At 36.9% G+C, this 1153433-nt stretch overlaps 2 protein-coding genes and 1 pseudogene across 3 annotated transcripts; 1 reads left to right on the top strand and 2 right to left on the bottom strand.

The window, feature by feature from the left end:
• Positions 1–49805: 49805 nt before the first annotated feature.
• KCNJ3 (potassium inwardly rectifying channel subfamily J member 3) lies at positions 49806–202021 on the bottom strand. Of its 2 annotated transcripts, none has more exons than XM_049887259.1 (3): positions 200903–202021; positions 190635–190851; positions 49806–50398 (listed from the first exon to the last, which is right to left on the bottom strand). In XM_049887259.1, exons 1-3 carry the CDS (start codon positions 201602–201604, stop codon positions 49812–49814), a joined length of 1506 nt encoding a protein of 501 aa, XP_049743216.1. In that variant the 5' UTR covers positions 201605–202021; the 3' UTR covers positions 49806–49811. The 2 variants fall into 2 exon arrangements, with proteins under 2 accessions (XP_049743216.1, XP_049743217.1); XM_049887260.1 differs by lacking the exon at positions 49806–50398 and adding an exon at positions 160541–160577.
• Positions 202022–542429: 340408 nt separating this feature from the next.
• On the bottom strand, positions 542430–1091009 carry GALNT13 (polypeptide N-acetylgalactosaminyltransferase 13). Its single transcript, XM_049888624.1, has 11 exons — positions 1090868–1091009; positions 911630–911798; positions 806271–806437; positions 801384–801591; positions 798451–798621; positions 779364–779481; positions 741092–741272; positions 615536–615675; positions 595694–595792; positions 555386–555520; positions 542430–542570 (listed from the first exon to the last, which is right to left on the bottom strand). Exons 1-11 carry the CDS (start codon positions 1091007–1091009, stop codon positions 542430–542432), a joined length of 1671 nt encoding a protein of 556 aa, XP_049744581.1.
• LOC126077883 (putative uncharacterized protein C6orf52) lies at positions 596747–598640 on the top strand (annotated as a pseudogene).
• Positions 1091010–1153433: the final 62424 nt, after the last annotated feature.

The raw sequence follows: 1153433 nt of genomic DNA, 5'->3' as shown, positions 1-1153433 counted from the left end.
AGATCCATGAGTATAATTTGTTTTGAAGATTCAGGTTTTAACCATATAAAACTATTTTACATAATAATGAACTATTTAAAAGCAACCTCTAAAAATCTAAAGTGAAACAAACACATCTAACTTTATACTGTCTTGAATACATAGCCAACATCACACAAAAGCTATCTTTTTTTGATTTTTAAAAACAATAATTTTAGCATACGTCTCAAGTAGTATACAGCCCAAGGACAAAAACTACAAATTTGTTTAACATGTTTCTGGATGTGTTGGTATTGCTACTTTAATCAGGATTGTGCGTGTGTGTGTGTGTGTGTGTGTGCATTGTGAGGTAATACAAATGAATAATCACGCGATGTCTTCAAAAACTGGGATGTTTTGGTGTGGGTAAAAAGATAAACTGAGAAAATACATGGTGATAAGTAAAAACCCTAAAAAAAAAGAAAAAGCCAGTGTTGTAAAAACCCTGTAATCCTTAATTTAAATTCAAAGAGTATAATTTTATATATATACCATCTGTGTGTTTGTCACATTGTAGTGGCTGGCATGTTGCTACGATGCTAGAAGCTATGCCATTAGTATTTCAAATACTAATGAGTCAATCATGGTAGCCATGTTTCACAGGATATTCCAGACTAAGAACGAAGGTCTGGTGATCTATATTTGAAAGTTAACCAAAAAAAAAGTATTGATCACAATGGAATCTCATCTGATACATGAGCCCTCTAGGTTAGAAGGCACTCAAAATACACAGTGGCTGCAACAATGGACTCAATATTGAGGATCATGAAGATGGAGCAGGCCTGGGCAAAGTTTTGTTCTGTTTACATGAGGTCGCCATGAGTTGGTGCTGACTCAGTGATGACTCGCAACATAATCCATTGCTGTTGAGTCGATTCTGACTTATAGCAACCTTATAAGAGAGAGTAGAACTTCCCCAAAGCGTTTCCAAGGAGCACCTGGTGGATTCGAACTGCCGACATTTTGGTTAGCAGCTGAGCTCTTAACTACTGTGTCACCAGGACTCCAACAACATATACATATATATGCATATACGTATATATATACATATATGTATATATACACACACATATATATCTATATATGTATATACAGATATAAAATGTATATATATTATGCATAATTATATATATTCATATGCTTATGTGTTGGTATGTGTGTAAATATATGTACAAATTTTCTACCTCTACCCAAAACCTGGTTGGACAATGGTTAAGAGCCGTGGTTGCTAAGCAAAAGGTCGGCAGTTTGAATCCTCCAGGTACCCCTTGGAAACTGTGGAGCAGTTCTACTCTGTCCTATAGGGTATCTATGAGCCGGAGCTGACTGAAAAGCAACAGTTTTTTGGTATCCAACTGATGAGGCTTAGAAACAAAGACTAATCCTGTAGGATAAACTTCCTAGTGCTCAATTTATAGATTACAAATGTGTTTTCTAGTAGAAGAAATCAATGATTCCAGGTCTGAGGAAGGAAACAAAGAAAGCAACCCTCCTTAAGATCTTGGCATACCAGGAAGTATGGATTCTTTCAAAGGCTACTGAAGATATAATGTGGTCGTCTCAACCTACACTTCATAACTTATATAAAAAAAAAGTCACTCAAAATGAATTATAGCATAAAAGCAAAATAAAACACTATATAACTTTTAGACTAAAATAAATTATAGAAATCATAGGGATTTAGAGGTAAGCAAAAAGGTTTAGGCTTGACACCTAAACCATGATCCATACAAGGCATACCTATAAATTGGACTTTGCAAAATTAGGAAATTTGCTTGCAACGTCCATGTGAAGAAGATTAAAAAAACAAGATATAGACTGGAAAACATATTTGATAACATCATATTTCCCAAAGAACTAATATCTAATATAAAGAACTCCAAACTCAATAGTAAAAGACAAACAAAATAATTCAATTTGAAAATGAATAAATGAATAAGGACACGAATAGATATTTTATCAAAAAGGATGTACAGATGGAAAAAAGCACATGAAAAGATGTTCGACAACATTAGCAGTTAGAGAAATACAAATTAAACTCACGATGAGTTATCACTGCACGCCTATCAGAATGGCTAAAATAAAAAATAGCAACAATGACAAATGCTGGTGAGGATATAGAAATTCTAGATCACCCATTCCTTGCTGGTGGGAATGTAAAATCATACAGCCACTCTACAACACAGTTTGGCAATATCTTAAAAAACTAAATGTGCAACTATCATGCAACAATTGCACTCTTTGGCATTTATCCCAGAGAAACAAAAACTTCTGTTCACACGAAAACCTGCACGCAAATGTTCACAGCAATTTTATGCTGAATAGTTCAAATCTGGAAACAACCCAGATGCGCTTCAATGGGTGAATAGTTAAATTAACTGCAGCATCATGAAATACCACCCAGCGATAAAATGAACAAAAGTTCGTTACACGCAACAAAGTGAACAAATTTCCAACGATGTGTGAGTTTGGAAACCTGGACCTCAAAAAGCTTTAATTAAGTTTCTACCATCATATCTTAAAATGCAGTCCCGAAACTGATATACATGGAAAAAGCCTGAGATGAAAGACAAGGTGGAGAGAGACGCCCAGCTATCCCAGCCTGGAAAGATGAGCACACCTAGCATCTGACTTGTCAGCTAAGTGCAGCTGCAGGAGTGAGCCTAAGTGAAACCAGCGAAACAATGAACAGCAGCCCACAGAAACAGAAGAAAGTATAAATTCCTGCTCTTTTAAGGAACTGAGTTTGCAGAGATTTTCAGCAGTATATAACTGATACACTGACTTGTATGTCACATTTATAAAAACATTCATTTAATATTTTATTTCTTTAAAAACCATTCTTTGAAAAAAAATTTTAGAAACACCTATTCTGAGAAAGCTCAGTGCCAGGTGCTTAAAAACATATCAGTAAACAATACAATCTTTTTATGAGGGACAATTATTCATTCAATAAAGATTTATTGAACACAGTCTATGTGCCAGGGATGTTCTAGAAGCTGGGGTACAGATTACATAGTAAGGCAATATAGAATTCAAAGTGAGGGAAATCTAGGACACAGCCCCAAAGAAATTCAACAATAAATAAATTAGATCATAGCCTCATCTTATTTCTGTTTCATCTTATTTATGGTCTTATCCCTAAGCCTTTTCCCATGATTGACATTTAAGGTATGAAACAGGTATGCACGTGTCAAGGCATGAAATAGAGGTAATTACAACTTAATATTTTTACATCTTATAGTTTTATATCATGATTTCAAAATAGAAGCTTCACGAAATTCCCTCTTTAAAAATGTTTTTATCAAATCTAAGTCAAAATGTCTTGCTTTAGTAGTAGATTGTTGCTGTTAATTGCTGTTGTGTTGATCCCTACTCATGGCAACCCCATGTATGCAGAGTAGAACTACCCCATGGGTTTTCAAGACTGTGACCTTTTGGAAACAGGTCACCAGGCCTATCTTCTGAGGTTTTTCTGGGCGAGTTTGAACTGCCAACCTCCCAACTGCTAGTCAAGCGCTTAACTGTTTGTGCCACCCGTGGACTCCTTTGATCCCAGATTAGAGTTGCCAAATTAAGCAAAACCAAACTGACAAAAATAAGCAAACACAAACAGATACATCTATACCAATATTCATTGCAGCACTATTCACAGTAGCAAAAAGATAGAAACTACCTAAATGGATAAACAAAATGTGGTACGTACATACAATGGAATATTATTTAGCCATAAAGACAAATGAAGTCCTGATATATGCTACAACATGGTCATCCTTGAAAACATTACGTTGAGTGAAATAAGTCATTCGCAAAAAGACAATATGGTATAATTCCATTTATATGAAATACAGAGAATAGGCAATACACAGGCCTAAATTTATTGGTGGTTTCCAGGTGCGGGTAGGAGAGAGGGGGAAAGGGAAACTTATTGCTTTGGGGACACTGAACTTCTGTTAAGGGTGACGAAAAATTTGGAGACAGATTGTGGTGATGGTTGCACAACATGATGAGCACAATTAATGTCACTAAATTGGGCATATGAGAAAGTTGAAATGGCAAATGCCTTGTTACATATATATTTACGACAATAAAAAAAAAAAAAAAAGACAAGACTCCCAGGTAAATATGAATGCCAAGTAAGCGACTAATATTTTTTGTAGTGTATGTTCCAAATATTGCATGACACATGGTTAGACTAAATATATATATATATATTTCTTGTTTATCTGACAATCAAATTTAACTGGGCACCCTGAATTTAAACTGGAAAATTTATCCCATGTCATTTCAAATGCTAACGTTAGGTGATGTTATCCCTCCTCTGAGCACAAAATGTTCTTGTTCATAATATCTAAAAACTTGGAAAATAGGACCCATCCATTTATATATTAAAGCTTCTGACCAGATCCAAACTATAAAATGAACATATTTAATTTTTTCATATTGCTAAATATAGGAATTCATTTGTTTGAACATGATGATTTTTTTTTTTCTGAATACCAATTAGTATTTTCAGAATAGTTTTTTTTTTTTTTCTTAAGGTCAATTTAGAAAACCTATAACGCCCGCACAAATGGAGATACTTTTCAACAACTAGGCACCTTAAGGTGCTCAATGAATGCTAGTTCAGGCTAAGTCTGAATATTTTTAATAACTATTATCTCTATTTCATACACAATATTTTGATATGAAGAGATAGTGAAATTTAAGGAATAAGATATTTAAAACCATGGCTGGAAAATTTTGGTACTACTCCAAAGTTTTCTACTCAATAAGTGACCTTATTTGTACTTTCTTCGGCCAATTCCATGTGATTCTTTCCATAAATGCTTCTGGGGAAAAAAAAAATTCATTAGAAGTAGCAGTTGTGGAATATATTGGAACCATTTTTGAAATTAGTATGCCTTTCAATAACTCATTTATTTCCTAAAGTATTCAAATCTAAGTGTGACATATTTATGAAGTGAAACACACGTCATAATTTTGAAACGTAGTCAGTAGTCCTACACTGTGTAAGCATTGTTGTTGTTGTGTGCCTTCCACTCAATTCTGACTCAGAGTGATCCTATGTCCCATAAGGTTTCCTAGGCGGAAATCTTTACAGGAGCAGATCACCAGGTCTTTTTTCCACAGAGCAGCTGGTCAGATAGAACTGCCAATCTTTCAGTTGCAGCCAGGCACTTAATCATTGCACTACGAGGGCTCTTGTGTATGCATTGTTGTTGTTGTTGTTGTTAGGTGCTATCAAGTTGGTTCCTGTTCATAGTGACCCTATGTACAACAGAATGAAACACAGCCAAGTCCTGCACCATCCAATCCTCCCATTAAAAAAAAACCCATTAGTATATTAATATTTGATTATATTTTATTTCGCTAAGTTTGCCATCACCACTGCTATCCTCAAAGATCATGCTACAGGAATATTGAGTTATTTGCAATCTCCAAAGTGCAATTCACATGCTCAGTAGCATGTTCACATTTGTTTTTCCTTACTGTGAAACACTCAACCTGATGTTTTTACTAGGAAATTCTTAGTCTTCTTTCAAGCCTTAGGTAAATGTTGCCTATTCTTTGAAAATCTATGAGGTTCTCACACATAGACCTAATATCTTTTTCAGCAACTTTTCTACTTTGCCTTGTATATTATACTCATTATTATTAATGTGTTTATCATTTTTAATTTGTATGTATCTCTTCCCACTAAACTATATACTCCTTGAATGTGAGACCCAGTTATTGTCATCACTGTGTTCTGAGGTCCTAGCATAGTCATAGCACATATCAGGAGCTCATGAAATATTTCTTCATTAGCACCTGAGGGACCTGGGCTACCTCTTACATCCTAAGCTCATTGCTTAATTCTCTGAAGTGAAAGTTTTCAATATGCAGTGTCTGGAAAATAACATCAATACTTATTACTCAATTTTCTTACAGGAAGATACCACCCACTTTCTAGTGCATAACCATTACGTGCCCACAGAGATTTAATTTATATTATTGTGCTAGAGGCATATTAGTATTATGTAATTTTTTTTTTTTCATTATTTAACATTATGCCACCAGGGTTTCCTTCTATTTAACATTACTTAGTATATAATATTTCTAGTACTTTATATAATCTAATGTTCTGTATCTCTGGAAATTTTCTAAGAAATTTACTAAGGTTAATTAATTTAATTTATAGGTGCTATTTATAACTATCTTCACTTTACAGATGAGGAAACTGAAATACAGAGAGGTTAAGTAACTTAATCAAGGTCATACAGAAAGGCAGCAAAGGAGCAGGGAGTCAAATCCTACACTCTATCACTTTATAATTGACTGTAGTGTCCAAAGATTTTGACTCAGCCTGTTTCAAGGCTTGTTTCATGAAGAGCTGGCGAGTTCAACAGGAGTTGTTTGCAAAAGGGCATTTTTTTAAGCTGGGGGAAAAAAAAAATAGGGAAGAGATTTCTGTGCAGGTGCCTGGGAGAATTAGAAAGGGCTGCAGAAGATAGTGTGGTATCTGTCTTGGGTAATAGTTCCTTAGCAGGGGAATGAACTTGAACTTGAGGTTTATAGAAAGGAAGTCTAGGATGAAAATAAAAGCTTTTTTTTTTTTTTTCTTTTAAACAAGAGAACCTTTGAAGCACAAGGCATAAACAGCTCTCAAAACTCCAGATGACAAAGCCTGGGGGAATATTAGCCTTTATCTCACTTCTGTGTAGAGCACAGTGTATCAGCACTTTAGGACTGTGCTTCTAAAACTTTAATGTGAATAGGAAACACCTGGAGAGTTGTTAAAATGCAGATGCTGATTCAGTAGGTCTGGGCAGGGCCTGAGATTCTACATTTCTTAAAGCAACCATCCCTTCTCCAAAAAAATCTTTGCCTTCAAGTCTATTCCCACTTCTAGTGGCCCTATAAGACAGAGTAGAACTGTCCTATAGGGTTTCCAAGGAGGGGCTGGTGGATTCAAACTGCTGACATTTTGGTTAGCAGCTGAGCTCTTAACCACGGTGTCATCAAGGCTCCCAGGTGATATTAATAAACCTGGATCATAGACTGCGCTGTGAGAATAGCTAAGTTTCAGGGAACACCAGGGAACTTGAAAGTTTTACACTTTGAGAACGTTGGACAATGATACGGACATACAGACCACTAGCAATAGAGATGACGGAGTTCTCTGTGGTAATTTTGCGAGCTGTGACCTTCAAAAAAGGAATAAAACAAAGAAACAAACAAAGAGCATGTGAGGGCTGTTTTTGCAAGAGAACATGCGAAGTAACTGGGGAGTCCAAATTATCTTGGTGAGGCTGGAACAGACTGCCGCACCATGTCCTAAACAAGACCTGTACCATTTTCTTCCTTTCTTGACTCTAAATGTAATTTTACTGCTCGGTTCTTTTCTCCTTGTTAATTTTTTTTTCCTAATGACTAATACCCTTTGCAGACTGTGGAAAACAAATGATATGATTTAAGAAATTCTTATGACTACCAAAACCATCCCAGGAGACCAGTTTTCCCCTGGGCAAATGAGATAATTAATACCTTGGGACCATGATCACCAAAACCATCCCAGGAGAGAATGACATTCCATAAGTTCCTGAAACTCATGATTTTGCCCTATAAAACTCCAAGTCTCCAGTGGGGTGAGACAGGATTTGGAGATCATTCCCATCTGTCTCCTGTGTATTGATATACAATAAAGCTCTTGCTACTCACCTCATCCCTGTCTCAAGAACTGGCTTTTTGTAGCAGGTGGCTCTAACCCATGAAATTGCAGTAACAAGGCTTTAATGTGATGTAGATTACCTGTCACATTCGTCAGTTTGTCCTACTATGGTGGCTTCCGTGTTGCTAAGATGCTAGAAACTATGTCATTGGTATATCAAATAACTGCATGGTCATCCATAGTGAACAGGTTTCAGGGGAACTTCCAGACTAAGATAGGCTGGGAAGAAGGACCTGGCGGTCTACTTCTGAAAAACATTGGCCAGTGAAAACCTTATGAATAGCAGCAGACATTGACTGCTATAGTGCCAGAAGATGAGCCCCTCGTGTGGGAAGACACTCAAAATATGGCTGGGGAAGAGCTGTCCCTTCAAAGTAGAGTCAGCCTTAATGAAGTTGATGGAGTCAAGCTCTCGGGAGTGTCATTTGCTGATGTGGCATAACTCGAAATAAGAAGAAACTGTACAAGCATCCATTAATAATAGAAATGTAGAATGCATGAAGGATGAATCTAGGAAAATTAGAAGTCACCAAAAATGAAATGGCATGCATAAACCTATATCCTAGGCATTAGCGAGCTGAAATGGATTGCTATTGGCCATTTTGAATCAGAAAATCATGTGGTCTACTATTGCAGGAATGACAGATTGAAGAGAAATGCCATGGTATACATCCTCAAAAAGATTTCAAGATCTCTCCTGAAGTACACTGTGTCAGTGATGGGGTAATATCCATACACATACGAGGAAGGTAATATCCATACACATATAACCACTAAGGTCGAAGATGAAGAAACTGAAGATTTTTATCAACTTCCGAAGTCCAAAATTAACCAAATATACACCAAGATGCATTGATAATTACTGGTGATTGAAATGCAACAGTTGGAACAAAGAAGAAGGATCAGTAGTTGGAAAATATGGCCTTGGTGAAAGAAATGATGCTGGAGGTCACATGATAAAATTTTTCAAGACCAACGACTTCTTCACTGCAAATATCTTCTTTCAAAAACATAAGCAGTGACATATACATGGAGCTCATGAGATGGAATACACAGGAATCAAATTGACTACATCTGTGGAAAAAGTTGATGGAGAAGCTAAATATCATCAGTCAGAACAAGGCCAGGTGCCAACTGTGGCACCTGACCATCAATTGCTCATAAGGAAGTTCAAGTTGAAGCTGAAGAAAATTAAAGCAAGACCAGGAGAGCCAAAGTAAGACCTTGAGTATATCCCACCTGAATTTGGAGACCATCTCAAGAACAGATTCAATGCATTGAACACTAAGAACCAAAGACCAGATGACTTGTGGAATGACATCAAGGGCATAAAACACTTAGAAAGCAAAAGATCATTAAAAAGTTAGGAAAGAAAGAAAAGACCATAGTGGATGTCAGAAGAGACTCTCAAACTTACTCTTGAATATAGAATAGCTAAAGCGAATGGAAGAAATGGTGAAATAAAGGAGTTGAAAATTTCAAAGGGCAGCTCTAGAAAACAAAGTATTATAATGACACGTGCAGAGACCTGGAGTTAGAAAGCCAAAAGGGAAGGATGCTCTCAGCATTTCTTAAGCTGAAAGAACTGAAGAAAAAAATTCATGCCTTGAGTTGCAATTTTGAAGGATTCTACAGGGAAAATGTCACCTTGAAGACTAAGGTGTGCCTGATCCAAGCTATGGAATTTTCAATCACATCATACGCATGTGAAAGCTGGACAGTGAATAAGGAAAACCAAAGAATTGACAATTTTGAATTGTGGCATTAGCGAAGAATATTGAATATACCGCAGACTGCCAAAAGAACAAACAAATCTGTCTTGGAAGGAGTACAACCAGAACGCTCCTTAGAAGCAAGGATGGCTAGACTATGTCTTACATACTTTGGACTTGTTATCAGAAAGGATCAGTCCCTGTAGAAAGACATCATGCTTGGTAAAGTACAGGGTCAGTGAAGAAGAGCAAGACCCTCAATGAGATGAATTGACACAGTGGCTGCAAAAATTGGCTCAAGCATAACAATGATTGTGAGCATGGAGAGGGACTAGACAGTGTTTTGTTCTGTTGTACATAGGGTTGCTATGAGTCGAAACCGACTGGATGGCACCTAACAACAACAACAACAACAATGGGGAAAATATTGAACAATGAAGGAAGCATCAAAAGAAGATGGAAGGAATACACAGAGTCACTGTACCAAAAAGAATTGGTTGATGTTCACCCATTTCAAGAGGTAGCATGTGATCAACAAGTAATGGTACTGAAAGAAGCCCAAGCTGCATTGAGGTCAATGGTGAAAAAATAAGGCTCCAGGTATTGATGGAACACCAATTGAGATATTTCAACAAACTGATACAGTGCTGGAGGTGCTCATTCCTCTATGCTAAGAAATTTGAAAGACAGCTATCTGTCCAACTGACTGTAAGAGATCCATGGTTGTGCCCATTCTAAAGAAAGTGATCCAACATAATGCAGGAATTATGGAACAATATCATTAATATCACACACAAGTAAAATTTTGGTGAAGACCATTCAAAAGCTGTTGCAGCAGTACACTGGCAGGGAACTGCCAGAAATTCCAAGCCATATTCAGAACAGGATGTGGAAGAAGGGATATCATTGCTGATGACAGAGGGATCTTGGCTGAAAGAGAATGCCAGAAAGATGTTTGCCTGTGTTTTATTCACTGTGCAAAGGTATTCTACCGTGTGGGTCATAAGAAATTATGGATAACATTGAGAAGAATGGGAATTCCAGATAAGGGGATTCTGTGCCCTTTAAAGTCGGGAAAGGTGTGTGTTAGGGTTATATCCTTTCACTGTATTTATTCAATCTGTATGCTGAGCAAATAATCTGAGAAACTGGACTATATGAAGAACTCGGCGTCAAGATTGGTGGAAGGCTCATTAACAACTTTCAATACGTAGATGACACAGCCTTGCTTGCTCAAAGTGAAGAGGTCTAGAATCTCTTACTGATGAAGATCAAAGACTGCAGCCTTCAGTATGCATTCCACCTCAACGCAAAGGAGACAAAAATCCTCACAGCTGGACCAATAAGCAACACCGTGATACACGGAGAAAATACTGAAGTTGTCAAGGATTTTTTACTTGGATCCACAGTCAATGCCCATGGAAGCAGCAGTCAAGAAATCAAAGGACAGATTACACTGAGCAAATCTGCTGCAAAAGATCTCTTTAAAATATTAAAAAGCAAAAATATCATTTTGAGGACTAAGGTGAGCCTGACCCAGCCATGATATTTTCAATTATCTCATATGCATGGGAAAGCTGGACAATAAATAAGGAAGACCGAGGAAGAATTGATTCCTTTGAATTGTGGTGTTGGCAAGGAATATTGAATATACCATGGAGTACCAGAAAAATGAACAAATCTGTCTTGGGAGAAGTACAGCCAGAATGCTCTTTGGAAGCAAGGATGAGGAAACTTTGTTTCATGTACTTTGGACACATTGTCAGGAGGGACCAGTCCCTAGAGAAGGACATCGTGCTCTGTAAAGTAGAGGGTCAGGGAAAAAGAGGAAGACCCTTAAAGAGATGGGATGACACAGTGGCTGCAACAATAGGCTCAAGCATAACAATGATTGTGAGGATGGTGCAGGATGGGGCAGTGTTTTGTTCTGTTGTACATAGAGTTGCTGTGATTTGACACTGACTGGACACCTATCAACAACAACACATTTCATGTGTTATTTAGAAGAAAGGGTATTTTATATTATTATTGTTAATATGACTTATTGTGTAATCATGGGTTTATGAAGAGACCTGTGGAAACATCGGTAATTTTTGTAACCCATATGTCAGCTCAGAGCACTTTTTAGAGGTTTAAGTGAATTGCTGCATAGTCTATGTCTTAGTTATGTAGTTGTGCTATAGCAGAAATACCACAAGTGGATGGATTTAACAAAGAAAAATTTATTCTCTCACAGTTCAGGAGGCTAGAAGTTCAAATTCAGGGTGCCGGCTCTAGGGAAATGCTTTCTCTCTCAGTTCTGGTGGTAAGTCCTTGTCATCAATCTCCCCAAATCTAGGAGAGTCTCAGCACAGGAATCTCGGGTCCAAAGGACACACGCTGCTCCCAGAGCTGCTTTCTTGGTGGTATGAGGTCCCCATGTCTCTCTGCTGACTTCTGTCTTTTATATCTTCAAAAAGGTGATTGGCTTAAAACACAATCTAATCTTGTAGATTGAGCCCTGCCTCATTAACGTAACTGTTGATAATACCATTTCATCAGATCATAGAAACAGGATTTGCAACACACAGGAAAATCACATCAGATAACAAAATGGTAGAAAATTCACACAATACTAGCCAAGTTGACAGATATTTTCAGGGGACACAATTCAATCCATGACAGTCCATTTCATGACCAGTGTGAAGCCGTCCTGAAATTCTGATGGCTGACATTTTCACAGCAGTTTTAGCCTCCATATCCTGAATTAATTCTGACTTGAGTCCCTCCTTGAATGAGTGAACCAATGCGCACTGACTTTCTGCTTCAAAACACTGATCTGAAGGGTAAATTCATTAATTTTCTGCAATTTTTCTCAAAGCCACTCACCCAAAGTTATTAAATTCAAACTTTTTGATGCATAGCAAATTTTAATGAAGATTTTTGGCGATGAAGGTTTTTTATGTATCACAAAAACAAGCACCTAACAGTATTCTTAACAGTTCTTTGGCCTTCTCACCACTAGGAATTTTTCTTTGGCCACCTTTTCCCAGAACGCAGCCTCACGTGTCCTGTGGCATGGCTCCTTCCCTTAGCATGTCTAGATTCTCCCTGCTTGCACTGAATTCAGAATTCCTTATCAATGTTTATGAACAATAGCATGACTGTTACTTTGTTTTGTACTGATCAAGGCCTCAAAGGCTTCAAATTTCCCTCACAGGGCAGCCGATCAAATACTACACCCAAATTAAAAATAATGAGCATTTCTTTTTTAAATCCCTTCTTTGGAGCCTGTGGTGGCAGCAGTTAAAATAAGCTTTTTGTCCAACATTTCACTCTTGAATATGCATTTTTTATTGTTAGTAAAATGTATACACTGTACCACACCATGCATGTCATTAAAGTTTAAATGATTTACGAAGAACTTGTCTCTCACAAAGTTATTAAAATCAATTTAATTCATCTATGTTGTTTTAAAGTTTTTGATCTTAGTATTTTAAAAAAATACAATTATTTTATGTATGTACTGGTAAGTATATAATTTCCATGAATGAACAGATACAACTATACATTAAATCGTTATTATTATTGTTGTCATTGTTAATTGCTGTGGAGCTGGCCCCCCATTCATGGAGACCCAGGCACAACAGAATGAAATGCTACCTGGTTCAGTGTTGTCCTATGATTGGTTGCAGATAAGACCATTTTGATTTATATGGTTTTCATTGGCTGATTTTTCTAAGTAGATTGCCAGGCCTTTCTTCCTAGTCTATCTTAGTCTAGAAGCATCATAGCAACATGCAAACCTCCACTGACAGATAGGCGTAGGCTGTGCATGAGGTGCATTGGTGGGGAACTGAACCCAGGTCTCCTGCAAGGAAGTCAAGAATTTTATCGCTGAACCACCACTGTCTCATTTTTATCATAGGACAGTCTTTTTCTTTTTTTTCATTTTTTGCTTGGTCCTCCTGTAATCCTATTCTCTTCTCCACTCTGTATTTGAGCCCCCTCCTGTCCCACTTGTTAAAAAACAAATGACTGTCTTTCCATATTATCCTTATACTAATAGAAAGCTAAGAAGAGTCATAAGTCTATCACACACATGTACACAAATACACATAGGCACACATAAATGTGTACACATATATACAGACATATGCAGAAGAAGGAAGGCTGGCCAATTTTTGTAACATGATTTTCTCACTCAACATTACATCATGAGAATTCCTCTTTATTATCTCATATAGCTATAATTAGTTGTTTTTAATGGATGTTATGCTTGATTTATTAAAATTTATAAATGAGCAGAGAAATAAAAGTACCTCTATCAAATGTTCTTTCTCACAAAACAATGCATTTTATTTCCAGATAACCAGCAAGGGCAATCAATAAACATACCATTTATAAACCTAACACTATTTCATAAAAGCAAACATCTAAATCACAAAGATAACTATATAATTGTATTTTAATAGAAGTCATCATACTTTTGGGTGTAACAACCAAAAATCAAAATCATTAATTATTGTTAAGTTTGCTTGTAGAAGATAAATCATTCTCTTGGAGAAAAGAATTGATTTAGAGAGAAAATTATTTGCAACTATATTGTAAGGCCTTATCTTTGGAAAACATGTTATGATTTTCTCTTCCTGTTTTATTGACATTACTAGGTGAGATAGTTATTGTTACATGTCAACTTGGCTAGGATATGATTCTCAGTTGTTTGACAGATATTATACAATCACCTTACATTTTATAATCTAATGTGAGCAGCCAATCAGTTGAAAGATGAGTTTCTCTGTAGATGTGGCCTACCTCCAGTATATACACAGATGTTCTGGCAAAGCTCACTCTCCTTCTAGACCCTACGCTCTTCTCTTCACCTGAACTCTGGTTCTTGGGATGTGAGCCTGAAGAAGTGTCTAGTCAGTCGCTTGACCTACAGGTTTTAAATTGCCAACCCTCAAAAAACTCTTACAGCCAGCAGAGGCTTCCAGCCTGCTGCCTTACCTGCAGATTTTGGGTTTGTCAGCCCCTGCAACCATGTGAGCCAGCATTTGACCCATGGATTTGTGACTTGCTAGTCCCCACAATTGGCTGAGCTGTTTCCTTGAAAAAATTTCTCTCTTTATATATTTATATATGTTTCACTGGTTTTGCTCCTCTAGAGAACCCAGACTAAGACATTAGATGAAGCAATTTTTTTGTTTTCATTTCATGGACAAAAAGATTATAAATATTCTTCCTACAGCTACAGCTTCACTACCATGTCAGAATCAGCCATGAATATTGTGAGTTGAATGCAGTTTGGTTTAACAGAGAAAGACTCCTCTGAATACTAGCTATCATTGATAGCTCAGTAGATGGGCTGCCAGTTAACCTCCATGACCTAAATGGAAAAGGATTGTGGGTTACTTTCAAATGCCAGAACAATTCAGGAGACTATGCTAAAATGTCATGCCTTAGGATGATTACAGGGTGGACAAAAGAAGATATAGATAAAAGAAGCACATAATAACTGCCAAATCACAATTAACAGAACTTGTGTTCATAAAAGACTGTTTCAAATATGGCCATCTCATCAGCAATAAATAAATATTTCCACTTCCTACCTGACAGCAGTAATTTATCAATAGTAGAGCATCACAGTACCACAGAGACCTTGCCAGTAAAAGACTATCAGCTTTTATATCTCAGCGCCTATTACTGAAAACTCCTGATATCAGACTGCTGAACTGTTGCAGAGAACACATGAGAATGTTTTTGTATGCTGTATTTTGGAATACTAGAGTGTGAGCTGTGGTACAGAGGTCTTTACCTGGAATTTCTTGTTCATGGTTCCAGCTTGGTCCTGGTCTTTCTTTTCATGTAGAAAACATTGCTAACAGTGCTATCTTTGCCTCTGAGGTAAAATAAGAAACACCATTCATTTGTTATTTATCTGTTTCATTTCTTGTCAATAGCAGCCATGTGGTGTTGAGAACTTAATCTACTGTAGCATTGTTCCTTTCAAAAATAACTAGACTCCTAACAATAATAATCTGAAAAAATAGGAGAGATGAGGAAAGAAGAAATATGTGAGAATGAAATAGGAGAAAGTGAGGTAGAGGTAAGAATAAATTGAAAGATGAGAAATGGAATGATATGAAGTGCAAGAAACGGAAGATTAAAATATATATATATATATATATACACAAACCCAATGCCATTGAGTCGATTCTGACTCATAGCGACCCTATAGGACAGAGTAGAACTGCTCCATAGAGTTTCCAAGGAGTGCCTGGTGGATTTGAATGGCCGACCCTTTGGTCAGCAGCCATAGCACTTAACCACTACTCCACCATGGTTTCCATATAAATATATAGAACCTTTAAAAAGGTAAGGGCTCCTGTGAAAATGTGTCCCCAGAACCTTTTGGCTATTGATTTTTCCTCTTGGCTCAATAAATTTGAGCCTTCACCTGAAATCTATTCACCTGCCCCAAAACTCTTGCTCCATAAGCTCTGAGGTCTATAGGCTTGTTAGCCACTAAGAAAGTCTCTTCATTATTGTTCCCATGACTCACACATAACTGTTGATTACCATAAACACACAGACACAGGCAAGGAAAAGGAGAATTTTCTGCAAAATTAACTTCATATTTTGAGGTATATATGTTTGTGGGTGTGTTGAAAAAATTACACATAATGAACTTAGGCAATTTAAAAAAGCAAGCGAACAGGCTAATAAAGCTGTTTAATCACACAAATTTATGTACAATCTTTGTCACTTATCCGAGATATATAGTAAAGTGCTCTAACAAATGTTTCTCTGTTATTTTCAGTTCTGCTTATTCCCCTTCATATTATTTCTTACACTGTATTTCAGTTTTTCACAAAGTATGCATTCTTCTCATCTTTTTTGGCATAGTGGTATTCTATATGGTTCCTTCTCATTTTGTTGATTACTTGGAAGTCTTTTTTTTTTTTTTTTACCTACATTATATTCCTTTTTTAGAAATACTTATTTTTTCCTTCAGATACATATATATTTTCTAGGTATAGAGTCAAATGTGAAATTGCAAAGTCAAAGTTTATATCCGAGCTTATAACCCTTACTAGTATTGCTGCCTCATGCTTTAGAAAGACAGCAAAGTTATAGTGCTGCCAATGGAGTACTCTATAAATGGGTGTAACAATTATAACAACCATTATGTAATGCTTACTGCATTCTGGAAACTGTACAAAGCAGTATAAATGCATTATTTCTCATAATCAAAATATGATACAGGAAATATCTACCATTATTCTGACTCTGGTATCCATCATATTTCCATTACATCTATACTGTTCCTTACATATGCATACCTAGTTCTATGCCCAACTAATAAATACAGAAATATATTAATTTATTCTAGTTTATTATATAGTATACACATCATATTATTCTAAATATTATTAAATTATAATTTTAGCTTAATAAGAATCTGTTCAAATCTTAATATTATTTTAATTTTCATTTCTTCCAATGCTACTAAGCTTATATATATATTCATGAGATAACTTACCATCTGTACTGCCTTGTGTAAAATTATTCATCTACATCGAGGACTTGCTGAAGAGAAACCTCCATTAAATTTATATTTCATTAAAAAGGAACTAGCCCAAAATGAATAATTAAAATTTTATAAGGCATTAATTAATTAATTTCCTAAGAATATATTTATTGTCTTTCATTACACGAAAATATATCTCAGATTTCTGGATAAGGTAGAAACATTCCACTCTGCTGTTTCCAATGAATACAAGGGTAAAACTTGCACGAAACGCATAAAGCAGCTATTTCAGAACAGTAAAATATAAATATTAGCTGGAGGATTTCAGAAGAAGACCAGGATTTGAAAAAACACAAACCAGCAATAATTTTACTATTTTCTTTAGCTCTGGTAACCCCTGCTAGCAATCAAAGCAGCCAAAATTTTCCAATTCCCAGTTATAATATTAACTATTATATTACCAATATTGTATAAAATGAGGTTATTTAACTTGATTTAATGAAGGCTTTTGCTGCATAAACATTGGTGCAAGAGAGAGACCTCCAGGAAAAGCTCTCTAGTTTAGGCTTAAGGGTACAGAAAATGCTTGCTGGGAGACAGACTAACAGTGGCAACAGGAGTCTACAGGAACCTAAAACCCTGAAGCAGAGGAAGCTCTCTATTATAGGAAGAACATGATCTCAAAAGGGTGGCAGGGATTCCTGTTGCTTTTTCTCTCACTCTCTGTTCTTCTGCTGCTTGGCTCTAGGCACAGGTGTAGCCGTGGGAAGTGTACGGAACTGGGCATCTCAAAAGCAGATTAATCAATGGCTGTAACTGGAGGTAGAGAAAGGAGTAACTGCAAATGGGCACAAGGGATCCTTGGGGGTTAATGCAAGTATTAAAAAAAAACAAAAAACACTGGATTAGGGGATCATTACAACTTTGTAAATTTACTAAAAACCATTGAATTGTACATTTAAAAGGTATGTATTTTATGATGTATAATTTTTTATAAGTTATGCCTCATAAAAGATGTTAAATAAATTCCTAACTTTCAACCGGAAGAACAAGGACAAAAAATAAATAAATAGCAAACTAAGCCAAAACTACCAGAAAGGAGGAAATAACAAAGATCAGAGCAGAGACAATTTAAATAGAAAAAGAGTAGTTGTTGTTCTGAGATGTCTTCAAGTTGGTTCCAACTCAGCGACACACAGAATGAAACACCGTCAGGTCCTGCGCTATCCTCACAATCGTTGTTATACTTGAGCACATCGTTGCAGCCACTGTGTCACTGAGGGTCTTCCTCTTTTTCGCTGACCCTTGGCTTTACCAAGCATGATGTCCTTCTCGAGGAACTGGTCCCTCCTGATAACACATTCAAAGTATATGAGACAAAGTCTCACCATCCTTACTTCTAAGGAGCATTCTGGCTGTACTTCTTCAGAACAGATTTGTTTGTACTTCTGGCAGTCCATGGTATATTCAATATTCCTCTCCAACACCATAATTCAAAGACATCAATTCTTCTTTGGTCTTCTTTATTCATTGTCCAGCTTTCACATGCATATGAGGAGACTGAAAACACTATGGCTTGGATCAGGCTTACCTTAGCCCTTAATGGGACATCTTTGCTTTTTAACACTTTAAAGAGGTTTTTCTGCAGATTTGCGCAATGCACTATGTTGCTTGATTTTTTGACTGCTGCATCCAAGAGAGTTGATTGTGGATCCAAGTAAAATGAAATCCTTTATATCTTCAATATTTTTTCCATTTATCATGATGCTACTTATTGGTCCAGTTGTGAGGATTTTTGTTTCATTACATTGAGGTGTAATCCATGCTGAAGACTGTGGTCTTTGATCTTCATCAGTAAGTGCTTCAAGTCCTCTTCACTTTCAACAAGCAAGGTTGTGTCATCTGCATATGGTAGGGTGTTAATGAGCCTACCTATAATCCTGATGCTGCATTCTTCTTCATATAGTGCAGCTTCTCTGATTATTTGCTCAGCATACAGGTTGAATAATTATGACGAAAAGATACAATCCTAACACACACCTTTCTTGACTTTAAACCACACAGTATCCCCTTGTTCTGTTCAAACGACTGCCTCTTGGTTTATGTACAGGTTCCTCATGAGCACAATTAAGTGTTCTGGAATTCCTATTCTTTGAAATGTTATCAATAACTTGTTATGATCCACAGAGTAGAACGCCTTTGCATATTCAATAAAACACAGGCAAACATCTATCTGGTGTTCTCTGTTTCCAGCCATGGTCCACCTGACATCCCAATGATATCCCTTGTTCCTTGTCCTCTTCATGTATGATGTCCTGATGTCATTTCACAACTCATCTGGTCTTCAGTCATTAGTGTTCAATACATCAAATTTATTATTGAGATAATCTCTAAATTCAGGTGGGATATGCTCAAGGTGGAGCCCTAGTGGTGCAGTGGGTAAGAGCTCAGCCTTCTAACCAAAAGGTTGACAGTTTGAATCCACTAGGGCTTTTTTGAAGTCCTATGGGGAAGTTCTACATTGCCCAATAGTGTTGTTGTAAATCAGAATTGGCTTGACTGCAAAGGGTTTTTGTTTTGGCTTATACTCAATGTCATACTTTAGATCTCGTGGACTTATTCTAATATTCTTCAACTTCAACCTGAACTTGAATATGACCAACTGATGGTTTGTTCCACAGTTAACCCCTGGCCTTGTTCTGACTGATGATATTGAGCTTTTCCATCATCTCTTTCCACAGATGTAGTCATTTGATTCTTGTATACGGCATCTGGTGAGGTCCACATGTATAATTGTAATTTATGTTGTTGAAAAAAAAAAGTCTTTAGAATAAAGAAGTTGTTGGTCTTTCAAAATTCTGTGATGTGATTTCTGGTGTCATTTCAGCACCAAGGCCATATTTTCCAACTACTGATCCTTCTTCTTTGTTTCCAACTTTCTTATTCCAATTGCCAGTAATTATCAATGCATCCTGATTGCATCTTTAATCAATGTCAGACTGCAGAAGTTGGTAAGTCTTCAATTTCTTCATTTTGACCTTAGTGGTTGGTGGGTAAAATTGAATAATAGGAGTATCAACTGGTCTTTCTTGTAGGTGTATGTAGATTTTCCTATCACTGCCAGCATTGTACTTCAGGGTAGATCTTGGTGATGATGAATGCAATGCTATTCTTGTTCAATTTGTCATTCCAGCATAGTAGCCCGTATGATTATCTGATTCAAAATGGCCCGTACCAATCCACCACATGTCTGTCAGTTTTTCATGCTGTGGTGGCTTGTGTGTTGCTGTGATACTGGAAGTTTTGCCACCTATATTTCAAATAACATCTGGGTCAGCCTTTGTGGACAGGTTTCAGTGAATCTTCCAGACTAAGCCAGACTAGGAAAGAGAAGCTGGCAGTCTACTTCTGAAAAATTTGGCTAGCGACAACCTCATGATTAGTAGTAGAACATTGCTCATGTAGTGCTGGGAGATGAGACCCCCAGGTTGGAAGGCAGTCAAAATACAATTGCGGAAGAGCTGCCTCCTCAAAGTACAGTTGATCTTAATGGAACGGATGGAGTCAAGCTTTCGGGAGCTTCATTTCCTGATGTGGAATGATTCAAATGAGAAGAAACAGCTGCCAATGTCCATTAATAATATGCCAGCATCCATTAATAATAGGAACATGGAATGTGCTAAATACGAATCTTGGAAAACTAAAAGTCATCAAAAATGAAATGGAACACATAAACATCAATATCTTAGGCATTAGTGAACTGAAAAAAATAGAGAGAATCACAAAGCCAGAAGTTGGTTCTTTGAAAAGATCAACAAAATAGACAAACCTTTAGCTAGACCAACAATGAAAAAAAGAGAGAAGATGCAAATAATTAAAATCAGCAATGAAAATGGGGGCATTACTACCAACTCTACAGAAATAAGAATTACAACAGATACTATGAACAACTGTAAATCAGCAAATTACATAACCTAGATAAACGGACAAATTCTTAGAAACACATAAACTACCTAAATGGACTCAAGAAGAAATAGAAAATGTCAACAGATTCACAAGATATAACGAGTAAAGCTATTTTCTGTATCTGTTAGTTTTCTTCTTTAATTTGTTGATGGGGTGAATGATATTGAGTGATTTTTATATTCCCAGGACCCTGGTGGCACAGTGGTTATGACCTCAGCGGCTGCCAAGAGGTATTCAGTTGGAATCCACTAGCCGCTCCTTGGAAACCCTATGGGGCAGTTCTATGCAGTCCTATAGGGCCGCTAAGCATTGGAATTGACTTGATGGTAATGAGTTTGGATTTTTTGTTTTAACTAACAGTGTGTGGAATAAAGTCAACTTACTTGTGATGAATTTTTTTAAGTGTTTTTAGGTAAGGTTTGATAATTATCTTTCCTTTTAGGTTTTAGTAATTATCTTTCCTCCATGTTTATTGGAAACCCTGGTGGCACAGTGGTTAAAATGCTATGGCTATATTTATGAGTTAAATTTGACTGCGATTTCCTACTCGCATAAGGTCCTTTTCAGGTTTTGTTATTAAGACTATGCGTTTTGTTTTTTTAATGTCATAAAGCAATATGGAGCATGCCCCTTCATTTTTTTATTCTATAAAAGTTTTTGCCATATGAATAATTTATTGCATGAATATTTGATAGAATTCTCTGGAAAAAATCAGCACATGGAGTTTTCTTTGCAATAAGATTTTATCTACTGATTCAGTTTCTATAATGATTGTAGATCTATCCATAATTTCTATGTATTCCTATATCCCATTTGGTAATATATATGTTTTCTTGGTAATTTTTCTATTTTATTTAAGTTTTCAAATGTATTGACAGAGAGTAGTTTATAATATGAATTTCTTATCCTTTTATTGTCTGTAGCATCTATAGCGATGTCCATTGTTTTTTTTTTTGTTTTATGGTTTGTTTTGTTGCTTTTATTCCTGGTGTCTTAAACCTTCTTTTTCTTCTGGCCTAATCTTACCAGAGGTCTGTCAGTGTTAGTAGTCTTTTCAGATAACAAACTTTGAAAAAGCAAGGAAGGGTATTCTATTTTTTTTTTTAAGTACTATTTTATTTTGTATAGATTTTGCCATTTTGTTCTCTACAGATTCATTAATTTTGTGATGAATCTAGTTTTCCAATATATTGTATTTCAGCTCAACTGAAAATTGTTGTGTTCTTGTGATATGAGCCTTTTCTCTTCTGTATTAAAGCTTTTTGCCTTAAAGTCTGTTTTGCATGTTGTTAATATACTTACCCCCGGTTTATTTTGGCTCATATTTTCATTGTATACCTATTTTCATCCTTGAATATTTCTTTTAAAAATTCACAGTTAGAGCTTGTCTACTATCCAATCAGAGAGCAGGGTTACTTGGCAATTGTCATTACTTTTTCAGTTTGCAGACTTAACTTCAGTGGAATTAGGCCTGCCAATCAATTGCTGAACAGTGGAAGTATCAATTTTGCCAAATGTGCCAGAATTGCCCTTTGTGACAAAATGTAACACACTGTTTACCAAAGCTATTTATAACACATAATTTCAGAATTTAGTTAATCAGTTTTACAATTCTTGTTCACTCTTAGCTGTGAAATTGCATCACACTTTTATTTTCACTGTGTGAAATATGGATGGGCAAGAACAGACTTTTGATTTAATTCACCTAAAAGAAGAGAAGGGGGGGGGAATATGTGCCTGGAAATAACTTTGAAATAATATTTCATTTTTCTCTTTATAAATAAAGATATACATTTTTCAAAGTTTATCTTGTTCTAGCTCTGTATTCTAACCACTTATCCCTTTTATTTATGACCAACTGTACTACTTTGTTCTAGAAATTGCTAGACCTTTTCTCTCATTTAATTGGTTTGTACCACCATCTAATTTGCAGGCAATTTTGATTTAGAGCTAAATTATTATATATGTACAGATAAATAAATGTTTCTAAATTATTGACACCTACCTAGCCATTGTATGCAAAAGTGGGTGATACATTCCCTTTTAAAATATATTAGCAACATTATTAAGATATTGGAAGCCTGCATAACCCTGGCAAGATTAGGAAGTTATCTTTAGATTGGACTACAAGGACAAGTGTCTTCCAGATTCAGACCCTATTAGCCTCTAACATCATTAGTCCGTCTGGGAACATTTAGTGAAAGTTGCCGTTTAAGAAATTAGTATATCATTTTGTAACATCTATCTATAAACAGAAAACATGATATATTATTTTGGTAAACCTTAAAAATAGTGAACTACTTCAAAACTGAGACTCTCAAAAAACAAAATTACATTTTCTTGTTAGAATCGACAGCAATGGGTTTGGGGTTTTTTGGTTGGTGTACATTAAAGTAAGATAAAATTTGATATTGATTATTGGATCATTCAAAAGAAATGTAAACAAGATATTCTTGGTACATAACCACATATTTTAATCAGTTCTTAGTCATACCTGTCTCAAATGATGTGTCACTGGTTTTCTTCCAAAGTGTTTCTAATATGACTTCTTTATTAAATTTGTCTTGAAATGTTATGCACTCTTCCCCAAAGTTGTGGATAATTTTGGTATTTTTACCCATTCAAATATTTTTAATTAAGAAAAAACTATTTCCATAGGTCCAGGATAACAGGTAATTGCTAATCAAATTCTCTTAAATGGAAGGCATCCTCAATACAATTTATACCTATAATATGTCCAAACTAGAGCTATCTTCCTAATCTTTGAGGGCTTTGCAGACTTCCATTTGATTAACAATATTGCTGATTGATTTAGAAAGAGAATAAAGACCTCTCTTAAAAAGAACCAAATTAAGGCCTGTAAAATACCAAGAAACAATGTTTACATGTGATTCAAGGCCATCTCAAATGTTATTCAATGCCAAGCACCAAATGCACTCCCTTCAAAGAAGAATCAATGACACAGACAATTGCATTTTCTGGTTTTCATCAGTGTTTTGTGCCCATGTGTGTGGGAGCTGCATTGTGCCCTCCCATCAAATCCCCCTACAGTGAAGGGCTTATTGCCTTCATTGCTGAGGATACTGTGAGCTGTGGGCAGATGCCTTCAGTTGTCAACATATTCAAGGGTCGCCTCAATTCTAGAATCTCCTGAGGTCACACACGTTTGCAGGTGACTACACCCAATGTTTGAATAATGAAGAAGTATACAGGTCTGGCATTGCAGGGCCACTTTAGTCCCAGAGCTCTCCATGCAGTGAGCAGAGACTATCATAGGACGTGCATCACAGCACACTTTCTCCCCTAAGTCCTGCATCCTCTTTCTTCCTTCTTCAGGTTTTGATGCACAGGAGCCTCCAACAGTGTTTCCAAAAAAACTCAACATGTGACACCATCTCTGCTTGCATAAGGTGCAAAAAAAATTGTGTGTTTAGTGCAAAATTGAAATTCCACAGAAAAACACTAAGGAAAGTAGGAGCATCTACCATCCACACAATCAGACATCCTTCCAGAGGAGAAAGTACAGACTGAAGGGCAGAAAAAAGACAACTCAACAGAAAATTGGCAAAGGGTATAAACTGAACATTCACAAAAAGAATAAATGGACCGTTAAATATGTAAATAGATCTAATCCTTCTCATAATAAAAGAAATACAATCTAAAACTGCACTGAATTTATATTTCATCTATCAGTTTGAGGAAATATAAAATAAATAACTAATTGTGTAGACTAACATGTGGGAAAATAGGCTGGTTGATAATTTTGAAGGTGAGAGTGTAAATGGGTGCCAATTTCATGCAGTGTAGTATTGCAATAGCTAACAAAATATAAAATGCACCTGCCATTCTTGACCTAGCAATGCCAGTTCCAGGACTCTATCTTGTAGATGTATTCTAAGACATATTAAATTAAAAAAAATAATAATAAGGTTCTGCTCACTCAATGTATGTTTGTGATACGCTACATGTGTGAAAGAAAACTATGTATGCTGTGTACCATTGACTCTGAACTCTTAGTGACCCTATAAGACAAAGTAGAACTGACCCTCAGGGTCTCCTAGGCTGTAATGTTTATAGGAGCAGATTGTCAGGTCTTTTCTCTCTCAGAGCCGCTAGTAGGTTTGAAATGCCAACATTTCATTTAGCAGCCAAACAGTTAACCCTTCACCAACTTAATTCCTTTTGAGTGGTGTTTTAGTCACGTCGTGCTGCCATAACAGAAATACTACAAGTGGATGGCTTTAACAAAGAGAAATTTATTTTCTCAGTCCAGTAGGTTACAAGTCCAAATTCAGGATGTCAGTTCCAGGCAAAGGCTTTTTCTCTCTGTTGGCTCTGGAGGAAGGTTCTTGTCCTAAATCTTCCCATGGTTAAGGAGTTTCTCAGGTGCAGGGATCCCGGGTCCAAAAGACAAGCTCTGCTCCTCGTGCTGCTTTCTTGGTGGTATGAGGTCCCCAGCTCTCTGCCTGTTTCCCTTTCCTTTTATCTCTTGAGAGATAAAAGATGCTGCAGGCCACACCCCAGGAAAGCTCCCCCTACGTTGGATCAGGAAGGCGACCTGGGTAACGGTGGTGTCGCAACTCACCCTAATCCTCCCAACTACAGGCAAAGATTATGATTTATAACACTTAGGAAAATCACAAAATGGAGGACAATCACACATGGCCTAACCAAGCTGATACATTTTCGAGGGGACACAATTCAATCCATGACAAGTGGTGTCTTATAAAAAGGAAAAACAGATATGGAGAATGAGACACAAAGACACAAGGAGAAGAGACCATGTAGGAACCATCTACCAGTCATAGGAATGCCAAGGAACACCCAGAACTACTGGCAGGTAAAGATGTAGCCCCAAGAGTCAATGCCCTGATATGTACTTGTAGCCTCCAAAACTTTGAGACAATACATTTCTGTTCTTTAAACCACACCCTTTGTGATATTTTATTATGGCTGCACTAAGTAAAACACTGTTTCACTCCATCAAATGTTGCAGTGAATTTGAAGATGAGAAAATTATTCTTTTACCTAGGACCAACCTCCCTGGGAGTATATGACACTGCTTTCAAAAACCTAGCCTCGGCAATACAGAAATTTGGGGCAAATAAGAAAAAGAGTTCCCTCTGAAAGACACTGTTATGGATTGAACTGTGTACACCAAAAATATGTGTTAAAAAGAGCTAAGGCTGCTAACTGAAGGGTCAGCAGTTCAAGTGCACCAGCCATTCCTTGGAACCCTATGGAGCAGTTCTGCTCTGTCCTATAGGATGGCTGGCTATGAGTTGGAATCAACTTGAAGGCAATGGGTTTGAGGTTTTTTTTGTTTGTTTTTTGGGGGGGTATACCTGTTATGATCCCATTTGGGAATGGGTTTTCTTTCTTATGTTAATGAGACTTTATTGGTGTAAGGCTATCTTAAATCAACATCTTTTGAGATATAAAAGGGGAGAGTAAGCCAGGAACACAGACAGGTGAAGACAGGTGCAACACCACATGAGATATCCAAGGAATCAAGGAACAGAAGCCAAAAAGAGACGAGGACCTTCCCCCGGAGCCCACAGAGAAAGAAAGCCATCCTCTAGAGCCAGTGCCCATGAATTGGACTTGTAACCTCCTTAACTGTGAGAAAATAGATTTCTTCTTTAAAGCCACCCACTTGTGACATTTCTGTTATAGCAGCACTGGAAACTAAGACAAAATTATTAGCAAAAACTCTTCTCTCTGGGATAAGCAATTACAAAAAAAAGGTTTCTGGCTGGTGAATATGCTCGTGTTCAGCTTGTACTCTCAGATAAATCAATATAAACAAATAACCTGCCCTCTCTAACAGAATCACCCTGTCTTCATCTGGTTCTAGTCTCCCAAATAAATAAAACTGTGAGCTTTTCCTGACTGGTCCCCCAAACAAAACAAATTTTCCTTGATTTTTTTCAGTGCTAATCTCTGAAAACCTATGACGTCTCTTGAAAATACAACAATGAAGAAAATCTCAACTTTCCTTCAAGATCAGAGCAATTGTAGACTCAATAGCCTTGTTATTCTTACATACTTTTTTTTTCCCCCCTTTAAAATTCTGAGGTGTTTTTATCTGGTGAGCCACCACACTTGGTCTACCTTGCAAAACTTACTTGCAAGTAAATTCCTTTTCTTTTCTCATTGCTTTTATGTCTGACTCTATTTGACAGGTATCATTTAGACCATGCTTTGGAGGGTTATGTATGGGCAGTTTGATTTGTCAAATATGGTGTTAAAATTATTAGAGCATTCTATTTTGCCAGCAAAGCCTCTCAGCTAGCTTCAAGAAGATTCAGCATACAACCACTTCCACCAAATACGCAACTGTCTCCATGGTTCCTTCATTAGCATCTCTTGCCTGGATTATTGTAAAAGTCTCCTAGTGGTCTCCCTTTATTTATCCCTTTTTTCATGCCCTTATCGATCTATTTCTAACACAGAAGCCAGTTCAATCATGTTAAAATGTATGTCAGATTAATATTCCTCCTTTGCTGAAAATTATTAACTTCTTACTCCCTGGCAGCATTATCCAGAGTCATTAAAATGTTCTATAAAAAAAAAAAAACACATCTCCACACATCTTCCATTCACCAATGCCCTTCATTCCTTCACTGAATTTATTTGCTCAGTCATCCCTCACTCAATTTTTAGTCCTTGCTGCTTTTTTAAAAATTAAATCACTAAGCTTTCTCCTGCTTTGAGACTATTCCATCTTCCTGCAATGCTCTTCTTCCAGAGAGCTTCTTTCCCACTCTAGTATTTCTTATCACCCTTTCTCCAGGTTTCTGTATAGGATTTGCCATTGGCTACACATTATATTGACACAGTGGTTAAGAGCTCGGCTGCTAACAGGCCGCAGTTTGAATCCACCAGCCACTCCTTGGAAACTCTACAGGGCAGTTCTACTCTGTTCTATAGGGTTGCTGGGAGTCAGAATCACAACAGGTTTGGTACACATTATATATTTTATTTATTTATTTCACTAATTGCTTATATCCCCACACTGTGATATAAGTTCCATGAGAAAATATGTGTTTTGTCCCCTGCTGCAATACACATTTGTTTAGGCAATGATTCATTCCATGCATTCTCCCAAATAAAAAATATGTACTGAGCATGTACCACTCTGCATTAGAAGTGTACCAGCCGACCTATTTAATGCCTTTGTGGGTCAATACCTTCCCTTTTAAAATAAGGATAATGCTTGCATTTAGCACATCGAATGCTTGCAAAGGTTAAAAAGAAGGTATTGCACGTAAAAGAGTTGGCACTATGTAAGAGCTCCATCAGACAGTGTTCCGCTGCTATTCATAAGGTTTTCACCGGCTAGTGCTTTTCAGAAGTACACTGCCGGGTCCTTCTTCCTAGTCTGTCTTAGCCTGGAAGCTCAGCTGAAACCTGTCCCCCATGGGTGACCCTGCTGGTATCTGAATATGGGTGGCATACCTTCCAGCATCACAGCAACACACAAGCCCCCACAGTACAACAAACTGACAGAAACGTCAAAAATGAAATGGAACACATAAACAATGATATCCTAGGCATTAGTGAGCTGAAATGAACTGGTATTGGCCATTTTGAATTGGACAATCATATAGTCTACTATGCTGGGAATGACAAATAGAAGAGGAATGGTGTTGCAATCATAGTCAAAAAGAACGTTTCAAGATCTATCCTGAAGTACAACACTGTCAGTGATAGGATAATATCCATACGCCTACAAGGAAGACCAGTTAATATGACTATTATTCAAATTTATGCACCAACCACTAGGGCCACAGATGAAGAAATAGAAGATTTTCATCAGCTGTTGCAGTCTGAAATTGATGGAACATGCAATCAAGATGCATTGATAATTACTGGCGATTGGAATGCGAAAGTTGGAAACAAAAAGAAGGATCAATAGTTGGAAAACATGGCCTTGGTGATAGAAACAATGCCAGAGATTGAATGACAGAATTTTGCAAGACGAACAACTTCTTCATAGCAAATACCTTCTTTCACCAACATAAATGGAGACTATACTCATGGACCTCACCAGATGGAACACACAGAAATCAAATTGACTACATCTGTGGAAAGAGACAACGGAAAAGCTCAATATTATCAGTCAGAACAAGACCAGGGGCCGACTGTGGAACAGACCATCAATTGCTCATATGCAAGTTCAAGCTGAAACTGAAGAAAATCAGAACAAGTCCACGAGGGCCAAAATATGACCTTGAGTATATCCCACCTGAAATTAGAGACCATCTCAAGAATAGATTTGACGCAACAAACACTAGTGATTAAAGACCAGACGAGTAGTGGAATGACATCAAGGACATCATCCATGAAGAAAGCAAGAGGTCACTGAAAAGACAGGAAAGAAAGAAAAGACCAAGATGGATGTCAGAAGATACTCTGAAACTTGCTCTTGAGCCTCTAGCAGCTAAAGCAAAAGGAAGAATTGATGAAGTAAAAGAACTAAACAGAAGATTTCAAAGGGCCTCTCGAGAAGACAAAATAAAGTATTATAACGACACGTGCAAAGAGCTAGAGATGGAAAACCAAAAAGGAAGAACACACTCGGTGTTTGTCAAGCTGAAAGAACTGAAGAAAAAATTCAAGCCTCAAGTTGCAATAGTGAAGGATTCCGTGGGGAAAATATTAAACGACGCAAGCAGCATCAAAAAAGAAGGAAGGAATACACAGAGTCATTATACCAAAAAGAATTAGTCGATATTCATCCATTTAAGGAGGTGGCATATGATCAAGAACTGATGATACTGAAGGAAGAAGTCCAAGCTGCTCTGAAGGCATTGGCGAAAAACAAGGCTCCAGGAATTGATGGAATATCAATTGAGATGTTTCAACAAACAGATGCAGCGCCGGAGGTGCTCACTCGTCTATGCCAAGAAATATGGAAGATAGCTTCCTGGCCAACTGACTGGAACAGATCCATATTTATGCCTATTCCCAAGAAAAGTGAACCAACCAAATGTGGAAATTATGGAACAATATCATTAATATCACATGCAAGCAAAATTTTGCTGAAGATCATTCAAAAGCGGCTGCAGCAGTATATCGACAGGGAACTGCCAGAAATTCAGGCCGGTTTCAGAAGAGGACATGGAACCAGGGCTATCATTGCTGATGTCAGGTGGATCCTGCCTGAAAGCAGAGAATACCAGAAGGATGTTTACCTGTGTTTTATTGACTATGCAAAGGTATTTGACTGTGTGGATCATAACAAACTATGGATGACACTGAGAAGAATGGGAATTCCAGAACACTTAATTGTGCTCATGAGAAACCTTCACATAGATCAAGAGGCAGTTGTTTGGATAGAACAAGCGGATATTGATTGGTTTAAACTCAGGAAAGGTGTGCATCAGGGTTGTATTCTTTCACCATACTTATTCAATCTGTATGCTGAACAAATAATACAAGAAGCTGGACTATATGAAGAAGAACGGGGCATCAGGATTGGAGGAAGACTCATTAACAACCTGCGTTATGCAGATGACACAACCTTGCTTGCTGAAAGTGAAGAGAACCTAAAGCACTTACTAATGAAGATCAAAGACCACAGCCTTCAGTATGGATTATGCCTCAACATCAAGAAAACAAAAATCCTCATGACTGGACCAATGAGCAATGTCATGATAAACAGAGAAAAGATTGAAGTTGTCAAGGATTTCATTTTACTTGGATCCACAATCAACAGCCATGGAAGCAGCAGTGGAGAAATCAAAAGACGCATTGCATTGGGTAAATCTGCTGCAAAGGACCTCTTGACAAAGTGTTGAAGAACAAAGATGTCACCCTGAAGACTAAGGTGCGCCTGACCCAAGCCATGGTATTTTCAATCGCATCATATACATGTGGAAAGCTGGACAATGAATAAGGAAGACCAAAGAAGAGTTGACACCTTTGAATTGTGGCGTTGGCAAAGAATATTGAATATACCACGGACTGCCAAAAGAACAAACAAATCTGTCTTGGAAAAAGTGCGGCCAGAATGCTCCTTAGAGGCAAAGATGGTGAGACTGCATCTTACATATTTTGGACATGTTGTCAGGAGGGATGAGTCCCTGGAGAAGGACAGGGTCATCGGAAAAGAGGAAGACCCTCAATGAGGTGGATTGACACAGTGGCTGCAACAATGAGGTCAAACATAACAACGATTGTAAGGATGGCGCAGGACCAGGCAGCATTTCGTTCTGTTGTGCATAGGGTCGCTATGAGTCGGAACCGACTTGACAGCACCTAACAACAACAACAACAAACGTTCCGTAGGTATTAACTATGATAATGATAATGACGAATGATGATTATTTGCCACATGGTTCAGGGAATATTTGGTTTCTTAGAAACGTTTTTAAAAAAATGCAAAAAATCTACTGCCTATTACTTGAAGAGCTGGAGTAACTAAAAGCTGAGTAGCCAAAGAGTTATATTGTCAAAAGTTCAATAGTAATTGTCTGCCATCCTATGCTCAGCTCACCAGGCCATCACAATTCTATAATTTCTTTTTTAATTCTCCATCTCATATATAAACATATATACAATGGTTCCCTGGGTGGCACAAATAGTTAAGCCCTCAACTACTAGCCGAAAAGTTGGCGATTCAAATCCACCCAGACGTGTCTCAGAGGACAGGCTTGGTTACTGCTTCCAGAAGGTCACAGCCTTGAAAACCTTATGGGGCAATTCCACTCTGCACACTTGGAGTCTCCAAGAGTTGACTCAAAGGCAACTAAAAACAACTGTATGTACGTCTGTCTCCTAATCAAAAACTTAGCTGTTGTAGCAATGGATTCTTTTTTCACCTATTTTATTTTTCAAACTGCGCAGTCCAAAACTTATATATGAATGTTTTATCTTTCTAAGGCTTTAGTTCTCAGGGGCAATTGCAGCCTCAGGGCCCTGTTACCAAATCATTTCATTTTTAAGTATAATTTCTGTTTCCATGTTTGTTTGTTTTTTCTCATTCCAACTGAAAAACAAACAGCTTTCCCTACCTATTCATTCTTGTTGTCTTTGATTTTCTACTTGTACTTTTTGCTGCATTATCTAAATACCATTCCCTAGAGTACTGAATAAACTGTACCAGCAAATTAGTAACACTATCATTGTTTCACAGAAATCTTTAAGAATCCAAACCTCAAAATAATCAAGTAGTATTACTGTGTGCAATCAGCTTTGACTAAAGATCATACTTAAATTTTGAAGTTCACTATAAAAAACATTATCTTAAAGATATTCTACTAGAATTTTTGTATTGAATTCTGCATATTAAATTTTTAACATCAAATTTGAAAATGGATATCAAAGTCTGAAATATTCATATGACCTATTTTTTTTTTTATATATAAGTTGTAGGATGAAGATACACAAGTCTGGTATTGTAGCACCCAGCTACTGACTGAATTTGATTGACGACAACATCTATGGTATCTGTCAAGGTGTCTTTTGTGAAAATAAGATAAATTAATTTTTTAAAAATTTGCCTCCTTTACACATTATCCCTGGAAGATTAATCCAGATTGTTTGCTGTACTCTAGTCCCTTTATTTTCTTTGCTCTATTGCATTCAATTGTACAGATTTACTACAATTTACTTTTCCTTTCTACTGTTGAAGGATATTTGGTTTTCATTTTTCTCCATTATGAACATCGTTAATGTGAATATTCTTTTACATGCATCATGGTATAAATGTGCCTAAGTTCCTCTAATGTATATACACAGAAGTGCAAATGCTACCAATAGAGATCTTTAACTCTAATACATAACCCATATTTTTCTATGAGTTTTTCCTTGTGAACAAATGAAATAAATTTTATAATTTTACTATAATTTAAACCCAACATCAGATTCTTTGTGGATGGATGATGGTGTAAAAATCAGAAAAAAAGTTAAAGAATAGACAAGTAAATAAGAGAAAAAAAATCCATTGTCATTGAGTCAATTCTGACTCATAGAGACCCAATAGGACAGAGTAGGACATATTAATAATCAATATTGGGAAGTAGAACTAGTAATTTAAGGATAAAAAAAAAAACTCTCCTAAATACTGCTGCATCAATTTTTTTTTTCATGAAAGTTTCACTTCTTATCATGGATAAAATTTGACTCACAGGTAAACATGTTTTCCTTGATCCACTGGAGAAATCTTGAAACTTGTGTATAGCTAGATAAAAATGTAATTGGTGAGCTACCTGGAGGTTTGTGTGGAGTTCTATACTTTTGAAATTTTGTAAGTAGTGAGAGAGTAGAAGAGTCAAATTCTGGCAGCTGTCTGTTGACCTAGAATCTTGGCAATTTATCCTTTTTTTTTTTCAGATTGCTAAACTGTATTAAAAATTATCATAGTCACCAGGGTGGACGAAAGAAACAAATAAATCCGTTATATGATTCCCACCTTCTAGTACGGATGCTTTCGTTTTATTTGCTCACCTTGAGTGTGGACACAATCTGTGAATAGAATGCATGTGCCAAAGGCAATGGGATATGCATGATTACATGTATGTGACATATCAAAGTGTAGTATCTGCCTTACTAGGGTTTCTTTACTGGACTTGAAGGAGCAATGTTCCATGAATCCTATAGTCACAAGGGAAGAAATTTTTCTTATTTGTCTTGATCATATGACTTCTGAGTAGTAAGGTTATTATAATGCATAGCTTAATTATTACTCAATATTAAGCAAGCCCACATATTTCTCACCCTAAAACAAACAAACCTGTTGCCATTGAGTGGATTCTGACTCATAGAGACCCTATAGGACAGAGTAGAACTGTCCCATAGGGTTTCCAAGGAGTGGCTGGTGGATTCGAACTGCTGACCTTTCTGGTTAGCAGCCGAGCTCTTAACCACTGAGCCACCAGGGCTCCCAAAGGTTGGGAAATCAAAAGAATCATTTTAATTAGACTTTATCAGGAAAATAGTGAGACAGGTAGCCTCAGAGCTCAGCACTCTAAGAGACACCTGCTCTGGGTTATCCTCCTACATGGGACAGAATAGACTACACATTCTTCTGAAACTGCCCTTGACAAGATAGCTATAGAATAGGCCAGAAATTGTCCTTGACAAGAAAACCACAGAATAGCCATAGTGGGTCCCAACTGTCTTAGCAGGCTTTCTATGCTGCCTCAACACTTCAAGTGACCTATTATCTCATTAAGTGCAAAATACATATTCATACTCCACCAAAGAATCGAACCCTTGTCTAGAGAAAATGTGTGTAGTCATCTCCAAGCCCTGAGCGCCTGTGTGAAGGTCAATCCTGGATATTCATGATGAATTTGCATTTCCTTGTCTGCTCTCTGTAAAAGCCCACCTCCCCAAGCTGCCTGCGAGCAGTCTTGGAGGGAGCACCCCTGATTGCTCCTTCCTTATACAACAAATAAAGGTGTCTTTCTATCTCCCATCTTGGCCTCCTGTTTATTGGCTGTAATAAGTCACACCGAGCAAAACCTGGGGATTTTCCCCAGCAACAGTAACACTCAGCAGCTGTGTTTCGTATTTTGTGTTAGAATTTACGACTGTGTTGGATATTAAAGGGATTTAGATTAAGGAAGAGCTTACTGGACTTTTATTTTATGTAGAAATTTTCTATAGAATGGTTTCAATGGTAATTGCACACCTATTATTAGCTAAGGAATGTATTTCCTTGTGTCATAGTTCTAGATGAGAACCTGATGTAATTCAATACCAAATACATCTTTTCATTGGCATGGGACTAACTCCTATTTGTGAAAATGGCTATTGAAAGGAAAATGGTTCTACTGTTTGGCAAATGAAGTGTCATCTCTTTGTGAAAATAATTATTGACAAACAGCCAAGTCATAGCGTGAAACAAAATGTTTCATCCATCCAAATTGTTTAAATTGAGTCATGGTGCTCTCTTAGAGGCACAGAATTCTCTCTGTTAGAGTTAATTCCTCTGCTAGGCTCAATTGAAATATTCCATGACCTGAATGTCTCGTTTATAGATAAATATAAAGGTAGTTCTTCTGCCATGTCTAAATTGTTTGAATATGTTGTTTATTGCCCTTACCACTCATGTATTTATTTTGAAATCATTTGTATATGAGTGGAAGTATACAATATAATAATTGTAGTTTCTTTCTTCCCTCTCTAACAAAGATAGCTTGAAGCTCATGTTTCAAATTTTCTTGGAATGTGTACAAATATATCTATTCCAAAATATATTAGGTCATTATATTATTATAAGCTATGATCTAGTTATTTTTTTATGCACTTAGGCATGCATTCTAATACTAATTAAAGCAAGTATTTGGCTTAGTGATCTGGCAATGTAGGTTAAAAAAATGATTTGATATCAAGTTTGGCTGACATTTCTTTTATAGTTAGGGTTCTCAGTATTATTTTCCTTTTGGCTTAAGCCAAGTCAGCTGCCAGTGATCCTTCTGAGCACTCACGTAAGTCCAGGAATCAATTTCTTCTAAGAGAGGGCTCTAATTTCAGTTGTTCTGATTTAAAACTAAAAATAAACCATTGTTAGTACGGCAGAAATTTCCTTTTAATTTTTCAATGGATATAAATTAAACGAAAGTTATAATGGTGAAGTTGAATAGAGGTTGGCATATCCCTAACCCAACCAGGCTACACAATAGGATATACTTCATCTATATCCATCTTTTCAGATTTTAATTAGAGTGGTCGCTTCACTTCAGTTTAGATTTGTATTGACATTCCAAAATGATCTATATGATTTAGGGGCGTGAAGGAGTCCAAAAAAACCTAGGCGTTTGTTATGAGGAGAGGTTTCTACAAAAGATGTAGGCCAGACTCCATTTTTGTTGTTCGCTGCTCATTCTGAGCTGACTTTCAAAAGTCAACTAGCCAGAATACCTCAAGAAGCTTTCCAGCTCTCCTCCCTTCCTCTTGCAGGAAGGACATTCACCCAGGCTATGTCCCAAATATTCACAGATTAATGAGAATTTAACTGACTCAAACTCTATGATTAACAAAACAATGCTTAAGGGAGCTTGCAATTGTCTGGTGCTTGTTAAATCATAATTTTGTAAATGTCAACCAACTAGAATTTTTTTTTCTGTAAATCTCTGGGTTTTCTGTACATAAACTCTGTGAAAAATTCCTTTTGCTCAGAGTACTTTGGAGAATTCTCAGGAAGTGCTGCCTGATCCAGATCCTTCTGTTGCTTCAATAAATCTCTTTGCTTTAATTTTAACAGAAGCTCCAGTTTGCTGTTTGTCAAGGGACATCCAGCTAATACCACTGACTGGCAATGCTTTCATTTCGCTTTCCTTAGGTGTGAGAAGTCAACTATAAACTAAAATTGCCAAGCAGCAACTCTGATTTTCACCTTATGAAAACGTGGAAAAGTTCCAGTATATAAATGTATATGGTTTATGTATGAATCATGTATGATAAGTCCACATGTGATCCATAGCAATCAGTCACTATTCTGAAAAACTAAATTGAAGAAGAGGTTCAATGCATGAACAACTGTTGCAAATTTTTATTTCTATGCATATAATTATTGGAAAAGGACCTTTTGTTGCAGACATTTTAAAAGACTAGTGATTTCACTTGTGAATATTTAATTACGAAATTATGAATAATTAAAATCTGTAATATTATTTTAGATGACTGTAGGCAGTACTGTGTGTCTCTCTCTTTCTCTCTTTTAATCCCATCTTTGGTTAAGAGATGAACTGGAGTTATTTCCTCCGAAACATCTGATACAAAATGACCTCTTCTTGATTAAACCCAAAACCCTGTGCCGTCGAGTCGATTCTGACTCATAGCGGCCCTACAGGACTGAGTAGAACTGCCCCAAAGAGTTTCCAAGGAGTGCCTGGTGGATTCAAACTGTAGACCCTTTGGTTAGCAGCCGTAGCACTTAACCACTAAGCCACCAGCGTTTCGGACCTCTTGATTAGCAAGTACAAATATACCAAAGTGTTATACTTTTTAATCTTCAATTATTTAAAATCTGCATCTTACTGTTTTTCTTTAAACCAACTCAGTGTTCATAAATGTAACTAGAAAAGAGAAGAGAGGAAATAAAACTTCAAATAATATGTTTCTTTTGGGAATAGTTCAGGTGGAGTGCTTGAATACAAAGGTCGGGGAATGAGATATTACTGTTGGAAATGTAACAAGATCTAAAATTACTGGTTTCTTTGGGGGATTGTTAGCTTTCTCCTTTTCGGATAAGGAGAACTACATTAAATGATCTCTTCACCCCCTGTTTTTGTCTTAACTGGCAGAAGTGAAATATTATATTCACTTACAGGATCTATATTAACCTTTGCAGTTAGAATTTTTTGTTTTGTTTTGTTTTGTTTTCTCTTCTCTCTTTTGTAGTCAATTTTATTCATCTTTTCATATAACATTTTATAAGCCCCATAAATTCTTATTCTGAGAGATGTGGGCTATAAATAAAGTTTAATAAAAAATGTATCCGTTCCAATGGAATGAAAATGGTGGAGTTCATTTATCTCTAGTGTCTGTTGGCACAGTAAACTTTCTAAAATGAACATCTGATCCTATCATCTCTTTAAAAGAGCCACTTTCAATACAAAAAACAAAACAAAACATGATTTTCTATGCGCTGTAATACATTTCATGAGTGGGCCCTTGTCTACCTCTCTAACTATCTCTCACATTAATCCACTCTTATACCCCACATGCTAATCTTTCTGAACTACTTCCTTTTGCAAAACGTAATATGCTTTCCAAACTCCATGAATGTACACATAATACTTCTTTTACTCCTTCCCCTTTTCATTATCTGTATAATTTATACAAATTTCTAAAGGATCCTTTACTGTAAGAAGCTTTTCAATGTCTTTCCATCCTCTTTAATCACATCCTAATCCCACATTATATATGAATTAGATCTCTGTCTTCCTCAGTGTTGCCATAGTTCTTATGTAGTTATGTTTCAAAATATTTAGAATACTGTATTTTGATTGTCAGTCATCTCCAATATGTTTTGAGCTCCTTACATTTTGTTATCTTCTATAGCCTCAGTGAATATCATAATAACTAGAACAATACAGTAGGCACACAAAATTGACCAAACTGATAATTACCAAACCAACCCAAACCATTGCCATTGAGAGGATTCTGACTCATAGAGGCCCTATAGGACAGAGTAGACCTTCCCATAGAGTTTCCAAGGCTGTAATCTTTACAGAATCAGACTGCCACGTCTTTCTGTGGCAGAGTAACTGTTCTCCGGCAGAATAGCTTGTGGGTTTGTATCTTGACCTTTCGGTTAGTAGCTGAGGGCTTAAGCACTGCATCCCCAGCGCTTCTCAAACCAATAATTACTGGCTGGAAACTCTTTATCTGATGGTTCTCTTCGGAGGTTTCAACCTGTCAGTGATTTTCAATCTGGACATGAGTATTCAGAAAGTTCAGGTCAATGGGTAAGAGGTGGTATACATTCTACACATAGTACAAATTTACTCCATAATGCTCAAGTAAGAGCTTCCACTACACAAAAGCCATGTTTGACTATTTGGAAAGCGTTAGCTAGGTGTTGGAGTAAGAAATCTAATCAAATACCTAGCCAGTGACCACAAAGGGTTTACTGGTTTGGAATAAGAGATTATGCTTTGAATACTGGTCATTCACTGTTTGAACTCTGTTCTGATGGTAACCAACATTTTGATTCTCATTTAAGGGGAAAATTTTCCTCTTCAAGACTAAGTACAATGCAGAGTTCCAAAAACATTTTTCCCCCTCCAAATTGGTCATTAGTTGTTAATTTATCCATTAACAAACCTAAGGTTTATGATTAATCCTCTATTTCTTTAAGACACTGTATGCTCCTGTCAAAATAAACAAATCTGTCTTGGAAGAAGTAGTCAGAATGCTCCTTAGAAGTCAGTATGGAGAGACTTTGTCTCATGTACTTTGGACATGTTTTTTCAGAGGGACCAGTCCCTGGAGAAGGACATCATGCTTGCTAAAGTAGAGGGTTATCGAAAAAGCAGAAGACCCTCAATGAGATGGATTGACACAGTACAACAATGGGCTCAAACATGGCAATGATTGTGAGCATGGCACAGGATCAGCAGAGTTTTGTTCTGTTGTACATGAGGTCACCATGAGGGGGAACTGACTCCATAGCACCTGACAACAACAATATTCCCATCATAGGACAGATCTCAATTTACCAAGTATCTGCTACTCAGTGCTTTCCATTCAGTTGAAAAGGAACCCTGTAAGTTTAAGGTCAGCCAGTATGGCAAGTAGCTGGCATTTTACCTGAGTTTTTCATATTTAGTTGTATGAGGGAGTTCATTCAAATGTCCAAATCTAGATACATTAAAGGTAGTTATAGATAATGTGAGAATGAATCTCAGAAAGTAATCTAATGCAAGGTTAGACTATAAGTTTTATATTGGGAAATTGATAGCCAGAGAAGTCAAACATGCTCAGGGTTATTAAAAATGTGCCTATACTATACAAAAAAAAGTGTCAGATTCTGTGCACAATTTTTCTTTTAATACGGCTTGCTTTCTGAAATGGTGAAGTCACTTCTGCAGTAAGAAGGAGGAGGAGGTAAAAGTTGTTAATAAAAATCAATCTTTTACTTAGGATTTTTTTCTAAGAGAGGAAGCCATAAATCTCATCAGAATTCACAAGTCTTTTTTATGACAAGAGGATACTGGGTAGAGGATCTTCGATTACAAAAATAAACGTTCATATAAGTGACATTTTCTGATTTACATTTCTCATTCGGTCAGCCACTGAAATTTAAACCTTGATTAAAATGCGAAATCCCATGAGCCCACCCAGTCTCCATGTACAGTTCAAAGATCATCTGGTAAATATATCCTGGAACGTATTCCTAAAGTTCAATTCTAGATGGCAAACTTTCATACATTTTTAGGACTATGTGACATAGTAATATTCTCCTGCCAGCAAATACTGACATTAGACTTCAAGTTTATCTACTTTAAAACTAAAATCCATCCTTGGATATTGTTTTAAGACCAAAGGATGGAGTGGAAAATTCAGAGAAAGCCCACTTGATATAAAAGATTAGATTCAGGACATTGCGGTTATGAAAGCTGTTTTTGGTCTATTTCATGAAACACTTTCTTTTCTCCCTAAAAGAAGAAAAATAAAACATCATCAGACATTGTTCACAAGCTATGATAAAAATACATTCTTAAGAGAATAATAAAATAAAAAATCAAACCTGTTGCCATTGAGTCTGACTCATGGAAACTCCATGTGCTATAGCATAAACTGTTAAATGAGGTAATCTTGGCTGTAATCTTTACAGAAGTAGTTCATCCGGTCTTTTTTTCTGCAGAGCAGCCAGGTAGGTTCAAATCGCCAACATTTAGGTTAGCCCAAACCAAACCCACTGCCACTGAGTTGATTCTGACTCATAGCGATCCTATAGGACAGAGAAGAACTGCCCCATGCAGTTTCCAAGGACTGCCTGGTGGATTTGAACTGCTGACCTTTTGGTTAGCAGCCATAGCTCTTAACCACTATGCTACCAAGGTTTCCTTTAGGTTAGCAGTTGATTGCGAACCATTTATGCTATTGTGGCTCCTTAAGAGAATTCCAGGTAAACGCATAGAAACAAAAATAGAAAGTAGATTGTTGGTTTCCAGGGGCTGGGAGGAGGGAGGAATGGGGAGGTATTGCTTAATGGATACTGAGTATCTACTTTGGGTGACAAAAAAGTTTTGGAGGTGGATGGTGGTGGTGCCTGCACAACACTGTGAATGTAATTAGTGTCACCGAATTCTGCATTTAAAAATAGAGTGGCAAGTTCCATGTTACATATATTTTACAATAAAATAAAGGAGTAAGCCTCGAAAGAGGAAAATACAAGATGTATGAAACAGAGTTTCTACACCAGGAATGAAGTGAAGGGAATTCCCACAATGATGATAAAGAGAGAACAGCTGTGTAGTCAACAACACCTTGGTAGAGATTTTTTTGAGAAGATAGAACTGATCAAATATGCGTTTGATGAATTAACAAGAAAGCATTTACAATTGGGAAAGGCCGTGTAGCTGAATTAGTGATAAATAAACGCATAAAAAAAGCAAAGAAAAAACAAGACAATGACCAAGCCTAGGGGGAAAATAGCGAGGTTGAGAAAAGTGATTAAAACACACAGGCTCAGTTCTGATAGAACTTAATGAAAACATTGAGGATTGAGCCAATTAAAATTAGGACAGAACTATACTGGACTGTAGGGTACAGTGCGAGTAGTGGATGTGCAGAGCTAGTTGTTTGTTGTCAGTTGTCATGGAGTCAGCCCGGATGCATGGCGACCTGATGTATAACAGATCAGAGCGTTGTAATGTATGTGCCAACACTGGGTAGAGAGGATTGAAATAGAATATTTATCTACTACAGTGAAAAGTACATAGATATTGTCCCAAATTGGAAAATGAAGAAAAAGCAATATAACAATGTTCTATAGAAATTTGAATATAAATAAGAATAGAATCACTCAGAAGATTTGAAAGTGGTTGCCTCTGGGGAGAGAGGGGTGATTGTTCTTTGACTGTAACAAACCCTGTAGAAAATGCATGGCTCTTTAAATGATATATATACACAAATGTATACACACACACACACACACATATATATACATATATATATATATATGCAGCCCTAGCGGCACAGTTGTTAAGAGTTCGGCTGCCAACCAAAAAGTCACCAGTTGGAATCCACCAGCCTCTCCTTGGAAGCTCTATGGGCCAGTTCTACTCTGTCCTATCCGGTTGCTGTGAGTCGAAATCGACTGGAAGGCAAGAGGTTTGGTTTTGGTTTTATGTATGGGGCTAGTTGTACTCTGTCCTGTAGGGTTGCTATGAGTCGGAATCGACTCGACGGCACTGGGTATATATCATATGTAGCAGCTTTCAGGAGTGCTGGACTTGGGTATGGGCCCTAATTTGGAGTACTGAGATTTTAACACTCATGATGAGACAGAGAAGTCCTGGTGGCTCAGTGGTTAAAAACTCGGGTGCTGACCAAAAGGTTGGCAGTTCCAATCCATGAGCTGCTCCTTGGAAACCCCGTGGGGCAGTTCTACTCTGTCCTATAGGGTCGCTATGAGTCAGAATTGGCTTGATGGTGACAGATTTGGTTTGGGTTCTTTTTTTCTTTTGGATGGAAAAGCTGTTTTTGTGAAACAGGAAAGTAGAACTGAAGCCCTGCATAACTCCAGGGCCCTGTAAAGTCTTACTGCTCATTGGAAAAAGGACCAAACCTTCCATCTGTAGGCCTAGGGCAGTGACAAGGGCGCTTGACTGTGCATGGGGCTATGGACAGGGAAAAATATCCTGTGAGGTTGAAACACTGTCTGTATGCATCATGCAGTTATGGAGTCCAATGCCTAAGCCAAGAAGATTTTATAAATCTATCTCCGGACTACTGGAATAATAGCAAGACTGAAGAATATCAAAGAGGATGTACAAATACTCTTCTCCCAGAACATCATAATTAGGCTTCATCATCAAGTCCAGAGAAATTTTTAAACAAAAAGATATTTTCAGATAAAATAAGAACAGAGAACATTTTCTCCTCATAGATGTTACCCTCCTCCCACAAAAAGAAAATAAAAAAATAAAAAGTCACACATTTAAATACTTCATTAAGAAGAAAAGAGAAAGAAGAATGAGGTAGTAGTATGCAAGTAGCTATGGTGAACAGAAGAAAACAGCAAATGGATAGGTAATCATAAAAATGCATTGACTTAAAAATAAGAAATAATTTTTTGTTGGGACAGTATGTAAAAGCATAATACTACACCAAAGATACAAGGAAAATATTAGCCCAAGAGACAAAAGGGCCACAGAAACCAGAGACTCCATCAGCCTGAGACCAGAAGAACTAGATGTGCCAGGCCACCACCGATGATCCCCCTGACAGGGAATGCCACAGGGGGTCCCTGGAGAGGAGGAGAACTCAAATTCACATAAGAAGATTGGACTTACTGGTCTAACTGAGATTGTAGGAATCCTTGAAGATATGGCTCATGGATGCTCTGTTAACCCAGAACTAAAACCATTCCTGAAGTCAACTCTTCAAACAAAGATTAGATTGCACTGTAAAATAGAAAATAATACTTGTGAAGAGTGTGCTTCTTAGTTCAAGCAGACACACGAGACTAAGTGAGTGGCTCCTGTCCAGAGGCAGGATGAGAAGGATAGGAGCTGGCTGGATGGATACGGGAGACCCAGGATGGAAAGGGGGAGTGTGCTGTCATATTACAGGGATTGCAATTAGCGTCACATCACAATATGTGTACAAATTTTTGTATGAGAAATGAACTTGAGCTGTAAACTTTCACTTAAAGCACAATTAAAAAAAATGTGTAATGCTATACAAAAAATAACACTCAAAATGAGAGAGAATGTGCCTGAATTTAACATGCTGTTAAGATTTTTGTGTTGTTTGGGAGGGGAGAGATATTAACTACCTTTAGATTTAGTTAGATCACATATGTGCAAGCTTCAATTTTAAGAGTTATTAAAGCAACAAAGATAGAATGTACAGAAAGGGGCAAAGAAAATATAAAATTCAAGAGAAAACAAAAAAAACCTGTATATTGTTATATATATGTTAAGTTTATATAAATATATATGTGTGTGTATATACATGGGAAACCCTGGGGGGCGTAGTGGTTAAGTGCTACAGCTGCTAACCAAAGGGTCGGCAGTTGAAGTCCGCCAGGTGCTCCTTGGAAACCCTATGGGGCAGTTCTACTCTGTCCTATAGGGTCGCTATGAGTCGGAATCGACTCGACGGCACTGGGTTTTTATATACATGTGTTTATGTGCATTTGTGTACATGCTTTTAGATATGTGTATGTGTGTGTATACAAGCACAGGAAGTATACACACAAATTTACAGATAGTGATGACTTCTCATGACAGAGGGAGGGAAAGTCTGAATGAGAAGTGGCTAATTTAGCTATATCTACCACACTTTATTTCTTTAAAATACATGAAAAACCCATTGCTGTTGAGTCAATTCCACCTCACAGCCACCCTATAGAACAGAATAGAACTGCCTCATAGGGTTTCCAAGGAGCGGTTCGTGGACCGGAACTGCTCACCTTTTGTTTAGCGGCAGAGATCTTAACTACTGCGCCACCAGGGCTCCTATACAACATAATATAATATACAGCAAAATATTAATAGATCTTTGTTTTTTTATTTTTTTACACTTGAGTATGAATTACCAGGGTATGAGGCAGCTTTCTGCTTATTCGTAACATTTTATATATATTTTTTCAGGTATCCAATGGAGACCTGTTTTTTTTAGTTTGGCTTTTCCTTTACCTTTTTGTTGTTCAAGCATTTCTCTGTGTTCCGCTTAAAATTCCCCTCTTCCTTCATATTTCCTTCATGTTGTATTTTTCCTTCTCCTTTTCTACTGACTCATTTTTATTGAACTAACGCACAAACCTGACTCCATCTGCACTTCGCACTCCCATCACCTTACACCCATCACTTCTCCAAATCACAGCAGGGAAAACGCAAACATCATTTCACTAAGCATCCTGCAGATTTGAAACCACTGAACACAGTCATTGAATACCTATATTCATGCATCCAAATTGTCTGGGATATTTGAATGTTAAAAAAGGGATTCTCCATAGACTTTATACTCCCAAAAAGCAGGAAATGACTCCTTATGTTCACAAATTTAATTTAATTAAAAAGCCTACTAAACAGCCTCTTTGAGAATCAGTTTCTTCAAGTGTAAAATGGGAATAATCTCTAACATTTAGAGACATTGTGAGGGTTCAAAAAATGCATGCAAATTACCATGCAAGTGATTGACAAGAGCAGAGCTGGAAAAGGATAAACATGAGTTACTGATGTCATTGTTAGTAAGCAATGAGGATATGTTGGGTCTACCATATTTGTTCTCTGCATCACTGATGAATCATATGTGGCCCATATTTTCTCAGACAGCCACAATTTCAAGGAAGCTTTTCAGGTAAAGAAGTTCACAATTTGGAATAAAAAAAAAACTGTTTACTAAATGATGTTGAGGAGCCCTGGTGGCGCAATGGTTAAGCATTGTGCTCTAACCAAAAAGTTGATGATTTGAACTCACCAATTGCTCTGTTGGTGAAGAGGCCTGCTGATCTGCTCCCTTAGAGATTACAGCCTAGGAAATCCTATGGGGCAGTTCTACTCTGTCCTATAAGGTCGTTGTGAGTCTGAATGGACTTGAAGGTACACATCAACATTGAAATGATGCTGACCATCTTCTCTGGGCCCTGATAGGTCAGAAGCTGCAGGAACTTTACTTTTTGAATTAATCCTGTGACATTCCTGGGTGCTGGGAACATTACATATTACAAAATTCATCAGGTCCAAGATTAGGAACACACTTTTTCTACAAAACAATTTCAGGAGAAGTAACTGAACATTTTATTCAAGGATGATTCAATATTTAAACAAAATTAGGAAAGCTATGCATTAGTGTTCTTTACTTACTGTGGCTTTTGGAAAGATTGATTCACCAAAGGATGCAATGGTCTTGAAGCTTCATCCAGGGGATATGATTCTCAAGTAACAAACATTATTAAATTCAGGTTTCACATTGCTGAGACATCTCAGTAAGGAGGCGGAAAAAAGTACCCTTAGGGAGTGCTTGAATGGACTGAATCGCTGTCTTTCAGGAGTTAAGAGTTTTAGGATAAACAAACTCAACCAAGGAATGTGAATAATTAACTGCTGGAATGTGGAAAGATGGCAAGCACACCGTAAAAAACAAACCCAATCATGTTTCGAAAATTTAATTAGTTTTGATAAAACTGAATTTGAAGTATTGAATGTTTGAGTTTGTATTTTCGTAACCTAAATGACATTGTACATTGTCAGATTGCATGTCAGAAAAAAAGCGGCTAGTTTGATGCTAACTTAAATTGTGACACTGTAATTCAAGGCATAAATACTGAAGCAGAGTTCACAGACCTCCTGTGCAGTCAAGTCAAACCCCCTTCCTAGCATAAAAAACCAAAAAACCCATTGCCATCAAGTGGATGCTGGCTCATAGCAACCCTATAGCACAGAATAGAACTGCCCCATGGAGTTTCCAAGGAACGCCGGGTGGATCGAACTGCTGACCTTTTCCTAGGTAGCCATAGCACTTAAGCACTATGGCACCAGGGTTTCCCATTCCTAGTACAGAATGGGAGAAACTGCCAAAATACAAACAGAATGTGAGCCAACCTGCCCAAATCCTAACTTCTCCCTGAATGGAAATAATGCATATTACCTCATCCTGGCAAAAGTATCTCTCTAAGGCTTTCAGAATAACTTAAGTACTGAGACAATTGAATACTTCGTATAGTATTTAAAGCCATATATGAATACAGCAGCAGGAGAAGAATTTTTTTCAGATAAAATTCATGATAAAATATCCTTATTTTTCATTCGGCATATATTTACAAATGTGTGTTCATATATTGCTGAGAAGGGTGAATATTTAAACTGAAGTAAGCATCATCAAAGTAATTTTATTTCCTTTACTTACATCATTTTGATAAATAGCATGGAGCATTTTACCATGGCAGGAGCTATACTGTGAAAACTCTACAAAAAGGAATAACTTTCCAGTTGTTAAGTAGAATTATTCAGTTCAATGATCACGCTGTATTTTGCTTTCCAAAACCACCATATCAGTGGACTGAAAATCATCTCGGCTTAAGTTGACTTGGACTCTCTTTGATTTAAGCTCTTACAACTTTCTGAAATGGAAATAAAAGTTGACTTGGACTCTCTTTGATTTAAGCTCTTACAACTTTCTGAAATGGAAATAAGAGAGGTTTATTTTTATTCAGTCAATAAAAGGCATAGCTTTTCACTCCTGAGAAAATATCACATACAGATTGAACAAATATTACATGAAATCACTTTGATAAAAAGTCCTCCAGGATGAATATATGAAACTGACATGATTTTGCTTGTAATGATCAGAGTATCCAAAAAAAAAAAAAAAAAATCAGCAAAAGGAGAAGAAAAAGCAATTCTTTATTTTTATCCAAATATATTAGACTTCATAATTTAGTTTCAACAAAAAATTAGGGTGACCATACAACATATCATCCAAACCAAGCCGTTTTGGGAGTGAAAGGGAATGCCATTAATAATAATAATGGTAGCTTGGATATAAACTGGAATTCAACCCCATGCCACAAAAACCTGTGATCAACCTAGCAATAAGGGTTAAACTGCAATTACAAGCAGACATCACACCTTTCTCATATGTATCTGAAAAAGATAGAGAAATAGAATTGACTCAGATAAATTAATTTTGACAATACCAGTTCTTTCTCATCACTTAGGTCTCTGTTAAAATATTACCTTCTCCCCAAACCAATCACCACATCTAAAATAATCAATTCTTAAGTCACCCAGTCATTTTCCATCCTGTTACCCTGTTTTCATTCTCTTAATTGATTTTGACTATGTGAAATTATCATATTTGTTTATTATCCTACTCCTCAATGCCCCCTTCCAACTCCAGCTCTCCTGGTAAGCAGTGACCTCTGTTTTAATCATGCCCAAATCCCCAGTAACTAAAACATGCCTAAGACATAAAAATCAAAACCCAAAATGTGTTGCCAAGTTGATTTCAACCCATAGCAACCCTATAGGAGAGAGTAGAACTTCCCCACAGGGTTTCCAAGGACGGGCTGGTAGATTCGAACTACTGGCCTTTTGGTTAGCAGCAAAGCTCTTAACCACTGAGCCACCAGAGCTCTAAGACATACAAGGTATGCAAAAATTTTGTTGAATTAATGAACACATCTGGAGAGTTTGTTTTTGGTTCCATATTCTCCTTGGTACCAAAGAAAAATTAAAATAACTCTCCAAATTAAATTATGGCTCCGTTTAGTTTTAAGTGGTTGGACTAAATCATTTTTGTGGTTTCTTCCATTGCTAATACATTATGCCCAGTTAGCCCTCTTGCCACCCTCCCAGTATTTTATTCCCTACATGCAGAAAATAAGAACATTTGGGAGAGTAAAAGAGTAGGGCGATTTGCTCTGTTCACAGTGGATGGATGCTCAAGGCTGACCATTTTGCCAGTAACAATGCCCTGGTATATATTTGCACCTACAGAATTTGTTTGATACAGAGGTAGCCAGAAGGTATTATTGTAGTCAATGATAGAATTGTTGATATAATAATTTGCCCATAAGAAAACCACCACAGGATTGCTATAAAATGGGAAATGATGGCAGCCCTAATTAGCCACTAAAGATTTGCAGGTCAATGAGGAGAAGTGAATTAATTCTGGGCAGACTTAGTATTGCTATGCCCAAGGAAGTTTTATAGAAAAACCCATGATATTCGGGGAGCTCTTTTAAATGTTCATAAAAATCTCTGCATTATAAATCTTTATTTTGTAGGTGTTCTGCTGATCAGGAGTTGTGATTCCTGCTAATGAGTCATAAATATCAGACCATTGGGTTCAAAAAAATGCTACTGCTAAAATTATTTGCGTAAAATCAGTATTCACCAAAAAAAAAAAAAAAAAAACCTATGTGTAAGATATCTTCAATGTATCTAATATTATATTCTCTCATCTCTGTACAATACATTCTTCCTGAACTTGGAGTGGCAGGCATGGAATAGGTTTCCCAGGCAAGGAAACAAATCACTCCTGCTACAACAAATGCCATCAACAGGAAAACAGCATAAAAAAGAGACTCAATTAGACATACATATTTTAGGCATAAATATTTATCATCTGTTTTCATTGCATTCTCACCACTCCTTAAGGATAAACTATTGATTTTTAAAATGATGAAAATTCCAGAAAAACAGATAAAATATTTCCAAATAACTCAGTTTGAAACAGGGACCCTTAATTATATAATTTCACACAGATTCTGTTATATTCAATATAACTTGGCTACTGACTATTATCATTCATTATTCAGCATTTGTCCAGATTAGATTGTATACAGAACAGATTTCTAGGTTTTCATTACCTCAGGAAATGATCAATTCTCAAATTAATCAATGTTTATTTCCCCCTAGTACTAGCAACTTTTAAAAATTATAAGAAATTTTCAATGAAATACTGTGTACTGGTACCTTCTAAAACTTACAAATATATTATGATTATATTCTTTTGCAGGGTCATAAATAGTACAAACTTGTGAGACTCTCTCATATAAAATACAATTGAAAACCTTCCAAGACCTTAAACAGCAAAAAACATTAAATTAGATTCTAAAATGACAAATAACTTAAGGCTAAAAATTTGGTATTAATAATTAATACCAGAAGCCTTTGTAATCTAGTAAACATGCACGAGAACTACAACTTTGAACAAAACATCACAATTTTATCAGATACATATGTGTGTGCATATACACACACACACACACACATGTGTGTATATATATGTGTGTGTATATATGTATATACATATTTTTTTATATGTATATACATATATACGTACATGAAGTTTTATCACCCTGAAAACTATCCACTCATGTTTGGCTTAATAAATATGTTAGAAATGTCGGGGAGAATACCACTCCTTTAAATATATATATATGTATTTTTTCAGAATATACAATATAAATATGCCATATATAAATCATGCCATAAAACTAAAGGCAAAATTTGCACATTATTGCATGCTTGATGGGATAATACATGCCCTTACAATGTCCTCCCTTCATAATTTTGCTCTTTGCACAGTAGCAATACTTGGAAAGGAAGGGTTCTCAAATATGCATATAGAACTGGAGGGAAAATGTACCTTTCATACTCCTTAGGGAGGATTACCTCATCAGTCAAACATTAGACTATTACTAAATCAAACATTAAATAATGCCTAAGGAGGCGTTTTGTTATGTGAATCGATCAGAGTTCATTTTTCTTAATTTGGCTGGGAGATTCCCTTCCATCCTGGCTACTCCTCCAGCCATCTTTTGAAGCTTTGGTGGCAAATCAGCCACAGACTGGCTCATGGGATCAGATAACATCTTGGTGGTTTTAGATACCAGTTTTTCTTCTGAGTTGCCAGGAACTGAACTTATCCGTTGCAGTTTCATGGGCAAATCTCCCAAGCTGTAGGCTTTCTCTGAAGTTGTAGAACTCATTCTCAAGAGTTTTTTTGGAAAGTCTTCTCTTCCAGTAATTTTCTGCAACTTAGATGGAAACTTTGTACTAATGTCATCTAGCCCATCTAAGCATTCCACAGAATTATGTCTTTCTTTGCTGTTAGTTATGGCTGGTGCTATTAAAGGAGACGACATGAGGAGCATTTCCTCCTGTTCTTTCACACTGTAAGGTGGGGTGGGGACTTCAAATGTTGCATGGAATTGGGAGTAATCAACTTTAAAGAATCCTTCCTCTAAGGAAATTACAGGAAAAAAGCGATGACCCCAAAGAACTTCATCTTCAGTGTATGATGTTCGAGCTTGACAAGTCATCCCTATGAGCAAAAAGAAAGTTCTTGATAAATTATGCAGAGTGAAAGCGCATGTAAAACCAGTTTGACCTGAGGAATTCACTTCACATTCTTATTTAAGCTCTGGACTGCTTAGCTGAGTAGACTGAATAACAGAATAAGTTAAAATTTTTGCTATAAGTTGATAGCTATGATACACATATTTTCTCCCAATGAAAAACACAAGACACAGTTACTCTTCATGCTTGAATGGCAATATATCATAACATAGTTTATTTATTCTACATAAAAACAAAAGTAAAAATGACAGACAATAATTTCATAACGTACTTGTCTCTATAAGGAAACAAGTGGAGGAATCATGCAATTATTTTCAATCATCCAAGAAGCAATGTATGAAATAAACCTGACTTTGAATCCAAACTTAACCACTGTGTACACTTAAGGAAGATATTTTCTGTTCTATAAAACATGGAAAACAAGACCTGCCTCAGAGAATTGCTGTGAGCATGAAATAAAATAACATAAAATGTAAAATACGTCATATAATGCCTACCTACCGGTTGCAATCAAGTTAATTTCATCTCACGTTTGCCTCTTAAATAAATGAAAACTGCTCATTGCACATTTAACAGTGAAGGCTCGTGGTAGAAGCAAGAAAGATTGAAGATAATTATCCCAATTCCCTGCTAAATGAATAAAAGGTGAAAATATTTCTTTGTTGGATGATGCAAAGTTGTTTTGGTGGTTCCATCCTTTGGACCTCTAAGGTCAAAGTCAACATTTGCTAATGTTTTAGAAATCCATATGCTAAAATTAATAATCTCAGTCACCTGGTGTCTCAAAGTCCAGCCCTGCTCTAGAATCTCTGAAACTCAATGATGGATAGAAGATATATTTCCGTTTATATATTATGTTGCTTAGATATCATTTACCTCATGCTACTTTGATTTATTCAATTTTGTTCTCTTCATAAATCATATATTTAGACTGAGTTACTATCAAACCAGTCAACCTCTGAATATTCATTGTACAAAGAGTAGAAGTACATGAATAAATTAAAACCTCATATCGTTTAAGTCTTATATTGGTCAAAGATGCAATTTTCTGTCAGTAGCAAAATTGACTGCTTTACTTTCCTTACCTATCAGCATGCCAGTAGAGGCTATTGAAATGTAAAATAATGGATGAAGTGAAAAATGTACCACCTCAATAATTAAGTATAATTTAAACCAGTGATAAAGGTATTTGTTCATTGGTTTCAATTTTTCTGCAACTGTCACAAGCTAAGAAATTCCTGTTGTTTTAACGACAGACATAGACAGTTTGGAGAAAGGAATATCCTCCCCCTTTTATCCCCCTGGCTAGTAATCACACATAAAATACCTTCAAAGAATTAGGAAAAAATGCAAAATTAAAAAACTATACTGAAGATAAATTAAACTCTTCATTGAATCCAAAATCTTGCATTATAATTATTATCAATCATGTATCACCAGGGCATCAGTTGTTGTCACTTACATACAGTCTAATTTTAGACAGTTTTTAAAGAAACTTACATAGAAAATAAATGACCTTTATATATGAGGGACTGTATTAGGTGCTCTGTATGTGTTATTTCTAATCCTCATTATCATCCTGTTAAGAAGATATTCTTATGCCCAGCTTAAAGGTAAGGAATCTAGTAGTCTTCCTTGAGAATAGACTTAGTAAGCTGTAGAGAAAGGATGTATCATTCTAATTTCTGTTTTGCTTTGCTTTTGTTTTCATTTTGCCATGATGCCTCTTTTATTGTAGGTAGGAATCCAATTCCAAACACTTTATCCATTTAATTCCCTCATGGTGCAAATTTGACAGTGAACAAATAACACTCCACACAATCAACATTCTGCCAGGGACAGTGCCCCCCTCGAATATTTTTATATAAAGATAATGAAATGACTATACAAAATAATTTGGAAGTTTTATACACACACACACAAACACACACAGCAGCAGCAGCATTCTGTATTTTCCAAAAATTTTCTAGCCTGTGGCTAAATATTTCATTAAAAAAATCAGATCATCATTTAATAAGAAATAAAGAAAACATTTTTCATGACATATTTACTTGATTTAACTTTAAAAAATTTAAATAAAATTAAAAATACCTACAATAAAGGACAACTATTCAGTGTTACTATCATTAACATATGATATAATTGAACAAATAATATTGAAGTATTTCTTCCCCAAAAGCAACCATTTTATGAATTATTTATTTATCTTTCCAGTCCAAGACATTAAAGAAAAATCATAAATACATATTTTACTGTTAAGTGATAGCATTTCCACTAAAATCTCATTTTAATTAACAACAACAAAAAAAAATTCCATTATAAAACTGATGTTCAGAATTATCCATGGTTTAAAATGAGAAAGGCTGTGTATCAGGGTTGTGTCTTTTCACCATATTTATTCAATCTGCATGCTGAGGAAATAATTCAAGAAACTGGACTATATGAAGAAGAATGTAGCAGCAGGATTGGAGGAAGACTCATTAACAAACTGTGATACACAGATGACAGAACCTGGCTTGATGAAAGTGAAGAAGACTTGAAGCACTTACTGATGAAGATCAAAGACTATAGCCTTCAATATGGATTATGCCTCAACATAAAGAAAACAAAAATCCTCACAACTGGACCAATAAGTAACATCATGATAAACGGAGAAAGTATTGAAGTTGTCAAGAATTTGATTTCACTTGGATCCACAATCAATGCCCACGAAACGGGCAGTCAAGAAATCAAATGATGTATTACATTGGGCAAATCTGCTTCAAAAGACCTCTTTCAAATGTGTTAAAAAGCAAAGATGTCACTTTGAGGACTAAAGTGTACCTGATCTAAACCATGGTATTTTCAAACTCCTCGTATGCATGTGAAAGCTGGACAATGCCTAAGGAAGATCAAAGAAGATGCATTTGAATTATGGTGTTGGCAAGAATATTGAATATACCACAGACTGCTAGAAGAACAAATCTGTCTTGGAAGTACAGTCAGTATGGTCCTTAGAAATGAGGATGGTGAGACTTTGTCTCATGTACTTAGGACATGTTATCAGGAGAGAAAAGTCCTTTGAGAAGGGCACCATGCTTGGTAAAGTAGAGGGTCAGCAAAAAAGAGGAAGACTGTCAGTGAGATGGATTGACACAGTGGCTGCAACAACGGGCTCCAACATAGCAAGGATTGTGCGAATGGTGAAGGACCAGGCAGTGTTTCATTCTGTTGACTGTGGGGTGACTGTGAGTCGGAATAGACTAGATGGCATCTAGCAACAGCAACGAAATTATCTGAGGGCACATATTCATTTTAACTCAGTGTTTGGAAGGCAACATAGGGTTGTAAGTTTGTTCTTTGATCAATTCAAATGTATGTACATATTAAGAACTGAATTAAACTCAGATAATAAACTTTGTTCAATTATTTCTAACAATAACACAGTATATATGGAAATAAATTTTGATTATTATCATCATTCTAGCCCTTTGGAGGCTTCTTTTCTATATTAGAAAGGGAATATGAAATTAAAAATCAAAATTCCACCCATACTGTTTACCATTATAACATGCCATTTTGCTGATCTACGCTGCCTTCCTTGAGTTATTTCCTGTGGAGTTATCAGAGCCACGGAGAGAATTAAGAGAATCTTCGTTTTTTTTTTTTTTTTTTTTGATGTAGGTAAAAATGAGTGGGCAAGTGGATCTCATAAAATTTTCACTTTGGGAAAACAAATCACTGATTAATAATGTGTTTAAGGTGCTACAGAATCCACAATGGAAAAGGTATTTCAAATATTTGTTCACATAGAAATACCTGTAAACATTGTTCCTGAAATGCCAGTGGCTGATTTTACCTGAAAAGGCAGGTGGACATATTATTCTACTATATAAAATTACCTTCTTTTACAGCAAACTGCTATTTTGGGGCAGCTTATACAATTGAAAAGTATATGAATTCAGCTGCCAATTTCAATCCTAAATAGCTTGCAACAAAGCTCTCTGAGCCTGTTTCCCCTTCTTTAAAATAGAGATAGCAACACCCTCCCATACAGAACTGTTCCAAGCTTGAGATAACTAAAGTGCCCAGAACAGTGTTTAGTATTGAGAAGATGCTCAATAATGACTCCAATGGGCCTACAGGGATCACTTATATTTCTTGTTCTTCCTGAAAATTAGTGATACTGCATTAATACAGGTGGGACATTTTGGCACATAGAAAAATAGATTTAAAAATCACTGGATGCAAGATAGCAATTCTCTTTTTAAAATGATCAGGCAATGTAATGTTCCAAATATTTAAAATGATACAAAAAGATGAACTACTTATATTCTTAACTTTTAGAGTTTCTCAATATTTTCCACCTAAATATCCCTGATTAAAAAAAAAAAAAAAGCAGTGCTGTCAAGTCGATTCTGACTCATAGCGACCCTATAGGACAGAGCAGAACTGCCCTACAGAGTTTCCAAGGAGCGCCTGGTGGATTCGAACTGTCAACCCTTTGGTTAGCAGCCGTAGCTCTTAACCACTACACCGCCAGGGTTTCCAAATATCCCTGATAACAAGAGATGAACTGTGGAAACTTCGGGTGTATCCTGAAGGTATGCAGCAAGCCAAATGGCTAAAATCAATTATAATTGCATGTTCATTAAACAGAGAACCTTTGCCAGCCCTTTAATCTTCGTTCTTTTACTATTCCTTTTATATTTTGATTATATTCAGGTGTACAAATTTCCAATCCACACAAATCATAACTTTAAAATCTCATTTCACTTCACAAGACTATTAAATTGTCATCAATATACAGATAATTAATATGGAACCTTTACAAAGTGGATAACAGGAAAACGTCTATGACTGTCAATCTGCAGTGTAGTCAATGTGCTAAAATCCGATGTAATTGAATTACTTATTTTTGCAAAAGTTAGCCCAAAATGGTGTTAAAAAAATAAAATGCAGATTTCTATTGATAGGCTTTAAAGGAGATATATTTTCTAAGAACAGGCATGTATCATAGCATTTTCCCTTCTAGAATGCTTTATCTTGCGATATTTCTAACTCTAATCCAAATAATCTCACAATAATCCATGTTTAGATTCATAATTGCCAATGCCATTTGAATCAAAATAAATGCAGGTGAATGCCATTATTCAAAAGAGACCACACTATTACCCCTCTTCGCTGGCAGTGCGTCTGTTTGCATGCTTTAACCAGATTCCAGACCTGAACAAATGTGGTGAAAATCAACACAAGCTCATCTCTGTGGAAACTGGCAAAGCAACAGATGCTGCTGCTGGAAATAGCTGGGACTTTAAATTCTTAGATGAAAAACATTTTGTGAAAAAGATTTATGCATAGATTCACAGATGAGAAAGTATATATGTTATTGTTTAATCTAATTTATTTCAGTGTCAGTATGTCCATGTAGAATGGTAGAAGCAATAAAATCTAATTTCTTTATTTTTTAAATTTCTTTTTCCGGATTCAGCCTTTACAAGAGGTGTTTTAGTTGATCTCTTTAAGTGACTTGAACACTCACTCACACAACCAGTCTGAAAGCTTTTTAAGTGAAAATGGCAAAGTAAGTTGTTATCTGACAAGACCTTAATTTAACTTTCAGAATGTCTCTATCTCAGTTATTCTCTATTGTTTCTCCTGGTCAGAGATTGAGCAAATGTAGCCCACTCAAAGTGGGCGGGATATGGTTAAACAAAAATAATCACAGAGCAAGGGGACTGTTTGGATGCTGTAGTATCACACAATGAATAACTTTTGCAAAGCAGGAGGCTTTTTCTAGACCTTACCTTTGAAAAAGAGAGAAATGGAGAGGGGAGGAGAGGGAAGGAGAGGGAGGAAAATACAGAAAGAGAGAAGCCATTTTCTTGTAAAGGTAACTGTGCTTTACTACGTCTGCACTAAACAAAAGGAAGTCTTCAATTAAACTAAGTAATAATGACTAATAGTTAATATTGGTATTGAGCTTACTATGTTTCAAGTATCTTTCTAAGCAGTTTTTACATATTATCTTTAGTCCTCACAATAATATGCTGAGGACAGTACAATTATCCCTCTCCCCATTTTCTGGAGGTAGAAACTGAGTCATAGAGAGGCTACAAGGTAGTAAGGTCACATAGATAGGAGGTGGATAAGCTGGAATGAACCCAAGGAACTGGGTTTGGGAATTCATGTTCTGAAGCCCTTTGTTATGTTGTCTCTCTGGCAAGTTGTGTAGCAGACAGAAGGAACAAGAGAGAGTTTAACATTGGTAATACAAGTAATGAATATTCAACTTAAAAGTATCAACTTTAGAGTACAAGAGCATCAGGCCATTTCCAACCCAGAGACCATTTGCATAGAGGATAAAGCATGGGCTTTACTGTCAGACCCACTTAACGCTGAACACTTACACTCAGCTTCATCACTAATCAGTGTGTTACATTGAAAAGAAACTACTAAATCTCTTTAAGGCCGAGTTTCTTCATTGATAAATTGGGGCCTACCTTACTGACTTAGCATGGATATTATGATGATTAAATGAAATGAAGCAAGGTATACACAATGCCTGCACAACAAATATTTGTCATTTTCTTCCAGAAGAGTCCCTAAATAAGAGCTATTTGACTACAAGTTTCATTTACACATCAAAAAAAAAAAACCTTGAAAAATTGAGTCAAATAAATCTTACTTAAAACTATCCTCTTTGTCTATTTTTTCCTCAAATTGACAGTTGTTTTTTATAACTGACTTGACTAATCACTTAGCATGCATAGCATGTGCTATATCACAGAGTAATTTCCTAGTCTGCCTTACATAGCACTCTGAGGATTATAGAACAAGGTCTGTAGATGTTTTTTCCCTAAAATGCTTCCAAAATCTCACTCATCCCCTGAGATGTTATAACTCTGCATGCTCCCTAGTACGCTGCACTGAGCTGAACCCAAATTTAAGCTATAAACTTTCTGAGGAAGCTTATGATTTTTTAACTTGTTTATAAAACACAAAGACACTGTGTACACCACTGTTCAATAATGCTAAGGTTTCTGGCATCAGGCGCTGCTGGGATATAGGTTGCAAAGCCATTAAGAATACACAAATAGCTTCCAGAAACTGCAGTTTTCAAACAGATGAAATCCCTTTGAAGCTCAACATAGTCTACTCAGTCAGACTTTTAGAGAGGAGCAGAAGTTTTTGGCATGCATTCATCCCAACAGTATGCTGTATTATTTACAAGTGCTTGGTCTTACACAGTGTTCTCAGTTTTCCATTATTGTTCAAGGTAGGTCAAAAATTTCTTTAACAAAAATAAAAGTAAAGAAAAGCCTCATTGTATTTGTTAGGGAACAAAACTTGATAAAAAATTCAAAAACAAATACTTGAAATGTAATACGTTAGGTTTCCAAGTTCCCAGAAGAACAAAAGAAAGAAAAATAAATGTTTAATAATGATCAGGAGAACCAAATGTCAGACATTAAAAAAAAAGAAAAAAATATATATAAAAAGTGCAGATGCTAAGAGTCTATGGCAGGTAGAAACCATGACAGGGAATTCATAATCATATTGCTGAAAAATCTATTTAGGAAAGGCAGGGTAGTATTCAGCAAAAGAACATGGGCACTGAATATAAACAAGATTCTTTCTATTTCAATCATTCATTACTACTAAGACCTTGGGAATATATGTGTACATTTTGTCTGAAACTTGATTGCTATAAAATGTGGATAGAAATAAAGAAAAATAACACCCAATTATAAGGTTATTATGAGAGTAAATGATATAACCTATTTAATAAGCCTATAGTATTATCTGGATACTCTGGTGGCATAGTGGTTAAAAGCTACAGCTGGTAACCAAAAGGTCGCCAGTTCAAATCCACCAGGCACTCCTAGGAAAACTTATGGGGCAGTGCAAAGTACTACTCTGTCCTGTAGGGTCTCTATGAGTCAGAATCGACTTGACAGCAATGAGTATCATATTATCTGGTAAGTAATAAAGGTTCAACAATAAGTAATAAAGGTTCAACAATTGGTACCTATTATTAATCATCATTATTATTAGGGGTACAGTTAGTTAAAAGGTCAGCTTTTTTATATTTCAAATAATTTTTTAGTAATCATCTAACTTCTCAGAATTAACTCTAAGCAAATGAAACAATTTTCACCTTGTTTGCTTCTGGAAATTTGATATGGGCCATGTTGCCTGCAATTACATGGAGTATGAGAAAAAGCTTATCGTTAGACACATTATGAACTGAGTTAAGTCTAGCACTGTCAACCTGATCTGCTTTGCACAAATGTGACTAACTTTATAGTAGCAATTACTTGGCCCTAAAATACAATTCACTTCTTAGCCATGTTGACAAGGTACTACCTTCAGCTCTCCACTTACTTCATATAGAAAAAAAAAAAAAAACATTGCAAAATTGTGCCAAGTATACTTTAAATTGATTATCACTCCCTTAACATAACAGTGGAAATGTTCTACTTTTAGTACATCTTTTTCTGCCTTCCCTTCATGGTACCTGTTAAAACATGCTTCCTTGTATTGTCTAACATAGCATCAAAACCATAGATACCTAACTCCATTCATGAAGACACTGAGAGGTACACGAAAATAAAGGAAAAACACAGTAAATTCTATAACATACACAATTCTGCAACAGTAGTAATAAGAACCAAAAATCTGTGGCTGGTTACACAGGTAGATGCGTATGCTATATAGATGTGGGAGAGCATATGGAAGTATACACACATGCATATATAGGTATAGTTGTGGACATTTGTATATACATACTTATATGTGCTGCATATATATTCATATATATAGTAGGGTACATAGGGGCCACTGTTACGGAAACTTTGTAAACATATCCAAACACCTCGTGGACTGAGTTACTGGGCTTGAAGTCTAAGGACCATAGTCTGGGGGTACAATTAGGTCAACTGGCATGACAGTTCATAAAGATAATATTCTATATCATAGTTTGGTGAGCAGCATTTGGGGTCTTAAAAGCTTGCAAGCAGCCTTCTAAGATACAACTATTGGTCTTTTCCAGTCTAGAGCAAACAAGAGTGAAGAAAACCAAAGACTCAAGGAAGCAATTAGTCCATAGAACTAATGGCCCACATGAAAGAACAACTAGCCTGAAACCAGAAGAACTAGATGGTGCCTGGCCACCACTACTGATCACTCTAACTAGGGAAACAATAAAAGGTCCTAGTTAGAATAAGAGAAAAATGTAGAACAAACCTCAAATTTATAAAAAAAAGACCAGATTTACTGGACCGATACAGACTGGAAGAACCCCTGAGACTATCGCTCTAAAGTCCACTGCCATCAAGTCGATTCCAACTCACAGAGACCCTATAAGACAGAGTAGAACTACCCCACAGAATTTCCAAGAAGCAAGACAGCCTTTTAACCTAGAACTGAAGCCACTTCTGGAGGTCACGTTTCAACTGAATAATAGATGGGCAATTGGCTTATAAAATAAAGAATAACACCATAAGGAATGTGCTCCTTAGAACAACCAACTATACGAGACCAAACAGGCAACATTTGCCCAAAAGCGAAGATGAAAAGGCAAGGAGGGGCAGGGAAACTGGAGGGATGGAAACAGGGAAGGCAGGGTGGAAATGGGGAGAGTGTTGGCACATTGCAGGATTAGCAGCCAAGGTCAGGGATCAATTTGTGTATGAATTGTTGAATGGGAAACTAACGTGCTGTGTAAACTTTCACCTAAAACACAATAAAATGTTCAAAAGAAAAATAAAAAATAAATATTTAAATGAATCCCTGTTTTTAAAGGTGTTCCTAAACCTTGCTTTTCAATGCCATTCATAACAGCTTTGTGTGGTCATGGTGACAGGGGTCCTAAGTATGTGCATGGGAACTTTGAGTAGCTATAAAAAAATTTAAAAAACACAACAAGAAAATAACAAGTGTTGGTGAGTATGTGGAGAATTTGGAACCTTAATACATTGCTAGTGGCATAATGTATCAGGAAAATGGTGCTGCCTCTATGAAAAACAGTTTGGTGGTTCCTCAGTAAGAGAAACATAGAATTCCTATATGACCCATTCTGGCATGCATTTAACCAAATATTATAATCTAAATTGAAAAATACCAAAAAAAAAATTGAAAACAGGCATTTAAACATAAATGTTCATGGCAGCACTATTCACAAGAGTCGAAAGGAGAAAACAACCTAAAAGTCTAGCAATGAATGAATAATGTGTTATATTCATAGAATGGAATATTATTCAGCCATAAAAAAGATCGAAGTACTAATACATTCTATAACAAGTATGAATCTTGAAAACATTATGCTAGGTAAAAGAAGTCAGACACAAAAGGTCACATATTGCATGATTCCATTTACGTAGAATACTGAGAATAGAAAAATCCATACAGAAAAGTTGATTAGGGTTTGCAGGGAGGAGGAATGTGGTGTAGCTACTAATAGATACAGGTTTCCTTTCAGGGTGATGAAAATATTCTGGAACTAGATAGTGGTGATCATTGCACAACATTATGAATGTATTAAATGTCACTGAGTTCTTAAAATGATTAAAATGGTGCAATTTATGTTATGTATATTTTATCACAATAAAATAAAAGGAATATGAAAGATATTAATGTACTGAATTGGAAAGATCTCCAAAATATATTGTTAAGAAAAAAAAAAAGCAGAATGAATAACTATGTATATTAGAGGATATCATTTGCATATAAAGGAACAAATTACCTATAATTACACACAGTATCTGCTTGCATAAATGGGAAATATCTGTGGAAGTACATACAAGATAATGAAACACTAGTTGCCTCTGAGAAAGGAAAATGGCAGTGTGAGCAAAAGGGAAAGAGGAAGACTTTTTATCCTATACCTCTTAACACCTTTTAACTTTTGAACTATGTGATACCTATATGCACACACACACACTCACACTCCTGGCTCAATCCAAACCAAAAAAACCCACTGCCGTCGAGTCGATTCCAACTCATAGCGACTCTATAGGACAGAGTAGGACTGCCCCATAGAGTTTCCAAGTATCAGCTGGTGGATTCGGACTGCCAATCTTTTGGTTAGCAGCCACAGATCTTAACCACTATGCCACCACGGTTTCCAATAGGGGCTGTAAATATCTCAATGGCATGCATGATTAACTTCACTCAGTAACAACAGTTGTCATTCATGAATTTATTAAACTTTGTGCAAGGCACTCCTTTGGTCCTGAATAGAGGTATTACATGGTGATATGGCAAAGTAGTCCTGGTGGTTCAGTGGTTAAGAGCTCGGCTGCTAACCAAAAGGTTGGCGGTTCAAATCCACCAGCTGCTCCTTGGAAACCCTGTGGGGCAGTCCTACTCTGTCCTACAGGGTTGCTATGAGTCAGAATCAACTTAATGGCAGTGGGTTTGTCTTTTCTTTCTTTTTTTTTTTTTGGTATAGCAATGGATAGGAGTCCTGGCGGCACAATGGTTAAGTACTGAGCTGTTAGCCTAAAGATCAGCGGTTCGAACCCACCAGCCACTTCATGGGAGAATAGACCCGATAATCTGCTCCCTTAAGGATTACTGCCTAGAAAACCCTGTGGGGCAGTTCTACTCTGTCACATGGGATCACTATGAGTTGGAATCGACTCCATAGCAATGGGTTTGGCTCGAGTTTATGGCAATGGACAAAAGGATTAACGCTCACAACCTATATTTTAAAACCTAGTCTTGAAAGATGTGCAGGAATTTGCCACATATTCAATTCCTACAATATGAGAAAAACTACATCTTGGGGTGGAGGAAGAGAACGTGCAAAGGCACAACCAGTTGCACCTGAATTTAGGGTACAGCTCCTATTTGTTCATTCACTACAGTTACACACGTATTTCAGATTAGAAGAAGATCTTTAAGAGAGCTCTTATCCACCCTGGCACCTCTAGTATCCAAAGTTGTGCCAGGTATTGGATGCTCAATGTTTCCATGAAGAGAGACCCTAGGAGGAATGCAGGAAGAGAAAAAACTTTAAAAATATTAGTACAGGAGAAGAAGTCAAACTTTTGAAGTGACACGGATCTTCTACACTTGCCAGTAACCCACCACTGCTAGGGAGGATCACAGACAAAAATGCAAGGAATATAACTATTGATGAAATAATAGGTACCTGCAATACGTCACTCTCCATCATGTTCTATGCTTTTAAGGAGATCAGCTCTTGAACACAAAAATTGACCTTTAAACTTCCATATTCTATATGCTCATTTTGATTACTGAAGTGAAAAAAATACAAAAATAAATAATTGCTATATAAAATATTAATAATCCTTGCACTAAGAGAAAAGAAGCCAGTTGCTAATAAATCGCATTAAATGATAACCAGTTAATCTTTTCCCTTAGACCTTTGTGAAACTATTCATAGATAGATGCATCTAGAAAGTTACAGGAGAGGCTATATTTATCTGCACTTATCCATTAAGCCATATGATAATTAAATTAGTTGGCTTTTTTGATATACTTGAATACTTGACCTTAGCTAAGTCTAAAGTTTTAATAAAATTTCTATTCTGTCTGCAACTGTTACTGATCACCTTATAAAACACAGTATATTTATTCACTTTTACCTGACAGCTTAAACTGTTTATCTGCCTAATTCATGAGGCTTACTTTTTATATAGGCTGCTACATCTTTTTCAAACTAGCTACTTTTTCACATTTCCTTTGGCACAAATTCAAATACATCTTTTTTTCTTGCAGGCTTAGAACAGAGGCTGAATAAATATTTGCAATTCAGCAGTTGTTCGGGTTCTATGCATTGCAGTAAAAGGTCAGGGATTTTTGCTTTTAATTTTGCTGTTATATTATTTATAGAGCCTCAATGGTGGTGCAGTGGTTAAGAGCTTGGTTGCTAACCAAAAGGTCGGTGGTCCAAATTCACCAGCTGCTCCTTGGAAACCTTATGGGGCACTTCTACTCTGTGCTATAGGGTCGCTATGAGTCAGAATCACCTCGACAGCAACGGGTTGGGTTTTTGGTTTTGGTAAATGAAAAATCACTTACCTATAATTTTTGAGAACTACTTCTGAGTACCTTTATTTTGGGTATGAAAATGCCACATCACAGTAATAATCACAAATATATATTTTAGCACGTGTATTTTTAACAGAGAAATGAATAATTGGTTTGAACATGTATATACAGGTCCTGTAAAGGAATTTAACTTTTTGCCATGACATAAACACACATTTAAAAGTCAAACATTGAAAGGACATCATGCTTGGTAAAGTAGAGGGTGGGCAGAAAAGAGGAAGACCCTAAACGAGATGAATTGACGGTGTGGCTTCAACAATGGGCTCAAGCATAATAACAATTTTGAGAATGTTGCAGGCCCTGGCAGTGTTTCGTTCTGTTGTACATAGTGTCACTATGAGTCGGAATGGACTCGACAGCACCTAACAACAACAACAAACAAACTATGTAGTTTCTGATCTCCTTAGATATTATTATAATTTAATTCAATTTCCTTAAAAAATAGAAAATCACTTACAGAAAAAAGTCAAAGATATAAAATAGCTGAGGCAAATTACATATGAGATGCAAACAAGGACTTCCTTAAAATTGACATTTTTGGAAAAGAAATGATAACAGAATCCTGGAGGTTTATGCTAAAATATAGCTCAACTCATAAGACAGCCAAGGTTTCCTCCTAGGGTTTAAAGTAAATCTGTTTACAGCATCCTGTTAATGTAGTGATCCAGGGTCTAGGGGTAAAATTTGCAAGTGGTCTAGTGACCTTTTGGGGAAATTTCATCACATATATCTTTGCATAATATTTTGACATTTATGAGTAGAATTATTCATATCATATAAGCAATGTTAAGGTATACAATATGTAAAAATATTCTAACACTTAAAGGCTTGTTATATTGTAAAACAACATTGACAAGGTCTAAGTGAGTTGGAATCAACTTGAGGGCACAACACCACCAATATTAAAAAAAAAAAAATTTTTTTTTTTTTTTATTAAAAGGAGAGGAATAAAGGAAGGGAAGGTGAGTTAATTCACCTGGACCACTGGAAACCAAGCTCTCTGGCCAGGTGTCAACTTAGGAATCATAAGATAAAAAGAATCATTAGTTAGAAAAAAAAAAAGTTAATTTTGTGGACATACATATACACAGGTTTCAGCTTCTGGATAATTCAGAATCAGATCCTTCTTTCAAATACATTCTGCCAATTTTAATAAACTTGTGTTAGGGGTATTCATCTTTAGGTATGTTATTTCTGAAAAACATACAAACAAAAAACATGGCTGAAAAAATTTAATGTCATGTAGTTATTTTATTTTAAGGAATACTTTACTACGCCTAAATGTTCCTAAAGTTAAAAAGGTAATACTCCACTTGACCTGAAAAATCCGTGAGCTCTGTATGATCAAATCCTCTGTATCCAACATTATTCTGAGACTTCTTTGTTCTCTAATTCATGTCTTTATTTAACAACCATTCCATGGTGGTGGTGGTGGTGGCAGGGGGAGGAGGGAAGTGACAGAAATCTGGCTGCATTTAGGAATTAGTCAAGAATAATGGAGATATTTTAAGCCAAACTAAAGGAAGAATATTTGAGATTTTGATAAAACAAATAACAAAAAAGAGGGAGGAAGGGAAAGAAGAAAGAAGAAAGGGAGGGAGGAAGGAGAGAATAAAGGAGGGAAGGAAGGAATGAGGGAGGGAAGAAAGGAAGGAAGGAGGGAGACGGAGAATGAAAATGGAAGGGAAGCTGGTTTGGAGCAGGTATGAGTTTTGTTTCAGACATGTTAATATGAAGTAATGGTGGGTAATTCATAGCAATAATATCATCTAATATTTACTGCATACACATTTTATTCTAGATTTTGTGCTAAGAGGCTTGAACGGATTATTTTATTTTCAAAATTTCTATGGCATAGTTACTATCTTCTTTTATAGATTAAAAAAAAAAAAACTATAGCTAAAACAGGTTAAATAAGTTTCTCAAAGCCTCACAGCTTTTAAGTGAAGGAGTTAGGTTATTTCTGTCCTTGGAATTGGCATTTCTGGATCTGAAGAGCCCTTACCTACATACACTATGTTTCAACCATTTCACTGTCCCATAAAGGCAAATCTACATATCACGATGCATAGGGTAAAAAGCTATTAACATAAGGATTTACCACCAAATCTATTTTCTTCTCCAACAATTTCTAAATTTTATTATAATCCATAAATCTGTAATTAAAGGAAATTTTAAAACTTCAAAAAATTATTGTTAAGGGTACAAAGAAAAGTCACATAGTCAAATTTTATTTGTTTTGTTAAAAAAATTACCTATCTAGAAGCCTCGTTAAATACCCTACTTGCCACGTTAGCAGTATGTAGCCTACCCACATAAGTGTAATAAGCCTATATTTTACTGGCAAAAAATAAATGGAGGCAAGGAACAAGTATGCTTTCTATGTAGCCTAAGCTAATTTCCAAAATCTAAGTCTACTGTCAAAAAAAAAAAAGTTTCCACAAATGAAGACAAAATTATATAATCATTTTTTTTCAAAAATATAAAGAAATTTTTCCCTTCTGTAGTTTAAAGCTGTCATTATTGCTTATACTGTCTCCAAGGGCTCCATTCCCTCTGATGCTGATGGGTCCTAGTTATTTATAGGTTAGTGCCATATTCTTTTTAATCTGTTTCTTTCCTCAAGCAATACATACTCGGTTTTCTTAATCTTTCTTCAGGCATCAATTCTTTAAATGCATATACCAAAAAAAAAAAAAAAAACCCACTGCCGTCGAGTCGATTTAATAAATGGTAGAGGAAGTAAAGCTAAACTATAAGATACTCTTATATAAGATCTAAGTCTGGGAGTGTTAAGAGAATATGCTAGGATCTTAATGGAGACATGTTCTCATCACCGCAAGGACAAAGGGCAAAGTGTACAGAAAACTTTTCAATAGAAGCAGAAATTAAACATTCAAACCCTCAAACTTCGAGGATGAATTTAACATGGTATTTATGAAGCTTAAGCTGCAGGGATTTCACTAAATCAGGCCCTTTCATTTGATTTCATAATTTTTTTTTCTTAAAGAGCACCCCCCACCCTCAAATTACATAAGTTTTTATCTTCACCTGAATTTGCTCCTACAAGGTGCTGAAACATGTCATTGAAGCAAGGCTCACTGATTTGGACTGCTTGCGCAGCTAAAAATCTTTGCCATTATTTTGGTGTTATTTCTTTGTAATTTTTCAGTCCTTAATATTTATGAACTTTGGAAGGGGAATATATATTTATCCCTATCTTTTACACACATCCAGTATTTCGCCTGAGTTACATATCTTGTCTGTTCAAATTGCCCATTGAAAACTGCTTTTCTTAACCTGCATCACACTCCCCCAATCCAAAGTTGGTCCTACAAACAGCTTTCCACAGCACACTTAAGGACTCTTCCTCACAATCTCTATTTTTCTCTGAAGACATGTTGGCTATTATAACCATTATCATCATTAATATAATATTTTTAATATTGATATTTAGGAAGCATTATACAAAACTATGTCTGTGTTAAAAGGTTAAATGTTTCCATTTCCTTTGAGTGCTTAAAAAAACCTCTATTAGGTAAGGAGTATTTGGTGCTGTGTGTTGGAGGGGAATTGTATTTATCACCTGAAAAAATGTGTTACTCTACTCGCTGGGGGGCAATTGATGTATTTCATCAAAGACTGTGACACAGACCGACTGTGTTTTGCACAGATCACTGACTAATGTGTGGAGGAAATCTCTGATAAGGCAGGACAAACAAGTAGACCAGCTGGTAAAAGACGATGGAGAAACAAGTGGTTGCAGAGATAGATGAAAAAGATATTTAGGAGGCAAATTTAACAGGTCTTGACAATTGATTGGATTTAGAAGGAAAGGAAGGCTGGCTACCTATAGCTACATATTGTTAGAATGATGTGGATGGGCATGCCTTGAAATTTTATTTGTACTTCTCCTAAGAAATGGAAGCTAAAAATAGTAAATTAAATCATGCCGTTTTATTTTTTGAACTTTCAGCCCAAATTTGTCTAACGGTTTTGTACCATCGTGCCTGCCAACTTATAGTCGTAGCAGCCAGTAGCACAAGAAAAAGAACCCTCTTCATCTAATCATGTGCCATTAAACTAAGAACAATTACTTCAACTAGACTGTCTCTCCATTCTGCTAAGCTCAAAGGAAATGTTATGACCGAAATGTCACCGCAAATCTCAAGTTTCTATATCTGGCATTAATTTCATTAATTATAGCCTCTTTGTTTTTCTACTGATCTGCTGACAGAGCACTGGCTGGGTCTCAGCCAACTAATCAGATTAAATACATTGAGTTCGAAATACAGGATGTGCATCTTAATGCAATTGTTTTTCCATGGCTCCTTTCTGGACACACAGGTATCACTAAACCTACAGTGATCTGCTGATGTTAAAATACAGTTTCAACGGAAGCCATTAACTTTCCTATAATCAATAGGAGGAATATAATTCACTGCTTCTTTTCTAGGAAAATGAGAGCAAAACAGGCAAGTAAAAGCACTCATGAAGAGCTCTGATGAGACAAAGAATCATGCCATTTCAAGTGAATAACCTTACTGTCTGAATAGTGCAATTAAAGAAACCCAGACTATTTGAAGTTGGGCATGATTATTTGTCTACAGTCCCAAATGATATCAAAGAGGAAAAATGAGATACAGAGGAGTAACCTGCTGTACATGTACTGGCCTTACCTATTTTCACTTAATTATAATAGAATTTGGGTTATAGATAACGTCAATACTGTCAAATTTAGGTGAGAACATGGGCTAAATAGCCAGATAATTTGAACACAATCTAAATCCTTGCTTTAAAATGAATTATGATCTTGTCTAAATTATCCAGATTATTTTGATTGTCACTATAGGTTTAATTACAATCTGATTTAATTCATTTTTTAATAAATGGTTTTTGTTACTATTAAAATACGTGCGTGAAACAGCGTTCTGTCTCTATTGCCAATTATTTAAAATAACTTTTTGGTTTCAGTCCTTGGTATATGTCATGGATTGAATTATGCCAACCCCAAAAATGCGTGTATCAATTTAGTTGGGCCATGATTCCTGGTATTGTGTGATTTTCCTATGCATTGTAAATCCTGCCTCTATGATGTTATTGAGCGAGTATGGGCGGCAGTTGTGTTGGTGAGGCAGGACTCAATCTATAAGATTGGATTGTGTCTTGAGGCAATCTCTTGAGATATAAAAGAGAGAAGCAAGCAGAGAGGCATGAGGACCTTATACCACCAAGAAAGCAGTGCCGGGAGCAGAGCACATCCTTTGGACCCAGGGTCCTGCATGAAGAAGCTCCTAGTCTCGGGGAAGATTGATGAGAAGGCTGACAAAGAGAGAAAGGCTTCCCCTGGAGCTGACACCCTAAATTTGGACTTTTAGCCTACTTTACTGTGAGAAAATAAACTTCTCTTTGTTAAAGCCATTCACTTGTAGTATTTTTGGTATAGCAGCACTAGATAACTAAGACAGTATACTTATCTGAGGTTCCATCAACTACTTTCAACTTCTATTTAACCAGAGCAAATAGGCAAGTGATAGAAGCAAGATGAAAAGACAGAGTGACTATTAAAGAGTATTTTTTAAGTTTATGACATTATACCTAAATATTACATAAAATCTAATATATATATATATATACACACACACACATATATGCAGGAGCTCTGGTGGCACAGTGGTTAAGAGTTACGGCTGCTAACCACAAGGTCAGCAGTTTGAATCCACCAGTCACTCCTTGGAAACTCTATGTGGCAGTTCTATACTGTCCTATAGGGTCGCTATGAGTAGGAATCAACTCAACGGCAATGGATTTGGTTTTGGTTTTTATATAAATGCATACCTAGCATGCATTTGTTATACCACCTCCCAGCATTCGAGAACACTCACTCTTCCCTTTCCTGATTGTCTCTGCATATGGAGGTGGGCAGGACTGAGATAACCGAGAAACCAGTAAGTCAGCTACAGCTTTTTTCTTGTTATCTATTCAAAACATTTGAATAAGTTTTTCAAGGTTCAGGTGCATGTGGTTTTCATATAATACTTCTGTTGTTGTTTTGTTGTTAGGTGGTCCAGTCAGCTCCAATTCATAGGGACCCTATGTACAACGGAACAAAACACTGCCCAGTCTTGTGCCATCCTCACGAACATTGTTATGCTTGAGCCCATGGTTGCAGCCACTGTGTCAGTCCATCTTGTTGAGGGTCTTCCTCTTTTTTGCTGATCCTCTAGTTTACTAAGCATGATGTCCTTCTCCAGGGACTGGTCCCTTCTGATAACCTATCCAAAATACTTCTAGTCGGTGAAATCTACACATCCAATGATCCTGTGAAAACCAAGCTTTATAATGTATAAAAGTAGGTACTAACAGATAACAAGTAGTTACAAGTATGTGATTTTTTAAAGAATCGAGTCACTGTAGTCTAGTTGTTGGAGCCCTGGTGGTGAAATTGTAAAGTACTCAGCCACTAACTGAAATGCTGGCAGTTTGAACCCACCCAGAAGCTCTATGGAAAAAAAGATCTGGGATCTGTTCCTGTAAAGATTCCAGCCAAGAATACCCTACAGGGCAGTTCTACTTTGATACATGGGGTTGCTATGAGTTGAAATAAACTCAATGGCACCTAACAACAATGACAGTCTGGTTGTTTAATCTTTTAGAACTAAGTCTTAGCATAACTATAATGCAAATGTCAAACTTGTGTCACCTAGTTAATATAGTATAGAAATATATTTAAAAAATCAGGTGTTCTTGATTCAAACACATGAATAGACTCTGCACAGGATCTGCTTATGTTTTCTAAACTCTGAATTGGTTAGATAGAGAAAATGTATTGCTCTCTCAGGTATCTCATCGGTAGACTAATGTTATACTGAAGAACAAAATTGATTATATTTACAATAAACTTAATGGCTATAAAGCATGTTCATATTTATTAATGTCTGTTAAGATACATTAGATTAAAATATATTACACTGGATGCAGCTGTTATAGTAAAGCCTAGTTAAGAATGAAATTATTTGAAAGCATATGCTTAAAGAAAATTGATAATTTTCCGAACATTTATAGAAAGCACCTATATAAGCCTATCTTCAGTATCTCTGCCTTCATCCTGTGTCCTCCAAATAGCAATAGATTGTGAGACCTCTACAGGTTTAGAGCCTGCTGTAAATTGCATATCAAGCAGAAGTCATCAATGAAAGGGGCACACACTGGTCTCTTCCTACTTGCCAAGCAAAAATAGTCTCATTCACATGGGGCAGTTTATTTAGTAGAATATTTGTTGAGCTGATTTAGGAAAATTAACATCTTTCAGACGTCTTATGGGAAATTTCTAGGTCAGGGCACCAAGTCACAGAAAGATGATGAATTTTCTTAACTTAGAAGTCAGAAGGAAAGAGAGGTTCTTTTGAAATCTTCTTGGGTTGAGGTATTAAAAAACCCACAAAATTATTGCAAATCAAAGGTATAACTTTACTTTCTTACAGGTAGCTCACTGTTTTTAGTTCAGTGGTAGACCTACAACAAACATTGACTTTTACTTTGATAGGAATAAATTCTTGTGCAATGTGACTGAAATGTTAAATTTTAGGCACTTGAATGTTTGTTTAAATGAAGAACTGATATTTAATATTTAAGATGACTGCTCTGAATACACCAATAAATAAACTAATTCGTAAAAAATGATGTTACAGCAATATGTACTCAAGTGTAGGGTAATTTAAGGCATCCCTGAGCAGTACAAATGGTTAACGTGCTCAGATACTAATCTAAAGGTTGGAGGTTCAATGTTGCATATGCGTGATTTATGTATACATCATACTTTATTATCAGTGCCCGCATCAATACTATTTTTCAATATACATTATTAGAAACATCTGTTAAAGCTCCAAGCAGTCAAAAAAACAGATACACGTTCTTCATAAAAATAATACCATTCATGTTAGAAATAAACCCAAAACTTTAATTTTCCCACAAAATACACAAGGCCACATTTAAATTAAAGACTAACCTATTCCTTAGTCAGCTAAATCGCTGTGAGTCGGAATCAACTCCATGGCAAAAGGTTTTTACGAACTGCGTTTCTATCTACTACACTAGATTATTTTACACAACATTTTATTGATAAAACGTACACTCAGGTGCTGAGACTTTCAGAAAATATGCTATCTATTTGAATAATTTGAGCAATTTTTAAAGTATGTATTTTGAAAACTATGTCATTATGTTCTTAATGAAAATAATTATCCCTGTACTTGGAGCAATTAGAACTTGTACTCTTTTAATCTAATAAGTATGGTCTGCTCATTTAACCATAGAGTCCATTGTTACAGCAAAATGTTCAGAACCTAGGTTATATAAACCTTCAGCTATGAAGGCTATGCTGGTTACAGTTCATCTTGACAATGAAGCAAAAGTAAGTGGAAAGATACCTATTTTCTGGAAAATAATAAAGGGACAGATTTAGTAGATCCAGTTCTTCTACTGTCTGCCACATTAACTATTTATTTAATTTTGTCAATGAGAAACACTGAGTAAAACATATTTAATTATCCTATGTCAATGAAATGCCCCAATGGTTCAAGATAATTATGAAGCATACAAATTGGTGATGAAAAAATTATGAACACCTCCTTTACTTTTGTAGTTTTAATTTCACAGAGTAAAAAACCCAGTTAATTGAACATTTGTATGACTTGTTCCACCTCCGATATTTGGAAGCATGCTCGGTTTCATTTGCAAACATCTGAAAACATCTTCGTAAACCTAGGGACTAGAGTCAAAGGGATATTACAGCATGGCTATTTTGTTTTTAATGCTCTTGTGGAATACGGCACCATTCATTCTGACACGTGTACTGTAGGTAGTGAGCAGGAACAGTGGCACGCTGAGGAGTTCTAAATCTAGAAATAAGAAAGTCATATAACTGCATTCTTTGGTATAACTCTGTGCTGGCAGACAGGTATGTATTTTTAAAAAATGAGCATATTTTCCTTTTATTTTTTTTTTGGAAAGGAAGTGGTGCTAGCATTTCCATTCAGACTCTATAGGGTTCTGAGGCGGGGTTTGAGTTCTCTAAATTAGAAAGACGCCTCAAAGAAGGTGCAAGATATAACTAATGGAATTCTGTTTAAATTACTGTGTATAAAAGTATTTGTAGATAGCTTGACGTTGAAGGGATAGAGGAAAAAAACATTTTTTTAAACACAATTTCCAACCTCTAAACCTTTTCAGTAAATTTTTTTCTACTAGTTAATTGCCTGGTAATCTGACCACTGAAAATAGTTCAGTTCAAGGAAATAGTAACCAAGTTATGATGGTTGGATCCAAGTTGTAATCTCTCAAAAAACATTTCCACTAAAAGGAATGAGGGTTGTTTTTTGTTTGTTTGTTTAAACAATTGGCTCATTACAGGTCTGGGACAAGAAATGTACCAGATGAGACTCTGACATTTTGTCATGCTGAAAAACAAAGGAACTTTTGAGTATAATGGGGTTATGTCCAAAGTATACAGAAGCCAGCTTGATTGGGCTAGTGCTGATAAAAGATGGGGAATTTGAGTATGAAAAAAGCAAGAGTACACTAAATGGGAACACTGCATAAATAAATGCATTTCATAATTATATTGAAAAATATGTTTACACAGAGACAAAGTGTGCAAACAAAACAAGAGAAAAACAAAATCTCCGATTTCCTTTAGAGGTAGCTGGAACACCAACCCTTCACTCTAAAAATTGGTAATTAAAGAGAGAAAATTAAATTTCAGGGTAACCGAATAAATTGCTAAGGGCAATGTTTTTCTTTACAGAATGGTTCCAGATAATGGGATGGGAAAATTAGAAAATTACTACCATTTGCAATCCCAATTTGAATAAATGATTCAGGCAATGATTACCAATAGACACTAAACCCAGAAAAGAAAAATTGATGGAGAAATGTACAATGGAACAATCAGGCTGCAACCATCTGTATCATACAATCTGTCAGCTAAAATGGAACAAGTGGATACTATGTGTTACCTGATATAATACTAAGTACACAGCATCATCTTCCAAATATTTTTGTAAAAAAATATAAAGCAAAATAGAATTAAGCCTCTTTTTTTTTTTTTTTGTCTAATTTCCAGTTCTCAGAAAATAAACTGGATTGAGGTACATAACATCATGAGCAAGCAGTCAAACGAGTTTAGAATATAGGACATTCTATCCACTAATCGTTTTGGTCCCTTCAGTAAGTCAGTGTCATGGTGGGCAGTGAATAAAGAAGATCAAAGAAGAATTGACACCTTTGAATCATGGAGTCGGTGAAAAATATTGGCTATGCTATGGACTGCCAAAAGAACAAACAAAAGCATCTTGGAAGTACAGGCTGAATGCTCCTTGGAAGCAAGGATGGTGAAACTTCATCTCACATACTTTGGACATGTTATCAGGCGGGATCAGTCCCTGGAGAAGCACATCATGCTTAATAAAGTAGAGGGTCAGAGAAAAAGAGGAAGACCCTTAACAAGATGGACTGACACAGTGGCTGCAACAATGGTCTCAAGCATAACACCATGAGGATGGCGCAGGACCAGGCAGTGTTTCCTTCTGTTGTACATAGGGTCAATATGAATTGGAACTGACTCAACATCACCTAACAACAAAAACAACATATGCAACAAGGGATCTTGAACTGGATCCTGGAAGAAAAAAAAGGGCATTAGTGAAAAATCCTGGTGAAATTGCACACACACACACACAAAATATCTATAGTTTAGTTAATAATATTTTACCGATGTTAATTTTTTGTTTTTTTTTTTCTAATTGTTCTATAGTTATGTCATAGGAGCCCTGGTTTCACAGTAGTTAAGGCTCATCTGCTAACCAAAAGGCCAGCAGTTCGAATCTACCAGCTGCTCCTTGGAAACCCTATGGGGTGGTTCTTCTCTGTCCTATACGGTCGCTATGAGTTGGAATCGACTCAACGGCGATGGGTTTATGTCATATGTTAACACCAGGGGAAGCTGAATGAAGCACATCTGTGACTTTCAGTACTAATTTGCAAAGTTTCATTAACTCTAAAATTATTTCAAACCCAAAACTTAAAAAAAGGAAGGAGAGTGAGAGAGATATAAATACAAAGTACACAGCTAGTTTGCTTCCTGATAAAAAGGATTTCGTTGTTTGTTCAGACAATGTGGGAAACTAAAATATGAATTCAATACTAGCTGTACTTAATTTTGTTAGGTATGATAATAGTTTTGAGGTTATAGAAGAAAATCACCTTATTTTGAAAAACAAAATACATAATATTTGGTGGTAAAATGTTATGATGCCAGAGATTTGATTTAAAAATTCTATAGGAAAAAAAAAAGGAAAAATTAAGCCCTGATTATTTTTCATCGGTATTTGTTGAATCTAGGGATGGAATATGGGACATCATTATAACATCCTCTCCACTCTGGTGTTTGTTTGAATCACTAACAATAAAGAGTTACTAAAAGTCTTTATTGCATAACTTTTGCTTGCCTATTGGCCTAGAACAGAGTTTGGGCCCATTTTCAGCCATCACCTGCACCCTCACTTGCTATACGCTTTTCAGTGCATCAGCTGCTTCAAGATGTCACTGTTGCAGGGACTCCCTGGCAATCTCAGTGTCTTCTCTTAGGTGTTCAGAATGTCAAAAAATCATGAAAAGGCTTTTGCAGCTAAAGCTCAAGTGCTATGGAATTTCTACTATACTTAGCATGCTACTGAATTCTAACAAAACAGGCAAAATGTCAAACATATCATTTACGTTTTGTCAGCAATTATGATTGTCAGAAGTGTTGAAAATTCCATACATTTACTCACAGATAGAGGAAATAGTACAGTTCCTTAAACATCAATACACTTAGCAATTATTACTAAAAGAAAACTAACTGACTAAAATAAATGTAGAATGGCATCATGGCAGAGTGGTTAGAAGCAGGATTGAAAGTCAGGCATGTACTTACAAAAAGTGAAGAGGATTTGAAGTACTTACTGGTGAAAATCAAAGACCACAACCTTCAATACAGATTACACCTCAACATAAAGAAAACAAAAACTCTCACAACTGGACCAATAAGCACAATCATGATAAACAGAGAAAACACTGAAGTTGTGAAAGATTTCATCTTACTTGGATCCACAATCAATGCCCAAGGAAGAAGCAGTCAAGATATCAAAGGACACATAACGTTGGGCGAATCTGCTGCAAAAGACCTCCTAAAAGTGTTAAAAAGCAAAGATGTCATTTTGGGGACTAAGGTATGCCTGACCCAAGCCATGGTACTTTCAATCGCCTTATATGCATGTGAAAGCGGGACAATAAATAAGGAAGACCGAGGAAGCATTGATGCCTTTGAATTGTGGTGTTGGTAAAGAATATTTAATATACTATGGACTGCCAGAAGAATGAACAAATCAAGAAGCACAGCCAAAATGCTCCTTAGAAGCAAGGATGGTGAGACTTCGTCTCAAGTACTTTGGACATGTTATCAGGAGGGATCAGTCCCTGGAGAAGGACATCTTGCTTGGTAAAGTAGAAGGTCAGAGAAAGAGAGGAAGGCCTCAAAGAGATGGACTGACACAGTGGTTGCAATAGTGGGCTCGAGCATAGCAACTATTGTGAGGATGACACAGGACTGAGCAGTGTTTTGTGATGTTGTACATAGGGTTGCTAGGAGCTGGAACTGACTTGAAGCCACCAAACAACAACAATGTATACTGATGCCTAACGCTCCTTAATTTCCCTGTGTGCTTCAGCTTCCATATCTAAAAATAAGGGTGATAATAGTACCTAGAATTGTGAGAAATAACTGAGACATCATATGCAAAACACCTAGCAGATGTCTGATGCAAAAATCACTACTAAATAAAACTTGGTAATAATCATACTATGTCAATTTTACCATTCTCCTGATGGAGAAGCAGATGTTCCATTTGGATCAACACAGGTCACATGATATGGTACAAATAGATAAGTTAATGTCCATTTTATTTTTAAATTAACTAGATTCATTCACCAGCCAACTCTATGGTAAAATATTTATAAAGTTAACTCTAGTCCAAGACCATTATTCGGTAAAACTTTGGAGATTAAGGAAAGACATGGTGTTTCCTCATAACCTAGAGAAGCTCAAAGTTTCTTGGTATCCATCGGTGAAATATTGTTCTAAGTTTTCCTCTCCTAAGAAAAGGTGCAAAACTTTCATAATGTTCAAGTGCGGATCATGATTTTAATATAAGAACATAAAGGAAGAGACAATTGCATAAATAATAATTATATCAGTTTCTAATAGACATATAAAATAACAGAATTTCTTTGCTGGTTAATAAATATGGCTTTGGGTGACTAAGATATCTTTCATAAAACAATTTATTTTTAGGACTGCTTATATTCTGAATCTCAGTTGTATAAATGCAAAACTTATTTGGAATGTGGGTTGTGTATAAGCTACAGAAAAGGATGGACAGTAAAACAAAGGTTAAAATAAGAAAACAGCATGAAACTAAGGGAGGGAATGATGCTGCCATTAGGAAGCACTTTCCCACAATGAAACCTATTAGAGCAGGGAAAGTTCTCCTGGGGGAAGTATAGAAGTCTTATGGACCAAGTCATTTCAAATGGATTAGACAAAATAATCAAAAATGCCATTAAGAGAAGAGTCCCTCAAGAGAAGGGTAAAAGGGGAAGGTTGATTAGATAATCTAATAGAGCTGTCTCATCTTTAAGTTTCCACGATTCTAAAATTCTATAAGATTTTTAGACATTTTGCTCACACAGCAGAGAGACTTTAATTTTATTTTTTATGACATATCTAATCGGTGAAGAGCAGTGATCATACAAGTTTGGCCTGGTTTCCTCTCTGGGGCTTGGATTTCTGGCACAAAGCTAACTACAGATCTAACATAAACCTCAATGAAACCAATAACTACAAAGTATTCCCTGAGTAGGATTTCCATCAGACATCCAAGGCTCATATAGGCACTGCGAATGCAGAATTATTGAAATTCAAATCAGAAGTGTTTATCCAACACTGTGATGAGATAAAGTGATTTGAGACTGCTTATCATGATTAAGCTACAGATTGCAGATTATTATTAGGATGAAAAAGGAATATGAAATTAATGGGAAGAAAACCAAACATAGGTTCTTATTATCAGGGGAAAGAAAAAGATCGTATCTTGGATGCAATTAATACACTAAAATGATTGTGGTATTGTTTCCTCACATTAATCATTTTTAGAACTGAGGACTGGCATGGACATGACATAATGCCTCAGGGCCAAATGGCTTGCCATGGGAACAAAAACAAAGGCCTGAGCGGTTTAAAATCTCTCACAGAGCTTCTTTTAGGTAGGAAACCATTATCTGCAACTAAAGCAAAGGTCAGTGAGAAATTATAACAACAATAAAAGGGGCCTAACATTGAACTGGACTTTAAATCTATATTTTAAACATTTCCACAGAATAATTATTAACACTGTTACAAAAACGTCACCCCAGGGAGATTTATTTTTCCCAAGACTTACAGAAACTGTAAGTTTAATGTTAAAAGTTATTTACTATGACATTTGCTGACGTATCTGAAATTTTCTACCCATTACTTAAAGTTATAAAGAATACTTTTGATAGAGCCTACCGATACATAATTATTTATATTTAACACCATATGTGTAACCTATTTTAGCAAATTGTCAGTGCCTTTATATTTTTAGCAGTTCATATATCTTTGAAAGTATTTGTGGATATGCATTTAATTCCAACTAGAAGATGACTTCCTTCAGTTTAGAGATCTCATTCATCCACATACCATATTATGTGATACATAGCAGGTAATTAAACATGTGTACTACTTTTTTTTTTTTTTTACTACATGAAGGGAAAAGCCAAAAACGAGCCAAAACCAAATTGAACTGATTTTTTCTTTCAACCAGTGACATCCACACGCAGTATAGAAAATATAAAAAATGTACAACTTCTAAATATTTTTGATCAAGTCCCCACAATCAATATTCTCTTTTATATAGTATTAGGTAAAACAATTTTTAGCTCACTTACTGTAGCTACATTTCAAAGGAATTTATTTTTATGTTAATCAGGTTAATTTATTCCCTTACATATAAAAATATTCTGAATTTCTAATAAAGAATTCCTTCATTGTTTTGTTTATAAATAGTTTTGTGTATCTAGGCAAAGTAACATCCTGTTGAAATTTACATTCTAATGGGGAAGAGAGTTTAAAAATAAAGAAATTATTGCATAACATCACATGGGCAGTGATGAGCTCTATGAAGAATAATAAAGCAGTGTGTTGGGGCATGCATATATAGATTGGATTTCAAGAAACACCTGCCTGATGAGTAGACCCCTGAATGAAGTGAGCAAAGGAAGCCATGAAAATATCTGGTAGAACAAGGTTTCAGCTAAACGGCAGCAAATGCAAAGGCCCTGAGGTGGGGCCAAACTTACTATACGTGAGCAACAGTAGGGAGTACAAGTTAGGTACTTAGCTGCCAACCAAAAGGTTCACGGTTCAAACCCACCCAGAGTCTTGTGAGAGAAAGACCTGGTGATCTGCTCCCTAAAGATTATAGGCTAGAAACTGTATAGAACTGTTCCACTCTGTCACATGGGATCGCTATGAGTGGAAAATCCACTCAATGGCACCTGACAACAACAGGGCAAGCAGACTGGCTGAAGGGCAGGTAGGGAGGCAATGAGTATTAGGAACTGAGGCCAGAGGACCTGCTTCATACATGTGGATACATAGGTATATATAACTCAATAGTGGGTTTACTCATACATTTTCCATCTATTTAACATTGATTCCTTCTGGTGAACACAGGCTTGTGTAATAAACCTATAAATAAATTGCAAAGAAGGACACTGTTGAAAGCTGACTGCACAATCAATATTAATGTCTAATGCAGTTTTAAAAGGACAAATGAAATACTGAACAAAAGATGCAGATCATGTTGTTTATTACCAATTACTAACATTGATCTTTGGGGCAGAATTAGCTGTTAAGATCTTTTTAATTCTAGGGTATTCTTTACAGCAGAATGAATAACAATTTATGTTACCTTGTTAGAACTGAGTTACATTTAAAACATAGACTGAAAAGCTGAGAACTTCCTTAAAGTGGAAAAAAAATGGAAAAATTTTCATATAGATACATGACTTGGAAGAAAATGTTTATATTGAACATAAGTCACAGGAATTACGCAACTCGCACTTCCATTATCACCTCAAGTCCTGGGGGACAGTAGCAGCTATTCCCGGATATCTGACATGCCCTGAACTCCCAAGCCTTGCTTCTGTGTAAATCATAGTGCCTGCTTTAACTGGCTTATCTCTTTGTGGTTGTGTTCTTTCCCAGAATTATTATTTGGCTCTAAAAGTATTATTTGTTAAATTTCCTATTTTACACTAAACCGTTTGGTGAGCATTTTATCCCGAAGACTTAGCAAAGAGCTCAAAGTATTACTGGGTGGCACCTTTTACAGTAATGTACATGCAGCCACAGTTACAAATTTTTACTTGAAGGCCTTTGACTGGGATTAATTATAAAAGAGAGTAATTGGAAACTGAGAAAAAATGATTTTATAAACTCCCTTACCAGCTTTTATTTTTATATCCTACAAATGCCTTGGGATTTATACTATTAACATACCTATGTATTTTTTTTATATATTACCTTAGACTCTATATTTGTGAAAGCTTTGCTAGTAATTTACAGCATCACATTTGTCCCCTGGGAATGGAGCTGTGTCATCTTATTTCAAATGTCACACAAAAAGAAAAATCACCATATTTAGCTAAAAAAATTGAATATTTAAAAAAAAATGTGCTTTAAGGGATATCTTTGGCAGAAGCCTTGAGGGAGTAAGGACAAGGTAGAAGAAAATATGATGAGACTAGACTCAGTGACGCTGTTTAGTTCAAGGGAAATGTAGGAAGGCCCCGCGCTAAGACAGCACAATCAGCTAATTAATATAAAACACAGACAGCACAATCAGCTAATTAACATAAACTTTATAAAAAACTACAAGTTGCCGCTATTTATATGGCGCACGTAAACCTAATTTGGGAACCTACTATTATAGGGGCTATGCATTTATCACTGACTCAAATGGGTTGATTCTTACATGTGGAAGATGCCAGTTGCCACCAACAGAGTCCGTAATTCAAACCCTCCCACACTCTTTACTGTGTTGTTCTTAGGGGAAAAACAGTGAATTTACAAGATCAATAAAAGGAGTTACATGTTTCAATCTCTAGACTTGAAATGGTATTCAGTTCACTGGAAGATATCAAAATCAAATTGGACTTTTTTTTACATTTTTCTGAACAAATTATAAACCTGATGCCAAATAATAAACAATTTATTTTCAACAATGGCAAATTAGCATATATATTTAAACCTATGTCCTACCAGAGTTCACTGTAAGAGCAAGAGGGAAAAATATGTTAAACTTTAGATTCTAATTAAGTAATTTCTGCTAAATAAAGTCTAAAAAGAAACAGATGATGGAAAGGCCACTTTGATCAACAACTCCATACTTAATACAAAAGCTTGTTCGAGAAACTAGTGGAGCAGATCTCAGGGGGCCACAAATAACAGGCTCTGTCTTGTAGGGGTCTTGCAGTGGTAGGTGTACTGTGGTTCCCATCAGCTGCCCTTCACTGGCACAAGACTGTGGAGGCTTCAGAGGGCTTCCTGTGGTTTGTACTTGAAAAAGACTCCTGTGCCAGGCAGAAAGTGGGGCATGGCTGCCAGCTGGTTATTAATGAGGGAAAATAGTCTAGGAAAAAAAAGATGGGGTATCCCCTGCTGACTACTAAATATATAAAAGAAACTCTTCAGGCATCCAACACAGTGCTAGAGTGTGAGTTCCAGCTACTTACTAGCTGTGCTACCTAGCTTAATGAGTTAGCCTTATTAACATCAGCTCCTGCAGCTGAAAAACAGGAATGATGCTACCATTATTGACTGACTGGATTAATCAAGCCACTGAATGTAAAGCACTAACGTGTATTGGACACACAGAAAGTGCTCAGTAGATGTAGTTAAGATTATTGTTATTCTTAACATTCATAATAAAGCCTTAACTCCTTTTTTTCCATCTTACTCATGGGCAATTTAATAAATGACCTGACAAAGTAACTTATAGGCATTCGAACTAATTTTATACTTCTCCACCTGGTTATGTGAGAACCAAAATGAATGAAAATAAACTTTTGTAGACTCCACATCGACTCCCGATATTAAACTGTGCCCGTAAGGATGGGTAAAAATGGTGTGGGGTTGGTATCTATCCTCCTCTAACTTCACAAGGGGGAAGGCGAATCAAGATCAACAGCTGAAGGCTGATTCCTACAAGGCAGAGACCGGATATGCCTCCTTTCTTGGCCAGCTTTACCAATTCTGACACCAACCGTTCCTCCCATGTCACTCTCAGCTTGTCCACTGGGTTCCATAATTCATTGCAATGGCCACACAGAACTCACCGACAATACTAACGATTAAGGGGCTTATTAGGGAAGTAACAGGTTACAATTCAGGAATGCTCATGATATAGTTTTTCCATCAGGACAGCCTCTTCCCAGCCTTGCCCTCAGGCACACCTCTCTCCGGCCCTCAGCTTCTACCCTGCTCAGCAAGTGTTGCAAAGCTCTTTTAGGTCTGTCAATAAGTGCCCAGAGGCAATCTATCTACTTCTCGGCCCAAAGGCACTCAGTTTTCTCACTCCGTGGGCCAGGAAGCCCACTACACCATCTCCTGCAGCCATGCCTCTGTCATTGCTTCTCTATCTCTCTCTCTGTCTCCTGGTTCCAGGAGCTTTTCAGCACAGGGATTCCATCTCCAAAGGATGTGCTCGCAGCTCCAGGCTGTTCTTCCTTGGTGGTGGTAGGATCTTCTCTCTGCTCTGGAATTGGCTCTGTTTTAAGGCAAAACTGACCAATCCCCTTGGTGGGCCACAATTACCCTATTGTCACCATCCCACTCAATCACTTAGGTGGGAGTTACAAGATCATGGTGAGAAATGCCACATAAAAGCAATCCATTGCACCACAGAATAAAAAAATAAGAGTATAAAAAATTCCAGATATTAAATTTTTTTTTCATCTGAAAAAAGATTCAGAATCACTGTCTTACAAAGAAATCAATTTCCTACAAGAAATATGAAACATCTTTCAAAAGTTTCTAATTTGTCTTCTCAACAAAATTCAAAAGATCCTGCAGCTTTCACAAGAGAGGAGTCATGAATTAGCAATGATACACTACCAACGTCTGGATAGAGATTTTTTTTTAAGACTTTTAAAATTATATATATATATGGAGCCCTGGTGTCACAGTGGATAAGTGCTCAGCTGCTATCCAAAAGGTCAGCAGTTTGAATCCATCAGGCACTCCTTGGAACCCCTATGAGGCAATTCTACTCTGTCCTATATGGTCCTATATAGTTAAATTTTTGTCCCTACTCTTCTTTCTCACATAACAAATTGGACACATACTGTGTCCTACACACTATGATAAGGCAATTTTTCAAGATTTCTTTGATTATATAAATGCCTGTTTGGGTCTGAAGCTTATATAGAAAAACAATTTGCCAATTTGAAAAAATAATGAAAAGAAACTACTGAGCTTTTGATCAGAGTTGCATTACTTTCAGAAATTCATTTGAGTACACTTTTACTTTTGTAATATTGAGTCTTCTCATCTAGAGTGACATTCAAATTTTCTTTCATACAATTATCAGCCAATAAACATTTATCAAAGGAATAAAAATATCACCCTATGTGTATATATATATATATTTTTAAATATATATATGTATTTATTTTTGTAATACTCTTTAAATACCAAAAACAAACACTGCCATTGAGTCAATTCCAACTCACAGAGACCTTTAAGGACAGAGAAGAACTATACCAAATCCGTGCCTGTAATTTTTATGGGAGTAGCCCACCATATCTTTTCCTGCAGAGCAGCTAATGGTTAGCAGACTTTTGGTTAGCAGCCGAGTGCCTAACCACTGTGCTGCCAGTCTCCTGTGTTCTTCAAATACATCCTAAATTTTTTTTTCAAATTTATTCCTAGTTATTTTGCATTTTTTTTTACATGAGATATTTTCCCCTTAGAGAATTTTTGTTTTGTTTTTAAGTTGTTACTGTTTTGTAGGAGGAATCCCTGGGTGGCATTCAGCTGCTAACCAAAATGTTAGAGTTTCTGGTCCATCCAGAGGCACCTCGAAAGAAAGGCCTTGTGATCTACTTCTGAAAAATCATCCACTGAAAACCCTACAGTGCACAGTTCTACTCTGACATACATGGGTCACCGTGAGTCAGAATAGCCTCTACAGGAACTGGATTATTTTGTAGTAAAGAATGCTGAGTGAAACTTTTTCCTTTGACCAGTAATTGAAAGAAAACTGGGGAACAACCTGAAAACAGAAGAAGACTCTATTCTAAAGAAATCTCTAACAACAGCTAGATGCTTCCTCCTAGGCTTATTAAAAAGTGGGGCAGAATTGGGTAAGATACTCCCAGTCTCTGTCATACCCCTGTAATTCTCTTTTTAATTCCCTGTATCACTAAGATAATTGAAAAGAAGACTGAAGTAACTCATGACTACAGGACAAGAATGGGCATGGTGGTGGATGGGGGGCTTGCGGTCAGGTGACAAGGGCCATGGCCAGATGATAGCTGCCCTCTTCAAGGAAGTGATGGAGGAGGTTGAAATAAAGTTGAAAATTGCCCCCTACCCCAAAGTTCCTTGCCTTTCCTGAGGAAGCCACTTCATTAGAAGAGGCTCCAAGATCATACAATTTAGAGGTATCCCCATCCCTATTACCGTTAAGTTGGCCTATTATATAACACCTGCCAAGTCTTCTATCCTTCTTCTGGCTCTGCATTCTGGAACAATTAGAATCACGATGAGGGAGGGAGTGTCCCCAAACCACACTCTCCTCCTCCAGTACACCATGACCTTTCCCTACTTAGCCCTCACCTGATGCCACACTAAAAAAAAAAAAAAAAGACTACTGAGTTAAATGAGTTATTATTTATAATGTGCTTAGAGTGGTGTTTGCCACATATTAAGTATACAATAAATGTAATAAACACATGAAAGTGAAGAAAATTGTCCAGGCTTTATCCTACGAGTGGTGTTTGCCACATATTAAGTATACAATAAATGTAATAAACACATGAAAGTGAAGAAAATTGTCCAGGCTTTATCCTACACAGGAGAAAACTTAGTCATCTTGTTTCTACTACGGACAAGAGAATGTAAGAAACCTCAAAAGAGATATCTCAACAACATTGTTTAAGCAAAGATTTTTAAAAAAGCATTTTAAGTTGGAATAGTGAAAGGTCTACCAATGAACACTGGTAAATAAAATGGCTTTATTTGAGAAAGTTTTATAGTTGGGCACAAAAACACCTGTAATAAAAGTAAGTCTTATGTATTTAGATCACTAACTTTATTATAGATTTTTGCTACTGAGCTAAGAAATAGCCACATTGAACTCAAATAAATATTTAAACTATATTTCCACCTAGTTATTTTTTATTTAATTTTACTTTTTAAATTCATTTAGACTTTAATTTGATATATTGTTGAATATTCTTCAAACAGTAAACCAATTGTTATAGTATCACGTAATGATTTTTTTTTTTTTTTAAATAAAAATTAATTTGAAATGCCAGGTTTAAGACATGATGAATCTTGAATCTCTTTTGGGGTCTTCTGCTTTGACTAACTGATCTATTCTTATGATAGAAATATTTTAAGTACTAAAAAAAAAAAAAGTACTAGATATGTTAATTACCACATATTGCTTTAAAAATGGGCCTTTATGGTATCTTATCTAGTCGGAATCGACTCGATGGCACTAGTTTTTTGGTTTTTTTTTTTTTTTTTTATCTAGTAGGATATGTTTTCTAATATGCCCCAGCCTTGCCTGTTTTTCTTACTCCCTAACTTTTAGGTTCAGAAAAAGATTTAATCATATTTAAAACCATATTTAGTACTCTGCATATAGAAATGCCCCATATATGTGGGACTGAACTAAATTTTGGGAAAATGGAAGTAATGTAGACTTGTGCATGCATGTATATGTGAATAGCCAGACAACACATATACATATACATAAATATGTATGCGTGCATACCGCATTTTTACATAAATAACATGCCTCTTCTATGTCTGTTTTCCAACTATGCCCTCCCACTGTGAAGTACTTTAAGCATTGTTAAGCCAATTTTTTTTTTACATGTTCCTGTAAAAAAAAAAAATTGGCACAGGAGGGCATATGAAAACACATCCCGGTGGGAGGCCACAGCTGACAAATGTAGAAGGTGTGTCTTATTTGCGTAAAAATACTGTATGTATACAAACACACATACTTATCTATATATGTAATTTTGGAGCCCTGGTGGCTCAATGGTTACCAGCTCGGCTGCTAACCAAAAAGTCAGCAGTTTGAATCCACCAGCAGCTCCTTGGAAACCCTATGGAGCAGTCATACTCTGTCCTATAGGGTCACTGAGTTGGAATCAACTCAACAGCAATAGGTTTGGTTTTTGTGTGGAAATTTATATGCAATATATGAAATAGGCAATGCCACGTCTTTGTAAACATTCATACAAAGGTATAAAACTTTGTGTAAACTGATTGCTAATTATGTAATGCTGGCTTTTGGAAGAAAAAATAAGGAATCTTGTGGATAAGACGCCACTCTACAAAGTATGTTATTGCTCTCTATGAGTACACAGTCAAGGTTGCTTTAAGTTTCTGAATAAAGTTCACAAACAGACAAAATTGAGTCCTCGGTATCTGATAGAGAACCAGTGAGCAAAGGCAAACCTCAGGTTAAGGCTTTCTGTGGTAGAAGAGCTAAAACCAATCCAACACAATACTTATTCTTGACCTTGTATGAGTATTTCAGATAATTGCTTTTGCAGACAATTCTCTTTGCCTCTCCACTTGGTAATTAATGTGATTATCTTATTTAATTAGCTGACTACTTGTTATGGATTGAATTGTGTCCCCCCAAAATATCGGTCAACTTGCCTAGGCCATGATTCCCCGTGTTAAGTGATTGTCCACCATATTGTCATCTGATGTGATTTTCCTATGTGTTGAAAATCCTACCTCTATGATGTTAATGAGGCAGAATTACAGGCAGTTATGTTAACGAGGCAGAACTCAATCTACAAGATTAGGTTGAGTCTTAAGTCAATCTCTTTTGAGATATAAAAGAGAGAAGCAAGCAGAGAGACAGGGGGACCTCACACCACCAAGAAAGTGGTGCCAGAAGCAGAGCGCATCCTTTGGATCCAGTGTCCCTGCACTGAGAAGTCCCTCAGGGGAAGATTAATGACACAGACCTTCCTCCAGAACTGACAGAGAGAGATAGTCTTCCCCTGGAGTCAATACCCTGAATTCAGGCTTCTAGTCTGTGAGAGAATAAATTTGTTTGTTAAAGCCATCCATTTGTGGTATTTCTCTTACAGCAGCACTAGATGACTAAGACACTACCTAGCCTAGTTGTTTTCACACTACTTTGTGTAATTTCTCTTCCTATTGCTACCTATAATTGTCTGTTGTTGTTGTCGTCGTTTGGTGCCGTCGAGTTGATTCTGACTCAGAGCGACCCAATCTACTACAGAACGAAATACTGCCCAGTCCTGCATCATCCTCATAGTCGTTATTCTAGAGCTCATTGCTGCAGCCACTGTGTCAATCCATCTTGTTAAGAGTCTTCCTCTTTTTCACTAGCCCTCTATTTTACCAAGCACGATGTCGTCAAGGGACGGATCCCTCCTGATAACATGTCCAAAGTATGTGAGACGTAGTCTTGCCACCCTTGCTCCTAAGCAGCATTCAGGCTGTACTTCTTCCTAGATAAATTTGTTCATTCTTCTGGCATTCCGTGGCATATTCAATATTCTTCACCAACAATGCAAGTCAAAGGCATCAATTCTTCTTTTTTCTTCCCCATTCATCATCCAGCTTTCACATGCATTCGAGGTGATGAAAACACCATTACTTGGGTCAGGTGTGCCTTATTCCTCAAGATGACATCTTTGCTTTTCAACACTTTAAAGAGGTCTTTAGCAGCAGATATCCTCAGTGCAATGTGTCTTTTGATTTTTTGACTGCTGTTTCCATGGATGTTGATTGTGGATCCAAGTAAAATGAAATCCTTGACAACTTCAATGTTTTCTCCGTTTAACATGATGTTGCTTATTGGTCTAGTTGTGAGGACTTTTATTTTCTTTATGTTGAGGTGCAATCCATACTGAAGGCTGTGGTCTTTAATCTTAATCAGTAAGTGTTTCAAGTCCTTTTCACGTTCAGCAAGCAAGGTTGTGTCATCTGTATAACGCAGGTTCTTAATGAGTCTTCCTCCAATCCTGTTGCCCTGTTCTTCTTCATATAGTCCAGCTTTTTGGATTATTTGCTGAGCATACAGATTGAATAGGTATGGTGAAAGAATACAACACTGACACACCTTTCCTAACTTTAAACCATGCAGTATCCCCTTGTTCTATACCAATGACTGCCACTTGATCTATATATGGGTTCCTCATGAGCACAATTAAGTGTTCTGGAATTCCCATTCTTTGCTATGTTCTCTTTATTATGACCCACACACTCAAATGCCTTTGCATAGTCAATTAAACACAGGTAATATCTTTCTGGTATTCTCTGCTTTCAGCCAGGATCCATCTGACATCAGCAACGTTCCATGTCTTCTTCAGAATCTGGCTTGAATTTCTGGCAGTTCCCTGTTGATATACTGCTACAGTTGCTTTTGAATGATCTTCAGCAAAATTTTACTTGTGTGTGATGTTAATGATATTGTTTGTAATTTCTGTATTCAGTTGGATCACCTTTCTTGGGAATAGGCATAAACACGGATCTCTTCCAGCAGGAAGATCTAGGACTGCCCACATCTGGGAGAACATACTGGGGCAGGGGATTAAGGGGATACGGACATGAAATTGTTACTGCTCCAGTCTGATCAGCCAATTCCAATCGACACTAAACTGTGTCAGGATTTCAGCTTTCTGGATCATCTGTCTGATAGCAGTGAGTTTTTTTTTTTTTTTTTTTTGCCACAAAGGCGATCCAACACTTGACCAACAGGCAAGGTGTTCAGTAGACATTTTATGCCCCTTTTCATCCTTAGATTTCCGGTATAATTAAGAAGTGGAAAGCTGTTTTTAAAAATCCACTGAGAAAGATCTCCAACTCCACCTACCTCACCTTCTCCTGCTCTACACATATTAGTAAGGCACTTTGGTCACTAAAAGTGGCTCTTCCTGAAAAGATTCACCTTTTCTTACTAGGTTCCTGGGTAATGATCAGAGCAAAATGGTTGAGGGGATGATACAGGCATTTCGAAAATTTGAGATTCCATTTCTGGCCATAAGTCTTCTTTCTTTCTCTAACAACGACCTCAAGCCAGCCTAGTTGATGCTCTCGGTGTGGCAGTTTGGTCAAAAGATGGCCTAAGGAATGAAAACTCAATTATTTTTCAGTTTGTTTAGTTCTTGTGTTGAATTGATATGGTCCTAAGGTCATAAAAATAATTATCACTGGATTGAATGTATTGATCCTTGAGTTTCTTAGAGTGGCCATGTGGGACAAAGCGAGAGTGCACACAGATGATGATTAGATAAAAGTTGAAATTATAGTAAATGGAATTGGACACACCAATTTTGTGGCAGTGTGAGGAGAGCAACAACTCTGACAGCAGGAGAGGGAACACCTCAGAAGCCAGGAGGTATGGGGAGTGAAGGACATTAATGATAATTTGTCTTTTAGAGCCACCCCTGGAACCTTCCTCACCATGGAAAACATCCTGGTACAGCTCTCCTAAAGGGTAGTATACCACTTACATTTAAATAACTCTGGATCTGCCGTTCCCTGACAAAAGGTGCTGACTGTGACTTCACCACCATTCTCCTTAACCTTAATATGAAGCCAATCAGAAATGTTAGGGGCCAGTCCCAGCTCCTTTATCGCCAACACAAAACAACTATCAATATCTCTGAAACCCTTCCCTGCCCCTGTTCTTGAAATGGAATAACAACATTTGTTGGTAGCGTAAACAATTAGAATAGGACAGAATAACTATTCTCCAGCAAACACTTCAAAAGTACAGGCTGAACTGAATTGGGAACCCTAAGGTTTATCAGATGGATAGGTGGCCATGTTAGAGGCACTGTCAGCTTATGTCCTTCGATTCATGTACTTCACACTTGGAGTGAATGAATGTAATCAAAATTTTTCAGTACTTCTTTGTGAAATCATCAAAACCAGTTGCTGTTGAATTGAATCTAACTCATGGTGATCACATATGTCAGCAGAACTATGATTCATAGGGTTTTTGATAGTTGATTTTTTGGAAGAGATCTCTAGGCCTGTCTTGGTCATCTAGTGCTGCTATACCAGAAATACAAGAAGTGGATGGCTTTAACAAAGAGAAATTTATTTGCTCACAGTCCAATAGTCTACAGGTCCAAAGTCAGTGCGTCAGCTCCAGGGTAACACTTTCTCTCTCTGTCAGGTCTGGAGGAAGGTCCTTGTTATCAATCTTCCCTTGGTCTGGGAGCATCTCAACACAGGGACCTCAGGTCCTAAGGGCACGCTCTGCTCCCAGAGCTGCTTTCTTGGTGGTAATGAGGTCCCCAACTCTCTGCTTGCTTCTCTTTCCTTTTATCTCTTGTAAGATAAAAGGTGGTGCAGGCTACACCCCAGAGAAACTCCCATTTACATTGGATCAGGGATGTGACTTTAGTAAGGCTATTACAATCCCACCCTAACCCTCTTTAACATAAAATTACAATCGCAAAATGGAAGACAACCACACAATACTGGAAATCATGGCCTAACCAAGTTGATGCATATGTTTTGGGGGGCACGATTTAATCTATGACACTCCAAATTTTGGCCCCCAAAAACTCATGTCCTTGCCACATGTAAGGCATATTCACCCCACATCATATCATAGCAAAAGTCTTAAATCAACTTCAAGTTCAAAATCTAAATATTCCTCTTCATCTGTGAAGTCTAGAATACAAGTTATCTGCTTCCAAATTACAATGGCAAAACAGGCACAAGTTAGACATTTCCATTATAAATAGGAGAAACTGGAGGAATAAAAAGGATTAACAGGCACCAAACAGGTCAGCAGAACACATGACATTAGCCCTCAAGACTTGAAAATAATCCTTTGTTCTCTGAGATCATTTACATAATAGCCCTCCTTCCAGACTCTAGGTATTGGCCATGCTCTCCAGATTCTGTTTGGAGTCCCCTCTGCCCTGGGGTTCAGCTCCACTTCCAGGCCTACTGGACAGCAAATCTGCTCTCTGGGTTTTAGAAGCACTATTCTCCTAGCCCATCTGAGTAGCAACTATACCCTTAGAAACACCAGAGGCCATGGCTCCACCATATGAAACCGCAGAGGTCCTGGCCATACCTTTTGAGACTGAGGCAGCTCAGCTTCTTGTGTTCCTTGTCTCTTCAGCTTCTACTCCCTGATTTCTTGGCCTCTCAGCTCCTCAGGCCTCATGCCGGCATCTGTCTTGCTGGGGCAAGTGTTCCAAAGCTCCATAGCTCCACCAATAAGTGGCTGAAGGCACCACACTCCACCAGGAAGCCCTCTGCACACAGGCACTCAGATCTCTTGCTCTGTGGGTCAGCAAGCCTAGCTCCACAGATAAGTGCCTGGAGGCACCCCACTCTGCCAGGAGCATTCCTGTGTACAGGCACTCAGCTCTCTCGCTCCGTGGGCAGGTTGGCTCCTGTGGTGTCTGGTGCTAGTCTCCTGGTTCTGCTGCTACTGCTTAGTTGCTCCTGTTGGTCCTCTGCTGCTATTTCTCACCATCTGTGCCTTCTCTAGTGTTAACAGTGCTCCTCACTTCCTTCCGAGTCTTCTATCCATTCACAGTTTCAAAGCTACTTCCACATTTTAGGTGTCTGTTAGAGCAGCACCCCATTCCAGGTACCAAATTCTGTCCTGATCATCTAGTGCTGCTATAACAGAAATACCACAAGTGGATGGCCTTAACAAAGAGAAATTTCTTTGCTCACAGTCCAGTAGGCTACAAGTCCAGATTCACAGCATCAGCTCCAGGGGAATTCTTTGTCTTATCTGTCAGCTCTGGAATAATCATGGCCTAACCAAGTTGATGCATATGTTTTGGGGGGACACATTTCAAGCTATGACAAGGCCTTTCTTTTGAGGTGCTTCTGGGTGGATTGCTCATGGTTTATGTGCATCTTTTTCATGGTTATTCCTACAATGAGAGCCATCCAGTGAGAAAAGTTGGTAAGAAATGTGTCCCTGACTTTAGCTGAAGTTGTCAATGACACTACCATCGACATCGAAGGCATTTGGGTCAATCTCAACTCACTGGCCAGTACTGTAATGGAAGATAGTATTACCCTACATTTCTCCCTCCCAAGCCAAGGTGCAACATGTGAAATCACTCATATACCCTATGGTATCTGGATTCATTCCTTCAACCAAGTGAAAAAGTCAACACAGAGACTTAAAGAGAAAGCCACATGTCTTTCTATGGTAGACCCTAATATGGGATTTGTTCAAGTGGCTGAGTCCAAGACCCAGGGGTTGAAATCAACATTGAAGGTTGGCCCCCACCTGTTGCTGACAGTTCTGATAGGAGCCTTAATTAAGTGATGTAGGAGACAAGTTGAATTTATTCAGGTTCATTCTCTTTTGATCAGATTAATCAATGTGGCCTACAGAGTGGCATAACCAGAAAAAGAAAAAAAAAAAAAAACACATTGACTTCAAGTCTATTTCAACTCATAGCGACCCTATATGAACTGGTACAAAAACTTGTAGGGACAAGGGGTAGATTTTTATAAGAGGCAGTCTGCCAGGGCTCTGAACATCCCTGCATATTCTTGGTGAGTGTACCAGATTGAAAGGCTTAGCTATCTCCTAATTCTGAGCAGTTTTTCTAGCTAGTCACATAAGCAACTAAGTCAAGTTGACCACAGTGTGACAACCACATAACTGCTCACTTCTCAGTGGGAAGGCATCTGCTTGTTTTCTATTTGCTACAATGTCTTCTGCTTGGTCAAAAAATGCTGGGCCCTTGGCCCTTGGTTCCTCAGCCATGAAACAAACTCACAATGCATGTAGTGTCCATCTGGACTCATCACATTGCTCCAATAGGAATTGAAAAGCAAGGGCAGGAACAAATATGCTGGTGTACACATGGCTTGCTGTGCTGTAAGTTATAAAGTCCTTTTGTCCCTGACTCAGGATCTTTATGTCTTCTGCCAGCATCCACCGAATGGTGGGTGGCAGGCTGACTTCTTAGCTTGCAAGTAGGGTGAAATCAAATCTTAGAGCCTTTACAGTTCTTGACAGAAACAACATGCATTTTGACTAGGATATGGTTGTATCCTACTTATCCTACTTTTGCATCTCATATCTTCCCATTTAAAAAAAAGACTTGAATACATCCTCATAAGGCAACAAAAGTAGCTGGACTATGATCTAAACTGGCAACAGGGATGCAAACCATGTGCTTTGAACTACTCTCCTATACTTCTGTATATGCTGATGTAAAAGCATTGGGACATTTTGTGTTTTATTTAGTAATTTTTCCATTTCATTACATAATTCTGTTTATAACTCATTAAACATAAAATTTTCTGAATTGGTTATCACTTTTTCTAAATTTGAGAAATCTGATCATCATTCCCTTAGTTTGCATATGATATATAACCTTTTTCAAAAACAACCTATTTAATTATAACATGATCATATTATACATCATAATCTATCACTTGAATTTAAAAAACAGTTGAAAAAAAGGTTGGCTCAGTATTAAAAATAACTTGTCCAATTATTTCACAGCATTTTAATAGAAAAATCCCAGAAATTTTAGATGCCAAGAAATGTGCAAAGAAAAGAATATAACCTTTTAGCTTCTTTGTTCCAACTCAAATAGCAATTCACATGATGTGCTGACTTTGAAACTATCCTTGTACTACCATTTATTAATCAACCAGGACGAAATAAAATTTAAAATTATTTCAAATTGTTACTGAAATGTTTTCTGAAACAAAAAAAGGAAGAAAAAAAAAAAAGACTTTCAGATACTCTATGTGATAGTTAAGATTGTGTGTCAGCTTGGCTGGGCCATGATTCTCAGTGTTTATATGTGATCACTCCCATGATGGAATCTGCTGTGAGTAGCCAATCAGTTGAAAGAGAGTTGCCTTGGGAAGGTGGCCTGCATCCAAATATAAGCAGATGTTCTGGTATTTTGCTCGCTCTGGATCCTGCGGCTACCTCCTGTTCATCTGCCATCAGGTTCTTGGGACTTGAGCTATCACCTCATTTGCCAGTCCTGGGATTTGTTGATCTTCACAGGCTGTAAGCAAGAGCCCTGCTCTCCAACCTGCCGATCTTGGGTTACGCGAATCAAGAGAAGCCTCTATCCTGATCCACAGACTTGAGACATTCCAGCCTCTACAGTTGTGTGAGCTGTTTCCTTGATATAAATCTCTCTGCATATATTTACACATTTTACTGGTTTTGCTTCTTTAGAGAACCCAGCCTAAGGCACTCTATTTGTGACTATAATATAGTTCAACTTCACATAACTTCTCCCTCGTTTTACTCAGCCTGAGTGACTATCCAACCACTTATGCCATTTCAGCAATTGTCTTACCCTAAGCTGATGGCACAACCTCATGAATACAAAAATTCAATGTTCTGAGGGCATTTCAAAATTTGAAGGCCTAGAATTTTATTAATTACAATTTTGCTCAATATATTTTATTATTTTTGAGCATTGGTTTTATTTGTAAAATGGTAAAAATAATACCTACTTCAAAGGTTGTTTTTTAGACACAGTTGAATGATAAATACATGAAAAAACATGATGCTTGGAATTGACACTAGACATTTAATAAATAAATACATTGAATCCTTATTAATCATTTTTGTTGTGTGAGTGAATCATTTTGATTTAAAATCACTTTATAAAAGAAAACAGACCAAAGTTTTAGTATGGTAACTTAATTATTCATAAATGATCTTATTCTTAAAGACAGATGCTCATTTAATTCAATTCTAGTTCCATGACTCATCAAACTTACATTTAATTATTTATTAGAAAATACAGGACATAAAGAGTAGACTGTTTACTAAAAAGAACTTTCTTTTCTGCTTAAATAATACAGCCTCTGAATATAAAAAAAAAAACTATCTAAAATAGTTTTTTTTAAAACACTTTATTGATTTAACTTCTGAAATTTAAGGAATCTCTAGTGGAGCAGTGGTTATGACCTATGGCTGCTAACCAAAAGATTGGCAGTTCAAATCCGCCAGCCACTCCTTGGAAACACTATGAGCCAATTCTATTCTGTCGTATAGGGCTGCTAAGAGTTGGAATTGACTTGACAGCAATGGCTTTTTATTATTAGGGCTTTGTTCCTTATGTCTAATGTGTAATGAGGCTTGCCCCCTAAATAACTCTGGGTACCAGGAAATTACAATTCAGCATCGTTCTCAGCTATTTCCTTCTTTTCTTTTCCCCACTAGTTCTAATAGTGGAATTCTGTCACGTGAGTTTGTTCTTGGAGACTTTATGATGTTATTGGTTTTCTTATTGGAGAGTGAGTAGATTACTTTAAAAACCTGTAAATCTGTAAATCATTTTCCGTCAATCCAAACTGGCAATCCCTTCTACTCCCATAAAGTGTTCAATACATTTGAAAAGTCAGTAACTTATCATTACCACCTTCAGGATTTTTCCTTATAAGACAGTTGTATAAAGACAGGTTATGATATAAAACTATTGAGCAAAAAATTATATGATCAGAAATAAAAAGAAAGAAACTGTGAATGACTGAGGTAGCATTAATTTCTTATAGCCATGGCTTACTGTGTTTGTAGAAAAGAAGTGGGAATGCAGATCATTTAACTGAGAGAAAAAAAGTAGTCTCCTATATATATACATGATTCAAGAACACATTTAACCTTTCAGTCACAGTGTCAGTATACTTAAAGGATAAAAATCACAATTAGAACACACATTCCAGATTTTCTTAGTCTTTCTTGGATGCTCTTGATTTATTCAAAAACACAAACCCCTGAAACTATTGCCATGAATTAATCTTTAAACCTTAAACCAAAAATATTTCCTGAAGTCGTCTTTAAACCGTGTAATAGCTTAGCTTAACTAGTAAAGAATGTTAAAATGTAAGAATCACTTGAGGATCTTGCTAAAATGTAGATTCTGATTCAGTATATATCACTAAAAAAAAAAAAGAAAAGAAAAAAACCTGCCGTCCAACTGATTCCAACTCATAGCAACCAATTAGGGTTTCCAAGGCTATAAATCTATACAGCTGCACACTCCCACATCTTTCTCCAGTGGACAGCTGGTGATTCTAAACCGATGACCTATTGCTCAGCAGTCAATCACATTAACCACTGTGCTATCAGGGCTCCTTCATTCAGTATTTCTGGGGTGGAAATGCAAATTCTCAGCAGGGGGTTGAGCTGGGATGAACCAGTTAGAAGCCCTGACTTTGTTTTAATTCTAGATGTAAAATGAAAGAGCAAATATTCTAGCAGCCTGGGAAATTGGAGGTAGAGAGACATAATCTCTCCCTGGTACCAAAAGCTAACAACTGATATGTGTTCTATTTAGAAGTGAGTAAACAGAAACAAATCAATGAAAAGTATGTGGTCTATAAATAACAGCAGATGACATAAAAACAATAAAATTTGCTAATACATACAATTCTTCCCAGTTGTCAGTCACTGTCCTAAATATTTAACACACATTAACTCATTTAATCCTAACAAGAATCTTTCCTAGTAAATGGTATTTTTATGTCCGGTTTGCAGATAAGGAAAATGAAGTTCAGAGAGGTTAATGTAAGTGATTTCCCCAGGTCACAGGCTGATGGTTAAAAACAAACAAACAAACCCATTGCTGTTGAGTCGATTTCGACTCATAGCAACCCTATAGGACAGAGTAGAGCTGCACCATAGCGTTTCCAAGGAGGACTGATGGACTCGAACTACTGACCTCTTGGTTAGCAGCCACAGCTCTTAACCACTGCACCACCTGGGCTCCTATAGGCTGACAGGAGTTGGTAAATGTGGAATTTAAACTCAAGCGCCTGGATTCAGAATCTACAAGTTTAACATTACACTTTATCTTCTATATCTGAGATTTAAAAAAAAAAAAAAATAAGAATGTCTAAAACACTTACTGGGTGCCTCCTCCCACTCATATGGGAGCCAGGCAGGCAGGAGGTTTTGGGGGGACAGAAAGGCCACAGAAGCTTACTCTTACAAAAGGGATAATATCGCTAAGTGTCCTAGAAGACCATAGCGGTAACTTTTTCTTAAGTAGGAAATCAAAAGACATTTTAGAAAATAGTTTGGCATCAGTAAAAGTGTCAATCTGCAGATGAAATGTCTATGAAATAGGAAAATGGACCATAAGGAGAATACAAGCTAGGATGAACAAGATACTATAAAGGAGTTGACAGAAATAAGGGGAAAGTGCAAAAAATATCCCAAATACTGGAGCACAATTAAGTTCATGGCAATAGAAAGCAGAATTAAAGACTGAAAATTGGTGATGTAGAGGAAAAACACCAGAAATGCTCCAAAAATACAGAAGTCACTGAAACAAAAACTACAGAAACATGATAGATGTAGGGGAAAGAGAATGGATAGCAAACCTATACCTTCATTCTTCTGGTCAACAAATATTCATTATTTACCTTGTACTGCTGAAAATTTGAAACCTATTTTCTCTATAATCATGTACAGGCTTTTTAGAACTCATAAACTGAAGGACGCAGAGCTCTTATCCTAACTTTGTTTAAATGCTAGAATTTCAAGTGTCCCTGTAGTAGAAACTAGAAACAAAAACAGTAACAGTAAACTTTCTAGAGGTAGGGGAGTGTGAATAAAATCTAAACCCATAGATCAAAATAAATCAGGAAAGAAAAGACAAGCATAGTGCAAATGAACCAATAGGTAGATATTTTCTTTACATTTTTATTTGAGTTTTAAGAATAACAAATACTTGCTTTTACAAGTAGAGTCCAGATATTTGCACTGATAATTTGTCCCCTCTTTCAAGTCTTGGCACATATGTCACCTTCTCATTACTCTGTCCTGACAATCCTATTTAAAATTGTAACCAGTCCACAACTCATTCTACTCTGCTCTAGTATTATTTATCCTTAGAACTTACTATGTGCTAATGTACTACACAGGAGTCCCCAAATAGAGCAAATGGTCAACATGCTCGGTTGCTAACCAAAAGGTTGAAAGTTTGAGTCTGACCAAAGGAGCCTCAGAAGAAAAGTCTGGGAATCTACTTCCAAAAAATTAGCCACCAAAAACCCTTTGAAGTTCTACTCATGCACACGGGGTTACCATGAGTCAGAATCAACTCGACAGCAACTGGTTTTTGTTTTTGTTTTGAACTAGTTAGCGTACTACATAATTTCCTATTTATTAAAACTATAGTATACTTTCCAAGAGGGACGGGACTTTTTTTTTTTAATGTTGTTTAGTGCTATCTAGTGCTGCTATTACAGAACTATCACAATTGGGTGGCTTTAATGTACAGAAATTTATTTTCTCACAGTTTAGGAGGCTAGAAGTCAAATTCAGGGTGCTGACTGTAGGAGGAGGCTTTCTCTGTCAGCTCTGGAGGAAGGTCCTTGTCTCTTTTGAGTTTCTGCTCCTGGGTGATCTTCATATGGTTTGGCGTCTCTCCTCCCCCCATCTCTATGTCTTTGCTTGCTTGTTTATCTCTTCTATATTTCAAAAATATACTGATTTAAGATACACCCTACACTAACACTGTCTCATTAACAAAAGAAAACCCATTCCTAACTGGGATTACAACCACAGGTATATTGTTGTTCGGTGCTGTCGAGGCAGTTCTGACTCATACCAATCCTATGTATGACAGAAGGAAACACCGCCCAGTCCTGCGACATCCTCACAATCATTGCTATGTTTGAGCCCATCGTTGCAGCCGCTGTGACAATCCATCCCGTTGAGGGTATCCATCTTTTTCACTGACCCTCTGCCAAGCATGATGTCCTTCTCCAGGGACTGGTCCCTCTTAACAACATGTCCGAAGTACATGAGATGAAGTCTCACCATCCTTGTTTCTAAGAAGCATTCTGGCTGTGCTTCTTCCAAGACAGATCTGCTCATTCTTCTGGCAGTCCATGGTATATTCAATATTCTCCCCCAACACTATAATCCAAAGGCTTCAATTCTTCTTTGGTCTTCCTTATTCTTTGTTCAGCCTTTGCATGCATATGAGGCAATTAAAAATACTATGGCTTGGGTCAGGTGCACCTTGGTCCTCAAAGTGACATCTTTGCTTTTTAACACTTTAAAGGAGTCTTTTACAGCAGATTTGCCCAATGCAATATGTTGTTTGACTTTTTGACTGCTGCTTCCATGGGCATTGATTATAGATTCAAGTAAAATGAAATCCTTGACAACTTCATAACCAGAGGTATAAAAACCCAAATTAAACCCATTGCCATCAAGTTGATTCTGACTCATCGCATCCTTATGGGACAGAGTGGAACTGCCCCACAGGATTTTCAAGGAGCACCTGGTGGATTTGAACTGCTTGCCTTTTGGTTAGCAGCCATAGCTCTTAATCACCATACCACCAGGGTTTTCAAACCAGAGGTACAGGAGTTAGGATTTACAACACATATTTTGGGGAGACATAATTCAATCCATAACAGTGTTAAATCCCAAGAACAGAGTGCAGTGCCTGACACATATTAGGATGTCAGTGAGTACTAGTTTTATTAAGGAGTGGGGTACCTGGGAAGGGGTGCGAGTAGTTTACATACATAGGAGGAAGAAGCTGGCCTCAAGCACCTTCACTTAGAGAATAACCAGAAATGTCACTGGAACGATAAACTGGCAACAAATAGTGAAAAGGGGGCTTTTATTCTAAAAAAAAATATCTGGAGACAATTGTAGAGGTAATAGGATTTAAGTTTTGAGCTCTCCGAGATGGAGGTAAAAGAGGTGCTTGATTTCAATACGCAAACTGGGAATGACTGTGACTTGATTAGATCGCGACTTTCCTATCCCTCTCCCAACTCTTGCCTCCTTCCTCAACATTTTACCTTTAATCGTTCAGAAATTTTATGATTTTTTTTTTGTCTGTGGAATCTGTCAAATCCCTAAAATCATATATATAATCCTCACAGTTTCACCAACTTATATATTCAGTCCTGCTTCTCTTCCACTCTAACACACATGCACACACAGATATGGAGATCCGAAAAATAATTATTATGAGGTATCTGGTCTGAGTAAGAAAAGCTAGAGTGGAGTCTAGGTTGGAATGCACTGTGTGTAGAAAACCCGTAGAACCAGAAAATTAAACTGGTTAGGGCAATTCTGTCTGTCATCTGGCATCTAAGAGAATGTGGTCTTTCCTTGTAACAAAGCCAAGGAGCTTATGTAACCTCTACATATTCAGAAATAAATGGCTTGCAATTACCCTGTGACTGCTATGTGAATCCCTATTAGTCAATAAAGCACTTGTATTACCAAGTTTTAGCTACCTTAATTCACAAAGCACTAATCAGAATTTTGTGAGCTTGTTTCCAAAGGAGCCTTACCACAAACAGCTCATCTCCATGGTTTATTCCCAAGGAGTCTTAAATTTGTAAGCCACGAATCAATGTAATGTCACTAAGTAGGTAGTTAGTCAAAAAAAGCTCTGTAACCAATCAATATTAAGGTCCCACTTTACTATCCCACCTTTGACAATGACATATCTTTACTTCCCTCTGTAACATTATATCAGAAACTCCTTAATTGTGATTCTGTGGATTCTGCTAGTTGCTTATAGCTGGTGCACAGTGGTAAAGCCCTCACTGCAATGATTGTCTTTGTCTTGGCTTAATAAAAATCTCTTTTAATTAAATTTGAGTCTGGGATTGTTTCCCCCTATGATGACACGTACACACACACACCATGTACATAGAGTCTGTTCTCCAGTTACAGTACACCTGCTCACAACTCCAATTCTAAGAAACATGGTTAAATTTCAAAAGTTCCTGAATGGAAGGCTAAGTACTTATAGTGTGTCTACTCCTCTCAATACATCTAAAATTCTGTGCGGTCTCAATTAACATCTCAATAGTTTTTTTTTTTTTTGGTGGGGGGAACTTGTCAAGTTGACTGTAATGTCCATCTGGAGGAGAAGAAGCTATACAAGAACTGCCAAGATATTTCTGAAAAAGTAGAATAATAAGGGAGGCCTAGCCTTTTTTGATATCAAAACAGCCTTTCTTGATATGAAGACACAGTGATTAATATAGTGTGGTATTGGTGTAGGAATAAATCAATGAAAAAAATACAGTCCACCAATACTGGGATCTTAGCACTTTGAATAAATGAACCTTGATATTTGTTGCAGCATCATTTAATATTAAAAAAAAAAAAAAAGAAGTGGAGATAAATGTTCAGCATATTGTGTGACTCTTAAGCACCTTTCTTAATTTGGAGTAACAAACAAAAATAAAAGTACCAAACTGGGTAATTAATAGGTAACCTAGGTATAATGGATTGAATTGCGTCTCCCCAAACATGTGTTAGAATACTAACCCCTATACCTGTGGCTATAATCCCATTTGGGAATAGAGTTTTACTTTGTTTTTTTAATGAGACATACCAGTGTAGAGTGTGTTTCAAACCAGTCACTTTTGAAATATAAAAGAGCAGATTAACCACAGAAGCCAGAAAGCACAGATGGGGGAAGATAGAAGGCACACGACATGAAAACTGCCAAGCAACCTAGGAATAGAAGCTAAAAAGAGACAAGGACCTTCTCCCAGAGCCGAAAAAGAGAAAAAAACCTTCCCTAGAGACAGAACCCTGAATTCAGACTTTTTAGTCTTTTAAACTTTGTGAAAATAAATCCCAGTTCATTAAAGCCACTCACTTCTATTTTTGTAACAGGAGCCCTAAGAAACTGAGATACTAGGTGATCTACTTTAAATATTGTCTGTTTAACTTCATTACATGCAGTCTTTTTTCGAAATTGTTAGCACAAAGAAAACTTTATGACACAAATTCAGTGGCTCAAATATCAACTGATCAACTTAAATTTCTGTTAACACCTTTTCAAATGCTGAATACTTAGCCTGCATATGATAAAAAACCATGACCCAGAATCTTCAGTTGAGTAACGACAAAAAGTTGTCCCTCCATTTATTGTGATGGTTAGTATTCAAAAGACAAAAAACAAATGACTATGTCAGCATATCAGTAAAATCACTGAAAGAAAACAGCAAAAGCAGCTAACAGGATACTTAAACAATGTCTAAAAAAAATGTCTAGGCAACGTAATTAGATGAACTTCATTTCTCACATTTGTCTGAAGATACCCTGAAGGATTTTATGTCTACAGAAATCTACAAAGCTATGTTGAGAGTCTACCCAGCTTGGGTTTTCTGATTGCATCACCTCATTCCCATTCCTAGAGTGAGTATCCCTATTGTACAAATAAATCTTGTACTTAAAGATAGATAGCTTCATATATGTCTTCAGTTTCTTCAGATAACCTTCACGCAGTCATCCAATTTAGCATTGTGTCATAACGTTCGTTAAGACATTCAACATAGTTTGTTGTTTAATCTATCACCCATGTTTTATCCTGGTGACAGTGGAGAAGGGCCAATAAAAAAATCTACAATCTGGTAAAAAATAGCTATGGTTCAGAGTATTGTGTACTAGTCTCCAAAGATATCCCAAAAGATGCCCTTTTCTTAGCACTTTAGTTACAGTCATTCACACTCCAGTTAGGAAATCCAATTCCTCAAAATCCAATTTCCAAGTAGAAATCTAATTCTCTAAGTCTTTCCTTACTCTGTGAATATGCTGTGGTTTCTGCACTGATTGGATAGGGAGGCTAAAAGGAAAAGCACCTGGCTTACAAAGAAATTCAAACATAAAGCACTAGAGATGCCTTCAGCACTCAGTAACGGACCTTCTCCTCAAGTGTACATAAGGAAAAAAAAAATACCACTCATAATTTTATGTCATCTAAAGAAGTTAGATACCAAACTAATATGAGGCATTAAAAGACTTTTAAGCTATTACCATGGCTCTGAAATACTGAATACAAATGCCCTTAATAAGCCAAAAGACTTTATTTAAATTGAAAAACAGTTATACATGGGGATTGAAAAAAATACACAAATGTGTTTCAGCATCTTAAAGCTTCTGAAATATTAATATGAATATAATAAAGAATATTCTTACATTGAAATAGCTAAATAGCCATAGGAAATAATTTTAAACACTGATTGCCTACTAAAAGAGAAGATAACACACACGCACACACATACACACGTACTATGGATAATAAAATATAATTTCAACCTCGAAGAAAACGTGGGTTGATTTTTATTATTCTAGGTTGGAGATTATAGGTACTCATTCTCCAATGATATAAAGCACCAATTCTCCTCCCAAAGCAAGAAAACACACAACAAAACACACTTTTTTTTTTTTTTAATATAAGTCTGAATCTAATCTAATCAAGATTCATGTTGTCAGTCAGAGTCATTTACTGAAAAGCAATGGTTTTTGCTTAGGCATATTCAAGACGCTGTTCGACAATGCATACTCGTTTGTTAAAATTAAAATATAAGCTTCATAGAGAAAATAAAAGAAAATTATGGCTGTTCAAAAAGTAGATTATTCATAATGGCAGAGTTTGAGTCAACTTATTCCAAGACACTTTCAATGTTACTCATAGGACAGTCTTCCTCATAAAGCCTTTCTGAGCCCTAATATGGGTATTTATTCATTCCTCTCTTGAGCTTCCTTAGTGTTCTGTTTCCCCCTCTTATATTATAGGCTTGTGTTCCTCACTTAACTATGAGTTCCCTGAAGGCTGTGACATTTTTTTACGCTAATTTTTATGTCTCATTACACAGTATGCACTGTTGGGCATTAGGAAAAAAAATAATACATTATAATTGTTCCTGATGGGAAAAGTACTAGGGAACTTTTTATAGATACTCAATATTTCATTCATTTATTCTCGAATATTTACTGAATGCCTACTATGTGCTGAGCATTGTATACAAACTTGATATACAAAAAAAAAAAAAAAACCCAAACCAGTTACCATATAGTCAATTCTGACTCATGGAGACCCCATGTGTTTCAGAGTAGAACTGCAGTCCACAACGTTTTTTAATGGCTGCGATTTTTTTCAGAAAAAAATGGCCATACCTTTCTTCTGAGGCTCCACTGGGCAGATTCTAATCGCTAATTTTTTGGTTAGTAGCCCAGTGCTTAACCATTTGCACCCCCCAGGGACTCTATTTCAATTAGCTAAACACTAAATTACCTTTGATTGAAAAGAATAAGGAGTCAGATGAGTCATTTATTATCCTACAATATTTATTTAGTGCTTGCATAAAAGGAACTATTCACCAAACGTAATAATCACACTTGTTCATAAATGAGCTCCATTATGGCTCTGAGGGCAAGGTGCCACTTGGCAGGTTAATCCCCTTTGCTGAGGTAACGAAAAGGGAGAATTTTGCTGTGAGTGCTCTTCTAGATGTATTTATTCCTGGATCTCTTCCTCTCCTCCACCCAGTCATAATGCAACATATTGCACAATGCTTTAACTTGGAACCTGCACCAGCTTCAAAATTCAATTTGGAAAATCATAAAAATAGACCGAACATATCATGACAAATCAAAGATTTTGAAATAACACTGTTGGCAAGATGGTTTTTACTTAAAATTGAAAATGTTAACATTTTGCAAGACGGTGAATTATTTTTTCTCGGCAGATATGCATTGAAAGGAAATCCTGAGTAAGAATCAAAGTTTCTAAGTAAAATCACTGAAGGAAATAAAAAACATCCAAGAGAAACGACAACAAAATATATACGATTTTCTAGTGGCAAAACAACTCTATCAGAACAACGAGAAGAAATATTACTTATCTTCTAACAAAAAAAAAAAATTTTTTTCTAACAATAACGTGGTAGAAGTTCTCACACACAAGAAACAAAATTATAGAATATATTAATCTCATTTTCCTAGTTAGATTTGAAATGTCAGATCCCAATTCAGCAAAGCTGAACTTTCTTCATAAATTGGCTTTGAGGCACGGATTCCAAACACCTCCACTTTGAATCACTGAAAGTGAACACATTACAGTCCCTGAAAATGGCAAGGCATTTGCTTCAGAGGAAAAAAAAAAAAATTGTCATGACGTTTGGACTCACACTCTCAAATACGAGTTCTTAGAGGCATTAAATCCAATTACTTATATTCAACAAATAGCCATTTCTTGTGCTACTATTTACTCATTTATTCATTCAATCAACGAGTTTTTTTAATTAGGTGCCAGGTCTACTGCACTAGTTGCTGAATTTACATAGATATTATATTAAAGGTTAGCTCCAATCTCCAGAAGCTTAAATTCTATCCAACTTATTTTTTATGTATATAAACATACATAAACCCACTGCCCTCGAGTATGTTGTTGTTGTTAGGTGCCGTTGAGTCGCTTCCAACTCATAGTGACCCTACATACAACAGAAGGAAACACTGCCTGGACCTGCACAATCCTCACAATCATTGCTATGTTCAAGGCCAGTGTTGCAGCGACTGAGTCAATCCAGCTCATTGAGGGTCTTCATCTTTTTTGCTGACACTTCATTTTATCAAGCATGACGTCCTTCTCCAGGGACTGGTCCCTCCTGATAATGTGTGCAAAGTACACGGGATGAAGTCTCACCATCCTTGGTTCCAGGGAGCATTCTGGCTGTACTTCTTCCAAGAAAGACTTGTTCATTCTTCTGGCAGACCATGGTATATTCCATATTCTTCACCAATGCCATAATTCAAATGAATCAATTCTTCTTTACTCATTGTCCAGGTTTCACATGCATATGAAATGACTGAAAATATCATGGCTTGGTTCAGGTGCACCATAGTCCTCAAACTAACATCTTTGTTTTTCAACACTTTAAAGAGGTATAAGTATATACGTATATATTATATAGACATACACACACACATAAATATCCCTCCAGTAGCAAACCTAAAATGTGAGTGTCTTAGTATGATAAATGTTAAATAACGTAAAGCTATCCTTCAAAAATTTTCTGTTTATAGGTTTTAAATGGCAGATACAGCTTTATGAAATCACTTCAGAAAACTTTACATGTGTGAGGAATATAAAAAAGGACTGAGGACTACACAGTTACAGTGAACTCAAGCAATCCCACTTTTCTGATACAGCATAGTGCTGGAAACCATACCCAGAAGAAGTTGTCAGAAGGCAGAGCCCTCATACACTGCGGTGCGCCTCCTTTAACCTGGATATACACCTGCAGTTTCCAGCTTTCATCATACATTGACAAGCATGTGCTAGAAGGCACAGTCTTGATGGAGCTTATGCAGTTGCCTTTGGTTGTTCAAAACAATGTAGTGTCATCAGTGGGTATTTTCCAGTGAGCAAAGACAGGTGATAAAACATGGATTGTGGGTGTTGGACTGCCTCAATGCAAGACTGGGGAAAATGCAGTAAAAACTCACCAATATAATAAAATTCTTATGTCCCAGATCTGCATTTTTCATTAAATCACTTATTGCTCTGAGAACTTAAAAAAGCCTTTTACTTTCAAATGCCATGATGTGTATCCTTAGAAACTATATCATGTTCTATGGGGAAAATCTGGAATGAGCCTCTGGCCTGAATTTATTCTGCTCTCATCAACCTGATCACTTTAAGAAGTACTTTCCAATGCTCTACCAAAATGCTGGCAGTTCAAATCCACCAGGCGTTCCTTGGAAACCCGATGGGGCAGTTCTACCCTGTTCTACAGGGTTGCTATGAGTTGGAATCGACTTTGAAATGGGTTGTTTCTTTTTGGTTTTCCAATGTTCTGCTTAGGATAACTGCTTTTTTTTTTTAATTTCAAATAAAGCTCTTTTATAAATGTTCTTATTTTTAACTTACTTCTGAAGACTCATGCTAGGGTTTGTGGTAAAGATTTCCTTTTCTTTTTCTTACTTCCACGATCTTTACCTAAATTCATATGAGAAAACTTTGTTTAGGAGCCATTTTTCCAAGTGGGTTGAATTTTGGTTGACAACGTAGTAACTAAATTGATATTTACAAATAAATATTATAAATAAATTACAAATAAATAAAACAGAAATAAATAAGCAAAACCATTCTATGAAAGAAATCTGGTGGCACAGTGGTTAAGCACTCAGCTGCTAACCAAAAGGTCAACTCTTTAGCCCCAGCAGTGTTCCTTGGGAGAAAGATGTGGCAGTTTGCTCCCGTAAAGATTACAGTCTTAGAAATCCTATGGGGCAGTTCTACTCTGTCATATAGAGTCACTATGAGTCAGAATCCACTGGACGGCAACGGGGTATGATCAAAATACAGAATGATTCTCCAGACAAGCACAATCGATTATTATTGATCAACTGATTTATGCAAAATCTGTACTGCTCCTAATAAGAGCTTCTTGGAATTTTACCCTACTTAAATAAGTGTGATTATAGGGAAGAGAGCTAGAAGCATGAAAATTCACATTGAAATAACTATATGAACTAATAAGTGAGCCTGTCCCAGTTTTGTGGATTCTGAGAGAAACATGTTACTTTCAGAACTTCATTGTTGTTAGCAGCCTTCAAGTCAGCCCTAACTCACGGAAACCCCACAAGCAACAGAACAGAAGGATACCTAGTCCCGAGGCATGCATCCCCATGATCTGTTGTGGCTCAGACTGTTGTGATTCAGGGTTTTCCTTGGCTGATTTTAAGACGTAGAACACCAGGCCTTTCTTCCCAGTCTGTCTTAGTCTGGCCTGAATATAGGTGTAGTTATTTGGGAGGCACGATACGATATAGGACATTCATATATAAACAGACACAGATAGAATGTTTGAAAAGGGTGGGGTGGGCAGAATAAGGCTTTAGAAGAGAGAACATTTGGGGCAATATAAAGGAATATAAAATAATCATTAATGCAATCAAGGTTCTCCAATTAGAAAAGGACAGATTAAAAGGGCAGATTTCAGGATCAAAGAGTCTGATTTTAAAATCTAGCTTCGGATCTACTAGCTGTGTGAGCTTAGACAGGTTTTGCAACCTCTCTTGGATTCATGGAGCCCTGGTGGTACAGCGGCTAGGAGCTGGGTTGCTAATCAAAAGGTCATCAATTTGAATCCACCAGCTGCTCCTTGGAAATCTTAAGGGGTAGTTCTACTCTGTGCTGGAGGTTTGCTATGAGTTGGAATCGACTTGATGGCACAGGTGGGTTCTTGGACTCATATTTTTCAAAATGATAATAATTATATAATTTATCTCATGAGAATAAACGAGGTAAAGCATTGGTAACTAGTGTATGGATATAAGCTGGATTTATAAGGGTTCAGCAACCAAAATGGAGCCTTATTTATTTATTTATTTTTACACTGCAGCCTTTCAAAATCAACTTGGGAGCACCTTTCCTCTCCCCTAGACAATATTTTGGGCATACCCTTTAGCTTTTTAATCACTTATAGAAATTAAAAAACAGTCTGCATATCATGCATGTCAAACTACTAAAACTTTATTCTTAACAAATTTAAAGTTTCACCCCTTCATTAGCTCAGACATGAACAACAAATTCCATTGGCCAACAGTGGGGATTGGGCTTGGTCTGTTTTTCCAGTATTCACCCCTATGTGCTTCCCCTCCTCCTCTAAACCCCACCCTCCATAAACTAAACAGCTTCTGCCTCCCTAGATTTGAGGAGAGAAGGAGCAACATGAGAATGAGTTCAAAGACTTATTAAACTATGGCTGTTGAAATCCAAATACAGGTGCTCTCTCTTGGAATTCTTTTCTAAGTTATTCAAAGATCATCATATCCCTCTCACCACCCCATTCCATGGCAGAGAGGCAGTGACATCACTAGGGCTGGTGTCACCCCATATGGTAACTCATGGTGTTACCCTCCCAGGACCTCCTCCCATACCAGACCGTACAGAATCCTTAATAATGTTTTTGTACTAACGTTACTCATTGGTCATAATTCCCGTATGTCACTGAATGTAATGGCAATAGTAGTGATGTAAACAGCTAGCAAAAATTATAACTACAGGAATATTTTTATAAAAAATAATAAATTTCTGCTGAAACACTGCACAAATTTTTATAGACAGTCATTTTGGTGTCACCCCACTAACAGTGTCACCAGGTGTGGTCCATACCCCTTGCACCCCCTAGCGACGCCACTGCAAACCAAAACCAAACCTGTTGCCATCAAATCAATTCCAACTTCTAGCGAGTGACCCTATAACACCCAGTAGAACTGCCCCATAGGGTTTTCAAGGAGTGCTGGTGGATTCAAACTGCCGACCTTTTGGCTAGCAGCTGAGTTCTTAACCGCTATGCCACCAGGGCTCCAACACCACTGCAGAGGGGACAAATCCTCTCCAGCAAACCTCTCAGGACTCGCACTCAACTCCTGCTCTACATTCCATACAGCTCTTTTCTGCTAAGATCACCATGCCCATTGAAGGCACATGAATTCAAAAACATATGTCACCTAATTAGGGAGCTAATCCAAACAAAAAAGTAAAGTGAAATCCTAGTCATCAAAAATAAGGACATGCTCTTACATCTTACGATATGATGATCTATACTTTATAAACCCATTTAGTATAAACTTTTTGAGGGGGTGTAAACTTCAAAATGTTTAACTTGACTCCAAAACTCAGTGAGAGACAACACAGCTATTAAACAGTGTGTCTATCATGCCTCACTAACCATTCATTTGAGGGGACTCAACTTAACTCAAGAGTGTCAGACTCAGGACAAGTATGTAAGAGGAGTCATGGAATCAAGTGGAGGAGATAAGTGATGTCCAGGCAACCCCAGAAATAGGAGATGATCAGAGGTGTCAAAAGAGGGTACAAGTTATGCTGGTGTCTGCTGTTCAACTTCCCTAGTAATTTGATCGTTAGAGTAAAATTTACTAAAGTTGAAGTTTGTTCTACCCATCACTGCATTACCTGGGATGGCAAAATAAATATTCTAGGATGTATGTTTAGTTCTCGGAATTACTTTGGATAATTTGGTCAACTTGTCTTGAAAGTTGGGCTATTTTTGGACTTCTGCTAAAACACCATCTGATAGTTATCTAGCTGTCACGAGAGAGAATCAAGATCATGTCTTCCAATGGAAACGTGTCATATCAACTGCCTCCCTCTTTTCCCACATGTACTTTAGCACTGCTTGCTATGAGTCAGATTTGGTGGAACTTGATTTCTGTGAATTTTGCAAACATAATAAACATATAAAGTAATATTAACAATATCCTCAATGGGGAACCCTGATCACATTGCTATTTGTTTTATACTCCTTTATTTTGACCCAAATTCTCCCTCTCTCAAATCCTTATTATTTTCATCATACCTTCTTTAAACTTTCTTTTTATCTCTACCTGTTTGTATTTGAATGTTCAAAGTCTTTACTATTTGTGTGCTTTAGTATCAAAAGTACACGTTTGTACTGATTGTCAACACAGATTTTAGATTCCAGTTAACATTTTGGAATCCCTGGGTCAAAATACATATTTATTATGTTGAGGACAGAGAAAAAGGAAATTATATTTAATTTCTCTATATATCTTTTGTGCCTGTCTCATCATCTTGTCATGAAGAGTTTATGTTTTACTAAACTAACATTATCTGATATAGGAATGGTGCTTTGTATACTTCCAAGCATTTCTGAACACATTACCCCAGTAATCAGAGTAGACATCTACACCTATTCTGTTAGTTATATTAAGTTACATTAAGAATACAAGGTGTAGAGTCAGGATTTTCCAAAGAAGGGTCACTCCAGTTTCCAAGTTCCCTTTGCTCCTCTTACTTCCAAATAAAAACTTCCATAAGGCACACTTATACAATTCAGATTCCTAGAATTCTATACTTAGAATTTTCCTCACATAATAGCTCCATGATATTCTAGCAAACAAAAGTAATTTCAAAGAAATCGTGGGTTTAATTTCCTCTGTGGCCACTGTCTTATTCATTTTAGCTTAGCCTGATTACTATTGAACCGTAGGTACATGGTAACTTCTAGGGTTGTTAGTTAAAAAGCAATCTAATGCTCAAAGATCCTTGTGTTTTTTTCTCCTTGCAATATTAAACAGCTAAGAAAAAAATATCAGCCACCAAATTTCTGTGTCTTCAACAAACTAGAGATTGTGGGATCAATAGAATGCAAACTGCAAAAGCAAAAGCCTATAATAGCAAAAGTTAACACTCATATTGACAAATTTTCTAATACCTGGTAAATGTTTATCTCACCCTAAAACTGAACCTTCAGAGTGAGAGTTGTAAAAAAACTTCTAACAAGAACAGATAACATAACTTTCCTTGAAATTCTCAGATCCACACTGAGAATAAACTTTTTCTTCAGCATATCCTCATTTTTCATGCAGCCTCCTGCCTGGCTCCTTAAAAATTATTCTTTCAAATATATTGAATCAGTAGTTCTCATATTCTTGTTGGTGTAACACTTCGACCTCATACACTGATTGATGTTTTTTCATTAATCTTAAAAACTAAAGCAATATTAATAATAGAAAACATAAATACACTTGAAATCAACGTTTAAAAAATAGGAACGGTGTGTGACCATAAAAAACACATGTCAATAACAAGTGCTACTAGTAATCTCAAATTGTGCCATCAATGTTTATTTGCAAGATTAACATTGTTAAGGATTTCATTTTACTTGAATCCACAATCAACACCCATGGAAGCAGCAGCCAAGAAATCAAAAGACACATTGGGCAAAGACCTCTTTAAAGTGTCAAAAAGCAAAGATGTCACCTTGAAGACTAAGATGTGCCTGACCCAAGCCATGATATTTTCAATAGCATCATACGCATGCAAAAGCTGGACAGTGAACAAGGAAGGCAGGAGAACTGATGCCTTTGAATTCTGGTGTTGGTGACGATTATTGAATATACCACGTACTGCCAAAAGAATGAACAAATCTGTCTTGGAAGAAGTGCAACCAGAGTGCTTCTTAGACGCAAGGATGGTGAGACTACATCTTACATACTTAGGGCATGCTGTCAGGAGAGATCAGTCCCTGGAGAAGGATATCATGATTGATAAAGCACAGGGTCAATGGAAAAGAGGGAGGCCCTCAATAAGATGGATTGACACAGTGGCTGCAACAGTGGGCTCAAGCGTAACAATCATTGTAGGCGTTGCACAGGACTGGGCAGTGTTTTGTTTTGTTGTATGTAGGGTTGCTGAGTCGGAGCCGACTCGATGGCACCTAACAACAACAAGAAGTAGACAGGCAGTAGCAAGTATCAAAGGAATAAGAAAAAGTGATAACGAAACACCAGAAAATTCTATCCAGTAAACTGCTTCTTCTTCAAAATGAGAAAAGATGCTATTTTCTCACTTGTAGCAGGAAAGCACCTCAATCCAAATTCTAGGATACAAGCATGCTGTGGTTTACACCGGAAGCACTTGCTCAGCTCAGGTCAGCACTGCAAATCCACCAGCCGCTCCTTGGTAACCCTGTGGGACAGATCTACTCTGTCCTATAAGGTTGCTATGAGTTGGAATGGTCTCAGTGGCAACAAGTAGCTCCCAAAAATCAAATGGACACACTAATTCACAACACTTTTTTGCTAGTTCCTCCATTATTGAAAACTCTCAAAATTTTTCATTTTCCAGCTGCAAGTTTTGAATAAACTATACTCAGGTTAAGTGTTTGGCTGCTAACCAAAAGTTTGGCAGTTCAAATTCACCAGCTGCGTCCTTGGAAACCCTATGGGGCAGTTCTACTTTGTCCTAAAAGGTCACTGTGAGTCAGAATCAACTTGATGGCAACTTTTTTTTTTTTTTAATACTCATCTAAATTACATTTACCTAATACATCAATAAAGAATATACGTGTGTGTGTGTGTGTGTGTTGTTTCACACTTTCTCTGATTTATTCCTTTTCTATTTCCTAAATATTGGTTGCCTTCAAGCTTTTGTCCAAGCAAATCTTCTCATCTCACTTTTCATGCATTTTCTTGACAATACCAGCAATTCTCATTTCCTAAATTTCCAAAGTATGGATTAATGCCTAGATCTCTTCCTGAACAATTTTCCCAACTACCAAAGAGTTATTGACCAATTGACAAAAGTATATGTTGGATTATGTTACATGGGAGTGTAAGATAATTGTCCTAGAAAGAATTCAGTATCATTTAGGTATAAAGCACCATGGAATGATATTTGAGATGACTACCAAAAGATGTACAGGTTTTCAATAGGCAGAGATGGAAGAAATTACATTCCAGTTAGAGGGAAAATCACGGGGAAAAAAATGCATGAATGTAGAAAGATCGCTGGGCAGGTTCAAGAAACTTGAGAAATACAGATCAAATAGCAGGCAAGGGATGTTGCATTTTATCTCTACCCAAATTACCTAGATACGTCCTTTCTATGCATTAACTGCTACTTAGTTTTGAGCCTTGGGAAAGTCTTAGAAACCAGAAAGAAGGAGGGAATCTAAAGCTCAGAACATTTACACTTTGCTCCTGGTGCCTCTGGTTTCAATGGGCACCAAGAGCTTGCTGTGGTGCAGGGAGAAGGAAAGGAAAATGGAAAAGGATAGCACGCAGAATGTGTCTGTCCCAGGTACACTGCAGCTCCATGTGTCTATATGTTCCATACATTTATAAATGTTGAAATTCCATAAAAGATTTTGTTCAAAAAGGGATTGAGAATGGCAAAAAAGAGAAAAACAAAAAAGCATATTGAAAAATCAATTTTTTATGGAGGACGTAGTCAAAAGGTTGGCAGTTAGAACCCACCCAGCAACACCTCGGAAGACAGGCCTGGCGATCTGCTTCTTAAGGTCACAGGCTTAAAAACCCTACGGAGCAGTTGTACTCTGCAGAAATGGGGTTGCCATGAATTGGAATTGACTAGACAGCAAAGAACAACAACAATAGGAGAAAGAGTCATTACTGAGTGGTGCAGATGGAAAGCAGTGTGTATCAGTAATACTAAATGTATAAAAACTCAAGGAGGTGGAAGTGGATTCTTCACCTTAGCTTTCTAAGCCTTAATAACAGCATAGGTATATACATGCAGTTATTAATTAAATTTTCCAATTATAAAAAAAAGTATCTTTAATTTTAATTAACTTTAAACTATTTTTAAACCCACATATATTCTTTTTAGTGGTAGAAAAATACACTAATTGAAAGTTTCTTACAAAAAAATGCTAATCAATATCATCAATTAACAACATATTCCCACCTCATAGCTCCAGATTACTCTAAATTTTGTAGTGAGAAAACTGTAGAATAACAAATTACTATTCTCTAGTTTATGTTTGCAAGACTAACTGAAAATTTTCTGCTCTCTCTGTACAAAAAATTTAGCCACTGATTTTACATGGCCAACTCACTCTTGTTTTCCTCTTCAATTAAAAATTTAATAAATTCCATAATTCAACATTTGGCAATTACTGTACTAAACGAAGGTATAAATCTGTCCTTACTTTTTTCAGTTGACCAAAATGAAATTCTTTTTAGGAATTTCATAAAAATGAAAAGCTTTTATCATAACACCTTTATCAATGATGCAAAGCAATCTGCTATGGCATCAGAAAATATTTTGATTTGTTTTGTTTTGGCCAGAGTTGATAAATAGTAGAGAAGTCTTGAATATACATATATCTACATCTCAATGGTATAAGATACAATGGCATGAAGAATTAAGAAGTAATGTGATTGCCTGAAAGTAACACGGGAATGACATCTCATTCCTTATATAAATGGTGCCCAAATAACCAATTGCTAATTATAAAACTTGGGTGAATAATGCCATTTTTTATCCAGGAAATGTTTAGCTTTCAAAGCCCCTTATGCTCTCAGGGGTCTATGGAGAGATGCTTTTATAAATTTCTTCCCTTGGCTCTCAAAATGAGGGTTAAAAATTTCATCAGAAGTTAAATGAGGCAACAACAGATTTTTCTGTTGAATTTTCTAACTGGTTATCATTTCAACACTAACTACATAAATAGTTAAAACCCTATTTCAAAAGTGACCATCGGATTTGGAACCTTTTACAATAGCTGCAGTCAGAGTGAGAACAGTGACTATATTACAATCCTTTAAGCTCTGACATTCGTAACACAACAGATATTCTTAAAATAGATACACACAAATTTCAATACTGAGCCAATGAAAAGAGATAACACTTCACAGTTGGTCCAGATGTTTAGTCACTGCTCTTAGATTTATTTGCCCCAAATATGACTTTACCACACGTATTTCCTATTAACATAAAATGATACATTTTATATTTTCTGTGGGAGAACTATTGATAGCTGCAACGTTAGAAGTTAACACTTCATTTACATGTTGCCTACCTTATGTGCCAGTTAGCATGTTTAGCTAAGCAGACCACCATTTAGTAAAGCAATCCTTCTCTTCCTCCTCCTCCCCTCATCATCATCAGCACCTTCCACCACTACCACCACCACCACCACTATAAAATCTAACCTTTATTGAGCACATAGCATGTTGTGGGCACTGTTCTAAACGCTTTATTACATCATTTCATTCTCAAAAAATTCTACAAGATTGGTAGTATTACTAAGCTCATTTTATCAACTGGGAAACTGAGATACAGAAGTTAAGTAACTTGGCCAAAGTCACAAAGCTAGGATACAAACACAGGCTGCCCAACACTTGCATCACTCTTTATCCTAAACCTTTATCCTATAAAAAAAAATATATATATATATATATAGGGTTTACAAAATGCCTTTCTGACTTTAAAAAAAGCTAACCTGTCTTCCAATTTAGTTCAGTCACTCTCCTTGGATAACCTGAGTATTACAAAAGTCATGCCTACTTTCCACTCAGAGGTTTTTCTCTTTTTCTATAATACCAATATCTTTTGGCTCAGATAAATAAGCAAGCTATAAATTTTTTCCAGTTTTGCAAAAGTCATAAATAATATTTCTGTGATAAATGAGAAATTTTGAATATTAAACATATTGTAAAAATCCATAGGTAACATTACCAATTGGCAAACCAAATTTACCCTTGCCACAACTATTGATATATCATTTTAAGTAGTATCTCCAATCTAAATGAGCCTACTATAAACCTCAAATTTTATCTCTCTGCAAGAAAAATCAAGAACTTGGATTTTTATTTAAAATTCATAAAGTGCAGAATATCACACTTTTCTATCATTTTGCTTTAATCAATGTAATGATTCATTATGACATATGTTCAAAACTTGTTTTTTGTGTCTAATCCAACCAACAGTAGTGGTAATCCAAAAATCTTCTAAAATTTCAGCATACATAGATTTAAATTGGATGTTTAAAAAAATATAGAACAATGGAGATTATTAGCACTGAGTTGCTTGTATAAAGGTGAAACACTGTCTCTTACAGTTAGGAAAGGTAGAGTATAAGGTTACTTGGATTCAAATCTGACCCTACTCCTTAGTAGTTGTGCTACTTTAAGCAAGTTATTTAATCAATTTGTGCCTCTGTCTGCTCATCTTTAAAATGGGGGTAATTATAATGCCTACCTCATTGAGTTTTGATAAAGATTTAATGAATTAATATTTGTAAAGCGTTTAAAACTGTGCTTTGGATGTAGCATGTTCTATATATATATATTTAAAGACATGGGAATATTACAATTTTGTAATTAATCAGGATATTAGTGGTGGCAGAACATGTATTAAAGAATCCTTTTCTTAATTTATCAGGTAAAAACGTTTCACCATGTTTCCTTATCTCTGTCTCATTCTGAAAGAAACAAAGAATTCAGCCAATAAGGAATGGATCTGCGAAGATCATTAAAACTTATATATTAAAAAAATCCCCTGAATCATCCAAAATGTACTGGAGGATGCAGATAAGACTTCTTTAAAATCCTTGACTATTCCAACAGTATTAAAATCCGAACCATTCTTAGTTGTTCCAATGTCTCCCCTGAGTATTTCTTCACCAAAACATATGAGAAATACTCTTCTATGATTTAATCACAGAACTCTTCATTCAAAGGGAAATATGAAGTTTTGTCTAACGTAGCACCATTTTAACCCTTATACCTTCTTTGCATCTTTACACACCCAGATGAACAAGGCAAGTGTACACAGTGGGAATGGGCTGCTCTGTGCTTTGCTCTGACCACAACACTGTGAAACTGTATCTCTCTACCAAATCCTTCACAGAGGCAAAGTAACAGGAAGGCTTTATTACTTCTCATGCATGACATAAGACAGACAGTCGGGGACACAGTTTTATTAGTAGATACTTTATCACGTCAATGTGTCTCCATTTTCTGATCTATAAAATGCATGTTGGACATGGAAGTGTGTGTGTTACAAGAATATGAATCAATCTATGTATCCTAGCAGTTTCAAATTCACATTTTATCACTTTCAGTCATATGTTTAAGTAAATAATTATACTAAAGCTCATAGCTATCAAGACGATTCTTACTCATAGCGACCATAAAGAACAGACGAGAACTGCCCAATAGGGTTTCCAAGGCTGTAATCTTTATGGAAGCATGGCTGCTACATCTTTCTCCCATGGAGTAGCCCATGGGTTCAAACTGCCAACCTTTTGGTTAGCAGCTGAGCACTTTTAACCACTATGTCACCACGTTATTAAAAAAAAATAGCTAACGTTTATTTAGAACCTCTATGGCTGCTAACCAAAAGGTCGGCAGTTTGAATCCACCAGCTGCTCTTGGGAAACACTATGGGGAGTTCTACTCTATCTTGTAGGGTCTCTATGAGTCAGAATCCACCCAACGGCAATAGGTATGAGCTAGTCGCTGTTCTGAGTAGCTTAAATATAGTAATTCTTGAATCCTCCCAATACCCCTAGGAGATAAACCCATTGCCGTTGAGTCAATTTCAACTCATTGCAACCCCATATGTTACAGAGTAGAACTGCTCCATAGGGCTTTCTTGGCTGTAACCTGTACAAAAGCAGATCCCAGGGTTTTCTTCTGGCCTATGGGCTAAGTACTATTATTAGTAGTATTATCAGTACTATTATTATTTTACACATCAGAACATTGAGGCACAGACAGGATGAGGAACCGTCACAGGATTACATGGTTAGCAAGTAGAAGAACCAAGTTTAACAGGGGTACTGTGGCGTCATAGTTCTTCCTTTCAATCACTACAACGCTTCTTTAAACTGCCTCATCAAATCATACTTCCCAGGAATCACTATGCTAGTGAGCAAGACAAAGTTCCTAAAATACGAAGAAAGAATAATCATTTTACTTACTTCACTATCACTGACAGGCAAAGTAATCACAAGAACAGCTTAAAAGGCACAAATATTTACCCATTTAATTAAGAAAAGTTCCCTGCACTCAAAGCCACTGAACCTAGGTCCAGCATAGCTACTCCTTGCAACTGTAATTTTGTTTCTTTGTGTGCTGTTTGTTTTCCTTCTGGGACTGTTCATCTATACCAGCAAAATAACAAAAATTCAAAGCTAAGTCTTCTTTTGTAAATTTGTGGTGATGTTCGGTATGAATGCATCACTGGTAATCTTCATGTTAACAATAGAGCACAGGAGGGCAGAAAAAAAAATTATAGTCATAAGACACACAGACTAGCTCAGCATTTGTTAGCCTGACCTAATTAAAACATTGGCGGAATGATGTTTAATTCATTAAGTCTCTATTGAGCTCCTACTAAATGTAAAGTAGGCCCAGCCAGAGAAGTAACAAAGTCACACAGGCACTCCACATTTGCATCATCGTCTCTACGTGCATTAATGCTTCAAGATCAAATGTTGAATAATAGTCTTTAAAATATGTCTACAGGAACATCTCACACACTTTGGACGTGCTATCAGAAAGAACCAGGCCCTGGAGAAGGACATCAGGCTTGGCAAATTAGAGGGTCAGCAAAAGAGAGGAAGACCCTAAACGAGATGGGCTGACACAATGACTGCAACAGTGGGCTCAGGTGTGGCAGCAATCATGAGGATGGTACAGGTTCAGGCAGTGCTTCGGTCTGTCATACATAGGGTAGCTATGAGTTGGAAATGACTCGAAGGCACCTAATAACAACAACAACGTAGTAAAGAAATTATTGTTTCAGGAAAGCAAGAAGTCTCCAAATATTGATTTTCCCTTAAACCTTTATTTTTAATTTACTAATCTCAGTCCCAGTACCCAGAGCCCTCGAGTCGATTCCGACTCAGTAGCCAAGAAAAATCAGAAGCCAAAATCTTGCACGCTATTGAATTCTGTTGTAATTTCAGCAATGAAAATGCACATTACTTAAATATAAACGGAGCTCTGGTGGTGCAGTGGTTAAGAGCTCAGGCTTCTAACCAAACAGTTGACAGTTTGAATCTACCAGCCACTCCTTGGAAACCCTATGGGGCAATTCCTCTCTGTCCTACAGAGTGACTATGAGTTGGAATCAACTCAGTGCCAACGGGCTTGGTTTTCTTGGTTTTTAAGTCAAATTTCAAAACATAGCTACTCCTAGCAAATGTAATTTTATTTCTTTGGGTGATGTTTGTTTTCTTTCTGGGACTACTTGTAACTACCAGCAAAAAAACTAAAATTCAAAGCTAAGACTTCTTTGGGAAGCTTGTGCTGATGTTGGACCCCTTGTAATCTTTATGTAAATAATTGAGCACAAGATGGCAGGAAAAAAAGTTACAGTCATAAGGTGCATTCATGTTCCAGTGTTGAAATAGGATTCTTACCGCTGCTATAACAATTTACTACAAACTTAGTGACTTAAAATAATACACGTTTATTATCTTACAGTTGTGGAGGTCAGAAGTCTAAAATTGGTCTCACTGGGCTAAAACCAAAGTCTGACATAGCTGTCTTCCTTTCTGGAGGCTCTAGAGGAGACTCTGTTTCCTTGCCTTTTTCAGCTTTAATTTTCACCACAGTCGATAATGGCGGTCAAGTCATGTCTCACCACTCTGACCCTGTCTCTTCTTCCTCCCTCTTCCACATTTAAGGACTCTTGTGATTCCTTTGGGCCCATGTAGATAACTTCCCTATTTACCTTAATTCCATTTGCTACTTTAATTCTCTTTTTGCCATGCAACATCATATTTACAGATTCTGGGAATGAGGATGTGGACATTTGGGGGGAAATTTTTCTGCCTACCACAAGGAGCTATTCTTTCTTTGCTATTCAGAAATAATTTACATCAATCCTTTTGTTTTTTTAAAAAAGGGAAATCCTAAGGAACTATTCCTGAATACATGTGCATAATACGCATATATCACATATATGCATAATATATATGTATAAAAAAAAAACAAGAAAATAACAACCACAAGCTTCCTGTACCCCCATCTGAGATAGTGAACAGGCTTATGCTCAAGTGCCCTTCACCTCTCTTCAGCTAACTCTCCTTACCAATTATCAGGTTCCTCCTCTCCATCTCTGCTGCCAATGCATTAGTCTGAGACCCATACAAATTGTGCCTGGACTATTCCCATTGAATGTTACAAGTCTTTCTCTCTTCTGACTTCCATCATACTAATGACAGTCATGTTCAAGATGTAAATCTTACGATGTTCTCCTTACTTAAAATTATTGCATGGTTCTCCACCACCTACAAGAAAGGCACTTCTCTCAGTATCCAGCAATCATATCACCTGTAACGCACAATCCTCTCACTCACAACGTGCACACACGTGCACACACACAGACACACACCTCTAGACACAAATAATTATTGTACCCAGAATGTACCAGACTTTATCTTCCCTATGTGCCATTATCTCTTTGATGAAACCTCTCCTGTGTGTGCCTCAAAAACTCATCTTGGTAATCCAGTTCAAATATTTCCTCATGAGTAAATTCTCCCCTGATCTTTCCAAGGTAGGATATTTCCTTCTCTTATTCCAACAGAACATGTTATATCACTCTATTAGAGAATTTATCACACTATGCTTGAATATGTGTGCTCACATCTTTCTTTCACATACACACAGACACACACATACACACACAACTTTCTCTCAACTCTCCTCTCTCTCCCTTTTTCTCTGTCCTTTTGCCTTTCTCTTTCTTTCTGACTGGGATTTGATCCCTTAAAAGGAACAACTTTACAACATTTATCTTTAATTCTATTCAACACGTAACTGGAGCTTATAAAGGTACTTAATAAATATTTGGGGAATAAAAGAATAAACTAGTATTGAATTACCCTATCACAAGGAAACTGCCTTTTCCTCACAAGACAATAGTATTAATTGAAGCATATTTTGAAACAATAGAAAATAAAATTCAAATACCTAATGGTAACCCTAAAGTCAGAATAGCACATGGAAGAGACAAACTTTAGATACTTTGGGAGATAGCCTAACCTGCTCAGAGAAGTACTACACTATTCAAATATCACTCTCATGATATCAACCCTAGAAGCTGACCTGATAAGTTACCAAGTACTTAAATCTCCAGTGCTACTGGGAATACCCATGTTAGAGTAGCAAGTAGCTAAGCAACGGTCAGCTTCCTAAGAGTGATTTCATGCTCTTTGCACAAGGTCCACAGAAACCACTTCCAGGATAGAAATAAATGACTCAAAACCAGCACAGTTAAACTTCTCCAATTGTTCCGCATTCAGTCAATTCTCAGACTACACAATGCTATGAATGAACAGTGTATTGTAGTTTTCTGTACCATCAGGATTAGAATAAAGTATTAATAAAATTAGTAATGATTTCTTTCATTTCAGAAGAAGGATTGCTAGATTTTATAAGACACTTAGTATTCATCGCCACTCTATTATGGGATTTACACACATTTAATCCTTATGATGCCTAGTTGAGGGGCATATTACTTCCATTTTACAATGAAGAAACTAAAGCGTAGGACACTATAGTTGCCCTTTGGTGCTAAGATCACGAAGCTTTAGCCCCCATCAACAACTAAGGCCAGGCTCTTAAACACTAAACTTTTATTTCCCCATGAACCTGACTTTTTTTTTCTTTTTAAGTAATAAACATCTTTCTGAGCAAAAGAAAGGGAGAGAAGGGAAAATATGCCCCATCTCAACTACAGTTAAACAGAGAGATTATTGGTTTCCAAAAGAAGCACATGCATAAATATTATGATTAAAGAAAGCAATAATAATAAAATAATCTCAGTTCCTAAAGCTATTGCATCATTTGCAAGGTGCTTAACTGTCTTAAAGGAAAATGGGCCATGTAGCTCTATCTTCAATTCTATTACAATGTAACAGCTTAAAAGTTTGAAAGAAGCTTAGTGTTTTAAAATACCAAAGACAACACTCTCTGAGTGATACTGCAGAAAATATTTCTTATTTTAGGGATTCCAGACCACTAGACATCACATGCAAATTACCAAACGGAACTTGTCATTTATTTTTTAAAGAGTTTCAAAATAGAACCTGATCTGTTGTTTTTCTTTGGCCTTTAAATATCTCAGTTCAATTTTGTAATCTTGATTATTGTTGTTGTGTACCATTTGAGTTGATTCTCAACTCATAGTGACCCCATGTAACAGAGCAGAGCTGTCCCACAGGGTTTCCTAGGCTTTAATCTTTAAGGAAGCAGATTGCCAAGTCTTTCTCATGCAGAGCCTCTGGGTGGGTTCAAACCATCAACCTTTTGGTTAGCAGCTGAGCACTAACCATCATGCCACAAGGGCTTCTTGTAATCTCGGTAATAACACATTAATCAGAAGTCAAGACTGATCATTAGCTTTCTTTTTAAATTAAAACAAAATGAATTATTACCTAACATATTTTGTTAATTTTTTTTTCAAATTATGAATTTCAGCAGTGAAAATACAAAATACGTCTTGGACTTTGAAACACTTGAAGAAAACTTTAGCAGTTAAATAATCAAATTATCTCTGTAAGGCAGGCATAAATCTTCATCCTCAATAAAGATTTAGAGGACAATATGATTTCACAGGTATCAGGTAGAATAACTTTCCTTAATGATTTCTGGTTGTTCCTTTCTTTGTGAAGAAGAATTAAGAGAGAATAAATTAATAAACAGACTAGAGAATACCTGTTACTTGACATGGTGGGAAACAATGGACCCGAAGAGACAAGGTGGTCCATTGAGTTAGTTTTGGATTCTTCACCATTAAAGCTTCATATTTATGTTGACGTTTTCTATGCTATGGCTGTTATAAAGTCAATTTCTTTTCCCAACCTACTCTGTAAATTAAATTAGGACAAGAGACTCAGAGTAACCGGAGTTGAAATATTCAGTGGGTCTATGCAAAAAATATTTAAGCCTTTGAAAAAGCATTACTGAGGAAATGTCCCTCAAAAAAATTTCAGGATAAAATGCTCCCAAATTTCCGTATATATAAACAAAATGTACCACACAGTGGAAAGGGGGGAGCAGTTACTGTTTCCAGTAATAATGTTACCATTTTCCAAGATCATACATCAGGCAGAGAAATAGAAAAGTATCATTTCATTGGCAGGGAACGGAAGTAGGGAGAGAAACATGAAGTAGAAAAAAAAGATAAGAACTTGTCAAAATGACAGAACAGAAGGAAGATAAGTTATGAATTTCATAGGACTGTTGATGGTTTTATGGCTTACACTGGGCCGGTAATTTTTGACAGCAAAATCAATTTGGCTAAATCAAGACATGCACATGGTGTTCACTAAAAATGGAAATTTAAAATAACATATGCTTAAGTTTGAGACACACATACACATTCACCAAGTTCAGGAATATGATGTAGTTACAGAAAAATAACACTGCCTATTGGAATTCAACCCACATATTCTCAGTGGAAACTGTTTCAAAAGCCCTAGTTACACAAAGCATTTTCATTATGTATGAAGAAGTGTTTGCAGGCTGGATTTACTATTTTGATCCATCAGACAAATTTAGCTCATGTCCCAACTGCATATTTCCAATTTGGCAACATTTTTTTTTTTTTTTCTTCATGTGTGTGAAAATTGATTGCAGAGACTTCTGGAAATATTAGATAGCACAAGATTTCCTTGGAACATTTAGAAACTGAGTACAGGCAGTCCTCAAGTAACAAAGGAGACCCGTTTCTAAATCTGTCTTCAAGTCAAATTTGTAGGTAAGTAGGAACAGTTTCTTATTTAGCGTTAGCTAGCTAGTTAGATGTTGGACCCCTGGTGGCACAGTGGTTAAGAGCTCAGCTGCTAACCAAAAAAAGGTCAGCAGTTTGAACCTACCAGCTGCTCCTTGTAAACCCTATGGGGCAGTTCTACTCTATCCCATAGGGTCACTATGAGTTGGAATTGACTTGACAGCAATAGATTTTTCAGTCAAACATTTGTCTTAGTATGTAGTATATATTTTACCTTTTTATGCATATAAAACACTTAAACACTTCCAAACCATGCAATATTTTCCTGAGCATCACAAAGTAGTGCGTGTGTTGGTCATTACACCCACTTATGTATTTAACTCAAATTTTTAATAATAACAGGTTTTATGGAAGAGCCATGGTGATGCAGTGGTTAAGTTCTCAGCTGCTAACCAAAAGGTTGGTAGTTCAAACCCACCAGCTGCTGTGTGGGAGAAAGACGTGGCAGTCGGCTTCCATAAAGATATACTGCCTATGGGGGAGTTGCTGTGAATTGGAATCGATTCGATGGCAGTGAGTTTTTGAGTACTTAACTCAATTTCTTAATAGGCTTTATTACAGTTCATACTTAAGTATGAGTTGTTCATATGTCAGATATTCGTAACCGGGGAACTGCCTGTAACTGGTATGTGTGATGCCATTTTTAAAACAGAACACTAGGACACAGTTCCACTCTTCTTAAACTCATTTTTAATGTGTTCCCAACTCCCCATTCACTACCAATAGATTGGTAAGAAATGAGAAAATCCAAGTAAAGACCAAAAATAATGAGATTTTAATAATCTTGTGAAACATTGCTAATACTCTCTCCTTGTCTGATATTATCATCATTTAACTAGAGTAATTTTTTTAAACTGATAGCAGTAATATATCTTTTCTTCTGTGGTACTAAGATATTAATTCAATATAATCACAGGAGTCATTTTTTAAAGTACTTATCTGTCCTTAAAAAATTGTATTATAGAGAGACAGCTATATAATTGAAAGGGTATTCCCTCCACTAGATATATGACAATGTCAAGAATGGAAAGAACCTGTTTTATTAAGTAATGTGATTTAAAAATTGCCATGAAAATGACTGAAAGCTTTAACTTAAAATCCACCAAATTTAATTAAATAGCTTGCAAATTCATTCAATGTGTATATCAATATATTATGTGTACCTATACAAGCTTACTATGACCAACAAGGAACAACAGCTTTGTTCAAGTTCCTTCTCCACCTATTTTCCAAACTTAGAGGTGGAAATGGAAGGTGGGATAGGTGAATGGGAGCAGAGCACTAAGAATCCCTTCTTTTGGATTCCTATTTAAAAAGTACATGATCTGAAAGATAAAGATGGTTTTACACACTGCAAAATAAAATAGGAAAAAAGTAAGCCTGGCATTTTGAAAGAAATTTTTGTCTCCTTCATAGATAAATTGATTTTAACTCTGTTCTCTTCCTCCCTCCTGGCATTCCTACCACCTCCCAAGGCTACCCTGGTAAAGAGGCTTTTTCACTGTTTTGTACTAGAATTACATATATCTAAATTGTTTAGTGGAGAAGCTCTTTAAACTTCTATAGAAAATAAGAGCCTTTACACTAACAGATATATGCACACCCATGTTCACTGCAGTACTGTTTACAACAGCAAAAAGATGGAAGCAACCAAGGTGCCCATCAATGGAGGAATGGATAAATAAATTATGGTGTATTCACACAATGGGATACTATGCATTGATAAAGAACAGTGATGAATCTGTAAAACATTTTATAACGTGGAGGAATCTGGAAGGCATTATGCTAAGTGAAATTAGTCAGTTACAAAAGGACAAATATTGTATAAGACCACTATTATAAGAACTCGAGAAATAGTTTAAACAGCGAAGAAAATATTCTTTGATGGTTACGAGGGGGGGAGAGGGAGGGAGAGTGCGAGAGGGGTATTCATTAATTAGATGGTAGATAAGAACTACTTTAGGTGAAGAGAAAGACAGCACACAATACGGGCAAGGTAAGCACAACTGGACTAAACCAAAAGCAGTTTCCTGAATAAACTGAATGCTTTGAGGGCCAGCGTGGCAGGGGTGGGGGTTTGGGGACCATGGTTTCAGGGGACATCTAAGTCAATTGGCATAACAAAATCTATTAAGAAAACATTCTGCATCCCACTTTGGAGAGTGGCGTCTTGGGTCTTAAATGCTAGCAGGTGGCCATCTAAGATGCATCAATTGGTCTCATTCCACCTGGATCAAAGGAGAATGAAGAACACCAAGGACACAAGGTAATTATGAGCCCAAGAGACAGAAAGGGTCACATGAACCAGAGACTACATCAGCCTAAGACCAGAAGAATTAGATGGTGCCCAGCTACAACCGATGGCTGCCCTGACAGGGAACACAACAGAGAACCCAAGGGAGCAGGAGAGCAGTGGTAAGCAGGCCTCAAATTCTCATAAAAAGACCAGACTTAATGGTCTGAGACTAGAAGGACTCCAGTGGTCATGGCCCCCAGACCTTCTGTTGGCCCAGGACAGGAACCATTCCCGAAGCCAACTCTTCAGACATGGATTGGGCTGGACAATGGGTTGGAGAGGGATGCTGGTGAGGAATGAGCTTCTTGGACCAGGTGGACACTTGAGACTATGCTGGCATTTCCTGCCTAGAGGGGAGATGAGAGGGTAGAGGGGGTTAGAAGCTGGGAAATGGACATGAAAAGAGAGAGTAGAGGGTGGGAGAGGGCTGTCTCATTAGGGGGAGAGCAAATGGGAGTATGTAGCAAGGTGTATATAAGTTTTTGGGAGAGACTGACTCAATTTGTAAACTTTCACTTAAAGCACAATAAAAATTAAAAAAAAAAGAAATCAAAACGTGTTGCATTGGACAAATATGCTGCAAAAGACCTCGTTAAAGTGTTGAAAAACAAAGACGTCACCTTGAAGACTAAGGTACGCTTGACGCAAGCTATGGTGTTTTCAATAGCCTCATATGCACATGAAAGCTGGATGATGAATATGGAAGACCAAAGAAGAACTGTCACTTTTGAATTATGGCGTTGGCGAAGAATATTGAATATACCACGAACTGCCAGAAAAATGAACATATCTCTCTTGGAAGAAGTACAGCCAGAATGCTCTTTAGTTGCAAGGATGGTGAGTCTACGTGTCACTTAGTTTGGACATGTTATCAGGAGGGACCAGTCCCTAGAGAAGGACACCATGTTTGGTAAAGTAGAGGGTCAGCAAAAAAGAGGGAGACCCTCAATGAGATGGACTAACACAATGGCTGCAACAATGGACTCAAGCATAACAATTGTGAAGATGATGCAGGACCAGGCAGTGTTTCGTTCCGTTATATATAGGGTCGCTATGAGTCGCCGACTCAACGACATCTGACAACAACAACAATGCATGCGAGATTAACAGCAATAACCTATCGTAATATATACAAATGATATTTGGAATTTGACCTAAAATTTTCAGTAGTTGTATCATATATAAGCTCTCAAATTGCAGCATCCCAAACCATTTAAATAGAAGCAAATAAGATTTGTCTAGAAAACTCAATTAAAAAAAAAACTCAATTAGATAACTCCAAAAGATGCCCCCAAAGTAGCAAAGACAATAATGTCCAGAATTCATGTGAAGCTGCTGGGAAAAAAGTTTCTTTGAAATGAGTAGAATAAAAACCTTAGTTATAATAAATGTGTTACCTAATATAATATGTGATTTAAATACATGTGTGGCCCACACTGTTAACTACCAAAAAAAAAAACTTCTGTAGAGATATGTACTCAACGCCCTTGAACGAAAAATGACTGCTTAGTTACATAATACGGGTTTTTTTTTTTTCTAAATTGAATGTGAGTATTCATTGTGATATTATTTGTTTGTGTTTGATTTTTATCTACCACATAAAAAGTATTGTGAGCACAATCTTTTATGTATTTATTTAGCAGCCTGTGACATTTAGAAAAGAAAGAAAGAAATAAGTTTATATGTTAAGGAAACATCCAACATAGAAAAATGTTGCTATCCAATTCTGTGAGGCAAACAGCACTGTAATACAGGAATCAGAACTAAATAACACAGATGAGTGGTTTATCAAAAACTCTTCTGCAAAATACTGATTCCTACATAGCAAAATAAATTTTCCAAGTTTCTTCAGAGTTATTTCTATTATTTTTTTTTACTCAATTGGAAAGATATACTATTTTCTGTGGTATTCACTAAATATTAAGAAGAAGTCAATTACTTTATCTCTAAAAGAAATAAAAGTTAACAAAAATAAAATTCAATGGCAGGGGTTAAAAAAGCTAGGGGAAATAGCTGAATGGAATTATTTATCTGAATTCAAAAAACAAAAACTGCCCTAATATTATTGTCATCATAAAAGGTTAAAAAATAACAACCTAAAATACTAATCATAGTTTTTAAAAAACAACTTTGTTTTTGCCTTCTCCCTTTTTTGAACATGTTGAGAATTTTAAGTTCTTTTTTCCTTATATTACAGAATTGCTTCCACAGGTTGCTTAATTAAAATTTAAGAGCACCACTCCAGGTAATTATGCATTTGTAGTATTAATAGCTGCATAGTAAGTATAAAAATAGTTACAGACTAATGAACTTGTATTTCAAAAATAATTCACTGACACATTATTAAAGAAATGTAGCATCTCATAGTGACTGCACAAATATTTTCAGTAGATATAACTTACATACTAAGACATGTTCTCAAATATGAATATTAGACATTCAATCAATTTAATAACCCTTCAAATCTTCTAAGATTGCAGAGAAGTGTGCAACCAAAAATGGGACAGGTCTGAATTATTGAAAGAGTAGTATAATACAGAGATATCCACATCAGAATACAAATGAATTATTTCAAGCATTACTTCACATGGTTCTAATTAAAGGTTCTTGACATGTGGGAGAGAAGGTGAGTTGGGCAGTACCATGGACCTGAACAAAACTGAAAAGTAACTGCAAAGATTTCTGGGTCATAAAATGTGTCCCCAAATACTAAACCAAACCCAACCCAGTGCCAACGAGTTCATTCCAACTCATAGTGACCCTATAGGACAGAGTAGAACTGCCTCATAGGGTTTCTAAGAAGTGCTGGGTGGATTTGACCTGCTGACTTTCTGGTTAGCAGCAGAGCTCTTAACCGTTATTTCATCAGGGCTTCTAATGTTTGCCTTAAACTACCCCCAAATTCCTATCTTCGGAATCACACTTAGAACAACTATCTCTCAATATAGTCCATGCTCCAAAGATATACCATAGTTAACTCCACCCCCTCATACATACATTCTTAAAATTGATATTTTGGTGTCAATCTCAGCATGTTACTGAGAAGAAAGCAATCTCATGACATCATGCTTAGGGAAAATACAGTAAACTATTCAAGGAGGTGTGCACATATTAAAATCAAAGACTAAATGCACGAGAAGTAACTAAAGTAATTAATATTAACTAAAATTTAATTTCAATAGTTCAAATGTGCTGTTTTTCCCCCATATTGAATATGATAGCTTTTAATCAAGGGTCTATGCTTATGTTTCTTCCTTAATTCACTTTACTTCTTTGTTCCCATCTATTCATCAGCATTTGCCATCCCACTTGATAAGGGTAGAAACCCTGGTGGCATAGTGGTTAAGAGCTATGTCTGCTAACTAAAAGGTCGGCAGTTCAAATCCACCAGATGCTCCTTGGAAACCTCGTGGGCCAATTCTACTCTGTCCTATGGAGTCACTATGAGTCGGAATCAACTCGTTGGCAAAGAGTTTTTGTTTTGTTTTGCTAAGGGCTAATTGTAAACCACAAAACACTGAATACTAAATTTTAACAAAATGTTAATGAGGTAAATTTAAACTTGGTAATACTATTTTAAATACAATACTGAGTTAGTAAAAGTACTTAGTGAGAATTTTTTTTTCCATTGTTTTTGGTTAACTGCACAGTTTGGATGTAAAAGATTAAAGCTTTCTCAGCTTTTTAGTCACTGAGATGAGTAAAGATAATAAAACTTGAAAATTGCCAATGCCATCTTTGACTCAGGCTCATAAAAAAATGGTTTCTGAAAACAGAAATTTAAGGATAATGATTCAGAATGTGTCTGAACCTTTATATTGCTCTGATTTTCTGAGTTAATGTTTAAAACTTAACCAAATATTTAAGACATCCGTTCTTTTGATACAGTTCAAAATTTGAGGGAAAGTAATGAGAAAAGTAACAAGTAGACCATGCAGCATTATACTGTCAAAATCATATTTCAAAGGTAAACCTAAATGTGAATGTAGATTTTATATTACTTGTGTTTTGACTATTCCAATTACTATAATGCATTTTAATACTCACAAAGTGTACATTAGAATTTTCAAATATTCCAGCAGTACCCAGCAAATTAAAAATGAAATGGGACAAGAGAGAAATAGTGTGCCTTAGTCATTCTCTGCTTTTATCTCTTTCTCTTTTTTTCAACATATTATCCCAAGGAGAAAATAAATGTAAGGATACGGGGTAGGGGAATGAGACTAATAGATCAACTGAGTATAATCTTCAGTATATAAGATACAAAAATACCCTGCCTCTTTGCAAAACAATTAGAAAAAAAAATTATTACTGTTTAAAGTTCTCTCCAAGTCTACATTTTCATTACAGATGATTGGTTGAAGTCAATGTTGGCTAATGGCTCACTCCAAACCAGTCTTCTTTCTCAACATCAATTTATGTATTTTCAGCACTTTAACACGAGATCTTTCATTCCCCATTCTCTACATCTTTTCCAATACATGTGGAGCTAAGTGTCCACAGTCCTGAGTGCTTTCTGATTAATCACAAACATAAGCAAAAGGAATCTAAGGTAGCTATTACTCTGATACTTACTAACATATCACCTTTTGTGTGAAGCTGCCACTAATGTGCTCCAGGGCCCTTATCAAGTAGCTTGCTTATTGTTGTGTGCTATCCAGTCAATTCCAACTCATAGTGACCATATATGACAGACTAGAACTATATCAGAGTGTTTCATAGGATGTAATCTTTATGGGCCCAGATTGCCCGGTCTTTTCTCTCCCTGAGCCACTAAACCAAACCCATTGCCACTGAGTCGATTCTGACTCATAGCAACCCTATAGAACAGGGTAGAGCTGCCCCATAGGGTTTCCAAGAAGTGCCTGGTAGATTCAAACTGGCAACCTTTTGGTTAGCAACTGAAGCTCTTAACCACTATGCCACCAGAATTGCCATCCTTTCAGTTAGCAGCCAAACACTTAACCATTGCACGACCAGGGCTCCTTAGGAGCTTGCTTAGTGCTACCCTGTGAACGCCAATTCCTCTCTTATATTAGAATCCCTCAGTGATACAAATGGTTAATGCGCATTGTTGCTAACCAAAAGGTGGGAGGGGTGAGTTCACTCAGAGGAGGCTTAGAATAAAGTCCTGGTGATCTACTTCCAAAAAAATCAGTCATTGAAAACTCTACAGAACACACAGTTCAACTCTGGCACACATGAGGTTGCCATTAGATGGAATAGATTTGATGGCAAATGGTTTTCTCTCCTATGTTAGAAGATCCAGCCGTTGAGCTCAATCTAGGGCTACGGCCCTACCATCTATAAGCAAGTAACTAGAGTCTACTTGCCTCTTGAACCATGTTTGTTCCATTTCCACTGGACTCTCAGAACAGTCTGACCATGTCGGACATAGCTGATGCCAACGCTCACTTGATGGCTGGTCCAGTGTAGCAGGGTCTGCCCTGTTCTCCACCACGTTCACCTTTATCGTTCAGCTACACCAGCTCAGCAGTAAGATTCACTGCAATCAAGTTAGCTTTTCACAGTACCACTCCAAATTTATACACAATTCGCCAATGTTTTCTTCTAATACTTTAATGCTTTTATTTTTATATTAAAATATTTTATATATTTGCAATTTTTCTCCTGTACATGAGGTATGACTCTAAATTTGTTTTATTTTCCAGATGACTGCTCATTTATCCGAACATCATGCCCTGCTTTTTCTGGGGAATAGCATCATTAGCTTTCTTCTTTCTTCTTCTGAATAATTATTTTTTTAATTTGCAAAATGATCTCCTTGAGATTTACGACTTATGAAAGGAAATTTAACATTTTAACTATCACAAATTTAGCATGTAAATCAAATTCTACTGGCACCTTCAAAATGACAGTTTCAGTATTTGCCCTAGAAAAGCTATTATCCAGAGGCTAGAGAAGGGAATAAGAAAACTGCCTCTGATAAATTAGTTTATGAAAATTACAGGATATTTTAAGAATTCTTATGGTTTTTGAACATTCCTACTTCAACATTTCTCCAGTACTCCCAAACAACAATATTTAAAAAATAATCAACAGCGGAATCAATAAAACAGACTGAAGACGACTCCCTAAAATCAGAAAATCATCAAATTAGCAATGGTACAAAATGATCAAGGCACTCTACAATAGCATACCCCTAAAACACTAAAGGCAAAAGAGGAAGAAAAAATAATAAAGGCAAGGAATTCTATTTCTCAGTTCTTTCAAGCTGCCAAATATGCTGCTATCAGTTTCCAAGAGCTGTGCTGGAACAGAATTTAGGACTAGGAAGATTTCCACCAAAGATGAGTCCTGGTCCTAAATTCTACCCATCTTTCCAAGAAGTCTCAGTGATAAAAATTCTTAACAAATCAGCATGGTGTGCAATATCTGGAATTTCAAAAAGGACTGCTGAGAGGACAGTACAATGCAAAGATATGAATGAAGGAGATGGTATAAGAAAGCCAAAGAGGTTAACAACTCATGATTATCAATTTCCTGAAAATAGGTTTAATACTGAGAATCGGAGGTTCTTGAATTGCCTCTAAATGATATACTTATCCTCTCAGTTAAGGTATGGAACTTATTTTGAAATTTAATCTATGATTGTAGTACTTTTCTAAAACTACTAATAATAAAAGTCTGAAGATAAAATCACCTTATCAAAAGTGTCTTTTTAAAAGGCTTGAAATTATTATTGAAAACGCCTGCATTAAAATTAAACATAGAGGAATGATACTAATAAGCAAAATTTATTACTGGTTTCAAGATTCATAAAGCTTTCCTTTACCTATCTCTGCAGTAATTCATATAAGCACAGAATGTTGGGATTGGTATATAGAGTCCATAAGAAATGCAAAGAATGTTTTAGCAATGAAATAGGGTTTGGATTTTTAGCTATAATAAATTTAATTTAATTATAATGTCATTTATGGAATCTATGGCACAACTGACTGAAAGTTATTGAACAAGCAAAAGCAAGGAGATTTGTAGTTTAATGAAAAGTGATGGCTAACATACATGACACACAAATTCTTGTAAGAGCCTTATCTAGTCCAGCCAAAATATGAGTTACCTACAAGTAGCTAGCAACCCTCTGGTAGATACAATGATAAGATCTAACAAACACTTAAGTGAACAGTTTAATTGCAGCTTTAACAGACAGGCAGACTCTCTGAAAATGAAAAAAAAAAAACTGAATTTTTAATTAGTAGATTTTATTTCATAGAGCATTTTTACTTTACAAAAAACTGAGTAGCAAGTACAGAGTTTCCAAATACTCCTTTTCCCCCTCTCCAGTTTCCCGTTATTATTATCTTACATGTGTGTTACATTTGTTACAATTAATGAGCTAATATTGACACATTATTCTTAACTAAAGTCCATAGTTTAAATTAGGGTTCCTTTTTAGCATTATGCAGTTCTAAGGATTTTGCCAAAGACATAATATTATATATCCACTATTACAATATCATACCAAAGAGTTTCATTGCCCTAAAAATCTTCGTGCTCCAACTCTTTATGCCTTCATGTCTGTGAACACCCCCTCTCAGCAAATCCTTGGCAACCACTGATCTTTTTCCTGTCTCTAGAGTTTTACCTTTTCCATAATGTTGTATAGTTTTGGAATCAGTCAGTATGTAGCCTATTCATACTGGCTTCTATCACTTATCAATACGCATTTAAGGTTCCTCCATTTCTTCTCATATTTTGGAAGCTTTTATTTTTTAACTGTGAATATTATTCCATTTTGTGAATGTACCACAGTTTGTTAATCCATTCACCTATTTAAGGACTTTTTGGTTGACGCCAGTGTTTGCAGATTATGAATAAAGCAGCTATTAACATCTGCGTGCAGGTTTTGTGTGGGCATGAGTTTTCAACTAAATTAGGTAAATACCTAGGAGTGCAATTGCTAGATCATAATTTTATGGTAATAAGTACTGTGTTTAGCTTCATCAGAAAGTGCCAAATTGTCTTCCAAGTGTCTGTACCATTTTTCATTTCCAAAAGCAGCAAATGAGAGTTCTTATTGTTCCACAACCTTGTCAACATCTAGTGTTGTCAGTGTTTTAGATTTTATTTTAGTTATATATTTTTTTTAATTTTTATTGTGCTTTACGTGACAGTTTACAAATCGAGTCAGTCTCTCGTATAAAAAATTTATATACTCCTAATTGCTCTTGCTCTGCCCCTAAAGAGGCACTCTCTATTTTCGTGTTCATTTGGCCAGCTTCTGACCCCCCTCTGCCCTCTCATCTCCCCTCCAGACAGGAGATGCCAACATAGTCTCATGTGCCTACATGATCCTAGAAGTTCACTCCTCACTAGTATCATTTTCTATCCCATAGTCCAGTCCAATCCCTGTCTGAAGAGTTGACTTTGGGAATGGTTCCTGTCTTGGGCTAACAGAAGGTCTGGGGACCATGACCTCCGGGGTCCCTTCTAGTCTCAGTCAGGCCATTAAGTCTGGTCTTTATTTCATGTTTGTTTACTGTGTCCTAGGTTCTTGCTTTGCTTTGTTTTGATATGCCCATATGGGTTGCTTGAGTGAGCTAGCTTGATTATTTTCATCTTTGAAGCTCTGACATCCTGTCACCAGATGGTTAGAGCTGTTATCAGGTATGTCAGTCTAGAAGCCCATTCACTTTTCTTGTATGGATTCAGCTCAGGTGTCCAGGTAGCTGATCATCAAGTGTGTGGTACAGGCTCTGTCCTACAGTCTTAGAGGGGCAGGGGTGATTGATGTAGGTACTGGTATCTGGTTGCAGCAGGGGGTAATGCTCTGAACAAGGCAAAGAGCTGAGAACCATCCCCTGAATATCTGTGAGGAAAGCGTGTCCCTGTTCCCTATAGTGTACAGGTGGCTGGGTTTTGCAGACAGACCATGGGCACCCAATGCTTTTGTCTGTAAGGACTGAGAGGTACCAGTTTTCCTTGGACCCCTGTCGCTGGTGGCTGGATGACCTGAGTGGAGCCAACAGTCCTTATGCCCCTGATGTGGGTAGGTGAGGACCCTATTTAATAGGCAAAGTGGTGTCAAATATCAACCATCCACCTCTTCACTGCACAGCTGAAACAGCTGCAGCCTGCCAACAAGGGCCTGTTCTCGTGAAATAGGTCTACACAGGTCCATGCAGGGGGAAAAGGTATTCAAAGTCCACGGACCATTTATGCCTGGATAGGAGCTGCTACTTTCCTGAGCTCCCCCATTAGTGGAGCTGGCAAATTATCCTTTCCCCCAATTGTGAATTTATTCCTACTCCAAGGTGGGGAAGATGGCTCCAGGCACTCAACACGGCCTATCTCAGGCCCAGGGAAATCGACAGCGACTGAATCCAGCTTGGGGGCTGGGGGCACGGTAAAATATACGCAAGTACTTAGCTTTTGCCAAGAGCGCTGTTCTTCTCCGGTTCCGGAGGTGTGAGTAGGCTGTGCATCTGGCTGCATCTCTGTGAGGAAACCGCAGCCGAATGCTGCCACCAGCCTGCCACAGCCACTCCTGGGAATGGTGCCTGAGGGATCCCAGCGTTTCAGGTCCTGCAACTCCTCTCTGCTTCTGAACTGTCTCTCCCTTCCCCTGCCTCCCAGTCTGTTTTTTAACTTTGCCTTTGATGTTCAGGGCTCCCAGCTTGTCATAAATATGATCATTTCACTTGTTTTTTGGGTCTTTGTTGTAAGAGGGATCACCCGAAGCGTCTGGCTATTCCACCATCTTGGCCCTGCCTCCAGTGTTTTGGATTTTAGCTATTCATGAGTTGGAACCAACTCAGTCGCAACAGATTTTCATAGGAGTGTAGTGATATCTTACTATTGTTTTAATTTGCAATTCCTTAATAGTATATGATGTTGGGCTTCTTTTCATATGCTTATTTTCCATCTGTATATCTTGTTTGATGAGTTGTCTGTCCAATTCTTTTACCCACTTTTTAATTAGGTTTTTTGTTTTCTTATTGCTCAGTTTTTAGAGTTATGTGTATATTTTGGATACAGGTCTTTTATATACAATCCTGTGTATTTTGGATTCAAAATATGTATTTTACTTATGTTTTCTCCTTGACTGTGGTTTTTCTTTTCATTCTTTTAACAGTCTTTTGCAGAGCAGAAGTTTTAATTTTAATGAGGTCCAATTTATAACTTTTTTCTTTCATCAACTACTTTTGATGTATCTAAAAATTCATTGCCAAACCCAAAGTCACCTTGATTTTCTTCTATGTTATATTCTAGTTTCATAGTTTTGTATTTTACAATTGGTTCTATGATCTATTTGAATTATATTTTGTAAAATCTGTAAGGTCACTGTCTAGATTCTTTTTTTTTTTTTTTTTTGGGTGTGTGGACGTCCAGATTTTCCAGCACCATTTGTTGAAAAGACTCTCCTTTCTCCACTGAATTTTTTTCTGCTTCTTCCTAAAAGGCCAGTTGACTATGTTTGTGTAGGTCTATTTCTAGGTTCTTGATTCAATTCCATTTATCTATTTGTCTATTCTTTTGCCAGTGCCACATTGTCCAGATCATTGTAACTTCATACCAAAGTGTTATAGTCTGGTAGCACCAGTCCTTCAACTCTGTTTTTCATTATTGTAGTGGCTATCCTGGGTCTTTTGCATTTCATATAAACTTTAGAATCAGTTTCTCAATATCCAGAAAGTAATTTGCTGGGATTTTGATTGTAACTGCATTAATTCTATAAAGTTGGGAATAAATGACATCTTAACAACACTAAGTCTTTTTACCCATGTATGGAATATCTCTGCATTAATTCAGATCTTCTTTGATTTCCTTCATCAGAATTTTGTGATTTTCCTCATATAATCTTCGACATATTTTGTTAGATTTATACCTAAGTCTTTAATATATTTTTTTTTTTTTTGGTGCTAATGTAAATGGTGTTGTGTTTTAATTTCAAGTCCTACATGTTAATTACTTGTATACAGGAAAGCAATTAACCTTGCAGTCTCCAATATTGCTACAATCACTTATTAGTTCCAGGACTCATTTTTTGCCAAATTCTTGGAATTTTCTTAGACAATTATGTTGTCTGCAAACAAAGACAGTTTATTTATTCCTTCTTAATTTCTGTATCTTTTATTCCCTTTATCTTATTGCATTAGTTAGGACTTCCAATATAATGCTAAATAGCAATGATGAGAGTGTTATTCCCAGTATTAGGGTGAAAATATCTTGTTTCTCACCATTAAGTATGACGTTGGCTATAGGGTTTTTGTAGTTGTTCTTTATCCAGGTGAGGAAGTTCCTCTCTACTCCCAGTTTCTTAACAGACTTTTATCCTGAATGAGTGTTTTTGGATTTTGCCAAATGCTTTTTTTGAACCTACTAATATGATCATATGACTTTCCTTCTTTACCTTCTTTAGCCTGTTGATATTCTAGATTACATTAATTGACTTCAAAATGTTCAACCAGCCATTCATACCTTGAATAAATCCCATTTGGTCATGGTGTACAATTCTTTTTACATGGTTGGATTTGATTTGCTAATATTTTGTTCACTATTTTTGCATCTATGTCCATGATAGGTATTGGTCTATAGTTTTTTGGGATAATGTCTTTGTCTGGTTTTGGTGTCAGGGTAATGTTGACTTCATAGAATGTGTTAGGTCATGTTTCATCTGCTTCTATTTTCTGGAAAGCTTGTATAAAATCAGTATCATTATTTTTTAAATGTTTGGCAGAATTCATCAATAAAACCATCTGCACCTGGTGTTTTCTTTTTTGGGATGTTATTAATTATTGATTCAATTTCTTTAACAGATATAAGCCCATATGGACAATTTATTTCTTCTTTGTGAGTTTTGGTAGATCATATCTTTCAAGGAATTCGTTCACTTCATCTAAGTTATAAAATTTGTGGCCATGAAATTATTCATACTATTTTCTTGTTATTCATTTAATGTCCATAGGATTGGCAGTGATGGCCCCTCTTTCATTTTTGACATTAGTAATTTGTGTCTTCTCTCTTTTTTTCTTGGTCAGGCTGACTAGAAGCTTATCAATTTTACTGATCTTTTCAAAAAACAGATTTTAGTTTCACTGATTTTCTCTATTGATTTCCTGTTTCAATTTCATTGATTTCTGTTCTGATACTTTTTCTTCTGCTTACTTTGGATTTAATTTGTTCTTCTTTTTCTAGTTCCATAAGTTGAATGCTTAGGCTATTGATTTTAAATTACTTCTTTCTAATACATGGATTTCAATACTATAAATTTCCCTCTAAACACTGCTTTCACAAAAATTTGCTAATTTTCATTTGCTTCAATATATTTTTAAATTATTCTTGAGACTGCCGGAAACCCTGGTGGCGTAGTGGTTAAGAGCTATGGCTGTAACCAAACGGCTGGCAGTTTGAATCCACCAGGCGTTCCTTGGAAACTCTATGGGGCAGTTCTACTCTGTCCTCTAGGGTTGCTATGTGTCAGAATTGACTCGACGGCACTGGGTTTGGTTTTGGTTTGGTTTGAGACTGCTGTTTTGACTCATCTGTTATTTAAAAGTGTATTGATTAATTTCTATATATTTTAGAATTTTCCAGCTATCTTTTTGCTATTGATTTCTCCATTGTGGTCTAAGCATATTTTATTTGATCATTTTCAACAACATTTCTTCTGTTAATTTCGGATGACCTTGAAAATCCCTTACAATCAATCCCATTTTCTTTAAAGGTTGAGTTTCATTTGGTATCACGGCTGGAAAAACCTGCTATCCATAACTGAAGTTTCTTGTGTGTTTGGGTGAGTGTTAGATGCCATCGAGTTGGTTCCAAGTCATAGTGACACTATGTACAACAGAACGAAACATCGCCCAGTCCTGCACCATCCTCACAATTGTTGTTATGGTTGAGCCCATTGTTGCAGCCACTGTGTCAATCCATCTTGTTGAAGGTCTTCCTCTTTTCAGCTGACCTTGTACTTAACCAAGCATGATGTCCTTCTCCAGGGACTGATCCCTCCAGACAACATGTCCAAAGTATGTAAGATGCAGTTTCACCATCCTTGCTTCTAAGGAGCATTCTGGCTGTACTTCTTCCAAGACAAATTTGTTCATTCTTCAGCAGTCTATGGTATATTCAATATCCTTTGCCAACACCACAATTCAAAGGTGTCAGTTCTTCTTTGGTCTTCCTTATTCATTGTCTAGCTTTCACATGCATATGATGCGATTGAAAATACCATGGCTTGGGTCAGGTGCACCTTAGTCTTCAAGGTGACATCTTTGCTTTTCAACACTTTAAAGAGGTCTTTTACAGCAGATTTGCCCAGTGCAATATGTCATTTGATTTATTGACTGCTGCTTCCATGGGCATTGATTGTGGATCCAAGTAAAATGAAATCCTTGACAATTTCAATATTTCCCCTAATTATCATGATGTTGCTCATTGGTCCAGTTGTGAGGATTTTTATTTTCTAGAAAAAAAAAGTTTTTTTTTTTTTTTTTTTTTTTACATTGAGCTGTAAACCAAATTGAAGGCTGTAGTCTTTGCTCTTCATCAGCAAGTCCTTTTTGCTTCCAGCAAACAAGGTTGTGTCATCTGCATGTCACAGATTGTTAATGAGTTTTCCTCTGATCCTGATGCTGCGTTCTTCTTTTGTAGTCCAACTTCTCAGATTATTTGCTCAGCATACAGGTTGAATAAGTATGGTGAAAGGATACAACTCCGATGCACACCTTTCCTTATCTTAAACCACACAGTATCCTCTTGTTCTGTTTGATCTATGATCACGTTTTACATGAGCACAATTAAGTGCTCTGGAATTCCCATTCTTCACAATATTATCTATAATTTGTTATCATCCTCAGAGTCAAATGCCTTTGCATGGTGAATAAAACACAGGTAAACATTTTTCTAGTATTCTCTGCTTTCAGCCAAGATCCATCTGACGTCAGCAATGATATCCTTCATTCCATATCTTCTTCTGAATCTGGCTTGAATTTCTGGCAGTTTCCTGTTGATGCACTTGCTGCAACCATTTTTGAATTATTTGCAGCAAAATTTTACTTGGTGTGATATTAATGATATAGTTTCCTATCATATATTTTTTCACAAAAATGATGATATATCATACTCTTTCTTCCTCTGGAGCAAACAGTTTAAAGTTTCCCAGCCTTCTAAATTCCAATTGGGGTTGCTACAACTTTTTCAAGTCAATATTCAACCTAATGTAATGACCACAGTTAGAAAGGGTCTTACTCTCTTTCATTACCAATTTGTTTCCTTTTTACTATACTATGCCCCTTTGTGTGGCCTCCAGGGAGTGGAGTTACTTTTATCATAGTCCTTTGTATATCACTTGACAGTTTGTATATATGATCTTATTTATTTCTCCTAACAACTCCTGGGGTTGGGAGATATTATAAATCCTCTTGCACAAAAAGGAAACCAGTTTCCTGAGATGTGAACTGGCTATGCTGGGAGAACTTTTGTAAATATTGACTATCAGGTCTTCAAACATCTAGTCCAGAACTTCCTGATTGCAACTGACTGCCTCTCTATCTTCAACAGACTAAGTGCTTGCCCACCCTTTGGAGGCCATAGCAAACAGTGTTACTGGTAGTTCTTTCTTAGTTACTAGTACAACTGTACAACCAATCCACAACTATTAAGACTGACTCTCCTCTAAATGCCTTTATTCCTAGATTGCTCTTGCTAAAATGAAAACTGACTTCTATATGAATACATTTATTATTTGATACATACTACTGAAGACTCTTTCTCAACTGAATTACATCAGAGCCTTGCAAAGCAATTCCATTGGAAGGTATATTAGTTTTCTATTGCTCCTGTAACAAATTGCCACAAATTTAGTGGCTTAAATCAACATAAATTAATTAGCTTACAGCTCTGGAGGTCTGATGTTCAAAATGGGCTAAAACCAAGGCGTTGGCAAAACTATGTTCCTTCTAGAGCCTCTGTGGGAGAATCTATTCCTTGCCTTTTCTAGCCTCTAAAGGCTACCTGCATTCCTTGGCTGCAGTCACATCTATCTGACCCCTCTGCTTCCATCATGACATCTCTTCCTTTGACCCTCTTACCTCATTTTTTCCGTTGTAAAGACCCTTGCCATTACATTGGGTCCATCTGGATAATTCAGAATAATCGCCCTATTTCAAGTTCTTTAATTTAATCACCTCTGCACATTTTTTTTTGCCATATAAGGTAAAGGTTTTGGGGACACAGCCTGGACATCTTTGTGGGGTTTTTATTCATCTTGCCATAAAAGAAAAATTGAAAAAATCAGTATCATAAATAATGACATTTAATTTAACTCTCACAAGCTCTGATATAGCCATTTCAAAAAGTAGATTAAAAAAAAAAACTAATCTTATTCATATTTAACTGCTAAAGATTAAAAATGTTCCATTTATAGGGTAGAATAAAGTCAACTAGTAACATATATTTTATTCAATATGTATGCGTGTCCTAGAAAATATAATAAAACAAGAAAAAAATAGAAAGATATATAGGGATTGGGTTACTCAAAATTATGAAGATGGCAAGTCTCTCTAAATAAATCTAAACTTGAATGAAATTCCAATCAGCATTTTAGCAAGCATTTTTTTTTAGAACTTGATAAGCTAATCCTAAAATTCATACGAAAGACCAAAAGACAAAAATAACCAAAAAACTGTTGAAAAATAATGATGGTGGCTCTTGCCCCACAATATAGTATGACTTATTTTAAAACATTACTAATTCCAATACTAGAATATTAGAAATAGAAAAATAGACTTCTGAGGTCAAGTAAAAGTGTAAAAAACAGATGCAACTATAATCAAAAACTTGTAGAAGTGGCATTATAAGTCACTAGAGATAACGTGGGCTATCTGTCCTAGGAAAATTGACTACCCGTATAGGAAAAAAAAAAAAAAATGAGGTTAGATCATTACTACACATGATATAGAAAAAAATGAATTAAAAAAGGACTGCAGACCAAAAAGTGAAATTCGAAACTCTACAACTTTAGAAAAACAGAAGAAAATGCCCTGGTAGATTAACAATAGATTCCTTAAACAAAAACAACTCATTTTAACAAAAAACCACACCCATTGCCGACAAGTCAATTTCGACTCATAGCAACCCTATAAGACAGGGTAGAACTACCTCATAGGGTCTCTGAAGCTAACATCTTTACTGAAGCAAACTGCCACATCTTTCTCCAGCAGAGCAGCTACTGGGTTCGAACTGCTGACCTTTTGGTTAACAGCCAAGTGCTTAACCACTGTGCCACCAGGGCTCCTCGTAACTAATTTCAAAGACCGATAAATTTAGCAGTATATAGGAAGCTACTATATGACAAAAACTCCTATATAAATGTTTAAAGACAAGCCAAAAACGGGGGGGGGGGGAGGGGGGCGGGCGGGCGGAATAAAAACTTATAAAACACATAACCAAGAAAAGACTAGATCCAAAATAATTAATAATAAATCCTACAAATAAATAAGTTATAGATGATTCAGTAGAAAATAAAATGACTACGAATCATGTAAAAATGCCCAACTTCGCTAGGGTAAGAGAAAGGCAAATTAAAACAGTGACATGATGTCATTTCAGGGCCACAAGACTGAACAAGTTGTTTGAAAGTCTAAAACACCAAGTGTTGCTTAGGATGTGTTGGGTATAGAGTTCAAAAATAGCTAATATGAGTCTAAGTTGGAACGATCACTTTGGAGAGCAATCTGGCAACATGGTACAGCATTCAGAAAATCTGAAGATGAACATTCTCTACCACCCAGTACTTCTTGTAACCATTAGGTTGCCTTGTAAAACTCTGTCATATTTGAACAAGCTGTTAAAATGATATTCACTTCAGCAAAGATTATGCTTCCAAAAGTGGGAAACAAACAGTCCATTAATAAAATATTAATGAATAAATACTTTATTCATGTTATGGAAGACTATATAGCTCTTATAATACATAAACAAAATCTTGGTTTGGAAATCATACTGTTAAGTTTTTTAAAAAAGCAAAATATAAATGATATAATTTACCTACATTTAAAAAAAAGACCAAATGATAAATATAATTTATTTTTATGGGTACATATGAATGTAATGAAAATTAAAAAAAAAAAAAAAACTGGTAATGGCGTAGTGGTTAAGTGCTACGGCTGCTAACCAAGAGGTCGGCAGTTCAAATCCGCCAGGCACTCCTTGGAAACTCTATGGGGCAGTTCTGCTCTGTCCTATAGGGTCGCTATGAGTCGGAATCGACTCGACAGCAGTGGTGGGTTTTGGTAATGGTATTGATACATGTCAGTTTAGAACAGTAATTTACTTCCTTCGGGGAAAGCAGAAAGAGAAAGAGAAGGTCAGTTAGGATTTAGTGATATGTTGTTATTGTTAGTTGCCCTCAAGTCAATTCTGACTTATGGTGATCCCATGTGTTCAGAGTAGTACTACTCCACAGGGCTTCATGGTGTGACTCTTCGGAAGCAGATTGTTGGGTCTGTATTCTGAGGTATATATATATCCAACCCCATTGCCATTGCGTCGATTCTATCTCATAGCAACTTCAGAGGATAGAGCAGAACTGCCCCATAGGGTTATCAAGGCTATAAATCTTTAGGGAAGCAGACTGCCACATCTTTCTCCCATGTAGCAGCTGGTGGTTTCAAACTGCAAACTTTTCAATTAGCGGTTGAGGACTTAATCATTGCACTACCAGATACATATACACATATATACAATAATCATAAATTATATATATATATATATTTATAATCATTTCTTTTTAAAATAAGAAATCTCAAATATTTATAAATACGTAACATTTAATTTGGAATGGTAAATACATAGATATCTGTCTGTTCTTACCCATGTGCTGAAATATTTTATATACAAAATGTTTTACGCTCTCTCCTCACTCATGGACGTAGTTAGGTTCCAAACATCAAGTCTTTATGTGAAAATCAGTGTTACACAAAAACAAAGAATGACCACATCAGATCACAAAATGGAGGATGACTACATCATTACATAACTGCCAAACCACTGAGAATTGTAGCCCAGCCAAGCTGACACATAAGCTTAACCATCAAAGCCAACATTATTCTCACCTTGCACCTCGGCATTCATTACTGCCAGATGTATGTGGTTAGTGCACAAAATAGTCAGAGAGCACGTATTTTACTATTGTCTTAAACGTGAAATGTCGGATAACAAGACAGTTGATAAGTGAGAAGTTGTATATATATTAAATTGAATTTACACTAATATACCCATTACGTATATTGCAGAACAAGCCAGCTCAAATGGAAAATCAGTTGACCTCTAAAACCATATTAATGTAACAGTACATCTTTCTGGTGCATCTGAAAGTCTTCCCCAGTCCAACCATTAGATCAATGTACAGGCAATCCCTGAATTATGAACTAATTCCATTCCTAAATCTACCTTCAAGTTGAATCTGTAGGTTAAGTTGAACAGTCACGTATAGTTCGTATGTAATGTCAGTCTAATGTTTGTTCTCAGTATATAGTTTATAGTGCACCTTTCTATGCTTAAGAAACATTAAAGAAACACTTACAGATACACTAAAATATCTTTCCGACAATAAAGCAATAAAATAATAATGTCCTGAGGCACATCTGTTTGTTATTTTGAACCACTCCACAGTTGAAGAGATACCTACAGGACAAACGTTACCCAAAATAGTCAGAAGATTCTATTGTGTAAAATCTTTGAGAGCAATTAGTTTATTGTACACTCTGAACTAAAAAATCTACACTGTACTGCCCAGGCTGCATTTCTGCTGGGTTTTGAACCCTCCTCAGAAGAGGCAGGGAGGTTTGGGGGCATGGGCAGGATGGTGCTGGGGCCAGAAGGATCAGTCCCTCATCCCCTCCTCACCAGGCCTGTAAACTTCATGGGGTGACTATGAGGCCCCTGCCTCAGGTGCAAGGGAGAATCTTAGGTCAGAATGTGCTAAGAGGGAGCCTGGGGCCCAAATAAGGGTTGGGAAGAAGATGCTTAGGGAAGTCCAAGTCCGAAGTTCGCTAGGGACACCGGGACACAATACGGACATACAAAGGTCAGAATTCTAAGACTGCCTGCTCCCTTTCAGTCACCGAAAGGCCAAGACCTGCTGCAATAATGACAACCCACATGTGTAAGGTAGAGGAAGTAGGAGCACAGAGAGGTGCTGCGATGGCTCCTGGGTTGCACCCCTGGGATGGGGCCGAGTTTGGTAAGGGAGCTACGTGGAGGCCTGCCGTGCGTGTGCCAGCCGGGTGGACTGACCGGTTGTCCTCAGAGAACAGGTAGAGTACTGCACCAGCGTCCTGGCCGCTGGCCTCCACCACCTGCAAGGAAATTTAAGAGGCTATGCAGGGCGGAGTAGTGGTGCTTGCGGTACTCGGACCATGGGGTTGGCTCTTTTCGAGCTCCCAAGGAGATGGACGCATGTGGGCTCTCCGCTGGCTGCTGGGCCACGGTTGGGCGCACCAGGTCGCTGGAGCCCGCCTTCCACCAGTGGCCGCCCAAAGACTCGATGCGCACACGCACAAGCGAGAAAAGCACAGCCCATCGTGGGAGCCCAGCGGCACACCGAGTCAATTTGTCCCTGATAGGCTTTATGAAGGCTGGTTCTTACTGAGGGTTGTATGCAAATCAAGCATTTCTAACCCAGGGTCTGCCTGTATTAGTTCAGCTGTACAAAGGACTAGGAACTGACAATTGTGTCCCAACTCTGGGAGTTCTAAGTTTCAATGCCATTCCACACAAACCTGTGGTTTATAGCAGTGAAATCTGCTCTGGAATGGCTGCGGACAGGAGCATTATAAAAAGGGCATTTAATGATAGGAATAGAAGTAGCATCTGCTCCTGAGTCAGCAAAACCAGGGAATTTGCTGCAACCATTTAATCTCTTTGCTTATGAAACTTGTTTTTCTGTTGTCAGAGGCCCCAAGGGCAAACCCAAGAGTCTCAACAACACTGAGTTCTACAAACTTGAAATCTCCAAGCATAATGCCCTGAAGAAAAAGCTAAAAAAGAGCTGTCAAGACAAATATTTTAGAAGCACCCTTTACTCGAAACGGGATTCCTGACTGGTTAAACTGTTCTCCTATATATTCAGCTTAATGGTTAATTCCATAAAGGTATCATCAGCATTTGCTTCAACTCAGCAAAAGAACACTTCTCTATTAACACATCTACCTGCTGTCGAAGACTGCAGTTCCTCCAGGGACATACAACATTAGTATGCAAACATATTTGATTAAGCACAGCTCTTATATTACTCTGCTCTGTGCTTTTATGTCTTAATTAGTATTTAACCTATTCACTGGAAGTCACCTATAACAAATGTTGCAGACCAAGTGCCATCTTCATGATGCAAAAATAATTCTTGCTCTGAAATTTTGTGGGATTCTCTACCAAAAGGTCTGCAAATGCACTCAGCTTAAACACCAGAAATGATAGTCAAGAGATTCTCTTCTTGTCAAGGGACTGATAAAACGCTTGGAATGAAGAAACCTTACTTAGTCAAGATTGTGTTCAATTAATTTTTAAATGCTGAGTATATCTCCAATATCAAGCACAGAATTTTTAAAGGGATCAAAGGTAAGCTTACAAACTTAAGTGAAACACCCTATTTCTATCTCTACTTCATACTACTTAATCAGATCTCATGTGAAGAAAAAGTCAAATTGTGCACATAAGTAAAGTTGGAAGATACAGAGAGGAATTTAAAGGGGGAAAGGGGAGCAAATAATTTACCTGGCTGAGTGAAAATCATATTTTAAGTGCCTATTCCCACTTTTAACAGCCTAGCAGCACTATTTCTGGTAAGGGAACAGCCTGAAACAGCTATTGCAATACAAGGCCTTCCTCCAAAAAATATTCACTTCACTTATTATACTGCTCTACATTTCACAAATACAAAATCAATAGTTTTTCTTAATTGCTTATAGAGAAGGAGCCAAAAAAAGAAAAGAAAAGAAAAAAAGGAATGGAAAGACCACTCTGTTACATTCAAATATGTCTTCCTTTATACTCCTGATTTGTAACACTTTTTTTTTTATAAACCAATAAGTCTCATCCCATTCTTTTCTGAAAAACCCATAATGCTATGAAAACATCCATATAATTCTTTGACATTTAAAAGTACTTTTTATTACTAATGTATTTCTAATGTTCTACAAAATTATCATCATCATCATTTTTTTTTTAATCCATTTTACTTAGAAGGACACGTGAGCTTAGAAAAGCTGAGTTCTATGTTTCCAAGATCACGTAGTTCTCCAGGGTAGATCTGTGTCAAAATCCTTTCACGTACATCTTTTACTCTAACTGCTATAAACTTCTTGGTGCTATAATTAATCAATTTGTTTCTGTTCTAAACATTAAAATTATACTGAAAAGAAAGGGCTTAGTTCTCTTGAATCATCTACACCTCCATTCTTTCAGAGTTGTCATATGTACTTTATGTTTTCAAAAGTACATTTTTAAAACTGAAATTAAAAGCCATGCATATGGTTAAAACAAACTAAAAATATTTTGGTCCTGCTAAAACAACTGTTGTTGTTAGGTGCCATCGAGTCGGTTCCAACTCATAGTGACGCCATGTACCACAGAGCGAAACAGTGCCTGGTCCTGTGCTGTCCTCACAATCGTTGTTATGCTTGAGCCCATCGTTGCAGTCACTGTGTCAATCCATTTTGTTGAGGGTCTTCTTTTCTGCAGGCCCTGTACTTTACCAAGCATGATGTCCTTCTCCAGGAACTGATCCCTCCAGATAACATGTCCAAAGTATGTAAGACCCAGTCTCGCCATCCTTGCCTCTGAGGAGCATTCCAGTTGTCCTTCTTCCAAGACAGATTTGTTCATTATTTAGGCAGTCCATGGTATATTCAATATTTTTCGCCAACACCACAATTCAAAGGCATCAATTCTTCTTTGGTCTTCCGTATTCATTGTCCAGCTTTCACATGCATATGATGCAACTGAAATTACTATGGCTTGGGTCAGGTGCACCTTAGTCTTAAAGGTGACATCTTTGCTTTTCAACACTTTAAAGAAGACTTTGTAGCACATTTGCCCAATGCAATGTGTCTTTTGATATCTTGACTGCTGCTTCCATAGGTGTTGGCTGTGGATCCAAGTAAAATGAAATCCTTGACAACCTCAATCTTTTCTCTGTTTATCAAGACGTTGCTTGCTTATTGGTCCAATTGTGAGGATCTTCGTTTTCTTTATGTTGAGGTGTAATCCATACTGAAGGCTGTGGTCTTCGATCTTCATCAGTAAGTGCTTCTAGTTCTCTTCACTTTCAGCAAGCAAGGTTGTGTCATCTGCATAACACAGGTTGTTAATGAGTCTTTCTCCAATCCTGATGCCTTGTTCTTCTTCATGTAGTCCAGCTTCTTGGATTATTTGCTCAGCATACAGATTGAATAGGTATGGTGAAAGGATACAACCCTGATGCACACCTTTCCTGACTTTAAACTACTCAGTATCCCTTTGTTCTATTTGAACAACTGCCTTTTGATCTATGTACAGATTCCTCATGAGCACATTTAGGTGTTCTGGAATTCCCATTCTTCAAAATGTTATCCATAGTTTGTTATGATCCACACAGTCAAATGCCTTTGCATAGTCAATAAAACACAGGTAAACATCCTTCTGGTATTCTCTGCTTTCAGCCAGGATCCATCTGACATCAGCAATGATATCCCTGGTTGCACGTCCTTTTCTGAAACCAGCCTAAATTTCTGATTGTTCCCTGTCGATATACTGCCACAACTGCTTTTGAATGATCTTCAGCAAAGTTTTGCCTGCACGTGACATTAATGATACTGTTCTATAATTTCCACATTCAGCTGGATGACCTTCTTGTGAATAGGCATAAATATGGATCTCTTGCAGTCGGTTGGTCAGGTAGCTGTCTTCCAAAATTCTTGGCATAGACAAGTGAGCACCTCCGGTGCTGCATCCATTTGTTGAAACATCTCAATTGATATTCCATCAATTCCTGGAGCCTTGTTTTTCACCAATGCCTTCAGAGCAGCTTGGACTTCTTCCTTCAGTACCATTGGTTCCTGATCATAAGCGACCCTTTGAAATGGTTGAACATCGACTAATTCTTTTTGGTATAATGACTCTGTGTATTCCTTCCATGTTCCTTTGATGCTTCCTGTGTCATTTATTATTTTCCCCATAGATCCTTCAGTATTGCAACTCGAGGCTTGAATTTTTTCCTCAGTTCTTTCAGCTTGAGAAACGCCGAGTGTGTTCTTTCCTTTTGGTTTTCTATCTCCAGCTCTTTGCACATGTTATTAAAAAGCAAGTATAATAAGAATAAAAACAACCACTGGGAATTAAAACTTGGGTGAAAGACAAAGCATTTATGCTTCAGTGCTAAAATCTGGAAGATTTTCTATAATTAGGATGCTTTCTTAAAAGCTTGAGTCAGGGTAAAAAGGCAACAATAATTAAAGAAGCAACAAAAGAAATAAAGGAAACATTTTTCCTAGTGTTAGCGTCAACACAATTTTTTAAGCCAATATGCCAGGCTGTTTCTAAATGGCTTTGAGTCAATCAGAAATGCTGTTATTAATAAACATTAGCGTTACCCTTCATTGGGGAGGGTAATTGGTACAACCTGAACTGAAAGTAATGTGGAGCTGCCGTATTATTGGTCTTTGATCTCACAATTACAGTTTTAACAATCTATTATAAAGAAATATTTTAATAGCTCAAAAAAGCCTTACTAAAAAACTTAATTGTATTACAAATCACTAGACAAAATTTGTTTCTAAATAAGAGGATTAGGGTCTTCATCTGAGGGCAACAATAAAAAACCAAACCCACTGCTGTTGAGTTGATTCCCACTCATGGCAACACTATGGAAGAGAGTAGAGCTGCCCCATAGGGTTTTTGGGGCTTTAAATCTTTATGGAGGTGAAAGCAGACTGCAATATCTTTCTGCTGTGGAGCGGTTGGTGGGTTTGAACCACTGACCTTTCCAGTCAGCAACTGAGCGCTTAAACACTGCCACCAGGGCTCCCATAAAACCAAACAAATAAGATCGCTATCTTAGAACAATAACTGGTACATAAAAAACTGCTTAATATTTTTTCTATTATCTCTTATATCCTGATTGGTAATAGCAAATATTTTGGACATTGTATTTTTTCATATTTCACTGATGTTTTCTTTTTGTCATTCACCTTTTAACTCTGTTCATGTGTTTCTGATCTTCAACATCACTTGGTATTAAGTGCATTTGAAGCATCTCCTACTTGTCACTGAATCTATTATTTAATGTTCAGTGGTTAAATTACTGATAATTTGTACAAAGTTAATGGGTTCTATAAGAACAGCTTGACTTCTACGTTGACACAATTCATCCCACCACAGCCCATTCTCCCCTAAAATGAATGCAGGGATTCTTATTATGCAGTGCATCAAGTAACTTTAAAAAAAAAATTAAATGGGAATGACATTGATGATCGAGGGGATGGTAATATTAGCAGTTCTCTACTGGAACTGTTTTAGTCAGCTGAGACTTCCGACATGTTTGCAAGCCATTACTTTATTTTTCACTGTCAAGCTCAGAAAAAGTCAAGTAACTGACAGGTAACTGCTAATATTTCCCTATCTGTGATATATTTACCAAACGTGTACTCTGAGATCACACAAAATAATTTGTTTCCTAGTATGTTTATCAGTCATCCCACTGACAGTTTTTGTTAAAACTAAGAAAAAATGGATATCATCAGCACATCCTGAGTATGTAAGTTATTAATTACTCTACTATCACATCCTAATGCAGAGTAGCATAGGTTTCTAACCAATTTTTCATTTGATGTATGAGTGAAAGTTTTTAATTCATTCATGTTTGTCCTAACCTAGATGTCTTACAATTGAAAATGTTTGTTTCCAAGGCATAGGACAAAGGACACCAGGCATTCTAGAAATGTCTTGTAGAATTAATCACTTGCTTGCTCTCTCTAGATGATATCACAATCTGTAACAATTTGAAAGGAAAAACCCACCTCTAACAGAGAACCCATGTATAACTTTCTGTTTTTCAATGCTTAAAGGGAACAGTCAAGGTGAGCTTCTGTACCTCTAAGGTAACAACATATTTTTATTTTTACACAAGTTTTACTTGAAAGGCTACTGTTGTATCTCTAGCACAAAAAACAGAAAGAGGAAAAAAATATAAACTATTTTAAAGTGATTTAAAAATAGAAGCCATGCTATTTCTAAAGAGTGTTATTTAGTAGGCAAGTATGGAATAGGTGTGAATATGGTCCATAAATGATATTCAAGCAGAAGAAAAGTCATATTTCATAACTTTTAAAAAACAAAAAAAAATCTAATATGGTTTATTCCCCATTTTATAGGGTTGACAAGAAATTCTAGTTAGACAGGAAATTCTAACTTAGTCATGTATTGTATTTTGGGGTGGGGTAGGGGTGGGGACCCTCAATAATCCCTAAAGTTTTATTAGAATCCCAAGAAGGCATGTTTTGTTCAGAAAATTTGAGGAAGACCCTTGATTTGGTGAGAATTGATTACTACAGAGATGCTCCCTGCCCAAGCCCACATAGTCCTTTCAAAGGTGGACTGCTTTAAGTCTTTTGTTCATGTATTGAACACTAGAATCTTTTCGCTTACTTCCCAAGGCCATGGTCCTTGGTACTCAGCTCCCAGGGACCCATAAATCAGTCTGTCCAATATCTAGCCTTCCTCTGAGGCCCTTTATAGGGTTATGGGTACAATTTTTTGCCACTTCCAAAAATGACTATTCTAAGATCATTTTTCTTGGAAATTACCTCCAAGTCAGGCTGCTTACCCTTTGCAAATTAAAACAATAACCTCTACTTCCTCTTATCAGAAACAGGTATGAAATTATAAAGCTGTTTACTTGTAGTGGAGGGCAGATGGGGATAATAAAAGGGAGAACTCAGACTTTTAGAAATAAAACGTTAGCCTCCTCTTTCCTGGAGCAGGGGTAGAAAGCTCAGGTCCACAGCAACAAAAAATCCTGGAGACTAGTTTAGTTTTGTTTTTCTTAAAAATATACCTTGTTACATAAGTTTTATTTTTTAAAAATTAGAAATAAGATAAAAAGTGAGATACAATACTAACTACATTTTCTCAATTTGCCCCTTAAGAATCCTTAAGTTTTAACTCTTACAAATCTTCTATTTTGCAAATAATTATAAAAGAATTAGAGCCCACAGTCCTCATCACATTGATAAATGAGTAAAAGGAGTAACTGTTAACAGCTAAAAAGGTATACTTTTTACGACAAGTACAATCCTGACTTCTTGAAAGAGGCATTATGTTCAATTCACTTCTTACTTAATAGACTATAAAGTACGGCTCTAAATGGTTTATGCAATGAAAAAATACTGCAAGTTCGGTGTGCACGGCCTACTGTTCAAAAATAATGATCTGGGTTTTCCCTGTTCTTTCAAGAGCAACAGCAGGAAGCAGTGTGCCTGTTAGAAACATTGACTGTCATTTTACAACATGCAAATGAGATTTTATTGCTAAGATATAAGCAAGGCGCTGTTATTGCTCATTTGGATAAAAACAGTGTCCATATCATTACAGTATAATAACATGGAGAATATATTTAACAAATGATTTTCCAGGAAGTTATTATAGCAAGGAAATATCCAAGTGGGCAAGGTTGGTGCCTCATAATTTCCTACATCGCTTTAAAAGCCTTTAGTAATTTCCCTGTGCTCACTGTGATTCTTTTGCAAAATAAACAGATACTAATGACGGTGGAGGTGGTGGTTGCCATGGAGTAGATTCCAACTCACGATGACCCCATCGCAACTGCTCTCAAGAAAATCCTCAAGTCAAACAACTATTCTCCCAGGATCAGTCAGGTTGCAAATGCTGGAGCCAGCAAAGGGGCAGAGGGGTCCAAACAGACCAGCTTTAGCTGACTGCCCTTCATTTATCTTGTACATCACCTTCTCTCAGTGGAAGATTTTATTATCATTACTATTTTTATTTTTTGTGAGCTCTCTAGGGAGCAATGATTCTTTTTTTGCAAATTTCTGTTTCAGTTTTTGTGTCTTCAATTTCACAGCTTGGATTTCTCTCTCACTACATTCTATTTGGTTAATATTTTATAGACATTCTTCAAAATGTCTTATCTATCAATTCTATCCTTCCTGCTTCCCAGGATTCTTATAGGCTCATTTCTTTGCCCATGCATTTTTCTGCCATTTCAATCAAATTTTGGGAAAGAGGGGAACTAAAATCATATGGTTAACCAGCCATCTTAACCTTCAAGTCTTCACATCCTCTAAGTTCTGTTTTCAGCTAAGGTCTTCCACAGCGGTACTGAAATAATTTTTACTCAATTTTCATTCAATTCACCTATTGCCATAAGTAGAAGATATGACTAAAGAAATTACCATGACCATATATCAACAAAATAATTCAACTCTACCAAATTTTAAAACTATGGATATCCTGTCACTCATTTAAAGGAGATTCTCCGCCCCACCACTGCCCCCCCAAAAAAAGTCTGAGTGGAAAAAATAAGCTTTCGCTAAAATACAGTACTGGAAAATGATATAGCAGAACTAAACAAAAATGTTTTTACTTCTATATAAGATATTTGGAAACCCTGGTAGCACAGTGGTTAAGTGCTACAGCTGCTAACTAAAGGGTCAGCAGTTCAAATCCACCAGGCGCCCCTTGGAAACTCTATGGGGTAGTTCTACTCTGTCCTATAGGGTCGCTATGAGTCAGAATCGACTCGATGGCACTGTGTTTATTTGGTTTTTTTGTATAAGATATTTAAATTAACCTCATTAAACAAATGTGTTACAAAAGGGGCTTGTCCTGGAGATAACCAAGCAGCACAGCGCACTGGTTATCAGCACATGCCCTGGAGTCACACGGCAATAGTTCATATCTTAGCTGCACCAGTAGCTAGCTGTGTGACTTTGGGGAAGTTATTTTACCTCTCTGAAACTCAGGTTCATCCTGTGCAAATGTGATAACAGTATCTACCTCGTAAGGTGTTTAGGGGTTTTGAAATCACTGAAAATTAGTGATAGTACATAATAACTGGAGCCCTGGTGGTGCAGTGGTTAAGCATGCAGCTGCTAACCAAAAGGTCAGCAGTTTGAATTCACCAGCTGCTTCTTGGAAACCCATGGGGCAATTCTACTCTGTGCTATAGGGTCACTATGACTTGGAATCAAATTAATAAATACGTCTTAAGATTATTAAAAATTGTTTCTCAGAAGGTATAAATGAAGTACTGCACAGAAACAGACAAAATATGAACCCCCTCAGCATTAATTCCAGTTACAAGAGCCTCTGGGAAGCTTTGTTGTAATGAATAAAATATTCACCTACTTAGTACCGAATACAAAACCATAAGAAAAATGACTGAAGGGCTCTTTCCAGTTCTTATTTGTAATATGCATTATTTTCTGTATGACAATTCAAATGCAAAGTGAGAACCGGTAGATTCTGTCAATACATAACATGTGGTTTTGATTTCATATCAAATGTCACCATTAGAATTATTTCACTTGCAAGATTTGTCATTTTTTATTATGTAAAATTTCCACCAAAAATATATAGGAAGGTGATTCAAAAGAGAGTCAGTGCTAAAATAGACTCTGCAAGCAAAAGCCCACCATCTGTAGCTGGAGGACTTCAAAAACCCAGGGGTGTCTTCTTATCTAACTGTCAACACCAGGAAGTATGCCAAGGGGACAGATGCTAAAATTGGAAAGTCTCATCTAGGGCGTGACATCAGAGTCCTATAAATTCTCTCTGAAAAGCATCATTCACCACGACAGCAATTCAGTATTAAGGAGAAAACAAAAGCATCCTCCTTAACGAATAATCCAAAACCTGAACCCATTGCCATTCAGTCGATTTCAACATACAGTGATCCTATAGGACAGAGTAGAGCTGCCCCATAGGGTTTCCAAGGAGTGGCTGGTGGATCTGAACTGCTGACATTTTGCTTAGCAGCCAAGCTCTTAAACACTGTGTCACCTGGGCTCCTAATGAATTATGGTCTCCATTAAATAGCTATACTTCTAAAATTCTACTAATACAAATGGACATACTGGTTTGCAGAATGGGAAGTAAAATTTGTATTAAACAAGTTTCCAAGAGGCCAGGAGGTATTGCTTTTAATCACTGGCAACAACCAGGACCATGTGATCAATCAGGAAAGAAATAACAGAGGCCATTACTAAAAATACTTTCTAAGGACAGTGCAGAGTTGGGAGGAAAAAATTAAAAGAAAATCTGCTCCCTTGACTTAACAACACACTGACAAGGATCCAATAACGAGAATTGGTAACTCAGAGACTGCATTTGTCATTAAAAATGGAAACAACCTACAAGTAATATCATTTCTTGGAAAGTTTATGGTCCAGAAACATAGATATCCATCAGTAAAGTATATTTCATGTCCGTTCAAGAATGGTCGAACCTGTATTTTCACACCCATGGGATTTTCCCTTCTAGCAGAGAAGAAATCCACCTTTTAAGATTTCATAGTCTCCAGCTGCTACGTGTGTTTTTCAATCAAGCAGAATGTGAAAGTGTACTTGCTGGCTGTGGCTTCAGTTTCTAAAGCAGAGATTGCAAACTCAAACAGTGGGCCAAACAGGTAACATGAATGAGTGAAGCAGAGTGTGTAACCTGGAGAGTGAATGCCCCAGATACAGGGGACAGATAATATTCAGCTCTATGTTAGAAAGCAAGCCTGTTATTGTCATATCTTAGCTTCCAATTTGTTGTTGTTGTTAGGTACCATGGAGTTGGTTCGGACTCATAGCAACCCTCTATGTCCAACAGAACGCAACACTGCCTGGTCCTGTGCCATCCTGATGATTGTTGCTATGTTTAAGTCCATTCCTGCAGCCACTGAGTCCATCCATCTCATTGAGGGTCTTCCTCTTGCAGAAATTTTAAAATCTACATTTCTATTTGAAATCTCCAAGTTAGGTAAGTGATGGTAAAAAAGAAGAAAAAAATCAAGCATTATTTTAAAAATGTGAGTGCCATATACATTTATAAACTCAATTCAACCTGGAGGTTACCACATGGTAAACTCATAAAAGTCGTCATTATAATTAAACCTCATAAGAATTAGGATGACTGCTCTGTTTGATTGTTTTTCTTTGCTTGAGTAGTATGATGGTTTAACTGTACATGCCAAAAAATCTTACAACTTTTTATACGAGGAGAAAGCCCTGTGATTTGCAAATCATGTTCAGTTTTTGTACACAGAGATCTAAACAAGCTAAGAAAAACTGGATCATAAAGGTTTATTCTGTCTCCTACTGGCACAGTGGTTAAAGCATTTTGCTTTAACCAAAAGGTTGAGAGTTCAAATCCACGAGCTGCTCTAGGGCAGAAAGATGTGGCAGTCTGCTGCTGTAAAGATTTACAGCCTTGGAAACCCTATGGGGCAGTTCTACTCTGTCCTTTAGGGTCTATATGGGTTGGAATCAACTCAACTTCTTCTCTCTTTTTTTTTTTTTAAATATAAGAAATAATAGATTTCCCAAGAAATAAAAGGAAAAAATAAAAATATCCTAGCAGTTATTTGTTTCTAAAAGATAAGGGAACAATAAAAATTTCCATTTGCGTTTTATGTGAGAAGCACTAATATAACCCATCCTGGTTATTGGCTTACTCAGTATTTCAGAGGAAAATAAAATCATTATTAATAGGGACTCCTTTCCAATAAGTTATGGGCTGCCAAAGGCGACCAACTCTAATAAAAATATACTCCTTTCTTTTCCATTTCTATACCTCATTCTTTTTCATTTCCATTTACTGAGAAGAAACTCATGTGATACAAGACTATATTAGTCAGTTGCAGAACACATGAAAATACTGTTATTTCCTAAATAGCCAAATAAAGGCAGAAGGAATACATTTGTCCAAGTATATGTGGTAGATTATATCTCAAAGTATTAGTCTGAGTACTCTTTTGTATATTTTCTGTGCATTCTTCCTGCTCTGTAATCCGGAGAGGATCCCCCTCCGAGGGCCATTTTTCTTTCCCCCAGCCCCCATTAGAACAAGGACTCAAGGAATCCTCATGCCTCTGGGTATCAAAGAAGTATTTGAATGACTCAGATGATTGCTTTAGTTCTGTTCCAAAAGACAAAATAGGACTGAGGTTTGGGCCTCTGAGAAGTAGAAGGTAATGACGCAATGGAGAGGAAGGATGGATGGTTCTCCAAGTGGAAAGGAAGATGATGGATGGCAGAAGAAAACGAATGGAGGAAAAGAAAGTAGCCAGATATTATTAAACAAGAACAGACCAACCTACCATTTGTGGAAAATCTAACTGGACACTTAGACTTCTTACGGCTTTGAGTATCTCTTAGTTTTGAAATAGGATCAGATTCTGGACATTAAAATGACTTGCACCAAGAGGTTTCTATAATTAAGTCTATAATTTGCTAATCCAACCAACCTGTAATAAGAACAAGAAAACTGGACAGAGTTTACAACAACAAAAAAGAGGAAGAGCAAAGAAAACAGAAACTTCAAAAGCAATTCAGAAAGTTTCCTGAAAGTAATGCCACAATAATTTTTAGACACTGCCCTAGGATATTAATGAAAACTCAGTGGCCTTTTTTTTCCTAACAATCAAGAATTACAGCCTGAAACTCAAAATTGGATATATTTCATACTTTAATGTGACAATTTAGAAGGACAGAGTTACTTAATAGTCCAAGGCCTGTCACTCGAAAATCAAAATTTCTAAATTCCCTTTTGCTTCTCCTAGAAGCCATTAGGGGAAAAAATGAAAGCTATACAAACCATGGCCTTCTTTAGAATTGTTTAATACATATTCTGGAAGAAATAAATATTAAAACGGTAATTAAATGAAACCATTTATAATAACATATAAAAGAAAAAACTAAATTTTCAGAATAATTGGTGATGTCTCTACATACATCTTCTACTTTTAAATTGAGCTTTTTAATATTAAAAACATTATGTAATAGCATCAAGAATTCAAACAAAACTAATTACATCCCAGATGAAAACTAAATATTATAGGATTTTACTAAGTATATTTTCAGTGTTTCATTTTAGGTTTGGAGACAAGCTGGTATATAATTAAACCCATTCTTACCCTGTAAGGCTGATTGTCTGGCAACCACAAGTGGTTTATGTTAACAGGAACACAGATTAAGATATTGACTGCAGTGACCTGGAGACAGGACCACAAGGGGAGTGCAAAGTCCAGCTACCTAAACCCATTTTACTTGACATAAATAGAAAGTTTTTATCTAGAAGCCTGAACTGGGTGGGGGTTATGCATGGAGGGCGTCTTCCTTTTTCTCTCTTTATTTTTCTGCCTTTCAGTTTGCTCAGTTGTATCTTCATTTTCCAACTCTCTGATAACAACTCAAATTTTCATGTAATATTCAACTGTAGAACAGTCTTTTTACTGAAAATCACAACTCAGTTTTATTACTAAATGGCTTAAAACCAAACAAAACCAAACCCAGTGCCGTCGAGTCTATTCGAACTCTTAGCAACCCTATAGAACAGCATAGAACTGCCCCATAGAGTTTCCAAGGAGCACCTGGCGTATTTGAACTGCCAACCCTTTGGTTAGCAGCTGTAGCACTTAACCACTATGCCACCAGGGTTTCCAACTGAATAGCTTAGTCCTGTCTAAAACCAGACTTCGATCTCAAATTTATTTCTTTTTACTCAATAGCTTTAGGGACATGTCATCGGATCTCTCACCCTCTTCATCTCCTTGCTATCAGTCTTGCTATCTGCTGGTTCCTGCAAAGTTGAAAAAGGCAGCAGGAGTAGGGATTTGAGGTAGAGGGATCAAACACTGATACCTTTCTGATATAACAGAGACCAGTTGTCTTGCTCTTCATTTCAGCAACCATCAAGATGCTCTCTCTTTCATGGAACACACACCTGGCTTTTATTTTGCGCCACCCCAAAGTTTCCTGTGGTTGGTCCTTCACTACTTCACTTTCTTGGGGGAGGGACTAAAACAATTTCTTCCTCAGATTCTGACTATGTGAAATGAATAATTCCAGATTTTCTTATTCTTAGGGTGTCCTCCTGCCAGGAGGCTGCTTGCTTGGGCAGGAATCTCCTCAGGGCAGATAAATCCCAGCTACTTTCTCTGGTATGCCATTAGCTTATGGCAAACTAAGACATCCTTGCTGTTGCAACATGCTAGATTCATTAGCTGGATTTGGTCCTGTAGAATTCTTCTGTCGTCTCAGGAATCTCCAGCAAATTCCCATGCTTCTGAATTCATCAAGTGGGAAGCAAATAACAGTAGAGTTACAGAGGTGGAATTATAAGGAAGCTAAGGAAGTTGAAGCTATGGGGCCCCTTGAATGGACCCTGTCTAAATACCTGAACAGGACCCTAAGAATATATTCACATGGTAATATAGTTTGTAAAATTTTCGAAAGTAATATACTCATATATTTTGTTTCTTAATGAGGGTTTCACCTATCGTATTAGTTTCAGGCCTCACAAAATGTGGGTCTGTTCCTAGCATTTTGTACGGCCACTTATGCTCACCAAACTCCAAAGGGGACAAACACATGCCAATTGCCTTTAGGAACTCTCACCAGGATGTCTCCTCTTAAATCTTTTATGGGATAGGGTTGGAGACATACCCAGGATAGCAAACCCTTCAGTAGGGTGACAACTTTTTGATTAGTAGTTGAGTACTAAACTGTCTGTGTCATCCAGAGACCTATACATTCCAATAGGTTCACCAAAAATCAATATTTAAGTCTGTTTTTTTTTTTAATTTTTTTTTTCCAATTTTGTGCTGGGCAGACTTGGTCTCTGTTTCCTAGAAATTCGCTAAACATCTGATTTGTTTTCCACTATTAGAATAAATCACTGATAAATGCCAAATGCATTTTTGATCTTTCCGTCCTTGACTAATGCCTAGTACTTTCAAGTGATCTGTAAATAATACATACTTTTGAATAATATCTTTCCAGGTTGTTTTTAACGTGCCCCAAACCTCATATTGAATGTTGATGGGCAGTCAGTGAAACAATGCAAAGAAGACAGAAATGAACAGCTAATGAGCTACTTGGGATGCCAGCAGGGCACTCTGTCCATGCAATACTTCAAACCGAGTGGTGATACAAAGAAAAAACTGATTAAAGCCAGGAGCCTTTTGAATCCTGTTCCAAAATATGACCCTGTAAGATGTTTTTATGTTTCTAAAGAGTCACTTGAAGTCTGCAATTGTCTTTCATATATCTAAACACCAGTCAGAAAACTATTGCCTGCCATGAGGAAAAGGAAGAGACGAAAAATAGAGAAATCCATCAATACTATGCTAATTAAGAAACAAGGACAATACCATAGCAACAAAATTGTCCTGAGACATGTAGGATATTCAGAAACATGAAATTCACAGGTATGCAGGATCCAACAAGGTGCAAAACTCACTTCTTATCAAGTACCACTATAAAAAAAAAAAAAAAAAAATTCATGATTACAAAAAAAACAGGGGGTGGGGGTAAATTGTACTACTAGCATGTTTTAACCTAGCAAGTAGGTATCTTTACGTATGTCAAACAGACCAGGGTTCAAATTTAGACTTCCAAAACCAAAAAAAAAAAACAACCATTGCCATTGAATGAATTCCGACTCATAGCTACCCTATAGGACAGAGTAGAACTGCCTCATAGGGTCTCCAGGGATCATCTGGTGGACTTGAACTGCTGACCTTTTTGGTTAGCAGCTGTAGCTCTTAACCACTACGCTACCAGGGCTTCCAGTTTAGACTTAGATGTATATAAAAGGCAAGTTTCTGTCATCCTATTTCCTCATCTATAAATGAGGACAGTCTAATTCATAGATAGGTTTTGAGTAAATTAAAAAAATGTATTTTTAAGTGTTTATGCTAGTTCCTGGCACAATGTAATCAACGCATTGTAGCTACACCAGTATTACGTATCAGTAGGGCATTATGACAATTTTTTATCAAAGACAGACCACAGAAATAAAGCAGCATTTTTGTCTTGACAGATTCATTTGGTAAAAACAAGCTATTTACCTGAGAATGTATGGGCTGTCCCACAAATCCCCTGCACGACAAATATAGTGAATCAAATTCTTTTACTTTAAAACATACTGACAGACAAAAACTTTCTTTTGCTTTTTCATAGCAAGACCTGTTCACCTATCTGTCCATGTATCTGAAAAGGTAAAAATTTCACTCTGACAAAAAAAAGATTAAAAAAAAAATATGATGATGATCTTTATAAACAAAAATAACTTGTTATGTATATTAAAAAGATCCCCAAAGCAGTTATCTGGTTTGCACAGAACAACTCAAGTATGTATATAACATACATATTTTAGAAAAAAATCGTCCTTGAATTAACTAGGTATATTCTCTTAGTCACAAAATAGGTAAACTATCATAGGTAATTTGGCAAAAGTGCAAAGAAGAAAGGCAACTAAAGCTAGCAATTTTACCTTTAAGATTCCACCATGCAAATTGGAGTTTTCAAGCTGTTTGGGATACTGCTAATCCCAAGAGTTTTTTATATATCTTTGCGATTTGGCAACCCCATCTCTTATTTTATTTCCCATTTGTAGAACAGCACGTAGCTGTATCCAAATCACACCATGCTGTATCATTCCCTCGAGCCATTGCTCTTGGTGCTGTGTAAAATTCTATTCTTTTAAAGCCCAGGTGATTGACACCTCATCTAAATAGGTTGCCTTGGCGTCAAACTTGGACTTAACTGCACCTTCCTCTAAACTGCACTTCTTTCTTACTCCACGTCCTTCTACTATTACATGAAAGTTTAAATGAATTATACTTTTTTCAAAGAAAAAAAAATGCTAAATTACTTTTAAATGTGATCTCAATTTTTGGTAGACTCAATGCACTATGCCTCGAGTAGAGAACCACTGGAGCTTATTGGAGGCATGATTTAACCACCTAATGTTGTAGCTAAATCACCTTTACTGGAAGAACATTTTAAATCTGTGATGAATTTAAACTAGAATATGCTTCGGGGAGAAATGCTCTTTTTATTAATCACATTATTGATATAATAAAATAGGATATTTCTATAATATTTTATATGGGCTTCTAATGTTTGTATTTGCAAAATTTAGTAGGAGCAGCGAAAAATTTAGATACTGCTTCTCTTTACTTATACTACAGTCTTATTTCATGTTAAAAAACAATGTAGGTTAGTGCCAAATTACCAGACTGAATAATTTGAATACTTTTCTACCATGAAGTTTTCCTACTTTGTATTAGCTTTTTGCAGGAAAAATATAAAGTTCCTTCTTTTGACTATTTGCATTTTTAAAAAATGAAGCAGAAAAAACTTCATTTAAAAAACAATACTTTCCATTGTATTTTTTTTTACTAGCGCAACTTTTAAAACTTGGCTAAGCAAAGAGCTTTTTTTTTTCTGAGATCATGATTCCCCCACCCAATTAAACCGTATTAAAACCAATACTGATTTAATCCAAGAAAATGTAACCAACCCAGAAGAAAATGTACACAGCTAAAATACCCAATTCCTAAAACTCTTCCAGCTGAGGTGAAGCGGTGGGAAGAGGCAGTTCTGGCCAAGGCAACACAGAGAACTTCTTAGGAAGGCGCTTTCCTCAACACGATGGTAAAATGTGTGTAGAAGAAAGAACTTTGGCCTTTCCTTTCCCCCCTTCTTTCTGCTTATACACCTGAAATGATGCCTAAAGGCACAACAGCCATCTAACGACCAGGAGTAGGAAAGGAAGACAAATGTTAAAGACAGCATACCAGGAAGCCAGGGGAATCTGGATCTTTGATGACATATTTGAGCAGCTGGACCAGCCTGATGTCTGCTTCTGAGTATCTTGCTACAGAAGAAAAACAGACCTCAGCCCGTGTAAGCCACTGCAGTTGGGCTCTCTATTTGCATAAATGCATTCCTAACCCATATATATACATACAGCAAACATTATAAATATGTTTATATAAATATATTTATATTTTATATAAATATAAGTCATGCTTTCTGATGATACGTTTAAGATTATTTCTTTACAGTTTGCTTTATAAGAAGTCATTAATTTATTCTTGTTCATCCGTTTTTTTAAAAACTGACTTACATATCTTGTATTGTTCTAGATGTATAGCCTGTTAGTCTCAAGAACTTGCTTCTCACTGATATCTCAATAGTCATGATAACTAACTTCTATTGTGACACATTCCAGGCCAAAATAACACTTCACCAGTGATGGTTTATAAAATGATTAAGCTATTGAAGAACACTTTCAAAATTATTGTGTAATAAAAAATCAAAAAAGAAAAGTCAGAATCATTTAGGAGTTAATCAAAACCGTTGTTGATAAAAGAGATCTAGTGGGATATTATGAACACTAAATGCTATATTCAGGTTCACAGTCTGATTCAAAAGGAACTTAATTAAATGACCCTGACTTAATGCATCACAGGGAAGCCCCTTATTTCACTTAACACTTCATGAAATTTTATAACGCTTAAAATTAAAGGACAGGTGAGATTCATCTGTGATGGTCTAGTTGGCAAAGCCAATCGCGAAAATTTAAATTTTGGATGGAATCTTCCTGAACCAACATAAATAAAGCTAATTTTAAATCCATTCTAGTCATGGTAAGCCTTTACTTGTCAATTAAAAATCTGCTGAAGAAGGCTTCATTTCTGGTACTTATTAATAAAAATTTTATTTTAATTTCACATAGAGGTTCTCCTTGGGCAATAGTTTTAGAAAATTAGTCTAAGAAAACTGACACATATTGCATATGCTAACAAGCTATTAATCTTCAAAAATGAGTTAACATAAGAACTCTGTAATTTTAATGATATTGATATTAATAACAATTACTAATATTTGCTGGATGTCCCTTAGGTGCTAGAGAGCAAGCTGTGTACACTACCTCTATTATCCTATTTTAATATGGTTAATTTAATCCCCTCTCCAAAAAAAAAGTCGAGTTACTATTTTACCTCCATTTTACATATCAGGATGCCAAGACAAATAAAAGTTAACAACTTGTCCAGAATCACACAAATAAGACATAGCATACAGAGACTAAAATCTGACAATCTGACTCCAAAGTCTATTTATACCTTTAATCATTGCATGTACTAATTTTCTCAAATCCATTAGCCCAATCTCCTCTCACACCTGACATAATTTAAAATGAGCAGGTTGAAATATATAGACCTTGTTCTTCTACACGAACTTAAATAATTATGTGAATACTGAATCTTTTTATTAAGCGTGAGAGATTCGTTTCAGTGGTTCAAGAAACCAACCATTTGATTCTCTGAAAGTGAGGACAAACCCGTGGTATATTATCGGGGAACAGGTTTACTGCCACATCATAAAAGCTTTGAGAATATATGATGTTTTAGATAGTCCTCTTATAAACCGACATAAATAAAAAGTATTCCAGACATTTATATGGTTACCCAAGCATAGAGGAAGGTATTACAAAATGCATAAAGACAAGCATATAACAGGTGCATAAAAGTAAGCCAGAAAGCTATTTCTATTAAGAATAAGCAATGCCAAGGGTATCAGTGGTTTTACTGGCTATAACTATACTATCATAAAAAAAAGAATGAGGTCAGAATGAAAAACCAAGGATGTATCTTTACTAAACACATATGCAAGATGACACAAAGTACTACTGAAATTTTTACATGACTGGAAGAAGAGTCAAAGAAATATAACTAGTAAACCATATAAATGAAATACTAGTAAGATGAGAATGACATGATGACACAAACAAAAGGCTATTTAATCACTTTCGTGCATCAAAATCATCATTATATTTTACATATTATGTATTTAATTTTATAAAATGTTAATTTCCCTTTGCCTTGGCAAAATTTTGAAAGGTTTTTTTTTCAGTGTGTGTGTATGTGTGCTTTAGGTGAAAGTTTACAGTTCAACTCAATTTCTCATACAGAAATTTATACACCCATTGTTACGTGACACTACTTGTAATCCTTACAATATGATGGCACACTCCCCCTTTCCACCCCGGGTTTCTTGCATCCATTCAACCAGTTCCGGTCCTTTCCTGCCTTCCCATCCTGCTTCTGGACAAGAGCCACCCACTTTGTCTCCTGTATCTATTGAACTAACAAGCACACTCTTCATGAGTATTGTTTTATGTTTTATACTCCTTAATCTTTGTCTGAAGAGTGAGCTTCCTTCAGGAATGGTTTTAGTTCTGGGTTAACAGAGCATCCGGGGGGCCATAGTTTCAGGGGTTCCTTCAGGCTCTGTTGGGCAATTAAGTCTGGTCTTTTCACGTGAATTTGAGTTTTGCTCCACACTTTTCTCTCGCTCCATCCAGGACTTTCTGTTGTGTTCCCTGTCAGGGTGGTCACTGGTGGTAGCAGGCACCATCTAATTTTTCTGGTCTCAGGCTAGTAGAGTCTCTGGTTTATGTGGACCTTTTGTCTCTTGGGCTAATATTTTTCATGTGTCTTTGGTGTTCTTCATTGTCCCTTGCTCCAAGTGAGTTGGGACTAACTGACGCATCTTAGATGGCTGCTCGCAAACTTTTAAGGCCCCAGATGCCACTCACAAAAGTGAGACGCAGAACATTTTCTTAATAAGCTTTGTTATGCCAATTGACCTAGATGACCTCTGAAACTGTGCTCCCCAGGGACAAGCCTCAGCTATCCTGTCCCTCAATGTGTCTGGTTGTGTTCAGGAAGCTTCCTAGATTTTGCTTTGGTCCAGTTGTGCTGATTCCCCTGTATTGTGTGTTATCCTTCCCTTCACCTAAGATGATTCTTGTCTATGATCTAGTTAGTGAATTCCCCTCCCTTTCCTTCCCCACCCTCGCAACCATCAAAAAATGCTTTCTTCTGTGTTTAAGCCTTTTCTTGAGTTTTTATAATAGTGATCTCATATGATATTTGTCCTTTTTCAACTGACTAATTTCGGTCAGCATAATGACCTCCAGATTCATCCACGTAGTGAGATGTTTTGTGGATTCATTATTGTTCTTCATCATTGCATAGTATTCCATTGTGTGTATGTATCATAATTTGTTTATCCATTTGTCTGTTGATGGGCACCTAGGTTGTCTCTATCTTTTTGCTATGATGAATAGTGCTGCAATGAACATGGGTGTGCATATATCTATTCATGTGACAGCTCTTATTTCTCTAGGATATATTTCAAGCAGTGGGATTGTTGGATCCTATGGTATTTCTATTTCTAGCTTTTAAGGAAGTACCAAATTGTTTTCCAAAGTGGTTGTACCATTTTACATTCCCACCAGCAGTGCATAAGTGTTCCAGGCTCTCCAACATTTATTATTTTGTGTTTTTTGGATTAGTGCCAGCCTCGCTGGAGTGAGATGGTATCTCATTGCAGTTTTGATTTGTATTTCTCTAAAAGCTAATGGTCATGAGCATTTTCTCATATATCTGTTAGCTGACTGAATGTCTTCTTTGGTGAAGTGTCCGTTTATATCCTTTGCCTATTTTTTAATTGGGTTATTTGTCTTTTTGTTGTTGAGGTTTTGTAGTATCTTGTAGATTTTAGAGATTAGTCCCTTGTCAGATGTGTCATAGCCAAAATTTTCTTTCCCAGTCTGTAGGTTCTCTTTTACTCTTTTGGTGAAGTCTTTTGGTGAAAAAATTGAAAGTTTTATTTAAAAATATTATTTGATTTGGAAGTTCTGCCCCACCTGGCCAACGTATACTGGCCAAGTCAAATATTTTTGAGTAAAACTTTATTTTCAATATATAATTTTGCTAGTTCTCATTTTTATACCTTTCAGTAGAATGCTGTAGGTCCTTTTATAATGACTAGTTAGTGGCAGAACCGAATTTGAATCTTGTTTTTTTTTTTTTTTTTTTTAATCACATGCGACACATGTTCTATACATTATCACTTTTAATTCTCAGGATAATCTTGAGAGGTCCGTGGAGTAGGTATTACCACTTATTTCCTAAATAAGGAAACTTTCAAAGACAAGCTATCTTTCCAAAACACCCATACAGTTTGTAGGGAATATAAACCTTAAAAAGTAAGAGGATATAAACCTTAAAAAGTAAGAGAATATAAATCTTAAAAAGTAAAAAGTAAACCTTAAAAAGGAAGAAAAAAAAAAAAGTACATAAATAGGCACTGTCTGACTAGTGAATGACAAGGTGGGGATGCAATCAGACCCAGTACAATCTGAAAGATTTAATTTTCAAAAAAAGAAAACACGTTGTAAGTTGATATTATATCCACAAATACCAATGAAATGATATTTCTTGAAAGACATTTCTGAATGCCTAAGAAAAGTATTTTTAAAACATGGGCCATTAAGCAGCAGAACAATCTCCCAAGGGAAGCATTAAAACTCCAGATGAGTCATTAAAAACTCTTCAGAGTAAAATAATACTCCTTCAAGTCTCAGTGTGTATATATATATATATATATAATTGACAGTGAAACATTACATGTAAAATGTAACAGTACTGTAAAGTTTAGTTCTAACCATTACATCAGGTTTTATTCTCCCAGGCAGTTAAGACCATCATTTTTCAGTTTGAAACCACGTGATACCGGAGCATGGCAAAGTTAAAGCTAAAAGGAAGAAAAACTCATTCATATGGCACGTAATTGCTGGCACGATTCCAGAAAATGAAATATGTCAGGGAAGGCATTTTTCAACAGGTTATGCTCATTTTCACTTTTGCTTGCACAGTGAAAACCAATGCATGATTGGGAAATGTGTAACAACTTAGACTGACCTTGACAAAGAAAGCATCAAAAGAAAATCCTTAAGCCGTAGGAAAAATTTGCTTATCTATAACTTTTCTTTGCTAAATTAGGTTTGAAATGTATTCCGCTCAACAATAAGGCAAAATTTATCTATGAACAGCACTTACTGAACCGTTATTCTTATAACAACACATACCAAAATAATAATAATACCAGCTGCCATCCAGTCAATTCTGACTCATAGTGACCCCACCCATGAACGCAGAGTAGAACTGCTCCATAGGGTTTTCAAGGCTGTAACCCTCTAGAAGCAGACTGCCAGGTCCTTCTTCTGAGATGCATCTAAGTGGGTTTGAACTGCCAACCTTTTAGTTAGTAGTTGAATGCTTAACTGTTTGTGCCACCCAGGGACTCCAGTAGTAATAATAATAATAATATTCCTTCGTTACTTGTAAGTATGCTCATCAAAAGACAGGAGGTGCACACACACACACACACACACACGGACACTTTGTAATCTCAGTTACTCTCAGTGCCTTATTAATTGGACATTTTCACTGTTAGATGAATCTCCATAACTATAAAAATTTTGTGCATTTTCATACAAACCATTAACCTAATTTAACATATATCAAACTTCAGAGATGTTATTTTTCTTCATAGAGTCATAACTTTCTTTCTCAAAGAATTCGAAAGACCAGTGGGGCATGATTCAAAAGTGTTCTCTAGAAACTAATTTTAAATTACACAGTATAAATGTATAGTTGAATGAACTCAAATGCCTTTAAAGTTTCCATCCAAAAAAGTTTTAAAATTGCAATTATAATTCGATACTTTTATTTTTGATATCACAGTACAGTGCATCTTAAAATAAGTACTTTAAAAGTCCATATTTTGAAGATACATACTCATTCTAAGTAAGTACTCTTTTCAGAAGAATATACTTTCACAACAGTATTTTTGGTTAAAAAAATAATAATTTAAGTCCATTTATTCTTACTAAGGAGCCCTGGTTGCTCAGTGGTTAAGAATTCAATGACTAACTGCTAACCAAAAGGTCAGCACTTCGAATCTACCAGCCACTCCTTGGAAACCCCATGGAACAGTTCTACTTTGTCTTATATGGTCACTATGAGTTGAAATCAACTCGACAGCAATAGGTTTGATTTTTTTGGTTTTTCTTACTGAAGCATTGACCATATTTTCATATTTATCTGATATATAAAATGTACCCAGAACAGTAATTTAAAGCTCTTTTTGAGAGCTAAATCTACTCTAACTAGATCCATTTAACCAAGTTTTCCTCTCACAATAGGGACAGGTGAACATAGAACACAACAAAATGAGAAAGACAATGACACATATAATATTGTGACTTATTTTATACATTATTGTCCAGAGATGAGACATAAATCTTAAATACATATCTGATCATAGTGCTCTCTTGTTGCAAAACCTGTGATAGCTTTTTTTTTTTTTTTGCTTAAAAACCTGAAGTTCTGGCACTACAGGCTATTGAAGATCTTCCTCCAAACTTTTAAAACTTATTTTTCTAGCTTTATTTCGCTTCATACATCTCACTCTTCAGTTTAAATATGAATTTAGAAATTTTTCTCTTATATATTCCCTGCATTTTCACTTCGGGAAATCTGTACTGTTTCACCATCTTAAATGTCTTTTCTTTCATCTTCAGGCATCAAACTTCTCCAAGCATGACATGAAATGTTACCTACACAAGTTTTCAACAAGTCTTCCTTAATATCCTAGCCAAAAGTGGTTGCTGATTTTTCAAACTTCCGCTAGCAATAGAGTTTCCTCTTTTATCTGAATTACTGCTGTGGTACATGAATTGATCTACCCTCTTCCAATTTTGCTCCATTTAATACTCTCTCCAAGTTCAGCCAGAGTAATTTTTTTTTCTCTAAAATGCAACTGACTAGAAGAACCTGATGGTGCTGTGCTACCATTCCTGAAGATTTTGATAAAGACTCCAGAGAAGAATCTTGATTAAAAGGGGGAAAATGCAGAACAGAATTTCAAATTTTCATGGATTTCAGACTTCCTGGAGCCATGAAGGTTGGATGAATCCCCAGAACTATTGCCCTAAGAAAATCTTTAAATCTTAAACCAGAAATATCCCCTGAAATCTTAAAACCCCAAATTAGTTTAGCTAAACTAGTAAAAAACAACACATTGAGCATTATTTTCTTTTAATAACTATATGGGATCGAATTGACAATCACAACTTAAAAGATTAGATGGGAAGTTTAAGGGTCAGTAAGTTTATGTTAATGGAGAAGGAATAACTCAGAAAAGGAGGGTAGAATGCTTACACAACTGAAAGAATATACTCAGTTGTCACTAAATGATACATGTAGAAACTGTCAAACTGGTGTATGTTTTACTGTGTATATTCTCAACAACAACAAAATAAATAAAATTATATTAAAAAATGCAACTGTGATCAAGTCATTCTCCTGATCTCTATAACTCTTTACAATTAAGTGCAAACACATAAATGGCTTAACAGTGCTACACTTTCCAGCCTTAACCCTTCCACCAGCATCTCTTGAAGCTCATTCTTTTTCCCCATACCCTCCCACACACTCTACCTATAACCATACTGAATGTCATTTGGTATCTTAAACTTAGTAAGCTTTTCTCCTTCTCTTAGACTTTAGCTCTTCCAATTTTTTCACTCTTCTAAAAATCCTCTTTCCACCCCTCTTTGCCTGGCTAACTCCCACTCACCCTTTAGATTGCAGCCTAGAAGTCACTTCCTTATGAAATAATCTCTGATTTCCCATGCATAGGTTGTGGCCTTCACAGGTGCCCCAATAGCATGATGTATTTCCTATCTACACCACTCATCAAGTCCTGTTCAAGTGTTTGTATCTCTCACTGGATCAAGAGCTCTACTGGCTGGGATACTTGAACCTTCTTATCCACTATCGTGTACTCAGTGCCTGACACAGTCCTTGGTAGATAGAGACTGGTTAACACACAGTGATTGGAAAATGGAAGTCTCTATTGTATTTGCCCCCCAAAAGACTTCACAATTTTGCTCAAGACCCCACCTATTTATAGGGCATATATCTGTGGACTAGCATTATCTCAGCTCAGCTACATAACTAGCTGGGCTGTTTTAAAACTTAGACCCCAGAAATTAAGAAAAAAGATCCCTGACAGGTCTTCACAAAAAGTAGTCCCCCAGTCACTGAAAAAATATTTTAAATTAGGTAAGCAATGAATGCATTTAAATAACTGAAACATTGTCAGTAATGAGATCTCTGGAATGAGACTCAAAGCACAAAAATATATTCTAGATTACTCCGGCAACTGGTCTGAGAACACGGGCAAGTTGTTTTATAGCTGAATCATAGCTTCCATTCCATTAAAATGGAGTTTTTAACTAGGTTATCACTAGGTCCATTTTTTCTTTATAATTCTATCATTCCTATTCTACTATTCAATTAAGGTGACAGCAAAGATTCAAAAATCATAAATGTGTTTTTTCTTCTTCCTCTCAAATTTTTCTGGTTCCAACAATATTCTGGCTTCCTCTGTAGAGAAAAGGAAGAAATATACTTCTTCACAGCTGAAGGTAACATATTAGATTTTCCTAAACCTATGTAATACACAAGTCAGTAAAAACATCAAGTCAGGCAGATAGTAATTAAAGGTTCAATTCAAATAAGATAAAATGTTTTAACTGATCTAGCAGAATCTGGGACACAGGGAGTCACTCAGTAAAACTTAAGGTACTTTATGTTAGTAACATTTCAGACATATTTTAAAAATAGGCTAACTTTAGTAAGTCTGAATTTAAGCAGCATTTATTTAATGAATTAAAAACAATAGATCCAGAATTCTGGGAAGATGGTGGTCGCATTAAAAAAACCATCATTACAACCCTCCTCTAAAAATACTACAACAAATACCACAAGGAAACAGTGCTCAGCTTTGAGGGACTCTGAATTGGGGCGCAGAGGAAAGCAGTGGGGAACTGCAAAGAAGCAAAAATCAACAATGAGTTGCACATGGTAGGAAAATCACTTCTCCCATCATCCCTCCCCCTCCCTCCAATCATCCGGCTGCTGGCTGCTGGGGTAGTGGCCCCAGAAAAACAGACTGCTTCCCTGACAACCACAGACCCTGCCTATACAAAGAGACAAAACCCCAAACTTCTGCCTTAAAATCAACAGGGCAGACCTCCATAGGGGTCTGTTTGGAGTATGTCAGCACCTCTCCTACCCAGACACTGTCGGTTGCAAGTTGACAGCAAATTGCTGCAGAAGGCCCATGCAGTGGAGTCTGCTCTCACAGTAAACACTCTACTTGCCTCCCTGCACACTTATAGCTCAGCCCTCTGAAATGAACAGGAAGACATCCCAGAGAGTTAATTCAGGTCTGCTCCCCCTTTAGGTTGGTGCTGAGGACTCCTGGCTAAGACTGCTGTGTGCTAAGAGGCCGGAATCTTTAGTGAAGGTTACGCCCACAGCCAGACTATGCGGGGGAGGCTCTGATAACAACTGAAAGATCTCTCTGGAAGTCCTTTTGGAGCATGACAGCCCCCCCATCAGGACACTGTCAACTGTACGCCTGTTGTGAATTGCTACAGAAGGGCCCTGCAGTAGGGTCTGCTCTACCTGTCTTGCACCCTATAGTTCTGGCCTCTGAAACCAACAGAACAAACCTTCCTGAGGGTCAGTAATGGTTAGTCTGACCCCACTTCCAGTTGGCACTGAGGACTGCTGACTGAGGCTGCTGTGTGTTAGGAAGCAGGAGTCTTCAATGGAGTCTGCACTCACAGCCAACAATCTACCAAGGGGACTGTGGTAACAAGGCAGGCCTCCATTGGGATCTGATCAAAGCATGACACTTCCTCCCCAACCTGGTAATTGTTGGTTGCCAGGCTGCTGCAAACTGTCACAGAAGGCCCCCACAGTGGAGACTGTTCCTATAGTCGGCACTTTACCTGCCTTCCGGTGTACCCAATAGCTCTGGCCTCTGAAGCCAACAGAACAGACCTCCCTGGGGATAAATTTGGGTCTGTCTGTTCCCTCTTATGGTCAATGCTAAGGACTGTTGATTGAGGCTGCTGTGTGCTAAGAAGCAGATGTCTTGAGTGGAGAATATACCCACAGTCAACACACTACAGTGTTTGGGGAGGGAGCCTCTCATAACAACAAAGCAGACCTCCATGAGGGTTCATTCAGAGTGTGACTACCTCTCCTCCAACTGGTAACTGTCAGCTGCTGGACTGATATGAACTCCTACAGAAGGTTCCCTACAGTGGAGTAGGAGGTGGGTCAACAAAGTGGAGACTGCTCCCCCAACCACCACAGGGCCACTGGGGCTCTGAAACCAAGACAGATCTCTCAGAGGTCCCTCTGGGGAATGCCACCTCCTTCTTCTCCTGAAATGAAGGAAAGTCTGCCTGTGCTTCCCCTGAATGCCAGCTCAGGTATAAGCAGCCCTCACAGAACAGGGAAGGAAACCTCAGCCAAAACCAGAAGGCAACACCTAGCTCTGAGGGGGCTTACTGGGTGTGGGTTTTATGACTAAAAATGTGATTGAAGAAACAGAGAAGGGCAGGGAGTAATAACCTAAGAGAGAGGACTGTGCCTCCTGATGGAAAGATTGATTAGTACATGCTATTTGCCTGAGTAACAGTGCCCACTAGTCGACAGACTGACCACAGCATGTTTTCTGGTGTGCTTGGGAGAAACTGAAAGTTGAAAAATGAGATTTGGAGCTTTCAAATCCTGAATAAACGAGAGAGAGAGAGAAGGAGCTATCATACAGAGGGAGAAGAAATGGTAACCCAAGGTCGAAGGCTCTGCCCATGTAAGAGTTTCTTGCAGAAAGTAATGTGTGCAAAAACACCAAATACTGGAGAAAACTGAGAAAGTTAACACCCTTGAAAATTCCAATGCCCCAACAAAAAATCATAAGACACACAAAGAACAGGGAAGCAATGGCCCATCCAAATGAATATGGTAAAGGGAGTGAAAATGTAACTAGGGATGACCAAATAATGAAAAAATTGAAGAACATAATACAACAACATTAAGCATAATTAAAGAACTAAGGGAAGATACAGACAAAGAACTAAGAGAAGGAAAACAATGCAAGAACAAAATGAGGTTCTAAAAGAAGTAATATTGCAACTGAAAGGGAAAAAAAACTAAAATGAGAAACAACAGAAGGACTTACCAACAGATTTATTCATGCAGAAGAGAGAATCAGCAAATTAGATGATAAGATAGTTAAAATTACAGACATTGAAGAGCAACAAGAATGGAGGCTCAAGAAAGCTGAGCACGGTTTAGTGGAACTATGGGACAGCAACAAGAGACCTAATATACACATCATAGGAATTCCAAAAGGAGATGAGAGAAAGGGACAGAAAGAATATTTTAAGAAATAATGACAGAAACTTTCCCCAATCTAGCAAAGCTCATGAATCTACAAAGCCAAGAAGCTCAAGGAACCCCAAGCAGGATAAACTCAAAGAGATTTACACCAAGACACATCATAAAAAATCAAACAAAACCCACTGCCATCAAGTCAATTGTGACTCACAGCCGTCCTATAGGACAGAGCAGAACTGCCTTATAGGGTTTCCAAGGAGCAGCTAGTGGATTCAAACTGCTGACCTTTTGGTTAGCAGCCAAATGCTTAACCACTGTGCCACTAGGGCTCCACATCATAGTTAGGTTGTCGAAAATTAAAGAGAGAATCTTGAAAGCAGTGAGAGAAGCAAGCAGTCAAATACAAAGGATTCCCAGTAAGATTAAATGCCAATTTTTCCTCGGAAACACTGGTGACTAGAAGGAAATGGAATGACACATTTAAAGTGCTGAAAGATAAAAACTGTCAACCAAGAATACTATACCCAGTGAAACTATCCTTCAAGAATGACAGTGAAATTTAAACATTCCCAGACAAACAGAAGCTGACAGAGTTCATATCCACCAGACCAGCTCTAAAAAAAAATACTAATGGAGTTCTGCATATGGAAGGGAAAAGACACTAGAAAGTAATTCGAAGCTATACAAAGAAAGAAAGATTCCTAATAAAGGGAAATGCATGGGCAAATATAAAGGCTAGTAATAAGGTATTCATGCTTGATAATTCTAAATGTTTTATCCTTCATGTGTTTTAATAACAAATGTATAAAATGCAAGGAGAAAATTATGCTACAGGGTACATGAAATATAAAGATGTAATTAGTGATAACAATAACAGAGTGGGGGAAGGAAGGGTATTGATATAGAATTTCTTGTATGTTACTGAGGTTAAATTGGTGCCAACTTACCCTAGAATGGTATAAATACAAGGTCTTAAATGTAATATTCATTATAACCACTAAGAAAATATATTAAAAAACATACAGAAAAAGAAAGGAGAAGGGAACCAAAAAAGTGCAATACGATAAACCAACAAAACACAAACACAAGCAGTACTAAAGGACAAAAACAAAAAAGGCTTAAGACACACAAAAAACAACCAAATAGCACAAGTAAGTCACTTCTTATCAGTAATTATGGTGAATGTAAAGGGACTAAATGACCCAAACAAAAGGCAGAGAGTGGTAGAATGGATAAAAATAACATGATCCAAGGACACAGACAGGGTGAAAGTGAAAGGATGGGAAAAATTCTCCATGCAAATAATAAAAAAAAGAGAGCTGGGGTGGCAATCTTAATATTAGACAAAGTAGAGTTTAAGAGAAAAATCTGTCAGAAGAGATAAAGATGGACATTATATAGTGATAAGATAGTCAGAAAGATTTAACAATCATAAACATATAATGCACCCAACTTTCAGGCACCTAAATATGTAAAGCAAACACTGATAGAATTGAAAGAAGAATGTCCATCTTTATCATGGTAATAGTTGAAGACTTCAGTACACCACTTTCAGTACTGGACAGAACATCTAGAAAGAAGATCAACAAGGAAACAGAGGACCTGAACAACACTATAAACCAATTAGGCCTAACAGACATACATAGAACACTCTATCCCCAAAACAGCACAATATGCATTCTAAACTAGTGCACATGGATCATTCTCCAGGATAGACCATATTTTAGGTCACAAAACAAGCCTTGATAAATTTAAAAAGACTAAAATCATACAAAATATTTTCTCTGACCACAACAGAGTGAAACTAGAAATGAATAACAGAAATAAAATAAAATAAAATAAAAAACCTTGGAAACTACATGAACGTATGGAAATTAAACAACACACTATTAAACTACACGTGTCAAGGAAGAAATCAAAAGAGAAAAGACAAATTTCTTAGAGTTAAATGAAATTGAATGCACAGCATAACAAAACTTATGGGATGCAGTGATGGCAGTACTCCAAAGGAAACTTATAGCAATAAATGCTTACAAATAAAAGAAAAATTTCAAATGAACAGCGTAACTCAACAACTCCAGGAACTAGAAAGAGAAGAATAAACTAAGCCTAAATCTATCAGAAGAAAGGAAATATCAAAGATCAGAGTATAAATAAATAAAACCAAAATAATAAATGTTGGCAAGGATGTGGGGAAATTGGAACATTTATCCATTGCTGGTGGGAATGGAAAATGGTACAGCCATTATGGAAAATAGTGTAGTGGTTCCTCAAAAATTAAAAATAGAACTACTATTTGACCCAGCAATTTTGCTAGGTATATATCCAAAAGACTTGAAAGCAGAGACTCAAAGAGAGACTTGTACACCAATGTTCATTGCAGCACTATTCACAATAGCCAAAAGGTGGAAACACCCTAATGCCCATCAACAGATAAATGGATAAACAAAATGTAGTATGTACATAAAATGGAATACTTTTCAGCCAGCAGGAGAAATGAAGCGTTGATACACGCTACAGTATGGGTGAAGCTTGAACACATCCTGCTGAGCAAAATCAACCAATCACAAAAGGACAAATATTGTACAACCTCACTTATATAAAAAGATAAGAAAAGGCAAATGTATAGAGACCAAAGTTTACTAGTGTCTCCAGGGGCAGGAAAGAGGGAAAAAGGGGGGTTAATGGTGATGGAAAAATTGAATTAAGGGTAGGGTTGCACAGCCTATATTGTGATTGCTGTCTATAAGTCATACACCTGTAAAAAGCTGAATTGGCAAAAGTTATGTGACAGACGTATTTATAACGACGACAAAAATAAATAAAAAAGACTAGCTGCTGAGGCTGCTTATGTACAATCAAACACCTCATGAGATTTGGTTCTTCGGTTCAGTTCTTCATGGTTTTATGGGGTATCCCAGTTAACTGGCCTAATAACATATTTAGTGCTTTTGTTCTACCTCCAAGTTCATTGCATAGTGCCTGGGGTCTTAAAAGTTTTCAAGGCATATCCAAGGCACAACAATTTGCCTCTATTCACCTGAAGCAACAGGGGTAGAAGGAGAGTCAATAATAGGAGGATATGGAATGTGTAGCTACTTGACTTCATGAACAATTGCTTTCTTTGCCATGAGACCAGAAACACTGGATGGTGCTCAACTACCTTTACTGAACATTTTGATCAAAGATTTCATAGAAGAATCCTGATTAAAAGGGGGGGACCTGTAGAACAGAATTTAAAATTCCCATGGACGCTAGACTTTCTGGAGCCATGGAGGATGGATAAATCCCTGAAACTATTGCCCTAAGATAATCTTTAAACCTTAAACCAAAAATATCCCCTAAAGTCATCTTATAACCAAACAGTAGTTTAGTTTAACTAGTAAAAAAGGGTCTGCCTTGAGCATTATGTGCCTTTAAGAACTATCCATATGGGCAGAAATAGACAACTGCAACTTGGAAGATTAGATAGAAAACTTAGAGAACAGTGAATTTACTTTGATAAAAAAAAGGAACAACTCAGAAAAGGAAGGTGAAAAGGTTGCACAACTCCAAGAATGTAATCAAGGTGTCTAAACTGTACATGTAAAAGTTGTTGAATTGGTATATGTGTCACTGTACATATTCTCAACAACAACTAAATAAGTAAAATTTAGCAGAAAAAACCCACAATAGATCATGAGTGTAGTGTGTGACATAAAACATAAAAAAATTAATCAAGTCTGGCTTCGATTTGAGCATACTGACCTTAAAAACTTAAGACACCTGAGTTTATTTTCATAAAGGATTACTCCAAGGCAATACCACTGTAAAATTTATAGGTTATAAAATATTGAAATCTTAACTAAATGAAGAGCATAAGACATATACATTTAACAAAGCTTTGCATTTAATGTGGAAAAATGAAAATGTCAGATAACGAAGCTGTTTTGAAAATGGGTCACTGGGAAATAATACAGCAAAGCAAAAACAAAAAGAAACATGTATGTTAAAACATTTGTAGAGCTGATAACTCTAAGCTAAAAAAACACACACATATATAGAGCCTACATCATTCTCCCTCAACAGTCTCTAAATAGTGCTGCCAAATACTGAAAGATTGGAGCCACTTCTGGGTAACTGCTGAGTCAGGAGCATGAGTCAGAAAGTAAGCCCTTAGAGCAGAAAGAAGTGCTAAAATAAGTGCTGAGTGCTCATAAACATACTGCCACAAACATTCAGCTCGTAAGGTCTAAACCTTCTCTAGTTATCAAGACACATAAAGCATGATGGTCCTCTTCCCATCTCACACTTATCCCCTCATATTTATGTATCTTTAGGGACTGTTTTCACTCCAACATATCTACCTGTATGTTGGGGTATAGGACAAAGTCGGTACTATGTGTTCCTAGATATGGCACTGGAAAATAATGACATAACATTCTCCAACTTAAGTGACAAGAATTCTAAAATAAAATGTAAAAGGCTTAAATTATAATACAAAGTTAATTTGGTAACATAAGGGATAATTTGACAGTAGTTTAAGGAAGGCTAAATCATTCTTTCTCCAAATGCCTTTAAGATCTAATAATCTCTCTGAAATGGTCTAGACATAGCTCTTCTCTGAGGTACACAGCAGGAATAGATCATAACGACAGCTCTTCTCAGCCTTATGAGTATATTTTTGGGACAGGATGTTAAGCGAATACATCCGTATTACCATCAACACAATAAAGATTATGCCCCAAGGATAAGTCGCCCTTGGATAACAAAGAATTGTTTCTCCCCTCCTCCTACCCACCCATCAGGGGGCTTTCTCAATATTCTGCTGGTACTCAGTCACCATCCTTCACAAATATTAAGGTGTCGTAGTTTATCAAACTAAACTTCCTATAATTTGATCTCATGCAACAGACATTTATTTACAACACCAACAATAACAATAAAACCTCCTGCTGTCAAGTCAATTTTGACTCATAGAGACCCCATAGGACAGAGTAGAAATGCCTCATAGTGTTTCCAAGGAGCAGCTGGTAGATCTGAACTGCCAACCTTTTGGTTTAGCAGCCGAGCTCTTAACGCTTGCGCCACCAGGGCTCCACAATAACAATAGCAGCCAATGATTTCCCACTTGAATTTCAGTTCTAAGGTTACGTCTGTTTGAACTGAGGAGGTCAATGATCTTAGCTCTTTTTTCAGACAAAGAGCCCAGGGCCTAGAGATAACGAAGTAATAACTAATCAAAGTGAGGCAATGTCAAATTGGGTCTAGAATATTTATTTGTCAAGATAAACTCTGAATCTCAAATCTTACCCACTCCTCTTCATTGCCTATTCATAGCATATTTCTATTGGTTTCTGCAAAAATTTCCCCAGAAAAGAAAAGCCCTCAAATGGGTTAGCTTTAATGACTCCCAGTGTCAAATTATAGAAATTGTCCTTTTGAACTTGGCTGTATACGCCTAATGATATCCCTCTTATGAAACAGTAAATAATGGCACACAGTGCTCTGGCCTAATCCATGTGTAGCAATTTCAATGATCAGAATTCTCTCTATCAGTGAGCGGTCTTAACATCCTTGTTTGGCATTTATATTACATCTTCACACAATGTTCCGCAATAGCTATCACATCTTGTTCTTGGTTATGATGATGAATAGCAATGAATTTTAATTCGTACTCCTGATTTCACTGTTTTCTACCCACATTAATTTGCATTTGGCTACATTGATCATCACAGTCTAAACTGACACAAAGCTTTATCTCTGAAGACTTCAGAATTTTAAAGAGCTATGATCTCTTTCCTTTTTACCACATTCCATTGCAGTAGGTTAGGTGAAGATACATTGAAGTGAGTAGTTCAAAAATATTAGTGATCTTTTCTACTCACTGGATGTAGGAGTTTGCAAGCTTTAATGTTCTCAATAAGAATCACTTGCGTGCTTGATAAAAACGCAATTCTCTGGCCCAAAAACACCAGACACTTTTACACTGTAAGTCTAAGAGAAGGCTCAGAAATCAGAATTTTAATAAGCATTCCATGGGAGTCTGTTGCAGGTAGTCCTAGGACCTCACCTTGAAAAACACTGAAAATGAATTTATTTTCTAAATTGTGAAATTTCTTGTCATTGGACTATACAACAGGAGCCCCGGTGGTGCAGAGTTTACAGTCCTTGGCTGCAAACCGAAAGGTCAGCAGTTCTAACCCACCAGCAGTTCCTCAAAAGAAAGACGTGTCAGTCAGCTTTCATAAAGATTACAGCCTTGGAAACCATATGGGGCAGTTCTATGCTGTTCTATAAGGTCACTATGAGTGGGAATCAACTGATGGCAGGGGGTTTGGTTCAGGACTATGCAACATCTTAATCAAAATTGATTTCTTTCCCTCAGTTACAGTTCCGCAGTTTTTACATTTAACAAGTAACTAGAATATCCACAAAATCAGCTGATTTATTATATCAGCCTTAGGCAAGACTGTAACAAATGCAGTGTCAATCTTACCTCAATTCCGCCCCATCCCCAGAAATCTACTCATATCAATCTACCATTCAGTAAATGAGAAAGTTCTACCCTACCATGTTAAGGATTATATTAATTAAATTTTCTTTAAAGAGCAGCAATAATAGAAGAGAGGAAATGAAATAAATTAAGTGAAAATGTCCCTATGTATTTTTGATAAATGTTGACAAAGGTGGCGTAAGGAAAATGGGCCTCCAAAGATGACCATAGAAAGACCTATTCCACTCTCAATAAAAACAAAGTTTCAATTAAATTAAAACAGGCATTTAAGAGGATTAATCTAACGTCCGTAGAGTCCCAGTGTGTTGGAGACTTTTCTTGTTTTAGCACTGAAAGCTTCAGGTCCTAGGGAACATTTTAGTCACAGGCAAACCGGGATTTTTTTTATGCTTCAATATTTAGGTATGAATTTTTTAAACTTCATGGGAATTTTCTACACTCACCTATCAAAAGAAAATAATAAGGTATGATTTTATCTAGAAATTGCCCATAAATTGTTGTTTTAGATTAAATACAGATTCATGACTCCAGTAAGTTTGAGTTTTATTTTAACTTGACAAACTATTGCTCAATTGTCTGTAAGAAAGAAAAAAAAATTATAACTAAGAATTAATAAATACTTAAATACATCATTATGGGAGTTATTACGAGGAAGGTACTTTGAGATTTCCAATATACGCAAATTCATGTATCATTGACTTTTATCTATTAAGGTAGTAAGGCTTCTGAAATGCCAGCAATTACTTTAAAAGGTAACAGCAGTATGGGCAGTATCAGGGAAGTTGGAGAAGTAAACAAGATGCCCTGAATTAGGTTCCTGGCTACAACAGGTATGAGGAGCTTCCAGGATAATGAGTAAGAACCTACAATGAAGATGGATGGATAGAATTTCCAATGGTCAGGACAGTGCTAACACATTTATAATAACACTAAGTGGTTTGCTGATCACTGCCATCATTGTTTTCTGACTATTAAGCTAAATATTACAGGATCATTAAGAAGGAAAAAGTATAGGCACACCTCAATTACTCACGAGTTGAGCTTCTGCTCTCGTTTATTCATTAGAAAATTTCAAGCTGTTTTTCACTAGGCAGGAGAAGAGTCTGTGGCTTGTTAGTGCTGTTTTGTTTATAGCTCTCAATTTATCTTTTTTTTTTATTTCTTTCAGTGTCTCAGCTTCTTCTTAGTAGCCTGTGAAAGTTCATTGGGAAGGATCCAGGGACCTCTTTCCCCATTCCTGTTTAATCACAAATAAAGCTTTGAAACCAAAGGCCTTTTTCATTGTTTTTCATAGCCACATCGTTGCCTGATACAAATTTCATGCAGGGCCCAATTACTTCTGATCTGGCCTATCGTAATAGCCTATCACTGGTCTGTCTCAGGTAGCAGCCCCATTCAATCCATCCTCCACCTGCAGCCAAAGACATCTTTTTATGATGCAAACCTATTCATGGCATTCTCCTGTGTAAAATCTTTCAGTGGCTTTATTGCCTGAAGAATTAGGTTCTCACCATTACTCAGCAGTAGTTCTAGGCTCCTGCCTAGCCAGTTCCCCCACACTTGTTTTGCACTCTGGACATACCAATTTATTAATGAATCCCCATACAAAATGAACTCTCAGTGTCTGTACTTGCTGTCTCTCTGGATAATGCCCAGCTCTCCTTACCTTCCTGATGAGTGTCAGCTTCACCCTCATGTCTCAGTTCATGTCATCTCCTCTAAGAGGCCCTATCCAGATCCCCTAAGAGTCCATCAGGCTCCACTCTTGTGCATCCCTGCTGTAGCTGTATCCTTACATACCTCTGTTTGAGCACATCTTGCTAATACTCAATTTAGCTCAACTCCTTTCTCACTCTGGACTGTGGGCTCCCTGCTTAATCATCCTGGTACTACCTTGCACCTACTACAACATGGCACTCAACAAAGGCTTATTAACTGATTTATCATAAAAAAAAAAAACAATCCACAACTCAGAAAGCCAACTTATAAAAAGAGGAAAACTCTATTAAAATCAGTTAAAAATAAAAAAAAATTGGAAGTGTTCACTGGCATCTACCACTTTCTGGGACCTACGTCATATAAAATAAATAGCTATAAAACAATGTCCTCAATCAATGTTAGAGATTAAAGTTATTTGGAGATGGTGTAAAGCACATACAAAATGAATGTGACAAAATTTTATACATATGTATATATACATACATATATATATAAACCAAACCCACTGCCGTCGAGTCGATTCCGACTCATAGCGACCCTATAGGACAGAGTAGAACTGCCCCATAGAGATTCCAAGGAACGCCTGGTGGATTTGAACTGCCGACCTCTTGGTTAGCAGCCATAGCGCTTAACCACTACGTCACTGGTGTTTCCAGGAATATTCAAAACTGAACCAAATCCATTGCTGTAGAATTCATTCCAACTCATAGTAACCCTACGGGACAGAGTAGAACTGTCGCCATCGGGTTTCCAAGACTGTAATCTTTAATGGAAGCAGACTGCCACATCTTCCTCCTGCAGAGCAGCTGGTGGGTTTGAACTGCTGACCTTTCAGTTAGCAGCCAAGTGCTTAACCACTGAGCCACCACCAGGACTCCTACTGGGAATATAACTATGCATAACAATGTGCTAATTTACAAGCAATATGTTCATAAAAAGAGTTGCAAACAAAATGAGCAATATTAACTGATAATTCATGAAATAAAACTCGTAGCTAACAGACACAATAATGTCAACCTCTCTAATAATTTTTTAATAATCAAAGACTGCAAGATAAAATCAAATTAGAAAAAATGAAAACTATAATATCAATGGTTGGCAAGCATGTGGGGAAACCGGTGTCTTCAAATACCATTGTAAATGGACTCCTACTTTCTGTATAGCAATCGTGGATTTTTTAGTAAAAACCAACAAATTTATGCACCCCTTTATACAGGAATTTGATCTCTAGAAATGTATCTAAAAATAGTAAATTTGCTGTAAAATAAATCACAACTGTGAGCTCTGTAGGTATTCACCTTATTAAAAAGAAAAATGGCTAAAAATCCCAAAGTAGGAGGTTGGTAGTAAAAATTAAGAGTGATACACAGACTAACATACAATAAAGACATTAAAATTAACAGTGTAGATTTATAATTTGACATGAAAGGTATTAACAATATGTTATATAATAAAACAAATAATAAAATGGCAAATGCAGCATAATAAAAAATAGATTTGAATGAAGACGCCTAAAAGGTTAATCACCAATGTGTTAACAGTGCAGTAGCTGAAATTAAAGGTAAAATTTTTATATTATGAAAACCCAGTAAAACCCGGTGCCGTCGAGTCGATTCCGACTCATAGCGACCCTACAGGACAGACTAGAACTGCCCCATAGAGTTTCCAAGATATTATGAGCATATATTTAATAGTTCTTGCACAGTACTAACATTTTTTTAAATGATTTATTAAAGGAAAAGGTACAGACAAGAGTGTTTTGGGAAGATTTAACAAATAGGCAGCTCTTGTGCTGTGTGAGAGAAGACAGAGTGCTATCTAAGACAGTCATACAACATGATCACCGACATGGGAGGCAAGGGTGAACACTGCAGAAAGAAGAGCAGCCTAATTTTCTCAAAAAGAAACAAGTGCCTTTTGATGCGGCAGTCATTAGGGATTTTCGAACGCAGGCATATCATCAAAGTGTGTTGTAAGCAAATTTACCAGGTAGTAGTGTGCAATCTGCATGTAAACAGGGACTCCAGAGGTACTATACCTACTTCTGAGACAACTACTGTGATTTAGAAGTACTATTATGCAGACTCAATGGCACACGACAACATTATGTGGGCTTAAGGAGGAAGACTGAATTGAACGACATTCATTACTAAGAGAGAGTAACAGCAGCTGCTGATGCCTCTACCTGGAATGCCCTTCTCCCAGGTATCTATCTGGTTTGCTCGAGATCAGAGTTTTGGCTCAAATGTCACCTTCTCATTGCAGTCTATCCCGCTATCCTTATCTTCCCAAACCCTCTTCCTCGTTTTATTTTTTTTCATAGTGATTATCACTTTCTAACTTTCTAGATAATGTATGTCTTCGTTTTGTTCATTGACCATTTCCCCCATAAAAATAAGTATCTATGAGGGCAGAATTTGTTTTGTAGGCTGTTAACAAATGTATATGTTAACTAATGTATCCCCATGGTCTAGAACAGGGTTTAGCCTGTAATAGGTGCTAAATAGATATTTTTGCAATGAATGAATTTATTGGATATAAGACAGAAAAGACGAGTCAGGAATAAAACAGCTAAAATTAATACAGACTGATTTTCCAAAAGAGGATGTAATGTGAAGGTATGATGATGACGTGTTATTTGTACAAGTTGATTCTGAGTTAAAATATATATCCGATTGGATAAATGCCCTGGAAACTAAGAGCAAATGCAAGAGTTAGGCGAAGTTTCATAGCTGAAGAACGGTGGGCTGGTGAGTGCTTCATGAATTCACTGGAAAGGAAAAGGGGCAAGGGCAGAGGAGAGGTGTCAGAAGGGGTAGAGATGCAGGATTTAAAAAACCCACTGCGGTTGAGTCAATCCCAACTCACAGCAACGCCATAGGGTTTCCAAGGCTGTAAATCTCTACGGAAGCAGACTGCCACATCTTTCTCCCAAGGAGCCGCTGGTGGTTTTGAACCACCAACCTTTCCGTTGGTTAGCAGTTGATAGCTTTAACCACTGTGCCACCAGCGTTCCTTGAGTTGTAGTGGTGGGAAGCAATGCATAAGAAACGTAACTAGCTATATAAATGAGTTGGTTTTGGAGAAGAATAAGGACAATTTCCCCACAGACACCAGGAAAGATAAAAAGAAAATGAATATGAGAAAAAGGTAAAAAGAATAAAGAAATGTATAAAAATTCAAGGGTCATATTATTTTTGACAGAATAGTGGAGAGATTATATGCCAAGAAAGGGATAGGACAGCTGGGACTGGGGGCATGGAAAGTGAGAAAAGGTCTAAAATAGCTCCCACTGGGAGCGAGCCTGGGAGTACAGAAAAGACATTAAAAAGCTGCCAAATAGCAGCAGCAGAGACCAGATTGAAGTTTGAAAGCACCAAGTTCTAATGAGCCAAATCTGCAATGCTTTGTTTGCCTCTAGCAGTGCTCTCTCTCCTGGGAGAAGAAGCAAAGAGAGCAAAAGTTAGAGGTAACCTGTGTTTAGGAATTTGCTGATTGATCAAAGATGCAAAGGTTATTAATGAAGAGGAAACCTTTTGTTCCTAGTCAGGAGTGAAAATCCAATTCAACTGTAGCAAGGAGGGCAAAGATCCCTCAGTCTGGGGCTTTGACTATATCATCACTACAGAAGCAAGTACCCCTGCAGGGAAAGTAATCACTGTGAGTCTTGAGCTGAATCTTTCAAGAGAATTAGAAAGCTCTAACTTCTCACTCTCTTCCCTCACTCCTGCTGAGACTACGGGAATGGGAAGAAGGAACGACTAAATGAGATCAGAAAATTCTTACCAGAGGACTGTTGTGAAGCGAGGCTGATGATTCTCAACAATTGGGTTGGGAGTGAGGGGGAGGGATGGAGGAGGGAGTGCCATTAATACAAAAGGTGGTAACTATATAAAGTTTTGTGTATTTCAAAGATATTAGGCTCACTAATTTTTAAATAAACTACACACATTCTACTAGAAAACACAGTATTTTTATTATATACCTATGCTTTTGTTGTGTGACATCAGGTCAGTTCTGGCTTGTAACGACTCTATAGGACAGATCAGAACACTAGTGGATTTGAACTTCCAACCTTTTGGTTGGTAGCTCTTAACCACTGTACCACCAGGGCTCCCATTACATATACATGTAATATATATATATAAAACTTTAAATACTCACACACATATATATATATCTAAAAAACCAGAAAACCAAACCCACTGCCGTCGAGTCAACTCTGACTCATAACAACCCTATAGGACAGAGTAGAACTTCCCCACAGGGTTTCCAAGAAGTGCCTGGTGGATTCCAACTGTCGACCTTTTGGTTAGCAGCAGTAGCTCTTAACCACTATGCCACCAGGGCTTGCATATATATATATATCTCCACATAATTACTAAAGCATTAAAAAAAGGTTGTATTAATGCATACTTTGCTTTTTAATCAAATCCCAAAACTTCTTGTTGGTGTAATAAAATCATCTATAGTGTTTTTTGTTTTTTTTTTTTTATAGTGTAGAGGAGCCCCCCTCCCCACCTGACTTCTCTCCTCACTCCCCCATTGCTCACTCTGCTCCAACCGCCTCTGCCTACATTCATTTGCTGGAATAAATCAAGCTTATTCCCAACTCAGGGCCCTTGCACCAGCTGTTTCTCAGTGCCTGCCATGCTCTCTTCCCAGCTCAGGCAAGGAGGCCCTTCTTGACAGTCAGCTCTCTACTTAAATGCCACCTCCTCAGAGAGACTTTCCCAGACCATCAACCTAAAGTAGCCTGGGGTGCACTTTTTATCACAAAACCCTGTTTTATTTGTTTGTTTACTTATTTTTTCTCCTGACACATTATTTGATGGAGCCCTGGTGGTGCAGTGGGTAAGCGTTCAGCTGCTAATTAAAAGGTCAGAAGTTCGAATCTGCCAGCCTCTCCTTGGAAACCCTATGGGGCAGTTCTACTCTATGCTATAGGGTCGCTATGAGTCAGAATCGACTCAGCGTCAATAGGTTGAGTTTTGGGGTTTGTTTATTTATTTGTGTTTTGTGGTTTGCCTCCTCCAATTAGAATATAAGCCCCTTGAGGAAAGGAATTCTGATTATCTTGATGACCACTATATCTCCAGCATCTCAAATACTTTCAAGCACACCCACCAACCAAAACCAAACCCACGGCCGTCGAGTTGATTCCGACTCATAGCGACCCTATAGGACAGAGTAGAACTGCCCCATAGAGTTTCCAAGGAGCACCTGGCAGATTTGAACTGCCGGCCTTTAGGTTAGCAGCCATAGCACTTAACCACTACACCACCAGAGTTTCCCGTTCAAGCACACAGCACACATTGATTAAATAGTTGTCTAATGACTGAATAAATGATAAAAACTTGACATTTTAATGCTAAATATAACGGAAACTTACATTCAGTTAAAGTTTATTTCACAGGGCTATGTATCAAAGAACACGAGAGATAAAAAAGTTTATTCTTGTTTCAAAAGAATCCAGAAAGATCATATTCTAATCAATACACAATGAGAAAGTATAATTTATTGTGGAAGAAAGGTTAAAGGAGGAAAAGCCCTCATTATGAACCTAAATAAATCTCAGTAAATTTTTAAATGATCATATGGATATAAAAATGTCTATGTTACATTTACCAGTCTCAAGGAGGTTTAGAAACGTAGACACATTTTACAGAGATTGAACAGTCTGAGATTAAATTAGTTACGGAATATATACAAACAAAATACCAGATAAATTTTCCATGAAATAAATTCTATAAATTATGAGTAATGGTTTTGTAGTTTGTCTTGATATATTAGATCTAGAAAGCAGACTTAATTAAGAGGTTAAGAGGAAGCGGACTTGAATCTCTTCTTAAAAGGCAATCCCTAAATAAGAAATTAAGGTTTCAGCCAAGTTTTCATTTTCTACGGAAAATATTCTCTTCTAGTTCAATTTTTTTTAAGTAAGATTTACAGTCCTAATCAATAATTAATGTTACAAAACTCCTAATGACCTTATGTAGGATATTATTTACTAACTATGATTCCCTGAAATACAGGGAAGACATATCAGTCAAGAATACACAGGTAAAATTCAAGAACGACCTGCTTCAATAGTCCCTTAAGATGTCCATGCAGAATCCCAAAATCAAGAGAACTAATGAAGAACCTCTGACAAACTCAAATTGACAGACCTCTGAAATACTTGGTCTATATTCAAATATGTCAAGGTTCAAAAACAAAAGAAGGTTGAGGAACTACTCCATATTAAGACTGAAAAGACAAGTCAAGAGATGAAGGGCACGATCCTTAAAATGATCCTGAACCCAGAAAAAAAAAAAAAAAAGCTAGTACAGAAATACTGACAAAAGTTGAATGTGGACCAATGACTAAATGGTAATATTACATCAATGTTTAATTTCTTTATTTTTTTTTTAAAGTTGCACTGTAGTTTTGTAGGAAAATGTTCTCATTTTTAAGAAATACATACAAAAGTACTTAGGGATAAATAGGAAAAAAAATGGATAGATAGATAAATATGTAGAAAGCACTAATAAAAGATTTTTTAAGGGTATAGAGTAAAAAAGATTTCTCATGTCAGTGAACAGGATAATAACAAATACTTGGTACACTATAAGCAGGTGTAGCGAAGATAAAACCAAATGTTATAAGAAAGAAGTCAATAAAAATGCAACATCTGCTGTTTAAATATAAACAATACATTATTACTTCAATAACTGACATGAATGAAAATTGAAATTTAATTAAAAAAAATGTCTTCGACTAAAAGCCTTGTAAATTAGTTTTATCCTTTACTAACATATGATATTTTAGCAAAATATTAGGAAATAATTTCAACTTTAAAGTAAAAATCTGAGTAAAGGATTTAAAGTCACAAAACAGCATATGCAGGAGTCAAGCTTCAGATACAGGTTGACCAGTTCAGTCTTTTCTCACTGTTCTTAAAATCTTAATTTTGAACTGAAGCATTGATATTAATATAGTCATAGCAATAATACAAGCAGCCTCAAAGCAGTTATATATCATCCTCACTTGAAAGAGAAGGAAAGGAAGCTTATAGATATTATCTTGCCTAAATTACTAACAGGTCTTAAGTGACAGATATGCAAAAATGACAATGGATTGCCTCCCCTACTCCTTGGGCAATAGTAACTGTTACATAACCAAAGTTCCCCCACACTGGTATAAAGCTTGAATTTATCTGTTTTACTGTAGATGTTACTTTCAATATTACCATAGTTTATACATAATAAGTAGCATTTTAAGACAATCAAGATGATTGTGGTAGAAAAAATAAAAATTGCTCTTATTACTTATACAAAGGGTAAAACTCAAGTTAAAGCCATCATATATATAATATCTACTATATATATATTCTGTAGATATTACTTGTTTGTCTAAGTCATCCAACAGGCTCTAAACCAACTGGGCAATGTTTAGAACCCAATTAATATACTCACATTTATTCTGTTTCTCTCCTTTGCCAATCTAACTCTTCTCAGAGAATAGCAAATTGTATTTGGGGAATACCAGTTAAATTGCATTTTAAAGAATAACATACAGGACATAAATATATTGAAGCAGAAAAAGAAAAAGAAAAAACACATATATATTTAATTTCGTCAAGGTTCAGCTGGGGAAATCTACCGACCGATTTTAAAATTAAAGTGCTGTTGTAACACACACACACACACACACACACACACACACACACACAGAGGCAATTTTCCACTGAGGTGGCACATAGCAGCATATGAAAGCTCTATCAATGACACCCCAAATCACCCTCCCTCCTGAAGGCAAGATACACGCTGAGTTCAGGCTGCTCACCATTACTCTGATTTTTTTTTTTTTTTAACCTAGTAGTTTTAAAGAAAAATCATGATTATAGGAACTCCAAGTTTGTAATTAAAATAGAGCAACGTAGTCATTTCTAAGACGTCTTTTTTTTTTTTTTTTTTGCAGTGAGTATTCCTGAGTTAATATTATGTATGGAACCATCAAAACAGTACATCTTAATTTTCAAAGTAGTTATCAATTTAATAATACAAAGAAATAAGAGGTAAGTCTTTCTTTAATGTGGAAATGTGGACGCACTCAGACATTTCGCCCACCTTGTCACGGGTTTTGTGCATATAGTATCATTATGGAATATAGAAACTTGATGACATATCTGTGTTTTTACTCACCAGTTGTTTCCACAATGCCTTCTAGGATGACGACAATCTCGAATTGTTCGCTTTGCATGCTTCGCTGGGATAGGTCATAAAAGGGGCTTTTGGCATCGATCACGTGGCAAATCGTGAGGGGGGAAACAAGAAAAAGTTGATCTGCCCCTGTACTAAAACCTACATCCAGTTCAAGTTGGTCAAGGGGTAGGAACTCACCCTCAGGTGTCTGCCGAGACTAGACAAGCACACAGAAAAAGAGAAGAAATCACCACTTGTGCTGAAATTTTCAAGGCAGCCCAACAATAATTTACATCATTGCCAACATTCTGCACTATCGATCATCTGCAACAAAATCCAAACAAATCATTATGCAGCTTTGTTCTAGCAAACGGGCTGAAATCCCACATAGCTCATGCGGAACATACACGCATTATTTATAATATACGGCTTACTATAATTACCATTCCCTAACTCATGAGCTTTGGAGAAATGCCCGGCCCAACAATTGCTGTTAGCACAAACTCCAGAAGTGAGTGTACATGTGCTACTTCTTGACATAAATCACTGCATAATAACTCATTACATGCCAGATTTTTTTTTCCTCACAAAACAAACAAGTAGGCAGTCCTTATGGAGTTTGTTAATGCTGAAAAACGTTGATGATAATTTAAGAAAATATTTACTGAATTATTAAAAAGCCAAGCATACTAATTTACTTTTCCAGGATATTGAAAGGTCATGGACATGAATTCTAACAGAAGAGCAAAGAGGTTATATTAAATTAGGCACACAACAGCTCACAAAATAAAAATAAAGTGAAGATGATCTTAGCTAATGGCTTTCAAACTCAAATTTCAAAATTTAACAATAAACTGCATTAAAATTGTTTACTTCTCTATTTTATGATTTTAAAAACAATGAACCAATTGTGCAAAACTATAATTTCCTTAATCAAAATGTGATTTAAAATATCTGTATTTGATAAACTCATAGTGTCAGAAAATTTTCATAAGGTAGTAAGTAGTTTTTCATTTCAGCATAAACCATTATAAAGCTCAATTCAGTAAACTGTCTCTAAAAGAAAATTAAATATAAATACTAAAAATCAGCAGATGATAAAAGCTAACTTCCTTATCTTCCTTTTTTATTTATTTTTATTTCATTTTCCATACTTGTTACTTACAAGAATTGTGCACAAGCAAATATTTTCCTTTAATTTATATGATGATAGTGATAAGATAAAGGTTTGGTAGTTAGGTGATACATACAGAAAAATTCAGGTGGGGCCCAAGCTGCTGGTCAGATGGGACTTTCAAAAATTCCGTATATTTTCAGACTCTTTAAAAAACTAATAAAACAGAAAACTGTTCTCTCCAATGAAATGGTAGCATGAACACAAAATCCTCACTTGGCCTAAAGGAATCTCAAAACACTGAAAAATGTAGTTTAAAAAGATGCCCTTCAGAGGCAAAGCAGAAGTAAGGGATTCAAATTGGTGGTAGTATATTAAGGGGGTAACTGCTGCAAGGAGTCCCAACAGCAGAATTAGTAAATTCAACAGGCTACTTTGTAGGTTAATGCTACTCAATATTACTATTTGCATTAAAAAAAAAAAAATCCAAAGGAAACTATTGAGATTATTTTTCTTCTCTACCTTGTAGCTAGTTGGGAAGAAAAAAAAAAGAAGAAAAAGAAAACTATTGCTGACAAGAGAGTAAAATCCATGAAAAAACTTGATGGTACAAAAATAACAGAAGCTAGGTGTTTCTCAGACAGCATGAAGAAGCTCACTTTGGGACTTTTTCAGATCACTTACGTTTCTAAACCTATTCTCTAGTAAGTAAAGCTTGCAACTTTCCAACTACACAGTTGTATAACAAGTATTGATTCACATTAAAAAAAAAAAAAGGCAAATGAAAAATAAATAAAAACAAAAATCTTGTGTCTATTGTTTGCTCACCTACTGAGAAACAGGTGCTATATAAAACACAAGGTGGTATTCTGATGTTTATATTTAATGATCAGAATTTGGGTAGTTATTACTAAGTATTCTAAACTCTGCTTTTTCTGAACTAAATAATTGTATTGACAAAGACAATTTTTAAACAACTCATTTTACTTTGAAATAATTTTCGACAAAGAAAGTATATTTTTCTAATTATTATCTAGGTAGATCAATACTAAAATTAGTTCTCCTTTTTTATATATTTGTATCTCATTCTAAAAGGATTTAGAGTAAGCTATTAAACTTTATATTCCCTGATTATCAAACAACCTATGAAAAGAAGAAGCGGCCTAGAAACAGGCAGCTATCAGGAAAATGCCAACCTGGAGTGAAAAATATTTTATTTTTAGCAGTCAAAGTAGTTCATGCCTATATAGATAACTTAGACTTAAATATACATGGATCTGTTCTATTCAGGCTCAATATATCCTCTGATTTTAAAAGTCTGCTATATACTCAGAATTATACCTACTTTCTAAAATATATTCTTCATACCCTACCAAGGTCTCGGCAGAGCCAAAGGTGACAGCCTATTATGTGACACCACGGGGAAAGAAATGATGCTTCATTTATTTGAAAGATATTTTCCATGCTTACTATATATTTTCCAGATAAGTGAAGGTTGTTACATATGTACTGAGAAATTACTTTCCAGTGGAAACGATATAATTCAACCTTTTCTTTAATGACTCCAAGACACTACACATATCCACAAATTTGTGTTCCAGGTCCTTTTCCATTACGTTAAGCTATCAAATATTTCAATTTTCAAAATGCTCATCTCCCTGATTTTTGTTTGCCTCTTTGACTCTTTTTTTAGTGTGGCAGGCGCCTGGATCACTGAAATTCTTCGAAGTTTGAACTCCTGGCTAGAGCAAGATTATTTTAGCCGTCAGTCAAACACATTCAGTGTTCCAGAAACCTACATATGCTTACCAAATACATTCGTCAGAAATATGTACATTATTTTTTCAACCAGAGAATTCTAATCAAGGCTTTCTTAATTCTGATACAATTAAGCTAAATTCCAGAGATTCACTGGAGCAAAGGAAAACAAACAAAATCCTATCTTAGTTTTAAGTCTCTAGACTTGTATAAGTGGAGTGAGAGAACTTTTGTTCAAGAACTGTGATACACAAATATGTATGAAAAGAAAAAAACTGAAAGATAAAAGAGGAGTTATTTATATGTGCCTTTATGAAATTAAACTGAGGTCTGTAACTTCAGAACGTAATGAATCAGAAAATATGCTGTAATTCTCTAATTCTCTTCTTTAGCTATCACTATATTTCACCCAGAAATATTTGATAATAGGCAGGAAAATTTTAGATACAAACAAGTTTAACCTTCCTTCATTGTGTCATCTTAAGAATTATGATACAAGAAGAAACCTTCAGTCGCTAAAGCACTTCGCTCATGGTACACACATCTTTACCTCTGTAAACCTAATTCCAAAGGGAACATGGATATGATTATTTTCTAGATGAAAGTATGTAGATATGACATAAAAAAAAATCAACAAAAAATGAAAAAAAATTCTAAAAATTTAAGAATAATGTAAGCCTTTCAATTTCCTAAAAGCTGGTAACTAGGGTTGACTTCTATTTGATGAAATGATGAATTAGAATCATAAAAATTATAGAATGAATGAGAAACCAGAGGGGAAGAGGTGGAAGAAAAGATTAAGTTCACGAAAAACTTTGTAGTTCTTAAAAATTTAGAACATAATTTGGAAAACCTATGACCCGAGAATGAATTCTATACACCTTTTTTTTTTTTTTTTCATTTTTCTGGACTCTTGGAAAAGAAATTAAGATCTTCCCACCAGTTTAAAGTCTTTTTGGTTGACTGCAATACAGCAAATTCAAAAAGTAAGAGAAAAGTCAAGGAAAGCTAAGGCTTCATCAATGTTTAAGTTTACTGTCCAAAAAAATTGTAACTTGAATATTATGAATTTTTTAAAATAACTTCATACAATTTAGGTAGTAGCAGTGATTTCTAATGTATCCTTTATAATAGAAATTTGCATATAATATTTAAATATTTCAACTGTACACACTTTCATCATATTCAAATTGATCTATCTGTAGAGCTTAAGGCTTGTGCCTCAGTTTATAATAATAAGTACTAATTTCAAAGAAATAGTTAATTTCAAATGATTTTGAACTCTCTATGAAAAGGCCCATGGATAATTAACTACAATTCTGACTACAGAGGGAAAAAAATCAAAGGTCCACAGATGCCTGGAAGGGACCATCATAGTCATGCATTTTACAGACCAATAGTTTTCATATTATAGATGAAAGACTTTTAAGTGCTAAAGACACACAGACTCACACAAAACTCTGGCATAAACATTTTAGCACCGTCCTGGAATAAGGCCATTTACTTGGCCATCCTCCTTCTGGGGGATCCATGGTCAAGTGTCCACATTCATTCAGAAGGACCACACTTTGTCAATACGATCAATGTCTCTGCTGTTTCTCCCACCTCTCTAACCCATAAATGTGTTCTAATTATAACCATTGTGCTCTTTCCTATCTCTGAGTGAGGCTCAGTAATTTTGAATAAAAAATGTAATCAGTAATCTCTAACTCACAAGATTTACCTCTACGGTATTTCAAGACTTGATCCATGTCCTACTTCCTCCAAGTCTCCACTTGAAAAGGGCCCTTAGGGCCAGTAAGGAAAGGAGGAAATGAGAAGGGAAGAAAAAAGGAAACTGGAAAAGGAAAAGGAAGGAAAGAAAGGGGGCTAAAGTGGAAAGGGTCCTTTACTGCTTATCACCCCTTGGACAATTTTATCTACAATTTCACTGCTTCTCTTTAAATGTGTAACACACACACACACACACACACATCTGAAATATGATTGCTTGGAGATATGTGGAAGGTATGAAAGTTCTTTGATAGATAATCATTTGTTGATTTAATTTTTTTTAAAAAAAGGAGGATGGTAGTAACTAATTGTCGCACAATTAAAAAACTGGATTGTCTACAATTACATTATATGTTTCTTTCAACTCTTCACACTCAAAATTACAAGAATACTCAGGTGGAAGTCTAAAATAAGATCTGATGCTCAGCTAATTATCTCATAGAAACATGTTTGTTTTTATGAAAATAAAATACCTTATAGAACGAATAGATTATGTGAGGTTTTCATACGAATCAAATGAAAGAACAGCTTTATAATTCTTGGAGGACTTTTTATGGAATTTATTGTAACTGTGGACAGATTTGCAACCCTAATACTTGTGAGTTCCTCTCCTACTCACCAAACACCCTCCAATCCAACAAATGCTTTTTCCTGCTTCCCTTTATCACTTGTTCTGACCTCCTGCTGTTTATTTGTGGGTCTTTGTGTCCCTTATTTTTGTTTATACTGTATTCCCTGAGCACAAGCCACCCTGTACTTTTCAGGAACCATATTAAAAACAAAAAACAAACAACCCTAAAAAACCACATTACTACTATTGTAAAAAGAATGATAATTATAGATTTAAAAGAAAACTCAAGTTCTATACTTGGAGAATAATCATACTTGTATCAGAAAAATTAAAGTTAGACTGAATAGAAATTGTGCTATTTTTTAAAAGCATAATGAATCTGCCTAAAGAACTCTCCAACTAATAAGAGACCTAAAAAAATAAGAGACCTAGCCACTGTTAATTTTGAGCTATTTGGTCTTAGACCTTTTGAACGTTTTTAGTAATAACTTGGAAGACGTTCAGAAGAAAAATTCTTTAATAGATATTCACTTGTAGATGAAATTTTATAAAAAAGTAACTGTCTAAAGACTTGAAAATTAAATGTAAACTGGTCAAAATCAAAAGGGTCAGTTATACAAAATAAAGTCATATAGTCAAAAGTATAGTCACATTTATGCCTAAGCTATGGAATGAAGACAAACCAATAAACTTGTCAGAAAAATCCAGGAATCATGTGATCCAAGGATCCTTGTGGTAAAAAGATGAACAAAATGTTAGGACATATGAAAAGGATGGCTCTGCAGTAATCGTATCTGCGCTTGATCACATTGGTATGGGGAAACCAGGCAGTACACAATTTTCAATATCCTTATAAATAGGGAACAAAAAGGGGAGTGCAAAAGTAATCTGTGATGTTAGAAGAAGAAAGAAATGCGCTCCATTAGCTTTCAATAAGTGAAAATTAAGGGTGGCATAGCTGATCTCCCAGGAAAGACAGATGATGACTATTTGCAATGAATAGAAATATCAAGAAATAAGTTTGTGCTTCCATGAGAAAAAATTATCCTTATCTTTTTGTTTTAAACCCTGGATACAACAGTAATTGACTTTATGTTTTCGGGTATTTAATTCATGAAAAGGAAATAATTTACATAAAAAAAGTTTGACTTGGTAAGTCAGTAATACGTGTGTGTGTGTGTGTGTATTTAAGAAGGCATCTGGATAATGAGTTTGTGAATTTTAGCATTCTTGAACAAATGTATCAAGGAAGATTAGGTAATTCTGTCTCTAACAAACTGTATGTCTAGGGCAGTCAACCATTAGACTTAGGTGTAAGATTTCCAAATTCTTTAAACTGAAAATGAAATTAAAGGGTCCAGCGTTTCACCCATTAGTCTGAATTCCCTAATCCAGGCATTTATTAAATGTTTCCAACTAGATGACATCTTAACTTAAGAAGGCCATGCTCTTTAGTGCCTATTCTCTAAGTTAACAAAAAGACAACTACACTAAACTAAAAATTACAAGTAAAAAATTAGTATAGAAATAAGAAGGGAAAGAGAAAGAAGATTCATTTCGAAAAGCTTCGTATAATAATAATAAAGTATAGATTTTTATTATTATTATATGAAGCTTTTCGAAACCATGTCATTCAATTTTTATTTAAGGTGTATTTTCTGTTTGTTTTTCCAAGGAGAAAAAGTACCAATCACTCCAGGCATAAATTTGGAGGATCTATAATTGAATACTAAGGAGCCCTGGTGGTGCAGTGGTTAGAGCTATCGACTGCTGACCAAAAGGTCAGCGGCTGGAAACCACCAGTGGCTCTGCGCAAAAGAGATGTTGCGGTCTGCTTCTGTAGAGACTTACAGCCTCAGAAACGCTATGGGGTGCTATGAGTCGAAATCGACTGGACAGCTGTGGGGTTTTATCTTTGAATACTGAAAGAAACTTTAGTATCTTCATTCTGGAAGACAGCAGTAGAGTTGAAAAAAAAATTGCTTTCATATAAGTTAATAGTGTAACTAAAAAAATAGGTTAAAATAAAATAACTTCCACCAAAAGTTTGGGAATACAGAAGCAATATACATGGAAAGTTTCCTAATGGCAATGGTTAGAAAGTCATATCCATGTTTTGACTATCTTCCCAAGAATCGAAAATGCTTTATAATCATTAAATAAAACTCTTATATTGACACGGAGAAAAAAGTTTATGTTCAGCAAGTAAGAAAGTAAAAGTAGAAAAATCTAAGTAAAATTAAATTAGGTAATAGGAAAAAAAATATATGTTATTTACACTATACATTATGATTATGTCACTAAACATTATATATTTTTGTTGCCTTAAGAATTACAAGTACTACTTCTTCTGTTAAAAATATAAAAATCCTACCTTTAAAATGTCCAAAAGGGTGCTAAAGGAGGAAACTAAGAACATCTGTAATTATATTTAATTTAAAAAGTTATCAAACTAATTTTGAATTATTATTACTTTAAGAATTCGGTGTAGATTCTCTTTAAAAATTGTTGTTGACTGTTTTAGGTCAGTTCATCTCAGTCCCTAAGAGAAAATGAGAGCAACCTATTACAGGAAAATCTGTCTTCCAATTTTGCTAAATGCTATTTATTCTCCATTAAAACCTGACTCCTTTTTAATGAAGCCTAAGGAAATGACAAGATGTATGAGAATTCATTTGAATTACCATGCTACAGGAAAAATCAACTTCAGACAAACTACACTAACTTGCTGGCTGAAGAGCAATCATTGATCAACCCTCCTGGATCACAAAAAAGCAGGGGAGATTTTCCCCATAATTTTGTTTAAATATAAATTGACTCCATGTGTGTCAATCATTTCTACCTCTAACTGTGACATCTTCTTAATAAATGAAAATTAGAGGACTTTATAAGAATATTATACTTTCATTTTAGTTAGATAGTGTTTTTATCACCTTGTATTAATATAGCACCTTGCTCCAGATTTGTCAATACCGTAAATCTTTTCTTTTTTAAATCAGGACATTTCTTATGGTATATGCAGCACGTGGCCTCATTTGTAAGTGTCGTCATCAGTGCCCTGTACCAGTGTAGAGACTGGGTGCTTCAGATTCACTGTACATTTGTATGCATAAACTGACATGTAGATCAATTCTAATTACTTCTGGTTTTACTAAAATAACATTTGATGAATTCAAAAAACATTTCTTAAAATATGTTGCCTGGAAAAGAAAAGCTTTGTTTTAATAAATGACTTTATGTGTTTAAAACATGACCTGTAAAGTCTAATTTTCAATTTCCACTAAAGACCAATCAATGTGGTAAACTACTCTTCTATAAGAGTACCGAGGTGATACATAAACATGGATTCCTTGACAGAGGTTTTGGCACTATATTAACAATTAAACTGCTGCTACCTGTCTGGCAGGCCTACCTAAAGAAAGATAAAATATACTTTGGTCTATTCATGGAAACAGATATAACAAACACCAATGCAAGAAAAAAAAAAGTCTACAAAACAACTGTTTAGACTGATTCAACAACCCACTTAATTCAAACAGTGGTCAGGAAAACTATATGCTAAGTTACATAAAAGCCTGTATGCAGTTCCTTGGAGTTAATTTTTAAAGACTATGATCTACTCAAAGAATTAATTCATAATTATCTTAATGAACATGGTCATGAAAACCAGACTGATAATTTCCCACTATGCTCTACAAAATTCAGAGATTGTTGACTGTTTATAGCAAGTAAATATGCTTATGATGTGAAGTGACAGGACAATCGAACTGCTTTAATTCTTACACTTAACTGAGCAACATGGACAAGAGTTATTAGGGTAAGATTTTATAAATGAAGAATGAAAATGACACAAGAGCAAACCTTTTTAAAAACACATTCGCTCACTTTTAACTACAACATCAGCTGGGGCTGAGGAAAACAATATATACTTGCATAGTGGAAATTGACATTTTAAAGACAAAATTTTTCATCTAAAACTATTATAAGATTTTGCATTTTATTAATACTAAATTATGAACCTGGGTCATGGTTCTCTATACAGTCTCAGAGAAATCTTTAGTATTTTTTGAGATCATCTTTTTCACCTTAGGAACATTTGAAAACTGCCTAAGGCAAGTCCCTCAGAAAAATGAATTGTAAATGACATATAAAGTAACTGGGCTTTAATCTCTCCTTCCCTGACTCTGATTGGATGAGCGTTTGCTGTGGTGCCCTCTAACGACCAGGTGGACCTCGCTTTAATAACATCTCCGTGTGCAATTTGTTTTAGCATTTACACTGCTGATGGTAGGAAGCAATCCTCTTTAATGGATGCTAAAGAGCTTCCAGTGAAATCTGTAATTGACAAAGGCTTCATCAAAACAGTCAATTAAGAGTAAAATTAACAAGAGGCTCTACAGGAGAAGCACTCACGCTTCCACAGAACACATCTCTAGGAAAATATTTAATAAAAATAAAAATTTAAAAGAACCAGGTGTGGGTTCTTCCACCTTAATTGCTTCCTGGATCTGTGTACTCCTTTAAAAGATGACCATACACAGAGTTAATGTTATTAAAAAAAATAGGTATAGAGAAATAATCTATCTACTAATAGTATGGGGGAGGGGAAGGTCTTAAATGGAAGTTGAGGCAAGTTCAGCACCTATCTCTTCAAAATAAAAGCTGCTCAGTTTTGGTACTTCAAGTTTAATGGAATAGAGTGTTGACTATAAAGGAAACGTGCTCTAAAGAAACAAGCAACAAGTGCAGGGAGAAGAACAGGGCGCTCCTTTACTCCAGGGCTCCAGAAGCCAACACCACTCTTTAAGTGTTACTAAGTGAGACCTGAACATCCGGGATGATAAACAAGAGCGCGAGAGTGTGGAAGAACAGAACTGTGTTTTCTCTTTGCTCAATCCTCCACCACCACCACCACCCCCCCCCCAAAAAAAAAAATTTACCTGCAGCGAAAGGTAAAACTGGGGACGGGGCGGATCTCAGGTGAGTAAATTTCCGGGGGAGGGGCACGGGGGCTGGCAGTCACCAAGTGGGGAAGGGTCGAGTTGCACTTACTTTGAGCAGCTTGCAGCGGATTTGCGCGGAGACCATGTGGCTGTTGCGCAGGTTGCCCACACGGAACATGAGCGTGAGTTTGCCGTCCCTCATGGAGATCACCGCGTGCTCGCTGAACATGAGCGTCTCGGCGCGCTTCTTGGGCTGGGACATCTTGATGAACATGCAGCCGATGAGGAAGGCGTCCACGATGGAGCCCAAGATGGACTGGAAGAGGAAGAGGATGATGCCTTCAGGGCACTTGTCGGTGATGTAGCGGTAGCCATAGCCGATGGTGGCCTCGGTCTCGATGAAGAAGAGGAAAGCAGAGGGGAAGTTGTAGACATTAGCCACACAGGGCGTGTAGTTACCTACGTGGGCTTTGTTCAGGTCGCCCCGGGAGTAGGCGATCACCCACCACATGGACGCCATGAAGAGCCAGGCCACCGTGTAGGTGAGGATGAAGATGAAGAGGTTCCAGCGCCACTTGAGGTCCACCAGGGTGGTGAAGAGGTCCGAAAGGTAGCGGCTAGTCTCGCTGCCCAGGTTACCGTGCTGTACATTGCACCGGCCGTTCTTGTCCACGAACCGCTGCCGCTTCTTCTTCGGCACAAGCTGCTGCTGCGGGCCCTGGCCCGGCCCCTGGGGCTGCAAGCCCGAGCCGCTTGACGAGGTTGTCACTACCTGGTAATCGTCCCCAAATTTCCTTCGGAGTGCAGACATAATACGGAGGGGCGAGCCAGATTCAAACGCGAAGCGAAGGCGCAGGAGCCGAGCGCTGCAAACCAGCACCAATAAGGAGGTGGGGGTGGGGGATAAAAGGGGGGGGGTAAAAGCAGGCGCGCCTGAGGTGGGGGACGCACCGGGCAGGTAGCTGCGGTCTCTGTCCCCTGCAGACGCGTTTGCCTCTCCCTTGGGAAGGAGGCTTTCTCTCCCAGATGAGTCTTAAAAAAGTGTTCTCCCACACTCAAGGCAGGAAGGATGTAAAGACCAGGAACCCAAGCGCAATTTTGCCTCGAAGCTTTTCGAGGCTTCTCTTCTCTTCCCCCACCACTGGCATCCCGGGCCACCTCTTCTTGCCTTTCCTCGCCTCTCCTGACTATTCTACATCACCCCAAACTGGACTGTTTGAAAATTAATGAGTTGACAAACAACTCTCACCTCACCTGCCAACTCGCCAGGCTGCCAATGCTGCGCTACCTGCTTGGATCAGACCCTCCCCCTTCCCCGCCGCTCCGGGCTCTCCTGGCCCCAGGGATGGCTAACGCCCCCCACCCCAACCCCCGGCGCTCCTGCCTCCTATCTTTTGGCCAAAATCCCGCCCAAAGGCATGTCTGCCGGGAGCTGGTGCAAGACCCCCTCCCTAAATCCTCCTGGCTCAGGGTCCCCAGCTCCGGACTCCAGAGGCGCGTCCTGGCCTCCACTGGCCACCGAGTTTCCGCGGACGCCACTAGGACCCTCGGCCGGACCCTCAAGGGTCCCCAGGCTGCCCCGCGCCCAGCTGAGACGCGGCAGTGCGCGAAGCCAGGACACTCACCCAGAGGGAGAGGGCAGGAGGCGGTGCGGCAGGCGGTAGCGGCAGGCTGGCCTCGCACTCAGCGTTTGCTGCTGTCTTCCTCGCCCCCACTTTTCCTGGTGTACCACGGTGGGCGCCAGTGCAGGTTGCCTAAGCTCCGCACCTTCCTGAGGGTACCTGGCTGCCCCCGCGAGAAGGATCCTGACGGGCCGAGCACAGACTGACTTGGGCGCGGGATTCCGGGGTTCCCTCGAGCTGTGTCCTCCTTCCAGGAGACAGCAGTGCCGCTGGATGGGGTTCGAGCCTCGGGCTGCGAGTCGGACTTTCAGGTTAAACACCAGGGCCGCTCCAAATTTTCCTGTCTCCCAGTGGAAACCTCTGCCTCTTCCTTCCTGGATTCCCTACTCCCTGTCCGCGCTCAGTGGCCCCGGGTGGGGGATGCGAGATGGGAGCAGAGGCGGCGGGAGAGTGGTGTGTGCTGGTGCGTGTGATCAGCTGCAGAGCCGCGCTAGCCCCGCCTGTCCCTGACTTCCCCCGCTGCTCCACCAGCCTGAATTGCACCTCCGCGCCTCAGTTGAGCCTGCAGTGTCTGGCAGCTCAAGAAAAGCGACCCCCTCCAATAAAAAGCGTCTCTAAATCTGCTCCCAAACGCCAGCCAACTCTCCTTCCTCTCCGCTCTGCATCAGTCTGAAAGCCCCCAGCAAGCAGCAAATGCTCCACTCTGAAGAAAGAGAAGTACAAATATGTCTCTGTAACCAGGGCTCTCATGTAAACGGATGCCTGGATTTGGGGATGCATCATAAACACAGATCCCAACTAGCTCCTAGATAGGCATGTTCAGAACTCAAAGTTGCAAGTAGTGGGGGTGGGAGATGAGGGGTGGAGGGGATGGTTAGGATGGGACTGGAAAGTAGGGGATCCACTAGTAGGAGAGGTTCACGATCCTTCCTAAAAAATGGCTCTGTTAGAAAGATTCAGACTGGCTATGGTTAATATGTGGCTTTAGTTGAAGGAAGGCTGGATTTTAATGGCCCAGGCTTCCCTGTTAACTTAATGGAGAGCAAAGTGCAGAAATACCTAATATAATACCCATGAGTAAATACCTGCTTATTTACCACATTTCATGTTTGTTTAAAAATGCCACAGTATCTTATTCCATTCAGTCGAGATACATAAAATTGATTTTGTTGGAGAATCATCAAATCAAGAGATTATAAAAGCAAAAGGCTGCTAAAAGACTCTCAAGCAAAGGAAAATAAGCACATCATAACTAGAGCACTGAAAGAGAAGAGCACAGTCCTCTGCAAATACTACTCTCTTCTACATCTCTACCCCTAAACTCAGCGCAGGCAAGTGTGTGTCAGCTATAACTAGAGAACTTTTTCACTATCATTCAGTTAAAACCCATATCCCCAGTTACAGACACTTCTGCAGGCTGTCTGATCAGAGGTCAGTAACTGTTATTCCTCTGGGATTACATAACAAGGGAAAGTGACACTATGGAAGGTGAAAACTGTTCTGGTCCTGAAGCCATAAGACATGATGTGAGTCCTGGCCCTGCCTTTTATAAGCTGTATAACTTTAAGCAGGTACCTGGAAGTCTATGAGCTCTAGTTTTCTCCTCCTTGAAAAATTGGGAGTTGGTTTAATAAAAAGAGAATGAAAGTGGCTTTACCAACTATTACTGCTATAAGAAAAAACTAAACAAAAGCCTGTTACCATTGAGTCAATTCCAACTGATAGTGACCCTATAGGACAGAGTAGACCTGCTCCATAGGGTTTCCAAGGAGCAGCTGGTAGATTCGAACTCCTGGCCTTCTGATTAGCATCCACAGCTCTTACCCACTGCACGGCCAGGGCTCCACTGCTACAAGGGAGGTGATATATTGTTGTTGTTAAATGCCAAGTGGATTTTGACTCATAGCGACCCCATCTGATAGAGTACAACTGACCCATAGCGTTTTCTAGACTGTAGGTAATCTTTATGGGAGGACATCACCAGATCTTTTTTCCCGTGGAGCCTCTGGGTAGATTCGAACTGCTAACCTTTCTGTTAGCAGCCGAATGCTTAACCACTTATGTCACCAGAGTTCTTTGGGATGTTATCTACTGGGCTGTAAAGTTTCAATAAGGCCAAGAAGATATTATGGATGAATTCTTTGGAGTTAGCACCATGCCATGAATTTACACATATTGCCATCATATCTCTGACTATTCTCCCCTAGCTCACTATGCCCTGGCCAGATGGCTTCTTTCATTTCCCAGAACATGTTAAGCCATCATCCCCATCCTTGGCTCTATGCACTATCTGTTCCCTCTACCTGGGATGTTCTTGCCTTGCCACTCCATGTTGATCATTCAGGCCTCAGCCCAAAGGCAACCTCCTAGAAAGCCTTTCCCTAGCCTTCTAGGTTTACTCTATCATATCAGTCTGGCTCATTTTCTTCATAACACATTTATTTATTTATTTTTAGGTATTATTTTCTTTTTTGTTTATTTATTGTCTTCCTCTACCATCGCCAGTCCTAGAATCTGAGCTCTACGAGAGCCAGGACCTTGTTTGTTTCGTTCACTGCTGTATCCCAATACCTAGGACAACATACTAGGTTCTCAGTGCATATTTGTTGGATGAATTACATGTACCAATTTACGTCACTAGAAACTCCCTCTGAGTAATACAAAATAGAAAGTCATCACTCAGTCAGGTCACTTATATGACAACGTAAAAGAACATGTAAACAAAAAGAGTAATACTTCCTGTGCTTGTTCAATTTAGGATTGATATTCAATCAACTGCCAAGTCCTTTTGAGTGTACGTCTATTATCCCTCTCATATTACCGCCTCTCTCTTTTCCCAAAACACCATTTTATTTTAGGCCCAAACACAAATTATTTTCTTGCTTTCAGCCGTTTTCTTCTTCAAACTGTCCTCGGTAGTATTACTAGTTCTATCTCCTTAGAATGTCATAAGTTTAGCAGAGGAACGAAAACCAAAGAGTTCTTTGATTATTTCATTTCCAAGCTTTTAAATTTTCCTACTTAAAAAAACAAAAAAACTTTTCTCTGAGAAACTGCCATTTTCCAACCGCCAAATCCAAAGGCAAATAATTTTATACCTCAAGAGACATGATCTAGTCTAATTCTCTCATTTTACAAATGAGTAAAAAAAAAAGAAAGAAAGAAAAAACTTTTTCACAGGTTTGTAAGTGGAAATTTTCATATTTGAACCCAGAACAATACATCTCTCTAACCAATTGCTCTGCCATCTCTTACCAGGCAGTAGCAGAGCTGAAAAGGAGTCTAGAATGTATGACCCATAGCCAGATTCTCCTTTCACTGCATCATCTTGTTTCTTTACATTAAAATTCAAAAAACAAAGCAAAACAAACAAACAAAAAAAAAAAAAACAAACCCTAAAGAACAAAACACCTGTTGCCCTCTATTCTGACTTACTGGCTACCCCCTGGGTGTCAGAATACAACTGTGTCCCATAGTGTTTTCAATGGCTGGTTTTTCGGAAGTAGATCACCAGGCTTTTCTTCTAAGGGGCCCCTGGATGGACTAGAACCTCCAACCTTTTGGTTAGCAGCCAAGTACATTAACTCTATGAACCACCCACGGAAATCACCCCCTCCAAAACATAGTCTAATCTATCTTTCCAAAATTATCTCCTACCTTCCCTTTAATTCGAGCTCTGCTCCAGCCAACTTTGATGGCAATTTCCCACATATGCCCTACATTAACTTCATTTGCTCGCCTTATTTCCCATCATTTAGAATATCCTTTCCCTATCCCTGTAAAGTCTAAATCACAGTCAGTAGGAAAGAAATTATTTATATTTTATTTCAAATACCACCTCTTCTATGACACTTTCCCTTATTCTCCCACTGACAATAATCCTTCCCCTCTTTGAACTCTTATTTCCCTGGATTTGCAATGTGGTATTTTCACCTTCAAGCTTGTATTTCAGCTTATATTTCACTTAGATTTCCCCCTATAAAAGGGCAAACTCCCTGAGCCTCCACTTCTTAATATTTTGGCATCATACAGTATTCTAGGCATCCAAGCTAGCCTTGCACATGGTAAATATTTAACGACGTTTTAGAGAAAACTAACAATGAGAAAGAGCTACTTTCATGTGCCAGACAACACGCTTGGAAGTTCATAGTTAGTAGTTGTATTTCATCAGTTCCCTGGGTTACATAAATTGTTTGCACCCAACTACTAACCTGAAGGCTGGTGATTCAAACCCATTTAGCCACACTGCAGAAGAAAGACCTGGTTACCTGCTTCTCTGAAGATGACAACTAAGAAAATAGTTCTACTCTGTAACCCATGGGGTTGCCATGAGTCAGAATACAACCTGTAGGGATGGGTTTGTTTGTTTTTTACTAGTATTATATGGCTAGTAAGATGGTGGAGCCAGGATTTCAAAACATGTCTGCCCATCTTCAAGGCCTTCATTCTTTTAGAGACATAGTACTGCCTGATAAGTTACATATCGTTCAGGATGCATCATGTCACACTTTAGATGTGATTGAGTCTTTGACCTATTTGTGACATTGAGTCTGATTCCTTGAAAATGTTTACAAAGACACCAAACTCATCTTCCATTGTCAGGACATCTGCTTCCATGATGAGGTTCTGGAGAGTGGCCAGCCCTACCGTGCTGTGGCCAGGCCTGCTGCCATTCAGCACCGCTAGTCAGGATGTGTGTGGAATGGATGACAGAAGGCCATCTAATCAGGTGCTGTCTGATGAGCTGAAGTGAAACACTATAAGCCGAATGGGTCAAAGGAGGGAGAGGCATGCAATTTCAGGCCAGGTCACAAAGCCAGGAAAATCTAGAAACTGTAACTGCCAAATTCACAATCATTTGGAGTGTAACATTTAAGGAGAGTTGTAAGCAAATTATCATAGAGTTAATAGTGGGGAAATCAAAGCTATATTTATCATACTCAGCTAAGAACAAGCTACATACTCATACTGCCCAGGAAGTACTTCTGGCAATATTTTATTTGCTGTGTCCAAAATTAGTAATATCACAAATAGCTGCAACTTCTAAAATGAAGGATATTTATTCTGTATTTTAAACTAAATAGGCATGACTCTGCACATACACTGACCCTGTTACATAACTGAGCAGTGTAGGGAAAAGAGTATATCTAATATAAAAGAAAAATCCTCTGTCCCTGAGGAGCCTGAATTCTAAAAATGACTTAATCGGCCAGCTGTGAAAAAAGCAAGTCTTTGAACATCTCAGTATACCTGAAGTCTGTCTTCTCGTCATTCACTTATAGCCACTGTGACCCACGCCATGTGACAGCCTGTATGGCCAGAAATATTAATTACTCTCAAGCAAAAAAAATACTGTGCTTAATACTTTTACTCCCAATCCTACCATTCATTCTTCAAAAGTAGAATAAAGAGATGAACAGGCATAGGGAACTGAAGCACTTACACTTCAAAAGCTGACGTTTCCATTGCCACCATAAGTTTTGCTATATCTGGGAAGAGGTCACTCGTTGAAATTGTATAGCAAATTTTGGGCTATAGAATGGCGTTCCTTTTTTTACCCTCCTAAAAAAAGAATACTGAAGTTATTTTCTCTCTTGACAAAGAAAAATAGAAATCAGTTTGAGATTTGATTGCACAGACTCAAGAATGGAGGCATAGCCATACCGTGACAGATGACTCATTCAGCCCTTAATCTTGGCTTCAAACCTTGGCCCATGCCTGAGGATTCAGAGAAAGGCAAAATGCCTTTGTCACTTGGAGGCCATTTATTTTTCAAGGTTTTTTGACCTAAACCCTCTCTTTACTCCAAAGTGTACGTGGAGTAACTCTGGCTTATGAAAGAATAAGGATTTTTTTTAAGTTTTGCAGAATTCAACATCTCTTTAGAAAGAACTAATTGTTATTTCAGGCCTAAGGGTTTGTTGGAGGGGCATCAAGGAAAAATTACAATTTCTCATTCTTACCCATGTCAGTTGAAGTTATTCTGAGAACTTCTCCCCTGAGAACACCAATGAAGTCCAAATGTCAAAATATGTATGTGAATAAAGCTTAATACAGTAAGTACTTAATGTGCACAAACGTGTGCCTAGTGCTACGCTAAGGATTGTACAGGTCAGAAATGATAAAGACCTAGTGCCAACAAAATATTTTATAACAAATAATAATAATAATTAGTACTGTGTGGTAAGCAATAAAGAAAAAAGAACCATTTTATTAACAGTCAGAGGCACAAGCCCTTTTAGGAAATATTGCTGTAGCTAATGGGAGTTTTCCAAACCTGTCAAGCTCTAGTCACTTACATTTTGTTTAGTATTAGGTTACCTCTGCCCAAACTACTCTAATTGATTGTTTAATTTTAGTACTCTGAAGATAGATGTTTAATAATAAGATTCCTAAGAGGTAAGATTCATGCGTAATTGGAAGAAGGTAAGAAGAAATTTGTATTCATCTTACAGAACCTTGAAAATGTGTATTAAAATACTAAAAATAAAAATATAAAACAACATTTGGGGGGAGGTGGAGCATATCTTTCCCTCTAATTTTCTGCTTTAGTGTATTTCCAATAGTCATCCCACTTCTATAATTTTCTTTTTAATGTTAAAAAAAATGAAGTAGATGCAGAGACAAAGTTAGGAGGGCAAGAAGTTTATCAGGGGAGAGGAGTAACACTTGTGAAAGATAAAAGGTAAAAGAAAAAGATATTTCTACCTTTTGGCTCTTGTGCTCAATGAGGATTGTTGTACAAGTATCTGTGTTTATGCTCTCAGTTCTTCTGGGTATATACCTAGGAATAGAATTCCTGGGTCATGTGGTAGTTCTATGTTTAGCTTTTTGAGGAACTACCAAATTTTTCACAATCACTGTATCATTTCACATTCCCACCAGCAAAGGACAAGAGTTCCAACTTCTGCATATCCTTGCCAATACCTGTTGTTTTCTGTTTGTTTTTTTTTTTGTTGTTGTTGTTGTTAATCATAGCTGTCTTTGTTGTTGTTGTTGGGTACAATCAGAGTCAAGTTTTAACTCACAGCTACTCCGTGTGACGGATTAGAACTGCATATCAGATTAGAAATGGCCTTTAAGATTTTCTAGGCTCTAATCTTTTTTAATCTTTACAGGAGCAGATTGCTAGGTCTTTCTCCCTTCTAGCGCTGGGTAGATGCTAACCACCAACCTTTTGGTTAACGGTGAGCGCTTAACTATTTTTCCACCAAGGTTAGCCATCTTAGTAGGTGTGAAGTGATATCTCATTGTGGTTACTGAAACATTGACAGCTGGAATCCACCAGCTACTCCACAGGAGAAAGATGTGACAGTCTATTCCATAAAGCTTTACAGCATTGGAAACACTCTGGGGCTATTCTACTCTGTTCTATACATTTGCTCTGAGTCAGAATCGACTCGAAGGCAACAGATTAATGAACAATGACACCGAGCATCTTTTCATGTCCTTGTGTTCTTGTTGGCCATTTCTATTTCTTCTTCGGTAAAACGTTTATTCAAGACTTTTGCCAATTTTTTAATTAGGTTCTTTGTCTTTTTGTTAAGTTTTGAATTTTTTTTTTAATATTCTGGATATTAAATCTCTACCAGATATATAGTTCCCCAAAATTTCCTCCCAATCTGTAGGTTGTCTCTTCACTTTGTTGATGAATTTCTTTGATTAACAAAAGTTTTTAATTTTGATAGTTTTTTTTACTTTTTTTTACATAAGATGGAATATTACTCACCCATAAAGAGAAGCAAAGTTCTAATACATACTACAACCTGGATGAACTTTAAAAACATCACACTGAGTGAAGTAAGTCAGTTACAAAAAGGCAAATATTGTATAATCCTACTTACATAAAATATCAGGACTAAGCAAGTATATTTTGGGGTTTTAAGCAGGTATATAGAGATTTAAGTTTATTAATGGTTACCAGAGGTGTGTAGGAAGGAGGGGAAGAGGACACTCCTTGCTTAGGGGATACAGAGCTTCTGTTAAGAGTGATAGAAATATTTGGAAATGGATAGTGGTGATGGTTGATCAACATGATGAACATAATTAATGTCATTGAATTGTGGGGGTCCAAACTATGTTTAAATGCCAAATATTTTGTTACATATATATTTGCCATGATAAAAAGCTTTTTTTGTTGTTGTTTAAACTTCATTTTTAAAAACTTTATAAAAAGCAAAGAAACAGAGTGGGGCAGAGAGAGCATTCAGATTGAGACGTAGATCTCACATTGAAAAAGCATGTTATGGATTGAATTGTGTCCCCCAAAAAATGTGTGTTGTAAATGCTAACTTCTATGGCCGTGGTTATATTCCTATTTGGGAATAGATTGTCTTTGTTACATCAATTAGGCAGGATTAGTGTAGAGTGTATCTTGAGTCAATCTCTTGAGATATAAAAGAGATTAAACAAGCATTCAAAAAGAAGAGGTCAGGGAAGACAGATGCCAAGCCACATGAAGATCGCTCAGGAGCAGAAGCTCAGGAAAAGCATAGGCATTCCTCTAGGGCCGACAGAGGGAGAAAGCCTTCTCCTAGAGCCAGCACCCTGAATTTGGACTTCTAGCCACCTAAACTGTGAGAAAACTAATTTCTGTTAGTTAAAACCTTTCCCTTGTGGTATTTCTATTATAGCAGCACTAAGTAACTAAGACAAAGGGAAAGATGAGGGAAGCAGAATTAAGTAGGGAGAGACTCAGACATGATACAAATATTATAATTGTTGACCAACCCAACTGGGAGGTCTGGAGAAAAAATTGCCCATTAGAAGAGTATTATATTGGGCAGCAATGGCCCAGCTCTAATGGCCTCACTGAGCTGTCATTGTCTGTGGACTGCTTTTGGAAGAGATTGACTTTACCTGAATACTTCATCAGATCCCTAAGGTGCTATAGCTGGAGGTTGTCAGCTAACTGCACTCCCTGTAGCTGAGTGGAAAGTTCTTGAATGGAGATTGAATAGTAGGTCTACGTGGTTGTCACAGAGATTACAGAAAAGGAATTTATCAGTGTACCTCCAGAAGTTATATTACAAATATTAAAAAATAACCAAATGATTATGAATATGTGCATTAATCTTTGGATTCATCTTGGTATAAACACATGAATCTTTTTTGAGTAGGGTGGGAAGAGCCATGGCTATGTTGATCTTCCCTTTAATCATTAATAGTCTTAGAGAGTAGGAATGTATTTAACCCCTTTTTAGGATACTCCAACAATAAGACGGCATTAAGACTGCATGAAGGAAAGGGAGAGGTGGGAATAATGGAGCAGTTGGGCTGTAGAATGTGGAGCAAACCATTTATGCTCCACTACTAACCTAACCTAAAGGTTGGTGGTTCAAACTCACACCACAGCACTGTGTAAGAAAGGCCGAGCAATCTACTTCCATAAATATTATAACTAGGAAAACCCTATAGAACAGTTCTACTCTGTAATACACGAGGTTGTCATGAGTGGAAGCAGCTCAATGGTAACAGGTTTGGGGCCGTAGGACAAGCAGGGGAAACAATGAGAGGCCAATAAAGCAAGAGCTCAACAAACATTTCATAGCAGGTGATCCAGGTAAGAAAGGAAGGGAGAAAGATGAATAGAATTTTATGAAATACAATTTGATGTTTATGGTTCCTAATTGTGCATTAAAATCACCTTGAGACTCTGAGACCAATTACATCAGACTGGGAGTAGGGGCCAGGAATCGGTATTTTTTAAAAGCTCACTTGTGATTCTGACAGCACAGCTAGGGTTGAGAAACACTGATCTTTGGGAACTACAGCCTATTAGTTCAGGAGCTTCACTGGAAAATGTCACATACAGAAGTACCATCAATTTTCTTGCCCCACTCATGAGAGTTCTTGTTCTTTGGAGTCAAAGAGAGACGGTGAGAATTAGTAAATTCAGGTCCCTTGTACTCTCACAAACCACCAGGGTCAAGCATAAGTGAATAAAAATATTTGGTCAAGGGAGGATCTTCCCCTCAGTGGAAAAGCATCTGGACAAAGCAGGACACATTGCTGATTGACTGCAGTTTAAACCAATCCTACCACCCACACAGTCATAAATAATGAACATGAATGGGAGATTCTAGGGCTACTGAATTGTAAAGCCCATAAACCTTTCAAGTTTTTTTTTTTTAATCCTTTTTTTTTACTGCTTTCTGTGTATGTGCATGTAAAAATTCTTCTTTTATAATCTCTGTCACCACTATGCATCATATTTTCCTGTTTTAAAAAGGAAGGAAGGAAGAAAGGCAGGTAGGCAGATAAGCAAAAATTAACACTTTCAAGGTTTCCAATCAATATGGCATCGTGGATACATACACTATAAATACCCCTGACAACAAAGACTTAAGAAACTAAGTAAAACAGACACAAAAAAAGTCCTCAGATCCCAGAACATCAAAGAGCTGAAGAAACACACTGAGCCCCAACTGGAAGGAAAGGCAGAATGAGACCAGCGGGAAAACAAAGATTCACGGATCGATCATCCCCTGCCTGCCAGTGTAGAACAGCATGGCCATTTTGGAATGGCATTGAAAAACAACCTGAAGTGAGGAACCAAGGAAAGCAACCACAGAGGGAGCACAGCTGGTGACAGATTCTGTGCCAACAACCCTAGAAAGAAACAACAAGGTGGGCAGGACACGACCAGGTATGGAGTCCCACTGAAGGGGTGAAGTGCAGGAGTGGTACGACTTTGAAACCAGGGAACCACAGGGATGCGCCTCTGGAGTTAAGTGAGACAGACAGAGTCATCAGAGCCTTAGAGAAGGAGAAAGTGTAGCTCGGGAGTGCACATTTGCAGGGGAGTAAAGGGGAGGACCAGATGGGTGGATGAGCTCTCCAGCCCTTGGATGAGTACAAACATGGAAGTAGCTAGGAATTAGTGCAAGGAATGCTTGCCAGTGGGGGCACCCAGCCATTTGTATGGGAGACGCCCAGCAAGAAGGCAGCCCACAGAGTGACAACTAGAGCCTGCTCCCCAGAACTGGCCCTGTGCAGGCAGTCAACCACTCCTGTCCTTATAGACTCCCCTCACTCACCTCCCTTCCCAGATGCACCTCCCATGTGCATTAGCATGTGCCCTGAAGTGCTGATGGACCAAGCCAAGGCATAAAACGCTGTCCCCACCCACCAACGCTCCCCAACAACAGGCAGCTTGCACTTGCACTCCATTCTGCACTTCAGGGGTCACACTAACTGCTTCTGGCAATACAGAGGTAAGGAACTGTTCCTTAAGAGCTATGAAAGGATCTTCACTGCTAAACACCTGGTACCTCACAATAGGAATGAACTTGTTTGTACATCACCAAGCAGTTCTCTGAGAGAAATTATACACACCTCACAACATAAAAGCACAGTGCGTGTGCAACTCACCATACTCACCAGTGAGAAGAAATCATACCTAACCAACTGACAGCCCCAAACCCGTATATAGACCAGATAACTGGCAGTTTCATAGTCATACACAGACCAATACTACAAAACAGCATCAATTAAAACAATACAAAGAAAGGTAAACAATATAAAAAGAAAAGGAAAATGCTAAACTCCAGATAGATCAAAATAATACAAAAAGGCAAATATACATAAAATCAATAAAGAAATATATAAACAAATAAACAGCACCTTAATGCTTCAAAGGCAACAGTCAATTACAAATCATATGAAGAAACGAGATATGATGGCTCAGGCAAATGAGAAAATTAAAGCTATGAGAATCTTTGCTGAGGAAGAACACATAATAGATCTATCTACCTGACAAGGAACTCGATAGACTAATACTTAGTTTTCTCAAAAAGATCAAGGAAAACACAGAAAAAAATCCTAGAAGAATTCAGGAAAACAAGAACAAAATGACAAATTCAATAGAGAAATAGAAACCATACAAAAATAACAACTAGAAATTTGGAATATTAACAATAAAATATCAGAAGTATCCCAAAACCTGATGAAGGACACAGAAGAAGAATCGAATCAATGGAAGAAAGAATCATACCAGGAATGCAAAAATAGTTTGAAATTAGAAAATCAATTAATGTAATTCACCACATAAATAAAACAAAAGAATTACATGATCATTTTAATTGATGCAGAAAAGGCACTTTATAAAATCTAACATGCATACCTGATAAAAAAAAAAAAAAACTCTTAACGAAATAGGAATAGAAGGACAATGCCTCAACATAATTAAGGGCATATGTGTGAAACCAATGGCCAACATTATTCTCAATGGAGAAAGACTGAGAGGCTTCCCCCTGAGAATGAGTACAAGAGAAGAATGCCCACTATCACCACTTTTATTCAATATTGTACTGAAAATCCTAGCCAAAGAAATAAGGCAAGAATGGGAAATAAGGAGTACCAAAATTGGAAAAGAAGAAATAAAACTATCTTTATTCACAGATGACATGATTCTTTACATAGAAAATCCCAGAGACTCCACAAGAAAGCTATTGGATCTAATAGAAGTATTCAGCAAAGTGGCAGGCTACAAAATCAACACAAAAAAATCAGTAGGGTTTCTTTACACTAACTAGGAGAACTCTGAAAAGGAAATCAAGAAAACAATACCATTTACAATAGCCCCCATATGGCTATAGGAAATAAAATTAACCAGGGAATCTAAAAGGCCTAAACAATGAAAACTATATAATACTACTGCAAGAAACTAAAACTGACCTTCATAAATGGAGAAACTTTCCAGGCTCATGGACTGAAGACTTAACATTATGAAAATGTCAATGCTTTCCTAAGTGATCTGTAGATATACAGCAATCCCAATACAAATTGCAATAACATTCTTTACCAAAATGGAAAAATGTATCATCAAATTTATACAGAAAGGAAAGAGACCCTGAATAGCCAAAGAAATTTCAAAGAAGAAGAAGAATGTTGAAGGCCTCACACTTCTTGATCTCAAAACATACTATATAGCCACAGTAACCAAAACACTGGTACTGGTTCAATGACAGACACATAAAACAATGGAATAGAATGAAAACCCAGAAATAAATCGATCCATCTATGGACACCTGATTTTTGAAAGGGGTCCAAATTCATTCAATGAAGAAGAAGCAGTCTCTTTAACAAATGGTGCTGGCATAACTGGGTGTTTATTTGCAGAAAAATGAAACAGGATCCATACCTAACACCATACACAAAAACTCACTCAAAATGGATCAAAGACCTAAATGTTAAAGCAAAAACTAAATTTTCTGGAAGATAACATAGGGACAAAACTATGGGACCTAATTTTTTTCAGTAATAAAGTTACCAAACACAACTACAAATGCATGAGCAACAGAAGTCACGCTAGGTAACTGGGACCTCCTAAAAATTAAATACTTATGCTCATCAAAAACTTTATCAAAAGAGTAAAAAATAACCTGCAGATTATGAAAAAAGATCTTTGGAAATGATTTATCTGATAATGAACTAATATCTAAAATATAGAAAACTTCAACAACTCAACAACAAAAAGACAAACAACCCAATTAAAAATGGGTAAAGGACATGAACAAATGCTTCACTAAAGAGGGTATTCAAGTGGTCAACAAACACATGAAAAAATGCTTTTTATCATTAGCCATCAGAGAGGTGCAAATCAAAATTAACAATGAAGTAGCAATTCATCCCTACAAAAATCTCACTGATTTAAAAAAAAAAAACAGCAGTAAACAACAAATGCTGGCGAGGTTGCTGGGAGATTGGAACCCTGCTCACTGCTGGTGGGATTATAAATTGGCTCTTCAGCGACTATAAAAAATGGTATGGTGTTTCCTCAAAAAGCTAGAAATATAAATACCCTATGATACAGCAATCCCATTCCTAGGTATATACCCTAGAGAACTAAAACTAGTGACGTGAACAGATGTGTGCACACGCTCTGGTGGTGCAGTGGTTAAAGTACTTGTCTACTAGCCAAAAGGCTGGTGGTTCAAATCCACCAGCTGCTCCATGGGAGAAAGACATGGCAGTCTGCCTCTGTAAAGAATCCAGCCTCAGAAATTCTATGGGGCAGTTCTAATCGTCCTATAGGGTCTCCGGGAATTGATATCAACTCCATGGCATACAATGATAACAACAGCAACATGTTCATTGCAGTGTTATTTACGATAACGATAGATGGAAACAACATAATTGCCCATCAACAGATGAATGGATAAACAAACTGTGGTATATACACACAATGGAATATTATGCAGACGTAAAGACTAATGATAAGTTCTTAAAGTATGCTATAATGTGGATGAATCTCGATATTATGCTGAGCGAAATATGTCAGTCACAAAAGATTAATACTGCATGATCTTACTATTATAAAAATGCAAGAATATGTATATATATATATAAACAGGGATGGGAATCAATCCCTAGGTATAGACATTTGGTAGCTTTGGTGATGGGTAAAAGATGGCACTAAGAAGTGCACAAGAATAAGGGACTATTTGGGTAAAAGCCACAACATAGACAACTTTGCAACAACTGTAGTAATGATATGTATGGTTATATATGTAGATATGTTGTTGTTTTCACTTTCTAATGCTTTTCAGAAGTAGACTATTGGGTCCTTCTTCCTAGTCTGGAAGCTCAGGTGAAACCTGTCCTCCATGGGTGACCCTTTTGGTATACAAATACTGGTAGCATAGCTTCTAGCATCACAGCAACATGCAAACCCTCACAGTACGACAAACTGACAGACACGTGGGGGTATATATGTGTAGATAAGTACATGTGGATATTATGGTACACATGTATGGGTATTTCTGTAAGCAAATGTATATGCATGTTTGTGTGCACTGCATATATATTCATACATAAAATAAAGCACATAGGGGGCTCAATTATGGCTAATTCCTAGACAAACCCAAATACCTCTTGGGATTGGGTTACTGGGTTTGAGGACTTAGGACCATAGTCTCAGAGGGCAATTCAGTCAATCAGCATAACATAGCTCATAAAGATAATGTTCTACATCCTAATACGGTGAGTAGCATCGGGGACCTTAAAAGCTCGTGAGTGGCTATCTACAATACTGTTGATCTCTACACATTTGGAGCAAAAGAGAAAGAAGGAAACCAAAGATTCAAAGAAAAAAACTAGTCTACAGAATTAATATTCTACATGAACAATGGTCTCACCCACCTTGAGACTGGCTACTGCTACTGATCATTCTGATCAGGGACACAATAGATGGTCCCAAATAGAATGGGAGAAAAATGTAGAACAAAATTCGAATTCCTAAAAGAGTTCAGACTTACTGGACTAGTAGAGACTAGAGAAACCCCTGAGACTATCACCCTGGGATACGCTATAAACTTGAAACGCAAACCACTCCTGGTTATCACCTATCAGTCAAAAGACAGAGTGGCTCATAAAATAAATAATATCACCCATGAGTACTATGCTGTTTTAAACCATCATCTAAATGAGACTTAATGGTCAACATTTATCCAAGATTAAAAACATGAAGGTAACGGGAACACGGAAGCTAGGTTAATGAAAAACTGAACAACCAGAATGTAAAGTATGATAATGTTGACACATTGTGAAAAGTGTAACCCATGTCACTGAATAACATGTATAGAAATTATTGATGAGGATCTAATTTGCTGTGTAAATTTTCTCCAAATACACAATAAAATATTTCTTTTAAAAATTAACATTGTCATGAAGACTACTGGTAGGACAATGGAAGAGCACATCACTGGTGAACCTGTGTGTCAGCAGTGACATACAGCCTAGTTGAGATTGACAATTCTGGCCATTTGCTTTATATAATGTGATAATTTGGAAAGAGAAGGGTGAAGAAGAATTACAAAAATAAAAACACTAACCATTAGAAACTAAAATGTCATTTTTACAACTCATTTCTAGGATTCCTCCAGGGTTTTTACTTAGGGAAACCTCTAGAATTCTTCCCACGTTTTTACTCAGAGAAACATCTCAATTACATTCTTTTAGATTTTCACTCAGGGAAAGAGGTGCAAAATTTTAAACTAAATTCACACACTTTAGTAACTATCCAGCAGTCCATAGATCACCATCGAATTCTCCATAAAATAACAGAAAAAGTCCTGGGGGTTAGTTTCTGGTAAAGTCGGAATGCATTAAAACTCTCAGCTTCCTTGTTATAGGTCCCTCCTCCAGTCTACAAAGGCTGGAACTTAAAAAAAAATCACGTTGCCTATGAGTCGATTCCGACTCATAGCGACCCTATAGGACAGAGTAGAACTGTCCCATAGAGTTTCCAAGGAATGCCTGGTGGATTCGAACTGCTGACCTTTTGATTAGCAGTGGTAGCATTTGACCACTACGCCACCAGGGTTTCCAGCCAACTTGAATTTCAAGTTCAGTAAGTAGAAATTATTCTGATCTGAACATAAAAATTTTACCCAATCCATTTATAGGGCATTTCTATCAATTTACTAGGACCCCATAAGTGATGTTGTGGCTCTAGAAACATATTAGTGTTGAGGTGATGATTACATTTAACAGTCCTCTAAAGCTGTTCTTTTTCCTAGTCTCATCTCTACCAATTGGAAAATCTATTCTCCCTGTTGTTGTTATTGTTAGTTGCTGCCAAGCCGATACCTACTCGTAGTGACCCCATATATAACAGAAAGAAACACCGCCTGGTCCTGTGCCATTCTCAGAGTTATTGCTATGTTTCAGCCCATTGTTGCAGCCATTGTGTCAATCCATCTCATTGAATGGTCATCCTCTTTTTTTCACTGACCACTTTTTTCACTGGTGTCCTCCTCCAGGGAATGGTCCCTCCTGAAAACATGTCCAAAGGACATGAGATCAAGTCTTGCCACCCTCGCTTCTAAGGAGCATTCTGGCTGTACTTCATCCAAGACAGATTTGTTTGTTCTTCTAGAAGTCCATGTATATTCAATATTCTTTGCCAACACCATAATTTAAAGACATCAGTTCTTCTTTGATATTCCTTACTCACTGTCCAGCTTTTGTGTGAATATGTGGTGATTGATAATATCATGGCTTGGATCAGGCACATCTTAGTCCTCAAAGGGACCTCTTTGCTTTTCAACACTTTAAAGAGGTTTTTTGCTTCAGATTTACCCAGTGCAATATGTCATTTGATTTCTTGACTGCTGCTTCCATGGGTGTTGATTGTGGATTCAAGTAAAATTCAATCCTTGACAACTTTAAACTTTTGTCTGTTTATCATGATGTTCCTTATTGGTTCAGTTGTGAAAATTTTTTACTTCATGTGGAAGTGCAATCCATACTGAAGGCTGTAGTCTTTGGTTTTCATCAGTACATGCTTCAAGTCCTCTTCACTTTCAGCAAGAAATGTTGTGTCATCTGCATATGACAAGTTGTTCATGTTCATGAGTCTTCCTCCAATCCTGATGCCTTGTTCTTCTTCACATAGTCAAGTTGCTAGGATTATTTGCTCAGCATACAGATTGAATAAATATAGTGAAAAGATAAAACCCTGATGTACAACTTTCCTGACTTTAAACCACAGCCTCTTGTTCTGTTCCAATGACTGCCTCTTTGTCTATGTACAGGTTCCACATAAGCACAATTAAGTGTTCTGGAATTCCCATTCTTCAAAATGTTCTCCATAATTTGTTATGATCCACACAGTTGAATGCCTTTGCATAGTCAATAAAACACAGGTAGACATCTTTCTGGTATTCATTGCTGATCCATATGACATTAACAATGATACCCCTTTATCCACACCCCCTTCTGAATCTGGCTTGAATTTCTGGCAGCTCCCTGTTGATATAATGCTGCAACCATTTTTAAATTATCTTGAGCAAAATTTTACTTGTAATATTAGTGCTATTGTTAAATAATTTCACATTCTGGAATTCATTAACTAGATAGTAGACAAGAATTATCTTAGGTAAAGGGAAGGACAATGCACAATACAGGGGAAGTCAGCACAACTGGAGTAAACCAAAAGCTAAGATGTTTCCTGAACATAACCAAACACTTTGGGGAACAGAGTAGCAGGGACAGAAGTCTGGGGACCATGGTTTCAGGGGACATCTAGGTCAATTGGCATCTAGGTCAAAATGGCTTATACCAAAGTTTATTAAGAAAATGTTCTGCATCCCACTTTGGTGAGCAGAGTCTGGGGTCTTAAACGCTAGCAAGCAGCCATCTAAGATGCATCAATTTGTCCCAACCCACCTGGAGCAAAGGAGAATGAAGAACACCAAAGACACAAGGAAAATGTCAGCCCAAGACACAAAACGGCCACATAAACCAGAGACTCCATCAGCCGGAGACCAGAAGAACTAGAGCATGCCTGGCTACAACCAATGACCTCCCTGACAGAGAACACAACAGAGAGTCCCTGATGGAGCAGTAGAAAAGTGGGGTGTAGAGCTCAAATTGTAGTAAAAAGACCAGACGTAATGGTCTGGTTGAGATGGAGGAACCCCAGAAGACATGCCCCCCAGACTCTCTGTTAACCCAGACCTAAGACCATTCCCAAAGCCAACTCTTCAGACAAAGATTAGACTGGACTATAAGACATAAAATGATACTTGGAAAGAGTGTGCTTCTCAGTTCAAGTATATACATGAGACTAAATGGGCAGTTCCTATCAGGAGGCAAAATGAGAAGGCAGAAAGGGATAGGAGCTGGTTGAATGGAGACAGGAAATCCGGGTGGAAAGGAAGAATATTGTGCCACATTACAGGGATAGCAACTAGGGTCACATAACAATGTGTGTACCAATTTTTGTATGATAAACTAACTTGAGTTATAAACTTTAACTTAAAGCATATTTTTTTAAAAAATGGAATAATTTAACATTCTCTTGGATCACCTTTCTTTGGAATGCACACAAATACAGATATCTTCCAGTCAGTTGGCCAGGTAGCTGTCTTCCAAATTTTCTTGGTGTAGAAGAGTGATTCCAGTGCTGCATCTGTTTGTTAAAACATCCCAGTTGGTATTCTGTCAATTCCTACAATCTTGTTTTCACCATTGCCTTCAGTGCAGCTTGGACTTTTTCCTTCAATACCATTGTTTCTTGATCATATGCTACCTCCCAAGATGTTGAATGTCAACCGATTCTTTTTGGTATAGTGACTCTGTGTATTTCTTCCATCTTCTTTTAATGCTTCCTATGTCATTCAATATTTTGCCCATAGAATCAAAATTGCACCTCAAGTCTTGAATTTTTAAATTAGTTCTTTCAGCTTAAAAAATGCCAAGCACATTTTTCTTCTTGGTTTTCTAACTCAAGGTCTTTGTACTTTTCATTATAAATAAGTTTTATTTTTCTTCTTGAGCCACCCTTTCAAATCTGTTCAGCTCTTTTACTTCATCAGTTCTTCTACTCACTTAAGCTACCTCATTTTCAAGAGCAAGTTTCAGAGTCTCTTCTGACATCCATTTTGATATTTTTTTTCTTTCCTGTCTTTTTAATGACCTTTTGCTTTTTTCATGTATGATGTTCTTGATGTCATCCTACAACTCATTTCATTTGGGGTCGTTAGTGTTCAATGAGTCAAATCTATTCTTGAGGTGGTCTACAAATTCAGGTGGTATATACTCAAGGTCCTATTTTGGCTTTCACAGACTTGTTCTAATTTTTTTCGGCTTCAACTGGAAGTTGTGTATAAGCAATTGATGATCTATTTTCCAGTAGATCCCTGGCCTTGTTCTGACTGACTATATTGAGGTTCTCCATTGTCTCTTTCCACAGATATAGTCAATTTCATTCTTGTATTTTCTATCCAGTGAGGTCCACATGTATAGTTGCTATTTATGTTGTTGAAAAAATGTATTTGCAATGAATAAGTCATTGGTCTTGCAAAATTCTATCATGTGACCTCCAGCACCATTTTTATCACCCAGATCATATTTTCCAGCTACTGATCTTTCTTTTTTGTTTCTAACTTTTGCATTCCAATCATCAATAATTATCAATGCATCTTGATTGCATGTTTGATCAATTTCAAACTACAGATATTGGTAAAAATCATCAATTTCCTCATCTTTGGCCTTAATGGTTGATACATAAATTTGAATAATAGTCTTTTAACTGAAATGCTATTCCTCTTCAATTTGTCATTCCCAGCGTAGTAGAACATATGATTGTCTGAATCAAAATGGCTTATACCAGTCCATTTCAGCTCACTAACACCTAGGCTATCCATCTCGTGCATTCTATTTCCTTTTTTTATGACTTCCAAATTTCCTGCATTCATACTTCATACACTCCATGATCTGATTATTAATGTATGTTTGCATCTGTTTCTTTTCATTCTGAGTCATGCCACATCAGCAAATGAAGGTCCCAAAAGCTCCACTCTGTCCACATCATTAAGGCCTACTTTACTTTGAGGAGGCAGCTCTTCCCCAGTTGTATTTTGAGTGCCTTCCAACTTGAGGGCTCATCTTCAGCACTATATGAGACAATGTTACACTGCTATTCATAAGGTTTTCCCTGGTCAATTTTTTCAGAAGTGGACCACCAGGTCCTTCTTCCTATTCTGTCTTAGTCTTGAAGCTCCACTGAAACCTGTCTGCCATGGATGACCCTGGTGGTATTTCAAACACCTGTGACACAGCTTCCAGCATCACCGCAACATGCGAGCCCCCACAGTATGACAAACTAATAGAAGCGTGGTGGCTAGTCTACTTATAGAGCTTAAATTATTGACAGAATAAATAAAAGAGAGAGAGTAAATTTCTCCATTAGAGAGTGTAGATGGGTGTTAAAAGAACCCGTTGCCATCGATTCCAACTCATAGCGTCCCTATAGGACAGAGTAGAACTGCCCCACAGGGTTGCCAAAGAGCAGCTGGTGGATTCTGTCAATTTTTTGGTTAGCAGCCAAGCTCTTAACCGCTGTGACCCCAGATTTCCAGATGGGTGTTAGCACTCTATTATACATCTAAGGTAAAGGAAATGCTGCTGTTCAGCATTTACATTTCTGTACTGGTTTTGTTTTGCATGAAGATGAAGGATCAAAAAAAGGAATAAAAACATGCAATGAAATGACCAAATAATGAATTAACTTTCTACATATATAAATAGAACATTCTTTCAGTGAGTGCTTTTTAGCAAAACTAAATAATAGGAATATAACAATTCAGAAGTGGGGAGGAAAAAAAAGAAGAAAACAAAAGGTGGGAGGTGGAGGTTGATAGTAGCCCTAGCTATTGGTAAAGTGCATAATCTGTTTTGCATTCTTTGAGGCTGGAGTTGTTGCTGATGAAATGTCCTCACATATTCCGTCAATGTCAGAATGCAAACATCACTAAATAAACCCTTGTGTCAAAATGTCACTTAGTGATTATTTATGCTTCTTGACAACACCAATGAATGACAAGGCTGCCTCTTGTGGCCGTGAAAGGTTGCATACCAATTGTTAGAGGTAACAGATGAAGGACAATGTAGTCATCAGAATTCATTCAAACTATACTATTTTAAATTAGATATGTTACCCATGGCCAACACAGTAAATGCTACTGTGATTCTCCTGAAACAAAACTATTGACTAAACAATTTAATGCAAAACATTTACCAATTAACATGCATTTGTGTATCTCTGTTATCAAGTGGACACTTATACTGAAAGGGGAGTGCCATTTATTTTTCTTCTTTCATTGTTCATTGTTCCTTCTTCTGGAATTGAGCTTGGAGTCTACACACAGAGGACACTGCAATTACTAATGAAGTCTGGATAATGCAGAACAAATGACACAATGATAGTGTTTTAGCGAAACATACACAAAGTGACTAAAATATTTAACTTCTCAGTTGTTCCTGAATCCCACTTGGCCCCCTGTGCCCACTCTGCTCATTGATGAATAAGAGGCGCAACAGCCTGGTCAATGAAGCAAAAATATGCATTGTAAAAATATTTTACCAACCCTATAAATGAAATTTGAAAGGTAGTTACAAATCTGTTATAAAGTTTAAATGATATTAAAGAATATTAGAGAATTATTTGGAATTGCTTCATTAGGGATAAAATTAAAATTCTACTCAAGGAGGCAGTTCTACTCTATCCCATAAGATTGATATGAGTTGAAAACCACTTGAGGGCAGGTCACCGCTACAACATTAATCACACTGAATCAGTTGAATGCACACAAACACAGTTCAAAGTTATGTAAACCATCATGACTCTTACTGTCTTGGCTAGGGAGTTCCTGTGTGATATAAACAGGTGATGAGCTTGGCTGCTAACTGAAAGGTCAGAGGTTCAAGTCCTCTCAGAGTTATCTCAGAAGAAAAGACTGGTGATCTACTTCTGAAAAATCAGCCACAGAGAACCTCACGGAGCACAGTTCTACTCTGACACACGTGAGGTCACTATGCATTGGAATGAATTGGACGGCAATTGGCATTGGTACAGGTATCTTGGCTAGGACTTCTGAGGCTGCCTTGAGATTGCTGGATTAGGATTCCCTGCTTTGCACTTTCTGTCTATGTGGTCTTAGACCAGTTACTAACTTCTCTGTGTTTGGCTTTTCTCACCGTTAAAATAACACAAAAGAAGCATCTACCTCTCCAAAGTTTGCTGTGAGAATTAATTAAGAAAATCTGTATAAGGTATAAACTATAAGGCATATAAAACATAAAGCATAAAATATTCTTATGTTCAGTGAAAAACAAATAAATTGGAAAATTATCTTTTACCAAAAATCAAATTCAATTTCCCATGGATAACATCTAGACCTTTGCTATCAGAATACAGGTGATTTTGTGGCCACAGAAATGTACTAATATTAAAGCAATAATTAAATTCAAAAGATTCCTGATGTTGCCTCCCTTCTTTATAACATTGTAGGTCTATAAATTGCAAACCCTGTTTTCTCAACTGAGCTCAAAGAGAATAATGTGCTTGATTTTATTCCCTATGCACTCCATTTTTCCCTTACTGGCTTTATATTGGCTATATCTGAATTACCCTGCACTGGCTCTGCATTCTGCACCCTAATGGGCACTTTCTTTCACTCTTGTTCATAATACCCTTGCCCATCAGAGGAGAAATCCATTTTTAGCCCACTCTACCTCCCGGGAAATTATTGGCTTTATACTAAAAAAAAAGACTAGCTTCTTAGCATTCCAACACAAAATAGCCCCACCACCCACTCTTAACAACAACTACTACTAGAAGCAAAACAGAACAAAGAAAAATCTTCCCTAACTTGTTTCTGTAATGAAATGGGGAAAGATTTATCCACTAGTATTATCCGTAATATTTGTAGGAAATGGAAGTGTTTGGGCAGACTCTGGAATATCTGAAAGTTCATGGAAATAACTCAAGCTGAGACCCCAAGAATTGCTTGTTACTTCTGTGACAGAGGAAGAAGAATGAGAGCAAAAAAGATGTGGGGGTGAAGTCAGAACTAGGAGAGGAGGTACGTCCACCTGGGAGGTGACCCCTCCCCGTGACAGTCTTCAAAACTCACGAAGTTCATTAATCCAATAATTGCTTTTGAAGCCGAGGAAGTGCCTGAACTTTACATTCACCTTGATATAAGGCAAAACCAAGGTAGTACGTGCAGGTCAAGAGCTTAAAGGAAAAGGAAAACAAGAAGAAATTCTCCCTAGAAACAGAGAAATCTCTTAGAAGGTTTTGGATTGGATAAGCCTATGGAATTAATGTTCAAATCATGTTGGAATAGTTTTGTGAGGGACAGTGAGGCTTCTAGGTGATCCTTGGTTTATAATCCTGATTTTTTTTTTTTTTTTTGATTCATTAAAAATATTTTCCTCAGCAAGTCAATGCAGTCAGGGGCTGCACCAAATCAATTCTTTACCATTAACCTTTTGGTGTACTCTGGGCTACAAATTAACACAACCAAAAAAACAGAATTTTGAAATTCAGAGATAAGACAGGGCCAGCTATTAAAATCATTGTGCAAATAACGATCTAGCAACACTAGCAAAGTATTTCAAATAATGACTGCCTTAGTCAGAAATACCACAAGTGGATGGCTTTAACAAACAAAATTCATTCTCTCACAGTCCAGTAGGCTAGAAGTTCGAATTCAGGCTCCATTTCCAGGGGAAGGCTTTCTCTCTCTGTCAGCTCTGGAGGAAGGTCCTTGTCATCAGTCTTCACTTGGTATGGGAGCATCTCAGCACTGGAACCTCAGGGCCAAAGGACACGCTTTGTTCCTGGCCCTGCTTTCTTGGTAGTATGAGGTTTCCATGTCTCTCTGCTCGTTTTTCCCTTTTATATCTCAGAAGGGATTGGATTAAGACACTATCTAATCTCGTAGATCTCATCAATATAACTGCTACTAATCCATCGTATTACATCGTAGTGATAGGATTTACAACACATAGGGAAATCACGTCAGATGACAAAATGGTAGACAATCATACAACACTGGGAATCACGGCCTAGCCAATTTGGCAGATATTTTGGGGGACACAATTCAATCCACGGCAATGACTTCAGAAACCAAACCACATTTAAAGGCAAAATACCTGTACTATAAAAAGTGACACTGATACTTTAATTCTACACGAGTTTCAAACAGTATGCAAAGCTGTAGCTTCAGCATATGTCTCCAGTAAAAGCAAAGAACTTTATCAGTGATTAAAAAAAATAGTCTCTTCAGAAACATGTATCCAGAGCAAGAGAATTTCACTTTCAAAAACAAGGACACTTTTAAGTAATAAATTAACTTTATGCAACTGTTAGGATGAGAGTATGGGGAGAAGAGAAATTTCATACTAAAAAAGTGTTTTCCAGAATTGTCGATTATTCACCATCTATTTGCAAAAAGTTAGATTTGACTGTACTGATACCAGGGTTACTCCTAATAGCTACCAATGCTAAATAACTCATGACCTTAACAACCTTTTAAAACTGCGATTGGGAGTGAAGGGGAATAAAAGTCTTGACACTCTTTCTTCAAACAACCAAACAAAAAGCTGTTGAGTTAGGAAAGATAAAACAGGTAAAATCAGAGCTACTCTTCATGAAACGGTCAGGGCACAAAACCCACCAATTTAGACACTTGTTTCTCATGGTAGTCCCAAAGAGAACACTGAGGAAATATGCTGTCAGAGGCATCGTTCATCATCTATCATCTTCTGAAACCTAATAGGTGGGATGGTAGACACATGGGGTGAGAAATAGATGACAGCTTCATCTCAAACTGTGTCTGTTTCTGGGATTCTCTTGAATTTGGACAAATGCTATAGAAGACCTGACAAATGTAATTATCTTGAAGACTTAGGAAGTCTCGTAAAAGACAAAACATTCATTTGAAAGGAAGAAGGAATGAAGCAGAGTAGCTAGTAACAAAGCCTTAGTCATTGAGGGATGAGCAATTCTGCCATATGTTACTTGTCACACAAAATGTCTGTCATCCTGGCACTAAAGGTCTAATTTAATGCTTGACTCTCACAAATGTGGAAAAAGTTAGTGGGATTCTAAATAAGAGATAGAAAGAGCTGTTTTCTTAAGAATTCTATTAACCTTCCCCCAGAGCCAACAGAGAAAGGCTTCTCCCAGAGCCAGCTGAATTCAGACTTCTAGCCTCCTAAACTGTGAGAAAACAAATTTCTGTTTGTTAAAGCCATCCACTTGTGGTATTTCTGTTATAACAGCACTAGATAACAAGACGCAGATTGGTACTGAGAAATGAGAGGGCTGCTCTAACAGATACCTAAAATATGGAAGTGGTTTTGGAATTGGGTAATGGATAGAGGCTGGAAGAGTTTTAAGGTAAATAATAGTAAAAGTCTATATTGCATTGAAGAGGCTATTGGTAGAATTTCAATGTCAAATGCAATTGTGGTGAGGGCCCAGAAGGAAGTGAGGAAAGCGATGAAGTTTCCATCATCTTAGAGAACACATAAGCTGCCAGCAACAGAATGTTGCTAGAAATGTGAATGTTAAATGTGCTTCTGGTAAGATTTTCAAAGAAAATGATGAACACTTGATTGGAAAATGAAGGAAGGGTGATGCTATTTATACAGTTGCAAAGGATTTGTCTGAATTATGTTCAAATGCTTGGTGAAAAGTAGAGCTTGTACATGGTGAACTTGGATATCTGGCTGAGGAGATTTCTAAGCAAGATCTTAAAGGGGCTGCATAGTTTCTCTTTGTTGCTGTTAGTAAAATGCAAGAAGAAAGAGATGGCCTTAAAAATGAGCTATGAAAAATGAAAACAGAACTTAGGTATTTAGAAATGTCCTAGAATGTTCAGCAAGGACATGGCTACACAACCTTTTTTAAAGAGATTAAGCCTGTGACTGATGGATATATCCAAAAACTACAGCAGAAAATCCATGTGCTTAGACTGAAGGGAAGGGGACAGAGAAAGAATAAAAAGAAAGAATGTTGTCTGCTTCTTGGAATTCTACAGGCAGGAGACAGGCCAAAGGAGCTACATCTATTGTCCTCCAAGAAAAGAAAAAGACCATCCCTGGATTGGCTTGAAGATCAGCACAACTGTTGAAAGGAGCAGGAGAAGTACCACTTTCTCAGTTTCAAAGGGTAGAGCCGAGGTTTCCAGGATTTCAAAGGGTAGAGCCACAGTCTCTTAGGTTTCAAAGAGACAATCTTTGCCCACTCGGTTCTAGAGTGTAGGAATGCTGCTAAGGTATGCCAGAAGGGTTGGGCCACCACATAAAGAGGGGAGAGGGTGTGCTGCCATGCCCAAGAGGCAGAAGAATGGGGCCTACAGGGGGCCGAGGAGGTGGTTGTCATTATTTAGATGGACTAGGAGAATGGGGTCACCCAAAGCTGAGAGAGCAGAGTTGCTGCCCCAGTGTGCCCGGAAGGCAGATCTGAAGTCCAGGGGTAAGGGGCCTCCACGCAGGATCCAGAAGGCATGGCCAATGCCCAGAGTCTGGAGGTCAGGGCCATTGCCCAGATGGTCTGAGAGAACATGGAATTATTTTTAAGTCTTGAGAGCTAATGTAAATTTTTATGCAGGGTTTTGGATTTAATGGATGCCTGTTATCCCTTCTTTCCCTCCAGTTTCTCCCATTTGTAATGGAAATGGCTACTTTGCGCCTGTTCCACCATTGTACTTTGGAAACATATAACTTGTAATCTAGATTTCACGGTTCACAGATGAAGAATTTTGTTCTGGGTTGGAATACTCCTAATGTCTCAACTATATTTGATTTTGATGTTTCTGAAGATGAGATTTTGAACTTGGAGTTGACTTAAGACTTTTGGGATGATGTGATGGGGATAATGTGTTTTGCATATGGCAAGGACTTGAATTATTGTGGGCCAAAGGGTGGAATGTTATGGATTGAATTGTGTTGCCCAGAAATATGTGTTGTAAATCCTAAAATCTAAGATTGTGGTTATAATCACACTTTGGAATGGGTTGTTTTGTTATGTTAATGAACCAGGATTAGTATAGGGTGTATTTTGAGTTAAACCCTTGAGATATAATAGTAGCAGAATAAGGAAGCAGAGATGCCAAAACATATGAAGATTGTCCAGGAGCAGAAGGTGAAGAAACAAGGATCTTCCTCTAGAGCCAACAGAGATAGAAGGCCTTCTCCTAGAGCTGGCATTCTGAATTCAGATTTATGCTGTCTTAACCTGCAAGAAAATAAGTTTCTGTTTGTTAAAGTGAAAAAAAAAAATTCTATAAAAAAAAAAGGTGAGTATAAACAACATGCTTTTGTACATATGTAGAAAAATATAACACTGCAGAGGAGAAAGTTATTTTGGAAAAGCCTGGTTTCTGAGCATTGGAATATCCAAATAACTTTTAGCCTTGCTGCTGCAGGATGGAATGGACTTGATCCCAATTTCAGAGGTGAATGTGGTCATAGTGGAGAGCATGATGTCCGATAGAGGCACTCCAAAATCACTCTGAGAACTGGCAAATTTGGCAGCATTCAGAGATTTCTAGTCTGTATAGAATGATCCCTTCCCTTACCTAAGAGTAAGTAAAAAAATAAAAACAAAACAAAACCCGTTGCTGTTGAGTTGATTTTGACTCATAGCAACACTACAGGATAGAGTAGAACTGCCTCTGGTGGCATAGTGGCTAAGTGCTATGGCTGCTAACCAAAAAGTCAACAGTTCGAATCCACCAGGCAGGCATTCCTTGGGAACTCTATGAGGCAGTTAGGAGGAAGTAGATCAGGAAAAATAAAACAGAACAAAAACAAGTCTATGTTGCATGGAAAGACTGTGATATCAACAAAAATGAGTGACCACCAAATGATTCCCTCCATAATATGGCAGATGGTGGAAGTCGTACAGTGAAATCTGTGAGAGCTGGAACTTAATGGGACTGCCTTGTTTTTCTGAATCTCACAAGTTTTCTGCCTTTGACAGGATGCAGTCTTACTACTTCTCTAGTACTCATTTTAGTGGAAAATATATGAGTTTCCCTTTTCTGACAGGTGTCGTCTGCCTTACGCAGTCTCTGGCTTTCATAGGTTTTACTTATTACTTGAAAGAGAAGATGCTGGCATCATGTGGCATTGAAAAATTGGTTAGCCAGATTCCATGATTGCACAATCTTTATACTTTCCAGTTTCAGGAAGGCATTGGTCAAGTTCCTCTTCTACTCATTTATACATTCTGCCCTTGCCCCTCCTAGAATATTCTGATCATTTAACATTGAGCTAAGTACAGAACCATGGCCCTCCAAAGCTCACACACAGAGGTCATCCTTCCAGCTAGGTTGTCTAGAGATTGAACAATGGCTTGCTCCACCTTTATTCTTTAGTGTAAGAATCAGATACACACATTATGGGACATAGAGAAATGGGGAGGTACTATGGAATCTTTGAGAATAACATCACTTACAAGGGTAATATACCTTGGAGTTATTGAGAATTGCTTTCCTTAGCCAAGTCAAGATTGATACCCTAGGCATTAGTGAGTTGAAATGGACTTGTATTGGCCACTTTGAACTGGATGATTATGTGGTCTACCAAGCTTGGAATGGCCAATTGAAGAAGAATGGTGTTGCATTCATCATTAAAAATAACACTTGAAGATCTGTCCTGAAATACAACACTGTCAGAAATATGACCAGTTAATATGACTATGATTCAAATTTAGGCACCAATCGCTAACACAAAAGATGAAAGAATTAAAAATTTTTCCCTACTTTTGCAGTCTGAAATTGATCAAACGTGCAATCAAGATGCACTGATAATTACTGGCGATTGAAATGCAGAAGTTGGAAATAAAGAAGAATCAGTAGTTGGAAAATATAGTCTTGGTGATAGAAACTATGCCAGAGATCTCATGATCCAATTTTGCAAGGCCAGAAACTTTTCATTGCGAATAACTTTTTTTCAACAACATAAACAATGACTATACACATGGACTATAGGGTCGCTATGAATCAGAATCGACTCGACGGCACTGGGTATACACATGGACCTCACCAGGTGGAATACACAGGAATCAAATCAACCACATCTGTGGAAAGAAACAATGGAAAACTCAAAATCATGTCAGAACAAGGTCAGGGGCTGACTGCTGAACAAACCATCAACTGCTTATATGCAAGTTCAAGCTGAAGCTGAAAAATATTAAAACAAGTCCCTGATAGCCGAAGTATGACCTTGAGTATATCCCACCAGAATTTGGAGATCAACTCGAGAATCTATTTGATGCACTGAAAGCTAATGACTGAAGACCAGAAAAGTTGTGGGATGACATCAAGGACATCACACATGAAGAAAGCAAAAGTTCATTAAAAAGATAGGAAAGAAAAAAAGACCAAAATGGATGTCAGAAGAGACTCTGAAACCTGCTCCTGAATGTAGAGTAGCTAAAGCAAAAGGGAGAGATAATGAAGTAAATGAGTTGAACAGAAGGTTTCAAAGGGTAGCTCGAGAAGACAAAGTAGAGTACTATAATGAAAAGTGCAAAGATCTGGAGTTAGAAAATCAAAAGGGAAGAACAAACTCTGTATTTCTCTAGCTGAAAGAACTGAAGAAACGATTCAAGCCTCGACTTGCAATAGTGAAGGATTCTACATGGAAAATGTTAAGTAACGCAGGAAGCATCAAAAGAAGATGGAAGGAGTACACAGAGTTACTACCCTGAAAATAATTTGTTAACGTTCAACCATTTCAGGAGGTAGCATCTGATCAAGAACCCATGGTTCTGAAGGAAGAAGTTCAAGCTGCACTGCAGGCATTGTCAAAAAACAAGGTTCCAGGAATTGATGAAATACCAATAGAGACATTTCAACAAAGGGATGCAATGCTGGAAGCTCTCACTCATCTATGCCAAGAAATTGGGAAGACAGCTACCTGACCAACTAACTGGAAGAGATCCTTGCCTATTCCAAAGAAAGATGATCCAGCTGAATGTGGAAATTATCAAACAATGTCATTAATATTACACACAAGTAAAACTACACTGAAGATAATTAAAAAATTGTTGTAGCAGTACATGAACTGCCAGAAGTTCAAACTGGATTCAAAAAAGATACACAACAAGGGATATAATGGCTGATGTCAGATGGATCTTGGCTGAAAGCAGAGAATACCAGAAAGACATCTACCTGTGTTTTACTGACTATACAAAGGCATTTGACTGTGTGGATCATAACATATTATGGATAATATTGTGAAGAATGGGAATTCCAGAACACTTAACTGTGCTCATGCAGAACCTGTATATAGACCAAGAGGCAGTTGTTGGGACAGAACAAGGGGATGCTGTATGGTTTAAAATCAGGAAATGTGCGTGTCATGGTTGTACCCTTTCACCATACTTATTCAATTTGCACGCTGAGCAAATAATCCAAGAAGCTGGACTATGTGTACAAAAAATGAGGCATCAGAATTGGAGTAAGACTCCTTAACATTCTGCATTACACAGATGACACAACTTTGCTTGCTGAAAGCAAAGAGGACTTGAAGCACTTACTGATGAAGATCAAAGACTATATAGCCTTCAGTATAGATTACAATTTAACATAAAGAAAACAAAAATCCTCACAACTGGTTGAATAAGCATTACCATGATAAACTGCGAAAATATTGAAGTTGTCAAGGGTTTCACTTTACTTGAATCCACAATCAATGCCCATGGAAACAGCAGTCAAGAAATCAAAGGGTATAATCTGCTGCAAAAGACCTCTTTAAAGTGTTAAAAAGCAAAGATGTCACTTTGAGAACTAAAGTTCATCTGACCCAAGCCATGATATTTTCAATCACTTCATACATATGCGAAAGCTGGACAATGAATAAGGAATACCAAATAAGAATTTATGTATTCCAATTATGGTGTTGGCTAAGAATACTGAATATACGATAAACTTCTAGAAGAAAAAATAAGTCTGCCTTGAAAGAAGTAAAGACAGAATGCTCATTAGAAGCCAGGATGATGAGACTTCCTCTCATGTACTTTGGACATGTTATCAGGAGAGATCAGTCCCTGAAGAAGGACATCACACGTGGTAAAGTAGAGGGTCAGAGAAAAACAGGAAGACCCTTAGTGAGATAGATCGACACAGTGGCTGCAAGAACGAGCTCAAACATAGCAACAATTGTGAGGATGGCTCAGGACAGGGCAGTATTTTGTTCTGTTATACATAGGTTTGCTATGAATCAGAACCAACTTGATGGCACCTAACAACAACAACATAAGTCAAAAGACCATAGCCTTGTTTTGGCAGTTTGTAGCTCCATGTGAACAAGATAGGGCAATAGAAGCCATGTGTTCTGGGTTCATGAGGTAACAGAGAGCTGGCTTCAGTTCTGGCCTAGTGCTATGGGACTAGATTTGTGTTCCTAGGGAGCTGGTCATTGTATTTCTGATACAAAAGTCTTGGCACTAGAACCAGAAATTTGGGCAAAGAACACAGTCCCCCACCTGTGCTCTAGTCCCAACCATCAGGTGCTGGTTAGCCAGTGCCTCACCTTAATCCACCTCCTTCCGCTCAGCACCTCAAATATGCCCTACTGCCTACATACACCATAGCCTGAATCTCACTGTCTCATATGCATGAAGTACCAAACAATTGAAAGAACTTTAGCCTAATGGTATTAGCCTGTTTGATTTGAGGCTTTTCTATTTTGGAGTCCTCTTGTGTGTTCTTTTGAAAACCCTAATTTCTCCTGCTCATGCCTTTCAATTGCAGATCTGTCACAGAGACCATGTTGGCTACCTATAACTTCTCAGCTTCCTGCCTCTGAGAGTTCATCTCTTGTCCCTTTTTGCTTTCCTACTAGATGCATCCCTGGCAGTCCTTTCTGAAATGGCCCTCAGTCAGCACCACCTCCCTACAAACACACATACATGACTTTGCCCCACCAACTACAACTTCCTCCTTGTGAAAACACTAGGACTTGGCTGGTTTGGCTGCTCTATCAAGGCACAGCTCCTCTCCTTTACACTTTTTAAGGGTGAGTTCAGTGCTTGTTCCAGTGCCTTTTAAGCCACAGTGGATTGATGTCAAGCACTCCAAAACAGTCTCTTGAAACCCCTTTCATTTAGCTTAATCTTCCTTTTTTTCTTCTAATGGGCAGTTGTAAGGAAGGGCACACAACAATGTGTCATCTCTCTGCAAAGCATTTTTTAGTACAGTCTCTTAAACTTCAAATAGTTCTTAACTCCAACTGGAAATGGCTAGTGGAATAAAATTGGCTGAACCAATTTCATTATCTCTAAGCATGTCTCAAAAAGGTGACCTGACATCCCGTGTTGGAAGTGTATGAACTACCGCTGTAAACTTCAAGTAGCCCCTCTAACATTAGGGGAAGAAAAGAGAATTAGTGTTAGACCAAAGCTGATGTTAATTCTTGTGAGGTGAAGGTCATATATATCCCCATTCTCCAACCTTTTTACCAATTCCAACACAAGCATGCTCCCCACACTGCTCTCTACTTCTCTGCTGTGTTCGATAATCCATTCCAATGGCCACACAGAACTCACAGGCCATACTTACAGTTAAGTGGTCTATTAAGGAAGTAACAGGGTACAACCCGGGATCAGTATCAACAGGCCGAAAATCAGGATCAAAAAGTATGTGATCAAAGTCTAGAAGGCTCGCCAGAAGTGGCATGCACATCCCTCCATTCTTCAGTACAGGACAACTCTTTCAGCTCCTCTCAGCCATGTAAGCAAGCAGGCCCTTCTCTCAGTAGTGAATGCCCCCTCTGGACATGAAGACCTCCTCTCGGTCCAGAGGACAGACCTCCTTTTTGCCCCCCTGAGAACATGCCTTCTCTCAGCCCCCTTAGGATAGACCTCCTCTAAAAAAAAAAGGCCCCCTCAAAATAGGCCTCCCTGCCATCAGCCTCTCCACTGCTAACTGTTTCAACGCATAGACAATGTAGCGGTTTTGCTCAGTGATCTTAGCTACTTTCCTAGCAGATGGTTTTTGCTGTCACTGCCAACTCTGCCACAGGGCCCCTTGTGGACCTCTTGCTGTCTTCAGTGTTATAGCCTTTGACACATGTTACAGCTGTTTTAGGATGTTTCTTACGTCTTCCCCCTCTACTTCTCTCTTCTTGCATCTCCTGTCTTTTCTACTTTCTGTTTTTTAATTCTTTCTTCTTCTGTCTGCAAACCTCTGTGGGGCTGACCTCATATATAAGCAAACTTCTGGTCAATTTCAGGGCATGACCCTCCCACCAGGGCCATAAACTGACCAATCTCTTCTAGGCAGTCCACAGTCACTTCATTTGCATAGTAGTCTATAGTCACTTCATTTGCATAAATATATGGACCAATCACTGCAAGATGGGCAAAATAGACCAAGCACACGGAAGGCTGCAGCCCAGGGCCTGACAAAAAGTACCAAACCATCCAGTTGTTTACAGCTTACCCAGGAAATGTCAATCAACCTGAACAAAAGCAACAAAGCTTCTGGAGTAGAAAACTAGGTCAAAGGTAACTCCTAAAGGCTTAAAGGAAAAATCTCTCAAGCTGTTTTTCCAAAGATTCAAGGAAAAAGTCCACATAAAAGAACTCATTTCGCCACAATTGCGATGTGCATAACTTTCGAGGAGCCTGATGATTAAGATGCAGATATAACTTTAATAGCATTATAAAAAAAATTTATTAATCATATTATACATTGACAGGAAGAAATAAGAACGTTTTAAAAACAAAAATAATGTGAAGAGAATTGGTCTTTCCCCCCAAAAAAGAAGTAATATGTAACTATATTAAATAAGTTGAAAAAAGAATAAAAATGAACAGATTATACACCCAGAAACCCACACGAAAACCTGTTATACCATCAAAGAAAATTTACAAACCAATGATGCAAGAATGGACTCTTAATAAATATTTTATTTGTGTGTGTGGTGTGTGTGTGTGTTTGGAGCAATGTCTTGGGTTTGAGTCACATAGATCCTGAGGCAAAGACTTACGGGATATCCCTTTATTAAAGTGCAAAGTATTGGGTAGCAAGAGTGAGGGAAAGGAATACGAGACCAATGTAAGGTGTAATAATGCATTATTGAGTTGACAGATTGTTCCATCTCACAAGAACATCTTCTGAGAGACACATGCTTCTCGTGACACTCCATCTGGGGTACGAAGTCAGTAAAACTGATTTCCAGACCCCATCTACCATTTGTCAAAAATGTACCCCAAGGAGGTTAATTCTTCCCATTCACCCACTGATACACAAGTGGACAAGTGAGATGTGAGGCAGAACCATTCTGAAGTGGTGCATAAGGAGTGTGTAAGACAGACAAATTGAGACAGGCATGAATTTAAACTCGTATGTCACATTTTACCTCAAAATAAATGCAAGTGGATTGAAGAACTAAATATAGGAAATGTAACTATGAAATAGAAGGTAATATCAATGCATATTTAACTTATCTCTAAAGAAGTGCTTTATTTGCACACCAACAATGGAAGAGATCACAAAGGAGAAGATAAGGAGAGAGGGGGAATGGAAAGGAAGAGACAAAAACAGAACAGTTTCTGTGTGGCAATGAATTCTTTACGTATTCTTTGAAACTCTTTTCCTTTCCCTGCATCCAGAACAATACCTTGTTCTTAATATTTTTTTGAACTGCTTTCTCTTGGCCTTCTCCACGGACTCTCCTTCATTTGCTTAGTCTTAGCCATTTTAATCTTTTAGTCTTAGCCAGATCTCTGTCTTGTTTCTGTTTTCCCTTTCACTTGATATGCTTTCTCTGAATGTTCTTGTCCACATTACCAGCTCCAATTATCTATAGGTTGATGACCTCCAAATCTATTTTGCCAACTCTTATCTCTTTGATTTCCATATTAATATTTCTGCCTTCTGTTAGATATACCCATTTGATTACTTATAGGCATATCAAACTTCTTGGATTCAAATTTGAAATTAATATTTCCTTTTTCAGGACAAAATAGTACTCCATTCTCTCTATCCTGAAGTGTTATTGGAATTAGCATCTATGCCATATTGTAAGGTAAAAATCTTAGAATAATCTTTTACTCTTGATTTTTCCTTACTCTCTTCTCCACACCTAACAAGTCAGCTTCTCTTGTAATTCTATCTCAGAATATCTCTCAGATATGACCTGTCTTCTCCAACTCCACTGCAACTGCCTAGCTGGGGACTCAGGATCACTCATCTTTAATATTGAAACAGTTTCCCTTCTGTTCTTTCTCTCACCAGTCTGTCTTCACTAGAGTTCATATACCACATGCCTGACAAGTGATCTTTCTAAAAACAATTTAAGTTGATCACATCCCTATCATGCTATAAAACCTCTTCTTGTTCCCACTTTTCACAGCAGGGTTTTTTTAAACAATTTTTTTCTTTTTTTAACTCAAGCTACCTAGAAGAGCAGTATATTGCCCTTAACCCTTTGTACTACATTGTTTGGGCTTCTATTAAGCAACTAGATTATAGTTTTATAATTTACCCATTTATGTGTCTGGAAATTCCAAAATGTGAGTTCCCTCAGTAAACAAACTGTATCTTATTCATATTTGGATGTCCCAGAGCACAATATATTGCTTAGAAATGAGCAGTTCAAAAATGGTTCTTTTTGTCATGGACTGAATTGTGTCCCCCCAAAATATCTGTCAACATTCCTAGGCCATGATTCCCAGTATTATGTGATTATCCACCATTTTATCATCTGATGTCATTTTCCTATGCATTGTAAATCCTATCTCTATGATGTTAATGAGGTGGGATTAGAGACAGTTATGTTAACAAGGAGCCCTGGTGGCACAGTAGTTAAGCTTTTGGCTGCTAACCAAGAGGTTGGCAGTTTGAACCCACCAGCCACTCCTTGGAAACTCTAGGGGCAGTTCTACTCTGTCCTATAGGGTCACTATGAGTCAAAATCAGCTTGATGGCGGTTTTTTTATGTTAATGAGAGAAGACTTAATGTACAAGATTAGATTGTCTTAAGTCAATCTCTTCTGAGATATAAAAAAAGAGAAGTGAGCAAAAATACATAGGGACTTCATACCATCAAGAAACTAGTGCCAGGAGCAGGATGTGTCCTTTGGACCCAGGGTCCCTGCACTGAGAAGCTCCTAGACTTGGGAAAGATTAATGACAAGGGCTTTCCTCCAGAGCTGACAGAGAGAAAGCCTTCCCCTGGAGCTGGTACACTGAAATCAGACTTCTAGCCCATGGACTGTGAGAGAGTTAACTTCTGTTTGTTGAAGCCATCCACTTGTGGTGTTTCTGTTATGACAGCACTGGTTAACCAAGACGTTATTGAATGAATTAATAACTAAAGAAAGAATCAGCTAAATTGCTCTTGTTGTTGTTAGGTGATGTTGAGTCAATTCTGACTCATAGAGACTCTATGCACAGAACAAAACACTGCCCGATCCTGTGCCGTCCTCATTATCCCTGTTATTCTTGAGTCCACTGTTGCAGCCACTGTGTCAATCCATCTCATTGACAGTCTTCCTCTTTTTCGCTGACTCTCTGCTTTATCAAGTATGATGTCATTCTCCAGGGACTAGTCCCCCCTCACGACATGACCAAAGAATGTGAGACCAAATGCTCTAAGGAGCATTTTGGCTATACTCTTTCCAAGACAGATTTGTTCATTTGTCTGGCAGTCCATGGTATATTCAATATTCTTTGCCCACACCATAATTCAAAGGCATCAAGTCTCCTTCGGTTTTCCTTATTCATTGTCCAGCTTTTGCAGGCATATGAGGCGATTGAAAACACCATGGCTTGGGTCAAGGGTACCTTAGCCTTTAAGGTGACATCTTTGCTTTTTAACACTTTAAAGAGATCTTTTGCAGCAGATTTGCCTAATGTGATATGTTGTTTGATTTCTTGACTGCTGCTTCCATGAGTATTGATTGTGGATCCAAGTAGAATTACATCCTTGATAACTTCAAACTTTTCTCCATTTATCATGATGTTGCTTACCGATCCAGTTGTGAAGATTTTTGTTTTCTTTATGTTGAGGTGTAATCCATACTGAAGACTGTGATCTTTGATCTTCTTCAGTAAGTGTCTCAAGTCCTCTTCATTTTCAGGAAGCAAGGTTGTGTCATCTGCATATCACAGGTTGTTAATGAGTTTTCCTCTAATCCTAATGCCATATTCTTCTTCTAGTCCAGCTTCTCAAATTATTTGCTCAGCATAGAGATTGAGTAAGTATGTGAAAGGATACAATTCTGATGCACACCTATCCTGACTTTAAATGAAAAAAAAAAAAAAAAACAACCTGTTGCTGTTGAGTCGACTCTGACTCGTAGCGACTCTATAGGACAGAGTAGAACTGCCCCACAGAGTTTCCAAGGCACGCCTGTTAGATTCAAACTGCTGACCTTCTTTGGTTAGCAGATGTAGGTCTTAACCACTATGCCACCAGGATTTCCTTAAACCACACAGTATCTGCTAAATTAATACCTTTCAAAATATGGTCCAGAAGGTTGCTAAATGAAGTTATATAAAAATATAGTTTTTTAAGGCAAACAAGTTTGACGCATTCTAAGAAAACAGGTTAAATTTTTTTTGGTAACTGGAGTCCTTTCCAGAATCATTACTATTCTTTAATATATATCCTAGATCTTGCAAAAAGGGATGTAATATAGAAATTTACTAAACTTTTTGACTATTGAATCAATTTTTGAAATGAACAGTGTTCTAAGGAAATAATTTTAGAAATGCTTTTATTAATGAATTCATTAAATCACTGTAGAATGGTAATAAAGAAAGCTTCCTCTCATCTGTATCTTTGTTCTTTAGGAAAACATACAATATGACCCAAAAACACAGCTTATAATTAAATGGAAGATATTTTGAAAGGCGCATGAAAGAAACTTAAGTTTACTTTTCCAGTGTCATTCCAAGCAAATGTTATGAATTGTAACTATTTAAGACAGGTAAAACAGTAATAACAAATTATGTTATTTATTTCTGGTTTGTATTCATACCTTTAATGAAAGTGTCACATTAAATCTTTTTAGAATACAGGGCAGTGCTAATGGCAGAAAAGCAGACTATACAGTGATCCTTACTGTGTATATGATACAGCAAACAATCCAAGGAAAAAATAATAAATATTGTATGATTGTCTTAGTTATCTAGAGCTGCTATAACATAAACGCCGCAAGTGGATGGCTTTAACAAACAGAAATTTATTCTCTCACAGTTTAGGAGGCTAGAAGTCAGAATTCAGGGCACCAGCTCCAGGGGAAGGCTTTCTCTCACTGTCAGTTCTGGGGGAGGGTCGTTTTCATCAATCTTCCCTGGGTCTAGGAAGTTTTCAGCACAGGAACCCCAGGCCCAAAGCATGTGAACTCCTGGTTCTTCTTGTTTGGTGCTAATGAGCACCCCACCCCCACCCCTGTCTCTCTGCTTTTCTCTTTCATATTTCAAAAGAGATTGACTGAAGACACAACCTAATCTTGTAGATTGAGTCCTGCCCTATTAACATAATTGCCTCAAATCCAGTCTCATTAACATCTTAGGGGTAGGATTTACAATACATAGGAAAGTTACCTCAGATGACAAAATGTTTGACAATCACATAATACTGGGAATCATGACCTAGCCAATTTGACAGATATTTTGGGGAGACATAATTTGAACCACAACATACCCTTTGGCCTCCCAAAATTCATTTCCTTGCCACATGTAAAACACATTCATTTTCTCATATCATAGCAAAAGTCTTAAATCAACTTTAAGCATGAATTACATCCTGGAGCAAAATTCCTCTTCATTTGTGAAATCTAGAATACAAGTTACCTGCTTCCAAAGTACAATGGTGAAACAGACACAAGCTATACATTTCCATTACAAATTGGAGAAACTGGAGGAAAAGAAGGGATAACAGGCTCCAAGCAAGTCAGCAGAACACCTTACATTAGCTTTCAAGACTTGAGAATAGTCCTCTATTCTCTGTGACCACTTAGGCAATGCCCTTGTCCTCCAGATTCTAGGTGTTGGCCGTACTCTCTGGTTTCTAGGTGGAAGACCCTCGGCCCTGAGCTTCAGCTCCACCTTCCAGGCTCACTGGAAGAGCAATCCGCTCCCTCAAATTTTTGTAGTCCATCTGAGTGGTGACCCCACTCTTTGAGACCCCAGAGTTTGTGGCCCTACACTTTAAGACTAAGGTAGTTGTGCTTCCTATGTTCTTTGTCTCTTGTCTCTTCAGATTCTGCTTCCTTGTCACTTGGCCTCTTGGCCCCCCATCTGCCCTGCTGGGGCAAGTGTTCTAAAGCTCTTTAGCTCCACTGGTAAGTGCCTGGAGGCACTCCACTCTGCCAATAAACTTTGGCCAGAAGACACTCAGCTCTCTTGCTTCATGGGTCGGCAAGCCTTGCTCCACCGATAAGTGCCTGGAGGCACCCCACTTCCCCAGGAAGCCTCCCACACAAAGGCACTCAGCTCTCTTGCTCTGTGGGTTGGCTCCAGAGCTGTCTCAAGCTCCTGGTTCTGCTACTGCCATTTATCTGCTGTTGCTTCTCGCCATCTGTGCCATTTCTCTTCACTTCCTTCCGATTGTCTTAGATATCCGTTATTCCACCAACAGTCTCTTCAAGTCAATCTTGGCTTTTGCTTTTTACGCACTTTAAAACTCTTTCAGCCTCTATCCGTTCAGTTTTAAAACTGCTTCCACATTTTCAGTATCTGTTAAAGCAGCACTCCACTCTCAGTACCAAATGGTGTCAAAGATTCCCTTGTGGTGCAATGGCTAAGCACTTGGCTGCTAACTGAAAAGTTGATGGCTCAAACTTACTCAGTAATCCTGCAAGAGAAAGAACTGTCAATCTGCTTCCATAAAGATTACAGCTTAGAAAAACTTAGGGGACAGTTCTACTCTGTCGCATGGGATTGTTATGAGTCAGAATCAACTCAATGGCAACGAACAACAGCTACAATATATGATTAGATTTTCCAACAGAAGCATGATGAATTTATTCTCAAATTTGTATTGGGCAGAAAAATAGCTTGTAGTGGTTATTTTTTAAAAAGAGTAACTCTGATTCCATTGATCTGTATTAGGACCTAGGAATGTACAATTTAACAACTCTTCCTTTGTTTTTTTTTTTTTTTTCCTAGTGATTCTTATGTAAATGGTCCAATGATTCACAGATAACTTTTTCAGTTATAACAATTTATAAATTTAATATTTATAGGCTACACCATGGGAAAGTGAATAACCAGACGAAGCTGTAGCAGTAATTGCATCACTCTGGGCTCAACATTTCCCAAACTGAGTCGTGGAATTCCTATTGTTTTGTTTGCCAGCACTCTGTAACCTTGGAATTCTCATTCCATTTACTCCTCTACCAGTCTACTCCACCAAGCATGCCTTGTTAAGCCAATTAGACTCCTTCCTTTGGGCATTGGAAATAAACCCAGTGTTATGGATTGAATTGTGCCCTCTAAAAATGTGTATCAACTTGGCTAGGCCATGATTCCCAGTATTGTATGGTTGTCCTCCATTTTGTGACCTGATTTGATGACCCTATGTATTATAAATTCTAACCTCTATAATGTTGATGAGGCAGGATTAGAGGCAGTTATGTTAATGAACCAGGACACAATCTATAGGATTAGGTTGCATCTTGAGTCAATCTCTTTTGAGATATAAAAGAGAGAAGTAAGCAGAAAGGAGAGGGACTGCATACCACCAAGAAAGAAGAGCTGGGAGCACAGGATGTCATTTGTACCCAGGGTCCCTACACTAAGAAGCTCCTAGACCAGGGGAAGATTGATGACAAGGATCTTCCCCCAGAGCTGACAGAGACAGAAAGCCTTCCCCCGGAACTTGCACCCTGAATTTGGACTTCTAGCTTCCTAGACTGTGAGAAAATAAATTTCTGTTTGTTAAACCTATACGCTTGTGATATTTCCGTAATAGCAGCACTAGATAACTAAGACACCTAGAAAAGGTCTTCCTTTGGAAATCTGAAATATTCTAAAAGAATCCAAGATGTTTATAATGTGAAGCCAGAGTTGAGAATCACTGACACAAGACCTAATATGCCATTTTAAGGCCAGCATTTTCATTTAAGAGTAGTAGGGTGGTGATTAAGGTTGTGTGTCAAATTGACTGGGTCTTGATTCTCAGTGGTTTGGCAGTTACGTAATGATGCAATTCAGCAGTTATATAGTGATGTAGCTCTCCTCCATTTGTGATACAATGTAATCACCTCCATGATGTGTTCTGATGTGATCAGCCTATCAGTTGTAAGGCGAGTTTCCTCAGGGGTGTGGACATTCTGGCAAACTCACTGGTTTTTGCTCTCTCTGGATCCTGCATTTGGATCATCATCATCTGATTTCTAATTCTTGGAACTTTAGCCAGCAGCTTGCTGTACTGTCTGCTAATCTTGGGATTTGTCAGCCTCCACAGCCTGTGAGCCAGCAGCCTGCTGTCAAACCTGCCAATATTGAGTTCATCAGCCCCTGCAGCTCCACGAGTCAGGAGAAGCCTCCAGACTGATGCCTTACTCACAGACTTGGAACTTACTAGCCTCTACAACCAGGTAAGCCATTTACTTGAGATAAAGGAAATATTTCTCTCTCTATATATATAAAAAAAAAAAAAAAAAATTTTTTTTTTTTTTATATATATACTTCAATAGTTTTGCTTTTCTAGGGAACCCAGACTAAGACAATTGGGAAGCCACTAAAAGCTCTTACATAAGAGAGGCTCCTTTAAGTGTTGAGTTTTTAAAATGCTCATTCTGGTTCTGGGAAGAAAACAAATTGGTTTAGCAGGGACACAGATATATGAAAATTAAGTGACTTGGATTAGTGAAGTAGCAGTGAAGAAGGGTAAGTTGAGGTATATTAGGAGATGGAACTGACAGGAAATTATCAATTGACTGGCTGGGTGTAGGCATTATAAAGAGTGAGAGGGTCAGTGTTGACTCCTAGGTTTCTACAAGCCACAGATGATGGCAACAAGATGGCATTTACTAAAGAGTATACAATGCAATAGGATTGAGTTGAGCTCAGTCTTGAGCACGCTGAGCTTGAAACACAGGAAGTTGAGTAGATATATCTGGAATATAGATATCAATTTGGTAATGAGCATCACACTGACAAGCTCATTACTCTCTCTCTCTCTTATTACCACTTACACTGTTTCCATGGACTATATATTATTACAGAGATGAGGAAGGAGAGGATTTAAGAAGCAAGTGTGAAATGTTACAGCAGAAAGAGTTTCCTTTTTTTTTTTTTTCTTAACATCATTAAAGCATGGTTAAGATGTGTTTCTTTGAACTATACTTAAAATACTGCATTGCCTGATATGAGAAGGAAAAAAAAAGATAAAATTTTTAAAAGAGACTTCAAAGCTCTTTTATTTTGTTCAAGGCTTAAGAAATGTCACAATTAATAAGCATTTCTTCTAGCAATTAAAGTCGACAATAATCCAGCTCTAATCTTTTTGATAATGTATTTCATTATTATGATATTAACAGATTTATGTATGCCAATATGATTTTTCTTGATGTATCAGAAGAATATGCCTAAATCTTGTCTGGTCTGTCAAGAGGACCAATTTTCTTGACTCCAGGGTTTTACTTCCATGGTAACCCTGAAGTCCATAACTGTGGTATCAGGAAACTTTGAGCAACTGGGGACTAGTAGTCATTGAGAAAGGATTATCAAGTTTTTCAGAAGTTATCAACAGTGCCTCACTGGGAATAATTAAATTTCATAACAAAAAATGATCATTTTCTTATGATTTAGTGAATCTCTTACGTGGGCCTTGTAATCACTCATCTATAAAGTTTGCAGAACTGAGAATGCACACAAACAATTGGTGGATGGCAATCAAAGATTTGGTGGCTCTTTTTTGGCAAACACATGCCCCTCTCCCAAAATAAAAAAAAAAAAAAGTTATTGACAGACTATTCACAATGGAGCAACAGAAGACAAACAAATCAAAATAAAAAATAACTATGATTGTAGAAGGAGTAATTTATAGTTCGGAATTTTATTTGACCTGTTCTTCCAGGTCAAAAAGCTAGCATGTTTGATAGTCACCTATTTAGAAGACAGGAACTTATAGTTCTTCATTGTAATAGAAAAACTCAGAGGTGTGCAAAACCAGCAGCGAAACCAGGCAATACTAGAATCATTGGAGAAACCAAAAGGAGCACCTCCTACTCACAAATACCAAACCATTTTTACCACTAGAGTTGCATTTTTAAAGTAATAAATCTTTCTTAGAGCTTGGGGTCACTAAACTACTCAAGAATTTTCGATAGAAAGGCCTAACCAGAGCTGTCATTGAGCCAGGACTTACTTGTTAGGGTCATCAGCTGGCAATCCATCCAATTATGATCAGTAGAAATCTATGACATACCAGTTGTTAAGTATTTCAAAAATCCCTCCCGAGCCTAACTAAAGCCTTCATTGACTAAAACCTGTAAGAATAGTTATACCTTATCAAAGAGCTACAGATAATCCAAAATGATACATAGTATGAAAAGCATTCATATTTGGCTTTGAAATGTATTTTTGCCCTAACATTTGAATGTGTGTCTGATGTTCTGAGAAATTACTTCAAAGAGATTAATGAAGCCACACTGTGAAGACCTGACTCAGGAGAGCTGGGAAATTGTCCAGCTTTCTTTTTATCATGCTTCCCTGCTGAACTCCTCTCTGACACCCACTCCCTGACACCACAAGGAAGAGCTAAAATATCTCTTAGGATAATGTCAATCCTGCCTTATAGAATGGAAGATGGGAGTTTGAGTACCACAGATGCTTTTTTTTTTTTTTTGTAGCTGGAAATGCAGATTTTTAAAAAATAGCTGTAATCTATTTTTGTTGATCTTCAGTATCCATTTTCCTCTTATCCCTTTCCAAGAGTCCCTTGTTATAACTTAGGGTCCCCAGTGCCCCAGGAACATTGACTCCTGTCCCAGCTCCAGGAAAGAGTAATGTGACATGGGCGCTCTTTCAGCTTTAGGTGTGGGAAATGTGACCTTGGCTCAGTATATCCCCCATTCCATTCACCACGGTCCTTGGGTTTAGGCCTGAATATTTCATCTAGGCTGACCCAGTAACAGCAAACCTCAAGAATATTGAAGTGCTGTAACTAGGCTCTCTCTCTTCCTTTGGGTGATTTCATATATAGATGTGAGGCCTATACCTGCTGCAATCATTTTAATAAAGTCATCAAGAAGACAATTCATTGTTCAAAATGGGCAGAGCTAAGAGAAACAAAGCTGGATCCCCCACATAACTGCTGGATCAAAGCATGACTAAGCCTTCTCCTTCCCCTTCCACCAATACGTGCACTGAAACAAAAATTTCCTCTATTTTTTTCAGCCAATTAGACTTGGGTTTTCTGTTATTTGCAATCTAAAGGCCTCCTAATTGAAATAGTAAGTCAACAAACGGGTAATTAAACTGATTAGGAACTGTCAATTATGTTAAAATATAAACATTGCCAAATTAATATGAAAGAAACTTTTACTATGTATAATCACAAGTCAATAAACACGTTCTCTTTTTCTCTCTCTTCGTTCACATCCATGCAAACACACACACACACACAGAACATCATCAATGTTCCTGCTATATTTTAACTCAGTTGAGCTGTATATTTTCAAAGAATACATGACAAGAAGATATAAAAATAATCTCTATATTATGATCTAAGGTCTACCTGATGCTGGGACAGCAGCCTAAGAGAAGGCCAAGATATACCAGATATCAGAAAGTTCAGGATCAAAATTTCTAGTAGATTAAGCTGCTGTGCTTCAATTGGAAGTGGATTGGATCATTTTGTACAAAGAAATAAGCAAATTCTTATTAAAAGAAGACTAACCAGGAGCAGCATTAGCAATTAATGAAAATAACAACAAATTGAATAATGTGATCCTCCTATTGGCATGCCATCATTGCCAATATTTTGAAATACTTCGAAAAGCATTATGGCCTTTACAGATATTTCTTTTCTTATATCTCACAAGTACAGGTAATAATAATTTCCTTTGGGCAGCTTTTCTGAGGTATATATGAACCAAAAGCAAAAATAAGAACAGTCAATATTCAACAAAGTCATGCTTTGTCATTTTTCAATATTTTTTTTCAATATGATAGTAAGTGTAAATATAGAATTAATATTTCTTCCCAAATTTTGGTACAGTAGTTGCTTTGATTTTTGATCCAGAGCTTGAACAAAAACAGACAAGCTAAAATCTCAATGTTGCTGAGTATCTGCCTAGAAATAATTAAAAAATTAGTAAAGACAGTTTCATGATCAAAGGTTGTCTTGCTATTGTTCAAGCCTTTAGCTAGTTAAATGTTTCCTCCAATAAAATTTCTTGGAGATGCATCATTAGCCTTGCCCCGCAGTCAGAACAGCTGCAGTTGAGTCTGTTCCTAAAAGTGCTTGTCGACACATGCCGCCAGGGTAATGGCTTGCGTTGGCACTCTCTTTTCTGCTGCAGAGATGCATGGGGCCGATTGACAGGCTCATCATCAGCAACAACTGGGAAACAAGGATTATGACACAACGGAAAGATAAATCCATTCCCACCACAGCAGCCAGAGAGAAAGGCACAGAAAGTTGAACGATGGAAGAGGTGATTTGGGTGGCTTCAGTTACAGACATATAGATTTGAGTCTTCAGCAGAATCTAAAAGGTTTTATGAAACTTCATTTACTATCAAATCAACAGTTGGTGTTTGGTATGAAAGAATGTTAAAGAGAGAAGCTACATTATCTTAATAGCTAAACAAAATAAAATATAGCCCCACCTTTGGAGTCCTGATTTCCTGTAATTCAAAAAGAGGTGTTTATTATAACATATCAAATATATCATACCAATTATTATTGATACTCAATGATTTTCCCATTCTCTGTATAGCATTCATGGACTCTTTTTCCTTTAATAAGTACATGGGACAAATGTGAGTTGCCTCTCTCTTCATCCTAGTCCATGAACTTGTAAATAAAAAGAATGTCATCTGAGAGTTAAGCTGTATAATCAATCTATAGAGGCTCAAAGCAGAGAAGCACAAAACAGGTTTACAACACCGTCATTTTCAGCCTTAACACCATCATTATGGAGATGGTCATCACCATCTTTGTCATTAGACAAAACAACAGTTAGGGGGCTGTACTGTAGTCTCTAATCTGCAAATATTAACATACCTAAAGTAAGAATGTTTATCAAGTGGTCAATTTCCCTGCTGTAAACACAAAGAAAAAATAGTCGCAGATGGGCAACTATTGAAGTGTTAACAGAGGACGCCGTGAACAGGAGCAGCAGTTCTACATGACAAATATATCCAAGAGTATGGAATGCTGCGTCCAATTCATGGCTCAATAATATTGACCATCACGATGTTTCTATTAACTCTCCTGAGTCCTTGGGTGCTACAGTTATGCACATGGGTGCTAGCCAAAAGTTTGGAGATTCGAGGCACCTTGGAAGAAGGGTTTGGTGATTTACTTCCGAAAATTTGGCCATTGAAAACCCTACTCCAACACAAATGGGGTTGCTCTCAGTTGGAATCAGCTCAGAATGGATTTGATGATAACTGGTTATTAACTTTTCATTTTCTAACTTCATGCTCACTGTCTTAGTTATCTGGTACGGCTTTAACAGAAATATCACAAATGTGTGGTTTTTACAAACAGAAACTTATTTTCTCACAGATTAGGAGGTTTGAAATTCAAATTCAGGGTGCTGGCTCTAGGGGAAGGCTTTTTCTGTGCGCTCTGGAGGAAAGTCCTTATCTCTTTTGAGCTTCTGCCCCCGAGTGATCTTCGTGTGGCTTGGCATCTCTTCTCGTCTCTGCTTGCTTGCTTGTCCTAATCTGCTCTTTTTATACCTTGTAAGAGATTGACTCAAAACACACCCTACACTAGTTCTTTCTTTTTTTCTAGCTTTCCTTACCCTCCCCTCCCATTTATGAAAGGAAAATGATTAATGATTATTAATAATGGTGTTAATTGTCATTTTTGCTAACTCATAATAACTATCCTGAAAATAATTAGGATATAAGAAAATTATTACTTCCTTATGAGTGAAATGTAGGAAACTAGGCTAGGTGTGTGAAATTACTTATTAAAGTATCTCCACCAATCTCTATATTTGGTAATTAAAAATCTCCTTAGTTATGATAGTAATTAGAAATACTAAAGAAAATTTACAAAACAATGGGAGGAAAATCTAAAATATGGGAAAAAAAGAAGCAATAATGTCTTTTTCTCTAATTTACTTAATATACTGATTTAAATAAACAGAATATCAAACTGTGAATATACATTTCGAGTAGAGTACGTTATTATAAGGAAATCCTGGTGGTGTAATGGTTAAGTGCTACGGCTGCTAACCACAGGGTTGGCAGTTCAAATCCACCAGGTGCTCCTTGGAAACTCTATGGGGCAGTTCTACTATGTCCTATAGGGTCGCTATGAGTTGGAATCCACTCGATGGCACTGGGTTTTTTATGTTATTATAAATTCTTTAGAGAGCAATTTATGAGTAAAATTTATGTATCTTAAAACTATCCACAGACTTTGGACCGGAAATCCAATCACTCAGATAGCATGCTATGAAATAATTCTAAATGCAGAAACAAGGTTCATATACAAAGACAGTCACTGAGGCATTAATCATCAAAAAAAAAACCCAGAACCGTGGAGTCGATTCTGACTCATAGCATTAATCAGAGCATAACAAAATTTGTCAAACCCAAGTGACCTATAATAAGAGATTATTTACATAAACAATGGTGTATCAACTTGACGGACTAAGAAAATAATGTTTATAAAGATATTAGCATAACATAGAAAATATATACATTAGTTTTTTTTTTTTTGAGTAAGAGGACACGAAGTTTTAGGCACAGTCTGATGAAAGTGATCTACATCACACAAATTCTACATTTAAGAAAAATAAATAAGCAGGTTGAAGTATTAATAATAGTTGGATGATGTGATTATGGGTGCTTTTTACCATTTGTTTCTGATTTCTATATTTTCAAAATTTTTATTAATAAGCTGGTATTAGTTTTATATGGAAAATTACTTTCTGTTTGTTCAATATTTTAAAATACTAGTGAATAGCAGAATTAGAAATTGGTGTAGATTACACTCCAGATATTCTAGATAATATGCATAAGCATAACATTTAATCTTTGCATCAAACACTGCTCTTTCACTCATTTATTTATTGATCCAATAAATACTTATAAAGCACTTAACGTCTGTCATGTGCAATGATAGGTACTAAGAATGCTAAGATTAATAGGATCTTTATTTTTTGCTCTCAAGGTATTTATAGTAATACAATAAACACAATAGTCAATTAAAATAGAGTGTGAGATGGACGTGATAACATGGAAGATCATGGAGGACAGCTAACCCAGGCTGGGAGAGGAGGTCAAGGAGAATTTCCTGAAGAGGAGGCCCCTATGATGAACTGATACCAAAAACCAAACCAAACCTACTGCCGTCAAGTCGATTCTGACTCATAGCAACCCTATAGGACATGGTAGAACTGCCCGATAGAATTTCCAAGAAGCGCCTGGTGGGTTCCAACTGCCAACCTCTTGATTAGCAGCCATAGCACTTAACCACTATGGCACCAGGGTTTCCATGATCAATCTTAATAGCTAACACTTAGTGCGTGCTTATAATGGGTCAGGTGATATTCTCTTTACATGTATTAGCTTATTAAGTAAAACAATCCTGGGATATTAATTGTGATATTAATTTTATCACTACACAGATAAGAAATCTGAAACAGAGACAGTGCATACGTAAAATAAGTGACAAAGCTGGAATTTGAACACACACAGTTTGGCTTGAGTCCCTGATCTTTCTAATGGTTGGCTTGTTAGTCAGGCATGGCATGGTTGAAGAAGAGGTACTCCGAACAGAGAGAGGAGCAGGTAAAATGGCAAACAGGTGAGAAAGCCTAGGAACCTGGCAGGTTGAGTTGCTGCATGGAGTTGGCACAGCTGGACTGTAAAGCCTTAGTTGGAGAGTGATGAGAAAGTTGGAAAGCGGCAGGCATCAAGTTAACGACAATGGCAATTAACAACACAAGTTACCTTCAACTGGTGGAGAAACAATTGAAAAGGGCTTTCAGCAAAGTTACATGATCAAATGCATTTTAGAAAGGTAACTCTTTGAATGAGTAGAATAGATTGGAGGGAAAGTAGAGGCAGAGAGGAAAGAGGTGGAAGAACACTTGATGACCCAAGTTACTTGGACTGGTTTTTTTGTTTGTTTGACTACAGTGTATTTCAGTCATTATCAGATACTTCTTTTTTTAACGTTTGACGATTTTACATGTTTAGAAGTTGAAGGCTAACTAACATAACGTCATTGCCTAGTATTTAGGTAAAAAAAAAAAAAAAAAATTAACGTCATTGCCTAGTATTTAGGTAGTCGGTAAAAATCAAAGTGATTATTATGATTATGACTTCTAAATTTGAACGTTAAAAGAGTAAGAGGATATTTATTTAATGGATTCAAGGCACTGTTTTAATTGGATTTCTTTCCAGAGAGCTTAAACATTTTTCTGTAAGATATTGGATAAAGAAGGGCAGAGAGATAAGCTGTCGTTTGCTTTGTCCAGTGTATTCTTCTTGTGTATCTGGACTTATAGAAACAAGAATCTCAACAAGCCACGTAGATCCATGCTGATACACTGCGTGAACTAGAACTGATAAGAAAACCTATTTATTTCAGTTTTCTGAAATCAAGGCAAATAATTTATAAAGCAGCGCTACTTGGCCAGGAGAATGTATATATAATTATAGAAACCAGGCACAATGTATTGAATACCAAGCACAAAACGTTGGCTGAAGGCTGTTATCCTTTAGAAATATTACTGTAAAATGACATACAAAATGTATTTATCAGATTTGAGACCAGGGAAAAATTGAGTGGAAAATACTAAAGGATAGCAGCATCTAGAGAAGGAAAACTATTTCTAAACTATTAAAGCCAAATAACTTTATGTCTTAGCAACTAGTTGGCAGACTAGAAAATAAGTGACTATTAATGCACAAAGTAGAATTAGTAACAACCTTAAAACAGAAAGTATTAAGTGGGGAACCTTTTACTATATTTTTAAGGGAAGAATATGTTTTGCCTTTTGCATCATCTATCACACAAGATAAAAGACGTAGTGATAATTTTCTACTTAAGAAAAGGCAAAAAGACATAAGCATTGACGGCCATGTTCAGTGGAAAGATTTGCCTTTACCAGGTTTGTGTATCTAAAGTAACAAATACTTCAGTTTTGAGCTGACTACTACATATATATATATGTATATGTGTATATACATATATTAAAAAAAAAAAAAAAAAAAAAAACCATTGCCCTCGAGTCAATTCCGACTCACAGTGACCCTATAGGACAGAGTAGAACAGCCCCATAGAGTTTCCAAGGAGTGCCTGTTGGTTTTAAACTGCCAAGCTTTTGGTTAGCAGATGTAGTTCTTAACCAGTATATCCAAAATCAACCAAAATCAAATTGGACTACTATAAGCTGAAGTCAACTCGACGGCAACGGTTTCTTTTTTCTTTTTTGGTTTTATTTTTATAAGGATTATACAAGTTGCTATAAGAATTAAATAAAATATTGCCTACAACTGATTAAAATGAAGAACTTCTCTTCCTTTTATTCTCATTCACCTTTATCCAAAAAGCCAGGTAAGGGATGGTATTTTAAGTTTTGGAAACCAGGAATGTAAAGTTCATAAAATCTAAAACTATTATTATTAATAACATTATTATATTATTATTTTTCTTATTATTTTGATGCATGTACCTTTATCCAAGCTTAACCTCTATATTTCCTGTAGGTTGAATAGTTTGTCCCCAGTGCAATTAGTAGAAAGTACCAGGAAAGCCCTCTTTTACAAAGATTTGTTTTTCAGGCTGGTTGTATTCTTTTCTTGCTATTTCACGTTAAGTGACTCATATGGGGGCAGTTTCTACTCTGTCCTATAGGGTCGCTATGAGTCGGAATTGACTCGACGGCACTGGGGGTATGTTAATATCGAACACCGATCTGTCTTCTTTAAAATAGAAATATACTTACAAGTCTAGGTTTAAAACCTTATGTTTGATAGCAGAGCATTTTATTAAGGCAAACCACTAGTGGCATTTAAACATACAAAACAAGGAAAAACAGAGTTACTTTGGATGAAGCAGAGCCAGAAAGCCAGGAGCTCAGAACGCCAAGCAAAAATAGTATATTTGGAAAACAATTACCTTAGAGAATGTCACATTTCCCTATGAACATGCTTAGCAATTCATTTTCTGCAAAGGCCACAAGCAAAGTTAAGTCCAAGTGAATAGAAAGGCAGGAAATAGAAAGTGAAGGGTCTTTGAAATTGAGACTAATACTAACTGGCCTTAAGCCTTATTTCTGGGGATGATTCCAATTGTGGCTCAGCTAGAGCTACAGAAAATACTTGAGCAGGAATGATTTGTCCACTAGACAGACTGCTTTTCCTAGAATCATTTTGGCATTGTTTCCAGCCACTCACCAAACCATGTGGTGTTCATCTCCCGAGAAGTAAATTTTCATGAACATACATACTTAGTATTATAGAACATATGATTTGCACAAATTAATGTTTGGAATAAGCCCAGTGATTTTTAAAAACCTGGTAGTATTGGAGTACTTAACACTAAGAAATTAACAGCCCAACTTCATTGATTTATTTGGAAATTATCTACTCAATTATAAGTTATGTAGCCATTTCCAGATGTTCATTAGTTATTGCTTATTCAGAGGATTGGCTATCTTGGTCTTCATATATTTTTAGGTTTATTAGAGTGTGAACATATACTGTAATTACAAGATGCTGATGAGCAACCATCTGCAGATATTTCTCCTCCTCTCAAGGACTTTCATATCAAACTGAGTCATATTCCCTGATGAGTTTCCCCTGGATTAAAGCTTTACAGCACTGGAAATGACAATAATTATGGTGCTGAAAATATAATGCTGTTTTGGACTGGAAACTTTCTTTTCTGTCCTTTCATTTTTTTTAAATAACCTTTAAAATAAACAACTTCTTTGTGATATGTTAATAAGCTCTTTAGATGACCAGTTTTAGTTATGTTTTAAATATACTACTATCAATAAAAGAGCAATTTATTTTTAGGCTACGATTTGAGGACAAAAACAATTAAAATATTCGATAATAATTCTTATAATAAAGACATATCTTCATGAATTAGTCACCTCAATACATGTCTTCTTTTTAGTACCAAGACTCATTCTATCTCAGTTACATTGTTATTTGCTCGATGGCTATTTTGAGAAAATATTCATTGGAAGTGACTACCATAGAGAGTTCCTCTTGAAGTTCTCCAGATATTTCTGTCATAGCCTTACACCCCAAGTGGAATATTCAAATTATATCAGCCAAATTTTCACATGAAGAATGAATTCATAGAGATTATTTGAAACAAGAGTATTTCTTACTGTGTTTTCCTTGTTTTCTGGATTATAGATTCGTTAACAACATAATTTTAATATAATAGAGCAAAGAATTTTTTTATGGTCTTTTGGAGAGCGCTACCTTTGTTTTTGAGTTATAAAAGATTAATAGGCTTTGAGAAATCAATGCAGAGGCTTCAAAACTAGTATATTCAGTTTGAAAAAATTCATCTCAATCTCGATACATTCTTCAACACGCACATATACAGAACTTCTAAAGTGGGCAGAGTTCTGTGGTATATTTGGTAGTGACTAAAAGATGAACACAACTTAATTATTTATTTCTCACATACTAACTAGTGAAAGATGAACACAGCTTAGTTTTATTTCTCACATACTAACTAATGGAAGCAGACAGACAAAACTGGCCAACCACGATTGTAAGCCACAGTATAGACTCAAGGGATGACCACAAAGGAGAAGGGTAAATTGAAAAGATTAATTCTGTTTGGGATTTTTCACCCTCTGAGCTCAGTGGTTAAGATCTTGGCTGCTAACCAGAAAAGGTTGGCAGTTCAAATCCACCAGCCTCCTTGGAAACCCTACGGGGCAGTTCAGCTCTGTCTTAGAGGTCTGCTATGGGTCAGAGTTGACAGACTTTAACAGGTTTTTTTTTTTTTTTTTGGTCTGCCAAAAGTTGCCCTTCTTGTTTTCTAGCTGAGCTCTTTAGGTATTTATATTTCTTTTCTATAATTTTCACGAATTTAGTGGAGGGAGTAGAAGACTTCATTGTAGACCCAGTCTTGAAATTAGACTTCCAACAAACAAATGAAAAACTGCTCAACATGCAAATTAAAGTGAGAATGATACATGTATATTTTCATGTTTGGTAGGTTTTGGTGAAAGTGTGGAGAAACTGGTAAATTGAGCCTCTCAAACATTGCTTGTACGATGTCAATTGAGGCTGGTCAATTTGACAGCATCTAAACTAGTTTAAAATAACTACCTACACCCTATGATGTAGCAATTCAGACTCTAGATATTTACCATAGAAAAACAGTCATACATGAGCACAAAAAATAATGTATAAGTGTGTTTTTAAATAGTAAATATTAAAATTAAACGCCTAATTTTTTACTTACTAAATATCCACAGGCTGTGAGTGACTAAGTTATCCAAGAACGAGGTAGATGTGTGTGTGTGTGTACACACACACACAGAGACACACACATATATATAGACAGAGATTTCTAAGACAAAAATGACAAAATTTGATATGATTTATAAGAAATAAAGAAATATGCACTTAGAAATAATACATATTTTCTTGGGAGTCCGTCCTGCTAAAATACTTTGTGAGAGAAAGGAGTAGAAAAATTATCAGGATCATAATAAAAAGGGATTTTAGCTTTATCTCTGATATTGAACATATTACTTAAGTGTAATACACATACATAAAAGTGCATGCCATAAGTGATGGGTTTTCATAAACTGAACATATCTATATAATGACCGGCCTCTCATATCCCAGTCCAATCACAAAATGTCCCTGAACAGTAATTGTTATGTGGACTTCTAACAGTATTGATACAGTTTTCTGATTTTTATTTTACATAAACTGAATCATACAATATTTTATTCTGCTTGGCTCCTTTTTGTCAACACTATTTTTGCTAGATTTATGCACAAGGTTACATGTAATTGCAGACTCTCCATCCTCTTGCTGGATAGACAGTTATTGCATTATGTGAATCTATCAAAATGTATTTATTCATTCTAGTTTTGATGGGCAGTTAAGTAGTTTCCTCTTTGGGGCAGTTCTACTCTGTCCTATAGGGTCTCTATGAGTTGGAAGCAACTCGACAGCACTGGGTTTTTTTTTTTTTTTTTTGGTTTAAGTAGTTTCCAGTTTGTAACTACTATGAATATATCTTCTGTGAACATTCTAGTACATGTGTTGTTCTTTTTTTAAATTGTAGTAAAATTACTCATAAAAATCACCTTTTTAACCATTCTGAAGTGCACAATTCAGTGTCATTTGATACTTTCACGATGTTGTACAACCATTACCACTATCTACTTCCAGAACATTTTCATCATCCCCTAAAAAACCCTATATCCATTAAACATTGGCTCCCTATTCCCTCCTCCCCTCAGCCCCTGGCAACCATGAATCTGTATGGATTTGCATATTCTGGACAGTTCATATAAATTGAATCATAGGATATGTGGCTTTTTGTGTCCGGCTTCTTTAACTTAGCATAATAATGTTTTCAAGAGACATGTATGCTGTAACATGTATCAGTCCTTCATTCATTTTTATGGCTGAATAATATTTCATGTACGGATGTACTACATTTTGGTTAACAATGCATGTATTTGGGGAGACAGACATATGTAAGTAGTGGAATGTCTGAGTCGTAGCATATGTATGTATTCAGCTTTAGTAAAGATAAAAAGATACTACAAAATGGTTTTCCAAAGTGATTGAACCAATTTACACTCTCACCAACAGTGCACGAAAGTTATGATTGCTCCCCATCCTTACCAACATCTGTTTTCTGATTTCTTTTGTTTTTATCCATTCTACTGAGTGTGTTGTTGCATCTTATTTTTGTTTCAATTTTCATTTCCCTGTTAAGTTACAAAGTTGATAATGTATTCATAGGTTTGTTGGACATTTAAAATATCATTTTGTGAAGTGTCTGGGTCTTCTGTTTTTCTCTTGTATGCCCTACTTTTGCTGATTGATTTTTAAGTTTCTCTATATATTCTTATTTTGAGTCCTCCATTGGAACTATTAAACATCTGTTACTCTGTGGGTTGTAAGTTCAGTCTCTTAATGGTGTCTTTTGATTATAGAAGTTCTTAATTTTTGAGTGTGATGTGAGGTAGGAGTCAAGCTTCATTTGTCCATATGAATGTCCAATTGATTTAGCACATCAAGAACACAGCACTGTCATAAATTAGGTAATTGCACTTGAGGGAATCTTTCTGAATTCTATGTTGTTCTGTTGGCCGGTTCACCCCATCTTGCACCATAATTGCACTTTATTAATCAGTATAGCTTTATGCTATGTCTTGGGTCCTTGTTGTATAAGTCATGTAGTTTTGTTGCTTTTCTTCAGGATTGCCTTGGCTATTCTTGATCTTTGCATTTCCTTATGAATTTTAGGATTTCCATAAAAATACCTACTGTAATTTGTATTAGGATAGCAGTGAATATATTGATAATTTAGGAAGAGTTAGTTTCTTTGAAATGTTTCCAATCCATGAATCTGGTATGTCCCTCCTTTATTAGGCTTTCTGTAATTTCTCTCAATAATGTTTGAAATATTTTAGTACAAAGATCTTGCATATTTTTGTTATATTTATTTCTTGGTATTTATATTTTGACTGTTATTGTAAGCTAGGCAGAGGAAATCTTGGAGAAAGAAGCTATACCATTATCTTTTTGTTTGAGGTCAGTACATATAAATTTAATTAATGTTTGTATATTGACTTTGTATCTAGTGGCCTTGCTAAATTCACTTAATTCTTACAGTTTGTAGACAACTAGGTATACGGGCATACCATATGATAATATTAGCAATTTCTAATTTTCCAATTCATTTGCTGACTAGCACCTCCAGTACAATATTGACTAGAAGGGGGTAATAGTATTTTATTATATTTTATTACAAATATCTGAGGGGAAGGTTTCAATATTTCATTGTCACATATGATATTGTTGTAGGCTTCTTTGGCAGACATTATTTTTTTACTATAAGTTTTTTTTTATTATTATCTCAAACAGGTGTTGCATTCTCTCAAAAACATTTTTCTGCATCGATCAACATGATCATATTATATTCCTTTTTCATTAATTTGGTTACTTTCATTTGTTCATTTTTGAATGTGAATCCAACATTGAATTCTCAGAATATAAGCATCCTGTAACGATGTAGTAAGGCTTTTTTTAAATGTGTTCCTGGATTTGATGTGGTAAAATGATTTTAATCTACATTCAGGTGAAAGGTTATTCCATAATTTTGTTTATCTTAAGAGCCTTGTAGATTTTGAATAAAGGTTATTGTGTTCTCATTGAAATAGGAAGTGCTCCATCTTTCCCTATTATCTCAAAGTTTTTGTGCAAAACTTTTGCTATTTATTCTTTAGAATTTTGGGATATATTGCTGATAAAGCCTGGCTTGAATTTTCCTTTCTTTTTTTAAAGAATGGACTCGATTTCCTCAAGGAACCGTGATGGCCAAACAGTTAAGTTCCTGAACCCTCCAGAATAAATACAAACTATTCATATTGTTATTAACATGAAACTGTTGTTAGCATTTTCTTTCTTTTTTTTGAAGACTGTAAGGTGTTTTGAACCCACCCAATGTCTTTGCTGGAGAAAGACTTGGCAATCTGCTTTTGTAAAGATTACAGCTGAGAAAACTCTATGGGGCAGTTTTACTTTGTCACATGGGGTTGCTATGAGACAGAATCAACATGAAGTTACCCAGCAACAACAACAACATCAGTAGTAATGCAAACTTTTCTGTTCTTGATGTTGGTGACTGGTGTGTGTATGCATTCTCTCTCTCTCTCTCTTTTTTTTTCTTTCTTGTTCAGAGCTGCTGGTGTAATTTATTTAATTATTTTATTTCATAGAACAAACTTAAGTCTTTGTTCCTTTTCTCTACAGTACATGTATTTCTGTTTTATTGATTTCTTTCCTTATCTGTATTATTTCTATTCTTCTGTATTCACTAGATTGGATATACTGTTCTTTTTCAATCTTAATAAGAGAAAAAGCTTAAATAGTAAAACATCAGCCTTAATTTTATAATATGTTCAGTCAAGGCTATTAATTTTGCTTTAATATCTGCTTTAGCTGTACCTCACTTGCTTTGACACATTGTACCTTCATTAATTTTAAGGTGAAGATATTCTTCATTTTTTGTTTGGATTTTAGAGTATCGTTGAATTTGGGTTTCTAGTTCAATAATCTTTGATTTAGAGTACTTAGTTCATTTACATATAATTACTAATAAATTTTGGATTTTCTTTACATTTTAGCATTTGCTTTTAATTTGGTCCACCTGGATTTTGTCTTTTCTCCTCTTCATTTTATTTGGAGAAGCCCTACTTGTGCAGTGATTAAATGCTTGGCTGCTAACTGAGAGTTTGGTGGTTCGAACCCATCAGCTGCTTAGTGGGAGAAAGATGTGGCAGTCTGCTTCCCTAAAGGTTTACAGCCTTGGAAATCCTATGGGGGCAGTTCTAGTGTCCTATAGGGTCACTCTGAGTTAGAATTGACTTGACAGCAAATGGGTTCAATCAGTTTTTTTACTATGAATTTTTTTCATTCTTTTAAACTTTTAATTAATTATAAATTATTTTACTTGTTACCTGTGGTGAAATAAATTCTTTCTTATGTCCTTTTGCCTTGGGTCTGTGAAAAAACAAATCAGTTTGAGAGATTTTTTCCCTTAAACCCTGAGGAGTTGTTACATTTGCCCTTGTCACAGTTGCCCTAGTTCTTTGGAGAAATTTGCGAATTTTGCCCAGGGAAGAAGCCAGTCCCCACTGACAGAAAATGTCAGTTATTATCCAAACAGGTAGAGCCATTTTCAGGCCAGAGAAGGGATTGATCAGTTTAGTCCATCGAGGCGACTGTACAGTTATTATGAAAGTAGTGGCTTGAGAATCTACCCAATAGGATTGAGCCACTTGTCTATATAAGGAGCCAATCCCACAGTGATGGTCAGAGGCAAGGAGAGAAGAGAGAATAAGCACATACAGAGACAGCTGAGTACCTTCGGGCAAAAGACTTCCAAGTGGAACTGAAAGTATTGTAATATGCATCAAAGGCTGTAACACTGAAGATAGCTAGAGGCTGAGAGAGATAGAGAGAGAGAGGAGAGACCAGTGGCGTGCACAACCAAAAGGAGACCTGTCTTGAAGTGGTATGCACAGCTGAGAGAGAGCTGAGGGACCTGCTTTACACTGAAGAGGGGAGGGATGTGTTCTTTACTTTGGGGGAGCCTTCTGGACCTTACCTGTGTGTTCCCTGACTCTGATCCCAAGTTGTAGCCTGTTAAAAAAGAAAAAAAAAATTTCTTTTTTTTTTTTACTTTCAAGTTAATCTTGTCATTATTACTTCCAAGTTGATCCTGATCCCAAGTTGTAGCATGTTATTTCCCTAATAAACCATGTAACGATAAATACACTTTGTGAATTCTATGAGACATTACAGCAAATCACCAAACCCAACAGAGAAGAGAGCTGAGGGGAGGAAGAATGGTAGATGTCAGAGATGATAGAGTGGTACAGCAGCTTGGAGAGGTTGGAAACCTGGGACATGTTTAACCTCTGTCTCCTAGTAACCAGTTTTGTGCTGATTATTATTAGTGAAAAGCATTCATTTTACTTGTTACCTGAAAGCAGTGATTCTCAAATGTTAGCGTGCATCAGATTCACCTAGAAAGCTTCGTAAAACAGATTTGGATTGGAGCCCAAGAATATGCATTTCTAACAAATTTCCAGATTATGCTAATGCTGTTGGAGGTCCTAGTCTGGATTTTGAACACCATTACCTTAGAAATTCCTAAATACAACCTTATGGTTTTACTGTCTCATACAAAATATTACATTAACGCTTCCCTGTTACTGCTAGAAACTTAGCTCTTTTTTAACTTTTATTTACATCACTCCAACCATTTACCTTACTATTGACATGCACTTTATTTCTGTATATATATATATAAATTTTAGAAAATATTAAAGTTATTGCATCGTGTTGTCAACAGTCATTTATATTTACCTGTACATTTACCTTTTCTGTTGTTCTTCATTCCATTTGGATTTATCAGATTTCAAACTGGGATTATCTTCCTTTTCTCTGAAGAATTACTTTTAGTGTTTCTTTTAGTGCAGGCCTGCTGACAGAGGCATAACTAGAGAATGGCAGGTAGTCTGGTATTACACCGGCCCTGGGTGCGTGATACCACTGAGCAGTTTCTACTATCTAGGTATGGCCAGCAGCCTATCTACGTATCTAAATGGTGCCTATGGCAAGCATTGAAATTGTACCCCTTTCCAAACATCTGACATCCCTGTTTTAGGTAACTTTACCATAATATCAGCTCAAAAATACAAGGCAAGCTCATTAACACTTTAATTAACACAGTATAGTGCTTGAGGAAGGAAGTTGGGCCATATGAGATTAATAAAACTGTTCAGTGGCGCCACACACCCTGGGCCTGTGCAATACCCTAGATGACTCACTGTCTGCTGGTGACAGTTTCCTTCAGTTTTTCTTAACTTTACTTTTATTTTTGAATCATATTTTTACTGAGTACCAAACTGTAGGATTGTATGTACAAATTGTAACCATCACATTTTTAGCAAAGCTTTATAAGGAATATGCTTGACAATTATACTTAATTACAAGAGTATCTTACAGAGCTGTGAATTATATCCTTCCCAAAGGAGTTCTTTTTTACAAGTGTCCTGGCAAAATCGCCCAGCTTTTTTTTTTATTAGTTATAATTCAATTATTTTACCTACATCTCAGGTCATACCAAAACTAACACTAAATCTTACTTTTTTTACATTAGTGAGGTGTATTGAATATAATATCCTGAGAACTTTGTAGCTTCCTGGTCATTCATTTATAAAAGTAAAACGACTTATTTACAAAAGTTACAAGAATCTAGAAAAAAACTAAAAATGAATACAACATGGTAAGCAAAAAAATAAAACAGTTGGTGACTTGTAAGTGCATATTCAGGCAATATCCTTTCTAAGTCAATTTGGGCAAAATTAAAATTGGCCTCAACAGTAAACACAAGAGTTATTTACCCATTATTTCTAGATATTTAAACTAAAATTGCAAAGAAAATAAAATCCATATTTGTCAAATACGGAATTAGGTTTAATACCAAAATATGTGAAGTATATACTTTGCAAAAGGAGTTTGGGATTACAAGTAAATTACTCTTTTCTGCCAGTTAAGTAACCCACGCTTTAGTAGTAAAGAGAGAAAGAACTGGTAGCTAGAATAAAACATGAGAACTGTTTCAGAGTAGAAATTACTCAGATTAGTCTCATAATTTTTTTCTTACCTAATTCTGTATCTTCAAACATCATCTAATATAATGGCCTACTCTCCTGTATGCATATAGTCTCTGTTAAGTTTTCCTGAATTATATGCATACACATACACACTTGGAAATCTTTATTCCCCCCTATAGAACTTTTCTAATCATTTCTCAGGTCAAATTTAGAATTCTGTCACTGCTTTCAAGGCCCATCGTTTTCCATATTTCAATTTATCCTCTTTGGATAATGCAACTGGAATTCACAGGTACTGCTGGCTTGTGTATATGGTCACTTTTTAGGTGACATGTGTCAGAGTGGAAGAGGAAGGCAGTGGGTTGTTGAGGCTGGAAAGGCATTCTAAGGGAGTCAGAGCTTTGGCACAATAATATTGAAGTTTTCATCACCCCAATTTGGTTACATGGCATTGCCAGGAGCAAACGCAATGGCACAAGATGCACTAATTTAGAAACACAGTTCAGTTGATCAAAACCAGAAAATTTTTCTTAGAGTGAGCTTGGGCAAAGAGTGGGAAGCAAAGTCTTAGGATTAGCATTTAGCTGTACATGGAAATACAGCTAAATATGATCAGAGGCAGAGGTAAAGTCAAAGGACTACAGCAAAAAACAGATCTACAATTCCCATAGATTGTTTTTAGTGGGAGTGGTACCATGATGTGTAATTGTGGTTTCAACTTATAGGATTAGAGTGTGTTGTGAATATAGCAAAGTTAGGTGAAAAGGAGCAAAGCACCCCCTCCTATGGTTCCTTTTCACTATAGAAATCTTTAGATAAGATGTGGCCAAAGGCATAGGGATACCTAGTTAACAAACACAAAATTCCTTTCCTATGCCCAAGTTTACTGCCCCTAATGTTTGTACATGCACAGGGAACTGCCAGAAATTCAATCAAGATTCTGAAGAGGACATGAAACAAGGGCTATCACTGCTGATGTCAGATGGATCTGAAAGCAGAGAATACTGGAAAGATATTTACCTGCGTTTTATTGATTGTGTTAGTCATCTAGTGCTGTTATAACAGAAATACCACAAGTGGATGGTTTTAACAAAGAGAAGCTCATTTCCTCACAGTAAAGTAAGCTAAAAGTCCAAATCTATGGTGTCAGCTCCAGGGGAAGCCTTTCTGTCTCTGTTGGCCTTCTAGTCAGTGTTCCATGGACTAGGAGCTTCTCTGCACAGGAACCCCAGGTCCAAAGCATATGCACTGCTCTCTTGGTGGTATAAGGACCCCTTGTCTCTCTGTTCTCTTCTTTCTTTTATATCTCAGGAGATTGCCTCAAGACACAACCCAATCTTGTAGGTTGACTCCTGCCTTACTAACATAACTGCTGCCCATCCTCCCTCATTAACATAATACAGGTAAGATTTACAACATATAAGAAAATCACACAATATCAGGTATCATGGCCCAGCTGAATTGATATACACATTTTGGGGGGACATAATTCAATCCATGACATTGACTATGCAAATGTTTTGACTATGCAAAGTTATATAACTGTGTGGATCATAACAGATTATCTGTAACATTGCAAAGAATGGGAATTCCAGAACACTTAATTGTGTTCATGCAGAACCTGTACATAGACTAAGAGACAGTCATTTGAACACAATAATGGGGTGCTGAGTGGTTTAAAACCAGGAAAGGTGTTCATCAAGGTTGTATCCTTTCATCATACTTATTCAATCTAAAATATGCTGAGCAAATAATCTGAGAAGCTGGACTATATGAAGAAGAATATGGCATCAGGATTGGTGGAAGACTCATTAAAATTCTTCCATATGCAGATACAAACCTTGCTTGCTGAAAGCTAAAAGAACTTGAAGCACTTACTGATGAAGATCAAAGATCACAGCCTTCAGTACGGGTTACACCTCAACATAAAGAAAACAAAAATCCTCATAAGTGGACCAGTAAGTAATATCATGATAAATGGAGAAAAGATTGAAGCTGTCAAGGATTTCATTTAACTTGGATCCACAATCAACACCCATGGAAGCAGCAGTCAAGAAATCAAATGATTAATTTAAAAACAAAAGAAAGAAATCAAATAACATATTGCATTGGGCAAATCTGCTGCAAAGGACCTCTCTAAAATATTTAAAAGCAAAGTTGTCACTTTGGAACTAAGGTGCTCTGATTCAACTGTAGTATTTTCAATTGCCTCATATGCTGATGAAAGCTGAACTATGAATCAAAAGGAATGAAGAATCGATGCCTTTGAATTATGGTGTTGGGGAAGAATATTGACTATACCATGGACTACCAAAATGAACAAATCGGTCTTGGAAGAAATACAGACAGAGGGCTCTTTAGAAGAGAGGATGGTGAGACTGCATTTTGTGTACTTTGGGCATGTTAACAGGAGGGACCATTCTCTAGAGAAGGATATCATGTTTGGTAACGTAGAGGGTCAGCAAAAAAGAGGAATATCCTCAACAAGATGGATTGAAACAGTGGCTGCAATAATGGACTCAAACAGCAAGGACTGTGAGGATGGTGTAGGACCACACAATCTTTCGTTCTGTTGTACACAGGGTCATTATGAGTCAGGGTGACTTGACAGCACCTGATAATGTCTAAGAGACACCTGATGTTTAAGAGACATTTCACTTCCTCTTTCTTCTGGGTAGCCTGTTACATCATTGATATTCAAGTTTCCTACAGCACTTCTCATGTACCACTGCACTGTAAAAAACTTTTCTACATGGTCTCCTTTGTCTCCTCTGCCACTGGTTGACAAGCATCTTAGAGCTTACACCACAAATTAAAAAGCCCGACTTACGTTCCTTGATTTGCTTCACTATATTAGTAAATCTAAGATTTATTCAAGCCAGTGATTTCTTTCTTCTTCTTTCTGTCCATCTTGGTAATTTCATAGCAATATTCACATTAATATTCATGAGAACATGAACCAAACTGAAATTCAAATGAAATGTGTGTGTTGCATTTTAGCATGGCTATTAAAAGTTTATGTACAAAGGAAGTTTTTCACATGTCTAAATTGAAAGCTTTCAATTTTCCAGAATTTATTATCTCTATTATCATTTTTGTCTCATATCACTAAATATATCAAAAGATTACTTATTTACCAAACTCAAGATATTAGTATTTGCTAAAATTTTCTTTTAGATATTAGAGACATTATCACTATGGACATTGCAATTCACTGAATATAGTAGGAGCCCTTTAAATTAAGCTAATGTGTGACAAATGAGTGAGTATACAAATTGAATCTGCCCAAAACAAGAAGATAAATTTACCGACATTCAAGGTAATTAACTGGTTAATTGACCTAGGGTGAGTCTAACTGCAATAAAAATAATGTCGCCTGAATTAATATCTGTGTTTTATCCTCTCTAACAAACTTCATAGCTACACTTTTATCAAAGACCACCTTATGTTCATTTTAAACTGAATACGTAATTTAATTATATATTAAATTTTTAATTTAATATTTATAATGGGAAATACTATCCAGTCCTAGAAACAAGTCTGTATCTGTTCAACCAGTGGTCTGATGCAACTGTGATTCAGTGGAAGCCAGAAGGCACAGGCTTACGAACCTCACGAAGCTCTGAATTAAGTACCAAAGTATAAAACACCTCAGGTCTTCTAGAAATGTCTCAGAAATAAGATAGACTATTGAAATCATGCTTGTACTCATCCTTCTGGTCTTTTCTTTATCCTAGGAACTAGAACAAATCATGTTAGCCAGAATTGAGGGAAAATAACTATCCAAATTTTATGTTTTTATTAAGTGCCTAGGCCCTGGAATGTGCCAGAGAGAAAGTTGGAGTCCTGGTTCTGCTACTTACTAGCATGTAAGCTGGAGTAATTTAGTTAACTTTTTAAAATTTCATTTGCCATACCTGAAAATTGGGACAATAATAGTACCTATCATGTGATTTTTATATTAAATAAGATGATATATCAATATATTTTGGCAGAATCTCTGGTTATCTATTACAATTATTAGGTATTAAACATTTACTAGATTGTCTTTTTCCTTCCGTGAGACCATGTATAAAAAAAAACGAACGCGAAAATTACTCTCTCTACCTATGCCTATGCCTGTTCATGTCTAAAGACATATAGATAGATAGACCAACAGATAGATAGGTAGATAGATAGATGATAGATAGGATTTCTGTACTAAAAAATCCATATTAAAAATCTGATTTTAAAATTCATATGTAAAATGTAATTCTCTTATTTTTTTCTCCAGTAGACAATTGAAAAGTACCAAGAAAAGTTTAGCGCATAGCTGTTGTTTGAGCATTGCCTTTGGACAGTCCTTTTACCTGCATTTCTTGACACTAAAAAAAAAAAAAAGCAAAAACTCTGTTCCCTCCTTTTAATCTCAAAAGAATGTTCTGCTTTCAGAATATTAAGAATAGGTGAAGAAACAACAATGAGCTGTTGGTGCTTGATTGAGGGTAATTTTAAAAAGTCAATTAAAAAGTCTGGTTTATTATATTTACAACATCTTGGACTCAGTGTATCAGCATATACTGAATTCCATACAATCTTGGATGAGCATCTGAGGTTGATTGGTCCAGAGATAAGCTACGCAAAACCCATATTTGGAATACGGAGGCGTTTGAAGGAATCACTTAACTGGGTAAAAAGTTGAATTACTCAGCCACATCTACAAGGGAAGGAAATTTGCTTTACCATGGATTTTCAGTAAGATTGTTAGGTGAAGAAAGATAATTTTCAAAAAAGTATGCCTAAAGCACACTTGCCATTTCACATTCCACAGGTGTCTTATGAAAGTGGAAGAAGGGAATCTCTAAAGTTTTTTTCAGGTTTGTTTCAGAGCTCTTAGATCTGCTGGCCTGAAGGCCCTTCACTGGCAAACACTGTATCAGTGTCACATAGTGGCAGAGGTGTGCAATATCAGAGCTAGTTTGAAAAAGATAAAAATCAAACAACGTTATAGCTACTCAAGCCATAATATTTCTGTGGAGTTACTCTTTTATATTCTTCTATAACATGTAATCAATGGTGAATTATTTCTTCTTTACATTTACATTGCTTTAAAAAAGTATGATGAAATTTTAAGTGTGTGTAGTCACGCAAGTTACAGTTTAAAATATCAACTTAGAAGAATATCAAATTTGCTTTTTTTTTTTTCTGTTTTAAATAACATTTGAGGAAGAAATTCTGTAGATGTTTCCAATATTGGTGAGAATTCTCAATAGAAACAAAACCAATAGGATGGATAGATAGATGACGGATGGATGGATGGATGGATGGATGGATGGATGGATGGATGGATGGATGGATGGATGGATGGATGGATGGATGGATGGATGGATGGATGGTTGGACGGATGGATGGGTGGGTGGGTGGGTGTGGATGGATTGTTGGATTTTAAGGAACTGGCTCTTGCTGTTGTGGGGACAGAGCCCAGGTGGTGCAGTGGTTAAGAGCTCAGCTGCTAACCAAAAGTCACCAGTTTGAATCCACCAGTCACTCCTTGGAAACCCTATGGGGAAGTTCTACTGTATCCTATAGGGTCACTATGAGTCAGAATCAATTTGATGGCAACAGGCTTGGTTTTTTTGGTTTGGTTGTATGGGCTGGCAAGCCCAAAATCTGTAGGCCAGTCAGTCAGCTGAAAACTCTGGCAGGATACCTATGTTACAGTCTTAAGGCAAAATTCCTCTTTTCTGGGAAAACTCAGTTTTTTTTTTCTTTTAAGGCCCACCATAATATTGGGCCCACACAGTTTATGGAGGGTAAAGTTCTTCCCTTAAAGTCAGCTGATTACTAATGTTAATCACAGCTACAAAATATCTTCACAGCAACATTTAGTCTACTGTTTGGTTATTCAACTGGGCACCATAGCCTAGCCAAGTGGACACATAAATTTAACTATCACACCTACTATGAAATGTGCTGAGCCTGATACCATGTCTGAATCCAAGTATGAAACCGAGAAAACCATGTGTGTGAATGAGTGTGCGCATGAGGGAGAGAGAGAGAGAAAGAAAGAAGATGGAAGAGAAAGGTGAGGCCTGTGTTTGTAGAGGTGAGTGGTGTTCATGCAGAATGATTGAGAGTATTCAAACAGGGGGAGGGCTGGAGAGAGAGCTCTGAGAGAAAAAGAGAATTTCTTAGAGCTCTTACACTTTTCTTTCTACCCCAATAAACCTAAGCCTTTTTTTTTTTTTTTTTTGGCCACCATTTCCTCATCTATTAATTATGAGGTCAATATATAACTATCCCACCTACTTCACAGAATTGCAGTGATCATTTTTTACTTTATATGCACAAGTATTTTGTGAGCATAGAACACATTAAATATTATGTCATATTATAATTGCTTAGAAGAGTGTAACAGAGGTTCAGTATGTGCAACTTCCAAAGGCTTTATATCAGGGATGTCTCATATGAACTCTTATTTGTATCTTACAAATTTAATGATCTGTTATCTTATTATTGCAGCAGCAGCATGGTAGAGTGGGAAATATCAGAACTTATAGGGCTAAGACCTATCTGTGTTAAAATTGTAGTTTTGATGCATTATATGACTTCAGGCAAATACCAAAATCCTTTAGCCTGGGTTTCTTCCTCTGAATAATGGATATAATAATAACCATCCCTTAGGAAGGTGGTGAGGCTTAAATGGATACACAGAAATGTCTAATTTAGCACAAAGCAGATACTTAATAAATATTGGTTGTAATAGGCAACAGTCTGCAAAATAAAGCATTAGTTGAACTTGTGAAAATATCTAAAAATCTCTTTCTTTGTTAAGTTGATTACTCTTCTTTCAACTTTTAAGTAGAGGAGCAAATTAGGAAAAGGAAGAAAAGATAAGAGAAAAATAAACAAACACCTCCTACCTGATGATTCTAGCATGAGATTGATAATAATGGCCTTTCCTGCCTTCATCTTAATGCTTCTTAACCTAAAATGTTAACTGTTATAAAATACAGTTTTAGAACCTTATATTTCTCACCTCTGTTTCACTTTTACATGTGCTAGAAAGAAAAAGTAACCCTAAACCTCTAAATATGACTATGAATCATAGAATCTTGGCAAGAAATAAAATTGCCATCCTGTAGGACTTCCATTGCACATACACTCCAGTTATTTAACTTTAAATTTTAAAAACTGTAAAACTGCATAACTGAATAAAGTGTTCTATTTTTTCTAAAATGAAAAATACACTAAACTCCTGCTAACCCCTATATTTATAGAAGAGGGTATTTTAAATTTAGTGTTATACTTTTTAGTACTCTCAGTATATTCCAACATAATAATCAAGTTAAAAGTAAACTACAAAAAATGGAGAAGAAATACTTCAGATCCATATTTATATCCACTTTTGGCAATTCAGTAATCTTTGGAACTGTACATTACAGTGTTTGCAAAAGAAAAACTACCAGCAAGATCACTATGATTAGTAAGCTGTGTTTTCTATTACTCAGAGCTCTCCAGAAATTCTCCTGCTGGGCTGACATTTGCAAGGTTAGTGTACCAAAAAGCATTTCTCCTTTCAAAAGTTCAAAGAAAATAATTTAAACATATCTTCTATAGACCCAGAAATGAACATAATCAAAAATTCCACTTTCTTTAAAGTGGAAGCTTGTTACACATATCTTCACATAGACATCATATATAATTAATAAAGGAAATGCTTTCAAATATTTCAGTTGTATACCCAAGTTGGAAACCCTGGTAAAAAAAAAAAAAAAAAAAATTTTTTTTTTTATACCCAAGTTGGAAACCCTGGTGGCATAGTGGTTAAGAGCTACAACTGCTAACCAAAAGGCTGGCAGTTCAAATCTACCAGGCACTCCTGAGAAACTCTGTGGGGCAGTTCCACTCTGTCCTATAGCGTCACTATGAGTTGGAATCAACTCAATGGGAATGGGTTTGGTTTTTGTTTCTTTTTTATACCCAAGGTTGGTTTTGAATTTAAGTTTAAATTTAAAATTGGAGAAATACATTTTTTCAACAGCATTTACTGAAATAGTCCCTTTATGTAATTAAGCTTACAAATCATATTAAAACTAGACTCCTAAAATGAATACAAAGTAACTACAACATTTTATGTAAATGTTCTATTATTTACTCAAAATTGAAGTTCATAAAAATCAGGTATCTACGATCATAAACATCTTCACTATAAAAATTAGATTTCAATAAATTCCCCATGAACAAGTGTGGTGCGATGTTCTGCTGAAAACATGCTAGAAATACTGTGGACAGCTTCAGAAGGCAAACGGCAATCAATCAATGCACACAGTTGGGGAGGAGATTTAAAGTCAGCTTTTTATAAGAAGACTCCTTCTAACAGTTAGAATTTCCTGCCCTGTGAATCAGTTACTTGGAAGTATTCCCATGGAGACTGAACTATTTTCAAGGCTAGAGGATTAGTGCGGCACTGACCTACCAGTTGTGGGTGAGTTGATTCAGACCCATGGCAACCCCGTGTGCTGCAGACTAGAACTGTACTCCAGAGAATTTTCAAGGCTATGACCTTTTGGAAGCAGAGCCCAGGCCTATCTTCCATGGCACATCTGAGTGAGCAAAAATCTCCAGTCTTTCTGTTAATAGTTGAGCACTAAAATGTTCACACCACCCAAGGACTCCAGCAGTGACCTAGAGGTCCTCAAAGGGAAATGTCACTGCACATTTTCATTGACCAGGTTAAAAATAAAGTTGTGTTGAATTAATTGTCAAGTGAGGATGGTAAGTGTAAAGCAAGAAAGCTTTTATTTTTTTTAATACAGTAATGTAACAACAAATAATATTATTATTGGCAAATAAATAAATAAAACACCATAACACAACTATTGCAAATAACTACCTAGTCCTTGCTCACTTGCTAACATGTTTTAATGGTTGTACCTTTACTATATTTAGATTTTTCCAATTAATAGATTATGAACATTTTTGTAAGTCTTTACCCTTTACAAAGTCAATGATAATGCAGTGATAATAAAAATTATGATGATCAGTTATATCAACTGAGTTCTTGCTTGGCAAGAAGTGTTGGAAGCATTTTCCAGGTTATTATCATATTTAATACTTACAATAACCCGTTTGCAGATGAAGTTATTGAAACAAAGAGTGTTTAAATACTTGCTTAAGCTATAGAGCTACTAAGTGGTGTAACCAGGCCTTCTTATTAGACAGGTTCTCCACCCTGTTGGCACAGTGGCCAAATGTTCGGCTGCTAACAGAAAGGTCAGTCATTCAAAACTACCAGCTGCCCTGCAGGAGAAAGATGTGGCAGTCTGCTTCCATAAAGATTACAGCTTTGGAAACCCTATGGGGTAGTTCTCCTCTGTCCTATAGGATTGTCGTTGTGGATTGAATTGTGTCTCCCCAAAATGTGCATCAATTTGGCTAGGCCATGATCCCCAGTATTGTGTGATTCTCCACCATTTTGTCATAGGATATGATTTTCCCATATATTGTAAATCCTACCTCTATGATGTTAATGAGGCAGGATTAGAGGCAGTTTGTAATAAGGCAGGACTCAATCTACAAGATTAGGCTGTATCTTGAGTCACTCTCTTGAGAAATCAAAGAGAGAAATGAACAGAGACGGGAAACCTCATACCACCAAGAAAGTAGTGTCAAGAGAGGGCACATCCTTTGGACCTGGGGTCCCTGCACAGAGAAGCTCCTAGACCACAGAAAGATTGGTGACAAGGACCTTCCTCCAGAGCGACAGAGAGAGAAAATCTTTCCCTGGAGCTGGAGCCCTGAATTTGGACTTCTAGCCTACTAGACTGTGAGAGAATAAACTTCTGTTTGTTAAAGCCATCCACTGTGGTATTTCTGTTATAGCAGCACTAGATGACTAAGACAGAATGTGGAAGCTGTTTCGAAGTTGTGAATTTATAGATCCTAGAAAAGTTTTAAAGTGCCTAATAGTAAAAGCCTAGATTCCCTTGAAGAGACTGTTGGTGGAATTATGGATGCCCGCAGTTCTAGTGAGGACTCAAAAGGATGTGAGGAAAGCTGTTATACAGGAGATGGTGCAGACAGCAAGAAGTAGCAGCAGAGAAACGGCTTCAGTTGAACCAGGAGACCAGCATGAAACAGTGCTGGAGCCAACCTATGAAGAGAGAGAGCTGAGTGCCTTTGCACAAGAGATTTCCTGGTGGAGTGGGGTGCCTCTGAGCACTTATCACTGGAGCTAGGCTTCCTGACTCATGGAGCTAGATAGCTGAAGGCCTGAAATTCACTGGCAGAGTGGAGTGCCTCCAGGCACTTATCAGTAGAGCTACAGAGCTTTGGACACTTGCCCCAACAGGGAAGACATAAGTGGTGAGGCTCAAGGGGCTGAGATGGCAAGGAACCAGAAAGCAGAAACTGAAGAGACATGGAACACAGGAAGTAGAGCTGCCTCAGTCTCAAAGGGTAGAGCCACGGCCTCTGAGGCTTCAAAGAGTGGGGCCACAGCCTCCTAGGTGTCAAAGAGTAGGATCTTTACTAACTCTATTCTGGAGTGTGGGGCTTGCCATCATTTCTATTAAATGAAACTACAACATGATAAACTATACTCCTTTTTTGAAGATCTTCGTTTTGAGATTGTAGAAATTAGTACTTTGGTGTTCCTAGGGGAAAATTCAAAGGAATACCCCTAAAGCCAAATTGTTGGACTGCCTAGATGCACTGGGGATTTTCCCTAGGTTGAAAGACCTGTGCTGTGTGTCATAAAATTTCACAATAAGACAAGGTTCTTCCCCAAGAATTCCAAGGGTAAACAACCCTGAAGGGACAGGATAAGGTGAGATGGAGACCTTAGTTCTTATTTGTCTCCAAAAAGTAGCAATTAGTTATGGGTTGATTGTATTTCACCTTGAAAACAATCCTTGAAAGTACTACACTCAGACAAAGAATCCTAATCAGAAAGACTATGTCTGTGACTAGACTCAGGCTTTAATAATAATAATATATCAAATTTTTTTCTTTAGATACATTTCCATCATGTTAAATAATTAACAACTGAGGCAAAGGGTTAAGCACTCAGCCAGTAACCTAAAGGCTTGTGATTACCACAGTGACTCCTTGGAAGAAAGACCTGCTGCCATAAAGATTTCAGCCAAGAAAATCCTATAGGGCAGTTTTACTCTATCACATGGGGTCGCTACAAGTCAGAAACAAGTCGATGACACCTAATAACCAAAACCAAAAACAAATTACTATGATCTACTGGAAACTGGTACTTTGTATAAAGAGCACAGCATTGGGATGAGAGTGCCATTTTAGTAGCGATATGAGCAAGATTCAAGAAATCACTTAATAAATGTAAATGATTCTGCCAAGCATTGGGAAAATGAATTCTTTCTGGGCTTCGCCTCAAAGATGTGAATTAAAAAGGCAGTTACTATTATCATTAAGTCATCTTTCCTCTACTAAAATCAATTTGCCATGTTCTTTTACTTTCTCTTTTTATTCCCTGCTTCCAATCTCATACAGAAAATTTTCTCAGATAACTCTTCAAAATAAAAATTTAAGAAGTGAAAAAAATTCAGAGAAATAATGCAATGAAATGCCATAATTCAGCAATGCAATACTAAAGCCAGAGAGGAATCCTCTTCATATGTTGTTGTCGTTAATTGCCATCAAGCCTCTGACTCATAGCGACCCTATGTACAATAGAACAAAACACTGCTGGGTCCTGCACCATGCTCACAATTGTTCTTTTGCTTGAGCCCATTTTTGCAGGCCCTGTGTCAATCCATCTCTTTGAGGGTCTTCCTATTTTTCCTTGACCCTGTACTCTACCAAACATGATGTCTTTCTCCAGGGACTGATCTTTCCTGACAACATGCCCAAAGTATGTATTTGCTCAGCATACAGATTGAATAGGTATGGTGAAAGGATACAACCCTGATGCACACCTTCCCTGACTTTAAACCACGCAGTATTCCCTTGTTCTGTGCAAACAACTGCCTTTTGATCTAGGTACAGATTGCTCATGAGCACAATTAAGTGTTCTGGAATTCCCATTCTTCAAAGTGTTATCCATAATTTGTTATGATCCACACAGTAGAATAGCTTTGCAAAGTCAATAAAACAGGTAAGCATCCTTCTGGTACTCTTTGTTTTCAGCCAGATTCCATCTGACATCAGCAATGATATCCCTGGTTCCACACCCTCTTCTGAATCTGGCTTGAATTTCTGGCCGTTCCCTGTCCATATACTGTTGCAGCCACTTTTAAATGATCTTCACCAACATTTTGCTTGCATGTGATATTAATGATATTGTTTGATAATTTCCTCATTTAGTTGGGTCACTTTTCTTGGGAAAAGGTGTAAGTATGTATCTCTTCCAGTTGGTTGGCCAGGTAGCTGTCTTCCAAATTTCTTGGCATAGATGAGTGAGCACTTCAGCGCTGCATCCACTTGTTGAAACATCTCAATTGATATTCCACTAATTCCTGTAGCCACGTTTTTTGCCAGTGTCTTCAGTGCATTTTGGACTCCTTCCTCCAGTACCATCGGTTCCTGATCATACGCTACCTCTTGAAGTGGTTGAACACCAACTAATGCCTTTTGGTATAATGACTCTGTCTATTCCATCTTCTTTTGATGCTTCCTGCATCATTTAACATTCTCCCCATAGAATCCTTCACTATTGCAGCTCGAGGCTTGAATTTTTTCTTCAGTTCTTTCAGCTTGAGAAATGCCGAGCATGTTCTTCCCTTTTGGTTTTCCATCTCCAGCTCTTTGCACATGTCATTGTAATACTTTACTTTGTCTTCACAAACCACCCTTTGAAACCTTCTGTTTAGCTTTTTTGCTTCATCCTTCTTCCTTTTGCTTCAGTTGCTCAACTTTCAAGAGCAAGTTTCAGGGTCTCTTCTGACATCCATTTTGGTCTTTTCTTTCTTTCATGTCTTTTTAATGACCTCTTGCTTTCTTCATGTGTGATGTTCTTGATGTCATTCCACAACTCATCTGGTCTTGGGTCTTAGCGTTCAATGTGTCAAATCTATTCATGAGATGGTCTCTAAATTCAGGTGGGATATACTCAAGGTCGTACTTTGGCTCTCATAGACGTGTTCTAATTTTCTTCATTCTCAACTTGAACTTGCCTATGAGCAATAGATGGTCTGTTCCACAATCAGCCCCTGGCCTTGCTCTGACGGATGATATTGAGCTTTTCCATGGTTTCTTTCCACAGATGTAGTCAATTTAATTCCTGTGTATTCCATCTGGCCAGGTCCATATGTATAGTCACTGTTTATGTTGAAGAAAAAAGGTATTTGCAATGAAGAAGTCATTGGTCTTGCAAAATTCTATCATGTGATCTCCAGTATCGTTTCTATCACCAAGACCATATTTTCCAACTATCAATCCTTCTTCTTTGTTTCTAACTTTCCCATTCCAATCACCAGTAACTATCAATGTGTCCAAATTGCATGTTCGATTAATTTCAGACTGCAGAAGTTGGTAAAAATCTTCAATTACTTCATCTTCTGCCTTAGTGTTTGGTGGGTAAATTTGAATAATAGTATTATATTAACTGGTCTTCCTCATAATAGGCATATGGATATTATCCTATCCCTGACAGCACTGTACTTCAGGATAGATCTTGAAATGTTCTTTTTGACAATGAATGCAATCCCATTCCTCTTCAAGTTGTCATTTCTGGCACAGTAGACCGTAAATTATTCGATTCAAAATGGCCAATACCAGTCCATTTCAGCTCACTAATGCCTAGGATATTGATGTTTATGTGTTCCATTTCATTTTTGACAATTTCCAGCTTTCCTGGGTTCATACTTCGTAAATTCCACATTCTGATTATTAATGGATGTTTGCAGCTGTTTCTTCTCATTTTGAGTCATGCCGCATCAGTAAATGAAAGTCCAAAAGCTTGACTTCATTCACATCATTCAAGTTTACTCTACTTTGAAGAGGCAGCTCTTCCCCAGCTATCTTTTGAGTGCCATCCATCCTAGGGGGCTCATCTTCCGGCGCTATATCAGGCAATGTTCCTCTGCTATTCATAAGGTTTTCACTGGCTAATTCTCTCCAGAAGAGACTGTGGGGTCCCTCTTCTTAGTCTGTCTTAGTCTTGAAGCTCAGCTGAAACCTGTCTGCCATGCCTGACCCTGCTGGTATCTGAATACCGATGACATAGCTTCTAGCATCATAGCAACACGCAAGCTTCCACAGTATGACAAATTGACAGACATGCTCACATAAGAAACTCAATAATCATTATAGCAGAGAAATTTCAGAAATGTAGAAGTACCTCATTCTTGAAATACATTACCACAGATGTTATTAAATATATATCTTCAAATATTCCAAAACACAACACGCAAGCTTCCACAGTATGACAAATTGACAGACATGCTCACATAAGAAACTCAATAATCATTATAGCAGAGAAATTTCAGAAATGTAGAAGTACCTCATTCTTGAAATACATTACCACAGATGTTATTAAATATATATCTTCAAATGTTCCAAAACAAACAATAAACTCTTGAGAGTTTAGATACACATTTAATGCATATTCCCTTTGATCCAGGAATATCATACCTGGAAATTTACAAAAATAAAAAAAATTTCACGTATGGGAAATTACATGAGTACAAGATTACTACACATTACTGCATTGTATTTAATACCAAAATACTGCACATAATCTAAATTTGTTATGTAAATTATGCACATTGATTAACGGGATTACCTATACAACAATAAAACATAGCAAAACAGAAAACTATGTAGTGATTTTGGAATATATCACACAACAGCCCTGTGAAATAGGTGTAATTGATATTACCAGTATACCAAGGAGAAAACTGGGGTATACGGAGAATAAAAAACATGTCCTATGCCTCAGTTATCCCAGTGTATTTCTGTTTCTTATCTAACCTCCCCCATGCCCCTTGCCTAACGACTTTATTGGCTTGTTTTGCAGAAAAATACCAGGTGTTTCAAGAAACCAAGGCCAGAGTGGTAAAAAAAAAAAAAAACAGCCTGAACCAGATCTGGTCTGTGGACCATGTGCAGTCTGGACATGCAACATATGATCATTGCGAACACATTCTCTCTGCCTGGAATTATGTGTGAGATTTCCCCCAAAATTGAGGAGCATATATAACTTACTAGACTAAAATCCCAATAAGGCTGTATCCTAGGCCCTTCTTGGGGAGATAGAGCTGGGCAAGTCCCATGGTTCCTTGCATTGCTGCTCTGCAATAAACTTTTTTCTCTTTCCTCAAAAATTGGTGTGTCTTGTCTCTTGGCTGTACAGCTCACCAGACAGGAGCCCACTTGGTCCAGCAACACCACCACCTGTAAGAATTGGGGTGGGATTTTACTCTAAGCCACCTGGGGTGAGCATATGTCCTGGTTTGGTTCTGGAAATTATTACTAGTGTTCTCTTTCACACTCAAATGGAATGTCACCTGCTTTGAATGATAAATTTTATGGTCACCCTGTAGGTGACATACAGTTGGAAGTTGTCCCTAGGAGAGGAGAAATGACAAAAATGTACATTCTTCAAGCGTGTAGTACTGGTTTTCAATCAAATAACTAATTTTTTTATTAATATCTTTCTACTATTCAGAAATGATATTTTCTTTTTCCACTATTATAATTCAATAACCATTCATTAATTCTGATCTTTCAAGGAACATTTTAGATTTTTCCAGTTTTCTAAGGTTGGCAGCTTTGGCTCATAATAATTACCTCCTGTGTGTTTAAAATCCATTTCTAAATATTAATAAGCCTGTTCCTTTCAGTTCTCTAATAACCACACTGAATTTCATATCCTGGAAAAGAACTCTTAAAAATGTGCATCTTGCACACACCATGATGTAAAGCTAAATTCATTCATTTGGTGTTTAGACTATTATGACACCTAAAATTGTCTCTTTTAGTGTTTGTGCTGTACTTTTTTAAAAAGTTGTCTTATTAAGGCTACTGTATTATGATGTTAAAGGAGCCTTGGTTTAACAATGGTTAAAGTGCTTGGCTGCTAACTGAAAGGTCAGCAGTTCAAATCCAACAGCTGCTCTATGGGAGAAAGATGTGGCAGAGTGCTTCCATAAAAGTTATAGCCTTGGAAGCCCTTTGGGGCAGTTATACTCTGTCCTATAGGGCCACTATGAGTCAGAATCAACTTGACAGCACAACATAACATTATTCTATTAAACATAAATTATAACTACATGTGTGTTACTATATGAATTTAAACATTAAGTAAAATAACTTTAATATGTCTGATGGTGAAAGAGTAGGGTCATTTAAAGACTAAACCTATACTTTACATTGTTTTTAGGGAAAGCATAAAATAAAGAATAAGGCATTCACAATAATCAGAGTTTAAATTATTGAATTTGAAGTTTTCAAAGCGATCTTCTCTTATGGCTTTGATAAAATAATCCATGTGTTTTATCTACTGAAGCAAAACACTCATTTCTGAATACAGTACATTAAAAAAGGGAAGGAGAGCTGAGTTCCATGAATACAGTAATTTTGAGGGATCTCCATTAATCAAGGTTTCCCTATAAATCGTGATACAGTGTGTATACTTATTCTTTTGCATTTTAATAACAAATTTGATTTCCCTCCCAGTCATCTTTTAATTACTAACTTTAAACTTAATTTTTATCTACATTATGCCCATGTGTGAAAAATTGACGATCTGTGTGATAAAATATAATGCACTTTTCCAATTTTCTATTTTTTTAATCCATTTTTAAAATGTACTTTTGAATCAGGATTGTGTAATGGAAAACGTTGTATTCAAGACTGCCTAGGTACATCAACATAGGAGAAAAAAGTTCTAATTCCTCATAAAGCAAGTAGTCATGAAGTCAACTCCACCTCATGGTGATCCCAAGGGTATCAGAGTAGAACTGTGCTGCATAGGATTTTCAGTGGCTGATTTTTTTAAAGTAAATTGTCATGCTTTCTTCCAAAGCACCTCTGGGTGGACTTGAACTGCCAACCTCATGGATAGCAGCCATATGTGTTAACCAATTGCACAACTCAGGGACTCCTAATTTCTCATCGTCTTTGTTGTCTGGTGTCTTTGAGCTGGTTCCAACTCATGCTGACTCCATGCACAAAGGAACGAAACACTTCCCTGTCCTATACCACCCTCATAACTGTTGATATGTTTGAGCCCATTGTTGCAGCCACTGTGTCAATCCATCTCATTGAGGGTCTTCCTCTTTTTTACAGACCCTCTACTTTATCAAGCACGATGTCCTTCTGCAGGGGACAGGTTCTCCTAATAACATGTCCAAAGTATATGAGATGAAGTCTCACCATCCTGTGTTCTAAAGAACATTCTGGCTGTTCTTCCAAGACAGGTTTGTTCTTTCTTCTGACAATCCATGGTATATTCCATATTCTTCACCAAAACCATAATTCAAAGGCTTCAGTTCTTCTTTGGTTTTCTTTATTCATTGTCTAGCTTTCATATACATATGAGGGGATAGAAAAAACTATGGCTTGGGTCAGGTGCACCTTAGCCCTCAAAGTAACATCTTTGCTTTTTTTAACATTTTTTTTTTCATTGAACTTTAGACGAAGGTTTACAGAACAAACTAGTTTCTCATTAAATATTTAATACACACATTATTGTATGCCATTGATTAACAACCCCACCACATGTCAACACTCTCCCTTCTCAAACCTGGGTTCCCTATTACCAGCTTTCCTGTTCTCTTCTACCTTCCAGTCCCTGCCCCAGGTCTGGTGCACCCCTTTAGTCCTGTTTTTTCCATGGGCCTGTTCAATCTTTGGCTGAAGGGTGAATCTCAGGAGTGGCCTCATTGCTGAGCTAAAAGGGTGTCCAGGGGCCATACTCTCACCAGTCTCTGTCAGGCCAGCAAGTCTGGTCTTTCTTATTGTGATAGAATTTTGTCCTACATTTTTCTCCAGCTCTGTCCAGGACCCTGTTAGAGCAGCCAGTGGTGGTAGCTAGGTACCATCTAGCTGTACTGGACTCAGTCTGGTGGAGGCCTTGGTAGATGTGGTCCATTAGCCCTTTGGTCTAATCTTTCTCTTGTGTTTTTAGTTTTCTTCATTCTTCCTTGCTCCCAAAAGGGTGAGACCACTGGAGTATCCTAGATGGCCACTCATGGGCTTTTAAGACCCCAGACGCTACTCACCATGTAGAATGTAGAACATTTTCTTTATAAACTCTGTTATGCCAGTTGAGCTAGATGTTCCCTGAGACCATGGTCCCCACAGCCCTCAGCCCAGCAATTCGGCTGTTCTGGCCTCCCCAGTATTGTGTACTGTCTTACCCTTCACCGAAGTTACCCCTTATCTATTGTCTACTATTTTTCCATCCCCACCCCCCCTTCCTCGTAACCACCAAATATTGTTTCTTTTCGTATGTAAACCTTTTCATGAGTTTTTACAGTAGTGGTCTCATACAATATTTGTCCTTTTGTGATTGACTTATTTTATTCAGCATAATGTCCTCCAGATGTGTACATGTTATGATATACCCCACAGATTCATCATTGTTCTTTAGCATTGTGTAATACTCCATTGTGTGTATGTACCACTGTTTGTTTATCCATTCATCTGTTGATGGGCATCTAGGTTGTTTCCATTTTTTGCTGTTGTGAACAATGCTGCAATGAACATTGGTGTACATATATCTATTCATGTGACAACTCTTATTTCTCTAGGACATATTCCTAGGAGTGAGATTGCTGGATCATATGCTATTTCTATTTCTAGTTTTCTAAGGAAGCACCACATCATTTTCCAAAATGGTTGTATCATTTTGCATTCCCACCAGCAGTTCATAAGAGTTCCGATCTCCCCACAGCCTTTCCAACATTTGTTATTTTATGTTTTATTGATTTGTGCCTGTAATGCCAGAGTAAGATAGTATCTCATTGTGGTTTTGATTTGCATTTCTCTGATGGCTAGAGATCATGAGCATTTCCTCATGTGTTTGTTGACCACTTGAATGTCTTCTTTGGCGAAGTGTCTATTCATTTCCTTTGCCCATTTTTTAACTGGATTATTTGTCTTTTTGTTTTAGAGGTGTTGGATTTTCTTATAGATTTTAGAGATTAGGCCTTTGTCTGATTTGCAATAGCCAAAATTTTTTTTCCAGTCTGTAGGTTCTCTTTTTACTCTTTTGGTGAAGTCTTTTGATGAGCGTAAGTGTTTAATTTTTAGAAAATCCCGGTTATCTAGCTTATCCTCTGGAGCTTGTATGTTGTTGGATGTGATTTGTATCCTGTTAATGCCATGTATTAGGGCCTCTAGCGTTGATCCTATTTTTTTACTCTATAAACTTCATAGTTCTTGGCTTTATATTTAGGTTTGAGAACAGATTGAAAAGGTAATTAAAAAACTCCCAACCAAAAAAAGCCCTGGCCCACATGGCTTCACTGGAGAATTCTACCAAACATTCAGAGAAGAGCTTACACCAGTACCACTCAAACAATTTCAGAACATAGAAAAGGCAGCAATACTTCTGAATTAATTCTGTGAAGCCAGCATAACCCTAATACCAAAAACAGGCAAAGACACCACAAAAAAAGAAAATTACAGACCAACATATCTCATGAATATAGACGCAAAAATTCTCAACAAAATTCTAGCCAATAGAATTCAGGATCATTTCAAAAAAGTAATACACCATGACCAAGTATGATTCATACTAGGTATGCAAGGATGGTCCAACATTAGATAATCAATCAACATAATCTACCACATAAACAAAAGGAAAGAAAAGAATCACATGACCATCTCCAACAAAATCCAACACCCATTCCTGATAAAAGCACTCAATAAATAGATATAGAAGGGAATTTTCTCAAAATAGTAAATAAAAATTAATAATAACCTCAATCTTTTCTCAGTTTATCATGATGTTGTTTATTGGTCCAGTTGTGAGGACTTTTGTTTTCTTTATGCTGAGATGTAACTCATATTGGCTTTGATCTTTGACTTTCATCAGTAACTGCTTCAAGTCCTCTTTGCTTTCACCAAGCAAGGTTTGCATCTGCATATCACAGGCTATTAATGAGCCTTCTTCCAATCCTGATGCCCCATTCTTCTTCATATAGTCCAGCTTCTTATATTATTTAATCAGGGTACAGACTGAATAATTATGGTGAAAGAATACACCTCTGACAGAAACCTTTCTGATTTTAAACCACATAGTATTCCTTTGTTCTGCTTGAACGACTGCCTCTTGGTCTATGTACAGGTTCCTCACGAGCACAATTAAGTATTCTGGAATTCCCATTCTTTGCAATGTTATTCACTATTTGTTATGATCCACACAGCCTGTCTTAGGAACCTAGTGGTGCCATAACAGAAATACTACAAGTGGATGGCATTAACAAAGAGAAATGTATTTCCTCACAGTAAAGTAGGCAAAAAGTCCAAATTCAGGTGTCAGCTGCAGGGGAAGTCTTTCTCTCTCTGTCAGCTCTGGAAGAAGGTCCTTGTCCACAATCTTCTCTTGGTCAAGGACCTTCTCGGGCACAGGGACCCCGTGTCCAAAGGATGCGCTCTGCTCCTGGTGCTGCTTTCTTGGTAACTCTGCTTGCTTTCCTTTCTTTTCATCTCTTGAGAGATAAAAGGTGGTGCAGGCCCCACCCCAGGAAAACTCCCTTTACCTTGGATCAGGGAGGTGACCTGAGTGAGGGTGGTGTTACAACCCCACCCTAACCCTCTCAACATGAAATTACTATCAGAAAATGGAAGACAACCTCACATGGCCTAACCAAGTTGATACACATATTTTTGGGGGGACATAATTCAATCCAGGCACTGAAGCCCTGGTGACATAGTGGTTAAGTGCTATAGCTGCTAACCAAGAGGACAAGAGTTCAAATCTGCCAGACACTCCCTGGAAACTCTATGAGGTAGTTCTACTCTGTCCTATAGTGTCGCTCTGAGTCGGAATAGACTCAACGGCAGTGAGTTTTAGTTTTTTCTTTTTGGTTAATTCAATCCATGACATTCCACCCTCTGACCCCCCAAAAATCATATTCTTGCAACAGAGTCATCCAGTCATATCAGCAAAAGTCTTAACTCCAAGTCCAAAATGCAAAAATTCCTCTTTATCTGTGAAATCTAGAATACAAGTTATCTGCTTCCAAAGGTACAATGGCAGAACAGGCACAAACTAGGCATTTCCATTGCAAATGGGAGAAACTGGAGAGAAAGAAGGCATAACAGGCACCAAGCAAGTCAGCAGAACACATTAGATTAGCCTTCAAAGCTTTAAAATTAATCCTCTGTTCTCTGAGACAGTTTACACAATGGCGCTGCCCTCCAGACTCTAGGTATTGGTCACACTCTCCAGATTCTGAGTTGAAGCCCTTTGGCCCTCGGCTTCAGCTCCACTTTTCAGGCCCACTGGGACAGCAACTCTGCTCCGTCGGCTATAGGTGCACAATTCTCTTGGTCCATCTGAGTGGCAACTCCACCCTTAGAAACACCAGAGGCCATGGTTCCACTCTTTGAAGCCCCAGAGGGCCTGGCCATACCTTTTGAGACTGGGGCAGCTCAGCTTCTTGTGTTCCTGGTCTCTTCACCTTCTGTTTCCTGGTTTCTTTGCCTCTTGGCTCCTGGGGCCTCATGCCCGCATCTGCCCTGCTGGGTGTGGCAAGCTTTCCAAAGTTCTGTAGTTCCACTGATAAGTGCCCGGAGGCACTCCACTCCTCCTGGAAGCTTCCTGTACACAGGCACTCAGCTCTCTCACTCTGTGGGTTGGCTCCAGTGCTGTCTGGAGCTGGTTTACTGGTTCTGTTGCTGCAGGTTCTCTGCCAAGCTGGTTCTCTGCCACTGTCGCAATTCTATCCATTCACAGTTTCAAAACTGCTTCCACATTTTCGATATTTGTTACAGCAGCACCCCACTCTCTCAGTACCAAATTCTGTCTCAGCTATCTAGCGCCGCCATAACAGAAATACTACAAGTGGATGGCTTTAACAAAGAGAAATTTATTTCCTCACAGTAAAGTAGGCTAAAAGTCCAAATTCAAGGTGTCAGCTCCAGCGGAAGGCTTTCTCTCTCTGTCAGCTCTAGAAGAAGGTCCTTGTCCTCAATCTTCCCATGGTCAAGGAGCTTCTCAGGTGCAGGAACCCCATGTCCAAAGGACGTGCTCTGCTCCTGGTGCTGCTTTCTTGGTGGTATGAGGTCCCCAGCTTTGCTTGCTTTCCTTTCCTTTTATCTCTTGAGATGGTGCAGGTCCCACCCCAGGGAAACTCCCTTTACCTTCGATCAGAGAGGTGACCTGAGTAAGGGTGGTGCTACAATCCCATCTAATCCTGTCAACATAATATTATAATCACAAAATGGAGGACAACCACACATGGCCTAACCAAGTTGATACACATATTTTTGGGGGTACATAATTCAGTCCATGACACAGTCAAATTCCTTTGCATAGTCAATAAAACACAGGTAAACCCCTTTCCGATATTCTCTGCTTTCAGTCAAGATCCATCTGACATCAGCAATGACATTATAGCATCTTAAGAATTATTTACTTTTTCAATATTTCATGTTTTCTTTATTTTTCACATATGTAGCATAGTTTAGTATTAGATTAAAACAACTCTGGAATTATCTACCTTGTCTGCAAAATCAGAAAGATAATCATTTATTCAAAGTCTCTTAATAGTAGTCAAGAAATATAAATATATATTTATTCTACTTTAATTATGATGAATAATACATCTGAAAAAAGTATACATATATATACACGTATATGCATTATACACTATATATATATAATAAATGCTCAAAGGGTAGCCATTTAGATCCCTAGCTAGTAGACCACAAGACTTTCTGAGGGGGATAGATTAAGAACGTTGCTATAATGCTTCTTCCTCAAAGTTTTGAGGAAGCGAAGGGACACACACAATATGTGTCCCATTTCAACCATGGAAAGTGATATGCTAAAAAGGGGTCTGAGATTAATTAGACCACAAAATCAATGTATGCTCCATAAAATGATGGGCACATATTGAACGTGTGTAACTATCTGCACGAGGTATTTTCAAATTGGTTTTAACTACATATTCATATATAACCGTCTTACTTAATAATATATTTTTTAAATTGTTTTATTCTTTTTGAACCACTCTATATTTAATGGGGACCAGGGAGAAGAACACCATTCAAAGAATTCAGTTTCAGAAATTCATGTGGCTTAGTTAAAAGATAGGAACGTATATCAAGTACAATCGATTGCATGAAAAATGTCGCTATTTTATATGACTTTTATTTCTGTATAGTTTCTCAAAAATTTGGCCTCCTGACAGCATCAGAATCCCAGAAGGGCTGGAGTTATTTCCTCTTCAGATCCTGTCAAGAAGTAATACAGCTGTACCCAATTAGCGACATCAACTCAGATTTTAAGATTAAAAATATAAGAGAAGTTTGGGAGAACTGTACCTCTTTCTTTATGTCTTATAGGTTGGGTCTAGAGTTTGTAGCTTTCCTGGTTTTTAAGGTTACCTAAATGATAGACATCAGTAGTATGATTCTGCAAAAGTATAAGACGGGCTGAATTTTTTGCTCTCTCTGCAAATTGCGTTAAGTGCGCCATTTTCAACCACATAAAGTAGTTGTACTTATAGGATGTGTCCAAGTAAGGGCTGATTTCCTTCTAAAGTTATCACAGGATATTTTATGGATTTGATTTAAAAGTTTATTAAATCTTATGGCAAAAAAGGAAAAAGATCTTAAGTCATTAAAAACTGGTTGACTTTAAGTCGATCCAGACTTATGGCGACCCCAGGTGTGTCAGGGTAGAACTGTGCTTCATAACATTTTCAATGACTGATATTTCAGAAGTAGAGAGCCAGGCCTTTCTTCCAAGGAGCCTCTGTTGTTGTTGTTAGGTGCCATCAAGTCAGTTTCGACTAATAGTAACCCTATGTAAAGCAGAACAGAACACCGCCTGGTCCTGCACCATTACCGCAAACATTGTTATGCTTAAGCCCATTGTTGCAGCCACTGTGTCAATCCATCTCATTGAGGGTCTCCTTCTTCTTTGCTGACCCTCTACTTTACCAAGCATGATGCCCTTCTCCAGGGACTGATCCTTCTGACAACATGTCCAAAGTATGTGAGACATAGTCTCACCATTCTTGCTTCTAAAGAGCATTCTGGTTGTGCTCATTCCGAGACATGGAGCTTCTGGGTGGACTCAAACTGCCAACTTTCTGGTGTTAACCATTTGCACCATGCAGGGACTGCAACTCTTTAGTACACATCAAATAGAATACATTTTTAAAAATCAGTGATACATAAACTTTTTTGGGTCATAGAACTGTTTGAAAATTTGTTTCAAGTTACAAAGGCAGTGGAGTTGATAGTGATGTGTGTCCTCTCTCAGTGTTTACCTGTTAGGCAGAGCAGTTTGTTTATTGTCAGATATGTCAAGTATGGGTAAGGGCCCAGATTTAGCCTTAGAATTATCCACTGGATAGCATGGGTACTTAAACAGGTCTGGCAGATAATAAATGTTCAGCATAGCAGATGAGCTATTTGATAACCTCCAGTCACTATTTAGGAGCTCAGGTGGCTGCTAAGAAAAAGGCCGGCAGTTGAAACCCACTCATTGGTTCTGTGGAAGAAAGACTTGGAGATCTGCTTCCCTAAAGATTACAGCCAAGAAAACCCTATGGGACATTTCTAATCTATCACATGGGGTCACTATGAGTCGGGACTGACTCAATGGCACCCATCAACAATAACAACAACTGTCACTATTCAGACCAATGGCAAGTTGCAATGGTAGGAGTAAGGATTCAAGTTACAAGAAGAGTTATTAGTGAAAGCAGGAAAAAAGTGTAGTTCTCCCAGGGAGATTGAGGAATGCCAGAGGATTTCGGAACAGTAACTCAAAATAGGGTCCAGATCACGAACTGAAGCACATAGGAAAGTTTTAAAAAACAAAACCATACCCGTTGCTGTCAAGTTGATTCCAAGTCATAAAGACCCTATAGGACAGAGTAGATCTGCCCCACAGGGTTTCCAACGAGCGCCTGGTGGATTTGAACTGCTGACCTCTTAGTTAGCAGCTGTAACTCTTAACCACTACTTCACCAGGATTTCTGAGAAAAGTCTAGGCTCAGGAAAATTAGGCATGGGCCAAAATATCAGAAGGAGCTCACATCGAGGGCAAATGAGTTGTAACTAGGGGAACAACGTAGGACTCAAAGGATAGTATAATCCAATGGGAATGCGTCCTGCTGGGTGCGACCCCTCAAGTCAGTTGAGAGACACCAGGCCTTTGAGAAAGAGGAAGTGGACTTTATTACAAGTCAGTCAAGCAAAGCCTTGGAGACTAAGTCTCAAATCAAGCTCCCTGAAGAAGCTGGGGATCTTAGGGCAGTTATAGGGTTTGGGATAGGGAACTTATGAAGCTTTTGGAAATAGGTGGACAGTTTCAGGAACTAATTAACATGTATGGGGGTGCAGTGAGGGTGCAATATGATGGCTGGGGGGTGGCTTATCTAAGGCCAGTTTTGCATCTTATTGCTCAAGTCTGAATGGAGGGGGCAGTTGATGAGTAGTGAAGCAGCCTTAAGTAGAGAAGCAGTAAGACAACCTTGCACTGTTATTCAGACAACACAGAAATGTCTTATCAGGAACTCAGAGAGCCTGACTGGGATGGGAGGAGGAGAGGGGAATAGTTTAATGCCATGGGTTGCATTTCAGAAGGGGGAACAGTTTAACCCTGTAGGTTACAATAGCATTGGCCTATTAAGTCCCAAGTTAGAATTACCACAAAATGGAACTTGTCTTAAACTACAGGATCTAAATTTTCCTGGTGAACGAAATGCTATAGCCTTACCAGAAACAAGGGACTAAAGAGGCTGAAGAGTGTAAACATTTGGTTCCTTAAAAGCTTTGGTTTGAGAACTGGCCTGGGTTTTGAGCCTGTTGGTGAGGCCATCAGTCTTATGGTGAGGACAGAGTCTGGTGGTTGGTGATTAACCAGTGTTGGAGATGCTTAGCAACTGGTGACTGAGAGATATTATCAAAAGCCATCTTCTCTAGACCTTCCCAATCATAGGCATTTATGTTCTTCACACAAAAGTTCTCTCTCTGTCAGTCTGTACACCAATTCAAGCTCAAATAGGAATTTCCGTTCCATCAGCAGGAAGATTTGGCATTAGCCTTAGCAACTATTGGGCTCAAATATGGGGATAAGCCCTTGAAACTGCTGTGCATATCAAGCAATAGCCTTCTCCTAACCTCAATCACTTTGGTTTCTTCCTTTTTCTTGAGCTGGGGTTCAATCCAAGCTATCTTGAGTTTCAAACTATTTATTAGAGTACTTGACTCATATAACTTTTAACCCCTGCTCAATATTGCTGTTGATGGATTGTAGGGAGGGCTGCATAGTGATACAGATGTCAGAAGTGGAAGTAGATTCTGTGAAGTTATATAAATTGATTTTAAACCCTGATTACACCATTTACTAGTGATTTGACCCTGTACCAGTATCTATTTCATGGGCATATTGAGAAGATTGATTGAAATAACCTAAATAAAGAGCTTAGCAAAATACCTAGGATGTAGAAATTACCTAACAAATCTTGAATATCATTATCACCAAGAACTAGCTGAGATTTTGTTCTGAGAAAACTACTACGCAGAAACATGATGTCATTGCACCACAAACTGCGCTCTTCCCTCTCTGCCTTTGACCACCAAATCCTGAAAAAAAAAAAAACTCATTCCTTAGGGAAAACACCTTATCATACATGTAAAATGCACACCAACATACCTGAATTTTAGTAGTTGTCAGTAATTACAAATTGCCACATTTTGTCCTTTAGAACACAATTTTGGTGGATACTCTCTTATCTAGAAACCATTCTCTTTATTAATTTTCCTAATATAACCATCATTTTGTTCAAGCAACTATCCCTCCCAATTCAGCCCATGTAACTCAGTGGAAACTAAAATTCATGATTCACCTCTGAATTTCTCAGATTAGACACAATGTCTGGAACATAAAGGCATTTCAATAAAAACCTGTGAAAGAAAAGAGCTGCAGGACCTCTCATGGTTGCATACAGTAGGAACACATGCATTCTCAGGTTTAGGTTTTGTATTGAATATACCAATCCAGCTGACTTCGAGTTGACTATGACTCCTGGCATTTCTACTCATGTCAGAGTAGAGCTGTGTTCCATAGGGTTTTCAATGGCTAGAGTTTTTGAAAGTAGATCACCCTGCCTTTCTTCTGGATGTCTCTCAGTAGATTTAAACTTTCAAACTTCCAGTTAGGAGCCAAGTACGTTAACAGTTTGCATCACCCAGAGAATCCTGGTATTGAATGTAGCTTGTGCTAACTATACTCACACTCTATCATACTTACCTGGCAATTTCACTTCACCCTCCAGGTTATCCTGAAGGATATTTTTCTTGGAAACTCCTCTTCCAGCCAAAAGCTAAAGTACATAGCCCTCAAATCTAAAAGGAAGAATAAAGGTACTCATGAATCCAACTCATCACATCCTAATTTTGTGAGAGGTGAAAATGATATGATATGTACACCTACGCAATGTAATGAAGGTTGAAATAAAATCAGTAAACATAAATTAATACCTTTTATGTCCCTCTGTTACAGCTGCATTGGAATTTTTTTTGGGGAGGATGCCAAGGGGGAAGTCTTTTTAAGGTAGGTGAGGTGTTTTGCCAGAGCAAAGCAGAGAAAGAGAGCCAAACATATCTTGACCCCAGCACAGATCACCTCTCAATGGCCTGCATAAAGAATAACTCACCATACGTGCTATAGCACTTTGTGGGACACAGTGATCTGCTTCCAAGCTTCCTAACAGAGATAATGGTCTGTGGCCAAATATTGTTTACTGTATTTCTAAGTAGCTTCACAATGGTGCTAAATTCTTTCAAAGTGTTGCTTTGCCCTTTGTTGCATGAAGGTCTTGGTACATGGATTAGGAAGCTCCTTACAGTTTATGAGAATATAATTGAGTTTTATGTAGCCCTGGCACATTTATGAAAATGATGAAATTAACTAGATTGAAATGGAACCCAAATTGTTATCATGAGACAATTCAGAATAAAACACATGTTCCCTGATGAATCTGTGCTGGAATAAAGCTGTAAAGTTCCGTAGTCTATGTGAGGCATATTTATACATTGTAGTCACATTCCAAGCTCATTTAATAAGAAAAACAATTTAGACGATCTAGAATAAATCTTTGTTCAAAATAAGAATAATAAAAATTAATTTGAGTGTTTCCTGTGTTACATACTATCTTAAGCATTTAATTAAGAATGCATTACTGCATTTAAGCTTTACAAGAACCTTAAGAAAGGCACTGCTATTATACTCATTTTAGAGGAACTGAATTATGGGGTATAAAATAACTTGTCCAAGGGCACATTCCTAGGAGATGGTAGAACTAGTATTAAAATCCAGTCCAACCTCTCAGTGGAAACATTTAATCACTATGCAAAATACCTCTCTATTTTAGTATTGGCCAAGACCAACTCTTGACTTTCTGAAAAAGGTGAGAAGGTCATTGCACATTGCTGAGGTCAAGATATAATACCCAACTGTAAAACTGGCTTCATTTTAAACTTTAATTATGCTATTTGCACTTGTGCATGACCAAATCTTGAATATTCAAAATCCATTTACAAGCAAATTATCTTTACCTATCTTTAATTAAATGACATTCAATGATTGAATTTTGTATTTGAAAATAATCCAGAAGATACACAAGAACAAACAAGGGCCTTGACGTTTTAATCAGCTAATTTGAATACTTCCTTAAAAAAGGCAAGTTATTCAAGTGATTTTGAAGTCTGACAGAAACCTAACTTATCAGTAAGTCATAGTTAGGGGGATAATGTCACATAATACAAAAGAGACTGCAAGAAGCAGTTCCCAGAGAAAAGAATAGGGGCTATATATTCGCTTCCAAATAGTGTCTGCAATGCCTATTAAATGCAATTAAATTATCTTATTAAAATTATAATTAATGGATTTCAATGGCCAGCTCACCCTTATTTATATGAGTAATGAAGAAGTAACTGAAATGCGGAAAGTTTCATCTTAGGCTAGATAAATTAAAACACTATTTTCACTGCAAGAATATCTCCAAATCAAGTTAAGGGATCCTTTACAACTCACCAAGAGAGGGAATGCTATCCAGCTTTCAACTTTCCATAGGAGCTGGAGAGTAAAATATGTTTAGAAAGAAGAATGAAATTGACCTCAAAGCAACCACATTAATATTTCTTTATTGAATAAAAAGCACGGATCCTCACCCAAGCTCAAACGTTAAACAGAAAAAATTCCAGGAACTTAAGAGAGAAAACTTACCATTGCACTTTGAAAGTTCCATTTATCAGTAAAAATAAGTCAAAAAATCCAACCACTAATGCAATCCTTTCATATTTTTTCACATCCAGCTTTTACCTTCAGTTAACATACTGAGTAGGGAGAAGCTGGTTATGAGTCCTGCTGAGGAAAAGAATGAAATGTTTATACAGTAGGAAGGCATAAAAAGTGAGGAGAGGCTAGAAATGGAATTTCCATACCAGGCCTGCAATGAAGGGGAGAAAGCACTCTGCTGCAGAAATTGAATTAGTTCCAAAGAGGATTAAAGAAAATAGAGACAAATTTCAGGCCTGTCTAATGCTCTACCAACCCCTTCTCTTTGATTTGGCTAAACCACCAAAAGAGAAAATCTGGGCTTTTTTTTTTTTTTTTTGAAAGAGAGGAAATAGAAAAGAGAAAAATACGTAATTTTTTAATTTACACTTAACCTAGGAACTAACTTTGAGAGAAGGATTTTAGGTGACAAAATTGAGAAATAGGAATTAAGAAAATTGACCCAATCTAACTCAATTTGTAAGAGTTGATGTTTTATTAATTATTTGACTTCACGAGTATTTCTTAACCATTAATTTATACAATATCTGATGTTGAGACAATTCAGAGCTTGCTCTTGAGCTTCAATTGCATGAGTTTCCTTTTCTTTCTTTTTTACAATGTTTATTAGCCATAGCTCTTAATAGACAAAATGCCTCAAAATAGGGGATTTTGAAAGATAAATTGTATTCTGGGGTGTTTTGTTCAGCTGGGAAGAATAATCTCAGCAGGAGCAGAGTTACCAAGAGCAAGAACACCTGAAGCAGTATATACATGATTTGGCTGGGATTTACTGTGTCTCAGATAAAGATTCTGAAGGCCTGAAGAAACATATCAACTTCATCACTACACAGCCAGCACCAGTTCCCATAGAGTCCATTCTGACTCATGGTGACCTCATGTGTGTAGAACTGTGCACCATAGGATTTTCAATGACTGATTTTTTGGAAGTAGATTGCCAAGCTTTTCTTCCAAATGGGCCTCTGAATGGACGTGAACCTGTTAGCTATTTACACCACTCTAATTTGAACTGGAAGGAGCCCTCATGGCACAGAGGTTAAGTGTGCAGCTGCTAACCGAACAGTTGGTAGTTCGAACCCACCAACTGCTCCATGGGAGAGAAGACCAGGTGATCTGCTCCTGTGAAGATTACAGTGTAGGAAAACCTATGAGACAGTTCTACTCTGTCCTATAGGGTCACTATGAATTGGAATCGACTTGACAGTACACAACAACAAAAACAATTTGAGCTAGGACTAAATACAAAGACTTGAATCTTAATATGAGAGAAGGAAGAAGTGGCTGATAATAAGATAGACTGAGGAGACTTGATCCAGTATATCACAATTTCCTGGATTGGACAGCTAACCCCCAATCACATAAAATAACTACTGGCAAGGCACCGCTAATTAAGAGAAAAGAGATATTGTATTTAAGACAAAGAAAAGAAAAAAAAAGATAGCTTTGAGAGCTATTTACATGAGGTAAATAGAAAAATATTTTTGGAGATTTCTGCTTGATGCCCACAAAGACATTGTAAAGGACAAGGTCCAGATATTTGTAAGATGTAAACAAATTGAATGGGAGCAAAGAAACAAAAAGGGTGGATGAAGAAATAAAAATTGTAGGAAATCCCAAAAGACAGCAGCAGAATCAAATTTACACTGATAAAGAGTAGAATAAAAACAAACAGAAAATTCAACAAGCTTTTTTTTAGAGGGAGGAAAAAAAGAAAAGAAGGTGAAGGAAAAGGTTATTGTTGAAACCATGACAAAGACAAAAAGATATGAAATTTTGAGAACTGAGACCTAACCAACAACTATGTTCGCTTCCAAGTAAGAAATATAAAAAACAGGAAGAGAGGCAACAATATGTGATATTATAAGAAAAAAATAGTTTTGGAAATGAGAAAAGAATTGAGTATACATATCAGAAGGACTCATTGAATTATATACAAAACTAATGATAAAAAAGCAGTCTATACCTGGATATATCACGATAATTTTTATATTATTCTAATTTCAAAGACAGAAAATAAAAATTCATAAATTATGCAGCCTCAAAGTAATACTACTGTGGACATAAATGAAGACCACCCAAACGAGAACAAAAACCCAAACCAAACCGGTTGCCATTGAGTTGATTCCAAATCATAGCAACACTGTAGGACAGAGTAGAACTGCTTCATAGGGTTTCCAAGGAGCACCTGGTGGATTCAAACCACTGACCTTTTGGTTAGCAGCCATAGCTCTTAACCACTACGCCACCAGTGTTTTGAAATGAGAATAGAGGGCATTTATTGAACGTTTCCTATAGCAAGAGAGTCAGCGACCACCACTTGTGTTTAACGGAGACACAAAGGCAGACATGAGTGTGGGAAAGCTTCAGAGTGAAAAAAGTAAGAAAAAAAAAAAAAACGCTTCAAGTACAGTCTGATTGGAGGTTTTTTGGCATGGTAGAACAAGAGGTAGCTAGCCAGAATCAGGACAACTTATGTGATTGGTTTGGGAAGCATATTTGACTTTCTCTGGTTGGTTCTGAGTTGAAAGTGAGGCAAAAATTAGGGGAGCTGAGAGTCATTATCAAGTCCTGACTGTTTGAATCCCATTGTTGTAGAGGTTTTGGCTTGATTTCCTGGACCTGTTGCTACAAAGGGTGTGGGTACAAATTTTATTGAGATATGTGATCTTGCCATTACCCTTTTGTGTATTCATTCTCTCATTACCTATACAGAAACAAAAATCAGAATTGCATTAAAATAAATGTGGAGTGTTGGGTGTCTTGTAAATATGAGCACAAATATTGAATGAAAAAGAATTACGTGGTAATCAACAACGAGTTGGATTTATACCCCCAAAATGAAGTAACAAAGAAATGAAGGTGGTAATGAATGAGGATAATGAAAGTTCAAGGGCATGGAGTAATTTGTCATGCATAAAACCAAAAACCAAACCAAACCCAGTGCCGTCGAGTTGATTTGAACTCATAGCGACCCAATAGGACAGAGAAGAACTGCCCCACAGAGTTTCCAAGGAACACCTGGCGCATTCGAACTGCTGACCCTTTGGTTAGCCGTAGTAGCACTTAACCACTACACCACCAGAGTTTCCTTGTCATGCATAAAAAATGCATAGGTGATAGTAAATAAAAATACCAATTTGTTCCTTGCTGTTAATCATTTAACAATCTTATATTTGATATACAAAAAGTTATAATGATTGTTGATTTTCTTCTTCCAAATCCACTGTAGATGATAAAAGTACACATAGAGTTTCTAGGCCTTTACATTGTTTTAATTTTCTTCATAAGTTTAGTCAACACAAAAACATATTAATTTGTTTACCATTTAGTATTTCTTCCCTAGAATGTGTGTTCCATGAAAGTTGGAACTTTATTTTGTTTCCTGTAATTTTACAATGTTTAGAATGGTGCCTAGATCATAGCAGACCCCGAAATATTTATTTTTGAATAAAAAACAAGTGAGTTAGAGGAATCACAAAAACATGCACAAAAGCATAAAATCCATGACATGAACTAGACCAAAGATACTAGTTATCACCGTGAATTGAAATGAATAATGAATTTCTTTCTAGTTTAAAAGACTTACTAGTTTAAAATAAAAACTGTTTATATACTACTTGAATTATGCCTGTTGTTGTTATGTGCCTTCAAGTTAGTTCTGACTCATAGCGACCCTATGCACAACAGAATGAAACACTGTCCGATCCTGAGCCATCCTTACAATCATTGTTATGCTTGAATTCATTGTTACAGCCACTGTGTCAGTCCACCTTGTTGAGGGTCTTCCTCTTTTCCACTGATACTGTACTTTGCCAAGCATGATGTCCTTCTCCAGGGACTGATCCCTCCTGACAATGCTTCTAAGGAGCATTCTGGTTGTACTTCTTCTAAGACAGATTTGTTTATTCTTTTGGTAGTCCATGGTATATTCAATATTCTCCACCAACACCACAATTCAAATACATCAATTCTTCTTTGGTCTTCCTTATTCATTGTCTAGCTTTCACATGCATATGATGTGATTGAAAATACTATGGCTTGGGTCAGGTACACCTTAGTCTTCAAGGTGACACCTTTGCTTTTCAACACTTTAAAGAGGTCCTTTGCAGCAGATTTACCCAATGCTATGCCTAAGTAGATTAATTAAAATGAAATATTGAAGATAAATTGATGAAATATTAGATGAATAAAATATTTTTTAAAAAGCATGGCTGGCAATATAAATATTGGACTATGTAAACTTAATGGCAAGAAACATTAAGTAGACCTAAAGACAGTAACGGGACAATAAAAGTAAAGTCGATTAGTAGTACATGAACTTCAGGGATAAGTGACTTTGTGCAATGCATTTATGTTTTCTTCCTATGCTTGGCTGCTAGAAGTCGGAAAGGAAAATATTCTCAATAGCCAACCTTGATTGCTTCTGCATCACCTTCGACAAGCTCCTGTGTTTCCTGATGAAGATCAGTTAGAACCAAATAACAGAACATAAAAAATGTACGATTTTAGAATTTTTAACTACTAATAACAATAAAATTAATTATGGGAGAATTTAATAAGACTGTGGTCTTGTGACAGATCAAGTAGAAAAGTAAATAATGATCTGTAAGACCTGAATAATGAAATTAATAATACTGAAATATAAGCAAACAGAATGAAATTGGTAGGAATGAAAAGAGAAATTAAAAATAATTTACAAAATAGCAATAAATAGAATGTAGCAGTGAATGTAATGAATTGTCTTTGGAAAGCAACAAATAAAATAATCACAGGTTTGGAAAATTTATTTCGTATTTTCCATCTTTTCCACTATTCCATATTATGGACATATAATGGTGATTAAAAAACATGACATTTAGGTATCAAAATGAAAGAGAGAGATAGAAAGAGAAACTCCTAAATTATATATTAGCAAATTAAATTAAATCAAAGAATATTAGTATCAATTTCAAGGTTGTGAAGATATTTTATTATTCATTAATACATTATTTATCACATCAGTAATATGGGAGAAGCCTGATAATTGTCATTTTAATAGGAAAGGAAGAGACATTTTATCCAATCTAATATCTTACTAACAGATAAATAATAGCATATAAATATATATCCCTTAAAGTTATACTACAAGAGTCTATTTTAAATCAAGATTGAGTTGTAATATTATAATAGATTTTTTTTTTTTTTTTATGTAGCCAATATAGCAATTTAGAATAAAAAATAAGAGCTCTTCTTATGGCATATCAGGAGACTCCATTATTTTCAGATAATGATTGTTTATCTATGAAATTCTAAAGAATTAACTAAAAAATTATACATTTGATCTAACAGAAGAGTTCAGTAAAATGTATAGTTATAAAATCTAAACAAAGAAATGAATAATTTCCAGGAGTAACCAAAATTTTTAATGCATTGGCAAAATATTTTACCTGAAAATTCAATATAAAATATCCCATGATACCATTAAAAACAAATGCACAGAACTAATAGAATACTAAACAAAAGATTTCACTGAGCAGTATTTTAAAAAATCAATAATTTAAATATCTTGCAGTGAGCACCAAGACTAAACATAGTAAAGAAAATCTTTCAATTAATATATTCTGTGAATACAGTTCTAGTAAAAACACTAACAGAAATTTTAGAACTTAACAAAAATTATGCCAAATTTTTCTGACAAGAATAAATGGTCGAGGATAGCTAAGAAATCTCAGAAGAGGTCAAAATACAGAAGCATAATTCCCCTGGCAAACACAAAAACTGTATCACGTAGTGACTATAGCTGAAGCTGTTTGTTATTGAACCAGGACCTGATGAGCAGCTTAACAGAAATGATATAGGTCAAATACAGAACACACAAACAGGAAAGAAATCCACCCATGTCAAAACACAGACGATGAAGAATAGATACCCAACCTATGATCTCCCAGAAAAGCGGTGTCAGGCAAAAACGACTACTGGAAAAATAAAATCCATTTATATCTGTACAACACAATATGGCACAAAATCCCAGACATAGTAAACAGTGAAATATTAAAAGTGGTTGAAAAATTTAAACTTTTTGTGACAAGTTTCTGAGTTTATCAGCAGTAGGAGCTATCATCATTATCTCCAGTGAAGTTTTGAATTACCTTATTTCCTAAAAGGGGAAAACTATTTAATTACAATCTGAATGTTTTATCAATCCAACAACAGGCATCTCGGTTTTTAGAAATAAATTCTGCAATCTGTTTTCAAAATTAATATGATTAGTATACTAACCTGAGGACAACTCCCTCACAACAACACCAACCAGCCAGTGAATTTGATTTTTTTACACTAATAGTTCATAACATTCAACTCGTCGTTTTTTATTTCATGGTATATTTACTTTTGACTCTTTTATTATTATTTTTAGCATGAGGGATTCATCTTTAAGTGGAGTTACACTGAACCTGGGTGAACTTAAGTGTTGATGAAAGAGTGGAGAAAAGAACAATGTTTAAGGGTTGAACACCTAAATTTTCCAGAAATAATTTTGAACCATAGTTGCCCCAAGCAGAGCAAGTGACATTTTTCCCCTTAGATTTCTGCTTTCCCCTCCGAAACCTTGTCTTCTTTTATAAAGTATTACATTATGAATTCCCTTCAGAAGTTGTCATCTGACCAAACTGCTTAATAGAGCATAAAGATTTCAATTAAGATTAATTATAACCTGAAATAAAGGTAAATGAGATTTAAATGAATACAGACATCTTAAAGTACAAAATATAGCATAAGGGGTATTCAACACAGTAAAAATAAATGACACTAGATTATCCACATTTAGAAAACCTGCAGACCTGATTCTCAAGGTATTTAAAACTGTGTTGTACTGTTATTTAGGTCCAATATCTTACATTAAAAGTTAAAAATGTTCTAGGCACTCCATTTGTGTTTTTGCTTTTCAGTCTTTGTTGCTGTGAGTTTTAAAATGTCGTTTTGGATATTTTCCCCTTCTAATAAAATTCCTTGGCCTGGAAAAGAAAAAAACATTTTTTTTTTTCATTTTGACCGAACTGAAATCATATAAATTATCTTTATTATTTTCAGGACTTTATAGGTAATTCTTGGACTCATACATACCAACCATCGTGAAGATGGCACAGGACTAGACAAAGTTTTGTTCTAGAGGTTGCCACGAGTTGGAGGTGATAGCAACTAACAACAAAATAGGTAATCCTATAAACAAAAAAAAATAAGTATACTAACATTTATACTATATTTAAATATACTATATTTAAATAGTTTTTTGTGTGCCCCCAAATTTTCAGAAGTCAATAGCAAATAGAAGAATCAGACAAATAACATATACATATTTGCAAACTTCACCTTCTCCTTCATTATAACCACAAGGTACTTGAGATTTAATTCAACACAACATCCTTCGTGCATCCATCCCTTGACCCATTCACTAATCCTTCCATTTATCCATATAACCATTCCAATATTAAGTAAATGCTTTATGCCGTGCATTATGCCAGATGTTGGGTGTACAGTGGGGAACAAAATAGGTGTTCTATATATAATCTCTACCCTTGTGGAGTTTACTGGGTATAGGAACTTATGGAACTTACTGTCTGTCTTGGACTAGAGGAAATAACTGCTTCTTCCTTCCAGAATAACTGATTTTCATGGTTTGATCATGGGAGCAATTATTGAAAAGGATAGGAGGCTTTCCCATGTACATTTTGTTCACCTAGACATTAAATCTAAGAAAAAAGGCCTCCTGATTTCTATGAGGTGCATGTTTTCTGAATGAAGTCTCTTTTTTTGTTGTTATCCTTAAGCCTGATCTTCGTGATAAGAAATTGGTTTTCACATAAAAAGTAAAACAAAACATGTTTTTAAAAATAAAATAACCCATTGCTAGTGGTACAGGAAGGAAAACAGGCACTCATATTCATCACGAGTAGAAGCATAAAACTGTACTATTTTTCTAGCAGGCAATTTGAAAAAATATATCAAATGCTTAATTGAAAATTCTTTGGGCCAATGATGACAACAACATCTAAAAATTTACCCTGAGATTCTCTTGTCAAACTTGATTTTTCTGTGGACCTACATGATACTGACATGGTATCCCATGACTTCCTGGAAGGTATGAGATAAATATGATCCATTTTCCAGGCTTATGTTTTGAGGGGGGATAAAAGAAATGTTTTGAGGTTTTTCTCTTAAAGAACTTTGTCACATATGTGTGTTGAAATCAGCATACTGATTTAATGTGGGGAAATATGTTTTTTCTGACATAAAGAAAGCAGCATTTCTATGAGCATGGATTGATGAATGTGGAACTTTCATATTAGTGAACCGTAAAATGCAGTCAACATGAATTGGACTAATGGCTACTCTTGGATCTTTTGAGCAATTAGGCTGGACTGTGTGATTCCTAAGAGATCCCAACATTTATATTTTTAAGTGTCCTTGATACTTTATAATTTTTCTCAAATTTTTTATTGTGGTAAAATGTGTTGTAATTGTTAGGTGCATGGAGTCAGTTCCAACTCAGAGACCCCAGGTACAACAGAATGAAACTGCCCAGTCCTATGCCATCCTCACAATCCTCGTTATTTGAGACCACTGTTGCAGCCACTGTATCATTCCATCTCATCGAGGGACTTCCTCTTTTTCACTGACCCTCTATCTTACCAAGTATGATGTCCTTCTCTAGGAAGTGGTCCCTCCTAATAACTTGTCCAAAGTACGTGAGAAAAACTCTCTCCATCCTCTTTTCCAAGGAGACTCTGACTATATTTCTTCCCAGACAGATTCATTCTTTCTTCTGGCAGTCCATGGTATATTCGGTATTCTTCATCAACACCATAATTCAAAGGCATCGATCTTCTTTGGTCTTCCTTATTCATTGTCCAGATTTCGCATGCATATGAGGTGACTGGAAATGCATACCTTAATTCTCAAAGTGACATCTTTGTTTTGCCACACTAAAGAGGTCTTTTGCAGCAGATTTGCCCAATGCAATATATCCATTGACTTCTTGACTGCTGCATCCATGGGCATTGATTGTGGATCCAAGTAAAATGAATTCCTTGACAACTTCAACATTTTCTCTATTTATCATGATGTTACTGTTGGTCTAGTTGTGAGGGTTTTTGTTTTCTTTATGTTGAGGTATAATCCATGCTGAAGGTTACAGTTTTGATCTTCATCAGTAAGTGCTTCAAGTCCTCTTCACTTTCAGCAAGCAAGGTTATGTCATCTCCATATTGCAGGTTGTTAATGAGTCTTCCTCCAATCCTGATGCCTCATTCTTTATCATGTAGTCCAGCTTCTCTTATTATTTGCTTAGCATACAGATTGAATAATTATGCTGAGAGGTTACAACCCTGATGAACACCCTCCCTGGTTTTAAATCACATGGTATCCCTTTGTTCTGTTTGATTGACTGCCTCTTGGTCTATGTACAGGATCTCCATGAGCACATTAAGTGTTCTAGAATTCCTGTTTTTCCCAATGTTATCCATAATTTGCTATGATTCACAGAGTCGATGTCTTTGCATAGTCAATAAAACACATGTAAACATCTTTCTGATATCTCTGCTTTCAACCAAGATCCATCTGATTTCAGCAGTGATATTCCTCATTCCACATCTTCCTCTGCACCCAGCTTGAACTTCTGGCAGTTCCCTGTTGATGTACTGCTGCAACTTTTTTGAATATTCTTCAGCAAAATTTTACTTGCATGTGATATTAATGGTATTGTTTGATAATTTCTGCATTCTGTTGGATCACCTTCCTTTGGAATGGGCATAAATATACAACCCTTCCAGTCAGTTGGCTAGGTAGCTATGTTCCAAATTTCTTGGCATAGACGAGTGAGCAACTCCAGCACTGCATCTGTTTGTCCACATCTCAATTTGTATTCCCTCAAATCCTGAAGCCTTGTTTTTCACCACTGCCTTCAGTGCAGCTTGGACTACTTCCTTCACAACGTCAGTTCTTGATCATACACTACTGCCTGAAATGGTTGAACATTGATCAATCCTTTTTGGTATAGTGACTTGTGTATTCCTTCCATCTTCTTTTGATGCTTCCTGCATCTTTCAATATTTTGCCCATAGAATCCTTCAAAATTGCAACTTGAAGCTTGAATTTTTTCTTTAGTTCTTTCAGCTTGAGAAATGCTGAGCTTGTTCTTCTCTTCCGGCTTTCTAAATTCAGGTCTTTGTACTTTTCATTATAATACTTTACTTTGTTGTCTAGAGCCGCCCTTTGAAACCTTCTGTTCAACTCTTTTACTTCCTCTTTTCTTCCCTTCACTTTAGCTGCTCTATGTTCAAGAGCAAGTTTTAGAGTCTCTTCTGACATTCATTTTGGTCTTTTCTTTCTTTCTTGTCTTTATAATGACCTCTTGCTTTCTTCATGTATGATGTCCTTGATGTCATTTCACAACTTGTCTGGTCTTCGGTCATTAGTCTTCAGTTGCATTAAATCTATTCTTCAGATGGTCTCTGAATTCAGATGGGATTTACTCAAGGTCCTATTTTGGCTCTCATAGACTTGTTTTAATTTTCTTCAGCTTCAATTTGAACTTGCATATGAGCAATTGGTCTGTTCTGCAGTCAGCTCCTGTTCTGACTTATGATATGAAGCTTTTCCATCGTTTCTTTCCACAGATGTAGTTGATTTAATTCCAATGTTTTCCATCCAGTGAGGTGCACGTGTATAGTTGCCTTTTATGTTTTTGAAAAAATGTATTCTCAATGAATAAATCATTGGTATTAAAAAATTCTGTCATGTGATCTCTGGCATCATTTCTATCACCAAGGCCATATTTTCCAACTACTGATCCTTCTTCTTTCCAGCTTTCGAGTTCTAATCACCAGTAGTTGTCAATTTATCTTGATTGCATGTTTGATCAATTTCAGACTGTGGAAGTTGGTAAAAATCTTCAATTTCCTTTATACAGAACAATAAATTTTCTATTTTAACCATTTTTAGTGTATGGTCTAGTGAAATTTTGATTCACTTCTGTTATGGATTAAAATATGTCGTCCCAAATTTGAGTTGGAATTCTAACCCCTATACCTGTGGATGAAACACAATTTAGGAATCCAGTTTTCTTTGTTATGCTAATGATGCCATATCAGAGTAGGATGTGTCCTAAACCTAATCAGTTCTGAGTGATGTAAAAAGCAGATTAAACACAAAAGCAAACATATACTGAGGAAGATGGTTGCAATGTGAGGACTGCCAAGAACCAAGAAAGGTCTGGAACTACCAACACAGAGAGAATGTTCCTTTTTAAGAAATATTTATTGAAATGCAAAGAACCTTTAAGAACTAGCTCTTCTTGGGAAATATATACTGGCATAAGTGAGAAAGAACATTCTAATAGTTTTTAAACTTCCTCAGGTATTTTGTTATTGTCGTTGTTGTTATAGAGAAAATAAAAGAATACAAAAATAAAGAGAAAACATCTAGTTAAGGTCCATAAACTTTTTATTAACCTTAATAATAAGTTATAATTATTAAGGTGACTTACTTTACAAATTTATTCTAAAATATGATCATTCTGAATGATAAAAACGTGAGTGATATCTTTTTATTACACATGAAAAAGTACAAGGAAAGGGATTTTGTGAATTGGGTGAAAAGTGCTGCTGTTTGGCACCAAGTATTAGTGGTGACTCTTTGTTTATTTAAGAAGCTTTGGTGGCACAGGAGCCGTGGTAGTACAGTGATTAAGAGCTCGGCTGCTAACCAGTAGCTTGGCAGTTTAAATCCACCAACCACTCCTTGGAAACCCTATAGGGCAGTTCTACTCTGTCCTGCAGGGTCACTGTGAGTCAGAATCAACTTGATGGCAATGGGCTTGGTTTTGGGGTTTGGGTCTCGGTTTATTTGCATATGATTAAAATGACAATGATAAAAGAAATTATGATATAATTGGTCATATTTCTTCCAAGAAATAAAAGATTTCTGAGACAGTGAAATTGACTGATGAATGGATCAGAGACTCTCAATCTATGATAAGATCTAAGTGATTTCATATCTAAGGTGAGCCCCATCAATATTTCCACTGAGTGGCCTGAAAGGATGCACTTGTACCCTCTGGGACAGCAATCTGCTATTTCTCTTCATTATCTATCATGAAAGAACAATGAAAATGTTATTGCCATTGGCATCCACCTATCTGTGTGAGTTTCTTGTTCCAAAACCAAACCTGTTGCTGTCGAGCGGATTCTGACTTATAGAAAACTTATGAGTTTAAGTTCTTGAAATATCACAATACCAAGGACCCACACCAAGGAGACAAAAAAAAAAAAAAAAAAACAGGATTTTTAATTTTATGTACCACATAAATTTGGTCTAATTTTCTGAAATTTAAAGACTAATACAAAAGAAATTTACAGATTAAATAATGAATCAGGGAATTTTTAGCATATTTACTAAATAATTTTAAAATATTTTAAATAATATATTGTAGATTGTTTTCAAAACTTACATGCTTTTATTTACAAAAACAACACACACACATACATACATATAAATGTGTGTGTGTGTGCATGTGTGTATCTCATTATTATATGGATCACTTCATTCTTCAGACTTGGCTCATGTTCTTTTATTCTTCTCTGCCTTCAAGACCCTCCAAGTAAACAGCTCGAAGATCACTGCCCTTGGAAGTTATCATGGCAATACATACAGATACAGTTTTTTGAATGATTATGGGAATATTGTTTTAGTAAAAACAAAACAGAAAGCAAAGAAAATGAAGCATCTAATAATCCTGAGAGAACTAGAGTCTTAAAATGAAATTCTATGCAGTTTGTAAAAATTGGTACAGTAAATTTTTTTAATTTGATGTGGAAATAATGATAATTTCTTGAATTTTTGCAGGTTATAAACTGTGAATAGCACTCTATCCCGTTTGTATAGTATTGTGTTTCACAGTGATATGTACCATTATCTTGAAAAGTGTTGCCTATAATGCACCGAACATCACCAGCACTAACCACCAGGTTGTCCTTCTTTAGTCATAAATGCACATTATGCTCAGTAGCATGGTGGTGAATGACATAGACACAGCCCATCCTTCATAGAGCTTACTTTCTAATGGAAGAGACGGATATTTATGAATTACATATTGCTTATACTTTCGATGAGTGCAAGAAGATAAAAATATCACATAAAATAAACTGAGTTTATAAATGCTGTCTTTGCCTAATGCAGAGCCTTAAGGTAGTCTCACCTAATTAACTGTTCTTGGAGTAAATATCAAAAGATAAGTAGAAGCTGACCCATGGAAGTAAAATGGCATAGGGTAGTATGTTCTAGATGGAGAGAAGGGAAAAACCCTTGCAACATAAGGAACATTGTATGTTTGATAAACTTGAAGACATCTGATATGGTAATATTAAAGAGAAGGGGGTGGAGGATAAATGTAACAAAGTGAAGGTGAAATACAGATGGAAGTCAGGTTGGTCAGGACCTTGCACAACCAGTTAATGAAGCTGAGTTTTATACCTAATGGGATGTTTTAAGCAAGAAATGACATGAGTATATTTGAGATTTTTAAAAGTTCTCTCTGGGTACCATGTAACAAGAGGTTTGAATAGGAGGCTGTAGCAATTACTCAAGCAAAATATGATGATAAATTGGACTATTATAAAGAAATGTGATGAATTGATCAATTTGTAAGATCAATTCAAATAAGAATTGGCGAGGGATTAGAGAGGCTGAAAGAGAGGGAAGTTTCAAGGAATGGGAATACTCTCTTCTGACTTATGAAACAGTATAAATTGTGGAGACAATCCTTGAAATTGGGACAAATGGAAGAAGAAAATCAAGAATAAAACTGAGAGATGGTCATGAGTTGTAGATGAATTTATACGGGAATCAGAAAGTTAAAGAGCAAAAAAGAGATGCTAGAAACCGTTCAGTTGAATCCCTTGCTTTTGCAGTTAAGGCAAGTGTAAAGTTATGAATATAAGAATTTTTAAGCATTATATATAATATCCATACATATGTAGGTATATATTTGCAAAAAACCTGCACCGTGTTGCCAAATTGTCTACTGAGCAATTAATATGTACATATGATTTCTGTCGTTCTGAAATATTTGGAAACTTATGGTCCAAGAAACACATTATTTCATATAATCTCCTAGAAAAAAATTTTATGGAAAAATAAGCAATTATCATAAGCCAAAATTGGACAATTAATTATTTAGAAATGAATAGAAGAGAACTAAATAGTTCAAATCACAGAATTAAAGAACTCCTTTTCCTAGTTCCAGCACATATGGTAATACTGCTAAACGGATGTACAACACACCAAAATATTACAATGAAAGATTATTTTTGATCAATATGCACTGAATCTATATTTTCCAAAAATAGTAATTGTAGGATTTTTATATTGATGAGTTCTACAGGCAAATGGTTAAATCTAGAATAAAATATGGTTAATTAAAATGAGGGCATTGATATAAAATTTTTGTATATTTTTTATACTTGGGATATTTTGAAGCCATATTTTACAGGAAACTTAAAGAACTGAGAAAGTGAAGTTTTTAACAAATGCAGTTTCTAAAGTAACAACTTAATAAAATTAATGAGCCTAATTTTTTGGATATTAAATATTAATAATGACCTTACTCCTTAAAATCTATGAAATATCCCTTGATGATACAGACTGGTTTAACACAACTCAGTTGTGGCAGGTGTTGGTACAAAAACCAATGATTTAAAATACCCATTAAATCAACCCAAAAGCTTGGAACACATATTAAGATGAATTAATTTCCACATATTTAATGCTACTCATATGTAGGGCACACACGGCATTACACATTGTTAATTCCTATGGATATAATACAATGGTTATAATTTTATGAATAATGCATATATGTATTATGGGGCATTGCCATGGATTGAATTATGTCCCCCCAAAAATGTGTGTATAAACTTGGTTAGGCCATGTTTCCCAGTATTGTGTGGTTGTCCTCCATTTTGTGATTATAATTTTATGTTGAGAGGATTAGGGTGGGATTGTAACACCAGCCTTACTCAGGTCACCTCCCTGAGCCAAGGTAAAAGGAATTTCCCTAGAGTGTGGCCTGTACCACTTTTTATCTCTCAAGAGATAAAAGGAAAGGGAACCAAGCAGACAGTTGGGGACCTCATACCACCAAGAAAGAAGCACCAGGAGCAGAGCGCACCCTTTGGACACAGGGTCCCTGTACCTGAGAAGCTCTTCGACCAGGGGAAGACTGAGGACAAGGACCTTCCTCCAGAGCCGACAGAGAGAGAAAGCCTTCCCCTGGAGCTGACTCCCTGAATTTGGGCTTGTAACTCACTAGACTGTGAGAAAATAAATTTCTGTTTGTTAAAGCCATCCACTTGTGGTATTTCTGTTACGGCAACACTACATAACCAAGACAGGCATATATAGTGTCTGTGTGCTGTTCATTACGTTGCTCAACAAATCATTAACTAGATGCCTTCAATGTCCTAGACACTGTATTGGGAAATATAAAAACGAGCAAGCTATAACTCCTCCTCTAAGGAGCTCTCAGTCTAGTGTACTTAAAAGTAATGAGAATCAAAAGCCACAGACTCAAAAAATTGTTGTCTAAGAGGGGTGAAAGAGAATCAGGACAGAAAAAAAAAAAAACATGAGGAAGAGGTGCACCTAAACTTTCCTTTTGTCACTTCCCCTATAGCAGCACATAAGGTCCTCAAGTGCACCCCATGATTCTCTGTATGATGTGTGTGTATGTTGTGTGTGCATGTGTGCAATCAAGCTGCTGATGGAAAAATAAGAGAATACCTGTTCTTGAGTATAAGCTGCAGAAGCAAAGGAAAGGAAAACACAAAAAGAAAAGCTAGATTTTATTTCTAATATTCCTTATTTCTTGGTATTCACCTGAGAGTCACACTTAGAAATCACCATACTATACCGTTTGCAGTGGGGTGGATTCTGACTCATGGCAATCCCATGTGTCTTAGAGTAGAATTGTGCTCTATAGGGTTTTCTATGGTTTATTTTGGGAAGTAGATGGCCCAGCTGAGCAAGATAACCATTTGCACCACCCAGGGAATCCTTAGAAATAGGTTTCCCCTTAGTTCACTGATTTCATGATGCTCTGGGACATGACAGATTAATCTAACAAAAAAGCCATCTTCTACAGACGGAAGTTTTGTTTCAGAGGAGGAAAAGGAAAATTATGCCCTAATGTTTATTGAAAACCAAAGAGAATAAGGAGAGAAATACTGTTACAGCACATATTGAGATGCACACTTGAGAACAATTGTACCAGATGCCAATTTGCAGTGTGCTCTAGGGTAAAAAGAAAAAAAAAAAAAAAAAACTAGCTTTCCAAACCCAAGGTAAAAATGAATATAAAGAGTAATAACACTAATAATATTTATAAAATATCAACTCTATTACAGAATATTTTTATACTCTTAGTTCTACTGCTTTTTAATTTTTAAATACAAATTTGGTTTAATTTCTTTCCTTTTTAAAAATGATTCCCTCTGCTATAATCTCCTTTAATGTATAGTAAAAGAACAGCTCGAAAGCTTCCTCACAGAAGGTTGCCACAGCAACATCCCTCGATTTACATGCATGAAATTGCGAGGAAAAATGCAGGTGAAAGGCAGTGGACTGTGCAATGTAATATAGTTGGTTTTTCAAGGAAGGAATAAGAAATTCAGGGGATATCGGGAAAAAGGAAAGGATCAGAGTGCAGAACATGGAAATAATTTTAGCGTAGGTCATCTTCGGTCTCATATAATTCTGGATACACCTCCAGAAAACCTGGCATAAAAGGGACGTTGTTCCTAAAAGATAGGCAAGGGAAGTGGATACAAAGATGATTCCTGAGGTAGGATCAGGGGGGCAAAATGTGTCCCAAGTGCTGTCCCATAGCCAAACAAATCTAAACCGAGATCACTGCACTAAAAGGAAGCTCAGCCTACCTGTAGTCCCGGCTTCCTTTGATGCCAAGTATTCATGTGTCTTTGCTATGGTTGGAAACCCTAGTGGCATAGTGGTTAAGTGCTACCGCTGTTAACCAAAAAGGTCAGCAGTTCAAATCCACCAGGTGCTCCTTGGAAACTCTATGGGGCAGTTCTACTCTGTCCTATAGGGTCACTATGACTCGGAATCAACTCGACAGCAAAAGGTTTGGTTTTTGGTTTTTGCCATGTTTGCACTTTGTACTCTTTCATGAAAAGTTAATGCGAAGTAGGTTCAGCATGGAGTTTAGCTGTGTCATCCCTTTTTTTGAACCCTCTGGTCCTAGTGAAAGGGAAATTTTCTAGCATAACACCAGGCAGTTAAGAATATAAAGGAGGCAAGCTTGACTCAGGGCAACTTCATGTGTTTCAGAATAGAACTGAGATCCACAGGCTTTTCATGGTTAAAATCTTTCAGAAGAAGTTTTCCAGGCCTTTCTTCCAAGGTGTCTCTGGGTGGGTTCAAACTGCCAAGCTTTCAGTTAGCAGCTGAACGCTTAGCTTAACTGTTTGTGCCACCCAGGGATTTTTTCTTCTCCTCTAATTTTCCCTTTTTCTTCATTCACACTGAAAAATCAACTTAATTTGTCCCTTTTTCTCAGAGCTTTGGTAAATAACCTTAATCAATCCAATAAGAAGGGCTCACATTTATTGAGATACTAGTGGCCTGGCTACGTTAAGCCCTTTAGGCATTAAATGAGATCATTTAATACTTACTACTACAGGAGCTCTGGTGGCGTAGTGGTTAAGAGCTTGGCTGCTAGCCAAAATGTCAGCAGTTTGAATCCACCAGCTGCTCCTTGGAAACCCTATGGGGCAGTTCTACTCTGTCCTATAGGTCACTATGAGTTGAAATTGCCTCGATGGCAATGGGTTTAGTTTTACAGGTTTTTACCACACTGTGATGTGGCTGTTATTATTCCTGTTTATAAGATGAGAAATCTGAGTGTTAAAGGTGTTATATCCCTTGAACAAGGTCACAGGTAATATGTGAAAGAGCCAGGAAATGAACCCAAAGTGTGGCACTACTACCTGCTGACTAACCCCTGCTAAGGAGTCTGTGAGCTGTAGTGCCTTAAAGTGTCTTTCTCTTCTTCTGAAAATTATTTCCTTTTCTTCGGAAGAATCTTTAATGCATCAGTAAAAATAACTGATTATGAAAGAGATTTTCGATTGAGATATGTTTGACCCAAACTTTCAAATGCCACCAAAAAAGTAGCTGTCCCCTCCATTTTCACTAGCACTTTTGATTGAGTCTTTTGCTCTGTTTCTATCAGGGATAACACTACACTGAAATTCACGCATTTGTCTATTTCACTGAGTCCCAGATCCAGGTGTGTAGGTGGCTAAGGTTGTTCTGGGTGCCTCATTGCTCCCTCTGCTGGACTGTGGAACACAGAAAGAAAAGCTCCTTTGAATTCTAAAGTTTGACATGGCACCTAACTTTCCTCATAATTATTGAGAATTTGGGAGTGACAAGCAGTGGTCAGAGAGACTTCAGGGACATGATAGGCCAAGATAGCTGGGAAATAATAAGGAATTCTAACAAGGGCTTTTCCAAGCAATGATTTATTTTTAAACTGTTTGTGTCTTCAGTGACACTAGGTTGTTGTTTTTAAATTAGGAGGCAAAGCTAAGATATTTTTCCAAATCAACAATAGAAATTTGCAATTGTCATCATGATCTATTTCAAAGATAGAGCTGGCACTACTTTTATATTTGTGGTATTTGTGAACTGCTCCTGGTGTGTAGACTGCACATGTTTTGTTCTTCTGGGAGCATTTTACCATGTACTAAAAATAAAAAAAATATTCATTGACATGGCAAAGCAATTTAAAGCAAAGATAATCTAAATTTAGTACAACGTAGACATGACCCTGAATTACTGCACAAGTTGCTTCTCTGGGAATTGATCTCAGGAAACATTGGTGGGTATAGGAGGTTGGGGAAGTAAGACAAGGAAGGGAAGGCAGCAATAAAGGGTGCTTTATAGGGTCACTATGGGTTGGAATCGACTCAACAGCAATGGGTTTGGTGTTTTTGGTTTTATTAAGCCAGTTGCTAGTATGGGCCACTAAAATTTAATCATGTTGGTGAACTCTGGGAGCTAGTACAGAGCACATGCCTTACAGCTATCTCATCTAAGGGGCGAGAGGGTTGGAATGCTTATATGCCAGCTTTTATAAGTTATCAGTTGAGGGCTGAACCTTGGGTGGAGGGGAGGGATCATAATTTCCTGGGGCCTCTAGACTTCAGTACAATGTGAGCAGAGCAGTAGTGGCCACTAGAGAAAGTCCAAGCAAAAAGATGTCAGATTTAGTGCACTAAAATAGTCAGGCCCATGGAATATGGACAGGGTACCTACACATCTGCTAGGGGATACTAAGGTGGTTAAAAACCAAAAAATCAAACCCAGTGTCGTCGAGTTGATTCCGACTCATAGCTACCCTATAGGACAGAGTAGGACTGCCTCACAGAGTTTCCAAGGAGCGCCTGGTGGATTTGAACTGCCACCCCTTTGGTTAGCAGCCATAGCACTTAACCACTATGCCACCAGGGTTTCCCTAAGGTGGTTAGGGCACAGTAATTGACCTTGAAAAACTCACAATCTAGTGAGAGGTAGAGGTCAGGGACATGTAGGGCTGGCCTGGGTTGACCTGAGTTGGGTATGTGTGCAAAAAAGTACCCTGCAACTTTTGTGATTAGAGGCAAGGAGATAGAGATAGCTGAGAAGCCAATGAGTCTGTAGGAACAAGTGCAAGAAGGTGATGAATTCACAATTATAGGCTTTATTGTTGGGTGGAATGTTTTTGTTGTTGTTAGCTGCCATCTCATCAGTCCCCAGATCATGGTGACCCCATGCCCAACAGAACTGAAACACTGCCCAGTCCTGTGCCATCTACCAGACTGGTTACAGAGCAGACCATTGTGATCCATAGAATTTTTCTTGACTAATTTTTTGAAAAAGATTGCTAAGCTTTTCTTCTTAGTCCAGTTTAGTCTGGAAGCTCCGCTGAAACCCAATCAACGTCATAGCAACACACAGGCCTCCACTGACAGATGGGTAGTGGTTACGCATGAGATGCATTGGCTGGGAGTCCAGCCAATTTGCCGAGTCTCCCTCAGGGAAGACAAAAATCCTACCCCTAAACCATCACTGCCCCAATTCTGGAGAAGTACAGCTTGGACACTCCTTGAGAGTCAGAGGAGAGAGTCCAGTAAAAATTCTTCATGATTTGGAGTGGGAGCCAATTAAGGACATTTTTTTTTTTTTTTTTAATGACATCTAATTTTGAAAATAGAGTACAGGAAAGCAATTTATAAAAATTATAAAAATATAATTTTGAGTGTTTCTTGGGCCACATGTGTACACTAAATACACTTCTCAACTTTCCTAACATAATATCAGTTTTATCACACACTCAGCTAATCTCCAAAGAATCTGATTCTATGCTCTATTGGCATGGTGGGACACCAATGTTACTAACCACATCAGATTAAGCGCTCTTAAAATCTCAGCTGACAGACATGATATTCAGGGAAAATTGTTTAAGGAAAATGTACTCCGTCCTCCATCCACTACTATAAATGTTTTCTTCTTTGGACCCAACAAGAAAGATACATGCCTGGATCACATTATCTTAGTGCTTCTTAGATTAACTTTTGCTGAATTATGAATTCATATTGTGTCTTTAGATTTTGTTAAAGATCTAAAATAAATAGCTATATGAATTTGCTTATGTATTTGTCATGAACTTGTCACTGATGATGTTACCTGTTATGTCATCTACTATCTATTTTAGAGGGCCCATGTGAAAATTTTTCCTGTTTCCACTGAGGGAAAAAAAAAAGATAGGCATCCTCCTTTCTGGTAACAAAATGCTTGAAACTTGTGTTCCTCATATTAACCTGGCTAAAATAAGCTTGGGAACAAACATGAGGTCTAAATTATTTGCGTGTAGTATATTGGCCATTCGTTGCATTGCCCAGTTGTAACTTTCTAATACTATTTTTATTCTCATTATCATTGTGACTTCTACTGTATGTGGCTACACATTCCTTTATAGAAACAGATGAAGTATAAATAAATTCTAAAGCAAAAATAATTTTTGGACCAAAGCGATTTTTTAAAGACTTACAAAATTGGAGTATCCAGAGGAGACACATGGCTATATATAGAATAAAACCACTTATCCTATTTATGCTAACCCCAGGGCTTCAAAATCACTGCTCTTTCTTTTCTACCACGTGCCCTTTTTATGGTGATGTGATCTACAATCTACAGAGAGTCTGTACAACATAAATATGTCCACATTAGAGCATCAGGAAGAAGGATATTTTCCACCTCTACCCACCTAAAGTAGGCGACCTATATTCAATGAAACAGACTTTAACACTTTAAGCTTATTGGTGCATCACATCCTCAAAATAATCTCATGAGGTAGAACTTCATTTCACAAAGGCCAAGCAAACTTCCAGAAGGGGTCAGGATTCTCGCATAGGTCTCTCTGAATTTAGAATGCTCTTCCTACGAAAACACTTCATTATGACTTTACCTTACAAAGATATAGATAATAGGATATGAAGGGGGAGTGATGGAAGATATGGGTATATTTATATATATTTAAAAGCATGAAAAGCTCTAACACAGGCCATTAATTGTGTCACATCATTTACTATTTCTGTCATGTAATGTGACATTTCATTCTCATGTGGTTTTAAAGAATCGTTTATGTCTCTGCAGGGTTTTTTTTTTTTTTTTCCTTTTGGCCCCCTAGTAAGGACTCATTAAACTGCTGCTTGTCTATTTTCAATGGAAATAGAGAACAAGTCTTTAGTGGGATGGATCCAATGGCAAGGCTGAGCAATTGAGGAGGAAGATAATTGAACTGGTAGAATTAGAAGCAGAAAGAAAACAGCGGATGACGGTAAAAAACACACAACATCAGTATTAGATAGTCTCAGCAAAGCAGCCATGCAAGACATACAGGCAATACATCTTGCCTCTGCAGCTTGCGTGTAAAAGGGTGCTAGTTATTGGTCTTCTCTAATTTGCAAACCTGGTATGAGTGAGGCAGTACATTGTCATTTCTGTTGAAATAACAAGCACAGCCACTGACAGATCACCTTATCACAAGAAGATGCTGGTAGCTAAAAGTAAGTGGTTACTATTTTCCAGGTTCACTTGATTTCCTCCACCCTTTCACTGACAGTAATAGCAGTTTCAGAGGTCATGGGTAGCGCAAAGAAGCATCACAAAGTACTTGCTGTCATTGTTTGGGCAAAGATGCCGGAGGAAAATGCTACCTGCTGTTACAGTCAAAATCCTGTTGACAGGATAGATTTTTGCTGTGAGTGTGAAGTGAAAGCCAGAGTTAATGGGCCACCCACACAATTATAATTATCAATGAGGTAGAGTTTAAAAAAAAAATAACAAAAAATATCTAATATAGGCACACTTTATGCTGTAACAATGTTCTCCAATGGGGTTCTTAAGCTTCTGCATCAGAATCCACTTAGGGTGGTTTTTAAAATCAACCAAAGCAGAATCTGTGAAAGTGGCACCCAGAAATATGCATTTTTAGCAAGGAGATCAAGCATATGAACATTGACATTGACAACCACCACTCACTCTAGTTATGATATTATCATCAATGTACTCCAGCTTGATGGGAAATAAATTACTCCTCCCCTACTCTTAGCCCCTGGATGGTGCAAACATTTAACACACTCAGCTGTGTCCACCATGAAACACCTAGGAAGGAAGGCCTGGTGATCTACTTCCAAAAAGTCGGACATTGAAATCCCTATGGAGCACAGTTCTACTCTGACACACATGGAGTCACTATGAGTCAGAACTGACACAACAGTAACTGAACGTGATCTTACTCTTAATCAACAAGTAAAATTGTCAAAATGACAATGATCATGTATAATGAACTTTTTTTTTTTCTTTTTATTAGGTTCTTGTTGTTGTGTGCTGTTGAGCTGATTCCAGCTCAGAGCAACTTCATGTGTCAGGGTAGAACTGCTCCCTGTTAGCAGTCAAAATTTGAAAAATTCTAAAGCTCATGTCTCAGACTGTGAGCTAATTCTTTTATTCTTGTACTTAAAATACAAGAATTCAAATAGTTTGTATCAATGTAATGACTGGTTGTTGAATGACTTAGTTATTCCAAACATTTTAAGAAAGCACAATGCATCACAAGCTCTAGCTGTCATTTCGATACACTATCCTTGCCTCCCTCAAATCAAAGAGGACCTTGATAATCTTTGTGACTGGTTTATCAGAGGACTAGCCAAAAAAATCTGCCAGTCTGAATAACATGGTTATGATTAAGCCATATCCTTCAGTTGTGGTTGGATGGGTGCCTGGGTGACTAATCCTGTCACTTGCCATTCGTAAAGCTCACGTAAAAGGAAATCAACCATGTATTATATGGCCTAATTTTTTTACAGAATTTTGAATAAATGCGTGTAGCCAGGACTGACTGAGATGCTATAGGTAGGACAGGTGATAATTAGAGAAAGATAAATAACTAAGAGAAAAAAAAAAAAAAAAAAAAGAAATGAATATACAAAAATTTGGTGAGGTCTTACATTCTTACAATCATTTTATGATGGGGCCAGTTTATAATGAAATTGTTTTAACACATACATCCCTTAAAAGGAATTTAATTCAATGGTACTACATGAAGGCTGCAATATCTTTTCTCGCCCGAGGGCTATAAATCATGGATTCATTCTTTAAAAGGATAAGAGAGAATTAAATGAACACATCCTGATAGGGTTTCTAGTCTTTCACTAGCTAAAAGCCAATTTAAGTTCATCATGTTCTCATCAAATGGCCATTTAATAATTACTGCTAGATGTCAAATGCCATTAATATAGCAGCATCAGCTTCAAAACTGTGTGGTATCTATAAGATATTATGTACTACTATCCCAAATGATTACAATAGAAATGCAACAAAGCAAAACACATTTAGAAATCCAATTTTTTCACTTTTATGCTCACCCATTGACTTTCCATCTATATTTATTAAGCATTCAGTGTGTAGCTTTATTACTTGACACTCAGTGAATTAAAGAAAGAAACAGGGTCTGATAAATCCTTATTTATGTGAATTTGTGAGAGTCTATGTTTGGAAAAATAGTATTTAAGTTTGTTTTAATTTTACATTTATATAGTACTGACAAATAGTAATTCATGCAATCCTCATAACAGTCTTATGGGGTAGGCATACCTATGGTCACTTCCATGCAAGGAAACCTAAAGAAAATCTAAGAGTTTGCCCAGGGTCACAGAGATTGTAAGCATGAGGTACAACGATCCAAACCCTGTCTGAGGTTCATGTGCTTCACTGCTGTGCTATGCTGACTCCTATATTGGACCACTGTTAAAAGGTGAAATAAAATAATACCTGTGGATCATCTCCTTGTTATGCTCTTTGGTTTGCATCTATTTTCAGTCTAGGAAAATGACAGACCATTTTGGAAATCTTTCTACATACCATAATGACCTGTGCACAAACAAGTAAAATACTCCCTACTTTTTTAAGTATTTAAAAAAATAAATGGCAATCTTTCATCCAATAATATATACTCTATTGGTGAGAATAAATAATAATAACAATTTATAATTTACAAAAACCACAGTAGAACCCTAAAGAACTCTAGAGCTAAAAATAGGATGCTATGATCATTACATGGAATTCCTAATCTTAAAAGAAGCCCTGGTGGCACAGTGGTCAAGAGCTAAGGCTACTAACCAAAAGGCTGGCAGTTCGAATCTACCAGCCACTCCTTGGAAACTCTATGGGGCAATTCTACTCTGTCCTATAGGGTCACTTTGAGTTGGAACCGACTTAAGGACAATGGGTTTTTTAATTTTGAAGAGAATAAAGTTCAGACAGATTAAACAATTTATGTTTGTTAGTTTGCTGTGGAATAAACATTAGCCAATCTTCAGCTACGTAAGATCTTTGTCCCCTCCCTAATAGACACTTCAGTTTCCTCTTGAAGAATTACCTCTCTCCCATTTTGTATCATCTTGGAGGAAGCAATCAATTAACATTATGAATGCGAAGGTTCAGATCCTTTCCCTTCTTGGCCCATGACATCTGAACCCCTGGTATGTCATAATTCTTGCCATTTCTCCCTTTAAAAAAACAAAAAAACTGTTGCCATTGAGTCGATTCTGACTCAGAGTGACCCTATGGGACAGGGTAGAACTGCCCCATAGTTTTTCCAAGGAGTGGCTGGTGGATTCAAACTGCCCACTTTTTGATTAGCAGCCAAACACTTAACCACTGTGCCACCAGGGCCCCCAATTCTCCCTTTAGGGGCATTGAATCTTGAGAAATAGAGTCAAGAATGAAAAAAATATTTCAAAGTAATTTATCCCACTCAGACGTGCATGCAGTAGCTAATTGTGTCTTGACAAACTGTTCCAAATTTAAAACGATTTCTGTTTTTCTTTCTAGCCCTTCATAAGTTTTCATTTACAGTCCATTCTTCTCTTCAGTCTTCCAGCCTTCCATAAATCCTTCCAATATATCATGTTTCATTTAATTAGCCAGAGTTGGTTTCTCTTACTTACAATCCTAAGTTGAAATATGTATATCATGTTAATTCCTTTGTTCCAGGTCACTCAGGTAGTAAATGGCAGAGAAAGCATCTGAACTCAGGGCTCATTACATGAATTCTCTTACCCTTTCCTCTAAGGTATTCTGCTTCCCCAATTGTACATAGTACCTTACCACCCCTCACACCCAAACTCTTGCTGTCTGAACTATCGCTATCCAAAATCCCAGGACTGAGTAGACTTGGCAACATCTCTTTCTACACAATTTTTTTTTAATCTAATTTTTTGTTATTCAAAATCAAGTAGCAAATCAATTTGGGTAGAGAAGAATACCTTATGGAGAATGAATCTGTTCCATTACATTGCCCATATTGGGTAGCAAGTGAACAGTAACCAAATAAATTTGTTGCATAAGAGACAAAGTTTGATATTAAGATGCAGGTAGCAATTCTAGAATTAAAGATGTGTGAACAATGAGATGGAAGAGCAGTGAGATATCCTTTCAAACAGCTTTCATTTTTTTTTCAAAATGTTTACCATACTCTTTAATAAAATCGGTATTACATTTAACTACTCCCACCCTAAGATCTTCAGGGAAATTTTCTTACTTTTATACAAGAAACTGCCAAAGATCTAGACCTCATGATAAGACTATCTTGAAACATAATTACATATTAGTGCTTTAGAAATTGTTTTCACGTAAAACAATCGGTAAGAGGTCCATTTCCTATCAGTTAAGATAAAAGTAAAACAACCCAAAGAAGAAATTTATTTTATAAATTTATAAATGTGGAAACAGAGGGCCAGGCTGGTGAAAGTGTTCATATAAAATCATAGAGTTTGTTATTAGCTACCTTCTGAATCCAGGGCTAGTGTTTGTCCTATTACACTACACATCTGGTTGACAAAGAAATGAAAATTTTATTTTGTTCTTGGTAATTTAAAAGCTTACTTCTCCAACTACATTTTCTAGATTTTGTAAAAAAGTTATAATTCATAATAGTTTTTCAACGAGACTCTCTGTATTGTCCTATTATATATAGTCATATTATTAGACACTTGGAGTTTTTGAGTGTCTTGTTCCACTGAGCAAGGTCATGATATAAAGAAACAGCACAGGCATGTAGAACCACAGACTTAAGAAGCCTGATATAAGAAGCAATGCAGAAGTAAAATAGAAAAATACTCCAAGCAAAAAGAAAATACATCAGGTTTAAGCCTACAAATGAATAATGTGGGTTTCTAGTTGACAGAGAGAGGAAATGCTCGATGGGAAACATTACAGAGGAAATGATTCATGGCACTTCACTTTAGTCTTTATACATAAAAGATGTCGCTTGTGTTCAGACAACTAGAGAAGGCCACACTGTGGGTAGGAGGGCAGGAAGTCATTCTGAAATAGTGAGGAATAAAATTGCATATATGAAACCATTATAACTGCAGGAGCTACATTTAGGAATTTATATCATTTTTTGAGACCCCCTTTTTTTTTTTATCAAGTTAACATAAATTATTTTTGACATTCAGGGAAGAAAGATAGCCACATGTGATAGCCTGGAAAAACTAAAGGAGAATTAAAAAATAAAAAATAAAAGAAATGGAAACTTTAACTCTCTTCTGTCATCACAACCTTTAAAATAATGTTTTATTTTTGTATTAAATGTTCCGAACTTTTAAAGCCAATTTGCTGTTGAATTTCAGAAAATATATAGATGGTAAAGCCATTAACATTTACTAAACCAATGTGGATTTCAGCAGAATTTCCTTCTGCCCTCTACAGATCTGCAGAGCTAATGACCTCTAATTATATTAATACTACATTTCTACATGACGAAATGACACGTGGCACAATGACTATAATATCATTTTCTGACTTGTGTCACTATTCCAGACCTGCTCACCAATTATAGCAATTAATTAGATTATTATTAGGCACCAGGGCATCGAACATTAAGAATTCATAAAATGGTTACTCTGTAGCTTTTCCCAGAGACTTGAGGAGGGTGCTCACACCATAATTGACAGCATGACCTACCAGAGTTTCCACAATTTGGTTCTGTTGAAAACTGAAGCTAGCTAGTGCCTAAAGCACCATTCACAATGGTCATGGCTTCAGAACTGCAGTTTCTGTGAACATCACTAGAAGAATTTAGCAACAAACCAGGCAGCTGTTTGTGTTGATAGTGACCTCTCACATGTATTATTTCAGCCGACTCTTACACTGAAGGAGGCAGGCAGGGTTTAATTTAGCAATGTGTTATAACCACTGAATGGTCAAATGTCAAACAGGCACCAGACTAGAAAATTCTGCTCCAGTCAGAGTCCTCTTTTGGGTAATCTTTAGAACCCTCAGGTCTTTGTCAAACTATACTTTTATTACTTGAGAAATGCAATTTTTTAAATCTACTACTCTCAGTGAATACAAAGATAGGGTTTAGTTTCTTAGATTAGTCATAAATGTTTCTGAGGGTAGAATACAGGTATACTTTGAAGAAAGAGAGAAGCTTGAAAAACCTAATTACTAATTGGGAAAAAAAATACCTGGGTGAAGCGCTGCTGGGGATCTCTAAATAGCAACAGAGCAGCATGAATACACTAGATTCCTATGGCAAAATGGTTGGTACTGAAAAAGAGTTCAGCAAAGACCAATATTGAAATTTGCCAATGACCAGGTTATCTTACTGAGACTGTGTCCTAATAGATAAAAAAAAAAAAAAAAAAAAAATAGATAGAAGCCCTAATATCTGGTCTCCTCTACAGCCTCTCAATAGTGACTAATTCATACTGGAAAATTCCAGGCTGAGAAAGGTTTTAATGGAGGGTTATCTACCCTGAGACTGTGCAGTGTAATTAACAAACATCAAAGTAGTCTAAAGACACATCCTTCAGGATTGTTGCAGCGGTAATGTTGGTTGCCTAACCATAAAGCTATTTGCCTTACCCCTAACACCCTTGCAAACAGAACCCTGATTTTATTCAGGAGTTAAATGGCCATAAATTTCAGAGAAGGATGGGCTCTTCCCTATTCTTAGGGGTTGAACTATAATTCGTCTAAGCCAATCATAGTGGTCTCGTGCCTGTTGCCACTATGTTTGATTGGTTTAGACATGGGCAAGCGATTCAATTCTGGCCAATACTAAGTGAAGGGATGCCTAGTTGGCAACACCTAGGAAATTTTACTAACTTTTGTAAAGGGACACAGATAGGAACCATCAGTTTTTCTGTGATAATCTGAAACTAAGAATGATCTTGGAGGATGAGGGTAGGTGGTCTAAAAAGACAACCCAGTATGAAGAGATTGCAGGGCAAAAAGATTGAAAGAAATTCTATTCTTGATATTTCACCTTTCCATTAATCAACCTCATAGAAATCCTTGTTTGTTTGTTTTTAATGATATGAAAATCTGTCATTGTTTAAAATATTTATGTTGGTTCTTTTGCTATTTGTAGCCAAGTATATCTTAACTGTATATAGCTACCAGTTTATATCACCAATATATAATTTCAATTCCATATCTTCTTTAAATTGGATAATTGGGGTACATGGAACAAAATTGAATTCATGAGCAGAAGATATAAATCAGCAGTAACTAAAAAATAACAGCTGCTTTATGAAGCAGGACCCAAAACAATATGTGAAACTATTGCTTGTTAGGAGCAATGGCTCAATCAAAATAATTCATCTATGAAGGAGACAACAAACACTAAAAAATTCAAAAAAACTATTAGGCAGTACGCATATTTCCAACAAAGCATATTGCAAACTTGCTTAAAGACAGCCCGCGCTCATTACGCAAATGGAATACTGTGGAAGGCAAAAAGAGAGAGAAAGAGAAAGACTTAAACTTAAAACGAATATGGGGAGATTTAGAGGAAGTTCTAGACTACCACCTGATTGTAATACTAAAAGACCTTTCCTAGGTAGACCAGGTACTAGGTTACTTGGTTATCAGCATCACCATTCACCAAGTAGTCTAAACTTGAAGCTTTATAAAACCTCCTTAACTTCCCTCCACTTCACAGGTAACCCGGATCAATCACTACCCTATCATTTTTATAGCAACATGACTCTTGAATCCATACCTAGTCTCTATTTCTATTCCCACTCCCGTACTCCAGGCTGTTAACATATGTATATGATATAGGTTATTTTAGATTTTAACTAGTCTTTCTACTGCTAAACTCTTGCTTTCTTGCTCATTCATTTCGTTCTCCATTCTATCTTTTCCTTAGCAGTGTCTTTCTAAAACACAGATTTGATGAAGTCAATCTTTTGTTCAAAAACCCTTCACTAATTCTCCATTAAGGAGCTAGAAAATAGTGTTCAGACTCTTTACCATGGCTTACAAATATCAACATTTTCAATTTTATTGCTTACCGCTGCCAATGACGTAATTCTCTTCACCTATTTCTGATGAAGCCATATATATTTTCATTTTATTTTTTCAAGTCAGATATGTTCCTGTTTACATACTTTTATTCATGCTACATCCTCTCCTTGTAATTTAGAGATAATTTTATATTCAAAAAGTTGCTGCCTAATATCTCCTAAGTCATCTTTAGGGCCTCACTCAAATACATTTTCCTCTGTGAAATCTTCCCCAACATCTCTAAGTCAGGCGTGTTCTCTCCCTTACCTCTGTCCAGATTGTAATGTGTTTACACTGATGCCATAGCTATTATCAGAGTAGCCCCTGCAATACTGTTAGCTATGAATGTGACCCCACAAGTGTCTGTCAGTTGGTCATACTGTGGTGGCTTGTGTGTTGCTGTTATGCTGGAAGCTATGCCACTGGTGTTCAGATACCAACAGGGTCACCAACAGTGACCAGGTTTCAGCTGAGCTTCCAGACTAAGACAGACCAGGACCCAGTAGGCTACTTCTGAAAAGAATTAACCAGTGAAAACCTTATAAATAGCAGTGAAACATGGTCTGATATAGTGCCAGGAGATGAGCTCCCCAGGTTGGAAGGCATTAAAAAGACACATGGGGAAGATCAGCCTCCTCAAAGTAGAGTCAAACTTAATGACACGGATGGAGTCAAGCTTTTGGGACTGTCAACTGATGATATGGCACAACTCAAAATGAGAACAAAGAGCTGCAAACATCCATTAATAACCAGAATGTGGAATGAAAAAGTATGAGTCTAGTAAAATTAGAAACTGTCAAAAATGAAATGGAATGCATAAGCATTGATATCTTAGGCATTAGTGAGCTGAAATAGACTGGTATTGGATATTCTGAATCACACAATCATATGGTCAACTATCCCAGGAATCACAACTTGAAGAGGAGTGGCACTACATTCGTCGTCAAAAAGAACATTTCAAGATCTATCTTGAAGTACAACACTGTCAGTGATATGATAATATCCATATGCCTACAAGGAAAACCAGTTAATCTGACTATTATCCAAATTTACACACCAACCACTGAGGCCACAGATGAAGAAACTGAAGATATTTACCAGCTTCTGCAGTCTGAATGAATATGCAATCAGGATGCTTTGATAATTACTGGTGATTGGGATGCAAAAGGTGGAAACAAAGAAGAAGAACTGGTAGTTGGAAAATATGGCCTTGCTGATAGAAACAATTCCAGAGGTCACATAATGGAACTTTGCAAGACCAATGACTTCTTCATTGCAGATACTTTTTTTCACCAAAATAAACAGTGACTATTTTTTTTTTTAATACATATGGACCTCACCAGATGGAATACACAGGAATCAAACCGACTACATCTGTGGAAAGAGATGTTAGAAAAGCTCAATATCATCAGTCAGAATAAGTCCAGGGGCTGACTGGGGAACAGACCATCAATTACTCATATGCAAGTTCAAGTTGAAACTGAAGAAAATTAGAACAAGTCCAAGAGGGCCAAAGTATGATCTTGAGTATATCCCACCTGAATTTACAGACCATCTCAAGAATAGACTGGACATGTTCAACACTGATGACTGAAGACCAGACAAGTTGTGGAATGCCATCAAGGACATCACCCATGAAGAAACCAAGAGGTCATTAAAAAGACAAGAAAAGAGGCAGGGCTGAGATGACGGAATAGCCAGATGCTTCTTGCAATCCCTCTTACAACAAAGACCCGAAAAAACAAGTGAAAAGATTATATTTATGACAAACTAGGAGCCCTGAATATTAAAGGCAAAGTTAGAAAATGGACTGAGCAGCAAGAGGAGAGAGATAAGGTTCAGAAGTAGAGAGGAATTCCCGGACCTGAATCACCGGGATCCCTCAGACACCCTTCCTGGGAGTGGCAACAGCAGGCTGGTAGTAGCATTCAGCCCCAGTTTCCTCAGGGAGAAGCAGCCAGCCACACAGCCTACTCACACCTCTGGAATCAGAGAATAATGGTATTCTCAGCAAAAACTAAGTATTTGGATGTATTTTACTGTGCCCCCTGCCCCAAGCTGGCTTCAGAGGCTGTTGATTTCCCTGGGCATGAGATAGGCCCTGTTGAGCACCCAGAGCAATCCTCCCAGCCTTGGAGTAGGAATAAATTCACAATTAGAGGAAAAGATAATTTGCCAGCTCCACTAAACCGGGGAGCTCAAGACAGAAGCAATTCCTGTCCAGGCACAAATGTTCCATGGAATTTGAATACCTTTCTGGCCCACATGGACTTGTGTGGGCCTATTCAGGAGAATAGGCTCCTGTTCGCAGACCACAATCATTTCACCTGTGCAGTGAAGAGGTGGGTGTTTGATATTTGGCACCACTTTGCCTACTCAACAGGGTTCTCACCTACCCACATCAGGGGCCTGAGTACTGGTGGCTCCACTCAGGTCACCCAGTCACCCATGACAGCAGTCCAAGGATAACAGGTACCTCCCAGTCCCTAAAACCAAAAGTATTGGGTGCCCATGGTCCATTTGCAGAACCCACCCACCTGTACACTCTAGAGAACAGGGACACACTTTCCTCACAGACACTCAGGGGGGATGGTTCTCAGGTCCCTGCCTTATTCAGAAAGTGATCCCATGTTGCAACCAGATACCAGTACCTACACAAATCACCCCTGCCTCTCTAAGACTGTAGGATAGAGCTTGTACCACACACTTGATGACCAGCTACCTGGACACCTGAGCTGAATTCATACAAGAAAAGTGAATGAACTCCTAGACTGATATACGTGATAACAGCTCTAACCATCTGGTGACAGGATGTCAGATCTTCAAGAGTGAAAATAATCAAGCTAGCTCACTCAAGCAACCCATTTGGTCATATCAAAACAAAACAAAGCAATAAGCTAAGATACAGTAAGCAAACATAAAATAAACTAATACAGTAAGTTATAGATGGCTCGGAGAAAACAGTTAATATCAAGTCACATAAAGAAACAGACCATGATCACCTCAAAAAACTCTCAAAACAAAGAATCAACAGATCTTCTGGATGAAGGTGCCTTCCTGGAATTATCGGATGCAGAATTCAAAATATTAATATACAGAACTCTTCAAGACATCAGGAATGAGATTAGGAAGGAGATCAGGCAATATGCAGAACAAGCCAAGGAACACACAGATAAAGTAGCTGAAAAAATTAAAAAGGTTATTTAAGATCATAATGAAAAATTTAATAAGCTGCAATAATCTGTAGAGACACAACAATCAGAAATTCAGAAGATTAACAATTAAATTACAGAGTTAGACAACTCAATAGAAAGTCAGAGGAGTAGATTGGAGCAAGTGGAAGGCAGAATTAGTGACCTTGAAGATAAAGCACTTGGCACCAATATATTTGAAGAAAAATCAGATAAAAGAATTTAAAAAAATGAAGAAACCTTAAGAATCATGTGGGACTCTATCAAGAGAAATAACCTGTGACTGATAGAAGTACCAGAACAGAGAGGGATAACAGAAAATACAGAGAGAATTATTGAAGATGTGATGGCAGAAAACTTTCCTGATATCATGAAAGATGAGAAGATATCTATCCAAGATCCTCACCGAACTCCACATAAGGTGGATGTTAGAAGAAAGTCACCAAGACATATTATAATCAAACTTGCCAAAACCAAAGATAGAGAATTTTAAGAGCAGCTAGGGAAAAATGAAACATCACCTACAAGGGAGAGTCAATAAAAATAATCTTGGACTACTTGGCAGAAACCATGCGGGCAAGAAGGCGATGGGATGACTTATATAAAGCATTGAAGGAAAAAATTGCCTGCCAAGAATCATATATCCAGCAAAAATGTCTCTCAAATATGAAGGAGAAATTAGGACATTTCCAGATAAACAGAAGATTAGGGAATTTGTAAAAACCAAACCAAAATTACAAGAAATACTAAAGGGAGTTCTTTGGTTAGAAGATCAATAATATTAGGTATCAACTCAAGAATAGAACACTGGGCAGAGCAATCGGAGGTCAATGCAGACAGGGAAATCACAAAAATAAATCAAGATTAAAAAAAAAATGCTCAAAACAGGGAAACAGTGATGTTCTTATGTAAAAGAAGACAACAATAAAATAATAAAGAGGGACTAAGAAATGTAGTCATAGACCTTTCATATAGAGAAGGAAACAAGGAGATATAAAGAAATAAAAGTTAGATTTAAACTTAGAAAAATGGGGTAAACATTAAAGTAACCAAGAAGGAGACTAACTATCCTACTCATCAAAATAAAATACAAGAAAAAAATAGAGACTCGGCAGATAAAAAATCAACAGCAACAAATAAGAGGAAAAGAAAATATATAAAGATAAACTATTCAGCACAAAAAATTTAGTGGGAAAAAGAAACTATCGACACACCAAAAAAGACATCAGAATGATAGCACTAAACCTGTACCTATGTATAATTACAAAGAATATAAACAGACTAAATGCACCAATAAAGACACAGAGAGTAGCGGAATGAATTAAAAAACACGACCTGTCTATATGCTGCCTACAAGAGACATACCTTAAACATAGAGACACAAAAAAAAATAAAACTCAAAGGATGAAAAAAATATATATCAAATGAACAAAAATCAAAAAAGAGAAGGAGTGGCAGTGTTAACTTCCAACAAAATAGATTTTAAAGTTAAATCCACCACAAAGGACAAGGAGGGACACTATAATGATCAAAGGGACAATATATGAGGAGGATATAACCACATTAAATATTTATGTACCCAATGACAGGGCTGCAAGATACATAAAACAAACTCTAACAGCATTGAAAAGTGAATTAGACAGCCCCACAATTATAGTAGGAGACTTCAACACGTGACTTTCTTTGAAGGACAGGACATCCAGAAAGAAGCTCAATAAAGACACGGAAGATCTAAATGCCATAATCAACCAACTTGACCTCATAGACATATACAGAACACCCCACCCAACAGCAGCTAAGTATACTTTCTTTTCTAGTACACATGGAACATTCTCTGGGATAGGCCACATATTAGGTCATAAAGCAAACCTTAACAGAATCAAAATATTACAAAGCATCTACTCTGACCATAAAGCCATAAAAGTAGAAATCAACGACAGAAAAAGCAGGGAAAATAAATTAAACATTTGGAAACTGAACAATAACCTGCTCGAAAACCACAGGATTATAGAGAACATTAAGCATGGGATAAAGAAATTCGTAGAATCCAATGAGAATGAAAACACTTCGTATCAGAACCTTTGGGACACAGTGAACGCAGTACTCAGAGGTCAATTTATATCAATAAATGCACACATCCAAAAAGAAGAAAAGGGCCAAAACCAAAGAATTATCCCTACAACCTGAACAAATAGAAAGAGAGCAATAAAAAAGACCCTCAGGCACCAGAAGAGAGCAAATAACAAAAATTAGAGCAGAATTAAATAGAAAACAGAAAAACAATTGAAACTGTTAACAAGACCAAAAGCTCATTCTTTGAAAAAAATTAACAAAATTGATAAACCATAGGCCAAACCAACAAAAGAAAAACAGGAGAGGAAGCAAATAACCCAAATAAGAAATGAGATGGGCGGTATTACAACAGACCCAACTGAAATTAAAAGAATATATCAGATTACTACGAAAAACTATACTTCAACAATTTTGAAAACATAGAAGAAATGGATGAATTCCTAGAAACACACTACCTACCTAAACTAACACAAACAGAGGTAGAACAACTAAATAGAATCATAACAAAAGAGATTGAAAACGTAATAAAAAAAACTCCCGACAAAAAAAAAAAAACCCTGGCCCAGACGGCTTCACTACAGAGCTCTACCAAACTTCAGAAAAGAATTAACACCACTATTACTAAAGGTATTTCAGAGACTAGAAAAGCACGGAATACTACCAAACTCTTTCTATGAAGCGAACATATCCCTGATACCAAACCAGGTAAAGACACCACAAAAAAAGAAAATTACAGACCTATATCCCTCATGAACTTAGATGCAAAAATCCTCAACAAAATTCCAGCCAATAGAATTCAACAACATATCAAAAAAATAATTCACCATGACCAAGTGGGATTCATACCAGGTATTCAGGGATGGTTCAACATTAGAAAAACGATTACTGTAATCCACCACATAAATAAAAAACAAGAATCACACAATTTTATCAATTGATGCTGAAAAGGCATTTGACAAAGTCCAACACCCATTCATGATTAAAAAAATCTCAGCAAAATAGGAACAGAAGGAAAATTCCTCAACATAATAAAGGGCATTTATACAAAGCCAACAGCCAATATCACCCTAAATGGAGAGAGCCTGAAAGCATTCCCCTTGAGATTGGGAACCAGACAAAGATGCATTTTATCACCACTCTTATTCAACATTGTGCTGGAGGTCCTAGCCAGAGCAATTAGGCTAGGTAAAGAAATAAACGGTATCCAGATTGGTAAGAAGGAAGTAAAAGTATCTATTCACAGATGACATTATCTTAAACACAGAAGACCCTAAAGAATCCTCAAGAAAACTGCTGAAACTAATAGAAGAGTTCATCAAAGCATCAGGATACAAGATAAACATACAAAAATCAGTTGAATTCCTCTACACCAAGAAAAAGCACACTGAAGATGAAATCACCAAATCAATACCATTTACAGTACTTAGGAATAAATCTTACCATAGACATAAAAGACCTATACGAAGAAAACTACAAGGAACTATTGCAAGAAACCAAAAGAGACCTACATAAATGGAAAAACATATCTTGCTCATGGATAGGAAGACTTAACATTGCAAAAATGTCTATTCTACCAAAAGCCATCTGTAGATACAATGCAATTCAGATCCAAATTCCAACAACATTTTTTAATGAGATGGAGAAACAAATCACCAACTTCATATGGAAGAAAAAGAGGCCCCAGATAAGTAAAGCACTGCTGAGAAAGAAGAAAGTGGGAGGCCTCACTCTACCTGATTTTAGAACGTATTATACTGCCACGGTAGTCAAAACAGCCTGGTGCTTATACGACAACACGTACATAAACCAATGGAACAGAATTGAGAATCCAGACACAAATCCATCCACATATGAGCAGCTGGTATTTGACAAAAGCCCAAAGTCCATTAAATGGGGAAAAAAACAATCTCTTTAACAAATGGTGCTGGCATAACTGGATATCCATCTGCAAAAAAATGAAACAAGACACATAACTCACACCATACACAAAAACGAACTCAAAATGGATCAAAGACCTAAATATAAAATCTAAAACAATGAAGATCATGGAAGAAAAAATAGGGACGAAGCTAGGAGCCCTAATAAAGGGCATAAACAGTATATAAACCATTACTAACAATGCAGAAGAGAAACTAGATAACTGGAAATTCCTAAAAATCAAACACCTATGCTCATCCAAAGACTTTACCAAAAGAGTAAAAAGATTACCTACAGACTGGGGAAAAGTTTTTACCTATGACATTTCCAAAACACATCTGATCTCTAAAATCTCATGATACTGCAAAAACTCAACTACAAAAAGAAATAACCCAATTAAAAACAAAGATATGAACAGACACTTCACTAAAGACATTCAGGTAGCTAACAGATACATGAGGAAATGCTCACCATCATTAGCCATTAGAGAAGTGCAAATCAAAACTACAATGAGATTCCATCTCACTCCAACAAGGCTGGCATTAATCCAAAAAACACAAAATAATAAATGTTGGAGAGGTTGTGGAGAGACTGAAATATTTATACACTGCTGGTGGGAATCTAAAAGGGTACAGCCACTCTGGAAATTGATTTGGCGCTTCCGTAAAAAACTAGCAATAGCATTACCATAGGATCCAGGAATCCCACTCCTTGGAATACATCCTACAGAATTAAAAGCATTTATACAAACAAATATATGCACACCCATGTTCACTGCAGTGCTGTTTACAATAGCAAAAAGATGGAAGCAACCAAGGTGCCCATTAACAGATGAATGGATAAATAAATAATGATATATTCACAGAATGGAATACTATGCATCGATTAAGAACAATGATGATCCATGAAACATTTCATAACATGAAGTAACCTGGAAGGCATTATGCTGAGTGAAATTAGTGAGTTGAAAAGGACAAATATTGTATGAGACCACTATTATAAGAATTGAAGATATAGTTTAAACAGAGAAGAAAATATTCTTTGATGGTTAGAGAGCGGGGAGGGAGAGAGGGAGGGAGCAGTGTTTTCCCTGGTTAGATAGTGGATAGGAATTATTTTGGGTGACGGGAAGGATAACACAATACAGGTGAGGTCAGCACAACTGTACTAACCCAAAAACAAAGAAGTCTAATGAATAAACTGAACATTTCTAGGGCCAGCGTAGCAGGAGCACGGGTTTGGGGACCATGGTTTCAGGGGACACCTAAGTCAATAGGCATAAGAAAATCTATTAAAAAAACATTCTGAATCCCACTTTGGAGAGTGGTTTCTGGGGTCTTAAACACTAGCAAGCGGCCATCTAAGATGCATCAATTGGTCTCAACACACCTGGACCAAAGGAGAATGAAGAACACCAAAGACACAATGTAATTATGAGTCTGAGAGACAGCAAGGACCACATAAATCAGAGACTGCATCAGCCTGAGATCAGAAGAGCTAGGTGTTGTCTGGCTACAACTGATGACTGCCCTGACAGGGAGTGCAATGGAGAGTCCCTGAGGGAGCAGGAGAGCAGTGGGATGCTGACCACAAATTCTCATAAACAGATCAGACTTAATGGTCTGACTGAGACTAGAAGGACCCCAGAGGTTAGGGTCCCCAGACCTTCTGTTAGTCCAAGACAGGAGCCATTCCTAAAGCCAACTCTTCAGACAGAGATTGGACTAGACTATGGGATAGAAAATGACATTGGTGAAGAATGAGCTTCTTGGATCAAGTAGACACAATAGACTATGTCAGCATCTCCTGTCTGGAGGGGAGATGAGAGAGCAGAGGGGGTCAGAAGCTGGCTGAATGGACACAAAAATAGAGTCGAGGGAAGGAGTGTGCTGTCTCATTAGGGGTAGAGCAATTAGGAATGTATAACAAGGTGGATATAAATTTTTATATGAGAAACGGACTTGATTTGTAAACTTTCACTTAAAGTACAATAAAAAATTTTTTAAAAGACATAAAAAAAGAATAAAATGAATGTTCAGAAGAGACTCTGAAACTTACGTTTGAACACTGAAAAGCTGAAGCAGAAGGAAGAAATGATGAAGTAAAAGAACTGAACATAAGATTTCAAACAGTGGATTGGGAAGTCAAAGTATTTTAATGACTGTGCAAAAAGCTGGAGATAGAAAACCAAAAGGGGAAAACATGCTCAGCATTTCTGAAGCTGAAAGGACTAAAGAAAAATTCAAACCTTGAGCTGCAATAGTGAAGGATTCTAAGGAGAAAATATTAAATGACGCAGGAAGCATCAAAAGATGATGGAAGGAATACACAGAGTCATTATACCAAAAAGAATTGATTGACATTCAACCATTTTAGGAGGTAGCATATGATCGGGAACTGATGGTACTGAAGGAAGAAGTCCAAGCTGCACTGAAGGCATTGTCGAAAAACAAGGCTCCAGGAATTGACGGAATATCAATTGAGATGTTTCAACAAAAGGTTGCAGCACTGGAAGTGCTCACTCATCTGTACAAAGAAATTTGAAAGGTAGCTACCTGGCCAACTGACTGGGTGAGTTCAAATCACCAAACTTTTTGCTAGTAGTCAAGTGCTTAAAGATATGTACCACTCAGGGGCCCCCTAAATTCACATAGGCTAATGTTTTCTATTTTCCCTTTCAGAGGAAACATTTTTGGGGCCAGAGTGGCTCTTTTTTTTTTTTTTATTATTAACTTTTATTGAGCTTCAAGTGAACGTTTACAAATCAAGTGAGTCTGTCACATATAAGTTTATATACATCTTACCGCTTACTCCCACTTGCTCTCCCCCTAATGAGTCAGCCCTTCCAGTCTCTCCTTTCGTGACAATTTTGCCAGCTTCCAACTCTCTCTATCCTCCCATCCCCCCTCCAGACAGGAGATGCCAACACAGTCTCAAGTGTCCACCTGATATAATTAGCTCACTCTTCATCAGCATCTCTCTCCTACCCTCTGTCCAGTCCCTTTCATGTCTGATGAGTTGTCTTCGGGGATGGTTCATGTCCTGGGCCAACAGAAGGTTTGGGGACCATGGCCGCCAGGATTCCTCTAGTCTCAGTCAGACCATTAAGTATGGTTTTTTTATGAGAATTTGGGGTCTGCATCCCACTGATCTCCTGCTCCCTCAGGGGTTCTCTGCTGTGCTCCCTGTCAGGGCAGTCATGGATTGTGGCCGGGCACCAACTAGTTCTTCTGGTCTCAGGATGATGTAGGTCTCTGGTTCATGTGGCCCTTTCTGTCTCTTGGGCTCTTAGTTGTCGTGTGACCTTGGTGTTCTTCATTTTCCTTTGCTCCAGGTGGATTGAGACCAATTGATGCATCTTAGATGGCAGTTTGTTAGCATTTGAGACCCCAGATGTAGAGTGGCTCTTTTTTGATGACTCATCTTAACAAGTGAGATAGCAGTGAAGTACTCTGTGACAGCTACTTGTTGAGGTACACTGGACACAGAAGAATTTGCACAGCCTGGATCTTACAACTATTCATCTGAATGTAGAGTCAGTTGATTGTTCTGGGTAAATCTGAGAAGATTCTGGGAGAACTGGGAAGTAGAGAAGAGAGAAATTTGAAAAGTCCCCAAATGCTCTAAAAATATTGTTACAGTAAAGATGATATGCAAAATCAAGTGATTTTGAAGAGGCACAAATATACTATCTTATGAAAATGCTGCCATTCAGTTTCAATGAATCTTAGAGCACTCATTGGATCAAGGAAAGAAAAAGAAAAGCACACCATACTTTAGTATTTACACTGCTTCAATCCATACTTCTAGGGACTTGGATATGGGTGATCTCATTGGGTGCTTAAAGTGTTCTGGAACCAATCTCTGTCTAAATAAAATGAAAATTTTAATACTTGGCAAAACTAGTCAAGTGTTGCCATATCTCTATGCATATTGATATCTATGTCTATGTCTACAAACATATTGAATAAAAAGCAATTCGTATAAACTAATTTTCATATTAAAAAAGTCCCCTATTATGTGACTATTTTATAATTCCACCAATTTACTGTATTTTTACACAAATAATGCACACTTTCTCCATCCTTGCTAGCTGCCCCCCCCCACAAGACAACCCCACAAGTACCACCATTCCAATCCTCCTCCACATGTTGCTGAAAAAAAAAAAAAAAAAATTAGCGTAGTGCACTTATGAAAATACCTTGCAGGGGTAGGGCGAAGCCAGCAAACAAACTCAGATGGCACACGTAATCTGTGTAAAAATACAGTTGTTGTTCCCGTCAGGTGTCATCAGGTGTCATCAAGTTGGTTCCGAATCATAGCGATCCTATGTGCAACAGAACGAAACATTGCCCAGTCCTGTGCCGTCCTTACAATTGTGGTTATGCTTGAGCCCGTTGTTGCAGCCACTGTGTCAGTCCATCTTGTTAAAGAACTTCCTCTTTTCAGGTGACCCTTTACTTAACCAAGCATGATGTCTTTCTCCAGGGACTGATCCCTCCTGACAACATGTCCAAAGTATGTAAGACACAGTTTCTTCATCCTTGCTTCTAAGGAGCATCCTGGCCATATTTTTTCCAAGACAGATTTGTTCATTCTTTGGCAGTCCGTGGTATATTCAATGTCCTTTGCCAACACCACAATTCGAAGGTGTCAATTCTTCAGTTTTCCTTATTCATTGTCCAGCTTTCACATGCATATGATGTGATTGAAAATACCATGGCTTGGGTCAGGTGCACCTTAGTCTTCAAGGTGACATCTTTGTTTTTCAATACTTTAAAGAGGTCTTTTGCAGCAGATTTGCCCAATGCAATGCATCTTTTGATTTCTTGGCTGCTGCTTCCATGGCTGCTGATTGTGGATCCAAGTAAAATGAAATCCTTGACAACTTCAATCTTTTCTCCCTTTATCATGATGTGACTTATTGGTCCAGCTGTGAGGATTTCTGTTTTCTTTTGTTAAGGTGTAATCCATATTGAAGACTGTAGTCTTTGATCTTCATTAGTAAGTGTTTCAAGTCCTCTTCACTTTCAGCAAGCAAGGTTGTGTCATCTGCATAACATAGGTTGTTTATGAGTCTCCCTCCAATTCTGATGCCCTGTTCTTCCTCATATAGTCCAGCTTCTCTGATTATTTGCTCAGCATACAGATTGAATAAGTATGGTGAAAGGATACAACCCTGACACAAACCTTTCCTGACTTTGAACCACTCAGTATCCCCTTGTTCTATCCGAACAACTGCCTCTTGATCTATGTACAGGTTCCACATGAGCACAATTAAGTGTTCTGGAATTCCCTTTCTTCTCAATGTTATCCATAATTTGTTATGATCCACACGATCAAATGCCTTTGCATAGTCAATAAAACACAGGCAAACATCCTTCTAGTATTCTCTGCTTTCAGCCATAATCCATCTGACATCAGCAATGATATCCCTGGTTCCATGTCCCCTTCTGATCCCGACATGGATTTCTGGCAGTTCCCTGTCAATACACTGCTGCAGCAGCTTTTGAATGATCTTCAGCAAAATTTTGGTTGCATGTGATATTAATGGTACTGTTCGATAATTTTCACATTCGGTTGGACCACCTTTCTTGGGAATAGGCATAAACATGGATCTCCTCCAGTTGTTTGGCCAGGTAGCTGTCTCCCAAATTTCTTGGCATAGACAAGTGAGCACTTTCAGCACTGCATCCACACTACAGCCTACTAAATTTTAAAATTGCAATATGCCTAAGCTCACAAAGGAAATTATGCAATTGAAATTTCATTTTAGTTTAAGCTAGCCTAGTTAAATATCAGATTGCCAGTCAATCGGGAAATACGGAAGACAACTAAAGGTAATGATCATTTGCTACTTTAGGATAGATCCCAAATTACCATTTCATACATAGTGACAATCGTCACATTGACACCTGCCCAATGAAATAAACATAGAGATTTCAGTTCGGCTTTTAGCATTTGCAATATTTACTTAATTATACTATCCTGCTAAAGCATTTGGGCTTTGCTAAGTTCTTAATATATTCTGGTGCCATCTCTTTGTGCTAATAAGTATACAACCTGTTTAATCTTCTGAGGCTTAATTCACAATCTCTGCAAGAGGATGTTGTGTTGAAGGAGACAATTAGTCAGCCGAACAAATTGAAAGGCACTTTCAAGTAGACTGATCAGTTTTGCTAAAAATACTGTACAACTAGTTATGAAATGGCAGGATAGAAGTCTGAGAGCAAGTTATGCTCAAGCATTTGAGAGAGAAATAAATGGTGAAACAGATCATAAGTGAGTGTATTACTTGGGTTTATTTGTTTGAAAACCTGCACAAACTATGACTATAATATGCAGAGATATAGATTGAAGAAAAATAGTTTAGTAGGTCATACACAGACTATTTTCTATTCTTGTCAATAGTTTTATCACTATCCAAAAAAAAAAAAAAATTCCTCCAGCTGTTTGGCAGGTTTTTTAATTAAAAACACAGTAAACTTTCCCCCTGCAAAATTGAAGTGCCTTTCTCTTCCCCCACCACCTTTATGCAGATAACATGGAGAAGGTGGACTAGGCAGAAATATAAATTCCATTTTTATGATGATAGGTTTCCTTCTTATTATATACAATGCAGTGGCTCCTTTCTACATATTTAATTGTTTTGGTTTTTTACCACAGAGAATTGAACTTCCAAGCTAGAAAATGGTAGAGAAAATAGTATGAGAAGAAGCTTTCTCTCTCTCTGGTCATCAATATTCTCTAAGAATTGTTTATTGAAGCCTAATAGTATGTTTAGGTAGGTATTTTTTGTAAGTCAGGGTTGCTGTCAGTGGTTTTGTTTTGTTAGTTTAGGAACAAACACTACATGTCTTCAGTTTCCAAGCCCAATGTTATTCCTTTACTTTTTCTCTTTCTTAAATGACATTTGATTGAGAAATCAGACTCCCTAGCTGGGATGGTAATCAATACTGATCTTTGATTCTCAGATTCTACAAATAAATCGTTGGTGCCACAAACCATGCCTACAGTTTTACAAGCAACCAGGTTGGGGAGAATAATGTCCATCAAGCTGTTTTTTAATTAAGAACAGAGCTAAACATCACAAATAACACACAGTCAAGTCTCAAAACAAATGTACTCAGGCACAGGGCTAGGGAACAACAAGTTTCCCCAGACTTTAGCATAACCAGGAGAAATATGTACGTACCAGCCAAGGCTGGACTCACTATGGGTAATGCTCCTGGGGAAGGGCCTCATATCTCCACTGCCTTTGTATGTTCAAGAAGTTGGGTGGCAGTAGCCCCAAGAAGATAAAATACTTAGGAATAAAGCTTACAAAAGATGTAAAAGACCTATACAAAGAAAACTACAAAGTACTAGTGCAAGAAACTAAAAGGGACCTACATAAGTGGAAAAACATACCTTGCTCATGGATAGGAAGACTTAACATAGTAAAAATGTCTATTCTACCAAAAGCCATCTATACATACCATGCACTTCCGATCCAAATTCCAATGACATTTTTTAATGTGATGGAGAAACAAATCACCAACTTCATATGGAAGAGAAAGAAGCCGCAGATAAGTAAAGCATTACTGAAAAAGAAGAAGAAAGTGGGAGGCCTCACTCTACCTGATTTTAGAACCTATTATACAGCCACAGTAGTCAAAGCAGCCTGGTATTGGTACAACAACAGGCACATAGACCAATGGAACAGAATTGAGAACCCAGATATAAATCCATTCACATATGAGCAGCTGATATTTGAAAAAGGCCCAGTGTCAGTTAATTAGGGAAAAGATAGTCTTTTTAACAAATGGTGCTGGCGTAGCTGGATATCCATTTGCAAAAAAATGAAACAGGACCCATACCTCACACCATGCACAAAAACTAACTCCAAGTGGATCAAAGACCTAAACATAAAGACTAAAACGATAAAAATCATGAAAAAAAAAATAGGGACAACCTTAGGAACTCTAAAACAAGGCATAAACAGAATACAAAACATTACCAAAAATGATGAAGAGAAACCACATAACTGGGAAAAAAAGAGCTCCTAAAAATCAAGCACCTATGCTCATCTAAAGACTTCACCAAAAGAGTAAAAAGACCACCTACAGACTGGGAAACAATTTTCAGCTATGACATCTCTGACCAGCGCCTGATATCTAATATCCATATGATTCTGTTAAAACTCAACCACAAAAAGACAAACCACCCAATCAAGAAGTGGGCAAAGGATATGAACACGCACTTCACTAAAGAAGATATTCAGGCAGCTAACAGATGCATGAGAAAATGCTCTCGATCATTAGCCATTAGAGAAATGCAAATTAAAACTACAATGAGATTCCATCTCACTCCAACAAGGCTGGCATTAATCCAAAACACACAAAATAATAAATGTTGGAGAGGCTGTGGAGAGATTGGAACTCTTATACACTGCTGGTGGCAATGTAAAATGGTACAACCACTTTGGAAATCTATCTGGCGTTTTCTTAAACAGTTAGAAATAGAACTACCATACAACCCAGAAATCCCACTCCTCGGAATATACCCTAGAAAAATAAGAGACTTTACACGAACAGATATATGCACACCCATGTTTATTGCAGCACTGTTTACAATAGCAAAAAGCTGGAAGCAACCAAGGTGTCCATCAACGGATGAATGGTTAAATAAATTATGATATATTCACACAATGGAATACTACGCATGGATAAAAACAGTGACGAATCTGTGAAGCGTTTCATAACATGGAGGAACCTGGAAGGCATTATGATGAGTGAAATTAGTCAGGTGGAAAAGGACAAATATTGTATAAGACCACTATTATAAGATCTTGAGAAATAGTCTAAACTGAGGACACATTCTTTTGTGGTTACCAGAGGGGGGAGGGAAGGAGGGTGGGAGAAGGTTATTTACTGATTAGTTAGTAGATAAGAACTACTTTAGGTGAAGGGAAGGACAATACTCAATACACGGAAGATCAGCTCAACTGGACTGGACCAAAAGCAAAGAAGTTTCCGGGATAAACTGAATGCTTCAAAGGTCAGTGGAGCAAGGGTGGGTTTTGGGGACTATGGCTTAAGGGGACTTCTAAATCAACTGGCAAAATAAATACTATTATGAAAACATTCTGCATCCCACTTTGAAATGTGGCATCTGGGGTCTTAAATGCTAACAAGCGGCCATCTAAGATGCAGCAATTGGTCTCAACCCACCTGGATCAAAGGAGAATGAAGAACACCAAGGTCACACGATAACTATGAGCCCAAGAGACAGAAAAGGCCACATGAACCGGAGACTTACATCATCCTGAGACCAGAAGAACTAGATGGTGCCCAGCTGCAACTGATGACTGCCCTGACAGGGAGCACAACAGAGAACCCCTGAGGGAGCAGGAAAACAGTGGGATGCAGACCCCAAATTCACATAAAAAGACTAGATTTAATGGTATGACTGAGACTAGAGGAGTCCCGGCGGTCATGGTCCCCAAACCTTCTGTTGGCCCAGGACAGGAACCATTCCCGAAGACTACTCACTCATCAGACATGGAAGGGACTAGACAATGGACTGGAGAGAAAGGCTGATGAAGACTGAGCTACTTGTATCAGGTGGACACTTGAGACTGTGTTGGCATCTCCTGACTGGAGGGGAGATGGGAGGTTAGAGAGGGTTAGAAACTGGCAAAACGGTCACGAAAGGAGAGACTGGAAGAAGGGAGCGGGCTGACTCATTAGGGGGAGAGTAAATGGGAGTATGTAGTAAGGTGTATATAAGCTTATATGTGACAGACTGACTTGATTTGTAAACTTTCACTTAAAGCACAATAAAAATTATTTAAAAAAAAAAAAAAAGAAGTTGGGTGGGGCAGGTGCAGCCAATCAGACTGGACAATCTGGTGTTTTGCAGAGTTTCAGCCTTGCCTGTGATTCAGTTGACACCAGTCCTCTGGAGAATTTTCATATCAGTGTCTTACAGCCCTTCCTGCTGAGATAGCTCCTGGCTTGGTTACCCGAGAGAAAACTGCTGGGGTCATTCAGCCCACCACTGTGAGATTCCCTCAGGTGTAAATACCTCCACACAGGCACAAGTGGGCCTTGATCTGTGTCAATATTTCCATTATGACTTATTCCAAATGATTTTCCCTTCTCTCACTTCAAGCATTATTCAAGGCAAGAAAAGTTCAGGGATCAAAGCCCAAGACAGGCCAAAGAGAGATGTGGTTTACCTCTTGGAGAAGGTATTAAGGAAGCAGGCATGATTCCAAGTGAAACAGCCCATTGGAACTCTTATCTCTGCATTTCTTTCACAGGGAACTCTAGCAGACCATCTATTGCATAAGAGGGAAAATAATGTCTAACTCAGAGTTGTGAAATTCATAAAAAATATTTCACATGTAGTCCAAAGTTTGGCAAATACTATAGAGTTAATATTTGTAAGTTTTTCTTTCATACTGACCTCTTAATGTCCAAAGCACTCTCTACATCTTAACATCCCTAAATTCACATTTTACCTGTATTAATATATGGGTTTAAGAGAGAAAATAAATCTCCAGGATCCTCTCTCTCTCAAATTATCCAGTTATTCAGGATCAAATCTTCAGGTTAATACATAAACCATATCTCATAGCCATTTTTGAAAGAATGCCTTAGATGTGATACATAATAGATACTTGAGCAATATCTTAGTATATAATTGAAAAAGATAGTATTTTACTTAAGATGCAATTTGAACCTGAACGACAATCTAAAATTTTTATTCTCAGTTTAACAATTTGCTAAGCAAATCTGATGACTTTGAGGACTTTAATAAGCTTAAATTAACCGAAGTACATTCTGTGACTGTCATCACCAATAGACTACAAAGGAATTGCAGGTAAGCTCCTGTTTTATTTCATACAATCAAAAATAATGATACTAAAAAGGGACATGCAAACTGATACCTGATTGTTTCTAGGTTTCTGGAAAACATGTACGGATCACTCCCAGGTAATTCATAATGCCAGAGCAATAAAGCCAATTACTACTTTTCAGTAAAAAAAGGAAAAAGAAATCTACCACAATTTAGATCTTTAGAATTCTTCCACGGAAAGGAGAATTATTGTAATAGACTTTGAAGATATAATTCAAATGACCACAATCATATTTAAATATGGGAAATAAAATTAGACATATTCAGAATTTTGGAATATTCTTCTACCATGTCTGGAGTGAAATAGGTACTTAATAAATATTTATCATTGGATACAAATGATTTAACCTTTGAAATTAGAAAAATATTTAATTTCCTGAGCATCATATATAATACCTAAGGATAATTATGAACACAATTATGTTTCTGGGAAGAGTAGCCTGGAAAGAAAGAAAGGGCTATGTTAAATTCCTCCATAAATAGTGGTCATTTTGAAGGCACAATGCTCCATGCAGTATCACCATACACAGTATGATGTTATGTATATTTTTTCCTGACAAAAAATCAGATTTGCAGGCACGATCATATGGAAGGAAATACTTTCAATGCTTTTAAGAATTAATGCAGTGAGAAACACAAGAAAGTTCTGTATTAGCTTTGAGAAAAGAGTTGGCCATGTCTATAGTTCTGTAGCAGGAAGTTTTGGTGTTGTTTCATCTTCCACAGTCCCTGGACTCATCCATTTCCACAATTAAAAAATAAAAAATCAATTTCCATGTAGTTGACTCTTACTCATGGCAGCCACATGTGTGCCGAGGTAGAAATGTGCTCCATAGGGTCTTTAATAGTTGATGTTTCTAGAGTTGATCACCAGGCCTTTCTTTTGAGTTGCTTCTGGGTGGGCTTGAACCTCCAATCTTTCCCTTAGCAGCCAAGTGTGTCAATAGTTTGTACCACCCAAGGATAGAGACTTTTATTCAAAAGTAGCATGTTATTCCAAGGACACCACCACCAACACAAAAAACCAGCATAGTTTCACTTTTCCCTTTCTCAAAATCTCTCTGAATTAGAAAGGACCACATAAACCAGAGATTACACCAGCCTGAGACTGGAAGAACTAGATGATGCCTGGCTGCCACCAACTACCCTGACAGGGAACACAATAGAGAATCCCTGATGGAGCAGGAGAACAGTGGGATGCATACCTCAAATTCTTGTAAAAGACCAGACTTAATGGTCTGACTGAGGCTGGAAGGTCCCCAGAGGTCATGTTTCCCAGATCCTCTGCTAGCCCAAGACTGGAACCGTTCCCGAAGCAAACTCTTCAGACAAGAATTGGACTGGACTATTTTTTTTTTTTTTTTATAAGACGGAAAATGATACTGATGAGGAGTGAGCTTCTTGGATCAAGTAAACACATGAGACTATGTGGGCAGCTCCTGCCTGGGGATGAGATGAGAAGGCAGAGGGGGACAGAAGCTGGTTGAATGGACATGGGGAATACACGGTAGAGAGGAGGAGAGTGCTGTCACATTAGGGGGAGAACAGCTAGGGTTACATAGCAAAGTGTGTATAAGTTTTTGTATGAAAGACTGACTTCAATTGTAAACTTTCACTTAAAGTGCAATTAAAAAAAAAAAACTTCTCTTTATTATATCTCATGTCCTAGGCTTAATGATAATTTATCTGGTAAGCCAAGCTATTGTGTTAGTAGATATTGAGGTTCTAGTTAACTTTCCTGCTTTGATATGATATTTCTGGAGAATCTAACTTCTTGAAAATTACTTGAATTGGTGAAATATCGGGAACACAAGGTTTAAGCAGACATGTTTCACCTTTTGTATAAACATTCTAGGTGAAGGGTGCCTGGTAAGTTCACTGTAATCAACTTTGTAGCTGGAAGAATGGATTTTTTTCTGACTTTCCCTAAGGAGCTGGTTTGAAGCTAGGGTATATAAGCTGAAAGTAAAAAACAAATGGTTCTATACCTTCTGTAGCTCAGAATCATTTGCTGTTGTAACCATCCATATCAGAGAAGAAAAATGAAGCATAGATAAATGTATTTGTTTTTGAAAAATTTCCAGGGAAATTATACAGCTGCTCTTAAAATGTTCTTTATTCTACATTTTCTGAAATTCATCCATGTTTTCTTGATTTCCACTAATTATTTTAAGCACTAGGAAGAATATATTAGACTGTGGGCGGAGCCAAGATGGCAGACTAGGCAGATGCTACCTCGGATCCCTCTTACAACAAAGACACGGAAAAACAAGTGAATCGATCACATACATAACAATCTATGAACCCTGAACAACAAACACAGATTTAGAGACGGAGAACGAACTAATACGGGGAAGCAGCGATTGTTTCCAGAGCCTGGAGCCAGCGTACCAGTCAGGTACGGCACAAGCACAGAGAGCGGCTCCACCCCCCTGAACTAACCCCGGGAGGGGGACCAGCCGGTTCCACGGGCGGCGTGGGACGCAGCCAGTAGGAGAAGTCCCCGGGAGGCAGTGACTGGTCTTGGAGCAGAAAGAGCAGCGTCCGAGCCGGGGAACCGTCCCGCAGGGATTTGGACTGGATGCAGGTACAGCATAAACACGGAGAGTTGCTCCACCCCCCTGAACTAACCCCGGGAAGGGGACCAGCCGGGTCGCGTGGGCGGCGTGGGACACAGCCAGTAGGAGAAGTCCCCGGGAGGCAGCGACTGGTATTGGAGCGGGGAGAACAGCGTCCCAGCCGGGACACTCGGTCATGGCACAAGCACGGGGACCTGCTCCACCCATCTGAACTAACCCCGGGAGGAGGCCCAACTAGTTCTCGGGGGGCAGCACGGCCACGCGGCTGGAGGGAAGAGAAGTCCCCGGGAGGCAGCAACTGATTTTGGAGTCGAGAGTGCACCGTCCCAGTAGGGGAACCTTGACGCTGGGCGTGGGGCTGGAAGCGGAGGATCTGACCATGACTCCAGCGGGCCAGACCCGCCGGAGGCAATCTCCACACAGCCAGCACACATAGGTGACGCGCCCCGCGGGAGTCTCAGATATAATAGTCATTCCAAGCAAGACAAGCAACTCGGGCTATATTCTGAGGTGCTACTCTCCTATCTCTCTGTTCCCTCCCCCACCCTCCCCAGGCGGCTTCATTAACATCTGAATAACCTGAGCCAGAGGGAGAACTTTGATAGGGATCTGACTGCATTTTTTTTTTAGTGGATTTTCTGGAAAAACTAGTTTCCCAGTGATGGCTCGGAGACAACAATCCACATCAAACCACTTAAAGAAGCAGACCATGACAGCTTCTCCAACCCCCCAAACAAAAGAATCAAAATCTTTCCCAAATGAAGATACAATCTTGGAATTATCAGATACAGAATATAAAAAACTAATTTACAGAATGCTTAATGATATCACAAATGAAATTAGGATAACTGCAGAAAAAGCCAAGGAACACACTGATAAAACTGTTGAAGAACTCAAAAAGATTATTCAAGAACATACTGGAAAAATTAATAAGTTGCAAGAATCCATAGAGAGACAACATGTAGAAATCCAAAAGATTAACAATAAAATAACAGAATTAGACAACGCACTAGGAAGTCAGAGGAGCAGACTCGAGCAATTAGAATGCAGACTGGGACATCTGGAGGACCAGGGAATCAACACCAACATAGCTGAAAAAAAATCAGATAAAAGAATTAAAAAAAAATGAAGAAACCCTAAGAATCATGTGGGACTCTATCAAGAAGGATAACCTGCGGGTGATTGGAGTCCCAGAACAGGGAGGGGGGACAGAAAACACAGAGAAAATAGTTGAAAAACTCCTGACAGAAAACTTCCCTGACATCATGAAAGACGAAAGGATAGCTATCCAAGATGCTCATCGAACCACATTTAAGATTGATACAAAAAGAAAAACACCAAGACATATTATCATCAAACTCACCAAAACCAAAGATAAACAGAAAATTTTAAAAGCAGCCAGGGAGAAAAGAAAGGTTTCCTTCAAGGGAGAATCAGTAAGAATATGTTCTGACTACTCAGCAGAAACCATGCAGGCAAGAAGGGAATGGGACGACATATACAGAACACTGAAGGAGAAAAACTGCCAGCCAAGGATCATATATCCAGCAAAACTCTCTCTGAAATATGAAGGCAAAATTAAGATATTTACAGACAAACACAAGTTTAGAGAATTTGCAAAAACTAAACCAAAGCTACAAGAAATACTAAAGGATATTGTTTGGTCAGAGAACCAATAATATCAGATACCAGCACAACACAAGGTCACAAAACAGAACGTCCTGATATAACTCAAATAGGGAAATCACAAAAACAAATTAAGATTAATTAAAAAAAAAAAATACACATAACAGGGAATCATGGAAGTCAATAGGTAAAAGATCACAATAATCAAAAAGAGGGACTAAATACAGGAGGCATTGAACTGCCATATGGAGAGTGATACAAGGCGATAAAGAACAATACAAGTTAGGTTTTTACTTAGAAAAATAGGGGTAAATAATAAGGTAACCACAAAAAGGTATAACAACTCTATAACTCAAGATAAAAACCAAGAAAAACGTAACGACTCAACATAAAGTCAAGCACTATGAAAATGAGGATCTCACAATTTACTAAGAAAAACGCCTCAGCACAAAAAAGTATGTGGAAAAATGAAATTGTCAACAACACACATAAAAAGGCATCAAAATGACAGCACTAAAAACTTATTTATCTATAATTACCCTGAATGTAAATGGACTAAATGCACCAATAAAGAGACAGAGAGTCACAGACTGGATAAAGAAACACGATCCATCTATATGCTGCCTACAAGAGACACACCTTAGACTTAGAGACACAAACAAACTAAAACTCAAAGGATGGAAAAAAGTATATCAAGCAAACAATAAGCAAAAAAGAACAGGAGTAGCAGTATTAATTTCTGACAAAATAGACTTTAGGCTTAAATCCACCACAAAGGATAAAGAAGGACACTATATAATGATAAAAGGGACAATTGATCAGGAAGACATAACCATATTAAATATTTATGCACCCAATGACAGGACTGCAAGATACATAAATCAAATTTTAACAGAATTGAAAAGCGAGATAGATACCTCCACAATTATAGTAGGCGACTTCAACACACCACTTTCGGAGAAGGACAGGACATCCAGTAAGAACCTCAACAGAGACACGGAAGATCTAATTACAACAATCAACCAACTTGACCTCATTGACTTATACAGAACTCTCCACCCAACTGCTGCAAAGTATACTTTTTTTTCTAGCACACATGGAACATTCTCTAGAATAGACCACATATTAGGTCATAAAACAAACCTTTGCAGAGTCCAAAACATCGAAATATTACAAAGCTTCTTCTCAGACCACAAGGCAATAAAACTAGAGATCAATAACAGAAAAACTAGGGAAAAGAAATCAAATACTTGGAAAATGAACAACACCCTTCTGAAAAAAGACTGGGTTATAGAAGACATTAAGGAGGGAATAAGGAAATTCATAGAAACCAACGAGAATGAAAATACTTCCTATCAAAACCTCTGGGACACAGCAAAAGCAGTGCTCAGAGGTCAATTTATATCAATAAATGCACACATACAAAAAGAAGAAACAGCCAAAAGCAGAGAACTGCCCCTACAACTTGAACAAATAGAAAGTGAGCAACAAAAGAATCCATCAGGCACCAGAAGAAAACAAATAATAAAAATTAGAGCTGAACTAAATGAATTAGAGAACAGAAAAACAATTGAAAGAATTAACAAAGCCAAAAGCTTGTTCTTTGAAAAAATTAACAAAATCGATAAACCATTGGCTAGACTGACTAAAGAAAAACAGGAAAGGAAACAAATAACCCGAATAAGAAATGAGAAGGACCACATCACAACAGAGCCAAATGAAATTAAAAGAATCATTTCAGATTATTATGAAAAATTGTACTCTAACAAATTTGAAAACCTAGAAGAAATGGATGAATTCCTGGAAAAACACTACCTACCTAAACTAACACATTCAGAAGTAGAACAACTAAATAGACCCATAACAAAAAAAGAGATTGAAACGGTAATCAAAAAACTCCCAACAAAAAAAAGTCCTGGCCCGGACGGCTTCACTGCAGAGTTCTACCAAACTTTCAGAGAAGAGTTAACACCACTACTACTAAAGGTATTTCAAAGCATAGAAAATGACGGAATACTACCCAACTCATTCTATGAAGCCACCATCTCCCTGGTACCAAAACCAGGTAAAGACATTACAAAAAAAGAAAATTATAGACCTATATCCCTCATGAACATTGATGCAAAAATCCTCAACAAAATTCTAGCCAATAGAATCCAACAACACATCAAAAAAATAATTCACCCTGATCAAGTGGGATTTATACCAGGTATGCAAGGCTGGTTTAATATCAGCAAAACCATTAATGTAATCCATCACATAAATAAAATAAAAGACAAAAACCACATGATCTTATCAATTGATGCAGAAAAGGCATTTGACAAAGTCCAACACCCATTTATGATAAAAACTCTTACCAAAATAGGAATTGAAGGAAAATTCCTCAACATAATAAAGGGCATCTATGCAAAGCCAACAGCCAATATCACTCTAAATGGAGAGAACCTGAAAGCATTTCCCTTGAGAACGGGAACCAGACAAGGATGCCCTTTATCACCGCTCTTATTCAACATCGTGTTGGAAGTCTTAGCCAGGGCAATTAGGCTAGACAAAGAAATAAAAGGTATCCGGATTGGCAAGGAAGAAGTAAAGTTATCACTATTTGCAGATGACATGATTATATACACAGAAAACCCTAAGGAATCCTCCAGAAAACTACTGAAACTAATAGAAGAGTTTGGCAGAGTCTCAGGTTATAAAATAAACATACAAAAATTACTCGGATTCCTCTACATCAACAAAAAGAACATCGAAGAGGAAATAACCAAATCAATACCATTCACAGTAGCCCCCAAGAAGATAAGATACTTAGGAATAAATCTTACCAAGGATGTAAAAGACCTATACAAAGAGAACTACAAAGCTCTACTACAAGAAATTCAAAAGGACATACTTAAGTGGAAAAACATACTCTGCTCATGGATAGGAAGACTTAACATAGTAAAAATGTCTATTCTACCAAAAGCCATCTATACATTTAATGCACTTCCGATCCAAATTCCAATGTCATATTTTAAGGGGATAGAAAAACAAATCACCAATTTCATATGGAAGGGAAAGAAGCCCCGGATAAGCAAAGCACTACTGAAAAAGAAGAAGAAAGTGGGAGGCCTCACCTTACCTGACTTCAGAACCTATTATACAGCCACAGTAGTCAAAACAGCCTGGTATTGGTACAACAACAGACACATAGACCAATGGAACAGAATTGAGAACCCAGACATAGATCCATCCACGTATGAGCAGCTGATATTTGACAAAGGACCAGTGTCAATTAACTGGGGAAAAGATAGCCTTTTTAACAACTGGTGCTGGCATAACTGTATATCCCTTTGCAAAAAAATGAAACAGGACCCATACCTCACACCAAGCACAAAAACTAACTCCAAGTGGATCAAAGACCTAAACATAAAGACTAAAACGATAAAGATCATGGAAGAAAAAATTGGGACAACCCTAGGAGCCCTAATACAAGGTATAAACAGAATACAAAACATTACCAAAAACGATGAAGAGAAACCCGATAACTGGGAGCACCTAAAAATCAAACACCTATGCTCATCTAAAGACTTCTCCAAAAGAGTAAAAAGACCACCTACAGAGTGGGAAAGAATTTTCAGCTATGACATCTCCGACCAGCGCCTGATCTCTAAAATCTACATGATTCTGTCAAAACTCAACCACAAAAAGACAAACAACCCAATCAAGAAGTGGGCAAAGGATATGAACACACATTTCACTAAAGAAGATATTCAGGCAGCCAACAGATACCTGAGAAAATGCTCTCGATCATTAGCCATTAGAGAAATGCAAATTAAAACTATGATGAGATTCCATCTCACACCAGCAAGGCTGGCATTAATCCAAAAAACACAAAATAATAAATGTTGGAGAGGCTGCGGAGAGATTGGAACTCTCATACACTGCTGGTGGGAATGTAAAATGGTACAACCACTTTGGAAATCTATCTGGCATTATCTTAATCAGTTAGAAATAGAACTACCATACAACCCAGAAATCCCACTCCTAGGAATATACCCTAGAGATACAAGAGCCTTCATACAAACAGATACATGCACACCCATGTTTATTGCAGCTCTGTTTACAATAGCAAAAAGTTGGAAGCAACCAAGGTGTCCATCAACAGATGAATGGGTAAATAAATTGTGGTATATTCACACAATGGAATACTACGCATCGATAAAGAACGGTGACGAATCTCTGAAACATTTCATAACATGGAGAAACCTGGAAGGCATTATGCTGAGCGAAATGAGTCAGAGGGAAAAGGACAAATATTGTATAAGACCACTATTATAAAATCTTGAGAAATAGTAAACCTGAGAAGAACACATACTTTTGTGGTTACGAGGGGGGGAGGGAGGGAGGGTGGGAGAGGGTTTTTTATTGATTAATCAGTAGATAAGAACTGCTTTAGGTGAAGGGAAAGACAACACTCAATACATGGAAGGTCAGCTCAATTGGACTGGACCAAAAGCAAAGAAGTTTCCGGGATAAAATGAATGCTTCAAAGGTCAGCGGAGCAAGGGCGGGGGTCTGGGGAACATGGTTTGCGGGGACTTCTAAGTCAATTGGCAAAATAATTCTATTATGAAATCATTCTGCATCCCACTTTGAAATGTGGCGTCAGGGGTCTTAAATGCTAACAAGCGGCCATCTAAGATGCAGCAATTGGTCTCAACCCACCTGGAGCAAAGGAAAATGAAGAACACCAAGGTCACACGACAACTAAGAGCCCAAGAGACAGAAAGGGCCACATGAACCAGAGACCTACATCATCCTGAGACCAGAAGAACTAGTTGGTGCCCGGCCACAATCCATGACTGCCCTGACAGGGAGCACAGCAGAGGACCCCTGAGGGAGCAGGAGATCAGTGGGATACAGACCCCAAATTCTCATAAAAAGACCAAACTTAATGGTCTGACTGAGACTGGAGGAATCCCGGCGGCCATGCTCCCCAGACCTTCAGTTGACACAGGACAGGAACCATCCCCGAAGACAACTCATCAGAAATGAAAGGGACTGGTCAGCGGGTGGGAGAGAGACGCTGATGAAGAGTGAGCTAATTATATCAGGTGGACACTTGAGATTGTGTTGGCAACTCTTGTCTGGAGGGGGGATGGGAGGATAGAGAGAGAGGGAAGCCGGCAAAATTGTCAAGAAAGGAGAGACTGAAAGGGCTGACTCAAGAGGGGGAGAGCAAGTGGGAGTAGGGAGTAAGATGTATGTAAACTTATATGTGACAGACTGATTGGATTTGTAAACGTTCACTTGAAGCTTAATAAAAGTTATTAAAAAAAAAAAGAATATATTAGACTGAGGGAGCTTTTAGCATTAAGCTTTTAAGCAATACAATTTACTATTACAAAATATAAAACACATTTCCACTGAGATCAGAAAGCCAGAAATGACAACTTGAAGAGGAATGGCATTGCACTCATCTTCAAAAGAACATTTAAGATCTATCCTGAAGTACAGTGCTGTCAGTGATAAGATAATATCCATACACCTACAAGGAAAACCAGTTTATGTGACTATTATTAAATTTATGCACAAACCACTAAGGCCAAAGATGAAGAAATTGAAGATTTCTACCAACTTCGACATTCTAAAATTGATCAAACATGCAATCAGAATGCATTGATAATTACCAGTGATTGGAATGCTAAAGTTGGAAGCAAAGAATAAAGATCAGTAGTTGGAAAATACGGCCTTGGTAATACAAATGATGTCAGAGATCACATGATAGAATTTTGCAAGACCAACAACTTCTTCATTGCAAATACATTTTTTCACCAACATAAACAGCAACTACACACATGGACATCACCAGATAAAATACCCAGGAATCAAATTCACTACCTCTGTGGAAAGAGAAGAAGAAAACTAAATATCATCAGTCAGAACAAGCTCAGGGGCTGACTGTGGAACAGGCCATCAATCGTTCCTATGCAGGTTCAAGTTGAAACTGAAGAAAATTAGAACAAGTTGACCAAAGCCAAAATATCACCTTGAGTATATCCCACCTGAATTTAGAGACCATCTCAAGAATAGATTTGATACGCTGAACACTAATGATTGAAGGCTAGATGAGTTGTGCAAGGACATCGTACATGAAGAAAGCAAGAGGTCATTAAAAATACTGGAAAGAAAAAAAAGACCAAAAAGAATGTCAGAAGAGACTCTGAAACTTGCTCATAAATGTCAAGTAGCTAAAGCAAAAAGAAGAAATGGAGTAAAAGAGCTGAACAGACAATTTCATGAGGTGGCTCGAGAAGACAAAGTATTAAAATGACACATGAGAAGACCTGGAGATAGAAAACCAAAAGGGAAGAACACGCCCTGTATCTCTCAAGCTGAAAGAACTGAAGAAAAAATTCAAGCCTCAAGTTTCAATATCGAAGGATTCTACAAGGAAAATATTAAAGGACTCAGGAAGCATGAAAAGAATACGGAAGTGGGGGCAGGGCCAAGAGGGGTGGGGTAGTCAGATGTTTATGGTGATCTCTCTTAAAACAAAGACCCCCCCCCAAAAAAAAGCAAAATGATTATATTTATGACAAACTAGGAGCCCTGAACATCAAGGGAAAGGTTAGAAAACGGACTGAGTGTCAGGGCAAGGGAGAGATAGCTCAGAAGTGGAGAGGAGTTGCCAGACCTGAATAGCCAGGAACCCTCAGGCTGCAATGGGCTGGTGGTAGTGTTCAGCCACAGTTTCCTCAAGAAGAAACAGCCAGCCGCAAAACCTACTCACACCTCCAGAAGCAGAGAAGAATGACGTTCTCAGCAAAAGCTTAAGTACTTGCATATACCTTGCTGCACCTCAGACCCCAAGCCAGCTTCAGCGGCTCTTGATTTCCCTGGGCCAGAGATAGGCCCTGCTCAGCACTCTAAGCCATTCTCCCTGCCTTAGAGAAGAAATAAATTCACAATTGAGGGAAAAGAAAATCTGCCAGCTCCACTAACCTGGGGAGCTCAGGACAGAAGGGGCCCCTGTCCAGGCATAAATGGTCCATGGGCTTTGAATACCTTTCCTCCCTGCATGGACCTGTGTAAGCCTACTTCAGGAGAATAAGCCCTTGTTGGCAGACTGCAACTGTTTCAGCTATATGGTGGAGAGGTGGGTGTTTCATGTCTCACACCACTTTGCCTAATAAACAGGGTCCTCACCTACCCACATCAGGAGCCTAAGGACTGGTGGCTCCACTCAAGCCACACAGATACCCGTGACAGGGGTCCAAGGATAATGGGTACCTCCCAGTCCTTACAACCAAAAGCACTGGGTGCCCATGGTCTGTCTGCAGAACCCACTCGGCTATGCACTCTAGGGAACAGGGATGTGCTTTCCTTACAGACACTTGGGGGATGGTTGTCAGGCCCCTGCCTTGTTCAGAGCATGAACCCCTGCTGCAACCAGAAACCAGTACCTACACCAGTCACCCCTGCCCCTCTAAGACTGTAGGACAGAGCCTGTACCACATACTTGATGGCCAACTACCTGGGCACCTGAGCTGAATCCATACAAGAAAAGTGAATAGACTCCTAGGTTCATACCCAAAAAAACCAAACCCACTGCCGTCGAGTCGATTCTGACTCATAGCAACCCTCTAGGACAGAGTAGAACTGCCTGATAGAGTTTCCAAGGAGCACCTGGCAGATTTGAACTGCTGACCTCTTGGTTAGCAGCCATAGCACTTAACCACTATGCCACCAGAGTTTCCCCTAGGCTCATATACCTGATAAAAACTCTGGCCATCTGGTAACAGGACTTTAGAGCTTCAAAGGTGAAAATAATCAAGCTAGTTCAGTCAAGTAATCTATCTGGGCATATCAAAACAAAACAAAGCAAGAAGCTAGGATAAAGTAAGCAAACATAAAATAAACAAGTAAAATAACTTACAGATGGCTCAGGGACAACAGTCAATATCAAATTACATAAAGAAGCAAACCACAATTGCTTCAACAAGCTCTCAGAACAAAGAATCGAAGGATCTTCAGGATGAAGTTAAGTTTTTTGGAATTACCAAATGCAGAATAAAAAGATTAATATACAGAACTCTTCAAGACATCAGGAACAAGATCAGGAAGATTAGGCAATACGCAGAACAAACCAAGGAACTCAGAGATAAAGCAGCTGAAGAAATTAGAAAGGTTATTCAAGAAAGTAATAAAAAATTTAATAAGCTGCAAGAATCAATAGACAGACAGCAATCAGAAATTCAGAAAATTAACAATAAAATTGCAGAATCAGACAACTTAGTAGAAAGTCAGAGGAGCAGAATTGAGCAAGTGGAAGGCAGAACTGATGAGATTGAAGATAAAGCACTTGGCCCTAATATACTCAAAGAAAAATTAGATAAAAGAATTTAAAAAAATGAAGAAACCCTAAGAATCATGTGAAACTCTATCAAGACAGATAACCTATGTGTGATTGCAGTACCAGAACAGGGAGGGATACCAGAAAATACAGAGAGAGCTGTTGAAGATTTGTTGGCAGAAAACTTCCCGGATGAACATATCTATCCAAGATGCTCCTCGAACTCCACATAAGGTAGATCTGAAAAGAAAGTCACCAAGACATATTATAATCAAACTTGTCAAAACCGAAGATAAAGAGAGAATTTTAAGAGCAGCTAGGGAAAAATGAAACGTTACCTACAAAGGAGAGTCAATAAGAATAAGCTCGGACTACTTGGCAGAAATTATGCAGGCAAGAAGGCAATGGGATGACTTACATAAAGCATTGAAGGAAAAAATTGCCAGCCAAGAATCATATATCCAGCAAAACTGTCTCTCACATGTGAAGGTGAAATCAGGACATTTCCAGATAAACAGAAGTTTAGGAAATTTATAAAAACCAAACCAAAATTACAAGAAATACTAAAGGGAGTTCTCTGATTAGAAAATATCAGATATCAACCCAAGACTAGAACACTGGACAGAACAACCAGATGTCAACCCAGATAGGGAAATCACAAAAATAAATCAAGATTAAAAAATGCTCAAAACAGGTAACAGTGATGTCATTATGCAAAAGAAGACAACATTGAAACAATGAAAAAGGACTATTAAATGTAATCATAGATCTTTCATTTGGAGAGGAAGACAAGGCAATATAAAGAAATAAAAGTTAGGTTTAAACTTAGAAAAATAGAGGTAAATATTAAGGTGACCACGAAGGAGACTAACTATCCTACTCATCAAAATAAAATACAAATAAATAAATAAATACTCAACAGAAACAAAATCAACTACAATGTACATAAGGAAAAGACAATACACAAAGATAAACTACTCAGCACAAAAAATTAAGTGGGAAAAAGAAACTGTCAACAACATACAAAAAAAAAAGACATAAAAATAACAGCACTGAACACCTATCCATAATTACACTGAATGTAAATGGACTAAATGCACCAATAAGGAGATAGAGTGCCAGAATGGATTAAAAAAAAAACAAAAAATGATCCATCTATATGCTGCTTACAAGAGATACACCTTAGACTTAGAGACACAAACAAACTAAAACTCAAAGGATGGAAAAAAAAAAATGTATCAAGCAAACAACAATGAAAAAGAGCAGGAGTGACAATATTAATTTCTGACAAAATAGATTTTAAAGTTAAATCCACCACAAAGGAAAAGGAAGGACACTATATGATGATTAAAAGGACAATATACCAGAAGGATATAACCATATTAAATATTTATGCACTCCATGACAGGGCTGCACGATACATAAAACAATCTCTAACAGCATTGAAAAGTGAGATAGACTGCTCCACGATTACAGTAGGAAACTTCAACATACCACTTTCAGTGAAGGACAGAACATCCAGAAAGAAGCCAAATCAATACCATTTACAGTAGCCCCAAAGAAGATAAAATACTTAGAATTAATCTTTCCAGAGACATAAAAGGACTATACAAAGAAAACTACAAGATACTACTTCAAGAAACAGAGACCTACATAAGTGGAAAAACATATCTTGCTTATGGATATGAAGAGTTAACATTGTAAAAATGTCTATTCTACCAAAAGCCATCTACAGATACAATGCAATTGTGATCCAAATTCCAACACATTTTTTAATGAGATGGAGGAATAAATCAGCAGCTTCATATGGAAGGGAAAGAGGCCCTGGGTAAATAAATAAAGAGGCCCTGATAAAGAAGAACAAAGTAGGAAGCCTTACTCTACCTGATTTTAGAACCTATTACACAGCCGCAGTAGTCAAAACAGCCTGGTACTGTCACAACAGATACATAGGCCAATGGAACAGAATTGAGAATCCAGACACAAAACCACCCACATATGAGCAGCTGGTATTTGACAAAGGCTCAAAGTCCATTAAACGGGGAAAAGACAGTCTCTTTAACAAATGGTAGTGGCATAACTGAATATCCATCTGCAAAAAAAAAAAAAAAACAAGACCCATTCCTCACACCATGCACTTAAACAAAATCAAAATGTATCAAAGACCTAAATATAAAATTTAAAATGATAAAGATCATGGAAGAAAAAATAGGGACAACTCTAGGAGCCCTAATACATGGCATAAACAGTACACAAAACATTACTAACATTGCAGAAGAGAAACTAGATAACTGGGAGCTCCTAAAAATCAAACACCTATGCTCATCCAAAGACTTCATCAGAAGAGCAAAAAGATTACTTACAGACTGGGAAAAAGTTTTTAGCTATGACATTTCTGATCACTATCTGATCTCTAAAATCTATAAGATACTGCAAAATTCAACTACAAAAAGACAAATAACCCAATTAAAAAATGGGCAAAAGATATGAACAGGCACTCCACTAAAGAAGACATTCAGGTAGCTACCAGACACATGAGGAAATGGTTAAGATCATTAGCCATTAGAGAAATGCAAATCAAAACTACAATGAGATTCCATCTCACTCCAACAAGGCTGGCATTAATCCAAAATACACAAAATAATAAATGTTGGAGAGGTTGTGGAGAGACTGGAACATTTATACACTGCTGGTGGGAATGTAAAATGGTACAACCACCTTGGAAATTGATTTGGTGCTTCCTTAAAAAGCTAGAAATAGAATTACCGTACGATCCAGCAAACCCACTCCTTGGAATATATCCTAGAGAAATAAGAGCCTTTATACGAACAGATATGTGCACACCCATGTTCATTGCAGCACTGTTTATAATAGCAAAAGATGGAAGCAACCTAGGCGCCCATCAACGGATGAATGGATAAATAAATAATGGTATATTCACACAAAGGAATACTACGACACATCGATAAAGAACAATGATGAATCCGTGAAACATTTCATAGCATGGAGGAATCTGGAAAGCATTATGCTGAGTGAAAGGACAAATATTGTATGAGACCACTACTACAAGAACTCAAGAAATAGTTTAAACAGAGAAGAAAATATTCTTTGATGTTTATGAGAGTGAGGAGTGAGGGAGGGGGTATTCACTAACTAGATAGTGGATAAGAACTATTTTAGGTGAAGGGAAAGACAACACACAATACAGGAGAGGTCAGCACAACTGGGCTAAACCAAAAGTAAAGAAGTTTCTGGAATAAACCGAAAGCTTTGAAGGCCAGCATAGTAAGGGTGCGAGTTTGGGGACCACGGTTTCAGGGGACATATAACTCAACTGGCATAATAAAATCTATTAAGAAAACATTCTGCATCCCACTTTGAAGAGTGGTGTCTGGGGTCTTAAACGCTAGCAAGCAGCCATCTAAGATGTATCAATTGGTCTCAACCCACGTGGACCAAAGGAGAATGAAGAACACAATGTAATTACGAGCCCAAGAGACAGAAAGGGCCACATAAACCGGAGACTCCATCAGCCTGAGACCAGAAGAACTTGATGGTGCCTGGCTACAACCAATGACTGCCCTGACAGGGAACATAACAGAGAACCCCTGAGGGAGCAGGAGAACCATGGGATGCAGACCAGAAATTCTGGTAAAAAGACCAGACTTAATGATCTGCCCGAGACTGGAAGGATCCCGGAGGTCATGGTCCCCATACCTTTTAACCCAAGACAGGGACCATTCCCAAAGCCACCTCTTCAGACAGGGATTGGACTGGACTATGTGATAGAAAACGATACTGGTGAAGTTCAGCTTCTTAAATCAAGTAGACACATGAGACTATGTGGGCAGCTCCTGGCTGGAGGGGAGATGGACAGAGGGAGTCGGAAGCTGGCCAAATGGACATGCAAGTAGAGAGTGGAGAGAAGTATTTTGTCTCATTAGGGGGATAGCAACTAGGAATATATAGCAAGGTGTGTATAAATGTTTGTATGAGAGACTGACTTGATTTGTAAACTTTCACTTAAAGCACAACAAAAATTAAAAAAAAAAAGAATATGGAAGGAATACACTATACCAAAAGTGTTCAACAATTTCAGGTGGTAGCATAGGATCAGGTACCCGTGGTACTGAAGGAAGAAGTTCAAGCTCCACTGAAGGCACAGGCAAAAAACCAGGCTTCCGGAACTGGCAGGATACCAATTCAGATGTTTCAACTAACTGAAGCAACTTTGGAAGTGCTCACTTGCCTATGCAAGGAAATTTGGAAGACAGCTACCTAGCGAACAAACTGGAAGAAATCCATAGTTATGCCTATTCCTAAGAAAGGTAATCCAACTGAATGTGGAAATTATCAAACAATATTAATATCACAAGCAAGTAAAATTTTACTGAAGATCATTCAAAAGTGGTTGCAGCTGTATATCCACAGGAAACTTCCATGAATTCAAGCTGGATTCAGAAGAGGACGTGGAACCAGGGATATCATTGCTGATGTCAGATGGATCCTGGCTAAAAGCAGACAATACCAGAAAGATGTTTACCTGTGTTTTATTGACTATGCAAGGGCATTCAACTACGTGGATCATAAAAATTATGGATAATACTGTGGAGAATGGGAATTCTGGAACACTTAATTGCTATCATGAGGAACCTGTACATAGATCAAGAGACAGTTGTTCGGACAGAACAAGGCGATACTGATTGGTTTAAAGTCAGGAAAGGTTTGTGTCAGGGTTGTTTCCTTTCACCACACCTATTCAATCTGTATGCTGAGCAAATAATCTGAGAAGCTGTACTATATGAAGAAAAATGGGGCATCAGGATTGGAGGAAGACACGTTAACAACCTGCCATACGCAGATGACACAACCTTTCTTGCTGAAAGTAAAGAGGACTTGAAGCACTTACTAAAGATCAAAGACCACAGCCTTCAGTATGGATTACACCTCAACATAAAGAAAACAAAAATCCTCACCACTGGACCAATAAGCAACATCATGATAAATGGAGAAAAGATTGAAATTGTCAAGGATTTCATTTTACTTGGATCCACAATCAAGGCTCATGGAAACAACAGTCGAGATATCAAAAGATGCATTATATTGGGCAAATCTGCTGCAAAAGACCCATTTAAAGTGTTGAAAAGCAAAGATGTCACCTTGAAGCCTAAGGTGCACCTGACTCAAGCCATGGTGTTTTCAATCACCTCGTATGCATATGAAACCTGGTCAACGAATCAGGAGGACTGTTGAATTGACACCTTTGAATTGTGGTGTTGGTGAAGAATATTGACTATGTACTGCCAAAAACAAAGCAAAAACCAAATCCAGTGCCATCGAGTCAATTCTGACTCAAAGCATTCCTAGAAAGAACAAACAAATCTGTCTTGGAAGATGTACAACCAGAATGCTCCTTAGGAGCAAGGATGGCAAGATTATGTCTCACATACTTTGGACATGTTATCAGAGGGAATCAATCCCTGGAGGAGGACATTATGCTTGGTAGTGTGGAGGATCAGTGAAAAAGAGGAAGATCCTCAACGAGATGAACTGACACAGTGGCTGCAACAATGGGCTCAAGCATAATAAGGATTGTGAGGATGGCCCAGGAACGGGCAATGTTTTGTTCTGTTGTACATAAGTTTGCTATAAGTAACTCAAGTGTACCTAACAACAACAACAATACTATGAGAAAATAATCTTAGCTAATTGTCACACACGAAAGTACGTGTAATAATTTTTATAGTTCATATGTTCCTGATGGTGTGTTCATTTGTATATTTAGTATGTATATTAAATCAGATAACACTAGATGCTGTTATAAATAAATACTGCAATCTCAACATTTTAATATAATTGAAGTTTATTCCTAGCTCATATAAAGTCCAATCAGAGGCAATGGAGGAGATATGCTCTATTTAGTGATTCAGAATCTCAGACTAATGGAGGCTCTCCCATCTTGAATATATATCTTCCTAAGTTGCTCAGGGTATGGACATATAACCAGCTCATAGAGAAAGATTCTGAAGGATTGAATGGGCTATGTTCTTAGGCCAGAGTTGAAAGCCACTACATCACTTCCATTCACATTCCATTGACCAGAACTCAGCTTCATGAACCTTGCAAAGGAAGAAGCTAGGAAATACAGTGTAATAAGAGAAGAAGGAACAGGAAAATAAGTTGTAAATAAAAAAAAAAAAAGTTGTAAATAGCTAGTCTTAATTCACAATATAATTGATCCCTAGATATAATATTTTAAGCATGCGTAAGAGGCCAAAGAACACCCTTCTAAAATTATGGATGCCTACATTTCATGTTAAGAAATTTTATATAAATTGATCTAATAAAATAATGTTATTATCTACTATAAAAATCATTATTAACAATGAGTTAGTTATTTGCTATAGTCTCATTTCATTGGCATCAAACACTAAATGCCCATGTAAAAGACAGCTCTCAAAAGAAATAAAAGCTATAACATATAATGTTGCTTCCTGGCCTCGTCCACTGGGATTCTTTATACTTGTTCAGTGTGCCCATCCCCCAGTGGTCAAAAGTGTTCAAGGCCCATTGCTGCAGCTTCTGCAGGGGTTCACCATTGAGCAATTGCAGCCACTTCATTGGGAGTTGCCTGGAGGTTACATGGCCAGGTATATATTCCAAGTCAGGCTAATATGGGGTTATAAAATTCCATCTCCCTTGCCTAAATTTGGGACAGACTCTGGATTGCAATGTAAATCCCAGAGTTTCTCAATGAATCAGATTGAGCTAGTCATGTACTTATATTGCTACTTTTCCTGCCTATCCAGTTTCCCACATTCCCCTACGGGCTTTGTCTAAGATGACTTCTTTAATAAAATCTCTCTCATGCACAGAAATCCTTGTATCAGGCTCTGTTTCTAGGGAGCCTGACTTAATAGAGAAGATAAGTTATTTTAAATATATTTTAATTCCTTGGTATCTCTAGACATTTTTGCACAGGTGGTGAATCTGCAAAGACAGAATTCTGCATTTATACTCTGGAAAATATGTCTGCATCATCTCTTTATGCATCAGGCTTTTCTTGTTCTTCGACAATGCTGAGAGCCTTTGGATTCCTTTTTACTCACAAAAAAGTGCACGCAAAGAAGCAAAAACTAAACACAGTAAATGGAGAGAGAAAGCTAAGACTGAATACAAATATAAAGAATAAAGTGCGAGAGCCAAGATCCAAGGGGGAAAGTTGACCTCAGCAAGTTGGTGAGTAGAAATGATGACAATGCAAGTCATCTGATGACCAACAAGTACTATTTCAAGTTACCATTGAATCAGTGAGTGCGGACTGAACTGGAGCCAGAGGTATTTAATGCTTAAAAACAAATTGCCTGTGCATTGAATGATATTGACCTACAGAAGACTAGTCTATTTAAGCAAAATTAAATAAAAATTTGATGTTATGATTAGAAACTTTAACTTCTTACAGCCACTGAAGGATACTTTGAGAACTAATAGATAATATATAAATATTGTACACATTTACTTTGAAAAGGGCTACGGGGATCTCTAGGCGAAACATCTGATTTAGTGTAGGATAAATTTCTTCCAGCTCCACAAAAAGAGTAGCCTCAATTCTGGGTACAAAAACATAGAAACAATAAACATAATATTTTATAAGTTAAATATATACATAACTAGCAGGCAGTTCTCCGTATCAATAGTCCATCAGGTGCAGCACAAGGAAGTGAGACTTATGCGAGGCCAGGAAACAATTGGAGAAGGGTTATATGTAACAAGTAGGGTGGAATTCACTAAGTTTCCAGGGCTTCCTGAGGACTGGGCATTTCGAATAATTCTCCAGACTTAGGGGCCATAAGGGCTATCCTTAATTGTTCGGTGGCCCCTGTGTGATTAGGGTGGGTGCATAATGGCCCACTAGTATAAGAATCTACTAAGGGAGCTAGCTGGAGAGTGGACTTTATCAGGTGCTTAACAAGGGGGACAGACTGGCCCCCAGTCAGGGCCTCAAAATTTAGTGAAGGAAACATTTAAAGGAAATGGTATTATATCCCCCACAGCTACCAGAAAGAACAACCTCTGCTGACATCTTGACTTTAGCCTACCAAAAAAAAATAAACCAAACCCATTGTGGTAGAATTTATTCTGACTCATAGTGACCCTACAGGACAGAGTAGAGCTGCCCCATAGAGTTTCCAAGGAGTGCCTGGTGGATTTGAACTGCCAATCTTTTGGTTAACAGCTATAGCACTTAACCACTATGCCACCAGGGTTCCCTGACTTTGCCTAGTTGAAACAGATTTCAAATTTCTGACTTCCAGAAATATAAGAGAATAAATGTGTGTTGTTTTAAGCCAAATGTGGTAAAAGGAAGCTAATACTTACATATACCCATGTATGTATAGACGCTTGACTATTAAAAAATGGATTACTGCAGAACAATAGGGAAAGGTGCCGGGCCAATTTGGATATCCATATGGAACTAAAGGAAACTTAAAGGGATACAGCTAAAAGATTACTTAGATATTTATCAAGCTAAATGTATATGTATGAAAAGAATAAAGATTTAAAAATTTATTAAGAATCCTTCCCAAGAAATTTAAAAAAAAAAAAAAGAAAAGAAATCCAAAGAAAGTAGAAGGAAGTAATAAAGTTTGAAGTAGAAAATGACAAATTTGGAAACAAATACACAATGAAAAGATCCACAAAATTAAAGTTAATTCTTTGGACAATACGAGTAAAATACACATACCTTTGCTGATTACGAAAGAGAGAGACAGACACAGGGACGGAGAGAAAGAAGTCACCATAAAACAAGGTCAGGAATGAAAAAGGGTACAATATTACAGATCCTTAAACATAGAAAGAATAACATTATAACAAGAAATTTTAAAACATATATAGATGAAATGGACAAATTTTTGGAAAAAATCTAACTTATAAAAACTGACTCAAAAAAAAAAAAGAGAGACACTGATGAGTTGCAGAATTTACTGAACAATATAGCTAGTCCCAACTCCAGTCCCTGAGCATATGTGGACTGCATAGCGCAGGTGAAAAGTTTACTCCTTTTCGTTAAATGTGATTTATGAGTTTGCTTTGAAAATTTAATCCTTAATGTAAACTCAGCTTTATTTCTTTTAAAATAATATGTTGGGTTTAAGTTTCACAAAATATCAACAATAGTTCTGGGGAGAGGAGGCAGCTATATTTGTTATACTATTTTTTGGGCTTACATTTTGTTTTTTAATTTCTAAATTAAAATAAAAAAAATAATGTTTTATGAAATGTAACACACTACTCAACGGACCCCGTTTTTTAGCTCAAACATATTTTATTTAAAACTTATTTAGCAAAACTAATATGACAGAGAATTTAACAACTTGTGTAATGTTTAGCAACTTGCAAAGGTGAAAACTTATACAGCAAGTTGTTATAAATAATCCCAAAAACCTGAAAGTAAAAGCATATTATAGAAACATTTATTCATAATTAGTGCTTCAGAAGTTTAAAGTAAATTTCAAGAGAAATCAGAGTCATTTAGAAGACTACTATTATATGTATATGCTATATAGTGTGAACTTAATCTTTTGTGTAATGAAGTCAAATATCCAGACTAGAAAATTATCTCTTACACAAATGTCTCAATTTTCTAAGGTCAAGAGCTATTCTGGTCTTAAAATCAGGTCAGACCTCTGCTAAGCCTGTTTCTCCTCCCTCTTCTTATTTAAATGTTGTTCTGTCATCAACACCCAGGAAACTGGGAAATCTTTCTCTATGAAGAAATAGAATAGGTCGATTTTTAACTTGCCATTTTAATGACGAGCAATACCTTTTTCCTGTTTCCAAGTAATCAGTGTGAGCACTATCTACGTTATGCTTAAGATTAAGGGATTCTTATCTCTCAGTTTCCTGAAAGATGAGATGAATCGTAGTACTGTATAATGCTTCCAGTACAACCATACACGATCTCAACATCAAGACACCATCATCAACCATAATCATAGTAACAACAAGAACACCATGTATTTATAAATAAATGTTTTGTCCATCATAATTGAATTTTATTTTTCTGAAAACTACAAACTTGGCTTTGGGGGAGATTCTGGTGCCTTTTTCATATAGTCTTTCCTCCGTAGGGGGGGATTGGTCCCACGGCCCCCCTCCATATCAAAATCCATGAATGCTTAATTCTCTTGTATAAAATAGTGTAGTATTTGCATATAACCTATCAACATCCCTCCATACAGTTTAAGTCGTCTCTGGATTACTTATAATACCTAGTACAATGTAACTGTGATATAAATAGTTGTTACACAGTACTGTATTGTTTAGGAAATAAGGGCAAGATGCCAAGTGAACAATGCTCCAACAATGAGTGCTGGAGAGAGACTGAGGATCCGTGAAATGGAGGGAGCCTACCGGAGGGTATGCTTACACATCACTTTACTCACGTGGATTCAGTGCAGGGCCCAGTGTGTGACAAATTCAGGTTTTGCTTATTGGAACTTTTTTCCATTATTTGCGATTTGTGGTTGGTTGAATCTGCGGATGCAGAACCCACAGATACGGAGGGCTGTGTTCTCCTTTAGAAATTGCCTATACAAAAAGGAAGTTCACTTCTTTAATGTAGATTTATACTGTGCTAAGCCTGAAGATGTTAAGTGAAAGAAGGGACTGCATGGTTTAAGGGAGTCCCCAGGTGGTGCAAATGGTTAAGCACTGGACTATTAACCAAAAGTGTCGGTTCAAATTCACTCAGAGAAACCTTGGAAATAGAGCTTGGCAGTTTGGTTCTGAAAGTTCACGGCCTTGAAAACCCTGTGGAGTGCGGATCTACTCTGTACACTTGCAGTCACCATGAAGCAGAATCGTCTCTGCAGCCACAAGTAACAACCACAGTCTAAAACTAACTGCCTGTGTTTGTATAAATTGAATAAGCTTTTTGGAGGGCAATTTGGATTTGGGATTTTGATATGGAGGGGGACCCTGGGACCAATCCCCCCCTACGGAGGAAAGACTATATGAAAAAGGCACCAGAATCTCCCCCGAAGCCAAGTTGGTAGTTTTCAGAAAAATAAAATTCAATTCTGATAGACAAAACTTCTATTTGTAAATACATGGTGTTCTTGTTGTTACTATGAGTGTGGTTGATGATGGTGTCTTGATGTTGAGATCGTGTATGGTTGTACTGGAAGCATTATACAGTACTACGATTCATCTCATCTTTCAGGAAACTGAGAGATAAGAATCCCTTAATCTTACACATAAAATAGTGCTCACATTGATTACTTAGAAACAGAAAAAAGGTATTGCTCGTCATTAAAATGGCAAGTTAAAAATCGACCTATTCTATTTCTTCATAGAGAAAGATTTCCCAGTTTCCTGGGTGTCGATGATAGAACAACATTTAAATGTATCTGTACAATGTCATTGGGTTGGTACAATGTCATATGTGAAAGTTCTTTGTCCACAACTTCATTATTTCAGAAACTATTCTATACAAATAAGACAAGAATGCTCATTCTTATAGTCATTCTAATGGCAGAAACATAGAGACCACCTAAAAGTTTACCAGCAGTGGAATGACATTAAATCATTTCTGTGAAATGCTATGTGGGCATCCAGTTAAAAAAAAAAAAAAAAGAAATTAAATGTCTTTGTACAAGAATGAAAATATAGCTAAAATATATTTTTATGTTTAAAAAACCCTCTTTGTATTTCATAATCATACATATTGGGGAAATAGATCTTTCACACATTGAAAGAATAAAGAGATAAAATGAAAATGTAAGAATAAAATGCAAATAAAAGAACAGAGAAGGGCATCAAGTTTTCGTAGTTGTCTAGTCTTGAATATTGTCTCTACTTTTGAAGACATGGGTTCTAGCAAAATATCTCTTTCATTTTTAACCTGCTTTCTCTCTAATGAATCATTTAAGAAAAGTACTGTGCCCTGGTGAACTGTCTGATTTAGCACTACCTGTAAAGTATAAAAAAAAAAAAAAAAATTTTTTTTTTTTTTTTTTTTTTTTTTTTTTTTGTATGTTACGGGATAATTCCACTCATTTAAATGGCTGCTTCAAACTAACTGCTAAGACTTGCTTTCACAACTGCTCTCACCACAGTTAAGGGGTCTTATCAATCTTCTAAGAGTTCCCCTGCAGTTAAACACTATGATAATTAATCCGTTAATGCAAACTGAAGATTTGCAATTACAAACTCATTTCATATGAGCTTATGAAAATAAATTTATCATCTTGTAAAAATGAAATTGTATAGATCATAGTAGAGGTCACATGCGCATATATATACTATCTGAAAAAAAGATTGATCTTAATCTCAATTTGAAAGTTGTATGGTCTACTGACGGTCTTGGGGACTTTTATATTCAAATAATATTTCTCTTCAAATAATACCCAGAATTATTTCTCTCTACCAGATGGTTGTGAATCTTGAAGGAATGCACCTTCCCAGGTTTTTTTTTTTTCTCTTACTGTTAAGGAATATGTGTACAGAAATTGCATTTCATAAAAAGTCAAAAGAAGGATCCACTGGGTTTTCATGAGACATTAGGCAGAGATATTATATATATATATATATATATATATATAGGAAACTCTGGTGGCGTAGTGGTTAAGTGCTACGGCTGCCTACCAAAGGGTTGGCAGTTCAAATCCGCCAGGTGCTCCTTGGAAACTCTATACGGGCAGTTCTTCTCTGTCCTATATGGTTGCTATGAGTTGGAATTGATGCAACAAGTACATATATATGTATATATATATTCCAGGCACAAACAATGCAGTTTCTAATCTCTACTATTCACATGTGCCTCTTTTGACAATTATCAACTGTATTGAATTTCCAAAACTTCAATCATGTAAAATAATTCAATGTTCATTAAATCACTCCAAATTAGATGGTGCATGATTAGTCATTGTTATAATGAAAGGAGAAGATATAAGTAAATATTTATAAATGGTAGTCAAGACGTGATCATGCCGATGAAATTCATTTTGCCACAAAAGTTGATGAAATAATCATCTCAATGCTGACAACCGCTTTTGGATATAACACAATAAAAAATAAGTATTAAACTATCAAGATCACAATTTATTCATCTTGTGAGCTTAGATTGTTACTCACAGTACAAAAATATGACCGTACAAAATCCTACAGTTTACAGCGCTTCACAGTTTTTAAATAAAGCCCTTTCATCTGTATGACATTATTTAATCTTCATAATAATCCCTTCAAGTATATTTTGTAATCTTCGTATTAGGGATAAGGAACCTAAAGTTTAGATAAAACAGGGAGCTATACAAGTTTTTTTTTTTTTTATACAAGTTGGCATAGCATAGATTAATAATATATGGACTTTGGAACTAGGTAGCCTGGGTTCAAATTCTTCTTTACTGTCTATACATTATGGGACCTTGTACAAATGATTTAAACATTTTGTTTCTCAGTTTTCTCATCTATAAAATGGGGCTATTGAAAATACTAGTACCTTCTTCAAAGGTTTATTATGATTAGTAAATGAGCTTAAATGTTCCTAGAACAGCTCCTGAAACATAGTGCGGTATAAATTTTGGCTGCGCTTATCATCATCTATCAATATTTTTACTATAAAACTGGTAATTGGTGGAATCTAGATTGAAATTTAAGTCTTCTGATGCCACACTTGAATTTTGAAGCAAGACAAACCTCCATTCTAATTCTTACTCCTCCATTTGAAAGCTGTGTGAATTTTGATTAAGTAATTTGTTTCATAGATACAATGAGGATAAAACATCCATACACTCATAACAGGATTGTTGTGAGGATTATACCTGTCAATATAGTAAAGTAGCTACACAGTGCTTGATATGCACCAGCAGACCAATATATGACAATTCCATTTTCAAATCCTATGCAAGTCCTTTTATGCCCCCACTTACACATGGTATACTGATTAAAAACAAGATTTACTGAAAGCCTAAGGCACATAGACACTGCCACATCTATTTCTCAAAGCAATCCATAAGGCATCATCCTCATTTTACAGATGGGGAAAAGGCATTTTACAGAAGGCAGAGAAAGTTTAGGTAACATATTAAAGATGATACAACTAAGTAATGGTTATAACGGGAATCTAAACAGTTGGTACCAGACATTGTACATCATGCTACCTCTGAGTATTTCCACATTTAGATGGAGAAAGAAGCAGTTCTGAACGTGCCAAAGCTTTAAGTGTTTGACAATACCAAGTGTGGGCTAGGAAGTGAAGCAACAGGAATTCAAACATGAATAGAGGGTTTAGATTGGGACAACCACTTTAGAGAGCAATTTGGCAATATTTTGTAAAGTTGAAGGTGCTCATAACTCAACTTAAGTTCAAATACTATGACCTCTAAAAACTCTTCTTTTATTCTCCAGAGAGTCTAAAGCAAATCTCATATTTGTGCTAAATTATACAAGCTTTTAATAGAGTTACGGTAGACATCAGTTACCTCAGGCTGTCCAAGAACCAAATACACCTTCCCCACTTGGGGGAAATATGAGAAAGTAACCAGAGAAGTGTTTTATATTTGCACATAGGAATCTTTCTTTTTCACTAACTGACTTGAGGCTAAGGCAATTATCTTTTCATATCTGCAGGTTCTACATCTAGCAGGCTTGCCTCGTAGTAACCACTCAAACATAATTGTCTAATTTAAAATTATTGAGTAAACGCTAGTTAAAGTTAGATTCTATGCAATATGGTTCACCAAGATATTACTTATAATATCAGAACAGAAGCTTAATAAGTATTTTTATTTTGTATAATGAGTATTCTTCAGTGAGGAAGTTATTCAAAGATAAATCCTTTCATTATGCAAGGTTTGAGCTATTTTATATTACTTTCTATTCTTAATGTGTATGTTATTTTCAAGGTAATATTTATCTCTACTGGGAACAAATTATTTGAAGAACTCAGAGCAACTGTCAGAGTGTTGTACTTGAGATATAATAGAAATCCACTTAAATTAGGAATGGAAGTAGGAAAAAAGGGGAAAAAACAAATAGCCACATATAAGGTGAAGGGTTTTCCAATTCACAAGTACATATGACCCTTTCCCTGTCACAAGCTTCCTGTGTTCAAATGTCCCTAAAGCGTCTGAGCACACCAAGACTTGATGACTTCCTGAATCGGAAATCACAATGGTTTTGCAAACCCAGGGAAACTTAGCTTTGTTTTTCTTTTATGTAATTGTAGTAAGCATATTCAGGTAGCTCAATCTATCTCCAGCTCTGTTTTAGACACCTAGGAAAGAACGATGGTGGCTGAAAGTTCATCTGGGTTTTTAATTGAATGTGCGCCTTGAAATGCACCTTTTGTTTTCAGATCAAAATGACTTGCTTTTAATTTCCTTTGGGGACAACTTGCTGGCCTGGCCGATGCTGCATTGCCATCTTGCCTCTTTCTCTTTTTGATTTTATCCCTTTGAGCAGCACTGCAATAACTGCTGGCAATGCAATTAGGAATCTCTTTCTGCCACTCCTACAATCTTTTTCTCCTTATTAAGCTAGCAGGAAAATGTTAAGCCCCAGGGCATCTGCATCTATTAATAGGAAGAGAAGATTAACTGTCACTGTTGCATAGATTCATGATTAGGAGGCCTCTAACAGAGTTCTCTTTTATTTTCTCCTTTTCAGTAACAAGAAAGACATGGGTAGTCTTGCAACATCATCAGGTGGTTCTGTCTCTAATCAGGTCTCTGAAGGGAGATAGTTGGCCCTCACTTTTGAATTGTTTATCTATAGGATTAAACCCCCTACTGTCGAGTAGATTCCAACCCATAGGGACCCTGTAGGACAGAGAACTGTCCTATAGAGCTTCCAAGAAGCGGCTGTTGGATTCGAACTCCTGACCTTTCAGTTAGCAGCCATAGTTCTTAACAGCTGTGCCACCAGGGCTCCTGTATCTACAGGATTAGGATGCAGGAAACAATTATACTTAGTCTGAACCTCTCGTTTTACAGAAAAAGAAATAGTTGTCCTGTCACCTGTCAGAGGTCACTCAGGTAGTTAACGATAAAGCAGAAATAAGTAGAGCATCTATGTCTTCTACTCCTTCTAACACATGGTTATATCCCCTATTACTTCAGGACCAGGATTGAACATTTTTGAGTATGTCAAATATTTAGAGAATCATTATTTCTATATAGAAGAAAAATTTATGAACAGGATTACCACAAAAAACTAACATGTAAAGTATAGGCAGTAAGCGTGTGTGGTACAAGCTGTTCCAAGGGATTTCTTAAATGATTAAAAATGCTGTCTTCGAAGCAGCTGGAAATGCTCAATTCGTGTTATTTATTAGGCTGTAACATTTTTCCCTACAAAAAAGGTAATTTTAAAATTTAATTACGTAAGGTAAAAAATGAGCAAACACAGAGAAGTAGTACATAGCATAATGAATTATTCCTCAAAACATGGTTCCCAGACCCCAGCATCAGAATCACCTAGAAATTGTTAGAACCCCAAATCCTTAGGCCCCACCCCAGACCTGGTGAATTAGAATCTCTAGGGAGAACAGAAACCTGTGTTTTAACAAGACCTCCATGTGATTGTGATGCAGGATACAGTTTGAGAACCACTGGCAGAGTTGTTAAAAATACTGTGTCTGATGTCGGTCACTGGGTTTTAGTTCCAGGCACTTAGATGTGTGACCTTAAGCTAGTAGCTTAATTTCTTTGTTCCTCAATTTCTTCTTCTGTAAATGGAGGCTACATTAATATAAGTTGATATATGCAAAGTGCTTTATTTGAGTTGATGTACACAAAGTGCTTTAAAAAAGATGCCTGGCATGCTATAAGCACTATGTACATGGTTACTCTCATTAGTACATTGTCATCCAGTCGATTCTGACTCATAGCAACCGTATACAAAAGAGTAGAACTGCCCAATAGGGTTTCCAAGGAGCAGCCAGTGGAATCAAACTGCTGACCTTTTGATTAGAAGCCGTTGTTCCTCCATACTATGACCAGTCTACTTAATTAAAAAAAATAAAACCTGTTGCCGTCGAGTCAATCCTGAGTGACCCTACAGGACAGAGTAGAACTGCCTCATAGGGTTTCCAAGGAGGGGCTGGTGGATTTGGTTGTTATTATTCAAGATTATCCATAATTTAGCTTGACTTTTAGATCTAACATTATCTATGGATCCTTGGGCAAGTAAAAAAAAAAACACTTTTTTAGATTTTGATTTATTCCTTTGAGAAATCAAGGGGTTGAATTAAGCAAACTCTAATGAGCATGGAGTCCTGATTCTTATAAGTGGCATTGCCTCATCACCCTTGTTTACTATCATTCCCCTCTGTATGCTTCTTTTTCTAGTGGTTAGATTTTCTAGACAATCCTCCACAGGTGCCTTGTGATTTTCCTTCCCCCTCTTTTCCCCCATTTCTATATGTACTCCATGGAAGGAAGTCCCTACGTGCCGGCCACACGTAAGGCTGTGAAGTTAAGCTTCTCCTCTCTGAGGGCACAGTATCTACGCAAATTATTTGGAATTCTTCTGCATGGGAGATTTTTCTATTCTTCCCCATTTATTTAGTCAACCATTTATTTAAATCAGTTTTGACTCATGGATAGTTATTTCTTGGGGTTATAATCCAATACTACTTTACATATTTTATTCTGCTCATATCGTTCCAGCTTTGGCCATGTGGAGCTCTTTCATTTGGCTCCTGTGTTTTGACATAACCCCCACCACTGTGGAGTGTTTTATTTTGTTTTTGAGATTTTTCTTATTTTCTGGCACTACAGGTTCATCTTATATATTTCTTGCCCAACCTTAGAAGGCAAAAAAACATTTCTCCAAGGAGTTCTGGTTCTTTTACTAGAAAATTGTATTAAAAACCAGATTTGGGTGTTAGTTGTGCTCATTGCTACCGGGGTGTCCTCGCCTCTGGATTCTCGCAGCTGACAGAGTAAGAAAATAGATGTGCGTATACTAACTATATGAAGGAGTCTCATGGTGTAGTGGTTAAGCACTCAGCTGCTAACTGAAAGGTTGATAATTTGAACCTATCAGGTGCTCTGTGGGAGAAAGACTTGGCAGTCGGCTTCGGTAAAGATTACAGCCTTGGAAACGCTATGAGGTATTTCTACTCTGTCTTATATCACTACAGTATGAAAGAACTCAAAGGTACCAGGTGTTTTGTATACTAACTATATATGTATATAAATATGTAACCAACTGACTGTATTTATATTAAGCTAAACATGAGTTCATACTGATGTCTCCAAATCTAATCTATTGATACATGAATCATTCTAGGCTCCTCCCCCTGCTTGTCTATAAACTTCCATTTCACAATAGTGAAAAAGCTGGCTCCCACCATTCACCATCCATTTACTTAACTGTTTAATTTCAATAAACACGTATAATGGTTTCAGGACAGCCCATACCCACATGGAAAAAACTTTGTCAACCAAAGGGCTTATTTATAGTTGTTTTGGCTTTAGACTTACAGACTCCATTCTTTTCCAAAGTTAGTTAGGTCAGCACTTTTTCCCTCACTCATTTCTGTGAGGTTGTTTCACACATTTGTAATACAGCTTTAGATTGTTTTGTCACGTTCTGCATTCCATCACGGGATACCCCGACGTCCAAAAGGATTTTTTTTTTTCATTTTGGATTTTGACAAATACATAGTGTTATGTATCCATCATCATAATATCATACAAAATAGTTTCAGTGTCCTAAAAAATCCCTTGTGTTTCACCCTCAAACTTCTGGCAACCAGGAATCTTTATATTGTCTCTGGAGTTTTGCATTTGGGGAGTGTCATAAATTTGGGATCGTACAACATGTAATATTTTCAGACTTGCTTCTTTTCCTTAGTGCCATGCATCCAAGATTCATCTATGTCTTTTCATGACCTAAAGTGCATTTCTTTTTATCGCTGAATAAAATGTCACCACATGTATATATACTTCACAGTTTACCTATCTCCTCATCTATGGAAGCACATCTTGGTTGTGTCAGTTTGGCACTATTATGGAAAAAGTTGCTGTGAACATCCAAATACAGGTGTGTGTGGACCTAAGTTTTTAATTCAGTTGAGTAAAAACTACTAGAATAATTGCTGGATTATATATTGTAAGAAATTGCCAAACTCTCTTCCAGAGTTGCTGTAGGATTTGTCTAGATATACATTATCAAATTGGGTTAGCTCCCATCTACTTCTAGTTCAACAAAATATTTTATCATGAATGAATGTTGTATTTTGTCCATTTTTTCCTTACCTCAATTGATATGATCATGTGATTTTCTTCTTTGGCCTGCTGATATGAGGGATTATATTGATCCATTGATTTTCAAATGTTGAATCAACTTTGCATACCTAGAAAAAATCCCATTTGCTTATGGTGTATATTGTTTTGTACATTTTTAGATTCAATTTGCTAATATTTTGTTGAGAATTTTTGTATCTATGCTCATGAGAATATCTATGGGAATCTCATAGATATTAAAACAAAAAAAATTGGGGGAATGGATATCATTTTCCATTAAATTTTTGGTAGAATTCATCAATAAAACCATCCGAGCCTTCGTTTTTGGAAGATTGAGTTTGAACTAAATTTCTTTAGGTCTACTCAGATTATCTATTTCTCTATTAAACATATGTTAATCTTTTGTAGTTGTATCACCATTCTTGGATATTCAGTCCCATTTTTTAAATTCTTTTTCTCTTTGCGTTTTAGTTTGAGATTTTTCCAATATTCAGTCTACTCATAAATCCATTAAAGGCGTCCCTCATTTCTCTTACGTTATTTTCGATTTTCAGCATTTCCTTTTTATTTTCAGAGTTTCCATCACAATACCCATATGTTCTTGCATGTTGTCCAGTTTTTCCATTAGATCTCTTAACATATTAATAATAGTTATTTTAACTTAACTAATTTTTTTTTTTTTAATGTCATAACTAAGTCTGGTTTTGATATTTGAGTTTCTCTTAGGACAGTTTTTTTAAATTGGCTTTTAGCATGCCTGGAAATTTTTGTTGAAAGCTGGACATGACGTATTAGGTAGTAGGAACTGAAGTAAATAGACCTTCGGTGTGAGATTCTATGTTTATCTGCACAGGAGCTGGGCTGGATATTTTTGCTGTCTGTAGCTGTGGGTGCCAGAGACTTCAAATTTCTGTAGTGTCCTTTTCTTGTCTTTCCTGTTGTCTTTTGGCTTCGCTAAAATGTTCCACAGTAGGACTCCTACTCATGTAAAGTCATGGTCTGCAGCTCTTTCAGGTGTAATACACTGTTATAACGCTGGAGACCTGTTGATAGGGTGATAAAGTGTGGGGGAAGGGCAGCATACTATAATTCTATGATTAAATCTCAAGTTTTTTTTTTTAATTAATGGGCCTGTAATCCTGGGCTGGAAACCCTGGTGGTGTAGTGGTTCAGTGCTATGGCTGCTAACCAAAAGGTTGGCAGATAGAGTCCACCAGGCACTCTTTGGAAACTCTACGGGGCAGTTCTATTCTATCCTATAGGGTCGCTATGAGTCAGAATCAAATCAAACGCAATGGGTTTGGTTTTTTTAAAATCATGGGCTGCAATCTTCACAAGTGTTTCTTAGCTTCATCTTTGGATTTTGATGAGAGCATTGGAGTCTGAAACATGCCCTTCCCAAGAGGAGAATAAGGTTCTGGTAGAGTCTTTCCACCTGAAGAATAGGTCTTCTTATGGAGAATGTCTGGGCATATTTCAAAATGTTTGCTTTTTCCATTTCCTTATTAAAGCCTCTAGAAGATTTTTCTTGGCTTTTTACCATGAGAACCAGGTAGGAGTCCTGGAGATAAACCCCTCCCCCATCAAGTGTAGGGGCCCCTAAGACTGTAGCCCCTGCAGTTTCTCATTCTCAAGCCAGTTCACACTCAGCCCTTAGCAATATGTTAAATTCACTATGTAAGTGCTCTTAACAGTTTATGGTTCCACTGGTTTCTGCTCCAAGTAAGCAGATTTCGACTGTGACCTTCTGAAGTCATTTTTCTTTCCAGATTTCCAGGGTTGTGTTTTCCCTGAGAACTCAGTTCTCTGATAGGTCCAAAAACAGTCATTGACTTTCAGTTTTTCTTTTCTTGTTTGACTTTTTCTAAGAAAGAGAGTGATGATTTATAAGCATTTTATGTGTTAGAGCTGAAACCAGAAGTCTCTGAAACACTTTTGAATCGTTCAGCTGACTTTAGTTTCATGTGGCCTAAAGTATTTGCAGTTGCTTTCAGGTTCTAAGGAATTACCCAGAGAAAACTTCTTTTTAAGGGAATATTTGTTCATCCTAGGAGTGGGATGGTAGGCATTCATACAGTACCATTTTTCTTTAAAATGTAAGAGAAAAAGATGCAAAAATAGTGTCATGTGATCTGTTTTTAGGAAATTGCCAGGAGATTATTTTCCTTAACAAGTGAGTTACTCAAACAATATTTAGAGCAGCTAAGGAATGAATGACACAAAATTGCAGTAATTTCATGCTGTGGCCGTGTGTTGACTAAACTAGAAATATGAAGACTCAGTTTGAATATTGATTTTTAATTACCACCTATAAATAATATCTTTAAAAGTAGTTCACACCTGAATTTCTCAGTATTTGAATTTGGGTAATATTACTTTCCCTATCTACCTCACAACGTAGTCCGGAGGATGAAGGGACTGTGGAAGCTTTAGCTCTATACAGGCACTCAGGGGCAGATAATCCAATAGGCAAGGTAAGCACAGTTCTTACCCTGCTTACCAGGTCATTTGCTACAGATTAGTAAGTAAGCACAAGTAAGTCTGTGCTTACTTTGCTTACTGGGTCACCAGTCCCTGTTAGGAATTGTAAATTTAAAAAGAGGCTTTGATTCTATAGGAAGGTGTGAGAGAGGGACAGATGTCAGCCATACCTAGGAGCAGAATCTTCGACGTGGTGAAAAACAGTGAAATTGTTCACTACAGATGATCTGGTAAGCAAGATAAGCACCGTGCCTTTTGGGTAACTCACCCCTGCAGGCAGTCCCTGGTTACTAGTATCCAAAATACAAGCAATTCTTACTTGCCCTTTAATGTTATGTAAATTTGCCCTTACTTTGAAACCACTGAACCAACCCCTTGCAACAAATTATTCGTCACAATCACCTTCATTTGCTGCATATGCAGCCTTTAAATGATTGAATCGGTTTCAGGTATTTCCTTGCACTAAAATAAGGCTAAATATGAATCATATGCACCTGTTCTGACTTACCTACGAATCTGACCTAAAGACTTAAAGACACAGTTAGGAAAGGATCTCATTTGTAACTTGGGGACTGCCTATATTGCAAAGCACTATAGAAATGTAGGAAAGTAACATCTTTATTAATAACTCCTACGTACACCCTCCCAATCATGGATATTTGAAAGGGGCAGAGAGCCTCTAACAGTAGGAGAAAGAAACCACAACCTCTGATCACACACATGCTAAGAATGATGAAAAACTGGCAGAAGGGGAACAGAAATTCTGTATTCTTGGCTCACTTACTATCAGCTAGGAGATGGAACCTAAAAGACTGGGGTGAGAGGAATAAGTGCCACAGCTAGGGATAAGGAAATAAGGCTCATTAAAATAATCAAACAAGTGCATGTTTTCTTCGAAAAGTAAAGTAATTAGAGAGTTTAAATTGCCTCTGAGACAGAGCATACACTTGTTATTGGCCAATAAATTCAAGCGGGGATCCCAGCACATATTACCATGTCTGTCAGCCAGACCAATATAGAACTTTTTTGTTCCTGGGTTGACAATATGTCTTTTTCTTTAGCAGTAACTCCAACCCAAAAGATAAACTACAGACAGAAAACCACCCTAAACTATGCCTTGGGTAATAATACTAGGCAGAGAGTTTTCTTGCCCAATAAATCATTTGTCCCAGGTGTGTCATCAAGCATAAAGATGAGGATAAAACTCTCCCTTAAATTGTCTGTTTTCCACAATTGTGTTCCTATTTTTTAACATTGAAAGTGGTGAAGTTTTATTATACTCACTGTTTGTATCTCTGTTCTTCAGTGAACACAAATACATCTTGCTAAAGTTCAAACATTTTTACTTCCCCAGGATGTTCGGATAGAGTGAGGAAAGAACCCAGCACTTCTTGAGCACCTACTACAGAACTAGCTCTGCGGGAACAGATCACATCAGAAGGCAGTGGATGGCTAGGCAAGATAACCTGGATTTGGATCCTCGATCACACAAGCTGTATGACTTTAACCCATGCAGTTACATTCCCAGTACCTCAGTCCTTTTTTCTTCATCTGTAAATGGAGGATAAGAGTACAATCTGCCTTAAAGTATTTTGGAGATTTGGTACATGTAAAGCACTTAGTACTATGCTGGCCCAGAGATGTCTGCTATTGTTTATTTGCATACATTATCTCAGGCTATCCTCAAAAGAGGATGCAATATAAAAAATATATATGAAAGCAATATATAATATTGTTATTATTACATGCCGTCGAGTCAGTTCCAACTCATAAACTCATAGGGACCACATATACAACAGAACAAATGAAACGCTACCAGGTCCTGCGCCACGCTCACAATTGTTTTATACTTAAACCTATTGTTACAGCCACTGTGTCAATTCATCTCAATGAGAATCTTCCTCGTTTTGGCTCACCCGCTACATTATCAAGCACGGTGTTCTTCTCCAGAGACTGATGCCTCCTGAGAACATGTCCAAAGTATGTGAGATGTAGTCTTGCCATCCTTTGCTGCTAAGGAGCATTCTGATTGTACTTCTTCCATGAGAGATTCATTCATTCTTTTTGCAGTTCACGGTATAGTCAATATTCTTCTCCAGCACCACAATTCAAAGGCGTCGATTTTTCTTTATTCGTTGTCCAGCTTCCACATGCACAAATGTGATTGAAAACACCACAGCTTAGGTCAGGCACACCTTAGTCCTCAAGGTGACATCTTTGCTTTTCAACACTTTAAAGAGGTCTTTTGCAGCAGATTCGCCCAGTGAATGCATCTTTTGATTTCTTGACCACTGCTTCTAAGGGTGTTTATTGTGGATCCAAGTAAAATGAAATTCTTGACAACTTCCATCTTTTCTCTGTTTATCGTGATGTTGCTTATTGGTCCAGTTGTGAGGTTTTTCGTTTTCTTTATGTTGAGCTGTAATCCATACTGAAGGCTGTAGTCTTTGACCTTCATTAGTAAGTGCTTCAAGCCCTCTTCATTTTCAGCAAGGAAGGTTGTGTTATCTGCAAAAGGCAGGTTGTTAATGTATCTTCTCCAAGCCTGATGCCCCTTTCACCACATAATCAAGCTTCTCGGACTATTTGCTCAGCATACAGATTGAATAGGTATAATGAAAGGATACAACCATGACACAAACATTTCTTGACTTTAAACTACACAGTATCCACTTGTTCTGTTCAAACAACTGCCTATTGACCTATGTACAGGTTCTTCATAAGCACAATTAAGTGTTCGGGAATTCCCATTCTTTACAGTGTTATCCATAATTTGTTATGATGCACACAGTCGAATGCCTTTCATAGTCTATAAAACACAGGTAAACACCTTTCTACTATTCTCTGCTTTCAGCTAGAATCCATCTGACATCAGCAATGATACCCTAGGTTCCATGTCTTCTTCTGAATATGGCTTGAATTTCTGGCAGTTCTCTGTTGATACGATGCTGCAGCCACTATTGAATGATCTTCAGCAAAATTTTACTTGCCTGTGATATTTATGATACTGTTCGATAATTTCTGCATTCAGTTGGATCACCTTTCTTTGGAATAGGCATAAATATAGATCTCTTCCAGTCAGTTGGCCAGGTATCGGTCTTCCAAATTCCTTGACATAGGCTAGTGAGTACTTCCAGTAAAGCATTCTTTTGTTGAAACATTTCAATTGGTATCTTGTCAATTCCTACAGCCTTGTTTTTTGCCAATGCCTTCAGTGCAGCTCGGACTTCTTCCTTCGGTACTAGTGGTTCCTGCTCATATGGTACCTCCTGAAATGGTTGAGTGTTGATCAATTCTTTTTGGTATAGTGACTGTGTATTCCTTCCATCTTGTTTTGATGCTTCCTGAGTAGTTTAATATTTTCCCCATAGAATCCTTCAGTATTGCAACTTGAGGCTTGAATTGCTCAATTCTTTCAGCTTGAGAGATGCAAAGCATGTTCTTCCCTTTTGGCTTTCCATCTTCAGGTCTTTGCATATGTCATTATAATACTTTACTTTGTCTTCTCAAGCCGTCTTTTGAAATCTTCTGTTTGACTCTTTTCCTTCATGATTTCTTCTATTCTCTTTAGCTACTCAACTTTCAAGAGCAAGTTTCAGAGTCTCTTCTAACGTGCCTTTTAGTCTTTCCTTCTTTCCTGTCTTTTTAATGACCTCTTGCTTTCTTCATGTATGATGTCCTTGATGTCATTCTACAACTCATCTGATCTTCTATCACTAGTGTTCAATGCATCAAATCTATTCTTGAGATGGTCTCTAAATTCAGGTGGGATATACTCAAGGTCGTACTTTGGCTCTCGTCGACTTGTTCTAATTTTCTTCAGTTTCACCTTGAACTTGCATATGGGCAATTGATGATCTGTTCCGCAGCTGCCCCTGGCCTAGTTCTGACTGGCGATATTGAGCTTTTCCATCATCTCTTCCCACAGATGTAGTCTGTTTGAGTCCTGTGTATTAGCATATTATATATGTCATATTTTATATATCACATATGATATATAATATTCATTAACATAATATATGTTATATTTGTCCCAGCCCTTTTTTGTCTTCTTTTTCTCCTAAAATATTAACTACACTTCTGTTTTCCTTAAAGCCCAAAGTTTGACTTTCAAGTAAAATGGTAATTTATCTCTCAATCACATTTCTATTCTTTGTGAGAAAAATTCAGATTACTCTCACACTTGGTTTATGTGTTCAGACAGTATATGGATTATTTTATTACATATATCAAAAGGTGAATCTTTGAAACAGAATTGCAACTACATGACAAATTAAGATACAATATATTTTGCAAATGCGATTTGGATAAATTTTGAGAAATTTGTATAATTTTTATAAAATTTAATTATTAATATGAAATTTATTATTTTTTTCTTATTTTCTGCATGGCATAACTGTAGCTAGTTCTGGATATCAATTGTTTTTCAAATACAAGGAAAATGTAGATTAGGTAAATTAAATTCCCTAAGAAATAACCAGCATACTAAGTTTTATAAACTAGAGAAAAGCCAAAATTGTTTTAAAATATACATTTCTATGTTCTTGTACTTCCTTAACTGATAGAAGGAATTGTGATTCCTGCGAAGATCTAATTTTAAAGCATTTTTTAAAAACATGCTCTTTCCTTTTTGAGATTTAACTATAAATGAAGTAGAGTATGATCATATCAGTTTTATTTAATTCTCACAATATGCTTGAGAGAGAAAAATATAAATGAATAGTACATGAAATGCTGCCATATTTTAATTATGGAAATTAAAATTTTGATTTAGAGTTATTAAGCAATTTTCTCAGGCATTAATGTTTAACAGAGTAAGGCTAATTTTCTTTTCCTTGTTTGACTAATCAATAATATTTTTATAGAATGTTTAAAAGGCTTTTGCTTAATTTTAATGAAGCCATTTAGTCCCCAGAACAGAGCAATAAGACATCAGTTATTGGCAAGTAAAAAGAATGACTAATTACTTAAAACAGGCCATTTCTCACACACATGCACTAAAGATAATAGATGACCACTTCTGAGGGTGGAATGGGAAGATAGGTTAAAATGTGAAAAATATGCTAAAGATAGTCATTAAGATGAAAAGCCAGAATTATAGATATCGTAAGCTAACCTAGTCTGCGTAAAGACAGTAAAAGTAAGAGCAAAAATAAAGTAGTTAATTTACCTTTGTTTGCCTTCTAGAAAACCATCACCAGTTTCTGTCTAGTCAACTTCGTCTCATGGTGACCCCATATATGTCACGGTAGAGTTGTGTTCCATAGGGTTTTCAATGGCTGATTTTTTCAGAAGTAAATCACCAGTCCTTTTTTCCAAGGTGCCTCTATGGGGACTTGAACCTCCAAACTTTAGGTTAGCAGCTAAGTGCATTAACTGTTTGCACTACAACTCCTAGCAAATTCCATGGTTTCATAATAACAATTAAATCACAATGTTGTTTTATAAAGGAAATTAGACAAGAACTCGTAGGATCTAATCTTGATCCTGGTACTGTTTATTAAAAGACGAAGTTCTTTAAAAAGGTAAAACCTGAAAAAGTTTTGGTGGACATTAGCATTGAATTTTGGTCTATATCTTATTTTATTTGACCAATACAAATGGACAAACTTGTATGTAAATTATTATTAGATTATTATATTATTAGTGCATTACAATCTAACATAGCAAATTGATCAGCAAAACACATTTGGTACATAAGATGTAAGATTTTTACCATGTAATTTGAACACCTGGAGCATTTACTGTATTGGAAAGACTACCTGATAGAATATGAAGGTTATTTTAAAGAGAAAGTATACTTTCTCACCTTACTTCTTCATAAATCATGAAGCTTCTCAAGAAAAGTAGTCAGCCCACAATGTCTCCATCCACTCACCTCTAATTCAGTCATTTTACAAATTACATCATTTTGTATTATGTAAATTATTATATTATTTAGAAATTAATATCTAAAAATTTAACATGTCCTGAGTCTAGCAAAATTATAGATGAATTCACCCTTTGACTTCGACATAAGTACAAACCAGTGGATACATGTGATTATTCATTATGTCATTATTTGATACAGCAAAAGATTGAAGAAAATGTCTGTCAATGGAGCACTGATTGAAAACAACCATTTACTATCCACCATAAAAAAAAAAAAAAATTTATATGGAATCATACACAGTTACTAAAGAAAACAGGTCTATATGCTGATCAGAAATAATTTCTAAAATATAATTTTAGGTTAAAATAAAAGCAAGAAACTTAATGGTTCATATAGGAGTTATATTTTATAGAATATAAAAAAAAGAAGAAATTATATAAAGTACACAAAACACATACATACTTGCTATTTTTTCCAAAACACTGTAAACCACAAACTAAAACAGTCATCTACAGGCAGTGGGAGGAGGAGTGTGGAAGAAATAAGAATGGAAAAGAGATTTCTCTGAATATAAGATTTTGTATAATTTTGACTTTTACCTAAGTATATGTTTCACTTATTAAAAAAATTATACAAAAGAAAACATTAAAATCCAATAGTAAATATTTGATTGGTATCATTTTGTGTGATGAGATCACCAATCATGGAGGTGGACTCTTATCTTTAACTTAGTAACATTAGCAGAATGTCAATATCCCAGGATATATTGCTTCTTGATCATAAATCAATTCTGTAACAGGCATGAATACTAATTTTCAAGACAGCCTCAGGTCTACTGCTGCCAATAGATCTTGCCACCTGTAAGTACTTGTGACCTGTGCTTTTAAAGAAATACTAACTTCTTTATGTCTTGTGACTCTGTCTTGGCTTTTTCATGTAAAACTCTCATGAATTTTCACCTGACAGGAATGATAGAAAATGTTTTGATGTTGCTTTTTATACTCTGAATACCAAATAGGCAATGACTGAACACTAAATGGGGAAAATTATTTGAATATTTATAATTTTCTAGTAGAATCTTCAGTGAAGATTCTCTTATAAATAAATAAGAGTTAGCTATACAACCTATTTTAAATGGATTTTTGAAAGTCATATCAAAGTAAAATAAGAAAAAGTTTAAGAAATAATAACTTAATCCCTAAAGAACAATAGAAATGATAAGTTTCTATGATACTGTTTGGAAGGAAATCTAAAAGAGGTAGTAATTAATGTTGAGTTACTTCCTCTTACTTCCAATCACTTAGTTCATCCATCAACAAGGGCAATAATACGAAGTTTGTAAAGTTCCACACATTGAGAAAAATTCAGTTTCTGCTATATGTCTTAATAGGAATACACCTACCCAAAATTAAGAATGCGAAATATAGGATATTCAGTTACACAAAAAGAATCCATTTTCTAGAGGTCAAGATCAACTTTTGTGAGAAATATCAGGACACTGCAACATTCACACTCACCACAAAGATGCTGACAGCATGCCAATATTCTGTAAGCATGTCTCCAAACCTACTGACATTATAAGGATGATTACTTAAGTTTGTGCAAGAAGATACAAGAACTGGAGATAATAAACGTGATGCTGTAGATGGAGGAAATGGAAAAGCAAAAATGAATCCCCTGGAACTAATAGAGAACATATGAGAAAAAAAAGAAAAACCAGGATCACTGAAGTTTAAAATAACTCAGTAGTCAAAAATTCTAGACCTTGCCCTGACAGGGAGCACAACAGAGAACCCCTGAGGGAGCAGGAGATCAGTGGGATGCAGACCCCAAATTCTCACAAAAAGACCATACTTAATGGTCTGACTGAGTCTAGAGGAATCCCGGCGGTCATGGTCCCCAAACCTTCTGTTGACACAGGACAGGAACTATTCCCGAAGACAACTCATCAGACATGAAAGGGACTGGACAGTGGGTAGGAGAGAGATGCTGATGAAGAGTGAGCTATTTGTATCAGGTGGACACTTGAGACTGTGTTGGCATCTCCTGTCTGGAGGAGGGATGGGAGGATAGAGAGAGTTGGAAGCTGGCAAAATTGTCACGAGAGACTGGAAGGGCTGACTCATTAGGGGGAGAGCAAGTGGGAGTGCGGAGTAAGGTGTATATAAACTTATATGTGACAGTTTGACTTGATTTGTAAATGTCCACTTGAAGCTCAATAAAAGTTAATAATAAAAAAAAATTATACTAAAAAAAAAAATTCTAGACCTTTACTCTTAAAAGTAGATGGATTTCTATTTCAGGACAGTTAGCCTTTGATTATATTCAGAAAATGTAAATCACTCATTGGTTTCTCCTGGAAACCCAGTCTAAAGTATAATTTCAAGTGTACTCAAAATTTTTTTAAAAAGGCAGTTACTCACAATAGTCAAAACAGCCTGGTACTGGTACAACAACAAATATATAGACCAATGGGACAGAATTGAGACTCCAGACATAAATCCATCCACATATGAGCAGCTGATATTTGACAAAGGCCTAAAGTCAGTTAAATGGGGAAAAGACAGTTTCTTTAGCAAATGGCGCTGGCATAACTGGATATCCATCTGCAAAAAAATGAAACAAGACCCATACCTCACACTACGCACAAAAACTAACTCGAAATGGATCTAAGACCTAAATATAAAATCTAAAATGATAAAGATCATGGAAGAAAAAACAGGGACAACACTAGGAACCCTACTACATGGCTTAAACAGTATACGAAACATTACTAACAATGCAAAAACACCAGAAGAAAAACTAGATAACTGGAATCTCCTAAAAATCAAACACTTATGCTCATCCAAAGACTTCACCAAAAGAGTAAAAGTATTACCTACAGACTGGGAAAAAGTTTTTAGCTATGATAATTCTGATCAGCATCTGATCTCTAAAATCTATATGACACTGCAAAAACTCAACAACAAAAAGACAAATAACCCAATTAAAAATGGGCAAAAGATATGAACACGCTCTTCATCAAGAAGATATTCAGGCAGCTAATAGGTACATGAGAATATGTTCATGGTCATTAGCCATTAGAGAAATGCAAATCAAAACTACCATGAGATAACATCTCATTCCAACAAGGCTGGCATTAGTCCAAAAAACACAAAATAATAAGTGTTGGAGAGGTTGTAGAGAGACTGGAACACTTATACACTGCTGGTGGGAATGTAAAATGGTACAACCACTTTGGAAATTGATTTGGCACTTCCTTAAAAAGCTAGAAGTAGAACTACCTTACGACCCAGCAATTTCACTCCTTGGAATATACCCTAAAGATATGAGAGCCTTCACAGGAACAGACATAGGCATACCCATGTTCGTTGCAGCACTATTTACAATAGCAAAAAATGGAAGCAACCGAGGTGCCCATCAACGGATGAATGGATAAATAAATTATGTTATATTCACACAATGGAATGCTACATGTCAATAAAGAGCAATGATGAATCCATGAAACGTTTCATAACATGGAGGAATCTAGAAGGCATTATGCTGAGTAAAGTTAGTTACAAAAGGACAAATATTGTATGAGACCACTATTATAAGAACTCAAGAAATAGTTTAAACACAGAAGAAAATATTCAATGGTTACAGGGTGGGGAGGGAGGAAGAGGGGTATTCACTAATTAGATAGTAGACAAAGAACTATTTTAGGTGAAGGGAAAGACAACACACAATACAGGAGATGTCAGCACAACTGGACTAAACCAAAAGCAAAGAAGTGTCCTGAATACAACTGAACATTTCAAAGGCCAGAGTATCTGGGACAGGGGTCTGGGGACTATGGTTTCAGGGGATATTTAAGTCATTTGGCATAATAAAATCTATTAAGAAAACATTCTGCATCCCACTTTCATGAGCGGGGTCTGGGGTCTTAAAGGCTAGCAAGCAGCCATCTAAGATGCATCAATTGGTCTCAACTCACCTGGAGCAAAGGAGAATGAAGAACACCAAAGACACCAGGTAATTATGAGCCTAAGAGACAGAAATGGCCACATCAGCCTGAGACCAGAAGAACTACATGGTGCCCAGCTACCATCCATGACTGCCCTGACAGGGAACACAACAGAGAATCCCTGATGGAGTAGCAGAACAGTAGGATGCAGACCTCAAATTCTCGTAAAAAGACCAGGCTTATGGTCTTACTGAGACTGGAGACACTCCAGAGGTCATGGTCTCCCAGACCTTCTGCTGGCCCAAGACTGGAACCATTCCCAAAGTCAACTCTTCAGACAGGGAATGGACTGGATTATAAGACAGAAAATGATACTGGTGAGGAGTAAGTTTCTTGGGTCAAGTAGACACATGAGACTACATGGGCAGCTCCTGTCTGGAGGGGAGATGAGAAGGCAGAGGGGGACAGGAGCTAGTTGAATGGACATGGGAAATACAGGGTAGAGAGGACGAGTGTGCTGTCTCATTAGGGGGAGAGCAACTAGGAGTACACAGCAAGGTGTATACAAATTTTTGTATGAGAGACTGACTTGATTTGTAAACTTTCACTTAAAACACAATAAAAAATAAAAAAGGCAATTTCTTTTTAAGTATTATACATGAATAATTATGATATGACCATATCATACATGATTTTTAAATACTATAGTCTTTTAATTTTCTTCCCTTTTTTTTAAACCTTCCTGCTCAAGTAAGGAATTTGATTCATTCAGCTTTCTGGGATATTTCAGAGCATTAAGACTCGATATTGGGATGAGCAATATGAAAAAAAAAATCATCTACTCACTGGAAAGTATTCTGCCTTTACAATTCACTCAGAGCACATTCTCAAAGTAGGGATCCCTCTGTGTTTTTACAATGGAATCATTATTTCTTTTATTCTGACTTCCCACAAGTTGGAGATGACAGCATTAACCTTTCTCAAAAATGACTTTTAGAAATATGATTAACATTGAAACATCCTGAGTCTATACCTACCCACCTACCAAAAGATGTATTTGTATAAATGTTCTAACATATGTGCATGTTTATATACCCCAAAACAGGACATATTTACCTCATGTTAATATGTTAATAAATAATCATCCATTTAACACAATAGTGCAGAAAAATCATTCCGTTAAAGAATAACTCTATGTATTATATTAAACTAGATTTTTTTCTCTAACAAAAGTTTCATACTTAGTCATTTATACTTATACTGAAGGTATTATCACAGTCTGCCTATTACTGTTACTCCTTTCACTCTCAAAATATTCTAGGTGGAAAATATTTCTGTTTTTAAAAAAAAGTATAACAAAACAATGAACTCTGGTTCCCAAAGGAAGAATGCTTCTGCCAGGAAACTTGACCAGAGTCCCAGTGAACTATAAACCATGGCTGCAACATGAGCACTGTAGACTCTTTATGTCAGGGACCTTCAGGCAAAATGAGAAATTACCGTTCTGGAATGAGTAACTGACTGTGATCATCAGAGAAACTTGGGCTGTTATTATACAATGGAGACATGGAAAAATATAGGTGGCACTCAGATGATCAACTTGGATACTACTCTTTACTCCTTGGGTCAATTTTCACAGTAAGTAGACTAAAAAAGCCACGGCGACCAAAGGTCAGGCCCTCAGGGATGAGGGTTTTTTTAACGTTGTTCATATGTGCTGTATCTAATCACTTAGCATCTTCATTCTCACTTCTTTTCTATTTTTAAACTTAAGGCACAGAAAACTAAACATTCTTTTCCCAGATTTCATTATAGCTACAATATCGCATATAGGTTAGGTTTAGTTTCATCAATCGTTGGAAGGTCAAAGAGGAAGCCTTTTCCAGAGGCTGTTAAACTGCTGTTGAGCAAGGCCAGAGAAATTTTGAGACAGAGGAAATAGTTTTGCAGGTTCTGTTTGTTCATGAATAGAGATAGAGGCATCCTATTAATAGATGCTCTTACTTCCTGTACTTGTAATCCAGAGTAAGTACTATGAATGGGTTCAGATGGGAACCTCAATTATAAGCTGTTTGAAGGCTGTGTACTCAAGTTTCTCTTATTTCAATCTTAAGTGTTTATTTTATAGAGTAACTTGTGTATATTTAAAAATTGAGACTTGTAAGACATAAAAAAGTATGCTTTATTTTACAAATTTTGCATCCAGGAAATGAAAACCCAAACCAAGCTCATGGCCATGGGGTCGATTCCAACTCACAGTGATCCTATAACCCCATTGCCATCAGGTCGATTCTGACACATAGTGACCCTATGGACAGAGTAGAACTACTGGTGGATTTGAACTGCCAACCTTTTGGTTAGCAGCCAAGCTCTTAACCACTGAGCCACCAGAGCTCTAGCAATCCCATAGGACAGAGTAAAACTACCCCATAAGTGTCCAAGGCTATAATATTTACAGAATCAGACTGTCACATCTTTCTCCAGCAGAGCAGCTGATGGGTTTGAACTGCCGACTTTTCAGTTCGTAGTTGAGTGCTTAACCACTGCACCACCAGGTCCTTTCAGAAAATGAAAGGCTGATTTTTGTTTTTCTTTTTTGTCTCATTACCTGAATAAGCACAGGGAGCCACCATTATTGGTGTGGTCCTTAGGAAACAATGACAGGCATCTTTAGAATATAAATGGCCAATTCCTGGGCCTAGCTCTCATCACTAAATTCTACAAAAACTTCCAGCAGACTAGTTTTATGGAATTTTAAGAACTAAAATTAGCTCGTTCCTATGCTCTATATTAGATATTCTATTTAGAGCACATGCTTTTTTATAGCTTTAAGTTTTAAAGTATGTATTTCCTGAAGAGCTTTGTGATACAGCCAGCCATTTTAAAAATAGCTTATAAAACATTACTTCTTCTGCCAGGAATCATTTGCTCAGTAGGATAATTCTCACACTTAGGGTTGGTGTGTGTGGTTCTTTAGATGGCATGCATGGTATTATATTTCTGCTCTTATCTTACAAACAGTATGGATCTGAAACAAGTCTGTAGATACAGAGCACACATTTTATAAAAAGGTATATGACTTCAAATAATAAGTAAGTCTTTCATTTAAAAAGATCTATGAATTTGATCCACATAAAATTCCATGTCATAATTCCCTTATTTAACTTCTGGAATAGAATTCTTCCCCAGATCACTCCATGCCCACAACTTCATTTGCCAGTGTTATGGGTTGATTTGTGTTCCCCAGAAAGATATGTTCAACTTTTAACCTTCAGCCCTGGTGGCATAGTGGTTAAGAACCCAGCTGCTAACCAAAAAGTCAGCAGTCCAAATCCACCAGCCTCTCCTTGGAAATCCTATGGGGCAGCTCTACTCTGTCCTATAGGGTTGGTATGAGTTGGAACTGACTCGACAGCACCTAACAATACCACCACCATCTGTGAATATGACTTTATTTGGAAATAGTCTTTGCAGATGTAGTCAATACGACCTCATATTGGAGTAGATTGTCCCATATGACTAGTATCCTTATAAGAAGAAGAAAAGAGATACAAAGAAAGACACAGAGGAGAAACAGCCATGCTATGACAGAGGCAGAGATTGGAGTGATGATGCCACAAGCCAAGGAACTCCTGGAGCTACCAGAAGCAAAAAAGACAAGGAAGTGTCAGGGAGCTAAGCTGAGAGAGCTGAGCTGAGCTGCCAGGTATAAAAAAAAATTTTTTCTTTTTTTTTTTAATATAGGTGTACTAAATTAATGTCCCAAAATTAAAGTAACAATCAAGTCTTTAATCACTGTCAAAATATAAGAGTTCCTAGGTGGTGCAAATGCAATAAGTGCCCAGCTACTAACCGAAATGTTGGTGGTTTTAACCTACACAGAGACACTTCAGAAGAAAGGCCTGGAGACCTACTTCTGAGAGGTCACAGCCATTGAAAACCCTGTGGAATACAGTACTACGCTGAGACACATGGGATTGCCAAAAATCTGTATCAACTTCGTGGCAGCTGATCTGGTCTTAGTTTGTCATATTATGCTGTTGCTGGGTGCCATGGAGTCAGTTCCTACCCTATGTACAACACGAGGAAAAGCTGCCCAGACCTGCGTTATCCTTACAATCATTGTCAAGCTTGAGCCAATTGTTGCAGCCACTGTGTCAATCCATCGTGATGAGGGTTTTCCTCTTTTTTTGCTGACCCTCTACCAAGCATGATGTCCTTCTCCAGGGACTGGTCCCTCCTGATAATATGTGAGACGAGGTCTTGCCACCTTTACTTCTCATAAGAATTTTGGCTGTACCTCTTCCAAGACAGATTTGTTCCTTCTTCTGGCAATCCATCATATATTCAATATCCTCTGCTGTCTCAGTCATCTGTGAGTTGGAATCAACTCGACAGCAGTGGGTTTTTTTGGTCTTAGTCACCTAGTGCTGCTATAACTGAAATCCTGCAAGTGGATGGTTTTAACAAAGAGAAGTTTATTTTCTCACAGTAAAGTAAGCTAAAAGTCCAAATTCATGGTGTCAGCTCCAGGGGAAGGTTCTCTGTCTGTCGGCCTTCTCATCAATCTTCCCCCAGACTAGGAGCTTCTCTGCACAAGGACCCCTAGGCACTGCTTTCTCGGCTGTTTGAGGTCCCCCATCTCTCTGCTTGCTTTTATCTTTTATATCTCAAGAGATTGTCTCAAGACACAATCCAATCTTGTAGACTGAGTCCTACCTCACTAACAGAACTGCCGCCCATCCTCCCTCATTAACATCATAGAGGCAGGATTTACAACATGTAGGAAAGTCACACAATACCGGGAATCATGGCCCAGCCAAGTTGATACACATATTTGGGGTGGGGGGGACATAATTGAATCCATGACATTCACCAACACCATAATTCAAAGGCATCAATTCTTGGGTCTTCCTTATTCACTCTCCAGTTTTCACATGTATATGAGGAGATGGACAACATCATGGCGTGGTTCAAGTGCACTTTAGTCCTTAAAGTGACATCTTTGTTTTTAGCACTTTAAAGAGGTCATTTGCATCAGATTTGCCTAAGGCAATGGGTCGCTTTATTTCTTGACTGCTGCTTCCAAGGATTTTGATTGTGGATCCAAGTAAAATATAACCCTTGACAACTTTGATATTTTCTCCCTTTATCATAATGCTTATTGGTTCAGTTGTGAGGATTTTTGTTTTCTTTATGTTGAGGTGCAATCCATACTGAAGGCTGAAGGCTTTGATCTTCATTAGTATGTGCTTCAAGTCCTCTTCACTTTCAGCAAGCAAGGTTGCATCATTTGTGTATCACAGGTTGTTAATGAGTCTTCTTGCGATCTTGGTGCCACGTTCTTCTTCATATAGTCCAGCTTCTCAGATTATTTTCTGAGCATACAGATTGAATACATATGGTGAAAAGATACAACCTGATGCACACTTTTCCTGACTTTAAACCTCGCAGTATCCCCTTGTTCTGTTCAAACAACTGCTTCTTGGTCTAAGTACAGGTTCTTCATGAGCACAATTAAGTGCTCTGAAATTCTCAATCTTCACAATGTTATCCATAATTTTTTATGACCCACACAGTCAAATGCCTTTGCATAGTCAATAAAACACAGGTAAACATCTTTCTAGTATTCTCTGCTTTCAGTCAGGATCCATCTGACATAAGCAATGATATCCCTGGTTCCATGTCCTCTTCTGAATCTGGATTGAATTTCTGGAAGTTCTCTGTCAATGTACTGCTGCAACAGCTTTTGAATGATCTTAAGCAAAATTTTACTTATGTGTGACATTAATGGTACTGTTCAATAATTTCTACATTTTCTTGGATCACTTTTCTTTGGTGTGAGTACAAACATGGATCTCTTCCAGTCTGTTGGCCAGGTAGTTTTCTTCCAAATGTCTTGGAATAGACAAGTGAGTGCTTCCAGTGCTCCATCTATTTGTTGAAACATCTCAACTGGTAGTTCATCAATTCCTGAAGCCTTGTTTTCGCCAATACCTTCAGTGCAGTTTAGACCTCTTCCTTCAGTACCAGAGGTTCCTAATCATATGCTGCCTCCTGAAATGATTGAATGTCGACCAATCCATTTTGGTACAGTGACTCGGTGTATTCCTTCCATCTCCTTTTGATGTTTCCTGCGTCATTCAGTATTTTGCTTGTAGAATCCCTCAATATTGCAACTCGAGGCTTGAATTTTTTCCTCAGTTCTTTCGCCTTGAGAAATGAGAAGCGTGTTCTTCCCTTTTGGTTTTCTATGTCCAAGTCTTTGCACATTTCAGTAAAATTCTTTACTTTGTCTTCTCCAGCTGCCCTTTGAAATTTCTCTTCAGCTATTTTACTTCATCATTTCTTCCTTTCACTTTAGCAACTCTAAGTTCAAGAGCAAGTTTCAGATTCTCTTTTGACATCCTTTTTGCTCTTTTCTTTATTTCCTGTCTTTTTAATGATCTTTTGCTTTCTTCAGGTATGATGTCCATGATGCCATAGCACAACTCCTCTGGTCTTCAGTCACTAGCATTCAATGCATCAAATCTATTCTTGAAATGGTCTCTAAATTCAGGCGGGATATACTCAAGGTCCTATTTTGGCTCTCTTGGACTTGTTCTAATTTTCTTCAGTTTCAACTTGAACTTGGGTAGGAGTAATTGATATTCTGTTCCACAGTTGGCCCACCAGGCCTAGTTCTGACTGATGATTTTGAGCTTTTCCATTGTCTCTTTCCACAGATTTAGTCAATTACGTTCCTGAGAATTCTATCTGGTGAGGTCCACATGTATAGCCACCATTTATGTTGTTGAAAAAAGGTATTTACCATGAAGAAGTCGTTGGTCTTGCAAGATTCTATCATGTGATCTCCAGTGCTGTTTCTATCACCAAGGCCATATTTTCCAACTACAGATCCTTCTTCTTTGCTTCCAACTTTTGCATTCCAATCGCCAGTAATTATCAATGTGTTTTGATTGTGTGTTCAATCAATTTCAGACTGCAGAAATTGGTAGAAATCTTCAATTTTTTCATCTTTGGCCTTAATGGTTGGTGTGTAAATTTGAATAATAATCATATCAAGTGGTCTTCCTTGTAGGCGTGTGGATATTATCCTATCACTGACAGTGTTATATTTCGAGATATGTCTTGAAATGTTCTTTTTGATGATGAATGCTGTGCCATTCCTCTTCAATTTTTCATTCCCAGCAAAGTAGACCACATGACTGCCTTACACAAAATGGCCAATACCAATTCATTTCAGCTCAGTAATGCCTAAGATATCGATGTTTATTTGTTCCATTTCATTTTTGATGACTTCCAGTTTTCCTAGATTCATACTTCATACATTCCATGTTCCAATTATTAATGGATATTTGTAACTGTTTCTTCTCATTTTGAGTTGTGCCACATCAGCAGATGAAGGTCCCAAAAAAGCATGACTCCATCCACGTCATTTTGGCAGACTCTACTTTGAGGAGGCAGTTCTTCCCTAGTTGTATTTTGAGTGTCTTTAAACCTGAGGAGTTCATTTTCTGGTACTCTATCAGACAATATTCTGCTGCCATTCATAAGGTTGGAAACCCTGGTGGCATAGTGGTTAAGTGCTATGGCTGCTAACCAAAGGGTCAGCAGTTTGAATCCTCCAAGTGCTCCCTAGAAACTCTATGGGGCAGTTCTGCTCTGTCCTATAGGGTCACTATGAGTCAGAATCAACTCGATGGCACTGGGTTTGCTTTGGTTTTTTGTTTATTCATAAGGTTTTCACTAGCCAGTTTTTCCAGTTCCTTTTTCCTGGTCTGTCTTAGTCTGGAAGCTCTGGTGAAACCTGTCCACCTGGGTGCCCCTGCTGGTATTTGAAATACCAGTGGCAAACTTCCAGTATCACAGCAACGCACAAGCCACTACAGTGCAATAAACTGAGACACATGATAGTGTCATAGTATAAGCAAGAAAAATCCAAAAAGAAGGTACCTGGCTCAATCCTTTTTTCTTGTTTCCCTAGGAATATCACCCAGTGATGGTCTCACTGACAGTGCCCCCACAAAATGTTCCTGCAGTCCTGTGGACTCAGCGGGTAGGGAGGAGAATAAGGGGAACAGCTAGTGGTAGAAAAGTACTGGGTACTGTGTCAGAGAAAGGAAAAGTGTCTTCAAGTTCCCCCTTCCCCTTGAAAAGGAGGCTTCTGCAGGGGTGACTAAGGTAGGCACCTGCTGAAGGTGCCTGATAAAGAGGCCTCTGTATAAAGGCACCTGGTCTAGGAATGCAGATATGCAAATAAAGAGTATGGCTGGTCAGGGGGCAAGTGAAGGGGTAGGAAGACAATTCTTGGCTGACTCCCTTCAGAAACTGTAAGGCACAGGCTGTGACCAAACCTGGTTAGGGAGGGCAGCTTTCCTTCTGTGGCCTGCCAAGTAAATCCTTTGTAATTGCCTGTGATCAGGCCTGAAATATCACATACAGGTTTTTAGCCAGGAGCCAGACTTCTTAGGAAGGATCTTCCCCTAGAGCCTTTGGAGAGAACACAGTCCTGCTGACACCATGAATTCAGGCTTCTAGCCTCCAGAACTGTGAGAGAATAGATTACTGCTGTTATAAGCCACCTGGTTTGTGGTTCTTAGTTGTAGCAGGCTTGGGAAACTAACACACCGAGTAATCATGGCATCCTGAAGCGAACCATGGTTGAGAGTCTTTCTAAAATGTTGCTGTTTTCCAAAAATAATGAAAATAAATATTTCAGCTGCTAGTTTTTATTTAGTATTCATTATATGTCCAAACTCTTAACTACAACACTATTTAACAACAACAACAAAAAAACTTGTTACCATTGAATTGATTCCCACTCATGACAGTCTATTCAATTTTCATATCTAGCCCTCCTAAGTCTTCAAATTTCCCTGTATCTCATATTGTATCAGTCCAGGCTGGGAAACAGAAATCACTCTAGGTATTTCAAACAGAGAGTAGTTAATAGAGGAATTGCTTGTAAAGTGTTAGAAGGATCAAAGGAGTAAGACAGAAAGTAGTGTTACCCAGAACCCATAAATGTACCATCCCTGAGGCTACTGCAGTATCAGTGGGGAATACCACCCACTGTATCAGTAGGGAATGCTCTGAAAATGCCACCAGAGTCACTAAACAAGAAATTATGTCCCCATACTCTCACTAGCACTCTAAGAGCCTACAGTCCCCTTTCGCACTGCTGCTGCTGGCCTTATCCCAGGACTGGTGGAGCCAACAGTCACCTCCAATTCCCTGCTAACAGAAGCTAGAAGCGGAAATATGACTTCTCACATTCATCTAAATTCCAGTCTCGCACAAGTGCCTCACTCTGGCAGAACCTAACCAGAAAACGGCTGGCAAGGGAGACTAGGAAATATAATTTTAGGTTTCCAGTTTCTAGTCCCCAATAATACAAAGTAGAATGGGGGTGAGACTGAACTCAACGTAGATATTTGGCACATTTATTTATGTAATATTCCTCCATAGATACTTTGCATTATATGTTAGAGTTTGTGTTTGTTTGGTGGACTGCATATACATATAAGCACTTTATATAGGGAAGTATGAGACGTGCTGGTGTGATCAGCAGAAACAAAGTTCTGATAGGCCTATCTATAGGATGAGTTGTTGTTGATGGACCCCTGGTCCCTTTCACGGGATTTTATTTTACCCTGGAATAATTTTACCTATTAAAAACAGCAAGCAATAATGCCATGTACAAATGTGCACTCAATAGTAAACATTCAATCCTTAAATATCTTACCACTGTTTGGTCTTAGACTGACACAGGCACGAATAGAACTCATACTATAGACTAATGATGTTCAACCCCTGTTAAGGTCTTCTCTTACGTCTTCTCTGTCAAGGTGTATCTTAACCAGAAATAGTTTTTTTCATCCCACCCAATACTTTATTATGTAATAGTTTCCAAAGCACATAAATACTTGCCTATGGTTCACTGTACTCCAAATTTATGGATTTCCAAATAAAATCTCTTTAATTTGCTGTGACTGTTAAGGTTGTGTGTCAGCTTGGCTGGGCCATGATTCTCAGTGGTTTGGCAGTTACGATGTATTTTGGCAGTAGTATAATGATGTTATCACCTCCATGATGAGATCTGATATAACATGATCACCCCTATGATGGGATCTGCTGTGAGTAGCCAATCAGTTGAAAGGGAGTTTCTTTGGGAGTGTGGCCTGCACCCACTCTAGGTGGACTTTCTGGCGAGGCTCGTAGTTTTTTGTTTGCTCTGGATCCTGCAGCTGGCTCCTGTTTGTCTGACCTCAGGTTCTTGGGACTTGAGCTAGCAGCTTACTTGACATCTTGCCTGCCGATCTTGGGATTTGTTGGTCTCCACAGCCTGTAAGCCAGTGAAGTCTCTAGTCTGACCCACAGACTTGAGCTTTCCAGCCTCTACAACTGCATGAGCCATTACCTTGATATAAATCAAGGTGACTTACTTCCTGATGGCCTAGGTAACCTGAGGCATGGCTCTGTCCCTTTGGTCCCAGTGACAACTTTGCAAATCTCCTTGGTAATAATGTCCACTTTATTTGGAGAACTGCACACACAAATTTAGTCTAAGAATGACGTAGTGGAGTTTTTCACATGGCCTTCTTTTGTCAGTCTTCAGCACCTCTGATGATGGGATTATTATGGTTCTACCAGGGAAATTCATCTTTTTGGGAGATTTTCACTTTTAGGTGATCAGGTTGCTGAATGCCCAGATATCTTTGTTTTCGCTCTCAAATTGCTAATATTTGTATTATTATTTTCCTATTCTATTCTGGCTTGTTGATGGCACCTTTTCAGCTTGTTGTTACTACTATTAATTTATTCTCATAACTATATTTTTCTGAAATTTTGATGAGATTTAGGAAAGAGTGCAATTAAATTCTCAGGATCAGTCATCTTTCTTCAAATTAGAAGTCTTAGAATTTATTTCAAAAAAATCCATTTATTTATTTAAAAAAAAATGTCTCATGGAATTCACAAACCTATTTTTCTCATAACCTGAATGGAACTGTTACTTTATGAAAAAACTTCATGAATGTATATGACCTACTTTCAGAACTAGACCTTTTTTCTTCCCATTCTCTCCTTTTTCTGTCTTCCTCCATGATATTATCCTAATTTTCTCTGCCGTTCTCAGTAGGCACGAATAAGTGGTATTTGAGTGAAGTATTTAATTAACAAATGAGTTAATAATGCAGAATGATCTGGTACATATTATGTTGTTTTTGTTGTTGTTAGGTGCCATTGAGTTGGTTTCAACTTACAGTGGGCCTATGTATAACAAACAAAACACTTCCTAGTCCGCACCATCCTCAGAATCATTGTTATGTTTGAGCTCATTGCTGTAGTCACTGTGTTAATCCATCTCACTGGGGATCTTGCTTTTTTTTGCTGACTCTTTACCAAGCGTGATGTCCTTTTCCGGGGACTGGTCCCTCCTGATAACACGTCCAAAGTGCATTAGATGAAGTCTCGCCATCCTTGCTTCTAAGGAGCATTCTGGTTGTACTTCTTCCATGGTATATTCAATATTCCTTGCCAACACCACAATTCAAAGGCATCAGTTCTTCTTTGGTCTTCCTTATTCATTGTCCAGCTTTCACATGTATATGAAGTGATTGAAAATACCATAGTTTGGGCCAGGCATACCTTAGTCCTCAAAGTGACATCTTTGCTTTTTAACACTTTAAAGAGATCTCTTGCAGCGAATTTGCCCACTGCAATGCATCATTTGATTTCTTGATTGCTGCTTCCCTGGACATTGATTGTGGATCCAAGGAAAATGAAATCCTTGACAACTTCAATAATTTCTTCATTTGTCACGATGTCGCTTATTGGTCCAGTTGTGAGGATTTTCGTTTTCTTTATGTTGAAGTATAATCCATACTGAAGGCTGTAGTCTTTGATCTAAATGAATATAAATAGAACATATGGTAACTGAAATTTATTGCACACCTACTAAAACCCAGGAACTTTAAATATATATTTTACATTTACAAATTAAAACAACTTATTTATACTTACTCTATAGATGTAGTATACTGAGTTGTTTGCCTAAGATCCTGCAGTTAACAGCTCTTCTAGCCAAGATTGGCACCCATGTCTATTGATTCCAAGTACTTGCTTCTCTCAACACCAAACAAAATTTTAAATCTACAGCAATTGAGACTAAATATTATTGGATAGAATTATCAGTGTTCGAATATGGGTGTGAAAACTCTGAAATACATTGACATGGAAAGAATATATTATATGCAAAAAAGCATGCAAAATGGATAACTACAGAAGGCTATTTCTAACTAAAGAAGAGTAGTTGCCACTCACTGCCACTAGCCTCACCCTAGAGCCCCCATCCCACACTGTGACAGCTTTTACAGGAGAACACAATGGCTCGAGCATTTGTTGCCATGAGAACATTGATCACATTTGTTTGTTTTCTATTTCAAGCTGCAGAGTTCTCACTTCAGTACTTTTAATAGTCACAAAACAATAATCAGTCCTGCTCGTCACTCATCTTTCACTTGGCATCCTGCATAAAAGCAATTGGTCAGGATAATATTTTATAGGCTTGGTAGTCTGCTTATTTTTTACTGATAAATTTTGCTCAGAATATTAACTGCTGTCAAGGCAAGACAAAAGTTCTCCTGGACCAAGGTAACTGTTTTGAAAGAGTAAAATAAAAATAAATCTAATAAAATATTACTTATGGGAGAATGAAATTAACTTTTTTTCTTAGACTTTTAAAATACATTTAACTCAATAAATACATTATCAAATAGTATTGGAGAGTTTCTAAACCTGACTTCCAAAGTAGGCACTTTGATAAAGGTGGCCTCTTCTCAAGATTTGCTAGCCTCTAAGTACATTCCAAAGCAGCAAATCACCCATAACATCCTGCATATCAACAACATTCCTTTAGGGACCAGAACCAAGAGAAGTTCTGTCTAAATTATAAAGTGGTGGTGGTGGTGGGGTGACAATTATTTCCTACGGAAGATAAATGACTGAAGGAAAAAAAAAAGCTTCCAACTTCCCCTTCCTAAGAAAAATTCAGAGAAATCATAGCAGAAATAATGAAAAAATAAAGTCCACAGAAGCTTTGTAAACAAGAAATGGGAATAGAAATATTGAAGAATCTCTTAAAAAAAAAAAAAAGAAAGAAAGTACATGGGAAAAGATTTCCATACAGAGAAGTGCAAAAGTGAGATGAATGAGAAATATGTACCTTCTTTTTAAAAAATCCCATAATAAACTTTATAGTAGTATTTGATTTAAAAATGGAAAAGAATATAGCAATAATACCAGGACATTTTAAAATGAATTTTTTAACAAAAAGTCATTTGTCTATTCTTTTTCCAAAACTATGCTATCTTTATTACTGTATCTTTAAAGTAAGTCTTAATGTCAGATAGGGCAAATCCTCCAACTTTGCTGTTTCAAGTTTTTTTTTTTTTTTTTTGCCTTTCCAAATACATATTTTTAAACTACCATGTCATTTCCTAGAAAAAGATATGCTAGAATTCTGACTAAGATTGCTTTGAACTTTTAGATTGATTCAAGGAAACTGATATCATATCTCTGCTGAGTCTTCCAATCCATGAATATGGTATATACTCCATTTCATTTACTTACTTCTTCATATGAGTTTATACACACATATATATTTTTAAGTCATTGTTACAGAAGTTAAATCAATCAATGGAAAAGAATAGAGCCTAAAATTAGATCTTTATACATATGTGGGAAGGAGCCCTGGTGGTGCAGTGGTTAAGCATTCAGCTGCTAACTGAAAGGTTGGTGGTTCCAGCCCACCAGCTGCTCTGTAGAAGAAAGATGTGGCAGTCTGCTTCTGTAAAGATTACAGCCTTGGAAACCCTTTGAGGGCACTTCTACTCTGTCCTATAGGACTGCTATGAGTCGGGATCCATTCAATGGTAACAGGTTTGGTTTGTGTATGTGGAAATTGGTAAATAATGTTTTTTATCCATTTGAGAAAGAAGAAATTATTCCATGAGTGGTATTGGGAAAGTTAGCTTTCTATATGGAAAGAAAAAATTATGTGCATTTTTCTAATATATACAAAAACTAAGTTGCATTAAATATGTGCATTTTAAAATAATACACTTACACACTGAAAATGAAACATGAAAACAAACACAAAAATAAAAATCAAGCAAATTTGACTGCACAAAAATGTAAAACTCCTATAAGAAGGACACTGTAAAAAAGTTCATTAAAAAGTGACAAACTAGGGGCAGATATATATAATAAGACTGTTCAGTGGTTAGCATCCCACTTAAAAAGAATTATTAACTCCACCCCAAAAAGGAACATATACATATATGTGTGCATGTATGTATTTATATATATATACACACATACATACATATGCATATATATATAAAAAACCTACATGGCAAAGTTTACAGAAAATATGCACAAGTGATCTGAACAGGAAACATAATTATCTAGTAAATGTGAAAGGTGCTAAAACCAAAACAAACAAATCATCAACATAATATCAATTTTTGCCTATCAGATTGGCAACATAAGTTTAGAGGATATCTATCAGTGATTTTAGAAGATATCTGTCATTGACAAGGGCGTGAAGAACTTGGCACCTTCACATATCATTGTTCACACTGTGAATTGCAGCATCTTTTGGGATGATAGTTTGGCAATATGTGTAAGACATGAGATGTTCCTGCCTCATGATGCAGCAATTTTTCTTCTATTGATAGATAGTTCTCTTATGTATGAGAACCTTTATTCCAGCACTGATTAATCAGTGCAGTAAATTGGAAAACACTAACCATGGATGCTACAAAAAAAAAAAATTTTTTTTTTTACTTAACATAAATTATGGTAAGACACATTAGGCACTCTTTCTTTTTTAAATAAAGTATATCTTCATGTATTAATATGTTAAGTGTTTTACAGTATATTCAGTGAAAAGAATGTTCTGGACCCTGTGATCAAATGTATGTATTTTAAAATGTACTTGCATATGAATATTGATTTAAGCAGGGAATGTGTATCTATCTTGTTGTTCTTGTAATTGCATAAAAATAGACCTGTTTATGGTGCTACTTCTGGGAGCCAATTTAGATTGGAAAGAGGGTAAAGAAGAACTTTTCAAATCAACAAAGAATATTTTTGAAACAAAGAATAAATAAAGCAAATAAGCTAAAGAAAACAAAGATGCAAAAAAGGGAAGCACTCACTGAGAACCTGTTTGCGCTTTGCAAATGGAGGCTGTGAGTGACCATGCAATATAAAACTGAATTTGTAGGTAATTTACTCAATTTTCTGGGTAACTCGGTCACTTTTTCCTGAACTCTCTTTTGATATGCATTTGACAAATAACTTCGTAAGCCAGTTACAGTGTCTGATGGAGACTGAATTTATCAGGTTAATACAGGAAGAAGGGTCAATAGCGCTTGATCTACCTGACACTTTATTCAAAAAGTCTTCAGAAGATAGCTCTTGCTCTAGAACTATCTTCTAGTGGAATATGAAATCTAGGAACTTTATCACCTTCTGTTAAATCTTAAAAAAAAAAAAAAAATCTTAAGCACTATCAAATGCCCATACTCCTTCCTCTGCTGAAGAGAGCTGGTTACTATAACAACCACTGCGGCAGTATTACTAACCAAATACAAAAACAAAACCCACAACCTCAAACTAACGAGTGTTTCTGCATTCACAGTATAACCAGGTCATTTAGAAATCGACAGAAATATTATAAAGAAAGGGAGAAAATGAAAGGGATTTGAAATTAGAATATTAATCCTGGCAGCAAGTTTTAACAAAATACAGGACAGAGGAAAGCTGGCTAAATAAGGTAGCTGCCGCCTCCTGCTTAAGGCCATACTGTTCTCTTGGCTGCGCATAGTGCGGTAATAGTGCTACAGTTATACACAGAGACAGCATCTCCACCGCACTCCCCAACTCCATTTTAGGCTGTGGGTGAAACAGGTGAGCTAACTATGGATACCAGAAACAAAGCAATGAATATGTTTCCAGAAATACACTCTGATTTCACAATAAAGACTACAGACAGAGGTGAGAGCAATTGAATAAAGGAAGTATAAATTTGGAAGGTTTTATTTTTACTTACTGTAAAATGGAGATGACTTTTACATTTCTCCTGCCTTCCTATCACTATAACTAAAAAATTATGTAATCTTCTTAGAAACTGATGTGAAAGCTATTAAGCTTTATAGAATGCAAGTAATATTTATTATTAATAAAATATAAATGACCAAATGTCTGCAAATTATTGATAAGCTGCTTTTGCCATAGTGTTTTTAGTATTGTCCTTTCCCCTTTGACCAATAAGAAAGTTTATATATCTGAGAGCTAAACAATATTCTCCTAACACTATGAAATAAATTTAAGCCTCTCTGAGTAAAAAAAAAAAAAGAAAATTGATTAGGAAGTGTATCCAAGTATAGATGCCTACAGTCAATTTTGAAAAAGAATTAATGATTCTAAAATGGTAAAAAAAAAAAACTCAAAGGAAATAAGCCTTGTTTAAACTCTTCCTAGTATAAGTACACTTGGTAGTCAATAATTAAACAAGTAATTTTCAGAATTTAACTATGTAAAATGTCAAGTTTTTGTTATCCTGCTATATGTACTTCCTTCCATATAATGGTGTAATGACCTAAAAATCTTTACCCAACTAAGTGGAACCATTTATTCAGCTGTGAGAAAGTAAGCATAAAAATGACAGTTTCCCATTTTAGCTTGTTTTTTCCTGAAACTAAAAAGTAGTCAAAATAGCTTGTTTTAAGGAGAAACAAAAGCATGTGTGACAATCTTGTCTTGAATGAGTTCATGCACACCACATTCTCAACTACAACAGTATTTTTATAGCTGACTGATAAACCTCTAAAAATAGAGATTTATAAAGAGAAATGTCAACAACTAGAAAGCTAGATAGTGTTCCTATAAACGCTACTCTTGTTCGAAACCAAGTCTGTTAAATTAGAGAACTAGAAAAGAATGGTAGAATGTGGTAGAAAGGGTTTGAGTGTGGAGGTTTAGGAATGGCTATGGTTTTGTTTGACAAAGTGGTATCTATGATTAGTTTTATAAATCACCTATCATGGTAACAAAGGAAAAGTCTATAGAAAACCTGGAGGGGAAGTACATACAATCTGTAACTCCAGCCCCACAGCCTACAGAATGACAGTTTCCACATCAGTAAAAAAGCTTTGTGGTCATAAAAATAACATTATGTTTCTATGCTTTAGACTGCATGTAGTCTTCCATTGCTGTGGCGTCGATTCTGACTCATAGAGATCTTATAGGACAGAGTAGAACTGCCCCATAGAGTTTTCAAGGGGCGCCTGGTGGATTCGAACTGCTGACCTTTTGGTTAGCAGCTGTAGCTCTTAACCACTATGCCACCAGGATTTCCCATGTAGTCTTAGCCTCATAACATTGAAGATAATATTAGATATAAATAATTTTCTGTTTATTCTGTAAAGAAAGTAGAGTTGTTCTGTTTCTATAGAAAAAAAATGTGTGTCAGGAATGCTTTTATTCATGTTTTTTTTTTTTTTTTTTTTTCCCCAAAGGGATCCTCAAATCTCCATCTTGATCTCTGTTTTCATTATTTAAAAGTTTGAGAGTTAAATTCTACTAAACCAAACCCACTTCTATCAAGTCAATTCCGACTCATAGTGAACCAGTAGGGTTTTCAAGGCTGTAAATCTCCACTGAAGCAAACTGCCTTGTTTCTCCCAGGGAGCAGTTGGTGGTTTCGAACTGCTGGCCTTTCAGTTACCAGTCAACAGCTTTAACCACTGAGACACAAGGGCTCCTTAAATCCTACTAATGTGAGTAAAATCGAGATTCTGGGCAAACTGATGAGATTTGGGCCAATGTTAGCCCAAATGGCACAACTTGAGACAGCATTTTTAAGTAAATTTGATCAGAATAGATACATTTATGCAAAAATCTTAAGCCCTTTAGCAATTTATCATTGTGCAAACTCTAGCTTGGCATTCGAAGTTCTGTATCATTTACCATTGCCCTCTCTCTTTAAGAGTGCCTGTCTGGCACAAGCAATTTGCCATTAGCTGCTAACCTAAAGGGGGGGCTATTCAGACCTACCCAGAGGCTTCATGGAAGGAAGGCCTGGTGAACTGCTTCCATAAGGATTACAACCAAGAAAACCCTGTGGAACAATTCTTCTCTGTAACACATGGAACACAACTTGACAGATACAGGTTCTTTCTTTAGATCACTCCAGCAGCCAGATCTGCTAATTATACACCCTCCAAGCCAGCTCCTGAGCCTTGTGCATTTAATTCCCACTTGGAATGCTCTTCCCTTTTTTTTTAATTCTTTAACCACATTTGATTAAGGCTCCAAATTCTAGTTCAAGTCCCTTCACCTTCATGAAGTTCACATTCAGCCTTAAGTTATCTCTCCTTCAATGTAAATCTTAACATGTGTAATGATTACTGCTAATTAGCACATATTACCATATTTTATGCAAATGATGCATGCCTTCTATGTTTGTTTGCCAACTGAGCCCTCCCCCCCTTGAGGTAAGTGCTCTATGCTAATTTTTTACAGCAATATGTTTAAAAAAAATGGCATAGTGGCACTTATTAAAATACCTCATGGGGGGAGGGCTCAGTTGGCAAACAAAGCCAGAAGTTGAGTGTTATCTGCATAAAAATACAGTACAGACTTCTGAGTAATAATTGTCACTTATGTAAATGACCTGTGTTTAATCACTTTGAACTAAGGTAATACAGAAAAGTGCAAAGGGGTCTAATTCATTTATGTAATCCCACAGGAACCAGCAAATTTCTCAAATACAGTAATAATAGTGCTAATAACCAGCTACATTTATGAACTCATCATTGTATTTTCTGTGGAAGGAAGATACAGACTTGGAATTAAATCCAAACTCCACCATTTATCTGCTTGACACTTTGAGCTTTTTACTTAATATTTCCAAGATAGTATACAAAAATTTCACAGATGTTACCTTATTTAATCTTCAGCATAAATGTGCATGACAAATTCTATTATTAGCTCTCACTGTTATGGCTGAAGAAAGTGAAGCCCAAAAAGCTTACCTAAAAACAGTAGCTGGTAAACAGAAAGGTCAGGATTCCTGTGATTGAGAACCGGAGCTCTCATCTTACCCAGAGAGGAGTGCAAATTTGCATAGAAAGACTGTTGGGCATATATCTACTTAAATTTTACCTACAAGGAAATCAGATCTCAGGGTTATTTAGGGGTTGTCAATAGAAGACATTGTTAAGTGCTGTCCAGTTGATTTTGACTCATAGTAACCCCACGTGACCAAGTAGAATTGCCCCATAGGTTTTTCTAGGCTGTAGTCTTTGTTTTTTTTAGTCTTTGTGGGAGCAGATCACCAGGTCTTTCTCCTACAGAGCACCGGGTGGGTTCCAACCTCCAAACTTTCTGTTAGCAGCCTAGAGCTAACCTGTTGTGCTACTAGGGCTCCTTGACAATAGAAGGTAGATCTTCAAAATTACAATAAGAACCAGAGATGTGAGTTTAAAATAATTTTTAACTTTAACAAAAGGAACCGTTAAAGGACTACTTACTTCCTTCTTGCTCCATTGCCAGTAAAGCTAAAAGCCCCCACTATTCTCCCTTACAATGGTAGACTAGGTGCTATGTGTTAAATAAGCTCTTAAATTCCTTCAAGTAAAGGCTTGCCCTAATACAGCAGCTCTGACAGTCAGCTAGCACAGCTGCAGTGGTAGTTTTTCTTCCACTATAACTAGGTATTTGAAGTTGAAGCTGGTTTCTAATTAGCCATTCAAAATTAAGGCTGAATATGTAAAGAAAGAACGAGGAAATATCTCTAACATTTTTGCTTTTTAACAAGTTTGACCTTTTTAAGTTTGAATTTTGTGACAGGCTATGCCGCAAGAAAACCTAGAAGAAGTAAAAGTGGAGAAGTCTAAAAATATAAAGTATGAACATTGTACTAAAAAAAAGTTTAAACCTCAATTCAGCTCAGACGTCCTAAGTACAAATACTCATAAATTACCGCAACTATCGGTAAGATACATAGACTCCAACTGCCTCTTCCTTTCCTCATCATTTCCACTCCTCATGACCTCACCATTAGGTCTATTTTATCCTAACTTCACTAAAAGTGTTCAGTTTATAGTCATTAATTATTTTCCCTCCCTTGCCCTGCTGGTGCAGTGGTTAAAGCATTCAACTGCTAACCGAAAGGTCGGCAGTTCAAAACCACCAGTGGCCCTCTGGGAGAAAGATGTGGCAGTCTGCTTCTGTAGAGATTTACAGCCTTGGAAACCCTACGGGGTTGCTATGAGTCAGAATCAACTGGACAGCAGCGGTTTGTTTGTTTGTTTGCTTAAAGCCAACATTATATTCTAAGTGCTTATACATATTGATATCTCATTTCATGAAAGGCCAGTGGCCAACTAGTATATTATAGAGGCCAGCCAGGAATTAAGAAGACCTGCTTTAAATTCTATCTCTGTTGGAAACTAGTTGTATGTCTCATCTAAATCATGACCATTCTTGATCTCAGTTTTCTTATTTGTGAAAGAGAACTTTTATTCTAGATCACAGCCAAATATTAAGCCCTTTAATTTTACGCCTATAAATCAATGTATAGCTTCCAAAATAGTAATTTCCTTCTCTTCTTTTTCATTCTGGCGTCAATTTATTGCTCTAATTTGTTTCAATTTCTTGGTTATTAACTGCATCCTGTCACTACTTCAATTCCTAAGTATTTTCTCTGTTCACTTACTCATTCACAGGATTTTAATTCTCAGTTATTTGAAAGTGAATACTAAATTTTTAATTTCCTATTCCATAATTGGGGCCCTGGTGGCACAGTGATTAAGAGTTCAGACTACTTACCAAAAAGTCGGCAGTTCAAATTCACCAGCCACTCCTTGGAAACCCTATGGAGCAGTTCTGCTCTGTCCTGCAGGCTCACTATGAGTTGGAATTGACTCGACAGCAACTGGTACCCGGTATTCCGTAATTACCACACCCCATCATTTTCCCAGGTCATTTATATTGGATATAGAGATCACACTCTTACAGAAAGGCATTCATCTACCCCTCCCGTTCCACAGTTTCTGAGTCTTGGAATCAATTTAAACTCCTTCTTCAACACCTCTGTAGTTGATTCCCAACTAAATCTTATTATTCTTTCTACGTGATTTCCTAGTGAGAATTGAAAGCACCTGTGTCAACATAACTCAACTATTGGGAGTTGAGAACCGAGGCCACCTATGTCAATATAGCAATTTGGTCAAGGAAATACTTGCTGGGAAACATAAAATCATGACCCAACAGACAATCTCACCATTTGTTTCAGGAAGAATTGTTTTGTTCCAGAGATGGATGTACTAAATCTAGTAAGGACATACCAGTGCATATGACTGTCCCTCCATTCTCATAATCTACCCTTTACATGGTTGCTAGGCTAAACTTAAAAAAAAAAAAAAAACATAGGGACTTTTAAAACCTGAAAAGCCAATTTCCTAATACGATTGAAGCCCATTTCATCAACCGTTCCACCTTAACTTTCTATCAGATGACTGATTTCCATTTGCTTTTCTCATTTTTTTTTTTTACTTGTATGAGGGTCTTCTCCTGTAGTTACTTAATTTGCAGTACTCACTTGTCAGCAAATCATCAGCCACAAACTTTATTCTTTTATCTGAAAGTCTTACCTATTAATGACCACTCATACAAATTCAACATATCGTTGGCAACTCATTTCAATGCGCTTTTTTTTTTTTTTACAAGATTTCTACCTATAATAATTGGTCAACTAATTCAAATCACTCTTTTCATCAGAATTGTGTCTGAATTTACCTTATCTATTTACACATACTTTAAGATGTTTTATAAAAGTTCCCTCTAGGTTTTAATGTATGTTCCTTCTCTGTGGCAGAGTGAGTGGTGCTCAAACATTCAAACTTTTCCCCCCACATTTCTCAGCCTCTTTGTAGTTAAGCAGGACTGGGGAATAAGTGATATGTGTCACTTTTGGGGGGGAAAAAAAAAAAAACAGAAAAACACAGTAGAGCTACAGCTCACCCTTCCAGATGCCTCTCTCTTTTACTGCTGAGACAATCTAGAAAGCTGCAGATGCCAGATGGCGCAGCAACAAATGGTGTAGTCTCTATTGACTGGGCCTCAGAGTGACTCTATAGAGTAGGTTTCTCCAGTGGTATATCCTGGACATACAGTAAGAACAAAAATAGACCTTGCATCTTAAACCACTGAGATGCCACGGCTTGTACAATCTTCAAATTAGTCAAATGTTATGGATTGAATTATGTCCCCCCAAAAATATGTGTTGTAATTCCTAACCTCTATGCCTGTGGTTATAATCACATTTGGGAATGGGTTGTCTTTGTTATCTTAACGAGGCAGGATTGTTGTTGTTATGTGCCTCAAGTCGGTTCTGACTCATAGCGACCCTATGACGCTATGAGTTGGAAACACTGCCCGTTCCAGGGGCATCCTCGCAATTGTTGTTATGCTTCACCCATTGTTAAAGCCACTGTGTCAGTCCATCTCGTTGAAGGTCTTCCTTTTTTCGGTGTCTACTTTTCCAAGCATGATGAGCTTCTCCAGGGGTTGGTCCTTCCTGAAAACATGTCCAAAGTATGTGAGGAGAAGTCTTGCCATCTGTTATGGATTGAATTGTGGCCCCCCAAAACATGTGCCAACTTGGTTAGACCATGATTCCCAGTCTTGTGTAATTGTCCACAACTTTATCTTCTGATGTGATTTTCCTGTGTGTTGTAAATCCTACCTTCATGATGTTAAAGAGGCAAGATTCAGTCTATGAGATTAAGTTGTATCTTGACTCAATCTCTTTCGAGATATAAAAGAGAGAAGCGAGCAGAGAGACATGGGGACCTCATTACCACCAGGCAAGAAGAGCCAGGAGATGCATTCTTTGGACCTGAGGTCCCTGTGCTGAAAAGCTCCTAGACCAGGAGAAGATTAATTGCAAGGACCTTTCCCCAGAGCCAACAGAGAGAAAAAGCCTTCCCTTGGATCTGGCACCCTGAATCCAGACTTCTACCCTCCTAGACTGTGGAAGGATAAATTTCTCTTTGTTAAAGTGCTCCACTTGTGGTATTTCTGTTACAGCAGCACAGATACCTAAGACGGAATTTGGTACTGGAAGAGTGAGGCGGTGCTCTAACAGATACCTAATATGTGGAAGTGATTTTTAAACCGAATGGATAGAGGCTGGGAATTTTAAAGTCCCTAATAGTAAAAATCTAGATTGCCTTGAAGAGGCTGTTGGTAGAATTATGGACATCAAAGACAATTCTGGTGAGGACTCAGAAGGAAATGAGGAAAGCTGTTACAGCGGAGATGGCACAGAAGGCACAATTTTACTTTTGTGTGATATGAATGATAATGTTTGATAATTTCCACATTCTGGTGGATCACTCTTCTTTGGAATGAGTACAGATAGGAATCTCTTGCAGTCAGGTGGCCAAGTAGCTGTCTTTCAAATTTGTTGGCATAGACAAATGAGCACCTGCTGCACTGCATGTTTTTGTTGAAACTTCTCAATTGGTAGTCTGTCAGGTCCTGGGACTTTGTTTTTCACCAGTGCCTTCAGTGAAGCTTGGACTTCTTCCTTCACTACCATTGTTCCTTGATCATATGCTGCCTCCTGAAATTGTTGAACATGGACTAATTCTTCTTCGTACAGTGACTCCGTGTATTCCTTCCATCTTCTTTTGATGCTTCCTATGTCATTTAATATTTTCCCCATAGAATCCTTCAATATTGCAACTGGAGGCTTGAATATTTTCTTCAGTGCTTTCAGCTTGAGAAATGCCAAGCATGTTCTTCACTTTTGGTTTTCTAACTCCAGATCTTTGCACATTTCATTATAACACCTTACTTGGTCTTCTCGACCTGCCCTTTGAAATCTTTTGTTCAACTCTTTTATTTCCTTATTTCTTCCTTTCACTTTAGCTACTCTATGTTCAAGAGCAAGTTTTAGAGTCTCTTCTGATATCCATTTTGGTCTTTTATTTCCTTCCTGTCTTTTATTTCCTTCCTGTCTTTTTAATAACCTCTTGCTTACTTCATGTGTGATATCCTAGATGTCATTCCACAACTTGTCTGGTCTTCAGTCATTAGTGTTCAACACGTCAAATTTATTCTTGAGATGGTCTCTAAATTAAGGTGGTATATATTCAAGATCATACTTTGGCCCTTGTGGACTTGTTCTAATTTTCTTCAACTTCAACTTAACTTGCAAATAAGCAATTGATAGTTCCCCAGGCAGCCCGTGGCCTTGTTCTGACTAATGATATTGAGCTGTTCTATCATCTCTTTTCACAGATGTAGTTGATTTGATTCCTTTGTATTCTATCTGGAATCATTTCAATCACCAAGGACATATTTTCAAAGACTGATCCTTCTTCTTTGCTTCCAAATTTCACATCCCAATCACCAGTAATTATCAATGCATCTTGATTGCACGTTTATCAATTTCTGACTCAGAAGTTGGTAAAAATCTTAAATTCTTCATCTTTGGCATTAGTGATTTTTACATAAATACGAATAATAGTTGTGTTAACTGGACTTCCGGGTAGCTGATGGATATTATCCTATCACTAACAGCATTGTACTTCAGGATATATCATGAAATGTTCTTTTTGAAGATGAATACAATGCCATTCTCTCCAATTTGTCATTTTCCTGGTATAGTAAAAAAAAAAAAAAAAAATCCTGTTGCTGTTGAGTTGATTCTGACTCATAGAGACCCTATATGCAGAGTTGAACTGCCCCACAGGGTTTCCAAGGAGTGGCTGGTGGATTCAAACTACCCACCTTTAGGTTAGCAGCCAAGCTCTTAACCACCTGCCATAGTAGACCATATGATTGTCCAATTTAATATGGCCAATACCAGTCCATTTCAGCTCACCAATGCCTAGGACATTGATGCTTATGCATTCCATTTCATTTTCGATTATTTCCAATTTTCCTATTTATACTTCATACATTCCACGTTCCAATTATTAATGGATGTTTGCAGTTGTTTCTTCTCATTTTGAGTCATGCCACATCAGCAGATGAAGGTCCCAAAAGCTTGGCTCCATCCACATCATTAAAGTTAACTCTACTTTGAAGAGGCAGCTCTTCCCCAGTCATCTTTTGAGTGACTTCCAACCTAAGGGGCTCATCTTCTGGCACTACGTCAGACAATGTTCTGCTGCTATTTATAAGGTTTTCAGTGGTTAGTTTTTTTTTTTCAGAAGTAGACTGCTGGATCCTTCTTCCTTGTCTGTCCTATTCTGGAAGCTTAGCTGAAACCTGTCCACCCTGGGTGACCCTGCTGGTATTTGAAATACTGTTGATATAGTTTTGAGCATCACAGTAACATGCACACCACCACATTAAGACAAACTGACAGACAAGTGGAGGAGGCAGGGTTAGTGTATGCTATATTGTGACTCAATCTCTTTTGAGATATCAAAGAGATTAAACAAGCGAGCAGAAGAGAGATGGGGTAACGTAGATGTCAAGACACAAAGAGATCTTCAAGGAAACAGAAAGTAGAAGCTGAAGACACTAGGATCTTTCTCCAGAGATGACACAGAGAGAGAAAGCCTTGCCCTAGAGCTGGCACTTCAAATTCAGACTTCTAACCTTCTAAACTGTGAGAAAATAAATTTCTGTTTGTTAAAGCCATTCACTTGTGTTATTTCTGTTGTCATAGCAGCGCTAGATAACTAAGACACTCAAATAACTTTTTGTCAAGGCATGTATCTTCAACTGATATTATAGTTCAATTGATATTATAATTCAATTGATATTATAGTTCTCTCTACAGTGTCCTGTATAGGTTTCCGCACACACGATGTAGTCAATATATACTTTTGGCTATAGTCAATATATGCTTTTGACTATATGTTTTTATGTTTTTGTATCTACTTTTCTCTAAACATAATTGGTCCTAGAAATTGTAATGCAATAGAAATGAAAGTAATGATAATGATCTAAAACTTCCTCACACCATTTTAAGCATTGCATTTCAGAGGTGTGGAAAACAAAATAAAAAGCTTTGTAAAGAGGGGCGGGGCCAAGATGGCGGACTAGGTAGACGCTACCTCAGATCTCTCTTGCAACAGAGACTCAGAAAAACAAGTGAATCGATCACATACATAACAATCTACGAACCCTGAACAACAAACACAGATTTAGAGATGGAGAACGAACAAATATGGGGAAGCAGCGACTGTTTTCAGAGCCTGGAGCCAGCATCCCAGTCAGGTGACCTTAGTGCCAGGCTTAGGTCTGGGCCCAGGGGAGCTGAACTCAAAAATCTTGTGACAGTGCAAACAAGGGGCGCAGCCCTACCCCCCTGAACTGACTCCGGGAGGGGGCCCAGCCGGTCTACGCGGGCAGCGTGGCAACGCGGCTGGTGGGAGAAGTCCCCGGGAGGCAGTGACTGGTTTTGGAGCTGGGAGTGCAGCATCCCAGCTTGGCGCCAAGGTTTTGGCTGGCCGCTGTCACAGCACAAGCATGGGGCGCAGCCCTACTCCCCTGAACTAACCCCAGGAGGGGACCCAACTGGTCCTCAGAGGCGGCACGGCGACGCAGCTGGCCGGACAAGAAGTCCCCGGGAGGCAGCTACTGATTTTGGAGCCAGGAGTGCAGCATCCCAGCAGGGGAACCTTGACGCTGGGCTTTGGACTGGCAGCGGAGGATCTGACCGTGGCTTCAGTGGGCCAGACCCCCGGGGGCAATCTCCACACAGCCAGGTCACATAGGCAACACGCCCCTCAGGAATCTCAGATATAATAGTCATTCCAAGCAAGACAAGCAACTTTGGCTATATTCCGAGGTGCTACTCTCCTATTTCTCTGAACCCTCCCCTACCCTTCCCAGGTGGCTTCATTAACATTGGAATTTCCTGAGCCAGAGGGAGAACTGCTCCGCTCCACGTCGGCTTTCCTTTCCCCCCTTTTTTTCTTTGGTCTTTGCCTAACCCATTCTTCCGGCCTGAGAGAAGGAACCACAAAAAACCCAGGGACCAAAAATCCATCCCTAATAGGACTAAAAACACAGAACCAGCTACAGCCAAGCATATATGATCCAAATCTCAGACTTTCATCCTTACAGGGAACAAGGTGGTGGTTATAATCCAAAGGCAGTTCTGATAGGGATCTGAGTGCATTTTTTTTTTTTTTTTTTTAGTGGATTTTCTGGAAAAACATGTTTCCCAGGTCTGATATCTCTGCTTATTCAACAGAGCCCTAACTGACCCACAACAGGGAACTGAGGGCTGAAGCTCCCCCCAGACCACCTAGCCTCTTGCCTTAGGGGTCTAAGGAGGGTGACACCTACCAATCAGTAGAGGTACTTGCATTGGGGGCCTAAGGTACAGCTGCAGTGCCCTCCCACCAAGGTGCTATAGGAATAGAGACACACCTACCTCACTGACACTTGGGGGAAGCCTGTCAGCATCCTGCCCCCCTGGAGGGTGAACCCCAGCTGCTAATAGAATCTGGTGCACAAAACTATCACCACTACTTCTCGAGGTGGATAGGTGTTAAGGTGCAGCACACACTTGATGACCCAAAATCAGATTCTACTCAAGAATAGTGAATAGACTCAGGCATATATGTCTGGCAACAGCCCAAACCAGCTAGTAATAGGTCATAAGTAAGTCAAGGGCTACAACAAACAAGACAGCACAATCTAGTAGCCCATCCACGTATATTGAAAGAAAACAAAACAAGATAAGACTCAGTGAACAATTATAGAATAAACCACTACTATTAGTGATGGCTCGGAGACAGCAGTCGATATCAAACCACATAAAGAAGCAGACCATGACAGCTTCCACAACCCCCCAAACAAAAGAATCAAAATCTTTCCCAAATGAAGATACAATCTTGGAATTGTCAGATACAGAATATAAAAAACTAATTTACAGAATGCTTCAAGACATCAGAAACAAAATAAGGCGAACTGAAGAAAAAGCCAAGGAACAGACTGATAAAACAGTTGAAGAACTCAAAAAGATTATTCAAGAACATAGTGGAAAAATTAATAAGTTGCAAGAATCCATAGAGAGACAACATGTAGAAATCCAAAAGATTAACAATAAAATTACAGAATTAGACAATGCAATAGGAAATCAGAGGAGCAGACTCGAGCAATTAGAATGCAGACTGGGACATCTGGAGGACCAGGGAATCAACACCAACATAGCTGAAAAAAAATCAGATAAAAGAATTAAAAAAAATGAAGAAACCCTAAGAATCATGTGGGACTCTATCAAGAAGGATAACTTGCGGGTGATTGGAGTCCCAGAACAGGGAGGGGGGACAGAAAACACAGAGAAAATAGTTGAAGAACTCCTGACACAAAATTTCCCTGACATCATGAAAGACAAAAGGATATCTATCCAAGATGCTCATCGAACCCCATTTAAGATTGATCCAAAAAGAAAAACACCAAGACATATTATCATCAAACTGGTCAAAAACAAAGATAAAGAGAAAATTTTAAAAGCAGCCAGGGAGAAAAGAAAGGTTTCCTTCAAGGCAGAATCAATAAGAATAAGTTCAGACTACTCAGCAGAAACCATGCAGGCAAGAAGGCAATGGGACACGTATACAGACCACTAAAGGAGAAAAACTGCCAGCCAAGGATCATAAAAAATATATCCCGCAAAACTCTCTCTGAAATATGAAGGCGAAATTAAGATATTTACAGATAAACACAAGTTTAGAGAATTTGCAAAAACCAAACCAAAGCTACAAGAAATACTAAAGGATATTGTTTGGTCAGAAAACCAATAATATCAGATACCAGCACAACACAAGGCCACAAAACAGAACATCCTGATATCAACTCAAATAGGGAAATCACAAAAACAAATTAAGATTAAATAAAAAAAAAAAATGCTCATAACAGGGAATCACTGAAGTCAATATGTAAAAGATCACAATAATCAAAAAGAGGGACTAAATACAGGTGGCATAGAACTGCCAGATGGAGAGTGATACAAGGCAATATAGAACAATACAAGTTAGGTTTTTACTTAGAAAAATAGGGGTAAATATTAAGGTAACCACAAAGAGGTATAACAACTCCATAACTCAAGATAAAAGCCAAGAAAAACGTAACGACTCAACAAACATAAAGTCAAACACTATGAAAATGAGGATCTCACAATTTACTAAGAAAAACATCTCAGCACAAAAAAGTATGTGGAAAAATGAATTTGTCAACAACACACATAAAAAGGCATCAAAATGACAACACTAAACACTTATTTATCTATAATTACGCTGAATGTAAATGGACTAAATGCACCAATAAAGAGACAGAGAGTCTCGGACTGGATAAAGAAACACGATCCATCTATATGCTGCTTACAAGAGACACACCTTAGACTTAGAGACACAAGCAAACTAAAACTCAAAGGATGGAAAAAAATATATCAAGCAAACAATAAGCAAAAAAGAAGAGGAGTAGCAATATTAATTTCTGACAAAATAGACTTTAGACTTAGACTTAAATCCACCACAAAGGATAAAGAAGGACACTGCATAATGATAAAAGGGACAATTGATCAGGAAGACATAACCATATTAAATATTTATGCACCCAACAACAGGGCTGCAAGATACATAAATCAAATTTTAACAGAATTGAAAAGTGAGATAGATACCTCCACAATTACAGTAGGAGACTTCAACACACCACTTTCGGAGAAGGACAGGACATCCAGTAAGAAGCTCAACAGAGACACGGAAGACCTACTTACAACAATCAACCAACTTGACCTCATTGACTTCTACAGAACTCTCCACCCAACTGCAGCAAAGTATACTTTTTTTTCTAGCGCACATGGAACATTCTCTAGAATAGACCACATATTAGGTCATAAAACAAACCTTTGCAGAATCCAAAACATCGAAATGTTACAAAGCATCTTCTCAGACCACAAGGCAACAAAACTAGAAATCAATAACAGAAAAACTAGGGAAAAGAAATCAAATACTTGGAAACTGAACAATACCCTCCTGAAAAAAGACTGGGTTATAGAAGACATCAAGGAGGGAATAAGGAAATTCATAGAATGCAACGAGAATGAAAATACTTCCTATCAAAACCTCTGGGACACAGCAAAAGCAGTGCTCAGAGGCCAATTTATGTCGATAAATGCACACATACAAAAAGAAGAAAGAGCCAAAATCAGAGAATTGTCCCGACAACTTGAACAAATAGAAAGTGAGCAACAAAAGAATCCATCAGGCACCAGAAGAAAACAAATAATAAAAATTAGAGCTGAACTAAATGAATTAGAGAACAGAAAAACAATTGAAAGAATTAACAAAGCCAAAAGCTGGTTCTTTGAAAAAATTAACAAAATTGATAAACCATTGGCTAGAATGACTAAAGAAATACAGGAAAGGAAACAAATAACCCGAATAAGAAACGAGAAGGACCATATCACAACAGAACCAACTGAAATTAAAAGAATCATATCAGATTATTACGAAAAATTGTCCTCTAACAAATTTGCAAACCTAGAAGAAATGGATGAATTCCTGGAAAAACACTACCTACTTAAACTAACACATTCAGAAGTAGAACAACTAAATAGACCCATAACAAAAAAAGAGATTGAAACGGTAATCAAAAAACTCCCAACAAAAAAAAGCCCTGGCCCGGACGGCTTCACTGCAGAGTTCTACCAAACTTTCAGAGAAGAGTTAACACCACTACTACTAAAGGTATTTCAAAGCATAGAAAATGACGGAATACTACCCAACTCATTCTATGAAGCCACCATATCCCTGATACCAAAACCAGGTAAAGACATTACAAAAAAAGAAAATTACAGACCTATATCCCTCATGAACATCGATGCAAAAATCCTCAACAAAATTCTAGCCAATAGAATTCAACAACATATCAAAAAAATAATTCACCACCACCAAGTGGGATTTTTACCAGGTATGCAAGGCTGGTTTAATATTAGAAAAACCATTAATGTAATCCACCACATAAATAAAACAAAAGACAAAAACCACATGATCTTATCAATTGATGCAGAAAAGGCATTTCACAAAGTCCAACACCCATTTATGATAAAAACTCTCACCAAAATAGGAATTGAAGGAAAATTCCTCAGCATAATAAAGGGCATCTATGCAAAGCCAACAGCCAACATCACTCTAAATGGAGAGAGCCTGAAAGCATTTCCCTTGAGAACGGGAACCAGACAAGGATGCCCTTTATCATTGCTCTTATTCAACATTGTGCTAGAAGTCCTAGCCAGAGCAATTAGGCTAGACAAAGAAATAAAGGTCATCCGGATTGGCAAGGAGGAGGTAAAATTATCTCTATTTGCAGATGACATGATCTTATACACAGAAAACCCTAAGGAATCCTCAAGAAAACTACTGAAACTAATATTTAAGAGTTTGGCAGAGTCTCAGGTTATGAGATAAACATACAAAAATCACTTGGATTCCTCTACATCAACAAAAAGAACATCGAAGAAGAAATCACCAAATCAATACCATTCACAGTAGCCCCCAAGAAGATCGAATACTTAGGAATAAATCTTACCAAGGATGTGAAAGACCTATACAAAGAAAACTACAAAGCTCTACCACAAGAAATTAAGAAGGACCTACTTAAGTGGAAAAACATACCTTGCTCATGGATAGGAAGACTTAACATAGTAAAAATGTCTATTCTACCAAAAGCCATCTATACATACAATGCACTTTCGATCCAAATTCCAATGTTATTTTTTAAGGTGATAGAGAAACAAATCACCAACTTCATATGGAAGGGGAAGAAGCCTCGGATAAGCAAAGCATTACTGAAAAAGAAGAAGAAAGTGGGAGGCCTCACTCTACCTGATTTCAGAACCTATTATACAGCCACAGCAGTCAAAACAGCCTGGTACTGGTACAACAACAGGCACATAGACCAATGGAACAGAATTGAGAACCCAGATATAAATCCATCCACATATGAGCAGCTGATATTTGACAAAGGCCCAGTGTCAGTTAATTAGGGAAAAGATAGTCTTTTTAAGAAATGGTGCTGGCATAACTGGATATCCATTTGCAAAAAAATGAAACAGGACCCATACCTCACACCAAGCACAAAAACTAACTCCAAGTGGATCAAAGACCTAAACATAAAGACTAAAACGATAAAGATCATGGAAGAAAAAATAGGGACAACCCTAGGAGCCCTAATACAAGGCATAAATAGAATACAAAACATTACCAAAAATGACGAAGAGAAACCAGATAACTGGGAGCTCCTAAAAATCAAACACCTATGCTCATCTAAAGACTTCACCAAAAGAGTAAAAAGACCACCTACAGACTAGGAAAGAATTTTCAGCTATGACATCTCCGACCAGCGCCTGATCTCTAAAATCTATATGATTCCGCCAAAACTCAACCACAAAAAGACAAACAACCCAATCAAGAAGTGGGCAAAGGATATGAACACACACTTCACTAAAGAAGATATTCAGGCAGCTAACAGATACATGAGAAAATGCTCTCGATCATTAGCCATTAGAGAAATGCAAATTTAAACTACGATGAGATTCCATCTCACTCCAACAAGGCTGGCATTAATCCAAAAAACACAAAATAATAAATGTTGGAGAGGCTGTGGAGAGATTGGAACTCTTATGCACTGCTGGTGGGAATGTAAAATGGTACAACCACTTTGGAAATCTATCTGGCGTTATCTTAAACAGTTAGAAATAGAACTACCATACAACCCAGAAATCCCACTCCTCGGAATATACCCTAGAGAAATAAGAGCCTTCACACAAACAGATATATGCACACTCATGTTTACTGCAGCTCTGTTTACAATAGCAAAAAGTTGGAAGCAACCACCCATCAACGGATGAATGGGTAAATAAATTGTGGTATATTCACACAATGGAATACTACGCATCGATAAAGAACAGTGACGAATCTGTGAAACATTTCATAACATGGAGGAACCTGGAAGGCATTATGCTGAGCGAAATTAGTCAGAGGCAAAAGGACAAATATTGTATAAGACCACTATTATAAGATCTTGAGAAATAGTAAACCTGAGAAGAACACATACTTTTGTGGTTACGAGGGGGGGAGGGAGGGAGGGTGGGAGAGGGTTTTTTATTGATTAATCAGTAGATAAGAACTGCTTTAGGTGAAGGGAAAGACAACACTCAATACATGGAAGGTCAGCTCAATTGGACTGGACCAAAAGCAAAGAAGTTTCCGGGATAAAATGAATGCTTCAAAGGTCAGCGGAGCAAGGGTGGGGGTTTGGGAACCATGCTCTAAGGGGACTTCTAAGTCAATTGGCAAAATAATTCTATTATGAAAACATTCTGCATCCCACTTTGAAATGTGGCATCTGGGGTTTTAAATGCTAACAAGCGGCCATCTAAGATGCATCAATTGGTCTCAACCCACCTGGAGCAAAGGAGAATGAAGAACACCAAGGTCACACGACAACTAAGAGCCCAAGAGACAGAAAGGGCCACATGAACCAGAGACCTACATCATCCTGAGACCAGAAGAACTAGATGGTTCCCGGCCACAATCGATGACTGCACTGACAGGGAGCACAGCAGAGAACCCCTGAGGGAGCAGGAGATCAGTGGGATACAGACCCCAAATTCTCATAAAAAGACCATACTTAATGGTCTGACTGAGACTAGAGGAATCCTGGCGGCCATGGTCCCCAAACCTTCTGTTGGCACAGGACAGGAACCATCCCCGAAGACAACTCATCAGACATGAAAGGGACTGGACGGTGGGTGGGAGAGAGATGCTGAAGAAGAGTGAGCTAATCATATCAGGTGGACACTTGAGACTGTGTTGGTATCTCCTGTCTGGAGGGGGGATGGGAGGATAGAGAGAGTTGGAGGCTGGCGGAATTGTCACGAAAGGAGAGACTGGAAGGGCTGACTCATTAGGGGGAGAGCAAGTGGGAGTAAGGAGAAAGATGTATATAAACTTATATGTGACAGACTGACTTATTTTGTAAACGTTCACTTGAAGCTCAATAAAAGTTAATTAAAAAAAAAAAAAGCTTTGTAAAGAAGAGAATTATCTGGGTGTGTCTCCCAGGGGTTAATCAGGAAGGCAGGACCCCTGTGAATTATGGGATATCATTTATTATAGAAATCATAGAAAACAGACCTTACAAAATTGTAGGAGGCTCTGCATAAGGAAAGGTCTGAGAAAAGAAGCAGAGGGATCAGAAAAGACACCTACCAGTACATCTGAGTAGCCAAGGGAGTACAGCCATTGAAGGAGAACTGTGAGGGTGAGCTGTGAAGTGGAGTCTCAACTAAGTGTCTGGGCAGCAGTTGAGTAGAATCTGGACATGGACTGAAGGAGAGCAGGAAACATATTGGCAACTCTGTGTACGTCTTCTCAGCCATCTAACCGTGGAGACCTTCAGAAAGTAACGGCAGTTGTTTCACTTCACTTTCAAAATCACACAAATTCCTCTTTTGTCCCACCTAATCCAAAACCAAACAAAGGAGGGACTTTTAGTCCTGGAAAGAGGGTGGACTTGTTAAAAGCCAAGGTGAGATTTATCAGCTTGAGGGCAAAGAGTTGTGGGTTAAAATGTTCACAAGTTCTTTACAGTTTCTCTATCAAGGGGTGGAGGCTAGCTCCCCTCTCTTTGAATCTAGATTTGCTTTGAGACATGCTTTGTTTTGCAGCATATGTAAAGCTGATTGTTTCTTGCCTTAAGAGATCTTGCAGGGAGCGTAATTGACTAGAGGCCTCTGCTGCTGCCCCCCTGGATCTGTCCCTCACCACTGCCCAGGCCACACTTCCCTTTGGCTGCTCTAGTCCAACAAGGGAGTATCCATATCCAGGGTTACTAATGCAGGTTCATTCCTGAGAGACATGGAACTCCTTTAACAAACGACTTTGCCTGGATGACTCCCTATTGGCTTGACAGAAAAATTCTCAGAACTGTGCTACAATCTGAAACTCTCTTTACCCAACGCTTCTTTTGCTTCTCTCTCCTTCATAGGTGGCCGGCCTGCCTGACAATCTGAAGACCCTACCTGCTTTGTCTGGTTTCCTCTTCCCTTATCATTCAAAGGTATTTTCTCAAAAAAAAAAAAAAAAAAAAAAAACTTGCACATCTAATCCCATTTGGCATATGCTGCTTGTAAGACACGAATTAACTAGGCAGTTTATTACGCAGCAACAGATAACCAAAGCACGGTTGACCATTCTTCCACATTTATCTAACAGACCTCTCTTCATGTAATTAGATTCTGCTCAATAAAGATTTTGTTTTACAAAATGTTTAATTATTAATGGTTATTCCTTTATGAACTTCTTATCTAAATCATAAATTAGGTAAAATATATTCTTTGTTCAGGTCAGATATTTAAAGTTTTTATTTCCCCCCTGGAAATAGAGTAATATCTACTTTGAAAAGAAAGATCACATTCTCATGAAAACATAAGGTGCTCAGATTACCTTGCTTACAATGAGCAATCAACAAATCCTGAATGCTTGCTATCTGTGAGATAAATCGTTCAGCTCTAACAACATGAAATTAATAAGACAAAGACTGTATTTTCAAGAAGCATTTACATTTACTATACCATGGAACAAATCAATATACAAATGTAATCAAAGTGTCACGAAGTTAACTCCTGGCTGATCTAATTGCTTCACCTCTTTACTACTGGAGTAAGCCAACCAAGAGTTAACCTCAGCAAGGCCCACATTTGGCAGGGTTTGCAGAAAGAGTAGCATGAAAAGAAAGATAGAGAACCAGCAAAAAATACAAAAATAACAGCAACAAAAAAGAACAATCTGCAGTCTTAGCGAGAGTTAGAACAGTTCATGAAATAAAAGGAAATGATACCCGTTTAATGTGAGGTAGGATTTTTTGCACTAGCAGCCTAATCTGATCCCCACAAAATATCAGCAAACCCGGAAATTCTAGGAAGTTGATGCTCTTAGATCTTGAGTATCTTGAACATGAAATATCTTTACATGACACAACGCTCTGTCTAATTCATTTAACAGGATGCCTCGCTGGAATGCAAAGAGTGAGAAAGGAAGTTTGAAGCAGTAGATGTTCAGGAGAAGGCAAACAAAACCAAAAAAATCAAATTTTGAAAGTAGTAGGTCATTTGAAACCTTCAGGATTGCAAATTTGGGGTGAGAAATCCAATTTCAGGGAGTGTGTAAAGTAGAAACCACAATAAAATCACATGAAAATAATGGACTTCGGTATTCAACATAAAGTTTTTTCTCTTTTTTTTTTTCCAGCCTCCTTCTAATTCCTGGCTTGATGGGGGAGTTTAAAGTTCTTTGCCTTCGCCAATCAGAACTCTGGGTGACTTTAGAAAGAGAAAAGACAACTTAAACTTGCAAAATGAGCCAAATTACATGATATAACTTAATAACAGACAGATGCGTGAATTTCAGCCTGATGTTATCCCTGATAGAAACAGGGACCCAGTCAAAAGTGTTAGTGAAAATGGAGGGGACAGTCATTTATCTTGTGGCATTTGAGAGACTGGGTCATACATATCTCAATCTGAAATCTCTTTCATAATCAATTCTTTTTATCATTGCATTAAAAATTTCTCTGAAAAAAGGAATAGTTTTCAGAAGAAGAGAAAGACACTTGAAGGCATTACAGCTCAGAGACTCCTTAGCAGGGGCTAGTCAGTAGAAAACAGTGACTGATGGCTAAGAGCATGCCACCCTCTGAGATCATTTCCTGGCTCTTTCACATATTATCTGTCACCTTATTCAAGGGATATAGCATCTTTAACACATAGTTTCCTTATCTTAAAAACAGGAATAGTAATAGCCACATCATAGTATGGTACCAAAAAGAGAAAAACCAAACCCCTTGCCATCCAGTCAGTTCCAACTAACTCATAATGACCCTATATGAAAGAGTAGAACTGCCTTTTGGTTAGCAGACAAGCTCTTAACTACTGCACCACTAGGGCTCCTAATGATGGCATCTTTTATTGAGTGCTATGATATGTTATAAAATGCTTTCTATGCATTATCTCATTTATCCTTTCCAAGGAATGTGGAGTAGGCACTATTTTTAACCCCATCTTGCCGATGAAGACTATAAGCCACAAGGATTAAGTGATATCACTCAAATTCGCACTGCTTGCAAGAAGCTTAAAACCCAGGCAAGAGTCCTACATCAATATCTTTTTACTTATAATTTAATTTATGTTTTAAAACTATATTTACTTATTTTTGAAAAAATTTTTTAACTGCATGATTCAAATTTCAAATGTTAGCTATCAATGTTAGCAGATTCTTGTCTGTCCTAAATGAAAAATTATATGCATAAGTATGCAAAAAAGTATTTATATACATATATACACACAAGAGGTCTTTTTTTTTTTCCTAATGAATGACCTGATTTTAAAAAAAAAAAAAAAACTGCAGCATTCTACTCTAAAAATAACATCCTGCATAATATATATGAGCTACTATCTGAACATGTAGAAATTCAGCTTACTCTCACCAAATATTTTCCCAATGCTCAGGCATAGTTTAAAGAGCTCAGGAAGCTAGAATAATCAGGCCTTTTGAATACACAGAAACACACACATATATGTACATATATACATATATATGCATACATATAACTCATCCACATTAAATATTTATTTAGAGTCAACTCATGAAACTGAACAATAATCTTTAGCAAATCCATTTTTTTTTTTTTGGTAGGGTACTTATTATATAAGTCCACAGTAATGTTATGAATGCTACTATTCTTGTTAATAATAAAACCCTTAGAAAATTTAAAGCTTCTATTTTGAAGATATTTATTAATCATCTTTGATCTGTTCTGAACATTTGCTCCTCCTGGTTCTTTTTCTGATTATCCTGATTCCATTCTAAGGAAAACTTACCTTACCCTATTAAGAAGAATATCATTATCAAAGCTCTTCAAGGATAGGTCAGTAGCATGAAACCCTTATATATTAATAGTCAGAGGCTCAGAAGTTAACCAATAAATGTTATTGCTATGATGATGATAAAATAACATTTGCCCAAAGAGAAGCAGGAACTAAAACAATGAAGACTTTAGCTTTAATTTCTCATCTTCTGTTAACCCCCACTGATGATCACAAAATGAACTTTCTAATTCTCTACTCAAATCACTGGTAAGAAAAAGTTTATTAAATATATCTTTGTTTAAAAATCTTTGTGACATCCAAATGACATAATGAAAATACTTCTCAGACTAATTTGTATCCAGCTTTGTCCTTCAGTTGAATAATTACCCATTGCCGTCTAGTTGATTTCAACTCATAACAACCCTGTAGGACAGAGTGGAACTGCCCCATGGGTTTTCCAAGGCTGTAATATTTATGGCCCAACATGTCTATCGGTTTGTCATAATGTGGTGGTTTGAATGTTGCTGTGGTGCTGAAAGTTATGCCACCAGTATTTCAAATGCCAGCAGGGTCACCCATAGTGGACAGGTTTCAGGGGAGCATCTAGACTAAACCAGAGTAAGAAGAAGGATCCTGTGCTATACTTCCAAAAAAAAGAAAAGGCCAATGAAATACTTATGAACAGCTGTGGAACACTGCCTGGTATAGTGCCAAGAGATGAGCCCTTCAGTTTGGAAGGCACCCAAAATATGACTAAGGAAGAGCTGCCTCCTCAAAGTAGAGTCAACCTTAATGACTTGAGTGGATTAAACCTTTCAGGACCTTCATTTGCTCATATGGCACAACTCAAAATGAGAAGAAACAGCTGCAAGTATCTATTAAAAACCGGAACATAGAATGTATGAAGTATGAATCTAGGAAAATTGGAAGTCATCAAAAATGAATTGGAGCGGAGCCAAGATGGCGGACTAGGCAGACGTTACCTCGGATCCCTCTTACAACAAAGACACGGAAAAACAAGTGAATCGATCACATACATAACAATCTACGAACCCTGAACAACAAACACAGATTTAGAGACGGAGAACGAACTAATACGGGGAAGCAGCGATTGTTTCCAGAGCCTGGAGCCAGCGTACCAGTCAGGTACGGCACAAGCACAGAGACCTGCTCCACCCCCCTGAACTAACCCCGGGAGGAGGACCAGCCGGTTCCACGGGCGGCGTGGGACGCAGCCGGTAGGAGAAGTCCCCGGGAGGCAGTGACTGATCTTGGAGCAGAAAGAGCAGCATCCGAGCCGGGGAACCGTCCCGCAGGGATTTGGACTGCACGCAGGCGGCTTCATTAACATCTGAATAGCCTGAGCCAAAGGGAGAACTCTGATAGGGATCTGACTGCAGTTTTTTTTTAGCGGATTTTCTGGAAAAACTAGTTTCCCAGTGATGGCTCGGAGACAACAATCCATATCAAACCACTTAAAGAAGCAGACCGTGACAGCTTCTCCAACCCCCCAAACAAAAGAATCAAAATCTTTCCCAAATGAAGATACAATTTTGGAATTATCAGATACAGAATATAAAAAACTAATTTACAGAATGCTTAATGATATCACAAATGAAATTAGGATATCTGCAGAAAAAGCCAAGGAACACACTGATAAAACTGTTGAAGAACTCAAAAAGATTATTCAAGAACATACTGGAAAAATTAATAAGTTGCAAGAATCCATAGAGAGACAACATGTAGAAATCCAAAAGATTAACAATAAAATAACAGAATTAGACAACGTAATAGGAAGTCAGAGGAGCAGACTCGAGCAATTAGAATGCAGACTGGGACATCTGGAGGACCAGGGAATCAACACCAACATAGCTGAAAAAAAATCAGATAAAAGAATTTAAAAAAATGAAGAAACCCTAAGAATTATGTGGGACTCTATCAAGAAGGATAACCTGCGGGTGATTGGAGTCCCAGAACAGGGAGGGAGGACAGAAAACACAGAGAAAATAGTTGAAGAACTTCTGACAGAAAACTTCCCTGACATCATGAAAGACGAAAGGATATCTATCCAAGATGCTCATCGAACCCCATTTAAGATTGATCCAAAAAGAAAAACACCAAGACATATTATCATCAAACTCACCAAAACCAAAGATAAACAGAAAATTTTAAAAGCAGCCAGGGAGAAAAGAAAGGTTTCCTTCAAGGGAGAATCAATAAGAATATGTTCTGACTACTCAGCAGAAACCATGCAGGCAAGAAGGGAATGGGACCACATATACAGAACACTGAAGGAGAAAAACTGCCAGCCAAGGATCATATATCCAGCAAAACTCTCTCTGAAATATGAAGGCGAAATTAAGATATTTACAGACAAACACAAGTTTAGAGAATTTGCAAAAACCAAACCAAAGCTACAAGAAATACGAAAGGATATTGTTTGGTCAGAGAACCAATAATATCAGATATCAGCACAACACAAGGTCACAAAACAGAACGTCCTGATATCAACTCAAACAGGGAAATCACAAAAACAAACAAATTAAGGTTAATTAAAAAAAAAAAAAAATACACATAACAGGGAATCATGGAAGTCAATAGGTAAAAGATCACAATAATCAAAAAGAGGGACTAAATACAGGAGGCATTGAACTGCCATATGGAGAGTGATACAAGGCGATATAGAACAATACAAGTTAGGTTTTTACTTAGAAAAATAGGGGTATATAATGAGGTAACCACAAAAAGGTATAACAACTCTATAACTCAAGACAAAAACCAAGAAAAACGTAACGACTCAACTAACATAAAGTCAAACACTATGAAAATGAGGATCTCACAATTTACTAAGAAAAACGCCTCAGCACAAAAAAGTATGTGGAAAAATGAAATTGTCAACAACACACATAAAAAGGCATCAAAATGACAGCACTAAAAACTTATTTATCTATAATTACCCTGAATGTAAATGGACTAAATGCACCAATAAAGAGACAGAGAGTCACAGACTGGATAAAGAAACACGATCCATCTATATGCTGCCTACAAGAGACACACCTTAGACTTAGAGACTCAAACAAACTAAAACTCAAAGGATGGAAAAAAGTATATCAAGCAAACAATAAGCAAAAAAGAAGAGGAGTAGCAATATTAATTTCTGACAAAATAGACTTTAGACTTAAATCCACCACAAAGGATAAAGAAGGACACTATATAATGATAAAAGGGACAATTGATCAGGAAGACATAACCATATTAAATATTTACGCACCCAATGACAGGGCTGCAAGATACATAAATCAAATTTTAACAGAACTGAAAAGCGAGATAGATACCTCCACAATTATAGTAGGAGACTTCAACACACCACTTTCGGAGAAGGACAGGACATCCAGTAAGAAGCTCAACAGAGACACGGAAGATCTAATTACAACAATCAACCAACTTGACCTCATTGACTTATACAGAACTCTCCACCCAACTGCTGCAAAATATACTTTTTTTTCCAGCGCACATGGAACATTCTCTAGAATAGACCACATATTAGGTCATAAAACAAACCTTTGCAGAGTCCAAAACATCGAAATATTACAAAGCATCTTCTCAGATCACAAGGCAATAAAACTAGAGATCAATAACAGAAAAACGAGGGAAAAGAAATCAAATACTTGGAAAATGAACAATACCCTCCTGAAAAAAGACTGGGTTATAGAAGACATCAAGGAGGGAAAAAGGAAATTCATAGAAAGCAACGAGAATGAAAATACTTCCTATCAAAACCTCTGGGACACAGCAAAAGCAGTGCTCAGAGGCCAATTTATATCAATAAATGCACACATACAAAAAGAAGAAAGAGCCAAAATCAGAGAACTGTCCCTACAACTTGAACAAATAGAAAGTGAGCAACAAAAGAATCCATCAGGCACCAGAAGAAAACAAATAATAAAAATTAGAGCTGAACTAAATGAATTAGAGAACAGAAAAACAATGGAAAGAATTAACAAAGCCAAAAGCTGGTTCTTTGAAAAAATTAACAAAATTGATAAACCATTGGCTAGACTGACTAAAGAAATACAGGAAAGGAAACAAATAACCCGAATAAGAAATGAGAAGGACCACATCACAACAGAACCAAATGAAATTAAAAGAATCATTTCAGATTATTATGAAAAATTGTACTCTAACAAATTTGAAAACCTAGAAGAAATGGATGAATTCCTGGAAAAACACTACCTACCTAAACTAAAACATTCAGAAGTAGAACAACTAAATAGACCCATAACAAAAAAAGAGATTGAAACGGTAATCAAAAAACTCCCAACAAAAAAAAGTCCTGGCCCGGACGGCTTCACTGCAGAGTTCTACCAAATTTTCAGAGAAGAGTTAACACCACTACTACTAAAGGTATTCCAAAGCATAGAAAATGACGGAATACTACCCAACTCATTCTATGAAGCCACCATCTCCCTGATACCAAAACCAGGTAAAGACATTACAAAAAAAGAAAATTATAGACCTATATCCCTCATGAACATTGATGCAAAAATCCTCAACAAAATTCTAGCCAATAGAATCCAACAACACATCAAAAAATAATTCACCCTGATCAAGTGGGATTTATACCAGGTATGCAAGGCTGGTTTAATATCAGAAAAACCATTAATGTAATCCATCACATAAATAAAACAAAAGACAAAAACCACATGATCTTATCAATTGATGCAGAAAAGGCATTTGACAAAGTCCAACACCCATTCATGATAAAAACTCTTACCAAAATAGGAATTGAAGGAAAATTCCTCAACATAATAAAGGGCATCTATGCAAAGCCAACAGCCAATGTCACTCTAAATGGAGAGAACCTGAAAGCATTTCCCTTGAGAACGGGAACCAGACAAGGATGCCCTTTATCACCGCTCTTATTCAACATCGTGTTGGAAGTCTTAGCCAGGGCAATCAGGCTAGACAAAGAAATAAAAGGTATCCGGATTGGCAAGGAAGAAGTAAAGTTATCACTATTTGCAGATGACATGATTATATACACAGAAAACCCTAAGGAATCCTCCAGAAAACTACTGAAACTAATAGAAGAGTTTGGCAGAGTCTCAGGTTATAAAATAAACATACAAAAATCACTTGGATTCCTCTACATCAACAAAAAGAACACCGAAGAGGAAATAACCAAATCAATACCATTCACGGTAGCCCCCAAGAAGATAAGATACTTAGGAATAAATCTTACCAAGGATGTAAAAGACCTATACAAAGAAAACTACAAAGCTCTACTACAAGAAATTCAAAAGGACATACTTAAGTGGAAAAACATACCTTGCTCATGGATAGGAAGACTTAACATAGTAAAAATGTCTATTCTACCAAAAGCCATCTATACATTTAACGCACTTCCGATCCAAATTCCAATGTCATATTTTAAGGGGATAGAGAAACAAATCACCAATTTCATATAGAACGGAAAGAAGCCTCGGATAAGCAAAGCACTACTGAAAAAGAAGAAGAAAGTGGGAGGCCTCACCTTTCCTGACTTCAGAAACTATTATACAGCCACAGTAGTCAAAACAGCCTGGTATTGGTACAACAACAGACACATAGACCAATGGAACAGAATTGAGAACCCAGACATAGATCCATCCACGTATGAGCAGCTGATATTTGACAAAGGACCAGTGTCAATTAACTGGGGAAAAGATAGCCTTTTTAACAAATGGTGCTGGCATAACTGGATATCCATTTGCAAAAAAATGAAACAGGACCCATACCTCACACCATGCACAAAAACTAACTCCAAGTGGATCAAAGACCTAAACATAAAGACTAAAACGATAAAGATCATGGAAGAAAAAATTGGGACAACCCTAGGAGCCCTAATACAAGGTATAAACAGAATACAAAACATTACCAAAAATGATGAAGAGAAACTCGATAACTGGGAGCTCCTAAAAATCAAACACCTATGCTCATCTAAAGACTTCACCAAAAGAGTAAAAAGACCACCTACAGATTGGGAAAGAATTTTCAGCTATGACATCTCCGACCAGCGCCTGATCTCTAAAATCTACATGATTCTGTCAAAACTCAACCACAAAAAGACAAACAACCCAATCAAGAAGTGGGCAAAGGATATGAACACACATTTCTCTAAAGAAGATATTCAGGCAGCCAACAGATACATGAGAAAATGCTCTCGATCATTAGCCATTAGAGAAATGCAAATTAAAACTACGATGAGATTCCATCTCACACCAGCAAGGCTGGCATTAATCCAAAAAACACAAAATAATAAATGTTGGAGAGGCTGCGGAGAGATTGGAACTCTCATACACTGCTGGTGGGAATGTAAAATGGTACAACCACTTTGGAAATCTATCTGGCGTTATCTTAAACAGTTAGAAATAGAACTACCATACAACCCAGAAATCCCACTCCTAGGAATATACCCTAGAGATACAAGAGCCTTCATACAAACAGATATATGCACACCCATGTTTATTGCAGCTCTGTTTACAATAGCAAAAAGTTGGAAGCAACCAAGGTGTCCATCAACGGATGAATGGGTAAATAAATTGTGGTATATTCACACAATGGAATACTACACATCGATAAAGAACAGTGACGAATCTCTGAAACATTTCATAACATGGAGGAACCTGGAAGGCATTATGCTGAGCGAAATTAGTCAGAGGCAAAAGGACAAATATTGTATAAGACCACTATTATAAGATCTTGAGAAATAGTAAACCTGAGAAGAACACATACTTTTGTGGTTACGAGGGGGGGAGGGAGGGAGGGTGGGAGAGGGTTTTTTATTGATTAATCAGTAGATAAGAACTGCTTTAGGTGAAGGGAAAGACAACACTCAATACATGGAAGGTCAGCTCAATTGGACTGGACCAAAAGCAAAGAAGTTTCCGGGATAAAATGAATGCTTCAAAGGTCAGCGGAGCAAGCGCGGGGGTCTGGGGAACATGGTTTGCGGGGACTTCTAAGTCAATTGGCAAAATAATTCTATTATGAAATCATTCTGCATCCCACTTTGAAATGTGGCGTCAGGGGTCTTAAATGCTAACAAGCAGCCATCTAAGATGCAGCAATTGGTCTCAACCCACCTGGAGCAAAGGAAAATGAAGAACACCAAGCCCACATGACAACTAAGAGCCCAAGAGACAGAAAGGGCCACATGAACCAGAGACCTACATCATCCTGAGACCAGAAGAACTAGTTGGTGCCCGGCCACAATCGATGACTGCCCTGACAGGGAGCTCAGCAGAGGACCCCTGAGGGAGCAGGAGATCAGTGGGATGCAGACCCCAAATTCTCATAACAAGACCAAACTTAATGGTCTGACTGAGACTGGAGGAATCCCGGAGGCCATGCTTCCCAGACCTTCAGTTGACACAGGACAGGAACCATCCCCGAAGACAACTCATCAGAAATGAAAGGGACTGGTCAGCGGGTGGGAGAGAGATGCTGATGAATAGTGAGCTAATTATATCAGGTGGACACTTGAGATTGTGTTGGCAACTCTTGCCTGGAGGGGGGATGGGAGGATAGAGAGAGAGGGAAGCCGGCAAAATGGTCAAGAAAGGAGAGACTGAAAGGGCTGACTCAAGACGGGGAGAGTAAGTGGGAGTAGGGAGTGAGATGTATGTAAACTTATATGTGACAGACTGATTGGATTTGTAAACGTTCACTTGAAGCTTAATAAAAGTTATTATAAAAAAAAAAATAAAAAAAAAAAACAGGATGGAGAAGAGAAGAAATATTAAAAATCAACAGGCATGATAAAAAAAAAAAATGAATTGGAATTCATAAAGATTGATATCCTAGGCATTAGTGAGCTGTATCATCCATTTTGAGTCAGACAATCATATGCCAGGAATGACAATTGAGGAGGAATGGCATCACATTCATTGTTGAAAAGAATATATCAAGATCTACCCTTTAGTACAATGCTGTCAGTGATAGGATAATATCCATACGTCTGCAAAGAAGACTAGTTAATGCCACCATTATTCAAATTTACACACCAAACACTAATGCCAAAGATGAGGAAACTAAAAATTTTTATCAACTTTCGCAGTCTGAAATTGATCAAACATGCAATCAAGATGCATTGATAATTACTGGTGACTGGAATGGAAAAGGCGTAAACAAAGAAGAAGGATTCTTAGTTGGAAAATATGGCCTTGGTGATAGAAACAATGCCAAAGAAAGCGTGAAAGAATCTTGCAAGAACAAGGACTTAGTCACTGCAAATACATTTTTTCAACAATGTGAACAGCGACTACACACATGGGCCTCGCCAGATGGAATACACAGGAATCAAATCGACTACATCTGTGGAAAGAGACAATGGAAAAGCTCAATATCATCAGTCAGAACAAAGCCAGGGGCTGACTGTTGAACAGACCACCAATTGCTCCTATGTAAGTACAAGCTGAAGCTGAAGAAAATTAGAGCAAGTCCACGAGAGCCAAAATAGGATCTTTAGTATACATCACCTGAATTTAGAAACTATCTCAAGAATAGATTTGATGCACTGAACATCAATGATAAAACACCAGATGAGCTGTGGAATGACATCAAGGACATCATACATGAAGAAAGCGAGAGGTCATTAAAAAGACAAGAAAGAAAGAAAGACCAAAAGGAATGTCAGGAGAGACTCTGTAACTTGCTCTTGAACGTCGAGTAACTAAAGCAAACAGAAGAAATGATTAAGTAAAAGAGCTGAACAGAAGATTTCAAAGAGCAAGTCGAGAAGACAAAGTAAAGTATTATAATGAAATGTGCAAAGACCTGAAGTTAGAAAACCAAAAGGGAAAAACACACTCGGCATTTCTCAAGCTGAAAGAACTGAAGAAAGTACTCAAGACTTGAGTTGCAATATCAAACAACTGTATGGGCAAAATATTGAATGACACAAGAAGCATCAAAAGAAGATGAAAGGAATACACAGAGTCACTGTACCAAAAAGAGCTGGTCCATGTTCAGCCATTTCAGGAGGCAGCATATGAACAAGAACCGATGGCACTGAAGGAAGGATTTCAAGCTGCACTAAAGTGAATAGCTAAAAACAAGGCTCCAGGAATTCACAGAAGACCAACTGTGATGGTTCAACACAGAGATGAAACACTGGAGGTGCTCACTTGTCTATGCTAAGAAATTTAGAAGACAGCTTTTGGGCAAATTGACTAGAAAAGATCTATATTTGCACCAATTCCAAAGAAAGATGATTCAACCGAATGCAGAAATTATCGAACAATATCATTGATATCATACACAAGTAAAATTTTGCTTAAGATCTTTCAACAGCAGCTGTAGCAGTGCATTGACAGGGAACTGGCAGAAGTTCAAACCCGATTCAGAAAAGGATGTGGAATGAGGGATATCACTGCTGATGTCAGATGGATATTGGCTGAGAGCAGAGAATACCAGAAAGATGTTTACATGTATTTTGTCAACTATGCAAAGACTTTGACTGTGTGGATCATAACAAATTATGGATAACATTGGGAAGAATGGGATTTCCAGGACACTTAATTGTGCTCATAAGAAACCTCTATATAGACCTAGAGGCAGTCATTCAAACAGCACAAGGGAAAACTGTTTGGTTAAAAGTCGGAAAAGCTGTGTGTCAGGGTTGTATCCTTTCACCATATTTATTCAGTCTGTATGCTGGACAAATAATCTGAGAAGCTGGACTATATGAAGAAGAACGTGGCATCAGATTGGAGGAAGACTCATTACCAACCTGCCATATGCAGATGACATAACCTTGCTTGCTGAAAGTGAAGAGGGCTTGAAGCACTTAGTGATGAAGCTCAAGGACAACATATGGATTACACCTCAACATAAAGAAAATAAAAATCCTCACAACTGGACCAATAAGCAACATCATGACAAACGGAGAAAAGACTGAAGTTGTCAAGAATTTCATTTTCTTGGATCCATAATCAATGCCCATGTCAGCAGCAGTCAAGAAATCAAAAGACATATTGCATTGGTCAAATCTGCTGCAAAAAACCTCTTTAATGTTATAAAAAACAAAGATGTCACTTTCAGATTAAAGTGTGTCTGACCCAAGCCATGGTGTTTTCAATCACTTCTATGCTTGTGAAAGGTGGACAATGAATAAGGAAGATCACAGAAGAATTGACACATTTGAGTTATGGTGTTGGTGAAGAATGTTGAATATAACATGGACTGCCAAAAGAAGGAACATTTTTTCTTTGGAAGAAGTACAGCCAGAATACTCCTTAGAATCAAGGATGGTGAGACTTCATCTCACAAACTTCGGACAAGTTATCAGGAGGGACCACTCCCTGGAGAATGACATCATACTTGGTAAAGTAGAGGGTCAGTGAAAAAGAGGAAGACCCTCAATGAGATAAAATGACACAGTGGCTGCAACAGTGGGCTCAAGCATATCAATGATTGTGAGGATGACGCAGGACAAGGCAGTGTTTCGTTCTGTTGTACATGGGGTTGCTATGAGTCAACGGCACCTAACAACTAACTACAGCAACATATGCCTGTGAAAGCTGGACAACGAATAAGGAAAATTGGAGAAGAATTGACGCCTTTGAATTACGGTGCTGGCAAAGAATATTGAATGTAACATCGGCTGCTAAAAGAATGAACAAATCTACATACAGCCAGAATGCTCCCTAGAAGCAAAGATGGCGAGACTTCATCTCAAGTACTTTGGACGTGTTACCAAGAGGGACCAGTCCCTGGAGAAGGACATCATGCTTTCTGTCATGGATTGAATTATGTGCCCCCAACAATGTGTGTATCAACTTGGTTAAGCCATAATTCCCAGTATTCTGTGGTTGTCCTCCATTTTGTGATTGTAATTTTATGTTAAAAGGATTAGGGTGGGATGTAACACATCTCTGATCCAATCTAAAGGGAGTTTCCCTTAGGTGTGGCCTGCACCACCTCTTATCTCTTAAGAGATAAAAAGGAAAGGAAAGCAAGCAGAGAGTTGGGGACCTCATACCACCAAGAAAGCAGCACCAGGACCAGAGCACATCCTTTGGACCTGGGGTCCCTGCTCCTAAGAAGCTCCTCGACCAGGGGAAGATTGATGACAAGGAATCTTCCTCCAGGCTGACAGAGAAACCTTCTCTTGGAGATGACACCCTGAATTTGGATTTGTAAACTACTAGACTGTGTTTTTTTTTAGACTGTGAGAATAAATTTCTCTTTGTTAAAGCCATCTACTTGTGGTATTTCTGTTACAGTGGCACTAGATAACTAAGACAGTTTCTAAAGTAGAGTGTCAGTGAAAAAAAGAGGAAGACCCTCAACAACATGAATTGACACAGTGGCTGCAACAATGGGCTCAAACATAGCAATGATTGTGAGGATGGTGCAGGATCAGGCAGTGTTTTGTTCTGTTGTACACAGGGTTGTTATGAGTCAGAACCAACTGAAAGGCACCTAACAACAATAACTACAATCTTTATGGAAGCAGACTTGACATCTTTCTCCCGTGGAGTGGCTAGTGGGTTCAAACTGCCAACCTTTTGGTTAGTATCTGAGGACTTCACCACTGTGCCACCAGGTCTCCAGATAGAATAATTATGAAGACATTAATGGAGTGGAGCTATAAACTAAGGAATAAAACAGCAAAGAGTATTTCTAATGTGTAGGTGAACACAGAAAATACATGTTTCCTGAGAAAGGAATAACACACAATAATGAATTCACTATTCAAGTATTTATTGTGGGCCTAGTTTGTGCCAGTTCTTGGATAGGAGCTGATGGGGAATAAAGCATGATTCTCCATCTAGTAGAAGGATGTCATAAAATTGTATAGATTTGTTGCTATCAAGTTGATTCGATTCCAACTGAAAGAAACCCAAAGAGATAACTTCCCCATAGGGTTTCCAGGCTATAAATCTTAAGTAGCCGACAGCCACATCTTTCTCCCACAGAGCGGCTGGTGGGTTTGAACCACTGACCTTTTTGTTACCAGCCAAGTGCTTCACCACAGTGGAACCAGGCCTCCTTTAAAATTGTATGGATGTTAAAATCAAAAAATACACAAACAAGCAAAGCTAATAGCTGGAACAGTCAACAGGTTTCATTTCATCTACCAAGCCTCATATGTTGGCAGTAGCTTTTGTAGCACTATTTAGAACTATCTGAAACTGAGTCAGAGACATGACAGTTTGGCGACATCTACCAAAATATGGGATGGAGAAGGGTCAGCCTGTATGTTGTCTATTTGGCATAGAATAGGGGCACAGCCCATGGCAGTGGGCTGGGCTGAGGGGTACAGAGAAAGAGGGTGTGACTCGTGGTGTTAAAAAGGAATTGACATTTGTGAAGAGTCTTGAAATTTGGAAAGAACTATGAAGAAGGTTATAAAGGGCAGTCAAAGCAGAGGAAAAAGTTTGAAAAAAAGAAAAAAGTCATAAGCGGTCTTCAGTGGTAAGTTCAGCACTCAGTGAAACCAGAAAATAGATTGGGAAGGAAGCAGGGTTAATAGGCTGGAGAGTTTGACAGAAGTCAAACCACAGAGCCCATCATGAGTATGCTGAGGATCTCTGTTATGGATTGAATTGTGTCCCCCAAAAATATGTATATAAATTTGGCTAGTATTGTGTAATTGTCCACCATTTTGTCTTCTGATGTGATTTTCCTGTGTGTTGTAAATCCTATCTCTATGATGTTAAAGAGATGGGATTAGTGGCAGTTATGTTAATGAGGCAGGATACAATCTCTCAGATTAGATTGTGTTTTAAGCCAATCTCTTTTGAGATATAAAAGAGAGAAGGAAGCAGAGAGGCAGGTAGATCTCATACCACCAAGAAGCAAAAGCAGGAGAATAGAGTGTCCTTTGGATCAGGGGTCCCTGGGCTGAGAAGCTCCTAGTCCAGGGGAAGATTGATGACAAGAACCTTCCTCCAGAGCTGACAGAGAAAGAAAACCTTCCCCTGGTGCTGATGCCCTGAACATGGACTTCTAGCCTACTAGACTGTGAGAGAATAAACTTCTGTTTTGTAAAGCCATCCACTTGTGGTATTTCTGTTATAGCACCACTAGATAACTAAGAAAAGCTCGAACGTAATACCCTGGGCCAATGTTCCTGAAAATGTGGTCCAGGGACACCTATGTCAGAATTATTTGCAGTGCTTGGTCAGGCAACTGAGTCAGAATATCTGGACATGGGGCTGAGAATCTTCATTTTTAACAAGCTCTCCAGGTGATTCTTAAGCATACTAAAAGTTGAGAGCCCACAGCAGGGAGCTATTACAGCACGAGGATCGGACTTTTTAGGAAATCTTCATGCTGAGCAATTAACTCATATTGTTAACAAATATTTCCCACTCTAGAACTAAGCCAGGCTGGTGTTCACCATTAGCTCTGGCATCCAAAGTCTCTCAGAATTCTCTTTACAGGCCAAGCTGCAGCAGCATTTCCAGCTCATTCATTTTAGCTAGTAAGAACCTTTAGCATAAGTGTGCAAATTATGGCACTAGAATTTAATTGTAATTGGAAATATATATTCGGTTTATTTTGAATATTTTTCAGTAAATTGGAGCAAAAGGCGGCATTTCATCCTAGTGTCAGAGATATATTTTCATCAGTAGAGGTAAAAATCTTCAGCAAGAGAATAACTCACTATTTTCATGATGATCCAGATTATAGCTAGATTTACAAGAGTTGCTTGCTTTCAGCTTCAGGCTTCTCCTGGTTCCTTATAGAAACAAACCCACTGCCGTCGAATCGATTCTGACTTATAGCGACCCTATAGAAACAAAGAGGGGGATAAAAGGTAATACTATTTAACGAAACTGCCTAGTTCATTAGATGATCCATTCCAAGTGGTTAAGTTGCCCACAACAATGGAGATTTGTTGTTGTTTGTTGTCATCAAGCTGACTCATGGTAACCCCCATGTACTGCAGAACAAAATGTTGCCCAGTCCTGCACCATCTTCACAACTGTTGGTATTCTGGAGTCTGTTGTTGGAGCCACTGTTTATTTTGAGTGCCTTTCAATCTAGGGTGCTATAAGTCAGAATTGACTCAACAGCAATGGGTTTGGTTTGATTCCCCCCCTCCCCCCATCTTGGAGGCTCCTCTTCTATCACTATATTGGAAAATAATCCATTGTGATCCATCAGGTTTTCAGTGGTTGATTTTTGGAAGTAGATTGCCAGGCTTTCTTCCTAGTCTGTCTTAGACTGGAAAATCACCATGGGTAACTCTGCTGGTATATGAAATATTGGTGGCTTATGTTCCAGCCATCATAGCAAGATGCAAGCTACTACTTTATGACAAACTGACAGGTGGTGGAACTGAGGTTAGCTCCCTATTTATATGTAAATATATTATGTACACCACTAAACCAATAAACCCATTGCCATCAAGGCAATTCCAACTCATAGCAACCCTATAGTACAGAGTAGAGCTGCCCCATAGGGTTTCCAAGGAACACCTGATAGATTTGAACTGCCAACCTTTTGGTTACCAGCTGAGTTCTTAACACCACTAGGTCCTTTTTTTTTTTTTTTTTTCTTTTAATGCAGGTTTATAAAATATAACTGAGTTCATATCAGTGGAAATTGGGATTTGATTAAACCAAAAAAACCCAGTGCTGTCAAGTTGATTCTGACTCATAGTGATCCTATAGGACAGAGTAGAACTGCCCCATAGAGTTTCCAAGGAGCGCCTGGTGGATTTGAACTGCTGACCCTTTGGTTAGCAGCTGTAGCACTTAACTACTATGCCACCGGGGTTTCCTGGGATTTGATTACTTTATAAAATTATTAGGAGCTGCTGGCTGGCACAAATTGTGAAGCTCTTGACTACTTGCTGAAAGGTTGGTGATTTGAACCCACAAAGAGGTTCCTCTGGACACAGTCCTGGAGATCTGCTTCTGAAAGGTCACAGCCTTGAAAACCCTATGGAGCAGTCCTATCTGAACATATGGGGTTGCCATGAGTCAGAATCAACTCACAGCAACAACAAAACAGCATAAAATTATTATTATTGTTACTATTATTTTACTCTATATAGAAAATATTCAATGATCTCATAGCATTTATCATCACTGATTCATTCATTCACTCATTTTATTCAAAGACTATTTATTGCCTAATTGCTAGGTGTTGGGGACAAAATGGCAGGCAAGAAACAGATGATTCTAGCTCACATGGAGCTCCCTACCTAGTGGAAGGAGTGGATAATAATCAAATAATCACCCAAATATGAGTCTAATTTCAACTGTAATAAATGCTTTGAAGGGAAGGCACGTTACAAGAGTGTAAAACAGGGGAAACTGAGCATGTTTAGGGGGTTAGGGAAAACTTCCCTGGAGAGTAACATCTAATTTTAAGTTGTGAACTAAGAAGTAATTATAATTTTGTGGTGTGGGAGTAGATTCTTGGCAAAGGGAACTTTATATTTACAGGTTTGGAGGATAACAAGTTAAGGTACGGAAATGTGGGGTGCAGGGTTGTTGTTTTTGTTAGATGCCATTGAGTCAGCTCCAACTCATAGTGACCCTATGTACAACATACACTGCCTGGTCTTGTGCCATCTTCACAATCGTTGTTATGCTCGAGCCCGTTGTTGCAGCCACTGTGTCAAGCCGTCTCATTGAGGATCTTTCTCTTTTTCACTGACCCTCTACTTTACCAAGCATGATGTCCTTCCCCAGGAATTGATCCCTCTTGATAACATGTCCATAGTATGAGAGACATAGTCTCACCATCTTTTCTTCCAAGGAGTATTCTGGTTGTATTTCTTCCAAGACAGATTTGTTTGTTCTTTTGGCAGTCCATGGCTGTCTTAGTCATCTAGTGCTGCTATAACAGAAATACCACAAGTGGATGGCTTAAACAAAGAGAAATTTATTTCTTCACAGTAAAGTAGGCTAAACATCCAAATTCAGGGTGTCAGCTCCAGGGGAAGACTTTCTCTTTCTGTCAGCCTTCTCATCAATCTTCCCCCTGACTAGAAGCTTCTTTGTGCAGGAACCCCGGGTCCAAAAGACGCATTCTGCTCCTGGCACTGTTTCCTTGGTGGTATGGGGTTCCCAATTCTTGCTGGCTTCCCTTTCATTTTATCTCTTGAGAGATAAAACGTGGTACAGGCCACACTCCAGGGAAACACTCTTTACACTGGATCAGGGAGGTGACCTGAGCAAGGGTGGTGTTACAATCCCATCCCAGTCCTTTTAACCACAGTCAGAGATTATGATTTATAACACATAGGAAAATCACAAAATGGAGGACAAACACACATGGCCTAACCAAGTTAATATACACATTTTTGGGGGGACATAATTCAATCCATGACAATGGTATATTCAATATTCTTCTCCAACACTGTAATTCAAAGGTGTCAGTTTTTCCTGGGTCTTCCTTATTCATTGTCCAGCTTTCACATGCATATGAGGTAATTGAAAACTCCATGGCTTTGGCCAAGGACACCACAGTCTTCAAGGTGACACCTTTGCTTTTTAACACTTTAAAGAGGGGGAGCAGGAAATGATGTAAGTTGAAAATAAAGAGTTATATAAGGGCTAGGCAATGCCAAATCTTGTACAGGCAGCCCCAGGGTTATGAATGACCAGTTTATGGACAACTGGTACTTGCCTTTGCCCTCACTTTGAAACAGTTGAATCAACACTTGCAACGAAGTCTTTATCACAATCACCTTCATTTGCTGCACATGCAGCTCTTAAACCATTGAAAAGTCTTTGAGCCTTTCCTTGAACTAAAGTAAGACTAAATAAACTGATTTACAAACTCGACTTAAAGACACAGTTAGGATCGGATCTTGTTCATAACCTTGGACTGCCAGCAGCATAGAAAGGATTTGGGGGCTTTTATTCTAGTACTTAAAAGATCCAAAATACCAAAATCAAACCCGTTGCCGTCAAGTGGATTCAGACTCATGGAAACCCCATGTGTTACAGAGTAGGCCTGTTCCATAGGGTTTTCAAGGCTGTGGCCTTGCAGAAGCAGTCACTCCTCCAGGCCTGTCTTCCGAGGTGATTCTGGGTGGGTTCAAACTGCCAACCTTTAGGTTAGTAGTCGAGTGCTTAACTATTTGTGTCACCTAGGGACCCTAATACTTAAAAGATCAGTTAACACTTACTGAGCATATGCAGTCAATTCTCGTTATTCTTAGTAGTTAGGTTCTACAAAGTTCCTGCAAACACTGTATTAGCAAATACCAAACCAGCCCCTTTAGGTCTCAGATGGGAAGGTGTGTGCTGCCTTGCCCATGTGCATGTCTAGAAATCATGGTGAATATTGACTTTGGGGTTTCAAATATATTTTTGCATAATCAGAAATCCTCAAATGAGGATATATGCCAGGTTGTGTGTGTTCATTTTACATGAATGACTGTAGGATGTGCTGTGGGTGTTGCCCAGAACCTCCACCCCCAGATTCAGGATTAAGACACTCATTCCTCCAGCTTCTGACACACAGCCCAGTCCCTCCCCATGAATTTCCCTTAACCAAGGCAGCTGCTTCTCCTAAGGTTCTACCCACTCCCTGGGTGCAACCTTTATTCAACAACTGGTTTATAGTGGTGTACAGAGGCCCACCCCTCCTCATTGCAATTCAGGGACTCTGAACAGTCTTCCGGGCACCCCTACTCCCTAAGTTTGCTCACCACTGAGTTTGACCGGGGCCTTTTTTATAACCGTATTGCCGTGCAACTCTTCCCTCTGCTTAATCCTGTATCCTTCACTCCCCCTCAGGTGTTTTTTTGCTGAAATCACTTCCTAATAAGCTTTATGCATCCAAGTCTCGGCCTTCTAGTGAACCTCCTAGGAAATCTGATGTAAGGCAGTAACACTACTGAATTCTCATACCAATCCTATGGGGTTTACTACTTATTTATATATTCTCCTGCCCAATGTATTAGGTAAAATTGGTTGTAGAAAGTTTAAGTAACTTTCCCCAAGTCACACTGCTTTTCAAATAGTGGGGCTGTGATACAGACATACACAGCATCACTCCGGAACTGGCTTCCATACTGTATTTTTTCCCAAAGCAAGGGCGTGACATGATCCAATATTCATTTTCAGATAATCAATATGGCTGCAGTGTAAACCACAGATTGAATGGGGGACACGGATAGGAGCAGAGATAGTCACTGACAGGATATTAATATGGTATAGGAAAAAATTATCATGGCTTGGCCTAGGAAGTCAAAATGAAAAAGCAGTAGAGATCTTTGAAAGAATTTAAAATCAACAAAACTAGATAATGGATTAGATTTCCACTTTTTATTCTGTCACGCTCTTCATCACTAGTTTAATACTTTGCCTCACAAATACGAGCAACTGCACTAAGATAACATAAATATAAATCATTCAAACAAGCTACTATGGCCTTATAGATAATACACTGACTTTATCATATTGTCACAAGTGTGAGACACCTTACAGCCTAAGACAACATTATATTCTATCAGAATACTTGAGGGATTTTATACAAGACATGAAGTGGGTTAAATATTGGATTAGGTTTATAGCTATCTTGATTTGTTACTTAGTCAGTTAGAAGAAAAAATATTTATTATACAAAAATTTCTCTATTTTCTCTCTTCAAAAAAAACAAAAAGTATGTGAATTAACACAAATGGTCGTATTGTCAAAACCTGCTCATATAAATAAGAGATCTTACTCTGCACTGTGGGTTGAATTGTGTTCCCAAATGTTATATTGAAGTCCTAGACCCTAGTATCTGTGAATGCAATCTCATTTGGAAAAAGTCTTTGAAGATGTCATCAAGAAGATGTCATACTGGGTTAGGGTGGACCCTAATAAAATAATTAGCATCCAAATAGGAAGAGGGGAATTTGGACGTAGACACACTAGGGAGAAGGCAGAAATTGGAGTAATGTATCAACAAACCAAGGAATACCAAGAATTGCCAGAAACTTCAGGAAGCTAGAAGAGGCAAGGAACGGTTTCTCCCCTAAAACCATTCAAAGAGAGCATGTCCCTGCTTTAGAGTTCTGGCCTCCAGAACACTAAGAGAATAAATTTCTGTTGTTGTGAGCTTACTTGTTTGCGGCACTTAATTACAGCAGCTGTAGGAAATGAATGCACCTTGAATCAAGCTTTACTGACCACTTGAAGGATACAGGCTCAGATGAAACACGAAAAGATCAAGACATCAAAGAAGACTCTACAAGGACCTCCTCCCCCATCAGACATGCATTCTCCAGACTAGAATACTAGATGAAGTCTGTAAGTGAATTTCACTGGTCTTTTCACATAGCAGGATTGTCTGAGTTATGAAACTCTCTATTTTGTATGATTTAAATGATATCCTCCAGGGATTCATGCTTCATAGATTTCAAGTTTACTTACTACAAATAACCCTTTAGTCAGGGACACGCTGCTAAGGACATTATACAGATAAAGGCTCTTCCTCCTGACAAATATCATTACTCTATTTACCCAGGAGTAAATGTACTTCTGTTTTCCCAGAAGCCTCCTCTCTACCTCCCTCCCTGCTCCTCTCTGGATTGAGAATGAATGAATAGTGGCGGAGCTGCTTTAACACCACCAAAACCCAGTAAAGAGAGTCGTGGTTGGTGGTGCAGTGGTTGACAGCTACGGCTGCCAACCAAAAGATCGGCAGTTTGACTCCACCAGCTGCTTCTTAGAAATGCTATGGGGCAATCCTACTCTGTCCTATAGGGTTGCTATGAGTAAATACCACCAAAGTTTAAAAAATTGTCTGTTCTACTTGAGACTGTGTTGGCATCTCCTGTCTGGAGGGGGGATGGGAGGATAGAGAGAGTTGGAAGCTGGCAAAATTGTCACGAAAGGAGAGACTGGAAGGGCTGACTCATCGGGGGAGAGCAAGTGGGAGTACAGAGTAAGGTGTATATAAACTTATATGTGACAGTCTGACTTGATTTGTAAACGTTCACTTGAAGCTCAATAAAAGTTAATTAAAAAAAAAAAAAAGTCTGTTCTTCCGCCTTCACCCCAAGTGGGAGTATATCGATATAAGGGCCATGATTGCTTCCAAAACTGCATTAACTCTTGCTAACTCACTTCTGAAAAGCTCAGTTAATAATACAACATAGCCTTTCCCTTTGTAGTTTGTTATTTTATTACCTATTGCATACTCTCTAAAATTGCTATTTATTCTAATTTTTTGACTGGTTAGAGAATAGGGTCATAGGATGATATATGAAAGAATTTTAGCAGACAACACACTTCATTATTTTTACTAAAATTGCCTCCTATTTATAGACATTTTCACTGAATGACATTACTACGATGAAGTGACAACTGATTCGTAGAAGAAAATGATGTATTGCTTATACGAAATCTCTTATTACACAAATTCCTAACACTCGTCTTAGTTATCGAACTATCAGAGTAAACATAATCTGAGATATATATAACATGTAATATCGTATCAGGATGTGCACTGATTTGACTTAATATGAAACAAAAATTATATAAAGCCATTAAAATAACCAGGCTTTTTTAAATGTAATTGGCCAAAACTGTTAAAAGAAGCAAGCGGATCTGTGGAAATACACTCACTGAGCAGTGGACAATTTATAAGCTTCCAAATAAAAAATTGGGTGTTCAGTTCTTATCTGTTTGGCATTTTTGCATCACTTCCCACATGAAGAGCCTCTGCTTCTTCAAACTCTCTGTTCCCTTGCCTTCATGACATGACATCTGGTATCTCCTCCCACTTTTCTGATCATTCCTTTTCTGCCTCCTTCAAGGACGCTTCTTCATTTGTCCAAGTTGAAAGTTTATGAAGTCAAAAAATAAAAAATTCTAAGCTAAAATCTCAGTTTTTCTTCCAAGTTTGTTATCTTCCCTATCTCAATGCATGGCCAATTTGATTTATACATTGTGAATTTTTTCTTCTATTTCTAAAATCAGTCCACTTTTTAGATTCCCATCTTCTTTTGCTAAAAACAGGTTTTCATTTGCACTTTTGCCCTCTGAACTTATCCCCCTCAAACTCATCTTTTATCCTAAGCTAGCCAGAGTGATCCACAGAGAAAGCAAATTCAATGTGCTGTTTCTTAGCTTAAAACCCTTTGATGCCTCCTTATTTTCTACAAATAAGTTCAAAAATACTTAGCCTGCCACATACTTTTTTGAAGATATGGACCCAATTACCTTTGCAGCTTCAGGTCTTACCTTTGCTTAAACCATTCATGGAATGTTTTGCACGCAACCTAGCAGTGCTCAAAAAAATGTTCAAAAATTAATGTTGAAATGACAATTGTATTGTTATATGTTGTTAAGTGCCATCGAGTTGGTTCTAACTCATACCAACCTTATGTAAAACAGAACGAAACACTGCTCGGTCCTTTGCCATCCTCACAACCATTGTTATGCTTGAGCCCATTGTTGTAGCCACTGTGTCAATACACCTCATTGAGGGTCTTCATCTTTCTGGCTGACCCTCCCTCTACTTTACCAAGCATGATGTCCTTCTCCAGGGACGGGTCCCTCCTGGTAACGTGCCCAAGGTATGTGAGATGAAGTCTCACCATCCTTGCTTCTAAGGAGCACTCTGGATGTACTTTTCCCAAGACAGATTTGTTTGTTCTTCTGGCAATCCATAGTATATTCAAAATTCTTCACCAACAACATAATTCAAATGCATCAGTTCTCCTTCGGTCTTCTTTATTCATTGTCCAGCTTTCACATGCACAGGGGCAGTGTCTGACCTCTTCCAACCCCACAGGGGTGAAGGAGAACTGAGATCAACGGGACAACACTGACTCCCATGCGGTATAGGCAGGACAAGCCTCCTCTGTCTACCATCTTTACTAATTCTGACAGCAACCGTCCCTCACACAGCACTTTTTTTCTGGATTCAATACTTCATTGCAATGGCCACACAGAACTCACAGACCGTACTCATGATTATGGGGTTTATTAGGCAGTAGCAGTTACAGTTCAGGCTCAGGGACACTCAACATACAGTTCTTCCATCAGGACAGCCTCTTCCTAGCATGCTAGCTCACAGGCATGCCACTCTTTGGCCCTAGGCATCTCCCCGAAGGCATTGAGCCTTCTCTTTCCGTGGGCTGGGAAGCCCACTGCACCATCTCCTGCTGCTGGGTCTCTGCTTCCAGGTCTCTCCTGACACGACTTCTCACCGTCTTCAGGGTTACAGCTTGCTGTCTCTCTCCTTCTCTCTCTCTCTCTGTCTCCTGCTTCCAGGAGCTTCTCAGAATAGGGATCCTGGGTCCAAAGGACTTGGTCTCTATTCCTGGCTGTTCTTCCATTGTGGTGGTAGGCTCCTACTCTCTGCTCTGGAATTGGCTCTCCTTTAGGGCAAAACTGACCAATCCCCCTTGGTGGGCCACAATTACCCTATCACACAGTCCTCCCCAATCACCTGGTTGGGAGTACAAGACCATGGCTAGGAAGGCCACACACACAAAATTAATTAATCACACCACACATGCATATGAGGCGACTGAAAACACCATGCCTTTGGTCAGGCACACCTTAGTCCTCAAAGTGATATCTTTCCTTTTTAACACTTTAAAGGGTTCTGTAGCAGCAGATTTGCCCAATGTGTTGTCTTATATTTATATATGTATATTTACCACAATAAAAAAGTTAAAAAAATGGATTAATGAATGCTAGAAGAAATGTATTTTTTTTTTTTTTTTTAGAAGAAATGTATTAGATCATCATGTATGACTGGACAGTGATATCTACATGCAACACAGGAAGATATGAAGTAAAGTAGTAATGTCATCAAATACACAGTAGTAGTGGTCAATAAAAGCAGTACCATAGCACCCTTACCACATATGCTGCTCCAGTGGGACTATTGATGTGGTCACTGATTTGTATCTGCCTACTTGTATCTGCCTACTCTAGGACTGGAAACCCTGGTGGTGTAGTGGTTAAGCGCTATGGCTGCTAACCAAAAGGTTCGTAGTTAAAATCTACCAGGCACTCCTTGGAAACTCTATGAAACTCTATGTAGCATTTCTACTCTGCCCTGACTAGGGGTTGGAATCAACTCGGTGGCAAGAGGTTACTCTAGGACTGTATGCAAAAAAGAATCTCAGAATAATTTGACAAAATCTTTTGAAGACAGTGTATACCATAACACCATTCTTATTTTGGTAGTGCTTACCTGAATCGAATTACAGACTTTTTTTTTTATGGCAATTAAATTAATGTTATAGGCACTCTCAGAAAAGAGGTATATATAAACTTGCATTCACAAATTTTTACATAAAAGTTCAGTAACTTCACTGAGGTTAAGTTAAAAGTTCCTCCTATAATCAGTCTTTAATTTCCTTAATGCTTGATCAGGTGACTTTTAAATATTACATTAAGAAAAATATCAACAGTATTACATATTCTAGTAGTAGAAAGTATAGCCTAAAAGGCAAATTATTAGTTGAAGAAGAAGAATGTGTCAATTAAAAATTAGCTTTCTTCATACAATATATCAAAGATTATATTTATTAAATTGAGTAAGATATACGTCTATACACTTGTAGTCCCAAAGACACATGTGCTGAAGTAAATACATAAAGGATATTCAAACATAGGCCTGCAGCTAAAGAAACTAATTTAAAAGTCAAAAAATACAGCTATCTACTTTTAATCTAAAAAAAAAACAGATGATTGAGCCATTCATGTTTAAATTTTTAATACATATTTATCTGCTTTTTCAATTTTATTGGTTCTTTTATTAGTTCAGAATTTAGACTACACACATGCATACATGCAACACGCAATAATGCTTTGGCATCACTAAGAGAAAGTATTTATGTAATTAGTTAAGGGATTAACAGTATCATTCACTTTTTCAGCCCTAAGGCACAGATCGCATTAATTAAGAAAAGATAATGAAGATCTGAGCAATAAGTGGGTAATTCAGAGCTGTTTAAATACTCCGACTGGAGTCTTCAGTCAAACTCTTATCCTTCATCAAGCTCAGGATTTAGAGTCAGAATTATATGGACAATTTCCCCATCTTGCCACTTTGCCATCTGTCCTAAAGTAATCATTGTTTTTCTACAACAACCGCATTGTGGAATCTTCATTAAGGAACAAACCGCTACTTGGAACAATTAGGCTGGCGTTGAGGCTGTTGGCCCAGCAAAACACATTATCCACAAATCCCACATGTTCCACATATGTTGGTCCTATTGCAGACAAAACTGGAAGTCTATAGTTTTACCCTGAGTTGCGAGCTTAGTATAAATGGCTGATAAGTCAGGTAAATCAAGCCTAATATCATTTTTAGATAAGGAGCAGAAGTCAGGACCATCTGAAGCTTTCTTAATTATGGCAACAACTGGAGAATTAGATACTTTCATTTTACCAATGTGTTCATTGACCATAGTTCTGTTTAAAGCTTCCCATTTGATTCCTATTTTTTTTCCTTTGTATCCTGCTGTTAGCAACTACAAATGTCTGTTGAAATGGCTCTCGACCACCGACATGGCTGAGAGATTTTGTGTGTTTGACAATCTAATAATGTCATGTCCTACTAAGCCTCCCTAAGAATTGGATTATTTTAAAATGATATGTATGCTAGGTAAAAATAACAATCACATTGGTGCTCTATTTATGTCTTTGTTCAATAACATGCATTCAAATACATGCACTAGCTTATATGATTATTACAAAGAGCCCTGAAAAGAAAGGGATGTCTAAGCAATTGGGATGTGGGCATGCTTGTGTGTTATGCAATAAGAAAGAGAATTATAGCAGTAAATCTAATCAAGCTGATGTTCATTTTATTTTCCATGATATCACTTATTTTTTTGTTAGTCTTTTGCTTCTGTTTGGTAATGGGTAAAAGACGTACGACAAACCAGAGAGCATTTTTTATACCTAAAATTTCTTGTGAATTATTTTTCTTAAAAGAACTAAAATATTTAATCATGAATTTTCATGCTTCTAATTGCTGACAGAAATATCTGGGATATTTTTGGCAAACCCTGAACGAGAAAACACCAGGACAGCATGGAAGCCAAGAGGTAGAGGTGTTGACATGTGTCGCATTTGCACTACCTTGTCATTTACAAACTCCTTTCTGTCCATGCAAAAAGGCTGAGTGTTCTTCTAAATCAAATAGAATGTCTGAGTAGGCAGTACCAAAATAATTGGAGGAAAACTTTCCATAATGTATTTTTATGAAAAATGGAAATCTACTTCTATCTTTCTAAGAAAACTAGTCAGGATCTTTATTTAGAAAAACAATCTACCAAATTACTATTTTATTAATAAGTATTCTTGATTTTTTTTCCTTCTTAAAAATGGAAGAAAAATGAGCACTTCCCCAATAACCATACCTTCAAAAATTAAATTAAAAATATTCTCAAAATAAGATAAAAAATATTTGCTTCTTACAAAGTACCTCTATGTCCTATAATTGTTGAATTTCCTGACTATATTATTTTCTATTTATGACTAATGTAACATAATTGAAAACATGGTCTCCTTGCTTCTACAGGCTTTAGGTCCCTCACACTTCCTCTAGTCCATCTGCCTGATTTTTAGGCAGCTACTTGAAATTGAATGGACATAGCCAAAAAGAGAAATCCGGTGTCTATGATTACCATGATTGGTAAAAGCACACCCCTGATCAGCTTAAGCATCAGGCAACATCAGATGCCTGAAAACAGAGAAACAGGTTTCTATTAAAGAGTTACAAATTATAGAAAATCAGTCCATTTGAGAACATGGTAGTGAATGGGTTACACACGTAAAGGTAAAATTGGAAAATACACAACAAAATGTTAATGGTAGCTCTTAATTTCTGCTCTTTTTAATTAAGTATATGTTTAATTGTGTCCATAATGAGCACAGTTTATTTATATAATAAAGAGTTAAAAGAAGAAAGCAGCTGTCTTTTCTACTGCTGGATGCTGATCTACTGATAAATATGAATAGTTCTAGAACCACATCTCACTTAGGCATTTTAGGACCTTATTCCCCAACTCAGAGTCCTTTTTATGAAAAATTGCTCTCAGTTAGGGTTGATGATGAACTTCAGTTAGTAAAATCTGCAGATTTACTTCCTGCATGTTACCTTCTCTTTTGGGTGCTTAAGGTGAAGGATGTTAAATGTGTGGTTTCACCAATTTCTGTAGCCCTTGTCTTGTCAGCTCTCCTTCATTCATTAAAAATCATTACCCTCTAACATTTCCTTTATCCCTCAGCTAGCTTTTAACCCACAGCGCTGTTTCAAAGGAATACTGCCAGGCCTTCTCAGGGAGCTAATGAGACTTTAACATTTTTGTCATTACTTGCAATATCCTCTTAAAAACGCACTGTGCAGATGACATGCAAATAGCACAGGCCCATTTCATCTTTTCATCATGTTTTAATGCCGGCCTTAGGCCCAGTCACAAGGTCCTGTTTGCAACCACAGTTCTCTCCTGAAAGTCAGGGAAGTCCAAAATCATTCTGAGGAGTGTCACACAGACAATACCAAGCAGAGTTGCTCTGCTCTTCTAACTCGTCCTGGGATGCCACAGATCCAGAGTAGAGCTACCCTTGAGAGGGGCTGATGCTGCATGTCCCAAAGAATCACAGTACCTACTACACTGGGTTTACTGAGAGTAACAACACATGGTGGATCTACACTTACTTTTGAGAAACTGGGTTGTTTAAGTTCCCTGTCAATGCAAGGCTTTTAAGAAAAAAACTTGAAGAATGCTTTTAATTCCCTTTCTTACTCTAGGCAATTAGATAGGTTTTTTTCCAGCAAGAAAATTAGTCATCAATTCTATTTGGTATTTTTAAAATCAGAAATGATTTCATATATCTGCTAAAACTAAAAATCAAACAGGAGTTGCCTTTGTCTTTAAGACTAAATACTACCAGAATGTTTTTCTTTTTTATTTTGCACTATTTACTTTATAGTTTTTCAGGGCCTTCTCTGTGCTGAATTATCAAGGATATAAATTCATCTCCAACACTCTTTCCTTTTGTAATAGTTCTTCTTCTTTTAAGAGTTCCCATGTTTGGACAATGAGGACACCGATGTTGCCATTTTACTGCACCAGCCCAGGCTGGCATCCTCCAACGGACAGTTCTCTGTGTTCTAGATCTTTGTTTTCTTTTTCAAATTCCAATGTAAACCTTACTTTTCTATGTCCCCTTGTCTCGATCCCATGTTTTAGTGAATGGAGACCTCAAATGCTAATTCATTCAGAAAACTCTATGGTAAAGTGCCACCTATCTATGGTAAAACCTAGTGTAGTCCCCCCAGGGACATGAATTAACCTAAATAAATGCCTATAGTGTTTGCGAATTCAGACACTACTTTCAGGCTTTAGGGGAAAAAAAAAAAATTAGGCAGCTGGTCCTTAGTGTCCTTTAAGCCCCACTATTCAGTGTATAGGCCTCAGGTCAACAACATCAGCATCACCTGGAGGTTTGTGAGAAATGCAGAATCTTAGATCCCTCCCTAGACCTACTGAATAATACTGTGCATTTTAACAAGATTCCCAAGTGATATATGTGCACACTAAAGTTTTGTAAGCACACCATAAGCCCCATCACATTTTCTATATATTAATACTGTATATCGTTAATAATAAGAACCAATATTGTGTTTTCTGTGTGTAGGCACAGGATAAGTGCTCTGTGTTATTTTATTTAATCCTCACAATAACTTTGAGATGGTGTGATGGCTGATTTTTTGTGTCAATTTGGTTAAGCTATAGTGCCCAGTTGTTTGGTCACACACTAGTGTAGATGTTGCTGTGAAGTATTTATATGTGATTAGCATTTAAATCAGTTGGCCTTAAGTAAGGCAGATGACCCTCTGTAATATGAGTGGGCCTTATCCAATCAGTTGAAAGCCATAAGAGCAAAACCAGCTTCCATTAGTCTATTCTAATTCAGGTGATCCCATGTGTGCAGAGAAGAGCTACACCATGCTCTGAGTTTTCCATGGCTATGACTTTCAGAAGCAGATAGACAGGACTTTCTTCTAAGGGGCCTCTGGGTGGGTTCAAACTGCCTACCTTGCAGTTAGCAGTCGAATGCTTAATGATTTGTACCACCCAGGGACTCCAGAGTAAAACCAAAGGTTCATAAATAGACTTTCTGCCAGAATTTCACTCTCACTCACCATTGGACCTACCATAAGACTGCTGGACTTTCCAGCCTGTCACCTGACCTGTAGATTTTGGACTAGCCAGCTGTAACAATTGAGTAAGCCAACTCCTCAAAATACATCTCTCTCTCTCTCTCTCTATATATATATGTATATATATATATCACCATACTTATTCAATGTGTATGCTGAGCAAATAATCCAAGAAGCTGGACTGTATGAAGAAGAATGAAGCATCAGGATTGGAGGAAGACTCATTAACAACCTGCATTATACAGGTGATACAACCTTGCTTGCTGAAAGTGAACAGGACTTGAAGCACTTACAAATGAAGATCAGAGACCACAGCCTTCAGTAAGGATTACACCTCCACATAAAGAAAACAAAAATCCTCACAACTGGACCAATAAGCAACATCATGATAAACAGATAAGAAAATTGAAATTGTCAAGAATTTCATTTTTCTTGGATCCACAATCAACACCCATGGAAGCAGCAGTTAAGAAATCAAATCTGCTGCAAAATACTTCTCTAAAGTGCTAAAAAGCAAAGATACCACCTTGAAGATTAATGTGCACTTGAACCAAGCCATGATGTTTTCAGTTACTTCATATGCATGCGAAAGCTGGATGATGAATACGAAAGACCAAAGAAGAATTGATGCCTTTGAACTGTGTTGGTGAAGAACATTGAATATACCATGGGCTGCCAAAAGAATGAACAAATCTGTCTTGGAAGAAGTACAACCAGAACGCTCCTTAGAAGCAAGGATGGCAAGACTACGTCTCATATTTTGGACATGTTATCAGGAGGGACCAGTCCTTAGAGAAAAACATGATGTTTGGTAAAGTAGAGGGCCAGCAAAAAAGAGGAAGACCCTCAGTGAGACAGATTGACACAGTGTCTGTAACAATGGACTCAAGAATCACAACGATTATGAAGATGGCACAGGAGCAGGCTGTGTTTCGTTCTGCTGTATATAGGGTCGCTATGAGTCGGAGCTGGCTTGATGGCACCTAACAATAACTCTATATGTTTGCCTGGAAAAAATTAGTTTCCAGGAATTCCTAAAGTTATTTATTTGTTTACAGCATTATTTCTGTGGGTAATGATTTCTTGGAAGAAATGCTTAAATCAAGGTGACATAGATGGTCTCATTTCTCAATTCTGAGAATAAAACTGTGTGAGTGCAATTGATCTCAATTCTAAGATTTCAGAAGTGATTATCAGTGAAACAAGTTTTTTCTGCCTTCTATCTTCTTGCCATGGAGCCTTGGTGGTGCAGTGATTAAGAGCTCAGCAACTAACCAAAAAGTCGGTAGTTTGAATCCACCAGCTGTGGTTTGGAAACCCTATGGGGCACTTTTACTCTGTCCTAAAAGGTTTCTACGAGTTAGAACCGACTTGTCAAAAAATTCTTTTTTTTTTTAATCTTCTTGCCAATCCACACATCATAGTCACTTATCTTTTCAAGAAGATTCTTAGTAATTCATATAATTTCAGGGACCTGCTAGCCTTTCAATGTACCTTGCCATGCGTTTGAAGATGTCTACATTTTTCTAATTAGAAATGAAAGACTTCAAAGACAAATGGTTGGTTGGTTGAGTAAGGGCATTGACTGAAACTCTTTGAAATAAAAGCATGATCAACCCATCAATGACAAGTTTAAAAAGATGAAACAAATATCTCCTCAGTTTTGAAAAGAGGAAGCTATATGAAGAGAGTAGAAGGATGTTGGCATCTAAAACCAAAGAAAACCAAACTTGTTGCCATCGAGTCGATTCTGACTCATAGTGGCCCCATAGGATAGAATAGAGCTGCCCCAAGGAGCGGTTGGTGGATTAGAACTGCAGACCTTTTGGTTAGCAGCCCAACGCTTAATCACTGCATGACCAGGGTTCCAAGCACCTAAAGCATGGAGGAAATGAAGAGATGGACATTTAAAGGGAGAAGCAAAAGATGGAAGTAGTACAAATGGAAACTATAGGATTAGGTGTTTTGGTCTATCCATTGCAGACAACCCCAATTCTGCCTCATTGTGAATGTGAAGCGCTAAAATGATAAATGAATAATTTAAGTATTTTACAAGACAGATTTATGGTTTTAAGCATCACTGTTAACAAGCTTCAAAAAAAAATCCTCAAATTTGTCGTTTTAATTTTTTTCTGATAAGATTTTGAAGATCAAGATTCAGTTTTTACCTGTTAATTGGCCAAATCCATCCAAATATTATATGATCTATTGAAACACCTATCTATTTGTAGGTTGTAGGGATTAAGAGGGCTCAATATTTGATCTAAGTTGATTCAATAAAAAAAAATTTACCATCATACCTAATGCATTGTCAAAATCTCTTTTTAACTGTTTATCTATGAAAAGACATTAAAACACCTGAAACTGGTTTTTAATAGAGTCAGAGCTATTAGATATTAATACCGTATCATTTAATTTGTGAAAAAAAATTAAATAAATATGCTGTTTTGGTGTCATTTTGTTTCAGCATATGTTTTATCTTCCTTGCATTAGTTGTCTGACAACAGGTGGCCTCCTAAGAATACAGAATGACAGTTTCTCAGTGACTATATTGTAAACATTTCTTCCTTAACTAGCAATGAAAATAAACAATTAAGTCACAGTTTGCACATTAAGCCGTCAAAACTTAACTCTGTATTCATTAGATAAGACATGATCCTAAATATTGTTTTATGGTATATATTCGATGCTGAAGAATTACTGTATTTTGAAGTATTTACAAATAAACCTTTAAAAATGACCATTCTTTGTTTTGCTAATTGAGTTCATTAAATATTTTGCATGTATACTAGTGATGTTGAGATCTTGGATGTAAATCATCTCTCCCAGTCATAGATACACCCTTCTAATGTATTAAATTCATAGGAAAACTTTCTGGTCATACCACATGAAAAGGATTGGAAATAAACATTCTAAGACACAATAGTGATTACTAATGTTGCCATCAACCCCTAATCTGTCAGTTCTCTTCATTTTGTTGATAATCCTTTGATGAACAAAAGTATTAAATTTTTATGAGGTCCCAGTTATCTATTTTTTCTTTTGCTGTCCTTGCTTTTGTGTCATCTGATCATCTATTTTTTTTTCTTTTTTTAACAGTTTTATTGTTATAACTCAGGATAAACTGTACATAGTTAAATTATAATTTGAAAATTTTGATATATGTACACACCTAAGGAACCGTGATTACAATCAAGAACATGAATAAATACATCAACCCCAAAAGTTTCATTATGACTAGCCCTTTCTCCAACCCCTCCTGACCTTCTCCCAGGCAACCACTGATCTGTTTTCTATCACTACTGTTTTTTATCTGGTTCCTTAGATACAACATAATTTGGGGGAGATTGATTCAACTGTGTGTTCCTTTTATCCATATATCCAATACATGGATATACCAGAATTTGCTTATCTATTCATTTGTTAATGACATTTGAGTTGCTTCCAATTTGGGGCTATTACTGTATAAATAAAGCTGCTATGAACATTTGTGTACAAGTCTTTGTATGAGTTTTTTTTTTTTTTTTTAAGAAACTGCCAAGCTGTTTTCCAAAATAGTTGTAGCATCTTAACATTTCCATCAGCAGTGGATTAGAGTTCCAATTCCTGCATATTCTTGCCAACATTTGGTTTGGCCAGTCTTTTTAATTTTTATTATTCTAGTAGGTGTGTGGAACCACCCCTGGGTGGTAGAAACAGTGAATGTGCTTGGCTACTTATCCGAAAGGTTAGAAGTTCGAGTCCTTCTACAGTCGCTTTGGAAAAAAGGTCTGGTGACCTACTTCTGAAAAATCAGCCACTGAAAAACCCTGTGGAGCACGGTTCTACCCTGACACATACAGAGTCACCACTGCGTTAAGCAGCAGTTGGTTGGCAGGTGCGTAGTGATGTTACAGATGGTTTTAGTTACATTTCTTTAACAGCTAATGATGTTCGGCATCTTCTACTGTGCTTATTCGCTATCCATATATCTTCTTTGATAAAGTTTCTGTTCAAATATTTTGCCCATTTTTATTAGGTTTTTCTTTGTTTCTGAGTTGAAAAGTTCTTTTTATATTTGGGATACATTTCCATTATCAGACATATGATTTGCAAATATTTTCTCCCAGTCGGTGGCTTATCTCTTAATTACCTTAGGAGTGTTTTTCAAAGAACAGGTTTTAATTTTGATGAAGTAAATTTTGTCAATTTTTCCCTTCTTGATCATACTTTTGATGTCATATCTAAAAAATCTTTGCTTAACCTAGGTTCTCGTTTTCTTCTAGAAATTTTATATATTCAGATTCCACATGTAAGTCTATGATTCACTTTGATGAAATTTTTATAAAAGGTTTGAGGTGTGAATTGAACTTCATTTTGTTTTTTGCCTATGTATGTCCAATTGTTGGTTCTTTTTGTTGAAAAGACTCCTTTCTCCATTCCTTTGTACCTTTGTCAAAATCCAGTTGTCCATGTAAGTATGGTTTATTTCTGGATTTTCTATTCTGTTTCATTTATCTACTTGTCTGCCTTGACACCAATACCACACTGTTTCAATATATAGCTTTATAATAAGTCTTGAAATCAGTATTGATAATGCTCCAAATTTGTTCTTCCTTTTCAAAGATGTGATATCTTCAAATTTCCATATGAATTTTAGAATCTGCTTGTCAATTTCTATGAATTTTAGAAGCCAGCATGGATATTGAATGGAATTGCATTGAATTGCTAGTCACTTGCAGAGAACAGACATCTTAATATTCAGTCTTTATACTACTGAAAAATGATCATTTATTTAGTCTTTTAAAGTTTTTCTCAGCAATATTTTGTAGATTTTAGTCTACAAGTCTTACATATTTCTTGTCAGGTTTACCTCTACTTGGCTGAGAGTACACATAAAAGTGAAAATAAGGGTTTTCTGAGACATGTGAACCACATGCATTTCATAGAAAGAGCAAGAAGCTACGTTTAAATCTTCACACAAACAGTTGTATGTAAAATAAGGCTGGTAAAATGCCCTGAAAAAATGACCATGGTTAGTGCTAATAGAGTTGGTAAGGGCAGGAATGGTGAGTGGTGGTAGAATCAGGGTTGGAGTGAGCCTTGTGAAGGTTTCAGGGTGAAACTCAGTGTTCATTGAGACAATAAGTCTAGAAAATTGTTATGCACATAATTTTTAAGTGTTGAAATTTAAAATTTTATTTTTTGGCTATTCTAGAATGGCTTCTTATCTCCCCTTGATGAAGTCAGACAGGTGAATCATTTATTATAATAACAGAGTTTAATTGATCAGATGAAATAACTTTTTTACTCTAACGCTGATTAGCACCAGGTCAAGTTCTGCTCAATGTTAGTGAAATCCTAATGTCTGGCAATCTTTAAATTGGATAGTCAATAATCTGAGGTAGATGGCACAGGCTCTGACCTGACCAGAGTCAAAAGGCTAGGTGACTATAGAGCCTTCTGTGATAGCTAGAACTCTAAAAAAAATCTACATGCAATTAAATAATAATGTCAAACAAGAATTCACATGGTTTTCACAAGGAGGACCATTTGAGTTCACACTCTTAGTGGGTTTCCTGCCCTACTGCACACTTGAATCATTTTAGGCTGTGGGGAAAATATTTGGTATTGAAATGCTTTGCAGCTGTGTTAACTCCCTTGAGTGGCAGTTGACAGCTCTGAAAGGCTATGGCCTGGGAGGATATGAGGCTCCTACCCATCTTGAATTGTAAACAGACAGAGCTATTTTTAGCTCCACTATCAGTGCACATGACTGTCCTTGGAGGGCAAGTGAGCCAAACTGAATGTGATGTTTCTATTGCTGAGGTGAGAGAAATCGAAGCCGGGCTCCCAGTTTCACATGATCCTTCGGGTAGTGGATAGCACTGACAAAGGATGGCAATCAGAAAATTAAATTAAAATAAAACAGCGATTTTAATGAATATTCAGACATATCAGATGTGTTAATACTGAAAAAATGAAAAGTTATGAGTTCTTTGTAGATTAATTATTCCACCTAAATTTAAAAATGTGCATTTTGAGATAACGGTGAAAGTGAAAAGACCAATTAATTCAAGGAGAAGTGTTGACATTCCTTTCATAGTTTTATTTTCTTATTAATTTTTTTATTGACGTATAATTCATATAACATAATCTTACCATTTTAAAATGTACAGCTCAGTGATTTTTAGTAGATTTACAGTTAGGCATCAATCACCCTCCCCCAAAAAAACCCATACCTGTTAGCAGTCACTCTTCATTCTACCCCTAAAACAAAAAACCAAACTCATTGCCATTGAGTTGCTTCTGACTTACAGTGACCCTATAGGACAGAGGAGTTCCCAAGGAGCAGCTGGTGGATTTGAACTGCTGACTTTTTGGTTAGCAGCCAAGCTCTTAGCCACTGTGCCACCAGGGCTCCATTCTGTCCTAGCCCCTGAAAACCACCAATCTACTTCCTGCCTCTATGGATTTGCCTATTCCAGACATTTTGTACAAATGACTTGTACAATATGTGGCCTATTGTGCCTGATTTCTTTCCCTTAGCATAGTGTTTTCAAAGTTCATTCATACTGTAGTATACACCAGTGCTTCATTCCTTTTTATGACTGAATGATATTCTATTATATGGATATACCACATATTGTTTATTCATTCATCAATTGATGGGCATTTGAGTTGTTTCTATTTTCTTGGCTATTGTGAATAATACTGCTGTGAACATAGAAGCTTTTGTGTGAACATATAGTTTCATTTCTCATACCTAGGAATGAAATTGTTGGATCATATGATAACGGTATATTTAACTTTTTGAGCAACTGCCAAATCATATTCTAAACGCTGCACCATTTTACATTTCTACCAGCTATGCATGAGGGGTCAATTTTTCCATACCCTTGCTGATACTTGTTATTTTCTGTGTTTTGTTTTTTAATAACAGCCACCCTCGTGGGTGTGAAGTGATATCTCACTGTGGTTTTGATTTGCCTTTCCCTAATGAGTAATGATGTTGAGCATCTTACTGGCCATTTGTATATCTTCTTTGGAGAACTGTCTTTTTTTGAAGTATTTGACCATTTTTAAATTGGGTTGTCTTTTTACTGCTCAGTTGTATGAGTTCTTTATATATTCTGGATATTAAGCCCTTATCAGATATATGATTTGAAAATATTCTCTCCCATTCTATGGGTTGTCTTTTCACTTTCTCGATACTGTCTTTTGACTGGATAAACATTTTTAAAAGATCGTTTTGGCAGCCATGTGGAAGATGTACTATTTAGGGGCAAGAATCGTGGCAAGAAGATGAATTAGGAATTATTGCCGGGATCCAGACAAGAGATGATGATGGCTTAGATGGTAGACAAGGCTCTGGCTTTAAATTATCAGTGTCAGCTCTTTGTAGGTAGTGTTAGATCAACTGTCTGACTTTTTTTCCACTTCATATCATTTTAAGTCCAAGGAACAGAACTGTAGCACAACTAACATTAATGTGACTTGTCGATAGACTCACAAATCAGCCCCACATTCTAGTTTCAAGTGGCTCTGGATTTGTTATACAAATTCTGGCCATGGCTTTAGATTTGGGAGGCCCAAATTACAAATCCTACACATAAAAGTATGGTAAATTTTATCAATAAGCTCATGAACATGAATAGAAGCTCTTAAGGTAAAGAGAAAATGCCATTTTCATGAGATAGAAAAACAACTCAAAGACCTGTGCCTTGACCCTTCATCTCCAGCAATGAAGTTTCCTTAGGAAATCAAGGAGGAATTGGGGTGATTTGAAAGTTGTGCTTCAGTCCGACTATAAGACCAGGAGAAGTGGAAGAATGAAAATTAAATAAAGGAAGAAAAGGTAATTAGCTGAAGAAATAGTACCTTAGGAAACAGGATAAGAACTTAGTGGAAGACTAGACATAGAAGAAAGTCAACATGAGCTCTCGGGGGTGAGGATGGATATACAGGTATGTCCAATTTATAAAGTATTCGAGTTACTAAGAACCACACTTACCACAGGTCTTTTTGTTTGTTTGTTTTTTGGTACATGTTAACATTGGTAATATGCACCATACCAAAAGAAAAAAAAAAAAAAAACCATTGCTATCCAGTCAATTCCAACTCACAGTGACCCTATAGGACAGAGTAGAACTGCCCTATAGGGCTTCCAAGGAGCGGCTGGTGGATTTGAACCGCTGACTTTTGGTTAGCAGCCGTGTCTGTTCACCACTGCACCACCAGAGTTAATATGTATCATAGGTGTTTTTAAAGACATGTTTAATCCTACCGACATTTTTATATCCTTAGAGAATTTCCTTCAACTGTATATCATCCCATTCTTCATAAATCACTCAACTATTGACCTCAAACTTCAATTCACTCACTTCGGCATTCATCGAGAAACTAGCATGTGCAAAGCATCAAGTTCGGGCTGGAGGGGACACCAAGATAAACAGAACACAGTCTTCAAGCTTCAGGGGATCACAGCCCAATAGGAGAGAGAGATACACACATGAATAACTTTTAAACAAGAGAAACTCTCACATCTGTTTCTACTATTATGTTTTGGAAGGAGAGATAAGTTCTGGTTATGTTAAAGGACCTAGAAAGAGCACTCTCTTTTACTGATGGTTTCTGCAACCTCTTCATAAACCTTGGTGTTTGCTATCATGTTATAAACTTGCTATTAAGTAGTTGTTCAAAAAGAACAAGAGGATACTGCGTGGTTTAAAGTCAGGAAAGGTGTCAGTCAGGGTTGTATGTATTCTTTCACCATAACTATTCAATACATACACAGAGGAAATAATCCGAGAAGCTGGACTATATGAAGAAGAACAGGGCATCAGGATTGGAGGAAGACTAATTAACAACCTGAGTTATGCAGGTGATACAACCTTGCTTGCTGAAAGTGAAGACAGCTTGAAGCACTTACTGATTTAGAGCAAAGACCACAGCTTTTAGTATGGATTACAGCTCAACCTAAAGATTCTCACAACTGGACAAATGACCAACATCATGATAAAAGGGAAAAGATTGAAATTTTCAGGGATTTCATTTTACTTGGATCCACAATCAATAACCATGGAAGCAGCAGTCAAAAAATTGAAAGACACATTGCACTGGGCAAATCTGCTGCAAAAGACCTGGTTAAAGTGTTGAAAAGCAGAGAAGTCCCTTTGAATACTAAGGTGTGCCTGACCAAAGCCATGGTATTTTCAGTCGCTTCTTATGCATGTGAAAGCTGGACGATGAGTAAAAAAGTCCAGAGAAAAATAGATGCCTTTGAATTGGGTGTTGGAGAAGAATATTGACTATACCATGGACTGTCAAAAGAATAAACAAATCTGTCTTGGAAGAAGTACAAACAGGACATTCCTTAGAAGCAAAGATGGTGAGACTATGTATCACACAATTTGGACATGTTGTCAGGAGGGATCGGCTCCTGGAGAAGGACATCATGCTTGGTAAAGTAGAGGGTCAGTGAAGAAGAGGAAGACCCTCAATGAGATGGATTGACACAGTGTCTGCAACAATGGGCATGGGCACACCAACAATTGTGAGGATGGTGCAGGACCAGGCAGTGTTTCATTCCGTTGTACATAGGGTCACTATGGTTCAGAACTGACTCAACTGCACCTAACAACAACAACATCAAGTCGAATGCTTTCAGCTGCAACTACAATAATAATTAACTAACATTGTCTTGATTGAGCAAAAGAAATCTCACACACACAAACACACACAAAATAATCTCCAAGTAGGTGATTCTGTGTGGGGTGTAGTAACATAAAGATACCATTAAGAACCGAGGCTCATTCTAACTTTCACTGCCCCATCTTTAGCAGCTGAATTTTCATCTTTAACCTTGTTGTCTTCTGTTTATACGAATGGTTGTCTCAGCTCTAAGCATCACAGGTTATACAACAAATTCACAGTAAGAAAAAAGGGCCAGGTTTCTCACTATTCCTTTATATTAGGGAGAATCATCCTTCCCGTGAGCCCTCCAGCAGATTTCTTTTGCGTCATATTTGCCAGAACTGGGCCATGTTTACTCCTAAAGGAATCATTTAGCAAATGGAGAAACACAGGCCAATTGTCTTTAATAATTCATTTCCTGGATCTGAGGTGTGGTTTGCATTCCCTGGGCTTGTTCACAAATAAAATTGGGAATGTATAAACTAAAGGGTTGAGCAGGCAACCAACAGTGTCTGTTAGAATATATTCATGTAACTAAGTACTCAGAGATTACTCTATTACTAAAACCAAAATGGCTGGAGCATCTCCAAATCTCAGGTATCCTGCTCATTAGGAGAATCATGCGGCAAAGAAGGTGAAATATAGTAGAGGGTGAAAAATATCTGCATAGCCCATTCAGTGATTTTAGAGTGCAATATTATGGATAAAGAAATTGCACATGTAGTTCTTAACTCACACTCCAATTACCTAAGGAGATTTTTAAAATATTCATGAGCAAGCCACTACGGATCCCGATTTCCTAGTTTAATTGGTCTGGGGTAGGGCCTGGGTTTGTTTTCCTGTTTAGTGTTTGTTTTAAATTCCCCATTGCAATTGCAGTGTTAACCACAGCTAAAAATACCTAAGTGTCTTAAGAAAGCAGATCGTCAGCCTATTTAACTTTAATAAACCTTCATTTCCTCATATGTAAATAGTGCCTTCCTCATAAAATGGTTCTGAGGATTAATTGAGATAGGCATACTCCCTGACATAGGTGGGCACTTAGGAGTTGCTGGCTCCTTTCTTCTCCTAGGGGGCAATACATGCGTAGATAAGGGGTGGACAAGCTGACCTCCAAAGGCTTTAGTCTATTTGTTATAAGTTTACAATTTTTTCATTTCTTCACTTGTTAATACGACCATTGTTTGTGTGGACCATTAAGACTAATGAATCAGTCATTGGTAAAGTTTTAAGAATACAGAGTAGCTGGAGAGCTGTGATGGCAGTTAATTAATTTGTATTTTAAAGGCGGTGAGAAGAGGTGATAGTAATCTGGGATTAATTTCCTAAATAAACCAAAGAAAATTGACATAGGCTGAGACAATTATTTTCAAGTGTCTCTCTACTCTAACATACCTCTCTCTACAACTTAATGTGCAATTAATTCTTTTTTCCTATGGATGTCTCCTTCCACCCCACCTTACTTGTTTCCCTCCATATTACTAATTCAGGACTATCTTCCTTTATTTTTCTTATTGGTTTTTTTTCTTCTTAGCACTTATTTTATTTATTTATTTTTTTTGCACCCTCTCATTTGAGCCTCGCACCAACTCTATGAGGTAGATAAGATGTGTAAACCTCTTTTGTAGGTAAACAAACTGGAAGAAGATTGAGTCACTTTTCAAAATCCAAATTGATAACAATTGGAGGAAACTGGACTGAAATTTCTACCATCTATTTCAAGTTCCGCCTGTCAGTTTGTCATACTGTGGGGGCTTAGATGTTGCCATGATGCCGGAAGCTATGCTGCTGGTATTCAAATACCAGCAGGTTCACCAATGGTGGACAGGTTTCAGTTGAGCTTCCAGACTAAGGCAGACTAGGAAAAAGAACCTGGAGGTCTACTTCTGAAAAGAATTAGCTAGTGAAAACCTTATAAATAGCAGTGGAACATGGTCTGATATAATGCCGAAAGACAAGTGACTCAGGTTGGAAGGCACTCAAAAGATGACTGGGAAAGAGCTGCCTCCTCAAAGTAGAATTGACCTTAATGACAGGTGGAGTCAGACTTTCAGGGCCTTCATTTGCTGATGTGGCATGACTCAAAATGAGATGAAACAGCTGCAGACATCCATTAATAAATGGAACATGGAATGCATGTAGTATGAATCTATAAAAATTGGAAATCATCAAGAACGAAGTGGAACACATAAACATCAATATCCTAGGCATTAGTGAGCTGAAATGGACTCATGTTGGCCATAGGACAATCATAGGTTTTACTATGCCGGGAATGACAAATTGAAGAGTAATAGCATAGCATACATCATCAAAAAGAACATTTCAAGATCTATCCTGAAGTACAACACAGTCAGTGATAGGATAATACCCACATGCCTACAAGGAAGACCAGTTAATATGATTATTATTCAAATTTATGCACCAACCACTAAGGCCAAAGATGAAGAAATTGAAGATTTCTACCAATTTCTGCAGCTGAAATTGATCAAACATGCAATCAAATGCATTGATAATTATTGGTGATTAGAACGCAGAAGTTGGAAACAAAGAAGAAAGATCAGTCCTTGGAAAATGTGGCCTTGATGATAGAAATGATGCCAGAGACTGCATAACAAAATTTTGCAAGACCAATGACTTCTTCATTGCAAATACCTTTTTCCACAACAGTGACTATACACATGGACCTTGTCAGATGGAACACATATGAATCAAATTGACTACATCTGTGGAAAGAAACAACGGAAAAGGTCAATATCATCAATCAGAATAGGCCAGGAGCCAACCGTGGAACAGGCAATCAATTACTCACACACCAATTCAATTTGAAACTTTAGAAAATTTTAAAAAGTCCACAAGAACCAACAAACGACCTTGAATATATCCCACCTGAATTTAGAGGCCATCTCAAGAATAAATTTGACCCATGGAACACTAACGACCAAAGACCAGACGAGTTGTGGAATGACATCAAGGATATCATACGTGAAGAAAGCAAGAGCTCATTAAAAAGACAGGGAAGAAAAAAAAAAATACCAAAATGGATGTCAGAAGAGACTCTGAAACTGGCCCTTGAACACAGAGCAGCTAAAGTGAAAGGAAGAAATGATGAAGTAAAAGTACTGAACAGGAAGATTTCAAAGGGCAACTCCAGAGGACAAAGTAAAGTATTATAATGACATGTGCAAAGACCAGGAGTTAGAAAACCAAAAGAGAAGAACATGCTCAGCATATCTCAAGCTAAAAGAACTGAAGAAAAAATTCAAGCCTCCAGTTGCAATATTGAAGGATTCTATAAGGAAAATATTAAATGATGCAGGAAGCATCAAAAGAAGATGGAAGAAATACACAGAGTCGCTATACCAAAAATAATTGGTCAGTAGTCAACCATTTCAGGAGGCAGTATATGATCAGGAACCAATGGTACTGAAGGAAGAAGTACAAGCTGCACTGAAGGCATTGGCAAAAATCAAGGCTCCAGGAATGGAGGCAACACCAATTGAAACATTTAAAAAACTGATGCAGCGCTGAATGACATTTGGAGCCACTCAACTATGCCAAGAAATATGGAAGACAGCTACCTGGTCAACTGACTGCAAGGGATCTATATTTATGTCTATTTCAAAGAAAGGTGATCCAACTGCATGTGGATATTATTGAACAATATCATTAATATCACACACAGCAAAATTTTGATAAAGATCATTCAAAAGAGGCTTTAGCAGTACATTGACAGGGAACTGCCAGAAATTCAAGCCGGATTCAGAAGAGTACATGGAACCAGGGATATCATTGCTGATGTCAGATGGATCCTGACTGAAAGCAGAGAATGCCAGAAAGATGTTTACCTGTGTTTTACTGAATATGCGAAGGCATTGGATTGTGTGGATCATAACAAATTATGGATAACATTGTGAAGAATGGGAATTCTAGAACAATTAATTGTGCTCATGAAGAACCTGTACATAGATCAAGAGGCAGGTGTTTGAAGAGAGCAAGGTGACAGTGAGTAGCTTAAAGTCAGGAAAGATGTTCGTCATGGTTGTATCTTTTCACCATATTATTCAATCTGTATGCTGAGCAAATGATCTGAGAAGCTGAATTATATGATGAACAGGGCATCAGGATTAGAGGAAGAATCATTAACAACCTGCCATATGCAGATGACACAGCCTTGCTTGCTGAAAGTGAAAAGGGCTTGAAGCACTTACCGATAAAGATCAAGGACTACAGAGGCGGGGCCAAGATGGCAGAATAGACAGATGCTTCTGGCGAACCCTCTTTACAACAAAGACCCGAAGAAAAAAGTGAAATGAGTATATTTGTGACAAGCTGGGAGCCCTGAGCTTCAAAGGCAAGCTTAGGAAACAAACTGAGGGGCAGGGGGAGGAATAGATGGTTCAGAACCGGAGAGGAGTTACTGGACCTGAATCACGGAGAGCCCTCAGGCACCATTCCCGGAGCAGCAGTGGCGGGCTGGTGGTAGCACTTGGCTGCGGTTTCCTCAGGGAGAAGCAGCCAGCCACACAGCCTACTCACACCTCTGGCACATGAGAAGAATGCGCTCTTGGCAAAAGCTAAGCACTTGTGTATATTTTAATGCCCCCCCCAACCCCAAGCTGGCTTCAGCGGCTGAATTACCTGGGCCTGAGATAGGCACTGTTGAACACCGAGAGCCAAACTCCCTGACTTGGGGAAGGAAAAAATTTGCAACTGGGGGAAAAGATAATTTGTTAGCTCCACTAACCGGGGGAGCTCAGGACAGAAGCAGCTCCTGTCCAGGCATAAACCACCCGTGGACTTTTAGCACCTTTCCTTTCTGCATGGACCTGTGTGGGCCTATTTTGGAAGAATAGGCCCTTGTTGGCAGACTCCAACCATTTCAGCTGTGTGGTGTAGAGGTGGGCGTTTGATGTTTGACATTGCTTTGCCTATTAAACAAGGTCCTCACCTACCCACATTAGGGACCTAAGGACTGGTAGCTCCACTCAGGTAACCCAACCACCCATGACAGGGGTCCAAAGATCAGTGGTACCTTCCAGTCCTTACAACCAAAAATTTTGAGTGCCCATGGTCCGTCTGCAGAAGCCACCCACTTGCACGCTCTAGGAACTAGGGATGCGCTTTCCTCAGAGACACTCGGGGGTTGGTTCTCAGTGCCATGCCTTGTTCAGAGCGTGACCCCCTGCTGCAATCAGATACCAGTATATATGCCAATCACCCCTGCCCCTCTAAGACTGTAGGACAGAGCCTGTACCACACACTTGATGATCAGCTACCTGGAAACCTGAACTGAATTCATATAAGAAAACTGAATGAACCCCTAGATTGATATACCGCATAACAGCTCTAGCCATCTGGGGACAGGACGTCAGAGCTCCAAAGGTGAAAATAATCAAGCTAGCTCACTCAAGCAACCCGTAGGGGTATACCAAAACAAAACAAAGCAATAAGCTACAACACAGTGAGCAAGCATAAACTAATACAATAACTTACAGATGGCTCAGAAACAACAGTCAATATTGAGTCACATAAAGAAACAGACCACGATCACCTCAACAAACTCTCAAAACAAAGAACCCAGGGATCTTTTACATGACAGTGCATTCCTGGAATTACCAGAGCCGGAATACAAAAGTTTACTACACAGAACCCTTCAAGACATCAGGAAGAAAATGAGGCAACAAGTCAAAGAACACACAGAACAAGTCAAAGAACACACAGATAAAGCAACTGAAGAAATTAGAAAGATTATTCAGGAACATAATGAAAAGTTTAATAAGCTGGAAAAATCCATAGACAGCAATCAGAAATTCAGAAGATTAACAATACAATTACAGAAGTAGACAACTTGGTAGAAAGTCAGAGGAGCAGAATTGAGCAAGTAGAAGCTAGAATTTCTGAACTCGAAGATAAATCACTTGGCACTAATATATTTGAAGAAAAATCAGATAAAAGAATTAAAAAAAATGAAGAAATCTTAAGAATCATGTGCGACTCTATCAAGAGAAATAACCTATGAGTGATTGGAGTACCAGAACAAGGAGGGATAGCAGAAAATACAGAGAGAATTGTTGAAGATTTGTTGGCAGAAAACTTCCCTGATATTGTGAAAGATGAGAAGATATCTATCCGAGACACTCATCATCTCCACATAAGGTAGATCTTAAAAGAAAGTCACCAAGACATATTATAATCAAACTTGCCAAAACCAAAAATAAACAGAGAATTATAAGAGCCACGAGGGATAAACAAAAAGTCACCTACAACGGAGAGCCAATAAGAATAAGCTTGGACTACTCAGCAGAAAGCATACAGGCAAGAAGGCAATGGGATGACATATTTAAAACATTGAAGGAAAAAAAATTCCCTGCTAAGAATCATATATCTGGCAAAACTGTCTCTTAAATATGAAGGTGAAATTAAGACATTTCCAGATAAACACAAGTTTAGGGAATTTGTAAAAAACCAAATCAAAACTGCAAGAAATACTAAAGAGAGTTCTTTGGTTAGAAAATCAATAATATCAGTTATCAACCCAAGACTACAACACTGGGCAGAGCAACCAGAAGTCAACCGAGACAGGAAAATCCAAAAAAACAAAGCAAGTTTATTAAAAAAAAAAGAAAGAAAAGCTCAAAACAGGGTAACAGCGATGTTATTACACAAAAGAAGACAACATTAAAATAATGAAGAGGGACTAAGAAATGTAATCACGCACCTTCCATATGGAGGGGAAGATACAGCGATACAAAGAGATAAGTTAGGTTTAAATTTAGAAAAATAGGGGTAAATAATAAGGTAACCACAAAGGAGACAAACTATCCTACTCATCAGAATAAAATACAAGAAGAAAACAGAGACTCAGCAGAAACAAAATCAACAACAAATATGAGGAAAGGATAATATATAAAGATAATCTATTCAGCACATAAAATAAAGTGGGAAAAAGAAACTGTCAACAACACACAAAAAAAGACATCAAAATGATAGCACTAAATTCATACCTATCCATAATTACCCTGAATGTAAATGGACCAAATGCACCAATAAAGAGACAGAGAGTGGCAGAATGGGTTAAAAAACAAGATCCATCTATCCATCTATATGCTGGCTACAAGAGACACACCTTAGGCTTAGAGACACAAGCAAACTAAAACTCAAAGGATGGAAAAAAATATATCAAGCAAACAACAATCCAAAAAGAGGAGGAGTGGCAATATTAATTTCTGACAAAATAGACTTTAAAGTTAAATCCATCATAAAGGATAAGAAAGGACCCTACATAATGATTAAAGGGACAATACACCAAGAAGATAAAACCATATTAAATATTTCCACACCCAATGACAGGGCTGCAAGATACATAAAACAAACTCTATCAGCATTGAAAAGTGAGATAGACAGCTCCACAATAATAGTAGGAGGCTTCAACACACCACTTTTGGTGAAGGACAGGACATCCAGAAAGCTCAATAAAGACACGGAAGACCTAAATGTCACAATCAACCAACTTAACCTCATAGACATATACAGAACACTCCACCCAACAGCAACGAAGTATACTTTCTTTTCTAGTGCACATGGACCATCCTCTAGAATAGATCACATATTAGGTCATAAAGCAAGCCTTAGCAGAATTCAAAACATTGAAATATTACAAAGCATCTTTTCTGACCATAAGGCCATAAAAGTGGAAATCAATAACAGGAAAAGCAGGGAAAAGAAATCAAACACTGGGAAACTGAACAATACCCTGCTCAATAAAGACTGTATTACAGAAGACATTAAGGATGGAATAAAGAAATTCATAGAGTCCAATGAGAATGAAAACCCTTCCTATCAGAACCTTTGGGACACAGTAAAAGTGGTGCTCAGAGGCCAATTTATATCAATAAATGCACACATCCAAAAAGAAGAAAGGGCCAAAATCAAAGGACTATCCCTACAACTTGAACAAATAGAAAGAGAGCAACAAGAGAAACCCACAGGCACCAGAAGAAAACAATAAAAATTAGAGCAGAACTAAATGAAATAGAAAACAGAAAAACAATTGAAAGAATTAACAAGACCAAAAGCTGGTTTATTGAAAAACCCAACAAAATTGATAAACCACTGGCCAAAATGACAAAAGAAAAACAAGAGAGGAAGCAAATAACCTGAATAAGAAATGAGACGGACAATATCACAACAGACACAACTGAAATTAAAAGAACCATATCAGATTACTATGAAAAACTATACTCAAACAAATTTGAATACCTAGAAGAAATGGATGAATTCCTAGAAACACACTACCTACCAAAACTAACACAAACAGAAGTAGGACAACTAAATAGACCTATAACAAAAGAAGAGATTGAAAAGGTAATCAAAAAACTCCCAACAAAAAACAACCCTGGTACGGACAGCTTCACTGTAGAGTTATACCAAACTTTCAGAGAAGAGTTAACACCACTACTATTAGGTATTAGTATTTCAGAGCATAGAAAAGGACGGAATACTACCAAACTCATTCTATGAAGCCACCATATCCCTGATACCAAAACCAGGAAAAGACACCACAAGAAAAGAAAATTATAGACCTATATCCCTCATGAACTTAGATGCAAAAATCCTCAACAAAATTCTAGCCAATAGAATTCAACAACATATCAAAAAGATAATTCACCATGACCAAGTGGGATTCATACCAGGTATGCAGGGATGGTTCAACATTAGAAAAATAATTAATGTAATCCACCACATAAATAAAACAAAAGACAAGAATCACATGATTTTATCAATTGATGCAGAAAGGCATTTGACAAAGTTCAACACCCATTCATGATAAAAACTCTCAGCAAAATAGGAATAGAAGGAAAATTCCTCAACATAATAAAGGGCATTTATACAAAGCCAACAGCCAACATCACCCTAAATGGAGAGAGCCTGAAAGCATTCCCCTTGAGATCAGGAACCAGACAAGGATGCCCTTTATCACCACTCTTATTCAACATTGTGTTGGAGGTCCTAGACAGAGCAATTAGGCTAGACAAAGAAATAAACGGGTTCCAGATTGGCAGGGAAGAAATCAAAGTATCTCTATTTGCAGATGACATGATCTTATACACAGAAAACCCTAAGGAATCCTCCAGAAAACTACTGAAACTAATAGAGGAATTCAGCAGAGTATCGGGATACAAGATAAACATACAAAAATCAGTTGGATTCCTCTATACCAACAAAAAGAACATCATAGAAGAAATTACCAAATCAATGCCATTTACAGTAGCCCCCAAGAAGTTAAAATACTTAGGAATATATCTCATCAGAGATGTAAAAGACTTATGCAAAGAAAACTACAGTACACTTCTGCAAGAAACCAAAAGAGACATAAGTGGAAAAACGTTCCTTGCTCATGGATAGGAAGACTTGACGTTATAAAAATGTCTATTCTAACAAAAGCGATCTATACATTTAATGCAATTCCAATCCACTTCCCAACGACATTCTTTAATGAGATGGAGGAACAAATCACCAACTTCGTATGGAAGGGAAAGAGGCCCCGGCTAAATAAGGCATTACTGAAAAGAAGAACAAAGTGGGGGGCCTTACTTTACCTGACTTTAGAACCTATTATACTGCCACAGTAGTCAAAACAGCCTGGTACTGGTACAACAACAGGTATATAGACCAGTGGAACAGAATAGAGAATCCAGATATAAATCCATCCACATATGAGCAGTTGATATTTAACAAAGGCCCCAAAACAGTTGAATGGGGAAAAGACAGTCTTTTTAACAAATGCTGTTGGTATAACTGGATATCCATCTGCAAAAAAATGAAACAAAACGCTTACCTCACTCCATGCACAAAAACGAGCTCAAAATGGATCAAAGGCCTAAATATAAAATCTAAAACAATAAACATCATGGAAGAAAAAATAGGGACAACTTTAGGAGCCCTAATACATGGCATAAACAGCATACAAAATGTTGCTAACAATGCACAAGAAAAACTAGATAACTGGGAGCTCCTAAAAATCAAACACCTATGCTCATCTAAAGACTTCACCAAAAGAGTAAAAACTTACCTACAGACTGGGAAAAAGTTTTTCGCTATGACATTTCTGATCAGCGACTGATCTCTAAAATCTACACGATATTGCAAAAACTCAACTGCGAAAGGACAGATAACCCAATTAAAAAATGGGCAAAAGATATGAACAGAGTAGAACTGCCCCATAGAGTTCCATGGAGCACCTGGCAGATTTGAACTGTCGACCCATTGGTTAGCAGCTGTAGCACTTAACCACTACGCCACCAGGGATGTTTATTATACACCACCAGGGATATTTATATTTATTAGAGTTGGGTAAATTCAGGTACCAGATAAATTCTTTCCTGATTGACTTAAAGAAATCTTTAGAGGGATGAATGTAGTGATGGACTCAACAAGCTCCTATAAAAACAATTTCTTTTATGTCCAAGCCCAACAATAGAAGAGAAAGTTTGCCTTCTGATGGAAATTGAGGTTTTAATGGTAGACCTCTGTGAATTAGAGGACGCGAATGATTTATTCCATCAGGGAAATTTGTACAGCAGTGATGAGAAAATCCTAAGACAAGAGATGCTGGTATAAAGGAATTCAAATGCTTAAAAAAAACATTTATTTTTCTATCAGCATATATAAGAAAATATTAAAAGAGAAAATAGGTTTAAACAAAAAAGTTAATGATAACTAAGATTTGAGAAAGTCAAGTGATCATTTCTTAAATCTTGCTCAAAATTATAGCTACCTTTGTTTTACTGGAAAGTTTATGTGTGTGTGTGTGTGTGTGTTTATACCCACATATTTTACATTATGATCCTAGGCTTTACCAAATAAAAAACAAATCCAGATTTTATAGGGAGAAGTTCTATTTAGAAAGGGAAAAAGGCCAAAGGACTATTTTAACAGTGGAGGAGAGGGGACTACTACAATAGGGAGAATGCTCCATCCCTAAGATCTGCAATCGTCTCAAAGAGTTAGGGAAGAAGCATTTTATTTTAAAGAGACTGAGAGTAAAACAAGGATAGGAAAAACCCAGGTGTGGGGAAGTGCAATGAGCAAGTAACATCAGATAGTAAATCAGAATGTTTTACTCTGAGGTTAGCCTATTCTTTGGGAGGGGCCCTTAAAGAAGGGTAGCATGTGTTGGCTCAGGCTGACAGTGGGCCAAAGTTCAGGGACTTGAGGGAAGGAGAGAAGCTTAACCAGTTTGGTTAAGAAGCACATTGCTTCTAATTGATCATTGGAGAGAAGCAATTCAGTTACACATTTGTGAGTCAAGGAATGGTAATTTGGAGGGTCTGTATATGGCCTTGTCATAGGTAAAGAAGGGGCATCTTTGAGTCTTACCTAAGTCCAATGGGAATGGTGCGAGCCCTGGCGGTGCAGTAGCTTGTCTGCTAACCAAAAGTTCGGCAGTTCAAATCCACCAGCTGATCCTTGGAAACTCCATGGGATAAGTCTACTCTGACCTGGTTGCTATGAGTCCGAATTGATTCAATGGTAACGGGTTGGTTTGTTTGTTTTTGGTTTATGGGAATGGTGGTTTTTTGCAGCAAGCTGTTTTCCTGAATACAAAGGGTGGGGCAATTTCTTGAATCATTACTCTTTTCCAATATCCCAGGGTTCAGATAAAATTCAATATTAAGTTTTCAAATCTAACATTTTACTGGATTCTACATCTAATAACTAAGAACTGTCTTCTTTTCATTACCATAACCTGAGTGTTGTACAATCATGCAAAATTATGAAAAAGTGGTTAGAAAGGGAATTGTGTGACTAAAGCTTTGATTCCATGTGCATTACTGCCTGGAGAAAATGGGCAGAATGGCTTTTTTCAAAAATCGTTTTTCACATATTTTTCAATCTAAAAGTCATTTGGACTTGCAACCGTTTTACATATAAATATCCCATGGCAATATCAACCTTTCATTATCGGTTACCATGAGTCATAACATCAGAATAACACCTTCTTTGTCAAGGACTGAAGTGAAGGGAACTTTTGCTTTGGAAGTGTAAGAAGTAATGTGAAGTTATGTGGAAAGCCAGAAGAATTCAGGTCAGGAAGACAATGTTTACACAAAAAGAAGATCTTAATTTCCACAGGGATAGGAAAGAGGTGGAGAAGAGATGGTGATGAAGGTAAAATTAGTTTGCTTTCAGCTTGCCATTGAGAATTCTTGCTGTAGGTACTGCTGCCCAAGAAGCTGGGGTGAAACGTATTCCTGTCCTTGGTGGAAAGCAGCAGTGTTCCGATATGTTGACTACTTGCACAGAGAAAGAGAGAGACAGATAGTCTCCTCTGACATGGGTGTTGGCATTTTCATAGATGGGTAATGGTAATGACTAAATTTCTCTAACAGAAGCAGATAAGATCCAACAGGGAGTCAGAACAGGATGGTAACAAGACGAAGGTGTCATATCGGCACTGAAAGATTGAATGGTATATGCAAAGCACCACTTTGGTAATGCCCAGAAACACCTGGGGAGTATCTTTCTGTGCCTCTGACATACTGAATGAGGGGCTGTCAGGTCAGCAGACATTTCTGGCTTAAACTGTAATTAAATTACTAAAATAAACTAACAAAACCAAAAATATTTAAGAGTTCATTTTCTTAGGAAGTGCACAGAAAATCTGATCCTATGCTAGCATTTCTCTCTCATTCACTCTATTTTTTTTTTTCTCTCTCTCTCTCCCTCTCTCTCCATATCTCTATCTCTGCCTCTCATATTTCCATTCCTGGACTAGTCAATCAAGCTGTTTGCCACAGAACTATGGGCAGAGTACCTTAGGAAAGGCCAGGACATCTAGTGCTGACTTTACACACACACACACACACAAAACACATGGGTCAACTGTCGACTTCAAGTATCACATATATTTTAAATCATCTTTGAAGAAACTTTCAACCTTGACTAAAAGTTAAGAGTCAATCACCAGCCCGATACTTGAATTTCCTGATTTATCCATTTGGTGGGTACCACCATAAACACAAACTCAATAACTTCCTCCATGCAAAATAAAAGACCTATTTTGGGGGGCAAAGTCGTGAAAAAATTTATCAATCACAAGTTTCATGATGACTAAAAGATATCCATTAATACTATCTGCAAAAAAAACTATTCCTCCCAAAATTAACATGGGTAAGTTACTTATGATGAGCCCATAAGCCATTCTCCATTTAATTCAAAACAAGCATTCATTCAGCAAATACTTGTTGGGTATTTACTCTGTGCCTGGCACTCTAATGGGCTGTAGAAATCTTGGCGAGCAAAGAAAACAGTCTGCTCTGACTGAAACTAGTTTGGTGAGGTAGTTGAACATTAATGAAATACACACAGTAAGAAATGTATGTTACTAACAAGATAAGTACCTTGAAGGAAAAAGATTAGAGCTTGTAAATTGAAGGGAGGGCACATATAACAAGGTAACTAACTTTGAGTGGGGATCAAGCAAGAAGTTCCTGAGGAAATAAAAGGAAAAGAGAGATCTGAGAAATTAAGGAAGTTAATCAGTTTAGGTTAATTCAACATTAATTCAAACCAAATTTACTGAACGAGACACAAGAACCTCCACAGTTGGAAAACAAAAAGTCCTGACAAGGGACACAGTTTGGCCTTCAACCTTACAATTCAAAAAACCAAACCCACTGCCATAAAGTCAATTCCAAATCATAGTGACCCTATAGAACAGCGTAGAACTGCCCCATAGGGTTTCCAAGGAGTAGACGAACACTTAACCATTGTATTACCAGGGCTCCTGCCTCACAATTATGAAATGTAGGTATGGTAATATTAATCTCACACATTCTGATTTTTATAGTCATATACAATATAAAAGACTGTGGTTACAAAAATAGAAGTAAAATGTTAAATAGCACACCTGCTCTTAGGAATTTTGCTTACTGTTAAAACATTTAAATGAAATATGTTTTTTCCCCTCCAATTAAGTCAATGTGATTTAAAGGCTAAACCTGGTACTCAATACATAGAATAAAAGTCTGGTTCACACTCCCTCTGGTTCCCCAAAGAGCAATAACCACCCTTACCTATCATTTGTGTTGTTGTTGCCATGTGATGACAGATATTATCACACAAGTATATAATAAAATTTGAAATTTTTTTGCATTAAAATTTCATTAGTGTTTTTAATATGCCATTGTCAAGTAGTAGAAACAGAAACAGAGAAATCAGACTGGAAAAAATGCAGAATTGTTCTTGAGCATTCAGCACACAATAAGAAGACCTGTACGTAGATCAAGAGGCAGTTGTAACAACAGAACAAGGGGATACTGTAGGGTTTGAAGTCAGGAAAGGTGTGCATCAGGGTTGTATCTTTTCACCATACTTATTCAATCTGTATGCTGAGCAAATAATCTGAGAAACTGAACTACATGAGCCAGAATGGGGCATCAGGATTGGAGGAAGACTCATTAACAACCTGTGTTATGCAGATGATACAACCTGGCTTGCTGAAAGTGAAGAGGACTTGAAGCACTTACTGATGAAGATCAAAGATCACAGCTTTCAGTATGGATTGCAACTCAACATAAAGAAAACGAAAGTCCTCACAACTGGACATATAAGCAACATCATAATAAACGTAGAAAAGATTTACGTTGTCAAGGATTTTATTTTACTTGCATCCACAATCAACACCCATGGAAGCAGCAGTCGAGAAATCAAACAACGAATTGCATTGGGCAAAACTGCTACAAAAGACCTCTTTAAAGTGTTCCAAAGCAAAGACGTCACCTTGAAGACTTAAGTGTGCCTGACCCAAGCCATGGTGTTTGCAGTTGCCTCATATGCACACAAAAGCTGGACAATGAATAAGGAAGACCAAGGAAGAATTGACTCCTTTGATTTAGGTTGTTGGCAAAGAATATGAAATGTACCATGGACTGCCAAAAGAATGAACAAATCTGTCTTGGAAGAAGTACAACCAAAATGCTCCCTAGAAGCAAGGATGGTGAGGCTACATCTCATGTGCTTCAGATATGTTATCATGAGGGATCAGTCACTGCAGAAGGACATCATGCTTGGTAAAGTAGAGGGTCAGTGAAAAAGAGGAAGATCCTCAACTAGATGGATTGACACAGTGACTGCAACAATGGACTCCAGCATACCAATGGTTGTAAGGATGGCACAGGACCGGGCAGTATTTTGTCTGTTGTACATAGGGTCGCTACGAGTCACAACTGACTCAATGGCACCTAACAACAACAACAACAACAAGGAGACTTTCAGCCCTGGTGGTGCGGCAGTTAAGAACTTGGGTGCTAAACAAAAGGTCTGCAGTTCAAATCCACCAGCCCCTCCTTGAAAACCCTATGGGGTGATTCTACCTTCTCATAGTATTCCTGTGACTCAGAATGGACTCGGTGGCAACAGGGTTTTTTGTAAAGAGGCTCAACCCCTTAAAGGATGGACTGTTATTATTTTTTTCAAATTTTTTGGCAGTGCCATATTTTTCACTAATGGAATGGATGCTGAATCATTGTTTATTGGTAGTTTTTTATTATCTGATAAGATGGAGTACCAATTGGAAGCAGGCCATATAAGTCTCATGGCTCAAGAAGTGCATCACAAACCATTGTCACCCCAAAAATAACTCATTTACTTGAGTATTTTCAAGTGCCAGTAACCATACCTTCCCAATAACACAGATGAAATAGTAAATATACTTGCAAGCCTTATCTCACTGTACAGAAGCCAAAACACAAAAGTTTCACACAATCACTTCTCTAGGAAGCATCCCCTCATATGAATGGCTTTCAACACTGAAATGTGGCACAGACCAACTTCCTTGTTTTTTAGGCAGTCGCACCAGTATCCACAACGATGCCAGAACACACTAAAGTGGCTCAAATGCCTGCCAATAAATCTCCAGGAGCGGGAAAGTAGCTGGAACATATATTTGCAATCTCCTGTTAAAGAGTTTAAGGGAGCCCTGTTGGTGCAGTGGTTAAGCACTTGGCTACTAACCAAACCCCCATGTGTCTGTCAGTTTGTCGTACTGTGGGGGCTTGTGTGTTGCTGTGATACTGGAAGCTATGCCACTAGTATTCAGATACCAGCAGGGTCACCCATGGAAGACCGGTTTCAGCTGAGCTTCCAGACTAAGACAGACTAGGAAGAAGGACCCAGCAGTCTGCTTCTGAAAAGCATTAGCCAGTGAAAACCTTATGAATAGCAGCAGAATATTGTCTGATATAGTCCTGGAAGATGAACCCCCCAGGTTGGAAGGCACTCAAAATATGGCTGGGGAAGAGCTGCCTCCTCAAAGTAGAGTTGACCTTAATGACGTGGATGGAGTAAAGCTTTTAGGACCTTCATTTGCTGATGCTGCAAGACTCAAAATGAGAAGAAACAGCTGCAAACATCCATTAATAATCGGAGCCTGGAATGTACGAAGTATGAATCTAGGAAAATTGTCGAAAATGAAATGGAACACATAAACATTGATATCCTAGGCATTAGTGAGCTAAAATGGGCTGGTACTGGCCATTTTGAATTGGACAATCATATAGTCTACTATGCTGGGAATGACAACTCGAAGAGGAATGGTGTTGCATTCATCGTCAAAACAAACGTTTCAAGATCTATCCTGAAGTACAATGCTGTCAGTGATAGGATAATATCTATACCCCTGCAAGGAAGACCAATTAATACGACTATTATTCAAATTTACACACGGACCACTAGGGCCAAAGATGAAGAAATAGAAGATTTTTATCAGCTGCTGCAGTCTGAAATTGATCAAACATGCAATCAAGATGCATTGATAATTATTGGTGATTGTAATATGAAAGTTGGAAACAAAGAAGAAGGATCAGTAGTTGGAAAATATGGCCTTGGTAACAGAAACAATGCTGGAGATTGAATGACAGAATTTTGCAAGACCAACAACTTCTTCATTGCAAATACCTTCTTTCACCAACATAAACGGAGATTATACACATGGACCTCGCCAGATGGAACACACAGAAATCAAATTGACTACATCTGTGGAAAGAGACGATGGAAAACTCAATATCAACAGCCAGAACAAGGCCAGGGGCCAGCTGTGGAACAGACCATCAATTGCTCATATGCAAGTTCAAGCTGAAACTGAAGAAAATCAGAGCAAGTCCACAAGAGCCAAAACATGACCTTGAATATTTAGAGACCATCTCAAGAATAGATTTGATGCATTGAACACTAGTGACCCAAGACCAGACGAGTTGTGGAATGACATCAAGGACATCATCCATGAAGAAAGCAAGAGGTCACTGAAAAGACAGGAAAGAAAGAAAAGACCAAAGTGAATGTCAGAGGAGACTTTGAAACTTGCTCTTGAGCATTGAGCAGCTAAAGCAAAAGGAAGAATTGATGAAGCGAAAGAACTGAACAGAAGATTTCAAAGGGCCTCTCGAGAAGACAAAATAAAGTATTATAATGACATGTGCAAAGAGCTAGAGATGGAAAACCAAAAGGGAAGAACACGTTCAGCATTTCTCAGGTCGAAAGAACTGAAGAAAAAATTCAAGCCTCGAGTTGCAATAGTGAAGGATTCCATGGGGTAAATATTAAATGATGCATCAAAAGAAGATGGAAGGAATACACAGAGTCATTATACCAAAAAGAATTAGTCGATATTCTACCATTTCAAGAGGTGGCATATGCTCAGGAACCGATGGTACTGAAGGAAGAAGTCCAAGCTGCTCTGAAGGCATTGGCAAAAAAACAAAGCTCCAGGAATTGATGAAATATCGATTGAGATGTTTCAACAAACAGATGCAGCGCTGGAGGTGCTCACTCGTCTATGCCAAGAAATATGGAAGACAGCTTCCTGGCCAACTGTTTGGAAGAGATCCATATTTATGCCTATTCCCAAGAAAGGTGATCCAACCGAATGTGGAAATTATAGAACAATATCATTAATATCACACGTAAGCAAAATTCTGCTGAAGATCGTTCAAAAATGGCTGCAGCAGTATATTGACAGGGAACAGCCAGAAATTCAGCCCAGTTTCAGAAGAGGACATGGAACCGGGATATCATTGCTGATGTCAGATTGATTCTGGCTGAAAGCAAAGAATACCAGAAGGATGTTTACCTGTGTTTTATTGATTATGCAAAGGCATTTGACTGTGTGGATCATAACAAACTATGGATAACACTGGGAAGAATGGGAACTCCAGAACGCTTAATTGTGCTCATGAGGAACCTTTACATAGATCAAGAGGCAGTTGTTCGGACAGAACAAGGGATACTGATTGGTTTTGAGTCCGGAAAGTTCTGCAGCAGGGTTTTATTCTTTCACCATACCTATTTAATCTGTATTCTGAACAAATAATACGAGAAGCTGGGCTATATGAAGAAGAACGGGGCATCAGGATTGGAGGAAGACTCATTAACAACCTGCGTTATGTAGCTGACACAATCTTGCTTGCTGAAAGTGAAGAGGGCTTGAAGCACTTACTAATGAAGATCAAAGACCACAGCCTTCAGTATGGATTACACCTCAACATAAAGAAAACAAAAGTCCTCACAACTGGACCAATGAGCAACATCATGATAAATGGAGAATAGATTGAAGTTTTCAAGGATTTCATTTTACTTGGATCCACAATGAACAGCCATGGAAGCAGCAGTCAAAAAAATCAAAAGATGCATTGCATTGGGTAATCTGCTGCAAAGGACCTCTTCAAAGTGTTGAAGAGCAAAGATGTCACCCTGAAGACTAAGGTGTGCCTGACCCAGGCCATGGTATTTTCAATCGCATCATATGCATGTGAAAGCTGGACAGTGAATAAGGAAGACTGAAGAAGAATTGATGCCTTTGAATTGCGGTTTTGGCGAAGAATAGTGAATATACCATGGACTGCCAAAAGAACAAACAAATCTGTCTTAGAAGAAGTACAACCAGAACGCTTCTTAGAAGCAAGGATGGCGAGACTGCGTCTTACATACTTTGGACATGTTGTCAGGAGGGATCAGTCCCTGGAGAAGCACATCATGCTTGGCAGAGTACAGGGTCAGTGGAAAAGAGGAAGACCTTCAACGAGGTGGATTGACACAGTGGCTGCAACAATGAGCTCAAGCATAAAAACGATTGTAAGGATGGCACAGGACTGGGCAGTGTTTCCTTCTGTTGTGCATAGGGTCGCTATGAGTCGGAACCGACTCGACGGCACCTAACAACAACAACAACTAGCCAACAGATGGAGTTTAGAATCCATCCAGCTACTCCATGGGAGAAAGACCTGGCAATCTGCTCCCGTAAAGACTAAAACCAAAACCAAACCCACTGCCGTCAAGTCAAGTCCGACTCACAGCAGCCCTATATGACAGAGTAGAACTACCCTGTAGGGTTTCCAAGGAGCACCTGGTAGATTTGAACTGCTGACCTTTTGGCCAGCAGCCAAGCTTTTAACTACAGGGCCACCAGGGCTCACCATAAAGACTACAGTGTAGAAAACCCTAGGAGGCAGTTCTAGTGTGCCACATGAGGTTACCATGAGTTGAAATTGACTCAAAGACACATGACAAGGACGCTTAGTCTCCCACCTGTGACTGAATAACACGTGACCCTGAGAAAGTCATGTATTCTCAGAGTACTAATCCTCAGTGTAGTAATAACAGGCAGAGTTCACTTTTTGCTCTTCCTTTAGCTTTTAAGCATAGATAGTACAACCTTGAATGCACCAAAGCAAGGAAACCTTCCTTTCTCTACTCTGCTCTGCCTAGTTTTAACAGTTTTTTTTTTTTTTTTTGTCTATTCGTTTTAATTAATAGAGTGTTTCTTTGATTTCATGGAATCTTACTCTCCAACTCTATCAGAAAATGAGACTAAAACTTACTTTGTGTTAATGTGAGGAAAAATAAGACAACAGGTGTGAAAACATGAGCTCTTTAAGAATATAATAATAACAATAACAATGGTAATAATTTTGAGCACTCATTTTGTGCCAGGCTTTCTGTTAGTAATTAGTGAAAACTGATTATATAATTCAGTTTTCAAAACAACAATTCAAGGTATTATTACTATCATTTTACTGAGGAAGAAACTGAGGGTTGAAGAGGCTAAGCAGCTTCTCAAAGTGGCACATTTAGTAGGTGTTAGAAGTGGAATTTTATCTTCAGTGTGTGTTCTGAACTGCTTCCTTAAATAGCTCTTTATAAATAGCTGCATCTTTAAAAAGTAGATTTAACATGTTGAATTGAAAGACAAATTCTAAGAGAACTCTTTCTTTTATAAACAAACATATTTACGGTAGGTAATTTCACAGGTAGCATCCTTCCATGCCCTCACTTTTCTAAGTATCATAAAATAATTCAGACAAGTCAACATGCCTACTCCACAAGTTATTCCTTTAGGCCCACCATCTTGCATACATCTCCAACTTGGAATTGACTACACTCATATGCCCTGGCATGTTTCACATATTCCCAAGAAGTCAATCCATCAGCCTTCGAGTCTAAATAAATAAATAAACAAACAAGAAAGGAATTAGTAGTGCCATTCTTCTCAGCCCTTGTTTGTGTGAAAACACTAGAGAATTTCCAGGGAGGAATAAAAATAGACCCAAATTCACTCTCACTTCCTCGCCTTTTTAACAAATTTCCTCAAGGGCATTTGGAACCATAGTTTCACCTTGCTATGGAAAATATTAATAGCCTCCTGAGAATGTTCTGAGGAACGAGATCCATTCCCTTCTCAATTTAGTCCCTTAAAGGCTGAATTCCTTGATCCTGTGTAACTTTGGAAGTTAAAAAATTTGGTTTCTGAGTCTGGAGATTCACCTCCAACACTGTTTAAAGAACAAAGCATGAAAAACACTTTTCTAATTTGACCTTAAACAATTCACTCCTCAGTGGCTAAAGCGTGCAAATTCTATCATGACAAAATAAGACCCTGTACACCAAATCTCTTCAGTTGCTATGAAACTAGAGAATTGAAGAAACCATTCAGCCTATTTAGGCAAAACAGTAGAGGGACAGGGTGGTTTGGTGTTCTGATGGTACTAAACCAAAAAAAAAAAAAAAAAAACTCATCCCCATTGAGTTGATTCCAACTCATAGCAACCCCCTAGGACAGAGCAGAACTGCCCTATAGGGTTTCCAAGGAGCACCTGGTGGATTTGAACTGCTGACCTTTTGATTAGCAGATGTAACTCTTAACCACTACACCACCAGGGTCTGATGGTGTTAGCTCAGTAATAGAAACCAATGAAAAATATGTATGTGTTAAGTGTGTCACTCATTCACTAACAAACTTCTTATGGAGCCTATTATGAGTCAGAGAAACTGACTCATAAACATACGGCCATAGTGATTTCTCTGTACTCTGATTTCTACAAGGATATTGGCACTTACTATACACGTCTAGGAAACCCTGGTGGCGTAGTGGTTAAGTGCTACGGCTGCTAACCAAAGGGTTGGCAGTTCGAATCCACCAGGCGCTTCTTGGAAACTCTATGAGGCAGTTCTACCTGTCCTATAGGGTCGTTATGAGTCGGAATCAACTCTACGGCACTGGGTTCTTTTTATACACGTCTTCTACTAAAAAAAAAAAAAAAATTTTTTTTTTTCTACTACAGGTTTTCAGAATAGAACAATAAAAAGGAAATGGCTCTTGAATGAATCCACCAAAAAAGAATATCCAGTTTAATTTCTTGCTATCTTTGCAACTTGGAGCAAGGTACTAAACCTGTCTGAGTTCCACTTGCCTACCTATAACATAAGGACAAATAATACCCACTTTCATTGTTATTATAAGCTTTAGATAAAGTAACATGCATCACACAGGATGGGAGCCCTCTCTCTCCCAGTATTCCTTTGTATCCTCTGTAATGTCTTAAACACAGGAGTTTACTACTCACCTTTTTTTTTTTTTTTAAGATTACCAAATACCATTTCTGATAATTAACCATTAGTGCTGTCCCCGGAAAATGACCCATAATTAGCACAGTTCCTACTTACGTAGTAACATTACCAGCATGGTCTCCCAATTTATAAGATCCACACACACTGTTGTATGGTTTCATGTAATTCAATCCACTGTGCTAGGTAAAGCAGTCAATTGGAGAAAAGTGTTTTCATTTGAGGCTTTCTCCTTTGGATTTATTGGCCAATGCACTTTCTCTGTCCCTTGGAAGGCCTAACTGCTCCATTCACTAAAGGCCTTGATTCAACTAGCTCTAATCACATTTTGATAGGGTACTTTGGAACTGTTTGGAAGGAAAGGGATTCATCCATTCATTCAACAAATGTTTATGATATGGCTGCCACGAGCAGGAATTATACAAAATATGGATAATTATGCATGTAACAGGCTGTTAGAAATTGTTTCTGTGTAAAGACCCTACTCAGGATCACACGAATCACAGCACATACATTCCCTTCTACATCCTTAAGAATGGCTTATTTTTTTTTAATAATTTTTATTGTGCTTTAAGTGAAAGTTTACAAATCAAGTCGATCTCTCACATAAAAACTTATATACAACTTGCTACATATTCTTGATTACTCCCCCCCCCCATGAGACAGCCTGCTCCCTCCTTCCACTCTCTCTTTTTGTGACCATTTTGCCAGCTTCTAAGCCCCTCTACCCTCCCTTCTCACCTCCAGGCAGGAGATGCCAACATTGTCTCAAGTGGCAACTTGAACCAAGTAGCTCACGCCTCACCAGCATCCCTCTCCAACACATTGTCCAGTCCAATCCATGTCTGACGAACTAGGTTCAGGGATGGTTCCCGTAGTGGGCCAACAGAAGGTCTGGGGGCCATGATCACTGGGGTCCTTCCAGTCTCAGTCAGACCATTAAGTCTGGTCTTTTATTTGGGGTCTGCATCCCGCTGCTCTCCTGCTCCCTCAGGGGTTCTCTGTTGTGTTCCCTTTCAGGGCAGTCATTGGTTGTGGCCGGGCACCATCTAGTTCTTCTGGTCTCAGGATGATGTAGTCTCTGGTTCATGTAGCCCTTTTTTCTGTCTCTTGGTCTCGTTATTATCTTGTGTTCTTGGTGTTCTTCATCCTCCTTTGATCCAGATGGTTTGAGACCAATTGATACATCTTAGATGGCCGCTTGCTAGCATTTAAGACCCCAGATGCCACTCTTCAAAGTGGGATACAGAATGTTTTCTTAATAAATTTTATTATGCCAATTGACTTAGATGTACCCTGAAACCATGGTCCCCAAACCCCTGCCCCTGCTTCACTGACCTTCAAAGCATTCAGTTTATTCAGGAAACTGCTTTGCTTTGGTTTTGTCCAGTTGTGCTGACCTCCACTGTGCTGAGTGTTGTCCTTCCCTTCACCCAAAGTAGTTCTTGTCTACTATCTATTTAGTAAATACCCCTCTCCCACTCTTCCTCCCTCCCCCCTCTCATAACCACAGAAGAGCATGTTCTTCTCAGTTTAAACTATTTCTCAAGTTCTTATAATAGTGGTCTTATACAATACTTGTCCTTTTGCAACTGACTAATTTCACTCGGCATAATGCCTTCCAGGTTTCTCCATGATATGAAATGTTTTACAGATTCATCACTGTTCTTTATCTATGCATAGTATTCCATTGTGTGAATATACCATAATTTATTTATCCATTCATGCATTGATGGGCACCTTGGTTGCTTCCATCTTTTTGCTATTGTAAACAGTACTGCAGTAAACATGGGTGTGGATATATTGCTCGTGTAAAAGCTCTTATTTCTCTAGGATATATTCCGAGGAGTGGGATTGCTGGGTAATACGGTAGTTAGAATCTGCCAGGTGCTCCTTGGAAACTCTGTGGGGCAGTTCTACTCTGTCCTATAGAGTTGCTATGAGTCGGAATCGACTCGACGGCACTGGGTTTGTTTTTTTTTATGGTAGTTCTATTTCTAGTTTTTTAAGGGAGCACCAAATCGATTTCCAAAGTGGTTGTACCATTTGACATTCCCACCAGCAGTGTTTAAGTGTTCTAATCTCTCCACATCCTCTCCGACATTTATTATTTTGTGTTTTTTCGATTAGTGCCAGCCTTGTTGTAGTGAGATAGAATCTCTTTGCAGTTTTGATTTGCATTTGTCTAATGGCTAATGATCGAGAGCATTTCCTCACGCATCTGTTAGCCACCTGAACGTCTTCTTTAGTGAAGTGACTGTTCATATCCTTTGCCCATTTTTAACTGGGTTTTTTGCCTTTTTGTGGTTGAGTTTTAGCAGAGTCCTGTGGATTTTAGAGATTAGGCACTGGTCGGAGATGTCGTAGCTGAAAATTTTTTCCCAGTCTGTAGGTGGTCTTTTTACTCTTTTGGTGAAGTCTTTGGATGAGCACAGGTGTTTGATTTTTAGGAGCTCCCAGTTGTCTAGTTTTTCTTGTGCATTCTTAGCACTGTTTTGTATAAGGTTTATCCCATGTATTAGGGCTCCTAATGTTGTCCCTATTTTTTCTTCCATGATCTTTATCGTTTTAGATTTTATATTTAGGACTTGGATCCGTTTTGAGCTCGTTTTTGTGCATGGAGTGAGGTATGGGTCTTGTTTCATTTTTTTGCAGATGGATATCCAGTTATGCCAGCACCATTTGTTAAAAAGATTCTTTTCCCCAGTTGACACTGGGCCTTTGTCAAATATCAGCTGCTCATATGTGGATAGATTTATATCTGGATTCTCAATTCTGTTCCATTGGTCTACATAGCTGTTGTTCTACCAGTACCAGGCTGTTTTGACTACTGTGGTGGTATAACTGGTTCTAAAATCAGGTAGAGTGAGTCCTCCCATCTTCTTGTTCTTTTTTAGTAATGCTTTACTTTTTTTTTTTTTTTACTTACCTGGGGCTTCTTTCCCTTCCATATGAAGTTGATGATTTGTTTTTCCATCTCATTAAAAAATGTTGTTGGAATTTGGATCGGAAGTGCATTGTATATATATAGATGGCTTTTGGTGGAATAGACATTTTTACTATGTTAAGTCTTCCTATCCATGAGCAAGGTATGTTTTTCCACTTATGTATGTCCCTTTTGGTTTCTTGCAGTAGTACCTTGTAGCTTTCTTTGTATGGGTCTTTTACATCTTTGGTAAGATTTATTCCTAAGTATTTTATCTTTTGGGGGGCTACTGTGAATGGTATTGATTTGGTGATATCCTCTTTGATGTTCTTTTTGTTGATGTAGAGGAATCCAACTGATTTTTGTGTGTTTATCTTGTAACCTGAGACTCTGCTGAACTCTTCTATTAGTTTCAGTAGTTTTCTTGAGGATTCCTTAGGGTTTTCTGTGTATAAGATCATGTCATCTGCAAATAGACATACTTTTACCTCCTCCTTGCCAATCCGGATGCCCTTTATTTTTTTGTCTAGCCTAATTGCTCAGGCTAGGACCTCTAGCACAATGTTGAATAAGAACGGTGAAAAAGGGCATCCTTTTCTGGTTCCCGTTCTCAAGGGAAATGCTTCCAGGCTCTCTCCATTTAGGATGATGTTGGCTGTTGGCTTTGTATAAATGCCCTTTATTATGTTGAGAAATTTTCCTTCTATTCCTGTTTTGCTGAGAGTTTTTATCACGAATGGGTGTTGGACTTTGTCAAATGCCTTTTCTGCATCAATTGATAAAATCATGTGATTCTTGTCCTCTGTTTTATTTATATGGTAGATTACATTAATTGTTTTTCTAATATTGAACCATCCTTGCATACCTGGTATAAATACCACTTGGTAATGGTGGATTGTTTTTTTGATATGTTGTTGTTTAATTTTATTGGCTAGAATTTTGTTGGGGATTTTTGCATCTAGGTTCATGAGGGATATAGGTCTGTAATTTTCTTTTTTTGTTTTGTCTTTAGCTGATTTTGGTATCAGGGTTATGCTGGCGTCATAGAATGAGTTAGGTAGTATTCTGTCCTTTTCTATGCTTTGAAATACCTTCAGTAGTAGTGGTGTTAACTCTTCTCTGAAAGTTTGGTATAAATCTACAGTGAAGCCATCAGGGCCAGGGCTTTTTTTGTTGGGAGTTATTTGGTTACCTTTTCAATCTCTTTTTTTGTTATGGGTCTGTTTAGTTCTTGTACTTCTGTTTGTGTTAGTTAGGTAGGTAGTGTGTTTCTAGGAATTCATCTATCTCTTCTAGGTTTTCAAATTTGTTAGAGTACAATTTTTCATAGTAATCTGATTTGATTCTTTCAATTTCAGTTGGTCTGTTGTGACATGGCTCATCTCATTTCTTATTCAGGTTGTTTCTTTTCCTGTATTTCTTTAGTCAGTCTGGCCAATGGTTTATTAATTTTGTTATTTTTTTTTTCAAAGAACCAGCTTTTGGCCTTGTTAACTTGTTCAATTGCTTTCTGTTCTCTGATTCATTTAATTCTGCTCTCATTTTTATTATTTGCTTTCTTCTGGTGCCTGTGGGTTTCTCTTGTTGCTCTCTTTCTGTTTGTTCAAGTTGTAAGGACAGTTCTTTAATTTTGGCTCTTTCTTCTTTATGTATGTGTGCATTTATTGATATAAATTGACTTCTGAGCACTGCTTTCACTGTGTCCCAAAGGTTTTGATAGGAAGTGTTTTCAGTCTCACTGAATTCTATGAATTTCTTTATTCCCTCCTAATGTTTTCTATAACCCAGTCTTTTTTGAGCAGGGTATTGTTCAGTTTCCAAGTATTTGATTTCTTTTCCCTGGTTTTTCTGTTATTGATTTCTACTTTTATGGCCTTGTGGTCTAAGAAAATGCTTTGTAATATTTTGATGTTTTGGATTCTGCAAAGGCTTGTTTTATGACCTAATATGTGATCTATTCTAGAGAATGTGCCATGTGCACTAGAAAAGAAAGTATGCTTTGCAGCTGTTGGATGGAGTGTTCTGTATAGGTCTATGAGGTCAAGTTGGTTGATTATAGCAATTAGATCTTCCGTGTCTCTATTGAGCTTATTACTGGATGTCCTATCCTTCACTGAAGGTGGTGTGTTGAAGTCTCCTACTATAATTGTGGAGGTGTCTATCTCAGTTTTCAATTCTGTTAAAGTTTGTTTTATGAACCTTGCAGCCCTATCATTAGGTGCTTAAATATTTAATATGGTTATATCTTCCTGGTAAATTGTCCCTTTAATCATTAGATGGTATCCTTATTTATCCTTTGTGGTGGATTTGACTTTAAAGTCTAGTTTGTCAGAAATTAATATTGTCACTTCTGTTCCTTTTTGATTCTTGTTTGCTTGATATATTTTTTTCCAGCCTTTGAGTTTTAGTTTTTTTTTTAAGTCTAAGGTGTGTCTCTTGTAGGCAACATATAGACAGATTGTGTTTTTTTATCCAGTCTGCAACTCTCTGTCTCTTTATTGGTGCTTTTAGTCCATTTACATTGAGCACGATTATAGATAAGTATGAGTTTAGTGCTGTCATTTTGATGCCTTTTTTTGTGTCTTGTTGACAATCTCATTTTTCCACTTACTTTTTTCTGCTGAGAAGTTTTTCTTTGTAAATTGTGTGTTCCTCCTTTTCATAGTAGTTGAATTTATGTTTGTTGAGTCGTTATGTTTATCTTGGTTTTTATTTTGAAGTATGGAATTATTAGAACTGTTTGTGGTTACCTTAATATCTACTCTTATTTAACTAAGTAAAAATGTAACTTATATCATCCTGTATCGCCTTGGTTTCCTCTCCATATGTCGGATCTATGCCTCCTGTATTTAGTCCCTCTTTTTTGACTACTGTAATCTTTACATAATGACATCAATGATTTCCTGTTTCGAGCAATTTTTTTTTTAATTGATCTTATTTTGTTTTTGTGATTTCCCTATTCAAGTTGATATCAGGATGTTCTGTTCTGTGACCTTGTGTCGTGCTGGTATCTGATATTATTGATTTTCTGACCAAAGAATTTCCTTTAGTAATTCTTGCAGTTTTGGTTTGGTTTTTGCAAATTCTCTAAGCTTGTGTTTATCTGTAAATGTCTTAATTTCACCTTCATATTTGAGAGAGAGTTTTGCTGGATATATGATTCTTGGTTGGCAGTTTTTCTCTTTCAGTGCTCTATATATGTCATCCCATTGCCTTCTTGCCTGCGTGGTTTCTGCCGAGTAGGCTGAAATTATTCTTATTGATTCTCCTTTGTAGGTGACTTTTTGTTTATCCTTGGCTGCTTTTAAAATTTTCTCTTTATCTTTGGTTTTGGCAAGTTTGATGATAATATGTCTCGGTGATTTTCTTTTGGGATCTATCTTGTATGGGGTTTGATGAGCATCTTGGAGAGATATCTTGTCATCTTTCACGATGCCAGGGAAGTTTTCTGCCAACAGATCTTCGACTATTCTCTCTATATTTTCTGTTACCCCTCACTGTTCTGGAACTCCAATCACACGCAAGTTATTCTTCTTGATAGAGTCCCACATGATTCTTAGGGTCTCTTCATTTTTTTTAATTCTTTTATCTGATTTTCCTTCAACTATATTGGTGTCAATTGCCTTACCCTCCAGCTCCCCCACTCTGCATTCCAATTCCTTGATTCTGCTCCTCTGACTTCCTATCGAGTTGTCTAATTCTGTAATTTTATTGTTAATCTTTTGGGTTTCTGAATGCTGTCTCTTTATGTATTCTTGCAGCTTATTAATTTTTTCACTATGTTCTTGAATAATCTTTTTGATTTCTTCAACTGCATTGTCGGTGTGTTCTTTGGCTTTTTCTGTAGATTGCCTTATTTCATTTCTGAGGTCATCCCTGATCTCTTGAAGCATTCTGTATATTAGTTTTTTTATATTCTACATCTGGCAATTCCAGGAATGTATCTACATCTTGGAATGATTTTGGTTCTTTGATTTGGGGTTTGTAGAAGCAATCATGGTCTGCTTCTTTATGTGATTTGATATTGACTGCTGTCTCCGAGCCATCTATAAGATATTGTAATGTTTTCTTTTATATTTGCTCACTGATTCTTATGTTCTTGTTTTGTTTTGTTACAATACACTCAGATGGGCTGCTAGATTGAGCTATCTTGATTGCTGTAGCTTTTTAATCACTTATGTCCTGTTACCAGCTGGTCTGAGCTGTTACCAGGTACATAAGCCTATGAGTCCATTCACTATTCTTGAATAGAATCAGCTCAGGTATCCTGATAGTGGGTCACCTAGTGTGTGGTGTAGGCTCTCACTTATTAACTTAGAGGAGTAGTGCTGATGGTTGTATGGTCCGGTTTCTAGTAGCAGCAGAGGGTCACACTCTGAGGAGGGCAGGATGCTGGCAGCCTTTCCCCAAGTGTCAGGTAGAAGTGACTCTATTCTCTAGAGTGCTCTGGTGGGTGGGCTCTGCAACTGTACCTTAGGCACCCGATGCTTGTACCTCTATAGATTGGTAGGCATCACTATCCTCAGACCTCTTTAGCAGGTGGCTAGGTGGTGTGGGTGAAACCTCAGCCCTCAGTTTCCTGGTGTGGATCAGTGAGGGCTCTGTTTAATAGGTAGAGAGGTATCTGACCTTCAAAACTTGCTTTTCCACTGCTCAGCTAAAACAATTACAGTCAGATCTCTATCAGAATTGTCTTTGCATTATAATAGCCACCTGGTTACCTGTAGGGATGAAAGCCAAAGACTGTGGGTCTCTTATGCCCGGATGGAGCTGGCTCTGTATTGTTATTCCAGTTTAGGGAAGTCAGGGAAGAATTTTTCCTTTGATTTTTAAATGCTGCCTCTCTCAGGCCAGGAGAATGGGTTAGAAAAGAAAGAAGAAGAAGAAGAAGAAAAAAAAAAACCCAGCAGTGCACTTCAATCTGAAGCTCAGGAATTCCAATGTTAATGAAGCTGGCTGGGGCAGGGAGGGGAGGGATCAGATAGATAGTAGAGAGTAGCGCGGCAAGATAGACAAAGTTCCTTATCTTGTTTGGTGAGGACTGTTTTTTTCTGAGGTTCCAGAGGGGTGTGTAGCTTGTGTGTGCTGGCAGGATCCCTGCTGAGACTGCCCCAGAGGGTTAGGGCTGTGTCCCGTTCTTGTGCCATCTCAGGAAGCCACAATCAGCTCCTCTACACTTAATTCAAAGCCCAGCACCAAGGTTTCCTGTCTGGGACGCTGTGCTCCAGGCTCCAAAACCAGTCACTGCTTCCCCGTGGTTTTTCGTTTGCCTGTCAGACACCTCAGTGTGCAGCCTGCATGTGCTGGCTGGGTCCCCTCTGAAGTTTGCCCCAAGGGTTAAGTCTGCATCCGTGCTTGCCCCGTGTCAGTAAGCCACAACCAGCCCCACCACTCTGGCACCAGGGAACCGCGAGGGCTCAAGGCTGTGGTGTGGCATACTGGTTCTACAAGTGGTCGCTGCTTCAGCATGTGGCTTTTTTGCTCCCCTGTCACTCAGGTCAACTCCTTAGTCCTGTGTTGGATGGTCAGGGTTCATAGATTGTCCCTTACGTGATCGATTCACTTGTTTTTTTCAAGTCTTTGTTGCAAGAGAGTTAAGTGGAAGCTTCTGCCTAGTCAGCCATCTTGGCCCCGCCTCAGAATGGCTTATTTTTAAGAATTAAATTAACTGTGGATCAATCCCAAAGGATGATGAAAAAGAGAATTTTAGGTTCCTCAATTATTAAGGAAATGAGACTTAGAGTAATATCACTAGAGGTGATAACCATTTTTCTCATTTCTGTGCATTGGAGGCAAAGACATAAATGAATATGAGTCACCCTCCTCAGCAAGCTTAAGTTAAAGGGCTAATTACATGTGTTGTCCTTGAAGAGAACAAAGAGAATTAATCCAGTAGATTTTTCCACCTAAGACTAATGTGCTATATGGAAGTGCACACAAATTTTGTTTAAAACAAACAAACAAAAAAGCAGCCCAGAAGTCATCAAATTTATATAGACATTACATGGATATGAAAATGTTTACTTCCAATTTTGATCAAGGGGATGTACACTTGGGTAGAAGAGTGAGGTAGGTAAAAATCAGTGTCAAGTCCACTATTGTTTCCCACTTTAGGACTGATGAGAAGTTTCATTTTCCTTTCTAATATTCTAATTTATCTTTGGGGAAAAAATAACTTCTACAATCGTACTCCATGCTGTATATTCTGGAAGGTCATGGTGTCTGTTAATCCTGTTGCCATTCCTTAAAAAAATTCTGTAGACTTCTTTTAGTAGGTGTATTGCAAAGGTTTAAAAAAAATTTCCCTTGACCTTTTCATTGTCAGTTCAGGAAAGAAAAAGAAATAAAAACAGGTAAGATTTTCTTTTAAGAGCTAAAGAGGGACGTTCTTTCTCTCATCACTCACTGCCCCAGTGAAATCTCTCTTCACAAGAGAGTTTGGTCTCCCTTTCACTCTAATCAATATTGGAGACAAGAGGTCTCTGGCACTCCCTATTTTCAGCAGTCAGTATTTCTTAGAAGTTATTCTTCATAATTTATCTTCTAGAAACTACTTTGTTTTCTTTTTTAATAATCAAGTCACTGTCTCTTTTTCTTGTTTAAGAGACTTATGAAAAATTCTAAAATATAACATAGATGATAAAAACTTGGACTTTGATTTTTCATTTTTTCTTTCTTATACTAGTGTCTTCTGTACATCTTTTTTCTTGCTTCCCATTATACCCCCAGATCAATGCCTGATATGCAAAATAGGCATTTTTTTGTTGAGTAGACTGATGAATTCCACTTTCATAGGAAACATCCCTTTCTCAAAGATAAAGGAGCTAAAAGTCCTATCAGGAGTATTGAGTTGTGGTAAAATACATGTCACATAAGTTTGAGACCATTAACTGAAATGAAAGCTCAAAAAATTAACTGAAAAATACAATGTTCATTGGTGGAATTGGCAGAATTGTCAAATCTAGCATAGAATAATGGTCAAGAACACTAACTCTGGAGCCGCAAGATTTGGTTCAAATTCTGGCTCCATCTCTTATTAGCTGTGTGATCCGTGTTAATCATTTAAAATCTTATGTGCCCCACTTACATCAACTATAATAAGCATCTCATAGTGTTGTAGGCAGTTTAAATAAGATTATATATAAAAAGTGCTTTGGAACAGTTTTTATATATGTTACATCAATTCCACCATATCCTGATGTAGAGAGACATCGAGTTCCCAGAAACCTTCCAAATGCGTATAACCAAACCAACTGCTGTCTAGTTGATTCTGACTCATAGCGACCCTATAGGACAGATAGAACTGCCCCGTAGAGTTTACAAGGAGTGCCTGGCGGATTTGAACTGCCGACCTTTTAGTTAGCAGCTGTAGCACTTGACCACTAAGCCACCAGGGTTTCCAATTGCTTATAAGGGAACTGGAATTTACTGGGACTCGGGAGAGAGCAGGCCAGGCCTAATTAATTGGCTCAAACAAGCCTGTATTCATTTTAGATCTAAGTGCCCCTGCTGCAACAGTTTTTCACCCTTCGTACCCTGCTTGGAAATGGCCTAAAGAGTAAATATAGAGAAAATGAAGACATACAAATGAAAAAGGAGAGAATTGGATGTTGCTCTACCTAAGTTGGGGGCCCAGAGTTTATGTACTCTAAAAGAAGGGGGTACTGCCTGTCAGACTTACTGTTTTTCTGCCTTCCCTATCTGAGGATAGGCATAAGTTTGGTTCTAATCCCAACACTGAAACAAATTGCTTTGGGCAAATAACTTCAGCTCTCTGGGTTTCTTGTTTCTCCTTGTGAAAAAGTAGGAAGTTAGAGGAAATGATCACAGTGGTTGATTTCAGCTATGAGTTTTATAAGCCTTCCTTCTTATATTATCCTCAGAACAGATTGTTTTTATTAGTGTCAAATTTATTAAGCCAAACTTGTATTTTGGTTAACAATTGCAACCTAATACAGTAAATATTTTGTCTTAATATATAAGCAGCAAATGCATAAGCATTAAAAATACCCATTTGTTTGTAAGCAAATAATTAAACTTCCCAATGGAACCATATTAATTCTGACTATCATCATTGTTTTAATCATCAACATCATCATTATTAATTTTATTAAAATGAAAAAGCATAACTTGTGGAGCATTTCCTATTAAATGTTAACGCTGTTTTTCAGAAAAAAAATCAGACTTGTGGTTAAGAGTCCAGCATCGGGCAAATCATTAGCTGCAACTTTGTGAGTATTTTGTTCTTCTTTATTTTAGCAACTCCTTGTAAAACAGGAGTAGTAGCAGCAGCATAACCTTTCTAACTTCAGGGGCAACAATGCAGATCAAGATCAGCCCAAGGCTGATCCCTACTAGGTGGAGGTCAGACATACTTCCACTCTCCAACCTTTTTACCAATTCTGAAACAAGCCATCCCTCCCATGGCACTCTCTACATGTCTTGTGGGTTCCAGAATCCATTGCAATGGCCACACAGAACACACAGATCATACTTAGAGTTAAGTGGTTTATTAAAGAACAGGGTACAATTCAGAATCAGGACCAATAGGCTACAACTCAGGATTGGGATCAGCAAGCATGTAGGCAAAGCCCCCTTCTCATAGAGGGACAGCTCTCTCAGCAATTCTCCACCATGCAGGCCTCCTCTCAGCCAACTGAGGACAGACTTCCTCTCAGCCTTCTGAAGACAGGCCTCTCAGCACCCTGAGGACAGACCTCATCACAGCCCCCTCAGGCTCCTCTCTGGCCCCTCAGAACAGGTTCCTATAGACCCTGCTGTCTGTAATTGCTAGCTCTGCTGCTGGGCCTCTTCCGGGCCTCTCACTTTTTTCAGTGCCATAGCCATTGACCCATGTTAGAGCTCTTTCAGGAGATATCTTGTGTCCTCTATCTCTGTTTCTTCTTTCTGCTTCTTCCTGTTGCTTCTTTCTGTCCAAAAAATCTGTGGGGTTATATACACAACTCCTTGTCAATTTCAAGGCATGGCCCCTTCTAGCAGGGGGCACAAACTGACTAATTCCTTCTCAGTAAGGCATAGACACTTCATTTGCATGGTAGACTACAACTCGCTTCATTTGCATTGTCTATTGACCAATCCCTGCAAGGTCAATTACAGGGCAGGTTGCAGCCCAGAACCAGATAAAAAGTACTCAACAATCCTTGTTTACTGCTTACCCAGTAAATGCCAATCAATCTGGACAAAAATAATTAACCCTCTGGGTTAGAAAACTAGGGCAAAGATAACTCCTCTGGACTTAGGATGAAAATCTCTCAAGCTGTTTTTCCAAAAAGCCAAGGCAAAGGCCATATAAAAGAACTCATTTTACCACACTCTTTTTTAATAATTGAAAATTACCTGTGGCAGGAATGAAGTGATGTTCTTAGAAATATGCGAAATGCTTTAGGATAGGAGTTTAGCAGCATATAATGATAAAACATAAGAAAATCAGTATTGGTTATGCTGAACTCTGTCAATTTTACATGTTTTCTTCTTTGAGAGAGCACATCCCTGCAGAAAAATGAAGGCAGTCTTTATAATGACATATACATAAAGCTTTATCATGTTTTGAGCTATCAATTTGAAAGGGAGCGTCTCAGCATTTCCAAGCATCTCATTATTTTCTTCAGTTTCATCAGATTCCAAGTGACCTTTAGAAACATTTTGAAAAATATTCCCTGATACAAACTTTAGAGAATAAAATAATGTGTTGAGTGATCAGACACAGCATGCTATTGTTTGCCATCCATTAATATACCCTATGAATCTCCAGCAGGAGGCAGAAGGGGAGAGGATGTATTTTCCAAACATTTACAGGGTGAGAGCTGCCCCTCTCCTCTGGGCATATGTGTTCAGCTGCCTTGGAAAACATCCCTTAACGGAGCTCCAGTGCTCTGCTCTTCACTTTCCCAGCAACCTTTTCTCTTTTCATTGCTTACCCTCTCAGAGCTGGTGGTCTAGGAATTCTGATCTCTAATTTTTCCCCCGACTGATTCATTCATTCACCGTTGTTAGTTGCAATCAAATCAGCTACAACTATGGTGAGCCCACGTACAACAAAAGGATATGTTGGCTCGTCCTGCAATATCTTCAGGATCATTGGTATGCTTGAGGACATTGCTGCAGCCACTGTGGATTTTGGGTAGCTTCCAAGCTACAGGGTTCATTTTCCAGCACTACGGTTTAACAGACAATATTCTGTTGTGATCCATAGGGTGTTCATTGGCTAATTTTTGGAAGTAGATCATCAGGCTGTTCTTATTCTGTCTTAGTCTACAAGTTTCACTGAAACCTGTCCACTACAGGTGACTGCTGGTATTTGAAATATTGGTGGCATACCTTCCAGAATCATAGCAACACAGAAGCCACCACAGTACAACAAATTGACAGATGGGTAGGTAGAGGATTCACTCATTAACTGCCTTTCCATTAACCACAAAGTTTTCATATGGGGGTGGTGGTGAAGATGGTGGTGTTTGTGCAACTTCCAAGCACAAACAATGTACTTAAAAGAAAACCATTAGGAGACGGTCATTGAGGAAATGGGTTTGCTGACCACTGTTGTCTTAAGAAGCCTGACCTATAGCTAAATTGGGAAACTGGAACTTCCTAGGGAAGAGTTTTCCCAAAATTATTTAACCTTGAAATCATGATCATTATAGTATATTCCTACAACTCTGAGCTCATGATATAAAATGTGCTCATTGATTTAAGATAACACACACCCAAAACCAAAAACCAAGCCCATCACCATCAAGTCGATTCTGACTCATAGCAACTCTATAGGACAGAGTACAACTGCCCCATAGGGTTTCCAAGGCTGTAAATCTTTATGGAAGCAGACTGCCACATCTTTCTTGCTCAGAGCAGCTGATGGGTTTGAACCACCAACCTGTTAGCAGCCGAGCTCTTTGACCACTGTGCTACCAGGGCTCCTATCACACACACACACCACAAATACACACACACGTTAATTGCTAGAGAAAATTATCAAAGGAAAGAAATAATCAATATCTGATTTTTTGCGTGAACTAAATAATAATTACATGTCTAAAAAACAAGCTTTTACCAATAAAATGTTTACAAAGATCTTTGAAAGTAAGATAAAAAAAAATCTTTCTTTTTTATAGTTTTGTTGCAAAATATGACTTAAAAATTTTTTTTTTTAAACCAGAGGAGTGTTTTGCTTTCTTTCTAATTAAGTCACAAGTTGGACAAATATTAGAATTATTATTGCTAATTTCAGCTTCCATTCTCTTATAATAGTTTATTTTTACTATAGAGGAACATTTATATCCTATTATTCATGATGTAATAGAGAAGGAAGAAAAACATGGAATCATGCAATTTACAGTTTTCAAGGAGTTTTAGACTGCTCCTAAAAATGAATTTCTTCATAAAAATTTCAGTTTTCAATTTTTTTAGAAACCCAAGTATATCATTAATATTTAACCCGTTGCCGTGATTTAGAAATATATAAATAGTAACATAAACTTTCATGTTTCCATAACCAAGCTTTAACACTGATCAACTTGCTGCTCTTACTATTTCATCAAATCACCAAATACATTTTGTTTTTGTGGAGTATTTTAAAGGAAATCCCAGCTATCACAAGGTTTCAACCTGTACTTCAACAGTATATCTAACAGGTAAGAATCTGAAAAACATCGTCATTACCACAGCCAATACAATTAAGAAAATTCCATAATATCATCTGATATCCTATTCATATTGTTTTCACTGATTATCTCAAAATATCTTTTTACAATTTGTTTATTAAAGTCATAATCCAAACAAGGTACATATATTGCATTGGTTGTTATGAACCTCAAAATCTTCATAAATAGTGTAAGTTATTCTCTCACTTTTCTCTCTCTCTCTGTGTCCCTTTGTCTCTCTCTCTGCCATTCCTTGAAGAAACTGGCCATTTGTTTTGTAGGATTTCTCATATTCTGGATTTGACTACTTGTATCCTCTGGGTATTGTTTAACATGTTTCTTTCTTCCTGTATTTCATGCAAATGGGTAGCTAGTTCTACATAATGAACATCCCACTGAGCATCCTACTGCATTCCATCAAGAAACACACTCTATCTGATTGCCGCAATTTAGTGTTAAGACTCATCAATGGGTTCAGTGATCCCATGTCTATAATAAAGTTCCCTATTAAATTTTCACCTAATGGCTTTAGCATCCACTGATATAATTGTGTAGATAATTATTTCATAAGGTATTGCAAAATAGTGACTTTCTAGTTTTATCATTCCTTCTCCATACATTAGCCTTGAATCTTCCATAATGAATACCTTTTTTTTTTTTTTTAAGCATCAACTGTGTTACTCTGAAGTTCATAGAACAAACTCTTGATAAATGCTTAATTCTTTTTCTTTGTCAATTTTCAAAATAATGAGTTGGTTCCCTATTAAACTTTTAAAGTTGTGGTTTGTTTAATTTTAGTTTGTTTCAGAATTCACAGATTTTAGCACATAGACTTTATGTATTTCAGTCCTTTGCAGTCATTATTACTATTATTATTATTTTGATTCTCAAATAATCTTATCTTCAGCCAATAGAAGCCCCTACAATTCAGCTCCTCTGTCTTTGATGGGTTTCTAGATTTCAGACACAACAGGATGCTTCAGGTTCGTCTTATACTTTTCATCCCCCAGACACAGAATCAGCCATTTGTCCAAGGAGTCTTAGTTTCTTTCAATGGAAAGCTGTATGTGGAGATGACAGCCTGGGCTTTAGGGCTGCTCATTGCCTCTAACTCTTTTCAGAGGTCAGAGCTAAAAATATATATAATTTTAAGGAAAACAACAACTCATGGATTCATACTCATACATGGAATTAATATCAAATGATTTTACTTAATGTGTAAAAACTACTTAATTTTTTTTATATGTACCTTTTTTCCTTTTCTAAATATTTTGGATCCTAATGCTATTGGCATAGCTATTTTTCACTTTATGTTATAATGAATGGAAGCCTCATGGCTCAGTGTTTAAGCATTTTGCTGCTAACTGAAAGTCTGATGGTTTGAACCCACCAGATTCTCCACGGGAGAAAGATGTAGCAGTCTGCTTTCATAAAGATTTACAGCCTTGGGAACCCTATGGAGAAGATCTACTCTGCCCTATAGAGTCTTTATGAGTTGGAATCAACTCGACATTAATAGTTTTTTTGTTGTTGTTTTTTTTAATTGTGATCACCTTCTGTTAAGATTACAGCCATGAAAACCCTATGGAGCACTTCTCCTGTGTAACACAGGGGTTTCCATGAGTTGGAATCAACTGGATGGCAGCTAACAACAACAACAATGTATATAATAGTTTCAATATACAGGTATTAACATACATTGTCTTTTAAAATTATTGTTGTTGGGTGCCATGAGTTGATTCTGATTCATAGCAGATCCCATGTGACAGAGTAGAACTGCTTCATAGGGTTTTCTTGGCTGTAATCTTTATGCAAGCAGGTTGTCAGGTCTTTCTCCCTCAGAGTCTCTGGGTAAGTTCCAACCATCAACCTTTTGGTTAGCAGCCAAGTATAGCAGCCTTTTGGTGAGCAGCTGAGTACTGCCCACTGAAAGCAGTTTAAGTGATTCTTTCTATACCTTAGAATATGTACTTCTATTTATTATTTTAGTCAAAGTTCTGTGTTTTTAAAGCCATTTTTAATATCTCTTCTATATCTGACTATCCCACCAACTTTAAAAAATACTGTTAGGCTAATTTTTGGGGTTTGTTTTCAATTTTAAGGGATTGTTTTAGATTTTGTTTTTATTTAATTTTGTTTAATTTATTTAAAGTATTTTCATGATTCCAAAGTTAAAACTATGAATAAAAATACTCTCAAAGAGGAGGCAGGGCAAAGATGACAGAATAGTCTGATGTTTCATGTCATCCCTCTTACAACAAAGACGAAAAGAAAACAAGTGAACAGGATATATATGACAATGTAGGAACCCTAGTCATCAAAGACAAACTGAAAAATCCAACTGAGTTACAGGTGGAAGGGGAGACAATTCAGAAACAGCGGAGATGGGAAATTATGGATCTTGGGATGGCTGGCATTCCGCTAGCTGAATCTGCACAGTGAACACAGGTTGAGGCAAGCATCAACATCCCAAGCTGAAACCCACCCCATCTGGTACAGCCAAGCAGCAGTAAATCTGCACACACCTCCATAACTAAACAGGAGCGGCACCAGACCTGCAGAAGTTACGTGCAAGCTCCCAAATCATTGCATGTGCTCCATAACCCTTCCCCCCATCAGAGCTCCACAACCGAGGAGCGCTTTCTTCTCCTCACCCATCCCCCTTCCTGTTCCAACACCAGTTCCATGACATTCAACAATGCCATGCCCTCTAAGCCAGAAACACACAGCTGGGTCTGGAGGCACGCATGCTTTCACTCAGCCACTGACATAGGGAGTCCACAGATTTGCAGTGCTCTTCACCTCCACCCTTTACCCCCTGCTTTGCATGCTGACCAGACACTGCATGTCTCATTAGGACAGAACAAGCAGGGCATTCACCTGAAGCCCATTTTTACCTGCATCAGCCAAGTGAGAGCTACGGATTTGTGACATTCCACACCATCCATCCCCCTAAGAAGAGACCTCACCCACCCACACCAGGGACCTGAGGGCCTGTGTTACCACACACACCATCTGGCTGCCCACCACAGGGGAGGGGCCTGAGAATTAGTGGTGCTTCCCAATCATTCCAGCCAATGGCACCAGGCATCTAAGGACTGGCTGCACTACCTCTCCATACATGCTGTAGTGGACAGGACACCTGAGGGCAGCAGAGAGTTCCCTGCCTTAACCCCCCCACTGCAACCAGAGACCTATGCCTGCTCCAAACACTCCTATGCAGCCCTGTGTACCGAGGACTGGAGGTGAGAGCCTCCATACCACACATTCGGTGAAGGATGACCCAGGCACCTGCACCCCAACTAACTGTTAAGCGGCGGAGCACACTCACAGCACCCGGTCCAACAACCAAGGAAAAAAGCACTCCCTGTACCCTTGGCCAGGTGACCAGCAGAACAGATTCATCACCTCACGAAAAATCTTTGCCTACATCTTCAACACCCCTGCAAGAACAGTAAACAGACTTCCAGGCTTTTACACCTAGTAGCTGCTCTGGCCACTTGGAAACAGGGGTTGAGAACCTCAACAATGCCAACAGCCAGAGTAGCACACACACTAACCTACCTGGACATATCAAAACAAAATAAAAATACAGGGTTCAGTAAATAAAAATACAATAAATAAATAATAACTTATTGATACCTCATAGACAACAGTCAATATCAAATTACATAAAGAAGCAGGACAAGAATGGCTCCAGCGAGTGACCAAAATAAAGAACCAAAAACCTTTTGCAGGAAGATAAGGCAATGGAACTACCTGATAAAGAGCTCAAAAGACTAATATACAGAACCCTTCAAGAGATCAAGAAGGAAATCAGGCAAAACACTGACCAAACCAAGGAACACAGAGGCAAAACCATACAATTCAGGAAAACAATACAAGAACAAAAGGACAGAATAAATGGGCTGCTAGAAACCATAAAAAAACAGCAACTAGAAATCCAAAAGATTAACAATAAAATTTCAAAATTAGACAACTCGATAGGAGGTTATAGGAGAAGAATTGAGACAACGGAAGTCAGAATTAGTGAGATTGAAGATAAATCCCTCGACACCAGTTTGTATGAGAAAAATTCAGAAAAAAGAATGAAAAAAAAAATGAAGAAAGCCTAAGAATTATGTGAAATACTATCAAGAGAAAAAAATCTGTGAGTGATCAGAGTACCAGAACAGGGAGGGGGTAATGGAAAACACAGAGAGAACTGTTGAGGATTCACCAGCAGAAAACTTCCCTAATATCATGAAAGACAAGAAGCTTTCTATCCAAGAAGCTCAATGAACCCCATACGGTATAGACTGCAAAAGAAAGTCACAAAATAAACAAATAATTTCTTTTATAAGGATCAGCACAAAGCTGGTTCCTGAGGCAGAGGTTAAAGCTGTCCCAAATGTCTAACTTTTCCAAGTTGTTGTACCATACCATCATCTCTATCATCAACTACACCCTCTCACCTTAGTACTCTCTCTCCTACCTTTGGGTTTCCTAATTTACTGCAACTTCTCACAGTATTCACGAACTATATAAAGGAAATGGATCATGCAATTGTGGAGGTTGGCAAGTCCCAGATTTGTAGGTTAGGCATAGACTTCTCACTGGCCCTCAGTCTCTGCCCAAAGGCACGCAGCTTTCTCACTCCTTGGGCTGGGAAACCCACTGTGCTGCCTCCTGTGAGTCTCTGTGCTGGTTTCTGCTGCTGGTCTCTTCTGTGAGTCTGTCTTTCTTTGGTGGTGGTGGGCTCTCCTATCTGCTCTGGAATTGACTTTCTTTTAAGGCAAAACTGACCAATCCCCTCAGTGGGCCACAATTATCTTATTTGCCCAGCCCCATCTAATCACCTGAGTAAGAGTCACAAGACCATGGCTAGAAAGGCCACACACAAAAGTAATTAATCACATCACAACAATACACATCATAATCAAACTTGCCAAAAACAAAGACAAAGAATCCTGAGAGCAGCTAGGGATAAATGAAAAGTTACCTATAAAGGAGAACCAATAAGACTAAGCTCTGATTACTCAGCAGACACCAAGCAGGCAAGAAAGAAATAGGATGACATATATAAAGCCTTGAAGGGGAAAACAAACAAACAAAAAAAAAATTGCCAGCCAAGAATTATATATCCAATAAAATTATCTCTCAGATAAAATGGAGAAATTAGATCATTTCTAGATAAACAGAAATTAAGGGAATTTGTAAACACCAGACCAAAATGGCAAGAAATATTAAAGGGAATCCTTCAGTTAAAGAACCTACATCAGACAACAGTCCAAGAGTAGGACATGGAACAGATCAACCCAGATAGGGAATTCACAAAAACAAAACAAAGCTAAAAGACTGAAAATACGGAACCAGAGACATCAATATATAAACAACAATAATGTCCAAAAAAAAAAAAGAAGGAATAAATGGCATAGTCATAGGACTTCCATAAGGAGAGGAAGTCAAGGTGATATCAAGATACGAAAGACTGGTTTGAACTTACAGAAATAAAAGTAAATTTCAAGGTAACCATAAAGGAAGCTAACAAAACTACCCATCAAAAAAAAAAAAAAAAGACTCAGCAAACACAAGATAAACAATAATGAAAGAGATGAAAAGAAAATACATAAACAAAAAGAACTCAGGACAGAAAATTAAGTGAAACAAAGAAACTGTCAACACTACACACACACACAAAATTCATCAAAATGACAGCAGTGGAATTACACTGAATTCAAATAACCTAAATGCACCAGTAAAGAGACAGACAGTGGCAGAATGGGTAATAAAACATGGTCCATCTATGTGCTCTCTATAAGAGACACACCTTAGACACAAAGATATAAACAAAATAAAACTGAAAGGATGGGAAAAAAATATATCAAGCAAACAGCAACAACAAAAGAACAGGAGTGGCAATTTAATCTCCTATAAAATAGACTTTAAAGTTAAATCCACCATAAAGGATAAGGAAAGACACTATATAATGATTAAAGGGTCAATACACCTATCAGAGTTATCTAGTGCTGCTATAACAGAAATACCACAAGCAGATGACTTTAACAAAGAGATATTAATTCTCTCACAGTCCATGAGGCTAGAAGTCCAAATTCAAGGTTCCAGCTTCAGGGAAAGGCTTTCTCTCTCTGTCAGCTCTGGCAGAGGGTCCTTGTGATCAATCTTCCCTGGTCAAGCAGTAGCTTAGCACAGGGATCCTGGGTCCAAAGGACACACTGTTCTTCTGCCTCTTGTTTCTTGGTGGTATGAGGTCCCCATGTCTCTCTGCTCACTTCTCTCTTTTATATCTTGAAAGAGATTGATTTAAGACACAAACTAATCTTGTAGATTGTATCCTGCCTCATTAACATAACTCCCCTAATCCCACCTCATTAACAATACAGAGGTAGGACTTACAACATACAGGAAAATCACATCAGATGACAAAAAGGTGGACAATCACACAAAACTGGGAATCATGGACTAGCCAATTTGACACACATTTTTTGGGGGGTACACAATTCAATACATAACAACACCAGAGGGCATAACCATACTAAATATATATGCACCCAATGACAGGGCTCCAAAATACATAAAACAAACTCTAACAGCACTGAAAAGAGAAATAGGCAGTTCCACAATAATAGTAGGAGACTTCAACACAGCACTTTCTGTGAAGGACAGAACATCTAGAAAGAAACTCAGTAAAGATACAGAAGGTCTAAATGCCACAATTAACCAACTGAACCTCACAGATGTATACAGAACACTTCACCCAACGGCAGCAAAAATATACATTCTTTTCCAATGCACATAGTACATTCTCCAGAATAGACCACATTTCAGGGCACAAAGCAAGCCTTAACAAAAACAAAAACACTGAAATAATGTAAAGCATCTTCTCTGATCATAATTCCATAAAAGTAGAAATCAATAAGAGAAACAGTAAGGAGAAAAACATCAAATACATAGAAAGTGAACAATAGCTTAATTAAAACTACTGGGTAATAGAAGAAATCAAAGATGGAAGAAAAAATTTCATAGACTCAAATTAGAATCAAAACACATCTTACCAAAACCTACAGGACACAGCAAAAGCAGTGCATAGAAGTCAATTTATAGCAATAAACCTATTACATCAAATAAGAAGAAAGGACCAAAATCAAAACATTAACTCTACATGTCAAAAAAACAGAAAGAGAGTAGTAAAAGAAACTCTTAGTCACCAGGAGAAAGCAAATAATAAAGATTAGAGCAGAAGTAAATGAAAGAGAGAATAGAAAACTAAATGAAAGAATCAACAAGATCAAAAGTTGGTTCTTTGAAAAGATCAACAAAATTGACAAACCCTTTACCAAGCAGATAAAAGGAAAACAAGAAAGGAAGCAAAAACCCAAATATGAAATGAGATGGGTGGTATCTATTACAACAAAACCAACTGAAATAAAAAAGATCAGAACAGAATACTATGAAAAATTGTAGTCCAACATATTTGAAAACCTAGATGAAATGGACAAATTTCTAGAAACACACCACCTACCTAAACTAACACAAACTGAGGTTAAAAAAAGAACAAAAAACTAAACGGACCTATAACAAAAGAAGAGATTGAAGATGTAAAAAAAAAAAATTCCAACCAAAAAAAAGCCCTGGCCCAGACAACTTCACTGAAGAATTCTACCAAACTTTCAGAGAAGAGCTATCACCAACCCTACTCCTTTATTTCAGAGAGTAGAAAAGGATGGAATACTCCCTAGCTCATTCCATAAAGCTAGCATAACCCTGATACAAAAGCCAGGCAAAGACACCACAAAAAGAAAACTACAAACCAATATCCCCTATGAACATAGAAGCAAAAATTGTCAACAAAATTCTAGCCAATAGAATTCAACAGCATATGAAAAAAATAATACACCATGACTAAGTGGCATTCATACCAGTTATGCAGGGAAGGTTCAACATTAGAAAATCAATCAACGTTACCCACTGCATAAATAAAACAAACAAAAGAACCATATTATCTTATCAATCAACTCAGAAAAGGCATTTGACAAGGTTCAGCACTCATTCCTAATAAAAACTCTTGATAAAAGAAGAATAGAAGGGAAATCTTCTACATAACAAAAGGCGTTTATATAAAACCAATGGCCACCATCATTCTAAACAGAGAGAGTCTGAAAGCATTCCCCTCAAGAATGAGAACCAGACAAGGATGCTCTCTATCACCAGTCTTATTCAACATTGTGCTGGAAGTCTTAGCCACAGCAACAAGGCAAGAAAAAGAAACAAAGAACATCAAAATTGGTAAGAAAGATCGTTGTGTATATGATGTTATACACAGAAAACCCCAATGGAATCCACAAGAAAGCTACTGGAACTAATAGAAGATTTCAGCACAGCAGCAAGATACAAGATTAACATACAAAAATCAGTTGGATTCCTCTATATCAGCAAAGAGAACTTTGAAAAGGAAATCACCAAATCAATACCATTTACAATAGCCCCTAAGAAGATAAAGTACTTAGGGGTAAATCTAACCAGGGACATAAAAGACATACAAAGAAACCTACAAAACACTACTACAAGAAACTAAAAGAGACCTACATAAGTAGAAAAACATACCATACTCATGGATAGGAAGGCTTAACATTATGAAAATGTCAATTTTACCTAAAGTGATCTACAGATACAATGCAATCCCAACCCAAATTCCAACACATTCTTTAGTAAGATGGAGAAAAAAAATCACCAACTTTATATGGAAAAGGAAAAGGCCCAGATAAGTAAAGCATTACTAAAGAAGAACAAAGTGGGAGACCTCAGGCTACCTATTTTAGAACCTATTATACAGTCATGGTAGTCAAAACAGCACGGTACTAGTACAACAATAGAAACATAGACCAATGGAACAGAACTGAGAATCCAGGTGTAAATCCACCCGTCTATGAGCAGTTGATATTGATTAAATGGGGAAAAGACTGTCTCTTTAACAAATGATGCTGGCATAACTGGACATCCATCTGTTAAAAAAAAAAAAAAAAAAAGAAACAAGATTCATTCCACACACCATACACAAAAACTAACTCAAAATGGATCAAAAAACTAAATATAAAATCTAAAATGATAAAGATTATGGAAGAAAAACAGGGACAATGCTAGGGGCCCTGATACATGGTATAAACACACTACAAACCATAGCTAACAACGCACAAACATCAGAAGAAAAACTAGATAACTGGGAGCTTCTAAAATTAAACACTTATCCTCATTAAAAGAATTCACCGAAAAGAGAACCTACAGACTGGGAGAAAATTTTTGGCTACAACATATCTGACAAGGGTCTAACCTCTAAAATCTATAAGATTCTAAAATCTCTAAGATATAGCAACACCTCAACAACAAAAAGACAAATAATACAATTAAAAAACAAGCAAAGGATATGAACAGACACATCACCAAAGAAGATATTTAGGCAACTAACAGACATATGAGAAAATGCTCGCGATCATTAGCCATTAGAGAAATGCAAGTAAAAACTACATGAAGGTACCTAGTTACCCCAACAATATAGGCACTAACCCCCCAAAAAACATAAAGTACCAAATATTGGAGTGGCATTGCTAGAAGGGAATGTAAAATGGTACAACCACTGGAAAATGGTATGGTGATTTTTAAAAAGCTAGAAATAGAAGTATCGTACATACAATCTAGCAATCCCACTCCTAGAAATATATCGTAGAGAAATAAGAGCTGTCACATGGATAGACATATTCTCATTCATGTTCAAATTATGGTACATACACACAATGGAGTACCATGTAATGATAAAGAACAACGAAGAATCCAGGAAACATCTCACAGCATGGATGAATCTGGAAAGAATTATGCTGAGTGAAATTAGTCAATCACAAAAGGACAAATATTGTATGAGACCACTATTGCAAGAACTCAAGAAAAGGTTCACACACAGAAAAAAAAAAAATTCTTTGATGGTTATGAGGGTGGGGAGGGAGACAGAGGGAAATCACTAACTGGATAGTAGACAAGTGTCAACACTGGTGAAGCGAAGGACAACACACAATATAGGGGATATCAGCACAACTGGACCAAACCAATAGCATAGAAGTGTCCTAGACACATCCAAACAGTTTGAGGGACCAAGTAGCTGAGGTTAGGAGCTGGGGACGATAGTTCTTGGGGGATATCTAGATAAACTGGCATAACACTACTCATACAGAAAATGTTCTATATCCTACTTTGGTAAGTATGGAATGAGGTCTTAAAAGCTTGTGAGAGGCCATCTAAGATGTATCTATTGGTCCCATCATGTTTGGAGCAAAAGAGAATGAAGAAAACCGAAGACATAAGGAAAGTATTAGCCTAAAGGGCTAAAAGACCACATGAACCAGGGACTCTACCAGTCTGAAATCAGAAGAATTAGATGGTGCCTGGCTACCACCACTGACTACTCTGACGAGGATCTCAACAGACAGTCCTGGACAGAACAGGAGAAAAATGTAGAATAGAATTCAAATTCACAAAAAAAGACCAGATTTACTAGTTACTGATTCTTGGGACTTGAGTTAGCAACTTACTTACCAATCTTGGGTTCACCAGCTCCTGAAGCTACATGAATTAGGAGGAGCCTTGCTGTTTTGCCTGCCAATCTTGTGATTCATCAATCTTCACAGCCTGTGAGAAAGGGTCCTGCTTTCTGACTTGCCAATCTTGGGTTTGCCAGCCCAGCAGCTACATATATCAGGAGAAGCCCTATCCTGATCCACAGATGTGGGATGTTCCAGCATCTACAATCATGTGAGCTGTTTCCTTAGTAGAAATTTCTCTCTCTATATATGTATTTCTATGCTTTATTGGTTTTGCTTCTCTAGAGAACACAGCCTAAGACAAGATGTTTCAACAAACAGGTGCAGTGCTGAAGTGCTCACACATCTATGCCAAGAAATTTGGAAGACAGCTACTCGGCCAACTGACTAGACAAGATTCATGTTTATGCCTATTCCAAAGAAAGGTGATCCAGCCAAATGTGGAAATTATCAAATGGTATCATTAAAGTCACACTGTCTTAGTCATCTAGTGCTGCTATCACAGAACTACAAGTAGATGGTTTTAACAAGGAGAAATTTATTTTCTCACAGTCTAGAAGTCTAAATTCAGGGCATCAGCTCCAGGGGAAGGCTTTCTTTGTCAGCTCTGGAGGAAGGTACTTGTTATCAATCTTCCCCTGGACAAGGAGCTTCTCTGCTCAGGAACCCTAGGTCCAAAGGACACACTCTGCTCCCGGCACTGCTTCTTGGTGGTATGAGGTCCCCAACTCTATGTTTGCTTCCCTTTCCTTTTACCTTTTGTAAGATAAAAGGTGATGAGGCTGCACCTCAGGGAAACTTCCTTTACACTGGATCAGGGATGTGACCTGAGCAAGGGTGTTACATCCCACCCTAATCCTCTTTAACCACAGGCAGAGATTATGATTTATAATACATAGGAAAATCACAAAATGGAGGACAACCACACAATATTGAGAATCATGGCCTAAATAATTCGACACATATTTTGGGGGGACACAATTCAATCTATGACACACATGCAAGTAAAATTTTGCTGAAGATCATTTAAAAGCAGCCACAGCAGTACATCAACAGGGAACTACCAGAAATTCAAGCCGAATTCAGAAGAGGAAGTGGAACAAGGGATATCAATGCTTATGTCAGATGGATCCTGGCTAAAAGCAGAGAGTTACCTGTGTTTTATTGACTATGTAAAGTCGTTTGACTGTGTGGATCATAACAAATTACAGATAACATTGGAAGAATGGGTACCCCAGGACACTTAATTGTGCTCATGAAGAGCCTGTACATAGATCAAGAGGCAGTCTTTCAAACAGAACAAGGCAATACTGTGTGGTTTAAAGTTAGGAAAAGTGTGTGTCATGGTTGTGTCCTTTCTCCATACTTACTCAATCTGTATGCTGAGCAAATAATCTGAGAAGCTGGATTATATGAAGAAGAATGGGGGCATCGAGATTACGGGAAGACTCATTAACAACCTGCATTATGCAGATGATATGACCTTGCTTGCTGAAAGAGAAGAAGACTTGAAGCAGTTATTGATGAAGATCAAAGCCTACAGCCTTCAGTATGGATTACGGCTCAACGTAAAAGAAAACAAAAATCCTTACAACTGGACCAATAAGCAACATCATGATAAATGGAGAAAAGATTGAAATTGTCACAGATTTCATTTTACTTGGATCCACAATCAACACACATGGAAGCAGCAGTGAAGAAATGAAATTACTCATTGCATTGGGCGAATTTGCTGCAAAAGACCTCTTCAGAGTGTTCAGAAGCAAAGATGTCACCTTGAAGATTAAGGTGCACCTGACCCAAGCCATGGAGTTTGCAATCACCTAATATGCATGTGAAAGCTGGACAATGAATAAGGAAGTCCGAAGAAGAAATGACACCTCTGAACTGTGGTGTTGGTGAAGAATATTGAATATACCATGAGCTGCCAAAAAAATGAAAAAGTCTGTCTTGGAAGAAGTACAACCAGGTTGCTTCTTAGAAGCAAAAATGGCAAGACTACATCTCACATATTTTGGACATGTTGTCAGGAGGGATCGGTTCCTGGGGAAGGACATCATGCTTGGTAAAGCGAAAGGTCAGCAAAAAAGAAGAAGACCCTCAACAAGATGGATTGACATAGTGGCTGCAACAATGGGCTCAAGAGTAATGGTTGTGAGGATGGCGCAGGACCAGGCTGTGTTTCGTTCTGTTGTACATAGGTTCACTATGAGTCAGAAATGACTCAAGGGCACCTAACAACAACAACATGGGAGAAGCAGCACCATATGTTACTCAGTCATTTAGAATATAAAAACAGCATCCTTGAGAGTATACACACCAACTCCAAAATAAGTTGCCAACAAGTTGGCCCCCTAACTGAGGCTTGAAAAGGCCAGTCCATCTGTTTAACAGGTCAGCTGCATCAGGGTAATAGGGAAATGTCAAGACCTTTGAATTTCTCAGGCATGAACTCACCACAGCACTCGCTGTAAAATGAATATCTTGGTGGAAAGCGATGCTGTATGGAATATCATCAAGGAGAATATGGCATGTTGTATCCAAGAATGATGATTTTGGAAGAAATATTGTGAGGGGAAAGGCAAATACACATCCAGAGTTACTATTTCAGTGAAAATAAAGCGCTGACCATTCTCTGATGAAAGTGGTCAAAAGTAATCAACCTGGTGGCAGACAGGAGCTAAATCACTTTATATGACCTGGCCTTGGAAGATGCATCATGTCACTTCCATCATACTTGAGGCAGTCAAATAGGACTCCCAAGTTTCAAGGGGAGGAGACATATATCCCACCTCTTAATGGGGGAGTAGCAAGATTCTGATAAACATGCTGGATATTGAATGAAAATACGTTGTACTAATTTTAGACAATGAAATCCACCATTCTTCTGCAACTTGATGTTTTTATCTAACAGTGTATCTTAAAGATCACTGCAGCGTCACATGGAGAGATCCCCTTTTGACTTTTTATAGCTGCTGAATATCCTGCATAATATTCTATTATGTGATGATACCATAGCTAATTCAACCTGCTCCTTGTTGATGAATATTTTAGCTGTTTTGTGATACAAACATATTTGCCATGCAAATAATGCTGCAATGAAGAGCCTTGCTCACAGGACATTCCTTTTTTAATTCTATTTTTCTGTATTTCCGGGTTAAAGAATGATGCATTTTATTAATTTATACTTTTGCTCTTTTGATTCAGATATGTTTTGAAGAACAAGAGCTTCTGCTCTTTCCTTTAATGAACTTCTTTTACTCCCAGATTCTCAGAGGAATGTTTTTGTGGACTATAAATTAATATTATACGATGAAAATCAAATAATACCCCAGACATGTTTTGAAATTATAATACATGTCACATAACAAAGAAGCAATCATTGACTAAAACCAAAAACTCAAACCCACTGCCATTGAGTCGATTCCAACTCATAGTGGCCCTATAGGACAGAGTAGAACTGCCCTGTAGAGTTTTCAAGGAGCGCCTGGTGGATTTGAACTGCTGACCTTTTGGTTAGCAGCTGTAGGACTTAACCACTACTCCACCAGGGTTTCCAAATCATTGACTAGACAACTATATTAAAATGCTTGTTCCCAATAATTGTGTGGTCTGCACCTTAATGAAGAAGCAAATGAAATCTTCTAGTTGCTCAGACAAAATCCATGAAGAGAGAAAGTCTTTAAAAAATACCATTGATTTGTTAGGCGCCAACATAAAATTTTTATGACTACATGGGATGCTGTGGAAAACAATGATCCACACTTTTCAGATCTATTTAAAAGGAGAATAAAATTTTGATCCAACTGAATCTCTGGGGATCTCTTATAACATCACGCTACATCTTTCTCAGTGAAAATGAGATTTTTCCTATTCAAGCAAAAAACTCAAAATCAACCTGTCAAATTTAAGTCCACAAATGCCAATTCTACTAAACTTTTCACTGAAAAATACTTTAGCTATATAATACAGCTACAAAGAATAAAATTGATGGTTTTCCCTGCTCTTTTTTGACACTCTTAGTCACTGTAAATAATCCAAAAAGTTTATAATACCTGGAATAGTGGTTTTTGATCAGCTGCTAACCTAAATGCTGACAGTTTGAACCCACCCAGCAGTGCCACAGAAGAAAGGCCTGGTGATCTGCTTTGATAAAAGATTGCAGCCAGGAGGTGGGGCCAAGATGGTGGAGTAGTCAGATGCTTCCTGTGGTACCTCTTACAACAAAAACCTAAAAAAAAAAAGTGCATAGATTATATGTGACAACCTAGGAGCCCTGAACATCAAAGGCAAAGTTGAGGAATCAGACTGAACGGCAGGGGGAGGGAGATATGGTTCAGAAATGGTGAGGAGTTGCCAGACCTGACCTGGAAGAAACCGGTACCCCGAAGGCCAGATCAGCTGTGCGCAGCAAGGTAAACAGTTGCATTCAGGGTGAGTTTTCCACATCAGGAGAGACCAGGCTGCAGAGAGTCTACTTGAACCTCCAGAACAAGTAAAAAGCATTTCTCAGTTGGCAAAAGATAAGCATATGCTTCTAACCTACTGCACAGATTGAAAAAAACCCCTTTGGGAAAAACTTCTCCCATTTACCTGTTCCCTTCCTGCTTTGCACTGGTTGGGGCTGGTTTCAGTGACTGCCATATCTCCTGGGCCAGAAGTAGGACCCATCAAATGTCCTAAGCCATTCTCCTGGCCTTGGAGAAGGAACAAATTAACGAACAGGAAAAAATAATCTGCCAGCTCCAATAAGCCAGGAACTCAGGGCAGACACAGGTCCTTTGCCTAGGCACGAGCATAAGGGGTCCACAGACTTCAAATGCCTTACAACCCGCATAGACCTGAGTGGGCCAATTTCAACAATGTAGATCTCATTCGCACATTACAACAGGGTGTATACCTGAATCTTAACTTCACTGTATCAGTTATATGATAGAGTGGCAGGTTTGTGACATTTGACACCTCCTTACCTATTAAGCAGGGCCCTCACCTACCAACATAAGGGGCCTGAGGACTGGTGGCTCCACCCACGCCACCTAGCCACCCACAATGGGGGTCTAAGAATAAATGATGCCTACCATTCCTTTGTGTACCATTCCTTACAGCCAAAAGCACTGAGTGCCCATTCCAGCTGCTAAACCCACTTTTACACACTGTAGTAAACAGGGATGCGCTTCCCTCTCAGACACTCAGGGAAGGATGTCAGCCCCCTGCCTTGCTCACTGTGTAACCCCCTACTGCAGCCAGATACCTGCACCTACACCAATCACCCCTGCCCATCTAAGACTGTAGGTGAGAGCCTGTACCACACACTTGATGACCCACTACCTGGACACCCAAGCTGAATCCATACAAGAAAAGTGAATGGACTCCTGGGCTCACATACCTAGTAACAGCTCTAACCACCTGGTGACAGGACATTAGAGCTTCAAAATACCAATAATCAAAGTAGCTCATAATAGCAGCCTATTTGGGCATATCAAAACAAAACAAGAAGCTAAGACACAGTAAACAAACATAAAATAAATAAATACAATAACTTATTGATGGCTCAGAGACAGCAGTCAATATCAAATCACATAGAGGCAGACCATGATGGCTTCAGCAAGCTGACAAAGAATCAAGAAATCTTCCAGAGGAAGACAATTTCCTAGAATTACTTGAGGTAGAATATAAAAGATTAATATACAGAACCTTTCAAGAGATCAGGAAGATCAGGCAAAATGAAGAACAAGCCAAGGAAAACACAGATAAAGCAATACAGGAACTTAAGAAAATTATAGAAGAGCATAATGACAAATTTAACAGGCTGCAAGAATCCATAGAGATTATTGTTAATCCAGAAGAATAACAATAAAATTTCAGAATTATTCAACTCAATAAAAAGTCATAGTAGCAGAATTGAGGCAATGGAAGTTAGAATTAGTGAAATTGAAGATAAAGCACTTGACGCCAACTTATTTGAGGAAAAATCAGATAAAAGAATTTTAAAAAATGAAGAAACTAAGAATTATGTGGGACTTTATCAAAAGGAATAAACTATGAGTGATTGGAGTACCAGAATGGGGTGGGGAGGGGGATAACAGAAAATACAGGGAGAATTGTTAAAGATTTGTTGGTAGCAAACTTCCCTGATATTGCGAAAGATGAGAAGATATCTATCCAATACGCTTATTGAACCCTACACAAGGTAGATCCCAGAAGAAAGTCACCAAGACATATTATAATCAAACTTGCCAAAACCAAAGATAGAGAGAGAATTTTAAGATTGGCTAGGGATAAACGAAAAGCCACCTACAAAGGAGAGTCAAGAAGACTAAGCTCAGACAAGTAAGCAGAAGCCATGCAGACAAACAGGCAATGCGATGACATATATAAAGACTTGAGTGAAAAAAAAAAGCCAGCCAAGAATCATATATCCAGCAGAACAGTCTCTCAAATATGATGGCAAAATTAGGAGATTTCCAGATAAGCGGAAGTTTAGGGAATTTGCAAAAACCAAGTCAAAACTACAAGAAATACTAAAGGGAGTCCTTGGTTAGAAAATGAATAACATCAGATAACAACCCAAGACTAGAACATAGGACAGAGCAACCAGATATCAGTTCATTTAGGGAATCACAAATATAAATCAAATCTAGAACACTGAAAATAAGGAAACAGAGATGTCAATATGTAAAAGATGACAACACTAAAACAAAAAAGAGGGACTAAAAAAATGTAGTTATAGATCTTTCATATGGAGAGGAAGTCAGAATGAAATAAAAAGTTAGTTTAAATGTAGAAAAATAGGGGTAAATATTAAGATAACCACAAAGGAAACTAACAATCCTACACATCAAAAGAAAAACATAAAGTCTTGGCAAATACGAAATCAACAACAATGAAAAAGATGAAAAGAAAATACATAAAGAAAAGTGACTCAGCACAGAAAATTAAGTGGAACGAAGAAACTGTCAATAACAACAACAAAAAAATCAAAACGATAGCACTAAACTCACGCCTATCATAATTACATTGAACGTAAATGGACTAAATGCACCAATAAAGAGACAGGAAGTGGCAGAATGGATAAAAAATACACAGTCCATATATACACTGCCTATAAGAAACATACCTTAGATTTAAAGACACAAACAAACTAAAACTCAAAGGATGGAAAAATATGTCAAGCAAACAAAAATCGAAGAAGAGCAGGAGTGGTGATATTAATTTCTAACAAAAGAGACTTTAAAGTTAAATCCACCAAAAAGATAAGGAAGGACACTACATAATGATTAAAGGGTCAATATACCAAAGGACATAATCATGATAAGTATTTGTGCACCCAATGACAGCATTCCAAAATACATAAAACAAACTTTAACAGCACTGAAAAGGGAGATAAACAACTCTACAGTAATAGTAGGAGACTTCAACACACCACTTTCGGTGAAGGACAGAACATCCAGAAAGAAGCTCAATAAAGACATGGAAGATCTAAATGCCACAATCGACCAACATGACCTCATAGACATATACAGAACACTCCACCCAAGAGCAGTCAAGTATACTTTCTTTTCCAACACACATGGAACATTCTCCAGAATAGACTACATAATAGGCCATAAAGCAAGCCTTAACAAAATATAAAACAACAAAATATTAAAAAGCATCTTTTCTGACCATTAAGCCATAAAAGTATAAATCCATAACAGAAAAAGCAAAGAAAAAAAATCAAATAGATGGAAATTGAACAACACCTTGCTCAAAAACTACTGGGTTATTGAAGAAACTAAGAACGGAAAAAAGAAATTCACAGAACTAAATGAGAATGAAAATGCATCCTACCAGAACCTTTGGGACACAGCAAAAGCAGTGCTCAGAGGTCAATTTACAGGAATAAATGCACACATCTAAAAAGAAGAAAGGGCCAAAATCAAAACATTAACCTTACAACTTGAACAAATAGAGCAGTAAAAAAAAAAAAACCCTCAGGCACCAGAAGAAAGCAAATAACAAAAATTAGAGCAGAATTAAATGAAACAGAGAATAGAGAAACAATTAAAAGAGTTAACAAGACCAAAAGCTGGTTCTTTGAAAAGATCAACAAAATTGATAAACCACCGGCCAAACTGACAGAAGAAAAACAGGAGAGGAAGCAAATAACCTGAATAAGAAATGAGATGGGCAATATTACAACAGACCCAGCTCTAATTAAAAGAATCATAACAGAATAGTATGAAAAATTGTACTCTAACAAATTTGAAAACCTAGAGGAAATGGACAAATTTCTAGAAACACGCTACTTACCTAAACTAACACAAACAGTGTAGAACAATGAAATAAACCTATAATGAAAGAAGAGATTGAAAAGATAATTAGAAAACTTCCAACAAAGAAAAGCCCTGGTCCTGACAGCTTCAGTGGAGAATTCCACCAAACTTTCAAAGGAGCATTAACACCACAACTACTAAAGGTATTTCAGAGCGTAGAAAATGATGGAATACTCCCAAGCTCATTTTATGAAGCCAGCAAAACCCTGATACCAAAACCAGGTAAAGACACCACAAAAAAAGAATATTATAGACAAATACCGCTCATGTACATAGACACAAAAACCCTCAACAAAATTCTAGCTAATAGAATTTAACAACATATCAAAAAGATAATTCACCATAAGTGGGATTCACACCAGGTATGTAGGGATGGTTCAACATTAGAAAAACAATCAATGTAACCCGTCACAGAAATAAAACAATAGACAAGAACCACATGATCTTATCAACTGATGCAGAAAAAACACCAATCCATGATAAAAACTCTCAGAAAAATAGGAATAAAAGGGAAATTCCTCAACATAATAAAGGGCGTTTATACAAAGCCAACAGCCAATGTCATCCTAAATGGAGAGAGTCTGAAAGCACTTCCCATGAGAATGGGAACCAGACAAGGATGCCCTTTATCACCACTCTTATTGAACATTGTGCTGGAGGTCCTAGCCAGAGCAATTAGACTAGAAAAAGAAATAAAGGGCATCCAAATTGGTAAGGAAGAAGTAAAAGTATCTTTGTTTGCAGATGACATGATCTTATACACACAAAACCCCAAAGAATTCACAAGAAAACTACTGGAATTAAAAGATTTCAGCCAAGTATGAGGATACAAGAAGAACATACAAAAATCAGTTGGATTCCTCTACGCCGACAAGTGAACTTCAAAAAGGAAATCAGCAAATCAATACTATTTACAATAGGGCCCAAGAAGATAAAATAGTTAGGAATAAATCCAACCAGAGACATAAAAGACCTATGGGGGGAAAAAAAAACAAAAACCACAAGACATTATTGTAAGAAAACAGAAAACAAAAGAGACTTACGTGAGTGGAAAAACATACCTTATTCATGGATAGGAAGACCCAACATTGTGAAAATGTCTATTCTACCCAAAACAATCTACAGATACAACACAACTCTGATTCAAATTCCAATGGTAATTTTTAATGAGATGGAGAAACAAATCACCAACTTCATAAGGAAAGGGAAGTAGCCCCAGATAAGTAAAGCACTACTGAAAAAGAACAAAGTGGGAGGCCTCACACTACCTCACTTTAGAACCTATTATACCCTCACAGTAGTCTGGTACTGGTACAACAACAGATACATAGACAAATGGAACAGAATTGAGAATCCAGAAGTAAATTCATCCATCTAAGAGTAGCTGATATTTGACAAAGCCCTAAAGTCCATTAATTTGGGGAAAAGGCAGTCTCATTAACAAACGGTGCTGACATAACTGGATATCCATCCACCTGGATATCCATCTGCAATGAAACAAGACCCATACTTCACACCGTGCACAAAAACTAATTCAAAATGGATCAAAGACCTAAATATAAAATTTAAAATGATAAAGATCATGGAAGAAAAAACAGGTACAATGCTGGAGCCCTAATACATGGCATAAACAGAATACAAAACATTACTAACAATGCACAAACACCAGAAGAGAAACTAGATGAGTGGGAGCTCCTTATGCTTATCCAAAGACTTCACCAAAAGAGTTAAAAACACAGCCTGCAGACTGGGAAAAAAATTTTGGCTACGACAAATCCCAAAAAACCAAACCAAACCCATTGCCGTTGAGTTGATTCTGACTCATAGTGACCCTATAGAACAGAGTAGAACTGCCCCATAGAGTTTCCAAGGAGCTCCTGGAGGATTTGAACTGCCGACCTTTAGGTTAGCAGCCGTAGCACTTAACCACTACTCCACCAGGGTTTCCATGACAAATCCAGTCAGCGTTTAATCTCTAAAATCTACAAGGTACTGCAAAACCTCAGCAACAACAACAAAAATAACCCAGTTAAAAAATGGGCAAAGGCTATGAACGGGCACTTCACCAAAGAAGACATTCAGCGGGCTAACAGATACTTGAGGAAATGTTCAAAATCATTAGCCATTAAATAAATGGAAATCAAGACTATAATGAGATACCATCTCATTCCAACAACAACAACAAAAAAAGCTAGTATTAATCCAAAAAACACGAAATAATAAATGTTGGAGAGGTTGTGGAAAGGCTGGAACACTTACACACTGCTGGTGGGAATGTATAATGGTACAACCACTTTGGAAATCAATTTTGTGCTACCTTAAAAAGCTAGAAATAGAACTACCATATGATCCAGCAATCCCATTTCTTGGAATATATCCTAGAGAAATAAGAACCATCGCATGAATAGATACATGCACACCCATGTTCACTGCAGCACTGTTCACACCAGCAAAAAGATGGTAACAACCTAGGTGCCCATCAACAGATGAATGGGTAAACAAATTAGGGTATATTCTCACACAATGGAATACCACCCAATGTTAAAGAACAATGATGAATCTGCGAAGCTTCTCGTAACATGAATGAATCTGAAAGCCATTATGTTGAATGAAATTAGTCTGTCACAAAAGGATAAATACTGTATGAGACCACTATCATAAGAACTCAAGAAAAGGTTTAATCACAGAAGAAAACAGTCTTTGATGGTTACAAGGGTCGGGGAGGGGGGACTAACTAGACAGTAGACAGGAGTTATCTTACATGAAGGGAAGGACAACACACAGTACAGTGGAAGTCAGCACAATTGGACTAACCCAAAAGCTAAGAAACTTCCTGAATACAGCCAAATGCTTCGAGGGACAGTTGCAGGGGCAGGGGTCTGGGGACCGTGGTTTCAGGGGACATCTAGGTCAATTGGCATAACAAAGTTTATTAAGAAAATGTTCTGCATCCCACTTTGGTGAGTGGCATCTGGGGTCTTATAAGCTAGAAAGTAGCCACCTAAGATGCATCAATTGGTCTCAAGCCACCTGGAGCAAATGAGAATGAAGAACACCAAATACACAAGGAAAATATGAGCCCAAGAGAAAGAAAGGGCCACATAAACCAGAGACTCCATCAGCCTGAGACCAGAGGTACTAGATGGTGCCTGGCTACCACCAAAGACCACCCTGGTAGGGAATACATCAGAGAGTCCCTGACGGAGCAGGAGAAAGTTGGGGTGCAGAACTCAAATTCTAGTAAAAAGACCAGACTTAATGGTCTGATTGAGACTGGAGGGATCCTAGAAGACATGGCTCCCAGACTGTTAGCCCAAAACTAAAACCACTCCAGAAGCCAACTCTTCAGACAAAGATTAGAATGGACTGTAAGACATAAAATGATACTGGTGAAGAGTGTGTTTCTTAGCTCAAGTAGATCCATGAGACTAAATGGGCAGCTCCTTCCCAGAGTGAGAAGAGAAGGGAGAGAGAAACAGGAGCTGGTTGAATGGACAAGGGAGATACAGGGTGGAAAAGTGGAGTGTGCTGTCACATTATAGGGAGAGTAACTGGGTTTACATAACAATGTATGTATAAATTTTTGTATGAGAAACTACCTTGAACAGTAAACTTTCTCTTAAAGCACAATTAAAAAAAAAAAGATTGCATCCAAGAAAATTCTATGAAGCAGTTCTACTCTAACAAATGGGGTCACCATGAGTTGGAATCGATTTGACGGCAATGAGTTTGGTTTCGTTTTTGTTTACGGGGTTCTCCAGTTGACATGAAAAGGAGCTAAAAAGAAATTTTTGAAGCATGTGAAACTTTAAAGTTACTATGGAAAAATAATGGAGTGTTGATAAAAGATGGCAGTTGGGGAGATAGAAGACTAGATGAGTCAAAGCTGTAAAGAATTGCTGTACATGAAGCAAGAAAAAAATTTTCTAGGATTAGGGTGGGTAAGACACAAAATAGGCACTAAACCAGATGTCAGTCTACCCAAATTTGACGCTTCATCAGTCTGTCTGTGGTTGCATCAGAAATTTTCACTAGAAGAGAATTACGGGCAAATTTGAGCAAGGATGAGGGTATTCTGTGTGAGTTTTGTGTCTGCCTACCTCACAGGTTACATTTGACCTTCACAGTCTCCATGCTCTCTCCTTACACGGTCCCCAGGTCTTATTCTCAGTATTTAAATTTCGTCACTCTAGTGTTTTGAAAACTCTTTTAACTGCTGCTTACAGTGAGAGATATATTTTATATTACAATCCAGAACACACGTCTATATAGCTAAAAAGAAGAGTTTTAAAAATAAAACTTTCTTTTGTGACACTAATATATATTGATATTTGGTATTCTATTCCATTTTAACTACTCTTTTGTGTCACTGAAGAAAAATATGCTGGTTTCCACACACTGGGTTGATATTATATCTCGTATGCACAATGGCTTAAAGCACCTTTTACGTGCAAATTATTTCCAAATCTGTAACTTCAACCTAAGTCTCCTTCTTGAAGTCTAGACACGTGTGTATATATATATATATATATATATACCTGTCCATTACCTCTCTCTGGATGTCTTATGTGTCTCACAAGTTCAACATACCTAAGATTAAAGCATTTCCCTCTTCTGTTGTCCAGTTTGATGAATGCAACTAAAATCCACATAATCATTGAAAATAGAAATGTGAGATTCATGCTGAGATCAAGGAAAGTAGACATAATTAATATATTTTGAGTTCAAGAAACAGAAATCCCAGCTCAAACTGTTTTAACAATAAAGATGTTTATTGATTCATTCAAGTTGGCTTAACAATGGCTTACTTTTAAGAGCAAAATCTTCCTTCCCAGAAGCCCACAGAAAATCTCTCCTGGCATCTCATTGGCCTGAATTGCATCATATGTTCATTCCTAAACCATCTCCTGTGTCTGGGGAGTGTCAAATGCTGGTTGGATTAGGCCTAGGCTCATGAACCAATTCCTCTGCAAAGTGGGTGGGATAATTTATCATACACATCCATTGAAGCTGGTCTGTGTGGTCAGCCTTTCCTAAAGAACATGGACTACATCATGGAGGAGTGCCTGCCTGAAGAAAAATTGGTGTTCTGGAAGGAAGCAAGGGCAGGAAAATGGTTGTTAGTTAGCCAACCAATATGCCATTCTCACATGGCAAATGTTTCCCATCTCCTCTTTCATACCACTGCAATTGTGGTTAATCTATCAGTTTCCTCGTATGTGTTCATATAGCCCTGCAGTCACCCTGAACTGGTCACTCTAGGCATTCATTTCAAATTTGTCAGGGTTATCGCCCTTGTAGAAAGCTACCTCCCCTATGGTCATAGAATTTTATCTCCTACATAACTCTCAAATTTATTCCTAAAGCTATAGCTCTATTTCAAGGGCTACTTTTTTTCTAGCCTAAACTATTGCAAAAGTCTTAGGTCTTCAAATCCTTCCTTCTCTCTGATATTAAAGAGATCTTTCCAAAATACAAGTATAACTATACCACTTCTGTGCTTATTACCTTCAATGACTCCCCATCGCTTATAGAAAAAGGGTTCTAAATCCTTAGCAGGCATGTGAGGCTGCCCATGGCCTGGACTTTGCTTATTTCTAGTTCTTTTTTGATTCCCATGTGAGCCCTATGCTCCTGACCTAACAAACCTCATGTAGTTCGTTACCTGCAGCATCATGATTCATGTCTTTATGCATTGGATGTATTCCTTTCTCTAATCAGAATATTCTCTCTCCTTGCTTACTAACTTCATCTCACTGAATCACCCCATGGTTCACTGTGGTATGCATTCTCCCTTGCTGTAATATGTTAACAAATCTAACACTGTTTGACTATAGTATGTTCCTGATAGTCTCTGGGAACTGTGCTTTTATCGGCATAGAGCAATGTTTCATGGCACGGTGTGCATAAAAAATCAAAATACTCTGTAAGGTATACTGGGAAACTGGGGAGGCTGCTTGGTGGAGACTTTCTTGGACACTTACGCAGCAATAAGTGTCCGCTGTCTTTCTAAAGATGGAGGATCATCAACATCTTGTATCTTAACATCTAGTTTGATGAGTTCAAGTTTAGAGAATTAGGGAGGATGATGACAACGTGGACAAAGGAGGTTACTATCTTAGGCTTGGTTCTCTAGAGAAGCAAAACCAGTAAAGTGTATAAATATATATATAGAAAGATTTATATCAAGGAAATCGCTCACAAGATTGGATATGCTGGAACTTCCTAAGTCTGTGGATCAGAATAGAGGCTTCTCCTGATTCATGTAGCCACAGAGGCTGGTGAAACCCAAGATTGGCAAGTCGGAGAGCAGGGTTTTTGCTCACAGGCTATGAAGATTGATGAATCCCAAGACTGGCAGGCAAGCTGATAGCTCAAGTCCCAAGAACCAGAGGTCAGACAAACTGGAGGCAACTGCAGGATCCAGAGAGGGCAAAAAGCTAGAATGTCTACTTATATTGCAATGCAGGCCACACCACCAAGGAAAATCCCTTTCAACCGATTGGCTACTCACAGCAGATTCCATCATGGGAGTGACCACATGTAAACACTGAGAATCATGGCCCAGCCAAGTTGACACACAATCTTAACCATCACAATTACTTTTGGCAATAACCAGTTTACAAAGTCCCACCAAGAAAACGAAAGCCTTTATCAGAGCCCTGCTTCTTATAAAGGAGAATTGTTATCACTCATTGTTAGTGAAAGTATACCTCTTAGGGGAGGAGTTTCATCCCACTCCCCTCAGCAGTCCTTTGTTCTTTATTAATACAATCATGTGTTACTTAATGTCCATGATACATTCTGTGAAATAGGATGTTATGTGATCTGGGCATTGTGGGAACACCACCTTATGTACAGGCAGTCCCTAGATTAAGAATATCCAATTTACATACAACCAATAGTTATAAACCAACCCGGTAAAGCTTATTATAGGTTATGTATGTACTGTACCATTATACGCGTAGCAGAGTAATCACTTTGTGTACAAGAGACATGAAATACATGTGTTGGACGTGGGAAACTGTTGTGTTTGCTATGTCCAGTTATGTTCACTATGTCTTGTTCTCTGGGGTTTCTAAATTTATGGGACTGAATGGACATTATGCAGCTCATTACTGTATATTTCTCGGATTCACAGACAGTTCTGTTTCATCTTATTGCAGTCCCAGAGATGTTTCTCCATTGCTGTGACAATTTAATGTTTATTATCCAGATATGACAAGCCTGTCTTTAGTGGAACCTGTCCATGTGGAAGTTGAAACAACCTAAGATAAGATCCATTTGGAGTGGAAAGAAAAACACTTGTAAACAATATTGCTGTTGTTGTGTGCCGTTGAGTTGACTCTGACTCATAGCAACCCCATAGGACAAAGTAGAATTGCCCTATAGGGTTCCCTAGGCTGTAATCTCTACAGAAGAAGATCTCTAGGTCTTTTCTTGGAGCCCCTGGTAGGTTCGAACCACTGACCTTTCCAATAGCAGCGGAGCACTTAACCATTGTGCCACTAGGGCTTCTTGCAAATAATATTACCTACCTCTTAAGGTTTCTCGGGGTTTTTCTTAAGGTTTCTCATAGGAGATTCTGGTGGCCAATCAGTATTTGCAAGAAAGCAGACGGGGAGTAGAGACAAGTAGTGCAGAGAAAAAGGAAGAGCGAGTACTAGAGTAATATTTATGTTTTTAGAAGAAAAGAGAGCAAGAGGTAAAAGGGGCCAGGGATTCACAAAGCATAGGAACACAAATAAGAGTGGCAGAAACTGAAGATAACTAAAGTTTCCCCACCATTTCTTACACATGCTTGCTTTTGCAAGTCAGCTTTGAAGGAAGAGGCAAACCTCATGAAAGCATCACAAACTCAGCTTAACTGAGAATGGCGGCTTTGAAAACAGTACAGCTGGGCTGACTCCAACAGGAAATCTTCACAGCAAGCACCATTGTTTTTTCCACTCCCTCAACTCTGTCTACAGAAAATGATAAAAATCTCCTTGAAGCATTATTTTCTGAAGTCAGAGGTTCCACTAGCAACAGAATTCAGTTTACCTAACTCTGAGCGCCAAGTGTTTTCCATGGAACTGATGGGAGCTTGTTGTTAGTTTCCAACAAGGCAGTCAAGTCATAGATCCTGCTCCATTCCCATGATTGGTTGCAGATCACTGTGATCCACTCGGTTTCATTAGCTGATTTTCGGAAGTAGACAGCCAGGTCTTTCTTCTCAGCTCATCTTAGTCTAAAAGCTCTGCTAAAACCTGTTCAGTGTAAGGTGTGAGCCTCCACTGACAGATGGGTGGTGGCTGCGAGATGGGTGGTGGCTGCGCATGAGGTGCATTGGCCAGGAATCAAACCCTGGTCTCCCTCCCATCTTAGCTATTTAGTGGTGCTGTAACAGAAATCAGAAAACCTGGTGGAGTAGTGGTTAAGTGCAATGGCTGCTAACCAAGGTGTCAGCAGTTGGAATCCACTAGGCGCTCCTTGGAAACTCCATGGGGCAGTTCTACTCCATCCTATAGGGTCACTATGAGTCAGAATTGACTCGATGGCAATGGGTTTGGGTTTGTTTTTTTTTTTAATTAATTTTTATTAAGCTTCAAGTGAACATTTACCATTCCAATCAGTCTGTCACATGTAAGTTTACATACATCTTACTCCCTTCTCCCACTTGCTCTCCCCCCCATTGAGTCAGCCCTTTCAGTCTCTCGTTTCATGCCAATTTTGCCGTCTTCCCTCTCTCTCTATCTTCCCATCCCCCCTCCAGTCAAGAGTTGCCAACACACTCTCCAGTGTCCACCTGATTTGATTAGCTCACTTTTTTTTTTTTTTTTTTGGTATTACAGAAATACTACAAGTGGTTGATTTTAACAAACAGAAATTTATTTACTCACAGTTTAGGAGGCCATAAGTCTGAATTCAGGGGACAGGCTCTAAAGGGAAGGTTCTCTCTCTCTCTCTCTCTCTCTGTGCTGGAGGAAGGCCCTTTTCTCTTTTTCACTTGTATTCCTAGGTTCCTTGGTGATCACGTGGCTTCCATTTTCCCCTCCATTTGTGTCTGTTTGTTTACTTAATCTGCTGTTTTATATCTAAAAGAGATTGATTTAAAACACTCCCTACGCTAATACTGCCTCATTAACATAACAAAGAAACCTCAGTCCCAAATGGGCTAATAATCACAGATACAGGGGTTAGGTTTTACAAGACATATTTTTTGGGGACACAATTCAATCCATAACACACACGAAAGGAGAATTCTACCACTGAACCACCATTTTAGCCTGGTTCTAAGCCTGTAAAATTCCTACTTGTCATTTTATTTATAAAAATTCTTGACAAACACACACAAATACATGCAGGTAATAATCAAGGAGATTTTGAAAGATTTCTCTTTAATAGAAGTTAAGACTATTTTCATAAGTTATGATTTTAAACTGACTTTAGGTCTACATCTCATAAGTATTTGGAATCCTGATTTTAAAACTTTACTGGGAACATCAATCATGTAAACAGTTGCTTATGGCTTTTCACATCTGAGGGATTACCTTTGGGATTTTATATTCTTGCTACATGCAAAACTACTTTTATTTCATCAATTAAACGCCAACTCACTACCACTCCTTTCCCAAAGATATTACAGTAAATATTAAACTGCTACAATATTGCATATACTCCATTATACTAAATAAAATTACAAAAACCAGTTAATATATTTTCAGATGGCCCACGAAATACCTGTAGGTGGCAATAATGCTGATATCATTATTTCAGCATCTTAACTCATAAGCTTATAAAAAGTGGGGGCTGTGACTATTCAAATCATTCACAAAGTAACTTGAACCCTAGAAAATTGGTGCTTAAAAATAATTTTGATGCTGATGAGAATATACACTCAATTTTAATCAAGTACAGCACTTAACTTTTTCTTTTCTAATGTAGGTCCTATCATTCTCTGATCCAATCATATTCCTTGTCAGTCATTGCCACAATTTATTTCAGCTGTGTCCTACCTTTAAAAGGGCTTTTTTTTTTTTTTTTTCACATGCCGCAAATTTGGAATGGTTTCCTTAGCCAAGACCATCCTTTAGCAGGGTCGTAAAGTATTGGTGGTAAATAGAATAATAGTGGATGGTCATTATACCTTAGGCATTATTTTAATGGGCATAGTTTTATACTTCAAGCTATTACACTTGAAAAGTAGTTAATATAGTCCATTAGAGATTTTTGTTTTCTCCTTAAAAGCTTAAAAAATAGCCTCATTTGAGAGGAATCATGTTGTAAAGGCCCAGTTGTTTTTATTAAAATAGAGCACTGAAAATTAAAACAAAAAAGCCACAGTCATTTCAAACCCACCTAGAGGTGCCTCAGAAGAAAGACCTGTCGATCTGCTTCTGAAAAGTCACAGCCTTGACAACTCTATGAATGCAGCCCCACTTTGCACTTGGGGCCACCATGATCAGGCATAGACTCAATAGCAACTGGGTTGGTTTGAGGTTTTTTTCCTCGGTACCTTAGCTGTACGTAAGTATTTCACTTGGGCATATAATAAGGTCGGATGTACATGCTCTATTTCTTTGCTGTGTTGGAAATGAGAGTGGTAAGAAGTTACTAACTTTTTGGGTCAGGTACAATTAGTCACTTTGTGTAGATTATAATTTTATAAGAAATAACTGGCACACATTTTATCATTTGTGTTTTTACAAATGAGGAAACACTTGCCGCTTGATTAAGTAATTGGTTAGTCAGTGCACTTTTATTTTCAAATGTGTAAAACCCAACTTTGAGCCAATTTAAGCAAGAGGCAGATTTATTGGTGCATGTATCCAAACAAAGAAAGGGTGAGGGTAGAACTGGACTTAGAGATGTCTGATTCGAGGGACCTAAGCTCCTTAAAATACCCCTTTTTCTTTATCTCCTGCTTTCTCTTTGTGATGCCTTCTTTCAGATCAGCTCTGCATGAAGCTGGAATCTAGGCTCCTTTCTTTAATTGATCCTGAGAGATAATGGGAATGTTTCCAACCAGTTCCAAATAGAATGCTTACAAAAAAGAAATTTAATTGTCCTAGCTTCTAAAATTGTCAACTGACTCCTCATTTGTCAACTTCAATGCTCTTCTTTCTAATACATTATGATATACTAAAACATATTTGCTCCAATTGTGGTGATTTTAGGTAAAAATTGAATCAAACTGTACTCTGAAGGAACATGACTTTTTTTTTTTTTTTTTGGCAGCTCAGCTTTGACCTTCAAGACAAACTTTGTATTTTGAAGCAATTAAAAACAAAAGTGATTATAACAGGCAGGAGCTCACAAAATAAGTCAATATTATAACGAACACATGAACCTTTCTATCTGTCCATCCATCTGATCTTCACCTTAATATTCAAGCTTCAATCTGGTCATAGAGCGTATGTCAGAAACTAGATTTATCTAATTGCATGTTGACTCAAGAGTTTTAATTTGAAAATTATTTTTTACCACATTCTCTAACTACAAAATATTGGCATATGATCCTACTTGTTTTCAGCGTGTTCACGTAAGCTGATGACAATCCTTGGTAAGCTATACATAGTATTTTAATCAGGACCATATAAATTTATCTATGTATGGATCAGTAAAGCTTATCATAAATAAATAGTTTTGTATTTCCAAAAAAAAAAAAGAAAGAATTTTTCTTTTCTTTTTTTTTTTATTTCAGTGTGGTAGCTAGTAAGGGGGGGGGGGCAAAAATGTTTGCATTCTGGGCTTACTTCTGCAAATCTAAGGCACTGCTTTTTTAAGAGAAGTCGATTTTAAGAGGTTCTTACAAAAAAGGACCCTAAGTTCCAGAATATATCTGCCGCAGGGTGCTCTGGTTTAAATCCTACTTCACTGACATATGGGCCCACAGGGATAAAACACGGGACTTTTAGTCTGCTCTGATAAAGAACAGAAGCCCATTTCCTTACATGTGGGATAATGATGGAAAGGATAAACTTGATAATGCCTGGATATTTCCCATCATCGAAAGTACACTGTGCCAATTAATCTTCTAGATGGAGGAATGAACAGTGACCATGACAGACACAGCGTAAGCCTATCTGCCCTTCTGAAGCTTACATTCTGTATGAGAAGCACTTTACTGCGCTACTCTTAATCCTCACAAGGGCCCTTCAAGATATGCCTCAAGTGGGCATAGTTTGGTGACAAGAACCAAGAAGCTTGCCAGCTCAACTGCTACATGGCCCAGATGAGGTCACCTGGTTTCAAAATCCATATACTCTTCCCACTACATTCTAATTATAGCATAAAAAGGCCAGGATCCGCTTCAAGGCAAAACCAAAACAAAACAAAACAGAAACTGACCTTAGTGGTCATCTAAGCAAAAACAGCTTCTCTGCTGCTTGACTGATGTTATAGATTGAATTGTATTCCCATAAAAGATATGTTGGCGTCCTATCTGTGAATGTGGCCCTGTTTAGAAATAGAGTTTTGAAGACGTCATCAGGTAAATTAACATAAGGTCATAACAAGTAGGGCAAATCACAATCCACACCAAGTGGTGTCCTTTTAAAATAGGATAAGCAACAAGAGACAGAGGAAAGACGATGTAGTTATTCTGCAGCTGTAAACCGAGGAATACTTTGGGCTACCAGAAGCTGAGAGAAATAAGAAAGATCTTCCACTAGAGCCTTTGGAGGGACATGGTGCTGCAGACCTTGAATTTGGGCTGCTAGCTTCCAGAACTGTGAGACAATGAGCTTCTGTTCTTTGAAACCACCCAGTTTATGGTATTTTGTTGCAGCAGCCCTGCAAACTAACACGATTGATATTAGACAGGTACAAGACACTGCCTCTAGGTCTTCAGAGTTTTCCCTTGTGGTGCAACTAACAGGAACCTGTAATTGTTTCTCTTGCCAAAAGTGTGGTAGTAGTTAGATTTGTCTCTGGTAGACGGAATGTAAGAGAATGTCACATTTCCTTTACAGAGAACACCTCTTCAGATTTTGGAAACATAAGAGAAAGAAGTTCATCTCCCTGCTCATCTCCAGAGGTAGATGGTGACCCTAAAAAGAGGCACAGCAGAGAAAAATAGATTTTCAGATTTTTTTTAAGTTGGAATTTATATATTTCCTATAAATTTATACATCCTTAATAGTGTATTGGTAGTGCATATGCAGTTTTCAGAAATAAATCTTAGAAAAGAATTACAATGAAGCTATACAAATAAAGTTAGTCTGTGATATCAAATGTTATTTTATCATTCAGGGGTTGATCACATCTCCAGCTGCCTTGTCATCCTAACATTCCATTATCTTATCACAAGATACCATGCTTTTCTTAGAAGAAAAATGCCCATCTGGGTCATATAAAATTTAATTACCTTAATGTTTGTAAAATTATGGAGTTGTCTCAAGTTTCAAATGCGTCCATTCTCTCAAAAATTAATAGTTGTGCAATGAAGAAACACGGTGTAATCCTTTTAGCAGAAGGACATTTAAAAACTAAAATGGAGGGGCGGGGCCAAGATGGCAGAATAATCAGATGCTTCCTGTTATCACTCTTACAACAAAGTCTCAATAAAACAAGTGAATCAATTGCATGTGACAATCTGGGAGCCTTGATCATCAAAGACAAAGCTGAGGAGTTAGACTGAGCAGCAGTGGGAAGGAGAGACAACTCAAAAGCAGCAAAGAAGTGCCAGTTGTGAGGTTGCCAGCATTCTGCTGGCTGGGTCAGCCAGCACACAGGGGCTGAGGTAAACAGTAGCATTTGGGATGTTCTTATCATATCAGTAGAGGCTGAGTGGTGGGGAGTCTGCACAAGACTTTGAAACTGGGTGGAAGTGGTGCTGGACCAACAAAAGTTAAGTGCAAGCATCTAACCTACTGCATAGAATCAAAATAACCCCTCCAAATCTGGGACTTTCACAGCAGAAAAGTGCTTCTTTCCTCTCACCCACCCCCCTACCCTGCTCACTCCGACACCAGTCTGGCAGTATTCAACAACTGCCATGCCCCCTAAGCTTGAACTCAGGATTATTGGCACCCAAACCAGTCTCGTGGTTAAAAAACAAACAAAATGCCACTCCCCATAATTCTGAAACGAGGGTTATTTGCACCCAAACCTGTCTCATGGCTTTAAAAGAACACCAAGCCCCATAAGCTGTGAACTCAGGACTTGCCCCTTCGCCTAGGCACAGGCATAAGGGGTCCACAGACTTGTAGCACCATTCACCATTGTCTAGACCTGTGTGGGCTGATGCAACACCACATGCCCTCATTAGCATAAAACAACAGGACATACACCTGAATCCTATTTTCAACTGCAGCAGCTAAGGGGGAGTTGCAGAGTTGTGATGTTTGACACTGCCCTTCCCATTAAGCAGGGACCTCACCCACCCACATCAGGGGCCTGGGGGCTGCCATTATCACCCACTCCATCTAGCCACCCATAACAGGGGTCTGAGAGTAAGTGGTACTTTTCAGTCCTGGTAGCCAACAACATCGAATGTCCAAGGATCGGCTGCAAAACCCACCCCCTTATGCATTCTAGGGGACAGGGACATGCCCTTCACCCAGGCATCCAGGGGCAGGCATCAGCCACCTGCCTTGATCCACACATAGCCACCTATTGCAGCCAGATACTTGTGCCTGCTCCGAACACCCATACACAGCCCTACCCATCTAGGACTGTAGGTGAGAGTCTGTACTACGCACTCAGTGGCCAATGACCTGGACACCTGCACCACATTCATACAAGAAAAGTGAACAGACTCTTGGGCTCACATACCTAGTAGCTGCCCTAACCACCTGGAGATAGGATGTTAGCGCTTCAAAGACACCAATAAGCAAAGTAGCTCATGTACCCAGCCTACCTGGGCATATCAAAACAAACAAAACAAAAAGCTAGGACACAATAAACAAGTGTACAATATATAAATACAATAAATTATTGATGCCTCAATATGAAATCACATAAAGAAGCAGGTCATGATGGCCCTAGCAAGCGACCAAAATAAAGAACCAGGGAACCTTCTGGAGGAAGATAAGGTCTTGGAATTACTGGAGATAGAATTCAAAAATTAATACACAGAGCTCTTCAAGAGATCAGGAAGGAGATCAGGCAAAACTCAGACCAAGCCAAGGAACACACAGACAAAGGAATAGAATAATTCAGAAAAACAACACAAGAACAGAATAAAAATTTAATAGGCAGCTAGAAGCAATAGAGACAGCAACTAGAAATCCAAAAGATTAACAATAAAATTTCAGAATTAGACAACTCAATAGAAGGTCATAGGAGCAGAATTGAGACAATGGAGGTCAGAATTAGTGAGATAAATCCCTTGACACCAACTCATTTGAGGAAAAATCAGAGAAAAGAATTTTTTTAAAAAATGAAGAAACCCTAAGAATTATGTGGGACACTACCAACAGGAATAACCTATGAGTGATCAGAGTACCAGAAAAGGGAGGATAACAGAAAATACAGAGAGAATTGTTGAAGATTTACTGGCAGAAAACTTCCCTGATATCATGAAAGACAAGATGATATCTATCCAAGGAGCTCAAAGAACCCCACACAGGGTAGATGCCAAAAGAAAGTCACCAAGGAATATTATAATCAAACTTGTCAAAACCAAAGATAAAGGTAGCATTTTGAGAGAGGCTAGGGCTAAACAAAATGTCACCTACAAAAGAGAGTAAGACTAAGTTCTGATTACTCAGCAGAAACCATGCAGGCAAGAAGGCAATGGTATGACATATTAAAAAAAAAAATTTTTTTTTTTTTTTTTACAAAGCCTTAAAAAAAAAAAAATTTTTTTTTTTAAAGGAAAAAAATTGCCAGCCAAGAATTATGTATCCAGCAACACTGTTTCTTAAATATGATGGCAAAATTAGGGCATTTCCAGACAAATAGAAGTTAAGGGAATCTGTAAAAACAAACCAAAATTACAAGGAATATTAAAGGGAGTCTTCCGATTAGAGAATCAACAATATCAGACAATGACCCAAGACTAGAACATTAAACAGATCAATCAGTTATCAACCTAGATAGGGAAGGCACAAGAACAAGTCAAAGCTAAAAGACTGAAAATAGGGAAACAGAGACATCAATATGTAAATGATGATGAAGTTAAACAAAAAAGAGTGAATAAATAGGGTAGTTATAGAACTTCCATATGAAGAGGAAGTTAAGGTGACACCAAAAAATAAAAGAATGGTTTAAACTTAGAAAAATAAGGTAAATTTTAAGGTAACCACAAAGGAAGCTAGCAAACCTACCCATTGAAATAAAAAAGAAGAAAAACATAAAGACTCAGCAAATACAAAATCAATGATGATGAAAAGAAAATACATAAAGAAAAACAACTCAGCACAGAAAATTAAGTGGAACAAAGAAACTCAACACTACACAAAAATCAAAATGACAGCAGTAAACTCATACCTATCAATAATTACACTGAATGTAAATGGGCTAAATGCACCAATAAACAGAGAGTGGCATAATGGATTAAAAAAAAAAAATGATCCATTTATATGCTGCCTACAAAAGATACACCTTAGACTCAAAGATACAAACAAACTAAAACTCAAAGGATGGAGAAAAGTATATCAACCAAACAACATGAAAAAAGAGCAAGAGTGGCAATATTAATCTCCGACAAAGTAGACTTTAAAGCAAAATCCACCACAAAGGACAAGGAAGGACACTATATAATGATTAAAGGGTCAATACACCAGGAGGATATAACCATAATAAATACACATGTACCCAATGACAGGCTCCAAAATATATAAAACAAACTCTAACAGCATTGAAAAGAGAAATAGCTCCGCAATAATATAAGAGACTTCAACACACCACTTTCAGTGAAGGACAGAATATCTAGAAAGCAAGTCAGGAAAGACACAGAAGATTTAAATGCCACAATCAAAAAGTAAAGTGGAGGCTAAAGTGTATCAACACAAAAAGAGCAAGCAGAACCTTTCACTTCTTTGCTCTCTGCCTTCCTCTCTGGTATGTAATACAGTGTGCCAGTAGAGAGGAGTGAAAATAGAATTTTATTTGAAGTATTAAATATTTATTGGGTGACAAGTATATGCCAGGTATTGTTCTAGATACCTGCAATATAATTATAATAAAATCTAAAACCCTGCTGTCTTGTATCTTACATTCAAGTGGTAGATGCTTGTGTGTTGGGGAGGAGGAGGTGGGGGTAAGGTAGTGGGAAAGAGACAGGCAATAAGTAAATAAACGTTACAAATGGTAAATAAATGCATTAGATGATATATCAGCAGGTAGTAAGTGCTATGGAACAAAAAATAGAGCAGGATTATTGTTGTTGTTGGGTGCCATAAGGTCAATTCTGACTCATAGCAACCCCATAGGACAGACCAGAACTGTCCAACAGTGTTTTCTTGGCTGTAATCTTTACGGAAGCAGATTGCTAGGTCTTTCTCCTGTGGAGCCACTGGGTGGATCTGAAACATCAACTTTTGGTTAGTAGCTAAGCACTTAATCATATCTGGAGAAGGAAGAGAAGGTAGTATACAGTGTTAAGAAAGGGTGGATGAGGGATTCTGCTGAGAATGTAAACGTGAAAAAGATGATGGAGTGAACATGTAGATACCTAGGAGCAATTATTATGGGCAGAAGAATAGATAGGACTAAGGCCCTAAACCAAGAGCCTGCCTGCTTTGTTCAAAGAAACAGGACGAAGGACAGAGTGACTAGAATAAAGTGAACAAGGGGAATATTGTAGGGAAGGAGATCGAAGAGTTAACAGGAGCCAGATCATGCAGGAGTTTTCCTTTTTTTTTTTTTAAGGATCTAGTCTTTTACTTTAGGCAAAATGAGAAGTCATTAGAGGGTTTCAAGAAGAGGGGAGACATAATCTGGTTTACATTTTAGTAACATCACTCTGGTTCTCTGTTGAGCATAGACTGTGGGGGAGGCAAGGGTACAAGCAGGGAATTGGAAGACAATTGCAGTAATTCAGATGATGGCTCAGGCAAGGGTGGTGACGGTGTAGGTGTTAAGAAGTGGCCAGATTCTGGAAATATTGGGAAGGTGGAATCAATCTGGAAACCCTGGTGGCGTGGTGAGTAAGTGCTACGGCTGCTAACCAAAAGGTCGGCAGATCGAATCTGCCAGGCACTCCTTAGAAACTCTACAGGGCAGTTCTACTCTGTCCTATAGGGTCGCTATGAGTTAGAATCGACTCGATGGCAGTGGGTTTAGATTCAATCTGATTTCCTAATGTAAAGATAGGTTTCCAGGATACCAAGATTTTTTACCTGAGCAACTGGCAAAATGAAGTTGCCCTCAACTGAGATGGAAAATCTCTTGGTGTTAAACAGATTTGTAGTGGTTGGTAAGGAGTTTGCTTTTAGACATATTAAGTTTGCAATGTCTAATAGTCTTCCAAGTGGAGATGCCAAGCAGGCAGTTGGAATTTGAAGAATTCTGAGCTAGAGATACACATTTGGTAGCCATCAGCAGGTAGAAGATACTGAAATCTGTGATCCTGAATGAGATCACCAAGGGAGCAAGTGCAGATAGAGAAAAGAACCAAGGATTGCAACCTGCAGCACCCCAATATTAAGAAATTTGGAGGAGAAAGAAAGGCCAGCAAAGGAGACTGAGAACAATTGACCAGTGAAGTAGAAGGAAAATCAAGAAATCACATGAAGAAAGCACATCCAAAGGAGGACTTGGTGATCTGCTGAGCCAAATGTTTCTAATTCTGTTAATGGGAAACCAGAGCTAAGTATGTATGAAAAAATTGATTCTCCACTCACTTTGGCCCATATAAATAGAGGAAGAACTCTGACGTGTTTTTCTATATATGCAACTTCACTCCATATCGTCTTTAAAGGCCAAAGGATTGCACATGTACACAGAGAAATCAAAATGCAGGCTCAGGAGTTAAAGGCACAGGTACCATTCACTTTAAGGATTGTTTTAGTCAGTGTTGATCTCTTAGCCTCGACAAAGCAATACTGTATCCCTTGTATAAGTTATCATGCTGTAAATGAAGGATGTCTGCTGCTCCTAGTTCATATGTTTTATGTTGTAGAGAAAACTATGAAACAGGTGTTTGCACGCTTATCGAGATTTTGTTTCATAAAATTGGTGAAGAGATTTCTGTCAGCAGAAATTCAGTCAGTTTTCTATCTGCCTACTCTTCCTAATAGTAGAAGTGGAGATTGGTAACTAATATCCTCTGTCATTTGGAAAAAAGAATCATTATGACAGTTCCAGAGAAGAGTTGCAGGAGTCAGCAGAAAGGCCATCTAATAGCCTCGGGTAATGAGGAAGCAGGAAAGCTCAGTCTTTGTAGCATGAGAGTTCACATTTTGTTTGTATCAGGTGCTGAAGGAAAGCAAAATAGGGTGAGTTATGGGTCTATCAAAGCTTGAGGTGGGTGGAGCTGCTTTATTAGGTTAAGCTGAGTGTCCAGTTAGCATTTAAAACATGAAGTGCTGCTCCAGATAAGAGTGAAACCAAAGAAGGAGTTGGGTACATGGAGTCCCACCTAGTTACGGAAAGCAAAAAAGGAAACTTTTGTGTGTAATGTGCAATATCTAAATGCAAAGTTTAAAACTATATTTTAAGATTTAAAAACCCTTTACACTTCCTGACATTATAGAAAAACTTTCTGAAAACCAATGAAGCATTCATGATGTTTTCAAGTCAGTGAACTTCTGAATCATGTAAGTAGAATAGAACGCTTGTAGTGAGTTTTCTTCAGAATAAAATCATGAAGATGAACAACACAGGACTTCCTTTCTTCCCTCCCTCCCTTCCTTCCTTCTTCTTTTCCTTTCTTCTTCCTCCTTCTCTTCCTTCTTATTTCCTTCCTTCTTTCCATATTTCCTCCATTGCTCTTTCCCATTCTTCTTTCTTCTAACTTAGCAAACAAAATGATTCTTTATTATTTTCTCCCTTAATTCTGTTTGTGGCTAGGACTTTCAGGGCGTATCATTGTCCTGTTCGGCGGGCAGCCTCTCTCGATCTACCCTTCCCAACCTTGGGTGACTGTCTTCCAGAATATCAGCACCAGAATTAAGGAATTGGGTATGAACCATAGTATTTAAAAACAAATAATTTCTATTATATAGTATGAGGCACTTCAACTTTTCTATTCCAAGCCATTTTTATAAAACAGAAACAGGAAAAAAAAAATCAGTCTCAAATTGTTGTTGGGAATAAAAATATAAATATATAAATACTTTAAAAATCATGCACATTTTAATGTTTCTATTTTATGTATTTTTTGTATCAAAAATATACTGGGACCACAATATTTTCTTGTTGCTAGGAGAGATCTATAGACACTTAATCCTTTATTTAGTTAGACTACAAAATAGAACATAAGCATAAAATACTGAAATTGTTCATCTAATTAAAACAAAAGACCACATATACCAAAGGAAAACTGAATCGGTATATTTTAATTCTACAAAAAAGTATAAATATTTAAAATTACAGCAAAAGAACAATTATATCATTTAGTAATGTTTACAATATTTAAAATGTGTAATTCTTTATGCACAGTCTACTTTTATAAATGTTAAATAACCGTGTCAAGCACATATCCAAACCATTTTTTTTTGAAATTATTTCTCTTTAGCTGTGGCTACACCGAATGGAAAAAAAGAAAAACAAATCGTATTATTGTCATTTTTTTTCCCTTGTGCTATTTTCAGCTATAAGTACAACTGGAGCCAAGCAGCAGCTTATGTTATTTTTTTATACCAAATTAAATATATGATGAAATTCTTATTTTTTAAGCCATTATAGATATAGCCTTAATCATCTCATTCTCATTCAGTTTATGAAAAACAGAATATTAAATGATTTGTTCTCCCTAACTTAAAACCAAAAATGAAAATTTGAAAATGTATACAATGTTGACACAAGTATAGAAGTGATCTTTAGCTCAAAACACCATTAACGAAAGAGCTGCCCTGCATGGCTATATTGAAGAGGGAATTAGAAAAAAAAAAAAAAAAATGCAATGAAAATTGCCTTCAAGATTTATTGAGCGACATAAAACAAAAATTAGACACAAATTCATACAAACTATTTAAAACACATTGCTGGTGTTCATTCAACACCTTAAATTCATACAATAGCTATATGTTAAAAGCAGTCCGAACAGACGCGTTCATGAACTGTACAGAAGATGGGCCGATTTCACCCATTTCATATTTTGACATACTGGGGAGAAATGGGAAAATGATAGGTAGTAGCCGAATCCTGAAACACGAGCTGCCATAAGACTTAATTGAAGTTTTGCTGCCCAACTGAATTGGAAATTTATTCAAGATTTGAAGATATCGGCTATGCAGAAAGACAGCTTATAGACGGTGACACATCCATTAAGATCTTGAGTTTCTTAAATTCTTCATATCTGTGAAATCATTATACCTCATAACTTCAGAAGGCAGATGAGTTCTCTTCCTGTAAGACTAGATTTAGTATCTACGGGTAAGACGCAAATAAAATAGTTGTGATTAGATATGGTCATCAAGTCTCAAGTGGGGAAAACAAGACATGAGGAAGCCAAGGTTTTACGTTTTACTGAACCAATTCGTTATTTTCTCCTTCTCCCCCCTCACCCCTCTTTTTTTTATTAGGCTGTTTCTCAGCACCACAGCAAAATCGAATTTGTGGGCTATGTTTACTAGAGTCTACAGGGCCCCCTGGGAAGCCTAGAGATCCCTGATGATTACCCTGCAGGCTCTGAAGCTGCAGAGCATAGAAGCTAAGGAATATTCACAGCAACAGACAGCCTGACTCCTCCTGCAAGCTCTAGACCAGCCTTGGTTTGAACTTGAAAATAATCGTAAGGAAAGAGGGAGTGAGGCTCCTGACGTTGTTACTGAAGAGGCTGTGCTTCTCTGAAACCCAGTTTGCTCAGTAATGCTAGCATCTTCTGTAATCATTGTTTCCTGGAAATTCTTTTACTTCTGCTGCAGGGCTTTACTTATTGTCTGTGGTGAGATCTTAGAGAAATTACATTTATTTAAATATGAAAGATAGCAAGAATTTAAATATCTCTAAAGAATCAACATATTTAATAAAGGCGTGCTTCCCATTATTGTTCCCTTTCTGTTAGATTTTTAGTTTTTTTTTTTTTTTTAATTGAAGACAGCATTAAGTTCTATTACCAAAAAGGAGCCCTGGCAACACTGCTTTTAGCTGTATAATCCTTGGGCAAGCTGTGTTAAAAATCTGGGTCTCGGTTTTATTACCTATAAACTTAGAAACTAGGGTCATCTGCAAAGTTCTTTCAAAGTTTAAAAACTATTAGTGTGTTTTGTTCATAGACTTGCACCTAGAAAATAAATTTAATAACAGCTCTTATGAAACCATGAAAACATGTACGATTGTTATGAGAATGATACATGTCTCCCCTCTGAAAGTAAAAGTTTTGATACCTTCAGGTGGCCTTTAAACACAGCCAAAAATAAAAATTTGAATTATAATTTTAGCTTACTGATTCAACTTATATAATATAGCAGCATGTTTATAAAATGTCATATTTTACTTCCATAATGTAGGCTATTTTTATCCTACAGAACAAAATATAGTCCATTCTGTAATATGAAGAATATTATGAAGAAAATTATCATTTGGAGACAAAGTTATGCAAACCCTGTCTAAATATATTACTAGACTTTATTTTAAAATTTAAAATACTGTGCAAAAAAAAAGTATGATACAGTAGCACTTAGCAGCTTTAAAATACATCTTTCATCTAATTAATTCAAGAAATATTTAAAGAATGCTTACTATGGGTCAAGCACTATACTAGACACTGGGGACATGACAGTGAACGAAACTGGCAAAGCCCTTGCCTTTATGGGGCTTACATTCTAGAGTGTGTGGCAGAAATGCTGAGGGGTGTTGGGGGAGATTTGAAGCGGAAGAAAGAAAATAAAGAAACGTGTGGTTTGTTAGACGTACAGGCAATAGACAGCAGACCAGAGGAAAGTTTGCCTTACTGATTATATGATATTTGAACAGAGACTTAAAGGAAATGGGAGAGAGCTCTGTGGGCCAGAGGGAAAAAAATGTGAGGCAGGAACTTGCTTGGCAGTTGAAGTGGAATAAGTAAGGGATGGGATGGCAAGGGATGTAGTCAGTTTTGTTGCATGTACTTATACGTGTGTGTTTTTCCAGTAGCTTCAAGCCAATTCTGACCCATGTGTGTTAGAGTAGAACTGTGCTCCGTAAGGTTTTCAATCGCTGATTTTTTGGAAAGTTATTGTCACACATTTCTTCTGAGGTGCTTCTGTGTGGATACAAAGCTCTAACCTTTCAGTTAGCAGCCAAGTGCATTAACTCTTTGCATCACCCAGGGCCTCTGTGTGTGTGTGTGTAGGGAGCTGTTATTCATAAAGGACCTCAAAGGCCACCTTAGGAAGGTTGGCTCGAGAGGAATGAGAAGTCATTGGAGGCCTGTGAGCAGATGGGTGATGTAATCAAATTTATGTTTAAGCACAATCGCTATGGCTATTGTATTGAGAAAAGACTGTTGAGAAGAGGTGTGAAATCAGGGAATCAAATTATAAGCATATTTCAGTTAAAAAGGTTAGAAATGTTGGTACACAATAGATGTGGTAAATCATTGGTTTCTGGTTATATTTCAAAAGTAGCCTCAATGGAATTTGGTGATGGATAAGTTGAAAGAGAAATGAGAGGAGTCAAAACTGACCTTAGATTTTTGACCTGAGCCTCTGGAAGGTTGGAATTGCCATTAGCTAAGATGGGGACGATCACAGAAAGTGGTGGTTTGAAACAACTTAAAATACACAGTAGTCCAGCTCCATAGGAAAGTATGTATAAAAGAAATGCATTGTGAATCCAATCATGGTTTTAATTTTCTGTACTGAATACAAAAAAATTCTTAACAAAAAAATTGAATTTAGTCATTGCTTTCTAGCTTTTAGTGTTTTACAATATTTTATGCCATTTTTTGTTAGATACCCTAACAGCATGTGTTCACACCATCTGAAAATTCTTCTCTGTTATGAAACTCATGTAGTTTGAATTTTTTCCTGCATTTTTGTTATGACCGTAATGAACTTTCAAATATTTAAAAATGCTTCTGAAATGTGTTAGTAAATTCAGCTTCAATGGAGTAGATATATTTTTATTTAATTTATCATTGACTGTTTTCTAGATACCATACGCATTTTGCAAGTGGAACAAACTGCACAAAGGAATTTTTGAGACTTTAAGCATTTTAAGTTTATGAGCAAATTCTCTGCAGGAGTATTTTACCTTCTTTGAGTCAGGAGAAGAAGAGAAAAGGGGAGAGAAAAAGAAGGAAATTGAAAATGTAATTGGTAGTCTGGGCTCAGTTTACTTGAGAGGCCACTGTCAACTTAAGATACTGGTTCTCAACCTCTTAGGAGTCATAGCTTCCTTTGAGAGTACATTGCAAGCTATAAATTCTTACCTCAGAAAAATGCCCTGACACGCTTTGGCTTACAAGTTTAGGAGTTTCAGCAATTTCCAAAGACCTCAGAGTAGAGCATGCTTACACTTAAGATGATGAAAGCAGTTGCTTTCTTGAAGAAGCTTTTAAGGAATATTCCAGGTTATAGGATTCTTCCCCAGAATTGTACCAGTATAAAGTCAAAAAGAAGGGATGCTAGTGGAGAAATGCGTACAGGTTTTACTGCCCTTCAAAAAGCATCCTCCTTTTCATTACAAAGCAGGGTTTGTGCAACCTGTGTGTGTGTACGGTGGGAGGGGTTGTATGTAGCTGAACTGATTAATATTTTCCATAGAGATTTCTTAAGAACAGATGAGTGCCAGAGACATGGCATCTTTTGCTCCAGAGGACAGTTCTTCCTTCTTTTTGCTTCAAATTTCTCTTTAAGTAAATTCATATACTCATAGCACAACCTTCTGGGTCAAAAAACCCAAACCCGTTGCTGTTGAGTTGATTCCGACTCATAGCGACCCTTTAGGATAGGGTAGAAATGCCCCATAGGGTTTCTGAGGAGTGGCTGGTGGATTTGAACTGCTGAACTTTTGGTTAGCAGCCGAGCTCTTAACCACTGTGCCACCAGGGCTCCACTTTATGAGTAAAGGCATTTAAAATGGTGTCAAGTACAGGAACTTATTGACACAAATTCAGTGGTAAATTTATCTTCCTTTTCGTGTCTTCTGTGCATATATTTTGAACACAAAGGGTTTTAAGATGGAAGAAGAACACGTGATGTTAGCCTCGTTATGACTGTGTTCCTTGGGCCATAACTTATTGCAAATGATATCTAGCAATTTTAATTAAAATAGAAGTTTAATGGATGTGCATTCTTTCCTGTGATGATGAAACATTTAGATAATCCAGTACATCAATGAAATTCTGATAATAATGCATTCTTTTTTTTTTTAATACAAAATTAGAATGACAATAGTGACCTCACTTGATTTTCAAATGCAAAAGAGTTAAAAATTGGGGCTAAATCTGTACCCTTCACCTACACGAGTAACAAGCCGCAGTCTCTGGAGTGAAGAGAAGAGGGACCACATAGCGAACCTGAGACAAAGACAGTGCTTAAGGGTTGAGATTCCAACATCAACTCTGGGACCAAAAAGAATATTTCACAACAGTTTGTGTTAGGAGTGACTGGAACCAGCTGGACTATCTCTTAAAATTATTTAATTGTTGTGGTTTAGCTTCATCTTGCTCCACTTAATGCCGCACTAACTTCTCCTGATTTAATTTACTTTACATTGAATGTTCAAATTCTTCTTCTTTCTCTCTCTCTTTTTTTTTTTAATGTGATGCTTTTGTAAGGACTCTATGAGTTCAATATCTAATTTTATTTTTTTCCTGGTAAAAAACTTGGAACTTATTTGTATGATCAATGTACTGTTCAGAAATAATATGTAGACTTGCTGTTGACATGAAAATTCAACATGTCTCCATGAAGGTCCAGTACAAACAGAAGGTGTTTATAAAATAATTGATAATATATCTTAATGAAAATACTTCATAAGGCATTTTACATTGTCTCTGTTTCAATCACTATGACAAGAAAAAAATAGAAATAAAAATAACCCCCAAATGACCCTGTAGGATGAGAGCAATTTTTTTTTTAAAACAAACACAATTAGTTTTTCAAGTTGTTGTGATGTTTAATAACAGTTTGCTGTTATTTATACCATTTTATGTGCTTCTTTATCAGATACAAATTTCATTAGGGAAATCAGCAAACATTCCTAAAAATGAATTATAAACAACTGTGTCTTAGAATACTAAAAGGATTTTAAAACTTTCAATTAAGCACAGTTAATATTTTCCCCTAATTGAAATAATGGAAAACAAAAGTGTAGACACTTTCATGGCTTGGGGGAAAATGTCTTCAGGCTTCATGCCCCCAAGGTCATGTTCCTTAGCAGCCATTGTTGGGATCTGCTTCCACTACAGTCCTGCATGGTAGGCACCATTTTGTCTTCTTCGGAAGGTTCATCAAGACATTGGTTACTGTTAATATGTCTCAAGGTGAGTCTCTGTAAAAGATAACCAATAATCAGCACAGGCTATTTCATCTTAACTTCATCGGTACATCAGATTAAATCCTCTCTCTAAAAACCCCTTTATTTTGTTTTAGTATAATACATTGTGATATTTTTCTAAAAGAAACTGTGCACAGGTGGGTCTGAATTATTGTACAACTTAGACTGATAGGGTTCATCATTGTCTAATACAACTTTATTTGCAGATGGTCCAAGAACTTGGCTGACATTTACCATGAACTGCCAAGAATTCAGGCTCCTTTACAAAAAGCCCATTTGTGAACTCTGAGTTCAGTTGAGGGCTGCAGATATTAACGAGCTTCCTCAATAGTGTGGTTTATTCAGTAACCACTTGGTAAACACTCAAATGGATGTCACAGCTGTGACCCAAATGTACAAAACTGCTAGTGATGTTCTTATTTCAAGACACTTAACAAACCACAGTATCTGTGATTGTCAGACACTCATTGTAGAAGAGTGATTATCATAGGAACAAATAATCTGTATTACCTGATAGTAGGCTCACTATTTTTCAGTTTGCACTTTGAAAGATCTTCAAAAATATATCAATATCAAATAAAAACAGGCATGTGATGGTCATATATTTTAAATGTTATATTTATATTTTATGTTCTTAATAGTAATTATTAATAAGCGTCTTCTGTGTACCCAGCTGTTAAAACACAATTCCAATACTTACATCACATTAACCAGTCATTACATGTCTTGTCTTTTTAGTTCTCCCCCACATTTTGAAATCGTTTTTTTTATTTTCCAGGTATACATTTACATCAATGTGTTTTTTATGTACTAGGTATTTCTGCTCAGTTTTATGGACAATATCTAGAATCACGTTATATGAAAAACTCCCCAACCAGAAAAGTATGAACGTGTGGGAGGGTATTTGCAGGTATATCTTGAAACATGCACTCTACATATATTCTGTTGCAAACTACTAAAATTAAAGACAAACAAAAATATTTTTTGGCTTTTGATATTGCATTGAAATTGGATGAAAAAACAATGCAGGTTGTATGCAATAAAAGTGGTGGAGAAACGCACCCAAAGCTGTTGTAATCTGCTTGGATTAGGACTGAAACCACCTTAGAATACTTTTATGAGAAAAGTGGAATGGAGAATAAATTTGGGAGGAGGATGCTTAATAGAAAACCAGCAGGAAATTAAAAAAACAGCGTTATTAGATGTGAGGGAGATTTCAAGATTGAAGCCTTTTTTGTTCCTCTTTCAATTCATAGAATCAGGGTATTTATACCAAGAATGGAGAAACTAAGAAACGGCCAAAGATAGGCAAGGAGACGGTTGATTTATTCTTAGGATACCAGAAATTGAACCAGTAACCAGCTTGAAAAAAATACAAAACAAAACCAACATCTTTTTTTTTTTTTTTTTAATGAAAAATTCTAGTTAAAATCAACTAAATAAGCTGGCCGAATGGACACGAAAATAGAGAGTGAAGGGAAGGAATGTGCTGTCTCATTACAGGGAGAGCAAATAGGGGTATATAAAAAAAAAAAATAAGTTTCTGAATGAGAGACTGACTTGGTTTGTAAACTTTCACTTGAAGCAAAATAAAAATTTAAAAAAATCAACTAAACATTCTTCATTTTTATTACATACCTGAGATTCTTCATCTATATATCTATCTTCCTTCCAAAAAGTCACTTACCCTTGCTTGCTTCTATTAGATCCTTTCAAAAAAAATTATGTGATTTTACATACACTGAGTTTGCTATTACCCATTGAGTTGTTCCAAGAAGTACTGCCATTTTCTTATTCTAATCTAATTTTTAATCTAATCACACTTAACAATAGTTGATGGTTTTGATTAATTATCGGTTAGCTTAGGTCAAAATATACATATAAACACAGATTTTGAGACTTCTCCTTAAGGATCAAATTGAATATGTGTGGTCAACTCTATTGTTCTTAGCTGCTGTTGATTTGGCCCCTGACTCATGGCGACCCTGCATGTTACAGAGTTGAACTGCTCCATACGGTTGTCTTGACTGTAATCTTTTATGCAAGCAGTTGGGCAGGTCTTTCTGCTGCTGAGTTGCTGGGTGGGTTCCAACTGCCAACCTTTAGGCTAGCCAGTTGCAAACAGCTTGGGCCACCCAGGCAGGCTCCCTGTCAACTATACAAATAATAATTTTAAAAATCTAGTAAGTATTTTTATTTCTAACAAAATATTCATAAATATTTTCTTTGAAGGAATTCATTAATAGTCAGAAACCAAAGATAAATAAACAACCAAAAGAATTTTCCTTCTCTATGTGGCACAGAAAAAAGAGCAGACATTTTAGGCTCCGCTCTTAGTGTGAATTTCTGCCTCTGCATCTACTAACTTTGACAACTTGGGTAAGTTCCTAAGTGACCCTAAGGAATAGATTCTTTGTCAGAAAATATTTATAAATACCCTTTTCCCTTCTGCTTTAAAATTTTGATCTTCTGTTAATAATCTAGCTCTGGTCCCTTGGCAACTTTATAAGAGTAAAAATGTTAATTATTTTTGTAGAAAACATTGCTTATGGTAAAAATGGCCTCTGATTGGTAAACTGCATCTGGCCTTATATAAATTATAAATATCTGATTAAAAAAATGATAGGGAGCCAAATTTTGAGCTTCTCTATGTGCAGACACTCTTGTAATTTTGCATGTTCCATTGGAATCCTGGAAGTTAAGCCTATGGAGTTGTTACAAGAAACATTGTCCCCTGTGGAACATGAGGCTATCTGGCCAGGTTGGTTTCCACACTAGCCTGATGTGGATCTCATCCTCTTGCATTAAGCTGTCACCAGTGGAGAAGCTAGCTCCCAGAAGACCGCATGACTTGCTCAGGAACTGCTGCACGTTCTCCCTCTGAGAGATGCAAGCTGTGCTGTCTGCCCTAGAACTCTTGAGTAGACTGATGCTTTCTGAGACTGGATGTTTATTTAAAGCCTAAGAAGGCCAGGAAGTTCTAGTAGCCAGTGGGTAAGGGATCAGCTGCTAACAAAGTTGGCAGTTCAAACCCACCAGCTGCTCTTTAGAAACCCTATGGGGCAGTTCTACTCTGTCCTATAGGGTTGCTAGGAGTGGGAATTAACTCAAAGGCAATGTGTTTGGTTTTTGGTTTAAGATGACCTCAAGCAGCCTGGGTGACACAATGATTAAGCAGCTTACCAAAAAGGGTGGTGGTTCAAAACCACCCAGAGGGTGTTGGAGAAAAAGCCGTGGCATTTGATCTGGTAAAGATTCCTTCCCCATTGCCGTCGAACCAGTTGTGACTCAGAGGGACCTATAGAACTGCCTCATAGGGTTTCCAAGGAGTGGCTGGTGGATTTGAACTGCTGATCTTTTGGTTAGCAGCCAAGCTCTTAACCATTATTCCACCAGCCTAGAAAAGCCTATGGGGCAGTTCCATTTAGTCACATGGTGTCATTAGAAGTCGAAATTGACTAGATGGCACCACCACCAACAAGACCACATGCTTGGGATCGCAACTATCAGCTATGGTGGCTTTGAGAACAAACTACAGATAATATATGAAAATGGCCCAGTATACAAGTTCTCCTTGTACAAAAGGTCTGAAATTTTCCAGCTTTTTCAACTCTTATATTTGGAAGGTCTTGTTTTGAATGTAGTTCTAAAGAATGCCAATTCTCTCCTCCTCCTTCCTACTTTCAGATTCCCAGCTTCCTCACAATAATTTCAAACTCAATTTTGTGCTCTACTAACAACTTTTAGCTGGTTCATCCGAGCTACAATAACGCCCTAACTTTCCATATGCTATTCATAGTAAGGCATTTGACAATGTAATGTTCTTTACTGGACAATAAACTCCTTAAAGTCAAGAACCTGGATATATTCTTATTTGTATCCTTTCCAAGAAGTCCAGAGCAGTTTATTGACTTGAACAAAACAATGATTCATTTTATTGCTTAGGAGAAGATTCACAAATCACACAAGTGAGAGATAAAAGGTACAATTAAAAAGAAAGATTTTGTTATAATTATAGCACTTAACCAACCATAAAGAAATGCTGAGATAATTTACTTCATAAAATTATTGGAAATTACATCTTAGTTATTCCTTAATAATGCATTTGTTTAAATTTTCAGATTAAAATAATTACAAGCTCTAGAAAAGATATGCTATGCCTGCATACAACCAAAGTATCTGAATAAAAAATTAACAAAATTAAATAATTTCAGTATTTAAAAAAAAAATCCATTTTTTTACCTATGATAGTTTTTTTAATTGATTTTTTTCAGTTCTGATTCAAAATCTATAGACATGGCTATAATCATCCTAAAAAGAGCTAAATAAATGATACAGTATATTATTACACACACATATATCTATTGAAAAAAAAGGAAAAATGTATATTAATTGATGATAGACTAAACACAACATATGCTGCCTCCAAATTACTGAGTAGTTAAGAGACAGAAAATATAGAGAAATGCACATTTTTTAAAACACATTCTAAAGAAGTTTCCAGATTTCAATAAAAGAACATAACTAAAATACTAAAATAAAAGTAATAAAGTCTGCAACATAAACCTCCAAAAATTGTTAGAGAAAGTAATTAGTAGAACTCTCAAAAATATTTCTAAAAACTTCTATTCTTGTATAGTTTCTAAGTAGCCATTTTTGCAAAGGGCTATCATTACATGATTTCACAGTGGTATGTTGGGAGCCATCAGCTACTTTGCTCACTGAGAGACAGGACTGGGTGATTTGGTGAAGAAAAGTGCGGCTCTGTTTGACAAAGAAAATAATGAATAATGACAAAGTCAGATACAAAGGCAGTAATAAATCAATCATCCTGGGCAACATACAATTTCTTCTGGATAAGGATGGAAGGCACCTGTCACAATAATTGCATCCATGGAGCTGTGAGCTGCATCCTTTAAGATGGCTTTAATATCAACTGTATTCAGTACGGATAAATGGAGCTAAGACAGGATATGTAGAGAACCCTGAGCTCAAATGAGGAAACCTTTTTGGCAAAGGGTCTTTTTGGGTAGAAAAGGTTATAATCTCAGAGTTCATCCTAGTGATAAAATATTTTCAGTACTAAATGAGTTATTTTGTGAATGAATATTCAAAATATCTAATTAATTAGACCAGACAGAGTTTTCAATTATAGTTTGTGGCTTCCTCCTTTGCCCTGACCTTGAGTGAAATGTGGATGACAGGGAAAAAGCTGGAGGGAAATTTAACTTTAAGGCTCTGCTGTACTTTGTACAGTGTGATACTCAGATTGCTTCCACTTATGTTTTCAGGCAACTAATCTGGTGGTGTTTATAAGGGGTCCATCTATACATTGCTACATTCATCTAGATATCAATTAAAAAAGTAGTAACCAGGGGAAAAAGAGAAAGATCAGCTCCATTGGGTTGCTTAATTTGACCTAATTCTCCAAACATAATTTGTAATACATTTATTTGTCTGTTTCTTGCTTTTCAACTGTTTTTTTCCAAACAGTATAAGCCCCAGGAAGGCTGCGGATCACGGCTACCTAAATCACCGTGTAAGTTCCTGACCACAGGAGGTACTCAATAAGTTTGCTGAATGCAACGCTTAGGAGACAAGGCAGGAAATAAATTCTATTAAAATTAAACTACTTCTCTCAGGCAGCTTAATGGAGCCAAATCATTGTATTTGCCTTTTTATTTTTCAAACTGCTTGAGGTTTAAGGTAAAATGGTAGACAAATTATGTGTAAAAATAGGAAAGATAATATTATCATATATTATATGCTTTATTTGTAAAATGATACTGTTCATTATATCGTTTAATTTGCTACAGAGGTTTTTTTTTTTAACAGTTTCCTATTGCGATTGTTTGATTTTTCTGTGCTAGATCACCCTCTACTCTCAGTGATTTTTTTCATGCAATGAAATTTTCTTAGTAAATACCAGGTCAACATTGAAGATTCTAGTACTAGTGATTGTGGATTTCATATGTCATTAAAAAGAAAAACAAACTATAAACTTTGCTATGTTATAAAACAAAAATGAAAAGAATGATTTCACATATGCTCCTGGTAGATGGGGCAACAGAACATGAATACAAAATTCAATTTTCCATAAGAAAAACATAGGCAATTTTTCTCAAAAACTTTTTATCACATGATCATGAAAAAAAAAAAAATCAAGAAACTTTTATCCCAGTGCTTCTAAAAAACATACACCAGAAAAACATTAAAAATTTTAAATAAACTTATTGAGATAAACATTATTTTTGATGAAAAATAAATAAGTAAAAATATTTAGGGTATTCATTTGTTTAAAACTAAGTAAAATTTATTTCTTCATAGTATTCTGTCTAGAAGAGATAATGATTATTAATATATGATGTTTTTCAAGTATTTTTTCTGTCATTTATATTATGCATATTTATATAATGGAGGTCATCTGATTAAATATCCTACTTTTCCATTTATATATATTTCCTATCATTAAAATAATCTACAAACTATTTCACAAATTAGAATTCACAATTTCTATAAAACGGATTTGTCAATATTCATTTAAGGTTTTCATTTTGGGGAGTATCTGTAATTTGCAGGTATTGTAGATAATGCTGTGATAAGCATCTCTGAACAATTCCCTCTATATCTATGATTGTTTCTCTAGAAATGACTCTTAGAAGTAGAATGCATTCCAGCCTTTAGATGTATTTGTATATTTTGCTAAGAAAAGATGTGTTGTGGAATATTCCTAAATCTACTCTTCTGAAGAATTCCTACTGAACGATAGCTGGAATTTCAAGCTAGGAAACAATTTTTGTGACAAAATAATAATGTTAATAATGTAAAATTAGGCCATATCTTTGTACTAAGAAGCACTAGGAAAAATTTGATATTTTAATGAATAGAGCTGACTGCACAGTTCATTTAAGGACAAATCATACAGGTCTCAGTTTAAAAGATAGCAAACTAAAATGTAAAATAAAACTCAATTGTTATGTTGTTACATATAATGATAAACAGAGTAAGAAGAAAATTAGACTATTCTAGACATTTAATTAATAGCAAAGATAATCAGATTTTCTTTATTGATTAAACAGAATAAGACTTTTAAAAGTTAATAAAGTTATCATTATTAAAATATTAATCATGATCTCCTGATAAGGGAATCTGTGCAGTCAGTTGAATAGAAAATGACTATTCTAATATCAAGTATAAACATTAACAAACTAAAAATGGGACACTAAAATATTAAAATTACTATCCACTAAATATCTATGTAAGAAATCACAACTATGGGTCAGTGGGAATCTGGAAAGGTAGTACCTAACTGATACACACAGCTTTCAAAATATAAATAGAACCATAATTTTTATTAGGAATGCTACCTAGTGGAATAGGTTGGGTTGCTTGTTATAGATCACTTACCTTGAAATTATATTCCCATTTACCTGCTTTCTGATAAAGGTAAATAAAAGGGGAGCAGGGGTTAAGAAAAGCCTAAATATAAGCGTATAAGCTTCCGCAATTTCAGTAAATATCAACCCAATAAATTTTATCTACTGAAAAATTTTATATAAGGTGAGTCTGGAAAAAAATAGACACAGATGGATATTGTATTCATAACAAATATTTTCTCAGTCAACTTGCTCAGTCTCATGAAAAACAGGACTTATTTTTAGCATCATATTTTGCTTCTTTTTTTTTTCTTTATTGCATAGTATTTACTGAGCAAAAGCAACTGTTCTAAAATTAGACCCTCAGACTGTATGTTGCTGCCTGGATTCTCAAAAAGAAATGTGATTATGTGCACTTCTTGCAGGAAAATGTAAATTTCAAATGGTTTGAAACACAATTGTGATGTTCAAGCAGAATACCAGAAAACCTGAATAAAATACAGTGGAGGGATGACAGACCTTTATAAAAATAATTTAAATGTAGCTGTGTGGTGAAATTCAGGTGTTTTTTCTTTTAATTTTCCCTTTTTGTTTTCACTCTGTGGCAATGTGCATTTCATAGCACCAAAGTGTCCGGATGATTTATTCAGTTTTCTAAGTCAGGTGAGGATTTTGTAGTTTTGCTAGTTCACCCAATTCGGACAGGTTAGGCCAGGTATAAAGTAATAGTGAATTCAAGTCATGGTCCTATTGCCATGAGCCAGAATTGATTCCACAGGAACTAACAACCACTACCTATTATTCAAGAAATATTTACTTAAGATAGTGAGAAACTCTGTATTTCAAATTAAAGTTGACCAAAGACATGTATTTATTACCAATATGTGCTTAGTTTCATACAATTTAAAAGAAGCAATTAAAGAGATATTAATCATTTTACAAATATGTACAGCTGTTTGTAAGCATTTAGACAATACTGGTAATTAGTTTTATTTTATACCTGTTTACCCAAGTAAAATATATTTATTGTAGATAAATATTGTATAAATTGTAATAATTCCCATTATTAAGAAGAGAGAAATTCTATGTGAATAAAATCTAGTACTCCAACTAATGGAGAGCATTTAATCATTCTTTTCCTTTGTAATACCGTAATTTGGCCTATTAGATGAGCACATTGAAAGCATCTAGCTGTTCCTAGTTTTTCAATTACATTGAGAGGCAATGTAGTGTAATGGAAAGATTTCCGGATTTAGTATCGGAAACCTGAGCTGTACAACCTTGTTGCTGTTGTTAGATGCTGCTGAGTAGATTCCGACTTATGGTGACCCCATGTGTGCAGAATAAAACTCCTCCATAGGGTTTTCAAGGCTGTGACCTTTGAGAAGCTGATCACAGGCCTATTTCCTGAGACACTTCTCTGTGGGTTCAAACTGCCAACCTTTCCCCTAGAAGACAAGCGCTTAACCATCTGTGCCACCCAGGGACTCTGTATAATCTTAGACAAGTTATTTAAACACTCTAAGCTTCATTATTTCCAAAATACAGATAATTAAAATATCTACCTGGTAGGACTATTGTGATAATTGAATGAGAAAACAGATATAAATAGCATAGAAAATTATAAACTCCCGAAGTTTATTCTCTTCACTTTCCCCCCACTCACCTAAGAAATAAACAAAACCAAAGCAATTAGACAGACTGGCTGTCTTGAGGCTTATAACACTGTTTCCACTTCTCTTTGGATATACCAACAATTCTGCTCCTATTTCTGACTTGCCTTTCTAAGATTGAAAGGGCTATGGGAGATGTGGTGATGGAATATCTCTGCTGTTCACACTGTGAGATTGAAAATTATACCAATAACTAGCTTTCTTTGAACACTAGAAGCTAAATCCTGGCTCAGCTACTGATGGTGTAGTCTTTGTGCTTTAGCTTCTTCCTGATAAAGGCTGAACAGAGAGAACATTAAGGTAAGTTTCAGTTCTGTAATTCTGTGATCTTCACCACGTTTTATTAGGCTTTGAAACTGCATCACTTCAGAAGTTTCTCAAAGAAGAATAATTTTGCTCTTGCTAGCAAAAGATAAAGAATTAAAGAAGTAGCACGCACCATTTGCCTACTTTCTACTTTTGGGGATATGAGAAGGATTGTTAAGTGCTACAGCTGCTAACCAAAGGGTCGGCAGTTCAAATCCACCAGGCGCTCCTTGGAAACCCCGTGGGGCAGTTCTACTCTGTCCTATAGGGTCGCTATGAGTCAGAATCGACTCGACGGCACTGGGTTTTGGGTAGGACTCCTTAGCTCCTCTTTCCCATCTCAGCACCTCTCATCCTCTGGCTCACTTTTCCTGGGGAAGCCTTGTCATCTTCCAAGTGTATTTACGCCTTTTCCTAACTTTGCAATATTTTCTCAACAGTGTACAAAAAGACTAATGAAGGTAAGTAAATGTTTGGCCACTGTCTAGACTGTCTCTCAAACTTCAATATGCTATGAATGGTCTGGGTTCTTTGTTAAAACATAGATTATGATTTAGTGTGTCTGGGGTGGTGTCTCTGAATCTATATTTCTAACAAATTCCCAGTTGATGCCACTGGAATCGCACTTTGAGTGACAAAGGTCTGGACTATTCTGTGGACTAAAGGACCCTGACCTTAAAACTCGAAAGAAAAGGAAACCATAAAAAAATAAGTATTATATTTCAATTATCTTTTAAAAATCATCTCCTTTTTTGTCATCTCACAAATAAAATCAGTCTTTTATTTTAAAACTGAAATTTCCAGAAAGGTAATGCATTAATCCTATAATTACTCTATTCTCATGTGATTTCTCCATGTCATGATTTATAAATCTTAAAATGTGACAAAATGGTGTTATTAGACATGTTGAACATCAAAATTTAATTAAAAAAACATAAACATACAGAAGAGTAAATCGTCATGCTATATGTTACAGTGTTAAGATGACTATAGTTTTTAAATAAAATTTCTCAATATTTGTGGGATATAAACATTTTTTATGTGTTCTAGAAACAAAGTTTATATGACATAAAATATTACAATGCTTTAAAAATACTGCAACAGATAATTACTAGTCTTCCAAAATAGTACATTTACAAATACCATTTTTTAAAATCTGGGGTGAACTACATATTTTTTCACTTCCTTTCAAAATCCCTTAGTATTCAATTACTAGGTAACAGAAAAATATGAACAAAAATATGCACCTGATTACCAACAATAGTCATTTCAGAAATGAAGAAATTCAAGTTATTACTAGAAGACAGTGTCAATTCAAGACTTACAGAAAAGTTTAAAGATTAAAATTGGTATTCTGAAATTCAACACTGCTTCATCTTATAAAAATATAACGTACCTCAAGGAAACAATCAGTTCAAAGGACTAATGGACCACACGAACCACAGCCTCCACTAGCCTGAGACCAGAAGGACTAGATGGTGCCTGGCTACCACTACCAACCACTTTGAGTTTTGATCGCAGTAGAAGGTCCAAGACAGAGTGAGAGAAAAATGTAGAACAAAATTCAAATACATAAAAAAGAGACCAGACTTAGTGGTCTGATACAGACTGGTGCAACCCCCCGAAATTATGGCCCTTAGACACCCGTCAAACCCGGAACGGAACCCACTCCGGGAGATCACCTTTCAGCCAAACAATAGACATGCCTATAAAGTGACAATAATACTCGTGAGGAACATACTTCTTAGAACAATCAACCACATGAGACTGAAAGGGCAGCATTTGCCTGAGAACGAAGTTCAGAAGGCAGCAAGTGGCAGGAAAGATTGGTAAATGGAAGCCTGGAACTTAAGGGGGGATGTGAGTAGAGTGCTGCCACATTGATGGGATTACAACTAATATCATAAAACAAAATGTGTATAAATTGTTGGATGGGAAACTAATCTTCTCTGTAAACTTTTACCCAAACCACAATAAAACAAACAAAAAACTGTATGTACAATCATGCCCTTTATTTAGAAACAGATTCCTTATTTTTAGCACGGTCCCTGTCCTGGGATCCTGGGAGAAGCTAAATAGTAGTAACGTCAACAACAAAAAAAATTTTATTTAAAAAATATTACAAAGAAATTTCTACTTTATCAATATATCTGTCTGTACTTTTCTTTAGAGACGAGGCAGAGAGCTGATTAATGGTACAAGTTTACCCACACGAACTCAGAGGAAATGTCTTCTGCAGGCTTACTATAAAGGGTGGTGATAATAGACCAAGAGTTGAACAAAAGAAAACGGCAGTCAGGCAAAGAAGGTAAAGAAGACATTCAGAAGGCAGATGAGTCAGGACAGATCATGCTGGTGCAACTAGAAAGGTTTCAGAGTGTTTGTCTTAGCTATGCCCAGAAAAAGATGATTATGTGTCCAAAGAGCCTGGTAACACATATATTTTAGTCCCCAAATTTAAGCCTACGTGACCAGATTCAAATTCTGTGACATGTCAGTAAGATTTCCTGATATTCAACTTATGAGGCTACAATATCATGCAAATGAAAATGACATTCGAAAGTTTTTAAAGACGACCTTGTTAAGATACTAACAATATAAAAAACTCTGGAGTGGTTTCCCAAATATTCCTCTTGCAGGCTTGAACAGAACACTGCATCTGTGAGGCTCATTTACCACTAATATATTATCTTGTAGGAATAAGGTTATTTCCTCTTTTAAATAAATCACCAGCCATTTCATAATAATGTGAGAACTGTAACACAGACAACCAATTCATTTTGCTAAGCAAAGAGAACTGAAAGAAATGAAGCTGTTTCAAGGCAACGTCCTCATGGAGAGGAAAATATTTCTTTTTTATTAGCTCCATCTGATGGCTGATCTGGTTTTTACACTAACCTATAAAACCTCAACAGTGATTTTGCTGTCTTCTCTCTCTCTCCTGTACCAGAAAGGTGTGCTATATTAAGAAAAGGCTGCTCTATGGGTTATGTACCTAATAGGTTTATTGAAATCTGCAAAATATTTACTATTGTAAGGAGATTTCATGCCAATCTTGTCAACTTTTTTCTTTTATTTTGGGGAACATAATCAGCAGAGATCACGAGGGTGTAAAATTTAACATTTGAAAATATTGTCAATATTATCCTGTGTGTACATCTTCATACATACATCTCAGACAAGCTTAGCTTGCCTCTTGCCTAATTTATATCAAGCAGGTACAAGGAGATAACAAATTTTAAGCACATAAAAATGATTTTATTTTCCTGATTCATGTTATATACTAATTAACCAGTTCAAAAAAAAAATTAAATGATATGAAATCCTAATGTTATCCGATATGAGTGTGTATGTTTGAAAATACAGTCTGCTGATGTAGAAAAAAAGTTTAAATGTATTTGAAATATTATAACAGAGCTTAAGCATTAAATAATTTGTAAATAAAATACTATACCTCAGCATCATATTCCCATAATTGATTTCCTCTCATATGGTGGCATTTTAGCATGATTACAGGTCCATTGAGTCTAGAAACATCCAAGCATAAGTCATCGGTTCGGATTTCTTTGTCGGCAGTATATGAAAATACCTGAAAATATAAAATTCAGCAAATAAAAGGGTATCTATTTTAAAATAAAGAAAAAGTCATAGCATAGGACAGCTATCTGTGGAAGTTTTCAGATCAGAAAAACAGGTTTTCAAATGGTCTCTGCTGTGTGATCTTGAGAAAGCTAGTTCATCTCTCTTAGTCTCTTTCCTCAACTGCAAAATAGTGACAATGCTATATGTTTTATAAGGTTTTGATAAGGCCTAATTTAACAAACATTTTAAACACTTATTATTTGCTGAGACTTTATTTTCTGTACTTGCTTTTAAAAAGCTCACACGTTAAATAAGATAAAGTGTATAAAGTACATGGAACTCAATAAAGGGTATTCCTTGTTCCTACCACCATATGATCAATTTCCCAGCTCTAGAGACAATGAATCCTCCTTGAAGGATAGATATACTTTATCTTGATTACTCTGGACACATAATCAGCAAAGACCAATTGCTAGAGAAAAATGTCATGTTTGGTAAACTAGAGGGGTAGCGAAAATGAGGGAAACTGTCAGTGAGATGGACTGACAGAATAGGCTCAAGAATAAGCTCAAAAATATCAAAGATCATAAAATGGCACAGAACTGGACAAAGTTTTGTTCTGTTTGCACGATTGTTGTCATGATGCCAGAGCCAACTGGGCGGTTGCTAACAACAGAGACAATGATGTTTTTTCATAAAGAAGTTTGAACCACTTTCCATAACGTAAGTACATCATGTAAATTTTATTAAATATCATCAGTGTGTTACTGAAGAAGTTCATAGAACTATATTCTCTAGATACCTCATTAAAAGTCATCTTCATACTTATGTTTCTAATATGGTTTTGCTAGAGTTGACTACATCAGTTCTTTTCAAAATACCCAAGAAATATAGAGGTGGAATGTGGACTTATCGTTACAGGATTCAAATTAATACTATAACAATCTCTATTTGTTCCTGGTGTGGATAATTTATTCATAACACTGAAGATTAAAGTTTCATGAGCATTATTAAGCACATAATTATAAAAGTTATTTTCTTCCTTTTAGCTCTGATAAGCATGGTTAAGTAGTCTTCTTTTGTTCTTGCAATGTCGAGAGGGAATATAATGAGGAAAGTCATCTCAGGGTCTTTTTGTTTTCCAGAGTGGTCTGATGGTTTGAGGAAGTCAGCACTATGAATCACTTATAAACTCTGGAACCCTAGTCTGTAAACTAATTAGCCTTGGAAGGGTCACCTCTGCAGCACTGCTGCTCAGGGCTTCTCTAAGAATCATAAGAAGTGTTAAGATAAAGTTACAAAGTCAATGATGAAACCCAAGGAAATTCTCCACAAAGGTTATACATCCTAGTCAACAACATATAAATCTGAGAAGTGTGTGCAGTTTATTTAATGGAGCTATTAACATATAGACTTCATGTATGGAATTCAGAAATAAATTTCATATCTTTATTATTTTTGTATTTCTATTTTTAATGAAAAACACTGTGTAACCAAAAGAAGAATAAAGGAAACACCTATCAAAGATAAGTTTTTATATCTTCTCTGTGATGATTAATTTTGTGTCGATTTGGCTAGGCTGTGGTCCCCAGTTGCTTGGTCAAACACTAGTCTAGTTGCTGTTATGATTAAATCAGCTGGCTTTAAGTGAATTACTTTCCATAATGTGCGTGGGCCTCAGGCCTTAAAAGCAAAAAAAAAAAAAAAAAAAAAGATTTGTAGCAAGAATTCTGCCTCCAGACTATAAATATACATTTTGCCAAAACTCTCTCGTTCTGCACTACTCCCATCACCTCACCTGATTTTGGACCTCAAGACTGCGGTAATCTTCAGTCTTTCACCTAGCCTACAGATTTTGGACTTGCCAACTTCCCACAATCACGTGGGTCAGTTCCTTAAAATCTGTCTGCCTGTCCGTCCGTCCGTCCGTCCGTCCGTCCGTCCGTCCATCCATCCATCTAACATCTATGTATGTATGTGTATCATCTGTCTGTCTGTCTGTCTGTCTGTCTATCTATCTAACTGGTCTCTTTCTCTATACAGCCCTAACTTAAGCACTCCCCAAATAAAGTTGAGATTTTCTTAACACAATTATGAACATATTTAATTAAATGACTGAATCTGATAGTAAACTTTAATCTGAGGGAGACACATTTCTTTTGCCCAGGTATAGAGTTATTTCCATAGTGAAAGATAATTTTGCACACTGAAATTTCTTCCTTAAATTGTATACAGATGTCACAGTAAAGGAGATACCAATGCATACATGTTCAGCATTGACTTTGTACAGTAATGTAGTCGTGGCCTGGGCAATGATTCTCCTCATGGCTATTATGATAGTTTGGAAACTCTACCTTTTGAAAGTGCCAGAGAGCAGTCTACCATGTTCTTTGTTCCTAAACTTCTAATTTTGATTCATTTTTTAGTCAATTAGTAGATATCTCAAGCAATTTACACTCAAGAAAGATATATTGGTAGGACATTTTCTGATCGTTTAGCAAACTAAAATTATCTTTCTTTAGGCTTTGTGCTTGAAAAACAAATTAAGTGGTGTTAAAATGCTTGACCCACAGACTTTTTTCTTGAAAAGAATCTGTAGATAATGTTTCATTATCTTCTGGATTTAATGTAAAATCAGGATGAATTTGTTTTTTTAATACCTGAGAAATCACCTCATTTTTATGCTTGCATGTTCCTAAACTGCTTTTTACTCTTTATAATAATAAAAAAGTCAGTGCCATGTTGGGAAATCATTAGATTTGATCCCAATTATTTATCCCTTATGTCCATCATTATTTTATGCATAATTGTCATCTTTGTGCTTTTTCATATGTCCTACAGTAGTAGGTTCATGGAACTCATTTTGGAATAAACTGAAAAATTACACACAAAATACTTTGCAGAGATCCTGGTACATAGAAAGCATTCCATAACTGATGTTAGTGTTCTTATTATAACAGTCTTGAATCTAATCTCAGGTCATGGTTCCTTATATAACTTCCTGCCTTGATAATATATCCAGAACTCAAAGAATTTTAGTATGGAAACCAGCAGGGCTTTGCTTATCTGTGCCCACCCCTTGGCCACCACAAACAATGCTCAAGAGGAGCCTCTAATACCTGAGGACGAGATTTCCTGACACTTTCAGCCTAGTACCATCGCCCAACACTGTCCTCTCCTAGATTCACCACTTCTGAGTTTCCATGACTTTGGCAACAACCTCTCATCTCTTGCTAGCTTTCTAGGCAGAAGCTGTTCCCTGTGGCTGTCGCCTGCTGCCTGTCTCAATACCCCATGCAGACTCTCTTAGCTAGTACGTGTGGTTCCCAGCAGCGTACTTCCCCCAGTCTGCCTCCTTCTGCTGTAGTTAGAACTTCCATGGCTGACCGCAATGTAAGAGAAAACATTCCCAACCTGACCACACATGAAGCACCTTAACTTTTCAGCGTAAATTATCACACATGCAATAACTATTCAATATCGATTCCTTTGTTAGCAAAGTAGTTTGATTATATGTTCTCTTACAAAAAATGGAAACTATTCCTCCTTGTCTAGTTACCACTCAAATTGCTTTATCACTGTTTACCAATTCTAGTTCTTATTAAAACCGGAATCAAATTACAAAAACTATAGATTTAGCATATGTTTTTAGTTGCCCCAATGACAGAACAACTCTAATGACAATTGATTGAATCACAGTCTAACCACTTTAATTAAGCTAAAATGACTAGAAGCAGATTAAAGTAATCAATCTTTGTGTCCTTCACTTAAAAGGGAAACAGGCAGGAAGTTAACATCAATTTATCACCAATGGTTCAGTGGTTAAGCACTTGACTGCTGACCGAAAAGTCAGCAGTTCAAACCCACCAACTGCTCTGCAGGAGAAAGATGTGGTGGTCTGCTTCCCTAAAGATTTACAACCTTGGAATCCCTGTGGGGCAGTTCTACTCTGTCTTCTAGGGTCAGTATCAGTCAGGATCAACATGACGGTAACTGGTTTAGTTTTTGGTTTTGTCAGAAACCGGGTGTAATATGCTTCATATACATTACCTTAGGAAAAAATTTGCTTTTTGATACATTGTGCAATGACATTTACATTCCTGTATATATGTGGCAACTGACAATATGGCAAAGCATAATATGTAGAGTTCTTTACATTAACTCTATGGATGCAATAGTTCATAGTGCTTTGAAAATTGTGTATTTTATACATAATTTTCATATTGTCTATGTAAAATTATGAGCTATCTAATATTACATATGTCCCTGTGTATTAAGTTCGTCAAGCTAGTTGTTCAACCAATCACTGAAAAAGGCATTTTTTTTGTGATTCTTTTCACGTCATCTATATTATAAAGGACTACCTACCCTCCATTTTTGTGAACCTGTTGATTATTATGCCTTCCAAATTCGCTCTGGTGACTGTAACAACTCAGTTGTTATTTTCTCCTATTATCCATTTTAAAATATATTGAAAGAGGGTAATCTCCCTATTCCTAGATAAAAACTATGTTGTTGTTAGGTGCTGTCCAGTTGGTTCCGACTCGTAGCAACCCTATGTATAACAGAAGGAAACACAGCCCGGTCCTCATGGTCGTTGTTATTCTGGAGCCCATTGTTGCAGTAATTGTGTCAGTCCACCTTGTTGAGGGGCTTCCTCTTTTTTGCTGACCTTCTACTTTGCCAAGTATGATATCCTTCTCCAGGCACTGGTCCTTACTGATACCGCATCTAAAATATGTGAGACGAAGTCTCGCCATCCTTGCTTCTAAGGAGCATTCTGGCTGTACTTCTTCCAACACAGATTTGTTCATTCTTCTGCCAGTCCATGGTATATTCAACACTCTTCACCAACACCATAATTGAAGGGATCAATTCTTCAGTCTTCCTTATTCATTATCCAGCTTTTGCATGCATATGAAGTGATTCCAAACATCATGGCTTGGATCGGGCCCACCTTAGCCCTTAAAGTGATATCTTTGTTTTTCAACGCTTTAAAGAGATCTTTTGCAGCAGATTTGCCCAATGCTATGCATTAGTTTGATTTTTTGACTGCTGCTTCCATGGGCGTTGATTGTAGATACAAGTAAAATGAAATCCTTAGCTTTAATCTTTTCTCTGTTTATCATAATGTTTCATATTAGTCCAGATGTGAGAATCTTTGTTTTCTTTATGTTGAGATGTAATCCATACTGAAGGCTGTGGTCTTTGACCTTCCTCAGTAAGCGCTTCAAGTCCTCTTCACTTTCAGCAAGCAGGGTTGTGTTGTCTGCATCTGAGGTTGTTAATGAGTCTCCCTCCAATCCCGACACCCTGTTGTTCTTTGTACACTCCAGCTTCTCGAATTATTTGCTCGGCATACAGATTGATGTGGAAAAGGAATATCATTGCTGATGTCAGATGGATCTTGGCTGAAAGCAGAGAGTACCAGAAGGATGTTTACCTGTGTTTTGTAGACTATACAACGGCATTCAACTGTGTGGATCATAACAAATTGTGGGTAACATTGTGAAGAATCGGAATTCCAGAACACTTAAGTGTGCTCCTTAGAAACCTGTACCTGAACCAAGAGGCATCCATTCAAACAGAACAAGGGGATGCTGCATGGTTCAAATCAGGAAAGGTGTGCATCACGGTTGTATGCTTTCACCATACTTATTCAATCTGTATGCTGAGACAAAAACTATAGGGTGCCTGATTTTTATGTTTATTCATCCAGATTCCCTTAGGATTAAATTAGGAAATTAGAATATGCCATTTAGTGTATCAATCAAAAGCCTGAATGATATACTATGCAATAGCAAATCTTTTCCTTTTCTCTAAATTGGGCTTGTTTTAGGGAGAAAGACTGCAGTGGGGAAGAGAGGGCATGGCTGGCTTCTCTATTTCTGAGTCTTGAACTTTTCTTTCTCACCACCGCTACCCAGTCCCTAAGCCCCCAGGCTGCTGATCAGCTTTTGATTCTCCCAGGCATAAGAGAGGTCTCCCTGGAACTGCTTCCTTACAGCTCTTTCTTGCTCTCTGTCCCGGCAGAGATTTAAAGATCACTTTCCTGAGAGCAACTGTGATTCTTTAGAGAATCACATCACAGAGCTCCTCTCACTGCAGTGCTCATGAAAAGGATGACACATAATCATGAGGCCAATTTTTATGACTTGACAAACCCTGGGATGCAGCTGACCCGAATGTAGCCCTTTCCATTCTGTTGCCCCAAGCGTCCTTTTTCATGTGTAAATTAGGTCACACTCCTCCATACTCACCAACTGCAAGAAACACATAGCAGATCTCAAAGGGGTGCCCTACATAATTTACAGGACCCAGTACAAACTGGAGTCCCTGGTTGGCACAAACGGTTAAGTACTCCACTACTAAATGAAAGGCTGGATGTTGGAACCCACCCAGAGGCACCTCGGAAGGCAGGCCTGGCCATCTGGTGCTGAAAGGTCACACCCTTCAAAACCCTATGAAGAAGTTCTACTCTGCACACATGGGGCTGCCATGAGTTGGAATTGGCTTGATGGCAATTAACAACAGTACTAATTGAAAATGCAGGCGCCGCAGTCCAAAAATTATGCAAAGAATTTCAAGATTGTTATGGTAGAGCATTAAACCAGTACGGGGCTCCTTCTAATGTGGGGCCTTGTGCAGTTGTATAGCTTTTATGCCAGTGAAGCTGCCCCTGACTCCTTCTCTCCATAGGTTTGATGTTGAGAGCTAGAATCTCAACTCCTTCCCTTTACAGGGAAGGCAGCTACTGTCTCCACAGAAAATTTCACAATCCTCTCCACGTTGTGATACGTCCCTTGACTCCTTATACTGGTTGAGGGGTCCAGAAGTCACGGAATCAGGAAAGCAGTTTTTCAAATTATCATTGGAAATTCTGTATGGAAAAAAAAAGCAAAAACCTAGTTTCCATTGAGTCAATTCTGACTCATGGTGACACTATGTGTTTCAAAGCAGAACTGCGCTCACAGAGTTTTCAATGGCTGCAAAAACTCTCGGAAGCAGATCTCCAGGCCTTTCTTCCAAATTCTGCATTGTTGTTGTTGTTGCCCTGGAGTTGATTCCTACTCACGGCGACTGCACCTATGCTGAGTAGAACTGTGCTCCATAGGCTTTTCAAGACTAACTTTTGGTAAGTAGATCGCCAGGCCTGTCTTTTGAGGCACCTCTGGGTGGATTTGAACTGCCAAACTTTATGGCTACTAGTCAAGCACTTAACCATTTGCGCCAACCATGGACTACAAAATTCTGTATAGCAAATCTGATTTTAGAATTTTACATCTATTTTATCTTGGTGTCTTGGCTGAAAACTAATATCCAATTATGCTTTTCAAAACCACCAAATCAACCATTTCTATAATCACTTAAACAAGTTTCAAGTCCTGTTATGAGAATTATTTCTTTAAATGCTCTGCATTAAATCATGCTTTATTTCACACAATGAAGGGTTAAGTGTACATATATATTTTTAAATTGCATCATATTTAAAATCCCCAAAATGTAGAGTTACTTGTGAAAAAAAATACTGTTTCTCTCTACTCCTTTGAAAACTTACAATTTTTTTCCCAAGTCTTTAGCTTAAGCTGCTCACCGAACCTTATTCAAGAATTCAAGACGAAAAGCAAGGGCATTGTGCTGTTACTGGGGCCTGGATCCAGCCTCCTTCAGCAAAGAACTCAGGGACTAAGCGCCCTCTGCTGGCTCTGTTTTGCCACCGAGTTTTTTTATCATTAGATGAAAAAACGTTTTGCATAACATATTAATTAAAAAAAAGCCCGTTTCCGTCGAGTCAATTCTGACTCATAGCGACCCTATAGGACAGAGTAGAACTGCCCCACAGTTTCCAAAGAGCGCCTGGTGAATCTGAACTGCCGACCCTTTGGTTAGCAGCAGTAGCACTTAACCACTGCACCACCAGGATTTCCGCACAACGTATATATATCTAAATATATATGTATACATAAATAAAGCTGAATCAAAACATTTGTGAACATGTTTTATACATATATATGTATATATGGGTGTTTTAAAAATGTTTTGATTCAGCTTTATCCCTTTTGTCACTATTGGTGGCACTGAATACTAGCCACTTTTTATGCCGCTGGACTGGTATGTAGTACGCTATTCCAATTCTAATGCAGTTAATCTCAAGGAGGGTCCCTTTTGAAACGCGTGAAGCTCAGCAGAGCGGAGTTGAGCCTCCTTGTGTAGTTGAGCATTCTACTAGGTGATGCTTCCAGGGTGTGTTAGTTTTGTAAACCTTTGCCTTTTTTCCCTTTATTTCTGTGACATAAGCCTTACAAAAGATTAAGACTTTCCCCTGGGACACTTATGGAGCCCTGATGGATTTGTTTTGGTTTTTCTGTGTCATATTTGCAAAAAGAGAGGTTCCCCATGTGACCTAAAGGAAAACCAAAAAAACTCTTTGCCATTGAGCCGATTCTGACTCACAGCGACCCTACAGGACAAAGTAGAACTGCCCCATAAGGTTTCCAAGAAGAGGCTGGTGGATTTGACCTGCTGACCTTTTGGTTAGCACCCCATCTCTTAACCACTGCGCTGGCTATAAACTGTTTAGTTTTTATTGGTATATTGTCATAACACATGGCGCCACAGTGCCACTTGCCTAATTGGTGGCTTGTATTACCAGATCATATATCTCAAAATCAATAACTCATATAAGAAATTCCTAATTGCTCTTTGAATCAGCATGTCATAATTAGAGAAAACACATAGTATCAAAAAAATTTTTTAAATAAAAATTTGGTAATGAAAGGCTTGTTCCATAGGTTATGATTTATTTCTCTTTCTATAGTTTTTAATTTATAAAATTCTCTTCTTGTTGAGTCCCTTGGGACAATATTCACTATAAAGTTTGCAGTTTGAAGGGACTCTCTATATTATGTCAGTTGCTTCACTTTCTAGACGAGGAAGCTGAGGCCAAGGCTGTTATATGATTCACCCAAAATGCCTGAGCTGCTTAGTGATAAAAGCTCTTCTGAACCCTAACTTCCTGCCCACTATTCTTCCACTTGATTATACTGCCCCTTAGTCATCAATCATTAGTCACTTTAAACCTTTGGACTCTCTGGGGGATCTTTTTACGTACTTGCAGTGCAGTCAATTTTAGAAATTTGTTTAAAATCACCAAGATGAATACATTATATGAAAAGAGACATAATAGTTTTCTCCCTCATTCTGTAAAAATAGCCCAAAGAAATTTGTATTGAAATAGGAAAGGTAGTTTAGTAACAAAAAATTAGACCTTAAGCAATGTGATTTATTTTTCAAAATGTTCTTTCTCCCTGTAATTAACATGGAGAACGTGTAGATGGAATTGAATCCATCCGTGGAGCTACCATGTGAAGAGACTTTTGCTCCCAGACCAGGACCTTTCCCGCTGTCTTAATTGATTTCCAGATTCTTCTATAGCCTGTTACCCAATGGTTTGGGTAGAGGAGGGTAAGGGAAAGTAAGTAGCTTCTAGCTGTGTACACTTAACTTGCCCTTACCGTCTAGATATCTAGAATGTTTTAAAGCTTTAATGCTTAAAAGTTCCATTATCAAAAACAAAACATGTATGTATCTCTCTTGTTCAATATTCTCATCCTGTCTTCAATATCATCTAAGAAGCCTTATCTCTTTCCCCCTTTACATCAATATAACTATATGTAACAATGTGTTGCCTTTTTATTTGTGCTCAGCAAGTCATCTCATTCTTCCGTCCCTAACCTGACATACATACTGACCACATCACTAAGATTATCCTTCCCAGTGCACTTTGCCTAGGAAAAGTCTGTCCCCCTTAAAGTCCTAGTATATTCTTTACTTTCTTCACTTAACATGAGTTTGGTCGCTAATTGAAAGGTTAGAGATTTGAGTCCACCCATTGACACCTCAGAATAAAGTCCTGGTGATCTACTTACAAAAAATCAGCCATTGAAAACTTTCAAGAGAACAGTTCTCCTCTGACACGAATAGGGGCTGCCATGAGTCTGAACTGGCTGGATGTGCCTGGTTTATGGAGCATTGGTGGTTCACAGGGGAATTCTCACTTCCTATGCTGGAGACTCAGGTTCAATTCCCAGCTATGCTAATGCATCTCATGCGTAGCCACCGCCGCCTTTCAGTGGCTTGTGGGCTGCTATGATGCTGAACAGGTTTTAGCAGAGCATCCAGACTAAGATGGACTAGAAAGAAAGGCCTGGTGACCTACTTTTGGAACTCGACCTATCATGGAACACAATGGTCCTATCGGCAGAGCTTCAGTCCATTGTATATGACGTTGCCATGAGGCAGGGTCCAACTCAACGGTAGCACAACTACTACTCTTTCCCAGATATCTTCATTTTACTGCAGATATCATCTGTGTATATTCTTGGAAGCAGGAAAGCCCTGAAACAATGGGCTTTAGAAAAGTACACACACCTGGGTTTAAGACCTTCCTCTACTAATCATTAGAATCAGAATTACGGTGAGTCTTTTTCAAAATCTCCCTTTCCTCATCTAGGAAAGGGGATTCTGACACCTCCTATTTAGTGAGATGTTGTAAAGGTCTAATGAGGTAATTCATGTAAGCCCTAAAGACAGTACTTGCCTCAAGTAATCTCTCAATTAATATTAGTGATTATCAGAGAAAAATCCAGGCATATAATCTACATTTGATTACATTCTGTCTCATATTTTCCCACTGGCATCTTATGTTTTATTAAACCTTGCTGCCACAATGACAATGCTGAGGATATATTTTGAACTCCTGTGGAAAATATTTTAGGAAAATAGTATTTGTCTTTGAAATCTCTAACCCAGTTTGAGGAATTTGGGTCAAGAATAGAACATACCTATACTAAGCAGGATGCACTAATAAAATGAAGTGTAACTAGTACTTCTGTTTTCCTTTTACTTCATTGTTATGTTCTCCTGTTTTAAACATTATTGATGTTAAAAATTTCTGTATTTTTAATACTTTACTCTCCCCTGAAGGTTTCAAAGGAATTTTACAATTGAGAAATCTAATAAATAAACATTATGCTCCAGATAGTCACATTTCACTATTGTAGTACTGAATCATAAAAATTGCAAATTTTAGCCCAATTGGAAATCCCTTCCAAGAAAATATTCCAGTAGATGTACTTTAACATGCAGATGTTGCTTTACATGCAACTGTGGTAGAATTCTAAGATGGCCCCCACGACTACCCTGCCCCAGTGGGCACCCCATGTATAATCCCCCTTCTTGAGTTTAAGCCAGACCGGTGAATATGGTAGGAAAGTCACTCCATGATTACATTATATTCTACAAGATATTATATAAGACCTCATTTTAGCAAACTGAAGAGAGACATTCTCCTACTGTCCTTGGACATGCAAGCTGCCATGTTGTAGGAAAGGTAGAAGCACCATTTAGGAACTGAGAGCGACAACCCCAGTCAGGAGCTAGCCAAAAAATCCCAAACCACCTCCCCAGAAAATGAGATTTCAGTACTACAACCACAAGAAACTGAACTCTGCTTCAGCTGCAGATGAGCTCACAGCCCAGGCCAGCATCTTGATTTTAGTCATGGAAGATCCTGAACTATGACCCCAGCCACGGTGGGCCTGAATTTCTGATCTAGAGAACTGTATGATAACTTTGCATTGTTTTGAGCCACTAAATTTGTGGTAATTTGTTTGTAATAAGGAAAACTAATACAGTGACCACCAGGAAAAAGAGAACATCCAAAAACGAGAATTACTCTCAACATGTAAAATGCTTTCTCTCATTCTCTATCTTGATCATTCACTTACTCATTCCTTCATTTACTCAAAAGATAATTGAGTGTGTTGAATGTTTCAGGCTTTATTCAAACCATGTACATCCTTCAGGAAACCTTGGATTTGACGCACAAACATATAACTGAGTGCCAATATTTCTGTAAGAATTTCTCCCTTAGTTTAACTTGCCTTGAACTCTGTTCTCCCTGCTCTCGTTGTAACGATTTTCTGTAACAAATTATCTTTTACTTGAAGATATTCTCTCTTAGGTTCTGCCTGGATTGCTTCCTTCCTCAAAGATTTATTCCTTTTGAAGAACTGGCTCTCAAACATATAAATTACAAGTGAAGTAAAGTGAACCCCTGGATGGGATATTGTCCTTTAGTCCCGGGCAACATAAACACAAGTTTCTCTTTAGGACTACCTAATTGGTTCAAACCATTGAGTGGAAAAATATCTGGTCTTTGAGGTTCTGACAGATCCATGCCTGTGGAAGTAAAATAGACACAGCAGCAAGGATATATATCAACCACATGACACTTCATATAAACTATTATATTTGTTTTAGTGCTTGTTTTATTAGCAACAAATTATCGACAAAAGACTTTGTGCCATCCTATCCTGATATATTTTTTACTGGTATTTTTGTAATGTTCCAAGCCTTGAAAGGTTTTCGGTTGTATTATATCATTAGACGTGCCTCAAAACTCTGGTAAGTGACATATATTTAGCTAAAAATCATTAAATACATAAAGAGTCTCAAGCGTCTAATTATAATGTCTTATATGGCACAAAGACACTTATGGTGTATCAAAAACCACTTCCTCTATTATGTAGAGGTACACTTACTACCCCATGGAGCACAGTTCTACTCTGACACACACGGGGTTGCCATGAGTCAGAATCGACTCAGTGGCAACTAACAACAACACTACTATTCTCTAGTTTAAATTATACAGAATCAAAAAATTAATCTCCAGATTATTACAACAATCTTTTTATTAGATGTAAATTAAAACTAATTTTCTCTAGGTGGCTTAAAGAAATCCTATTAACCTATGGTGTTCAGTATTCCTACAGACTAAAATCATGGACTGTTTAGTTTGAACTCTTCTAAAAAGCAGACATTGAGACAAAGATTCAAGTAAAAGAAAAAACAGGAAAACAAAAACAGTCTCTGTAGAGTCGATTCCAATTCATGGCAACCCCATGTGTGTCAGAGTAAACTGTGCTCCAAAGACTTACAAAGTCTGATTTTTCGGAAGTAGATCACCAGGCCACTCTTCCAAGGTACTTCTGGGTGGGCCTAGTTCACCCAGAAGTTAAGTGTTAACTATCTGCACCATCCTAGACTCCAAGGATTCAAGTACAAGTTGTTTATTAGGGAGATGATCCCAGGAAAGAGCAGTAAGGAAGAGAAAGCAGCCAATAAAGGGGATATTATTAAATAAATTACATTGGAAAAACTGGAACTTAATCCTGCTGGGAATCTTTGACAGCCAGTGGAAAACATGTACTGCTGAGTCACCTCCCTTAAAGGGTTAAGGAGCTGTTATATTTATATACTAACTCCCTTCAGTCTCTGACGTGTGCTCCCAGGGAGTGGAGGGGCATTAATTCCCCAGGATTTCCAGCCTGTGTCTAGATAGACAAAGCAGCCTCTGGCAGTGAGAGGAAACCCTCAGGCAAAGGGCAGAGGTGCTGGCCTTTAGATATTGGACAGGAAGCAAGTGGAGAGGAAGTAACATTTCTGGAAATATTTGCTGTGTGTTTGGCAAAATAACAATCATTTAAAATATATTGTCTATCTAACATGATATAGCACATATCATCTATATTTCTTCAATTATTTTTCAAGACAACCATTAACATTCCTCTCTTACAAAAGAGGCCTATGATGCTGGCGAAGGTTAAATAAATTGCTTGAAGCCATTTTAGTTTGCAAGTGGTAGAATGACCCTGTGAGCTGTTATCTGTCCTGCTCAAATCCCATGCTCCATCCACTACTACATGTATACACTTAACATTTTGCTACTTGGTGATATTTTTTTTCTTTAAATTAGAACTTCAGGCTCTGTTCAGATTTTACTAGCTTTTCCCTGCTGTCCCCATGTGATCCCATGATCATCTGTTCTAGTATCTCATCTAAGATACCACATTATATTTAGTCATCAAACTCCTCAGCTTCCACTAAAGCTTCTTCTGATCTGTGACAGTTTTCTCAGTTTCCTTGTTTTTGATGACCTTGACAGTGCTGCTAACCAAAAGGTCAGTGGTTCAAATTCACCAGCTGCTCCCTGGAAACTCTATGGGGCAGTTCTATTCTGTCCTTCAGGATTACTGTGAGTTGGAATTGACTCAACGGCAATGGGTTTGGCCGAGTATCTCACAGACTATCCCTCAATTTGGATTCGTCTTATATTTTTCTCATGGTAAGACCTGGGTTGTGGGGTTTTGGAAGGAAGACCACAAAGGTGAAGCATCATTCTCATGACATCATATCAAGGGTGTATAGTATCAAGATGACTTACAGTATAGAACCTTGATAACTTACCCCGAGTAGTATTTGCCCATGAACACTGTGAAGTTACCCTCCCCTTTCCATACTCTACTCTTTGGAAACAAGTCACTAAGCACAGCCTACCATCAAGAGGGGAGTGAGTGTTTAGCTCTACCTTCTGGAGTGGAGCGCATCTATATAAATTTTTTGGAATTCTTCTGTACAGGAGACCTCAGAGATCAGTTTTTTTAAATGTCCCTAAAAAGTCAGTCTAAAATTGGGTATCATGTCTTTATGTTTGACTCATTAGGATTTCTACATTAAAAAATAAATCCAGCTCATGGTTTCTTGTTTAACTCACTAAATGAAAATAAAATTTCATGCCTCTTTAATAGGTGGGTTAGAATGTGGCACTTGCTGTCAGCAGTACATGAGCCATGCCTAAGTAATTAGATTGCACACTGGCATGCCATCCTGTAAAGACCATTTTGATCATTTCTTAGAGTTACAATGACCCGAAGATGTACCTTGAAATTTGCTAGATATTGATCTTTTTAAAAAAGAAGTGTCTCTTAAAGAAAATACCAATTTCTTCATATTCTAGACACACATACATACATATACATATGTGTGTGTATATATATACTTTTTTTTGTTTTTTTTTACTATTCTTCGAATGACAATAAAATTCCAAAATCTATTTAGAAAGTTACCAACTACAGCCTTGGAATAAAAATATGTCTGTCTGGTAGATATTCCTTAAACAACTACGATTCTTTATCAGAAATTGGAATGGACGCTAGGCTGTTTCCATGGCAACCTACTGAAGCCTTTTTCTTTTAATGGAAAGGTATCATTTCTGTACATGCCACATGTAGCTTCTCCTCTGTATTGGATCGAGCCCTTTTATAAAAGAATAAAGAAAATGAACTGAAAAAATGTCTTTAGTCTGTCCCTGCTCATGGAGAAATTATACTTGGGTAATAAATAACAAGAATAAAAACCTCTTTGCATTTTTGCTTCATTCACTGGATCATTTTCAATAATGAAAGTGCATGTCCAAATATTTTCATAAGGTTGTACATGGAATAGGTTACAAGACAATATCAGACAACCTCTTTGTCAACCTCTGCAATGTGAAAATTCTTTGCTATTTTCTTCCTCTCAAGTCACAATGCCTTTGCTTGATGTTTACATCCTGTTATAGTATTAGCTCTTCTACTTATAAAACTTAATATTCCACTGCTGCAACCCAGGCCTTCTGCTCCACTTGGGCCAGCATCCTCCTGACACTGAACACATTCTGCTCTTTGTGTGCAGTGCCTACTTTGGGAAGACTTTTAGATCCCCTTCTGTCCTTGTCAGAGCTCCCTGGGTGATGCAAATAGTTAAATGATAGACTGAAAAGTTGGCAGTTCAAAGCCACTAGAGGCACCTTGAAAGAAAGGCCTGTCTATCTGCTTCTAAAAGGTCAAAGCTTTGAAAACCCTATAGAGCGTAGCTCTACTCTGCACACATGGGGCCACCACGAGTAGGAACTGACTTGATGGCAACAGATTATTGTCCTTGTTACACTTTTTTTCTGAATGCCTCCTGTACAGGCAGCATGAGCATTTTTGTTTCATGAATGATTCTTTTGTATTTCTAATCAGATTGAGTATAAGCTTTTTTTGACTATCCCTTTCATTACCAAATTTTTATTTAAAACTTTTTTTTATTTTTTGGATGGCATGTGTTTTCAGTATTGGAATGCATGCTTACTAATTGAGTGTATTTAAATTTTTGGCTGGTAATATGGATTTTGAGAAATATGATCTGGTAATAAAATCCACCAATGAAGCTAGTGGCACTCTGGTGCCATTGATCTGTGGTATGACAGTATACCAATGGGAACTAGATATATAATTTATTGCGGGTGCCTTTCCATTAGGTTACACGGGGAAACCTCCGGATTTCCAAGTATCACACAGAAAAACAAAAACAAACTCATCAGGGCTCCCTAACTATCACACAGGAAAGTCATAATTATGCTTGCAAACCTTATCTTACAGAAAGAAAGGAAAAAAAAAAAGGCAAAAGTTTACAAAACTAACATATCTAAGAAAGTATCATCTAATAGAATGCTCAACCTATATACAACAATAAGGCTCCAACTCCAGCCTGCTGAGCTTCACGTATTTCAAAAAGGGCCCACCTTGAGGCTAAATGCATTAGAACCGGAATAGCGTACTACCTATGAGGTCTGGGGCATAAAAATTGGCTGGTATACTGTTATACCAATGGTAATGAAAGGGCCATTTACTGTTAATATTTCACCCTGTAACAAAGCAAATTTAAACAGAATCAACTGGTTCCTTGGGAGACAAACGGCTTTTCCTAACACTGAGTCCAGTAAAAAATTCTCTTTGGGTACTCTTGTGGAGGACTTTATGTCATGTAACGAACAGCACCTTCACCAACTTCCTTATACACAAAAAGGAATTTAATACAGTTTTATGGATATTTTTATATTCCTCTCAATGCCCATACATTACTGGGAATGTAAACAGAATTCAAAGAATTCTTGATTTATAAGTGTTTAGTTTTTTTTCCACCCTTTAAATTATTATTTTTTAGTGACTGGAAGGTTGCTCAAAATTTCCAGACCACTTTGAGACACTTTCCTAAAACATTTATTTATCTAGTTTTCTAAATTCATGTCCCCTGTCACTGGACCAAAGATTTCACAAATCATCTGGCCTTGCTGCTCTCACTTATCCAGCAATAGAGACAAGGAATATTAGAACTGATGGGAATCTGGTTCAACAATATCAATTCGTAGGATTAGAATTGAGGGCTGGAAGGATCAAGGGACTTCCATAAATCCATAGAATGTTTATGATACACAGGTCTTCAGAGATTATCTTGACATTTCATCAAAGTTGGTTCAGTTCAAGTTATGTGTATAATAAACCCAAACCAAACTCATTGCCATTGAGTTGATTCAGACTTGTAGCGATAATTTTTTTTTTTTCTAGGATAGAGTAGGACTGCCCCATACAGTTTCCAAGGGACAGCGGGTGGATTTGAACTGCCAACCTTTTGGTTAGCAGCCTGAGCTCTTAACCACTGCATCACCACGGCTCCTATGTGTATTATAGTAAGGTAAAATAAGGTATAGAGCGCAATTAAGGCAGATTATAATGACTATGAGGAATACAAGTGCCCTCTTAAAATAATATGTAGGACTAATGACATGAGGTTAAGGTGGGTCAAGTTTCAGGACAGACATTTTGTAAACGTTGTGGAAGGTTATGAGTCCTTTCCACTACTTTATCAGGCGTACCCGCACCTTGGCTCCCTTCCCATTTCCTGCATGCACACGTGTGTGTGTGCATGCATGAACACACTCCAAGCCTTCATCAGGATATGGAAATTTGTCTCCATGTATGAATGACATGCCTTCTAACTCTGCATTTACTTGCAAACATTTATTTCCAGATAAGTGCTCTGGAAACTTCCTGCTAATGGATTTGGGTGTGTGTGTGAGGGTGAGTGGGGAGTATAGTGGGTTGTTTTTATAGTATGTCAATTTGTCTTTATATGTGAATAAGAAGATTCACACCATCGCAGACAATTTGGCTTTCATACATAGCAAAAGCACACTTCTATTCATATTGATTTCTAACGAAAAATATCCCCCGCTACCGTTGAGTCGATTCTGACTCATAGCAACACTATGAAAAATACAGAGAGTGCAATTACATCTATTGTGCATCCTATGTATTATAGAAAATAGAAAAATGTGTCAAATTATCAAGCCTGGATGAGCATATGCAAAATTTCTATTTCCTTGGAACAATATACTTATTTATGCGTCCCTCCTTTTTTTTTTTTTCCATAGGGATGAGAAACACCTGTTCACCCAGTTTTGCCTAAGATTGCCCTAAGTGAGAAAATAAGGGCATGGCCTAGATATTTCCAAAAGGTAAGATAAACTGTGAAATGCTCTATTTTTTGTAATCTAGACAGCAAAAAATAAAACCAAATTTTTATCCACCGATGCCAAAATGATATATTTTATATAATACATTAAGCATTTAGGTTATGTTCAGAGAATATACAAGTTTTACCAATAAGCATCTCTTTGTGGCAGTATGTAGTACTGAAAATAATTCAGACATTTGACGTTAAACCTGGGTTTGAATCCTGCTCCCTCTTGACCATCTGTGAAACACTGAACCAAAAAACAAAACAAAAACAAAACAAACCCACTGCTGTTGAGTTGATTCCAACTCATAGTGACCCTATAGGACAGAGTAGAACTGCCCCATACAGTTTCCAAGGTGAGCCTGGTGGATTTGAACTGCCGACATTTTGGTAGCAGAAGTACCTCTTAACCTACAACACCAAGATTTCCAGACACTGAACAAGTTGTTTAAATTATCTAACCTCAATATATCCACTAATAATAACAAAAATAATGATACTTATAATGCCTTCCTATTAGGATTACTGTGAGAATTAAATTATTTATATATATTTGCTGCTAACCAAAAAAGGTTGGCAGTTCGAATCAACCAGCCACTTTTTGGAAAGCCTACGGGGCAGGTCTACTCTGTCCTATAGGGTTGCTATGAGTTGGAATTGACTCAGCGGCAAAGGGTTTGATTTTTTTATATCATTTAATTCTCATAGTAATCTATATACATACACGTATATATATATACACACATACACACACATATATGTGTACATACATATATATATACACATATTTGTCAATGTTAGGTACTATCAAGTTGGTTCTGACTCATAGAGACCCTATGTATAACAGAAGGAAACACTGCCTAGTCCTGCGCGTCCTCACAATCATTGCTATGTTTGAGCCCATTGTTGCAGCCACTGTATCAATTCATCTAGTTGAGGGTCTTCCTCTTTTTCTCTGACCCTCTACTTTACCAAGCATAATATCCTTCTCCAAAGACTGGTCCCTTCTGATAACATGTCCAAAATACATGAGACAAAGTCACACCATCCTCTCTTGGAAAGAGCATCCTGGTTGCACTTCTTCCAAGACAAATTTGTTCATTCTTCTGACAGTCCATGGTATATTCAATTTTTTTTTGACAACATCATAATTCAAATGTATCAATTCTTCTTCCATCTTTCTTACTCTTTGTCCAGCTTTCACATGCATATAAAAGCAACTGAAAACACCATGGTTTGGGTCAGGAGCACCTTAGTCCTCAAAGTGACATCTTTGCTTTTTAACACTTTAAAGAGGTCTTTTGAACTCCCAGAGACTATGGACCCTGGATTTCCAGATAACTCAGAACTGAAGTCAATCTTGAAGTCCACATTGCAGTCAAAGATTAGACAGGCCTATAAAACAAACAATAAGACATGTGAGGAACGTGTTTCCTAGTTCAATCAAGTATAGGAGACCAAATGGGCAACATCTGCCCAAAAGCAAAGATGGGAAGGCCAGAAGGGGCCAGAAAACTGGACTGGGAGAATGGACATGGAGAACCCAGGGTGGAAAAGGAAAAGGGGAGAGTGCTGACATACTGTGGGTATTGCAGCCAATGTAACAAAACAATTTGTGTGTAAGTTTTTGAATGAGAAACTAATTTGCACAGATTTGCTCAACGCAATATGTCATTTGATTTCTGGACTGCTGCTTCCATGGGTGTTGATTGTGGATCCAAGTAAAATCCTTGACGACTTCAATAATTTCTCATTTTATCATGAGTTGCTGACTGATCCAGTGGTGAGAATTTTTTTTTTTTTATGTTGAGGTATAATCCACACTGAAGGCTTTAGTCTTTGATCTTCATCAGTAATTCAAGTCCTCTTTGCTTTCAGCAAGCAAGGTTGTATCATTTGCGTACCACAGGATGTTAATAAGCCTTCCTCCAATCTTGATCCTGTTCTTCTTCATATAGTCTAGCTTCTTAGATTATTTGCCCAGCATACAGATTGAGTAAGTATGGTGAAAGGATACAACCCTGATGCACACCTTTCCTGACTGTAAGCCATGCAGTATCCTCTTGTTCTGTTTGAACGACTGCTTCTTGGTGTATGTACAGGTTTCTCATGAGCACAATTAAGTGTTCTGGAATTTCCAATCTTCACAATGTTATCCATAATTTGTTATGATCTACACAGTCAAATGCCTTTGCATAGTCAATAAAACACAGCTAAACATCTTTCTGGTATCCTCTGCTTTCAGCCAAGATCCATCTGACATCAGCAATGATATCGCTCATTCGTGGTTTCTTCTGAATCCAGCTTGAATTTCTGGAAATTCCTTGTAGATGTATTGCTGCAAACATTTTTGAATGATTTTCGTCAAGATTTTACTTGTGTGTCATATCAATGATATTGTTCGATAATTTCCAGAGTTCATTGAATCACTTTTCTTTGGAATGGGCACATATATGGATCTCTTCCAGTTGGTTGGCCAGGTAGTAGTCTTTCAAATTTCTTGGCATAGATAAGTGAGCCCTTCTAGCGTTGTACCCATTTGCTGGAACATCTCAATTGGCATTCTATCAATTCCTCCAGCCTTCTTTTTTGCCAGTGCCTTCACTGCAGCTTAGACTTACTCCTTCAGTACCATCAGTTCTTGATCATGTGTTACTTCCTGAAATGGCTGAACTTTGATATGATTGAATTGGTCAATGTTTCATATATCTATATATCTTTTTATAGATAGATATAGATATAGATATAGATATAGATATAGATATAGATATAGATATAGATATAGATATAGATATAGATATAGATATAGATATAGATATAGATATAGATATAGATATAGATATAGATATAGATATAGATATAGATATAGATATAGATGATATAGATATAGATATAGATATCACCAGATTAAATGTCTAATATAGAAGTAGTGTTTGATAACTGTTAGTTCTCACCACTATTATTGTCATAGTTGGGGCCACAAATTCATCTATCCTTAAAGAGCTTGACAAATATTAATAACTAAACCAATTCACACTGCTGATCCGTATTTCAATTTAGTGTAGGAGGCAAGTAATCTTAGACAAAAATAATTATTTTATGCAAAGGAGAAATATTGGGCATACTTCTGTATAAATATAAATTATAGTTTCTTTTAATAGTGAGAATAGGTTAATTAGAAAAGTTGCCCAATAAAAAATAAAATAATTGTTTTTTAAGCTTTAATTTTCCTCATAATTTATACAGAAAAAAAAAAAAGATGGCAGTCCCATGGTCTCAGATACTATGTTTTATTTTGCATGAAAAAATATAATTACTGCCAATAAAATATGAAAGATACTTTGTTAACATCTTGCGACTATTATGATGTAAAATATATAACAATAAGGCAAAATGTGTAAGGGATATATAGTTAATTTTGAATAAATGGAATATTTAAAACAATTTATTTTAAGGCATGTAAGTTTGTACATTTGCACTTTACATGTCTGCTCACTTTGAGTTGCCATCAACAATATTTCATATACAGAAACTCCTTAGGTGGTGCAGATGGCTAAGTGCTCAACTGCTAACTGAAATGTTGGCAGTTTGAATTCCACCAGAGGCACCTCGGAAGAAAGGCCTGGGAATCTGCTTCTGAAACGTCATAGCCATGAAAACCCTCGTCTGCAACATATGGGGTTGTCATGAGTCAGAATCAACTCGATGGCAAATGGTTTGGTGTTTTTCTTTCTTTTTTTTGTTATTACCCTCAACAATGTTTTACATTTAATGACTCCTTTTAAAAATTGGTGTTTAAAGCAAAAAAGGATGGCTTAAAATTTTTGCTGCCATGAAAATATTATATGTGACATTTTCATTTGGCTTGCAGATTTCATAGGTTTTACATTTTTCATTTCTTTGTTTCTTTTCCTGTGATAGATTATTAGCACTGGTTATTCAAATATTTGCACATGAACTTCTTTTCTAGTTTTGTGTTATCTAGGATTTATTGTGCTATATTTTCTTTCTTATAAATCCAAGTTCTTATATTTGAAAGAAAAAACAAACAAATCAGAAATGCCCTTGTCTATTAATTTCTTCCAACACCATAAAAATTGAATAACTAAAATAGGCTTGAGAATGCAGTAAGATGAAGGCTATATTAAGTACAACCAAGCAAAAAATTGTATGTTTGCTTTCTGATGAATATAAAAATGGGTTAACCAACACTATTGACTTGGAAATCACTGAAATTTATCTTATTTAGAAATTAATGGCTAAATTAGCTTTTACTACTAGATTAAGCGAAAATAACACTGCTTCAAATGATAATTTATAATAATTGTGTCCTCAGTGAAATTTAGACATACATGTTGCATAATGGGAGAAATAGGAAATTATCTCTATAGTAGACTCATGCATTCATCCCAAATTTATTTATTTAATATTAAGTATACTAAAATGTTGGCAGAAAGACTACCTGAACAAAGAAGCAATGCAGGGTAGTGGTTAAGAGTACAGGCTCTAGTCAAGAGGAATTATGTACAAGACAGGAGAAAAGTACCTGAAAATAAAGTGGAGAAAGGTGTGAGGTCAGAAAACTTAAAAAATACAGAAGAGAAAGTTCTGTTGGGACTAAATCATTTAACGGGGACAAGTTTATCTTGTAAGGTTAGCAGAAGGCTTGGAGTTCATTTACGTGTAAGAGAAGCCTCATCTGAGATACACTGGTGAGCTGAGAGAGCAGACTGATGCTACTAGTAGGAAACCATGTTTCTTTCAGTAGGTAATTCAGTTAACAACTTACTCTTGTCAGTAAGAAAATTCTCCTGGTAGTGTGAGACGAGAGACATACATGTGCCTGTGTGTGCGCTGGGTCTTATTAAGCTTAATAAGAGTGTCATTTCACCTCTTTTTAAAGGTTTTTTTTTCATATTAGTCTGGGGATCACATTAGTAAAGTAAAAGCAAATGTATGCATATATTCCCAAAGAGCTTGAAGTATTATTTTAAAATGTAAACTTGATAGAAATTTAGCTTTAAGCTCTTTAAAGCATGGGTTGATGATCATATAATTTAATTGATCGGTTAATCAATCAATAGAATAAATGTTTGTTTTGCCCTGTAGCAAGGATACACTGTTAGAGTATCGTCATTTCCTAAAACGCCTTTTTAGTGACTGTCTTTTCCAAGTTTCGTTTGGTGTCTATCCTTGGTGCTCCCATAACTTTTAAATGTACCACTTTCCTTTTCAGAAATGACAGTAGACATTTTTTCTCTTCTCAACAAAAGAAATAATGGAACATTTGAGAAAGTTTCTTTTTTTTTTTTAATTGATCTGATTTTTGAATTGATAGTTGTGAGCTTAGAAGAACCCACTGTTGTGGATCATTTAAAACAAATGTAGGATTCCATGTAATTCATTTTAAATAAAAAAATACTTAATAGTAAATTGGTAAATTGTCTTCTAATTTGACATGCACTGCCATTCTCTCCATGGCTTTTGAAAGAATGATGTATATAATAGATGTTGACTCTTCATGTGTAGAAACATAAAATTAGACCATGTAACACTTAGACGAAAGGACACATCTACAAAACCGTCGATACTATTGCTCATTTTGCAAGGAACTTGAAACAAAAACCTAAACATCTCTGAGTAACTTCTACTAGGGAAAGAAAAGGGCTGAACACAAGTGTGCCATTTGTTTCCAGTCCAGAAACGCTCTGGCCAGGCAAAAATGTGCAGAATCAAAACTCAAATTTAGGTTCCTGTAAGTTTTAATCAACCCAAGCTTATATAGATGTTCCTCTAATATAAAGGATAATGTAACATATTTGAATTAAAAAAAAAAAATTACTTGTTGGTGTTTGTCCAGTTCTTAGATTAAGGTTTTAAAAAAATAATTTAAAATAATATTTAACACTCCTGTGCAGGGTTTAGATAGTATTTTCAGGATGCAATAAATTACATTTACAGTGGTGTTTCAAAAAATAAGGTCAATGCTGCATTTTACATTGATATCAACAAAGAAATTGCCAAGGAAAAGAATGATATAAAGCTGCAAGAAATTGTGAACCCACAATCTAAAGATGATGGTGTTGAAGATGACGAAGGCCTACCATTAGTAGAGCCTGAGCCTTTAAGTCAAACTTAAGTTTTCAGCTATGTAAAAGCTTTGATGGAATTTGGAAAAGTTAAAGGAGATGAAGAGATTTTTGATAAGGCTATAGACTTAGAAATTTGTTTCAATAATTTCATCAAAAAATCAAAACAGACTAAACAGTTAACATTAGATGGTCCCATTAAAAAGTGAATTTTATCCATATTTTTGTTTTAATAATATATACACATATCTGTATATAATTTGAATAAATATACAAATAAAAAAATGATTTCCAGTCCTATAAAACTGAAAAGGCACATTTTCTTGGTGTTTATGAGGCAAGATTCTTAATAGAGAGAGATAGAGGAGCAGCAAGACTGCACCCTGTCAAAGATGAAAAACTTGCGAGACCCAGAAAAACAAGGCTGTCCCGTCAAGTTCCAGTTCTCACAGGTTTCACTGAAATGGAAGAAATACAATACTCTTTGGAGAAGATGAATTTTGAAATGGGACTAGATGAATACAATTTACATATTCAAAAAAGGAAGGAAAGATCATGGCAATATGTATGAGAAAAGGCAAGGCTATGATAAAACAAACAACCAACAACAATTTTTTTTTTTTTTCTCATCTGTTCAGAGTATGCTTACTAGAGTTTGAAGGAGTGGAGAGTTAGGATAGGTGAGCAAGTTACAGATGGGAAATGAAGTTACAGAAGTAGGAAGGGGTTAGTTTGTGTAGAGCTTTGACTTTTAAAGAATGTTAATTTTATCTTGTAATAACAAGGAACTCTTTAGAGTCTTTGTTGCTGTTGGTTCTACTGTTGTTTGTTTTTCCAACTGGGAATGATATCTTAGAAGAAGTCATCTCTTCATTATTGAATGTGGGTAGAGTGAAGATGGAGATAGGATGAAGACATAGGCTATACCAGGAACTGGAAACCCTGGTGGCATAGTGGTTAAGAGCTGTGGCTGCTAACCAAGTGGTAGGCAGTTTGAATCCACCAGACATTCCTTGGAAACCCTATGGGGCAGTTCTACTCTGTCTTATGGGGCCACAATGGCTGGGTGGTATGAGTCGTAATTGACTCCACAGCAACGGGTTTGCTTTTTTTTTTTGGTATACTGGAAACTTGTAGTAATTCAAATGTGAGGTGATCAAGGCCTAGATTGGGAAGGCAGAAATACTACTGGTAGAAAATAAGAAATAGATAAAAAATAAATAAATGAATAAGTAGAACGAATCCCCAGGGCTTGACATCTAGTTTGGAAGGAGAGAGATTATGAAAGAGAAGAGAGGAAAATATAAATGATAGATGAATACAGAGATTAGAAGGGAAAAGTCTTTGGATGAAAGTTCAGATAATTACATACAGACTGAGTCCAAGGCAACATTTGTTCATTCAGTAAAAATGTTCATCATTCAGTTTGAAACAATGGTGGAAGCCAAAGAATCAGTAAAACTTTGGAGCATTCTGATAGTGAAACTTGCAGGGATTAATTTCCATGGGAAATAAAGAGTGAAGAAGAAAGTATAAACAGAGGATGTGTGGCAATAATAGACTCACTAACCTGTACATGTATCCCAAAGGCTTTATTTAACCCAGATGTACCCCATGATATCATGCCCTGCTGGAATTTTTTCGGGGAGAAAACTGACTCTTGATCTGAGGGTCCTGAGAATGAACAGGTCTCAGGCTTCAGAATAACTGGCCAAGGTGAAATGTTTGTCCTCTTTGAATATTTTCCACTAAAATGTCATAGACTTGAGAGTATATTGCAGGTCAGGATAACCAAGTTTTGCTAGATGAAGGATTGATTGAGCTAAGTTAACATTCAATCCCCAGTATATTTTAGTTTCCTGGTAGGAGCAGAAAACAGAAAAGTTTTCCAAGTCAAGTGTTAGTAAGATTGAAAGGCTCTTGGAATACTTCTTATTTCTATAGAAGTTGTGACAACTCTGCTCTCTTCTATATTGTATGTATCTAACTCATTCAAACATTTAATTAATGGTAACTTTTCCTTCTTTCCTCATAGGCTATTCCATTTCATTTGCAAATTTACTTTGTGAAAATCCCTGGTGATTTTTAATTCCACTATGCTAGCTATTAAAAGGGGACCGAATTAATGTAGAAAGAGCTTCTAAGTAATTACAGTACTTATAAAATGCAAACTTAAAAATGAATACATATCCATCAAATGAATGCATTCATTACAATCTGTGAGTACATTAGAATGCATTACTAAATTAATCAAGGGTTCTCTAGTTGAGGGGTCTGTAAATGGGAAGCGAAAGTATTTGTTTACTCTCAAAATTATTAATATGCCTATCATAAAGTTAGATGCTTCTTAAGTACAAATAATCACATATTAGAGGAGAAAGAGATATTTGTATAAAAATCTAGATAATATCTAATGATCTCTTCTTTATCTTGGCAGGAAACAAGATTTTAGTAAATGGCTAGCATAAGCTTCCCTAAAGGCTTGCTACCTTGAAGAATGGCTCTGAATCACTTACTGCAATGAATTATATGGAATGTTTCCATGTGTTTTCTAGCTCTCTCCAAATGAGGGGCTCCAGGGAGAAAGAGAAACATTATAAATGCATTTCCTAAAATGTGAGCATTTTTCCATCACTTCACATATTTTGTCTATAAAAGGGATGAGTACAATGTGTATGGGACTACTTCTTTCCATTTTGGATGAAAGATATGTTGGAGTTCAAAGATAAACACTCTACTGATTTTTTTTTTTTTTTTTGCTTTTTGCTTTAAGTGAAAGTTTACAAATCAAGTCAGTCTCTCATACAAAAACTTATACACACCTCGCTATGTACTCCTAGCTAATCCCCCCCAATGAGACAGCATCCTCCTCCTCTCCACCCAGTATTCCCCATGACCATTTAGCCACGCCTGTCCCCCTCTGCCTTCTCTTCTTGCCTCCAGACAGGAGCAGCTCACATAGTCTCACGTGTCTACTTGAGCTAAGAAACTCACTCCTCGCCAGTTATCATTTACTGTCTTATAGTACAGTTCAATCCCTCTTTGAAGAGTTGGCTTTGGAAATGGTTCCAGAGGGTTAACAGAGGGTCCAAGGACCATGACCTCCCAGGTCTCTCTAGTCTCAGTCAGACCATTAAGTCTGGTCTTTTTACGAGAACCTGAGGTCTGCATCCCACTGTTCTCCTGTTCCCTGTTAGGGTAGTCTTCAGGGGTAGTCAGGCACCATCTAGTTTTTCTGGCCTGAGGCTGATGTAGTCTCTGGTTTATGAGGCCCTTTCTGTCTCTTGGGCTCATCTTTACCTTGTGTCTTTGGTGTTCATTTGCCTTTGCTCAAGGTGGGTTGGTATCAATTGACATATCTTAGATGGCCACCACTCACCAAACTGGGATGCAGAACACTTTCTTAATACATTTATACACACTTGACCTCCCGTGTATTGTGTGCCATCTTTCCCTTCACCTAAAATATTTGTTTTTTTATTGTTGAGTTTTTGCAGTATCTTGTAGATTTTAGAGATTAGACACTGGTCGGATTTGTCATAGCCAAAAACTTTTTCCCAGTCTGTAGGTAATCTTTTGACTCTTTTAGTGAAGTCTTTGAATGAACATAAGTGTTTGATTTTTAGGAGCTCCCAGTTATCTAGTTTTTTTCTTGTGTTTGTACATTGTTAGTAATGTTTTTTATACTGTTTATGCCATTTATTAGGGCACCTAGCATTGTCCCTATTTTTTCTTCCATGATCTTTGTTTTAGTTATTTAGTGCTACTATAACAGACATACTCTCAAAGAGAAATTTAAGTAAGCTAAAAGTCCAAATTCAGGGCTTCAGCTCCAGGGTAAGACTTTCTCTCTATATAGGCTCTGGAGGAATGTCTTTGGACTCAATCTTCCCCTGATTGAGGAGCTTCTCAGGTGAAGGGAGCCCGGGTCCAAAAGATGCACTCTGCTCCTAGTGCTGCTTTCTTGATGGTATGAGGTCCCCCCGTCTCTCTGCTTGCTTCTACCTTTTATATCTCAAGAGATTGCCTCAAGACACAACCCAATCCTGTAGGTTGAGTCCTGCCTCACTAATACAACTGTCACCCATTCTCCCTCATTAACATCATAGAGGGAGGATTTACAACATCAACAGGAAAATCATACAATACTGGGAATCATGCCCCAGCCCAATTGATACACACATTTTTGGGGGGGAAATAATTCAATCCATGACAATCTTTATCATTTTAGATTTTATATTTAGGTCTTTGATCCATTTTGAGTTCATTTTTGTGCATGGTGTGAGGCATGGGTCTTGTTTCATTTTTCTGCAGATGGATATCCAGTTATGCCAGCACCATTTGTTAAAGAGACTGTCTTTTCCCCATTTAACTGACTTTGGGCCTTTGTCAAATATCATGTGCTCATATGTGGATGGATTTATGTCTGGATTGTCAATTCTGTTCCATTGGTCTATGTATCTGATGTTCTACTGAGTTTTAATAAAAAATCTTTATAATGATACTTGATACCAAAGTAAATGGTAATTTTATAAATATTATATTAATATAATTTTACCCACTTATAAATGCATCTTACAAAAATATTAAATAAAAAGTTAGTTTTGATATTTGAGTAGGTATGATATATGCCCAATTAGACCAAGATCCAATTACTAAATTTGGTATTAACTCCTTATGTAACTGTTATTTACAAAATATCATCCTATATAAAAAAGGATGATATTTCTATTCCAAAAAGAGAAAACACAAAGGTAAAGAGTGATTGGAGTACATGAATGGCTTAAAAAGTCTGTAGGTGAAAACACACTCTAAACAAAATTTCAAAGTCAGAAAAATACCTGTAACATATATGACACAGATAATAATCTTATTTAATAAAGTGTTCTAATAAATGATCAAGAGAAAGAATCCCTGCAGTTTCCAAGAGAAAATGAGCAAAAATATAACTGGGAAATTCACAAAGCATTGATGCTAAGTTTTTTTTAATACTTAAATGCATTGATAATGCTGGAAATATAATTGAAAACAAGATAAAAATTTCCTCTCATACTAAATCAGCACAGATGAGAAGATATATATATATAATACCCAGTTAGCCTTGGCCAATATTATTGGAATCCTGGAAAAGTCTGGGAATCAATGCAAACACAGTGGATACAACCTTGATCTGGAGCCAGACAGGTTCAAACTGCATTACCAACACAATCATGTTACTATCTCTCAGTTTCCATTCTAGGTCTAATTGTAAAATCAGGATAATGACACTATGAACTTAATAGATTGTTGTGAGAGTTAAAGGAGAAAATGCTTTAGGGATTAACATAAGAGGATAAACATAAGTGTTTATCATAGTGCATCTTCTTATTTTAGTTATCAGCCCTATTAAATTGTGTAACCTAAAAGAGGACAATGTGTCACTATGTATTAAAAGACTTATGTTTCATAGCCTTTAATTTAACAAATTTACTTCTAGACATTATTTTAAAGAAGTAAATATGGATGAATATTTTAGCAACAAAGATATTGATGAGTCTAGTCTATACTGATAAAAAGAAATAATCTTAAGTATTAAAGAATAGGGGATTGATGAAGTAAATTATAGTTTACTCATTTAAAAATATTCTATTTAGGTTAAGAAGTTATTAGACATTATGGATTGAATCGTGTCCCACAAAAATATGTGTTGTAAATTCTAACTTTTATGCCTGTGGTTATAATCTTATTTGGGAACGAACCGTCTTTATTATGTTAAGGAGGCAGGATTAGTGTAGGGGGTATCTTGAGTCAATCTCTTTTGCGATATAAAAGAGATTAAAACAAGCAAGCAGATAAGCAGAAATGGGGAAAGAGAGATGCCAAGCTGCACGAAGATCTCCCAGGAGCAGAAGCTAAAAGAGACAAGGACATTCCTCCAGTGCTGACAGAGAAGGAAAGCCTTCCTCTAAAGCCAGCACCATGAATTTGGACTTCTAGCATCCTAAACTATGAGAAAGTAAACTTCTGTTTGTTAAAGACACCCATTTGTGGTATAACTGTTATAGCAACCCTAGATAACTAAGACACAATTTGGTACCAAGAGCAGGGTGCTGCCCTAACAGATACCTAAAATATAGCAGAAGTTTTGGAATTGGGTATGGATAGAGGCTGGAAGTTTTAAGAGGCCTAATAGTAAATGCCATGATTGTCTTGAAGAGCCTATTGGTAGAATTGTGGACATCAAAGGCAATTCTGGTGAGGTCTCACAAGGAAGGGAGGAGACCTATAGAGAAAGTCGCTATCATCTTAGCGAATACATATGGCACCACAAAAGAATGTTGCTAGAAATGTGGACATTAAATGTGCTTCTGGTAAAGCTTTAAAAGAAAATGGTGAACACGTGATTGAACAATGGAGGAAGGGCGATGCTTTTTATATGGTGGCAAAGAACTTTTCTGAATTACGTTCAGATGTTTGGTAGAAGGTAGACCTTATAAGTGATGAACTTGGATATCTGGATGATGAAATTTCTAAGTAAGATCTTAAAGGGGACATGTGGTTTCTCTCACCACTTATAGTAAAATGCAAGAGAAAAGAGATAGACTTAAAAGTGAACTGCGCAAAATGAAACAGAACTTGAAGATTTAGAAAATCCTGTTGTACAAACTAAGGACACATGTCCTAAGATGTCCACCAAGGATGTGGCTACACAATTTTTTTTTTTTTTGCTGGACTTCAGGAGTGGCTTCAGTTCTGAGTTAGCAGGTTGTCCAGGGGCTGTAGTCTTGGGTTCCTCCAGTCTCTGTCAGACCACCAAGTCTGGTCTTTTTTTGTGAATTTGAATTTTGCTCTATATTTTTCTCCTGCTCTGTCTAGGACCCTCTATTGTGATAACTGTCAGAAGGGTAAGTGGTGGTAACTGGGCGCCACTGAATTCTTCTGGGCTCAGGCTGGTGTAGTTCATGTGGTCCATTAGTCCTTTGGGCTAATATTTTCCTTGTGTCTTTGGTTTTCATCATTCTCTTTTGCTCCAGTTGGGATGGGGCCAATAGATGTATCTTAGATAGCCGGTTGCAAACTTTTAAGACCCCAGATGCGACTCATCAAATTAGGATGCAAAACATACCTTTATGAACTATGTTATGTCAATTGATCTAGATGTCCCTGAGACCATGGTCCCCAGCCCTCAGCCCCAGTAACTCATTCCCTCAAGGTGTCTAGATATGACTAGGAAGCCTCTATGACTTTGCCTTGGTCAAGTTCTACTGCCTTCCTCTATATTGTGTGTTGTCTTTCCCTTCACGAATCTTTTGTTAAAGAAATTAAGCCTGCAACTGATGAATCTAACCAACTACCACAGCAGAAAACCCATTACCTTAGACTGAAGGAGACAGGGAAAGAATGATAGGAGAGAATGCTGTCTGCCTCTTAGAATTCTACAAGCAGAAAACAGACGAAAGGAGCTACATCTGTTGTCCTCCAAGAAAAGAAAAGGACTGTCTTAGTTATCAAGTTCTGCTATAACAGAAATGTCAAAATTGGACGGCTTTAACAAACAGAAATTTATTCTCTCACAGTCTAGGAGGCTAGAAGTTTGAGTACAGGGTGCCAGCTCTCTGGGGATGCATTCTCTCTGTGTCAGTTCTGCTGGCAGTTTCTTGTCATCAATTGTCCCCTAGCCTAGGAGCTTCTCAGTGCAGGGACCCTGGGTCCAAAGGATGTGCTCCACTCCCAGTGCTTCTTTCTTGGGCATGAAGTCCCACTCCTCTTTGCCAAAAGAGATTGACTGAAGATACAGCCTAATCCTGTAGATTGAATCCTGCCTCATTAACATAACTGCCTCCAATCTTTCCTCATTAACACCATAGAGATTAGGATTTACAACACACAGGGTGATCACAGTAGATCACAAAATGGTGGACAACCACATAATACTGGGAATCATGGCCTAGCCAAGTTGATACACATTTTAGGGGGCACAATTCAATCCACAACAAGGCCCATCCCTGGTGCACCTCAGAGATCATCAGATCTGTTGGAAGGAGCACAGGAAGCAGGGTCTTCTCCGTTTCTAAGGGTGGGGACACAGTTCACAGATTTCAAAGAGTTGGGTCTTTGCCAACTTGGTTCCAGTGTGTGGGGCTGCTATAAAAGTGTGTCAGGAGGATAAGGTAGACACCCAAAGTTAAGGAGGTGAAGCTGTCCTGCTCAAGGGGCAGAAGAACTGGGCATGCTGGAGCCAAGGGGTAGAGTTGTCACTTAGATGGATTAAGAGAATGGGGTCAACTAAAGCTGAGGGTGCAGAGTTGACATCTCAGTGGGCCTGGAAGGCAGAGCTGCAGCCAAGGGTAGAGGGGCCTCTAGCCAGAATTCAGAGGGCCTGGCCAACATCTATAGTCTGCAGGGCGGAGCCATTGCTCAAATGGTCCCAAAGAACAGAGGGTTATTTTCAAGCTTGAAGAGGTAATGTAAATTTTTCTGATGGATTTTGAACTTGCTGTGTTCCCAAGTATCCCTTCGTTCCCTCCAGTTCTCCGATTTGTAATGAAAATGTCTATCTTGTGCCTGCTCCACCATTATACTTTGGAAACAGATAACTTATATCGTAGGTTTCACAGGTTCACAGGTGAAGAGGAATTTTTCCCCAGGATGGAATACACCTAACATCCCACTCATATTTGATTTGGATGACTCAGAAGATGAGATTTGGGACTTGGAGTTGATTTAGGACTTTTAGGATGATATGATGGGGTGAACGTGTTTTGCATGTGTCGAGGATATGAATTTTTAGGAGTTAAAGGGTGGAATGCTATGGATTGAATTGTTTCCTCCCAAAAATGTGCTGAAAATCCTAACTTCTATGCCTGTGATTATAATCTTATTTGAGAAAGGTTTGTCTTTGTTGTGTTAATGAGGCAGGATTAGTGTAGGGTATGTCTTGAGTCAATCTTATTTCAGATATAAAAGAGATTAAAACAACCAAGTGGGCAAGAAAAGATGGGGATAGAGAGATGCCAAACCACATGAAGACTGCCCAGGAGCAGAAGCTAAAAGAGACAAGGACCTTACTCCAGAGCCACAGACAGAAAAAGCCTTCCCCTAGAGCTGACAGACTTCTAGCCTCCTACACTATGAGAAAATAAATTTCTATTTATTAAAGCCACCCATTTGTGGTATTTCTTTTATAGCAACACTAGATAACTAAGACATTATTCTATATACAGCAGAAGATAATCTAAATCATTTGAGCTTTGAAAGGTAAGTATGTCTTAAGTTTGCCAGTGACACAGTATGTGATCAACAGTGAAATTAGAACAGTATGAATGAATTTCAGATATAGAAAAATGCATGAAACATGCCAAAAAAAGAAAAATTACCAGGCATATGGCTAGAGCACAAGGGACTATTGAAACACAAAGAGAGACACAACTGGAAAGCCAGATGAGAGGATGACATTATGAGGGGCTTTGTCTATCATACTAAAGAATTTGGACTTCAATCCTTGGGAAGTGAAGGACTGCTTAATATTTTAGTCAGATTATATTTCTAATGTACCATGTGTGATATAGTCAAAGAAATAATGAGCATTTTCAACTATCCAGGTGGAAGAAGATTTAGGCTTGGATAAAGGAAGATGCCTTGGTTGTAAAGGGGCTGATGGGTAAGAATCAAGGAATATTTTTGCATAGAAATGCCAAGATTTTGGAGACCAATTAGACTTATGAAATGAATATTCTAAATTTCTATTTGTGATGATTTTGTGAAAAGGAAGAGAGTGAGTGTAGTTTGGAAATTGTTGAGTTTTAGATGCGTGTAGAAATTCACAGTAATTAATTAGAAATAGATCCTAGAGTTCAGGAGAGACATTGTCTATGAAGACATAAATCTGAATCATTGGCATTGTAGGAGACATGAAGCTGGTACTAGAAATCTATGTCTTTTTTTTTTCAGATGTACAGGAAAGGAAATCCCATAACTTTTAGTAACATACATTACATCAATAAATTATAAGTTCTTTCACTTGTAAAAATTTATATTCAAGTTTTAGTCAAAATCCTCTTTATTTTCATTCTTTTGAAAATATTTAATGGTTATCATTATGGTACTTGCTGATGAAAAGAAAGCATTTCATGAATAGATTGGAATGGACTATCTAGTTTTATCATTATTATTTGAGGTTGAAGATTTATTTATACAGATTTAAAAAGAGCACTTCAAAATTATCATGTTTAACCTAATAATTCTCCATTTTTTGGTTTGTTTTTATAGTACTCTTTTTTTTTTTTTTTAAAGATAGACATCCAGTTTTGCTAGCACTATTTGTTAGAAAGATTGTATTTTCCCCATTTAATGGACTTTGGAGCTTCGTAGAAGATCAGGTGACTGCAGGTGGATGGATTTGCATCAGTGTTACTGAATCCATTGATTCAAGCTTGCATTTTCCTGAATATTTGAGTGTTTAAGAAAAATATCTCTTACTACTAAAAAAGTTAAGTTTCTCCTTGATATCTCCAAAAACTTAATAATAGTAACTAAAAACTATCAAAACTCCTGGGGATGGAGAAATGATGACAGCATAATTGCCAACAAAATATAAAGTACCCTCTTTTAGACATGTAACTGAATTGAAATGCTAAACAAACAAACAGAACACCTTTGCTAACATTCATTAAGACTTTTGTGTAAAAGTGGGAAAAAGATTTGAATATCTTTATGGGTTAGGGGCTACTTTAAAAAATTCAAGCAAAATGTCCATAAAAATAGATGAGGCTTCCATGATAACATAAAAGAATGGCAATAAAAAAGACTAGCTCTGAGAATAAAATCCTAAAATCTGTTCTTTTCCAAATTGAGCAAGACAAACATTTAAGCGTGGCCCTGGTGCTAAACATCCTAACTTCCTCAAAATACTGAGTTCCATCAAAACACAATCATAACAATAGAATTTTATGTGATCATTTAATTTTTTCATAATATAAATTTATGAGAATAGCAGGAGAGGCTATGCATTTTATTGAAATAAACAATACCATAGAAAGCGCTGGTTTTTATCTTGTTTTTGGCATGAACCCTTGAATGAACATTTTATTTGTTTACTTTTAGAAGTAAAAAGGGAAGTATCTGAGAACATAAACGGAAATGATATATAAAGAGAATAATTAATGGCAACAGACCAATATGAAGAAAGTGCCTGGTATGTGCTGTGCTTGGTGTTAGTTGTTTCACAAATTTTATTAATCTTCGGAGAAAAAAAAATTGAGGGAAATCTTGTATCATTTGAATAGATATTTAAATATTAAAGCTCCACAATATTAGGAAACTTAACATGTTGTTCTTAAGTGTCATTTAGTCGGTTCCAACTCCTAGAGACCCTATGTACAACAGAAGGACACACTGGCCATTCCTGTGCCATTCTCACAATCATTGCCATGCTTGAACCATCACTGCAGCCACTGTGCTAATCCATCTCATTGAGGGTCTTCCTCTCCTTACCAAGCATGATGTCCATCTCCAGGGACTGGTCTCTCCTGATGACATGTCCAAATTACGTGAGAAAAAGTCTCACCATCCTCACTTCTAAGGAGCATTCTGGCTGTGCTTCTTCTAAGACAGATTTGTTCATTCTTCTGGCAGTCCATTGTATATTCAATATTCTTTGCCAATACCATAATTCAAAGGCATCAATTCTTCTATCTTCCTTATTCACTGCCCAGCTTCCTCATGCATATGAGGCAACTGAAAACACATGGCGTGGGTCAGGCACACCTTAGTCCTCAAAGTGACATCTTCGCTTTTAATACTTTAAAGAGGTCTTTTGCAGCAGATTTGCCTGATGCAATATGTTGTTTGATTTCTTAACTGCCACTTCCAGGGTTATTAATTGTGGATCCAAGTAAAATGAAATCCTTGATAACAACAATTTTTTTCTCAGTTTATCATGATGCTGCTTATTTTTCCAGTTGTGAGGATTTTTGTTTTCTTTATGGTGAGCTGTAATCCACACTGAAGGCTGTGGTCTTTCACCTTCATCAGTAAGCGCTTCAAGTCCTCTTCACTTTCAGCAAGCTGGGCTGTATCAGCTGCATAATGCAGGTTGTTAATGAGTCTTCCTCCAATCCTGATGGCATGTTCTTCCTGTAGTCTGACTTCTCAGATTATTTGCTCAGCATACAGATTGAATAAGTATGGCAAAAGAATATAACCCTGACACACACCTTTCCTGATTTTAAACTATGCAGTATTCCCTTGTTCTGTTTGAATGACTGCCCCTTAGTCTCTGTACAGGTTCCTTATGAGCACAATGAAGTGTTCTGGAATTCCCAATCCTTGCAATGTTATCCATAATTTGTTATGATCCACATAATCAAATGCTTTTGCATAGTCAATAAAACACAGGTAAACATCTTTCTGGTATTCTCTGCTTTCAGCCAAGGTGCATCTGACATCAGCAATGATATCCTTTTTCCACATCCTCTTCTAAATTCTGCTTGAATTTCTGGAAGTTCTCTGTTGATATACTGCCACAACGTCTTCTGCTGACGATAATTCAAAAGTGGTTGCATCTTATCATAGGTTACCCAATTAATCAGTTTAGTGTGATGCTATAAAATCATATTCTTTTATTCTTAAGAGTTCAATTTCTCCATCTTTATTTGATTAATTAAGAAGCTTATATATTTTTTTATATATATGTACAAAAAAATATGGTAAAAAGTGAAAATTTCCATTTCAACTCAATCTTCTCTCCGGGTTACTTTGTCTCCAGAGGTTAATTTACTTTTATATAGATTTGAATGTATTTCCATTAGCATACATACTCACTTTATTTTTTTTTAATAAATGAGATCATTCAAAGTAAGTTGCACTGTGGATTTTGTTTTCTCTTTTCAGTTTTTCATGACAGTACATATAGTCCTCTTACAGTCATTTTTGGTGGCTATATAATATTCTCTGTAATGATTTATTTAACTATTAGTCTCTTAGTAAATATTTAGTTGGTCCCATTGTTTGTTTTATAACAAAAAGGGCTCCAATAAATATGCATGTACGTGAGTATTTGTGCACATGAGCAAATATTCATGCAGCTAGAAAAAATATGTCTTAATTTCTACCTTGCCATTAAGTTGATAATCTATAGATATTTGAATATATGTTGTAATGTGTTTTTTTTTGCTTACCATTTATTTGTTCATTTTCTTTATAAATTCGGAAAAATGGTGCCTTTTAGTTACATGACAAGAACAGCTAATTTTTCCTTAGCAATGTCCACATGGCACTAAGGTACAAATCCATTGTCCAGACCATACATTCTTCCATCCATTTACTCAACTGGTATTTATTAAGCACCTAACATATCCCAAGCACCATGTCAGGTTCTGGGGATGAAAAGAGGAATAAGAAATAGTTTCTGCAAATAAGAAGCTTATAGTAGAGTAGGACAGCTTATTACTGAATATTTGGAAACTTGTAGATGAATGATAAAATTTTTACACCCTTATAATTACAGTGTTTGGTGTCATTTAGACGCAGTTGTCATGAATATGTATGTAATTAAAAATATGAATATATGACTAATTATCTTTTTATACTGTGGCACATTAAGGAATCTATGTGGGTAATTCATCAGGGGCACCTTTCTTTCTCATTTTCATCTTCATTAGAAGGAGAACAATTTCATAACTAATGTTTTGTTTGTTTTTTTAATTTCAGAGATCATCATGGTGCAGATGATTAATTGATTTCCAAACAAGCTTTTGAAATAGATTATGATAGACATTTCTAAATGCTTACACAATACCATGCTAAATAAATTATGAGGAGTGCCACTTGTGAGTGTGACGTGAAATATTCACTTGCCATTGTTCCTTGCACTAGGAGTGCCCAAGTAACATTTATGGCAAAAGAGACATACATGGAAATGTGTTGAGGCTCTAGGAAGGCTTTTTCTTTCCCAAGTAAAAGGACAGACATGGCTGTTGTAGCTCTTCTCTACCCCACTCTTCCTAGCTTGAATATGGGCATGATGTCTGCAGTTTCAGCAGCCCTCTTATAACCAGCTGTTGATAAAAGACAACTCAAAGGGAAGAAGAATGGAAACATAGAAAATGTCTGGTTTCCTGATGGAATCATTGAGAACCTGAACAAATGACAGCAATTAAGTATTTTCAGACTTAATATATGAGAAAATTAAAGCCCTACACATTTAATCCTCTGATTATTAGACTTTTGCTGTTTCTGGCTAAATTCATTGGCACTTCTTCGGTGTTTGGTAGTGGAGGCCACTCCCATTCACTGTGAATCAATATAACCATGAGCTCGATAGTCTTAAAATGCTTTGTTATGGTTCTGCCTATGTTGTTTTTATCATCTTCTTCCACTGGTTACTTTTCCATGTTGTGATTTTAAAAGTTTAATTTAAATATTTTCTTTCTTAACTTAAAATCTTTTAAAAATTAGTTTTTTTTTTTTTTTTTTAAGAGACAAACTTTCTGTTGATTTTCTTCATTGAATTATACAGGCTTGAAGTACAGTTCCACAACTCAACAGGGCAATTTCCTCTTGCTTTACAGTACCATAAGTAATATGCATTTCTCTATGGAACCTTGGCACATTCATCTGCATCACAAATGTAACCATAATATTGTACTGGATAGTTTATCTTTTGCTAACTTCGTTCACTCTAACCCAAAAGTTTTATCATCAGATTAAAAACTCACTGGTGTGATTTTCATCCACTGCTGCAGACAACTTGTGAAGAAGAATCACTCTCAAATGCTGTTTTGTTTTTACAGTTCCCAAAATCCATTGCTGTTGAGTCCATCTTGTCTCATAGTTATCCTGTACGGCAGAATAGAACTATCCCATAGGGTTCTAAGGCTGAACTCTTTATGGAAGCATACTGCCACATCTTTCTCCTGCAGAGTGGCTGGTGGGTTCAAACCGCTGACCCTTCGGTTAGCAGCCGAGTGTTTATCCACTGAGCCACCAGGGCTCCTTTTACATCCCTTGGCATTGCAAATTCTCCCTCTTAAAGTGGCCATGGCAGTAGGGCTGCTCCAGCCAGAAGACTCAAAGCCAAGCTGCCTCCATGTGGCCTACCTTGCAGAGCCACTTTCCAACACTTAGCACAAAAATCCTTCTTATATCTTATATATAAGTCTGCAATAATTAATACAACTTTTACACAAAAAATACTGTCTTAGACTTTTTGTAATTCATCAGTCTTGCTTAAGTACTAAAATTTCACCTGGTCCAAAGACAACTAAAGCAAAAAATAAGAAAGGCGCTATGCATTTTAAAGTTTTATGGAACCTGAGAAACTCCTAGAGACCATGAGAAAAACCCAAAACCCCAATGCTGTGGAGTCGATTCCAACTCATAGTGATCCTATAGAACCCCTGGTGGCATACTGGTTAAATGCTACAGCTGCAAACCAAAGGGTTGGCAGTTCGAATCCACCAGGCACTCCTTGGAAACTCTATGGGGCAGTTTTACTCTCTCCTATAGGGTCGCTATGAGACCATGAGAGACATAAAAATTTCTAAAAGAAACTTAATCACCTTTCTGAAAATATCACAGATGTTGAGGGATTATTTTATATTATTCAGTAAGTAACAGTATAGTATAGTGAGATGGGTCTAGAATATTTGGATAGCTTCATTCATTAACTGTAGGCTCACTGAAAGTGTTGCCATTTTTATTAAATTTTGTAGTGCTCTCTTAGGATACTTGGGAAAATAAAAAAGCTAAATTTTATTGAATGATCATTAACTTACTAAACTAAGACTTTATTGTTATTGGAATGTGGGCTATGATCTACATCTATTGTTTTAACAATAGTATTTTTCAAAAAAAAAAAATATGAAGCTGATAAAAAAAGAGTTTACCTGATTTCCTCCCATACCATGACAGTTGAATATACCCACTTTTTCATTTTCTTTGCGGCCCATGTTGTCTAAACATTGATTTGTTTCAACATTTCTTATCTAAAGAAAGCAAACACACACAAAAAGGCAAATAAAACGTAAGTCAGATGGCAATTTAAGTCAGAAAATCTTTCTGATTATATCAAATTGCAAAAATTGTTCAAAGTAAATGATACAAGTTTGTAAGGAAATTTCTCTGAGGAGAACACCTTGCTTTAAAAATTTTTATTTTTCAGTGTCCCCTCCCCAATCTGTGTAAGTTACTAAACTCCTACTGAAGTCAATGTGAACAGTACTAGCATTATTACTAGCATCTAATCAAAATACTTGCTCATAGCATAGTATCGGAAAAGAAGAAAATATGTACATATTATGAATTAGAAATTCTTTCGAAAGTCCTTTCAAAATTAAGACAGTGTTCAAATTCTACTCAAATAACGTCTATTCTTGAACCCCTATAGCAACATATACAACGGAATAGAAATAAATCGATTAAATGTTCAAAATTTTTAAGTTGCTTCATTACTAGATGTTGCATTCTGTGCACTAATAAAGATTAATTATACTGATGATTTCTGTGACTAAAACATACTCCATGCATCTTCTTCCACTCCCAATGCTAAACTTGGTGGAAAGTGCTTGACCCTAAGAAAAGCTATTATAAGGCTAAATGGCGATCTCATATTACAACTTCCTCAAAAGCAAGATTAAATTGCTAACTGCAAACATAAGGTTCTTGGTTTATACTCAAACACTGCATTAGCCCTACAATTAACATAAAGTTAATGCATATCTGAGCCAAATGTAATTACAAAAGCCATTCATTGAGTTTAAAGATGCTGAAATGACTAAATCAAGCACAAAATTGTGCAAAAAAAAAAAAACAAAGAAGAAGAAAAACCCTTCTAATTAAGTGAAATGTTTCAGGTCTTTTCCTTGGTCTCTACCCAAGTATGTATTTTTACTTTTCCACTCTGCTTCTGAAAAATTTTTACCTCTGACCTATATTAGGACATGCGTATATTACTATTCACTCATGCATTGCTTGTATATATCTATTTAGTTATCTATGCTTTGTGAACATATTTCTTTACACTGAAAAACAGTTAACATTAGAAGCTTCTGAATAGAATGGATTAACCAAAGCCAAAACTAAAACCCGTTGCCATGGAGTCGATTTTGACTCATAGTGACCCTACAGGATAGAGTAGAACTGCCCCGTAGGATTTCCAAGGAGAGGCTGGTGGATTTGATCTGTCAACTTTTTGGTTAGCAGCTTAGGTTTACACAATTCACTTTTTTGTGTGTGATGCAGAATCCCATGGCCAACTAGTGATTCCTGAAGCTGGGAAAAGTAGTGTGATTTGTAGCACAGCAACATTCAGCAATTGAGAAAACCAGGGAGCAAAATTGGCTCTTGGAAAGAGTTGGAAAGAATTGGGCAGGGTGGTCAAACCTTGTTTCAATGAGCTGAGGTTTAGAGCAGGATGGCAGAAGCTATGGAGCCCTGCTGGCACAGTGGTTAAGAGCTTGGCTGCTAACCAAAAGGTCAGCAGTTCGAATCCACCAGCCATTCATTGGAAATCCTATGGGGCAGTTCTACTCTGTCCTATAGGGTCACTAAAACATGAGTCAGAACCAACATAGAACCTATCATTAAAAACGTGAGCAGCATTAGAAAGGACAACAAACAAACAAACCATTGCAGTCAAGTCAGTTCCAACTCATAGTGACCCTACACTACAGAGTTGAATTGCCCTACGGGTTTGTAATACTTATGGGAGCAGACTGCCATATCTTTTTTCTCGAGGAGTGTCTGGTAGGTTTGAACTGCTGACCTTCTGGTTGGCAGCCAAGGACTTAACCACTGCACCACCATGGATCCTTATTAGAAAGGACAAAACATGTAATTGCTTTCAAAAAGCTGTACATCTGAGTTGTGAGAGAAATTTCTCAGGGTTGAGAGCTTTTAGCAGAGTAGCTGGAATTTTTCTTGCAGGAGCAAAAATTGTGGATTCCTGGTCTCATTTGGTAAAGTTTCTGGATAAATGATACTGGATAAAAGAGTTTGGTAGGTTTTGATATAAAACCCCCCACTGCCATCGAATCAGTTCCAACTTATAGCAACCCTATAGGGAAGAGTAGAACTGCCCCATAGAGTTTCCAAGGAGCTCCTGGTGCATTTGAACTGCCAACCTTTTGGTTAGTAGCCGTAGCTCTCACTAAGCCACCAGGGTTTCCCGGGTTTTGATATAGCTCAACAAAATCATTATTACTGGTACTGGCAAAGGGTGAAGCGAGAGTTCCAGCCACACCAGAGTTAACACTGTGGCCACTGGTATGAGTGACAACAGGGTGGTTATCCTCTTTCTGGCTACAGCTATGGCTGCGCAGCGGGCAGAAATGGAGACAGTCTTCTTTTCGCGCATGAGAACCCAGAACACTCAGCTGGAACTTTAGTTATTGTGTCTGAGGGAACCACAGCATCTGGCTGAAAACCAAGATGAAGACCCACTAGAAGGTAATGTAAAACTTGTGCTACGATGGTTGAAAACAACGTAACCCCATTTCCAAGTTTATTCACTCAACTTTCTAGAAACTGAGAGATCCAACTGGAAAATTCCAGTGTAGATTGCCTAAGCTAGTCTCTTCAGCAATTTGTCCTATTTTTGGAAACATTTTCTATGGGAACAGCTTCAGCTAAACTGCTGCTCTGGGTCTTTCTGAAGGACTGAGAAATAGGGACATTCCCTAACAATAAGAAGACAATCCAAATCTTCACTTCAATATTGAGACATTAAACAAGGAGTTTATGGTGAAAAGTGAACTCTACGATTCCCTCATGAATTGCCACTGGCAACCTCTGGAAATATTTCACTCTGAAATCCCAGAGAAGACTCCAGATTGAAGCAAGGTGTTCATTCACCTACTCAATATCCTTTTAATTCTATCCTGTTCTACTTTTGGTTTTGCAGAGGAAAAGAAAGTATTCTCCCAGGAATGTATTCTCCTAGAAATGTACTGAATTCTGTTTGTAAATGCAAACTTCCAGTTACTTAAATGTGATTGGCATGATCGAATGTAAATAATCTTGCCCAGCACATCCAAAAAAAAAAACAAGTTGTACACCGTAAAAAGTTGAATTGGCAAATGTTGTGTAATAAATATATTTACAAAAAGATTAAAAAAAAAAAAAAAAAAGGAGTAGCTGTTGAGGCTGTTTATGTACAGCCAAACACCTAGGGATTCAGTTCCTTAGTTTGGAGGTTAGGTTCATGGTTTCATAGGACATCTCAATTAATTGGCATAACAATGTGTTTAGTGCTTCTGTTCCACCTCCTAATTCCTTGGGTTTTAAAAGCTTGCAAGTGCCCATCCAAGGCACAATAATTCACCTGAAGCAAAAGAGGAAGAAGGAGAGTCAAGAATGAGAGAAGGATAAGGAATTGTGGCTAATTGCCTCCCTGAACAACTGCCATCTTTGCCGTGAGATCAGACCTGGGTGGTGTCTGGCTATCATTACCAAACGTTTTGATCAGGGATTCTGTAGAGGATTACTGATCAAAAAGAGGAAAATGCAGGAGAGAATTTCAAATTCTCATGGACTGTAGAGTTTCTAGAGCCATGAAGACTATATGAATCTCCCTAACTATTGCCCAGAAATAATCTTTAAATCTTAAACCAAAAATATCCTCTAAAGTCTTCTTAAAATGTCTGCCTTCAGCATTCTGCTCTTTTAAGAACTATCTATATGGGATCAAATTGACAACAGCAACTTGAAAGACTAGATAGGAACCATAAGGGGCAGTGAGTTTATGTTAATGTGGGAGGAACAGCTCAGAAAAGGTGGGTGAGAAAGGTTGCACAACTTGAATGTAATCAATGTCACTGAAGTGTACATGTAGAAACTGTTGAATTGGTGTATGGTTTGCTGTCTATATTCTCAACAACAACAACAACAAAATAAATAAAATTAAAATAAAGAATAGAACACGCAGTGAATATCAGAGGGGAAGGGTACAGGCTCCAAAGAGCAAAATCAAGTACCATACTGGTAGGGATAAGGCTGAAATGTACTCTCAATTGGATTTAGGTTGATTCAGGAACTGGATGGGACTGGGCCCTTCAAATACTGACAAATGTAGTATAGAATCTGCAGGAGGACAGGTGGCTGGCTGTATAGAAACTGGACGAAGGAAAACATATACTTCCCTTCTATTTCCACCTTCAACCCCTGCCCATTAATCCTCTCGATTGATTGCCTTGTCAGTGGAGGCAATCACACCAGAACAATGTTGAAGTCTGTAAATCTCACCCACCGCTTCTCCCCCATCTGCTTTTATAGTTTGTGTACATTCTGGAGGAGTAAAAGGAGGTAAACATTTAAAATTTGCTTTGTGAAATCATATTTCCTTCTGCCACTTCTAAATATCTATTGCGTACATATCTATGTATGCCCCTCCACTGTATTTCTGCTTCGGTTATTAAATCTCTAACTACTCTAGTCACATAAAACTTTCTCAGCAGATATATTTTCTAGGCTAGATGATCTTAATGCTTTTTTTTCCTACCAAAAAATTAAAAAAAAAAACAGCTTTACATTTTTTCTACCTTTCCTGCAGTGAAGAAACCAATGGCCTTCATTGTTGTTGTTAGGTGCCATTGAGTAGGTTCCGAATCATAGCGACCCTATGTACAACAAAACAGAACACTGCCCCATCCTGTGCCATCCTCACAATCGTTGCTATGCTTGAACCCATAGTTGCTGCCACTATGTCAATCCACCTCATTGATGGTGTTCTTCTCTTTTGCTGACCCTCTACCAAGCGTGACCTCCTTCTCCAGGGACTGGTCCCTCCTGCTAACCTGTCCAAAGTAGGTGAGATGAAGTCTTGCCATCCTCAATTCTAAGGAGTATTCTGGCTGTACATCCTCCAAGACAGATTTGTTCCTTATTCTGGAAGAAAATGGTATGTTCAGTATTCTTCTCCGACACCAGAATTCAAAGCCATCAATTTTTTTTTTTTTTTTTAGTCTTCCTTTTTCATCATTCAGCTTTCAAATGCGTGTGAGGAGATTGAAAATACCATGGCTTGAGTCAGGTGCACCTTAGTCCTGAAAGTGACATTTTTGTTTTTCAACACATTAAAAATGGCTTTTGCAGCAGATTTGCCCAGTGCAATGTATCTTTTGATTTCTTGACCACTGCTTCCATGGGCAATGATCATGGATCCAAGTAAAATGAAAGCCTTGACAACTTCCATATTTTCTCCATTTATCATGATATTGCTTATTGGCTCAGTTGTGAAGATTTTTGTTTTCTTCATGTTGAGGTGTGATTCATACTGAAGGCTATAGTCTTTGATCTTCATCAGTAAGTGCTTCAAGGCCTCTTCACTTTCAGCAAGCACGGTTGTATCTTCTGCACATCACAGGCTGTTAATGAGCCATCCTCCAATCCTGATGCTCTTCTTCATATAGTCCAACTTCCCAGATTACTTGCTCAGCACACAGATTGAGTAAGTATGGTAAAAGAACACAACCCTGATACACCTTTCCTAATTTTAAACCACATGGTATCTCCTTGCCGTGTCTGAAAGACTGTCTCTTGGTCTATGTACAGGTTCCTTATGAGCACAATAAAGTGTTCTGGAATTCCCATTCTTCTCAATGTTATCATCCCCACAGTCGAATGCCTTTGCATTGTCAATAAAACACAGGTAAATATCTTTCTAGTATTCTCTGCTTAGAGCCAAGATCCATCTGACATCAGGAAGGATATAACTCATTCCACATTCTCTTCTGAAATCTGGCTTGAATTTCTGGCAGTTCCCTGTCGATGTACTACTGCAGAGACACTTTTGAATTGTCTTCAGCAAAATTTTACTTGCTTGTGATATTAATGATACTGTTTGATAATTTCCACATTCTGTTGGATCACCTTTCTTTGCAATGGGCACAAATATGGATCTCTTCCAGTTGGTTGCCCAAGTAGCTGTCTTCCAAATTTCTTCACATAGACTAGTGAGCACTTTCAGCATTGCCTTCATTTGTTGAAACATCTCAATTTGTATTCTGTCAATTCCTGGAGCTTTGTTTTTCTCCAGTGCCTTCAGTACAGCTTGGACTTCTTCCTTCAGAACCATTGGTTCCTAATCATATGCTATCTCCAGAAATGGTTGAACATTGACCAATTCTTTTTGGAACAGTGACTGTATTCCTTCCATCTCCTTTTGACTCTTCCTGGGTTGTTCAATATTTTGCCTATAGAATCCTTCAAAATTGCAACTGGAAGTTTGATTGTTTTTCTTCCAGCTTGTGAAACGCTGAGCATGTTCTTCCCTTTTGGTTTTCTAGCTCCAGGTCTTTGCACATTTCATTATAATACTTTACTTTGTCTTCTCAAGCCGCCCTTTGAAATCTTCTGTTCACTTCTTTTACTTCATTATTTCTTTGTTTTCCTTTAGCTACTGTATAGTGTAGAGTAATTTTCAGAGTCTCTTTTGACATCCATTTTGGACTTTTCTTTCTGTCCTGTCTTTTTAATGACATTTTGCTTTTTTTCATGTGTGATGTACTTGATGTCATCCCGTAACTTCTCTGGACTTTGGTCATTCGTTGGTAAAAATCTTGAATTTCCTCATCTTTTGGCTTAGTGGTTGGTGTGTAAATTTGAATAATAGTCATACTAACTGGTCTTTCTTGCAGGTGTATGGATACTGTCCTATCACTGACAGCATTGTACTTCAGGGTAGATATTGAAATGTTCTTTTTGGTGATGAATGTGACACCATTCCTCTTCAATTTATCATTCCTGGCATAGTAGACTGCAGGATTGTCCTACTGAAAATAGCCAATATCACTGCCTTTCATCTCAATAATGCCTAGGATATCAATCTTTATGTGTTCCATTTCATTTTTAATGACTTCCAATTTTCCTAGGTTCATACTTCATATGTTCATATATTCCATGTTCTGATTATTAATGGATGTTTGCAGCTGTTTCTTCTCATGTTGAGTCATGCCACATCAGCAAATGAAGGTCTCGAAAGCTTTACTCCACCCACATCATTAAGTTCAGCTCTACTTTAAGGTGGCGGCTCTTTCCCAGTCGTATTTTGAGTGCCTTCTAATCTAAGGGGCTTGTTTTCTGGCACTATATCAGACAATGTTCCGCTGCTATTTTTAAGGTTTTCACTGGCCAATTGTTTTAGACGTAGACCTCGAGGTCCTTCTTCCTAGTCTGTTTTAGTCTGAAAGCTTTGCTAAAACGTGTCCATTATGGGTGACACCGCTAACATACCATTGGCATAGCTTCCAGCATCACAGCAACATGCAAACCACCACAGTATGATGAACTGGCAGACAACAGTGAACACTAGAAACATAAAAAAAGAAAACTTAAGCCTACTTCATGTATGAAGAATTAAATGGTATTTTTGCCAATAATTCTCTTCCTTGAAGGATGGGTTACTTAAAAAAAAAAAAAAAAAGAAAAAATAAGCTGTTCATCTTATTCTAAGTTTTAAAATGATCAAGTATAGTTTACCTCAAGCTCTTACTTATTTCTGTTTTGCTGGGACATTTGTTTTTGCTGTTGAGTCTGCACAACGAAATGAAACACTGTGTGGTCCTGCGCCATATCCTATGCCATTTCTATGCCATCCCCATGACCAGTTGTGGATTGGACCATTTTAATCCATAGGGTCTTTATTGGCTGATTTTTGAGGTAGATAGCTAGGCCTTTCTTACTAGTCCTTCTGAGCCTGGAAGCTCTACTGAAACCTGTTGAGCAACATAGCAACATCCAAATCCCCACTGACAGACAAGGGTTGGCTGCATATGAGGTGCATTTTCTGGGACTCAAACCAGGGCCTCCCACATGGAAGCTGAGAATTCTACACTGAATCACCAATTCCCTCATGCTAGGGCATTTATAAACTCTAATTTCAGTTTCAACACTGCTCACACAAAATGTCCATATGTGCCTGTTTCACACCAGTGAGAAGAGAATTTTTTTTTTCTGCCCCAAGGAAAAAAAAAAAATTGCCTTCCCTGTTCTTACCTGGAGCCCTGCTGGCACAGCGTTTAAGAGTTCAGCTGCTAACCAAATGTTCCGCAGTTCAAATCCACCAGCCACTCCTTGGAAACCCTATAAGGCTAAACCAAGTCATTTACCAAGATGCCCCTTGGCCACAGTATGAACTTTTTCTGATTGTCTTCCACGGGGTCCCAGGGCATTGTTTAACATTTTCCTCTCCTCTGTATTTACCATAAAGTGGTTGTTGGAGCTAGAGGCTTGATCAAAGTTCTATTTTTGTTGTTCTTATTGTTAAAACTATCCAAGAGTGGTACTGTGTTGTTCATCAAGAGCATATAATAACTAGTTATATCTCATTTTTAATGATAGCTGCAGTTGAATATCTTACCTAGAGCCATTAATTCATTATGATGCTCAAAGTAGTGATATTCTAATTCTCTCATTTTCCTTCCATTTATTACTGGAATGCTTCAATAAAGGGAAGCTTCCTGCGTCTACTATTTGGTTACTCAGTGGTATAGCTCATATAGAAAAGACAGAATAAATGCTTGATAATTTCTCTGTATTGCTCAGTTTTCAAATTTAAGAGTACACTGACTTGCATCCTTCACTGATGAACAATTAAATTTTTGAATCATTATGAATCATTGATGTAAACACATTCTATGGGTTTTAATTCACTGGAATTATTACCATTTTTGATGCTCAAATAATCCTGATTTTGGTCTGTGTTGGTTTCTGTGTCCTTTGGACACAATCCTTTTACCCTTTCATAATTCCGTTGCTCTGTGTTTAAAATGATAGTCCAGGCTCATCTTTTACACTTCCCGGCCCCTGGCCTGGAACCAGCTATTTTCTAATTAGCATCGCCTTCTTTTCCTAGATAATGGTATTTTAAGGCTATAATCTGGACACATGAGTGCTCACTGTTACTGAGTGGTTGTTATTTCTAGGCGTTTTCAGTGGACAAAATGGAAAGTTTCTTATTTTAAATAAAATGTGTTATGAGTTCATATAAATACTTCTAATTCAATTCAGGATTATATAATTTTTATTCAATTTCTTCTGTTTTACGTCTACATCTCCTTTGTTAACTTGAATTTCAGTTCTCACTGACATCAGACTAATAGACTATCAATTACTCATTGCTTTATCCTACAACACACAAACAACAGCCTTAGGATAACAGCGCCAACAGGACAGTACAATAACTGAAAGTGAGTCAATCAAATGACTGGGCTTTAGTCACTTTAAAGAGTTCCTTTCCGAATAGTTTTACCACCCAATGGATACAAAGTTAGACTCTTTTCTAAAAAAAATATTAACTTCCACCTTTTTACCTTTTAAATATCTTAAGGGCTTTTCTCTTGGGATTATTCACTCTTGTGTTCTTAGAAGTTTAGCCTTCATTTCCAAAATGATTTATTCTTTGCTTTCTAATTCTTTCCAGAATTCCAGTCCTCATATCAGAGTTTTTCTATATTTGATTTTTTTTCCTATATTCTATTACTTTAAAAAGTTATTTTAGCTTGTTTTGAAACATTAGGTTACATTTCTCCTGTCTTATGTGTATAAAGTTCTGGCATTTGCATTTGTTATAGAGATCTCATTCTCTTCTTTATTCCCTTTATTCTTATAGCATTCATTCTTTCCTATTGCTATTTTCCTTTTCTTTTTTGCATGAAATCAATTTTCCTGATCTTTTAAGAGAAAGGCTTTGCTCAGGATATCTTTTCTAATTCCACAGGTCTTGGTCTCCCTTTTCTGTATTTTCTTGATTTCTTTAAAATAATGGCCTTCTACTTTTGAGATCTTCTGGATCTGTTCCTCTCTCATTTTTATCTGTGCCTTCCATGTTCTTTGCTCCTATTGTCTCTGCCTTCTCTATTTGGGTTCCATTTCAAAAATTCCTCCTGGAAAGAGCTTCACCTGGTGAGAATTCACAAGTCCTAGAATGTTCAGAGCCTTCATACCTTACAGAGGAAACTTTTCAGTCATCTATGAGTTGGAGTATATATTTTAAAAAACCCAAAAAAACAAAAAAAACCTCTCCCATTTCAACTGCTATTATCATATTGGCCTAACAAAATTTCTCATGTGTTTCTATTGGCAATTTTGGGGTTATACTGGTCTCAGTTTCATCTGACACTCCATTGCTAACCTTTGTTTCTTTCTGCAAAATTCTATCATCTCATGGATCACAAAACTGTCAGTTCATATTTTGGGATTTCTAAGGATATTTTGCTGCTAATTTTGTTGTTGGTTTTGCTCTGCTAGTTACTTTTTCTGTTTTAATGTGGGTAGATTAAAAAACTGTGTTGTTGCTGCCACCATCTTCCCAGATTCTAGAATAGACTTATTTTGGAGACTGCATGAAAAGATGAAAAGAAGCCTGCCCTATTTTTTTTTAACATGTTCTAGCTTTTACACATTCTATAGTGTTTGGTAGTTTTTGGACATGTAATATTACTTGTTTCTTGTAATGTTAAGGTTTTAAGAGAACACAATATAGGAACGCAAGTGAAGTCTGATGAGGCAGGCTGAAAATAGAATTTGGGAGAAGGACAGTAGACAGAAGTCAGTCTGTTTCTACTATCCTGATAGTAGAAACATTTAGAAAAAGGCTTCATCAAAACACACGTGGGAAAAATACTCTCAAAAGCTATCAGGATAAGTTAAGGGAGAAAATTAAACAACCACAATTGTTAGCAGTTATTGTGTGCCACGTCTATTCCAAGCACTAACATGTATTAGCTCACTGATCTTTACAACTACCCTATTACCCCCGCTTTACAAAAGAAGATATTAAGATACAGAGAGGTTAGGTAATTTGTCCAAATAAGGAATGGAAAGTCAATATTATGAACCTGGAAATTGCTGATCCTGAGTTCTAGACAGGCTGACAATATTTGTCAGAAAGGCGACCTGGAAAGAGTGAGGGAGATTTAGTTGAACAGAGACAACAGCTCACACAGACAATGGTAAAGACACATGGAACAAGGAGGAAAGTAGCCTAGTATCTAACCAGGGGAACCAGATCAGGAAGACTAAACACAGTTTTCTTCATGTTGAGTGACAGACTATTAGGCTGAGGTCATGTAAATAATATCTAGCTACGGCCACGGTGACATTAGATACTAAGGATAGGGGATGTCATCCTACTAAGAATTGTGTCTTCAAGCAATAAAAAATTATATGTAAACAAATCTCAGAGCAAACAACACTTAAAGTTAAAACTATGCTGGCCCTAGGCCATATGTTCAAAGCCATACCATAACACAGGAAATGAGTCAAAATTTTTCCCCTGATCTCGGAAGAACTAGTCTACTAAAGAAAAAAAAAATAATAATAATGTCAAGGAAAACTGGTGTCTTAGTTTCTTAGTGCTGCTGTAACAGAAATACCTCAAGTGGGTAGCTTTTAGGAACAGAAATTTATTTTCTCACTGTTTAGAAGGCTAGACATCTGAATTCAGGGCATCAGATCTAGGGTAAGACTCTCTGTCTGCTCTGGGGGAAAACCCTAATCTCAGCTTCTCTAGTCCCAGCGTTCCTCAGTTCCTTGGCCCTCTCCACATGACATCTATTTTTCTCCCATTTGTACTTGTTTGCTTCTGTGCCTATGCTGCTATTTATATCACTCAGGTGTGATCAGGTTTTTTTAGGACACACCCTACACTGATAGGACTTCATTAAAATAACAAAGAAAAACCTATTTCCCAATAGAATTTTATCCACATCTATAGGGGCTAGGATTCCAACACACATTTTGGGGGTACGAAATCCAATCCATAACAAGGTGGATCAATAGTCACCGGAAAAAAAAAATAGGGGGGTATATCTCTGGGAAAGAGCAAACATGTGACAAGATTTTTGTCACTAGGTCTATGATAACCACATTGAAAAAAAAATTCATGAACATTTAGGAATCAGGTTGGTGTACAGTAGGTTGTTCTCAAGTCAATGAATCCAACACTCATTATATTTTCTTCAAGTACAGAAATGGTTACTACTATTTCATGATAATTCTCAACAAGCGCATCTTAATGGACATGAGGAGATGCTGGCATACAGAGAAGTTCAAACTATGAGTATATTTACTTCATCTTTTGAGCTGCAAAGGATAATCAGATCTAGGATGTTCTTGTGGTGGTTTTAAAATCAGAACATTTCCAAGAATACTCGGGGACCTCAGCCAAACAAATATTCTCAAAGAGTGCTGTTTAATCAAAGAAGTGAAAAGATCCTGATCTTGTTACTGATACCATATTACCTGGCAACACCAACTGCTTGGCTATGATGTTAATCCTGAAAAAAATTCCAGACGACCAACCACCAAAGCATGTCATCCATTAAAAACTCCTTGTGGAGTCTATTCTATGACCTATATCAAGACAAGTAGAGCAGACTAGTAGTTCTGAGATTGGGGGAAAAAAAAAAAAAAAATTGACTCACTCCTTATGTCACGCATGATGTGGCTTTGAATGTGTGGCCTAGGGCCAGTATAGTTTTGTTTTCTGTTCTGAGATTTCTTTGTTTACACATACTTTTTTATTGCTTGAAATGCAATTCATAATGACATAAATTTGAGAGTATTTTTCCCACGTGTGTTTTGATGAAGACTTTTTCTAAATGTTTCTACTCATTAGCAGCATCAATGATAATGTCCTTACCACTTACATAATTTGTTTATCAGTTTATGTTCCCTCAGCTGGTTTGTAAAAGCAAGTCGCAAAGGGAATTCCAATTAAAAAATAGGGGCATACGCTTCCCCTCAACCTTAGCATTTCAAAAACCACTGTGTGAAATCAATTCTAAAGAGAATCTAATCTTTATACGAGCATTATTTGGCCTTAATTTCTACAACACATGCTTATTCATCAATTGCATCTTAGGTTATTCATCATTATTTTACATACGTCAACTTTATTGGGTTTGTCTTTACTTTGTAATGAAGGAGATAGGCACATTTGCAGTGAGCTTCAGGATTTAAAGTTGATGTCACCATAAAATAATTGCTCTGGTGGCTATGTGTTAAAGTTAATTTTCTGTTTACTAAATTGGGAATAAATCAGAAGGTAAGCACAGACTCTACACATTGGATACATCCGTGCAGACTTTGCTCATGCGGATCTGGTTTAGAACATCCTGATTAATGACTGAGATGTAAAAATTCATATTAAGGGATACCTTACCTGATTGTCACTGGGAAAAAAAAAAAGTAAAGAACATAGAAAAATAAACAAAAAATCTGGAACAGTTCAGTAAGTACCCAAGTGGTATATAGTTTGCTGCAGAATGTTTTTGCTGGTATGTATTTGAGTAATAAAATTAGAATCAGTTTTATTCTATTATTGACAGTATTAAGTAAAAAAAAAAAAAATCGGGTAATAAAATAGCTCATTTTATTCACAGATGAGTTATCCAGCCTTACATTCTTTAAACTTAACATCTGATGAAAAGTGACAAATGCTGCCTGTAAATGTGCATTTTCAGTTACCCTGGAGTGCCAATTAGCTATTAGGTCATCAAGAGTTTTGGAAACAAAATCATGGGCAGAGAGAACGCCCTATTTGTGCTAGCTGCCTGAAATGAGGCCTCCTTTTTTTTTTTTCCTTTTTTTTTTAAACTGGTTATCCTATTAAAGAGTCAAGAAGACTGGGAATCTATAAATAGATCTCCTGATTACCAACAGAGAGGCTAAAGCTCTAAGCATCTTAGCTTCTGCATTTGGCAACTACTGATTTTGTCCTCAATCCCTGAAGCCTACCTAACAGCTTCATAGATGTCTATTTTTAGTTACTTAAATTTGCTCTTCAAAAATATTTAAGGAATACAAATCCAATATATGCAAGGACCTTAACTAGTTGCTATGGCTAAAAAAAGAGCATAGAAAAGGCAAAAGAAGTGCTAAGATCAAGTAGGCAATACAGAATGCATAACACTAATGTCAAAACATCTTGAAAACAACATTAAATGCAAATTTTAAGCCCCAAGAGTTAAGTCATTTGGCTCCAGAAATCTTTTTCCCCTGTCTTTTGACCTCTAATATTCCTGTGCTCTACATAGCTCACAATCTTGTCGTCCCCCCCACCGCCCCATAATATTAGCATGTCAAAACCTAACAATTTGGGGCAAGGTATTACTACTTTAGACAGATATTTTTCAATCTTTTACCGGACATAATCTTTATATTTACAAGATCAGAACCTGGCAAGTTCAATCTACATAATCTTAAGGGCTAGTTAAGGAGAGAATTTAACACTGCAAAGAGCTCAACTTCCTTATTCCTTTATGATCCGCTTACTGAGTCTAAAAGGCACACGCTTAATTAACCTACTTAAAGGTTTTAGTTCAAAGCAATTGCACAGCTTTTAACTTCCCACTGGAAACTGCATGTAATTCATGGGCTGGGTAAAGTCATATTTCAATTACCTAAGTAAGATGCAAACATATAAGAAATTAAGATACACCTTTTTAATATCAATAACTCTACTGATAATTATTTGGTAATAAAACCAAACCAAGCCTATTGCCCTTGAGTCGATTCAGACTCATAATGACCCTGTAGGACAGAATAGATCTGCTGATAGGGTTTCTAAGGCTGCAAATCTTTACGGGAACAGACTGCCACTTCTTTCTCCCGCTGAGGGGCTGTTGGGTTCAAACTGCCTACCTTTTAGTTAGCAGCCACGCACTTAACAATTTAGCCACCATATGTATACTGAAGAGCCCTTGTGGCATGGTGTTTAAAGTGCTCAGCTGCCAACTGAAATGTCGGTGGTTCGAACCCACCAGCCACTCCACAGAAGAAAGATGTGACTATCTGCTTCTGTAAAGATTACAGTGGGAGCTCTACGGGGGCAGTTCTACTCTGTTCTATTGGGTCCCTTTGAGTTGGAATTGACTGGTGGACTATGGGCCTGGTTTTTAAATTTTCGTATGTATATTTTATATTATAGTAGGGAAACTAAACACCTTATTTGTCATTGTTGCTTCCAATACAGCAAGGAATGCTATAAAAAGAAATTGACAGGGAAATGTTTTTATTCGCCTAAACACAGCAATATTAAGTATATAGATTTTTTTGAAAAACATTGAAACTTAAGGAATATATAAATTGTTACCATATTTTTACACGAACAACACATACCTTCTATGTTTGTTTTCCAACCACACTCTCACCCCTCCACCCCCCTGCTGCACGAAGTATTTTTGTAAGCACACTATGCTAGTATTTTTTTTACCACAATATGTAAAAATACTTGGCATAGCGGTATTGCAAAAATACCTTGGGGAGGAGGGCAGGGTTGGCAAACAAACATAGAAGGTAGGTGTTATTTGGGTAAAAATATGGTAAATCCTAACAATTTAACTTGAAATTAAGTGAGAAGTACCTATGAATATTCTAAAAATCAAAAATCAAACCTGTCGTCAAGTCGATTTCAACTCACAGTGAAACTACAGGACAGAGTAGAACTGCCCCATAGGATTTCCAAGGTTGTAATCTTTACAGGAGCCACATCTATCTCCCACGCAGCATTTGGTGAGTTTAAACCTCGACCTCTCAGGTAGCAACCAAGTGCTTAACCGCTGCACCACCCAAACCCAAACCTAACCCACTACCCTCAAGTAGATTCTGAATCACAGCGACCCCATAGGGTTTCCAAAGCTGTAATCTCTGCAGGAAGCAGACAGCCACATCTTTCCCCCATGGAACTGCTGGGGGTTTTGAAACGCCAAGCCAACCTTTCAGTTAGCAGTTGATCACTTTAACCACTGTGTCACCAGGGCTCCTTACTGTGCCACCAGGGCTCCTATGAGTATACCACAAAAAAAAAAAAAAAACCTTTGTTGCCTTGATGAGAAGTAGCTTGGGCACATGATACCATTTTGAGACTCAACTTTTCAAGAGAAAGTGCCTTCATATATAATAAAAAATAGCTTTTTACATTCTTCCAATAAAGGTTAATGACAGGCAGTAAGAAAGAAAAAGGTTCTGCTGATAAGGCCTTAAGTAAATGACTGTTGTCCATTAAAAGTTCAGCCCTCACTCATTACCAGATTGTTCGTCTTAAACTACGTATACATGGCTACATGAAATTGAATTGGAAAGTAGTGCTTAGTGAATTTGTTCTTCTGTTTCCATGGAAACAGATGCTGGATTGCATTTCTTTAAGACTGGGTTTAAGCTGGAAAACTATAATATTAATACCCCAGCATGTTAAAAATTTAATATATCTCCTAACCCCAGACTTCTTAATTTATTGGATTTTAGAAACACTGTTTCATAACACTAATATATCTCATGTAGGGCAACTTTTATTTCTACTGAATTTGTTTATTTGTTTGATTCTCTCCGTTTACCCTCTCATTCATCCATTTCTATGGAATGGATTAAAAGTAAAGGTCTTTGCTTATTTGACTTTGCATCCTGATCAACATATATCATAAGTTGTGACCCAAGTTCTTATTTCATAAAAGCATTTTGAGTAAATAAAATATAAAAATATAAGCTCCTTTCTCCTTCCAATTATAATTAAAAAGTGAGCTCTAGTGTCAGACTGACATGGACTTGAACCCTTACATCAGCACTTAACTAGCTATGTGAACCACAGGCCAATCATTTAAACTTTCCGCAGAGTAGTTTTCTCATTATATTGGGGATAACAACACCTAAATCAGAGTTGTTGTGATTTTTAAATGATGTAATTCTTATAAAGCAACCTAGCATAATATTTGGCATAATAAGAGATCAATAAATTGTACTGTAATATTTACAGTAGGGAAACCCTGGTGGCATAGTGGTTAAGTGCTATGGGTGCTAACTGAAGTTTCGGCAGTTCGGATCTTCTAGGCGCTCCTTGGAAACTCTATGGGGCAGTTCTACTCTGTTCTATAGGGTCACTATGAGTCGGAATCAACTTGATGGCACTGGGTTTGGCTTGGTTTGGGGTTAAATACCTACAGTAACTATCACTATTTACACTGCTATAACTCCTTGCCAGGCATTGTGCTAGGTACTGTATCATCTTCAATCTTGACTATAACCAGTTACTGTAGAGTGAGTTCCGACTCATGGCGATCCCATGAATGTCGAGGAGAACTGTACTCCACAGGGTTTTCAATAGCTGAATTTTCTGAAGAAAATCACCAGCCTTATTTTTGAAATGCTTCTAGCACATTAATCATTTGTACCACCCAGGGACCCCAGTCATCGCTATAAACCTGTATTATTACCTTCATTCTGCTGACAAAGGCACCATGGAGGATACCTGGGCTACTGAAGTCATACGCTGTGAGGTCAGGATTTGGATCCTTCTCTGCCTGACTCTGGAGCCTGGGCTTTTTCCAATACAAAATGCTGCCTTTCCTGGACAAGTTTCAAAAACTCAGAAAGATTCACTCTCTTAAAAAGCATCTCAAAGTATTTCCATAAATTAAAATATGGCCACTTGATACATTACAGAAAGTAGCTAATTTAAAACAAGTAGGCTGTATAGGGAGGCCTGGTGGTGTAGTGGTTAAGAGCTCAGCTGCTAACCTATAGTTTGAAAGTTTGAATCCACCAGTCGCTCCTTAGAAACCCTATGGAGCAGTTCTATTCTGTCCTATAGGGTCACTATGAGCCAGAATTGACTCTATGGCAACAAGTTTGGGGTTTGGTTTGTAGGGTGTATAAAGGAATTATACTGCTTGGTTTATACTCTATTTTACTTCTTACTTTTTTTTAGAAAGCCAATTAAGTTTCCCTGATGTAGTGCAGGAAAGCATAAAATTGGATTTTTAACTTGGAAGTAAACATCTAGGTTCTGTTTTGGAGCCCAAAGTCGTTCTCAGGAGTCACACTGGTGACTCCAGAGAATTTCCAAACACAGCTTATCTCTGCCTTGTTACCATCTTTGATCATACCTCCTTTAAAAAAAAAAAAAAGGAATCAATGTTCATTCATTAACTGGGTCCCTCAACTACAGAGGGAGAGACACTCCGCTACAAGAATAGAAAAACTTTCCTCTCAAAGGTCGAGTTAGGTTAGTGAACGTTCCAACAAACTTTTAAATAAAGACAGGAATTGTTTTATTGGGGAACTAGATTAAAGTGCAAAAAAAAAAAAAAAAAAATTTTTTTTTTTTTTGAGATTAAAGTAGCTAACGTTTAAACAGTGTGCTGGAGTTTAAAAAACACTCTCATATATTCTATGAGAATATATTTATGTATTGTACCTAAAACCCTATGATATTAGTGCTAATGTGGGGATATTGCATATTTGAAAACAATGGCAACAACAATCTCTGTCCCCCTCAACCTGGTCAATAAAACAAGCAAAAAACAAAATCCTAGGGCACAGGACTGTTAAGTGACTAACTCAAAGTCACACAGCTAGAAAGTGGTCATGTCAGTGTTATTACACATGACTCTTTGCATTAGGTTGTTCAAATTAAGGTTAAATATTTGTAAATTGAAAGATTTTTAAACAGATATTTATATGACTAATGAGGAAGTGGAGATTTGGCAGATAAGGCATGGATATGGCACTGAACCACAACCACTAAAGATAATTTAGCTGGCCCTCCATTCAGCTGTAGCATTTTTTTTTCTTTCATTGTTTTCCAGTTAATTATAAGCAAGCTATGATTTTTTTATGATAGGGATTAAAGTTACAAGCAGTAAGGCAGATGACATAAAAAAGTGTTCAGTTGAATCATGCAAGTTTTCAGATATTCTATCATTATGACCTAAAAATATGGTAATTTCAACCTAAAAACAAATCTAATTAATAATAATTTTGACCTAAAAACAAATCTAATTAATAATTAGTTCCTAATACATTATATTTATTGCTGTTGGCTGCATTGTTACAACCAATATTAAAATTAATTTTGATTCCCAAACCCAACCCTTATGAAGTGGGAAATCACTAACATGTAACATATAATTCATAAGGGAATAATTCTTATTTTGAGCAATTGAATAGACATTATATATGTGTTCGTATGGTAATGATGAAGCAAAATGTATAGCTCTAAATGTAATAAATAGAAGAGAATGGTGTATATCAATGTTTCTCGGAGGGTTCACAGAGTCAATATAATTTTAATAATAGTACTGAGATATTATTTGCCATTTTTCACTCTCACTCTCTCATGAGTGTAAAGGGAGTCTTCTAGAAGGAAGATATATATAAAACAGGCTGTGTTACATACCAACAGATTGAATAACAAAGCAGATAAGAGATTCTAGCTCTCTTCTATTAAGCCAGGAATTAACAAAATTTACAAAAATTAAAAACAATGCTACTTTTCTGACTGTTTTCATTTTGGAAAACATTATTATTTTGCATCAAAATATGTCATTTATATTGCCATATATAGTAGGTTATTACATTGTTGTTTTTCAATAAATTAATAAAAAAGTATTTTTTATCATCTCAATTTGAGTTTTAATACTGCAAATATTAACAGTTGTAAACTACATAAATAAAAGTTCTTTGAGGCACACAATAAATTTTAGGCCAAAAACTTTCAGAACTGTTGGTATAGAAACAAGAAAATAGTGTTTGGTCAGTCTTAAATTTTCCCTTTACTATAATAATTAATGATGGAGACCTATACGGTCCTTGAAAAATATGAGAAGTCACTGAAAACAGATCTATTTTAAAACGCTTAAAGCATTTTACTCATAACATGAAAAATATTGAGCTCCTTAGAAATTGCTCCATTTGCAAAATATATTTATAACTTAACCAAAATAAATAATTCATACCTCACCAAGTGAGTAATAACGTCTTGGGATCTGGGAGTCCGGATAGATGTTTTCTAGGTACCAAGAAAAGGGCTTACACTTCAGATTTTCTCTTAGTGTTTTTCTGACTGACACATCTCCATAATCCACTTTGACAACACCTGGAATATTTCACAGAAACACATAAATCAGTTTGTGCTATTTCTGTTTTAACACTGTCACTCTGTTTGCTGTCAATTTTTTCCCCTATAATTATAATTCCATCAAATTCAATTGCGTATGCAGCTGGTACTACACTGAGTTTCTTACTATCGTTCAATTAGTAAGTTAAAAGGATACTAAAAATAAAAAAGGGTCTTTTCATTCGTTATGGCTTTTCAAATGCAAATATTTATCACCAAGCACTTGTACTTCTTAGATGGAATAATTAATCAACTAAGTGAAAATTGGTATTAATTTAGCATCTCATAATCAAAGCTTAGAGCTCTATGATATTGTCTGTTTCTCTTTAATAAAAGCTTCAATAGGTCCAATGTTTTTGTTAATGCTCCAATTTACTCTACGGCATCATTTATTCATCAATGGTAGAATTTATGACAAATTTATATGAATATGATCTTCATAATGGACTACACACAAGTGTTCTCTTTCCCTTTTTTGAACTTCTATATAAGTTTACTACAGAGTGAATTTTTCTTTATAGACCTTTTTATTATTTTATTTTATGAATTATTGTAAGCCACTTCAAGTTCTTTGGAAAAGTTAGTCAATAAATAAGCATAAATAAACTAACATACAAAAAAATCGACAGGAATATACTCATGTGTATATTAACATTTCTTAATTTTACTTAATGTAATGACAGAATATATGAGAAAAATTAATATTTTCATTTAATGTCATAAAAGGATACTTTCTAGTTAGGAAACAAAAACAATAATGCCCCTAATTTTTGTACAAACAGGTATCATAGCAACTTATGAATTGCTCATTATTATCAGTACTAACCATGATAGTTGACTGAAATGACTAAATAATTGTGGCAAAATTGCAGTTATTCTGTAGGTTATTTTGAAAATTTTTGAATGTTTAACTTGTTTCCTTAAGGCCAGTAAGCAACCAGACATGGCACAAAAAAAAAAAAAAAAAGGCTCAATATTTAGGACACTATCCCAAATAAGCAGCAAAGCCAATTGATCATTCTATAGACTAAGTAGCAATTGTTTCAAGACCCTAAATGTCTGTGACTCAAGCCATTATTTGTGTCTCTGTATTCAAAATTGGCAACAATCTTAAAGCTCATCATCCACTAGGCCTGCTTCCCCTGCCCTATCCCTGCCATAGTTTTATCAGACATTGTATTTTTGTTAGAAAGCATTCAGATGATGCCCAAATAACCAAACTATTTCCTTCCAAAAGAAAATATTGATTTTTTTAGCTGGTGCGTGAACAGAAAACAAGGTCTTTGGGCTTTTTAAACAGATAAATATTTTCTTTCAAAGCAATTGTATCCAGAACTTCCAATCTGGAGTGCGACCTTTGAAAAGATTTACAAAAATAGATCACTGAAAGAATTTATCATTGTGTTAGGCAATTGAAATGATCGAATACATAGTCCTCAAACTCATATAAAGAGATGCCATTGGGCCTGAGGCGGGGTGGGGAAGGGGAAGCACTGTACCTTAAAAAGACTTAATCCAATAGTCAGTTTTACTCTTTCGGTTTCGTTTTTGAAGCAGGGAAATTTAATTGAGGTGAGTTATTTCATATCAGTAATTTCCCTTTTACGTAATGTTAAGATTTAGTTGTCTAGGTTCCAGGATTTTCTCCTAGGAGAGGTTTATGAGCAGTGTTCTGATTAGAAGGAATGTTTGGAGATTCATTTGCATGTCACCTGACATCTGATCAGAGAAAACATTAATTGCCCACATCATATGTGGCAGAATGGTAGTGGGGGTGGTAAATTATTGAGAAAAAATAACTCTTTCTTACCCTAACACCTATAAGCCATCCTTTGTCACTACCACTTGGGTTTTGTCCTAGTTCTGGAGAATTATTTTAAATTAACTTTGTTGTTGTTGTTAGGTGCTATTGAGTCAGTTCCAACTCACAGTGACCCCAGGTACCACGGAATGAAACACTGCCTGGTCCTACGCCATCCTGACAATTGTTGTGATTCTTGCGCCTGTTGTTGCAGCCACTGTGTCAATCCATCTAGTTGAGGGTCTTCCTTTTTTTTGCTGACCCTCTACTTTACCAAGCATGATGTCCTTCTCCAAGGACTGGTCCCTTCTGATAACATGTCCAAAGTATGAGAGTTGTAGCCTTGCCATCCGTGCTTCTAAGGCGCATTCTGATTGTACTGCTTCCAAAACAGGTTTGTTTGTTCTTTTGGCAGTCCATGAAATACCACAATTCAAAGGCCTCAGTTCTTCTTCCCTCTTCCTTATTCATCGTACAGTATTTGCATGCATGTGAGGCAACTGAAAACACCAGGGCTTGGGTCAGGTGCACCTTAGTCTTCAAGGTAACATCTTTACTTTTTAACACTTTAGAGAGGTCTTTTGCCCAGTGTAATGCGTCTTTTGATTTCTTGACTGCTGCTTCCATGGGTGTTGATTGTGGATCCAAGTAAAATGAAATCCTTGACAACTTCAATCTTTTCTCCATTTATCATGATGTTGTTTCTTGGTCCAGTTGTGAGGATTTTTGTTTTCTTTATGTTGAGATGTAATCCATACTGAAGGCTGTGATCTTTGATCTTCATCAGTAAGTGCTTCAAGTCCTGTTTACTTTCAGCAAGCAAGGCTGTGTTATCTGCATAACGCAGGTTGTTAATGAGCCTTTCTCCAATTCTTATGCCACATTCTTCTTCATATAGTCTAGCTTCTCTGATTATTTGCTCAGTTTACAGATTGAGTAAGGATGGTGAAAGAATACAACCCTCACACACACCTTTCCTGATTTTAAACCATACGGTATCCTTTTTTCTGTTTGAATGACTGCCTTTCGATCTACGTACAGGTTCCTCATGAGCACAATGACGTGTTCTGGAATTCCCATTCTTCACAATATTATCCATAATTTGTTATCACCCACAGAGTCGAATGCCTTTGTGTAGGGAATAAAACACAGGTAAACAACTTTCTGGTATTCTCTGCTTCCAGCCGGGATCCATCTGATATCAGCAATTATATTCCTCATTCCATGTCCTCTTCTGCATCTGGCTTGAATTTCTGGCAGTTCCCTGTTGATGTACTGCTGCAACCACTTTTGAATTATCTTCAGCAACATATTTTTGCTTGTGATGTTAATGATACTGTTCGATAATTTCCGTATTCTCTTGGATCACCTTTCTTGCAATGGGCACCAAGATGGATCTCTTCCAGTTGTTTGGCCAGGTAGCAGGCTTCCAAATTCCTTGGCACAGATGAGTGAACACCTCCAGGACTGCACGTTTGTTCAAAAATCTCTACTGGTATTCCATCAATTCCTGGAGCCTTGTTTCTCGCCAATACCTTCAGTGCAGCTTGGGCTTCTTCCATCAGTACCATTGGTTCTTGATCATACTCTACGTCCTGAAATAGTTGAACATCGACCAATTCTTTTTGGTACAGTGACTATGTGTGTATTCCTTTCATCTTCTTTTGACGCTTCCTGTGTCATCCAATTTTATGCTCAAAGAATCCTTCAATATTGCAACTGGAAGCTTGAATTTTTTCTTCAGCTCTTTCATCTTCAGAAATGCCAAGCATGTTCTTCCATCTTTAGTTTTCTAACTTCATGTCCTTGAGCATTTCATTTAATACTTATCTTCTCCAACCGCCCTTTGAAATCTTTTGCTGAGCTCTTTTATTTCATCATTTTTTCCATTAGCTTTAGCTACTCTGCATTCAAAAGCAAGTTTCAGAGTCTCTTCTGACATCCATTTTGGTCTTATTTTTCTTTCCTTTCTTTTTAATGATCTTTCGCTTTTTTCACGTATGATGGATGTCCCTTATGTCATCCACACCTTACCTGTTCTTCGGTCATTAGTGTTCAGTGTGTCAAATCTATTCTTGAGATGGTCTCTAAATTTAGGTGGTATATACTCAAGGTCGTACTTCGGCTCTTGTGGACTTTTAAAAATTTTCTTGAGCTTTAATTTGAATCTGCATATGAACAATTGATGATCTGTTCTGCAGTTGGCTCCTGGCCTTGTTCTTACTGATGATACCGAGCTTCTTCATTGTCTCTTTCCACAGACGTAGTTGATTTGATTCCTGTGTATTTCAGTCAGTGAAGTCCATGTATATAGTCACCATTTCTATTGGTGACAAAAGGTATTTGCAATGAATAAGTTGTTAGTCTTGCAAAATTCTGTCATACAATCTTCAGCATCATTTCTATCACCAAGGCCAAATTTTCCAATTACTGATTTTTTTTTTGTTTGTTTCCAACTTCCACATTCCAGTCACCACTAATTATCAATGCATCTTGATTGTATATTTTATTAATTTCAGACTGCAGAAATTGGTAAAAATCTTCAATTTCTTCATCTTTGTCCTTAGTGGTTGGTGCATAAATTTGAATAATAGTTGCTTTAACTGGTCTTCCTTGTAGGCAAAAGGATATTATCCTATTACTGATAGGGTTGTATTTCAGGATAGATCTTGAAATGTTCTTTTTGACAATGAATGCAACACCATTCTTCTTCAATTTGTCAATCCCAGTATAGTAGACCATATTATTGTCCAATTCAAAATGGCCAATACCAGTCAATTTCATCTCACTAATGCCTAGGATATCGATATTTATGCTATTTCATTTCTGACAATGTCCAATTTTCCTAGCTTCATACTTTCTACATTCCACTTTCTGATTATTAATGGATGTTTGCTTCTGTTTCTTCTCATTTTAAGTCATGCAGTTAGGCAAGGGCATATGACTGGTCCTAGCCAGTGAACTATGAGTGAAAGGGACATAAGCCAATTCTGATCTGAAACATAGGAGAGTAGATATGAGCCCTTTCAGCATTCTCTTCCTCTCGCAGGGACTGAGAAGGTCTTATATTCCAGATGGTGCAGCTACAAGACAGTATGCACTTTTTAAACCTATCATTAAGAGTCTGTGAAGTAGAACAACTTCTAGCCTGTCCCCTTCACCTCATCATATATGTTGAACATGTAGAAATAAACTTTTGTTGTCTTAAATTGCTGAGATCTTGCAATTTTTTGTTCCCCTAGCCTATACTCACTAATACATAGGTTGTAACATCCTCAAGTCTGCCAATATATGGTGTCACTATGACCCCTCTAAAAAATACAAAACAAAACTCATTGCTGTTGAGTTGATTCTGACTCATAGCAACCCTACAGGATAGGGTAGAACTACCCCATAGGGTTTCCTAGGAGCAACTGGTAGATTTGAACTGCCGACCTTTGGGTTTCCATGGCCCCTCTAGTGGAGGGTAATACTGCTTTCAGAATTTCATGACTCCTGCAGTTAAGGGCTCAGAAATCAAATAGTCGATTTTTTGTTGTTGTTGTTGTTCCTTATTATCATTTCTAGGCTATTTTTTTTCTCTCCTCTCCTATCTCCCTCTAAAACTAAGCTGTTTTGAAGAACAAAGCCATCAGACTATACCATCAGCTACCTCTTCTTGTGACAGTAATCTGCCAATATCCTAATCATTATTCCTGATTCACGGATTCTTTGTAGCATTTGGTTCACCTCGTGTCTCCCTGATATTACACCCATCAATATTCATGATGACTTCAACTCCATGCAGATAAGCCTTCCAATATTTCGGCCTTGAAATTATATTTTCAATCATCTTTTCTTCTATCCCATCTCATCTACTTGGGCTCAACCTAACTTATCAATCTCAAATAACTCTACTACTTCAGACATCTAGATTTTAATCTTTCCCATCTTTGACTAATACATCCTTTCATTTCATCTCATCTAGTCTTTCAATTCATTACTTTTTCAATTTTCTCTAGTGTAGATGGTATACCATCACTATCACCACTCCTTTGCGTTGAACTTCAACATCATAATCATCTCAAAAATATAAACTAATTTTTAAGATTAAACCCAATTATTTGTTTTCTCTGAACTTGCACCAGAGCTGAGGGAGGTGGAGAGACAATAAGAGCAAATATATCAGCCAACCAAAAAAACTGAGCCTATTTCAACTCATAGCGACCCTATAGGACAGAGCAGAACAGCCCCATAGAGTTTCCAAGGAGTGCCTGGTGGATTCGAACTGCCAACCTTTTTGTTAGCCAGCCATAGCTCTTAACCACTATGCCAATGAGATTTCCATTCCTTCAGCACTACAGGACAATTATATTACATTTTCCTTTCATTGAATCACTTACTCACACTCTATGTTGATTCTTTCATGCTTTTTGTGTCTCAAATCTCAACACCTATCTTCAATCACATCCAATAACACTGAGTTATATTTTATAAAAAAAATCAAAACACTCAGAATAGAATGACCTGACCAACATGTCAATATGTACTTTTGCATCTGCCTTTTGTTATTTGGAAACCCTGGTGGAGTAGTGGTTAAGTGCCACGGCTGCTAACCAAAAGGTCGGCAGTTCAAATCCACCAGGCCCTCTTGGAAACTCTATGGGGCAGTTCTACTCTGTCCTATAGGGTTGCTATGAGTCGGAATTTACTTGATGGCACTGGGTTTTCTGGTGGTTCCAGCTACTTTTCTATTGTTTCTAGACTAATACTTTAATAGCCTCCTAACTGGTCTCCCTGACATCTTGCATTCTTCCACCTGTTCTTTATTCACCATTGTCTATTGCCTCGATAATATATTTAGAATATAAGTCAAATCATGTTACTCTCCTGCTCAAAAGTTTCCTGTTATTTTCTGTCGTTTTAAGAATAATGGGAAATCTCATTACTTGAAGATTCTTCACGAATCGGCTCTTGTCTATCTCTCCGAATTCATCATCTATGCTCACTTCATGCTAGCCATAATGGCTTTTTTTTTTTTTTTGCTTTGCTTTTCTTCAAACATGCCAAAGTCATTTCTAATTCAAAGCTTTGTGTTTGTTCCTCTTTATGTGTGAAATGCTATTACCCTGGAGTTTTCATGAATTTTCCTTCACTTGGGCCACATTTCTGCTCAAACTTCTCTTTCTCAGTATGATCTTTAAGATTGTGTGTCAACTCGGCTGGGCCATGATTCTCAGTGATTTGGCAGTTATGATGTAGTTTGGCAGTCATACGACGATGTGATCACTTCCATGATGAGATTTGATATAATGTTATCCTCCATGATGGGATCTGCTGTGAGTAGCCAATCAGTTGAAAGCGAGTTTCCTGCATCCAATATAGGTGGACTTTCTGGCAAGGCTCGTGGGCTTTTGCTCCCTCTGTATTCTGCAGCTGGCTCCTGTTCTTCTGACCTCTGGTTCTTGGGACTTAAGCTAATAGCTTATCTGCCAATCTTGGGATTTGTTGATCTTCGCAGCCTGTGAGTCAGAGCCCCACTGTCTGACCTGCCTATATTGGGTTTGTCAGCCCCTGTGACTACATGAATCAGAATAAGCCTCCAGCCTGATCCAAGGACTTGGGATATTCCAGCCTCTACAGCTGCGTGAGCCATTCCCTTAATACAAATCTTTCTCTATATGTATTTATATGCTTTACCGGTTTTGCTGCTCTAGAGAACCTAGCCTAAGTCACTCATGTTTAACCTGAACCTTCCTATATAAATTGATTCATCCTTCCCATTATCCTGGCTTATGCTGCACCCCTCTATCCTTATTTTTTCCCCATGTCATTTATCAGTATCATATTATAAATTAATAATGGTATTACATTATAGGTTAATTTGTTCACTGTGTCCTCAGCAAAAACTTTGGACATATTATTTAATTAGAACAGTGCCTGTACTAATAATTGCTGAATACATATTGCATATTATAATAGATATCTTTATTTTTGCATGTCCAACAACCATACTAGCATCTGGTGATAGCACTCAAATATTCTTTGGGCAACCAATCATCCCACTTCCACTATCACTTTGGGTGGCTCGAGTGGAGCTGATCTCATTCCCCGCCCCCCCGCCCCCTCCCCCCCACACACACAGCTCTAGCTCCATCTGAGAGCAGAGAGTAAAGGCATATTATCAGGGAATCTGTTAAACATGAAGATTCTGATTTGGTAGGTGTGGAGTGAGTCCTGAGAGGCTGCATTTTTAACAAGCTGCCAAGGGATGCCGCTGTTTCTCAGAACAGACTTTGAGTGGCACCCGAGGAAATCAGGGCATTCCATTTCTCAATCTGACAACCAATCCAGACTACAATAATTGGTTCAGGAATGGACATGGGAACAAGTTGGCCTAACGAAGCTGCACTCTGAGAATTTGCTGGGACTGTTAGAAAGTTGAAATTCTAATTCCTCTCGAATTGCTAACAGTAAAGATGATGTACCTCAGGGGCTTCTGGGGTCACCATCTGGAGAAAGCCTAAGACTGTGAAGCTAACACAGAAGTATGATCAATCAACAGTTGGAAGGAGAAACAAAGAGAAGGAGACAGAGAGACAACAAAGGCCAAGCCAAGGTAAAATCAACAGTTAACTTGAAATATATCAGTGAACAAAACAGATAAAAGTACCTTCCCTTACAGAGTTTATATTCTAGTGGAGGGAGATATAAATAAACAGTAATACACTAGAAGGTAGTGCAAACTGTGGCAAAAATAGAGTAAGATGGGGAGATTGCATAAAAGTGATGCAAGAGGGTTATAATAGAAAGAATCTTAACACATTATTACTTTTTCAAAAGATATTTATAAAAGTTGCATGATTTTAATGCTTGTTTTTTAAAGCAAGTTGGCTCCATGTCCAAGGGACTTGCAAAAGCCCTGGAAGGGTTTGACTATAAGATAAAGATTCATACTGAATCAGAAAAAAAGTATTTTAATTAACTCTGGGTTTGCAGGTTTGATTAATAGGCCAGTGATAACACTTATGGATTGTTATATTTCGTTTAATAGCCTGTCTGTATTCATCACCTGTAAATCTATCACATGGTAGTATTTAATTCAGATATTTAAAGGAACCACGTTTTAAATTTTTAAATAGATAGTACATTAAAGATCATAATAATCTCATTTTTTTTCTAGTGTAAGGCTAATTAGCTTAATAGTTTTGGCTCCCTATAATCAAGATACATGATGACAGAATATCCTAATAGTAGGTGAAAGCTTAGAGTCCTATGCTTGAGAATATGTATTGCACCAAAACTTAAAAGTGGAGAAAAGGGAAATGACTTTCCTTCAATAAGGAAATGTTGAAGTAAATCAATGGTATATCTAGTAGACAAAATAAAATTTGCATATTAAAATATTTATATACAAATATGGGGAAATGTGTGCATTAAGGTGTGCACCAGGGTTGTATTCTTTCACCATACTTATTCTATCTGTATGCTGAGCAAAAAATTCAAGAAGCTGGACTATATGAAGAAGAATGCAAGGTCAGGATTGAAGGAAGATTAATTAACAACCAGCTCTATGCAGATGGCACAACTTTGCATGCTAAAAGTGAAGAGGACTTGAAGCACTTACTGATGAAGATCAAAGACTACAGCCTTCAGCATGAATTACACCTCAACATAAAGAAAACAAAATCCTCACAACTGGACCAATAAATGACATCATGATAAACTGCGAAAATATTGAAGCTGTCAAGGATTTCATTTTACTTGGATCCATGATCAATGTCTATGGAAGCAGTAGTCAAGATTTCAAAGAATGTATTGCATTGGGCAATTCTGCTGCAAAAAAAAAAAAAAAAAACTCTTTAAAGTGTTAAAAAAAAGCAATGATGTCACTTTGAGGACTAAGGTGTGCCTAATCCAAGCCAAGGTATTTTCAATTGCCTTATATGCATGCAAAAGCTGGACAATGAATATGAAAGACTCAAGAAGAATTGGTGCATTTGAATTACAGGGTTGGTAAAGAAAACTGAATATCCCAGACAAACAGACAAATGTGTCTTGGAAGAAGTACAGCAGGATATTCCTTGGAAGCGAGGATGGTGAAACTTTGTCTCACGTACTTTGGTCTTGTTATCAAGAGAGACCAGTCCCTGGAAAGGACATCATGCTTGATAAAGGAGAGGGTCAGTGAAAAAGAGGAAGCCCCTCAATGAGATTACCTGACACAGTGGCTGCAACAATGGATTCAAACATAGCAAAGATTGTGGGAATGATGGAGGCCCAAGCAATGTTTCTTTCTGTGATACTTAGAGTTGCTATGAGTGGAAACCGACTCAATGGAACTTAACAACAATAACAACAGGGGAAAATTTTAATAAAAACTTAAAAAAAAATGTTATACTGTCATTGTAACTAAATAAAACAAAACATGAAATAAGACAACATAATCTGATAAAAATACCTCAAAAATTAGAGGAAAAAATTAATAAATCTCCTATTCAATACTTTTAACTATGCAACTAATTATAAAATTTGTTATATATAATGAATGCATATTAACAATACATTTGCTTAGGATAGGAAATCAGTTTACATAGTGTAAGGTAAGAATTTATGTTTTTGTCATTTTTTTTCAAAATCCCATAGAAATTGAAAATAATTTTCTTTAATTCGTTATATACTTTGAATAATAGTCCTTAAGAGCTTTATGAATAATGATCTGTGTTTTTTCTTTTTGTTCTCCTCTAAGACAATAAAGATATAACAAGAATGAAAAGCTAAATCATTTTCAAGACCCCTCACACCCCACCAAAAAAGAAAAAAATCATTTGCCATCTACTTAACCCCAACTCATGGTGACCCAATCCATGAGTGGTCAGAGTAGAACTGTGTTCCCTAGGATTTTCAGTGGCTGATTTTTCAGAAGTAGGTTGCCAGGCCTTTCTTCTGAGGCATCACTAAGCGGACTCCAGCCTCTATCTTCTGAGTTAGTATCCAAGCACGTGAACTGTGTATACCACCCAAGTACTCCATTTTAAGGGCAACTACAGATTATTTTTTCTATAATGTTTTCACTCGCCAATTTTTTCAGACATATATCACCAGGTCCTTCTTCTTGGTCTGTCTTAGTCCGAAAGCACTGCTGAAGTTTGCCACCATGGGTGATCCTGATGTAATTTGAAATACTGGTGGCATAGCTTCCAGCATCACTGCAACACGCAAGCCACCACAGTATCCTACCACAGTATGACGAACTGACAGAAGGTTATCAAAAAAGGGGAAAATCCTTAACAGTGGCTGCAACAATGGGCTCAAACATAGCAGTGGCTACAACCACAGGCTCAAACGTAGCAAAGATTATGAGGATGGCACAGAGTTGAGCACTGTTTCCTTCTGTTGTGCATGGGGCTGTTATAAGTGGGAACAGACTTGACAGTGCCTAACAACAGAGATTATTATATTCTAGAGTATCTAACACCCACATGTCTGTCATTCATACTGTGGGGGCTTGTGTGTTGTGATGCTGGAAGCTATGCCACCGGTATTCCAATACCAGCAGAGTCCTCCATGGCAGGCAGGTTTCAGCTGAGCTTTCAGACTAAGACAGACTAGGAAGAAGGACCCGGCAGTCTACTTCTGAAAAGATTTAGCCAGTGAAAAACTTATGAATAGCAGTGAAACACTGTCTGATATAGTGCCAGAAGATGAGCCCCCCAGGTTGGAAGGCACTCAAAAAACAACTGGGGAAGAGGTGCCTCCTCAATTAGAATCAACCTTAATGCTGTGGATGGAGTCAAGCTTTTGGGACCTTCATTTGCTGATGTGGCATGACTCAAAATGAGAAGAAACAGTGGCAAACATCCATTAATAATTGGAAAGTGCAATGTATGGAATATGAATCTAGGAAAATTGGAAATCATCAAAAATGAAATGGAACGCATAAATACTGATATCCTAGCCATTAGTGAGCTGAAATGGACTGGTATTGGCCATTTTGAATCAGACAATCATATGGTCAATTATGTCAGGAATGAAAACTTGAAGAGGAATGGCAGTGCATACATCGCCAAAAAGAACATTTCAAGATCTATCCTGAAGTACAACACTTTCAGTGATAGCATAATATCCGCACACCTACCAAGAAGACCAGTTAATATGATTTTCATTCAATTTTATGCACCAACCACTAAGGCCAAAGATGAAGAAATTGAAGATTTTTACCAACTTCTGCAGTCTGAAATTGACTGAACATGCAATCGGGATGCATTGATAATTACTGGAGATTGGAATGAGAAAGTTGGAAACAAAAAAGAAGGTTTGGTAGTTGGAAAATATGGTCTTGGTGATAGAAACAATGCTGGAGATCAAACGACAGAATTTTGCAAGGCCAAAGACTTCTTCATTGCAAAGACCTTTTTTCACCAACATAAATGGTGACTATACACATGGAGCTCACCAGATGGAATACACAGGAGCCAAATCGACTACATCTGAGGAAAGAGATGATGGAAAAGCTCAATATTACCAGTAACAACACGGCCAGGGGCTGACTGCAAAACAAACCATCAATTGCTCACATGCAAGTTTAAGTTGAAACAGAAGAAAATTAGAACAAGTCCACGAGAGCCAAAGTACAACCTTGACTAAATCCCACCTGAATTTAGAGACCATCTCAAGAACAGATTTGACTCGTTGAACACCAATGACTGAAGACCAGAAAAATTGTGGAATGACATCAAGGACATCATACATGAAGAAAACAAGAGGTCATTAAAAAGACAGGAAAGAAAGAAAAGACCGAAATTGATGTCAGAAGAGACTCTGAAACTTGTTCTTGGACATTGAGCAAGTAAAGCAAAAGGAAGAAATGATGAAGTAAAAGACCTGAACAAAAGGTTTCAAAGGGCAGCTTGTGCAAAAAGCTAGAGATAGAAAACCAAAAGGGAAGAATATGCTTGACATTTCTCAAGCTGAAAGAACTGAACAAAAAATTCAAGCCTCAAGTTTCAACAGTGAAGAATTCTGTGGGGAAAATATTAAACTATGCAGGAAGCATCAAAAGAAGATGGAAGGAATACACAGAGTCATTATACCAAAAAGAATTTGTGGTAGCATATGATCAGAAACCCATGGTACTGAAGGAAGAAGTGCAAGCTGCACTGAAGGCATTGGCAAAAATTAACGCTGCAGGAATTGACAGGATACCAACTGAGATGTTTTAACAAATGGATGCAATCCTGGAAGACATTTGGAGTCACTCAACTATGCCAAGAAATATGGAAGACAGCTACCTGGCCAATTGACTGGAACAGATCCATATTTGTGCCTGTTCCCAAGAAAGGTGATCCAACCAAATATGAAAACTATTAAACAATATCACTAATATCATATGTAAGTAAAATTTTTCTGAAGGTCATGCAAAAACAGCTGCAGCAGTATATCGACAGGGAACTGCCAGAAATTCAGAAAAGGATGTGGGACCAGAGATATCATTGCTGATGTCAGATGGGTCCTGGCTGGAAGCAGAGAATACCAGAAAGTTGTTTACCTGTGTTTTATTCACTACGCAAAGGCATTCGACTGTGTGGATGCTAACAAATTATGGATAATATTGCCCAAAGTGGGAATTCCAGAACGCTTCATTGCACTCATGAGGAACCTGTACATAGATCAAAAGGCAGTTGCTCGGAGAGGACAAGGAGATACTGTGTGGTTTAATGTCAGGAAAGGTGTGTGTCAGGGTTGCATCCTTTCATCATCTCTATTCAATCTGTATGCTGAGCAAATAATCTGAGAAGCTGGGCTGTATGAAGAAGAACAGGGCATCAGGATTGGAGGAAGACTCATCAACAACCTGCATTATGCAGATGACACAACCTTGCTTGCTGAAAGTGAAGAGGACTTGAAGCACTTACTGATGAAGGTCAAAGACCATAGCCTTCAATAGGGATTATACCTCAACATAAAGAAAACAAATATTCTCACAACTGTACCAGTAAGCAATATTGTGATAAACAGGGAAAAGACTGAAGTTATCAAGGATTTCATTGTACTTAGATCCACAATCAACACCCATGGAGGCAGCAGTCGAGAAATCTGCTGCAAAAGACCTCTTCAAAGTGTTCAAATGTAAACATGTCACCTTGAAGACTTTGGTACTCCTGACCCAAGCCATGGTATTTTCAATCACCTCATATGCGTGTGAAAGATGCATAACGAATAAGGAAGACCAAAGAAGCACTGACGTCTTTGAAATGTGGTGTTGGTGAAGAATATTGAATATACCATGGACTGCCAAAAGGACAAACAAATCTGTCTTGGAAGAAGTACAACCAGAATGCTGCTTAGAAACAAGGATGGTGAGAAGCAAAGTCTTACACACTTTGGACATGTTGTCAGGAAGCATCAGTCCCTGGAGAAGGACATCATGCTTGGTAAAGTAGAGGGTTAGCGAAAGAGAGGAGGACCCTCAATGAGATGCATTGACACAGTGGCTGCAACAAAGGGCTCAAGCCTAATAACAATTGTGAGCATGGCACTGGACCAGGCAGTGTTTCGTTCTGTAGTACATAGGGTGGCTATGAGTCAGAACAGATTGGATGGTACCTAACGGTAACAACAGAGTATTTAAATACTCTAATATTTTGCAGCCTTAGAGGATTACTTGGAATTCTTGTTAGTTTTTTTTTTTCTAATTAAAAATTATATTTTTAATCCACTATTTCAGGTTTTACCTGTTCTTGATATACACACAATTTATCTAGGCTTATGCTGTCTCACTAAGAAGTCACTGGACAGAACTACATTAACAAGCTGATGGTCCATGCCAGCTAATAATACATAAAAAAAAAAATAGAGGTTAAAAAAAAAAAAAGTTGTCGTTGAGTTGATTTCAACTCATAGCAACCCTGTAGGACAGAACAGAACTACTTTATAGGGTTTCCAAGGAGTGGCTGGTAGATTCAAACTGCCGACTTTTGGTTAGCAGCTCTAACGCTTAATCACTGTGCCAACAGGGCTCCAGATAGTGGCTACCTGTTGAAATATATCATTTACTTTTATTGCTCTAATATTATTTTAGTGAAATAAAAATGAGATAATAGATTGTACAGAGAGCAAAGCTTCCGCTGAGAGCTATATTACACAAAAAAGCCAAATATCTGACAACTTTTCAATTTATTTAACTCCACCTGATCTCCGTAGTCAAAAGCTAGGGCAGGTCTTAACACTGAATTTTCTATGTAATTGCCTGGAACTTCAGTTCAGCTTGACAATAAAGATTTCATATTCAACCTCTTGGTCCCAGATCAATGAGAGTATGAGAAATAAGAAAAGGGAATCTTTGCAATAGCCTTTTATATTAAAGGTCAAATTGATATCTGTTGACACAAATGGACTATAAAATCTGCAATCTCTAGGAACTTTTTCCAACTAAGGACTTTCAAGACAGTGTTTACCATCCTTTCAGATGCTACAACAGCTGGAGCATGTGGGCACCTGCCACAACTCACGCTTTTTGTAGAAAATCTACCTGTGTGTACTTTTCCCCCAGCAGTAGGGATAGATTTGCATACAATTGCATGATTATTTGAAAGATATGTATTCATTATAATACATATATATTCATTGTAGAACACAGACAAGTATGAAAAATAAAAATCACCTGTAAATTTTTATATTTACTAGATAGTCATGATTTTTCTAGACCCCTTTCTATTTATGTGTAAAAGCATATATACAACTTTTCTTGTAAATTTATTTATACTGTAATACACATTTGCAACTTGCTTTTTTTTTGTCCTTAAAAAAGTATGTGATGAATACCTTTCCAAGCCAATTAAACTCTTCTATCACTGTTTTTAATGCTTTTATGGAATTCTATTTTACAAATGAGTCATAATTTATTTAATCAGTCCCATAATCAGTTGGATATTCAAGTTGTTTCTAATTTTGGACTTTATAATCAACAAACACATTTGTATATCTTATTGATAATATCCTTGATTATTTTTTAGGCTTATTTCTAGAAGCAAAATTTTTGTAAAAATGTGTTATGGACTGAATTGTGTCCCCCAAAATATGAGTTGGAATCTTAACCCCTATACTTGGAATATAATCCCATTTGGGAACAGGGATTTGTTATATTAATGAGGCCAGATCAGTGTAGGGTGTGTCCTAAACCTGGCTGTTCTGAAATATAACCAGAGCAGGTTAGACACTGGAGAGTTGTTGTTTCCTGGTTGTTGTCTAAAAAAAATGTTCCTTTGATAACTTCTGGTAAGTTCAAGGTAGTACCAGCATGAAAATTTGCTAAGTTGCTGCAGGGACTTGGATGAAAATCCCAGGGATAATAATGGGTCGCCTTTTTAAGAAAGCCTATATTATCTGCCATCTTGATGGTATTGAGATTGGCAGTGGATGGACAGCCCAGACACATCAGTAAATCTGCCTTATAAAGTGATTCAAAACAGTCAGCCTTCAAATGCGAAGGAGTGGCTTGATAAATGTATTTTGCTTATTGTTTTATTTTAAGGTATGCCTAAGAAGGATATATGACCAAATAAAAAATAGTCACATCTAAATTAGCTTATGTCTAAAAGTGTTCCTTCAACAGGGATAAAATAATTCTAGGTGAAAAGAAAGCTTTGTGTTATAGTTTAATTGGAAGATTTATTTTCCTTAGTGATATATAATGTTTCTCTCTTAATTGATGCCAGCCTTAATTAGATGAAATATAGCACATAAACATTTATTATGTGGTCATATCTTAATGGAAACAATGAGTTAAACAAAATTCAATGGGTTTATTTCCTACAGGATTTCTTAGAGCTTTTATCATGCTGAAGTGCATTGTGAATATCCAAAGTAGGTAGTGTTTCCAAGTTTATTTGCCATTTTCTAGAACTCTGAGATAACAATGCTCCATTGAAAACCTTTTGAGAAACAAAGCTTTACTGTATTTTCTATTTCTAACAAAAACATCTTTCGTAGCAAAAGATATAAATCGATCCCATTAGAGAAAAACCTTTGCCTAAAAAAATACAATTCTATCTATATGATTTTTAAATATTTTCATGAGCAAGTTTTCCGCTGAATGATTTTGATTAAACCAAGACAATGGTAGTAAGCACAGATGCGTGTGTTGATGTGAATATTTATGCTCAGTTCTTAGAACATTATCTGGTGCAATAGGCATTCACTAAATAGGCATTCGCTAAATAGTAGTTCAGCCTCTCTCTGTCCAGTGTGTGCTCTCTCTCCACTCTCGCTCTCTCTTTCTCATTCTCCCTCTCTCTCATATAAATGTGTGTATAACAAATATGTATCTGTATATTTGCTTTCATTACTAAAAAATTATTGCTTCATACTTACTAAAAGTGTTTTAAACTCATTTAGATATGTATTTTATTATATATTGCTCTTGTTTTATACATATATATATATATATACACACACACACACACACACACCCCTCTAGGACACTGGGCACTTACTCTAGAACAACCAATGACAAAATTTCAATGAGTTTGACTTATGATTTTGGGGGATGGTGGAGAAACATATTGTTGCTGAGTTTCCCATGCTGTATAGATATATATATACACACACACATATATACATATATATGTAGTAGATTTGTGTGTGTGTGTAGTGTATATATTAAAATATGACCCCAAATTTGTTACTTGGTCTTATTAACAAAAGAGCATCATATAATAATTTTGAATATTTAATAAAATGTACCAGCCTAGTGTCTATTTGGAAACCCTGGTGGCGTAGTGGTTAAGTGCTACGGCTGCTAACTGAAAGGTTGGCAGTTCAAATCCGCCAGGCGCTCCTTGGAAACTCTACGGGGCAGTTCTGCTCTGTCCTATAGGGTCGCTATGAGTCGGAATCGACTTGGTGGCAGTGGGTTTTTGAGTTTAGTGTCTATTTAATCAGCATTATTTTCTGTAAAGCCAGTAAGGAAATGTAATTAGGTTTTTGAATTATGAGTTATTAGGGAAAAAAACTAATATGGCCCAGGAAGATTACTGTGAATTGGTTGTCACATCTTATTAACTCAAATAATATCTGAAATTATATTATGAAACACATTAACTCCAAATTGAAGAAATAATAAGTACACATAGTCAATTCTTGATTATCTAGGCTAAGAGAATGCAAGCCTAGGGTATATAATATTTTTCACCATAAATTACCTCTATATCCTTAAAGTTTTTTATATATGTAGCAAAGAAAAAGACTTCAGAATGTATGGGATGTGATTAAAGGAGATTAAGAACCCATCAGCTCACTTAAAGTCTAGATCAAAATCATGCCGCCTGAGTTTGAATCCTCCTCTGCCATGTCCTGGTTGTGTGATAGTGGGCAACTTAAGTAATTTCATTAGGCCTCAGTTTCTTCATTTATTAAATGGAGATAATACTAGCACCTTTCTCAGAGTGTCATTGTTATTACTAAATGTTTTTATACTTAAAGCACTTATAAGGCACATGATACAGAGTAAATGGTCACTAAATATTGCCTATTATCTCTGTTGTTTTTAATGTGGACGTGGGCACCAACTCCTAATAGAAGAGTAGTCTTGTTATTTTCTGAGCCTTTGCACTCCTGTTGTATATCTGATGAATGGAGTGGGAAATCGACTACTTACTTTGGCCCTGATGCCCTTTCAATGAGAAGTAGGTCATGCATCATTGTCAAGACTTCTCTGAATTACAGTCCTACAGGTACCATTTAAGGCCTCAGGCCAAGCATTTTTCTGAACCCGTTTTCTGAACCCAAAGTGCTAATAAAATGAAACTCAAGCTCCACACATCTCTGCACTTGCCATTTCCCCTGCCTGCATTTGTGCACTGGAATGACTGTGACACAGATGCTACACATTAAAGAAGAAAAACACGAATTCCATAATTGTTGTGACTTCTCAATTAAGAAGGCTCATGACTAAAAACAGTAGACATTGAGATTTTCAAAAACTTGTTCTAAGAGAGCATGCTGATTTCTAGTTTGAACAAACAATTGCAAATATTGTTCTCAAAACTCCATCATCAATCCATTACCCCCTTCTGTACCAAACCACTATATATGGGGAAGATGGGAAAGGCTATAGGGCAGTCATTAGTTACCCATGGGACAGTGTGCCCTGTTACTATAGAACAGCCAATGTCAAAAATTTCAATAAGCATGAGCTTGACTTATGATTTCTGGAGATGGTAGAGAAACATAGTGCTTCTGGGTTTTCCATGCAGTATTTATCTTCTCCTAGCACTAGTCATGCCAAAGAGTTGATGCTGAAAACAAAGCCAAGTGTATTTAGTGCATACATAAGATACAGTTGCCAAAACAGACTTAACACTGCTTGGTATAAGAACTTCTGAGCAGTTATTACGTAAGGGCAACATTCAGTCATGATGAAAACAGACCAAGCGTGCCAGCTATACATAGTCTAGTGCTCTATTTCATGCCTGACATGCCTCTCTTCTTTTTTTGAGCTTTATATTTTTCCAGTGATGTTATTGGTCTAGGACTATGCTTCTGTTTAACAAACTCTCAGTCCGTGGAGAAGTTTGCGGACTTTTGGGAAGGCAGGATGCCAGCACCTTGAAAAGAAGTAGCATGTGTGTAATGTTTTTGTTATTTGGTGAGGGTTTGATTTGTTTAAAGGAAAAGAAAGCATTGTGAATTATTACCATAGATGTGGTATTCAAGCGTACAAATTCTGAAGAGTATTAGAAGTATTTCCTAAAGTATAAGTAATTTTGCAAATGTTGATTTAAGTTAATCGTATTATTTATCCTCTTATATGATTCTGTCTGTTGCAAGTTAGGCTGCTACCTCAAAATCATTCCTTAAAAGATGAAGGAGGAAGTTGCTAGAAACTTCTGGGAAAAAAATTCAATGTGATAAAAATTTGCTCATTAACAGCAGTATAAAATCACAAGATTGCATCAAAGTTCTAACTCTTTGGATTAGAAATGACCTTTCACAGATAAAAAACCAGAGGCTCAAAAAAGGTGATTGGACTTGTGTGTGAAGTAGCATGCCTGATAAATGAAAGAGCTTGCATTGGAACTTAGGCTTGTTGACTTCCAACTTAGTGCCTTTAATTAACTGTCTCTCTTGGGTCATACACTGTGCTGCGTGTTGCTGTTGTTAGGTGCCGTCAAGTCGGTTCCGACTCATACGACCCTATGCACAACAGAATGAAATACTGCCTGGTCCTGAGCCACCCTTACAATCGTTGTTATGCTTGAGCTCATTGTTGCAGCCACTGTGTCAATCCACCTCATTGAGGGTCTTCCTCTTTTCTGCTGACCCTGTATTCTGCCAAGCATGATGCCCTACTCCAGGGACTGATCCCTCCCGACGACATGTCCAAAGTATGTAAGACGCAGTCTCGCCATCCTTGCTTCTAAGGAACATTCTGGTTGTACTTCTTCTAAGACAGATTTGTTCGTTCTTTTGGCAGTCCATGGTATATTCAATATTCTTCGCCAACACCACAATTTAAAGGCCTCAATTCTTCTTTGGTCTTCTTTATTCATTGTCCAGCTTTCACATGCTGGGTGAGGAAGATAAAATACAGAACAAAAACCTTATGTTGTTTCTGCCTTTATCAGCTTAATCGCTACTTAAAGCAATTTTACAATTGTAAAATTACAAATGTATTTGAGAGGTGTATGGAGTACAGAAGCACAGAATAGGCTACTAATTCACTAGTGGTTGGGGAGGTGCAGGTCAAGAAAGGCTTCTCTGAGGAAATGATCTTTGAGCTGAGATCTGAAGGTGGGTGAGATTGAACACAGAGTAGAGTGGGCGAGCATTGCATGGAGTACCATCTAGTTTTATTGCTTAGGAACATACTGATAAAAATGTTGTTTTTCTTTGCCTGTTACTAAGGATTAGTGACTTATTTATTTCCATATTTTTTGTCTTTGGCTAACAGACTGTAAGATGGCCCTCAAGTATCCTCATATCCTGGTATTCACACACTTGTGGAATCCTTCCTATTTGAGTTGAGCAGAACCTATGAATTGCTTCTAACAGACAGAATAGTGCAGAGGTGACGGGATATCGCTTCCATGCTAATGCGACATTAGACTATAACTTACATATTGCTTACAGATTCTCTGTTAACTCTCTTTTGCTGGCTTTAATGAAGTCATCAGCTATGTTGTGGGCTGCCCAATGGAGAGACCTGTATGACAAGAAACTGAGAGTGGCCTGGAATCAATAGCCAGCCAGGAACTGAAGGTTTCATTCTGACAATCTACATGGAACTAAATTTTTCCAACAACCACATGAACTTGGAAGCAGATCCTTCCCCAGTTAAGCCCAGAGATGCACTGCATCTCCAGTTGACACCTTGATTGCAGGTATGTGAGAGACTCTGATCCTGGGGACCCATCTACGTTGTGGCTGACTCTTGACCCATAGGAACTGTGAAATAATACACATTTGTGTGGTTTTAATCCACTAAGTTGTGGTAATTTGTTATACGGCAATGGATAACTAACTGTACATTGTTCCTTTGTGTCATTTCAAACTATATTTAAAATGTCTTCTTTCTGGTACATATAGCATTACATTCTTTGTAATCTTACACAAATCTCCCAGAAAATGAAAAAAATTCTAGAAGAAATGTTACAAAATTATTTAGATTATCATCTCATTTCTTAATAAGTACATTCTTTTAAAAGTCTTTTAAAAAGTTGAACTTATGGAAATATTAGCACATTAGCAATTCATTAACAAAGATATTCTACTACTGTTTTCCAAAAATCATACCAAGGTTTAAAAAGCATTAGGTTAAAAACTGTGGAGAAATGGAGAATTAGTTAACAAATGTCAGTACTTCATGTGTGAATGATCTATGTATGAGTTTGAATTCCAGCTCTATTATTTACTAGCCATGTGACCTTTGATAGGTTACTTTACTTAGAGGGTACAACTGAGATAATATAACTACTTCATAGAATTATTATGAGGAAATAAATTAGATAATTCATACAAAGTACCGGGCACACAGTGAGAGTTCAAAAATTTTAACTACAGACGTGTCAAAAAAAGTAAAAAATGTCATAATCTAGTACCAGATTGTCATTTTATTTATTCTTATTGTATTTTAGATAGAAATGCAAATAAATTTTAAGTTTAATTCACAGGACTTCTATTAGAGTTGGAAACATTTTAAAGCAATTTTCAGATATTTTAATCCTGGGTCAAGATATTTGCTACTTCAGTAATAGTCATAAGCCAGGGTTTTATCCATCTTTTCATAGGGATGAATGATCTTAATCACTTTAATCTGTTATTTATTTATTTATGTAGTGCTTAATCTTGCGTTGTTTTCTTTCTGCCCAATGTTCAATGTTTACCAAATTAAGAGGCACTCTGCCAGGCAGTGTTACAGGATTCATTGCAAATTTTTAAGAACACTAAAATTGTATGGTTACTACACGGTATAATTATACATTTCTGCTTGACAATACGCCAACACTAAATTTCAATATTTGCAGCATACAGGCACTGTGGGTCTTTACTCGTATTCAGTAATTATTTACAAATGAGTATGTGTTTACATTTTAAATAGTTTCTAGATAATTAACTTTTAGAAGTTTATTTTAGATATAAAACATGAGAACCAAACAGCCTTCTGAAGAATTGAGTATGTGGGAGGATATTAGACAATATTAATAGGCCGAAAATGAATTATTTTAAAGTTATTTACAATAAAGCAATGCTTTAATATTCACTCATAGTCTCAGAACCAAGATCGCCACTACTAAAAAAATGGGCTATGTGGCACAAACGGGTTAGCTCTTGACGCTAGCCGAAAGGTTGATGGTTGGAACCCACCCAGAGGCTCCTTGGAAGACAGGCTGGGCGATCTGCTTCCGAAAGGTCACGGCCTTGAAAACCCTATGGAGCTGTTCTACTCTGCACAAGTGGCATCGCCTTGAATTGGAATCAACTGGGTGGCAACTCATAACAACAGGATTGAAAAAAAAATGTAAAGAACATTTGATCAATCCTTCTTAACAGCAACTGCATTTATAAGGCTTTCTAAAAAGACAGAGAGAGAAAACTACGTGGCCTTTTTTGCATGTCAAGTTTATTTTATTAGCACCATTTTTAGTTCGTAACCACTAAGATATATGTTTTATTGTCATACATACCATATAAAAAAATTTTTTTATACCATAATTTTTTAAATTATGGAGATGAGCTAATGATATGAAATTTTTTGTTGTCGTTAGGTGCTGTCAAGTGTGTTCCGACTCATAGCAACCCCATGTACAACAGAACAAAACGCTGCCCGGTCCTTGTGCTGTTATTATTCATAAGGTTTTCACTGGCCAATTTTTTCAGAAGTAGACCCCCAGGTCCTTCTTCCTCATCTGTCTTAATCTGGAAGTTCTGCTGAAACCTGTTCATCATGGATGACCGTGTTGGTATTTGGAATATCGGTGGCATAGCTTCCAGCATCACACAACCCACAACGGTATAGCAAACTCACAGATAAGTGGTGGATGGGAAACTTAGGTGGCCTTTTTTTTAAAATTGTTTTTGATGTAATTTTGTTTTCTGCTTTAAAAGAGCTAGGTATCATTTATTAAACTTACATTATGTATTTCCAGTAACATTTTATATGTTCTATATTATACAGTCTCAAGTTTTCCTGATACTGGGCCTTAAACATTTTTCTAAGTCACAGTTTATCAAATTTTAAATGTAGAGAGAAAATTCTTAATTATTCAAGTCAATGTAGAGACATCATGACAAAATGGTGCAGATCAGTGGTTAATTCAAGGAAAATGAAATTGAGATTGTGATAAAATACCAAACCAAGCCCATAGAGACCCTATAAGACAGAGTACAACTGCCCCACAGGGTTTCCAAGGCTCTGTATCTTTAAGAAAGCAGACTACCACATCTTTCTTCCATGAAGCTGCTGGCAGGTTCGAACTGCCGAACTTTTGGTTAGCAGCCGAGAGCTTAACCACTGCACCACCAGGGTAACTGTCTTTGTGTGATACATAGTATTTAATACACATCTTTGCAGTACATAAATTGTTGCAGCCAGTCTGCTCTCTGCATTGTTTCACATAGGCAAAATAAAATGCGATCTTTCTGCAGGTGTAAATGATATTTTATTAAGCACCTACCCCAAAGAAGTTTTTAAGTAAATTCCCTATAGTTCCAGCTTCTCTTTTAGCAGGAAGTGAGGGAAGAAATTGTTCTCCCAACCATAAAGTATTAGTTATGCATCCCCTCATTGTCTCAAGAGGAGCAGCACACCTGCCCATTTCAGAGCATTCATAGCTGAGTCAACCAACGCATTCAGTAACGTTCCTGATACGGTATCAATTCTTAATCTGAACTTTGAGCAAGTGTAACAGAGGAACGTCCCTGTGAGGCCCTTGAGTGGGGCTGAATTTAAGTGTGATATGTAAGGCAGGGTCCTCTTACAGAGAACTGACATTCCCTGTGTCAGTTTCCCAGACAGGAAAGTGGAGTTGAGATGGTCAGTGGGTCTGCAATTTGAGTAGTCTAATTGGACTTGCGGGTGCTAGGAGTCACATGAACACAGTCACAAGGAGGTAGGCCATGTGACCCCAGCTAAAGAGCAAGGCACACCAAAGGGATGGCATGTCCTCAGAGGCCCCTAAACTTTGTTTCCACCACTAGGTGCAGCAGCACTATGGTCAAAATGCTGAAGTCTCTCAGTGAGGCCTTTCCTGACCTCACTTTCCTATCTAACACTGCATGGCGATTCTGGCCCAATCTATTTCCATGACCTAAGGATCCTCTGCTTTATTACCATAATCAAACATAGTATTCATTAATTTATTTACTTCTTTGTTTGGTTGTTTGCTGTCTGTCTTTATGCTAGAAGTTAAGTTCCATGTAGATGACAATTTTTGTCTGTTCCATGTACTTCTAGATCCCTAGGGCCAGATGAATGACTGGAACATATTAGATAATCAGTAAATGTTTGTTAAATGAATGAATGAGTGAACTATTCTATTAAAGTCAGATTAACACCTCTTATGTGTTTTTTAATTTAATTTAATTTTTTGTTAGAAAAGTCCTCTTTAAATAATTTAAGGTTAGTGCATAGACTAAAACCATAAAGTGATTCTTCCTTTATTGCTAAATTTAGAGGGTCTGGGTTTGATTTTGTTAATACAGCAGGTGCAAAAAAAAAAGGCTAATACTTGTTTTTTGTAAAGCATAAAAAATTTTATGATTCAAATATTAAATAAAATTTAAATCTTCCCAATATCAATAAGCATTGGTTATATATATGCAAAAAAGGTAGAACACAAAAAAGACAATAAAGAGAACCAAGGCAATGCAAAAAGAATAAACCATTGAACTGAAACAAGTCCTTACTGAGACGAATTACCATTACATAATCTTTTATAATTTAATATATGTGGCATATACCTACCAAGTTAATATTACATGTAAGCTATTTTACATTATCCATTATTTTCAGCAGATCATTTCATTGTCCTCTGTAGTCTCGTGTTAAGAGTATTCAAAATGAGGTCTACAGCAACCCTAACGGAATTTTGCTTTAGTAAGACATTATTTTCTAAGTTTGGAATTACATATGCACTAATTTATAAAGGAATGGATTAGTCAAGGCCATAGAGAAAACATATGGAAATCCTCAGACTTTTGCTGTAGCCAAGAAGATAAGCCTTAAGATTTCTCTGCTTTATTCCTTCAACTGAGCCTTAGATAACAGCGTTCCAGGAATATGAGTTAAAAGTACAATCAACAAACAAAAAACTTATCATGATTTTTAAAATTTATCTCTTTTTGCCATATAATGTCCATAGTTACAAATGGACAACACTAATGTGTCATTTCTTGTTCTTGTTCTTGATCTTGTTGTGTAAAAAATAGTCTGTATGATTTTCATATAAATTTGAATTACAAATTTAGGAAATTCAGTAAGAAACAGATTATCTAAAGGTATGTGGCTTGTTTATCTGCCATTATATTAACTGAATCTGTTCTTTTCTGAAGTCTTATATTCTTATGCTTTTTTAAAAAACTAACTCACATTTGTAGTGTAATGGCTTTACTGTCAAAGTAATACCAGCTGAATACATTTTAGAATATGGATTAGAAGGAGAAACTCTTCTTAGCTTCATAGTGTTTAAGGTTTTTGTCACAAAGAATTTGTTTTACACTCTGCTCAAAAAAAAATTAGTCTTCTTTGTAATGACTCAGTGAAAGATTACAGAAAAGAAATATATTGCATGAGTTATCTCAAACTGTATACATACCGTCCAGAATATTTCAGGAAACCCTGGTGGCATAGTGGTTAAGTGCTACTGCTGCTAACCAAGAGGTCGGCAGTTTGAATCCACCAGGCACTCCTTGGAAACTCTATTGGGCAGTTCTACTCTGACCTATAGGGTCGCTATGAGTCAGAATTGACTCGATGGCAGTGGGTGGGTTTTTTAGGAGTATTTCAGTCCAAGTCGGAATCAACTTGACCGCAGCGGGTTTGGTTTTGGTTTAGTGTATTTCAAAGTATGCCCTGAAAAAGAATTATATACATATATATAAATATAACCTGTTGCCATTGAGTTGATTCTCACTGATAGCAACCCTCTAAGACAGAGTAGAACTACCCCACAGAGTTTCCAATTCCAGCTGGTGGACTGGAACTGCTGACCTTTTGATTAGCAGCCTAACATTTAACCACCGCACCACCAGGGCTCACATACACACACACACACACACACACACACATATATATATATATACACATATATATATACATATATACACATATACATGTATGTGTACAGTGGAGCTCTGGTGGCACAGTGGTTAAGAGCTCAGGCTGCTCTTAAGGTTAAGAGGTTAGCAGTTTGAATCTACCAGCCGCTCCTTGGAAGACCTATGGGGCAGTTCTACTCTGTCTTTATAGGGTTGCTATGAGTCAGAATTGACTCGACAGCAATGGGTTTGTTTTTTGGTTTATGTATATGTATATATATATATATATATATATATATATATACGGCAACATGGAAGCAAAGACCAAAAAAAAAAAAAAAAACCCACTGCTGTAGAGTCGATTCTGACTCATAGCGACCCCTAGAAGACAGAGTAGAACTGCCCCCATCGAGTTTCCAAGGAGCACCTGGCAGATAGCAGCTGTAGATCTTGACCACTACGCCATGAGGCTTTCTGCGTAAGCAAGAAGACATGTCATGAAATAGCATTAGCTGAATTCAATACAGGGGACTTTGATGAAGGTGGGATTTGCTCATGAAAAAGCAATACAATAAAAAGAAAAAAAATGCAGTGACTATATACAGCAAACAAAATACCCTATTGTTTCAACCATCTTGATATTCGAGGTAAACTTATTTTTGTTATGAATTTTCTTAACAAATAGAGCTTCTTTGTTAGATATTTAATTGCTCTATATCATTTTTTCCCAAGTGAAAAGAAAGGCAAATTATATATTCCATTTTGACTCTCTTGTGTGACATAATGTGGGGTTTATACTTTATAAAATCTGAATGTGTTCAGTAATGACTAGATTCTTCCAATAAAATGCAATTTAAATTAATTATGAAACCTCTAAGTGGACTTGCCACGTTATGCATCACCAACACAAAAGAAAATCTGCTGTTGACTCGCGTACTCTTTATTACTCAAAGAATCCAGTAGAGGGAAACCTTTTCCTTTCTAAATGAACTGCTTCAACTGTGTGGTTGGATTTGCTATTCCTGATGAAAGAATAGCTGGAAAAAGACACTTACTCTCCTAAGAACACACCAGAAAGACCATAATTTACCTGTTTTGTAAGTGGTTTGAAAATTGCATTACCAAAGTCAAGTTGTTTTGACCTCCATGAGGTGAATGAGAAAAAGAAGAATAAATAGATTACTGAAGCCAGTCTCTTAATAGCTGCACAGTTTTGTTTGTCTTCCTGCATTAGTGTCCACATTCTTGTTACCCTTTCTTAGTGATAAATTCCCTAAGCTTTAGTGGCTACATCTGTTTCCGTTCTTTACAGTTCTTTTAGAGCAAGCCCCAGATCAGTAGGAAAGACATTCTAGAATCCCCCAGGATGAGAAAAAAAGTGGCCCAGGGCTTCTTCTGAGGGGTGAGACAAAAGTGCACAGACTGTGTTTTTTCTGTGTCACTTTGTGTAGACTCTGTCTTCCCCTCTTAGGCTGGTGGTCACTTCCCAGTGGCATACCTAGGGTTGGTGTCACCCAATGCAATGGATTTTCTCCCATCCCAGGCCAAACAGAATCCTTAGTAATGTTTTTTTGTACTGATGTTACTTATAAATTTTAATTCTCATATATCACTCCTTCTTTTCTTTTATTTACTACTTAATTCTCAAAAAAAATTATTGATACAGGTTCACAAACACTGATTGCCACAATATTGTAGCTAAAACACCAGAAAATTTGACAAAATAAGTGGCTATACAAACACTGGCTGGAACTAAAATAACAGTGCCTACTTGTGACACGTGCAGAGGAAACCATATGATTCGAAGCATCACTGTAATTGGGTAATAATGACAGCTCTGACTGGAGCACATTATAGGGCTCCAAAAGTAAAGTAGCATAGAGTTTTAGCCTTGTAGGTATATTGATACATGTAAGCTGGGCTTATGAAAAATATTTTTGTTGTTATAACTAACTACAGGGATATTTTTATCATCATTTTGATGTCACTCCCTCTGACAGTGTCACCTGGTGTGGTCCATACCTCCTGCACCCCCTAGTGACACTGCCGTCACTTCCCTCTTTTCACCAGAGTTCTGAGTATTATCTCTGATAACAACCACAGGTTGTCCTTACTCATGGTTGGCCAGGGAATGAATGATTGTATTCTAATCAATTGAATAAGACTTATTCCTAAAGATGAATTAAACCATTAGTTGCCTATTAGACTGGCTATTCAGCTCTCTGCCACTGAAAGTAAAAAAAAAAAAAAAAAAATGAGTCTGGTTGGGAGCATTTTAATGTACATTGTAAGCTGGGTATTTTTGTCAGATCTAACATCTATATGGGATTAACACTTTGTCATGAAAGCCACACTTTCACACTAAAAAAAAAAAAAGGAACAGTTAAATGGTGTTTTTCCATGTGTTTACAAGTGGAACTAATGAAGCAATTATGTACAGTAGTAATCTCGGCTATTGTAGCTACGGTACTTGAAATCAACATCGCACACACTCCACTGACACGTATCATAATTAGGTAATGGTTCCCCCACTACCTTATTCTTACTCAGTTCTGAAGTTTATAGTTAAGCTTTAATTTAGAGCTTTATCGCTCATAATGGCTTCTAATAGCTCTAACTGCACATCAGTTTGTTTCGTGCTAAGGAAAAGTCATCAGCTCACGTTTCATTGAAAATTTATTTAACCATCTCCCCATATGCTTTTAAGGACGAAAAAGGCAATTATGCCTAAATAAGTTTTGAAAAACAGCTACAACAACTTCTCCAGGTTAAGAATATACAAGTATTCCTTCTTTAATGACAGAGATCTGAGTAAAACATCTGGATGATGTTTACTGCATACTGGAAATTCACAATGCATCTATATGGCTTTTAGCAATACAGACAAATCATATAACCAATTTGCAAATTGGAGGCCTTAGTCTCCCAGTCACAGCTCCAATTTCTATACTGCACATTTGTGTCAATCTGGGTAACTTCCTTATAACTAAAAAAAAGGCTTTTTTTTTTTTTTTTTAGAAAATCATTAGGCTGTAAAATCTTAACAAAATGCCTGTACTATTCACCAAAAAGTAGCCTTCTATGTCTCCAATCTTGAATGCATCCTTTTCCTCATGTTCGTGCTCAGGCTCTTCATCATAATAGCCTCAAAAGACCAATGTTTCTAAGGGAAAATAAGATTTTATTAAAGCACTGTCATGTATGAGAACTGACTTTTTAATTAGAAAATATAAAAGATATACAAAATTAGGAACAGTTTTTAAAGTTGTTTTAGAAGATGCATCTGAAAAAAAAACTAATGGCATATGTCAACTCATCTGTCAGAATGTCATACTGTGGTGGCTTGCATGTTGCTATCATGCTTAAAGTTATACCATCGGTATTTCAAATACCAATAGGATAACCCATTGTGGACAGATTTCAGTGGAGCTTCCAGACTAAGACAAACTAGGAAGAGGATATGGTGATCTACTTCTAAAAAAAAATGTGGTCCCTGAAAACCTTATGAATAGCAGCACAACACTGTCTGATATATTGCCAGGAGATGAGCCCCTCAGATTGGAAGGTACTCAAACTGCTACTGAGGAAGAACTGGCTCCTCAAAATAGAGTCAACCTTAATGATGCAGATGGAATAAAGTTTTTGAGGCCTTCATCTGCTGATGGCACAACTCAAAATGAGAATAAACAGCTACAAACATCCATTAATAATAGTAATGTGGAATGTATGAATTATGAAACTAGGAAAATTGGAAATCATCAAAAAATGAGATGCAGGCCTTGAAGATCTATACCCCAGGCATTAGTGGGGTGAAATGGACTTGTATTGGCCATATTGAATCTGACAATCACATGATCTACTATGCTGGGAATGAAAAATTGAAGAGGAAATGTGTCACATTCACTGTCAAAAAGAACATTTCAGTATCTATCCTGAAGTACAACGATGTCAGTGACAGGAAAATATCCATATGCCTACAAGGAAAAAGACCTGTTAATTCAACTATTATTCAAATTTATGCACAAACCATTAATGCCAAAGATGAAGAAATTGAAGATTTTACCAATATCTGCAGTCTCAAATTGATCAACTGTGCAAGCAAGATGCATTGATAATTACCGGTGATTAGAATGTGAAAGTTGGCAACAAAGAAAAAGAATCAGTAGTTGGAAACTATTGTTTGGTGATAGAAATGAAGCCAAAGATGGCATTATAGAATTATTTCACCACCAACAACTTCATCATTGCAAATACCTTTTTTCAACAATATAAACAACGACTGTACATACGGATCTCGCCAGATGGTCACATAAGAATCAAATCGACTACATCTGTGGAAAGAAATGATGGAGAAGCTCATTATCAGTCAGTACAAGGCCAGGGACTGACTTCAGAACAAACCATCAATAATTGCTCACATGCAACTTCAAGTTGAAGCTGAAGAAAATTAGAATAAGTCCATGACATGCCAAACTACAACTCTGAGTATATCCCACCCGAATTTAGAGACCATCTGAAGAATAGTTTTGATGCATTGAACATTAATGACTGAAGACCAGATGATTAGGACATCACGTGTGAAAAAAGCAAAAGGTCATTAAAAAGGCAGAAAAGAAAGAAAAGACCAAAATGAATGTCAGAAGAGACTCAGAAACTTGCTCTTGAACATAGAGTGGCAAAAGTGAAAGGAAGGAATGAAAAGTAAAAGAGCTGAACAGAAAGTTTCAAAGGGCAGCTCAAGAAGATAAAGTAAAATATTATAATGAAATGTGCAAAGACCTGGAGTTTGTAAACCAAAGTGGAAGAACACACTCAGAATTTCTCAAGGAGAGAGAATGAATTGAAAATTCAAGGCTCACGTTGCATTACTGAAGGATTCTTTAGGCATAAAATTGAATGACACAGAGCCATCAAAAGAAGATGGAAGGAATGCATAGTCACTGAACCAAAAAAATTGGTCGACATTCAACCATTTCAGGAGGTAGCATATGATCAGGAACCCACGGTACTGAAGGAAGAAGTCCAAGCTATACTGAAGTCATAGTTAAAAAATAAGGCTCTAGGTATTGACAGAAAACCAAATGAAATATTTCAACAAATGGATGCAACAGTGGAAAGCTCACTCATCTATGCCAAGAAATTTGAACAAAAGCTTCCTGGCCAACTGACTGGAAGAGATCCATATTTGAGCCCATTCTGAAGAAAGGTGATTCAAGGGAATGTGGAAATCAAGAAATAATATCATTAATAATCACATGCAAATAAAAGGAACCCTGGTGCCCAGTGGTTAAAGTGCTTGACTGCTATCCAAAAGGTTGGTGGTTTGAAATCACCAGCGGCTCTGCAGAATAAAGATGTGGCAGTCTGCTTCCATAGAGATTTACAGCCTTGGAAGTCCTACAGGGTTGCTATGACTCAGAAACAACTCGGCAACAGTGGGTTTGGTTTTTGTTTGGTTTTTGCAAGTGAAATTATGCTGAAGGTAGAACTGCAGAAAATTCATGGCGGGTTCAGAAGGGGATAGGGAATGAGGGATATCATTGCTGATGTCAGATGGATCTTGGCTGATGTCAGAAAGATGTTTACCTGTGTTTTACTGACTATGCAAAGACATTCGACTGTGTGGATCATTGACAAATTATGGATAACTTTTCGAAGAATGGGAATTTCGGAACACTTAATTGTGCTCAAGAGGAACCTCTATATAAACCAAAAAGACTGTTTTGTTCAGTCATTCCAACAAGGGTATACAACATGTTTTAAAATCAGGAAAAGTGTGTGTCAGGGTTACGTCCTTTCACCATATTTATTCAAATCTCACCATCCTTGCTTCTAAGGAGCATTCTGGCTTTACTTCTTCCATGACAGATTTGTTCATTTTTCTGGCAGCCATGGTATATTCAATATTCTTAGCCAACACCATAATTCAGAGACATCAATTCTTCTCTGATCTTCCTTATTGATTGTCCAGCTTTTACATGCATATGGGGAAACTGAAGAACTATCTCTTGGGTCAGGCTACACCTTATTCCTCAAAGTGCCATCTTTTCCTTTTAGCACTTTAAAGAACTGCCAACCTTTTTGCTATTGTCGAACACTTTAACCACTTCACCAACAGGGTTCCTTATCTAAGATCAGTCATCAGTATTTTCCAAGATTCATGGCTAATTCTAATATAAAGCCAGTGTTGAGAATCACTGACTGATATTTTGTTTCCAGTTCCACACCTCTCATTCCATCTTCAGACTACTCTAATATGGCTTCCATCAACACATTCCATTGAACCTTCACTAAGCAAGGTCACCAACCACTTCCATGTTACCAGACGTTAATTGTCAATTCTTTGTCTTCATCTTTCCTTCTCAGCAGCATTCCACACAAGTGACTGTTCCCTTCCTCCCAATTTATCTTTTCTTGGCTTCCACAATACCATACTCCCCTGGTTTTCTTTCTCCGTCAAGAGCCACACCTGCTACTCTGCTGGTGCCTCCTCTTCTAGTGGTCCTCTAGTGTTGATACACTCTGAGGCTCAATTCTGAGACTCTTTCTTTCAATCTAAACTTTCCGTTTAAGTAATCTCATTTAGTTCAATGGATTTAAATACTATCTATACGCAAAAAAAAAAAAAAAAAAAATTTTTTTTTATACGCAGATCACTCTTAAATTGTTAACACTATTCCCGATTTAACTCAAGATTTATAAGTCCAACTGCCTATTTGACACCTACACCTCTAGAAGGGTACCTCAATAAGTCCAAAACAAAACTGTAGATTTATCCCCCTCAAAAAACTTGCCTTCGGGTCAATTCTGACTCACAGAGACCCCATGCATTTCAGAGTAGGCTGTGTCCCATAGGGTTTTCAGTGGCTGTGATATTTCAGAAGCAGATCAGCAGACCTTTCTTCCAAGAAGTCTCTGCATGGGTTCTAGCTGCCAACCTTTCAGTTAGTAGCCCAGCACTTAACTGTTTGCCCCTCCCAAACTGCTCTTCCTTCAGTCTTCTCCACTTAACAAATGACACCATCAATCACACAGTTATTCATAACTAAAATCTAGAAGAATTTATACTTCTCTTTCTCTCACTATTCCCTCCATTCAATCCACTAGCAAATGTTGTTGACGCTACCTCTACAACTTATCCTAATTCAGACCATTTATGTCATCTGTCTTACTGCTGACCAAGTCCAAGCTATCATCAGCTCTCCCTTTGACAGAGGCTTTCTAATTGGTTTTCTGCTTATGCTTTTTTCTCTTTACATTCAACTTCCCACAAAGTCACCACAATAATCTTTTGAAAATGTAAATTGATTTTGTTAATACACTTTACAAATTTTCCAATGATAAAAGATAAAATCAAATGTTTTATAATAGTCTAGAAAACCCTATAGGATCCAGTCCCTTTCTGCCTTTCCACATATATCTTGTATCAACCCTTCTGTCAATAAAGGATCCCTTACTAACCTTCTTTCTATTCCCCAGGAATTTCAAGCTCATCCTTATCTTATGTTTCTGCATTAACTGTTTCCTTTGCCTCAGGCATTCCTCTTGCGTGCAGATCTTTAGAGGGTTGGTGCCTATCCATCAGATCAGAAGCCACCTTCTAAGAGATTTTTTTGTTATTTAATCTAAAACAGCCCTCTTCCTCCAGTTGCCCTTAACCTATTTTATTTTCTTCATAGCATTTCATCTGTCTTTGAGATGGTCTACTTTTTTTTTTTTTTTTAACTTGTAAATTGTTTAGCTACTCCACTAAATGTAAGCTCCATGAGAGCTGGAACCGCATCTGTTCCATTTATTGTGGTATCTCCAGCATTAAGAACAGTGCCAGGAACATTGTAGTAGCTTAATAAATGCTTGTTGAATGAATAAATATTTGGAATGCAAAATAAAAATTCAATAAAGCCCAGTGACTTCTGAAAAAGGAGAGAAATCCCACATTTTAAGAAATACTCAAGTGATTTGAGGAATTGATATATTGGCAAACATGCAATAATTAAACAGAGGTCTCTGATCTCCTTCCTTTCCTGAGAACTGGCACTGATTGGATAAAAATTTGACACACTGTTTACAAAGTTTGTGATCATTCCAGAATGTCATGGTGCTTCTCCCAAACATGTACACTCCCCTTCAGACACAACTACACACAATGTCATCTGAAAAAAATCTCTGTCTCAGGCTTTTAGAGCTATGCAAGGAAATCTTGTATCTTAGATAAATTAATATGATCCTCAAGAAAATAAACCTGGTGACCTCTTAAATTCTCTACCAGATACTCTACAATTCTGTGACACAATGAAACATTCACTTGATGATCTGTGCTATAAAAGCAGGAAAATCTGACCTTTGAAAGAAGTTATAGAGACTGGTACCTCAGCAGTATCTTGTTGGCCCCCGATATTCCTTATCATCCACTAGAATGTACTGGAGACTTTTTTGGGATTTTACACTGAGATAATAATTAAAAGTCAACTTTACTGACAGTATCCTCTGCCCCAGGCTCTATTCCCATAACTGTATGATATATTATTCCCATTTTGGTAAGGAGAAAACTGAGGCCCAGAGAAATCAATTGACAGTGTACAGGTCAACAATGAGGAAAAGGCAGAAACAGGATTCAACCATAACAAGCCTGCCTCCAGACCTTACTCTTAATCTCCATACTAGGCCAACTCAGTTCCCACTCCCTGTTTCAGACCGGATAATACCTTGAAAGATAAAACTCATTAGGTTTTTACATTGCAAATAAAACATAAGGAAGATGTATATCATGGAAACATCTGACTTGACGTCCTCCAGAGAAGTGCCTTCATCCCACAAAAGTGGTACCTATGGCTCCTTAATTCATGACTATTGAGATACATGGTTGCCCACCCACTTTGTGTGACTCGCAGATTCATTAGGAAGCTACTTTCCCACTGACAGTACCTGCTGCCACAATGCAGGAGCCTTTATGACTGTTCAAAATGGAAAAACAGGGGTGGGCCACAAATTACAGTTTCTACAGGGCATTGTATGAGGTGTGTGCATTTTGGGTAGGAGAAAAAAATTTTGAAAATTTTTCTTTGCGATACGGTGTGTCTCTCTGGACTCTAAGGGGTGTCCAAGAATTAATGGAACATTGTATGTCCCTTGTGACTTGTAAGGTAGGATTGTTGGAGGGGAAACAACTCATACTATCTACCAAAAATTCGACAATACTCAATGATTCAGCATGCCACCATTAATGAAAACACGTGATATCAACAAAAAATTCAAAGCAGAAAATACTTGGGTCTTATAACGGTTAAGAGAAAAGTTGGTCTGCATCTGGTCAGCCACACTCCCAGAGTGGGCTTTGCCATTATCTCAGTGTTGGCAGGGATTTCTATGTTGTGGCCACTTTGTTTGAGTAATTACTGCCCTTGCACTTTCTCCTTCGGGAAAAAAGCTCATAGTATATACAACAGAAAAAAAAGAAAATCTATGTAGGTTTCTCAGTATGAACAAGTAATAAATCGTGGTAGCAAACATGTGAGATAGCCTTTTTTCATCAGAGTTAGAGATCTTTTTCATGTATTTTATTTCATTTACTATTTACTGGATTTTCTTCTAATCAAAGTGAATTCATTGGAGCCATATAAAAGAGTTTGTTCTTTAAAAAAAATCCACATATTTCAAAATACATTCTTTGTCCAAATCCAATCTTTCCCATCACATTATTGATCTATTGACTTTTCTTCTCAATCAAAAACCACTTCTTTTTATTCAACCGCATTTCAGAAATTATTATGAGAACCCCTATTATCATAAATATTTATATCTTACTCATACATTTTCCCCCTTCAGTATTCCCATTTTCCACTACAAATGTTTTCATCCTTAAATGCTTTTGTTCCATAATTATTTTGTTTTAGAAAATTGTTTATTCACTCCTGTCATTTAAAATCTTTTCCACACTTTCTCCTCTTGCTTTATCAATAGAGAAATTGACAAGGTCATACAAATTCAGTCTTATTCTTTCATTATGATAGAATTTATACTTTTTAGATTATTTTATAAGGAGCCTCGGTGGCACAGTCAGTCCCTACCAAAAATTTCTATTCAAGTTTGCAATAGAAAGCAGGAAAAATGTGTATTTCTCATAAACATCAATTAGAAAACAGCAAATTCCATTGTTATTTTATATACTTCTGAAATTGTGAACAATGGGATGGTATATGAGATCAAAGAGCCAACACTGACCTTGAACTTCTGAAAGTAAAATGTCTTCTTTCATAATTTGCTAGTAATGCCAGCTAAGGTTGTCAGGAATGTTTCCTGACTGCCCATCTGGGGATAGAAGTAACCAGCTCCACATAACTAGTGATTAACAAAATTTTGCTTTCTATTGTCTGTTCCATTTCTTGATTATGTGTCTATATTACTCCTTTTTTTCTTTTCTTTTCTTTTTGGGATTATTTTTCTACTTCTAGAGATTAAATGCTATAAGTGATAGGATAATGTCCACATGCCTACAAGGAAGACCAGTTAATACGCCTATTATTCAAATTTACACACCCACCACTAATGCCAAAGATGAAGAAATTGAAGTTTACCAACTTCTGCAGTCTGAAGTTGATCAGATGTGCAATCAAGATGCATTGATAATTACTGGTAATTGGAATATGAAAGCTGAACACAAAGAAGAAGGATTGGTAGTTGGAAAATACGGCCTTGGTGATACAAACAATGCCAAAGATTGCAAGACCAATGACTTATTAATTGCAAATGTCTTTTTTTTCATCAACATAAATGGTGGCTATACACATAGACTCCATCGGATGGAATACACAGGAATCAAATTGACTACATTGTGGGAAAAGGTGATGGAGAAGCTCAATATTGTTAGTCAGAACAAGGCCAGGGGTTGACTTCAGAACATCATTTGCTCATATGCAAGTTCAAGTTGAATCTGAAGAAAATTAAAACAAGTTCATGAAAACCAAAATACCAACTTGAGCATATCCCACCTGGATTTAGAGACCACCTCAAGAATAGATTTGATGCACTGAACACTAATGATCAAAGACCAGACCAATCATGGGATGACATCCAAGATATCATAAATGAAGAAAGCAAAAGACCATTAAAGAGACAGGAAAGAAAGAAAAGGCCAAAATGGATGTAAGAAGTGACTCTTAAACTTGCTCTTGAACATACAGCAGCTAAGGCGATTGGAAGAAATGATAAAGTAACAGTGCTGAACAGAAGATTTCAAAGGGTGGCACAAGAAGACAAAGAAAAGTATTATAATGAAAAGTGCAAAGACCTAGAGTTAGGAAATCAAAAGGGAAGAACATACCAGATGTTTCTCAAGCTCAAAGAACTAAAGAAAAAATTCTAGCCTCAGGTTGCAATGCTGAAGGACTCTATGGGCAAAATATTGAATGACTCGGGAAGCATCAAAAGAAGGTGTAAGCAATATGCACAGTCATTGTATCAAAAAGGATTGGTCGATGTTCAACCATTTCAGGAGTAAGTATACGATCAAGAACTGATGATATTGAAAGAAGAAATCCAAGGTGCACTGAAGGCATGGCAAAAAAAAAACAAAACAAAGCTGCAGGAATTGATGGAATGCAACTGAGATGCTTCAACAAACAGATGCAGTGCTAGAGGTGCTCACTTCTCTATGCCATGGAATTTGGAACATAGCTAGACCAAATAGCTGGAAACCAAAAAAAAAAAAAAACCCAGCGCCGTTGAGTCCATTTCGACTCATAGTGACCCTATAGGACAGAGTAGAACTCACCCATAGAGTTTCCAAGGAGCACCTGGTGGATTCGAACTGCCGACCCTTATGGTTAGCAGCCATAGCACTTAACCACTACACCACCAGGGTTTCCGCAAATAACTGGAAGAGATCCAAATTTGTGCCCATTCCAAAGAAAGGATAATCCAGCAGAATAAAGAAATTATTGAGCAATATCATAAATATCACATGCAAGTAAAATTTTGCTGAAGATAATTCAAAAGCAGTTGCAGCTGTACATCAACAGGGAACTGCCAGAAATGCAAGCTGGATTCAGAAGAGGACTGGGAATGAAAGCTATCATTGCTGATTGTCAGACGGATTTTGGTTGAATACAAAGGATACCAGAAAGATGTTTGCCTGTGTTTTATTGACTATGCAAAGGCATTCGACTCTGGGGATCATAACAAATTATGGATAACATTGCAAACAACAGGAATTCCAGAACACTTTCATTGTGCTCATGAGGAACATGTACATACACAGGAGGCAGCTGTTTAAACCGAACAAGAGGATACCGCATGGTTTAAAATCAGGAAAGGTGTGCATTAGGGTTATAGCCTTTCATCATACTTATTCAATCTGTATGTTGAGCAAGTAATCTGAGAAACTGGACTATATGAAGAAGAATGCAGCATAAGGATTGGAGGAAGATTCATTAACAACCTTTGAGATGAAAATGACACAACCTTGCCTGCTGAAAGCAAAAAGGACTTGAAGCACTTATTGATGAAGACCAAAGACTACAGCCTTCAGTATGGATCAGACTCAACATAAAGAAAACCAAAATACTCACAACTGGACCAATAAGCAACATCATGATAAATGGAGAAAAGATTGAAGTTGTAAAGCATTTCATTTTACTTGGATCCACAGTCAATGCCCATGGAAGCGGCAGTCAAGAAAGCAAACAATGCATTGCGTTGGGCACATCTGCAGCAAAAGACCTCTTTAAAGTATTGAAAAGCAAATATGTCACTTTGAGGACTCAAGCGCACCTGACCTAAATCATGGTATTTTCAGTTGTCTCACATTCTTGATAAAGCTGGACAATGAATAAGGAAGGCCAAAGAAGAATCTATGCCTTTGAATTTGATGTTCATGAAGAATATGGAACATACCACAGGCTGCCAGAAGAACAAACAAATCTATCTTGGAAGAAGCAAAGTCAGAATGCTCCTTAGAACCGAGGGCGGAGAGACTTGGTCTCCCGTAGTTTGGATATGTTGTCAGGAGGGACAAGTCCTGGAGAAGGACATCACGCTTGGTAAAGTAGAAGTTTAGTGAACAAGAGGAAGACCCTCAATGGAGATGGACTGACACAGTGGCTGCACCAATGTGCTCAAGCATAGCAATGACTGTGAAGATGGCACAGGACCAGACGGTGTTTTGTTCTTTTTCCTGATTTTAAACCATGCGGAACAAACTCAAAGGCACCTAACAAAAACAACAACGGACAGTAAACACAGAAAGATGATTTATACTGTTGTGTTCTTTTTCCAACATATATGAGGGTTCTTAACATCTTGAGTTCCCTTGTCCATTGCTAGTTATTCTTAGAATGATCTTGCTTAGGTTTGAGTCACTTGTGTTTTATCTCTTCATTCATGGTTTACACCTCAGTTTCTTTAAACAAGAAACTCACCACTGGATATAGAAAATTCCATTTCTACCCTTTTACAGAGGTTTCAGTTAAAAAAGAAAGTTGACTGCTTTATTATCTTCAAACTCAACCTCTACCTGTATATGTTTCTCTTTGAATAGTAACAATTATTTTTATGTTCTTTTAGAATTCAATTGTCATTCCTTTAATCTTCTTGTATTTTTCGCAGTAATCCATACAATCTTGGCATGATTCATAGAGGGATATAATACTAATAAGCAGAAGCAACAACAATCATTTATTGAAACTTTACATGTTCTGAGTTACATGCTAAAAATTAGTTACATACATTACCTCGTTTAATCCTCTTTGGAAAACTTTGAGATACAAATTATTTTCTCCATTTCACAGATAAAAAGTTGAGGACGAAAGAGGCAATATTATCTTCGCAAAGTCATACAACTAGTAACTAATGGAATTTGGATCTAAATACAGGTTTTTCTAACCTGTGCTCTTGCCAACTCCATTTTAATTTTCCCAAGGGTATAACCTTGTTTTTGGCCAATGCCTTCAGAGCAGCTTGGACTTCTTCCTTCAGTACCAATGGTTCCTGATCATATGCTACCATGTTAGTGAAAACCAAGGCTCCAGGAATTGACAGAACATCAATTGAAATGTTTCAACAAATGGATGCAGTGCTGGAGGTGCTCGCTCGTCTATGCCAAGAAATATGGAAGACAGCTTCCTGGCTAACTGACTGGAAGAGATACATATTTATGCCTATTCTCAAGAGAGGTGATGCATCCAAAAGCAGAAATTATAGAACAATATCATTAATATCACACGCAAGCAAAATTTTGCTGATGATCTTTCAAAAACGGTTGCAGCTGTGTATCGGCAGGGAACTGCCAGAAATTCAGGCTGGTTTCTGAAGAGGATGTGGAACCAGGTATATCATTGCTGATGTCAAATGGATCCTGGCCAAAAGCAGAGCATACCAGAAGGATGGTTACCTGTGTTTTATTGATTATGCAAAGGCATTTGACTGTGTGAATCATAGCAAATTATGGATAACACTGTGAAGAATAGGAATTCCTGAACACTTAATTTTGCTCATGAGGAACCTTTACATAGATCAAGAGGCAGTTGTTCAGACAGAACAAAGGGGACACTGATTGGTTTAAAGTCAGGAAAGGTGTGCATCAGGGTTGTATCCTTTCACCATAACTATTCAATCTGTATGCTGAGCAAATAATCCGAGAAGCTGGACTATGTGAAGAAGAACGGGGCATCAAGATGGGAGGAAGGCTCATTAAACAACCCTGCGTTATGAAGATGACATAACCTTGCTTGCTGAAAGTGAAAAGGATTTGAAGCACTGACTAATGAAGACTAAAGACCACAGCCTTCAGTATGGATTGCACCTCCACATGAAGAAAACAAAAATCCTCACAACTGGACCAATGAGCAACATCACGATAAATGGAGAAAAGATTGAAGTTGTCAAGGATTTCATTTTACTTGCATCGACAATCAATGGCCATGGAAGCAGCAGCCAAGAAATCAAATGACGCATTGCATTGGGTAAATCTGCTGCAAAGGACCTCTTTAAAGTGTCAAAAAGCAAAGTTGTCACCTTGAAGACTAAGGTGCACCTGACCCAAGTCATGGTATTTTCAATTGCATCATATGCATGTGTAAGCTGGACAATGAATAAGGAAGAACAAAGAAGCATTGACACCTTTGAGTTGTGGTGTTGGTGAAGAATATTGAATATACCATGGACTGACAAAAGGACAAACAAATCTGTCTTGGAAGAAGCACAACCAGAATGCTCCTTAGAAGCAAGAATGGTGAGGCTGCATCTTACATACTTTGGACATGTTGTCAGGAGGGATCAGTCCCTGGAGAAGGACATCATGCTTGGCAAAGTACAGGGTCACAGGAAAAGAGGAAGACCCTCAACAAGGTGGATTGACACAGTGGCTGCAACAATGAGCTCAAACATAACAATGACTGTAAGGATGGCAACTTGACGGCACCTAGCAACAACAAGGATAAAACCAATAAATTATATTTTGCCATTTACCAAATTAACTTTGGGCTCTATTATGATATACAATTTGGTTATAGGTAGCCTTAATTTTAGGAGCCCTGGTGGCACAAAGTTTATGTGCTTGGCTGTTAACCAAAAGGTTGGCAGTTTGAGCCCACCAGTAGTTCCATGGGAGAAAAGACCTGATGATGTGATCCTGTAAGATTTACAGCCTAGGAAACCCTGTGGGACAGTTATACTCTGTTGTATACAGTCATTATGAGTTAGAATCAATTTGACAGCATACTACAACAGCCTTAATTTAAGAAAGGTATCACAGTGTCTATGATATTTGGAGCAAATGAAGATAAAAGGTAGCAGCAATGAAATTCTTTTGTCTCACAGCTTCCACAAAGGCCAAAGGGACAGAGGACTCCATGGTAGTTTTTTCATTTCTACCACTCCTGATCCAGGCTGATCAGCCACCATATAAAACAAACCAAACCAAACCAACCAAACCTAACCCCATGCCGTTGAATTGATTCCAATTCATAGTGACCCTACTGGACAGAGTAGAAATGCCCCATAGGGTTTCCAAGGCTGTAAATCTTTACAGAAGCAGACTGCCACATCTTTCTCCTGTAGAGCTGCTGGTTGGGTTTGAACCACTGACCTTTTGGTTAGGAGCTGAGCCTTTAACCACTGTGCCACCAGATTTCCTTAGTCCCCATTTACTCACCTCCAATGTTTTACCTAATTTGTTGGTGTCTCTGTACCTTTACTGTACCTTTAGTGAGACTCTGGAATTGACTCTTTTTTGACCACCTGATCTAAAACTTGGACTTGTTTTTTTTGTGTAACCATACTCTCAATTTTCTCCCCTCCTGGTCACCTCTTTTCACACATTAGTTACTGTTCAGCTTCACCTGTCTCATCTACCTAACAGAGCTACTTCCTCCATTATGGGCTAATTCCTATCCAGTCCCTTAACAGGCCATCTTGATTCTCATTTGGCAATTCTCACTTGATTACCACTGCTTAGAAGTCTTGACATCATATAATGCATTTTGGAAATTAATACTGGCTTGGAACAGACTTGAATTTGCTTTAGCATTTTAACTCACTGAACTTGAGATTTTAGCAGTCCAAAAGAGTGGAGACATCAGTTGGTTTACTCAGCTTTCTACCAGGTTCTGGTTGTCCCTATAATATTACCCTCTTTAACAGGTGAACTTATGTCTGAGGTGACTTATTCCTAAGGTTATGCCATATATGACAGGCATGGTGTTTATAATGAATGAGTGATGGATAGACATATGGATAGACACACACATGTGTCTATACGAGTGTGTACCTATATGTATAAATTTTCTAAACTACATCTTTGAGACATAGACAAAAAACTTTAAAAGCTATTTCTTGAAAAAAAGAAAGCAGGAACCTTACTTTTCTTTCAAATATAAATATCAAATTAGCTCATTCTCGGTGTCTGGAACATTTTTGAGATATAAGGAAGAAGAAAAATAATAAAAAGAATAACCTTGAAATTGACTGTAATATGCCACTAAATCCTCCCTAATGGCTTTGGAATAAATCAATGTTAAATGATGTATGTGTACACAATCAGGAAAATATTTAATGTATTATTAATTAAAATTAATTACAGGAACACATCAACAGGCTTTAGTTGTCATCAATGATATTTATTTCTTAAGTCCTCTAGTGGAAAGGATAAAAGCATTTGATGATTGTCAATAACATTGACTTCACACTAATGGACACAGAAATAGGCCTCCTCACCGGGTTGATATTAGGTCAGTTTTCTCTGGAGGAAAATACTCTTTACTCTTTGCATTAAAGACATCCTTTAGAAGATTTGGCTGCAAAGTGGAATTTCCTTTTATAGAGATAGTTACTTTTATGCTGTAAGTAAGATTGTTTAGTAAGTCAATCAATCTAGTTACATTTACTGAATATCTAACAGGAAAGAATGCAGACAATGCAATACTAAGCCTATGACTGTTTTTACTTGCTCTGAAAAAACTGGTGGAAAAGTATTTCTTTGCTTCTGGTCAAAATGCCAAGTCTCAGTCCATGTATAAGATGATCTTGTTACAGCAGCCCACATCACTTTATGAAATAGATAGGCTTTTTGTAAATTAAATCTTAATTGGTAAAACTAACCTCTAAGCAATTTTGCTATGAATTGTTGTAGTAATGAACAAACGAGAATGAAGAAACTTTTTATAACATTCTAATATATGTTCAAAGCCTTTTTTATTTTCCTCTTTTTGTCGATACTGGGAGTTTATAAAAAGAGCACAGTTATAACTTCCTGTCTATACATTGATGGTGGTATAGCTGTGTTTCTCCGCTTTGTTTAAATTAAAGATTACAGTTGGAATTGATTTATATAAAAGTGGTATATTTATACCCAACAATTGATTGTGACTTATTTAGGGGAAGAACATGTCTCTTGTTGTATCCCCAGAGCCTAATGTATAAGAGACTTGGTGAGGGTGCTTACTGAATGGAATAAATGAATAAATAGAGCCTCTATAAAGTTAATGGCTTTACCCATTCAAAAAAGAAGAAATCAGTAGAGTAGAATGTGAAAATCACCTACTAAATAGGATTCTATTTCATATGTAAATTAAGAGGTGTTGAACTAGATTATCTACAGTCACTCAGTTTATTAACTTATTACTCATGGGTGAGTTCAGGAGGTGCCAAATTGAGATTTAGTTATATTTTTGCATAAAGTATAAGAATGCATGTACATACGAAAATGGTAGGATAACAATATTTAACAGGCATAGAAGAAAATAGCTCAGAAGTGAATTTCTACAACATTAGTGTTAAGTGAGATCTCATTTCAGTGGGCCCAAATTAGTCTTTCTAAGGATATTAATTTGCTGTACAATTTTCTTTCTTGGTTTGTGTTTATCAACCAGGAGCCACCTTTTTCTTATACTTTTTTAAAAAATATATAGTTTATCTGATTTTTGTTGTTGTTGAGACTATATACAGCAGAGCATACACCAATTCAACAATTTCTACATGTACAGTTCAGTGACATTGACTACTGTCTTTGAGTTTGGCAATCATTCTCACCATTCGTTACCAAGTTGTTCCTCCCTCATTAACATAAGCTCACTATTCCCTAAATTTCCTATCTAATCTTTTGAGTGGCTATTACCAATTTGATCCCATAGAGACAGAGCTTAAAAGAACACAATGCTCAAGGGAAACATTCTTTACTAGTTATTAAAACTATTGTTTGGTTTAAGAAGACTTCAGGGGCTATTTTTAGTTGAAGGTTTAATAAATATTCACTGTACTTTTAAATTGCCGTCACAATATTTTCACAGTCTTGATGGAATTCCCTAGAAACCTATGCTCTCCATTGAACTTCTAGGTCCAGTCCTCCATAATCATGAAATTTTGCTGATTTTCCACAGGGTAAGTGATATTGAACAATATGTTTATGCTTTTATAAAGTTGGGTTAAATATCTTCTCACCAACAGGGACATTGTGTTATTAAACTGTTAGAACCTCAGTTAATTGAAACTTGTTTCTATTTCAACTGCATGAAACAAAAAGAGAAATTATCTTTCCATAATTATGAGTTAGCAAATTATTTCCTTGCTACTAAATGCAGCATTGCTTGCCTACGAATAGGTATTATGGTATAATTTGAATTCCATAAGCATAACACATCAATATCTCATCTCTTTTTGCTCAATATAAAATACTCTTCATTGTATTTCATTCGATACCTAACCTGTGTAATTTTCAGCATATGTAATTTTCATCTTGAGGATGATGGATTTTAAATGCTGTTTATAAAAAGTTATAGAAAGGTAAATGATTGAGGCTCTGTTTCACTTTTTAGACCTCCCAGTTAGTGTGATCTGATGGTTATAAAGGGATTAAAACTTTCATGCCAACCCACTGAGAAATGTTCCAGTGTGATTCCTTTGTAGATGGCATAAAGCAGTTGGGTGATATTTTCAGATAAATAAAGACATTGACTTAAAAACACAATTGCATAAACATGATGTGGAAGGCACAGGTCTGGGGAGTCGATTTAACACTTCTATTTAACCCCAGTCTTTATATTTATTCTAAAATTTCTTCACATAAAAACTCCCAACAGACAAAGATTTGCCCACATTTAAATTTCAGGCTATAGACATAACCATTTCATCATGCTGCTCTTGGATTTTTTTTTTTTTTTTTTTGGAGTACGGTTTAATTTTCTTTCATCACTGTAATGGGTCAGAGTGTGCAGAACAGTGATTTTAACAAAATTGCCTTTTTAAGAAAAGGTCTTACAATTACCTGATGGATTGATAGAGATAACTACGGCTGGCTGAATCCTCACTAGATCCATCAGAGAAATCCAGAGAACGAATGATCAGGACATTTACCAAAAAAAAATAAAATAAAATAAAAATAAAACAAATGCCACAGATGTAATTCAAAATATCAATCAAAAAAGGCTGGAGCAACTCAAGGTTTGAAAACATCTAAACCGTAATGGGAAGATAGGGATGATGAAAGAGGAATGATTCAAAATGGAGTGAGCTGGTTGAACAGGTATACATCTGGCTCACCAAGTCCACTGGGTTTGTGGCCTAATTAATAGGGCTGTAGAGATTTAGAAAAATAAAAACTAGATTCAGAAAACTACAGCAAGTCCCAGAGATTAATAATACTGGGAGAGAAAAAAACAAGCTTCAAATGCATTTAAACCTGGAAAATAAAACTGAGGCAAAGTAAATCAGAAATCAAAATGAATACTGGACAATGAAATTTTAAAAACTGTAAAATGGAACTTGGTTACATCAAAAATAGACTGCAAATATTATTTGTGATATAAATCTATTATAGTGAAAACTCAGTTAATAAATGTAATATATTAAAGGGCTTTAAAGGTTGACCTAAACTGACTGGACAATATAGCCTCCTACTCATGGAGATAAAATAAATAAATAAATGAAAAAGAAGGATGGGAACTCTTCTTTAATGCAGAAGCTAGTTGACCATTTCTGGGGAGACATTATACAGATGATTTATGCATTGGTAAGTGTTTTGGATTGAATTGTGTCCCCCCAAAATATGTGTTGTAAATCCTAACCTCTATGCCTGTGGTTATAATCCCATTTGGAAATGAGCTGTCTTCGTTATGTTAATGAGACAGGATTAGAGTAGGGTGTGTCTTGAGTCAACCTCTTACAAGATATAAAATGAGCAGATTAAGCAAGCGGAGACAGATGGGAAAGACATGGCAAGCCACATGAAGATCCTCCAGAGAAGAAACTCAAGAGACAAGGACTTTCCTTCAGAGCCAACAGAGAGGGAAAGCCTTCCCCTAGGACTGGCACCATGAATTCGGACTTCTAGCCTCTTAAACTGTGAGAAAATAAGTTTCTGCTTGTTAAAGTCATTCACTTGTGGTATTTCTCTTATAGCAACACTACATAACTAAGAATTTGAAACCAGGAGAGTGAGGTCCTGCTCTAACAGATAACTAAAATGTGGAAGTGGTTTTGGAATTGGGTAATGGGTAGAGGCTGGAAGAGTTTTAAGGGACCTAATAGCAAAGGCCTAGGTTGCCTTGAAAAAACTGTTGGTAGAATTATGGATATTAAAAGAAATTCTGGTGAGGGCTCAGAAGGAAGTGAGATGAATCATAGAGAAAGTCTCTATCACTTTAGAAAATAATATGGTGCCAGCAACAGAATGTTGCTAGAAACCTGGACATTAAATGAGCTTTTCATGAGGCTTTAAAAGAAAATGATGAACATGTGATTAGAGGAAGGGCAAAGCTTTTTATGCAGTGGCAAATAACTTTTCTGAATTATGTTCAAATGTTTGGTGGAAGGTGGAACTTGTAAGTGATTCTCTTGGTTATCTAGTGCAGCTATAACAGAAATACCACAAGTGGATGGCTTTAGCAAAGAGAAATTTATTCTCTCACAGTCTAGTAGGCTACAAGTCCAAATTCAGGGTATCAGCTTCAGGGGACAGCTTTCTCTGTCAGCTCTAGAGGAAGGTCCGTGTCATCAATCTGCCCTTGGCCTAGGAGCTTCTCCACCCAGGAACCTCAGGTCCAAAGGACACGCTCTGCTCCCAGCACTGCTTTCTTGGTGGTATGAGGTCCCCATGTCTCTCTGCTTGCTTCTCTGTTTTATATCTCAGAAAAGATTGGCTTAAGATACTAATTCTATAGATCTCATCAATATAACTGCCATTTATCCAACTCATTACATCATAGTGATAGGATTTACAACACATAGGGAAATCATATCAAATGACAAAATGGTAGGCAATCGCAATACTGGGAATCATAACCTAGCCAAGTTTACAGATATTTCTGGTGGGCACAATTCAATCCATGGCAACAATAGACTTGGATATTGGCCGATGAGATTTATAAGAAAGATCTTAAAAGGACCACATGGTTTCTCTGTACTGCTTATAATAAAATGCAAGAGGAAAGATACGGACCTAAAAATGATCTGTGCAAAACAAAAACAGAACTCAAGGATTTGGAAAATTCTATTGTACAAGCTAAGGACACATGTCCTAGAATGTTTACCAAGGATGTGGCTACACAACCTTTTGTTAAAGAGATTAAGCCTGTGACTGAGGGGTTTAACCAACTACCACAGCAGAAAACCCATCAGCTTAGATTGAAGGGGATAGAGAAAAAAAAAAAAGGAGAGAATGCTGTCTGCCTCTTGGAATTGTACAGGCAGGAAACAGGCCAAAGGTGCTACATATGTTAGCCTCCGAGAAAAGAAAAAGACCATTCCTGGAGCAACTCAGAGGTCAGCAGAACTGTTGGAAGGAGCACGAGAAGCAGGGCCTTCTGGGTTTCAATGGGTGGGGCCATGGTCTCCTGGACCATTCAAAGGGTGGGACCACAGCCTCCTAGGTTTCAAAGAGTCAGATTTTCTCCAGCTTGGTTCCAGAGTGTGCGGCTGCTGTTAAGGTGTGCCAGGAGGATGGGGCTGCCACCCAAAGCTAAGGGGATGGGGCTGCCATCCCAAGGGACAGAACAGGGCCTACCAGGCAAAGAGGGTGAGGTTGCCACTCAGATGGACTAGAAGAATGGGGTTGCCTTAAGTTGAGGGAGCAGTGTTGTCATCCCAGAGGGCCTAGAAGGTAGAGATGGGTCTCTATCCAGAATCCAGAGGGTGTGGCCAACATCCAGATTCTGGAGGGTGGAGATGTTGCCCAGATGGTTTCAGAGAAGAGAGGATTATATTCAAGCCTTGAGAGTTATTATAATTTGTTCAGCTGGGTTTTGTCTTGATAGGTGATTGTTGGAACCCTGATGGTGCAATGGTTAAAAGCTACGGCTTCAAACCAAAAGGTCGGCAGTTTGAGTCCACCAGCCATTCCTTGGCAACCCTATGGGGCAGAGTTCTACTTTGTCTTGCTGTGTCACTATGAGTTGGAATTGACTCGAATTGACTCAACAGCAATGGCTTTGGTTTTTGTTACTGGGAGGTGCCTGTTATGCCTTTTTTCCCACCAGTTTCTCCCATTTGTAATGGAAATGCCTACCTGTGCCTGTTCCACCATCATACTTCGGAAACAGATAACCTGTATTCTAGATTTCACATGTTCACAGATGAAGAGGAATTTTGGTCCCGGATGAACTATGCCTAACTTCTCACCCATATTTGACTTAGAGGATTCAGAAGATGAGATTTTGGACTGGGAGTTAAGACTTTTGGGATGATGTGATGGGGTAAATGTGTTTTGCATGTGGGAAAGAGAGGAATGTGGGGGGGGGTCAAAGAGTAAAATGTTATGGATTGAATTGCATCCTCCCAAAATATGTTATAAATCCTAGCCGCTGTGGCTGTGGTTATAAATTTCATTTGGGAATGAGTTAACTTTGTTATGTTAGTGAGGCAGGATTAGTATAGGGTGTATGTTGAGTCAGTCTTTGACAAAGTATAAAATGAACAGATTAAGGGACTGGGAAGAGACATGCTAAGTCACATGAAGATTGTCCGGGAGCAGAAACTCAGAAGAGAGAAAGACCTTCCTCCAGAACCGACAGAGAAAGAAAGCTTTCCCCTAGGCCCGGCACTTTGAATTCAGACTTTTAGCATTCTAAACTTTGAGAAAATAGAATTTCTGTTTGTCAAAGTGACCTACTTGTGGTATTTCTGTTATAGCAGTGCTAGACAGTAAGCGTAGCAGTTAGCTTTTGCTGTAGAACAAACCACCCCAAAACTTAGTGCCTAAAATGATAACCAATTATTTAGGTTACAATTCTACAGGTGAGAAATTTGATAGGTTTTAGCTGTTTTTTTTTTTTTCTTTCCTTTTCTGGTCCCAGGCCCCTCTTGCATTTGTGGAGAACTGTTCAGTTGGCAGGGGCTAGCTAGTTTATGATGACTTTGGCTAGGAAGGCATGGATCAACTAGACCTCTTTCCACATGGTCTCTCACCCTCCAATAGGCTAGAATTGGCCTGCTTACATGGCAGTCCCTCTTCCAAGAAAGAAGGATGAAAACACACAAGACTCTCCAGTCCTAGGTTTAGAACTTAACTATATCACTTAAGCCACTAAAACAAGTTACAAGATCAGCCCAGATTCAGTTAGATTCACTCCTTGATGGGAAGGGAGGAATTCATGGCCATTTTTTATACTCTGCCACAATACATGTTAGAATGAAAACTTCTAAGAATCATTTCAATTATTATTGCCTATGTTTCTGTAAAAATAATAGGGCATCACCTTTACTGTGGTCACCTAATTGTTTCCATATTCTCACTGTCTACTTTATTCCTGTTACCTACTTCTGAAGGGATAGCTCAGTCAGTGTCTATCCTCTGTGGTGGGGCTTAGTGGTGGTGGCATTTCTTACCTGAAACTGTGAGCAAACTAAATCAAATACAGCAGTCAAGGGTGAGTTACCTTAAGAAATGGGTAAATTTGGTTGCCAAAATAATTAAGGCCTCAGAGAAGTACCAGAAGCTAAAGTATGAAGTCTTGGGAAATCCAGAGCTAGAATTCAAGGATGAGGAGTCACTGCCCAAGGCACATGTGAATAATGTTGGTAGAAAAACTGAGCCATGTTTATTAGAGTATGACACAGGAGCTGGTTTTCTACATTCAAAGACCAAGAAACTGAGTGGATATTATTATTTTACTAAATAATACAGAAGTATATAATACTAATAGGTAGCATTTATTAAGCATTCAATATGAGGCAGAAAATGGCCTAGGCATTTTACATTTAATCCTAAAGCAATCTTGTGAGTTAGACACTGCCGTTGATCTTATTTTATACAAAAGGTATCAATTAGCACTCTGTATTAGAGCAACATGACAAACATCACGTAGCTGGTAAGGGCCAAAGCTAGGAACTGAACCCAAGAAAGTCTGCCTCAAAATCTTCTGCTTTGGACCACAAAATTATGTGGTTATTCCAAAGAACATCATAGCTGAAAGAAATGTGAGAATCCATCTAGTTACATATCAGAAGGATTAATAACTGACTGGAGTCCCTGGGTGGTACAAAGGGTTAAAGCACTTGAGTGCTAATGAGAAGGCTGGAGGTTCTATTCCACCCAGAGGGTCCTTGAGAGAAAGGCCTGGTATTATGGATTGAATTGTGTCCCCCTCCCCCAAAATATGTGTTGAAGTCTTAATCCCTATACCTGTGGATGTAATCTATTTGGAAATTGGGTTTTCTTTGTTATGTTAATGAGGCCATATTGGTGTAGGGTGTGTCTTAAACTTAATCACTTTTGAGATGTAAAAAGAACAGATTAGGCACAAAAACAAGCAAGGACAAATGGGGGAAGTAAGGATGCCACCTGGAGATCAACAAGGAACCAAGGAATGTCAGGGCTAGAGAAGCTGAAACATGAATTTCCCCCCAAAGGGATAGATAGACAGCCTTTCTCTGGAGCCAAGGCCCCAGATTTGCACTTCTAGCCTCTTAAATTGTAAGAAAATAAATTTCTGTTTGTTAAAGCCACCCACTTGTGGTATTTCTGTTACAGCAGTACTAGAAACTAAGACACCAGGTGATCTACTTCCAAAAAATCAGCCTTTGAAAATGCTATGGAGCACAGTTCTACTCGGACACATGTGGGGTTGCCGTGAGTTGGAATCAACTCGACAGCAACTGGTTTTAATAATTGAACAAAAGGTACATATGTGGGCAATATCCGAGCTAGAGCCATAATCTAATTTAGGTTTATACAAACACACACACAAATGCACAAACACACCAACCTTGAGAGAAATGTTTATATTGTATATGTATAAAAACAACTATTTATAGATAATTGATAAATGTATCGATTTTACAAATATGCTTACTTTCTTTGTAACACCCATCAGAGTGTGGATCACATCTTGCTCAATAAAATCTTTCTGAAACAAACTTAAATAGCCAGACAAAAACAAAGGTGCTCCTTTAAGGATTTTAGTTTCAAAAATATACATGGAAAATGGGTCATCATTTCCCCGCATTACTCCATGCTTCAGTTACATAGCACAACCTACCTTCTCAATGATGCCTTGTATTTTCGTTTTCTCTTACCTTTCTGAATTTCCTAGCTTTCTCACCAATGCCATCTTCACTCCCAACCCCCATTCTTCCAAAGTGTAGTTCATCCCTATGGCCCATCTCAAATGCCATAACCTCCTTGGCTACCTCTGTTCACAAAGGTTGCATAAGACTTATTATATTGCTAGATAGTTACGATCCTACATCAAACTATGAGTTCCTTGGAAGCAGGAGCTTGGCTTTATGTTTCTTCAGATCCCTATTGCACAGCATATTTTTTGTTTTTGTTGTTTTTGTGAGTTGCCATCGAGTCGGCTCTGATTCCTGGCAACTTTACGAATAACAACTCAACTTTTCCCAGTCCTACACCATCTTCATGTTTGTGCACAGCATACTACAGGCTACAAAATACATTCTATATAAAGGTTTACGAAATAGTCTCATTTATAACAAGGTGTTTTCAGAACACCCATCCACACATAGGTATACTGTTGCAAATCAGCATCACTCTAAAAATGGACATGGATCATAAGCAAAACCATCTGACAAGTACTTCCAGTAAGAAAAAAAAAAAACCTCAGGATTAATTTAGAATGTGTTTCACTTCTCTGTCACAGCAGCAGTGTTCACTGGGATAAACCAGTCTGATGTATCATTTCTGGTATCTTCATCTCCTGTCTGGCCTTTCCAAACCTCCAAGATTTAGTTAGGAAAGAAGATACACAAAGAATAACCTATTCCTTTAACATTCGGTAACACAAATGGTAAGAATGTCTTTGTGTGAAAGGGGAGAAGACACCAAATATATAGCCAAAGAATGAACCATAATTGGATTATCATTTTCTTTACATGGTAACAACAACAACAACAAAAAACCAAACTCATTGCCTTTGGTTGACTCTGACTCATAGCGACCCTATAGGACAGAATAGAACTGCCCCATACGGTTTCCAAGGAGCACCTGGTGGATTCAAACTGCTGACCTCTTGGTTAGCAGTCATAGCTCTTAACTACTATGGCGCCACAGTTTTCTTACATTGTATGAAACCGTGATAAACAAGGACATAAATGTTAGTGATCTTCCTTGAACTGAAGCCATGCAGTGAGCACTATCACATTCAGAGCAAAGCAGCAATTACTGTAACATATGTATATGTGAACACTTGGAAACACCCAGTCTATGATGAAAAGCAGTTGATGTAATGCTGTATGACTCAAAAAGAACATGATCATCTTTCTGTCTCACAAGATTTATTGCCATTTTTTCCAGGGATTCACTAAAATTTATTAACTAATTTTCCAAGACACAATATGACCCCTTCCTATGATATAGCCATGCTCATTAAATCATATATTTCTTTTGCAGTGCTTATTTTTGAGATCAAGGGCTACATTTTCAGCCAGTCTATCTTAACAGATTGCCTTAGACAGCATTCTATCACATTAAAAAAAAAAAAAAAAAATCACATTAGGTTTAAGAAAATAGCCATTCTAACTTATAATCAGTTTTACTAGGGAGCAGCAATCTAATTCTTATTGATTTCGAGTCAACTTTTACATACCCATCTGCTCCATTTTAAGCTAGACTTGTGCAAATCAATGCATCTCTAGCATCAACATGCACTAAGTAATCAATGAGTAAGGAAAATCATTATTTACTGCTCAGTAATTGGGTTTACATTCAAATAAAATATAATAAAATGTGCAAGGCCATTTTGGAAGAAAAACAATTGACCCATGAATCACAAGCAGATTGTCTTACTTTATACTGTTTTGAATGAAGCAGAATCTCAGGAATTTTACCAGGAAGATAAGGAGAAGTTCATAAGTCTTACCTTGCCTGGTTCGAGCCTTCAAGTCTTAAGATGGTTGTCAACACTTTATGATCTTTTAATTCTAGTAACCCTTCAGTACATAAAGAGTAGTCACAGGCACTGTGGCTGCAGCAGCAATCCTTTTAGCTGGATTATGGTCAGCTCTAGTGCTGATCTGGTCTCTACCCACCTGTTCACCCTTGGCTCTGAACCATCACTTTAATTTTCCCTCTTGTCGTTTGAATTTGGAGTATATACTTGGCCTCTCTAATGTTTGAATTTCAGTTTTCCATTTGTGGATTATAGCTTGGACTTGTCCCCCCAGCACTCTGTCTTCAAGATCATCTTGAATGGGACATCTGGTCTAGTTCCAACTCCATTTGAACTCCCATCTCTGGTAATTCTAACTGCCTGATTGCTGCTTTGGCTCCCCTGTGAAGTTTAGGTTAGTACTGTCGAATAACAGCAACAGAAATAGAAGTAAGTGCAATACCTCGTTGTTCTGATTCACCACACTTTATTAAGGCAGCCCTACGAGCAGCAGGACAGATAAGCCTAGGCTCCTGCTGCACAGCATAAGTGAACAGATGGGCTGCGATGAAATTGCCCATCGAAATTTGTTTTGTCCTATTTTATTACAGTTATTCACACAAGGAATTCAGATTGAAATAAGGAACGGCAGAAAACATGTTCTGTTTTTAGTGAATTTTAGTGAGTTAACAAATTCACAGCAGCATGAATGCAAGCAGCACATTTCTTTCATTGTAACGTCTTGTAAACTAACAGAGCTGGAGACTGCACTTGGCAAGTATCTAAGTAGTAAAGTTAGCTATATAAAAACTGGAATGATGCGAAAAAAAAATGAGCAAGCACTCTTAAAAAAACACGCAAATTTGTAAATCACATTAGCAACTTGGGATATATATTTTTTTTTAAGTACAATTTATTTTTAATCCTGAGAAGAAAACATAATCAAGATAAACAAGCAAACAAAACCAAGATGGGAACAATTATGATCCTTACTTGCAGTATGGTATACCTTTCTTATTATTTAGAGCAAATAATTATCAAGTTATTACACAGCATGGAAATCTCAAATTCAGCGATTTTGAACCGAGGTATTGTTTTAATATAAAAGGCACTGTTAAATTTTACAGAAAAGTGAACGCAGTTCTCTACATGCATATAGAGTTGGTTCATAATGATAAATTATCCCTCAGCTTGTTGATCTTTAGAGTATCCAGTAAAATATAACCTACTCTGGTTTATTTCCAGTAAAGAATAGAGATTAAAAAAAAATGGAAACACCAAAATTGACCTAAAATAAATCATCTTATGAAAAAGAACACAAGATTTTCTAAGATGAGCAATACACTAAAAGAAAACAAGGGAAAAAATAATATCAGGGATAAACTGAGTCACTATTTCATGGTGATAGAACTTGCTGTTTAGAAGAACAGCTTTCTCAGTTTCAATGTATACGTGTAGAGCATCATGTAATTTGTATAAAAGCAAAGCAAATCAGAAGAGGTTTTCTAGAAGTCAAGTATATCATAAACAGAGTACAAAATATTCACATTCTACAAGAATATTTACAGTTTGAAAGGACATAGTCCACTCAAAGCTAAGGTATACTCAAAATTTGCTGAGATGAGTAAATTAGAATCCCGGTAGAGAGGATCAAAAGAGTCAATTGCTTAATCTAAATAATGGAGAAAAGTTATTTTATTCAGTCATTTAATAAGTAGTCTATTTTACAAGCCGATTTGAACATAATATTGTTGCAAACTGTCAAGCTTTATTTCCTAAGAGGCACAGACTAAAAGACCAATGATAACTATCCATTACTCAAATTGAACGTCATGGCTCAAGCTGAATATCGAATGTGACTCATATTGAGGTATTAGAAGGTATCCTGACCACCCCACTGAATGATCAGCTGTCTGTTGACCAACACTCCCATAAGAGCTTCAATATGAAGCTTCGTTACAGATGAGGACTTGGAGGATCAGAGTATTTCCGTAGCTTGCCTAACGTCACAAAGGAAATACAGAAAAGTCTTTCTTCAACTTCTCTCCACCAAATGTAATGCCTTGTGATTCCCTTGTACTAGTGACTAAACTTAGGTAACTAAAGGACTTGTATTCCTGAAATATCAGTGGCCTCTGACTTCCTACACTGGGCATGTAGTCAAGTGAGAAACCAGGAACAGGTATGGCACCCTAAGTCAAACGCTGAACACTAATAAGGTTATGGGAATTCACAAGGAGTATTAAAATCAAAGACAGCACTCTTATCAATAACACGTACATAGAAAAAATTAACAGTCACCTAGCTTAGATGATAAAGCATCATCCAAGAGTGTTCTAGAACATTATTGACTTTCAAACTCCTAAAATGTTAAGAGCTGGAAGATATTTTGGTGACTCTCTTAATGATTCTATGCTTTCTATGTGTAGATGAACCCAAGACGATACTGCAAGCAAGAGGTACAAAAGCAATTGGAAGATAGATCTACTTCATTTAATTCCCAAGACAATGCTTTTTCCAATCTACTGCCTGGATTTCCACGCTTCTATTTCTTTTCAATAGACTGCGTGATTAATAAAAGCAAGTATTATCAAATATCCTTATTTATATGGATGATATAAGACAACCAAAAGCATTTCCTAAACATTGGTACCTATACCCCTAGTGAAATACATGATTATAGGTAATACATGGATCTCAATTTATATATTAATAGCTAAGTATTTATTTGATGTGCATTTGAAAATTATAATATGCATCAACCTATAATTTCTCAGTATAAGGCTAAGTCAAATAGTGATTTGATTTAAAATCGACTTAAAGAAAATATATAAATAATATATAAAATGGCTAAAATTTACTTACAGAGGTTTGGGAAATACTAAAGTAGAACATATTGGACATATAAAATTGAGGAGAGGGGTTATTTTCCAAAAGATGCACTGGTGATGGGGTTTCCTAAATAGAACAATTTAGTGTAAATGATAAAATACCTCATTTAGATATGAAATGAACTACAGTGGTTCATGGTAACCACTTAGTAAATACTTTGTGAAATAATTTATATTTAATGCATTGTTTTATTGCAATATTGACTTTAGGAACTGAGTAAGAAGAGCTTTTTCCATGGGACTAATAACTAAAATCCAATCTAAGCAAACCAAACACTGGCAATTCTCAGGCTACTAAGTGAAAACACTAGATTTTAGAGTATGAATTGAGGCAATCAGAATAATATGCCAGAGACACATTTCTCTAACAGATTTTTTTTCCCCAGCGAGCATTAAGAAAATCTACTAATAGCAGTTAGATTCAAATTTACTAAATACCATTTAAAAAAAAAAAAAAAAAACCACTGCCGTCAATTCCGACTCATAGCATAAGTGTATGACTTGATTAATGGCAGAGCGTTAATGCACAACTCTGTAGATAACTTTGTTGGAAAATAAAGCAAACAGGGTTTAAGCCACTTCTGAGAGGCTTAGTTCACAAATACTAATAGGAGAATGACCAAAGAGAAATCATTAGAAATTCTGTTTGGTGGAGATTTAGTGAGCAATATCAGACATAAATGAAGTCAGTTTGAAATGTTTGAAGCCATTTTAATTTCAAGAGGCCCTTGATAACAAAGCAAGAGATTTTGTTTTCAATAAACGAATGGTGATTAAAGATATTGGCAGGAAGAAGCCCAGAATGTCGAGACTGAGTCTCTTGTCGCTAATAAGGAAAATTTAAATTTCTTTTTGGTACGCTGGTAAAAGGAAAATGTGACCTCACAGTCCTCAGAACATAGTGTCTTAAATTCTAGAACATCCGACTAAGTGGATAATTTTACTTGAGTGCACGTGCATGCTGGAAAAGTACTAATTTATACAGCCTCTCAATCTCCAAGCTGTCCTTGTGGATGCTGTGAGATTTTATAACTGTATTTGTAAATAAACTATGGAGTTATCAGCTAAGCATATCAGCAATAGTGATAATGAACAACTCCCACAGTTCTATGATAAGCTTTTACTATAACATCTGTATTCTTAAAACATAAACATGTAGACATTTTTATGTGTGTATGCATATATATGCATACTTTTAAAAGGCAGATTGCACTTTAATATGTAATATACATTCTGAGGCATCATCTACCAAAATTTGAAATATGTACCCCAGAGACAAATTTTAAGGGATTCCAACCAGAGTAAATACTTGTGTCATCTACCTGAGAGTTAAAGACAAGTTTTAAGGAAATAAACACTGTCCCTAAGTTGGTGAGAAAAAGCCTCAGAGCAAGAGAGATTGTGCAGAACTGGGGGAGGCCATGTCATGTACCAGTATGTTTGGGGTCTGCTTTATTAGTTATCACAGCATAGGCTAGGCTGGCTTAAAAAAAAAATAGAGCGATATATTGGCTGATTCACTGTACCTTCCTGACCCTCGATTTATTCGTTTATACTATCTATACCCTAAGTATTCATCAGTACAGCCAGAATGCTTCTTAGAAGTGAGGATGGCAAGACTTCATCTCACTTATTTTGGACATGTTATCAGAAGGGAGCAGTCCCAGGAGAAGGACATCATGCTTGGTAAAGGAGATGGTAAGTGAAAAACAGGAAGACTCTCGATGAGATGGTATGACACAGTGGCTGCAACAATGCACTTAAAATAGCAATGATTTTGAGGATGGTGTATGACCGGGCGGCGTTTCGTTCTGTTGTGCATAGGGTCACTATGAGTCAGAACCAACTTGTAGGCACCTAACAACAATTATTACAATCAAATAAAATTATGTAATGCTTTCCAAATTGTAGCAATATGTAAACTAGCCTTTTATTATTAACACACTAAAAAAGTATGAAAAAAATTATTACTCATGAAACCAAAATGTGGAAAAATGTCATATAAAATAATTGGACTTCCTGAGAGATGGTGCATTTAATAAAGAGTAAGCTTCAAAGAAAAATGAACCCTATGACAAAATTGTTATAACCTGGTTGATTAATATGTGTACTTTCTTTTTTCGTGCTTATATGAAGTTGCTCGTTTCATTGATCAAAGCGTTTAGAGTCTATATTTTTCCATGTGATAGAGATGCATGGATCAATATAATCTTATAAGAGATTTATTTGTACAAGTAACTAAGTGATCTCATAAAGTAGAGCTCTGGTTTATTGCTTTTTTTTTTTTTTTCAATTCTGCTCTGGAAGCTCACATCTGCAAACTTTTTACGATGAAATATGATAAGAATATTACAACATTAACTCATGTTTTCAACTGAAATTCTTCATGCTTCATGGAATCTAGGAACTTTCAAAATAATAAAATTATGCTTAACAACTTCATGTCTAAAATGTATTTCATGGCCTTGCCATTAATGCTTAGACTGAATCAGAAATGAACTGTCCTAAGTTATCTCACGGTTAAAAGTCCTTCAATACCTCCCCACATTCCTCAAAAAATCCAGAGCTTTTTATATGGCATACATGAACCTTCATGAAACTATAAACTTCCTATTTCTTCAGCTTCAAATCCTGTATCCCTCCCACCCCTGCTTTCAGACCCAGGACTATTTCTCATACACATACCTTCCCCCCCAAAAAAGAAAGAAAAAAAAAAACCCTGTTGCAGTCAAGTGGTTTCAGACTCATAGGGACCTTATAGGACAGAGTAGAACTGCCCCGTAGGGTTTCCAAGGAATGGCTGGTGTATTAGAACTGCTGACCATTTTAGTTAGCAGCCGTAGCTATTAATCACTATGCCACCAAGGCTCCACACATACATTAATCTTGACCAAAATCAAACTATTTACTATTTCCCAACAAATCATACCTTTTAAATATACATTTCCTCTGTTTTAAACATTCTTCCTGAAATGGAACTGCTAGTTTCTACTTGTTAAGACACAGTTCAAGTGTGAAGTTCTCATGGAAACCACTGTTTGGTCCCTGCTGCCTTGCTCCCCTGCAACGCAGTGTTAGATCTTCTCTTACTCTCACGTCTCCTCACTACAATATGAGCATGTGACAGCTATTGTGCCTTTAATTTCTACATTTCCATAACCAGCATGTGCATCTGCACAGAGAAGGGAATCAAGGAATAATTTTTAAAAGAATAAATGAAGGTCACCTTTACTGTTATCCTAACTCTGAATTAATGCTCTATTTTTAATACAATTGCTTTTGCTTTATTCTTTTGTCCCTGAAACTCTGGGTTACTGAGTCTCTGACTTGTTCTTGGCAGCACCTAAGAAAACTGACATCTATTTCTGAACTGCACCCAGCCTAGTGACCAGAACCTAGGTCCAGAAGATTCCACTGGTATAGTCCTACTTCTGCTTTTGATCCAACATTGCCATGCTCTGTAAATGTCAGAAACACTCAGAGTTACTCAACACCAGGTGCATTTTATGTTGCCTGTGGGCCTGGAGAGCCACCTATTATCAGAGTCCAGAGAGTTAGCATATTAAGTCCGTTTGCTGGATCAGACATCTTGCCAGCTTCCAGATATGTCGATCTCCACCCTCTAGCTTCTCTATTTGCACCTGTGTTACTCTAGGGCTTGGATTTATTTTCATTCCCAGATCTGTCCAATTTAAATGCTTTCACAGTAAATTGAGCCATGGTCACCCACATCCTAAGAAATCACTTGTGGCAGCTTTCATGTTAGATTTAACAGCAGTGTTGGTTGTGAAGAATTTGATTTTATGCAAATTCTAAGGCACCTCTATAATTAAAAACTTTTAACATGTTCATCTATATTTTTTTGCCAGGAAAGAAAAACAAAATATTGCAAATCATCCCCTTTTATTAAAAATGCAGTAAACTATTTTATATGGTACTTAAATGAGCCCTGCAATGTTTCTGGAAGCAAAATAAGATTGTCGTACTTTTTTTAAGTGTACATCATACAAGATGGTTGTATTTTATCCACATATTGTGGATAGATAGTTGTAACAGGGTAAATTCAATGACATGCTCCTTTACTAATGTATCTAATTATTGATGATGATATTTACTATGATGGTCATTAAATGTAGATCCTTAGATACTCGACTTATGTTTCTCCTCTTGGATTACACAACAGTGGGTTCTACCACCATGTTTATTGATTCTTGCCCATGAGGACATTCTCGGGGACTTTCTTGGTACTCTGTAGAATTGCATTCTATTAATAGAACAAGAATAAGTTGTTATGGTATTTATAAATGTTACGGAAATTTCAATTAATTTGGTATTTAAAACATTTTAATGAACCTGCAGAAGATGTGATCTTGAAATCATAGTATTCATTTCTAAAAATCTAGTGGAAAAAGTAGAAAGGTTGAATCATCAGAAGGAATTCACTAGTCTTTTCATTCCCATGACCCTTGAAAAAGTTCTGGCTAGGCCTCTGTTTGATTCTGCCTATGCTCTTTCTTCCCTAATGCCCACCTCTGAATAATGTGCAGGCTCCAGATAGCCAGATATTCAAGTGTATTTCCAGGACTTCGCGGAATAAAAGGGTCAGGCTCTGCTTTTTGAAGGTTTTCCTACTGTCTAGTATAAAATGGTATTGGGACTTCCTCAAACAGAGTCCCCTGCTGGGACACACAGTTGGGAAGAAAACGAGAGACAGGCCAGGCCCAAATATGAAATAGATGCCATGGCTGTGTTATAAATATGACAGACTTCAGGGTCAATGCTCCTGTCAGGAGGTAACGCATTCTGGTTTTCAAAGGAGCTCTAGGGCGTGCTAGGAAACCTAACACTTGTGTGGTTGTGTGGGTGTTTCCTCCCTCTTGCTTTCTGCCTAAGAGAAAGTATACTTAGAAAAACAAAACCAAAACAACAATTAAAAAAAAACCTAAGAAAGCACATTTTAACATTGTGAAACTAATAAGCACTATTAAGACTATTAAATTGGCGATGAATATATTAAGAATGCCTAATCAAACATATGTGCTAAACAAACTATTTGGGCAGCTATTCAAAAGAATAGATTCCTTCTACTTGCAAATGACTAGGCAGTCATTTAAAGCCTAAGACAATAAAGAGTAATTTGAGGCAGAATTGTACAGTGCTTAAAGGCCAGGAGTTACAGAGCAAGAAAGGTTATAAGCCTCTCTCCCAGTACTTGATATATCTGTGACCTTTAAACAGGGATGTAATACAATTCCACAGCATTGTTGCCATCAAGTCAATTCCGACTCATAGTGAGCACTGGTTAAGAGCTTGGCTGCTAACCAAAAGGTTGGCAGTTCGAATCTACCAGCTGCTCCTTGGAAACCCTATTGGGGCAGTTCTACTCTGTCCTATAGGGTCTTTATGAGTTGGAATCGACTTGACGGCAATAGGTATAGCATTGTGGTCAATATCAAATAAGACAAAGCATGACAAGTCTTTAGCAGGATGACTGTTACCTAGTAAGAGCTCAGTAATTGCTAGCTATTTCTGAATCATTACTATTACTATGAATGTACCTGATAAAAGGAAAAGTCTTGGTAAGGTAAGCAGCCTTAGAAATGTCATTTAGGTGAAGACATTACGGAATCTGATCCAGCTGGATCCAGCTGAGCAGACCAGCTCCACTAATTTCTAGCTGTATGATCTTTGAATTTTAATTAGGCTTTCACAGCCTCGGTTTCTTAATCTATAAACAAGAATACCTACCTCTGAGAGTTGAGGTGAGCTTGAGACAAAATCACACATGCTAAGAGACTACTGTAGTGCCTGGCTATTGGATACCTATGGCCATAATCTTTATCTGTCATTTCAACTGGGGAGAATTGAAAAGACCAAACATTTCTCTCTCATGACTTTTGGCTGGTAATGTGACCTCTTAATTGTATTTGCTCCAATATTATGAGAAAAGAAAGATTTCAGGAAAAAAACCAAATTTTTAGGTGACTGATGAGTATGGAGAAACCAAATTTAACAATAATTACTTGGTGAAACCACTGGAGGGTAGAATATTTGAGAAGAGATAGAAAAAAAAATAGAAAGAAAAAAATTAAAGATTTGGATACACAAAAATTTAAAAATTAGAGCATCAAAACATCTGTTACCAAAACAAGAAAAGCAGGCATTTGGAATAAGATATTTTATTTGTAATATACATGATAGACTAAGGGTAATTATCTTTTATAAGATATATGCTCATGTACATTGATAATTAACATGTTAAGATACTATTATGGATTTATGTTGATGTCCTAACCCTTGTTTGGAAATAGGTCTTTGAAGATGTTATCAGTTAAATTAAGGTGAGGTCATACCAGAGTAGGGTGGGTCCTAGACCAATCCGAGTGGTAGCCTATAAAAGGGAAGATGAGACACAGAGAGACAGGGACTACAGCCATGTGATGATGGAGTTATGCTGTAGTTGCTAGCCAAGGAACACCTGGGGCTACCCGGAGCTGAGAGAGACAAGAAAGGATCTTCCCCTAGAGCCTCTGGAGAGAAGCTGGCTCTGTGGATACTCTGAATTTGGACTACTAGCCTCCAGAACATTGAGACATTAAATTTCTATTCTTATAAGACACTCCAGTCTGGTACCTTATTACAGCACTGCTAGGAAACTAATACAGACCCTGATAAATAAATGGGCAAAAGCAAGGATAGCATTTAAAGAAGAGCAAAGAAGATTATTGAATAAGCATAAAGCAAAATATCCAGAATCTTTATTAAGACAGACATATATATTATACCTATTAACTGCTTTAAAATTTAAATTAATAACCAACTAATATGGCTTTTTTTTTTTTTAATACTCTAGTATTTCTCAGGATGTCTCAAAAGTGATCGATTTTAGGCATATGCTTCAGATCAACATTATCCTCTCTTTATTCTAGACTTGTGCAATCAACAAAATTAAATTTAAATTAAACTAAATTTAAAATTCAGTTCCTTAATCACTCTACCAAACCAAAACCAAACCCAGTGCCGTCAAGTCGATTCTGATTCATAGCGACCCTACAGGACAGAGTAGAACTGCCTCATAGAGTTTCCAAGGAGTGCCTGGCAGCTTCGAACTGCCAACCCTTTGGTTAGCAGCTGTAGTAGCACTTAACCACTACGCCACCAGGGTTACCTTAATCACTCTAGGCACATTTAAAGTGCTCAACAGCCACATACACTAGTAGCTACCATATTGAACATGAAGGATCACAGAACCTTTTCACCATTGTAGAATATTCTATTGAGCAGCACTTTACTGGAGCCTAGATGTTTTTCGTGGGGCGGGGGGATTACCCACAACTCAAGGAGCATGGGACGTTGTTCGGGCCATTTGGTGAGTTTAGATTCACTCAGTAGGGTTGCTCCTGATCTAAGGGGGCCGTCTGTGTCATGCTCCTGGTGCTTGGGGATTATTTATGCACTTTCCACCTACTAAGGGGTCAATAAAGAATACTGAAGGCCAAAAGGAATCGCTTACCAGTCAACAGAACTGTAAAGTGCATACTTACCTAAGGTCTCTTTGAAGAGCCCTATCTCAGGAGATACACAAAGGCCGTTCATTGGAAATCTTGACCTAGTTGACTTAATTCCCCAAATAATGGATTCTTAGGCATTTTCCCTGAGGCTTGGTGATGTAGTGGATAAAGCCATTAGCTGCTAACCAAAAAGTCAGAGTTTTGAAACCACCAGCAGCCCTATGGGAGAAAGATGTGGCAGTCTGCTTTAAAGATATACAGCCTCAGAAACCCTATAGGTTGGAATCGACTCGACAGCAGTTTTTTTTTTTTTTTTTTAAGGCATTTTCCCACTACCCATCTCTCAGTTTGTCATACTGTAGTAGCTTGTGTGTTGCTATGATGCTGGAAATTATGCCGCTGCTATTTTAAATACCAGCAGGGTCACTCACAGTGGACAGGTTTCAGCAGACCTCCCAGACTAAGACAGACTAGAAAGAAAGGTCTGGTGATCTGCTTCTGAAAATTAGTGAATGAAAACTTATGGATCACAAGAGAATATTGTCCGATAGAGTGTTGGAAGATGAGCCCCCTAGGTTGAAATGCACTACACAATAGTCACAACAATGCACTCAAACACACCAATGATTACGAAAATGGTACAGGACAGGGCAGCTTTTCGTTCTGTTATACATAAGGTCGCCATGAGTCAGAGCATTTAACAGCACCAAAGGCATTTTCAACTGGGGACAAAATTGTAAAGCATGTGGAAACTCTGGTGGCCTAGTGGTTAAGAGTTTGGCTGCTAACCAAAAGGTCAGCAGTTCAAATCCACCAGTCATTCCTTGGAAACCGTACGGGGCAGTTCTACTCTGTCCTATAGGGTCGCTATGAATCGGAATCGACCTGACAGCAACCGGTTTGCTTGTTTGTTTGTTTGTTTTGGTAAAGCATGTAAAGTTTGTTTTTGGCAACCATCCCATATACTTCTGCACCTCTCTATATTTTTTGCCCTCCTCATGACCAGAGTGTGTTTGGAGCTCTCTAGGTAACCTTCCGTGGTCCTGGATCCCACCACCCTATCCACTCTTCCAAACTCAAAATTTATCTTGCTTCTCTTCTTCCATCTACCATCAAAATATTCCTTTCTAGTGTTCTTGTCTCTCCGGCTAATTGCATTAACTAATTCTTGTTTGTGTAGTTAACGAATAATGATGATGCATAATAAGAATGTCCTAGAAGTAAGAGTATTTGGATTTTCTACGGTGGGACTGGTAATATTGCAAGACTGTATCATTGAAAGAGAATAAAGCTGGAATAAGATGACCTGGCTTGTTTCTGCCTCCACCATCTCTTAATTATGGAGCCACAGGCACAGTATTCAACTACCTTTAGCTGGGTTCTTCATATGAAAAATGGAGATAATAATACCTATATCATATGGTTTTTGCAAAGATTGAATGGGATAATGGATTCGAATATAAATTCATTCCAACAGTTTTTCCCCATAATGTCAAGTTTATATCTTTTCCAGTTTTATTTTATTCCTTTGTGAAAGCATTAATGTCAGCGCAGGGCTGTTTTCTGCAGAAAAATTCAGAAGTCCTTTAACACTGTCAGAATATTATTTGTTTGTTCGAAGATAAAAGAATGACAGTAACGGCAACATAATGACTTCTTAAATGTCTTTGTCAGGTAGGTCAATAAACAAGACCTAATTCTATTTGTGAGCTGTATGGTTTTAGAGTTAATTTGCTTTTAATTTTGTAAATTTACACCAGTGATTATGCAATTTGCTAACAAAGTCATTTGTGTTTTGAGAACAAAAAAATTCAGATCTGAGATTAATGACCCTGCCTGATAAGGAATTTGGAAAGATCAGAGAGACAGTTTGGATACAACCCTTCTTTAGAAACATATTCTATAAAGTAATGGGTCATAAGGCTCACAAGCAGAGAAAAAAAAATAGTGTATATTGGTAGCTGTGGTAGCTGTATTCATATTTCCAAGCCACTAAGGTGCCACTTGACATGCGAAATATTATCTATAAATAAACACAAGTGACAGAATTGTATATCTTCTCAAAACGCAAAATGTTCTTCTCAGGGGTTCAGTTAGGCACAGTAACAACAGCAAGAGCAGCTACCTTCTCAGGCTTGACTAGAGAAGCTTGTCAAAATATTTTCATAATCTATTATCTCATTTCATGCAACCAAAATCCCTGGGAGGACTCCTGTCCCTTTCTAATTATATAAGTAATTATGAATGAACTTGATTCACTGTACACATCGTTTTAGCCATAATTTCAGATAGCATATTCAGGAAGACCTAGGAATTCTAAGACCTCATCACACGTATGGTCAAGTCAGAATGCTGTTTGACAGATGGAACAAAAAGCATTCTGGAGTAGGGCATAGCTATTGATTGTTGATTGGCTTATTGATGTAATTTTTAAAGGTTAGTAATGAATCCCCAAAATGTACTCCTTTTTTTAAATGAAAGCTCTAGTATTCTAATGTATTCAGCCTGTGGGCTCACACCTGATTTGGACCTCTGCATAACATGGCTGCTGGTTTGTCTGCTCACTAGATTGAAAATTTCTTTAAGTCAAGGAATGTGTCATTTACAATTTTATCAACAGTGCCCAATAGAGTGCTTAACACGATACATTAAAACCACTTTTTTTCCACATGTGTATCAGTGTTCATTGAAGCACTGTTCACAAAAGGTGGAAATAACCCAAATGTTCAACAGATAAATGAATAAACAAAATGTGATATATATAATATTTGTCCTTTTGCAATTGACTAATTTCACTCAGCATAATGTATGAGACCACTGTTATAAGAATTCCAGATAAAGTTTAAACACAGAAGAAAATATTCTTTGATGGTTACGAGGGCAGGGAGGGAGGGAGAGGGATATTCACTAATTAGATAGTCGATAAAAATTTTTTTTAGGTGAAGAGAAAGGGAACACATACCACAGGGATGGTCAGTACAACTGCACTAAACCAAGAGCAAAGAAATTTCCTCAATACAACCAAAAGCTTCTAAGGCCAGAGTAGCAGGGGCAGGGGTCTGGGGACCATGGTTTCAGGGGACACCTAGGTCAACTGGCGTAACAAAATGTATTAAGAAACTGGTCTGCATTCCACTTTGGTGAGAGGCATCTGGGGTTTTAAACACTAGCAAGCAGCCATCTAAGATGCATAAATTGGTCTCAACCTGCCTGGAGCAAAGGAGAATGAAGAACACCAAAGACACAAGGTAAATATGAGCCCGAGAGACAGAAAGGGCCACATAAACCAGAGTTCATCAGCCTGAGACCCGAAGAACTAGATGTTGTCCGGCTACCACCCATCACTGCCCTGATGGGGAACCAACAGAGAATCCCTGATGGAGGAGAACAGTGGGATACAGACTTTAAATTCTTGTAAAAAGACCAGGCTTAATGGTCTGACTGAGATCGGAGGGACATTGACAGTCATGGTCCCTGGACCCTTTGATAGCTCAAGATTGGAACCATTCCCGAAACCTACTCTACAGAGAGGGACTGCCCTGAACTATAAAACAGACAATGATGCTGGTGAGGAGTGAACTTCGTGGCTCAAGTAGACACATGAGACTATGTGGGCTACTCCTGTCTGGTGGCAAGATGAGAAGGAAGAGGGGGACAGGAGCTGGTTCAATGCACACGGAGAATACAGGGTGGAGAGGGGGAATGTGCTATCTTACTAAGGGGAGAGTAAGAAAAAAAAATTTTTTTTTTTTAGCTGGGAGTAAACAGCAGGTGTGTATGGCTTTTTGTATGAGAGACTGACTTGATTCATAAACTTTCACCTAAAGCACAATAAATAAATTTAAAAAAATGCAAAGAAATAAAGCCAAAAATCTAACAGATTAATTTAAAAACATGTGATGTATACATACAAATGGAACGTTACTCTGCCATAAAGAGAAATGAAGTCCTAATAGATGCCATAACATAGATGAACTTTGAAAATATTATGCTGAGTGAAATAAGTCAATCACAAAAGGACAATATTCTATGATCTCACTAATGTGAAATACCTAGAATAGGCAAACACATAGATATCAGAGAATAGTGGTAACCAGGGGTAGGAGGGAGGTGGAAAGGGGGAAAGCATTGTTTAGGAAAAAATGAGTTTCAGTTCATGGTGATGAAAAATTTGGCAATAGATATTGGTGACGGTTGTACCACAGGACCGATGTAATTGGTCTCACTGAATTGTACCTGCGGAAAATGTGGAAATGGCAAATATTTTTGTTATCTATATTTTTACAATAAAAAAAAATCATTAGCAAAGTATAATTTCTGAAAATTAATGAATTAATGAATGACTATGTATATGTATTTACTGATTATACTCAGTTTTTCACAAAACAATTCTAATCTTCTGAGGCAGGTAATAGTTCTTTGTTTGTTTGTTTGTTTTTTCCATTGCACTTGCCTTCTCCAATTCTCTGGATATTATCCAAATCTCGTTTGAGAGAATCTGGCTGAAGCTGCATACAGTATTTCAGGTATTGATGCCTGTGGTGGATTAATTATTTTGTGTGTGGCCTTTCTAGCCATGGTCTTGTAACTCCCACCCAGTTGATTGGGCAGGACTGTGTGATAGGGTGATTGTGTCCTACAAAGGGGAATGGTCAGTTTTGCCTTAAAAGAGAGCTAATTCCAGAGCAGAGAGATCCTACCACCGCTAAGGAAGAACAGCCAGGAGCAGAGAGTGCCTCCTTTGGGACCTGGGATCCCTGTGCTGAGAAGCTCCTGGAAGCAGGAGACAGAGAACGAGCAAGCTGTAACCCTGAAAAACGGTGGCAGCAAAGACCCAGCAGCAGAGACCTGGCAGCAGGAGATGGCGTGGTGGACTTTCCAGCCCACAGAGAGAGAAAGCTGAGTGCCTTTGGGGAGAGGCGTAGGGCCAGGGAGAGGCATGCATGCAAGTACAGTTGGGAAGAGGATGCCATGATGGAAGAACTGTGTCCTTAACTGTTCCAGAGCCTGAAGTGTTACTATTACTTCCCTAATAACCCCCCAAATCATGAGAATGGTCTGTGAGTTCTGTGCGGCTATTGCAATGAATTATCGAACCCAGCAGAGAAGTAAAAAGTGCTGTGAGAGGGACAGTTGGTGTCAGAACTGGTAAAGATGGCAGAGAGAGGAGGCAAGTCTGACCCTGGACTCATAAGAATCAGCCTTGGGCTGTTAGTCTTGGCTCTCCTTCCCCCTTGTAAAGTTAGAGGAGGTCAGACACTGCCCCCACGATATTTTTACAATGCCCTATGTGCATGGCTCCACAAGACAGGATTTGTGATATAGTAAAACAGATTCCAGACTTAAAACTAGCAAGGCCTTAGTTTATATTCTGTTAAACCTAACTGATCTCTCTGATCCTCGGCTTCCCTGTCTGCAAAAGGGTGATAGCAAATTCACACTAAATGTGATCATGCTTGCAAAGCACTTGGCACATAGCAGAAACTCAAGAAATGGTAGCAATCGCACTGGACTTAACTCAGGTAAGTTAAACTATGTGTGTGCCATTAAGAAATGTTTTAAAAATTTAATTTAAAATAATTTAATTAAAATTAAAATAAAATTCTGTGGAATTATATCTTGCATTACACAATGTAGTTGACTGTATATACCTACTACTGTAGAGAATTGTGTAAACCAAGGGTTGGCAAAATTTTTCCATAATAGGCCAGATAGTAAATATTTTAGGTTTCATGGGTCATACGGTCTCTGTTACAACTACTTTATTGTTGTAGACCTAAAGCAGCCCTAAACAATACTTAAACAATAAGCATGGCTGTCTTGTGACAAAACTTCATTTATGGGACTGAAACCTGAATCCCATAAAATGTTCAGGTGTTAAAAGGCCATAAAAAAATAGACAGTGGGCTACATTTGCCCCACGGACCATTGTTTGCCAAACTGGTATAAACCAAGGCATATATACTGAAATTTATGAGTGATTTAGGGAATTTCAAGATTGGAATCGACTTGACAGCATACAACAGCAAAAACAACACAACACATATCTCAATCACATTTTGAGAGGTGAACTAACTCTTTTATGATTAGCAGCATTGAAATACCTCAGTGCTCGACCTGTATTAGAGCTCTTTTTCTCTATACCCACTCTCTTGGAGAGCTCTTCTTGTGTTCTGACCTTAAATTCATCTATCTACTGGTGATAACTCCCAAATTTATATCTTCAGCCAGAACTTTTTTCCTGAAACTTAGACTCATATATTAAAAACCTTTTCACCATCTCTACCTGCATGTCTAATTTTTAAACACAACATGTCTAAAACTAAACTCATGAACTTCCTCCTAAACCTGTTCCACTCGGCCTTTGCACCCCAATTAATGGCAATTCTTCCCTCTATTTGTTCAGGACAAAAATTTGAGTCATCCTTGCCTCCTTTCTTTCTCTGGCAACACACATTCTTTCCACCCAAAAATACTCTTGGCTCTATCACTAAAAATATATCTGAAATCCAGTCTTTTTATGCCATCTCTACTGTTACCATTATCATCACCTCTCATCTAGATTATTGCACTAGCCTCCTGCCTGGCCCCAGCTTCCCTTCAGCCATCTACAGTCTATACTCAATACAACAGTCAGAAAGATCTATCACAGCCTAAGTTAGATTATGTTATTCCTGTGTTCAAGACCCTCCATGGCCCTCTACTTCACTCAAAAAAATACCAGAGTTTTTGCTGTGTCCTACAAGATGCTATGTAATTTGCCCGTATTCCCCACTTCTCTGAACTCTACTCCCCCAACCTGTCTGACCTCATCTTTCAGACCTTCCTGGTGCTTATGTTGTTCCAGCCGCACACACACACATGTTGCTGTTTTTCTACATGCCATCGCTACTCCGTCTGGAATATGGTAGTATCTGCTTGTAACACTTTTTTGTTCAAAGGTTAATTTCTCAATGAGGCATTATTTGATCACTGATCTATTTAAAACTACATCCTACACCATTATTTTCCAACACGTCCCTGCTTTATTTTTCTCCATAACATTGCCCCTATATGACATATATTACACATTTTAACTATTTATATCCTACTAGAGTGTAAAATCCCTGAGGGGACCTTTTTATCTGTTTTCTTCACTTTGGTTCTCCCCAGTAGAGTAGAACGGCACCTGGCATAGTAGGAATTCAAAACACATTTGTTAAATAATTGAAGATGCTTTGGAGGTAGGATTGTAGATACATATATTTTTTCCTTTGTGCATGCTTGTATTTTCCATTTAAAAAAGGGAGGGGGCTTGAACAGGCTTTGGACAAGAAATGCAAATGTTGGGTTTTAGCCCTGGATATGTCACTTTATACCTATGAGATCTTGGATAAATTCAAGTCTTTTTTTATGCCTGAAAATGTGTATCTGTATTATTAAAATTATAAGATAAAAAGATATCTATTTTACATATATCCACACACGTGTGGATGTTTATATTACAAAATAAGAAGATATCTATGACTATCTACCTTATAGTATTATTGTGAGGGCAAAATATATGTTTTTGAAAATATTTTTTAAACCCTAAATGCTGTTCAATATTAGTTTATTACAAATGAGAGGTTACTATATATTTTTCTACTACTCATTTTTGACTAAGTAAGAGACTCAATTACATTCACATGTTTATTTTTGTCCATGGACCTTGTAAGCTGAATTTAATGAGAGACAAGTTTTGAATTCAAATTCAGGTCAGTTGATGACATAGTAATTTTTCTCCAGCTATGGAAGAGTAGTCTTGAAAGAATTTTTCATTTTCCATCAGCATCAATTTACCAATTTATTGCCTCAGGTGACAAAAATGAATTAAAAAAACTTTTTATTAAATTGAGGCCCTCAAGGAAACTCAGTGTGAAGTGACATTAGAGCCACACCATTTTTCTGCACTGTTTTTGGCAAATATGTGTATCTTATGTAGATGAGGAAGGATGAGAAGGGATGAGCAAGCTCAAGGAGGATGAGGCAGGTTGTAGGTAGAACACAGGGAGATGAGGGAATCTTATTATTCTAGCCCAATCAAAAAGCTGGAACAATGGAGATCTGTTAAAAGACAGGGAATGGGAACTAGACAATACCATGCCTGACTGGCTGAGGAAATGTCAAGAGGATCTATTGTTGCAAAGTCATATACAGCATTCCAATTCTTTCAAAGGCTATCATTTTGAAGACTGAAATAGGACAGTGGCTTTTAAAATCAGTTTGTATAATACCATCTAAAGTACCTGTAAAATATTCCTGTGGTTAAAAAAAAAGAACATGAAATATGCGTTTACAAGGCATCTATTACAACTGGGAGTATAACTCATCTACCAATAAACCTCTAGTAGTTTGAACATAAAAATTCCTCTAGCCATTGGGAAATAGGCCATCAATCTGGGAAACTTTTTTTGTATACAAGAGGGAGACAGCTCAGACAGCAAAAGTGATTATCAAAATGGAATTTTTACTACTGAAAGGGGTTCAATAATTCCTTGGAAACCAGAATTTAAAGAAGTAATTGGGAAAAAAATCTAATAATTTAATATCCATTGCTAATGAGTAGATACCCATCTGAGTGTGAACTGAACACAATTCAAGCTAAATCTTTCCCTAAAAACCTCACACCAATCTGCATATTCATTTAAACATCTCCTATAAAACATGTCCTTGTAAGAACACTTATATTAAAAAAAAAGATCCTGTAATTTCTTTCCAAAATATTGAATGTATTTCACACTTTGCCAAAATATTTCTTAATAACAGAGTGTTAAGTACTGAACTATAACACAACACTTTAACTATATCCTAAAATAATTTATTTTATTGAGTCATCATAAGAAAAGTTCATCAGTTTTCCAAAGCTCTTCCAAAATATAATCAACAAATTGTGTAACAGCATTAACTCTCTTAAAGAGTGAGGCAAATCTGAGAGCCTGCAGAAGCCATCATATATAGAAGACAGATAATGATAGATGTTAATTAACAACAACATGTTAATTGCTCTTGGTTTTTGAAACATATTAATATAAACTATGAGAAGTCTATAGTAGTATAGTGAAGGTAGTAATAGTTGACTGGTAGAATTCTTGCCTTCCACGCAGGAGAAACAGGTTTATTCCCAGCCAATGCTCCTCAAACCCAGCCATCCTCCATTTATCAGTGGAGGTTTATGTGTTGCTGTGATGCTGAACAGGTTTCAGCAGAGATTCCAGTCTAAGATGGAGCAGGAAGAAAGCCCTGGACATCTACTAACCAAAAATCAGCAAATAAAAACCCTCAGAATCAAAATAGTCTGATCCTCAACCAGTCATGAGGGATCATGGGTATAGTGCAGGACCGTACAGGGTTTGTTCAGTTGTGCACAGGGTCGTCATGAGTTGGAGGCCAACTGGACAGCAGCAATAACAACAACACACTAGTATAATGTATTTGAGAATGAGCCTCAGAGAGCTAGCTAAATCGAAGCAGGGTCTGTGTCTGTGCCCATGATTGAATGCTTAACACACAGTAGGTGCTAAGTAAATATTTGTCTAATAAATGAATGAATAAATAATTCTCACAACCATCTTATCTTTGCTCCAATTCCCTTCCTCCTCAAGTGTATTACATATCCCTGCTAATCCTTTAAAGACATCATGCTCAATACCAATTCCTCTGAAAAAATGTTTCCATTCCAGCTGCTGGCAAACGAATGGAACCCCACATTTGGAAAAAAGTAATAATCTCATATGAAAACAATAAATGACTTTTCACCTATGAAGTTGGCAACAATTTTTTTTTTTTTTGAATTAGTGATTCAGGCTATAACTTGATGTAAACTTTCTAGAAGACACTGTGGTAATACTTAAACCAATATAGCAACAATTAACTTGGCTTCTGATAGAAAAAAAAACTAAAATGTTTAATGGAATACAGTGAGGTTAACAATAATATGTATCAAGAAAAACAAACCCGTTGCCGTCGAGTCAATTCCGACTCCCATAGTGACCCTATAAAAAAAAAAATAGAGTAAAACTGCCCTATAGGGTTTCCAAGTAGCAGAAGGGTGGATTTGAACTGCCAACCATTTGGTTAGCAGCAAGTTCTTAATCACTTATGCCACCAGGGCTCCAAAATATACCCACCCACTGCCATTGAGTCGATTCCGACTCATAGCGACCCTATTACATATAACATCAATATATATTGATATGGAAATGTGTAATACATTGTTCAATGAAAATATAAAGTATGTAATTCCATTTTTATAACAAAACGTATTTGTATATTCATATTAGGAAAGCTAGAAAGCTAAACACTAAAATGCTGAATGATCACTATGTGGTAGGTTTATGGGTGTTTTAAAATGTTTTATTTTCGGTTGTAAAATATTCAAATACAGAGAGAATAAACTATGTATCCACAATCTAGGTGTGGCAAAGTCAAATATTTGGCCATATTAGCTTCAGATCTCTCTTTTAAAAAAATAAAACATTCCAAACACAACTAAGAGTCACATTTAATTTGTTTTCCCTTCCTTCCTCCCCATAATTTACCTATAAAGCAATTATCTTACACATTTTTTTCCTAAAGTTTCTGCAAACCCCCCCCTCAAAAAGAAAAACCCAAACCCGTTGCCCTCAGGTCAATTCCAGCTCATAGCAATCTTATAGGACCCTATAGAACTGCCCCCTAGGGTTTCCAAGGAGCAGCTGGTGGATTCCAGTCACTGACCTTTTTTTTAGCAGTTGAGCTCTTCACCACTGTGCCACACCAGGGCTCCAAATTTCTGCAGTGAATATATATTACTTTGTAATCAAAACCAAACTCCAAACTAGCTGCTGTTCAGCTGATTCCAACTAATAGTGACCCTATAGGACAGAGTAGAACTGCCTCATGGGATTTCTAGGAAGTGGCTGGTGGATTTTAACTGCTGACTTTTTGGTTAGCAGCCAAGCTCTTAACCACTGTGCCCCCAGGGCTCCACTTCGTAACCAGGAAAACTGTACTTTCAATTTCTCTAGTGTGATAGCGTACTGCCTCTTCATATTAATCTAATGTTAACGTGCATAACTATTATATATTTTTAAATGGTAGTATTTCTATTTTAAACTTTGGCCATAACTTACAATACTTATTTTGCAGGTTCTGGCTCTTCACCAGAGCCCTGGTACGCAGTGGTTAAAACTCTCAGCTGACAACTGAAAGGTGGGCAGTTGGAACCTACCAGCCCTGCGAGAGAAAGATGTGACAATCTGCTTCCACACAGATTTACAGCCTTGGAAACCCTAAGGGACAGCTCTACCCACCCCATAGTGTCGCTATGAGTTGGAATCCACTGGATGGCGATGGGTTTGGCTTTTGGGTGGGCTCTTTGCCAGAGGCTCCCAGTAGCTCCTGGGATCCTTTGTTGGGAATATATGTATTTCTTCACGTTGTCGTTGATAGTTGCCATCAAGTGGATTTCAGTTCATGGAGATCAGGTGTGTGCCGAGTAGGAACTGTGCTCTATAGGGTTTTCCTCCATAGTAGATCGCCAGGCGTGTCTTTTGAGGTACCTCTGGGTGAGTTTGAACCACCAAACTTTGGGCTAGTTGTTGAGCACTTAACCATTTGTGCCTCCCAGGGACTTCCATATTTCTTCATAGAGAAACATGTTTTAAAATATTTAAAATTCATATTCACTTATTAATAATTCAGGATGGCATATTTGCAAAGTTACTTAGGTTATGGCTTTTGCTTAGATGTAATTCTGCACATTGGACTAGAAAAGAACTTGACTGAAGTTGGACCAATTAGGACTCCTGTCCAAGGAATTTACCTAGTTGAGTATAGCCAAAATGTCCTTGCAGCAAAGGAGTCCCGCTGCAGGCGGAATGCTATGTTAGCTCCAAGTAATTTCTTTGTAGCTTCCCTTCCTAATAAGTTATTGGGACATTAAAATTTCAAACATTGGAATGCCAAATTATAATTCCTCCCAAGGGCTTTTAATCAGAACATAAACTCGACCATCCTCAAACTAATTTTATAATTATACTCAAGAAGGGTTGTGGTTTTATTAAGTTTGCTTAGACAAAGGAAATTGTCCATGATCTCCGAATTCTAAATTAAATTTTAAAGCACTCTTTTTACACTTGAAATAAAATGCTCCACCAACACAGTAACTTTGCATTCATTTGGTGCTTAATAGGGGAGGTTCTACATGGGAAATAAGCCCAGTTGATGATTTGAAATTTAAATTGGCCCCTGTGGTCTCACAAATGGGCTGGGAGCCAAGAATATCCTTGATTTGAGTGCAGCAGTCATCACCAATGTGCATGGCCTCTAATTACCTGAGTTGGCAAAGCTCTCTGGTTTTCTTGAAGGTCTTTGGTTCAGCTAGGCTAGGGCCACTTTTAAAAGACCAAAAAGTCTTGGTCCTTGTCCTCACAAACTGCACCTCTTATTTAAAATACCTCTACCGCTAATCATGGCATTTGCCCCTCACAGTCTGTTCAGAGCTCATGTAATCAATTCAACTTCCAGGGGCAGTAGGTAGTTCTAGATCCAACAGACACTGACTTCCTTCACCAAGGCACTATTCATGCTATTCAATCCTTTACTATTGCTGTGAGTTCTTATTCTTCCTGCTAGATATATGCTCTTTTATAGACATTATCTATGAGTGATTTAATTTTGAATCCCCAAGGGTTCCTAACAAATTAAAGTACCAAATAGATGCTTAATGAATAGAAAGTAAAATGACATCAATTTTGATTTAGAGGAGATAAATGAAGTTGTCAAATCATGAGGAAACAAACAATGCTTGTATTTATTTTATCCTTTATTGCAGTAGTTTAACTTTTAATAATCTGTACTAAAGATGTAGAAAAGGTTTAATTCCAAAAACATTAATTGCTATGTTGTTTACAACAACATATTTTAAATGACTCAGAATTCTGGGAATTAGGGCTTAGACAGAAAATTTTGATTAATCCATATAATAAAATACCCTCCACTCACAATTAATGAAAACATAATTTATGACTTAGAATATGTTTACCATATATAGATTAATTTTCTTTCTCTTTTTCTTTTTGTTCTTTTATTTGACTAGATTTTTATACATATAAAATTTTTCACAGTGATTATCTCTGATGTTGGAGTTACAGCTGTTTCTCATTGCCTTAAAAAATCTGTTTCTATTTTTCTGCATAGACATGTATTCATTTTATGATAGAGGAAATATGAATTACTAAAAAAGATTAAATGAAATGGTCTAGTGATTAAACAAAGTAATTATTTAGCCAGTTGCTCTAGAGAGCCTTATTCTTTCAAAGAAACACAATTATACTATTGGGATTGAAATATTGATGTTTAGCATTTACCATTTTTTGACCAAAATCATTGAAGGAAGCAAAGAGATTTGTACATCTTCAAATATATAGACATGTATTTTCTTTAACATTGTCCTATTTTTCCCTATTATTTTATAAGATTAATTTTAAATTCATTGAAATAGCAATGACTTCTTTAAATCTGGTTAAATAGAGATGCTGGAAAAATTTTTTGAAATATCATTGTTGAGCAATGGGTAAAAATAGTTATAAATGAACATTTTCTGCTATTATTAAAAGCAGTTAGCAACATATCCCTTCTCCTGGACAAATTAAACAGATGGATATTTCTCCCCGTTAAAGGAAAAAGTGATAGTTATTCTCCTACAAAATTTGCAAGTGACAGCTAGCTGATTCTTCTATTTGAAACTAGTCTTTTGTTTTAATAAATGAAAATTATCTAGTGTCTTTGCTTGGATACTAATCCTGGATGATAATATCAGAGAGGCCTTTATCTACAATTGTAGAAACTTGCAGAGCTTCACAGACAGCTCCATTCTCTATGTTGGAGTTGTCGATCACACAGCCGGTCATTTTCAGTGCTTTTGAACTCTCATTGTTATGTTTCCTCATGGACATTTCTTTTCTTTTTCACAAGATGTTTAAACATTCCATCTACTCTGACAAATTGCATTCTAGAGGATCCCCACAAGATTTTCTTTGCCATAACAGAGGAATAAGAGCTTTTTTTTTCCCACTCCACTAATGTTTGAGATACCATTCTTCAAGCTAATCTGAAAAAAAAAAAAAGTAATCATATTTCACTATTGCCTTGAGAAATTTTTCTGCCTGCACTTATGAAAACACTGTAGGATACCATGCCATTCTACATACTGTAAGTTCATTATGGATTCACAAAACATCCACCAAGATAACTAATTGATGTCCAAGAAATCAATAAACAACCATTAAACTGAATTGAAAGTAGACGTATTATCAGTATTGGAGAAATTTAAGCTGTAAATATGACAAAACAAACAATGTTTAGGAACTGATGTGGGTTTTCAGTCCTTCTCATCTAGCCCCTAAGGCTTCTGCTCCAAATTCATTTCCTGGGATCCCAATTTTGGTAAAATGCAGTACCATCTACCCGGTTTCTTGTATCAGAATACATGACTTAATCCTTGACTTCCCTCCTTTAACTGCAAACTTTCAGGCAATCACTACAGTTTCTTGTTTCTACCTCCAAAATAAGGAGCCCTGGTGACACAATGGTTAAGCACTCAGCTACTAACCAAAAACTTGGTGGTTTGAACCCACCCAGCAGCTCTGCGGTAGAAAGAACAGGTGATCTGTTCCTGTAGAGATTATAGCCTAGAAAACCCTATAGGACAGTTCTACTCTGTCACATGGGGTCACTGTGAGTCAAAATAAATTTGACGGCACCTAGCAATAACAACTTCCAAAATGTCCCTGGATTCTGTCTACTTCTCTTCATTCTTAATACTATACAAGTTTAGACCGTCATCATTTCATACTTGGTTTAGAACAATACTCATAGGGTCGCAATGAGTCGGAATCGACTCGAGGGCAGTGGTTTTGGTGTTTTTAGAACAATACATCTTGTAGCCTTCAATTGTGCCCCACTCCAATTCATCTACCATACAATGGTCAGCATGGCCTATCAAAATAAGTAAAATTGATTCACTTCCTATTTATGTCCTGTTGCCCTTGGAGATAAATCCCATGCTGCTGCCTAACTCTTTCAACCAAACTAAATTTTTCACTTTCAGTTCCAGGAAAGCATAATGCTCTCCTTAGTTCTCTGCAGTGACAAACTTGGATCCTTCCGTCAGAAAAACTCCATTTCCCACTAGTCTTCCTTTTGCCTGGCTAACTTCTGCTATCATTTATTCCTCAGCTGAGAAGTTACTTCATTCAGAAAGCCTACCCTGACCTCAAGAAACTATTTTCGAAAGCCTTCCTATATGTTCTATTGTACGTCTTTCCATCCTATTTTCAATTGTCCTAACAGCTTATTTGCTTTAATCTCCTCTATGTGGTAACAACAGGCTGCAACAATGGGCTCAAGCATAACAACAATTATAAGTATGGTGCAGGACCAGGCAGTGTTTTGTTCTGTGTACTTGGGGTCACTATGAGTCAAAACCAACTTGACAGCACCTACCAACAACATTTGGTAACAATGTGGAAATGGGTTATGATTTTTTTGGTCAACATTGTTGATGAAAAGAAGAATGAATGGATTCAAAATTTGACAATGAAAAATATTATTTACATACATTTCATCAAAACTCAAATTTATTGGCAAGAGAAAGGAACTAGCTAGTTTTCCTCCAGCTCAGGGCTTTAATCTCCTTAGCCCTGTGGTGAGCATCTAAATAAAATACTTTCATCATTCCAAACGCATCACACTTCTTTTATATTGTTCCAGATAGGTTTTCTCGCTTTTTAGAGGCTAAGGTTTTTTCTGGGTTTGGCAGGTTTTTTCTGCTTTCTAAACAAATAGAATCCATTTTTTTCTTCAAAGGCAAGTACCCTATCTCTTTCATAGTTGAGTCCATGTGCTGCCAAATACCAAGGATATTAAGCTTAATAACAGGCTCCTAGGATACTTCATAATGGCCTTCTGTTGGAGTAGGTCTCTGTTTCTTATGTCCCTTCCATAAATGTAGCCACATGAATAGACAGCAACACTTCAACAAATGAAAAACCCTCATTTACTCAGTACTAAGTTGAAGCAGCTAGACAGTCTTTCATTATTACCTAGGTTTCATAAAAATAAGGTCATGTTATTTTTCTTTTCCTAAACTTCTCTATTCTGTATCATGTATTCAGTCCCTCTTCTTTTCTTCTCACTTTCAGAGCGTAGTTAATGCTAGAGAGCCTGGGGGACAAAAAAAAAAAAAAAAAACCTCCATCATTTTCCAAGAGTCAATGTGCCTGAGACCCTACAGAGTCTGAGGTGTGGAGCTAGGGAGGACCTGGCAATACAAAAAGGAAAAGACAGTGTTCCTAAAAAAACTGCCTTTTTCTTTGGGGAAGACAGGTCATCCCAAAGCAATGTGACATTTTAAAACCAGACTTTGAGCAACTCTACAGAAGCACAAGGGAATGAAGTGATTTACTTCTTGGAAAGATTTAGGGAAGGGCCACATGAGGATTAGGGAAGCTTCCAGGAGGAGGGACACACATTTACGTGTTTTTCATTCTCTCCCCTAAAAAGTTAAACAGCTGAAAGTACACATATGAGTAAACAGATTTCTTACTCCTCAGTCATTTGCTTCTGTCACCAAATAAGTAAACTAACAAATTTTCAATACTTGCCTTTAGGCTCAAATTAATGTAATTTCACAAATTTGTCCAGTTACAGCAGATTTTTTAACCACTAAATCTGGCTATGGAAGAGGAGAGGCAGGGCTGTGGTTACTGTCAAGTTTGAGCACAGGGAACCCAGCCCATGCAGAAGGGAGACACACTCATATTCTATGACATCTTTTTTGGCTTGGTGAGCCACTAGAAGAGGTAGGTAGATATATTGAAAAAGGCCTCTAAACTTGTTTTTTGAGCTCTCAGCATCTAGATGACTAGGTCCAATAAGGAATATGACTTTCTGGAACTAGATCTCTCATTTGAAAACCATGAAACAGAGCTTTATAGTCCTAATATCATTCACCTTTAATATCTCACTTGGTTAGGTACAAGGAGCCGTGGAGACACAGTGGTTAAAGCTATCGACTGCTAACGGAAATGTTGGCAGTTTCAAACCACCAGTGGCTCCGTGGGAGAAGGAAGTGGCAGTTTGTTTCTGTAGAAATTTACAGCCTTGGAAGCCCTATTGGGGCCCTATGAGTTGGAATCTGCTTGAAAGCAGTGGGTTTGGTTGGTTAGATACACACAATTTTTCTGTAAGATAGCTAGGGCAGAATTTATTACTTCCGATTTACAGATGAGTTGCTGAGGTTCACTGAGATTCCAGGTTTTATCAAAAATAGAGAACTATTGTAAGACCAGGACTTCAATATTCTGGCTACATAGTCAGAGTTTATTTTCCTTATTTCTACACTCAGTGGAGGTGGAAAGCAGTTATCACTTATGTCTCGCACAACATTCATATATGTCCTCAAGGACAACATCAGTGTTTTCTTCTTCAGCCTTTTCCTCAATATCTCCAGTTCCTTTAGCTTTTCTTATAGACTAGAACATCTGATGAGATCTATGTGCTAGACAATATTGGAGACATAAATTCTAACTCCTAATGTTCAAATGTGCTCACAGTCAAATAAAGAAACACTACTTTTATGTGTTCATTTGTTGCTTCATTCATTTAGCATTTGCTCATTCAATTTGCATGCAGAGGGGACAATATACATGCATAGGAGGCTCCTTGAGGCTCTCCTGGAGATCTCAGTTGATTGAAAGATGTAAATAGGAGGCGGGGCCAAGATGGCGGACTAGGTAGACGCTACCTCGGATCCGTCTTGCAACAAAGACTCGGAAAAACAAGTGAATCGATCACATACATAACAATCTACGAACCCTGAACAAGGAACACAGATTTAGAGATGGAGAACGAACAAATACGGGGAAGCAGCGATTGTTTTCAGAGCCTGGAGCCAGTGTACCAGTCCGGTAACCTTTGGCGCCCGACTTAGGGCAGAGCCCAGGGGAGCAGACGGCACAAACAAGGGGCACAGCCCTAGCCCCCGAACTCACTCCGGGAGGGGGCCCAGCCGGTTCACGCAGGCGGCATGGCGACGCAGCCGGTGGGAGAAGTCCCTGGGAGGCAGTGACTGGTCTTCGGGTGGGGAGAGCAGCGCCCCAGCCGTGGAACCATCCCGCCGGGATTTTGACTGGGCGCACGCACGGCATAAGCACAGAGAGCTGCTCCACTCCCCTGAAATAACCCCGGGAGGGGGTCCAGCTGGTTCGCACAGGCGGCGTGGCGACGCAGCCGGTGGGAGAAGTCCCTGGGAGGCAGCGACTCGTCTTGGAGTGCGGAGAGCAGCGTCCCAGCCGGGACACGCGGTCACGGCACAAGCACGGGGAGCTGCGCCACTCACCTGAACTAACCCCGGGAGGGGGCCCAGCCGGTTTGCGAGGGCGGCACGGTGGTGCCGCCGGTGGGACAAGAAGCCCCCGGGAGGCGGCGACTGATTTTGGAGTCAAGAGTGCACCGTCCCAGCAGGGGAACCTTAACGTTGGGCATGGGGCTGCCAAGGGAGGATCTGACCGTGACTCCAGCAGGCCAGACGCCCCGGGGGCAATCTCCACACAGCCAGCACACATAGGTGACGCGCCCCACGGGAATCTCCAATATAATAGTCATTCCAAGCAAGACAAGCAACTCTGACTATATTCTGAGGTGCTACTCTCCTACCTCTCTGATCCCTCCCCCACCCTGCCCAGGTGGCTTCATTAACATCCGAATTGCCTGAGCCAGAGGGAGAACTCTGATAGGGATCTGACTGCAGTTTTTTTTAGCGGATTTTCTGGAAAAACTAGTTTCCCAGTGATGGCTCGGAGACAGCAGTGCATATCAAACCACATAAAGAAGCAGACCATGACAGCTTCTACAACCCCCCAAACAAAACAATCAAAATCTTTCCCAAATGAAGATACAATCCTGGAACTGTCAGATACAGAATATAAAAAAACTAATTTACAGAATGCTTCAAGACATCACAAATGAAATAAGGCAAACTGCAGAAAAAGCCAAGGAACACACTGATAAAACTGTTGAAGAACTCAAAAAGATTATTCAAGAACATAGTGGAAAAATTAATAAGTTGCAAGAATCCATAGAGAGACAGCATGTAGAAATCCAAAAGATTAACAATAAAATTACAGAATTAGACAATGCAATAGGAAGTCAGAGGAGCAGACTCGAGCAATTAGAATGCAGACTGGGACATCTGGAGGACCAGGGAATCAACACCAACATAGCTGAAAAAAAATCAGATAAAAGAATTTTAAAAAATGAAGAAACCAAAAGAATCATGTGGGACTCTATCAAGAAGGATAACTTGCGGGTGATTGGAGTCCCAGAACAGGGAGGGGTGACAGAAAACACAGAGAAAATAGTTGAAGAACTCCTGACACAAAACTTCCCTGACATCATGAAAGACGAAAGGATATCTATCCAAGATGCTCATCGAACCCCATTTAAGATTGATCCAAGAAGAAAAACACCAAGACATATTATCATCAAACTCGCCAAAACCAAAGATAAACAGAAAATTTTAAAAGCAGCCAGAGAGAAAAGAAAGGTTTCCTTCAAGGGAGAATCAATAAGAATAAGTTCAGACTACTCAGCAGAAACCATGCAGGAAGAAGGGAATGGGACGACATATACAGAGCACTGAAGGAGGAAAACTGCCAGCCAAGGATCATATATCCAGCAAAACTCTCTCTGAAATATGAAGGCAAAATTAAGATATTTACAGATAAACACAAGTTTAGAGAATTTGCAAAAACCAAACCAAAGCTACAAGAAATACTAAAGGATATTGTTTGGTCAGAAAACCAATAATATCAGATACCAGCACAACACAAGGTCACAAAACAGAACGTCCTGATATCAACTCAAATAGGGAAATCACAAAAACAAACAAATTAAGATTAATTAAAAAATAATAATAATACACATAACAGGGAATCATGGAAGTCAGTAGGTAAAAGATCACAATAATCAAAAAGAGGGACTAAATACAGGAGGCATTGAACTGCCAGATGGAGAGTGATACAAGGCGATATAGAACGATACAAGTTAGGTTTTTACTTAGAAAAATAGGGGTAAATATTAAGGTAACCACAAAAAGGTATAACAACTCCATAACTAAAGATAAAAGCCAAGAAAAACGTAACGATTCAACTAACATAAAGTCAAACACTATGAAAATGAGGATCTCACAATTTACTAAGAAAAACGTCTCAGCACAAAAAAGTATGTGGAAAAATGAAATTGCCAACAACACACATGAAAAGGCATCAAAATTACAACACTAAAAACTTATTTATCTATAATTACGCTGAATGTAAATGGGCTAAATGCACCAATAAAGAGACAGAGAGTCACGGACTGGATAAAGAAACAAAATCCATCTATATGCTGCCTACAAGAGACACACCTTAGACTTAGAGACACAAACAAACTAAAACTCAAAGGATGGAAAAAAATATATCAAGCAAACAATAAGCAAAAAAGAAGAGGAGTAGCAATATTAATTTCTGACAAAATAGACTTTAGACTTAAATCCACCACAAAGGATAAAGAAGGACACTATATAATGATAAAAGGGACAACTGACCAGGAAGACATAACCATATTAAATATTTATGCACCCAATGACAGGGCTGCAAGATACATAAATCAAATTTTAACAGAATTGAAAAGTGAGATAGACACCTCCACAATTATAGTAGGAGACTTCAACACACCACTTTCAGAGAAGGACAGGACATCCAGTAAGAAGCTCAATAGAGACACGGAAGACCTACTTACAACAATCAACCAACTTGACCTCCTTGACTTATACAGAACTCTCCACCCAACTGCTGCAAAGTATACTTTTTTTTCTAGCACACATGGAACATTCTCTAGAATAGACCACATATTAGGTCATAAAACAAACCTTTGCAGAGTCCAAAACATCGAAATATTACAAAGCATCTTCTCAGACCACAAGGCAATAAAACTGGAAATCAATAACAGAAAAACTAGGGAAAAGAAATCAAATACTTGGAAACTGAACAATACCCTCCTGAAAAAAGACTGGGTTATAGAAGACATCAAGGAGGGAATAAGGAAATTCATAGAATGCAACGAGAATGAAAATACTTCCTATCAAAACCTCTGGGACACAGCAAAAGCAGTGCTCAGAGGCCAATTTATGTCGATAAATGCACACATACAAAAAGAAGAAAGAGCCAAAATCAGAGAACTGTCCCTACAACTTGAACAAATAGAAAGTGAGCAAAAAAAGAATCCATCAGGCACCAGAAGAAAACAAATAATAAAAATTAGAGTTGAACTAAATGAATTAGAGAACAGAAAAACAATTGAAAGAATTAACAAAGCCAAAAGCTGGTTCTTTGAAAAAATTATCAAAATTGATAAACCATTGACCAGACTGACTAAAGAAATACAGGAAAGGAAACAAATAACCCGAATAAGAAACGAGAAGGACCACATCACAACAGAACCAAATGAAATTAAAAGAATCACTTCAGATTACTATGAAAAATTGTACTCTAACAAATTTGAAAACCTAGAAGAAATGGATGAATTCCTGGAAAAACACTACCTACCTAAACTAACACATTCAGAAGTAGAACAACTAAATAGACCCATAACAAAAAAAGAGATTGAAACGGTAATCAAAAAACTACCAACAACAAAAAAAGCCCTGGCCCGGATGGCTTCACTGCAGAGTTCTACCAAACTTTCAGAGAAGAGTTAACACCACTACTTCTGAAGGTATTTCAAAGCATAGAAAATGACGGAATACTACCCAACTCATTCTATGAAGCCACCATCTCCCTGATACCAAAACCAGGTAAAGACATTACAAAAAAAGAAAATTACAGACCTATATCCCTCATGAACATAGATGCAAAAATCCTCAACAAAATTCTAGCCAATAGAATCCAACAACACATCAAAAAAATAATTCACCCTGATCAAGTGGGATTTATACCAGGTATGCAAGGCTGGTTTAATATCAGAAAAACCATTAATGTAATCCATCACATAAATAAAACAAAAGATAAAAACCACATGATCTTATCAATTGATGCAGAAAAGGCATTTGACAAAGTCCAACACCCATTTATGATAAAAACTCTTACCAAAATAGGAATTGAAGGAAAATTCCTCAACATAATAAAGGGCATCTATGCAAAGCCAACAGCCAATATCACTCTAAATGGAGAGAACCTGAAAGCATTTCCCTTGAGAACGGGAACCAGACAAGGATGCCCTTTATCACCGCTCTTATTCAACATCGTACTTGAAGTCCTAGCCAGGGCAATTAGGCTAGACAAAGAAATAAAAGGTATCCGGATTGGCAAGGAGGAAGTAAAGTTACCACTATTTGCAGATGACATGATCTTATACACAGAAAACCCTAAGGAATCCTCCAGAAAACTACTGAAACTAATAGAAGACTTTGGCAGAGTCTCAGGTTATAAAATAAACATACAAAAATCACTTGGATTCCTCTACATCAACAAAAAGAACACCGAAGAGGAAATAACCAAATCAATACCATTCACAGTAGCCCCCAAGAAGATAAAATAGTTAGGAATAAATCTTACCAAGGATGTAAAAGACCTATACAAAGAAAACTACAAAGCTCTACTACAAGAAATTCAAAAGGACATACTTAAGTGGAAAAACATACCTTGCTCATGGATAGGAAGATTTAACATAGCAAAAATGTCTATTCTACCAAAAGCCATCTATACATATAACGCACTTCTGATCCAAATCCCAATGTCATATTTTAAGGGGATAGAGAAACAAATCACCAATTTCATATGGAAGGGAAAGAAGCCCCGGATAAGCAAAGCATTACTGAAAAAGAAGAAAAAAGTGGGAGGCCTCACTCTACCTGATTTCAGAAGCTATTATACAGCCACAGTAGTCAAAACAGCCTGGTACTGGTACAACAACAGGCACATAGACCAATGGAACAGAATTGAGAACCCAGATATAAATCCATCCATGTATGAGCAGCTGATATTTGACAAAGGCCCAGTGTCAATTAATTGGGGAAAAGATAGTCTTTTTAACAAATGGTGCTGGCATAACTGGATATCCATTTGCAAAAAAATGAAACAGGACCCATACCTCACACCAAGTACAAAAACTAACTCCAAGTGGATCAAAGACCTAAACATAAAGACTAAAACAATAAAGACCATGGAAGAAAAAATAGGGACAACCTTAGGAGCCCTAATACAAGGCATAAACAGAATACAAAACATTACCAGAAATGACTAAGAGAAACCCGATAACTGGGAGCTCCGAAAAATCAAACACCTATGCTCATCTAAAGACTTCACCAAAAGAGTAAAAAGACCACCTACAGACTGGGAAACAATTTTCAGCTATGACATCTCCAACCAGCGCCTGATCTCTAAAATCTACATGATTCTGTCAAAACTCAACCACAAAAAGACAAACAACCCAATCAAGAAGTGGGCAAAGGATATGAACACACATTTCACTAAAGAAGATATTCAGGCAGCCAACAGATACATGAGAAAATGCTCTCGATCATTAGCCTTTAGAGAAATGCAAATTAAAACTACGATGAGATTCCATCTCACACCAACAAGGCTGGCATTAATCCAAAAAACACAAAATAATAAATGTTGGAGAGGCTGCAGAGAGATTGGAACTCTTATACACTGCTGGTGGGAATGTAAAATGGTACAACCACTTTGGAAATCTATCTGGCGTTATCTTAAACAGTTAGAAATAGAACTATTACAACCCAGAAATCCCACTCCTCGGAATATACCCTAGAGATACAAGAGCCTTCACACAAACAGATATATGCACACCCATGTTTATTGCAGCTCTGTTTACAATAGCAAAAAGTTGGAAGCAACCAAGGTGTCCATCAACGGATGAATGGGTAAATAAATTCTGGTATATTCACACAATGGAATACTACGCATCGATAAAGAACAGTGACGAATCTGTGAAACATTTCATAACATGGAGGAACCTGGAAGGCATTATGCTGAGCGAAATGAGTCAGAGGCAAAAGGACAAATATTGTATAAGACCACTATTATAAGATCTTGAGAAATAGTAAAAACTGAGAAGAACACATACTTTTGTGGTTACGAGGGGGGGAGGGAGGGAGGGAGGGAGAGGGTTTTTTATTGATTAATCAGTAGGTAAGAACTGCTTTAGGTGAAGGGAAAGACAACACTCAATACATGGAAGGTCAGCTCAATTGGACTGGACCAAAAGCAAAGAAGTTTCTGGGATAAAATGAATGCTTCAAAGGTCAGCAGAGCAAGGGCGGGGGTCTGGGGACCATGGTTTGAGGGGACTTCTAAGTCAATTGGCAAAATAATTGTATTATGAAAACATTCTGCATCCCACTTTGAAAGGTGGCGTCTGGGGTCTTAAATGCTAACAAGCGGCCATCTAAGATGCAGCAATTGGTCTCAACCCACCTGGAGCAAAGGAGAATGAAGAACACCAAGGTTACACGACAACTAAGAGCCCAAGAGACAGAAAGGGCCACATGAACCAGAGACCTACATCATCCTGAGACCAGAAGAACTAGTTGGTACCCGGCCACAATCGATGACTGCCCTGACAGGGAGCACAACAGAGAACTCCTGAGGGAGCAATAGATCAGTGGGATGCAGACCCCAAATTCTTATAAAAAGACCATATTTAATGGTCTGACTGAGACTAGAGGAATCCCAGCGGCCATGGTCCCCAGACCTTCTCTTGGCACAGGACAGGAAACATCCCCGAATACAACTCATCAGACATAAAACGGACTGGTCAGTGGGTGGGAGAGAGATGCTGATGAAGTGTGAGCTAATTATATCAGGTGGACTTTTGAGATTGTGTTGGCAACTCTTGTCTGGAGGGGGGATGGGAGGATAGAGAGAGAGGGAAGCTGGCAAAATTGTCACGAAAGGAGAGACTGAAAGGGCTGACTCAATAGGGGAAGAGCAAGTGGGAGTACGGAGTAAGATGTATGTAAACTTATATGTGACAGACTGATTGGATTTGTAAACGTTCACTTGAAGCTTAATAAAAGTTAATTAAAAAAAAGATGTAAATATACACATGTAAATAAAAACACATTCCTTTTTTATATAAATGTGATTTTAGGGATACAGATAAAGTGTCATGGAAGAAGATTCAGGAGAAGAGTAGAGCTGAACAGAATCTTAAAGGCATTTTCCAGAAGAATAAAGGATGAGGGTATTCTGGGCTGAAATAAGAGGGTATATAAAGACACAGGACGTCCCTGGGTGATGGAAACAGTTAATGTGTTCAGGTGCTAACCGAAAATTTGGAAGTAGCACTCAGAGGTGGCACAGAAGAAAGGCCTAGAGACCAACTTCCGAAAAACCAGATCTCGAAAATCCCATGGAGGACAGTTATATTCTGACACACATACTGTTGCCATAAGTTGGAATCAGCTCAATAACAACTGGTTATAAAGCTCTTTGCCATCGATTCTAACTCATAGAGACCCTACAGAACAAGTAGTACTACGCCATAGGGTTTTCAAGGCTGTGTCTTTACAGAAGCAGAGTACCACATCTTTCTCTTGCAGATCAGCTAGTGAGTTTGCTAGCCAGTGGTGAGAAGCATGGCATTTTGAATACTGAGTTGAAGAGGTAATAACTTCAGGTATTTTCCATAAGATAAAATAAATTATGCAACACACTACGAATGCATTCAAGCCCAAAATAGAGCACATACAGGGAGTACATAGCTGCTGTTCGGATTTCTCAAAACAGTCAAATGGATTTCCTCCTTAATGAAGATTGCCTTGGGCATTTTCCTCCAAAGCTCTTGTCTGTTTCATAAATAACACATTTACCTTTCTCTATCTTTTAGCAAGAAGCAGCTATCAACTTATTCCGAGAGTTAGGTGCCTGTGGTTTTGGAGAACAAAAATAAAAGAATTTCAAATTAGTTGTCACTACTCTGAGATACAGCCTACAAGTTAGTATCTCCTGGTTGCTGATAAAGACAGGTATCATTCAGAGTACATAAAATAATACAGGAATATTACTCTGTCAAAATTAGATCATATCTTCATTTTTCTCTGAACTAACTTCCTAGAAATTTATTTTCCTTGAAATTCTAGAGGAGTTGTTAATTGGTATGAAAGGAGTATTTGTAAATAATAGAAATACAGGGACATTTCTAACAAAACAAAAAATTATGGCCACTTAATAGGCATCTCCTCACCATAGATTATTTCAGAAGATAATCTAATTGAATTGTTGCCACATACTTTTCCCCCATCTTTCAAAAATTTTCATTATTTTTTTTTATTGCCAGCTCATACCTTTATTAGTTTTATTCTGCATTGGTTTTTAATAAGGAAAATACATAATGCCATGGAAGGAATATTACAATGAGTTGTAAGTTTTCTTGAAGGCCTCATACTGTATATAATGATAAGAAACAAAATGTTCAGATATCTTAAATTACCCCAATACTACTCTTGCCATATTATTTTCTGTCCTTAATACCCTTTCAGCTGAGACTAGAAAAATAATCAATTGTGGAGGGATAAATTTTGTACTTTAATCTCTTTGAATTATTACAAATGGAGGGAAGTTTACAATTACTGGGGAGGAATTTAGTAATGGGAAGGAGAGTTAAATTGTTTAAATTTGGAACATCCTTCATTTGGTTATCTGAACTTGTATAATTTTAGGTGAGCTATACTAGAAAACAAGGAGCCCTGGTGGTGCAATGTTAAAGCCATCAGCTACTAACGGAAAGGTCAGTGGCTGGAAACCACAAGTGGCTCCGTGGAAGAAAGATGTGGCAGTCTGCTTCTGAGGAGATCGCTATGAGTTGGTGTCAACTCAGCGGCAGTGGGTTTGGGTATACTGGAAAATACAGCTGAACATTTTGTAAAATGGGAATTAGAATAAGGTGTGGATTGTTGTTGTAGTGTGGCCTAGTAAAAAGTTAATAACCTATTGAGAACTTTTCAGAGATTTCTAGGAGCAAGAGCTGAATGCCCAAATCATTGATCCTTGGATACACAGAAGGAGCAAGGGGAAGGGCATTATGAAGCTGGGAATCAGACTAACTACACCTTTAGTTTACCATAGCCCCTGGGTTATGAGATAAAAAGGAAAACATTTTTTTTTTTTTGAAGGAAAGAATATCTGTCTGGTTTCACCATGGTTAGTTTGGCCGACATTTGAGGGTACATATTTCGTCTTTTGAGTATAGCTTATTTCACTTAGCATAAGATTTTCAGGGTTTATCCGTGTCGTAGCATTCTTTTTTATTGCAAAGTAACATCCCACCGTATGTATATGCCACATATTTATCCATTCATCTGCTGATGGACAGTTGAGTTGTTTCCGCCTTTCGACTATTGTGAATAATGCTGTAATGAGCAATGGTGTACAAGTATCTCCTCAAGTCCCTTCTTTCAAGGCTTTTGGGAATATCCTCAGGAGTGGAATTGCTTGAACATACACCTTCATGGTGTAGTGGTTAAGCACTTGGCTGTTAACCGAAAGGTCAGTGGTTCTAGTCCACCAGTCACTCCGCAGAAGAAAGATGTGGCGGTTGGCTTCCATAACAATTTACAACCTCGGAAACCCTATAATGCAGTTCTACCCTGTTTTACAGGGTTGCTGTCAGTGGAGTTAACCTGACGGCAATTGTTTTGGTTTGGTTATGGTAATTCTAGGAGTATCTGGGTGGCACTATGTTTAACTTTTTGAGGAACTTCCAAACTGTTTTCCATAGCAGTTGAACACTTTTGCACACCCACCAAAAATATACCAGGGTCACAATTTCTCCACCTCCTCACAAACACTTGTTGTTTTCCTTTTTTTTCCTTCTGATAATAGTCATCCTTGTAGTTGTGAAGTGATATCTTACTGTGGTATTGATTTGCATTTCCCTAGTAACAAACGATGGTCAGCACCTTTCCATGTCCTTACTGGCCATTTGTATGTCTTCTCTGGAAAAATGTCTATTAAAATCTATTGCCCATTTTGATCGGGTTGTTGTCCTTTTGTTTTTTGAGTTGCAGGAGTTCTTTATATATTCTGGACTTCTCATTCTGTGGGTTGTCTGTTCACTTTCTTGATAAGGACCTTTGGCATACAAAAGTTACTTTTATTTTGAAGAAGTCCAATTTACTTATTTTTTCTTTCTTGCTTGTGCTTTTGATATCATATCTAAGCATCCATTCCTAAATACAAATCCTGAAGATTTACCCCTATGTTTTCTTGTAATAGTTTTATGGTTTTAGTTCTTATATATAGGTTGTTGCTTCATTTTGAGTTAATTTTCATACATGGTGTGAGGTACAGGTCCAGTTTCATTCTTCTGCATGTGGAAACCCCTTTGTCTCAGCACTATTTAGAAACTATTTTTTCCCCATTTAATGAATTTGACATTCTTTTTGAATATCAATTGACCATAGATTTACATGTTTACTTTTGGATTCTCAGGTTTATTCCATTGGTCTATATGTCTGTCCTTTACCAGTATCACACTGTTTTGATTAATGTAGCTTTGTAGTATATTCTGAAATCATGAAATATGAGTCCTCCTGCTTCCTGCTATTCAAAATTGTTTTGGCTATTCAAGGCTTTTTTCATTTCCATATGAATTTAAGGATCAGCTTTTCCATTAAAAAAAAAAAAAAAGTCTCTTGGAATTTTATGTGAGGTAAAACCAGTAAAGAAAGAAAAGTAACAGACTTTATCACAGAATTCAAGACAGCACTTAACTCTGACAGCAGAATGGTCAAAATAATGCAATTAAGAAGGGGCTCACTGGGTGTGTTTAAGGTACAATCAGTATTCTAGTTTTTAAACAGCATGTTGGTGCAAGGATAGTTATTATAATATTATATTTAAACTTTATCACATGAATGCTGTTTTTCATAATTAAAGCAAGCAAGCAAAAAGCTCTACACTATACCCTTAATACATGTAACATAGCAGAAGAAAATGAGGTTAACAAAATAAAAACAAAGTGAAAATCAAAATGCACGGGGCTATATCTTGTATGACTACCGACACAATTTGAAGACAAAACCTAAAATGAGAATTTGGAAAGAACAATTTCTGCCAAAGTGATATGAACAAATACACAGCTATCTGGTGTTCTAATTTGATCCAATGATAGATTTTAAACACACAGAGGAGTGCATTATCAGCAGCATAGCCTTGAAATTATCCTCTGTGAGCTCTTTGGTAGAAACTACAAATTAGACAATAATATTACATCTGGAGGAAGAGTTTAACTTGCAGTGATGCAGTGTTGCTGATTAAGGTAATTTACATAAGCTCTGGAACCCAGATGAGCTGGAGCAGACTTTACAGTGGATTACTGAAGTTAAAGAGTGCACTACTTTTTTTACTCTAGCACTCTCACCCAAGGACACACGCACTTTGCCTCCACTTGGTGTTGGGCCCCAGGATGGCCCGTAACAGATTTCCTTAGGCAACTTTTTTAGTTTCCCTCCAGCACCCAACCTGTATGCAACTGCAAATTTCCAACATGGATTAAAGCCGAGACAATTTTAACCTAAAAAAACAGGCAAAGCAGGTGTTACCAGTTAACCTCCAAGACGAGAGGAACTTTTACCAGTGATTCAGCAGAGTATCAAATTTAAGGCAGTAGAGACTCCTGATGGGCAAATTAGAATGACAGCTGCAAAATTTGCCCTCAGCATCAGGAAGATGTAACCTACTGTGGAGAATTAGTTCACACTGGTTTTTGTATATTGGAGAATACTTTCCAAAAACAATGGCTTTTTAAAATCTTTTCATAGTTCACATGAAGTCTTCTCACAAATGTTAGACAGCAGGGCATTTTGTATCTTAAGGCCAGTCCTGGCTTAAGGTAATAAGACTACATTCTATTCTATCTTTTGTAAGTATACAAATGCATACAGGAGCTGTCTTAGTAGGAGGCAGAGACAAAGATTTCAGCTTCTGTATCCCCCAAAAGGAACTGAAAGTTTTGTTATATAAAAAGATATGGCTGCTTTAGCCAACACTTATTTTGCTGTTGCCAGAAAGTACTGGTTCATCTAAGGGAGAATTCTGATCTATGTGCTGAGCTGCCTGATTTAGCAAATGAAATTACTGGATGCCAAGTTAAATTTTAATTTCAGACCCATAATAAATTATTATTATTATTATTTTTAGTATAAGTATGTCCCAAGCATCAAATACTACATGTGACACACTTATACTAAAATATTATTTGTTGTGGTTCTGAAATTTAACTGGGAGCTTTGTATTTTTATTTGCTAGCATCCCTTTCTAAATGGAGTAATTGTATTATAAAGCTTGTGATTTAAAATTAAAGGATTCAATCTTGGAAAAATACGTGCATTTATTACAGAGGCCAAAAAAAGGAGATAAAAGTGAAACCAAGCGATTCTGATTAGACTATTGTACGTCTGGAACTTTAATGCACACATGAATCAGCAGAGACCTTGTTAAAACACAGATTCTAACAGTGGGTCTGGAACGTGGCCTGCGATGAGAAGGTCTAATAAACCCAGGTGATAACAATCCGCTGTACTTGGGGCACACTGTAAGGGATTAGCACAGTGGTTATCAGGCTTTAGTGAGCATCAAATTCACCTGGAGGGCTTATTAAACACAGATTCCTAGGCCCCGGCACTGAACTTGCAGTTCTAACAAGTTCCCAGGTGATGCTCAATTTGCAGGTCAGGACCACACTACGGGAACTACTGAGTTAGAGAATGGGTTACAACAGCTGATCTCTATATGCCTCTCAACAGCTGATCTCTATATGCCTAAGCTATTTATATACCATAATAAAAAAAAAGAATTAAAAAGGGTAATATATATGTGTGTATATATGTATATATATACATATATACACACATATATGCACACACATATACACACACAAATGTGTATATATACATACACAAACATATATATCAACATACACATATATAAACACACACATATGTATGTTATATACATATACACACACAGATATGAGCCCTGGTGTGCAGCAGTTGAGAGTTCAGTTACTAACCAAAAGTTTGGCAGTTCGAACCTGCTAGGTGCTCCTTGGAAACCCTATGGGGGTGGTTCTACTCTGTCCTATAGGGTTGCTATGAATTGGAATAGACTTGACCACACAGAAAAAACCCAAAACCAAACCCAGTGCCATCGAGTCAATTCCGACTCATAGCGACCCTAGAGGACTGAGTAGAACTGCCTCCCTCATAGAGTTTCCAAAGAGCACCTGGCGGATTCAAACTGCCACCCTTTGGTTAGCAGCTGTAGCACTTAACCACTATGCCACCAGGGTTTCCCGACTGCACATGCATATATATATATATACACACACACACACACATATGTATGTACCCACCCAGAATATATATATAATTAAAAATACTTTTCTTTAAATCTAAGTTACAAAAAGAAGATTAAAGGAAAATTTAAAACACAAATAACTGGGAGATCCTATACACAGTTTGAGTACAAAAAAAATGCCTCTCAGTTCCTAGAATGTAATGCTTAAGTCTCAGTTCCAATAGTAGTAAGACCTATTCCCTTTCAAGGCTTCACCTCATTTACCTATATACATTTAAGTGTATTTGAGCACCCTACCTGGAGGAGTCCAGTCTAGTTGGTTTAATGCTGAGGAGGCACAGAATTCTGGTTACTGAGTTTAAGCTGTCCTGGAAAAATGTATCCCAGATGTGAAGGCAGGAGCAAAGCTCTCAGTTCTGGGAAGATCATGAGCACCTAAGTGATATCTCACCGTACTAGAAAATGGCCTGGGTCATTTCTCAGGCTTAGGGTCAGAGACAAGTTTATTCCTGAACAAACTGGCCCAGGCTCTCTGACAAAAAGAACTATTTTATTTCCTTACCCTACCACTCACCTCGCCTCCATAGGAAGCTAAGCTTTCTCAGGATTTAGCCTCGCAGAAATGAAGTGGTGAAGATTTCGACTGCAGTGGGACAATGCCACCAGAGTAGGAACTCAGGGAGGCAGTGGTGGCTGGGTGCCCCCTAAAGAGACAGAAATGGAAAGGAGGCAAACACTTTTAACAGGAGAGGCAGCTCATAAATGAAGTTAAGTCTCCCTATTGGAAAACACCCACTGCTTCTGAATGACCAAGTCCAGAGCACTGTGGCAGCGCTGAAGTGTTTCCAGCTACTAGACCCGCCTCCTAGTCCCATATGATCACGCTGCTGCCAGAGAGCTGCCAGCCTCGGGAGCACTTGGTGGCCTCATAATTAGCTCTGTGTACCAGAATCACTGTGTCCACTCCCACCTTTTCTGACTCAGGGTCAGGATTGGCCTGCTGGTCATCCCTACCTCTCTGCAACTTATTCTCTTTTTTGTGGCTACCCCAGTTTAACCTCATAAATCTGGAAATTGGGAGAGGATTGGTTCCTTCTTTTCTGGAAGACTGAGGGTTCCCCATGTAAATCAATTTATTTTATCATTTGAGACCAGATGCTGAGGCAGCATTTGCCAAATCACTTACAAAAGCTTCTCAAAATGAGTCATTTAATATTTCATAAGATAAGATACAAGATCTTCATTTATTACACTGTTCAATATCTGCCAGTAAACAAAAAAGGTCAGATGCTATCTATTAAAAAATACTAAAGAAAAATTGCACCCTATTGCATATGATTTAAAAAATTAATAAGAACAAGATACAGTTGGGAATAATTAAGACGGTTCAATATCTAATAATAATATAGAGAACCAAAATACTAAAAGGAAAAAAATAACTAAAAAAAATTAAAAAGTTACAAACTGTTTCCTAAACAACCCCCAACAGCATAAACCAAAAGGCAAAAAAGAAAAAAAAAATCAATTAATTTGATAACATTAAAATCAAGTACTTTTCATGAAGGATGCAGGAGAAATTAATATGAGTTGTAGGAAAGGAAAGGGGTAGGTGCAGATAGGGTAAGATCAAGATTTATCAAAATTGACCTTCTTATATTACTTTTATTTTTGAGCTATGTGAATGTGTTACATACTCAGAATATTTAAATTAAAAAAAAATACTTAATGAAAGACACCATGAACATCAAAGTGAATATGCACCTGGGAGAAGGCACTTGTTGGCATTCTGCAAAACCATCTGACAAACTTCTATGATCCAGAAATTTTGCTCCTGGTTATAATTAACCCTTTCCCCCCAACTCTTATACAAGCCCCGAAGGATACGTACTTTCTTGTGCCTAGAACAGTGCTTGCACACATAAATGTTTGACATTGTTTTTTGAAGAAATTAATTAATTAATGGTGACAAGGAGTTGGAGCTAATCTAGGTAAAAATCATGGGGCGGGTGAATAATTAAAATGTAGTGAATTCTCATCACTGTGTACTATGCTGCATAGATGTGCACATAGAGACAAAAAGTGGATCTTAAAAGCATAATTTTGTGTGATAAAGGAAACAAAAAATGACATACATAATTATACTATTTACACTAGCTAAAAATGAAGTCATTCCAAGCAATGCACATTTTTCAGTGAAATTATATATAATGAATTAGAATGGGTGTCTATGGTGGGGGATAAAAAGGAAGAGAGAAAGAGAAACAGTGATACCCTATGTAAGGACAAAAATGGCAATGTGCCATGAACTAAAAAATATGATTAACTCGACCCTATGCACCAAAAATTTGTGGAAAAAAGAAATGATTGTGGATGATTAAAGATGGTTACATATATTTTGCTATTTCTTCCTTTGAGAGATAGGGTCTAAAATACCTCTCCCTGAATCTGAGTTTGGATTAGTGACTTGCTTAACTAATAGAATGTGGCTGAAGTGACATTGTGGGGTTTCCAAGGTTAGCTCATGAGAATTCTTGCAGCTTATGCTTAGGCCCTTTGAAAAACTTGTTTTGGGGAGAAGCTAGCTTCCATGAAATTTATGGAGGCTGCTATGCTGGAGAGGCCACGTGTAAGCACTTAAGCCAACTGTCCTAGCTGAGCCCAGCTATTGAACCATCACAGTAAGGTGTCAGCTATGTGAGTGAAGCAATCTTGGACCCTTCAGACCAGCCCATCTGACAGCTGAATACCACTGAGTAACCTCCATCAATGCTATGTGGAGCAAAAGAATCACAGTGCTGAGCCCTGCCTAAACTACTGACTTACAGAATCATACAATACAAAAAAAATAAAAATCCTTGCTTGGATTTTTGGGTATTTTGTTATGTAGCAACAGAAAACAAGAATGAAAACAAACAAAAGACAATAACACCTGACTACAACAAATTTTAAAGACCAGAAGTCAATGAAAAATCTGAAGTAATAGAAAAGATAGAAAAGTATTAGAAATTCTAAAAGTGCTTCCTCCCTTGAGTCAAATAGAGTACTTCAAATCAAGGCAGCCACTAATATCCAGGTATATTCCCACTTATTCTCCTAGTCTTTGAGAGTAAGACTTTTTCCTCTCTATTTTTGACTCTTGTCCCTTGTCCCAGTTTAAAAACCAGAATCAGAGCAATATATACTTTCTTATTGAGTGCTGCCAAATCATCCCACTCACCCCTTCATACTCAAGTGGCAAAACATGATCTTATATTCCAAATGAATAAGAGAAGCTTTTAGTTATTTCAAAAGGATACAGAATGTTAAAGTTGGAATTAGAGCTCTTCTTTAATTGCCTATTTAAACAAAAAATAACTCTAGAGAGATTAAATGACCTTTCCAGGATAAAAAATTACACACTTAGATCTTGAACTCAAATCCAAGATTTGTAAATTGTTTTCTTGACTGTAAAACTAAAATTCTTTCCTGGGGTCTTAAACTCCTGTGAATTCCATGAGTGGGAAACAAAGCATCAATGAGTTCCAAATTTGTATGAAAATGTTGTGTATGTATATATTTGGGAAAAACTTCATTTATTTGATCAGGTTTTCAAAGGGATTTTTGACCTATATTCCCCCCCCCGCCACTAAAGCTAAGAAACATTGCCTTAAAGAAAACTGAGAGGTTTATTCTTTTACAGAAGATCATCTTATTATGCAAAAAAAATTGTATTGCACTGTTTTATACATATATATATATATATATACATATTCATTAGCCCTTACTTCATCTTCCTAGACAGCCTTTATTTTATATTTAGTATATTTTGGAAGTGAAAGTTTAAAGTTACTATGTATAAAAAGGATGAAATAAATAACCCCAAAGAAATTGTAATATGTTACTGAATAGAATAGAGTCATATTTCTAATTTAATATAATGCTTAATATTGAAATAATACTGGGTCTAATTGATATTTGTTGATAAAATATCATCAAAATAGCTTTTGGTTATAATGGAATCCCATTATTAAGGATTTATCATACAGAAGAATGGAAATCAATTTTTCCAGGAACATTCCGCAAAGGATTTTTTAGTGATTTGTATAGTCATTTCTGTGAACGATGCATTGCATTTCATTCCTCCTATGCTTGGTGAAACAAAAGCATCTGCTGTTCAAAGATCTGCTGAACATCTATTTTATACATATTTAACTGCTCAGGCTCCTCCTTCTACTTTCCTAATTTCTCTATACTTTTTACAGGTAAGTTTAAGTATAAATATTTAGAGTTTATGAACTTCATTGGATTTCCGTTTTTTTTTTTTTTCCATGTACCTAACTGGTTCTTAAGAAAAATAAAATTTGTGGTAGGAGGAAATAGCTGTATTTAGCCTTCAATTTTAACCGTTATCAGTATGATTCATATTCAATTAGACTTTACTTGCCATTTCATTGGATTATTATCATCCTTGTTGGCAAAGTGGTTAAGAGCTTGGCTGCTAACCAAAAGGCTGGCAATTCAAATCCACCAGCTGCTCCTTGGAAACCCTATGAGACAATTCTACTCTCTCCTGTGGGATTGCTATGAGTCAGAATCAACTGGATAACAATGTGTCTTTTTTTTTTTGTTAATATACATATATATTACATATATACATATATATGTAATATATACACATATATATAAAGCGGTAGTTAAGAGCTTGTCTGCTAACCCAAACGTTGGCAGTTCAAATCCACCAGGTGCTCCTTGGAAACCCTACTCTGTCCTATACAGTTACTAAGAGTTAGAATCGACTCCAAGGCAACAGGTTGATTGCTTTTACATATATACAATATATAATATAGCTAAAATATAGAGGTATTTAGGACCATATTTAAACATTGGGTGACTGCCCGAAAAGCTGAATCTGTTAATCTTGACCCTCTCTTTAGTTTTTCAGCAGATCATATTTTTATTGAAACAATTTAAACCTTCTTTCAGCCGCCACGCCTCGTGGTTTTGTTTGTGAAATTACTAATCCAATGCTTTCCCCTTCTTGCCAAAGATATATCATGGACTAAATTGTGTTGTAAAATTCTTCAGCTTATTAGTTTCAGAAAAAAGTGTTTAAATCCATGTGGTAGTGTTTGAATATATTTTGGGGTATCAAACTCTAAACTTAACATCATTAGTGTTTCTTTTAGAACTTAACTTTTTTATCATAAAGTCAGGAATCAATCACACAAATTAATAGGAAGATGATGGAAAACACATTTTCCAAAAAGAATCTGAACTCCAGATATCATTTGATTTCCAAAGAAATAACATTTTAAATTAATTATCTCTTTATAAAAATAATTTTAAGAAAGGGCATTTATTTGGGGTATTAGATCATTGAACTAGAAAAGCTAGTTGCAAATGATAGTCCAAAAGTCTAAAAGACTATAGAATTTCTCTAGATTTTGGTAGGCAAAGAATCTGGCTGAATGGGAGTCTATCCCCCAACTCAATGCTAGAATGAATGTTATCCCTGTTAGTCCTCTCAGCCCCTCCCAGGGACAGTATATTCAATACCTTATAAGTAGAATGACCATATCATTTATCATTCTATTTGGGATACTTTTGTGAGTGAAAAGGGATGGTTTTGACAATTATCCCCAGATAAAAGGTATAAACTAGGACAGCCCAAAGCAAACACAGATGTATGACCACCCTCCTTTAAGACTTCCTGTCCCATGATTGGTGAGTTTCATTATCAGAAGTTTCTCATGCTAGTTGAAATAGGTTTCCTTTAAATTTTAAGCCTGGGGCTACCACCATTAATGGGTTTTTATTCATTAACTTGTAAGTTTCTATGATGATATAATTTTAGAGTTAGAAAGATTTGATAAGAAATTAAATCCAACCTCCCATTCAAGACTTACTAGAGCCTTCCTAAAAGGCAGACATCCAGCCTCTGTTTAAAAATGTTCAGGGACAGGAACCTCATTCAATTTCTAGTCAATCTATTCTACTTCTGGAAAGTTCTAATTGTCTAGTTGTTAGAAAGATCTTCTTGATCTAGAACTTAAAACTGTATTCTTATAATTTCTTATCTTCTGCATCTGTAAAAATGTCTAAGCCCTTTCAATAGCCCCTTTAGTAAAAATGCTACCCCCTCCCACACCTTATTTCCAAGTCAAAGCCCACGCTTGTTTTTCTGTTGCTTATATAACGTAGGTCAAATGTAAATTTTGCTTAATGTTAAAGGATCTCTTAAAATTTAGTGTTCACATTGATTAATTTAAATAACTTATCAAACTCTTGGGATCTATGTTCTCTAATACCAATAACAACCTTATTGAAAACATACTTAATTATCTTATGCTAAAATAATCAAATTTCCTAAATTATTAAACTGTTCAAAATCCCTAATTGATCACAATTTTCAAATTTATTACTCCACTTTTGTATACAACAAATATTGCATCAATAATTTATAAACTTTATAATATCAAAGAAAAAATTAAAAATTAGAAAAAACAGACAACATAATACAGTTTATTTATTAATAACAATACTGACAGAATACATTTCAGTAGTAAGATCATTATCACTATAACTTAATTAATTTTAGTTTCAATCATATAAATGAAAAGATTTAACTGTTTGATACATCTTGTTAGTGTTCCCTTAGAATACACCTTAATGCTATTACTAATATATATAATTTAAAAGGTACTTGCTGAAGCAAAATTTCTAGACAATTAATATAGAACTGTAGTTGCCTCATTGACTATGTATTAATGAATTAAATCCAGGATCATTATTGGATCTATAAAAGACTAGGTTCCCCAATTCCTTAAATGTTATCCTTGATCCTCCTCACTTTCATGAGAGCATACACACATAACTTGGTCATTCTAGAACTGAACCCATATTTTTTTTTAAATAGCCAAAAGGAATTCAGGCAAAGATTTTTAAATAGGCATTGAAGCATAGAAAAATATAACATAGGGTTCCAGGCAAATGTGAATCACCAGAACACCTAATGCTGAGGAATTATCCTGAGGGCATTCAAAACAAGAAATCTGCAATGTGTAACCACCTGACCCCAATAACTTTGCATAAGTGATTACAGATCTGATCGATCTGCGCAAATTAGTTAAGGATCATAATCGAAACCAAATGGATTAATTATATGATTTTTAAGCTGTTCAAGTTTAATTATGCTAAAATTAAATAATGAAACTGGGCACTCTGAAGAATAACTGACAAGACGAAAGTCAGTAGGATGAAGTCTCTGTATGTACCTGAGCCACGTTTGATTCATATTTAATACTCTTACATGAAACAAAACCTCTTTCAGTAAACTCTTGAGAGTAAAAAGCCATGCATCTTACACAAATGTTAATTCTTGATCATTTGGACTAATTTGGAAAGTACTGAAGTTTTCTATTTTGACTAGCTCAACAGAGCTTTGGGGAAACAAAAATTAGCCGTGATCCACCCAGCCCATTTGGAGTACAACTTACTGAACGGAAATCTCAGGATATCCTAAGATATCGTTGTGCACATTAAAAAAAAAAAAAAAAAAGATTAGACTACAGCTCATAAATGTATTTGTTTGAGACAGGAGAACTAGATTATTCTGTGAATAAGACTCTACTGTTGTCATTTTCAGTTGCTATCCAGTTGATTTTGACTCATGATGACCCACAGTGTGTAGGGTAGAACTGCACTCCACAGGGTTTTCAAGGCTGTGAACTTTCAGAAGTAGATTGGCAGGATTTACATTTGGGTGGATTTGTACCACCAACCTTTCGGTTAGAAGTCTAGTGCTTAACATTTGTGCCACTCAGGGATACTAGAATTTATTAAATTACATAAAAAAATTTTTTTATTACATACACTCTACAAATACTATGAAACAACCCAGGTTTGATAATGATAAATTTATTTGTGAAGCTAAATTACCTGAAATAATTGTAGAATTGCTAATCAGAGACTCAGAGGATACAAAGATCTACCCTTGTTCTTTAAACTCAATATTTTCACAACTTTGAATAAATATTATTTATGCCATCTGTTTAATGAGTTTTATGGACCATGAATACAATTCATGATATTTGAGGAAAATTATTGTGATGTGAAATGATATCATCACCTTAATAGGTTTATTCTAAATGAAATAAAACCTGAGAAGGAAAGCTATAGTTATAGCTGATATTTTTATTTATGGTTCATGGCTAAAAATAGTAACACTTTCAAGAGGAGAATCATCTGATTCCTGTATTATGATAATATTTATTGCCCAAATAGACTATTAGCTTTACTTAAAGAAGGAAAAAAAAAAAAAAAAGAGACCATAAATTTTACTCAACTCAAACTTTAATCATTTATTGAATATTTATTGGGCACCTAAAATATGTTAGGCAGTGTGTTAGATTTGAGGTACACTGTTTTAACAAAATATAAACAAAAAAAGAAAAAAAAAATCAGATTTTACTCCAAAAATTAAATCCTTTTCTAGGTCAATAAATACCAACAATTAAGTTCTGGGAGAAAATACTTGCAATGGATATAACAGACAAAATATGAATTGCCAGAATACATAAAGATCTACGAACATATGAAAGAAATCAGGAAAAAAATCCAATAGTGAAATGACCAAAAGATATGAATGAAAAGAAGAATGAATTTCTCTTCATATTAGAAACCCAAGTGTCAGCAAATGCAAAAGATGTTCACTCCTAGCAGCAATTAGAGAAAAGAAAAAATACATACAACTTTATATGTATTTTTGTAAGCACACTATGTTAATTTTTTTTACACCAACATGTGGAAGCGGTTTGGCACGGCAGTGCTTGTGAGGGTGCCTCACAGGCACATGCACCCAACACATATGTATGTATATTATGCATATATATACATAAAAATTTTTTTTTTATACATACATATATATATGAGTCTTGGTGGCACAGTAGTTATGCACTCAGCTGCTAACCAAAAGTTCAGTTGTTTGAACCCACTAGCTGCTCCATGGGAGAAAGATGTGGCAGTCTGCTTCTGTAACGATTTCAGCCTTAGAAACCCTATGGAGCAGTTCTACTCTGTCTTGTAGTGTTGCTATGAGGCGGAATTGACTCAACGGCAATGGGTTGATACATATATATACACACACAGACACACACATCTATCTATATGCAAAAAATAAAAGAGACAGTTAAGAGTGATGATAGTATACAGTAAGTACTCAAGCACTATTGGTGGGAGTGATAACAGAGTCTTTTTGTATGGGATATGGAAGTTTTGATACCTACGAAAATACAAATGTACATGTCCTTTGATTAAATAAATCTACAATGAATATATCTGACTAATAATAACACACCATCTAACTGTATTTTATTAAACTTTGTTTAATACTAGTACTAAGGGCTTTAGATATATGATTTCATTTGTCCCAAAATGACTCACTGAGGAAGGCTTTGTTATAATTCCCATTTTACGCTAAGGAAACTAAGTACACTAAGGGCTTTAGTAGCTCCTCAAGTTCTTTCAGTAAACTAGTGATAGAACCAGTGTTTGAACTAACCCAGACAGTTTGGCTCTAAGAAAGTTCGCATTCTTAATACCACCACCTCCTATAGAAATTTCCTCTCAAACGTGTACACCAATGTTCATTGCAGGACTTTTCACAATAGCCAAATGTAATAACAACAGAAATGTCCACCGACGGATGAATGGATAAAAGCAAAATGTGGTATATACACAGAATTAAATACTAGTCAGGCATAAAAGGAAATGAAGTCTAATGCATGCCACGATCTAGATGAATCTTGAAAACATCACGCTGAGTGAAATATGTCACAAAAGGACAAATACTGTATGATCTCAAACCAAAAAAGTAAGCCTATTGTCGGTTACCAGGGGTAAGAGGGAGTTTTTGCTCAGAGGACCTTAAGGTTATGTTAATGGTGATGGAATGATTCAGAAAAGGATAGTGAAAATGGTTGTATAATTTGAAGAATGTAATCAATGTTACTGAATTGTATATGTAGAAATTGTTGAGATGGTATGTGTTTTGTTATGTATATTTTCACCAAATTAAAAAAAAAATTACCTCTCAGGTTCAAAAGATGTTGTGACAAGAATGTTTTGTACTTTTTTTGAGTGTGTGTAGTAGCAAACAACTGGAAACTACCTAAATGCCTGACAAAAGTGATAAGATTGAATAAATTTTGACACATTTATCCAATATAATACAATTCAGTTGTAAAATGGAATGATATCCTATCTAAATTATACATAAATCATTATAAGACATATTATTAGCTTAAAAAAGGACAGTAAAGAAACAGTACTTATTATATAATCCTATTTACTTGTATAAGTTACCAAGCATCTGTCAGTTTGTCATACTGTGATGGCTTTTGTGTTGTTGTGATGCTGGAAGCTATGCCATTGGTATTTCAAACACTAGTAGGGTCACCCATGGTGGATAAGTTTCAGCTGAGCTTCCAGCCTAAGAGAGAACATCTAGAAAGAAACTCAGTAAAGACACAGAAAATCTAAATGCCTCAATCAATGAACTTGACTTCATAGACACAAACAGAACACTCTACCCAACAGCAGCCAAATATATTGTTTTCTAATGCATATGGAACATTCTCCAGAATAGATCACATTTTAGGCCATAAAGCAAGCCTTAACAGAATCCAATATATCGAAATATAACAAAGCATCTTTTCTGACCATAAAGCCATAAAAGTAGAAATCAATAACAGAAGTAGCAAGGAAAAAAAAAAAAAATCAAATACATGGAAACTGAACAACACCTTGCTCAAAAACTACTGGGTTATAGAAGAAATCAAGGTTGGAATAAAGAAATTTATAGAATCAAATGAGAATGAAAATACACCTTACCAGAACCTTTGGGACACAGCAAAAGCAGTGCTTAAAGGTCAATTTATAGCAATAAGTGCACACATCCAAAATGATGAAAGGGCCAAAATCAAAACATTAACCCCCTACAACTTGACTAAACAGAAAGAGAGCTGCAAAAGAAGCCCATAGGCACCGAAAGAAAAGAAGTAATAAAGAGTAGAGCAGAAATAAATGAAAAAGAGAATAAAAAAACAATTGAAAAAGTCAACAAGGCCAAAAGTTGGTTCTTTGAAAAGATCAACAAAATCAACAAGCCACTGGCTAAACTGACAAAAGAAAAACAGGAGAGGAAGAAAATAACCCAAATAAATGAGATGGATGATGTGACAAAAGACTCAACTGAAATAAAACGAATCATAACAGAATACTATGAAAAATTGTACTTCATCAAATTTGAAATCCTAGAGGAAGTGGACAAATTTCTAGAAATATACTACCTACCTAAACTAACACAAACCTAGTAGTAGAAAAACTATATAAACCCATAAGAAGAGATTGAAAAGGTAATAAAACACACACACACACAACAACAACAACAACAACAAAAGCCCTGGCCTGGACGGCTTCACTGGAGAATTCTACCAAACTTTCAGGGCAGAGTAACACCAGTACTACTAAAGGTATTTCAGGGCATAGAAAAGGAAAGAATACTACCAAATTCTTTCTAGGAAGCCAGCATAATCCTGATACCAAGCCAAGTAAAGACACCACAGAAAAAGATGATTACAGACCAATGTCTCTGAAGAACATAGACACAAAAATCCTCAACAAAATTCTATCTAATAGAATTCAACAACATATTAAAAAAAAAAAAATCTTCATGACCAAGTGGAATTCATACCAGGTATTCAAGGATGGTTCAACATTAGAAGAACAATCAATGTAGTCCATCAGACAAATAAAAGACAAGAACCACATGATATTATCAATTGATGCAGAGAAAACATTCCACAAAGAAAATTACAAAACACTACTGCAAGAGATCTGCATAAGTGAAAACAAAACAAAACATGGTCATGGATAGGAAGACTCAACATTGTGAAAATGTCAATTCTACCAAAAGTGATCTACAGATACAATGCAATCCCAAGTGAAATTCCAAAGGCATTTTTTTAATGAGATGGATAAACAAATCACCAACTTCATACGGAGAGCGAAGAGGCCCCAGATAAGTAAAGCATTAATGAAGAAGAAGAACAAAGTGGGAGGGCTCACACTACATGGTTTTGGAATCTATTATCCCACCAGGGTACTCCAAAACAGCCTGTTAGTAGTATAACAACAGATACGTAGACCAATGGAACAGAATAGAGAACCCAGATGTAAATTCATCTACCTATGAGCAGCTGATATTTGACAAAGGCCCAAAGTCCATTATAGATAGTCTCTTTAACAAATGGTGTTGGCATAACTGGATATCCATCCACAAAAAAAGAACAGAACACAGAACTCACACCATGCACAAAAACTAACTCAAAATGGATCAAAGACCTAAATACAAAATCTGAAATGATAAAGATCATGGAAGAAAAAACAGACAAGGCTAGGAGCCCTAATACATGGCATAAATAGAATACAAACCATAACTAACAAGACACAAACACCAGAAGAGAAACTAAACAACTGGGAGTTCCTAAAAATCAAGCACCTATGCTCATCAAAAGGCTATACCAAAAGAGTAAAAACATTACCTACAGACTGGGAAAAAGTTTTTTGGCTATGACATACCCGATAAGGGTCTAATCTCTAAAATCTATAAGACACTATAACACCTCAACAACAAAAAGACAAATAACTCAAAAAATGTTCAAAGGATATGAACAGACATTTCACCAGAGAAGACATTCAGGCAGCTAAAAGACACATGAGGAAATGCTCACAATCATTACCACTAGAGAAATGTAAATCAAAACTATAATGAGATACCATCTCACCCCAACAAGGCAGGTACTAATCCAAAAAACACAAAATAATAAATATTGGAGCGGTTGTGGAGAGACTGGAACACTGCTGGTGGAAATGTGAAATGGTATGACCACTCTGGAAAACGATTTGGAGCCTCCTTAAAAGGCTAAAGACAGAAGTACCAAACAATCCCAGCAACCTCACTCCGAGGACTATATCATACAGAAATAAGAGTCGTCACACTAATAGACATATGCACACACATGTTCATTGCAGCATTGTTCACAATAGCAAAAAGATGTAAACAACATAGGTGCCAATCAACAGAATGGATAAACAAATTATGGTACATACACACAATGGAATCCTACGCAATGATAAAGAACAGTGATGAATCCTTGAAATATCTCACAACATGGATGAATCTGAAGGCCATTATGCTGAGTGAAATTAGTTGGTCACAAAGGGAAAATATTGTATGAGACTACCATTATAAGAACCCAAGAAAAGGTTTAAACACAGAAAAAAACATTCTTTGATGTTTCTGAGTGTGAGGGGAAAGGGAACTTACTAACTAGATAGTATACAAGGATCAACTTTAGGGAAGGGAAGGACAACACACAGTACAGGGGAAGTCAACACAACTGGACCAATGCTAAAGCTAAAAAGTTTCCTGGAAACAACCAAATACTTTGAAGGACATGGCTGCGCCAGAGGACCATAGTTTTGGGGGACATTCAGGTCTATTGGCATAACAAAGTTTATTTAAAAAATGCTCTGCAGGCCACTTTGGTGAGTGGCGTCTGGGGTCTTAAAAGCTTGTGAGTAGCCATCTAAGACACATCAATTAGTCTCATTCCACTCGGAGCAAAGGAGAATGAAGAAAACTAAAGACACAAGGAAAATATTAGCCTAAGTGACTAACCCATTGCCATCGAGTCGATTCTGACTCATAGCAACTCTATAGGACAGAGAGAACTGTCCCCCTAGGGTTTCCAAGGAGCAGCTGGTGGATTTGAACTGCTGACATTTTGGTTAGAAGCCAAGCTCTTAACCACTGTGCCACCAGGGCAGAAGGCCTATGTAAAGCAGAGACTCCACCAGCCTGAGACTAGAAGAACTAGATGGTGTTCGACTACCACTAATGACCTCCCTGACAGTCAACACAACAGAGTCCAGGATGGAGTGGGAGAAAAGTGTGGAGCAGAACTCAAATTCAAGTAAAAAGATCAGACTTAATGGTCTGACAGAGACTGCAGGAACCCCTGAAACTCTGGCCCTCGGACACTCTGGTAACCCTGAACTGAAACCATTCCCAAAGCCCACTCTTCAGACAAAGATTAGACAGGAGTATAAAACAAAAAATAATACATGTGAGGTGTGTGCTTCTTGGCTCAATCAGATACACTAGGCCAAATGGGCCATATCCTGTCCAGAGGCAGGGTGAGAAGGCAGGAAGGGACAGGGACTGGTTGAATGGACACAGAGAACCCGGGGTGGAAAGGGGGAGTGTGCTACCACTTTGTGGGGATTGCAACTAATGTCACAAAACAATATGTGTATAAATTTTTGTATGAGAAATTACCTTGAGCTGTAAACTCGCACCTGAAGCGCGCACACACACACACACACACACACACACAAAAGCTAAATAAATTAACAACAGCCTCCAGGAATTTGTGGAAGACCATTTGAGATGTTTAAAACGAATGGATACAGCACAGAATGTGGTCATTTGCCTACGCTAAGAAATTTGGAAGATGCTACTGGCCAACTGTCTGGAAGAGTTCTGTATTTGTGCCCATTTCAAAGAAAGGTGCTCCAATGGAAATTATTCAACAATATCAATTAATATCACAGGCAAGTAACATTGTGCTGAAGATAATTCAAAACTGGTTGCTACAGCAGAATGACAGGGAACTGCCAGAAAGTCAAGCTGCATTCAGAAGAGGAAGTAGAAAGAGGGATATCATTGCTGATGTCAGATGGGTCTTGGCTGAAAGCAGAGAATGCCAGAAAGATGTTTACCTGTGTTTTATTGTCTATGCAAAGGCATTCAACTGTATGGATCATAACAAATTATGGATAACATTGTGAAGTATGAGAATTTCAAAACCCTTAATTGCGCTCATGCAGAACCTGTGCATTGACCAAGAAGCAGACATTTGAATAGAACAAGGGGATATTGCATATTTTAAAACAAGGAAAAGTGTGGGTCAGGGTTGTACTCTTTCACTGTACTTATTCAAACTGTATGCTGAGCAAATAATCCAAGAAACTGTACTATATGAAGACGAATGTGGCACTGGGATTGGTAGAAAACTCATTAATAACCCGACATATGCAGATGATACAATCTTACTTCCTGAAAGCACATGACTTTAAGCACTTACTGATGAAGATTGAAGGCTGTACTTCAGTATGAATTACATCTCAACATACAGAAAACCAAAATCTGCATAACTGTATGAATAAGCAACATCATGATGAAAGCAGAAAAGATTGAAGTTGTCAAAGATTTCATTTTACTTGGATCCACAATCAAAGCTCATGGAAGCAGCAGTCAAGAAATCAAATGACATATTGCATTGGGCAAATCTCTGAGGGCTAAGGTGAACCTGACCCAAGCCATGGTATTTTCAATTGCCTCATATGCATGTGAAAGTTGGACAATGAATAAGGAAGACAAAAGAAGAATTGATGTCTTTAAATTATGATACCAGTGAAGAATATTGAATATACCTTGTACTGCCAGAAGAACGAACAAGTCTGTCTTTGGAGGAAGTACAGTCAGAGTGCTCTTTGGGAGTGAGGATGGCAAGACTTCATCTCATGTTTTTTGGACATGTTGTCAGAAGGGACCAGTCACTGGAGAAGGACATCATGCTGCTTGGTAAGGTAGAGGGTCAGTGAAAAAAAGGAAGACCTTCAAGGAGATGGACTGAGACAGTGACTACGAGAGTGGGCTCAAACAGGAATGATTGTGAGTATGGTGCAGGAGTGGGCAGTGTTCCGTTCTGTTTACATAGAGTCAGAATTGACTTGACAGCACCTAACAACAATAACAACTTGTATAAGTGTAAATATCTTTAAATGTATGCAAATGAATAAGAAAAAAAGATTTAAAGGATACACATCCAACTCCTAACAATGGATTATTTTTGGAAAAAAAGGCAATGGCAGTGATTGATACTTATATATTGTATCTGCACTGACATACAATAAATAGGAATTTTTAAAATATATTTGATTTAAAAAATTTTTTAAAAAGCAAACAACAACAAACAGATATAGTCCCTGTATTTGCAGCTTAATGGAAAGAAGTGGCTGGTGTGTAGGATTCTAGGAACAAAAACGTAGGAGGAAAGGCTGGAAAAGTGAGCAAAGACTAGAATAATGAAGGGCCTCTTCAGCCATGTTATGGGCTTCTGACTTTGTGGAGCCATGAAAATTTTGTTAGATTGTTCCAGCTTAATAGAGACTGGAAATGGAATGTGTGGCTAATTACCTCCATGAACAACTGCCTCTTTTGCCATGAGTACAGAAGACCTGGATGGTGCTTGGCTTCCAGGACTGAATATTTTGATCAAATATTCAATAGAAGAATACTGATCAAAAGGAGGAAAATGCAGAACAGAATTTCAAGTTATCATGGAATCCACTCTTTCTGGAGCCATAGAGGCTGGATGAACCCTGAAAACTATTGCCCTAAGATAATCTTTAAACCTTAAACCAAGAATGTCCCCTTATGTCTTCTTAAAACCTAACAATAGCTTAAAGAATGTCTGTCTTGGGCATTATGTTCTTTTAGTATCTGTCTATATGGGATCAAATTGACAACAGCAACTCAAAGATTAGACAGGAATCTTAGTGCACAGTGAGCTTCTGTTAATAGGAGAGGAACAATTCTGAAAAGGAGGGTGAGAATGGCTACACAACTTAAAGAATACAATCAGTGTGAGTGAATTGTACACATAGAAACTTGAATTTGTATATGTTTTGCTGTGTATATTATCAACAACAATAAAATAAATTTACTAAATTAAAAAAAGGTTGTTAGGTAAGTGAGAGGAGTCACTGGGTGGTGTAAAAGGTTAACAAGCTTGGTTGCTAGGCAAAAGATTGGAGGTTCAAGTCCATCCTGAGGAGTCTCTAAGAAATTCTGATGCTGATCTACTTCTGAAAAATCAGACACTAAAAACTGTGGATCACAGGTCTCCTCTGACATATATGGGGGCACCAGTAGTTGGAATTGACTCTGAGAGCAACTGGTTAGGTTAAGTGAGAGAACCAACCAGTTTTAGGTTTAGGAAGGCCTTTTGGCAGGACTGAAAAAATGAGTGGGAAGTGGGCAAGCTTTGAAGCATGGAGACCCATCCAGGCAATTAGAAGTGTATCTGGACAAAGAATGAGTTTGAGAATCAATCAGGACAACTGCATAGATTTGAGATATTCAACAGAGGACATGGAGACTCATTTGATTTTGAAGTTTATGAAATAGAATGAGAAATCAAGAAAAATGTAGCAGTTCTCATAGAATTTCTCATAATTCTTGACATTTTGCTTCCCATTTACTTAGTACTTAGTACTTATTTTTCACGTAAACTGATTAAATGTGACGATATAGACAGTGTACACTTTAAAGGCAAAGGGAACATCTTATCTCTGTTTGTATCCCCTCTTCCTTGCATGGTGTAGAAGAGGAACTTAATAAATACCAAATGGAGACAAAAGCAAGACAGCATCATTATTATAAAAAAGATACAAATAAATAAAATATCAGTAAAAACACCAATAATAAAAGTTGACCTAATGCCTTAAAGGTCATCATTCATTTTCACATAACGGCCTGGCGTTTGAAAACTAACCATGTCGGTAAGTGAGGAGTGGGTGTAATAATGATTCTAAAAATATAGGTACAAATGTACTTCACTTTTAGGAGTGCTGCATTTTCCTTTCGGATGAATTCATGTTAAACCAACCAAAAACTGAGATCCCTAGATTATTAAAAAATAAAATTTGCATGCTGCACAATTTGCTGGAAACATGAAAACCTGTGCTTATGAAATCAGCCTGCAAGGATTTGAACTGATTTTTCATGCCCTATAGAAGAAATTAGGCCCTACACGCCAAGGGCTAGTTATTAAATATTGTATCTTTAAAAAATTTCTCCATGCTGAAAAATATTTGTATTTTATAGATACAAATTTCAAGAGATAAAAGTAATATAGGTGTTATACTTTAATAACAATCCAAAGATGCTGCCAAAAAAAAAAAAATGCTGTCTTTTGATGAACTGATTTTTCTAAAGCATTTTAAAAGGTTAACAAATAGGAAGTTAACCTTCAAAATAGAGTTCAAAGATCCTTTTCTAAATGTGTGGTTTGTGCTTACCTGGAATACAGATCAAAACACTGCAACTTTGCTAAAGGAAAATAAGCTGTTTTCTCAGCTACATATAAATACATTTAACAGTATGTTTTGGGAGTCTTTAAATTTTATTTTCAATTTGTTTCTGCTCAAAAAAGGGCACAAACTGTCCATTAAGAAAACAAAGAACTGAGCGTTGTGGAAGAACAGCTGCTTCTAACCGTCATGTCAACTGACATACAGGTAGAAATCTACCTCCCCAGTGAAAGAAAATCAGTATTTATAAAGCATCCAGCATTTCAGTACATGGTTAGTGCTATGAACACACTCTATATTACAGTTCTTAAGCTTTTTACCCATGACCAACAGGGAAAAAAAAAAAAATGTCACCATTTATAATGGGATGGTCTATGAAGAGTGGTTTCGGCTTAAACATCACTTCATTTCAAAGGATTTGCTAGGACAATCAAGTCGGCTCAAGCTGAAACTGCCCAATTACTAATAAAAACTGCCTCAGGCTTCAAGAGCCTACAGAGCTTTAAAAATCAATGATGCTAGAGCCTGAAACCAAACTAAACAAATGTTGAAAATCTTCACTATTTCAAAGTATTACTACTCCTCATCCATACACTCAGTTCTGGACATAATTAGACATTGTCAATTCTTTCAATATTGTCATGGCTAATGGTCTCATCAGAGGCCAAGACAATTAGGACAGGTAGTAAATACGTCAAAAAAATAACCAGAGAGGCAGGGACAAGATGGCGGACTAGGTGGACGCTACCACGGATCCCTCTTGCAACAAAGACTCAGACAAACAAGTGAATAGATCACATACATAACAATCTACGAACCCTGAACAACAAACACAGATTTAGAGACGGAGAACGAACAAATACGGGGAGGCAGCGACTGTTTTCAGAGCCTGGAGCCAGCGTACCAGTCAGCGGATTTTCTGGAAAAACTAGTTTCCCAGTGATGGCTCGGAGACAACAATCCATATCAAACCACTTAAAGAAGCAGACCATGACAGCTTCTCCAACCCCCCAAACAAAAGAATCAAAATCTTTCCCAAATGAAGATACAATCCTGGAATTATCAGATACAAAATATAAAAAACTAATTTACAGAATGCTTCAAGACATCACAAACGAAATAAGGCAAACTGCACAAAAAGCCAAGGAACACACTGATAAAACTGTTGAAGAACTCAAAAAGATTATTCAAGAACATAGTGGAAAAATTAATAAGTTGCAAGAATCCATAGAGAGACAGCATGTAGAAATCCAAAAGATTAACAATAAAATTACAGAATTAGACAACGCAATAGGAAGTCAGAGAAGCAGACTCGAGCAATTAGAATGCAGACTGGGACATCTGGAGGACCAGGGAATCAACACCAACATAGCTGAAAAAAAATCAGAGAAAAGAATTAAAAAAAATGAAGAAACCCTAAGAATCATGTGGGACTCTATCAAGAAGGATAACTTGCGGGTGATTGGAGTCCCAGAACAGGGAGGGGGGGACAGAAAACACAGAGAAAATAGTTGAAGAACTCCTGACATCATGAAAGACGAAAGGGTATCTATCCAAGATGCTCATCGAACCCCATTTAAGATTGATCCAAAAAGAAAAACACCAAGACATATTATCATCAAACTAGCCAAAACCAAAGATAAACAGAAAATTTTAAACCAGCCAGGGAGAAAAGAAAGGTTTCCTTCAAGGGAGAATCAATAAGAATAAGTTCAGACTACTCAGCAGAAACCATGCAGGCAAGAAGGGAATGGGACGACATATACAGAGCACTGAAGCAGAAAAACTGCCAGCCAAGGATCATATATCCAGCAAAACTCTCTCTGAAATATGAAGGCGAAATTAAGATATTTACAGATAAACACAAGTTTAGAGAATTTGCAAAAACCAAACCAAAGCTACAAGAAATACTAAAGGATATTGTTTGGTCAGAAAACCAATAATATCAGATACCAGCACAATACAAGGTCACAAAATAGAATGTCCTGATATCAACTCAAATAGAGAAATCACAAAAACAAACAAATGAAGATTAATTAAAAATAAATAAATAAATAATACACATAACAGGGAATCATGGAAGTCAATATGTAAAAGATGACAATAATCAAAAAGAGGGACTAAATACAGGAGGCATTGAACTGCCAGATGGAGAGTGATACAAGGCGATATAGAACAATACAAGTTAGGTTTTTACTTAGAAAAATAGGGGTAAATATTAAGGTAACCACAAAAAGGTATAACAACTCCATAACTAAAGATAAAAGCCAAGAAAAACGTAACGATTCAACTAACATAAAGTCAAACACTATGAAAATGAGGATCTCACAATTTACTAAGAAAAACGTCTCAGCACAAAAAAGTATGTGGAAAAATGAAATTGCCAACAACACACATGAAAAGGCATCAAAATTACAACACTAAAAACTTATTTATCTATAATTACGCTGAATGTAAATGGGCTAAATGCACCAATAAAGAGACAGAGAGTCACGGACTGGATAAAGAAACAAAATCCATCTATATGCTGCCTACAAGAGACACACCTTAGACTTAGAGACACAAACAAACTAAAACTCAAAGGATGGAAAAAAATATATCAAGCAAACAATAAGCAAAAAAGAAGAGGAGTAGCAATATTAATTTCTGACAAAATAGACTTTAGACTTAAATCCACCACAAAGGATAAAGAAGGACACTATATAATGATAAAAGGGACAACTGACCAGGAAGACATAACCATATTAAATATTTATGCACCCAATGACAGGGCTGCAAGATACATAAATCAAATTTTAACAGAATTGAAAAGTGAGATAGACACCTCCACAATTATAGTAGGAGACTTCAACACACCACTTTCAGAGAAGGACAGGACATCCAGTAAGAAGCTCAATAGAGACACGGAAGACCTACTTACAACAATCAACCAACTTGACCTCCTTGACTTATACAGAACTCTCCACCCAACTGCTGCAAAGTATACTTTTTTTTCTAGCACACATGGAACATTCTCTAGAATAGACCACATATTAGGTCATAAAACAAACCTTTGCAGAGTCCAAAACATCGAAATATTACAAAGCATCTTCTCAGACCACAAGGCAATAAAACTGGAAATCAATAACAGAAAAACTAGGGAAAAGAAATCAAATACTTGGAAACTGAACAATACCCTCCTGAAAAAAGACTGGGTTATAGAAGACATCAAGGAGGGAATAAGGAAATTCATAGAATGCAACGAGAATGAAAATACTTCCTATCAAAACCTCTGGGACACAGCAAAAGCAGTGCTCAGAGGCCAATTTATGTCGATAAATGCACACATACAAAAAGAAGAAAGAGCCAAAATCAGAGAACTGTCCCTACAACTTGAACAAATAGAAAGTGAGCAACAAAAGAATCCATCAGGCACCAGAAGAAAACAAATAATAAAAATTAGAGCTGAACTAAATGAATTAGAGAACAGAAAAACAATTGAAAGAATTAACAAAGCCAAAAGCTGGTTCTTTGAAAAAATTAACAAAATTGATAAACCATTGGCCAGACTGACTAAAGAAATACAGGAAAGGAAACAAATAACCCGAATAAGAAACGAGAAGGACCACATCACAACAGAACCAAATGAAATTAAAAGAATCATTTCAGATTACTACGAAAAATTGTACTCTAACAAATTTGAAAACCTAGAAGAAATGGATGAATTCTTGGAAAAACACTACCTACCTAAACTAACACATTCAGAAGTAGAACAACTAAATAGACCCGTAACAAAAAAAGAGATTGAAACGGTAATCAAAAAACTTCCAACCAAAAAAACCCTGGCCCGGACGGCTTCACTGCAGAGTTCTACCAAACTTTCAGAGAAGAGTTAACACCACTACTACTAAAGGTATTTCAAAGCATAGAAAAAGACGGAATACTACCCAACTCATTCTATGAAGCCACCATCTCCCTGATACCAAAACCAGGTAAAGACATTACAAAAAAAGAAAATTATAGACCTATAGCCCTCATGAACATAGATGCAAAAATCCTCAACAAAATTCTAGCCAATAGAATCCAACAACACATCAAAAAATAATTCACCCTGATCAAGTGGGATTTATACCAGGTATGCAAGGCTGGTTTAATATCAGAAAAACCATTAATGTAATCCATCACATAAATAAAACAAAAGATAAAAACCACATGATCTTATCAATTGTTGCAGAAAAGGCATTTGACAAAGTCCAACACCCATTTATGATAAAAACTCTTACCAAAATAGGAATTGAAGGAACATTCCTCAACATAATAAAGGGCATCTATGCAAAGCCAACAGCCAATATCACTCTAAATGGAGAGAACCTGAAAGCATTTCCCTGGAGAACGGGAACCAGACAAGGATGCCCTTTATCACCGCTCTTATTCAACATCGTACTTGAAGTCCTAGCCAGGGCAATTAGGCTAGACAAAGAAGTAAAGGGTATCCAGATTGGCAAGGAGGAAGTAAAGTTATCACTATTTGCAGATGACATGATCTTATACACAGAAAACCCTAAGGAATCCTCCAGAAAACTACTGAAACTAATAGAAGAGTTTGGCAGAGTCTCAGGTTATAAAATAAACATACAAAAATCACTTGGACTCCTCTACATCAACAAAAAGAACACCGAAGAGGAAATAACCAAATCAATACCATTCACAGTAGACCCCAAGAAGATAAAATAGTTAGGAATAAATCTTACCGAGGATGTAAAAGACCTATACAAAGAAAACTACAAAGCTCTACTACAAGAAATTCAAAAGGACATACTTAAGTGGAAAAACATACCTTGCTCATGGATAGGAAGATTTAACATAGTAAAAATGTCTATTCTACCAAAAGCCTTCTATACATATAACGCACTTCCGATCCAAATTCCAATGTCATATTTTAAGGGGATAGAGAAACAAATCACCAATTTCATATGGAAGGGAAAGAAGCCCCGGATAAGCAAAGCATTACTGAAAAAGAAGAAGAAAGTGGGAGGCCTCACTCTACCTGATTTCAGAAGCTATTATACAGCCACAGTAGTCAAAACAGCCTGGTACTGGTACAACAACATGCACATAGACCAATGGAACAGAATTGAGAACCCAGATATAAATCCATCCACGCATGAGCAGCTCATATTTGACAAAGGACCAGTGTCAGTTAATTGGGGAAAAGATAGTCTTTTTAACAAATGGTGCTGTCATAACTGGATATCCATTTGCAAAAGAATGAAACAGGACCCATACCTCACACCATGCACAAAAACTAACTCCAAGTGGATCAAAGACCTAAACATAAAGACTAAAACGATAAAGATCATGGAAGAAAAAATAGGGACAACCCTAGGAGGCCTAATACAAGGCATAAACAGAATACAAAACATTACCAAAAATGATGAAGAGAAACCAGATAACTGGGAGCTCCTAAAAATCAAACACCTATGCTCATCTAAAGACTTCACCAAAAGAGTAAAAAGACCACCTACAGACTGGGAAAGAATTTTCAGCTATGACATCTCAGACCAGCGCCTGATCTCCAAAATCTACACGGTTCTGTCAAAACTCAACCACAAAAAGACAAACAAGCCAATCAAGAAGTGGGCAAAGGATATGAACACACACTTCACTAAAGAAGATATTCAGGCAGCCAACAGATACCTGAGAAAATGCTCTCCATCATTAGCCTTTAGAGAAATGCAAATTAAAACTACGATGAGATTCCATCTCACACCAACAAGGCTGGCATTAATCCAAAAAACACAAAATAATAAATGTTGGAGAGGCTGCGGAGAGATTGGAACTCTTATACACTGCTGGTGGGAATGTAAAATGGTACAACCACTTTGGAAATCTATCTGGCATTATCTTAAACAGTTAGAAATAGAACTACCATACAACCCAGAAATCCCACTCCTCGGAATATACCCTAGAGATACAAGAGCCTTCACACAAACAGATATATGCACACCCATGTTTATTGCAGCTCTGTTTACAATAGCAAACAGCTGGAAGCAACCAAGGTGTCCATCAACGGATGAATGGGTAAATAAATTGTGGTATATTCACACAATGGAATACTATGCATCGATAAAGAACAATGACGAATCTGTGAAACATTTCATAACATGGAGGAACCTGGAAGGCATTATGCTGAACGAAATTAGTCAGAGGCAAAAGGACAAATATTGTATAAGACCACTATTATAAGATCTTGAGAAATAGTAAAAACTGAGAAGAACACATACTTTTGTGGTTACGAAGGGGGGAGGGAGGGAGGGAGGGAGAGGGTTTTTTATTGATTAATCAGTAGATAAGAACTGCTTTAGGTGAAGGGAAAGACAACACTCAATACATGGAAGGTCAGCTCAATTGGACTGGACCAAAAGCAAAGAAGTTTCCGGGATAAAATGAATGCTTCAAAGGTCAGCGGAGCAGGGGCGGGGGTCTGGGGAACATGGTTTGAGGGGACTTCTAAGTCAATTGGCAAAATAATTCTATTATGAAAACATTCTGCATCCCACTTTGAAAGGTGGCGTCTGGGGTCTTAAATGCTAACAAGCAGCCATCTAAGATGCAGCAATTGGTCTCAACCCACCTGGAGCAAAGGAAAATGAAGAACACCAAGGTCACACGACAACTAAAAGCCCAAGAGACAGAAAGGGCCACATGAACCAGAGACCTACATCATCCTGAGACCAGAAGAACTAGTTGGTGCCCGGCCACAACTAATGCTCCTGACAGGGAGCACAACAGAGAACTCCTGAGGGAACAGGAGATCAGTGGGACGCAGACCCCAAATTCTCATAAAAAGACCATACTTAATGGTCTGACTGAGACTGGAGGAATCCCGGCAGCCATCTCCCCAGACCTTCTGTCGGCACAGGACAGGAACCATCCCGAAGACAACTCATCAGACATGAAAGGGACTGGTCAGTGGTTGGGAGAGAGATGCTGATGAAGAGTGAGCTAATTATATCAGATGGACACTTGAGAGTGTGTTGGCAGCTCTTGTCTGGAGGGGGGATGGGAGGATAGAGAGAGAGGGATGCTGGCAAAATTGTCACGAAAGGAGAGACTGAAAGGGCTGACTCAATAGGGGAAGAGCAGGTGGGAGTACGGAGTGGGATGTATGTAAACTTATATGTGACAGACTGATTGGATTTGTAAACATTCACTTGAAGCTTAATATAAGTTAATATAAAAGAAAATAACCAGATAAAGGTACTTTGCATATAGAGTTTTTTGTAGTCCTATTTTAGCTTTAAATTAATAAGGGTCATGGGAAAAATAAAAATCAACATATGTAAAAACTTATTTTAAGTTTGTGGGTTCTTGTATTATGCTGCTCCTTTACAGAATGTTATTGTCTAGCTAAATAGTGCCTGTAAGATTTTGTATTAGCCCTAGAGGGTAAGGTTATATTACGGCCTGAGCTTTGACAATGGCAGAATCATAAAAGCCTAAACATACAGGAAAGACAATAGAAACTCCTTTTCTGATGGCAAACACAGAAGAATGATATTCCTGATATATGTAAAGTATCCTCAGCCTCTCCTTTATCATGAGTCCTTAGCCAGGGGCTGGAGCAACTCTTGGGAAGACATTTCCTGGTGCAGAACAAATATCCATGGGGAACTCAGGAGAAAAGAAGAAACAACAGTGGCGTCCTCTAAAAATTTACTCACTCCTTTATTCTTTATTTATTCTTCTGATTAAACAAAACAAAACAAAAAACATTGCTGTGGAGGCGATTCCGACTCATAGCGACCCTATAGGACAGAGTGGAACCGCGCCATAGAGTTTCCAATGAGCGCCCGGTGGATTCAAACTGACGACCTTTTGGTTAGCAGCTTAACCACTATGCCATCTGGGTTTCCATTCTTCTGATTATTCAATAAATATTTTTTCCAAGGACTACAAAGTGACAGGAAAGTTTTTAGGCAATGGGAATACAAGTCTATGAATTACTTTGGATATAGAGATAAAACAAAAATTAAAACAATACGATAAGTGACAGTGATGGGTTGGCCATGCTATCAACTCTGCAAGAAATACACTTCCCAAAAAGAAAGACAGAGCTGAAACATCCCTAAAGTTAACCAATAAAGCAGGCAGGTAATATTTTATTGACCTTATTGGAAGGAAGAAAAGACCTCAGAATTTGTTCATAAAGATTCAGTACTTAAAGACTAAAATTTGTAAAACTGTGTTAAGTGGAAAGTAAGATTCAGTAATAAAAGCCCTGGTGTAACGAATGCAACTTTCCTTACAAAACATGTTTAATAAATTAGCAGAACTACAGAGGCACTTCTAGAAAGAAAGATAACAATTTTGTTAGTCATATTGTTAAGGATGTTCTGGAGAATTAAATGAAGTTTTTCATAAATGTGCGTATGTACTATATAGTAAATGATATAATTCTAAGTGTGTGTGTGTGCACATATGTCCCCCCTTCCTGTGCATACACAGCTTCTCTCTCCATTACCAAGGAGAGGAAAAATATAAAATCAACAATTCTAGAGGACATCAAAGGAATCCATGCTTTGATTTTGAGTTACAGAATGTATCAATATCTATAGGCTAAATAATGAGTAAAATAGTTTTCCACTCACAAAATGTTGACACCATATAAATGACAGTTTCCTGACTTCCCTAATACAGCCTACTTCATCTGTTTTTCAATGACTGGAAGCCTGCCCAGGGCTAGAATTGTTTTTAGGCATCCAGCTCTAAAAAAGTTTTTGGTTTAGTTCCATTCTTCCTTTTTCTTTGAGAAGCAATTTTTTTGTTTCATAGTTTTGGTTTTCTCCTTTTACCCACATTATATCTTGGAGGCAGATTCCATGCTTAGCAATGCTAGCTGTCTCTGAGACATACAGAAGCATAAATGCCCCTTAGGAAGTTCCTAGATATTTTCAGCATATTCCCCAAATGTCCTTTTTCAGCTTTCCAAAGTACCTTTCTGGATTTAAATGAGACCATTTTATAAGAACAATAACCTTCCAAATGATATTTATTGCAATATAAAAACTACACTTCCCAGGATATACAAATAATGCCTGCTGAGTGACATAAAGTCATTAGTTCCAGATAGCAGGCTTTCTTTTTCACCCTTTAAACTCTAAACCTTGTCATTTCATTACAGTTTGAGAAATGGTTCTACCATTTATCTGTCTTTTTCACTCAATGGAAAATTACACAAAAGGCTATCACATCACTTTTTAAAAATAGTATTCATTATGGCTGAATATAATGCATATGGTTACAATCATTCTCAATTACTTATTTCTGAAAGTAAGTTGCATGCAATCACATATAACATGCTTCTTACTTCCATTACTCCTTTATTCATATGTGAGTTTCTGTATTTCTACAAGTATTTGATTTGAATTCAAAAAGTATCATCAAAAGAAAATGAAAAGGTTATACAAATGTCATTGCCTTGCTCAAATCTTACATGCTCTTGCTGAACTCAACTCTGTGAACATCTGAACTGGGTTTCTACTGTAAATACATCTATGCGTGAAACAGTGTTCCTGGCAATAGCTTCCTGACATAAAAGAGGCTTGAAAATGTGTAGAATAGCCCTTTGCCTATTCACACATTTACATATACATTGCCCTTATTTTTCTTCTCTATATAGCAATGCTGGATCTTCATGAGAAAGTTCATAGTGCTCATTCCCTTGTTCAAACTCTTCAGTAAAAGAAGAGTTTTAATAGCCTCTTGTACATTGAGAAACCAGAGCATGTCGATTGTTGGAACCCAAACTGGTTTTTCAAAGCCATGTAGATTATTCTACAGAAAAGAGAATGTGGGTATGTTTTTGTTTTTGTTGTTCTGATGGGTTATATAATAATAACATTCATGACCATAAGGGCTACACATAACATCAAAAATAGGACATTTCTAAGTATATAACCAATAAAGTTGAATTCCTATTAAATTAATTTATTCTTTTGTTACTCTGCCTAGGTTTTGAGATCTTGAAGGCAATCCTGTGTCCTCCTCTTATCTTTATCTCCTCAAAATGTTTCATTTTCTTTTTATAATGCCTCAGAATTTTAAAAAATGTAATGTAGATATTGGAGAAAATTTGGAAAATTATAAAGAAGGAAATCACTTATAATCCCACCACCCAGTAATGAAATTTTCTTATAACGCCTAATGGGTTTTATTTTTTTCTTTGCTAATGATTTAGAATTTTTTTAAATAAGTAATGTATATTTATTGAGAAAATAAGGAAAAGAATGAAATTACTCATACATAACTTTACCAGCCAGAGATAGCATATATTGTATTTCTGCATCTATCCTTCTCTATAACTAAAGTAGGATAGCATTTTATAACCCTGTATTCTGCTTTCAAGGAGTCCTGGTGGCACAGTGGTTCGTTGTTTAAACCAACCAGTCACTCCATGGGAGAAAGATGGAGCAGTCTGCTCTCAAAAGATTACAGCCTTGGAAACCCTATAGGACAGTCCTATTCTGTCCTATAGGGTTGCTGAGTTGGAATGGACTCAATGGTAACAAGTCTATCATGCTGTCACTCAAATTTATTAATGAGCAATTTACTATGTCATTAAATACTGTTCAAAACATAAATTTTAATACTGGCATAATTTCCAACCTATATGAACTCTTTAAATCATTTCCTACTTTGGGTATTTAAGGAAATAAGACTGTAGAGAATATCACTGTTAAATATTTCTTAAACAGAGTGATAAACATTAATTTAATTTGGATCTCTGCATGGCTTGCTCCATTTTTCTAGCATAATACTATGGCGAGCACAAAACAAAGAAAAGAAGAATATTTAGGCATTTGTGATAAACACAATCTTTCTCATTTTATGTAAAAATCGATCTCTTAATATAACTTTCTCAAACATGCTTTTCTATAATATTATGGTAATAAGTGATGTTTTATTTAAACAATAACAGAGTAACAGCAATAATGAAACATATATTCAGGAGGAGGAAAAAAATTATGTCAGAATTTCTTACCTGGGGATATAATATAGAAGAAATCTTTAAATTCATCCATCCATACTTCTGCCAGTCTCCTGTTGTTTTTGTTGATAACATGGCCAGTGCCACCAGGGAAAGTGTATGGAGTTGCCTTCCGAAAAACGTGACCAACGTGTGAGCAGGTCACAATCTCCAAGGATCCTCCACACTGCCAAATCTGAGAAAATGAAATAATCGTTGGATGTCAATCATTGTAAATTGTAAAAATAGTTTATGAGAAGCCACTGAGGCTCACTAAAGCCACATCTTCAGATCTTACATATTTCGTGCAAAAATAGGATGGACTTAAAGCTTGGAACTAGCCCACTTACATTTGGCAAAGGGTACTAATTTGGAACAACTCGATAAATTTAAATATTTATAGCATTGGGATTATGGATATAAGATGTAATATTTTCATTTGCCTTCATTAGACTATCAACTTTCCAGTTTCTAGTAATTAATGCAATCATTGTTTAATGACTCTTGGTATCCAAAATGTGCTGTGAATGAATGGATTTATCTCTATTTGTTGCCATGGTCAACAAATATATTTGATTTGGAGAAAAATCAATCTATTATATTCCACCCATCTGGAATTTTAAATGACCATTCATTTCAAGCTGTCCATACTCTTTGCATCTTCTGTAAAAAAAAAAAAAAAAGAAAAACAAACAAAATGTTACTGTGGAGTCAATTCTGATTCATAGTGACCCAGTAGAACTGCCCCATAGTTCCCAAGAAGCACCTGGTGGATTCGAATTGCTGACCTTTTGGTTAGCAGCCATAGCACTTGACCACTTTGCCACCAGGGTTTCCTTTTGCATCTTAGGCCTTTGGATATATCACTATCTTTTACTAAAACATGCTAGAACTTCTTGACATCTGCTCAATTTCTATTCTTCTTTCAAAACCCATCTTCAAGATTATTTCCTGTGGGAAGCTCTGTGGCAAGATTTAGTATTGTGTCTTTTGTACTTTAAGCACACTTTTACTGAAAAACTATATTATAAGCAATTGTTTACTATCTCTCCTTTAAAAGTATTAGCCCTTTGAAGATACAAACCATGCTTTGCGTTATATAATATCTAAATCCTGACAACCTCAACATTTACATCTTAGCTCAGACATGTAATCTGGAATCCAGACTTGTGTATCCAAATGTCTGCTTGACACCCCTTCTTCCATGTCTCACAGACATCAAAGTAAACATGTCTAAAATGGAATTGTTGATTTTTCCCTACTTTGTCATCGAGGTGTTATTTTCCTCCCATCTTCTTTATCATCAGTAAATGATACTACCATCCACCCAAGTGGTCAAGCCAAAAGAAAAAAAATTAAATGTCATCATTGATTTCTCCCTTTCCTTCATTACCCATATTCAATCTATTAACAAGTCCTGGTGGTGCTAACCGTAAAATAATTCTCAGTATAATCATCTCTCTCTGTCTCCACTGTCACTGTCTTTGTCCTAGTTGTCAACATTTCTTATCTGCCAATTGCAATTGACAGTCTTCCTGCTGCCTCCATGGATGCTCTCCTACAACTTATTTTGTACTGAGAAATTAGAGCAGTCTTTCAAGATTTTAATCATTTCATTTTACTTCCCTGCTTAATTCTGTCAATGGTTTCTCTTTGGACGTGGAAAAAAAAATCCTCTACAGGGCTTCTAAGACCCCAGATGATTTCTCCCTCTGTCAATAAACACTGGTGATATTGGCCCTGTGCTAATTCCTAGAATAATATATCACACCCTCTTACACACACCTAAGCCTCAACACATGCTTCCCCCATACCTGGAAAACGATTTTGTCAGGTCTTCATCTGGCTGCCTCTTTCTTGTGCTTTTCATCTCAGCTAAAACTTTACCTCATCAAAAAGGTCTTTCCTAATTGTTTTATCTAAAGTAGCCCCCATCTCTGTTATTTTCACCAATAGCAGCCTGTTTATTTCTTTCATAGCTTATCATAATCTGTAACTAATTTTCTTTTAACCCATGGATTTTCTTTCCTCAACTAGGATATAGGCTGTAAAAAAGACAACTGCTATGTCTGTTGGTTGTTGTACCCCAGAGCCAAGCCCAGTGCTTGGTACATAATAAAAAAAAAAACCCAGTGCCGTAGGTGTCACTACATGTTTGTTGAATGGAGGGATGGACAATTCAAAATTATCTACATGTTTAAGAAGGAAAAAAAAAAAAAAGTCATCCCAGCCAGAATAAAGAGATTTGCAGAAGTTATGATGTATTTTGGGGGATTTTACATTGCATTTTTGTAATAGGGAATATTTTTAATATCAGTAGGCTAGTAAAACAATGTATGACTGCTCTTCCCCCATCCTGAGAAGTAAGGGATATCTCTACAGGTCACAACACAATAAAAACTAGAAATGGTTGACAGCTGACAGCAAACAAAGTTGCTAAATGATACAATCTTAATTTTGAATGTGCTATTATATCAAAGATAACCATGTAGCCAACCCTTCATTGATCTCTCTCTCTCTTTCTTAAAAACATGCTTTAATACTCAGTCATTAGAACTGTGACCAGGGCTGTCAGCAAGGTGCTCCAAATTCAAAAGAAATGATGTTTGACATGTTATTGTTACAGTTCTAGGAACTTGAGGTCTAGGTGCCAGTTAAGCAAATGAACACAGAGTGATACTAACCCATTGCCATTGAATCAATTCTGAACCATAGCACCCTATAGGACAGAGTATAACTGCCCCAAACCCTGGTGGCGTAGTGGTTAAGAGCTATGGCTGCTAACCAAGATGTTGGCAGTTTGAATCCACCAGGCACTCCTTGGAAGCCCTGTGGGGCTGTTCTACTCTGTCCTATAGGGTCGCTATGAGTCAGAATCAACTCGACAGCAATGGGTTTTGGTTTTCGCATAACTGCTCCATAGGATTTCCAAGGTTGATATCTTTATAGAAGCAGACTGCCACATCTTTTTCCCATGGAGAGATTGTGGTGGGTTCGAACCTCCAAACTTTCCATTAGCAGCCTATGGCTTTAGCCACTGCACAACCAGGGCTCATAGAGTAATGTCAATCTCCTTGAAACTGCGATTATCCTGGACAGTGAATTTTTTCTTAACACCACAAGTTTCCATCCATGCATTAGGAAAAAATAAAGTCCCAAGTTCTGATCTTTGGTTTGGGGCAAAATTATGGGCCAGGATGTTGAATAAGACTTTTCCTATTGTCCCAAAATTGATAACTAGAACACAAAGCTGAATGACAATCACAGGCCAAGTTATTCACATTATAAAGACTGTTGCAAAAAATTGGAGGCCAGATAACCTAACGATCACTTAAGAGGTCCTACTCCACTGGGTTGTATAAACCTAATCAGTACCCTAATCCTCCATCTTCTACCAAACTGTAAGGAAAGGGAGAAAAAAAAAAAGAAATTTAAGGCCTTCTCCTTATTGTGATGAATGCAATGTTAGTGGTAAGGAGGTTTTTCCCTCCTCTTTACCCACCTAAGTCAAATAAGAGGGTTAAGTAAATAAAAGAGAGACTAGCATTTCACTCCTTGCTGGATACTTGCTGAGGTACAAAATCAGTGAGCTGCCCTGATGCTGCTATCAGAACAGAACAGAATATGGTGACAGTTCTTCGGAAAACCTCAAATGTAAGGAAAAACATGACCCTAGTAAAATGGGGTCCATTTGTCACTTAAAGAATTCCGAAGGAGAGATCTGAAGTTATGGAACAGTCTGCTCCAGGAGGATTGATAAGACCACTGATGCAATGCCCCTGGGAGAGAGTGGTCTTTGGAGGCAATCAGATAGGGCATGTGTGCTACCTGAGCTCTATAGAGCATGGAGTGTAAATGAGAAATAATAAGTTGTGGGACTACCAATATGGAAGATCGATAAGGTGATGAACCATTGAGAAAGGCAGTCAGGAAATTTACAGGGTGGAAGACAGACTAAGAAGCCCTCAGGGACAGAGAGGATACAGAGTGAAAGCTGGACATAGTTTAAAAAAAAAAAAAGATGAAACCATCTACCGGAAACTATCACAGATGGAGGCAACCAGTAGCAGGTATAACCAGACTGGGCCAACAATAAGCAGCTATTATAAAATGTGTTATCAGATAAGATTAGCCACTTTTCTATCCCTCCTATTTGCCCTACAAACTGGAGTTGTGGCAACTCAGAAAATCTTGCCCTTCCCCTTTCCAAGCTCCTCTGTCAGCAGCTAGTCCCATTCTGGGGAGACAGGGGAAGATGAGCTACATATTGCTTATGTGATAAAGCTTTAAACTGAATATTACTAGACTTTTCAATAGCTGTGAACAGAAGGCAATAGAATCTGTTATAAATGATATTAAAATTGAAAAAGAATATTCTCCAGAGCATGAAAACAATGATTAGAGAAAAAAGAAAAAACGTTTTAAGTTTGCACCCCACTGAATTTAGACTTATGTAATAAGCTCTGATGCATATAAACCAAAGATTGACAGCTGTCTTCAAGGTTATCCACATGTGCGAGTGTATACCTTTTTGCAAATAAGGCCCAGCATTGTGGTTGTTCAAGTGAGCTGCCCAGACACTTTCACTCTGCTATTTCTTGACCCCACCATGGCTTGTGGGCTTATGGGGTCCATGCTCTAAGCATGCATACAGGACACAAAACAAGATCTGGTTTGAAAATCTTTTTAAAATTAGGGCTCCAAGGGGGCGTCAGAAGCTGGCCGAGTGGACACAAAAATAGAGAGTGGAAAGAAGGAGTGTGCTGTCTCATTAAGGGGAGAGCAACTAGGAGTATATAGCAAGGTGTATGTAAATTTTTATATGAGAAGCTGACTTGATTTGTAAACTTTCGCTTAAAGCTCAATAAAAATTAAAAAAAAAAAAAAAAAGTAGGGCTCCAATGGTCTCACTTCTTTCTCTCATAGCAGGATATATGAAAGTGCTGATTTTAAGTCATCCTCCTATCTGTGGTGAGATTTTGTATGTACGCCTACAGGTATAATGCAGTAATGGTTTTTGATTTAGAAGACACAAGGAAAACCTGCCCCTGACCTTGACTCTCACAGATGTAGATAGTTCTTAAAAGTATTTAGAAGAGATGCATGGATGCGGTGGTAAATGTTCCATCAGTCATTGAATATCGGCCCACATTTTGCTTAAGTGTCATAGGCTACTGCTTCCTGCAATAAAGTGAGTCCTCTACCCCTCGGCCATCTGAGTTTATAGGATATATGGATAAATACTCACATTGCATCTCCTAGTAAAAACTCTCCTGAAAAATTTGCATTTAAAAGGAAAAGATTAACGTAGGAATGCACAACTTTACACATTAATTAGGAAGATATCTGATCAGGATAATAGAGAGTTAGTCAATATAAAAGTAAAACATTTCATTGATCAAATATTGATCAGATAGATATCCCGTACTTAGTAGACTAACATGGTAACTAACATAAAGGAATTAAAACATAAATAGTCCCCCCAAAAATATACAGATAAATGTTAAAGTGAGAAGAATTCAAATTGAGAGGAATCACCAATGGCTAACGTGGTAATTTCCTTTACTGTTGTTGTAAGTAGGTGCTGTTGAGCCGGTTCCCAGCCATAGCGACCCCATGAACAACAGAACAAAGCACTGCCTGGTCCTGCACCATCATCGCAATTATTATACTTGAGCCCATTGTTGCAGACACCGTGTCAGTCCATCTTGTTGAGGGTCTGCCTCTTTTTTGATGACCCTGTACTTCAACAAGCGTGATATCCTTCTCCAGGATTTGATCTATCTTTATAATATGTCCAAAGTATGTGCTTTGCTTCTAAGGAGCATTCTGGTAGTACATCTTCCAAGAGAGATTTGTTTGTTCTTTTGGCAGTCCACAGTATATTCAGTATTCTTTGCCAACACCACAATTCAAAGGCATCAATTCTTCTTCGGTCTTCCTTATTCAACATCCAGCATAAAAGGTGATAGAAAACATCAAGGTTTGGGTCAACCATATCTTAGTCTTCAAGGTGACATCTTTGCTTTTCAGCACTTTAAAGAGTCCTTTTGCAGCAGATTTGCCCAAAGCAATGCATCATTTGATTTCTTGACTGCTGCTTCCATGGCTGTTAATTGTGGATCCAAGTAAAATGAAATCCTTGACAAAATTAATCTTTCCTCTGTTTATCAAGATGTTGCTTTATTGGTCCAGTTGTGAGGATTTTTGTTTTCTTTATGTTGAGGTGTAATCCATACTGAAGGCTGTGGTCTTTGATCTTTATCAGTAAGTGCTTCAAGTCCTCTTCACTTTTAGCAGGTAATGTTGTGTCATCTGTATAACGCAAGTTGGCAGTAAGTCCTCCAATTCTGATGCCCCGTTCTTCTTCATATAGTCCATCTTTTTAGATTATTTGCTCAGCATACAGATTAAATAAGTATGGAAAAAGGATAAAACCCTGATGCACACTTTTCCTGATCTTAAACCACACAGTATCTCCTTGTTGTTTTCTAACGACTGCCTCTTGATCTAAGTACAGGTTTCTCATGAGCATAATTAAGTGTTCTGGAATTCCCATTCTTTGCAATGTTATCCATAATTTGTTAAGATTCACACAGTTGAATGCCTTTGCATAGTCAATAAAACACAGGTAAACATCTTTATGGTGTTCTCCCCTTTCAGCCAGATCCACCTGACATCAGAAATGATATCTCTGGTTCCTCATCCTCTTCTGAATCTGGCTTGAATTTCTGGCACTTCCCTGTCCATGTACTGCTGCAGCTGATTTTGAATGATCTTTAGCAAAATTTTACTTGCATGTGATATTAATCACATTGTTCAATAGCTTCCACATTTGGTTGGATTACCTTTCTCCGGAATAGGCATAAATATGGATGTCTTCCAGTCAGTTGGCCAGGAAGCTGTCTTCCAAATTCCTTGGCATAGATGAGTGAGCACTTCCAGTGCTGCACCCTTTTGTTGAAACATCTCAATTGATATTCTATCAATTTCTGGAGCCTTGTTTTTCTCCAATGCCTTCAGTGCAGCTTGTACTTCTTCCTCCAGTACCAGCAGTTCCTGTTCATATGGTACCTCCTGAAATGGTTGAATGTCGAACAGTTCTTTTTGGTATAGTGACTGTGTATTCCTTCCATCTTCTTTGATACTTCCTGTATCATTTAGTATTTTCCCTATAGAATCCTTCAAAATTGCAATTCAAGGCTCGAATTTTTTCTTCAGTTGTTTTGGCTTGAGAAATGCTGAGCATGTTTTTCCCTTTTGGTTTTCCATCTCCAGGTCTTTGCACATATCATCCTAAAACTTTACTTTGTCTTCTCAAGCTGCCCTTCGATATCTTCTTTTCAACTTTTACTTCATCATTTCTCCCATTTGCTTTAGCTATTTGACATTCAAGAGCAAGTTTCAGTCTCTTCTGACATTCATTTTGGTCTTTTCTTTCTTCCCTGTCTTTTTAATGAGTTCTTGCTTTCTTCATTTATGATGTCCTTAATGTCATTCCACAACTTGTCTGGTCTTTGGTCATTAGTGCTCAACACATCAAATCTATTCTTGATGTTGTCGTTAGGTGACATCGAGTTGGTTCCGACTCATAGCAACCCTATGTAAAACAGAACGAAACACTGCCCGGTCCTGAGCCATCCTTACAATCGTTGTTATGCTTGAGCTCACTGTTGCAGCCATTGTGTCAATCCACCTCCTTGAGGGCCTTCTTCTTTTCCACTGACCCTGTACTTTGCCAAGCATGATATCCTTCTCCAGGGACTGGTCCCTCCTGACAACATGTCCAAAGTATGTAAGACACAGTCTCACCATCCTTGCTTCTAAGGAGCATTCTGACAGATTTGTTCGTTCTTTTGGCACTCCATGGTATATTCAATATTCTTCGTCAACACCACAATTCAAAGGCGTCAGTTCTTTGGTCTTCCTTATTCACTGTCCAGCTTTCACGTGCATATGATGTGATTGAAAATACCATGGCTTGGGTCAGGCGCACCTTAGTCTTCAAGGTGACAACTTTGCTTTTCAACACTTCAAAGAGGTCCTTTGCAGCAGATTTACCCAATGCAATGCATCTTTTGATTTCTTGACTGCTGCTTCCATGGCTGTTGATTGTGGATCCGAGTAAAATGAAATCCTTGACAACTTCAATCTTTTCTCCGTTTATCATGATGTTGCTCATTGGTCCAGTTGTGAAGATTTTTCTTTTCTTTATGTTGAGGTACAATCCATACTGAAGGCTGTGACCTTTGATCTTCATTAGTAAGTGCTTCAAGTCCTCTTTGCTTTCAGCGAGCAAGCTTGTGTCATCTGCATAATGCAGGTTGTTAATGAGTCTTCCTCCAATCCTGATGCCCCGTTCTTCTTCATATAATCCAGCTTCTGGGATTATCTATTCTTGAGATGGTCTGTGAATTCAATTGGGATATACTCAAGTTCCTACTTTGGCTCTCGTGGACTTGTTCTAATTTTCTTCATTTTCAACTTGAACGTGCATATAAGCAATTGAAGGTCTGTTCTGCATTTGGTCCCTGGTCTTGTTCTGACTGATGATATTGAGTTTTTCCATCATCTCTTTCCACAAATGCAGTTGATTTGCTTCCTGTGTATTCTATTTTGGTTTCCCTTAGTGTGGCCTCAATAAATGTTTTGTAAGGAGGGACAAAAGGAAGAAGAGAAAAAGGAAACAAGAAATAGTATGATCCAGTCATTAAGAACTTGAGCTTGGGAACAAAATTTTTCTATAGGTTCTGTCACTTACTATCTATGTATACTTGTGAAAATTATTAAGTCTTCAATGCCTGAACTTTCCCCTTGGGAAAATGGGAACAATAATAACTACTTCCTAAGGTCCCTTGATGGGGCAAACAGTTTGCACCCAAATACTGTCATAAAGGTTGGCGGTTTGAACCCCACAGGGGCAACGAGGAAAATGCCTAGTGATCTGCTTCCATAAAGATTACCAAAAAAAAAAAAAAAACCAGTGCCATCGAGTCAATTCTGACTCATAGCGACCCTATAGGACAGAGTAGAACTGCCCCATAGAGTTTCCAAGGAACGCCTGGCGGATTCAAATTGCTGACCCTTTGGTTAGCAGCCGTAGCACTTAACCCCTACACCACCAGGGTTTCCTATAAAGATTATAGTCAAGAAAAATCTTTGGAGCTATTCTACTTTGTAACACATGAGATCAACAAGAGTCGGAATCAACTCGACAGCAACAAGTTTGGTTTTTTTGGTAAGACCCTAATAAAATTGTGTATATCAAGTACTATGCCTAGCATTTCATATGGGATAAAGTAAAATGAGACCTTGTATATTATTTAACATTTTTATGCTATAGTGCAGGCAAATCAACATCTATGTATTATAAGCTGATTCTTTTTTAAAAATTTTTATTTAAATCTGGAAAAAATGTACCTGTCTTTGGAATTACAGTATTGATGTCTAGGGGTTTAGGTATGGTGTGAAGAGTTTAAAAGAACAGTCAATTAGTTTCCAATTAGAATATTACATCTGGTTCTCTGAAATTATTTAGAATGTCTGGGTAAGCAATACAAACTGAATAAAACATGATGTCTGTTCCACAGGAACATGTAATATCCAAATTATTTTGTATCATCAAACATATATGATTGTTATTTTCTAGGTTTCCAAAAAATTAATATTTGCATATCTTTCTCAAATAAGTTTAGCATTTATAAAATACAAACTATCCTTTTATCCTCAGAGGAAAGAAGCTAGTTACTTTTCTTCATTCCCAGGTATTTTTATGAGAGTATTTTGATGATGGAGAAGGTTGTTAACCAAAGTGTAAAATACCCATTGCTCATTTGATTATCTATTTGATTTTCTTTCCCCAACTAGGAGACAATTAACTAACATACATTATCCTTTTCATGTTTTTTGGCACCTACATCAGTGACATTTTAATTAAGGTTCATAAACTTCGTGAGCTTCAATTTTGCAATCTCAGTCCTGGCACTACTGTTGTTTCTAATTTTACAGCTGTTGTTCCAAATTCATGCAGCTGCTTTTATACCAATCTTTACCCCTCCCCTTCCTCATATGCATGCTGTCTTTGGGACAAGGTCATTTTTTAATATGTCCTAGCAACAACAATATTCCATGGAGACCATATAGCCAAAGGATCATGAGTGTGAGCCCTAGCTCCTAAGATCACAGCTCTGCCACTTACTAGCTGGGTGACCTCAGTTAACTTCATCTTACTATGCTTCAGTTTCCAGGTCATAACCTGAGATTAGAAGAATATACCTCATAGTGTTTTGAGGATTAAGGTGGACCAATGTAAGTAAAGGTACTTACTATCTTTCTTCTTGTTTTTTTTGACTATGCCAGTTTTCATTGACCCCCATTTTCACTGACTTCTTATAGCACTTACTATCTACCTCTGTACCACTCCATTTAGATCTCAATGCTATTCTTTGATATCTTGCTACATAAATATATAATTATTTGTATTTTTTTTACGTATTAAAACAAAACCAAAACCCACTGCCGTCAATTCCAACTCACAGCAACCCTCTAGTAGAACTCTCTATAGAGTTTCCAAAGCTGTAAATATTTATGAAAGTGACAGCCACATCTTTCTCCCACTGAGTAGCTGGTAGATTTGAACCTCCAACCTTTTGATTAGCAGCCAAGTGATTTAACAACTACACCACAGGGCTCCATATACGCAGATATTATAATTAATTTTTTATGTATATATTTTATGTAAGGTTATAAATATAAATATATATAAGCTATTTACATGCATTAGCCTTATCTCCTTAATCATATTATCTCTTGAGAAGAAGCATCACGTTTCACTTTTTAAAATTAAAGTGTAATTTATGTATAGTAAAAGAAAATCAGATTTAAATATACCATTCAATAAGTGTTTACAAAAAAATTAAAAAAAAAATGTTTAACTCATACCGGTGTTCAGTAGGAGCTCTGGTGGTTAAGGGCTTGGCTGCTAACCAAAAGGTCAGCAATCTGAATCTATCAGCCACTCCTTGGAAACCCTATGGGGCAGTTCTCTGTCTATAGGGGTGCTATGAGTCGGAATCAACTTGACAGCAATGGGTTTGGTTTTGGTTTTGGTGCTCGGTGCATATTATTTATTGATTGATCCATTAACACTGATACAGAAAAATCTGAAAAAATTATACTGAGAATGTTATATGATCCACACCAAATGTGTGTCTACCCATATCAAATGGAATTAGGAACAAAACTGTTACTTTCTTAGTTCTGGCAAAGAGATAACGAAAGCACTATTTTGCCGAATCAATTTTCAAAATATTTCATTCTACATTCATTGTTTGCTCCAAATAATCCTTGTCAGCACTTCCACTCCCCACTTTGCTTATATGTGTATAAGGGGACTGATGACAAATGCTTTAATTCTTACAATTAAAAAACAAAGTCTAAAAGAGCCTTCTGTTGAGATCCTATAAGCCTTGAGAAGTTGGCATAGGTAAACACAAGAGGTATAAAAGTCATTATTCAAAAGGGGCAGACATAATGGGTTCCGTAGACATTTCAGTTATTTTTGACATGAAACCTGCCAGCTCTTCCTCATAGTCACTTTGGCTGGGGGAATGCCTTCTTTAATCTAATCATTTGGTTTGCCTCTTGGCCTAGTCTTTACTTCACAGTGTAACTGAGGATACGTACCTGACCTGGAAGAGGTCTCTAGAGCAGACCTAAGGTCATCATAACATGTTAAGATGAAGATCCTTACACATCAAGCTGCTGTAGCCTGTGGTCACCTGAATTGCTGGAGGCCACAGAAAGGCTGAGCAAATTTTTTCAGTACTTGAAAATTTAATGACTTTTTGAAAACAGAACTAGTATTTGTATGGAAAAGAGAAGAAAGCATCAGATTTGAAACTGGAAAGCTGGATTTTGGTCTTGATACAAACTAATTGTAGAATTTGGAACAAGTCACTTCATCTTGAGAGTTCTTAAAAAAACTCACACGTAAAAGAAGAGGGAGTGAGTTTGATGACGGCTAAGTTTTCTTCCACATTTGTATGGTAAGAATTAATCTCTTTACATAGAGTATATGGGCCACTTTTAAACAGGAAGACCCTGAGAAAAATACCATTCTTTGAAGAAGAGAAAACGTGAAAGAAATGATGGTGTAAAACTTATGAGGCAATACATTTTTTCTTTCCTCAGATCTGAGAATTACTCTATTTTACAAAAATCACAAATGTTATAAAAACAAAGGAAACCAAAAAAGTACTTTTGTTCTCCAAGAGATTTTAAAGAAATGACAATATATTGGGGTAATTTGAAGACTTTATTTCCAAATTGGTATTAAATGTAGACATTGTTGGGCTGAAACCATATCATTTCATATATACCATCAATTGGCTTGTAAAATGTTCAGTTATCATGTACCTCCCCACCATCAAGTACAGTCTCTCTTAACTTAAAAATGAACTTTCTGAAGGCCCCAAACTCAAAACGGGCCATTCTATACCTACTCATTCTCTAAAGAACTTAACATATTCATCCTGAAATAGGTTGCTTTAAGGAAAGTTTTCCAACTAGTCTCTCTTTCTGCTTTGCCAGAGCCCTAGCAAATGACTCTGGGAGAGAAGTGAGAGAAGAAGAAAATAGAAAAGACGAAGGTGTGCTTATATTGGCTGCGGGCTTGAAGTGGACGAACTGCTTTAAAATGAATTCAAGGCAGCATGTGTACGAACCAGCGTGCATCTGAGGTGTGGTGAGGTGGTGGTTGTCAGGAATGTTTTCTCCTTAGCCTCTTCTTCTACTTCTCTCAAAAACAAACATCCTAATTGCTGTCAATTAGTTCTACACCTGTAAAAAGCTGAACTGACAAAAGTTGTGTGATAGACATATTTACAGCAACCGAAAAAAAAAGGAAAGAGTAAATGCTGAGGCTGATTAGGTACAACCCAAAATGTCACGGGGTTTGATTTCTTGGTTTGGAGGTTTAGGGCCACGGTTTCAGGGGGCATCCCTGTTAATTGGCCTAATAACTTGTTTAGTATTTCTTTTCTACCTCCTAATTCATTGCATAGTGCTGAGGTCTTAAAAGCTTGCAAATAGCATCCAAGGCACAATAATTAGTCTTCATTTGCCTGGAACAACAGAGGAAGAAGGAGAGTCAGGAGTAGGACAAGGATATGAAATGTGTGGCTCATTGCCTCCATGAACAATTGCCTCCTTTGCCACGAGATCAGAAGAACTGGATGGTGCCTAGCTACCATTACTGAATATTTTGATCAAATATGTCATAGAAGAATCCTGATCAAATGGGGGAAAAGCAGACTAGAATTTCAAATTCCCAAGGACTCCAGACTTCCTGAAGCCATGAAGGTTGGATGAACTCCTGAAACTATTGCCCTGAGATAACCTTTAAACCTCAAACCAAAAATATTCTCTGAATTGAAGTCTTCTTAAAACCATAGTTTAGCTTAGCTAGCAAATAATGTCTGCCTTGAGCATGATACTCTTTTAAGAGCTGTCTATAGGCGATCAAACTGACAACAGGAACTCAAAAGATTAGATAGGAACCTTAGGGGGCAGCGAATTTACGTTAATGGAAGAGGAACAACTCAGAAAAAGAGAGTGAGAATGGTTACACAACTGAAAGATTGTAATTAATGTCACTAAATGGTACATGTATAGACTATTGAATTGGTGTATGTTTTGCTGTATACATTCTCAACAACAAAATTATATAAACAACAACAATGACAAAAAACAAACATCCATCCCTAGCAGTTAAAATGCGTAGTGGAGATACACTCAGATATACACTTGTCAGCCCTTTTTAATGTACATTCTACTATCACATTTTGCCTTTTAACAACTTTCTTAAAGTTGTTCTAACCTTCGGAATTAACACACAGTTTTTTTTAAGGCTGCTATATCTCCTGGGGTTAGCAGAATTGTTACCCACCATTAGTCCACTTCTTATTAGGACCACTTGTATCCCAGTTCTCTTTTAGAACAACAGAGAGACACGCAGTCCTGATTGTGCTATGGCAAATCTAACTTCTTCTGCTTAAATGACATGTATGAATACAGCAGGTGAGAAGTGAAGGAGGCCATAAAGCAGTCTACCGGATATTGAAAATCCTAGGTAATATAAGGTGGTTGTGCTTAAGATAATTAGTATCTAGGGCTTCATATTTACAAAAAAAGTATTGCTTTTTTTATTAGTATAGATTGTCCCAAGCAGATAAGTCATGAAAAAAAGAATACAAGAAAAAATATGTGATACAATCATACTTTTTCATCTTTCACTAATCTTGTGTGATAAATACCAGAGGTCTTGGAAGTATTTTCAACGCATTTAGGGAGAATACTAACTAAGACAAAAGTAGACTTGTTGGAATCTGTGCTTTCCTTCATGGACAATTAACCGTACAAATCTGATGTAGATGTGATTTTGAGAACCAGGTGGAAAGGGTCTGTGATTTACTAAATGACGTCTGGGTCACATATTTTGCATTTTACATCGGTGTCCTCTGATGCCTGATCTGACCGCCTGTTAGATATCAGTAACATCTGCTGCTTCTAGCCACAGAGCAGCTCATGACAGCTGTGTGATGCTGCCCTAGAATTCATGCCAGAACAGTCCCCTTTGAATATCAGTAGACCACCTGGGTAGTCAGCTGCAGCCTGTGACTGACTGCATCTCCTGCTCTTTTATAGATGCCAGGAAGAATGTGGATAGGGAAAGAAAGTCGAGTACAACAGAAAGAGTTACTTAGTTACTCCATCTGTAAATTGTCTACATCACCTGATTACAGCTGCAGCATATAAGTTTAAATGAAATTTTCCATATAACGTGTTCAAGTGCATTCCAAACGTAAGGTGCCATGATAAATTTGAGGACAGAATATAACCTTTCTTTTCTCAAGCATTTTCCCTCAGCATGTGGCTAGCATCTATTCAGCTAGCATCTATTCAGCAATTATGTACTAGTCATTGACTTTGTGTCAAACACCATGCTGGGCTCCAGGACACACGGAAAGAATAATACAACATAGCTCTCCGGCTTTCATTACCTTACAGGTAAGTCTAATTGTGAGTGTTAGAATTAGGCATTTAAAGTCCAGTCCTCAGTTTGCATTCGACAGCTGAAGAGTAGTCTCTCACACCTATAAGAAAAGGACTGTTTGGAAAGGTACTCACACCAACCATAATTCCTTCAAGGACAGAATTTTTTCCCCTAGTTTTTAATCAGCTAGAGACATTTTGTTTCTTGTCAAGGACCTGAGATATTTTTATAGGAAGCTATAAGTTTTGCTTCAGATAAATACATTCCCTAAGGAGCACGTATAAAATCCTAATGCTGTCAATGGAAAACTACTATTCCCTTCTAAAAATCATCTCACAGGCATCTTTTTTTGCTGTGAAGTATTTAGTGAGATAAATGTGAAATATGTAAAAATGCCTATATTGATGTCACCTCATTTTTCAAGTCCTCATCACAAATACCCACAAAACCACTATGAAGGGAAATATTACTCTACTGTTAGCAATTTTTTTGATTTTTTAAAAAATAAATTGGTAGTGGTCAAATGTCAATTATATTACACTTACAACAAGAGCAAAGAAATGACCAGGAAATAGCAACATTTAGCGTATTAATTTGCTCTCTTATCAGTCAAAAACAAGGTAGTGCAGTGCAAACATTTCTCCAGATATGATTCTTAAAGCACTGTGAAGATAATTCACTTTTCTCTCTTTCACTACAAGATATTATTCTTTTTTTTTTATTAGCTTCTATTGAGCTTCAAGTGAACATTTACAAATCAAGTCAGACTGTCACATATAAGTTTGTATACACCTTACTCCGTACTCCCACTTGCTCTCCCCCTAATGAGTCAGCCCTTCCATTCTCTCCTTTCGTGACAATTTTGCCAGCTTCCAACTCTCTCTATCCTCCCATCCCCCCTCCAGACAGGAGATGCCAACACAGTCTCAAGTGTCCACCTGATATAATTAGCTCACTCTTCATCAGCATCTCTCTCCTACCCACTGTCCAGTCCCTTTCATGTCTGATGAGTTCTCTTCGGGAATGGTTCCTGTCCTGTGCCAACAGAAGGTTTGGGGACAATGACCGCCGGGATTCCTCTAGTCTCAGTCACACCACTAAGTATGGTCTTTTTATGAGAATTTTGGGTCTGCATCCCACTGATCTCCTGCTCCCTCAGGGGTTCTCTGTTGTGCTCCCTGTCAGGGCAGTCATTGATTGTGGCCGGGCACCAACTAGTTCTTCTGGTCTCAGGATGATGTAGGTCTCTGGTTCATGTGGCCCTTTCTGTCTCTTGGGCTCTTAGTTGTCGTGTGACCTTGGTGTTCTTCATTCTCCTTTGCTCCAGGTGGGTTGAGACCAATTGATGCATCTTAGATGGCCGCTTGTTAGCATTTAAGACCCCAGACGCCACCTTTCAAAGTGGGATGCAGAATGTTTTCATAATACAATTATTTTGCCAATTGACTTAGAAGTCCCCTTAAACCATGGTCCCCAGACCCCCGCCCTTGCTCCACTGACCTTTGAAGCATTCATTTTATCCCGGAAACTTCTTTGCTTTTGGTCCAGTCCAATTGAGCTGACCTTCCATGTATTGAGTATTGTCTTTCCCTTCACCTAAAGCAATTCTTATCTACTAATTAATCAGTAAAAAAACCTCTCCCACCCTCCCTCCTTCCCCGCCTCGTAACCACAAAAGTATGTGTTCTTCTCAGTTTATACTCTTTCTCAAGATCTTATAATAGTGGTCTTATACAATATTTGTCCTTCTGCCTCTGACTAATTTCACTCAGCATAATGCCTTCCAGGTTCCTCCATGTCATGAAATGTTTCACAGATTCGTCACTGTTCTTTATCGATGCATAGTATTCCATTGTGTGAATATACCACAATTTATTTAACCATTCATCCGTTGATGGACATCTTGGTTGCTTCCAGCTTTTTGCTATTGTAAACAGAGCTGCAATAAACATGGGTGTGCATATATCTGTTTGTGTGAAGGCTCTTATTTCTCTAGGGTATATTCCGAGGAGTGGGATTTCTGGGTTGTATGGTAGTTCTATTTCTATCTGTTTAAGATAACGCCAGATAGATTTCCAAAGTGGTTGTACCATTTTACATTCCCACCAGCAGTGTATAAGAGTTCCAAACTCTCCGCAGCCTCTCCAACATTTATTATTTTGTGTGTTTTGGATTAATGCCAGCCTTGTTGGAGTGAGATGGAATCTCATCATAGTTTTAATTTGCGTTTCTTTAATGGCTAATGATCGAGAGCATTTTCTCATGTATCTGTTAGCAGTCTGAATATCTTCCTTAGTGAAGTGTGTGTTCATATCCTTTGCCCACTTCTTGATTGGCTTGTTTGTCTTTTTGTGGTTGAGTTTCGACAGAATCATATAGATTTTAGAGATCAGGCGCTGGTCGGAGATGTCATAGCTGAAAATTCTTTCCCAGTCTGTAGGTGGTCTTTTTACTCTTTTGGTGAAGTCTTTAGATGAGCATAGGTGTTTGATTTTTCGGAGCTCCCAGTTATCGGGTTTCTCTTAGTCATTTCTGGTAATGTTTTGTATTCTGTTTATGCCTTGTATTAGGGCTCCTAAGGTTGTCCCTATTTTTTCTTCCATGGTCTTTATTGTTCTAGTCTTTATGTTTAGGTCTTTGATCCACTTGGAGTTAGTTTTTGTACTTGGTGTGAGGTATGGGTCCTGTTTCATTTTTCTGCAAATGGATATCCAGTTATGCCAGCACCATTTGTTAAAAAGACTATCTTTTCCCCAATTAACTGACACTGGGCCTTTGTCAAATATCAGCTGCTCATATGTGGATGGATTTATATCTGGGTTCTCAATTCTGTTCCATTGGTCTCTGTGCCTGTTGTTGTACCAGTACCAGGCTGTTTTGACTACTGTGGCTGTATAATAGGTTCTGAAATCAGGTAGAGTGAGGCCTCCCACTTTCTTCTTCTTTTTCAGTAATGCTTTGCTTATTCGAGGCTTCTTTCCCTTCCATATGAAGTTGGTGATTTGTTTCTCTATCACCTTAAAAAATGACATTGGAATTTGGATCGGAAGTGCATTGTATGTATAGATGGCTTTTGGTAGAATAGACATTTTTACTATGTTAAGTCTTCCTATCCATGAGCAAGGTATGTTTTCCCACTTAAGTAGGTCCTTTTTAATTTCTTGTAGTAGTGCTTTGTAGTTTTCTTTGTATAGGTCTTTTACATCCTCTGTAAGATTTATTCCTAAGTATTGTATCTTCTTGGGGGCTACTGTGAATGGTATTGATTTGGTGATTTCCTCTTCCATGTTCTTTTTGTTGATGTAGAGGAATCCAAGTGATTTTTGTGTGTTTACCTTATAATTTGAGACTCTGCCAAAGTCTTCTATTAGTTTCAGTAGTTTTCTGGAGGATTCCTTAGGGTTTTCTGTGTATAAGATCATGTCATCTGCAAATAGAGATAATTTTACTTCCTCTTTGCCAATCCGGATGCCCTTTATTTCTTTGTCTAGCCTAATTGCTCTGGCTAGGACTTCTAGCACAATGTTGAATAAGAGCAGTGATAAAGAGCATCCTTGTCTGGTTCCCGTTCTCAAGGGAAATGCTTTCAGGTTCTCTCCATTTACAGTGATGTTCGCTGTTGGCTTTGCATAGATGCCCTTTATTATGTTGAGGAATTTTCCTTCAATTCCTATTTTGGTGAGAGTTTTTATCATAAATGGGTGTTGGACTTTGTCAAATGCCTTTTCTGCATCAATTGATAAGATCATGTGGTTTTTGTCTTTGGTTTATTTATATGGTGGATTACATTAATGGTTTTTCTAATATTAAACCAGCCTTGCATACCTGGTATAAATCCCATGTGGTCGTGGTGAATTATTTTTTTGATATGTTGTTGAATTCTATTGGCTAGAATTTTGTTGAGGATTTTTGCATCTATGTTCACGAGGGATATAGGTCTGTAATTTTCTTTTTTTGTGATGTCTTTACCTGGTTTTGGTATCAGGGAGATGGTGGCTTCATAGAATGAGTTGGGTAGTATTCCGTCATTTTCTATGCTTTGAAATACCTTCAGTAGTAGTGGTGTTATCTCTTCTCTGAAATTTTGGTAGAACTCTGCAGTATAGTCATCTGGGCCAGGGCTTTTTTTTTGTTGAGAGTTTTTTGATTACCGTTTCAATCTCTTTTTTTGATATGGGTCTATTTAGTTGTTCTACTTCTGATTGTGTTAGTTTTCGGTAGGTAGTGTTTTTCCATGAATTCATTCATTTCTTCTAGGTTTGCAAATTTGTTAGAGTACCATTTTTCGTAATAATCTGATATGATTCTTTTAATTTCAGTTGGGTCTGTTGTGATGTGGCCCTTCGCGTTTCTTATTCGGGTTATTTGTTTCCTTTCCTGTATTTCTTTAGTCAGTCTAGCCAATGGTTTATCAATTTTGTTGAATTTTTCAAAGAACCAGCTTTTGGCTTTGTTAATTCTTTCAATTGTTTTTCTGTTCTCTAATTCATTTAGTTCAGCTCTAATTTTTATTTTTTGTTTTCTTCTGGTGCCTGATGGATTCTTTTGTTGCTCACTTTCTATTTGTTCAAGTTGTAGGGACAGTTCTCTGATTTTGGCTCTTTCTTCTTTTTGTATGTGTGCATTCATTGATATAAATTGGCCTCTGAGCACTACTTTTGCTGTGTCCCAGAGGTTTTGATAGGAAGTATTTTCATTCTCGTTGCATTCTATGAATTTCCTTATTCCCTCCTTAATGTCTTCTATAACCCAGTCTTTTTTCAGGAGGGTATTGTTCAGTTTCCAAGTATTTGATTTCTTTTCCCTAGTTTTTCTGTTATTGATTTCTAGTTTTATTGCCTTGTGGTCTGAGAAGATGCTTTGTAATATTTCGATGTTTTGGACTCTGCAAAGGTTTGCTTTATGACCTAATATGTGGTCTATTCTAAAGAATGTTCCATGTGCGCTAGAGAAAAAAGTATACTTTGCAGCAGTTGGGTGGAGAGTTCTGTATAAGTCAAGGATGTCAATTTGGTTGATTGCTGTAAATAGGTCTTCCGTGTCTCTATTGAGCTTCTTACTGGATGTCCTGTCCTTCTCCGAAAGTGGCGTGTGGAAGTCTCCTACTATAATTGTGGAGGTGTCTATCTCACTTTTCAGTTCTGTTAAAATTTGATTTATGTATCTTGCAGCCCTGTCATTGGGTGCATAAATATTTAATATGGTTATGTCTTCCTGATCAATTGTCCCTTTTATCATTATGCAGTGTCCTTCTTTATCCTTTGTGGTGGATTTAAGTTTAAAGTCTATTTTGTCAGAAATTAATATTGCTACTGCTCTTCTTTTTTGCTTATTGTTTGCTTGATATGTTTTTTTCCATCCTTTGAGTTTTAGTTTGTTTGTGTCTCTAAGTCTAAGGTGTGTCTCTTGTAGGCAGCATATAGATGGATCGTGTTTCTTTATCCAGTCTGTGACTCTCTGTCTCTTTATTGGTGCATTTAATCCATTTACATTCAGCGTAATTATAGATAAGTGTTTAGTGTTGTCATTTTGATGCCTTTTTATGTGTGTTGTTGACAGTTTCATTTTTCCACTTACTTTTTTGTGCTGAGACATTTTTCTTTGTAAATTGTGAGGTCCTCATTTTCATAGTATTTGACTTTATGTTTGTTGAGTCGTTACATTTTTCTTGGCTTTTATCTTGAGTTATGGAGTTGTTATACCTCTTTGTGGTTACCTTAATATTTACCCCTATTTTTCTAAGTAAAAACCTAACTTGTATTGTCCTATATCGCCTTGAATCCCTCTCCATATGGCAGTTCTATGCCGTATTTAGTCCCTCTTTTTGATTATTGTCATCTTTTACATATTGACTTCAATGATTCCCTGTTATGTGTATTATTATTTTTTTTTAATTAATCTTTATTTGTCTTTGTGATTTCCCTATTTGTGTTGATATCAGGATGTTCTGTTTTGTGACCTTGTGTTGTGCTGGTATCTCATATTATTGGTTTTCTGACCAAACAATATCCTTTAGTATTTCTTGTAGCTTTGGTTTGGTTTTTGCAAATTCTCTAAGCTTGTGTTTATCTGTAAATATCTTAATTTCGCCTTCATATTTCAGAGAGAGTTTTGTGGGATATATGATCCTTGGCTGGCAGTTTTTCTCCTTCAGTGTTCTGCATATGTCATCCCATTGCCTTCTTGCCTGCATGGTTTCTGCTGAGTAGTCTGAACTTATTCTTATTGATTCTCCCTTGAAGGAGACCTTTCTTTTCTCCCTGGCTGCTTTTAAAATTTTCTCTTTATCTTTGGTTTTGGCAAGTTTGATGATAATACGTCTTGGTGTTTTTCTTTTTGGATCAGTTTTAAATGTGGTTCGATGAGCATCTTGGATAGATATCCTTTCGTCTTTCATGATGTCGGGGAAGTTTTCTGTCAGCAGATCTTCAACTATTTTCTCTGTGTTTTCTGTCCTCTCTCCCTGTTCTGGGACTCCAATCACACGCAAGTTATCCTTCTTGATAGAGTCCCACATGATTCTTAGGGTTTCTTCATGTTTTTTAATTCTTTTATCTGATTTTTTTTCAGCTATGTTGGTGTTAATTCCCTGGTCCTCCAGATTTCCCAGTCTGCATTCTAATTGCTCGAGTCTGCTCCTCTGACTTGCTATTGCGTTGTCTAATTCTGTAATTTTATTGTTAATCTTTTGGATTTCTACATGCTGTCTCTCTATGGATTCTTGCAACTTATTAATTTTTCTACTATGTTCTTGAATAATCTTTTTGAGTTCTTCAACAGTTTTATCAGTGTGTTCCTTGGCTTCTTCTGCAGTTTGCCTTATTTCATTTCTGATGTCCTGAAGCATTCTGTAAATTAGTTTTTTATATTCTGTATCTGATAATTCCAGGATTGTATCTTCATTTGGGAAAGATTTTGATTGTTTTGTTTGGGGGGTTGTAGAAGCTGTCATGGTCTGCTTCTTTATGTGGTTTGATATCGACTGCTGTCTCCGAGCCATCACTAAGATATAAAAAAAATAGTAGTAATTTATTCTATAATTGCTCTCTGAGTCTTATCTTGTTTTGTTTTCTTTCAATATACGTGGATGGGCTACTGGATTGTGCTGTCTTATTTGTTGTAGCCCTTGACTTACTTATGACCTATTACCAGCTGGTTTGGGCTGTTGCCAGATATATATGCCTGAGTCTATTCACTATTCTTGAGTAGAATCTGATTTTGGGTCATCAAGTGTGTGCTGCACCCTAACACCTATCCACCTCGAGAAGTAGTGGTGATAGTTGTGTGCTCCAGATTCTATTAGCAGCTGAGGTTCACACTCTGGGGGGGCAGGATGCTGAAAGGCTTCCCCCAAGTGTCGTGAGGTAGGTGTGTCTCTATTTCTATAGCACCTTGGTGGGAAGGCTTTGCAGCTGTACCTTAGGCCCCCAATGCAAGTATCTCTACAGATTGGTAGGTGTCACCCTCCTTAGACCCCTAAGGCAAGAGGCTAGGTGGTTTGGGGGGAGCTTCAGCCCTCAGTTCCCTGTTGTGGGTCAGTGAGGGCTCTGTTGAATAAGCAGAGATATCAGACCTGGGAAACTTGTTTTTCCAGTAAATCCGCTAAAAAAAAAAATGCAGTCAGATCCCTATCAGAACTGCCTTTGCATTATAATAGCCACCTTGTTCCCTGTAAGGATGAAAGCCCGAGATTTGGATCATATATGCTTGGCTGGAGCTGGTTCTGTGTTTTTAGTCCAATTAGGGAAGGATTTTTGGTCCCTGGGTTTTTTGTGGTTGCTTCTCTCAGGCCGGAAGAATGGGTTAGGAAAAGACCAAAAAAAAAAAAAAAAAAGAGGGGGGGAAGCAAAACTGTGGAGCTGGAGCCATTCCTCCCTCTGGCTCAGGAAATTCCAATGTTAATGAAGCCGCCTGGGAAGGGGAGGGGAGGTTTCAGAAAAACAGCAGAGAGTAGGACCCTAGAATATAGCCAAAGTTGCTTATCTTGCTTGGGATGACTATTTTATCTGAGATTCCCGAGCGGCATGTCGCCTATGTGTGCTGGCTGTGTGGAGATTGTCCCCGAGGGTCTGGCCCCCTGAAGCCGTGGTCAGATCCTCCGCTGCCAGTCCAAAGCCCAGCGTCAAGGTTCCCCTGCTGGGACGCTGCACTTCCGGCTCCAAAATCAGTCTCTACCTCCTGGGGACTTTTTGTCCCGCCAGCCGCGTCGCCGCGCCGCCTGCGCGGACCAGCTGGGCCCCCTCCCGAGGTTAGTTCAGGGGAGTAGGGCTGCGCCCCGTGTTTGCGCCGTCATAAGATGTTGTGTTCAGCTCCCCTGGGCTCAATCCTAACCCCGGCGCCAAGGTTACCTGACTGGGACGCTGGCTCCAGGCTCCGAAAACAGTTCCTGCTTCCCCGTAGTTGTTCGTTCTCCATCTCTGTCACTCAGGTCAACTCTTTAAATCTGCGTTTGTTGTTCAGGGTTTGTAGATTGTCATGTATGTGATAGATCCACTTGTTTTTCCTAGTCTCTGTTGCAAGAGGGATCCGAAGTGGTGTCTACCTAGTCAGCCATCTTGGCCCCCTCCCTCAAGTTATTATTCTTGTGACATTTAAATTTTATCCCACACAGAACATCAATGCTTGTTCAAAGGCTTACTGAAGTGGCTATGTTTAATCCAAAATGTTTTCCTCTGACAGTGGAATGCAGACCTCAAATTCTCATAAAAAGGCCAAACTTAATGGTCTGACTGAGACTGGAGGGACTGAGGGGTCATGGTCCTCAGACCCTCTGTTAGCCCAAGACTGGAAACATTTCTGAAACCAACTCTTCAGACAGGGATTGGACTGGACTATAAAACTGAAAATGATACTGATGCGGAGTGTGCTTATTGGCTCACGTAGACACATAAGACTACGTGGGCAGTTCTTGTCTGGAGGGGAGATGAGAAAGCAGAGGGGGACAGGAGCTGGTTGAATGGACATGAAGAATACAGGATGGAGTGAACGAGTGTGATATCACATTAGGTGGAGAGCAGCTAGGGTTACATAGCAAGGTATGTATAAGTTTTTGTACGAGAGACTGGCTTGATTTGTAAACTTTCACTTAAAAAAAAAAGTTCACTTAAAGCACAATTAAAAACAGTTCACTTCTTATTAAGCCCCACTATCACTCCCATTCCCCTCTTTGGAGATAATCTTTTGCTCTCTACTTTTCTTAAGTGCAAGAGTGGCTGACCTGACTTTCTACTCATTTCTACACCGAAGTGTCTCATGTAGGCTTAGTTTCTTCTTTCCATCTTAGACAAAGAGAATCAACCTTCCTTTCCAAAGTTAAACTCTGCCCTTGGCTCCTGAACTCAGAATAGAAAAGTACTAGATTTGGAGACAGGAGGTTTGGGCTTCATCTTCAGTCCTGTCACTTTCTAGAAACATAATTATTTTAAGACTCAAAACACCTTCATCCATAGTGTTTTGGTAAGAACATAGTGAAATAATGAGCATGAAACTTTTGTAAACTCAGAAGCGTTACAAAGATGTACTTCATTATCTCTATAATATCCTTCTAACACATGAAGGAATTTAGATCATCTACTTTCCCTCTTTCTATTTCAATATCATCAAATCCTTTGAATCCTTCTGTATTAGCTTCTTAGGACTGCCATAAAAAAAGTACCACTAACTGAATGGCTCTTCACAACAGAAATTGTTTCTCTCACAATTCTGAAGTAAAAAGTTTGAAATCAATGTGTTGGCGAGGCCATGCTCTCTCTGAAGACTCAAGACTCCTTGCCTCTTCTAGTTTCTGATATTTGCCGGCAATCTGTCATTTCTTGGCTTACAACTGCTTCCAATTTTTATCTGTCTTCACTTGGCTATCTTTCTGTGTATGTCTATATCTAAATTTCTTTTCTTATTAAAACACTAATCATTGAATTAGGGCCCACCTTAATCCACTATGACCTCGTTTTAACTTGATCACATCTGCAAAGGCCCTATTTCCAAATGAGGTCACATTCACAGGTATGGGGTTTAGTATTTGAATCCTTTGGGGGGACACGATTCAACCCATAATACCTTCCTAATTTTATTTTATCCCCCATGATAAAATAAAAGAATAGAAACTATAGATAATTGCTGTCATCATATTTACCTTTTGGGTTACTATGCTTTTTTCTTTCCTGTTTGCTGGTAAACTTAAAAAGTTTTTTTTCCCTACAATTTTCACAATCCAATTATCTTAGCACCTTATATTCTAGTATCTTCGTTCTGTCTTCCCCTGAAACTGCTCATGAAGTTTTTGATGAGTTTTCATTTTTCTCACTTCCTTATTCTCTGCAGTACTTGACACTGTTGACAATCACCATAACTTTCTAAGTTTCTGTGACAAGGTATTTGTTCTTCTCTGACAGCTTTGACTTAGCTTTCACTTTCTCTTCTTTCTCCCACCCCTAAATTTAGGTGCTACCTAAGGACATGTCTTGCTCTTCTGCTTTTCCTATTTTCTTCCTTGGAAGCCTCATCCATTCTCAAACATTTAATTATAAATTCTGTAAAGCTAACTCTCAAATCTGTCACCTTCCTTATACTTTGCCACAGTTCTGCAGCACATTTCTAACTTTCTCAGGCACACCTTTAACTTTCAATGACCTTAAAGAGTCAAGAGTTCCCATTATGTTCCTCAAATGTGAGAAGAAAGTTTACAGTTCTCAGTGTCCTCTTTTGCAGGGCTAGAGAACAGATCAAGGAACACTAGTCTTTCATCAGGTCTAATTACTATAACCCAAATACATCATTACAGGATTATCCTATAGGGTCGCTATGAGTCGGAATCGACTCGATGGCGCTGGTTTTTTTTTTGTTTGTTTGTTTTGTTTTTTTACTTTAACCTAAAGTGGTTTATTTATAGATTCTTATCTTAATTCAGTAATTCCAGAAGTTATGAGGACTCCTCAAATCCAAAAAGTCTGTTTAATCAATCAAAAACATAAAAGATAAAATTGTTGACCAATTTAAATACAGAATTAAAAAATGAAAATATAGAATGTAGTTGACCAATTAGAAAAAAAAAAAGTATAGCACAGGGATTACATATAGATGGGCACTGTAATAATTAAATATGTGGAAAGCTGTAGCCAGCTCTCTGACACTGGAGTAAGGGCATGCAGGACATATTTTAGTATGTAAGTACATTATGGTGGCAATAGGCAAGTGCTAGTAATTCTGTGCCAAAATTTTTGTTGCAATTTTAGCATATTTTCAGTATAAACCAATGTCTAATTTGATTATAAAATATTTAAAGAATTTATAATTCATTAAGTTGAGCATAGAATACTAGCACTTCCTTGTTGCCACCATAATATACCTACATACTAAAATATGTCCTGCATGCCCTACTCCAGTGTCAGAGATCCGGCTACAAGTTTGAATCATTGGAAATCCTGGTGGCTTAGTGGTTAAGAGCTATGGCTACTAACCAAAAGGTTGGCAATTTGAATCTACCAGGAGCTCCTTAGAAACCATATTGGGCAGTTTTACTCTGTCCTATAGGGTTGCTCTGAGTCCGAATCGACTTGATGGCAACAGGTTTTTGAATAACTATAAATGTAGTTAGAACTGTTAAACTGGAGATAATTTTTAAGAGTAATTAAAAAAATCTATTGAAATTCATCAGCTAGCTTTTCAGTGATAATCCTTAGTGTCATTGGTACTTAATGCTCAATTTCTGAACTGTAGGATCAAAGTCTTCCCTCAACATTACCTCACACCCTAGAGTCATTCCTAGTATCTAGAATTTGCTATTGCTGAAATTGTTCTGCCTTATTTAAATAAATCTTATAATTGGTTTCCTTTTTTAACTACATTTCTGGCTCACTAGAGCAACAGTGAAATGATTGGTAGTCATCTACTTAAGATAGACATCACTAAGTGTGACAGTATAATCATAGCTTAAGATGTTGTACATTTACTGTGGCAGTTGCCATAGAGATTTAAATTTGGCTCTTTAATAAAAAATACATAAATTCAATTTTGAATGCATTAATTTTGGCTAAGCAAGGTGCAGTAGGTTTCCTAACTGAATGCATATATATAGAAATAATAGTTTGTAATTTTGTTTTAGAAATTTTTAAGGGTTTAAATGTAGGTATATATAAAATATCAGGGGCAGTTTATTGAGTTTTCGACAGATACTTCATTAGTTTTGTCATTTGAATCTAGTTCTGCAAAATACTTATTTAATGGTTTAGTGATACTTCATTCATGTACTTTTCCAGGGGGAAAACTAAAGGTGAAAGGGATCAGATATTCTAGCCCAAATTTAGGCATTGCTCAAAGCACAAAAGAGGAACATGAGAGTATACCTTGTAAAATGAGAGCTCGTGATTTCTAGCCCTTGCTTTTCTCTGCTGTCTACAGGACAAGACCCTTGAGTTTTTAATTTACAAATCAGTCCCTGACTGTCCTAGGCCACAGCAATCTTTCCCTTTGTGGAACTTACCCTATACCTTCAAATGATACCTAGATCACACTGGGCTGCCATGTTCTATTTGTTAGTTTACATATCTCTAAATTGACTGAGGTCAAGAACCGAAGTTTGTATATATGTCATCCAAGGAGTCTAGTGCAGTTATAGGTATACAGCTATTTATACTGACTAATGGGTAAAATGAAGGTAGATTGATACCTGGCTACTACACAGAGGTGAGCTCAAGTATAATGCACACATATTACAGATGCATTGAACATAAAAAACCACAAAATTTATGGAAATAAAAACTATATATTTAATTCATGCTGGGATCCATCATAATAAGTGTAAAAGAACCTATGAAGTGCTACTCAAATATAAAACCTTATCAAAACATAAATTCCTAGAGAACATGGCTTTGTCTGCTGTGTACACTTCTATACGCCTCATACCTATCAAGTGCTTGGTACATAGTAGGTACACATTACATGTTGGCTGAAAACCAACCAACCAAAACATTATTCTGAAAGAATGAATTTTTCCTTAACCCTTGAATATGAAAGCTTTCCCTTACCAACAGTTTTAGGATATTTGTGATCCCATAGACCTGGAAGGAGAGAATTCAGCTCCTCATTTCACAGTTACCCTGCCAATCCTCACAAAGCTGGATCCTTTCTGTCATTTTAGCCTCAGCTCAAATGTCCCCTTAGAGGTCTTCCCTGACAATGCTAAGTAATGCACTGCTCCATCCCCCACTCTCCATCTCTGTCACTCACAACCACTCTACTTCATTTAATTTCTTTAAGGCACTCATCATTATCTGAAATTAACAGATTAATTTTCCTATTTATTCATTTATCATCAATCATCTTCCTCTAACATAAGCTCCGTGAGACCAGGGACTCCATCTTTAGCTTGTTATGTCCATATGTCCATCTACTGGCACAAAGTAACTATTTTATAGTTAATGAGTAAATTTCCTGAGTGAAATATTTTCAACCTTTTTTTTTTATTTATTGACAGATTAATCTCATTTAATCACACTGAATATATAAGCAGTTCTTAAAATTTCATAACTAGAAGTATTTTGGAGATTATGACTTTAACTTTCCCTTTTTATATAAGAAAAATAGAACCATGGAACCTTAACTTTATAACATAAATTATGCAAAGCCAATTCATGGCTGTATATATTTAGGGGAAGGGGAACAAAAAACAAAACAAAAAAAAACCCCTGAAACATTCCATTTTCAGAATATTTCAGGCATTATATGTGTAAATCAGCAGGATAACGACCGTTTTTTAATGATTAAGCACACTTAATGGGAGGCTCTAGTAAAATATAGACATGTCAGAATGTGTCAAACTTTCTTATCCAATAATTCTGAACACATTAACATTCATCATATAGCTCTTTTTAAGGTTGTAAATCCAAACAGTTAAACTGAGGTCCTTCAGATCTGGGGTCAGAAGGGCCAAAAAGATTTTTAAAGGTAACGTGGGTAGGTATGGCCTCTCTGTGCACATGAGCCTAGAAGGATCACAAAACAGTATCAAAATTTGAGTGTGTTTCCCCAAAGTGACATTCCAGAGAACTGTCTCTAACAAAATTGTTGGTGTCTCAAGATACTGAAAATCCACTAAAGAGTCAGACACACCTAATTTATTGTTATATTCAGGGAAATTCTGTGTGGCATATTAGAAATACCCCTGTATTTTTTTTAAAGAACAACATTGTCGAACATGTTGTTTTTTATCATAGTTTGGAAATTAATTTCTGAAGCTAATTCATTTCTCATTTCATGTAGCTTTTAATGGTATGATGTAAGGAGACAGGAGAAAAACTTTCCCAACTCCAGTGAAAAACCTTCCCAACAATGTATTTCCAATTTGCATTTCCGAATTAAAAAAAAAAAAAAAAAACAACTCATCCCCATCGAGTTGATTCCAACTCATAGTGACCCTACAGGACAGAGTAGAACTGTGTATTTCTGGGGAAAAAAAAAAAAAAAAAACCTGTAAAAATATCACTCTTCTTTGCTTTATACATTAATGGAAATAAAATGTATATTTTATACATTATTATTTTTGTACCATTTTCATTCCATTTCTTCCACTTCTTATGCATTGAATTCCTATCTGTCTTTCAGAGTTCAATAATTCCCTAATTTTCTTGGCTACCCATCTCAACACTTTCAGAATGTATGGGGAGTACCACTCAGCACTTATTTGCAATAAAGACCCTTACGCTGTAATCTTTTTTATCTCTACATTTATTATCACATAGTATCCTTGATAATAATGACTGTCAGACACAAACATTTTGAATCTTTGTGAATATTTAATTATTCACACTCATATAAATTCATATACACATATATATATATATAAAACCCAAACCAATTGCTGTCCAGTCGATTCCTACTCATAGCAACTCTATAGGACAGAGTAGAACTGCCCCATAGGGTTTCCAAGTAGAGGGTGGTAGATTTGAACTGCTGACCTTTTGGTTAGAGAAGAATGCTTATTCACTTTGCCGCCAGAGTAGACAGAATGGGCTAGACATTAGTATTTTTGCAAGTTGGGAGATATACACTTGCAACCCTCCAGAGAAACACTCAAATAAAACAATTTTATGAGCTCATGAAAAAGTAGCATGAGTATCATTCATGTTCGAGTTTGTCATATTTGTGGTATTCTGTGCCTAAAATTCTTTCTTAGTAGTCTCTGCAAATTTCACTTCTACTTATTCTTCCACACTCAGTTTAAACATGGTCTAATTTTCCCAAACTTCCAATTAGGATTTTTCTTTCCATTTTCTATGTCCTCACACCATCCCTAACAAATTCAGATTTTGCTCCCCTGTAAGATTTAGTTTCTTTCTGTGTTTAGTTCCAACAGACCTGTTATAAGGCTTATCTTTTGTTGGCCAGATAGCAGGTAATTGTCAATTATTCATGGGATGAATAGATATCAAATAGTACACTCAAAAATATCCAGAAAATTTATACCTTGATTACATTTTAATCTCTACAAAGTTTTATTTATTTTTTTCCCTCTAATTACCTTACGAGCAATTCTGTAAACTAAAACTACGAAGAAATGGGGTAAGCTTCAGCAAGAGGAAATGTTAATATTTTTTAGGTTTCATGACTGGCCACTAATATTAACACCTATTTGTCTGCATCTTTAGTATGTGGGTTCTACTTTTAATTAATGGGAAGTTATATATGGCAACTCATAATTCAAATGTGAATTAGCCAACAGTTAAGCTAGACTACATTAAGACAACTTATATTTAAGAGAAAATATCTAAATGATAGTCTAAGAGAGAAAGTCCAAATAATAGCCTATCTTCTTTTAAGATATATTCCTTTAAAGACCAAATCATTGGAAAAAATGAAATTTGAACATTTTCTTGTAGAACACCCCAGAAAATACATTAAGACATTTGCTATTATTTTTGTATTTCATGCGTGATGCCTTTTAGCCTCTAGTGCTAAGTTCCATCTTTATAGATGGACATCTATGTTTCCTTTCATCTGAACAAGGATTTAATAAAATGTAATAAAATGGTTTGATTTAGCTGTCAGGAATCTTTGAATGAAGATAATGCTTAGTCAAAGTTTCTACCTGTGAGACTAAAAATGACCTTATATAATAAAGTAATTTGGCCTTTGTTTTTGTGTACTGAGAGATAATCTTTGGAATTGCCTGAGTGACTGAGTGGCTTCATTATCTAAAACCTCCAGAAAACACTTCAGGATTTGTGCAAATGGGTTGGGTGGTGGCGGGGGGCGGGGGGGGTGGCGGCAAAAGGGAGGTGCTGTCTAGGCCACAAAACTCATTTAGTAGCCTGATATCAGCTAATCACATGGAGGGAAAGGGACATGATTTAATTAATGATGTCTATGGGTATCAACATGCCTATGTAATGAGGGCTCAATCATGCATGTGCAGTGAGGCCCTCGTCATGCCTATGCAGTGAGACCCAAATCACAACTATGCAATGAAGCAAATAAAGACTCTAGGCATCAAAGCTCCATGAGCTTCCTGGTTGGTGAGAGACATCAATGCATGTGGGAACGTATAGCGCCCTTTGGGACACAAGGCTTCACATTGGGAACCCTTTGTGGCCTTGTACTATCTCTTCTTTGTGCTGATCCTGATTTATATCCTTTTCACAGTGGTAAATCTGTAATCATTAAGTATAGCACTTTCTGAGTTCTGTGAGTTGTTCCAGTGAGTTATTGAACCCTAAGGAGCACTGGGAGCTGGCAGGTCAGAAGTGAAGGAGCCTAGTGAGGCCCTGAGCTTACGGCTGGTGTTTGCCTATTTGGTGGGCTGAAGGACTGTGTTCTTTTAACTTGTGTGATCTGACCTAGCCCCAGGTGGCTAGTGTCAGAGAAAGAAGCGTCACATGGAAGGCTGATATCAGAACTGAACAAAAAAGTTGGAAAATGGGGATTTTTTATATCCTCACAGCTGGTATCTCCTGATCTAATGCTTTTAAAATATAGAATAGATGTGATACAGTCTATAGAAGTACTGTCTCAGTTACCCCTGAAATAGAGATATTTAACTTTGTGATTTAAATTAAACAAACCCTTCTTGGAATAGCAATGGTTTAAGACAAAAAGGTGGTCTAGATGCCAGAAAATCTAATTTTAAGCACAGAAGCTAAAAAATCAATTCGATCTATTTGCAATGTATTTAAGGTTTGGCCTGAACAAAATAGGTAACCAGAGAGAAGTTTGCTATGCTGAATTATTAATATTGGTTTATATTCTTTAAGGAGGCTACACATAAACATGATCTCAGTTTATAATATCTTAGCCTTTTTTTAAAGAGGCTAATAAATATCTATATTAATGTTAAGAGAACACTTTATCATATCTAAAGGAAAATATACCACAAAACCATCTCCACTGAAACTGTGGAAAATACATGAACTTAGTTCAGTCAAGTTCACTTAACTGAAATATTCCACTATGGTCTGGTTTCTACAACTGCTAAAATAAAACAAAAGGACTCAAGTTTTATGCAATGATAGTCCACTGTGATCATATTTGAATTCATTAGTTTTTAAAAAAGGCAATGCAATCTAAAAGAAATAACTCAGGGAGATTTTGTGTAAATGGATTTCTGCCCAAAATGATTATGACTGACATTTTCACTTGTCAAAATTGAATCGTGTGGACATTTCTAGAAAATCCTTTATGTTCACCTAATACTTTAAAAAAACTGGACACTATAATCCCCAAAGGTCTACAAACTTTTCCACCTCATTTATCATACTATTCTGTTCAATGGGAACCTCTGCCTTTCATCTTTCCATTTTTTACTTTGTCAGCTCTCCTTTCTTTTGCAATTCATTGCTTGAGCAATTTGGAAATAAATGGATTTCACATCATAAGACACTTGGTTATGTTTTTCAAATAAACATGCTGTTCTTGTGATTTAGAAGAGAAAGAAAATTGGGATGTTTAATTCCACCCCATTAATTAAAATATTTGTTATTGTTAACACAGATTATAATTTTAATGGTACTGATAATAATAAAACTAAATATCCATAGTACAATATGGTTTATAAAAAGCTTTAAAATATATTATTCCTTTTAATCCATGAAGCAGTCTGAGAGGTAGATTGTTAGAATCAGGTCAACAGGAATGACTAAAAGTAACTGGGCTATGAAATACTGATAATCTGTCCTGAAGTAGAGACATCTACAGTTGGAAGAAACCACTTTTTGTGTGTGCATGTATTTTAATTTTTTAACAGCTTTATTTAAGTATAATTGATATATAATAAACTGTATATATTTAAATTGTACCATATAACAACTAATGACATATGCATCTACCTATGAAATCATCACCACTATTAAGATAATGAATATATCCATGACCCCTCAAAGTTTTCACGTGTCCCTTGGTAATTCCTTCCTCCAGCCCTTGCCTCCATTACAATGTTGGCTTGAAGTAGTAAGAGCCCACATCCTTATCTTTTACTTATCTTAGGGGGTAAGCATTTAGTTTTGAAATATTAAATATTAGGCAGGCTTTTTTGTACATACCCTTTATCAGGTTGAGGAAGCTCCCCTCTATAATTACTTTGCTCAGAGCTAAAAAAAGTTTTTTTTTTTTTTTCTTTTTAAATAAGGAATACAAGTTGGGTTTTGTCAAATAGTCTCTCTACATCTATTCAAGCAATCATTTTATTTTTTCTCTTTTAGTTCACATGATGAATTACAGTGATAGACTTTTTTAATGTTAAACCAACCTTGCATTCCTGGTATGAATCCACTTGGTCTTGATTTTGATAACTTACGTATCATTATATTTGATTTCTTAATGTTTTATTTAGAATTTATTACATCTATGTTCATAAAATCCACCAGGGACTCCTTGGAAACTCTATGGGGCAGTTCTACTCTGTCCTATAGGGTCGCTATGAGTCAGAATCTACTCGACGGCAGTGGGCTTGGTTTTTTTGGTATGTTCATAAAGGATATTGGTCTATAGTTTTGTTTTCTTGTAATTTTCTTTGTCGGGTTTTGGTATCTGAGTAACACTGACCTCATAGAATTATTTGAAAGGTATTATTTCCTCTTCAATTTCCAAAAAACCGTTTGGGAAGAATCGTTTTTATTTTGACCCAAAATGTTAGCAGAATGTATGGGTGAAGTCATCTGGATATGGAGATTTATTTTGGGGTTGTGTATATATATATACACATATATATATATATATATTTAACTACAAGTTCCATTTCTTTAATAAATATAGGGCTATTCAGGTTATCCCCTCTTGTGAGTTTTGATATTTTGTGTTTTTAAGGAAGTTGTCCATTTTACTAAGTTGTTGAGTTTATTTGCATACTGTTGTTTGTTCATAATAGTCCCTTATAATTCTTTATACATCTATAGACTTCAAAGTGATGTCATCTCTCCAATTACAAATACTGGTAATTTATTTGTGCCATCTCTCAATTTTTCCTATTAAATCTGGATAGAAATTTATCAATTTTATTGATTCTTTTTAAGGAAACAGCTTTTGGTTTTATTGCTTTTCTCTAAAGGTTTCCTGTTTTTATTTCATTGATTTTTGCTTTGATATTTCTTCCATTTACTTTGGGTTTACTTTGCTTTTTTTTTTTTTTTCCCCCAGTTTCTGAAGATGGAAGCTGAAGTCACTAATTTTAGACCTCTCTTCTTTTCTAATATAGGTATTAAATAATATAAATTCCCCCCTTAGTACTTCTTTAGTGGCTCCACAAATGTGGATATGCTGTGTTTTCATTTTCATGCAATTCATGATATTATTAATTTTCTTTTTGATTTTTTCTTTGACCCACGGGTTATTTAGAAGTATGTTATGTAGTTTCCCAATATTTGAAGATTTTCAAGAGATCTTTCTATTGTTAAGTTCTAGGTTAATTCCATTGTGGTCAGAGAATACCTCTCAATAACTTGAATCTTATCATATTTCTTAAAATTTGACTTATGACCCAGAAAATAGTTTATATTATTAAATGTTCTGTGTGCACATGGAGAGTGTATATTTGACCATTGTTGAGAGGAGTGCTCTATAAAAGCCAGTTGAGTCAAATTGGTAGGGTTGTTCAAATATTCCATATCTTACTGGTTTTCCGTCTACCTTTTCAATAAATTATTAAGAGTATTAAACCTCCCAGTATCATTTTCAATTTATCCAATTCTCCTTGTACTTTTATCAGTTTTTCTTCATGTATTTTGAAGTTTTGTTATTAGATATATAAACATTTAAGTTTGCTATGTCCTCTTAATGAACTGGCCCTTATTATCATTTTGAAATGATTTTTTTTTCTCCCTAGGGAAATATACTTTCCTCTGAAATATCGTTCTTTTGAGTAGTATTGGCATGGTGTATGTTCTACCATATTTTTAATTTATGTATGTCTTTGCATATGAAGTGTGCTTTTTGTAAACACCATATTGTTGGATCTTCTTTTGTTATTCAGTCTGAGAATTTATACCTTTTAATCTTGATTTTTAGATTATTTACATTAAATATGATTATTGATGCAAAAAATTTGCTTTTTCTTTTCTATTTGTGTCTTTTATTCTTTCTTCCTTTGTTCCCTCTTTTCCTATCTTCTTTTGAGTGAATATGTTTTTATGATTCCATTTCATTCTCCTGGTTGTCTTATTAGCTATAGCTCTTTCTCTTGCTATTTGAGTAATTGCATTAAGTTTTATACCATTTGTATTCAACTTATTAGACTCTTCTATGTACTCTGCCCAATGCCTATAAATTACCAGGTTTCCAGTCTAATTGACAATAATGGGAACTCTCTGGTCTATGTGAGAATTGGGTTTTGTTGCCTTTAATCTTTCATCAAATTTTCATATGCTTGTAAGTGCCTATACTTTCTTGGGCATAAAAGATCAAGTGATGCTGTTGTAAATAAATACATAAATGGATGCAAAGTCTAAACATTTGTATCTTTTTTACTTACCTAGAATTCACGTAGACCACAGCTACAAATTTGCAATAACTTCATTATTATCATAATTGTCTTTTACAGTTGAGGTTAATTTATTTGCCTATATTCACAAGAAAGTGACAAGAAAACCTCATACAAATTTATAAAAGCAATTATTACAGTTTCTTGTCAATAATAACTATGTATCTCTGAAATAAAAATATGGTTCTTTGAGAGTAAAAGAATATCACACCTTATTCACCTCTGTACCCTCGGCATGTGGAGAGCATACTACATGTTCAATACATGTTTGTTGTGCAACAACTGAACTGGATATTAGACTCAGGTCTTCTGGTTAATAAATCCTCAACATACTCTCATTTTACTAAGTCATACTTCTTTCCATCAAATTAATTTAAAGAGAAATGGGGGTCTCATTTCTTTGCTAATGCACTATTCTTGCATTTTCTTACTCAATATTTTCCCCAGTTGGGGCACTAGCTATTAAGCACAAACATTCATGTCATGAACAGGAAAGTAAAACATAAATCAAGAGTCTAATAAAAACCAAAATATATCTTTTGTTTCTATTGAAAACATGGAAACTAAAGACAATCATATGTTTAAAGACATTTGAAAAACAGTCACTCAAGAGTATTTTATTTCTTAATAACCCCAAACAACCAATCACAAGAAATCCGTGTAATTTTCTAGGGATCTAGTCATGCTTAGAGCCATCAGTTGCACTCCCTCTATCTCCTTGGTGTTTATATCAACTATTAGCATCTTAAATATTCCTTTTTTTATTCATTTATATATCTGCTGCATTTTCTGATAATGTTCTGTGTTATCACACAAGTTTAGCAGGTGAGAAGAAAAGAAATGCATAATTTTAGGAAAGAAAGGAAAACAGTAGGCAATGTGATCACAGGCAATAGCAGTGTTATTGTGTTGCTTTTGTTTCTTCTAACGTAATTCCAGCACAGCACCCAAGGAGTATTGGTTGATGAATAAGGAAACAATAGTCTCATAATTACATCTAAGAGTAAAAGCCAATTATTTTTAAGCTTTTGGATGAATGGACTTAAAAAAAAAATCATCTATTGTTTTCTTCACTTTGAGAACTACACCGAGTAACAAGTTTGGGCACCCAAATTTCCCCAAGGGCTGTGCAAAGATATACCATGGGCCTCATGACAAGACATTACTGAATATGGTACTGTATTTTTGGACTCAAGTTCCATCAGACTATAAGTCTATAAGTAAATATGAGAATAATAAAATTCCATTAACAAATGGCATTCTCAGACATTCAGCCATAAGGAAGGTTTATAGGCAAAAGAATAGTATAACAAAGTCATTCTAGTACTTCTTAGATCATTCAGATTATAGAAAGTCAAAGTAAACCTTATTTCCAAATTTTGACATTTTCTTACACAGCATCACACATATTATATTAAGTTACAAAAAATCTTAACTTTCTAAATGAGAAATTAAAAGGCATAACTTGAACTTCATAGTTAAAAATATCTAAATTGTAATAATTTTGTTATGCAAATAGTTTGGGGAAATTGATAGAATGTTTAAAATATTTTACATTAAATTCTAGGAAGGAAAAAACAGCAGTATTATTAACTTATTTTTTAAAATGATAAATATGTGGTTTGGAGACAAAAAAATATGTCAATGCTTATCTGTCTCTTAGCATGGGGGCACATTTATGTGTCCATAATAAATTGTTGAATATAATAAAATATGAATATAATTTACATGCTTCTTAGTATATTTACCAGGGATTAATCCCCAATTTTCTCTTACTTGGAAGGTCATTCAATAAATAAATTTGCATTATTTAAAATGATTCATGTTACTTAATGTACCATCTAGAGTTCCTTTATCCACAGGTCACTCTTAAAGTTGTTTGAGAATAATCTCAGGCAGCACTTTCAAATTCAGCTCACATAAACACTTCCAAGTTTCAGTTCAAAAACACGAAGTTATTTAGTAGGGTATTGCATTATTTAAAATATAATGCCCTTCTTTATTTCAAAAATTGAAAGCTCTGATGTCTTTTTACTCTGAATAAAATACTTATTTTTTAAAAATTTTAAAAATACCTATAATTTCCCATTTAACAGTAAAACTGCATGCAATAAGACTCTAGCAAAGCTTCTAAATATGTACTAAAATGATCAACTAATCAGTAATTTACATCACTTTGCAAAAAAAGATTTGACAGTAAATTACTGGGTCTGATATGTGCATGCTATGGCATAGTATGTTCAGTGTCAAAAAGTAAAATAAATTGCAATTACCCTAAAAGACATTTCAAGATTCTCTCCACCCCAGATATCCATTCCTGCATCGTAAGTTCCTATCTCTTCAAAGTAGTTTCTGTCAATAGAAAATAGGCCACCAGCCATAGTAGGGGTCCTAGTTGAAAAAACAAAAAGAAAAGAATATCTTTTGAAAACAATGTGTGGAGTTTAATGAGACTGCAGCAAGTATTGTTTAGACATTTTAAGTTAAAAAAAAATGAAAGTACTAAAAAATTTCAAGCTGGAAACTTAAAGCCAAGGTATGAGGTTTTTAAAATTAATAAATAGCATTTTATTTCACATTTTTCATTGAACTAATTTTAGATGAGTTTATGTTTTTCTTAGAAGTGATCAAATAGATAAATGGAAGGAACATTGGCTATTTAAGATGGAGGCATCTATCTACATTCCTTCTAAAAGGCATAGTGAAGAGAAATTAGTGCGAGTTCTGATCTTTTGTCACATAATTATATGTCATTTTAGTGTGAACTCTAGGAACCTATGGACATGCTTTCTCTATGAAAAGATGAATAACCTATTTAATTATGTAAATTATTAAATGTTATAATGTATAGAAAATAAGTATCTAATGATTACCACAAAAAATATTTTTAACATAAGAGCATTACATCTAATTGTTTATCTTCTCTTTACCTAATTAAAAAGAATAGAATTAATCATTAGCCCTATGGATAATCATAAATCCCATATACTCTCCCGCAATTTAGAAAGACATTTGGCATGAAATCTAAAATATTTTTTCCCCTAGGAATAAATGTCTTTTGGTTCTCACATTTAAAATTTCTCTATACCCACTGCTGTCGAGTGGATTCCGACTCATAGCGACCCTAGAGGACAGAGTAGAACTGCTCCCTAGAGTTTCCAAGGATTTCTCTATAGGAACTTAAAATTTCTCTGTAGGAACTTAAAAATGTTAAGTTTCAAAGTGATTAATTCAATAAAGACAATGATTAATGCATGAACTATTCCAGTCTTTCTATGTAAGCAATGTGAATTAAAGCTAAATAAGAAAATTCTAGTTCTTCCAAAATGGATCCATACTGGCCAGGATTATGTTTGAATGCTAATAGTAGTATGTTGTTGTTGTTGTGTGTCATAAAGTCATTCCGACCCACAGCAATATTGTAATAGTAGTATAGTGGTTCTCAACCTTGCTAGTATGTTAGCAGCACCTTTAAAAAAATATATCCATGCTTGCTTGCATCCCACACTCCAAAAATTCAGATTCAATTAGTTTGGGGTGGGGCCAGATATCTGGTATTTTATAAAGTTCCCAGGTGATTCTAATATGCTGCCAAAGATGAGAAACACTGATCCACTAATTTAGATTTGAAAAGTGCTCATCCAAGTAGTCTGTGAGATTTTTTTAAAAAATGTATTGCTTTTCTCAAAATCATATCCTCTTCTGCCACAGATTATGCTCATATCTTCTATTTAAACAGTATACTGTTATTGCTGTTAGGTGCTATTGAGTCGGATCTGACTCATAGCTACCCTATGTACAATTGAACAATACACTGCCCAGTCCTGTACCACCCTTACAATTGTTGCTATTTTTGAGCTCATTGTGGCAGCCACTGTGTCAGTCCATTTCACTGAAGGTCTTCCTCTTTCTCCCTAACGCTCTACTTTAGCAAGCATGATGTACTTCTCCAAGGACTGGTCCCTCCTGATAACACGTCCAAAGTATGTGAGACATAGTCTTTCCATCCTCGCTTCTAAGGAGCATTCTGGCTGTACTTCCTCCAAGATAGATTTGTTTGTTCTTCTGGCAGTCCATAGTATCTTCAATACTCTTCACCAACACCGTGATTAAACAGTATAAAAAATATAATTTTTTTTTTTGTATAGTCCATGGAAAAACCACCAAATAATATTGTACCTGGACATCTACCGTATTGCGAAATTGTGTATTTTTCCCAGTGCTCTCACTGTTTTATACTCAGGTAATTCACCATCCATCACCATCCATCAGTTGTAGTAGCAGAGCCTTGCTCAGCCTCAGAGCTGTTTTATCACTTTCAGTTTTGCTGGGTTCCTGTCTTGAACAGTACCACTGACCTTCTGAATTACAATGAGAAACACTAACAAAGCTATACATATGGTAATTATGCAGTAGCCATGACCCTCACCTAACTGAGGTTTTGGAACTCTATGGCAATAACTATATAAGGTATTACAGTGCTGGATAGTCTATTTCATAAAATGAGAGACAAAAATTGCTGCAATTATCCAATCATATTGCAACCGAGTGCTTAAGAATGTTAAGTGCTGCATTTTTAATGGTCAGTTCCGAGTGCCTACCCACTTATCTGCTTACTAATAAAGTACTAATGCATTTGAACTTAAATAAGACACATGCTGAGTTTCTTACAGTTGGTCACCATTCCTATAAATATGTGAAAAATAGATAATAAATGGGTAAAAATAAATTACGCATGTCTAACCATAACAATGACTCAAATAAATTTTACTTACACTTGAAAGTAATAAGAAAAAAAAAAGTAAGATTATAATTCCTCAAAAAATCCTGTATTTTTCTGAAGACACTTTTAGATTTTTTTTTCAAATTTTCAATGTCAGCTCTCTCACAGTCTGAAAATGACATATTAAGTAATATTTAACATCTGCAGCCATAGCCAGTGCTTTGCAATGTGTTTTGTCTAAGTTAACTGCTATGTAAGATGTTTAATACTTTATTTACATATGCCTGTATGGACCTTAAGAGTTCAAGAGTGCCTAACAAATTAAAAACCTGGATTAGGGTTGAATTAATTGGAATGATTTGATTTGTCAAGTTGTTGTATACAATGTCAAAGCAACCAACCAATTCAATCAATTTTGTTTGAGAAAAAAAAAAAACTCAATGGCTGTGAACACTAACTACCACATAGTAAATAGATGAAGACAAATTGAGTTAATGCAGGCAAAATATTTAGCACAGTGCCAGGCATATAATACTTAATAAGGTTATGTGATATGTTGCTTTTATTGCAGTTAATTATTTAAACAAAAGCCTAATGAACTAATTTCTTGTTTCTTCTTTATTGGAATTATGTGGCACAAATTGAGAAAAAGTACAATGAATCGTTGATTCATATATAAGTCTTTCTAATGGAGGTGTTAATAACTTTTGGTATCTACTAACTTAGGAAAACTGTTTCTCTGTGGTCAGATAAGTGTCTTTGGTGCATGTCCTGGAGGTATTTATGCCAGTGGACCCAGAGCAAGGGAGGTGAGATTTGCAGTCACACATGCCTCTGCTTCTCTCCTGAGATTAATACCACAGTAGTCTTCTGCGGACCTCAGAAGCTGTTTTTAGTGTCACTTTAAAAGACCAATGTCCTGCTTTAAACTATGACAGAGATTAGTCTATCCAGTTTAGCATTTTTTCCTGACTCTACCCATTCCCCTATTTTTTCATGAGCCAAACTCTAATTCCCTATGTTCTTTAGCCCTAGGTTTTATATATAAATCTTTAAACACAAATTGCATCTCTACCACTATTTGTCTTCAGATCTCAAATCCCAGTACAATGTATACACTGTGGTAAGCACTTTCTAAATTCATTTGAGTAAATGAATAATAAATCTATTTCAGTGCTCTTTTGTGCAATTTTATCTTACCTCGAGCTATTCGTACTTACTGATAAAATAGTCTCTTCCACTGTGCCTTCAGTAATTCCGTCAGTGCTTTGAACCTCAACATGGTCTTTAGCTCAACTTTTAAATTTTTTTCTACCCTTTTGAAATTCTAGAAAACGGTCTAATGCCTAAAACACTCTTCTCCAAAAGTGACGATACCTCTGAATATCCTCAAACATCTAATTCAGAGATGAGTCATCCTTTCATTGTTACCTCTTAAGAGTCCCCTCACTCTAGTCCCCATACCACCTTAAACATCTGCATCATTTTCACCATTTCTTGAGCTCTCTCAAATATTCTTCAACAGTTGAGTTAAATATCTCTCAAATCTTCTCCCCATCAGCTCTTCCCATCATATGTGGGGACTTTAAAGTCCATTTTAACACCCCTTAGAACACCATGGCCTCATTCTTCCCAAAAGTACTCATTTCTAAGTGCTTTTCATTTAATTTTAGCTCCCCATACACACACACTCATTTTGGCTTCAAAATTATTTGAATTACTTCACAGTCAAGATGTTGAACTCTGAAATCTGTCTCTCTAAACACAACTTCCTATGTTTTAATTCTTTTTCCAAATTTATGGAAGTATGTTTTTATTCTTTATCCAGCTATTATTTTTTTTTTTTTTCACATTAATTGGCCGCTATTGGAATTTTATGCTTCCCTCCTCTCACCCCCTCTTCAGTATTCTGCCCTGTCAGCTAAACCCTAGCTCAGCACACTTGGTTCCCTGTCCCTGTCTGACCGAATTCACTTTTTGTAAATCTCAGAGCCTAGGTAAACTTACTCCTCACTTCATCCACTTCTGTTTCTAAAACAAAGAATCACTGGAAAGTAATAAAATGAGACCAATTGGTTATACTACAAAACCATGCTACTGAGGCTCTGCTTAGTCCACAGCATTGATAACAACCCTTTTATCTACGTTTATTTTGTTCACCTGTCTCATTTTAACTGATTTTTTTCCCCAAAACTTTTACTCTTCTCAATACTGGGGGATTAAGTTAATGTGTGGAATCTAAACTCCTTCATTGCCTCCCCCTCTTCCTTCTTGTTTCAGAGGAAAGAATATCCCCTTTTCCTCTCATTGTGGGACTATCACCTTAGTGCCCTTATCCAGCTCTTTTCTGACTATTCATCCAACCACTCGCTCATTGACTATTACATTTATATTTCATACCGTTGGTTTCTAGATTGTCCCCTGGAGCTTACAAACGTGCTCTGTTATGTTCCATCTTAAACCAAAGTACATTTTTAGTCCATCCTACTACTCACTGAAACCAAGGACATATATATATATATATTCCCTTCATTGGTATCCTTATTGAAAGGATATTTTCTATGTAACCCTTCATCTCCTCTTGAATTTCTAACTAGAATCTGGATCCTGTCCCTCATCTACTATAACGTCTTTCTGAAGGGTCCCTTTTGAACTACAGCCTTTCATTTCCATCCTCCTCTAAAAGCATTTAACACAACTCATCAGCCGTCCTGCTTAAAATTGTTTTCGCCTCTCATTCCTATGGCATTGGTCTATGGATGGAGGCATTCTTTCTACCCTTTTGACTACTCATTTTGTGATTCATCTTGATGTCCCCTCCTTTTCCTTTCCCCTACTGGCTATCAGATATTGGACAAGATCTTAGTTTCTGCATCTATGACATAAGTATAATATCATTATAATATTGTTTTTCAGATATATACCTTTAATAATTATCTTCCTTCGTCCTGAAATGCAGTTCTCCTAAGGGTCTCCAGTGCCACTTTCCTCTTTCTATATGCTACCTGTTTAAGCTCATTCATCATATGCCTTTAACTGTCACTTCCAAGGGGCTGACTCTTGATCTGTATTTTTTTCTCACTTCTTCCCTCTGCATAGTTGTGCTTTTTGAATTACTCACTAGACATTTTCCTCTAAAATATACTTCTTACTCTGCTCTGTATGTAGAATATAGAATTTTGAATTTACCACCCTCTCCACATCTGCTTTTCTTTCAGTGCACTCTATTTCCTGCCAGAATCCTAATATAAAACGACAAAACCACCTTTCAACACCTGATTTTTGGCCTATATTCATTCCCCAATTACTTTCTCTTTTTCCTGAAATATTTTTTACTCTTAACTCTGTTCTCTGGTATCGTAATCACCATATAACTTTCAAAAAAGAAAAAAATCGAACCCACGGCCATCGGTTTGATTCTGACTCATAGGGCAGGGTAGAACTGCCCAAAGAGTTTACAAGGAGTACCTGGTGCATTCAAACTGCCAATCTTTAAGTTAGCAGCCATTGCACTTAACCACTGCACCACCAGGGTTTCCTATACAACATTAAAAAAAAAAAAAAAAAATTTTTTTTTTTTTTTTTTTTACAACTTTAGCCCTCATTATTTCTCGTTTGCTAATGGAATACTCTTGCCCTTAGATTTTGCTATCTCCATAATTTATTCCACAAGCCATAGACAGATTAAGTTTTTAAAAATCAAAACTGTTCTAAAAATGTTAACCAGATGTTCAAAAACATTTTAAGGAATATATTTCAGCTTATTATCCTGGCATCAGTGATCTCACACCACCCAATAAGTTTTTCCTCTCTTCTGTTGTTGTTAGCTGCCACCAAGTTAGCATACACAAACCCTCACTTTGGATTTCATGGTGATCACATACACAATGGAACAAAATGATATCTGTTCCCGAGCCAACCTCATGATGGGTTGCAAATTGGGTTGTTCTAATATATAGGGTTTTCACTGGCTAATTTTTGAAACCAGATGGCTGGGCCTTTCTTCCTAGTTCTTCTTAGTCTGGAAGCGCCTCTGAAACCTATCCAGCATAACTCTTAAACCTAGAGCAGCACAAACAGGTGGTGGCTGGGAATTGAGGTGCACTGGTTGGCAATTGAACTCAGGTTTCCAGCATGAAAGGTGAAAATTCTACCCTTTTAACTACTCTGATTTATTAAAAATACGTTTAGTTGTTATCAATAAATGCTTTACACTTTCCCACCCTGGTGCATTTTCTTACATCCTTTTACCACCTGAATATCTTTTTTTTTTTTTTTATTCACCTTATATGTTCAAAATTGCTCTATTCTTAGGTCAATACAACACTATGCATTCCATGAAGCCTGCCTTTAACACAAGCCCTTGCCTCCCAATACGGATGAAATCTTCCTCTTCTAGCTAATTCTATAGCCTTTTATTTCTTTCTCTCTCAAGGCTCTTGTCACTTCTTATAGAGTATTATATTTATTTCTGTATGTTTATATAGATATAGCTAATATAATGGTTTAATGAATTACTCATAATTGATATGTATTAAATAAATAAAATAAATGAGTCATGTACCTTCATGACCATAAAACAATCTATTTGAAAAGTTAAAATTACTTGCAATTTTATTTCTGAAATTACAAAAAAAAAAGTTGCATCTGCTAAACTGATGAGTAACAAAGATGCATGAACTAATTCTAGGATTTTTTTAAAGGTCCTATCACCACAACTGGGTCAATAAGTAACATCATGGTAAATGGAGAAAAGATCGAAGTCCTCAAGGATTTCATTTTACATGGATCTACAGTCAACACCTATGGAAGCAGCAGTCGAGAAATCAAACGATGCATTGCATTGGACAAATCTGCTGTAAAAGACCTCTTTAAAGTGTTAAAAAGTAAAGATGTCGCTCTGAGGACTAAGGTACGCATGATGCAAACCATGGGTTTTTCAATGGCCTCATATGCATGTGAAAGCTGGACAATGAGTAAGGAAGACAGAAGAAGGATTGATGCCTTTGAGTTGTGGTGTTGGCAAAGAATATTGAGTATACCATGGACCGTCAAAAGGACAAACATCTGTCCTTGAAAGAAGTATAGCCAATGTACCTTAGAAGTAAGGATGGCAAGGCTGTGTCTCACGTAACTTGGACATGTTATCAGGAGGGACCAGTCTCGGAGAAGGACATCATGCTTGGTAAAGTGGAGGATCAGAGAAAGAGAGGAAGATCGTCAATGAGATGGATTGACACAGTGGTTACAACAATTGGTTCAAGGATAACAACGATCATGAGGATGGTGCAGGATCTGGCAGTATTTCGTTCTGTTTGTACACAGGGCCACTATGATTTGGAACAACTTGACACCACCTAACAAGAACAACAACAACATCATCTAGTAGAAGTTTTGGGTTTGGGTTTGATGGTGTTTTAGAATTTATAATACAAAGCTTTTTAACAATATAGAGTAATAAAGTATTCCCTATAGTAAGTATTTCCACACAGAAAAAAATATCAAAGATCTTTACCAGGAGCTGAAAAATCAACAGAAATTTTGTAAAATACATTTGATCTTTCAGTAATGTTAAAATGCAACATCTGAATTTTAACTTGTCTTTCACACTAGAATTGCCACTATTTGTATGAAAAGCACATAAAGGCCAAGGGGAGTAATAAGAGGCAACCATGTTTAGGTTTTAGGAGTATGGATTTTATAGCCCACCGACCTGGTTCAAAAACCAGCACCATAATGTGTGACCTTCAGCAAGTCACATAAACTCTGTGCCTCAGTTTCATCATTTGTAAAATGGAGGTTATATGAGTTAATGTACATAATGCTCTTAGAAGAGTACCAGCACACAGTATTTACTAAGCATTTTAAATATTATTATTACTAAATGTCATGGATTGAATTATGTCCCCCCCCCCCAAAATGTGCGTATCAATTTGGCTGGACCATGATTTACAGTATTGTGTGGTTGTCCTCCAATTTGTGATTGTAATTTTAAGCTAAAGAGGATTAGGAAGGGATTGTAACATCCTCACCCAGGTCACATTCCTGATCCAATATAAAGTGAGTTTCCCTGGGGTGTGGCTTGCACCACCTTTTATCTCTCAGGAGATAAAAAGGAAAGGGAGGCAAGCAGAGAGTTGCGAATTTCATACCTCTAAAAAGCAGCACCAGGAGCAGAGCCTGTCCTTTGGACCCGGGGTGCCTGCACCTGAGAATCTCCTCAACCAGGGGAAGATTGAGGACAAGGACCTTCCTCCAGAGCAGAGACAAAGAGAGAGGGAGAAATCAAGCCTTTCCCTGGAACTGACACCCTGAATTTGGACTTTAAGCTGACTTTACTGTAAAAAAAAATAAATAAATTTTTCTTTGTTAAAGCCATCCACTTGTGGTGTTTCTGTTATAGCAGCACTAGATAACCAAGACACTAAGAAAAAGGAAAACATTTGCTAAGATTATCATTAGCTTTATTTTCATTGTTTTCAGGGTCCAATTTAATTTTTTAAAATAAAACTGTAATATTTAAAAAAAAAAAATTTTAGAGATCCAAAAATCTCTACTGATTATTTGAGCAATCAAACTTAGGTGCAATTTGTTTAAGTGACTTGTTCAAGGATCCCCAAATAATTAGTGACTGAGTTAAGAAAAAAAAAAAAATATATATATATACACACACATATATATATATATATATATATATATATATATAAAATCTAGCTATCTACCTATCTACCTACCTACCTATGGACTACACTTTACCGTGAATTTTAAAACTACTTCAGAAGCAATTTCTTTCAAGCTTATTGAAATGTTCTTCCTTCTCACTAATTTTTTTTTCCTTTTATATATCAGAGTTCTATTTATTCTTACTTGGAAAATAACTAGTCTCTGGAGAAAAACTCCAAAGAAATTTAGAGAGACTATAGGTCAGCTTTTTTTTTTTTTTTTTATAGGTCAGCTTTAGGTTGTTATTTGCAATGGTTAAATAACATAATAAGCAGACTGTTAGTGTCTGGCCTGTATTAATAAAATTTCTCATACATTATATATCATAATAAAAAGCAAAGATAAAAATGAGTATATAATTTTATACAGATATGTGAGGCATGAATAGCTGAAATCTTCACTCAAATTTTATTTTATTTATTTTTTTGTCATATACTTCAATGGCTTAATTTGGTAAACTATCTTGCAGGTTTACAATCCAAAGGAAAATTAAATGTCGTTTCTTACTTTCCTTTCTTGTTCTGTCCACTATACCCAAAATAGAAAGCAGGAGAGAAAGAAAGGAAGCAAAGGCACAGATACTCTGAATAATCAAATGCTTAATGTGATTAACGACTTGTGCAGAGAAAAAAATGGGACGTTTTGTAGAATGTTGCACATAATGACATTCATTTGAGCATTTGGTTCGGTATGAAGATGCAGCCTTTTATAGAGAAGAAACGGTTACTTTAAGTGTTTATGTTGGCTTAAGCTGTGAGCAAGGAAGCTTACTCAAATCCTGTAGATTTGATGGAATACAAAGAGTTTCAAAGGTATGTTTAAAGGATAAAAAGAAACATTAAGGGAAGTTCTACTTCATATGACTTGTTTTGCTGCCAAGGAATCCATTTACCAACAAGTATTGGAATCAAATATCATATCCTTTGCTTAAAGGCCTATATTCCCCATAAAGGAGTAGTTATTCTTTCCCCCCATTCCTTAATCCGTTTTTATAATCCTCACAGCCCTAAACCTCCAAGAGGATGTACAGTGTTTCATGGAAATTTTAATCTTTTCCTTTTCTTTTTACTTTATGCTTAACTGAGGCCAAAATAAACAACGGGGCTAGCTAGAATCAGATCCTTTAAAATGTTTTCGTTACATTATAAAATTACTGAATATATAAACTGAAATTTAACTCATTACCCTGAAAATTTTCTATACTTCTCCTGTTTTCATTTCAACTGATTTGTAATGTCTTGTAAATTATCTCCTAAATCAACTGTTAATGTTGTTGTTAGCTGCCGTTAAGTTGATTCCTACTCATGGCAACCCTAAAAAAATAGAACTGCTCCGTCGGGTTTTCTTTCCATAATCTCAAGGAAGCAGATCGTCAGGTCTTTTCTTCTGTGGTATTGCTTTGGGGACTCTAATAGCCAACTTTTAGGTAGGCACCATTGAGGCACTTGCCAAACCAATAGGAAGTTACATAATATAACTGCTGTCGTTGTTGTTGTTAGGTGCCATCGAGTCACTTTTGACTCATGTCAACCATATATACAAAAGAACAAAACACTGCCGGGTCCTGTGTCATCCCCACAATCATTGTTCTGCTTAAGCCCATTGTTGCAGCCACTGTGTCAATCCATCTCATTGAGAGTCTGCCTCTTTTTCCCTCACATTCTACTTTACCAAGCCTGATGTCCTTCTCCAGGGACTGATCCCTCCTGACATGTCCAAACTATGTGAGATGTAGTCTCGCCATCTTGCTTCTAAGCAGCATCCTGGCTGTGCTTCTTCCAAGACAGATTAGCTCGTTCTTTTGGCAGTCCATGGTATATTTGATATGTCTTCTTTATTCATCATCCAGCTTTTACATGCATAGGAGGTGATTGAAAATACCATGTCTTGGGTCAGGTGGTGCACCTTAGTCTTCAAGGTGACATCTTTGCTTTCGAACACTTTAAAGAGGTCTATTGCAGCATATTTGCCCAATGCAATGCATCTTTGATTTCTTGACTTCTGCTTCCAAGGGTGTTGATTGTGGATCCAAGTAAAATGAAATCTTTGACAAATTCAATCTTTTCCCCATTTATCACAATGTTGTTTATTGGTTCAGCTGTGAGGATTTTTGTTTTCTTTATGTTGAAGTATAATCCATGCTGAAGGCTGTGGCCTCTGATCTTCATCAGTAAGTGTTTCAAGTCCTCTTCACTTTCAGCAAGCAATTCGTCATCTGCATAGTGCAGGTCGTTAATGAGTCTTCCTCTAACCGTGATGCTCTGTTCTTCTTCATATAGTTCAACTTCTTGGATTATTTATTTGCTCAGCATACAGATTGATAAGTATGGTGAAAGGATACAACCCTGACACACACCTTTACTGAGTTTAATTTACCCAGTATCCCCTTGTTCTTTTCAAACGACTGACTCTTGATCTATGTACAGGTTCCTCATGAGCACAATTAAATGTTCTGGAATTCTCATTCTTCACAATGTTATCCATAATTTGTTATTATCCACACAGTCAAATGCCTTTGCATAGTCAATAAAACACAGGTAAATATCTTTCTGGTATTCTGTGCTTTCAGCCAGGATCCATCTGACATCAGCAATGATATCCCTGGTTCTGCGTCCTCTTCTAAATCTGGTTTGAATTTCTGAAAGTTTCATGTCAATATACTGCTGCAGCCAGTTTTGAATGATATTCAGCAAAATTTTACTTGCCTGTGATATTAATGATATTGTTCTATAATTTCCACATTCAGTTGGATCACCTTTCTTGGGAATAAGTACAAATATGGATCTCTTCCATTCAGTTGACAAGATTTCTTCCAATTTCTTGGCATAGATGAGTAAGTACTCCCAGCCCTGCATCTGTTTGTTGAAACATCTCAATTGATATTCCCTCAATTCCTGGAGACTTGTTTTTCTCCAATGCCTTCACAGTGCAGCTTCGACTTCTTTCTTCACTACAAAATGGTTCCTCTTCATACGGCACCTCCTGAAATGGTTGAATATCAACCAATTCTTTTTGGTATAGTGACTCTGTGTATTCTTTCCATCTTCTTTTGATGCTTCCTCAATCGTTTAATATTTTCCCCATAGAATCCTTCAGTATTGCAACTCAAGGCTTAATTTTTTTCTTTAGTTCTTTCAGCTTAAGAAATGCAGAGCGTGTTCTACCTCTTTGGTGTTCTATCTCCAGCTCTTGGCACATGTTATTATAATACTTTACTGTGTCTTCTTGAGCTGCCCTTTGAAATCTTCTGTTCAGCTCTTACTTCATCATTTCTTCCTTTCCTTTTAGCTACTGGGCATTCAAGAGCAAGTTTCAGAGTCTCTTCTGACATCCACTGCAGCCTTTTCTTTCTTTCCTGTCTTTTTAATGACCTCTTGCTTTCTTCACATATGATGTCCTTGATGTCATTCCACAACTCACCTGGTCATTGGTCCCTAGTGTTCAACATGTCAAATCCATTCTTGAGATGGCCTCTAAATTCAGGTGGGATATACTCAAGGTCATACTTTGGCTCTCCTCAACTTGTTCTAATCTTCTTCAGCTTCAACTTGACTTGCATATGAGCAACTGATAGTCTGTTCCACAGTCACCCCCTTGGCCTTGATCTGACTGATGATATTGAGCTTTTCCATCATCTCTTCCCACAGATGGTTGATTTGTTTTCTGTGTGTTCCATCTGGTGAGGTCCATGTGTATAGTCGCCATTTATGTTGGTGAAAAAAGGTATTTGCAATGAAGAAATCCTTTGTCCTGCAAAATTCTATCATGCAATCTCTGGCATTGTTTTATCACCAAGTCCATATTTTCCAACTACCGATTCTTCTTCTTTATTTCCAACTTTTGCATTCCAATCTCCGGTAATTATCAATGCATCCTGATCACATGTTTGGTCAATTTCAGGCTGCAGAAGTTAGTAAAAATCTTCAATTTCTTCACCTTTGGTTGGTGCATAAATTTTAATAATAGTTGTATTAATTGGTCTTCCTTGTAGGCATATGGATATTATCCTACCACTGACAGTGTTGTACTTCAGGACAGATCTTGACATGTTCTTTTTGAAGATGAATGCAATGTCCTTCCTCTTTATGCTGTCACTCCTGGCATAGTAGACCATATGACTGTCTGATTCAAAATGGCCTATACCAGTCCATTTCAGCTCGCTTATGCCTACGATCAATGTTTAAGTGTTCCATTTCATTTTTGACAACTTCCAATTTTCCTAGATTCCTATTTCATGCATTCCATGTTCCAATTATTAAAGGATATTTGCAGCTGTTTCTTCTCATTTTGAGTCATGCCACATCAGCAAATGAAGGTCCCGAAAGCTTGATTCCATTCACGTCATTAAGGTTGACTCTGAAGGAGCAGTTCTTCTCCAGTTGTATTTTGAGTGCCTTCTAACCTGAGGGGCTCATCTTCCACCACTATATCAAAAAATGTTCCGCTGCTATTCATAAAGTTTTCACTGGCTAATTCTTTTCAGAAGTAGACTGCCGGGTCTTTCTTCCTAGTCTGTCTTAGTCTGGAAGCTCAGCTGAAAGCTGTCTGCCATGGGTGACCCTGCTGGTATTTGAATACTGGTGGCATAGCTTCCAGCATCACAGCAACCTGCAAGCCCCCACAGTACAAAAAACTGACAGACACATGGGGGAATACAACTGCTATTTTCCTTATAAAAATGTAGATTCACAGATTCCATCTGAGGTGTGGAATTTTTTTTTTCAAGTTCTCTCAAAATCAACATATATTAGATTTTAGCATGAGTGAGAAATGATGTTGAACAGTTGAACATTCTAAAGTTCAAATGTTTCTTTCAAAGTTTTATTTTGCTAACAGCATTGACATTTTATGTGTTATTGCTTCAGTATTTATTTTTTAGAAATATCTCAAAGGTTTGAGGGTATCTATCTCAGTTTCTCTCCTCGAATCGAAAACTACATTTTAGTTGGACTGAAAAAACTAATAGAGAAAATCTGACAGATTAAATGTAAGAGATAAATTATTAGTTACTATTAAATAGTAGAGGGGCCCTAGTGGCACAGTGGTTAAGTGCTCTGCTGCTAACCTAAAGGTTGGTGGTTTGAACCCATCAGCTGCTCCAAGGGAGAAAGATGTGGCAGTCTGCTTCCATAAAGAATTACAGCCTTAGAAACCATATAGTGAAGTTCTATTCTGTCCTATAGAGTTGCTGAGTCAGAATTAACTCGATGGCAATGAGTTTGTTTTTTTTTTGGTTTATTAAATAATAAGAAAACCAGATCTTCCAAAACCAGCTTCAGTACTTCTTCTATGATAACATGCAAGAAGGATATAGGAGATAATATAAGTGAACATTCTGAGTTGTTCACAATAAAGGCACAACAGTTGTAATCTGAGATATTATTAATCAGGTATTCAATTTATTTGATCTTCTTAATAAATTCGTAATTCCAATTGAGAGAAAAATGAATATATGAGATCAGATAAATGTTAATAAAAAGGGATATGTAAGTAATTAAAATATGTCGGGAGCTTTAACTAATAATTACATCTGTGTTTGAGTTATAATAATAGCAAGGACTCAAAGAAAACCTAAAACTCTTATGTATTACTTTGAGAAGATACTTAACATAGTACTCCAAGTAAAAAGGAAGAAAGTCATCTTAAAAATATTAATAATAACTAAATATAAAAGAGTCTATGATGCAAAAGAATACATTGTATATGAATCCATTTATATACAGTTTCAGGGTCAGGCAAAATTAACCAATGGTGATAGAAAGTATTGTTGTTGTTGGTTGCTATCGAGTCCATTCTGGATAATGACTACCTTGTGGCAAACGGTAGGATTTGACCCAGAGAGGATATCGAGGAACCTTCTGTGGGGATGGAAATTTTTTATATATTGAGGTGGGTGGCAATTCCACGGGTGAATATATATATACGTAAAAGTTCATGGAGCTGTACGTATTACATATTTTATAACTCAATAAAATAAAAATATTTATATTACAAAAAAGTCCATGATGTAAGGCACTAAAAGTAAAAACAAAAAAAGTTAAATAGACTTGAAAGAATTTAAATGGTAGATTCTAGTAAGCAAATCTATTTTCATCAGTGAGAAATTAAAGTAGAATCTAATTTCTTTATGAGTATTAATTGAGGGCCATTTACAGGACATAATTAGGAGGGTAAAGCAATCAGTAACATTTAAGCCAGGCTCTTTTCCAGATGCACACACCAGTAGATACAGCTAAATCCCGTACATCCACACCCAGGCCACTCATACTGGCCTCTCTGCTTTGTCCAGCATGTACATGGCCAATACCAGATAGTGAGTGACTTTAGAGCAGAGATTGACATATTCACCTTTGTATGCCCAGCACCTAGTACATTGCTCGACAGTGTGTATAAATACATATTTGCATATGGAATCCAACTCATTCCAGTAGTTTGAACCAAGCTCAAATGTTGTGCATGTTAGAAAAAAATGCATAAAGCATCCCCAAACTAATTAAATGGTTGGAAGAATGATCAGCACTACCAGGTAATTTATGCTACTAGTTGTCTATTCCATTAGGTAATATACATTTATATTCGTTTGTGGCTAATGTGTTTGATGAGATTCCACATTCATCCATTTTACAGGCAGTAGGGCAAACAGGCTGGTAACTGAAAGGTTGGAGTTTTGAGTCCACCCAGGCCTGGAGATCTACTTCAGAAAAATTGGCCATTGAAAACACTATGGAGCACAATTCTGACACAGATGGGGTCACCTTGAGTTAGAACTGATGCAATGACAACTGATTGAAGCCTCTAAGTTGAAGGTCACAAATTTAGGAGATGGTAGAAGCCAGGCAAATAAAGTCAATATGTGAAGTAGGTTGGTTGCAATAAACATATTTCCCTCATCTTTGATTAAGACACAGGTAGAAAGAAATATTTCTCCAAGAAAGGCTGGTAAGTGGAAGAATCATGACAAGTAGCAACTGACCCTTAGCCTCAGTCAGGGAGACAATTATAAGTAGTTGGGCGGAGTGGGCTAAACTTTCATTCCACTCCTATGGGGGCAGCTTCTACAAAATGCCACCTGATGAACACTGGGCCATTGTATCAAGATCTGACTTTTCAAGAAAAGCTGGAAATCCAGATTTTTATTCAAAACATTCCATTTTTTCAATGTTGGTAAAAAGTTTTTTAAATGGAAGACATCTACAAGCCATGTTTGGCACACAAGCTCCTAGTTTATGACCTCTGCTTTAACAATTTGATTACTCTATTGTAATCAAATATAACTCAATTGTTGCAGGCATAATTGAGATATTCCTGAAAGTCATATAAGATGGCCACTAAAATGTCAAGGGGAATTTACTGATCAAAGAGAACCAAATATTCCCAGCTACGTGTGTAATTATTCCATACCCATACTTTTGTAAATGCCAAGTATTTCACACACTCCATTTCTTATCAAAATGAAAATATCAAATCCCAGAGGTTGCCAATAGAACAAGGAGATGTATAACCATTATAAGCTTTACTTTAAATGTAGTTTAACTGAGTTTAGGTCACAAGTTCAAGTTGGCTCTCAATTTATGCAGTTCTATGATTGTATTTCTAAACAATGACTAGCCAGTTACAGTGACTATAAAGTTGTGTCATAACTGACATTTTAAATGATGCATTTCACTAAGAAATCTAAAATTTCAGCCTCATTTTAATCAGTTTAGCTCTCAGAATTCTGTTAATCAAGTAGGAAAAAAAAAATCTGTGTTCAACACCTAGAATGATTTATCTGTTTGTGTGAATGAGAGAAAAATGATCACATCTTCAGGTAATAGATTACAAGTACAAAGAAAGTTCACATTATAGCTATGCTGATGAAAATTACCTGCAGGCTGTTACAACAGAGCCAGTGAATTAATTAACCTTTTACCATAAAAATCTAAAAACTTTAGCGAAGACTGAGGTTTCTCTGTTACTCTTGCTCCAGTTCCATCAGCACTTCAGAAAATGAAATGACATGCTGTTCCTGAGGCGAGCAAATGAAATATACTTAGATTTTATCTGCTCTCCTTCTTATTTCAGAAACGTCACATAAATGGTGGTTCCAATATGCTGGAAGTTTCACACTTGTTTTAGTTGAAAAATAATGGCTGATTTCTATGTAGACCTTTACTTTTATAAACGAGGTCATTTCCTACTATGAATCTTGGCTAACTGTTATCTATCTTTTGACTTTGTGAGGAAATAAAGTTAAATAAAGCATGTCTTTTGCCAATGAGTTAAAAAAAATGCGTATTAAACATGCATTATTTTAAACTTTAGTTTGAAATGAACAGGAGTATTATCTGTATTTAAGTGTATTGGTCAAGAATTTTGATAATTTTCACCTGGGATCTGGAGTGTAAAAATCAACTAAGAGTACAAGAAATCATGATCTCGGAAAATACAAAACCAAAAAAACCAAACTCATTGCCATTGAGTCGATTTTGACTCACAGTGACCTTGCAGGACAGAGTGGAACTGTTCCACAGAGTTTTCAAGGAGCAACTGGTGGATTCAAACTGACAACATTTTGGTTAGCAGCCGAGCTCTTTAACCGCTGCACCACCTGGGCTCCTCTGGGAAAATAGGATCTCTAATAAATAATGATAATATGATCCACTGTATTTCCTCAGGTTGCTAAAGGCAAGGATTAAGAAGACTTGGTGAATGTAGAGATTATAGCGAGATTTAAGAACTACTAGATAAATTACACTTTAAATATTGACATAACAATTTTATATAGCTTTATGTAATTTTCAGGAGCCACATATATTTTTCTCATTGATGCAGTCATATCTTTTTACGAGGGCTAATGGCCCCCAGTACTTAATTATTCAATAGCAAACAATTAGGGCTGTTCTCGTCCATTAGCTGATTTATAGAGTTTAGATTTAATAAATCCATTATTTAATTAAATAGTCTCAACAATGGATAAGTCATCTCTTCAGAAGGTTATGAGACAGTCTTGTTTAGATAGATAATGACTTATATATATTGCATTAAATGCTAGGGTATGTCTGTATTGTTCCAACAATGATGATTTAAAGAGCTAAACCAGTGAACTGTCTTCCCAAAGTATTGTTCAGGAAATCATATGCACAATAATGTTTTAAGGTACAGAGGTAGTGATTTTGTGTTAATAAAGTGGGTAATGCTTACCTAGATAACTAAATATGCATATAATATTTCTTAAAAAAAAATAATATTTCTTATTTTAGATTAAAGGCAAACATACTTTACTAAGAAATATTTCAAATTAAATAGCTGTGCTAAATTATTTGAAATAAACAATAAATCCTTGACAATTATTAATATATTAAAAATTTTCAAATGGACTTTTCTATTGTGACTCTAAGGAACAGAGTTAAGTTACTAAATTTAGAATATTTACCAAAACATTTTGGTTATTTCAATCTTGAGAACATTTCTATTGTAAAGTGCATACCTTTAGGTAAGATATCTATCTGTCTGAAGTGTCAAGACTAGCACGTTCCTGTCAAATATTAAACTTGTAACAAATAAATTTGAATATAAATATACACAAAGTTTGCCTATGCTAATTCAGACTAGGTTTAATATTGCTATTGAGTCTTATATGATCATGTAGTATTTGCGTTTCTACTATTTGTCACCTATAAATACTTTTCCAAAAATGTATTTGTAATAAAATACTATATTGAGCTGTAACACATGAAAGATTAAGAAACAAAAATGTTTTCAGGGCTTCTTTGATTTGAAATATTCCCAGGGACTATAATGTATACATCCGTGTGCAAAGAATAAATACATGACATTAAAAAAAACTTTAAAATGAAAAGACAAATTTATAATACTTCTTTAGTTATTATAGGAATGCAGACGCTATCTTTTAGGAGATACAATCTACATACCTGACGGGCAATGTTCTGTCTCCTTTCCTCCTATCCATTTCTCTTTGGGGAACAGGATACCAGCGGAAATTCAGTTTCCAGTTAAAACCTCCATAAGTCATATCTGACCCAGCCATATATTCAAAGGTATCATCACTAATCACATCAATGATGGGGCATACAACTGTTTTCCTACAGAAAAATTAAAACAAACTTACATATAATCAGCTTGCATATAAGCAATATATTTTACATTAGCGTCTTCAAAAAATAACTGGTATGTTGAAATTTAATTATTTTGTGATTTTAATATGACTTTATTTTCATTTTGTCCTTTTTCTCTATGGAATTATTTCCTCTGACTACAACTTCCTTGCAGTCTACTTTATACTACCATGTATAATCTAATCAAGTGTACTAATTGACGTTCAAGCTGATTTCCAAATATGTTCTAAGTACTAACTCAGCAGGATGAGCATGGTCTATTTTTCATAAAACCTCTATCCACAGCATGATTAGTAGAGCTGCTTTGAGATTATGCATCATTTTAGCTACCACCCACTGAAAATCAATAGCATGCAGGGAGGGGAGAAATGGTGATGGCAAATTAGATCTGGTAGTTTGCATCTCAAAAAGGGAAGGTTAACTTCAAGAGAGAGTTTTATAAAGAAAATATCTACTAGAAAACAAACAAACAAAAATCAACAAACAACAGCAACAATAAAAGTCATGATCTATCAGTATAAGTAAATGTTTCTTATGAAGGTTATTGGGTCATGACAATTTCTAATTGAACTGTCCTAGAATTAAGAGTTTATAGTCACAGTCCTGATGATATTTTCAGGTGAAGAAACATAAGCAACTTCAGTCAGCCGTGTTTTATCCCATAACCCAGTTTTCTAACAGTAAGAGGGATAACAGGTGCAGTTGGTGGATTTTTGGGATAAGAAAGTTTTCACTTGGCATATCATTAGGTACTTTTAAAATCCATGTCGTGCCTTCTCCCATTTTGTTTAACCTATTCCCAGCTTTACATGTTTTTATGGCACCAAAATGTCTGTCTTCTCCATGAGTAAATGCTCAGATCTACCCATGATTACAGTGACATTAGCTAATTCTGAATACCAGAGATTGGTTTTTCATATTTGGTTGAAGGGAAAAATACAAATACCTTTCTGAAGCAGCCGCAGAAGTGGGAAGCAAAGAAATGATGTTACTTATTTATTCTTATTTTATGATACAAGTATCACCAATGCTTATTTTTAATTAGGTTTTATATTCTGCTCAATTGGTCAAAGTATGAAATTATCTGAAATCAAAAGGATGCATCTAGCCTTGGAAAAGTTTCTTGGAAGGTAATTCTGGTACCAACAACATCAGTATCTTTTTTCTCATTCCTAACTAGACACAATAATTTAATTTGTGGGGGGGAAGAAATTATTAGAGATAATAACCTTGAAAAGGACTTTATTATCTATTTATGGTGCAAATGATTAACGCTCTCAGTTGCTAACCAAAAGTTTGGAGGTTTGAGTCCATGCAGAGATGCCTTAGGAGTAAGACTTGGCAATATACTTCAAAAAAAAAAAAAAAGCCCTATAGAGCACAGTTCCACTTTTACACACATGGGGTCGCCATGAGTCAGAATTGACTTGATGGCAACTGATTGGTTATGGTAACATTAGAATTTATAACCGGGACAAGCAATTAGAATTCATTATTATATGTAAATACAACTTAAATATGTTGTTGATTAAAAAAGAAATGTCCATGCATGACTACATTTAAACAATATTATATTAAAAATTCTCTAAGTTGAATATTAAAAGCAGTATAATTTATGAAAAATTGTCAGCAAATGCATTTAAGATGCTCCAAGTCCACTTTACTTTGTCAATCTTACTCTCCTGTGGGTGCTGTACAATACACGGAGTGGAAAAATGTTATTAGCTGTGTACTACACTGAGTTTACTAAAAGGTTCCTACTGTTTTCTTCAACTGCTATGGTTCATTCTACTGACAGCCTCCATCCATCTTCCTGGCAAGTACCAAATCCTGCCATTTATGTGATATGCCTGGACTAGCCCAGACTAAGCAGCATCTGTCTTGGATGCTTAATTAAAGGCTTCAATTCTAGAAAGACCTTTCTCCTGTAGGTAGAAGGTGTTATGTAAGCTTTGTTATTACATCAAAGACCAAATTCAATGATAGTTGTCTTCATTTATCACAATGTTTATGAATATCTGAAAAAAAGTTGATACTTCATAGCATCATTATCAGAAAGAATTTTCTATAAGGGTTCTTAGTTTCTATGAAGCATTATTCAGTTTTTCAGATTTCAGAATTTCTATGTACAAAGGGGCAACATTTTTAAATAATATTGTTTACTATTCTTATAACTATGCCTTATATGTTGTTTTTAAATCATGATTTTATTTCAGTGAGGGTATGCATGTGTGTGTGTGTTTGCTTTTAAGAACCTCAAGGTGATTTTGAACTAGAATCTGACTAAGGATGCTGATATAGTAGAGAGAACCCTGACCTGGAAGTGAGAAAAACTGAATTGTTTTTGCCAGTATTTCCAATAACTGGAGCAAGCTATTTAATTTCTTTGTTCCTCCCAAGTGTGGTCATGAGGATACAGTGTGGTGCTTTGAAAGTGTGCTTTATAAAATATTGAACTGCTTGAGGTTGAACTAATCTCCCTTACCTAAATATTATTATTCAACATGTTTTTAATTGTTAGACTCGTTTCACTTATTTCTTAATCAAATGCCCACATTCAACATGAATAAATTAAGACCTTATTTCCTAAAGAAAGAGAAAAACTTCTATTTTAAAAGCTAGAAAATAATCCTTCTGAAACTTGCAACTTAGAAGTTCTGACAGACAGCTAGAACTGTCCTAACAGGTTCAGCCACAACGCAGGCAGACGTAACAGCGTGAATCCTTACCGGTCGTCCTTTATTCTGGCCAGCAAGGGCTCCAGCCATCCTAAAGTGCATTCACAGTGTGCGTCGAGAAAAGTTATGACCTGCCCTTTTGAAGCTGCTGCTCCTCGAAGGCGGGCACGTATTAACCCAGAGCGTTCTTCCATCCTAATAATTTTAACCGGCACTTCTAAATTTTTCACATGATTTTCTAATGTCAACTTGAGAAAATCTGTAACATACAATTAGAATGTTTAAGACAATTTTGAAACTGTTTTAAGACACAACAGAGATACTGCCCAGATGGAAATGCAACACATAGAAATGTTGGCCAACTCCTTCCTATCAACTTTTTTTTTTGCATTAGATGAAATAAAGATAGAGAGATTTCATCAGTCAATTAACATACAGTTCATTGTGACCCAATCTGTTACTTGGCTGACACATATAAGGATAAAATTGGAAGTTAATATGATACCAGACTCTAATCTGCAAACTGGGTCACACTGGCAAACGCAATCTCCTTAATTATGTTGTTTGTTTTTGTCTGAACGAAAAGAAAAACAGACAAGTATCTACAAAGTCATATAAATGCTCAATAATATGATCACATGAGTTGAGGAAAAACTTTTAAAACTCATTTTTGCTGATTTCTCAGCTTAGGAAGAGCCAAAGGGAGTCATGAAAGAAAATAAAGAAATTAGTTACTTATTCCTGCAGTTGGCTTTGATGAAGTATTGATCAAAATGTGGTAGGTGGTTGTGGGCTAACTGGCAAATACAGATCATTGACCAGCTATATTTTTGATCATCATAAAACTTTCTAATTAAAAATTATATAGGAGTTTTTAATTTTTTTGTAGTTGCTGTTGTCGGGTGCTATTGAGTCAAACCTGACACTAGTGATCCTATGTGTAACAGAACGAAACACTGTCCAGTCCTACACCATTCTCAAAATCGTCTTTATGTTTGAGCCTGTTGTTGCAGCCACTGTGTCAATCCATCTCACTGAGGGTCTTCTTTTTCAATGGCCCTCTACTTTAAGAAGCATGATGTCCTTCTCCAGGGAGTGGTTCCTTCTGGTAACATGTCCAAAGTATGTGAGATGAAGTCTCGCCATCCTTGCTTCTAAGGCACTTTCTGGCTGTATGTACACCTTTCAAGACAGATTTGTTCATTCTTCTGGCAGTCCACAGCATATTTAATATTCTTCACCAACACCATAATTCAAAGGCATCAATTCTTCTTAGGTCTTCCTTATTCATTGTCCAGCTTTCGAATGTGTATAAGGAATAGGAGGAATTTTTATCAGGTCCCTTTTATTTAGTCTTTTGCTGTTTGCGCTTTTCTAATTGCCTTAGATAATCCATTGTTGAAAGGTAGGCCTAACAGTGTTGTTCCTGCTTGTTCTTCTAAGAATTTTATGGTTTTAGTTTGCACATGTAGGTCCTTAATCCATTTTAAATTTGTTTTTGCATGTGGTGTGAGGCATGGATCCTGTTTCATTTTTCTGCATGTAGAAATCCAGTTTTCCCAGAAACTTTTACTAAAGAGACTCTTCTTTCCCCATCAAATGGATTTAACACTCTTGTCAAAAATCAGCTAACCATAGATGTGTGGGTTTATTTCTGGACTGTCAATTCTATCCTATTGGTCTATGTCTATTGTTATACTAGTACCAGGCTGTTTTGATTACAGTAGCTGTATTGTATGTTTTAAAATCAGGAAGTGTGAGTTATCCTATTTTGTTCTTCTCTTTCAACATTGTTTTAGCTATTTGAGGACTCTTGCCATCCCATATAAACTTTAGGATTGGTTTTTCTATTCCTATAAGGAAGGCTGTTGAATTTTAACTGCGATTGGATTGAATCTATAGATCACTTTGGGTAGTATTTGCATTTTAACAATATTAAATCTTCTAACCCATGAAGATGGAGCATCTTTCCATTTCTTTAAGTCTTCTTTATAGTTTTATAGTTTTCATTGTATAAGTCCTTCCCATCACTGGTTAGATTTACTCCTAGGTATTTTATTCTTTTAGATGCTACTGTAAATAGAATTGTTTCCCAAATTTCCCTTTCAGATTTCTCATTGCTGGTTTAGAGAAACCCAACTTATTTTTGTTTGCTGATTTTGTACCCTGAAATTTTGCTAAATTCCTCTATTAGCTCTAGAGTTTTTCTTGTGAACTGTGAGATTTTCTATATATAGGATCATATCATCTGTGAATAGAGATAATTTTACTTCTTTTCAAATCTGGATAGCTGTCACTTCTTTTTCTTGTCTCGTTGCTCTGGCTAGGACTTCTAATACAATACTGAATAGAAGAGGTGAGAGCAGGTACCTTGTCTTGTTCTCAATTTCAAGTGGATGGCTCTCATTCTTTCTCCATTATGCATAATGTTGGCTGATGGCTTTTCATATGTGCCCTAAATCATATTGAGGAAATTCCCTTCTATTCCAATCTTCTTCTTTAGACTTTTCATCAAGAAAGGGTGGTGGATTTTATCAAATGCTTTTTCTGTATCCATAGAGATGATCATGTGAAGACAAAATAAATAAATGTGACTTCATAAAAATTAAAAAAAAAAAAAAAAACTTTTGTTTATCAAAAGGTTTTACCAAAAAAGTGAAAAGACAAGCCAGTAACTGGGGGAGTATCTTTGGAAACCATATATCTGACAAGAATCTACTACCCAAAATGTATATAAAACTTCAACAATTTAACCACAAAAAGACAAATAACCCAATCATAAAATGGGCAAAGAACTTGAATAGACATTTCACCAAAGAGGACACTCAAATGGCCATCAAACACATGAAAAGATGCTCAGTTACATTAGCTTTCATAGGGATGCAAATGAAAACCACAGTGAGATACCATTTCACTCCCACTAGGATGGCTAATATAAACAAAACAAAGCAGTAAATAACAAATGTTGGTGCGGATGTGGGGAAATTGGAACCATTATACATTGCTGATGGGAATGAAAAAAGGTACAGCCATTATGGGAAAATGTGGTAGTTCCTCAAAAAACTAAAAATAGAATTACTATTTGACCCAGCAATTCTACTCTTAAATACCCAAAAGACTTGAAAGCAGAGGCTCAAAAAGAGACTTGCATACCAATGTTTGTTGCAGCATAATTCACAATAGCCTAAAAGCCCATAAACAGATGAATAGATTAAAACAAAATATGGCACATACATATAACGGAATGCTACTCAGCCAGTATGAGAAATGAAGCCTTGATACATGCTATGGTATGAGAGAAATAAGCAAATCACAAAAGAACAAATATCGTATGACCTCACTTATATAAAAAGACAAGTGTATAGAGACCAAAGTTTATCAGTGGTTACCAGGAGTGGGAGGGAGAGGGAAAAGTGGGGTTAACGGTGATGGAAAAATCACATTGATTAAGGGTAGGGTTGTACACCCAATTATTGTAAATGGTGTCAATAAACTGTATACCTGTAAAAAGTTGAATTGGCAAAAGTTGTGTGGTAGAAATATTTACAACAATGACAAAAAAAAAAAAAAGAGTAGCTGCTGAGGTTGCTTATGTACAGCCAAACACCTCACAGGATTTAGTTCCTTGGTTTGGAGGCTTTGGGTCATGGTTTCATGGGACATCCCAGTTAACAGTGTTTAGTGCTTCTGTTCTACCTCCTAGTTCAGTGCATAGTGCCTGTGGTCTTAAAAGCTTGCAAGCAGCCATCAAAGGCACAACAGTTGGTCTCTATTCACCTGGAGCAAGAGAAGAAGCAGGATAGTCAGAAAAAGGAGGAGGATATGGAATGTGTAGCTAATTTCTTCCAGGAACAACTGCCTCCATTTCCACGAGACCAGAAGAATTGGATGGTCCCCAGCTACCATCACTGAACATTTGGATCAAAGATTCCATAGAAGAATTCTGATCAAAAAGGACAAAATTTAGAACAGAATTTTGCATTCTCATGACTCTAGAATTTCAGGAGCTATGGAGGGCGGGTGCACCTCTGGAACTATTGCCCTGAGATAATCTTTAAACCTTAAACCAAAAATATCCCCTGAAGTCATCTTAAAACTAAATAGTATTTTAGCTTAACTAGTAAAAAAGGTATGCCTTGAGCATTATGTTCTTTTAAGAACTATCTATAAGGGACCAAGTCCACAGCAGCAACTCAAAAGATTAGATGGAAACCTCAGGAGGCAATGAGTTTATGTTAATGAAGGAGGGACAACTCAGAAAAGGAAGGTGACAATGGTTGTACAACTTGAAGAATGTAATCAAAGTCACTAAATTGTACATGTAGAAGCTGTTGAACTGGAGTAAATTTGGCTACATATATTCTCAACAACAACAAAATAAATAAAATTTAGAAAAAAAATTTGCACGTAAGAATCTGTGTAGTATTTTATCAGTCAAGGAATGTATTGGGAAATTTACTGTCCTTGTAACAAATGTGTACTTTATAACATTAAAAACATCTTTGACTTCATGTATTTGAATGTAAGAAACTATACATTATTGTCTGATTCACACAATGTATTTGGGACTTTCCAGTCTTTGCAACACAAAGTGTATTTTGATAACATGTAAAACTCTTTTAACTTCATGTACTTGAATGGGAGAAACCTTACATTGCTTCATCATTCATGCAATGTATTAGAAATTTTCCCATCCTTGTCACCCAAAGTAGTACTTGTATAACATGGAAAACACTTTGACTACATGCACTTGAATGGGAGAAATGGAACATTGTGTTCTCATTCAAAGAATGTACTGGGAACTTTGCCATCCTTGTAACACAAAGTGTACTTTGATAACATGTAAAATTCTTTGGACTTTATGTATTTCAATGGAAGACACTGTGCACTGTTTTCTCACTCACACATACAAAAAATTATATAAGAAAATATTTATACCTCTTTCACTGGCATCATCCACCAAGATGACCTCAGAGAGTAGATAGTGTGGGGAGCGGTTTATAACACTGTGAACAGTTCTAAGGAGAGTGCTCCAAGCTTCATTATGAAACACAATGACTACACTTGTGTTTGGAAGTTCATCAGGGTAGACTTTTGTCTTGCATCTGAAAAAGAAGAAAGAAGAGAGGCACATAAATTCATTTTTCATTCTGCTCACAAAATAAAAATATCAATAGTAACATGACTTTAATCTTGAAAGCCCATTACTAAGGAAACATTTTATGAATACCTAAAATCATTTTCCTTTTTGTAAATGCTGTGAGTAATCACTTGGCATTTTGAAAATTAAATATGCATAATTTCTAATATTTTGTTTTAACTCTGGCAGGGAACAAAGCAGCATGACCTCCAAGAGCCCAAGAAAGCTAAAATAATATTCTGGGCCTGTCAATAGAGGATCAGATACAACAGGGACAGATGGATTCGCTTAGTGGATATAATTTTATTATTTGTTTATAAAAAAGAATTATTGTATAACTCAAAAGTCATAAGAATATAAAAGGCATATGTCTACAAGATTTTGAAGCATGTAAATCTAAGATTATTTTCTATTCTAAATTCTAGACATGTATGTTTCCATTTGGTTTGAGAATGCTATTAGTTTGTCTAATTTGAAGGAAAGGTTTAGGGGCCAAGACACATTTTGTACATTCCCAATTAGTACTTGTATTAGCTTTCTAGGGTTGCTTTAACAAAACCACAAACTGGATGGTTTAAAACAATAGGAATCTATTCTCTCATATTTCTGAAGGCTAAAAGTCTGAAATGAAGGTGTCTGCAGGGCCATGCTCTCTCTGAAGGCTCTAGGGAAGAATTAATGCTTTCAGCTTCTGGTGGTTGCTGGCAATACTTGGCATTCCTTGGCTTACAGCTCCATCACTTCGATATCTGCCTCCAACTGTACATAGCTGCTTTGTGCATTTCTGTGCCCATATTTCCCTCTTCTTATAAAGAAACTTGTCATTGGATAAGAGACCCTGGTGATGCAGTGGTTAAGTGCTAAGCTGTTAACTAAAAAGTCAGTGGTTTGAACCCACCAGTGGCTCTGCAGAAGAAAGATGTGGCAATCCTCTTCTGTAAAGACTACAGCCTTGGAAACCCTATGGGGCATTCCTATAGGGTCGATATGATTGAGAATCTACCTGAAAACAATGGGTAAATCACTGGATTAGGGTCCACCCTAATCAAATGTGATCTCATTTTAACTTGATCATAACTGCCAAGAGCCTATTTCCAAATAAGGTCATATTCACAGGTTCTGAGCAGACATGAATTTTCGGGAGATGCTATTTAACCCAATACAGCATTATATAATCAAAACCAGAGATTGATAAAGAGATTAGGTTACCAGCACTTCTAAAACTTTAATGTGCATAGGAATTACCTGGGCATTTTTTAAAATTCAAATTCGATGCAGTAAAGTCTGGGGTGTAACCCGAGTTCGTTTTTCCAAAATTCCTGGTAATTCAGATGCTGGTGGTCACTGGAGCACATTGACTGGTAAGGTGCTACACCATAATTGTCATCACTTTTAGATATTAATGTTTTGAGTAAAGTTTTTAACTTTGCTTATAAATCCAAAAAAAATATTTCTATTTTCCAAGCAATCCAAAAATGTACATTTTGGGAAAGTAATATGTGCTCTTCTCTAGGTGGTCATCACAAGTTTAGCACGTTTCAACTTGCTAGTATATAGACATTCCTGTCAAGTGAATTTAAATCATCCTGATTATAGAATATGAAAAAAAATGTCACCAGGGGTCCAGAGCATAAACAGAAGTCCATGTAGCTTAAGTTAATTTAAAGTAAAATCTTCTGAAGAGACACAGTATTAAAATAATTCCATTAAATAAAGTGAACCAATCACTCATGAACCACTTAAAATAGCATGCAATATAATAAAAAAAAAATAGCATCATGAAAATTAATTTTTCTTCACTAAAACAAAAACAAAATCTAAACCGTTGCTGTCCAGTCGATTCCAACTCAAGGGGACCCTAGAGGACAGAGTAGAACTGCCCCATAGAGTTTCCAAAGAGGGGCTGGTGGATTTGAACTGCTGACCCTTTGGTTAGCAGTCAAACGCTTAACCACTGCATCACCAAGGCTCCTTCCTTCACTAGTGAGTGGAAAAAAAAAAAAAAACAATAAAATGTAGGAGGTGAAGGCACACAATAAAACAAATACTGATTGTGTGCCTGTTGTGATTTTAACCATTTTTTAAACCAATCTAAAATATCACCTGTTCAATAAAGTGTTCTGCAATATATCCAGGTAAGAATGTGCACGTGCCTCAATTATAGCATTTTTCTCAGCATATTTTATTTATTTGACAAACATTTATTAAGCTCCCACAATATGTAAGATACAGTGTATATTATACAGTGTATATTAGAAAATCAAAATATAGGAAAAAAGATGTTTGATTCATAGTCATTTCTTCCAGTTCTGGCAGCAAGAGCCAAATGATTTCTATGTGCTTCATCATCATTTGACTTGCAACTCCAGGGAACTCATTGTTAAATGAACTTAAAAAGCCACCTTGCTAAGTGAAAAGGTTTTCTCCACCACTTCCCTCAGATTTCCCTTCCTTCGCCCCACCAAACAACACCTAACTTTCAGAATGCTCAGCAAAAACCACGTCAAAGATCATCACCATCACTGTCATCAGTGTGAGGAAGATGGAAACCATGAAGACGTGAAGCTGGAAAAACAGGCTAAAAGCGGCCCAACAGCCAACTACCTCTGGTTTGACACAAAGAATGCACAGGCTGCTCAGCTTCCTTTGGGAAAAAAATTATTTATTCTAAATCAAGATATTTGTATGTCATACTAAATGCCAACAAAGAAAAAATGGATGACGTATGAATTTAGACAAATCATTCAAAATGCCAGTCTAAAAGCAAATAATTAGCTCCAGCATTTAAAACTATTTCTATGGCACTTTATTTTTGTGGTTAAAAGAAAATCCACCACAAATGTTAATTCTGTGTTCATTATATGTGTCAAAGTTATAATGAACTAATTTACTATTAATGCAGCTATTATGTATACTTCCACAGCATTTCCTTTATGTCATTATTTAATGTAGCATAAAAATAAAATGTGGCTAATATTTATATTAATTCTTCCTCTTCTTCCTATGTAAATAGTTACTGAGATGAGAAGACATTGTGTACTAATAATTCATAGGATAATTTTAAGCTACACAAATTAATCATTTTCTCTACGTCAGTTTATCCAGTTATCTCAAATGCATAGACTTATATGAATAGGAATTATGATTTTCATGGTTTCTAAAGGGTTTGCCCCCACACGTCTGTCAGATTATTATACTGTGGGGGCTTGCCTGTCGCTGTGATGCTGAAAGCTATGCCACCAGTATTCAAATACCAGCAGGGTCACCCATGGCAGATAAGTTTCAGCTGAGCTTCCAGACTAAGACAGACTAAGAAGAAGGACCTGGTGATCCCCTTTTGAAAAGAATTAGCCAGTGAAAACCTTATGAACAGCAGCAGAGCACTGTCTGATATAATGCCTGAAGATGAGCCTCTCAGGTTGGAAGGCACTCAAAAGATATCTGGGTAAGAGCTGCCTCCTCAAAGTAGAGTCGGCATATGGCATAGATGGAGTCAAGCTTTCTGGATCTTCATTTGCTGCTGTGGCACAACTCAAAAAGAGAAGGAATAGATATAAACATCCACCAATAATCTGCTTGGTAAAGCAGAGGAAAACCTTCATCCAGGTGAATTGACACAGTAGCTGCAATGATGGGCTCAAGCATAACAGCAGTTATGAGGATGGTGCAGGACCAGACAGTGTTTCATTCTTTTGTACACAGGGTAGCTATGAGTGGGAACCAACTTGAAGGCACCTAATGTGCACAATGGGTTTGCAATACATTGAAGTGGTGTTGCCTGTATTTCATCAAAGCTATGATTTTGGCTCTGGTAACATGTACCGTGATTTTATGTACCACTAGGAAAGAAAAGAAATTATATCTAATAAACTATAGCACAGAATACAAGCCCAACTCAACTGGTTCAATGACTTGTGAGATGATAATAAAATAATAATAACAGTAATTATTACTACTCCGTATTATATACTATGCCCAGTACCCAGTGCCGTCGTGTCAATGAAGTTTTAAATGATATTACTGGTGTTTAAAAATTAGGGAAAAAAAAAATAAATAAATTATCTTAAAGTATATCTTAATTTTACATTTAAATATATATCTTTAAATCAAATATAGAAATAACATTTTCTCTGGGATCATTTCATTGAAACTAAGCACAGAAAATCAGCTTACATTGAAATCACGTACATACAGGCCAAATACTCTTTTCTGTAAAATCTTTTCAAAAAATTTGTGTGTATTAAAAAAAAATAGGCAAAGATTATCTCAGGTCATTATTGTAGAGACCTGTCTTATTAAGACATTATTTGTTTTCTTTTATGTACACATCTAAAGGAGATTGGCAAAATGAGATCCCTGGGTGGTGCAAATGGTGTGCGTTTGGCTGATGACTAAAACGTTAGTGTTTGAAACTGCCCAGCAGTTTCACAGAAGAAAGGGCTGGCTACCTGCTTCCATAAAGATTACAGCCAAGAAAATTCTATGCAACTCAGTTTTACTCTGTAACAAATGGGGCCACCGTGAGTTGGAACTGATCCAATGACAATGTTTTTTTTTTTAATTCACTTTATTTCGGAAGCACAATGTATACCTGATTAACTTTCAGAGTAAAAAGGGCAGACTGTACTAGTAATTTTTATCAATTTGAAAGGACTATTTGATGTCCATAAGTCAAATCAACTTCTTAAAATCTGTTATTTCAGTGAAATCACAAGCTTTTGCTCATATTTACAGTATACTGTGACATGCTGAGTCATTAAGACTCACAAGCAATTGTTCTTATTTACACTGTATTGTGACATGTCTAATCATTAATACTGACAAGGAAGTGAAAATGTATTTCCTTTTAATTCTGTAAACATACATGTATGACTCCTAATCTTGGTTACACATTAGAATCACTCCATGAGCTTGAAAAAATACTGATGTGTGGGTTTAGCAAAAGATGTCTGGGGTGTGGCCACAGGCATTGGGAATTTAAAAAACTCCCTTCATGATTGGAAGGTACAGTCAAAGTAAAGGTACAGTCAGGCAGATGGGGCCAAGATGGCTGACTAGGTAGACACTACCTCGGATCCCTCTTGCAACAAAGACTCGGAAAAACAAGTGAATCGATCACATACATGACAATCTGCAAACCCTGACCAACAAACACAGATTTAAAGAGTTGACCTGAGTGACAGAGACTGAGAACGAACAACCACGGGGAAGCAGCGACTGTTTTCGGAGCCTGGAGCCAGCGTCCCAGTCAGGAAACCTTGGCGCTGGGCTTTGGACTGGGCGCAGGGGAGCTGAGCACGGCATCCTGAGATGGAGCAAAAACGGGGTGCAGCCCTAGCCCCCTGAACTGAACTCGGGGGAAGGCCAGCCAGTGCACGCAGGCAGTGCAATGAAGCGGCTGACAGGAGGAGTAGTCACCAGGAGGCAGTGACTGGTTTTGGAGCCGGGAGTGCAGCGTCCCAGCCGGGGAACCTTGGCGCTGGGATTTGGACTGGGAGTGGAGGAACTGACCACGGCTTCTGAGACAGCACAAGCACAGGATGCGGGCCTGACACTTGGGGGCAATTTCTACCCAGCCAGCACACAGTCAACATGCCCCTTGGGAATCTCAGATAAAACAGTCATCCCAAGCAAGATAAGTAACTTTGTCTATATTCCCGGGTGCTACTCTCTCCTACTTATCTGAACCCTCCCCTCCCCTTCCCAGGTGGCTTCATTAACATTGGAATTTCCTAAGCCAGAGAGTGAAGTGTGCTGTGGTTTTTCTTTCTTTCTTTTTTTTGGTCTTTTCCTAACCCATTCTCCCGGCCTAAGAGAAGCAACTACAAAAAACCCAGAGACCAAAAATCCTTCCCTAATTGGACTAAAAACACAGAGCCAGCTCCAGCCAAGCATATGTGATCCACAGTCTTGGGCTTTCATCCCTACAGGGAACAAGGTGGGTATTATAATGCAAAGGCATTTCTGATAGGGATCTGACTGCAATTGTTTTAGCGGATTTACTGGAAAGACAACTTTCCCAGGTCTGACATCTCTGTGTATTCAGCACAGCCCTCACTGACCCACAACAGGGAACTGAGGGCTGAAGCTCCCCCCAGACCACCTAGCTTCCTGCCTTAGGGGGGCTAAGGAGGGTGACAACTACCAATCTGTAGAGGTACTTCCATTGGGGGCCTAAGGTACAGCTGCAGAGCCCACCAACCAAGGTGCTTTAGGAATAGAGACACACCTACCTCACTGACACTTGGGGGAAGCCTGTCAGCATCCTGCCCCCCGCCCCGGAGTGTGAACCCCATCTGCTACCAGAATCTGGTGCACACAACTATCAGCACTACTTCTCTAGGTGGATAGGTGACAGTTTGCATCACACACTTGATGACCTAATATCAGATTCTACTCAAGAATAGTGAATGGACTTAGGCTTATATATCTGGTAACAACCCAAACCAGATGGTAATAGGACATAAGTGAGTCAAGGGTGACAACAATCAAGACAGCGCCATCTAGTAGCCCATCTACGTATATTGAAAGAAAACAAAACAAGATAAGACTCAGTGAGCAAATATAGAATAAATCACTACAATATCTCAGTGATGGCTCGGAGACAGCAGTCGATATCAAACCACATAAAGAAGCAGACCATGACTGATTCTACAACTCCCCAAACTAAAGAATCAAAATCTTTCCCAAATGAAGATACAATCCTGGAATTGCCAGATATAGAATATAAAAAACTAATTTACAGAATGCTTCAAGACATCAGGGATGACCTCAGAAATGAAATAAGGCAATCTACAGAAAAAGCCAAGGAACACACTGATAAATTAGTTGAAGAACTCAAAAAGATTATTCAAGAACATACTGGAAAAATTAATAAGCTGCAAGAATCCATAGAGAGAGAGCATTCAGAAATCCAAAAGATTAACAATAAAATTACAGAATTAGACAATGCAATAGGAAGTCAGAGGAGCAGACTCGAGCAATTAGAATGCAGACTGGGAAATCTGGAAGACCAGGGAATTAACACCAATATAGCTGAAAAAATAGCAGATAAAAGAATTAAAAAAAATGAAGAAAACCTAAGAATCATGTGGGACTCTATCAAGAAGAATAACTTGCGTGTGATTGGAGTCCCAGAACAGGGAGGGATAACAGAAAACTCAGAAAGAATAGTTGAAGATCTGTTGGCAGAAAACGTCCCTGACATCAAGAAAGACGAAAGGATATCTATCCAACATGCTCATCAAACCCCATTTAAGATTAATCCAAAAAGAAAATCACCAAGACATATTATCATCAAACTTGCCAAAACCAAAGATAAAGAGAAAATTTTAAAAGCAGCCAGAGAGAAAAGAAAGGTCTCCTACAATGGAGAATCAATAAGAATAAGTTCAGAGTACTCAGCAGAAACCATACAGGCAAGAAGGCAATGGGATGACATAAATACAGAGCACTGAAGGAGAAAAACTGCCAGCCAAGGATCATATATCCAGCAAAACTCTCTCTGAAATATGAAGGTGAAATTAAGACATTTACAGATAAATACAAGCTAAGAGAATTTGGAAAAAACCAAACCAAAGCTACAAGAAATACTAAAGGAAATTGTTTGGTCAGAAAACCAATAACATCAGATACCAGCACAACACAAGGTGACAGAACAGAGCATCCTGATATCAATTCAAATAGGGAAATCACAAAAACAAATTAAGATTAAATAAAGAAAAAAAAATGCTCAAAACGGAATCATTGAAGTCAATATGTAAAAGATCACAATAATCAAAAAGAGGGAGTAAATACAGGTGGCATAGAACTGCCATATGGAGAGGGATACAAGGCGATATAGAACAATACAAGTTAGGTTTTTACTTAGAAAAATCGGGGTAAATATTAAGGTAACCACAAAGAGGTATAACAACTCCATAACTCAAAATAAAAACCAAGAAGAACTTAACAACTCAGCAAACACTAAGTAAAATACTATGAAAATGAGGAACACACAATTTACAAAGAAAAACATCTCAGCACAAAAAAGTAAGTGGAAAAATGAAATTGTCAACAACACACATAAAAAGGCATCAAAATGACAGCACTACACACATACTTATCTATAATTATGCTGAATGTAAATGGACTAAACGCACCAATAAAGAGACAGAAAGCCTCAGACTAGATAAAGAAACATGATCCGTCTATATGCTGCCTAAAAGAGACACACCTTAGACTTAGAGACACAAACAAAGTAAAACTCAAAGGATGGAAAAAAATATATCAAGCAAACAATAAGCAAAAAAGAGCAGGAGTAGCAATATTAATTTCTGAAAAAATAGACTTTAAACTTAAATCCGCCACAAAGGATAAAGAAGGACACTACATAATGATAAAAGGGACAATTGACCAGGAAGATATAACCATACTAAATATTTATGCACCCAATGACAGGGCTGCAAGATACATAAAACAAACTTTAACAGAACTGAAAAGTGAGATAGACACCTCCACAATTATAGTAGGAGGCTTCAACACACCACTTTCGGAGAAGGACAGGACATCCAGTAAGAAGCTAAATAGAGACACGGAAGACCTAATTACTACAATCAACCAACTTGACCTCATTGACTTATACAGAACTCTCCATCCAACTGCTGCAAAGTATACTTTTTTTTCTAGCACACATGGAACATTCTCTAGAATAGACCACATATTAGGTCATAAAACAAACCTTTGCAGAATCCAAAACATCGAAATATTACAAAGCATCTTCTCAGACAACAAGGCAATAAAAGTGGAAATCAATAACAGAAAAACTAGGGAAAAGAAATCAAATACTTGGAAACTGAACAATACCCTGCTGAAAAAAGACTGGATTATAGAAGACATTAAGGAGGGAATAAGGAAATTCATAGAATGCAACGAGAATGAAAACACTTCCTATCAAAACCTCTGGCACACAGCAAAAGCAGTGCTCAGAGGTCAATTTATATCGATAAATGCACTCATACAAAAAGAAGAAAGAACCAAAAGCAGAGAACTGTCCCTACAACTTGAACAAATAGAAAGTGGGCAACAAAAGAATCCATCAGGCACCAGAAGAAAACAAATAATAAAAATTACAGCTGAACTAAATGAATTAGGGAACAGAAAAACAACTGAAAGAATTAACAAAGCCAAAAGCTGGTTCTTTGAAAAAAATAACAAAATTGATAAACCATTGGCCAGACTGACTAAAGAAATACAGGAAACGAAACAAATAACCCGAATAAGAAACGAGATGGGCCACATCTCAACAGACCCAACTGAAATTAAAAGAATCAAATCAGATTATTACGAAAAATGGTACTCTAACAAATTTGCAAACCTAGAAGAAATGGATGAATTTCTGGAAAAACACTACCTACCTAAACTAACACAATCAGAAGTAGAACAACTAAATAGGCCCATAACAAAAAAAGAGATTGAAACGGTAATCGAAAAACTCAGAACAAAAAAAAGCCCTGGCCCGGATGGCTTTACTGCAGAGTTCTACCAAACGTTCAGAGAAGAGTTAACACCACTACTACTAAAGGTATTTCAAAGCATAGAAAATGACGGAATACTGCCTAACTCATTCTATTAAGCCACCATCTCCCTGATACCAAAACCAGGTAAAGACATCACAAAAAAAGAAAATTACAGACCTATATCCCTCATGAACATAGATGCAAAAATCCTCAACAAAATTCTAGCCAATAGAATTCAACAACATATCAAAAAAATAATCCACCACGACCAAGTGGGATTTATACCAGGTATTTTTTGTTTTTAGTTATGCAAGGCTGGTTTAATATTAGAAAAACCATTAATGTAATCCACCGTATAAATAAAACAAAAGACAAAAACCACATGATCTTATCAATTGATGCAGAAAAGGCATTTGACAAAGTCCAACATCCATTCATGATAAAAACTCTCAGCAAAATAGGAATTGAAGGAAAATTCCTCAACATAATAAAGGGCACCTATACAAAGCCAACAGCCAACATCACTCTAGATGGAGAGAGCCTGAAAGCATTTCCCTTGAGAACGGGAACCAGACAAGGATGCCCTTTATCACCGCTCTTATTCAACATTGTGCTAGAGGTCCTAGACAGAGCAATTAGGCTAGACAAAGAAATAAAGGGCATCTGGATTGGCAAGGAGGAAGTAAAATTATCTCTATTTGCAGATGACATGATCTTATACACAGAAAACCCTAAGGAACCCTCCAGAAAACTACTGAAACTAATAGAAGACTTTGGCAGAGTCTCAGGTTATAAGATAAACATACAAAAATCACTTGGATTCCTCTACATCAACAAAAAGAACATCGAAGAGGAAATAACCAAATCAATACCATTCACAGTAGCTCCCGAGAAGATAAAATACTTAGGAATAAATCTTATTAAAGATGTAACAGACCTATATAAAGAAAACTACAAGGTACTACTACAAGAAACTAAAAAGGACCTACTTAAGTGGAAAAACATACCTTGCTCATCGATAGGAAGACTTAACATAGTAAAAATGTCTATTCTACCAAAAGCCATCTATACATACAATGCACTTCCGATCCAAATTCCAATGACATTTCTTAATGTGTTGGAGAAACAAATCACCAACTTCATATGGAAGGGAAAGAAGCCCTGGATAAATTAAAAAAAAAAAAAAAAAGCATAACTGGAAAAGAAGAAAAAAGTTGGAGGCCTCACTCTACCCAATTTTAGAACCTATTATACAGCCACAGGAGTCAAAACAGCCTGGTACTGGTACAACAACAGGCACATAGACCAATGGAACAGAATTGAGAACCCAGATATAAATCCATACATATATGAGCAGCTGATATTTGACAAAGGACCAGTGTCAGTTAATTGGGGAAAAGATAGTCTTTTTAACAAATGGTGCTGGCATAACTGGATATCCATTTGCAAAAGAATGAAACAGGACCCATACCTCACACCATGCACAAAAACTAACTCCAAGTGGATCAAAGATCTAAACATAAAGACTAAAACAATAAAGATCATGGAAGAAAAAATAGGGACAACCTTAGGAGCCCTAATACAAGGCATAAACAGAATACAAAACATTACCAAAAATGACGAAGAGAAACCCGATAACTAGGAGCTCCTAAAAATCAAACACCTATGCTCATCTAAAGACTTCAGCAAAAGAGTAAAAAGACCACCTACAGACTGGGAAAGAATTTTCAGCTATGACATCTCCGACCAGCGCCTGATCTCTAAAAGCTATATGATTCTGTTAAAACTCAACCACAAAAAGACAAACAACCCAATCAAGAAGTGGGCAAAGGATATGAACACACATTTCACTAAAGAAGATATTCAGGCAGCTAACAGATACATGAGAAAATGCTCTCGAGAAATGCAAATTAAAACTACGATGAGATTCCATCTCACTCCAACAAGGCTGGCATTAATCCAAAACACACAAAATAATACATGTTGGAGAGGCTGCGGAGAGATTGGGACTCTTATACACTGCTGGTGGCAATGTAAAATGGTACAACCACTTTGGAAATCTATCTGGCGCTATCTGAAAAAGTTAGAAATAGAACTACCATACAACCCAGAAACCCCACTCCTCGGAATATACCCTAGAGAAATAAGAGCCTTCACACGAACAGATATGTGCACACCCATGTTTTTTGCAGCTCTGTTTACAATAGCAAAAAGCTGGAAGCAACCAAGGTGTCCATCAACAGATGAATGGTTAAATAAATTGTGGTATATTCACACAATGGAATACTACGCATCGATAAAGAACAGTGAGGAATCTGTGAAACATTTCATGACATGGAGGAATCTGGAAGGCATTATGCTGAGTGAAATTAGTCAGAGGCAAAAGGACAAATATTGTATAAGACCACTATTATAAGATCTTGAGAAATAGTATAAACTGAGAACACATACTTTTGTGGTTACAAGGGGGGGAAGGAGGTTTGTTGGTGAGGGTTATTTAGTGATTAGTTAGTAGATAAGAACTACTTTAGGTGAAGGGAAGGACAATACTCAATACACGGAAGGTCAGTTCAACTGGACTGGACCAAAAGCAAAGAAGTTTCCAGGATAAACTGAATGCTTCAAAGGTCAGCGGAGCAGGGGCAGGGGTTTGGGGACTATGGCTTAAGGGGACTTCTAAGTCAATTGGCAAAATAATTCTATTATGAAAACATTCTGCATCCCACTTTGAAATGTGGCGTTTGGGGTCTTAAATGCTAACAAGCGGCCATCTAAGATGCATCAATTGGTCTCAGCCCACCTGGATCAAAGGAGAATGAAGAACACCAAGGTCACACGATAACTATGAGCCCAAGAGACAGAAAGGGCCACATGAACCAGAGGCGTACATCATCCTGAGACCAGAGGAACTAGATGGTGCCCGGCCACAACCGATGACTGCCCTGACAGGGAGCACAACAGAGAACCCCTGAGGGAGTAGGAGATCAGTGGGATGTAGACCCTAAATTCTCATAAAAAGACCAGACTTAATGGTCTGACTGAGACTAGAGGAATCCCGGCGGTCATGGTCCCCAAACCTTCTGTTGGCCCAGGACAGGAACCATTCCCAAAGAGAACTCATCAGACATGGAACGGACTGGACAATGGGTAGGAGAGAGATGCTGATGAAGAGTGAGCTACTTGTATCAGGTGGACACTTGAGACTGTGTTGGCATCTCCTGTCTGGAGGGGAGATAGGAGGGTAGAGAGGCTTAGAAACTGGCAAAATTGTCACTAAAGGAGAGACTGGAAGGGCTGACTCATTAGGAGGAGAGTAAGTGGGAGTATGGAGTAGGGTGTATATAAGCTTATATGCGACAGACTGACTTGAACGTTCACTTAAAGTTCAATAAAAATTCTTATAAAAAAATCTGAGAATTACATTTTAATAAATATGGAATGATTTTTTTAAATGCATATGATAAGCTTTAAGACAATAATGACAATGTGGTAGATTGCAAAAAATAATAAATAAAGTAAAGTTACAGCCAAACTAAAGAACTGTTGCCCTGGGGGGAGTGGTTAAGAGCTTGGCTGCTGACCAAAAGGTCAGCAATTTGAGTCCACTTGCCGCTCCTTGGAAACCGTATGGGGCAGTTCTACTCTGTCCCATAGGGTTGTTATGAGTCAGAATCGACGCCACAGTAGTGGGTTTGTTTTTTTGGTTATTATTTAACAGAAAGACAGATTTTTTTTAAATATATGGAAAATCTTCCCTTTTGCTTACTTTCAACATTTTTAAATAAGACACATGAGGTTAATATTTATTTTCACATTTATATCAAATGAAATTAATAAGACACTATTTTCTGTGATTGTTAAGCATGGGAAGTCAGAAAACCTTACTATATTGGCAATCTCTTCTTCCGTGTGGATATAATGTTGGCCCAGTCTTTTGTCTATCATTTATCAATACATGAGAAATAAATCCAGGCATGCTACTTTGGAGAGAATATGGGGATAGAATTATGTTTCCAATGTCTGTGACATGAAAATACAGTGAGATAGTGTACCTGTTTACTACCCTTCCCCTTGGCTATGCACACAGTTATGGGAACGTAAACTGTTACAATTTAATTTTATTCTTTTCAAAACCATATTGATATTTTCAGATAAGCTACCAAACACAAAGTTCCACATCAAAAAAAGAAAAATTGACTATAAGATAAGAATGTGAATTCACAAAGGATCCACAATTACACAGTGGTTTAGTTTTTTTTTTTTTAGTTACACACAATCCATTTAGGACCCAAAACAAAGGCTGTCAACACTGTAGACTGCATGATTTGTTAGATCACTCCTCAGTGAGTCCGTGGTTACCTTTCACTGCCTCAATCAAAGAAGATTAATAACAGTAATTAAAAATAAAGACTTGCAGTACAAGTCCTTTATATACTTATTTTTAAGAGCTATGAGAATTGCACTGAAACTTGCAGAACTATGTATAGTTTCTGTTTCCCAATCATTAACATTCCTACTCATAGAGAGAAATATCAGCATTCTCCAATGCATCCATGCAAAGAAACTTGGGCAACAAGAAAGTGGTTCTTTCATAATAACAACCACTTGGGGCCACAAATAAAATGAAACACTTAATTTTGCCTGGGTATCTGTATGTTGATTTATATTTACATTGTGTTAAGGCCTTCCAACAGTAAGTTCCTATAAGTCATAATTACTCTGGTAACTCAAAAGAAAATCACATTTTTATTCAACTCCTCCAAACAGCTTTATATCAAAATTCATAGAGATGCTGTGCTAATCCTTGGCCTATTTACTATCAGATCCATTCCTTGCTTCTTCCTTTTACTTTTAAGTATTGTGAAGATGAGCAGGGATTACCCTGCAGGATGTGTTTCCCATACTCCCTTGCTTTTTGGCTTCTGTTTGAAATCAGCCTTTGAGACCTCTGGTGGGAGATTGCTGGGCTGGAAGAAACAGGAAGCAAGTGAGTTCCTTTCTCTGCCCTTCTCTAGTTCCATAGAAGACTATTCAGCCTTCCTTTTGCCGTGTACCTTGAATATGCCTCAATCATTGTACTTATTTTACTCTTTCACAATAAATCTATTTCATTCAATAGACTGCTGTTGTTGCTGTTAGGTGTCATCAAGTCAGGTTCAACTCATAGAGACCCTATGTACAATAGAATGAAACACTGTCTGGTACTGCACCGTCCTCACAATCATTGCTACTTTTAAGCTTATTGTTGCAGCCACTGTGTCAATCCATTTTGTTGAGGATCTTCCTCTTTTTCACTGAGGCTCTACTTTAACAAGCATGATGTCCTTCTCCAGGGACTGATATCTCCTGATAACACATCCAAAGTACATGACATGAAGTTGTGTCATCCTCACTTCTAAGGAGTATTCTAGCTGTACTTCTTCCAAGACAGATTTGTTCATTCTTTTGGCAGTCCATGCTATCTTCAATACTCTTTGCCAACACCATAATTCAAATGCATCAGTTCTTCTTTGGTCTTCCCTAGTCATTGTCTAGGTTTTGCATACCTATGAGGCAATTGAAAACATCATGGCTTTGATCAGGCACGTCTTAGTCTTCAAAGTGACAGCTTTCCCTTTTAATACTTTAAAGAGATCTTTTATAGCAGATTTGCCCAATGCAATATGTACTTTGATTTCTTGACTACTGCTTTCATGAGCACTGATTGTGGTTTCAAGTAAAATAGGACCCTTGACAACTTCAGTACTTTGACAACTTCAATAGGGTCACTATGAGTCAGAATTGACTCATTGGTCCAGTTGTGAGGATTTTTGTTTTCTTTATGTTGAGGTGTGATCCATACTGAAGGTTGTAGTCTTTGATCTTTACCAGTAAGTGCTTCAAGTCCTCTTCCCTTTCAGTAAGCAAGGTTGTGTCACCTGCATATCACAGGTTGTTAATGAGTCTTCCTCCAACCCTGATACCACATTCTTCTTATAGGCCAGCTTCTCAGATTATTTGCTCAGGATACAGATTGAATAAGTATGGTGAAAGGATACAACCCTCACGCACACCTTTTCTGATTTTAAACTATGCAGTATCTCCTCGTTCTGTTTGAAAGTCTGACTCTTGAGGTATGAACAGGGTTCCTTATAAGCACAATTCAGTGTTCTGGAATTCCCATTCTTTGTGATGTTATTCATAATTCGTTATGATCCACACCATCAAATGTCTTCACATAGTCAATAAGACACAGGTAAACATTTTTCTGGTATTCTCAGCTTTTAGCCAAGATCCATCTGACATCAGTAATGACATTGCTCATTCCCATCCTATTCTGAATCTGGCTTAAATTTCTGGCAGTTCCCTGTCAGTGTACTGCCACAACATTTTTTGAACAATCTTCAGCAAAATTTTACTTTCTGAATATTGCAATAGACCAAGAAATTCTTAAAAAGAAGGAAGGCTCATCTTATTTATTTATCTGTGACTATCCAGAATCCAGAAATCTGTATGTCACTAAATATGTTTAATAAGAGGTAGAATGAATGAAAACTTCACAATGAGGAAGGCTATTCTATGAATTATCAGATCAGCTTCCCAATCGTATTTCAGTATTGTCATAATTTGAACTAGAGATTTTGAAATACCAATTTTTCTATAATTTTGTATATCTTTAATTGATTTTGTTTTTCAAGCTTCTAAAGCCAAGGCAAACAAATAAGTAAGGGACAGGGAAGGAAAAAGAAGGACAAAATGAGTCTGCAAGTCATTACAACACATTCTCCTCAAAGCTAAGCAGCATCATTCTTATCCGAACATATTGGAGAAAGACCTGTGGTTGAAAAACCTATGTTTACGTCCCTGTTCTGCCGTTTATGATCTCAGTTTTGTCATTGCCTAATCTGAGTAAAATGGCAGACACATCTGCATTGTAAGACTTCTGAGGAGATCAAATGAAATTATAAAGAAAATATACAAAATGAAATTATTATTACACTATTCTCATATCATGAAGCACTGTATAGTATATTATATACAAAGCCTCTAAAATATTTGAGTCAGTCTTGTTGCTGGTAAGATTCTGATTGCTGACATGGGCTCTAATACGGTGAATTTTATCCTTAATTCCTGTAAACAAGCTTCCATTTTGTTTCCCACTTCTAATGCAGATTTCCATAATAGATCTGGTATCTAGGTCATCCAGGCTTGAGTACTGCTTTACTTGTTTGTCCAGGACAGCAGTGTGAAATGAAGACCATGTCTCTTCCCCTTTCAGCTCTTCTAAATCATGTATGGCCCTTAACCCCAAATTTCTCTGGCTGGGCTCTGATGTTGAATTTCTCTGCTTATTGTTTTCCACTGAAAGAACCCAGAGCATCACATTACGCCTGCATACTGGGATCTCCACTTCTTGCCTACTTCTGAACATTTAGGAGCTATTTACCACCTCCTGCTCTCTTCTACAATCCAAAGCTGGGAATGCCCTCACCACTTGCTCCACTCTGTCTGATCACCACATTTTGCATTCTCCACCAGGGATAGGCCATCTCCTCCACCAGTCAATCCGCAATTTAAGAAACATCATAACTAGAGACCCAGTAACAAGAAGCTAACATTTATTGGTGAATTAATTGTATGTCAGGCACCGTACTGGAAAACTGGGACCACCTGCAATCACATAGTTTTACAATCAGGACTATGATAAAGCTAGAAACTCATAAATAGTTTCATTGCATGCTTCAAGATATTCCTAAAAATAAATTTATTCAAACAATGAACTGCTCAAATAGTCCCCTTGTAAGAACAATAAGTTGCTCACATAATTGAATAATCCTCTTCTCGGGACAATATATTCCTTTATTTAGAGAGGTAAACATTTTATTATTTTTAACATCTAGCACTGGTATCCTAAATAGGGATCACACTGTCCGTGTTAGGCAGAATTCTTTAATAAGACACTTGGTGAAGCAATCATGAAAAGGAAGGTAAGAATTTCTAGGAAACAAAGCCGATCATTAACTGCTTTGAAGGAGACAATGGAGAAACTTTGTTTTGCTTCAGAGAGAGTGGGGACTTGAAGTGGGTAAGACTAAAGAAACGGGCAAAGAAAGGGTTAGGTAGGGGAGATGTTGTTAGTTCTCATCTGGTCCATTCCAATCCATGGAGCCCCATGCGCAGCCCAGAACTGCCGTGTAGGGTTTTCAAGGCTGTGAAACTTTCAGAAGCAGACTGCCAGGCCTATCTTCCTAGATGCCTCTGGGTGGGTTCAAACCACCAACCTTTTGACTAGTAGCTGAGCACTTAACTGTATGTGCCACCCAGTGACTTAAGCAAGAAAATGATGTGAGGCAAAAGCAGCCACTGGACTTCCTTCAGTGATATGTCACAGCTGGAGGATTTTAAAGATGAGTATGTCTAAAATTCAGGTTTGACTCAAGGGTTGCAATGCAACCCTACTTTCTTTCCAATTGTCCATTAAACTTACTCTACGGACAAATGTATTGTATTAGTGGTTTTGTGATTATGCCTCTAATTTGAGAAAGAAGCCAAGTTTCATTTTTGGATTTCACTGTGAGGAACAGAGAAAGCAGACACAAAGACAATCACAGCACCATAAGTCCAATAACGAATTGCAGAAATCTTGTGAAGAGCCCTGGACTTCCATAGATTATTCTCTAGGAATTTAAGTTGATCTTTTCTTGACCTTAAGATGCTAGGTGCCCTCAGCTGACATCTGGGTTATATTAAACAATAAAATTTATTATACATCTAATTTCTACCAAATAAATGACAACTGTGTGCACCTACTGGAGTTACTTCCATGACAACAATAGTTAATAAACAGTCTTTTTTGTTAGGACATAAAAATGAAAAAGAAGGCCACAACTACTGTACAAGCAAGTTTAATATTCTTTCTATTGTGAAGAACTCTGTTGAATTTCAAAATGAACTATAATTCAACTCTGCATCTAAAAGTAAAGAATACCATACGAGTAAGTTTTATGGCCTTTGTTACTTTGGAACATTAATTTGTGAGGTTAATCCCTTTCTCTAACCTCTGAACATAACTCTTTCCTGCTACTGAATATACTTAACAATAAGTTGTCTTGAGTAAATATGTTTATTGCATGTAATAATTGCAATGAAAGTAACTTAGCAATGAACTTGCTCTCTGCTGCCATTCCTAAGTTTGAAAGCTCCCATTTGTTAGTGAAAATAACACTGACTTCTACATCAATAGGTCTGGAATCAAGACCAGGCTTTGCTTCTGCCCTACAAGGCCTTATCCAAGTCAACTGACCACGCTGGGCCTCACAGTTTTCAGCTGAGACAATGAAACGACCAACCATCCAGGCTCAAGGCCAAAAACTTGGGACTCTTTGAAGATTCTTCCTTTCTTTTTTCCCCAACATCAGTGAGTCACCAAATCCTGGTGACTCCTCCCCTCAGTATCTTTTTTATCTTTCCAGCTATTGCATTCTCTTCCTAGACCATTGCTTCTCCCCTCAGTTGTCACACGAAGTCAATATGCTGCATTTGTGGAAACATTTTTTTTCTTTAAAATATACCCAACTCATTACAGATGAAAATGAAAATCCAAACTCCACTCCTCCATTCAAACTTTTTGATGGTTCTTCATTGCCTAATGATAAAATCAAAAGGCTCCCCAGGATTTGATTCAGCTTCATCTAATGTTATCTTCTCTTACACTCTCATTTAAACTCTTCAGCAAAACTGAACATCTCAAAGTTCCTTCGGGAAACAAAGCTCCTTCATGGCCTCATCTCTATCACTATGTTGTTATTTTCTTTAGCTGCCTTCTAGTCAGTCCCCAACTCACGGCAACCCCATGAGCCAAAGACCATTGTGATCCATAGGGTTTTCACTGGCTGCCATTCTTCATAGTCTGTGTTAATGTGGACACTCCACTGAAACCTGTTTAGCATCATAGTAACATGCAAGCCTCCAATGACAGATAGGTGATGGTTGCACATGAGATGCATCGGTCAGGAATCAAACTCAGGTTTTCTGCATGGAAGGCAAAATAAAATGTGCCTTCTCTAGACAGTGAGAGTCTTGCCACCACAGATTTAAAAGATAATTAAGCCTTTGTGAACAGAAAAAGGCACCTTCTTCCACTGAGACACAGCCCTTTACTAAGCAGCACAGCATCACAGGCAGAGTACAAGCTGAACTTCAGCTCCCACGAACCCCTCAGCTGAGTATCTTTGTGCAGTGCACACACTGGACAAGTCTGCACGGATATCCTCAGGCTAGAAAACCTTAAGTTCCCCTAACTAGGATGATGATTAATTCTGTTTCCAAAGGTACAGCTGCATCTTTAGATTACGAATTGGGGATGAAATGAATAGGGAACAAAAAGTCAGGCAGGTTATTGCATTTATTTGAACAAGGTCAAGGTGAAGAGTCTACTGTATTTGTACAGAGTAAAATATGAGGGCTTTGTGAGAATATTTTCCCTTTGGCTCAGACAATATTTCCAGTTATTTCTAGCATTGTTAATTACAAAGCCCTATATATCAATATAAATATATATAAAACAATATAAAATATACTAAATAATACTCCATGAAATTGAATATCATGGATTTCTAACACTAAAGAAATCCTAGAGGGAACAACTAGACTTTGTTTTCTTGGCATAGGAACTTAAGTACCGCATGTTTTATATATTTATGCAAATATTTTAAATCCATGAATAAGGAGCAAAATTAAGATTAAAGTCTCATGTGTGACATAAGTGAACAAACCGAAGCACAGACATCATTCCAATCTTACCTACTAAAGTAAAAAAAAATATATATCAAATAGGAATTGCAAGGTTTAAGTGTCACTAAGTTGAGGATCAGTTAAATGATTGTACATATTATGATTTTCTCTTCTTGCATATTTCTTCACATCCAGTTTTAAAAAGAAATACATTATTATTTTTTTTCTCCCCACATTATTTTCCCTTGGAGTACAGCCATTATTATCAATAGTAGCAAATAATTTTGAGGAAAGATTTGTCTGATGTTTCCACATAATTAGACTCAGGTAAGCATTTTTTGTCAAGAATGAGATGTTGTCCTCTTCATAGTGGATCATATCAGAGGCACGTGAAGTCAGTTTGTGCCATTAATAATGTTAACTTTGATTACTAGAATAAGGTGGTATCTGCCATGTTTCTCCACTCTATTTTTCCCTTTTTAATAAATGAATACTTGGTGAGAAGATACTTTGAAATTTTTTTGATTTCCTATTATCATCAAACTTCCATGCACTAGTCATATCATCTACTGATGACTATTTCCTGTAATATACATCTTGTACATATAGTTTTTCAAATATTTGAAGTTCCATCTTCCGGGTACTTTCCTAGAAGTGGAATTCCTGAGTCAAATTGTAAATACATATGAAGTTTGATTAAAAAAAATGTTAAATCCCTCTCCATGAGGTTTGTACCAGTTTGCATCACCACCATAAATGTGTGATAGTTTCTGTTCTCCCTATAGACTTGCAAACAGAAGGTGTTATCATACTTTTAAGTTTTCACCAGTCTGATAGGTGAGAAAAAGTACCTCAGTGTGCTTTTGACTTTAATTTCTCTAATCAGCAATGAAGTGAAACATCTTTTAATGTTTAAAGGTATTTCTGATTTCTTCTTTTTGTGAGTTGTCTGTTCTAGTCTTTTGCCCATTTTTTGTATGGGTGATTTCTTGTTTGTTTTGTTTTTAGCTACCGTATTTTTAGGAGTTCTTTATATCATAGCTATATTAGCTCTTTATCTCTGATATATGTGGTAATTTTTTTTTATCAGTTTGACATTTGTCTTTTCATTTTAGTTACTTTTTGTCATGTAAAGTTTTTTTTCCTTTTAATTTATGTATTCAAAGGTATCAGTATTTCTTTTATTGTATGTGCACTATCTTTACAGTTAGAGAGCATTTCCCTTCATCCTGGGTATAGAGAAATTCAGCTTTTTTTGTTTGTTTCAACATTTTTGTCACTGATTGATGTGTATCTTATTGTTTTGTCTTATGTGAGGCATGGATCTAATTATATCCATTTCCATATGACTAACCAATATCACTTACTAGTGCTGGGACAGTGATTTGAGATGTCACTTTTATCATATATTAAACTTCCATGTATTCTTGGCTTATCTCTATACTTACTATTTCATTCTACTTTTCCATTTGTTTGTCCATGCCCCATATCACACCGTTTTAATTACAGAACTTTATACTATGCTTTAACATATAGTAAGACTAGTTTTCTCATGAAACTTTTCCTAGCTATTCTAGTATTTTTAAAATAACTTTCCCCATATGAGCCCCTCTATTCATCCTGATTCATTTTACTTTTATTGTACTCACCCCAAAAAACAAAAACCAAACCCATTGCTGTCAATTCTGACTTATAGTGACCCTATAGGACTGAGTAGAACTGCCCCACAGGGTTTCCACGGAGCAGTTAGCAGATTCGAACTGCAGACCTTTTTGGTTACCCGCCAAGTTCTTAACCTCTGTGCCACCAGGGCTCCTTTTGTTGTGCATTCCCCCTAAATATTCCAGTATGCTTATCATTCACTAGAGCTCTAGTTTTATTTCAACCTTCTTCTTTAAATGTAAAATTTATATATAGTAAAATACACAAATTTTAAGTTTACATTACCTAAAACCTAAGCTTTGATAAAAGGAGCTCCCTGATGGTACAGTGGTTAAAGTGCTCAGCTGCTAACCAAAAGGTTGTTGATTCAAATTCAACAACTACTCTGTGGAAGAAAAATGTGGCAGTCTCATTCCGTAAAGATAAACAACCTTGGAAACCCTATTGGGCAGTTCTACTCTGTCCTATATGGTCTCTATGAGTTGAAATCAATGTGACAGCAGTGGCGTTGGGTTAAACTTTGATAAATACACACACATGTGTAACCTAAAATCTTATCAAGATATAAAGCATTATCATAACTACAAAAAAATTTCTTCGCAAGCAATTTTTGGTCCCCAGAGTGTCAATCACTGCTGTGCTTTGATTTTTTAAATCATATAATTATTTTGCTGTGGTTATGTACTTGTTTGTATAACACTTCTCTCTCTCTCAGCTACCAGCCAAAATGCTGGTGGCTCAAACACACCCAGAGGTGTTTCAGAAGACAGGCCTGGTAATTTGCTTCTGAAAGGTCACAGCCTTGAAAAACCTACAGAGAAGTTATACTCTGCAACACATGATTTTACCATGAGTTGAAAATGACTCAACGACAACTGACAACAGCATACACACAAACACACACACACAGAGAACCAAAAAACTAGGTAAATGCCTCTTTTTACCTAAAATTCTGAAGAATTATTACTGTGCATTTTCTGAAATTTATTGAATAATTGTAAGTCAAAGCAATCTCCATGTATCAGCTCCTCTCTTCCCACCATTAATACCTCATAAATGCCTTGAGTCTCATTATTATTGCTAAATGTAACATTAAAATATCATGCCTCAGTAACTGCAAGCAATATCAAAATATCAAATACATCTATTCTTAATTTCAATGTACTGTTAGTTAAGAGGAGCCATTACTACTGAAGAATGAGAATCCTAGGTGATAAATACTTCTACCTGCAATAAGATAATTTCCAAATGATTTATTGAAAAATTAAACAATGAATTCTAGCAAAGTGAACAAGCTATTTATCTAAAGTTGCATATTGAAAAGAAACAGTGATATAATCACTCCCAAATAGATTTGGTATCTGTCCAGTAGCCTTTATATGTTGTTGATCTCTATTGTATTGAGCTGCCTAAAACATGTTATATGTTTAATTTTCATTATTAAACATTTCACATATTTATTCTACAAAAAAAAAAGAAAGAAATATCAAGTGTCAGAATAAGGGTTTCTCTTTTAAAACATATTTAAAATATAAGACTAATTAAATAACTAAAAATAGATACTTGTATCACTTTACATGCTAAAGAAATTTTTGATTTTATCTTCAAATAAATTAGGCAAAAGTTATAATTTTTTTATTTAAAAAATAGAAATTACATACATAAACCAAGTATTTCTCTCTTGCTAAAACATTCAAGTTCTGAACTAGACCTGAAAAAAATCTCTTAATTTAGTCTCCGTTATGACTGAATTAATCAACATGCTCTTCTACTTTGTCCTAAATCCAATGGATAAAGTGCAATTAAAAAAAAAAAATTCCATCTGCTTTTCTCTTTTGTTCACACCTGTAACTCCTACCACCACAATGATGGTGTCCTTTGTTAATGCAACCTATGCATGTACTCACACTTGCTGAACCGGTCCTTGCTTTAAGAGACAACCTATGTCCCTTCAATTTCTTTTTCAAAGACAGTTCTACTCTGTGCTATAGGGTAGCTGTGAGTCAAAATTGACTTGACAGCACACAGCAACAACAACAATCCTGAGATATAACCACCTTGGGTAAATATAACCTCTGTTTCCCTATTGTCATTTCTGTTTCATCAGCTTCCAGAAGGGTTAAACTCCTGGTATTGGTGCTGGGATTTTATGCCCTGTACAGTTAACCCAATTTCTTTACAGGAGAATCATGTCCTTAGAGACATCTGGCTCCATGATGAGGGAAGCTGACAGAAGTAGAAAATGACTGCTATCTGGTCTTTGACACACCAAGGAACCAATACCTTTAAGAACCTGGTTTCTTGGCCCCATGAGCAAAGCTCTCTGTGAATATATTTTTATTACTCCCTCACTTAAACTATAACAGAATCTATAGAATCTGGAAGATGCCTTTAATTTTACAGGTAAGGAAACTGTATCATAGGGAAATAACATGACAAGTCTCACAAATAGTTGGTGGCTGTGCTGAGACCAGAATCCAGGTCTCTGAACTCCCTGAATGGTGGATACAGTTATCCACAGCATTTCAAAATTTTTCCAATATGACAAAGTTTGCATTGGCACAACTATGGAGGAACTACCAACTACTATGGAGAAATACTAGGATGAGACCATCATTCTATCAGAGCACTACAGTAGTGTGGTCTCCTGGGAAACAAGAAAGGCCACTTTATACCCTACTTCAATCACTAAAAAACAAAACAAAGAAACAAGAAGCAAAAAAAAATGTGACTTTCTATAATAAAACAAACAAGAGATGTTTTCATCCAGTACAAGAACATTCTTCAGTTTAATGTTGATCTTTGTGCTCCTAAAGAAAATGTTTCTGTGATATGAGGAAGGTTTTCAAGAATAGTGAACAAAGCTAGTGTTTGAAATCTAAATTATTTTTTCCACATGCTGCAGGAAGGAATGAGTTGTGACTGGAATCGATTACTAGAATCCTCAAGTAGAATTCCTTTTCATTTTCCAAAGGAGAGGTTACTGTAGGTGTGATTGTCAAATTATTAAATACTAAGTCACTGTTATCTCAGATCTCAAATGATACGTTACTTTATAATTATGGATTTCAGCTTCAGAGAGCAGCAGCAACCTCAAGTCAACAGTCAAAATAAATACATACCTGTATAAGAAAACAAGTTAAAGTACTTAGTCAAGGAGTTATTCTAATAAAAATCGAAATTGTAATAGATGCTGGCTTTGAACACAGTGTAGGGAACAAGATTGAAAAGTCTCTGTTGGACTTCCTATCACAGGGGCCCATCATGATTCTCATAAGATGAGATTAAATAGATAATCATGGGGCTCAGGCATTAGATTAGACTTCTAGAGTAGCAAATTGGAAGTATATAAGTAAGGATAACTAGTGTAGGCTACTTTCTCTACAATCTTGGGCTGATAAGAGAGAAATAGTGTAACAATCAAAAGAAGATTCGGGGTCAATGGAAGGCATATTTTTTGTATATAGGTCCATTTACCTGTCTATAGGATAGAATCCATGTGAAAATGTTTATAAGTTGCAGAGTCAGCAGAGAAGGAGGATTTGAAGACTGAGGAAGGAAATGAGGTTACTGTCTCATCTCTGTAGTTGATACTAGAACATATAGGGAATTTCTATTCACAGTCTGAGTAAATATCATCCCAGCTGAATGTCAATGCCCTAGGCTGACTATACAACCCCACTAATGAAAGTTGGACCATTATCTCTTTGAATTCACTGGTTTATGTATTTGACCTTTTACTGCTCTGCTCCTTTGCTAAATCTCTATTGTCTTTATTTCCTAGAATCTGATCTCTAACCTATATTGATGTGATATCCTGGTGTGCTACAAACTAAATACCCCCAAAGTCCCATAGTATGTGTCTGTTGGATCCCCCCATCTTAGCTGATATACCTGATCTTTTGCTGTGATACATAACTCCTAGACCTTTAATGCTTAGTTATCATTCTTCACAATTTTGTATCAACTAAGTAGACATAAATTCTGTTCACAGAGAATCTTTTGAAAACATCTTAAAATGTTTCTCTGAAGAGGGCATGTATTATTATTATTTTACTTTCTACTTTAAATACTTCTATGAAGTTTTAATTTATTGCTACTGTTTTCTTCTTCTTTTTTTTAACCACAGACATGTATTACTCTTTGAATCACGAAAACAAAGAAACAATTTTAGTCTTAACGTGACATAATCCTCATGTCACTGGAATGCTAATTCCTTAGCAAGAAATTTTTTTTAAAGAGATATTTTTAAAGCTTTGTATACATAAGGGAATCCTCAGAATCAGCATGGTCCATAAAATTCATGATGCTAACACTGCCAGAAAATTGTCATAACATCGTTTGATGTCATCGAAATCAAGAGGTACATAAGTCAAAATAAAACATATGAAAAATAAAACACAAACTTAAAAATGTTGCTGATTCCTTTTCTTTCCACTGAGTTTCACAATTGTACGCTCCCATCAAACACACTAGACTGATTTCCAAATGTATAGCCAGATGTAATGCCCTCCAGAAATAGTGCTTTTCTCATTTTTATGTTTCAAAATAAGAAGTAAAACATGAGTTATGTGCTAAATAGAGAGTATTTCATCGAAGTTTAAAACTTATTTGTTATTTGACAAACGCTTCCTTAATGGTATTCACAAGCGGTAGGACAAATGATAAGATGCTTTTATAATATATATACATATACACACACATCACCAAAAACCAAACCCACTACTGCTGAGTCAATTCCGACTCACAGCGACCCTAAAAAAAACCCATTGCCCATTGCCCTCGAGTCGATTTGCGACCCTAGAGGACAGAATAAAACTGCCCCACAGAGTTTCCAAGGAGCACCTGGTGGATTCGAACTGCCGACCTCTTGGTTAGCAGCTATAGCACTTAACCACTATGTCACCAGGGTTTCCATATATATATATATATAATATAAAACATGAGTATCTTAGGAAGACAGAAGTAACTCAAATAGCTTAATAAAAATGATAAATAGAAATACATGGAAGGTGTCTGCTATAGCTGCCATTTTAAAGAATTCTAAAAAAGGGAAAATAATTTATTTTGTATTTTCTTCTTAATAAATATATGTAAAAAATGGATAAATATCTATTGAAAGTGGTTATCCTGAAGTTCTACAAACTTACAATGTTAAAAACAAAGAAAAACAAAATAGAACTTTAAAATTTGGATCTTCTTAGTTTAATCTCATTTTAATAAATAAAAGGACAAAATTTAGAGCATTTTTCAAATGGAAAACATTAATATTTCAAACTGATAATTTTTTTTCTCATGGTCAATGAATAGAAAAACAATTAACAAGAAATTTGCTACATATGGAGGAAACAGGATCCTTAAAATCTACATCTCCAATATCTTGTTGAATTTTATTGAATAGAATTCAAAAGCCAATCAATTTTTATATCTAGAAAATGATGGATTCAGAAATATGTCAGGGAAATGACTCTCTAGTGTGCCATAATTCAATATGAATAGGTTTTTAGGTTTTAAGAACATAGGCCCTTCACTCACATCTTAAGCTGTCACAATTCATAGTGACAGCATACTCTGAATCTAGTTAAATATCAAATGTTCCTGGGGATTTTCCAAACCCAAATAGAGTATTAATATTTTAGATGTTACTCTATGTAAGAAACTGTACAAAAAGCTCAAAGAAATATATATATGTGTACATATATATCTGTATACATACATATATGTACACATATGTGTGTGCATATATATGTATACATATAATATACATCAGAAATAGGAAAATAAAGATAACCCATAAGGAATATGCCTAAGTTCACTGTAGAATGAGTTGAAAAATATTAAAATTTGTACAGTAAAACCTTAGAAAGCTGTAACCTGTATAAGGCCGAAACCTGTCAGAAAAGGAAAACTCAAATATTTTCCACTAATAGAGAGTGACAGAAAAGTAATTAGACTGTACCCTGTCAAAAGAAGCAAACTTGGCAAGACCCAGAAACACAGGGTAGTCACATCGAGTTCCTGCTCTCACAGATTCCACTGTAATTTTACACATTTCACATAATTACCAAAATGCATTTAATATTTCCAATATTTAACCAGTTTTCTTAATATAAAGATTTTTAAACTTACTCTGGCTAAAAAATGATAAAACTTTATTTTGCCCTAAATTTTAGGCTATGATACCTAAGGTTATCAGAGCAAAGCTCTAAAGTAGGGAAAAAAAAAAAAAAACCCTACCAAAATGCTCCAGTTTAAAATGTCCTGTAAATTTATGATTTCAGACATTAAAAAAAAAAAAACCTTTTGCTCCCCCAAGCATTCATTACGTAAACATTTGTTTACGCACAAAATTCTCAGCTAAGATTTGGAGATTAAGGAAAAAAAAAAGAATCCTTCACTTTAAGGGTTTTTTTTTTTTTTTTAATTGTGCTTTAAGTGAAAGTTTACAAATCAAGTGTTTCTCATCACTTTAAGGAGTTCTAAAGGGGAGAAATAGAAATAAATTTATTCTTAGAAGAAGAATTCGAAGTTTTAGAAGACTTATCAGTCTTAGAATTATCTAAGGCTTTTCAGTCTTGGAAGAAATATAGATAGATTGCTCCTTAGAAGCTAGGATAGCAAGACTTCATCTTGCTTACTTTGAACACATTATCAGGAAAAATCAGTAGCTAGAAAAGGACATCATGTTTGGTAAAGCAGAGGATCAACAAAAATGAGGAAAACCCTCAGTGAGATGGGTTGACATAATAGGCTCAATAATGGGCTCAAACTTACAAAAAAATGATGGAGATGGGTACAGGACTGGGCAATTTTTCATTGTTATACATAAGGTCATCATGAACTGGAGTCAACTCAACGGCAATTAACAACTGCAAAGGGGGGAATAGAAATATATACTATGGGTTCTGACAGAGGTATGCCCAGAGTACAATGGGGTACAAAGATGATCATTTAACATAGAACATGATAGGCAGAGAATACAGTGAATGAGTATTGACTGGATTAATAAAGACATTTCAGACAGAACAAAACAGATATACAAATACTTAGAAACATAAGAAAACAAGTTTGTTGGAAGGAAAGAGCCAAGAGACAAAGTAAAAAAGGCGAAAGGCGAGATCACAGTGACACACTAGTTTTTTATCCATTGTACTAATAAGGCAGAGGGGTGAGATAACCAGATTTTCACTTTAGAAAGTTTAATCTGGTGGCAGTAAAGATTAGATTGGAAGGAGGCCATAGGTGAGTTTGTGTATGCAAGAATCTTAGCAGTACATGACAGGAATCTAGCTCAAATTAGTTAAGGCACAAGAGGAGAATTTATGTGCTCACAGAACTGCAAAGTCAAGTATAAAAACGATGCAGAGGAGGTATCTGATCTCCTCGTCTAACTTCACAAGGGGGAAGGAGAATCAAGATCAACAGCTCAAAGCTGATTCCTAGGAGGTGGAGGTCAGGTATGCCTCCTCTCTCCAACCTTTTTACCAACTCTGAGACCAGCTAATCCTCTCTCTACTTCTCTGCTGAGTTGGATAATTTGTTGCAATGGCCACACAGACCTCACGGAGGATGCTCAAAATTACAAGCTTTGTTGGGGGAGTACATGGAAACCCTGGTGGTTTAGTGGTTAAGAGCTACAGCTGCTAACTGAAAGGTCGGCAGTTCGAAACCACCAGGTGCTCCTTGGAAACCTTAGGGGCAGTTCTACTCTGTCCTTTAGGGTCGCTATGAGTTGGAATCGACTCAATGGCAACGGGTTTGTTTAATGGGTAACAGGTTACAATTCAGGTTCAGGAACACTCAGGATATAGTTCTTCCATCAGGAAAGCTTCTTCTCAGCTGTGTGCATGGACTCCTCGGCCTCTGCACTGCTCGGCAAGTGTTACAAAGCTCTTTTAACTCTTCCTGAGGCACGTCACTCTGCCAGCAAACCTCCTGCCCAGAGGCACTCAGCTTTCTTGTTTGGTGGGAAGCCCACTGTGCCATCTCCTACTGGTCTCCCCTGCTGCTGTTTATCTTCCACCACTTTTTGCGGTCTTCAATGTTACAGCTTTCTTTCTCTCTGTCTCTCTCTCTCAGTCTCCTGGTTCCAGAACCTTCTTGGCACAGGGATTCCGGGTCCGAAGGATGCGTTTAGCTCCTGCCACTTCTTCCTTGGTGGTGGTGAGAACCTTTCCTCCGGACTCTGAGGTGGCTCATTTTAACCCTACCAAATGGCATAACTGACCAATCCCTTTGTTAGGGTTCCATATACCTTATTTGCATAGTCCCACTCAATCACTGTGTGTAAGTCACAAAGACTATTGCCAGAAGAGCCATTTTAATTAATTAATTGCACCGCATCAAGGAACAGCGAGAGCTTTGCATACTGCCGGATCCAAGTGCTCAAGCAATAAGGTAAAGTGCCTGTCTCCTTGTCTATTTTGTATTCTCCTCTATGTTGACTTCTTTCTCCATGTGTGATTGCAGAATTAGCTATCAGAAATTACTGGCTTATATATACTACCAGCTCAACAATACATCTGAGAAACAGCCCTGATTAATTACTGAGAAACTGCTTTTATTTTTTGGCTTAAGACATTTGCCATCCCTGAATCCATCACTGTGGATAGGGTAACACGTTGCTCTTATGGGTACATCCACACATGCCCACCACTGGAGGAAGGGAGTTCACAGCAATTTCACTCCAATCACATAGACTTACAGAGAGAAAGGATGGTTCCACAATTAATTAACTGGAATGATGCTATTTAAATAATATGGGAGTAAGGATGAAAGGCAAAAACAAAAATAGCACAAGCAGTGTTCACATATTTGATCACTGGTTAGAATGATTTAATAAATCGTTTAATAAATTATGAGAGTTTAAGGGGATGGAAAGTTGGAACTGGACTAAATAAATGCTTCTTGTTGTTGTCAGGTGCCGTCAGGTTGGTTCCGACTCATAGCGTCCCTATGCATAACAGAACAAAACACTGCCTGGTCCTGCACCATCCTCACAATCGTTATTATGCTTGAGCTCATTGTTGCAGCCACTGTGTCAATCCACCTTGTTCAGGGTCTTCCTTTTTTCCGCTGACTCTGTACTCTGCCAAGCTTAATGTCCTTCTCCAGGGACTGATCCCTTCTGACAACATGTCCAAAGTTTGTAAGATGCAGTCTCATCATCTTTGCTTCTAAGGAGCATTCTAGTTGTACTTCCTCCAAGACAGATTTGTTCGTTGTTTTGGCAGTCCATGGTATATTCAATATTCTTCAACACCACAATTCAAGGCATCAATTCTTCTTCGGTCTTCCTTATTCATTGTCCAGCTTTCACATGCATATGATGCGATTGAAAATACCATGGCTTGGGTCAGGCACACCTTATTCTTCAAGGTGACATCTTGCTTTTCAACACTTTAAAGAGGTCCTTTGCAGCAGATTTACCCAATGCAATGCATCTTTTGATTTCTTGACTGCTGCTTCCATGGCTGTTGATTGTGGATCCAAGTAAAATGAAATCCATGGCGACTTCGATTTTTTCTCTGTTTATCATGATACGGCTTATTGGCCCAGTTGTGAGGATTTTTGTTTTCTTTATGTTGAGGTGCAATCCATACTGAAGGCTGTGGTCTTTGCTCTTCATTAGTAAGTGCTTCAAGTCCTCTTCACTTTCAGCAAGCAAGGTTGTGTCATCTGCATAACACAGGTTGTTAATGAGTCTTCCTCCAATCCTGATGGCCCATTCTTTTTTCATATAGTCCAGCTTCTGGAATTATTTGCTCAGCATCCAGATTGAATACCCTGACACATGTCTTTCCTGACTTTAAGCCAATCAGTATCCCCCTGCTCTGTCTGATGATTGTCTGATCTATGTAAAGGTTCCTCATGAGCACAATTAAGTGTTCTGGAATTCCCATTCTTTGCAATGTTATCCATAATTTGTTATGATCCACACGGTCGAATGCCTTTGCATAGTCAATAAACCACAAGTAAACATCCTTCTGGCATTCTCTGCTTTCAGCCAGGATCCATCTGACATCAACAATGATATCCCCGGTTCCACGTCTTCTTCTGAAACTGGCCTGAATTTCCGGCAGTTCCCTCTCCATATACTGCTGCAGCCATTTTTAAATGATCTTCAGCAAAATTTTGCTTGTGTTTGATGTTAATGATATTGTTCTATAATTTCCACATTCAGTTGGATCACCTTTCTTGGGAATAGGCATAAATATGGATCTCTTCCAGTCAGTTGGCCAGGAAGCTGTCTTCCATATTTCTTGGCATAGATGAGTGAGCACCTCCAGCACTGCATCCATTTCTTGAAACATCTCAATTGATATTCCTTCAATTCCTGGAGCCTTTTTTTTCATCAATGCCTTCAGAGCAGCTTGGACTTCTTCCTTTAGTACCATCGGTTCCTGATCATACGCTACCTCTTGAAATGGTTGAACATAGGCTAATTCTTTTTGGTATAACAACTCTGTGTATTCCTTCCATCTTCTTTTGATGCTTCCTGCGTCATTTAATATTTTCCCATAGAATCCTTCACTACTGCAACTGAGGAACTGAGGAAAATAAATGCTTAGGACAAGGAAAATACTGGATAGCATTTGGTAAAGGATTGAGTATTGGCTATAAGAGAGGGAAGAAATTTACAATTCCCTGAGGCCAGAGGCAGATTAACCAGTAAGCAAGGCACACACAGGCTTCATTGTGTTTACTTACTAATCTCTAGTGCACAATTTCACATGGGTGAAAAACAGGTGAAATTGTGCACTACAAAGTAGTAAGCAAGCACAAGTAAGCCCATGTATACCTTGCTTATTGGAAAGTCTGTCCCTGCCTAGGGTTGGCTTTAATAAATGAACTGAATGGTAGCAGTACTCACTGAGAAAGAATCCTATGGTGGATTCACAAGTTGATGGACTATGTAATGATGTCAGTGGAATACCCAATTGAATTATCTAGTAGGCAGGTGGGCTTCAAGAGAGAGAATCAGATAGGTGGGAATTTAAAATAATTTAACTGAATAAAAAATAAAGAAAATTTGCATAGTTAAAAGAGGAAAAAAAACTGAGGAACAGAACAGTTAGGAAGAAGAGACATGACTATTACTCTAACCACTGTCAAATAACAAATTATAACATGCTGAGTAATTTTAGGTAAAAATATGGTAAAATAAACAAATGAATATTTTTGTCTCCTCCATCTTGTTATTTAATTTCACTAACATGATTTTCCCGTACTTTCTTTAAGAAAGGACTTCCTAGCCTTAATTTCAACCACCATTTCCTCTTGGAATGTGCATATCTTAAATTCTCCACATCTGCCTTGTGTCTATGCCTCTTCTTTCTTTCCCACTAAGCAGAATTCACTTCCTCTCCTACCCAATCCCCAATCCCACTTAAATATTTCTTTTTCTACTTTCTCATCTGGTACCTTCTCGATATCTGTTCTTCAAATTTGGATTTGACTTTATAAGTAGGGTTTAAAAATTATATCCACAACCCTGCTTTTTGCTAGCCTGTCTGCATCATTTACTTTCCAACTCAAAGCCATTTGACCACTCCAACCCCCATACAAAGAAAACGGACAACCTTTTCACCTAAATCCATGCTTCTTCATCTTTATAGAAAATGTGACCTTTCTTTCTCTTCAAACCAAGCCTTGAAGATGATCATCAATTAGTACCTCTGTCCTTGGCTTCAACTTTCAACACGAATACCTTAACTTCTGTACCTTTTTAAATCAGAGAATATTTTGAAATTTATTTTATTTCTACTATTGTGGTTAATAAAAAGTATGTACCTAACTGGACAAAAACATGAAAGGAATATGCACAATTCTAAATAATCATTGTAGTATATTTAAGGGATTATATTACTTTTGTATGCAACCTTCTGTCTAATCTACTGGATTATTTCTCCAAGTATGTATACTTGCTTTATTATACACTGCCTTTCAAAAAAAGATGAAAAAGAAGGAAGAAATAGAGGGAGGAGGGGAGAGAGGGAGGAAGGAAGGAAACAAACATTTTAAATGCTTGCTTGATTGCATATCTCCAAAATGCTACCCACCAAAAGATATTTTGTTCCCTTTCAGAGGAAAGGCTTTGGAAAAGTTGTCTCTTGTTGTCTCCACTTCTTCACTTTTCATTCTCTTTTAAGGCCAATTCACTCTTGCTTGTGAACCTAACATTTTACCCAAATTGCTGTTGTCACAAATGACATCCATTTTTCCAACTCAATGGACATTTTTTAGTCTTCATCTTGGTAGACCTCTCACAGGTCACCACTCCTTTCAAGTGGCATTCTTCACCCACCCACTCTGGGATATCCTGTTATCTCTCTAATAATTCCTTTTCAGTTTACCTACCTGGATTGTCTTCCTCTACTCCATCTCTAAATGTTCTTACAACTAACTTTGGATCATCTGCTCTTCTCCTTTTAGACTCCCTCCTTAGGAAATCTCATCCAGGACCATGGATTGAATACCATGTGTATGCTGATGATTGACACATTTATATCAAATCCTAATCTCTCTTTGGGCCCTCAATTTGATATATCCACTTGAATGTCTTACAGGCATCTCAAAATTAACATACCCAAAATTGAACTATCAAATCTGCCACTCTTCTAGTTTTCAACATTTCTAAAAATAATGCTTACATCCATCAACTTATTTAAAGCAAAAACCTCAGAGTCATTTCTAACACTGCTTCACCACATTCCAATTCTGTCAAATCTACTCCTCAAATGTATCTTGAATTCATCTTCTTATTTGTCTTCACAATCCCTTTTTAGTTCAAACTACCATAATGCCCTAATACTAGAGAAATAGCCCCCTGAATTTTTTCTGTCACTGTATTTATTCCCAATTCCAATCCACTTTTCATATACCATTGAAACTTATATTTTAAAAATTACCATATCATTCCCCAGAGTGAAACTATTATATGGCCCTATTACATTTATGTGAAATTCTATTGTTAGTTGCCATGGAGTCCACTCCAACTTATGGTGACCCAATGTACAACAGAATGAAACACTGCCAGGTCAGGTGTCACCTTTAGAATCCTTGATGTGCTCAACTCCATTGTTATGTCCATTGTGTATTTTGAGTGCCTTCCAACCTAGGGGGCTTATGTGCCAGCATTATATTGGACAATATTCTGTTGTGATTAATAAGATTTTCATTGGCTAATTTTCAGATGTAGATTGCCAGGCCTTTCTTCCTAATCTGTCTTCCTAGTCTGGAAGCTCCACTGAAACGTGTCCACTATGGGTAGTAACCCTGCAGGTATTTGAAATACATTGGCATAGTTTCCAACATCATAACAACACACAAGCTATGACAGTATGACAAACTAATAGAAGGATGGTAGTTACATGAAATACAAAATCCTTAATATGGCCCCACATAAAGATTCTGCATAAAAATGGACCCTACCTATCTCTCTAACTACGATGATACTCTCCTGCTAACTTATATGCTTAGGCACATCGGCCTTCATTCAGTTCCTTAAATGTGCCATGATCTTTCTAGCTTCAAGGCATGTTTTTTCCTCAGTCTCGAATTTTATCCTCCATTGTCAACTGACTAGATGTTAGTCATTCTACTGACCTCATATCAAATATATATTCCTTAGGATGGCATAAATATATACTAACCCAAGTATATAGTACTCGGAAAAAAGTAGATTCCTCCAAAAGTTATTCTTTCTCACAGTATCCTTTCTCTTCCTGTATTCCACTATCACAATTTTTAGTTATATGTTCATTTTACAGTTTAATGGTTTAATGTCTGTCATGGATTGAATTGTATCCCCCCAAGATATCTGTCAACTTGGCTAGGTCATGATTCTCAGTATTGTATGATTACCACCCGTTTTGTCATCTGATGTGATTTCCCTATGTGTTGTAAATCCTGTCTCTATGACGTTGATGAGACAGGATTAGTGGCAGTTATGTAAACTCAATCTACAAGATTAATCTACAATTTAAGACAATCTCTTTTGAGATATAAAGGAGAGAAGCAAGTAGAGAGACAGGGGTACCTCATATCACTGAGAAAGAAGAGCCAGGAGCATGCGTCCTTCGGACCCAGGGTCCCTGTGCTGAAAAGATCCTAGACCAGGGAAGACTGATAACAAAGATCTTCCTCTAGAGCCAACAGAGAAAAGAAAGCCTTCCCCTGGAACTGATGCCCTGAATTTGGACTTGTAGCCTACCAGTCTATGAGAGAATAAATTTCTCTTTGTTGAAGCCATCTACTCGTGGTATTTCTGTGATAGAAGAACTAGATAACTAAGACAGTGTCTTTTTTAAATATCTGGTAAGTCTAATGAGGACAGGGCACCTTCTAGATTAATCACATTGTATTACAAACATCTAGCAAACTGTTGGAATTAGTTCAGTATATAAATACAAAAAATTTTATTATAATTTAAAATGTACCTTATACCTTATTACCAAATGTTGGTAGTATTTCTCAATAACTAAAAATTCATAAAATATAAGAAAAAGACCAAAAACAAGGGAAAAAAAAAACTGAGAACACTATCAAAAAATCAAAATACTCAGGGAACTTCAATTACTTGTTTTTTTTTACATGAACATGTCAGAAATTTAAAATACAGAAATATTATCTTGCTCTAGTATAAAAATTAGTAGGATGGGAGATTGACATATTTTCATCCTTCAAGAATATAAAATGTACTAATTTTGTCAATGGAGATGAAAAGATGCACATGATTGGAATTAAAGAAACATAATTACTGTGAGACAATGCCAAATAATATACTTAGGATGTGGGAAAATTTTTGAAAAGTGGGGTTTTCTAAAACTTTTTACTGGAAACAACTTTGTCTAGCAGAACTGGGGAGATGGATTAACACAGACACTATGTAAATGATTGGAGAAGATATCAAGTGTTAACCAGAAAAAAAAAAAAAAAAAGTCCTGTAGATAGGTTACCAGAAAAAAAAAAAAAAAAAAAATCTTTAACAGGGAATAGTGGAAACTGAGTTTTGGTAAGGTGAACCCTAATTTGTAGATTTGGTCAGAAGTCATTAAACTAAGATTCATCCATTGGGTCCTATTCACTGAAATTATACAAAAAAAAAAAGTTTGTACTTATTTGCATACATGCATTTTGCTTGGGAGAAAAGCTTCTTAGCTTTCATTAAATTCTCCACTGAGGTTTATGACCTAAAAAAAGGTCAATAGCAAACACTACAACAAAACCGCACTGCATCCTGAGACTTAATTAAATTGGCTTTTATGAAGGATTTGAGTATTCTCATTTTATCCAGCTGGAAAACTCATTTTCATTCATTTATTGATACTCTTTCTCTTTTCTCTGAACTTGTTCAACCTTCCTCCCTCTTTCTTTCTTAAAAAAAAAAAAAAAAAAACTTAGAAAACAATAATTCTTCCTAATTTTGTTGTTATACCCAAACACACTGACAATTCTGGCTCTATAATCTGGAGTTATGACCTGATCTGATCAATGTTTGTTAAATCATACAGAAAGTATGAAGGGGAAATATAGGCTGACTCATCAAACTCTTCAGTACTATCATCATGGGTACCCCTTGCAGCTTGACAGAGAGACAGTGAGTAAAAGTAAAACTAATTTCCACTTCTTTTAGGCCAATGTAATATATTTATGAATCTCATAAAAATTCATACAGGATTAAGGTATGTACCGATTCAAAGAGGTTAGGTAGTTGAACTATAAGTGATCATGAAAAACTATGGTACTAGAAGAAACTTAAGGTAAAAAAAAATACATGATATCCTTCTAATGTATGACCAGCACTGCTAGGCATGAGTATTTAATAAGCTATGTACTCACACATGGATGAGTGCATTAAAACCAATAGTGCAGTGCTTCAGATATCAGACAGTCAGACTCCTGGGTCAAACAGAAGTTTCTTTGAATCTTGGGTTCTACCAATGAATGACTCAGGGCAACATAATTAACTTTAGCCTCAGATTTTTGTGAGGATTAAATATGCTCAACAAATATTACCAAATGTAATGAGATTTCACACATTGTGTTATACAATATATTTATAGCTACACGTATTATTTTTTTATTTACTTATATACAAATACAGTATTCAGATAAATTCTATAAGTTCTATTTTGTATAAGTTCTATTTCTCTTATAATAAAGACTTGAAAGCCCAGTAACTAGGTCTGTTCTGTGAAACAACATATCACGCTTAGTATATTGTGAATGCCAGATAGAAAGAACCAACTATTAATTGGTATGGGATTATTCCTGCTCTTTTTACAGCCCTTTCTGGAATGATCTTTTGGTTGCTAATTCCATTTTTACCAACTACATGCTATGTCTCCTCTTTGATCTAATTGGAAAGTTACTGAAAATTGCTATTTGTTGCTAAAAAAAAAAAAAGTCCTCTAGCTATTTATTATTTAAATGGAAAAGAGCCAAATTAGTTCTACAGAACTGTAGGGAATAAATCAGGATATTGCTGTAGAGGATACATTGGAAAGTCCTATTTCAGAGCTACATATGCTCCCTTAGTACTACCCAATGGCACCTAATGCATACTATGGTCTATGAAGGAACTTACACTGACTATTTGAAAACATGACTCTTCAGGGCACAGGTGGTAAATAAGTTAATTGAGAGATCAAGGGTTAGGCCAAGGTGGAGGCATCACTAGTTTCAGTTGGAGATTTCTGGTCTCAAGCATTCTTCTCCACAGTTCTGTACTTTTTAATTCAACTCAGTTCTCTTTCTGTCATCTATTCCTGCATTCCTAAATGTAGTTACCTGATCATTATTCATTACATGTATATTTCTTGCATGTCTGCTCTGTGTCAACACTGTAATAAGTCTTACAAATATTGACAATGATAATAACAATAATAACCGTAACTAACACATAATGAGAACTATTTGTATGATGTACTAACTCATCAGTCCTTCTGCAAAGTAAGTAATTCAGTATCCTTGTTTATCTGATGAGGAAAATAAGCCAAAGAGAAAAAGGGAAGATCTCTTCCTTGTAGAAGGAATAATCAAATGGGGACATTTATAATAAAAATGTACAACAAGATTGGGTACAGAAATGACATAAATCAAAGATAATATTAAGGGGAGGGTAACAAAAGGTTCAGCAAACAGGGATAAGCAGGGTGTAGAGATCAGAAAGAAGATGTAACTGATGTTGCTAGAATATATGGCATGACATAAGGAGTAGCAAGCAAGAGACAATGTTGGAAAGTTAGCCAAAAGTTCAATTATACAGGGGTCACACATGCCCTGTTCAGGGGTTTAAACTTCATCTCTGTAGTTATTGAGAAGACAACAGAACCTCTTACTTAGGAAACTGATATTTTTAGATTATAAATATTTCAACATCTCTCTGGTAGCAGTATGAGGAATGGATTTGATGGAAATAACACTGGAAGGAAGGATAACAACTAGGAAACTGTTGAAGTCATACAGCTAAGAGATAATAAAGCCCTAGAACAGGACACATTATCATGAGGTAAAAAAAATGAGGAGGATGCACAAATTTGAGAAATAATTCCTAATGGCTGCTTCTGCACGATGGGGTAGCCTCTTCGTTCTTGATCTTAAAATTATTTCTTAACTCCACCATCCTCTTCCCCTTGGACAAATATGATCCCAAACCTAGAATGTTTAGTAGTTAAATAACTGTGTCCTAATGAGCAGAGATATTTAGTACCATGGCTTTCACTAATAGAAGAAAAAAATACATAAATGATTTTAAAAATTGGATGTGTCTTACAGTAAATAAACACGAAATATAAAAATCATAAATGCTTCAAATCATGCATGACAGAGCTTATAAATAAAACACAAGGTAAAATAAGACATTTAAAAATAAATCTGAATGAAATCTAAATAAAGAAAATTAAAGGAATGGATTTTTTTCTGATACCAAAATTGGGTGCATTTCAAAATTTGGGAAACAAATTATCTCTAGATTTTTCTGACAGCGGAGGTAAAAAATGAAAATGGGTCACCAGATTATAATACCTTGGAAGAGTTACTGATAAATTACAGACACAAATAAAAAGCTATGTGCCATTCATCTGACTTAACTATTCCATTGTGCAAAATAAGAGAATGTAATGAAAAGAAGAGATTCCAGGAAAAATAATAGAATCATTTGCACATACGCTGTGCAAGTTGCAAGTAAGTGTTGTTAACTGAATAACAGACATTGAAAAAAAGATGACAACTACAACTGTGAGGTCCAATAGAAATAAAATACAAGCAGGAAATGTAATTTTAAATTTTCTAATTGTCATATTATAAGAAGTAAAAAGAAATAGATGAAATAATTTAATTATACACTTTATGTAATTCATTATTTCCAGATTATTATGATTTTAATATGTAAATCATTTAAATGATTAATTAGATAATTTGCATTCTTTTTATAACTATGAAGTCTAGGAGCCCTGGTGGCACATCTAAGTATGTATTTCACACTTAGAACACATCTCAGTTTGAACTAGCCACATTTCAAGTGTTCAGTAGACTCATGGGGCCACAGTGGTTATATATTTGAAAGCATAAGTCTAAAATATAGAAAAATTACACTTTTTAAAGAGGAGTGTAATTCCTCAATAAACTATTATTTAGCCACTTAATAAGTACTTGGCTTGCTATGAGTTAGAATCAATTCAACAGCAAAAATGGGTAGTTTATCTCATCCACTCATTTACATTTAATAAGCAGTCATGTATCCATTCATTTAATAAGCAGTGATCAAGCCCTTAACTAAAAAGCAAAGATGTCACTTTAATGACTAAGGTATGCATAATGTAAGCAATGGTCTTTTTAATCGCCTCTATGCCTGTGAAAGCTTGACAATGAAAATGGAAGACTGAAGAATTGATGCATTTAAATTGGGGAGATGGTGAAGAATATTGAACATACCATGGACTGCCAGAAGAACAAAAAAAAAAATCTGGCTTGGAGGAAGTATAACCAATGGCTCCTTAGATTGGAGGATGGCTAGACTTTAGCTCTCTTACTTTGAGTATCATCAGGAAAGACCAATTTCTTGAAAGGGTCATCATGTTCTGTAAAGTAGAGGGTCAGTGAAAACAAGGGAAATGCTCCATGAGATGAATTGACACAATAGATGCAACAATGGGCTCAGTGGATACACCAAGAATTGTGAGGATGGCACAGAACCAGGAAATGTTTCATTCTGTAATACATAAAGTCTCCATGAGTAGGACCTGACTCTTTGGCAAGGACAACAACAAGCTCTTTAAACATGTTTAAAGCTCTGTGTCAACAGAACACTCAGATGAATTAGAAAGGATTTTTCCACCTAATGATTATGAATTAATAGATATCTTCCTTTTATCCAACCATCCATCCATCCATCCATCCATCCATCCATCCATCCATCCATCCATCCATCCATCCATCCATCCATCCATCCATCCATCCACCCACCCACCCACCCACCCACCCACCCATCCATCCATCCATCCATCCATCCATCCATCCATCCATCCATCCATCCATCCATCCATCCTTCCTTCCATCCATTATCTATTCATCCATCTGTCCATACAGGCATCCATTTATTCATTCATCACTTATTCAATGTGCACGTGTGAAACGTGCTGATATCCATGTTAGTCTACAGGGCTAAAACAGCATGAAAAGAAGTAATTACCATATGATGTTTAATAAATGACAAGATAGAGGCTTGTGCAAGCTACTTTCTGCCCATGAAGAGGGCAAAAAAAAAAAAAAAAATGACACTTAAGGTAAGCCTCAAAGGGGATAATGTACTAGCTTGAAACATAAGATAATACGGTACATCTGAGACTATTCATAGTTTCAGGTGGTTGCAGAGAAGAGTACTCAGGGGAAAATAACAAAAAAAAAAAAATGAAGCTTAAAAAAAAAAAGCCATGAAAACTAAATTACTGAAGGATTTTAGGCCTTGCTCAAGATTTTTAAATTTATGGATTTGGATAACTGCAAAAGAAAATCATCTTATTGGTTTAGAAATTTAACTCTGAAAACTCTGTAGAATGTGGATTGCACTGAGATCAAAATGGGGAAAAGAGGATTTTCGGAATATTATAATTGAGAGTCTTAAAAAAGAAACATGCTAACATTATCTTATCATTCAGAAGTTTTTGAAATTGAAATAAGAAGGTCAAGTCAAGAATTCAGTTATCACCCCCTGAAATATACTGTATTTATTTATTCAATGAATATTCATTGTATGCCTACAATGTATAAGGCACTCTTCCAGGCGAAGACTATGGTAAGGATAAGGAAGAAAAAATCTTACATTTTTTGTGGGAACAAATTTGGATTAAATCAGTATATGTAATTAAAAAAAAACAATAATTTCAATTCATGAAAACAATCATAGAGGATAACGTATTGAAGGAGATAATGGAATTGTGGCACTATATAGTTAGGCTGTTTAGAGAAAGACTTTAGAGAAAGTCGATATTTGATCTTAGATTTGATTAATCTACGGAAATTAACCTGGGAATCCCAAAAGATAGACTGCCTCAGAGGAGATTAAAGGGTAACTTCAGAGAGAATGAGCTTGAATGCCCAAAGAACAGTGTGTCTGGATCAAAATGGGCTTGCAGGAGTGTGGTAATTGAGGATGGTCAAAGAGTCCATATTATCAATGGACTAGTTAGTAGGTAAGAAATTTCAATTTTATTTAAATACAAATCAGAATCTAAGAGTCCCTGAGTAGTACAAATGTTTTGTGCTAGACTACTAAACTAAAGGTCGATGGTTCATGGTGTCATGGAGAAAAGGTCTAGTGATCTGCTTCTGAAAGATTACAGCTAAGAAAACCCTGTGAAGCAGTTCTACTCTGACACACATGGGGTCACCATGGGTTGGAATTGACTCATCAGCAATTTTTTTTTTTTTTTTTAAGCGGTAGTAAGGATTTTAGATTTTATTTAAATGCAACCAAAGTCTACTGGGGAGCTTTACTGGGGTATTGAGAGTATCTGACTTGGTATTTATAGTCTTCTTTTGCTATTTGATGGATAATGGATTGCACATAGACAACAGTGAAAACACAGGCAAGGACAGTGACTTGTTCTTGGGTGGCACTTGAGGAGATGCAGAGAAGTGAATAGATTCAGGATATATTATGGAGCTAGGTGAACAGGTTTTTCAATAGTTGGAATTGACAGTGGGGTATAAATAAAACAGAAGTATCAAGAAAGCCTCCTGGAGTTTTCTCCAAAGCACTTAGTGAAGTGTTCTCATTTACTGATGTGGGAGAGACTGCAGGAGGCGTGCAGGAAGGGCTTCTCTGGAAATCAGGAAAGAGAAGGAGCTTCCAAAACTTCAGGTTCGAATGATTTTGAAAGTCATTTCAAAGTAGGAGGAGGTTTTGTGGCAAAAGAAAAATTGTCATTAAAAAAGAAAAGTTACAGAAAATGTGACATGAGACAGTTCATAGAAAAGACAACTCTATTACAACTGGGGATGCCACGTGATAGCTTGACAGTAAGCCTTTCAACTTCGATAAATTGAGAGCTTCCTATTGTGGAATAGTAATAAGTTATTAATCATCCAGATGTTAAATATGATAAGAGAATTGGAAGTTAACAAGGATGAGTATGAAACGTTCACATTTATTTTCTCATCATTTTCTGGTAGGGCTGCTCAAGGCAAAAATGGCCCTGGCTGGTTATGAGTGTTTATAATGAATTCATTATTTTGTATGCCGCCCTCCAAAAAAAAAATGCTTTAAAGAAGTTTTAAGTTTTAGGATATTTTTGACTGCGAGTCAGTGACAGCACCCTAAGAACAAAAGTAAAAATGTAGAAAATATATATTTTCATTATGTGGTACATGAAATCTAGATCAATGGCTCATAAGCCCAATTTCACAGATGTACTGAATAAAAATCTCCTGAATTACATAAGTCTTTAAAATAAAATTTCTTTCCTAAACCCAATCTAAGACCTACTGTAACAAATCATTCAATATTAGTCTCAAAATTCTGTATCTTTATTAATTTCCCTGGTTGCATCTGATGTACAATTAGGTCGAAACCACTGATGGTGGTAGTTTGGGACTACTGATGTATGTCCCCAAGTGCTAAGGAATATAGTCTTAGCCTATTTAGCATATCAAAAGAGACTATACCTAAAACAGAAATGGAGATTTTATTTTATTCATTTATTTATTTTAATAGGATGCCGCAGCAGTGAAAAATGGATGAAACTGTGAGATTAGGGAATAGTTTATAATATCTTTATAGTAAATGCTCGCATTTGGATATTAGCCATTAGTTAGCCACTGTAATATCCAAAGTTCCCTTCAGGCTAGTAATCTATTATTTTCCTAAATGATTTTAATTTACTCTAGGCTCCATGGACCATGACTGAAGAATGAGGGCTCTGAGAGCCATAATCCTAATCTGTGAACAATTTACCTGAAGGGTCTATGTTTAAAAAACAATACCATCTCCATTCATGTTTATATTAATTCAAATGCAGAATTAAGTGCTCAGATACATTTAGAGAAGTATCATTGCCTAAAAAAAAGATCTTTAAGGAGGGCACATGTAGTAAGAAGCTGAAGTTAAAATATAGATATCCTTCAAAGTCTCGTTCAAATACTACCTTACTGGGATTTTCCTGACTGCCCCGATCCAATTCTTTCCTGTGAAAGGCAAGGTTTTTATTTTCTCCACTATTGATGCTCCATTTTCACTTTATACATGTCTGTATTTTTTGGTATTATATATACAGTTACCTATCTGTCTTCTCTAATAGGCAAGCATCAACCTCTCCTACTCTCATGCATACAGTAGGTGTTTTGTAAAAGTATTTTGGATGGATTTAATTAAATCTAAGAGTGAGCAGTATAAGCAGTACAAAAGCTAGAAGGTTACTTTCATCAGTGCAGCTTAGTTGTGAAAATGTAATCGTCAAGAGAAAAACTGTAAACAGTAATAATAAAGTTAGGTGAATCTCTCAGAGTCTTTGAGAGTCAAGGACGAATCACAGCACCAGTGTTCCTCAATAAGAGTCACTCTAACCAAACAGGAAATTAGGTGAATGGAATGCACTAGAAGAAACAAATGAATCTTTTTGGACAGATCTGCTAAACTAGATGGCAATTCTATACATGAAAAGCAAAGAATTCTCAAATACATAAGATTATGGCAAAAAAAAAAATTAGAATTGTCTCCTACCATTATCAGAACACAAATGAAGACAAAGGAAGCCTATGGAAAGAACAGATAACCAAGGGTGCTTTTGCTTTTTTTGTTTTGTTTTTAAAGCATGGTCTAGAGAACAGCATTTAACAGTCTATGATTTTGATTGCCTCTGTACGTTTAAGTTGCAAAATTATCTAAACCCACTCAGAATACATATCTAAAGGGCCCAATCCCATGCCACTCTAAATAAAGTGATGGGGCGATGATATACATGTGTGCCATCGTCACTAAGGTCTTCTCATCAGGATTGCTAATAGGTATGAGGCAGCCTTCAATGTCATGCTTCACAAAGCAGGTAACAGATGTGTTGGTCTCAGAGCTTCCTCTCTAAATTGAATTTCTGTCAAGAAAGCAACAGCGACAAATCAAACAAAGCCTCTATGACATGCCAGGATTTCAAAGTGCACCTAGAGAGAATTATTCTCCCACACTGTCATCAATACACATTCATGCAAGACTTTCTATTGTCTTTATTAACTACCAACAGTACAATTTCATCACTAAGCAGTAATTCAGATTATATTATTAATGGCTGTGCCAACTCTTTGTGGGCTGGTCATGACTCCTTCAGTTAGCCCGCTGAAGTTGGTAATAGCTCTCACAAAGTAATACAAAACATATCATTTATATATACATTATGCAATATGATTATACACACGCACACATACACACACACAAATTCTTATTTTTTTTAAAGTTGATTGTTGTAAAATTGGATTGCATTTTCTTAGAAAAACAAAATTATAAAGATGTTACATTTTCTAGGCTAGCCTCTAAAGCCTCTTTAGTTCACAATATAGCTAAAAAGATGAACAGTCAAATTTTTTATAAAATTATAAAATCTCATGGTCTCCATGAGAAAATTCATTTAAAACAGTGAAGTATCATTTCCTCCATCCTTCCTGCTATACACTTACCAGACCACACTTCCATATCTTTGGTGGAATCATCCCTTTAATCACTACCCCCACTCCCTGGTTACAGCTGCAAGGCCATTTGCTTAGAGATAAAGAAGATAGAGGAAGCCCTGGTGGCACAGTAGTTAAGAGCTCAGCTGCTAACCAAAAAGCCAGCAGCTCAAATCCAACAGTCCCTTCTTGGGAACCCCATGGTGCAGTTCTAGTCTGTCCTATAGGGTCACTATGAGTTGGGATCAACTAGAAAGCAATGGTTTTGTTTTCTTTTTCTTTTTTATGAAGAAAAATTATCATGCATAACTTAAAAAATGAGGCAGGGAATTGACCCAATATGCAAGGGCAATATCTAATAATATGTTCACTGTCAACATATCATTATGGTTACTGAAATAAAAACTTACAGGTATAACAATTTGTAGAAACTTTACTACTGTAGTATTTACATTTCCTTAAGGATTAATTCCCTCATCTGCCAAAAGGGAAAAAAAAAAAAAAGGCTTGCTAGTGGAAATAATTTTACTCATGTGGAAAATATAATTTCTGAGGAGTTCAAGTGGAATACGGCCACTGTTCATATCTCTGGGATTCTTATTCTGAAATTATGAGACTAAGGGCATAATGCATACCTAAACAATTTATTATTCTTTAAAGCCAAGTCTTGATTATTACAAGTCTTAGAAAATTCAAGAAAGAGTTCAGATAAAAGATCCCTTACCCTAGAGTCAAAAGTTCTGTCTTTAGTGTCCAAAAGAAACACACTGCAAAATTAGATTTTAAACATCGTTTGCAGAGTCCCTTTACTCTAATGGCATTAAAATCTCGTTTTATGTCCCTAATAACATTTTATGATGAAGTTATAACTGATTATTTTTGGGCCAATAAAAATCTATCACATACATAAGCAAAAATTACTCCACATAGACATATCTTGCTTAATTCCCAATGTTAAACAACTGTAAAACCCTCACACTAGCTACTTTATCTTAAAACCAAATGGCATAAGAATAAGAAATTGAATTAACAAAACTATTGTGATATTTAGTAATGTATTAAAAAAGGAAAAGCTACCAAATGTCAAGCTTCCTAAAGTTTAAGGTACTCACTCTGTGGTTGTGCTTGATTATAAAGAAAATATAACGTAGCGAACAATTGTCTCTAAAGTCAAGTTTAAATTGTATTTCAAGTAATACGAAACATAAAACAATTATCTGCCATGTATTTTATTCTATTTCTTATACCAAATACAGTTCTTCTTTCTTCTTGCATTCCTTTTTCACAGAAATCCTGTAGTAGATTATTCTTTTATCAAAAAAATTGAAATTTAGATATAACACAAATCTACAAGAGACACTGATGGTGGAACAGAACCAATTTTCTGAATCTAATAGGATGATTATTTTTTATTCGAAGCGACACATGTTAATGGTTAAAAAAATATAGAAGAGTTTATAGTTAAAGCCACAATCTCCTCATCAACCTCCCCACCCTGAGTTCATTTACACAGGAAAAGATGCAGGTGCTTAGAACACTTTCTGATCTTAACTCTCCAAAAAACCCAAACCAAACCCACCGCCACTGAGTCGATTCCGACCCTACAGGACAGGGTAGAACTGCCCCATAGGGGTTCCCAGGAGCAGTTGGTAGATTTGAACTGCTGACCTTTTGGTTAGCAGCCTGAACTCTTAACCACTACACCACCAGGGCTCCTAACTCTCCACAGTTTTAAACAAAGGGCCTTTTTTTTTTTTTTTAACATACATGAACATTTTATTGGAATATCAGACTTTAACCAATGAAATTTTGCTATGCTAGATTGAGATTTTAGATTGAGGTTTAGTTCATTTATATCATACTCCTCTTGCTGATACAGTAATAATATTATCAGTTACTCTATTAGTTGCATTTGTATATTTTTAAATACTATATGCCTAAACTTCTTTTTCTTGTTACATCAATCACATATAGTATATCTTGATATTGCACTTTGTGAAATGAGCATATCAACTCCTTGACCCTTCACCTCCCTCCCCCTTTCATCTTAAAATTTTTACCGTGTCATTTTATTTTTTGTCAAGGTTAATAACACTTATATTTTGTTCTATAATCTCAGCTGGAAAGGTTATATGTTCAGAAGTACCCCTTAGAGCTCCAATCTCACTCCCTAAAAGTGGGGGAAGTTGCAATCTCTTTAAGGGCCCTTGTCCACGCCAATTTTCTGTTCCCACATGGTAGGCATATCCTTAAGGGGAAGACACCTTGTTATATGAATGACATGTTAAAAAATAACCAAATAACTTGAGGATGTTCAGGAAATTATCCTGAAGAAGATGGTTAGAGATTATAAACAGCAAATTACAAGGGCCATCTCTAAATTTCTAAAAGGCATTCCTGTGTAAACAGAATTTCTATATAGAGCCAAGGGAGAAGGATAGCAATGGGATGCTTCATGTCTTGATGGTAAGATACATGTAATAATGGAACCAGTCAAACTTGGAACTCATGGTACTCAAACACAGGCAGAATGTCCACACAGCAAGGACTAAGGGCATGAGGGCAAAGGGCATTCACCAGGAGGGTCATGGAAAGATGATATTAAGGGAAATTTGAATACGTACAAAGAGCATTGAAAGAGTCTAAATCTCTAATTACAAAATAACTATTGAAACATGGTTTTATTTATAATTATCACAAAGTTTACAAAACAGAAAACTAATCATAATACTAATACCTGATATTGATATTACTGGTATTTTAAATACATATTGATCATTAAACAGGAAATAAATTGTACTCCAGTTTGTTTTGTATTTCTGTCTTTATGTTGTCTCCGTGATTAGCTGAGGACTTTGTGTCTTTGGTATGACTAACAAATAAAATAACCGCTGTAAAGGTTTATGCCTCAAGTAAGTACTTGTGTCTCTGGACAATTCATTTAGGGTGCTTTTTGTTGCATGTAATCAAAGTCCCAGACAACACAGCTTTAAGCATAAAAAGGAACTGAAAAGTTCAGATTCTCTGACTTCATATACAGTTCAATCTGAATTCTCATAATGTCATCAGAGGCTTTTTTTTCTGAGTATCACATCCTTCCCTAGATTGGCTTTTCTCTTTGTATCAGAAATAGCTGCAACAGTTCCAGGCTTTACAACCTTGTGCCCTGATGTCCAGAAAAAGAAACACTATATTTTACCATGGCTCCTAGAAAAAAGAGGATGCTTCTCACTCAGAAGACATCAGCAAATATTTGTGGTGTCTCATTGGTCCAAACTGACTCACAGGAGAATGGACTTCACAGTTTCAGCGTCTATACTGGTTAGGTTAACATTACTGTAGTCATAGGTTTATGGACAGAAGTGATATTGTTTTTCAAAGTAGAGTCCGGGTTCCATTACCTTGACAGGAAGATGGGGGTCAGCAAAATGGAAACTGCCCAGGGGTGAAATTGTTTCATTACAAGTGCTTAGTTGCACAGAGTTGGTTTGCACGTGTAACTCTCCTCTGGTTTAAAAGCTGAGACAGAGTAATTCATTTAAGTCCGATAGCTGAGACTTTCAAAATGTGAAGAGTTTCATGTTTAATTACTACTAAGAAGAAGCTATGAGTCCCTGCTTGTGTAGAAAGTCTTCAGCACTAAACAAAAAAAAGCACAGACAGGGAAATCTTTGTCAGACCAAAGTGTTGAAAATCTAAAACAGTGCTAGGGACAGAAAAGATCAGGATAATACCACTAAAGCTGAGTTTAAAGTATTTTATCCAAACAATTCGAAGTGAGCAACAGTTTTTAAAACTTATGAAAATTATGGTTTCTTAGGAATTATCTGTTTCACATGGTTGAGTTCATTTTTTGATATGGATTATTTAATTATGTCTAAAAAAAAAAAAAAGCCCTGAAGGAGAACATGCTGCCTTTCTCCCAAGCTAAGTTTTTAGAAGAAAATGGAAGACAGGTGTTAATGGCATCCAAACTTGAATGCTAAGAATGGCATTTCCAGTCAAGAAGGTATGATAGTGGCCTAAACTAGTAGCTGAGAACAAAAGTCAGGAAAGAGAGAAAAATTCACAAGGTAAGAATAGCTCTGTTTTCCAGAAATAGCAGTCTGTAAGAGGATGTCTTTATTCTCAAGAGGATCAGGCTGAAGAACTACAGTTGAGGAAGGCAGCAACACAGAGCTAACACACGGTTAAAAGTGTAGCCTTCAAGTCAGACTCCTAAGGCTAAATCGTAAAACACTGGCTGTGTCACTTGCAACTTGTGTCATTTGGGGCACGTTGCTTAATCTCTATGACCCAGGCCTCTTAAGGTAAAATGGTGATATTAGTAGTTCCTAGTTTACTGCATTATTGTGAGAATATATGTAATGGCCATAAAACAGTGTTGGACTTCCAGAGGGCATTTGATAAATCTCAGCTAATAATAATATTGCAGAGAACCTGAGAAGTTTATCCTGAGGAAACTGCAGCTGTGCTCTGGAAGGAACAGTGAAAATACTGGAGGAAACTAAGATACCCAGACATTTAGATGCATCATCTGGTTCAAAAAGACCCAACTGCTTACTACCCATGCAGCAGGAAATGGCTGTTCATTTTGAGGCTTAATAGAAATCTTATTGTCTCTCTGTCTCCATCATACTTTCATAGCTAAACTTTGACCCATTGCATCCCTCTTTCCAACTCTATATTTTTCACTTCAGGTGCATGGCAGGAAAAAAAAAAAAAAAAAAAATTGGGTCTCAGCCTCTCATTTTAGGTATCCAGGTAAATACTGACATTGAAGAGTGGTCCAGAGTCAATGAAAGACAGTACGGCCACTATTAGTACGTGATTAAAACCTGTTGCCGATTCTGACTCAGAGCGACCCTATAGGACAGAGTAGAACTGCTCCATAGGGTTTCCAAGGAGCTACTGGTGGATTCAAACTGTTGACCTTTTGTTTAGTGGCTGAGTACTTAACCACTGTGCCACCAAGAATTATTTTGTAATTAATTAAAACTGGCCAGCAATTGGATTGGCAGTGCCCTCCTACAGCAGTCATTCTCAGACTTCTCTGTACATCAAAATCACTTGTGAATCTTCTGTTTAAAAGGACACATGACTAGGATCTCAGGATTCTAATTTCCATAAGACTAGGTAGCTAGATTTAAAATTTTTCATTGGTTGATTCTGATGTACAATTTCAAATAATAGCTGTAGAAGATGCTATCCTACAATGATATTAATAACTGATACATATTGGTAGCTTACCAAATGCCAGGCATTATTCAAAGTCCTTTAAATGAATTAACACATCTAGCTCTCAAAGTAATCCTACAAGTTAGGCTATTATTATTATTCCCATTTCAGATGAGGAAACTGAGCAGAAGGAGGTTAAGTAACTTGCCCAAAGCAGTGCAGCTAATAAGAGGTAGAGATGGGATTGAAACCCAGGATATCTAGCTCCAGAGACCATTTATTACCTCTAAATATTAGAAAGTGACACAAACTATCGAATTCACTCACAAGGAACAAGTGGAGGTAAAGTAAATGAGGGAAAATATCATTGGTTATTACCTCTATGGAGTAAAAAAATCCTGTGCAGTGCTGCAGCAGGAGTTCTTGGGACAGGATGGTGTGCTTCTATCACTCCCTGTCAAGATCAGGACTGATTCACCAAAGACCAGAAATCTGGGGGAAATCAGGCCCTTCAATGAAAATTGTAGAGGAAGAAAAACAGAATATTCAAGTGATGGTTAGCCATGGCCATGATTCTTCAGAAATCAACTGACTATAGCAGACTGGTCAGCTTTGAAGGCCACCTAGTCTCTCTCAAACAGAGTTTCCAGAGAGACACAATTGAAGGACATAGACTTGGATACTCCCTAGCCTGAGTATCCTGGGTTCTATTTAATAAGAATGAGAAACAGATCAGCCAGAAATATTAGCACTGCCTAAGGTGGTCCAGTGGTTAAGAGCTATTGAGTGCTATGGCTGCTGACCAAAAGATCAGCCAGAAATATTAGCACCACTTAAGGTGGTTCAGTGGCTTAGAATGTCGGCAGTTCATATCCACCAGTTCAAATCCTTGGAAACCCTATGGAACAGTTGTATTCTGTCCTATAGGTTTGCTATGAGTTGGAATCAACTTGATGGCAATAGGTTTTGTTTTTGTTTTTAAGGTTGTAGGAAAGAAGATGGAGTGAATCATATCGATATACACATGTAATATTGATGCCCATCTGACTCTGCATACAAAAATGGCAAGTCTTTATAAGATATTTTCAAATAAAAGTATTTGCTGTTATTGTTCAGAAATAAAAACCAGAGATATTTGTATTCCTATCCTGATCTGGAGCAAAACACATTTATGCCTTTTTTTTTTTTTTTTTTGCGAAACAACAAACACACACAAAATGATATATACTCTGGTCAAAAGGTTTTCAGGCATGTTGACTTCTACTTCTTTACTTATGTTAATTAATGCTTGCCAATAACTCTTTTACCCCAAAAATGGAACTTACAGCCAATTTAAACAACTGTTAACAAATTGCAATTTTCATTATTATGAATGTGAGTTATTAATGAGAATTTTTAATTTCTGTATCTCTAAAATATTGAAACCAGTTCTTGGCAACAAAGATATTTTACCATTTTACTCAAGCTACAACTAAATCCTTAGTATACCAAAAATAACAACGTTCAAAATTTTAGGCTTTTCCTTCTACACTGTCCCTTTAAATAACTTAAAAATGTATTTCTGAACGTTTTATGTATTTGACATAAGAAATGGAAATTATTTATTAGAAACCTTTATAAGGATAGACCTACATGCTGGCTAAGAAATACAATAAAAAATAAATAAATTTTATAGAGATAAATGTAAAATCTTACGCCATGTTCACTCACATAGACAAACACAAAGGCAAAATGATTTATTTCATACTGTTGTCAAGTATAAACAAATGTGTCCACTACATAACTGGTGATGGGCAGATTAAAAGTTTAAAAGAGTAAAGCTATATCATTGGTCATTGAACTCCTGTGAATATAAATGTAATCTAAATAAATTCAACCAGCTTCATGACACCATGTCACATTCTAAAAAACCATCAATTCAATTTCCTAACATTAGGCACTGAAATTGATAACATAGTGTGGTTAGTTTCATATCACACAGCAAAAGATAGCTTTCTGCATTTCTATTCCAGTAACCAAATATCTCCAAACTCATCTGTCACTCTCCACTAAATTTCACCCAACAACCACGCTTGTCTTGCTTCCAACTGCAGCTCTCCCAGATTTATCTTTTCTAATGAAGAGTAGTTGTCTAGTCTTTAAAATCTAAATCAATGTAATGTCTCAATCCATTACTCTGCTCAGGACAACAAAAGTCGGTGAGCCAAGAAGGCAAGTGGTGTGTGTATGTGTATGAATATTTGTTATTTTCCCCACTGCATAAGTAAGGAAATGCATCTTTCCTTATCATATTGAGAAAGTCTCACTAAACCATGTATCCTTGTCCATTCCTCTCAACCATTTCTCCAGTGTTTGCCACTGATTAAAAGATTCTGAAAATCAGAAGACATCTTGAATCCAGAGAGAATGTTTTAGGATGCTGAGGTTGCCAGACCCACACTGTCCAATACGATAAGAAGATGTGGCTACTGAGCATTGAAATACGGCTACTACAAATTGGGATATGCTGTAAGTGTACAATACACAACAGATTGAAGATTTAGTATGAAAAAAGAATGTAAAACATCTTATTAAACATGTTTTTTATTAAGTGTTGAAATGATCATATTACTGATATATTGGGTAAATTTAAAATTATTAAAATTAGTCTCACCTGTTTCTTTTCACTTGTTTCAACCATCTGCTAGTAAATAATTTAAAAAATCACACTGTGGCTTGCCTTTGGGGCTCACTTTAGATTACTATTGGACAGCTATGAGACAATTTCTATTTTCAGACTTCAGAGGCTGCAATACGAACAGCAGCACTTGTCACATTTGAACAAGTTAATGAGAAGTAACCAAACTGAAGGTTTTCTGCAGAGCATACGGTCATAGACAAAGCAGAGCTGGACTTTGCTTCCTCTGTAATTCTTAAACCTGGTAGCATTTTTATTAAAAGTAACTTGTTTCATTTCTTAGGAAAGCATTTTCTAGTCAATTTTAAAAAAATACAACATTTTCCATCTGTGCTATAATCATATTTGGTTCTTTTTAACGCAGCAGGTTAATCACACACTGTTGAGATTTTACAAAGAGCCACATACTTATTTTCACCTTTTAACTGTTTTAAGAGACATACTCTCTTCAGTGGGGCATACAGAAAAGCTTAACTCTGATTCTAGCAACAATTGGTTGGGTCAACAGCTGTAATCACAGTAGACATCAAGTTTTTGAGCCTTGACTTGCCAGGCAAGGGGGATTGCTCTACATGAAGGAGGTAATTTCATGCTTGAATAACCCTGCACTATTAAATCAGAAAATTGAGTTACGGTCCTCTCACATCACGGACCGTGCTGCAAGCAAGCCTGTCTCTAAGGAGCACTGGAGGGAATTTCACCGAGAACAAGACCCTGAAAAGAAATATACACAAGAAGAACACCAAATGACGTGTCTTTTATGATCTAATACTTTAGCCTAAAAATTGTTTAATTTTCATGCTTTTTACAGTTTGTAAAGCCACTCGTATTTTACATATTAAAACAAATGAGAGAAAAATTCAAGCAACAGTGTTAAAATAAAAATGTGGATCGTTTTCTATTTTGTTTTTTTCCTATGAGGTGAGTCCATTTTTACTGATATTGATTGAACAGCTTCAGTTATCACTAAACTACCAACCACCCCTGGATTAGTAACAGTGCGCAACTAGTGATGCAATATTTATTGAGATTGAAACTGACAATGCTCTTATGCTTACATTTCAACCCAGTCTTTATTTTCTAAATTGATTTCTCAGTTTTATCCACATTTTTAGTTATTTATGTCCTATTCATAATTAAGAAAGTCTGCAGGCTCTCTGTATGTGTTATTATTTGAAAGTTCAGAAAGTATAATTATAAAAATAACAGTAAGAAAACAATAATCCTAGTTCTAAATGCTTCCCTTACATCACATCATTGAAAACTTTTAATTCTATGAGGTTGTTGTCTGACACCAGCAATGATATCCCTGGTTGAACAGCCTCTTCTAAATCTAAATTCTGTGCTGTCGAGTTCCTTCCGACTCACAGCAACCCTATGCACAACAGAACGAAACACTGCCCGGTCCTGCCCCATTCTCACAATTGTTGTTATACTTGAGCCCATTGTTGCAGTCACTATGTCAATCCATCTAGCTGAGGTTTTTCCTCTTTTTCACTGACCCTAACTTTACCTTGATGTCCTTCTCCAGGGACTGATCCCTCCTGATAACATGTCCAAAGTATGTAAGACGCAGTCTTGCCTTCCTTGCTTCTAAGGAGCCTTCCGGATATACTTCTTCCAAAACAGAATTGCTCATTCTTTTGGCAGTCCATAGTATATTCAATATTCTTTGCCAACACCAAAATTTAAAGGTGTCAATTCTTCCTTGGTCTTCCGTATTCATTGTCTAGCTTTGGCATGCATATGAGGCGATTGAAAATACCATGGCTTGGATCAGGTGAACCTTAGTACTGAAGGTGACATCTTTGCTTTTCAGCACTTTAAAGAGGCCTTTTGCAGCAAATTTGCCCAATGCAATGAGTAATTTCATTTCTTGACTGCTGCTTCCATCAGTGTTGATTGTGGATCCAAGTAAAATGAAATCCTTGACAACTTCAATCTTTTCACTTTTATCATGATGTAGCTTATTGGTCAAGTTGTGAGGATTTTTGTTTTCTTTACGTTGAGGTGTAATCCATACTGATCTTTGATCTTCATCTGTAAGTGTTTCAAGTCGTCTTCACTTTAGCAAGCAAGGTTGTGTCAACTGCACAATGCAGGATGTTAATCAGTCTTTCTCCAATGCTGATGTCCCATTCTTCTTCATACATTCCAGCTTCTCGGATTATTTGCTCAGCATACAGATCGAATAGGTATGGTGAAAGGATACAACCCTGACACATGTCTTTCCTGACTTTAAACCAGGCAGTATTCCCTTTTTCTGTTCGAAAGACTTCCTCTTGATCCATGGACAGATTCTTCCTGAGCACAATTAAGTGTTTCTGAATTCCCATTCCCCACAATGTTATCCATAATTTGTTATGATCCACACAATTGAATGCCTTTGCATAGTCGATAAAACACAGGTAAACATCCTTCTGGTATTCTCTGCTTTCAGCCAGGATCCATCTGACATCAGCAATGATATCCCTGGTTGGACATCTTTTTCTAAATCCAGCTTGAACTTCTGACAGTTCCCTGTTGATGTACTGCTGCAGATGCTTTTGAAAGATCTGCAAAATTTTGATTGCGTGTGATATTAATGATATTGTTGCATAATTTCCACATTTGGTTGCATCACCTTTCTTGGAAATAGGCATAAATATGGATCTCTTCCAATCAGTTGGCCAGGTGGCTGTCTTCCAAATTTCTTGGCATAGACGAGTGAGCATTTCCAGCACTGCATCTGTTTGTTGAAACATCTCAATTGGTATTCTTTCAATTCCTGAAGCCTTGTTCTTCACCAATGCCTTCAATGCAGCTTGGAATTCTTCCTTTGGTACCAGCAGTTCCTGATCATATGTTACCTCCTGAAATTGTTGAACGTTGACCAATTTTTTTTTTTTTTTGGTATAGTGACTCGGTGTATTCCTTCCATCTTCTTTTGATGCTTGCTGTGTTGTTTAATATTTTCCGTGTAGAATGCTTCAGTATTGCAACTCGAGGCTTGAATTTTTTCTTCAGTTCTTTCAGCTTGAGAAATGCTGTGTGTGTTCTTTCTTTTTGGTTTTCTATCTCCAGGTGTTTGTACATGTCGTCATAGTACTTTACTCTGTCTTCTTGAGCTGCCCTTTGAAATCTTCTGTTCAACTCTTTTACTTCCTTTTGCTTTAGCTACTCGACTTTCAAGAGCAAATTTCAGAGTCTCTTCTGACATCCATTTAGGTCTTTTCTTTCTCTCCTGTCTTTTTAATAACCTCTTGCTTTCTTCATGTATGATGTCCTTGATGTCATTCCACAACCCATGTGGTCTTTGGTCATCAGTGTTCAACGCGTCAATTCTATTCTCAAGATGGTCTCTAAATTTGGGTGGGATATACTCAAGGTTGTACTTTGGCTCTCGTTGACTTGTTCTAATTTTCTTCAGTTTCAGCCTGAACTTACATATGAGCAACTGATGGCCTGATCTGCAGTTAGCCCCTGGCCTTGTTCTGACTGATGATATTGAGTTTTTCCATCATCTCATTCCACCAAAGAAAAAACAAAACCTGTTGCCGCTGAATTCCTTCCAACTCATAGCGACACTCTAGTACAGAGTAGAAGTGCCCCACAGGGTTTCCAAGAAGTGCTTGGTAGCTTTGAACTGCCAGTCTTTTGGTTAGTAGCCATAGCTCTTAACCACTATGCCACGAGGGTTTCCTCTCTTTCCACAGATGTAGTCAATTTGATTCTTGTGCATTTCATCTCGTGAGGTCCATGTGTATACCATAAAACAAACAAACAAACAAACCCATTGCCATTGAGTCAATTCTGACTCATAGTGACCCTGTGGTTGCCGTTTACTTTGGTGGTAAAAAGTATTTGCAATGAAAATGTCCTTGGACTTGCAAAATTCAATCATGCAATTTCCTGCATCATTTCTATCACCAAGGCCATATTTTCCAACTACCTGTCCTTCTTTGTTTCCAACTTTTGCATTCTAATCACCAGTATTAATCAGTGCATACTTATTGCATGTTCAATCAATTTCAGACTATGGAAGTTGGTAAAATTTTCCATTTCTTCATCTTTGACCTTAGTGGTTGGTGCGTAAATTTGAATAACAGTCATATTAACTGGTCTTCCTTGTAGGCGTATGGACATTATTCTATCACTGATGATGCTGTACTTCAGGATAGATCTTGAAATGTTCTTTTTGACAATGAATGCAATGTCATTCCCCTTCAAGTTGTCATTCCTGACATAGTAGACCATATGATTTTCTGATTCAAAATGACCAATCTTGTCCACTTCAGCTCACTAATGCCTAGGATATTGATCTTTACTCATTCCATTTCATTTTTGATGATTTCCAATTTTTCCTAAATTCATACTTTGTATATCCCAAGTTCCGATTATTAATGGATGTTTGCAGCTGTTTCTTCTCATTTTGAGTCATGTCACATCAGCAGATGAAGGTCCAGAAAGCTTGACTCTATCCACTTCATTAAGGTCGACTCTGCTTTGAGGAGGCAGCACTTGCCCAGTCATATTTTGAGTGCCTTCCAACCTGAGGGGCTCATCTTCTGGCACTATATCAGACAATGTCCCACTGCTATTCATAGTGTTTTTACTGGCTAATTCTTTTCAGAAGTAGACCGCCGGGTCCCTCTTCCTAGTCTTAGTCTGGAAGCTCAGCTGAAATCTGTCCACCATGGGTGACCCTGCTGATATTTGAATACCGGTGGCATAGCTTCCAGTATCACAGCAACACACAAGCCCCCCACAGTACGACAAACTGACAGATGCATGGGGGTTCTATTCGGTAGGATTCTGAAATCTGTTTTTTTAATTAGAAAGTGAGGCTCATAAAGTTTAAATAATTGTTTCTAGCCTATTACAATTAATAAGTGGTGGAACCAAACCGAAACCAAACCAAACCCAGTGCTGTCGAGTCGATTCCAACTCATAGCGACCCTGCAGGACAGATTAGAACTGCCCCATAGAGTTTCCAAAGAGTGCCTGGTGGATTTGAACTGCCAAACCTTTGGTTAGCAGCCGTAGCACTTAACCACTATGCCACCAGGGTTTCCGTGGTGGAAGCAGGGGCTTAAAAAATATTTTTGAACTACAGCCATGTGCCTAAAAATGAAATGACATATTTTGAGCATTAGATAGTGTTTTGCATTTTAAAAGAATAAAATAATATATACTTTCTTTCCCTATGGTGATTTTTGTTTCCAGCACAATGTTAATCAAAATAGGAAAAGCTACATCTTACTCCATTTGTTATGTACAAGTACAAATGAAATATTCACCAGTCCAACTTAGAAACAGTCTGCTGTTTATCAAATATTCTTTGCTGCTAGCAGATTAATATGCTTATCTTTTTCTGCCTTTACATTAATAAACACTAATTAGTTTACATGCAAAGGTTCAGCTGGGCTCACAAGCAGCATCTTTTTATGTTTTGTTTTCCCCAGCTGGCAGTCTGCCTAGTAATGAATTTTATTTTTATTCAACATGGATACACTTTAAAACTGTAATTTATAATAACTTTTAATAGACCTAATTAAAAAAATCTTAAGACAGTGAATCTCTGCAGCATACACATTTATTTTGTTTGCCTAGTCACCGTTCCCTTCTTCAGGAACAATAACCAATCATTACATGGGGATTGTCAGCATCTCTTACTCCATCTGTATTTGACAAGTGGGGACTCCCATGATTCTAAGCTCTTGGTCATTGGTATGTGTGGTACAGTGTTCATCCGACTGAGTTCCTTACCTATGATATAAGAAGACAATTTTGGAGGCCACGCTTTCCACAATTTGGGGAAATTTGTACTGCAGTGACAGAAAATGATGCTAATGTAGAGTGAAAAGCAGAAATGAGAGACAAACAAAAAGATGTTTGATTCCCAGCTGCATCACTTTTGGCTTAATTATTCTGGGAAATAACCAAAGAAATCCTTCCCACCAACCCTAATAGAAAATGATTACTTACCCCTTTTTAGTGAACTGGTATGAGTTGGGTTTCTGTCACCTATAGTCAAAAGAACCCTAATAAAAAAGTCCCATAAAAACAGAAAAGATTCTCATTTTATTTCAAACTGTAATATAAACAAAATGCCATTTTTAATATATTAATATATAGAAAATTAGTTGCACTTCTTTGTTTCATCCCCAGTTTTTAATTTATAAGTGTGATCTCACGTGGTTTTTCAAAGCTCCACCCAGTTTTAAATTTGTATGTCTAGTGTCCTTCAATAAGATCAATGGTTCATATATTGTAGTAGTTGTGTGATAGATTACCTAAGTTTATAAGCTTATGAGCTTATAAATGCACCATCAGTCTGACTAGACCAAACCTACATAGACAAAATAAGGAGATGCGTAAAATCACCACCAGGTAAGCAGTGGTATGTTAGCATGTTTGCTCTTGGTCAGTGCCCTCAGAGTTTATTCAACCAAGGATTTCTAAACATGTCGGGAATTTTTCTTTTCTATTTCTCCCTTCTTTGTTTACTCATCTATTCCATTTTCTTTTAAGAAGTTTCTGGAGAATGATTAAAAGTTACTGAAATTATATTAAACCAAAACCAAACCAAGCTCATTGCCATCGAGTAAATTCCAACTCATGGTGACCCTATAGGACAGAGTAGAACTACCCCATAGGGTTTACAAGGAACACCTGGTGGATTCAAACTGCAGACCTTTTGGTTAGCAGCCATAGGTCTTAACCACTATGCCACCAGGGTCTTTGAAATTATATTAGAAATAATCATTATGTGAATAATTTAAATTCAGATGTGTTTGATACAAAGCACCAGGTTCAAGAGTTTTACTATGTCTTGATTAAGCAGCATGGATTGGTAATCCAGAATTCACTCTTCTTCACACAATCATGAGAGTTTTCTGCAGTGTAATAAACTTACCAATTCTGACTGCTGCTATAAAATGAAAATAATGCAAGACTCTTTTGGTGGAATTTCATATTCATACTAGACTAAGTCTCTTTTGTTCTTGTTATTTTATCATGCCTCCAACTACTATTCAGGCTGATGATGGTGGCTAATGTGAAAGTTGTTTCCCAATATACAGTTGGAGCTCTTAACCACTATGCCACAATGGGTTCTAAGAAGATTAAATAGAAAATGCATATACAATATCTAGCATAGCACTTAAAAAAAAAATTTTTTTTTTTTTTAGCACTTAACATTCATTAAAACCAAAAGCCAAACCCACTGAGATTTATTAAGACCCCTCCAAATATTATTCAGTATTTCACTGATGTAAATCAGAATGGACTCAATGGCATTTTTTTTTTTTTTTATCACTATTACAACTATTGTTTTCAGGTTCCCAGACTAACAGAGCTTCTGACAGGAGTGATAAATGATTATCAATAATATATGAAGAAAAAAAAACTGGAAATTTTCTTAAGAAATTTGACATTCATACCATTAACTTAGGCACTAAGGAACTGACTAAAATGGTGAAATACTGTTATAATATTAAGTATTTGTGATTTTTTGAAGTAAGAAAAAGATCATTGTTGACAATCTCTAAGAAACATATTTAACTTGCAATCACCCAGGATAAAAATAAAATATAAATTACTTCTACTTGACTTTTTATGAAGTCCAGTAACTACTTACAGTGAGTAGGAAAAAAAAGGGCTGTATAGTTAAAACTTAAAAGGGTATATTTCATGTTGTAAAAATCTACCAAACTTGCTGGTTTTTAAAAAGCAAAATGGCATTGTTTTTCTTCAAGTTTAAACTATGCCTTCAGTAAAAGTACATATTCACTTATAATCAAGTGATAAAACCTAAAATTGTTATTTTACTGAAGTACTTACCAAAGAAGAAATGTTAATGTAAATGGAAAAAAAGCTACAAATGAGTATTATTTAAATGTCTTATGAGGTGCAAAGTCTGAGAGTGTTTTATCTTCAAGAATAAAATATTTTTTCTTTTAAGGAGTATATTCTTATTATGTTACTTTTCTTCTGGATTCTGACCTGATTTCTGAAATCTTTTCCCCAATTAAATAATTTATTGTCAACATGCCCTTCAAAATAATAAAAATAACTAAATGTATAACAATAAAGGATTAATCAAATATAAAAGAGTATGTCCTTGGAACACTAGTTTTATCATTAAAATGCTTATGCAAATCTACAGTTCTTGACATTGAAAGATAGCCATGAAATTAATTAAACAGAGCAGAAAAAAAAATCATAAAATCTACTCATCCAAAGTAACGAGATAGATGAATCAACTCATGCCAGTGAGATATACAAATAGAAAAATAACCATATAAAGATATTAGTTTAGAAAAAGAAGTTTTTAAAATTATGTATAGCCAATTTGTAACTACACTTATTTTGGTAATTTTTAGAATATTTATTATTAGTGTTCTGATTTTTTAAAGAATTTTTCCAAAATGAACTTATTACATTTATAATTAGAAGGCAAAAAAAAAAAAAAAAAAAAACCTATTTCTTTCAGCAAATATATGTAAGTACAGAAGTGTGTGCCTTTCATTGAGAAATAATGAATAGAGATATTCAAAAGCAATATATACACTGATTTTTTAAATAAGTGGTTTGAGAGGCGGGGCCAAGATGGCTGACTAGGTAGGTAGAAGCTACCTCGGTTGGATCCCTTTTGCAAAAAAGACTCGGAGAAACAAGTGAATCGATCACATACATGACAATCTACAAACCCTGGCCATCAAACACAGATCTAAAGAGTTGACCTGAGTGACAGAGACTGAGAACGGTCAACCATCACGGGGAAGCAGCGACTGTTTTCGGAATCTGGAGCCAGCGTCCCAGTCAGGAAAACCTTGGCGCTGGGCTTTGGACTGGGCAAAGGGGAGCTGAGCACAGCATCCTGAGACGGTGTGAACACGGGGCGCAGCCCTAGCCCCCTGAACTGACCCTAGGGGAAGCCCAGCCAGTGCACGCAGGCAGTGCAGCGACGCGGCTGACAGGAGGAGAAGTCACTAGGAGGCAGCGACTGGTTTTGGAGCCTGGAGTGCAGCGTCCCAGCCAGGGAACATTGGCTCTGGGCTTTGGACTGGGAGTGGAGGAACTGACCATGGCTTCTGAGACAGCACAAGCACAGGATGCGGGCCTGACACTTGGGGGCAATCTCTACCCAGCCAGTGCACACAGTCAACACGCACCTCGGGAATCTCAGATAAAAAAGTCATCCCAAGCAAGATAAGTAACTTTGTCTATATTCCTGGGTGCTACTCTCTCCTACTTATCTGAACCCTCCCCTCCCCTTCCCAGGCGGCTTCATTAACATTGGGATTTCCTGAGCCTTTTTTGGTCTTTTCCTAACCCATTCTCCTGGCCTGAGAGAAGCAACTACAAAAAACCCAGGGACCAAAAATCCTTCCCTAATTGGACTGAAAACACAGAACCAGCTCCAGCCAAACATTATGTGATCCACAGTCTTGGGCTTTAATCCCTACAGGGAACAAGGTGGGTATTATAATGCAAAGGCAATTCTGATAGGGATCTGACTGTAATTGTTTTAGCAGATTATTGGAAAGACAAGTTTCCCAGGTCTGATATCTCTGCATATTCAACAGAGCCCTCACTGACCCACAACAGGGAACTGAGGGCTGAAGCTCCCCCCAGACCACCTAGCCTCCTGCCTTAGGGGTCTAAGGAGGGTGACAACTACCAATCTGTAGAGGTACTTGCATTGGGGGCCTAAGGTACAGCTGCAGAGCCCACCCACCAAAATGCTTTAGGAATAGAGACACATGTACCTCACTGACACTTGGGGGAAGCCTGTGAGCAGCCTGCCCCAACCCCCCCCCCCCGGAGTGTGAAACCCTGCTACTACTAGAGTCTGGTGCACACAACTATCACCACTGCTTCTCTAGGTGGATAGGTGACAGTCTCCACCACACACTTGATGACCCAAAATCAGATTCTACTCAAGAATAGTGAATGGACTCTTAGGCTTATATATCTGGTAACAGCCCAAACCAGCTGGTAATAGGACATAAGTGATTCAAGGGCTACAACAATCAAGACAGCGCTATCTAGTAGCCCATCTACATATACTGAAAGAAAACAAAACAAGATAAGACTCAGTGAGCAAATACAGAATAAATCACTACAATATCTTAGTGATGGCTCGGAGACAGCGGTCGATATCAAACCACATAAAGAAGCAGACCATGACTGCTTCTACAACTCGCCAAACTAAAGAATCAAAATCATTGCCAAATGAAGATACAATCCTGGAATTTCCAGATGCAGAATATAAAAAACTAATTTACAGAATGCTTCAAGACATCAGGGATGACCTCAGAAATGAAATAAGGCAATCTACAGAAAAAGCCAAGGTACACACTGATAAAGCAGTTGAAGAACTCAAAAAGATTATGCAAGAACATAGCGGAAAAATTAATAAGCTGCAAGAATCTATAGACAGACAGCATTCAGAAATCCAAAAGATTAACAGTAAAATTACAGAATTAGACAACTCAATAGGAAGTCAGAGGAGCAGACTCGAGCAATTGGAATGCAGGGCGGGGGATTTGGAGGACAAGGGAATTGACACCAATATAGCTGAAAAAAATCAGATAAAAGAATTAAAAGAAATGAAGAAACCCTAAGAATCATGTGGGACTCCATCAAGAAGAATAATGTGTGTGTGATTGGAGTCCCAGAACAGGGAGGGATAACAGAAAATACAGAGAGAATAGTTGAAGATCTGTTGGCAGAAAACGTCCCTGACATCATGAAAGATGAAAGGATATCTATCCAAGATGCTTATTGAACCCCATTTAAGATTGATCCAAAAAGAAAATCACCAAGACATATTATCATCAAACTTGCCAAAACCAAAGATAAAGAGAAAATTTTAAAAGCAGCCAGGGAGAAAAGAAAGGTCTCCAACAAAGGAGAATCAATAAGAATAAGTTCAGACTACTCAGCAGAAACCATGCAGTCAGGAAGGCAATGGGATGACATATATATAGAGCACTAAAGGAGAAAAACTGCCAGCCAAGGATCGTATATCCAGCAAAACTCTCTCTCAAATATAGGTGAAATTAAAACATTTACAGATAAACACAAGCTTAGAGAATTCGCAAAAACCAAACCAAAGTTACAAAAAATTCTAAAGGAAATTGTTTGGTCAGAAAACCAATAATATCAGATACCAGCACAACACAAGGTCACAGAACAGGACATCCTGATATCAACTCAAATAGGGAAATCACAAACACAAATTAAGATTAATTTTAAAAAGAAAAAAACGCTCAAAACAGGGAATCATTGAAGTCAACATGCAAAAGATCACAATAATCAAAAAGAGGGACTAAATACAGGTGGCATAGAACTGCCACATGGAGAGGGAAACAAGGCGATATAGGACAATACAAGTTAGGTTTTTACTTAGAAAAATAGGGGTAAATATTAAGGTAACCACAAAGAGGTATAACAACTCCATAACTCAAAATAAAAACCAAGAAAAACGTAACGACTCAGCAAACACAAAGTCAAATACTATGAAAATGAGGAACACACAATTTGCAAAGAAAAACGTCTCAGCACAAAAAAGTAAGTGGAAAAATGAAATTGTCAACAACACACATAAAAAGGCATCAAAATGACAGCCCTAAACACATACTTGTCTATAATTATGCTGAATGTAAATGGACTAAATGCACCAATGAAGAGACAGAGAGTCTCAGACTGGATAAAGAAACACGATCTGTCTATATGCTGCCTACAAGAGACACAACTTAGGCTTAGAGACACAAACAAAGTAAAACTCAAAGGATGGAAAAAAATATATCAAGCAAACAACAAGCAAAAAAGAGCAGGAATAGCAATATTAATTTCTGACAAAATAGACTTTAAAGTTAAATCCACCACAAAGGATAAAGAAGGACACTAAAAAAAAAAAAAAAAAGAAGGACACTACATAATGATAAAAGGGACAATTGATCAGGAAGATATAACCAAATTAAATATTTATGCACCCAATGACAGGGCTGCAAGATACATAAAACAAACTTGAACAGAACTGAAAAGTGAGATAGACACCTCCACAATTATAGTAGGAGACTTCAACACACCACTTTCGGAGAAGGACAGGACTTCCAGTAAAAAGCTCAATAGAGACATGGAAGACCTAATTGCTACAATCAACCAACATGACCTCATAGACTTATACAGAACACTCCACCAACTACTGCAAAGTATACTTTTTTTTCTAGCGCACATGGAACATTCTCTAGAATAGACCACATATTAGGTCATAAAACAAACCTTTGCAGAATCCAAAACATCGAAATATTACAAAGCATCTTCTCAGACCACAAGGCCATAAAAGTGGAAATCAATAACAGAAAAATCAGAGAAAAGAAATCAAATACTTGGAAACTGAACAATACCCTGCTCAAAAAAGACTGGGTTATAGAAGACATTAAGGAGGGAATAAAGAAATTCATAGAATGCAATGAGAATGAAAACACTTCCTATCAAAACCTCTGGGACACAGCAAAAGCAGTGCTCAGAGGTCAGTTTATATCGATAAATGCACACATACAAAAAGAAGAAAGAGCCAAAATCAGAGAACTGTCCCTACAACTTGAACAAATAGAAAGTGAGCAACAAAAGAATCCATCAGGCACCAGAAGAAAACAAATAATAAAAATTACAGCTGAACTAAATGAATTAGAGAACAGAAAAACAATTGAAAGAATTAACAAAGCCAAAAGCTGGTTCTTTGAAAAAAATAACAAAATTGATAAACCATTGGCCAGACTGACTAAAGAAATACAGGAAAGAAAACAAATAACCCAAATAAGAAACAAGATGGGCCACATCTCAACAGAGCAAACTGAAATTAAAACAATCATATGAGATTATTACGAAAAATGGTACTCTAACAAATTTGCAAACCTAGAAGAAATGAATTCCTGGAAAAACACTACCTACCTAAACTAACACATTCAGAAGTAGAACAACTAAATAGACCCATAACAAAAAAAGAGATTGAAAAGGTAATCAAAAAACTCCCAAGAAAAAAAAAAAGTCCTGGCCCAGATGGCTTTACCGCAGAGTTCTACCAAACGTTCAGAGAAGAGTTAACACCGCTACTACTAAAGGTATTTCAAAGCATAGAAAATGACGGAATACTGCCTAACTCATTCTATTAAGCCACCATATCCCTGATACCAAAACCAGGTAAAGATGCCACAAAAAAAGAAATTACAGACCTATATCCCTCATGAACATAGATGCAAAAATCCTCAACAAAATTCTAGCCAATAGAATTCAACAACGTATCAAAAAAATAATCCACCACGACCAAGTGGGATTTATACCAGGTATGCAAGGCTGGTTTAATATTAGAAAAACCATTAATGTAATCCACCATATAAATAAAACAAAAGACAAAAACCACATGATCTTATCAATTGATGCAGAAAAGGCATTTCACAAAGTCCAACACCCATTCATGATAAAAACTCTCAGCAAAATAGGAACTGAAGGAAAATTCCTCAACATAATAAAGGGCATCTATACAAAGCCAACAGCGAACATCACTCTAAATGGAGAGAGCCTGAAAGCATTTCCCTTGAGAACGGGAACCAGACAAGGATGCCCTTTATCACCGCTCTTATTCAACATTGTGCTAGAAGTCCTAGCCAGAGCAATTAGGCTAGACAAAGAAATAAAGGGCATCTGGATTGGCAAAGAGGAAGTAAAATTATCTCTATTTGCAGATGACTCGATCTTATACACAGAAAACCCTAAGGAATCCTCCAGAAATCTACTGAAACTAATAGAAGACTTTGGCAGAGTCTCAGGTTATAAGATAAACATACAAAAATCACTTGGATTCCTCTACATCAACAAAAAGAACATGGAAGAGGAAATCACCAAATCAATACCATTCACAGTAGCCCCCAAGAAGATAAAATACTTAGGAATAAATCTTACCAAAGATGTAAAAGACCTATACAAAGAAAACTACAAAGTACTAGTGCAAGAAACTAAAAAGGACCTACCTAAATGGAAAAACATACCTTGCTCATGGATAGGAAGACTTAACATAGTAAAAATGTCTATTCTACCAAAAGCCATCTATACATACAATGCACTTCTGATCCAAATTCCGATGACATTTTTTCATTTGATGGAGAAACAAATCACCAACTTCATATGGAAGGGAAAGAAGCCCCGGATAAGTAAAGCATTACTGAAAAAGAAGAAGAAAGTGGAAGGACTCACTCTACCTGATTTTAGAACCTATTATACAGCCACAGTAGTCAAAACAGCCTGGTACTGGTACAACAACAGGCACATAGACCAATGGAACAGAATTGAGAACCCAGATATAAATCCATCCATATATGAGCACCTGGTATTTGACAAAGGCCCAGTGTCAGTTAATTGGGGAAAAGATAGTCTTTTTAATAAATGGTGCTGGCATAACTGGATATCCATTTGCAAAAAATTAAACAGGACCCATACCTCACACCATGCACAAAAACTAACTCCACGTGGTCAAAGACCTAAACATAAAGACTAAAACGATAAAGATCATGGAAGAAAAAATAGGGCAATGTTAGGAACCTTAACACAAGGCATAAACAGAATAAAATACTAAAAATTACAAAGATAACTGGGAGCTCCTAAAAATCAAACACCTAAGCTCATCTAAAGACTTCACCAAAAGAGTAAAAAGACCACCTACAGATTGGAAAGAATTTTCAGCTATGACATCTCCAACCAGCGCCTGATCTCTAAAATCTATATGATTCTGTTAAAACTCAATCACAAAAAGAAAAACAACCCAATCAAGAAGTGGGCAAAGGATATGAACATGCACTTCACTAAAGAAGATATTCGGGCAGCTAACAGATACATGAGAAAATGCTCTCGATCATTAGCCATTAGAGAAATGCAAATTAAAACTATGATGAGATTCCATCTCACTCCAACAAGGCTGGCATTAATCCAAAAAACACAAAATAATAACTGTTGGAGAGGCTGTGGAGAGATTGGAACTCTTATACACTGCTGGTGGGAATGTAAAATGGTACAACCACTTTGGAAATCTATCTGGCATTTTCTTAAAAAGTTAGAAGTGGAACTACCATACAACCCAGAAATCCCACTCCTCGGAATATACCCTAGAGAAATAAGAGCCTTTACACGAACAGATATATGCACACCCATGTTTATTGCAGCTCTGTTTGCAATAGTTAAAAGCTGGAAGCAACCAAGGTGTCCATCAATGGATGAATGGGTAAATAAATTGTGGTATATTCACGCAATGGAATACTACGCATCGATAAAGAACAGTGAAAAAACTGTGAAACATTTCATAACGGGGAGGAACCTGGAAGGCATTATGCTGAGTGAAATTAGTCAGAGGCAAAAGGACAAATATTGTATAAGACCACTATTATAAGATCTTGAGAAATAGTATAAACTGAGAAGAACACATACTTTTGTGGTTATGAGAGGGGGGAGGGAGGGAGGGTTGGGAGAGGGTTATTTGATTAGTTAGTAGATAAGAACTACTTTAGGTGAAGGGAAGGACAATACTCAATACATGGAAGGTCAGCTCAACTGGACTGGACCAAAAGCAAAGAAGTTTCCAGGATAAACTGAATGCTTCAAAGGTCAGCGGAGCAAGGGCGGGGGTTTGGGGACTATGGTTTGAGAGGACTTCTAAGTCAATTGGCAAAATAATTCTATTATGAAAACATTCTGCATCCCACTTTGAAATGTGGCGTCTGGGGCCTTAAATGCTAACAAGTGGCCATCTAAGATGCATCAATTGGTCTCAACCCATCTGGATCAAAGGAGAATGAAGAACACCAAGGTCACATGATAACTATGAGCCCAAGAGACAGAAAGGGCCACATGAACCAGAGACTTACATCATTCTGAGACCCAAAGAACTAGATGGTGTCCGGCCACAACCAATGACTGCCCTGACAGGGAGCACAACAGAGAACCCCTGAGGGAACAGGAGAACAGTGGGATGCAGACCCCAAATTCTCATAAAAAGACCAGACTTAATGGTCTGACTGAGACTAGAGGAATCCCGGCAGTCATGGTCCCCAAACCTTCTGTTGGCCCAGGACAGGAACCATTCCTGAAGACTACTCATCAGACATGGAAGGGACTGGACAATGGGTTGGAGAGAGATGGTGATGAAGAGTGAGCTACTTGTATCAGGTGGACACTTGAGACTGTGTTGGCATCTCCTGTCTGGAGGGGAGATGGGAGGGTAGAGAGGGTTAGAAACTGGCAAAATTGTCACGAAAGGAGAGACTGAAAGGAGGGAGCGGGTTGACTTATTAAGGGGAGAGTAAGTGGGAGTATGGAATAAGGTGTATATAAGCTTATATGTGACAGACTGACTTGATTTGTAAACTTTCACTTAAAGCTCAATAAAAATTATTAAAAAAAATAGTAAGTCTTTTGCTAGAAGGGCTGATCAAAAACAACAACAAAAGGTAATGAAAGGGAATTAACTACCAAAATATATTTAACATAATAATTATATTTAAGTAACAGAAGATGTCTTAGATGTCATTCCACAGCTTGTCTGGTCTTTGCTCATTAGTGTTCAACATGTCAAATCTATACTTGACAAGGTCTCTAAATTCAGATGGGATATACTCAAGGTCGAACTTTGGCTCTCGTTAACTTGTTCTAATTTTCTTCAGGTTCAACTTGAACTTGCATATGAGCAACTGATGGTTTGTACCACAGTCAGCCCCTGGCCTTGTTCTGACTGATGATATTGGGCTTTTCCATGATATCAAGAACATTACACATGAGGAAAGCAAGATGCTGTTAAAGACAGGAAAGAAAGAAAAGACCAAGATGGATGTCAGAAGAGACTCTGAAACTTACTCTTGAACATCAAGTAGTTAAAGCAACAGAAAGAAATAATGAAATAAAAGAAATGAACAAAAGATTTCAAAGGGCAGCTCGAAAAGACAAAATATTATAATGACATGTGCAAAGAGCTGGAAATAGAAAACCAAAAAGGAAGAACATGCTCAGCATTTCTCAAGTTGAAAGAACTGAAGAAAAAATTCAAGCCTCGAATTGCAATAGTGAAGAATTCTAGAGGGAAAATAATAAATGACACTGGAAGCTTCAAAAGAAGGTGGAAGGAATACACAGAGTCATTATACCAAAAAGAACTGGTCGATGTTCAAACATTTCAACAGGTAGTATATGATCAGAAACTGACAGTACAGAAGGAAGAAGTCTAAGCTGTTCTGAAGGCCTTGGCAAAAAAACAAGGCTCCAGGAACTGACAGAATATTAACTGAGATGTTTCGGCAAACAGATGCGGCGCTGGAGGTGCTCACTCATCTATGCCAAGAAATTTGGAAGCCAGCTACCTGGCCAACCGACTAAAAGAGATCCATATTTACGCCTATTCCCAAGAAAGGTGATCCAACCGAATGCTGAAGTTATGGAACAACATCATTAATATCACACGCAAGTAAAATTTTGCTGAAGATCATTCAAAAGCGGCTGCAGCAGTGTATTCTGAAATTCAGGCCAGATTCAGAAGAGGATGTGGAACCAGGGATATCATAACTGATGTTAGATGGATCCTGGCTGAAAGCAGAGAATACCAGAAGGATGTTTACCTGTGTTTTATGGACTATGCAAAGGCATTCAACTGTGTGGATCATAACAAATTATGGACAACATTGTGAAGAATAGTAATTCCAGAACAATTAATTGTGCTCATGAGTACCCTGTACATAGATCAAGAAGCAGTTGTTCGAACAGAACAATGGGCTACTGCATGGTTTAAAGTCAGGAAAGGTGTGCATCAGGGTTGTATCATTTCACCATACCTATTCAATCTGTATGCTGAGCATACAGAAGAATGGAACATCAGGATTGGAGGAAGACTCATTAACAACCTGTGTTATACAGATGATACAACCTTGCTTGCTGAAAGTGAAGAGGACTTGAAGCACTTACTGATGAAGATCAAAGACCACAGCTTTCAGTATGGATTACACCACCACATAAAGAAAACAAAAATCCCCACAACTGGACAAATAAGTAACATCATGATAAATGAGAAAAGACTGAAGTTGTCAATGATTTCATTTTACTTGGGTCCACAATCAACACCCATGGAAGCAGCAGTAAAGAAATCAAAAGAAACATTGCACTGGGGAAATCTGCTGCAAAAGACCTCTTTAAAGTGTTGAAAAGGAAAGATGTCGCCTTGAAGACTAAGGTGAGCCCCAACCCAAGCCATGGTATTTTTAATCGCCTCATATGCATGCAAAAGATGGACAATGAATAAGGAAGACCAAAGGAGAAATTGACACCCTTTGAATCGTGGTGTTGGCAAAGAATATTGAATATACCATGGACTGCCAAAAGAACAAACAAATCTATCTTGGAAAAAGTACAACCAGAATGCTCCTTAGAAGGATTACGAGACTATGTGTTACATACTTTGGACATGTTATCAGGAGGGATCAGTCTCTGGAGAAGGACATCATTTCTTGGTAAAGTAGAGGGTCGGCAAAAAAGAGGAAGGTTCTCAACAAGATGGATTGACACAGTGGCTGCAACAATGGGCTCAAGCATAGCAACAAATGTGAAGATGGGGCAGGACCGGGCAGTGTTTCATTCTGTAGTACATAAGATCACTATGAGTCAGAACCGATCCAAGGCACCTAAAAACAATAACAATAGAAGACTTAAGGAACAATATTTATATACACTTAGCTTTTTGCTTTTAATGCTTAGGAAAACAATTTCCATGCTGCTATGAGTCAGTCTGTGTTTTGAAATAGCTTAAAAAAAGTCACTGAATTAAAAACACAAAAAAGGAATGATTATGAGAAGGTTACAGATGTCACAAATTATTTTTCAGGCACTGCTGTCTTCAATGCCATCTGTATTGTGTGTGTTTGGGTTGGTTTAAACAACTTGATGACACCTTCATAAATTGGTATTTATGCTGAGTATGTGCATTGCACTACAAGCTAAGCACTATATTTCTGTAAATTTTGCTGTGGAATTTGTTTTCAAATCAAGCACATAATAAAATGCACACTAAGTCAATTACAGACAAATGTGTGTCCAAAACATCTGCCTCCCAAAGTATATGATTGGAAATGCAGTCAAGTAACAAATAGAATTATGTCAGAGTTAGCTGATAACATACTTTTTAAGATTTTCATGATTGAAGAGGATCCCAAGCCACAAATACTGACACTTAAATGTCCTTTCTTGAAAAGCTGCTTTGCCTGGATAGGAAAAGTAGTTGAAGCTTCTTTTAGTTATAAATGACAGAGGAAAGGAATAAACCTTAAATTTAGCATTTGGTATGTCTTTACAGCCGGTTTCAAATAAAAGAGACAAATCCAAGACATTTCATTTCACAATGAATATTAGAAGAGTCCTTGAACACTCAAACCTACTACCCCACAAAAGTCACTCTGCCTTAAGGGACAATGACATGTAGTAATATTATCAGCAAAATCTTCCACATTTTACAGTTTCTCCTCAACCTTTCTCGCTTTGAAAGAACTTCATGCACACTTGTAATTTTAAAATGATTTTGAGAGAACTTCAACAAAAAGTTCAATAATATGTGCAATTTTACCACCCAAATTGTCCTTTTTTAATTTAATTATAAGAAATCAGGCAGAAAAATAACATTATATAGTTCACATACAGATTCACTACCCATTTATTCCTTTTCCCACTAAATATTTATTGACTATTTATTATATTCTAGGAAAAGAGAGATGAAGAAAATATAGTCTCTGATTTACACTCTAGAACTGGGAAACGGACATGTTAAAAAACAATCATAATAAAGAGTGAAAGAAATGTTATCAAAAAGGTATAAATACAGTGCTCTGGAGATACAGTGAGCAGAACTATTTACCATATCTGGGATAGGGTCAGAGGTGTGGAGTTAGAAAAGGTGTCACAGAGTAAAGGATGATTTTGACAGATCATGAAGAATGTGTGGGAGTTTCTCAGGTGGACTTGATTGGGAAAGGGATTATAACAAAAGGAACAGCATTGTGAAACCATTATATCAACAAGAGGGGGGTGAGCGCTCTAGAAACTACATGTTGCTTCAGTGTTGCTGGACCATAAGGCACCTATGGGGAAGTGATTACAGGTGAATCTGGAAAGGCTGTGTGAAGTTTTAAATGATGCTAAGGTATTCGGACAAAGATTTCCAGGGAAAGACATTAGGAAAGGAGCCAGATGATCACATCTGCATTTAGGAGACAATTCTGGCAGCCTTGTGGAGGAAATTGAAGCTGCCCAGATGACTGCAAAGTTGGCAACAGGGAGATAGATTAAGAAGCTGCTACACATCCTCAGGCAGCAAACAATGAGGATGGTAGGATTGGAGGAGTGGAAAGAGAGATGAGGAACACGTAATTGACAGAATTAAGCACTTTGTGACTAATTGCATGTGCAGAGTGAATGAGAGAGAATACATATAGTTTTGAGCATTTTCTCACTTATCAGTTCTTATGTTTTAGACATTATTTATTGACCCTATATTCTACTTCCCATATGAAAATCCCTTACAAATCTGTCAAATGCCAAAACAATCCATGACAATTTGGTATAGGCTGGTGATTCTGAGTACCAATTTTGAAGGTTGGTAGGGCCGTAGACAAGTGTTGCCCCTTCCACTCAGTACTTGTATGACCTAAAGCAAGTTGCTTCCATCTGATAGCACCTGTCTCATAAATGTGAACTGAGGATTAAATAGGCTGAATTAGCAAGAGTATGGAAAGCACTTGGCACTGCACACGACCCACCTCCAGGACTACAGTTGGGTGTAGGGGCACCAGTAACCATGGGAACAGTGGCACCTTCACTTAAAGTTCCCAAGAGTGATTTGCAGTTCTTTAACAGATGTAACGAGAATTCTGCTGTTAAGACTTACATTTGAATTACCTAAGTGTCTTAGTTATCTAGTGCTGCTACAACAGAAATACCACAAGTGGATGGCTGTAACAAACAGAAATTTATTCTCTCACAGAGCTAGAAGTCTGAATTCATGATGCCAGCTCCAGGGGAAGGCTTTCTTTCTCTGTTGGCTCTGGGGGAAAGTCTTTGTCACCAATCTTCCCATAGTCTAGGAGCTTCTCAGTGCAGGGACCCTAGATCCAAAGACATGTGCTCCTGGCTCTACTTTCTTGGTGGCATGAGGTCCCCTGGTCTCTTTGCTCACTTCTCTCTTTTATATCTCAAAAGAGGTTAATTTAAGAGACAACCTAATCTTGTAGATTGAGTCCTGCCTCAATAACATAGCTGCTGCTAATCCCACCTCGTCAACATCATAGAGGTAGGATTTACAACACACAGGAAAATAACATCAGATGACAAAATGGTGGACAATCACAATACTGGGAATCATCGCCTAGCCAAGTTGACTGACATTTTTGGAGGACACAATTCAATCCATGACACTTGAGTGTTCAATGATTGGAAGCTTAAAGTATGTAAGTAAAATTTCTGATATGGCAAGTTGGCTATTAAGGCAAATTGACCCATTACTAATCAGCTGTAGAGTTACTGTTATACTAAAAGCCTAGCCCAGTGTTGCCGGATCCTCTATTCTTCTCCCTTTTTTTTCATGAGACTAGAATTATGGATTCCTTTAATGTGAAATCTTTCGAAGTTTAAATATAGGCAATTAATTCAAGTTGTTGTTGAACATCATCAGTACCTATTAAAAAATTGAATCCTTGGCCCCTCCTCCATATTTGGATTCATAAGATTTGGGGCAGAGGTCAAAAATTTGCATTTTTAATAAGCTCCCAGGCTATAATGATGCTGTTGGTTCCTGGACCATATTTTGAGTAGCACTGGTCTAGATAAGCAAAGCTATAAATTTGTCCTAAGAAGAGTTTTTGGAAAAAATTAAGTCACGGACAATATTTGTGTGAAGGATTTTCCTTTGCTTTAATTGATAAGTTAAATGAGACATAATGGTTACTCTTTTTCAACACTGGCATTTTCTTAGGGGAATGTGACCAGAACAGTAGCCATAACAGAACCACTACAAAGGAAAAGAACATCCCAGTCATGAAATCCCCATTTCTCCTTTATGTAACAGCATTCATACCATTATTCATATTAGATTTATATCTTAACCAAAGTAACTGCTTTTTCATTCTTTTGATACCAGACTTTTTTTTTTTTTTTAATGAGCAGTTATTAATTTAATTACATGTTCTTCTACTAGAACTTGGACAAAACACTCTGGGTCATGCTGACTTCTAAGAGGCACCAATTACATAACAAAGGACCAAAAATTCTAGTACAAAATGGGCAACATCTTATTTTTCTTGTGTGTGTGTGTGTAATCCAAGTAGCATATTCTAAGGCTATTATTGTTCTTTATATTGCTCCCAGAAACCACAGGGTTTCTTAGCCTTCTTTCTAGTATGTCACTGGGCATCCACAGGTAGAATTTAGGGGTTCAGGAGCTAGAATGGGAAAAAAATATCCATGTTTTCATTGATTTCTAACAGAGATAATATTAACTGTAAATTTGAATGTAGGTAGAAAACCACAGTCATACTGCAGTACCTATGACTTTGTCACTAATAAAAATCATAGATATTTTCACAAGAATATTATAGTTGTAGCAGGTAGGATTATCATCTATGTTTGTTATGGACTGAATTGTGTCCCCCATAAATGTGTGTCAACTTGGCTAGGACACGATTCCCAGTATTTTGTGGTTGTTCACTATTTTGTGGCCTGATGTGATTATCCTATATGTTGTAAAGCCTAACCTCTATGATGTTAAGGGCCCAAGATTAGAGGTAGTTATGTTAATGAGGCAGGATGCAATCTACAGGATTAGGTTGTGTCTTGAGTGAATTTCTTTTGAGATATAAAAGACAGAAGTGAGCAGAGCGGGGGGTGACCTCATGCCTCCAGGAATAAAGAACCAGGAGGGGAACATGTCCTTTGGACTTGGGATTCCTGTGCTAAGAAGCTCCTAGACCAGGGAAAGACTGATGACAAGGATTTTCCATGAGAGCTGACAGACAAAGCCTTCCCCTGGAGCTGGCATCCTGAATTTGGACTTCTTGCCTCTTAGAACGTGAGAGAATAAATTTGTTTGTTAAAGCCATCCACTTACCGTATTTTTGATATAGCATTTTGATATTTGATATAGTATTTTGTATTTTGATACAGTGATATAGATTTTTGATATAGCAGCACTAAATAACTAATACAATGTTCATCACTATTTTTAAATCATGGCAGCTATTAAAAGAAATTCAAGATTGGATATCAAAGGATATATTATTCTATCAAAATTTTAAAATATTTTGATGACTATATTTCAATATAATTGGTTTCTTTTACATTTCCTTTATATTTTGTGCATTTAAAAATTCCATTCTAATAGAGGTCCATAGATGTAACCAGGTTTCCCACGGAGTCCATGACACTAAAAGGTTAAGAGCCTCGTCCTTCTTACTCCAAATAGGCACTAAGGATCTCATTGGCTTAAATTATTCTCTTCAGAATAGTTTTTAATTCTGTTACTAGACTAGGACCTCTCATATTCAATGTTGACATCAGAAATGTGGGTATTCGAACAGTAGAAAGATTCATGTCTTTCTGTTTAGAATGAATGAACCTTAGTGTGTTGTGTTCACATTATGCAATCGATATGCATCCCTGTAAGTTGAGATGATCACAGTATCAACCAGGAGAACAGCTAAAATGGACAGACTGGCTGTGCCATGTACTGTTGTATTTGCTGCATAAACTAAGATGTTCTAGAAAGTGAAAAGACAAAGCTAAAGTAAAATTCTTTCAGATGATGAGTTAAGCTCCCAGAAGCAGTGAATATTTATTTGGCAAGAATGTGCAGATGTTTTTGTATCACTGGTTCTTTTCAAAGACTGGAAAACCTGAATCTACAACTTCTCTAATCCAACAAATAAAATCATATGAAATATTATCTATTATTTGCTCAGGAAAAAGATACTGGCTATTACAACCACACTGAAATGAAATAATATCAGCTCAGGTTTTCATAAGAATTTATGATAAATCTCTTTTTAATATGTAGAGGCTTTTTAATCAAGCATATGGGCAGTAATATAGTTACGCTGACAAGAAGATTTTCCTCATTTCCCCAAGACTGAAAACATTTCCTTATGATAATAAATTAACCCATTGCCATCGAGTCAATTCCTATTCATAGCGACCCTACAGGACAGAGTAGAACTGCCTCATAAGGTTTCCAAGGAGCGGCTGGTGTTTTTGAATTGCCGACCTTTGGGGTTGCAGCCAAGCTCCTAACCACTGTGCCACCAGGGCTCCATGATAATAGATATGCAGCTAGAAAACGAATGTGTGAATAGTCAACCATATAAGAGATACTAAAAACAAAAAGGAAAATGCCACATTCGCCATCAGATTTTTTTTTAAGTTTCAGTTTTATTTCCCAATGCCAAATCTAAAAAGCCACTGAAGTCTAATGTCAAGTTTTCATTATAGCTTCACACAGAGAAAAAAGAAATATAGATTATTCCTTCAAGAAAATCTTATAAAAGTGAAACACTCCTACTAGTCTTGCTTAAAAACTTCATCATTTGACTACAAAGGATTATTTCACCCAAGTTAATGTTTGTTTTAATAATTCCATGTGTGTCTATTCCATTAAATGCTGTCTAACATATATGAGGAAGTCATTAAGAGTTTGGCTGCTAACCAAAAGGTCAGCAGTTTGAATCCACCAGCTGCTCCTTGGAAACTCTGTGGGGCAGGTCTACACTGTCCTATAGGGTTGCTATGAGTCAGAATCAACTCGACGGCAATGGGTTTTTGGAACATATTCATGGAACTGTATGCAACCTTAGGAAATCTTCAGATACGCCTCCCTGATTCTCTTATTTTCATACCACTCCCACACCCCAAATTTCCCTTGTTTCTCAGTTTCTTTTGAAAGCAGATCGATGTCTGCTTTCTGTGCAGTCCCATAAGTTAGTACCCTGGTACAAACTACTTACCTTCATTCAGACTGTGCTTGCATCTGCCTCACCCCTGACTCCCTTAATAAATACTGATATTTGAGGAGGGGTTTGCAAACACTTTGAAGTACTGGCCTGCTGAACCTACTCTTAGGCCATCCAGCCTATCAATGAGGGAACTGAAAATGCATAATTTAAATGCATTATAAATTCTCTTTCCAAGGACAGTGAACTAAGGAAGTTATAAATTGCAAACTCATTGCAAATAAATTATTGCTTACCTATTTTAAGCTCAGAATCCCTGGGTGGTGCCAACAGTTAACAAACTTGGGTGCTAACCAAAAGGTTGGAGGTTGGAGTCCACTCAGAGATGCCTCTGAAGAAAGGCCTGGCAATCTACTTCTGAAAAATCAGCGACTGAAAACCCAACGGAGCACAGTTCTACTCTGACACACGTGGGGTCACCAAGAGTAGGAATGGACTCAATGACAACTGGTTGATTTTCATTTTAAGCTCAAAGGACAATTTTATTTATTTATTTATTTGGGGGAGGATAATCACTTGAATTTGATCCTAAAAAAAAAAAAATCTTCTTTATTTTGCAAACTTAGTTTAAAACTCAGTTTTTCAGGAATTCACATTTATATCTGACATTCAAACTCAAGATCCAGTGAAATGAAAACTCACCTTTTTAGCTTAACTTTAAATGAATGTGTGTTTATGTGTAGGTATGTATATGTTTCATTCTTTTAGTAAGCACAAAAATTATGTCTACTAAACCAAAAAGTATAGGGATATAAAAAAAAAAAAAAAACAGTGCCGTCGGTTATAAATTGATGACAAATAATAAGACTCATAACACAGTACTATCACCCACAATTTATCACCCCTTTCTCAAATGGATTATATCATTAGTGACTCACAGTAGGCCACAAGTACAAAACTCTCAAGTGGAATGGTCTTGAAATAGCTGATGAAGCAAGCTGTGAAGCTAAAAAACCAGTTCAGCACTGTGTGTTCATACTTCTCTGGTGCCTTCCTTAATAAGATATTCAGGAGGTTCTATATGAAAGGCAAGGGTCTCAGAGTGTCCAAAGTAGTCAGAACACTCACTTGGAGTCCAAAAACCTAAGTTTGTACCCTGCCCATCTTATTAACTGTATTATCTAGGGAATGTCTTAAAATTTAATATTTTCTATCTGTAAAATGGGAGCAATAATACCTGATTTGCCAATTCATGTGCTGTTTGAAGTTCAACTGAGATACAGTACATGAAAACATTTTATAGATTGAAAACATACAAATGTACAGTATGGTTATTATACATGTTATGTTTCAAGATGCTATGGGACAGGCGGGGGGTCAGTGAAATTGAAGGCAGATTCTTAGAGGAGCAGGGCGTGTTAACCTTCTCCAGGCTGTCCTACCCTACTCTGTGAATGAGAACACCATTAATTACAAGGAGCGGTTGAGGACGGAAGACTCTCTCTTGGCCTGGGGAGGTTTGTTTGGAAGATTCTTTCCAAGCCCTCCCGTAGTTGTTCAGTCTCAATAGCATTTCTAACCTCAGTCCCTTTTTTCAGCCAGAAGAAGGGAAATTAATGTTGCTGAGTGTCTAATAAAGTCAGGCAAAGACTATGTCATGTAATGATCTTACCCTTTTTGATCAGTAGCAACCCAACAGTGGAGAAAACTGAAACCAAGGAAATTTAAGCAAGTTACCCAAGGTACAACTACTGCTTGCTAGATTTTGGATCTGACTTGTGCCTTCTGAATCCGAAGATTTTTCCAGAAAACTACACAAGTTCCCCCAGCGCACTGATTTGTTAAATTAACCCTTTCTTTTTATCATAAAACCAAGCCAAACCAGTTGCCATTGATTCGATTCCGACTCATAGCTATCCTATAGGACAGTGCAGAACTGTCCCATGGGGTTTCCAAGGAGCAGCTGGTGGATTTCAACTGCCAGTCTTTTGATTAGCAGCTGAGATCTTAACCAGTACGCCACCAGGGCTCCTCTTTTTTATCATAGGTGCTAGATATTCTCATGTTACAGTATTATTGTATGGGTATTTTATTTATTTATTTATTTATTTATCTTTTGAGGGGAATATAAAGTGGCACCACAGGAAGGTATAATAATACTCGGTTGCTGTCCCAATAATTTGGCATATATATTTTTGCACATTTTGGTTCACTTAATTCTCATGACAACCTTAAAAGGTAAGAATTATCCCCATGGTACAGATGAGAGCAGAAGTCTGTAACATTAACCACTATGTTATGCTATCTCTTTGACAGAGAAAATACAGTTAGAATAATTACGTAATGTACTGTCCAAACTAGCTCCTTTTAGGAATGATTATTTCCAACAACATGTGTAGACCAGGACTGTACTAAGCAAAACAATGGCTGTTGTTTTTGCCTGTCCAGCACCACATCCCCATTATTCTGTTAACAGTGCTCCCATTAGGCTTTGGGTATGCATGGTCTTCCACTGCATTTAATCCTGATGGGTCCTCCTGTAGTTAAAGACTAGATCCATTAGCCCCCAGCCCAGTGCCGGAGCCAGTGAAGCCAATAAGAATGCTGTCTTTGGAATTTGAATCTTTGTCTGCCTCATTCTAGTTGGAGTTCATTCCAAGCCCTTTCAAGAGCCATACACGAACACATACGCAGGTTAATGCAAACGTAATCATTTTAGGCACTGGGTTTTTGTAAACCATTTTACATATTTTTATCTTCTCTCTGTATTGAAACACAAATTCACTCTGATATATCCAATTCCAATACCACAGAGTCCAGTCTAGTTTTTTGTTTTGTTTTTATTTTTTCCCTTTCCATGTTTAAAACTCTTTTATGACAGTAAGAATCCTGGCAGACATTATCCTGAATATATTTACTTACTGGGTCAACCCCACTGCATGTAATCAACCTCCTAACACCTCTTTCTTTCCGTCCCCCATGTAAATGAGCTCTGAAACTCCACACCCCTGTCTGGCTAGCCTTCTTACTTACCCCACTGTATTACCTCACCTATGCTCTGACATGCTGTTCTGGACTATGCTGCCACGCAACAGCCCTCTTCACTCTGCCCAGGCTCCAATATCCTACCCTGTGCCAGCTCCTGCATGGACTACCCATTCAACCCACTTGACTCCAGCCCTTCATGTCAAACTGCTTCACCCCATGCATTGATGCCTTCCTCACCTAACTTGCCTTTGGTACCCTAAACTGTTGTCCTCCACATGAAAGCACTATTCACCCTGCTCAGGCTCTAACACCTTTTGTTGGGAAGCCCTCCTATGATGGTGTCTTCCTCACTGGCTCCATTCTGACATGCCATATCAAATCACCTCCCATGTGATGTCTCTCCTAGTCTTTTACAGAACTGGGATCTCCTAGTTCCGACACTCAAGGAGAAGCCACTTCTCTATGGGGAGTCTGATGCCCTTGCTTGGGTTTTGATGCCCATGTTGTTGCCCTCTTATACTCTACAGGTTCTAAAAACTTGTTACACTGATGGACGCCTTCCTCAGTCAGCATGGGTTCTAACTCTGTTTTGGTCCAAGATGGCCCTTCTCCATGCTCAGTTCCATCTGACTCTTAGACTGAATTGTATTCGAAGAAAGGGAGATGGAAAGAAAGGGGTAAGGGGAAATATTTTTGCTGTTGTTGGGATCATTCCGAAAAGCTCATTTAAAGGAGTTTGCTTTTTTTTTTTTTAACTTTTCAGACATTTAAACTAACATCTGAAAGTTACTTAATTATTAAAAGCTCAATTAGTATCAGAATTCCTGTATCAGTCCTGTAATATAATTTTTAGGTTCTATAAAAAAGTTTTTTCTTTTTATATATATATATATGTGCCTGGGATTGCCATGAGTCTGTGGCCAACTCAACATTAGCTACCGATCAACCAACATACATGTCTGCTAGAAAAACAGATCAATTGATTACAGTAAGCTTTTTAGTACAGAAGGTATGTCTTGTCTACTTTTCCTCATCTAGAATGTGAATTCCATTATGGCAAGGAAAATGTCTTACACATGCCACCACAGCAATTGGCACAGTTCCTGGTATCTGTTAGGCCCTATTTATTTGGTGAATGAGTTGAATCTGCTTAGGCCAGTCTTTTGGACCAAATAACAAGCTATTTTATTTAGGCTTGTGACACTTCGAGAAAAGCTGAACAGTGTACCAGACTTAGGTCACGACATCCAGACTTCTCACCCAGAGCCTTAAATAATAACTATCTCATGCCCAAAGATCCCAGGCAAACAGTGCCTTTGCCCAATACTCTCTTGAGTTCATAATCAATTGAAAATCCTCTGCCACCTGTGAAGTTGACCCAGTGATATCCTTTCTAGTCAGTTCTACTGATAACTTTTCTCTTTCTATAATTTTCTTCTCAGCTTGGAGCCTGGACCCTGTTTTAATTTCACTTTCTCTAGCTGAAAACTGCAATGTCCCTTAGTAGCCCTTCTTTTTGACTTCCCCTTTAGCTAACAGAAAGATCCATAATTTCGTTAAAACTCTTTCTCTGTAAAGAGAATCTGTGTTATATCTTGTCATCATTTTGTTGTTATACATAAGGTCGCCATGAGTCGGAGCCAACTTTATAGCAATATTGCATCTTACCTCAGGTAAGTTAATTCCATCAATTTTAAATACTCATGAAAAATGAAGAATTAAAAACATAAACTCAAATAATAAAACACAAATAACTTCATTCACAGCATCCTCCACCATATTTAAAAATGATTAAATAACCAAATCATTGTGTCATCGTTTCTAAAGCTGATTTTATTTATATTCTGCTGATTTAATGAGGCTGTAAGTTTAAGTGTACACAGATGTCCCAGTTAATTACCAATCTTTGAAAATTGTGATAATTACCTAATGTATATTAAAAAAACAACCCAAAAACCAAAAAAAAAAAAGAAAGAAATACAGAAAATCAAAACAGCAAGGAAATTCCTTCCAAGGCAAAGAGATTATTTCCAAATGTATTGATTTGGGGGGGGTGGGGGGGTGGGGGGGAACAGGGATAAAAGGACCAAAAATCTAAAAACAAGATTATCACATCTTTGCACTGTTAAGTGACATCTGCTGGATTCTTCCATTCATTAAGGAGTAATGATCTTTTTTTTTTTTTTTAAATCTTTGACAGCAATGTTTATTTAAAGAGAAAAAAGTAATATTCTACCATTTTCATATTTGAATTCTTTCTTGAAGCTCTCTTGAGACACCAGGCATACTTCTCAGCTGGTGTGAGATTTTCACTTGGATTTTTGGGTTTTATACAGTGTATTTATTAATTTATTCAGTATTTAAGTATTGAGTATGGGCTTTGTGTGAAATGCTGTTAGAATGATAATATTGAAAAAAAAAAAAAAAAACCCTACCCTACACTTAATCCCTGTTCTCCTTAAGCTTAAGATCTATCAAAAAATAAACAAATCTTTTTTGTTTCAATAAATAATATGGTTCCTTTTTTCCAAGCTTTTTTGATTTTCTGACTTCTATATTGGGTTGTGCATACATATGCAATATATTCAAATTCAAATTGTAATAGCTATTTTATATTCAAATTCTAAATGTGAATTAGTAGTACTTGAAGCTGACATAACAGCTGAATATTTCCTTATGAATAAGATTTCAATATTAAAATGACATAAATTTTTGAACAAATAAATTGAATAAACCTTTTCACTAAACATAGCAGATTTTTTTTAGTCAGTAAAGTTTCCACTCCTGAACCCTTAACCCTATATATTGTTTTCCAGAAAAAGCATGTTTAGTTTTTTGTGTGTTCTATGGAGCTTATCATAGCTTTCCTTTGAATGGCAGGTGTCTCACACCTCTATGACCTTTTGTTAAATAATATTTTTAGTTGTTTAAATCATGTGAATGTTTTAAGTCTTTAAGTCATAACTCCAAATCTCAAAAGCAATTAGTTTGCCACAGAAATGGATATATCCCCCATCCCTGTTTCTGGTATATTTAAGTCATCAATCACCCAAAGATCAATCTTCTATTACTAAGGCAATTTACTCTTTTTATCAGATACGCTTTAAAAATATTGTGAATATCTGGATTCATCTCTTCTTTTCTACTATCAGTTCTACATGTTTTTTGGCCTTAAATATTGGGGTATTCTACATCATGCTTACACTATGCCTACATTGATGTCTACTTGAAGGTTTTATAAATACCACCCATATCTGTGAATCAGTATGACATAATGGTCTTGCATTATTGGGCATATCAAGTGGTCCAGTCATCTTCATCAATGTTTACATCTTAAGGAAATCTGCATCTTAATAAGGAAACTTATAGCTGGAAGAAACTTCAGACAACATCAAGGTCAATGCTTTTATTTTATAACTAAGAAACCAAGACCTATGGAAGGTTAATGTTGGGAACTAAGGCCTAAGGAACCTAGCTAGCTTAAGGGAGAGAAGAAACTTTTTAAAAGTATACCCTGAATTCTTGACAATATTTAAAAAAAAAAAATCCAGATTAAATCAGATATTTCTATGTGTCACTACATAACCTCCCTATCTTCTTCCCCAGGATATCCATCTGTATTTACTATCTCTGTTCCTAAGACAGAAACCCCGGTGGCGTAGTGGTTAAGAGCTATAGCCACTAACCAAAAGGTGGGCAGTTTGAATCCACCAGGCGCTCCTTGGAAACCGTACGGGGCAGTTCTACTCAGTCCTATAGGGTTGCTATGAGACAGAATCGACTTGACGGCAGTGGGTTGTTTTGTTTAATGGTTCCTATGACAAGGAGCCCTGGTGGCACAGTGGTTAAAGGAGTTGGCTGCTAACCAAAAGGTCAGCTGTTTAAACTCACCAGCCGCTCTGCAGAAGAAAGATGTGGCAGTCTGCTTCTGTAAAGATTTTCAGCCTTGGAAACCCTATAGGCTGTCTAAGAATCGGAATGGACTTGATGGCAGTGTTTTTTTTTTTTTTTTAAGTTGTTTGTTTTTGCTTTTTGCAGTTTGGTTCCTACGACACCTTCAGGGTTGTTCCTATGCAGAAGGAACACACAGCCACCCCACCCAGGTACTGGGTATCAAATGGAGTACTGTGCCAAAGAACACATGCCCAACACAGCCAAGGGGAGTCAAATGGGAAACAGCGGTGAGATGAACAGCAGAACACTCATGCATTCAAGGAATGTGGGTTCATACAGAGTTTTGTCCTTTTCCACAAAAGATTTTAGGAAACTCACCTAACTACTATGGGTCTCCGTTACACCTCACTTACAAGTGATAAGGATGACACTAAGTCACCTGACATTTTGAGTGGGAAATAAAGTAGTAACAGTCATAATAATTGCTTATAAGGGTTACTATAAACATAGTAAGGACAGTGTACAATTTATTCACATATTTAAAAGTGACACCAAACTAACTTTTTATCATTATAATTTTATGATAATAAAACTAACAATCTGCTAACAAATATTTATTGGTTGCCATTTTTAAGCAAAGCAAAGATGGCAATTCTGTTACTTGACTCTTATTTTATCTACCAATGTTCTTTGTAAGTCACAAATATTCAAATAATGTATATGAAAAAATAACTGAACATGTTTTATTAGGAATGCTCTGTGTCTACCTCCTATGTCATCCCAAATTATAATAGTTGTGCAGCCCCAGTCAAGTTCACTCAGACTGCACCTACCATAGCCAGTCTAGAATTGAAACATTTGCACCTCCTGTTTACCTCGTGTCTCTCAGCTTCCTGTTTTCTGGGCTGAAGTTTTGTGACACAGGCTATTAAGCACACAGTTGAAGCAATTTAATTCTGTTAAAATCACTGACAGCGAAACCGTCTCTCAGATACCAAAACTGTTTACGCACAGCACTAAATGTCTTTTTTTAAAGTTATTATGCTATTATGGAATTGTACATGACACAGAAATTTAACTGTTAAATAGACCTTTCCCTACATGTACCCACTGGCAGTTCTTCTACCAATAAAAATTTCTATATTATTTAGATTCCAGGTGTATGACATTTTTTTTCTTTGTTTCTGATATGGGGTATGTTAGAACGGAAAACCACAACACAATTTTTCAAAAGAAAAAATACACTTGATTCTGTTATGTTGCTCAGCCTTAACTTTTCCTGTAACCAGTTTTTCTACCTCTGAAAGAAATGTTTTTCCAACTATTATTTGTCACGGCGTCATTTTCACTGTCAAATGTAGTAAACATTTAAAGATCTCATCTCATCCTATGTTCCCTGAATCCTTGTGAAGGGATTGTTCAATTTTCCTTACTCCTCAGTGCCACTCTCATCATTATTTATCCACCACCCTCTGGGTTTCTTTATTTGAAGCCCACACCATCTGTCTCAGCCACCCACTTTAATCATCCCTGTTGTTCCCGCCTGTCCCCACTCCTACCATAATGCATAACAATTCTGGATTCCTGAAGATGATGGCAGTGCACGGCTCATATTTATTTTCCTTTACATTCCAAAGTCTACCTCAGTCATCTCGGTTTCAGATGTATGTGGCATTAACTTTTAGATCCCTTTAATGTACAAATATCTATTGTAGCTGAATGCTCTCTAATAGTGTAGTACACATTCACTGGACCCCAGTAGACATTCATGGGACAAGGTACACTGTAGCATTTTAGAGATATTTTTGCTTGCCCTTTATGATCTCACCCTTCTTGCTGCCCCTGCCCCCATTACTGCATAGGTATTTCAGTGCCCTCTAGCCTCCGAAAAAACTCTAGTAAGAGCTATCAGGAAGAGCACAACTTTAGAGTCAGAGAGACATTGTTCAAATCCTAGCTTATTGCAACTTAGATACTGTGTAAACACAGATAAGTGTGGACAGGTATAATGGGAAAAGAAAACTATTTTTTTTCTTAGAATTTCAACAACTCTGTAAACTGATGCCAATGAAGTAAGGAAATTCATAGGCACTGGGTATGTGGGCGCACTTCCTACTTCTGAGGCAGAGGAGAAAAGTACTTCTCGCCCTTCAAGCCAAGTGACAGAGACCCCTAGTGGTCTGTTCTCAAAGACTCTGATTGCTTTTAAGGGATCAGCATCTTGCTCTTGGATAAATATTTAATGGCTGTGAAAGTACAGCAGTAAATGGTCCTTTGTGGTCATGACAGAATTCACTAAGAACATACAGTACTTGGGAAACTGTGATTTGGTTTCCTTGATGTTTGGGGACATGCAAGACAGGAAGCATCCTAGAGAAGTCTGCAAGGGCAGGATGGGGAAAAAAGTCTGGTTGGAGAAGTCACATTTCCAATTTTTGGTTGGGAAGGAGCCATAAGTTTCTAAGGGCAAGTGGACATTATAGAAAACAGCTGGACTCAAGGTCTCTTGACTGACCCCTGCCTTATATGGCCATCTGCTGAGGCAAGGGAACCCACAAGGTAGATCTTTGTTGGGTGGTGAGGTACATTGTCTGAAGGAGGAACTGAGCGGGAAATTGAAAGAAGTCAGCTGGGAGTCTTTAATCCATTGGCACATATGATGGCCAACCAGTATTAGCCAAAAAACTAGGCTACAACTTTTACTATCTCAAAATGAGGCTTTTCTAAAAATGGCCAGAAAACTATGGAACTTAGCAGATAAATCATCCAAAGACTGGGAAGGGAGATATGACTGAAAATTTAGAAGAACCCATTTCCAACAGTTCAGCCCAGAGGGAAAAAAAAAAAACAACTGCTCTCCTCCATGTCTCAGTTTCCTTAATTGTAAAGTAGGAACAATGTCATGTGCTTTTTAAGCCTTTTGACAACTGGAGAGGAAAACTAAAGGTGGGGATGTTTATAACCACCTGGCATGTTGATTGCCATCCAATAGTCACTCACTATGGAAGATAAAAAGAGGACCCCCAATGTTAAATTTAGCAATTTGTTAGTCCTCTCTTAGCTATCACCAAATTCCAATTACTTCAATTTTGCTCTGATATTTTACAGAGGACACCGGAGCTATCACTAAATTCCAATTACTTCAATTTTGCTCTGATATTTTACAGAGGACACCGGAGCAATTTAAACATTGTACTATTTTCAATTACCATCTTTTGTTATTCTGCTCCAGGCTCAATTGTTCTGCTGGGGAAAAAAAAAAAAATGACAAAAAAAGCTAACAATGCTCAATACAGATACACCTCTTTCATCATTTTAGTATCCCCTGAAAACAGATAAAGGCTCTCTTTTCATTACAAAATCAAAGTCAAGCTTTTCTTCCTATTGCATCCTCTATATATTACCTGAATATAGACTGTCATTCATTGATTTATAAATTCACTCAATAAGTATTTATTGAGTGTTCAGAATACAGCAGAAGCTCTTCTAATAACTGGGGAAACAGCAGTGTACAAAATATACAAAGATCTCTGCATTCAGTGAACTTATATTCTGGTGTGGCACGCAGAGAATAAAGCAGATTTACGTAAGTAAAACATATTCTATATTACACAGTAAATAGTACAAAAGAGAAAAAGAAAGACCAGGGAGATAGAAAAAGTATCATGGGAGAGTATAATTTTATATAGTATGGGCAGGGAAGACCTCATAGAGGAAATGGCATTTGAATAAAGACCTAAGAGATAAAAGAGCAAACCATGTGGCTATTCAGGAAAAACATCCCAGGCCAAGTTAACAGGACTTGCAAAGGCCCTCCAGTGGGAGCAGCTTGATGTGTTCAGTGTTCAACTGTGCCTGGAACTGAGAAAGACAGTAGGGGAATACTAACAGAGAACGTGGGAGAAGCAATGGGGATTTAGACCATTTAGAACTTTGTAGGGCATTGAAAGGACTTTGGCTTTCACACTAAGAGAAATTTAAGCATAGTAGCATAAACTTGACAGGATCAATCTGGCTACTACGTTGATCAGAGACTGCAGGGTCCCAAAGGAAAAACCAAAAACAAATAAACTAGCAAACGCTTAGAAGAATACTACAATAATTCAGGCGGAAAATACTGGTGACTTGGACTAAGTTGGTAACAGTAGAGATGGTGACAAGAGCTAATATTTTGGAATTGCTGATGAGTTAGAGGCGGGTTATAAGAGAAAGAGTAGTCAATGTAGGCTCTAAGGTGTGGCCTGATCAACTGGGAGAATGGAGTTTTCATTTTCTAAAATAATGAACTCCTTGAAAAAAAAAAAAAAAAAGGAGCCTTGTAGAGACTACCTGGTGGTAAGTTTTGGACTTGTTAAGTTTTAGGTGAGTTTTACACATCCAAGTGAAAATATCAAGAACACTGTTAGCTATTCAATACTAGATATCAGAGAAGAGGTATGAGCTGGAGATTGAGACGATATTTAAAATAAAGGGACTAGATGAAATAACCAAGGTACTTTCAACAGAAAATAGGACAGCTCTAAGAATTTATTCTTGGGACAGACCTCATTTAAACAGCTAGTAAAAAGAGAGGGCACTAGCAAATACCAAAAGGAAGGAATGGCCAGAGAGGTAGGAGGAAATTAGAATGGTGTAGTGACTTGGAAGTCAAGTGAAAAACATATTTCAGGAAAGAGATAGTAATCAGCTGTGTCAAATTATGCTGATTGCTCAAAAATATGTGGACCGAGAACTGATCATTAAATGTAGCAACATAGGGTCGTTAGAAACTTTGGCAAGAGTAGTTTTGCTGGTGTTGTGGGGATAAAAGTTAACTGAAGTGGACTTCAAAATGGGACAAAATAGGTAGGGGTTCATTACAGTGAGTATATCCAACTCTTTCAAGAAGGTTTTGAACAAGAAAATAAAAGAAATGGATGTATTTATGAGGAAGGAAACCCTGGTGGTCTAGTGGTTAAGTGTTATGGCTGCTAACCAAAAGGTTGGCAGTTCGAATCCACCAGGCGCTCCTTGGAAGCTCTATAGGCCAATTCTACTCTGTCCTGTAGGGTTGCTATGAGTCAGAATCAACTCCACAGCAATTTTTTTCTTTTTCTTTTTTTTAATGAGGAAACACTTTCTCAAGAGAGGTTAAAGGGGAAACATGGTTTGAGAGGCTGAACATGGGTGTCCCCATGTGGTCTGCTAGTTCACTACAGTTTGCATTCTTATGTAAGCCCCTGGCATGGAACCATTATTGTTCACTGCCCTGTAAAACCTCTGGTCTTCCACTTCGGGGCGTGGAGATCTACTTTGGTCCTGCAGTCACCCAGGACTTGGCCTTGTCTGTAAGTCTCCCTAATAAACTCCTTCGCCACCACACTGGACTTGCTCGTCTCTTTCTTCAGTCTCTCAGCATCCTCCATTTTGGGAGGCATATTTCAAGTTACTGGTTCATGCCTGAACAATTGGAGAGCCAGCCTGGAGACCAAGGAATGGTGAGTGGGAGTGAGGCCCCTACAGGGGAAATTACAGGTTGGCCAGAGCACGGGGATGCTCCAAAAATGCCAAGCAGCATAGCTCGGTTGTGGGCAGATGGGAGTCTTCATAAATGCGGAAAATAAGCTAGGAGGGCAGTAGTGGCCATGGGATGGCTGCTGGTCTGCGCTCTTTGGCTGGCCACTGAAGCCCAGCTGGCTGCTGAAGCGCATATAAGAGCTTTGCAAGAAAGAGTTACAGTTAAAAAAAAAGATGTGTGGTACTTGTGTGTCCCCACAACTGATGTATTGAGCAGCAGCATTTGCAAATAGGATTAGCAGCTAGAAACATGTGCCTGCTGGTTTGTAAAGATGGAGGATTCAAGAGATGGGGGTACAATCCCCTAGTCATTGCTCAAAGCCCTCCAACAATGGGATGGGAGATAGTTAGAGGGGATAAGCAAGTTCCTGGAACTATGAACACCCTGTAACACACAACGAAAAGCAGGAGTTAAAACAGCAGGGGAAAAAAAAAAAAAAAGGAGTAAAAAGCATTTGAAGACAGCTTGTGTTGAACAGCCTTGAATAGACCTTTGAGGACCTCTCTGGAATTCTCTGATAACTGCCTCTGCCAAGATAATTGAGCAGCAACACAGTTGTGCAGCTACAATGGTCAAGTGGATTCCAACTCATAGTGACCCTATAGGACAGAGTAGAACTGCCCATAGGGTTTCCAAGGAGTACCTGCTGGATTCAAACTGCTGACTTCTTGGTTAGCAGCTATAACTCTTAACTGCTATGCTGCCAGGGTTTCCACAATAGTAAGGGGAAAACTAAAATAGGAGGGTGAGCCTCCAGGTTACCAGGCAACTGGGCTGAACCCATGCTTGCACATGATACGGTGGAGGCGTGGCTCCACAAATGACGGAGGGCTCTGCCAACTTGGCCCAGAGCATCCCACTTTCAGAAATAATTAAGACTGAGGATTAAGCCTAAGTCCCTGTCATCAAAAAACCCACTGCCATCAAATCGATTCTGACTCATAGCAACCCTATAGGACAGAGTAGAACTGCCCTGTAGCATTTTCAAGGAGTGACTGGTGGATTCAAACTGCTGACCTTTTGATTAGCTGGTGAGCTTTTAACCACCAAACCACCAGGACTCCCCTCCGTCACCAGGGGGACCAAATGCTTTATGTTACAATTAACGTTTAATGACAAAAACTTTTGGGTCTGAGGTTACCATCAGTGAGAACTTTGCCCAAACCTGTCTATGGATAAATCCCTTTGGAGTCCCTACAAATCTCTACTACATGTATTGACAATGTTGATATATTAATGAACACCTTGGTAAACTTTTGTCTCCAAGCCCTGATGGGAATTGCTGCTATTAGGACCATTTTAGTGCGGCACATGGAAATTGTGACTTGGGCTATAGTTAATAGCCTGGCCATTCAATCTGACGACTGATAACCCTGACTGACATGGAAAAAAAAAAATCAGTTTTGCTCCTGATAAGCTTTTGTTACTTATGTGGATGATCACCAGAAAGGCCACTATGCTGAGAAGGGAAAACACCCAATGAGCAAACCACTCTTGCCAACTGACTACAGAGGCTGAAGCACCCTCTGCCCAGAGCAAAGAGAGGTGCAACTGACACCCTCCTCAAGGAGAGAATGACCCATGAAGATTCACACACCATCCTAGACTGGGCCTATACACATGGACTGCCACTGTCATCAGAAAATGCAGAATAGCCAGAAAAGCTGACCTGCCTGCAAGGCCCTGGCCAAGGCTAAAACCTCCCCAGGGACAGATTCCCCAGGTGACAGGTCAGGACATTCTTTACAGGTAAATCATATCGAGGCCTCTCATCCAATACAGAGGCTTCCACTGGGTCTTGGATGAACTCCTCACTCTCCCTATCACCCCCAAGACATAGGGGCAATTGAGTACTTCAATGGACAGGCTTAACCAGCTGATGGGAGGGGACAAGACAAACCCAGACTGAACTATACATCTCAGACAAGCAATCTGGAGTCTAAATGCTGCAGTTCCCTGCAAGGGCATGTCTCATTCACACTGTATGTTTACTCAAACTGTCTATTCTATAAAATATGTTTCTTTTGTATACAACTGTTCTTGACAAAAGATCTGAGTCCCCACAGAGGTCACTACCTCAAGACTAGAACAGACAGCCTGGGTGGCTATACCCAGGCAACCCATACTTCAAGTCCCAAGGGAGATAGGGTAAGTGAGGAGAGAATTGTTAATATCTCCTTTTCTTCTCAGATTATCTCACAAGGATGGACAGGCCCCTCATTCATGGGCCCCAGTGATATAGGCTTTTGTTAGAGCTACTGATTAGACCAACTGTTGGCTCTGTCAACATTTGAACCAAGATGATGCTTTATCTCCCCACATTGTTCCAGCTGATGTGTCAACATGGAGGGCACCTCATGGACCAACTGCATGTGTAACCTGGTGTACTGAGGAGATCACGTGGTAAATGACTACGGTCAACTACACTAATTGTGGAAAATATCTTTTCAAGCATGAAAGCTGCTTATGGGGGGGACTCCAACTTTAAAAGGAAATTTTTCTGTGTGTAAAAAATGTAAATGGCACAGGAGTAGATGGTTTGACTCTGAGAACAGTATTTTGAAGACTGAGTTTGACATTACCCTGGAGATGGAGAACTTGTACAATATGCCCATGTGGTCGAATATACATTGACTGACTACACCAGCTCTGAATTAACCTGGCCTGGCAATGGTAATACCTTGTTGAGTTGTGCTAGGAAAGTGAACTTTTGTATTACTTGTACTAAAATGTGTCCTGTTCATATAATGTGCTGTATTGAGAGAAATATGCTGTTTTTACATAAATGAATCAGGACACGTAATACCACATAAAATTGGACAAATGCAGACCTCTGATCTATTCAGTTGGCTTAGGTTAAGCCATGGTCGAGGTGGCTGGTTGGGATCTTTCCTCCAAGAGTCCTGATCAGTCTGCTGGGGACAGTCCTACCAGTAACCCTCATTAAACGCTGCCTAAAGTGATAAACAGGTACCAGGTCAACCAGTTAGTCACCAAACCCCACAGACATGAAGCTTAATGTCCAAAATGGGTGATGGCATACCAGGACTCGGTACTGCTTTGCTTCTTTTTCTGGCATCCTGACGGGAGATGGGGGGTGGACAACTGGGGGCATGGTCTGCCTATATGCCTCCCATCCAGACTAAGTAAAGGCCTTGGGCCCAGAACATTCTCTGATAAGAAGGCTGGAAACTGGGTGGCCTTCTCTCTCCCAGTTTCTTCTCCTTATCAAAGAAGCCTTCCCCCTGTTCTGGGCACAAAGTAAATTTCTCTGTCTCTTGCACATGCGTGGGCACCACTCGGCACTTGGCCAACCCTGCTTCTATATCTGTTCCCAGTGGGGAGAGAACAAGATATTTCATACTAAGACACAAGAGGGGGAACATGCCAGATTGTAGAGCCCACCTCCAGGGGTGGACTGAAGGGGAAACAGACTTTGCAAGGCAGAACATGGGCGCCCCCATGTGGTCCTCTTGTTCACTACAGTTTGCATTCTTACGTAAGCCTCTGGCATGGAGCCACTACAGTCCACCGCCCTATAAAACCTCTGCACTCCCACTGAAGAGTGTGAGGATCTGCTTTGGTCCTACGGCCACCCAGGACTTAGGCTTATACATAAGCCTCCCTAATAAACTCCTTCACTGTCACACTGGAGTTGCCCGTGTCCTTCTTCAGTCTCTCTCTGAGCACCCTCTGTTTTGGGAGGCAAACCTCAAGTAACTTGTCCATGCCTGGACAGAGGTGTTTTATGTATATGTTTGATTTTAAGGGTGAATAGACAGCATGTTTGCATATTGTTAGGAATAACCCAAGAGATTAAAAAGAATTGATGATTCAAGAGGCAGAGATAATTGTTGGGGAAATGCCCTTCAGTGGTTTAGAGGGGATGGTATCTACTGTACAATAGAGGAGCCAATTATATTTAAAAGCATGGTCAATTCATTCATAATAATAGAAGAGTAGGTAAAGTAGAGGATTACAAATACAGGTAAGTGGGTAGATGCAATGGTGGAACTAGTAGGATTTTCTTCTATTTGCTTCTATTTTTCTCAATGATACAGAAAGCAAGATTATCAGCTGACAGTGAGAACTGGAAGGGAGGTATTAGGAGACCGAAGAAAGTACTGGACTTATGAAATAATAATTTACAAGGTTAAAAAGATACTAGACAAGGAAAATATATGATTGATGACCGACATTAGAGGTCTGCTTGAGGATAAAAAAAAAAATAGTGACCAAAAATTTCAGGTAAGAAAAGTCAGCATGACTGTATGAGTATTCTTCAAAATAAACTCACTATTACAATCAGTCTCTTCAAAATACCATATAATCATCCTATTTTCTGCATCTTCTCCTGCACTTCCTCCCACCTAGAGTCTCTGTTCTCCCTCATATCTAGACAAATCTTACCTATTATTTAAGAGCTAACCCGTACTTTTCTATTAAGATCTTAGTAATATAACTCTATTTTGTTTTCTCCCATTTTTTACAGCCATTGGTGTTCTGTAGTGGTTGAGAGCACACGCTTGGAGTTAGACTGCCTGAATTGAAATGTCAGCTGCATGACCTTGGAGATGTTCCTTTATCTCTCTGAATATATTTCCTAATCTCTAAAACAAATACATGTAGCACTTAATATAAAGCCTGCTATACAGTAAAAGTTCAATAAACATTGACTAGTAGCTACATGGAAACCTTGGTGGCACAGGGTTTAAAATCTATAGCTTCCAACCAAAAAGTCGGCAGTTCAAATCCACCAGGCACTCCTTGGAAACACCATGGGGCAGTTCTAGTCTGACCTATAGGGTCACTATGAGTTGGAATCAACTTGATGGCAACAGGGTGGCCAGGAGCTACATGGAAACCCTGGTGGCATAGTGGCTAAGAGCTATATCTGCTAGCTACATTTACCATTATCACAGAATTTATTAATTCATTTTAATAAATATTTCTGGGGGAAATTTTTCTCTAATCATTATGCTATGTAAGCTCATTAAAATAAGGGCTGTGTGCTATATTTCATTGTTTCACAAAATTCCAGTTAGAAAGGACACACTGGATAAATATCACTGAAAATGAATTTACTTAATAATTTATATTGTAAAATCCAATCTTATATAGTGTCATGGTAAAATAGTTACTTTATAGTGATTTTTTTCATTTAAATTTCTAAGAAAATCATCTTAGATGATTAACTACATTAACTACATAATGAGGTAGTTACTTTTCTAAGTAACTACATAATGAGGTAGTTACTTAGAAAAGTAACTACCTCATTATGTATAACCAACCAGACAGCTTCCCGTGACATTTAAGTAACCGTATCTATACTATCACCACTCGCAAAGAAAAAGACATAAAAAGAATAGAAAGAATGCATTTCCTTATTGAAAAAATAAAGCAAGACACTGTAAGTGCAATAAACAAATGTAGAGTGGAATGTACATTTGTATCCATATATTTTTATACCAAAATTATAACCATTACATATGTTCCTTTATTTCAAATTGGAATTGGAGTGGACAAAATGAAATTATTTATTTTTGACATTGTTTTTAATATGTTTGAATGCAACAAAATTACCCAGCAACATTAAAATTCAAACCCCAAAGCCAAATTTTGTCATTTATACAGCAACTGCCATTTGGAAAGTTTATCGGCTTCTACAAGGACAGTTTGTAAGCCCATGATGATATTAATTATGTTTTACAATGAGCATTTTTAGACATATGCCAACATCTCCCATATCAACGAAGTTATGACCTACTGTCTTCAGTTAAAACTGCATTAACTATGAAATCAAATTTCCTCAGCAAATACCATTGTAAGTTGGTATGAGAGTAATTAGAATAATTTAGCCTTCCCTTAAGGCATTGATAAACCAAAAAACCAAACCCAGTGCCGTCAAATGTGTGCAGAAAACATCTGTCCATTGAAAAATCAAGAGGAAGAATTTCATAAAGAAGTCAAATATTCCTTTGATATATATATTTTTTAATCTAGCAATAGCAGTACTATGTTTTCTGAAATTTAATCATTCTGCAAATGTTTGTTAAGAAACCATCTTTACTTCTTAAATTATATTTTTCTTACATGGCAAGTAAAAAATTATAAGTTTTAACCACAAAAGGCTAACTTTTAAAGGTCCAATTATAATAATACTACAATCTCAAAAAGATTTAAAGTTGTACTTTACACAATTATGCTAACATTATACAGATAAATGTACATTGATCTGAGAAAGGTGAAAAAGAAAATGAGAATATTAATTGGATTTTTTATCTCTGTTCCACATCTTTTTAATTTGAGAATTACCACAATTTACACATGCTGGCAAAAAGATGTGTCCGCAAATAGTAGTAATTTCTACAATACTTTGATTTATGTAATGTACCCATGCATGAAATTAATTTCACTACCCAGATTAAGAGTAATATTTAAGTATGTCTGCCCCTCTGTGTGTCTGTTTGTTTTTGCATGTGCGTGTTTGGGTGACCTGTCAGCAACAACACCAATCTCCAGTCACCCACATTTGACACAGAGTTATTTTTTTGACTACTCTGTGTTTTCTTCCCTTGTATCCAGTCAGTCACCAATTCTAAAATTCCACTTCAAAATATATTTTGGATCATCTCTGTTTATAATTCCTTGCTCCTTCCTATCTGCCTCAGGTGAAAACACACCCACACATGACAGACACAGTCGAAAATTCACTCACCTACCCCCTCCTGAAGCTGTTCTGAATTTGGTGTTTATCTTTTCCCTCCATTCTATTTCTACATATGCACATTACTTTATGTTTCTAAGGCAACTACCCTAGACTAGCGCCTTATCTAGACATATTTAAATGAATTTTTAATAGCAACTAAGGAATCTTCTTAAATTCAGGCTTCTCCTATCTGTTATATCGTCTGTGTAACACTACAGGAATATCTATTCCTAAATTACATTTCCATTATGCTATGATTTTGCTCGAAAACTTCCTGGTTACCTAGTTATCATGTCATGTCCAAATAAAAGTAGAAAAGTTAAAAAGAAGAGGCTAAAAAAAAAAAAAGTGGGAGGGCTTGTTTTTAAGATTCTTCATTCTCCTCTCTGGGCCTGTGATGTAGAATAATTGGTTATAATTCTCCAGTCTAGCTGGGTTGTCTACTCCAAAGGCCTCATATGCTTCTTGTCTAAATGTATCAGCTTTTTAACCCTTCAATTGTCCAAATTTCACTATTTTTCCTTTCTTTGTTTTTTAATTCTTTTCCTTTTAAAAATTCTTCATTTTTTTAGAACAAAAGCTGCAGCATTTCATTGTTGTGAGCTCTGATTTTCAATGAGGATAAAAAAAAAATTAAGCGTTTTTGTCCCAAATCACATAGAATCAAAACATATGGAACAACAATAACAACAAAAAATGAGAAATACAAGAAAATATTAATAGTCACTATTTTTTTTTTTTTTTTTTAGAGAGAGTCACCATGAGTCAGAATCAACTCGACGGCAGTGGGTTTGGTTTTTGGTTTATAAAAAAGAAAAAAATTTTTTTCTTTGGTTTATAGTGGTTAAATAATAAAACCCCTTTCAGTCTTAAATAGCTCAAGTAGGAAAAATATAAATATGAGTAGCATGGTAGATTTAAAAGACGAAAACTAAATTTTCTACTTTCTCAATCTGAATTTGCAAAACAAAACAAAATAAAAAAGTACTTAGTCAATTTGAATATATAAACCCTTAAGAGTATAAACAGAGAATTAGCCAGGGTACATACCCAAGTTTATCTATAATCCATGTTCTTAACAAGTAGTTTCATTGGCCCTGCTATAACTAGAATTGGCCTGCCCCTCAATACACACAGCTCTCACTCCTTTGCTTTTCTTCCTGTCCAGAAAACTCTCTTGTTTCTGTCTAATCCTGGTTCCCTACACAGCCCTCATATAAAGCCTGGCTCCACACAACCGTACTTCTGAATAAACACTGGCATGTACTATAGTTTTTTAAATTATTGCATGTCTTTGCATATATAACATTCTATAATGGCGAATTCTATGCCCTCTTAGTTTTCGTGAGTTCACAATTAAACCAAAAAAAACAAACTCAGTGCCATCGAGTCGATTCCGACTTATAGCGACCCTATAGGACAGAGTAGAACTGCCACATAGAGTTTCCAAGGAGCGCCTGGCAGATTCGAACTGCCGACCCTTGGGTTAGCAGCCATAGCACTTAACCATTAGGCCACCAGGGTTGCCAGTTCACAATTAAATAATGAAAAATGCTGAATATAAAAAACAAACAAAAGATTTTTGTTTGATAAGAAGTTGAGGTTGTGAATCAAAACTGATGATTAAATTTGCAACTATAAGAAGAAAGCAACTATCACAAAAACAGTCTAAAGTAATAACATCTGAAAGTTACACAAGAGATGCGTCGAGGGGTAGTTAAGTGTAAGCGGAGTTGTGCAGCATGTTGTCTGTCTACAACGGTACACAAATGCGTCTCTGACGACAGATTCTGCCTAGGCATGTCATACTCTAATATCTCATTTAAAAGAAAAGTTAAAGAGTGTAGCAGTATGATTATCCCAAAGGTAATAATAATAGTATCTAACTACATTCTCCCTTCACACACAGACACACAGACATCCTTACATAAAATTTTTTTTTTTTGTATATTTTGGGTAGTGAAATTAATTCTACACATGAGCACATTACATAAGTCAAATTATTATAGAAATTATTATTATCTTCACAGGCAAAATTTTTCTAGCATGTGAATATTGTAGTATTTCCAAAATTAAAAAGAAAAGATGTGGAACAGAGATCAGAAATCCAATTAACATTCTGATTTTCTATTTCTCCTTTGTGAAGTCAATATTACATTTATCATATTTTAACTTATGGGAAAGGAAATGCATATGAATGGACAGGTATGCTTATGAGACTGAGCACAGAAAAATAAATACTGTGGTTTATTTCTGTTTTACGTAGAAAATAAACTATGTCCCTTGAGATCAACTTATTCAAAATTTGTGTCCTAAGGCTCTTTTTTCACTGATAATGCAAGACTGCTAGAATCTTTTTGTCGGCTTGCAAGTATGCATACATAAGAAGCAGTTATTTAATCTAGGATATAAATAGCTGTAATAAATTTCCTATTTCCTCATTTTTTTTCTGATGAAATATATTTAAATGCCAGTTGGATTATAACCTTCAGACAACTGAATACCAGAATTTGAAGTGCTATTAAATACCTGAATACAAGTAAACGCTAAAGAGCTTTAGAGTTTTGTTTTAATTGCTCATAGATTTTTTATAAATATTCACCCAATAATTACTGTTAACTTCTTATACAAAAAAAATTGCAAAGAGTAAAGGGAGAAGCTGATTGCTTAATTTCCCTTAGTCCATAAAAAGAATTTAAGAGCAAAAGAAAATTCCACAGAATAATAATATTTATAATGAGCCGACAAATCTTTTACATAGACATAATTTCACTAGGAACTCAGGGCACCTCTATTCTTACGTTGTTCAATTTTGCAATTATAGGTGTGTTTACACAATATCATAATTAGTTGTTTCTGTAAAAATGTTCCTTTTACTCCTTACAGTGAAGGCCTGTTATGTCCATTTTTTTATTCTCAAGGGTAACCCTGTATTAGGTTAAAGTTAAGAAATGGTGGTGGTTTGACTGATGGATTAGTTGGTTTAATCAGTGAAAGGAAACTGGGGCGTAGAAAATGAATGACTTGCCTGAGATCAAACAGTAAGCCAGAAAGTAGTCAGAAACCTATGTCTTTTGACTACACGTCTAGAGATTTTTCCCTTATTGTTTGAAAATCTCATATTTGGCTTTTCATTCTGCCAATTTGTTGGCATATAATGGAATAGAGTCAGGTACCCACCTCATGAATAATAATCATGGTCATATTGTTTTCTCTTCTTCCACAAAACCCTACAAGAAAGAGCTATTGACAGCTACCAAGATGCCATATCACATCAAAACATGATTTTCACTGGTTCATAAACAAGATGACCATTTTATATAAGGTCTTTATACATCTATACATTTATAAAATTATATATTGTATTTATAAAATTCAATCACTGCTTTAAAAATAATAAATACATATATGTATCTATCTATGCACCTACTTGGAGCCCTGGTGGTGCAGTGGTTAAGAGTTTGGCGGCTAACCAAAAGGTAGGCAGTTTGAATCCACCAGGTGCTCCTTGGAAACCCTGGCAGTTCTGCTCTGGTCAGTAAAAGTTGAAATCCACTTGAAGGCAACAGATTTGGTTTGGTTATGTACTTGCTTAATGTTTGTACAGTTGCCTTTGTACCTTTACGAAAATCTATATCCATAAACTGAAAACCAAACCAGTTGCTGTCGAGTTGATTCCAACTTAGGGCAAGTCCATGTGTGTAGAGTAGAAATGCACTCTGTAGGGTTTTCAAGGCTGTGACTTTTCAGAAGCAGATTGCCAGGCCTTTCTTCCAAGGCACCTCTTAGTGGGTTATATTTCTAACATTGTCTGTTTTAGGAACACAGTAAATATTTAAAAGCTCTGTGTATAAAGAAGTAGAAATTATAATATTATAATTCTTAAGGTATATTTAAGGCATTCAAATATGCATTTCTCAAAGAGGCTTTCTCTTACTACTCTATTCCCTTCACCTTAGATCTTTTATCTGTTCTAAGTTCCATTCAGCAGAGGGCAGGGATTTAATTTTGCTCACTCTATATCCCCAACATATACAACAGATCTTGGCACATATTAGGGTTCAAAAATATGTGTTTAATATTTCTGAATGTGTCTCTTTAGCTTGGTAACTCCTCTCGCTCTTCCTCCAACACTCCCTTCCTTTTAAAAAACTCATCAAATATTAACATAGAAAAGGCAAAAATCATATCTATATACTTATTTGCTTGAAACAGAAGTATTTAAGTCTTGTTTTTTAAAATATAAACTATATATAAATTCAGAAAATCTTAGAAAATATGTGAGCAAATCCCTAATGCTAAGACACAAATTACCCAACCCAAGTTAATATTCATTTTTCTCAATGTTCTGAATCACACAAAATTTCCTGACATTTCACTTTTCCTTTAATTTGTGGGGGATGGACAGAGAGAGATAGTTCATTATAGCTGTCTGCAATTTTATTTATGCATATATGGAGACTACAACAAGAATTCCAGTATTGGCAGGCCTTCAAGAAAGTAAGTAGCTTATTAAGGCCAGTCTTGATTCCACCTAAAATATTCAAGCATCATGATTATCTGTGATCCTATCATTTTATGTCCCTAAAATAATTAAGGTAATGTATTACATATATTAATAAATTAAACCTATTAAATAAATTAATATAAATATTTAAACATTCCTCAGAATGGACATCCCATTACCAACTTGTCTTGACATTTCATCACAATTGCCTCCAAGAAGAACTACTTTTATCAAGTCTCTTCTCTGTGAAACCATGGGATATTTACTGAGATTTATCCCTCTGAGTACATCTTTTAATATTAGTAGATTGATACTAAGGCCAAGCACAACATTAAAGTGTTTGGACAAATTTCTAAATTTAGTCAAACTAGTTTAAGGGTGTCTTATTGTAAAATATGCTCAGATGTTTGAATGAATTCCCCATTTGGGCAGCTCAGACACTTCTTAAATATCAACTCAAGTTTTCAACCAAAATAAATTAAAACTATTTTTTAACCAATTATTGGTAGATACCTTTATTTAAATCTTTATATCATTTATATCATCCATCATTATGCTACTTTGCTGTGTCCACATATATAGTTTTTAATATAACTATGCAGAAATTGAACTGTAGCTGACTAATGCTAAAATTAAAAAAAAAAATGTTTTCTAGATGAAATAGCTGTTAACACATTTTAACATCTTTTAAATAAGATTTTGGATATCAGATTCATAGGGAATTGCTCAATGCTACTGTAGTTGTTTCCAGGCAATCACACAAGTAAGTCAATCAAGATGACTTGCAAGTGTCCCTAGCGAACTTCACATACACTTTACGATTTGTCTAGGAATTTTGGATGGTATTTCTGTTTTCTTACTGAAAGTGTGCATTGTGATATATAAATATAAAATACGAAATGATTTATTTCACAAATAATTCACAGACTACTTGTAAAATCTCAGAATTCAAGCAATAACACAATTAAGTAAGATATTTCCTATACTTTTTATACTGAGCAATTTGAACCTTCCATTTTAAAATGTTCTGTTGTCCCACAGTGTAAGCTTCAATTACTCAATTAATTAATATGCTAAGTGGCTCTTAAAAGAAGAGATATCATTGGCTACAAATCTTTTAAGTGGCTGCTTAATGAAGATTTGACTTTTTTTCTTGAAATTTTTTACCGTGAGAAATCCCAGATCTGATATAAAATTTAATTTGTATTCAGATAATGGAAAGTCAAGATTTTTTTTTTTTAATCTTAAGCAGAATTTACATCATTTTCCTGAATACACAACTATCACATTTACCCATTTTATTACAACTTGGCATATAAAACAATGAATGCAGCATTAAATCATTATAAAAGTTAGCTTCTAAAATGCTAAAAATTATTTTGAAGCATATACTTATTATCGTCAAAGATGCAAATATGTCTACATACATGCAAGCAAACACACCACACATATGGACAGAATTATATATAAAATTACATTAGGTCTTTGGAATGCACAAATTTAAAATTAGAAGTTTTGACCATTTGCTGGGGACTAAAAATGTCTACAACATGTAGTTATTCGTGATTTCGTTGAAAAAACATTTTGAAATCTTACAATGGTGTGAGAAACTAGTTACTTAGCTACTGAATGAACCTTCTGGAAAGGCATCTCAATAGAGTTTTGGTTACTCTCATTTGGTCTTACTTGAAGTAATTCGGAAAGAAAAAAAGAATCAAATTTAGTCAATATGATGCTAATATCACTATACCAATAATGCAATATAGTACATTAAAGGTGGCAACATTTATTTAACTTACTTATGATCTTATAGTATATAAAGAAAACCATTATGTCTGTAAGAATAACTTCTATTTATATAGAAGTGTATCCCGGTGCATGTTTTCCAACTGGGAGATTTTCTAAAATCTCAAGACATATCTTTTGTGAATGCCAAGACTTTGCTTCATAAGGACTGTATACTAGGATGACAATATTGTACTAAATATTCTGATTTTTATTATATCCATTTAAAATATGTTCACCTATGTAGAGCACAGCTTACAGTTAATCATATAAAAGTTGAATATTTCAACATCATTTTTCATGAAGAATTATTAGTTCCAAGTGAATATTTCTTCCACAGAAGATATCTGAGCATTCTAATTATAAATAGCTGCATAATTTGCTGGCACCCATAATAAATAATTTCTAAAGGGTCAAAGAATCATAGAAGCAACTGGCGATTTTTACACTGGAAGAGCAAAGCATATAGATTTTTCAAAGCAAAACGTATAAAGCTTTCTACGTAGGCAAGCAAATAATCTATCTGAGAGCACGCTTGCTCTGTTTTTGGCAAGATAAGGCAAAGCAAAACAAAAACAGCTCATGAAGAAAACCTTACTAAGCCTATGGATTCTGCAATGTCTTTGCAAGTAACATATTTGTAAGTAACATATTTTGCTTTCAGAGAAGAAAACAGTCCATATTTCTCAGTAGATGCATGTACAGTAAATTCCTGCTATGTCATAGGTATTTAGAGCCACGTAGTTCTAGAGTTAGCTAAAGTTCTGAAATATTTTGAAATACGGGGATTACTAAAATGTAAAATTGTACAACACTTGTAAACTCACCCTTCTAATCTTACATCCGGCAGACTTCTGTTAAGGGCAATCAAATCACTGGCCATAAGGTTAAACTGATTGATTTTAAACAGCTCTTTCATCTTCTCCTGGTCATCTTTAGGAATCAGCACAGCTTTTCCCATTTCTCCTGGCCCTTCTTGGTTCCTTGAAATAACAGCTGTAAAACATACACAGATAAACACATACACACAACACACAGATAACGAACTGAATAAATAAATTCAAGCCTTGAGATTAGATACTGAAGTGCATCATTTACATATTGGTTTATGAACGTAATCATCAACCCATTATTGCTTACTTACAAACCATACACTACACTAAAGAGACAATCTATTTCAATTCATTAACTCAATGATGCCTATACAGGTAGATTATGATCTGGCTAGTTAGCAAGACTTAATAATTAGTTACTTAATACAAACTTTAAAAATTCTAGGTCATGTTTTTCAATCTACTTATTAAAGAGAGATGAAATTCTGCACTGGACAGACCAAATTGTGCAAAATACAAGGCAACTTTTGAAAGTATACCAAGATTAATTTATTTTCATATCTAATTAAATGTTTCAATTGTTTCAATAGTTTACATATCTATTGTCATTATATCTTTATAAAAGCAAGCAAGGTTGATGATTCTTTCACCCCACAGAAATTTGTTTCATTTGTCAAAGCATTTAGAAATGGGTTAAAAATAGTTTAATGGTGATGACATACAATTTCAAATATCAGGTTGGATTTGGATAATATGTGCTCCATAATACCCGTTGCCATCGAGTCAATTCCAATTCATAGTGACCCTACAGAACAGAGTGGAACTGCCCCACAGAGTTTTCAAGGAGCACGTGGTTGATTTGAACTGACAACCTTTTGGTTAGCAGTTGTAGCTCTTAACCACTATGCCACCAGGATTTCCATGTTCCATAATAGGAACTTCAAAACAATACTCTGGGTTTGGCTGTTCAGTAAGACAAGTCAGGGTACATGATATACAAGTAATGTTCTCGTTATTTCCTCCAAGTTATCACTACACTAAAGAGCCTTCTAAATACTCTACGGCAAGAGGTTTTGTTTTTTTTTTAAATATATACTTACATATGTGTGTGCACATATGTCTGTATGTACATTAACATAATAATAAAGCAAAATCTCAGTCAATCTTAATATTTCCTAATTTACTCTTTAACCATCAAATCATACCCAAAGTCATCAAGTCAATCCCGACTAATAACAACCCTGTAGGACAGTGTAGAACTGCCCTGTAGGGTTTTCAAGGCTGTAATCTTCACGGAGCAGAATGCCACATCTATCTCCTGCAGAGTAGCTGGTGGGTTCGAACCACCAACCTTTTGGTTAGCAGCCAAGTGTTTAACTACTGAGCCATGCAGTCTTTTTCAATTCACCCATTAAGTGATATTAAATTAGGATAAAATGCAAAGAATATAGTTTTGGTCCTACTCTTCCGATGTTTAGTCAGTTTGCCATAGTGTGGTGGTATGCGTGTTGCTATGATGCTGGAAGCTCTGCTACCAGTATTTCAAATACTAGCAGGATCATCCATGGTGACCAGGTTTCAGTGAACCTTCCAGATTAAGACAGATAGGACAAAAGGCCTGGCAGTCTACTTCCAAAAATGAGCTAATGAGAACACTGCCTGATATAATGCTGGAAGATGAACTCCCCATGTTGGTAGGATGGTGCAGGGCAGGACAACCTTGCATTCTGTTACACATAAAGCCACTATGAGCCAAAGCTGACTTGATAGCAACTAATAACAATAATAACAACACATTAATATTACTGAATTCAATTTCCAAATATGTAAAACAAGAACAAAATTGAATCCATCCTACCTTCAAGAATTGTAAAAAAAATTAAAGATAATAATGTGTGAAAATCATTTGTAAATTATAACACTTAATAAAAATATAAATTCTAAAATAATATAAGAATTTAGGTAAAACTAGGATAAGACATAATAAGGGAATTTGCCTCTGATTTGACCTTCATAATTATAGAACATCAAGAGTATTAGAACTAATATATAACAGATCATCCATTTGATTGTTCTCTATAGAAGTTTATCCTGATTTGCAATGCCATGAATCGAATTATAAAAGAATACAGGCATTTCTAAGGACCTTCAGATGTGGTTATCAGGAAGGTGATTAGCCTAGAAATCCTCTCATATATAGAAAAATGGTAAAAACTGGGAAGTTGTAAAATGGAAAAGAATATGTATCTAACCTTGAACTGGTTCAAAGATTGCCATATAAAGAAAGTATAGGAAAAGTCTAATACCACTTCAAGACTCAAAAAAGAAATAGTGATAGGAATTATACAAAAAGGCATATTTTGCTCTAAGGAAGAAAGAAAATGTTAACAGTGAAAATTTACCCTGTAAATTAGTAAGCTTATTATCCCTAAAATGAGATGCAGTTGTTGGAGTTGGCTTTGGGCTGATTTGTGCTCTTGGTGGGAGGGTGGACTTAGATAGACATTAAAATACCTTCCATTTCTAGAATTTTTTTTTTTTAATTTTGATTCCACAGATACTGTTAAAAATGAATTTTTATAGTTCCCTCAGGAGTCCTTCTGATTCTGAAGTGAAGAATATAATGAGAGTACATGACACCTCCTACTAACTACGGATATTTAATTTAGAATTTTTTTTTTAACATATTCTGGTAACGTTAATCACCACCTACACACAAAAAAACTAGGATTAATAGCTGTTTTGTTTTTCCTGGTAATTTTCTTTTTATATACATTCATGAATTTTAGGTGAAATTATTTTGGTTTACTTTCTATTTTTTAGAACTTTTAGAAATTAAGAAAGCAATTCAACCTTCACAGTTCTTTACAATGCCCTCCACAAATGCCAACAAAAAGGATTATATTATGGAGAGAGACTCCAGGGTCAGCATGCTTTCAAAGCTTGGAGGTGAATAAGATTAAACTTTTACTCTATGTGGAAAAGGTATGAGTCTCAATTACAACATTTTAGGGCAGGAAGATCAAGTTAAGGCACAAAAAGAATATTTGGTATTTGCAATATATTCAAAGTTGTGACCATACCCTTTTCTTAGTATCATGAAGATAATAGTTTTGTCAGTTGTAGTTGGAATAAATGTATCACATTATACTATTATCATCAATAAAAATAAAATTGTCCCAAAATATTATCCTCATACCTAGAACTGGTTTGTAAGTAAGCACATCCAGCCGTTCTCCTTAATCATTCTCAGTGTCTTGGTGGATAATAACAGCTTAATGTGTATCAGGTTAAGAGTCTTCTCTGAGAGTTAAATACACTTCTCTGTAATAGCCTCTAATGGATGCATATTTGACATTTCATAAAATGTTTTTCTCGTGCATGAACAGACCTATTGGTGTTTTTCACCTTGTTCAAGCACAAGGAATGCTAAGTAATCATAGTGTGGAACCAACCTTTTTATTTTTCTGGCTTTTACCTGAAATTATGCATCTTGCTAGAAGAAAAAAAAAAATTCTCTTTCTTTAACTAACATAAATAGGAAATGGGAAAGAATAAGCAACTGGTCTATGTGGTTTAGCTAATCTGCCAGCACCTTTAAATAGCAGCTTTCATTCTTTTTGCTCACCTGTTGATTTCTTCCCTGCTACATAGCTGAAAAAAAAAAAAAAAAAAATACCACCTACAAAATATCATGATCCTCTACAGCTTAAAAAGGAGCCCTGGTGGCACAGTGGTTAAAGCACTCAGCTGTTAATTAAAAGGTTGGCAGTTCGAACCCACCAGTTGCTCTACAGGAGAAAGGTGTGACGGTCTGCTTCTGGAAAGATTTACAGCTTTGGAAAACCTAAGAGGCAGTTCTACTTGTCCTATAGGGTTGCTATGAGTAGGACTCGATAGCAGGGATTTTTTTTTTTTAACAGCTTAAAAAGTAAACAAAACAAAAAAGAATTGTCGTTGACATCTGATATATCCATGCCACTTATCTACTCTAATACCAGTTGCCCTCCAGTCAGCCCTGATTCGTGGCAACATCATTTGTGTCACAGCAGAACTGTGCTCCATAGGGTTTTCAATGACTGATTTTTCAGTAGATCACCAGGCCTTTCTTCCAAGGCACTCTGGGTGAATTCGAACTTTCAACTTTTTGTTGGCAGTTGAGCACACTAACTGTTTGCACTATCCAAGGACTCCATCTACTCTCACAGGCAAATGAAATACAGAAAGCAACTAAATTATGGATTTTTGATTATTGACTATGGATGGAAATGTCCCAATTCCAAAACTGCTTTGGACTAAAAAAATAGAGAGATGTACTATGATGCAAGCTATTTTCTTCCCAATTATATGATTGAATCATTCAACCAATGCATAAATAACTAATTTGAGTTGAAATGGCATTATAAAGCTTGTAGAAGCATGACAAAAGCAGACCGATTCTATGAATATCTTTCAATTTCTTTCACATAGAATGTATTTTAAAGATTTAGGAGATTTACTTTAATTTTAGAATACCCAATGATAAAGGATGACCGTCAAAATATAAACAAACCAACCTAAAAATTCACCCAAAAGAATACTGCATGTTAATAGCATTATTTGCATGTGCACATGGAATTATGAACATTTTCTTATTTGCAAAAATGCTCCATTCACAACAAACGTTTTCTGTTTGAAAAAGAGAGATGGCAGCCCATATCCAGGAAAAGGCTTGAAAGAAATGTTTAAAGTGGTTTTTAAAATAATGAATTTATTCTGTTAAAGAGCACATCAATTATTGTAAAAACATAAAATTGAACCAAAATGTAAATAGTATCCCGTGTGCCATGCTTTCAAAAAAAAAATTTTTTTTTCAAGTCATATTGCCACCCTCATGTCTACCATTGCTTTTAAAATCGTCCTTGTCATTGACACTGCAATTCTTCTCTCACTTTTATCACTTCCAATTTGACTATTGCAATAAATTAAAAACATTAACTTCTGGTCTTTTTCATCTTGAATATTCATACTCCATTGCCAATAAGTTAATTTCCCTAAAATAATCTTTGTTTTTTCTTGTCAACCATATATATATAGTAAAACCTGTGAAAGCCTGAACCTATGTAAGCCAAAAACCTGTCAGAAAAGAAAAACTCAAATATTTTCCACTAAAATGAGTGATAGAAAAGTGAAATGACTGCACCCTGCCAAAGGCAGAAAACTTGCAACACCCAGAAAAAAATGAGGCGTCCTGTTGAGTTCTGGCTCTCACAGGTTTCACTGTATCTAAAAATTTTAAATCTAGTCCAGCTGACTACAAATTGTAACCAGTTCCTCAAGGGTGCCTTCAAGGTCTTGCAGAAGCTAGTACAAAACTCATTTTCAGGATTATTTATCACAACTCCCCTTCAGAAAAGCCTCTCTCCCAGCTAAACTGGCTTATTCTGTGTCTTTAATTTTTCCATTCATTCTGGACACAAAAATTTACTGAGTTCACATGCTCTTCTTTTATCTAAATATCAAGGACATAGACAAACAGGTGCACACACAAAGAATGGCATGTATCTATCTAGGGAGATGGGAAGAAGGTAAGGAACTCGCTAAATATATTTTTATTTCTGTCGACAGTGCCCTTGACTCATAGGAAATTCAATTATCTTTGCCACACTAAGCTTTGGGAGCACAGTTCCCACTGCTTCCTATCCTCTCTTCTTGCCCTGTCTTATGGAAATTCCAGCCTGGCTCCTACTTTCAGAATACTCCAGGCAGGTACCAGTCATCACCGTTTTGGCTAACACATCCTCTCAAACTCCAGAGACACCATCAAGCTTTCCTAAGAACTCTCACCTTGCTGTGCTTCAGTAGCGACAGGGAGCAGACCTGTTCGTGCATTCTAACATCCAGCTATCCAATTACTGCAGAATTCCCCAGAGTCTGGGAAGTTTTCTAGGAATCGTCCCACTTGGCTTGGTTTTAAATGAAGTGGGATGAGGAGGCAAAGTATAACCCTGTTGCATGGGATTGGAAGGTAATATGCTAAAGCAGACCTAACTAGTTGGTAAGCTCCTAGTTCCGTCAATGACTGCCTCTTCAAAATTGCCCTTTTCAATTTCTAGTCTTCTCTTTTGTAGTACAGAGGTGGGTAAACTAACTCGGCTACAATGGTCTAGTCCTGGTTTTAAACAATGATTAGAACGATTACTCACTTATATGAGGCATAAATGGTTCTCACTTCAGTTTGCCCACCATGTGCAATCACGTGGTGAGACAGAGGCTACCGCAGTTTTTAAGGGTCTACCTACCATAGTAGAAGGCAGCCTTCCTTTGCCACAGACGCATATGCCACGGGCTTTTCTCACTGCATCAGCATACCTACAGGAACCTGGCTGTACACTACCACACAGGGTGCCTGGGAAGGATAGTAGGAAGAGCAGCTTGGAGCTCTTAGCAAAGCCCAGATGGAGATGCCTGGCTTTTCCTAGGCTGCTCTTTTTTTAATGTAAGAAGTACTTATAACCTGTGATAACAGCTCTGTGAATTTAGCTGAAATTACAAGACAACTGTTGTCTCAGATGATGGTGCTCTAAGTGCTCAAGGAGATAATGATTCAGCAAAATAAGAAGTGAGAATTGACTACTGGCTAAGTCAGTCACCACTCCTTTGTCTATATTCATTCTTTACACAATTTCTTCACCTGCTGTTGTCTCCTACTTTGTTGTCTTTGGTCTTTTGAATTTTTACTTATTATTTTTTGTTATTTTGGTTGAGCTTTGGGAAGGAGTGGGAAAAAATTTAGGTGCTTGGTGCTCCACTTTCCTAGGTAATTAACTCAGGAGTTTGATCCGCCATGTTTTAAAAACTTCTGTCTTCCTTAGTAAGAAAAATCTACCAAAAACCTGGGGAAAAGGGTAGATAAAAAAGCAGTAAACTACTCCATGGATTCTGAAAACTGTAACTTTCTGGTTTGAGATTTATGGAACTGTTTGTAGCAGAGTCCAAGATAAAAAAGAAAAGAAAAACACCAGAACCAGCATCATAACCACTTTATCCTCTAGATCGTGCTCTTTTGTTGTCAAAGGAAAGACCCAGAGTTTGTCATGGGTAAATCTTGTTAAAATAAGGAGTTCAGTATATACTTGCTTTGGCCCATTTCTGTTAGAAATGATAAATGGCTTTAAATATCAATATTATTGTTAGCTTATAAATTCAACAACCAAATCTATTTAATTAATGTAACAATACATAGCAATTCATTTACTATGCCTTGAAAAAAGAACTACAGTCCCTTTTTATAAAATTGACATGTGACAATAACATCTTTTTTTTTTTTTTTCATTTTTCATGATGGCCTTAAGTGATGGTCAGGTTTTTCAGTAAGGATTTTTATGCAGCCAGAAAGCTGTAAATAACAAGTCCTGACTGGATCGGATACAGCCGACATTAGCTACAGTTTCCCGGGAGTGTCTCTCCTTTTAGATAATCAGTAAAGGGACATTTTCGATCAGCTAGCTAAGTAAGGGAAGTCCTGGTGGCGTAGTGATTAAGTGCTATGGCTGCTAACCAAAAGGCCAGCAGTTTGAACCTGCTAGGCACTCCTTGGAAACTCTATGGGGCAGTTCTACTCTGTCCTATAGGGTCACTATGAGTAGGTAATCCACTCTACCGCACTGGGTTTGGTTTTTTGGTTTGGATATATGTAAGTGAGAGATCATCCACAGAGCAAAGGGAACACTGGTCTCTAAAATTATCTTTCACTACTTTTTTAAAATTAAAAATTGCCTCCATGAGCAACTGCTCCTTTGCCATGAGACTAGAAGAACTGGGTAGTGCCTGGCTACCATTACTGAACATTTTGATCAAATATTCCATAGAAGAATTCTAATCAAAAGGGAGGAAATGCAGAATAGAATTTCAAATTCTCAACGACTCCAGACTTTCTGGAGCCACGGAGGCTGAATGAACTCCTGAAACTATTGTGAGAATGGTTCCACAACTTGAAGAATGTAACCAATGTCACTGAATTGTACGTGTAGAAATTGTTGAATTGCTGTATTTCTGCTGTGTATGTTCTCAACTATAATAAAAAAATATATAGATATATAATTTCATGATAAATAAAAATAAAATAAGCTCACTGTAAAAGATAGAAGAAAAAAAGATAAGAAAAGCTACCCATCATGGAAAAAAAAAAGTAAAAATTAATGAAACTACTGCTTGAAAGAACATCCATCTTTACTCATAAACACACATATTTAAAATAGGATCATTCACAAATGCTCAATTTTACTGTTTTTATCATTTAAAAAGCAATTGTGGGTATCTTTCTATCAATAAATATGTGAATTCACACCTATTTTCTAACGGTTGTAAAATATGCCTTAGGTTGTATACACCATTACTTAATCAGTCCTTTTTAACTGAACATGTATATTGTTTTCAGTAATCTCTATTATAAACAATGATGCAATTAATACCCATACATCTTTGAAAATTTGTCTGTAAATATGTTTGGAAAAAAAACTGGTAGAAAATTAATAGGGAATTGCTGATTAACCATGATCCTCCAAATAATTGTTATTACCTTCTAAAGACCAAATTCAACTTTCAGATAGGTAGTCATTCCCTAGCTTTTACTTTATTCCGCTATGCCTTTTATAATACTCCATTACCATCATGTATTTATATTATGGCAGAATATGTCTAAATATTGAACTAACCCATTTTCCCTTTCTCCTGGACATATACAAAAAAAAAAAATTTTTTTTTTGACATATAGCTGTGCGATATTCCCCAGCAAATAAAATATGCCAATACCAGACCTGACCCAAAAAAAAACATCCCATGGGTGATTCTCCGTGCTTCTTCTTCAGCTGTAGCAACTTTGAAGCCATTTGTTAAAGATGGCTGAGCTGAAAGAAGGTTATAGCAGGGGCTGTGAATCACCACTCAGAGATGCACCAACTGCTGATGGGGGATACTAACTTCATGATTTATATTTTTGTGCGGGGCAACTCTACTGTGCTAAATCACTATGATTTTGCTTTTAGCTGATACTGTTATTTTTATTAATGCACTTTGTTCTTTCCTTTTTTTGCCTATGAGATTTACCAAAGCATTCTGCCCCAACTTTGACCTAGCCCAGTGCCTGGCACTGATCATGCAATTTGTGAATGAATTGAAAAGAGTAGAAGGAAACTTTGAGACAATCTTGTTCAACCATGAGAAGACTGATGAACAGAGAAATAAAGATAGATGTTTCAAAATCGGTTTCCTTCACCTCAGAGATGCATAAAATTATTTATGGTGTTACTAAGAAAAATAAAATGACCACTTCATATTTATTTTTTTGTTAAAAAATAGCATTTACTAGTATTTAATATTTTGATTGGGAATAATGTATTATGTATGTCGTTTATAAACAAGTTTACATACGTTAGCACAAGTTCAATTATGATGTCTTACTGATAGCCAAGACGTAATTAGAATATTTAGAGGCTATTACTTTAAGGACTTCAATCAGTTCACAAATTCTATCCTAAAAAAAAAAAGCATGTAACTTAAAAAACCACTACTTAACATAAGGGAATATATGATTAATCTATTTCAATGTTCCAACAGTAAATTTTAATAAACATAACAGTTTATATAACTGTTACAAATGATTCCCGGTAATATCTCAACATAAACTAGGACTTAAATATCGTCAGCTATTAGCCATACAGGAAACCCTGGTGGTGTAGTGGTTAAGAGCTATGGCTGTTAACCAAAAGGTCAGCAGTTCAATTCCACCGGCGCTCCTTGGGAACCCTATAGGGACAGTTCTACTCTGTCCTATAGGGTGTCTATGAGTCAGAGTCAACTCGGCGGCAACAGGTTTGTTTTTTGGGCTCTCTCACCGACAATTATAATTTCATGAGATGTTCCATAAGATCAGTTAATGAAGGAAGTATAGGCATAGATTAAATAAGAACCCACCCTATACGCTAACACCAGAAAACCCTGGGTTGTGCAAGAGGTTTGAGATCAGCTGCTGACCTAAAGGTTGGTGGTTCAAACCCACCCAGTGGGTACCACAGAACAAAGGTCTGAAAATCTGCTTCTGTGAACATTACAACCAAGAAGACCCTATGTAGCAGTTCTACTCTGTAACATATCAGGCCACCATGAGTGAGGATCAAATTGATGCCAAAAGGTTTGGTTTTGGTTTTTTATGCCAGTACCATCTGGAAGCTGATTTAATTCCTCCTCTTTCTCCTTGTGGTTAAGAGCTTGGCTGCTAACCAAAAGGTTGGCAGTTCAAGTCTACTAACCACTCCTTGGAAAGCCAATGGGGCAGTTCTACTCTGTCCTATAGGGTTGCTATGAGTTGCAATTGACTCGACTGCAATGGGTTCTTCCTCTTTGTAGGGTAGGAGACATACACACAGATGGGTTTTGTTCTTATATCAAAGGCCGCAGTTCTTGTTAGATGGCCTATTCCATACAATTACCTTTTTATGGGTTCAGATAACTGTTCCCTCCCTTCCACTTTAATGTCCACAAGTGGCAATGACATAACCACTGATTACTAGTCCAGCGTACAATCATCCCTTGCTCTGCCGACTCCTTTGTACATAGTCCTTGCACTCTTCTCTCCACAGCTTCTTGCTTGAAGTGTGCCATCTGTTTCCCGCTGATATAAGAGTTTAAAAAGAAATGTGCTTAGCATCTAACCCTTCATTTTTCCTGACTGAACACCACTTTAAATCTCTAGTGTACTTTCTAAAGGTCTTTGTTTGGGTGGCAGGGGGGAGGCGGAGATCATGTTCCTTGATCAATTAAAAAATGTATTAGCATGTGTCTGTAGTAAGTTATGTTTATGTGTTCAAAATTAAATATGTATTACTCTAAACCAAAAATAGAAAAAGTTAAAAAATAAAGAGAAATTCTAATATTTTCTTTTCCCTTCCCAGTAGTCCATCTTCTGCATTCTTGGGGTATATAATGGCACTTTGGAAATCACTGTAGATAAAATAACATTCTTTTTTTTCTTATCTCAGGACCTTTTGCTGTCACATTGCTTTGATTACTATATAGGTACCATTTCATTTTGGCACTGACCTCTTGATGCTAGATGTGCGGTTGACTTTTTTTTATTGATTATCCTTAGTGGCACAATATCGAGAAGAGAAAATTTCTGAATAGGATTTCTGAGGTCCAAAATATGAATTGGGTTCAAATGGTAGCCATGCTTTGCTGCCTCTCTTGAGAATCACGTGGTCACTTTTCATAGAATAAGATGTGTTAAGGTATTGTATATGTGTGTTTATTCTGGTGTGGAGTGCTTAATGGGTTGGGACGTAAAAAACTCGGAGAGTTTAGGATGATGAGGCACATACAATGGAATAATGAAAGCCCTAATTCCTTGTTTTATTTTAAATATTAATCAGAATGTATTCCTTAGATTAATCAGTTGCCATCAAGTCAATTTCAACTCACAGCAACCCCATGAGTGTCAGAGTAGAACTGCACTCCCTTGGATTAGGGTTATAATATCGACAATTTCTGTGCTAACCAAAAGGTTGACAGTGCGAATCCACCAGGAGCTCCTTGGAAACTCTATGATGCAGTCCTACTCTATCCTACAGGGTGGCTATGAGTCGGAATCGACTCAATGGCAATGGGTTTTTGGTTTTTTTAAGAGCATGAAGTCAATGACATTTTATAACATTTGTATTTCAGAATGATTAGATGTAACCCTGACAGGAAGAGTCCATATTCCATCAGTAAATTTAGAAATATATAACTGTACCAATTCTTCAACATAGTTGTCAAGCAGTGGACCCAGATTTTCTATTACCTAAATGGTTCCTTGATTTTTAAATCAGAGCTTTCTCAGAAGCTCTAACAATAATTTCAGACCATCAGAATAAACTGATGTAAGTTTGTTGTAAGAGATTCTGTAATGTAAAATGTACCATTTACCAGGTGATATTTTGATAATTATTTTTTCCATGGAGAAAACTGGTGTAAGAGAAAAAATTTTACTTCTTCCAAAACCAAAACCTAACCTCAGCGATCATGTAGCTAATCACTATCTGCCCCCTACTGCCACCCCTTATGTTTATTTTTTGGGCATTCCAACATTTTATTGGCCATCTGTATAAACCAGCTGCTGATCTTTATATTTACTCAGAGTTGTTATAAATCTTATTGCTTAGCATTAATTTATACTGAGTTCTGAATTCTTTAGTGCCTTTGGGCATTTCTGTTAGTTAATACTAATAAGCAAAACTAAGATATTAATATGCTACGATAAAGGATGACTTTGTTTAATAGTCAAAAGAATTAAATCGAATATGCTGTCTAAATAATGCAAACATGTCTTTAACATTTTAGAACTCAGTCATATACTACCCTGGCCCTTTTATTAAGTACCTGAGTATTCCAGGATCTCAGCCATTCAAGATATACAAGGCCTAATTCAAAATTTATTTAATAAGCATATATTTAAAAAAAACCAGTGTTGTTGAGTCGATTACTCCAGGATCTCAGCCATTCGAAATATACAAGGCCTAATTCAAAATTTATTTAATAAGCATATATATATAAAAAAAAAAAAGCATATATAGAGGGTGTCAAATAAAGGGGGCAACTCTGAAATTTAAATGTTGTCATTAAAAAAAAAAAAAAACAACAATCAATCACCAATAATGTATATCTTGAAATGGATACACTCTTTCTCACAACTCTTCATATCTATAGGAAATATTGTCAAATGTGCCTGGGCTTGTATTATCTAAACTTTGCTCTTTTAAGAGAATTTTGGGTGCTTCATAAGGTCCAGGGCATACTGTGTGTCCTTACTCACCTAGACAAGCTACAGATTAAATTAGTTAGCCAATACAAAGTTACAGTGCTCTAAGCCTAAGGATAAGCAATTCAACAATAAACCTCTTCTATTTCTTTCTAGATTCTTCTTAAAATCCTGAATATACTTGCCTGACTATACATAATAAATGAATAAATAAATATACATATGCATGCATATTATTATTAAATATAAATAGAAGTATAAATTATCCCCAGATTTTTTGGTGGTAATGTTCAAAATATCTCCTATGTCTTTATTCATACTGCTTTTTTCTCCTTGTGTACTATTTGGTGATGTCATCTCCACCTTTTCACATAGAGAGGTGTTTAATTTTCTGTACATATACATTGCTAGTTAAGTCCTATACTACTTAAAACAAAATCTATTGTGGTTAAAATTTATTTTTGGAGATTCTGCACTCTGACTCAATTTTCAAGGTCATGATGAACCCTTTGAGAAGGGTTACCCATGAATTTATTTTAACCAGAAGTAAAAAGCAGTTTACTCTGACATTGTTATGTTCCAATTTTTATTAATAGATTCAGCTTTCTGCAGAAATAAATGGTAGCAGTCATTTTTAAAAACAGCTTTAAAACCTCCTTATATTAGGGGTTAACATGAGCCAATAGGTAATTTCATTGTAATTTATGGTTAATAGCTCTTTATTCATACTACTAGGGAGTGGCAACTGATTTAGTTTGTATCATATGTATTACTAGTATCATATTTTCATACTTATTTTATATTTTGTACTTTCTCAACTGTATCACTGAACTAATTTTTAATCACTCCCCTTCTTACTCCTATAATTTCAAACTTAGTTTTTTTCTTAAAGTACAGCTACAAGAAGCTCTTCTTTCTAGATGTAGGCTTTTAGGATTGCTTATTGATCAAATCTTGGTTCATCTTCCACTGAAGCAGGGTAAAAACATTTCACCGTCCCTTGGAAAATGTTTCCTTACCTTCCAGCTCTATTTCTTCACTCTGGTCTCTTTTCTCTGATAACTGTTCTATTTCCTGTACTCTTATGTGAGAGATCAAATGAATGAAAAGAGTCAAACTGGGTAGATATAAGCATTATATGTTTGCCCCATATTTTTTTTTCTTTCTTCAAAACCCAGATCCCTGCATGTCTATCTTATAGAACCACAAAATCTCAGGATGGGAAATAAATTTTGGCGTCATTAATTTATTTTTAATAAATTTTGGCGTCGTTAATTTATTTTTAATGCACGAGTGATTCTGAGAGGAGCATTATTTGGAGTAAAAACATCTTCTTTTACCTCGGCTATCCTGAGGTTATCCTGAGGTATGAAATAAAAAAGTGTCCAGCTTGCAAGCCAAGACGTCTTGTAAATTACCTTTGTGACCCTAAAAATCATTTAAGGTAATTTTAAAAAGTAAAGTAGGTGGCCTCAGGAAAAACAGATTGATGGAGAATAGATCAGAGTGATACAGTACAAGTTTCTTTACGCCTTGAATATCACACTCAATAGAACCCTGAGAGAGGAGCAACTCGCTCTGCCTATTAACTGACATGATTTGCTCTCTGGGAAAATGGGTGTTCACTCACAGAATAAGTCAGAGTCCAACCTTGAAGTATCACAAAGGGACATTATTTCCTTGTAAAAAAGAATTTGGGGTCATTATGTGAAGCCATTCACCTCTTAGGAAAATATGTTCTTGTGACTTTTAAAGTAAACTATGTGTGGGGCTCCAAAGGTAGAGTTATAAAGTTTTACTTTTCAATGTAATTATTTAGGTAATCTCTACTCTGCTTGGTCATCATTAACTAAGTAGACTAGAAGAAAGGAAGCCATGAAAATGGAACCAAAATTTATCAAATTTCACTATGTGCAAGGTTCAGTATGTTTCCCTTAGAGTGTAAGTCAGGAATTAATTACAATTAATAAAATTCCTTCTCTTTATTATTTTTCCATTTCTTGCAATTTGTCCTCACTCATTGCTAACTGCTACCTTCTCTTTGTCCTGTCAGATCGCGATGACTTGTCAATATATTTTGTAGTCTTTTATTCTCCTGCAAATTATCTAATACATGGAGATTTCCTTTTTCAAATCTGTGATAGTCTTTACTGAAACAGTTCAACATTTTCTACTTTTATATGAATTGCATCCTGAGCTATAACTGTTTGGATATAAGCGAACATTTAACTACTACAAATGCTGGACATGATGGAAGTATCTCCTTGTATTCAATTCATTTAATTCAATTCAATTAAACAAACATTTACTGATGATCTACATTATTTGAAATAGTTGGGTTATGTCAGTGAACAACACAGACACCATCCCTATCCCCATGTCTCTAGCATAATCCATATTCCATAATTCTGTTTCACACACACGCACACACAAACACACACACACACACACAAACCCATTGCCAACGAGTCAATTCTGACTCACAGTGACCCTACAGAATAGAGTAGAACTGCCCCCGTAGCTCTTAACCAGGATTTCCGTTTCACACACCAGGAGTTCTAATTTTCTTTAACATCCTCTCTTCCTAGTGTCAGTAGAAATTTCCCAATGGGCAATTGTGTTAATGTATAGCAAAAGTAATAATTCAGATAACATGTGGTTCAGATCCAGGCAGCTTACCCCAGTCTCTGCTCCTTACCACTGTGTATAATATCTCTCTCCAAAATCTCTCCACAATGAAGAATTATGCAAGCATTTTTATTAAATGTGATTATCTGTTCAACAGACATTCAAAACCAAATCTGATCTCTGATTTAGCTAAAATTATGCTTTCTATTTAAAATCCAATTTTAAGGCCTAAAATGTCATTGAATAATTGTCAGAGCACTATATTTCTCCTCTAATCGATTTTAATTAATCTCATGGTCATTGGTATAAAATGACCCTCTTTACTATAGCACTGATCATTCTTCATGTAAAGTAAAACAATTCACATCTGTTAAAAATAACCAAATTTCTTCTACAAACAGGAGAATATATAATATTAAGAGAATAATGAGTACATTACCTAATATCATGATTTTTCTGGGTTATGATAGATCACAGACAGCCTACTTATACAAATATCCTTAAAAAATAAAGAAATTATTCCAATAAGTGTGTTCTTATTTCTGCAGGAAACATATAGTGCCTTTAACCTGTTGCCTTCCAATCAATTCCGACTCATAGCAACCTTACAGGAAAGAGTAGAACTGCCCCATAGGGCTTCCAAGGCTATAATCTTTAAGGAAGCTGATTGCCATGTCTTTCTGCAGCAGAGTGGCTGGTGTGCTTGAACTGCTGACCTTTTGGTTAGCAGCTTAGCGCTTAACCACTGCGCCACCAGGGATCCTGAAAGTCTCTTTAAATAATCACTTTATTTGCATATTATCAGTTGTACATTGGAGCCCTGGTGGCTCAGTGGTTAAGTGCTTGGACGCTAACCAAAAGTTTGGCAGTTTGAATCCACCAGCCGTTATCTATGCGGCAGTTCTACTCTGTCCTATGGGGTGTTATAAGTCAAAATCAGCTCGACGGTAATGGGTTTGGGTGTTTTCGTACACGGAGCAATAAAAAAAAAAAAAAGAGCAGACTACTGTATCAGAATAAATAAATTTAATACCTAATGACAAATGTACCTGGTTCTTATCTTGAATCCACTGCTCCAAGTCTGTGCACATATTCCTCCAGGTTAGGAACCTACTATGTATATCGTTCTCTATTTTTTTGTAATCACACTCATATAGTTATTAGGAAAAAAAAGAAAAACTTACAGATATTGGAAAGGAAGAAATAAAATGACCATTATTCTCAGATGGCATGATTATCTATGTAGATAATTACAGTCTATCAAAAAAAAAAAAAATCTGGAGCTAATGAGTAACTATAGCAAGGTTGCAGGATGCATGTTTAATATACAAAAATCAACTGTTTTCCTACAAACCAGCACTGACAATTGGAATTTGAAAGTTCAAGAAAATATACCATTTATAAAACCACAAAAAAAGAAATGCTTAGGTATAAATCTAATAAAATATGTACAGAAACTATTTACAGACAACTATAAAGCTCTGATGAAAAAAACCAAAGAAGATATAAATAAATGGAGAGCTAGCCCATTTTCATAGACTGGAAGACTCAATATTGTTAAGATGTTAGTTATTCCCAACCTGATCTACAGAGTCAAAAAAATCTTGGTCAAAATCCCAGCAAGATATTGTGTAGATAGGGAAAACTGATTCAAAATTGATACAGAAGGGGCTAGAATAAATAACACGATACTGAAGAAGCAAAACTGAAAGACTCACACAACCTGATTCCTTGTAAAATGGGCTTCAGGAAAGAAATAATAGCAATAATATCTGTACCAATATTTTACATTATAAAAAAAAAAAAAACATTTCCATCAAGTTGATTCTGACTCATAGTGACCTTAAAAAAAAAAAAAAAAACATAGCATTATTTAACTAAAATATTAAATACAAAAATCTATTATATGTTTTCTATACAATGATCATATATACAAAATATTTTATATATAAATTGTATTATCAACCTGTTTATAAAAATCTAACAATAGCTTTTCTTTTCCATATCTGATGCCAAATCATTTAGGCTATGTAGAGAAAACAAGGCATGACAATTTGGCATCGATATAATATTAAAAAAAAAAATGCAAGCCTAATTGTCTTTAATAATGTACCTGAAACTATTTTTAATTATTTTATTCTGTTAACAATGATCTCATTTTGGCTTCAGTGGTATCAATGATATTAATGAAAGTATTGAGCTTGACTTGGAAAGGGCTGTTAGAGCATATGTTATATATATATTTTATATATATATAATTATTAGTGTTAGGATTCTGTGAAACATTTGCTAAATCAAATTCAATTGATGCTTGTTAATTTGTCCAACAAGTTGCTTTGGTCAAACATTAATTTACTTATTAGACTTTCATTGATAATAAGGCATGACCTTCCTGGGGCCAAGACAATGACCTAGAAGTTCAGTGTTCAGCCTCTAGTTGTTTTGACACTTATTCTTCAGATAATTGAAACTTTTTATATCATAGAACAGGAGGCACTCTAAACCAGCTCCTCCCCTTGGATATTCCTGTTAATGGAGTGAAATTTTCTTATATGATCTTTTTGAACCCAACCTCTCCAGAAGGACTCTCATTCAATCAGTTGCCAAATCCTATACATTCGACAATTGCAATGTTTCTCCCACTTACTTACTCCTTTCCAATTTTATGGCTATATTCACTTTATCTGGTGATGTACTCAGAAAAAACTTCTGATTTTTTTTTTTTTAAATTGGGCATGCGTACATTAGGGAAGGTGACTATAAAGTTCAATAAGATGCGACCCTCACTGTGCTTCACTATCTATTGCCACCTCATTCATGTATCATTTTTCATCCCTTTGATTGGCTGGATCACTTATTCCTTCAGTAACAAGTTTCAGGCCCACCACATTTAGATTTGCACTGAAGGGGACAGTGAGGGATGAATGAGTCATAGGGATTGGCAGAGGTCCCATTAGTTTCTCCTTTGTTTTGTCATTTTTGCCTTCCTTACCTCATCAATTATCCAAGTGTGCCCCAGTTGATTTTCAGAAGTACACTATAAAGCTATATTGACCAACATGGTAGCCACTAGGCACATGTGGTTATTTTAAATTTAAATTAGTTGATATAAAATAAAATTTATAACACAATCTCTCTGTTGCATGAGCCACATTTCAGGTGCTGGATATTCACATGGATGCTTTATTGGACAGCACAGATCTTAGAACATCTCATCATTCCACAGAGGTCTACAGGACATCGCTTTTCTAGATTGTCCAAACTGGTCCAAACAAACCATATCTATCCTTGTCAAAGTGCATTGTAAATATTAAAAAATCAGGTTCAGTTGAACTCCTTATATTTTTTTTCCAAGCAAAGTTTTGGTTTCTAATGAAATTTGGCAGCCTAATAGTCACTGTGTTAGGAATATTTAATAAAATTATAAGCATTGCATCATCTGTTGAAGGGTCATAATGGAATTAATGAAGTTTTAAATTTCAGAATATTTCTCAAAAAGATGTTTTAATACTTTAATTATTTTAATGAGCAGTGTATATTATCTTCAATATTAAGTTTATCAAGATAATTACAGAAAATAGGTCTGGTCTCAATTTGGGTTTCTTTGTAACATATTTCTTTTAAGTAGGACCTGATGCTGAATAGAAAATTAACCTCTCTTCCCTTCTACTGTGATTCCACATCGTTTGCCTACAATAGCATTTCTTATATTTAGCCTCATCCCAGAGGCACTGTGTTATTGTTTGGTTTTATGCATGTATCTATCTTGCCCAGTAGATTATGACCTAAGGGAGAATAGAGATTTTTCTAGTCTCTGTTTTCCCATAAAACCTAATATAAAGCTTTAAGCAGAGCAGGTACTCAATATAACTTCATTGAAACAATAATTTGGCATTAATTTGAAAGAAAAAATTGTGCAGATTTATGACAAATCCCCCTGTAAAAATAAAAGCTTCCTGCAATTGCAATAAACTTAGGATATGATCTGTTATGTGTTTTATGGCTAGAAAAAAAAATTATTTATTTTTTCTTATTTATTTCAATTTTACTATCTTTAGCTCCTTTTACCTCTTACCTAATGCCTTTATTAATTTGATTTGAGTATTTATTCTTGAAGGATTTTAAAGCAAATTTTTCTTTCAAATAGATTATTTCCTATTTGATTGATGTGCCTAATTTTTCATTCAATCTCTAATCAAGGGAGACTGTGCTTTTAATCTGTGCAATTTGGTGTTGGAAAGGTCAAAGCAGAATACTACTTGATAAAAAAAGAGCATATACCCAGCCATATAACATATGTTCATATAGAATATTCATAATTTGGAAACTCTATATGAATATATGCTTGGTTAAAAAGAAGTATCATATATATTTATTATACAAAAAAGATGTATCACATTATATGAAATAGCATAATGAAAATCTAGTTAAATATTAAAAGATATATAGGTTGTGCTGGTTTATTATGAATAAACAGGTTAATTTAGAAGACGGTTAATAGGTCTGTTTCTCTATAGCAAAGATTGTTGTTGTTGGGTGCCTTTGAGCAGATTTCTGACTCATATTGACTCCATGTGACAGAGCAGAGCTGCCCCATAGGGTTTTCTCGGATGTAAACTTTATGGGAGTAGATTGCCAGGTCTTTCAGGAAGTGGCTGGGTGGGTTCAAACCACTGAACTTTCAACTATCAGCTGAGCGCTTAACTCTTGTGCCACTAGGGCTCAAAGGTATTCCTGTAAATTTCCAAATAAAGATGATTAGGATCTTTTTGTTGCTGGTCTTGGGCATTAGTTTCAAGAAACTCAGAATTAAACAATGAGAGAATTAGCATCCTGGCATAAACCTTAAGGCCATATAATCCCTGCACCTCCCAATGTAGGCCTCTGTTTCTTTCCAGTCATTCAGCTTAAACTCCTCCATTGGCAGAGATCGTATCTCAGTACTACAGCAATTATTTCCTTGAGCAGCTTTATTTACTAGAATGTTGTTTATTTAGTTGAAATACATTTATGTAGCTTTTCCACTGGGCCTTGTCACATTTAGAATACAGATTTCATTGATTCATTTATTCATTCCCTCATTCCACAAACATCATTGAACTCTTACCAAGTGTTAGAGATGGGTTTCTCCTTAATGGTGAGTAAAATAGCCTCTGTGCCCCATCATGAAGAACATTAAATACTTATTACAACAAACATGGTGTATACCATTACGGGAGATGTATAAGGAACACTAAGAACAATCAATAGGTATGTTAGCTGCCACCAAGTCGGTTCCGACTCATAGCGACCCTATGCACAACAGAACGAAACACTACCCGGTCCTGCGCCATCCTTACAATCGTTCTGCTTGATTTCATTGTTGCAGCCACTGTGTCAATCCACCTTGCTGAGAGTCTTCCTTTTTTCCGCTGACCCTGTACTCTGCCAAGCCTGATGTCCTTCTCCAGGGACTGATCCCTCCTGACAACATGTCCAAAGTATGTAAGACGCAGTCTCGCCATCCTTGCCTGTAAAGAGCATTCTGGCTGCACTTCTTCCAAGACATATTTATTCATTCTTTTGGCAGTCCATGGTATATTCAATATTCTTCGCCAACACCACAATTCAAAGGCGTCAACTTTTCTTCGGTCTTCCTTATTCATTGTCCAGCTTTCACATGCATATGATGCGATTGAGTCAGGCACACCTTAGTCTTCAGGGTGACATCTTTGCTCTTCAACACTTTGAAGAGGTCCTTTGCAGCAGATTTGCCCAATGCAATGTGTCTTTTGATTTCTTGACTGCTGCTTCCATGGCTGTTGATTGTGGATCCAAGTAAAATGAAATCCTTGACAACTGCAATCTTTTCTCCGTTTATCATGATGTTGCTCATTGGTCCAGTTGTGAGGATTTTTGTTTCCTTTATGTTGAGGTGCAGTCCATACTGAAGGCTTTGGTCTTTGATCTTTATTAGTAAGTGCTTCAGGTCCTCTTCACTTTCAGCAAGCAAGGTTGTTTCATCTGCATAACGCAGGTTGTTAATGAGTCTTCCTCCAATCCTGATGCCCTGTTCTTCTTCATATAGTCCAGCTTCTCCTATTATTTGTTCAGCATACAGATTAAATAGGTATGGTGAAAGAATACAACCCTGACGCACACCTTTCCTGACTTTAAACCAATCAGTATCCCCTTGTTCTGTCCGAACAACTGCCTCTTGATCTATGTAAAGGTTCTTCGTGAGCACAATTAAGTGGTCTGGAATTCCCATTCTTCGCAGTGTTATCCACTATAAGTCCGAATCAGTTATCAAAATAGAAGTAGGTTATACCTATTGACCTACTCCTATTTAGATAACTGATTCTGACTAATAGTGACCCGATGAGACAAAGTAGAACTGCCCCACAGGGTTTCCAAGGCTGTGATCTTTATGGAAGCAGATCATCACATCTTTCTCCCATACAGTGGCTGGTGGGTTCGAATCGTGGATCTTTCAGTTGGTTAGCAGACAAGCGCTTAACCACTGCACACCAGCGTTCCTTCACCAATAGGAATACCCAAACTAATCTACAAGTTATGAAAGGTTTCCTTTAAAAAATGATATATTAAGTAGGAAATAGCCAGAGGGAAGTGTTAGGGGGAAAGACTGGGCACTTAGTAAATCAACCTCTTCAGCAATGGAAGGAACATCACATCCCCAGGCATATCATTGATTCGTCTAATCTTCCTGTGCCTTTGATCCTCATCTATAATAATGAGAAAAAGAGCTCTTTCTTTAGTTGGACCTAATGCAGATCCTGGAATGTAATAGGTCCTCAATATAAGTTTCCCTTCCCCTACTCTGTTTTATAGTCCTTCAATATATTCTTTCAAATATTCAATGATGTTTCTTCATCTGTCCAAAAAGATAGGTGTAATTCTTCCCTTATTCCTCTCTGTTCCAATTTAGAATAGGTAGTTTTTGAGAGAGAGAAGATACACCACAGTTTGGTTTCTGTATTTTGCCCATCCTGGTTTCTTCCTCCTTTGCATAGACTTCTTTCTGAATTTCTGAACTCTTCAAAAAAATCTCTGGATGATCACTTTTCTTGATTCGAACAATAAAATTCTATTTGCACAGTTTAATGATCACATTTTAACAGTTGTACATTGTTTCCCCTGTTACTTTTGTTGTTAGCTGGTCTTTTTTAATCTAAAATGTTGCCATTATTTTCTCAATATTGTTACTATTATAACCACCCAGTGATGTACATAGAGATACCTCTATTTAAAAGATGTTTAAATTGAAATTGAAGAAGTTTAACTGCCTGATCCAAGGTCACAAAACCAGGAAGAATGTCAGACCAGGTGGTGCTCATTCTCGTAGGTCATGTTGGTGACAAAAACTGCTGCTACTGGTCTCCACCTCAGATTCATGCAACTGTTTTGGGGATTCAGTCTAAGCGCACACACTAAATTTTATTTATTTATTGTGCTTTATGTGAAAGTTTACAAATCAAGTCAGTCTCTCAAAGAAAAAGTTATACACACCTTGCTATGTACTCCTAGCTGCTTTCTTCCTAATGAGACAGCACATTCCTTCTCTCCACCCTGTATTTCCTGTGTCCATTCAACCAGCTCCTGTCTCCATCTTCCTTCTTATCTCACCACCAGACAGGAGTTGCCCACACAGTCTCATGTGTCTACTTGAGCCAAGAAGCTCACTCCTCACCAGTATCATTTTCTGTCTTATAGTCCAGTCCAATTCCAGTCTGAAGAGTTGGCTTTGGGAATGGTTCTAATCTTGGGCTAACAAAGGGTCTGGAGACCATGACCGTCAGGGTCCCTCCAGTCTCAGTCAGACCATTAAGTCTAGTCTTTTTACGAGAATTTGAGATCTGCATCCCACCGTTCTCCTGTTCCATCAGGGATTCGCTGTTGTGTTCCCTGTTAGGACAGGCATCAGTGGTAGCCAGGGATCATCTAGTTCTTCCAGTCTCAGGCTGATGATGAAGTCTCTGGTTTATGTGGTCCTTTGTCTCTTGGGCTCATCTTTACCATGTCTTTGGTGTTCTTCATTCCCCTTTGCTCCATGTAGGTTGAGACCAATTGATGCATCATAGGTGGCCATTTGCTACCATTTAAGACCCCAGACGCCTCTCACCAAAGTGGGATACAGAACATTTTCTTAATACATTTTGTTATGCCAGTTGACATAGATGTCCCCTGAAATCATGGTCCCCACAACCCCGTCTCTGATACTCTGGCCTTTGAAGCATTTGGTGGTATTCAGAAAACTTCTTTGCTTTTGGTTAAACACACACACGTACTCTTAAATTGTATTTTTCTTTTTTTCAGGATGAATACATGCTAATTGTAAAAGGAGTCCCTGGTGGCACAAACAGTTAAGCATTTGACTACCACCAAGAGGCACTTTTGGAAAAAAGGTCTGGTGATCTGCTTCAAAAAGGTCAGAGCCTGGAAAACTCTATGGAGCACAGTTCTGCTCTGCAACACATGGGGTTGCCATGAGTTGGACCAGTTTTGGTAAACTGTAAAAGAGTAGATAACCCAGTGAAAGAACACATAATCCTTCATAGAAAAAAAAACATAAATCCACATTCCAAGAACAACCGATCATTTTTATTTTCTATATTAATATACAAAATATAATACATATCTTTTATAATATGTAATATAATGTATATTATATATTAATATATATTTTTTCATAATATTATACTTGTTGAAGTCATTTGGTCATGTGTGACTCAAAGTATGCTATTAGGTTAGGTAAAAGCATCATAATTTAGCAAATTTCCTATTGCTAGAAGGATAGGTTTCTTCCCCTCCTTACATTTAAATAATAATAATAACAATAATAATAAATTTGCTCTATTCAGTTTTCTTCCACTTCCCCTATTTTCAGTGTCTTCTTGATGAATGCTGAGAGTTCATCTCAACACATATTTGTAAGCTGTTTCAATCCTTCTCCACTAGACATTAGTGGGTGATGGTTTGTCCCTACTTCTGGTTTTGATAGAAATTTTTTTTCATTAAAATCTCCTAACCTAGTGGCCTTTTTTCTTCTTGGGAGCATACATTCTTCAAGGGCAGGTTTCCTGACAACACCTTCCCCCTGATGATACAGGAGGGCCTGTCTTGGCCAAAGTACCCTGAGTCAGGGTTGTGTAGATCTGCCTAATTCTTGGATTCAATTAACAGGGCCATTTAATGCTTATACTAAGTTATGCCTTCCAACTAAATCTTAATAATTAATAAGGTGACATTTTAGCCTTGATATGCTGACACCTTTTCATATTTCCCAAAATGTTCAGAACCCATGCAGGTGAGAGGGTGCTACATATTGGTACTACTCACAGTCATTACCACCAAGACTTGATAATTATGCTACTAATTTGGATTCATCCTAGATCCCGTAAGAAGTTATTAATAGCATTTGAACTTTTACATGGTGTAAGTATGGCATTTTATAACTAGTCAGTGGTAACATGGAGACTCACTTATTTTAATAGAAACCAGAAGCAAGAATATCAGTTGAGAAGACACTGCAAGAGATAATAAATTAAGAATCTCTTTATACAGAAGATGGGAAGTCTTTGAGAGTCATTTCATTGTTGAGACATATTTTTGTTATTTTTAACTGAGTTTGAAAATACTATAAGCCATCTCAATGCCAGTGTCCACAAGTACTGGGAAAAATGGCATACCTCTTAAACACCTTTTCTAGTTCATAATAAGTGGATCTCTGTCTCTTTTTTTCCACTCTACCAATTATGCTAGCTTGGTATGGTGCAGAAGCAGAAGGCGAGTGTGTATGTATCTAATACCAGGAACAGAGACAGTGATGGGAATGAAGAAAAACTGTCCAGCACTTGTAATTTTACTTTCTTTGAACATGTTAAATCAATCCTACTGAAACACTTCAAATTCTTTCCAATTTGCTTGTCTAGAGAAAATAAGTATTTTGGTAAAAGTGATTTATTAAGAATTAATATACTTCTCCCTTACTATATGTACACCAATATTATATAGAATAGAATACCTATTCTCAGTGCTGAAGGAAATCTCAAAACATTATCTTGTCTAGTACCTTGCTAATATAAAGATAAGGTATTCTCAAACATAATTTATAGATATGGTAGCTGGACAGAATAATTATGTTAATCTGCATATTTTTTGGTTTATAGGAGCTGATGAGCACACTTTGAAAATGACAGTATTCAACTTAAAAGGGTTCATTATTAATCCTCAAGCCTTTTATAAAGTAAAAAAGCAAAACCAATATATTCAAGATTTAAATATTAAAGCCCAGTGTATTTTAAAATCTGTGAATTATTTAATGTTGTAAATTTCATTCAGATGAAACTATGCAAATTCTCAATTATCCTGAAAGTAATCCATGCTACTCAGATTTCTTTTAAGTTTAATAAATTGTTAATTTTTTGATACAGCCCATGAACAAAGAGCTACATTTTATTCAGATGTTAAGAAAACAGCGTTCTTTTTCCCTCTGTCTTTGGCATGAAGACCACAGGCATTATGCATTATTGAAAGATAGCCAAAGACAAGAAGGAATTGAGGGTTGAGTGCAAAATTAGGTTGCTTTTGGCAGGGATTTGAAAGGAAATACTATAGTAAGCCTTTAAATAGGGGCTCTTGACCTTTCTTTGTTCCACAGATTTCTTTGGCATTCTAGTGAAGCCTTGTATCCCATTTCTGATTAATGTCTTTAAATATATAAACTACAATGCTTGGTTACCAAAGAAACCAGGTATATTTAAATATAGTTATCGAAATATTTTTTTTAAATTTTATGATACAGTAATATATGCTTTTATACTAATACACCATATAGTATGATCTAGTGGGCAAGCTTGGAAACCCTGGTGGCGTAGTGGTTAAGTGCTATGGCTGCTAACCAAAGGGTCAGCAGTTCGAATCTGCCAGGCGCTCCTTGGAAACTCTGTGGGGAAGTTCTACTCTGTCCTATAGGGTCTCTATGAGTCGGAATCGACTCGACGGCAATGGGTTTGGTTTGGTTTTGGTTAGTGGCCAAGCTAGTAACTATAGCAATTGTGAACACGTGATGAGACTAAATGAAATCTAAAAATTGGAACAATGAGCCAACAGCAGTAGGAACCACAAAAAAGTCACTGTCAGTAAAAGCGTCACTACAACAACAAATTGGCTATATATGAAAAACATATGTCAAATTTATTCAGTATCGGGTATTTACAATAGGAATTCTCATTCTGAAACCATTTGTCACATCAGTCCCTTATGCATCAGGTTGAAATAATAAATAAATTCATCTTACATGTATAAGAATTTCTTCTATTGTATTACAAAGAAAGCTCAATTTTGTAAACTATACCCGTATTCAGTGAAATAGACATAGACATTGGGAAAGTAATCAACAGGTGTTACAAAGTGACAAAAACAGTAATATGGATTATATTACTTTGAACTTAAAAATAGCTTATTTATACTTTCTCCTTAATCCAACAAATAGATCAATACTTTGTGGGTGTAGGTTAGGTAAGTTTGAGATTTTGAAAAATGCAGAAAACTTAAGATGAGAATAAGTAAGAAAAATAACTGGGAGATGAGTAGTTACGTTAAGTGAATAATGTTGGGTTTTAGGTAGCATCAAGTTGGTTCAGACTCAGTGATCTCATGCACAACAAAACGAAACACTGCCAGGTGGCGTGCCATCCTGACAATTGTTGCTATGTTTGAGTCTATCGTTGCAGCCACTGTGTCAGTCCATCTCGTTGAGAGTCTTCCTCTTTTTTGCTGACCCTCTACTTTACCAAGCATGGTGTCCTTCTCCAGGGATTGGTCCCTCCTGATAACATGTCCAAAGTATGTGAAACAAAGTCTTGTCATCTTCGCTTCTAAGGAGCATTCTGGTTGTACTTCCTCCAAGACAGATTTGTCCATTCTTCTGGAAGTCCATAGTATATTCAAATTTTCACCAACACCATAATTCAAGGCATCAATCCTTCTTCGGTCTCCTTATTATTGTCTAGCTCTCACATGCATATGAGATGATTGAAAATACCATGCCTTGGGTCAGCTGCACCTTAGGCCTCCAAGTGACATCTTTGCTTTTCAACACTTTAAAGAGGTTTTTTGCAGATTTGCCTAATGCAATGGGTCATTTGATTTCTTGACTGCTACTTCCATGGGTGTTGATTGTGGATCCAAGTAAAATGAAATCCTTGACAACTTCAATATTTTCTCCATGTATCATGATGTTGCTTACTGTTACAGTTGTGAAGATTTTTGTTTTCTTTATGTTGAGGTGTAATCCATACTGAAGACTGTGGCCTTTGATCTTCATCAGTAAGTACTTCAAGTCCTCTTTGCTTTCAGCAAGCAAGTTTGTGTCATCTGTACAACACAGGTTGCTAATAAGTCTTCCTCCAATCCTGATGCTTGCATTCTTCTTCATATAGTCCAGGTTCTCAGATTATTTTCCCAGCATGAATATTAAATAAGTATGGTAAAAGGACACAACCCTAACACAAAATTTTTCTGATTTTAAAGCATGCAGTATCCCCTTGTCCTGTTTGAATGACTGCCTCTTGGTCTTTGTGAATAATACATTCCTTCTAAAGCGAAGTTGGTCTGCCAATTAAATACTGTACATAACTACTCAGTGTCAAGTTAAATATTGAAATTTGTTTGGGGGGAGAGACAGAGAAAGATAGATACTATAATATTATAATACATACCAATTAAAATACAAAAACCTAATTTTTATTTGGACAGATTCTTTTTTTCTCAACCAAATATGCCTTTAGAGTATACTTGAAATGGCAATTTTGAGACAAGGATTACTGCTGGTAGATGATGTTTACATATCTGCTATTTTATTGTGTTTTAAAAATGAATGCATTATTAACATAAGAATCTAGGGTAATAAAGGATAGATAAGAATATATGTTGAAGCTGTGCACCATTACACCGAGGCTTTCAGCACAGCAAACAACCACAGAGGGTAACAGGACATGGCTCAAATGTTTCCTTTTGAGACCTGCACCTTTGGCTGTTCTCACTAGAAAGGAGCTACACTTTGCTCCCATAGAAACTCTGCCTGGTGGCCTAGTTTTATAGGAACTTGTCCAGTTGACTTGCAAGAGCTGCTCGACAGCATTGTGTTTGAAAAAGAAAAAAAAAAAAAAATAGCCTTGAGACAAACAATAATAGTAACTTATTCACAAAGAACATGTCCCCAGTTTTAAAGGTACTTTACATTTATGATCTCAGGGGTAACTCTTTATGCAACATCTTGTGACAATGAAACGCCAAACCCTGAACAGTGACGGGATCTACAGATGAGGAATCAACCACAAAACCACCACATCTAAAAATCTTACTTTAATGACAAATCAACAGGCAGGTCATTTATTGCCTTATATGGTTATTTTTTTTTTTATAAATTTATGGTTATATTTACACATTGCTTTTATTTAACTAGTAGCTGGTACAGAGAGAAAAAAAAAAAAAGATACTTAGATCAAGACTACCTGGGTTTGAGTTGAGCTCTACTATACATTAGTTGTATAGTTCTGAGCAAGGGAGTTTACTGTATAATACATTTTCTCATTTGTAAAATAAGGGAAATACCCCATGAAGCATCTTGAATTCCCATTAGATTCAAATGAAATAATGTCAGGCAAAAAGCTTTATGCATTATAGGACATTCCACTAATTTTTTTTTTTTTTAACTATTATATTTTTAATATGCCAACTCTTGCAGGAAGCCTTCTCTAAACCTTAAGTTTGGGCAATTTTGCTTCATTTGTAGTTTTGTAACACCCTGTAGAAAAGCTTATTAGAGTATAGAGCTAATTCGGAGTCCTGATCGTGCAATCATTAGGAGCTTGGCTGCTAACCAAAAGGCTGGCAGTTGAAATACACCAGCAGATCCTGGGAAACCTATGGGGCAGTTCTACTCTGTCCTATAGGGTTGCTATGAGTGAGCATTGGCTCAAAGGCAATGTCTTTTTTTTGGTTATAGCTAGTTATCCTTCTCATCAAACATACACAGCAACTATGTACTATTCATTTTTGTAATGGCAGACACAGTATATTAGAAATGTTGAACTGTACTAAGTTATTGTTGAACTGTACTAAGCTAAAATTAAAAATAAAAGTAAACTTAAGTCTCAGTCTATGCTACAAATATTAGTCATATTTTCTGAGTTTCTCCTAACAGTCTTAACAACCAATATCATTTTAGTTACAGATATCACTAAAAAGCACAAAAGAAAAGGATAAAGCCAAATCCTCTACCCTCAGTTTATAAAAAGATACAGTTTGAAAGAAATATTCACCACTTACGACCTATTTCACATCTCATTTTCTTTATTCATATTATTTTATTTCTTCTACAATTGAGATTCTATTGAGATATAGGTCGGTACATATTATTTTCATTTAATGATACATGAAATCTTTTGAGCCTTTAAGTGCTTGAATTTGTTTTAAAATTTTCTAGTTAGTGCTTTAAAAGTCGATGTGTTGAGCCTTGTACATTTATTTTTTGAACAAGCACTGGGACACAATCCAGATACTTGCTTGGGCACAGAAACTGAGGTCATTTTTCTCTACAAGGAGTTCTTAAAAGGACAGAAGTACCCTCTCTACCTACACCCCATGTATTTTCTGTTCTCATATTTCATGCCTGTTACTTTACATATATATATATATATATATATATATATATATTTCTCATTGGAAATAAGGTACTTACTTCATCTCACATCAGTTAGTATTGTTAGTATTGATTATGGGGTAAATGACATTTCTGTGCAAGTGTAAATTTCTCTTAGTTTTGATACTGTGAACTAGCCCTGAAGTACTTTCCTAGGTACCATTAAAGCCACTTCTGATTCTAGTGAGGATAATTATGCATTTTTCAAGATTTGGCTATGCTAGTACAATTTCAACAGTGACAGTTTTCAGATAATTAAGTTAATTGGAGAAGATATTTTCAGCATTGCAGGAAATGTAGCCCACATGGAGCATGCATTTCAAATTGGGAATTGCTTTTAAACTCCAAAAGATTCATATTTTAACAGACACTTTGCGTATCTCATTTAGTCTAGCAAAACACCTTCACAAAAATGACAGGGCCTTCTAACGCATACAAAATGTCAAACATTTGCTGCAGCTTTTCTTCTTAATAATTTTAATTAGTTCTTATTTTAAAACCAAATTAGTTTTAAAGTGAGCCATATACAGCAATTCCTGCCAATATAGGCAACATCTATCAAAAATGACTGCAGTTAACTTCCCCGAGACTTTACGATTTTTCACAGGAGGTCTCACAGACCCGAGCAGCTGGAACTTGGACTGTCAAAAGCACCGACATGAAACCATCTGAACAACCATACACAACTAAATTACAGCATTTCTTTGCAGACATGAAGCATGAAACACCTCCACTGGCAGCAAGAGTCTATACTTAGTTTGTGGTAGCAGGGTTGTCAGTCAGGGCTTCTGCCCATCTAAATTTTGATACTAAACAATCAGGATATAATTAAATATCTGATGAGTTCAAAGCAGTTCTATAATCTAAATGATCTATTTAGTTATTCAATTGTACAGTCTTATACTGGTCACTTGGTATATCTCATCCAAGTGATTAATAATTACCTCACATTTCAGGGAATATCTAAAATTACTTCAATCGAGTGAAAAAATAAGAACTTTCAGTTTAACCATTATACGTCACTTTCTGTCCAAAATAACACTGACTCTGAAGGAAAGGTTTATTAACATCTTTATAAGTGAATTAGATCATTTTAAATGATTTAATGCAGTAATCCCTTATTACAAAAGACCCTGAAAATGACAAAAAAATTTTGATAAATGACCTCGATTCTTCTATTTAAAACTGTCAAAATCATAAGTTTAATAGTAAAGTATAATCAGAAACTATGATGTATGCTATAAAAATGATACAGTTAATAAACCATGCTTTTTATTTATCATTTTCTGTATTGCCTAATAGATTATCTGGAGCCCTTGTGACACAGTGGTTAAGAGCTATGGCTACTAACCAAGAGGTCAGCAGTTCGAATCTACCAGCCACTCCTTGGAAACCCTATGATGGGGCAGTTCTACTGTATCCTATAGGGTCGCTATGAGTCATAATTGACTTGATGGCAATGCGTTTGGTTTTCTGGTTTTAATGGATTATGTATACTTGTTTGATCATCTTTTTCAGCTTGTGAAGATTGCTTTGAGAGTCTTGAGTTTTTTGAGCCATTATATTCAATATCCTGTCTGAGCTGGCCATCTCTTACACATGTAATAAAATGCCCTCGTCTTCATTCAAATCAGTGATAAGAAAATTAAAAATTGAATACAAACTTATCCATACATCTTCAAAAGTATAGAAAATTGTATGTTTTGAAAATAAGCCCACAGAAATAAACGTCATTAAACCTATATGTAGTGTCTTCAGCCTCAAATGGAAATCTTGACAAAGACGTCATGCGAGATGTCATCAAGTATCTTGAGCACTAATTTTCAAATATAGCCTGAGCAGTAAAATAGACAAGGCTCAGTAACTGCATATCATTACAATATTGTACTCTATTTATGCAGCCTAAGATGGTTTACACAGTTTTTATAGTTACCACAAACTTTTGGCTCTTATCAAGTTATCTCTTTCATTCTTGCTAGCCATACTAATAACTCTGTATTTAATAATTAGTGTGGTTCATCAAATAAAGAGCCCTAAACAAGCATGCAAAAGATTCTTTTGAGAAAACTTATTGTTTTCTTTCTATATCCAAGAAATTTTACCCAGTATTGTGGGTTGGATTTTTTTTTTTAAAGTGTTACATTTTACATTTTTTTAATTTAAAATGGTTCATATGGATAGATATTATTTCTGTTGGATAACTGTCTCATAAAAGTTTGTGTCAAATGGGGAAAAATTAGAGGCATAAATGAGTAGGATGAATATAAAATATTCTGATAGAGAAAAGTTATTTTTATAAAGGTAAAGGAAATTCTGGTTGAATATCCGGAGCAATTTCCTGGCTATGAACAATAAATGAATTATGGAACAGCTTCCTGAGACTGTAGTGGAAGCTCAGTCACAGAGGTTATTTTAAAATAGCCTGGGAAATGCGCTGAAGGTACATTTTGTAGGATAGAAAATCAAGGTTTTAAAAGGGATGGAATGAGTAAATCAAGTTTGATATTTTTTAGGCTTATTTTTATTTTTGCTTACATTAATAATTTCAAAATTGCTAAAAGTAAAAGGACTTCTAATAAAATAATGCTTAAAGTCAATATTTTTTTTAGTATTATAAAATAGGAGTTGATTAACTTATGTCTAGATATCTTCAAGTAGAAATTGAGAAGACGTTATACATTTACAAAGGAGAACTATGCCTTGCCATAAATTTTTACCTATTTCCATAAAAGATTATATTAATAAAATTATTTCACCCGATTTTTAAATAAAATTCAATCTTCCACATTTTGATAATTTCAAAGTGATTCCACATCAAAATTACCGAACAATGTATATCTTGTTACACATAGATATCTTTCACAATAATATTACTGCTCACACCATTTTGTATTTTTCACGTGTTTACACTTCTCCTGTTTCTTCTTAAGAACATCCCTGACAAATTCTTCTTTCCCTTTGCAGTACTTAGCACAATTACTGACATACAGATACACTCGAAAAATATTTATTTAAATGATAAATACAAAAAATGATGCCAAGAAAATATGCAGAGAAAAGATGGCTTCTGGAATGGTGGTATGAGGAACTACATGGACTTTCTCCCCCAAAAAGCAACCATAATAAGTAAAATTCATTAAAAAAATTTTTTTTTTAAATCTCTGGAAATTGTCCTAAAGGTACACAGCAAACAAAGAAATTGTGGAGTTGAAGAGTACAATAATACTGAAACAAAAATTTCACTATACAGGCTCGAGAGTAAATTTGATCTGGAAGAAGAAAGAATCAATGAATTTCAAAACTGATTGATAGAGATTATGCAATATGAAGAATAAAATACAAAAAATAAAAAATAATAAAATAGCCTTAGCAAGTCACTAAATAACAAGCCAACAACAGAAACAACAAATACCAGGGTGGTGGGGTGGAGGAGGGAGGGTAGTATCCAGAGTTGCTACAATGTTATCTAAAATGCCCAGTTTTCAACAAAAAAAAGTAAGATATGCAAACAAATATGAAAGTATGAATCATAAACAGATTTAAAAAAAAAATAAAAACTAGGCAGCAGAAACTGCATTTGAGAGGATCCAATGTCAAACTTAGCTGTCGAAGATTTCAAAGCCACTACTATAGATGTATATAAAGAATTTAAGTACACCATGCTTAAAGAAGTAAAGTACAATGTCAATTCTTAGTCAAAACAGGCTATCAATAAATATACAATATACAATAAAACTACATACTGGATTATATAGAGGCTGAACTAATTTTTATTTTACAGAAAATAACAGAAACATAAAAACAAAAGTATCAAAAGAAAATATTACAAATTCAACATCATCCAAACTGTTTCTTTAGCATATCAATATTTTTATATTTAGTATTTTCATTTTGTCTTTACATATAAGCATGCCAAAACTTTTATCTCTTAACTATAGTATATGTGGAAATCAGTGTTTTATGTGTTTTTTCATTTAGCTTCATATCATAAACATTTTTTATGTTATGCCATTATCTTCATAATCATCACTTTCATGTTTGCATAGTTTCTCTACGGTAGTAATATTTACTTAAACACTTTTCTACTTTTTCATACATTTATACATATTAGTTACTTCATTTTTTGTATTTATTTGTCCATCTTAACCCCCAGTCACCTGACTATTATAATAATGCTCACTCAACTAATACAGTCAGTTTGTTTTTTTTTAGTTTACATTATTTAAACAGTTATTCCATGAAGTGGCATTACTTTGTTGAGGAACAAAAACACAGCTTTGAAACTTTGGTTTGCAAAAATGCTCCCCAAAATTTCTCTGATATTTTATTTTAAAATTAGCACGGTTACTACTTTTTAACCACATAATGAAATGATTATATATACAGCATGTTTCTAGAAAATACATACGATTAAAAAACCAGTAACATAAAGAATATGGTAAGCTAAAATAGGATAAGAGAGGAAAAGGAAATGGTGTTTGAATCTAGTTAACATTGAAGTGCAGAATAGTTTTTTGTTCCTATCTACTAAAGATAAAACAAGAGAAAAGAATATTAGAATATAACAGAACAGATAGAGGCCAGAATTACACTCACAAAATCAACTGGGGACTCAAGTCTATTGTAAAAAACTATAGCATATGAGATACCGCCTAAGGCAACTTCTGATTAATACATTTTTTACCTATATGGTAAAAATTCTCACACTGCATTAGCTTATCTGTTTATAGTTACTTATTTGTAATCCATTTCATTCAGAAAAGACATGAGGCAATTTACAAAAACACAAAATATTCTGATTAAAAGCATTAATGGAGAGACACATTCAGTAGCATAAAACCTACCCAGTGCCACTGAGTCAATTCTGACTCCCAGCGACCCTATACGACAGAGTTGAACTGCCCCATAGAGTTTCCAAGGAGTGCCTGGTGGATTCGAACTACCGACCCTTTGGTTAGTAGCTGTAGCACTTAACCACTATGCCCCCAGGGTTTCCTCAGTAGCATACAGTAGCATACAGTCATGAATAATTACTACAAAAATGCTACAAGATACAATGCAAATATTAAAGCTGGGGCACAGATTTAGCTCTGTGATTTTTTTTTTTTGGCGAAGAAAAGAGAAAAACTAAATAGGTACGAATTTCATATTTTTTATCCCAATAAAATTTATTTTTGCTGTGAAGGTCAGTTTACCCTAGCACCAAGGTCTGGGAGAAATTTCTCCCATGTGTCCATATTCTGGCAGGTAGTAAATGATGACAGGAATATGGACCAGGTTTCTAAGTGGTATCATAGATAGGATTTGTTCTTTCTGTTTCAACATTGTAAGCCGAGTTCATTTAAGTATCAAATATTTCACTTTCTCTGTTCAAAAATGTGTTGTGTGTGTGTGTCATACTTCTAAAAACTCCCTTATGCTCCTTGTTTTAATAAATCTCAGTGCAGCAGTCTTTCATTGCCATCTATTTATATGTGTACAAGCTTTTTCAAAGAAAGTTGATGAGAATGGAAGATTTATTATAACAATGCTGTTCAATTCTTTCAAATCTTTCTGGGTGACATGCCAAAAAACACATAGTATTCTATGTGAATCACACAGTATGCTAGCATCGTCACAATCACTGAGCTGATAATGTTATGTAAGGGTGCAAAATTTTTCACAATTCTTTCAAGGGGTTCATGAACAAAATTATTTGAAATGTACTGATCAAGCTAAAAATAGGAGACTCGGTGGCACGGTGGTTAACATGATCACTGCTAACTGAAAGTTCGATGGTTTGAAACCACCAGCGGCTCTGCAGGACAAAGATGTGACAGCCTGCTTCCAAAAAGATTTACAGCCTTGAAAACCCTATGGGGTTGCTATGAGTCAGAATCAACTTGACAGCAGTGTGGTTTTGGTCAAGCTAAAGGGTTCTTGGGTAGCACAAATGGTTTGCACTTGACTACTAATCCAGTGGTACCATGGAAGAAAAGCCTGGAAATCTGCTTCATAAAGATTACAGTCCCCCTTCCACACACACACACACAAAAAACCCTTATGGAGGAGATCTACATGGAGTCACCATGGGTAGGAATTGACTCAACAGCAATGGGTTTCCTTTTTTTGGTTGGTCAAGCTAACATAATCATCCTTTAGAGGAATAAAGTATTTCAACTATTTAGTGAAGTAGATGGTAGTGGTAGAAAATTTGATAGCATAGCCCAGCTCAGTGGTTAAGCTTTCAGCTGCTAACTGAAGGGTCATTGATTCAAATCCACCAGAAGCTGCTGGGAAGAAACATGCAGCTGCTTCTGTAAATACTGCAGCCTTGAAAACCCTATGGGGCAATTCAACTCTGTCCTGTAAAGTCACTGTGAGTAGGAATCAACTCGATGGCTTTGGTTTTGGTTTCGACAGTTGTAGACAAGCAAAGTGCTGCATGACCTAACCAAAATTATTCTTACAATCAATACAACAGAGAAATTCATTTGACAATGTATACAGCTGAGGGCGCAGCACCAAAGTACAATTAAGAAGAAGCTAATATTACAGGGACCAACACATGGTTTTGTACTGTCTAATGGCATGATTTTAAGATCATACTGAATTTAATGTTTTATACGCTACTTAATTTTACAAGTAATTAAATATGCATATCTTTCCATGCCTATAAATATACAGCTACAAAACCACTTTAATAGCTGTCTAAAATCCCATTATAGGTCTATCACATAATTTTATTAGGCATCTATTATTAGAAGTTTAAGTTTTTCCAATTATTTGCTATAACAAAAAAATGTGACAGTAAACAGCTCTGAAGAGTTTTCTTCACATGTCCTTAAATATTTCTATAGAATATCCTACAAGAAACATAATTGCTGGATCAAGGAAAAGACACTTTTTAAAAACTGTTAATCCACTTTGCTAATTGCTCTACCTAAATGTTTCATCAATTTTCATATTGATCACATCAGTGGAATATGTGAGTAGCTAAAACTACACCATTATTGATAACTATAATTGACTTAATTATTTGCCAACCTGATGGATTAAAAAAAAAATTTAAGGAGATCAATATTTTAAATTACATTAATTTGAAAACTTCAGAGTTCAATATTTGTGTGTGTGTGTGTATATATATATATAATAACCTATTTATTTTCTAAATTACTTGCTCATGTAATTGTGCCTATTTTTTCCATGGAAGTCTTAGTCTTTATGAATCTCTGATACTGAATATTTAGTATATATATTTTTTCAGTTCATACATTATCTGAGGTCTTCTTAAATGACTATATATAAGAATTTATATTAACATTAATATTCATAGTTTCCTTAAGTTTTTTTTTTTTTTTTTTTTACCTCTGGTATCATATTTAAGAAGACCTTTACCAAAAGCAGATTGTATAACTATTTACTTATATTTCCCAGTGCTTTTTAAATCTCAGTACTTTTTTGTTCTTTTTATTTCATGCATACATTTGATTCACTGGAATTCTATTTTGATATAATGTGTTAAGTAAGGATAAGTGTTTTGTAAATAATATCTAATTCCAAATAATATCATATGATGACTAATCATCTGTTTTTCATTGACTGATGTATACGTGTATTTTTTTTTTCTGTTCTATTAGGTACTGGAACTGTACTTTTCCTTGTTGTTGCTTAATAATACATTTCAATATCTAGTAGAATCTCTTTGTTACTCTTATTATTTGCAAATGTTCAAGGTATTCTCACGTGTTTATTTTTCCATATAATCTGAAATAATTTGTTAAAGTTTCATCTAACTTCGAAAAATGATATACAAATGATATGTTTGTATAACCTCTGAAAAAAGACTAGAACATCTCTATATTGTCTGAATAGACCAAGAATTCCTAAAAATATAATATCCATTGTTTTCACATTCACTACCTGCCCAGCACCAAATAGGAGTAGTTCACAATGGCTAATGAATGAATGAATTATAACATTATTGTCAGTTTAGAGTCTGTAGACATTTTCACAATCTGTGGCAATCAAACACAAATAATAAGTGAAATTGTTAAAACATTAATGTAGAAAAAAATACCCAGGTAAAACACAGCTGTTGATTGTTGTTTAATATATATGAATCTGTGGTGCTGTCAGAAAATCAAGATTATCCCAATAACCTTGGCAAATTAACATCAATTTAATTATCTCTCATTATGGACTCTTTGGTTAGGAAAATCACTTTTTTTTTTGCCTTTTAATCACAGAGTACATTCTTTGAAATTATGTGTGTAAATGAAATTTTCTCTTTTTAATAATTTAACTTCAGAATAGTTAAGAAGAATTACAAAACATTTCTTATAAAACAGGGGCACTGGTTCTGATAGAATGAGAACCACTTAAATCTGAGGTCTACAGCATTCTTCTGAGGAAAGAAACTCTCTCTCTTAAAACATCTAAACAGGAGGGTGGGGCCAAGATGGGGGAGTAGTCAGGTGCCTCTGGTGAACTCTCTTACAACAAAGACCTGAAAAAACAAGTGAAAAGATTACATTTATGACAAGGTAGAAGCCCTGAACATCAAAGGCAAAGTTAGAAAACAGACTGAGCGACAAGAAGAGGGAGAGATGGTTCAGAGGCAGAGAGGAGTTGCCAGACCTGAATTGCTGGGAACTTCTCAGGCACCCTTCTCAGGAGAGGCTACAGTGGGCTGGTGTTAGCGTTCAACTGCAGTTTTCTCAGGGAGAAACATCCAGCCTCACAGCCTACTTATGCCTCCGTAACCAGAGAAGGATGGCACTTTCAGCAAAAGCTAAATACTTGCGTATATTTTATTGCACCCCCACCCCAAAGCCAGCTTCGGTGGCTGTCTATTTCCCTGGGCCTGAGACAGGTTCTGTTGCGTAACCTGAGCCATTCTCCCGGCCCTGGAGAAGGAAAAAAATCACAATTGGGGAAAAGATAGTCTGTCACCTCCACTAACCTAAGGGAGCTCAGGACAGAAGCGGTTCCTGTCCAGGCATAAATGGTCTGTGGACTTCGATTACCTTTCCCCCCTGCATGGACCTACATGGGCTTATTTCAGGAGAATAAGTCCTTGTTAGCAGCTTTGTGGTGGAGAGGTGGGTGTTTGATGTTTAACACTGCTTTGCCTATTAAACACGGTCCTTACCTACCCACATCAGGGGCATAAGGACTGGTGGCTTCACTCAGGTCACCCAGCCATCTGAGACAGGGGTCCAAGGATAACTGGTACCTCCCAGTCCTTACAACCAAGAGCACTGGGTGCCCAAGATCCATCTGCAGAACCCACCCACCTGTGTGCTCTAGGAAACAGGGATGCACTTTCCTCACAGGCACCTGGGGGACGATTGTCTGTCCCCTGCTTTCTTCAGAGCATGATATCCTGCTGCAACCAGATACTGGTACCTACACCAATCACCCTTGCCCCTCGAAGACTGTAGGACAGAGCCTATACCACACACTTGATGACCAACTACCTGGACGCCTGAGCTGAATCCATACAAGAAAAGTGAATGCACTCCTAGGCTCATATACCTGTTAACAGCTCTAGCCAACTGGTGACATGACATCAGAGCATAAAAGGCAAAAATGAAATTAAGCTAGCTCACTCAAGCAATCTATTTGGGCATATCAAAACAAAACAAAGCAAGAAGCTAGGATACAGTAAGTGAACATAAAATAAACTAATACAATAACGTATAGATGCCTTGTAGACAACAGTCAATATCAAATCACATAAAGAAGCAGACCATGATCACGTCAAGATGCTCTCAAAACAGAAAATCAAGGGATCTTCTGGATGAAGGTGCCTTCCTGGAATTACTGGATGCAGAATACAAAAGATTAATACACAGAACTCTTCAAGACATCAGGAAGGACACCAGGCAATACACAGAACAAGCCAAGAACCACACAGATAAAGCAGATGAAGAAATTAAAAGGCTATTCAAGAACATAATGAAAAATTAAATAAGCTGCAAGAATCCATAGAGAGACAGCAATCAGAAATTCAGAAGATTAACAATAAAATGACAAAATTAAACAACTCAATAGAAAGTGAAGCAGGATTGAGGAAGAGGAGGCGGAATTTATGAGACTGAAGATAAAGCACTAGCCACCAGCATACCTGAAGAAAAATCAGATAAAAAAATAAAAAAAATAAAAAATGAAGTAACCCTAGGAATTATGTGGGACTCTATTGAGAGAAATAACCTACGAGTGATTGGAGCACCAGAACAGGGAGGGATAACAGAAAATACAGAGAGAATTGTTGAAGAATTGTTGGCAGAAAACTTCCCTGATATCATGAAAAATGAGATGATATCTACCAAGATGCTCATCGAACTCTACATAAGGTAGATCTTAAAAGAAAGTCACCAAGACATAGTATAATCAAACTTGTCAAAACCAAAGATAAAGAGAGAATTTTAAGAGCAGCAGGGATAAACAAAAAGCCACCTACAAAGGAGAGTCAATAAGAACAAGCTCGGACTACTCAGCAGAAACCATGCAGGCGAGACGACAGTAGGATCACTTATATAAAGCACTGAAAGAAAAAACTTGCCAGCCAAGAATCATATATCCAGCAAAACTGTGAAATATGCAAGCAAAATTAGGACATTTCCAGACAAACAGAAGTTGAGGGAATTCATAAAAACCAAACCAAAACTATAAGAAATTCTAAAGGGAGTTCTTTGGTTAGAAAATCAATAATATCAGATATAAACCCAGGACTAGAACACTGGACAGAGCAATCAGATGTCAACCCAGATAGGGAAATCACGAAAATAAATCAGGATTAAAAAAACGTTCAAAACAGGGAAACGGTGATGTCATTATGTAAAAGAAGACAACATTAAAGAAATAAAGAGGGACTAAGAAATGTAGTCATAGGTCTTTCATACGGAAAGGAAGAAAAGGTGATATAAAGATATAAAAGTTAGGATTAAACTTAAAAAAATAGGGGTAAATATTAAGGTAACCACAAAGCATACTAACAATCCTACTCTTCAAAATAAAATAGAAGAAAAAAATATGAGATTCACCAGAAACAAAATCAACTACAACGAATAAGAGGAAAAGATGATATATAAAGACGAGCTGCTCAGCACAAAAAATTAGGGGGGAAGAAAACTGTCAACAATACACACAAAAAAGACGTCAAAATGACAGAACTAAACTCAGACATATCCATACTTACGCTGAATGTAAACGGACTAAATGTGCCAATAAAGAGACAGAGTGGCAGAATAGATAAAAAAAAAAAAAAAAAGATCCTTCTATATGCTGCCTACAAGAGACACACCTTAGACTTAGAGACATAAACAAACAAAAACTCAAAAGATGGAAGAAAATTTATCAAGCAAACAACAATCAAAAAAGAGCAGGAGTGGCAATATTAATTTCTAACAAAACAGACGTTAAAGTTAAACCCACCACAAAGAATAAGGAAGGACACCACATAATGATTAAAGGGACAATTTTATACCAAGAGGATATAGCCATACTAAATATTTATGCACCCAATGACAGGGCTGCAAGGTACACAAAACAAACTCTAACAGCATTTAAAAGGGAGATAGACAGCTCCACAATTATATTAAGAGCCTTCAACACACCACTTTCAGTGAAGGACAGAGAAACGAGAGAGAAGCTCAATAAAGACACAAAAGATCTAAATGACACAACCAACCAACTTGAACTCATACACATATAAAGAACATGCCACCCTAAACCAGACAAATGTACTTTCTTTTACAACACACATGGAACATTCTCTAGGATGGACCACATATTACGTCATAAAGCAAGCCTCGGCGTCTTCTCTGACCGTAAGGCAATAAAAGTAGAAATCAATAAGGGAAAAAGCAGGGAAAAAAAATCAAACACTTCGAAACTAAACAACAGCCTGCTCAAAAAAGACTGGGTTATAGCAGACATTCAGGAAGGAATAAACAAATTCATAGACTCCAATGAGAAAGAAAACACTTCCTATCAGAACCTTTGGGACACAGCAAAAGCAGTGCTCAGAGATCAATTTGTTTTTAATAATTTTTATTGTGCTATAAGTGAAAGTTTACAAATAAAGTCAGTCTGTCACATATAAGCTCATATGCACCTTACTACATACTCCCACTTACTCTCCCCCTAATGAGTCAGCCCGCTCCCTCCTTCCAGTCTCTCCTTTCTTGAACATTTTGCCAGTTTCTAACCCTCTCTACCCTCCCATCTCCCCACCAGACAGGAGATGCCAACACAGTCTCAGGTGTCCACCTGATACAAGTAGCTCACTCTTCATCAGCATCTCTCTCCAACCCATTGTACAGTCCCTTCAATGTCTCATGAGTTGTCTTCAGGAATGGTTCCTGTCCTGAGCCAACAGAAGGTTTGGGGACCATGACCGCCAGGACTCTTCTAGTCTCAGTCATACCATTAAATCTAGTCTTTTTATGTGAATTTGGGGTCTGCATCCCACTGTTTTCCTGCTCCCTCAGGGGTTCTGTGTTGTGCTCCCTGTCAGGGCAGTCATCAGTTGCGGCTGGGCACCATCTAGTTCTTCTGGTCTCAGGATGATGTTAAGTCTCTACTTCATGTGGCCCTTTCCGTCTCTTGGGCTCAGAGTTATCGTGTGACCTTGGTGTTCTTCATTCTCCTTTGATCCAGATGGGTTGAGACCAACTGATGCATCTTAGATGGCCGCTTGTTAGCATTTAAGACCCCAGACGCCAAACTTCAAAGTGGGATGCAGAATGTTTTCATAATAGTATTTATTTTGCCAGTTGACTTAGAAGTTCCCTTAAGCCATAGTCCCCAAACCCCACCCTTGCTCCACTGACCTTTGAAGCATTCAGTTTGTCCCAGAAACTTCTTTGCTTTTGGTCCAGTCCAGTTGAGCTGACCTTCCGTGTATTGAGTATTGTCCTTCCCTTCACCTAAAGTAGTTCTTATCTACTAACTAATCAGTAAATAACCTTCTCCCACCCTCCCTCCCTCTCCCCTCTGGTAACCACAAAAGAATGTGTCCTCAGTTTAGACTATTTCTCAAGATCTTATGATAGTGGTCTTATACAATATTTGTCCTATTACATCTGACTAATTTCACTCAGCATAATGCCTTCCAAGTTCCTCCATGTTATGAAACGCTTCACAGATTCGTCACTGTTTTTATCCATGCGTAGTATTCCATTGTGTGAATATATCATAATTTATTTAACCATTCATCCGTTGATGGACACCTTGGTTGCTTCCAGCTTTTTGCTATTGTAAACAGTGCTGCAATAAACATGGGTGTGCATATATCTGTTCGTGTAAAGGCTCTTATTTTTCTAGGGTATATTCCGAAGAGTGGGATTTCTGGGTTGTATGGTAGCTCTATTTCTAACTGTTTAAGATAACGCCAGATAGATTTCCAAAGTGGTGTACCATTTTACATTGCCACCAGCAGTGTATAAGAGTTCCAATCTCTCTGCAGCCTCTCCAACATTTATTATTTTGTGTGTTTTGGATTAATGCCAGCCTTCTTGGAGTGAGATGGAATCTCATCGTAGTTTTAATTTGCATTTCTCTAACGGCTAATGATCGAGAGCATTTTCTCATGTATCTGTTGGCTGCCTGAATATCTTCTTTAGTGAAGTGCGCGTTCATATCCTTTGCCCACTTCTTGATTGGGTTGTTTGTCTTTTTGTGGTTGAGTTTTAACAGAATCATATGGATATTAGATGTCAGGCGCTGGTCAGAGATGTCATAGCTGAAAATTTTTTCCCAGCCTGTAGGTGGTCTTTTTACTTTTTTGGTGAAGTCTTTAGATGAGCATAGGTGTTTGATTTTTAGGAGCTCCCAGTTATCTGGTTTCTCTTCGTCATTTTTGGTTATGTTTTGTATTCTCTTTATGCCTTGTATTAAGGCTCCTAACGTTGTTTCCATTTTTTCTTCCATGATCTTTATTATTTTAGTCTTTATGTTTAGGTCTTTGATCCACTTGGAGTTAGTTTTTGTGCATGGTGTCAGGTATGAGTCCTGTTTCATTTTTTTGCAAATGGATATCCAGTTATGCCAGCACCATTTGTTACAAAGACTATCTTTTCCCCAATTAACTGACACTGGGCCTTTGTCAAATATCAGCTGCTCATATGTGGATGAATTTATATCTAGGTTCTAAATTCTGTTCCATTGGTCTATATACCTGTTGCACCAGTACCAGGCTGTTTTGACTACTATGGCTGTATATTAGGTTCTGAAATCAGGTAGAGTGAGGCCTCCCACTTTCTTCTTCTTTTTCAGCAATGCTTTACTTATCCGGGGCTTCTTTCCCTTCCATATGAAGTTGGTGATTTGTTTCTCCACCACATTAAAAAATGTCATTGGAATTTGGATCGGAAGTGCATTGTATGTATAGATGGCTTTTGGTAGAATAGACATTTTTACTATGCTAAGTCTTCCTATATTTTTCCACATATGTAGGTCCCTTTAAGTTTCTTGTACTGGTACTTTGTACTTTTCTTTGTATAGGTCTTTTACATCTTTGGTAAGATTCATTCCTAAGTATTTTATCTTCTCAGGGGCTACTGTGAATGGTATTGATTTGATTATTTCCTCTTCGATGTTCTTTTTGTTGATGTAGAGGAATCCAAGTGATTTTTGTATGTTTATCTTGTAACCTGAGACTCGGCCGAACTCTTCTATTAGTTTCAGTAGTTTTCTGGAGGATTCCTTAGGGTTTTCTGTGTATAAGATCATGTCATCTACAAATAGAGATAATTTTACTTCTGCCTTGCCAATCCGGATGCTCTTTATTTCTTTGTCTAGCCTAATTGCTCTGGCTAGGATCTCTAGCACACTGTTGAATAAGAGCGGTGATAAAGGGCATCCTTGTCTGGTTCCCGTTCTCAAGGGAAATGCTTTCAGGCTCTCTCCATTTAAAGTGATGTTGGCTGTTGGCTTTGTATAGATGCCCTTTATTATGTTGAGGAATTTTCCTTCAATTCCTATTTTGCTGAGAGTTTTTATTATGAATGGGTGTTGGACTTTGTGAAATGCCTTTTCTGCATCAATTGATAAGATCATGTGGTTTTTGTCTTTTGTTTTATTTATATGGTGGATTACATTAATGGTTTTTCTAATATTAAACCAACCTTGCATACCTGGTATAAATCCCACTTGGTCATGGTGGATTACTTTTTTGATATGTTGTTGAATTCTATTGGCTAGAATTTTGTTGAAGATTTTTGCATCTATGTTCATGAGGGATATAGGTCTGTAATCTTCTTTTTTTGTGGCATCTTTACCTGGTTTTGGTATCAGGGAGATGGTGGCTTCATAGGATGAGTTAGGTAGTATTCCATCGTTTTCTATGCTTTGAAATACCTTTGGTAGTAGTGGTGTTAACTCTTCTCTGAAAGTTTGGTAGAACTCTGCAGTAAAGCCGTCTGGGCCAGGGCTTTTTTTTGTTGGGAGTTATTTGATTACCTTATCAATTTTTTGTTGTTGTTATGGGTCTATTTAGTTGTTCTACTTCTGATTGTGTTAGTTTAGGTAGGTGCTGCTTTTCTAGGAATTCATCCATTTCTTCTAGGTTTGCAAATTTTTTAGAGTACAGGTTTTGATAATAATCTGATATGATTCTTTTAATTTCAGTTGGGTCTGTTGTGATATGGCCCATCTCGTTTCTTATTCGGGTTATTTGTTTCCTTTCCTGTATTTCTTTAGTCAGTCTGGCCAATGGTTTATCAATTTTGTTAATTTTTTCAAAGAACCAGCTTTTGGCTTTGTTAATTCTTTCAATTGTTTTTCTGTTCTCTAATTCGTTTAGTTCAGCTCTAATTTTTATTATTTGTTTTCTTCTGGTCCCTGATGGATTCTTTTGTTGTTCGCTTTCTATTTGTTCAAGTTGTAGGGACAGTTCTCTAATTTTGGCTCTTTCTATGTGTGTGTGCATTTATCGATATAAGTTGACCTCTGAGCACTGCTTTTGCTGTGTCCCAGAGGTTTTGATAGGAAGTATTTTCATTCTCGTTGCATTCTATGAATTTCTTTATTCCCTCCTTAATGTCTTCTATAACCCAGTCTTTTTTGAGCAGGGTATTGTTCAGTTTCCAAGTATTTGATTTCTTTTCTCTGATTTTTCTGTTATTGATTTCCACTTTTATGGCCTTGTGGTCTGAGAAGATGCTTTGTAATATTTTGATGTTTTGGATTCTACAGAGGTTTGTTTTATGACCTAAAATGTGATCTATTCTAGAGAATGTTCCGTGTGTACTAGAAAAAAAAGTATACTTTGCACCTGTTGGGTGGAGCGTTCTGTATAGGTCTAGGAGGTCAAGTTGGTTGATTGTAGCAATTAGGTCTTCCGTGTCTCTATTGAGCTTCTTACTGGAAGTCCTATCCTTCTCTGAAAGTGGTGTGTTGAAGTCTCCTACTGTAATTGTGGAGGTGTCTATCTCACTTTTCAGTTCTGTTCAAGTTTGTTTTATGTATCTTGCAGCCCTGTCATTGGGTGCATAAATATTTAATATGGTTATATCTTCCTGGTCAATTGTCCCTTTAATCATTATGTAGTGTCCTTCTTTATCCTTTGTGGTGGATTTAATTTTAAAGTCTATTTTGTCAGAAATTAATATTGCTATTTCTGCTCTTTTTTGATTGTTGTTTGCTTGATATATTTTTTTCCATCCTTTGAGTTTTAGTTTGTTTGTGTATCTAAATCTAAGGTGTGTCTCTTGTAGGCAGCATATAGACGGATCGTGTTTCTTTATCCAGTCTGAGACTCTCTCTCTCTTTATTGGTGCATTTAGTCCATTTACATTCAGCATAATTATAGATAAGTATGGGTTTAGTGTTGTCATTTGGATGCCTTTTTGTGTGTGTTGTTGATAGTTTAATTTTTCCACTTATATTTTTGTGCTGAGATTTTTTCTTTGTAAATTGTGTGTTCCTCATTTTCATAGTAGTCGAATTTATGTTTGCTGAGTCGTTATGTTTTTCTTGGTTTTTATTTTGAGTTATGGAATTGTTAGACCTCTTTGTGGTTACCATAATATTTACCTCTATTTTTCTAAGTAAAAACCTAACTTCTGTCATCCTATATCGCCTTGTTTTCCTCTCCATATGGCAGTTCTATGCCTCCTGTATTCAGTCCTTTTTGATTATTGTGATCTTTTACATAATTAGTTCAATGATTCCCTGTTTTGAGCATTTTTTTTTTTAATTAATCTTAATTTGTTTTTGTGATTTCCCTATTTGAGTTGATATCAGGATGTTCTGTTCTGTGACCTTGTGTTGTGTTGGTATCTGGTATTATTGATTTTCTGACCAAACAATTTCCTTTAGTATTTCTTGTAGCTTTGGTTTGGTTTTTGCAAATTCTCTTAGGTTGTGTTTTTCTGGAAATGTTTTAATTTCACCTTCATATTTGAGAGAGAGTTTTGCTGGATATATGATCCTTGGCTGGAAGTTTTTCTCCTTCAGTGCTCTATATATATGTCATCCCATTGCCTTCTTGCTGGCATGGTTTCTGCTGAGTGGTCTGAACTTATTGATTCTCCTTTTTAGGAGACCTTTCTTTTATCCCTGGCTGCTTTTAAAATTTTCTCTTTATTTTTGGTTTTGGCAAGTTTGATGATAATATGTCTTGGTGTTTTTGTTTTTGGATCAGTCTTAAACGGGTTCGATGAGCATCTTGGATAGATATCCTTTCATCTTTCATGATGTCAGGAAAGTTTTCTGCCAACAGATCTTCTACTATTCTCTCTGTATTTTCTGTTATCCCTCCCTGTTCTAGAACTTCAATCACACGCAAGTTATTCTTCTTGATAGAGTCCCACATGATTCTTAGGGTTTCTTCATTTTTTTAAACACTTTTCTCTGATTTTTCTTCAACTATATTGGTGTCAATTGCCTTATCCTCCAAGTCCCCCACTCTGCATTCCAATTGCTCGATTCTGCTCCTCTGACTTCCTATCGAGTTGTCTAATTCTGTAATTCTACTGTTAATCTTTTGGATTTCTGAATGCTGTCACTCTATGGATTCTTGCAGCTTATTAATTTCCACTATGTTCTTGAATAATCTTTTTGATTTCTTCAACTGCTTTATCAGTGTGTTCCTTTTTTTCTGATTGCCTTATTTCATTTTTGAAGTCATCCCTGATGTCTTGAAGCATTCTGTAAATTATTTTTTTATATTCTGCATCTGGCAATTCGAAGATTGTATCTTCATTTGGAAAACATTTTGATTCTTTAGTTTGGGGAGTTGTAGAAGCAATCTAAGTCTGCTTCTTTATGTGATTTGATATCAACTGCTGTCTCCGTGCCATCTATAAGATATCGTAATGATTTATTTTATATTTGCTCACTGAGTCTTATCTTGTTTTGTTTTCTTTCAATACTGGTAGATGGGCTACTAGATTGCGCTGTCTTGATTGTTGTAGCCTTTGAATCACTTATGTCCTAATACCAGCTGGTTTGGGCTGTTACTAGATATATAAGCCTAAGAGTCAATTCACTATTCTTGAGTAGAATCTGATTTTGGGTTACCAAGTGTGTGGTGTAGACTGTCACCTATTCACTTATGGGAGTAGTGGTGATAGTTGTGTGCACCAGATTCTAGTAGCAACAGGGGGTCACACTCCAGGGGAGGCAGGATGCTGACAGGCTTCCCCCAAGTGCAGTGAGGTAGGTGTGTCTCTATTCCTAAAGCACTTTGGTGGGTGGGCTCTGCAGCTGTTCCTTAGGCCACCAATGCATGTACCTCTACAGATTGGTAGGTGTCACAATCCTCAGATCCTTATGGGAGGAGGCTAGGTGGTTTGGGTGGAGCTTCAGCCCTCAGTTCCCCCTTGTGGGTCAGTGAGGGCTCTGTTTAATAGATAGAGATATCAGACTTGGGAAACTTGTCTTCCAGTAATCTGCTAAAACAATTACAGTCAGATCACTATCAGAATTGCCTTTGCATTATAATAGCCACCTTGTTCCCTGTAGGGATGAAAGCCCTAGACCATGGATCTCATATGCTTGGTTGGAGCTGGTTCTGTATTTTTAGTCCAATTTCGGGATGTTAGGGAAGGATTTTGGGTGCCTGAGTTTTTTGTAGCTGCTTCTCTCAGGCCAGGAGAATGGGTTAGGAAAAGACAAAAAAAAAAAAAAAACCTGCAGAGCAGCAGAGCACTTCACTCTCTGGCCAGGGAAATTCCAATGTTAATGAAGCCACCTGGGAATGGGAGGGGAGGGATCAGATAGGAGAGATTAGCACCCAGGAATATAGACAAAGTTACTTATCTTGCTTGGCATGACTGTTTTATCTGAGATTCCCAAGGGGCGTATAGCCTGTGTGCATTGGCTTGGTCCAGATTGCCTCCGAGAGTCAGGCTAGCGTCCTGTGCTTGTGCTGTCTCAAAAGCCATAGTCAGTTCCTCCGCTCCCAGTCCAAAGCCCAGCGCCAAGGTTCCCCAGCTGGGACGCTGCACTCCAGGCTCCAAAACTAGTCGCTGCCTCCTGGTGACTTCTCCTCCTGTCAGCTGCGTCACCGTGCTGCCTGCGTGCACTGGCTGGGCTTCCCCCGAGATCACTTCTGGGGGCTAGGGCTGCATCCCGTTTGCGCCGTCTCAGGATGCCGTGTTCAGCTCCGCTGCACCCAGTCCAAAGCCCGACGCTGAGGTTTTCTGACTGGGACTCTGGCTCCAGGCTCCAAAAACAGTTGCTGCTTCCCCGTGGTTGCTCGTTGTATCGTTAGCCGCATCAGTGTGCAGCCTGCTTGCGCTGACTGAGTCTCTGTCACTCTGGTCAACTCTTTAGATCTGTGTTGGTCAGGGTTCATAGATTGTCATGTATGTGATTGATTCACTTGTTTTTCCAAGTCTTTGCTGCAAGAGGGATCCGAGGTAGCTTCTACCTAGTTAGCCATCTTGGCCCCGCCTCCTTAATCTCAGAGGTCATTTCTGTCAATTCTATCAATAAATGCATGCATACAAAAAGAAGAAAGGGCCAAAATCAAAGAATTATCCCTACGACTTGAACAAATAGAAAGAGAGCAACAAAAGAAACCCTCAGGCACTAGAAGAAAGGAAATAATAAAACCAAGAGCAGAATTAAATGAAAGAGAAAAAGAAAAACAAATGAAAGAGTTAACAAGACCAAAAGCTGGTTCTTGCAAAAAAAAAAAAAAAAATTGATAAACCATTGGCCAAACTGAAAAAAGAAAAACAGGAGAGGAAGCGAATAACCCAGTAAGAAATAAGATGGGTACTATTACAACAGACCCAACTGAAATGATGAAATGAAAAGAATCATATCAGATTACTATGAAAAATTGTACTCTAACAAACCTGAAAACTGCGAAGAAATGGATGAATCTACAAAAACACAATTTCTACCTAAACTAACATAAACAGAGGTAGAACAACTAAATAAACCCATTACAAGAGATTGAAAAGGTAATTAAAAAACTCCCAACAAAAAAAAGCCATGGCCCCGACAGCTTTGCTGCAGAGTTCTACCAAACTTTCACAGAAGAGTTAACATCACTACTACTAAAGGTACTTCAGAGCATAGGAAAGGACAGGATACTCCCAAACTCATTCTATGAAGCCAGCATATCCCTGATACCAAAACTAGGAAAAGACACGACAAGAAAAGAAAATTACATACCTATATCCCTCATGAACTTAGATGCAAAAATCCTCAACAAAATTCTAGCCAATAGAATTCAACAACATATCAAAAAAAAATAATTCACCATGACCAAGTGGGATACATACCAGGTATGCAGGGATGGCTCAACATTAGAAAAACAATGAATATAATCCATCATATAAATAAAAGACAAGAATCACATAATTTTATCAATTGATGCAGAAAAGGCATTTGACAAAGTTCAATACTCATTCATGATAAAAAACTCTGAGCAAAATAGGAATAGAGGGAAAATTCTTCAACATAGTAAAAGGCATTTGTACAAAGCCAACAGCCAACATCAACCTAATTGGAGAGAGTCTAAAAGCATTCCCCTTGAGATCGAGAACCAGAAAAGAGTGCCCTTTATCACCACTCTTATTCAACATTGTGCTGGAGGACCTAGTCAGAGCAATTAGGCTAGATAAAGAAATAAAGGGCATCCACATTGGCAAGGAAGAAGTAAAAGTATCTCTATTTGCAGATGACATGATCTTATATACAGGATACCCTAAAGAATCCTCAAGAAAACTGCTGAAACTAATAGAAGAGTTCAGCAGAGTATCAGGATACAAGATAAACATACAAAAATCAGTTGGATTCCTCTACACCAACAAAAAGAACATTGAAGAGGAAATCACCAAATCAATACCATTTACAGTGGCCCCCAAGGTGATAAAATCCTTAGGAATAAATCTTACCAGAGATGTAAAAGACCTAAACAAAGAAAACTACAAGACACTACTGCAAGAATCCAAAAGAGACATAAATAAGAGGAAAAACATACGTTGCTCCTGAATAGCAAGACTTCGCATTGTAAAAATGTCTATTCTACCAAAAGCCATCTACAGATACAACTCAATTTCGATCAAATTTCAATGACATTTTTTAATGAGATGGAGAAACAAATCACCAACTGCATATGGAAGGGAAAGAGGCCCCAGATAAGTAAAGCATTACTGAAAAAGAAGAAGAAAGTTGGAAGCCTCATTCTACCAGATTTTAGAACTTATTATACTGCCACAGTAGTCAAAACAGCCTGGTACTGGTACAACAACAGATACATACACCAATGGAACAGAATTGAGATTTCAAACATAAATGCACCCACATATGAGCAGCTGATATTTGACAAAGGCCCAAAATCAGTTAAATAGGGAAAAGATAGTCTGTTTAACAAATGGTAGTGGTTTTTTAGTGGCATAACTGGATATCCATCTGCAAAAAAAATGAAACAAGACACATACCTTACACCATGCAGAAAAAAATAACTCAAAATGGAGAAAAGACCTAAATATAAAATCTAAAACAATAAAGATCATGGAAGAAAAAATAGGGACAATGCTAGGAGCCCTAATACATGGCATAAACAGTATACAAAACATTACGAACAATGCAGAAGAGAAACTAGATAACTGTGAGCTCCTAAAAACCAAACACCTGTGTTCATCCAAAGACTTCACCAAAAGAGTAGAAAGATTACCTACACACTGGGAAAAAGTTTTTAGCTATGACATTTCTGATCAGCATCTGATCTCTAAAATCTACATGATACTGCAAAAACTCAACTATAAAAAGACGAATAACCCAATTTAAAAATGGGCAAAAGAAATGAACAGGCACTTCACTAAAGAAGACATTCAGGTAGCTAACAGATACATGAGGAAATGCTCATGATCATTAGCCATTAGAGAAATGCAAATCAAAACTTCAACGAGATTCCATCTCACCCCAACAAGGCTGCCATTAATCCAAATAACACAAAATAATAAATGTTGGAGAGGTTGTGGAGAGACTGGAACACTTACACACTGTTGGTGGGAATGTAAAATGGTACAACCACTTTGGAAATTGATTTGGCACTTCCTTAAAAAGCTAGAAATAGAACTACCATAGGATTCAGCAATCCCACCCCTGGGAATATATACTAGAGAAATAAGAGCCTGTACATAAACAGATATATGCACACCCGTATTCACTGCAGCATTGTTTACAATAGCAAAAAGATGGAAGCAACCAAGGTGCCCATCAACAGATGACTGGATAAATTATGGTAAATTCACACAATGGAATACCATGCATCAATAAAGAACATTGATGAATCCGTGAAACATTTCACATCATGGAGGAATTTGGAAGGCATTATGCTGAGTGAAATCAGTCAGTTGCAAAAGGACAAATGTTGTATAAGACCACTATTATATGAACTCAAAAAATAATTTAAGCAGAGAAGAAAATATTCTTTCATGGTTACGAGAGTGGGGAGGGAGGGAAGGAAGGAGGGAGAGAGGTATTCACTAGTTAGATAGTAGATAAGAACTATTTTAGGTGAAGGAAAAAACAAAAGACAATACATGAGAGGACAGCACAACTGGACTAAACCAAAAGCAAAGAAGATTCCTGAATAAACTGAATGCTTCAAAGGTCAGCGTAGCAGGGGTGGGTGTTTTAGGGATCATGGTTTCAGGGGACATCTAAATCAACTGGCATAATAAAATCTATTAAGGAAACATTCTGCATCTCACTTTGGAGAGTGGCGTCTGGGGTCTTAGACACTAGCAAGTGGCCATCTAAGATGCATCAATTGGTCTCAACCCACCTGGAGCAAAGGAGAATGAAGAACACCAAAGACACAAGGTAATTATGAGCCCAAGAGACAGAAGGGGCCACATAAACCAGAGACTACATCAGCCTGAGACCAGAGAACCAGATGATGCCAGGCCACAACCAATGATTGCCCTGACAGAGAAGACAATAGAGAACCCCTGAGGGAGCAGGAGGGCAATGGGATGCAGACTCCAAATTCTTGTAAAAAGACCAGACTCACTGGTCCTACTGAGACTAGAAGGACCCCAGAGGTCATGGTCCCCAGACCTTCTGTTAGCCCAAGACAGGAACCATTCCCAAAGCCAACTCTTCAGACAAGGATTGGACTGGACTATGGGATAGAAGATGATACTAGTGAAGACTGAGCTCCTTGGATCAAGTAGACACAGGAGACTATGTGGGCAGCTCCTCTCTTGAGAAGAGATGAGTGGGTAGAGGTGGGCAGAAGCTGGCAGAATGGACATGAAAATAGAGAGTGGAGGGAAGGAGTGTGCTGTCTCACTAGAGGGAGGGCAACTAGGAGTACATAGCAAGATGTATATAAGTTTTTGCACGAGAGACTGACTTCGTTTGTAAACTTTCACTTAAAGCACAATAAAAATTAAAAAAAAAATGTAAACTGGCCTTTGTGTTTTCAAAGGACTTCAGAGACCATTTGGATCAGAGAGGCTTAGAAAGAAGGGGGGGGCTAAACTTTAGAAAGTGACAGCAATTGTCAGTTTAACTTTGACATCACTCAAGTAACAAGAGTTTGGAATTCCAAATTCTGAGAATACAAAAATGGGAAGTTAGGTGATTAATTAATTTTTTATTAATTAAGAGCAAAAGTTCTGTAAAGAGTACCTAGGTTTGCATCCAGTCTATGACACTTGGTAACTTTATGACCTCGTGGGAGTTAGTTAATCGTTTTGAATATCAGTATCCTCTGTTAAGTGGGGATGATAAGTACTTACTTCAGTGTTAAGATGCCAATTATAGAATTAATATATGTGAACCTCTTAGAAGTGTGCCTGGTTCATAGTAAGCATAACAGTTTAAATATTATTGCCATTATTTCTATTGGTTCATTATAAGATGTTTCCTAATATAACCCAAATAGTCTTGGGTTAGTGATAAATGGAGAAGTGTTATGTTCACAAAGCAAGTCACAGAGAAAAGGAGCAACAAGCAGAGCCAGCACTGGGTCCCTGGGAGGTGATCTGCAATTAAACTGGCAAAAGAGTGAAGGGGAATCAGAGAAAGGAGACTGTACATATCTTCAGAAATATTGGGAAAACACTGAACTCACTGGATGGGGACAGACATTTCAGTTACTTTATTTGAAAAAGTGACTCAGAATATCTCTCATGTTACAAGTTTCTTTTTTTCTTGTTTATAGATAACTTCATTCCTACTGAAAAGATAGGAAAATGGACTACATTTCAATACACTATTTTTGTGGCCTATTGAATAAAAGCATTATAAGTGGTATCCTAGATCAGACTTATCAGTTCTTTCTGGATTATTAACATTATAAACATAGTTCATTTAATTATCGATTACTTTTCTCTTAAAAAAATGTGCGGTTTGTTTTTGTTTTTGTATCATACATGTAATAACGCCCTACACTCCTCGTTTTGTTAAATCTCTTTAGCTCAGAAGTCATCATTTCCATCTTATTTATATGTGAAAAAGATTTTTTCAAAAAAAGAATGTTGATGAGAATAGAAGGAGCTGTGTTATACCAATGCTGTTCAAGTCTTCGAAATCCTTCTGGATGGCATGCCAAAAATCACAGAGTATTCTAACACCATCACTAACTACTTATTAAGATCAACCAGTTGATAACTATGCAAAGTATACAATTTTTCACAATTCTTTTTAAGGGAATGTGAGCAAAATTATTTGAAGACAGCTGGTCAAGCTAATATAACCATAATTCAGAGGAAGAAATCCTTTCAGCTATTTAAAGATGCAGAGTGATGATCATAGGCAAGTTGATGGCATAGACCTAGAGAGTAAACTTACAATGATTATATCAAATCTTAGGCTCATTAAAATGCAATGACTTTGAAGACACTACAAGATGGATTTGTGAATGTTAAAGTTAAAAAAGGCTTCCATATAATCAAGATATAACAAGTGGTAGAATTCTACAAAATGTGTCTTGGTTAATATGTAACATACATCGAGACTCAAAAAGTATTGCTTTTATGGCTAACAGATACATGAAGAAACACTTGCGATTATTAGCCACTCAAACCCAAAACCAAACTCAGTGCCATCATGTCGATTCCGACTCATAGTCTATTCCGACTCATAATCGATTCCGACTCATATGAAAGAAATGCAAATCATAACTACAATGAGATACTGCAACATTAGTGGCATGAATCAAAGAAACAGAAAATAAGAAATTTTGGAGAAGCTGCAGGAAGATTGGAACTCTTATGCACTGCTGGTGGGAATGCAAAACGGTACAACCATTTTGGAAAACAATGTGGTGCTTCCTTAAAATGCTAGAAATAGAAATACCATAGGATCCAGTGATTCCACTCCTAGGAATATATCTTAGAGAAAGAAGAGCCATCACATGAATAGACATATGCACACCCATGTTCACTGCAGCATTATTCACAACAGCAAAAAGATGGAAACAACCTAAGTGCCCATCAATAGAAGAATGGATAAACTATGGTACATACACACAATGGAATACTATGTAACAATGAAGAACAATGGTGAATCCGCGAAACATCTCACGACATGGACGAATCTGGAGGGCATTATGTTGAGTGAAATAAGTCAATCACAAAAGGTCAAATGTTGTATGAGACCACTATTATAAAAACTTATGAAAAGGTTTACACGCAAAAAGAAACAATCTTTGATGGTTATGAGGGAAGGGAGGTGTGGGGAGGGAAAAGACTATAGATAAGTGGTAACTTTGGTGATGGGTAAGACAGTACACAATACTGGGAAAGTCAGCACAGCTCAACCAAGGCAAGGTCATGGAAGCTTCATAGATACATCCAAACTCCCTGAGGAACCGAATTACTGGGCTGAGGGTTGTGGGAACCATGGTCTCAGGGGACATCTAGCTCAACTGGCATAACATAGTTTATAAAGAAAATGTTCTACATTCTACTTTGGTGAGTAGCATCTGGGGTCTTAAAAGCTTGTGAGTGGCCATCTAAGATACTCCACTGTCCCATCCCGTGTGAATCAAAGGAGAATGAAGAAAACCAAAGACACAAGGGAAAGACTAGTCCAAAGGATTAATGGACCATCCTCTTGGGGTTTCTTCAGTAAATTGGGGAAAACAGAGATAGATGGTGCCTGGCTACCACCACTGACTGCTCTGAGAGGGATCACAATAGAGGGTCCCAGACAGAGCTAGAGAAAAAAGTATTTGGATGTAATTATTTCTATAATTAGCTTTTGGGAAGCTAAGCTTCACCTGAAAACAACAGAGAACAAAGAAAAGTCATTCACATAATTACTTTTGTAGCTTGTATTAAAATTATAATTGCATTTTGTTTTAATCAGTGTCTTGGTCATCAAGTGCTGCTATAACAAAAATATCACAAGTGGATGGCTTTAACAAAGAGAAATTTATCCTCTCACAGTCTAGTAGGCTACAAGTCTAAATTCAGGGCGTCAGCTCCAGGGGAAGGCTTTCTCTGTTGGCTCTGGACGAAGGTCCATGTCATCAATCTTCTGTTGGCCTAAGAGTTTCTCTGTGCAGGAACCTCAGTTCCAAAGGACACGCTCTGCTCTCGGCACTGCTTTCTTGGTGGTATGAGGTCCCCCTCTCTCTCTGCTCATTTCTCCCTTTTATATCTCAAGAGAGACTGGCTTAAGACACTATCTAATTTTGTAAAACTCATCAATATAACCGTCCTTAATCCATCTTCTTAACATCATAGTGATAGGATTTAAAACACACAAGAAAATCTCATCAAATGACAAAATGGTGGAAAATCACACAATACTGGGAATCATGGCCTAACTAAGTTGACACATATTTTAGGGGGACACAATTCAATCCATGACAATCAGCAATTAGTCCAACCTACAATTTTTAGTTGCTACTATTTTTAACCTAAGTAAGAAAATAAAGAACACTTTTCTTCTCCAAAGATAAGATCTAAATTGGTACATTTCTTACATTTAGAGTGTTTTTATTTTTTTGAGAATTAGTCCTGAAAAATGTTTAGATTTCTTGGAAGGTGGAGGGGAAACTAACACAACATGGCAGAAATATAAATATAGATCGATTGTGTGGAAGTGGGTTTTCTGGCATTTTCATTATAAAAAATCTTTTGTAGGAAAAGGAACAGGACCAATAACTAAGCATGACATTGAAATTACTTGAAAGCAATTAAATTGTGATTGTGAGAAAGGAAAAAAGTAAACAGTGAAAGAGGTTATAGGAATTTCAGTCTTAAGCAAGAATCTTGATGTGAATGTTCAAAATTGATGATCATGGCAAATTACTCAAAATATAAAAAAGATTCCTAAACAATTTCAAATATAATGTTACTGAGAATTAGACTATGCTGAGCAGTAAGCACAGAAAAGAATGGCAATCAGAATGAAGAAAGAAATCATACCAAGAATACACATAATTTTCTTTGGCACTACTGATAACATAAAATCTTATTGAGCATTAACAATGACCCTTTCTATCGTTTTTGCTAAAACAAATACGAGTGCTTTAGTTGGCATGAAAGATGGATTTCTTTTAATATTTAGTTTTGTCAGCACTTGTGATAGAGGCAGAAACCCTGGTGGCATAGTGGTTAAATGCTATGGTTGCTAACCAAGGGGTTGGCAGTTCGAAACCACCAGGCACTCCTTGGAAACTATGGGGCAGTTCTACTCTGTCCTACAGGGTTGCTATGAGTCAGAATTGACTCCACGGCAGTGGGTTTAGTGGGTGGGTGACAGAGGCAAGTGAAAGCATTAGTATCGTAGTAAGCAGTATTTGACTATAATATAACATAAGCACACTTACGTAACTTAGGGATTATATTGTACTCACTTAAAATTAATTTCCTAAAATTTAGTAAGCTTACCTTAGAGTTGTAATATTGTTTCATGGATCACAATTTAGTTTTAAGTAGTCCTTTTCATATTCAAGATGCATTAACCTAATTTTTATAAAATTCAGACAGAATTGGTACAGTAGAAATTACATAAATCAAGAATCTTGTTACCCAGTTCAGCACCATATTTTCCAAAACAAATTCCTAACTATCTTATTATAGAAAATGTCCTGGAAAATAAATGTGAGAAATTTAATAAAAATGATTTTGTAAAGCATTTTAACATACTACAATAAAAAGTGACAATTGCAGTTAAAATATCACTTGTGGTATTACTTGGGACTCTAAAAAGCAACCAATAGATAGTGTTTAACCTAAATCTCTCCTACAATAAAAATGGAGAAGTGTATTTTTTTTAGTAGTCAAGACAGACTATTTACATATACTGTAACTGTCTCAAACCCCTTCAATCTGTCCTCCACTTCCACCAGATGGACCTTCCTAAAATATTAGCCCCTTCATTCCTTGAATTTAGAATATGATCTTTCTCCCTTCCTACTACCCATGAATCATCCATCCTGCCATTTAACCCTCATTTTCCAGCACCCCTCAACACTTCAATCTCCTCTAGACACCAAAGCCTGTTATTGTCACCTCTACTTCCAGGCCCTGCTTCTGCTGCCTCTTTACTTGAAGCAGGGACTAAAATAGAACTGCTGCTACTACCACATAAAGGGAAACGGTGGGCAAGGATGTGTGTTATCTGGTAAAAGGACAAAAGGGCACTGCTTAATTATCAGTGGTGCAAGTCATTATAAGAAAGTGAGTCCTAACAACAGATAAGCATGGAAGGGGGGGGCAAAAGGTAGAAAGAACTTCTAGTTCAAAGCCACTTCCTCAAGGACACCTGCTCTTTCTTCAGCTGAGAGAGCTGAACAAAAATAGCATTCATTTCTTAAACCAAACATTTGATATTTATCATTTGCTCTTTGAGCAAATGGCCCATTTCTTACACTATCCATCATAATAGATCTGCACATAGGTATTTTCAAAACACAAGTGTCCCTCCTAACTCAGAATGTAAGGAATTTCAGGCATCATCATATTCCATACCTTCATTAAGAAGTGAGGAAACAGAAGTACAAATAAATTAATACAGTCAAATTAACTTTCAAAGTTTATCACAGAAAAATGAAGAGATTTTCAATGTCATATACAAATCTCACCTTCTCTGTCACATGAGGTATCGGAATGGTCTTCCTTTGAAGACACACAGCACCAAGTCAGATCTCAGCACAGTTGAATTTTTTTCTGACCTTGAACCCATAAACCCATTGCCGTCAAGTCAATTCCTACTTAAAGCGGCCTTGTAGGACAGAGTAGAACTGCCCCATAGGGTTTCCAAGGAGCATCTGGTAGATTCAAACTTCCGACCTTTTGGTTATCTGCCCAACTCTTTACCACTACGCAACCAGGTTTTCCTTTCTGACCTTAGGTAAATTATTTTACCTCAGTATCATTTTGTATAATTAATGTATACCATATAGCTTTAAGAAACACATACGTTAAATAGCTATCACACACACATTATAAAATCATGATACAGTCCCCTCTCTTTTTATTCTCTGGCTCCTTGCTATAAGAAACCCCTAAGAGCTGAGGAAAACAAGCCTGTTCCTAGGGATGTAGGAACAGAGACTACATATTTGGATATAGAATTGAAAACCAGTTTCTAGATTTTAACTAGAAGCTAGAATATTAATATCCTATGCTATTCTAGAAGAAACCTGTCATATTCATAAAATGTTAAAGACTCTTTTGTTATGTGGACAGGAAATTGCTTGAATTATAGCCCAGAGACTAAGAAAACCCAAGGCTCAAGCACGCTATTTTACTGTGGTTCAACCACAAGTGTCCATTAAAGGTTGAGGCTACTTCATACAGTTAAACACCAGATATATTATCAAAGCATGAATAAGATAAATCAATGGTCATTTCACAAAGGTCTATCTTCAAAGCAAACCACATTTGGATTTCTGGTAGCAGTTATACCTACATAGAAGTTATTCACTAAATATGGGGAAAAAACATTGCAGTAGAGTTAAAGGTGGATGATTTGGGTATGGAACGTCAGTAGAAAGTATTTCAGGGTGTGTTCAGGACCTATAACCTTAGCCCTGAGTTTTGGATCTTTGAAATGGATAATGCTGGATACATCATGAATCATTTTTTACTATCATTAACTTGTAGCAGGGACTAAAAACGGAATTATTTCTACTGCCATATAAATGGAAATGGCAGGCAGGAACGTAGATTGTCTGGTGAAAGGACACAAGGAAAATTGCTTAATCAGGAGTGGTGCAAGTCATTACAAAAAGGTGAGTCCTGAACAGAGGTAACCTTGGAACAGAGGGCAGAAGGTAGGCAGATAAAAGAATATCTGCTTCCGTCTCAAGGAGAATACATATATATGCTAGTATTGTGGTAGTTTTAAATATGGACAGAGTGCAGAAAGAATATGAAAGGGAAACATTCAAAGGAAGGGTAATAGAATGGAGATTAGTACCCAGAAATGAGGCAGAGATTTAGACAGAGGGTGACTCTGTTGAGTTTATGTTAAAATTAGCTGGATTACAGGGGTTCCCCAGGCATATCCAGATAGTGAGTATATAAAAATCAGTCTTTATGTGAGAAATCTAGGGGCATTCTGGATGCCAAGGGACATAAAATACACCACCAAATGTTTCTGTGTGACCTCATGTCATTGCACTCATGCTACAGGCCATGGAAATATGGCACAAAATTTGATGAAAACATTCTCCAAAACCCAACCTTCCCTTTCCTATACCCAAAAGACTAAATGCGATACCCTGTTTAGAGTTCCTGAACACTACTAGTCTTTAAGTTTGTCAAAGGAACCCCACAATTTTTAATGTTTTTCCCTTCCCATCATATCACTTGTATGATGAGTGACATATTCGATCTAACAAAGAGTCACAGCACATAGAGAAAAATAGCTGGAGTCACAGTGCTTCAGTACCACCATGTGACTGGTCCAATGATTAGGGAGAAACTGAATACGCAGGCGCTTCCACAGTACTGAGGGATGCACTGAGCTCTGTATATGCTGAAATTTGGCCACATCATTAACATGTCAGGAGGATTTAAAGAAGGTTGAAAGTTAGAAATCAGGTGAACACTCCTCTTCTTGCAACCTCCTAAGAGAAAAATCATCATTTTAACGATCCCTATGAGCAAAAATTCTAAAATTTCCATCCGCTGATTTCTGGGTCTACAACTTAATCATACTTACAGAATGATATCCTAGTCTAAGTGCATTTTAACTTTTTCTTAATTTTACCTGACTCTCTTCTATGTCCCCTTTATTTTCTTCATTAAATGCTAAAGAAACCACTTCAGTACCTTGATCTTGAAAGGTGATCCTTATCACTTTTTTTTATAGTTACATTTATTCCTAATATGGGGAGAAGCAGAAGAGAGTAGCTGTATTCTAGCTCCTGCGCAGTACATTTTTGTGAAATGAATGAATGAATAAGGCAACTAAAGCAGCCAAGTTGCCTGTATAATAAAGTTCTCCACAGCATACTTCCTTCCCAGCAGTCTCTGTTGAAATGAGACATACAGAGATCACCAATTCTTTTAACAAAAAGCCCTTTGGAAGACAAAGAAATGGACAGATTTCAAAACATTTGAGTTTGTTATGACCAAATACACTCCACTCCAGAATACTGATTACCTAAAAAGCTGTATAAAAATAAATGAAAGGATAATATGTAATGTTCATTTTGCTCAATAATCTTAATATTTCAATATCTTTATAATTTCAATATTGTTAAAGAGGGCTCAAAGTAATTAAATTTTATTTTTTTATGTTTGATGACCATTATTAATAACAGTCATCATAATGCCTTACATTTGTAAATTACTTAAAAGGTTACTTTATCCCAAAATCATTCTGTTTTATTTAATTATCTACATTGGAAGACGGAAAAGTTCAATTAAGGAAAACTGCTTGCATAATGTCTTCTGTAGAAATTGAAAGAGCTGCTTTTATTCCAATTCATGGGTATTTATTACCATACTGCTTTATGAATCCCATAAGAATTTACTATTCTAAAAGCTCTTTAATGGTATCCCACAGTATTCATAAACTTTATCTCCCTAATTATGAATTCATTAATAAACATCCTGGTTATCATGTATTTCTCTATATCCAGAAATCTCTTGACGATTACTTCTACGTATGTTATCTTCTACACCCCCCATGATGAACAATAGAGTGCCAACAAACTATTCCCCAGCTTTGAATATGTTTATGTATTCCTCAAAGCTATAGCTATGCATTATAATCATTATAGCCACTTAGCAAGGAAATTATCTCAAAATAATAATAACTAAACACTCCATGTGCTAGACCCTATTCCTACTGCTTTGTAAAGATTAACTCATGTAATCCCCACGACGCCAAGATGGGAGGCATTATTTGCCCATTTTATTATACTTGAGACAACTGAGGCATAGAGAAGGGAAGTAACTTTCCCTAGGTCACATAGTAATGCTAGGATTCAAACACAAAACAATCTACCTCTTGAACCTGCTCTCTTAACCTCTAGGTTTGCTGCCTTTCTGTATGAATACAAACATAGGTTTAGTAATTTATTCTCTATCATTTATTGAGTTCTCACAAATGCAATGTATCTGGTAGTTTGGAAAGACAGGAAAGAGAAGGAAATTATGAGCCTTCTACCCTCAAATTGTGCATCATATATAATATGTAAAAAAGAAATAGGAAAAATACAAGTACATTCAAATGAGTATGGGGCAAAATATGAGGTACAACACAAAACGAGAAGAAACAGCTGCAAAAAGCCATTAATTGGACAAGTTGTGCTGGCTTCCCCAGTATTGTGTGCTGTCTTACCTAACTTCACCAAAGCACGTCATTTGATTTCTTGACTACTGCTTCCATGGGTGTTGATTGTGGATCCAAGTAAAATGAAACCCTTGACAACTTCAATCTTTTCTCCTTTTATCATGATGTTGCTTATTGGTCCAGTTGTGAGGATTTTTGTTTTCTTTATATTGAGTTGTAACACACACTGAAGGCTGTAGTCTTTGATCTTCAGTAAGTGCTTGAAGTTCTCTTCAATTTCAGCGAGCAAGGTTGTATCATCTGCATAACGCAGGTTGTTAATGAGCCTTCCTCTGATCCTGATGTCCCATTCTTCTTCATATAGTCCAAATTCTTGGATTATTTGCTCAGCATACAGACTGAATAAGTATGGCAAAAGGATACAACCCTGATGCACACCTTTCCTGACCTTCAACCACACAGTATCCCCTTATTCTGTTTGAATAACTGCCTCTTGATCTATGTGCAGATTCCTCAGGAGCCCAATTAAGTGTTCTGGAACTCTTCACAATGTTATTCTGCTTAAGAGAAATCATTTATCTAAAAAAAGAAATGTATGAATCTGCGATGAAAAATCATTTTAATTTTCTATACCTCTTTTTTTTTATATACCTCTAGCATAAATACAGCTAATTAAAGATGACTTCTACCATAAATACAAACGACCAGACTATACCTGGAGTAAATGAACTATACAAACAAATAATATGCTACGGATTTTAAAAATATTTGCTAAAACAGATGATAATCAAGAAGTTAAAATATGCTCCTCCAAAGAAGCAATATTCTACTGGTAAACTTATACTTTATTTATGTCATTTCATTTAAGAACTTTTTGCTGATTGTAACACTAATAAAAATTGTTTGCAGAATATTTATAAAATGCAGACTTTTGAAAAGTAAACAAAAGTCACCCATTTCCCCACAAGAGTTTATAACTGCTGTTAACAATTTGATATATATTTCCTTCTACTTTTTTTTTAAATTATGATCATCCTGTGTTACTAATTTTTGAAGACTGCTATTTTTACTCAACTTTGAACAACTATTATTTCCTGTGCTAGAAAATAGGGAGTTCTGTTGGTGAAGTGGTTAAGCACTTGGCTACTAACCAAAAGGTCCACAGGAGAAAGATGTGGCAGTCTGCTTCTGTAAAGATCACAGCTTTCGAAACCCTGTGGGACAGTTCTATTCTGTCTTGTAAGGTTGCTATGTTGTTGAAGGCACACAGCAACATCCTACGAATAATATTTGAAAGCCTATTTTATAATTGCTATGCAAGATTGCTCTATAGAGGCAGACCATAATTTATTTAACCTTTCATTATTGTCTCCAGTGTTTCAATGCTACAAAGAACCCTGGTAATTTAAATCTTACACTAAAGTCTATGAGTATTTCCAAAAGACAAATTCTCAAATGCTGTCATGGATTGAATTGTGTCCCCCAAAATATGTGTCAACTTGATTAGGCCAGGATTCCCAGTATTGTGTGGTTGCCCTCCATTTTGAGATTATAATTTTATGTTAAACAGGATTAGGGTGGGATTGTAACACCCTTACTAAGGTCACATCCCTGATCCAATGTAAAGGGATTTTCCTTGATCCAATGTACGGGACTGCTCCACCTTTCATCTCTCAAGGGATAAAAAGGAAAGGGAAGTGGGCAGGCGGGCGGCGGAGGGGTGGGAACCTCATACAACCAAGAAAGCAGTGTTGAAAGCAAAGTATGTCCTTTGGACCTGGGGTCCCTGTCCAGAGAAGCTCCTAGTCTGGGGAAAGATTGACGAAAAGGCCAACAGAGAGAGAAAGACTTTCCCTGGAACCAACACCCCGAATTTGGATTTTTAGACTACTTTACTGTGAAGAAATTAAATTTCTTTTCGCTAAAGCCATCCATCTGTGGTATTTCTGTTACAGCAGCACTAGATGACTAAGACAGATATCAACGTCTAGGAGCATTTATATAGTCTTGTCTGTTATTTCATATTACTTTCCAAAAAAGTTGTATCAGTTTAAACTCTCACTGGCAGTATGTGAGAATGCTCATTTACCATACCCTCACCAATACTGGTATTATATGTTTTATCTCTGTCAAATTGATAGATAATTAAAACCAAACTCGATTCTGTCAACTTGATTCCAACTCACAGTGATTCTATAGAACAGAGTAGAACTACCCCATAGAGTTTCCAAGGCTGTAAATCATTATAGAAGCAGACTGTCACATCTTTTTCCTTCAAGTGGCTGGTGGGTTCAAACCACCACCCTTCTGGTTAGCAGCGGAGTGCTCAGCCACTATGCCAACAGGGTTCCTTATTGTTGGATAATGTGACATTTTAATTTTAATTTGTATCCCTTTCCAAAAACAAATACCAAAAACCCACTGCTGTCAAGTTGATTCAGACTCATAGAGACCCCATAGGATTTCCAAGGCTGTAAATCTCTACGGAAGCAGGCTGCCACATCTTTCTCCTATAGAGTCATTGGTGGTTTCGAACCACCAAACTTTTGGTGAACAACTGACCACTTTAACCACTGCGCCATCAGGGCTCCTTGTATCTTTTTAATCAGAAAAAATGTCACACATAATGTGGAATGCATTTTAATTTATTTATGGTTCTTTTGTATATCTTTTGGGAATTAGCTACTTATATTCAGATCCAGTAATGTATGAGAAATTTGTTTCACTTCTAAATTTCCCAACTGCAAAAGGTTAGATACAACCTAATGGGAATATCCACTACTCATTTGACAGTTTGTCATACTGTGGTGACTTGTGTGTTGCTGTGATGCTAGAAGCTACACCAACAGTATTTCAAATACCAGCGGAGTTACCCATGGTGGACAGGTTTCAGTGGAGTTTCCAAACTAACATGGACTAGGAAGAAGGTAGTCTAATCCTAAAAAAAATATTGGCCAGTAAAAACCTTATGAATAATATGGAACATTGATATAGTGCCAGAAGATGATCCCCTCAGGTGGAACGTACTCAAAATACAACTAGAGAAGAGTTGCCTCCTCAAAGTAGAGTTAACCTTAATGATGTGGGTGGAGTCAAGATTTTGAGTCCTTCATTTGCTGATGTGTCATGACTCAAAGTGAGAAGAAACAGCTGCAAATATCCATTAATAATTGGAATATACGAAGTATGAATCTAGGAAAATTGGAAATCATCAAAAAAGAAATGAAATGCATAAAGATCAATACCCTAGGCGTTAGTGAGCTGAAATGGACTGGCAGTGGCCATTCTGAATTGAACAATTGTATGGTCTACTATGTCAAGAATGACAAATTGAAGAGGAATGGTGCCCAAATCATCATCAAAAAGAACATTTCAAGAATCTATCTTGAAGTACAATGCTGCCAGTGATAGGATAATATCCATAGAACTACAAGAAAGACCAATTAATATGACTATTGTTAAAATTTATGTACCAACCACCAATTAACAACAAAATGAAGATTTTTAGCAACTTCTGCAGTCTGAAATTGATTGAACATGCAATATAGAGGCATTGATAATTACTGCTGATTGGAATGTGAAAGTTGGAAAGAAAGAAGAAGGATCAGTAGTTGGAAAATATGGTCTTGGTGATAGAAGCAATGCCAAAGATCATATTATCATATGAATTGTGCAAGATCAATGACTTATAATTGCAAATACCTTTTTTCAACAATATAAATGGTGACTATCCACATAGACCTCACTGGATTGAATACACAGGAGTCAAATCCAGTATATTTGTTGAAAGAGAAGCTGAAGAAGCTCAATATCATCAGTCCTAAGAAGGCCGGGGGCCATCTATGGAACAGACCATCAATTGTTCATATGCAAGTTCAAGTTGAAGCTAAAGAAAATTAAAACAAGTGCATGAGAGCCAAAGTCCAACCTTTAGTAAGGAACCATTTCAAGAATAGATCTGATGTACTGAACACCAAAGACCAAAGACCAGACAAGTTGTGGGATGACATCAAGGACATCATCCATGAAGAAAGCAAAAGGTCATTAGAAAGAAAGAAAAGACCAAAATGGATGTCAGCAGATACACTGAAACTTGAACGCTGTGTAGCTAAAGTGAACTGAAGAAATGATAAAGTAAAATAGCTTAAACAGAAGATTTCAAAGGCCGACTCAAGAAGACAAAGTAAAGCATTATAATGAAATGTACAAAGACCAGGAGTTAGAAAACCAAAAGGGAAGAATATGCTCGGCAACTTTCAAGCTGAAATATTCAAGCTGAAATAGCTGAGGAAAAAAACTCAACCCTCGATTTTCAATACTAAATGATTTTACGGACAAAATATTGAACAACACAGGAAGTATCAAAAGAAGATGGAAGGAATACACAGAGTCACTGTACCAAAAAGAATTGGTTGACATGCAACCATTTTGGGAGGTAGCATATCAGAAACCTTGGTGGCATAGTGGTTAAGTGCTATGGCTGCTAACCAAAATGTTGGCAGTTTGAATTCACCAGGTACTCCTTGGAAACTCTATGGGGCAGTTCTCTGTTCTGTAGGGTTGCTATGAGTTGAAATCGACTCGACAGCAGTGGGTTTGGTTTTGGGTTTTTTTTAAATATGATCAAGAACCAGTAGTGTTCAAGGAAGAAGATCATGCTGCACTGAAGGCGCTGTCAAAAAACAAGGCTCCAGGAATTGATGGAATACCAACTGAGATGTTTGAACAAACAGATGCAGCACCGGAAGTGCTCACGAGTCTATGCCAAGAAATTTGAAAGACAGCGACCCAGTCAATTGACCTGAAGAGATCTATATTTGTGCCCATTCCAAAGAAGATGATCCAACAGAATGCAGAAGTTATGAGATAATATCATTAATATTACATGCAAGTAAGACTTTGCTGAAAATAATTCAAAAATGGTTACAGCTGTACATCAGTAGAGAACTTCCATAAATACAAGCCAGACTCAGAAGAGCACGTGGAACAAGGGATATCATTGCTGATATGAGATGCATCTCAGCTGATAAGTAGAGAATACCAGAAAAATGTTTGTCTGTGTTTTATTGACTACACGAAGGCATTCAACTGTGTGGATCATAACAAATTATGGATAACATTGAGAAGAACAGAAGTTCCAGAACACTTAATCGTGCTCATGTGGAACCTGTACATAGACCAAGAAGCAGTCATTTGAACAGAACAAGGGGATACTGTGTGGTTTAAAATTAGGAAAGGTATAAACCAGAGTTGTACCTTTCACCATACTTATTCAATCTCTATGTTGAGCAAATAATCTGAGAAACTGGACTATATGAAAAAGAACATGGCATCAGGATTGGAGGAAGACTCATTAACAACCTGCATTATGAAGATGACACAACCTTGCTTGCTGAAAGCAAAGAAGACTTGAAGCACTTACTGATGAATATCAAAAACTACAGCCTTCAGTATGGATCCACACCTCAACATAAAGAAAACAAAAATCCTCACAACTGGACCAATAAGCAGCATCATGATAAACAGAGAAAAAATTGAAGTTGCCAAGGGTCTCATTTTACTCGGATCCACAATTAACACCCATAGAAGTAGCAGTCAAGAAATCAAATGATGTATTGCATTGGGCAAATGTGCTGCAAAAGACCTCTTTAAAGTGTTAAAAAGCAAAGATGTCACTTTGAGGACTAAGGTGTGCCTGACTCAAGCCATGGTATTTTCAATCACTTCCTATATATGTTAAAGCTGAACAATGAATAAAGAAGCCTGAAGAATTGATGCCTTTGAATTATGGTGTTGGCAAAGATTACCGAATATACCATGAACTGCCAGAAGAACGAACAAACCTGTCTTGGAAGAAATATAGCCAGAATGCTCCTTAGAAGAGAGGATGACGAGACTCTTCATGTTATCAGAAGGGATCAGTCCCTGGAGAAGGATATCATGCTTAGTAAAATAGAGGGTTGGGAAAAATAGGAAGACTGTCAAGGAGATTGATTGACAGGGTAGCTGCAACAATGGGCTCAAGCATAGCAATGACTGTGAGGGTGGCACAGGACCTGGCAGTGTTTCATTCCATTGTACATAGGGTCACTATGAGTAGGAACCAACTCAATGGCACCTAACAACAACAAATGGGAATCTTGTAAATGAAAGTCATTCCAGGACAATTATGAGTCTGGGAAATCCATAAAAGCTTACAAACCAAAACTTCCCTAAAGGGCTCTAGTACATGAATAAGCAACGTTAAAATTAATGAGGTTTTCTAGTCTGTATGCTCAGCTGCATTGGTAAATTCCTTCACTAAACACACAAAACAAGAGGCATATATTCTCAGGTCAGGGCATCCTACTTCTCTTCACTGTTACACTAATCGAGTCTTACATAAGTGTTAATATTCATTCTAATCCAAGTATTAAAGCTTTAGAACTTGCATTTGGCATCCTTCAGGAATATTTATTGCTTCAAATGGCCGTTAAAAATGAACTTAAAATAGAACATGTTTTAGAGGCCATTTTCGGAAATCATACAAACATTAATAAGTTTCACTTACAGTATATACCAAAGAAACAAAACCAATTTAGAAATTCACTACACCTTGGAGAGTATTCATGTATTTTGCAGTGAATCCTCTTTACGTGTTCACTTGATGAGCATTCTTTACCCAAATTTGTCAAGTCCTCAATTACTACTGAAAATACAGTAGTTTTATAACATTTGCCTCTGGGTCAACCACATGTCTTGGTTTATTTTGGACGGTCTCAGTTTAAAACTGCATCCAGGCATCCCATCCATTTTTAGCATTTATCAAAGAAAAAGTGGCCAGATTTTCATAATAAATTATAGGGTTGCCATATTTATAATATACTCTAGAGATACTAGGTAATTTTAACTGGATGTAATTTATCTCCTATCATTGGACCAGAGCAGTCTCTGAATTCTAGAATGCCCAGGTTTGCATTTCAGCATCACCTTTTATTAAATCTCTGAGCTTGGGCAAGTTACATAAACCCCTCCATTTCTCAGTTTTCTCATCTATAAAATGTGAATAATAATACATCTAATGGGATAGATTATATTTTTTCTTCTCAAATATTTGCCGCCCCTCCAGATGGAAGGGTAATACTTTCACTCAAACAGCATGTCTTTTCCTGCAATTTGCGGTGTCCCTCTTTATCGAAGTATTATACTCTCCTATCCCATTAAGACAGGTTTGGCTATTTGAATTCTGAGCCATTGAATGAAAGTGATAGGGAACACTTATGCACAAAAGTTTTAAGACTCATTGTGTGGTTAAGCTCTCTCTCTTTTCTCTTTGCCATAAGATTGATACAGTCCCGATAGGGACTAATCCTTCAGCCTAGGTCCTATAATGAAGAAGAGGTAGAAATGAGCTGCTATTGACCAATAATAGATATACAGTGTGAGCAAGAAATAAAAATTTGTCATTGTTGTTGTTGTATGCCTCTGAGATTTGGGGGTTAAGAGCTATGACTGCTAACCAAAATACCGCCAGTTCAAATCTACCAGGTGCTCCTTGGAAACCCTATGCACAGTGGGCAGTTCTACTCTGTCCTATAGGGCTGCTATGAGTTGGAATCAACTGGATGGCAATGATTTTTTTTTTTTTTTTTGGTTATGTTATACCAGTATGGCTTGGCCTAACCTGATTACTACTTTACCTTGAGAGGTTGTTTTTCAGGATTAAATGTGTCCATATAAATATAAATGTGACATTTAGAATAGTGTCTGGCACACTATGTGTAAGTAATGAGGGTGATGATTACTTCTAATAGTATTTCAATAGTTACTAGAGATTAAAAAACACAAATATATTACGATCATATGAAACCATGTAAAATTTATTAGTGATACAATACCAGGGAAACCAATACAACTTGTCCAAGGCAAGGCCATGGAAGATTCCATAGACACATCCAAACTTCCCGTGGGACAAAATTACTGGTCTGAGGGCTGTTCCCCATGGTCTTGGGGAACATCTAGCTCAACTGGCATAAAATAGTTTATAAAGAAAATGTTCTCCATTCTACTTTGCTGAGTAGTTTCTGGGCTCTTTAAAGCTTGTAAGCGGCCATCTAAAATAATCCAGTGGTCTTACCCAGTCTGGAACAAGGGAGAATGAAGAAAACCAAAGACACAAGGGAAAGATTGGTCTCAAGGACTAATGGACCACAACTACCGCAGCCTCCACCTGACTGAATCCAGCACAACTAGATGGCACCCACCTACCACCACTGACTGCTCTGACAGGGTCCCAGACAAAGCCAGAGAAAAATGTGGAACAAAATTTTAACCCATTAAAAAAAAAAAGACAAAATCAAAGATCAGACTTACTGGTCTAATAGACACTGGAGAAACCTCGAGAGTATGGCCCCCAGATATCCTTATAGCTCACTAATGAAGTCACTCCTGAGGTTCACTCTTCAGCCAAAGATTAGATAACCTGTTGCCATGAAGTTGATTCTGACTCATAGCAACCCTATAGGACAGAGTAGAACTGCCCCATAGAGTTTCCAAGGAGCGCCTGGTGGATTTGAACTGCCGACCTTTTGTTTAGCAGATGTAACACTTAACCACTACAACACCAAGGTTTCCAAAGATTAGGTAGGTCCATAAAACAAGACAAGACTAAATGGGCACACCAGCCCAAAGGCAAGGATGAGGAAGCAGGAGGAGGCAGGAAAGCTGACAATGGGGAACCTAAGGCCAAGAAGGATTAGTGTTGACATGTCATGGGGCTGGCAACCAATGTCACAAAACAGTATGTGTATTAGTTGTTTAATGAGAAACTAGTTTGTTCTGTAAACCTTCATCTAAGCACAATAAAAAAAAAACATTATTAGTGATACTAATAATAAGAACAAATAAAAATTAACATTAAAACAAAAAATGAGATTCATTTCAGTAGTAAATTGGCAGTAAATATTAGAATAGATTACATTAATAGTTAAAATTAATTTACAGGTATCAATAATTCTGGTTATAATGTTTTTTCTGAGGAAGGAATTGTGGCTATATGGTAAATTATAATCAAGGAATATCTATTGCTGCATTATTCATGAGGGCAAAACTTTAGAAATACATTTGATCCCCAATAACAGGAATTAGTTCAAATACTGTTGTTATACTTCAATAATTTAAAATGTTGTAAAAGGATATTTATAATATTTAAAACTCTATAAATATATATGTATACATACATATATGTAGAGAGAGAGACCATTGACATAGATATATTAAATGTAGGGTACAGTAACTTCACTGTAGTAAAAACAAATACTCATAGTAACAATTCTTCTACTTATGTCTTTAATATTTACATGGATTGATTTGGGACATTATTCTTTCACACTACATGAACATTTAACAAGTAGGAATTTCTTAAAAATTAGTTGCATTTTGGAAACTGAAGCCATTATAATGACCGTTCTGTATGCTATTAGGCTATATGGTTAGTCCACCTTGCACTTTGAAAAGATTTTTTTTTTAATCTATGCATCATTTTGTAATATCGAGTATTATTCATTTGGAAAATATTGTTTCATTGAGTTTGTAGGTCATCCAAATGTTGACGCATCTCATTATGCAATACAAAAAATCACATTTGTTTAGATTATCACTGATCTCCTCAGAACAATCTTTAAGTAATGGAAAGCTACCAAGCTCACAGTGAAGGATATGAGTTTTCCAAAATTATAATTTTCATTTGAAAGCTCAAGTTATATCATTGGCAACAAATACTGTAATCGGTTCTTTGACATCAATGACTCACTTCATATATTTTCAAGGAAAATCTCTGCCAAATATCCTGGTTTGAATAGGTTCTCTGTCATTCTTTCAGTTAAAAAAGATGCTCTGTGAAAAGAAGTAGATATTCCACTTGCAACTCAAACAATTATACAAGTACTTTTCCTCTAGCTAGCCATTGCACTTTGGTGTACAGCAGACATACTTCACAATTACTTTCCATTTCATCATAAAAGATGTGTACTCGTTACCTTGATTAGGCACCAACAATTTTGTCCACCATTGCTTGTTTCTATCAACAAAATGAAATAGGCAAAGAACATCTCTGTGTTATAAAAAAAAAGAAAATGAACCTCATATACCCTCAAAAAAAGGACTCAGGGATCCCTACATACAGATAGATGCAATTTGAGAATAGCTACCATAGAGTATGTTCAAGTCTTGGCAACATGCAAATAAATGTCTGCACAACCTTACTGCCCAGAGGTACTTGGGAAAATGTTACACACTGTTTTATTCATCTGGAAATATTCCTCCTGGCTTCATTTAATTATTCTGACTCTGATAAGCAGTTAAGTATTTTCCAATTACAAATTTGGTAGACAGTTTTGGTCTCCTCATTCAGTTTTATCCAAAACCTGAAGTTACAGCCCCACCCCTGGCTGCTGTAAGGTTTCCCAGGGCTAGACAGACATGCAGGTTCAGTCCCATATTAGTTATAACCAGACAACACTGTCCTATTGATTCTGCCATGCATTTCATAATCTCTTGGGTGAAACAATGTAAATTTGGGACCATTAAAGACAGAAGTATAGGTATGACCTCTGGAAAACTAGTAACAGAGATGAGCTGTAGGGTTAGATTGATGGTTTTTGAGCAAAGTCTTGAGCACAAGTTAATGAAAATAGAAAAACTGGTAACCTGCACCAGTTACTGCATTCTCATAAAATTTTCTCAGAACAAGATTTATGTTACTTGTCAGTGATTCATCCTAATGGTTCTGCTTCTTCTCTTATTGGTCATATTTTCTTGCTTTATTCAATATTCAATATGTTCCTTGAATGGTACAAGGCCATCTGAACAGCAAATTAATAATACCACTTAAGTGTCAATAATTCATTTCAAATTAATTTCTATGTATGGAAAGAGGGAATTCCCCATTCTCACAAAAAGATCATTTTTCCCCCAGTGTATATGCGTTGGTCTCTTTCTGTAGTCTATAGTTTACTCCAATTGTCTACTTGTTGATCCTTGCACCAATCATATAGTCTGTTAACTACTGTAAATTTATGACTCCTGAAATCTATGTGTGTTCTTCTTTTTCATAAACATTTTAGTTACACTATGTCTTTTGTATTACCATATAAATACTAGAAGCATAATATCAATTTCCCGTAAAATAAAAAATTCTGGTGTTATTGATTGAAATTGTTGTAAATCTATAGATTAATTCTATTCTCTATTTATATATCTCTTCATTAATTTCTCTCAGCAGAGTTTTAAAGTTCTCAGTCTAAATGTCTCATACATCATCCTTTAGATTCATTCCTAGGTATTTCACATTTGCATGTTTTTATAAACAGTACTGTAAAATTACATTTCGCAATTGTTTGGTGTTAGTATATGACTGTACCGTTGATTTTTGCATATTGACCTTGTATCTGTAGTTAACCATTCTGGAGTTCTTTCAATGTTCTTGCAATACAGATTTGTGCTTCCATTTAGGATTATCTTCCTTCAGGCTGAAGAGCTTTCCTTAGCATTCCTTGTAGTAAGGCTGTTATAGACACATTCAGCTATTATTTGTCTTAAAATTATTTATTTTGTCTTCAGTTTTGAAGAATATTTTTGTTTAATATAGAACACTATGCTGACTTTTTTTTTTTCTTTCTTACATTTAAAAATATTCCATTGTTTTCTTGCTTCATTAGCGGAAAGTTTTAGTGTTGCTCCTACAAAAGTAATGTCTTTCTTCTTTGGCTAATTTTAAGATTTTTATAATATATATTGAGGCTTAAATATTTGCCTCTGTTGCACTTTAGTGGGGTTTTCTTTATATTTAGCCTTTCAAACCAAAATACCAAACCTCTTGCCACCTAGTCGATTCCAACTCATAGCGACCTTAAAGAACAGAGTAGAACTGTTCCATAGGATTTCCAAGGAGTGGCTGGTGAATTCCAACTGCTGACTTTTGGTTAGCAATCACAGTGCTTAACTACGGTGCCACCAGGGCTTAGCCTGCTTACCCATTGCTGTTAAGTCGATTCCGACTCATAGCGACCCTAGAGGACAGAGTACAACTGCCCCATAGAGTTTCCAAGGGGCACCTGGCGGATTTGAACTGCCGACCCTTTGGTTAGCAGCCATAGCACTTAACCACTACACCACCAGGGTTTCCTTAGCCTGGTTAGGGGATGGTAAAGTTGTTGAATCTGTAGGTTGATGTCTTTCATCAGATTTGAAAATGTATTGATATAATTTTTCAAAACTGCCTCTGTCTCATCCTGCCTCTTTTCTTTCTGGGACTTGAATTAATTGGTATTTTCTCCTGACTGACTCTGTGATTAATCTCTCCTACAACATATTTCGTTTCTCGGTTTTTTTTTTTTCGTCTTGTGCTTCCGTTTATATATTTTCTATTGGCCTGAATTGAGTTCATTACTTCAAACTTCTGCTGTGATTCGTTTCCTGTCAAACCTACCTAAGGAATATTTAACTTCATACATTTTATTGGTCAGATAGGGGATAAGCATTTGATTATATATATATATATACACACACACATATATATACACACACACATACGAACACTGAAATTTTCTGTTGAAGTCCTCCATTTTCTCATCAGTTTTTTCTTCTTACCTTCTATTTCATTTAACATATCTCTAATGGCCTTTTCACTTGTGGTTCTTCTTCTATTGTCTGCTTTTTCTCTTATTGATCATATTTTCTTGCCTTATAACATGTCTACTATCTTTGTATTAGGATTTATGCATCACTGCAAATAAAACAATTTCAGAAATAAATTATCCAAATGGGTTGCCTTTCCTCTGTTACGCACGTAGGTTGAGGAATTGAGTCAGGTCTGCGTTGAAAGTCTAGTTAAATTTACTACATCCTCTGTTTTAAATTGTCTAAAGGATGAGGTTATTTTGTGGTTATTTCAAGCTCTTTCTCCTCGTGGGACTTTGTCGCCCAAGCACCATAATAAGAAGTGAGGTTCCATTCTGACTTTCCTAACTTACACCCTAGTCTCCTGCATGACCACAGAACTCAGCCCATGTACTATGGGGAAAAAAATGTCCATTTGGTGCCCCTCTAAATTCCAATCTAACACCACAGGAGTATGGAATGTTCTACTGATGTTTCATTTCCCTAGTAGAGTCCTTCTGTCTACTGTCTATCCTAAGTGCAATCATCACTCCATGTCTAAAGTGGACAAATTCTCCCACAGGTGAAAGAAAAAAAACCTAAAAGCCACTGGTTTCTGTTCACCTAGGAAATGGTATATCTAATTTGTAATAAATTCAACTAATTATCTATGTTTTTGCAGTTCTCTGATACTCTTTAAAAATATTAATTTTTCTGATGCTCTTTAAAAATATTATTTTTATAATTTATCTGATTTTTTTTTTCCTACTTCTTTCAGAGGGAGCAATGGCATGCTGCCATCAACTTCTTTCACCTCAAAAGTGAAAATTTTTCTGGAAGTTTATTTCATTTTTTTCCATATGGGAATATCCTACCTAAACTTATGTTCAATTTTTGATATTCATTAAAGTTAGGTCTTGCTGACTTCTAACTACCCTAAATTATAATGATTTTACTCAAAATAGTAGTTAATTATGTTAAAATGTCTATCGAATTGGTAAGTGATAAAATTGCCCTGTCAATTTAGTCAAAACAGTAAACATGATGACGCTTTTACAAAGAATTAGAGATAAAATATCAGAATAGTTTCCATTTTCCCTGAAATTTGCAAATACATGCCGGTAATTAAGCTTTTTTTTTTTTTTTTTTTCCTTAATGTTATATTTGGTTAATTGTATCACCAGGAAAGCCCTGGTGGCACAGTGGTTAATAACTACTGATCAAAAGGTAGGCAGTTTAAATCCCCCAGCTCTTCTCTGGAAATCATATGGGGTAATTCTACTCTGTCTTATAGGGTTGCTATGAGTTGCAATTGACTCGAAGGCAATGGGTTTGGCTTTTTTTTGGGGGGGGTTTATGTCACTACTAAGAAAAAGATTACCTTTGTGTCACATATTTCATAATGATATCAAAATTTGCTAAAAAAATTCATTCCTGTCTTACCTTAATTATTTTTTTTTAATACAAAAGCCTATACACTGCTCTTTTTTATATTATATACTTTACTGCAAAAAATTCCAAGTTTGTGAAACCAGGTTTCTCCTTTCCTAATTAATAAGAATAAAATTTTGTTATGTGATTATTTAACCTTAAATTCTTTGACATTTACTGTTACTGTTGTCAAAATACAGATAAATAGAGATCTCTGGATTTGGAAAACAATAGTACCAACTGGCTCTGAACATCCCCCAGATACTTCCAAATAAATCATAAAGTCAAAAAACTGCAAATGAATCCAAACATAACCTATAAATTCAACATCACTAGAAGACAGAGAACATCATCATCTTCAAAGAAGTGAATAAAAAATTCCAACAGAACTTCTACCACTCACTTGCTGCTGCAAGCCTGTGTGTATGGAAAAGGGGAGTGAGGACAAGTAGAGAATTCATAAAATAGTGAGAGGATCACAGAACATAGGTAAAACACAGATAAATTCACTCCCTAAAAGATAAACTGTAACATAAATTGCCAAAATAATAAACATGAATCAACATTTGGTTGATCACAACACTGACTACACAGAAAGGATCTGAAAGTGCACAGGATCAGATATGCAAGCCTTAAATAAGCACTGCTTTCTGGAGAGAATGGAAACCCTGGTGGTGTAGTGGTTAAGTGCCACGGCTGCTAACCAAAGGGTTGGCAGTTCGAATCTGCCAGGTGCTCCTCAGAAACTCTATGGGGCAGTTCTACTCTGTCCTATAGGGTCGCTATGAGTCGGAATTGACTCGACGACACTGGGTTTGGTTTTTTTTGGTTTTCTGGAGAGAATGAGATACAGAGATAAGGGACTGAAATGAGGTAGTGAAGGAAAACAAGAACACAGCAAGACTGGAGGAAGACCAACAACCTGCATTACGCAGACGACACAATCTTGCTTGCTGAAAGTAAAAAAATAAGCATTGCTTCCTGGAGAGTACAAGATATAGAGATAAGGGACTGAAATGAGGTAGTAAGGGGAAATAACAAAATAAAAGGAGAAAATTGTTTCCTGCAGAAAAAAAGTGAAGCAAAACACACCAACCCGTCCCTCTCCCCATCACCACCACCACCATTCATAAACAGATTGAACAAAAAGAAGCAAAAATGACATGAGAGGATATTCTTGAACTGAGAATCCTGTTTACAAAATGAGTAGGATTAGAAAAAAGTAGATCACATCAATGCAAAACAACTGCTAAAAAAAAATCAATAATTGTGAAAAAGTAATTCTGCTGTGCAAACCATATTCTCAAAAACAAACATGAAACAGAAAGAAAAAATGTAACCCTCCAAATTGAATTAAGTGTCCCAAAACATATATTTAGGGACATGAAAAAACACCAGGTATCAGAAATATAAAACTAATTCCAGAAATTGACAAAACTCACAAAGATGAATTGATTGACTTTAGGAAAGAAATAAAAGAAAAAATAATTCATATTAGAAATGCAGACTAAAGGAAAAGGTTCCCAAGAAAAAATATACACAAATTAAAAACTAATAAAGGTCATTGTATAAAAGAAGGAAAATCACCAAGATAATGAACATTATATAAAGAAAGGAGCAAAAAGGGCCAGAGAGAAAATGTCTGAATTAGAAGACAGGCACAAGAGGTCCAAGAAGAAAATCAAAACAATGAAAGAAAATTAATATTTCAATGCTTACAACTATAATCAAAGAAAATGTTCCAGAAATAAAGAACTGATCCCACATACAGAAATGGCCTACCATTTCAATAAAACAGGAATAATAATAAAAAAAAAACTCAAACCCTTTAGACAAAGAGATAAAATAACTTACAAAGTAAAAAGAAGTAGAATGTCATCAGACTTCTCAAAGAAACATACAAAAAAGAAGAATTTTCAAGACAGTTAAGGAATAAAATTGTGAGACAAGGGTATTATATTCAGTCAAGCAGTCTTTCAAATATCAGGGCTCTAAAAAAAAAAAAAAAGACACTTCTGAATGTGCAAGGACTCAGAATATTGCACACATCTGCTCTTCCTAAGGAATCTACTAGAGGATTAACTTCACCCAACAAAGAGAGAATAGGAAAAAAATTGCAAAAGACAAGATGGTGAGCATTCCATAAGTTTGATTTTAGAGCTAAGACTAAAACAAAAGTGAAACCACAGTTATAAACATTGGGTTTTACATACACATTATCAGAAATCATAACATGTATGACTCGTGATTTCTGATAATGTATATGTAAAAACCTAAGAGGAGAAGAGAAAGAGGAAAAGTAGAGTAAGAAAGTGATTATTGTTTTGATAACTGGTTGGAGTCAAAAGATAAAATTTACACTGACTTAACGTATTGTAAACATTAGATAAGAAAAAGGAATATAAACAGTGTTAATATACAGGTAAATACTAGAATAAAAATAAAAATGTTTCTAACTACTGAAAAAAATTAGGGAAACACTGTAAATATGTATAAATAGCACATATGTACATACAATATACACAATAATATATGACACATTGACATATATAAATACAATATTACATGCATAATAGTAACATATGTAACATACAATAATATGACATGTATGACATAAATTTAAAATAAGACATGCAGCAATCACTGAAGATATGATCAAATTGAGACAAAACATCAGAATCACATCAATAAATGTGAATGGGCTTATCTTTCCTATTGAAAGAAAAATATTTTCAAGGTGCTCTTAAATAAAATCTAATTAATTCTATGCAGTGTACAGAGACACACATACAATGTGGTGACTCAAGGAGGCTAAAAACATAAGGATGGACAAAAATTCACCAGGAAAATTGAAATAATAAAAAAGTAGAGATTGTGATCCAGATAGTCAAATAAAAATTAAGCCAAAAAGTATTAAAGGAGAAAAAAAGGATATTTTTATATTAAAAGCCACATTTCATAATGAAGAAATAACAGTTATGAATATCTATACACCAAATAACACAGCTACCACCCATATAATAACAAAACCATAGGGATGCAAATATATAGAGAGAGAATCACACAAATAACAGCACACTTTACTAAAGTAACACATACGTAAAATCCTGCTAAGAAGACATAACCTGAATCTATCCCTGAGGATATATCTCACAAGCACAAAATGAAGAAAGTCTATCATTAAACTCGGAAGGGTGGGGAGACTACATTCTTCAAAATGAAAAGAAAAAGAAAGGCTGTAGGAATATACCAGATGAAAGGAGTATAAAAGGACATGACAAACAAAGGCAATACCTGATTGTAAACTGGACCCTGTACTGGAGGGGGGAAAATGACATAGAGGACATTTTTGCATCAATTCATACAATTGAAATATGGAAGTAGATTCAAGTATTTTATCAATTTTAAATTTATCGATAACTGCATTGTGCTTACGTAAGAGAAGATTTTTCCTTTTAGGAAATAAACACGGAACTACTTAGAGTAAACGGTCATGATGCATACAAATATATATATTTTGAGAGACAGAATGAAAGAGAGAGAGAGAATACAACAATAGGTCAAACTGGGTTAAAAATATTTAGGTGTTATTTGTAATATTCTTAGAGAGTGAGAGAGCATAACAATAGGTCAATAGGGGTAAAGGATATATGGGTATTACTTGTAATATTCTTTTTGTAACTTTTCTGTAAGTTTGGCAATATATACTAATAAAAACTTCAAAAAATACATATAATCTAAGAAAAAGAAATTGTTTTGAAAAATTTATCCACTTGGAAAAGTAATAAGGGGTGCTGGCTCATAATGTTTGATATCTTTTTGGATCTCCATATAAATCAATCCTTCACTTAAAAATAAAATTTTGTGTCGACTGCATTTCTCTGAGCTCCAAATCTGCTGTCCACCTCTCCAGCCTGCCATGTCCCCCTGGAGGCTGACTTTCATGGACAGTATCAATTGGCTCCCCTGGTCTAAGTCATCTTCTTGGGTTTAAACCAAAAAAAAAAAGAATTCCCATGTAGTCAATTCCTACTAATGGCAACACCGTATGTGTCCGAGGAGAACAGTGCTCCATCAGGTTTTCAATGGCTGATTTTTCAAAAGTAGATCAACAGGCCTTTCTTCTCAGACTCTTGGTTTTAGCCAAAGAGAAATTTAAGGAAGTCAGAGGTGTGAGGAGAGTTAGGTCAAGTTAGCTTCCTTTCAGGTCCAGCAGGTTAGAGTAGTTTTATTCCTCCATCAAATTTGCTATTTCTTTTGAGTGGCCCTCTCCTACATATACAGCTACATTTAAAACTACAACTTTCTTCAGCTACCCACAAAAATGCTCTCTCCACTTGTCTAGGGGGTATAATAGCTCCCTTGAACTTGCAGCTCCACCAAACCAAGCTTCACTATCCCTTGTTTCCTATAACCCTGCTCACACCTTTGTAAATATTCCCCTTTATTACACCTTCCTCAATCACTCCTTTTGAGTGTGTTATCTGTTTCCTGCAGGGATCTTATCTGACACACAGTGTTAACAGTAAAAAACTATGAAAAATCTATTTAAATACTGGAAGTATTTTGAAAGCCATGCACATTACAAAAATGCAACTATTAGAAGCATCTTTGTGAATAACTATGAAAAAATACCCATTTCAAAATATCTACCTGGGCTGTTTCACATATAAAAAAGTGGATGAAACTAATTTAATTGTGTTAACATTGCATCACACATTTCTCAAAAGATTTCTGTAGAGTAGCTTAACATAATGGTGCATAGACAATATGAGGGGAATTAAATATTTATATACGGAGACCAGAAGCAATGGCTAAAAAACAACCTGAGGTCCATGTTGTTGCTGAGCATATCTACCTATTGTAAATTATTAAATTATTACCACTATGACTTTTATTATTCTTCTTGTAGCCTTGGTCAAAACTCTAAAGACCATTCAATAGAAAGGAAAGTTAAGAATAGCTTAAAACACTTAAATACAAAAACTTGACTATTTTTCTCAATTTTTCCTTTAACTTTTCTCTATTTTTCTCAAAATACTCCATTCATATTATACAACCAAAGTCACCTGAGTTTTACCATTAAATATTCATATCAGCAGTTTAGATGAAAGGGGTCAAACATTTTCTTCCATTCAATTTATGGTTATTGCATCTTTCCAGTTGTTCAGGCTCAAAATCTTGGAGTCATCCTTTCTTCCTGTCTTTTTCTCACAATGCACACCCTATCCATCAGCAAAAACAATTGGCTTTACCTTCAAAACATAGAATCTGACCACTTATCACTTCCTTCCCTGCTCTGCCCTCGTCAGAACCAGCCTGGATTGCTATAACAGCCTTCTAACTGGTATTATTGCTTCTACCTGGCCTCTTCTAAAGGCTGAATACAGTGGCCAGAATAATCTTTTCAAAAGTAAAACAGACTATGGCATTCTTCTCCTAAAAAACCTTGGAATAGTTCCTCTTTTCACTCAGAGTAAAATCCAAACTCTGTGATACGTTAAGGAGCCCTAGTAGCACAGTGGTTAAGAGCTCAGCTGTTAAACAAAAGGTCGGCAGTTCGAATCCACCAGCCACTCCTTGGAAACATTATGGGGCAGTTCTACTCTGTCCTATAGGGTTGCTATGAGTTGAAATCGACCCCACAGCAATGGGTTTTAGTGGCTGATAGTCTAAAAGACCCTGTGACATGGACCCCTTCACCTCTCCCATCTCATTATCCACTAAACTGCAATGGGACCCCGCTCCTCTGTGCAAACTGGCCTCCTTACAGCTCCGCAACACAGCAGGCCTGATGACTTTCAGGGCCTAATGCACAACTGCCACATAACCACATAACAAGGTTTATGTCTTTGTCCAAATGTATTCTTTTCAATAAGGCCTTCCTAAATACCGACTTAATGTTGTAAAATTCCCCTATTCCCCCTACTTTCTATCCCCCTTCTTTGTCCTACTTTTTTCTTTGTTCAAAAAGTCATTGCCTTATAACATTATATATAATTTACATACTACATTTAAAGTTTATGCCCTCCTGTGTCTCAAGTGTAATGACACACAAAATGCAGTTGTTCAATATTTATTCCATAAATTGATGAAATAAAAAATTCAACACATATGTACTGAGTGCACACAGAATTCATATGTACTCGAAAAGTATGATTTTTTTCCTAGTAAACATTTAGCCACAAACTCTAAGCCATATTGAAATCATAATAATAGCCATAAACAAAATAATTGCTAACGTTTGAGTAAATCCTATTCACATATTTTTAAACACACATTTCAAGCATACAAAAAAGTAGCCTATTCAATTTTTTAGGAAACATTTTAAGTACATCTCCTCCAAAAAGGCATCTGTTGTCCTGCCTCAAACCCATAGCTGGATTATGTGGTCCTCTTCATTCTACCATGGTACTGTACACATTTGATTGTGATGATCTGTTAATATGTCTGTATTCCACTAAAGATTATGAAATTTTCTAGGACAAGACCTATCTTATTCTCCTTTGCTTCATCAGAACTTAACAAAGTCAGTACTGAATACACACTGAATAAAAAAGAAAAAGGAAGAAAGAGGTACAGAACCTCCCTGCACATTTTTTTACAATCTCCTGTCAACCTATAATTGTTTTAAAACAAAATTTTTTTTAAATGAGACAGGATTTCTTCCTGTTTTTTTGTTTTAATATCTTCTTTGGTTGCAGGTAGTCAGTTATAAAAGGTCACCATTGTAGAAACTCTTGAGTCATGAAAATTCAAACTATGACTAAAATGGGTAAGTTTATATTACTTCCCCCAACCTTTCTAATGTGAATGGTTTATGACAAGTAGGAAATTAACTATTTTCGAAATGGCATGTAAATATTTTAATATTTTTATTGTGTTGGTACTCTTTACTATCCTTGTTGTTGCTGTTGTCAGTTGCCATTAAATCGATTCCAACTCAGTGACCCATATGACAGAGTAGTACTGTCCTATAAGGTTTTCTTGGCTGTAATCTTTATGGAAACAGATTGCTAGGTCTTCTTCCTCAGAAGAGTTTGAACCACCATCCTCTGGGTTAGCAGCTGAGCACTTAACCATTTGAGCCACCAGGATTCCTTTTATCACCCTTACACCATGAAAACTATACTACAGTTTTTAGTAAGCTCAATGAACCTAGGTCTAGGGTTTTAAGGAAACCATATTTAAAAGCCTAACTAAAATTTCAGTAATTCTTATCATAAGTATCAGCTGTACGTTTGGTTTCAAATTCCCTTTTATTTAATGATGGTTGTACCATCAATAACTAAATATAGTAAGAAAACTAAAAATTAATTCAAAAGCAAGAACCAGAAATGCAAGTTTTACTATTATTATTTTTTTAAGTACTATAAAAAGCACTTGATCTATGAATCTGATGCTCTCTGGACAGGTAAATTGATCAGCTTATGTATTAACTACACCCACTGCTAACCAAGAGGTCGGCAGTTCAAATCCTCCAGGTGCTCCTTGGAAACTCTATGGGGCAGTTCCACTCTGTCCTCTAGGGTCGCTATGAGTCGGAATCGACTCAACGGCAGTGGGTTTGGTTTTTTTTTTTTTTGGTAGGATAGGCTCATCAATATTTTTCCCTTAGATTAAAAATATAAGAATTATACTATGACATTTCTCTTATGAATAAGATAAACTTAGTTGTATGGCAATACTTAAATTATTATATTCAAATGAAATGCACTGTCAACTTGGGAATTTTTTACAAATTGGAGGACATACACGGAGAATATCAAATTCAACATAGTTATACAGACTCTTGGCTGATGCTTTCCAATTATCTTCTTTTAAAAAAAAAAATAATTTTTATTGTGCTTTAAGTGAAAGTTGACAAATCAAGTCAGTCTCTCATACAAAAACCCATATACACCTTGCTACACACTCCCAATTAGTCTCCCCCTAATGAGGCAGCCTGCTCTCTCCCTCCACTCTCTCTTTTCGTGTCCTTTTCGCCAGTTTCTAACCCCCTCCACCTTCTCATCTCCCCTCCAGGCATGAGATGCCAATTTAGTCTCAAGTGTCCACCTGATCCAAGAAGCTCACTCCTCACCAGCATCCCTCTCCAACCCATTGTCCAGTCCAATCCATGGCTGAAGAGTTGGCTTCAGGAATGGTTTCTGTCCTGGGGCAGCAGAAGGTCTGGGAGCCATGACCACTGGGGTCCTTACAGTCTCAGTCAGACCATTAAGTATGGTCCTATGAGAATTTGAGGTCTGCATCCCACTGCTCTCCTGCTCCCTCAGGGGTTCTCTGTTGTGTCCCACAATTATCTTTTATTCAGAAAAATAACCCATTGTTTTTCAACTTCATATTGTAAAAAACACAGTTTTTATCAATAAAATAAAATCAGCTGAACACATTTTTCCTACTTAAGCTTTTATATTACGGGGGATCAGTAATTCTGACATGAAGAAAAGCCTATCAGAATTACGACTACATAGATAAGACTTCTTATTAGTTTATTTAGCAATATAATTCAGATTTTAGTTCACTTCCACTGGCTGAGGGAGAAAAGCCAAGACTTGACCCAGCAGACAGACACATTAAAAAAATCACTAAAATTGGGAGTGACCACTCGATCACACCCTACTGCCTTTATTCTGGTTAGGCCATAAGCCTCAAAAAGCACTACTTGAGAATGCAATATTCCTAATGAGAATGAATCTGAAACTGTGGGAAGAAAGCATGTAATTTAGCAAGTGTGCCTGTGAATATAGACACTATCTTGCCTTCGTACTGTCTTTGTAGTTAATTCCTTATTTTTAAAAGAGAACCTCCACTAATGTAGTCAGGCTATTATAACTGCAAGGAACAGCATCCCTCCTCCTCTGCAAAAGGCTTCTTCCCTAAAATTGCAGCTTTAGGACAATTCCTCCATTTAGTCACTCTCTTACTTATAACTGAACTTCAATGTAAGCTTATAATTACACGCTTATCTCTGTTTTAATTTTTCTATAGCTGTTTTATCTCTGAGAGTACACAAGTTGCAGATGAAGGGATATGTTTAAACTGCTGTGAACTCTGGATCAGATAATAAATATTACATGATTAAGGGAGTGATCGCATTCTCATTAAAAAAAATGGCATTTATTTCAATCTGTACATAGCTGTGATTCTATGAGCAATACTGGTGTTTCAACTAAAACAATAAAAACAGGAACATGTTGGAAAACATGGCTCAAGAGGAAGAAGCCCTGCTGTGTGTAAACATCAAAGATATTACCCCACTTGCTCATAAGGAGATGTACTGTTTCAAAGCAATAGCTGTATCTACATAAGCTAAGTACCAAAATAAAATATATATATACCTGTATGAAAAAGTCCTACTTATGAGGAAAATCATATGAGTAGAAAAATAATTATGTTGGGCAATTACGCTAGACAAAGAAATAAAGGGCATCCGGATTGGCAAGGAGGAAGAAAAATTATCTCTATTTGCAGATGACATGATCTTATACACAGAAACCCTAAGGAATCCTCCAGAAAACTACTGAAACTAATAGAAGAGTTTGGCAGAGTCTCAGGTTATAAAATAAACATACAAAAATCACTTGGATTCCTCTACATCAACAAAAAGAACATCGAAGAGGAAATCACGAAATCAATACCATTCACAGTAGCCCCCAAGAAGATAAAATACTTAGGAATAAATCTTACCAAAGACGTAAAAGACCTATATAAAGAAAACTACAAAGTACTACTACAAGAAACTAAAAAGGACCTACTTAAGTGGAAAAACATACCTTCCTCATGGATAGGAAGACTTAACATAGTAAAAATGTCTATTCTACCAAAAGCCATCTATACATACAATGCACTTCTGATCCAAATTCCAATGTCATTTTTTAATGTGGTGGAGAAACAAATCACCAACTTCATATGGAAGGGAAAGAAATCTCGGATAAGTAAAGCATTACTGAAAAAGAAGAAGAAAGTGGGAGGCCTCACTCTATCTGATTTTAGAACCTATTATACAGCCACAGGATTCAAAACAGCCTGGTACTGGTACAACAACAGGCACATAGACCAATGGAACAGAATTGAGAACTCAGATATAAATCCATCCACATATGAGCAGCCGATATTTGACAAAGGACCAGTGTCAGTTAATTGGGGAAAAGATAGTCTTTTTTAACAAATGGTGCTGGCATAACTGGATATCCATTTGCAAAAAAAAGAAACAGGACCCATACCTCACACCATGCACAAAAACTAACTCCAAGTGGATCAAAGACCTAAACATAAAGGCTAAAACGATAAAGATCATGGAAGAAAAAATAGGGACAATCTTAGAAGCCCTAATACAAGGCATAAACAAAATACAAAACATTACCAAAAATGATGAAGAGAAACCCGATAACTGGGAGCTCCTAAAAATCAAACACCTATGCTCATCTAAAGACTTCACCAAAAAAGTAAAAAGACCACCTACAGGCTGGGAAAGAATTTTCAGCTATGACATCTCCGACCAGCACCTGATCTCTAAAATCTATATGATTCTGTTAAAACTCAACCACAAAAAGACAAACAACCCAATCAAGAAGTGGGCAAAGGATATGAACACACACTTCACTAAAAAAGATATTCAGGCAGCTAACAGATACATGAGAAAATGCTCTCGATCATTAGCCATTAGAGAAATGCAAATTAAAACTACGATGAGATTCCATCTCACTCCAAGAAGCCTGGCATTAATCCAAAGCACACAAAATAATAAATGTCGGAGAGGCTGCAGAGAGATTGGAACTCTTATACACTGCTGGTGGCAATGTAAAATGGTACAACCACTTTGGAAATCTATCTGGCATTTTCTTAAAAAGTTAGAAATAAAACTACCATACAACCCAGAAATCCCACTCCTCAGAATATACCCTAGAGAAATAAGAGCCTTCACACGAACAGATATATGCACACCCATGTTTATTGCAGCTCTGTTTACATTAGCAAAAAGCTGGAAGCAACCAAGGTGTCCATCAACGGATGAATGGGTAAATAAATTGTGGTATATTCACACAATGGAATACTACGCATCGATAAAGAACAGTGACAAATCTGTGAAACATTTCATAACATGGAGGAACCTGGAAGGCATTATGCTGAGTGAAATTAGTCAGAGGCAAAAGGACAAATATTCTATAAGACCACTATTATAAGATCTTGAGAAATAGTATAAACTGAGAAGAACACATACTTTTGTGGTTACGAGGTGGGGAGGGAGGGAGGGTGGAAGAGGGTTATTTACTGATTAGCTTGTAGATAAGAACTACTTCAGGTGAAGGGAAGGACAATACTCAATACACAGAAGGTCAGCTCAACTGGACTGGACCAAAAGCAAAGAAGTTTCCAGGATAAACTGAATGCTTCAAAGGTCAGCGGAGCAAGGGCGGGGGTTTGGGGACTATGGTTTGCGGGGACTTCGAAGTCAATTGGCAAAATAATTCTATTATGAAAACATTCTGCATCCCACTTTGAAATGTGGTGTCTGGGGTCTTAAATGCTAACAAGCGGCCATCTAAGATGCATCAATTGGTCTCCACCCACCTGGAGCAAAGGAGAATGAAGAACACCAAGGTCACACGATAACTATGAGCCCAAGAGAAAGAAAGGGCCACATGAACCAGAGACTTACATCATCCTGAGACCAGAAGAACTAGATGGTGCCCAGCCACAACCGATGTGCTCCTGACAGGGAGCACAACAGAGAACCCCTGGGGGAGCAGGAGATCAGTGGGATGCAGACCCCAAATTCCCATAAAAAGACAAAAAAAAATTTTTTTTTTTTTTAATGGTCTGACTGAGACTAGAGGAATCCCGGCAGTCATGGTCCCTAAACCTTCTGTTGGCCCAGGACAGGAACCATTCCCGAAGACAACTCATCAGACATGGAAGGGACTGGACAACGGGTAGGAGAGAGAAGCTGATGACGAGTGAGCTACTTGTATCAGGTGGACATTTGAGACTGTGTTGACATCTCCTGTCTGGAGGGGAGATAGGAAGGTAGAGAGGGTTAGAAACTGGCAAAATTGTCACGAAAGGAGAGACTGGAAGGGCTGACTCATTAGTGAAAGAGTAAGTGGGAGTATGGAGTAAGGTGTATATAGGCTTATATGTGACAGACTGACTTGATTTGTAAAGATTCATTTTTATTTAAAAAAAAATAATAATTATGTTGGGTTTAGTTAACCAAGGAGTTTATACATTGATCAAGCCACCACTTAACTTTGTCTAAATAGAGTAATTTGTCATCATATACCCTGGATGGTGCAAACAGTTAAAATGCTCACCTGATAATCAAAAGGTTATAGAGGTTCAAATCCACCCACAGGTGCGGCCAAACAAATGCCTGGCAATCTACTTCTGAGAGATCAACTACTGAAAACCCTATGGAGCACAGTTCTACTCTGATACATATGGGGTCACTGTGAGTTGGAATTGATTTGATAGCAACTGGTGGTAATAGTGGTGGTGGTGGTGGTGGTGGTGGTGGTGGTGGATACAAAGAGTTAAAATAGGAATTATTTTACTTTTAGCAAAATTATGTTCCAACATCATATTTTATCAATATAATTTGACACTGAACATGTCATGTAGCCCACTGAAATCACACAAAATATTTAAAGACCACTTTAAGGTGTGTTCATAATTTCCAATTTCTGAAATATTTTATAGGGGATGTAGCTTTCACTTCATAAAGCTTCCTGTAACAGAACTTCTACAAAATAATTTTGTTGTCAACTTGACTGATTTTATTTTGTTCCACCTACACAGAAGTTGTTCTTTTGGCTACATGAATGCATTCCTGAAGGAATTATGAAAGAAAAAATAAGGCACCCACGCTCCATTCTGCCAAAGACGGAGTCAGTAAATAAACAGGGTAATCAGTTTTGTTAATATTTATACAGGAAAAGATAATTCTTGAGGGATTATGCACATGCCTGCAGACATGATTTGTACCTCGATTTTTAAAAATAAAAATAAGCATTTTTTCCTGTTTAATATGTCTTTAATAAAATAAAAAATATTTTATGAGTAAATATCTTACATACTAGAATAAGTATTCAATTGGCTATAACTTCTATGTAAGGATTGTGCTCCTTTTATCAAGCTTCCCTCTTTGTTCTTCATACGGATAATAGCAGAGGCAGGGAATGTCACTTCAGAGTGTGAAAACAAAAATGGATTATTTGAAATTCACAACACACTTGATCGGAAAGCATTCTGAAAGAAAACAAAGAAAAAAAATAGCACAGAAAACATTCTGAGGGTAAAAATAGAAGAAAACCAAGAAAGAAACTGAACCTGTATCATAAAAATGAAACAATCATACACAAAAAAACTTCTATCGGCACAACATAGATTCAAAAAATAAAACATTGTAAGTGAATGTAAATGTATTTGTAAATAAAATTCCATGCAAGAACAATACATTTTATTCATAAACAGAGGGTAAAAGCAGCAAAGAAGAAAAATATTGTTAGTATATGATAAAAGGAAAATAAATAAATCAGAATTCCTCAGGCAAGAAAGTGATAAAAGGAGAAAGAGAAGTGTCAAGAACCGTAGTGTTTACTTGCAGGTATAATAATAGAAAGACGTATCCCTTCTGTTAAAGGCATTTATCAACACCCAGAATACAGTAGGACAAGTGAGGAAGTCAGAAGAAGAATTAAAAGGAAGACATTTAGCTGTCAAGAAGATGTATTTACCTTGCAAATGACTCTGGCCTTTCATCCGTAGTAAACTCAAATTCAAAGTATAGATTTCTTTAGATTCTACACAATTAGAGTTTCTTTAAACCCTAAGCCACAAGGCCAAAAATTATCTAAACCCCTTTACAAATATTCTAATATTTATAAATACCCATCCTAGTGTTCGACACAGGATCTAAATGCCTTAAAGTAAAAAGAGCTCAATGTTAGAATCACTACCTGTCCCAGGGAGGCAGTGTAAAAAAACAAGGTGATTTAGATGTACTCAGCTACATTATTGAGTACTTGCATGTCCTAGGGAGCCCTGGTGGTACAGTGGTGAAGAGTCTGGCTGCTAACCAAGAGGTCAGTGGTTCGAACCTACCAGCCACTCCACAGGAGAGACATGGCAGTCTTCTCTCGTAAAGATTTACAGCCTTGGAAACCCTATTGAGCAGTATTGTAAAATTTTCTCCAAGTGTTTGTCATAATAGCAGAATTATTTAAGTTTCACATAAAAACAACTTGAAATAAGTAGTATTACTGAGTTATTCAGCCTGAGGCAATAAAACAGTATGAAAAAAAGATCTTTTCTTCTTTAAAAAAAGAAACTTCTTTTCCTTTTTTCTTCGTATTTATTCACATGCATTTGTCTCTGAAGATATGAAAGAATAATATTCTCTCAGTGAACTTTTCTGAGTGTAATTAAAGAAGCCACAAGACACTTTACTCCTTGGTTCATCAATAAGGAAGCCACAAAGTCTATGAGAAATTGTGCCATTTTGATCAGCCAAGGCCAGGGTACCTCCTGCATACTCTTTCAACCAGAGTTCTTTAGGCCTCTCACACTTCACCTCAAACCAGAAATACCCACGTCTCTCCATTATCCTTCCCCTCTCAGATATCCTAGCAGGGGTAAAGACCCAGATATGTCATCAGCTATGCCAACCATGGTCCTTACCCATCAATCTCTTATTTAAACTGGCATTCCACTTAACATTGATTCATGAAATTTTGATTCCGAGGTAGCCAGAGGTGAGACCTATTTCCTAATAAATATGAAGCAACTTTTTTTTTTAATTGAAGCATAAATCACATTTGGTAAAATTCAACCTTTTTGGTATTCAGTTTGATGAATTCTGAAAACACACACAGTTGTGGAACCACCGCCATAATCAAGATACAAAATGTGCCATCATCCCCCAAGATTCCCTTGTACCCCGCTGTAGAAAATCTTAGCCTTTAACCCTATCCCCTGACAACCACCAATCTGTTTTTTGTCTCTATAGTTATACTTTTCTCAGAATGTTATATAAACAAAATCATATAATCCACAGTCCTTTGAGAGGTATTTATATATTCTGGATAAAAGATCCTTATCAGATACATAAATTTACAATAATTTTCTCCCAGCTGGATGCTTGTATTTTCGTTCTCATAACATTGTCTTTTGTAGAGTAGATGTTTTTAACTTGCTGAAGTTCAATCTATCAGTCCTTTTATTTTATGGACTGTTCTTTGACATTTTATCTAAGAAATCTTCTAAGCAAGGTTACAAAAATTTCCCGTTCTAGATTTTTTATAGTATTAGTTTTTTACGTATAGATCTATGACCTAGTTTTTACAGCTTATTAAAGAAAAATTTTATTGAAACAAAAGAATAGCAAAACATGGGAAATAACTCGTATATGAAAATAGTCAACCATTCTTAAAATACTTAAGTAAAGCCTTCTTTTTATTCCATTTAATTACAGAACATGGAAATTTTTTTTTTTTTTTCTATTTAGTTGTTACTACCATCTTCACATACAGATTATAGTGGGGTCAGGAGTTTTCTCCTGAATTCCTTTAAGAGATGGGTATGGTAGTAATTTGTGGTGGCAAAATTCTTTCTTCCTAAATCTATTGAGGAGGGACATCAGGATAAAGGTCCACCCAAAAACCCTGTCCACATAGGTTTTCTCCCTAGTGTGTCTTCTGGGGGCAAAATGAGGTACAACTTATTGCTAAAGCATCTCACATTCTCAAGGCCCATGTAAAGGTTCTCACAAAGAAGCTGTTCTCTGATGTGTAATAAAATATACCTTTTTTCCTAAATCCTTGTCCATTCTAGAGTTTCTACTTTGTGTCCTCTGGGGTTTGTTGCCAGATTCTTGTCTATGACCTATTTTTTAAGTTAACATTTGTATATGGTATGAAATATGAAGGTTAATTTTTTCTGCATACAGGTGACCAATTGTTCTAACAACATTTATTGAAATGGCTATCCTTTCCCCATCGAATTATCTCTGTACCTTTGTTGAAAATCAATTAACCATATGTGTATCGGCCTATATCTGTCCTCTCTATTGAAGAAATTCATTCTCAAGTGGATTTGGGAGGTAGACACCAGCAACGTATTTAGTTATTGTTAACTTATAATATTTTTTAAAAATACTTATATACTTCCATTCAAGGAGCTTCGGCAATATTGTTTAGTTAATCTTCTGACTTTCAGTATAAAGCAAATAAACTTCTTTCCTATTTTTGCTTATGGGAATCAAGGGCACTAAAAAAAAGACTGAATTCATTTAATATAAAATCTAGGGTGTAAAATTTTTATATTAAAAAAAGCTTAAAAGTCATTTAAGAAAATTACTAGTTTTTAAAAGGGAGGACAAAGAGAAGGAAAAGGAAAAACAGAGGAAAGAATAATAGGGAAGAGAAGAAAGAAGCATTTACTGAGCACCTATTATTGTCATGGAAACCCTGGTGGCATAGTGGGTAAGTGCTACAGCTGCTAACCAAAGGGTCGGCAATTGGAATCCGCCAGGTGCTCCTTGAAAACTCTATGGGGCAGTTCTACTCTGTCCTATAGGGTCACTATGAGTCAGAATCAACTCGATGGCACCGATTTTGGTTTGGTTTTTATTATTGTCATGTACAAAAAAAAAAAAAAAATTTTTTTTTTTTTTTACCATGTTAGATGTGTTTACATATAGTGTTAATTATCTTGAGTTACTGAGTTTGATGTCAAGTTTACTTAACCACAAAAAAAAAAAAAATAGACTATAGAAAAACCAGGTACAGGACTCAAAATTCTACTTCCCAATTCAATGTTCTTTCTTATTATGTATCTCAAATCAAAAGTTACTCTTCAGACACCTTTAAAAGCCAAGTCCTGTTAGATTCCAAATGAATCTTATCAGCTGCAGGAAATGTTTAAGATATTTAGGGGAAAAAATGACCTCTAGCATATCATCAGTTACGTAGTCAGTATGAGTAAAGAAGTCATTTGTTCATGCATTCAACAATCACTTATTGAGCACCAGCATACTGACAGTCCTTTGCTAGCCAATCCAACCTCCTATACTCACTTTAAGGAGGTAAAAAAAGACATTTTCAGCAACTTTGGTTCAAAAGAGAAAAGAAAACAGTTTAGTAAAACAAATGGAAACTCTATGGGGCAGTTCTACTCTGTCCTATAGGGTAGCTATGCGTCGGAATTGACTCAGTGGCAGTGGGTTTGGGTTTTTTTTTTTTTTTTTTGGCTTAAAATAAATGCAGATAAAATGCAGAGGGAGTTTTTAGAAGGCAAAAAAAAAAAAGATTGAAAAAATTTTAGGAAGAGTATGCTTGAATTGATGGTTCTTAGAATGATAGGCAAATTGGAACATGCAGACATGAGGAGGGGAAAGCTATTTTAAGCACAAGAAGATGCATGTAAAATGCTTGGGGAAAGTGTTGATATGTTCAGGGAACAGAAAAAATAATCACATTAGGTTAAAACACAGAGTATGTGGAGATAAGCTGTAGGAGGTAGCCATGGGAAAGCAGACTGAGGTCAGAAATGGAGTGCCTTATTTAAGACATTTATCCTTTCACAAACATTTCCTGAGAAACTACTATGAGACGGGCATAGTGAAAAGCACTGGCAGTATAGCCACAAACACGACACACAAGATGTCTGTTCTCGTGCAGGTGAAAGTCTAGAGGATCAGGGATTTGGGCTTTATTCAAGAGGCAATGACTACTTACATGTCCCAAGATGGCTGCTTAGTCACGCACACCAAGCTGCCCCTCTACAGCCGGAAATGAGAAACCAAGTGAAACAGATACTGATGACGATATGGTAACCCAGAACAGCCAATAGAAGGATGAAGAATTAGATTTACCATCAAAGGGAAGAAGAAGCTGAATGAAAACAGAGAATGAGGAGACTTACAGACTGTAGGTGTCCTGCCCACCAGCCAGGTGCACCCATGGCCATCTTGAGACAAAGCAAGCAGCATTCCCAGGTAAGAAGCACAAAAAAGCAACTTCACAGAATCCGCAGTAGGAGACAGAGATACCGTGTAGGCAAACCCAGAGTGAAGCAAGGTGAACAGAACATGGGCCAACAAGGAGGGAAAGTACAGGAAGGCAGGCGAGAGCCCTAGGGATCCAGGTGACCATTGAGCAGGGATGGAGCCACTCACCAGCAGTAGTCCCTGATCATTTGGGCACGTGCTGCTGGCAGAATGGAGGATCCTTGGAGTGGTAGCTAGAGATCCCCCATCCAACTAGACTCTGGACAACTCCCTGGCCCCTCACAATTGATCAGGGCTGAGTCCTGATCGCCCATCTGCATTCTTCAGAGACTGCCTCCTCAGTCTCAACAGAGACTGGGGGAACATGCTCCCCCATCCTTTCCATCCCTATCCTCCCAGTGATCAATGGTGTGCCCCTTCCCCTACACCAGGCAAGCTGCAGTTTGTACTCCTACACCACTGGCCCTGCAACTGGAGGCCTTGTACCCGCTATGCCTACCTCCACGCCACTCTACCCACCCCCACCCACCTGGTGACCCCCAACCATCCAACAACTGGCGGTACACACACAGCGCCCAAACAAGCGACTGGCGAGAACGCTTCCTGCACCCACACCCAGCTCACCTGCCCAATACACACATAATCTCATCAGCAACACCAGTTACATCCTGACAGGTGCCATCTGCACTTGTGCCAAATGACAAGCAGAGAATCCTAGTGCCCTCATCCAACGTTCCCAGGGCTGGAGCACCACACATCCCACACCCAGAAAGTTCCTGCAGGCCATCTCCACTTGCGATGAAATCCCTTGATACTCTACCATCTACTGAGATGTCAATTTGTGCACATACAGAGGGTCTACCCTATCCATTTGGGTAGCATATCCTCACAGCCAAGACATCCTGACCTGACCTCCAGAGAACACACTAACTGCTAGCACTCACCCCACAGTCCCACAAGGACTGGAGAAGGGCCCTGATCAAATAACACTTGTCACTCAATATAGGAAAAGGACATGATCTCCCACCTCCACTTAATCCAGTAATCCAGTGATCAAGTGGAATTCATTCCAGGGGTGCAAGAAGGGTTCAATATTAGAAAATCAATCAATATAATTCAACACATAAATAAAACAAAGGAAAAGAATCACATGATCATCTCAGTTGATGCAGAGAAGGCATCTGATAAAATTCAACATACTTTCCTGATAGGAACTCTCAGCAGCATAAGAATAAAAGGGAAATTCCCCAATATAATTAAGAGCATATTTGCAAAACCAACAGTCAACATTATTCTCAATGGAAAAAGTCTGAGAGCATTCTCTTTGAGAATGGGAATGAAACAAGGATGCTGTTTATCACTATTCTTCTTACTCAATATTGTACTGGAAGTCCCAGCTAGATCAATAAGGCAAGAAAGGGAAATAAAGGGCATCCAAATTGGAAAGGAAGAAGTAAAACTATCGTTATTCGCAGATGACAGGATCCTATACATAGAAAATCCCAGAGACTCCACAAGAGAGTTACTGGAATTAACAGAAGGATTCAGCAAAGTGGTAGGGTATAAGATCAACACATGAAAGTCAGTTGGGCTCCCCTACACTAACAAGGACTCTGAAAAGGAAATCAAAAAAACAATACCATTTACAATAGCCCCCAAAAGGATAAAACACGTAGAAATAAACCTAACCAGGGATGTAAAGGAGTTATACAAGGAAAACTGTAAAACACTACAGCAAGGAACTAAAAGAGATCTACATAAATAGAAAAACAATCCGTGCTCATGGATTAGAAGACTTAATATTGTGAAAATGTCAATGCTACATTTTCTATAGATACAATGCAATCCCGATCCAAAAGTCATCTATAAAAAAAATAGATATAATAAAATCCCGATCCAAATCCCAACAATATCCTTTAATGAAATGGAAAAGCTAATTTCCAACTCTATATGGAAGGAGGCCCCGAATAGCTAAAGCAATATTGAAGAAGAACAAAATAGAAGACCTCACGCTTCCCCATCTCAAAACTTGCTATACGCCCACAGTAATCAAAACAGCCTGGTACCAGTTCAACGACAGACACACCGAACAATGGAACAGAATTGAGAACCCAGAAGTAAAGCCATCCATCTACAGGCAGCTGATCTTAGACAAAGGGTCAAAGTCCATTCAGTGGGGAAGAAACATTATCTTTATCAAATGGTGCTGGCAAAACTGGATATCCATACACAGAAAAGTAATCAGGACCCGTATGTCACACCACGCACAACTTACTCAAAATGGATCCAAGACCTAAATGCTAAAGCTAAAATTACAAAATTCCTAGAAGATAACATAAGGTCAAAAATTAGGAAACTAATTTTGAGTATAAATAGCCTATCAAACAAAAAACTAAAAATGCACAAATGTCAGAAGATAAATTAGGTAGCTGAGATCTTCTAAAAATTAAATAGTTATGCTCATCAAAAGATTTTACAAAGATAGTAAAAAGAGAACCTAAAGACTGAGAAAAATTCTTAGGCAATGACATGTCCGATAAGGGTCTAATTTCTAAAATACATAGAAAACTTCAACAACTCAACAACAAAAAGACAATCTAATCAAAAAATGGGCAAAGGACATAAACAGACACTTGACCAAAGAGGGCATGCAGGCAGCTAACAAATATATGAAAAGATGCCCAAGATCATTTGCCATTACAGAGCTGCAAATTAAAACTACCATTGAGATACCATCTCGCCTCTGCAAAAATGGTAATGATCAAAAAAACAAAAAAACAACAAGTACTGGCAAGTTTCTCGGGGACTGGAACTCTTATACATTGCTGATGGGACTGTAAAATGGTATAACCACTATGGAAAACAACGTGGCTCTTCCTAAAAAAGATAGAAATACCTATGATTACAGCAATCCCACTCCTAGGTATATAGCCTAGAGATACAAGGGCAGCGACATGAATAGACATTTGCACACCTATATTAATTGCAGCATTATTCACAATAGAAAAAAGATGGAAACAACTTAAGTGCCCATCAACAGATGAATGTATAAACAAATTGTGGTACATATATCCAATGGAATACTATGCAACTGTAAAAAGTGAGAATTCCACAAAACATCTTGTAACATGGGTGAATCTGGAGGATGTTACGCTGAGTGAAAAAAGTCAATCACAAAAACATAAATATTTTCCGACTCCACTATTATAGTAAGTTAAGAATAGATACATGCACAAAAAGCAAAGTTTTTCAATGGTACCAGGGATGGAAGGCAGAGGGAGGAGGAATCACTTTCTAGATAGTAGACACTTGTTACTTTTGGTGATGGGAAAGGTAATCCCAAATATGGGTGAAGTCAGCACAACCTGACCAAGGTAAATAAAGACATTAAGAAGTACATGAGAAAAAGTGACAATTTTGGTAAATGCTATAATGTATATAATTTTGCAACAACCAGAAAATATGTGTGTGGTTACATAGGTAGATATTAATTCATACATGTGTATAGGAAGGCATATGTAAATGTACGTGCATGTATAGGCACATCTGTAGGCATATGTACATACATGTTCGTATGTGCTGCATACATATCCACATATATAACAAACTACATAAGGGACACAGTTACGGAGCCTTCCTGGAAATATCCAAACAACACGTGGGATTGGTTTATTGAGTCAAAAGGCTTGGGACCATAGTCTTGGGAGACAACTTAGTCATTTGGCATAACATAGTTCACACAGATAATGTTCTACATCCTAGTTTGGTGAGTAGCGTCTGCGATCTTAAAAGCTTCCAAACAGCCATCTAAGATACAACTATTGGTCTCTACCCATATGGAGCAAAAGTGAATGAAGGAATTCAAAGGTTCAAAGAAGAAACTAGTCCACAGGACTAATAGCCCACACCATAGCCTCCTCTAACCCAAGATCAGAAGAACTAGTTGGTGCCTGGCTACCACTACTGACCGTTCTGACCAAGGACATAATAGGAGGTTCCAGATAGAATAGGAGAAAAATATAGAACAAAACTCAAATTCCTAAAAAAGGTCACAGCTACTGGACCAATAGAGACTAGAGGAACCTCTGAGACTATCTCCCCAAGATAACCTTGAATTTGGACTTCAAGCTATTTCTGCAGGCCATCTTTCAGGCAAATAATAGATCAGCTTATAAAATAAACAATATCATCCGTGAGTAATGCGTTCCCTTAAGCTATTAACTATACAATACCAAATGGTCAACATTTACTCAAAAGCGAGATGAGAAGGCAAGAAGGGGAAGGGAAGCTGTATCACCGCAAACAGAACAAACAGAATGGAAATAATGAGACTACTAACACCTTGTAAAAATTATAACCAATGGCACAGAACAATTTAAAAAAAAAAATTGTTAAAGGGGAACCTAACTGGTTAACTTTCAATTAAAACACAATAAAATATTGCTATAAATAAATAAGTCAATCTCCAAAGGTTACATACTGTGTGATTCCATTTATATAACATTCTTAGAATAACAAAAATATAGAAATAGACAACACATTAGTAGTTGACAGAGGCTAAGGACAGAGTTGGTAGAGAGACAGGCCATAAAAGGGTACCAGGAGGGAATTGGGGATCCTGTATCTTCATGGTGTCAACAGCAATATCCTGGTTGTGATATTAGGCTGGGTAAAGGGTGCATGGGTTTCTCTGCATTATATTTTACAACTGCATGTGAATCTACAATCCTCTCGAAAATAGAAAGTTGAATAAACAAAAGACAATGACTATCGATGATTTTCAAGCAGTTAGGCTGGGTTTGGGAAGGTGGATGAATATGTGAGCAAAGCATACATTCATAGTATAACCATGGAAACAAGTCAAAATAATAAGCAAACTGTTTTTTCTTGCATTATATCTTTGGTTTTGCTAAAAAGTGAAAACTAAGAAATATATATTTCACAAATAAAAATCATTTCTAAATCGACAGTTGAAAGTTCAGAGAAGTAGCATAGCACAGTACACTGAATGAAATGTTTTGCTAAATAGGAGAATCACATGGTTTAATTATAAAGAGATTTTAGTTCATACGCTGCAATGAAATTAATAATGTTATCCAGAATGTAAGGGACCTTGTGTAAATAACACTAATGACTTATCCATCTAAGTCATCTAATAGTAGTTGTAGCAATGAGCATGTATACCCTATTTAGAAGGAAAAAAACTAAATTAAATAGATCCTTTAATCAGATTCAAACTCTAATTTAAATACTTAATTTTAAAAAATTTCAACTTCAAGAAGGAACAAGATAATTTTTCACCATCTCATTCTTTCAGTAATTGAGATTTAAACAGGAGAGAAATTTAACAAGTTTTACTCTACAGAGCAGGACATTCTGACATCTGATGCCTCCTCGGCATTAGCTTCTGATTTCCACTAAGACAACACCTGACCTCCGAGATGACAGGGCAGATGCTGTCACTGAGAGTTAGAAGCACTGTTGGTCGCTATCTGAGCACCATCCCTCAGTCTGACATGAGGCTCCCAAAGTTTCCAAGAAGAAATCCTATTTCAGAGCTTACACTATGCTATGCCCCAGGTGAGATAGGCCAAATGTTGTGTCTGTACTACAAAAGTGACAAAAAAATACTCAGCTTTGGTTACTGAAACAAATAACATGTGATTTCTTTTAATCTTTTCAACAATATATTTGTGTAGTTACTAGTATAGTACCTTTCTTCTAAGGACCCAATATGCCTGACGTGAAGATTAAGTGACTATGAAGATGAATATGTAGGAAAAGACAATAAAAAAAAAACTATTAAAATATTTCACTAGGCTTGTTTTCATAAAGAAAAACAATTCATTTTCTTCTTTATTATAGATAGATAGATAAAATATGTGTGCATATACAAGGAGTCCTAGTGGCACAACAGTTAAGCATTCACTTGCTAACCGAAACATTGGTGGTTCAAATTCACCCAGCAGCTACTCGGAAGAAAGATCTGGCAATCTATTCCTGTAAAGACAACAGCCTAGAAAACCCCGTAAAAATGATATCCCAGGTGTACTCTGTCACATGGGGTCACTGTGAGTTGAAAATTGACTGGACTGCACCCAACAACAAATATGTATATACATGATTATATATATATACATATATATGTATATATATACACATAATTTTTCAAGACTAATGACTTCTTCATTGCAAATACCTTTTTCAACAACATAAACAGTAACTATACATGGGACCTTGCCAGATGGAATACACAGTAATCAAATCAACTACATCTGTGGAAAGAGATGACAGAAAATTTCAATGTCATTAGTCAGAATAAGGCTATGGGCCAGCTACAGAAAAGACCCTCAATTTCTCATATGCAAGTTCAAGTTGAAGGGGAAGAAAATTAGAACAAGTCCATGAGACCTAAAGTATGCCTGAGTATATCCCACCTGAATTCAGAGGCCATCTCAAGAACAGAGTTTATGCATTGAGCACTAATGATTAAAGACCAGATGAGTTGTGGAATGACATCAAGGACATCATACATGAAGAACGCAAGAGGTCATTAAAAAGACAGGTAAGAAAGAAAAGACCAAAATGGAGTCAGAAGAGACTCTGCAACTTGCTCTTAAATGTAGAGTCACTGAAGTGTAAGGACGAAACGATGAAGGAAAATATCTGAACAGAAGATTTCAAAGAGCAACTCGAGAAGACAAAGTAAAGTACTATAATGAAATGTGCAAAGACCTGGAGTTAGAAAACCAAAAGCGAAAAACACATTCAGCATTTCTCAAGGTAAAAGTATTGAAGAAAAAATTCAAGCCTTGAGTTGGAATATTGAAGGATTCTACAAGGAAAATATTCAATGACGCAGGAGGCATCAAAAGAAGATGGAAGGAATACACAGAGTCACTATACCAAAAAGAATTGGTTGACGTTCAACCATTTTAGGAGGTAGCATATGATCAGGAACCGATGGTAATGAAGGAACAAGTCCGAGCTGTACTGAATGCATTGGTGAAAAACAAGGCTCCAAGAACTGAGATAGACCAACTGAGATACTGAGAATACCAATCGAGATACTTCAGCAAACAGATGCAGCGCTGGATGGAAGAGCTCACTTTATGCCAAGAAATTTGGAAGGCAGCTGCCTGGCCGATCAGCTGGAAAAGATCCACATTTATGCCTATTGCAAAGAAACGTGATCCAACTGAAGGTGGAAATTATCGAACAATATCATTAATATCACACACAAGTAAAATTTTGCTGAAGATCATTCAAAAGTGGCTGCAACAGTACATCTACAGGGAACTGCCAGAAATTTAAGCTGAATTACGAGGACACGGAATCAGGGATATCAATGCTGATGTCAAATGGATTCTGGCTGAAAGCAGAAAATACCAGAAAGATGTTTACCTGTGTTTTATTGACTATACAAAAGCATTCAACTGTGTGGATCAAAACAAATTATGGATAACACTGTGAAGAATGGGAATTCCAGAATGCTTAATTGTGCTCATGAGGAACCTATACATAGATCAAGAGGCAGTGGTTGAACAGAACAAAAGGATACTGCATGGTTTAAAGTCAGGAAAGGTGTGCAGCAGGGTTGTATCCTTTTACCATACTTATTCAATCCGCATGCTGACAAAAATAATCCAAGACACTGGGCTGTATGAAGAACACAGCACCAGGATTGGAGTAAGACTCACTAAAGATCTGCGTTATGTAGATGACACAATCTTGCTTGCTGAAAGAGAAAAGAACTTGAAGCACTCACTGATGAAGACCAAAGACTACAGCCTTCAGTATGGATTACACCTCCACATAAAGAAAACCAAAATCCTCACAACTGGATCAATAAGCAACATCATGATAAATGAAGAAAAGACTGAAGTTGTCAAGGGTTTCATTTTACTTGGATCTGCAATCAATGCCCATGGAAGCAGCAGTCAAGAAATTAAATGACATCTTACATTGGGCAAATCTGCTGCAAAAGACCTCTTTAAACTGTGGAAAAGCAAAGATGTCACCATGAAGACTAAGGTGCACCTGACCCAAGCCATGGTGTTTTCAATCGCCTCATATGCATGCGAAAGCTGGACGGTGAATATGGAAGACTGAGGGAGAATTGATGCATTTGAATTACGGTGCTGACAAAGATTTCTGAATATACCACGGACTGCCAGAAGAACAAACATATCTGTCTTGGAAGAACAGCAGAACGCTCATTAGAAGCAAGGATAGCACAACTATGTCTCACATACTTTGGACATGTTGTCAGGAGGGACCAGTCCCTGGAGAAGGACATCAGGCTCAGTAAAGTAGAGGGTCAGTGAAAAAGAGGAAGACCCTTAATAAGATGGATTGACACAGTGGTTGCAACAATGGGCTGAAGCATAAAAACAATTGTAGGGAAGGTGCAGGACTGGGCAGTGTTTCCTTTTATTGTACATAGGATCGCTATGAGTCAGAACACACACGTATATGAACATACACACAAATATGTACATATACACACACACATATATATCTTAATAGTGCATTAGGGCTTCATATCTTCCCTCATTGAGTATTCCACCATACCTGACACACAACTGTTAATATGTGGATATATGTTTCAATATAATTTTCCTCCTAAATTGGCCACTGCTTTTTTCTTTTTTCTTTTTCCCAGCACCAGAAGGAGAGATTTCCAGGGCTTTGTAAATTTTTTTTTTTTTTAAAAAGTTGGAGGTGGGGTGTTTGATCATTTTTCAGATACTTCCAGTTGTCTTATCAATCCTTCAGCAAAACCATCAAAGTGAATTACACATCATGATAAGGAACTCCAAGTTAATTTTTTCAGCAACAAAAGTGAGAAAAATTTATCCAGCAGTAATGGACATGTGCTATAAAGAGCACTGGCTCTGCAAAAAAATAAATAAATAAAAACAATGCCACTGCTGTCCAGTCAATTCCAACTCCTAGTGACCCTGTACAACAGAGTAGAACTGCCCCACAGGGTCTCCAAGGCTATAAATCTTTACGGAAGCAAACTGCCACATCTTTCTCCTGTGAAGTGGCTGGTGGGTTCAAACCTCCATCCTTTTGGTTAGCAGCTGAGTGCTTAACTACTGTGCTACCAAGGGAAATATGTTTAAATGTTACTTCTGCCACAGGCTGCTCCACCTAGCAGCCCTTATCCACTCATAGGCTCACTTTTTCCCACCACTAAAATGGAGATGTTAGTAATTATATCTGCATCACCTTACCATCATATAAAAAAAAAAAAAAAAATCATGTGTGAGAAAATTACCCAAATGTTAAAAACACTTCCCTTCTCTCCAATCTTGATTGCAGTGCTACCTCTATAAAACAATCAGGAGAATGGAAACAGGGCGTGGGGTTGACAAAAATATTCCATTTATTTATGGATAATATGTTTAAAACAATGATGTATTAATGAAGAAAATTAACCAAGTTGATAATATAATGAACATTTAATATAACTGAGGAAAGAAGATATGTTTAGGGAGAGTTATCTTCTCATTTTGGAAATTCTTGTTGAATGAAACAAAAAAGGCATCTAACAAAATGGAAACATAAGTAGTAATAAAAAATAAACAAAAATTCAACTGACCTCTTTTAATCATATTTAAACAGAAAAACCATCTTACAAAATCTCAACACTAACACTCAAAATAAATGAAGAATCAGGTATAAGCTAGCTTACAAAGCAGGCATTAGGTATAATATTTCTACAACTTCTTGTCAATCAATTGTTTTCCTCCTGCTTTAAATCAGTAGGAAACCCTGGTGGCATGGTGTTTAAGTGCTACGGCTGCTAACCAAAAGGTCAGCAGTTCAAATCTGCCAGGCGCTCCTTGGAAACCCTGTGGGGCAGTTCTCCTCTGTCCTGTAGGGTCGCTATGAGTCAGAATTGACACGACGGCAGTGGGTTTTTAAATCAGTGATTCTCAACTTGTGGCAATTTTCCCCTCAGAGGATATTTGGCAACATCTAGAGACATTTTTGGATGTCACAACTGGGGTTGGAGGTTGCTACTGGTATCTAGTGGGTCAAGGTGAAGGATGATGCTGAACACCTACAATGTAAAGGACATTCCTCACAACACATATTTATCCAGCCCAAATGTCAGCAGTGTAGAGGCTGAGAAAATCTGCTTTAAGTTAATATCACAATAAGGTTACAGTAAGGAGCCCTGGTAGTGCAAGGGCTAATCACTGAAGGGTAGGAAGTTGGAACCGAGCAGCCCATCTGCTCCAGCAAAGATTACAGCCTAGGAAACTCTATGGGGCAGTTCTACTCTGTCATATAGGGTTTTCATGAGTGGAAATCAACTCGATGCCACATAACAACAACAACAAAGTTTCCAATAGGAACACCATTAAACCAACATGATTTTTCACCTAGCATGCAGTAGGATTCAGGAAAACAATAACAATAGCTCAGATATATGAAGCGTTTGTGATGAGCCAGGTGCTGTTTTATTAATTAGCTTAGTCTTCCTCATAGCAACATAAGTTAGGCGCCACCATTGTTATCCCTACTCTACAGATGTGGAAAATGAGGCTTTAAATGTCACCAAGATTCCATATCAGGCAGGATTTAAACCAGTCTGCTAACTTAACAGCACATAGTTTTGAATACATCATCATACAGTCTTCAGGTTGATCAGAGAACCTGGATTCTGATACAAGTAGGGGAAAAAAAACAAGGTCTCTAGAAACCTCTAATGTATTAGTCTGTACTGGAAAATCTCATTCTTGAAGATCAATAAAAGTTCAAGCACACAGCAGATGTCACTAAATCATTATTTATTCATTTATTGAGATTCTCCTTCCATCTTTAGCAAATGTACTCAAAATGTCTAGAAAAATGAAAAATGCAAGCAAGTGAAACACATCATACTAACGTGAAAATGAGAATGGAAAGCACTTAGCTCTGATATAATATTACAAGTACAAAAGCAAGTTAGGATAATAGAAAGGCTCATAAAATCATCAGAAGTCTCATATTTTCAGTACAGTTGAAATAAGTTACATGAAACCAAAACTTCACCCAGGAAAAATACAAACTGACTAATTGGAAAGTATACAAGTACAGTTTCTAAAATGGCGTGGTGCTAGTCTGCCCAGAACCTTTTCCTGGAAAGCTAAAAGTGCAGTTTGTCAGATATTAGGAAAAATCTATTAAGTAAAGAATAAATAGCACTGTGTCATCCCAAAATGGCACCACAGGTCCTAAATCTAAAGGAAAATGGCATGCCAGACTCAATTTGAAATTTGTTGTGTCTACAAATGGCAATGAGGGTCTGATCAATAGCCGTACAATGTCCCCCATGTCTACTAAACAGGAAGAAAAAAAGACTTTAATGGCAATATCACAATGACAACAAAAGTGTTATTAAAGGTCCTTCTCAGGAAGAGCAAGGGGCAAGAGAAAACTGGATGTCCTCTGACTTTAGTTTTGTTTTGTTTTTTGCTTTTTGCTTGTTTTGTTGTTGTTGTTTTGTTTTTTAATTCACAGGAACAGCAGAACTGCTACCTTGAATCTAATGCAGTTGTTTTTACCAAAATCTAGAGCATGCTTCTCTGTGCCTAAGACAACAGAATCATAACTACAGGACAGGATTTTTCCTCTTTACTCCTGAAGTAAAAGAATTTGCCTCCAGAGCTGTCTTCTACTCAGCAGGTCAGCAGAAACAAAGAGAAATAGATGAGTCAAGCAGAACAGAAGGAAAGACCAAATGCAAAGATGACTGAAGCAAGAATCACAGAAGAATATTTTCTTAGAAAACACAGCTAATTGGAAGCAAGATAAGCAGCAGAATGGTAACAATAAGAAAACATTTCATCCCCCACCCAAAAAAAAAAAAAAAACTTAAGTGTAAGTAAATCACTAGTACGATTTTCAGTCTTGTACTATCTGAGCATAAATTTCCATTTCATTCTCCTATATCATGGCTTTTTCCTGTCCTGTACTTTTCAATGACAACAATCATAATCCACATGAGTATGACAGCAGTAAAATCTACCCCTTCCACCTCTACTTGATTAGCTGTTCTTTAACAGTCCTTTCATCATGTCATTTCATTCACCTTTTCTAGAAGTTTCTTCCATCAAAAAGTACATTGGCTTTAGTTTTTGTATTACTCTCCTCCATAATTTTGCCTCACTCTACCAATTATAATCAATTCTTATCACCCATTTTCCCAATGTACTTCAAGTTTTGTAACAGCTGTCTCCTCGTTATTCGAAGAGCATGTCACCAGCCACTCAGAAAGCCCTCTCCTTCCCCCTTCCCTGTACATAACACAGTCATATTCCAAAGCACAGTTAGAATTCAATCCATTCCCACGTGATGGCTTCCAAATACATAATATCAGAGCTGGATCTGACTATCCAACTACTCTTAGGCTCAGATTAAACGTGACTAACATTGAGTTTATTATCTCCTCCAAAAAGGCTGCTCTTGCCTGACGGTTCCATTTACGAACACACTCGGTTAGAAAAGACATGCGAAACAGTGCTTGATCCTCTTCCTCTTCAACCTCTCCATGTGCAATCAACCATACTGAGGTGACTTCTTAAAAGCCTTTTAACATCTAGTCCCTTTTCTCCCTTCCTTTTACCTAGTTATTCATCATCTCCCACACAGTCTCAGTCCTTTTTCAGTGCACCAAACTATAGCTCTATAGCAGGGCTACCAAGGCCCACCCTGATCTAGTGTCTGGAGTTGTAGTCAGCCTCCACCACCACTGTCACATCCCCAAGCCAGCAATATCATGTTGCCACATGACTGACGCTGAATCTCTCCAAGCTCTGGCACAGGGAGAACCTATATCTGAAATGCTTTTTCTTCCCTTATTCTTCAGATAAATTCCAGTACATGCTTTAAAGCAGTTCAAATAACACCCATTTGATGAAGCTTTTTCTGGCTTTGGAAACCCTGGTGGCGTAGTGGTTAAGTGCTCTGGCTGCTAACCAGAGGGTCAGCAGCTCCTTGGAAACTGTATTGGGCAGTTCTATTCTGTCTTGTAGGGTTGCTATGAGTCGGAATCAACTCGATGGCACTGGGTTTGGTTTGGTTTTCGTTTCCTGACTTTACCAGGTAGACTTGATTGTGGCTTACCCACAATTCTAGAGTATTTTGTACAAAATCTGTTTTGACACTGATCATATTATACTGTAGTCCTTGCACCTTATTTCTGCCATTACCATTTGAGGTTATTCATTTTTTCGTCTATAATTTACTAGCAAATACCAGATAACTATTCAACAGAAGATATTAGAGACATGATAAATGAATCAACAATGATTAATTATCTAATATAAATAAAGTACTATATTAGAAGCATTACATAATTTGTAATCTATGAATTATAGATGTAAAATTACCTCAGATATTTTATTTAAAAACCTACACTATTCCTTAACTGCTGAGCCTTAATAAAATGGTAAACCTTGAAATTTTATGGTTTATGTTAAAAATGAGTTGGAGTCTGTTGATAGTACAATAACAATAATATTTTAAATAAAGATTATGAGTTACAACAGGAGAAAGAATACCTTTTAAAATATTCTGCATAAATCCCAAAACACAGGAAAAATACATTATCATTACATAGGACAAAAAATTGACACTTGGCAAAATATTATCCTTTACATCATGAATAACTAGATTTTAACAAACTGAATAAAAAGGAAAGCAGTACTTCGCTATTTTCAAGGGCCATGTAACAAAATCTTTGTATATATATATTATAAAAAAATTATTACTTATTCTCAATATTATTTTAAAATAAAAACTTAGGATGTTAGGAGGCAATTCAGTGAAGCAAGAACAATTTTTCCTTGGAAAATAGAGAAAAAGCTTTTTAAGAGATATCAATTTATATGATGCCTGAACATTATTCAAAGTTTCAATTTGTACATAAATGGCAACACAATGCTTTGAAAAAATTAGCCAGTTTCTCCAGAATATTATCTAGATGTTGAATTATTTTCCCACTATAAATCATACTCCAAGACCTACTTCATTAAAATATTTTGTCAAGGTAGCTTTTAATTAGGTCTCAGTTTTTATAACTCTTTAACTTGGTCTTGCCACAAAATCAATCTACTTGATAACTTCACATATCTTACTAATTCTTGCTGCCACAACTTGGGCCTCATGCCTCTGTGATTAACATGCTTTCTATTCTCCCCATGTGTTTATTAATATGCTTTTTCTTTTTTCAAAATTCAATTCAAATCTCATCCTCTACAGAGCCTTCTGTAATTAATCAAGCCCATCTTACTCATCTAGTCCCTTTTAAATACATGTACCTGCCCTGTGATTGCTATGATACTATTCACATATATGCGTTTCAATTGTCAGCTACATTTTTTAAAGTAGAACTAGATTTTTTATCTCTTTCTTTGCAAAAAGTAGTGAATAAATATTTGGAATTAATTATGCCTCATTTATTATTTACCCAGACCTAGTCCTCTATTCTTTCTATTCTAGACGTGGTCTTTAATTCTGCTTCAGTCTGAGAGATAAGTTTTTGTTTACATAAAGATCTGTATGTCTAAAAGCAAGTGATTAGCAAATAACTATTGACTTAATTGTATCATAGATATCTTACTGCTATATGCAATGGGTATACATGTAATATCCTTATAGTAAAGGTGGGAGAAGAGAGTTCGAGATGTTGATTTTTCAAGGTAACCCAGTTATATTGTAGAAATCGTGTTAGCAGAGAAAGTGTCAGAAAAAGAGTCACATATATTCAGATATGTGAATCTTTTATATGACTTTTTTCTGACACTTTCTTTGCTATTTCTTATATATATACACTTTGTTTTCTGATATTAATATGAGTCAAAATTGACTCAACGCCAATGGGTTATTAACTATTAATTTGAAGCACAATGCTTTACCATTTCTAGACCCAGCATCCCCGGTCACACCTCTCCCACTCTATTGAGTGCTCCCTAGAGTTCATCTATACTGGCTTTCTTTCACTTTCTTGAAAGACCTCTGCTGCTACCACCCTAGGGATTTGCACATGATCTTCTTACTAACTGGAATTATCAGCCCACCTCTGCACAGTTAATTCTCAAACGGCACTTCCTCGAAAGTTTCTGATCTTCCGACAGGGGTCACAATAGAGGGTCCCAGACAGAGCTGGAGAAAAATGTAGAACAAAATTCTAGTTCACAAAAAAAAAAAAAAAAAAGAGATCAGACCTATTGGTCGGACAGAGATTGGAGAAACCCTGAGATTATGGCCCCCAGACATTTAGCTCAGTAATGAAGTCACTCCTGAGGTTCACCCTTCAGTCAAGGATCAGACAGGCCCATAAAATAAAACAAGACTAAATGGGTACACCAGCCCAGGGAGAAGGATGAGAAGACAGGAGGGGACAGGAAAGCTGGTAATCGAGAACCCAAGGTGGAGAAGGTGAGAGTGTTAACATGTCATAGGGTTGGCAATCAATGTCACAAAACACGTGTATTAATTATTTAATGAGAAACTAGTTTGCTCTGTAAACGTTCATCTAAAGTAAAATAAAAAAAGAAGTTTCTGATCTTCCATATTTGGTTTAGGAATTCTGTTACATGGCTCTACACTATCCTGGTCTATTTCTTCATTGCACTGAGAATTGTTTGTAATTATATAGTTGGCTAATATCTGTCCCCCAACCAGATTTAGCCCACCAGATTAAGATTACAATAATATTCCCAGGAACAAGCATTATGCCTCTGGAAAGCAGCAGGCATAAAATAAATATTAAATATCTACTAAATGAATGGAGTCTTAATATTTGTACTGGCAAAACACAGGTATTTTGAAATATTCTTTCATTCATTAAGAACATTCATTCATTCAACAAATATTTAATTAAAGCTTGACTCAATGGCAATGGCCTTGGTTTGGGATTTTTATGGTAAAGAAGTGAACAAAATAAAATGGTATCTTCTGTCACAGGTCTGATATTTCATTTGAAGAAGACAAAATAATAAATAGGAAAAAAAATAGTGTTAAGTGCTTTAAAAACTATCATGATATTGCTTGGCAGACTGCTTTAGACTGGGTAGTCAGGGAACTCCTCTCTAAGGAGGTGCCATTTAAACTGTGATCAAAAAATAAGACTCAAATAATAATGTTACATTTTCCTATAAAAGAGTTTAGTAGTTCGTCATCCCCACTGAGTGTAATATCCTTCTTTGAAAATCCCAAACCCATTGCTATCAAGGCAATTCCAACTCATAGCGACCCTACAGGACACAGTAGAACTTCTCCATATGGTTTCCAAAAAATTTTTTTTTTTTCTTTCTTTGAAAGTAGAGACTAAATCCTCTGTACTTAGAATCAGGAGCAGCACATAATAGATACTATATATTTCTAAAGTGACTGGAAAAAAAAAACTGTGCAATTAATGGGGCAAGTGTCATTATTTCTATTTGATGCACAAGGTAACCAAAATCCATTGCCGTCGAGTCGATTCGGACTCATAGTGACCCTATAGGACAGAGTAGAACTGCCCTGTAGGGTTTCCAAGGAGCAGCTGGTGGATTCAAACTCTTCACCACTTCACCACCAGGGCTCTGCACAAGGTAACAGATGCAGTAAAATTAAGCGATAGTGAATATTCAGAGTAGAACCCAAATTCTACCTCGGCTCCTCCTCCTCCAAAACTCTTCATCCATCAGAATACTGACCTTACTCCTCCTATTCAGACCTATGATATACAGCAAGTAAGTCTACAATCAAGTCATAGGTGTGATATCATATTTAGAGTAAAGAAAGACATGGTTATTATACAGAAATATAGGATTTTTATAAATCAATTATAAAACCCTTCCTTTTTTTTAATTATTTGGTTCAATTCCATTCAATCAGTTTACCAGTTTATAAAATGTCACAGATTTAAACAAATAAGATTTAATCATAGTACTTATTGTATGTTGGTTTACAAAGTATTCAGGAAGATAAACATGAAAAAAACAAACCATAAACCACAACACAAGGCATGAAGTTTGATGGAAACACAAAAGGTACAGCATTCACACGCTTAAAGGAGGATTCAAGGTATGGAAGAAGCCCTGGTGGCGCAGTGGTTAAGTTCTTGGCTGTACCTGAAAGAAGGGTCTGTCGCTCTGTGGGAGAAAGATGTGGCAGTCTGCTTTGGCCCTGGAAACTCTGCGGAGCAGCTCTACCCTGTCCTATAGGGTCGCTATGAGTAGGAATCGACTCGACAGCACTGGGTTTTTGGGTTATGTGATTGCTATGAGTCAGAATTGACTCAACGGCAAAAGCAACAGGTTTCGTTTGGTTTTGGTTCAGAGCAAAAGAAAATACAAAGACCTATTCCCTCGGGTCTCAGGGAAAGTTTTAATCCAAAGGGAAAAAATGCATCAATATGCTGTTTAACTGTATGAATCAGATGTTTTCTCGTTAAAGTGACAAAAGTTGTTTCACCTACTCAATTGCTCTCTATTTCTCAGTCTTTGCTTTCTTAAAAATCTGAAAAAGTAAAATAAAATTTGTGGCTGGATAGAAATTACGACAAAATAATACAAAGTTTTAGACATGGCTTTGTAAGGGGGAAAAATCATACATTAGTTCAACCTTATTTGTGATTGGTGTAACGGACTGTACAGAACCAAAGAAGAAAAAGCACTGAAATCTGTATTTAAAGTAGATATTTTTCTCCAAAATCAGGATAATGTTAGATGACATTGGAATTTTCCTATATTAGCAGTAACTATTTTTTTTATATAAAAAATTACCTTTTATGGCATAAAAGAACATTTTGATAGTATCTGTATAAATTTTTGTGACTGAAAGTGTATATTCTCAACAGGGTAAGCCAGGTTGTAGGAATTCTGAACTTATCATTTGTCAATTATTTATTTTTACTGTCTTGATAATTTATATAAACTAATTCATAACTCACACTTCATTTTTTGGGTGTAAATTTAACATCACTATGTTTATGTTGGTTTTGGCTGACTCAGTCTTAATATTTGCCCAAAAAGAAAATGAAATTCAATTTTCTAAATCTATTAAGAGTCTCTCTCTCTCAAAAAAAATAAATAAATAAAAGGGGGAAAGAGGGAAGCATATTTCTCAGAAGCAAGGCCTGAAAATAATGTACTTGTTGCAAAAAACAAATAACATATAGTCTAAAAATGTTAAGAGATTTCTCCATTTAAAAAGCTAGCTGGAGTAATTTCTATAACAAGAAAAAAAAAAAAAAAAAACCTGGAGCCATGGGAGAAGTCACAGTCCATACAACCCTTCACAAGCTCTGAAATTCATAAACATTTTTACCAAGAAACAATATACCCATTGAATTTCAATATCAGTCCATCTGATATGTGTGCTTTAGCCTAAAATTGTGTTTGACTCTTGATGAACACGCAAACCAAACCAATATAATCCCATGCCGTAGCTACAATTCTAAGCATTTCACATGGACTTACTGTTTTTTCTACTCATGAAGTTTCATAGCAGCACTTTGTACAAAAGCAGATGTTCTCCTTAAAAACACCACATGGTATCACATAGTGGATGTGAACATCTTGTAAATAATAATGAATAGGTTTGAGCCAGAAAGCAGAAAAAAAACGTTGATTTAAAATAAAAGTATTTTACCTTTGCCTTCCCTTCTTATATCTTGCTGATGAATTATTTTTCTTTCTTATTCAGTGATTACTAGCACCTACCTTAAGAGTAAAATATTTTCTATTAACCATTTTGATACAAAAAAAATCAGAAATTACACTCTTCTGAAATAAGCAGTATTATTAAAATAATATTACAGTAATACCCCCCAAAAAACTCTTTGCTGTCAAGTTAATTCCGACTCATAGGGACCTGACAGGACACAGTAGAATTGCCCCATAGGGTTTCCAAGGAGTGGCTGGTAGATTTTAACTGCTGACATTTTGGTTAACAGCTGACTTCTGAACCGCTGCACCACCAGGGCTCCAATTAAAATTACAATAAGAGAAAATATTAATCATTCCTTATGTGTCAAGCATCATTCAAAGCACTTCATAAATATTACTTCATTTAATTATCATAGCAACTCCTTGAGGTAGGTATTATTGTTATTCCCTTACTTTATAGATGAGGACAGTAAAACACAGAGGTTAAAAATATTCCCGAGATCATACAGGTGATATGTGGTAGAGCAAAGATTGTATCCAAGACAACATGATTTCAGAGTCTATACCTGTATTCATTAATTTATACTGCCTCCTAATAAAAATATTTCTTGCTCATAGTGTATTCTACTCAGTGCACCAAAATATCAATGCCAAAGTGGTATCAGGAAGATGGCTTAGAGTTGAACAGATCTGGTTTGGGCTTTAAAGGACCCCCAAAAAAGCCTTTTTGATTTGGCATTTTTATATTTTAGTTACACCCATCCTGAATTTTAGCTTCCTCTATCCCCCACGTATATACATATAAGTATATGTGTATGTACGTGTGTCTATATATATACATATATTTTTATATATATACATGTATCCCACGTGAATTTAGATACTATCTCAAGAATAGATCTGACTCGTTGAACACTAATAACCGAAGACCAGAGGAGTTGTGAATGACATCAAGGACATCATACATAAAGAAAGCATGAGACCATTAAAAAGACAGGAAAGAAAGAAAAGACCAAAATGTATTTCAGAAAAGGCTCTGAAACTTGCTCTTGAATACAGAATAGCTAAAACAAACAGAAGAAACGATGACGTAAAAGAGCTGAACGGAAGGTTTCAAAGGGCAGCTCCAGAACAAAGTAAATTATTATAATGAAATGCGTAAAGACCTGGAGTTAGAAAACCAAAAGGCAAGAACATGCTCAGTATTTCTCAGGCTGAAAGAATTGAAGAAAACATTGAAGACTTGAGTTGGAATATTTAAGGATTCTACAGGGAAAATATTAAAAGAAGCAGGAGGCATAAAAAGAAGATGGGAAGAACACAGAGTCACTATACCAAAAAGAATTGGTAGACATTGAACCATTTCAGGAGGTAGCATATGATCAGGAACCAATGGCACTGAAGGAAGAGATCCAAGCTGCTCTGAAGGCATTGAAGAAAAACAAGGTTCCAGGAACTGACAGAATACCAATCAAAATGTTTCAACAAAAAGATGCAGCACTAGAAGCACTCACTCATCTATGCCAAGAAACTTGGAAGAGAGATACCTGGCCAGCTGACTGGAAGAGATCCATATTTGTGGCTATTCCAAAGAAAGGTGATCCAACAGAATGTGGAAATTATCAAACAATATCATTAATATCACACGCAGGTAAAATTTTGCTGAAGATCATTTAAAAGTGGCTGTAAGTGCACTGACAGAGAACTTCCAGAAATTCAAGCCAAATTCAGAAGAGAATGTAGAAACAGAGGCAGCTTTGCTAATGTCAAATGGATCCTGGCTGAAAACTGAGACTACCAGAATGATGATGTTTACCTGTGTATTATTGACTCTGCAAAGGCATCGGGCTGTGTGGATCATAACAAATTATGGATAACGTTGCAAAGAATAGAAATTCCTGGACCTTAATTGTGCTCATCAGGAACCTGTACATAGATCAAGACGCAGTCATTCAAACAGAAGAAGAGGATACTGTGGGTTTAAGGTCAGGAACGGTGTGCTTCAGGGTTGTATCCTTTCATCATACTTATTCAGTCTATATGCTGAGCAAATAATCTGAGAAAGTGGACCATAATTTTTTTTTTTAATGGGGAAGAATGCAGCATCACGATGGAAGACTTATTAACAATCTGCCATATACAGAGGACACAACCTTGCTTGCTGCAAGTGAAGAGGACTTGAAGTACTTACTGATGAAGATCAAAGACCACAGCCTTCAGTATTGATGACACCTCAACATAAAGAAAACAAAGATCCTCACAAATGCAACAATAAGATACATCATAATAAAAGGAGAAAAGATTGAAGTTGTCAAGGACTTCATTTTACTTGGATCTGCAATCAACACCCATGGAAACGGCAGTCAAGAAATTAAATGGTATCTTGCGCTGGGCAAATCTGCTGCAGAAGACCTCTTTAAAGTGTTAAAAAGCAAAGACTTCACCTTGAAGACTAAGGTGTACCTGACCCGACCCATGGTGTCTTCAATCGCCTCATATGCATGTGAAAGTTGGACAATGAATAAGGAAGAATTAACGCCTTTGAATTACATTGTTGGTGAAGAATAGTGAATATACCATGGACTACCGAAAGAAACGAACAAATCTATCTTGGAAGAAATACAGCCAGAATGTTCCTTAGAAGCAAGGATACTTTGGACACATTGTCAGAAGGAATCAGTGCCTGGAGAAGGACATCATGCTTCATAAAGTGGAGGGTCAGCAAAAGAAGGGAAGACTCTCAATGACATGGACTGATACAGTGGCTACAACAATGAGCTCAAGCATAACAGTGATTGTGAGAGTGGCATAGGACCAGGTCGTATTTCGTTCTATTGTACACAGGGTCACTATTAGTTGGAACTGACTGGACAGCACCTAGCAACAACAACATATACATGTATATATATATATATACATATATATAGCCCTTTCACCCATACGTTTCTTTGAATTACTGATAAAACTTTATACTTTCACTAATAAAAAGAAAGCATTCTGCTTTTCACCAAGGAGTTAATTTAAATATGATTAAAAGAGATAATAGGAAATCAACAATATTTGTTAAATAACACACAAGTAAACAACAAAAAAGCAAAATAAAGTGAATAGACATTAATATTTTGTTAACTGGAGAAAATTAGTTAATAAATTTGTATTTCTGCTCTCATAGCTCTTTTTGCCCCCAAACTGCTGTTATAAAATTTCACACAATTACTGTAATTGGTTTCTGTGTGTGTGTGTGTGTGTGTGTGTGCATGAACGTGTGTGTGTCTGTTTTCTTCACTAAACAAGGGTTTGCGTGAGACAGGAACCAGGTCATACTTGGCTCTGTATCTCCAACACCTAGCAAGTGTCTGACAGACATATAATAGACACTTGAATGAATGATTCTTTTAATGAATAAAGTTAACAGTAAATATATTGTCAGTAAAGTACTCTCAAGAGAACATTCTTTACACACATGAAAAGCCTGATCAAGCTATAGATGACAGTAAGTAATTACACCTGACATTTGTACAGCAATTAAAATTTTAAGACGTTCCATCTCATCTGCTTTAGAGGCCAGACTCTCATTAAGTCTTAGAGGTCAAAATAGTAACATGACATGTAACAGCATAAAAGAAAATTTTAAAAATAATAATTGGTTTTAGTTAAATGAAAAGCATGTGAAAAATGTATATATGTGTGTATTCATGCACACATACATACAAACACAGAAGTCACTAAGACTATATCTTAAAAACTATATATTTTCTTGACATTACAAGTTGTACAACAAATGAATTAATATTAAGTCAAGACTGATTTACAGTTTAGGAATGGAATCTGAGATGTTAAAGCCGCTTGTGGTAAAACAAAAAAACAAAACAAAAAAAAAAACTATTCTCTCAGAAGCTTTTGTTTTTTCATCATTCTATAAATTCTGCTTAAGTTAAACAGCATTTACTACTACGGTATCTGCAATGCAGAATTTGTGGTTCCCATTCTAAGCAATTAGAATTTTCAGGTATATGAAGGGATCATTTTTGTTCTTTTTTCAGCATTAAAAAAAAAAAAAACAAAAACCCACTGCCGTCAATGAGCCATAATATGAAATATTTTCACTTTATGATTTATGAAGTCCTAGGGAAATTGCCTTGTTATAGCAGTATTTCTTAACTTGGCCATTAATAGCTGGCAAACTGCATCAATAAAGGAAACAAAAACTTAATTTGTCTTAATAAACAATTCTACATAATAGATACATTTATATATACTTTGCAGAGAAATAACCAATCAGTCCTCATTAAGGACAAGTTAAAAATATGAGGACAAAGAAGTCATTGGACAATCACTGCATAACAGAAAAACAGATATATAAGTCTGTCAACAAGCAAGGATTTACTGGGTGTCTACAATGTTGCACAGGGAGGCAGATCTTCACCTCAAAGAAGGTTATATGTTCTTCATTCCTCCCTCCCTCAGCTATGACTGAAGGTTCAATTTATGTTTGTAATAAAGTAATGTTAAAACACTGAGATACATCTTCAAGGTACTCCTTCTAGATTTTGCTAAAGCATACCTTAGGAAATGGTTTTGTTATATTTAGTTATGATATATCTTCATTACAGATTCCATTATTGAGCAAATGTGGATCAGATACCCACTACACTTCGAGCATTGGTCTAAATCAAAAAAACACCAAACCCGTTGCTGTCAAGTCGACTCCAACTCATAGCGACCCTAAATTGGCCTAGGCACTAATAAATAACAGACTCAGAACATCTCTGCTTTTAGGGAACTCGCTTAAAAATCAAACCGTAGTTTAAAATATTCTACTTTGAAATTTAGAAGAAATATAATCCAATCTGATAGTTCAATAAGCACCAGCAATAGTTTTCCACTTGAAAAAAAATGGAAGTGCCATTTAATCACATATTTATTCGTTGTACATTGCATGCTGGACATCTTCTAATTTTATGACTGCTTCTACTCATAGCTCACAGATGGAGAAGCAATTTGCAGAGAAGTTAACTAGTGTGTATACAATATAATCTGGCCAAATCAAAATTAAATTTAAAAAATCCCAGCTTTTACTAAATTCCAGCACCCATTTGACTTCCAACAGAACATTCTTTCACATGAAAAGAATTAAGCTACATGTTGTTACCACTCATTTCTATTACACATAATATTTTTAATGTAAAATGCTTTCTAACAGAAAAGGTAAACACATACACAAACTCACACAACACTGAACAATGGAATAGAAATGTAACGAGCAATCAGAATACCAAGTTAGACAAAAATTACCTATTGAATCTACTTCTATTCTTAAAACATTTATTTAAACAATTAGGGAAAATCTTTCTATTATCTAGATCACAAATATGTGAATTAATATTAGGAGCTAGATAATGCAAAATATAAAATGGTGGGATGAATACTGTCTTTGTCATTAGGAAGGTTTTGCATAATTGTATACCTTCTATAATACAAAACATAATATGGAAATACCTTTGGAGACATATACTGCAAATTGGAATTACCAAGAGGCACAGTAGTTAAGCGTTTAACTGCTAACTAAAAGGTCCGTGGTTCTAACCTGCTAGCTGCTCCTTGGAAACCCTATGGAGCAACTCTACTCTGTCCTATAGGGTTGCTGTGAGTTGGAAATGACATCAGCAGGTTTTTAGAAGTATTATATATGAAGAAAATGAGAACTGTATTAAAATGATCAACAAGCTTTCAAGGCTTAGAAATAGAGGAAATAGTGTAGCAAAGACACAGAGTTAGAAAAGTGGAGGAGAGGTGATAGAATACATGTAGCCTTTGTTCTGTTATCTTTAATAATCAGCACTTCAAAAATCTCTTTTTACACCTTTAGTATGATAAGAAGCTCTGATGGCACAGTGGTTGAGTGGTTGGCTTCTAAACCAATGGTCTGAACACACCAGCCACTACTACACAGGAGAAAGTTATGGCAGCCTGCACCCACAAAGATTACAGCCTAGGAAACCCTATGGGAGAGTTCTACTCTGTCATATAGGGTTGCTACAAGCTATTCCAGCTTCCTCTTGGTTAGTTTTCTGTGTTCTATTTTTCTCCATCCTTTTACTTTCCTATGTCCTTATATTTAAAAGTGGGTTTCTTACTAAATAGACAATAGATAATTGGTAACTTTGGTGAAGAGTAAGACAGTATACAATACTGGGGAAGCCAGTGCAACTTGACCAAGGCAAGGTCATGGACACTCCATAGACACATCCAAATTCCCTGAGAGACTGAATTACTGCGCTGACAGCTGGGGGCCATGATCTCGGGGAACATCTAGCTCAATTGTCACAACATAGTTTATAAAGAAAATGTTCTACATTCTACTTCAGTGAGTAGCATCTGGGTCTTAAAAGCTTGTGAGCATTCATCTAAGATACTCTACTGGTCTCATCCCATCTGAAGCAAGGGAGAATGAAGAAGGCCAAAGACACAAGGGAAAGATAAGTTCAAAGGACTAATGGACCACAACTACTACAGCCTCCACCACACTGAGTTCAGCACAACTAGATGGTGCCTGGTTTCCACCACCGACTGCTCTGACAGGGATCACAATAAAGGCTCTCAGACAGAGCTGGAGAGAAATGTAGAACAAAATTCTAACTCACAAAAAGACCAGACTTACTGGTCTGACAGAGGCTGAAGAAACCCCGAGAATATGGCCCCCGGACACCCTTTTAACTCAGCACTGAAGTCACTCCTAAGGCTCACCCCTCAGCCAAAGATTAGGCAGGTCTATAATACAAAATGAGACTAAATGGGTACACCAACCCAGGGCAAGGACGAGAAGGCAGAAGGGGACAGGAAAGCTGGTAATGGGGAACACAAGGTCGAGAAGGGAGAGTTTTGACATGTTGTGGGGGTGGTAATCAATGTCACAAAACAATATGTGTATTAATTGTTTAATGAGAAACTAATTTGCTCTGTAAACCTTCATCCAAAGTGCAATAAAATAAGTAAATAAAAGTGGGTTTCTTGTGGACAGTATATACTTGGATCTTGCTTTTATTAATCTGCCATCTTCTCTCTTTTAATTGGTATATTTAGACTATTTTTATTAATACGATTATTAATATTGTTAGGTTAAAAACCTACACCATCTTAATGTATGTGAAGAGGAAATGGATACTGTTGGTTGTTTCCTGCCTTTCCCAGAGTGGCTAGTATTATCCTATATCAGTCCTATACCAGAAGAGATGCTTTCTGAGGACTCTCATCTATTTTTTTGTTTGTTTGTTTTTTTTAAATCACCATCAAGTGAGCTAAATCCTTACTGGTGTCCAGTGACATGTGCCACAGCTAATCAAGTATTCATGTTTCATCACAGATCACAGATGTCAGGTTAGTTGGCTGCTGCCCTGTGATCTCGTTCTTTTATGAGTTAAAGAATAGTTGTGAATTTCCACATTTTCTAGTTTTATTGTTGTTTTTCTTTTGTTTTAAAGGTGGGAGTAATATTCTTTCCAAATTTCTACAGCCCACGCAGAAGCTAAGAGTATTTTGTTTAGTTTTTAATCTATATGTTTGTATCACATATTTCTTTATGAAAATATAAACATGTCCCTTAAAATGCCACAGAATTAAAAACCATGAACAAAGTAAAAGCAATTTCTCATAAAGATATGAGACTGGTTAAATAATAAAGATCTTTTATGTACTCCTTCAAGGCTTCAGTTACTCTAAGGAATTGTCTAAAATAATCACAGGAAAGATATCTTTTATTTATAAGAGCTCATGGAGGACATTTGAGATGTTAAAAGACTTAATGCGTAAGTGTATTACCTTTTTTTGAAAGTGTATCTTTATGTAGGAAGAAGTAGAGGGAGGAGTAACTCCCCAGTGATAGAGATACTTAGCTAAAATGTCATGCTTGAGAAAATACTGGAACAAATCATAAAATAAAAAAATCAATTTGCAAGCAATAGTAAAATTATGGGCTATTGCATAAAAAAATCAACATGCTCTTGTGAAAAAATAAATTCATCAGACTAATCCAATATATATTAAAAGAAAATAATATTAATAGCAAAATAACAAGCCATAATGCATTATGATTTTATATAGCTTCTGATTTTGCCCTCTATGAAATAATATTAAAAATCCAGAAAATACTGTTTGATAACGTCAACATATCTTTCAGTTCATATCACTGTCTTTATTACAAATGCGCTCACATGCTAGGGGATTCACCATTACCTAAGCTTACCATCCCTGCCATCCTAAGACAAGCTTCCAAAGACTTGATAAATTCTTTGGCCACAAGGCTTGAGAGATGCAACTATAACCGTGTCAAGACCAAAGTTCACTTTTGAGAGCAAAAACAAAAAATTGATATTTTTCTTAGGCAAAGTTTACTGACCCTGTGAGAGCCAGAACTCAGCAGGACTGCCTTGTTTTTCCCGGTCTCACAAGCTTTCTGCCTTTGCAAGGTGCAGTCTTGCCACTTTTTATCCCCTCGTTTTAATGGAAAATATTTGAGTTTTCCTTCTCTGACAGGTTTCTGCTTTACACAGGTTCCAGCTTTCACAGATTTTACTGTATATGTTATTTATCTCATCTCATAAATATTTCTGATATGTAATTTTTTAATATAGTTTTTTAATATGTAAAAAATATTTACAATACATATTTTGTGTGATTTCTTTTTTTAAAGCATCAAAGTAGCTTTACATTTAAGCCTAAGAAAATGCCTTTGTCATTAAGCTGTTCTACAGAAATCCTTATTTATTCTCAGTTTATATTTATTTTCCATGATTTTTCCAGATATTATACAAAGTTAATTTTGTAAAGCTTTTCCTAATATTTTTTTCTTAAGTGGCCTCTTTTCTTAGAAATAGCCTCAATACCATTCCTTCCGAAAATAAAAACTTTTATATATTTTTTTAAATTTTTCCCAGGAAAGGTCATGCTTAAACAGTTCCAAACTTACATCTTCTGGGTTACACTTCTGACTCACCTTTCAAATGACTCCAAATGACAACCAATCATGGTTTGGTATCTGATGGGTGACTTCCTGTGACAGATTTTCTCCAATAGATATAGTCTCTCCATTCAACAATTTACCTCTGCTTTTTAAAAAAATAAATAAATTTTTTTTATTATTTTTTTTAATCCTATGTAGGAAACACTGGTGGCGTAGTGGTTAAGTGTTACAGTTGCTAACCAAAGGGTCGGCAGTTCGAATCCACCAGGCGCTTCTTGGAAACTCTATGGGGCAGTTCTACTCTGTCCTATAAGGTCACTATGAGTTGGAATCGACTCGACGGCAACGGGTTTTTTGTTTAATCCTATGTAATCCCTAGACAGTGATTACTTTTTAAAAAGTCAAACATTAAAAAATACTAATCTGCTGAATACTGAAGGGGAGACATTATACAATATTTTTATATAGCCAGCAAGTATAATTCTTTGTTACTGACATTGTTCCTTACAGACAATGTAACATAGAACAATGGTAAAAAGCAGACAAATTAATAGTTGAAGAGAACCAAGGAAGAAGAAGAAGGTGAGGAATAAATGAATGTCACCAATACCATATGTATTGCCAAGATCTAAAGATTTGGATCTGTCTTGTTTCAATAGGTAAAATAGTTTCTGATGCATTTTTTTGGCTTCTATGTATTATTTGACACTGTTGAATCCTCCACTCACATAAAAGTCTCTACTTCCTTATGTTCAGAGATGTCCTGCCTTCTGCTTGTCCTCTCCCTTATATTTCCTTTTCACTCTTTTTGCTATCTCCTCTCTTCTGAGATCAACATAAATATTTGACTTCTTGACCCTTTTCCTTTCTTCCTCCGGACACCCAGCCTGAGCATACTCGTCCATTCTCACAATGAGGTATACCCAACTACATCTTCAGCTCCAAGATGTCAATTATTAAGTTTCAGATTTTTATCTACCTGACTACTGGCCATCTTGATACAGATGTACAACAGGTAACTCAAGCCAAACATGTCTAAATTAATATTATCATTCCACTAAACTTACAACTCCTCTGGTAGTCTATATCTCAGGTAATAGTTGCAAGCCATAAAATTGGCAGCAACCTGAGATTCTCCTTGCCTTTCACCCTGTGACAGTCAACTAGTTATCAAACACTACAAACCACCTTCTCAATAAAGCCATAATTTAATCTCTCTCCACTGCTGGTATTTGTTTGGGCCACTGCTGGTAGGTAGTGCTTGATCTCATTTCTTCCTTGGACTATCACAGTAGATTTCTTCTAGTTTCCTCACTTCAAGTTTCACACTTGAACTATTCATCTTAGAGTCTGCTGTCAGGTAATCAATTTAAAGCTCAAATTTACCCAGACCTCCCCGCCTCACCATCACTTAAAATCTTCAGTGATGCCCATTGCTTATATAATTGCAAATGTACCTACCACTCAAGATCTGGGCCCTGCTCATCTGCCCAATTTATCTCTTGCTGCTTCACTTGTGCCCTCCTCTCCAGTCATCTATTCATATGTCAAGGCTCCATTCAAGAACCAGCTTTATCCCCAAAATCACTTGCTGATATTTTACCCCTTTATAATTAACTGCCCCTCCACAACTAAATATTAAATGTTCTATAACTAAATCATAAAGAAATAAATGCACTGCTTTACTAGTTTCTTTCACATTTAGGATTTAATCTCCTCAATAAGAGTACATATCTTATTGGTTAATTGTGTCAGTGTGTTTGGAATATATTGGGCACTTAATAAAGATTTGTTAAATAGATGAAGGAATAAAAACCAGCATAACTATAATTGTTACAGGTAATGTGTTGTATGTAATTAAACAGAATGATCATAAATAGCAGAAAAGTTAACGAAAATGGAGTTACAGTGAATAAAAACCATGTCTCCAAAAATCATGTTAGAATGTAAAACTATCTATATTGTTGATCACGGTTCAGTAATAGTGTGTATGTGTGTGTCGGTATACACAGAGGACTTTAATAAAATACAGCAACAAAAGTTACCTATAGATGGTGAAATTACAGGTAAATTTTCTTTGTTAAACATATGCATTTTTCAAATATCATAATAAAAACTAATATTCCTATAGCAAAGTATTAAATGGCATAAAAATGTTTAAAAATCTAATCAATCCATTTGATTTTTTACATATGTGATCAGTAAAGCTTCTGTTTACTTCATGTCTTGGTCAAGATTCTTTTGGTTCTAAGAATGAAGCAAAATAGACAGCACAGGTGGAACTCCAGAAAGTCAAGAGAAGGGAGTACAGCCAAGATTCTAAGAAATGAAATCAGGGAATAGAAAGATGTTTGTGACCTGGGTCTCTCTCTTTCTCTAGGGATATCTGGTCTCTTGATTCTGCTCTTATCTGCACATCTTGTTTCTTTCTAATCTCTTTCATTGTAATTTGGTTTTCTCTGAATTTCTATATCCAGGCCAAGGAAAGCTGAAACTTTACATCCTGAGTTTGCATTGCCTTAGTTCAAGTGACCACAACAGAGACTAATAATCTATGAACCCCAACTCCAAACTCCTGAGAATCTGATTGGCCTAACTTGGATTTAAAAAAAAAAGTTGGTGTTGAGTCGATTCTGACTCATAGCAACCCTACAGTACAGAGTAGAACTACCCAAGGAGTTTCCAAGGAGCGCCTGGTGGATTCAAACTAGCCAACTTTTTGGTCAGCAGTGGTAGTAGTTGTAGCACTTAACCCACTATGCCACCACGGTTTCCAACTTGGATGAGGTTTGGCCAATCAGCTGTGTCCAGGTTGCTAAGAAGTGAGGCTAACCGAAAGACATTTTACAAATATTGTTCCCTTTCTGGTCTATAGGTTAGAATAAACCCTAACAATAAATAACACAGCAAAAGAAATGAAAAAAGGGAAAATAATTTCACTCAAGATTTACTCAGTCTATGAGTTTGTAGCTGAGTATACACCATCTGAGATTTTCCAAATGACAACTCTCCAGTTGCTATCACCCTTAAATGTCTAAATCTGAAAACAGACAGGAGCAATAGAACTAAAAATTTCTAAAGTGATCCATATCAGTCCGCTGGATATTTGTCCAGAGTGGGACACATATAATTTTATATCATTAATATAACGTATTGGGCCAAAGAATAACGTAATCTGCCACCATCTGTGCTGGAAACTGCCTAGCACAAGTAGAAACTAATTACTTTATTTTGGCTGTTGCCTCTGAGGCTGTACCTAAAACTTTCCCATTTTCACATCAGCTTTCAAATGGTTACAGTTACTCATTATTTTTATGTAAAATGTTAAGGGAATAATAAGATTTAAAAATTTAAAGAAAGACCATAGGTTTTCTTATTCAGGTAGAAGAGTACAAAATCATGGCACTAAAGAGCTAATACTGAAAAAAAGAAAAAGACTGAAATTTGGAATATTCAAAATATCTGAAAGTAAAATACTCCCTGCGGATGTTATTACCGTTTTACATTTAAGCTCTTGTTAATTTTCCCCAAGACTTAGGGTAACGAGCGTTAGGGTAAGAGATGGCAGTATGGTGAGTAATATATATTTCCAAGTGAGAATCAAGAAAAATAATTTAAAAAAGAATAAAATAGGACTAGTTTACCACTGGTATTTGTGTTTTCTACTGGAGGAATCTGGGAAACCATAGAGAGGTTCGTGAGGGGAAGACGACATGGTGATGTCAACCAGCTGTGTACCAGATATATCTTACTGATAGTTGCAGAATCTCACCTATTTATAGGAAACACCCATTTTAGCAAAGGGTGTTTCCTGAAAATTCATCAATGATTGCATTCCTTTGGTTTTATCCTGTATTAGGGAACAACTGACCTTGTTAACTTTTTTTTCTAATACTGTTCACTCACAGCTTAAAATAAAAATAAATCTGCTAAACTAGACTTTCTGTAACAAGTCATATTTTAAGTTATGAAGTACTGAGTTGTGTTTGTGTATCTTCTCCAACACCAACTCTAAATATCCTCTCCAACACCAACTGCAAACGCAATTCTTCTTCTGACCCTAACTACCCAGAGCTAGGCCAGATCTCACAAGTTAAAGGGCACAGTCTGCCATACTGCCAAGTCTGCACTAGACTTTAGACACCAGCCACATGCTCAGGGGTCCCCTGTGCCCCCTCACTTCTGATTTGCTGGCTACAAATTTGGGGGTTCCCACTACCTCTTCAGGTAGTTTACTAGGATGACCCATATGCTCAGGAAACTGCTATACTTATGATTATAAACTAAAAACCCATTGCTGTTGAGTCGATTCCAACTCATAGTAATCCTACAGGACAGAGTAGAACTTCCCCATAGCATTTCCAAGGAGTGGCTGATGGATTCAAACTGCCAACCTTTTGGTTAGCAGCCATAGCTCGCCATATCTCTTAACCACTGTGCCACCAGGGCTCCATAATATTTAGTTTTATTATAAGGGATACATATCACGACCAGCATAAAAAGAAGCAGAAGGTAGAGTCTGGGTAAGTACCAAACATGCTTCCATGGCAAAGACATGTTACCCTCTGGTGCCTCATTCTGTATCTCCAATGAGGAAGCTCACCCACCCATTCTTCACTGTCCAGAGTTTTTGTTGGGGTTTTATTTTGTAAGCGTGATTGATTGAATCATAACCCACTTGGCTGAACTCAGTCTCCACGTGATAGATAACACATCGTCGAGTCTTTCTGACATAAGTTGCCTCTTTAATATAAACCATCAGGTGTAGTCTGGAGCCCTCATAGATAACAAAGACATTTCAATCACTTGGAAAATTCCAAGGGTTGAGAGGTTACCTCCCAGGAACCAAGGGTAAAGGCCAAATTCTTTGGGTAAACCTTAAAGTAAATAAAAATTGAAGCACTACTCTTCAAACTCTGATATTGTAAAAGCAGTTCATTTTATTTTCCTTTTTTATTACTTGTGCTGACATATAAGATGTTCTGTTTCCTCTGTTAAATATATATCTACAGAGACTGGATAACTGTTTTTCTTTATATAGCATGAACATGTTCTGTGTTTTTGTTTTGTTTCATTTTTCTATTCAATATATGTGTCAATAAAGGGAAATTATATATTTTTTTGAAAGCTAAATAGCTACAGGGAAAAAAAAGTGGAAAATTGTTCCCCAAAGGGAGAAATCATTAGTACAGGTGGTAATATACTAAGGGCAGATAGGAAAAGGAGTTTGAAGAACAGTGCTTCAGTTTTCATCTACTTTTATTGTGTTAGCTCCATCTTATGAAATCAGGTCCATAATAAATAGCTTAGTATCTCAAAGAATTGAATACTGTACTTTATTTGCATTCTCTATAGTAAATTAATAAAGATTAGAAATAATCCCATGATAAAATCAAAGGTAGATTAAAAAGGCAACAACTGAAGGAAAACTAAGGCGTCAGTGATGATTGAACTGAAAATATGTCTAAGTTTCCTCTAAGCTCCAAAGAGCAAAGGTAATATCTTTTTAATTTATATATAACCCCTCCTTGGTTCCAAAATGAATATATAAACCCATTGCCATTGAGTCGATCCTGACTGATAGTGACCCTAAAGGACAGAGTAGAACTGCCCCATAGAGCTTCCAAGGAGTGCCTCGTGCATTTAAACTGCCAACCCTTTGGTTAGCAGCCATAGCTCTTAACCACTATGCCACCAGGGTTTCCAAATGAATATTTAGTGGGTATTTATTTGTGTATTTGGAACAGCACCAAGGATAGAAGAGAAAACACAAAATATGTTTTAATTAAAAGGATCTGAGAGTTTTTAAAACCCTTTACTACATAAGCGATTCAAAAGTGTTGATTTATGCATGTTAACTAAGTTATCAATATGTGAGTTTTTAATTTATTAAATGTACATATAAGCCAAAGAAATAGGAAATACTCAATTTAGATATGCAAATGTTCATATCTAACCTATTTAAAAGTTGATCTACAATTTCTGCAGATGCGAATAATTCACAAGCATCTACACTAACACAGGGCTTGCCATAACACTCTTCTTCACCTTATCTGGAAACATACAAGTTCATTTCACTAGAGATTTCAACGTTCTCTGATGATTTGTTATTTTATAATACCATTAAGAAGAGTTTTATTGAAAATAAATGATATGAGCAATAATGAAAAATTTCCTTCAATCTAAGTAATTAAAATATGATCATGGATGAAGAGTAGACTTACACACATTCTTTGAAAAGGAAGAGAATAAACATTACTACCACCAAATTTTTTATATTCCTATGGTGTATCCTTCTAACATGTTAATGGATTTTAAGCATAATAATAATAATCTTTTACAATGTATGTTGAAAGAGTGAACTGGATGTTTAATTTATAGCAAATATCCCACCTAACAAAATGTCTAAATAGCTGTGACTCGTGTTTAAATTACTGAAATAATTTTTGTGTGTTTTGTAAGTTCACTTTGCATATTGGGTAGGAAGATAAAATATATCAGTTATAAATATTTCACCTGATGAATTTCTCAGAATGTCTTCATAAAAAAAGCTCAGACTAACCTTTTGTAATCACGTAAATGCTTCCCTAGACTATATCATGTGATTTCACAGTATATTTTCTAATAAAGTAGACATTTGCGAGATTTTAGTGATGGGAGAAAATTGAATATTCGGGCAAGATATAAGATACACAAGAAAAACAATCATGAAAATTAGTTTACTTCTATGGCCTCAGGGAAAATCATTAATTTGCCTAATAGGCCTGGGTGATGAGGTGGTCCTTAATGCACATTGACTTTTTCAATTTTAATGCAGCCATGAGCTTTCTGGTTTTTTACTCCACTTTCTTTTTAAAATCAACCCCCAAAAATGCAAGAGTACTGAATTGTTTTTAGCAACTATAATCATAAAGCATGAAACAATATCACAATTTCACTTTGCTTTTCATAAGAGTTGCTGAAATAAATATACTTGTTCCAGAACCACCTACTACCTTTACCAGAGAAACAGGCCTTGACCCCAGAGGTAAATCACACAATCAGATCATTCCGTGTTCAGGCTGAGCCTAACTTTGTTACATTTACTTTTCAGTACATTGTATGCAAAATGAATAATTTTATTCCATTTCAGTTTCAGATATGTTTCCACAAACTTAAGTAGGTTCCAACTTACAATTCTAATAGCATTAAGCAATCCTGACATTCACTGTTATTTTATTTCATCAAAGCAGTTTGTGCTGAATCTTTCCCTTAGAAATCAGTCAAACGAACAAGTGTATGTTATCTTAGCACACTAATAACAAAGATGCGTATGACCCTGGTGGTGTAGTGGTTAAGTGCTGTGGCTGCTAACCAAAAGCTCGGCAGTTCGAATCCGCCAGGCACTCCTTGGAAACTCTATGGGGCAGTTCTACTCTGTCCTCTAGGGTTGCTATGAGTCGGAATCGACTCAACAGCAGCGGGTTTTTTTTTTTTTTTTTATGATACTAAAATGCACCAAACTATTAATTACTATTTCATGTTGAGTTATTTTTCTTCATGATTCTCAAATATTTAAATAAACAGTGATTTCAGTTTCTCCATTGAGAAGCACTCATGGATTTAAAGCATAGTATAAAAATACAGCAATGATAATCCAAAATTTATCAAACCCCAGGGTAAAATAATCAGATATTATTATTTCTCTAAAAGGTTTAGTTCCCCAAATAGAATAATAATTATCAGATTAATATTTTACTTATTTAATTTCACTCTCCCATTATTTCAAACACATCACTGAAGCATCAGCCTTCCACTTTGGCATTACTGAATCCAAGCCTGCTGCTAACAAAGCAGAATGTTTGAGGATCCAAAACAGCAACCCAATAACACCCGTAATATAATTACTCCCTTTTAGGGATTTGGAAATGCAGGTTGAAAATTTAAATAATTTCTTGAGGACAAGACAGCCAGTATAGGTAGTAATGAGACACAAATGTATGTTAAACCCATCACCTTAAAGATTGCACAATACTGTCTCTGATGTAGTGTTTAATATATTAGAGAATTATTTGTTTACAGGTCTATATCCACCACTAGTTTACAAGCCCCCTGATATCATTATCCACACCAAATTCACCTTTCTTATAAAGTAACCAACCAGTGTTGTAATTGTAGTTCATTCACTAAAGAATTAAGGTCCATTTTTTTCAAAGAGAAACATGCAGTACACTCTCCTGCCTGTGCTCTCCTACCTGACTTAGACCCCTGAACAAGGTTTACTGTTTCTACTCTCAATCCCAAAATGGTGCAAATGGTTATTGTGCTCAGCTGTTAATTAAAAGATTAGCAATTCAAGTCCACCCAGAGGTACCTCGGAAGAAAGGCCTGGTGATCTACTGAAAAATCGGCCACGGAAAATCCTATGGACCACATTTCTACTCTGACACACATAGGGTCACCATGAGTCAGAACTGACTCCAGGGCAACTGGTCTGGCTACTCCAAATCTTCCCCATGTCCTTCAGTGCACCATGACACCTCATAAGCTATCTGACTTGAATTTGCCCTCTGGACTCTTGGTTCTTCACTTTATCTGTACAGGCTTATGCTCAGGTCTCTCCACCCCTCAAGCCTTTATTGAGGTCCACTGTCAGCTCCTCACTTTCTTTGTCCCACCATAGTCCAGCCCTGTGCAATGGTTTATTGAAATGAACTATACAGTATCTTCAAGGAGCCCTGGTGGCACAGTGGGTTAAAGAACTCGGCTGCTAACTGAAAGGTCAGAAGTTCGAACCCACCATCCACACCACAGTAGAAAGAGGTGGCAGTCCGCTTTCTTAAAGATTTACAGCCTTGGAGGCCTTATGGGACAGTTTTACTCTGACCTATAGGGTCGCTATATGAGAAACCCTGGTGGTGCAGTGGTTAAAGCACTTGGCTGCTAACTGAAAGGTCGGAAGTTCAAACCCACCAGCTGCTCCACAGGAGAAAGATGTGGCAGTCTGATTCCATAAAGATTCATAGCCTTGGACCCTATGGGCAGTTCTACTCTGTCCTTTAGGGTAACTGTGAGTTAGAAGCAATTCGACAGCAATGGGTTTGGTTTTGTTTTTTGTTTTTGTTTTTTTGGTATATAGTATCCCCAGTGTTATGGAAGAATTTTTCTGTCCTCTTCCCAGTTAGGCTTTAATTTCTATGAAACCTACATGATAATTTATTCTGGTTGAGTATCTCGGAGAAGGTTTTGCTGTGAAAGACTGGGGATGGTTTTGTACGAAGCTGGCCTGCTTCTCTTTGCTCTAATTCCCAAAGGTCAGTTGAACATACGGCACTAGAGATTTGGAAGTCACCACAAATAAGTTCAGTCAAACCCTGGGTACCCATTCCAAATGGAAGTCAGTTTGCTAGCTCAGTTGTTTTCCCCTTTCTACAAGGTATTTAAGCTTTAGGCTAATAGCCAATTTTGTGTTTCAGTCTGCTCATCAAATGTTGAGACAATTGCTACCACTATTTGTGCACCAATTTTCTAAAATATTAGTCTGAACTAGCTCAAAGCTGCAGAAGGAAGTTTTCAGGTTTGCTGTGTATGCTATATGGCTGAGACAGTGCACATCAGATTATTCAATTGGACTTGTTTCTAGCTCTGCTTTGGGATATCTATCATTCCATATTCTCAAACCTACTCTTTTATTTTCCAAAGTAAGAGAGCACCGCTACAGGTAATGAATGTCATACCAGACTCTGAAACATATTTTTTAAATATGATTAAGTGAGCCCAATTCCCTTGTAACAAAGATCTTTAAAATCCATCATCGTCCAATGACTCATTTTCATTTCTACATTAAATGTGGGAAGACTATTCTAAGAAACTGAAAGTGCACATTCACTACTCATTTATTTATTACAAGGATACCTTATACTACAGAGATATGAAAGTCTAACATTTGCAATCCATACAATCAAGTGTGGAAAGGTCTTTTAAATACAAATTATGATACAAAGAACACCCTGTTGGTAAATATATCTTCTTTCTTGCTCTTCTGTGACAACTTGGCACCTTTCTTACATCTTTTTTTCTTCTTCATTATCTTTTTGTAAATGCTAGACAACTGACTTAGAATGCCAGCTCCACCATTTACTAACTGTATGATCTTGAGCAAGTTATTTAATCTCTCTGTGCCTTGGTTTTTTATATGTGAAAAAATGGGAACAGCAGAAGCTCCAACCTATAGATAAATTAAATGAAATAATATTTGTACACATAAAATGTTCATAGGAAGCCCTCAAGAAATGTTAGTTATGTTATCAGTATCTCACCTGCTCTGGATTAAGAAAGCTTAATCTCTGATATCTTTTTTGGTTTCAACTAGCATGTTTCCATGTCTTGTTGATCCTTTTTTTTGTTTTATCTCTGCAGGTAACTATCATCCTTCTCATATAGGAGCTATTGCCATGGTCTTCTGATAAGTTTGTTTACCTTTAGGCTTTTCTTTGTCCAAAACACCATGCATTCTGAGATTAAATCGATACAACTTAAAACATTACTTCAATCACCAACTTTCACTACCTAACACTTCCAACTAAATTCCTAAGACATGGGAGGGCGGGAAAAGGAACGTGCATCTTTTTACTACTGCAGTTTGCTGCCGTGTGCACACATATAGCAAATGTTCAACCAACTGTCCTCTGTGATAATCTCCCAGAGATTCTCCTGGGCTTTACCAGGCATATTCCTTTCCTCACACAATCTACCTTGCCAAAAACATCCTTCCACATCTTTACAGCTATCCAAATTCTACGCATCAGTTATCTTCAAAGAGAAAGAATTCTTCACTTGATTTCCATGCTTCCTTGTGCTAAATCCTGAAGGAGAAAAATTAAATTGGTTGGGTTTTATTACAGTAATTGGGCCACATATAATTAATGATTGTTGTCTTAGAGGAAGGCATATAAATAATCAGAGTAAGCCCTCTCCACTCTTTATGTCTTTCCTTCTGGCCCTAGAGGATGTGGCCTTTTATAGCAAAAGGGGAGTATGATTTGAGACTTCAGTTTATACATAGAGCTTGAGATATATGAAGCAGACTTACTGCTGTACTTTGATTCTAGACCATTCTGGTCAAAAATAAATCAGAAAAATGGAGTTTCAGCACAACCAAATCTAGCTTTGTAAACTGTTTCTTTGCCTTGTTTTATATCACTATGCATTGATTCCTTAGAAACTTCCTAGGAAATTTTGATTAGGAGAGGATTCTAGCATTCTGGATGCACTGGCCAAAACATTTTAACAATACTGCTAAATTTTTCTCCTTATTTGCACCTCCATCTCCTATTGCAAACATATGGCATTGCCAAGAGTATCCAAATTTGGCATATTATCAAATCCTTTAAGGTTTAACTTAAATCCAGTATGAAGACTCTCACAGGGTAAGAGCACCATCCCCTCTTCCTATACTCTCTGACATTTACTGTTCGTTTGACTCCATACATTGCCTAATTTATGCATAAATCAGAATTCTCATTCTAACTACTCACCTGAGTTCAGATGAAATCCAAAGCTTTACCAGGACCTAGAAGACCCTGTGTGAGCTGCCTTTTCCCTAAATTTCCAGTTATCTCTTATAATTCTCCCCTTCACCTATTTCCTACCTTCAAAACAGCCTTGATACCTTGGGCATGCTGAATTCTTTTCAGAGGCTTTCCATGAACAGGCTGCTTTACTTCTTCAAACACTAGTCCTGAACACTGAATCTAAACACACATGATTGGAATAAACTTGGGATAAAAGGATTTGGGGATAAGGAATAAATGTACAAAGCAACTCTATGATTGTGAGTGTCCATATATTCAAATTAAGACCTACTGGGACCATGTCTCCAGGTCAGTAATTTTCAAATGTGCTACCACCAAATTCTGGTATTTATATTGTTGACATTTATCATATGATCAAATATATTGTTGTAGCCACAGCAAATGTTGACTACTACACATGGCATTTAATTAAAACTGGAACATCTCATTTGGAACAGTACCATCTTTTTTTTTTTTAAAATAAGCAATATATACTGTTGAGTATGCCATGGTTTTCCTTTCATAAGTAAGTCCAAAGTAAAAACAAAAAAGTGTTACGATCTCTATGTGACATTCTTCCAGTGTAAATCAACCTCCACACTAAGCATTTGATGTTTTGAAGCCAACTCTTTACCACATAAAGCAAATATAAAGTAGTGAGGCAAAAATCACAGAGATATAGTTGTCTTTTTACCTCCAGAATCAAATAGTAGGAGAAAGCCATCTCCCCTGGGCTTCTGCCCAGTGTTTTAAAACCTTATTGTTGGTAATGCTATCTAGCAATTCCACATTGCTTGTAGATAATGCTTATAAATCTGGCCAAGCGCCAGTTTCAGAGCTACCACAAAAGTGCAAAAGTACTCTGACCTGGACAACCACACTGAGATCACATAACAACTTACACCAAGGAAACTAAATACAGCCGAAGATTTCCAATACAAATGCAGTATTGCAAACCATCACCAAATTCAGCTTCCTGAACTGCATTTTGATCAATAATGAAATAGGAAAATGGATCAGGCAAACCGGCCTGGAAGTCTTCTAGGAGACATTCAGTCAGGACATGCTTTCATATGATGTCAGAGTAAACTTTTTATATCCTACGGGTTGTTGAGGTAAGTAAGAAGCAAGCCTGTGAATGCGATAAGATGAAACACTCACTATAACTGATAAAATGAAAATGACACATGCGAAAGTTGTTTTTTTTCTAGATTTTGTTTATTTTGTTGTATATTGCTCTTTAATATTAAGCACCTATTGTGCCAGGTATGGAGCCCTGGTGGCACAGTGGTGAAGAGTTACGGCTGCCAACCAAAAAGTCTGCAGTTCGAATCCAATAGTTGCTCCTTGGAAACTATATGGGGCAGTTCTGCTCTGTCCTATAGGGTCGCTATGATTTGGAGTTGACTTGATGGCAGAGAGGTTTTTTTTTTTTATTTTGGTATGCCAGGTACAGTGTTTGGTGCTGAAAAATACAATGAATAAGATGAAAACCCATGCCCTCCAGGATCTCATGGTCCAATGGGAAGAAATTCATAAAAAAATCATCACCAAAGTTCAATGTAAAAACACACATTAATGAGGAATACCAAGTGAACAGGAAGAGGTCCTCCATACAAATCTACTACCAGTAAGGGAAGGTTATATTATATATATAGGGTGAGGAGGGGTGTTGGGTGTCTGGGCAGGATATTGTCAAAAAAAGCTTCAAAGAGAAACTGACATTTAAGCTTCCTTTTGAGGGATGAGAAGTTTTTGAGAGATGGTATCCTTTTCTTGAAAAAGTGATGCTCCTAGCTGAGACTTAGAAATGATAAACATAATTACTTATCTAAGTATTGTCATTTCAAAAATCATAAATACTCAGTAATAATAATAAACCCAGTGCCGTTGAGTTGATTCTGACTCGTAGTAACCCTATTGGACAGAGTAGAACTGCCCCATAGGGTTTCTAATGAGTGGCTAGTGGATTGGAACTGCTGACCTTTTGGTTTGCAGCCATAGCTCTTAACCACTGCACCACCAATAATAATATTAGTTAGTACTTATTGAGAACTTACTATTTGCTGTTAAGTGCTATATATGGATAATGTCAATTAATCCTATGAGGTAGACACAATTACTTCCCCCATTTAACAGAAGAAAGGCCCAAAGGCACTGAATCGTTAAGGTCAAACATCCAAGACAGTATTTGATCCTAAATAGTCTAGCTACTGTAATTTGGTACAACTCATGTAGAACAACACATTTTTTCTCAATAATTATAGGGATAATAATGGTCAAAATTATTTCAGGTAACTCTAACATTTGAAAATTACATTTATTTTTATTACAGAAGCCCATGTAGAGATGAAAATACAATATTAGAAATAAAAGATAAACTGGGTAGGATTAATAACAGATTCAATACTACAAAAGTAAGATCAGTAAACTTGATAGCAAAAATACAAACAAAAAGGAAGCAAAGAGATGAAAAAAGACAAAAAAGAAAACAAGTGTCAGTGACGAGTAAAACAATAAACTATAGTTACAAAAAGCAGACCAGAGATTTCCAGGTGGTAGAGGAGGAATGAGGGGTGGGCAGGTGGTTACACAACATTGGGCCAAACCCATCATAACTAACATACACTTAAAATTAGTGAATGTTAACTATGTGCATATTACACTTCAATTTAAAGTGATTAAAGCAAAAAGGAAACAATTCAGTGGTGGGGTACTCATCATTCGGCTTAAAGAAAGATTGTAATATATCTGTGGAAATAAAATAAGAATTTATGCAATTCAAATAATAAGAAAGTTGGAATTTATGCAATTCAAATAACAAGATTTAAATAATATCAATGGTAACAGAAATCTTGTTTCTTTAAAACTCATTTTTAGGATATAGTTGATGATAACTTCTCTGTGTGGCTGTAGTATAACAAAACCACCTGGTGCTAGGCTAGGACCCTTTATTAGACTATCCCCAAACACACTGCCGCATATCTAGGACAAGAGTGATTGTGCTAAAAATGATAATTATTGCCAATGATCTAAGTAGTCAGTTACAAAAATAATTTAACATTTTAATAAAGCAGTCCTCTATTTTTTTTTTCATTTCAAATTCTTCATAAATCCGAGGACTTAAGCGCTCAAGCAAAGCATTATATTGCAAAATATCCCTGACCGCAACACAGTTTAAGAATTAAGCCTTTCGTTAAACATTTAAAGCTGAAGTCTCTAGAAATAAATTAAAATAGAATTAGCATTCAATAGATTTCCTTTAAGAAGCATTTTATTGTAAAAAATAAAACTCTAAAATTAAAGTTGACAGGTATAATCAAATATGATACATCTTTCCTTAAGCTAACCAGTAAAAGGTACTGCAGTTCTGTGACACCATTAAACATTGACCTGCCTTGCTTTCATGTTATCTTTCCTTTCTTTTAGGAAGAAACACAGTATTTCCTTGAAAAGGAACAAGGTCAATGACATCTTTCTTGAAAATGCCAGTATGGCACACTACGAAGGGCACAGAAGAAAATATGTTCATTTCATTAAGACCACACACACTGGCACATGTTAAGCAAGTGTCAGAAAATTAAAGTAGAACGCCAAGCACATAAAGGATTGCAATGGAATAAATTTCACTTTACTACTTTATTATGCAAATGTAATCTCGTTTTAGCTTGTCATATTTGGAAGTCAGACCTTGAAAGCATGCCTAAAACTGAAATCTTTCACTACTGTGAACACGAGCTATCATGCATTGAACACTTCGATGGTTAGTCACAGAAGAACTTTATCGGATAACCCAACAAACAACAAAATTAAATGGGAGAGGAAGAGAATTAAATTACATCATTTTAAATGCATAATCTAAGTCCAACTTTCCAGTAATTCGTTTATAAATAAAAAACCGTTTGATTAACATTTATCTTAATTTTTACTTAGAAATAACCTTTTAAAAGGCAAAAAAAAAAAAGGACATTTTCTCATTTGAGATGACATAATTTGGAGTTGATATATTTCAATGTCATAAAAAAATCATATTTTTCTAACTACTATAATAACCCCAGGGATCCTGGTGGCGTAGTGGTTAAGTGTTGGGGTGCTAACCAAAAGGTTGGCAATTCAAATCAACCAGGCGCTCCTTGGAAGCCCTATGGGGTGGTTCTACTCTGCCTCATAGAGTCACTGTGAGTCAGAACCGACTCCACAGCAGTGGGTTTGGTTTTTTTGGTTTATAATAACCTGCATCAGTTTTTTTTTTTTGGAAATTCTATTTGAACCTAGAATTGGCAAAGATGAAAGTTACATTTATACTTATACCATAAGTTGAGCAAAAATTAAAGAAACCATAGCAAATTTCATCACCTATTATTGATACCAAATTTTACACTCCCGTAAGAGAAAATATTAGACAACCTATAAACAAAATGGAAACCCTGGTGCAATGACTGCTAGCCAAGAGATTAGCAGTTTAAATCCACCAGGCACTTCTTAGAAACTCTATGGGGCAGTTCTGCCCTGTCCTATAGGGTCGCTATAGTCGGGAATCAACTCAATGGCAGTGGGTTTATAAACAAAATAAACCCATTTCAAGATTACTTTTTTCTGTGTTTTTGACAGATTAACTTTATAAAATATACTAAATTATTTCCAAGTAGAAATAGCTCTCCTTTCAATAAATTTGGAAACCCTGGTGGCATAGATTAAGTGCTACGGCTGCTAAGCAAAGGGTCGGCAGTTTGAATCCGCCAGGTGCTCCTTGGAAACTCTGTGGGACAGTTCTACTCTGTCCTACAGGGTCGCTATGAGTCGGAATCCACACAACGGCACTGGGTTTTTGTGTTTTTCAATAAATTAAGTAACTTCATTCTTTTTTTTTTTCTTTTCAAAAGCTAACAATACTTTTCAGCACATATTCTGGCCTTAAATATTCTCAGCACCCTGGTATAGTAAATACCAAAACTTTTAATTGCATACGTTCTTTTTTTTTCCCCCAGACAGATTAAAACTACTGTCATCCGTAATTTTCATAAATAAAGTTGCATTTATGTGATTAACTGTAAGTCCTTTTGGAAAATGAAACATGCTTCTTGATCAAGATCATTCAATGGATATCTGTAAGGCAAGTATAGAAGTTGCAGCTTCATCACAATCCTCGTTAAAAGAATTACAGAGTAGATCTTCGAGCAGGGCCTGTATTACCTGCTATAAACAGTCAAACTTCTCACCTATAAAATGAGGGACCTACCTACACTGACAAATGCTATGTAGAAACTAATCTGTCCCTGTCACCATTTTTCCTTAGGTACACTGCCTTCAACATACAAGATTGGTGATAGATGACAGGTTACAACTTAAACAACAGAATTTGCAGTTATCAGCAACCTATTTACAGACTTGTGAAGTGACACAGCACAGTATTTGTAGCACAGTAGAAAATGCTATGCATATACTTACAACATCCACATTTTGAAATTCATGTAATCCTTCCACTGAAAACAGATCAATATTTAAATAAATGTAGCAGTATTTACTCACTAAGATCGGCCAAGTATGTTTCCCTCCTTGCAAATGGATCACAAAGTTTTATTTCACAGTATAACTTCTCTCTGAGCCTATCACTTTGTATCCTAACATTTCACTTGCCTAAAATGATAAATCCTGGAACTGTGTTTGTGTTTGTGTATTGTAGTGAAATATGAAAGAAAAGATGTTAATTTCTCCCAGCACACATTTGTTAGAGTTGAGTGCCAGTTCGAAAAATCATCAGAAAGCTGAAATTATATACCTTTTCAGTTCCTGTAGGAGAAGGGCCTTCTGTGTGTGGTAATTATTTGTTCTTCATAGCAAGAAAAAAGGGCAAGGCTCCTCACTAATCCTGCAATGATGCTATAGTAATAAGAATGATAGAACAGCTAATAAATTAATGATAAGACTTGGAAAAAGTAACTAGCAAGGAAAATATATCTCAGGTTATTCCATCCCAGGGAAAGGAATATTGGACGTGGACCACTAATTTGCATTCTATGCAACTAGAGAAAATCTGAAAGCAGGACTGGTTCAGTGAATTGCTGATCTCAAGTGACAGGGCAAAACTCACCATATCATATCATGAATTAAAGCAACTGCTGCTCGCTCTGTTTCTGAAGATGGTCTTTCAATAATATCACAAGAATGAAAATAACTTTGCATGAGACCAAACAAAAGTCTCTTCAACCCAACAGTCAGTCTCTAAAGACACATTTTGCAAGGTAAGTATAATAGTTGCCCTTCATAACTTCATCCTTATATTTAAGGGATATAAACTAAGATTCCTCCCTTTCTTTTAATAACATATTAGAGAGCTTCTGTCTATGAACGTATGGACTATTTTTAAATTTTTGAGCACAGTTCTTTTTTTTTAATAAAATAGCATCCAAAATCACAATTTATAAAACTGGTAAAAGTAAAGCTTCTTTAGCTGAAATGGAGGTTGAAGGCCTGGTCCACTCTTCAGTACACATAGGTACTCTGAGGCATCTTCATGGTACCTTCGGGCTCTAAGAAACAAAGCTTGCAAACCACTACATGCATCTAAATTCTTTAGGAGCCTTCTTCTGTTGTCTATCAACATTTCAAGAAAGGTGACACAACAAATTTCTATGTTTAAATGGTAAGCATAGAACTATTTCATCTATCTTAAAGATAGTTTTCAACATTTAAATCTCTCAAAAACACATCAGGTATGAAATATTCAAAACTTAACTCATGTTTCCAGTAAAGGTCACTATCACCCATGCAACAGTGCAAGCAGGACACCTGAGGCCATCTTGATCAGCCCCCTCTCATTCACCTCTAAACAGTTATCAATATCTATCTCCAAGCTATGCTCATTGCTCTTCCTAAATCTTTCCATCTACTCTTCCTATTCTCCATCTCTATTGCCATGAACCTTGTCCAAGAAACCATATGCCCTCCTGGAATACTGAAATAACATCTTAACAGGTATTGTCTCCCACTCACTTCTTCATGTCTTCTATTTTTCACACAGAAGTTAATTATATTTTAAGTGCACATATAACCTTATGACTTCCCTATTTAAAATCCTTCAATGATGTCCCATTGCTTTATAATTAAAAGAAAACTCTTAATATTTCTTAATATGGCCTAAACTGAGTTGACCCACCACTAGCCTCCTTGGTCTCTGTACTCCAGCAATATTAACACATCTTCAGTCCCTCAAATGCTGTCAATTCCTCCTTGTCCTAGGGCCTTATCCCATTTAAGATCAGGTCACCATTTCCATGCTATCATATCATTTCAGATTAGAAGAATTTATTACAACTGTAACTCAATTTGCAATTCTGTTTTTAAAGTTTCTTTTCTGTGTTGGCTGGATTCTCTGGCTCAATGCCATATCCCAGCACTTAGCAAAATGCCTTATACAGAATAGAGCTCCTTGAGCCTTCATCAGTTGAATTCTGGGATCTAGGAATGAATATGACCTACCTTCCATTTGTTTTTGCTGATTTTTTACCAAGCTAAATGGCCATCTTTCCAGATTTAAAAATTTGAATTCATTTACTTTCTTCATAAGAAGCAAACTAGCTTTAGATGCTAAAACTGTCTTTTTCTATTTTTTTTCAGATTTGTTATATTTTTAATTAGTTTGAAGAATATCTAGAATTATACATATAAATGTCTTTGTACGGTGTATATACAAAGGTTCTACTACAGAATGATTATGATTTGCATTTTCAAAGCTATTACTGAGTAAAGGGCTCAACGTTTCAATGTCCTTTTAAGCATCCAGGCATATCAACACCTACTAAAATGGATAAGCAATAAAGGGAGGATGCTAAAAGAGGGATATGTATTTCAGGTCACTAAATTTTGGTAGACACCATAATATCAGATCTCTGACTCCAACGACAGTGAATCTATTTTTAATTCATTCCTGAATATTTAGTTATAAGTGCCTCTGATTCACTTACAGGTATTGATTGGTTCAAAAGCAAGGAAGCCTTTATCACCACATTAATTTTTGATCCCCTGCCCCTCAGCAACCTGACACATTATTTAAACAAGCATGGCTAGCTGACTCACTGACAAGTTTCATGAGAAGATCCATACTTAAGGTTCAAAACCACTGATTTGGTGTAATTCACTAGAAGAAAACATAAATTAAATAATTTAGTTTTAAGAAATTGTATGTGAACTTCCCTCGTATAGCCATATGACAGTAACTAGATTTAAAAAAAAAAAGCATAATCAGAGTCATTTCATAATGTTCATTATTAAGTACTACGCTAAATTTTCTGCAGACATTTCATAATTTAATCCTAATAATATGAGTAGGTAGTATATTATTGTATTGTTATTATCTCTACTTAATAGATGAGGAAATTAAGGCTTAGAAAATGGAGATATTTGCCAAATTCATATTGTATGTGGCAAAGCAAGGCTTCACACCCAGGCTGCTTCACTGTAGGTTTCCAAGTAGATGTGATGTTTCAAGCATACCTCTATAGGATCTCCCCGATAATGAAAATGTAAAAAGCCTCTGCAGCTTTCTGTCCTACACTACTGTCTTAGTCATGGAGAGAGATGATGGAAAGTTTCTGACTCTGAAAACCAGCAATCCTAGCAATTAAATAGTAGCTTAGGGAGCCTATAGTCTTTCTTCTTACCACTGAGAAATTTGGTTTGCACTAAATTCAGCACACCATTTGTAATATTCTGGGAAGCATGAATATATTCATTCTGAGAAGCGTGCAAAGATAGATACATGAGCATTTTTGGAAAATCTGCTTGAAAGCCATTTTACTAGAGGAAGACTTCAATTCCCAAAACTGAGAGATGACATTTCTCTAAGGAAGCAGGGAATACTTCAAGAGGCAGAGAGTAGTTGAGTGTGCTATTATGGAAAAGGTAGAAAGAACTTCAAAAATTGCAAAGTTAAAGGAGAGTGTACTTTGGACTGCACTTCTAAAACTTTAATGTGTATGTGAATCTCCTGGGGATCTTGTTACTATACAGATTCTGATTTAGTAGATTTGGGTGGGAACTCAGATTCTGAACTTTTCTAAGGCACTCCCAGGTTATACCGATGCTGCTTATCAGAGGATCACACTCTGAATAGCAAGGAGAGTCTGGACATGTAAAAGGCTTGAACAAAAGCACAAAGCAGAAAAGATTCATGAATGCTTTGAAGAATGGTACCATCCTTTCCCTGGAGAGGCAATGGGTGGAAAAGAATATTTAAGTCAAATTATGAAGGGCCTTGAATGGCAGCTTACTACTCTTAGATTTTAATTCAAGTACAATACTTGTTCAGAAGGTCTTTCTCAAATGTAAGCGTTCTTTCACATTGATAAGAGCAACATTTAAAAGACCTTAAAGACAGATGATGTATCAATTTATTTAAAGCTAATAGGCTATAATTTTCTATAGATGGAACTATTTCAATACTTTATCCTAAATAAAGTTTGAATTTATTTAAACATACACATCACCATTTTTTAAAGTCTACTTTCACATCATTTTCAATCAAGAACTGAAGACAGCCAATTCACATATTTGTTATTCATTTTTGCCAAAAAGAGTTCTAAAAATTATGCAAACATTAAATGTTCTGCAGCAATTAATCACTTACCCTAAAACTCATTGCCATCGAGTCAAACTCATAGATCCTACAAGACAGGGTAGAACTGCCCAATAGGGTTTTCAGTGCTTTAATCTTTAGGGAAGCAGACTGCCATATCTTTATCCCGAGGAATGGTTTGTGGGTTTGAACCACCGATCTTCCACTTAGCAGATGAGCGCTTTAACCACTATGCCACATGGGCTCCTTAGTATAAAATTAAATACATCTACTTTTTACTATGCTACTTATTGTAAATAGCTCAACACAGCGGATTGAAGAAAAATCTGTTTCTGCAGCAATAGTTAATGAGACTTCATATTGTTTTCCAAAATAAGCTATTAAAGTATTTTTCCACAAATAATGTACGCGTTTTTTTTCTACGTTTTTTTTGCCCACCACTCCCTTTCCCCATAAGGTATTTTCATAAGCACCACGGTGCCTTTTTTTTTTTTCTTACACGTTGCTGTAAAAAAATTAGCATAGTTCTCTTACCTAGAAGGTGTGCGTTATTTATGTAAAAATATAGTACCTCAGACATTTATTTTTGGTCCCAAAAGTTTTATTCACTTAACTCAGGGGATTTCAACACAGCCTGTTCCTCTTTAAGGTAGAATTATTTTATTAGTCCAACTGAAGTGATAAAATACTACTCTGATAAATTAATACCTAGTTAGGTTGGAAGAAAATTTAGTTTAGGAATAGGGAGTATCTAAGTTTTATGGTACCATTTTGGTACCATAAAACTTAGATACTCCCTATTTTTTTGGAGGTCCTATTTACAAAGAATACAGAATTGAAAATTATTCATGGTTGTAAGAGGCCCTAAAGCTTTAGCTTCATTAATTTTGTGGTAAATAAACATCACCTTAGGAACTATAGGGGCCACATTTAGTTACCTTATATAATTGATTAATTACTGAGTATCTACTATGCCCCAGTCAATACTATTGTAGGCACTGAGAATGAAATGTTGAATGAGACAGGCAAAATTTTCACCTTTACGGTACATATGCTTTAAAGGTGATAAATACAGTAACACAGAAATACATAAGACAAATTCACAATCAGTAATAAGATAAAGGCTATGAAGAAATTAAAACAGGGTAAGCCGATAGAGAAGAGCTGGGAAAGGCTATTTCAATTGGGATGGTCAGGTAAAGAGTGCACGGATGTAATATTTAAACTGAATCCTTCAATGATGAAAGGAGGCAGCCAGGCTAAGGGAGATTTGTCTTCTTTTTTTTTTTCTTTCAGCTTTGTTCACAGTAGGAAGAGTAGGTGATCAATAAATATTTGTTGAAATATAAATGCATGAATTTTGGAAAAGCATTTTGAGTAGCTGGAGTAGAAAATGCAAAGGCCCTGAGATGGGCATAACTTGAAGTTGGGTAGACGGAAAGAAGGCCTGTGTGATGGACAGAATGTCAGGAGATGAGGTTGGGGCAAGAAGTAGGGGTGAGACCAGCTAAGCCACTTGTCCTAAGATACAGGTTCTGCATTAGAATTAGGAGACATTTTAAAAACCACCAATGCCTGGATCATACCAGCCAAAGATCATACCAGTGACCAGTTAAATCAGAAAGCGGGGTGGCGGGTGGGTGGTATCTAGCCAAAAGCATTTGTTTTCAAGCTCTCTAGGTGACTCTAACATGCATTCAGGGTTACGAACCAACGATCCACAGATTTGAAGGCATAGTGCGAATTTGGGCTTTAGCCAATTGTAGTAGGATGCCATGACAAGCTTAAAAGAAGACGAAAATAATCTCATGAAGACAATATTGTTTATAAGACATGTATACTGTCTTATACAGGACATGTATATTGCCTTAAATTCAAACTAGTAACAAATACGTTGCCCAAATCATTCTTAGCTTTCTTTCCCCTAATTAATGTGTACATTTATATACACACACGAACAAAAACAAAACAACAGAAAAGTCATATGCAAACCAGAGAATCGGCATAAAATAATTTCAGTTATTTCTAATGGTGGTACCCATATAATATACTAATCAAAAATTCTGAGTTTCTACTCATCACTTAAAAAAAAAAACCACTTTTTTCCTTTATCTAGAGTATTTAGATATGATAGATAGATAGACAGGCAGACAGACAGATAAATAGATATCCTTTACTGGTTCTGCTTCACTAAAGAACACAGCCTAAGACACACACAAAAAAAGACACAAGGCAAGAAGAATACCTCAGTTGTGGCAAGACTGATCTCCAACCTTGCCCTCACTACCACCCCTCCCAAGTCCTAATGCCCCCTCACCCATTTTGATTTTTTTAATAGCACTTATTACTATCTAACATACTATATATGTTATTCATTCATTTTATTTGTCTATTTCTACCCCCTACTAGTATGCAAGCTCCACAATATTTTTCTATTTTATTTACTGATTTATCCCAGCATCTAGAGAATTGTCTAACATACAGTAGGTACTCCATAGACATTGATCGAATGAATTATTCTTATTATCAAAATGAAGAAGCTGACTCTCACAATGGTAAATGGTTTGCACAAGGTCATACCTGGTGGAAATGACAGATTTGGTATTAAAATGCAGGTCTGTCCCACACTAAAGTCCACTGTGGATAACCACTGTTATTGCTGATTGCCTTTGAGTCAATTCTGGCTCATGGCAACCCCATGTGCACAGAGTAGTACTGCTCCATAAGGTTTTCAAGGCTGTGGTCTTTTGGAAGCAGATCACCGGGACTGTCTTCCAAGGTGCCTCTGGGTGGGTTCAAACCTTTTCAGCTAATAGCCAAGAAGAATATTAAGGCAGCAAGATAGTTCAAAGGAAAAAAAAAGCACAATGTCAAGGCTATTTCAGGAACTAGTCAAAGTAAAAAAAAAAAAAAAGTACATGTCTACAAATCATTGGTAACATCAAGTTGTCCTTTAGCTTTGATGTAGACCTATTTCAAATGTTCATCCAAACAAATACTTATTGAGTGCATGCAATATTCATAGCAAGTATCAATCTATGCATTATCTTGTTCATATCATTCTGGTTGATGTACATGTAAATAACCAATTTTAAGATCCTCAAAGAGCCACTGTAAGTAGGACAGGGTATCTGTTATGGATTGAATTGTGTCCCCTCAAAATATTTTGTAAATCCTAACCCCTATAGCTGTGGTTGCAGCCCTGTTGCACAGTGATTAAGAGATCAGCTGCTAACCAAAAGGTCTGCAGTTCAAATCCACCAGCTGCTCCTTGGAAACCTTACGAGGCAGTTTTACTCTGTCCTATAGAATCACTAGAATCACTATGAGTCAGAATCAACTCGTAAGCTACGGGTTTGGTTTTGGTTTATAGCTGTGGTTATAATTCTATTTTGGAATACGTTTTCTTTATTATGTTACTACGGCAGTATTAGTGTAGGGTGTATCTTAAATCATTCTCTTTTGAGATGTAAAAGAACAGACTAAGCAAGAAAATAGAGATATGGGAAGATAGAAGCCATGTCACATGATCGCCAAGGAGTAGAAGCTAAAAAGAGACAAGGACCTTCCCCCAGAGCAGATAGAGAGTGCAAGCCTTCCCCTAGACCCAGCACCCTAAATTCAGACTTCCAACCTCCTAAACTGTGAGAAATTTTTTTTGTTGTTGTTAAAGCCATCCACTATGTTATTGCAGCACCAGATAGCCAAGACAATATCCAAACTAGATCAAAGTTTATTCATTCACCAAACATTGGTTCTATGCCTGCTCTACGAAAGATACTTGGTAGATGATTTTCTGAGGTCACATACAAATCATAAATCCCAAACTCAAACTGCTTCCAATTAGCAAAAAAAAAAAAAAAAAACCACCATAAAAACTAGAAAGTAGAAAGATAATGGAAGAAGTTTAGATAAGGTACTACATGAGTTCAGAGGAAAACTGGAGCCCTGGTGGCAAAGTGGTTAAGAACTGAGGCTGCTAACCAAAAGGTTGGCAGTTCAAATCTACCAGCCGCTCCTTGGAAACCCTATGGGGTAGTATACTCTGTCCTATACGGTTGCTATGACTCGACAGCACACAGCCACAAGTTGCATAAAAGGTTTCAATGAGTTGCTAGTAAGCCAAAAATCAAACCTGTTGCCATTGACTGCATTCCGACTCACAGGACAGAGTAGAACTGTCCCCTAGGGTTTCCAAGGCTGTAAACTTTATGCAGCAGACTGCCACATCTTTCTCCCATGAGTTGCTAGTACTTGAGCTATAAAATATATCTCACCAAAGTGCATTAAGAATAGTGTATTAATGAATATTAAGTAATTCTTGGTAAGCAACTGTAAGTCTTGATGATACAGTGATTGATTTCAGGAAGAAACGTTATAAAACTCATGAGGCAAAAAAAAAAGGGTACAAGTTTTATAGGCCTTTTCATGCTCACTACAACTTCTAAAGAAGGAACTAGTTTGGGATCCTCAAGACTCTGAGTAGTTTTAGTCTGGTCTCCTACTTCTCGCCTAACTTTGATAATTGATGCACTCTTTTTCAATCTCAGTATCCTTGTTAAAAAAAGAAACAAAAATTAATATGGACCACCAGCTCCTCCATTACACTGAAAAGTTCTGTATTTTATCTATTTATAAATTGTATTTACATAAGATTTTATTTGAAAAAATGTGTTCTATGTCATTCAGAATTTTGAAAAGTTTGAAAAAAGTTAGGCTAGATGATTTCTAAGTTTGCTACCAGCTCTGTAATTCAATGACTATTTTTATACAGTTCTTTCTATTTGCTCTTATTCATATGAGTACCAATTCTAAAGTGTTCTAATATAACTTACTAAAAACATTTAGTACGTTTTACTCTGTGTATGTACTAAAAATTCTATGCACATATTATGACCTAGCTCCTAACATTTAAAGCTCCTTTTGTCCTGAGAAATGAGAAATGCAAATTGTGAAATATGACAACCAATACAGCAACTTGCTTACATGAGTTGGTAAAGGATTACATATCTTTATTATTTCCTCACCCTTTTTCCAAGTACAGGTAACTTGGTTAGATATGTATTCATATCTCTTTTTTTTTTTCATTATTTTTATAGAGTGAAAAAAACATGAAGGCAACAGAGAACTCCATCCAACCTCATTCTGAGACTCAGGTGCTCTCCACTGCTTTTCCTAATTTCTCCATGTTATATTGGATCTAGCAGGAACTAACTCACAGGAAGCATAGTAACCTCCTAGAAGTTTAGAGGGAAAAATTCAAATATTAAACATGCAAGTGCTATATTTTGGGGGTATCTTTGGTTTTTGAAAACTGTCTATAAATATCCTTTGTTTTCTAATAAAACTCTAATGGAACATCAGCTTAATAGTATCCTGGATACTGTGTGTGTGTGTGTGTGTGTGTGTGTGTGTGTGTGTGTGTGTATGTTCCTTCTAGCTTTTATCTAAGTGGTTGCTTAGATATCAATTTTTTTTTTATTGTGCTTTAAATGAAAGCTTACAAACCAAGTCAGTCTCTCATACAAAAACTTATATACACCTTGCTATGTACTCCTAGTTGCTCTCCCTCTAATCAAACAGCACACTCCTTTCCTCCACTCTCTATTTTCGCATATATTCGGCCAGCTTCTACCCCCCTCTCCCCTCTCATCTCTTCCCCAGACAGGAGCTGCCCACACAGTCTCACGTGTCTACTTGATCCAAGGAGCTCACTCTTCACCAGCATCATTTTCTATCCCATAGTCCAGTCCAATCCCTGTCTGAAGAGTTGGCTTTGGGAATGGTTCCTGTCTTGGGCTAACAGAGGGTCTGGGGACTATGACCTCTGGGCTCCTTCTAGTCTCAGTTGGACCATTAAGTTTGGTCTTTTTACGAGGATTTGGGGCCTGCATCCCACTGCTCTACTGCTCCCTCAGGGGTTCTCTGTTGTATTCCCTGTCACGGTAGTCATGGGTTGTAGCCGGGCACCATCTAGCTCTTTGGGTCTCAGAATGATGTAGTCTCTGGTTTATGTGGCCCTTTCTGTTTCTTGGACTCATAATTACTTTATGTCTTTGCTGTTCTTCATTCTCCTTTGCTCCAGGTGGGCTGAGACCAACTGATGCATCTTAGATGGCCGCTTGCTAGCGTTTAAGACCCCAGACGCCACTTTCCAAAGTGGGATGCAGAATGTTTTCTTAATAGATTTTATTATGCCAATTAACTTAGATGTCCCCTGAAACCATGGTCCCCAAAACCCCACCTCTGCCACACTGGCCTTTGAAGCGTTCAATTTATTCAGGTGGCTTCTTTGCTTTTGGTTAAGTCCAATTGTGCTGACCTCTCCTGTATTGTGTGTTGTCTTTCCCTTCACCTAAAATAGTTCTTATCTACTATCTAATTAGTGAAAACCCCTCTCCCTCCCTCCCTCCCCGCTCTTGTATCTCATATCTTTATAGAAGTATAAAATATTTTATTTTTATTCTAATCCTAAAAAGATGGAGAAGTGCATTTGTGATAGCATATTAAATCAGGAATGAAGACTTCTTGTTATCACCTTCAGCATCCAGACTGAATTATTTTGTGATGTGGGACAAGCCATGTTTTCACTCTTCCTATGTAGTTATGACTGGAACTTTGAAGAATGGTTATAATTAGTGGCTATAAAATATTTTTAAAATTTCTATGAAATGTGAGAAAATTTAGCACTCATAATAATGTACATTTTTTTATTACTATAAAATTATGTGATAAAAGAAAAAATCTTTGATTCTTTCAGCTGTTGAAAAACCCATATTTGAAAATTTCATGCTTTCTTTATATATTGATCATATTTATATACTGTTTGTGTTGTGTATAGATTTCTAGAGTCTTGAAATGATTCTCTCTAGTGGTAAATTATTTTTGAAACAAAAGTTGAATCTTGCTCTGCAGATCCTTCTATCATTACAACACAAAGCAAGTAATTATTCAGTACTCCTCCCTCATTCACACATCTGATATGCCAGGTAATTCTAGGCCCGGAAATACAGCAATATAATAAATAGGAAAAAAAAAAAAACTCCCTTCCCTCATAGATTTATGTTAGTGTTGTTGGGCAGGGAAGAGGGAAATAAAGGGAAAAAACATAGATCCGTAAATCTTTATAGAAGCAGACTGCCACATCTTTCTCCCCTGGAACAGCTGGTGGGTTCGAACTGCCAACCTTTTGGTTAGCCAAAAAAAACCAAACCTGTTGCTGTCAAATGGATTCCAACTCATAGCGACCCTTTAGAATAGAGTGCAACTGCCCAGCAGGGTTTCCAAGAAGCAGCTGGTGGATTCAAACTGCCAACCTTTTGGTTAGCAGCCAAGTTCTTAACTACTGTGCCACCAGGGCTCCTTTGGTTAGGAGCCAGGTTCATTAACCACTGTACCACCAAGGCTCTTTGCCTAGCAATATAGTAGACACTTAATAAGCTGTAGCTGTAATGATACCAAAGATGATGATAATGCACACAAACTTAGTTCACCAAGAGTGTCAATTTCCTCAAGAAAAATTTCTCACCTTTAGGAATATACTTTTTGAGACCAAACTCACAGTTTGTAAAATAATGAGTAGAATCAAGCATGCCTAAAATAGGTATATTAATAATGAAATAAATGACAGTGAAAATATTACTTTAAAGGAGAGCAAAACACAACAGAACCATATTAAATGGCAGCAGAATAAAGGACAGTTATGAATGAATAGGAAACCCTGGTGGTGTAGTGGTTAAGTGCTACAACTGCTAACCAAAGGGTCAGCAGTTTGAATCCGCCAGGTGGTCCTTGGAAACTCTATGGGGCAGTTCTACTCTGTCCTACAGGGTCGCTGTGAGTCAGAATTGACTCGACGGCACTGGGTTTGGTTTTTGGTTTGGTATGATCTAATAATTAATAAAGATTTTTAATTTTGTATCCTCCATTTTAAAAGTCAGAGAAATACATGTCAATTGGGATATGTTTTTTTAAAAAATCATACTATATTATCTGGAGTAATAAGAAAAAAAAAAAAAAAAACCACTATGCCACCAGGGTTTCCATTTGGAATAATATACAGCCATCAAATTGCATTTTAAGGAATATTTAATGATGTGAGAAAATGCCCAAAATAAATATGCAGAGAATTAAGATAGGATATAAAAATGAAGTAAAGTATGATCTCTACTAGAAATATAAGAAAATAAACACCAAAACTTTAATTATAATAATCTATATGCAGTTGGCTCATAGGTGTGTTTTTATATCCTTTCTTATATTTTTGTATATTGAAAGCTTTTTTTTAAATAAAGATCATATATTATTATGATATAGAAGGAAAATTAAACTTCCAAAGTGCTAATCATATATTTAAGTGCCCTTTAGTAAAAACAATATTTTTAAAGAATTTTTATATTGGGAATATGCTTTGTTTTTAGAGCTATTAACTTCTGGTAAATTAAGGGTTAGGAAGACATCAGTGGTTTATTGGTGGAATCCTCCCCTTTGGGTTTGATTCAGGAATATTTGGGCCAATGGACTCCACGTGCAGTCACCACATGTCTGTCAGTGGTGGCTTGTATGTTTCTATGATGCTGCACGGGTTTCAGTGGAGCTTCCGGACAGACAGACTAGAAAGTCCCGATGTTCTACTTCCTAAAATCAGCCAGTGAAAACCCTCTGGATCACGGTGGTCTGACCTGCAACTGCACCTTTTTGTTCCATTATGTACGAGTCACCATAAGTCAGGGACTGCCTCTATGACAACAACAACAAACAAATTAGGGGTCAGTGTACTAATGTCTTCTGGTAGAACATTTTATGATTCATAAAGCTTTGAGGGAGTTTATTTTATTTAGCCCTCAAAGGATGGAGGAAGTGAGATTTTATTAGACTTCTAGTGAAAGCTAGAGCCATGATAAAATCAGATCTTCCAACCACAGCAACAGTGTTCTTGCCAGTATACTATTCCATCTCCACTATCCCAGCTCCTAGTACTAAGCTAATAGAATCACTATGATAGTTCTATGAGAATGTGCTTCTAAAAATGATGAAATAAATAAAGATAAAGAATACTGGTTATTACAATGTCATGTTTTTTTTTTTTTAGATGAATATTCTGGCATATTCCCATAACCTGATCCCATTCAGAAATACGGTGAGATTTTCCATTCATTTATCATTTAAAAAAAAAAAAAAAAAAGTATCTGAATATAAAAGAAAGCTTAAAAAAAAATTTTTTTTTTTTTTAGGTCTACAACAACCCTCTCATTTTAGAGATGAGGGCAGTGTCACACAAGGGGACACAATGAAAGTAGTAAAGTCAAGACTAGAACTATAACATACTAATTCCCCATCCTAGAGCAGTCTACAGTCTGTCAAGTATTTTTTCAGATAATATAATCTTAAATAAACAAAATAGTTTGGTTCTAAAATATGATTTAAAAAGCAAATCAATGGAATCAAATAAATCAAAACCAAACCTGCTGCCGCCAAGTCAATTCCGACTCATAGTGACCCTACAGGACAGAGTAGAATTGCCTCAGAAGGTTTTCAAGGAGTAGCTGGTAGATTCAAAGTGTCAACTATTTTTGGTCAGCAGCCGACCTCTTAACCACTGTGCCACCAGGACTCTTTGGAATCAACTAGGTAGCTTATGAACAGACTGTGGTATATGTAAAAGTTTAATATATGTTAATTTTAACATCACAAAGCAGTAATGAGAGGAAAAATGATTCAATGTACTTCACCAGTAACTATTGAAAAAAAAAGAAAATATATCATTATTACACTAAAATAAAATACACATGGATCCAAACATCCAATGTGAAAAAATTTAAAACGTAGAAAACTCCAAGAAATTTTTATTAGAAACTATTGTAATTAGCAAACATGTTTTAAATTAAATTATGAAAATTGCGGTGAGATAAGATTTCCTATATACTGACGATGAGATGGGAAGATCAACAGCATTTCCAGGAAGTCACTGGCATGCCTACTGAGAGTCTTAAAAATATTTATAACTTTGAAAAACTATCCCATAACCAAGAATGTAGCCTGGAGAAATAATCAGCAACATTTTAAATAATAAATTCATAAAAATGTCTGTAATAGCATTATTTAAGTGGTAAAAAATTGGAAGCAATCTACATGTACATTAATGATAAAAGGTTAAATAAATCCTGGAAATTATGATATAGATATATAATAAAAATATTTTGCAACCATTATAGTCATTTTTTAAAGAATACTTCATGGCATGAAAAAATGCTCATATCAATCAAAAAACTGCAAAAGTAAAATTTTATTTTAGTATAGTATAATTTTCCAGTTGGAATTCAGGTTAGTTTTCTCCTTTATTCTTATTCATAGTTTAATTTTTTCTACGGTGAATATAGAACAAGGGGATACTGCATGATTTAAAATCAAGGAAGGTGTGCACCAGGGTTGTATCCTTTCACCATATGTATTCAATCCATGTGCTGAGCAAATAACCTAAGAAGGTGGACTATATGAAGAAGAAGGGGCATCAGGATTGGGGGAACACTCATTAACAACCTGTGATATGCAAATGACACAACCTTGCTTGCCAAAAGCAATGACCTGAAGCATTTACTGATGAAGATCAAAGGCTATAGCCTTCAGTGTGGATTACACCTCAACATAAAGAAAACAAAAATCTTCACAACTGGACCGATAAACAACATAATGATAACTAGGTAAAAGACTGCAGTTGTCAAGGATTTCATTTTACTTAGATCCACAATCAGCGCCTATGGAAACAGCAGTCCAGAAATCAAATGGCATATGGCTTTGGGCAAATCTGCTGCAAAAGACCTCATTAGGTGTTGCAAAATAAAGATGTCACTTTGAGGAGTAAGGTGCACCTGACCCAAGCTATGGTATTTTCATTCGCCTCTTACACATGAAAAAGGCGAACAATGAATAAGGAAGACTGAAGAAGAACTGATGCATTTGAATTATGATGTTGGAGAAGATTACTGAATATACCGTGGACTCCCAGAAGAACAAACAAATCCGTGTTGAAAGAAGTACAGCTAGAATCCTTAGCTGCTGGTGGATTCGAACTGCTGACTTTTTGGTTAGCAGCCAAGCTTTTAACCACTGTGCCACCAGGACTCCAAAATACATATATAGATAGATAGATAGATTCTTATCAGAAAACATATATGAAAATACTTTTCTTATCGTTTCTAAAATCTGAGTCTTTCTTATTGCCAAGGAACAAATATGCTAGAACAACTGAATTTCCATTTTGGAAAAGAAGGAACCTTGATTTTTTCCTCACACCGTACACTAAAAATTACTCAAAATGGATTATAAACCTAGTCAGAAAAGCTAAAACTACAAACCTTCTAGGAAAAATACAGGGAAAAAATCTTCATGACCTTGGCAGAGACAAAAATTTCTTAGATAGGATACCTAAACAATAAACCACAAGAGAAAAAATGATAAATTGGGCTTCATTAAAATAATTCTTCTCTTTGAAAGGCACTATTAAAAAATAAATAAAAATGCAAGCCACAGGCAAACAACCCATTTAAAAACAATTCTGTACACACTTCATAACAGAATACTGGTGAAAAAAGCAAACGAAATGATACTCAATATCACCAGTTATCAAATAAATTAAAATCTCAAATGAGACAACACTATAACTCACTACAATGTCTAAAATTAATAACATTGACTATTAAGTGCTGGCATGGATGTGAACTAGCTAGATCTCTCCTACAATATTGATGAAAACATAAAATTGTACAACAACTTGGGAAAACAGTTTGGTAGTTTCTTATAAAATTAAACATGCACTTAGCATACTGCTCAGCACTTCCAACACTTGGTATTTGCCCAAGAGATGTGAAAACATATGTTCACACAAAGATTTCTGTACAAATGTAGCAATTTTATTCACAATAGCCAAAAGATGGAAAAATCCAGATGCCCATCATCAGGTGAGTGAACAAACTGTGGTATAGACATACAACGGAATTCCTCTCAGCAACAGAACTACTGATACATTCAAAAAACACTGTGCAGAGAAAAAGTAGCCAGACACACAAGACTGCATGGTATATAATTCCATTCTTCATGAAATTCTAGAATAGGCAACACTAATTTATGATTACAGAAATCAGGTCAGTGGTTGTGCTGGGCTAGGTGAAGAAAATTACCAAAAAGGGGCATGAAGGTTTGATCCATGGTATCCATTTGTCAAAACTCATCAAACCATACACAATGGGGCATTTTATTACATGTAAAGTAAACCTCAATAAAGTGTTGATTTTAAAAATAATATTCCTTAACTAGCTACTAAATCGTTGAGGAACAATCCTCAATTGCTCCCAAAGTTATATTTACATGGAGCCATACTTACTGACTAGCCTGTGTCCTGTTCTACGGTTGCCTCTCTTACTCTGTGATTTTCCATTTTTATTTGATTTCTCTCACTTTTAAAGGTAGCCAATACAACTTTCTCATCTTTATTTTCTATCTTCTTTTTCCTCATCTCCATTTTACAGAGGAATCAAATACACCACCAACCTATATATTGTTTAAAGTTCCTCAACCTGACTTTCACAAAGGCCCCTGCTGTGTCCTCTATGTATTGATTCATTCCATATATCACACATGACACGCCTGCTCCATCTAGAGTTCTCCACTGATAGCACTACTACAATGTCAATGTGCCCTCACCTTATCTAAGCCTCTGTAATACAAGGCAGATTCTAAAATAAATTACAAAAGATAGTCTCTTGGCCATAAATTTGCCAGTCTGAGCTTTAAATTAAATTATGTAGACCCATAAGGAATAAAATAAAATAATCTACATTTGGGCTAAATGTGTGCAGACTAAATAATAACAACAAAAAAAAGTCTACTTCAGTTGTGATAATTGAGTTATTTCAAGTGTGTTAATCATCAGCTGAAATTGGCTACTTGGTGATCATGTGAACTCTCGGAACACACCAGGCTGATCATATGTTCATTCTTCATTCCTTTAACACTTATTAATTGAGCACCCACTATGAACCAGGCACTGTTGCAAGTGCTGAGGACAGACAAAATTGGTAAAAAGTCTATCTTAGCCAGTTATTTCGGCTACAACATGGCTCTCTAAATGACAAGGCCTTCAAGTGGTTAGAGAGAAGATTTGTCCATTCCCACTTTACTAGTGAACTATTTGTTAAATGATTTTGTCCCCAACTCCCTACTCAATAAGCTGTATTCATTATGGAATTGAAAATTAGATTTTTCCTTCAAAGAACAACTATTATTTTAATTGACTTTTTGTGTTTATTTCATATATCTTCTCTCCTCATGATAGTACAACACTGTTATGCTATTTCATTTACATAATTCTGAATTCCTTTCTCCCCTGCTACACATAAAAGCAAGAACATATCTTCATCTTTGTATTCTCAACTCTGAGGCAATCAAGCATTCAAATAATGTTTGTTGGACAAATTAGCTTATTTTTAATACTAAAAGTGAAGATCTTAAGTACATGGTGACACTTTAAAACAATATCTAAACTTGACTGTACAAAACCAGGGGTCTCTCTTATTCCTAACAATTAATTTGCAGTGAAAAACCTAAAGGATTTAATATTTCATTCAGTTACCATCTAATTCAAGAGGTTTTAATCAATGAATAAATCTTTAGTGGCTGGGTCTTTACTTAAAGAAAGATTAAAATGTCTTAGGGCTATTGTTTTGCATATATAATTAATAGCATTGCATTCTTTTCTAAACTTCAGCTGGTGATCAACACATTTCCTCTTCCAGAAGCCTTCAATGGCTCCCCACAGTCTATAAAACAAAGTTAAAATCCTTTGCCTGGCATTCAAAAGCCTTTAATCTGGCTTTATCATAACTTCTAACATAAAATCTAGAAAATCCGTTTTTGTCTGATTCTTCTCCAATCAATTAACTCACTGACTTCTTATAACCGTGTTTAGGAAAAAGCATCCACTCCACAACAACGGGTTTGGTATTTTTTTTGTTTTGTTTTCTCCTCCTTTATTTCTTCTATTGTTCCCTCCCTCCCAAGGTCCACATAATTTGTATATTTCAAGGCCTCTTAGCTCTCTTGGCAGTTGATTTGGTATCTCTCTTACAGCAGCCACCACTGTCTGTTTTGTAATGTTGTTATTAATGTACATGTCATGTCTCCACTAGACTGTGTGATTCTTGAAGACAGATGTTCCATTTGATTAAACTCAGTATATTTCACGGTATCTAGTCCAGTACTTTTATTGAATGGATGGGGGAAAGAATGATATCAGTTGTTCTTATTAAATTTTCAGAAAAACAGTGCTTCACTATTTTCGTGGAAAATATCTAACCCCCACTTCTCTGCCACTTCTGTTCTCACACCAGATACCCAGGTAGCACTTCCTCCTCTGACCCTAATCACCCAGAGTTAGGCCAGATCTTACGAGTTAAAGGACATGGTCATCCAGAAGGTCAAGTCAGCCCAAGACCTCAGACACCAGCCACGAAATCCGGAGTCCCCACAGACACCTTCACTTCTGACCTGCTGGCTACAAATTTGGGGTTTCTTACTACCCCTTCAGGATGCCAGCTGTAGCTCAGGAGACCTCAGACCCCCCTCACTTCTGACCTGCTGGCTCCCACTCTTCCCTTTGATTCAGTAATTCTCTAGAACAACTCAGAAAACTCCTAGAAAGTGCTATACAGGGAGCTCTTGGGTTAGAAACAAGATCTGTTCCCGTGTCTTTAAGTAGAATTTGTAGGTAAGTCAGAATGGTACATAATTATTTAGCCTTACTTTATGCAAGAAAAGGCTTAAAGTCTTTTCAATGATTTAAAAGCTACACATGCAGCAAGTGAAGGTGATTGTGATGAAGAATTTGTTGTGTATAGTGGTTGGTTCAATTGTTTCAAAATGAGGGCAAATTTACATAACGTTAAAGGGCAAGTATGATTTGTCTATAATTTGGATGTTCATAACACGAGGACTGCCTGTACTTATGATTATGGTTTTATTATAAGAAAAAGGATACAAATGAAGAGACACATAGGATGAGGACCCATAGGAGGAGTTCCCAAGACAGAGCTTCCATGTCCCAAGAAAGACACACTAGTCTTCCATGTACATTGATATATTTCACCAACCAGGATGCCCATGAAGCTTCTGTGTCCAGAGTCTTTATTGGAGCCTCACTATGTCCTCCTCCCTGTCCCTCGCCCCTACCTGAGGTCTGCTGATATCAGTTGGTCTTTCTAGAATGGGCAGTCCCCACCTTAGTTATCTCATTAGCATAAACCATTAGATATAGTCTGGAGGCCTCATCAAAGGCACTTCAATTACCAGAGAATTTCTAAGGTTTTAGGGGTATTTCTCAAGGAACAAGGACAAACATCAAATTCTCTGGGTAAAGTTAATTTTAAACCCTAAACTACTACCCACAATTTTTAAACTATTCTTTATAAGACTTCAGAGACTTGGTCCTAAAGGAAACCACAAGGTAAACTTGCAGTCTAAATCAATCAGTATATACTGTCGAGACTCGATAAATGCAAAATAGCTGAAGTCTGAAATAAGGCAAAGTGAGACTGCCAGAAGCACTCTTCCTAAGTTACATTAAATAAGAACTTTTAATAACCAAGCTCAGTGGTCATCGCCTCTTATGTCCTCCAGAAATATCCTTGGTGCAAACAGCTTATAAACAGCATATAAATGTTATGATTACTCTGACTAAAAGAAGCCTAGGCACACCTGAGTGAGGAACACAGCAAAGTGCTTCAGAGTGTTGGCTTCAAACTCTGACAAACCAGGCTGAAAGGCCTTTCTTCCCTCTAACTAGTTGTGTGATCTTAGAGAAGTTATTCAACTTTTCTACGTCTCAGTATTCTCATATGTAAAATGGAAATAATAATAGTACCTACCCTCAATGCTGCTTTGAGGATTAACCAAAATAATATACATAATGCACCTAGCACAGTGAACCTAATAATTGTGGATTATTACAATTTATTATTATCATTACTGGCACTGACATGTCTTTGTGGACAGGCAAACCAAAAAAACCAAACCCACTGCCGTTGAGTCAATTCTGACTCATAGTGATCCTATACAACAGAGTAGAACTGCCCAATAGGGTTTCCAAGGAGTGTGTGGCAGATTCGAACTGCCAACCTCCTGGTTAGCAGCCATGGCACTTAACCACTACGCCACCAGGGTTTCCCTGTGGACAGGCAGAGGGACCTAAATTGTAAATTGTGGATAAAACTATAAAAGGCCAAAGCAAGTATCAGAGGTTAAAATTTTATAAGGCTTATTAATTTTTGAACACTATAAACCTGATTAAAAATTATTTGGGAAACATATAACCTCAATCCAAGAAAGTCTATGTGCCCCACTTTTCATATGACCATAAATATTATCTACAAATTTCAGTTGTCATAATTTACTCAGGGCAATCTCAGTATTCACAATGCATTATAATCAATCATACTCTTCTACCTGCACCTAAAAGGTGAAACCACATATTTTAATAAATAAATAACAGGGACAGTCTAGAGTTAGTTTTGACACTTTAATTCACCAATATTATTTCCTGCTCACACCCACACATAGGCATTCTCCCATAAAGCACCAAAGATTACTCAAACAAGATCAATAAATATTTACTGTTTAATAAATGAGTACATGGCTGTGTTAATATTAAAAGGAAGACACCACTTAAAAAGAAGCAATAGAAAGGGCTGATACAAGAATTCATTGATCCCACTTACATGAAATATCTAGAATAGGCAAATGTATAGAGACCAAAGTTTATTAGTGGTTACCAGGGGCTGGGGGCCGGGGGAAGAGGTAGTCTTTGCTTAGGGGCCACTGAGCTTCTGTTAAGGGGGATAAAAAAAAATTGCAAATGAATGGTGGTGATGGTTGCACATTATGGTGAATGTAACTAACATCACTGAACCTATACATGAAAATATGCTGAAATGATAAATGTCTTGTTATATAGATAAAACCAAACCAAAAACCAAACCTGTTGCCATCGAGTCGATTCTGACTCATAGCAACCCTACAGGACAGAGTAGAATTGCTCCTAGGGTTTCCAAGGAGCGGATGGTGGATCCGAACTGCCAACTTCTTGGTTAGCAGCCGTAGCTCTTAACTACTGTGCCAACAGGGCTGCTGTATAGATATACTTACCACATTTAAAAAAAAAAAAACTCTAAGAAAGCAGGGCTACCTGACTCCCTGGATTTATCAGAAGAAACCAGGACCAAAGGAAAAACAGAGGTATAGATTTGAGATTACTAGTAATTTCACTCATTTTCTCAATTTCCCCCAATTCATAACAGCAGAGGGAAGGTTGGGGTGACAGGAGTAGATAAAAGCAACTCTGCAGGATCTTAAGACATCAGATAAAATGATGACTGCTTTATAAATTATCTGAAACCACAAAGATTCCTGGTAAAGATTTTCCTGGCTGAATTTACACATTCTACCAGCCAAGAAGATCTGGCAGGGTCTAGGGTATCTCTGAGAGTAAAGACAAAAACTTGATAACAAGTTTTCAGAAAATGTTCCTCTCAATTGGTACCAAAATGAAAGCACGGCACTAGACCACAAATGAACACTGGAATTTATTGACAACAGAGTCCCTTTTGGAGCTTACAGTAAACAACTAAATCACAATCTATTGACTATTCAGATTCTAGCACTGTCCCTTAACATCAGTATCCTCATGTATAAAATAGGAAGAATAATAATGCCTACTTCACAGATTTGTTGTAATAATTCAGTGAATTAACATTTATAAATAATTTAGAATAGTAAAAAATAGCTTATAATAATTATTATTAATGTTATTATTGTTATGTTGGTTAATGTACTTTGTTTCCATACAAGCAGCAATTCTTTCTTAGAACAGTCCTTTTTTTTTTTTTGAAAGTACATCTCATTTCATTATCTATACGTGTGTAATATGCTCAAGATTCATGATCAAGTAAAGAAAGGTAAGTTTCCTTCCCTTCTTAAATATCATGGCACCTACATCCCATCTACTGTCTGTGAAAAGGAGGCACTTCTGGGGTTTCTAAGAAGATTATGTCACTTTTAATCACCTCACTTCCATCTCACCACTTCTCATCTCAAACCACACATTGTCTATGGACTGACCAAAAGCTAGATACTAAAATAGTTCACTTTCAATAGTTTTATGGTTAAGGCGGGGGGGAGCTATAAACATGTAATCATCCATTTGACGACTAGAATGATTTTAAAAATCATGATTTATGGTCATTTGATTTTTCCTATGACTGGTGAGGCCAAGAGATATTAATTAACTTGGCTGAGGACATGGACCGCTAATGAGGGATCCACTATTGCATGATGCACATGAATATCTACCACAGGACTCAAATGTCCCCAAAGTATGTACTGTGCACTGCAGCAGCATTGGTCTTTTGAAATGCCTATTATCTCAAATATCTATTCTAACATTTTCAACTTGGGGAGTAAGTGGTACCACTTAGTATTCCATACCAGTCAGAGTTTAGAAAGATTCTTTAGTGTATTTTACTTTTAGGTGGAACTAGGTTGGCATGAAAGAGTTAACACGTTTCCCAAATGAGCACCTATATTACCAAAAAGGAGTCCTTTTTAAAAACAGGAAAAGAAATATAATTCATGGGCTGTATCTAATATTGGAGCAGGTCTACGTGCTTCCACAAAGTCCCTGAAATCATCTCTTTTTATAGCATCTTTCAATAATTGATGTAAGAAAAGAAAATGCAGAGTCAGTAATAATGATTCAATTATATTCCATGTACTCCATTTAATCAGGAAGAGAAGAATGAAATCCATTTTAGAAAAAAAAATGTCCATAAAAAGTGACTTTAAGTTTGATATTTACAGGTTAATTAAGGTAGCCAACTTTCTATGGAAAAATTCCAATAAGTTGACTACCAAAGCCAAACCCATTGCCGTCAAGTCGATTCTGACTCATAGCGACCCTATAGAACAGGGTAGAACTGCCCCATACGGTTTCCAAGGAGCACCTGGTAGATTTGAACTGCCGACCTTTTGGTTAGCAGCCGTAGCTTTTAACCACTATGCTACTAGGGTTTCCCAGTTGTCTACAGGTGCCTCAAATTCAACATATCCAAAAGTAACTCAATGTCTACCCTCAAATCATCTCCTCCTACATCCTCCCCTTTCTCAGGAAATGGGATCAAATGCTGCCCTAAAAAACCTAAGACTTATTCTTGACATTTCCATTGTCTACATCTGACAGAGCCAGTTAAGGATCCAGCTTTCTTACTTCCATATCGTAAATACCTCTTGATTCCACCCATTTCTCCCACAACTAGCTGCCTTTTCCGTGGTGTAAGCAGCCATTGCCACCCACATAGAATACATGGAATACTGCCACAGCCTCCTACCCAGACTCCCTGAGGAGTCTGGCTCTTCTTCAATCCACTCTCCACATTGTATCCACATTGGCCTTTTGAAAATACAAATCTGATCATGCCTACCTCTGCTTTTTAAACCCATCTAGTGGCTTCCCCCTTTTTAAGTCCATTCAAAGATTCTTATTCACTCATTTCGACATCTTCAATAATTTCATAAACACAACCAAACCAAATCTAGGACCCTGCTGATGGCCCACATTCAATCACGTTTACACCCGTTGCATTCCTCTGTCTCCCCCCAATACATGACAATCGAAACTCTAAATCCCATGTTCATAAGTAACATCGCTCTCTTTTTATAAAATTTTACTGCATCTTCGTATAGTCCTAATATGTATATATTTTTTATTTTACTTGTTTTTTTTTTAATTTTTCAAACAGTACCATACTATGTATAGCCTTTGAAGGACATAATACTTGCAGTTACTATTGTATTATCAAGATTCATTCGTATCAATGCAAGTCATTGTAGTTCATTCACTTTGGCTGTTACATAATATTCCCTTGTAAAGTGGATTCATCAATATTTCCATTGATGCGTGTGATACTTAATGTTATGCGTCAGTTTGGCTAGGCAATGATCCTCAGTATTATGTAATTGTTCTTCATTTTTTGATCTGATGTAATTATCCTCCATTTTGTGATATAATGTAATCACTTCCATGATGTGATCAGCCAATCAGTTGTAAGAGGAGTTTCCCCAGAGGTGTGGCCTGCACCAGTATATATATGGACACCTTGGCAAAGTTCACCTGCTTGTTCTGGATCCTGTTTCCAGGCTGTGATCATATCTGACCTACAGTTCTTGAAACTTGAGCCAACAGCTTGTTGTCTGACCTGCCAACTTTGGGATTCACCATCTTCACAGTCCTGTAAGCCAGCAGCCTATTGCCTGACCTGCCGACTTTGGGATTTGCCAGCTTCCACAAATGTGAGCCAGCAGCCTGTTGACTGATCTGCCGACTTTGCAATTCATCATCTCCACAGCCCTGTGAGCCAGCAGCCTGTTGCCTGATCTGCCAACTTTGGGATTCACCAGCTCTGCAGCCCTGTAAGCTGGAAGCCAACCATCTGACCTGCTGATTCAGAATTTGTCAGTCTCTGCAACCACATGAGTCAGGAGAAGTCTCAAGTCCATGCCTGACCCACGGATTTTGGGACTTGTCAGCCTCCACAATCATGTGAGCCATTTCCTGGAGATCTGTCTGTGTATCTACCTATCTAACTATCTATCTATCTATACACTTCACTAGTTTTGCTTCTCTAGAGAACCCAGCCTAAGACATTTAGTACTGAGAGTGGTTCTAGAGAAACAAAATTATAAGGATGGGTTTTCTAAATTGGTTCTCAAGTCTGACTAGTCTTAAAGGTGCTGATGACTTTGACTCTGGTAGGTAAAGGATGCTACCAATCCGTGAAATAGGGTGGCAATATTAATATACAAAATAACACCACCAAGAGATCACATATTGGTAAGAGGCAAGGCTCTGGGTGATGGCATGTTTGACTTTTCTACGATTTTGTCAGAATGAGAAGTATAGAGTAGGTGGTTAGCTGGTCCTACTTTTGCTAGACAAAGTGATGAAGAAAGAGACGAGCTCAGGGCTTCAGAGCTACAGTTCAAGTGCTGCATAAAAGACCTCAAAGGTGACACTTGTGCCCTGAAAGAAAGCCTTATGTCTTGTGGTAACAGAGCTGACACTGCCAAAAATCTAACCCAGGGTCTTACCATAAGAGTGGCTGAATTACAATGTTAATTAAATTTCCAACCTTGAATGCTATCTGAAGTTAAAGTGAGGGCATTGATTGGGAAGAAATCAGATCCTGAAACTTGGAATGGGAACATATAGGCAAATAATCAGGAAGCTGGGGACACTGAGCCCCTAAATTCCACTGAATCACTCCTGCCAACAGAACCAGCATTCCCATTTGAAGAGAATGGTCCATATTTGTCTGCTAAGCCACCTTCCCCAGTAAAACCATTATCCCTTCCACCCCCATCTGATGAGGTTAACCCAGCTGTACCTGAAGAGACTTTGCCTGAGATATCAATGACTGGGGCATTACCTGGGGCATCCCTGAGGAAGATGCCTTACAAGACATTGCTGAATGATACCAGGACCCACCCATACCACCCGATTTTGTTTCTAGATCTATAACAAGTCCCAAAAGGTGAAGTACAAACTGTGATCCAGAAGGAGGTATGCTACACTCCAAAAGAACTTCTTGACTTTTCTAATATATACAAAAAAAAAAAAAAAAAAGCTGTGGAATATGTGTGGGAATGGCTACTAGGGGTGTGGGATAATGATGCAAAGAGCATACAGTTGGATCAGTCTGAGTTTGTTGATATGGACACACTAAGAACAAATCCTTCATTCAATGTTTCAGCTGGAGAGGTTAGAAAGGATCTAATAGTTTATTCAGTCTGTTCACTGAAGAATGGATTAAACGGTGGCCTATACTAAATTAAGTTGGAGTGCCAGATCCAACTTGGTATATGGTAGAAGAAGGTATCCAAAGGCTTAGGGCAATTGGCATGTTAAAGTAGATTTATCAGGTTAGACCCACAGATGCATATATGTAGTGGCCAGAGGACATACATTTTACCACTATGGTGAGGAACAAATTCGTGACTTAAAGGCTGTTGTGATTGCTATTTTATGTAAGTCAGATCTGACAGTGGGAAACGCCCTAACTGCATTAAGACATGTAACTATAGGAATGGCAGGGGGAGGGGCCAGGATAGAGGAGTAGTCAGACACTTCCTATGGTCCCTCTCATAACAAAGATCTGAAAAAACAAGTGAATCAATTATATATAACAATCTAGGAGCCCTGAACATCAAAGACAAAGTTGAGGAATTGGACTGAGTGGCAGAGGGAGGGAGAAACAGTTCAGAAGCAGTGAGGAGTTGCCAGAACTACCTGCCGGCACGTGCATCCTGCAGGCTGGATCAGCTGGTGCATGTGAGATGAGGCAATCAGTGGCACTTGAGACATGTTTTCCACATCAGGAGATGCCAAGTAGCAAAGATTCTGCTCCAGCCTCCAAAACCAGTGAGAAGCAGCTCTCAATTGGTGAAACATAAGTATAAGTGTCTAATTTACTGTGTGGATCGAATAAACCCCCGCTTTTTTTTTTTTTTCCCTCTGGGAAAAACCTCTCTCCTATTTACCTGCCCCCCCTCTGCTCTGCTTTGGGTCCCAGTCCGTCTTCAGTGATTGCAGCACCCACTGGGCTTGAAGTAGGGCCTGTCCCACGTCCTGGGCCATTCTCCCAGCTTTAGAGAGGGAACAAAATCACAAATGGGAAAAAAAAATATGCCAACTTCCCTAAGCCAAGGACTCAGGGCAGGCACAGCCCCTATGCTGAGGCACAGGCATAAGGGGTCCATTGACTTTGAATGACTTTCACCCCTGCATAGACCCCTGTGGGTCCATTTCAACAGTGTAGTACCTCATTAACACCATTACAACAGGCTATATACCTAAAGCCTATTTTCAATTTGCATAAGCTATAAGGGGAGCGGCAGACTCATGACATTTGATACCGCCTTACCCATTAAGAAGGGTCCTCACCTATCCACATCAAGGGGTCTAAAGAAAGGTGGCTCTACCCACTTCACCTAGCAACCCATAACTTTGGTCCAAGAATAAGTGGTGCCTCCCGGTCCTTACAATCAACAGCATTGGGTGCCCATAGTCCGGCTGCAAAACCCACCCACCTATGCACTCTAGGGAACAGGGGCACACCTTCCACCCAGACACCCAAGGGCAGCCATCAACCCCCTCCCTTGCTCAGCATATGACCCCCTATTTCAGCCAGATACCTGTGCCTACTCCAAACACCCCTGCCCATCTAGGACTGTAGGTGAGAGCCTGCACCACACACTCAGTGTCCGATGACCTGAACACTTGAGCTAAATCTGCACAAGTAAAATAAATGGACTCCGGGGCTCACATACCTAGTAACAGCTCTAACCACCTGAGCACAGGAAGTGAGACCTTCAAAGATGCCAATAATAAACTAGCTCACACAAAAAGCCTATTTGGGCTTATCAAAACAAAACAAGGAACTAGGACACAGTAAGAAAATATAAAATAAATGAATATAATAACTTATTGTTGGCCCACAGACAATGGCCAATATCATATCAGTAAGCCACCAAAACAAAGAACGATGAAACTAGAGGAAGATAAATTTTTGGAATTACTGGAGGAAGAATTCAAAAGATTAATATACAGAGCCCTCAAGAGATCTGGAAGGAGATCAGACAAAATGCAGAACACACCTAGGAACACACAGGCAAAGCAACAGAGGAACTTAAGGAGGTTATACAAGAGCACAGTAACAAATTCAACAGGCTGCAAGAACCCATAGAGAGACACAAACAGAAAGCCAAAAGATTAACAAGAAATTTTAGCATTAGACAATTCAATAGAAAGTCATAAGAGCAGAACAGAGGCAAAGGAAGTCAAAATTAGTGAGATTGAAGATAAAGCACTTGACACCAACTTATTTGAGGAAAAATCAGATTAAAAAAATTTTTTAAAAGAAGAAACCCTAAGAATTAATTGGGGCTCTATCAAGAGGAATAACCTACAAGTGATTTGGGCAGCAGAACAAGGGGGGATAAAAGAAAATAAAAGAGAATTGTTGAAGATTTGTTGGCAGAAAACTTCCCTGATGTTGTGAAAGATGAGAAGATATGTATCCAAGAAGCTCATCGAACCCCACACAAGGTAGACCCCAAAAGAAAGTCACCAAAACATGTTATAATCAAACTTGCCGAAACTAAAGATAACAAGAGAATTTTAAGAGCAGCTAGGGATAAACAAAAAGTCATCTACAAAAGGAGCGTCAATAAGACTAAGCTCTAAATACTCAGTACATACAATGCAGGCAGGAAGGTAAAGGGATGACAAATACAAACCCTTGATGGAAAAAAAACTGCCAACCAAGAATTTTATATTCAGCAAAATTTCTCTCAAATATGATGGTGATACCAGGGCATTTCCAGGTAAATGAAAGTTTAGGAAATTTGTAAAAGCAAAACAAAAATACTAAAAGGAGTCCTCAAGTTAGAAAATCAGTCACATCAGATAACAACCCAAGACTAGAACGGTGGACAGAACAACCAGATATCAACCCAGATAGGGAAGTCAAAAAAATAAATCAAAGCTAAAACACTGAAAATAGGAAACACAGACATCAGTATGTAAAAGAGGACAACATTAAAACAAAAAAGAGGAACTATAAAATGTACTTATAGAACTTTCATATGAAAAGGAAGTCAAGGCAATATAAAGAAATCAAAGATTGGTTTAAACTTAGAAAAATAAAGATAAATATTAAGGTAACCACAAAGGAAGCTAACAATCCTACACATCAAAAAAAAAAAGAAAAAAGAAAACCATAAAGACTCACCAAATACAAAATCAACAACAATGAAAAGGTAAGAAGAAAATACACAAAGAAAAACGACTCAGTGCAGAAAATTAAGTGGAACAAAGAAACTGTTAACAACACAAAAAAATGCATCAAAATGACAGCACTAAACTCATACCTGTCAATAGTTACTCTGAATGTAAATGGGCTAAATGCACCAATAAAGAGACAAAGAGTGGCAGGATGGATAAAGAAAACATGATCCGCCTACATGCTGCCTGCAAGAGACACACCTTAGACTAAAAGACACAAACAAACTAAAATTCAAAGGATGGAAAATAATATATCAAGCAAACAGCAATCAAAAATGAGTAGCGATATTAATCTCTGACAAAATAGACTTTAAAGCAAAATCCACCACAAAGGATAAGGAAGGACACTATATAATGATTAAAGGGTCAATACAACAGAAGGACATAACCATAATAAATATGTATGCACCCACAAAACAGGGCTCCAAAATACACAAAACTCTAACAGCACTGAAAAGAGAAATAGCTCCACGATAACAGTAGGAGACTTCAACACACCACTTTCGGCAAAGCACAGGACATCCAGAAAGAAGTTCAATAAAGACAGGGAAGATATAAATGCCACAATCAACCAACTTGATCTCACAGACATATACAGAACACTCCAACCAACAGCAGGCAAGTATACTTTCTTTTCCAGTGCACATGGAACATTCTCCAAAATAGACCACATATTAGGCCACAAAGCAAGCCTTTAACAGAATTCAAAACATCAAAATGTTAAAAAGCATCTTTTCTGAACATAAAGGCATACAAGTACAAATCAATCAGAGAAAAAGCAATGAAAAAAAAATCAAATACATGGAAACTGAACTACACCTTGCTGAAAAACTACTGTGTTACAGAAGAAATTAAGGACAGAATAAAGAAATTCATGGAATGAAATGAGAATGAAAGCACATACTACCAGAAACTTCAGGACACAGCAAATGCTGTACTCAGAGGTCAATTTATAGCAATAAATGCACATATCTAAAAAGACAAAAGGTACAAAATCAAAACATTAACCATACAACTCAAACAAACAGAAAGAGAGAAGCAAAAGAAGCCCTTGGGCGTTAGAAGAAAGAAAACAATAAAAATTAGAGCGAAATTAAATGAAATAGAGAATAGGAAAACAATTGAAAGAGTTAACAAGATCGAAACCTGGTATTCTGAAAAAATCAACAAAATCAGCAAAACACTGGCCAAACTGACAAAAGAAAAACAGCAAAGGAAGCAAATAACAAGAATAAGAAATGAGATGGGGGATATTACAATAGACCAACTGCAATTAAAAGAATCTTAACAGAATACTATGAAAAACTGTACTTCAACAAATTTGAAAACCTAGAGAAAATGGAAAAACTTCTAGAAACACACTACCTACTGACACCAACACAAACAGAGGTAGAACAACTAAATACACCAATAACAAAAGAAGAGATTGAAGAGGTAATTAAATTCCCAAAAAAAAAAAAAAAAAACCTGGCCTTAACAGCTTCGCTGGAGAATTCTACCAAACTTTCAGAGAAGAGTTAACACCAGTACTACTAAAGGTATTTCAGAGCATAGAAAAGGATGGAATACTCCCAAACTCATTCTATGAAGCCAGCAAAACCCTGATACCAAAATCAGGTAAAGACACAACAGAAAAAAAATTTACAGACCAATATCCCTCATGAACTTAGACGCAAAAATACTCAACAAAATTCTAGCCAATAGATTCAACAACATATCAAAAAAATAATTCACCATGACCATGTGGGATTTATACCAGGTTTTTTATATGCAGGGATGGTTCAACATTAGAAAAACAATCAATGTAATCCATCACATAAATAAAACAAAAGACAAGAATCACATGATCTTATCAATTGATGCAGAAAAGGCATTTGACAAAGTCCAACACCCATTCATGATAAAAACTCTCAGCAAAATAGGAAATAGAAGGGAAATTCCTCAACATAGTAAAGGGCATTTATACAAAGCCAACAGCCAACATCATCCTAAATGAAGAAAGTCTGAAAGCATTCCTCTTGAGAACAGGAACCAGGCAAGGATGCCCCTTATCACCACTCTTATTCAACATTGTGCTGGAGGTCTTAGCCAGAGAAATTAAGCTAGATAAAGAAGTAAAGGGCATCCAAACTCGTAAGCAAGAAGTAAAAGTATACCTACTTGCAGATGATATGATCTTATACACAGAAAACCCCAAAGAATCCATAAGAAAACTACTGGAACTAATAGGAGATGTCAGCAAAGGATCAGGATACAAGATAAACATACAAATATCAGTTGGATTCCTTTACACCAATGAAGAGAACTTCAAAGAGGAAATCATCAAATCAGTACCATTTACAATAGTCCCCAAGAACATAAAATACTTAGGAATAAATCTAAACAGAGACGTAAAAGGCCTATACAAAGGAGACTACAAGATGCTGCTGCAAGAAACCAAAAAAGACCTACATAAGTGGAAAAACATACCTTGCTCATGGATAGGAAGACTCAACATTGCAAAAATGTCAATTCTACCCAAAGTGATCTACATATTCAACAGAATCTCAATCCAAATTCCAACAACATTTTTAAATGAGATGGAAGAACAAATCAACAACTTCATATGGAGAAGGAAGAGGCCCCAGATAAGCAAAGCATTACTGAAGAGGAAGAACAAAGTGGGAGGCCTCACACTACCTGATTTTAGAACCTATTATACCACCACAGTAGTCAAAACAGCCTGGTACTGGTACAAAAACCAATACATAGACCAAGGGAACAGAATTGGGAATCCAGACATAAATCCATCCACATATGAACAGCTATTTGACAAAGGCACAAAGTCTGTTAAACGGGGAAAAGACCATCTCTTTTACAAATGGTCCTGGCATAACTGGATAACCATCTACAAAAATAACTCAAAATGGATCAAAGACCTAAATATAAAATTTAAAATGATAAAGATCATGAAAGAAAAAATAAAGGCAATGCTAAGAGCCCTAATACATAGCATAAACTGTATACAAGACATTACTAACAATGCACAAACACCAGAAGAGAAACTAGATAACTGGGAGCTCCTAAAAAACAAACACTTATGCTTATCAAAAGATTTCACCAAAATAGTTAAAAGACAACCAACCTATAGACTGGGAAAAAAATTTTGGCTACGACATACGTGACTATGGTCTAATCTCTAAAATCTACAAGATACTGCAAAACTTCAGTAACGACAACAACAAAAAGACAAATGACCTAATTAAAAAATGGGCAAAGGATATGAACAGGCACTTCACCAAAGAAGACATTCAGGCAACTAACAGATACTTGAGGAAATGCTCATGATCATTAGCCATTAGAAATGTGCAAATCAAAACTACAATGAGATACCACCTCACCCCAAAGAGGTTAGTATTAATCCAAAAAGGACAAAATAATAAATGTTGGAGAGGTTGTAGAGAGACTGGAACACTTATACACTGCTGGTGGGAATGTAAAATGGTACAAACACTTTGGAAAGCAATTTGGCACTTCCTTAAAAAGCTAGAAATAAAAGCAGCACAGGATCCAGCAATCACACTCCTTGGAATTTATTCTAGAGAAATAAGAGCCCTCACACAAACAGATATATGCACACCCATGTTCACTGCAGCACTGTTCATAATAGCAAAAAGATGGAAGCAACCTAGGTGCCCAGAAATGGATAAATGGATAAACAAATTAAGGTATATTCACACAATGGAATACTATGCAATAATAAAGAACAATGATGAATCAGTGAAACATCTCTTAACATGGATGAATCCAGAAGGCATTATGCTGAGTGAAAGTAGTCAGTCATAAAAGGACAAATATTGTATGAGGCTACTATTATAAGAACTCAAGAAAAGGTAAAACACAGAAGAAAACATTCTTTGATGGTTATGAGGGTAGGGATAAAGGGAGAGGGGAATCCACTAACTAGATAGTAGACAAGAATTATCCTAGGTGAGGGAAGGACAATACACAATGCAGAGGATGACAGCACAACTGGACTAAGCCAGAAGCTAAGAAGTTCCCTGAACACAACCCAACACTTTGAGGGACAGAGTAGCAGGGGCAGGGGTCTGGGGACCATGATTTCAGGGGATATGTAGATCAATTGGCATAACAAAGTTTATTAAGAAAATGTCCTGCATCCCACTTTGGTGAGTGGCATCTAGGGTCTTAAAAGCTAGCAAGCAGCCATTTAAGATGCATCAATTGGTCCCAACCCACCTAGAGCAAAGGAGAATGAAGAATACCAAAGACACAAGGACTATATTAGCCCAAGAGACAAAAAGGTCTACATAAACCAGAAATTCCATCAACCGAAGTTCAGAAGAGCTAGATGGTACCTGTCTACCACCAATGACCACCCTGACAGGGAACATAACAGACAGTCCCTAACAGAGCAGGAGAAAAGTGGGGTGCAGAACTCAAATTCACGTAAAAAGACCAGACCTAATGGTCTGACTGAGACTGGAGGAACCCCAGAAGACATGACCCCCAGACTCTCTTTTAACCCAGAGCTAAAGCCATTCCTGAAGCCAGCTCTTCAGACAAAGATTAGACTGGACTATAAGACTTAAAATGATACTCGTGAAGAGTGCCCTTCTTAGTTCAAGTAGATACACGAGGCGACTAACTGGACAACTCACGTCCGGAGGCAAGGTCAGAAGGCAGAAAGGGATAGGAGCTGGCTGACTGGACATGAGAAATCTGGTGCGGAAAGGGCAATTGTGCTGTTTCATTACAGGGATACAACTAGGGTCACATAACAAAGTGTGTATAAAGTTTTGTATGAGAAACTAACTTGAGTTTTAAACTTTTGCCTAAAGCACAATAATAAATAAATAAAAAGACACCTAATTACAATGGGGTGATTGGACCTCATGGTTATATGGGCCAAGTGGAAGCACTTAATCAACAAAGAGAAGGTAGGAATGGTTACCATAATGGACAGCACAGTCAACACAGTAATCAGAGTATTCTGACTTGGATGGACTTATGGCATTGGCTACTTAGTCATGGTGCCCCTAGGAGTGAAAAAGATAGGAAACCTACTAAATATTTACTTGATCTGTACAAGTGGGTCAATTATAGGTCAAATGAAAGGCAGTCTGACTCGAATTGCCAGACTAGAGAGTCACTCCCCCTCAATCAATTCCCATACTTGAACCTGTTCACAGACCACAACCCTTTGACTAAAGGGGAGCCTGGGTCCCCCTGAGGAAGGACCCTACTACATTGCCAAAAATTTATACCATTAATCTTTCTCCCAGCCTTCCCCAAAAGGATCTACAGCATTTTACAAGAGTGACTGTTCATTGCGGAAAAGCAAATAATCAGAATTTGGGGATTACTGGATACTGGCTCTGAATTGACACTAATCCCAGGAGATCCAAAATGTCACTGTGGCCCACTAGTCAGAATGGGGTTGTATGGAGGACAGGTTAGTAACAGAGTCTTAGCTCAGGTTTGGCTCACAGCGGGTCCAGTGGATACACAAACCCAGCCTGTAGTGATTCCAAAGAGAGGAATGCTCCCACCTGGAGATACAACATGGGTTCCATCGAACCGGAAGTTAAGAATGTCGCCCAGCCACTTTGGGCTGCTCATGCTTCTAGAACAACAGGCAAAGAAGGGAGTTACCATATTGGCTTGTGTGATTGACCCTGACTACCAAGGCGGAATCAGACTGATATTGCATAATGGAGTTAATGAAAGAGTATGTCTGGAATATAAGAGATGCCTTAGGGCGTCTCTTAGTACTACCATGTACTACCATGCTCTGTGATTAAAGTCAATGGAAAACTACAGCAACCCAATTCCAACATGACTACTAATCACCCAGATCCTTAAGGAATGAAAGTTTGGGTCATTCCATCAGGCAAAGAACCACAACTAGCTGAGGAGCTTGCTGAGGGTAAAGGGAATACAGAATGAGTGGTGGAAGAAGCTAGTTCTCAAAACCAGTTACAGCCTCATGACCAGTTGCAGAAACAAGGATTGTAATTGTTATATTACTTTCCTGCTTTATTATACGTGTATGTATGTGTATACACACATACATATCTATAGAGAAAGAGAGAGCAAACATTTTTGTTTTATTCCCTCCCTTATCCTATCACTTATAAAATGTAAGATGTAAACAGGGCTACTGCATTTTTGGTTTTCAGTTGCACGCATGTTAGCTGTATCACATTAGGTGCAAGCATGACTTTATAATTGTCTTTATTTAGAAATTATGTATGGTTTAAGGAGATGTATACGGGTGCCAAGTTGACAAGGGGTAGACTGTGATAGTTAATGTTATGTGTCAACTTGGTTAGGCCATGATCCTCAGTATTAGTAACTGTCCATTTTTGATCTGATGTAATTATTTTCCATTTTGTGATATAATGGAATCACCTATATGATGTGATCTGATTTGATCAACCAATCAGTTGTAAGGGGAGTTTCCCTGTGGGTGTGACCTGCACCCTATACACACACACACACACACACACTCACGCACACACACACGGACATTGTGGCAAAGTTCACTTGCTTGCTCTGGATCCTGTTTCTAGCTTGTGATCATCTAACCTCTGGCTCTTGAGACTTCAGCCAGCAGCTTGTGGTCTGAACTGCCTACTTTGGGATTCACCAGCTCTGCAGGCCTGTGAGCCAGCAGCCTGTCACCTGATCTGTCAACTCTGGGATTCACCATCTTCACAGCCCTGTGAGCCAGCAGCCTGTTGCCTGACCTGCTGACTTTGGGATTCACCAAGTTCTGCAGCCCTGTGAGCTGACAGTCAACCATCTGACCTGCTGATTCAGAATTTGTCAGCCTCCGCAACCACGCATGTCAGGAGAAGTCTCGAGCCCATGCCTGAGCCACGGACTTTGGGGCTTGCCAACCTCCACAACCATGTGAGCCATTTCCTTGAGATCTGTCTATCTCTCTATCATCTATCTATTTATCTATCTATACACTTCAAAGTTTATCTTGGTTTAAGACATCAATTTCATCTTTTTCCATGTGTTTTAACATTTCATTTTCAGCTCCATTTATTAAATAGCACCCGTTTCCCCACTGATTTGCAGTACCTCTTCTGTCATATACTAAATATACCAAACATGTATGGGTTTATTTCTGGGGTGTCTCTTTCAACTGACTTGTAAATTTGTCAACTGTGAAAATACTACACAGTTTTAATTACTCTAGTTATATAAAACCCAATGTATTAGTTATGTAGTGTTGCTATAGCAAAAATACCACAAATGGATAGCTTTAACAAACAGTTATTTTCTCACTTTTTTTTTTAGGAAGGTAGAAGTCTGAATTCAGGTCACCAGCTGTAGGGGAAGGCTTTCTCTCTCTGTCAGCTCTGTGGTAAGGTCCTTGAATCCTTTCAACATGTGTGGGCCCGACGTTCCTTGGAGATCTCCATGTGTATTAGCATCCATCTTCCCCTGGGTCTAGGAGGTTCTCAGCACGGGGACTCCAGGTCCAAAGGACATGTTCTGCTCCTGGTGTTTCTTTCTTGCTAGTAGTGAGGCCACTCTCCTCTATGCTCACTTCCCTCTCCTTTTATCTCTTGCAAGATAAAAGGTGTGACACAAGCAAGGGTGTGACTTATGGAAGGCTGTGACTTGTGTAAGGCTGTGATTTGAGTCACACCCTCTTGAATGGCTATGACTGAAGAAGCACTTCACACTGATCCTGCCTCATTAACATATAGAGATTAGGATTTACAACACCTCACAAAATGGAGGATAATGATATAAGATCACAAAACGGAGGGCAACCACACAATACTGGGAATCATGGCCTGGCCAAGTTGACATGCATTTTAGGGGGACACAATTCAATCCATGACACCTGATATCTAATAAGTCACATTCCTACTCTGTATTTTTCTCCTTCAGAAAAATCCTAGGTGTTTTGAAATCTTAACCATTCTGTGAAAATTTTACTATTTTCTTCTTCAACTAGACATTTTCTACTTTTATCTTTTAGGCTTCAGCTTAAATGCCACAGTTTCTGTTAAGTTTTGTTTTATACCAGACCCAGATTAAGGTACTTAGAAATTGTTTAAAATTTAAAACTAAAAGAAATCTTTGCAAAAAGCTAGCCTAAAACCTTTGTTTTAACAATGGAGTTACATAGGTCCAAAAGGGTCAACTTTTTTCATTCAAAAAGCCTTTTGTAGCAGATTTGAAACATGAAAATATCAGCTAACTACACTCTGACCAGCGTCTTCAGCCTGTAGTAAATACCTTATTTTAAATAGAGGGTGCAGATTCCTATATAAAGTACTATTCTAAAATAAGAAGTAACTTCACAATTTTCTTCAAATCCTAAAGTCTGTTTTCCATTTATTCAAGACAAAAAAAAATTTAATGTACGACATTAAAAAAAGTTTTAAAAATAAAGAGAATATAGTCTGATGTTACAATATAAAGACAAGGAAAAATTGTGATTTTTGTCTTGAATATTAATCTCATATTTTGAGATTTAAGACTGAGTATTAAGAACTTAAATCAGCAAAACTGCTTGCAGAAAACCCTGTCATAGTTTTGCTGAATCAGGTTATTACATTTTTTTGTGACCAATCTAGATGCCTCCATTCCAGAAATGACAAAGTGATCATTACAAACTGATGTAATCCATCAAAACACATTTCCACTTTCAGCCAAGCAGCAGCTCAACTGATTCTAACAAAGAAGCTGAGAAGCTTGATTTATTCTGGGATTTTAACCAAAGATCAGCAAATCAATTCCCATGTTCATTTATCAAAAACTAATAGGCTCATAAAGTTCTTCTCTCTGAATAATTGTAGGGTAAGGGCATAAAAAATGCATATAAACTATCTAAATGAGTCGAGGATCACTCACTTCCAAAGCATTATCTCCCGATTCTTTGTACTAGTCAAAAACTACAGTGAGGCAGGCACATTCTGAGGGGGAGACTAAGAAACTCAGGGACTCTTCAATTGAGCCAGAGCATCATTAAAAACCAAAACAAACCCAGGATGTCCAAAATACTGTTTGAACAAAAATTACTTTTTGGAAATGCTCTTCTGTGTTTCCCTAAACCTCATGTAACTGGATAGTATTAATGTAATTCTGTTTATTATCATATTTTTACTAATGACAATTTCAAAAATATAACACCAAAGGCAAATTACATTCATTAAATAAATGAAAATCTCAATTTGGCAATTCAGTTGAATTTTCCAAAATGTATAAGCATTTCAACTGGGACTCAGTTAAAGTTTACTTTTTATCATATTTATGAAGAAAACTTTCACTAAGCAGAGAATTAATGTTGTACACCAAAGTTCAAGGTACAAATGTTTAATTTAATGAGAATAAAACTAATTTTGTGTACTCTTAAGTGCTTCAAAAAGCACCCATTTACCAGCAATATTTTAGAAATACAGTTACACTTACAGATCAAGAAGTCAACAAAAAGCATAGAGGAAAATATTTGGAATTGCTCTGCAAGAAACGAATCTCTAGTCTTAAATTAATAAAGCAGCATTTATATAAATCATTTTAGGGTTTTTTTCTTTAGAATTCACTCTTACCTAGTCATTGAAACTGGTTCCCAATAGAGGAAAATACTGAGTTAAAGTGACTTTACGAGATACTTGAAATTATCACTTGCCCTTGAAGTGGGGCTAACAAACTGGTGGCCCACATATTGAATGTGACCACCAAGATGTGTTTTGCTAAAAGAAAAAAAAATGTTTTTATTGCATTAGCAAGTCTTTAGAGGTGTCATGCACATTCCGGTTTGCTACAGTGCCCATTTGTCTCGCTCCTGTAGGCTTTTCACTTCTGTATTATTTCCTTGATGTCTAAAAACTTTGGTCTTCTGTGAGCCTAGATTTAAAATTCTGTCCAGTGTTCACCAAATTGGTCTCCCCTTACAGCCTCAAAATGGAATTATTAGAATTGGAAGGTACCTTAGATGTTAGCTAATTTTCCTTATTTCTTCGGACAGGACACCTGAGGCCAAGAAAACTAAAGTAGCTGCCCCGTGGTTAAATGTACTTTAATGAATCTGACAAACGCTCTTCTAACTCAGTAAGTGGAAACAACTCTTATTTCAAAGTTTCCTATTTTGTCAAAAGTCATTACCCTTCTCATCTCTAGAAAAATATGTCCACTTCCTCAGCACTTACCCCTCAGTGCAGGCAGCAGGGATCTCTCTTTCTTGTCATCACATTTGTTACATTCACTGAAGTAGAGGAGTAAGAAGACATCAACGAGAACCCACATCAGTGAAGTGGCTAAAACCACCTTGCAGTAAACAAATCTCCTCATGTCTTCCCTTAATTTCTAGTTAACACACAAATCAAAGGCAGACGCGACTATGGTAAATCCAAGCCACAGACTTGAACTCCAAAATGAAGGTAGGATGCATCCCACTGTAAAAAAAAAAAAAAAAAAAGGAAATCTCATTTGTCATACAGTGCTTGTTTTACATAAAGGAGATATAGTAAGAAATATATGACATTTAATGTTCCCATATAAATAATCACTTGGGTCTTTAAATCTAGAATTAAAAGGCCACATAACTAAAAGTTGTAACCACACCAAGAGGCTAAAATTCTAACATCTAATCCCAAATCTGCCACTATTCTGCTGGGCCCTTGACAAAGCATTTGGTTTCTTCAAGTTGTACCATCTTCACCTTAAAGTTCTGTCATAATATTCCTTATAGCATCAGGTTGTCAAATAGTGCAGTTCAAAATTTACCATAAATCACACTTCTGAAGAGCAAATAATGCTGAAATCAAAATTATCTGTGGATACAATATATTATAGTTGGCTAAGAATTTGCCTTCAGAGATGACAGACCTGGGTCTGTCCACTTCCTAGAGATGATAGCCTTTTTAAGCCTCAGTTTTCTCATCTGTAAAATGAGGATAATAATGCCCAAACCAAAAATTTTCCATGAGGATTAAGTATGGTAGTGCTTATAAAACATCTTGAAGAACACATAGTTACTAAGATATAAAACAGAAAAAAATAAAACTTTGTCAGACTCTCAAATAGGCAGTTTCATGAAATAAATCAACAGTTATTTAGCTTTCAAAAGCCCATCTGGTCTGCACAGAAAGCATCCACAACAGATGTGTATTCTAGAATAGACAGCATACATTCAAACAATTTAGCAGGGGAGAAACAACATATTAGTGCCAAGTGACTTAAAATAACCTGCACAAGAATTCTAAAGGGCATAACAAAGATATGTGCACCATTATTGAGATATGGTCAGAAGTAAATATAGAATTAATGCCATATACATATTTGTATTATTTGTAATATACTGAACAATAACTACCTGGCTAACTAGTTTCTAGCTGTACAATAAATATATCAGATCAAAGCTAATTTCAAATCACTTGCTACATTTGAAATAATATCAAATGAATTATAAATTTATGGATATGAACAAGATTAGTAACTTTTTTTGGCAGAACTATTTGGGAAGCACTGTTATTAAATATAAAGATACTAGGGATCTTACATAAACATTTGTCTCAAAATAAAAACATCAAAGTACAATTTGCTGAGGCAGAAGTTCTTTAACTTAATGGCAGCTGACTTACCACCATAATGTGACATTTTCACGTTTGATTTATATTCATTGAGAATATCATTTCCTTTATTTAAAACAAAGAGAGGACTAAAATGTGCAAATTCAAAGAATACATGACATCTGGGGTTTATTGTTTCTTTGCTTGTTTGTTGTTTTTCTTTAAAAAACGTGGTATGCTAATTTCGCAGTTTGTTTTATTTCCCCTTGATTTTTTGTAAAAACTATAGCTAAATATTCTCAGCCTCTAAACCTGATAACTAGGGAAGAATTTTCCCATATATATTTCCCATGACTTTGTGTAAGCTTTGTGAGCTTGGAATATGAAATTGTTCAAGCTGTCAAATTTTTCATCTTTTTTTGGTCTCAAGATGGAGTAGGCCCCTTCAGTTTATTGTAGACAATATTCTGTGGGAAAGTACATAGAATATTGATGGTTAACAAATGACTATTCCCAGATTTTGGAGGAACACCTTATAAAGGTCCTCGAAGGTATAAACAGCACCATCCTTGGCTCTGTCATAAATGAAGAGATGACCTAAGGTAGTCATTTTGCCTCTCTGTGCTTCATTTTTATTACTTATGTTTCCTGCCCTATCTACTTCACAAAATATTGTGAGGTTTAAGCAAGATTAGGAAGGAGAAAGCCTTTTTAAAAGAAAATATGAAGATATCCTAATAGAAAATCTAAAATTACTTAAATTACTTAATGTTAAATATTAAAATGTCTTAAGCCAATTTCTAATAAGAGCCTAATGGTTGAGGTTATTGAGAATTTAAACTATAGTTATAATAGAAAGTCTGAATCGTCTTATTGCTACTTCAAGCATTATTCAAATTATTCTAATTTCATAGCCTGCTGGATCTGTATATCAAGACATTAACACTAAGAGAAGTCTAACTTTCCTATTCTATGTGACAAAACTAAGTTGATGTTTGCATTTTATTTTCGAAATAGCCTTTCCTTATATACTTCAAATTTCTAATTCTTTACCTGCACCTCTACCCTGAAAACAGTTTTATTATTCACAAGGGTCTTATCCTCTAGCTCTTGTGAAATAGAAATGTAATGTACCCTGTTCTAATACTCTGTTTCTCAGAACAAAACTGATTGAGCAGAAGGATGGTACCATATACATAGTAACGCTAACCAATATAAGCACAGGTTTATTTAAGAGAACCAGCATCTGTATTATGCTTTTATTCCTGTTAGCTCCTATTTATTTACAAATACTGCTCTGTTTGTCAAGCAGTCAGGAAACCCAAGTTCTGTAATGTCCCTTGTTTGCCAAGCCCACTTGGAGCATGACCAACTTGCATCAACTACAGATTCTCCTATCTAAAACTACAACCCCTTTCTGTTTCAAAAATCTTTTGAGGACAGATATTTCCCTCTTAAAAATATCTCTCTACATAGGAGAACTAGGAAATTATTAAGTACCATCTTCCATCTTGTTAGTTACATTACCTTTCTCTTTTCTTCTTGCTCTTGCCCACTGAATAATGACATCAGCTACATATTCTATAAGATATTATAGGACTTTTACTTGAACATATACACCTTTTCTCCTGTCTTTATCAAAGGCTGAATTGAAAAAAAATAATAATAATAAAATAAAACCAAGATAAAGTTTAGGGTTTTAGTAACTATGTTTTTAAAATAAAAAGAAATTTTTTGTTTTTTGCTTTTAATTAGGAGGTTATCTCTAAAAAACCATAAACTTATGCAGTGAGTCAACTTTAGTTACTACCAGACATACTTTATCTGTAGTCATATATTTCCTGTCATATCAAATTATACAATAGGTACAAATTTATTCAATCTTTTTTATGAGGCTGCATTTGAGGCTGCCAATGGATCCTGGAAGCTAGTGTAAGACTGCTGGTAGTGCTCCCAAAAGTTTCAGGCACCCACCACCAACACACTTAAAAGGTTTTAAATAGCTCTGCAGGAGGGTCTGTGAGCTGATAACTGGACAATTTTGCATGGTTTTTCTTTATAGACTGACAACCCTAGTGAGTAAGCACTGAAAAAATGCCGAGTTAGCTCCAAGCTGATTGATACGAAGACTGATCTTTGTATGAATGAAGATTAAGAATTAGGGTGCACCAGGGAAATCCACTCACAGCATAAACCCAAGGGTTAGCTGTAAAACCACACCACAAAACAAGACGCACTATGACATAAAGACATAGACAAAGATAATGTTGAATGAACACTTTATGTGAAAAGATTGTGGAATAGAAACAAAAAAATGTGGACTCAAATGCATTTCACTAAACCAAAAACCAAACCTGTTGCTATCAATTCTGACTCACAGAAACCCTATAGGACAGAACAGAACTTCCCCATAGAGCCTCCAAGGCTATTATCTTTACAGAAGCAGACAGCCACATCTTTCTCCCAAGGAGCAGCTGGTGGGATCAAACGACTGACTTTTTAGTTCGCAGCTGAGCACTTTAACCATTGCACCACCAGGGCTCCTTATATATTTAACTAAGGAAAGGTTGAATATTCATAGCATCAAATTTGACTATAATGAGACAGCCTAACATAAGCCTTAAAAATAGATATTGCAGAGTTACAATGCCATGATTTGAATCCAGGTTGCAACAATCACTAATTATAAGACTTTATTCAAGTTACTTAAGTGTTCTATGGCTTGGTTTCTCTAGCCATAAAATGTAAATAACACTAGTAGCTACCTCATAAGGCAGATAAGTATTGAATGAATTAATACATGTAAACAGTGCTTGGCATATAAGAGAGGCTCAATATATGCCCTCTCCTCACTTATTGACATGGTTTGATTCCAAAGATCAGGTCATTGTGCAAAATGGGTATTATGAGAAAATGGAGGATGACCACATCAGACCGCAAAGTGGAGGATGACTACATCATTACATAACTGCCAAATTACACCATTACCATAATTCCCAAGTGACATCATTACATAACTGCCAAACCACCGAGAATCAAGGCCCAGGCAAGTTGACACATAACCTTAACAATCAAAGCCAGTGTTACTCTCATCTTGCATCTCAGCGTTGGTAACTGCCAGGCATACATCATTAATGCCCAAAATAGTTGCATAGTAGACTTTTAACTATTGTTGTAAATGTAAAATATCAGAAAATGAGATCGTCGATAAATGAGGAGAAGGTGTAAGTTAGCTAGTAGTTGCAGTAGTTGAAATAGTAGGAGTAGTGATGGTAATGTTGTTATCAACATGATCATCAAAAGAATAAGAAAAAAACTCCAGGATTCTATTTGTCTCCTCATCCATCCTTTCAGAAGCAATTCATGTTCAGTGTGCATATGTTCAGGGAATCAGAGGATAAGGTGAGCATCACAAAATGGAAATATTTAACAGATACATTTACTGTTGGGGTATGAGTTGCACAAGGTTTTACAACTGCCGAACCTCAGTGAGCTGTACACTTAAGATCTGTGCATTTCACAATTTATAAACTATACCTCATACTTTAAAGGTAAGACCAAAGTAAAATATTTCTGTAGGTATTATATGATTTTCTTATTTAACCAACTCTTGATTAACCAAGAAATTATAGTCACAATTGCATCAGATAAGAGGGCTTTCACCTAATCTAATCCCATTTCCTACATTTCCTACCATTGTCCTCCCCTTCAGCCACATAGATCTCCATGCTATTTCTTAAATGTATCAATCACTTTCTTGTCTCAAGGTATGCACACATGCTGTTTTCTCTGCCTGCTGATGTGTTCATGGCTCCATTTTCTCACTTCCTTCAAATTTTACTTCCTTCTTGCTCAAATGTCACATCAAGGAGAGCTTTCCCATCAATCTACATAAAATAGCACACATACTCTCATCATCCTGTATCCTCACTTCACTTTATTCTTCTTTTTAGCCCTTTTTAACATCTCCAACATACTAAAAATTATTTTTTTGTTGTTTATAATTTGTCTCCCCTTCTTACATATGAAGCTATATGGGAGCAGAATTTCACATCTCTTACACATATCCTCTCTTACTCCAATACATTTAAGTTGTAAAACTACAACACTGGTTAAATCCCATTTTCCACTATTCGATTCCCACATTCAAGCAGCTGGACATGGCTGGGAACCCCCCCCACCACACACACACACACACAAAAAAAAAAAAAAAAAAATATGCTATCTGTTCCCATTTTTAATCTATGACCCCCACACTACATGTGGACCCGCAATGTTTCGCAGCAATTCTGCAACACTTCCTAGTCAAATCAATGTCCATCCCTCAGACAACAATTTTGCACCTTGTTTGCCTTCCTCATACTTCCATCTCTACACTTGTCACTTTCAGTTTATCACTATGCTTCGAGATTTATCAGAGAAGATATAAACAATCAGAAAAGAATTTTGCATACTTCCACGCTGAATGAATCCACTTGCTTGTTTCTATTACCACCACCTCTAAATCTGCAAGCTCAAGCGTTAAAATGGATGAGCTGGCCTTTTAAGGAGTGCAACACCCTCTACTCTCACATATTCAAGGATTTCACCAATAAGCTTACATCTCTTCTGCATCAGTTTTTTTTTTCTCCTCTGATAAGTCATTGCTATAAAGAAACATACATGCTTTATTAATCATCATCTTAAAATAAACTAACCTGACCCCACATCCCTCTTAAGCTACCCCTCTATTTCTCTGCTCACCTTTAATGCAAAACTCCTGGAAAGAAATATGTATAATAACTGTGTGCATGTTCCTATCTTCTCATTCCCCCCAGCAGGCTTTAGTCTCTGCCACTATTAAGAACCCACAAAAAAAAAAAAAGACCCAAACCTGACTCATAGTGACCGTAAAAGACAGAGTAGAATTGCCACATAGGGTTTCCAAGGAATGGCTGGTGGATTCGAACAGCAAACCTTTCAGTTAACAGCCATAACTCTTAACCACTAACGCCACAGCTCAGAAAAAAAAAAAATCTTGCACTTCTTTCTGACAGCTCTTTCTGACATCCCCTATCTAACTATGCAGCAAATTTTGTTGACTGTACTTACAGATTTAATCCACTTATGACCCATTCCACTGCTACAGCTCTAGGCCAAGCTACTATCACTGCCTTGAAATACTTCCTTAGCTTCTTTTTCTTAAAGAAAAAAAAAAAAAAAACTTTTATTTATATCATACCATACAATTCCACCAATGAAAATATATAATGCAATGGCTTTTAGTACAGTCACAAAGTGGCACATTCATCATTACAATCAACATTAGAACGTTTTCATTACCCCCAAGATAAAATGGCTCCCCTTAGTCATCACACTCAATTCTCCCATCACCCACTCCCCCAGCCCAAACGACCACTAGTCTGCCTTCTGTCTCTCTTCTGGACATTTCATATAAATGGAATCAATCTTACATTATTATATGGTCCTTCATGACTGTCTCCCATCACTAGCATAATGTTTCATCCATGTTGTACCATGTACTAGCATTTCATTTATTTACCTTTATTGCCGAATAATATTTCTTTATATGGCTATGCCACATTTTATTCATTTACTCATACCCATTCATCAGTTAATGGACATTTGGGTTGTTTCCATTTTTTGGCTATTATGAAAAATGCTTCTATGAGCATTTGTATATAAGTTTTTTTGTGTGGAAATATGTTTGTGAGCCCTGGTGGTGGGCTGGTTAAAGTGACTGACTGCTAACCTAAAGGTTGGCAGTTCAAAACTACCAGCAGCTTCACAGGAGAAAGATGTAGCAGTCTGCTTCTGCAGAGATTTACAGCCATGGAAACCCTATGGGGTTGCTATGAGTTGGAACTGACTCGACAGCAGTGGATTTGGTTTTGGTTTATACACCTAGGAGTGGATAAATTCAATTACACACTATACCTTAACTTCTTAAATGCACGCACATAATAATCTATTCTCCACATAGAAGGCAGACTGATCCTTTTAAAATCTAAATCTAATCAGATCTATCCCCTGTTCTGTGGCTTCCTTTAGATTTTAAGATAAATTGCAAAATCTTCACACTGGCCTGCAATGCTCAGCCAAATTCAGAGCTCATCTTTTAACCCTCTCTCTTAAGTTTTCTCTACCTGGAACACTCCTCTCTTCAATAACCTGGTGGGACACTCCAACACTCTTTACTCAGGTCTCTGCTCAAATATCCCCAAAGAGGTCTTTCTGGACCAACTTATCTAAAATAATACTCCTCATCTGTCCTAAGCAAACAAAAAAAACCAAACCCATTGCTGTCAAGTCAACTCCGACTCATAGCGACCCTATAGAACAGAGTAGAACTGCCCCACAGGGTTTCCAGGGAGCACCTGGTAGATTCAAATTGCCAACCCTTTGGTTAGCAGCTGTAGTACTTAACTACTATGCCAGCACCATTTATTCCACATAATTATTTAGCTTTGTTCAGAGTACATATCATGATCACATTTTAATTTGTTTATTATCTACTTACTCCTCCACTAAGAGGAAACATTATGATCACAGAAACTATGTCTATTATGCTCTATCCTTCCCTTAAAACCAACCAGTCAAGATCGAGTTAACTCTAACTCATGGCAACCCTGTGTGTCAGAGTAGAACTGTGTTCCACAGTGTTTCAATGGCTGATTTTTCTGAAGTCAATCACCAGGCCTTTCTTCCAAGGCGCCTCTAGGTGACTCGAATCTCCAACCTTCCAGTTAGCAGCCAAGTGCATTAAACATATGCATCACCCAGGGATTTTATCCTATCCTTTGGGTGCCAAAAATAGTTCCTGGCACAACATAGGTGTCCAATAAATGTTTGTTAAATGAATCAGTGAATGAGTGCAAGAAGGACTGGGAGAAAAAGGTCTGACAATGATGTGGAGGAAAAAATACTACTATTGAATCTATCAAATTATAATAATTTTGATTAATCTGTGGAATATATATTGTAGAAGGAAATAGTCAATAATCACATGTATAAGAGAGAAGTGACAGGCACTAATGTGTTATAACGGTAGAGATATTGATGCAATCATTAACTTCAAACATGTTTAAGTCAAGTATGACTGCTAAAGTTTTAAGGGTAATCACTAAAATATTAGCAATAGAACAAGTAACTTACAAAGCAGTAGAAAGATAAAAGGAAGAAGGAAAACACAGTAAATCTAAAGAAAAGGACAGAAGAAAAAATACATAAGCACAGAAAAAAATAGAATGAATACAAACATGTAATAAAGAAGACAGAAATGAATTTATTTTCATTTCTTTAAATTAAAAAACAGGTATTTCCAGATTGTTCTAAGGGTGGAGATATCGATGGCATCGTTTTATGTACACATAATTAAGTCATGTATACCTATAAAATTTAATCAATAAAATATTACTAATAGAACAAGAGGTAAGACTGAAACAAGCCACCCTAACGACCCCTTAATTGTTGCTCATTCTCCTCTGGGCAGGAGGAAGAAGAAATGTTTCATGACAATGGGGTGGCATGCTTTTCAGTTCCCACAGAAAGGCAATATGGCTGTGGTTACTAAAAAAGTGGAGTCCCGAAAGCTGATACAGATGGTGGCGGCAATGAGGGCCTTACTATTCAACACAGAGCTTTGGGTTGGCAGAAAACACTAAGAGTTCATTTGAATGGCCACTCTAAACTCAAACTAAATGCAAAGCTTGTTCACCAGAATGGAGGTGTTCTCTCCCTTCAAGCGCTCAGATCCCTCTGGTCTCCTCTACCCCAACCTCAGAAGCTTTAAGGAAAAAAAAAAGATGATTAAGGGTAAGGCTGAAGTCTCCTTGTCAAAGGGAACTGAAGGCCATGTGTGCCAATCCAAGAATGCTTCAGAATTTAAAGAGGATTTGTAAGGATAGGGATGTCTGTGGCTCTGTTTGGAATAGGTGTCCAAGTCATCATCCTACTTGGTCTCAGGTTATAAAATTGCCGTTCTAATCCAATAAGCTACCTCTAGTCACACCACTGCAGTCCACGAAACTAAACTGGGACATGTGTTCAGACTTTCAGACCAACTACAGTCTGACAATGGTGTGCCATTGTGCAACAATCAAACAATAGCCAATGTATTACATGGATCTTCTACACTCCCTACCATCCACAATTTTTTGTTGAATATTGGAATTACCTCTTCAAAAATTGACTTTAAAAGATATCTGCCAACCCCCCTTAACTCCTCCTCATCCACACACCTTAGTAAGGCAGTCTGCTCACTAAATGCCGCCTTCCTAAGAAAAAGTTCATCTTTCCTTGGCCATCTCCTGGGAATTATCAGGATGGAAGGAGTGAGGGATTACATACAATTATTTTGAAAATACAGGATTACACTCTGACCATTCTAGGGCGTGATGAATCTTTCTTCACCCTATCAGCATTCTCAACTAGCCTGATTGGTATACCTCCAAGTGGCAGCCCAGCCAAAGAGAGGCCTAGGCTATTCAAACTTAACTCTGGTTCAACCACCTGGATTATCTTGTTGAACTGACATGGTCCTAGATCATGAAAATAATAAGCATGAGGTTCATACACTGCTCTCTAAATCCCACTACAATGGCCCATGTAGAGCCAAGTGGGAAATACAATGTCTCTACAAATTTTGTAAAAATGTTCTTGTCCCATTCAGTCTTAAACCTTCCATATAAAAGGTGCAAGAGTAAGGGATGACTGGGGAAAAAAAAAGGCGAAGTTACAGTTACTGAGATGGAACACACCAAATGTCATGGCTATGGTGGGAGAGCAACAAGCCTGGAACCTGGGGAGGAAACAGCTTATACACAAACAGGTATGAAAAATGGAATGACTCAGTTTCAAGATATCTGTCACCTAGATCAAGCACCACGGCCTGGCAAAGCAATCATGCCGCTGGCCTGAGGGAAGCAGAATTTGCAGCTGACAATCTATCCTGCTGCTTCCTATGCCACCCCCATCCAAGTGCTATGAAACAAAAAATTCAGGTGCACATGTTGTTGTTGTTGTGAGGTGCCATCAAGCCTGTTCCAACTCATAGTGACCCTACGTACAACAGAATAAAACACTGCTCACTCCTGCCCCACCCTCACAATCGTTGTTATGCTTGAGCCCATTGTTGTAGCCACTGTGTCAATCCATCTTGTTCAGGGTCTTCTTCATCCTTACCAAGCATGATGTTCTTCTTCAGGGACTTGTCTCTCCAGATAACATGTTCAAAGTATCTGAGATGAAGTTTCACCATCTTCGCTTCCAAGGAGCACTCTAGTTGTATTTCTTCCAAGAAAGACTTGTTCATTCTTCTGGCAGTCCATATCAGTATTCTTCGCCAACACCACAATTCAAAGGCACCAATTCTTCTTCGGTCTTCCTTATTCATTGTCCAGCTTTCACATGCATATAAGGCGGCTGAAAACACCATGGTTTGGTTCAGGCATACTTCAGCCCTTAAAATGGTATCTTTGCTTTTTAATACTTTAAAGAGGTCTTTTGCAGCAGATTTTCCCAACACAATACGTTGTTTGATTTCTTGACTGATGCTTTCATGGGCGTTGATTGTGGCGTGAAGTAAAATGAAATCCTTTACAACTATAATATTTTTCTCTTTATCATGATGTTGCTTATTGGTCCAGTTTGAGGATTTTTGTTTTCTTTATGTTGAGGTGTAATCCATATGGGAAGGCTGTGGTTTTTGATCTTTCTCAGTAAGTGCTTCAAGTCCTCTTCACTTTCAACAAGCGAGATTGTATCATCTGCATAACATAGGTTGTTAGAGTCTTCCTCCAATCCTGATGCTTCATATAGTCCAGCTTCTCGAATTATTTCTTCAGCATACATATAGACTGAATAAGTATGGTGAAAGGATACAACCATGACACACACCTTTCCTGACTAACTCACGCAGTATCCCCTTGTTCTGTCTGAACGACTGTCTCTTGGTCTGTGTACGGGTTCCTCAAGAACACAATTAAATGTTGTGGAATTTCTATTCTTCACAATGTTATCCATAATTTGTTATGATCTACACAGTCAAATGCCTTTGCGTAGTCAATAAAACACAGGTAAATGTCTTTCTGGCATTCTCTGCTTTCAGCCAAGATTTTTGAACCATCTTCATCAAAACTTTACTTGTGTGTGATATTAATGATATTGTTTGATAATTTCCACATTCTGTCGGATCACCTTTCTTTGGAATGGGTACAAACATAGATCTCTTCTAGTCATTTGGCCAGGTAGCTGTCTTCCAAATTTCTTGGCACAGATGAGTGAGTGCTTCCAGTGTTGCATCTGTTTGTTGAAATATCTCAATTGGTATTCTGTCAATTCCTGGAGCCTTGTTTCTCGCCAACGCCTTCAGTCAGTGCAGCGTGGGCCTCTTCCTTCACTTCCATCTGTTTTGATCGTATGCTATCTCCTGAAATAGCTGAGTATCGACAAATTCTTTTTGGCTCAGTGACTTTGTGTATTCCTTCCATCTTCTTTGGATGCTTCCTGCGTGTTTAATATTTTTCCTTCAATATTGCAACTCAAGGCTTGAATTTTTTCGTCAGTTCTTTCAGCCTGAGAAACGCCAAGCCTGTTCTTCCCTTTTGGTTTTCTATCTCCACTCTTTGTGCATTTCATTACAAACATGAAGCAGCATAAGTTTGTTTCTATCTGGCTAATATAAATTCACCTTCCTCTGTTACATGAACTGCTTTGAGTTATGCCATGTAGGGCAAAAGCTACAAACTTTGGATTACACTGCACGTGCTTAAGCAATGTAATGATGATCAAAATCAAGTTTAACAATAAATCTTGAACTGACTTGTGCCCCTTTGGGTTATATATTAGTATATGGGGCAGAACTGGCCACGGGCTATCTCTCCATTGAGTTTTTGGACAATCTACTGCAATGACAACCAAAGATCAGCAGATCAGTCTCAACTCCCTTGCACCAGTCACACTGCACAACAGACTCTCCTTAGGCTCTATCCTGGCTGTATAAAATAAGACCTGCTGATGTTTCCTGGGATTTATCTACAGTGACTGAATCCAAGTCTCTGGCATACTTGGTTGTGGTCAATACTGCAGGCTGGCCTAATCTTGCTGTTAGCAATAGCCTTAAATAAAAACTTTATGAAACAAATTGAATGTACTTTGTCCCAGTCTCTGTCAGTTTAATTAGTGACCAATGGAACAGCGTACTCATGTGAAAATTCACCAGAAACCAAGACAATGGAGAACCAAAACATATATTTTATTGGAAGGTTGCTTGCATGCCTACATGTCCTGCTGCGTATGCCAAAAATTCAAGTCCATGACCACTCTTTAACTAGGTCATTTTTCAGGGTTGTGTTTGCAGTGAGCTACCTCGAAGAATGAAGCAAGATCTTCCCCTGGGGTTAAGAGACTTTTACTACTTGCTAAAAATGATGGGTTCCCCAAAGTTATTTTTTTTCTCCTTTAATGCAACCCACTGAGTATGCAGGCATCCATTTGGGCTCTGCTCTCATGGGACACGGGAGGCAAGTGAAACTGACACAAATATGGTGATACTCATGTTATTTGCTGTGCCATGAGTTAAATAAATATCCTTAGTTCTGACTTGGGAGTCTCTTATACTAGCATCCATGAAACAGTAACAAGCAAACTTATTAGATTTAAGTAGGGTAAAATTAAATTCCAGACCCTTCACAGACCTGAAGACATCAAACACAGAAAACTCAGAAAGTGTGTATGTGTGTTTGTGTGAATCTTTACATGGGTAGAAAATGTCTGGAAGGATTCACTGGCTAAACTTGGTATTGCTGAGGAGTAGAACTGATCACTAAATACCCTTTGTATTTTACTCTACAGTCTGCTATAGGTTTGAATTTTTAATACAAATATGTATTACTTTTAGAATGACCCTCTTACAACAAAGATCCAAAAAACAAGTGAAAAGATTGCATTTATCAAAAACTAGAAGACCTGAACATCAAAGGCAAAGTTAGAAAATGGACTGAGCAGCAGGCAGAGAGAGAGAGAGTTCAGGAGCGGAGAGGAGTTGCCAGACTTGAATCACCAGGAACCCACAGGCACCATTTCCAGGAGCAGCTGCAGCAGGCTGGTGGTAGCATTCAGCCTCAGTTTCCTCAGGGAGAAATATCCAACCACGCAGCCTACTCACACCTCCTGAACCAGAGAAGAATAGCACTCTCGGCAAAAGCTAACTACTTTCATATATTTTACCATGCCCCCCGTCCCAAGCCAGCTTCAGTGGCTGTCAATTTCCCTAGGCCTGAGATAGGTCCTGTTGCGTGACCTGAGCCATTCTCCCAGCCTAGGAGAAGGAATAAATTCACAACTGGCAAAAAGACAATCTGCCAGCTCAACTAACCCAGGGAGCTCAGGACAGAAGCGGCTCCTGTCCAGGCATAAATGGTCCATGAACTTTGAATATCTTTCCCCCCTGCATGGACCTGTGTGGGCCTATTTCAGGTGAATAGGCCCTTGATGGTAGACTGCAACTGTTTCAGCTGTGTGGTGGAGAGGTGGGTGGTTGATGTTTGACACAGCTTTGCCTACTAAACAGGGTCCTCACCTATCCACATCAGGGGACTAAGGACTGGTGGCTCCACTCAGGTCACCCAGGCACCAGTGACTGGGGTCCAAGGATAACTGGTACCTCCCAGTCCTTACAACCAAAAGCTTTGAGTGCCTAAGGACCATCTGCAGAACCCACCCACCCACCCGTGTGCTCTAGGGAACAGAGATGCACTTTCCTCACAGACACTTGGGGGATGGGACTCAGGCCCCTGCCTAGTTCAGAGTGTGACACCCTGCTGCAAACAGATACTGGTACCTACACCAATCACCCTTGTCCCCCTAAGACAGTAAAACAGAGCCTGTACCACACACTTGATGACCAACTACCTGGACACCTGAGCTGAATCCACACAAGAAAAGTGAATGGACTCCTAGGCTCATATACCTGGAAACAGCTCTAGACATCTGGTGACAGGACGTTAGAGCTTCAAAGGTAAAAATAATCAAGCTAGCTCACTTAAACAACCTATTTGGGCATATCAAAACAAAACAAAGCAAGAAGCTAGGATACAGTAAGAAAACATAAAATAAACTAATACAATAACTTATAGATGGCTCAGAGACAACAGTCGATATCAAATCACATAAAGAAGCAGACCATGATCACTTCAACAAGCTCTCAAAACAGGGAATAGAGGGACCTTCTGGATGAAGGCGGCTTCCTGAATTACCAGATGCAGAATACAAAAGATTAATACACAGAACTCTTCAAGACATCAGGAAGCAGATCAGGCAATATGCAGAACAAGCCAAAGAACACAAAGGTAAAGCAGTTGAAGAAATTAAAAAGGTTACTCAAGAACACAATGAAAAATGTAATAAGCTGCAAGAATTCACAGAGACAAAAGAAAAATTTTTTTTTTTTTTTTTTTTAGAGACAGCAATCAGAAATTCAGGAGGTTAACAATAAAATTACAGAATTAGACGACTCAATGGAAAGTCAGAGGGGCAGAACTAAGGAAGTGGAAGGCAGAACTTGTGAGATAGAAGATAAAACACTTGGTACAAATATACCTGAAGAAAAACCAGATAAAATAATTACAAAAAAAAACTGAAGAAACCCTAAGGATCATATGGGACTCTATCAAGAGAAATAACCTACAAGTGATTGGAGTACCAGAACAGGGAGGGATACCAGAAAATGCAGAGAGAGTTGTTGAACACTTGTTGACAGACAACTTCCCTGATATCCTGAAAGATAAGAAGATATCGATCCAAGATGCTCGTCAAACTCCACATAAAGTAGATCTTAAAAGAAAGTCACCAAGACATATTATTATCAAACTTGGCCAAAACCAAACATAAAGAGAGAACTTTAAGAGCAACTAGGGATAAAGGAAAAGTCACCTACAAAGGAGAGTCAATAAGAATAAGCTCGGATTACTCAGCAGAAACCATGCAGGCAAGAATGCAGTGGGATGACTTACATAAAGCATTGAAGGAAAAAAATTGCCACCCAAGAATCATATATCCAGTAAAACAGTTTCTCAAATACGAAGGCGAAATTACGACATTTCCAGATAAACATCAATTTAGGGAATTCGTAAAAAACCAAACCAAAACTACAAGAAATACTAAAGGGAGGTCTCTGGTTAGAAAATCAATATCAGTTATCAGCCCAAGACTAGAACACTGGACAGAACAATCAGATGTCAGCCCAGATAGAGAAATCACAAAAATAAATCGAGATAAAAAAATGTTCAAAACAGGGAAACTGCAACGTCATTAGTGAAAGAAGAAAACATTAAAACAATAAAAAGGGACTAAGAAATGTAGTCATAGATCTTTCTTATGGAGAGAAAGACAAGGTGATATAAAGAAATATAAGTTAGGTTTAAACTTAGAAAAATAGAAGTAAATATTAAGGTAACAACAAAGGAGATTAACAATCCTACTCATCAAAATAAAATACAAGAAAAAAATACAGACTCATCAGAAACAAAATCAACTACAATGAACAAGAGGAAAAGACAATATATAAACATAAGCTACTCAACAAAAAAAATTCAGTGGGAAAAAGAAACTGTCAACAACACACCAAAAAAGACATCAAAATGACAGGACTAGATTCACGCCTACCCATAATTATGCTGAAAGTAAATGAATTAAATGCACCAATAAGGAGACAGAGAGTGGCAGAATGGATAAAAAACAAGATCCATCTATATGCTGCCTACAAGAGACACACCTTAGACTTACAGACACAAACAAACTAAAACTGAAAGGATAAAAAAAAATAATATCAAGCAAACAACAACTGAAAAAGAGCAAGAGTGGCAACATTAATTTCTGACAAAATAGACTTTAAACTCAAAAACACCACAGAGGATAAGGAATGAAACTATATAATGATTAAAAGGACAATATAACTGGAGGATATAGCCATATTAAATATTTATGCACCCAATGACAGAGCTGCAAGATACATAAGACGAACTCTAACAACATTGAAAAGTGAGACAGACAGTGCCACAATTACAATATGAGACTTCAACACACCACTTTTGGTGAAGGACAGGACATTCAGAAATAAGCTCAACATAAACATGGAAGATCTAAATGCCACAATCAACCAACTTGACCTCATAGACATATACAAAATATTCCAAGCAATAGCAGTCAAGTATACTTTCTTTTCCAATACACAAGGAACATTCTCTAGAATAGATCACATATTAGGCCATAAAACAAGCCTTAGCACAATCCAAAACATCAAAGTATTACAAAGCATCTTCTCTGACCATAAGCCATAAAAGTGGAAATCAGTAACAGAAAAAGCAGGGAAAAGAAATCAAACACTTGGAAACTGAACAACACCCTGCTCAAAGAGGACTGGGTTATAGAAGACGTTAAGAATGGAATAAAGAAATTCATAAAATCCAATGAGAATGAACACACTTCCTATCAGAACCCTTGGGACACAGCTGAAGCAGCGCTCAGAGGTCAATTTATATCAATAAATGGACATATACGAAAAGAAGCAAGGGCCAAAATCAAAGAATTATCCCTACAACTTGAACAAATAGAAACAGCACAACAAAAGAAACCCTCAGGCACCAGAAGAAAGGAAATAACAAAAATTAGAGCATCATTAAATGAGGAGGCGGGGCCAAGATGGCGAACTATGTGGACGCTGCCACGGATCCCTCTTGCAACAAAGACTCGGAAAAACAAGGGAATCGATCACATACATAACAATCTACGAACTCTGAACAACAAGCACAGACTTAGAGACGGAAAACGAACAAATACGGGCAGACAGCGACCGTTTTCAGAACTAGGAGCCAGCATACCAGGCAGGTGACCTTCGGAGCCCAATCTGGGGCAGAGCCCAGGGGGGCAGACGGCACAGACGGGGGGCCCAGCCCTTCCCCCCCAAACCCATCCCGGGAGGAAGTCTAGCTGGTTGGCGCGGGCGGCGTAGTGGAGCAGGCGGAGGGAGAGGCAGCCAGGAGGTAGTGACTGATATTGGAGTGGGGAGAACAGCGTCCCAGCTGGGGACCCGTCCCGCCAGAAGTTTGGCAGGAAGCGGGCGGGGCGCGAGTGGGGGGTAGGTCAGCTATATTTCCCTAAAGCGACCCCGGGGCGGGGCCCACACGTTCGTGCGGGAGGACGCCCACCCAGTCCGCGCGTGCGGCGCGGCAAACCGGAGGGAGAAATCCCCGGAAGTGACTGGTCTCAGAGCAGGGAAAACAGCGTCCCAGACGGGGAGCCATTCCGCTGGGATTTGGGCGCACGCACGGGTGGGGCGTGAGTGCGGGGTCCAATTATATTCCCCTGAATTGACCCAGGGGGCGGGCCCACCTGGTCGTGCGGGTGAATCCCACCCAGATCGCGCGTGTGGCGTGGCGCACAGGAGGGAGAAACCCCGGGAAGTGACTGGTCTCGGACCGGGGAAAGCAGCGTCCCAGCCGGCGAGCCGTCCCGCTGGGATTTGGGCACGCGCACCGGCAGGGCGCCAGCGTGGGCTCCAATTATATTCTCCTGAATAGACCCTGGGGGCGGGCCCACCCGTTCGTGCGGTAGACGCCCACCCAGTGCAACCGAGCGGTGCCGCGCACTGGAGGGAGTAGTCCCCGGGAGGAAGTGACTGGTCTCCGAGCAGGGAAAGCAGTGTCCTAGCCGGGAAGCCGTCCCGCCCGGATTTTGGCAGACGGGGGCGGACTGTGAACGCGGTGTTCAGCTCTATATTCTGTGGTGCTACACTCCCAGCTCTCTGATCCCTCCCCCACCCTCCCCAGGCGGCTCCATTAACATCCGAATACCCTGAGCCAGAGGGAGAATTCAGATAGGGATCTGACGGCATTTTTTTTTAGCTGATTACCTGGAAAATCTAGTTTCCCAGTGATGGCTCAGAAACAGCAGTCCATATCAAACCACATAAAGAAACAGACCATGACAGCTTCTCCAACCCCCCAAACAAAACAATCAAAATCCTTCCCAAATGAAGATACAATCCTGGAATTATCAGATACAGAATATAAAAAACTAATTTACAGAATGCTTCAAGACATCACAAACGAAATAAGGCAAACTGCAGAAAAAGCCAAGGAACACACTGATAAAACTGTTGAAGAACTCAAAAAGATTATCCAAGAACACAGTGGAAAAATTAATAAGTTGCAAGAATCCATAGAGAGACAGCATGTAGAAATCCAAAAGATTAACAATAAAATTACAGAATTAGACAACGCAATAGGAAGTCAGAGGAGCAGACTCGAGCAATTAGAATGCAGACTGGGACATCTGGAGGACCAGGGAATCAACACCAACATAGCTGAAAAAAAATCAGATAAAAGAATTTAAAAAAATGAAGAAACCCTAAGAATCATGTGGGACTCTATCAAGAAGGATAACTTGCGAGTGATTGGGGTCCCAGAACAGGGAGGGGGGACAGAAAACACAGAGAGAATAGTTGAAGAACTCCTGACACAAAACTTCCCTGACATCATGAAAGACGAAAGGATATCTATCCAAGATGCTCATCGAACCCCATTTAAGATTGATCCAAAAAGAAAAACACCAAGACATATTATCATCAAACTGGCCAAAACCAAAGACAAACAATATTTTAAAAGCAGCCAGGGAGAAAAGAAAGGTATCCTTCAAGGGAGAATCAATAAGAATAAGTTCAGACTACTCAGCAGAAACCATGCAGGCAAGAAGGGAATGGGACGACGTACACAGAGCACTGAACGAGAAATACTGCCAACCAAGGATTATATATCCAGCAAAACTCTCTATGAAATATGAAGGAGAAATTAAGATATTTACAGATAAACACAAGTTTAGAGAATTTGCAAAAACTAAACCAAGACTGCAAGAAGTGCTAAAGGAGATTGTTTGGCCTGATGACCAATAATATCAGGTACCAGCACAATACAAGGTCACAAAACAGAATGTCCTGATATCAACGCAACTCAAATAGGGAAAGCACAAAACAAACAAATTAACACTAATTCTAAAAAATAAATAAATAAACAAAATAATACACATAACAGGAAATCATGGAAATCAATAGATAAACGATCACAATAATCAAAAAGAGGGACTAAATATAGGAGGCATTGAACTGCCAGATGGAGAGGGATACAAGGAGATATAGAAGGATACAAGTTAGGTTTTTAATTAGAAAAATAGGGGTAAATAATAAGGTAACCACAAAAAGGAATATCAATTCCATAACTCAAGAAAAAAGCCAAGAAAAACGTAACAACTCAACAAACACAAAGTTAAACATTATGAAAATGAGGATCTCACAAGCTACTAAGAAAAACGTCTCTGCACAAAAAAGCATGTGGAAAAATGAAATGGCCAACAACACACATGAAAAGGCATCAAAATGACAGCACTAAAAACTTATTTATCTATAATTACGCTGAATGTAAATGGACTAAATGCACCAATAAAGAGACAGAGAGTCACGGACTGGATAAAGAAACACGATCCATCTATATGCTGCCTACAAGAGACACACCTTAGACTTAGAGACACAAACAAACTAAAACTCAAAGAATGGAAAAAAATATATCAAGCAAACAATAAGCAAAAAAGAAGAGGAGTAGCAATATTAATTTCTGACAAAATAGACTTTAGACTTAAATCCGCCACAAAAGATAAAGAAGGACACTATATAATGATAAAAGGGACAATTGATCAGGAAGACATAACCATATTAAATATTTATGCACCCAATGACAGGGCTGCAAGATACATAAATCAAATTTTAACAGAATTGAAAAGTGAGATAGACACCTCCACATTTATAGTAGGAGATTTCAACACACCACTTTCGGAGAAGGACAGGACATCCAGTAAGAAGCTCAATAGAGACACAGAAGACCTACTTACAACAATCAACCAACTTGACCTCATAGACTTATACAGAACTCTCCACCCAACTGCTGCAAAATATACTTTTTTTTCTAGTGCACATGGAACATTCTCTAGAATAGACCACATATTAGGGCATAAAACAAATCTTTCCAGAATCCAAAACATCAAAATATTAAAAAGCATCTTCTCAGACCACAAGGCAATGAAACTAGAAATCAATAACAAAAAAACTAGGGAAAAGAAATCAAATACTTGGAAAATGAACAATACCCTGCTGAAAAAAGACTGGGTTATAGAAGACATCAAGGAGGGAATAAGGAAATTCTTAGAAAGCAAAGAGAATGAAAATACTTCCTATCAAAACCTCTGGGACACAGCAAAAGCAGTGCTCAGAGGCCAATTTATATCGATAAATGCACACATACAAAAAGAAGAAAGAACCAAAAGCAGAGAACTGTCCCAACAACTTGAACAAATAGAAAGTGAGCAACAAAAGAACCCATCAGGCACCAGAAGAAAACAAATAATAAAAATTAGAGCTGAACTAAATGAATTAGAGAACAGAAAAACAATTGAAAGAATTAACAAAGCCAAAAGCTGGTTCTTTGAAAAAATTAACAAAATTGATAAACCATTGGCTAGACTGACTAAAGAAAAACAGGAAAGGAAACAAATAACCTGAATAAGAAACGAGAAGGACCACATCACAACAGAACCAAATGAAATTAAAAGAATCATTTCAGATTACTACGTAAAATTGTACTCTAACAAATTTGAAAACCTAGAAGAAATGGATAAATTCTTGGAACAATACTACCTACCTAAACTAACACATTCAGAAGTAGAACAACTAAATAGACCCATAACAAAAAAAGAGATTGAAACGGTAATCAAAAAACTTCCAACAAAAAAAAGTCCTGGCCCAGACGGCTACACTGCAGAGTTCTACCAAACCTTCAGAGAAGACTTAACACCATTACTATTGAAGGTATTTCAAAGCATAGAAAAAGATGGAATACTACCCAACTCATTCTATGAAGCTACCATCTCCCTGATACCAAAACCAGGTAAAGACATTACAAAAAAAGAAAATTTTAGACCTATATCCCTCATGAACATAGATGCAAAAATCCTCAACAAAATTCTAGCCAATAGAATCCAACAACACAGCAAAAAAATAATTCACCCTGATCAAGTAGGATTTATACCAGGTATGCAAGGCTGGTTTAATATCAGAAAAACCATTAATGTAATCCATCACATAAATAAAACAAAAGATAAAAACCACATGATGTTATCAATAGATGCAGAAAAGGCATTTCACAAAGTTCAACACCCATTTATGATAAAAACTCTTACCAAAATAGGAATTGAAGGAAAATTCCTCAACATAATAAAGGGCATCTATGCAAAGCCAACAGCCAATATCACTCTAAATGGAGAGAACCTGAAAGCATTTCCCTGGAGAACGGGAACCAGACAAGGATGCCCTTTATCACCGCTCTTATTCAACATCGTACTTGAAGTCCTAGCCAGGGCAATTAGGCTAGACAAAGAAATAAAGGGTATCCAGATTGGTAAGGAGGAAGTAAAGCTATCACTATTTGCAGATGACATGATCGTATACACGGAAAACCCTAAGGAATCCTCCATAAAACTACTGAAACTAATAGAAGAGTTTGGAAGTGTCTCAGGATATAAAATAAACATACAAAAATCACTTGGATTCCTCTACATCAACAAAAAGAATACCGAAGAGGAAATAACCAAATCAATACCCTTCACAGTAGCCCCCAAGAAGATAAAATACTTAGGAATAAATCTTACCAAGGATGTAAAAGACCTATACAAAGAAAACTATAAAACTCTGCTACAAGAAATTCAAAAGGACATACTTAAGTGGAAGAACATACCCTGCTCATGGATAGGAAGACTTAACATAGTAAAAATGTCTATTCTACCAAAAGCCATCTATACATATAACGCACTTCCAATCCAAATACCAATGTCATACTTTAAGGGGATAGAGAAACAAATCACCAATTTCATATGGAAGGGAAAGAACCCCCGGATAAGCAAAACATTACTGAAAAAGAAGAAAGTGGGAGGCCTCACTCTACCTGATTTCAGAACTTATTATACAGCTACAGTAGTCAAAACAGCCTGGTACTGGTACAACAACAGGCACATAGACCAATGGAACAGAATTGAGAACCTAGAAGATCTAAATCCATCCACGTATGAGCAGCTGATATTTGACAAAGGACCAGTGTCAGTCAATTGGGGAAATGATAGCCTTTTTAACAAATGGTACTGGCATACCTGGATATCCATTTGCAAAAGAATGAAACAGGACCCATACCTCACACCATGCACAAAAACTAACTCCAGGTAGATCAAAGATCTAAACATAAAGGCTAAAACGATAAAGATCATGGAAGAAAAAATAGGATCAACCCTAGGAGCCCTAATACAGGGCATAAACAGAATACAAAACATTACCAAAAATGATGAAGAGAAACCCGATAACTGGGAGCTCCTAAAAATCAAACACCTATGCTCATCTAAAGACTTCACCAAAAGAGTAAAAAGACCACCTACAGACTGGGAAAGAATTTTCAGCTATGACATCTCAGACCAGCGCCTGATCTCTAAAATCTACATGATTCTGTCAAAACTCAACCACAAAAAGACAAACAACCCGATCAAGAAGTGGGCAAAGGAGATGAACACACATTTCACTAAAGAAGATATTCAGGCAGCCAACAGATACATGAGAAAATGCTCTCGATCATTAGCCATTAGAGAAATGCAAATTAAAACTACGATGAGATTCCATCTCACACCAACTAGACTGGCATTAATTCAAAAAACACAAAATAATAAATGTTGGAGAGGCTGCGGAGAGACTGGAACTCTCATACACTGCTGGTGGGATTGTAAAATGGTACAACCACTTTGGAAATTCATCTGGCGTTATCTTAAACAATTAGAAATAGAACTACCATACAACCCAGAAATCCCACTCCTAGGAATATACCCTAGAGATACAAGAGCCTTCACACGAACAGATATATGCACACCCATGTTTATTGCAGCTCTGTTTACAATAGCAAAAAGCTGGAAGCAACCAAGATGTCCGTCAACGGATGAATGGGTAAATAAATTGTGGTATATTCACACAATGGAATACTACGCATCGATAAAGAACAGTGACGAATCTCTGAAACATTTTATAACATGGAGGAATCTGGAAGGCATTATGCTGAGCGAAATGAGTCAGTTGCAAAAGGACAAATATTGTATAAGACCACTATTATAAGATCTTGAGAAATAGAAAAAACGGAGAAGAATACATACTTTTGTGGTTACAAAGGGGGGAGGGAGGGAGGGAGGGAGAGGGCTTTTTATTGATCAATCTGTAGATAAGAACTGCTTTGGGTGAAGGGAAAGACAACACTCAATACAAGGAAGGTCAGCCTAACTGGACTGGACTAAAAGCAAAGAGGTTTCCGGGATAAAAAGAAAGCTTCAAAGGTCAGCGGAGCAGGGGCTGGGGTCTGGGGAACTTGGTTTGAGGGGACTTCTAAGTCAATGGGCAAAATAATTCTATTATGAAAACATTCTGCATCCCACTTCGAATTGTGGCGCCTGGGGTCCTAAATGCCAACAAGCGGCCATCTGAGATACATCAATTGGTCTCAACCCACCTGGAGCAAAGGCAAAGGAAGAACACCAAGGTCACACAACAACTAAGAACCCAAGAGACAGAAAGGGCCACATGGACCAGAGACCTACATTATCCTGAGACCAGAAGAACTAGTTGGTGCCCGGCCACAATCGATGTCTGCCCTGTCAGGGAACACAACAGACAACTCCTGAGGGAGCAGGAGACCAATAGGATACAGACCCCAAATTCTCATGAAAAGAACATACCTAATGGTATGATTGAGACTAGAGGAATCCCAGAGACAATGCTCCCCAGAACGTCTGATGACACAGGACAGGAACCATCCCCGAAGACAAATCATCAGGCATGAAAAGGACTGGTCAGTGGGGGGGAGAGAGATGCCGATGAAGAGAGAGCTAATTAAATCAGGTGGACACTGGAGAGTGTGTTGGCAACTCTTGACTGGAGGGGGATGGGAAGATAGAGAGAGAGGGAAGATGGCAAAATTGGCATGAAACAAGAGACTGTAAGGGCTGACTCAATAGGGGGAGAGCAAGTGGGAGAAGGGAGTAAGATGTATGTAAACCTACATGTGAGAGACTGATTGGAATGGTAAATGTTCACTTGAAGCTTAATAAAAATTAATTAAAAAAAAAAATTAGAGCATCATTAAATGAAATAGGAAACAGAAAAACAATTGAAAGAGCTAACAAGACCAAAAGCTGGTTCTCTGAAAAAATTAACAAAATTAATAAACCATTGGCCAAACTGACAAAAGAAAAACAGGAGAGGAAGCAAATAACATGAATAAGAGATGAGATGGGCAATATTACAAAAGACCCAAATGAAATTAAAAGAATCATATGAGATTACTACGAAAAATTGTACTCTAACAAATTTGAAAACCTAGAAGAAATGGATGAATTTCTGGAAACACACTACCTACCTAAACTAACAGGAACATAGGTAGAACAACTAAATAAGCCCATAACAAAAGAAGAAATTGAAAAGGTAATTGAAAAACTTACAACAAAAACAACAACAACAAAAAAAAAACCCTGACCAGGAGAGCTTCACTGCAGAGTTCTACCAGACTTTCAGGGAACAGTTAACACCACTACTACTAAAGGTATTTCAGAGCATAGGAAAGGACAGGATACTCCTAAACTCATTCTATGAAGCCAGCATATCCCTCATACCAAAACCAGGTAAAGACACAACAAAAAAAGAAAATTACAGACCTATACCCCTCATGAACTTAGATACAAAAATCCTCAACAAATTCTAACCGATAGAATTCAACAACATATTAAAAAAAATAATTCACCATGGTCAAGCGGGATTCATACCAGGTATGCAGGGATGGTTCAACATTAGAAAAACAATTAATGCAATCCATCACAAAAATAAAACAAAAGACAAGAACCACATGATCTTAACAATTGATACAGAAAGAATGCCCTTTATCACCACTCTTATTCGACATTGTGCTGGAGGACCTAGCCAGAGAAATTAGGCTAGATAAAGAAATAAAGGACATCCAGATTGGTAAGAAAGAAGTAAAAGTACTTCTATTTGCAGATGACATGATCTTATACACTGAATACCCTAAAGAATCCTCAAGAAAACTACTGCAACTAATAGAAGAGTTCAGCAGAGTATCAGAATACAAGATAAACATACGAAAATCAGTTGGATTCTTCTACACCAACAAAAAGAACACTGAAGAGGAAATCAACAAATCAGAACCATTTACAGTAGCCCCCAAGAAGATAAAATACTTAGGAATAATTCTTACCAGAGATGTAAAAGACCTATACAAAGAAAACTATAAGACACTACTGCAAGAAACCAAAAGAGGCCTACATAAGTAGAAAAACATACCTTGCTCATAGATAGGAAGACTTAACATTGTAAAAATGTCTATTCTATCAAAAGCCAACTATAGATACAACACAATTCTAATCCAAATTCCAACGACATTTTTTAATGAGATGAAGAAACAAATCACCAACTTCATACGGCAGGGAAAGAGGCCCCAGTTAAGTAAAGCATTACTGAAAGAGAAGAACAGAGTGGGGGGCCTCACTCTACCTGATTTTAGAACATATTATACCGCCACAGTAGTCAAAACAGCCCGGTACTGGTATAACAACAGATACGTAGACCAGTGGAACAGAATTGAGAATCCAGACATAAATCCATCCACATATGAGCAGCTGATATATGACAAAGGCCCAAAGTCAGTTAAATAGAGAAAAGACAGTCTGTTTAACAAATGGTGCTGGCATAACTGGATATCCATCTGCAAAAAAAATGAAACAAGACACATACCTCATACCATGCACAAAAACTAACTCAAAATGGATCAAAGACCTAAATACAGAATCTAAAATGATAAAGATTATGGAAGAAAAAATAGGGACAATGCTAGGAGCCCTAATACATGGCATAAACAGTATACAAAAGATTATTAACAGTGCAGGAGAAAAACTATATAACTGGGAGCTCATAAAAATCAAACACCTATGCTCATACAAAGACTACACCAAAAGAGTAACAAGATTACCTACACACTGGGAAAAAGTTTTTAGCTATGACATTTCTGATCAGCATCTGATCTTTAAAATCTACATGATAGTGCAAAAACTCAACCATAAAAAGACAAATAACCCAATAAAAAAATGGGCAAAGAATATCAACAGGCACGGCACTGGGTTTTGGTCACTAAAGAAGACATTCAGGTAGCTAACAGATACATGAGGAAATGCTTGCGATCATTAGCCATTAGAGAAATGTAAATCAAAGCGACCATGAGATTCCATCTCACCCCAACAAGGCTGGCATTAATCCAAAAGACATAAAATAATAAATGTTGGAGAGGTTGTGGAGAGACTGGAACACTTACACACTGCTGGTGGGAATGTAAAATGGTAAACCCCTTTGGAAATTGATTTGGAGCTTCCTTAAAAAGCTAGAAATGAAACTTCCATAGGATCCAGCAATCCCACTCCTTGGAATATATCCTAGAGAAATAAGAGCCTTTACACGAACAGATATATGAACACCCATGCTCCCTGCAGCACTGTTTATAATAGCAAAAAGATGGAAGCAACCAAGGTGCCCATCAACAGATAAATGGATAAATAAATTATGGTATATTCACACAGGGGAACACTACGCATCAATAAAAAACAATGATGAATCCGTGAAACATTTCATAACATGGAGGAATCTGGAAGGCATTATGCTGAGTGAAATAAGTCAGTTGCAAAAGGACAAATATTGTATGAGACCACTATTATATGAACTTGAGAAATAGTTTAAACAGAGAGGAAAATATTCTTTGATGGTTACGAGAGTGGTGAGGGAGGGAGGGAGGGAGAGGGGTTTTCACTAATTAGATAGTAGATAAGAACTACTTTAGGTGAAGGGAAAGACAACACACAATACAGGAGAGGTCAGCATGACTGGACTAAACCAAAAGCAAAGAAGTTTCCTGAATAAACTGAATGCTTCAAAGACCAGCATAGCAGGGGTGGAGGCCTGGGGACCATGGTTTCAGGGGACATCTAAGTCAATTGGCATAATAAAATCTATTAAGAAAACATTCTTTCAAGAGTGGCGTCTGGGGTCTTAAATGCTAGCAAGTGGCCTTTTAAGATGCATCAATTTGTCTGAACCCACCTGGAGCAAAGGAGAACGAAGAACACCAAAGACACAAAGTAATTATGAGCCCAAGAGACAGAAAGGGCCACATCAGCCTGAGACCCGAAGAACTAGATGGTGCCTGGCTACTACCAATAACTACCCTGACAGGGAACACAACGGAGAATCCCTGAGGGAGCAGGAGAGCAGTGGGATGCAGACCCCAAATTCTTGTAAAAAGACCAGACTTAATGGTCCAACTGAGACTGGAAGGACCCCAGAGGTCATGGTCCCCAGGCCTTCTGTTAGCCCAAGACGGGAAACATTCCCAAAGCCAACTCTTCAGACAGGGATTGGACTGGACTATGCGACAGAAAATGATACTGGTGAAGAGTGAGCTCCTTGGATCAAGTAGAAGCATGAGACTATGTGGGCAGCTCCTGTCTAGAGAAGAGATGAGAGGGCAGAGGGGGGCAGAAGCTGGTCAAATGAACACGAAAATAGACAGTGGAGGGAAGGATTGTGCTGTCTCATTAGAGGGAGAGCAACTAGTAGTATATAGCAAGGTGTGTATAAGTTTTTGTATAAGAGACTGACTTGCTGTGTAAACTTTTCACTTAAAGCAGAATAAAATTTTTTTTAAATCACATTCATTAATCTAAAATTGCTCATAATTCATTTGTTTAAGGTGTTTAATAACTCCTCAGTATTCATCTTATATAACATGGCATATCACTGGTTTCAGCCTGTTCATTAATGGTCACCAAGAGGGGAAAACAGAAAACCAAAATGTTCAAATGGATATAAAACCTAGAGATTTAAGACAACACTAGAGCATTTAGACAGTTCCCAATAGACATATACCATCTAGCTGGCTATCTTCTGCTGTAAATCTCATGATTAAAAAGAAAATAAAAGTTTCCACTGAGACATCAAACCATTAGAAAGACAACCTTGGCTTCCTAGCAGGGTTTAAGGCTTCTGAATTCTTCATGACAGAAAATCTAAGGAATGAATCACAAGTGTTCTTTCTTGAAATGCATAGAGTCATGTAGCTATTCCTTGGCTAAGCTTTCTTTCCAAAACAAGGGTATTTATTTGTGAAAGATAATGAAGAATAATATGAAATTATCTTATAAAAACATATGAGTCACTCTGACTGCTCCAGTCGGAAATAGTGGGAACCATAAAGAAAGTGCAGTTAAAAAAAACAAGTACAGAGAATAGAAGTCTAAGTCACAAAAGGACCCCTAGCAGCACAAAGCAGGAAATTCAGAAAGGACTTTACCCAATTTTTTTTTTTTTTACACAAATTACTTTTAAAGTAACAAGGGTTAGAACTCCTTTCTGAATTTTTATCATAAAATTGTAAAATGTAAATGAAACTTAATTTTTCCTGCTTGTACAGATGTACCACATCTGATACATGAGAGAAATGCACTCCTTTTTCAAAGAGACAACTAGATGAAAAAAATGTATGTCTACTCAAAAAAAAAAAAGTATGTATTAATCTGAGTTGCAGCTTCAGTTTAGTTTTTGCTTTTTTCCCCGCAAACTTACTGGTGAAGTTATTAGGTACCTTAAAAGGCAGGCAATTAATTACAGCGAAGAGGTAAATAAGTAAATAATAAGAATATTGAATAATTCATCTCCAATTAATCAATGTTGTTAGGTGTCGTCCAGTTGGTTTCGATTCATAGTGACCTCACGTACAACAGAATGAAACACTGCCTGGTCCTGCACCATCCTCACAATCATTGCTATGTTTGAGCCTACTGTTGCAACCACTGTGTCAATCCATCTATACTATTAATTATACTATTAATTAATAGTATAGTAAAATTATTATAATCCCAAAGAATGATAAAATCATATTCTTATTAGCAAAGTAACTTTATCATATGAAATCGCTAAAGGCTGTAGGTTATTCATCAATATCAAGCAATATAATGTACTAGAGTGTATAATCCAATAACAGAAAACACAGAAATAATATAAAATAAAGACATCTGCCAGAAATATGTAAGAAAAGAAAAGGTATAAGGCCTTTTACAAGATTTAAAAGTTGGACAAAGATTACCACTACATGTACAAGCACAAGAATATGCAACCCCTAAAAAAGGCAAGAGTTTCCCCAACAGCTGGCAAAACTACCAATTAATTTAATTAGGAATTATGCTAATTAAAGAACTGCAAATTGAAATTAAATAATACTTTTTTAGAAAAATTCTATTTTAGTAAAGATGGGATGAAATAAGATACTTTTTTACTTTGCAATTGGAAATATAAATTGGTAAAGACTTTTTTGGAAGCAAATGTGGTTTATTAAAAATGAATATGTTTTTGACCTAGTTTCTTAAAAATAATTATGTATATGGAACTAGTAATTTCTCTACTAGAAAACTCTTTTTAAAATATCTCATATTAGAGAAAGGTTTTATGCCAGAGATGTTGTTAAAAAGAGTTCAAAATGGATACATATCCAGTTGACAGCATATTACGCAGGTATTAGAAAATTTATAAGATTTTGTAATAACATACAAAATGCTTATATGATAATATAAAATTGAGCAAATCAAGATACCTATTTGTTTATACACTATGATCATAACTATGAGTCGGAATTGATTCAACGGCAATGGGTTTTTTTTTATGATCACAACTATTTTTTTTTTTTAACTGATGCATATGAAAATACTGCAAAGAACAGGTGGGAATATGGGATTTTCTTTGCACTCTCTTTACTATATATTTTTTTAATTTCCAAATTATCAACAAGTAGTATATATCACCTATGTGATGGGGAAGATATATATTTTGTTTTTAAATAAATAAGAAAACCACCAATAATAATGTTAGATAATAAAATTCCGAGTTATCTAATCTGTGTGCATATGTATGTATACATAAGTGCATGTGCACACATAATTATGATGAAAAACAGTAAAAATAGAGAACAAGAGATCCGAAGGACTGTCAAAAACTATTCATAAAACAGAGTAAATGAGAAAGAAAAGGAGGGCAGAGCCTCTCATTAAAATAAAGCCTGATTTAAGTATTCTGTTTCCAAATTTCTTTTTCTAATCTTCAGTATTACAGAATCTATGTGGCTTTGGAAAGATCAAAGCTTGCTCCATATGTCAAACTCTATTAAAACTCCACATTCTTTTAAAGAAAGTGGCTAACTCTCCAAGCCTCAGGTCTCACCCCGGATTCAGGATCTATCTTTTTCTGACTGCATATGTGGCTTTTGTTCCAAATAAATGTCATCTTAAAACCATCAGGACCAGTATTTCAAAGTGAACATCAAAGTGGGTAAGACTGCTCACTTCTAATTACTCTCACTGTTGCAGCTTACATTCCACTCAAATCCAAATATGTTTTTAGAAAAGAAAAAATAAAAAAGTATTTTGTATTCCACTTATGTAAGAAATTTTTAATGTACTCAAAATTTAATATATCTACTTAGACCATTAAATATTCTTCCTTTTTACATAATTTAGATTAAAATGGCATGCTAACTCAGATACCCAAGATCTACAGCGATTGTTATAAAAAAGCATAGTCTCCTGTCAATAAACTCGTTGCCAAGTTGAGTGATTCTGGTTTATAGAACCCTACAGGACTCCAACCTTAGAAACACCAGAGGCCAAGGCTCCACCCTTTGAAACCCCTGAGGTCATGGCCATACCTTTTGAAACTGTGGCAGCTCAGCTTCTTGTCTTGTCTCTTCTGTTTCCTGGGTTTCTCGGCCTCTTGGCTCTTTGGGCCTTATGCCCACTTCTGCCCTGCTGGGGCAAGTGTTCCAAAGCTCTGTAGCTCCACCGATAAGTACCTGGAGGCACCCCACTCTGCCAGGAAGCCTCTTGTATATAGGCACTCAGCTTTCTGGCTCCATGGGTCAGCAAGCCTAGCTCAACAGATAAGTGCCCAGAGGCACCCCACTCCACCAGGAAGCCTCCTGCACACAGGCGCTCAGCTCCCTCACTCGGTTAGCTCCAGCACTGTCTCATGCTGGTCTCCTGGTTCTGCTGCTGTTGCTTCTCTGCTGTTGCCGCTTCTCTGCCACTGCAGGTTCTCTGCTGCTCTGGTCCTCTGCCGCTGTCACAACTCTATCTATTCACAGTTTCAAAACCACTTCCACATTTTAGGTATCTGTTAGAGCAGCATCCTACTCTCTCGGTACCAAATTCTGTCTTAGTCATCTAGTGCTGCCATAACAGAAATACCACAAGTGGATGGCTTTAAAAAAGAAAAATTTTCTCAGTCTAATAGGCTAAAAGTCCAAATTAAAGGCGTCGGCTCCAGAGGACAGCTTTCTGTCTCTGTGGGCTCTGGAGAAAGGTCCTTGTCCTCAATCTTCCCATGGTCGAGGAGCTTCTCAGGCACAGGGACCCCAGGTCTAAAGGACGCACTCTGCTCCTGGTGCTGCTTTCTTGATGGTATGAGGTCCCCAACCCTCTACTTGATTCCCTTTCCTTTTATCTCTCAAGAGATAAAAGGTGGTGCAGGCCACACCCCAGGGAAACTCCCTTTACCTTGGATCAGGGAAGTGACCTAAGTATGGGTGGTGTTACAATCCCACCCTAATCCTCTCAACATAAAATTACGATCACAAAATGGAGGACAACCACACATGGCCTAACCAAGTTGATGTACACATTTTTCAGGGGACATAATTCAATCCACGACAAGTGTATAACTAACATAATCTATCCTATAGTCTGGTTCTAAATCCCGAACCTAAAACTGTGATTACCAACGACTTTACAATTATTTTAACACAATAATTAAATAATACTATGTCTCTGGGTAAATAAAAGATACATGTCTGCTTATCATATTTTTGCTACTCACTGCCAATTAAATCACTTTCTGAAAACAATTTTTCTTTCAGTATTATTCACCAGAAGATAGCTACGGAGGGGGGAGGGGAGAGTAGTTACCACCCTACAAAGTTTATCTCAATTATCAGGTTTCCTTTCTAAAAATAAGATTCTTAAAGTTTATAGTATAGCATTGACAAGCAATGAGTTATTAATACACAGCTTTTCTTATTACAATTTGTTTTTGAGTCAAGGTCCAAAAGCTAAAAGCAAGCAGTTCATATATTTTCTCCAAAGGTTTTTAGAGCTCTAACAGCAAAGGGATAAAGCCTCAAGATCAATAACATCTGTTTAGTCCAAGGAAAAGCTCCACGATTTACGTGGCTGAATGGCTATAGTATTTTCTTTTGATTTTGATAAGCAGAGTAAATACATTCTAACTGCTGACTGACAACAGAACAAATCAGTAGGTGTGCTCTATTCCAAAATTTCTTATCTATTAATTTGTGTGGACTGAAAGAGTATTCAAACTGAGAAAGAAAATGCTGGTATGAGTCCCCTCCCACCCCAAACTATAATCAGCATAAAAATTCCTCTCAGATTTTCCATATCCATTCAGCTCCACCCCAGGAGAACATCAATCAACTTTTTATTTTCCTTTTTGCTTCATATTTCTGGCACAGATATTACTAAGGCAGCAATCTGAACCGAAGAAATCTATTCACTGCTGCATGGGATTTTGTTCTTTATGCCATTTTTAATTCCTGGTTATTCCCATTCCTTTTATATTTTCAAATATTTCTTTTTTTAATCATATTTCTTATATTCCTTTTCCATTCATCTCATTTCCTCTCTATATCATCCTCTTTTTTCAATTATAAAAATACCTGAGTCTTTCATTTCAATTTGCAATTGGCATTACCAAAAAAACCCACAACCATTGCTGTTGAGTCAATTCTGACTCATAGTGACCCTATAGGATGGAGAATTACCCCATAGGGTTTCAAAGGAGCAGCTGGTGGACTAAAACACCCGAACTTTTGGTTAGCGGCCTGAGCTCTTAACTACTGCACCAAGAGGGCCCCAAATTGGCACTACAGAACATCTTTATTAATTGTTTTCCCCTGCGTTAATTGCTTCCCCCATCCTTTTTCCAACCCACCTACATCTTCTTCCTCTTCTATGGAGAAAACACTGTATTACTTGGACATTACAATATTTCTCCATAATCTCCATTTGCCTTTCTATTAGAAACTCTCTTTTTCTCTTACCTAAAGCCTTAAGGCATAATACAAATTCTTCCTCATTTCAATCCAAACCAAAATTATAGCTGCTGACATATAAGGAAGTTTGTGCTTGTAGTCATGTATAAATGCTGAGACACTGAAAAGGGAAAATAACAGCAGAAACATCAAAACAATGAATGTTTGTATCAAACAGCCAAAAAAAAACAGAAAGAATCCATTTTTTTAAGCATGTATATATAGCTTCTAAAGGTCAGGAGTATTAAACAGACTTTGGTTCCACTCCTACCTCTGCTACCCTCTCATTTGGAAATATTAGACAGCTTAATTAATTCCAGCTTCCATGTTTATAAAATCGCAGTAAGACTTGCGTTCACTTAGATGATCACGGTTGTCTGGACTGAACTGTGTCCCCCAGAAATATGTGTCAGCTTGGTTAGACCATGATTCTCAATATTGTGTGATTGTTCTCCATTTTGTGATTGTAATTTTATGTTAAAGAGGATTCGGGTAGGATTGTAATACTCTTACTAAGGTCACATCCATGATCCAATGTAAAGGGAGTTTCCCTGGAATATGGCCTGTACCACCTTTTATCTTACAAGAGATAAAAGGAAGAGGAAGTAAGCAGGGAGTGGGGACCTCATACCACTGAGAAATCTGTGCTGGGAGCAGAGAGCATCCTTTGGACCCAGGGTTCCTGCATGGAGAAGCTCCTAGCATAGGGGAAGATTGATAACAAGGACCTTTCTCCAGAGCCGACAGAGAAAGCCTTCCCGTGGAGCTGACGCCCTGAATTTATACTACTAGGCTACTGGACCGTGGGAAAATAACTTTCTCTTTGTTAAAGCTACCCACTGGTGGTACTCCTGTTATAGCAGCACTAGATAACTAAGACAATGATGAAGATTACGAACATGAAGGCAAAAGCAAGATAACTGGTATGCAGTAACTACCCATGTTTGCCATCAATGTTATGATGAACAAAATAATCTGTTAATACAATACAGAAAGAGAAAAGGATTAAGATTCAATTACACAGAAGCTGTTTATTTCATTTATGTTGAGTACGTTATATTCTCCTGATTCTACACAAGATGTTTGGGACACTTCACTTCAGGAAGTTTATAATCTAGATAAAACTCAAGGCTACTCAAGAGTAAGGTTCCTGGGGCCAGTTCCATTTTTTAAGAGTACTGCTCTTATTATTTTTATTTTGTTCTTTATGTATTTCAGTACTTTATAAATATTTTCACAGTTCAGTTTATAATAGAAAAAATTGGAGTATTCATAAATTTGCTGGTATATTTTGCTGATTTTGAGGCTCTGTGGGACATACAGGTGGAGCTACACAGAAGGGAGGTGAGTATAGGGACCGAATTTCAGAAGACGTAAAGACGGAGTCAGCAAACCAATGTTAATCGAAGCCATGAAAATTGATACAATATGCTCAGTGAAACTGCAAGTGTAAGAAAACAAGAGGGTGACAAAAAGAATCCTAAACAGTACCAATCTGCCAGAAAGATATGCTCATAAATGAGATTGGACAAGGGCTATCAAAGAAAAAGAAAAAATGGAACTGTAGTGTCATAGATTCAAATAGAAAGAATCTTTACAAATATAAAGAGTGATCAATGGTACAAATGGTGCTAAGAGATCAAAGAAGTATATTCTATATTTAGTCACTGGATTAACTTTGGTGACCTTAGAGAGAGCAGATTCAGACAATGATTAGGGGTGGACACCAGACTCAGTGTGTTGAGGTGTGAATGGAAGGTGAGAATGTAAAACCGAGAACATAGATAATTCCTTGAAAATGTTCATCTGTGACCAGAATTAGGGTTGGGGTACAGAGGAAAGTAGACTTAGAATAGAGGATTTGTGCCCAGATGCATTTTTGTTTTAAAGCGAGAAGGTAATGTAACATGTTTAATGCCAATGAGCAGGAATCAGGAGAGAGGGAGAAGGCTGAATATACAGAAGAGAAAGAAAAGTTTCACTTGTGTTAGGACTCTTAGAACATGTACAAACATAAGATCTAGAGCATGCATGAAGATACTGACTTATAGAGGAAGGGTCATCAGTAAGGATTACAGATACAGGTAAGTTTATAAATGAGATAGCAAGAACCTCACAGGTACTCATGGCATGGATGATATTCTCTCTGTAGGTAATCTGTTAAGAAGAGAAGAGAAGAGAAGATAGCAGTGATGGGGTTAGAGCATATGAGAGTAAAAAAGGTTTGAAATAACAGCTGTGGAGAATGGAAGATACCTGTCTAGCAAGGGACATAAAAGTTGCTTTGTAGAATAGTGGGCTCAGTTGAGGATGTCATCCCAAATTCTCACCTTGTTTGCTTGGCAGGTATCATCTCCCCTGAGACTTGCCCATAGAATTGAAGCATTCCTACCTATTCCTTTATACCTTGGCTTAAATGGCATTGTAGAGCAAGACTAACTGTTAATACGTCTATCCTTCTACTAGTATCTATGCTCCCTAAAGGCAGAGACCTTGTCTATTAATTTATGTTCTTCCACTTACCGACAGAGACAAATGAGAACAATCACCACATTAATAAATTAGTTGATTGATTAAAAAGAAATAGAATGCTCTTTAAATAACTGTCCATACTTCCAAGAGGTATTAACAAGAAGTAATTTCACTTTCTTATAATTCACCACAAGTCCAATATAAACATTGGCAGCTCGAATCCACCAGCCACTCCTTTGAAACCCTATGGGGCAGTTCTACTTTGCCCGATAGGGTCACCATGAGTCAAAACTGACTCAAAAGCAAAGGGTCTGTTTTTTGTTTTGTTTTGTTGTGTCTATATGCCCAGAACTGTGTGATGAATGAAAATTATAGCAATAAATTAATACAGTCCTTGCCCTCAAAGAGCTCAGAGTTTACATAGAATGACATATAAACCCACAGTACAGAAGAGTAATGCAGTACCAAAGGACGTACAAAATAAAGGAAGAAGTGAACAATTAATTCCTCTCAATCTATTTTAATGCTGCTTACAAAGTAATTATACTCCTGAAAAATGATGTATAAGTTATATTCTTCTTTTCTCAATGAAATCTCTTAGATACACTAGGGAATCTCACTACTTAGAAAAAACCAATAGGCAATCTTTTGGTAATGCTGTGAATTTCCCAACTAATTATCTTATTTCTCCATTTGTATATGATGTGTTCTGTTCGTCTCCATCAGGAGTTCTTGCATAAGTACCAAAAAGTGGGTTAACTCCAAGTGGCAATTTTTTTTTTTACTTTCCAATTTTTTTTGAACTATAATATAAAAGTATATCAATTTAAAATTCAGATTAATTATTTTAAACATTACTGAATGAAACATAATACTATACGATTCAAATCTCATTGAATTCTTAGTAAACAGGGTTTGAATATGCTGAAAAGTGATGTGTAACAACATTCTAAAAAATAACGATGACGCACCTTCCCTAACCTTTGCACTCATACATGAAGGCACGGCACAGGAGGAAAACACAGTGAAGTAAGTAGAAACTCAAAGAATTTTGCTCTAAGCTAGCTGCATGTTTCTGGGGGAAAAAAGAAAAAAAAACATAGTCATAGTTAACGTAGATAACTGCTCAAATGATTCTCCTTCTCTCTCTTTTTTTTCTCTCTGTCTCCCTCCTTCCTTTCTCTTCCCGTCAGTTGGACCCTTCTGTTTCCAAGATACCTTCTAGTTAGATTCGATTGTTGCTCAACTGGGTGTCTCTGATACTGAGTAGGTTGCCTGGCAACATTACCAACAGAACACTCACCAGCCTGTCTGGTGGCTCTATTTTTTGGTCTGCAGGTGGGAGACTTGGATACAATTTCATGAGGTTTTCACAATGCAATGTTTCATTTCAGTGGGTGTGTAATGAAGTTTATTATTTGCAATAGCATTATTAAAATTTATGGCAACAGTACTGTTTAGAGGTTTTTATTTTTGGCAGAATTATTAATACTTCTAGAAAATTTTAATACATTGAAATTGCCCTTCAAGATATTTCATACCTTTTTAAGAAGGTAGAAAAATAATAATACAATATAATAAATTTTAAACCAAAAGGTATTTGTCTGGAAAGGGACATAAGGGAAACTTTCTGGGTGCTAGAAATGTTTTGTATCGATCTAAGAATAATAAGGTAGTAGTTACCAAGCATATACCTATACAAAAATCCATTAATTTGTATACTTAAGATTAGTGAAATATATATATATTTCAACTGTAGAGTTTTTAAGGGTGGCGAAAATATAAATAAACACACATACACACAGATACACACAAAGGCTATAAGGCTATATAATCTTGGTATTTGTCAGCTTTGAAACAAAAATATATCTCTATGTTTCTATCACAGAACATATATTATCTTAAAGACTGCATTTCTGTTGCATTTAGTCAGTTTAACAATAGAGACTATTTTGCCATATGGCAACCATGCTTTTACTAATAATCTGCTATTTATAGAGACGGAGCCTTTACCGTCAATTCAGATGAGCAAATTCAGGAGAACAGACAGCACTAATAGCCACACATTGCAAATGATTTGCTACTTGTTTCAGCCTCACTGGATCACAAGCAGGATGTTACAGATGCAGTGAAAGATTACATCTAAAATAGATCTCAAGGAGACATCTCATACAGCGAACCACAGACATGCCTTGCTGGTTTCGGCCAAGGAAGTCTTCTCCAGACGGCACTTGCCACGCTTCTTACGGCATAATGTGGACTGATTAACAGATTAGCAAAATCTAACACAAACTTTCAAACAGAGATTTCTTAGTAGCTTTATTTTACTATATTTTATTTTTTAAACGTTATCATCCAGACCAGAAAAGTGAGGGAATTTTATGTACTTTAACCACTGGATCTTTTTAAAGTACTTAGTACATTAATTAAATTTGTTCAGTACTTTAACGTACTTTTAGGTTGCCCTTAATTCACCGGATCCTCATCATGGCCCTAATATACTTTACCCATTTTATACACAAGTAATCTAAGGTTCAGAAAATCTAAACAACCTGTCCAAGGCTACACACTTGGTCTAAATCAGCAATGTTCAGAATAACAATGTGAAGCCAGTTTTCTCACATACAACACCAAGTTGCTCAATTAGTTTCTACAGTTTCCTTTTAAAATTGGCAAAACTTTTCAACAAAGCCAGTTCCTGTAAAAATTCAACTCTGTTTTGATGAAATAAGTCTTTAACAGTTTATTTGCTGCTCTTTAGGATATATTTTTGTGACAGGAGAATCTGTCTGGGACAAATAAGAAGGCATAGAACTGTGGTGCTTTACAAGTAATCCACAGAATTGATTTGTCAGCTGAGGAAACAGAGGTACAGAGGGTTATAAAGACTTTTGCAAGTATCATAACATACTAGCGATAAATTCGAACTTGAACCCATCTTACTTCTTTCTTATCTTTACATTACATAAAGTGCTACTATCATAACCCTACATTTTTAACAATACTTCAAAACCATAAATGATATAGGGCGGAAATGGAGATGCTCAATCCCATTTAAAAGATAAATTCTACCCAAGCGAAATAGGGTAAATTGACTTTGTACCATATCAACTATTATTAAAAAATGGGTAAAACTCTGTCCTCCTTTAAATAATTGAATTTATGCTAATATAAGATGGATAAAATAAAACACACAATTTATTGATAATTTTCTATGTGATAGATCCTTTGTAAATATTATCATATTTAATCCTCATCAAAACCTTTTAAAATTATATCGTGCCTTTTACAGCTGAGAAAGTGGAATCCTAAAAAATCCTGGCTTGGGGACACATAGCTAATAATTTGCAGTAGTGAGATTAGAACCCAATTCTGTTTGACGCTAGAATCCATGCACTTTAACCCACACCATCCTGCCTCACAGACCAGATTAGCTAAATGTCATCCCTATTTTCTCATTTTGACGGCTAGTACTAAGAGCCTACCCAATACATACCTTCCCCTCTTTCCTACCAGGTGTAAAAAAATGGCTTGGGGGCAGTGTCTGACCTCCTCTAACCTCACAAAAAAAAAAAAAGGGAAGAAGAATCAAGGTCAACACCCCAGTGAGGTGTGGGGGCGGGGGAGTCAGGCATGCCTCCTCTCTCCGCCATCTTTACCAATTCTGACACCAACCATCCCTCGCAGAACACTCTCTACTTTTCTGTTGGGTTCAATAATTCATTGCAATGGCCACACAGAACTCACAGAAAATACTCCTAACTATGGAGTTTATTAGGGAAGTAAAAGTTTACAATTCAGGCTCAGGAAAGCTCAGGATACAGTTCTTTCATCAGGTAGCCTCTTCCCAGCTGTGCTCTCAGGCATGGCTCTCCCTGGCCCTCAGTCTCTGCCCAAAGGGACTCAGCTTTCTCTCTCCGTGTGCCAGGAAGCCTACTGAGCTGTCTCCTGCTGCTGAGTCTCTGTTGGCAGGTCTCTCCTTCCTTGGTGGTGGTGTGTTCTTCTCTTTGCTCTGGAATTGGCTCTCTTTTAAGGCAAAACTGACCAATTCCCTGGGTAGGCCACAATTCCCCTAACACACAGCTCCACCCAATCACCTGGGTGGGAGTTACAAGACCATGGCTAGAAAGGCCACACAAAAGTAATTAATTGCACTATACTAGGGATACATTTTGCAGTGAAGAAGTCATTGGTCTTTCAAAATTCTATCATTCAATCTCTGGCATTGTTTCTATCACCACGGCCATATTTTCCAACTACCGATACTTCTTTGTTTCCAACTTTCGCATTCCAATCACCAGAAATTGTCAAAGCATTCTGATTGCATATTCAATCAATTTCAGACTGCAGCAGCTGATAAATATCTTCTGTTTTCTTCAACTTTGGCATTGGTGCTCGGTGTGTAAATTTAAATAACACTTATCATAACTGGTCTTCCTTGGTTCAAAATCAGGAATGGTGTGTGTCAGGGTTGTATCCTTTCACCATACCTATTCAATCTATATGTTGAGCAAATAATCCAAGAAGCTGAACTATATGAAGAAGAATGGGGCATCAGGGTTGGAGGAAGACTCATTAACAACCTGCGTTATGCAGATGACACAACCTTGCCTGCTCAAAGTGAAGAGGACTTGAAACACTAACTAATGAAGATCAGAGACCACAGCCTTCAGTATGGATTGCACTTCAACATAAAGAAAACAAAAATCCTCACAACTGGACCCATAAGCAACATCACGATAAATGGAAAAAAGATTGAAGTTGTCAAGGATTTCATTTTACTTGGGTCTATAATCAAGAGCCATGGAAACAGCAGTCAAGAAACCAAAGAATGCATTACATTGAGTAAATCTGCTACAAAGGGCCTCTTTAAAGTGTTGAAAAGCAAAGGTGTCACCTTGAAGACTAAGGTGCACCTGACCCAAGCCATGGTATTTTTAATAACGTCATATGCATGTGAAAGCTGGACAATGAAGAAGAAAGACCGAAGAAGAATTGACACCTTTGAATTGTGGTGTTGGTGAAGAATATTGAATATACCATGGCCTGCCAAAAGAAGGAACAAATCTGTCTTGGAAGAAGTGCAACCAGGATGGTCCTGAGAAGCAAGGACGGCAAGACTGCGTCTTACATACCTTGCACATGTTATCAGGAAGGATCAGTCCCTGGAGAAGGACATGATGCTTGGCAAAGTACAGGGTCAGCAGAAAAGAGGAAGACCCTCACTGAGGTGGACTGACACAGTGGCTACATCAATGAGCTCAAGCATAACAACTATTGTAAGGATGGCGCAGGACGGGGCAGTGCTTCGTTCTGTTGTGCATAGGGTCACTATGAGTCGGAACTGACTCAACAGCACCTAACAACAACAACAACAGATACATTTTAGTTTTGTGTGCAGCTAAAACACTAAATATAACAGTTGGCTGAACAGTCTAGCCAGTTTAATAATACTTGAAAAAGAAATAAAAGTATAAAATTTGAAAGTATGAAATAATATTATTTACAGACAACATGGCTCTTTTTTCTTTTATTTTTTTTTTTTGCAATTTAAGTGAAAGTTTACAGTTCAAGTTAATTTCTCATACAAAGATTTATACACACATTGTTATGTGAACCTAGTTGCTCTCCCTATAACATGACAGCACACTCCTTCTTTCCACTCTATATTTCCCATGAGCATTCAACCAGCTCCTGTCCCTTTCTGCCTTCTCATCTCGCCTCCGGACAGGAGCTGCCTATTTAGTCTCATGGATCTACTTGAGCTAAGAAGCACACTCTTCACACGTATCATTTAAAGTTTACAGTCTAATCTTTGTCTGAAGAGTTGGCTTCGGGAATGGTTTTAGTTTGGGGCTACCAGAGAGTCCGGGGGCCATATCCTCTGGGGTCCCTCCAGTTTCAGTCAGACCATTAAGTCTGGTCTTTTTACTAGAATTTGTGTTCTGTACCCCACTTTTCTCCTGCTCCATCAGGAACTGTCTGTTGTGTTCCCTGTCAGGGCAGTCATTGGTGGTAGCCAGGTACGACCTAGTTCTGGTCTCAGGCTGATGGAATCTCTGGTTTATGTGGCCCTTTCTGTCTCTTGCGCTCATATTTTCCTAATGTCTTTGGTGTTCTTCATTCTTTGTTCAAGGTAGATTGAAACCAAATGATGCACCTTAGATGGCCACTTACTAGCTTTTAAAACTCCAGATGCCACTCACCAAAGTGGGATGCAGAACATTTTCTCAATAAACTTTGTTACGCAAATTGATCTAGATGTCCCCTGAAACCAGGGTCCCTAGAATCCCACCCCTGCTACTCTGTTTCTCAAAGTGTGTGGTTGTATTCAAAAACTTCTTAGCTTTTGGTTTAGTTCAGCTGACTTCCCCTGTATTGTGTACGACATAGCTCTTTATGTAAAATATCGAAAAGAATCTACTGAAAAAATACTAGAATAAGTAAGTTTGCAATTTGCTATAATGCATGGTCAATATAAAAATCATATTTCTTTACACAAGGAATAAAAATAAAATAAAAATTTTGAAAAAACAAAATATATGATAATATTAAAAATATATAAAATTCTTGGAATAAAACTAACCAATGTATGAGATCACTATGCAGAGAATCATAAAATTGAGAGAAATTTCAAAAGACCTAAATAAATGAAGGATATACTACATCCTGAGCTATATAAACAGGTAAGGCATTTGGCTGCTAACCAAAAAGGTGGTAGTTTGAGTTCACCCAGAGATGCCTTGGAATAAAGACCTGGTGATCTACTTTGGAAAAACCAACCACCGAAAACCCTTTGGAGCACAGTTCTGTTCTGACACACATGGGGTCATGATGAGTTAGAATCAACCCAATGGCAACAGGTGGTTTTATACTCTGTCCATGTATTAAAAGAGTCAGTGTTGCAAATGTGTCAGTTTTTTTTTTTAAGCTTTACTCATTTATAGGTTGAAAGCAGTTGAAACTAAAATCCCAAAAACTGTCAAACTTACCAAAGTAATTATATAAGTTATATGAAATAAGACATAGCCAAGATGTCCTTGAATAAATACATGGTGGGAAAACATGTTTTAATAGATATCAAAAATAATTAAAAAGTGACCTTTGTTAAAATAGTGTTATAAAGAGCAAGAAAAAACAAATACACCAACTGAATAGAATAACTGGCCCCTAAAGGCCCAGACATATATGATAGAGACAGCATAAAAGAGCATAGGAGAGCAGGGGGCAGAGTAGAGGAGTTTTTGCATGGCTCTTTGACAACTGGATATCCATTTTGGACAAAAATATATAACTTGACTTCTACCTCAAACCATTCACCATAATCAACTGCAAACAGAAAAATAAAGCTAAAGAGACAAAGCAATGAAGTTTTTAGAAGATTATGTAAGATAATATGTTCATGTCCTCAGGAAGGTCAAGATTTTTTAAACAGCACTAAACAAAAAAGCACTAGCCATGAAGGAAAAGATTGATAAACCGACTACATTAAAATTAGTAACTTTTCTTCATCAAAAAACACCACTGAGAAACTAAAAAAGCAAGTCACACAAAGGGAGAAGATACTTGCTACATATTTAAGCTAAATATAACTAAAAAAAACTAGCTTCTACAAATTAACAAAACATAACACAATAAAAAAATAGGCAAGACACTTGAATAGGTAATTCACAGATGATAATATCCATAGGGCAATTAAATCATATGACAAAACTGAATTATTCAACAGGGAAATGTAAACTATACTCTCACAGAATGGCTCAAATTAAAAAAGACTAATTATACCAAGTGTCAGGGTACCAGTATAAGGATGAAGCAATGAGAACTCTCATACATATTTACTGGAGTGTAGTTAATATAACTACTTTGAAAAACTCACAGTATCTACTAAAATTGAAGATTTGCATACAGTATGATTCAGCAGTTCCATTACTAAATATATACTCGACAGAAATATACATACATTTGCAACAAAGAACATTAAAAGAATGTTCATAGCAACATTATTCATAATGGCCCAAACCTAGAAACAGCCCAAACTTCCATCAACACTACAAAGGATAATAGGTAGTATTTTTATACAATGGAATACTATGTAATAATGAAAATTAATGAACCACACAAAAACAGTGATGAATCTTACAAAAATGAGCTCACGCATAGAAACCTGACACAAGAAATTCATGTTATATGATTATTATGTATATAAACTTAAAAAAACAGGCTAAACTAAAACTTTGCATTTAGGGATACATGCTGAGATGTTAAAACTATAAAGAAAAGCAAAGAAGTGACTACCACGAAGATCAAGAGAATGTTATCTGTTGGGGAGTTGACAGAAGGAGGGTAGGATTGGGGAGGTGGCAGAAACAGGGGTTCTGGGAGGTGGAAAATTCTATTTCTTGATCTGTGTGATAGTCACATGGGTCTTGTAAAGATCATTGTTTTGTGCGCTTAATGCATTAAAAAAAAAACTAAAAAGCTTAAAGTAGCTTTAATTCTATAATTATATTTGATAAATTAAAAATTGTTATACATGAGGTGAATCATGAAGGTAATTAATCTTTACTGAGACTTTATCTCATCTAACCTTTACAATCTTCAGAAGAGATAGTACTATTGTACATTTCAAAGGTGAAGATAGTAAGGCACAGAGAGCTTAAATAACAGAGTCACAGGGCTAAAAAAGGCCTCAGTTTGGGATCGAAACCCATGCAATATGATTCTAGAGTCCATGCTCATCAGCAGCATATTCTGCTCCATTATGAAAAAAGGAGATACTCCCTATGCTGGGTGTAATTTTTTTCCCTTGTCAAAATTATTGTTTAGTATGATAGGTAAATTAAGTCTAAAATATTGTTTTTTCATGGACCCAAGATATTCAATCTTTAACTTAGCACTCTACCCCTGTTTCAGTTTAAGCTCTGCTGAAGAAGGAAGACAAATCACATTAAGATGACATATTTACTATTCTAATTTATAACTGAGAATATAAATTACACGGTTCCTGTTTTCTAGCATACAAGTAAAAATATACAAGAGATTCATCACTAGCCATAAGGGATATCTCCCAAAAGATCAGGAAATTTTTTCCCTACTGAATGAGATAGCTAAAGAAGGGGTAACTCTGGGGGAAAAAATCCACTTCTCCGACAATAGGTAACAAAGTTTTCCAATTTTGTCAACCTGGAAACTTCAGAACATTTTTTAGAGGAATGATAGTACAGTGGTTAACTGGAGCTAAAATGACAGGGCTCAAATATCAGCTCTGCTACTTTCTAGTTGTGTGATCTGGGACAATTTACTTAACTAACTTCTTCCTCAGTATCCTCTTATGCAAAGTGGGGATGACATTATCATCTACCTCTCAGGGTTGTTTGAAGGTTAAATGAAATAATAAATGCAAGGTATTTAAAACATAGACTGATGCTTAGAAAATGCTGTACAAATGCTAATTATTAATATTACTCCCTCACACTATTTCCTTCAAAATCTTACCTGCATCTATCCCTTCCTCATCATTCCCACTGCGACAACCCAAGGTCTTGCCTTCATCCTTTCATTCTTATGCTGCTTGTTGCTGTGGGTGGTTGTCAATACCAACTCATCCTAATCTCATCTGTGCACAGTAAAACAGCTCCATAGAGTTTCCAAGGCTACGACCTTTTGGAAGCAAATGTCAGACCTATCTTCCAAGGCACTTCTGGGTGGGTCTGAACCACCAACATTTTGGCTTATAATTGAGCACTTAACTGTTTGAGCCACTCAGGGACTTCTTGTCTACAATTCTCCCAACTGGAATACATTCTGAGAACACCATTGGATTAATATTCAAAAAAGAAAATTTTGTTCATTTATTTGGCCCTTACAAAATATTCCTGTTAAATTAAAAGTAAATTTAGTTTTCTTACTCTGGTTTTCATTATTTCTAACCAGGTTCAAGCCTTATTTTCTAGTGTTATCTGTTTTTAGTCCAACACAAGAAACTTACTGTTTTCAAACTAATTAACTTGGCCATTCACTGAATGTGAAGTATGTATGTCTCTTCGACTCTAAATTTTGCTATGCCATTTCTTTTGATTCTATATTAACATTTTCTACTTACTTCAAGACCTAGCTCAAACACCATCTCCACAATGAAATCTTGTGCCAATACAGGTAAGAATTAGATCTCCCTTGTCAGATCTCCTCCAATGCACAGATTTGCAATTTTTATTTTAATTTTTTGAAATGGCTTTTTTACTTTGCTTAGTTCAGACCATTCTCAGGACATATAATTTACTATATACCCTGCTTTATTTACGGCTGTTGTTGTTAGGTGCCATCCAGTGGGTTCCAACTCATAGTGACCAAATGTACAACAGAACAAAACACTGCCCATTCCTGCGCCATCCTCAAGATCATTGCAATGCTTGAGCCCATCGTTGCAGCCACTGTGCCAATCCACCTCGTCAAGTGTCTTCCTCTTTTTTGCTAACCATCTACGTCTACCAAGCATGATGTCCTTCTCCAGGGATTGATCCCTTCTGATAACGTGTTTAAAAGTACATGAGACAAAGTCTTGCCATCCTCCCTTCCAAGGAGCATCCTGGCTGTACTTGTTCCAAGACAGACATGATATTCATCTAACAGTCCATGGTATATTCAATATTCTTCACCAGCACCATAATTCAAAGGTATCAATCTTCTTCAGTCTTCCTTATTTATTGCCCAGCTTTTGCATGCATATGAAGCGACTGAAAATACCATGGCTTGGGTCAGACACACCTTAATCCTCAAAATGACATCACTGTTTTGCAACACTTTAGAGGCCTTTCTTTTTAATTGTACTTTAGATGAAGGTTTACAGAACAAACTAGCTTCTCATTAAACAGTTAGTACACATATTGTTTTACGACGTTGGCTAACAACCCCACAACATGTCAACACTCTCCCTTCTCAACCTTGGGTTCCCAATTACCAGCTTTCCTTTTCCCTCCTGCCTTCCAGTTCTTGCCCCTGGGCCGGTGTGCCCTTTTAGTCTTGTTTTGTTGTATGGGTCTGTCTAATCTTTGGATGAGGGGTGAACCTCAGGAGTGACTTCATTACTAAGCTAAAAGGGTGTCCAGAGGCCATACTCTTGGGGTTTCTCCAGTCTCAAACCAATGGATGGCTAAAATGAAAAAAGATGAAGATCACCTAGAGAGTTTAAAAGCTAAAGCATCAGTGTGGACAAGGTGTTATAAAAAATGACACTATGACACACACAAAAATGATATTTAGGGAAGAGATAGTCAAGCCAAGCTGAACTCCTCATTGCAAACTTCTCCGCACTCCATGGAGTGGCCTAAAGACTACAAGAAAAAGGTGTAGTCAGTCACTTTAAATTCTGAGAAGTAAGAATAATATAAGAAATGGCCTCTGTCCTTAGGGTAGGAGCTTTTTAACTTTTTAAGTGTTCTTTAATAGAACACCATTTTTTCAAGGCATTAGTTTTAGACTGCTGGGTAATCCTATAGACAATATAAGGCAATTGTTATTTCTTTTATTTGAAATTCAGTCATAAACTACTCATTTACAAAAGGCATCATATGTATGATCTGAGATTTACGAACAATGTTTTTATCCAAGTTAAACAAAGAAAGATCAACCACAGATTCTGAGTTCCTATATACCCAGATTAAGAGAATAAAGAAAAGCTTTAGAATTAGATAGGCCTCAAGCTTCAGTCCCATTATGAGAGGCTTAAACCTTCTGTGGTACATTTTTCTATATGAAAAATGGGGATAATAACATATATACCTCATGATATTATTGCTTAGACTGAGATGTTGAACATAAAGTGCATGGGTCAAAGTCAATACTTCATATTGTTTTCCTGTTCCCAATCCTTCAATTTATATGAATTGTTTAATAAAGCAATGTCTATGACTGTTCTTACAAATTATTTGACAACTGTTTCAACTATTTTCTTCATTTATTTTTATAAGCCTGCCCTGTCTCCTCCAAGATAAGCATTTCAGACTCCATAGGCCCTTCATAACTACCTTCTCTTCTCTCCAAAAACACATGAACACTTTCAACCTAGGTCTGCAGTCAACAAACAAGAGGATATATATGTTTGCTTATTTTATATACTGCATACATAGTACTCAGCTGCTAACCAAAAGACTGGCGGTTCAAACCCACCATCCGTTCCACAGCACAAAGATGTGACAGTCTGCCTGCGTAAAGACTACACCCTTGGAAACCCTGTGGGGCAGTTCTCTTCTGTCCTATAGGGTTGCTATGATTTGAAGTCGACTTGACAGCAATGGGTTTGGTTTGGTTTGGTTTTATGCATACATACTGATTGACAAAATGTTTTTTGTTTTTTCATGTAGGTATGCACATATACTGACTGACTAAATGGTTTGTCCTAAGTAAAGGCGCCTATTAAAGCATCTTGTTCTGTTTATAATAGCTTATCTTTCATTTCTTTTCAATCAGTCAACAGTATTCACTGAGTACATTGAGTACTTATGTTATATACTTTGTATGGTATGTCTATGAAATTAAGAGGTTTGATTAACAAACATACTTGAATTACTACATCAAAATTAATCAAATCCAAATTGCTAATATTTATTAAGCATTTACTATGTATCTGGAACTGAGCCATATAGTTCATATAGATTAATTCATTCGCTACAAATATAGTAGATTCCAATCTTATATTCATTTTACAGAGACATTAAGTAATTTGTTCAAGATTACCATAGTTTTATGCAAATAACATGTGCCTTCTACATTTGTTTGCCAGCCTCGCCCTCCCACTGTGAGGTATTTTCATAAGTGTGCTATGCTAGTTTTTTTTACAGCAACATATAAAAAGTAATTGGCAAGCCTGCACTTATGAAAATACTTCGTGAGGGAAGGGCGTGGTCAGCAAACAAAGAAGGCACGCATTATTTGCATAAAGATACAGTTTCATAGTTAGAAAGTGAAAAGGCCAAGATTTAAAGCTAGGTGGCCTGAATCCAGAGTTGAAATTCTTAAATCACTACACCGTACCAGCTTTTTTTCTCTTAAGTAGTTATATTGGGAGAAAATGCACAAACATCAATACTTCCATCATTGCTTCTATAGTTCTTGGAAGTTTTATTTTAGAATTGTCCTTCAGATCATTCCTCTTCATCAACTGAGACTACAGATATAAGGCTTCTATGGTCCCTTCTATTTCTAAAATAAGCAAATAGAACTGTGTAGAGTTTTCTTTTTAATGAATCAAAGAAGGCTCAGAAAATTTTAGAACTCTCATTCCAAACACTTTTTATCAAAGAATAACTAGGGTAGTTTACAAACTTTCTTTCAGATATCTACATTTTCACTTATTTCTTACTAGATCAAAGCAGTTCAGGTCAGAAATTGTAATGCATCATCTGAAATGATAGACAATCAAAAAAAAAAAAAACTGCAGCATTTTCGAGATAATTCTTAAGCAAAAGAAAATCCAAAGAAATAATCAAAACGTGTTGAATTCTTAAGTAATCAAGCTCTTGAATCAAAGTTATTCAACGTTTTCTAAATTATTGCTGGAGGCAACACTTAGTGAAAAGTCTTGTGTACAAAGACCAGATTCATCACTTTGAAGAGATAATGAACAAGCTATTAAATTTCCTAAGTATCAGTTCTTCTCATTTATAAAATGGGAATAGAAATAATGATTTTAAAATGTTTTGAGGACGATTAAAACAACGTTCATACAAATTATCTGATACACAGCAAATCTTACCACATATTAATTCAATTCTCCTTTTTTAATTTCCATATCAACACTAGCTAATATCACTAATTCATTTCCATCACTCTTTTCAAGATATGGCTAAGAGGAAAAAAAAAGTCACTTAACGATTATGTGAGAAATGTTATGTGTGACACACACAGAACAATAGTAAAACCAGTCGTTAGGAATCTTGAAATTATATAACTTAATTCAGAATAGCAAATAGCTTATCAAGTTTTTATATTTTATATACATTTTCTTCAATATTCACAAACATCAAAACTGTAAATAGAAATGTGTTCTTTTATGACTGTCTGACAAATTCATTCAGCATGACTGCAATTGAGAGCAAAAATAAAAAAGGTATTACTTACTGTATATGCTGCCTGGCAATTTCAAAATGATTTGCAAACATTCATCCTCAAAATACTCCTACAAAATGCATCTGTGGAGGAAGAAAAAAACCCAAAAGAGTAAGCAATTTGCCAAGGTCACAGACAAAAAAAAAAAAATCCAAACCAACACACACTTAGACACTATACCTTAACATACTGAAATAAGGTTTTGCAAAATATAGTTCATACTGCTAGCAAAATATAACGGGCTGATGAACCAAAGTATGATGAAATGCAGATATTCTAAAGATCAGTCAAGAAGAGCACTCTTAAATAAAAAGTAAGAAAAGTCTACATTGGCTTCCAAATTATATGGAAGAAACAGACTGTCCCCACAAGACTGACAGAACACAAGATAGGCAATTTAAAATTATGAAACATTTATACATAAATTTAACTGGAGATCTGAGGTGATTATTCAAATTCAAATTCTTTTTAAATGTACTTTTATCTGATATACGTAAATCACTCAGGTAGAAGGGACTCTTGCTTGGCTTATCCAGAGAATAGAACCAGTTCGCTTTGTAATTGCATTTCAATTCTAATTGAAAACCACGCACTGAGAAAAATGGAGGTATGCCACTTGCACACCTCACGAAAATCCATAAGCAGATCTATTCTCTGTTTTCCTGGATGTCACTGTGATTATAAGGAGAAAGTTATTCAATCAAACTTTATTAATTTATTTATTTTAGAGGAAGGATGTTAGGAACAACATTCATTAATCACAAAGCTCAAAATATTTCTACTTAAACAGATTTTATGTAATGAAGTATGTTTTGGAAACCCTGGTGGTGTAGTGGAAACCCTGGTAGCGTAGTGTACAGCTGCTAATCAAGAGGTCGGCAGTTCAAATCCGCCAGGCGCTCCTTGGAAGCTCTATGGGGCAGTTATACTCTGTCCTATAGGGTCACTATGAGTTGGAATCGACTCAACAGCACTGGGTTTGGGTGGTGTAGTGGTTAAGAGCTGTGATTGCTAACCAAAAGGTCAGCAGTTCGAATCCACCAGGCACTCCTTGGAAACCCTATGGGGAAGTTCTACTCTGTCCTGTAGGGTTGCTATGAGTTGGAATGGATCCGACGACAACAGGTTTGGTTTGGTTTTTTTGGTAAGCATGTTTTATAAACGAACTGTTCAAAAGAAGCAAAATAAAACACAATCTCCTGAAAATTACATATAACCTTTTCAGTACACTTTGATTCAAACACATCAGATACACAATAGACAATACAAATAAAAATTTCTCCTAAGTATGGAGAATATGTAGGAGCCAGAATTTTTATAAGAACATCAGTTCTCATCGAACAACCAACGGAATTTCTGCCCAGAGAGATTTGGTTCTTCATAGCATTACACAGAAATAGCAGTTTACTAATACAGGAGTGGTGCTCTTGTGTTCACCAAAACCAACTGTAACCAAATCATCAACTCAACATGCAGAACAGCATTCTGAGTAGGAAAAAAAAGCTAATTTATTTTCCTCTGGCATTGGGCAAGTCTTCTGCAAAAGACCTCTTTAAAGTGTTGAAAAGCAAAGATGTCACTCTGAGGACTAAGGGGCACTTGACTCAAGCCATGGTGCTTTCAATTGTCTCACATGCATGCAAAAGCTGGATTATGACTAAGGAAGACCAAAGAAAAATTGATGCCTTTGAATGATGGTGCTGGCAAAGAATACCATGGACTGCCAGAAGAATACCTGGTATGGGACTGAGTGATTTTACTAATGCATAATACATGGCCTCTCAAACAAGAGGAAACTGGACATAGTTAGCAAGCTTATAGTCATATGGCAAAAGTAAATCAAGAAATTATGTACTCTTACAAACGGCATTTCTCTAAGATTAAAACTTAGAACTTAATAAAATTAATAGAACATATTAATTCACTTTCACATATAATTTGAGTAGAATTATAAAGGTATAAAAGTGAGCTTATCTGCATATTTCTTCATCATTATCATATTAATCCCAATAGGCAAGAGGACTGAGGCTGAATCATCCTGTGACTAGCCAGCTTTGACAACGCTCATAGGCAGTGCAACTGGGGTCCGAAGCAGTTTTTTCTGACCCAGGTCTCTCCTCATTACAACACCTTTGCCAGTCCCTAGTTTGCATCCAGAATACAGATTGCAAACTGGGTGGCTAATAACCAAATCTTGTTTACTGACATGTTTTGTCTGTCCCACACACAGTTTTAAAAAATTTAAGCAGTATTCAAAATTAGGAGATTTCTCCTAAGAATTATGATTTCCAGCTTTTTTTTTTTTTTTTGAAAGGAGGACAATTTTTTAAGTCTGGGCTTGCAGCTTCCATGTGGACCAGAGAAGTGGTTGCCCCTCTTTAGATGGGACATGCTCTCTCTACTCAGCCAGTCCCCACGTTCACAAGTTGTCTTCTACTCTGCCAGCTTCAAGCTTTGCAGTATTTTGCCCATGATCCAAGCACTCTTTACCTACCAAACAAGTCGTCTCTGCTTGCTAGGCAACTACAGAAAATGCTGTTTTTAATTATGCCTAAAAAGCTTATTTCATCAGTTGAAGTGATTGTGACTACTATTCTTCACCAGATTCTTATAACCAACTGCTATCGATTAGTTATTTTAGTCTATATACATACTTTAAAATGGTATGGGTTTGCATTTCCATGTATTTAAATATATATTTGAAAATTTTTTAAAGCTAACGGAGAAAGTTACAAACACAATGGTTTGGTACATAATCAAGAGAGCTAATGATCTCAAATAATGGTTTTACATTTTCAATAGACATGTACTCCAGAAAAAATAGTTCATAGATTGATAGACGTACCATTTGATAAAATAATTGAAATTATTTAATTAAAAAAAAAACTTCAATTTAACTAGATAAGCAGAATTTAGAGAATATTAACCCCTGAAGATGAAGCTCCGCAATCCATAAATTCTGGTTTCATCACGGCATACTGCAAAATGTCTTGAAATACCAACATGTTTTGCACAGTGCTTAAAAATTATGGACCTGGAATTTTATATAGCTAAGGTAAAAAAATTTTTTTTTTTTAAGGTAATAGCAGCCTCTTAAATGTGAAAGTCTTCACATACCCTCCAGAAAAAGAAAAATATATATATATACACACACAAATCCTAAGCCTTCAGCGTAACTGGGAGTTGGAGAATAATAGAAATGTCAAATTACCTGTAAATAGAGAATCAAACAGCGATTTCTAAAAGAACTATCTTTCAAGCTCCCACCATATGTATTACAGAGATCTAGGGAGGTCAAAAAAAAAAAAAAAAAAACCATGAGGGAGAGAGGAGAGAGAAATATAGGTCCTAACAGTGACATAAAAATCACTTGCAGAAAGAAAGCCCACTCAAACTGTAAGGCCACTGAAAATTATCCCAGCATATTAGGACACTGACTACACTGAAGTGCCTTAAAAGCATATGGAATTTGAGGTGACAACATTTTTTTTCAGAGGCAGCGTTAGAAATGATAGGGCTGTGTCAAAAGGACACAGGCCCCAGTATTATAAGGCTCCAACTAGCCAAATGTGAGACAATTGGCACAATAAGATAAATAATTACCATAAAGGACTAGAAATCATTAAGTAAAAAAAAAAAAAAAGTAAATAAAGATATAAATATAAATAAACAAATGAATAAAGTATATTAGGAAGGAGAGAATTTCTTTTTTAGAGTAAAATGCCGCCTAACAAGTATAGATGGAATAATAGAGTTAGAAAGTCAATATTAGGCAAATGCTACAGTAGTAAGTGATTATCTGCTCATCAGGAGATCCTGATTTGCCATGCCTTCCATGACAGAAATTATCTTAGGACCATTATCAAGTTATATTTGTAATAGAAAGTGTGCATGAGTGTTAGCTTAGGGCTCTTGAAAGAAAAACAAAAATGGAGGGCAGAGAGACAGACTAGTGATGACTTTAGAAGTTATAGATTAATCGATCTTGCTTTGATATCTAGGAAAAGTGAATCCATGAAGAAAACACCAGTGGGTTAGCACTAGTGAGTAAAAGTTTGATGACAAAGAAGATATTTTCGTAGTCTCAAAGCATTTTCCCACAAATTAATTATTAATTACAGGAAAAACAGTAACCAGCAGTGGCAAAACCTGGCAGAGACTACCTTAAGTGATCAAAGACAACATCAGCAATAATGAAACAAATATACTTCATGTACCTCCCAGCATGATGAACTGAGAAGGACACATCATTTAAGTGGTACTCCCACCTAACATGCATAACTGGAACCTAATCATAAAAACCCAGCCACCTACTGAAAAACCCAAACCCATCACCATCGAGTCGATTCCGACTCTTAGCAACCCTATATGACAGGGTAGAACTGCCCATAGGGTTTCCAAGACTGTAAATCTTTAAGGAAGCAGACTGCCACATCTTTTTCCTGTGGAGCAGCTGGTGCGTTCAAATCACCAACCTTTGGTTTGGCAGCCAAGCTCTTAGCCACTGCATAACCAGGGTTCCTTGGAAAACATCAGGCAAACCTGAGTTGAGGATATTCTACAAAGTATCTGGCCTGAGATCCTCAAATGTCAAAGTAATTAAAGACTGAGAAAATTTTCCGGATTAAAGAAGCTTAAAATTTTAATCATTCAACTTATTTCAGGCCAACTTTCTTTCTTCCCATATCCACTTTGGAATTCTGCAAATCTACCACAGATTTAGCATCTCTCTAAGTCTATAAACTCCATATTCTGAATTCTTAAATTCTGGAAATTAATACAAATATTATTCACTGTCTTACATTCTGGGGTCTTACATGGTTTGCTCCAAGAGATTCCTGATTCAAAAGCAAATAACAAGCTATTCCTCCCTTTAAACAAGACTACATTTTCTCTACCAGTTGATAAGAACACTATGTGAGACAGAAACTGAACCTTACTAAAGGGAAGATATATGACTCTTTGGATTCCTCTCATATTTAAGTCCCGTCATTGTGTCAGGGAATAAAATTAGATTAAATCAAAGTGATTTACTTCTTTCAAAGCCATGTTGTTTGTTACCCCCATTTTTCCTGGTCTTTGAGGTATATTAAAATCAATTGTCTTTTTGATTTATTCCTCTATTTTCCTAGATATCAAAGCAAGATTGATTAATCTATAACTTCTAAAGTCATCACTAGTCTCTCTCTCTCTGTCCTCCATTTTTATTTTTCTTTCAAGAGCCCTAAACTAACACCCATGCACACTTTCCATTACAAATACAACTTGATAATGGTCCTAAGATAATCTCTATCATGGAAGGCATGGCAAATCAGGATCTCCTGATGAGCAGATAATCAGTGTTTTAATGTAATACTCTTATAATTAACCGACTTATATCAGCACAACATTACCATATCTAGTCTATACGCCATGGTTATATGCCTCAGTAGTACCTTCGCCAAGATCCTGGACACCCTCACCAATTGATCTTTGACAGTGTACATTGTGGCAATTCCTAATTTAACACTATTTCATCAGTCCCTCTTCTTTAGTTATCCAGCTGGGAAGAAGTCAGAGACTGCTTCTTAACTCAAATGGGTTCTCAGTCAGTTCATTGTTCCTGTTATTTTATTTCATTTTTTATTGATTGAATTTTTAAGGAATTGTCAAAGTGTTCCAAATATTTACCATCATTTTGATGTTTGTTGTTGTTGTGTGGAATCAAGTTGATTTCAACTCGTAGTGACCCTATAGGACAGAGTAGAACTGCTCCACAGGGTTTCTGTCATGGATTGAATTGTGTCCCCCCAAAATACGTGTCAACCTGGTTAGGCCATGATTCCCAGTACTATGTGGCTGTCCTCCATTTTGTGATTGTAATTTTATGTTAAAGAGGATTAGGGTGAGATTGTAACACCCTTACCCAGGTCACATTCCTAATCCAATGTAAAGGGAGTTTCCCTGGGGTGTGGCCTGCACCACCTTTTATCTCTGAAGAGATAAAAAGGAAAGGGAAGCAAGCAGAGAGGGGCGACCTCATACCACCAAGAAAGTAGTACATGGAGCAGAGTGTGTCCTTCGGACTCGGGGTCTCTGCACGGAGAAGCTCCTAGTCTGGGGGGACATTGATGAGAAGGTCGACAGAGAGAGAAAGCCTTCCAGTGGAACTGACACCCTGAATTTGGACTTTTAGCCTACTTTATTGTGAAGAAATAAATTTCTCTTTGTTAAAGGCATCCACTCCTGGTATTTCTGTTACAGCAGCACTAGATAACTAAGACCGTTTCCTAGACTGTAATCTTCAAGGGAGCAGATTGCTAGGTCTTTTCTCCCATGGAACCACTGGTGGGTTCGAACTGCTGACCTTTCAGTTAGCAGCCGAGTGTTGAACTATTGTGCCACCAGGACTCTGTATGTAGAGTCCTTTACTCACTCCACCTCACCCCCCCAAACATACACAAACACCACATTTTCTATACCCTTCACTTCATTATTTCCTACTCTCTGAAGAAATGTTGCCTATTCCTTTACATATTCCTATCTTTTCACTGAGTGATTCCATTTCCATGAAGTTATCCTAAGAACTAATTAGAAATACAAAGATTAATGTTCAAAAAACTTCACCACAATATCATTTATAATGTTTATAATTGCAAAACCATAAGAACATGCAGAATGTCTAACCTCTGGGGATCAACTAAGTAAATCATAGTTGTCCATATGATAGAGTATTATTTAGTAACAAAACTCATGTTTCAAGGACAATTTATTTATATGCAGAAATCATATATATATAAAAACATATAAATACTGTCTAAAATAATATAAACAATAAAGTAGCATTTGTGTACATATTTATAAACATATGAATATATATTTGTATGTAAGTTTAGAAAGACTGGAGGAAAGTACAACAAAATGCCAACAGTCATTATCTCCGAATATGTAAAGTGTACGTAAGTTTTTCTTTTTTATATTTTTCCAAACCTTTTTTTTAAAATTACGTATTATACACACACACACACACACACACAAACACATTAAAAAAAAAAACTCAGGGGAGACAAAAGCAACAAAGTACACCTAGGTAAGGACTAATTGCCCAGTTATAAATCAGGCAGAACTTCAGCAAGGAAAAGTGCTAGAACAGATATTTGCACACCGATGTTCATTGCAGCACTATTCTAATAGTCAAAAGGCAGAAACAACCTCAAAGCCTACTAATGGACAAATGGATAAACAAAACGTGGTACATACGTACAATGAAATACTACTCAGCCAGTAAGATAAATGACATCTTGATACATGCTACAAAATGGATGGAATAATGAAAACATTATGTTGAGTAAAAGAAGTCAATCACAAAATGACAAATATTGCATGTCCTCATTTCTATAAAAATAAAAGTGCAAGCAATGGCATAGAGACCAAAGTTTAGTAGTGGCTACGGTAAGGAGATGGGGAAGAGAAGGGGAAAGGGGAGGTTACTGCTTACAGAGAACTGAGTTTTCGGTTTGTAGTAATGGAAGACTTGCATTGATTAAGGGTACAGCTGCACAGCCGATTATTGTAACTGCTGTCTGTAAGTTGTACATCTGTAAAAAGTTGAATTGACAAAGCTGTGTGATAGATACATTTACAACAACAACAAAAAAAAAGTGGCTGCTGAGGCTACTTATGTACAACCAAACACTTCATGGGATTTAATTCTGTGGTTTGGAGGTTTAGGGTCATGGTTTCATGGGAAATTCCAGTTAATTGGCCTAATATTGTCTTTAGTGCTTCTGCTCTACCTCCTAGTTTGTCGTGCAGTGCCTGGGGTCTTAAATGTTTGCAAGCAGCCATGCAAGGTACAACAATTGGTCTCTATATGTTTGGACAACAGAGGAAGATAATCAGGAATAGGAGGAAATGGAATGTGTACCTAATTGCCTCTATAAACAACTGCCCCCTTTGCTATGAGACCAGAAGAACTAGATGATGCCTGGCTACTGTTACTGAACATTTTGATCAAAGATTCTGTAGAAGAATCTTGATCAAAAGGGGAAAAATGCAGAACAGACCTTCAAATGCTCATGTACTCCACACTTTCTGGAGCAATGAAGGCTGGATGAACTATCAAAACTATTACCCTGAGATAACCTTTAAACTTTAAATCAAAAATATTCCCTAAAGTCTTCTTAAAACAAACATTAGTTTAGTTTAATTAGTAAAGAATGTCTGTCTGCCTTGAGCATTGCACTCTTTTAAGATCTAGCTATATATATATATATAAAACAAAAAAAATTTTTTTTTTTTTTTTTATATATAGGAGCCCTGGTTGCACAGTGGTTAAGGGCTTGGCTGCCAACCAAAAAGTCAGTGGTTCAAACCCACCAGCCACTCTGCAGGAGTAATATATAATTGCTTCTGTAAAGATTTACAGCCTTGGAAACCCTGTGGGGCAGTTCTACTCTGTCCAGCAGGGTAACTAGGAGTCAACTTTGGCTCAATGGTGTAATGGGTTTGATTTGGCTTGGTATATGGGATCAAACAGACAATAGCAACTGGAAAGTTTAGATGGGAGACATGGAGGGCAGTGAGTGTGTGTTAATAGGGGAGGAACAACATGGAAAAGGAGGGTGAGAATGGTTGCATAACTCAAAGAATGTAGTCAATGTCATTGAATTGTACATGCAGAAATTGTCGAATTGAAGTATGTTTTTTTCTGCTGTGCATATCTGCTGTGTATAATCTCAGTAACAACAGCAAAAATAAAATAAATTATATATTTAAAAAAAAGAGTTGGAAACTAGTACGGACATAATTTAGGGCATAATTAAGCAATAAGATACAACTTTGAAAAAGTTAATAGAAAGTGATTTTTTCATATGATGTGACCAGACCTGCCAGTTGCCTCCCCAGTAGCAATTCTCTCCTTCCTTAGTTGCTATGTGCAACAGCTCTTTGTATTTTGTCTGCCAGAAATGTAGATATAATGGTTGGAACTCTGGAAGCTATTCTGAGTGCAGAACAATTTTCACATCTTAATATGGCTACAAAGATCCATGATCCCTAGTGATGTTATAGAGCCAGGCTTGGACTATGAACACCAGGACTTCATTCTTTGACGGAGAAAAATGAGTACTCATTTCTTTATGGCACTGTATGCAGACACTAAACATAGCTCCTAATTGATACACATTATCCAAGAATTCACAGGTAAGACCAAAGAAAATTTTCTCTGTCATGGATTTAATGATTATATGGCTAGTATGTATTACCAAATATTAAGGTTCACATGTCCAATCATACCTAAAATGAAGAAAAATTGAAAGGAGTTCAGAGGACAGAGGAGAAAGAATTAACATTTCGGAAATAAGAATATGTTAAAAATTACTCAAATAGAGAAAGCTATATTTTGTAAATGAAAACATTTAATTAATTTAATTATGTTTGTTTGAAGGTTTTTTTTTTTTTAATTAGATTCCAAGAAACGATATAGCTTAAACACGGGCAGCTAAAAATTGTTCAGGTACTAGCTGCTAAAATTAAAATAGAAAAAGTGAAGACTTTTTAACATTTTTAAACCCAGGTTTAGAACTGGAGCCTTTCAAATCACAAGGTCCAATTGGAAGTATCATGTGAAAATGTGATGAACTTTAGATAGAGGATGTGAGTTAACTTCATATCATGATTTATGGTTAATACTTGTGCTTTTTTCATGTTTTATGCCAGTGCTTAAACTTTTCACAGTTTGCATTTACTTCTTCTGAGAATAAGGTAAAACTGATTAGAAATGTATCCTTCACTCCAACACTGTCCAAATGTATGGTGTGGTAGGTTGTAGTTTCCAAAGATGGCCGCATCTCCCATCCCACATGTTCTTCTGCCAAGTGACTTTGAGAGGCCCCCATCAACAGCTGAAGTTTATTTCTTCACTTCTTGGAATCTGAGCAGACCAGGGGACTCCTCTGACCAAGAGAATATGGCAGAAACTATCCTGTACCATTTCCAAAAGTAGCCCTTAACTGGCCTGGCATCTTCTGTTTCCTGCCTCTTGGAGCCCTAAGCAGCCATGTAAAACATGCAGGCTACTCTGCTGGAGAAGTGACCATGGAAAGGAGCACTCAGGAACCAGACATGTGAGTAAAGAAACCACACTGGGCTTCCAGTTCATTGAGCCTTTGGATGACTTTGAGCCCAGCCAACATTTTACTCCAACTACATGAGAGATCCGAAATGAGGATCTCCCAACAGAGCTCAGTCAACCCACAGAACCATGAGAAATGATAATAAATTTCTGTTTTAGGCAAGTAAGTTTCAGGATGGTTTCCTGCATAGCAATAGATAACTAGAAAAATATTTATCACCTTAGAGTCTAAAATCTAGATGTACAACAAAATGATATTGCTTATGATTTATGTATGTGAAATCATGCATATGAACATATATTGACCAAAATGTTCATTGTATTTATGATAATTTCTTTTTTTTCTCTGTCTCTATATTTAGCTATGTGATTTATATCACATCCAATTATTTAAAATTATTACTAGTTGTTTTCCTGGCTAGTAGTTGATGTGTATACTAATACATATATTAAGTATATGTGTGTGGGGGGGGCATTCAGCCTCAAAAATAGAATATATAGCAGAAACCTGAACGTTCTTCCAATGTGAAGAACCGATAGTGCAGAAGGCTGTTCAAATTTGTTTTCTGTGCTCCCCAAAAGCAAAAATAACTTTGGTTACAAGGAACAAAAGTTAAGCTCAGCACAAGGAAAAGCTTTCTTATCATGAGAAATGTCAAAATACAATGGGCTGCCCTAAGAAAAGGTCAAAGGAAGAATAAAAGAAGTTGGATAACCATTCTCCAGAAATAGACTTGAAACACTAATTAGTAGAATTAAATGGTTTTTAAAGACTCTCTTGAGCCTGAGATTTTGAGAAATCTGGTGATTATCCTTGGAAGAAATTATGTTAACATTTTTATATCCCCATCACATTCCAGAAAAAGATACAAGGTATATCACAAAGATTCATTCAACAGAGCATTATTAAACTCATAGACCTTTATCTTACTGAATCAATATTTTACAATATATTCAAGACATTCATTGAGTGATTAGCTATATTATGGACTTTGCTAGGTCTTGGGGGAACAATGAGGAATGCGATATCTCCATGGTGAAAAATCTTACAATCTAAAATGAGAGACAGGCGAGGCAACAACTAACTATGGTAGCATGTTGTAAGTTGGTAGCATAATAGGAATAAAGTGCTACGGGAACAGAGAAAAGGAAAAGAATGATCCTGCTTTGGGGATTACAAAAGTGGTATCATTTGAGCCGATCCTTGAAGGATGAAGATAGGTAACTCTTAAAATGAAAAGCAGTGTGAGCAAAGAAACATGTCCAGGTAATAGAGAAGTAATTCAATAAGTACTAAAAATAGATTAGGAGGGGGTAAAGAAAAGATATGAGGCTATAAAGGTCATTTGAGATAGATTTTGAAGGGCCTTGAATGATATGCTAAAGAATTGGAAATTTAACCTGCAGAGGTCACAAAGGTTTCTAATGCTCAGAGCTATATTAAAAGAGATCCCTCTTTTGGCAACGTGCAGTACGGAACAGACCGCGTAACGTCAGGTAGTCTCAGTCTATGGTTTAGACTAAGCACAACCTTGATGGAGGGCAGGTGGGTAACAGCACCATACCATAAGATTCTTTTCAGTCTTTAACTCTGTGACTTTATGTCCACTGTAAAAAACAATTTCCAGACAAATTCTTATAAATGACAGAAGTGGCAGAACTCTAGGGCCATAGTGGTGAAAACCATGAAGGCATTGTTATTTCAAAGACCCAACAAGTTTGACAAGAAGTATAGAAAGTGCATAATCTTTGGCAAGCTGACAATAGAATATAAGAGGAAAAAAATCACAAAGAAGGCATTAAGATAGCACAGTGGGGAGGCAGTTTCAAATATCCCACTGAGAAAGCCAGATAAAAATTTGACTGACCTAAATCCTTCCTGGCCTGCATGGTTTTCCAAAGTAGCCTCTGATGCTTTAGAAGGCCCAGGGGACCTATCTGTGCATATGCAATCTAATTAAATGCATGTAGTAAGAATTTAATTGTGTACAGCACTTTGCTAGATACAGCACAAAAAGAGCCATGTTAGACTGTCTTCTTGGATTTTGTAATCTACAGATATCGACGAACATCTACAATTTAATCAGACAGAAGAAGGGATTCACTGAACTATAAACCAAAAACCAAACCCAGTGCCATCGATTCAGACTTATAGTGACCCTACAGGACAGAACAGAACTGCCCC

Source organism: Elephas maximus, chromosome 6 (genome assembly GCF_024166365.1).
Source record: "Elephas maximus indicus isolate mEleMax1 chromosome 6, mEleMax1 primary haplotype, whole genome shotgun sequence".
NCBI lineage: Eukaryota > Metazoa > Chordata > Mammalia > Proboscidea > Elephantidae > Elephas > Elephas maximus.
This window is presented reverse-complemented; position numbering and strand designations above follow the sequence as displayed.

Coding starts and splice junctions, on each gene's coding strand:
- KCNJ3 (XM_049887259.1), bottom strand. CDS start 201,604: ATGTCTGCACTCCGAAGGAAATTTGGGGACGATTACCAGGTAGTGACA. Junction 190,852..200,902: donor TCCGCTGCAAGCTGCTCAAA/GTAAGTGCAACT, acceptor GTGCTTGTCTAG/TCTCGGCAGACACCTGAGGG. Junction 50,399..190,634: donor AGGCATTGTGGAAACAACTG/GTGAGTAAAAAC, acceptor TTTTGCTCATAG/GGATGACTTGTCAAGCTCGA.
- GALNT13 (XM_049888624.1), bottom strand. CDS start 1,091,009: ATGAGGAGATTTGTTTACTGCAAGGTGGTTTTAGCCACTTCACTGATG. Junction 801,592..806,270: donor GGATGATGCCAGTGAAAGAG/GTATAAATATTT, acceptor TGTATGTTACAG/ATTTTCTCAAGTTGACATTA. Junction 779,482..798,450: donor GACAGAACATTGCCCGTCAG/GTATGTAGATTG, acceptor TTTTTCAACTAG/GACCCCTACTATGGCTGGTG.